Here is a 1,153,433-nt window from a genome sequence, read left to right as displayed (position 1 = left end):
TGGGGCAGACATGGGGCATGAGCGGGGGTGGGAGGAACAGGAGACAGACACGCTCCTGCTGACCTGACAAAGCCTCTCATGTGGGAAAGAAAGATGGCGGGCGTATCTGAAGCCAGACGGACTGCACGCTTTCACTGCATCCAATGAGAGAGCACGTCAGATGTCCGCGGACATCACGCAAGCTGCTTGCCCAATCACTGTCCTGTCCGCGGAGCGAACAGGGAAGTGTGTCCGCGAAGCGAACACATATATCACAAATTTTTTTTGACCTACTTTTTGGTCATTTTAAAAAAAACTACTGGACGGATTTTCACCAAATCTGCAAAAGCACGCTTTCGGGACAAAGCCGCTGCACCTGGTCCAGATTTGGTGAAAATCCGTCCAGCGGTTTCAGCTGTAGGCGTGAGCACATTTTTGAAAAAACAGAAAGGTTGCGACCCCCCCTATAACTTTTCCCCCCCTGGACGAATCCTCACCAAACTTTGCAAAAAAGGGAGAACAGTAGACAGACACGGGGCATGAGCGGGGAGAACAGAAGACAGACACAGGGCATGAGCTGGGGGTGGGGGAAGACAGACACAGGGCATGAGCGGGGGGTGGGGGGGAGGGAAGAGACACACGGGGCATGAGCGGGGGTGGGGGGAGACAAGAGACACACTGGGAATGAGCGGGGGGTGGGGGGAAGGGAAGAGACACACGGGGCATGAGCGGGGGGTGGGGGGAAGGGAGAGAGACACACCGGGCATGAGCGGGGGGTTGGGGGGAGGGAGAGAGACACACGGGCATGAGCAGGGGGTGAGGGGGGGAGGGAAGAGACACACGGGGCATGAGCGGGGGTGGGGGGAGACAAGAGACACACTGGGAATGAGCGGGGGGTGGGGGGAAGGGAAGAGACACACGGGGCATGAGCGGGGGGTGGGGGGAAAGGGAGAGAGACACACCGGGCATGAGCGGGGGGTTGGGGGGAGGGAGAGAGACACACGGGGCATGAGCGGGGGGTGGGGGGGAGGGAAGAGACACAAGAGACACACAGGGCATGAGCGGGGGTGGGGGGAGGGAAGAGACACACGGGGCATGAGTGGGGGTGGGGGGCAGGGGGAGAGACACACGGGCATTAGCGGGGGGTGGGGGGGAGGAGAGAGACACACGGGCATGAGCAGGGGGTGGGGGAGGGGGAAAGACACAGGGCATGAGGGGGGTGGGGGAGGGAAGAGACACACGGGGCATGAGCGGGGGGGTGGGGGGAGGAAGAGAGACACACCGGCATGAGAGAAAACACGGACATGAGTTTGTGCGGCAGATCCCGCTCCTCGGCCCTCCGCTGGCCACCATGTGCGATGGCGTAAGCAGGGGGCTGGAGGAACAGGGGAGACACGGAGCATGAGCGTCGGTTGGGGGGACAGGAAGGACACACGGGGCATGAGCGGGGTGGGGGGAACAGAAAGGACACACGTGGCATGAGCGGGGGTGGGGGGAAGGGAAGAGACACACGGGGCATGAGCAGGGGGGTGGGGGGAACAACAGAGACATACACGGGGCATGAGCCGGGGGAGGGGGCAACAGTAGACAGACACAGGGCATGAGCAGGGGGTGGGGAGAACAGGAGACAGACACGGGGCATGAGCGGGGGGTGGGGGGAACAGGAGACAGATACGGGGCATGAGCAGGGGGTGGGGGGAACAACAGACACGGGGCATGAGCGGGGGGTGGGGAGAACAGGAGACAGACACGGGGCATGAGCGGGGGGGCAACAGCAGACAGACACGGGGCATGAGTGGGGGGTGGGAGGAACAGGAGACAGACACGGCGCATGAGCGGGGGTGGAGAGAACAGGAGACAGACACGGGGCATGAGCAGGGGGGCAACAAGAGAGAGACACGGGGCATGAGCGGGTGGGGGGATCAGAAGACAGACATGGGGCATGAGCGGGTGGGGGCAACAGGAGACAGACACGGGGCATGAGCGGGGGGGTGAGGGGCAACAGGAGAGACACGGGGCATGAGCGGGGGTGGGGGGAACACGATACAGGCACGGGGCATGAGCAGGGGGTGGGGAGAAAAGGAGACAGACACGGGACATGAGCGGGGGCATGGGGGGCAACAGGAGACAGACACGGGGCATGAGCGGGGTGTGGGGGGCAACAGGAGACAGACACGGGGCATGAGCGGGGGGTGGGGAGAACAGAAGACAGACACGGGCATGAGCGGGGGTGGGGGGCAACAGGAGACAGACACGGGCCATGAGCGGGGGCACCAGGAGAGACACGGGGCATGAGCACGGGGTGGGGGAACAGGAGACAGACACGGGGCATGAGCGGGGGTTGGGGGGAACAACAGAGACAGACACGGGGCATGAGCAGGGGGTGGGGGGACCAGGAGACAGACACGGGGCATGAGCGGGGGGTGGGTGGGAGGTAAGAGACACACGGGGCGTGTGCGGGGGGTGGAGGGGAGGGAAGAGACACACGGGGCATGAGCAGGGGGTTCGGGGGAGGGAAGAGACACACAGGGCATGAGCGGGGGTGGGGGGAGACAAGAGACACACGGGGAATGAGCGGGGGGTGGGGGGAAGGGAAGAGAAACACAGGGCATGAGCGGGGGGTGGGGGGAAGGGAGAGAGACACACCAGGCATGAGCGGGGGGTTGGGGGGAGGGAGAGAGACACACGGGGCATGAGCAGGGGGTGGGGGGAGGGAAGAGACACAAGAGACACACAGGGCATGAGCGGGGGGTGGGGGGAGGGAAGAGACACACGGGGCATGAGCAGGGGGTGGGGGGCAAGGGGAGAGACACACTGGCATGAGCGGGGGGTGGGGGGAGGAGAGAGACACACAGGCATGAGCAGGGGGTGGGGGAGAGGGGGAAAGACACGGGGCATGAGCGGGGGGTGGGAGGAAGGAGAGAGACACACGGGGCATGAGCAGGGGGTGGGGTGAGGGAAGAGACACACGGGGCATGAGCGGGGGGTGGGAGAGAGACACACTAAGCATGAGCGGGGGGTGGGGGGGGAAGAGACACACGGGGAGTGAGCGGGGGATGGGGGCGAGGGAAGAGACACACGGGGCATGAGCGGGGGTTGGGGGGAGGGAGAGAGACACACAGGGCATGAGCAGGGGGTGGGGGGGAGGGGAGAAACACACGGGGCATGAGCGGGGGTGGGGGGAGGGTGAAAGACACACGTGGCATGAGCGGGGGGTGAAGGGGAGGGAGAGAGACACACGGGGCATGAGCGGGTGGTGGGGGGGTTTGTATGTCAGGAGACAAACAGAAAAACGGACATGAGTTTGTGTGGCAGATCCCACTCCTCGGCCCTCCGCTGGCCACCATGTGCGATGGCGTAAGCAGGGGGCTGGAGGAACAGGGGAGACACGGAGCATGAGCGGGGGTTGGGGGGACAGGAAGGACACACGGGGCATGAGCGGGGTGGGGGGAACAGAAAGGACACACGGGGAATGTGCGGGGGGTGGGGCAGACATGGGGCATGAGCGGGGGTGGGAGGAACAGGAGACAGACACGCTCCTGCTGACCTGACAAAGCCTCTCATGTGGGAAAGAAAGATGGCGGGCGTATCTGAAGCCAGACGGACTGCATGCTTTCACTGCATCCAATGAGAGAGCACGTCAGATGTCCGCGGACATCACGCAAGCTGCTTGCCCAATACCTGTCCTGTCCGCGGAGCGAACAGGGAAGTGTGTCCGCGAAGCGAACACATATATCACTAATTTTTTTTTACCTACTTTTTGGTCATTTTAAAAAAAACTACTGGACGGATTTTCACCAAATTTGCAAAAGCACGCTTTCGGGACAAAGCCGCTGCACCTGGTCCAGATTTGGTGAAAATCCGTCCAGCGGTTTCAGCTGTAGGCGTGAGCACATTTTTGAAAAAACAGAAATGTTGCGACCCCCCCTATAACTTTTCCCCCCCTGGACGAATCCTCACCAAACTTTGCAAAAAAGGGAGAACAGTAGACAGACACGGGGCATGAGCGGGGAGAACAGAAGACAGACACGGGGCATGAGCTGGGGGTGGGGGAAGACAGACACAGGGCATGAGCGTGGGGTGGGGGGGGAGGGAAGAGACACACGGGGCATGAGCGGGGGTGGGGGGAGACAAGAGACACACTGGGAATGAGCGGGGGGTGGGGGGAAGGGAAGAGACACACGGGGCATGAGCGGGGGGTGGGGGGAAGGGAGAGAGACACACCAGGCATGAGCGGGGGTTTGGGGGAGGGAGAGAGACACACGGGGCATGAGCGGGGGGTGAGGGGGGGAGGGAAGAGACACACGGGGCATGAGCGGGGGTGGGGGGAGACAAGAGACACACTGGGAATGAGCGGGGGGTGGGGGGAAGGGAAGAGACACACGGGGCATGAGCGGGGGGTGGGGGGAAGGGAGAGAGACACACCGGGCATGAGCGGGGGGTTGGGGGGAGGGAGTGAGACACACGGGGCATGAGCGGGGGGTGGGGGGGAGGGAAGAGACACAAGAGACACACAGGGCATGAGCGGGGGTGGGGGGAGGGAAGAGACACACGGGGCATGAGTGGGGGTGGGGGGCAGTGGGAGAGACACACGGGCATTAGCGGGGGGTGGGGGGGAGGAGAGAGACACACGGCATGAGCAGGGGGTGGGGGAGGGGGAAAGACACAGGGCATGAGGGGGGTGGGGGAGGGAAGAGACACACGGGGCATGAGCGGGGGGGTGGGGGGAGGAAGAGAGACACACCGGCATGAGAGAAAACACGGACATGAGTTTGTGCGGCAGATCCCGCTCCTCGGCCCTCCGCTGGCCACCATGTGCGATGGCGTAAGCAGGGGGCTGGAGGAACAGGGGAGACACGGAGCATGAGCGTCGGTTGGGGGGACAGGAAGGACACACGGGGCATGAGCGGGGTGGGGGAACAGAAAGGACACACGGGGCATGAGCGGGGGTGGGGGGAAGGGAAGAGACACACGGGGCATGAGCGGGGGGTGGAGGGGGAGGGAAGAGACACACAGGGCATGAGCGGGGGTGGGGCGAGACAAGAGACACACGGGAAATGAGCGGGGGTGGAGGGAAGGGAAGAGACACACGGGGCATGAGCGGGGGGTGCGGGAGAGGGGGAAAGACACGGGGCATGAGCGGTGGGTGGGGGAAAGGAGAGAGACACACGGGGCATGAGCGGGGGGTGGGGGGAGGGAAGAGAGACACGGGGCATGAGCGGGGGTGGGTGGCAGGGGGAGAGACACACGGGCATGAGCGGGGGGTGGGGGGGAGGAGAGAGACACACGGGCATGAGCAGGGGGTGGGGGGGAGGGGGAAAGACACGGGGCATGAGGGGGGATAGGGGAGGGAAGAGACACACGGGGCATGAGCGGGGGGGTGGTGGGAGGGAGAGAGACACACGGGCATGAGAGAAAACACGGACATGAGTTTGTGCGGCAGATCCAGCTCCTCGGCCCTCCGCTGGCCACCATGTGCAATGGCGTAAGCAGGGGGCTGGAGGAACAGGGGAGACACGGAGCATGAGCGGGGGTTGGGGGGACAGGAAGGACACACCGGGCATGAGCGGGGTGGGGGGAACAGAAAGGACACACGGGGAATGAGCGGGGGGTGGGGCAGACATGGGGCATGAGTGGGGGTGGGAGGAACAGGAGACAGACACGCTCCTGCTGACCTGACAAAGCCTCTCATGTGGGAAAGAAAGATGGCGGGCGTCTCTGAAGCCAGACGCACTGCACGCTTTCACTGCATCCAATGAGAGAGCACGTCAGATGTCCACGGACATCACGCAAGCTGCTTGCCCAATCACTGTCCTGTCCGCGGAGCGAACAGTGAAGTGTGTCCGCGAAGCGAACACATATATCACTAATTTTTTTTGACCTACTTTTTGGTCATTTTAAAAAAAACTACTGGACGGATTTTCACCAAATTTGCAAAAGCACGCTTTCGGGACAAAGCCGCTGCTCCTGTTCCAGATTTGGTGAAAATCCATCCAGCGGTTTCGGCTGTAGGCGTGAGCAAATTTTTGAAAAAACAGAAATTTTGCGACCCCCCCTTATAACTTTTCCCCCCCTGGACGAATACTCACCAAACTTTGCAAAATAGGGAGAACAGAAGACAGACACGGGGCATGAGCGGGGAGAACAGAAGACAGACACGGGGCATGAGCGGGGGGTGGGGGAAGACAGACACGGGGCACGAGCGGGGGTTCGGGGGCAACAGGAGACAGACACGGGGCATGAGCGGGGGGTGGGGAGAACAGGAGACAGACACGGGGCATGAGCGGGGTTGGGGGGCAACAGGAGACAGACACGGGGCATGAGCGGGGGGTGGGGGGAACAACAGAGACAGACACGGGGCATGAGCGGGGGATAGGGAGGTAGGGGGCAACAGGAGACAGACACGGGGCATGAGCAGGGGGTGGGGGCAACAGGAGACAGACACGGGGCATGAGCGGGGGGTGGGTGGGAGGTAAGAGACACACGGGGCATGAGCGGGGGGTGGCGGGGAGGCAAGAGACACACGGGGCATGAGCGGGGGGTGGGGGGGAGGGAAGAGACACACGGGGCATGAGCGGGGGGTGGGGGGAGCGAAGAGACACACGGGGCATGAGCGGGGGTGGGGGGAGACAAGAGACACACGGGGAATGAGCGGGGGGTGGGGGGAAGGGAAGAGACACACGGGGCATGAGCGGGGGGTGGGGGGAAGGGAGAGAGACACACCGGGCATGAGCGGGGGGTTAGGGGGAGGGAGAGAGACACACGGGGCATGAGCGGGGGGTGGGGTGGTGGGAAGAGACACAAGAGACACACAGGGCATGAGCAGGGGGTGGGGGGAGGGAAGAGACACACAGGGCATGAGCGGGGGGTGGGGGCAGGGGGAGAGACACACGGGCATGAGCGTGGGGTGGGGGGGAGGAGAGAGACACACGGGCATGAGCAGGGGGTGGGGGGAAGGGGGAAAGCCACAGGGCTTGAGGGGGGGTGGGGGAGGGAAGAGACACACGGGGCCTGAGCGGGGGGGTGGGGGGAGGGAGAGAGACACATGGGCATGAGCGGGGGGTGGGAGAGAGACACACGGAGCATGAGCGGGGGGTGGGGGGGAGGGAAGAGACACACCAGTGGCGTGAGCGGGGGGTGGGGGCGAGGGAAGAGACACACGGGGCGTGTGCGGGGGGTGGGGGGGAGGGAGAGAGACACACGGGGCATGAGCGGGGGCTGGGGGGAGGGAGAGAGACACACGGGGCATGAGCAGGGGGTGGGGGGAGGGGAGAGACACACGGGGCATGAGCGGGGGTGGGGGGAGAGTGAGAGACACACGTGGCATGAGCGGAGGGTGAAGGGGAGGGAGAGAGACACATGGGGCATGAGCGGGTGGTGGGGGGGTTTGTATGTCAGGAGACAAACAAAAACACGGACATGAGTTTGTGCGGCAGATCCCGCTCCTCGGCCCTCCGCTGGCCACCGTGTGTGATGGCGTAAGCAGGGGGCTGGAGGAACAGGGGAGACACGGAGCATGAGCGTCAGTTGGGGGGACAGGAAGGACACACAGGGCATGAGCGGGGTGGGGGGAACAGAAAGGACACACGGGGCATGAGCAGGGGGTGGGGCAGACATGGGGCATGAGCGGGGGTGGGAGGAACAGGAGACAGACACGCTCCTGCTGACCTGACAAAGCCTCTCATTTGGAAAAGAAAGATGGCGGGCGTCTCTGAAGCCAGACGCACTGCACGCTTTCACTGCATCCAATGAGAGAGCACGTCAGATGTCCGCGGACATCACGCAAGCTGCTTGCCCAATCACTGTCCTGTCCGCGGAGCGAACAGGGAAGTGTGTCCACGAAGCGAACACATATATCACTAACTTTTTTTGACCTACTTTTTGGTCATTTTAAAAAAAAATACTGGACGGATTTTCACCAAATTTGCAAAAGCACGCTTTCGGGACAAAGCCGCTGCTCCTGGTCCAGATTTGGTGAAAATCCGTCCAGCGGTTTCGGCTGTAGGCGTGAGCAAATTTTTGAAAAAAACAGAAATTTTGCGACCCCCCCTATAACTTTTCCCCCCCTGGACGAATCCTCACCAAACTTTCCAAAAAAGGGAGAACAGTAGACAGACACGGGGCATGAGCGGGGAGAACAGAAGACAGACACGGGGCTTGAGCGGGGGGTGGGGGGAAGACAGACACGGGGCATGAGCGGGGGCTGGGGGGGCAACAGGAGACAGACACGAGGCATGAGCGGGGGTGGGGAGAACAGGAGACAGACACGGGGCAGGAGCGGGGGTGGGGGGCAACAGGAGACAGACACGGGGCATGAGAAGGGGGTGGGGGGAACAACAGAGACAGACACGGGGCATGAGCGGGGGGTAGGGAGGTAGGGGGCAACAGGAGACAGACACGGGGCATGAGCAAGAGGTGGGGGGCAACAGGAGACAGACACGGGCATGAGCGGGGGGTGGGTGGGAGTTAAGAGACACACGGGGCATGAGCGTGGGGTGGGGGGGAGGGAAGAGACACACGGGGCATGAGCGGGGGGTGGGGGGGAGGGAAGAGACACACGGGGCATGAGCGGGGGGAGAGGGGGGGAGGGAAGAGACACACGGGGCATGAGCGGGGGTGGGGGGAGACAAGAGACACACGGGAATGAGCAAGGGGTGGGGGGAAGGGAAGAGACACACGGGGCATGAGCGGGGGGTGGGGGGAAGGGAGAGAGACACACCGGGCATGAGCGGGGGGTTGGGGGGAGGTAGAGAGACACACGGGGCATGAGCGGGGGGTGGGGGTGAGGGAAGAGACACAAGAGACACACAGGGCATGAGCGGGGGGTGGGGGGAGGGAAGAGACACACGGGGCTAACGGGGGTGGGGGGAACAACAGAGACAGACACGGGGCATGAGCGGGGGTAAGGGAGGTAGGGGGCAACAGGAGACAGACACGGGGCATGAGCAGGGGGTGGGGGGAAACAGGAGACAGACATGGGGCATGAGCGGGGGTGGGTGGGAGGTAAGAGACACACGGGGCATGAGCGGGGGGTGGGGGGAAGGGAAGAGACACACGGGGCAAGAGCGGGGGGTGGGGGGGAGGGAAGAGACACACGGGGCATGAGCGGGGGGTGGGGGGGAGGGAAGAGACACACGGGGCATGAGCAGGGGTGGGGGGAGACAAGAGACACACGGGGAATGAGCGGGGGGTGGGGGGAAGGGAAGAGACACACGGGGCATGAGCGGGGGGTGGGGGACAGGGGGAAAGACCCGGGGCATGAGCGGGGGGTGGGGGGAAGGAGAGAGACACACGGGGCATGAGCGGGGGGTGGGGGAGGGAAGAGACACAAGAGACACACAGGGCATGAGCGGAGGGTGGGGGGAGGGAAGAGACACACGGGGCATGAGCGGGGGTGGGGGGCAGGGGGAGAGACACACGGGCATGAGCGGGGGGTGGGGGGAGGAGAGAGACACACAGGCATGAGCAGGGTGTGGGGGGGAGGGGGAAAGACACGGGGAATGAGGGGGGGAGTGGGGGAGGGAAGAGACACACGGGGAATGAGCGGGGGGGTGGGGGGAGGGAGAGAGACACACGGGCATGAGAGAAAACACTGACATGAGTTTGTGCGGCAGATTCCGCTCCTCGGCCCTTCGCTGGCCACCATGTGCGATGGCGTAAGCAGGGGGCTGGAGGAACAGGGGAGACACGGAGCATGAGCGGGGGTTGGGGGGACAGGAAGGACACACGGGGCATGAGCGGGGTGGGGGGAACAGAAAGGACACACGGGGAATGAGCGGGGGGTGGGGCAGACATGGGGCATGAGCGGGGGTGGGAGGAACAGGAGACAGACACGCTCCTGCTGACCTGAGAAAGCCTCTCATGTGGGAAAGAAAGATGGCGGGCGTATCTGAAGCCAGACGCACTGCACGCTTTCACTGCATCCAATGAGAGAGCACGTCAGATGTCCGCGGACATCACGCAAGCTGCTTGCCCAATCACTGTCCTGTCCGCGGAGCGAACAGGGAAGTGTGTCCGCGAAGCGAACACATATATCACTAATTGTTTTTTACCTACTTTTTGGTCATTTTAAAAAAAACTACTGGACGGATTTTCACCAAATTTGCAAAAGCACGCTTTCGGGACAAAGCCGCTGCTCCAGGTCCAGATTTGGTGAAAATCCGTCCAGCGGTTTCGGCTGTAGGCGTGAGCACATTTTTGAAAAAACAGAAATTTTGCGACCCCCCCTATAACTTTTCCGCCCCTGGACCAATCCTCACCAAACTTTGCAAAAAAGGGAGAACAGTAGACAGACACGGGGCATGAGCGGGGAGAACAGAAGACAGACACGGGGCATGAGCGGGGGGTGAGGGAAGACAGACACGAGGCATGAGCGGGGGTTGGGGGGCAACAGGAGACAGACACGGGGCATGAGCGGGGGGTGGGGAGAACAGGAGACAGACACGGGGCATGAGCGGGGGTGGGGGGCAACAGGAGACAGACACGGGGCATGAGCGGTGGGTGGGGGGAACAACAGAGACAGACACGGGGCATGAGCAGGGGGTAGGGAGGTAGGGGGCAACAGGAGACAGACACGGGGCATGAGCAGGGGGTGGGGGGCAACAGGAGACAGACACGGGGCATGAGCGGGGGGTGGGTGGGAGGTAAGAGACACACGGGGCATGAGCGGGGGGTGGCGGGGAGGGAAGAGACACACGGGGCATGAGCGGGGGGTGGGGTGGAGGGAAGAGACACACGGGGAATGAGCAGGGGGGTGAGGGGGGGAAGAGACACACGGGGCATGAGCGGGGGTGGGGGGAGACAAGAGACACACGGGGAATGAGCGGGGGGTGGGGGGAAGGGAAGAGACACACGGGGCATGAGCGGGGGGTGGGGGGAAGGGAGAGAGACACACCGGGCATGAGCGGGGGGTTTGGGGGAGGGAGAGAGACACACAGGGCATGAGCAGGGGGTGGGGGGAGGGAAGAGACACACGGGGCATGAGCGGGGGGTGGGGGCAGGGGGAGAGATACACGGGCATGAGCGGGGGTGGGGGGGAGGAGAGAGACACACAGGCATGAGCAGGGGGTGGGGGGAGGGGGAAAGACACGGGGCATGAGGGGGGGTGGGGGAGGGAAGAGACACACAGGGCATGAGCGGGTGGTTGGGGGGAGGGAGAGAGACACATGGGCATGAGCGGGGGGTGGGAGAGAGACACACGGAGCATGAGCGGGGGGTGGGGGGGAGGGAAGAGACACACGGGGCGTGAGCGGGGGGTGGGGGCGAGGGAAGAGGCACACAGGGCGTGTGCGGGGGGTGGGGGGGAGGGAGAGAGACACACGGGGCATGAGCGGGGGCTGGGGGGGAGGGAGAGAGACACACGGGGCATGAGCAGGGGGTGGGGGGGAGGGGAGAGACACACGGGGCATGAGCGGGGGTGGGGGGAGGGTGAGAGACACACGTGGCATGAGCGGGGGGTGAAGGGGAGGGAGAGAGACGCACGGGGCATGAGCGGGTGGTGGGGGCGGTTTGTATGTCAGGAGACAAACAAAAACACGGACATGAGTTTGTGCGGCAGATCCCGCTCCTCGGCCCTCCGCTGGCCACCGTGTGTGATGGCGTAAGCAGGGGGCTGGAGGAACAGGGGAGACACGGAGCATGAGCGGGGGTTGGGGGGACAGGAAGGACACACGGGGCATGAGCGGGGTGGGGGGGACAGAAAGGACAGACGGGGCATGAGCGGGGGGTGGGGCAGACATGGGGCATGAGGGGGCGGGAGGAACAGGAGACAGACACGCTCCTGCTGACCTGACAAAGCCTCTCATGCGGGAAAGAAATATGGCGGGCGTCTCTGAAGCCAGACGCACTGCACGCTTTCACCGCATCCAATGAGAGAGCACGTCAGATGTCCGCGGACATCACGCAAGCTGCTTGCCCAATCACTGTCCTGTCCGCGGAGCGAACAGGGAAGTGTGTCCGCAAAGCGAACACATATATCACTATTTTTTTTTTTACCTACTTTTTGGTCATTTTAAAAAAAACTACTGGATGGATTTTCACCAAATTTGCAAAAGCACGCTTTCGGGACAAATCCGCTGCTCCTGGTCCAGATTTGGTGAAAATCCGTCCAGCGGTTTCGGCTGTAGGCGTGAGCAAATTTTTGAAAAAACAGAAATTTTGCGACCCCCCCTATAACTTTTCCCCCCCTGGACGAATCCTCACCAAACTTTCCAAAAAAGGGAAAACAGTAGACAGACACGGGGCATGAGCGGGGAGAACAGAAGACAGACACGGGGCATGAGCGGGGGGTGGGGGAAGACAGACACGGGGCATGAGCGGGGGCTGGGGGGGCAACAGGAGACAGACACGAGGCATGAGCGGGGGTGGGGAGAACAGGAGACAGACACGGGGCAGGAGCGGGGGTGGGGGGCAACAGGAGACAGACACGGGGCATGAGAAGGGGGTGGGGGGAACAACAGAGACAGACACGGGGCATGAGCGGGGGGTAGGGAGGTAGGGGGCAACAGGAGACAGACACGGGGCATGAGCAAGAGGTGGGGGGCAACAGGAGACAGACACAGGCATGAGCGGGGGGTGGGTGGGAGGTAAGAGACACACGGGGCATGAGCGTGGGGTGGGGGGAGGGAAGAGACACACGGGGCATGAGCGGGTGGTGGGGGGGAGGGAAGAGACACACGGGGCATGAGCGGGGGGTGAGGGGGGGAGGGAAGAGACACACGGGGCATGAGCGGGGGTGGGGGGAGACAAGAGACACACGGGAATGAGCAAGGGGTGGGGGGAAGGGAAGAGACACACCGGGCATGAGCGGGGGGTTGGGGGGAGGTAGAGAGACACACGGGGCATGAGCGGGGGGTGGGGGTGAGGGAAGAGACACAAGAGACACACAGGGCATGAGCGGGGGGTGGGGGGAGGGAAGAGACACACGGGGCTAACGGGGGTGGGGGGAACAACAGAGACAGACACGGGGCATGAGCGGGAGTAAGGGAGGTAGGGGGCAACAGGAGACAGACACGGGGCATGAGCAGGGGGTGGGGGGAAACAGGAGACAGACATGGGGCATGAGCGGGGGTGGGTGGGAGGTAAGAGACACACGGGGCATGAGCGGGGGGTGGGGGGAAGGGAAGAGACACACGGGGCAAGAGCGGGGGGTGGGGGGAGGGAAGAGACACACGGGGCATGAGCAGGGGTGGGGGGAGACAAGAGACACACGGGGAATGATGAGCGGGGGGTGGGGGGAAGGGAAGAGACACACGGGGCATGAGCGGGGGGTGGGGGACAGGGGGAAAGACCCGGGGCATGAGCGGGGGGTGGGGGGAAGGAGAGAGACACACGGGGCATGAGCGGGGGTGGGGGAGGGAAGAGACACAAGAGACACACAGGGCATGAGCGGAGGGTGGGGGGAGGGAAGAGACACACGGGGCATGAGCGGGGGTGGGGGGCAGGGGGAGAGACACACGGGCATGAGCGGGGGGTGGGGGGGAGGAGAGAGACACACAGGCATGAGCAGGGTGTGGGGGGGGGGGAAAGACACGGGGAATGACGGGGGGAGTGGGGGAGGGAAGAGACACACAGGGAATGAGCGGGGGGGTGGGGGGAGGGAGAGAGACACACGGGCATGAGAGAAAACACTGACATGAGTTCGTGCGGCAGATTCCGCTCCTCGGCCCTTCGCTGGCCACCATGTGCGATGGCGTAAGCAGGGGGCTGGAGGAACAGGGGAGACACGGAGCATGAGCGGGGGTTGGGGGGACAGGAAGGACACACGGGGCATGAGCGGGGTGGGGGGAACAGAAAGGACACACGGGGAATGAGCGGGGGGTGGGGCAGACATGGGGCATGAGCGGGGGTGGGAGGAACAGGAGACAGACACGCTCCTGCTGACCTGAGAAAGCCTCTCATGTGGGAAAGAAAGATGGCGGGCGTATCTGAAGCCAGACGCACTGCACGCTTTCACTGCATCCAATGAGAGAGCACGTCAAATGTCCGCGGACATCACGCAAGCTGCTTGCCCAATCACTGTCCTGTCCGCGGAGCGAACAGGGAAGTGTGTCCGCGAAGCGAACACATATATCACTAATTGTTTTTTACCTACTTTTTGGTCATTTTAAGAAAAACTACTGGACGGATTTTCACCAAATTTGCAAAAGCACGCTTTCGGGACAAAGCCGCTGCTCCAGGTCCAGATTTGGTGAAAATCCGTCCAGCGGTTTCGGCTGTAGGCGTGAGCACATTTTTGAAAAAACAGAAATTTTGCGACCCCCCCTATAACTTTTCCGCCCCTGGACCAATCCTCACCAAACTTTGCAAAAAAGGGAGAACAGTAGACAGACACGGGGCATGAGCGGGGAGAACAGAAGACAGACACGGGGCATGAGCGGGGGGTGAGGGAAGACAGACACGAGGCATGAGCGGGGGTTGGGGGGCAACAGGAGACAGACACGGGGCATGAGCGGGGGGTGGGGAGAACAGGAGACAGACACGGGGCATGAGCGGGGGTGGGGGGCAACAGGAGACAGACACGGGGCATGAGCGGTGGGTGGGGGGAACAACAGAGACAGACACGGGGCATGAGCAGGGGGTAGGGAGGTAGGGGGCAACAGGAGACAGACACGGGGCATGAGCAGGGGGTGGGGGGCAACAGGAGACAGACACGGGGCATGAGCGGGGGGTGGGTGGGAGGTAAGAGACACACGGGGCATGAGCGGGGGGTGGCGGGGAGGGAAGAGACACACGGGGCATGAGCGGGGGGTGGGGTGGAGGGAAGAGACACACGGGGAATGAGCAGGGGGGTGGGGGGGGAAGAGACACACGGGGCATGAGCGGGGGTGGGGGGAGACAAGAGACACACGGGGAATGAGCGGGGGGTGGGGGGAAGGGAAGAGACACACGGGGCATGAGCGGGGGGGTGGGGGAAGGGAGAGAGACACACAGGGCATGAGCGGGGGGTTTGGGGGAGGGAGAGAGACACACGGGGCGTGAGCGGGGGGTGGGGGGGAGGGAAGAGACACAAGAGACACATAGGGCATGAGCAGGGGGTGGGGGGAGGGAAGAGACACACGGGGCATGAGCGGGGGGTGGGGGCAGGGGGAGAGACACACGGGCATGAGCGGGGGGTGGGGGGGAGGAGAGAGACACACGGGCATGAGCAGGGGGTGGGGGGAGGGGGAAAGACACGGGCATGAGGGGGGGTGGGGGAGGGAAGAGACACACGGGGCATGAGCGGGGGGGTGGGGGGAGGGAGAGAGACACATGGGCATGAGCGGCGGGTGGGAGAGAGACACACGGAGCATGAGCGGGGGGTGGCGGGGAGGGAAGAGACACACGGGGCGTGAGCGGGGGGTGGGGGCGAGGGAAGAGGCACACAGGGCGTGTGCGGGGGGTGGGGGGGAGAGAGACACACGGGGCATGAGCGGGGGCTGGGGGGAGGGAGAGAGACACACGGGGCATGAGCAGGGGGTGGGGGGGAGGGGAGAGACACACGGGGCATGAGCGGGGGTGGGGGGAGGGTGAGAGACACACGTGGCATGAGCGGGGGGTGAAGGGGAGGGAGAGAGACACACGGGGCATGAGCGGGTGGTGGGGGGGTTTGTATGTCAGGAGACAAACAAAAACACGGACATGAGTTTGTGCGGCAGATCCCGCTCCTCGGCCCTCCGCTGGCCACCGTGTGTGATGGCGTAAGCAGGGGGCTGGAGGAACAGGGGAGACACGGAGCATGAGCGGGGGTTGGGGGGACAGGAAGGACACACGGGGCATGAGCGGGGTGGGGGGGACAGAAAGGACAGACGGGGCATGAGCGGGGGGTGGGGCAGACATGGGGCATGAGCGGGGGCGGGAGGAACAGGAGACAGACACGCTCCTGCTGACCTGACAAAGCCTCTCATGCGGGAAAGAAATATGGTGGGCGTCTCTGAAGCCAGATGCACTGCACGCTTTCACCGCATCCAATGAGAGAGCACGTCAGATGTCCGCGGACATCGTGCAAGCTGCTTGCCCAATCACTGTCCTGTCTGCGGAGCGAACAGGGAAGTGTGTCCGCAAAGCGAACACATATATCACTAATTTTTTTTTACCTACTTTTTGGTCATTTTAAAAAAAACTACTGGATGGATTTTCACCAAATTTGCAAAAGCACGCTTTCGGGACAAAGCCGCTGCTCCTGGTCCAGATTTGGTGAAAATCCGTCCAGCGGTTTCGGCTGTAGGCGTGAGCAAATTTTTGAAAAAACAGAAATTTTGCGACCCCCCCTATAACTTTTCCCCCCCTGGACGAATCCTCACCAAACTTTCCAAAAAAGGGAGAACAGTAGACAGACACGGGGCATGAGCGGGGAGAACAGAAGACAGACACGGGGCATGAGCGGGGGGTGGGGGAAGACAGACTCGGGGCATGAGCGGGGGGTGGGGGGCAACAGGAGACAGACACGGGGCATGAGCGGGGGGCGGGGAGAACAGGAGACAGACACGGGGCATGAGCGGGGGTGGGGGGCAACAAGAGACAGACACGGGGCATGAGCGGGGGGTGGGGGGAACAACAGAGGCAGACACGGGGCATGAGCGGGGGGTAGGGTTGGTAGGGGGCAACAGGAGACAGACACGGGGCATGAGCAAGGGGTGGGGGGAAACAGGAGACAGACACGGGCATGAGCGGGGGGTGGGTGGGAGGTAAGAGACACACGGGGCATGAGCGTGGGGTGGGGGGAGGGAAGAGACACATGGGGCATGAGCGGGGGGTGGGGGGAGGGAAGAGACACACGGGGCATGAGCAGGGGGTGAGGGGGGGAGGGAAGAGACACACGGGGCATGAGCGGGGGTGGGGGGAGACAAGAGACACACGGGAATGAGCGGGGGGTGGGGGGAAGGGAAGAGACACACCAGGCATGAGCGGGGGGTTGGGGGGAGGGAGAGAGACACACGGGGCATGAGCGGGGGGTGGGGGTGAGGGAAGAGACACAAGAGACACACAGGGCATGAGCGGGGGTGGGGGGAGGGAAGAGACACACGGGGCATGAGTGGGGGTGGGGGTCAGGGGGAGAGACACACGGGCATGAGCGGGGGGTGGAGGGGAGGAGAGAGACACACCAGGCATGAGCGGGGGGTTGGGGGGAGGGAGAGAGACACACGGGGCATGAGCGTGGGGTGGGGGGGAGGGAAGAGACACACGGGGCATGAGCGGGGGGTGGGGGGAGGGAAGAGACACACGGGGCATGAGCGGGGGGTGAGGGGGGGAGGGAAGAGACACACGGGGCATGAGCGGGGGTGGGGGGGAGACAAGAGACACACGGGAATGAGCGGGGGGTGGGTGGAAGGGAAGAGACACACGGGGCATGAGCGGGGGGTGGGGGGAAGGGAGAGAGACACACCGGGCATGAGCGGGGGTTGGGGGGAGGGAGAGAGACACACGGGGCATGAGCGGGGGGTGGGGGTGAGGGAAGAGACACAAGAGACACACAGGGCATGAGCGGGGGGTGGGGGGAGGGAAGAGACACACGGGACGTGAGCGGGGGTGGGGGGAACAACAGAGACAGACACGGGGCATGAGCGGGGGTAAGGGAGGTAGGGGGCAACAGGAGACAGACACGGGGCATGAGCAGGGGGTGGGGGGCAACAGGAGACAGACATGGGGCATGAGCGGGGTGGGTGGGAGGTAAGAGACACACGGGGCATGAGCGGGGGGTGGGGGGAAGGGAAGAGACACACGGGGCAAGAGCGGGGGGTGGGGGGAGGGAAGAGACACACGGGGCATGAGCGGGGGGTGGGGGGAGGGAAGAGACACATGGGGCATGAGCAGGGGTGGGGGGAGACAAGAGACACACGGGGAATGAGCGGGGGGTGGGGGGAAGGGAAGAGACACACGGGGCATGAGCGGGGGGTGGGGGGCAGGGGGAAAGACCCGGGGCATGAGCGGGGGGTGGGGGGAAGGAGAGAGACACACGGGGCATGAGCGGGGGGTGGGGGAGGGAAGAGACACAAGAGACACACAGGGCATGAGCGGAGGGTGGGGGGAGGGAAGAGACACACGGGGCATGAGCGGGGGTGGGGGGCAGGGGGAGAGACACACGGGCATGAGCGGGGGGTGGGGGGGAGGAGAGAGACACACAGGCATGAGCAGGGGTGGGGGGGAGGGGGAAAGACACGGGGAATGAGGGGGGTAGTGGGGGAGGGAAGAGACACACGGGGAATGAGCGGGGGGGGTGGGGGGAGGGGGAGAGACACACGGGCATGAGAGAAAACACTGACATGAGTTCGTGCGGCAGATTCGCTCCTCGGCCCTTCGCTGGCCACCATGTGCGATGGCGTAAGCAGGGGGCTGGAGGAACAGGGGAGGCACGGAGCATGAGCGGGGGTTGGGGGGACAGGAAGGACACACGGGGCATGAGCGGGGTGGGGGGAACAGAAAGGACACACGGGGAATGAGCGGGGGGTGGGGCAGACATGGGGCATGAGCGGGGGTGGGAGGAACAGGAGACAGACACGCTCCTGCTGACCTGAGAAAGCCTCTCATGTGGGAAAGAAAGATGGCGGGCATATCTGAAGCCAGACGCACTGCACGCTTTCACTGCATCCAATGAGCGAGCACGTCAGATGTCCGCGGACATCACGCAAGCTGCTTGCCCAATCACTGTCCTGTCCGCGGAGCAAACAGGGAAGTGTGTCCGCGAAGCGAACACATATATCACTAATTTTTTTTGACCTACTTTTTGGTCATTTAAAAAAAAACTACTGGACAGATTTTCACCAAATTTGCAAAAGCACGCTTTCGGGACAAAGCCGCTGCTCCAGGTAAAGATTTGGTGAAAATCCGTCCAGCGGTTTCGGCTGTAGGCGTGAGCACATTTTTGAAAAAACAGAAATTTTGCGACCCCCCCTATAACTTTTCCGCCCCTGGACGAATCCTCACCAAACTTTGCAAAAAAGGGAGAACAGTAGACAGACACGGGGCATGAGCGGGGAGAACAGAAGACAGACACGGGGCATGAGCGGGGGGTGGGGGAAGACAGACACGAGGCATGAGCGGGGTTTGGGGGGCAACAGGAGACAGACACGGGGCATGAGCGGGGGGTGGGGAGAACAGGAGACAGACACGGGGCATGAGCGGGGGTGGGGGGCAACAGGAGACAGACACGGGGCATGAGCGGTGGGTGGGGGGAACAACAGAGACAGACACGGGGCATGAGCAGGGGGTAGGGAGGTAGGGGGCAACAGGAGACAGACACAGGGCATGAGCAGGGGGTGGGGGGCAACAGGAGACAGACACGGGGCATGAGCGGGGAGTGGGTGGGAGGTAAGAGACACACGGGGCATGAGCGGGGGGTGGCGGGGAGGGAAGAGACACACGGGGCATGAGCGGGGGGTGGGGTGGAGGGAAGAGACACACGGGGAATGAGCAGGGGGGTGGGGGGGAGGGAAGAGACACACGGGGCATGAGCGGGGGTGGGGGAGACAAGAGACACACGGGGAATGAGCGGGGGGTGGGGGGAAGGGAAGAGACACACGGGGCATGAGCGGGGGGTGGGGGGAAGGGAGAGAGACACACCGGGCATGAGCGGGGGGTTTGGGGGAGGGAGAGAGACACACGGGGCATGAGCGGGGGGTGGGGGGGAGGGAAGAGACACAAGAGACACACGGGGCATGAGCGGGGGGTGGGGGGAAGGGAGAGAGACACACCGGGCATGAGCGGGGGGTTTGGGGGAGGGAGAGAGACACACGGGGCATGAGCGGGGGGTGGGGGGGAGGGAAGAGACACAAGAGACACACGGGGCATGAGCGGGGGGTGGGGGCAGGGGGAGAGACACACAGGCATGAGCGGGGGGTGGGGGGGAGGAGAGAGACACACGGGCATGAGCAGGGGGTGGGGGGGAGGGGGAAAGACACGGGGCATGAGGGGGGGTGGGGGAGGGAAGAGACACACGGGCATGAGCGGGGGGTGGGAGAGAGACACACGGAGCATGAGCGGGGGGTGGGGGGAGGGAAGAGACACACGGGGCGTGAGCGGGGGGTGGGGACGAGGGAAGAGGCACACAGGGCGTGTGCGCGGGGTGGGGGGGAGAGAGACACACGGGGCATGAGCGGGGGCTGGGGGGAGGGAGAGAGACACACGGGGCATGAGCAGGGGGTGGGGGGGAGGGGAGAGACACACGTGGCATGAGCGGGGGGTGAAGGGGAGGGAGAGAGACACACGGGGCATGAGCGGGTGGTGGGGGGGTTTGTAGGTCAGGAGACAAACAAAAACAAGGGCATGAGTTTGTGCGGCAGATCCCGCTCCTCGGCCCTCCGCTGGCCACCGTGTGTGATGGCGTAAGCAGGGGGCTGGAGGAACAGGGGAGACACGGAGCATGAGCGGGGGTTGGGGGGACAGGAAGGACACACGGGGCATGAGCGGGGTGGGGGGGACAGAAAGGACAGACGGGGCATGAGCGGGGGGTGGGGCAGACATGGGGCATGAGCGAGGGCGGGAGGAACAGGAGACAGACACGCTCCTGCTGACCTGACAAAGCCTCTCATGCGGGAAAGAAATATGGCGGGCGTCTCTGAAGCCAGACGCACTGCACGCTTTCACCGCATCCAATGAGAGAGCACGTCAGATGTCCGCGGACATCATGCAAGCTGCTTGCCCAATCACTGTCCTGTCCGCGGAGCGAACAGGGAAGTGTGTTGCAAAGCGAACACATATATCACTAATTTTTTTTTACCTACTTTTTGGTCATTTTAAAAAAACTACTGGATGGATTTTCACCAAATTTGCAAAAGCACGCTTTCGGGACAAAGCCGCTGCTCCTGGTCCAGATTTGGTGAAAATCCGTCCAGCGGTTTCGGCTGTAGGCGTGAGCAAATTTTTGAAAAACAGAAATTTTGCGACCCCCCCTATAACTTTTCCCCCCCTGGACGAATCCTCACCAAACTTTCCAAAAAAGGGAGAACAGTAGACAGACACGGGGCATGAGCGGGGAGAACAGAAGACAGACACGGGGCATGAGCGGGGGGTGGGGGAAGACAGACACGGGGCATGAGCGGGGGGTGGGGGGCAACAGGAGACAGACACGGGGCATGAGCGGGGGGTGGGGAGAACAGGAGACAGACACGGGGCATGAGCGGGGGTGGGGGGCAACAGGAGACAGACACGGGGCATGAGCGGGGGGTGGGGGGAACAACAGAGACAGACACGGGGCATGAGCGGGGGGTAGGGTTGGTAGGGGGCAACAGGAGACAGACACGGGGCATGAGCAAGGGGTGGGGGGCAACAGGAGACAGACACGGGGCATGAGCAGGGAGAACAGAAGACAGACACGGGGCATGAGCGGGGGGTGGGGGAAGACAGACACGGGGCATGAGCGGGTGGTGGGGGGCAACAGGAGACAGACACGGGGCATGAGCGGGGGGTGGGGAGAACAGGAGACAGACACGAGGCATGAGCAGGGGTGGGGGGCAACAGGAGACAGACACGGGGCATGAGCAAGGGGTGGGGGCAAAGGGAGACAGACACGGGGCATGAGCGGGGGTGGGTGGGAGGTAAGAGACACACGGGGCATGAGCGGGGGGTGGGGGGGAGGGAAGAGACACACGGGGCATGAGCGGGGGGTGGGGGGAGGGAAGAGACACACGGGGCATGAGCGGGGGGTGGGGGGGAGGGAAGAGACACACGGGGCATGAGCGGGGGTGGGGGGAGACAAGAGACACACAGGGAATGAGCGGGGGGTGGGGGGAAGGGAAGAGACACACGGGGCATGAGCGGGGGGTGGGGGGAAGGGAGAGAGATACACCGGGCATGAACGGGGGGTTGGGGGGAGGGAGAGAGACACACAGGGCATGAGCATGTGGTGGGGGGAGGGAAGAGACACAAGAGACACACGGGGCATGAGCGGGGGGTGGGGTGAGGTAAGAGACACACGGGGCATGAGCGAGGGGTGGGGGGGAGAGAGACACACGGGCATGAGCAGGGGGTGGGGGGGAGGGGGAAAGACACGGGGCATGAGGGGGGGGTGGGGGAGGGAAGAGACACACGGGCATGAGCGGGGGGGTGGGGGGAGGGAGAGAGACACATGGGCATGAGCGGGGGGTGGGAGAGAGACACACGGAGCATGAGCAGGGGGTGGGGGGAGGGAAGAGACACACGGGGCGTGAGCGGGGGGTGGGGGCGAGGGAAGAGACACACGGGGCGTGAGCGGGGGGTGGGGAGGAGGGAGAGAGACACACGGGGCATGAGCGGGGGCTGGGGGGGATAGAGAGAGACACACGGGGCATGAGCAGGGGGTGGGGGGAGGGGAGAGACACACGGGGCATGAGCGGGGGTGGGGGGAGGGTGAGAGACACACGTGGCATGAGCGGGGGTTGAAGGGGAGGGAGAGAGACACACGGGGCATGAGCGGGTGGTGGGGGGGTTTGTATGTCAGGAGACAAACAAAAACACGGACATGAGTTTGTGCGGCAGATCCCGCTCCTCGGCCCTCCGCTGGCCACCGTGTGTGATGGCGTAAGCAGGGGGCTGGAGGAACAGGGGAGACACGGAGCATGAGCGGGGGTTGGGGGACAGGAAGGACACACGGGGCATGAGCGGGGTGGGGGGGACAGAAAGGACAGACGGGGCATGAGCGAGAGGTGGGGCAGACATGGGGCATGAGCGGGGGCGGGAGGAACAGGAGACAGACACGCTCCTGCTGACCTGACAAAGCCTCTCATGCGGGAAAGAAAGATGGCGGGCCTCTCTGAAGCCAGATGCACTGCACGCTTTCACCGCATCCAATGAGAGAGCACGTCAGATGTCCGCGGACATCACGCAAGCTGCTTGCCCAATCACTGTCCTGTCCGCGGAGCGAACAGGGAAGTGTGTCCGCAAAGCGAACACATGTATCACTAATTTTTTTTTACCTACTTTTTGGTCATTTTAAAAAAAACTACTGGACGGATTTTCACCAAATTTGCAAAAGCACGCTTTCGGGACAAAGCCGCTGCTCCTGGTCCAGATTTGGTGAAAATCCGTCCAGCGATTTCGGCTGTAGGCGTGAGCAAATTTTTGAAAAAACAGACATTTTGCGACCCCCCCTATAACTTTTCCCCCCTGGACGAATCCTCACCAAACTTTCCAAAAAAGGGAGAACATTAGACAGACACGGGGCATGAGTGGGGAGAACAGAAGACAGACACGGGGCATGAGCGGGGGGTGGGGGAAGACAGACACGGGGCATGAGCGGGGGGTGGGGGGCAACAGGAGACAGACACGGGTCATGAGCGGGGGGTGGGGAGAACAGGAGACAGACATGGGGCATGAGCGGGGGTGGGGGGCAACAGGAGACAGACACGGGGCATGAGCGGGGGGTTGGGAGGTAGGGGGCAACAGGAGACAGACACGGGGCATGAGCAAGGGGTGGGAGGCAACAGGAGACAGACACGGGCATGAGCGGGGGGTGGGTGGGAGGTAAGAGACACACGGGGCATGAGCGTGGGGTGGGGAGGAGGGAAGAGACACACGGGGCATGAGCGGGGGGTGGGGGGGAGGGAAGAGACACACGGGGCATGAGCGGGGGGTGGGGGGGAGGGAAGAGACACACGGGGCGTGAGCGGGGGTGGGGGGAGACAAGAGACACACGGGGAATGAGCGGGGGGTGGGGGGAAAGGAAGAGACACACGGGGCATGAGCGGGGGGTGGGGGGAAGGGAGAGAGACACACCGGGCATGAGCGGGGGGTTGGGGGGAGGGAGAGAGACACACGGGGCATGAGCGGGGGGTGGGGGGGAGGGAAGAGACACAAGAGACACACAGGGCATGAGCGGGGGGTGGGGGGAGGGAAGAGACACACGGGCATGAGCGGGGGTGTGGGGCAGGGGGAGAGACACACGGGCATGAGCTGGGGGTGGGGGGAGGAGAGAGACACACGGGCATGAGCAGGGGGTGGGGGGGAGGGGGAAAGACACAGGGCATGAGGGGGGGTGGGGGAGGGAAGAGACACACGGGGCATGAGCGGGGGGGTGGGGGGAGGGAGAGAGACACACGGGCATGAGAGAAAACACGGACATGAGTTTGTGCGCAGATCCCGCTCCTCGGCCCTCCGCTGGCCACCTTGTGCGATGGCGTAAGCAGGGGGCTGGGGTAACAGGGGAGACACGGAGCATGAGCGTCGGTTGGGGGGACAGGAAGGACACATGGGGCATGAGCAGGGTGGGGGGAACAGAAAGGACACACAGGGCATGAGCAGGGGGTGGGGCAGACATGGGGCATGAGCGGGGGTGGGAGGAACAGGAGACAGACACGCTCCTGCTGACCTGACAAAGCCTCTCATGTGGGAAAGAAAGATGGCGGGCGTCTCTGAAGCCAGACGAACTGCACGCTTTCACTGCATCCAATGAGAGAGCACGTCAGATGTCCGCGGACATCACGCAAGCTGCTTGCCCAATCACTGTCCTGTCCGCGGAGCGAACAGGGAAGTGTGTCCGCGAAGCGAACACATATATCACTAATTTTTTTTTACCTACTTTTTTGTCATTTTAAAAAAAACTACTGGACGGATTTTCACCAAATTTGCAAAAGCACGCTTTCGGGACAAAGTCGCTGCTCCTGGTCCAGATTTGGTGAAAATCCGTCCAGCGGTTTCGGCTGTAGGCGTGAGCAAATTTTTGAAAAAACAGAAATTTTGCGACCCCCTTTTAACTTTTCCCCCCCTGGACGAATCCTCACCAAACTTTCCAAAAAAGGGAGAACAGTAGACAGACACGGGGCATGAGCGGGGAGAACAGAAGACAGACACGGGGCATGAGCGGGGGGTGGGGGAAGACAGACACGGGGCATGAGCGGGGGTTGGGGGGCAACAGGAGACAGACACGGGGCATGAGCGGGGGGTGGGGAGAACAGGAGACAGACACGGGGCATGAGCGGGGGTGGGGGGCAACAGGAGACAGACACAGGGCATGAGCAAGGGGTGGGGGGCAACAGGAGACAGACACAGGGCAAGAGCGGGGGGTGGGTGGGAGGTAAGAGACACACGGGGCATGAGCGGGGGGTGGGGGGGAGGGAAGAGACACACGGGGCATGAGCGGGGGGTGGGGGGGAGGGAAGAGACACACGGGGCATGAGCGGGGGGTGGGGGGAGGGAGAGAGACACATGGGCATGAGCGGGGGGTGGGAGAGAGACACACGGAGCATGAGCAGGGGGTGGGGGGGAGGGAAGAGACACACGGGGCGTGAGCGGGGGTGGGGGCGAGGGAAGAGACACACGGGGTGCAGGGGGTGGGGGGAAGGGAGAGAGACACACGGGGCATGAGCAGGGGCTGGGGCTGGAGGGAGAGAGACACACGGGGCATGAGCAGGGGGTGGGGGGAGGGGAGAGACACACGGGGCATGAGCGGGGGTGGGGGGAGGGTGAGAGACACACATGGCATGAGCGGGGGGTGAAGGGGAGGGAGAGAGACACACGGGGCATGAGCGGGTGGTGGGGGGGTTTGTATGTCAGGAGACAAACAAAAACACGGACATGAGTTTGTGCGGCAGATCCCGCTCCTCGGCCCTCCGCTGGCCACCGTGTGTGATGGCGTAAGCAGGGGGATGGAGGAACAGGGGCGACACAGGACATGAACGGGGGTTGGGGGACAGGAAGGACACACGGGGCATGAGCGGGGTGGGGGGACAGAAAGGACAGACGGGGCATGAGCGGGGGGTGGGGCAGACATGGGGCATGAGCGGGGCGGGAGGAACAGGAGACAGACACGCTCCTGCTGACCTGACAAAGCCTCTCATGCGGGAAAGAAAGATGGCGGGCGTCTCTGAAGCCAGACGCACTGCACGCTTTCACCGCATCCAATGAGAGAGCACGTCAGATGTCCGCGGACATCACGCAAGCTGCTTGCCCAATCACTGTCCTGTCCGCGGAGCGAACAGGGAAGTGTGTCCGCAAAGCGAACACATATATCACTATTTTTTTTTTACCTACTTTTTGGTCATTTTAAAAAAAACTACTGGACGGATTTTCACCAAATTTGCAAAAGCACGCTTTCGGGACCAAGCCGCTGCTCCTGGTCCAGATTTGGTGAAAATCCGTCCAGCGGTTTCGGCTGTAGGCATGAGCAAATTTTTTTTCCCATTCAGTCTATGGGAAAAAAACAGAAATTTTGCGACCCCCCCTATAACTTTTCACCCCCTGGACGAATCCTCACCAAACTTTGCAAAAAAATTCAGAGTGGGCCATATACTTTGTTTGCAAAGTTTGGTGAGGATTCGTCCAGAGGGGGCGAAGTTATAAGCCGCCCAAAAAGTGCTCTTCCTATGGAAACACCAATTTAACCATAACCACAAGTTATTACAGTGTAATATATATATATATATATATATATTTTATGTGTAAGGAATGGAGATGTGTTGAATCCTGTAAATAATAATAATAATAATAATTTGCATTTATATAGCACAACGAACCCTCAGGCACCTGGGTGCTGCTTATGTGGTAATACTTACATTTATTTGTGAATGAAAAGGATGATAAAGTGTCGATCTGTGTGTACTTAGATGAATGGAATGGTTGCTATGATCAAGGAGTTCGTTGACGCTTCCTGCTCTCTGTGACTTTTGGCTGGACAAAACCTGTTCCTGAGTGCACACATTTAACATAGGACAGTTTCTTGGCATATGAAGACAGATGCCTTCTTCAGAATCAAAGAGCAAGCATATGTGTTCAGATCCAATGACAGCTTATTAAAATGGATACGGTATGCAACGCACCCTGCTGGATAAAATATCCTGATTATGCAGAAGGAGAACACATAGGAATCGCGAACAGATTGGCATGAACAAATTGATACAGCCAAATTTAAAATCAGCATTTGTTAAGTACAAGTATCAAACAACTAACAAAGATCTGTTTTTCTGTTTCGTAAAAAAAAAACATTTTATATCATAAAACTGAGTGGCTCTATGCAACGTGTGTATGGCACTTGAGCTTTGCTATCAACTTGCATATACATTTCTAATACGCAGATTGCCCCAAACTTCTTGCTTTAGACGTGTTGTTGTTTAACTACCTTCTTTTGGAGCTAGGCAATATGAAAGAGCGCCTTGGTTCTCTAATGCTGCAGTTCACATGTCTATCAGATGTTTTGTTTTTAAACGTTAAGATAAAAGGGGCCTGATTTACAAAACATGTTTTAATGTCGTTTTTCCCATTAAAAACGCTTTTGTAAATCTGGCACTAGGTATTTTAAACACAGCACAACATTTCAGAGCACACATCTTAATAAGAACCAAGAAGTCTTCGTTTCAGTTTGTGTGCATAGAACTCCGTTGGTATAGTTCACCTTTTCGTTCTCATATGAAAATGCAGTTGGATTTCTATCCCAGAGAGGAAACATTGATTGGTTAGAGCAGTTAAGCAGTTCGGCTGACGGCAGCCGAGGGTTGTAAGGTAGCTTGGCAGTACGGGCGAGGCTGACAACTAGCAACACAAACTTCTTTGATGCTGCTCACCATTCTCTGATCACGGAACAAGGGTTTTAATGTAGTCCTATCGTCTAGCAGTAGGTTAGTACAGCGAAGCGGTAGCAAGTTGACATACTAGTCCATTACACAACGGCTTGAATGAATTAACAAATCATGCCACATTATGAGGGCATTAAAAGGTGGTAATGGCCATCATCGCAATTTAAAGGTTGGAACAAAGCAGGGGCATTTAGCGAGGGCCAAGGGGACTTTATCACAGTCTAATGGCCTGAGGAGAGGGGGCATTAATGCTATGAGAGCATTCCATCTGGTAAGTAAAGAATGACATGTTAAAACTAAGAGACACAAAGTAGAAACATTGGCATGTTGGAACAGTGGATTTTATGTTTTCCCTTTGTCAGTGCATTGTGTGGAATGGAACTGCCAACATTACACTGTTCTAATAAATAATGAAATGCTTCATCCACAATTAAAAAAGATGATGTCCTCTGGCCAGAAATAGCAGATTTAGCATGCATAATGCATTGCAAGATTATACTATTTTCGACATTCCATTTTGATGTTCATTATAAAATTGACACACATTGGAAACAGATTTTGTTAGCCAGTTATAAAAATATGGAGGTTAGCTTGACTCTAGACTTATAAACGGCAATGGCAAATTTGCAAGGACATGTTTAATAGTTAAACCATTTAATCCAGTCTCATTCTTTCATTCGTTAGGCAACAATTCATAAGTAGCCTTTAACATAACATCATCTCCAAACATACGTTCCTTGCACAGCCCAGGTGCCCAGATGCACTCGTTGGATTGGCACGCTTTATTTATTTCCCTTCCAATTTTCTTTTCATTCTCCCTGTCCCTGCTTGCCTTCCCCACACTCTGTAGCTTTCCCAGCCCCTCTTGTCCTCTCTTCTACCCACCCATTCCCTCATTGGCGGAGGCAGCCTCCACAAGAACTCTTAGCTGAGAGCTCCAGAGCAGCCTTGCCTGGGCATCCAGCTAAGGGCCAGAGGCAAAGGGCAGCTCCCTAGGACAGCTCCCAATCCCTTTTTGCCCATGTTCAGCCAAGGTGCCCAAACCAACTCTTTTGAAGAGGGAAAATCGAGATCAAACTCCTGCCCCCTCAACCCAGACACATCGACACATCAACAGACAGAACAGCAGGAAGAATAAGGAGCACACTCATCATTTGCACCAGGATCCAGTACGCCCATCGGTGACAAATATGCTGAAAGACACCCACTTCCCCAACACTGCAACCTACATGCTACATTAGCCTCAATGCAGCAATACCAGAATCTACAAAACACAAGAATTCCTGATTAAAGGTTTGTAGATGCTTATATGAATTAACTTAATCAAATGGCACAGTGTAAAGCCATGTTTCAGGAAAATTACAGCCAAAGTACACTTGTCTCACTGAACACCAGCCACAGTGGGGATTCATGCTGACTTCAGCAAAGCGCCTCGCAAACCCAGCAGCAGCCCAAGGTCTTACATTAAGATAAGATTCCTTTCCTTGAACGACAGTGAAAGCTGGCAGACAAGCATTTTTAATTCTTCACAAATACGAGTAAATCAGAGCAGAACACCCAGGGCCCAGTGTTTTTTCTCTGGGAACGAAAGACATTTTCGTAAGACCCACACATCATTTGAAACATAATTGTAACTAGAATGGCTCAGCTCTGGCCAATGAACGCTGAGGGCCCAGGGGCGAAAAGCCTGTTCAAGCTAAAACTAATGGGAACAAATTCGCAATGTCACAATTTTAGAATTAGGTAATGGGGGAGGCACAGTTAAACCAGCCCACTGACACCAAAGTCCAGAGGTCCAATGATCATGCGTCCTATAAGCGCACTATAGGTTACCTATCAGCTTAGCATCCAATCTCAGGATGAGATAGGTTTCTGGGAGCTGGTCCAATTCTGTGATGTCAGCCTGCAGTGTGTTACAAAGCTGGCTTGCAAGCCAGCCCCGGGGGAGACAGTGCCTGGATTTTCGCTGTGCACAAAGCCCTTTGTGTGATTTTTTTTGCTGCCCAGAAATAAACGCAGTTTGGAACATGTTGCTGCTTGCTTGGAACTCTGCTGCATTTCTTTGGGCAAAATGAGAGGTGTTGGGGCCTCCCATAGCTGGGACCCCCAGAAGCCCTTGTGGGGGTCCAACTTCTCCCCAACAAGTTGGTGCCCTCTGTGAGGTTCATTGCTCATTGTAAGACATTTGTGAATGGGCACTGCCTGCACAATCCCTGCATTGAACTGCCATCCCTGTCGCCGACCCAAGGAAGCTGTGGGACCCTCGCCTGCACCTGAAGACCACCGGAAGACGCATTTACTGGGTAAAGACATCGGGGGCCACTTGGAAATACCCTGCTTAAGGGCAGGTGAGAGCCCTGCAGAAGAAGAGGTCCGGTGAAGTGTCTTGATGGGGGTGCGGTAGCAGAGCAAGTGTCAGTGCAACATAGGAAATGTAAGTACAAGTCCAAGCAAGTAGCAACATGGGCTTTGAGGGGAGGGTGTGATTGTGTGGGGTAACAATGGGCAAATGTTTTAAGTATTAGGCAGTATTGTTGAACAGTATGTTGTAGAAATTTTAAATTGTATTGTCTGGATAGGGACTGGAGCTTTTGTGTGTAGGGAGTGTTCGGTCTTTGAGGTAAAAGGTTCTGGTGAATAACCAGGACTATAGACTTGACAGGCTTGGACTGCAGAACTATGTAATTATAGGTATACCTGTGAGTCGGGCGTTGTAGTCTGGATCATGGATGATGTATTCCCGTAGTGATTGGTTAGCTGGATCCATCCTAGATTGCGGAAGGTGTTTGACTGGTTAAGTCTCCTGGAGAGAGGCTTGTCATCCGTGAGGCGATGCCATGGGTGCAGTTTAAAACAAACACAAGGGAATAAAGAGAATACCCCACCCTCGTATGTGGGAAGACAGCTGTGGGGGGAGGTATTGTAAATAGGGTGGTGGGTGATTGTACATTGTCGCAAAATTCAGCATATTGGTGGTGATCGGCACGTGAATTGTAGTAGGGACTGGAGCTGTGGTAGTGGACCCTTCTTCTGTTTATGAGGATATTGGGTGGGGTAGTGACTCCCCACGTATCGGACGGAGTGCCGCGCTGGTTGGTCTGGATGGCGATTACATGTACGGGGTGTGGTATTCTTATGAGTCAGCGTTATAGTTTGATGAGTAGATGAGGATTCCTATTGATTGAGTGTTTTAGCTCGGTGAATAGATGACAGATTCCCACAGGAGATAGCTAGAGTCTGTCTCACATTGCGGAAGATAGTTGGCTGGTTAAGTTCCCCTGGTGAGGGTGCGTATCACATGCGAGGCGACGTGTGTGCAGACAGACTGTTGTTGTTATGTGTATGTGAATTTGTCTGTTCATTTGTATTGTGTTTTTAGTTTGGTGACATCACCTTTGGATTGATGCATAGGATACAGAGTTTTGATGGTGAGGAGCTAGTGGTGTGGATTTGGAGAGGAAGAAGAGGTGACCAAGAGATGGTGTGCGCAAGGCACATGCGCAAGATTGAGGGAGTGTGCCGGAGAAGGCAATGGTTTGGTAAAGATGGGCTGTACATGGAGTACACTGGCTAAGGTGCAGAGCCAAGAAGGCTCATAGAAATTTTAAAATGTTAAATTATCTTCTAACGTTTGCTCCCTGAACAGCGGACTATTGAAATTCTCAACTTGAGGTGAGTTAAAAGGTATCACATAATTGAGAAATGACACCCCTTCAACTGTTATGTAGGACACAGCCCCCATGCCAAGATAAATTACTAAAACATAGTATACAATGGTTCAAAAGTACTGAAGACAAATATATAACACCACAGCCGCCCACAGGCAGCTTCTCCGGAAGCGTGCAGCAATTGCTAATGACATACATAGCACTTACACAGGAAAGATGCTGAAAAAGCGCCTGGCTACAGTTGAACTGTGGCGCATGATGGAAAGGAAAGTGGTAAGGCATCAGCAGATGCTGAACTAGCACGAGCAGAGCGAAGAGGGGTCTCACCCTTCTGCACATCAGGGAGTGTAATATTTGATGACACAGATGGTAAGCAAGGAATGCATTCCATGAGAGAACTGAAAGCAGCAGCAAGGACAGATACTGGGATCATTTCAGCAGACACCACAAGCACCAACACAGGCACTGTCATCACTACAGACACAGACACAACAAATGACAGCACCACTACCCCAGGACTTAGAAGCATCACAACCCAGGGGCACGGCACAGCAGTCAGCACCCATACAGAACACTGACACAATAGCAACAGTACCGGTTACATGACTGGGAGGGGTCATCTTGGTGGGGAACAACCCTTTCCAAGGAAATGGATTGACAGTATACTCTTAATAGGACAGCCCCAGACAAACTTGATTTGTCTCACTCTGCCACACACACTCACGCACACTGAATCATGCAGAGAACAATTGCATAGGGGTGGTGATAGGTAACAAAAAACATTTTCCTTTCTGGGTGACAGTGGGGCGACTAGGCCATCCATTAGGGAAGGAACATTTGTGACATCATGAGCAGACTGGATATGACCATTTCATTCACAGACAAAGCCATAATTTGTTCAACACAGGCATACATATGCTGAAAGTAAGGAAGATTGTTTAAGCATAGTGGGGGTGCACGGTACAAAGGGGGGGTGCGTAAAGATAGTACATTGAAAGAGAGTAAATTCAGCTACATTCTGAGCGCACATATTTCAGCAATGAGACTGGGCTCATACATACACAAATAACACAGAGCAATTCAATGAGACACACATGGAGGAGAAAGGTGCACTTGAGGGGGGAGGCGTGCATTTCAGTGACGGCTAAATAACCATCGATAAGACTGATGGGGTCAAGAGGATAGGAAATGCTGTAGTGAGACTGAGGGAAGGCAGGACAAGTGAGAAGGTTAGGGGTGCATGATTGCCAAGTAATTATTAAAAACACACAGCAAAATTAGTTGCTCTCACACTGGCACTAGAACACAGTGCAGAAAACTGAAGGAGAGACACATTGCCCTGAGAGGAGTGAGGAACATGATGATGTGAGTGGGGTACAACAATACACAAGAGACACACATCATGGAATTGTGGGGAGCTGCACCCAGGGAGGAGAGAACTATGGGTAAGGGGTGGGTGATCCATGCTCCCAACAGACACCCTATGGCGACAAAATAACACAGTGCAAGTAGTAATGCCACTAGTGCTTTTGATCACAGCACTGGCACAAATGCATTAGCCAACACACATAGGGGAAGAGGTCACTGCTGCACGAATTGGAGAATAATGTTGGTATTAAAATGTGGGAGTAGATCATGGGGGGAGAAATATATTGTTTAACTGCAACAGTAATGAAAGTAGTGGAGTAATACAATACTAGACTTAAATGAGTAATTAACAGAGTAGGGTTCAACAAGTGGACATGTAGTGGGATACAGAGCATGGGAGTAAATTGTGATGGTTAGGATTGATAGAGAACAAAACCACAAAGCAAAAAAAAGATAAAAAGAGGGGGGGTAGCGAATACTTCGTAGCAAATTTCATTAGTACCAGCTTAAAGTGCCTGCAGTTCACTCCGGGGCACGCCCTGAGAAGTTGTGAGAGGAGCCATAGAAGAAAGATTTTAAAACCCTGCGATTCTCTTAACTAAGGAGCATGATCCACTTAATTTAGACACAGTCACCCTATATGACAGATTTACCTCCCTGATTCTTCCCTGTATAGCTTGCCAGCGCCTAATGCCCCCGGGACAAAGGCGCTCAATATAAATAGCTTAAAGTAAAGCACAGTAAATACAAAGACTCAAAGGCCCATTTGTACACCACCACCTAAATTATGTGTATATGATCCAAGTGTGTCATGAGTATCTTCACCTAAATTAAGTGCAGATGATCCAGATGTGTTAAGGATACAGCTACAAGACAGTGGTTGTCTACCCATTTTCTAGGTAAATTTCGAATTGTGCAACAAGTTACGGTCAGACCGCCATTGAACGCCCACCAGGTGGTGACAGGATGGTGCATAAATGTACCCTTGGTTCCTCCCACTAGGACACTGAATAGTGTAAGAGTAGTGCAGAGAGGTTAGGTCAAGAAATTGAAGAATATGTCAATTCTCAGGTCTCAAGCGCTTCTTTTTTATTTCTCGCCAGATACAAAGGACCCAGGGCAGGCCTGAAGACAACGGACAACTAAAATTCAAATAGATAGGGACTAGAGTGGGACATTTTGCCCTCCTGACAGACTTTGTTAGATGTGTAAGGTGTCAAGCCCTACAAAGCGGTGGCCACCCTGGCAACGAGGGAGCAACGATCAACAGGGTCAGCGCAACAGATTTTCATGAACTGCAAGACAGCACGAACACTATTGAGGTAGGGAAACATGGCCATCCTATGGTCCAACGCACACAAGCAACTAGAATAGGGACCGACACACCCATGTGCAAAGTTTAAATAAGTTTCAAAATATATTTTGTGCACCTGACAGCTGTAACACTGTTTTGTTCTTTCTCTTTTCCTCGCAAATGCAGGTTGTTGCGTATGTATGCTGTTAGAATTGTGTAGGACATTTCCTTAATGTTATCTCCCATTAATCACTCTGAGGCCTACTCATTCAACCAATCTGAAGCCTTCCCCACTCAATTTGCCAACTCCGTCAGAAAACCCAGACACCTTAGAGCACGTTTCCCTGAAGTATATTTCCTTGCTTCCATTGAATACATAGCTCAAACTTTTCCCCCAACTTGAATACAGTGCATATACTGTCCGACCGACGTTGAGAAACCCTCAACAAGAAATGTCCAGGGGGAAGTTTCATTTTTGCCCTTAGTGATTGTTTAGTTCGCAAAGCTTAAGGTTACTAACAAGTACTAACGTATTAATGCCTTTCTTGCGATTTTCAGGCTAAACTTTTCAGGAAACTTTATCATCTCATCAGCTGCAAGGACCCAGCAGCGTAAGTGGTTATGGGCAAGCCAATAAGGACTTTTATCCTCATGATGGGACTGTTAATGATGAACGGAATAATGGGAGGTCCTCATTTAAAAATAATATGCAATAGTGAGCATTACCGCTGTACCCCCTACTAGCATTCCCTAACCCAAGCAGGAAGACTTACGGTGTCAGAGGGTGAGGAAAAGACTGCTGCAAAAGTAAGGAGAGGTAAGCGCAGTGTAACTGCAGACACAAAGGGAGTAAACCATACACATCACACACATAGCAGAAGTAATCAACAACATGCACAGAATTGGTAGGGACACCACTGGGGAGAGCTGTCCTGACTGCTCTTTAATCACCTATGCCTTGAGTGCCCTGAGAGAACTGATTGCAACAGAAATGCCTACAGCAAAGCACAATGCCCATGTATCTCAAAGTGTTCCAAACGTGAAGAAGATTGCAAGGGAAGGCCACAACATTGAGATTGATGTAAAAAGAGGCAATCCCCTATGAAAGAAGATTACATCATGACACTACCCATGATGAAAAACTACTGGCAGTTCATTGAAGAACAACAGTATGTAGCAAAGGGGCCAGAGAGAGAGAGAAGAAACAACTAGCAAATTCACCAGTGAGCAAGCTGCAAGAGAAAAGAAAAAAAAATGAAAAAATGACAACTGCCTAACTGAGTGGGGCAAGAGTGTGAAGTTTGTGACTTGGGTGGAGAATGAAGACGGACATATGCCAATAAATACTGTGAAGACACCAGCCTTATGTTACCAGCACAACAGTGAAAAGAAGTGGACAAACATGCTGGATGCAAGAAGGTTGAGACACGTAGGGAGATGAGAGCAGGAACATCAGTGCTTATGGACTACTATTGAGCATATGCATCTAAAGCTCAAGAGAAACTACCACCGAATTGGAGAGGCGACTGTTTGTTGGTGCACATCAACATGCCCTTGTTGGTGATGCCCAAGGAAGATGTGAAGCATGACACCTTCCGCAAGATGGAAAACAACAGAAGGAAGAAGAGGTGACTGAACAAAACACCAAAAGCACAAACAATGGAAGAAGAGAAACAGACAGAGGAGTGAAAAGAGGGGGGAATTACTTCTCGAGAGAGACAGAAGCAACATTAGATGAAGTACCAGCACACAAAAGACTGTTCAGCAGAAAACGCATGTGAACAGAGAAAGACAAGAACTGGCTAGCGTTTCCAAGGTCATGGATGCCATCATGACTGGCTAGTGGATTGAAGATTATAACGGAAGCACTAGTACCGAGCGCATCATCATTGTGCAAGATCATGATCCATTGCAAGATGCAAGAGAACAGCAGAAGAAGAGATCGGAATGCAAATAAAAGACATGGTAAAAGGAAGAGCCGGACTAAGGGAGAAGATAGCGGTGTGCAACCTGTTCCAGCAGTAATAAAGGTGGACACTGCCTGTGATCCGAGGAAGTACGAAGGGAAGTGAGAGTGGTGGAACGCAGAATGAGAACACTTCCACATGTACTGTTCATCGACAATCGTGTGAACAATTATGGACACTTCAGAGAATTGACAAAGATATGCCGACCGGAAGAAGGTGAATGTTGCTTGGTGGTGTGGTCGACAAGTTGACCAGAGGGGGGACTGAAGATGAAAAATCGGGATCAAACTCCTGCCCCCTCACCCCAGGCATATTATCAGACAGAACAGCAGGAAGAAAGAGGAGCGCACCCATCATTTGCACCAGGATCCAGTACGCCCATGGGTGACAAATATGCAGAAAGACACCCACTTCACCAACACTGCAACCTACATGCTACATTAGCCTCAATGCAGCAATACCAGAATCTACAAAACACAAAAATTCCTGTTTAAAGGCTTGCAGAAGCTTATATAAATTAACCTAATCAAATGGCACAGTGTAAAGCCATGTTTCAGGAAAATTACAGACAAAGTACACTTGTCTCACTGAACACCAGCCGCAGCAGGGATTCATGCTGACTTCAGAAATGCACCTCGCAAATCCAGCAGAAGCCCAAGGTCTTACAGTAAGATAAGATTCCTTTCCTTGAACGACAGTGAACGCTGGCAGACAAGTATTTTTAATTCTTCACAAATACGAGTATTGCACTAAGAAGATGTTGAGGGTAGCTAATGTATTACACTTATATGATTTTTTAGCACAGCCAACATGTTGCACTTTGAAGATTTTGAGTGTAGCCTATGTGCTGCACCTAGATTAATTGTTAAGCTAGCCAATGTGCCACACACAGTAGATTTATAAGGGTAGCAAATACAATGTATTGGACTTAGAAGAGGTGTGAGAGGTGTGAAGCTTAGCCAATGTATTGCACTTAGAAGAATTGTAAAAGTTAACCAACGTATTGCACTTGGAAGAATTGTGAAGGTAACCAATGTGTTGCACATAAAAGAATGTTTAGGATTGTCAATAAATGTAACTTAGCAGAACATAATTCGACTGTCCACCGATCCACTAACAATGCTTCGATATCCTGCATACTCACCCTAAAACACAGAACTAAACACACCATACCTCTACTTCAGCGAACCATAAACCACCACAATCTGCACACACCATGCAACACCAAACAAGAAACCAAGCCAGCCACACATAAATCACCACACACACACACTCATACACCAAGCACCACAAAACAACTAAAGAGTAAAAACAAACTAGCTCACAATGACTGTTTTTTTCTGAACTGAATCTACCAACAGCACATCAAAGCTCTCTTGTGCTTTTCCCTTTAAATCCCACTAAATAAGCCCTACCAACCCTCCTTCCTTTTCAGATCTGCCAGGATGCCTGTTGACCACAAAAAGTGGCATTGGTGTGCAATGTAATTCACAGTAATATAACACAACGTAATGTTGAGAGGCAGATGTACAGGTCATTTATAGAGCCTACCCCCTCACCCCCTTCATATAGGAAGAATAGCAAGAAAACACTGTGCATGACACCTAGTATCATCCCAATATGACATCGGAGATATGAGTGACTTCATGCGCTCAGACAACCGTATCCAATGTACCCCCGAACTGATGCGATTGACATGAGTCCCCAGACACCATTGGACATAGAGGCGCAATAAGTAAAGTCTGACAAATGTAAAGTGACACCATTAAAGAGAGAAGATATGTGGACACACGGATCTCGATGTATGGATATCTAGAGAATGAAGATGTGATTAAAGTGACAAAGTAAACATATATGCGAATATGAAGAAAAACCATATGCACTAAGAAGATAAGAAACAAGAGATGTAGTAGATGTATATATGCAGAACTACAAGGTAGATAAGACAAAGTAGAAGCTTGCTAAAGTAGGAATTAGAATGCAGGTAAAGCAGCCATGTTCAGAAAATGGATTTAGCATTGTGTAATAATAAGCAAAAGGCCTCAAGGAGAAAGACCAAGGCTGCAGAGCTTACAGGCACTGGAATACAGATTTGTGCAAGAACAAAGGATATTTGTTTGGCTCAGAGTCAAGGATGCCATAGCAAGAAGCAATTGCAAGGCTTGACAGGAGTCGAAGAGAATAGCCATGTATGCAGGACATAGTTCTCTTAGAATAAGTAAAGGAGTGAACTCTTATGGGTGCCAATTATTGTACAATTAAAGACATTGAAAAGCACATGCAGGATGGAGCAACCAAGTCTCCAAAGGCTGAAGAGAGTAATAGCATCCAATATATTCGAATCAAATAGCACTAAGTAGAAGGGCACAAAGGACAAAATCATGGTCTCCTGACATGTGATTCAGGACCGAAAAACAAGGCCTATTCATAAATTAACAGAAGGAGACAGCAATGTACCTTCATTCCTTTTAAAGTTCAGAGGAAGAGAACAGCCAGCAAGGTCAACTTCAAAGAATAAGCCATGGGTTAGGGCCTAACTGAAGAGAGATGGTAGGCTAATTAGTGAAGAAAAGCTGTTGTCTGACGTTGTTCTCTTGCCCCACGTTTTGGTACTTCCATGCTGCTAACGAGTCGATTGTTCAAGGGTGGAAGAGAGTGCCAACCAATCATGAGGGCCTAGGTAATGGTAGTCAATACATTGTTGCATGGGCCTATCCGTTGCAGTTATTATGCTAATATCAGTATTTTATGTAGCTAGAGGTAACTCAAGGTGTTCCTACTAGATAAGAGGCATCCACTAATGATACAAACACTCATATAAACTATATGTATACATGTTCCCCATCCAGTAGATTTTTACTGTTAGCCAGGAAGGATGACATCATTGCTAATGTATGTCGATGTATACAACCTTTTGTGTGAAAGTGTGTGAGCTGCAATATGTTTGTTCACCAGGTTTCCCTACTTTATTGAACTGATAATAAAGTAATATGTTGCCATATTCCTTGAGTCTGTGCTGTTATTTGGGTCAGAGATCATTTATTGGTACAACGTCATTCATCGGCCATTTTTATTTCATGGCACTTTTAGCTGAATGTTTTTGCCCAAAAAAAAATAATTGAAAAATATGGTGCTGGGGGGTGCATATAAGGCATAGGGTGTGGCGGTGTAGAGGGAATAAATAATAGGGGAGAAAATGCAATGTTTTTGTTCCACAAAAAGTGCTGCAAAAGAAAGCGAGTGATGAATGAACATAGAACCTATTTATTGTGGTAATCCCATTCGGCACTTGGAACGCACCAGGTGCTACTGCACAATAACATAACATGTAGGGTGATGTAGTAATGTAACATAGCATTGTTCATGTCCAATGCATAGTAAACTGTATATCTGTTGGTTCTGCTTTGAATCCCAGAGCATACAGCAGTGATGTGTATGCTTTTAGCCCAAACCGTGTGTGTGCTGTAATTCGTTGGGTTAAAAAAAGAGTGTACCCCAGCAATGATATTTACTTATTTATTGCATCAGGAATCCAGTCATGCATTTACACATGTAAACTGCATACAACGAGGAGCTGCACATGCAGCATGGTATCAGGGACCTTAAGTGTCAGTGAAGGTGCTACACCAGGGACCTTATTCAACACTTTGACAAATGGAACCTTGCATAAAACTGATGTGCCTTTGTTCATGTTTGCATACTAGCCACCAGGGACATCATTTCGGGGTTGCCAGAGGTCGCAACCTCTGTGGTCTCCCTTGCGACCTCTAAAATTTAATGCAAACTCCTGGGCTGTGTCCAGCACCATGTGGCTCTTTACTTCTGGTGTGGCTGGCTTTCTTGTTCAGGCCCCTTAAAAAAAAGAAAAAAAATAAGAACAGGAGTGTCGCAATTCTAACACTTTCAGCACTGACTCTAAATAAGAAAGAATAGGAATACCAAATAAATTGTCTTTCTGAAATGATATACAATAATTGCTAGACTAATTAAAGGTTTATTTCAGGCTCACTTCAGGGGGTGAGCCACTGATTTAGTCTGTTTTTAAACGCCTCAACTCAGCCTTTCATCCTTCTGAGGTCGATAAATGAGTACCAACACAGTTTGGGTGATATTGGGTGCATATTTTTTCTATATAAGGCGCTTAAGCGTAAGTGCTATATAATAACACATCATTACCATTTGGTCATGGACGTCTGCTTGCATTCACAGTAATTAGGTATGGGCCTATACTTACTGATCTTAACGATACATATGGTGATCCATTCTTGTATGAAATGGACATCACATTACAGAGATATCGTAGTTTACAATGCTATGTGATGCCACTTCCTGTTTTGTCAATGGGTGAAAGGTCGTGTTCCATCGCCGCAATATCACTTCACGGTGGGGTCAAATGACATCACTTCCTGTGATGTCTTTAGGGGTCAAGGGTCGTTTGATGTCACTTCCACTACCCCTGGCATTTTGGTGAAATGACGTCCCTGCTAGCCACCGACGTTTCTAAAGTGAGAACCCTGAAGAAAACTACACTCCAGAAGTGTGAAACACATATAGACTCATATGGAGCACATACACTTTTCTAACAAATAATGGAACAAAAGTAAAGTTGTGTCTTGGTTTGCAAAAAGCACACGGCTGGCACTTGGGTTGAACATAAGAACAATATTTCATCTTTTTGTCTTTTTAATAAACACACCACCATTTTTGTGCTGAAACCTTTCCATGTATGTATGTATTTCATTCGCTGACCTGCCGCTTTAAAAGTTCCGGATTTTTAAATGCATGTTGACTTCTGCCATTTAATATATGAGTTGATGTTTTCTCTCATTTCTGCAGAGAGTATATATTAAGCTGCAACAAGGGTTCCATTTTAAAACTGGGATGCTGGAAGTAGGCCAGGTCTTGCAAAATTTGCAAGGATGAAAAATTACCTTTTTCCATTCAGACGAATCTCTCTGTTTTCTGTTTGTCTTTATTGAGAGGTCAGAGCCATAATCCCGCGTTTGTGATAACGCGCGCATCCCCATGACAACAGATTATTACCTCCCAAACAAAGATATATGAGACGATGGTAGGAGTAATCAGGAAGAAGAGATGAGTTATGAGGTGGCCCAGTCTGCCATCTCCTCCTTCAATAATTAGCCTGCAGGGAGGAGAATATCCCCTCCAAAATTACATTTACACATTAAATTCACATATTTCTATAGGAGATGAGCAATGAGCATGTTAGTTCATTTTTAATATATTTTCCCCAGTAGCCCCAACTTCCTTCAATTTCACACTTCCACTTTCATAAAGTCGCAGGTTGACCCGTTGAGGTCAGAGAGCGCACGAGCCCAACCACGAGGGATTTAGATGTAATATAAATCTTCACTACTTGACTTGGGGAAAGCTTGACTGAAACTGGTAATGGCGCACTGAGACCGAGCGTTAAAGTCTTGCATGACCTAGAAAAAAGAAAGTCCATTTATGGGATTGTGTACAGATTACGTTCAGCGGGCAGCGGTGGTATTTCGGTCGCGTCTCAGAAATGGTCACTCGTGTCTATGTGATACTTGCATATGTGGCACACGCATGTCGTAAATGTTCACAACATGCTGTATTCATGTCCTCTTATGTGGGTGACCTGTGGCTGGGAGCTTCAGTGCTTGTGTTGTGCTGATGTGGGCTACCAGTCCATTCATATTTATTCCTATATGCTAAAAGTAGTGACGTATTTCATGAATATGCCAAAATAAATGCAGTTCGGAAATACAGTAAAATTACTAGGCAAGCAATTGTGGGGCTTATAAACTACACTAGAAGTGGTGAAAGGGTTTGGTGGGCGGTGGGACATTAAAAAGATTTAACAGTCACATACGTGAAAGATCAAGGGGCACTTTATGTTTTTGGCATAGATTTTACGTTTGAATAGAGCTGCGTTTGCACTGTGAGCCATCCTGCCTGCTATTACTAGAGGGTGGAATGAGTGGAGGTTAGGAAAATTAGCAAAATGTAGTTGAAGAAGTTAAATAACCTCTATTTGAAAGCCACAGTGTCATGGTAATTCGGCTGTTTTATGGACGATGGCAGCGATTAAGAACGATAAGGCGTTCAATAGATTTTGGGGATGTGGAGACGGTAGCAGCTGGTTTCCATGTATCCACATCAGTACAGGTATTAAAGGTGAATAGTTTTATGTAACTTTCAAAGTGGATGCCTAGATTTTCAGTGACGGCTGAGGACATGTTGTCAGCAGTGGATGAGAATGGGGTGCTGCTGAGAGAGGTAGAGAAGGGTCAGTAAATGTTGTTAGCATTGCGTGGGTCTAGCATTGTGGAGGCCTACCGCTGTAACGCTAGATTGTGATGGGGTTGTTGGTCATTTACTCCTGGCGATTGAATAAGTGAGGGGAGAAGGAGGGATTCAAGATTTGTGTGTCAATGGCATGAGATGATGAGACTGAGCAGGGACAACTCATCCATGATGTGCAACGCGGCATCGACCCACCTCCATTATGGACGAGCCAAGCCAACTCAGTGAAAACTCTGAGCCTCCCAAAGCTGCATCAAGCAGCTGAGGGAACACTGTTGGCTGGCATTAACGGAACTGTCAAAGGGAAACCATGTTTGGGTGGCGGGCCATTACCCACAGGGTGGGTCCAGCCACCAAGGGGCATATCACCATTAGTACCCATGTAGCATGCTACACGGGAGCTAATTTTCTTTTTTTAAAATAAATGGAATGTATCTTCTTTCCGTGCACAAGACAACTTGCGGCGTACCGATCACAGAGAGAAAATACTCTACCAACATGACAGCCATGAAATAGGAAGGCGGGGCTCCGTATAGCGCCGCTCATCCATTTCCATGGTGGCCAGTCGGGGATGGGAACGGCAGTAGCTGCAGCAGTGAGTCCCGCTGCCGCAGTGTACAGGTAAGTGGGATTAAACACATAGAACGCAGGCTTTCACTGGTAGTTGTCAGCCTGTGTTCCTAGCCACCTGATTGGCTGTATCCACCACCCAGGGTGCTAATAATAGTTTCTACATGGTTCTGGCCCACATTGCTCAGGCCAGTCTGGATCTATTTCTTTACTGAGTAAGGGCATTTTTCTGGCCTTCAGGATGACGTCATCATTATGAATGTTCCTACATTGTACTGGCCCACATTTGTGGATTCAGTATGCCCATATTTCTTTACTGTGGCATGAAGGGTGAAAGCACCATGTTGAGTGTTTCTACATGGCACTGGCCGATAATGTTGGGTCGAATTTGGGCATATCTTTTTACTGTGGAATGGAATATTTTACTGGGCATCAGGGGTGAAGGCATCACAATGAGTCTTTGTTAGGGAGAATTCTCTGTTTAGGCTGAATTTCCTAACCTAGTGAGTCCCCCAGCAGCTTTGCTGGATTTCTGGAGTTTGTTTTTTTTCATCCTGCCAAGAGTGAGACTCTTTTTCTCCCACTCTTGGACATGAATGTGTGTAACTCCTTTAAATGTCAATGTGTTCTATGGGCTATGTGGTCTTTTACTCCATAGGGTCTCATATGTTTTGCTATGTGTGTTACACCGCACCCTCCGTGCCGTAGCACTGGGGCGTCCTAGCGGACCTCCATCATAGGCTCCATACCCGGGGACTGACTACTGTCTCCCCAGGCATGTAAAGTCACCATTGGCTTTACTAGACCTAAATTTACTAACAGAACTAGTACAAACCATCCTATTGTGGACGTCTTAGTAGGGGTAATTTGATTACTCCTAGGTCTGTTATTCGAGGGGGCACTGTCCCGTCCCCCCTCGTCAAGTTTTGGCTGGTGGCAGTGGAAACTACTTGTTATATTCGACCCCGAATATAACCCTATGGGATTCTTCCCATTGTTGGAGATTGATACTTTTTCTCGTTAATCTCTAACATACCACCGGTCTACTTATCTTAAATAAGTCTATTGGATGGTATTTTCTGCCAGAACTCGGCTTTTTAAAATGGCGTCTGTGTTCGTCTCTGTGACTCCTAAACCAAAGGTTGAGCCCTTTGTTCCACTTTTGGCGGGCTTCTGCACAGAGACCCTCCAAAGTGATGCCATTCTGTCTGGGTTACTACAGGGGTGTGGGAGGGCGTTTAGGCACCCTGGACCGAGTTGCCTTGCCAACTCCGGTCGCACTCTGGTGTGATTGGCCCAAGTGGTGAGCCTCCCCGCTCACCACTTAGCGTGTTTTGATTGACAGCTAGGCTGAATGAATGGGTGTTTTCTGCATAAAAGCAGGGCTTTTGGGACTGGATCTTCAGAAGTCGACACAGGACCTAAGAATCCGACGAGGGTAAAGCTGAGCCGACCTGCAACGACGACAACTCCGGTGGAGCCCTGCTGAAACGACTCACCACTTCCCGACGACAGAGGAGATCTCCCTGCCGGAGAGTCTCTTCCCCTGACTGGTGGGAACAACCAGTCCCCTTTGCTTTTCTTCGCCTCAGGACGCAGTGGTCGAATTGCCTGTGCAGAGCACCTCGGCAACCGGATAGCCACTACCCCTGTACCGAGACCAAAAGGTGGTGCCTTGTGACGGAGCACTCCGCGGCTGGTCTCTTCCCTGGTGATGCACCGATCTTCAGCTTTCCTTCGACGACAAGATCATCTCTTCTCTTGGAAAAGACCGGACGTGCATCCACCACCAGGAACAACTGCCCCTGCCGGAGCTGTCTCTCCACAATCAAGGTATTGTGTTCGCCTGGCTTCCCTTGTTGCCGAATAGAGTGAGGTGTCTTAATCCTCGCCTCTCCATAGGGTCGCCTCCAAGCTTTCTCTAGCGTGTTGTTCTGAACTGGTCCAATCTGCCGATAACAATTTGCTACAAAGACTCGAACGCATTTCCACTAAGATACTTTTTGGGATATATCGCCTTGCCTCTCTCCGAGTGGGTCTGGCCTCTGAACTTTATGATCTATAGTGGTTCTTGTCTTCTTGCCTTGCATTTGTCCGTAAAGTATTGGAACCGTGTTGATTTCATAACCTGCCTTATTTTTCTCTCCCGTCCTAACGAATACTAGAGTGCCATCTCGATTAAAGCATACACTTCTGTCTGCAAATATGTGATGCTGGTAAACCTAGACTTGTCGAACTATTGTTAGGGGGATTGATCTTTTTCTGCGTAGAGTAATTGCAATTGAAGTGTTTGCCGTATTAGTGCCAGAGTGTTTTCTATAGATGTGTTGTTATAAATAAATACCTTTATATCTTTACACTGAAGCCTTGTTCCGTGTTTGCTTGTTCTACTGTGTAGATTGCACTATTTTGTATACTCCACATACTGCCTAACTCTTCTTGAGGGAAGTCTGACTGCTCAGCCACAGCTACCAAGTGAATCGGTGTGGTACAGACTGCTACCAAATGGGTTTACTGCCAAACACCTGTAGTCCTAAATCTTTTGCAGTGGTCCCAGAGGGAACTGCACAGGTTTCCGCCTAACACTGGTGTACAGAGGTGGGATTTGTATCGAGTATACAGTTTAGAGTGCTTTTCGACACTTTAGGATAACTAACCACAAAGCTTAGCACTAAAAAGCAACTTTCAAAAACTTGTCTACTATGGAAGCTTACAGTCAAGAATCCTTGTCAGGTGAAAATACTGAGAGTTTACGAGCTCTCTGTAGGCAAGAGAATCTTTCTGTAAGGGGCAAGAAGTTAGAACTAATAGAGAGATTGCTGGCGAACCAAAGTCTGGGTACTGGTCCAGAGGAACCAATTTCTCCAGCAAATGTAGATAACAGTGATGGTGTTGATCTAAATCGTAATTCTGATGGTAGTGATGAAGAGGCTGAAGAGGAAGGAGAGGCTAACGAAACTGTCAGCCCTGCTCCTCTACCTGCCTTACCAGCTGTACCTACGGGGCCCATACCAGGTCCCACATGTAACCCTGCTTATTTTGAACTTGAAAAAATGAAGCTCGAATTAGAATACAAACGGTTCTTGGCTCAATCTGAACAAAACCAAGAGCTCGAGTTCAGACGGATGAATGCCCAGGCTGAGCAGAAGCAAGCTGAGTTAAGACTCAGGGAAATAGAACTTAATCACGAGTTAGAGATGAAAAAGTTGTCTGTGGAAAATGCTTCTCTCTCCTCTGGTTCCTCTAGGAGCTCCAGTCCCAAAAGACCCCGGATGCCGAAGGAATTAGTGGGTATGTATGAACCGAGATTGGATGTGTTGGATTGGTTAAAACTGTTTGAGTACAATCATGGGCTCCAGGACATCACTGGGAATGATTTACTTCCCTGGTTGTTCTCTAGGCTCTCTCCTCTTGCGACTGATGTGGTAATGGAGTTGGGGGAGGCGGATAAGACGGATTACGAAAGTGTGAAACTAGCTTTGCTAACTAGGTTCGGGAAGACCCCTTCCCAGTATCTTAAGAGGTTTAGAACCCTCAAAAAGCATGATGGTACCCCTTGGGCTACCTGGGTGAGTGAAGGGTTGGAAAACTTAGAGGGATGGATTAAGGGTTACAAAGTGAACACTTATGAGGGTATGAAGAATCTTTTTATGTTGGAGTCTATTTATGATGCCTGTTCTCCTGAGCTCAGACAGCACTTGGCTGATTCGAAGGAATTGGATTCCCAGAAGCTAGCTAGGGCTGCTGATTTATGGGTTGCCAACAGGTCTACTCATAAGGATTCTGGGGCAACTCAGAAACAGGATGAGGGAAAAGAGAATTTGAATAACTCAAATTCCAAAGAGGGCCCCAAACAAAACCAGAAGGGTAAGCCACAAGGAAAACCGCAGCAGAATAGTGTGTCTTCTGGTGCCAAACCGGAAGGAGGCCAGAACAAGCCACCATTCCAGAAAGCATTCGGTAAATGTTTTGTTTGTGGCTCAAATGACCACGTGAAAGGAGATCCCAGATGTAAGGGTAAACCTTCAGGGGTCCAGCTTGTCTCCTTAGCCTTCGCTCCAGAGGAGGAAGTCCAAATGGCAAGTGGAAACTTTCTACTGCTAGCTGACGAACCCATCGGAGTCTCAGCCAGCGTTTCTTTAGTATCTCTGGGGTTGTGGGAACAACAGAATTTAGATGTCTATAATTCTATCCCTGATAATACTAAAGAGTATTATAAGGACAGTGTCCAGGTGAATGGTCAGGAGACTCCTGCCATTAGGGACACTGGGGCCAGCATAACTGTGGTGGATAAATCGTTTTTTCAGGCTGAGGATGTTGCTAAGGCACCCAAATGCCTCACCAAGTTAGCTGGGGGGCCTGTGCAGATGCTTCCCCAATTACCAGTTCTCATCCAGTGTAACGACATGACTGTGAAGATACCTGTCAGCATACAGAGTGAGGTACCAGGACGCGCACTGTTGGGTAATGATTTGAAAACTCTCGGAGTTGTATCGCATACTCCCAGACCTCCTAGTAAATGGTTACAGGAGCTAACCAGACCCGCAAGAGAGAGGACCATGCGCGGTACTCTCCAGGAGATGATGAAGAAAGAAATCACTCCTGCTCCACTGGAATTGTCGGCCGCTGTCTCGAAGAAATCAGAAGCGAAAGGGAAACCTAAAACTTCTACACCGAAACCAGCAGCCAGCATTTCAGTGCAGCCAACAAGGACTTCCCCACGGTTGTCCAAAGTTACACCCGAAACTCCACCTCCAGCCGAGGCTGGGAGGGAGGTACAACCCTGTGTGGTAGAATTAGACTCTGAGGAAGAGCTAATGGAAGGCCAGGAACTCATTGGAGATTTGGATCCTGTTGACCATCCTGAGCTGCAGTCTTTACTGGCAGAAGGTGGACCCAGCAGGGCAGACTTCAGTAAGGGACAGAGAGAATGTCCAACTCTGGAAGGTCTTCGCCACCAGGCAGAAGCTCAGGCTGAAGGGCAAGAGCCTGGGAAATACAGGTTGCACTGGGAAGATGGCCTCTTCTACAGTGTACCGACCGAGTCTGCACCTGGAGACTACAAACGACTTGTAGTACCCCAAGAGAACAGACCACAGTTCTTGCAGTTAGCCCACGAGATTCCTTTGGCTGGTCACTTGAGTTTCAAGAAGACTAAGGAAAGTCTCTCTCTCTACTTCTATTGGCCCAAGATGGGGGCTGAAGTGGAAAAACACTGCAGGAGCTGCCACACCTGCTAGACCTCTGGTAAGGTGGGCTCCAAGAATGTGGCACCTTTAGTGCCTCTCCCAGTTGTGGGAGTCCCCTTTGAGAGAGTAGGGATTGACATTGTTGGTCCCCTTGATCCTCCAACCTCCTCAGGCAACAGGTTTATACTTGTTGTAGTAGACCATGATACTAGGTATCCTGAGGCAATTCCTATGAGGACTGTTACAGCTCCGGCTGTGGCTAAGGCCCTCCTTGGTATTTTTACTAGGGTTTGGTTTGCTAAGGAAGAAATCTGTGACAGGGGGTCAAACTTTATGTCCCACTACATGAAAGCCATGTGGAAAAGCTGTGGAGTTACTTACAAGTTCTCAACAGCTTACCACCCACAAACCAATGGGTTGGTAGAACGGTTCAACCGAACCATGAAGAGCATGATAGGTGCTTTAGAGGAACCCCTTAAGCGTAAGTGGGACCTTCTACTGCCATGCCTTCTCTCTGCTTATAGAGAAGTCCCTCAGGAGGGAGTAGGTTACTCTCCCTTCGAGCTTCTCTATGGTCATCCTGTCAGAGGTCCATTGTCCCTGATTAAGGAGGGGTTGGAGAGTGCTCCTTCCCCCAAGCAAGTCAGAGTGACTGACTACGTGATAGGTCTCCGGAGGAGAATGTCGCACATGATGACAGAAGCAAGCGATAACTTGAGAGCTGGACAAGCATTGGTCAAGCACTGGCACGATCAAAAGGCTAATATACTTGAGTTCCCTCAAGACCAGCTCGTTCTCGTTATGATCCCAACAAGGCAGAGGGCCTTGCAAGACAAATGGATGGGACCCTTCAGAGTTGTGGGTAAACTCGGGGAGGTCAACTATCTGGTGGACTTGGGCAATCCCAAGGAGGCTCCGACAGTCTTTCACACCAACCGACTCAAAGCGTATGTCTCAAGACCCGATGTAGGAGCATTGCTTCTATCATCATCCGAGGAAGAAGAAGAGAGTGAAGCTCTTCCGGATCTCCTCAGAGGCTTACCTTTGGACGAAAAAGTTGAAGGAGTAAATCTCTCTTCAAATCTGACACCCGAGCAACAAGAAGAGTGCAAATCTATGTTGAATCAGTTTGCCTCTAGGTTCTCGCTTTCACCAGGCTTGACCCCTAGGGGCCAGCATGACATACTCACTGGTGACTGTCTGCCGGTCAAAAGCAGAGGATACCGAATGTCAGAGAACGTACAAACCCACATCAAAGGTGAGGTCAGCAAGATGCTCGATCTCCGGGTAATAGAGCCCTCTACTAGTCCATGGTCTAACCCAGTTGTGTTAGTACCAAAGGCCGGATCTAAAGAGCTTAGATTCTGCATGGATTATAGAGCTCTTAATGCAGTCACCAAGACTGATGCCCACCCTTTGCCAAGAACGGATGACTTGGTGGATAAACTTGGCGCCGCCAAGTTCCTCAGCACATTTGACTTGACGTCAGGCTATTGGCAAATAGCCCTGACAGACCATGCCAAGGAGAAAACTGCATTTTCTACCCCCGTTGGCTTATACCAGTTTAAGGTAATGCCTTTTGGATTGAAGAATGCACCTGCTACGTTTCAACGGATGGTAAACCAGGTTCTGAATGGGATGGAGGACTTCTGCATGGCATACTTGGATGACATCGCAGTGTTCAGCAATTCCTGGGAAGAACATGTAACCCACCTGAGAGATGTTTTGCAGGCTCTTGGACGAGCCACTCTGACCATAAAGGCAAGCAAATGCCAAATTGGACAGAGTAAGGTAGTCTATCTTGGACATGAGGTAGGAGGTGGAGAAATAAGGCCTTTGCTCAGTAAGATTGAAGCTGTGCAAAATTGGACAACACCTACTACTCAAACCCAAGTGAGAGCCTTCCTAGGCCTCACTGGGTATTCCAGGAATTTCATAGAGAACTATGGGACCATAGCTTCTCCACTGAATGTCATCTCCTCGCCCAAATTTCCTAAAAAGGTTAGATTGAACGAGGAGTGCAATCAGGCTTTTGAAAACCTGAAAAAGGCTCTTTACCAAGCCCCAGTACTCAGAGCTCCTGATTACCGCCAACATTCATTGTGCAGACAGATGCTTCAAATGTAGGAATAAGTGCCGTACTCAGTCAACTGGATGGGAAAGGTAGGGAGCACCCTGTTTGCTTCATCAGCCACAAGCTGAAGGATCCTGAAACAAGGTGGGCAACAATCGAAAGAGAGTGCTTTGCTATCGTGTGGGCTCTGAAGAAGTTTAGGCTGTACTTGTATGGTTCTACTTTTGTCATTCAGACTGACCACCAACCCTTGAGATGGTTAATGCAAATGAAAGGGGAAAACCCAAAACTATTCAGATGGTTGATCTGCCTGCAAGGGTTTGATTTCACCATTGAGCACAGGTCAGGGTGTCACCACCAAAATGCTGATGGTCTCTCTAGGATGTATGTCATCGACTAGAGGTATGAGATTCATCCAGGAGTGGATTAAATCCTCCTGTCCCTTAGTCTGGGGGGTGGCGAGTGTAAGGGAGAATTCTCTGTTTAGGCTGAATTTCCTAACCAAGTGAGTCCCCCAGCAGCTTTGCTGGATTTCTGGAGTTTGTTTTTTCATCCTGCCAAGAGTGAGACTCTTTTTCTCCCACTCTTGGACATGAATGTGTGTAATTCCTTTAAATGTCAATGTGTTCTATGGGCTATGGGGTCTTTTACTCCATAGGGTTTCATATGTTTTGCTATGTGTGTTACACCGCACCCTCCGTGCCGTAGCACTGGGGCGTCCTAGCGGACCTCCATCATAGGCTCCATACCCTGGGACTGACTACTGTCTCCCCGGGCATGTAAAGTCACCATTGGCTTTACTAGACCTAAATTTAGTAACAGAACTAGTACAAACCATCCTATTGTGGACGCACTAGTAGGGGTAATTTGATTACTCCTAGGTCTGTTATTCGAGGGGGCACTGTCCCGTCCCCCCTCGTCGAGTTTTGGCTGGTGGCAGTGGAAACTACTTGTTATATTCGACCCCGAATATAACCCTATGAGATTCTTCCCATTGTTGGAGATTGATACTTTTTCTCGTTAATCTCTAACATACCATCGGTCTACTTATCTTAAATAAGTCTATCGGATGGTATTTTCTGCCAGAACTCGGCTTTTTAAAATGGCGTCTGTGTTCGTCGCTGTGACTCCTAAACCAAAGGTTGAGCCCTTTGTTCCACTTTTGGCGGGCTTCTGCACAGAGACCCTCCAAAGTGGTGCCATTCTGTCTGGGTTACCACAGGGGTGTGGGAGGGTGTTTAGGCACCCTGGACCGAGTTGCCTTGCCAACTCCAGTCGCACTCTGGTGTGATTGGCCCAAGTGGTGAGCCTCCCCACTCACCACTTAGCGTGTGTTGATTGACAGCTTGGCTGAATGAATGGGGGTTTTCTGCATAAAAGCAGGGCTTTTGGGACTGGATCTTCAGAAGTCGCCACAGGACCTAAGAATCCGACGAGGGTAAAGCTGAGCCGACCTGCAATGACGACACCTCCAGTGGAGCCCTGCTGAATCGACTCACCACTTCCTGACGACAGAGGAGATCTCCCTGCCGGAGAGTCTCTTCCCCTGACAGGTGGGAACAATCAGTCCCCTTTGCTTTTTCTTCGCCTCAGGACGCAGTGGTCGAATTGCCCGTGCAGAGCACCTCGGCAACCAGATAGCAACTACCCCTGTACCGTGACCAAAAGGTGGTGCCTTGTGACAGAGCACTCCGCGGCTGGTCTCTTCCCTGGTGGTGCACCGATCTTCATCTTTCCTTCGACGACGAGATCATCTCTTCTCTTGGCAAAGACCGGACGTGCATCCACCACCAGGAACAACTGCCCCCGCCGGAGCTGTCTCTCCACAATCAAGGTACTGTGTCCGCCTGGCTTCCCATGTTGCCGGATAGAGTGAGGTGTCTTAATCCTCGCCTCTCCATAGGGTCGCCTCCAAGCTTTCTCTAGCGTGTTTTTCTGAACTGGTCCAATCTGCCGATAACAATTTGCTACAAAGACTCGAACGCATTTCCACTAAGATACTTTTTGGGACATATCGCCTTGCCTCTCTCCGAGTGGGCCTGGCCTCTGAACTTTATGATCTACAGTGGTTCTTGTCTTCTTGCCTTGCATTTGTCCGTAAAGTATTGGAACCATGTTCATTTCATAACCTGCCTTATTTTTCTCTCCCGTCCTAACGAATACTAGAGTGCCATCTAGATTAAAGCATACACCTCTGTCTGCAAATAAGTGATGCTGGTAAACCTAGACTTGTCGAACTATTGTTAGGGGGATTGATCTTTTTCTGCGTAGAGTAATTGCAATTGAAGTGTTTGCCGTATTAGTGCCAGAGTGTTTTCTATAGATGTGTCCTTATTTACACTGAAGCCTTGTTCCGTGTTTGCTTGTTCTACTGTGTAGATTGCCCTATTTTGTATACTCCACATACTGCCTAACTCTTCTTGAGGGAAGTCTGACTGCTCAGCCACAGCTACCAAGTGAATCTGTGTGGTACAGACTGCTACCAAGTGGGTTTACTGCCAAACACCTGTAGTCCTAAATCTTTTGCAGTGGTCCCAGAGGGAACTGCACAGGTTTCCGCCTAACAGTCTTCCTACGTTTTACTGACCCATATTGGTGGGCCCTGTCTAGACAAATCTTCACTGTGCATGGCACTTTTTAAAAGGCATCAAGGGTAAAAGCAGCATGATGAGTGTTCCTATATGGTGGTCCACATTGTTGGGTCCAGTCTGGACACGTTTCTTTATTGTGGCATGGCATTTCGTACTAGGCATCAAGGGTGAAGTAATCACTATTATTATTATTATTATTATTATTATTATTATTATTATTATTATTATTATTATTATTATTATTATTATTATTATCATTGGATTTATTGAGTGCGGACCTAGCTTTCAGAAGCAACAGAGCACCTTACTGATGAATACAACATATACATAACATAGCATTTCAGTGGTAACAACAGAACAAATATACAGTGGGGGTATGATATAGAGGGACAAAGTGGCGGGGTAAAGCTTTACCATGTGGTGGGTAGAGTAGAGGCGGGTGGCGTCTAGCAAGTCAGGTGGTGCTAGGGGCTACATGATGGCCTAGGTGTAAAGGAGGAGAGAGACCTTCAAGAGGTGGGTTTTGAGTTATTTTCTGAATTGTAGGAGCGTGGGGGCGAGTCTGACGCTGATGGGGAAGAGGTTCCATAATCTTGGGGCATAGGCAGAGAAGGCTTGGTTTCTGGTCCTTTCCTTTTTGCAGTGATGGATTTCAAGTTTGCACGTGTCCTGGCTTCTGGTGGGGCATTGTCCACTGGAGATGCTGAGTTTCCACACAAGGTAGCTGGGTGAACTGAGGGAGACATGCCTTATAGATGATACAGCAAGACTTGAACTTAATTCCTGCATGCAGTGGGAGCCACTGAAGTTAGATGAGGGGTGTCGTATCTGCATAGACCCTTGATGAGGCATGTGGCTGCGTGTAGACACATCTCAAAGGCACAAGGGAGGATGATGGGAAGCTTTCGAGGAGTGAATTGACCCCATCCAGGTGGGATTGGACCAGTGCTTGGACTGTGGTTCAAAAGCTGTACGGAGGGAGGAAGGGCTTGGCTTTCCGCAGGAGGGAGAGGTGATACCAAGCTGTCTGAGTTTTCTTAGCTATGTGTGTCTTGTAGGAGAGGTCCCTGTCTATGTGGAATCTGAGGGACTTAGCACAGGAGGTGAGCTCAGGTGCGAAGAGCTCAGAGTTCATGGTTGATAGCAAGGTCTGTATGTCTAGGTGTTCGATGTTGTTGGTGAGGAGTAGGAATTCGGTCTTGGAGAGGTTGAGCTTCAAGTATGCACTATGCATCGAAGACTGGATCAGCAAGATGGAGGTTTTGAGCCTATGGATGTCCTTGATGAGTGTTCCTAGGTGGTAGGAACCCACATTGGAGTGTCCAGTATGGACTTGTTTCCTTACTGTGCATGGCATTTATACTGGACATCAAGGGAGCAGGCACCCTGATGAGTGTTCCTGCATCGAAGTACTGTCCCACATTGTTGGGTCCAGTCAGGACATATTTCTTTACTGTGGCATGGCATTTCTACTGGGCATCAAGGGTGAATGCAGCATGAGGAGTGTTCCTGCATGGCACTGGCACACATTGGTTGGATGCCGTTTGGTACTGTTTAAGCCAACACGAGAATGTTTTTATTTGGTAACACTAGTTTATATTTGTGCAGCCTCCATGGACATGTATGGGCAGAGACAACATGAACATGTGTTTTATACTTGCATATATTATGCTCAAATGCATCATGAAAATAAGATGGAAAATGCTCCTGTACAATGTTTATTGAATTTTTTCATGTGCTACCCTAAATACTTTGCAAACGGTGGTTTTCTATGCATTTTGTTCACAGAAAGTGTGCTGAAAAGTATGATGTTCACCAAATATTTCAAAATAATTCTTTGAAGGCAAGTGTGTGCATTCAGTGTCTATAACAAAGTGTTTTGTGGCCAGACAAAATACTTGATGCTTGCTAAATTATGAATAAATCAGATTTTAGACAAGAGCGTGCCATCAGTGCCTTTGAGTGCTTCTCAATTTTGTGGACATGGAAGCTACTTGTTGCTTCCATAGAAACGTTTTATTATAGTCAATGGCTGTAGTGTTATTTATTTATGTTCTGCCATTGCAAAACAATGAAAGTATAATACCTTTCATACACAGGTAAAATATCTATATAAATACATCACATTTAACATATTTCCCCATGAAACATATTCAAGAAAAAGATACAAATAAACTCCATCTTTAAAACCATAAACCTAAAAAACATCCCCCTCAACGAGATATTTAGTAACATGTTCATTCAACACCACTTTCTCTCCAATAAGTTCTCACTCGCTTTCCCTTAAGGACCTTCTCCCATGTACTCCAGCCCACCATAAGCATTGCACAATACCACTTCAATACTCAATTTCATGAAAGGTGAAATGCTAGATAGGTCAATTTGGCTGTGCTTATGCTATTCCATCTGAGTGCTGTCATCGTCCACACTCTTCTAAGCCAGCTGGACCAACCACATTTCTGACACAGATCCCTTCATAAAGAGCCATTAGCAATCCTCTTATTTTGCAGGGCACAACATTTCTTGGTAATGCAGCCTATCACAAAACACCCTCAAAGCCTCCCTCATTTGGGTCCCTGTGTGCCCTGTGTGCCCTGAACTGGGTCCTTTTTCTACTTAATACAAATTCTGAAACTGGGATTTTCATGAGCTAGCATCAATCAGCAAATTCACTGGAGTGTTTTTTCCTAATGCCCCACACCACTAGGGAGAAAATGGCCAAAACTGTCTTACATCTCCATGACATTGGCAATCCTTAATACACCCATGCATGTTCCCTTACTGTACTGCTTTACTTCCCAATGAATGAATGATTCATAATGTATCTGCTGGTCCCTGTATCAGCAGTCTCATCCCTCATTACTCTCTTCAATGTGTATTATTAGTGTGCCTAGCATCAAACTAAGCAAATACATTCCCCATGGCTACAATCTCATTGCTATGTGTAACTTGTCTTCTCAGATCCGCAATAGAGCTGAAGTAGATGTGATTGGTCGAGACCTTACATTTTTTCCCACACAGACACCCAGTAAGAAACACGAATCATGGAAATGAAACAATTTATTCATAAAATTTAATTAACAGCACACTTTTTGAATGCTGAATAAGTAGTTAACAAAGCTGTTACTGGGGCTGTGACCTATTTCTACCTTTACTCCAAGTTTATCAGATAATCCAACTGAATTAATTACCTTTGAAAAGCTAGTTCTGCAAATAGTTGGAGAAAATATTGAACTCTAAATTTAGATCACGAAAAAAATAACACAGTATGAGGTTTTTGATTAATTACAATCCTACTATTGTTATAAAACCTGCTGATAAGGGTAGTGGGGCTGTAGTTCTGGATGCCAATATATATGACACTGAAGTTTCCAGACAACTTTGTGTGTCATGTTACCATGTGAAACATATGAGCAATCCCACTAGTGGTGTTAGGCAGTCCATTAAGGACCTGTTTGAACATGCAGTACAGGAAGGCATTATGTCCATGAAGTGTGCCAGTGTTTTACATCTATAAATATACACTTATTGCACTGCGTCATCCTATATTATCAGGATGTGGATCCATCTTGGAAATTCTAGTGCAATATGTTGATTTCTTCATTAAGCCATTAGCAATAAATTCACACATATATTTACAAGATACATGTGATGTAATTAACTTAGTGGAGGACCGATCATTCAATAACAATGATCGCATTATTGTTACTGTATTCATTAAATCATTGGACCCAAATATACCTCAAAACAAAGCATGAGTTGTATTGAGACCAGCCTTGGATACGAGATCTGCAGCAGATCAAGTTCCAACTGATTTTATTATTGAATGTACAATGTTTGTACTGAACAATAGGTATGTTTAGGTTCACAGAAAACTATTATAATGAATCCAAAGTCACAGCAATGGTCTGTTACTTTGCCTCTAATTTGCCCATATTATGTATGGCGGTTTGTGAAAAAAACTATATTTTTCAATGACTAATCGCTTTCAACAATCCATTTTTCATTATAGGAGATATAGTGACGACATGTTCGCATTGTGATATTATACTGAATCGAAATTACAATTTGTTTCATGGATTAATAGTTTGGATCACAATATTGAAGTTTGCCTATGAATCTAGTGCAAAAACCATTCAATTTTTGGATTTAGTCATCTCACAGAAGGAGCCTTAGAGGGTGAACTTTTTTGGAAATCGACCGACAGAAATACCATACTCGGTTTCTCAAGTTACTTTCCCAACGGTGTTATACATAGTTTACCTAATGGGATGTTGCTTCATATTCACAGGAACTGCACATGAATTCAAAATTTTGAAAGCCAAGCTGACATCTTACAAAACAGACTCCCTAATTGAGGATATCCTCTTAAATGATTTGAACAGAGCTGCAAATGGCCTTGATAAACTAATCAGGATAATTTGTTAGAAGCTCAAGTGAAAGTGGTTAAGAACACTCAATAATTACTTTGTGTCACTAAATTTTGTCAGTTTAGCAATGCTTTTAAGACAACTATCCTTAGAAATTTGCCTCCATTTTGAACAATAGGCCAATCTTTTGCTAAACCTCTGTTTGCCTTTGAAAAAGGATAGTGCTTTAGACAGAATTTAGTGAAGGCAGAATTTGTTGTGAACAAACCAACATCTACACATCTATGTGGAATTTCTCCCTGAGAGGCCATGCTCCCTGTGGAGAACGTGCATCCTGTAGATTTTTCTAAAAGAATAACTAATTATTACCATGAAGGAAAATCTGTGAATTAAGGACCACACAACATTTAAGACCAAAAACTTCATCTATACCATAATATGTCAGTGTGGCATGAATTAATTAGCTTAAACTACCTGGTCAGTGAATGTTTGCTTTTCTCAGTATCATTGTAAAATCAGTACCCAAATGCACCATTAGTTGCACATTATTTGGAACATGGCCACACTGAAAACGATTTGCTCTGGTTTGCTGTTGGAAAGGTCATGTCTGCAACACCAGAAGCAACTACGATAAATATTATTAATAAAGAACCGGTATGGTTACATAACTTGAAATCCATAGAAAGAGGGTTGACCATTTAGAATGATAAAATTCAAACAAAAAATTGTTGATTACTGTGAACTGTGAGATGGACTCGAGCAAGCAAAAATGCAGATGATGTAAGTACAATGTAAGTGTTGAACACAGTTTTATTTTATCATAGGGGCTGGTAAAACAAGGATAATATTACTTTGCTCTAAAGCGGTTAATTATATTTTAAATGATGACACCTGACAAAATGTATATTTCTGTGGAAGTAAACTAGAAATGTTGGGATGAATTTGTTAGAAAATGAAAATGTTATAAAGAAAACATTAAAAAGCTGGTTTCAGCGTACTCACATTTATTTGACCATAGAGAAAAGGTGCAGTATTTGAACAGCCGTAGCGTGAAAACTGCTTGGCAGATTTGGACAAAATAAGAAAAAATGTGGGCACAAATTGTTGACTTAATTTCCTTGACTATTTTTGGGTAATTATATCCAGTAGTTATTAAAATATTTGACAGAGAACGGGGTGCCCCCTGCACCATAAAACTTTCTGTATTGGTCTTGGTGCTTGGCTACAGAGAGGCTGAAAAACCTTTGACTTGCTGAATTGATCTGGAGCATATTTTCTGAACCAATGGTTTGTCAAGCCCCCCCCCAAACTGGAAATGTTGGGAACACGTCATCAATGAATGAAAAGGTTATTAAGAAAAGCTAAAAATGCAGTTTTCAGCCTACTCCTATTAGTTTTCCGATTGAACAAAGTGCCATTTTTGAACAGCCATACCATGAAAACCGCTTGGAAGATATGGACCAAATAAGAAATGGTGTAGGGTGATTTGTCCGAATACATTTCCTTGAAGGAGTATTCATTGAATTTCATTTTTTGACAGGGTCATTTTACCGCATTTATATGTGGGGGGTGATTCCCTTCAGCCACCCTAAACTCTTTACCTTAATTATTTCCCTAAATCCATCCTCCACATATATGTACGGCAAAATCTGTTGCAAAAAATGCAACACATTCTCCTTCTACGAAATGTACTGCAGCAAAACCTATCATTCCCATAGAAACAATTTGGGCACAAAGCATTGAATTACTTTCCTTGACTAGTTTGGTGTAAATCCATCCAGAGGTTTTTAAAATATTTGATTGAGAACAGGGTGCCCCCGCTCCATAAACCTTTTAAATAGGTCTTGGTGCTTTGCCGCAGAGAGCCTGAGAGGGGCTAATACAATTTACCGGAGGGGTTTCGGGCTATAGGGTCTGGGGTTATTCCATCCAGTAGTTCTTAAAATATTTGATGGAGAAGGGGGTGCCCCATTCTCCCAATATTACTGTATATGTGTCCCACAATGCATCAGTGAGGCTTTTCCAAAATATTTTGCTTGATGCAAGAGATAACGGGTATAACTGGGGTCAGCTGAAAACAAAAAAGTATAAAAAATGCCATTTGGAGGAGGAAAAAGGATGAAATTACATCAGTCTAGAGGAGGGTTGGGGAAAGAGAACACCATGTAAAATTGGGAAGTTGTGGAGGGTTGGGGGCCAAGTTCATAGCTCTAACATTTTCGCATAATTGGGATTATCCAGCGGGATAACTGTGGTTATTTAAAAATAAATCAGGAATGAAGGTGCATCAGACGAAATCATGAGTGTTGGGGGGAATGGAGAGGGCTAGGGATGGTAAAAGAACTTAAGCGGTTGGGGGTCCTGGCACGAGGAAGGGGGCACTGTGTTATTGCCTGGGGAGGGCAGGGAAGAGTTTGGGATTCTGCACACTTTTGACACCTGCAGTTATTTGTGTGCATTTAAGCATAACTGCAATTATCTATAGTACATGGAAAGCCACAGTTATGGGGAAAACATTTTTTAAAGAAAATTCAAAGAGTGAGATAATGACAAAAATGGGGATTTTTATAGCTAAAGTGAGGGTGGGCGGTAGTGGGTGTGGCCGAAGGCTATGGCTACTGGGTTACTTTAAGGAAACACATGGTGCCATATGGAAAGTGGCCATGACCAAAAGCCATGGCTAGTGGGACCCAAAGAAAACTAGTGGACAACATGTCAAGGAGCCACCGTGAGAGGCCATGGCTAGTGTGCCCAGAGGAAACCTGGGGGTATGGCCAAGGCCAAATGCATTATGGGGGACTTCACCGGGAACACGCTGTGTTAAGCTGGTCATAACTTCCCACATCCAAGTGTTTTGTTTTTCAGTGAATATATAGTTATGGTTGAGATGCATGCCCCATGGGAAGAGGACATTTTATGTTGCTTTTAACGTTTGTGCAATTCGATGACAACATTTTTTAAAACAAATATAGATTTTTTTTGTCACTTTGGTGGGTTTCCTTAAGAGGGTGCAATGTTATAGAAGAAGTCCCAACACCTTTAAAAAGTTAGATTGACTTGAATGGGAAATACATTTTGGAAGCACCTGCAGCCCAAATCACTGGACAGATTTTCACCAAATGTGTGAGGATCTTTGCCAGGTCCCAAAAGTATGCTTTTGGAAATTTGCTGTTAATATGTTCTCTGTTTTTGTTTTATTTTCAGTGCCAAAATATAGATACAGAACAATAGTAATATAACTTTGGTGCCTGAGGCATGGTCTGTGGCCATGACCAAGGCCATTGGCCAGATTAATCAGAGCATGGACTTTGGCCTTGCCCCAGACAATCTAGCAGTAGCCATTGCCAATAGGGACAGGCTATGGGTTACAGTGGGCACTGGCCTGGCCAGCAGAAAAGCCCAATGTCTACTCTGAAATGCTTAGCAGGGTCAGCAACATGGCTGAAGCCTATGCCCCAGGGATTGTGGACACTGGCCATAGCCACAAGCCCAGATCATCCTGGAGCTATCTGGGTCATATGTTGAAAATCGAGCAAGAGTATGCAAAATCTTAGGTGCCATCAAAAAGTGGATGGCCAGGAACGCAGTTGCTCTAAATGACAGAAAAAAACAGAAATTTGAGCACATTGAAAATACTGGATACGCAATATGAGGCATTTGTGATTGGAGTTGCTACGATATGGGCCTCAGACTTTATAAAAACTCTGGGGGTTGACTTTGGCCCAAAACTAACTTTTAGAAAAACACATTGCTTATTTGAGCTCCAGTTGCACCTACACGACCCAGCTCCTCTGGCAGATCAGCCCAAACTTATCAGAGAAAAATAGAGAATTGCAACCACCACAATAAATGCATAACTGGACTATTGTAATCCTCTACTGGTTGGGACGACCCAAGCAAACGTAAAAAAGCTCCAAGTCATTCAGAATGGGGTAGTGAAGGCGGTCTGCGGCCTGAATCGAAAGGGAACACATTACTCATGCCCACCAAGAGCTACATTGGCTTCCCCTATGACAAAGAATGTATATCAAAGCCTCCAGCATGGTATATAAATGCCTGGCTGGTGATGCTCCTCCCTATCTTTGCTCACAAATTAAGAGAATACCAATCAAGCGCACTTTGTGATCAAACAGGAGGACCTTCTGCTTCTGCCATGTTATTTGTTAAGAGGTTTGGAGGATGCAGTTTCAATTCATGGGCTCTGACCATTTAGAATGCTCTTCCACACTTAGACGGTTTCCCTCAATCGCACAGTTTAAAAAAGATCTGAAAAATCACCTGTTTGAAAAGGGAGAAGACTAGGAAATCCTTGGTGAACAACTTTCAGCATTCCTCTTTTAGTGTTTACTGTTGTAAGTCTCGTGAGTGCCCTGAGGCCTATGGGCATGTTGGCTCAATACAAAACAAAAAACCTATAGAATAGAATTGAATAGAATGAATAGTGGCCCATTGTCCCATTAAGGGGGTATTTTGTAAACTGGTCCAGGCTGCAGGTGAAGCCCATTCTCAACTGAGGGTTGCTTTGTGGTGCCAGCAACGTCCCTGAAGCCGATGCCGCAAGCTGTAGAGAGTGGCCCATGGTCCGAGTATGATATAGTGCGAACTGCATGAGTCTGCAGGTTAGATAATTTGGTGATTGTGTTGATTTGGTGGAGCATGGCTCATCCTCATACCCCAGGCACTTCAGCTATTACTTGCATCACCAGAATGTGTCGCTCAAAGTGACACACCCCAATGTGATGCTCAAAATATATGTTAAAGGATCTTTATGATTGGTTATTTATTTTAAGATTAATTTTAATAACGTACGTACAGTGCTGGAACAAACTGAACATGTTACGTTCTAAAAAGCATTGCAATTCACTGAATAAACCTTGTCAAAGGTGCATTATGGTTAAGTTGCCCTGCTCAATTTTAACTGTAGATAGTTTGGTTGGGGTTGCGATATGGATGAAGCTCATGCCCCAAGGATTAGGGCCAATGGCCATGCCTGCAATCAATGGACAGTGGCACCAATGACGTTATGGAGGTATAGAGGACACAGGACCATGCTGCAGGCTAGATCCACCATTATGTCTGCAAAAATATGTTTGTTAAAGGAGTGTTAAAGTTCTTTCAGATATGTTAAAAGTAGATATGTTAATAACTTAGATACAGCGCCGGAACATCATGAATCATCTTCAGTTAGAACAAATGTTGAAATTCAATTTAAAAAAAAAAACACTGTTAAAAGGACTTTAAGTTTCCCTCATAACAACCTATGAAAATCATTAAAAAACATTGTTAAAGGGAAGCTATTGATAAGATGCTCTTCATTGACATTCAATGAAAAAAGTTGATAATGGGATGTAATGGTTAACTTGCTCTAATTAAAACCTTTGAAATGCAGGCATGAATGGGACCTTCCTTCAAGTGAAAATCGGCTAGCACTATAATAAAGATGACATTTACACACACCTCTGCGTTTAGGGAATAAAATAAAACAATTGAGACAGTTCAGGTAGCATTTTCTCTGGTGGCGGCAAGTAAGATAAGGCTGGCAGAAGACACGTTATTTGTATGGACACCACTCCCAAATCAGGCGAAAACCAGGTGGGAGTTTGTGGTCACATGAGAGAGTTGTCAAGGGAACGAACAAGGGGTGGGGTATCATTTGGGCAAAGCTGGCAAGATGGTGAATGTGGCAAAGGAGAGAGTGGATAATGAAAAAATGAATTGGAGGCATTGATGCTGGGGGAGGGGGCTGTAGCAAAGGCATGCAGGGTGCTGCAACTGCGTCCCAAACAGGTTGAAGCATATAAAAGACTTCAGGGTCTGTAAAAGGAAGTCACAGGAAATTGGCGGAGGTCGACAGTAAAGAAAAGAGAGGAAACAAGAACAAAATGTCTTACACTTCTGGAGCCATATGAAAGGGAGCTACTGGATGGCCCTTGTGGGTTTAATGGCCGTCCAAGGATCACATGAACTGAAAGGCCGTGTTAGGCCCAAAATATGCAGAAATACCTTCTTGCCATCGCAAGGCACACCGTCAGACCGAAAAGCCAGCATCAAAAATGTCACCACTGCCCATGTGCTGAGTGAATTCAAATGTAGGTACTTCTGCAGTTAAAGCAAGGCACAAGTAAAACATTAAACCTGGCTGCAGAAGGGAGCAAAGGCACATAGTTGGCTGACAGATAAAAGGCAGCATTTCACTCACATCTGCCACACAACAAAATGCTGCATGCTTTGAAAATCAATATTACAAAATGGGACTTGCATGCAATTGTCAAAGCTCAAAGCCAAATGCCTACTTTCCATTAAGGTGATGGTATGTTTAAGACTAATCGGACAGAGCAATGAATAAAGAGTAACTCTGAAACTGTTAAAATGGAAAGGAGTGCATTTGCAGCTTAAGAACAATGAACACATGGGAAAACAAATCTTCATTGCAAGATTCATGTCAAATATGTATCATAATCTAGACTGGACTTTGATTTCATGATGTGAGATGTAAAAGGCCTCATGTGTGAAACAATCCAAATTTAAAATCACCACTTTCTGTTCAGAACACTCAAACAGTGACCTGCCCTATCAGATGTAAAGGGTAAGCCTTTCCCCGTTATCAGAAAATCTCTTTGAAGTTTTGAAGAGCCAACTTGTGCTGGACTAAGGCTTTTATCTGGGTGGAGAAATGACATCTGGGGAAATAGAAGTCAGAATATGCATCTATGGTTAGAGTGTGCCAAAGAGTTGTTTTAAGGGTCATACTTTGACTATTATAGTACCAAGGGCTCCTGGTTACGGCCCTGTTCTACCCAGATGGGTAAACATTATATACAACAAATGAGCAAGGTGACAGAACCCGTATACACCCACTCCTGTTGAGGATTACCAAATTGTAACAACTTTTGATTTTTGTAGATGGCCGTGCTGTACGCCAATCACTGATGATTACTTCTGAACCACAGGGACGTTGATGGTTATGTGTCAGTACTAAACTGAGCACCGGGACCGTGTGGGCATGGACACAGGGTGAGTGGGGAGTTGGGCACTGCGTGCTGTCATGAATAGAATGAACTCACATGAAATGAGCAATGTCCAGGCATTTAATGATTTTAAACACAACAGGTGTATTAAGACAAATAACAACATAGTGCTTCCTCCCTCCACCACTCACACGCCCTCCCCCTCCCCCAAAACACCCAAACACCCCATACCCCCCAAACACCCCATATTCCCCCAAACACCCCATACCATCTCAAACCCCCCAAACCCCCCCAACAACCCAAACCCCACCAATGAACACCCCCTTAGTCCCCTCAACACCACCAATACCACCTCCCCCCTCACCCATTGTCATCCCAAACACAATGTGGTTGGCCCGGCTATTTCCGGACTTTTTTTATATTGGGGGGGGCAGCATTTCTGTGTTCCTTGCACTGTGCCTTGTCATCCGCACAGGGCTTGAGGGAGCGGAGCTTGCAGGTGTGGACGATGGGGTGAAGGCGGATGGGTTTTTCACCACCAGTGCTGGTTGTTGGTGCTGCATGTATTCCAGCATCCTGGTTAGGGCCTGTATGATGGCCCCCAGACTGTCACATATTATTATGGCACTGGAATTGATGGCCGCAATTGGTTCCGGCATTTGCCTCCTGGATCTCACAGCGTGTTTCCTCGCCCTCTGCCACATACTGGCGCACCAGCTCGATCAGCAAGTGTTGGCGGGCCTCTACCCTTGACAGACGTGCCTCCATGTCAGTGGGGGCTGTGGAGGTGGAGGGTGCTGCGGCTGGGTGGGCCATTGCAGGGCTGGCCTCTGGGGTGCTTGACAGTTGCGGACTCTGCAGTTGAACCGCTGAATCCAGCATGGAGCTGGACGGTGTGCCATGTGCAGGGCCATCTTAATCACTTTTGGGGCCTGGGCACAGACACCTGTGGGGCCCCCTCCACCAAACCTAAAGAATTAAGGAATCCGAATATCTGGTTGCACCCCCTCTCATCACAATCAACACTCATAGCTTGATATGCTGCCTCGCAAAATAAGCATAGGTTCTACCTTTCTGTCCCATTACCCTCTTCATTTTTGCTGTAATCAGAATGATTAAGAAGTAGCATTTCAATGACAACATTAGCAGTTCACAATAAGGGTACTTCTGTAATTGCATAGGTACAGGACACTTCATCAATAACAGCGACAAGGAATCTATACTGGCCATAGTGTAAATGCAGGACACAGATCCCATGAAAAAGCTGCACATAATCCAGAATAGACTGACTACTTAGATTAGTTTCCTCACAGAATACAAAAGAGATCAAGCATGGATACAAGAGCCCAACTGGAAGCAAGGAGAAAGCTCCACCAACCATTGCATACGTACTGGATGAAGATTAGACGCTACTAGGGAGGTGTCCGGATCCAGACAGGCTGAGATTAGAAGATCATATTTTTCAATTAGTTTTACCATTGGAGAGCAAAATAACAAGTGGGTGTGGTGTGCAATATATAAATGCTCACTAGTATTACAGGCGAAGTAACACTGTAGCCGTTGAAAGCATGTGTGAGGCTTTTATGAAGACCATACCCCAAGAACGAAATCTGAGCTATGACATTTTTTGAAAGGTTTGGAGACTGGTAAGTTTGACAAGTTAGGCAATATGTGATTAAATGAGATATGGACAACACATTGGTTAAGCGGTGAAGCTGATATTCGTCCCCGTTCTGCAATTTCTGCTAGTTTCTTTTCCAGATCCCACCATGAACTAAAATAATCACATTTTATACAAGCTACTTGGAAAGTACACAAGTCACATCAAGGGTTTGCATAGCACTGGTCCTACTCTGGCAGTTTTTCCTATCTTCAGGACCTGGTTCACAACGCTATGCTGTCTATTAGGTCCTGCGCCCCTTCTGACCCACTACTACTGGCAGTGATGAAGGAGGTATCAGCTGACATCCTCTGTGAAATCACCATGGCCGTGAACTGTTCCTGTCAGCAGGGGTATTTCCCCCCCGAGCTGAAATCCGCCTGGGTCATTCCTTTGTTGAGGAAGCCCTCTTTGGTCTCCACTGTCCCTTACAATGTTCACCCTATTACCCTCCTTCCTTTTCTGATGAAACTTCTTGAGTCACTGGTTTCCCCCATCCTGTCCTCTTTATTTGTAGTCCTCTAACTTCCTTGACCGAGCCCAATCTGGCTTTCGCCGGGTAGAGGTACGGAGAATGTTTTGGTATCTGCCCAGGACGACATGGCGAGGCTGGTTGACAGCGGCGGTGTCCAAGCCCTGATTCTTCTCAATCTGTCGGCGGCTCTCGACACCGTCGATCATGCCGTCCTGCTCTCCCGTTTAAGCCAGATTGGGGTCTCAGGACAGGTACTTGCTTGGTTTCTATCTTTTCTATCGGATAGGTCTCAAACTCTCTCTCTTCCCCCATTCACTTCTAAGGCCTGCCACCTCAGTTGTGGTGTCCCTCAGGGATCCGCTCTGTCGCCTATTCTGTTTAATATCTATATCTTCCTGTTAGTGCGCCTTATCCACTCCCTCGGCATCAGGTGCTGTTCATATGCCAACGATACCTAGCTTCTGATCCTTCTGGAACTTGAGCAGGCAGAGGCAGCAGCGTGCTTGAATAAGTGCCTGGCGGCTGTAGGTGAGTGGATGGGCCACAACTGGTTGAAGCTTAATGGTGACAAGACTGAGGTGATGGTGGTAGGTTCCCTCCCCCCGCCCCCTCACTTTGGATCCCCTCCTTCTGGCCCTCCTCTATTGGCCCACTCCCGATGCCCTCCATCAAGGTAAAAAACTTGGGGGTCCTTATGACTAACAAATTGTCTATGACAGCCCAAGTAGCAGCAGTGTGTCAGTCCAGCCATTTTCAATAAATAATACTGAGAAAGACCCTCCATTTGATCCTGAACATGCTTCGTCCGCCTGTGGTAGCTGCCATGATCATGAGTAAGTTGTAATATTGCAACTCGCTATATCTGGCTCAGCCTAAGGGGCTGGTAGGCCGGCTACAATGCCTTCTAAATATGGCGGCTCGCGTGGCTACCTGGTCCCCCTACGGGTCTCACATTACCCCTGTGCTGCGTCCCCTGCACTGGCTCAGTGCATTCAGTTCAAGTCTCTGTGCATTGTGCACCGCGCTCTCAATGATCAGGCAGCTGAATATCTCTGTACTAAATTTGTACATTATGTCCCTAATCGCCCCCTGCGGTCCGCTGCCTCTGGGCTGCTTTCTGTGCCACCTTTTTGGCTCACTCGGGTAGGGGGTCAGGCATTCTCCGTGGCTGCTGCTCAGCTCTGGAATACCCTCCCTCTCACTTTGAGGTTATTGCCTAACCATCTGTCTTTCCGAAAGGCTCTTAAAACACTTCTGTTCTGATTCCATGATGCTGCTTCGCTCCTTTGTTCTGGTTCCTGGGTTCTCCCCTCTCTATGCCTTCGGGCGACCATGCGCTTTTTAAAATCACATAACATAACACAACATGACAGTTTATTTTTAAACTACTTTTTATAGAACCGTAGAATGAAAAATGGGGATGATTCTACCTTAATTTCCACCATCAAGGAAAGTATTTAAGTATCAGCATACTAATTGATGTGATCTTAAAAGATTTTATCTGCGTTTCTCTTTTGTATTTTAAAGCTTTAAATATTCCCAAAACACAGGCTTGTGAAATTGTTATTTATTTATAAACGCACAGATTACCCTTTGCATTGTACAAAAAAGCAAACTGTTTTTTTGTGTCAAGTGAGTAGACTTTAAAAGATGCTTGCCAGAGGCGTTCAATATCTGGTCCGTTTTCTTCTGCGTAGAACCCCTTCCACTCAAATGACCTACATACAATGATCACGTAATGGGCTAAACAATGCTAGCAGCATGTAATAAGGCAAGCCTTTCCACAGAAGACAGCACAGTACTGCCAGTTATATAAATGATTTGTCCAGGATGACTGTATCATCTGCTGACAAAGCCAGGACACTCGAATGAATGTCTTGGTTTCACACTCTGGAATTAACACTTTATGCTCATCATTAGGGGTGGCTGCCTGGGTTTTACAACCACCTGTCTGAAGAAACTGACTTCTGATTCCTAGACCTTCACCATAGTGATGCTTTTTGTTTTTATAGCAAACGTTATCTGGTGCAGTCACATAGCTGTTAATAGCACCTGATGTGTTACAAAGCAAAGTACATATACATGCAAATGTATCAACTTCAGACATAGGAAAGGCTGAGTCGGCCTTGCTGGAATTTGGTTTTGTATTCTTGCATATGAAACAGATCTCAGCAATGAGTGCATAACACGCTGAGGTATCTTCTGCACCATCACTACTCTCAAATGTATCAATGTTCATTTCAACATTGGCTGTTGCCACAGAAAGGTAAAAATGCTACAGGAGATATGCTATTGTGGACGCACAAACTATGTATACACAGTGAACAAAGAAAGCAATAAAGGATGAATTAATCAGAGCAGAATGTTCTTGTCAACAACAGACAGGCAAAAGGTTTAGCCTCAACAGCAGTGTGTAAAATATCCTAACGTGTGTCTTTTATGTTTGCTCAGCAATGGAAACTGGTTTCTAAAGATAATGCAGCCTTGTGGGCCCCCCTCCAAGGTGGGGGCCAGGGGCAAGTGCCCCTTTTGCCCTCCCATAAAGACATCTGTGGCCATGTGTGGAGTGGTGGAGGGTGGACAGGGGGCTTGGTGTGGGAGGACATTACACATGGATGTTGCCATCAATGTCATCAAATTCCTCCACTTGCACATCCTCATCACTGAGGGGGGCTGTGGCTGCTGCCTCACCCACGGAACTGGTGGCAGTGGACTGAGTGCCATCAGGCTCACATTCAACAATTGTTGACAACTGATTTTTGGCAGTCCCATCCGCTGCTGTTGTCTCCCCCTGAGCTGGCCTGGCCTGTACAGGTACCCTGGGTTGTACTCTTGCCCACGGTGCTGTCCCAGACGTGGCAGGCCCAGTGCCCTGTGGTCTGCCCATGGATGTTGATGCCCTTGGTGCAGGGTCCTGCCCTTCACCTTCTGCCTGTGGGGGAACAAGAGATGCAGGGCATCAGTGATGGTGTTACATGCAAGATGAGTTGATGTGGTACAGTATTTGATTACTCATGCATTGCATTCTTATAGGTGTGTTACACAGGGTACTTTCAAGGGGGGGGGGGGCATCTTGGCATGAACCGTGGCCTCTCCATTTGGTACTGATGTGCAGCAGGTGGCACACCATTGTATTGTGCTTTGTGTGATGTGTGACATACGATTTGTCCCTGTGTTTTGGGTGTCTGTTGGTAATGGGATTGGCACACAGCATGCATTTCATTGTGCCAGGGTTTGGGCCTTCATCTGGACATGGATCTGTATATGGTCATATGATGGGACATGCATTGGGTTGGCTCACTTCACATCTGTTGTACAACATCATGGTTTGGCCTAATTGGGGTTTAGGTGGTCACTTACCTCCATCTCCTGATGCCACCGCACCCATCTCCATTTCTCCAAAGCCCTCTATGGACTCCATTCGTATGGTGGTGCTGCAGGTCGCTTCCCAGCGCATCAATTTCACTGGCGAGTGGGCACCCCCACCTGTGGCCATGGCCTCCCTGCGATTGGATGCCAGGATATTACGGACCTGGAGACGTAGGTCATCCCAGCGTTTTTTACAGTCTTTGACTGTGCGGGGGGTGGTGCCAACCGCTGACACCTTGCGGGCAACCTCCTCCCATATTTCTTTTTTTCTCATTTGTGCTTCCCTTTTGAGGATATTTGCAAAAACCTCATCTGCATGGGCTGCAAGGGTATCAGCCAGCATGTTTAGCTCCTCATCTGAGAAGCGCTTCTTGCGTAGGTGGGGGGTAGTTTTGCGGGTAGCCTTGGACAAGCTGGATACTATGGCCCTGCTTTCTACTCTGCAGCACTGCTGGAATAAGAGGATTGCAATGGATTGTGTTTTAGAGATGGCCGCTGGCGCATTTCCTCTTCCGACGTGATGACGTTACTTCCTGGTCCGATATTACGAGCCCGGTATTAGCATGATGTTATTACCGGGTCGGTATTAAGGGGTTGCACCTTGGCGGAGGCGGTATCAGTGGGTCCCGTGATGTCGCTATCGGGGGATTGAAGGGCCTTTACCGGCATGGCAGTGCAGCCATTACTGACATGGGGGTTCGCGCATGCTTGCACACTTGTAATCAGCTGCTATTAGCAGCGTCAAGGGTGCACAGATGCGCTATTACCTCCATGCCGGTAATGACTTCGTTTTTAGCGGGATTCTTGTAATGAGGCCCTCTGTGTTGGGCCCTAGGTATGGAGCCTCCCTTGCTGAGCTCTGTTCTTTGTTATGGTGTCCTTTTCCTTAGGACCAAGAGCCCACGCAATAAACACATTGATGAAGAAAATAAATTACCACTATACAAGAAATGGTATGGAAAATCCATTGTATAAAATTAACCAATAGTGAGGTATCCAGGATATTCACAGTTCTTACCTATTGATTTAACTCTCATGCAAAAATAGACCTTCGGAACAAGAGTTACAATCTAAATTGAGTTTTAGATCCCAAGAAAGTGTCAAAAAGAGGAGATTCAGGGAGGTGATAGCTTAAAAAATCAGATGTCTGTATCGAAAATGTCATATTGATAATTGTTATAATTTTGAATTAATCGTGAAAAAAAATGTGCATGTGCAACTTCATGCTGAGATTAGACGCGTTTCATCAGAACTAGCATGGGCAGACCATTTTAGTAATATAAACATTATTATGGAAAATAATTATCCAATCAAAACTACTGATCAATAAGCTGCCATATGATAATTTAGACATTTTTGGGGGTGTGATAAAAGAAGGAAAATTGCCTAGGAAATTAAAAGGATTGACTGAAATCATCTGTTTGGAACTGCTAAACACAAAAATAGACAGAGGTTGGTGATCTTTGATGAAAGGAGACAGAATAGAAGACAGACTGAAGAATATCCACGACTGATGTTGGATTTTTTACCAGATTCCTGCCCTGTACCTGAAAGATGACCTGGCTGTCCTTTCCTATGTGCAAACCTATAGATGATTATGTAAGTTAACTTGTCCAACACACTTGTCCAACTAAACCTAGTCTTGTGGGTATCTGCTTGAGTTCATACATTTCCCTTAGTGGGGGGTGGGGGACTAGCTCTGGACCCATAGCAGTTGTATTAAACAATAATATATTTAATTCCTACATAGGCCAAATGAACAGAGTAATTTTGTTGAAATCAACAATATTGCTTCCATTGTGAATTAAAACGTATAGCCTATAAAGTAACTGGGTATTCCTATTGTTTTCAACCACCCCAAAAGAAGCAGTGCTTAAAAATGAAATGCTCTACTGCTTTCTGATTCCCCTGAACCCTGCATTGAGTCGATTGTGTAGTTTTATTATTTTGTTGTGTTTTAATGAGCTGCATCATTTTGGCATTCAGGGATTTTTGTGTCTGATAAAAGTGTTAAAATGTTCATTTGACCTGTACTATTTACGGGAGACTAAAAAGAAAAAATGGACATGTGGTATAATCTTTGAGCTTTTCTTACGGTTTATCCCCAAAAGGTCAATTATTTGTATTTAATCTTTGTTTGGGTGCCATTGAGAATGTGGTGTGTTGGTTAAAGTAATATAAATATTATTTTTTCCATAATGATGAATACAAATATATCCTTTCTATACACTGGCCTGGTTCTTGGCTGAACACTGCTAAAGGGGGAGAGATTCACTGGTTCCAGATGAGTTACAGACAGGGCTAGATAGAACATAAATGTGCATTGGTGTGGTGCTTTTGATTGGGGAGGGATTGAATTCCCTTTATTAATTGTGGTCCCATACATATATCCCACACCATCAAGGAAGGAGTGGTCACAGGGGACTGCTGACTGCCCACCTAGGGATAGGGCAGAATCAATGGTTAGGCAGCAGAATTGGCATGGCGGTAGTGGAGTAAGAGCAAAATGCAGTGGATAGGGGAAGAGAATGATAGATTGGGCAGATGAGGCCAGATCTGTATCAGGAATGGGGGCAAGCCATTGCCTCACAGGCCCAAAAAGAGGGCCTGATGCCCCTAAAATACTTACCCTCTCAAAAATGGACAGTACACCTAAACAAACCTGATCCGTGCCACCCTTAAACAAATAGAGAAGCAAAGAGACCATGTCTCTTCCTCTACAACTCCTGTGGTATTTACGAGTGGGCTACCCTCTACCCTCAATATCCCACCCTCGCTAGCCAGTGCTGTGTTTCTGCAGCCCGAGGGACTATCTGAATGTTTATTTCCATGCTTTCGTTGCCTGCCCCACTCCCTTTCTTACCCTGAGGGGGGTATAAGTGATGCGTGTTGATGGTGATGGTGATGGTGTCACCACTAAGGGCGGCACCCACCAAGATCTCCTACTAAGTCGGCATGGGCACCAGCATTCCCTGTGCGAAGGTCATAAGACATTTGTTGTTGCTAGCTGAGATATCTAGTCAAATGGCGGGATAGGGGTTCAGGGAAAAGTGGAAACAATAAAAAAATACAACATTGTTTTGGGTGCATATGATTATCAGCTCATAGGGACAGACTAATTATTCTGAACAATGTATAGTGAATTGTGACAAGAGGAAAGATATTAAATACACATGCAGACACACTTAAAAACCTTTTAGCCTTTGCTTTAATGTAGGAGTTTACATTTAAAGATGCCTTTGAATGCTTTAGTGTGGGGATTCAAAGTAAGCTAAACAGTAGTGGTATGTTTGTCTGGTAATCTACACAGTCGTAATAAGCTTTAAAAATATTGCATATATAGGCCAACAGGGGGTGTAGAGATGCAGTAACATTTTTGTGCTGCTCCCCACCCACAGTGCCTATTTGGGACCAGAGCCCCTCCGGAGAGCCCCGTTTGTGGTCAGACTTGGCCCCCCAGGTGTGCCACGCCATCGTACCTCACTGAGGACTTTTCCCGAGATCCATAACCTCAGTCGAGCCGAGATATTGCCCACAACGTCGGCCCGGGGAGAGCCCTGCTCCCGACCTGGCTGCGGGAACCATACAGCAGAAACCTAAGAACGCTGGCAGATGAAGACTCTGAGGAGGAGTGCCGCGGTGGGCATCTGGCAGCCTTGGGAATCCCCTAGGCAGAGACCCTGAGGCTTGCGGTCCCCCGACAGAGGAGTGATGCATCCCCAGGTCGTTGGGGACAGAGAAGAGGGGCCTCATTACGAGGAAGACGGTAGGGGGTTAACGGGCCGGTAGAGCTGCCAGCCCCGTTAAACCCCTACCGCTTCATTACAAGGTCTCCTCGTGGGACCCGCTAAGGACGCCTCGTAAAAGCAGGCGTCCTTAGCGGGTCCCGCAAGCAGACCAAGATGCAAACAATGGGCCCGTCATTAACGGTCCCGTTGTTTGCATCCTCCCCATTCCCATTGAGCCCTATTGGGGCTCAAATGGGAATGGGGATGTACGAAGTCTGGGTTCCCTGAATGGGGAAATACTGGGCCCTCCAAGGTCGGAATGGCCCGGTATTCCCCCATTCAGGGAACCCAGACCTGGTACCTGGAATGGAGGTAGCCATGCCACAAAAAGTGAAATGGTTACCTCCATTCTCGCAATGAAGCCTGAGGTGTGAGGGACAGACAGCAATGATCCCCGCCCCTCTTGAGTGGAGAAAAGCAGTGAGGTTGATGCACTTGACTTCCGTGGGGAGATGATAGAGCCAGAGAAGCTGTCCTTACCGGAAACATCATGCCCCCACGGGGAGGCCGCTGTGACACAGTCGAAGGGTCTAATTTGGTGCAGCCCCAAAGCGGCCCCACTTGGGAGGGGGAGCCTTGCAGTGCCCTTGGCCCTGAGGTGAGGACCCACAGCTGAGGAGGAACATCAGACCAGCAGGTCAATGCGGACATATGAGGGGGGAGAAGGCAACCCCGTGGGCCCCCGCTGTGTTCACGGTAACCCTGACTTTCCTTCAACTAGTCAGCAAGAAAGAGGGGCTTATTCATCAGAGGGCCCCCTCAGGGGGTCTTCTTGGCTGGAGCCAGGTGATCCTTGACCCACCAGGGCATTTACCTCCATGGCAATCAAGTGAGGTTAAAAGACACTCAGACAACCCAAGACCTGGTGCAGTTTAAGCTCCAGCCTCCTCTTTCCTGCATTTCTCACCCTGAACTGCAGCCACTCATACATTCACCAAAAAGCTTCGGGGGACACTCGTTCCGGGGAGAGCGCCTTTCCGATCGTCACCCCGCACAGTATCACTTCCCCTACACAAGATAAATAGGCCTGATCTCATCACCTGGAAGGCCTGGCGCTCCTTACCCCACGGAAAGTACAACCTCCCTCCACAGCGGTGCAGTGGCCTCTAACCAAGTGCTGTCTTAACCGTCCAGAAGGGAAGTGCTGAACAGGCACAGGAGACTTGCGTAGTCAGGCACAAAAAGCTACCCTGAATTTGCTCTCTTCCCTGGGTGTGCATCACCCATACGTTGTTCATCCTCGCTCCAAAAATACTAGTATGAAGCGGGACCCCAGCAATCCCAGGTGACTACACCTACTTCAACAACACCAGCCATGGAGGACACTCAATCAATGAGGAAGGTTATGGCAGCACTGCTGGAAGAAATAAAGGGCTTCAGATCTGACATTGGCAGATGATTGGATGGGCTTGATACGAAAGTAGACTACATGGACGACAGAATACAGGGTCTTGAGGCAAACCAATCCTCGATCAACATATTGGAGACTCAAATGACAATGAGAATTTTGGAATTGGAAAGGAGGGAAGATCAGTGTGCCTTGAAATTGGATGACTTTGAGAACCGAGTAATACCACTGAGCCTACCATCCATAGAGCACACAGAGAAGGAGGCAGAGCATGTGGAGCGCAGTCAGTGTTGGCTAAATTCCATTACTACATGGAGAAAGCTAAGATCCTGGACATGGTGAGAAAGAAGGGTCTGGTAGTCTGGGGAGCCTCACAAATCACCATATTCCAAGACCTATCAGCCTTTACTCTGTCCCAAAGAAGACTCTGCACCGCCCTAACCAAATGGGCCAGCTCAAAAGGAGTGTTATATAGTCGGGGGTTCCCCTTCTCACTTGCCTTTGAATTTGAAGGGTACAAATATAACCTTGTAACAGAAGATGACACCAACAGATTGACGCAGGAAATTCTTGGAGAGGCTGCTGCGATGGCCGCCCTCAGGGGTCCAGAGGGGATGCAGAGTAAGGCCTCAAAAATTATAGGTGCCGTGTATAGCTGCTGAGTCAAGGGGCTTCACAAATTTAAGAAACAGAATCTGCCATCCCCCTCCATCTTGAGGGGATGAGGCAAATGTCGGCAGCCATAGGAAGGGAACCGGTGACAATTCCAAACATTAGGAGACAAGCAAGTACTCAACAGTCTGTGGACTACTGTGATGCCTTTCAAGCCTCACACTGTTTTTCTACTGGTGCTGTTTCTCCTATGTCCATAGAGATTGGGTGCTCTGTCATATGGTAAAGGAAGGGGTCTTACTGAAGGGGGCTCAGTGGTGATAATGTGAAAACAGAAAGCCCATGGGGTGTAGAAATTGGTGGTGTGGTCTGGTCTGGATGTCATCACAAGCCCAGACACCAAGGGGGCTGGGGGCATGGAATTTGGCGTTGGTTTGGTTTCATGGGGGTTCTCACATTACATGTTTCAATTAAGGCCATTCTACAGAGGGTTGGGATACTAAAAGACAGTTGTGTTATGTTTAAGACATCAGTTCACATATTAAACAGCACTATTAAGAGGAGAAACAATGACTCAATCAAAGATCTAAATGACTAATGTGGTTTATACAATGGCACTGGGTTCACTGAATGTTAGAGGATTACATTCCCCGAATAAGAGATCTCTAACGATATGTGAATTTAATTGATTGAATTTGGACATCATGTTTCTGCAGGAGACACACTGGCAGAGGGGGAAGGAACCGACTTTGAGAGCTAAGTCTATAGATATGGTTTTTCATGCTTCCAATCTATCCAAAAAGAAAGGGGTGGCAGTTTTGGTGGCTAGCAAACTAAACTTTGTCCTGAAGATGGAATCAAAAGATCCCTGTGGTAGATTCATGATGGTTAAGGAGGAGGTTAAAAGCAATGTGGCTACCTTGGTCTCCGTGTACTGTCTGAATGACGGGCAAGACCAGTTTTGGGACACAATGAAGGGCAAGATTCAATCATTTGTTGAAGGTTCTTTGGTTATAGGAGGTGATTTTAAAATGGTCCTAGAGGTCCTACACCCTAACTTGGACAGGAAAAGAGTGGACCCACATGTAGCACCCCAATTATAGTTCAAGAAGGCTCTCTGTTTTCAACAGACCATTGCAAAGTTGGAGGTGGTGGATTTTCTCACCCAGGTGCGTTGTCGAGACCCCCCCCATTTACCTACTACTCGAAAGTGCATGAGTCATTCTGAAGATAAGACTGCCTCCTGATTGAAAGTCCATTAAAAAACAGAGTGCTGTAATCAGCCAGAGAGTCCATCCCGTGGTCAGACCATGACGTGGGAAAATTAGAATAAGGGATTGGTCATGAGATAAGCATGACACTAGATGGATCTGTAACGATCTGTTGTTAAAAGATAAGGAGCTTGCCCAAACACTGTGGAAGTCAGTTAGATAATTCTTTCATTTCAATGACAATGATGAACTGGGGGTTCTGGGAATATGGGAGGCATTTAAGGCGACAATCCAAGGGGTCTTGATAGGAATGGGAGCCAAAAAGAAGAGAGAAAGAGCAGCACAAGAGTTGGCTCTTAGGGGAAGAATAGAAAAACTGGGAGGGAAATTGGCTTCACGGTTTGATTCTTCAACCACTAAACTGCTAAGAAATCCACCAATAATGGCATTTCCCATGCACCTAGGATGAGCATACTCATCCCTAGCACTTAAGAGGTTAAAACTTTCTGCTCGACTTTAGCCCCATTTATGACTAAACTGTTTAAGAACGTGCTTGAAACTGGCATGCTTTTGAGGTCCATGGTAGGAAAAGACCCATCCCAATGCCCATCCTATTGCCCCATTTCCTTACTGAACACGGACGTAATGATCATGCTGCGTTATGCGCTGGTGAGGAGGTGTAGATGCAACAGGAGGGCCACTGTCCCCCACTCGCTGGTGCCATTGAGGAAGGGCGGAAGCATCAGGAGGAGCACCAGGAGGCCTGCTGTCCTCACACCTCAACGGCAAACTGCACCATTCCCAGCCGTCATAGTGACTCCTGAAATCCACAGGCAAGTGACTGGAGAAGGTAACCAAGGAAGTGGCGGTACCACAGACCTTATTCTGAGGGCCCTGACTTGTGCTACTGCGAGGCTAGCGCGGGGTGCATCAGAGAGCGCATAGAGCAAGGCAGGCTCAGTGGTGTGCTTTTGCCACGCGTTTGGTAGTGCTGTGTTAATTGAGCTCCCCTTTCCACAGCGTCCTCCGCTGACATGCAGCACACCAATGCCAGGCCCCCTCCCGCATTCTTGCCCTCCCCTGGTAAGCCAGCTGCCCCTTGGGATCAGTGGGTGGGTGCCTTTAAGGTGTATCTAAGGGCAGAAGGCGGGGCAAAATACAATGATGATGAGAAGGAGGCAGCTCTCCTAAACTGCATATGCACAGAGGGTTTGCGCATGTTCATGCATCTGCCAGGTGAGGATGTTTATGTCCCCGGCGGTGGTGAAGGGGAGAGAGTCGTAAGCACATATGAAACTGCTTTGAGGAAATTGGAAGGATGTTTCAGCAAGAGGATCAATATGGTACTGGAATGTTACCATTTCTTTTCAAGGGCCCAGGCTGTTGGGAAGTGTATTGATGCTTGTGTGACAGCTTTGCGCACAAATCTGGCTACTTGCAAGTTCACACGGTGGCTGGATGAATATATACGGGATCAAATCATGATGAAGACTAGCAACCACAAAGTCAGGGAGAGGTTATAGATTGAAAATGATCCTCCCCTGGAAAAGGTTATAGAGATTGCCAGGGCCATAGAGACATCCCTTACCAGCGTTCAAATTGTGACTGAAAGGGTGGAGAGGCAACCCCAAGTGGACACTGTGCAAGCTGTGCTGCCCTTGTCTCACAAAGGTGGTACAGAGTTCAGGAAGAGATTGGACAAATCTGAACAGCATGGGTCCAAAACGTCCAAGAGGAGTGGTGCGGGTGGTCGGGACGCTTGTAAAAGGTGCGGGTGGTCCAGTCATTCCACAGGTGCTAAGGACTGTCCAGCCATTGTGATGGAATGTAGGAGGTGCAGGTGCAAGGGGCATTATGCCAGAATGTGCAGACTGAACAATGAGGAGACGGGGGAGCCAGGTAGGGATGCTGTGAGCATGGTAGAATCCGAAGGGGGCGGTATGCCAGGACACAGTGGGATGTGATGAACTTGGACAGGGTATGATTTTGCATGTGGAGGGTGCAGTGAAGAAAAGACCATGGGAGCAAGTGTCCGTGAATGGAAAATGTTTGGAGATGTTGGTGGACTCTGGATCACTGTACACAATGATCTCTCCTGAGGGGTATGAAGAGAAATACGGCAAGAGTGTGACTGAATTGTGTCCATCCGATATTAACCATAGTGCGTATGGTCAAGTACCTATAAGGGTCATGGGATATGAGTGGGCACACATAGAATTCAAGGGGCGTCATACTGAAGGGAAGTTGTATGGGGCGCATAAGGGCATGTGTGTCCTAGATTGGGATGAACAAGCAGCTCTGAACATAGAGATACGTCCTGGCAAACACATACCTGTATTGAGTGTGGTGGAGGGGTAAGCAAGGATTTTCTGCTTTGCACCTGCAGGCTAAGTATCCCAAGGTCTTTAGGGACAAAATAAGGAATGTTACAGGGGTTTGCTCATCGTATCGTTTTGAAGAGGGGAGCTATTACCAAGGTGCATAAGGTCAGGAGTGTGCCCGTGTTGCCAAGGGAGGGATTGATGGAGGAATTGGCTAAACTTAAGGCGGCAGGGGTTATCGAAGATATTGAGAGCTTGGAGTGGTTGTTCTTGGTGGTATTAGCCAGGAAGTAGGATGGAAGTTTAAGGATGTGTGTGGACTTGAGGGAAATTAACACGAGCATCTGGGTGGACCGACACCTTTTGCCAAATATTATTGAGCTCCTTTTGACTATGGCTCAAGCACGTTGGTTTTCCATTTTTGACTTGTCGTCGGCCTACCATCAAATTGATCTTAATGTTGACTCGTGGCCCCTTACTTCCTTTGTAACGCCTTTTGGTGCGTTCAGGTTTCCATGTATGCCTTTCGGTTTAGCTTCTGCTTCGGCTGTGTTCTAACGTCTCATGCAGGAATTGTTTGGTGGTGTCCTCAGGGTTAGTTACTTTCAGGATGATATTTTGGTGTGTGGTAAGGATCGAGCAGATCATGATAAGAGGGTGCACAAGGTCATGAGGGTGATACAGGAGAAGGGGTTAATGGTGAAGTTGTCTGTGCCGTATTGGGGTGGCTAGCATGTTTTATCTCAGGCATACCCTGAGTGCTGAAGGGGTTAGACCCAAGGAAGAATTGGTCAAGGTCATGAGAAATGCTCCTGCTCCTATTAATAAGGAGCAGTTAAGATCCTTTTTGTGTCTTACAGAGTATTATGTAAAGTTCATACCCAATTATGCTGAGAAAACCACATGTATGAGAGGGTTGTTAAAGAAGTTTGTAAAATTCAACTGGTCTAATGAATGCCAAGATGAGTTTAAGTTGGTGAAAAAGGATGTGGACCAGGCTCCATCTCTGCGATCCTTTAATCCTAGGTGTAGGACAATCCTCACGGTGGATGCTAGTGAGGTGGGCGTGGGAGCGGTCCTGGAGCAATGGCAGGAAGGAGTATGCAGAGCTATTGCGTTTGCATCCAGAGCTTTGCATGGAGCTGAAGGAAGGTACTCAGTGATTGAGCGGGAGGCTTTGGCTGCCATGTGGGCTATTAAGCACTTTAGAACATTTTTATGGGGCATTCCATATGTAATCAGGACTGACCACAAGCCATTGGTGCATGTGCTCACCACAAAGGGCACTGTGCGTCTCCCAGGATAACAAGATGGGTGGTGGAGTTACAGGAGTACATTTTCACTGTAGAGTATCTTCTGAGGAAGGAAAATGTGGTGGCTGATTGTCTTTCACGGTTGCCGATTTCCACAGGTGGAAATGGGGTGCAGGAGGTGAGTGATGGTGGGGAGCAAATGGCGTGTATTTTGCTGGCTTTTAACAAGAGGGAGTGGGAGGTGGAAGTAAAAAAAGGATTTGGAACTGATTTGAGTTAGAGAGGGTCTTCTTAAAGGCTGGGAGGTTGTGAGGGGTGGGCCCAGAAGGTAAGGGGTATATGCACGTTTTTGAGGAGTTGTCTGATGGGCCATGGGGTGTTGCTAGCGGGGAGAGGTTGATTCCACCAGTAAGTATGAGACTCAAGTTGGTTCAGCTGGCCCATGAGGGTCATCTAGGAAGATTGTTAACCAAGAGGCGGTTGCAGGAGTACTGTTGGTGGCCGGCTATGGATCAAGAGTTAGAGGCTGAAGTGAAGGGCTGTGTAGCATGCACTGTGAGCGATAAGAGTAAAGTGGTTTATCCATAGCTGATTTACCCGGTGGAGATACCAAAGGAAGAATGGTCAAAGTTAGCTTTGGACATAGTAGGTCCTTTTGATTGTTTGAACGGGGCGTCGATGTTCCAGGTAGTATTATTGGATTACACCTCGCATTGGGTTGAAGTGGCCTCTTTTGGGAGAGTGACAACTGAGGTGGTAATACATTTCCTTAAGAAGGTTTTCGACAGAGAAGGGGTGCCAGAAAGCATTGTCACAGATAATGGTGTTCAATTGTGTCCAAGCAGATGCAGGAATTCTTGAGGCATCATGGCATCAGGCATTATCATACTTCTCTTTACAAACCTCGTGCAAACGGGTTGTGGAAAAGGTAAATGGTGTTATTAAAGGCACCATTAAGTTGGCCTTAGCTAACGGTTTGTGTTGGAAAGGGGTGGTGTCTGAGTATTTGGTGGCTTAAAAAGAACACCTTTGGTGGTGACTGGAAAGACGCTTTTTGAGTTGATGAGATGTAGAAAGGCAGGGTCAAGGCTGAAAACTATGGCGTTGGGCAGTGGTGGTTCCCGTATTGTAGATCTGGTTTCTGTTCATCAGAGGGTGCGTATGCGTTAGAATGGTGTAGAGAAAATTCACGGTGCAGTGAAAGCACTTGAGGTTAAGGTGGGGGGATCGAGTATGTATAAGAAATCCCAGATTTGTGCCCAAGGGGTGTAGTGTGTTCAAGGCTCCTAAGGTGGTGGTTAAAGGTGGTTTGGGGTATGTTCAACTGGATGATGGATCAAGGTGGAGTAAGAGACGTGTGGCGGTTGGAAAAAAATGTGGGGCCCGTGACCACTCGGAGGATTGGTCTGGTGAAATGGTTTGTGATTTTCAGTTTCCAAGACAGGGGTTCACAGATTCTGTGGTTCATTAGAGCGTGGTAAATGGGGATGATGAGGTATTCGGGGTGATCCTGTTTCCACAGATGATTTAGGTGCTGCTGATGTGAGCATGAGGAGTGATGAATGTGCAACTATGAGTGATGGTCATCCTGCGAGGTCTTGTGGTCCACCTACCAGGTTGAACGATTATGTGTGGTGGGTGGTGATCGCTCAAGCTGCAATTCTAATGTTGCATACTCAGCAGTGGGAAGAAGTGGTGTGTATTTTCTAACTTATTTTTCCCAATTTATTGTTATTCCATTTTAGTTTGTTTGTAGGTTTTCTTCAATATACTCCATTTGCTATTTTGTATTTATTGTTTGCATTGCTTTACCATGCTATCATTTATCACTTTCATTTTCTTTGTTAGTAGGTAAGGGGGGAAGATGTGTCGTAGTTGTGTGCATGCAGGATCTGGTTGGATGGAGTGTGTGCCTGGAATGTCTCTTGTGAATTGTGCGGTAACATTCTGTGAGACACAGTTGGTCAGGATCTCGGTGCTGGTGGATGTGCGGCCGCTGCAGGGTCTTTAATAAAGTGTTGCTGAACTTACCAGTGTCCGGGCTTTCATTACTTCTATATTCTCTTCTTCATTAAGTAGTCCTGCCTGTTCTGATGCACCCACGTACTCTCATTGTGATCTGTGTGCTTTTAATACTTCTTTATTTCCTTCATCATGTATTTCTGGTCATAGTTCTCATTCTGCTTTTGCTGCTCTTTCTGCTGATGATGCAGCCTCTATCTTTTCTCACTCTCTCTCCTCATCTCTTGACTCTATAGCCTGAATTTCCATTCTCACCCTCTCAGACACCTCCACAACCCTGGCTTACTTCTCAACTGTGATGAATGCAGCAAGCCCTCTGTCGCCTCTAGCGACACTGTTGTAAAACTTTAGCTGATTCAGATTGTTTGTCTTTTTCTTCCTATCGTGCACTATATGATGATGTTCTTCCCTCGGCTAAATGCTCATACTTTTCTGATCTTTTGCATACTCAATCTGCTCATCTTAGGTGTCTGTTCCAATACACTTCTTATGTACTTTCTCCTCCTTCTCCTGAATATTCACTCATTTCTACCTTTACTGCTTCTGATCTCGCCTTCTATTTTTCCTCTAAAGTGGCCATTGCATCATTTTTCTCTCATTCCCCTCCTCCTTCATCTTCTCCTTCTACTCCAGTTGTTTCATCTTTTTCTCTGATTACTAATTCTGATATGTCTACCTTATTCGATTGTGAACATCCCACAAGTTCCCCCTCAGATTCTGTTCTTTCATCACTGATACCTAAAGTCTATGTTCTCTAGTCTCTTACCTTACCAGTCTTTTCAATAACTCACTTCTTACCTCGACGTTCCCCTTTTCCTTTTTGCATGCCTCTATTCTTCCCATTTTCAAGAAACCTTCTTTAGATCCTTCTCTCCCCTCGAATTTCCAACCAATGTGTCTTCTTCCCTATCATTCTAAAGTACTTGAACGTGTTGTCTACTCTCAGGTCATTACTTTTGTAATGGATTACTCAATTCTTCCATGTTTTCAGTCCGGTTTCCATCCACACCATTCAACCAAATCTGCTCTTCTTTTTGTATGTTACTCACTGCTTTCTGCTCGCTAATCTAAACACTTATCTCTCCTTTTTTTTCTTGGATTTCTAAGTCGCATTTGAGACAGTGGATCATACCTTACTTTTATCTTCCCTCTTCTCTTTTGTTTTTTCTGGTTCTGTTCTATCTTGGTTTTGTTCCTATTTATCCAACCATACGTACTCAGTATGTTGGGTTGGGACTTCTTCTGATACTTGAACCCTTCTTCACGGTGTTCCTCAAGGCTCTGTCTTTAGTCCCTTTTCTTTTCTGTCTCTACACTTCTTATTATGCTGCTATTATTTCATCCCTGGGGATATCGCGCTACTTCTATGCAGATTGCACCGACTCTCTTCTGTCCTTTTCTTCCTTCTTGCATACAATGCATGACAATCTTACTTCTTGTCTATTAACTATTATAACCTGCATGTCAGATAATTTTATTGTTTTGAATGTAACTAAAACCGAAGTTTTATTCTTCGCTAATACTATCCCCCTCTCTGATCTCCTTCTTTTGTCTCTTTTCCTCCATACTCACTGCCTATTTCTAGCAGTGCTTGAAACCTTGGTCTCTGTCTTGATACTGTTTTACCTTTCTCTCATCACATTTCCACCATTTCCCGCTCCTCTCGTTATCATCTTCTTATCATCTTCTTAACAGAGCAATACACAAACAAGGCGCAGAATTCCTAAGCGACAAACTACGCCTACACCAACCGACAAGAACACTAAGATCAAGCACCGACATACGCTTGGAACCAAAACTCTACAACAGAAAAATACTCGGAGGATCGTCTTTCTCTCACCAGGCACCCAAAACCTGGAATGCCCTACCTAAGAATATACGGAATACAACAAACCACCTAGCATTCAGGAAACTGCTCAAATCATGGCTCTTCAAAGCATAACCACAACGGAGACGCACTAGAAAGCCCAGACATTAACACAATGACAAAAATAACTCCAACTTCGGCCACTCTCAAATTGGACAAACACTCGAGCCAAAGAACCAACCTTTTGACAGAGCATAAGACATCATGGAAAATAGCCAAAAAGGAAGGCTGCAGAGACTGACCACATGCCTAGACCCAGATGAAAGCCCCAAGTGACTCTCCCACTCGTACCTACTGGACGAACATACCCAGACTGGCAGACGCATCTAGATAGACGTTGGCCTGCGTCGCATCTGGATAGGTTCGATTAAAGGATAACATGCCCGCGCCCAGAAAAAACGTGAATGCTAACATGTGCCACACCTAGAATTGTGAACACCGGCCTGCGTAGCGCTCAGATAGAGTTGTGAATGTTAGCTTGCCCACACCTGGAGGGGTCTCTAGACACTAGCCTGCGCCGTATCTGGATGGGGGTGTGAGGGTTGGCATGACCACACCTGGATGGAGTCCTAACCATTGGCCTGCACCGCATCTAGATGGGAATGTGAGGGCCAACAGGTGTCTCACTCAGACAGAACTATGAATGTTAGCATGGTAAAGGTAAGGTAACCCACTAACCAATATAAGCTCAAACTCTGCATACTTATCTCACTCAAAAAACTCACACAACCATCTCTCGCACAACAAGCCGCACGCACTTCACAACACTGCAACAAAACACAAACCGGAACAACAGCACACGCGGACTGACTCCGATCCGATACCCACACCAAAGCTCAGCACCCGGTGTATACTGAGTTGAAGCTGCCAACAGAACACCACTCCTCTCACTATCCTACTCCCTTCTTCACCTTACTAACCCATCCCACCTTTATCGTTTACAGATCCGCCTGAGCGCCTGGGGACCAATTCCGTTGGTGACGGTGCACGGTACAAATACCTTTAACATTTAACATTTAACATTTAACATTTGCAAGTCTCTGTGATTTCTTACATTTAACACTACTAAACTTGTGATGCCCTCACTTATTTCCTCAAATCGTTTCTATTGCCCTAACACACTCTTTGTTATTAATATGTCTTGCTTAGCTCCTCTAAAGTCTGTCTTCAATGCTTCTTTTCATCTCATTCTCTCAGCTGGCTTTCTTTCCATTCTTGCCTCAAATTAAATTTTCTCTGTATTGTTTTTAAACATCTCTATATCCTTGCACCTTCTTATCTTTCATCTCTTGTTTCTTTGTATCTTCCCTCTCGTTCTCTTTGTTCTCAGTCCCTATTTTTACTATCAATTCCCTGCTCTGTGTGCTCAATCATGATTTTGTTCTTTTTCCCTGCTTGCTCCACCTCACTGGAATGCTCTCCCCCTCTCTCTTCAGTCTATTAATTCTTGTTCTTTATTTCACACTACTCTTAAGAGCCATCTCTTCCACTCCTGAATTGTGTAAATTATGTTTAGTCTGCAATAATAATGTTATTGTACTGTAAGTGTGTTCTGTCAAGCGCTTTGGAGTAAAGCGCTATATAAATGTCAAATAAATACAAAACAAAATAAACAAACATTGAGCAGATCAGGAGAAGGGACTCAGAATCCATTTGTGAAGGTCTCAATCGAAATTACAATAAGAGCAAACTGAATGTGTCATACTTAGAAGCAGAGCAATAAAACCTGCAAGGAGATGCGATTCCTTCTGTCAGGATGATTGCCCTGCTGATCTTCCAGGTATATTGGAGACATTTGCCTAAGGAAGTTACCAGATTGACCAGTTTACAAGGAGCCCTGCTGTATTTTGCCCACTAAAGAAATTGAAATTAAGTAAAGTAAGTCTTTAAAAATACATGAATGTCTTTGATTCCCAAAAATAGTGCAGGGGATAATTACCTCTACTAATTAGAGATAATAAATAAATCCCCCGGTCACTGCTGTGATCAGTGGGTTTTACGGATTAAAGGTGTGAGTATTACACCGGGTATCCTGTAAAAGCCTTCATTTGCATGAACGTCTTTAATGAGCCTAAATTTGCACAATCCATGGAAAACCAGAAAAAGGGAATATAGATACAGTGAAAATATGATCCCAGAAATCAGCGATTGAGTCAGACACTCCTTTTATCCCAGACAAAATACAAAATACATTATTATATTAAAGCTGCCCATCTCAATTGTTAATTGTTCATTCGTGAACATACCCATGCTAATTGCTCTGAATCTCAAAACATGGTACCAATAAAGGTGCAGAAGTGAGAAGTAGGTGGGCACCACTTGATGTTTCAAAAACCAGTTTATAAATATATTCAAATTAAATCAAGTTCCTTATGGTAATTTTAACACATTGGTGAAACTCTAGGCCCTTGGAATAACCACGTGTTCTCGCTTTGTCCATTTAGGGCTGTATATTTCAATATGAATTCATAACAATTCTATATTGAATCATGAGTGTTCAATATTACTCTCATAAACAAGCTATCCTTACTCCCTGATATCAGACATTGGGCCTCATTAGGAGTATGGCGGTAACAATACCATCACCGTTGCTACTGTAAAAACCGGCAAGGCTACCTCCAACCTTGTAATGAGGGCCAGTCTTTCATAATTCAAATTCATTAAGTGCAATTATATTGTAATACTTTTGTGTGACTCTTTCCTGGAGTCAACTGTACTTCACATATAATGGCTATAAGGCAATGGGCCTCATTATGAGTCTGGTGGTAGCTTTGCCGAGCCGTGCCGCTGGAGTCATTTTTTTCCGGCTCCTGGCAATGGGGACTTACTGGGGCATTACTTGTGCTCCTGGTAATTCCCTATTGCTGGGTGCCGAAAAAAATGACTCCCCATTCTCATTTGAGTCTCATTGGACTTAATGGGAATTGGGAGGACGGATGCACCGGACGAATGATGCCGGTGCATCCGTCAAGGTTTGCGAGAGGGTGCCATTCTGCCCACCAGGTCAGCCCTGTGGGCCGGAAAGGCACCCGCTCGCAGACCTCGGAGTGTGCCAGTCCGGTAACAACGGTGCCGGTACCGTACCGGCACCGTTGTTACCAGACCGACACACTCATAATGAGGCCCAATGTGTTTTATGGCTGTTCCCCTGTAAAACAAAAATGAAAACAAATGTGCTGTTTGCAAACTAATCCTTAATCCTAATTTGGATATAATGTAATCACTTGTGTTTACCTTACTTCTTGAATCTTCCTTTGAACGAGCAGGAGCTCCATACGGCAACGGCAGCAGCCATTACCGCTCATTTCCTACTTGTTCATGTATGTACAAGACGACTGCGGCCTCCTCTGCGTGACTGCGTCACACGTGTATGACGTCAGCCCGCACGCTGGCCTCACGATCCAGTTGCCACTTGCATGCAGAATAATGTAAATAATGAACGCGTGCGTTCGTACCAATTGCCTATATAGGAAGGCTTCAGTCGTTTGTGAAAGGTTTCACACATATCCATGTTAGCCAAAAAAGGATATGGCATTACCTCTGCATATTTGATGTCAATCTTTTCTGAAACATTTCGCATGTATGCACATTACCAAAAAATATAACATTTCTTCTTTCTGCATATTAAATGTCCTATATGACAGTCGCAAACTAACGTTTACATGACGTGTCGGCTGGTTATTTAAAAATGGTGAGAGTTCAAGGCAAAACATTGAACTGGTGTCCACATCTGCCAGAAATTAATATGCATTACTCCGTTAATCCTTTGTGAAATGTTTCAGATATATCCATGTTAGCCAAAAATAAATATGGCTTTACTACTTCATATTTGATGTCAATCATTTCAGAAACATTTTTCACATATCCATATTAGCAAAAAACAGGACACCAGTGTATTTTATTATAGGTGTTAGCTTTGAATAAATTATATCAATCTAATGCCACATGTTTCATTTTATGTACCAGAAAGATGAACCAGGCTGTGATGCAAATTATTTTGTGAGCTTGTATTTGCCAACAATATTTCAAGTTTGATTCCCTTGTTTTGTGAGAGGGACTGTGTAGTATGCTTGATGAAGTGTGAATGTGTGTGGAATGTGAATGTGGAATTTGATGTGTGGTTGAGTTGACTATATGTGTTGGAGTGAGTGCTAGAATGCGAATGCAGGGTGTCGGTGGGAGAAAGACAATTGGAGGCAGGCTGAGTTAGGAGAGGACGCTCTGCTGGTGGGCTGTATTACTGAGACACAATAAACTGGATGTCTTACCTGTGTTTTTTCCATACATGTGTGCTATTTAACCGGGATTGGCAAGGAAGGAAGGGGCGGATGGGCATGTAGGTATATGTGTTTCTGTTTGTATGTGTGTGTCTGTCTCTGAGGGCATGTGGTTGGTGTAGGAATATTTATGTCAGGGAGGAAGTGAGAAAGAGGAACAAAGGACGGTTTGGCCGGTGAAACCCCATGATTTAAAGGATGAGGGAGTGTAGTGGATAGGAATCCAGGGTGATCCGGGGAGTACATTATTTTGGAATATTGAAAGCCGCATCAAATTGGTCAACATAAATCATTCTTTTTTGCATGCACCCTTTATTTAATATTTGAAAATATGACATAGAACCACCTGAATGTATGCTGCTCAAATTAAGTGTTGTTACATCATGCCCCAGGTGATTACATTGGTGGGAGTTGGCCCAATCTTGCCTATCACCTGGAAGCACACGTAGATGTCCAAAGTGAGCATCAAATGCATTGAGCAACCTGACTTGCTACAGATGCATCCAGTGGTATCTGCTAGTTGCTAGCCAGCAATGTATATCCATGACTGTAACCAACCGCACCGAGTCACTTGACGGTAAGGTATCCAGTCATTCCATCGAATACAAAGCATGGAATGCCAAAAGCATTGAAAAAAATGTATCGGAAAAAAAGCATCAAATGCATTTTTTTCAAAGGTAAAGTTTTTTTTTTAAGAATAATGGATATTAAGTGGTAAAAAAAACAGGGGTTGGGGGGACCCCCAAAAAAAGAAAAAAAATGCTTTCTATGCTTTTTTTTGTTGTTGCTTTTTTTTTAGATGCTAAGGCTTTCGATGATTTGGCATTCAATGCAATCACTATAAACCATCGGTAAAACCTGCATATTAATTCCGGTGGTGTTTCACCTACATTTCGTTTAGTGTTTGTTGTCCAACCGGCTTTTAGATCACTGAAATGCTGAATACAACACTATTCTGAGTTAATGATTGTTCTTTAACCAAATGTTCAGCATTCAGTCTGGATCCTACCAGTTTCTAACTTGGTGACAAATATCTGGTCTGAGTGCACAGCGATCGTTATTATTACAACAACTGAAAGACACCCTTGTTTTCCAACATTAAGTAAATGTAATGTGTGGAGTGTACTACAAGGATGCATGTTGCATTTGTATATGCCATATAGCAAAGATACGTGTAATACTAAGGGCCGCATCACTGATTCAGAGATTAACAGATCAAAATCGATGTTCACCACAGATGGAGAAACACTCACTGCATCTATGTTAAATGAGCAGGCAAACAGTCAATGGGCCAACTAGATAAATCCTCATTAGTTGAATGCATACTCATAGACTGCAGAAGTAAATCCTCAGAGTGAAGTGAAAGGCAAGTGTAGCTCATGGTGTTTGAACAAAAACACACAGAACTAACTGTTAGTTTAATAGGCCTCTAGGTCACAAAGAAAGTATAAAATAATTAGGCAACACTGTGCAACCAGTGTGGGAAAAAGCAAAGTCCAATTTGACTAAATCCGGATTACAGTTGGACTCATAGCGAGGCGCCAACAATCTCACAGCAAATGGGCAAAAGGTATAGGTATTCTCAGACTCGTAACAAACAAGGCATCCATCTAACTGCTACCACTATGTATGAAAGACTGAGACAGTTTCTCCAATTCACTAAATCCTCCAACTACATATGGTACCCCATAACAGCATCAGCCCCAAATGGAGTGACAGCACATACATTGTGGAGGATGTGATAACGTCAAAATCCAGGAATATATATCCATGGAGCGACCCGTGAGCTTGTTATAATGCATTTCAAAATACTCAATCCTGTAGTTTAAGCAATCTACAATATTAGATTATCTGAATTATAACTAGAGTGCCATATTGGAATGGCTATGGTACATATGTCTCAGACTGATAACAATACAACTATGCCATGCTAGAGAACAGGTTACCAGGTACACCCTCAGAGTTTATGGATAGACCCATGAGAACAAGGAATTACAAAGTACCTAACCATGCAGGAGGATGAAATAGCACCACAAAAAGTTTAAAAGATTGGGACAAAGCCTTAACCTCACAGAGCAATAAGAAACAGTAAATAAGGTGCAACATCAAACAAATAGAAGTTGTTAATGACATTCTGGGTACCTCAAAATAGATATTGGTCTCATTCCAATTGCTCATTAACCCCATCAATGTGATTATGCTGTCTCAGGATCCATTCCTGCTTGTATTTCAATACATATTGTGCCTTGAAGTCAACTCATTCCTCATTTTAAAAGACATTCAGTAGTAGCCCTATGTAAAGACTGGAGGGGGTATCTGTACTCCTGCCCTATGTATGGCAGAGTAGAAGCACAGAGCACCCCAGCCAAGATTCTCTATTTTGTAAATGTGGATGAGCAATCAAGGCTTAAGCTCTCAGTAGGTGATGCAGGCTCATTCTTAAGTACAGTCTAAGCCCCCACAATGGAATGTCCACACACTATGTTAGTTATAACACCGTTCTTTATATAAATAAGGTTCAAGTTATATAAACATACAATAACATACTTTGTGCTCAGGCAATACAATAATGATGAATGTACAATTTCTATGTGGTACCACAATTACTCTTTGACTCCATTAAAATGCACCAACTGCTGTCAGTTTCAAATGGCATACAAATCAATAGCAAAAGGTATCAACCATAGACTTGGGAAGAAAACAAGTTTGTTAAACAATTGGCAGAATACTGGGCCCCTAGCACTAGGCACAGTTCTGTGTGAGGATCCCCCCACCTGGGCAACCTGTAAATAAAGGTATACTGACAAGCCCATTCCATATATTGCATAACAGAGTCTTATTTCCTTCTACACATTTTCTACTACCCCAATGTACCTGGTCGATGGGTCGTCGATAGATCCTTCTTGAGTGGACTCCCTTTAAGGCAGGAGCCATGGATCATCAAGATTCCTTGAAGAAAAGGTGAACAATGGTGTTGAGGCAGCAGCTTTGGTCCTTGAGGTGCTCGACAACGATCGGTCGTGGTCGTCCTACCAAGATGAGGTGTGCAGAGCATCTCGACGACGATAGTTAGTTGCCGCAAAGAGTCAATGAAGAATTTAGGGCCAGCAAGGGCATCGGGTCATCGGCGGCTGGCGTCGGTGATCAGGACTCGACCATGGCTGGCTTTCGTACCATCATCGGCATCTTTCAGGACTTCGGGTGGCGGGAAACCCACCGACGGATTCTCCTCAATTCATCAGCGACCTCGACTTTCTCCGGCGGGACAAAGCTGTCGACATTGATGAGCAAGGAAGTCCTTGATTCAAATGTCTTAGGCAATGGAGCATTGCGGCTCCGGTCGGTGATGATGGTCGTCGACGGCGGTGGACTTCAATGTCCTGGCACTTCACTTCAGATTCCTCGGCAGTCCCCGTCTCCGGTCGGCAGCCTTTCGAGGACTGACTTCCATGGAGCATTGTTGAAGATTAGCTGGTGCAATATGTTCCCTCGTAGCTCGGGAAGAGGTCTTCTAGCCAGGTCCTCTCTTGTATCAGTTCTTGGAGACACGACAGCTTTCGGATTACGTTGAAGGAAAGTAGCACCAAAGCCTTCTTCCAGCTGAGCTTCAAGCTAAGCATCAAGTTTCGACTTCAGCTTCTGAATGATTTCCATCAGTGAGAGGTCCCCATATATACTGTTTGGTTGCCCATTCACTCTGCTGGGTCACACTCAGGCAACCAATCATTCAGAAGGGCATTCTGGCAGGCAGGCAGGCAGGCAGGCAGCCAATAAGGCACACAGTGCATTCAGGCCATTCTTCTCCATTTAGACACTCACAACACGGAATGTGGATTGGGACAAGCACCCAGCCATTCAATACTCCACACTGCATTCATACCAGTTTCGGGCAGGGCTGTCTTAGCCATTGTGTCAAACACCAGAAACCAGATACCCATAACACATAAGTGTATAATGGTCACACAATCCATTCATCAAGGTCCCACCCCACAGGCGTACCCACAAGATACAGTCATTGGGAAGGCTCCAGCCAGTCTGGCCTGGACTTCCCCACAATACCATATATGGAACTTTCACCCAACAGCCAGTGAGGGGAAGTGACAGAGTCAGGGCTTCCCAGGACTTTGGGAAAACAAGGTAACAGGCAATAGAAAGAAAGAGGCCACAGGGGCCATATTGGCTTCTAGCAGGAATCAACTGATTCCAATGGCAGGGCATGGGTAGCCCAAAATGGAGGATACTAAGAGCACCTGTCAAATAAAGCATGGAGCGGTCACCAGCTCATACCCTGCTCTGTGGGCAACACACGGGTGCCCAAAAACATACACTAGGGGTACAGGGTTGTACCCCCACCCATGGGTGCCATAAGGGTATCCCAAGGGTCTGTTCACCAAACCTAAAAGAGGAAGGGCTGCACTGCCAGGAGTCCCGGATGGACTCCTGTGCAAAATATAACACAGAACACAAGTGATAAAAGGATTATAGGACAAGGACATGGAGGCCCTGTCCTTCCGATGCATTTCCAGCATCACACCCTCCAAATCCATTCTTGGTGCAGTTGCTTTCAACAATATGTTAGAGTATAGAGGCTTGTAACAGCTTAGCTCAAATCCATGATTGACCATGTATCTCATTCTATGTACAGCGTGTTACAAGAACAAGTCACAATATATATCACATTTTACGTCAAACAATTGCTATGATTTTCCCAAGTTAAACCTTTTTATTTGAACACTGTAGTACTCACAGCAGATCCACAAACAACAAGGTTGCCACGTGAGCAGTGACCCTTGGGAGGTCAAAGGCCCCATATTTAAGTCAGTGTGTGGCTGTTATGATCAGCATCATGAACTAAATGTAGATTTCTATGGAGGTGTTTCCCTTTCTTTGATGTAAACAACAGTCATTGACCTCATTTGTATGTTCTTCAAATAGATGGTAATTCTCTTAGGCATCAAGGCATGGCATTCCCTTGATTCCTAATCTGGTGTATGTTTGGTGGGCGCAATTAATCACATTCCCAGACAACAAAAGGCCTCCATACTTCAAGGGTTTTGCTTGGGCACATCTCAAGTCCTTCAAATCCCAAAGCCTTTATATTTAACAATTATATATCTTTCTTAAAGCAGAGTTTATGTTATTTTATGTGATGTTACTTGGCATTTATATTGCGCTCTATATATCATTGGTATGATCTCAAAGCGCTTGTGGGTTGAACGCCCTTGGGGACCATAGTCCAGGTCAGTCGAGTGAGTAGGGTAGCATACGGTGCTTGGGTGCACTTAATATGTGAGCAGCTGATGCGATTGCCTGGTGGTAGCTGCATCCTAACATTAGTTGCAGTGATAGTGAGAGATCAGTCGAATGTGTGCAGTCTGGAGGTTGGTCTTTCGAGACTGCATTCTGGCGGCATTAGGCCTGTGTAGGACGTTTATGTGTGCAGCTAGGTTGATTTTTCTCACGGGGTATAGCTGCATTCTAGCAGGATGTTGAGGTGTTCATGGAGTATTGGTTGTATGTGAGCAGCTAGGCCGAAATTGATCAAGGGGTATAGCTGCGCTCTATTGTGGTTTGGTGTAAAGTAGAGAGTGAGCATAGTGGTAGGAGATGTATGTGTTTGGAGTTGATGTTCTATTCTTATGAGCCTGCTGTTTTAGGATTTCATTCAGGGTCTGGATGAGCTGGTAGCCGTTGTCTTCTTGTTTCGCGGTCACTGCACCCAGAGGTAGAATTCACAGCTAGGAGCAGAGTAAGATATGTTTGCTCGGACAGGGGTTATTATTCTTAAGCTCAGCACTATGCATCTCAGGGGCCCGGGATCCGGGTCAGTCGCTTTGGTTTATGGTGGGTTGAAGGATAGGATTAGGCACGTTATTTGGTTATAGGGAAGGAGCTATCTCGCACTAATATAGTCACATCAAGCTCGTTTTCCTGGTATCTGGTTGTCGTTAATGGTGGGTTGCAGGGTAGGTCTAGGCAGCGTATTTGATAGTAGCACAGGAGTTATTTCGCACCAGCGTAGTAACATTGAGGCAGTGATGTTAAATGATAGGCTGGACAGAGGCAGTGTAGAGTTAGGGTGTTCTAGTGCCTCGGGGGGATCGTGTCTTAGGTGTGTAGTTGGGACAAGGTATGGAGCAAACGGGTACTCCTGGGGAGAAGGCACAAGAGGCTGCGAGGCCAGTGTAGTAGACTCAGGAAGCGGAGAATCAGCAATTACATATCTTAGCGCCTGCAGGACTCTCACGTTGCTATCAGTGGTGTTAATTTCATAATTCTGTATTGGTAAGTCATTGGTCGATTTCTCAGGTCTCTTTGCGCAGTATCTCTTTGAACATTTGACCGCAGGCTGTAATTACTTTCCACCTGTAAAGGTGGCCTAGCGAGATCCATGTTTAACTCCTACCCCACCTGAAGCTTATTCCAAGCAGAAATCAAGACCTCGCTCCTCAAACCCATTCTCAAAAAACCCTGCTTGTATCCCCTCATTCCAGCCAACTAGAGGCCTTTCTCCAACAACCGCTTCTTGGGTAAACTTACTGACTGAACGGCCTACTCCCTGCTTTGCCTCTTCACTGAATCCAACCACCTCTTACACCCTGCCCAGACCCTGGAATGGAAGCATCATTAATTTCCATCTGGGACTACCTCAAAAACACAGCAGACGCTCAATGCTTTGCTGCACTTATCCTCCTAGATCTCTCAGCTGCCTTTGATACCATTGACCACAACATCCTCAAGGACAGGCTCCACTCACTGGGCATAAGGGACTTTGCCCTTAGGCGAATTTCCTCTTTCCTGGCCAACAAATCACAAATCACCCTCCTTCCTCCCTCTCTTCTCATAGGCCCCCACACTGTCTCCAACAGGGTCCCTTAGGGCGCCTCACAATCTCGTCTAATTGAGCGCCCTTCCTGCCCTAATACACTCACACAATCTCACCCATCACAACTATGTGGACGAAATCCAGAAAATCTTTGAGATCCCCAGTTGTGCCTCCCTACCCTATCCTGGCCTCACTTACATTGCCAGCTGGATGATGGCAGACCATATCCTACTCAAGCCAGGAAAAACAGAAATTATGTTCTGCAGGAAGACGCCCATCTTCCCTCAACCCACCCCTGGCCGTCTTTCCTAACCCTCACCCCTACCCCACACTCACTGCATCCATCTCAGTTAAGAACCTATGATGCACCATGGATGCTGACCTAACTCTCGCATCACATTACCAACATGTCTAAACCCTGCTATCTACACCTCTGCATTCTCAGACGCATCTTCCCTTTCCTCTCCTACCCTCAGAGTTGCTGCAATCATTGCCATCGTCGTCTCTCGCCTAGATCATGCAAAGCTTCTGTACCTGGGTGTCCCAATCAACACCGAAAAGCTCCAACGGGTCCAAACGCTGCAGCTAGACGACTCCTCGCCCCCAAAGAACACATCTCACTGGCCCTCCCTGTCCTTCACTGGCTTCCTGTTGGGCGAGGGGCCACTTTCAAAGCTATGTACATCAACCACCGTGCCCTATACAAAACAGACCCAGAATACCTTCAACATAAACCCAGCTGCAACCGACCCTACAGAAACCTGTGCTCAGGCACTGCACTACTCGTGGTGATGCCTCCCTCACCCCGTTCTCAAAATCGACACAATTTTAAATAAATATTCCCTGCTCATGCTGACACCTTTGGAATAATTCTCTAAGGTTTCTTCACTCCAGATCCACAATCCCTTTAGGTGGAATCAACATGCACGAATACTATCACAAGCATCATCCCTCTCCCCTTAACGTGGCTCATTTCTGCTCCAGTCTCTGTTTATTTTATCATAACCCATTTTCACTACCCATGCTCACCTATCTCTATTCCTTCACATACTATGGTCTATGTACCCATGGTGGGGGCCAAGTCTGCCAACTTTCAGACAAGAGTTTGCACTTTAAAACAACTATAATAGTGATTTGGTGAAATATGAAATATGAAATGAAATGTAACATTGTAATGTCATTTCCACAGTGAGGTTTGTAGCCGGGTTTTCTGTTTCTTTTCTCCTTAAATCTCTTAGATTGGAGTCTTGGGTTGTTGTGGATTCTGGTGATGCATGTTAGGACTCATACTGAGAGGCTGGAATTCTCAAAACTTTCAACATTACTCCAGGTGCACTACCCCGGTAGGGAAACCGTGATAGGTCCTGGACCCAAGAGAGCATGAAGTCACACGCATACCAGATAATTGAGCCAGTCATGCCATTCCTATCCTCTGTAATAATCAAAAGCAAATGTCAGTGTGCCGATGCATCTCTTGACCTGTTCTTGAAGGTTGGACTATTTCTTAGGTGCCCACCTTTACTACAAGTAAGCTAGCTTGAACTTGTGGCCTTTTTGCATCCTGATGGAGAGCAAATACAATCCAGAAGGAGCTGAACCAATTCAACAGGGCAAACTGCTATTTCTTCACTAAATTGAATTAAAAGATAATTATGATGCTTGCATTCCTTGATAATTATCAGAACCATCCTTCAATATGTGTGCCAACTCTCTCAGGTAATTGGAGTTCAGCAATGCAAACATAATTCTTTAGGAGAGGCAGGGACTGGGAGTTGAAAATTAGACAGATCATTCTGGTATCCCGCTAAGACCTCAGATTTACAGGAAATTTCACAGACAAGCTGGTCAGTGGACAGTTTGAGAAAATAACAGCAGACGAACAGCAGGCAGTTGGAGTGTGCAGGGAATGCGAGGGGTAGCAGACGCCACACATTTTGGCATATAGTTTATAACAGATGTACCTAAACCGAGAATATCTCACAATACCACATAGTGAAGAGAAGTAAGGAGTTGGAAAGCTCTTGTAGTCACAACCAAAATACAACCCAAAAGATTATTACCAATTTAAAATAAAGAGTGGGTTAACAAGATAGAATTAGAATAATTGAAAGACAGAAAACATGGAGACATGGGACAAAGTCAATTTAAACCCGTTGAGTGCAGAGAATAATCAGAACAAAACTGGTGAAACAAGAATAGGCAGGGCTTAGGAAACCAAATCAGGCATTGCAATAGGTGTAACATATGTGTAGACAGAAAACAAGGTCTGGAACACCATATAGTGAAGCATTGAAAATACATGCTCTTTTCTTACCCCATTCAAATATAGTGTCTCCATTAAAATATGGTTGCCTTGTTTATGATTCAGGACATTTTAAAGGCAATGAAGTTTTGGAGGGTAACCAGTGTAGTTCTCTGAGGTTTGCAGTGATCTGTTTTATTTCTTTAGGCGTGTGATGATATGCGTTGCAACGTACTGGACACATTTCAGTGGGACATAGAAGAAGGTCAAGACTCAGGTGACCAGAGAGTTGCACCTGTCCATGTTGGAGACGACAGGGCTTGCAGAAGACTTCTGACATCTGTGCGAGGGAGGGAGGGCTTGGTTTTCTGAATTCTATGGGAAGACATCAACAATCCTAAGGAAACCCCATCGTGCACACATTGAAAAACCTAGGGAACTCCACAAAACAATGGAAGGATTTACCAAATTTATGGTCATCTGTTTCATATGATTGAAAAGTGGAAAGTTATTTTGGACTTTGATTGAAAGGGTTATCACAATAGATATGGCTTTTCTCTGTAGACCCTTGCATTCAATTTTTAAACCACTCACTACCATATGAACACTTGGAGAATTTACTGATGATCCCCAGATGGAGACGGGCCTGAGAGGGGAAACCAGCAAGGTTTATTTGCATTTGAAATTCTGGTGATAGGTCAAAATGATGCTCTTATCTCTTGTTGCTGTATTATATTTCTCAGCTGCTGTTGATATGGTGGATCACTCTACACTTCTGGTTACTCTTTTGCGTGAGATTAAAAAGATACTGTTCTTCACTGGTTCTTTTCCTGTCTCTCTGACTTCTGTGTCTTGGGCTGGTACATTTCCTTGTACTGTCCCAATTCAGTGTGGTGTCTTGCAAGGTTCTGAGCGTGGCCCTCTGCATTTCTCTCTATACACTACACCTATGTCCAAGATTATCTGTCTTGTCATTTTTATTGTGATGACACATATATTCCCTGCTTCTTTTGCTCTTCTTCAGACTCTCTTCACTGTACTCTTTCTTCTGTCTTTTAGCTAACCAAACGGTGTTGCTTTCAAACTTGCTCTATTCCAATCCCACAAACATTGACATTCTTTTCTATCCTGTTTGAGTCTCTACCTCCACTTTCCTCAATCTTTTTTTCCTCCAACAATTTTACTTTATCTACTTGAGCAAGGAATCTTGAGTTTATCTTTAAGTCTTTCCTTTCACTTTTACAAAATATGTCCCCAATGGCAAATTCTTTCCCTTTCAATGTATCAGTATATGAGAAATGTGCCCCTTTTGTACTTTTCATGATACTAAACTCTTAATCACCACTCCTATATTTTCACAACTAAATTACTGTACTACTTTTCTTGTTGGTCATTTTGTTTTTTGTTCTAACTTACTTTCTTATGTGCACCTCTTGTTTGTTTTCCTCCTCAGGCCTTTATATTTACCTGCTTGCCTCATTTAATAAAGTTTCATTTGTATACATTCTCATTTTCTTTGCATTGTATTTCATTGTATGTACATGTGTTTATGGTCTTGATCCTCCTTATCGTCCATCTTCCATTTATTAATATTGTCCATCTCCTTCTCTCTACTCTGCATCTCAGTTTGTATTGTCTGTTCCTTGCTGTGCCTCTGCCCAATCTCATGTGTTTTCTCTTTGCACATGTTAACATGGGAACACACTAACTTCTCATTTAAAAGCTGCTTCTTCTCTTCCAAGTGTTCATTTTTAGTGAATAACTTCATTGCTTTTCTTGCTCTTAATTGTTGTTACATTGTCATTCAAAATCATTATATGTAGTTTGTATGGTGTTTATTAATGTTCAACACTCTGACAAAATTGCTATATAAATTCAATCAAACAAACCATACATGTAAGAGTTGAAGCACTAGTTAATTTTCTACTCATGCCATATGGTCTGGGATGTTTGTGGAGAACCAGGCAGATAATCCTGTACTGGAGAAGGGACTTACAATTGCAATAATGCAATATCAACATCCGGAGATAGGGAAAAGGAGGAGAGGCATACATGGATATCCTGGTCATCAAAGAGCCAGGCTAACTGAGCACTCTATGGAGAAGTAAACTGATCCATAGTCCCGGCACATTAGTTGGAAAAACTGTGAACCCTAAGAAAGATGTTTAGCAATTAGAACATATTGACTTAGAAGGTGTGCCTAAACATTACCCAAAACTTGGATATATGTCAGTGTTAAAGAAATCACAATATAATGAGAGTGACAGAGCGAGAGAGAAAGAGAGAGATAGAGAGAGAGAGAGAGAGAGAGATGATTATCCTTGAAAGGTTGATATATGCCAAAAGAGTCTTGCTACCTTTTCTTTTGTGCAATGATTTGCACTGAACAGACGGAAGTAGAACTCAAGAATTAAATGTATTTCTGCTGATTTCCCGTAGTTGGAGTAAATCCTACATCTCCTGGACCTCACAATGAGCTAGTGTAGCTTTATAGCACACAGAGCTAGCATATGCTGTCACTATAACTGGTGTTGGTGTGTTGAGTTTAAACCCTTTCTGTTGTTCGGGTGTCTCAGTTAACATTGCATACATTTCTTCAGAGATTTTGTCTCATGAATGATCTTGTCAAACTGCTGTGACTCAAAATTATAGCTTTATTTATTTATTTATTTACTTATTTATTTATTGCATTTATTTACATGCCCAAACCCTTAGGTATCATGGCGTTCATATATCTTAGTCAAACATCATAGGTTACGATCATCTTAGTCAGATTGGGTTACAATCATTTTAGTCTTCTTGAACAGTTACAACATAGCAGTTACAATCAACTTCATTCATTACCATAGTATAGGGAGTCTTAGGCAAAGGGCAGTCTGTGTTGCGTAGGTGCTGCTAGTATTTGTTAAACAGACAGGTTTTTAGTTGTTTCTTAAACTTGGTTAAGGAAGTTTTATTGCTGATGTGGGTGGGGAGTGAGTTCCAGATGCGCAGGGCTGCTATGGCGAAGCTGGTATTGCCTACTCTGGATATAGTGAAGTGTGGGATGTGGAGGAGTGTGTTGACGCTGGATCTGAGTAATCTGGGTGTGGATTTGCGGGAGATGCTATGGTTGACTTAGATTGGTGCTGTATCGGAGATACTTTTGTGGGTGATGGTGAGGGATTTGTGGAGGATTCTCGCTTGTACTGGAAGCCAGTGAGCATCTCATCTGTGTTGAGTGATATGTTCTCTTCTGTTTTTCCCCAGAGCTGCTCTGAGGGCTTTGTTTTGGAGGAGTTGAAGTTTGGATAGGTTGTTTTTTGAGGTGCCTAACAGTAGAACATTGCAGTAGTCTAACTTAGTTAGGATGAGGGCCCTAGCCAGTGTGAGACAGTTGTTGGTGGAGAGAAGGATTCTGCTTAGGGTGATGTGTTTGGTGGTTTAAGCCGTTGAGGAGGCAAGCACGCTAATATGGTTCTTCATGTTGAGATTATAGTCGAGATGTACTCCTAAGGTTTTTACTTTGTGGGATATAGTGATGGGGTGCCATCTATTACTATGGCGGTGTTGTCATGGTGGAGTTTGCTGAGCCTGGCTGGGGTACCGACTATGAGAATCTCAGTTTTTCCACCGTTTAGACATAGAATATTGTTAGCCATCCAGTTTTGAATGAGGGAATACATTTTGTTAATGCAAACCGTATCCTGATCAAGGTTGCCTGTGATGGGGATAAGTATTTGTGTATCATTGGCAAAGTTAGTATAGATTACTCCCATAGCATCTAGTGTGCGAAGAGTATTTGTGCATCATTGGCAAAGTTAGTATAGATTACTCCCATAGCATCTAGTGTGCGAAGAGTAACTTTGTGTAGGTGTTGTAGAGTGTGGGGGAGAGACAGGATACTTTTGGTACTCCCATTGGTACATGGATAGCATTGGCTGCTTCTTCCCCTAGGGTGGCTCTTGAGGTATGGTCTGAGAGGAAGGATTTTATCCAAGATGTGGCTTTCTTAGAGAAGTCGAAGTTGGTGGAGAGGGTGAGGCATTGTTTGTCGTGGTCGACTAAATCAAACGCAGCAGAGAGGTCTAGAAGTAGTAGGATACCCAATTTGCCATAGTCCCTGATAGAGTCCATTTGGTTTTTTAGGTCTAGAAGGGCGGTCTCCGTGCAATGACTAGGACGGAAACCTGATTGTCTCTCCACTAACAAGTGGTTCTGTTCTAGGTTGGTTTGAACTTGGGTGTATGCTATTTTGTCTATTATTTTGAGAAGAAAGGGCACTGTTGTTATGGGCCTGTAGTTTGTTGGGATTAGTGGGTCTAGTGACGTTTTTTTGAGTAGGGGTGTTACCCATGCTACTTTAACAGATACTGGTATTTCACTAGAATTGAAGGATTTGTTTACAAATTTGGTAATAATTGCTGATAGTGTGGTGGCACAGTCTTTGATTACTTTTGCAGAGGCGCTGTCGCCTTTACAATTAGATGGCTTCAGGGATGCTATGGTTTTAAACACCTGGTCATTGGTGACTTGTGTGAAGTGGAATTCGGGTACATCGGTTCTTGTGCTGGTATCTGGAGAGTGGGATGGAGTGGCAGTGAGCTCTAGGAGGTTTTTTTTGCCAGGCTATTTTGATTTGGAGTGTGTTCACCTTGGAAGATAGAGCATCCTGTATAGTGGTACACCAAGCTTTACTGATAATAATGGGGCTGATGGGTTGGATGGGGGATTCTAATTCCCTGATAATAGTAAATCATTCTTTAGTGTTGCAGGCTGCACTGGAGATGCTGTTATTGAATGATTCAGCTTTGTGGGAAGGAACGCTTAGTTTGTAGGATTTGGCTAATTGTTGTAGTTTGATTTTGAGGTCTGTGGAGTTGTTTTTTCTGATTAGGTGTTCTAGGGCTCTTTTATTCCTTCTGAGTTCTATAAGTTCATCATTGAACCAAGTGGAGCTGTGTTTGGTTTTGGGTACTTTGGTTTTAATAGGGTCTACTTCGTCTATAGTAAATTTAAGACAATGGTGGTAGTGGTCTGCAATGCTCTCAGTGTGGGCGTTATTTAAAGTTTTGGTGTTAAGCAAGTAGTTGAGTAGGGGATTTAGATTCTCAGGGGTGAGTTTGTGTAAATTTTGAACCTGTATGGGTGCTAGGCTAGGTGTTTTAGTTGTATGGTTTGTGTCTAGGTTTATGTTGAATTTGATGAGGTAGTGGTCAGTCCATTGCATTTTGAGGATGTTTACTATGGTAACTACAGTGTTCAGGGTGAGTATCCAATCGAGCGTTCTGCCTTTAGAGTGGGTGAGGGCATTCACTTCTTGGGAGAATTGCATCGCACAGAATGCCTTGTGGCAGTCTGTTGCTTTGCTGTCCAGGGGGTCGTTGAAGCCTAGGTTGAGGTTTCCTAGGAGGATGTATTTGGTTTTGGGCTTAAGCATAGGAGTGATTAGTAGAGGTAGGTCTATGTCTGGGTTGTTGTGGAAACTTGGGGTTCTGTGTACTATTAGAAAAATGATTGTGTCCTTGGGGCTGGTCGCTACTTGAGAGCAAGGGCCTCATATCGGAAGAAGCAAATTTGCATTCCCTAAATTGTAATGAGGTTCTGTGGATTATGGCCACTCCTCCACATACAGCATTGGTGTGGTCTGCTTTGAGGAGGGTGTACTAGGAAGGGACAGCTAGTGTGATCTGTGGCCCTGAGGCCATATGCAGCCATTTTTCAGTGAGGATCAGAAAGTCAAGTTTGAGTTCTAGTATGCTGTCATGTATATCGGTAGCATGGGGTCCAAGGGATCTGTCATTGAGTAGGGCTCCTAATAGTGGATGATTGGATTTGGGTGGGCTAGCGGTCGGGATGTGATGGGGTGGGCTGGGGGTTGTTGTAGTGTTGGGTTTCTTTTGTGTGGTTGCTTTGGTGATGCTGGGTGGCTGGGCATTGATGTCAATCTGGGGCGTGTATGGTGCAGGCACTATAGTGGGCTGGATGTATTGCATCTGAGCTTCTTTGTATCTGAGAGAACAGAGCCCTCAGATCGATCGTGGCCAGGGCATGCAAAGACATGGGTTGCTATCTGCCCTTGGACTCTGAATAACTGATGTACTGTTACTTTCTATTGCTACAACATCTCTGACACTTCCTTCCTAAGCCTCCAAGATCGCTATTCTGGAAGGAGTTGGAAGCCCTGAAGGACATAACATGTTGCAAAGATGAATTGGAGCTATTGTAAAGCTATTGCAAAGAAGCAGTATAAAACTTGATCAGAGACCTCATTATAAGTTTGCCGGTCTGGGAACTACGATACCGGTTAGCTTGCCGGTACTGTAGTTCCCGGACCGGCAAACTATGAGTTGTGCTTGCAAGTGCCTTTCTGCCCACCAGGCACCCGTGAGCACAGCATGTCAGATGCACCGGCACTGTTAAAAACAGTGCCAGTGCATCCAACCTCCCCATTCCCATTCAGCCCTAAAGAGCCGAATGGGATTGGGGAGCATCTTATTTCTGGCGCCCGCAAATGGGCAATTACCGGGTCCAGCACAGCCGTAATGACCCGGTAATTGCCCATTTGTGGGCACGGGAAAAACTTACAGGAACGGCTACCGACAATGTCATAATAAGGGCCAATGCATTCTTACAATGAAATGTTGACATATGTTGACCAAAGCCTGAGTAAAAGTATGTTCTCAGAGTTGGAATACTATCATATATCTGGCACAGCCTGCGTGGAAATGCGTCTTTACAGAGTCCATACTAAAATGTACTGGGCACAGCCCACATGAACATAAACTGTTACCCTACCATGCTTATATATTTTGGGCACAACCAGCATGTTGATGAGTTTTTACAGTGGCATGCAGGAATATATTGGCACAGGCAGCATACAAATGTGGTTAAAGGTACGAGCTTGCATGTATTGGGCAAAACCAACTTGAAAATTTGTGTAAATAGTATAACTGAAAAACAGTGGCAATAGTGACATATATTTGGCATGTACAGCATTCAAATGTGACTTTGTGGTGACATGTTGGAATATATTGGGAGCCAGCATGAATCTTCATGTTTTGCCACTGTCAGACAATTTAAGAATCAAGCAGATCAAACCTTTTACTATTCCTTTCTCACTGGGATATCTGGAATCTGTGGAATCAAATTCAGTTATGTGCACAAGTGTAAATTATACCAAATAACATTTCGGGCCTAATTCACAGAAGCAATTTATAATGGCAAAACCACATTGGAAAATGCTTTGTGAATCAGGGCCATAATACATCTAAGACATCTCCTGATGACCAACTGAAAATGACATGAATTAAGCACACTAATATCACATGGTATTCTTCAGGTCACATTCTCAAACCCAGCACTCCTTTCTCTTAGTCACTCACTTGCATTTTTGTTCACTAACTTGACATTTCTTTCCTTTTTTACCTCTTTATATCTCACTTTGACATGTTAGCACAATCATACACCTATCCACCTGCTCTGTTAACTCTATTTAATAGCTAAGTGTTTCACTTTTTTAGTCCATGCTAGTTTCAACTTGCTCTAGTCTTTTCACTTCATGTTTCGGGTGAAAGGGCTTAATTAATTTAACATGGACAAACTGTTAGACTGTTAATTCTCCCTCCTTTTTAGCAAATATGTAGACCACAGGTGAAACATTATCTACAAATCCAGGTGGCTCTTGCCATGCTGCAAGGGATTTAGAGTTTATATGTTTATTCTTTCCGAAGTTAAACTTGTATACCTGGTCTACTATTTTGTATTCTCTCACAGTTGCCTTCCTATCATACTATGTCTTTGCCCCATCAGCTGCCTTTTCTAAATCTCATGGCACAAATGCAAACACATATTGCAAGTGCTTTCTCAAATCTTCCACATATTCATGAATTGTGGTTGCATTTATAAGCACCTGTTCATTTGTTCTGTAATGTAAGTGTTGTGGCAAAACTTTTTTTCTTCCTGTAAAGATTTCATGGGGCCTGAGTCTTGCTGCTATAGAGGGCGTCTCATGGAGAGCCATTAGTACCAATGGAAGCCGCAAATCCCAACTAGATTCTGCTTCAGCTACAAACATTTTCAACATATCAACTATCGATCTGTTCAACCGTTCTACTCCCTCTTGAAGAGGAGGGCTGGTAAGAAATGTGTAGCTTCCTCTTCACACCCAAGATTTGCCATATTGTTGTCATGAATGCACTAGTGAAATTACTTCCATGGTGTGAGACTATTCTTTGAGGTAAATCAAATCTTGAATAAATATGATTTACAAGTAAAGTGGGTGCCGTTTGCGCACTGCAGTCTGGAGCTGGAATGCACTCCACCTATTTAGACATTAGACAAACCACTTTCAGCATGTACTTGTTTCCCTTTGCTGATCTCCTCACGGGCCCGACATAGTCGACTTGTAAATCAGACCATGGGAGTGTCAAGCCCCTTTTTATTAATGGTGCTCTATGAGCTGGTGACTCAGGATGAAACTGTGCACACACTAAACACCCTCTGGTGTAGAGCTGAACATCTTGTGACGTGTTTGGCCAATAGCCATAATCTTTTAAAATGTCCATAGTTTTCTGTGAACCTCTGTGTCCTGCAGTTATGGCACTGTGGGCCTGATGTAACATCAATCCCCGAAATGATAAAGGCACTACCCATTGGATTTGCCCTGTCACAGATTCTCTAATCATCAGTCCATCCTGTATCCTAATACTATTTTTTTAAATAGCACTCTCAATTCCTCTTTCCCTTCATAGTCCTCTTCAGTCAGAGGCTTTTGTTCTGCATCTATCAAATGGTTATAAAATGTGCCTAAAATAAGATCTTCCTTTTGCGCTTTGTTCAAGTCCTGATCTGGAGTATCAAAACTCCATTGTGCCACAGGCTGTTGAATGTTTTTGGAGTTTTGAAACGTGTTATCACATCTACCCGTATTTTACCAAGCAAGTGTTCAATAGGAAATAACTCCCCCATTACAGCTCCAATTTAGTCTAATAGATCTGCCTTATCATTTCCTTCCTTATCCTCACCTGGTGTTTTCAAACCACGTATTTTCCTCCAATGGATTATCAGGTCATTTTCTGACACAAGTTTGTTTATAGCCTGAATTATCTTGCCATGTTTAAGTGGCTTCTTGTTATAGGTGAGCATATCTTTCACCTTCCAGCCAGGTAAATACTCCATTATCAGAATCAGTTACTAGAACTATTTCTTTGAGTCTATTTACTACTGCTGTAGATATTGGCTTATAAATAGCTGCCAATTCTACCACTTGACTGCTTTTGGGGCCTATCCTCATGCTTACCCTTGGAATGTTGTCACATTTAAACCATATGTTTCCTATTCCCGCTACAAGCTCTTTTTCGGTACCATTTTCTACATGGTATGCATATCCATTTACATACACCGTTGGTATATCCTTACATGTTTCTTCGTTGAATGCCTTGTGTGGGGATTGCTCAAATGTATTCAAACTTGTCTCTAGTTCTGTGTCATCAGGCATTCACACAGCTGCACAATCTTTATCTTGTCCATATCTCACTTCTACAGGAAATCTCTGAAATGCTAATATCCAGGAGGTCAATCTTGACTCGGCTAAATTTCCTGATCTAATTCTCTTACTTTGCAAAAACTGCAGAGGTTGGTGATTTGTTTTCTCAATGCCCGTGGGCTGCTTGCGCGCTATATAAATCTAAATAAAATAAAATAAATAAAATAAAATAAATCATCTGTTCCCCTTGAATTATGGGGCAGAAATGTTGTAATGCCCAAACAGTGGTCAGAAGCGCCTTTTCACATTCAATACATTTGATCTCTACTTGTGACAATGCTTTGCTAGCATATGCAATGTTTTTTTTTTTAATTTGTGTCATGTTTTTGATATAACACAGCTGACAAACATTGATTTGTAAATCCTATTTCTACAAAGATATTTTGAATTTTCATTGGATATGCCAAACATAGTACTTCTATTAGACACTCTTTTAGCATGGCCACTGCCTCATTTTGATCCTTTTCACATTTCCAGGGTACGCCCTGCTTTAGTAATATTGTTAAAGGTTGTGTAATCTCTGCATAATTTTCAATACATTTCCTGTTGTAACTTGTCATTGGACATTGGGTTTTAGTGCACCTAATGTAGGGGTATTTGATGTACTATGAATAGGCCTAATGATTCCTCTAGATTCTAAATTCTTGATTATTTCAGCTAGTGATTCCGAACATGCCCAGGGTAATCTATATTGTTGCACAAATACTGGCTCCCTACCATGTCCTTCTGCTAGTGGGGCAACATGTAAATCAGTCAGCCCGCAGTCACAGGCATCTTTGGCAAAAACATATTTGAACTCCATAAATATTTGTATCAATTGGTCTTCTTCTTCCTCACTTGTGCAAGCATCTGCAGCTTGAATTTGCTCCTCTACTATTTTAGAAAACTCTGGGAAGTCCTCTAATCATTTGGCAGTGTCACTTTGGAGGGTTGCTACATTCAAATATTTTGGAATATTCACCTCCATTTCAATATGCTGTTTTTCTCTTTTAGATTCACTTAATTCAAATAGGATACAATCATCTTGATGACAGCACACTATTTCACTTGGCTCATAAGGGTAGACAGACTGAACTTTAAAGATTTCTTTAGTCTCGGATTCCAGCGATTCTGGTAACTCACCCTGTGCAGTCACATAGTTTTCAGGAATGTTCCCGATCACTGAGTTACTGAAATCGTCAGTGTAGTAAGATTTCTGTATTGCCATTCCTGATGCTGAATTCTCTTCTAAATAAATGCCGTGACACCCTTCATTGTCCACCAGGATTTGAATGGGTCCATTCCCAATCTCTCTCAGTGGTGTATGTCCGCATTCTAACCCTTGCTGCCTTATGGATTCATTTAGGCATACAAATGCATCCAAACCTTTTATCTGTTGTCCCTTCCTGTATTTTAATGCTACCATGCATTTTCTTATGAATGCAGGAATGGTAATATCCCTTTTCACCAGTAGATCAATTGCATATGGTGTCATTTGGGCACAATGGTAAGCTTATTTTTTGTGTTCAAATTCAGGTGTGGCTCCGAACAACCTGAACCAAACCTTTTGATTTAGAAAGTCTCATAACATGCACATCCTGTGCATGATGTCATTTCCCAAATAGAATTTGTTTTGTGTCCCGCTCACAATCCACACACTGTGATGAATACTCTTAGGGCCAATTGTAATCTTTAACATGCATCTTCCTACAATCCTTTGTCCCAACTTGGAGTCATCGAGGACAAAAATGTGTTGATTCTTTATTCTGAACTTTGGGATCTCCTCCCTATCAATTAATTACTGCAGTATCTTTTCATGAAAAAAACGTTCATGTTCAAACGCCAAAGTGGCTTCAATCATATTAAGATTCCCATTCACATGGATAGGGATCCAACGCTGCCCTTCTCCCATGTGTATTTCTGAGATTGTTGAAATGTGTTTTTCTTTATTTACCTCTGGATTGACATTTGGTTTCCATTTTTCTTCATTTAGATAAAAACACAGCGTGTTTTCATCTATTTCTGTTTCCCAGTTTTTCTTGGGGTCCACATAAATCTCCATATAGTGCTTCTCTTTTACTCCTGGCAATTCATCCTGACACATGAGGATGACAGTGAGGCTAGGCACACAGCCATTCTGAAGATATACTTCCAATGCCCTTTCTGATTTAGCAATGGTGTGGCATTCTTTTATACTGTTGCTTTGTGTCATTATTTCCTTGGGTCTCAATGGCTTTTCAGCTCTGGACCACAATACTCCATTTATCCCATCAATGTAGGGTGACAACCTCTTCAGCTAATTTGTCCCTATGAGAAAGGGTATTTCATTAATAGATGTAATCAACACTTCCTGTCTCATCCAATGCTTCCCTATCTTTATGTCAACCTCAGTGACACTTTCGATCTGTATTTCTTCCCCATTGAAATTAAATTGTGCACAGGGCCTTCGTTTTTCCTCACATTTATATGATTTCCTGTGGATCTCCATTCATTGATACTTTTCACCAGTTTTTTTTACATTATTGTTCCTTGGGCACCTGTGTCAATTATTGCAAATGCATTATATTTTTCTTCAATAGTGATAGGAGCATAGTACCTATCTTCAACCTCTCTGAATTTCTTTCTCTATTCTCCTGGGCTAAGAACCCATTTAGAGTGTAGCCACTGACTGCTCCTCGGACTTGGGACCACTAGTGTTCATGCCCCAATTTCTCATTGTGTCTTTCCCATTGTCTGCGTCCTCCCTACTTGCTTCCACATTGCAACCTATTGACTGGGTATTTTCACAAGTGTAACGTGATATCATGTCAGCTTCTGGCGTATGACACTTATCTGTGTTCTGCATGGAGCCTGTCATTTCTGTCCATTGGAATGGCCGTGGTTTAAAAAACTCCTCAGGTGACTGACCCGCAGCCATCTTTTGGGCAATTGTTTTCTGTGTGTGCGAATCAATAGTATTCTGATTATCAAGTAAGGATAATCTATCTGTTGATCCTAATTCTTTGTTGTGTGTTTTATTTTCAGATTGGATTTACTTTTTAAATCTGCTTCTCTCTTCTTTTGGTTTTTCTTGTTCAATTTCAGATTTTTGTTCTTCATTTTCACACACCTGAAAAGTCTGGTTGAACTTTAAACTGAAGCACACTCCCTTTTTGTGTGTGTTGAAATTCCCTGTCTCACTTTCATTCGTTTTTATTTCTCATTTTTAAATCAGCAAGCGATTCAGTACCGTTATTCAAAAGCAATCATGAGCATCTGTGTTTTCATCAGTGCAGAGGTCATTAGCTAGTGACTTGTCGCTGTGCACAAGATTACTCATTTGGCCTTCTGCACCTTCACGTGTCTCTTGCTTTTGAACTGCACATAATTTTCCCATCTGTTCACACAACATTTTTACTTGGGACTCTAAGCATTGGAACCTGTCCATGTCTCTGAATTCCTCCCTCTGTGGGCTTGGCCAGTAATGATTGAAATCTCCCTGATTAGGCCTGTACTGATATCTCTCAGATGATTGATTTCTATTTGTGGTACCGCTGAATTCATGTGACACAGGAGATGGAGAGCGCGTAGTGACCATCCTTTGACCATGACTGGTTGTGGTGGTTGATTATATTGGCGAGGGACATAATTCATATTTTGTCTTTCATTTGGTGAGAATTGTTCCCTATGCTGGTTTCTATTTTCAACGAATCTATCCACATATCTTGGTCTTTCTTGGCTGTCATATAACATTGTATTAGGGACAAATCTACTCTGGTACCCTAGTGTCTGGTATGGGCCATTGTACATGTGATTTTGATTGTTATTTATGCCTGGCATATCATGGCAAAATCCCACTCTGGGAGAAATACCAAGATATCTAGGGCTAATGTAAGGCCTCCTATTGCTGGGATCAATGTATCGGAACATGGGAGTTTGGGGTGATGTACTCTGTGGAGGCACGCCCCTTTGATTAGGTGTTATGTCATTCCTTGCCTGAGTTTAGTAGCATTTTTATAGATTTTAACTCCAAAATCGCTGGTGTCGATTGCTTAGACTTTGGTGTTGTCTCTTTATTCTTAGGCCCCTCCTCTCTTTGACCAAATATGACCTCATACAGTTTGGTGACCCTGTTCTATTATCCATTCGAGTAGTTTTTCCCTGCCAAATTCAGGAATTAACTGGGAGACAATTTCTTTTTGGAGCCCATAGAAGTATGCAGTCTTAAATTCTACAAAGTTAGGCTTAAAGGCCACATCAATGTGTCAAAATGCTCTTTTTAAATTTTGAAAGTATTGGCGAGGTGACATATCTGGCTTTGCCATCATAGTAGAAGCTGCTTTTTTGGCATTCTGTATGGAATGGTAAGGTAAGAATTGATGTCTAACCTCCTTCTCAAAGTCCGCCCATGACAAATGTTCCTGTTCATTGAGACCACAAATGATACTAGCAGATGCTTCTTGGGTGAGCCATCTTCTTTAAGGGCTTGTATTTCCAAAATAGCAACATCTTTATCTTGTTTTATGTCATCTAAAATTGCTTTTAAGTGGCTTAATTCTTGCTCACTCTCATTAAATTGTTTCTCCCTCTGAGCCAATTGAGTAGCAAGATCGCTGCATTTGGCTTGCAATTCTGTGTCTAGCTCCATCTGCTTTAATTCCGCTTTTAATTGCTCTGCCTGATCACATTCATTGTCCAAACTGCATTGCAACTTGCTAATAACTTCACTGTCTTTCCCTTGCATCTTTATGGATCTGTGTAGCAGGAACCACAGTTTTGCGCACAGTCTGATGATGCATTTTTCTCATCCATGAGTTATGTTGCTCGGAATACCCTAAGGAGGCACAGCTGCACAATGCTTCCTTCATCAAAAATATTTTCAAATGCCTCCTTTCCTAGCTCGGTTGTCATTCTGTTTTTCCATATTGTCTCATTTTCTGAGGACCAAACTGCATGGGCATAAAGCTTTGCCTCGAGGTAATCTGACAATTCAGAAAACTCAGCATGTATCTGGGACATAACGGCTCTATTGCCAATTACATTATAATCAGAGTCAAATGAGTACACAGCACTGCACTACCTCACAGCACTAATTCAATTAATGAGTGCACAATATGATTATGCTTTAGGATGCATGTCCACACCCAGTAATCATTTTATAGTTTCCCAGCCAATGCACCAAAACTGTACGCTATATTTTGGGGTTATATCTAGCATGTCATGGTATTTTTGCTACTATGGTATCTTGTGATATTTTTATAGTGGTGAGACTCATTTCAGAATACTGCCTAATAATTATTTTACCAGGTTCACTAACAACAAACAAATACTGGACTTAATACACTCTGAATAAATGGCTCATGCTCTCATGTGATGCTTTATTTACAACATCATGCATATGCACTTTGGGCTGTGCTTCAACAAATGTAAAGCATGCAAATGAAATACATAACATTAATTCAGCCTCTCTAAGTAAAACAATCTACTGCGGCTAACTTTCCTTTGAGATATTTCTTACCACACATTCATCTCTTTATGCGTGTCAAATTAAAGAGACTGAATGCAGAAGAAATACAATGAGACTAAATTAACTTTTTGAACGTTTTCTTTATCATAAACTAGAATTATGCAAATTACACATAGTGACATGCACACCCATGTTACACCCCATGTATCTGCAATGGCTTTCAACACTCTATCTGTGATAATGTGCAAAGCTCTGCCAAAACAACCTTGGCCTCACAACAAAACTTGGCCGGATATATATACTTGCAATAACAGCAAAACTTAGGGAAATACAAACACAGTGGTGCCTGGACATTTAAATGTCTCTACTCTGCCTTAAAACCCTTTTCATCAAACCCCTTGTCAATCAAGAGTACCTCCACTTGACCAGATCAACCCACCAAAACATCACACAATTTCTTCTGTGTGTTTTTCATTGTGCTAACTGCATTGCTGTAGAGAAAAAAGAGACATCTGTCTTGCGCTTCCTGCTCCAATACAATGCCCTCATTTTAGTCGAACGGATCTTCGAATTTGTCAGCTCACAACACAGACCGAGCCTGCATGTATAAACCATCTTTCTTTCCCATTTTTAGAGCTTCATGCATTTTGCTTAATCTGCATCCAGCTTATTTCATGGACTAAATTGCACGAAATGTTATTATGGGAATATGTTATATGTTAAATGGGGCGGGGTAATTAGTATATTAGATTCATGCTAGTATTATATATAGTGCGACTCAGCTCATTAAAATAGCATCATGGAGCAAAGTGATAATTTTCTATTATGTGCTCTGTGCATTGGCATCTATTTAAATTCAGTCTGAGACTCATACTCTTGAGTCCAGCAATGAGTCTCACACCCTTGGCCTTAGTTGAAACCCTCGCTAAAATGTGAATGCAAATGATGAAAGGCAGAGTCTTGATGTTGGAATGCAGAGTCTGCATTCTTCCTACATACCATATATCCAGCAAAGCCAGCATGGAAATGTGTCTTTACAGAGTCCATACTAGAATGTACTCGGCACAGCCGACATGAACATAAGCTGTTACCCTACCATGCCTATGTATTTTGGGCTCAACCAGCATGTTGATGCGTTTTACATTGACATGCTGGAATGTATTGACACAGGCAGCATACAAATGTTCTTAAAGATAGGATCTAGCATATATTGGGCACAACTAACTTGAAAATGTATGTTACGGCGAAGACCTGGTCTTTAATAAACAAGGCTTTACAAGGTCTGCAATGTGTTATGCAAGCCAATGGCGTTACAGAGCAGCATTGGATTCAGCATTTCTCTGGACTCTACTCTCTACCAGAAGGTTGCCTGCGTTTGGTCTCTTGGGCACCGAGCAAATTCTTTGTTAAATTTGATCTGGCCAATATACAATTATATATCAAAAAGGCGAGTAGCTCTAGAGCCTGTGGCCCTGATGGCCTTTCAAATGCAATTCTGAAAAAACATCCAGACATTTGGGCTAACATATTGTTTAACATCTTTACCGCAATAAATAAAGCACAATCGCTACCTCCCTCTTGGAGACATTCTATTATTGTCCCCATTTATAAAAAGGGTGATTGACAGCTCACAACCAGCTATAGACCCATAGCACTCCTGGATGCTCCCGGGAAAATATGTTCCCGATTAATACTGAGGGACCTTGATGAATGGACTCAAAGAACCCAGCTAAGAGACCCTTTCCAATCTGGATTTGTTACTGGCCTTGCACAATTCCGAATATCATTGCTCTAAACATGATTAAATCTGACTTTGCATTTCGAAATCATTTGCTTTATTTAGCGTTTATTGATTTTCGAGGCGCTTTTGACTCCATTGATCACTCTCTCTTGTATCAGAAATTGATTTCTTACAATTGCCACCTATAACTTTGCATGCTTATCATGCTCCTACACACTGAAACTACAATGCAAGTCAGATTGACCGCAGATGGACAATTATCGGCGCTATTTGCAAACCATTGTGGCCTTAAACAGGGCTGCATTCTGGCTTCAACTATATTTAATATGTTTGTATTGGACATGGGTGAATCTTTTCTAAAGGTGACAAGCGATCCGCCATGAATTGGCAAACAGAAAATCGTCCATTAATTATATGCCGATGACCTTGTGTTACTATCTCAAACTCCAGTCGGTCTACAAAATATGCTAAAGACCCTTGATACCTATGTAAAGAAAAATAACCTTGTAATAAATATAGACAGGACGCAAGTTATGGTCTGTAGACCAAATTCTAGAACTAAGCAGAGGCCCTACAAGTGGAAACTGGAAAATGTGGAACTCACAAAGTTCACTCAATATAAGTATTTGGGTATTACATTAACAGATTCGATGAAATGTGAGATGAACAAAATAGAATTAAAAAGTAAACTGCAGACTCTAATCTTTCAAGCCAAAATAATAACACGGACATTTGGCAGATTTTCACTTAAACAAACAGTACTATTCTATCAACAAAAGGTGATCCCCACTCTAACGTATGGGGCTGAAGCTAACACCCCCAAAGTTCAACATTGATGGGATACATTTGAATATCGGTTTTGGAAACACATATTATGTCTTCCCAACTGCACGCCTCTCCCACTGATACGTTTTGAAGTGGGGTTGATATCTCTACATTCACATTTGCTGTGGAAAATATCAGTCTTTCTAAGAAAGTCCTTGATGAGTCTTAATGCCCCAAATACTTTGGGTATAGTAGCACAATACTTATTATCTTTGCAGCATATGCTTCCGAAAACCTGGCTAAAGTATATCATAAATGCTTTGGCAGATGCAGCTGTTGATTTAGATCTACTACTACAAAATCCTGATCGTGCTAAAACAAAAATGTATCAGCATGATTGGATTATGAATCGAACTAGATGTATAACATATGAGGATTTCAAGACCTTATTATTTGGCCACAAAAAATTTCGAGTAATGGCAGATTATCTAGCTAAGTGCCAGTCTCTTCAAATTCGAACCCAATACCTTCGATTTAGGCTGAATCTGTGGCCAACACAAGATGTGTGGGCCAGAAGAAAACTAATATCACCTAAACAAAATTATAGTCATTTTTGCAAGAACCTAACAATGAGAGAAACACTCCAACATTGTATTGTAACATGTCCCGCGCTAAAGATAAGCGAGAAAGGTATTTTAAGAATCTAATTGTGAAACATTGTTATATGGAGCCAGACAAAATTTGGTATTGTCTTTTCAAAAATATGAAATTAGCTGTCCGCATTGCAATAGCACAATATCTGGAATCCTTGCTTCCTAAATTATCAAAATAGTACAATTAAAATCTGTGCTAATTGTATTATTGGGAAGTAACTGATATAAATCGATAAAAGTCTTAAATTAATTTTTGTAAGTAAAGAAATTATCTGTTAATATAAATGTACACTGTATATGTGTGTCTAATATTGTCTTTGGTTTGTATTTATATTTGAAAGGTTGATTTTATAAACCAACCAAATAAAAAATAAAAAAGTATGTTACTAGTGTAACTGAAAAATATCAGTCAAAAGCAAATGGAAATGTTTTCCAACAGTGGCAAAAGTGGCATATATTTGGAATATACACCATGAAAATGTGACTTTGTGGTGAAATCTTGGTATATATTGGGTATAGCCAGCAAGAAGCTTCATGTTGTGCCACTGGCATTAGTAACATATTTAGCACAGCCAGGATGAAAATGTGTGTTTACAGTGGCTTGCTGGCACATTGGGCACAGCTACCATGAACATATGTTTTTAATATGACGTGTTGGCATATGTTGTGCATGGACATCATGAAGTGTGTGTTCTTACAGTGGGCTGTTGGGCACAATCAAGAGGAAAATTAGTTGGACATGTTTTCATGAACTTTTGCTGACCCGGCACCTATTGGAGTTGTTATTATGACCCCCATTGTCATGCTACATGTGCCCAATATTTTTCAGCATGCTCCTTTTCATGTTGGCTCTGCAAAATGTATGGCACTGTTAGCACATGTTGTTTTTATACTGGTAGTGCCAAATGTATGTTAATGTATGTTATCTCATATTTGTATAGCGCCTCCTGGGATTTGTTTTGGTGTCAAATCCATGTAGCTAGGGTGGTCCTTAAGCAGGCCATATTCTGAAAAGATGAGAGAAAGAGGCATTGCAAGGGATGCACCAGTAATTGTAGTTTAAGGCAGTGTACAAAACAGCAGAGAGATCCACTGTATATATGTAGGAAGCTGAGTAGTGGACAGAGAAGAGATGCAGAGTGTATTGAAATAGTAGAGGCTATGTGACAGCTGGACCACATTTTGCATGGGACTAAGCTGTATGCTAAGGGGCTATAAGAGGACAGGTAGAGGGAATAACATAGAGTGAACACAAAGGGCAACTGTTTAATATTGATGACCCTGATATGTTTTACAATCATTGCATATCCATATGGTGTGCCTATGTGATAGCTGGTCTGAATTTTTCATGGGATTTAGCTGTATGCTATGGGGCGCAGTGCTGGAGGTGGAAAGGTAGCAAGAATAAAAAGAGTATAAGCCCTAAAGCAACTGTCTACAATTGAGGAATCTTAAATACTTTGGGCCTCATTACACGGTTGGCGGTAAGGGTTCACCAGTACCGGTAAGGGCACCAGTACTGGTAAACCCTTACCGCCTTACTACGAGTTCCCTTTGTGGGAACCAGCCATTAAAGTAGGGTGCCGCAAAGGGACCTTGGTGCTAATTAAGGTACCGCAATTTGCGGTACCGTAATTAGCGCCTTCCCCATTCCCATTGAGCCCTATGGGGGCAAAAATGGGAATGGGGAAGTGCCTTGGTGAATGGGGAATTACCGCCCCCGCTCACCTTAGAGTAGGGCGGTAATTCCGCCATCCACCAAGGCGGACACGGTAAAATAGCGCCATGGTTACCGCCTACCGTGTAATGAAGCCCTTTATATGCAGCGTGCATGCACAATGAATGGTATGCAGTCACATGCATATCCTTATATAATAATGGAAGATACACCTGCTCTTCACCAGCTGCAGCTGGGGATTAGCAGCCATTTGCTCCACTTGACAGTTGTCAGTGATTTGTGCCACGTGTGTTGGCTTTGTATTTAATGAAGGCATTGAAGTTCATAGAAATTATGTTCTAATCATCCATTAAGCTTCAACTGCCACTCTTGTGACCACATGTATGGCATAAAAGAAGCAATATAAGGACATTGACATACAGAGCGCACATCTGGGCACACACTAATGTCAGGGACAGCGGCGCAGCACCCCCCACTGTGCTAATTCCTCTACCCTAGAATTGAACAACTTGTAATGCTCCGCACTAACCATCCGATGGCAGCCTATGCAAAGCACGCAAACTCAAACAGTTTTGCGAGCCTTAAAAATATACATATGTATTTTATGTTATGTTATGTTATTTTGCATTTGTATAGCGCCTTATGTACCATTGGTATAATCTCAAGGCACTGGTAAGTTGAACGCCCTCGGGAACATCACTTCAAGTCAGTTGAGAGAGAGAGATTCGTAAAGTGCGTGGGCACACCAGGTATGTGTGCAGCCGGTGTGGTTGTTGCATGATAGCTGCTTCTTAGCGGTAGGTGTGGTGCTGAGGAGATCAGTTGAATGTTTTCAGTGTGGCGGGTTGACAACCAGACTGAGTTATGGCTGCGTTAGGCCTGAGGAGACGCCTAAGCTAGCCGGTGTGTGCTAGCTAGCTGTGTTTTATTAGGATGATGGGTGGTTTGATGGGTCATGTTAGTATGAGAACAGCTTTACAGAATGTGTCATAGTACTGCTGTGTTCTAGTTGAATGGTGGTGTATAGGGGAGAGTAAGCATAGTAGTGTGATATTGTGGTAATCAGTGAAGTGTATGCAATCAGGCACAATCTACCTACTAAATTTAACCTTAACACAGTGACGCTATTAGGGCACATTCAATGCTGTTGGTAATACTATCTTAATTCAACTATAATACAGTGACTCTAATAGGGGATGCTTCTAGGTTGAACTTTAACACAGTGACGCTATTGGGGCACACTCAATGATGTTGGGAATACCATCTGGGTTCAATATTAACACAGAGATGCTACAAGGGCGTGCTTTCTAAATTCAGCTTTAACACAGTGACGCTAATAGGGCACAATTTCTAAGTTCAACTTTAACACAGTGACATTATTAGGGCACACTTTCTATGTGCAACTTGAACACAGTGATGCTATTAGGGTACACTTTCTAGATTCAACTTTAAGATAATGACACTATTAGGACACACGCATTGATGTTGGGAATATCTTCTAGATTTTACTGACACAGTGACACTAATTAGGGTATGCTTTCTAAGTTCAACTTTCACACAGCGACGCTATTCGGGCATACTTTCTAAGTTCAACTTTAACACAGTGACGCTATTAGGGTACACCCTCTAGATTCAACATTAACACAGCGACACTATTAGGGCACACCTTCCAAGGTCAGCTCTTACACAGTGACACTATTAGGACGGGCACACTCTCTAGGTTCAACATTAACACAGCGACGCAATTAGGGCACACCTTTTAGATTCAGCTTTCACATGGTGACACTTTCTTGATTCAACTTTAACACACTGATGTCATTGGGCACACTCAATGATGTTGGGAATACCGTCTAGCTTCCATATTAGCACAGTGACGCTATTAGGGCACACTGTCTAGATTCAGTTTTAACACATTGTTGCTACTAGGGCACTTGCTATTTATCACAATTGTGTCTAAGTGTGGTTCATGCTATAATTCACAATTAAACTAAGAGTGGGACATGCTATCATTCACAACTAAACTAAGAGTGGGAGATGCTATCATTCACAATTCCACTAAGAGTGGGATATGCTATCATTCACCGTTCAGCTAAGAGTGGGAGGTGCTAACAATCACAATTCAACTAAGAGTGGGATATGCTAACAATCACAATTCAGCTAAGAGTGGGACATGCTATCATTCACAATTCAACTAAGAGTGCGATGTGCTAACATTGTTCCGCCCGTCTCAATGTGAGGCTGGTAATTATCACCATTGTCTCTGGGAGTGGCAATAATAATGCAAGTATGTTAGAATGTTATGCAGAACAACATTTAGAGTCAGGCCTTGAATTAGGTTGGTGCTCAGATCTCTCTAGGTGTGCATGGTGTAAGTCATTGGCAGTCTGTGTTATGGAAAGGTAAGGTAGAGTGGCAGGGGATTTCTGGAGTAGAGTAATTGCTCTACACACCACCCATGCCACACTTACAGTTTTGGTGGTGTCTGATCGCTGATAGCTTCACTGGATTCCCCTGCTGACACCTGCAAACACGTTGTGAAGCCTCTACAGTAAGAGCCACCCTTTGTCTTGGGCCCTTAGCCGCAGGGGCTGCCCGGGCAGAGGGCTGCCCTGGAGAAGTTCCTTATGGCTTTAGTGGGCAGCCAATCATGGACGGTGGGCGGGCCAGGAGGTGGAGGAGATAACGGGAGGGCGTGGGGGGGAGCACAAGAGGAATTAAGATGGGAATGGAGGCAGGCCTTTGGGCGGGTGCAGCAGGGGTGAGGAAATGGAAGTGGGCTGGAGAGGGGGGCACACACGGACCTGGGGGACCTCTAATTCAGGTGGAATGGGCAAGAATGGAGGCCAAAAGGGGTCCGGAGTTCAACACACTCACCAGTGGTTGCCGATGTTGTGTGCCCAAAGGGCGTGCAGGGCAGCTCGGTAGGCCCAGCTGCAACAGTGATGCATATGTACGGGTATAGGGAGGTGGACGGGACTAGGAGGAACCAGGATGTGGGGAGGGAATAGAGGCCTGCATGCAGGGGGAACGGGGGATTTATAACGCCAGTAGCCGCAAAGTGGAGGCTGAATGGGCAGCAGAGGGGCAAAACACTTACCAAGGGTGGAACTTACCATGGGCAGGGGGAGGCGGGACAAAGGGGAAACAAGGAAGTCGGAGCGGGCTGGGGGAGGGAGTGAAGCGGGAGCGCGGTGTGGCGGGGGAGGCCTAGTTCTGGATGTGTGAAGCTGGGAAGGGATCCCGGAGGGCAAAGGCACACACACCTGGGCAGGATTCAAATGGAGCTGCCTACGAGCACCAGGCTCGGTAGCTTCTTCACAGGACACAGGGCAACTAATCATGGGCAGGGGGAGGCGGGACAAAGGGGAAACAAGGAAGTTGGAACGGGCTGAAGGAGGGAGTGAAGCGGGAGTGCAGCGCGGCGGGTGAGGCCTAGTTCTGGATGTGTGGCGCTGGGAAGGGATCCTGGAGGGCAAAGGCACACTCACCTGGGCAGGATTCAAATGGATCTGTCTGTGCTGTCTGTCTGTGTTGAGGTATACAGTGTCCCTGCTCTTATCCTGCATGTGAGTCTGGGCCTCAAAAAAAGTATATGTCTACACTGCTTTGTGAAACTCCCACCTGACTGTATACTGTTGATTGCACACACACCAAACTCCTCATACAACGCTAAGCCTAGGCCTGTTTTGCCACTGTAAGAACACATTATTATGCTGAATATACCAACTATATGCACACAGACCACGGTTAAACACATGTTCATGCTGTTTGTGCCCTATGCATGGCAGTATTGCCACAATAAGAATCCATCCATCTTGGGAAGCATATAAATTATAACTGCTGACTCTTGAACACAAGTAGGCACCCACAGAACTTTACTTCACTGCTGACCAGATCTTATCCATGCCATACAAGAGGTCTAGGATCTGCAGCATTGATAGGAGGTTGGCCAACCAGAGTGTATAAAAAGAAATCTATGTCAATTGTTTGTATATGTATGTGTATTTGTAATGAATGCAGGAAAGGAACTTTTGACAAAAATGCTCCATGAATATGACATATGGACGACAGGGAAATTCTATATAAGGATGCTTTACAATAATACTTAGGTGATGTATTGGGAACCAAAAACAGTTGTAGTACGGGTGATGTTATAGAAAGAGGGGGCAAAACAGACACATATTATTTACTAGGAGTATATACATTTCCTACATCTGATCCATTCTTAGACTGTGTATTGGTGGAACTGTTGTGACAGAGGGCATTGAGGAGGTAGGAATGGGGATGGAAGTAGATTGGGTGTTCCATCAAGAGAGAGGAGGTGCTTTTTCAAGGTAATCTTGAAACCAGCGCTTGTGGAAATTGACTTGATGTCTGGTGGTAAAGAGTTCCAGTGTAGTGCAGCAAGTTGTGAGAAGGAACAGAAGCTGGAAGGGGCATAAGCAGGGGTGTGATACAGATATGTTTAGCAAAGCTCTGGATCGCTAGGACCAAGGTGGGGGAGGTAGGGAGTGATGGAGTCTGAGAGGTCAGAGGTGGATTTCCATAAAAGAAGAAGTCATTTGAAGAAAGAAAAAATGTATATAAAGAACCATCCTAAAAGAAGCAGTGGCTGAAAGGAGTTGCAGATTGAGGGAGAAGGAAGAGGATGTGGACAGCAAACCGGCTGACCTTGTCTAATGGGGTAAAGGAAAAGAGGGGAGAATGATGAGGAAACTTGAGCAGCAGACTATGCAGCTGGGGAGTAGGGTAGCAATAAGGGTTTTAGCACAGAAGAAAGGGAATCAGGATGCTTGTTTTTTATTGGGGCTTTTCACTCCCATAGAATCTTGTTCTTCAACAAGAACATCAGCTGTAAACCAAAACATATTATGGGGCGTAATTGTTGGATGGGTGGTTCAAAAAACGGACCTGAACGTACCTCAGAAGGAAACCCCATTCTGTCATGCACATATATTAAAACCCCAATCCGAGCTTCCTTAATCAGATTTTTACATGAAGCTGCTGTTACAGGCAAACGATGTCAACCTTTTGAAAATCTTCTTCGTACTTTCCTCTCAAAATTCTTCATTGCTTTAATAACAATATTGCCTGTTGAGGGAAGAGGACTACTGAGTTTTCTTGAAACACTTGCCCATGAGGTTTCCTCTGCCCTAAATAGAAAAGGAGGATTCTGCCTCCCTCTTTCAGGGTTGCAGAATATCCATGCTGCTATTGAGTACGCCTAGCATATCAATGGTCACATTCATAACCACTCCACCTCACAGGGATGCTCTTTCTGCACTGGAATTGTCCATACCCATCTGCTCCTATACACACCAAAGTCAGTGATACCCAGCCTTGCCTGCTGCCACACAAATGCAAACACATACTCAAGACTTTTGTGCAATGTTCCCATCTGCTGTGATGTGGGAGTGATAGCACAGGTGACAGACAACCTCTATGTGTACCTCAGTACGGCCCAGGGAAACTGTCCATTCAATTGTAACCCATATCCTCTCTCAACCTCTGCCCGCACGAGAGAGAGAGACCCAGGAGCCTAAAAAAACATTCCCAAAACCATACCTGTCTTGCATAGTCTGAAGGTTTTATTAGAGGGGCAAGAAAAAAAAGAGTTTTGGGAAGAGGAGTTTCTAATCCTTCATGTGAATGGAAAGGGGTGGTTTGCACTCCACAACTCTAATACAGTGTAATATCAGATTAACCATCAACTCTGACCCCTCTTTCACAACACAGTGTCCAAAATACCCAAATAGCATAGTATCAAGCCGTTCATCCTGACCCAGAGTTTCAGAACATTTGCCTAAAATGTGGTCATCTCAGATTGGACTGTGGCAATGACCGACTCGCAGAAGGACTACCTGTCACTTTGGCACCTCTAAGAGTTGCCCATCTTAAGCATTCCATATCACAGGACTGCAAAACTGCAACCACATAACCCCTGTTGTCAAAATGTTACAGTGTTTATCTGTTCAACACATATGATGTTTAAGACAACCTGCACCAACTATAGTCACAGTCAAAACAACTGGCAGAGCACCTCAACCTCAACATCCCAAGAGGCCAACATAAATCCAGAAGCCATGGCATTGCCAGACTGAAAACAAATAACTGCAAAAGGGGAAAAAATGAAGACACAAGACCTTTACTGCTGCATACTCTGTCTGGAGAACAAGCTACCAATGCAGATTTGACTGGCCTCTCTACCCTACACTTCAGGAAGGACCTGAATATTCTACTTGCCAAAGTACATCTCACCAATTACTGGTCACTCCACTCATCCTTACTTCACCCCTCCTCACCCCCCTTATCCATTGTCCCTGACCCATCCTGGCAACCTCTGTTATCGCTGCAAGCAGCCAACCTGCAACCAACAGAGTGAATCCCCCATGTAGAGCACTACATTCCTTCCCAGCTTGGATTTCGCTTTATAACTGTGTAAGTGATTTCAATCCGGCACACATCCAAGTCAACGCCTAGTATGTAGTGCACAACTAAAATCCTTATTTATTTTTGTCTAAAAGTTCTTTATTCTGAACGATATACCACTCATATCACACCCTTCTACTGGAACCCCCGCCCCCGGTCACACTGAACCAGGAATCAGGCTGGTTTTCAAAGGTAAATATTTATTTATGTATTTAAAATGTAATCACAATAGGTTTCAATAGGTACACAGCAATCACCAATGGGGTGATGTAACACTGAATAATCTCTTTAATACACGAGGAGTAAGTAGTGAACAAAACAATTCAGCACAGAAATAATATGTTTGTGTTGGTTCAGATCTGATAGCACTGTGGTTAGAGGTTCCCCCTGCACACCCCTCAACCCCCAATAGGTAATGTGAAGATATAGGAGGAGAGAGCAGGTATTCAGGAATGGCAGAATTCAAACAGAATATCAATCCCACTTTCCCCAGCAAACACAAGAGAAACACGGAATTGACTGTCAAGCTGTCAGAATGGCTTTTCAGATTGTCTTTAGAATAGGCAGGGCAAAAACACCAAATATGGTCAAAATTGCTGAGTTTGTTATAAATTCTTATGGGAGCCACTTTGGATAGTTACACACAAACAAAGTAATGAGTTAATCCTCAGAAAACATTTGAAAACTTAAAATTCAAGTCAGAAACAATTAAAAGCTGTTTTACACGTGTAAAAATGTGCCAAAACGAACATTTGCGGCAAACTTTTCACTGGGCGGTATTTGCTACAATGGGAGAATTGCATGGATTTGGTTTCATGTGGATAGAAATGGATGTTAGCTGCAAGCAGAAGTTGAAATTGTGTTTCTATCACACAAATTGAGGGAGTTACAGACATTTTAGTAGAGGACGTTTTTCGAGATAGGCGCAAGAAGGGAAAACAGGGATGCGCTTTTAAAATTGACAAAAGGGTTTCTTACACTAGAGGATGACTATGAACAAAACGAATACCACACAGGAGCACAGTCACTTGATCAGGGTGACTGCCTGCTAAGGAAACTCGCCTTCTTCAGATGAGAAAAAGATCAGCACAGAGATAGTTTTAACAATACTGGTTATGGAGGAAGATAGGATGGGTTGGAGAGAGGTTTCAGACACTGCAAAGATACTCCTAACAATACAGGTTTTGAATGCAAGATAGAATGGGTCTAAGATAGGGAAAAGACTATACAAAGTACATATGCTAGTGACACAATTCTTCTTATTTATACTCACTGAACACGTTTTTTTAAATGGAACCGTCAGTTCTGGTCAGGGAATTGGATCTGGTTTAGGACAGATGGCTTGGCACATCGGATAGGACAGGGTCAGCAAGGTGCTCTGGTCACAGCATGGCACAGGGCTGTACTAGGTCAGCAAGGTGCTCTGGTCACAGCACGGCACAATACTGGATCAGATCTGGTCTTCTTGGTTCTGAGGATATTTATTTTCAGCTGGCAAGCAGTAACAGCACAGCCCGGCTGTATTATGATGCTTCCCCTTAGGCTTGTGGGGTTCTGTTCTGGAATTTGAGGCCTAGCTGAGAATGGTTCAGCTATGCAATAGGCCCTTTGCTTTTGCCAAGTTTCTGGAGTCTGGAGCAAGGAAGATGTAGAGTTCAGCAGCAGGGTGCTCCGCCAGCATCCGGATATTGGGTGAGTCTGTCTGTCCTAATAGGTGGTGAGCTGTCTCTATTTATGATATGAAATGACATCATAAAGGGGTGTGTGGGCCAGTTTGGCCTAAGCTTGCCCCTTTGAAAGGTGATTGGGTCATAGTCTACTCTCTGCCTTGATAGGAGGAGAGAAACAGAGTGTCATCCTTATGGTGCAATTTTATGAGGCTGAGAATCCACCCCTTCCACCTGGAACAGAAAATCTACTTTTGGCACAATACATATTTCCACATGTGCAACCTCTATAAAAATCACATATACAGATTACATATTTTACATAGCAGCTATTCCTCAAAACCTCATAGCTGTGGGATCTTGTCTCTGCTTTTCACAGAATGTTGCCCTTTTCACTAGGAACACAATGCACAATTTTTAAGCAATTGTCTACAAGTGTGCGTGTTTAACATGGGAATAAGTGTATAAAGTTTCACAATTCTAGCGGAAATACATTTAGCGTAAAATCACATTTCTTGCCATTGCTGTCCAGAACATGTCACACAGTTCTGGCACCTCTTCCCCTGTGCAGCTGAAAATTAACTTAACAACTCTGTTATTTTTATATTTTTCACAATTTTGAATAGTAAGTTATCAGTCTTTTAAAAATATGTTCTTTGTCCATGTTAAGCAACAAATGGTTGTTTGGCTCCACCCCTTGGTCTCTCCCTGGAAGCCCAGGAGCAATCCCCCAAATTTGTTCCGAGCAGAGGCCATTTACGACTGTCTTCACACTTCAAACACTTCAAATTTCCTCAGCTGCAGCTTGTCATTGTTCCTTTTGCCTCTGTAGACCAGGTTCTTTCCTACCCTGTAATTAACACCTCTGCGTGGTTTCCTGCTGGGGGGAAAGACCTTCCTTCTGTGAGAAAAACCTGTTATTTAAGTTCTGCAGCTTCAGCCAGGTTTAAATTAATTGTTACATTCTGTGGCCGTTTCCTTAGCACAAAACAAACTTGTTATATCAAATAACAGCTAGAATTCTCATTCAAGATTTTAAACCATGGGATCAAAAACAATCACAATATGGGTTACTATTAGTACATGTCTCTTAGATTGCAAATATTCAATTTTCAGTTTATACATGTTAAAGTTTAATCAGGCAGGCCCCTGACAGCTGTCATCACAGCAGCCCTCTGCTGCACAGAGGTTTTTGACAGATCCACAGACAGGCCGCTTTTACTGTGGAACTCTCTTTATGGCGTTGGCCTTTCAGGACATTGTAAGTTCACAATGGTTTCTTAGCTAAGTGAATTGTAGCACCCAGCTAGGATTTTGAATATTTGAAGGTGTTCTGTACCGGCATTCTGAAGTTTCAACAGCAAAGAAAAAGAGATTTAAAGCAATCTTGGAGTTTCATTTAGCAAAGCACTGCTTTTCCTTCTGCACTCCACTTTCAACTGTTGTGGAGCCCAGTGACACATTTCAGTAGTGAGAGCTTTGTTACACCACTGACAACATGCATGGCAGATTGGGCAGCCATCTTTTTGTGCTTTGAAAAGCACAATTGTCAGGGGTTTTGGCGCACACAAGGGTTTTGCGGCCATTTTGCTGTTTCTGGCCCCATAATAACAGAGTGATGCAGCATAGCAGAGCAAAAGTGGGTCAATACATCTCACAACTGGTCAGCATTATCCTCATGCATTGTGATTGGAAACAATATTGAATCATGTAGGCCTTAGATTAAAATGGCAGGCTGAATGTTGATACTCCAGATAAACCCATATTTAAGACATGCTCTTAAGCTTGCCTCATAGACTCTGTTTCAGCTGATCTAGCAAGCTGGCACGTGCTTGAAAGAATAGATGTGGAAATCCAGGTTGAAAGTGACCAGGGCCCGCAAATAAGACTGTGCTAATAATCAAAAAATGCAGAAAGGGGAAAGCACTGCCAATGTCATAGCAATAGCTAACCTTTGGAGAGTATGATGGGTCAAATTAAATGGAAGATTGTTCACTGTCTTGAAACATTTGTTACATTATCTGATGATGATGTACTGGCAGTGGACATATATAAATCACATACAATTTCTAAAATATTAAGTAACAAAGAGCTTAAAGCTATTTAGTTGCCAAGTAGTGTGGCTCATCGAAAATGGCTGATATCTCTGTCGTGTTATATGTGACAGAGAGTCAGCACTACTTGATGGGTTTGCTGTCTGCATCCACAGCATCATGACGACAGAGGGTTCTTTCCTCTGAGGAAGTGGAGCCAGATCATTGGTGAGTCAGAGCCATGGGGGTGTGTTAAGGGTGATGGTGGTAAGGCTTCAGCTTAAGAGTATTGAAAATGCTGGGAGTCCAGAACAGAGCAGAGTGGGGGTGTTGGTGAAGCGGCTGTGCAGAGCACACCCCATTTGCCCTCTGCCGGCTGCCTGAGTGTCTTTGGTTTATTGCCACATTTACCATTGCACCATTCCTGTATGCAGACTGCATTGTGCCTACGCCCATGCTATTATGGAGGGGGTAACTTGGCAGGTGTTTGTAGGGTAATACATAGTGTGGGGCAGCGTAAGCGTTGCTGAGGTACTGAGGTACAGCAGTACGGAGGTAATACCTGGCCTTTAATAGAGCATTACAGCAGTGATCTTGTGAGCATGAGAAAGACAGGAGGGTTGCTACCTGATTGGATATGGTGAGATGTTTTCTTTTTCTTTTTCTTTTTACTCCTTTAGTGACCTTCCCTTTCTTACTGTCCTTCCACTTGTTGCCTTGTTGCTGAAAGAACAGAGAAATATCGAGGATGAGTTCCACAAAGGAAATACACCAATCACGGGCTAAAAGATTCACAGATCTTTAACAAAGTTGCTAAATGATCACAAAGCCTAACAAGTGTTTCATAGTATACCACTGCTGTGCCAGAAACAGATTAAAAGACCCAGATCTAGTGGCCTTGCTGAACCAAGCTGATATCCTGCTGTTGCAGGAAATATGGGCAATGCAAATAATCCACCTGGTTAATATTACATCTTTTATCGTAAAGGCAACTGCAAGTAAGCCGGGGAGGAATTGTGGTGTTTTGGCAATTTACATTTCGACTGCAATACAATACAAGAGGACTTGTGTATATTTGTATATACGTACACTATGAATTATTGACTAAGAGTGGGAGAAGGGCTCCTTATGGTCTGTGTAACCTTTGTATAACTCACCTTACAGAAATACAGTAGGGGGGTTGGAATTAGAGTTGGTGAACACAATGCATGCTGCTAGAAATCCTGCTTCTGTTTTGACAAATATTATGTTTTTAATTGGATGAGATTTTAATTTGAAATGGCCAACCTCAGGGTTGAAGTCAGAGAGGAAGATTCTACTTTTGTCATCTCCACCGCGTTACTGAAAGAGGTGAGGTCTGACAAGAAAATCAAGAGATTGTTAGACAGTCTTGTAGAGTTGGGGTTCAGGTTGACCAATGGTAGATTCCCGTCAGATAAGCTGGGGAAGTATATATTTCCAATATATTTACAAACGCAAGAAACCATTCATTGACTACTTCTTAACTGACATAGAGAAATGACTAAGGATAGCAGATTTCAAAGTAGCCATTAGGTTTGAGAGTGACCAGGATCCCCTCATATTAATTATAAGGAATGGGAAAGAAGGTTTATGCAGGTGTGACTGTCGAAATGGGGTGAACGCGAGCAACAATGGTTGCTACAAAGCAGTACATTGGGAACATACAGATCAGGTTCTTAAAGTAGCCAATATCAAACATCAAGCCCTTGCTGACATTGAAAAATGCTCGGACATCGAAATCACCCAAGACTTACGTTTACTAGCATAGTGGAATATAATGTTCACAGTAAGCTAATCATTGAGAAGGATTCAACACACATTAAATAGCATGGAGAGAAGAGTAACATAGATTGACACAAAATGCAAGATAGATAAGCAATTACTCCTGAAAGTCCTAAAAAAATAGGACGGAAGCCAAGCATAAATAGCCAATGCCAGAGCAACTAATTAAAAAGGTATTCAGAGTTAAGAAACTGGCATTGGCGGAACAAGCCGGGGTGTACCTTGAGGAGGTTGCAGTATCTGGTAATCAAAAAGCCTACTGGTGGCATTCCAGGTGGGTTCAGCAAAAGGACACAACATTGTGCTGCAGTTTACAATCCTCAGGGTGATGAATTAGAATCATGGGGGTCAAGTAGTGTCCACATTCATGCAGGACATGAAGAAATGTTGAGACCTAGAAGTGATTCTATAAAGCTGTCCCTCAGTGATACAGGAAAGACATTTGACCTCATTATGGGCCCAGCGATAACCCCCTGCTGGTGTTACCAGCAGGTTGGCACCAGACCCATAATAAATTACCAGTTCCTGACTTCCAAGTGCCACCGAGCTATTACAAGTCTGGCGGCTGGGAAGTCAGGCACCAGTAATTGTGTTACACCCCATTCCCATAGAGTCCCACAGGACTCTATGGGAGTGGGAAGACGGAAGCACTGGCACCATTGTTAACAGTGCTGGTGCTTCTGTGACGCTTTGCCTACCATGACTGCTGTGCCCGGCAGGGTCAGACCTGTCACACACAGAGGCAGCGGCAGGCATACCCCTAGTTTGCCGGTCCAGAAACAAGGGTGCCGTTGCGCTTACTGACACCCTTATATCCAAACCAGCATAATTGACAAGAGGCCCATTGTCTTGATTTAGAAAAAACTCAACGATTCCCTTAAACATTTCATGAACTACTATTGCTTCCTTCAATACATTAAGTTCAAAATGAAATATTTCGAGATGAGCATGTACTTCCTGAAAACAACTATCTTTGTTGAAAGGAATGGCCACCAAAAAACATCTGAAACTCATGGACTGGAACACATACCATCACAGGGCACGTTTGCATCCAAACTTCTAATATCATCCTGTAGTCTGCAGCCAGGCCATCCAGTACCAGTGCATGTGTTCCTATGGGAAAACAAGGTCCAATCACTCACCACAATCCATGCAGCCTTGTGGTAAAAGGGTCACTTAGCAATATCAATTGACAGAGAATTTGATAGTGCTCTGAAAACAATACACAACCAGCTACAATACAGAGACAGTGGATATACAGAATACATATTCTTGGTTGTCACCTATGATACAGCACTAACAAAACTGAACAGAGTTGTTAAGTCCCTAATACCGATCAGTATCATGGAGTATGATCCGAGAGACATTTTCACAGGGTTCCCTTAATTACATTTAAGCATACAAGAAGCCTGACATGTTCTCTGACCGGAAAGGAATTTCCACTACATCAAAAATTAAGAAGATGTGTAACGTACCCTTGCACTGTCAGGAGTTACAAAATGTGGCAACACATTTTCACCTCATCTGTCATAACAACCACACAAAAACAAACAATAGATATTAAAGTGACATGCAACTGCACATTTTCCGATGTTATGTACCTTATGCATTGTAGAGGTGACCTTCCAGGGACTTTGTGAAAGGATGAACTGACATAAATACACCACCTTCAACCAGAACTGAGAAACAGCTGATGGTTGTCACTTCACAGATGATGGGCATATACTACAGACTCTGTCTGTGATTAATTTGGAGGATGAACTCTCAAATACCACACACAGAAGGACATGTACTTGAAGATGCTTAACCTAAAAGACAGAGGACTGAAAATTCAGTTTGGTTTTATGACACACTATGGCCAACCCAATACTAGCAAGACAATCAAGTCTTCAAAACCAGACAACAACCCTCCAGGACCACCTCTTACCAACAATTGTTCACCAATACAGTTTGGACCCCATAATTAGTGAAGACTCGTGACATTGGAAATCCTGGGCACATAAACTCAGATTGTGGGCACCCTTTAACGAGCATGAGGAACAGTGCGATAGCAACAGACTTTGCACAGTTCAAAAGTTGGTCATTTGTTTTGATTTTGCCACATACTATGCAAGCCAGAATGCCATTGTGAAGCTATGGCACATTGAGGTAATGCTGTGCGCATTGGACACTATTCAAACCTTGAGAACATGTTGGGCCGAGTTTGACAATGCAGGAACAAAGTGGAGGTAATTTTGTTAGCCTCATTTTTTACACATCCCCAAACTACCTGTTTGCCAGAATTACCACTGGTGGATTACCTACTGGTAATTCCACCGATTTCTGGACAAACAGTGGAGGATCTATCTCCAGCTTGATGCTGGAAGTAAATTCTTAACTTTTCCTCAAAAAATTGGCACAAGGTAATTACTCTATTGGTAATTGAGCCAAAAATCCCCAATGGAGTAAATGGGGATTTATACCGCCTACAGCCACTTATTATCACATTTTAAACCAACAGGACCAAGTGGGAGTAATAATAATTCTGTTTGGTGCCATATTAGAGAATTAACCACTGAGATACCACCAAACCTGTAATGATGCCCTCTGTGTGGTGTCACATTGTATACTGGCCAATAATCTGTATCACTCATATTGAAACCACTACATGGGTATAATACCACATAGTGGCTGCAAAACACACTTTAAGTCTATGGAAAATTAAAAACACACCCAGCTTTCCAACACTGTGGGCCTCATTAAGAATTTAGAGGTAGACATGCCCTTAATAAGGGCATGGCTACCCCCAAACTCGGGTCTGGGTCCGGGTCCTGCAAAAGGGAACTACCGGGCCATTCCGACTTTGGAGGGCCCGGTAATTCCCTTTCGCGGGACCCAGAGCTGGTATGTCCCCATAGGGCTCAATGGGAATGGGGAGGATGCTAGCAGCGGTACCGTACATAACGGTACGGTTGCTACCATCCTTTACAGCTCGCGGGTGCCGCTCTGTACACCTGGTATGACCAGGCATGCAGAGCGGCACCCATGAGCAGCACTCGTAATGTGGCGGCCCAGTATGAACGGTGCTGGTACCTTACCCGCATCATTCATGCCGTGGCCACCACTGTCGTAATGAGGCCCTGTGTTTTTAAAACTTTTACCGAAAAATGTTTCTAAAAGAGCCTCAATAACTAGGATATTGCAGGTGCACACTTTGAGACTGCCTGTGCCTAACTTCGATAACACATTACAATCAACATTTACTTGTGATTATGCACTTTTCCCGTAAAAATAAACTCTCAGGATGTGTGTAAGTAATGTGAACTGTTTTCAGTGAAAACTGTTATATCTGTTTGTTGCTTCTAGTTTTATGGTGATTAAAATAAAGCAGCCAAAACCAGGCCTGTATTCCATGCATGCTATTTGTCTCGGGAGGATAGCTAAATGGCAACGTGCTTGCTTTGGAAGCAAGATGATCTAGAACAATACAGGTTCGATCCCCGGGTCCCGGGTCTGGGTGCTAAGTGCGTTATAAATAACCTATAATATCATACTATTCCACCCAAATCATTTTACACCATATACATTTTAAATTTTATTATGAGAATTAGCAGTGTAGGGGGCGTTCTTTACCCATGATTGCATCGTGTAAAGTACAAGACAATTTCAAGTGACCATTAGGGTGAGAAAAGAGTGTGCTTGTTTCATTGTTTATTAAGGACAGAGAAGTAATTGCGGCAGATCTGAATGTTGATGCTGCAACCTTATGTAAAGAGAAGCTGCATATCTTCCTATTTGTGGACGTCACAGTGATGATATATAAAACACCTTAAAGCCTCCAGCCAAAAATGAACATGGTTGATGAGGTTTACATGCAAAATGGCTGAGTTATTAACATAGAAAAACAAAATACATGGCCTGCCACTGTAAGCCACATTTTGGACAATGTACATATATTACATCAGGTGGACACCTAGATCTAATGGCCCCTAATTCTACAGGCCCACCCCACATTTCTGGGCAAGACACACGCAGTTTTATAAAAACTTGAATAGATGTAAATGAAGAAATTAATGATGAAATAAAAGCAAAGGTGTTCGCCAACATTATGCAGGGGAAGTCACCAAATCTTACACAATCACAGACAGTTGGTCTACAAAAACAAAATGTCCTCCCTGCCTTCACACCACCCATTTACATAATCAATGATATATCTATATTAAGTTCAAAATTACAATATGTCTGCTAAATTCACTTCTGATGCTTACCGGCCACTATTTCGACAGTTCCTTCACATTAAAACATTTGAAAATTACCCATGAAGTTACATTTGCAAATGATGTAAAAACCTTCCTTTCCCCAATGACACATATACATGCTTGTATTTGTATTTTATTGTACTTTATATAGCGCCTTTAACCAAAGCACTTTACAGAGAATGATTAAGTGTACATTAAAATCAGCAATAGAAATCGGTGTTCAGAGTCAACCAGTATCAATCAAACAGACGAATAAAGTAAATGAGTTTTTAAAGAAGAGCGGAACAGGGAATAAGAGGTAGTAGATCAGAGAGATAGAGGAAGAAGGTCCCAGTGGAGGGGAGCAAGGAGTTGAAGGAACAAAAACAGAATTGTGCACACGGGGCACGAGGAACATTAAGTTGAAAGAGACCAGCAGAACAGAGAGAACGAGAAGGAAAATAGAATGAAAGGAGAGATGCAAGATAGTTGGGGACAAGACCGTAGAGAGATTTGAAGACTAAACAAAGGAAATTGTACTTCTGCTGGGAATAAAAAGAAAGCCATCCAAGTGAGAGAAGAAACGAAGAAATTGAGTCCCCATAATAGAGAAGACAAAGTGAACAAATAGAAGAATGATAGATTGATTTAAAAGGAGCAAGAAGTGAGCATGGAAGACCAAAGAATAGAACAGAGCAGTAGAAGAGTGGAGAAAACTAACGAGGATACAAGAAAATTTGTGGCGTGAAAAGTAAGAAAAGGGCGAATTTTACATATGTCGTAAAGATGAAATCGACAGACACGTGAGGTAAGAGAGATATGGTGCGCGAAGGAAAGATTAGCGTCAAAGTAGAGACCAAGATTGCGAGCAGTGAGGGAGATGCAGAGATAGGAAATAGAAGGATGAGTAGACGGGATGGGAGAACATTCGCGGGAACAAATAGGACTTCAGTCCTTCCAGCGTTGAGAGTAAGAAAGTGAGAGGTCATCCTGGATTTAATGGCAGTGAGGCAAAATGAAAGAGTGTGATGATTATCATGGGTGAAAGATGAGAAGGAAGAGCTGAGTGTCATCAACATAGAAAAGTGGTGTGAAACTCCAAAAGATGACATAATAGGAGCAAGGAAGGAAGTGTACAAAGAGAATAGAAAAGGACCAAGGACTGACCCTTGAGGAATCCTGTGAGCAAGAGGAAAATGCTGGAATAAAAGAACTATTTTAGGCCTTTTGCTTACCATGTTGATATGTTGCTGTGGGCTGCTAACATGTGTGTAGAGTTTATAATATGCTTAGAATGACTTGCATTCGATTTCAGCAGATTTTGGGTCAGCGAAGTAATGTTCCCAATTTATAATGCATAGACTATTTGTCAATTTGGTGTATTATGAGGAAATGAATCTCACTATGCAATTTCATAATGAAGGCTTTATGGGATTTACATGTCCACCATTTTTATGGAACAAGAATTGACTCTTTTCATCTTCCTCCTTCCCTAAATATCTTTTCAAATAGGTACGGCATTCAAAGGGTGCAAATTATTATTAAATGCACTATAAAAGTTTGAAGTGCTGGCAATGTTACCCAACATGCAGGGTTCAAATATGTTGGACTAGATTTACAACAAATAAATGGTGCTTATGTTGTACAGAAGTGCTACCAGTATGACAGCAAATCTCACCTGTCACTTAACTATAGTGAGAATCAAAATTATTTTTTCACATTACCATACTCCTGCATTCTATTGGAAATGAGTGCCCCTTGCCCTCCCAAACCACTCTATCCCTGGACATAGAATAGAAAAAGCTGATTTGCTTTAGGGGATGTGTATATTTACTTCAGGCTATTTATTTTGGTTATTTTAGGCATATGCCTCCCCTGGTGGCTGGTCTCCTGTGGTACAGGTGAAATCTGTAACCATAGGTTTCTGTCTCCCTCCTGGTCAAAAATCTTAATTTCCAAATATTCACAGTTCAGCAGTCTTCCATTTGGGTAGGAAACTTCTTTATAATCATAAAAAAGTAGCCCCTTAAAGCAACATTTTCCAATGTCAGAATCTCATCCCCTCTTTGTGAGCAGTTTTTAATGTGGCCGTAATCCCCAAGTGCATGTCATTATTTTGTCATGCTATGTGATTGGCCTGATACTTCTAGTCACTTACCCAATCTTCAGACACTCCCAATGAATTCACACCCTCAATCGTCATTGGAAGATTATAAATGTTCTCAATCTTAATAGTTTATTTGTAATGGGTGGTGTAAACGTAACAAGGAATTTCGGATCTTTGAAACATACTAAATTTTGTTTTCCTAGGTGTTGTCATTCTAGAATTATGGATAACGTTCTAATTTGCATATTTAATGGTAAATAACATGTGTTGTTTAATCCAGGGGAAATGTACATGAGTGGGCATGAACTGTGATCAACTTGGGTACCATGCTCTGCACAGGAGTTATGTAAGGAGCTCTTTTCTAGCCCATGATTAATGATTGAAGGGCCCTGCTGACAGGCCCCATTGTTCTCATTGCATTAGTCCCAGCAAATGGATGATTTTTATGACGGAGCAGGATCAAACATTGGTAGTTATTACAATTATTTGCTTAGAGGATGGCTCATGAAATCGACTATCTGTTCACACTAAATCTAAATCTGCTGTAAACCCTTCAGATTTCATATTCTCTGAATTTAAAAGTATTTTCCTAAAATGTTAACATTCATCCCTGGAATACTCCCAAGGGTGGAAGGGCTAGCATGGTGTGAGTTAAAACCCATGCCAACTTGAAATCAGCATAATAGCAGGCTGAATTTAACACCAATGTTATTCAAACTAACACAAATAAATCACTGCTTTTCTACATATTGCACACCTATTTTATAAGTCCACTATATGATTATAAGCATTATACCAAAATCTGACAGTTGTTGGAGGAATAAAACATTACATTAAAATAATCTGAATGCATGACTCATTTCTTTCATTTAATTTACAGTAGAACAACTTTATGAGCATGCAGTTCAGAACACTTGACAACATCCAGCCATTAGACTTTTATCATTTTTAAATGTGTGTAACACAGCCCATGTTCTCCGGATAACTTGATTGCATTTTTGACAGATTCTGGCCTCTTTGCACTTTTAGCAATAAAGTTTAATGTTAAGCTGATGCATTCTGCATCTCCTGTTTTCACTTGACATTGGTAAAAACCCAGTCTTTAGTTTGAATGTACTCTAAGGACCAATGTATTTAGTGCTATCTCTCAGGTGCGCACGTGAGTGCCTGCATTATACAGGTACACCCTTGTTGTACTAGCAAGTAAGAGGATCAAATTAATAAATACATGTTGCTGTTTTCTGCTGCCTCTCTCGTGTAAACCTGAAATAATCTCCATTTGTCTTTAGCTCTCCCCACATTGAGCCATCTGCCTCACACTTGAAATAAGCAGCACAGTTTGCTTTAGAGAAACTGCCCTGGGTTTCCTTTCACCATGCTTATAAATCCATGAGGCTTAATTATTTAGAGCAGAGGATCAATAAAAACTGTTAATTGGAATGGGACCGTAAGGCAAGTCCTGATCCAAGTATCAAAAATCCATCCAAAAAAGCAAAAAAATCAAATTCACGAGTTATGAGAAGTACAAACATGTATTGTAACTGCCTAGACAGGGAAACATCTACAAAAGACATTCAATCGTATTCTGAAAAATGGCTGGATTTATGGTGTATTACAGAAAGGAAAAAGACAACAAATGTGAAGAATCAATAACATTTTCCAGACTACTGATTCACCCGCGTCATTTGCACTATAGGTGTTACCATACATTTCCTAACTCTATTTGTTTACTCTAACCTTGTCACTAAGTTAGTTTGTTAGAAAGGTTTACTCATTTGCATTGAGCTCATCTTCTTTCACATGCTTTCTAATTGGATAGTTCTCTTTTAAACACAACTTGCAAATAGTTGCTCCACAAGAAGAATTAGTGGAATGAATTATTACATACATTTCAACCAATCCCTATGTGAGGCGTGACAGTGTGGTATTGAGATTGTAACCTGACCTCTCCCATTGACCGAAGCAGTTTGGCACCATCTTACCATTGTCATCATTGTGAACTGTTTCTTTTCAGTACACTTTGTGACTTGTCATTGGAAACTCTACTTGCCTGGCTTCCTTTTCTCATGATTTCATCTATCGCGCCTTTGACCTCTTGATGCTGGGACTTAGCTCTTTGCAAACTTCATCCTCTTACAATGAAAAGGATATTTGTATATATTTACATGTTCATATGTGTGTGCATCTGTATATTTTCTGGCTTCATGAAGGTGTCTTTATTTTTATTATGTTCATGTGGTGAGGGTTATGTGTGAGTTTCTGGAGAACAAATTAGTGTGTGTGTGTGTGTGTGTGTGTGTGTGTGTGTGTGTGGCTGATGGCTTCCATGCTATGTGCTCATCTTAAAAGGACTTTCGTAGCTTGTACTTTCGTGCATGTTTAGCGTACTAGATATACTCTGCAATATTGCTGTAATCCCCCATATTCTCATACTCCCCAACGGACAGAACCTTTAGAATGTGTTGATTTCGGTGAAAGTGTGGAGGTGGTCTTCTTCTCAAAGCAATATGGCACAGGGCCATTGGCCCAACAGTGGCAGTTCATAGGGCACATGCATTCCCTGAGGTGGTTTCCGGTGTCAAAATTCAGGGTGCCTGAGAGGTGACTACTCTGGAAACAAGAGGGGGGTAGTGTCTAAAGAAATTACTAAGGCTCCTTAAAGTACTCCAAGTACTGTATTACTCTGTCAACTAGGTCCTATGAGATTTGGGTGCTATCATAATATTAAAATTGTTTTAAATGTGATTAAAATATGGTTAATGAAATATCAAAAGCCACTTTCACACATACTTTCACTTCTAGGAACCCATCCATTGGCTAAGATTTTTCAGAACAATGCTTCCAAATCTCAATTTGTCCCACTTATGAGAGAATGGGCCTCATTACGACCCTGGCGTTGGACCATGGTGCTAATCGCACCATGGTCCATGCCGGTAACTTACCGACTCCGCCATGGCGGAATGGGGAATTACCGCCCCATTCCAAGGTTGGCGGGGCGGTAATTCCCCATGCCGCCATGGCCCTTCCCCATTTCCATTTTTGCCCCATAGGGCTCAATGGGAATGTAGAAGGCGCTAAGTACGGTGCCGCAAATTGTGGCACCGTACTTAGCACCAAGGTCCCTTTGCGGGTTGGTTTTTAACGCCTGCAAAAAGCAGGCGTTAAATTCCCCAACCCGCAAAGGGACCTCGTAATCAGGCGCTAAGCGATTACCGGTACCGGTAATCCCTTAGCGCCAGGGTCGTAATGAGGCCCAATATGAATTCAATAAATGTTGACTACAAAGAGCTGATCAAACAAGCACTTTGTCTTGGTACTCATCTGAAACAGTAGACCTAATGGATAACTTTCTTGGTATCTTCACTCAAAACTGTCACCTGAGTTCGATGGCTATTTAGATCTAATTGAAACTTCAGTGTTTAGAACATTATATGTAAAATGGTGTTTAGGTAATATGCCTTTGTCTGGGTTTATGTGGCATTGGAAAAGGGGCACAAGAAAGTCTTGTCCAAAGTAGGGGAGCGTGTCAAACATTTCATTTAAATTGCCCTTTGCATAAACAACCAAGGAAATATTGTCTAAGACCGATATTATGAAATGTAAACATTGACACACGCATGGAGATGTCCGTGGCCTGTAGATCCACAATCTAGGTGGTACATGAGCAAATATACAGTTAATGGGGTTACTTTTATGCAGGGCTGGCAGTTGGCACACTTCATTCCTCATTCACCACCACTTTATTGAGATAATTCATAAAAGACCTATGACATCATAAGTGCTCATGATTTTGACAGGGTGATCGTACGGGGAAGGGGGTTTGATTGCCATTAAATTATTATCCGTACACTGTGTGTACGTTATCTGTGAATGAGGTGCTTTCTTTCATTAGGCGAATTTGATGTTTTCCTTGTAGGATGTTTTTATAAAGCAATATGCCCCGAGCAGTGGGGGCATTACCGACTCAGGTGATGCCCCGGGGCCCATAGTTATAGGCCCGGCAAAGCTAGGGCCTTAATGAAGGCCCCTGGGCATTAGCAGAGTCGGTAATGCCCCCGCCGCGAGGGGCATATAGCTATTAGTACCCCGTCCCACAACAACTGCGTGAGCGGGGCACTAAAATAAACAAAAAAGACAAAGAGTCCATTTTCCCTTTCCATGGCGGCCATCGGGAGCGGACACGCTGGAAACAGAAGAGTTTCCAGCGCATCCGCTCCCGAAAAAAAAAGAAGGTAAGTGCGGTTGGGAGGGCGGAAGGGAGGGGAAGGGAAGGACCCCGCTCCGAGTCTACACACGGCAGGAGGCTGCCATTGTCCCCCGCTGGGGACCAAGGCATAGAAGGTAAGTGGGGTGGGGAGGGCAGGGAGGAGGGAGGAAAGGGGAAGGAAAAAAAGCCTTAACTCTGTCCCCGCCAGGGGGTGAAGGAAGCCTCTCAGCTGTAGGGAGGCTCGGAGCGGGGATGACCGTGCTTCGAGCATCCTTATTGGCTGAGGGGCTGTCACACCCCGCGCCAGGGACAAAGGCTGTGGAATCGCGACAGAGGGATTCCCGGCCTGCTAATGACTCGGCGAGGGCCAACCAGAATGGCTCTTTCATTAATAAATAATGATGATGAGCATACCTTGGACCCAGTAGAATCGTCTGGCTGCTGTGGCGTGGACTGTTCGTCCCTATGATAATTCCCCTTTAAGACTTGGAAAGGGGCACCCATGCGGCCAGTCCTTTGCAGTCTTGTTTCTGTGAAAATAGTTTTGGATATGGCAAATCACGAATAGAGATGGAATGTTGTTAAACTATAAGCACGTCAGTTCATTTGTCCCAGGTGTGTGTGTGTGTTGTGTGTGTGTAAGAGAGAGAGAGAGAGAGAGAGAGAGAGAGAGAGCGCAGTGCTCATTTCCTTAACTGCTGCAAACATGATTGCCTCTCAAAGTGCAGGCATTTCATTAGAAATATACTTGGTAAGAAGGAGTGCACAGTCGTCTACATCTGACAGTGTACATTGGAGTGATGTTTACACGGTACAAACGATTCAGGCGTCAAAGAAGGCTTATGATTTTGAAAATATGTGTGTTAGAGAAAAAATATTAACATCATCAAACATGTGGCATTCAGGCCAACTGTGCTAGATTATACCGTTTACCTGTCGTTCAAGTTTGACAGAAAACAGAAATATTGGGTAAGTAATTGTAATTGTACTTCTTTACTGTTACAACACGAGAGAAACATAGTGAGACATTAACACAGGAATATGTCCGCAGGGCCCTTGTTTAGAAAGAAAAGCTAACGGAATTTGTAGATGTTTCAGCCAACCCACAAAGTCAGCACGCTTGCTTGCCATTCTGTGCAGCAGTAACAAGTAAATACTGGCAATTTTCTATGTCAGAACTCTCCTATAGACTGCTAGTTCCCATCCAGGCCGGATTGGCAGTGACGGAAAGTCGTTATCATCGTGTAAATCGGCAGCATGAAGAGGGAGCTGACCAAATGATTGCTCCAGTCTGACAGGTGTTCTCTGGCCTCTAGAAAATAAGTTGACAGCCTGAGTTCCAGCTGGCAGATGTCAACATCGTACAAACCACCATCATAATTTGGCAGACCAGACGACATTCTCGGCCTGGAAACACATGAATGTACATTGAAACTGTAAGTCAGTGATCGCAGCTATGGCCAGAAACCCTGCAGAGCAAAGATGAGGCCGTGTGCTTTATTTATGTCAAGTTCATCATAGTCGAAAACACGTTAAATATCTAAATTCATGAAAACCACCACGTGACCGCAGGGTTGCTTACGTATTATGCATGTTTGGGTTTATCACAAGAAGGTACTTATCAAGTGGGGCCTCATTAACATACATGTGTGCCTGCCGGCACAGCTAGATTTGCACATGCCAAAATGACACATGCTGATGCACAATTGTGTCTGGGATAGTGCAAATGCTTTGCAGATTAGTTTGCAATGCCGATAATGTAAATAAGCACCCACAAACACTTCATGAGCAAAATGTCATTGCCCCCATACACATGCAAGTTAGTGAGGCCCTTGGAGTTTCCTGTTTGTGAGGCGCAATTAATATCAGCCGTTGAGTAGGCCTTCAGGGATTCGGGTTGTTTGACAGCAGTGCCTCAAACGCGTTCTCGTGTTTGTCTTCTTGCATCACATGCGCTTTGCTGAATAGCACAGGGCGGTCACAGACATGTTTAGTCACATGCTGGGATCTTTTTTATCAAAAAGTGGTAATTGTATGGAGGGGACCATCAGTTTCAGTGCTCCTGCCCTCCATGCATTTTTGCACATTTTTAAAACCGAGTGGAAAAGCAAAGTGCGAAAAGAGGCGCAATCACCTTTACGTCTTGTTTCTGCACACCGTTTTGTAAAAAAAAAAGCCGAAATGCTGTTTTTCCTTAATGCATAGGAGATCTCATATACACTTTAAATCATATGGAATTCACCTGCATTTAGCAGGTGCCCAAAACAGGCAGATTCCAGGGGAATTCATTGCTTTTATGCCAGCACGAATATTTGATGCTGGCGTGAAAACAAGACACAGTGGAAGGTGGAGGAGCAATGCATATAGCAAAACACAAGAAGTGATGGCTGCAAGGTTTAGAATTAATCTTGACCTCTGGCTTTTCTCGGGAAACCCTCCAGACCATCATTCTTCACCTGCCAAGCCATTACAGAAGGGGGAAGACCATATGCTAGTGAGGCTTGGGTGCCACCCTAAAAGGGGCATTCCAGCCATCACATCACTTCTGCATGAGACCCTAATCATCCCCAGACATGTGGGGTGGAATGCATGCCGAAATTGTTTCATGCCCCTACTGTGCCTACAAATCATTGCAAAATCCCAGCAGCGTAAAACTAGATTGTAAATGGCTTATGCCTTGGTTTAACACCTCACCTTTAAACTCCCTGCATTACAAAATGACCCCCTTGTTTCCATAACTCACAATTTGACAGAGCAATTTCCCAGCAGTGATTTGAAGAGCAATTTGTTTTTAATCTACCAGACTTTGCACACAGGTAAGAGAACCCACACATCCACAACTTCCAGAAACGGAATTTGTTAGTGAATTTTCTGTGAGAGAAATGATTACCTTTGTCCTTTGGGCCACATTTGTTCTGGTGTGCCGTGTAGTTTTGGGTGAACTGTTGTTTTATGTGGAAAGAGACAGTGAAATACAATTAATGTGCAGGATTGTGTTTCCTGAAGTGCTAACCAATCAACTTCAACCCATTTTGGAGGATCGTCTGACTCCAGGTGGAACCAGTGTCATGATCGATGTGCAACAGGGGCCTGAATCATGTGGCTCCCCATGTATTGTTGGCTAGAATACCCATGATCCCTCACCATTAACGATAATGTCTAAGGCTAATTGGAGTTGCATTCCAAACATCTGAATGCCCATAGGGTCCAGACGTCTGATTTACGAAAATACTTCTATTATTGCAGTTATTTTGTTACTTCCTTACCAAATTATTTCCCTTTAAAGTTAGACATTTTCTGAATGGCAGTTTCCATACTTTGTAGCTCAGTGCAAACAGCATACGTTATAAGTGGTGCAGACCTCCAAAGAGTTACAAACTCATTAGTCCAGACCTCCTCCTCCATCTAACAAAAGAGTTAATAATATTAGGAACATACTAGATTCGAATACAACGATATAAGCTAAGTATCAAAGTACTGCACATGATGGGCCTCATCACGAGTTTGGCGGTAACCCTTAAATGCGGCGGTAGCGCTATTACCACCGCATATAAGGGTCCGCCAAATCACAGGTTTGGCAGATTTCCCCTCAGCTCTGAGCTGGGGGGAAATCCGCCGAAATTTCGTGCTATTACCGCCGGTGGAGAAATCCGCCGGCAGCAAGAGCGCCAAAATTCTCCATTGAGCCCAATGGGGAATGGGGAATTCCCAAATGGGCTCAGTGGGGAATGGGCAATACCCGTTCCCCAAACCCGTGATCCGGCACTATTAGCGCCGGGGGTTTGGCGGTACGGCTATTAACGCCGGCGCTAATAGCGCCAGCATTACCGTCCAACTCGTGACGAGGCCCTGTGTCTGCTTACATCTATTTTTGGAATGCAAAACTGATTTTAAACTGCTGGTATGAAATTAAACAGCATACCAAATGACCTGGGGCATAAATGAAAACACTTACACCAGCCGTATTCTTTTTAATGACTTATCTAACTAATCTCACCTGAATGCTCACATCTCTTGCTGGTTGCATGAGGCCAACAATACATTTTAAAGGACTGCAAATCCATCCAATCACTCACAAATTGGTAAGGAGGCCTATTTGGTGCCTTTGGTGCCTCATTAGAGGGACATATTGGTGTTGTTGTGCTTAATTTGTAAAAGAATAAGTGCCAGTGGCCAAAAAATATTGGCCCTATAATGCAGCGTGCGGCGCTGCTCTCAGTGCAGACACACGGAGCTGCCCACACTGATGGCGTGCGGCCCGGGTCAGTTCAGTACTAGACCTTTATCAGCCCATCACTCTGCTGCTGCTCCATGTCACATGTTTGGTGCTGCAGCAACAGCTGGCACAGGCTATTAGTGGGATGGATTGGGAAGGGCACACATGGGTTGAGAAAGTATAATGCTTTAAATTTGGCAAACACTTGTTATGGTAGGTGTAGTGGTTCCAGCATTCCGGCAACCCCAGAGGCAAAAGAGTGCATTTGAACACACTTCTAAGTTCTAGACCACACTTGTTAGATGTCTGGAACATACTTTCTGTCCTGAGTAGTACACACGAGGGAAGCTTTTTGATAAAACGTGAGGCAAATTGTGCATTTTAAAGAGTATTTTTTCAGTGACACTGGCCCAAACTACTAGCCGAAAGGTGAAGTAACTCGTCAAACTGGCCCACATGGGACAAAAAAGTGGGCCACATGGACCAAAAAAGCTTGCCCACAGTAGCATTTTGTGTTTTTGGTTTGTGCATTGCCCTATAGGCCCGTCTGAGCCGGTGCTATCTTTTCAATGAAAACAAAACACTCAGCCCCTGCATCGCCCGAATACTTTCCGGTACTCTGCCGGGTGTGCGTTTTGGGGTGAAGGAAGCAGTGCAGTATGTTACTGCAGTGGAGAGAGGCATAGCTGACAAGACCATGGCTGCTCCTGCCTGCAATCAAAATGGTGTCAAACGGGCAGACGGGGACCCGAAGGATCGAAATTATGGAAAAATTACAAATATGCAAGTGTAAAAACCTGCACATGGCCATGTGGTGTACCGTGTACCGCGTTGTGAAGGGGGGCTAAACGCACATCACTTGGGCCAAAGATTTTGGGACCCCTATGCGTCCTCCCCCCAGGATATTGCGGCTTCGCTCAGGTGATGTGGGGCTGCATTGCTAACTGACACAAACAAAGCTGCATGTGCTGTGCAGTCCTGAGGGGCTGTGCTGTGCACACAGTGTGCTGGAGGGCTGTCTGTGCACATGCTGTCCTGAGGGGCTGTGCATGCGTTGCCCTGGAGGCTGAGAGCACCCAATGTCCTGAGGGGCTGTGTACGCTGTGTCCTGGGGGGGGCAGTGCATGCAGTGACCTGGGGCCCTGGGGGGCTGTGTACGTGGTGACCTGGGGCCCTGGGGGGATGTGCATGCAGTGTCCTGGGGGGCTGTGCATTAGTGATCCCCTTGGCTGCCTGTGCACGTAGTGTTCTGTTGGGCTTTGCTCACATTGTTTCAGGGGTCTGTGGCTGTGCTCATGGAGTCCAGAGGGGGTGGGAGGGCTGTGCTCACAGTGTCCCAGGGCTGCACTCATGGTGACCTGGGGGCTGTTCACGCATGGTCCTGGGGTGATGTGTTTAGGCCTGAGGGTAAGTCCTGCATGACTGCTTCTCTGAGGAACTCCCACTTGCTTTGTAGGGCTGCAGCGCCAGGGGGGTTCCCCCGGGAATGAGAGGCGAGATGCTGAAGGGAACAGCAACAGCTTCAGTGCTTGGCTGGGCTCCCCCTCGGAGGAAGGGGTGAAAGCCTGCCAAGTGCCCAGTGAGAATCTATTGGGTTACTGGGGAGTTAGGGGAGTGTTGCAGGATGAGGGTCCAGGCGGGCCTGGCAAGCACAGGGTGATGAGAGCTTTGGGGGGGGTAATTTTCTGCAAACCTGGTGGGGGACAGGGGGGCTGTTGCAGAGGAGAGAAAGGCTCTTGTTTTCTTATTGCCCGAATCTTTAATTTTGACAACCAGGACCACCGGTAAAACCTGCCCATGCCTCTCTCAACTCACACGTGACGCCTTTCAACTCACACACCTTGGGGGGTGTCACTTTGTAAATTAATCAGTTTACTCACCTGCCGGCCGCCGCCCACACGCTTCAATGGGTTGTCATGTCAAAGTGGGACAGAAAAGGCTTAACAGCTGGGACACTTGCCTAAAGAGCAGATTCCAAAATGCACCCATCCACATATGTGTATAAATAGAATAAAATGCACCCATCTACATATGTGTAAATTAATAAAATGCCCCAATCCCATGTTCAATACTCACAACTTCCCTGAGACACGAGGGGCACCCGGCCACCCCAGTCAGACTCTAACACAAAGGGGTCACAGTAATGTTGGCACTGGTGGATGAAGCTCTCGGAAGACAGGGAGTGAAGGGCAAGAAAGGAATTACAACCCAAGTCCAAGCCGGGCCTCAATAACAAGAAGAAAGGTAGACCTCTTTACACCTACACAAGCAATCCCAAGAACAGTATGTTCACTCCACCAAAAGTAGTTCCAAGGGCATAAACCCAACGGTCACCACTGCCACCCTCATTAAACGTAAGTAAAACACAGAATTATACTAGTCAGTACCCAGTGTACCAGCACCAGGGGACAGCCTTTCTATTCGATATTAGAAAGAGTAGTGTATGAGCGGGACGCAGGTGGCAGATAACAAACCGATAAAAACCAGTAAGCTGCCACCATCAACAAGGTCCCCCCATCCTCCCACCGGGTGCTTTGTATGACTGCACTCACCACATGCTAACCCAAAGGGGCATCCACGGCCACAGTGCACTCACCGCTCAGACCCAGCAGGACTCCACCAGGGACGAAGACCACGCTGCCACCAGTGCCCGCCCGGTCCTGGGCCTTGGTGCCTGAGCTGAGCTGCCTCAATCACTTTAGGCTACCTTCCGTGGGGCCGCCTGCCACAGCCACCACGGCCATGCTGATGACAGAAATAGGTGCACAGCGGAAGCGGCCCCATGGAAGGTAAGATTTTAAAATAAAAAATGTATATTTGGGCGGCTGGGGCCCATCACTTTTGAAGTGATGGGCTCCAGCCACCACTCAAAAATACTTATTTCTTTTAAAACCTACCTTCTGTGGGGTGGGGCACCGGCCACCGGTCCCACGGAAGGTTAGGTTTTAAAAGAAAAAAGTTTAAAACGTACTAATTTGGGCACAAATAAATCCACGGGCCCACGCCGCGGCAGAGTCATCCAACTCAGTATGGGCCGTGGCAGCCCTGCCTGGTGGTCACAGAAATTGACCTGGGCGTAGCACTCCGGTCAGCAGCACACAGGTTACACAGACAGAAGCCTGGGTGCGGATGGGCCCCTGGTGGGGTCCTGACACTTGCCAAGTCAGGACACCACCAGGGGACCGCGTCACCCCCCGGGCCCCGACCTGACCCTTCCTTGCATGATCACTGTGACAGGCTCAGGGCAGGCTGCTGTTTTCGGTCCAAACTTACCTGCTTTGCCGACTGGGACTTGGTCTTCTCTCCTGTCGGGGCCTCAGGGTGGGTGGCGGTGGGGAGGTGCAAACTGGCACGCACAAATGAAAAAGCAGGCAGAGGGGGGCCCCAGGAAGCAACTAGGCCGCACCACGCAGTGCAGCAGGCCAGGCTCTCTCTCTCACACGCTACACCTAGACACCTTCACTTCACTGCAACTCGTGAAATGAAGGTGGCGCCGCACTGCCTCCTGTAACAACACGTCACCATGTAATTTCACTGGCCCAGAAGAACAGCCAATGAAAACTACACAGTCTGTGTTACTATACAGAATGTATCAAATACTGGATAGTAACCACAGAATGGCAGTTTTCATTGGCTGTTGTTTGTAAGTTGTTGTTCATTGCTATTGCTGGCCCCTCCCAGGCACAGCCAGCCATGGCCTGCACCTGCAAGCACGAGAGATCACAATGACAAAGAAACCCAATGATTTATAATGAAGCAAAGTGAAGTAGAAGAACAAATAAAGCAATTGCACGTGCGCTGGCCCCCCATGATTAGTTCCGGTGCCCAAAAAAGAGTGCCGGTATTGGGCACCGGCAACCACCCCCACAAATTAAGCACTGGTGTTGTTACTCAGTTTTCCAGGTGTTATTTTGATCTGGACTGGTCCTAGCATGCACTTTTTGTGGTCTAATCCTTTGTTTGCTTCTGGCATTTTTGCTTTCCCCTCCCATCCCAATAGCAATTGGCTGAAGCAGTCAGGTGTCCCTGACTTTTATTGCAGCGCCCTCTTAGTGCTTTACCCTGCTCTCCTGCTTGTAATCTGCAACCATCCTGCATAACAACCACCTGCTAAGGAGTTTCAAGGTTTGTTTCATGCCTTTGTGGATGGATATATCTCTGTTTTGTTACTGTGATTTCAAGCAAATGTTTCAATCTGGACTTCTCCAAGAATGCACTGGGGGTCATTACGACCCGGGCGCAAAGGGATACTGGGCACCGGTAATGACACTGGTGCCGGTAATCCCTTTGCGCCCTATTCTGAGGTCCCTTTGCGGGTCCCTCCCTTAACGCCTGATTTTACCAGGCGTTAAGAACAGGACCCATGAAGGGACACGGGGGTCAATAACGGTACCGCAATTTATGGTACTGTTATTGATGCCTTACCCCTTCCCATTGAGCCCGGTGGGGGCTCAAATGGGAATGGGGAATGGCTTTTGCAATGGGGACTTACCAGTCCCGCCAAGGTCGGACTGGACCGGTAAGTCCCCATACCACCAACTCGGTGGCGGTACCTGTATTGGTGCTAGTCATGGTGCTAACAGCGACCTGACTAGCACTAACCTCGGAATGAGGGCCACTGTGTTTGTGTTCTAGTCCCTTGTTTGTTTCTGGCCTTTTTTCTTGTCCCGTCCCATCCTCCATTTCTTAAGCACTGCTCCTAGGGCAGCCACTGCCTGGGCAGCCAGATGAAGGGCAGTGACAAAGGGTGCTTCCTCTTAGCCTGTTTGCCTTGCGCCCCAGTCCTGTCCATAGAGCCATCTGCGTTTAGGGCAGCGAAAACTCATCATACAGGTATGGTGAATCTACACTTAGTTTTCCACTGCATTTCCACCACTTAACTTGACTGAATCTATTGACTTTGTGCATCTGTATCAGTAAATCTTTTGGATCCTAATATCTATGCCTGAACACCTTAGCACACAGCTATATTAAATCATTGTGCTAGCCACGCATATGTATGACTAATTACACTGCAGCCAAAATCTGACACAGAAACTGGTCTGACTCACTGTGTTATTGCCTGTCTACCTGACACATATCCTTTTTACAATCATTTGTTTTTGTGTATGCACACAACAACTATTTACTGTGGAATGTATGCCCTTGAACACACAGCACTGAGTTGTACTGAATCATTGTGTTCACCTACACAATAATTCCAATTGGTATAGCTAATTAGACTGCTCCCATAACCCATTGCTAGACTGACTGTGTTTTGCCTGAAATTCAAGCTAGAAATGTTGACTAATTGTGGTTATACTGCATGGCTAGCAATTTTTCTAGACTAAATCTGTACAGCTAACTATATTGCTGCATCAATACATAACACATAGGCTGGTAATCATTGAGTTAATCATCACAACACGTTTGCTTCTCACTATACTGCTCACTGCATATCTAACACTGTTTGTAATTTGTGAAAGGTTTAATTGTTTTAATCCATGACACAATAAAACAAAACAAAAATCACATACCTATATTTCACTCTTTGTAATTGCTTAGTTGACTCACTGTTTGGCCTGCTACCTAGCACATAGTTATATTAACTTGATTGCATTTATGCAGCCATTTATAACAACTGTTTATCTTAATATAAATATATGAACATCTAGCGCACAGCAATATTTGATTGTGTATACAAGACTTGGATTTTCAACTAACCACTTTGAAAGAAAAGTAAAATAATAGCAACAGACTTTGATTAATTCACGACAAGCATTTTTTTAAACTCTTGGCACTACCATCTGTGGGAACCAAGCCTACTCATGGAACCTTTCCTGTGTGGCACTGATCCACGCATTTAATCTCAGTGAAACCTACCACCAAGAGCCAGGAAGTGAAAACACCCTCACCCCCACTCTCCACCCCCTAATCCTTCACCTAACTCCTCACTACTAAAATCTAGCATCCTTACACCTACCACACGCCTACAGAGGAACTCCTAGGTCTAGTGTACATAACAGATTCAGACCCTGTCCATCTTCTATCAACAACCATGCTGTTAATTTTTGCACTCCGCAATCTGGGGGCTGCCATATGATGACACTGCCCAATCGGGACGAACCACAAACAACATAGAGATTGTTATATCGACACACAGGTAACAGGCATTTCTGAACTGCATAAATCAACACCAAACATTTCTGCATCTGCCTCTTCATTATCCCACTAACACCCCCTGCCCTCCTCTCTTCTGTAGTCATGCACAATGAAGTCAACACTATTGGCAGAAGGGCGCTATATAAGACCACTTTACATTACATTATATCGCAAATAAAGAGTGGATCTTGGTCAGGTCTAGCTACTCTTTAGAAGGTTGATTCGGTGTCTGTGGGCTCCTCCCACTGTGCTGGCTGCCCATTATGCCTGCCTGGTGTACCTGACCTTGCTGCCCACAGCACCATTCCACTTCTCCGGTTCTGGGGTGAGGGCAGGTGCTCTGTGGCACAGTAAGTGTGCATTTTGTAAAATGTTTTGATTCCAGCGCTGCAGTGCGTGTGTGCCTGCTTCACCCTCCCTTTGTTCCCAGTAATTCCTTGTCTGTTAACCCCCCTCCCTCCGTCCCTCCGTGCTCCAATTGGTTGGTGGCCTGTTGTGCTTGCCTGGTGTACCTGAACTTGCTGCCCCCAGCACCATTCCACTTCTCTGGTGCTGGGGTGAGGCCAGGTGCTCCATAGCATAGTAAGCGTGCATTTTGTAAAAGGTTTTGATTTCATCGCTGCAGCGCGTGTGTCCCTGATCCCCCTCCCTTTGTTCCTAGAGATTCCTTGTTTGTTGGCCCTCCCACTGTGCTCCCATTGGTTGTCTGCCCTTAAATCGGCCATTCCAGGCAGTCCCTGCCATGGCAGCCCCCTCGGCCAAGGACCAGAGGCTAAGGACAGTTCCAGTGGTGTCTGCCGGTGTCCGCCATGGTTGCCTGCAGCCGTCGACCTTCTCCGACTATTCAGGTAAGTCGAATCTGGGTGTGAAGTATTGTGCTGTGCTAAAAAATCGTAGCCTTTTTCCCCTTCTAGAAAAATTTAATCTGAGTGCTTTGCATTCTGGTAACTGTGGCATTGTTGCTGCGTCTCTCTAGGCTTGCTGTTCATTGATGTGGGTTACATGTTCCTCTCCTGTGTCTTCCATTGTTATGACCCCAGGTCCCCTTGCCCCTTTTGCTTTCTGAGTTTGTGTGGCAGAGGGCTGTGCGTCTCTCTCTCTTCTCTCACGTCTTCTCCTCCACCTACCTGCTTTGCACACCCTATGGGGCTCTCTGTCTCTCAAATCTTCTATAACTGCTACTCTATCCCCTACCCTATCTCCCTCACTAAGTCTGAAAGGGAGAAGTTCAAGAGGGACACCATTGTCTCCAACCCAGGCCTCCCTATCGCTGATACCTACACCAGTCCTTCTTCCAAACTCTCACTGACATCCTCTTTGTTATCACGTCTCCAGACCTATGGACCCTTCATATGGGCTCTGTTTTCTCGCGATCTTCTTACTCTCCCATTAACGGTGGCACTAGCTGGGAGATCCTGTTTGCCCACTTCCACTCCTCCAAGACCATCATTAATGTCTATCTGAATGGCACCATCTTGGATCAGGGCCCTCGGCTCAATCTCCTCCTTTTTTCTGTGTCTTATCAACTTTCCCCTTCTCCTGCTGATCTTTGTGCCACCTCTCTGGCACCCTCATTTTCCTCCTCTGCCTACCCTTGGAACCCTCTACCACCTCCCTGGTGTACCTCAAGTCTGTACCCTTCCACGGAAGTCCTTCAAATGTGGCAACCTGCTCCACGTCACTACTCTCCACTCTAGTTCTGCTGTCAAACATTCCTCTGACATCTGCCATCTCCTTGAAGAACTCGACCTAGTTGTCCTTGCTCTCAGTGAGACAGGGTTTACGGCCAGTTCTTTCAAAAGTTTTGACACTCTCCTCCCTTTGGGCTACATGATCCTCTCCGAACCCAGAACCAACTGCCCTGGAGACGGAGTAGAAATGTTCTTTCTGGAGTGGGTCCCGGCATCTGTCATCCCTAATCCCTATGTAGACCTACTCCTCCTTTGAATGCCTATTCTGGTCTTCAGGCTCTCTATCTCTCCTGGCCTCTGTCTAACTGTGGCCATCTTCTACAGGCCACCTGGCCAGGTCGCCCTCTTCTTCTCTAAATGGGGTGACCTATCCTCTTCTCTCCTTGCCTCTACACCTCAGGTTCACCTCCTCTGAGATTGCAACACTTGGATGCTTCTAATCCCTCCTCTGGGCTTTTCCACAACCTCTGCGGCACTCTCTCTCTTTCCATTGTGCCTTCTGGCCCAACACACTCTGCCGGACATACTTTGGATGTTCTCATCACTTCAGATATCCCCCTCTCTAACCCTCTCACCACTCCTCTCTCTTGGTCCGCCTATTTTCTACTCTCCTCTCAGGCAAAGCACCTCTCTGCCCCCCAGCACTGCCACCTACCTTCTTGGTCATTCAGCCTATGAAGCGTGTGTCAGTGGATGCCTTTGCCTCTACTTTCTCTGCTCCTCTTACTCCTGTAGGTGACTCACACACTGCATAGCCCTTTCTAATTTGCATCTTTCTATTTCCAACACCCTGGACATCCTTGACCTTGTCATGAGAATCTGGCTGAAGCCTACCTCCAAGTGTAACTCTTATGTATGTATGATTCCAACCTCATTGTCCTGAAACGTAAGTGCAGGGTGGCTGAGAGCAAGTGAAGGGCTTTGGGCACATCCTCTAACAAACTGGCCTGCTGCCTGCTCCAAAAGCAATACACACTCCCCATCTTCTCCAAGAAGAGAGCACATATTCAAGCCCATGTCTCTGCGGCCTCTAACAACACGGCCAAACTCTTTAAAATCTGCAAGGGACTGGCCAATCCTGTTGAAGTCTCTACCTCTCCTGTTGCCTCCCAGGCCCTCTGTACATCTCTGGCCTCACTTCTCCACTAAAACTAAGGACATTCTGTCCTCTATCTCCTCTTCCTCTCTCTCTTCCTCTCCCGGCCGTCCTTTGGCCATCTCTTCCGCTCCTCCTTTCTTCTCTTTCACTCTGACAACAGCCAGCAATGTTTCTCGAGAAGTCCGATCTATGAAAGTGTCATCCAAGCAGGTGCTCCTCAGCACCTTCAGAACCATCAATTATCATATTAGCACCCTTGCTGCAGCCTTAGCCTATTTCTGTAATCACTCTTTCACCACTGGAACTTTCCCCTCTCCCCTTAAGCACTCCCTTGTCCACACCCTCCTCAAGAAGCCGTCTGCAGATCCTACCTGCCCAGCAAACTATTGCCCGATCTCCATCACCCCGTTCCGGTCCAAACACTGGCCGTCTCCCAGCTTACTCTCCACACTGGATCTGTTGGCTATCTCCATGACCATCAGTCTGGCTTCAGAGCTGCCAGAAGCATGGAAACTGTTCTTCTGAACACCTGTGAAGATGTGCTCTCTAACCTTGAATCCAGCATTCCCTCTGTCCTCACCCTCCTTGATTTTTCCTCTGCTTTCAACACAGTTAACCAGATCAATAGACTCAGTAAGAACCTGGCATCATGGATCAGGCCCTGGAGTGGTTGACCTCCTTCCTCTTGAACCGCCCCTCCCAGGTCCAATTTGGTCCCTTTCTATCTGTCACCTCTCTCTACCTGTGGCATCCCTCAGGGCTCCATCCTTTGACCCTGGTTTTTCAACCTCTACTTGGCCCCTTTGGCCCACCTAATTTCTACGGTCTCCTCTAACTTTCAGTGTTATGGGGATGACTCTCAGCTTTCCTTCAGGCTCCACTCAGCCTCCTCTTCTCTCGCTCATTCCTGACTGTCTAACCACAATTCATGATTGGTGCGCATCCAATGATCTCTGCCTTAATGCCAGCAAGATGGAGATCTTTCTCATTGGGATCGCTCCTCCTGCTTTCCCTCTCTCGCTCTGGCCACCCGCTTAGGGGCCCTCTTCCTTCTCCTTCCTGTGAGGAAAAAAACCTTGGTGTCATGTTTGACTCCACTCTCTCTGTCTCGCCTCACATCTCGGACATCACCAAGAAGTCCCACTACTAGCTGCACTTCCTCAAAGGGACACTTCCCTTTCTCTCTTTCCACCAGAAGCTCACTTTCTCCAGAGTCCTGGTTCTCTCTAAAATGGACTACTGCAAAGGCCTCTTTCTCAAAAAGCCTTCCTCTACTCTCTGCCCTCTGCAACTAACCCAGAACAAGGACCACAAGACTTACCCTTGGCTTAAAGCCCAGGGACCGTATCTCCCCAGCCCTAAAATATTTCCACTGGCTCCCAGTGGCTGCAAGGATCAAGTTCAAGACCCTTTGCATTGTCCACAATGCTTTCTGGTGCCGGGGCCTGCACTACATCCAACGCTCTCTTCCAAAATATCTTCCTTCTCAACCCCTTCGCTCAGCTACCTCTAACTCTCTAAGGGTCAGACGCTTCCCCGGGCAGAGAGTGGTGGGTAGATCTCTCTCCTCTGCAAGTACCTGGCTCTGGAATGGCCTCCCTGCCCCTCTCAAACTTGAGCCGGACCACCGGATTTTCCAGAAGCAGCTCAAAACATTCCTCTTCTCTTCTGCTTTCTCACTCTCCCTCCTCGGTTGACCTAACTTTCTGCTCTTCTGATTGGTTGTTTGGCTACCCTCAGAGTCTCACTGGGTACCAGACTCTTTCTTGATCAGTCACACACTTAGAGATTCTAACTCTAACCCTACAGTCCCTGTTTTCCTTGTACTACCCAGAGCCACGCTGCCCTGGCTGCAATTCCTCAGAGCATTGCTGCCCTGTTTTTCCCTCCCCTCTCCCTTGGACTTCCCCCTTCCCTCTCCCTTTGCACTTCTCGTTCTCGCACCAGCACAATCTGAATGACACATTTGTTTTGTCCTCTCTCTGTCTTCCGTCCATTGTCTTGTCACGCCATGAAACACTTGTGTACAGGTGCGTTATCAATGACTTATCATATCACATCATATCATATCAAGGGTACATTCCTTCTAAGAAATGATATGGACATGAATATCCAAAGAAATGTGTGGGTAATATCTGGTCTTATAAAATGAAGAAAAAAAAACACCTGAATACTAACTCCTCTGCAGTGTTATTATGGACAGAGTATTTCAACACCTTATTCTCACAGAGGATTTCTTTGCATGCGATTTCAATTCACAGTGGTTCATTCCATTAGAGTAAACTCTTCGAGTAGCTAATGGATGTAAGACTATCATTATTGTGACTATATCAAAATGTCAATTGTGTGTATGTTATGAATGCCTTACAACAATCCAAATGATATCAGATCAAAAGCTATATGCCTGTTTGTGGTGAGTTGCAAATGAGGCACTTGTGTTATGAATGACTCCACCTCTATTGCTGGAGAAACATCCAGAACCTGCCTGGGCATCCTGGCGTGTGTGTGTGTAAGATCATCTTTGGATTCCAACGATGGTTTCACTGTCTTTAAAGTTGTTTTTGTAATTCACTCTTGTGACAGAGTTTAGTAGAAAGGTCAGTGAATGAAGTCAATAACGTGTGTATCATTACGTTGGGAAATAATAACAGCTGTTACTGAAGAACTTAGAAGTTGGAGGACTCTGTGACAAATCACATTATTAAAAGTGATATTATTCCTACCTGATGCATGCCTCCCTATAGATGATTTATCCATATCATGACTGGATGCTTACTGTGATCCCCTCGCCCACGGTCTTAATCGTTGCAGCAAAGTTACATGGTCTGCGAAGGAAAGCTCAGACCAGTAGAGAGAGCAGTCTCCTACTTATGGGCACATTTGCCTTTCTACTCACCTTGGTATTTCAACATATTTGGGGTGAACAGAATCTCTCGGATGGCCATTGGGATTGGCAGCATCTGCTCTACCCACCTAGGCTCATAGATAGACTGCTATTTTCTTATAAGGTTTGGAGTGGCTCTCAAGCTTTTCTCCTCGGTTCACCTTCCTGGCACCAACATCCTGTCTTTGTTTGGCCATCACAGTGTGTATGACTATTTCGTCTGTTCCTTAAGAGCTTCAGTAGGCCACTGGCGTAGTGGAAGACCACCACAGCTGCGTAATTGGAACATTTCATTGTAATGGAGGTGCCCCCTGTGCACATGTCAGGAACAAGGAAGCAGGGGCCTCTTCCAGCTTCCTTGTTCCTGCCAGTGTGGTGGTGCTCAGGGAGCTTAGGCGGATGCCTGTCTGACAGAGAAGTCCCTCGCACCGGCAGCAGGTAAGAAAAGAAAATGCTTTTTTAAGTGTATGTGCAAGGGTGTTTTTTATGTGTAGGATGTATGCGTGTATGTATGTATTTATGTGTGCATGCAAGGTTGAACTATACACTGGATGTGATTGAGTGAGTTTATGCTGGTTCTGGGTGTGCGTGTAACTGAACCAGTAGTGGAAGTAGCAAAAAGGAACTAAAACAAAGGTTGCGTCCAAAAAAAAGGGAGTGGGATGGGCAGCCAAATGCAGGGTTTCGGGGGGTGACCACGATCACAACTTTGGCTCAAATAAATGGACTTCAAGGTCTACAGTAATCATATCTTATAGAGTCTACTTACAAAAAACATACATTGCATAACAAAGCCTCAGGACAACATGAAATCCTTATAGCAACATGTTAAGCCAAAGGAATATCATTGTGGCTTCAATGTTCACATCCTGAATGGTAAATATAAGTCCCAGAATGGAAGATAATGCCAACCTGAAAAATCTAGTTGATCCCACTGTGCCTGCCTTCAGTGATTTATGACATGAAATAAAAGAAGCTGTGTAATAAACACTATAGATATACAGATTCTTTGTCACAAACTTCCAGCAGGTTGTTATTAATGATGTTGAAAGCATTTGATTAGTGACTTGAAGCACATTTATTTTTGTGCATGTCAGAACACATCTTTAAATAGGTGTTTTGTGTTGCTCACTTTAACTATCACAGATTTGCAAGGTAACAGGTACTGGTCTTTCAGTTGGAAATGTTACATCATGCATATGTAGGCTCTGCCTGTGATGAAAGAAATGTGCAACCTGAGCACCTTAACTACCTATAGATGCTCATTTCATCTGTCAGAATAAACATAATGACAGTAAAGTGTGTACAAAACATGGGACATATATATACAGCTTTGTACCGTTTCATTGTCTGAATATGAGTTGTCGTGGTGAGCAAAGGACAGCTTTCAGATGCAGTTTGGAAGGTGATGTTGCTGCACCTATTGAGATTCCAAATGAACAGCGTTATGGATACTCGCAGCAGTCAGGGGCAGGGAGCTTCCTCAACTTTGGCTGGTGCTCCTGCAAGACCATTTTTAACAAGGCGCAACTCCATCTTGTTTTGGCCTAATACATTCCCTGCGTGTGTGAGTGAGTTTTTACTGTGACGGCCGTTGTGAAGCTGATTTTGGCAGTGTGAGGTGAGGGATGGGATTTGGTGGCAGATGGGGAGGGGTTGGTGGGTTGTGGGGAGCTTGTGCATTTCTTTCACATCCATCCATGATAAAGCAAGCTTCAATCATGATATGTTAATACTTGGCTACACTGGCATTTGCATGCAGGCAGTCTAGACATTCCTTACTGTGGCATGCCATATTTTACTGGGCATGTTTAATAAAGTAAGCATGATGAGTGTTATTATTTTGCTAGACTGGCATTTGGGTGCAGGTAGTCTAGCCTTTTCTTATGGTGGCATGACCTTTTGATTGCAGAGCCATCCATTATTAAGCAATCATGATATGTTATTACATGACAAGTCTTATTATGTGAGTAGACTCGCATTTGTATGCAACCAGTTTGGACAGGTTTTCTTATTGTGGCATGGCATTTTGAATGGAGAAGCCAGCAGGCGTATGTCTTCTTTGGGGATGCTGGCATATATTGGCTGAGCCAGCCTGGATATATTTTCTTATAGTTTAATTACTGGCATTATGTGCAAAGTGAATATGTTCTTTTCTTATATGGGAACTTGCTAGGAGGAGAGGGGGGCTATAGCCCCGGGTCTTTTTGTTGCAGCCCCGGATAGAAGCTCAAGTGCTACAACCAAAATGCTAGCTAGCCCCGAGTCCCCCCAGTCCGGACATTAGCTTAGCACCTGATCTTTTCCAGATCTAGCAACACCCCTGTATGGGAAAAATGGCAAATGCATAGGTGCTGCCAAAGTGGACTTGTATGGGCACATCCAGTGATAAAATGTTTTAATTCTGGCATATATCTTGGGCAAAGGCATTATGGAAATTGTCTGGCTTATTAAGCAGTTGTTCAAAGAAAGTGTGCTACATAACACACCATTTTACCCTAGTATTGAAATATATTTCTCGGGGATGGGGGGTGGAGGGACACTTCTCCACCCCAAACTACCTTTGGTTGGTTCGGACTCCGTTCCTACCCTTGCATACTCTGGATTGTCCAGCTAACTTAATCCATTTGTGATGTCCTCTTTGATGTCCTGGGTGTTAGTCTTAGCAGTGCACGTTGGTGGCACAAATTTTGGTTGATTAGCTTACCATAAATGGTGAATTTCAGGGGTTTTTCGGTTTTACTTGGAACCATAATGTCCCTTTAACAACGTTTTTTTTCAATTAATTTCATAGGTTTTTAGTAGTGCAACTTAACCATAACATCCCTTTAACAAAGTTATTTTCACTGAATTTCATAGGTTGTTAGTAGCGCAACTTAGCATAACGTCACTTTAACTAAGTTTTTTTCACTGAATATTAATATAGATAATGTAAATGTGATAAATGTTTACTAAGACTCCCTTACCTTACATTTATATAACATAGAATATACGAAACCCCCTGCCCTGCTAGTGATTTTTATGTCCGCGGACTGTGCGCATGTCCGCGGTCACCATCAGCACTATCCAAAAACTCAGGGGGTATCTTACATTATTGTATCATACAATAAAAAGACCAAACATATTCAAGAAGCACCACATAAATGCATTACATTTAATAATAAATAAGAAGTGAAACTGTACATGAAAGACACCAACCATCCACTGAAATAGCATTTCCAATATAATGGAATATACCAAAACAAAATAAATATGCCTCCAACTGAATTACCTCACAGAAACTGCACAGCAAGAAGCAAGAACATACTTACACAGAAATGAACAATACTTTGGAATGGCTGGAAGAAAATTTCACACAAGAGGAAATAAGTGAAGACACTGATAATAATGGTAGACACAACATTTATCTATATAAGCCAATTAATAACCATTACTTTATGTGTATTTAACACATTTTTTATCAGAACAGACAACGAATAAAAATAATTTACCAAAAGAGATATTAGAAGATCCTCTGAAACGAATAGAACTAAAAATAGATTTGTTAATGCAACACTTCAGTCAACTAAAAGACTGTATTGTGAACCACATTAATACCAGTGTCCCACATGTACCTGTTCCCCCTCTCCATGTCCCAACCAACGATCGCCAAACCCTCCCCTCCAAGAAAAAAACTGTACGATGAGACTTCCATCCCTTCCTCCCCTCCAATACATCATATCCAAACCTTTAATTGCCCTGTATTTGTTTCAGTTTCTGCTTCCCCCTCTCTTTCCTAGTTTTTCCACTGTTAAACAATAATACACTTTTAAATGTGTTCTTAGTATATGCCCGTGTGGCTGTTAAGGGTGTCCTCAATTAACCAACATGGGGGTGTCCTAAGAACACTATACCTGTTCGTACTGTCTGTAATTAAAATGGAGGTGCCCTTAGAACACACAAGATGTCCGCCTGTCCATAATTAACCAAAATGGGGGTGTCCTAAGGACAATATACCTGTTCATACTGTCCGTAATTAAAATGGAGGTGTCCTTAGAACACACAAGATGTCCGCCTCTCACAATCACCCAAAATGGGGGTGTCCTAATAACACCCCCACTGTTCATAATGTCTTCAACCAGAATGAATATATCCGTAGAACACATATCCTGTCCGCCTGTCCGCAAAGTTTTGACGCACATCTATTTTATTCAGTGATTTCAACATTGTTCGTAGAACACCCGTGCACAAGCGCATCACACACTTGGGTCCTACGAACATCGCGCCTCTCCACAACTGTCCGCCGCAAGTGTGTTGCACTTTTAATTAATTTGGGGACCCAAACACTGTCCATAAAACACCCGTGTGCATGTGCACAACCGTCCGTCACTGCACATTTGGTGTCCTGCAGACAGCCATCTCATTTGCGAACATGTCCGCGACATCATTTGCGGACACTGTCTGGGCCCCACAACATTTAAAAACTGCTTTTTTTAGCAATCCAAGGTATTTTACAGTAAAAGTTCACCATTGCACATGTCCCTGACAATGTCGCTGCCCATCTACATACATTTTGGAACTTTTTGAGTGCGTTCTTGGAGTTCAAAGTGTTCGTGGATGGCACAGGTGTGCGCGAAGCATGCCCCATTCCCCTATAAAAGGCCACACTCCAGAGCCGATCCTCATTCTGCTTTTGGATTTCCAAGATTTACACCAGAACAATTGTGCAGGTTGCTGTTCTTGGTTCCTGGTTCCAGCTTATTAACCTTCCAGATGGCATCCCAAATTGCCTCTGCTTCTACTGCCTCAGCAGAGACAGATAAAGAGGATGAAGAGGATGAGGTAGTGGAAGTCCCTACTACTAGCACTCATCGTGAGTCTTGGGTGTGGTGGTTATTTACCACCGTTGATGGAAAGTCAAAAGCTCAAGCGAACAAGGTGATCTGCACTCAGTGCCCCATGATGCTGAGTCGTGGCAAGGCTGGTTCATATAGCTTTAGTACTACATCAATGAAGCAACACCTAAAGTCATTCCACCGTGGGGCTATTCATAAGGTTGTACCTTGCGATAAACATAGTAGGTTGAGTTCCTCTGCAACATCCTCCGTTTCCACTCCTGTCACCACAAAAGACACTCCTGTGGGACAGTGCATCCCTCCAGCTGCCTCACAGGCCATTCATGATGCTGTTGACCCATACCTTTCGAGCATCACAATATTGTGCATGTATTGCGACACAGTACTCTGCAGGGTGGAGAACCTTCGGACTGCTTTCGAGACTGCGGTCAAGGAGCATCAGAAGGTCTACCTGAAAAAGGCCCACCCTACATCTTCCTCTCTCCACATGCCCTTTCTTATCCCCGTGGTTGGTGTCCCTTCCTTACCCATCTTTCCACTACTTTCCTTGTGTGTTGTGTTTAAAAAAAAAATATATATATAAAACAACAAAAACAAAAAAAAACAAAGGCTCTTTTCAGAGCCTCCTTTCACAGTTTAAAAACAGAAGTGACAAATAAATAGTGCAAGGCCCTGTGCATTTTTTTGAAGTCTGCGGACATCTAAAAACTGTGCAGTGCTGCTCTGTCACAACCATTGCACCTTTCTCTCGGAGGAAGTGGTGGCTCTGAAAAGAGCCTTTTTGTGGTGTTTTTTTGTGTATCAAAAAATTCAAATGGTCAACACCTACTGAAAAATGGATTGCTGTAATTCCAAAAAAGGTTGCAATGCATTTTGTATATTTCGCAGAAAAATCTGATTGCCGGCATAAGTAAGATGTACTCCATCACTGCGAAAAATGTGTGTGCTACAAAACATAATATTTTCATTCTGAAAGAGGACATACCAACATCTCTCAAAAAGGCACACACAGCCTTGTTAACATTGTGCCTTGCTTTCTCCATTTGTGGAGCAAATGAAAAAGAATGCAGCCATATTTGTCTCTGCTCAGTACGGGAAAAAATATGTTTGGATAGATGTCTATGACTTTCCCAAGTCCTTCTTTCATTGCAAATTGCAAAGAGATTCCAGACACATGTCCTAAACTGTTCCCTCCACAATGAATAATAATGATGTCTGATTGGTGTTGTGTCACCAAAGAAGCACAGAGAGGTACCAAATCCACCCACTTCATTTCACGCACTCCATGCAGTGCACTTCCACATGAGAGTATCCAAGATGTGCAGCCACTCCACAGCGATCGGCATGCACCTCCAACCAATCTATCCACGAATCTCCCCAAATCCAAACAATCTGCTTTCTGAAACACCCAGCCATAGCTATCTGCTCTTCTCTCAGGAAACTCAGGAAAAACACCTGCTGACAAACTTTCTTCTTACACAACACACCCAGTAAACATTATTGACCAATCCCTTCTCTGCTCAGTCTCATTTGCATGCCTCGCAACCCCAAAATCCATGTATGTAATAGGCGCTGCCTGCGAACAACCACGCTGTCCGCGGACAAATCAAAAAATCTGAACGTGGAGAATGAAAATTTAAATAGTGTGCCCCATGCCCCCTTTGAGGTTGGCTGTGAAAAGAGCCATTTTAAAAAAAAATGTGCAGATACTTCGGAAACACCTTTTATTTAGTATTTTCTTTTCTTATTTTCCTCCAAAAATCTTCACATTACCTTCTCCAAACCAACCCTTATGCTCCAAAACAGCATGACATTTCTCATAAAGAAATGCCATCTTCTTTAAAATAACAGTATTACCAGAATCAATGTTCTCATTATTTCAAAAGAACATGCCAGCTCTAAGCATGAAAGCAAACATGCCTTGGTTGATTGCACACCTCGCAATATTTTGCTGAGGACAAAAAACACAACTATTGTCCCATACCGCTCTGGGTAACATAGCAGAAAAAAATAACCTTGGCATTTGGAAGGACTTTCATGATTGCCTGAACCAATTTTTGCAGATCCAAAAAGCACAGATCCACAGTGTAGGACAACTACATGTGGACTATGAAACCTAGCCATATCCTGACAAACTACTAGAATTGCCTGCAAATTCAAATCAGGCACAGTGCTCCACAGTGCTCCACACCACATGCACTCCTTTTGTGTCAAAGTGTTTAGCCACATTCCTAGATTTAGCATACTGCTCCAAACCATTCACAAACATATCTCCAACCACCAACACCCTGACCTTTTGCACCTCTGCCATATTCACTACACACAGCCCGTCTCAATACAAAGCAGAACCTCAACTCCTGATTGGCTAATCTTCAAAATGCACTCCCACTTCATGCTCGGAAACCCCAGATGTGGCATGTCCTGTCTGCGAACAACTGCGCTGTCCGCGGAGCATGTAAGTAACACTGGGGCAGCCCTTCTACCATTTCCACTACACTCTCTGCACCACTTCCTCATTGGCTACTTTTAAGCAGTCACACAATCATCCAGCAATCACATCCAAGAACTCTACATCTAACTCTGTCATCACAGATCAGCACTTTAGATGTAGTATTGATCACTCTCAGTACAATTTGGCTATGAATGCAAAGGACCTACAGCAACAACTACTATAAAACTCCCCAAGATTTCTACTTGCAGATCCATGCACATCCACATGCATGAACACAGACTACAGGTATGAATATTTCCTACACAGTACATGTACACCTCTTCGAGTAATACAATACATCCCGAGAGTATTGCTCAGCAGTAACGTGTGCACCTTGAAAGCAAAATGACACGAAGCAACACAGATTCGATCCCCGGGTCCGCGCCTCTGGATTTTTAAGCGCGTTATAAATACGCAACTAAGACAAAATAATTACACAACAAAAAAACAAACAATTCCTATATCAGCACCTCAATGCCTGCGGGCTGCGTAAGCACTCTAAAAATGTAAAATAAAATAAATAGAAATATGAACAGAGTAAATGCCACTTACCCTGTATAAACTGTAAAATGAACTTACTGTCATTTCTACCATATGCTATGATGAAGTGTCAATTGCAAAACTTTCAGCTCTCCAAATTTTTGTTTATACCACGCCTATCTAAAAAAATATTGTTTCATATTATAAGATGGGAAAAATAACAGTATAATTATGAAAAAGACTGTCCAGTGTATTATAAAATTACACGCAGCCAGGATGAGTACATACATCTTCATTCAAGCACACACGCAGACAATATCATTAGAAAGGCTCCAAGATCAAACAACACCACTGCCTCTATATAAATTCTTCTGATTTATTTCCCACTCCTTCACAAAGCCATACATTGAATGCTTTTATGTAGAATCTCTGCCATTTACCCTGTGAAAATAGCAAAACATGCATATGATTATTTCTTCTATCTCTTAACATCCTTTAACATAACATTAAAAAAAAACAAGTGTTCTCTATATGTTTACTATAATACTCACTTGAAAAACATATGCAACTAACAGATTCTAAATAAAATATACAGGAGGCACATAGGCAAAGGAAAGTGCAAAACAATGTGTATATTACCACAAGTGCTATAAACATACATATTCACTAACTTCTTTCTTTTACAATTTCACTGAAGACCACTCTCCTGAAAAGCAGCAGCATCTGAAGTACGAACAAGAACTCAGAAGAAACCTACTCTAACTAACATAATGTTCTAACTGTTACTCAAACACACTAGCATTTTAGTATTGTAGAAGAAACATATATATTAATCCTTTACCATTAGATGTGTATTAGTGCTTCCCCTTACCAGTTGCATACTTTTTATTGTCAACTGAAGGCCAGTATAGTAACACACAAATACAAGAATACCCTTCCAACTTGATGTAGCTGCCCATTGCACAATCTCATACCTCCACAATCATACTTACCATCATACTCAGACACTAATGGACAATGCACGCATACACTGCACATCAGCCCAACCCACACTTTCTCTTTTTTTCTCCAACAGGCCCCAAAGAATGCCTACCAAAAAGCAACTCCGTAGAAAGCAACGCAAAAGTAGAGCAAATCAGAAATAAAAGTTTCCAAAATAAGCATCCATCTCCAGCAGATTTTGTACAAAAAGTTCAAACAAAACCACTAATACAGTCATTAAGCGAAAACAAAACAAGCTTCCAGTACAGAAACTTTCCCTCCTCTATCAAAATGTAAAACCAAATAGAACGTGATTATCAAGACTTCAGCTACCACTACTACTAATGCTGCACCTATAAATCCTGATGTAGTGGCAAGTTAGCATAACAAAAAACATATTTTACAAAAAATGTTCTACCACATAGTCATTCAGAACCTTTTAAAAACAGGACAAACTAGCAACTACTGTACAAATAGCAACCTTCTATTAAACACATACAAAAAAGAAATACTAAAGTTTAAAAGTACCTCCACTGAAGTACCAAACCATGTGTGTGTGTTGCCGCAGGACTTCTTATAAAAGTACCACAAAAACTATACATAACGTACAAAATGGAAGACAATGAAGATTCAAAATGGTTCCAATTAGCTCTCTACCTTATAGCAGAAAACAAATATGACATTACTGACCCCTTATCACTTTGTAATTACTGCACTGCAAAATCTGACAACAACCAAACACCTTCACGTGCTATCACAAATAATTTGGATATATTCCCACTACCAAAACCCCTGCAACAACTAAATTTAAATGAGAACATCATAATTCAAACAGTGCACCCATTTCAAGCAATAATACAGCTCTAACCAAAAACAGCAAAATTACCTCCCTCTGAATTACTCAAAGAATTTGTGGCAAAGTAGTTTATTTACCATTAGAGCTCAAAGAAAATGTACACACTCTAGGAGTGCAATGGCCAATAGATCAATCTTTAATTTTCTTAGTTAATGGCGTACATACAAAAGACAAAAAAAAAATTGGCAACAACTCCTGGACTTACATAAAGTTAGACAAGCCTTGCAATATCTAAAAAACAACAATGAATAATACAAAGAAGATAATATTGAAGAAATCCTGAGAGAAACCATTGAAATAATTCAAGAGTCACCAGAAACAGGTCAATTAGAACTTCTAAATCCTCCTACAGAATCCAATATTCTAGACCATTATACAATTCATCCTTTACACTCTAAAGACGCTATAGATGATTCACTGGACACATACCAAATGAGACAAGCCAAAGGATCTCCAATCAGCATATGGGAAAAAAGTATAGAAGCACGAGCCTTTCCGCTACTCTTTGTTACTTGAAAAGGAGGAAGGTACGATGATAGACCCACACAGATAACAGCATCAGAATATCTCTCTCTACGAATGTATTCTGACGACCCCAGATTCAGACAAAACTTGGAATACATATTTCACCTTCTCCTTGAAAGTGAACTAGCAACTCTATGCTACGGAGTTGCACACACATTAAAAATCAGGTACCCATTTCCAACATATGTCAGCTAAGCAATTATTACAAAAAGTTCAAGAAAAAGATTAGGTTTTACAATCAAGTATTACAAATCTTTTAGCAAACATGCGTGGAACAAAAGAATACTGGTTCCGATGTCACAGAGATGTATGCTGTATGATAAGAAACCTTGGCCCACCCACTTGGTTTGTTACATTAAGTTGTGCAGAATATGCATGGGAAGATTGACATGATTTCCTACGCATGTCAAACAAAAATAAAACAAACATAGATATAAAAACACCAGGAGAACTCTGCTCTCTAGATCCTGTAAATGTATCAAGATATTTCCATCATCGCTTCATTGCTCTGCTACACTTTGTTTGTAATAAGACTGTTCCTCTCCTCTGAGAAGTTCAACACTTCTTTTGGAGAAAAGAATACCAAGCCAGAGGAGCACCACACATGTATATGCTATTATGGATTAAAGATGGTCAGGACAGTGATGCCACTGTTTTGCAGTTCATCCAAAAATATTTCACTTGTGAAATCCCTTCACAAACAACACATAGTGACCTTCATGCACACATTTACCATTTCAAAGACACAAATATGAGAAATATTGCTGTTGCAAATATAAAAAAAGGGAAATACTACACCAAATGCCGCTTTGGTTTCCCTAGACCAGTTTCAGCAACAGGTCAAGTGAACAACTTCATGTCTTCAGTCAGACATAGTGTCAAAGGTAAATCACCTAAGAACACATATTACATAAAAAAGAACAGAAGAATTAAAATACATCAATGATTACAATGCAGGGTCGGACTGGGAAAGGAAATTGGCATGGTCACCCAAAAAAAAGTGGCTCACCCCTCGCCTCAAAAAAGTGTCCCACCCCTCGCCTCACGACCCTTGACATATGATGACATCACTAGAAGTGATGTAATTTGACCCCACCCCAAAGTGACATCCCGGGAAGCGATGAAACACGACCTTTCACCATTTGACAAAACAGGAAGTGTCATCAAATAGCAATGTGACCTAAGTACACTAAATTACTGTGAATCCAAGCAGACGTCCAAGGCGAAATGATAATGTGATATTGCATAGCACCTACACTTAAGCTCTTCTTTATGGAACAAATATGCATACAATATCACCCAACCTGTGTTGGTTCCATGTATCAACCTAAGAAGGATGAAAGGCTTTTTGAAAAAAATATTTTTTCTTTTTCATTTTTTTTTCAAAACCGCCCAGGCATGGCCAGAAACCGGCCCCCACTCTCCTAAGACAATTTTGGCCCGGCCATGGGCCGAAAGGCAGAGGGGCCAATCCGACCTTGTTACAATGCAATCATTGCCCTCCTATGGAATGCAAGCATAGATGTGCAGTACATTGCAGATAATTCTACTGCAGTTGCATGATATGTCACAGACTACTTAACCAAAGCAGAGAAAACAGAGCTTCAGGACCTTTGGGATGACATATAATCTGACAAAACACTATCACAGAAATTGTACAGGTTTGGCATACAAATGCTCTCTCATTGAGAATGTGGCTGCTATGAAGCTGCAGACCGTTTAACGGGCACTACCTTGTAAGGAAAATCTGACTATATAGTATGGCTAAGTCTTGGTCCTGCTAAATCTAGAAAAAGAGTTCTGAAATCATATGAGGACATAGAAACAATAGCCAAAATGATCCCAACAGCCAAGACATTTTGAAAAACAATTTACTGGACACATACTACCCAAACAGGAGTACCACTTTGGAAACCATGTGTCTCTACCACGTAGCTCAAAACTTCACATACAAAAATAATGTTAAACCAGATGAAAAGAAAGGTAGATACAAAGTGGTAAATTGTGAAGGCAGCTTGGTGAAACTTACCAAATGCAGCTTAATTAATCATATCAAATTGTCATTAAAAACTTCTCACCATAAAGAACTGTATTACATGTCCCTCCTACAACTTTTTAAATCATGGAGAAAAGAAGAAGAGTTACTGGATACATATGACGCCTATGGAGACGTTTTCAAAGCAAATTAAAGCACTATAACAGATGCAAACTTTACACAGTACCAAACAATGTTGCACAATGAACAGCAACACAAAGAAGAACTCCAGGCCCAACTACAAGTGAACATGCCCGACAGTAGTAAACATTCTGTAACAGGAAGCTAAGAACCACTTGGACAGTCACTAATAGCAAGTGAGGCAGAATTAGCCATGATAGAAGTAGAAAACACCATGTGTCAGTATGAACAAGCTACAGAAGACTTTGCTGTACTAAAATCACAAGTGAACAATGAGCAGCATAGTATTTTACAAGAAATAACAAAACATATTGAACATGAAAATAAAAACTGTACCTGTCAAAATTACGAACTTATACTACTATAGGTCAGTGGTCAAGCTGGTTCAGACAAAACATTCTTAATCAAAATCATCAGCAAGTTCCTTCAACAATTGACAAACAGCAAATTGTCAGCTGTTGTAACTGCACCCACAGGTTTAGCTGCCTAAAACATAGGCGGTGTCACTTTACACTGATTACTACTCCTTCCAGTAGAACGCCAAAGCAAATCAGATTATTACAAACTTTCTACAGAAGCTGCAATGGAACTACAGAGAGTTTTCAAACAAATGAAAATGCTACTAATAGATGAGGTGAGCATGGTCTGCAACCTATTGTTGGCTTTGATTCACCTCAGATTACAAGAGGTACTGAAAACAGACTACGAAGAGCTCTTTGGACGAAAACACATTATTGTTTTCAGAGATCTTCTTCAATTAAAACCTGTGAAAGATTAACCTATTTTTAATACCTTAGGGCACAAACTCTGCCATAAAACTCTTGGCAGCATAGGAAACTTTTGGCAATATTTCCAATACAGAGAATTAACAGAACACATGCACCAGTCTGCAGACTTCATATATGCCAACATTTTAAAAAGTATTAGAGTTGGTGTACTATCTAAAGAAGCACAAGCAATATTAACAACCAGGCACATCCATGCACTCTTTGGCCATAACTCATGTGCTACTGATGGCATGCAACAATTAGCACACAACAATGTCATTTGTATGTCCTTGATGCCAACTCTTGCAAGCTGTTCAAAATTCAATTAAACAATGTTGAAAAAAGAAATGCAACCAATAATTGAAATTTTCTCCACAGACAAACTGGACGTACATGGTATGACACTACCCATGTGTCAACAAGCCACAAGACTAAATACCTTAGAAAACTCTATCTCCAAAACAGCAGGTTTGGAGAAAATATTAAAATTGTCTTTAAACTGTAGAGTAATGTTTAAACGTAACCTGATGTGGAGCAAGGACGAGTTAATGGAGCACTTGGTACAGTTGTTGGCTTTCAAACATACCCACGTGGACAACAACATTCAGTTTTTCAATATTATCTTTGACAAACTATCAGAAGTTAAAATTGGTAGTACAGTCTTTAAAGAAGGCATGAGCTATGTAGCACTATCACGCTTGCCTACACTTGACTATTTTTAATGAACTTTGATGCAAGTAAAGTAAATGCTGATATTCCTTGCATTCTAGAATACCATAGACTACAATAGACTACGTTCACTGTACTCCCCCATCTAAAAACCTATACTGTTTCAGAAAAAGCAAAACATTGTAAAAGAAAACTACTTCAAACATAAATCATACAGGATCTCACTGCAATTCCTCCAAAGAAAGTAAAAGAAGCTAATATTTTATCAAGTACCACAACCAAAGAAGGTTGTTCCTTTCTCAGCAAGTAGTAAGCTATCTTCCTCCACCTAATTTTCCTCAAAAATACTGTAACCACACAGCCTGATGTCTGCGGGCATTGGTGTGTTATAAATAAATAAATAAATAAATAATTAAAAAATAAATAAGGTGGGCTATGGACCATTATAGTCCATTGCAGCCCCTGAAATGGGGGAAAAAGGCCTTTAGCACCCCTGGTTTCCAAAGCGGGAACCCAGGGTGCTAAAACAAAGATTTTTCATCCTATAGTGGGACTCCTGCGGCGTCCCGCTGTAAGGAGGAAAGATTATTCTTCCTACAGTGGGATGCTTCTGGCGTCCTGCTGTAGGAAGGAAAATCCTTTTCCAAGACAGCCAACATGGAAAGAGAAGGCGGGGCTCCGTACACAGCCCCTCTTCCCTTGCCATGGCAGCCTGCAAAACCCTATGAACATATTACCACAAGCACTTTTTTTCTCTTTCAAACCTATCCTACCTTCGAATAACTTTACCACACAGCCGGTCCCAGGTAGACATAGCCACTTTAACACCCTTTTACGTACCTAGCGGTCATGGCCAGTAGCCAGATTGTCCGCATCATGACCTAATGCCATGACCCATACAATCTGGCTACTGCCCAAGGCCACAGGCTATACCTCAGTCACCAAAGTTATATGACTATTTTTTGTACCTACATTATTACACTTGTCAAAAAATAAAACACGGGCACATTTGTAAAACCATGCTTTAATGTCCTTGCCAATGCTCCTCACGAGTTTGCTCGAAATCTGCCCATGTTTTATTTTTTTAAAGTGTCAAAATGTATGTACATACAATAGTCATATAACTTAGCCCCCACTTGACAAAATCCATTCAGTCTTTACACATACATTGAAGGTTGGGTCTATAATCTTTCTCAAAACTTTTGTCCACATTCGTCAAATAGCAACAAAGTTATAAGCCATTTAAAAATGTTAAGACCCCCCTCTAATTTCACACCCTCTTGAGAAAATCCCACCAAACTTTAGAAAACCATTTATATCTAGATCCAAAATCGTTTTGCCAAACGTTGTGCAGATTCGTCAAAGGACACCACATTTATATGCCTTTACAATATTTTGGGACCCCCCTCTAATTTTGTCCCCTCTTGCCAGAATCCCACAAAACTTTGCAAAACCATTCAAGATTAGTTCTACAATAAAATTGCTAGATTACATGCAGTTTCATGGAGTGGCGCAAAAGTTATAAGCCATCCAAAAACTGCTTTTCCTCAACACTGTAATGCAGAAATGGGTCCTAGGACATCTGAAGTGTCCGCGAACACCACAGGACTGCCCCAGGACATCTGGAGTGTTTGCAGACTTTTGAGGGGTGAAACAACCTGTTTTTTAGGTTCTTATGACCATATCCAATCCAATCCTCACCCCCCACAACTCCAGAGATTGTTTGTCGAGTTTGACAACTGAAATGCTGCTTTTTAAAAAATGTTTTCACTGCGCCATCGGCAGACCCCAGAAAAGTCAGCGAATCGAAGATGGCGGGCGCTTCAGGAAAACCAACGCATTTCACGTTTACTCACCAGCCAATCGGCAAGCGTGTCCCGATGTTCGCGGACCTCGCAAAAGGCTGTGAATTTTCTGGCCAATCGGAGGCCAGTTCGCGGACAGGACAGCTAATCAGAGGCCAGTCCGCGGATCGAACAGGGAAGTGAGTCCGCAGAGCGGACATAGATGTCACTAATTGTTTTGCCTCACGTTTTGGTCATTTCAAAAAAACTACTGGAAAGATGTACACTAAATTAAGAAAAGCATGCTTTCGGGACCAAGCAGCCGCTCCTGCCACAAATTTGGTGAAAATTTGTCCAGCGGTTTGAGCTGTAGGCGTGAGCAAAGTTTTATCCCATTATGTCTATGGGAAAAACAGACGTTTTGGGTCCCCCCTATAACTTTGCCCGCCTTGGACCAAACTGCACCGAAATTTGCAAAGGAATTCAGAGTGGGCCATATACTTTCTTTGCAAAGTTTGGTGAGGATTCGTCTAGCGGGAGCAAAGTTATAAGCCGCCCAAAAAGTGCTCTTCCTATGGGATTAGCAACTACCATGGGCCGTCTAATATATATATGTGCATAATATTTCCGGCCACACACAGAGTTGGCTGGTACATTTGGGCATCAGGACTCAGGAGCCAGGCATAGCCCCGTTGTTTCTATGCTAGGTGAAAGATTTATGTTTTGATTAAAACACATACATCCATCTTTCGCCTAGTGCAGTGCACAGCGTTTCCTTCCAGCATCATCATCATTGTACATGCATGGTTGTGCAGGCATGCCCTGAGTGTGGTGCGGTCTACGCTTTTGTTTCTGAGCTTGAAGCGGGGGCCGTCAGAGTGGCTCGCAGGGGGGGCACCCACATTTTGTGTTGCAACACTGCGCTAGGCATGGGGCTTCTGCGTGCGTTTGAGGGAAATGAGAGAAGTGAGGGCTTACGAAGGCAGAGTGATACATGTATGTTTTGTTAGCTATGAATATGTTCTTCACTGCCCTTCCCTATCACTCATAGTGATGTGTTCCACTCACTATCACATGTTTGTCTGTGTATGATATTGGAATGCCTTGTTTCTAGCTGTTATTAGTTGGGGAACAAGTTTTGTTTTTAGAAAATATATACGTTGAATCCATAGTTAAAAGGGAAATGGAGTGCAGTGACTATGAAGCAGACTCGCCAGTAGAACGTCTGTATTCCAATAAGTATGTTTTAATATAATTTGTTATTTATTTTTTGGTATAAATACGGATATAAATATCCTTAATCTGCGACTAAATTAGTGATTTAAAATGTGAATTAGCGATCCATTTATTTCAAATGTCACTTGTATATATTACTCTTATGACAGCCAGTGGCAATTTCCATTTGGACTAAATACAAATATAGATCAGAAACACAGAAACACTGGGTTAGTATTTTTCAGTCTGATTCACAAACATAGCCACTTGCATGGGCAAGGCACTGCATGTGTACATCACTACATGGGATGGGTTGGGGGTGTAGCTGTAACTAATTATTGCAATTGGTACACACAGAGACCAATAAGAAATGCATGAGTAACAGAAAACAGGAGGAACTTGCACATGCAAATAAACCGTGTTCACAAAGAAAATTCATGAATGTCTTTAGACGTGAGCGTAAGCCCCCATAATTTACACAATGTTTACGCTACAAAACTGCATTACTTCAGTATTATGCGGGTGCAACACAAAAAGATGACACATTTTTAATGATGGAATGCGTTTTTCCTCTGACTGCAGGTAATTTTGCCTCAACCCTTTTCAGCTCCTTTTCACATGATCCCAATTTGACAGTAATTACTGTACTTTCCTACACGTTTTGTAAAACATTCACCTAGATCAGGCAGGCATACATTAGAGGTTGGGATAGGAGTGGTAAATTAATTTGCACATGTTTTGTGAATACCCTCCTGTGTTGCTGGTTGATGGGTGTTCACAAATCTTTGCATTTTTCTCCCATTTGCCCTTTCTTACAGAGGGTGGTCACGTAGAATGCAGGCACAATCCACAAGTTGTACATTCTTTTATGAAACATTGCAAACACTTTCATAAATTAGTCCTCATAATTTAAACATGTTCAGCGTACTACTTTTTCCCGGAGTAAACCATCACTGCTCCTTGAAAATATTTGTCATTCAGACCCACTGTTCTTAACTTAGGGATGAAAGCCTAATTACTTTCCACTAAAATGCACTATTGAAGCTAGACTACAGAAACTTTGCCCTGGTGCAAGTGCAAAGTTTGCACAATATTAGCATTAGGACAAAGGTTGCCCTATTTTTAAAAACACTGGGAGATTTTAGAAAACTATTGCACCATGAAAAGTGCAGTTTGGCATGGTATAGGCACTAGGGCAAAACTTGCCCCAGTGCAAAAAAAGATACATTTCCACTGCGTTTTTTTTACCAGAGCAAAGTTTGCCCTAGTGCTAAAACCATTCCGCATGAGCTGTTGCAATAATGCCGTGAAATAGTATCTTTTTTGCCCGAGGCCAATTTTTGCCCTCGTGCTTATTCCATGCCAAACTGCACTTTTCATCGGGCAATAGTTTTCAATGTGTACCATTATTTTTAAAAATAGGACAAACTTTGGCCTAGTGCTAATACCGTGTAAACTTTGCACTTGAACCGGTGCAACGTTTCTGTAATCTGGCCTTTAGTTTCTGTACTCAATGACTCCTTAGCAGGTTTCTACTAATACCAGTGCATGTAGACACTATGGGGGTAATTCGTAGAATCCAGCGCACAAGTGGCGCATGCGGCTGGCGCACAGTGTGTGCCTGCGCGACATTCTGCGCCAGCCGCGTGCGCCAAAATAAATTTCCGCGCACAGCGTATTCATGGATTTCAACATCCATTATCAGCCGTGGCGCAGAGTGGCGCAGCGAGCCTGCAGCAGCTCCAGTTATGCCCCCAAACCCTCCCTGTGTGCCATGCGCAGCGCACAAATCTCGTACATGGCGCACAGGCCAGTGGACCAGCATACAGCCCCCAACCACGAAAACTGCCTGTAAAACTCCCCGTGCACCCCTCCAAATATATGTGCACCCCTGCGCGGGGAGAATCACACGCGATTGGGCCTGTGCGAGCAGGGTACGTGTATTACTGGAGTTCGCGGGGAGTTTCACACGCGATTGGGCCTGTGCGAGCAGGGTACGTGTATCACTGGGGTTCGCGGGGAGTTTCACATGCAATTGGCCCTGTGCGAGCGGGGTACGTGTATCACTGGGGTTCGCGGGGAGTTTCACATGGGATTGGGCCTGTGCGAGCAGGGTACGTGTATCGCTGGGGTTTGCGGGGAGTTTCAAACGCGATTGGCACCGTGCGAGCGGGGTACGTGTATCACTGGGGTTCGCGGGGAGTTTCACATGCGATTGGCCCTGTGCGAGCGGGGTACGTGTATCACTGGGGTTTGCGGGGAGTTTCACATGCAATTGGCCCTGTGCGAGTGGGGTACGTGTATCACTGGGATTCGCGGGGAGTTTCAAACGCGATTGGCACCGTGCGAGCGGGCTACGTGTATCACTGGGGCTCGCGGGGAGTTTCACATGCGATTGGCCCTGTGCGAGCGGGGTACGTGTATCACTGGGGTTTGCGGGGAGTTTCACATGCGATTGGCCCTGTGCGAGTGGGGTACGTGTATCACTGGGGTTCGTGGGGAGTTTCACACGCGATTAGCCCTGTGCGAGCGGGGTACGTGTATTACTGGGGTTCACGGGGAGTTTAACATGCGATTGGCCCTGTGTGAGTGGGGTACGTGTATTACTGGGGTTCGCTGGGAGTTTCACACGCGATTGGCCCTGTGCGAGCGGGGTACGTGTATTGTATTACTGGGGTTCGGGGGAATTTCACACGCACTTTCACTGTCAGAGCGGGGTACGTGTATCCAGTGGGGTGCATGGGGAGTCGAACATGTGAGTTGGCAGTGTGGGCCCTCCCAGGTGTGCCCTCTACCCCCTCCACGGCCCCTGCAGGCAGCCCACACCACAGGGGACTACCCTGCACCCCTGGTCATGTCCCGCACGCAGCCCATCCACCATGGGCATGCCCCCCAGCCAGCCCACATGTCACCTTGCATTAGTGATCACCAACTCATGTCCTCCAGCACCCCCACCCACCCAGCATTGACGGGCACCTGCCAGCAGGCCCCGACTCATATCCCCCAGCAGCCCCAACCCCCAGCAGTGAGGCTCAGGCCCCGACTCATGTCCCCCAGCACCCCCACCCACCCAGCAGTGAGGGGCACCTGCAAGGATGCCCCGACTCATGTCCCCCAGCACCCCCATCCCCCAGCAATGAGGCTCAGGCCCTGACTCATGTCCCCCAGCACTGCCACCCCCCAGCAATGAGGCTCAGGCCCCAACTCATGTCCCCCAGCACCCCCATCCCCCAGCAGTGGGGGGCACCTGCAAGCAGGCCCCGAATCATGTCCCCCAGCATCCCCACTACCCAGCAGTGAGGCACAGGCCCAGACTCATGTCCCCCAGCACCACCACCCACCCAGCATTGACGGGCACCTGCCAGCAGGCCCCGACTCATGTCCCCCAGCACCCCCACCACCCAGCAGTGAGGGGCACCTGCAAGCAAGCCCTGATTCATGTCCCCAGCACCCCCAACCCCCAGCAGTGAGGGGCACCCGCAAGCAGGCCCTGACACATGTCCCCCAGCACCCCATACCCTCAGCAGTGAGGGGCACCTGCAAGCAGGCCCTGACTCATGTCCCCCAGCAACCCCACCCCCCAGCATTGAGGCTCAGGCCCGACTCATGTCCCCCAGCACCCCCACCGCCCAGCAGTGCAGTGAGGGGCACCTGCAAGCAGGCCCGACTCATGTCCCCCAGCACTCCCACCCCCTAGTAGTGAGGCTCAGGCCCTGACTCATGTCCCCCAGCACCCCCACCCCCCAGCAGTGAGGCTCAGGCACTGACTCATGTCCTCCAGCACCCGACCCCCCAGCAGTGAGGCTCAGGCCCCAACTCATGTCCCCCAGCACCCCCACCCACCCAGCATAGAAGGGCACCTGCCAGCAGGCCCCGACTCATGTCCCCCAGCACCCCCACCCCCCAGCAGTGAGGCTCAGGCCCTGACTCATGTCCCCCAGCAACCATACCCACCCAGCAGTGAGGGGCACCTTCCAGCAGGCCCCGACTCATGTCCCCCAGCACCCCCACCCACCAAGCATTGACGGGCACATGCCAGCAGTCCCCGACTCATGTCCCCCAGCACCCCCAGACCCCAGCAGTGAGGGGCACCTGCAAGCAGGCCCCGACTCATGTCCCCCAGCACCCCCACCCCCCAGCAGTGAGGCTCAGGCCCTGACTCATGTCCCCCAGCACCCCCACCTATCTAGCAGTGAGGAGCACCTGCAAGCAGGCCCCGACTCATGTCCCCCAGCACCCCCACCCCCCAGCAGTGAGGCTCAGGCCCTGACTCATGTCCCCCAGCACCCCCACCCCCCAGCAGTGAGGCTCATGCCCCAACTCATGTCCCCCAGCACCCCCACCCACCCAGCATTGATGGGAACCTGCCAGCAGGCCCCGACTCATGTCCCCCAGCACCCCCACCCCCCAGCAGTGAGGCTCAGACCCTGACTCATGTCCCCCAGCACCCCCACCTACCCATCAGTGAGGAGCACCTGTCAGCAGGCCCCGACTCATGTCCCCCAGCACCCCCACCCCCCAGCAGAGAGGCTCAGGCCCTGACTCATGCCCCCCTGGACCCCCACCCCCAGCAGTGAGCCTCAGGCCCCGACTCATGTCCCCCAGCACCCCCACCCACCCAGGATTGACGGGCACCTGCCAGCAGGCCTCGACTCATGTCCACCAGCACCCCCAGCCCCAGCAGTGAGGGGAACCTGCAAGCAGGCCTCAACTCATGTCCCCCAGCACCCCCACCCCCCAGCAGTGAGACTCAGGCCAGACTCATGTCCCCCAGCACCCCCACCCACCTAGCATTGAAGGGCACCTGCCAGCAGGCCCCGACTCATGTCCCCCAGCACCCCCACCCCCCAGCAGTGAGGGGCACCTGCAAGCAGGCCCCAACTCATGTCCCCCAGCACCCCCAGCCCCCAGCAGTGAGGGGCACCTGCAAGCAGGCCCTGACTCATGTCCCCCAGCACCCCCACCCACCTAGAATTGACGGGCACCTGCCAGCAGGCCCTGACTCATGTCCCCCAGAACCCCCACCCCCCAGCAGTGAGCGGCACCTGCAAGCAGGCCCCGACTCATGTCCCCTAGCACCCCCACCCCCCAGCAGTGAGGGGCACCTGCAAGCAGGCCCTGACTCATGTCCCCCGACACCCCCACCCCCAACAGTGAGGGGCCCCTGCAAGCAGGCCCTGACTCATGTCCCCAAGCACCCCCACCCCCCAGGAGTGAGCCTCAGGCCCCAACTCTTGTCCCCCAGCACCCCCACCCCCCAGCAGTGAGGAGCACCTGCAAGCAGGCCCTGACTCATGTCCCCCAGCACCCCCACCCACAGCAGTGAGGGGCACCTGCAAGCAGGCCCTGACTCATGTCCCCCAGCACCCCCACCCCCCAGCAGTGAGGATCAGGCCCCGACTCATGCCCCCCAGCACCCCCACCCACCCAGCAGTCAGGGGCACCTGCAAGCAGGCCCTGACTCATGTCCCCCAGCACCCCCACCCCCCAGCCGTTAGGCTCAGGCCCTGGCTCATGTTCCCCAGCACCCCCAGCAGTGAGGCTCAGGCCCGACTCATGTCCCCCAGCACCCCCACCCCCCAGCAGTGAGGCTAAGGCCCTGAATCATGTCCCCCAGCACCCCCACCCACCCAGCAGTGAGGGTCACCTGCCAGTAGGCCCCGACTCATGTCCCCCAGCACCCCTACCCACCCAGCATTGACAGGCACCTGCCAGCAGGCCCGACTCATGTCCCCCCAACACGTCATCATGATCCACAATCATGGGTCTCATGGCCTCCCAAATCCCACCGCACGCCAACCCTGTGTAAAGACCCAACCAAATATCCCATCCACCCCACATGGAAATGCCCATTACATGATACAACCCAAATGGCAAGAATGTACATCAACACATGTCTGTCACACACGCACAATGGGTGCTGGTGAAAACCTACACCGTGACATGCATGAAACCAATGAGAGAATACCACACATCAAAGTAATAAACCAAAATGTATTGAACCCAAAAAGAATGTAATCAAATGAAAACATGAAACAAATGTTTGAAAAAAAGATGAAATGCAGCATGTCCAAAACACAAAAAGAAAAACATGAAGTCTGAATCCAAATAAATCGAAATGAAAATGTGTCCAAAGTCTCCAGCCACCAAATTAAATCCAAAGGAAACGGAAACAGTAAAATCCATTGCTCCATGGTGAGAAAAATAATAATAGATAAATCCACTGTTCAACTATGTACAAAGAAGTAATCCAGGGTCCATGAGCCCAACGAATGAAATGAAACCTAGCAAAAAAACTACCTAATAAAGAACTATATACAAAAAGGCGGGGCATAGTCCAAGCGCCCCAAATGAATGAAAAAGATAAAGGAAACCTAAAACTACAAACTATATACAATGGCGGCGGGCTAGTCCGACGGCTCACTTCCTGATTTCCAGGGCCAGGGCATCATCGAACTCCTGCTCGATGTCCTGCAGGCGGTCCTCTTCCATGGCCCTGAGGGTTCGCAGGGATGATGCCATGTTGGACTCCAACTCCCTGCGAATGGCCTCGAGGCACTCGCCCCTGACCATTGTGAGCAGTTCCTCTTCTGCCCGCCGCCGCTCTGCATCTATACGCCAGCCCAACCGCAGCCACACGGAAGACACACCCATTCCAGGGTTCTCCTGCCCTGTGGCCGATGCCTGCCCCTCTGATGTCGATGGCCCCGAGCCATCATTGCTCCCACCTAGAGCCTGCTGCTGCTGCTGTCCATGTGCCCTATCCGATGATGCCTGCACATCCTCCATTAGCTGGTCTCCAGTTGTTGTGGTGTCCACCCCTGCTGGACCGCCGATTCTCGACTGTGGCAGGGATGGGATCTCCACCAAGCTGGCTGTGTTGGTCAGGCTAGGTCCACAGGGGGCCCTGATGGAATCTGGACCGGAAGACGGCAGGGAGAATGACTGGCGCAAGGTCTCCACAGAGGAGGAGAGGTCCGCCGGAGTGCGCGACACATGTAGGGACCCACCGACCAGGACCCCTCCCAACAGTGCCACGTCGCGACGCTGCTGTTTGTGATGATGTACGTGCTCCACCCAGGAAGCACGCACATCATCACGAGTGTCACGCGTGCGCAACGCGACACCAACCAGGACGTAGCCCATACGGTCGTGGGACGCCTCGTCTGCAGGTAGTGGAGAGGCAGATGACGTGGCACTCCCCCCTACCTGCGGACAGGCCTGGGACGGGGCATCCCTGCTGGTGCAGGGTGGTGCAGTCACAGGGTCAAGGACAGCGACATGCACAGGCCCCTCCACGGTGACCTGTGCTGCCTCCTGACAATGGCCTTGGACTGCACCACTTGCACCAGTGGTACTACCCCCACCAGGCCCCATGTGCCGCTCAGTAGCGGGCTCCTCCTCCTGTGTGGAGACCACCAACCTGGATGTCTCCAACCTGGATGTCTCCACACCGTCTTCCGCCATTGCAAGCCCCTGTGGGGGCTCACCCGGCCCTTCCGCTACAGCCGTAGTGGCAGACGCGGCAGCAGTCCCCTCGCTCCCAGATGATGGCAATTCCTGGGCCTTGCGTCGCCGCCTGGTGGAGGCATCCTGCCGCTTGGCTCCACAGCACCGTCTCCACCCTCTTCTTCACTTGACGCTGCGTAGAGGGAGAAATAGAACACAAGCATCAGGGTACAGTACAATATTCCCCTAGACAGGAAGCAATAACACATGAGTGGCTCTGTCAAATATCACTTCCATCATGTCGCTCCACAATACATGGGTGAAGGCACGCAACACACATGCAGAAACAGGCACGGCGCCTGCAATCAACATCAGCATCCATGTACAAGGGCCTCTTTTAACCAAAATGTTGCCTTCAAACTCACATGCATCATGGCTCACACTGATCCCATGCACACACATCACCAAAGGGTCATGCATCATGGCTTGTACACCACAGACACAGTGGATAGACACGGTGGATACAACGGTGACCGCACTGCATGAGTGAATCTACACATCATCACGGACATGTGTCATGCATCCATGGCGTTTCAAAGTCACACACACACTTCTCAGACACACACACATGTGCAACATACATGTACATGAGAGCAGCATCCATCCCTCCATGTCCAAGAACAGAGACTGGCATGCATTCATGTGTGCATTCCGCATATAGCTCCCCATGTTGCATTGGAACACATGCACCATCCATGTGGTTCACACATTACTGGTCTCACATGCATGACCATGATTTCCCTGCACACACACAACCATACATGGCCTAAACCACACATACAGGCAAGTATCAGACTACCAGCACACTGCAACATGCCCTGTCTCACACAACAATGCTTGGACACTTACCGCTCATCTCCAGACGGGTCTGCCTCCGAAAGATCTGGGCGTGGAGCACTGGACCTACGCGTTCCAGGACCCTCATCTGGATGTTGCTCATGCAGACCCGGCCCCCCTCCGCGAGGAGCCGGGTCTTGTAGAAGGTCCTGGACCTGAAGTCCTCCCAGCGCTTCTGGACGTGCTTGATGTCGCGGGTTGGCACCCCCGCCGCGTTGATGGCAATCACTACGTCCTCCCAGATCCTCTCCCTTCCTTCCTTGTTGGCGCGTGATGTTCCGAAGAGGGCATTATAATGCCCCAGGACATTCTCCACCAGGACACCAACTTCCTTCTCACTGAAGCTGGTGGCTCTCTGCCTCTCTGGCTGGGGGTCGCCAGTGGTCTCAGATGGTGTTTGCCCCGACATGGCGACCCCCGAGGCAGGCGTGGGTGGGCTGTGGAGCGATGGTATCCCAGCCGGGAGTCTTCTGTTCCAGCAGGGGTGGACACAGCAACTGGACCCCTGCAGATGGCTGATGTGCAGGCACCAAATAGCAGGGCACGAGGGCAGCAGGCAGGCCGCAGCAGATGGCTGGTGGGAGCATGCTCGGGGCTCTTGTGGGCAGGAAAATGGCCTTTTGGGCAGGAGCGTGGTCTTCCTTGTGTTTTCACGTGGCCAGCTTCATACGGAGTGATTTGGCACGTGAAAAAAGTGCACGACAGCGTGAAATCCGAGGAAAGGCCCATACCGCATATGTGTGTAAGTGACGTTACGTGCACGGGAGTTCCCCACAACACGGGTGCCTTGTGATTCAGCACGTGAGAAAACTGCACGTCACCCGTGCTATTGGAGGAAAGGGCCTTAGAGCGTAAGCGTGTAAGTTACATTGCACGTGTGGGCTGGCTTAAAAGATACAAGTATCACGCTAATTTCTTGTACGTGCTTTTTGTGGAGAGCGAGTGGGTGTTTCTTGTACTTCTTGTCGGTTCACACGCGATTACTTCACAACATTTCCAGTTCATACTCCCTGTTTCCTCAGACTGCGTTCTTTTCTTCTTTTGGTGGGGGTGTTGCCAATGCGCACACGCGTGTCTTTTTCATGTTCTTTTTGAAGGCAGACGGTGAGTCGCGCAAGTATTTTCCAACTGTGGTTGCCCCCGTGTGTCGCGTACCCCAGGCTGCGTGTAACACACGTATGCTTATTTTTGTTTTCTGGGTGCCACAGCGTAGTGCAGGTTCATTTTTCCACGCACGTGGTCTAGCAGGGGTTGTGTGCACGTGTACCTTTGTTTTTGTGGTGCCTGTGCATTGCGTGACCCGTCATCTTCTCCCAGGGGTCACATACAGCTTTGCTAGAGCACTAGGGTATGAATTCCATCTAGTACCCTACCCCTTTCACCCCAATTGCCCAGGACAATTGTTTACTGCAACTCCCATATGCACAACAACATCAGTGCCATGGTTGGGAGGCGAGCAAGCAGTAAGGGAGGCAAAGCTGGCCAACCTCCAAAAGGTGGGCGTGTTGGGCGCCGTAGGGGATGTGGCCAGGATTTTCAGAGTGCCCCTAGAGCCCCGTGTGTGGTGGACCAATCGGGGACACCTATGCCCCCCCAATGATTGTGGGAAACGTAGCTGACACCATCCCAGCTCAGCCCTTGTTGGACCGGCCCATTTTGTCACCTGAACCAGCACAGGATGACTCCCAGGCTGACGTCCAGGTCAGCAAGTATAATCCACGTGTGGCAGTGAAAGTTGCTGTCACCAGGCCATGTGGATCTGGGGCAGCAATGTCATCTGCTGCACCAAGTAGCCAGGGTGTGGAGGCTGCAGGGGCAGCTGCAGCTCAATACATCCCAGCTCCGAGTCTCCCAGCCGGGACAGTGTCGGTCCAGGTCCATCACACCGACGTTGGCCCTGCCGACATCACCCTGCAGCCAATGCCTGCGCCAAGACCTATTGTCATTGTGCCTTTACAGGCTTCTAATACCCAGTCCACCTGCGCTTCTGCCCTACTGAAAAGAGCAGTGTAAGCCACTCAGGATCCGCACCACCTTACAAGAAGAAGAAGAAGGGTGCTCTTGCACTACAAGCTGAGACCCCAGACACGGCTGCACACTCCGGCACGTCAAGGAAACCGAGCTTCAATGACACCGAACTTGATGCACTTGTGGCCTATGTGTCGGCACATAGCCGCAAAATGTTGTAGACTGCAGGCTGTAAGACTACGCCTGCTCATCGTAGGGCGCACTGGCAGACCATCGCGGACCACATTAGTGCCCTTGGATTTGTGAGGCGCACAGCTGATGATTGCTACAAGCGGTCGAATTACCTGAAACGCAGAGCAAAGAACAAGCTGGCTTCCAATCATGCCTCTACTCTAGTGACTGGCAGTGGGTCTCCACCAGAGGACGACCAACTCACTGAACATGAGTCTGTTGCTGGAACCTTCGTCACAGAGGAACAGATCCAAGGCGTGGGAGACCTACCAGATTATGAGGCATTGTCCGGGGAGTGGCCATGCAAGTGTGTGTAATCCATGTGTATGTTTCTTGGGTGATGTGAAATTATTGAGTGCCAGGTGAGGGTGTGTACTCCTGAGTGGTATGGGTCACCCATGTGCTTCCTCCAAACCATTCACCGGCCTTGGGTTTGGGTATGACAGTATCCCTTCTGACCACAGTAGCCAATTAGCAACACATGGCTGCAGTTGCCCTTGAACTGTCATCTTGCAACAACATTGTTCTGATTTTTCCGTGTTCATTCAGCCTGATTGTTTCAATCCTCCCATTTTTTCAACACATTTTTCTGCCCTAATGCCACATATGTGACATGCTTCTGTCATAGATTACAACCCACATTGGCCCACATTTATTATCCTTGTTATGGGAATGATTTGACCATTCATGCTGATTGAGTAAGGGCCTGCTCACATTAATTTTTGGGCCCTGTTTGAATGTTGAACATGACTGTTGTGTTCTGACATGTTGAAGTGACCAACCATTGATGTAGCCATCTGCCTGCCATTGCTGTATTATTGCACACTGGATGTGTTGCAGTGTGTGGCACATGCATATTTTGTCACACTATTTTGCATTTTTCATCTCATCATGTCCATCTCACATGGATGGGTGACAGTACTCATTCACTGACATATGGCTGTACTTGTCAAATGTACCATGGCTATGCTACATGCCATCTGTGTGCTGGCATGTGTCATGTATGTGGATTGCCCATGCCACTCACAGGCTAATATGTGATGCTGTTGCTATCCAGCATACAGCACATGTGTTGATTTTCCATCTTGGAGTCCTCAGTGTCTGCTTTTTACCTCCCCTTCCAAATCATTGACAGTGCATGCATGCCATGGTTATGGTTGTGTGTGACATGTGTTATTCATGTACTGGACCTATGCCTTGTCAGGCGTATGTGTGTGCTATGGTGCTCATGCCTGTTTCCATTTGTTGTCTTTCATGTTTTTGCAGGTGATGACGCACTTGATGCTGTTGAGGTGGAGGAGATGGTGCAGACCCCGGAGGAATCTGAGCCATGACAGGGCACCAGTGGAGGACGTGGTGTGGTGGTGGGTGAAAACCCTATCCTCCATACTGTCCACGGGTGTCTCTGGGTGCACCTCCCCAGACCTCTATGATTCAGGTGCTGAATCGGACAGTGGGTCTTATGCGCTGTCGCAGGTGATTGTTACTGGCAGGGATGCTGTCATGTCCAACCCACCTGCACCGGGGGAAGGCCCCTCTATGGGGATGTCAGTGTTGGTAACTCCGCCTTTGGCGGTTACGGATGCAGGGTCACACTCCACAACATCTGATCCTGTTCCTCGGCCAGAAAATCAGAGGGGGAATGCAGTCCTGCAGCCTTAGGCAGTGCCAGCACAGCAAGGTGCAGATCGCCTTGCCCCAAACAGGTGTGGTGCCCGCCGACACGGTGGCCGTATGCCAAAAGGCAATACTGTATGGGAAAACTCCGTGTACAGTATAGCAGCACAACAGGGAGCATCGGTTGAAATGATGGCTCAGGCAATGGAGAGGGTGGCCACTTCCATTCTCCCCCCTGAAAGGCAGATGGAGCAACAACAGCAGGCAACAGACTCCATTTGCAAATCAGACAGGGAAGACATGTTGGCGTCCAACAGGGACCGACCGGTGGCACTGGAGACTCTGCGCAGATCCGTATCTGTAGAGTCCCAGGGCCACAGGGAGGTTAGAACTCCATTTCCGCAGAGAGACTCTCGGTGAACTTGAGGCTTCCCGAAATTTTAGGTCAGAACAGCAGCTGGACCAGCTCACACGTTCGGTCTCAGCTGAGCTGCAGGAAACTCGTGAGGAGATCCGGGCATCACGCGAGGCCATGCGTGCATAAATGCAGGCAACCCGTGAGGTGCTGCATGGGGATCTCCGTACTATCATCCTCCAGAACCAGACCTTCCACACCTGCATGCTTGCTGCCATGGAGGACCATACCAGGGCTTTGCGTGGGCTGCCACCCATAGCACTGCCACCTCCTGATGTAGCAGCAGAGGGTGAAGAGAGCAACAGCAGTTCTCCCACATTGGCGTAGCAGTGCAGGCCATGAGCCCATGGAGGTATTTTTTTTTGCAACATCCTGGGTGGACGCCCACCCCCTCCCCCCGGTCCAGACATGGCCATTTATTTTATTTTTTTACAGTGTGTTGCCATGTGTGGCTTCCGTGGGCATCCACTGTGTATTCCAGCTGGGCACATGCAGGCTTGTCCTGTCTTTGGGTTAGATGCTTGGGTTCATGACACACACCCCTCCTGCTTCCCCTTTCCATGGGCTTGCAAAGGGTGTGACGAAGTGAAAGTGACTTACACAGTGACATTGACATCCCTAGTGGGGAATGTTGTTGTATTGAACACTGCATGGTGTATTGATAGGTGCTTGTGCATCCATGTCTTCCTCCTTATTCACAGGTACCTTCTTCATGTCTTCACAAGGCGGTCTCCTTTGCAGATGCAGTTCATGTTGTATGCAGTACACTGACACATTTGCATGACAGCAACATTCTGCAGTTGGAAGGGGTCGATGTGCTGGCTTATTCAGGCTGTAAGACTTGCACTACTTTGATTTTGTACTGTCATATTTTGCCACTGTTTCATCCTGTGTTGCTGTATTGTGTTGCTGGTAAGTATTTGTTCATGTGTGCTGTTTGTTATTGATTACTGGGAGCAAATTGTCTGTGGCCTGTTTCCATTTGGGACAGTGCACTTTGTGACACTTGTGTCATGTGTTGTGCATTCATTTGGTTGGTTTCAACTTTGCATGACATGCCATGGTGTATTGCGTAGCTGAGATGGGGAGGGGTTTGGTGACATGGCACTATTTTCATGTTGTATTTTGCAAGAGGGTAGTCATTCATGCAGCATAAATGTGTGTCTTTTTGTGACACAGCATTGGTTTTCTTTCAGTAGGTAGGGATGCACACAATGTAACACTTCCAGGTGACTAATCTCAGGCTGGTATGGTTGTGACTGTTGACTGTCCCTTATGTCATCATCATTGATTGTCATCTGGTATGTGCCAGGGCTGTGTGCACTCAACAGGGGTGTGATTTTAGGTGAAGTAATTAGCCACCAGCTGCATACGGGCTGCCTCACCACGTGCCCATCCCCCTCCCATGCGCAACGGCCGTGCATGTGGTTGGAGATGTGGGGGCACCACCATCTCCACCCACAGGCCCCGGCGGGTTGCAACGTTGTGCAGGACACATGCTGCCAATATGATCCTGCACACTACTGGGGGTGCGTATAGCAGCTGCCCACCAGAGCAGTCAAGGGAGCGAAAGCATGACTTGAGCACTCCGAATGTGCGCTCCACTATGCCACAGGTTGCAATATGGGCTGTGTTGTATCTTGCCTCGGGTGGTGTGGTGGGGTTCCGAATTGGCACCATCATGTGGGTGCTCAGAGGGTAGGCACTGTCCCCTGGGGAGGTGATGATGGGTATCATTAGTGGGGTTGTGACATTACTCAGTATCTGACATGCATGCATGTGCAGAGGCATTTATACTTACCAAGCAGCCATGTATCACCCTGCCGCCCAGCTTCTAGGTGCCGGTTTAGGGGTGACATTCTGAAAATGAAACTGTCATCGGTGGACCCTGGATAGTTGGCATATACTGAGGTGATGATTCCCTTGGCATCACATACTACCTGCACATTGATGGAATGCCAGTGCTTGCGGTTTCTATAGATGTGCTCAGTTGCCCTGGGAGGACGTAGAGCCACATGGGTGCAATGAATGGCACCTTGCACTTTGGGGAAGTATGCCACCCCGTAAAAGTCCTGGACGGCAGCATGCCTTTCTGCAGTGTTCTGGGCATGTATATGTGCCTGCGGACTGAAGAGCGTGCAGTCATGATGGCCAACACCCGGTGTAGGCAGCTTGACTGCGTGGCCTGCAACACCCCCCCCCCACTATGGCACTTGTCCGCTGAAATGAACCAGTGGCCAAGAAGTGCAGTACATTGAGCGCCTTTTCCAAGGGGCTCACTGCTGGGGAGCACAGGGTGGGTGATGTGAGGTCATCCTCCCACTCACTCACCAGGTCGAGTATTATGTGTGGTGGGAACCTGTACCTCCCATACACCTGGTCATCAGGCATCCCAAAAAGGCTGGTCCTGGGTGTAAAAATTCTGGGCCTGGCTATCCTCCTCCTCCGGTGGTGTCCCACGACCACTGCTGCGAGGAATGGTATATTCATCAGAGCGTCTGAGCTTGTTTGTTGTTTGCGTTCACTTTTATACTGCGCTGGGCCGTGTACGCCTTCTTCCTGCTGGCGTACGTGTTTCTGGATTAGTGCATCTTTTTTGGCGCATGCGTTTCCCCTATTCGATTCTATGAATACGTGTTGTAGGCACGCGTGTGGGCGTTCCGCGCATTTACCTCCTGTACTTCCCCTGTAACTCACACATTTTCACGAGTTGTTTCCCATTCCACGTGTTACGCCCTGTGTTACGCCCACTTTTGTTGTGTGCACCGCGATATGTGCGCTTTCGCTGTGCGTGTAGCTCATGCGGTTTGATGACGTGTTTTTAGCGCACATCCCAGGATTTACACGCGCACAGACTTCCATGAATCGATGTGCGTGGCTTTCACACGCTTGCACTGCGATTTTTGTGCTTGCGCTGCGATTCGCACGCTTTCGCACGCTTGCGCGGTGCACATTAATTCCATGAATTGGCCTGTATGGGGTAATTCATAGAATCGAGCACACAAGTGGCACACGCGGCTGGCGCACAGTGTGCGCGTGCGACAGTCTGCGCCAGCCATGTGCGCCAAAATCCATTTCCGCGCACAGCGTATTCATGGATTTCAACATCCATTACCAGCCGTGGCGCAGAGTGGCGCAGCGAACCTGCAACAGCTCTAGTTATGCCCCCAACCCCTCCCCGTGCACCATGCACAGCGCACAAATCCCGTACATGGCACACAGGCCAGTGGACCAGCATACAGCCCCCCAACTACAAAAATGCCTGTAAAACTCCCCGCGCACCCCTCCGAATACATGTACATGTACACCCCATGCGCGGGGAGAATCACACGCGATTGGGCCTGTGCGAGCAGGGGTACATGCATTACTGGGGTTCGCGGGGAGTTTCACATGCGATTGGGCCTGTGCAAGCGGGGTACGTGTATCACTGGGGTTCACAGGGAGTTTCACGCGCGATTGGGGCTGTGCGAGCAGGGTACGTGTATCACTGGGGTTCGAGGGGAGTTTCACACGCGATTGGCCCTGTGCGAGCGGGGTACGTGTATTACTGGGGTTTGCGGGGAGTTTCACACACGATTGGCCCTTTGCGAGCGGGGTACGTGTATCACTTGGGTTCGCGGGGAGTTTCACACGCGATTGGCCCTGTGCGAGCAGGGTACGTTTATTACTGGGGTTCGGGGGAATTTTACACGCGATTTTGCTGTCAGAGCGGTGTACGTGTATCCAGTGGGGTGCGCAGGGAGTCCCACCCGTGAATTGGCAGTGTGGGTCCTCCCAGCTGTGCCCTCAACCCCCTCCACAGCCCCTGTAGGCAGCCCACACCAAAGGGGACTACCATGCACCCCTGGTCATGTCCCGCACGCAGCCCATCCACTATGGGCATGCCCCCCAGCCAGCCCCCATCTCACCTTGCATTAGTGATCACCAACTCATGTCCCCCAGCACCCCCACCCACGCAGCATTGACAGGCAACAGCCAGCAGACCCCGACTCATGTCCCCCAACACCCCCACCCCCCAGCGTGAGGCTCAGGCCCCGACTCATGTCCCCCAGCACTCCCACCCACCCAGCAGTGAGGGGCACCTGCAAGCAGGCCCCGACTCATGTCCCCCAGCACCTCCACCCCCCAGCAGTGAGGCTCAGGCCCTGACTCATGTCCCCCAGCAACCCCACCCCCCAGCAGTGAGGCTCAGGCTCTGACTCATGTCCCCCAGCACCCCCACCCCCCAGCAGTGAGGGGCACCTGCAAGAAGGCCCCGACTCATTTCCCCCAGCACCCCCACCCCCCAGCAGTGAGGCTCAGGTCCCGACTCATGTCCCCCAGCACCCCCACCCACCCAGAATTGATAGGCACCTGCCAGCAGGACCCGACTCATGTCCCCTGCACCCCCGCCTCCCAACAGTGAGGGGCACCTGCAAGCAGGCCCTGACTCATGTCCCCCAGCACCCCCACCCCCCAGCAGTGAGGGGCACCTGCAAGCAGGCCCTGACTCATGTCCGACAGCACCCCACCCCCCAGCAGTAAGGCTCAGGCCCCGACTCATGTCCCCCAGCACCCCCACCCACCCAGCAGTGAGGGGCACCTGCAAGCAGGCCCCGACTCATGTCCCCCAGCACCCCCAGCAGTGAGGCTCAGGCCCTGACTCATGTCCCCCAGCACCCCCACCCCCCAGCAGTGAGGCTCAGGCCCCGACTCATGTCCCCCAGCACCCCCACCACCCAGCAGTGAGGCTCAGGCCCTGACTCATGTCCCCCAGCACCCCCACCCACCCAGCAGTGAGGGGCACCTGCAAGCAGGCCCCGACTCATGTCCCACAGCACCCTCACCCCCCCAGCAGTGAGGCTCAGGCCCTCACTCATGTCCCCCAGCACCCCCACCCCCCAGCAGTGATGCTCAGGCCCTGACTTATGTTCCCCATTACCCCCACCCACCCAGCATTAACAGGCACCTGCTAGCAGGCCCGACTCATGTCCCCCAGCATCTCCACCCCCAGCATTGAGGCTCAGGCCCCGACTCATGTCCCCCAGCATCCCCACCCACCCAGCTGTGAGGGGCACCTGCAAGCAGGCCCCGACTCATGTCCCCCAGCACCCCCACCCCCAGCAGTGAGGCTCAGGCCTTGACTCATGTCCCCCAGCACCCTCACCCCCCAGCAGTGAGGCTCAGGCCCTGACTCCTGTCCCCCAGCACCCCCAACCCCCAACAGTGAGGTTCAGGCCCTGACTCATGTCTCCCAGCACCCCCACCCACCCAGCACTGATGGGCACCTGCCAGCAGGCCCCGACTCATGTCCCCCTGCACCCCCACACCCCAGCAGTGAGGGGCACCTGCAAGCAGTCCCCGACTCATGTCCCCCAGCACCCCCACGCCCCCGTCTTTCCTTGTTGGCGTGTGATGTTCCTAAGAGGGCATCATAATGCCCCAGGACATGCTCCACCAGGACACCAACTTCCTTCTCACTGAAGCTGGTGGCCCTCTGCCTCTCTGGCTGGGGGTCGCCAGTGGTCTCAGATGGTGTTTGCCACGACATGGTGACCCCCGAGGCAGGCGTGGGTGGGCAACTGGGTTCTGGGGCTGGGCTGTGGAGCGATGGTATCCCAGTTGTGAGTCTTCTGTTCCAGCAGGGGTGGACACAGCAACTGGACCCCTGCAGATGGCTGACGTGCAGGCACCAAATAGCAGGGCATGTGGGCAGCAGGCAGGCAGCAGCAGATGGCTGGTGGAAGCGTGCTCGGGGCTATTGGGGGCAGGAAAATGGCCTTTTGGGCAGGAGCGTGTTCTTCTGTGTGTTTTCACGTGGCTAGCTTGATACAGAGTGATTTGACACGTGAAAAAAGTGCACGTTAGCGTGAAATCCGGGGAAAGGCCTGTAGTGCGTATGCGCGTAAGTGACGTTACACGCGTGGGCGTTCCCTACAACACGGGTGCATTGTGATTCAGCACGTGAGAAAACTGCACGTCACCCGTGTTATTGGAGGAAAGGGCCTTAGCGCGTAAGCACGTAAGTGACGTTGCACGTGTGGGCTAGCTTAAAAAATACGAGTATCACGCTATTTTCTTGTACGTGCTTTTTGTGGAGAGCTAGCGGGTGTTTCTTGTACTTCTTGTCGGTTCACACGCGATTACTTCACAACGTTTCCAGTTCATACTCCCTGTTTCCTCAGACTGTGTTCTTTTCTTCTTTTGGCGGGGGTGTTGCCAACGCGCACAAGCGTGTCTTTTTCACGTTCTTTTTGAAGGCAGACAGTGAGTCGCGCACGTATTTTCCAACTGTGGTTGCCCCCATGTGTCGCGTACCCCAGGCTGCGTGTAACACGCGCATGCTTATTTTTGTGCTTCTGGGTGCCACAGCGTAGTGCGCATTCATTTTTCCACGCACGTGGTCTACCAGGGGTTGCGTTCACGTGTACTTTTGTTTTTGGGGTGCCTGTGTCTTGCGTGACCCGTCATCTTCCCCCAGGGGTCACATACAGCCTTGCTAGAGCACTAGGGTACGAATTCCATCTAGTACCCTACCCCTTTCACACCAATTTCCCAGGACAATTGTTTACTGCAACTCCCATACGCACAACAACATCAGTGCCATGGTTGGGAGGCGACCAAGCAGTAAGGGAGGCAAAGGTGGCTGACCTCAAAAAGGTGGGCGTGGTGGGCATGGTAGGGGATGTGGCCAGGATTTGCAGGGTGCCCCTAGAGCCCCGTGTGTGGAGGACCAATCGGGGACAGCTATGACACCCCCCCAATGGTTGTGGGAAACGAAGCTGACACCATCCCAGCTCAGCCCTTGTTGGACCGGCCCATTTTGTCACCTGAACCGGCACAGGATGACCCCCAGGCTGACTTCCAGGTCAGCAAGTTTAATCGACGTGTGGCGGTGAAAGTTGCTGTCACCAGGCCACGTGGATCTGGGGCAGCAATGTCATCTGCTGCACCAACTAGCCAGGGTGTGGAGGCTGCAGGGGCAGCTGCAGCTCAATCCACCCCAGCTCCGAGTCTCCCAGCCGGGACAGTGTCAGTCCAGGTCCATTACACCGACGTTGGCCCTGCCGACATCACCCTGCAGCCAATGCCTGCACCAAGACCTATGGTCATTGTGCCTTTACAGGCTTCTAGTACCCAGTCCACCTGTGCTTCTGCCCTTACTGACCAGAGCGGTGTAAGCCACTGAGGATCCGCACCACCTTACAAGAAGAAGAAGAAGGTTGCTCTTGCACTACAGGCTGAGACCCCAGACACGGCTACACACTCCGGCACGTCAAGGAAGCCTAGCTTCAATAACGCTGAACTTGATGCACTTGTGGCCCATGTGTCGGCACATAGCCACGATATGTTGCTGACTGCAGGCTTTAAGACTACTCATTGTAGGGCCCACTGGCAGACCATCACGGACCACATTAGTGCCCTTGGATTTGTGAGGCGCACAGCTGATGATTTCTACAAGCAGTGGAATGACCTGAAAAGCAGAGCAAAGAACAAGCTGGCTTCCATTCATGCCTCTACTCTGGTGACTGGCGGTGGTTCTCCACCAGAGGACGACCAACTCACTGAACATGAGTCTGTTGCTGGAACCTTCATCACAGAGGGACAGATCCAAGGCGTGGGAGACCTACCAGATTATGAGGCATTGTCCGGTGATTGGCCAGGCAAGTGTGTGTAATCCATGTGTATGTTTTTTGGGTGATGTGTAATGATTGAGTGCCAGGTGAGGGTGTCTACTCCTGAGTGGTATGGGTCACCCATGTGCTTCCTCCAAACCATTCACCGGCCTTGGGTTTGGGTATGACAGTATCCCTCCTGACCACAGTAGCCAATTAGGGCCACATTACTGCAGTTGCCCTTGAACTGTCATCTTGCAACAACATTGTTCTGATTTTTCAGTGTTCATTCAGCCTGATTGTTTCAATCCTCCCATTTTTGCAACACATTTTTATGCCCTAATGCCACATATGTGACATGCTTCTGTCATAGATTACAACCCACATTGGCCCACATTTATTACCTTGTTATGGGAATGATTTGACCATTCAGGCTGATTGAGTAAGGGCCTGCTCACATTAATTTTTGGGCCCTGTTTGAATGTTGAACATGACTGTTGTGTTCTGTCATGTTGAAGTGACCAACCATTGATGTATCCATCTGCCTGCCATCACTCTATTATTGCACACTGGATGTGTTGCAGTGTGTGGCACATGCATATTTTGTCACACTATTTTGCATTTTTCATCTCATCATGTCCATCTCACATGGATGGGTACTCATTCACTGACATATGGCTGTACTTGTCAAATGTACCATGGCTATGCTACGTGTCATCTGTGTGCTGGCATGTGTCATGTATGTGGATTGCCCATGCCACTCACAGGCTAATATGTGATGCCAGTGCTATCCAGCATGCAGCACATGTGTTGATTTTCCATCTTGGAGTCCTCAGTGTCTGCTTTGTGCCTCCCCTTCCAAATCATTGACAGTGCATGCATGCCAGGGTTATGGTCTTGAGGGACATGGTTATTCATGTACTGGATCTCTGCCTTGTCAGGCCTATGTGTGTGCTATGGTGCTCAAGCCTGTTTCCATTTGTCGTCTTTCATGTTTTTGCAGGTGATGACGCACTTGATGCTGTTGAGGTGGAGGAGATGGTGCAGACCCAGGAGGAATCTGAGCCATGACCGGGCACCAGTGGAGGGCTTGGTGTGGTGGTGGGTGAAAACCCTATCCTTCTGCAGACCATACTGTCCATGGGTGTCTTTGGGTGCACCTCCCCAGACCTCTATGATTCAGGTGCTGAATCGGACAGTAGGACGTATGTGCTGTCGCAGGTGAGTGTTTCTGGCAGGGATGCTGTTCTGTCCAACCCACCTGCACCAGGGGTTAGGCCCCTCTATGGGGATGTCAGTGTTGGTAACTCCGCCTTTGGCGGTTACGGATGCAGGGTCACACTCCACAACATCTGATCCTGTTCCTGGGCCAGCAGATCATAGGAGGTATGCAGTCCTGCAGCCTCAGGAAGTACCAGCACATCAAGATGCAGATCGCCTTGCCCCAAACAGGTGTGGTGCCCACTGACGCGGTGGCCATACACCACCAGGCAATACGGTATGGGAAAACTCCATGTACAGTAGAGCAGCACAACAGGGAGCATCGCTTGACATGATGGCTCAGGCAATGGAGAAGGTGGCCACTTCCATTCTCCCCCTGAAAGGCAGATGGAGCAACAACAGCAGGCAATAGACTCCATTTGCCGATCACACAGGGAAGACATGTTGGCGTCCAACAGGGACCGACAGGCGGCACTGGAGACTCTGCGCAAAGTCATATCTGTATAGTCACAGGGCTACAGGGAAGCCCTGAGGTTAGAACTCCATTTCCGCAGGGACACTCTGGGTGAACTTGAGGCTTCCCGAAATTTTAGTTCAGAACAGCAGCTGGAGCAGCTCACACGTTCGCTCTCAGCTGAGCAGCAGGCAACTCGTGAGGAGATCCGGGCATCACGCGAGGCCATGCGTGCAGAAATGCAGGCAACCTGTGAGGTGCTGCATGGGGATCTCCGTACTATCATCCTCCAGAACCAGACCTCCACACCCGCATGCTTGCCTCCATGGAGGACCATACCAGGGCTTTGCGTTGGCTGCCTCCCAGAGCACCGCCACCTCCTGATGTAGCAGCAGAGGGTGAAGAGAGCGACAGCAGTTCTCCCACGTTGGCGTAGCCATGCAGGCCATGAGCCCATGGAGGTATTTCTTTTTTTTTGCAACATCCACGCAGGTGGGTGTTGGTGTGCACCCTGTCCTCGAACCTCCTGGATAGCCTCCCCCCCTGGTCCACACATGGCCATTTTTTTTTGTATTATTTTTTTTTACAGTGTGTTGCCTTGTGTGGCTCCCGTGGGCATCCACTGTGTATTCCAGCTGGGCACATGCAGGTTTGTCCTGTCTTTGGGTTATATGCTTGGATTCATGACACACACACCCCTCCTGCTTCCCTTTTCCATGGGCTTGCAAATGGTGTGACCAAGTGACAGTGGCATTGGGCTCCCATGAGCTGTGTGTGCAGTCTGTAGTCAAAACTGTGTGGACATCCCTAGTGGGAAATGTTGTTGTATTGAACACTGCCTGGTGTATTGATATGTGCTTGTGCATCCATGTATTCCTCCTTATTCACAGGTACCTTCTTCATGTCTTCACAAGGCCGTCTCCTTTGCAGATGCAGTTCATGTTGTATGCAGTACACTGACACATTTGCCTGACAGCAACACTCTGCAGTTGCAAGGGGTCGATGTGCTGGCTTATTCAGGTTGTAAGACTTGCACTACTTTGATTTTGTACTGTCATATTTTGCCACTGTTTCATCCTGTGTTGCTGTATTGTGTTGCTGGTAAGTATGTGTTCATGTGTGCTGTTTGTTATTGATTACTGGGAGCATATTATCTGTGGCCTGTTTCCATTTGGGACAGTGCACTTTGTGACACTTGTGTCATGTGTTGTGCATTCATTTGGTTGCTTTCACATTGCATGACATGCCATGGTGTGTTGGGTAGCTGAGTTGGGGAGGGGATTGGTGACATGGCACTATTTTCATGTTGTATTTTGCAAGGGGGAAGTCATTCATGCAGCATAAATGTGTGTCTTTTTGTGACACAGCATTGGTTGTCTTTCAGTAGGTAGGGATGCACACAATGTAACACTTCCAGGTGACCAATCTCAGGCTGGTATGGTTGTGACAGTTGACTGTCCCTTATGTCATCATCATTGATTGTCAGCTTGTATGTGCCAGGGCTGTGTGCACTCCACAGGGGTGTGATTTTAGGTGAAGTAATTAGCCACCAGCTGTTTACAGGCTCCCTCACCACGTGCCCTTTCCCCTCCCATGCGCAGCGACCGTGCATGTGGTTGGGGATGTGGGGGCACCACCATGTTCACCCGCAGGCCCCGGCGGGTTGCAACGTTGTGCAGGCACATGCTGCCACTATGATCCTGCACACTACTGGGGGCGCATATAGCAGCTGCCCACCAGAGCAGTCAAGGGAGCGAAAGCATGACTTGAGCACTCTGAATGTGCGCTCCACTATGCCCCGGGTTGCAATATGGGCTGTGTTGTATCTTACTTCGGGTGGTGTGGTGGGGTTCCGAATTGGCGTCATCATGTGGGTACTCAGAGGGTAGGCACTGTCCCCTGGGGAGGTGATGATGGGTATCATTAGTGGGGTGGTGACATTACTCAGTATCTGACATGCATGCATGTGCAGTGGCATTTATACTCACCAAGCAGCCATGTATCGCCATGCCGCCCAGCTTCTAGGTCCCGGTTTAGGAGTGACATTCTGAAAATGAAACTTTCATGGGTGGACCCTGGATAGTTGGCATATACTGAGGTGATGATTCCCTTGGCATCACATACTACCTGCACGTTGATGGAATGCCAGTGCTTGCGGTTTCTATAGATGTGCTCAGTTGCCTTGGGAGGACGTAGAGCCACATGGGTGCAATCAATGGCACCTAGCACTTTGGGGAAGTGTGCCACCCGTAAAAGTCGTGGATGGCAGCCTGCCTTTCTGCAGGTGTACTTGGCCTGTATATGTGCCTGCAGACTGAAGAGCGTGCAGTCATTATGGCCTAGACCTGGTGTAGGCAGCGTGACTGCGTGGCCTTTGACACCCCTCCCCCGCCACTATGGCACTTGTCTGCTGAAATGAACCAGTGGCGGAGAAGTGCAGTACATTCAGCACCTTTTCCAAGGGGCTCAGTGCTTGGGAGCACAGGGTGGGTGATGTGAGGTCATCCTCCCACTCACTCACCAGGTCGAGTATTATGTGTGGTGGGAACCTGTACCTCCCATACACCTGGTCATCAGGCATCCCAAAAAGGCTGGTCCTGGGTGTAAAAATCCTGGGCCTGGCTATCCTCCTCCTCCGGCGGTGTCCCATGAGCTTGTTTGTTGTTTGCGTGCACTTTTATGCTGCGCGGGGCCGCGTACACCTGCTTCCTGCTGGCGTACGTGTTTCCGGATTAGCGTGTCTGTTTTGGCGCACGCATTTCCCCTGTTCGATTCCATGAATACGTGTTGTAGGCGCGCGAGTGGGCGTTCTGCGCATTTACCTCCTGTACTTCCCCCTTAACACCCACATTTTCACGCGTTGTTCCCCATTCCGCGTGGTACGCCCCGTGTTCCACCCACTTTTGTTGTGTGCGCCGCGCTATATGCGCTTTTGCTGTGCGCATAGCGCACGGCATTTGATGACGTGTGTGCCCGCGTGCGCCACACAGGATTTTAGCACACATCCCAGGATTTACACGCGCACGGACTTCCATGAATCGATGTGCACGGCTTTCGCACACTTGGACTGTGATTTTCGCGCTTGCGCTGCGATTCGCACGCTTTCACACGCTTGCGCGGCGCACATTCATTCCATGAATCGGCCTGTAATACTGTATTGCATTATGTTGTTAGCGTGATAGGGAGCACACACAGCAATGTCATACTTTAGTGTACTTAGAACAAATATAAACAGATCTAGGCACAAGTATTATTTTGTTTTCTACCATTCCTTGTAAAGATATTATTACTTTTCACTGTTTCACCAATGCATAAATACGTTTTTGATTGAAAATGATCATTGCCCTGCAGCATTGAAAAGGCAGCTGTGACACCTGTTTTGGGAAATTGCCTGGTAGTACAAGTTCCCAGAGTGGATGGGCTCCTCTTCGCTTGTTTTCTTGATAATTCACATTCGTGGTGTTTGCTTGGAAAAATAAATAATTGAGGATTATGTTTCTTGATCGTATGGGGACAGAATTATTGGCACTAGTGTTAGGTAGTAGGTTGGAGACATGGATAATATCAATTTATTTCCAAGGGAAATATACTCTGACAAATGCACTATTGCTTGCACGTAGCCCAGCAAAGGGAAATCCAGGGATAGGGTGTGCTCCGGAAACTTTGAAAAAATATGTTGGCAATGCTTTATACACTTCAGTAGTTAATGGAAGGAGCGAAATACCCCTGCAACATGGGCAAGATGGAGAGTGTCACAGAGGGAGTATGGCTGGAACTCAGCCGGTAAGATAGCTCAGTGGGTTGAGCGTTCACAGCTGCGATCTGAGCCTGATATGCAGGTCGCAAGTTCTAATCCCAGGAAGGCCAACTCAGCCTTTCATCCTTCCGAGGTGGATAAATGAGTACCAGTTTCGGTTGGGTGATATTGTATGTAAATATGTGCTCTGTAAAGCGCTTTGGATTAAGGTGCTATACAAATAAGCACATCATTATCACATCATTAAATCAACGAGCTTGAAGCTTTTACACACCCTCAACTGATTGATGAATTAGTTGCTGTATTTTACATTTGACACTTTCTGGCTCACATTTATTTTTGGTGATAGCGTATACAATTATTTGACCATATGATATTGAGAAATGAAAGAACATACGTTTTGCTTGAGTTGTGTTGCAATATCACCATTGTCCTGTACCCAAAGTTAACATATAAGACAGTGCCTTCACTCCAGCTCCTTATTATGTGTAACGTATAGTCTACCTTCCCGTCATTCATCCATGTCCCAATTTCAGCCAAATACTGAGAAGTGTGTAGCCATGTGACATAATTTCCTAAGATTTGGGGCCTCATTACGAGTTTGGAGGTAGCCATGCCCTTAATAAGGGTCCGGGTCCGTGGTCCCTGAATGGGGAAATACCGGGCCATTCCGACTTTGGAGGGCCCAGTATTTCCCCATTCAGTGAACCCGGACGATCCCCATTCCCATTGAGCCCCCATAGGGCTCAATGGGAATGGGGAGCATGATAACAACGGGCCCGTTAATGACGGGCCTATTGTTATCATGCTGTTTCCCTCGTAATGAGGCGGTTCACCCCTTAACGCCTCACTTGTTATGAGGCCCTTAGTCTAACTCTAAACGGAAACACGAATCACAAAATTAGCTTCAGTCTTTCAATTGTTGTAGCGAGCACTTGATCTTGAGCTTTCATTTCCTGCTATTTCTTTCTCTTGCACACCTTGCACTTTGACTCTTCTTCTTCTTGGTGTACTTTGGGGTAATGGTTTATTTGCTCGTAAGGTATTCCCTCTATATAGACAAACAAATCGTTTGTCTTTTTGACAGACTATTTTAGTTTGATCCAATCTCCCACTATTTTAACATAGAGAGAAGGTCCAAATGGTCCATGCCCAGGCTGCTGCAATAGGACAATGGGCAAAACCAAAACGCAAAATACTAACCTGAGCCAGTTTTTGCTCAAAGTGGGCCACTTTTTTGGGGCCAGTTTGATGAGTTACTGCCCCATGCGGCTAGTATTTATGACGATTGTAACTGAATAAATATTCTCTAAAATACACTATTTGCATCACATTTTATCAAAAAACCCCCCCATCGGTACTTCTCAAACAGTCTATCACAAAAGGAATGAATTGCATTTTGCAACCATGGGTCACTTTTTATTTGGTGCCCAAGCCAATTTTCTGCCCTAACCCTACACCTGTCCTTGCCCCTTAGAATAAATATTGAAATTGTTGGATGAGTACTTGAGACTGACAGCATCAGTCTACTGTTCAATCTTTGAGTACCTGTGTTTTGCCAATTGAAGCCAATGTGACTTCCTGTTGCATTGTAACTCCAAAGACTTTAAAATTCCTCTCCTGCAATAGAGCAGTGCAGGCATTAAACTAAATGATGCTCCCGAACGAGTACATATATCTGGATATGTTACTTACTGTCTAACCACAGTGGAAAGCCTTTGTGGAAGTTCCAGTAGGTGGAGGTTGATCCTTTTTGTTTCATTGGGCATCGTTGTAAGGATGAAATCGATATGCACTAATTCTCTTTAAATCTTTGTAATACAAATTGGGAGATTCATTTTCCCCTATGGTGTTGTTTGCATGCAACACTAGTGAGGCATTCAGATCATGTAAGGGCTGTAAAACGTTCTTGGTTCCCCGACTTTATTAAGTAATCATGTTTCATGTCTAGGGGACCGAAATCCCAGGTTTGAACCATTACATCTTTTTTGGGACACACATCTGAAGAAAGAGGGTGCCTGGAGTGTACTCTACTGGCACATTACACTTAGAAACTGGTCTTGGGGCGACCAATGTTAGATAAGTGGTTGATGTACCTCCAAGACTAACCTTAGAACTACAAATAAATGTAGTTAAAATGATTACATATTGGTGGATCTTGCATGTTGTGGTTTGTTTTCAACCCTGAAAGTCAACTGGAGGTTCAAAAGTGATCCCAACCTATACATACTAATTCCCAAACTGACATTGGATAGTATATTCTTGGCCCAGCACTAATCTTCCACTCTGGTCTCCTCCAATCATGGTAGTATCAGATGGTCCAGCTTTGTTTCAAGGTAATTCTGCCATACATGTACTCAGAGATTTTTCTAGAACGTCTTTCATCTTCATAATTGGAATATAGTAGTACATTAAATTTATAATAGGATTGTGTTTCCACTTAAACCTGATAAGAATAGAATTCTAGTAAGGGCTCATCCTACTGATTAATGCCAAAAAAGGGGACGAGTTAACTAGAAATTCGCATCACAGTACCAAAAATGCAGTGACACAAGTGTATCCTGCAGACAGGATCATGGAAAGGGCACCTGGCCACATGTGTCGGTAGCACCATGGGCAATTCTCCAACCAACCATATCTAGCAACATGCACCCCTGACAGTCCAACATGAAACCATGCAACACATACATTGCTGAGGATCAAGCAGGAATGCAGCTGCTCCCAACCTCAACAAATGCCATGATGACATACCATGTATAGCCCCGCATTCAGTTGTCTGACAGATCAAAATGTAGTCCTAGATAGTCCAATGCACAGAATTGCCATTACCACGCATCCATACAAGTGTGTCAGCCTCAGCTGCTGAGTGGGGACGGCGCAATCATCGTACAAAACTGAACAACTCATAGAGGAGGTGCACGTGAATGTACCTCAAATGCCCGCAACATCTCAATCTGGCAACTGCTCCCATCTGATTACTTGCTGTCAGCATATGACATTGCATGCACATGAGTATACTCTGTCACTAAGATCTGGCAGAACTCATCCCTACATCTGTCCACTTCACAGATGTGTGCCTTCACAAGCTCCTAGCATCGGCATGTCAGTTATGAATTTTGCAACACACATGCCGTGGAAAGAATCAACTTGCTCAATTCATGCATATCTGCAGGACACACAAACCTTCTTGAAAGGCTGTCCCTGTGAGTACTCACCAGAAGCTTGTAAATATGTGTGCAGGTCAAGGACCTGGGCATGGACAGCTGGGGTTAACCTCTCCAGGACACAGAGGTGAAGAGGTAATACACAATGGCGGCCTGCATAGTTCACCTCCATGGAAACACCTGCCTTGAGGGCTGCATTGACCTGGCTCTTGATCCTGAGTCATCCGAGTGCTTCTTTGGCATGCTGCACGGTATGGGCTGCCACCCCTTCTGCGATTATGGCAGCCGTGAAGTCCACCCAGATATTCTGATGCAAACCTCTGCATCAGTGAAGTTATCATCCTCCAGACTCACCTTAAGGGTGCTGGTTTATGTTTTGTACATAGCTCCCACTGAGACTGGTGGGGTGAAGCTGGGCCCTGACAATGCATGCTGTGGAGCTGTGGCGTCGGCTCTGAGGTGAGGAAGTCGTAATATGGCAGATAAGGTGGTCACAGAACCTGACATGTGAGACACAGCAGAAAAGGCTAGAAGAGAATAGCAGGAACTCAAGGCAGTGCTAGTGGTCAGCAGCTCATGACACACAACCAGGCAGCAGGAGATTTTGAGTGGTGGAGGGATAATATGGCAGGAGGAGGCAAGATATGGCACATGGCAGGAGTAGCACGAAGGAACAGGTGTATCCCGTACATGCACGAGGCAACATTGTGTTAGTCAGAGGAAGGAGCCTATGCACGTAATGTATGCACTGCACGCAGCAGGCCTATTCACGTAATGCTTTATGTGATGTGCCCTCTCATGCGTGCGCTGTGGTGTTGGAATCATGGAAGCAGACACAGACAACAGATTCAATGTATATCCAAATGTTTTTATTAAAGAAAATGTCAGGATGGAGTAAGGCCTAACTTGCCCTATGCGAAGGTGGGATTTCCCTACCTAAAGAAACTAAGGATAGTCTGTGTCCAAAACCTATGCTTGCTCTCACAACTAAGATAAAACAAGTAATGTTCTGAGATATTTCCAGCTTGGGCTTACTCAACCTCTTCCCAAATGTCAACCAGTTTATCACAATGTGCAATTGACCTTTTTCTGTACTTGAATTAACTAAGTTCCACAACTTTGTGAATGCCAGGATGCCCTTTCCCAAGTTCAATATAATTCCATGAAAGCACATCTCAGGGTTCCCTTCCCCAGGTTCAATATCAAAACATGGCACAAAAAGAAGGATCTTGAAGCTTTGTCTTTAAACTGTGGTTCAACAATTTTTTACAACTCAGGGTTCCCATGCCAAAGTTTGTTACGCACTGTGAGACAGTCATGGTATCAAGAGAGATGCAGACTCAAAAATCGTAATTTCAAAACCTTTATTTACGAATGTTCCTGGGTTGGTGTAATGCCCAACCGGCCGTAACTCTAAAAAAATGGTTCCCTTAACTGATTAACTGATATTTCTAAAGGCTGTGGGTGTCTGATAATACAAAACAAAAGTCTGTCTTTGTCTAAACCTATACTTGCCCTTACTCTTTACAAAAATGTGATAGGAAGTTTTTAATAAGTAAATAAATTGGCCCTCATTACAAGTCAGGCGGTGGACCATGGTGCTACTAGCACCATGGTCCATGCCGGATTCCGCCATGGTGGATGGCGGAATTACCGCCCCATTCCAAGATGAGTGGGGTGGTAATTCCCCATTCACCATTTGCCCTTCCCCATTCCCATTTTTGCCCCATAGGGCATAATGGGGATGGGGAAGGCGCTAATTACGGCACCGTAAATTAGCACCAAGGTCGCTTAGCGCCTTGGACTTTAACGCCTGCAAAAAGCAGGCGTTAAAGTGTGAATCAGGCGTTAAGAGTTAACGGCGCCGACGGCGCCGTTAAACCCTTAACGCCTGACTTGTAATGAGGGCCATAGTGTTTAAACAGAAAGTTGGAAACCAAGGTTGGTTTCAGGTGGTCTCCTCACCAGTTGTAGTTTGGTCAAAGTCATAAATAAGTTCAATCAAAAAGAGCTGTTCGCAAGACCTTCTTCACAGAGCCCTTGCAATATTTTCAAATACTTTCAGCGACCTGGTTCCTTGTGGTTCCCTTCCCCAAGCTTCAACTTGTTCAAGTTCCAAACACCACAAAAGAAATATAACAGTTCCTTTTGAAATTTCTCAGGGTTCCCTTCCCGAAGCTTCAATCCTTTCAACACTAGAAAACAATAAGTCTCCAACTTGGCTAGACCTCTCATGGTTCCCTTCCCAAGCTCAGGTCCCTTTCATTTTGCAACACAAATTCAGTTTTGTCAGGATGTACCTTTCCTTTCAGATACAGTTCTTTCACACACACTTCACTTGTGGGGTACAATCAGAGACTTTCAAAGCCACCTGGTTCTTTGCTCCTCCTACGCGTGACCACTCTGATCTGTTACCCCTCTTTATATTCCTTGCTCCTCCGTTTAAACCTTTCACCTTCACGTGCTTCCTGCACCCCTTCTTGTTCTCGTTGCTTTTTCCTCATGCACACTTGCACCTTCCCTTTGTTGTTCCTTTTTTCCTCTGTGCACTCTTCACCTGCCTCTGCTTTCTTATCATGCCTCTTGCGCAACTTACATGCTATATTTTAATTCAATGTGCACCCTTGCACTTGTCTGTTTATTTCTCGTGCTTCCTGCACACTTAACACACCGTCCTCTCTTTACTGTGCACACTTTGCACTCTTTAAAAGTCTCTATTCCACTTTTTATTCCTTGCTCTGTTCGAATTCTTTTCTATCACTTAACTTTTCTTCCGTGCCGGTAGCGCAACTTCCAACTTTCTATTTCTCTTTTTTTGATTATCTCTTACACTTTTTTGTCCGTTGTACATTTTATCTCACTTTCCGCTCCGTGCCGCTTTAAAACTGTGTCTTTCTCCCACTCTGATTCAGTCAAATGCACACTCCAGAGTTTCTCTCTCTCACTCACCAGGCAGCATTGCGTTGACAAGCAGTCCCTCTGCATACACAGGTTTGATGTCAGGGTCTCACCACCAGCCCCTCAGGCACCCTTGGGACGGGCATCCCAATGAAATGAGCATTCTGCCGAACGCCACCAGCAAGATACTGGCTGCCTTCTTCCGGCTCCTTGACAGAACGGCTCTTTAGCCATGCTGCAGCCTCTCACAAACACCAGGCCAACGTCTCGGCATGCCGTTCTCCTAGAGGCTTCTACTCCTGCTGCTCTCTGCTCCTTGAATTCTTGGGTCCGGACGGCATCCCAGCTTGCTCTCCTCTTTGTGAAAAACCTCACCTTTTATAGTTGAAATAGAGTCAAGTGGAGTCAGCTGTCAGTCAGCTGTCAGTGGTCATTATTAAATGCCTGATCCTGCTCGACTCTATTAGTGGGACAAATTGAATTCTTTCTATAGTAGGTTTCAATTACTTTCCCTGTGCTCTTTCTATGGGTAATTTTTACTGCTCTTAGTTGCCTCCTTTTCATCTCAGTATTTGTTGCAATTGGGGTGAGGCTGAGGGAGAGTGGTTTGGGATGTAATTGGGTATCCTCCTCCCAATCTCTCGTGACCCTCCACTCAGGTGATCCTCCCTCACTTGTCCACCCCCAGGGTTGGGATCCAAAAGCGATGGCACTTCCCTGGCCACTTGAATGTAAGTTCCTGAAGGAGTAGGTGGGAGAATATCATCAGGTTTCTCACAGCACCAATGGTAATTTTCCTTTTGACACAACAGCAAACTTCCTTGTTAGCATATAGGGGTTCTCTTGCCTTGACGCAGTTGTTAGACCACAGTGTCCACCAATTACATGCCAGACAACCTGGAACATTGCATACACTTTCAGCAGTTCATTATTCAACGGGTCGTAGTTCTCTGGCCTAGTCGCAGTTGTTGGATTGCAAGATCCACCAATTACAGGTCACGCAACTAGGAACTTCCAGTTCTGCTTGAGTAGTTCAATATTCACAAGTTGTTTCTGAAATGTAGCTCCACAACTTTAATACACAAGTGGTTTCTCAATCTTGACTCCAACTCTTAATTCAACTTAGTTTCCTATTTGCTTTCAATTAATTGTTCAATATTCAGCAAATTAGTTCTTTGCATTCATTTTGGTATTCAGTGTTAGCAATTGTGTTGTTTCATGCAGTTTAATATTCAAAACAAATAGTCTTGCCTTTCCTTTCACTTCAGTATTTACAGGGTAATTCATAGAATTCAGCGCACAAGTAGCGCACGCGGCTGGCGCACAGCGTGTGCGTGCCATAGTCTGCGCCAGCCGCGTGCGCCAAAACCGAATCCGGTGCACAGCGTATTCATGGATTTTAGCTTCCCCAGGCAGCCGTGGCGCACAGTGGCGCAGCCACTCGCTGCAGCGCCAGTTACGCCCCCAGGAACGCCCCTTGCGCTGGGAAATCTCATAAAAATCCCAAACCAGCGCAAGGGGCTGCGCTAACCCTGGACCATCACGGCAAGCGGCCCATGCGATTTTCAAGGGTGCGCGGGAAGTTTCACACGTCAAATCCCAGGCTACGTCCATTTCAGGGGTGCGCGGGAAGTTTCACACGCGAAAAGCTAGGCTACGGGAATTCCAGGGGTGCGCGGGAAGTCCCACACGCGAAAAGCCAGGGTACGTCCATTACAGGGGTGCGCGGGAAGTTTCACATGCGAAAAGCTAGGCTACGGGAATACCAGGGGTGCGCGGGAAGTCCCACGCGCGAAATGCCAGGGTACGTCCATTACAGGGGTGCGCGGGAAGTTTCACACGCGAAAAGCTAGGCTACGGGAATACCAGGAGTGCGCGGGAAGTCCCACACGCGAAAAGCCAGGGTACGTCCATTACAGGGGTGCGCGGGAAGTTTCACACGCGAAAAGCTAGGCTACGGGAATACCAGGGGTGCGCGGGAAGTCCCACACGCGAAAAGCCAGGGTACGTCCATTACAGGGGTGCGCGGGAAGTTTCACACGCGAAAAGCTAGGCTACGGGAATTCCAGTGGTGCGCGGGAAGTCCCACATGCGAAAAGCCAGGGTACGTCCATTTCAGGGGTGCGCGGGAAGTTACGGGAATTCCAGGGGTGCGCGGGAAGTCCCACACGCGAAAAGCCAGGGTACGTCCATTACAGGGGTTCGCGGGAAGTTCCACACGCAAAAAGCTAGGCTACGGGAATACCAGGGGTGCGCGGGAAGTCCCACACGCGAAATGCCAGGGTACGTCCATTACAGGGGTGCGCGGGAAGTTTCACACGCGAAATCCCAGGCTACTTCCATTTCAGGGGTGCGCGGGAACGTTTCACACACGAAAAGCTAGGCTACGGGAATTCCAGGGGTGCGCGAGAAGTCCCACACGCGAAAAGCCAGGGTACGTCCATTACAGGGGTGCGCGGGGAAGTTTCACACGCAAAATCCCAGGCTACTTCCATTTCAGGGGTGCGCGGGAACGTTTCACACGCGAAATCCCAGGCTACGTCCATTTCAGGGGGGCGTGGATAGTTGAACACGCTACTCCGATCGTTGGGTCTTCACAGGTCTTCCCTGTACAGCCTCCATGTCCCCTGCATGCAGTCCACACCACAGGGGATTACCCTGCACACCTGCTCATGACTCCCACCCCCCAGCAGTCATGGGGCACCCTCCACCAGGCCCCCACCCATGTCCCACTCATGCCTCCCACCACCCCCACCCCCCAGCACTGTGGGGCACCTGCCAGCAGGCCCCCACTTATGTCCCACTCATGCCTCCCACCACACCCACCCCCCAGCAGTCATGGGGCACCCTCCACCAGGCCCCCACTTATGTCCCACTCATGCCTCCCACCACCCCCACCCCCCAGCACTGTGGGGCACCTGCCAGCAGGCCCCCACCCATGTCCCACTCATGCCTCCCACCACCCCCACCCCCAGCACTGTAGGGCACCTGCCAGCAGGCCCCCACTTATGTCCCACTCATGTCTCCCACCAACCCCACCCCCCAGCAGTCATGGGGCACCCTCCACCAGGCCCCCACCCATGTCCCACTCATGCCTCCCACCACCCCCACCCCCCAGCACTGTGGGGCACCTGCCAGCAGGCCCCCACCCATGTCCCACTCATGCCTCCCACCACACCCACCCCCCCGCCACCAGGGGCAGCCTCCACCAGGCCCCCACCCATGCCCCCCACCACCCCCACCCCCCCGCCACCAGGGGCAGCCTCCACCAGGCCCCCACTCATGTCTCCCACCACCCCCACCCTCCCGCCACCAGGGGCAGCCTCCACCAGGCCCCCACTCATGTCCCCTATCACCCCCACCCCCCCAGCAGTCAGGGGCACCTTCCAGCAGGCCCCCACCCATGTCTACCACCACCCCCACCACCCCCCGCAGTCAGGGGCACCTGCCAGAAGGCCCCCACCCATGTCTACCACCACCCCCACCCCCCCGCAGTCAGGGGCACCTACCAGAAGGCCCCCACCCATGTACCATCCATGTCCACCTTCACCTGGGTCACAACCCCACACAATCATGACCGTAATGGACAGTCTGCCCTGCAAGAATTCCCAAACAACTATCCCATCCACCCACATATCAAACACAATGACATGTGACACACCCAATGTAAATCATATGAATGAACACATGTCTGTCACACACAGATGTTGCAAGTGAATGTCCAAACACCCCACATGTCATGCATGAAAGCAATGAGATGATACAACACATTGAAGGATCAAATGAAAATGTATTAAAAATAAACAAGGATGGTAAAAATAAAAAATAACAATAAACATGCAATGCAAACTAAATAATAAAAAAGTACAACCAAAAAAATCAGGAACACTAATTAACAAAAATAAAGTAAAATAGGGGTCCAAAGTCAAAGTCCAAAATTAAATCCAAGTACAAATGAAAGAAGAAACACATTGCCTCATGTGAAAAATTAAAACTAATATTAACATCCCTCAAACTATCAACATGATGATCCGGGTCCATGAGCCCTAATAAATGAAACCTAACTATTTACACTAAGTAAGAAAATGTCTATATACAAAAATGTGGTGCATTGTCCTTTGGCAACCAAATAATAACATTAAAACAAAGGAAACCTAACTACAACTAAACTACAGAACTATATACAAAGGCGGCGGGCAAGTCCTGCGGCTCACTGATTGTTGTTCCGGGCCAGGGCATCATCGAACTCCCGCTCGATGTCCCGGAGGCGGCCCCGTTCCACAGCCCCGAGGGTCCGCAGGGACGCCGATGTACCCACCTCCAACTCCCTGCGGATGGCCTCGAGGCACTCGGCCCGCCTCAGGGCCCTCCGCATGGAGTTCTCCGCCCTGACCATAGCGAGCCGCGCCTCTTCCGCCCGCCGCCGCTCCGCATCTATGGCATGGCCCAACCGCTGCCACACGGAAGACACTTGACGTCCAGGGTCCTCCTGCCCTCCGGCTGATGCCTGCCCCTCTGATGGTGATGGCCCCGAGCCATCAAGGCTCCCACCTTCTTCCTCCTGCTGCTGACGTGCTGGTGCCGGTGCCCTGACACCTGCTGCCTGCACATCCTCCATTGTTTGGGGTGCTGTTGTTGCGGTGGCCACCCCTGCTGGACTCACGACTCCCGACTGGGGCAGGGATGTGTCCTCCACCAGCCTGGCCCCATCGTCAGAGGCAGCTCCACAGGGCACCCAGGTGACAGGTGGGTAGGAAGATGGCACGGAGGACGACTGGCGCATAGGGGGTTCAGGTGAGGAGGGGGTCGGAACAAGGCCCAGTGTATGGAGGAAAACAGCCTGGTCTCCCTGAGAATGGGTCCGGACGTGGGCAACCCTGCTGGTGCAAGATGATGCAGACACAGGACCGGGGACAGGATTACACACAGGCACCTCCGCGGCGGCCTGTGCTGCCTCCTGTCCCTGCCCCTGTGCTGCACCACTAGCACCAGTGGAATGCCCACCTCCAGACCCCATCTCAGTCCCTTGCACGGCCTCCTCCTCCACCAAACCCACCACCAACCTGGATGACTCCCTGCCATCTTCCGCCGCGGAACCCTGTGGGGTCTCAGCTGCCCCTTCTGCTGCCGAGGAGTCCAACTTCCTCCTGCGCCTCCTGGACCTCCCCTCGGCAGCTGCGACCTGGGACACAGCACCGGACTCCTCACTCCCCGACGAGATGACAACAGGGGAGGGGAGCCGGGCCTTGCGTCTCCGGCTGGCAGTGGCATCCCTGCCGCTGTGCTCCACAGCACCTTCTCCGCCCTCCACATCAGATGACGCTGCAGGCAGGGAGAGACAGGAGACAGGCATCAGGACACTGTACAATTGACTCACACACATAACAGTTGTACAAGAGTGGCATTGTCATACTCCAGACCTGGCATCACAATCCCCAACACACATGTCTCCTCAACGCACACACATGAGTCATTCAACAGCCATATTGCTACAGCCCGCTACATACATTCACATACAGCAGCATGAGCAGACAAAGGTGAGCCACACATCACATGATACACACGGACTCAAATACACATGCACACATGCAAAGCACACATCCAAGCATGTGTACCACTCCGCAAACTGTCAGTCATGAGATGAACATCCATGTCACATTTGCAATTCACTCTCCAACATGACAGTGTCACCTGCATCCATGTAGCAACACTGTTGCACCCTTCACAACTACACACACGCACACGCTGCAGACTAATGCACCTGGAATCAACATCCATGTGTCACACCACAAGCATGCCAACTCACATGCACAGTCAAACACATGTGCCCACACACAAGCATTTGCACTGCAAGCACACACACACACACATGCACCATCCTTGTCTCACACATCACAGGCACACATGTGCTTGTCTCACAGCCCTGCACACACACATTTATACATGGCCACACAAAGACATGTGCAACATGCACACTCCTGGCACACCACCACACACACAGCTTACAATCAGTATGCATGTACACTCACCGCTCGACTCCAGACGGGTCTGCCTCCCAAGGACCTGGACATGGAGCGCTGGGGATATGCGTTCCAGGACCCGAAGTTCATCTTGCGACAAGTGGCCCCGCCGCCCCTTGGCATCCACTGCCTTCACGAAGCGCCGGGCCTTGTTCAGGGTCCTGGACCTGTAGTCCTCCCAGCGCTTCTTGACTTGATGGAATTCTCGGACTGCCACCCCCTCTGCGTTGATGCCAGTCACAATGTCCGTCCAGATCCTGGTCCGTCCTTCCTTGTCGAGGCGCATCCGTCCGTAGAGGGCATCATACTGCCCCAGGACTCGCTCCACCAGGACACCAACTTCGGTGGCACTGAAGCTGGTGCCCCTCTGCCTCCCTGGCCGGGGGTTGCCAGTCGTGCCAGATGTTGTGCTCCCTGACATGGCAACCCCAGAGGCAGGAGTGGGTGGGCAACTGGGTCCTGGGGCTGGGCTGTGGAGCGATGGTACGGCTGTCGGGAGTCTTTGGTTCCAGCAGGGGTGGTCACAGCAACTGCACCCCTGGCTGATGTGCAGGCAGCAAACAGCAGGGCACGTGGGCAGCAGGCAGTCAGGCAGCAGCAGATGGCAGGTGGGAGCGTGCTCGGGGCTCTGGGGGGCAGGATTCCGGCCTTCGGGGCAGGAGCGTGGTCTTCCGTGTGTGAACGCGTGGCCAGCTTGATACGGAGTGAATTGGCACGTGAAAATCATGCACGTCTGCGTGGAATCCGAGGAAAGGCCGCGTAAGCACGTCAGCACGCGTACGCGATTTCATTGGTCCAAAGGGCCAGGCGCGTAAGCGCGTCTACAACGCACGGCCGTTTCCCAACCCGCGTGAAAAAATAAACCTCCCGCGCGAGCGCGTCAGCACGCGTACGCGATCTCATTGGTCCAAAGGGCCAGGCGCGTAAGCGCGTCTATAACGCACGGCCGTTTCCCAACCCGCGTGAAAAAATAAACCTCCCGCGCGAGCGCGTCAGCACGCGTACGCGATCTCATTGGTCCAAAGGGCCAGGCGCGTAAGCGCGTCTATAACGCACGGCCGTTTCCCAACCCGCGTGATTGGTCCAAAGGGCCAGGCGCGTAAGCGCGTCTATAACGCACGGCCATTTCCCATCCCGCGTGAAAGAAACACAAGCCAGTGTCAATGCGTGTGATTGGAGGCTGGCCCTTCAGCGCCTACACGCGGAAGTGACGCAGGACCTGTGGGCCTGCATAAAAGGTACATGTAGAACGCCATTTCCTTGTACGTGCTTTTCGTGGAGAGCGAGTTGGTGTATTCTGTACTTCTTGTCAGTTGACACGCGATTTACTTCACGGCGTTCAAAGGTCGTACTCCCTGTTACCTCTGACAGCTTTTTCTCTTCTGCTCTTTTTCCTGGGCCTGTTTCCTCACACAGCGTTCCCTTCTACTGTTGTCCTGTCTCCTCAGACAGCGTCCCATTCTTCTTTTGGCGGGGGTGTTGCCAACGCGCACACGCGCGTCTTTTTGACGCATTTCTCCCTGGCAGACGGTGAGTTGCGCACGCATCTATCATCTGTGCTTGCCCCGTGTGTCACGTACCTCTTCAGAGGTCAATCTAGGCTGCGTGTGACACGCATACGTTCATTCTTGTGTTACTGGATGCCACAGCGTAGTGCAGGGTTTTTTATACACACACGTGGTCTAGGAGGGGTATCGTGCACGTTCCTTAACTTTTTTGGGGTGCCTGAGCGTTGCGTGACCCGTCATCTTTCCCCAGGGGTGTCATATAGCCTTGCCACTGCACTAGGGTACGAATATCATCTGGTACCCAACCCCTTTGACACCCAATTGCCCAGGACAATTGTGCACACCCACTCCCATACGCACAATAACATCAGTGCCATGGTTGGGAGGCGTGCAAGCCGTAAGGGTGGCAAAGGTGGCCGAGCCACACGTGGTGGCCGTGGAGGATCCACTAGGGGACGTGGTTGTGACTTGCAGGGTGCCCCTGTCCCCCCCAGTCTGGAGGACCAGTCAGGGACACCCATGCCCCCCCCCTCTCCCCCCCAGGTTGAGGGTCATGTGGCTGATACCAACCCTGATCAGCCCTTGTTGGACCAGCCCATTGTGGCACCAGACCTGTCCGAGGGTGACTCCATCGCTGACATCCAGGTCAGCAGGTCCACTGCACGTGCACCGGTGCACATTGGTGTCATCAGGACACGCGCATCTATGCCAGATAGGTCATCTGCTGCCCCCCGTGGGCAGGGTGTGGCTCCATCCACCCCACCTCTCATACACCCTGCCAAGACTGTGTCGGTCCTAGTTCATGCACCTCAGATCAGGCCTGACCCTATCCCTCTACCCCCAATGCCTGCACCTACTCCCATGCTGAGTGTGCAATCCCACACACCCAGTACTGAGTCCACCACGGCTCCTGCCCCTAGTGTCCACAGCGGCGTAGGACACTCTGGATCCCCACCCCCTTCCAAGCGGAAGAGGAAGAGTGCACGTCCGGCACAGGCTGATGCCCCAGGCACGGCTGCACAGTCCGGCCCATCAAGGAAGCCCAGCTTCACAGACGCCGAACTGAATGCACTTGTTCAGTATGTGTCAGACCATGATAGGGAAATGCTCATCGTTGCAGGGTCCAAGACCACACATGCCAGACGCCAGGCACACTGGCAGACCATTGCTGACAAAATAAGTGCCCTTGGAGTAGTGAGGCGCACAGCTAGTGATTGCCAGAAGCGCTGGAATGACCTTAAGCGCAGGGCAAAGGATAAGCTGGCCTCAAGTCATGCCGCAACCTTGGTGACTGGAGGTGGGTCCCCAGCACAGGAAATAGAACTCACACCACACGAGTCCGTAGCTGGATCCTACGTCACCGAGGGACAACTCCAAGGTGTGGGAGATCTCCCTGATTACGAGGCATCATCCGGTGAGTGCACATGCATGTGTGTTATATCCATGTGCATGGTGTGTGTGTGAAGCCTTCATGTTGGGTGCCTGTCAAGGGGGTGTGTGGCAGAGTTGATAGTGTCACCCATGTGCCTCATCCAGTATGTTCAGTGCAACACCATGTGCCCACAGCACTATCCCTACTGCCAACAGTGCACATATGGCCCTACACCATGGAAGTTCCCCTTGAATTGTCATTTTGTCACGACATTGTTGCTCATTCTCCCCTGTCTATTCATCTTATGTCTTACATACCATTCCTACACTTTCCCCCAGCCATTCAAGTTCCATCGTCACATGCCTGACATGCAATGATACCACATGCTAATGCGTCCTCTGTATATACATGGCACTCAACATGCTGTCATACTCTGGAATTTGCCTTGACACCCACCTCCTACCTGTGTGCTCTTGTTCCGTCTGGTTTCAAGCCCCATTCCCTCACACTCCATGCTGCTCTTCATGGTCTATCTTCCCTGACTTCAACTGTTCAGACCATCGTGCCCTACTCACGACACCTGCTTGCAAACAGTCAAATGAGGGCACCCTGCCCTCCAATGCAACCCACCCTATTGCTGACAAGTACATCTGAGCCTACTCAAGGTTAACTCTCACCGACATCTGCTCATACATGCCTTTGCCTGTCCCATGGACCCTTCACATGGTCCCAGTCCTCTCTCCTTGCTCCTCTTCCACCATCAATGGTGTGACCCGTTGGGGTGTACTCTTGGCCTCCTTCCAATCCTCAGAGGCCACAATTGATGTGTATGGTAATGGGAGCATCTCAGTCCAAGGCCCTCAGGCCAACCTTATTCTCCTTGACAAATGCTACCCACATCTCATCAACTTCCTTTCCTCTCCTGCTTTCCCCCCTCCTCTCTCCTCATCTATCCTTCACTGCCTCCCTGCACCCTCCCATGATCCTTCTCCGCCTCCCACTCCAACTCCTACACATGCTGCACCTCTGATCTGTAGCACTCCCCGTAAGTCCTACAAGGCTGTCAACCTCCTCCACATTTACACTCCTTACTCTGCCGCTGCATCAGGCATTCCTCCAATATATGTCACTTACATGAGGTAATGCACCTTGACATCCTTGGTCTCATGGAAACATGTCTGACGGCCAGCTCTATCTGCATCTTTGACACACTCCTACCTGACGTTCAGGAGATCCTCTCCTTGGCCCGGCACTACTGTGCAGGGGGGGGTGTGCCCTTGCCTTCCCTGAGGGTATTCCTGCCACTGTCACTCCTACGTAGACCTACTCCCCTCTGGAATGGCTTGTGTGACGTCTCTCTCCATCTCACCTCGACATTCACAAACTGTGCGTACTGTGTATCGGAAAACTGGTCAAATGTACTACTTCCTTTCCGAGTGGCCTCACCTCTCCTCCTCACTCATGTCCCCAGACACTGAAATCCTCTTCCTTGGTGATGTACGCATCCACCTGCATGCTTGTTGTCCCCCCCACGTGACTTTTCCGTGACCTCAGCAACTCCCTATCACCCTCTAAACTCCCGTCTGTCCCTACTCATTCTGCAGGGCACACTCTTGATGCTCTGATCTCATCTGACCTTCCCCTCTCCATCCCTCTCTGCACTCCTCTCTCCTGGAGTGATCACTTTCTCCTCTCCTCCCACCTCACCCTCACCACCCCACAGGCAAAGCCACCCTCACCACTGTCACACACCTTCTTGGTATTCCAACCCATGAAGTGTGTGTCAGTCGAGGCTTATACTGCCAAAATCTCCCCCCTATCCAGCTCCCCCTTAGGCTCACTCCCATCCTGACAGGGCCCACTCCATGCTCCACTCTATGTCAGGTACACTGGATGTCTTTGCCACGGTCATGACAATCCGCCTGAAGCCCCATGCCAATGCTGACTCCTGGCATGACTCGGATCTTGTGAACCCAAAACACAGGTGCCGGGTGGCAGAGAGGAAATGGCCTGCATCATGCTCATCCTCTGGCAAACTGGCCTGCCGCCTGCTCCAAAGGCAATAGCGTCTCACCCTTCTCACCAAGATGAGAGCCCCAATCCAAGGGCACATATCTGCGGCATCTGACAACTCTGCAGGACACATTGAAATCTGCAAGGACCTTGCCGAGCCAGATGCAGTGTGTACCTCCCCTGTCCCCTCCGAGCCCACAGCACTGCATGACTGTCTCTGTACCCCTATAGGCCACCCCCCCAGCACTTGTCTGCGCCTACCACCATCTGCCCTCGACGTTAAGTCCTACTTACCTTGTACAGCACTTCCAGCCGCAACTTCCCCTTGCACTTCATTGTGCCACCCACCTCTGCACTTGCGTTACATGAATGACACCAGCACCAGTAGGATTGTTGAATGGCATCCCCTTCTGCCCCACCACCCCTCAGTGCTCCACTGTACCTTCATACATTTCTGTACAGGTGCTTCACGAATGCTATATGAATCCATTACAGGTGATGGGGAGGTGGAATCTCATTGTTTACTGCATTTTGTTAATGTTGACAAGGCACTGTGCATCGTGGCCAATTGGGACTAGCAGATCCATGTCCAACATGTTAACTTCTTGATGTGATGAAGCAATGTCAGGACCAGAGTGGCCAAAATCCAAATTAGTTGCCCTCCTCTCCCTCTTCACTTGGTGGCTATGTCACATGCCATGTGTGTGATGGCATGTGCATTTGACATGGCAATCACTGGCCAATGTGTGATGCCAGTGCTAGGCAGCATGGGGAGCAGGCGTTGCTCTCCATTCTCTGTGTCATCATTGTGTGCCCTGAGCCTCCCCTCCAGACCCAGTGATGGTGAATGCATAGGAGGTTTCCCAGTCATGTGGGACATGTGTCATTGAACTACTGGCTCTGTTGTTCATCAGCCCTTGTTGTATGCCATGGTGCTAATGCCTGTTTCCATTTCTCTCTTTCATGTCTTTGCAGGGGACGACGCACTTGTTGATGCTGGGGATGTGGTGGTGGAGCCGTCCCAGGAGGGCAACCCGGGCCGACCTTCCACAAGTGAGGGACGTGGTGTGTTTGTGGGTGAAAACCCACAAGTGCTGCAGGTCGTGCTGTCGAGGGGTGTCTCTGGGGGTTCCTCCCCGAGCAGTATTCAGGTGTAGACTCGGAGGATGACACCTATGTGCAGTCGCAGGTGAGTGTTCTTGGGAGAGAATCTCCTCTGTCCGACCCACCTGCAGCCGGGTTATTGCCCTCAATGGGGATGTCAGTGTCGGCAGCTCAGCCTCCGGTGGTTACGGATGCAGGGCCACACCACACAATCTCTGATCCTGTTCCTGGGGCTGCAGATCAGAGAGGGAATGCAGTCCTGCAGCCTGAGGCTTTGCCGGCACAGCAAGGCGCAGTCCGCCTTGCCCCAGGCAGGTGTGGTGCCCGCCAACGTGGTGGCCGTATGCCACCTGGCAATACCGCTTGGGAGCAATCCATCTACGGTATGGCCACCCAACAGGCAGCATCATCCGAGATGATTGCACAGGCCATGGATAGGGTGGCCACTTCCATTGTCCCCCCAGAAAGGCTGATGGAGCGACTGGAGCAGGCTACAGAGTCCATCTGCCAGGCACACAGGGAGGACATGTTGGCGTCCAACATGGACAGGCGGGCGGGACTGGCGACTCTGCGGGAATCACTTTCCATGGAGTCCCAGCGCCACAGGGAAGGCCTGAGGGAAGAATTCCATCACCTCAGGTCGACCCTGTTGGAGCTTGAGGCTTCATCCAATAGAAGGACAGAGGAGCAGCTGGAGCGTCTGACACGGACGCTCTCGGCCGAGATGCAGGCAACTCGTGCGGAGGTCAGGTCATCCCGGAAGTTACTGCATGGGGACCTCCGCATGATTATAATCCAGAACCAGACCTTCCAGACCCGCCTGCTTGCAGCCATGGAGGAGCAAACTCGGGCTTTGCGTGGGCTGCCTCCCATTGTCACACCATCTTCTGAGGCAGCTCCCCCACCTCCTGAGTCAGCTGCAGGGTCTGGCCAGAGCGATAGCGACTCATCTCCCACAACAGAGTAGCCGTGTGGGCCACGAGCCTATGGGGTGTTTTTATTTCCCATGATCCACACAGGTGGATTGTGGCGTGCATCCTGTCCTCGGACCTCATAGGTGGCCCCCCCCTCCCCGCCGGCCCTTTCATGGCCATTTTTTCTTATCATATTTTTCTTTTTCAAGTGTGTTGCCTTGTGTGGGTACCTGGGCATACACTGTATTGTGGCTGGGCACATGCAGGCTTGTCCTGAGTTTGGTTTCGATGCTTGGGTACCTGACATCCACACCCCTCCTGCTTCCGTTTCCATGGGCTTGCAAAGGGTGTGCCCAAGTGACAGCAAATTACACGGTGACATTGGACTCCCATGAGCTGTTGGGCAGTCCATAGTCAATACTGTGTAGACATTCATAGTGTACATTGTTGTTGCACCTAACTATGCATGATGGTTTGATATGTGCCTCAACTTACATATGTTACTCATGTTTTGCAGGTATTTCACACAGTTCTTCACACGGGCATACTCTCTGGAGTCAGACTACATGTCGGTAGATGTGCAGTGACACTTTTGCGTGGCGCCATCACTGTACATCTGGACGGTGTGGACATACCAGCACAATCAGGTATTGAGACTACCATTGATTACATGCATTGTGTCTTGTTTTGGTGGGCTTCAGGGTGGGTTGGTGTGTAATTTGATTGAAATGACTCTTACACAGGTGTGTAGTAGTGCCTCCATCACGGTTAGCTGTTCAAGTGCGGCTATGTTCCATTTGGGGCACTGCAATTTGTGACACCGGTGTCATGTTGTGAGGGTCAGTTTGTTTGCTCTCACATACCATGACATGGTGTCCTCTGTGGCGGGACTGTGAAGGGATTGGGTGACATGGCAATGTTGTCATGTAGCAATTCGCCTGTGCCAATGCATATTTGATGAATGGAGTTGTGTCTTTTCATAGTTATGCATTGCTGGTGTATGTGTAGGTAGGGGTGCACACATAGTGACACTTCCATGTTAACAATCTCAGGCTGATGTGTTTCTGACAGTTTATTGTCAAGAAATTTTGTGACATTGTCAGGTAGTGTCATCATTGATCGTCAGATGGTATGTGCCAGAGCAGTGTGCACTAGCCAGCACTGTGATTCCTAGGTGAAGAAGTTGGCCACCAGTTGCGTACGGGCTGCCTCCCCCCGTGCCCTTTCCCCTCCCATGCGCAGCGGGCGTGCATGTGGTTGTGGATGTGGGGGCACCACCATGTCCACGGGCAGGCCCCGGCGTGTTGCAACGTTGTGCAGGACACATGCTGCCACTATGATCCTGCACACTAGTGGGGGAGCATATAACAGCTGCCCGCCAGAACGGTCAAAGGAGCGAAAGCGTGACTTCAGCACTCCGAATGTGCGCTCCACTATGCCCCGTGTTGCAATGTGGGCTGTGTTGTACCTTACCTCGGGTGGCGTGGTGGGGTTCCGGATTGGGGTCATCATGTGGGGGCTGATAGGGTAGGCACTGTCCCCTGCGGAGGTGGTGATGGGTATCATTAGTGGTGTTGTGACATGACCCTGTATCTGACATGCATGCATGTGCAGTGGCATTCATGCTCACCAAGCAGCCATGTATCTCCATGCCGGCCAGCCTCTAGGTCCCGGCTTAGGGTAGACATTCTGTAGATGAAGCTGTCGTGGGTGGACCCGGGATAGTTGGCATATACTGATGTGATGATTCCCTTGGCATTGCATACAACTTGCACGTTGATGGAATGCCAGTGCTTGCGGTTTCTATAGATGTGCTCTGTTGCCCTGGGGGGACGTAGAGCCACATGGGTGCAGTCAATTGCACCAAGCACTTTGGGGAATTGAGCCACACCATAGAATTCCTGGATGCACGCCCGCCTTTCTGCAGGAGTCCTGGGGAGATATATGTGCCTGCGGACTGATGGCCGTGCAGTGATGATGTTCAAGACCTGGTGTAGACAGCGTGACTGCGTGGCCTGTGACACACCACCCACTATGGCACTTGTCCGCTGAAAGGATCCAGTGCCCAAGAAGTGCAGTACATTCAGGACCTTCTGCAGGGGGCTGAGTGCTTGGGAGCACAGGGTGGGTGATGTGAGGTCATCCTCCCACTCACTGACCAGGTCCAGTATGATGTGTGCTGGAAACCTGTACCTCCCATACACCTGGTCATCAGGCATCCCGAATAGGCTGGTTCTGGGTGAGAAAATTCTGGCCCTGACTCTCCTCCTCCTCCTCCTTTGGTAACCCACAGCCACTGCTGCTAGGAACGGGATGTTCATCTTTGCACTGAGCTTGTAGGATGTTTTCACGTGAATATTTAGACGTGCCGGGTCACGTACGCCTGCTTCCTGCAGGCGTACGTCTTTCCGTATTGCCTGTTGTAATTTTGCACGTGTCGTGGCCGAGCGTGTGTGACTACATGCTCGAGGTTTACCAGGTTAAATGTACGTTATTAATATTGTAATTGTATTCAGATGTAAATGGTAACCGGGCATTTTTCACGCGCGCTGTTGAATATGCGATTACTCGCTGTGTGCCTTTGGACCAATGAAATCGGGTACGCGTGCTGACGCGCTCGCGCGGCACGTGTATTTTTTTCACGTGGGTTGGGAAACACCCGTGCGTCATAGGCGCGCTTATGCGCCTGGCCCTTTGGACCAATGAAATCGCGTACGCGTGCTGACGCGCTCGCGCGGCACGTGTATTTTTTTCACGTGGGTTGGGAAACACCCGTGCGTCATAGGCGCGCTTACGCGCCTGGCCCTTTGGACCAATGAAATCGGGTACGCGTGCTGACGCGCTCGCGCGGCGCGTGCATTTTTTTCACGTGGATTGGGAAACACCCGTGCGTCATAGGCGCGCTTACGCGCCTGGCCCTTTGGACCAATGAAATCGCGTACGCGTGCTGACGTGCTTACGCGCTGAGGGCCTTTCCTCGGATTCCACGCAGACGTGCATGATTTTCACGTGCCAATTCACTCCGTATCAAGCTGGCCACGCGTTCACACACGGAAGACCACGCTCCTGCCCAGAAGGCCGAGTTACTGCCCCCCAGTGCCCCGAGCAGCCTCCCACGTGCCATCTGCTGCTGCCTGCCTGCCTGCCTGCTGCCACCGTGCCCTGCCATTTGGTGCCTGCACATCAGCCATCTGCAGGCGTACAGTTGCTGTGTCCACCCCTGCTGGAACTGAAGACTCCCGACTGGAAGAACACCACTCCACAGCCCAGCCCCAGGACCAAGTTGCCCACCCACTCCTGCCTCTGGGGTTGCCATGTCGGGCACTGAAACATCTGGCACCACTGGCAACCCCCAGCCAGAGAGGCAGAGGGGCCCCAGCTTCAGTGTCACCGAGGTTGGGGTCCTGGTGGAGCGAGTCCTGGGGCAGTATGATGCCCTCTTCGGAAGTAGCCGCGCCAACTATGAAGGACGGACTCGGATCTGGGACGACATCGTGACTGCCATCAACGCGGAGGGGGTGGCAGTCCGCGACAACCGACATGTCAGGAAGCGTTGGGAGGACTGCAGGTCCAGGACCCTCTCAAAGGCCCGGCGCCTCGTGGAGGGGGGCCGGGGCCACATGAGTTCGATCCAAATGAGGGTCCTGGCACGCATACACCCAGCGCTCCACTCCCAGGTCCTTGAGAGGGAGACCCGTCTGGAGTTGAGCGGTAAGTGTGCAGGCATTGCTGTGTGAGACAGTGCATGTTGCAGTGTGCTGGTTGTGTGATGCTGTATGTGTGGAATGGGCCTTGTAGGCATGTATGTGTGCAGTGTTGTCATGGCGATGCATGTGCGACCTGTAATTTGTGGATCACATGGTTGTTGTATGTGTTGCTATGCAACCTGAGGAGGCCTATGCAGATTGGACACATGTGAGCATGCAAGTGTATGTTCGTGGACATGGGTGTGGGTGAGGGATGGATGCTGATGCCAGGTACATGTATGGTGTCGAGGTCGGTGTGCTTGACCTGCATGTCTGTGACTTTTGAATGGCATGGATGCATGACACATGTCTGTGACACTGTACAGATTCACTGATGCTGCCTAATCATCCTTGTATCCACTGTGTTTGTGATGTACGAGGCCACATGGATGTGACAGAGGTGAAGTGTGTGCGTGTGATTTGCATGACCAATGATGCATGTGAGTTCCATGACATCGTACTTTAGAAGAGTGCAGTGGACATGTATGTTGATGTGCATGCCATGGACCATGGGTGTTGCGTGTGTGTATTGCCTGACCCATGTGTTGTGGAGGGACATGATAGAAGTGTACTTTACCATTGCCAGTCATCTGATATTGCTTCCTGTGTAGGGGACCATTGTACAGTGCCCTGATGCTTGTGTTCTATGTCTCCCTCTATGCAGCGGCTAGTGATGGAGAGGGCGGAGACGGCGCTGTGGAGGTAGACGGCGGGGATGCCCCCATGGCTGCGGCGGAAGGGGTGGGTGAGCCCCCACAGGGGCCAGCTACAGCGGAAGAGGGCAAGGAGCCATCCAGGTTGGTGGTTTCTACAGAGGAGGAGGCGGCCGAGACTGAGGCACACTTGAGGCCTGGTGGGGGCATCCCTGCTGGTGCAAGTGGTGCAGTCCAGGGCCAGGGGCAGGAGGCAGCACAGGTCGCCGTGGAGGTGCCTGTGCATGTCGCTGTCCCTGACCCTGTGAGTGCACCACCATGCACCAGCATGGATGCCCCGTCCCAGGCCCGTCCGCAGGTGGAGGGGGTGTCTATGTCATCTGACTCCCCTCCACCTGCGGACGAGGGGACCCGTGGGCGCATGGAAAAGGTCCTGATTGGGGTCGCGTTGCGCACGGGGGTCATTCGTGATGACGTGCGTGCTTCCCGGGAGGAGCACGCACATCATCACGAAGAGCACCGTGCCGACGTGGCCCAGTTGGGATCTGCCATTGCCGCGGGTTTTCTGCAGGTGATGGCCAATGTGTCGGGCATCTCCTCCTCTGTGGAAAGTATGCGCCGGTCGTTCTCCTTGCCGTCTTCCGGCCCAGTTGACACCAGGGCCCCCTGTGGATCTGCCCCGACCAATGCAGCCGGCTCAGTGGGGATCCCATCCCTGCCACAGTCGGGAGTCGGTGGTCCAGCTGGTGTGGACACCATGGCAACTGGACCCCTGCAGGTGGAGGATGTGCCGGCATCATCAGGCAGGGCACGTGCACGACGGCGTCGGTAGATACCATCAGCCTGGATGCCGTCGTGCTGGCAGAGGCAGTGGCTGCAGAGGCAGCGGCAGCGACGTGGGAGGCGTCATGGCTCGGGGCCATCAACATCGGAGGGGCAGCCATCGGCTGGAGGGCAGGAGGACCCTGGACAGAATGTGTCTTCCGTGTGGCAGCGGTTAGGCCACGCAATAGATGCGGAGAGGCGGCGGGCAGAAGAGGGGCGGCTCGCTATGGTCAGGGCGGTGGACTCCATGCAGAGGGCCCTGAGGCGTGCCGAGTGCCTCGAGGTGATCCGCAGGGGCTTGGAGGTGGACACTGCGTCAGCCCTGCGGGCCCTCGGGGCCATTGAGGATGAACGCCTCGGGGAGATAGAAAGGGAGTTCGATGATGCCCTGGCCCATAACATCTCTCAGTGAGCCGCAGGACTGGCCCGCCGCCTTTGTATATAGTTATGTAGATAGTAGGTTTCCTTTATTTTTATTTATTATTTGGGTTGATTGGACAATGGCCCACGTTTTTTGTATATAGTTAGCATTAGTTAGGTTTTGGGTAGGTTTCATTTTATGGTTTTTAGGGATATTGGACCCGGACAATCATCTTTGTACATAGTTTGTGGATATTTTCGATTTTATTATTTGGACCATGGGGCAATGTGTTTGATTTTGATTTCCATTTTGATTGACTTTGCACCCGTTCTTTTGGATTTCACCTTTCATTAGATTTTTTTTGTTTTTTACCTGTTACTTTGTGTATTCATTTAGGTGTTTCTTTTTTTTTCCTTCTTACATTTTAATACATTGTTCTTTTGATTCTATTGTGTGGACTTCTCTCATTGGTTTGTTGACTGTCACAATCTGGGTTTTCACAGTCATGTGTTGCCATTGTGTGAGTCTGACGGACTTGGACTCATGCGCATACTGCTCATTGGTTATGTATCATGTAATGGGTATTTGATTTTTGAATGGATGTGTACCTTGGATGTGTGTATGGACTGGGGTGACATGGGGTGGGATGTGGTTGCCCATGGGATCCTGGGATCTGTATTGTGATTTCCTATTGGCAGGGGAACATCTGTGTGGGCCTGATGGAGGGTGCCCCATGACTGCTGGGGGGTGGGGTTGGTGGGAGGCATGAGTGGGACATGGGTGGGGGCCTGCTGGCAGGTGCCCCACAGTGCTGGGGGGTGGGGGTGGTGGGAGGCATGAGTGGGACATGGGTGGGGGCCTGCTGGCAGGTGCCCCACAGTGCTGGGGGGTGGGGGTGGTGGGAGGCATGAGTGGGACATGGGTGGGGGCCTGCTGGCAGGTGCCCCACAGTGCTGGGGGGTGGGGGTGGTTGGAGGCATGAGTGGGACATGGGTGGGGGCCTGCTGCCAGGTGCCCCACAGTGCTGGGGGGTGGGGGTGGTGGGAGGCATGAGTGGGACATAAGTGGGGGCCTGCTGGCAGGTGCCCCATGACTGCTGGGGGGTGGGTGTGGTGGGAGGCATGAGTGGGACATAAGTGGGGGCCTGCTGGCAGGTGCCCCACAGTGCTGGGGGGTGGGTGTGGTGGGAGGCATGAGTGGCACATGGGTGGGGGCCTGCTGGCAGGTGCCCCACAGTGCTGGGGGGTGGGGGTGGTGGGAGGCATGAGTGGGACATGGGTGGGGGCCTGGTGGAGGGTGCCCCATGACTGCTGGGGGGTGGGGTTGGTGGGAGACATGAGTGGGACATAAGTGGGGGCCTGCTGGCAGGTGCCCCACAGTGCTGGGGGGTGGGTGTGGTGGGAGGCATGAGTGGGACATAAGTGGGGGCCTGCTGGCAGGTGCCCCACAGTGCTGGGGGGTGGGGGTAGTGGGAGGCATGAGTGGGACATAAGTGGGGGCCTGCTGGCAGGTGCCCCATGACTGCTGGGGGGTGGGGGTGCAGGGGGACATGAGTGGGGGCCTGGTGGAGGGTGCCCCTGGTGGCGGGGGTGTGGGGGTGGTGGGGGGCATGGGTGGGGGCCTGGTGGAGGCTGCCCCTGGTGGCGGGAGGGTGGGGGTGGTGGGAGACATGGGTGGGGGCCTGGTGGAGGCTGCCCCTGGTGGCGGGGGGGTGGGGGTGGTGGGAGACATGAGTGGGGGCCTGGTGGAGGCTGCCCCTGGTGGCGGGAGGGTGGGGGTGATAGGGGACATGAGTGGGGGCCTGGTGGAGGGTGCCCCTGGATGGTGGGGGGTGGGGGTGGTGGGAGACATGAGCAGGTGTGCAGGGTAGTCCCCTGTTTTGTGGGCTGCCTGCAGGGGCCGTCGAGGGTGACAGGACCCACCCAGCCTAATCGCGTGTGTAACTTCGCACGCACCCTGTAATACACGTACCAAGCCAAATTGCGTGTGATAATTCCCGCGCACCCCTGAAATACACGCGCCCAGGCTATTCGCGTATGGAAATTCCCGCGCACCCCTGAAATACACGCGCCCAGCCTATTCGCGTGTGGAAATTCCCGCGCACCCCTGAAATACACGTACCCTGCTGTAATCGCGTGTGGGACTTCCCGCGCACCCCTGAAATACACGTGCCCAGGCTATTCGCGTGTGGAAATTCCCGGGCACCCCTGAAATACACGTACCCTGCTGTAATCGCGTGTGGGACTTCCCGCGCACCCCTGAAATACACGCGCCCAGCCTATTCGCGTGTGGAAATTCCCGCGCACCCCTGAAATACACGTACCCTGCAGTAATCGCGTGTGGGACTTCCCGCGCACCCCTGTAATACACGCGCCCAGCCTATTCGCGTGTGAGACTTCCCGCGCACCCCTGTAAATGACGTACCCTAGTTTTTCGCGTGTAGGATTTCACGCGCACCCCTGGAATTCCCGTAGCCTAGCTTTTCGCGTGTGAAACTTCCCGCGCACCCCTGTAATTGACGTACCCTGGCTTTTTGCGTGTGGAACTTCACACGCACCCCTGATATCGACGTGGCCAGGGCAATCGCGTGTGGGACTTCCCCGCACCCCGGGATACACGTACCCAGGGCAATCGCGCGAGTGACTTCTCGCGCAACCCGTTGTACACACACGCGCGAATTGTTGAACAGTGGGTGTCCGTGTTAATGGCGTACACCTTTGCACCTCATTTGTCCTTTGGGGTCACGGTATGGCCCATTGCTGTATGTGGGTGGTATTTGTTGGCGCAGGTTTTGGTGCACTTTCGTTAAGTGCGTCGGGACGCTACCGCCTGCTTACTTGTGGCGTACGTTTTTGGGCCTGTGCGCTGGTTTGATCGAGCGCTGTTTTGCCCTGTTCGAATCCATGAATACGTGTTGCCGGAGAGCGTGTGGGCGTTCCGCGCACTTGCCTCCTGTACTTCCCCGTGCCGCCCACATTCTTCCCCATTCCGAGTGTTGTGCCCCATTTTATTCCCCATTCCGAGTGTCCCGCCCTGTGTTCCGCCTACTTTAGAGCTGTGTACTGCGCTCGGAGTGATAGCGCAGTGGCCTTGGCGCACGCCGTTGGTTGACCTGTGCGCCGGCGTGCGCCGCGCACTTTTTCAGCGCACGTCCTATGCTTTTCTTACGCACGGACTTCCATGAATCGACGTGCGCTGGTTTCCCTGCGCTTTTCGCTATTTTTCAGCGCAGCGCACGTATAGGCCCCTCTGCGCCGCTATTTTCGGCGCACATTTATTCCATGAATCGGCCTGTTAATATGTATAATATGTGCTTATTTCATTCAGTTCGGTATTCAATAAATGCAGCTTTGCTTGTTTCATTCAATTAGATATTCAATAAGTGCAGTTTTGCTTGTTTCATTCAATTTAGTTTCCACAAAATGCAACTTTGCTTGTTTCATTCAATATGTTATTCATTAAGTGCATCTGTACTTGTTTGATTCAATTCAGTGTTCAATAAGTGCTGTTTTGCTTGTACATTGAATTTGGTATTCAGAAAATGCAACTTTGCTTGTTTCATTCAAGGACCGCTACTATATTCACAATCCCTTGGAGCGCTCACATGGTTTCAGAGTCCCCAACACTTACAAGTGCCCAGCAGCTCCTCTTGATGGCTTCTACACAAGCCAGAAAGCCTGTTAGCCGGGTGCTTTGTTCAGCAAATGCTGTCTCCCGTGCGCAGGTATGCCTCTGCTCCACAGCAGTGCCTGTTACCCGCCTTCCCTTCCGAGGGTTCTCTGTCCTTCACCGTCTCACTAGCAGGACTCCTGGGATCTTGGTCAGCATCTCAGCTTCTTGCGCTCCCACACGGCTGCTTCTGCTATGTCTTCCTCGTCTCACTACTAGAGTGGGGAAAGTGTGTAATGTTCATAACTCTGATTTGTTTCTTCCTTGGCTCAGTACTGTTAGGTACCCCAAGAGGGGAATAAAGGGGAACTGCCTTATAATGACCCAAAAGGTTCAGGGGGAGGTTTGGTAGATTGTCACTAGAATAAAGGGGATACTGGGCCTCATTACAAGTTTACTGGTCCTGTAACTACGGTACCGGTAAGCTTGCCGGTACCGTAGTTACCAGACCGGCAAACTACGAGTTCTGCTCGCGCATGCCTTTTCACCCGCCAAGTTGGACCTGGTGGGCGGAACGGCACCTGCAATCAGAGCATGTCAGTTATCTCCACTGCAACAAAGGCACTGCCATTGTATTCTTTATTCCATATATATATATTCAGTGAAAAAACTTTGTTAAAGGGACGTTATGGTTCCAAGTAAAACCGAAAAACCCTTGAAATTCGCCAGTTATGGTAAGCTAAGCAACCATAACTCGCGCCGCCACCGTGCACTGCTAAGACTAACACCCAGGACATCAAAGATGACATCACAAAAGTCATTGATGACATCACATGTGTATGTACTTCTCATGAAATATGTGTAGAAGGGATTCTTATTATGTTGCGAAAAAAGTGTCAAGAATCATTGCAAGAAATATACCCTAATAAGTGCATTGAACGCAATTGGTGTCCTGAAATGTTCGTAAATAAACGAAAATGAAGTGTCCTGAACAACAGTACAATTGTTCGTAGTGTTCGCTACCCAATTGAAAGTGTTCTAAGAACACAATTGGTGTCCTGAAATGTTCATACATAAACTAAATTACACGTGTCCTGAAGAACACTATATCTGTCCTTACTGTTCGCTACCAAGTTTAAACTGTTCTAAGAACACACGCGGTGTCCTGAAATGTTTGTTTCACGTGTGACGCACTTTTAATTACTTCAGAACCCGAACAGTGTCCGTAGGACATCAATGCTCATGCGCTAACCAATCTCCGTGCACTTGGTGTCCTGCGGACAGGCGCTTCCTTCGCAGACTAGTTCGCAAACAGATCATATGACCGTGCCCACGCTCATCGTGTGTCCTGAAATGCGGACACTGTTCATGTCCCCGAACAATTTAAAAGTACATTTTCAGTTAATCCATAATATTTTTCAATAAAATCTCACCATGCCACAAGTCCCACATAGCAATCTTGAGTTTCTATATACCTTTTGAAACTTTCCGATCCTTTTTTTGTGTTCGATCTGTCCGCGCACAGTGCGCATGTCCGCGGACCGCGCACAAGCACCCCTATAAAAGACCACGCCCAAGAGCTTATTCCCATTGTGTTTCTGGCTATTCTTCAGAACACAGTGATTTTTGCTGCCACCTGCAGACTACACCATCATTGACATGGCATCCTTGGCTGCTGAACTGCCACTTGGTGGTGCACCTGCTTCAGCACCACCACCACCCCCTCCACCACCACCACCTCCCCAAGGGCCTGAAGAGGGGAACAGGACTGAGGATGCGGAGGAGGAAGAAGAGGATGATGAGAATGAGGTAGAGGAAATCCCTACTACCCGCATTAGGCGTGAGTATTGGGTGTGGCGGTTATTTACCATTCATGGGAATGGTCCTAAGGCTCGTGCGAACCATGTTACCTGCAATGAGTGCAAAATGATACTCAGTCGCGGGAAGCACGGTAACTACAGCTTTCGGACCACTACTATGAAGCGACACCTGAGGTCATTTCACTCTGGGGCTATTCGCAGGGTTGTACCTTGCGAAGAACGTAGCAGGTTGATTTCCTCTACTTCATCCTCTGTTTCTGATCCTGTCACCACAAGGACCACCTCTGTGGGACAGCGTCTTTCTCAAGCTGCCTCACAGGCCATACAGAATGCTGATGACCCTTACCTTTTGAGGGTCACAGTTGTATGTATGTACTGTGACACAGTACTCTGCAGGGGGGAGCGACTTCGGAGTGCTTTTGAGACTATCGTCTCAGAGCACGAGAAGACCTGCTTACTACCCAAATAAAACCCACTCTACATCTTCCTCTCTCAGCTCGCCCTTTCTTATCCCTGTGGTTGGTGTCCCCCCCTTTACCCTCCTTTACCCTCCTCTCCTAGTGTGTCGTGTCTGAAAAACCAAAAAAAATACAAAATTACAAAAATCAAAAAAAATAAGGCTCTTTTCAGAGCCGCCTTTCCCAGTTAAAAAATAGAAGTGAAAATAAATGAAGCAGGGCTCTTTGTATTTTTTAGAAGTCCGCGGACAGTTCGCGAACATTAAAAAAATTGGGTTACTACTCCATCACAAACATTTTAATTTTCTCTGGAAAGAAGTGGTGGCTCTGAAAAGATCCTTTGGGTGTGTTTGTAAGTCAAAAATTGTAAATACTTAACATCTACTTCAAAATCGTTGTTGTAATTCCAAAAAAGGTCGCAATGCATTTTGTACATTTCTCAGAAAAATCTGATTGCCAGCATAAGTAAGATGGACTCCATCTCTGCGAAAAATGTATGTACTACAAAACATAATATTTTCATTGTGAAAAGAAGACATGCCAAAATCTCTTAGAAGGCCACAAACAGCCTTATTAACATTGCACCTTGCTTTTTCCATTTGTGGACCAAATGAAGAAGAACAAAGCCACATTTGTCTCTGCGCAATCCGTGAAAATATCACTTGAGAATTAGGAAACATGTCCATAACCTTCCTCAGTCCTTCTTTCATAGCAAATTGCAAAAAAATTCCAGTCACATGTCCTAAACTGTTCCCTCCACAATGAATTACAATTATGTCTGGATGTTGCTCTGTCTACAAAGTAGCACAGAGAGGTAGCAAGTCCAACCACTTCATTCCACGTACTCCATGCCAGTGTACTTCCACATGTGGGAATCCAAGATCTATAGCTACTCCACAGCTTTCTGCATGCACCTTCAACCAATGTATCCACGAATCTCCTAAAATCCAAACAATCTGTTTTCTGAAACACACAGCCATAGCTATCTTTTGTTCTCTCAGCAAAAAGAGTATCTGAGAAAATCTCTCCTGGCACAACACACCCACCAAACTTTCCTGACCAATCCCTTTCAGTGCTTATTCTCATTTGCATGACTTCTGAACCCAAAAATCCCAGGATGTAACTCCCGATGTCCGAGAACTACCGCCATGTCCGCGGACATATCGTAACATGAACAGCCCTTCTACCATTTCCACTACACTCTCTCTGCCATTCCCTCATTGGATGTATCTCAAAAATCACATGACCATGCACCAATCACATTCAAGACCTCTATATCTAACTGCATCATCATAGATCAACACTACAAATGTACCTTGAATCTCTCTGAGTACATGTGTCATATCATTGGCAAGCATCATCTACCACAAAACTGTACAAGTCTACAAGATTTCTACTTGCAGCTCCATGCATATCCATATGCATGAACACAAACTTCAGGTATGCATATTTTCTGTTTAGTAGATGACATAGCTCTCAACCATTTTTGTTTTACAGGCGGGTGAAATCACCCGATTTTGTTTTTGGCGGGTGAGATGCCCATTGGAATGAATGGGCGTGCAGGAGGCTTGGCGGGTGAGTCTGCCCTTTACAAGACGTGTGACACCCGCCAAAAGTGTGTGAGTTGAGAGCTATGGTAGATGAACACATTTTCAAACAGACTTTTACCTTGTAAAATCTGTAAAATGATTTTACTGTACTTTTTTCAATTTCCAAAAATCAACTATCACTTATACACCTTTATACTTTTTACTTTCTTTATACACACACACTCAAATCATGTTAAACTAACATTTTTAAATGAAATATATAGACTACATATATTCAAACAAAATTGCATGCAAACATAATCTATGTTTAAACCTCTATAAAAATACTTATACAATTTCATATTTTTTGTTTTTATTTATTTATTTACTTAATTACTTTAAATTAGACATGACATTGAGGCGCTATTAACTAGAACAGTTTACTTACAGAAATAGTGGTATGCACTAATATATTATAAATTTCACAAGACATAGTAAAGATATTTTATTTTTGCTACAGTTAGTCATTCAATACAATTTGTTCATTAACATATCATATGTACTGAACTGATGCAATGTATCTTATGTAAATAAATTAGTTTAATGGTTTTACAGAAGGCACTGAGGATTTCAATTAAAAAAATCAATATCTAAATTAAAAACAGTGCTTTATACAAACAGTTACTAATTTGAAGCTTTTACAATTGCAGTGAAGACCAGTTTCCTGAAAAGAAGCAGCCGAATTCGAAGAAGAAAGAAAAACTAAGAAGTTACCTGTTAATTAAAAAAAAAAAGTAAGTAAAATATCACCATAATATTTGTATTATTAATCAAATATAGATATATAGAGGTATCTCGGTTTCTAAAAATAGAGATTTTGTACCATTTTGTCCAAAAATGTCCATGTCTTAAACAGCGATTTACAACCAGAATGGCCCACACATTTCTATTTTTGGACACACAAATTAGCCAACTGAACCACTACAATTTTCATATTATAGAACAAACAACTGTTTTAATTGTATACATTAGATTTACTATTTGTACTTTTCCACACCACCAGCTTACTTTTTTTTTTTAATCTGAACCCCAGTTTAGTAACACATAAATTCAAGAATACCTATCCCTACTAGTTTTAGTTCCCAATGCACAATCACAGACCATTACATACATCTTTATCATCTTACTGAAACACTCATGCACACAGCACACATACATTCCAGAACACCCCAACCCATATCTTCTTTATTTTTTTCAACAGACCCTAAAGAATGCCTACCAAAAGACAACTCCGTAGAAAGCAACGCAAAATTAGAGCAAATGAAAATAAAGGTGTCCAACATAAGCATCCATCTCTAGCAGAATTTGTAAAAAAAAAGTTCAAACAAAACAGCTAATACAATCATTTAGTGAAACACAAGAAGCTTCAAGTACAATAACTTCGCTTCCTCTATCAAAATGTAAAACAAACCAAAAAACAATTAACAGAAAATCAGCTATCAGTACAGATAAAACTACTTCTTCAAATGTTAATATAGTGCAAAGTAAGCATACCAAGAAAAGTATTTTAGCCAAAATATACCATCACAAAGTCCTTCAAAATCTTATAAAAACAGGAGAGAAATCAGGTTCAAAGCTTAAAACCTATCGTAGGAAATTAATCTTAGAAGCATTGATGGACAGTGCAATTCTTCTCAAAAGAAATGTATTTATTTTACTGTTAAACAAAATGAAACCACTAACAAAACTAATAACTAAATTACAAAAAAGACTTCTCAATAAGCGAAATGTCAACAGAAAGAACTTCTTAAGTATCTGCGGAGGTGAATGGAATCACACTACAAGCACAGAACCATATTTTAATGAAGAAGCGTACAAACAAAAGCAAACAAATACAATTGCCATACATAGCAGTGGTCGAGGTTATGAAAAAGTGAATAATACCATAATGGAACAAGAAGTACTCCTTACTCCTTACAAAAATATGCCATTCAACTGAATCAGAACGTCTAGTGTACAAATGGCCATGCACGTCAATGTGTAACATTCCCAAACAATGTTTCAAATCTTTACACCAATTCCTCAATAAATATGTAAAAAGCAAAGACAAAATCAAAATTAAATTACTGCAAAATATAGATACCTGTCCAGTGCGCAAGTACACAGGACTACAAGGACATTCATTGGTCTGCATTACAGGACCTACTTGTAAAACCACTTTCCATGATATCAAAAGGATATCAACACACCATTCAACTATAAGAAATCTAGTCTATAAACTGTACTATGCTAAAAGTCCTGCTTTAGCACTAGCAAAGTTAAATAACATCCTTCTACATGGTACAGCAAAAGACCTACTTGAAGAAATTCACTATATCCAGAAAAAATATTTTGGAAGTGAAAGCCATTTACAGAATGAAATAGCTTTAAACCAATTAAGCAACAATTCTACACATGGCAACCTTTTGCTAAACACATACAAAAAAGAAATACTAAAATTTAAAAGTACATCAGCTGAAGTACCAAACCATATATGTGTATGTTGCCGTAGAATTTTTTATAAAAGTAACACAAAAACTGTGGACCTATCATACAAAATAGAAGACAATGAAGATTCTAAATGGTTTGAATTAGCTCTCTACCTTCTAGCAGAAAACAAATATGAAATAACTGAGCCCTTAATACTTTGCAGTTATTGCACTACAAAACTTGACAACAACCAAACTCCTTCACGTTCTATCACAAATAATTTGGAATTATACCCAGTACCAAAACCTCTACAACAACTTAATTTATATGAGAGCATCATAATTCAAACAGTACACCCATTTCAAGCAATAATACGCCTTCATCCAAAAACAGCAAAATTACCTCCCTCTGAATTGGTAAAAGGCATTCGTGGAAAAGTAGTTTATTTACCATTAAATTTAAAAGAAAATGTGCATACTCTAGGAGTGCAACGTCCAATGCAGCAATCTTTAATTATATTAGTAAATGGAGTACCTACAAAAGACAAAAAAATATGGCAACAGCTGGTAGATTTATATAAAGTTAGACAAGCCTTCCAATATCTTAAAGAGAATAATGAATATTACAAAGAAATTAATATTGAAGAAAACTTGAAAGATACAACTGAAATAATTCAAGAAACACAAGAAGCTGGTCAATTTGAGCTACTAGATTCTGCTACAATATCAAATACTTTAGACTATTATACAATTCATCCTTTGCACTGTAATGACACCGTACAAGATGTACTAGAAACTTACCAAATGCGTCAAACAAAAGGATTGCCAATCAGTATATGGGAAAAAAGTATAGAAGCACGTGCTTTTCCTCTACTCTTTCCTACTGGCAAAGGAGGAAGGTATGATGATAGACCTATTCAAATATCAGCTTCAGAATACCGCTCATTACGGATGTATTCTGAAGATCCCAGATTTAGACAAAATGTGGAATACATATTCCACCTACTCTTTGAAAGTGAACTAGCAACTTTATGTTACGGAGTTGCACACATATTAAAATCAGGATCACACTTTCAAAATATGACAGCTACACAATTATTAGAGAAAGTGCAACAAAAGGATGAGGTTTTACAATCAAATATTACAAATCTATTAGCAAATATGCATGGTACTAAAGAGTACTGGTTTCGACGTCATGGAGATGTACGTTGTATGATCAGAAACCTTGGCCCACCCACTTGGTTTGTTACATTAAGTTGTGCAGAAGATGCATGGGAAGATTTACATGATTTCCTACGCATATCAAATAAAAACAAAACAAGCATAGATATTCTAACACCTGGAGAACTTTGTTCTTTGGATCCTGTTAATGCTTCAAGATATTTTCACCATCGCTTCATTGCTATGCTACATTTTATTTGTAATAAAACTGTTCCTCCCCTTGGAGAAGAGCAACACTTCTTTTGGAGAAAAGAATACCAAGCCAGAGGAGCACCACATATCCACATGCTTTTATGGATTAAAGATGCTCCTAAATTTGGTCAAGATAGTGATGCCACTGTTTTACAGTTTATTGAAAAATATGTCACTTGTGAAATTCCATCAGAAGCCACAAATAGTGATCTTCGTGCACAAATTTTACAATTTCAAAGACACAAATGTGGAAAATATTGTCGTCGCAAATACAAAAACAAAGGCAAATACTACACCAAATGCCAATTTGGTTTCCCTAGACCAGTTACAAATACAGGTCAAGTAAACAACCTCATGTCTTCAGTTAGACATACTGTTAAAGGAAAGTCACCTAAAAATACATATTACATAAAAAGAAAAGAAGAAGAAAAATATATCAATAATTATAATGCAATCATTGCCCACTTATGGAATGCAAACATAGATGTGCAGTACATTGCAGACAATTCTACTGTAGTTGCACGATATGTCACAGCATACTTAACTAAAGCAGAAAAGAAAGAGCTCCAAGACCTCTGGAATGACCTGCCATCAGATAAAACAGTATCTCAGAAATTATACAGCTTGGGCATAAAAATGCTCACCCATAGAGAATGTGGATCTTATGAAGCAGCTGATCGTTTAACTGGTACTTCATTGTATGGTAAATCTGAAAATATAGTATGGCTAAGTCTTGGTCCAGCTAAATCTAGAAAAAGAGTTCTAAAATCATATGAAGATATAGAAACAATAGCCAAACATGATCCCAACAGCCAAGACATTTTAAAAAACAATTTATTGGACACATACTACCCAAACAGAAGTAATACTTTGGAAAACATGTGTCTATACCAAATAGCACAAAACTACACAAACAAAAATAATATGAAACCCGATGAAAAAAAAGGTAAATACAGAGTGACAGACTGTGAAGGCAGCTTAGTTAAACTCACTAAACCAAATTTAATTAATCATATCAAATTGTCATTGAAGACTCCTCAACATAAAGAAGTATATTACATGTCCCTGCTACAACTCTTCAAACCATGGAGAAAAGAAGAACAATTACTAGATAACTATGACTCATATGAGGATGCTTTCAAAGCAAATGAAAGCACTATAACTGATGTAAACTTTACACAGTACAAAACAATGTTGCACAATGAACAGCTACATGAAGAAGAACTCCAAGCCCAACTAGATAAGGATACTCCTGACAGTAGTCAACCTTCTGTAACAGGAAGCCAAGAACCACTGGGAGAACCACTAATAACACATGAGGCAGAATTAGCTATGATTGAAGTAGAAAACACCATGTGTCAGTATGAAGAAAAGGAAGACTTAACTATACTACAATCAAAACTAAACAATGAGCAAAGTAGCATTTTTCAAGAAGTAACAAAACAAATTGCACATGGTGTAAAACATGAAAATAAAGAATGTTCCTGCCATAATTATAGACCTATACTACTGTACGTCAGTGGTGAAGCTGGTTCTGGTAAAACATTCCTAATCAAAATCATTAGTAAGTTCCTTCAACAATTGACAAACAACAAACTGTCAGCTGTTGTCACTGCCCCCACAGGTTTAGCTGCCTACAACATAGGTGGTGTTACATTACACCGATTACTACTATTACCAGTAGAACACCAGAACAAATTAGACTATTACAAACTTTCTGCAGAAGCTGCAATGGAATTACGCAGAGTATTGAAACAAATGAAAATGCTACTAATAGATGAAGTGAGCTGGGTCTCCAACCTGATGTTAGCTTTGATTCACCTCAGATTACAAGAAGTACTCAAAACAGACTATGAAGAGCTCTTTGCAGGAAAACACATTATTGTTTTTGGAGATCTGCTTCAATTAACACCAGTAAAAGGTGAACCTATTTTTAAAACATTAGGGCACAAACTCTGCCGTAAAACTGTTGGCAGCATTGGAAATGTCAACCTTTGGCAACATTTCCAATACAGGGAATTAACAGAAAACATGCGCCAATCTGCAGATCTAACTTATGCCAACATTTTAAAAAGTTTGAGAGTTGGTATACTTTCTAAAGAAGCAGAAGCAACATTGAAAACCCGGCACATTAATGCACTTTATGGCGATAATGCATGTGCTACAGATGTTATGGAACAATTAGCCCACAAAAATGTCAATTGTATGGCCTTAATGCCAACTCTTGCAAGCTGTTTCAAATTCAATGAAATCATGCTAAGTAAAGAAATGCAACCAATAATGGAAATTAGCGCCACAGACAAACTAGATGTACATGGTATGACACTACCCATGTGTGACCAAGCCACAACAAGCCTAAATAATTTAGAAAAATCAATCTCAAACACAGCAGGCTTAGAAAAGATGTTAAAATGATCCTTAAATTGCAGAGTAATGCTTAAACGTAACCTTGACGTGGACCAAGGACTAGTTAATGGAGCACTGGGTACAGTTGTTGGCTTTCAAACATACCCACGTGACAACAAAATTCAGTTTGTCAATATACTCTTTGACAAACTTTCAGAAGTAAAATGGATAGGACGCTCAACAGCTAGATTCCTTCTCTTCAAAGATATGTATTTACGCAGAGAACAATTTTCTCTAACTCTTGCATACGCAGTCACGATTCATAAATCACAAGGTCTTACCCTAGACAAAGCAATGATAGATATTGGTAACACAGTCTTTAAAGAAGGCATGAGCTACGCAGCACTATCACGCTTACGTACACTTGACGGTCTATTTCTAATCAACTTTGATGCAAGTAAAGTAAATGCTGATATTCCTTGCATTTTAGAATATAATAGACTTCGCTCACTATACACTCCCCATCTAAACACATATTCTGTTCCACAAAAACTAAAACGTTGTAAAAGAAAACTAAATCAAACAGAAATGCAACAGGACGTCACTGCAAATCCTCCAAAGAGAGTAAAAGAAACTAATACTTCATCAAGTACCACAAACAAAAAAGAATCAATTAGAGAAAGTAAACCAGGTACTTCTTTAAAGAAGGAAGACAAACTCCAAAAAAAGCAGTTAGATACAGAACTACCTGGACCATTTAAATTCTCAAATATAGTTGGTGTAAATTGCTATGCAAATGTAGCAATGAATATTCTATTTCAATTACCACCAATTGTTGACAACATTTACTCACACAGTACAGACCCATTGTGTTTGCAAATGTTAGTACTTCACAGAAATGCAGCAAACAATCCTGACAACACATATAGTGTTTTTGGAATAAGACGACAATTGGGCTACTGTGCTGGAATGGTAAAATTCACTATAAACTCACAGGAAGATCCACAAGAATTTCTAATGTACTTACTACAAGTACTGGAAAACAAAACATACCTATAAATGAAATCTTTCAGATTTCATACATGTGGAAACATACATGCACTCTCTGCAACAATGTGACACAAGAAGAAATCCCCAATGAACGCTTCATATATATATCAATACCAAATTGTGAATCCATTCCATTTCAGCAACTTGTACAAAATGCAAACCATGGTAGATTATGCTCTACCTGCAATTCAGATAATCGCTCTACGTTAGTAATACAAACACATAGTAAATACGTAATACTAATGCTTCTACGTTACAATGCAGATGGTACCAAAAACAACTGCAAGCTGACTGGATTCACACATGGTCAAATATCACTTGGTAAGAAAACCTTCACAACAATAGGTATAATCTACCACGCAGGAGCCACAACCAATTCAGGCCACTACACTGCATATATAAAAAAGAAATGTGGATGGTTTGAATGTAATGATAGTACCATTAATCTAAAGCAGAGATTACCAGCAAATCTTACAAACGCTTATTTGATGTTCTTAAAACCAAAATTTGATAAATAACATGTATTTAAACCTTTAAGTAAATTTGTGTTACAAAAATGTAAACTGTTAGAATACTCCAAAAGCTATCTAACTGCTCAAAGATTCTACAACTAATCAGATAAATGAATACCACTAAATTAGACCAAAAAATAGACATTTAGAATACGCCAATTGGTATCTAACTGTCCCAAAATTATAAATTTGTGTTAAAATAATATAAACTGTTAGAATACTCTAAAAGCTATCTAACAGCTCAAAGATTCTACAACAACTAATCAGATAAATGAATACCACTAAATTAGGCCAAAAAATACACAGTTAGAATACGCCAATTGGTATCTAACTGTCCCAAAATTTAACAATATCCAAATAGATAAATCAAAACCACTAAAATATATTAAAAAAATAGACAGTTAGAATACGCCAATTGGTATCTAACTGCTCCAAAATTTTATAATATCAAAACAAATGAAGAATCTGTTACTGCTCCAAAAAAAATACAACAAAGCAAAGTATAAAGCATTAGCCAGAAACAACAAGTGAACACTGAAAACAAACAAACAAATAAACTGTAGCATAACAGAAAAAGTTTTTTTTTTAATCCAACATGGATTTTTTTTTCTCCCACAGACCCAATGATTTTAGCAACAAATACAGAAACTGAGCAAATTGCACAGTACTCTGATTTGTACTCTACTAAATATGAGGGTCGAAAAAAAATAAAAGTATATTGCTTATACAATGTAATAAGTCATTACAAAATACTAATACTAACATGCTATTTTCTTTTATCACAGAAATGAAGAAGAAAAACATGGACTCCCATTACTAGACCAAACAGTAAGTATACAATAATAAGGACAACCATAGCAGCATATCACATCCATAGTATCTAATACCTTTGTTCCATATACATTTGTTTTTCACCCAAAGTTATAAGCAAATATGAATGTGATTTGCTGCGGTGGTTGTTGCCAGGGCATACAATCTTGGGTGCATGGACAAATGGCCATGCACCCAAGACTCTATGCCCTGGCAACAACCACTGCAGCATATCACATCCATAGAGTCAAACATTTCAACTATGATCTATGGCAAACTTTTAATGTCCGCGAACAATGTGAGTGTTCTTAGAACACTTTGAACTTGCCAGCGAACAATACGGACACCGTTTTCAGGACACCCCCTACGAACATTTCAGAACAACGCGATAGTTCTTACAACACTTTTAACTTAACAACAAACAATACGGACAGCGTCCTAAGGACACCCCCTATGAACATTCCAGGACACCGGGAGTGTTCTTAGAAGCGTCTTCAGAACACCACCATCTTGTTTATTTGCGAACATTTCAGGACACTGCGAGTGTTCTTAGGACACATTCAACTTGACAAAGAACAATACGGACAGCGTTCTCAGGACACCCCCTACGAACACTCCCCAGACACCGGGAGTGTTCTTAGAAGCGTCTTCAGAACACCACCATCTTGTTTATTTGCGAACATTTCAGGACACTGCAAGTGTTCTTAGGACACATTCAACTTGACAAAGAACAATACGGACAGCGTCCTCAGGACACCCCCTACGAACACTCCCCGGACACCGTGAGTGTTCTTATAGCGTCTTCAGAACACCCCCATTTTGTTTATTTGCGAACATTTCAGGACACCGCGAGTGTTCTTAGGACACATTCAACTTGACAAAGAACAATACGGACAGCGTCCTCAGGACACCCCTACGAACACTCCCCGGACACCGCGAGTGTTCTTAGAAGCCTCTTCAGAAAACCACCATCTTGTTTATTTGCGAACATTTCAGTACACCGCGAGTGTTCTTAGGACACATTCAACTTGACAGAGAACAATACGGACAGCGTCCTCAGGACACCCCCTACGAACACTCCCCGGACACCGCGAGTGTTCTTAGAAGCGTCTTCAGAACACCCCCATTTTGTTTATTTACGAACATTTCAGGATACCGCGAGTGTTCTTAGGACACATTCAACTTGACAGAGAACAATACGGACAGCGTCCTAAGGACACCCCCTACGAACACTCCCCGGACACCGCGAGTGTTCTTAGAAGCGTCTTCAGAACACCCCCATTTTGTTTATTTGCGAACATTTCAGGACACCGCGAGTGTTCTTAGAACACATTCAACTTGACAGATAACAATACGGACAGCGTCCTCAGAACAACCCCTACAAACATTTAAGGACACCGGGAGTGTTCTCAAAAACGTCTTCAGAACACCCCCATTTTGTTTATTTGCGAACATTTCAGGACACCGCGCGTGTTCTTAGAACACATTCAACTTGACAGAGAACAATACGGACAGCGTCCTCAGGACACCACCTACGAACACTCCCCGGACACCGCGAGTGTTCTTAGAACAGTTTCACTTTGCTTGCGAACAAAACAGACACATATTGACTCCTTAGAACACCCCCTAGTCAGTTTATTTAGAACATTTCAGAACACCCGTGATGGCCGCAAACAAATCCAACACAAAAAGAACGTCTAACACATAGAAAACACAACTTTCATCCTATCTCATACACTCCCACCCTCCCCAAAAACTCCTACACACCAACACACTCTACAAAATACACATTTTGAACAAAGTTTCACCGCGCTGTCCGGGGACGTTCGCGAATCCAAGATGGCGGGCGCTACCGAAAAATCTGACGCGCTTCACGCTCCACGCCGTCCAATCAGCAAACACTCTGCATGTCCGCGAACATCACGCAAGACGATTGGCCAATCAATACACTTTCCGCGGAGCAAACAGGGAAGTGTATCCGCAAATCGAACACAGATATCACTAATTTTTTTTTACCTACTTTTTGGTCATTTTAAAAGAAACTACTGGACGGATTTTCACCAAATTTGCAAAAGCACGCTTTCGGGACCAAGCCGCTGCTCCTGGTCCAAATTTGGTGGAAATCCGTCCAGCGGTTTGGGCTTTATTCGCGAGCAAAATTTTTTCCCCATTCACTCTATGGAGAGTGAGTATAATGTATACAAATATGAGCATATAGAGGGAAGGTAGAGTAATAAAAATAAAACTATGAGAAAGTGCTGATAACCATAATGATTATCTTCATGCACAGAAAGGATTGCTCTCTTTCAAGCCTGTATCTTCAGCTATGTATATGTTTCATATGATGTGACAGGACCCTAAGTCTACAAATATAGTACCTTTTCAATTTTTACTTCCTGACTGTTACTGAAGAAAACTATGTGGCTTCGATATGGCAGTAAAGGATAAAAAGGGAGAGCCAGCCATGTGATGTCATCAGTTATGTCATCAATGACATTTGTGATGTCATCTTTGATGTCCTGGGTGTTAGTGTTAGCAGTGCACGGTGGCGCGAGTTATGGTTGCTTATGTTACCATAACTGGCGAATTTCAGGAGTTTTTTGGTTTTACTTTGAGCCATAACGTCCCTTTAACAAAGTTTTTTCACTGAATTTCATAGGTTTTTAGTAGCGCAACTTAACCATAGCGTCCCTTTAACAAAGTTTTTTTAATATCACGCAAACAATATACAAACATGGTGTGCAAAAACCAACTTCTACAGATGGCTTTACACAGAATGTTGCAAAGTAAGAATTTATGCTCGTTCACAGTGAAGGTCAGCTGCTTCCATTTTTTTCTCGGGCCCCGGAGAGGCTCACGAAGCGGACTATAAGGTTGTATTGTGTTTTGACCTTGACAGACAGAGATTGTGATGAAAGACTTCTCTTGAAGGAGTGTTGCTAAAACGTAAGAGAAGATAAAGATGAAATTTCTGAAACGAAACCACTTTTATATATTATATCACTATACGAAAGATCGTTGGCACACGCATAGTCGTATTTTGGGACTGCACCACTCGTAGACAATGGAAATTGCAATTGTACTGTAAGTAACCCTTTAGATTACTTTATACCAAATATAATTACAATAGCGTAGCATTAAAGACCGCTCAAGTTGAACTTGTTCGTTGAAAGTGGCATAATGTTTTCTACCGCGCACTATCACCGCCGAATTGATCCCCTGTCGTTTAGAGGGCTCTGAAAAAGGCAGACGACACAGGGTGGGTTAATAGAAATAATTGAACCGGTCTATAGGCGGTCAAGCGCTCTACTCGCTGTGCCACTTCACTGTAGCCTGTCAAGTGGCACAGCGAGTACAGCGCTCGCTTTGACATCCGTGCACAGCTTGCTAACGCAAGTTTGAATCCCGGCAACGCCAAACTCAGCCTTTCATCCTTCCGTGGTCGATAAATGAGCACCACACACCGTGGTTAATAATAAGCACCGCTTACATACCTCATGGTTCTTAATGCTATATGAATGGGAAAATATTATTATTTTATTATTAACATACTCTGTTGCACTATCTTCGATAGCAAATAGTTTCACGCCCTAATAAATAAAATGATGATTTTTAATGAAGATCGGCTGGTGAGACTAATTTATGTTTTTTAAAACAGGTACGTGGCCCCATTTTGTCTATGTCACTATTTACAGACTCCAGCGGATGGGGTCTTCAACTGCCAGGTGCAAGTCCAAATATGCAACTTCATGACCCTCACCATTTATGGGACAATCGCCAAGGACCAATATGCCCTTACGCAGTACTAGCGGCTACAAACAACATACCAACCAATAGGGTGGTCTAATGGCTCGTTGTTGGAGCAACCTTCCGATTATCAGAGCGACCATTTACTGCTTTTATCATAAACCAACAGCCTATCTAATGCAAAGGAACAACGCGTGGCTCCAAATAAACTTTTGCTGATCGACAGCAGAGACAATAGCAAATCGCTGAATATTCACTAAACATTTCATGTGAAATAAATGTACTTTACCAAATGTACAATCCTGCTGTTTACTTTTAAACCACAGTTTCATATTCCGAATTGTGGCGCACTGAGTTGTAAGCTGATCTAACACTCTCTGTACCGCAAAGGAACATCGCGTGTCTCAACATGAACTTTTGCGGATCGACAACAAAGACAAATGCAAATTGCTGAATATTCTCTAAACATTTGATGTCAAATGAATGTACTTTACAACATTTACAATCTTCCTCTTTGCTTTTAAATCACAGTTTCATATTCCGAATTGTGGCGCGCTGTGTTTTGACATAATGTGTGTTGTCTTCCGGGTTCTGTGTAAAGTCGCGTAGTACTGGAGACGACTGGGCGCGTTTCATTACGCACCCTGTAACGTCACGGAGAAAGGCGGGGAATATGAATGCTTTGATAATATCAGGCTTAGGGGCGGGAGATATGATTTAGTGTCGCAAAAGCAAGTCAGCCAGGTCAATAGCGCCAGTCATAGGATTATCACATAATGTCGGCGCACACCAGCGGATTTATCGTTTCTTTAGTGGACAAAAAGTCGGTTGATGCCCCTAGGAAATTGTACTATTAGCGAACAAAAGGAGTGCTCTTAAAACACTTTCACCCTGACAACGAACAATACAAACAACGTTCTCAGAACACCCTCATTTTGTGTAATTGCAACCATTTCGGGACACTGCGAGTGTTCTTAGAACACATTCAACTAGACAGATTACAATACGGACAGCGTCCTGAGGACACCCCCGGTTTGTGTATTTACAAACAATTAAGTACACCGCGAGTGTTCATAGCTCATTTTTACCTTCATTGCGAACAAAAATGACACATACTCCGTCCTCTAAACACCCCACCATTTAGTTTATTTACAAAATGTCAGAACAGCCGTGTTCTCCGCGGACAAATCGAACGCAACAAAAAGGTCTAGCACATAAAAAAACAAAACATTGAACCTATCTCGTACTCCCCCACCCTCCCCAAACACTCTTACACACCAACACATGGCACTAAATACAATTTTTTATCCACGTTTCACTGCGCTGTACGCGGTCGACTGCGAATACAAGATGGCGGGCGCCACAGAAAATCTGACGCGCTCCACGCCCCTCGCCGTCCAATCAGCGAACACGTCGCATGTCTGCGGACATGACACAAGGCCATGGGCCAATCGGGGTGCTGTCCGCGGAGCGAACAGGGAAGTCCGTCCGCGAAGCGAATGCAGATATCACTAATTTTTTTGCCTTACATTTTGGTCATTTTTAAAAAAAACTACTGGACAGATTTACACCAAATTTACAAAAGCACGCTTTTGGGACAGGCCGCCGCTCCTGCCGCAAATTTGGTGTAAATCCGTCCAGCGGTTCGGGCTGTAGCCGTGCGCAAAGTTTTTTCCCATTCAGTCTATGGGGGAAAAAAAAGTTTTGGGACCCCCCCTATAACTTTTCCCCCCCTAGACGAATCCTCACCAAAAAAATTCAGAGTGACCCAACTACTTTTTTTGCAAAGTTTGGTGAGGATCCGTCCAGGGAGAGCGAAGTTATAAGCCGCCCAAAAAGTGCTCTTCCTATGGAAACAGCAACTTAACCATAACTACATGGCCACTACCGTGGCAATGTAATAGATATATATATATATATATCAAAAAAACACAGCAGAGGAAAGAAAACCGCACTCCACCATGAGGTACTGCAGGTCCCAAAAAATGACAAACTCGAATCAAAGTAAAGACACAAGTTTTAATGTTGGTAAAAAAAGGGCAAAAAAAGGAAAGCACAAACAGAAAACAAAGCAGGAAGCCAAGGATGGGTCCTGAACGACGCGTTTCGCGCTTCCCTGAGCGCTTGTTCACGTTAGGGAACCATATTGAAAAACACAATACATATTTACACAGTAGTCCCTCTTCCATTTTGCCTGTTTCCACAAATCAACCACCATGCTGTAAAAACCAGGGCAGCCATGTTAGACTGGAGTAAAGTCTAAAACAGAACAATGATATCAGCAATTAGATATAACAATATAATACATTGCACAGTAAAGTAATTCAAGAAACATGTTTAAAATGTCACAAAAATAAGAGGTAAGCATAATACTGAAATATAAGTCCCATGATAAAAAATAAAGGATTATTGATATGGATGCATACACAACAATAGTGCATACACAACAATAGTTTTTTCTTTTTTGGAAATGAAAACATCACTTTCCGAAACACGCAGTCAAAAGTTATGACAGAAAGTGCAAGTGCAATATTATGTAAACATATTAACATAGCAGGAGTATAAAATAAATGCATCACTATCAAGAAAGTGCGACCATGGAATTAAAACATGTTACTATAAATGGGCCATAAAGTGCAAGTGCAATAGCTAAAGATCTGATGAGTGGGACAGCCCACAGTTACAGCATAAAGCACAAGTGCATTTCTATGTAAACATATCGAATTAGCAGCAGTGGACAATCAACCAAAGTAGTTTGATACTCATGAAGTGCAAGTGCATTTCCATGTAAACATACCGACTTAGCAGCAATAAACAGGAGACCAAACTTGTTATGGTACTCATAAAGTGCAAGTGCAAGGATTTTACGATAAAATTCCATATTAAAATACATATGGCTGCAAGCTAGGGTTGGAATAAAAACACTACATGCCCTAGAGTCTTAAAAGAGTAGTTAGTTGTTTGTTGATCACGTGCCCACACGGTAAAAAGCAAATATATGAAAACAAAAAATATGCACAGTGCTCAACCTGATACAATAGCAAGTAAGAAAAGAAGGCAAAAATTGGAAGGAAAGAAAGCAATATCCATAGAAAAAATAGATTTAGAATAAACCTATATCAAAAATCATAATAATAATGGTCCCTTAATGTATCAGAATGGCAAGACAGCCGTAAAACCAATATATTACTAACACTCACTACTTTCATAAAATATGTATAAATATACCAACACACAGACCACCTAACAGTCCCAATGATAACCGCATCCGGACCACAGAATACGGCTCCGAACAGTAAAATTGACTGCAGACTCGGCGGCACAGTCACAGCCTTTTTCAGCTATGAATACTGCTTCATCTTATTGTCTTTCCACTCCTCCAACCTTCCAGACACTCTTTCAGCCACAAAATAACCCCACATTTATTTCCCACAGTTTTTTACTCATCACACTTTCTGCAGAAAAAGGCTGTTGTCCATGGATTCAATCTGGCAACTGTTTCAGAAAGTTTGACGTGGCTCACGCTTTGCAATCACCAAAGAGCGTGCACGTTTGATGTCCATTGTCCATGAGCACCATGCCGCCCCCTGATTGGCCCAGAGGCGTCTGCAGGGAACCAAATCAGGAAATTAGTCTCCAGATGTCACTTATTTTGTGTGAATATTTTTTGGCCATTTTAAAAATAACTACTGGATGGTTTTACACCAAATTTACAAAAGTACAATTTCTGGACCAAGCCTCCACTCCTCACACAAGTTTGTTGCAAATCCGTCTAGCGCTTTTGGCCATAGCTGTGAACAAAATTTTTTCCCATTATGTCTACGAGCATTTCAAACATTTTGGAACCCCCCTATAACTTTTCCCCTTCCTGAAGAAACCACACACATTTTGGCAAAATCATTCGGAGGTGGCTATATACTTTTTGGTGAGGATTTGTCGAATGGTGGCAAAGTTATAAGCTACCCAAAAACTGTTCTACCTATGGGTTGAGCTACTTAACCATAACTATAGGGCTGCTACCATAGGTATTTATGGTTAAGTTGCTCAACACTTACAAAGAGCAGTTTTTGGATGGCTTATACCTTTGGTGCCATTCAACGAACCCTCACAAAATTTTACAGAAAAATTGTACAGCCACCTCTCATAGTGGGGGGGCCCAAAACCTTTGAAATCCAGATAGACATGAATGTAGCCCAAACCGCTGGGTGAATTTGCACAGAATGTGCATGAGGAGCAGTGGCCTAGTCCCGAAAGTGTGCTTTTGAGGACTTGGTGTTAATCCGTCCAATAGATTATTTTTAAAATGCCAAAAATGTAGGTAAATAAAAATGTGTGGTATGTCTGTTCAGTTCACAGACTTACTTGCCTGCTTGGTGTCTGCGGACACCTCTAGAACAATCAGATGGTCAAATAACATTTGCAGTCTTCATACACAGCCTCTGATGATTTGATTAAAGCATGAGGTGCGTCAAGAGTTTTAAAACGTATGCCATATTGTATCCGCAAAACCTTGTCCGTCATCTGCAGATACCGTGGTAAAACATGCCTCTGAATAATACATTTGGATTTATTTTGCGGATGAAAGAGTGTCAGGGGAAGGTGGGGAGAGAAGAAATGGAAATATTGAAGCATTGCTGTGAGTTAAAAATAGCTGTGAGGTTGTCGCCAGGTCTGGAGTCATTTTTACTGTCTGTGGTCAACATGGACATGAAGATGGGTACACAGACTTCTTTTAAACTATGTTACAACAGTTGTTACTTTATATTTTATAGTAATGTAATGAAACTAGTGAGTGTGACCAATACAGATGTGTAGTTGTAATAATAATACATATTATTGTGGCTATGAAAGTGGCTAGATGGTTTGTAACCTGGTTGAGCCAAAGTGTTGCGGCCATGTCCTGTGTGAATCTGGACACTTGCCATGGCCACAGTAATGATCTAATGGATGTGAATATTGTCCAACCAATAATGTGGATATTGGGCATGGATATTGTAATATGTTTACTTTGCCTTTAATGGGACCAAAAATTTGGCTGCTGGCCACATGTAAAATGGTACACTTAGTTTGACATGGTAAGAAGGGTATCATCTTTGCTTCTTTGTTCTTTGTAAAGAAAAGTTGTTAGTGATAGAAAAGATTATGCAAGATATAATTACGTAAGATTTTACACATAGATTTAATTATTTTGCGACTCATAAGTAGTACATTGTATGTATTATGTTTTGTACAACAATTGTGCATTGTTGTATTAACATGTTGTAATCAGTGGGAAAAAATCCAAGGTGGATTCAAAAAGTTCTCTATGCTCAGTAAGTTTAAATGATAACTTTGCATGGTTAATTAGACTGAGTTTTGAAAGTCTTACTAGACTTCCTTCACAATTTATCACTGAGCATTTGCCAGTTAACTCATTTGGCATAACATTATTTTTGTAGGTATAGTTTTGGTTTATATCATATAGAGGCATTAGTGCTTAATGTGTGCCGGTGTTTGGCGGTGGCCAACACTGGCACTCTTTTTTGGGCACCGGAACATGAATGGGCCAGCTGGCCACGTGTAATTGCTTCATTGCTTTGTATAATTGCTTTGTTGTTCAACTTGCCTGCAAGCTTCCATCATAAATCATTCATTGCTTGCAGAGCCTGGCCGGGCCTGGTAGTTGACAACAAGGACAGCCAATGAAAACCAACATTCTGTTGTTACTATGCAGTGTTTGATACATTCTGTATAGTAACACAAAATGTATAGTTTTCATTGGCTGTTCTTGTGAGCCACTGAAATGACATGGTGACGTGAGGTGGGGGGTGGGGTCATGTGGGTCTGTTGAGCGGCGCCACCTTCACTTCACTTGTTTCTTAAGGTGTGGCTGCAGTGACTTGTGAGAGCAGAGCCTCAGCCTCCTTGCATGCACGTGTGGTCCCGTGACATGCATTGCGGCCTAGAAGTTATACTGCTGTGCGGCCTAGTTGCTTTGTGTTTAATTTATCAGGGCAGGCACAGTAAGTACTTTCTTTCTGTCCGGACTGTGAAAAAAGATGCATTTGTTTGCATTTGATTTATATAATATTTTGTATCATGTCGGAAAGCCGGACCTAGTTACATTACATTATTATTGCGGCCGCCGCCGTGGATATGGTGGTTCTCCGGCGCCGCAATAATAATGTAAGAAAAAGCTGCAGCAGCCGATCATGATACGAACCTTCTTGCTACAGCAAGGCTGCTTGCTTCTCTCTTAACCTGGCTGCCTGTCCACCTACTCCCCAACCCCCCCCACCTTGACCGCGGCGAGGTCGGGTGAGAATAGATTCTTCCAAGTTGCTGTAGTATTTGTTGCCAATCAATCATGCGGCATTCCTACATTATTATTGCGGCAGACCCAGCCGCCGTGGATATGGTGGCTGGCCCGCGGCCGCCGCAATAATGATGTAGGCATAAATTGATTGAATCAATCATGCCTACATTATCATTGCGGTGACCCCGGCCGCCATGGATACGGTGGCTGGCCCGCGCCTGCCGCAATAATAATGTAAGCAGACTAGTCAGCAGAGCAGACGGATCAAGTCCAGCCATCTGATGCCATTTCAAGGTTCTTGGCTATGCACTATTCTATGAGGCTTGGTGATGGACAGTGTTAATGCCAGGTTTAATGTCTATCCTAGAGTGGGGTGAATGGTGATTTTGAAGGTTTGTACGGGAGCAAAGTGACTGACAGTGTTGAAGGCTTCTCTTGCTGCGGGAAAGAGCCGAACACAATAAAAACAACAATGCCAAAGGGGCTGGAAAATTAACTAAGGCACTCTGCACATTCCCAGCAGAATGACTGGCAGTGCAAAATCATGCTGGTATAACATGCCACTAATTCCAGTAATTGTGTAACTCGTTCGCCATATAGAGACAAAAATACACATGGCAAAAACATGGCTATCCTAAAAAATCCCTCGCTGCTCTTCTGCAATTGTGCAAACGAATGCCGTAATTTTTCCCCCAGAGCACCTCCTACGCGCCTTCCATGATGATGAAATACTGCACAATAAGTAACGTAGCATACTGACTAATTGGAGAAACCTAGAAGTTTAAACAAAAAAAGAGCAGTTTCTATTGTCTGAATTAGCCCAAATTAGTAACTCAACAAAGCACCAGGAGTGGACCAAAACAGTAAAACTTGAAGGATTTAGAGGCATCTAAATCCACAAAGTGATTTACGGAATTGAAAAAGAAATTACAAAGAACAGGCATCTCATAATTCTGAACTGCCTCCCAAGGTATAGTCTCTTCTAAAGCAGGGTTTAATATCTATCCTAGAGTGGGGAGAAGGATGGTTTTGAAGGTTTGTACCCACTGAGCTATGTCCCAGCCTATTTCCTTACTGCCTGCCCATTGTCCTGTGGTCCTTTTGCGCAATATTCTGTATAGAGAAATGCTATCCTTATTTGGTGTTTGGGATGTTTTAGCATCGTTATGGGACAATTGTATGCTGCTGTTGGCATCACCTCATGACTGATGGGGAGAGAGGGTGTTTTCAAAGTTGTGTTGTTTGGCTTGCAGAGATTGGCTGGGTGGAGGGACAGTCTATATAATTGATATACATTCAATGCCTTCTCTACCTCCTTTTCTAAGTTTAAAATGAAAGCCAAACATGGCACCTTGTACTTTCTTGTTTGGTTCTGTTATATATCCAATGTGTTTATTTATTATTAGTGTGTTTATTTATTATTTATTCAGTGTGAGGTTAAATAAAAAAGTGTTTTTGAGGATGTCTCAGATTTGTAATGACTGCAAAATCTGTTAACTTTCATTCAATCAAACCTAATGTTTTAAATACAGTCTCTTATTTTTCCTAGTGTACGTCAAAACAGAAAGATACTCTCACTGTGAGTCTCACAACCACTCAGAGCCATTTGGGAAACAGGGCAGTGGGAGGAGGTGGGCAGTGGGGGGTCATTCTACAAAAGTGACAAATAAGATAACATCCACAGGTTTACAACAATTTTATCAAATGCATTATCACTTCGAGGACAGCAAGTATGGTCCAGACGTCTAACAAGTGTGGCCTAGAACTTACAAGTGTGTTCAAATGCACTCTTTTGCCTCTAGGGTTGCTGGAATGCTGGAACCACTACACCTACCATAACAAGTGTTTTCCAACTTTAAAGCATTATACTTTCTCAACCCATGTGTGCCCTTCCCCATCCATCCCACTACTAGCCTGTGCCAGCAGTTGCTGCAGCACCAAACATGTGACATGGAGCAGCAGCAGTGTGATGGGCTGGTGGTGGGCTGATCTAGGTCTAGCACTGATCTGTTGTGGGCCGCGCGCCCGCACTGCGGGCGGCACAGCGCCCCTCATTATATGGGGCCAATATTATTTGGGCACTGGCACTTATTAGCACTTACGTTTGGATGATATGTGTTAAAGAGACTTGACATTGACTGTGGCTATCAATTTGATTTCTTGATATGATTTAAGTACTCATTTTCGCTATGAAGCTTGACCAAGATTGAGCCAGAGAATGTTTCCTATATAAGGCTGTACCTGTTTAACGATCTGTATCTTCGTAGTACCCGCATTCTCTATGAGACAGCATCTTCATACCTATGCTGTAGTTTGGCATGAACAACAGAGTTCTCTTGTACCTTTCATGCCTATTCCTATTTCATTTTGGTTTGCAGTGCGTAAAAAGTAATGCAAGTCATCCCATGAGTATTCTGCACAATTTAAAGTAACAAACCATGTGGGGTGCCTAGTTTCCTTAGCATACAACATACATCAGCATGACAGTGGAACCAACATTCATAATACTTCACTGCAACACTTCATCTTTGTATTTTATATGTTGAAGTAGTTGAGTAGCTGACATGATTACAAAATGGGTGCCTGGTTTTAGTTTGTGTGCAACTTCCTAACATAGAGTTGCTATTTCATTGTTCCGGAATCTTGGACCTTCAGGATACATTCATAGATAATGATATTCTGATGCACTGATTTGTATGGGTCTTTCATCGTGTCTTCCTCCTTTTCCTGTAGGAAAGAGTAGTGGAAAACAACATGCATCTAAACTTTTTTCCCAAATTCTAAATGGAGACCCATTGCCTTGACACATTTGATATGTTTCTAATGCATCGTCCATGGTGTTTCCCAAATGTAAGGGGTGAATTGTCTACTGGTCTACAATGTTCTCTGTACTGATGGGTGTACCACCATCAAATAGACCAGTTTGTGGTAATTCTTCATATATTTGGGTTGTTTCTTTGTTTATATCTTTGACGTATTAATTGTTTTGTTTAGGATACTCTAGGGCGTCTTTAACTTTGTTTCAGTCAACTAGTTGATGCCAAATCTTTTTGTCCTTTGTTGGCATGCCATTGACTAGTGCAATCAAAGATAGGTGTACTGGTTGTCCTACTCCTAGTGTTTCTCCATTTTCATTAAGGTCTAATGGTAAGCATAGTAGTTTGCCACACATGCCTTTGAGTAATTCTGATGGACTTCTGGAGGCAATTTGGCATTTTTGGGTTGTAGGCATATTATAACTGTTATGCGCTCACCAGTCATCCAATCCCTCAGACGTGGCTCAGGGGCTTTGCAGCTCTTTTCTTGGTGGCACCTGTCCTGCAACACCCTTTGGCTGCATTCCTTTACCTTTGAATTAACTCCCGCTTACCTCCTGAGGGGGGTCTCCGCGGTCCATGAGTCTGCTGACATGATATCAACACTTCAAGCGTTCCATGTCATGGGACATTATTCGTCCAGACTATCGACGCAGCATTTACCTCTGACGTGATGCGCAACTCCACACATCATTGTCAGGTTACCGGGCAACCCGCTATCAACAGCCTCATTTCAGTTTCCCAGGGATATAAACCAGGAAGTCACTCTGCCCACTAAATTTCATCCTTCTTGTTGCTTCACTCCTGAGCTATTCCTCTTTCTCCTGCCTCTGTTCACCTTCCCTGGGGGATTCTGTTTTCCACCCTTGCTCTGAGTTCTTGTTCCTTGCCTTGTCCAGTCTCCTGGTCTTTCTGCCTGCCTTCTCTTGATCTTACTAGTTCCTGATTACTACCGGTGACTTGCTCTTAGTGGTACCCTGGTACTCAAGCAAAGCCTGTGAGATCAAGGCTCCTTCCTGTCCGGAGCCTGTGTTATTGTCATCTCTCCGCTCCGTTTCTACTCCGTGATGCAGGAAAGCAGAGCACATCCTGTGCCTTCTATAATTAATCATCGGGCACCTTGCCTCTGTCATTGAAACCCACGTTCCCATTGTGAAGGATTTATATTTTTATTGAAAAATCTGCCATTGAAGGCCACGAAAACGACACCATCACAAGATGGCCGCCTGCATCCTGTACTGCTTTTCTCTGCAGTAGCAGCTCCAGCCTGAGCCACGTCTGATTGGCCATTGACTGGCATATATTAGCCAATCCCAATCAAGGCACGTGAGATCAAGGCTCCTTCCTGTCCGGAGCCTGTCCAGGCCTGCCCAGCCGTCAGCCAGGACACCTGTCCATTTGCGTGGGACGCTCTCGATCCCTTCCAAAGGTACGCTCAATCCGCAGCCGATTACTTGTATTCATGCTCTCAGTGCATACTAACTATGAGACCTACTGCCAGTGTTCAGCCCCATTGCTGAACAAAATATGTGTTCAAGCCACGCTGTTGCCTATACTGTTGACAACCTGTATAAAACGTAATCAATTGCTAGTCTGTACTATTCGCTCCCATTGGAGCCATTGCCTGCTTGTACTATTTTGCACTGTTACTGCTGCTATTGAAGTTTGCTCTCATTATTGGATGTCTTGCCTAACTATGTCGCCCATACGATATATCCTTTAGTCGACTAGTGTGTCATTTGTCGTCATCCAGTACACATGCTTGTTACTCTTATCGCCCTTCAGATTAATAGATGCTCCTTTGCTCTAGCCTACCTCTACGCATCACCACTGCATCGATTACTGCTTGTACTTCCTCGCCCCAACTGTACCTCGAGCCCATAGGTTGCTAACCTTGATGACCACTCCCAGCAATAGCTGGACTCACGAGATTGTAGTATCTAGGATACATTCAGCCTACCATTCCATTGCTGTCCTGCATAATTATCCATTATGTTGCCCACCTCTGACTGACTGATGTATCCAGCCCAAGATGGCACCCACTTGACCGTGGCCATTGCCGCCAACCTATATGCTGCCACCTGCCACAATCACTTCTAACCTAGTTACCACCTAGCCCTTTTACGGCACACTTCTCAAATGCTTTTATTCAGTACATATGGCGCATGTATGTAATTGCTGCTTTTGACGCTTTAGCTTCAGGATGTTCACCTATGATTGAAGTATCTAGTCTAGGTGATACCCTACTTGACTATCGCTGTTAACTTATATACTGCCTACTAGCCCTCTCGCTGCGTACTATTCAAATGCTTTATTCAATATACATGGTCCATGTTTGTAACTGTTGCTTTGATGCTTTAGCCTCAGGATGCTCACCATTGATTGATATTTCCAGTCTAGGCGATACCTTTATGCGACCATTGCTGCTAACCCACATGTTGTTCACCAGCCATAGCAGCCGCCAACCTACATGCTGCTTATAAACTATAGTCGCACTTAGCCTTAGTCGGCCTCACAGGACTGCAGCACTCAATATATCCACTGTCTATTACTCCACTGCTGCATAAAACACCACTGTGACACCTATCTTATATGCTAGCATCTAGTCCCTATTACATCTATTACACCAGCATGCTCCCCTCAGTGACTAACCTGACTATCTAAACAATTGTCCTGACTTTGAGCTCCATGTTCTACAATATGACACTTACCACTCCCACTAGAAGGATACTGCCCACTTCGACCACCACTACTTTGCTTAACTCGACCAATACACTATCCACAGACATGATAGACTCCTCTAACCACCTCCCATGCAAGCCATGCCCAACTACAGATAGGAACTTACGCCTTAGAGGGAGACTAGCCAAAATATATGAGCCTCCCATCAGGTCTCTCATTACTTCCCCAGGAACTAGGACTCTAAGTACGCCCTTAGCTCCCTATCGCAGCCCTAGGTCTAAAAAAAGCACAGCCAAGTATAGTAAAACCAAACCTCTACAAACCCCCAACTGACCACCCTAACTACTACAAGCCCCTAAACGTCAGATCTCTGGTAGCACACGCTACGGAAATAAACGACTTGATCCAGAAAGATGACCTAGACTTCCTCGCTATTATCGAGATGTGGCTATACCCTGCTGCAGGACCTATGCTCATGCTAGCAGTCCCTCATGGCTACTCCATCCTGAGACATGATAGACTAAAATCCAGTGGAGGAGGTATCGTTATTATCTACAAATGCTGCCTTGTTATGAGACTAGCTACCCCTATTGACATTCATTCTTGTGAACTACTATCAGTCAAAGTCCCTCTGACAAAGAACCAAACATTGAATATCCATTTGATATACCGCCCACCAGGCCCATCTGGAACTTTCGTGGATGATATCAATACCATTTTAACCAACAACCTTAAAACCTCCTCGCAAGTACTTCTACTCGGAGACTTGAACATGGGCTTTAATGACCCAGAAAAGCTTGCCATAACCACAGCTAATACCTTGTCAGAACTTGAATTCACCCAAAGAAGTAATACCCCCACCCACAACAAAGGTAGAATACTTGACTGGGTGCCAGACCATAACTGCCAGACTAATATCCTGTCCATTACACCACTAGCTTGGACGGACCACCACCTTGTGTCCATCATGCTCTCCACTAATAGATCCCCACCTCCCTCTGCCTTTAGGGCTCCACCTACACTAACCAGAAATTAAAAGAGTTTCACTGTGGATAGGCTTATCCCAGCACTACTTCCCACTCTCAACTCACTCTGTGACAATACCGATCCCGAGAGATTGGTTGAAGAATATAATAAAATCATGACCACTTCCCTGGACCAGATTGCCCCTGCCAAACTGAGACCAAGTAAGCAGAAAACCCACCTGAATAAATGGTTTACACATCTCTTAAAAAATCTAAGACAACAAAAAAGAAATTGTGAGGCCACATGGAAAAAACACCCGTCAGAAGACAACAAGCTCAAACTCACCAAATCATCCTCACTATACAAAGAAATATGCTTTGCAAAACGAATATCCTTGACACACGCATATCCCATGCTAAATCTAACATAAAGGAACTTTTCACCATTCTCAAAGAAATAGAGACCCCGATAGCATTACCTGACACATGCACGAAAGATAAAAAATGCGAAGATATCCAACATGCCCTAGCTAATAAAATAGCCACTTTACAAAACAAAATCTCCTGCAAAAGAATTGCCTTAAACGACCCTCCGGCATCCAAAATAACCGGTAATGCCAACACTGATGAATCTACCCGATTCAACTTCACCAAAGTTTCCATTCCTGAAGTTGAAAGAATTATTCTGTCCCTTAAGCCCTCTAACTGTCAGGGTGACCAATGCCCTGCGCAGCTTATCCAGGATGCTGCCAGAGACCTATCACCTTTCATTACCAAACTCATTAATGTGTCTTTCTCTATCGGTATCATTCCCACTAACCTGAAACAATCGTGGGTACTCCCACTCTTAAAAAAACCACCCTCGACCCATCCACACCGACCAACTACAGACCTATCACGACTGTGCCTTTCCTCTTAAAAATCCTGGATAAGGTAGCGTGTACTGAAATACAAAAGCACTTGGAACTACACCACTTGCTAGGAGCCAGACAATCAGGTTTCCATCCCCAGCACGGTACATAAACTTCCTTATCGATCTTAAAACCCAAAATGATGAGATTAAAGATAGTGGCAAATCAGCACTACTCCTCCTCCTAGATCTCTCAGCTGCTTTCGATTTAGTCGACCACACTATGCTCTGCAACCATCTAAACACAGCAGCACACTTCTCAGATGACGCTGTTACCTAGATCAGATCCTTCTTAAATGGTAGAACAATGAGGGTTGTCTCGCCGCTAGCAGCTGCAGACCCCATACCCATCACCTGTGGTGTGCCCCAGGGATCATGCGTCTCGCCTGCACTCTACAATATTTTCACTAAGCCCCTTTTCGATAATCTGGATCATCTCGGTATCACCTATGCTAATTATGCAGATGATACCCAGATCCTCCTCCCGCTTTCAGGGGATTATGTAAAGGATTTGGCCTTGGTGAACAGAGTGTATATTATCATCCAGGCATGGATGGCCATACATGGTCTATGCCTGAATGATGATAAAACTGAACTCATTATCTTGGGCACCCGCCCAACCTAAAAAATTAGGTTCCAACTACGCCTCATTCATAATCGATGGTAACATCATTAAAGAAGAACGCGAGGTAAAAACACTTGGCTTCTACCTTGACTCAAACCTCTCATTCACTAAACAGGTCAACTCCCTAGCATCTTCCACGGCCTACACGTGCAAACAAATGCGCACCGGCAAGCCATTCCTCTCTGATAGTAGTTGCATCACTCTGGCCTGAGCCCTCATCCTGTCGCGCCTGGACTACTGTAATGCCCTCTACCTAGGATCAACTAAAGCCACCATCAAAAGAATCCAAATCCTACAAAATAATGCCCTTAGGGCGGCCTTAGGCATCTCCAGAAGAGACCACATCTCAGAGATTTGTCGACAGAACAATTGGCTCCCAACCTACGACAAAGTCCTCCTAAAAACTCTGTTGTTTACCCACAAATCTCTCAATAACACTGCACCTATTTACTTGGCAGAGAGATTCCACAAACAGACCTCTATGTGACCAGCAAGACTAGCCTACAGAGATCAACTCTCCATACTAGACTTCAAACGAGCCACTATTGGAGGCAACAGCTTCCCTGTGAAAGCGGCCAAACTATGGAATTCTTTGCCTCCCAGTCTGAGAATAGGCCAACCTTACCACAAGTTTAGATCCAACATCATCATATGGCTGAAATCTAATAACCAGTAATAATAACCCCTGCTTAGAATACTGTTAGAATTGATCGGCCACCACCTTGGTACCCACCATTTAATATGATCTCTTCACCTATATGCTAGTAACCCTGTAATTGTCTCCTTTCACCCGACGTCATTCGGTATATAATGTTCTCTAGAAATGTCATGCATTTTTCCCCCTGCATACCATGTCTGTAAATAAGTACCCTATGTATAGGTATATTGTAACCATGACTTGTATGTAACTGTATACATTGTTGTGTAACTAAGCCTTGCATATACTTGTAACTGTTGCGCCATGTTACCCTAGGGTATGATGCACATTATAAATAATAAAGAAAACAAACAAACAGTGCCTCACATTGTCCTTGTATCACGTTAATCCGGGATACCCGTCTGTGGTACAGGGAGAACTGCCCTGGTTTCTGCCTGTACGGGTTTTGTATCAGACGGCAGGCATAGGGTGGCATTCCAATATTGCCAATACATCACATCATCCCTGTTCTCGCCATGGCGTTTTCTGGACAAGCAGACCATCAGAATGGGTACGCGCCAGAACTCATTAATCCTTGACTATAGCTTGGAATGGGTGTACTATTTGAATTGTGATATTCTCATAGAAATTAAGTTGTTGGAGAGCTTTTGTAAGTGGAAATATTTCCAAGTTATTATTCATAGCTCGTGATGACATCTAGTTATTATCAAGCTTACTATTGCAGTATGTGCAAACTATTAAGGGATCTGTTATATTGTATTTATAGGTATTTATGTTCTGCTGTTAATTGGAACCATTGTGATTCCTCATTGTCTTTTATTTTCCAAGCTATGTCTACTATGTTTGTACTTTGTTATAGAATGTTCTGTGACAACAGATACATACTTCATCCAGTATTCCAGCAGACATATTTTGAAAGTTTGCTATTTCTTTTTTGTATGTGCTTGTAAGGAGGTTAGTGTTAGAAAGTTATTGGTTTGTGTTGTGAAGAATCCTACAGATACCTCACTAAACTAATCCTGACCTTGGGAGTGCTGTACTGTCGGAGGATCACCTGGGAGGAGACAAGGCCCAGGGTGGTGAGGAGATCCTGTGGCATGAGACACAGTATTTGTCCTTTGAAAGGGAAAACCTTTCAAGCTTCCCAAAACAGGTAATGGCTTATTGGCATTATATTGTCTCTGACTCACATATAAAATCTGTGGATCTGAAAAAACGTACCATCAAATCTGAGCAAGCCTTGCCCGCAGAAAGACCCTTCAAGGTATTTCAGGATACACACCTTCCTTACTCCCAAAGGTATAATGAATCCAGAAATGCTGCCTTAAATAAGTTGTCTTCCCCTGCAACAACACATTATAATGGTTGATATTTAAATGATGTTAAGGGAATTAAATCTACCCTTAAAATCAAGTAAGTACATAAAAGAACTAACTTTTTTCTTGGGGACAATAGGTGCCATAGTTCCATGAGTACTAGGAAGAGCCATGCTATAGCAGTAGTCAGGCAATTAAGCCTAAGAGCCCACACCTGAAGAAAGCTGGGAGGCATAAAATGCTGCCTCAGTTGCAGTTAATAGGAAGGAGCTGGACTGTGGCTGGAGTGCATGCTCTAGTAGTAGAAGCAGAAAGATGAAGACACAGAGTTGGCGATCAAGGCAGAAGTGTGAGAACTAAAGGAACTCTGGAACGTTGATGCAGCAGATTTCACCTGCTTGTTCTAAGAGGGACCTGCTCCCTCAAACTCTGTGTTACAGAAGCTGCACAGTGGAAGGTGCACAGGAAGACTGTCTTTCCCCGTGTGAGCCTAATTGAAGAGATTGCACAGCAAGAAGCGTGTTGCAGACCAAGGCGAGGAGCTGCTGTCAAGCCGTGGGTCTCAGGATGAGTGGGGCTCCTTCATGTATTGGCCAGACTGAAGTCACCTTCAGCGTGTAAGGGTGTCAGTTTCTGTGAAGCCAGAAGCAGTAGCAATTGTACCCAATGTCATGGAAGCTGGGCAACTTGTAGAACAAGGATCACAGAGCCGGTGACTCAAACCTGGCGTTCTGATTCCTTGAGCATGCAATGCCCGCAACAGTATCTAGTACAATATTCACTTGCCTCTAAGCAGAAGCAAGCTGAAGTCGTTTGTTGAACTTTTGATAATAGGAAATGGGAAATGTAACAGTCGCATGTGAAAGAACATTGCCCCAAACACTTGGGTCTGAGTGAGAAGTATAATACATGGTCCAAATACTTAAAACTTTGAAATCTAAAGGAAGCAGTGATCATGTGTGAACAAAAACATTTTTTAAGTAAGAGTCCATTGGTCAAGCGTTTAAAAACTCTAAAACAATGAATCAGCAGTGTGGCTAAACATGATCCTCAACAGGAGGTTAACTTGAGAATCCATTGTAAATCTCTTTAAATATTGTAAACTGTATGAAGAAGTGGTTGCACGTGCCCAATTTCACTTTCCAATTGAAAAAGTGACCTGGACATCTTTATTCACCCAATTGTTAAAATGCTTATAAAAGAAGTAAAGCTTTCAACCATTGTATCTATAATTGAACAAATAGCAAGCCTTGTCCAAGCCAAGAGTGTTCCCCCTATTAAGACTGAAAGCAGCATTTCTTAAAGCCAAAAAACAGTCTAACAAAGACTGTGAGTCCATAGAAGTTTAACCTTGCCTAAGGTACAAGTGTGCATGCATTACCTGAAGCCAAAGGAGTGCTTCTGGGTAATTCCTTTGGCTAACAGTTGACAGAGAGGAAAAGGGTACAGTGCCTGAGTCACAGAAAGGTTTTATAAGGGCACAGTCCCATTGGAAAATGCTCTGTGAATCATGCCCAAAGTTGAGGAAGAGAAAGTAGCTGTCCATGAATATTATTTGCAGTTGACACAATCTATATTGCCAAAGACTTTACTCAACAGAGAGAAGTGGGTCATACAGACCCATTGAAGGCAGACAGACAAGAGAGGAAACAAGGCTGCCCTTTAGAAGAGAGATATTCAGGGGAAGAGTGCCTTGCATGTTTGAAGGTGTTGAAGTGCCTTAACATACATCTTGTCAGAACTAAAACCTGTTATAATTTACAAAGTACTGAAGCTGTGGTGGAATCACAATGTTTTGACACTGTGGTGATATATTTGGGTGTCAGTGGATGCAAAACGTCAGTAGTACAGGTAAAGTGGAGTATTGTGAGACAAATGAGAATTTTCTTATAGCACACTTTAGTAGAAGTGAAGTTGTTGAAGTAGAAGCAGCAGTACTATTAAGTCATCCTAACAAATCTATTGTGAATCCTAATCTTATAACTAGTGGCATAATAACTGTTAACCAAGAACTAGGTTTCGCTAAAATATACAGTCGTTATATATCTTTTGAACTGTGGCAAGTCTTCTTGGATTATATTAAGCGGTGGCAAAGCATTGTTGCTGGGAATACCATTTGTGCTGTTTTGAGGAAGTGGAACGTCCATATTTCAACAAGAAGAAAAGATTTGCTATTGTTGGAACATTTGTTACCAAGGCGTTACCTTGCCATTGAAACATCAAGACTATTTGACCTATAGGGATTTTCTTGTTTCTTTTTGTTAAGGTTTGGAGTTGAATTCACATTGAATCCTGGGAAAGGAATCACCCAGATTCTTAAGAGATTATCAAGAAACGGTGAATGTTATTATTTTTATTTAAACTGCCATACATTTACTTAGTATTGGATGTTTAAGTGTTAGGGCCAGACATTCTGTGTTGGAGTATTTCCCGTTTTGTTAGGCAGGGAAATCCTTAGCATAGTAGGTATAATGAGGCCTTTAATATATTTATGTATTTTATAATAAAATGGCATACTTTGAACAATCATCAAACACTAGTTCTCCTCACATTGCTGACCCCTCACAGTGTTTTGTAAGTTACCTTTATTTTCTAATTCTTCCTCAGTGCCAAAATTTGTGTATGTTTTGTATATGTCTAAGGAGTTCTTCGGCTGTTCCATTTATGAGATTGTCATTAGGTTTTGGTAATTCTACAGCAGGACTCTTTACATTGTACAATAAATGAACCAGGTTTGTTATTGTCTAATGGTGCATTGCTAACATTTTAAATTTGATGGAAGGTGCTTTTATAATTGGTTCCTAAAATGCAGGCTAATGAATGATTCTACTTTTGCCTTTTATTTTAAAATAGTGATTGAGGAGTTGTCATAAAAATATTTGAATGACTGTTTCCTCATTGCATATTGAGGTGCTTGTCCATTTGTACACTAGATAACTTGTCTGGACATAAGGAATACTTGCCTGAAAGTTTGTTGGGGAAGATTTTTCTATTAATGTTTCCTTTGCCATAATGGTGTCTGCTAGTATTTTCTAGACTTGTCCATTGTTGCCCCTGGCAGTTCGGTTTGTTTGTTGTTGTTTATATATTTCTTCATTGAAGTATGGTTCTGTGCCACTGTGAAATCATTGATTTGCACAGAAGTTAGAAAAGGTATCCATATTCACATTGTGCATGTAGAGAAGTTGTTTTTGTAGTGTTTTAATTAATTTAGTCAGTGCTTTCATTCTGTTTAAAAGCAATGTAAAAAGAAATCTTTTTTGTTTCAATGCGCTGTCAATTAGAGTTTCAACGGTCATTTTCTTTCTGGTAATGCTTAAGTTCAGAACATGACTTTTCAGATTTGTTTTTAATGAAATTGCTAAGAACTCTAGAAAATGTCTTGTAAAATGTATTTTTTGAATATTTTACTGTGGCAACATAACATTTGCTAGATATTGTTTGAGGTTCATCTGAAGTTGTACTTTGTTTACATATTTGTTTACTTTTATTTTTTTAAGTTGAAATACTTTTGTTAGTGTTGACTGTTGTACTTTACAAGAACACAGTTACTTGTTCACTTGTTTGTACATTTTCTATCCATTGTTTTAGTAGAGGGTGAGTATATGACTTTCTTTTCTTTTTATCTGCTCAATCTTTTCTTTGTTTTCTAAGGAGTTGCGTTTTAGTAGGCATTGTTTTCTATCTGTTAGAAAAAAGAAAGTGTGCATTTTAATGTGGTAGAAGGGTTCTCTGGGTTTGTATTGTACAGCGAGGAGTGGTGTATGGATAGTACTGCACATTAAAATTGAGTAGTAGGATGAGGAAGACAGGTGTTGGATTAATAATATAGAGTAGAGTTTTGTAGAAGGATGTGGAAGAGGAATTTATAGATAGCAGAAGGTATGGTGTGAAATGTTTGTAGAGTTTGGTGTAGTGGTATGAGGAAGAGGGATGTGAGGATCATGCAAAATAATGTGATTTCAGTAATGGTATGAGGAAGTGGGAAAATGGAGCAAGGAATGCATTGGCATTATTTAAGTCACTAGAGGGAGAATGTTGTAAGTGTAAACATATAGGTAAATGTTGGTTACTGGGATAAGGAAGAGGGGTGTTGGAGTAGTAATATCGATTAGAATTGATAACTTTGATGTGGAAGAGGAATGTGTAGATAACGGGATGCATGGACTAAAGCATTTGTACAGGAGGAGGTTGCTGTTACACCATTTCGCCGATGGCAGCTCAGGCGTCATTGGTCCCTGTGTGGAGCTATGATTCGAGGAAACTCCGGTATAGCAAGAGAAACCTATGCCAGCGGTCTAGTTGTTTCACGTTGCCGTCAGGAACACGTGATCAGTCATCTGATCCCTCTTAAGGAACCCGTAACTCCGCTCCAACGCGTTGCTTCTGCTGAATGTGATGCTCCATAAATTCGCTAAGATTCAGAACCCCGAACACTATTCTATCGACAACTATCTAACTTTCTTTTTCTCACTAACGTTCCTTTTGGTTATAGAATTGTGTCTCGTCTCAGGCTGCTCACTTCCTCTCCTTCGAGCAATCCAGAGAATTGCTTCGTCCCTTCAAGCGGGGCCTTCCATTTGATATTCCGCTCTAGACAGCAAGTCCGCCTAGCGGTAGTAAGTCCAATTCCTATATTTGGTTTACCTCTTCCTTGTTTAAAACCATACTTACCATTCTTCCTTTGTCAGTTGTTACCCTCCTCTTTGGACTACTACTCCTTCAACTGCACGGGAGGACCCATTCGAAGGATCTAACTCCAGTCATATCTAAAGTTAGTTTCATACTCTCCTCATCAATTTACCCTTCATTCTTCTCTTCTTATACTTACCTATAATTCTTGTTCTGTAGGTCTCCTTCCACCTCACCACCTAGAGAAGGGCCATCCTGAGAGAAAGCCAGTCCTGCCGTCCGGAGTCTTTCCTACAAGAAGACTGATTCAAGATCTCCAAGGTTTTATTCCCAGAGGGTTTCCCTGGAGTTCGTGTTTCCCCTCAACGATTCTTTTATGTTCGATGCTAGGGGGGAACAGGAATTCCGGGGTGATTCTTCTCCTCTGCTGTTGCTGCTTCGAACAAGTTGGCATCCGATCAGGTTAGTGTTTGTACTCCTAAAACATCCTTTTTTGGATTTGGTTACACAATACCGAGAGGTACTAACCTCAACGGAGTTATAACTGTTACAGTTGCAGGAGCCTGATTTAGTGTTATGAGGAGGAGGGATGTGGGGATAGTAGCACATACTATGATGTGAATAGTTGTATGACTAAAGGGGAAACCTGAGAATGAATGTATTGTTATTTGTGAAGCCACATGAAGGAGAGTGTGTTAAGCATAATGATATAGGTTAATGATGTGTACTGGAATGAGTCAGAAGGGTGTTTGAGTAATAATATATATTAAAATTGCACAATAGGATGTGGAATAGGAATTATTTGAGGTATGGAGTGAAACATTTGAAAAGGAAGAGGTTGTAGGTGTCTGTTGTAGTGGTAAGAGGTAGAAGGATGTGGAGATAATGGAAAATAGTGCAATTTGATTAACGGTATGAGCATAAGGAAATATAGCACTGAATGAACTGTTGCTAGTGAAGGAAAATGTGGTGTATGTATGAGATGTAGAATAATGTTGGGCACTTGGATGAGAAAGAAGGTTGTTGTAGGAGTAACATGATGCAGAGAGATGTACATATGGTAGTTGTGGTAGAAATAATTTGTAGAGTGAGAGGTCGTAGAACTGTTAGTTGTTGGGTACATGATAGATTGAAATTGGGAAGCGGTTTGTGCCTCACATTTATATGCATTCCTGCTGTACATATACTGTCTATACAGACATGTGTGTAGTGATGATTGTATTGCTGCTGATTCCAAGTTGAACATTAGTCAAGATTCCAATATGCTTTGACTATTGCACAACTGAAACATATCAGATGAATAATGTTCTATTCTATTATCCATGATGCAGTCATAGTGTCTATTTCAGTATTATTAGATTGCTCTATCAAGAACAAAACTTTAGTAGAACGTTTTTGTTTCAAAAAGTACATTCTGCGCTACATGGAGTAACATATTAGAGGCCTACTGATTACTTTTCATATGTTGCTAGTAACACGCTAAACAAGACCTCTTGTAGGGACATTCTATTAGTATTCTTACAGAGCAGTGATGTCATATGTGATGTCATCAGTGATGTCGTCGATGATGCCATTTCTGATGTTATCTTTGATGTCCTGGGTATTAGTCTTAGCAGTGCATAGTGATGGCGCTAGTTATGGTTGCATAACCTACCATAAGTGGCACATTTCTTTAGTTTTTCAATTTTACCTTTCAACCATAACACCTCTTTTACTAAAGTTGTTTTCACTCATATTCCATAGGTTTATTTTAGTACAACTTAACCATAATGTCCCTTGAACTAATTTTAAGTAACTTTACATTACAGCTCAAAACTCCCTGCTTATGACAAATCGTTGAACGACTAATGCAAAAACTATGCATCTGAGCAAGGCTTTTACTCAGGTTCCACTGAACACAGAGATGATTGTGAGAAGGGTTCAGAAAAGTGTCTCTACCCTCCTTGTTCAACCCTTTTCCATCTGGAGGCTTTTAACAACATGAGTAAATCCTACAGGGAGACATAGAGACACAGAAATATCCTCTATGCAGTCAAAAACATGTTACAAAATACCCAGTTTGCACAGGGCCATCGTAAGGGTTTGTGGTGCAGATGCAGTTGTAGCTCCTCACAATCTGAACATTCTGGGGCATCCATTAACCTAAGTTCACCACCACCACCCCATATCCCGATCATAATCCATAGCTTAATATCCTCCCTGTCAGTGATCACAATAATCAAAGGATCTTATTTAAAGATTGTCCAATGGTCTTTATCTGTGCTATAATTAGAATAAATTCATGCCATTTCAAGGGCAACATGAGTAGTGCACAGGAAGTTTTGTTCTAGGATACGTACATGACTCATTCCAAGAACATATCTACAAGGAACATATGCAGGCTGCAGTGTACATGCAGGATACGGATTGGAAGCCATATGAAAAGGGTTCACTCACCCCATTATACAGAACACAGATTATCACCTTTATAGAAAGCACAAGTGCTCAAGCATGTGTATATGAGGAGGATTGGAAGCAACATGGAAGGTACACATGCCATAGCCAGTGGATGCAGGTTAGAATTTACTAGGAAGGGACAAATATCCAAATATATATCGAGACATTAGAAGAGGCCATGGTTTTCAAGTGCTGTTGCCATGAGTGAGCCAAGACGCAATTGACCAAGAAGAAATTGACTTTGTAGTGAACAATAAACTAATTGTCACTAAATTAATGTTGTTAATGTTAATGTTAAATGTTAAAGGTATTTGTGCCGTGCACAGTCACCAAGGGAATTGGTACCCTCGTGCTCTGGCGGATCTGTAAACAAGAAGGTGGGGTGGGTTAGTAGGGTGAAGAGGGAGTAGGAAAGTGAGAGAAGTGGTGTGCTGTTGGCAGCTTCAGTTCGGTTTTCACGGTGCGCTGAGCTTTGATGTGAACATCGGATCGATGCGAGACCTTGTGTGCTGTCAGTGCGGTTTATGTGTTGTTGGTGGTTTATAGTGATAATACCGAAAACAAAAATCTCGAAAACAAAAATCTCGAAAACAAAAGGCCGAAAAAAAAAAATATCGAATTTGTTTTATGACGTTTTTTTCTCGAAATGGGGGGGTTCCCCCCCAACCCCCCTTTTTTTCTATTTCTTTTTTATTTTAACCCTTTTTTTTTACTTACCTGACCCCAAAAACACATATAAATAAATAATTCGATATTTTTTTTTTCGGGATTTTGTATTCGAGATTTTTGCAGTTCGAGATTTTATTTTCGGTATTTTGACCGACCACCGTTGTTGGTTTGCTGTTGCAGTGTGGCATAGGGTTAGTGGGTTATATATCTCTTAGTCCTTATACATCTTGTTGTATGTGTCCGGTTGTCCTAGCAGTAGGCAACATGTCCACTTTTCTTTCCTGTCTGTCTAATTGTTATGGGTGATGTCGTGGCATGTTCCCAGCTGTGTTGTTTTGAACTTAGTGTGATAGGAAAGGGCATCTCTTGTCCCCCACTCTGGTATTGGTGCTGTAAATTAGCAGTCACCCACTCCCTTGTTAACCTGTTTTCTGTTGGTGGTCCATTGTTGCCTGTATGTGATGTGCAGGCCAAGGTGTTATTGATATATCGTCCTTGCCCTTCCATCCCAATCTATCTGTATTCGTTCTAAGGTATCGTCCTATCATATCTATCACTCAAATTGGTAAGTTGATATGCCGTAGGTAGTTCTTTCTTAAATTCTGTTTGTGGGTGATAGCTTAGGAGGATCGGGCCAATCAGTTTCTTAACTCAGCATTGTTTCATTGGTGTATATGCCCCTGTAGGCGTTCTTCAAGTTATGGGGTGAAAAGCCAGAATTTGAGAAGTTTTCTGAATAGTAGGTGTTTTGCTGTGTTACGTATGTTCTTTGGTAGCTTGTTCCAGGTTTTTGAGGTGAGATGAGAGAAAGGAGATCCTCCAAATTTTCTTTTGTTGTAGGGTTTTAGTTCCAAGCGGATGTCGCTGCTCGTGATGTATGTTTAATTTGTCTCTTAGGAACTCTGCGCCTTGGACGTGGATTGCTCTGTGCATAATGCACATTGATTTGAACTGTTGTATTAGTAGCCAGTGTAGTGTTTTCAACGCTGGTGTGATGTGTTCTCTTTGTACTAGTTTGCGGAGCAGTATGGCGCCGCATTTTGTATGCATTGTGGTTTCTTTAGAAGTCGGTCAGGCATGCCCAGATATAAGCTATTGGTGTAGTCTACTCTGGACAGGACGAGAGCGATGACGGTGAGGGTTTAGTTGGCCAGTGACAGGAATAGTAGGATACTTTTTACCACTCGCAGGATAAAGACACATTTCTTGATTAACGCATTTACTTGTGGCTCTAGAGTAAGTTTGTTGTCCATCAGGACTCACAGGTTGTTTACTAATGACGATGGGGCTGGGGTTGTAGAGAGTTCCCTTGGCCAGGGAATGTAGTGGTTGTCTCCTCCGTTTTTTGTGATGATCATTATTTCTGTTTTGCCTGGATTGAGTTTGAGGTAATTCGAGTCATCCAGTTGTATATTTCTCGAAGGCAGTTCTCTGATTTTGTGTTTTCTTCTTGAGTGTCTTGTATTTTGAAGACTATTTGTGTATCGTCAGCATAGTTGTAGCAGGTGAGGCCGTGTTTTTTGATGATCTTGATTAGTTGAGACAGGTAGATGTTGAATAATAACGGGGATAATGATGGTCCACTCTGCATGAGGATTCTCTTGGGTTGGATTTGAAAGGTTTTATTCATATGGTCTCTGTTCTGTTTGTTAAGAAGGATTTGATCCATACTAGTGCATGGTCAGTGATTCCAAATTCCTCCAATCTAGTGATGAGGATGTTGTGGTTAACTGCGTTGAATGCCTGCGTTGAATGCCGCCGGGAGGTCTAGAAGTATCAAAGTGGTACTGTTGTCTGAATCTACGTTTGCCTTTAGATCATCCCATGTGAGAAGTGCTGCTTCTGTTCCTCTCATTGGTCGAAAGCCTACTTGTGACTGGTCTAGTAGGCGGTGCTCTTCCATGAAGTCTTGGGTAGTACTGGATATGTATGTTTTGAGCGGCTAAACTGGGTATGGGATGTTAGAGATGGGTCTACAGTTGGAGAGGATTGTGACACTTTCCCTGTTGAGATTGAGATCCGCTGGGGAACTTGTTTTGTTGCTTTCATTAACCAGTTTGTTGAATGTCTCCACTGATATTTGGGGGAAGCTTCAGAGTTTGTTTGGGCATTCCTCGTGTGGGTAGATATATTCCGTGGTCTGTGGGCATGGTCTGCTTTGTACAGTCTGTTGGATGGTAATGATTTTGTTTTTAAAATGGCCTGCCAGATCACTGCATAGTTTCTTCGATGGAATTGGCGTGTTGTTGCAGCAAGGTGTTTTTTTTTTATTTCATTCATGATTTTAAAGAGTTCTTTTTGAGTATTTGGTGCTTTGAAGATTGTGTTGTCCTTTTTGCTTTTTGTATTTTCTTTTTGTATGACCTGGTATGTTGTTTAAGTTTTAATTTCTTCCCGCAGCCGTTTTTGATCCACCATTCTAGTTCGAGTTTTCAGTTTTTTCTTTTCATGGCTCTGAGTAGAGGGGTGAACCATTTTGGCGTAGCTCTTTTGCATGAAAGGGTAAAAGGTTTTTCTTTTGTGATCTCATCAATTGTTGTGATCCAGTTGTGGAGTAGATTTCATTTTTTGTCTAGGTCACCTTTGTCCATAGTTGTTACTTGTGGTTTGCTGAGTTCCAGTAGTTCAGTTAGGTTGGAGTTTTTGATGGTTCTCCAATTTCTTTTTATGATGATCGGTGGCTTGTCCTGTTGCTTGGTTATTGGAGTGGGCATTGTGAGTATGAAGGGAATGATGTGGTGGTCTCTCCAGAAGATCTGAATTGGTGGCGCCTAGGTAATTTTTATTTTATTTTATTTTATTTATGTGCTTATAGCGCGCCGAAAGCCTGCAGGCATCAGGGCGCGTGAAACACAGAAACAGAGACAGCCTATAGACAAACAACACATAATTTCTGGAGGTACAGATTAGGGACATACGCTAGGATGTCAGTGACTTATTTAAACAGGTGGGTTTTAAGATGACTCCTGAAAATCTGATGGTTGTTTTCCAGCCTAAGGGACAGGGGCAACTTGTTCCAACGTTGCATTGTCTGTGCCGGGAAGGATTTCCCTATGCCTGTTACTTGACTAAAACGTGGCACATTCAACCAACCCTGATCTTCTGATCTTAGAGACCTCGATCAAGTGTATCTAGAGAATTGTTTATTCAGATACATGGGGGCCGTCCCATATAGACATCTATAGACGATTGTCATAGATTTAAATATGATTCTTTCCTCTATTCTTAGCCAGCGCAATGATTAACAGCATTATTTTCCATGACTTGGCATTTCTCAATTTCTTTCATTGGGGCCCCCTAACAGCAACGCATTGCCGTAATCCAATCGCGATAGAATAATGGCCCCAGCAATCGTTGCAGTGTTTTCCTCATTTAAGAAAAGATGGATGGCTCTCAGGAGGTGCAGGTAATAAGCATTATTCTTATGAAGGTATTTGACTTGAACCTCAGGCCCCACTGATGCCTCCACCATCATCCCCAGTTTTTTGACCTGCGTCATTACTGGGATTATTGCATCCTTAATAACAAAGGCTTTATATTCTGCACCTAATTTAGCTTTGGCCTGGTGTGTTCCAAAAATCAATAATTACGTTTTGGTATTAATTAGACACATCCAATTATGTTTCACCTACTTATCTATGATGTTACAGATTTCAGTTATTTTGTCACTGTCACTAAGATTCAAAAACCAACTGGGTATTGGCGTATTTCGTAAAAAACACGCCAACACTTTCCAAAAGATAACAGAGGCATCTCATGTACAGGTTGAATAACAAGGGTGATAGGCTTGCCCCTTGGGGGACTCCAAATGTGATGTGAGTGGCCTCTGAAAACCTTTCCCCCCAGTAACCCTAGCTTTCCGGTCCACTAGGAAGGATGTCAACCATGCTAAGGTGGCCAGAGAGCATCCCGCTATTTCCTCTGGTGCCTTTTGAAGCAGTTGGTGATCCACCAAATCAAATGCTGCACTAAGGTCTAGCAGCATCAGTATCCCCGCCTTTCCCTTGTCCAAGATTGCAAGCATACATGTCTGCAGGTCTAACATAGCAGTTTCGGTGCTGTGGGCCTCTCGGAAACCTGATTGTTGCTCATGTAGGATCCCATGGGTTTCTATTTATTTTTGGAATTGGTTTGTTGTTACCTGATCCAAACTTTTTAAAATAAAATTTTAATTTGTGATAGGGTGTAAATTGGTAGGATCTTTAGGGTCCAAGCTTGCCTTCTTGATTAACGGCGTGATAGTTACCTCTTTAATACACGTTGCTACTATGCCCTCCTGAAAGAATGTATTCACAATTCTAGTTATAACTTGTGTGAATAATTCTTTATTATCCAAGATGTTTTTAGCCGGCAGAATATTTTTTCCGCACATGACGTGGGTTTCATCTTGGCCAGTACTGAGGACAGCTATTCCTCCGAGACAGGGAGGAAACAAAAATTGGACGATTCACACTGTCTAAATTTTACTATAGATTGTGATTTTGCAGTTCCAGGTTCCTCCCTGGATAAGGTTATATTATCTCTAGCCTTCTGTATTTTTGCCGAGAAGGCCTTCTGCACTATTTCACAGTCCTCCTCCATTGGATTAAATGGAGGAGTAATGTTTTTGGGTTTATCCATTCTCTTGAGGATTTCAAACATTTCACTAGTAGCATTCAGAGCTGCTGCTATCTCTTTATAATAGTAATTCCTCTTTGCTTCTCTGATCACTTTTCTGTATACTGAGTTTATATGTTTCCGTCCCTCTTTATTGTCTAGTGTGGGATTTTGTATCCATTTCCTTTCCATGCTGTGTTTTTCAAGTTTAAGTTTATTCAGTTCTCCGTGAAACCATTTATGGTTGTTATCGATTTTCCTACCTAATTTATGTTTTAGCTGCGCAAACTGTTCCACCATTTCACGAATGTGTATGGTGAACGGCTGAAGTATATTTTTGCATGAAACATTGGACCTCATTCCGAGGTTGGTGCTAGTCATGGTGCTATTAGCGCCATGACTAGCACCAATACCGGTACCGCCGCCGACGTGGTGGTATGGGGATTTACCGGTCCATTCCGCCCTTTGTGGGACCAGTAAGTCCCCATTTGAAATGCCATTCCCCATTCCCATTCGAGCCCCCATAGGGCTCAATGGAAAAGGGGAAGGCGGCAATAACGGGACCGTAAATTACGGTACCGTTATTGACCCCGGTACCCCTTTGCGGGTCCCGTCCTTAACACCTGCTAAAACCAGGCGTTAAGGAAAGGCCCGCAAAGGGACCTCAGAATAGGGCACAAAGGGATTACCGGCACCGGTGTCATTACCGGTGCCGGTATCCCTTTGTGCCCGGGTCGTACTGACCCCCATTGTCCTGGATACTGTCTTGAATCTTTTTCAGACAGGGTTTCAGTTGTTCTGGACCTATGTTTTTGAAATTGCGACTACACACCTTCACGTGTGGGTTATATACTGCTGTAGATGGGTTCTGTAACAAAACATCAAAACAGACCGCGAAGTGGTCCGACGAAATACAGGGTTCTGTGATGATATTCTGAGTGTCCAAATTATGGGTTATAAGCCAATCCAATTAGTTACCCTTAGATGTATTAGGTTCCTTATTTATCACTACGTGATCTGGGTTATTCAGGGTTTTTTCCAATTGGATCGCTTCTTTATCCAAGTTATTCCCTCTCCATCTATTAAAGTCTCCCACCAGTAATTTTGCCGTGTTTGAAGACTTTAGATTATTCAATTGGGGGCTAACTCATTACAGAAATCCGACACACGTGCTGGTGGTCTGTACAGTACTATAATGTTGGTGCAGTCGTTGGGGATGTGCGTGTGTTTAAGATGTAAAACTTTGCATCCACTGCATGCAGGGACATCATTTAGGGGTCGTGAGGGGTCGCAACTGTGACCACTGAGGTCTCCCTTGCTACCCCTGTGGCCTCCCTTGGTACCCCTAATAAACCTTCTGCAACCTTCTGAGCTGTGGTCAGCACCATGTGGCTCTTTGCTTCTGGAGTGGCTGGCTTTCTTGTTCAGGCCTCTTAAAAAATACATGGGTTCCACGCATTAACAATTTCATCAGTGACCCTAAATAAGAAAGAATAGGAATAACATATAATTTGTCTTTCTGGAATTCTATACAATAATTGCTAAACTCATTAAAGGTTTATTTCAAGCACACTTCAGGGGGTGAGTCACTGATTTAGTCTGTTCTGAAACACCTCAACTCAACCTATCATTCTTCTGAAGTCAATAAATGAGTACTAACACAGGTTGGGTGATATTTTATGCATATTTTTTCTATATAAAGTGCTTAAGCGTAAGTGCTATGTAATAACACATCATTTGGCCATGGACGTCTGCTTGCATTCACAGTAATTTGGTAATATGGGCGTATAGACACTGATCTTAACAATACATTTGATGATCCATTTTTGTATGAAATGTTCATCCCATTATAGTAGAAGTTGTGGAGTGTACTTGTTCTGCGCAAATAGACCTGGATCACAGTAATCAATACTTTAAAGTTCCATATCAAAATTCATGACACCATTAGAGAATATATAAAGATGAAGCCATTGGATATGTGCAAGGTGATTTATTCTAAGCACAGCCGACACATGTTTCGAACATTTGGTCGTTCTCAAGGCAGTCTGATAGTTCTGGGTATGATCCCCTAGTACATCATGAGTAGATTTTCATGGGTGAAATAAGTGGATAATGCACTGCAAATATAGTTCCTTAATTGAAAACCACTGTTTAGTGTCATCATAGTTCATCGCTTGAAATGCCTTGGTGGAAGTTAGTGGAGATGCAGTGGCCAGTCTAAATCATCAAATTTCTATATGTAGGTATAAATACCTATGGATCCGAGTTGCAGGGGTAAATCCCAAGCCCTACATCCCATTATAGTGATATCGTAACCATATTTTTCATAGTGTACTTAGGAACAATGCTATGTGATGTAACTTACTGTTTTGTCAAGCGGTGAAAGGTTGTGTTCCATCACTTCCCGTGATATCACTTAGGGGTGGCGTCAAATGACATCACGTCCTGTGATGTCATCAGAGGTCAAGGGCCATGTGATGTCTCTTCCGCTACCCCTGGCATTTTGGTGAAATGACGTCCCTGACCGCATGATACGTTAGCTTAGTTAGCTTTAAACAATTTAATAGATTCTGTTGCAATGACTGCCACACCTCCACCAACTCAAGAGTCTCTATTTTGATTATAAATTATATAACCCTGTGGCATTGCTATGTCACATACTGGACCCACTGGGTCCTTTAGCGTTTCCGTAATACACATGATGTCTAGTTTTTTCTCCTGGATTAAATCATGTATACTGAGAGTGTGCTTATTCAGAGATCGAGTGTTGAGTGGGCAGACTTTCAAAGTTTTTGGTGCTCTGGTAGGTATATTGCACCCTTCTCTTTCTAAGTCCTGTACCATGTCAGGCACAGGAGAATTCTGTCTATTTTCTCTCTTATACTGGGTTTTGTTTATACCCATGGTTGTATGCTGGAACATTGGCTCCTCTAAAGATGTAACAGTGCTTTTCTTTAGGTTTTGCACTTTGACCTGAGACATAGATAGCGGAATACCTAATGTGGCTGATCAAGCGAAAGACTCACCTCTGGCCTTAGCAATCGCTTCCAACACTTCCTTTATGCCCATAAGGAAGCAAGGTGCTCAGGGTGGTAAAGCGGCTGGACGCGCCTATGCTTCCTTTCACGGACTGCCACAGACTGCCTGTCCATGCCAGGACATTTGCGCAGGGTTTGTAGGGATAATGGGCTCCGGGACTGCAATCTTGCTGAGATTCATAGTCTTTGCCGAGAGCAACCACGTGCGTGCACCAACTACCTTTCTGCTTTTACTCGCACAGGTTAAATTTCGCAACGTTACCCTAAACAAAGGTTTACTATCAACATGAAAACTATCAGCACGCAATAAAAAACTAATTAAAATATCACGAGTGAAAAAAGCTAAAACAGATTTGTACTAAAATAGAATTCTAAGTGCAACAATAAAAAAAAATAACGTCTAACTGAGTAATGAGTTTTTTGTTGGCGAAGATTGCGTCTAGTGCATATCCTGCTGTGTGGGTTGCTCCTTTGACTAGTTGATGTAGATTCATTGTTGCCAGTTGGCTGGCTAGAGATTTTTGTGTGGCAGTGGTTTCTTAATCGAATCAGATGTTGAATTCTCGAAGGATATGTAAGTGATTGTGCTTGATGGCTAGATTGGTGAATGCTCCCTTGAAGGCGTCTACGAAGGTTGAATCGCAAGTTGGTGGTATGTATATTGGTATGAATTTCAGTTTTGTTCTGGGGTTTGATGATTGGCAGAGGATAAGAATATGTGTTTATCGATGTTTAATGGTTCTTCTAGTTTAATTTCCAGGTGTTCCTTGTGGATGATTGCCAATCTACCACCTCTTTTGGTTTTCTTGTTTGTTTGGATGCACTTGAAGTTATCAGACAGGCAGTTGAGAGTGATCTTGTAATTGTCATCTAGCCATGTTTCAGTTACAAATAAGATGTCGATACCTCTGTCACATAGGAGGTCGTAGATTTCGATGGCATGTTTGGACATTGACCTTTCATTGATTAGATTGCAATTAATCTTTTTGGTGTGGTTTTGTTTATTTGTTGTTCCTTGTTTTGATTTGGGGATGTTCAATCATTGTCCTTCTATATTGATGCTGGTTGGTTGAAGATCAGCAAAGGCTGCATCTTCATTGAATAGGTCTGTTAGATTGATTTGTCATCTTGTGTGGTTTGATATGAATCTTCTGCTCCTGTGATTTATGGAGTTAGGCGGTTGGTATCATCCCAATCTCTTCTTGTGTACTCTCATCTTCTTTCCGGTTGTTTGGGGGGTTTCTTTGCTTGTCTCGAGATGTCAATGTCATTGTAGTATTGAGATTGTGAGGTTGTTGCAAGGTACAGTGTAAGGTATAAGGACTTTTCTCTAACCACAATTGTTCTGTTCTGAGCCTAGGTTTCCCTGATATTTAAATGAGAGACTATGCTTAGATGTAGGATCTCCAAGGGTCAGGGTGTATTCTAGGATTCAGCTGGTCCCAGCAATAGATGAACCACCTCGAGGCTTGCGATCTAGACAACAGGTGAGAGGTCTAGGCTTCCAGAAATGGCAGGCAGTGATCAAGTGCCAAGATTTGGGGTGCCTAGATGATTAGATGCCTAAGTTTGCTATACCTAGACAGCATGAGAAGGTCTGGGAAGGCCTGGCAAGCTGTATTAAAGAATTCTCTAGAAGTAGCAGACCTGGATGTCGGGATGGAGATATAGGTTTCAGAGAATTTCAGGCAGTAGTTAGAACACCTAGGCAGCATCAGAAAGGATTCAAAGAGTGGCTGGCATTGGTTAATGCACCTCAGTTTTAGACACCTAGACAATGGGAGAAAGGCCTAGGTTTCAATAGTAGTAGGTGGTAATTAGAATAACTAGATTTGAGATGCGGCAGAGAGGCCTAGGTTTCCAAGGGTGACAAGCAACAATTAGAGCACCTGGACCTGCACTCAACACACCTAGACAATGGGAGAAAGGCCTAGGTTACAAACAATGGGCCTCATTACGAGTATGGAGGCAGCCATGCCCTTAATAAAGTCCTTAAAGTCCATGCGGGGTTGGAGTACCGGGTTCTGTGAATGAGGAATTATCGGGTCATTCCGACCTTGGAGGACCCAGTAATTCCTCATGCACAAAACCATTCCCCATTCCCATTTGAGCCCCATAGGGCTCCATGGGAATGGGGATGGAGCTAATAACGGGCCCATTATTAGCTCCGGGTCCCGCTAGCGAATCTCATAATCAGGCATCCCGTAATGAACAGTGCCGGTCCTGTACCGGCAACCTTCATTACGGGAGCGCAAGCCTCGTAATGAGGCCCAATAGCAGGCAGTAATTATAACAACTAGATTTGTGATACGGGAGTGAGGGCTAGGTTTTATAGAGTAGCAGTCAGTAATTGTAATAATTAGATTTGAGAGACCTGGAAAACGGGATAAAGGCCTAGATTTAAAAAAATGACAAGCAGGTAGTGCTTAGAGAGCAGCAGGCAGTAATTAAAGCAACCGGAATTGAGACACCTGGATAGCGGGAGAAAGGCCTAGGTTTCAAAAAATGACAAGCAGGCAGTACTTAGAGAGAAGCAGACAGTAAATAGAGAAACTAGAATTGAGATACTTGGATAATTGGAGAAAGGCCTAAGTTTCAGAAAATGACAAGTAGGCCGTGCTTATAGAGCAGCAGGCAGTAATTAGAGCAACCAGAATTGAGATACCTGGATAGCGGGAGAAAGGCTTGTGTTTCAAGATGTGACAGGCAGGCAACGGGAGAAAGGCCTATGTTTCAAAATTTGACAGGCAGACAGTACTTAGAAAGCAGCAGACAGTAATTAGAGCAGCTAGAATTGAGATACCTGGATAACGGGAAAAAAGTCCCAGGTTTCAAAAAGGGACCGGCAGGCCATGCTTAGAGAGTAGCAGGCAGTAATTAGAGCAGCTAGAATTGGGATACCAAGATAACGGGAGAAAGTCTTAATTACAGGTACAATTGGAACACACAGACAGCATGAAAGAGGCATAGGTTTCAAAACGTAGCAGGCAGCAGTTAGACCAAGGCGCGCAATGCAAAGTACCCTTAAGTACCTCTTTGCCGTTCCAGACTTACTCTGAGTTCCTGCTACTAGATTGTTGCTGCAAATTAATTGAACATTGCTGAGAAACTCGGTTTCCCAGCTGTATTATTGTGGACACACCCCTATCCCACCCATCACTACAAATTGGGAACGCCCGCGCACCAGCGTGTGTGCACAGAGCAAGTACCGTTAAGTACTGCTTTGCTGCTCCAGACTTGCTCTGAGTTCCTGCTACTGGATTATTGCTGCAATTTAATTGGACATTTCTGAGGTGAATTTATATAGGGACTGTCACCAGTGTAATTGTCTTATATTCCCAACTTGTACATTTATATGTATTGTTTGTTTGTCTGCAGAAACTTGCTTTTCCAGCTGTATTATAGTGGACACACCCCTATCCTACCCAGCACTACAAATTGGGAATGTGCATGCACAAGCGGGCATGCACTGAGCAAGTACCATTAAGTACCGCTTTGCTGCTTCGCCACATCATCGCGGCAGAAAGCAGCAAGCCGTGCTTGTCGGTACTTGTCGGAAACTCTCATATTGTATACTTTTTTGTGTTGTTTATTGGTAGAGTAGTTGCATGCTAACTAAATTGTATTCTTTAAAATCAAGCATGCCTGATGTCCTACCCATGCCGATGAATAGGGCAGCTGTTGTTGAGCGTAATCGACCTTGTCGCTCATCTCATAAGGTAATCATGATTACTCCAGTTATCTTGCCTAAAAAAGAGCTGTGAATAAGGATATTCATATTTTTCTGCTCACTATTCCCCTAAAACTGACATTAGCACGTCAGTGCCTACTTCTAGATAGTGTCAGACGCCGGAGAAACATGCCCCTGAGAGTAGTTTATTGACTCCTTCCAGCTCCTCCCAAGCGCTGGCATCTATGCCGACGGGGGTCCTTTCTTCGGACACATTATCTGTTCAAACTATTCTTAGAACAGCCCAATCGCCATCACAAAACCTCAGTGTTGCAAATTGTGTAATTGTCACGGACGGTGATCAATGTAATATGAGCCAGGTGATCTCAGACATTTCCATTCACGCGAGTGTACACGAATCGTTCTATATCATGCACAAATCTCCTTCCTCCGATTATCATGTTCGACGCTTTATGGATTCATCTGTTCTTTCTGTATCATACACACAACCAACTCTGCGTAGACTCACAACAGCACCCATACAGCATAACTCCATGATTGAAATAACTCTTGCTGCACTCAATTTGACTATTACCAGTTTATTTAAACTGTTTTAGTCATTAGAAAGAAAAATAACATCACAATCGGCACAGATTCAGCAGATAGCGGAATGGATTGAGCAAGTTGTGGTGCTTAAGGCCAAACATAAAACTTCTACAGCTATCATTGAGCCGTGCATGCTGGATGTATATCCCGTACCTTGCCGTAACCAACCTGGAGCTTTGCCTATGCCCACTGTATTGCTGTTATCTGAACGAGTAATCCGCCTGGTTGGAGAAAAGCCAGGTGAAGTGCTGGTAGTAGAAATCAATGACTCATGGGTCAGGGTGGATCCAAATACATCCATACACTCTACCTTTAACAGAACGACTCTCATTGATATTCCATCTGCTCATGAATTGTGTAGGGATCATACTCAGATTTCTATTTTCGAACCAAAAACAATAGCATCTAATGCTACAAAACCCAATTTAAAAACAACAGTACCTCAGAAAAAAAAATCTAAAAATCTGAGCGAAATTCCACCTGCTAGTATAAATTGTTTAAAGCCCTTTGTTTGTTCCATTAATATGGCACAGAAAACAAATAACAGATGCTGTGCTGTCTTATGATATGATATGATATGATATGGTATTTGTAACGCGCCTATACACAGGTGTTTCAAGGCGCGACGAGGCAGGGAGGGGAGGAACAAGGGGAGACAGACAACGATCCTACTAGGCCAGGTGTCATTCAGATCGCGCAAGTGCAGGGGTGGGGGAGGGGGAAAGTGCAAGGGGAAGGGGAGGGGGGGAAGTGCAGTACAAGGTAAGTGGCGTAAAGTAATAAATAAATAGGGCCAGCTGGTGGCAAGTGCAAGATAAGTGCAGAACAAGTGCTGGGGAAGGGGGGGGGCTGTAGGGATACAGAGACAGTCCCGCAGTGCAGAGGGGTTCCAGGGCATCAGTGCAAGTGGATAGTGGCTGGGCCCAGGACCGAGGCCGTTTAGAGTGGTCCAGTTGCAGGATCAGTGCAGTTTCAGTGAAGAATTAATTAGCTGTTCAGCAGGGGAGAGGGAGAGAGAAAGCTGAAGCAAAGAGGAAGGTTTTGAGGTGCTTCCGGAACCGGAGATGGTTCTCCTCAAGTTTCAGGGAGGCAGGAAGGCTGTTCCAGAGGGAGGCCCCTGCCGCGGAGAGAGATCTACCCCCAGCTCGTTGCTTCGAGAAGCGGCTAACCCTGAGGGAGTTGGAGGCGGATGAGCGAAGGGCTCGGGAAGGAAGATATTTGGGAAGAGAGAGTTGAAGGTATTTAGGACCCAGGCCCCAGAAGGCCTTGTGGACAATGCAGAGGGTTTTGAACTTTATCCTCGCAGCCACTGGGAGCCAGTGTAGAGATTTCAGTCCTGGAGAGATACGGTCCCTGGGCTTGAGGCCAAGGACAAGTCTCGCAGTTCTGTTCTGGATGAGTTGCAGAGGGCGGAGAGTGGAGGCAGGCAGATTAAGATAGAGGCTGTTACAGTAGTCCAGCTTCGAGAGAACCAGGGCTCGGGAGACAGTGAGCTTCTGGGGGAAGGAGAGGAAGGGAAGAATACCTCTGAGGAGGTGCAGCTGGTAGTGTGACCTCTTGGCGACGTCAGAAATATGAGGAGAGAAGGAGAGTGTGGAGTCGAAGATGACCCCAGGGTTTTTTGCCTTGCAGGTAGGAGCAGGGAGGGGGCCAAGGGAGGCAGGCCAGAGAGCTGCAGGGAAGGAGGGAGTGGGAGTACCGATGAGTAGAATCTCAGTCTTACTGGCATTAAGGCAGAGGTCATTGGCGGCACACCATTCTTGGATAGCAGACAGACAGTGAGAGATGAGGGAAGGAGAGGGGGAGGCTGAGGGTAGCCTGAAAATGAGCTGGGTATCGTCCGCATAGCACTGGAAATTAGGGCAGAGAGCGGCGATGCGGTGGGCAAGGAGTGCCAGATACTGGTTGAACAGCCAGGGAGAGAGATTAGATCCCTGGGGGACACCACAGGTGGAGAAAAAGATGTCGGAGAGGAAGGACCCCAGTTGGACCTGGGAGGGTCGATTTGAAAGGAAAGAGGTCAGCCACGCCAGAGCCTGACCAGTGATACCCAGGTTTTCCCGGAGACGGTTGAGCAGGATGGCATGGTTGACAGTGTCAAAGGCAGAGGAGAGATCGAGCAGAATGAGAACACACGGAGTGTTGGAATCGAGGTTCAAGAGCAGGTCTTCACGGATGTTCAGGAGAGCAGTTTCCGTGCTTCTGGCAGCTCTGAAGCCAGATTGATGGTCATGAAGACTACCAACAGATTCAGCATGGAGGTTAAACTGGGAGATGGCCAGTTTCTCCAGGAGCTTGCCCAGGAAGGGAGTGATGGAGATAGGGCGATAGTTAGCCGGGCAGGAGGGGTCGGAAGAGGGTTTCTTGAGACGAGGGTGCACAAGGGAGTGCTTGAGGGGGGAAGGGAAGACTCCAGAGGCGAAGGAGTGGTTGCAAAAGTCAGCCAGGGCAGGAGCCAGGGAGTCGATGTGGTCCTTGATAGTTTTGGAGGAACAGGGGTGAACCTGTTTAGACGAGACTTTCATTGATCGGACTTGTCTGGAAACCTCGTCAGCAGAGAAAGGTGGAAAGGCAGAGAAAGAGGGAGGAGGGGTGACCGCAGAAGGGCCAGAGGAAGGGCCGGGTAGGGAGGGAGGGAGGTGAAAGGAGGAGAGCGAGGGCAGGATGTCCTGAGTTTTAGAGATGAAGTGAGAGGCCAGTGCAGTGCAGAGGGCCTGGGAGGGGACAGGAGAGGTAGAGACTGCAACAGGGTTGGCCAGCTCCTTGCAGATTTTAAAGAGTTCGGCGGAGTTGTTTGATGCCGCAGAGATGCGGGCTTGGATAAGGGCTCTCTTCTTGGTGAGAACGGAGAGCCGGTACTGCCTTTGGAGCAGGCGGCAGGCCAGTTTGTCAGAGGATGAACATGAAGCACGCCATTTCCTCTCTGCAACCCTGCACTTGCATTTTAGGGTGACGAGATCCGAGTCATACCAGGAGTTACATTTGGCTTTGGGCTTCAGGCGGATTCTCATGACGGGGGCAAGGATATCAAGAGTAACAGATATAGCAGAGTGGAGCATGGAGAGGGCTGTGTCAGGGTGGGAGTCAGCCGAAATTGATACCCGAAAAAATCAAAGTACCGGTTGATGATTTGGGCGAAATAGATAACAATCGATCGCTAACTCAGGGCCCATTGAACAAAGTAGGTCTTAGAACAAAATGCGACACTCACAACGGGAAGAATAGGTACTGCTTATGTAAGTCCTGTCGCCCAAATGTTAGACAACAAGCAGATATCACCCTCCAATAACACGACTATGCATGATGAAAAATGTAGAGAGATTCAAATGGCAGTGGGCGCCTATCTTGATTCACACCTTAAAGATAGAGAAAATCTATTGACAAGAATCTCTACCTCAAATGAGATCCAACAAAAAGAAGATGCCAAGGTAGAACAAGTGCTACGAATTGCACTCCCCCAAAGCTCATCAATGTCATACTACAAAAAACTCTGAATGGTTCCATTCTGGTCATTGTAAAACTTATCTGAGCATGGAAAAACCTGCTGTTAATAGTAATCCATAGACAAGAAACATAAAAAGTGTAAATCCGCAAAATATTGTAAGTCATAAGGAGAAGTCTTTACCATTCCAACACTCCTTGCTAATGAAGTGTTGTGATGCCCGATTTGCCAAATATGATCTAGGCAGAACAAGCGATCTTCACTGATGTACCAGCATTGGAGGACATTACTTTGATCGATATCGAACAGGTAGAGTTCCTGATTGTCATTGACCTTTTGATTGTTAGACTGCAGATTCCCTCTGGTGCAATTATGAACATTATATGGAAGGCCAAGATGGACTTATTTAAACTGGGCTTCATCATAGCCTTAAATGCAGATAAAAAACCCAACCAGATAATGATCAGTAATGCAAATGTGCCGACTTTGAAATGTACACATTGCTGTCTGACTGAATCCCCACATGTCCTCCAGCATCAATCAATGCAGGCATAACCATCAGAGATAAAGCAAAATAAACACTTTTCCTTGGCCAGCTGGAATACACGTGGTTATACTCATCTGCAGAGCTCTATTTATAATCAGATGGATACATTAGACATTATAGATCTTCAAGAAACCTGGTTGAGATCGACACCTGTATGGGAGGATCATGATATCATCCTATTACCTGCTAAAGCTGCTAAAGAAGGCAGGCCAACATCAGGTCTGCTTGTAGAAGTAGAGAAAAGTACCAGGTTTACTATCCAACCATGGGTGGTACCTAATCATTTTCTTCAAATGGTCAAAATTACTTATTGTGACCAGAATCTTGCCCTAGTAAACGTGTATAGAAATCCGGCTGGCATCTCAGATGACAGTTTTTATAATGCACTAGCATCACTTTTAGATGCCATCTTAATGTCCTCAAAGATTACCATCATTACAGGATACATCAATTTAAACTGTTTAAATCAGGACTCTAAGTCTAAATATGCAGATGTAGACAGATGGACTACTTTTATGTCTGGCAGAAATTTCAGGGTGGGGAATGGCTCGTTACCAGGAGACATTCCACCTCAATGTACATGGAGCAGAGGTACATCTGACAGTATTATTGATTATATGAATATGGATGAGCGATTGTTCATGGCAGCTGATCGATTTGATATCGTTATACAAACCGACAGTGACCATCCATGGGATGTTCCAAATGCCACTTCCATTATTCAATGGTATAAACACCCCGTATTGGTCAATAACGCGACAACACGTTTCCGATGGTCTGAATCAAATTTAATCACCTTGAACAACTATGTATTAAAAGCACAAACTTATTCCAGTGATCCCTCATACTTGGACGCTTTGAATTGCTTTAAGTATTCGTTGATGGTCTCTAAGACCATAGCATTTGGTTATAAACATTGTTTTGATCCGGAGCTTAAGCAAAGGAAAATTACTTTTTGTCAGGAAAAAAAAGCAATATCGGGTCGACCACTTAATGATCGGTTTGGAGCCCTCAAAGCAGCCAAATGCCTGTACACCAATTGGATAAGGGCTCTAAAAGCAATTTTATATCAACGTGACAGTGAAGCTCTTCTATTCTCGCTCCAAAATAAGAACTCAGCACAAACTTGGAATTTGTTGAATGACAGTGAGCATAATAAACAGGCTGATAGTCAAATTAATGGCGTTCAGGAACATCAATGGCTGAAACACTTCTACAGTCTCTATGCTGGTCCAGATTTTGACAGGCTGATCGACGTTAGACACTCCTCAAATAAGTGGAAGCTGAATTTTTCAATAGACATCATTGAAGATCTTATAAGAAAATCTAGTTTTGTCTTAATGCGATCAAAGCCCAGGTACATGCTCAGAGACAACCAATTTATTTTTCTTTCATTTATTTTCATTCCGCATTCGGTATTGAGAGTCATTTTGAGGACTAAACTTATTCAAGCAGGTTGTCATTACATGCCCTACACTCAAACACATCAGTCCAAGTTAGATTATCAAAAGAGGGCTTGCTCTCAACTTCCATCAGCACATCTCGAGGACTGAAACAGGGGTGTATACTCGCTTCTGCCATTTTCAACTTTTTTATACATGATATAAAAAACTCTTTTGAAAATGTGATATCTGACTCTCCCAAATTGAATGGTGTTCCGATTCAAGCCCTACTATATGGTGACGACTTAGTACTCATCTCTAAAACTCTGATGGGTCTTCAGAATTTACTAGGCTCATTATCAAATTACATTGATGAGAACCAAATAACTGTAAATCTGAAAAAATCAAAAATCTTAACATATATTCCTAAACCATCAGTCCGCAGTAAGATGCCATGGTCATTGAAAAATACACAGTTAGAAGTGGTTCAGCACTATACTTACCTGGGGATGATAATCGATGGAGATAAACATAACAGATCTCATCTGTTAAATCTTGAGAGAAAACTAGTCATATCCATATCCCAGACAAAGCTAATTTTAAAGAAGTATGGCAAGTTGTCATTAACCCCTGCCCTAACATACCATAATCAAAAAGTCATTTCCGGCTTATTATATGGTATGGAAACCAGACAAATTCTACCACCTACCTTTTTCAACAAAATAGAGGGGAAATTCCAGAGACAAATCTTACATCTTCCAAATTGTGCTCCAGTTGCTTGGCTGAGATATGAACAGGGACTTATTTCTTTCAGTGCTTTGTACCACTCGAGTTTATGTGCCCTTGTCAGAAAATGTCTAATTTAAACTGATTTGAATGTTGTTCTGAAAGTACTGTCAAAGTATGTTTTTTTCTCAAACCACTGTTTTGTCAACATCTGGAAAACATGTATTTATCGAATTTTGATGCATGCAGACATTGCAATTGAAGTCCTTGTCAGAGATCCAGATAGATCCAAACGTAAAATATACTTGGCAGATTGGATTGAGACACGGAAAATGTGTCTAATTTACAAACATTTTGCATGTAATCCATTCGGTGAAAAGAGATTTCGGGTAATGGGACCCTATCTTTGTAAGGCACCAAATCCATCTCTTAGAACTTCCATTTTGGGACTCAGGCTAAATTTATGGCCAACTGACAATCTATTAGCTGAACGGAAAAGGATCATGCCAGATGAAAACTTCTGTAGATTCTGTACTGATGTAACGTGTAAAGAAACATTACAGCATTTGACAATCTCCTGTTTGGATTTCATTTAATCTAGACAGAAGTTATTTAGCAAACATTATGAACATTTTGGGGAAATGAACCCAAACATAAGAAGGCCAGTGATTAGGTCAACTTCTTCTATCAGTATTAGAATCTCAACTGTAAATTCTTTGACGTCATTGGCATTGTACTAAACATTAGAATGCTCTGTCAGACACTATGAGACACTCTCTAGATGTGATATCAACAATTCTCTAATGGTGCAACACAGGCCAATATTCACAGTACTATATTAAAGGGGCACATGCCAGTATTCACAGTTCTATCTTAAAGTGGCACTCTTTGGATGTGACTGACAGAAATATCAACAATTCTTTTTGAGTGTGACACAGGCTACTATTCACAGTACTATCTTAAAGTGGCACTCTCTAGATGTGACTAATGGCAACAACAAAAATTCTGTAAGGGTGCGACGCAGGCTACTATTCACAGTACTATCCCAAAGTGGCACTATTTAGATGTGACTCAAGGCAATATCAACCAATATCTAAGGGTGCAACGCCTGCTAATATTCACCTCTCTAGATGTGACTCACGGCAATATCAACAACTCTCTAAGGGTGCAACAAAGGCTAATATTCACAATACTATTTGAAAGTGGCACAGGCTAATAATCACAATACTATCCCAAAGTGGCACAGGCTAATATTCACAGTACTGTCTTAAAGTGGCACAGGCTAATATTTGCAGTACTATCTCAATGTGGCACTCTCTAGATGTAACTAACGGCAATATCAACAATTCTTTACCGGTGCAACACAGCTTAATATTCACAGTTCTATCTTAAAGTGGCACAGGCTAATGTTCGCAGTACTATCTTGAAGTGGCACAGGCTAATATTCACAATACTATCTTAAAGTGTTACAAGCTAATATTCACAGTAATATCCCAATCTAATCTAGTTTGCTATGTGGTGGGGCTTCTGGGGTAGAGTGATTGCTGTACTCCCCACCCAGGCCACACCTACCTTGAAAGTCGCTGCTGGTTGACGGCTGGCCACTGGCTTCCCTGCTGACACCTCCAGACACAGTCGGGAGCCGTCACTGTAGCAGCCGCCCTTTGCCTTGGGGCCCTTAGCTGCAGGGGCTGCCTGGGATGGTGTGTTAAGAGGGAGTACTGGCCAATCATCGAGCTGGTGGGCAGGCTGGAGGGAGGAGGAAGCGGGGAACCAGGAAGAAGGTCAGGTCAGCGGAAAGTGCTCAAGAGTGCGTTAGCCTTGTTTTCTTTTTTTTTAAATGGAGGCTCGGGCGCGTGGGGACTTGTGGCCTTACCTGTGCCTGGGAGTGGAGGTCTGTGGCTCTGATGCAGGGGGACTAGTTCCCCACTGCTTCACTGAAGAGGCCCTAGTGGCCCATAACCGTGCTGGTGGGCGAGATGGAGGGAGGAGGGAGCAGGGAACCAGGAAGAAGCACTCGAAAGTTTGTTAGCCTTTTTTTCTTTTTTTTTTAAATGGATGCTGGGGGCGCAGGGGTTTTGTGGCCTTACCTGTTTCTGGGAGTGGAGGTCTGGGACTCTGGTGGAAAGGGGACTAGTTCCCCACTGCTTCGTTGAAGAGGCCCTACTTGCCAATCACTGTGCTGGTGGGCGGGATGGTGGGAGGAGGGAGCGCGGAACCGGGAAGAAGGCTTTAGCCTTTTTACAAATAAAATAATCAAAATAGACGCTGGGGCACGGGGGCTTTGTGGCCTTACCAGTATCTGGAAGTGGAGGTCTGGTGCACTGGTGCAGGGGGACTAGTTCCCCACTGCTTGGTTGAAGAGGCCTTAGTGTATGGAGCAATTTTACAACCAGTTAACCCATGAGGTGGGTTTGAAGAGCTTACCTTTAGAACTAAATCACTCCAAATGAGTGTCAATTTGGAAATATTTACAAATGAAATTTGTAACAGGTTAAACATTTCCAGATTAGACACCGAGATTTCACATGTTGGCCAGGATCAATCATTGTGTTAAGTGGTCAAGCTGGGATTTGAGGCGAGTCTACAGTTTTGGCCATTGACTACTTTATTTCGCAGTTCATGTCATGAAGCAAAATTACATTATTTGTTAGTGTTTCACATCCATTAACTAAAATCATACTTGTAGACCTGTCATGGAAAGCACACAACGCACAATCTAACCAATATGACAATATATTTAAAAAAAAATACCTGTAGAAGTGTATTATGCAAAAAAGAGCACTGATTGTAACTTATCCATAACAAATGGCAGTTCACAAGGGCCAGATCTAATTGTTGCAATTTTGAAGATTCGAATACACCCAACAAAACAACTGTGTGAAAAGGTGCCTGCCCATAGTCATTGTTTGACAGACTTACAGATTACTATTCATGACATGAAGAACAAAATTTGAGAGGCCTTTGCCATGTATCTGGCTTGCTCCTGTCTAGGACCCTTTCTACTCAAATGTTCTAGAGAAAGTTAAAAGTAGGCAATACCTTCTTCGACAACTAAAATTGAATTGTCGAAATAGTATAATTTTAGTGCAAGTCTACTATTCCCAATAAGGAGCATAATGCGTGAGTCAGAAGAGCTGGTCAGATGGTCAAATTAGAGCAAGTAAAACCAGAAGCTGGTGTCCAGGCTTTACCACCAAACAATGCAGTGATCCAGTGATCCTGAACAGATCTTCTCTACTCATGGTATAATACTGGATCATCTTCAATGAAACCTTTGCCTGCACACATCCGCCCAGTAAGTGTTACCATCAGCTGTCTTTATTTGCACAAATAACCTCAGAGAGAGGAAAGTCAGAGTTGGACATGCCAGGATTCGATACTGCAGCACCGCAGAAAGGAACATAGTTTGTGCTATAGTGGTTGTACAAACTGGATTTAATATATGCATTACGCTTTGTAAATCAGGTCCATGGTCTCTCAGTAGCAGAGATGTGATTTAACTGCGCACTGCACAGATGAGAGCGTCAAGATAGCAGCTGCCCTTAATGATGCTTCTTTTTAGTCAGCCAGCAGCCTTCCGCTCGAGGTTTATGATGTGCTAATGTCAAGCATGATGGCACCAGCGATAACCTTACCCACCTCACCCACCCTTTAACTTGCGTGCTGCTAAGAATACGAAGAAGGATGTATTCAATGTTTGTATCTGAAAGCCAAAAGGGAGAGGCCAAAATCATTGCACCAGCCACACCTTGCGAGCCCCCTATGCCCGGCGATGCCTGGGGCAATTTGCCTCCCTGGTATCTCCATAGTGACGGTCCTGCATGGATCAGATCAGTTCTTCACATGAGGTCGTTTTACTCACCAGGCAGTGTGGTACTCACAGTGGGCCTTCAGCTCAAGAAAGCCCCCGATCTCCCCCACATCAGATAGGAACAACATGTGGGGATGACAGTCAGAGTAACGTCAGTGATAAATGGCCGCTATATGAGGTTGCCTTGCACCTGACAATGCTTAAAAATGCTTTTTAAATGCGTGTTTGAGAATAATTATTATTGTATAGCATTAATGTGTGTATGACGTAAAAAAAGGAAGTTAATAACAGTCCTGTCACTTTTACAATGTATTGTTACACATTTCTCATCTATTAAAATGTATATTTAGGTACTATGAGGGGTATACATATAATTCAAGTTTTTTCAGTATCCGAGTGTTACTGGTATGTTAGAGAAATTGTTACTAAGGGCACAATTCATGGAATCCAGCACAGAAGTCTCGCGCAGAGAGGTAACGTGCGCCACCCGTGCGTCAGGCACAGCGCAAAACTGCTTTTTCGCGCACCGCATATTCATGGATTTCCCGAGCCATTACCAGCTGTGGTGCAGTGAACATCCAGTAGCGCCAGTTACGCCCCCCAACACCGCCCCTTGTGCATGAAAAAGCCAGTGAAATGTCCAATACGGCGCAAAGGCTGCACACTACTGTTGGTCCGGCACACAGCCCCTGTCCATCGTAATCGCGTGAAAATCAGAGCCTAGCCCGCTCGCAGCAGTGAAATCGTATGAAAATGGCCTCACGCACACCTGTGAAATCCTGTACCTAGCTCACGCCAGTCAAATCACGTGAAAAGTGCCTTGCGTATCCCCGCAAAATCGCGTATCACGCTTGTGCCAGTTATATTGTGTGGAAAGGGCTGCGCGTGTTGTGACAGGTGTTGGGAGGCAGTCCCATGTGGTGTGGGCTGCCTCCGGGGCATGGTCATGGAAGTTAGGGGTACCCTGTGGTGTGGGCTGCCTGTGGAACATAGTCATGGGTGACGGGCTGTCTGCGGGGCATGGTGTTGGGGGTCCCCTGTGGTGTGGGCTGCCTGCGGGGCATGGTGATGGGTGATGGGCTGTCTGTGGGGTATGGTCACGGGTGTTGGGGGTCCCCTGTGGTGTGGGCTGCCTGCGGGCACGGTCATGGATATTGGGGTCCCCTGTAGTGTGGGTTGCCTGCAGGGCATGGTCATGGGTGATGGGCTGTCTGCCGGGCATGGTCACAGTGATGGGCTGTTTGCGGGGTATGGTCATGGGTGATGGGCTGCCTGTGGGGTATGGACACGGGTGTTGTGGTGTGGGCTGCCTGCGGGACATGGTCACGAGTGATGGGCTGTCTCCGGGGCATGGCCACAGGTGATGGCTGTCTGCAGGATATGAACATGGGTGTTGAGGGTCCCCTTTGGTGTGGGCTGCCTGCAGGACATTGTCACGGGTGACAGGCTGTCTGCGGTGCATGGACATGGGTTTTGGGGGTCCCCTGTAGTGTGGGCTGCCTGCAGGGCATGGTCACAGGTGATGGGCTGTCTGCGGGGTATGGACACAGGTGTTGGGGGTCCCCTGTGGTGTGGGCTGCCTGGGTGGCTCGGTCATGGGTGTTGGGGGTCCCCTGCGGTGTGGGCTGGCTGCAGGGCATGGTCATGGGTGATGGGCTGCCTGCAGGGCATGGTCACGGGTGATGGGTTGTCTGTGGGGCATGGTCATGGGAGATGGGCTGCCTGCAGGGTATGGACACGGGGGTTGGGGGTCACCTGTGGTGTGGGCTGCCAGCGGGGCATGATCATGGGTGTTGGGGGTCCCCTGTGGTGTGGGCTTCCTGTGGGACATGGTCATGGGTGATGGGCTGTCTGCGAGGTATGGACACGGGTGTTGGGGGTCCCTGAGGAGCACTGTCATGGGTATTAGACACAGGCATGCAAACATGTGTGCATCGTCACATGCTGGTGCACATCATACATTGCAACACAGATACCATTGATGTGGAACACGCTTTACTGGACACACATGCAGCACTGTCATGTCCCTGCACACAGACATCCATACATGGGGCATGCCAGACACAAGGCAAAGGTACACACTCCAGCCACACCTCAAAATACACTAGGCTGGACAAGAACACATGGACACTTAACACTCGACTCCAGACTGGTCTGCAACAGTAGAACCTGGTGGTAAAGCGCTGGGTGTATGCGCTCCAGGACCTTCACCTGGTTGTTGCTCAAGTGGCCCCAGCGCCCTAATTTATCCCTAGCTTTGACGAGGTGCCGGGCCTTGTTGAGGGTTCTGGACCTGAAGTCCTCCCAGCGCTTCTGGACACGGTCGTAGTCTCAGGGTGCCACCCCCTGCGGGTTGATGGCATCCATGATGTCCACCCAGATCCTACTCCGTCCTTCCTTGTCGAGGCACGATGTTGAGAAGAGGGCATCATAATACCCCAGGACTTGCTCCACCAGGATGCCAGCTTCATTGGGACTGAAGCTGGCAGCCCTCTGCCTCCCTGCCGGGGGGTTGCCACTAGCCCCAGCTGTTGCTTGGTCTGACATGGCAACCCCTGAGGCAGGTGTGGGTGGGCAACTGGGTCGTGGGACTGGGCTGTGGAGTGATGTTACAGCAGTCGGGAGTCTTCTGTGTCAGTTGAGGTGGTCTGAGCAACAGGATCCCTGGCAATGGCTTCTGTGCAGGCACCAAATTGCAGGGCACTTAGGCAGCAGGCACACTGAGTGGGCTGGCAGCAGCAGATGGCTCATAGGAGGCAGCTCGGGGGGTTGGAGGGCAGGTAAATGGCCTTGTTGGCAGGAGCATGGTCTTCCGTGTGTTTTCGCGTGGCCCGCTTGATGCAGAGTGACTCGGCATGTGGAAAAATAGTGCATTAGCATGTAATTCACGGAAAGGTCCTTAGCGTGTAAGCACGTAAGTGACGTGACACGGGCGGGCGATGGCTTTGGTATGGGTTAAAGGTCTCCGTAGGACACCAGCTGTACATGCTATTTGTGGGGACCAACGTGTGTGTTTCTTCTTCATGTGGCTTACACGCGATATCTTCACTACGGATATAGTTTGTACTTCTTGTTTTGGCGGGGGAGTTTCCTACGCGCACACGCGTGTGTGTTTTTCTTTTTCATTGAAGGGCGATGGTGAGTCATGCATGCTTTTTTCCCACTGTGGTTGCCCTGTGTGTTGCGTACCCCATTTTTGAGGTCAAAAACGTTTTTTGTGTTCCTGGGTGCCATGGCGTACTGCAAGACGTTTATACCATGCACGTGGGCTAGCAAGGTGTTGCATGCATTTTATTTTGTTTTTCGGGGTGCCTGAGCATTGGGTAATCCGTCATTTTTCCCCAGGGGTCACAGACAGCCTCACAGGAGCACAGGGGTGTGTTTACCATCAAGTACCCTACCCCCTTCATCCCTTCACCCCAATTGCCCAGGGCAATTGTGTCCACCTCCCATTCGCACTAGCACCAACCAGGCTCGGGGTCAGCCAACGCGGGTTGCATTGGAACAGGAGGACTTCCAGGCAGATTTACAGGTCAGGAAGGTCAAGGCACATGTGTCTAAGGTGGCTGTGACCAAGCCGCGTGTATCTGGGGCAGTGGTGACATCTGCTGTCTTGAGCAGCCAGGTGGTGGAAGTTGCAGGGGCAGATGCAGCCATTACCACCCCAGCTATCAGTCAGCCAACCAGGGCTGTGGTGGTCACGGCCCTTGGCACCAAGGCAGTTGAGGCGCTGGGTCCTGGCGACAGCACCCAGCAGCCAATGACTCAAGTCAGGCCTTCCATTGTCTTGCCATTGCCTCCACAAACTATGCCTGCTCAGCGTAAGACCCACTGGCAGTGCATCGCGGAAAGTGTCAGTGCCATGGGATTTGAGAGGCGCACAGCTGATGATTGCTATAAGCGTTGGCATGACCTCCGGCGCCAAGCAAAAGACAAAGCTGGCCTCTAATTACGGGGGCGAGCACCAGTGGATGATGAACTGCTCATGAGGACATAGTTTCAGGGTTCAAATCCAAGGAGTGGGAGAGATTCAAGATTATGAGCCAACGTCTGGTGAGTGTTCAGCTCATGTGTATTTTGCTTGGGCGATGTGTTGTGATTGACTGCCAGTGCATGCTATGTATTCATGACTGCCATGTGTGACCCATGCGATGCTAGACTTTTGGTGATGCAGTCTGCATACAGGCCATGTGCTGCACACAGAGCCAATCCTCCTCAACACACCTGCACCCTCCTTATATGCCAGACACTTGGCAGCCTCTCTTGTCCATATCCTTGCTCCCAGACATGTTTGCTGATTGCCTGTGCTGATCCTCCACTCAACACTCGGCCTATGTCATCACATGACTGACGCCTCCGTGAGGTCACCCTGCAAGCTGGTCCCCATCAGGGGCATGCTTCCTTGCCTCTCTATCCCGCAGCAGCTCACTGTCTCCATGGTACTGGTGATTCACATGTTGGACTCAAGAAATGGCCTGTCCCAGAATTCTGTGTATATTCCCACTTCCCTCTGCAACTCTGGCAGACCTGTACTGTGTGGTACATCCTTTGTCCTGGATGCAGGGTGTCTCACTTGCACTGTGCAGACGGCAGAGCCTCACAGTGGACATGGGTGTACATTCATGGACTATGTGCATTCCCAGCAAGCCCCTATGGGTCCGTGTCTTGCTACTAATTCTTCTCCATCTCCGGTATTTCATAGATCTCATGGTATTTGGTCATCCCTTTCATGCTCACTCAGTGCCTCATCACGGCCATTTTCTGGGTGTCCTCGTCTGTCTCAAGTGTTGGACTCCCTCTTGTACAGCCTCCCTGCCTCTATGCAACTGGTTTTGTAGCTTCTCCATGTCTTGGTGAACTTCTGATGATTACTCATGTGTTGTGCTTTCGGTCCCCCTCTCATCTGCTGTAGTCTCAGATAACTGAGGTGATGGTATAGACACTGCCCACACTGTCGCCTACAACACAGTACTCTGATCCACCATTCTGAGACATGCAGTGCCATGGGGGGGTTACTGTATCCCGACAATCCACTGCCAACACTTTGGACATGATGACTGCAATTGCCCTTACACTGCCATCATCACACAACATTGACATGACTGCGTTTGTGTTTCGATTGACAGTTGAGACCGTACACATGTACTGCACCCACACACCTCTGAGCCCTGTTTCAGCCTTCTACATGCCGATTCACTTGTGTGATGTCAAGGTGACCTAGCATTTATGTATCCATGTGCCTTCCTTCTCTGTATTGTAACACACTGGCATTGTTGCATCCTGTGACACATGTGTGCTTTTAGTGGTAGTGATTGACATGTAATGTATGGTGATATGCTTTCTACATGGGCCATGGACACTACTATTTGACTTCCATCTGAAGCTGGTTGACAGTTTTGGCATGCCTATGCTATGTGCCATATGTTTGTTGGCATCTGTCATTTTTGTGTAAGGTCAATGCAATGCAGGAGCTTGTGTGTGATGCAGGTGCTATGCAATATGCAGTACATGTGTAGGCTTCACATTTGATATGCATCCATGTCTGCTTTCAGGGTCCCCTTCCATTTAATTTCCACTGCATGCATGTCGGAGTTTGTGTCATGTGCAAAATGGCTACTTCATGTGCTGGCTGTCAATATTGTGATGTCTATGTGTGTGGTATATGCTGGTGACATGTGTGCTCATGTGTTTTTTTGTTTTGTTTTGTTACAGTTGATGAGGCACTGGAAGCAGAGGAGGAGGAGAGGAGGAGGAGGAGAAGGCAGAGAGGGTGGAGGGTTCAGGGCACCAACCAGGCACCAGTGGAGGGCGTGGTGTGGTAGGACATGAGCATCCATTGGTGCTCCAGACCATCCTGTCCCAGACTGCCTCGGGGTACACCTCTGAGGATCTCTTTGACTCTGATGCTGAATCGGATGTTCATCAATCCATGCCGTTGCAGGTGAGTGATTCTACACCTGTAGTGGGGGTAGAACCCTCAAGGGGCCAGTCAGTGTTGGGATGTCCGCCTGTGGTGGTTACAGATGCAGGGTCAGGCTCCACACCAGTTGATCCTGTTCATGGGGCAGCAGATCAGCGGAGGAATGCAGTCCTGCAGCCACAGGCAGCACCAGCGCAGCAAGGACCAGGGCTCCTTGGGCCAAACATGTGTGGTGTCCGGCAACGCAGTGGCCGTGCGCCACCGGAGAAAACTGTGTGTAGAATCACATGCATGCCATTGCACAGCAACAGGGGGCAGCTATTGAGATGATGGCATGGAACGTGTGGCTGATTCCATGCTCCCCCCTGGTAGGCAGGTGGAGCTCCAGCAGCAGGCAACACGGTCCACGTGCCACTCTCACAGGCTGGACATGTTGGCCGCCAACAGGGACCGAAGTGCTGAACTGGAGGCTCTGCGCACACCCAATGCTGCTGAGGCAGAGGCCCACAGGGAAGCCCTGAGGGAAGATAACATCTCCCTCAGAAATACTCTGGCTACACTTTTGATGGGCCAGGGTACACGAGCAGAACAGTGGATCAGAGCTGGAACGCACCATCTCCGCTGAACTCCATGCAAGCTGTGAGGAGGTCCGCCTGTCACGTGAGGCCTTGCAGGCAGAACTCTGTGCTACACGTGAGGTGCTGCATGGAGACCTCTGTGCCATCTTCCTGCAGGACCAGGCTTACCAGACCTGCATGATTGCTGCCATGGAGGGGCATTTCAGGGCAATGCGTGGGCAGGCACCCTTACCACACACACCTCCTGATATTCAGCCAGAGGGTGACAGCAGAAACGACTGAACTCTCATTTCGGCCTAGCCGTACATACCATGACCCCTTGGAGGATTTTTTTTTTAGTCTCAACATCCACGCATGTGGGTGTTGAGGTGCACCCGCCCCCCCCTCTCCTGGGTACCCCTCCACCCCCCAGTCGACAATGGCCATTTTAATTTCTTTTCTTTTTTTTGTCTATTGTTCATTTATGTCACAATGTGTGTTGTCTTGTGGCATCCAAAGGTATCCATTGTGTGTTCTGGCTGGGCCCATACAGGCTTGTCTCCTGTTAGTGTTTGTGGCTTCGGGTCCGGACACATATGCCACTCCTTTCAATGGGCTCACAAGGAGGGCACCGTGTGAGAGTAACTTACACAGAGAGGCATTGGTCTTCCGTCATATCTTTGGCCAGTCTGAAGTCCAACATGTGTATACACCTCTAGTGGGGATTCATGATGGTTTCTCCAGTGCATGTTTGCCCTGCATTTCAGTGAGTATATTGTTAACTGTGCATATTTTCATGTTGCTTATTCATGTATTGCCTTGCCTGTCTGGATTGTTCATGCACTGCATGCTGTATGCGGTAGCCTGGCCCCTTTAGCTGTCAGAGCCACACTCAAGATGGAAAGGGACCGTTTGGTGGCAATGTCACATTGAGACACTTGTGCTATAGTGATTGGTCACTGTCTGACATTCTCACTTTTGGTTCCTGTGTTCATGATATGTTATGCTAATAAATAGATAGTCCTGTGTTGGGTTTGCTTTTGATGTGTCAGGGGATCGGGGAGATTTTTCCATTGCCGATGAGTCCACAACGGAGTAGTTCACATGGAAAATGTATGCAACACTGAAGGTTCGTAGATTTCACATGCAAACTTGCATTGAATACCCCTGCAAACCCACACCCACAACACACACACACACATCACAACACCACCCCCACCCCCACCCCCAGCTCCACCACAACACTACTTACCTTCAGAGACATGCTGTGTCCCTGCTGCGCAAGTTCACTTTCTTTTTCATGATCGGGAACTAGTGCTGCAGGTTCATTTATTTTGATTATTGTTTTCTGCAGCCCGCAACCCTTGCTCACTTTACTGTGTATTATAGTAAGCAATGTGTTGTGGGGGACACCTCCGCAGCAGCCGCACATTTTTTTTTTAAATTGCCTGAAATGCATGCCACCAAAGATTCAAACTTTTGGTGTTCTAACGTTTGGTGGCATGCATTTACATTATTTTGGTATAGGTTGAATATTTTGGATCAGTCTTTTCGTTGGAGTCCGTGTCTGACGGAATTGTCTCTGGCCTGTTTTCATTTGTCACGGTGCACTTTGTGACAGTTGTGTCATGTATTGTGAATTTATTTTGGAGTTGTCACTTTTTGAAAACAGAAAGAAGATATCTAGGCTGAGTACCCCAAAAGGAAATACACCGAACACGGGTTAGAATGGAAATACAAAGATCTTTATTTTATACTGAACAGTTCCAAAGGACAGAGCAACAGATAGCTATCGGCCCTCAGTACAACACAGCGAACTCCAACGTGGTTCGGTACGCTCAATGAGTGCGACTACATTAGAATAGTCACACTTTATATACCTTCGAAAACATAATGTTCAACCCATTTCCGAGTTAATATTAGTTAATACATTACGGATCTAGGGTTCCTGCTGAGTTCACGCATCTGTACACTTAGAGTTTACCTTTAATGTATTCACTAACAAGCCTGACTGGCAACAGTATATCTTAGGATTTCATGTTAAGCCTTCTAAACAGTTTTATACAATGTAGTCAAGCAAGTGTTCACATTTCAGTATTTGAATACATTGTGTTTTACATATGCTCATGGATTAGCTTTGTTGGTTCAAGTAATCCTCTACACACAGGTCAGCGAAGGACAAGGTCTCAGTTCATGACCCCAACATGTAGCCTGCAGGCAAGTTATACATTAGTTTATACACAGAGGTCAAGACGGTCATGTTGCATTCGAAATTACATTGTCCACCATCTTAGAACACAGGGTGATTTTAGAGGGAAAATCTAAAATGGCAGATAGATCTAAAATGGCGGCTTACACTGATCTAAGGTCAAGACCTTGCAACGCAGATTTCCTCGCAAGTGGCTTATAAGCAGCTTGGCGTAGGCCAATATACATATATTCATACAGTATAGGAGGCACGATATAATTTCCTGTTCGACAAAGCCTCCTTTTGGCCTATGCCAAGTGCTAAGTACTTCTGGTCACTTTACGAACAACTCCACGTCTCAACATCCATACACCCTGAATCACTGTCAGAAATATCTATTGCCATTAGATCGTCTATCAAAATCTCTTCCAGCACCTATTGTTTGGAACTCTTATCTGGGGCCTTGTGTCCTATTGTACCTATCGCCTGTGCGCAACATCCCCCTAGCATCAAACATATATTAGGTAAACACTGGATACAACAGCAAAGAAACAACAGAATTCACAAAATTATCAGCAAGACCGAAAGCACCTTCCAACTCCAAGATCGCACGAAGTCCCAGAACCAAACGCTAAGATCCCAATTTCCCTCAGGAACATGCACTTCTGAACTTAGGACGTGCAGATTCTGTATTGCATTGAAGATAGTTGGGGAGGAATCTGGCACAAAAACACAGCAAGCAGACCCCACTAATTTACACACTCCACCACGTTCAGCCAGAATGACATCTAATGCCATCCGGTTCTGAAGTGCTACTAATCTTATTGCTTTCTATTCTAATGTCATATTGTAGAGTATGTCCGTGGTCCGGTTGATGGCTCTCTCCAGTACTCTCGCTAGTCTCCTGATGTCTTCAGAGTTTGCTATTTGTCCCCAAAAGGGCACAAGGGATTTCACTATGTCCCCCAGAACCTGTGCTGGAGTGTCACCATTCTTGTCCTGCCGTGGACGAGCCTTTGAAATGTCTACAGTACTGGCTATGAATACCCCGGGTAACAAGATCCCTAAATAACAAGTTCCCGCCCAATCCCTGGGTAGCCATGGAAATGCTACATTACTGCAAACAAAGTAGACAGGTTCGCCTACATATAAATGTCTGTCTTCCCCAGTCAAATTCGCAACGTTGGCACAACCTTTAAAATTTCCCATTGATTGAGTACCATCCTCTGTATGCAGAAAGAAACTGAATCGGGGCTATGGTTAACAGTGTACGATGGAGGCCTGGCATCCTTATTGCCTATAGGAGCCATCTTAAAAGAAATCAAAGATTGAAAAGGACGAGACAGTCTATCAGAAGGCCTAATAGAAGCAACATTTAGCTTGCTCCTATTTGCGAAAAGCGGGCATCCCAAAGGCGTAAAAACACATCTCTCAAAATTATTCAAATTAGTACCATCAAAGTTTCACGAGATGCTATCGTTTCAACGGCCAAAGAATAGTGCTCTAAGAGAAGCATAACAAGCAGTTGTCAAAGGTAAAGGATGAATATACCAGCCTAGCTCCTTATCCCCATGTTGTGTAAATGCGAGCTGAACCAGCAGTTGGATTTATTAAAAATGGCATGTGTAGCATTTATGATAAGTAACAAGGTATTGTTGTAATATCTTTGTCTATGCTGGGAGTCTCTGGGAGACAGAGTATGCAAATGCACAAAAGGAGTAGGAACAGTGGGTACATTTTCAGTCAGTAAAAAGGTTTTGAATGGATGCACTTCTTCCAGGTACCAGACACTTAGCACAGTTACTATTATAAAACCAATTGACATTATAAAAAGCAGCAGTACATTTTCGGGGGCCCAAACAATTAGTCCATTCTCACTGCTGGTCACACAATCATTTATCAGTCCTGTACGAGCGGTAGCGGTTGCAGGCATTACAGTCTTCAAACGAAAAACCCCAATGTTATTTTGCTGGTGACCCTCCCGGGGCGAGCGACCTCTTAGTCCTTCTACAACCCTAGCCAACAGAATCCCCTTTTCTCAAACAATTACTTGGGCAAAAGCAAGCCCTTGATGAGTTTCCTTTCTTCTTCGAATGCACAGCCGAACCTTACCGTAAGTCTATTTTCTTGGACAAAAATTGTACCTTTTTGCCCCCGGTACTGATTGATCCGAGAACAATGTGTCGTCACTTCCCGTCGGAAGCAGCGTATCAAGAGCGAGTGAAGATGCAAGATCCGGAACAACAGTTTCCGGAAACAAAACTTTTGGAGAGGGTGGAGACAAGATGACTGGTTCCCCAGGCCTCATGGGCTCAGAGAGAATCTCCGATGCACTCTCAACGCTATTTACTGCTTTGGGATCGTTGGTTGCAGCGTTAGCGAGGGGTTCTGTTTCTTCTGTATCGTATGGCACTGGGTGAGGAAGTCTCTTGACATGCGTCACATGGATCCAATGTTTTCTGCCTGCGACACGCACCGCAGTCTGTGTGACCAGCAGGACCTAGAACGGGCCCCGCCATCGAGGTGCAAGGCAAGAAGAACGCTCAAAGGCCTTGGTTAACACCCAATCTCCAGGTCGGATGCTATGACCTGGGCCCTCGTATCGTACAGGTAAGGCCTCTAGCACCTGGTGATAAATCAAATACAGATGTACAGTCAACTGGCTACAGTAATCTGAAAGAAGTACATTTTCAACATTCTTTAAAGATCGACATTTCGGAAGGTTCAAGATATTGGCAGGTCTCCCCATTACCACCTCAAATCGAGAGAGCCCAGTCTTAGTTTGAGGTGTTGTACGCATGGCTAGTAACACGATCGGTAAGGCGTCCGGCCATTTTAGTTTGGTGCCGGCACACGTCTTAGCGAGCTTGTTCTTGATGATGCCGTTGTGTCTTTATCCTAATCCGGCACTCTGAGCAGGTCTGGCCGAATGGAACCATTTGTCGATTTGTAATGCCGCATATATCTGCAGAATTACTGCAGCGACAAAATGTGGACCATTGTCCGACCAGATGACTCTTGGTAGCCCGAACCTGGGAAAATATTCTTTTAACATAGTTTTTGCAGTAGTCATTGCTATAGCGTCTTTGACAGGGAAAGCCTCAACCCATTTGCTAAAAGAACAGATGACAACTAACACATATTTCAAATTATTACATCGTTCCATTTCGATAGAATCAAAGTGGATAACCTCAAAACGGGACAAAAGGTGGACCAAAACTTCCCCTTGGAGTTGATGTTCCCTTTCCCACATTATGCTGTAAGCAGATCATGCAGTCTTTAACATAGCGCTGAGCTATTTTAGAGATTTTGTCATTCACCCAAACTTTCTCCAACATTTTTGTAACCTTCTGGGCACATATATGTGTAGTGCCCTGTGCCATGATGACCATCATTATTACATATGCGTCAGGAAGTAGCCATTTCCCTTCCACTACATCCATCCAACACCCATCATCATCAAGTTTCCTCAAGCCTTCTGCCCATCTCTTAAATTATTCTAGTGTGGCATCGGCTTGGATGTCCTTTACGGAGTCGACACCCTCAGCCATTACATAGGCATTTACGGTGTCCCTTGAAATGTACATCTCTGTGAAAAGGTTGGTGGCAGTGTGTTTAGCTAGCTGATCAGCGAAAGCATTCCCTTTTCCTATACCATTTATAATCTTTCGATGTGCTGCACATTTCACGACAGCTAACTGAGTAGGGAGCGCAAGCGCTGAGAGCAGTTGTACTTTTAGGGAGCCATGCTGAATCTTTGTACCATGTGAGGTTAAGAACCCTCTTTCTGACCAAAGTCTACCAAAGTTGTGAACCACCCCAAAGGCATGCTGACTATCAGTATATATGTTTACAGTAAGCCCTTCGGAAAGTTCACAAGCTCGGGTCAATGCTATAATCTCTGCGGCCTGCACGGAGTTATGTGTGATTCTCTTGGTTTCCATGACTGTGCTTAATGTGGTGATTGCATAAGCAGCAGTGGATGTACCATCTGGAAGTTTGAAGCAGGAGCCGTCGCAAAACAGCTCCCCTTGTGGATTATTCAAAGGAGTGTCCTTTAGATTGATTCTACCCTTTGTCTCTTGTTTGGTAGTGTACACGCAGTCATGTGACTCTTCGTCACTGCAAGCAGTACCTTGCGGGAAAGGTAAGAGTTCAGCCGGATTAAGAACACAACACCTCTTGATTTGTATGTGGGGAGCAAACAAGATCAATTCATATCTCGTCAACCGTGCGGAAGTGAGGTGTTGTGTTTGAGTTCTGTTCAATAGAACATCCACAGAGTTAGGCACCATCAGGGTTAGATCATGGCCGTGGACCATTCCCTCACTCTGTTTTACAGACGCAGCAGCAGCAGCGACAGCTCGCAAACATCTTGGCAAAGCTCATGCTACAGGATCAAGGGCAGAAGAAAAGAAACCTCATGGCCTTTTCTTCCCTCCATGTTCCTGCATTAATACAGCCAAAGCACATCCATCCCATTCATGCACAAATAACACAAAGGCTGTTTCATAGTCTGGTGTGCCCAAAACCGGTGCCGAGCACAATGCATTCTTGAGCAGATCAAATGATTGCTGGTGTTCCGTGTTCCACGGCAATGGTGGAGAAATGCTCTTCTTCGTCAAAGCCAACATCGGCTTAATCACTAGTGAGAAGTTTGGGATCCGTAACCTACAGTAAGAAGCCATTCCTATCAAGGCTCTAACTCCTTTCTGTGTATTTGTGACAGACATGCCAGAAATGTGTTTTATTCGTTCAGGTGTCAATCTTCTTCCCTCCTTTGACAGGAGGTAGCCTAAATAGGCGTTCTCCTGACAACAATATTGGAATTTTTTAAGTGAAGATTAGTGTCCATGTATAGCCAGATGTATAAGAATCAAGACAGTGCCCTCCTTACAAGCACTCTCAGAGTCTGCAGCTAAAAGCAAGTCATCAACATACTGAAGCAATGTACAAGTAGAGGGCAATTCAAGGGTATCAAGCTGTTCTTTCAAAGCCCTACTGTAGATGCTAGGACTTTCCTTGCAACCTTGCGGTGCACGGGTAAAGGTGAACGAGCGTCCCCCTAAGGTGAACGCGAACAAATATCTACTGTCCTTGTGTATAGGAATACTAAAGAAAGCATTCCTCAGATCCCCAACACTGAAGTAAGTAGCTGAAGCCGGAATCATAGTTAATATTCTCATCACATTAGGCACAATTGGAAATTGTGGTGCGACAACCTTATTGATGGCACGTAGATCAATTATGAAACAAAAATGAATTGCATTATCGCCTTTTTCGTACACGGGCAAAATTGGACTATTGCACAAACTGCCTGTAATTTCCTCAATCACCCCTTGATGCACAAAATCAGAAACGATGCATTTCAAAGCATGCTCGCCCTCAACTGAAATCTTATATTGTTGAATACGTGGCAGCTTTACTCCATGTTTCAAGACTATTTTAACAGGCTCGATCTGTAAAACAAAAACATCATTGTCGTCAATTGCCCATAAACTCTCTGGTACATCACTAAATTCTGGCGGCAAAGGTCTAGTCAAGAATTGAGAGACATAAAGTTGCTGTGGTGAAATCATCAAACACACTCTGTCAGAAGAACAATGAATTACCACATTTAATTCTTTCAACAGATTCAACCCGAGCAAATTCTCTCCACAATTCGAAGTCAAAAGGAATGAACAGTGGTCCGTAAAGGGACCCAAAACAATAGGTACCGGCGAAGAAACTGGACAAACGACTGGTGTGCCAGAAAACCCTACAGACACATTGGTTTGCCCTGGCAGTGGAATGTTTGGAACCCAAGAATGATCAATGGAACACTTCTGTGCCCCTGTATCTATCAAGAATAGATGTTTCCTATTTCCCACTATCATCTCAACGTAGGGACCTTTCTGATTAACGGGAATAGGTGTCGGTTCCAAACCCTGCTTCGGGCAATCCTACAAAACATAATGTCATCAAAAAGAAGTTCTTCAGAGAGGTAAGCAGTAGAAGGATGGTCAAATATGTTTCTAGTATCCACACTTGATACCTGATTATCCTGTGAAAAAGGTTGCTGTGGATCCTGTGTAAACTTACCTCTACCAGGGCCCTCTACACCCGGGCGACCTCTGGATCGTCTACCCATGTTTCCGAATGCATTATTTGACCTTTGTCGAAGGACCGGGCATTGTGCACGCCAATGACCTTCTTGCCTACAATAGGCACACTGGTTCATGTTTACAGGACCCAATGGCATATTTCCTTGTGGAACATACTGACCTCTAATCTACAAACTAACCCCTCTAGGGCCTCTAACAATTTGCTGTAATAATACTTTAGTCTTTAAATCACCTTTTCTCTTCTTGACCCTTTCCTTTTCATTATTGACACGATTCTCATAGTATTGAGCCATGTGCAGTACTTCTGCTTGCGACTACGCTTGCCAAGCACTCTCAGAAGACCTAATTTGCGACTGGATATCGGGCAACAATCCACGCACAAATTTGTCTATAAATAATCTTTTCCCAGACTCTGTGCCTAAGTCTTGCTCACTGAAATCCGAGACTACCTGTTTGAACCGATTAAAGAACTCGGTAGCACCCTCACACTCAGACTTCCCTTGGACACAGGCCGTAAGCTTGTCCCAAATAATTCTCTTTTCGGGAATTATGGTTTTCAATTTCGCAATGATTCTATCAGGTAAACTTAGTATCACCTGAGGCGGTCTCTCGCCAGCAGGACTTTCTCCATCGAGTCTAATTATGTTAGCCCATGTATCTCCCAACCCTGCTACAGTCCTAACTTGTTTCCACAAATCTACGGGCAGGAGTACAGGAAATAACAGATCAATATCACCCAAGGTGAATACTGAGGATTACAAGACAGATTCCATTTCTTTGTAGAATCCTGTCGGATTTTTCCTAATGTCAGGAATAGATTGTCTAACGGTGTTCACTTCCGTCTTGAGAATGTGACGTGAACAATCTGCGGCACAAAATGTGCAGGAACTTCTCGAGCAGGTGTACCTGCTGCAGCATCAGCCGCAATCTCAGTTTTCGGGAAATATGTCGGAGGAACCTCTCTCATAGGCAACTGAGAAGTAGGCAACTCCGTATGCTTACTACGCAACAGAGCCAAATCGAGCACTAAAGCAGTCGAAGAAGTGTCAAGTGAAAAAAGCTCTCTTATAAATACTCAATAATTCTGTGGGACAACAAATCTTTCTTTTTACACATTCATCCATCAGGTACTCTACCATTACCTGTATCACTTTCCTCTGCATTTTTAGCGTGTACTCACTTTACGTATCATATACTTCATCTCTAGTTATCGATATGTCTCAAATCCATCTAATCACATCTTTCGTACAAATTTGTGTTTCTTCGGATATCGATTTGCGACAAGGAATGAACCGTTTCTGTACATACATACTATCCTCATCGTCATCCTCATTCTGTAACCTTTCCAACTCCTTCCTATACTCAAATATCCTCTCTACATGCTCTTGTACTTTCTCCACAGTGTCTCTAGATAGTGATAAGGTGTTCAGATCCCTTAACCCTTGCGGGGGATCTGTATTGTTTAGTCTGCTCCATATTACACATAAGTGAATCCCTAATCCTTCAATAAAAACATTTTTCTCAGGAAAATTGTCCATATTAGAAAGTGATGCAAAAACATTAGCTTGATCATCTCTCTCCATACAATGCTTAGCCCATGCAATCAAATCACGTTTCTTCTCTGGAGGTACAGTATTGCGTGTGACAACCCTTGACCCCGCACCCTGACCGACTACAAGCGGTGCAGGACCACTTGAAAGAGGGAGAGCAGGTAAGGTCAATGGAGGTACTATTACTGGTGCAATAGGAAGAGGTGGAGGAACAGGTGGAGGAACAACGACTGGAGGAAGAGGAACATTAGGAGGAGCGGGAACAACAGGGACAACAGCAGGAAGAGCAGGAATAACAGCAGGAAGAGGCAAAGCGGCAGGAAGAGGAACATACAGAGGTGGCGCAGAGGCCCCAGGCCTTAGTTCATTTAACAATTTGTCAATAAATTCATCAGAAACATGAAAGTCTTTAGAAGGATAGAATTTCTGAATGCCAAGTGAGAAAGCCCTATCCATATTCCTAGTTGATTCAGACTGTTTATCATGGTCATATAACAATGCTTTTTCGGCGTTCGTCTTATGACGGCGCACATGTTTTTCTTTACTCTTCAACTGTGACAAAGCCTCTTTCTTCCAATTCTGTAAAACATCGAAGGCTGCAGGTCTAGCCTTTTTCATTAATAAAATGGATTCTAAATATTCAATGCGAGGGATTTCAAAACTACCATTGATTGGCCACTGAAGTTCGGATGCATGTCTGGTTTGTCTGTGCCAAATATCATTAAACACTATACTACCAATGCCATGCTTACAGTACATAGTACAAGCCGGCGACCCATCCTGCGGTGCTGGACGGCTAAATTCCAAAGATTGCCTATCACTGCAGAATAACGCCCTGAAGCAGGTAGACAATTTCGCTGGCATATCAAAATATTGGTGTTACCTGGACAATAATTGTATTTGCAGATACAATGCGGCAAAACAAATTATCAGGATACTTAAGAATCGGGTCACGACTCACCTGATCAATCCTAAGGAGGTCCGATCGGATTACAAAGATTCTTTTCTAACTAATCTTACCTCGTGTTTGGTGATTTTGGCAAATCTGCCCGCCTTTATAAGTGGACCGTCGTCAAGATGCCGTCTCGGACCACAAGCTAATCATCCAGGGATCGGGTCGTGCAGTGCTGTTGAGGTGTTGCGTCTCTTTAAAAAAAAGGGGGCCCCGTTTACACTGTCCGATCCCGGTCCAATAGCGTGTGTCAACCTTCGACAATCCGGCATCAATCTTGAGGGTCCCTATTTGGGTGCCAACTGTGAAAACAGAAAGAAGATTTCGAGGCTGAGTACCCCCAAAGGAAATACACCCAACACGGGTTACAAAGGAAAATACAAAGATCTTTATTTATTACTGAACAGTTTCAAAGGACAAAGCAACCGATAGCTATCGGCCCTCAGTACAACACAGCAAACTCCAACGTGGTTCGGTATGCGCAGTGAGTGCGACTGTACATTAGAATAGTCGCACTTTATATACCTTCGAAAACATGATGTTCAACCCATTTCCCAGTTAATATTAGTTAATATTAGTTAATGCATTACGGATCTAGGGTTCGTGCCGAGTTCACGCATCTGTGCACTTAGAGTTTACCTATAATGTATTCACTAACAAGCCTTACTGGCAACAGTATATCTTAGGATTTCATGTTAAGCCTTCTAAACAGTTTTATACAATGTAGTCAAGCAAGTGTTCACATTTCAGTATTTAAATACATTGTGTTTTACATATGCTCATGGGTTAGCTTTGTTGGTTCAAGAATCCTCTACACACATGTCAGCGAAGGACAAGATCTCAGTTCATGACCCCAACATGTAGCCTGCAGGCAAGTTATACATTAGTTTATTCACAGAGGTCAAGACGGCCATGTTGCATTCAAAATTACATTGTCCACCATCTTAGAACACAGGGTGATTCTAAAGGGACAATCTAAAATGGCAGATAGATCTAAAATGGTGGCTTACACTGATCTAAGGTCAAGACCTTGCAACGCGGATTTCCTCTCAAGTGGCTTATAAGCAGCTTGGAGTAGGCCAATATACATATATTCATACAGTATAAGAGGCACGATATAATTTCCCGTTCGACAACTTTGCATGCCATGGCATGGTGTGTCTGTCGGGCAGGTGACATGGGGTTGGGGTTTTTTAGGTGACATACCAGGATTTGGATGTGCTGTTTTGCATGGGAGTGGTGGATTCTGTATCTTGCATGTGTGCCTTTTGGTCGCACAGGATTGTGTTTGTTTAAGTGGCTAGGGATGCAAACAATGCTGCAATTCCAAAGACACATTCTTAGAGTGGTAGGATTGTGACAGTTGACTGTCCCTTTGTCATCATCGATTGTCACCTGGAATGTGCCAGACCTGTGTGCACTTCGCAGGGGTGGGAGTTTAGGTAAAAAATGTAGCCACAAGCTGGGTACGGGCTGCCTCGCCACGTACCCTTAGCCCTCCCATGCGCAGCAGGTGTGTTTGTGGCTGGGGATGTGGGGGCACCACCATGTCCACCGGTATGCCCTGCCGTGTTGCAATGTTGTGCAGGACACATGCTGCCACAATGATCCTGCACACTGCTGGGGGTGTATATAGTAGCTGCCCACCAGAGCGGTCAAGGGAGCGGAAACGTTACTTAAGCACTGTGAATGTGTGCTCCACTATGGCCCTGGTTATAATATGGGCTGCGTTGTATCTTACCTGGGGTGATGTGGTGGGGTTCCGTATTGGCGTTATCATGTAGGTGCTCAGAGGGTAGGCACTGTCCCTTGGGGAGGTGATGATGGTTGTCATTAGTTGGGTTTGTGTATTTGTCTGTGTGTGACATGCATGCATGTGCACAGGCATTTGTACTCACCAATGAGCCATGTGTTGCCATGCCTCCCAGCTTCCAGGTCCTAGTTTAGGGCTGACATTCTGAATATGAAATCGTCATGGGTGGACCTAGGATATTTTGTATAGACATATGTGATGATTCCCTTGGCATAGCATGCAACCTGCACATTGATGGAACGCTAGCTGTGCTCAGTGGCCCTAGGTGGACGTAGGGCCAGATGGGTGCAATCAATGGCACCAAGCACTTTGGGGAAGTGTGCTGCCCTTTAAAAGTCCTGGACCACGGCCCGCCTTTCTGCAGGTGTTCTGGGCATGTATATGTGCCTGCGGACTGAGGAGCGTGCAGTCATGATTGCCAACTCCTGGTGTAGGCAGTGTGACTGTGTGGGCTGTGAGACATCCCCAACTATGGCAGTTATCCGCTGAAATGACCCATTGGCCAAGAAACGCAGGACATTGAGAACCTTTTCCAAGGGGCTCAGTGCTTGAGAGCACAAGGTGGGTGATGTGAGGTCATCCTCCCACTCAGTGACCAGGTCTAGGATGATATGAGATGGAAACCTATACCTGCAATAGACCTGGTCATCAGGCATCCCAAAAAGGCTGGTCCTGGGTAAAAATAATTGAGGCCTCCTCCTGCGGTGTCCCACGATCACTGCTGTGAGAAATGGTACATTTATCATAGCTGTATAAGCTTGTTTGTTGTTTGTGCGCATTTTATGCTGCACGGGGGCGCTTACGCCTGCTTTCGCGTGGCATACATGTTTCCGGCCTTGCGCGTCTTTTGGCACGCGCGGGTTTGCCCTGTTCAATTCCATGAATACATGTTGTTAACGCATTTGTGGACTTCGCGAGGATTTCACAGCGATACTTCCCCTGTAACGCCCCCATTTTCGCGTGTTGTTCTCCATTCGACGTGTTCCACCCCCTTTTTAGGTGTGTGCGCTGGACAGGGTGCGCCTTCTCTGGGCGTCTCACGCAGGGCTTCCGTGATGTCACAATGATGTGTGGAAGCCACGCGGATTTGGCGCAGGTCGAGGATTTTCACGTTTGCATCCCTGTTTTCGGCGCACATTTATTCCATGATTTATCCCATCAATAAGTAACATTTGCATCCTTCACCTGAATAAAGTGTACTGAAAAAAAAAAGCAAAAGAGATCAAAAATGTTTTGCCATGTTTGGATAAGATGCTCATTGAGAACACAAGCGTGGCACATTTCAGGTAAGGGGCAAGGGAAAAGAAGAACACACGCAAATCATTACCTTTTGCATGACTCACATGTACCACTACCAGTACAAGATTCACATGTATGGGTCCAGCCAAACAAACCCTGGAAATCCATCTCTAAAACACAAACCCATGGAAGTAGCAATTGACATTTACAACATCCACTCTGCTGCTGTGAGGAAGATACCGCCTCTGAAATCGGGCCCACTAAATTGTGTATTTGTAAACTGCCAGAGAACTCATCTACCAGCAGGAAAGCTATTATGTCTCAAAGTGTTTAGAAAGTGTTCAAACAAAACCGAGCAAGTCAAAGATAATGCATTTAGTTCTTTGAAATGTTTGCAAGATCCTCTTTTGTTGGATACACGGCATATTTTAAATTGGTGCTGAATTCCTCTGCTGCAGTGTTGTAGTTGATTACAATATTGTCCTAAGGCCATTATATTATCCCAGTGTTCTAGTTGACGGAACAATTAATCCAGTGTTCCTAATCACACATACATCTTATTTAGAGTTTCTGCAGATAGGTTAGATGAACTTGCTCTTCCTTGTTTATTCCACTTTTCTCCCCCCTTTCCCCTGTACTCCTACTCATTCCTCTTATCCTCCTTCTGCATCACCTTCAACAGAGATTGTTTTATTTTCCTTACCCCTGCATCTACACAGACTCTACATTTAGCGTGTCCCCCACCTCACGCTGATTAGTACACAGCTATAGCAGCGTACCACCTGCATACTCCCTTCCTGAACTTCCCAGGTCCATAGCACCTTTGGCATAAATTAGTGTGATACAGTGTATTCTAAAGGTGATTGCAACCTCATATTAGCAGCCTTTGCAGGTGCAGCAGTCAACCAGGTTACTCCAAACCTGGTCTGACTCTACCGATGCAAGCCCGGGTTTGGAGCAACCTGAGTGGTTGCCGCATCTGGTGATGTTGTTTTCCCTACTCCCATGCCTCTAGCCCCCAAAGCCAGTCCCTCAACACCTCCACTCGCCCACTTACCTGAAAGGGGCTCCTCCGCCCGGCCGCATAATCCACCTAACTTCCTTGTCATTGCCATGTAAATGGAAGCAGAGCCCTCCCTTCCATTTCCGTGGCAATCCTGGCTCTCCCCGGCCAGTGCCGAGAACGAAGCTGCGTATGTGTTTTTTTTATTTTGAATTGCTATTACTACTTCAAGGGTTTGCCTCGGGGTGCTAATAGCAATAATACCACAGGTCCAGTAACATCACAGGGGCCCAGTGTTAAGGCCCTCGCTTTGCTTGAGCCTGTAACTTGGACCCTGGGACGTACCGGCCAGAGAAGACTGAAGAACACAATATTATTGCTTAAGTAACACTGATAGAAACTGTACCTGCCCTGCACTGTATCAAAACGATCAGATGCCCCTCAGATGCCTTCAAGTCACTTGTCCCTCACTCCTCCTACTCTATCCTTTCTGCTCCACCACCTGCATCTGGGACAGAATGCTCCCTCTTGTAAGCCAGGCTGTTGGTACCGGCCATGCTACTAATGATAATTTTGGTGCTGGACTTGGTAGTCTTGGTAGCGCGTTTTTCTCATGCAGATTTTTAAGGAGGTTTTTATTTTCGCTATGGGTGTAGACAGTACCTGGGCATATGTTATTCTTGCAGCTGGTCATTCTTTTCCTGGTTCTGTGCTTTTTAAATGGGGTTAGTTGGGGTTTTGTGCTGTAACACAGTCACTAAACGTTTGGTCATAAAACAAGGGGCTTGGATCACGGGACAGGACATTTCAGTGCAGCCAGTTAGGCGCACGCCGTTATGGTGTGACTGTTTTGCTGCACGTCCCGTTTGGGTGTGCCCAATTAGACGCAGCCAGTTGAGTGCAGGGACCTCTCAGCACAAAGATGTTTTGGCACAAGAGGTCGCAATTGGCACTGCATGAACCTGCAGGCACTTTGCATTTTGTACCTCTCATTGCAACAATGTTTTGGTGCGAGAGGTCGTAATTGGCAAGAACATGCAGACACTTTGCATTTTGTAATATGGATTAAATGTGAAATATATTTATTTACTTCAATATTATAAAATAGGATGGGACATATATTACACCATCTCTGGGCAACATTGTACAACTGAAAACACAAAATAAAAACACATTTGTGCTGAACACTGCCTTCGAGAACTCTGGCCTGCAGATTTTGAGATGCAGCACTTAACCATTATGCTATAATAATATTATTGTTTGGATTCTCACAATTTTCATACTTAGCCTTTCACAATTGGACATATTAAATTGTAGACTAAGTATAAAATGTATGCACCGTGACGCACTAAGCCATTGCAGCGTAATGGTTGATAACTGGTCCTTGAACTCTGGCAGACCAGTGTTTAAGACTTTTTTTAAACAATTAAAACAGTATATTTTGGTAACCACTTTGTATTCTAGACTAGGTACACTTAACAGGCTTGCCTTTGATCTATATGGCCTTCTTTATGGAAAGGTTCAACCAATCCCTGCATGATTTTAACAAGGTCTTTTGAGCTAAACTACCAATGGATTAATAATTGTTACGTGTCTTCCATTGCACATGAGCCAGCGCAAACAAGACTTCTTTGCAACTCAAGGGAGGGGCTTGCCACACCGACTCATCATTCCCTTAATATATTGCACCACATTTAGACTTTGAAAATCATGGGGGCAAATAGACACCACTCCTCTCAAGCTCCTTCTTCTCACGTTCCCCAGCTGGAAAAACATATTTTACTTGTTTTCCCCCACTCCTCTGATTCTACACTACGTACCTCGTCCTTCAACAACTTACAGATCACCTACTGCCATTCAACCTGAACAAATAGAGATGAGGGAGAAATCATGAAGATAGCCGAGTTAATGTCTTGAATATATTGTTATATGCCACACGTCCCTTGTTATTTGGATAATGATCATTCAGATTTCCTTTTCAATTTGCATTATGGGATTTGTACTACAGGACACTTGATGAACAAAACAAAACTACAAGTCACAAAATGCAAAAGAAAACGAGAACTAAATGGGCATCTTCCCAATTATATGGAGACATGCACACAAACACACACCCACACACACAAACACACTGACACTGAAAGTACCAACAGCCTGTCACAATGTGCACACACTAACACTCGCCTTTCTGGAGCATATGCACACTGCACACACAATGCCTCACACACACCTTCACACCATATACACACACACACCCTCACATCAAAAACACGCATCACATGCACACCCTCGCAGATGACATGCATACCCTCACACCACACATTTCCCCTTACACTGCACATATATTCAAAAAGAGGACTACACCGTCTTTGGGCAATATTATAAAACAGAAAATCACATTCATGTTGAACGCTGCCATCAGAGAACCTGGGCGTGCAGGAGTTTGAGATGCAACACTTAACCATTATGCTACAATGATATCATTGTTTGGATTCTCACAAGTTTCATACATACCCTTTTATCACTGAACACATTAATTTATAGTCCAAGTTTGAGATAAATGCCCCATGAAGCAGCACACAATTGTGGCCTAGTGGTTAAATAACTGTTTTGTATTATTCTACGGAGGGAGAAGCTGTATTGCAGGCCAGCCAGAATACCAGGAAGGTTGGGGATCATGTACCTGGCCTTGGGCACCCTTCTCCCATGTGGGTTGACCATCACAGTTGTACCTATCTGCACACTTAAATATGTATGACCTGCAAATGTATATTTATTCAGTACTAACTGTATGAATGCAAAATCCTTTAACCTAACAATAACTGTATAAATGTAATATTATTGTAATATGTAGAATCAACCTGTATTAGCCCCTGTAACTAAGTGCCCCGCAAGTAACAGCGCCTCGATGCCCAAAGGCTGTTTGCGCAACAAACAAACGTAAAAATACATAAATAAAATAAATAAATCTGCAAGTGCAGCAGCAGTCTCAGGGAGCCCTGGCAGGGTCCCCCTCCCTTCCCGGAGGTAAATTCTGTAAAGCATCCCAGCCAGACCTCCAGGATGGTCGGGGTGATGTCCCTGGCCTTGGGCACCCATCTCCCATGTGGGTCGACCATCCCCAAGCCCAGCCTGAAGCTGTGGCTGGTCTGCATTACAGCCTTTCCCCTTGGGGAAGAATGGGGACCCTGCCAAAACTGCCACTGGACTTGGGGATGGTCGACTCGCATGGGAAACAGCCACCCAAGGCCAGGGACATCACCCCTGACAAATCATGTCTAATAGTAACAGAATAAGAATGAAATTACCACTTCTATGATGTGTAATACATTCAACCTTGAGAGTCCCAACCCACTCTCTTCCAGATTGACTTAAATCGGAAGAGACTACCAGTAAGGGAAGGGAAAAGAGAGTAAACCCAGGAAAGTGAAGAGAATCATTTTTTCTCTTCAAAACAAACCATGTGTCATCTAATGGGATAAACAGTTTTTTAATAACCCATTGATTGTCACACTGCTCCTGGGGTACTCAAATTTAAAATGACACAACTTGGGGAAATAGGATGAATTCCCATTCCCAAAAACACAAACAAAGACAATACAATCACCACTTCCCATGTGGGATCAACTTTTTGCTCATGGAAATTGATTCTCTTCACTTTCCTGGGTTTACTCTCTTTTCCCTTCCCTTGTTGGGGCGATTCGTGCAAGTCAGTCCTCTGTGGATTCCCACGGGTGCCTTCATTTCAGAAATGCACAGGGTTACCTGTTTTTCTTGGTGGCTTCAACACCCTAGGCCCAAATCTGTAGGTTGTCCACTAGAGCGAAATCCATCATAATCTGCTCTGCCGAAAGTCTTGGGGTTAACAGTGGTTTAGCATTTTCTCTTGGTGCCCAGGTAAGTACACCCACACATGTGAGGTACCGTTTTCATCAGGACATCTGTGGGAAGGCGGAAAGGTAGTACATGTGTTGTTGGCGGCGTGTTTCGGTGGGTTTCGGTGGGTTGGCAGTGGGAAATGTCTGAAAATGTTGGTTATTTTTGCCAAATTTGGACTTTGCCAGGGATTGTGGGCACTAAATTCTGGGGCAATTTGCGCAAGTCAGACTTCTGTGGATTCCCATGCGTGTCTACTTTTCGGAAATGCATGGGGTTCCCTGTTTTCCTTTGTAGCTTTGACACTCTCGACCGAAATCTGTAGGTTGTCCACAAGAGCAAAATCCCACAAAATCTGCTCTGCCGAAAGACATGGGCTTACCAGTGGTTTAGTCTTTTCCCTTTGCCCCAAGATAGGTGCACCCACACATGTGAGGCATTTTCATTAGGACACCTGTGGGAATGCAGAACGGTAGGACATTTGTTGTTGGCAGCGTGTTTCGGTGGGCTGGCACGGGAAATTGTGTTTGCTTTGCCAAATTTCAGATTGCCAGGGATTCTGGGTAATACATTCTGGGGCGATTTGTGCAAGTCAGACCTCTGTGGATTGCCACAGATGTCTTCTTTTCGGAAATGCATGGGGTACAGTGTTTACTAGTGGTTTCGCCTTTTCCCTTTGCGCCCAGGTAGGTGCACCCACAAATGTGAGGTACCGTTTTCATTGGGACACCTGTGGGAATGCGGAACGGTAGGACATGTCTTGTTGGTGGCGTATTTAGGTATGTTGGCAGGGGGAAATGTCTGTAAATTGTCTTTTTTTTGCCAAATTTCGGACTTTGCCAGGGATTGTGGATAATAAATGATGGGGTGATTTGCGCAAGTTAGACCTCTGTGGATTCCCACAGGTGTCTTCTTTTTGGAAATGCATGGGGTTCCCGGTTTTCCTTTGTGGCTTCGACATCCTAGGCCTAAATCTGTACGTTGTCCACAAGAGCAAAAAACTGCAAAATCTGCTCTGCTGAAAGACTTGTAGTTACCAGTAGTTTAGCCTTTTCCCTCTGCACCCAGGTAGATGCACCCACACATGTGAGGTACTGTTTTTGTCGGGACACCTGTGGGATTGCGGAACGGTAGGATATGTATTGTTGGTGGCGTGTTTTGGTGGGTTGGCAGGGGGAAATGTCTGAAATGTGTGTTTTTTTTCCAAATGACAGATTTTGCCAGGGATTGTGGGTAATACATTCTGGGGCGATTCGTGCAAGTCAGACCTCTGTGGATTCCCACAGGCGCCTTCATTTCAGAAATGCTTGGGGTTCCCTGTTTTCCTTGGTGGCTTCGACACCCTAGGCCCAAATCTGTAGGTTGTCCACAAGAGAGAAATCCATCATAATCTGCTCTACGGAAAGACTTGGGGTTAACAGTGGTTTAGCATTTTCTCTTTGCGCCAGGTAGGTACACCCACACATGTGAGGTACCATTTTCATCGGGACACCTGTGGGAAGACGGGAAGGTAGTACATGTGTTGTTGGCTGTGTGTTGTGGTGGGTTGGCAGTGGGAAATGTCTGAAAATTGTGGTTATTTTTGCCAAATTTGGACTTTGCCAGGGATTGTGGGTAGTAATTCTTGGGCAATTTGCACAAGTCAGACCTCTGTGGATTCCCATGCGTGTCTACTTTTCGGAAATGCATGGGGTTTCCTGTTTTCCTTTTTAGCTTCGTCACACTAGGCCCAAATCTGTAGGTTGTCCACAAGAGCAAAATCCCACAAAATCTGCTCCGCTGAAAGACATGGGCTTACCAGTGGTTTTGTCTTTTCCCTTTGCCCCAGATACGTGCACCCACATATGTGATGTACCGTTTTCATCAGAACACCTGTGGGAATGCGGAACAGTAGGACATGTGTTGTTGGCAGCTTGTTTTGGTGGGTTGGCAGGGGGAAATGTCTATAGATTGTGTTTTTTTCGCCAAATTTCAGACTTTGCCAGGGATTGTGGATAATAAATTCTGGGGCGATTTGCGCAAGTTAGACCTCTGTGGATTCCCACAGGTGTCTTATTTTTAGAAATGCATGGGGTTCCCTGATTTCCTTAGTGGCTTCTACACCCTAAGCCCAAATCTGTAGGTTGTCCACAAGAGCAAAATCCCACAAAATCTGCTCTGCCGAAAGACGTGGGGTTACCAGATTTTAGCCTTTTCCCTTTGCAGCCAGGTAGGTGCACCCACACATGTGAGGTACCGTTTTCATCAGGACACAAGTGGGAATGTGGAACGTTAGGACATGTGTGGTTCGTGGTGTGTTTTGGTGGGTTGGCAGGGGGAAATGTCTGAACATTGTGTTTTCTTTGCCAAATTCAGACTTTGCCAGGGATTGTGGGTAATACATTCTGGGGCGATTCGCGCAAATAAGACCTCTGTGGATTGCCACGGATGTCTTCTTTTCAGAAATGCATGGAGTCCCCTGTTTTCCTTGGTGGCTTTGACACCTTAAATCCAAATCTGTAGTTTTTCCATAAGAGCAAAATCCCAAACAATCAGATCTACCGAATGATTTGGGATTACCAGTGGTTTAGCCTTTTTCCTTTGCTCCCAGGTAGGTGCACCCACACATGTGAGGTACCATTGTCATCGGGACACCTGTGGGAACAGGGGAAGGTAGTCCATTTGCTGTGTTCACTTGGTTTTCATAACGTTTTCATACATTTGCTGCTGCACTTTGTCACACAACCCTTTCGTTTCCCAAATGTGACCTACATTTAGTCACTGCTTTATGCACTATACGCTTTTGTAGCCTGCACAAGTCACCTACCCTTTAAAAGGTCTACCTGTGCTCTTTAAAAAATGCATGCTTGCCATTACTCACCACATTTGTTTTCCTTATTTACACATGCTAAGTACTTAAAAATCCTGTGTTCCATGGCTCAGTTTTTGGTTTGTGGTATTTCTGGTTTTGTGAAACATTATGAAACATGTGTCGAGGAAATGTAGCAGAGCATTGCTTTTCTCAAATTCACAGAAGCCATTGCCTTACGGGGGCAACCATGTCCACCAGATGCCTTTTTTTCTGTCATTTTTCCAATTTATCCTCAAACTATGGACATTTTTGCAACATAGTTGTTGCCTGACCTGCGCAAATTACCCCTTCCTAAATTTGAAATTGTGTCTTCTTCTCAGAAATGTATGCCTTTCTGTCTTCCAATTCAATATTCCTACCCTCCGCTTCCATTCCGTCCACGCGTGTCCTATTGGAATAAAATGGCAAAATCGCCTACCTCTCACAAAACCATATAGAAATATTTTTTTTGGTTTCCACTCAACCTGGTCTTGAAAGCTTGGAAAATGGCAAATTCAGCACAGCAAACCATTTGCTCCTGGCTCTTATAAGGAAAAAAAAACAGGCTTCTTTGTACATCATTGTATTGTCATTTGCTGAGAAAACTCAAAATGTTCTCCATTTTTGGTTATTTTCTCTCACCCCATACAGAAAACTGGATTCCTTGGTGGCATTATGACTGCCTACATGTGGGAAGAAAAGAAGCCAAATTTGGCCAAGTTATCTCATGTAACAGAAAAGTTACCAGGGATTGAATGGCGACATACCGAAAGCACCAAAAAAGGCCTTGGCACTAGAGGGGAAAACCCTTGGCAGTTAAGGAGTTAAAGAAAAGCAATGCAACTAGGATGTGGCAAGGTTTGTTGCAGTGCAGTCATGTGATCTTATTTGGCATGAGGGTGTTTAAACGTGGCTGCAATGACAGCCAAGTCCAAACATCCTTTGTGCCAAAATAACCGTGCTGAATGACTGTCACGCCAAAAAGGGCATGCCAAAATGGGCGCTGCAGTGGAATGCCTGTGCCAAATCGGCACACAGTAAAACAATGGTGACGGAAAAGGGTGTACATCTTGGAGCACGCTTCATAACCAAATGGTGTGGTCCATGGAAAATAATGTAATCTCACTGCAAATTTCCTAAAAACATTGTGAGTTCTAAAAGATTGCAGTCTGAAGACCATGCTAGTGGTCTGGAAGCATTCTAAAAATTAGGAAATAACAAAATGCTTGTAATTCAAGGAATAATGTTAGCTGCAGGGATATTAAGGTGTGCAATACATTGTAACAAAGCCTTTTAAATTCAAGAAAAAACTTTAGTTTCAGGGACGTTATGATGAGAACTTAACACAACAAAACCCCTGAAAAAGAGCTAAAGCCACCTTACCATAGCGCCCTGTGTTGCACAGCCTATGACCACAAGGATGACATCACAGATCACATCACTGATGACATCATTAGTTACATGTTGTATGAGAACAATGATGGCATTACAAATCACATCTCGGGTAACAACACTCATTACATTGATTAATAAGTTATCTCATGAAAGGTTTGATTACCTTAATAACAGTTTTGGCTGTGGACTTGGCTTTGACAAAGGCTGGGGTCACTGGCCAGCACCAAAATCTATAGTTGGTGGTCAGTTATTGTTCAAAAATACAAATATGCATGGTCCAAAGCCATTCCTGGTATCCCATCACTGGTTTAACATATGCAGTGGGCAATGTTGAACGCTGTAGTCAGTGGCCATGGCTAAATGCCATAGCTAGTGCCCCTTAATATGTTAGAATATACAGTTGGCAAAGCTAACGTTTGTGGCCACTGGCTAGTATTTTGTTGAAGATCATGGCTAGTGGCTGGTTAGTGTATATAATATACAGTGGGCACGGCCGAAGGTCATAGCTAGTGGATGGTTAATGTTGTAAATATACACTGTGGGCATAGGCGAAGGCCATCACTTTTTGCATTTTATTATTTCAAAATATACAGTGGACATGGCCAAAAGATGTACAAACTGCTCAAGGTCATATTCCATGAGCAGAGACCCATTTATATGTTAGAATATATAGTGGCCAGATTGTGGCTGCAGGTCAGTATTGTGCTATAGTCCATGGCTAGTGCCTGACTTGTGCATTTAATGTACAGTGGACATGGTTGAAGGAAGTATCCACTGGTAAAGGCCAAAATCTATGATTGGTAGCCTGTTAGTGTTTTAAAATATTCAGTGCACATGGGTGAAGGTTGTGACTGTGATGGATTTGAAGGACAGGGCCTCCATGTCCTTGTTCTGCAGTCCTTTTATCATGTGTGTTCTGTGTTATTTTCTGCACAGGAGTCCATGTTAGACTCTTGGCAGTGCAGCTCTTCCTCTGTTTGGTTTGCTGAACAGAAACTTGGGATACCCTTATGGCACCCATGGGTGGAGGTACAACCCTGTACCGCTAGCATATGTTTTTGGGCACCTGTATGTGGCCCACAGAGCAGGGTATGGGCTGGTGGCAGCTCCATGCTGAATTTGACAGGTGCTCTAAGTATCCTCGAATTTGGGATAGCCAGGCCCTGCCATTGGAAGCAGTTGATTCTTGATAGGAGACAAGATGGCCCCTGTGGCCTCTTGCTTTCTATTGCCTGATACCATGTTTTACCAAAGTCCTGGGAATCCCTGACTCTGTTCCTTCCCCTGACTGGCTGTAGGGTGAAAATTACATATATGGTATTGTGGGGAAGTCCAGGCCAGACTGGCCGGAGCCTTCCCAATGACTGTATGTTGTGGGTACACCCTTGGGGTGGGACCTGGGTGAATGACTGAGTTTGACCCAGCAGAGTGACTAAGAGACCAAAGAGTATATCTGTGGACCTCTCACTGATGGAAACCGTTCAGAAGCTGAAGTCGAAACTTGATGCTTGATCTCGAAGCCGAGCCGGAAGAAGAAGGTTAACTGCTGTTTCCCTTCAACGCGATCTGAAAGCAGTTCTGCCTTCAAGAAACTGATCCAAGAGAGGACCTGGCTAGGAGACCTCTTTCTGAGCTACGAGGGACCAGCTAACCTTCGCAGGGACAGCTTGATGCTGTGCTGCCGATGACCAGAGCCACAACACTCCATTGCCTAAGACATTTAAATCAAGGACTCCCTTGCTGATCACCGTCGACCGCTTTGTCTCGATTCTGCGGTGTGTTTCCCGCCATCTGATCTCCTCAAAGACGCCGATGAAGATCCGAAAGCCAGCCATGTTCGAGTCCCGATCACCGATGCAAAACGCAGAAGAGTCAACGCCCTTGCTGGGCCTACGTTCTTCATTGACTCTTTGCAGCAACAAATTATCATCATCGAGGTGCACCGCATGTCTCGTCTTCGAAGGACGTCCATGACCGATTGTCGATGAGCACTGCCAGTACTGAAGCTGCTGCCTCGACGCCATGACTGTATTCTGAAACTGAGTGTGGAAGAAAGGGGTCAGTATGAGTGCATGAAGTCTGCTTTGATTGCCAGTTTTGGTAAGACACCTATCAAATACCTTTAAAGTTTCAGGGAATATAAGAAAAGAGAGAATGTTTCTTGGATTGACTGGATGAGTGCTGCACATATGAACATAATGGGGTGGATTGATGGTCAAAACGTTTGCTGAATTGTCCTACCTTTTGTTTTTTCAGCATTTTTCTGAAGCCTGTTCACCAGAGCTGCGTCAATATGTTGCTGACCAGAACATTTTCGATCCATTTAGGCTGGCTGACAAGTGGGTCTCCCACCGGGTGTCCCCTAGGGAATCCAGTGGGAAGAACAAGGACAAAGAAAAGGGGGTCTCTTCGAAGTCTGAGAAGTCCCAAAAGCAGTCACAGTTGGGTAAATCTAAACCTTCTTCTCCTAAGACCCAGAAATCTAGTGAGGATAAGTCCTATGTGGGTGGGAGTAAGAGTAGTGGTCCTCCTGCTGCAAAGCAGCTCCCAGTGGCTCCAGTACCGTACCATGCATTCCTGGCACTTGTTGGGACTGTGGGGCTCTGGACCACAAGAAGGGTGAGCCCAAGTGTAAAGGTAAGACACTTGGAGTCCATGCTGTCAGCCTGACCTACCCTTACCCCATGCCTGAGGTGGAGGCAGCTGGCCTCCCCTCCTCTGCAGGAATCACATGCAGTGCTTCCCTAGTGTCCCTTGGGGCCTGGGATTAGTATGCAGAAGTACTGGCTACAATCCTACAGAACACCTGTATGTTTTTGAGAAGTGTCCTCTTGAATGGCCAGCTTTCTACTGGTTTGAGAGACCCTGCAGCAAGTATGACAGTGGTGGACAGGACCCTGCTCATGCCAGAGGACTATGTAGGTGCTCCTCTGAGAACTACCAGATTAGCTGTTGGGCCTCCCAAATTATCTCCTGTAGCCCTAGTCACCATCACAACTGTGAACAAGACGGCAAATGTTCCTGTCCTGTTTCAGGACAATGTTGCTGCTAACATTTTGTTATGCAATGATCTAGTGGAGTTGGGGTTGATCTCTTATGGTCTCCCCCTGACTGCTGCTGCAGTCACCAGGTCACAGGTTGCACCGGGTCTGACTGCCTGTCAGGTACCCAAGCCAAAACAGAAATCCAAGGCAAGAAGGAAGAACAAGAAGGCCACCTCTGGGATTCATTGGCTCTCATTACAACTCAGGCGTTAAGGGTTTAACGGCACCGTCGGCGCCGTTAACCCTTAACGCCTGATTACAAATGTCCCTTTGCGGGTTGGTGTTTAACGCCTGCTTTTAGCAGGCGTTAAAAATCCAACCCGCAAAGGGACTTTGGAGCTAATTACGGCACCGTAATTTACGGTGCCGTAATTAGTGCCTTCCCCAATCCCATTATGCCCTATGGGGGCAAAAATGGGAATGGGGAAGGGCAAATGGTGAATGGGGAATTACCACCCCACTCACCTTGGAATGGGGCGGTAATTCCGCCATCCACCATGGCGGAATCGTAACCTTAGCGGCATGGACCATGGTGCTAATAGCACCATGGTCCTCCGCCAAGGTTCTAATGAGGGCCATTCTCTGGACGGGCTAGGTCCAGTGTTAAACCCAAACTCAACCACCCAAACTCAACTCCTGAGGGAGAAGAGCCAGAAATTCCTCTTGTGGGAGAGGTGCTCAACCCAGAGGATCACCCCAACCTTCAATGCCTGTGGCTGAAGGGGGCCCTCTAGGAGAACCTTCTGTAAGGGACAGAGTGAGTACCACTCTCTCGAGGGTCTGAGAAAACAGGCCCAGGCACAAGGTGAAGTGCCTAGGTCTTTCTGGATTAATTGGGAGGGTGAACTCCTTTGTAGTGAACCCACTAAGCCTGAACCTGGTGCCCTCAAGAGGTTGGTGGTACCCAGGTTTACAGGCCCTTCCTGTTGCAGTTGGCGATTGAGGTGCCCTTAGCTGGTCATCTTGGGACCAAGAAGACAAGCAAAGGCTCTCTTCACATTTCTACTGGCCCTGGATGGGAGTAGAAGTGGAGTCCCACTGCAGGACCTGCCCCAATTGTCAGTTGTCTGGCTAGATTGGAGGCAGTGTTATTGCCCCACTGCAGCCATTGTCAGTGGTTGGCACACTGTTTGAGAGGGTGGGCATCGACATTGTCGGTCACCTTGACCCTCCCACTTGTTTTTTTTTTTGCCCTGCCCCCGAGGTGAGTGGTCCTCCTCCCTGAGCCCCCATTCCAGCAGAAACCAGTTTACATGTGGAAAGATGCATATAGAAAATCTGCCCAATTGCATATCTGTGGAATAATTGCATCTGGACAGTCCCCCTATTAACATTTCGGTGTAGTTTACATGTAGAAAGTTGCATTTAGAAAGTCGGCCCAGTTGCATAGCTGTGGCATAATTGCATCTAGAAAGTCATCCTAACAGCATATCTGCGGTGTAGTTTACATGTAGAAAGTTGCATTTAGAAAATCTGCCCAATTGCATATCTGGGGAATAATTGTGTTTAGAAAGTCTCCCAATAGCATAACTGTGGCATAACTGCATTTAAAAAGTTGCATTTAGAAAGTTCTGCCCAACGGCATGTCTGTGGCATAATTGTATTTGGAAAGTCCATCTAATAGCATCCAGGTTATAGTTACATTTTGAAAGTGTCCCGAATAGCATATCTGTGGTATAAATGCATGTAGAAAGTGTGATGAATAGCATATCTCTGGTGTAATTGCATTTAGAAAGTGTGCCGAATAGCATTATCTGTTGGTGAAATATCATTTAGAAAGAGTCCCTAATAGCATCTCTATGGTGTAATGCAGTTGGAAAGTGTCAAATAACCTATCTGTGGTGAAAGAGCTTTTAGAAAGTGTTCCTAAATAGCACATCTGTGGTATAATTGCATTTGAAACGTGCCTAACAGCATATCTGTGGTCTAGTCTTGCTTTTGGTGTAATTGCATTTAGAAAGGGTGCCGAATAGCATATCAGTAGTGAAATTGTGTCTAGAAATAATCCCATATAACACATCTGTTTAGTTGAACGTAGAAACTGTGAATAACCTCACCCGGTGGTATAGTTGAAATTAGAAAGTACAAATAATGACTAGGTCCAGCTGTAGTACTATTAATCATAAAAGTATGAACAATTAACATCAAGTAATATAGCTAAAGTGGAATGGTGTGAACAAAATCATCCAACCCTATCTATATCACAGTTCAAACCATGAGGGCACCCAATCGACAATGGTCTGCCGAAAATGATCCCCGTGGCCCCCCCACTCCTGCCAGCCCTGTGACCCGTCCCTCCTTCCCCAATCAGCCCACCCTCCACTACATCCCCTACCCATCCCCTTTCCAAACACCAAGCCAGAGGGGCACGATTGCGAGCCAACTACCCTAAAACCACTGCTTCTCCCATCCCCTCTACCCATCAGCCTACCATGATCATACCCGCTCCCCTCACTACCCTCCCAGGCACACCCGACCCAACAACCTTTCACCCCCACTTCCCTCATCAACTCCCACCACCATGCCCCTCCGACCACACTCCTTCAGCTCCCTAAAAACTGCACTCCTCGCCCTAGCAAGAACAGAAGCCTCATCCCTTTCCCTTTCTGACCCCCTACCCTCTCTCACACACCAATCGCAACAAAGACAAAGAAGAGAAAACGTACCTGGTCCCCTTCAATCTCTCAGTACTCATTGCCTCTCCTGTCTCAACCCACCACCTCCTCATCTCAATCACCACCCTCCCCCCATACCTCACCCTGCCTGAAACCCCTCTCCCTCGATTTCTCACCGTCCACAACTGAAACTCCCAACCCCCCACACCCTACCCTCAAATCCCCTATGCCAAGCCCAATCATCCCAGCACACGCGTCCATCCCCCCCGAAACCTACCAACTCTTCTGCTCGCCTACTCTTCCAATCGACCACCAACCACCCCACCCCTCTCACTCTCCAGTTTCCACCCTCTCCCCCCACCCCCATCTCTGCAACTCCGACATTATCCTCCTCTACGAAGTGAATTGCATCCTTTTTAATGCCTGATCCGTAGCAAAGAACAGACACAGCATCTTTGACCTCCTCGCCTCCTGGCCTTCATCACCGAAACCTGGTTCTCTGACGACTTTGCCCCTATCGCCAATGAAGCCTTCCCCCCTGACTACTCCCACATCCAACTGAACCATCCTTCTAGAGGAGGAGGAATAGCAATCGCCTTCAAGTTTCACTTCCACGCCTCAATCATCGACAACCAACCATCCATTCCTTCCTGCGAATCACTCCTCATTAAAATATCCCTCCGCCCTTCGTTTTCCCACAGCTTCCTAATAATCTACAGACCCCCTGGATACGATATACAATTCTCAAACAACCTCTGTGACTCTATTGCCACCCTCCAACTAAACCATCCCAACCTCACCCTGCAAGGAGATTTCAACATATGCCTTGACATCCCCACCAACCCTATGACCCACTCTCTGGTTGACGGCCTAGACGCGATTAACCTCCAACCCCACATTAACGACCCGATTCACTATAAAGGACACACACTTGATGCCATCTTCAACTCCCACAACCTGATTCTTCTAAACCCCCCCGCCCCTATCATCTGGTCAGATCACTTCATTGTTTCTTTTGCCATTCGCTCACCCAACCCGCTCGCCTTACCCGAACCTGAACCTCTGAATCTACGGAAATGCTGGAAGAAATTAATAATCCTTCCCGATCTAGCTGATGCACTCCTTCAGTCTCCTCCCCCTTCCTGCCTACTCAATGAACAACTAACCTCCGACGCCTTTGAATCATGGCTCAACACCTCACTAATGCAGTTCACATCCTCTTGCAAACCATCTGCCCGCTGTGGCCTTTTCCCTAGATGGTTCACACCTGAACTGAAGACCACTAAACAACTATATAAATCCCTAGAACGCAAATGGCGGAAAGACAAAACACCCTTGAACAGATCCACCTTGGCCCGGCACCTTCGTCAGTACAAGGCTGAAATCCGGAAAGCAAAAAAAGCCCACTACAACTCCCAAATCCTAAACTGTAAAATCCCCAGCAAAGAGCTTCACAAAATCATCATCGAATTCACCAAACCAGCATGCACCACCACCCTCCCGACCCCGTCATAATCGCTGTGCGACTCACTCTCTCTCCACTTTTACACCACAGCTCTCAAAAGAACAAACACTCTAACCAACAAACTAGCTCTCTTACACCCACCAGGCAATCCACCCTCCATACCGGCCATCCCACCGCCTGCGACAACCGACCAATTTCTGAAACTTCTCTCTGCCCGCAAACCATCCAGCTCTCTGCTGGACCCTTGCCAAGCCACAACCCTCAAAGAAATTTTCACATCTACCTGCACAGGAGAACATGCAAGAACCATCATAAATGACTCCCTTTTCTCAGGAATTTTTCTTGACGCATTCAAAATGGTTCATGTCAAACCTCTTATAAAAAAACCTTCCCTCGACCCTCTCGAACCCAAAAATTACCGCCACATCTCAAATACCAGGTCCTTGCCAAACTAATTGACCAAACCGCCTACTCCCAACTAAATGCCTTTGTCGAAGCCAACCATCTCCTAGACCTCGCTCAATCAGGTTTCAGAGCCCGACACGGAACCGAAACCACCCTAACCTCAATCTGGGATGACCTTAAAAACACGGCAGATTCTGCGGGATGTGCCACATTAATCCTTCTTGACCTATCCACCGCCTTCAACACAATCAACCACTCAATCATCCTTGACCGCTTCCACTCCCTAGGAATTAGTGGAACCACTCTCAAATGGATAGCATCCATCCTCAATAATAGGAAACAAATAACCCTACTCTCCACCTATTCCTCCCAAGCCCGACCAGTGGACATTGGACTTCCACAAGGAGTATGCCTATCAGCCCTCCTGATTAAGCCCTACATGGCCACCCTCCCATGAATAATTCGTTCGCACAACATCCTGTGCTACAACTACGCTGATGACACTCAACTAATTATAAAACTCCTGAACTCAAAACCCAACTGCCGACCTGACCTTGCTTCCTGCCTCCTTGACATAGATCTCTGGATGACCACAAACCACCTCTTGCTAAATCTCTCCAAAACCAAAATCATGGTATGTGGCAACACCGAACTTCTTCCACACCAACTACCCTGGCCATCTGCCATGGGCAACTCACCGACTATTCAATAAAAAACCTTGGATGCACCCTAGACTCAGACCCAACCCTGTTGCGCCAAGTCAACAACATCTCAAAGTCCTGCCACTACCACCTTAAAACTCTTAGGCGCATTTTTCCATACCTCTCCTTTCCCAACAGACTCTCTGCGGTGCAATCAATTGTTATATAAAGACTGAACTATGCTAACCCCTCTACCTCGGAGTCCATGCATACCAGCTGACTAAACTACAAAGAGCACAAAATGCTGCAGCCAAACTGCTATTAGCGCTTGGCCCAAGGGACCATATCTCCCCAGCCCTCAAAACTCTGCACTGGCTTCCGGTTGCCCGAAGGGTGACCTTTAAATCCTTATGCATTTCTCACCGAGCAGTGCATAAAAGCGGACCTCAATATCTTCAAGACAAACCAAAACCCTATCACCCAGCACGTATTCTAAGATCAAGCTCAGCCGGCCTCCTAGTCATACCAAAAACAAACTCAGTCAGGTTAGGTAGATCATCATTCTCAGCCTTGGCCCCCACGCTGTGGAACGCACTCCCACCCCACATACGACTCACTGAGGACCTCATGTCTTTCCGCAAATTACTGAAAACATGGCTCTTCCCCTAATACCAACCCCTAACTCAAACTGGATAATTGCAACTCAATAACATTAGCCCAAACTGCTAGATCATAAATAATAATCCAGCATCATGATCCGAACGATAAATCGAAAACTAATAACCTCTAAGGTAAACAAAAAAGTCAAACAAAATAGAATGAGTAAAACGGATCAAAGCAGTGAAGTAGATAAAAAGAATAGGTTGTATGAGAGCAGTAAAGTGGTTGAAATTAATTAAATGGATGAAATAAATGTAAGGACGAGAGGAAAAAAATGGATGAGAGGAATAAAATGGAGAGGATGGAAAAGATGAATACATGATACGGATTAGTGCACAGAGTGCACAGAATTGGTAGACTGGATGGAACGGATAGATGGCATGGAATGTTAGAGGTATTAGTTCCATGGTATAAATGGAACTAATAGAATAGACGATTCAAGTGCATAAGACGTGTGTAGTGCATGGGACAGATGGAGTACATGGGACGATCGAGTGCATGCGACAAGTGACATAGGTTGAACCGATAAGGCAGGATGAATGGATGAAGTGAGTGCGGCAGACGAAATTGGTGGAGCGGATGAAGTCGGTGGAGCGGATGAATGTCGGTGGAGCGGATGAATGTCGGTGGAGTGGATGAAGTGGGTAGAGCGGATGAGAGTGTAGAGCGAATGAGTGCATAGAATGCATAAGAGCGTGGAGCGGATGAGAGTGTGGAGCGGATGGAGGGTCTGGTGCAGATGTAGTGTGTGGAGTGGAGTGGATAATAGCGTGGAGTGGATGTAGGGTGTTGAGCAGATGTAGGGTGTGGGGGTGTTGAACAGTTGTAGGGTGTTGAGCGGATGTAGGGTGTGGTGCAGATGTAAGGTGTGGAGCAGATGAAGGGTGGGGAGTGGATGTGGAGTGGGTATTGCCGCCATCCCAGTATCCCTCATTACCACCTTCAGGATGCCTATATTTGCATGTCCACCTGACTTTTGATGTCCTCCTGTAAGCGCCATCCCGCTATTGCCGGGACCAAGGGCCGCGTGCCCGCACGCATGCCGGTAAGGGAGAGCACAGTATCAGTGGTGGCGCTAATACCGGGTTGTTGAGTCGGAATAGCCCAGAGCGGTATGTGGTGCTGATAATCCCTTACCAGCATTGTTTTTCCATTACCTCCAACCTCGTAATGACCCCCTCTGTGTCTAACAAATATTCTACAACAGCCGAATGTCTAAGTAACTCCTTCTAGATCACTTCTGGGCTAATTACTGGCAGGACGGAATATAGCACCCATATTCATACTCATATACCGAAGTACTCATATGATCACAGATATTTCATAGCAGCATCCACTGTTCGACTCCCTGTCCACAGCCCTGTTGAGCTAGGCCACAATAAACAGTGTGCCCATCACTGTTGCATATAAGCCTTTTAACCCACAACCCACAAGGCTGCAGGAAACAAGACCCCATTCACCCTAGCAACATAAACGGCAAGTCCAAGGTCAGCGTGTTTTTCCTGGATGCAGGCAGGCCATGGCAGCTGTGTACAGAAATGCATGGCACCTAACACCATTTGCTCACCTTCCTCACCAATTCCCCAAGCATACTATGCACATTTCCGATCCATGTGGGAATGTGTCGGTGCATGACATAGTGTCTCGTCCATGTGTGGACGCGATGCAAAATGAAGTGCACTTGATGTATCAAACCATTCAATGCCAGAATACCATGCCTGAAAAGTCCAATTTCAGTACCTGCGTGACCTGACATGCACATCACTGATGGAGTGGACACACTGCATCGGTCACAGCACGACACACCTCATATACATGTGGATGCACATGTGCATAATGCCACAAATACACAGACACAACATGCAAATGACACACATCGTGAAATTAGTATTCATGGTACAAGTGTGATGACAATACCATCCCATTGCAAGGAAACACATGCCTTGACCATGTGCAGGGTCAGGGTCCACATCACCCCACCCATCCCATGCTACATAGGTACAACGCAGATACACATTAAAAATTGCACACGAGTTGAGGATGGAACATGATATCCATCGAGTGCGCTTTACAAATCCAAATAAATATCCTGTGTTGAAAAATACATCACAGTTAGAGTTTACGGTTTTCTGTAAATTCAGAAGAAAATCTGTTAATTGACCCTCAGGATTGTTGTTTCCTTCCTCATGGGCTCTGATGAACACTGGTATAATAATCAATTGCCCTCACGTGAGGGAGCGTGATTTGAATCCCTGTGGCTCTGTGCTATCTTGCTTCATAGACAGAGGCTTTGCAGATGAGCCACTGCAGCCAAGCACTTTAGTATGCTCTTTTATTTCATTTTTATTGGTGCACACTTGTGCTGGTCCAAGCCGAGCCGTGGGAGGTGGGAGGTATCACATGGGAACAAGGTTGTGAGAAAGTCCAGGAAGGGGATTTAACCTCATACAGCAGGCTGGGGAAACACGGACGAGTGATTGGGTACATGTGGAGCAGGAGCAGGCACGTGGGCCACATCAGGGGGAGCAACAGTCGTCCCTTGGGATTTACATGGCCCTGCATACCTTGTCTGTAGCCACTCGTGTGCCTCCTCATGCCTTACCTTGGCCTCCACCATTGACAACTCTGCCACCACAGTTCTCTTCCTTGTATGTGTCCTGTATGTGGGTCACAGCTCTCACAAGATGCCCTTATCCTGGGCCATGAGGTCATGGGCAACGGAGGCTGCAAGAGAGGAGAAAGCGACAAATGAGACGATGAACACACCATGTGGCATACAGCTCAAACATGTGGCACACATTATGTATATAAGGGCAACAGACATGAGACAGATCAGCACATGTGGATACCAATTCAATGCTATCCTGAATCAGGGGTGCGGTGAACATGCATGTGGCACACACATCCGGGGAATGATAGACATGATATGAGTATCATCAACATTCCCTCTGTGGTCAATAGGGCACCAAACACCTAATGGGCATATGAAGGGGCCTGATGTTGTGCTCAGACCTCTGGTAGTCCTCTGGGACAATCTGCTGTAGTACCCGGAGTTCCAGGGGGCATATTCAGGCCTACAGCATGAGCCAGCATGTATCCTCTGACCCGCCTCCACTAACTTCCGTGCCTTCATGCCAGTGACCCACCTGAGGTCGTCCCAGCACTTCTTCACCTTCTTCCTGTTCTGTGCACCAAGCATGCAAATATGCCACGCTGGGCCATGACTTTGCCCATGCTGTCACCTCGGTGTGCAGTAGGCTGTGGTCAGTGAGGAGCACATACTTAATGAGCACCTCTGCCCCCAGGATATCCACCTCCTGTTGGGTGAAGTTGGGGTTTTGCAATCCAGGTGGTGGAGAGAAGGAGTCATCCCCTGGAGGTGGAGAGTCATCCTGCGGGGTTGGGTGTTAGCTCGCAAATACATGGTCGGAGCAGTCATGGCTGGCAGTGAGGTAGGAGTTTCCTGCCCACTGTGGTTGTCCCCCACCTACCCCTCCAGAATCGAGGGAGTTTGTGTTCAGGAGTGCCAACAATGTCCTTGACAGGGGCACTGAGCAGGGTGCCCATGCTCTGCTAGCCTGTGGTTCACCCTCCACAAGGACACCTGTGGTGGCTGAAGCACCTGCATCTTCAGCTGTGACCTGCCTGCCCCTGCCTCTCATGGTCCTCCTGCACAGACCAGAGGGTCCCTCCTGTGGCTCTTGAGAATCCCTGCCTCCAAAGCATTTCCTGCTCCCTTTCATGTCAGCTGTTGACCACATGTATAGGCACGGTCGGCCTTTATATGAAAAGGGTGGCCTCTGGTTGCTAGGAATGCTCATTGCTGTTATGGTGCCAGAGTGATCCAGAACTTATGCAATGGGGTTGAGAGAAATCCACTTAGGCCTGGGTGTGTTCACAGCTTCTACACGTTTACCGGGAATGGTGCATTCAGGGAGCTTGGAGTTTCTGACTCACAGAAGGTGGCGTTCACACATGTGCACATGCAAGTGCCTGGGGGCAAGCAAGACAGTGTTGGCATGTTTGTGAGCTATCTGTGTGACACTTCTACTTGGAAACAGTAGTTTGTGTTGCACGCATTGAACTGACAGGAGAGCACCAAGTACTGGGCGACATGTGCACATGCTGACTAGTTGACCCTGTCAGTCAGGAATATAATGCAGTCTTCATATATGGGCATCTGAGTCATACATTGTAACTTGCATTTGGTGGTGGGCCACTGGTGTGTATGTGCCATGTGTACCTTTGAGTCGTGCCATTGAGCGTCACCTGTCATTGATGTCTGTAGTAAGGTTGAATATGCTATGTACGTGTGTGATTGTGGCTACTTGTTCACATGTTTACAATTTGTCTTGCCCCAGGACACACCATCCACAGTTGCAACTTCCCTCTCCTCACAGTCATTGCATGTCTCTGCATATTGCAAGTCATGACAGATACGAAATGGCTATCAGGACTATTTTTATTGAACACGTTCCTTCATGAAGGTGAGTGTGGTGCTGTACAAGTGCCAGCGGGGTGTCCAGCGGTGTGTGTGGTGGGGCCATGCTCAGGGGTGGGAGGGTGTTTCTGCATTAGGTGGTTTGTGTGTCTGGGATTTGGGAAGGAGGTGGAAGAGGAGGAGAGGAGGAGGGTGTGCAAAAGGAGAGATAGGAGGTGAGTCTAAGGTGGGAGTCAGGCCACTTCCTGGGCCATCCACATTGCCATTTGGGATGAGGGTCAGCCTGGGATGCTTGTGAAGCCTGGGATGCTAGGGAGGCCAGGTTTTCCTCCTCACCAATGGCTTGGCTGCCTCTTTGCTTAGTGGACCTCCGCTGAGTGGTTGGCCTGCTGACAGGCACATGAGGTGGGGTGCCAATGCTTGCATGGGCCTGTCGACCATCTTGGGTATCCTCCTTTCTTCATCAAGAAGGCACCATTTTGGGAGATATAATGCTGGGATGGGAGATACGTGGAGCCTCAGCTGCTGGTGTTGTCAGTGAGTTCCTCCACCTGTGAGAGGGGAATGTGCCCTCAGCCTGCACCTCTGGCATTGCCTCCTCTGAAGGTGGGGTGATTCAGGGTCCCACGCACATGTGTCCTAAAGACGATTCGGCATGCCACTCCTCCTGTGTGGGGAGATTTGTTAAACCCATCCTCCTCCTCCTGGGCAGTCTCTGTTAGGTGCGCTCCAGACAGGCAGGTGTTGTTGTCCCTCCACACTGCTGTCAGAGCATTCTTCAGGGGCCCTTTCTTTGTAGTCAAAGCTGCGAAGTAGAAAGAAAATAAAACCTGTTTGCGTACATGTTGTGTTTTCTTTGTGCCAGTGTATTCATGGTTCAGATGTTACATGGGAGGTGGTGAGGTGGAAGTGAATGATTGCGCAAAGGTGAGTCTGTGCCTTTTGCTGAGCCTTGTATGCCCATGCACACCTTATCTGGAATCAGGTTCCTTGGGAACCAGTCACAACCTGGGGCCTGATGGTTCTCCAGGAGCACGGACAACAGTGAACTGGGTATATTTTAGTTTGACAAAACGCTTCTCATCCAACCACTTTTTGAACTCCTCCAGGTTGCATTGCTCATCACCCATGGCATTGATAACATCGAGAATCTGACCCAGTCGGTGCCCCACTGGTTCTGAGTGTTACAGTGTCCAGGCATAGCAGCTCGGTGACTGTGGATGAACTCCACCATCTTATCCACCTCTCTTTCATTGAAGTTCATCTTGCACCGGACCGCTTTGGCAGCTTCCATCTTGCTGGACACCACAACCTCTGCAGTGATTGCGGACACTGGTGTGCTGGTTTAATGTAGTTTGTCAGAATTCGAGGAGGAGTCATTTTACACTAATTAGAATGTGTATGTCATTTTGTTTTCTGTTGTCAATCACATTTTGTTGCATTGGTTGAGTGAGCACATAGGTGTTGGATCCACTATGTGGTCATGGCATGGTCTTTTTCTGAGCGTGCACCTTGTTTACAGATTGTGGATACACAGGTTATTAAGGGGGTCACATGCGTGGTCATGTAGTTGTGTGCAGTTTGTGTGTTTGTATGTTGATAGGGGTTGGAACATGTCTGTATTGCTGTCTGATGAGTATGTCCGGTCAGTGCAGGTTCAGTCTTGACCATGTTGGCATTGTCAGAGAAGTTCTGGCATTGATGTTACATTTGGCAGAGGGTACACTATACCGTGGGTAGAACAGGTGTCCCACGATTTTGAATCTTGTCCCAGGGGGGATGCCATCCAATGACTGCAAGGGAGGCCACTCCCACCTCTTCACTTCCCGCCTGGTCCAGGGCGCGGGTGTTCCGCTCCCGCAGGGTGTTCATTGACATGAGGGGGCAGGGCAGCCACATAAGAATGGTTAGCGCAACACTGGGGCAACGGGACCAGGAAAATAGGCAATCAGGTGAGAGGCTGTGGGGCCAAGTGGGGCTGGTCTGAACCACTCTGTCTGTGCTTCTCCCCCAAGCTAATCACAACTCCACACTCTTTATCTGCACACTACCATGCAATACCACAACACGCTGAAACATAAAATACTGACGGTAAAGCGTCAAAGAGCAAAGGAACAACAACAACCATTTGGTTCTTGCACCAGTGCCGTCATGGATAAGATTTGTGGAGGGATGGGTATTTCCTGATCAAGGAAATCAACTAGCTCCTGGGTACTAACCAGGTTTCTTGGGGGAAAACAACCTGACCAAAGACCCAGCCAATATGTCAAGGGACAAGCCAAAGGACAAGCCAAGGGATAAACGCTGTACCCACAGAAGCAGCGGAGTGGCTATCCAGACCCACAAATTTAAAAAGAGACATTCTTGCAGATACTGTCACAGCCGATGTACCAGCGATCGAGAACATGACCTGGAGCCTCATTACAAGTTTGGTATGGAGCCATGGAGCTATTAGCTCCATGGCTGGCTCCAAACCGGGCTCCATTACCGGGTTCCTGCAATGAGGAATAACCGGGTCATCCCGACATAGGAGGACCCGGTAATTCCTCCTTGCAGGAACCATTCCCCATTCCCATTTGAGCCCTCATTGGGCTCAATGGGAATGAGGATGGAGGTAACAATGGGCACATTACAAGTGTCCCGCTGTTGCCTCCCTCTTCCCCTCGCAGGACCCGGAAAAGATGTCTGGTTTTACCAGACGTCTGATCTGGGTCCCGCAAAGGTAACCTCATAATCAGCTATGAAGGAATAAAGGAGGCTGGTCCCGTACCGGCACCCTTCAATCCGTCAGCACCAGGGTCGTAATGAGGCACCTGGTGTACGTTAAGAATCCCAGGTGGACATCCCTGTGAATGAGGAAAATGGGGCAGCAATGGAGCCATTCCGACCATTCCAGCCCCGGAGGCTCTGACCCTCAATAAGCACCCAGCAGCTACCTCTGCCACCATCTTCCCTGATACCTCTCCAACTGGATATGGGAAGAGATGATGAACCAGTACTTACGTCTTTTTCAGAAGGCACTGGCGAGAAGTCTTCAATCTGTGGACCAGCACATTGGCCACAGGGTGAGGAGGAGGTATTGGCCAGGAACAACCCCAAGAGAGACCATAAACAAGACGAGATTCCAACATCACTGGGACTTCAACAAGAACACTAAATGCTGGTACCACCCATAGGTTCGAACAGTCCTATGGTGTCCACTGGAAAAATTTAAATTGAGGATGTGGAGGATAAACAGTGTGCCGTACTTGCTTCTGCCTCAGTTTTAGACAGTAGCTTCCCCCCTGACCCCCCGCCGAAAGGCCCAGCTCTGAATGAGAAGGGTTTGGTCATGTGTTCGGGGAGTTGCTCCCTGCTGTGTACCAGCCCTAGTCCCCTAGTCCTCCATAGATTCTGGACCACCCATCTCGTACACTGTTGAGCGAGCTGCCAACAGTGTACCCAGGGATAGTGGATGTAAATGCAGCTTTGTTCTGGCAGAGTTAGCAGATTTAAAAAGACTGCTCTTGGTCCTCATAGAAGCCCATGGGAGGGAGGAAGACATGGGGGAGTCATCAACTAGAACAGTAGCTGACAGAGAGGCTTACCATCTACCATAGAAGACACCCAACTATAACCTTGATGCACCCACATATATGGTGAACAGCAACATGATGAGGATGCGGCCTATTTGTCCAAACAGGGAGATCATCAGCCCCAATAGTTTGTTGTTTGACATTTATGGAAGTAAGCAGCTCAACTGTCCCAGAAGACCACACCCAGGGTCGACTTTGTACCAAGCACGAATCTAGTAATGGACAAATCCGCCACTAGGACTGTTTATTCAGCACAAAACTTTGTCACTAACGATGCTTGCCCTAGAGTCTACAGACCACCACCCAGGTAGAGTAAGACAAATTGCAAGGCTAGTGGGTCCCACTAAGGGGCATAGTATTTCAGCATAAGGTCCCCAGACCGGACCCCAACCAACTATAAACCAGGGAAGCGCTTATTAATAAGTGCACACACTGGTTCCGGGCTGTACGTGGGTGTTTATCTGTGATCGGGATGATATCATGACCTGCACTAGATTTCAGTACCAAGAGGAAAGTGCCTGGGACCTTCTTCGAATAGGACTTAGGGACCAGTGAGTGGCCAGTGGGATCTTGGGCATCAATACGAGAGGCTGCCAACACCCAATAGTACAATTGAAATCAGCGCCCACTTCCACACCATCACGCAATTAGAGTACATCTATACGCATTGACAAATATGGCCTAGCTGCTCACATACAAACACTACCCCATGAAGACCCCATCCCTCTAATAAAACACAGCTATATCCCTTGATAAACCGACGTCGCTGCACACATAAACGTCCTACAGGCCTTACGCAGCTAGAACCCAGTCTGGATGTCCACCCACCAGACTGCACACAGTCAACTGATATCATCACCACCACACCTAATGCTAGGATGCAGCTACCATCAGACAATTACATCAGCTGCACACATAACTAGTGCACCTATGCACCCTACAACACTTACTCTCTCTGCTGACCTGGACTGCGGTGCCCGAGGGCGTTCAATCTACCAGCGCTTTGAGTTCATACCAATGATACATAGAGCGCTATATGAATTCCAAATGAAATAACATTGACTAACCTCCTGAAATAAAGTCCCATTGCCCTGTGTTAAGTTGCACCAATATGGTGCTGACATGCACGTGGGGGTCTGCTATAGCCTTGTGTATGTTTTATTGTGTCATAACTTCCTATTTTTTAAAAACACGCAAAATCGTCAATCTCGCGAAATCACCTATACTGATAGCACAGGGCAGGAGCCCGCCCCACCCATGTGCAGGGCAAATGGGTTGGGTTGGCTAAATTTCACTATTGCCAATTCACCCCAGACTGGTATGCCGAGCTTGTGTCCTAACTTCATATATTTGGTAAAGTTGCAAAAATGGCAATCTCCCGAAATTGCCTATATTAATAGCACAGGGCGGACCCCGCGCTTTGTAGGGTGAATGGGTGGGTGTGGTCAGATTTCACTATCACCACTACACCCCATACTGGTATGTCGACATTGGTCCAAAATGTAAGCCCACCAACTGTTATGGGGCTGGAGCCACCCCCAAACATACAAACACACTTTCACATATATATATATATCGATAGAAGGTGATTTCAATTATGTATTAATATGTATTCATAGGTTATTATGTAAAACAAATAGATATTTTTTAGAGTTTTAAAAAAATATACCTTGTTGGTGGTATGATTAATAATTTATTTAAAAAAGTATAATTGTAGTATTTTTTTATATTTTATTTTAATTAATGTATTATAATTCAAACATAAATATGTTATTGTAATACATTAATTCTTACAAAACAATGACCTACATGTATGAATATACAATAAAATAAGAAATAAAATTGGAAACAAATTATTTTTACATTAATGTTATGGTGTAAGAAACACCTGGTTAGAATTAATAATTACTTTAAATGATACTTTCATTTTTGCAGACGAGTAGCAGCATTTGTTTCTCCTTTGAAATTATTGTTCCACAATTTAAGCAGCCTAAAAAAGAAAAAAGCATAATCTTGATCAATACTTCATAATTTTGGAAATGAGACACGTTCCCAAACTAGATATGCTTTCGAAACTTTAGAAGACACATGTTATTTTCCTTTTTCTATGGTTTGTTTGGTTGTTTTATTTTTATAAACATTTTTAAAATACGTTTGTTGATGTTTATTTCACATGCGTGCTAACATTGCTGAATTTTTGAAGGGTTACCCCTTTTTAATTTTGATATTAAGATAGTGCAAATTGCTTTGGTTACATTTCAGAAATTTACGAATAGTCCCAAATCCAGGATCTTTATTTGCCAAATGGAAATGTTCCAGAGGTAATTATATTTTTTATTTGGCCTTTTGCTCATAACAGTGCTTGAAATTGTTAGACTACTGTCAGTACTACAGACATTGTGGTGTGATTTTTTTTCAGTTGTTGAACTTTCTGATTTGTAGGTTAACGAAGTATTACTGATAGGTACAGTATCTTTTTTTTGTGTGGGCCACACTAGTTTTATTTGCGAAAATACTACTACTTAAAAGTGAAGATATTTTAAGTTATTTTTCTGATGGATATTATAGGAGTTTCCATTGAGATATCAATTGTTTTACTTTTAGGTATCTGAGGGGTTTTAGTTTTTGACATAGAAGTAGTTGAAGTGCTACTATGTCGCTTTTTTGGCTGAAGAAAAGTATGTTACTAGTACTAGTAGTAGTAGTAGTAGTAATAGGAAATGGGCTTGTGTTATTTTGTGGGATTTGTGGACTTTCAACAATTGTTGGAATAGTAGTAGATTTATTATTAGGTGATATACGTTTTGTTTTATGTGGTGTAACAGCACTTTCAAATATGAATTGGTAAGCAGTGGTATAACGAGTAATAGCCAATGTAGATATAGTTGTATTTCAATAGGAACATTTTGTACTTTAGAAATATTTTAGAATTTAGACAGTTTTGTAATAATTTCAATTTGTTGACTTTGGGTGTTTCACATGCTGAGTGCAATTCATGAGGTGTGGTACAGGTAGTCTCAGTGGTACCATTGGGTGTGTTACTATGTTTAGTTGTTTGTTTTAAATGTTTTAAAAGTCTTGTGGATATAGATAGTAAGATTTTAACTGGTGCAATATATGTTGTTGTTGCTGTTGTAAGTTGTTCTTTAAAAATATCTATCTTCAACTACTTCTTCTGTGACATATCCAATAGTTGGTATAGGTGGACTGTCTTTAGTGTGAATGTTTATTTCAACATCCTGTTGGCTAGTGATATGTGTTATTATATTCCTTTTTTGTGTTCCTTTTTGGAAGAAGGTTTGTGATATTTTTCTTTATGTTTTCTTTTTTCTTTTATTGCTGTCTTTTCATGTTTGTGTTTATGATAATGTTTGTGTTTTTCTTCTTCTTGTCTTGTCATTGTCTCTTTATGTTGATGATGATGTTTCACCTATACAAAAGAAGACGTTGTTATAATAGTAAAATATGTGCATGTTAGTGACAATGTAAGAAAAGTAACATTAGTGCATGTATGTGTTAGTGTTAAATATGTCATATGCAAAATGTTAAAATCAATAAGTGACCTAGCACAAGATTATGTTTGAATTACTATGCATATTAGTTTAACTGTACAGTTGTACAAGCTGTACCTTATGTTTAATGTGGGTACATATTTGTATTTATGTGTCAAATATGATATATGTACTGCTTAATATACAAATGTGTTGAAGCTGTTGCAACAAAGTTTACAATTTTAACAAGAGATGAAAGGAAAGTAGCCATACAAGTGTAATATTTTTGATGTATGTTGATTTTATACATACTGTTTAACATACACTTTGAGTATAAATGTTATGAATTTAACGACAAATGAAGGAAATGACAAATACAAGTGTAACATTTTTTATTTACGCTGATGTTGTTTTATGCACTGTTAAACATACACACTTGTTGAAGCTGTTACTAGCAATTCTATGAATTTAACGCTTGTGGGATGTTTTTACCCATGCATACAAGCCCTACCATAAAACTGTGCAGTACTGGCATGGAAAACATCATGATGGCCAGAACTCCCCAGAGACTGCACAGGGAAAACATGAAGAATAGGCTGACACCCATTTTTGCCTATGTTGTGAGCACAGGAGGGCACTGCCTAAAACCACCATTGGGCTACACACACAGTAGCCTGAAACCATTGGGTATAGCAATGCTGATTGCCAAAAAAGCAACGCAGAACTGTGGGGAATTCATTTTCTTAATCCCAAAAATGGTTGCATTACCAGTACTCACCACTATCAGAAAGCCGGCGTTTTAAAACCACCAGACTTTTGTGTAAAACTGAACAAATGAAACAAAACCAGACCAAGGAAAGACTTGCTAAGAGGTGGATACAATGTAAAACTAAATTCTGAAATGACTTGAAGGAAGTAATTATTTAATGTATATGTAAAAATTGTAAGTGATTTAAACTGGGAACAAAAAGTGACATTTAGCTGAAAACTGGCTTAATGAAACTGGATTCTGCCTGACAACTACCCCCGACAGGAGTTGAAACCTGCTCAGCCACTCTTCTCCTTGCCAAAAGGAGTTGTCACCTCTCTGATTAGATTAGGGGTGGAGCAGCTGGGGACTACAGGGAGTTGAACAAAGGCCTGTCCTGGACTCAGGCAAATGTTATATTGGGGGCGTCGTAACATAGCTTCCTCTTGGGAGAAACTGGGGGGCAGCTGTGCCTCTGTGAACAAGCTGGCTTGGGGGAAGTGGATAGACCAGTTATTCCACCCTGTGATGGGGAAGCCACACCTCTTTTTGACCAGGGCATAATTTTAAAAAGATAGATAACTCATAGTGCGGACTCGTCAGAATTATATACGTAATATCATTATTTTTGTGATTTTTCTGTGAACATTTTAAGAGGCGTTAGGACCCTGTGGTGTATTCTGGGGGGTTGCTAGCGGAAAATAGGGTCTCACTCCATATGTATGCATGTTAAAAATCTGACACTTTATCATCTGTAACCCATATCCCTGGTGCACATTTGTGTAAAATCTGGAAAGGTTTAGAGGTCGTTATCTGGATGAAAAGGGGAGAATTCTGTCATCGGTGTACACAACATCGTACAAAGACAGGGAATCGGATGGTTTGGTGCTACAGAAAATATGTTAACTGGACCTATAATATTAGAAAAATGGTACATAGATAAATATGTATTTGGGTCAGAAATAGATTTGTGTGCAATCTGACAAGGGGAGGTTCCTCTGACCATAAAACCTACAGCATCACTCTGACTCACATTTCCTTCCCCCAATCAAGGGAGAGAGGAGGAATTGGCCAATGATAAGTGAGAGGGGCAGGTTTAGTTATGACCAACGCACACACCCACTTTCCAAAACACATAAAATGAGACTGCTGGGACAGGTAGAGACATTCAATTCCATTTGCTGCGGAGCATGCTGACCGACAACTTCACATCCAGAGATCCAGACTTCAAATCCATCAATCCCCAGAACCTGTAGCAGAAATTGACTCCAGAATTTGTAGCAGAGAGGCCTGAATCCACCAGCTGAATCCTCTTCAGCAGGCCTCAAAACTAACCAAACTATTCAACAGCCGGGCGAGCTGTTTGAATTTTTGCGGAGAATTTTTGCAAAAACCTGTAGCAGTACCCAGAAAGCAGTGTTACATCCAGAATCCAGAGAGGCTAGACCAGCAGAGCAGAGCTGACCCAGATCGCTGTGAGCAGAACCGATGCCTGATTGACCCGCCGAGCAGACAGAACCGCAGCCGGACGTGTTGACCAGATCCGTGACGAGGCCTAGTTCAAATTTATATTGTGAGTACCTAGCAGAACTGTGCAGAACCAATCTTTTAGTTAAAATCATCTAATTCAAACTATTTTAACCTAAGTAGAACTGCCTCCTAGAAATCGTGTCATCTGTCATTTTTAAAGCTGCACAACTGTCACCTGTCATTTTGAGTTTTACTTTAAATCCGAAAATCTACCTTTATTAAATCGTCTGTATCTCTAGAACTGTTTGGGCTAGGAACGAAATTCTAAGCTTTCCAACAAGCCTAGAACCGACTTCCTACTCCTTATACTTTTTCCGCAATCACGATTTACGCACTCGGGAAATTTACTGCGATTTGCGATTTTGGCTCAGTTTCTCCACTTGTCACAATAGCAGCTCCATTCTTTCTTTTGTTAAAATCTGTTGCAACTTGGTAATAACTCATAGAGCATTGCTAAAGTGAGCCTGAAATAATACCAACACGCATCTCCCACTCACCCTGAATCTCTAGAGGCAATTAAAATCAGTTGGCACATTTTCCCATCCATTGCCATCACATTTAAAAAGCATTTTGGGCCTGTGTTTCAAGCTCCTACCTGTTTCCTCTAAGCTTGCTGGGGGGGAACTGAATTTCGTATTGTATTTGATTGCATTCCTGAGAACTGTGTGCTCCTCTTTCCATCTCCTTCCATTTTTTACATTGCATAGGGGAAGGGGGTGAATTGCCAGAGAAAAAGTGATTATCTTATCTTTTGCTAAAATCATATCAAGTATTTCTGTACTGCATTTTATTCCACATTGCTTTTCCCTTGAAATCATAAAAGTATTTTTGCTACTTTATCCATCCTATACTAACTCCTCATTGATTGTAAAGAAGTGTGCCAGTGCCAGATTACCCATTGTTGATCAACATCATATGTCTAAGTGTACTATCAGATATTCATTTATTATAAAGTGTGATATATATATATTGTTTAAATTCTCAAATAAACCTTTTAATTTGCAAAACAAACCTACTTCTTGGCTCAGTGGGGTCAGGGGGATTCTAAGAGGGGGGGTGTTATACAAGGGTGGTCATCCAGAGTACTGAACTAGACATAACAATACATTAATAAGGGTTTTCCTCAGCATCCCAGACTAGGCATTGACTTGGCTGGAGTGTTGATTGAATATCGCTTACACACAAGATGAAAGAAAAGTGCACACACAGACATGTAATGTTTTTTTATGTACGCTGATTATGTTATACAAACCATATGGAAACCGTTACTAGAAATATTTAAATTTTAACAAGTTTAACGGAAAGCAGACATTAAACATATGTGACACCATTTATGAATGTTGATGATGTTATATGAACTGTTTTTCCTATACACCTGTTAAAGGTGTAAAGTGTACCATATGTACACAGTGCTACCAATATCACTTTGAACATACATTTGTAATTATTTAACATATATTATTTTCAGTCAAATTATACATACATTAATATGCTTATGATGTAAAACATTAATTGTACAAGCTGTATATTGTATATCATGTTGTTTCTGCAGTTTAGCATACACACTTGAACATTATACTTGTAAAAACACTTGTTAAAAATGAAAAGTGGTTCTGTTTAACATACACACCTATACGTACATTGTGTACACATACACACACATACACACACTTCTGATATTGACCGTATACTTTATAAGCTGAACAGTATGTATTATGCTATTCTTGCTATTTAGCGTACACACTTGTACATTGTAATTGAAAGGATAATTGTTAAGTATAATATGCTGTACTGTTTACTGTATACACCTGTGCGTTTTAACTGCAACAACATGTGATACTACTGTTTGCATTTGTATTCACATTTTTTAAAAATTGATATGAATAGTAAGCTAGTGCTTACATTCACATCTGTTTTATGTAGCATTACAAACATGCTTATTTTACTTCTTATGTTACATACTTGTACATACTTGTACATTCTAATTGCACTGTTTATTGTACACACCTATATTTTATAATAGTAAGAACATTTGATGCTGCTGCTTACATTTGCATTAACATTGTCTATATAGTGCTATGAATAATATGCAAGTGCCTACACTTGTATTGACATTTTCTATATAGTGCTATTAACAGCGCGCGGGTCATTACATTCGTAATACTTTTTATCTTCTTTTACAAACATGCTAAATTAGTGTTTATTGTACACCCTGTTGTTGCATATAAAATGTACTGTCTACTGTATATAACTGCACATTATAATTGTAAGGACATTAGCTGCTACTACTTACATTTGCATTAACATTGACTACACAGTGCTCTGATTAGTATGCCAGTGGCTACTTTCATATTAATTTGTATCTAGAGTTACAAACATAACTGAATTTTGTGTACATACTTGTTGAAGCTATACAGCATATGAAGCGTATTGATTAATTGAACTATGATAGCATGCTACTGTTTAAATATGCATTTATAGTTTATATTATTGCTATACTGCATTATAAAATGAGTAACTAAAAGAGCAGGTTTTATTATTTACGATGTTTAAATTTAAACAATAGTTACATTCACTGGTAAAAGTCTATTTTATAAAAAAAAGATTACTAACCTGTCTCCAGTGAAGGCTCTAATGCAGTGGTTGTTGTTGACATTTTCAAATTTGCATAAATTAAATTGTAATACATTCTTTTTTTTATGGTATAACATTGAATAATTACAAGTTTAATGTTATTATTACACATGTATATAAGTTTGTAAAGGGTACTTATTTTGCATCTGCACTGGTCACCTATTGTTAATAGGCGTGGTTGAATAAGTTGCATGTTTGGGTGTGGTTTAAAGCACAAATGGAACAAGCATTTTGTGTATCATAAGTTTGGCTGAGTGTTTCTCTATGTTGGTTGGTTCATGGATTTTACACATTTGGAGGTAAGAAGGTGAAATGGCATAGCTATCAGGGTGTCAAATGGCAAGACATTCTTGAGAAACCTTTTGTTTTTTGTGAGTGTTGGGAAACAGCCAGATTTCATTTTAACCAATGAAGGTAGGAATGACATTGGCTACTGAAGAAGAACATACATTTATTTTAAAGTTAAAACTGATCTGCTATGCCTAGCAGGATTATTTCCCAACACTACAATTATGTTTTCATGTTTGGAAGTGTAAATCATTGAAAAATCAGTAAAGTGTGCATAACTGTAAATATATGTATATATACATTTTTGGGTGTTTTACTATGTTTAATTGTTTGTTTTAAATGTTTTAAAAGTCTTGTGGATATAGATAGTAAGACTTTAACTGGTGAAATATATGTTGTTGTTGCTGTTGTAAGTTGTTAAATCATTGAAAAATCAGTAAAGTGTGCATAACTGTAAATATATGTATATATACATTTTCAATTGAACATGGCCTACATTTTATTTTTCACTGCAAAGTGAAGACACAACTTGACAATATGTTTAGGGTGGGTGGAGTAAATTTAACTAACCAGGAGAATATTTTTTTCAGGCAAAAATATTATTGCTTGTGCATATGATCTGTGTTTATGCTAATGTTGACTGAATATTGTTGCTGGAATTAAGTATTTTCTTGATTGAGTGTATGTTGGAATCTGTATTATGTGTGGGTTGAGTGCATATGCTGTGTGTGGTCATGATATGTTGGAATGTAAATGCAGTATTGGCAAGTGTATATATTGTGTGTGGTCATGATAATGTTGGCTGCATATTGTTGCTGGATAATGTATTTCCTTGCTTCACTGTGTGTTGGAATGTGTAGAATGCATTGGGAGTGAGTGTGCATGCTGGGTGTGTTGGTAGCTGCTGTGCATATTAGTGGCACACTTGTTGCTGGATTATGTATTTTCTTGCTTAAGTGTATTTTGGAATGTGTATGCAGTGGGGGTAAGTGCATGTGCTGTGTCTGGTCATGATAATGGTGGCTGCATATTGTTGCTGGATATTATGTATTTCCTTGCTTGAGTGTCTGTTGGACTGTGTATACAATTGGAGTGAGTGCGTATGCTGTGTGTGGTCATGATAAGTTGGAATGTGTATGCTGTGGGGGTGAGTGTATATGCTGTGTGTTGACATGATAACAGATGCATATTGTTGCTGGATATTATGTTTTTCATTGCTTTAGTGTATGTTCGAATGTGTATGGAGTGGAGGTGACTGTGTATGCTGTGTGTGGTCATGATATAGTTGGCTGTATTTTGTTGCTGGGTTTTGTATTTCCTTGCTTCACTGTATGTTGGAACGTGTACAATGCAATGGGAGTATGTGCGTATGCTGTGTGTGTTTATAGATGCTGTGCATATGGGTGGCATGGTTGCTGAGAATATGGGTGACGTGGTTGCTGTGCATATGGTTCGCATGTATTTTTTACATTTTTCCACAGGAAAACTTGATTGTTGGTGTGCCTGTGTCATATATAGATACTTTTTCAATCCTTAATATTTCAAAATGTTTGTGTATGTTGGACTGTGGATGCAGTGAGGCTGGGTGTGTATGATGTGTGTGGTTATAACAGTGGTCAAATTGTGAGAGCATAATGATATTTATTTTATTAAATGTTCATGTGACAAGATGTATGTAAGTAACATTTTACGGGCAGTACCTCTCTGAAATAATACATAATAGGTCCAAAATCAGCGCAGGCACAAGGACTGCACAACTGGTGGAATACTTCATGACATATGGGTATGCATCTGATGATCCAAAATGAATGGTCTCAGAGAAAGGTGAGAAAAATACTAGAGGTGCATTCACACTAAGGGAGAAGGATTGGATACAGCAATTACATTTATGTGAAGAGGGTTTTAATGATCACGCCTAGTACATAACAGCATCTCCTGCCCAATTACATATTACTGAAGGAGAGCTATAGACTAATAATGAATATTGTGTTTGAATGAATCAATTAAGTTATTCAACTACATAATAACATGTGTGTGCCTGGATTGAGTGATATCATATGTTTAGTCTTGACTCCTATTGATAGGGTGTCCATTCAAATATGTCTCTACTTCAAGGAAGTACAAGCTATTATTTTCATGATCTTGTATCTATTCAAATATGGCTACACTGATTCAACAAAGTAGATTGATGAATTCTATACAACCACATTGACATGCAACCGTGTTGATATGTGACAACATTATCAATGTGCCCAATGGAGGCCCTTATTCAATAACTGGCTTGAGTAATGCACAATAGCACTCATACAATTGTGCATTGCCAGGATGATCAGCTTAGGTTGTACACTAAGATTTGAGCCAGTTTCCATTATTTGCTTCTTTAAACATTATTATTATTTTGTGTTTACTAGGTAAGTATATTGGGGGTCTGGAATTGATTTTTAATACTCTAGTGCAGTGTGTTATTAAGTGAGTTAATGATGGGTGTATTTGATTACATGATGAGTTTTAGATAACAGATGTATTTTATTCTGGTAGCTTGTTGTTTGCTTGTCATCCTTCATAATTAGTAATATGTAGCTCAAAAGAGCATACAACTATGTATGATGTTGATTGAGGAGGTATTATACTATCTGCACTAAGGTCATTTTCACTCAAACATGCTCAGAGTAAATACAAAATATTTCTGGAGTGGAGTTAAATGAAGCCATTGTGTATTTCTATACCTACTATGCAGGTTTTCTTTACAACCCCTTTAAACTCTAGATGCTAAGCCAAACAATTATTTATTTATTATTGTAGTAATGGCAACAAAATATAAATGGAGCTCATTTAGGTCTATCAATTCTTCATGATAAAATTATACACAGTAACTAAAGAAAGAAAACACGTAGTACCATGTTTTTAAACATGTTTATACTACAGAGCTGTGAATATATGTTTTGTTTTGGTTCTGAATATTTTTGCAGACCTCTACATTCTTACAGTCCTGATGAAGATGAGGCACACACCCTTTGGCCATTTCTTTGAAGATAGTTTAGCAGGTTTCATATAGAGTTATTTGTAATCTGAAATTGAACAGGTTTTAAAAATGGTTATTTGTAAGGTGAATTTGAAAAGTGTATTTTTATATATTTTTAATTAGAGTAGTTCTTTTTTTAATCAATTTCTTTTTGATATGTTAATCATCTCATATTTAGCTGTCTTTTTAATCCACCCTTGTGGCAACAGGTACAGCTCCCTTCTTGAGCCTTGTTATCTTCTCTTTGAACACCTCTGGGCACCAGGAAGCTACTTCCTCATACACATAGACTCCATCTCAAGGGTTTGACAGTGCCCCTTGCACTTTATCGATGGCTTCCTGTCCCTTAAATCAAAGCACGGCTTAAAATTCTCCTGCAATGTCAATGGACACATTCCCATAGGCATTGGCACGTATTCCTGGCTCTTTCAAGGTGCAACATTCAAACTTGTTCTTCCAAGTTTCCAATCTAATCAGGGTGTAATCTACCCTGCTGTCAATCAACATGGAACTCCTTTCTTCATTTATACTAAAGTGTCAGCATGTGGTTTAGTCCCCCTAGATCTTACAGACACTGCACTGACTGACCATACTTCCTGTCTTCCTTCAACACTGTTTTCACACATGTCTCTTTCAAATCCTTCTCACTCTGTTCCTGCAGTTCCTCTGAAATCCCTGCAACATCTGTCCAGATGCCCATTCTCCCACAGACACAGTCTTGACAGATATGTTAATAGGTCTTGTACCGCACACTTTCACCACTTGATGGTCTCTCGGTGCTCTGGCAGATTTGCAATGGAAGGAGGGTTTCGGGTCTGTCAGTGGGTTGAGAGTGGGAAGAGAAAGACATCTTTGATGTGCTGTTGGTAGCTTCAGTTCAGAGAAAACAGTCACTGATCGTTGGTGCGTATTCAGTTGGTATCCATCATGTGATATTGAGGTGTAATTGTGTATGGTTTGTTTTCAGGTCGATTGTGTGTAGTGCATGTGGTTTGTGGTGCGTTAGAGGCATGGTTATGTTTAGTTCCGAGTTTGAGAGTGCCCATAGAGAAAGGGGAGTTTTTAGTACGCTTAGTTAGTGACAATACTTTTCCTATATCTGGCATTCCGTCATCATATGATACATTTCCCACACCCAACCATTCATTTATATGCAATGCATTTACCTCTCCCAGAGATTCATCCAGGTGATACACTTTTCTTGCCCCCAGCATTCAATCCGAATGCAGAGGGTTTCTGCCACCTACCACTACCTGTTAGGGCCACGCATTTCTCACTCCCGGCAATCCATCTAAGTGTGACACATATCCTGTAACTAACCGTTCATCCAATTGAGACACGCTTCCCACCCTCTACACTTCATTCAAGTGTGATACCCTTCTCGTCTCCAACAGCCCTTTCACGTGTGGCACTTCTCCCATACCCCGCAATCCATCCTGGTGCGACACACTCCTCACCCTTAAGCAATCCATCTGGGCATGATACATTTCCTGTCCAAAACAGTCTATCAAAGTTTGATGCCTTTCCCACCCCACACAGTTCATCTCAATCAACCCATCAAGATACAGAAGTTACATAAAGTCTGTTTCAGAGCGCAGCAGGGATCATACGACTGAGGTATACTAAGAGACTAGATGTGGACAGCATCACTCGACAGATACTTGAAGCTCCCCAAGCAATAGCATCTCCTTTCTCTGGCACCTCGCCCTATTTGTATTACACTACCCATCCCATGTTTCGGTCTTGAAACCCATGATTCCTGCTAACCTTTGTTTTTTCCTCTGCATGCTTCCTCTTGAAGTTACTCTTTGCAGTGATATAGTTTGCACATCAGTTTTATTGGTATCCAGTAATTTTTTGAAGCCCAAAGTTTTGAATCTAAATGCTGAGAATACATCTTTTCGAAAATCTATTTTTTCGAAAAGACATTCTTCCGAAATAAATTCGAATATGGTATCTAAATGAAGGTAAGTATTAGTGCAGGGCTGGGGACAGGGTTAGGGTTAGGGTTGGGGCTTGGGTTAGTTTAAGGGTTACATTGGGTGTTAAATTAGGGTTAGGGTTAGGTTTGCGGCTAGGGTTAGGGTTTGGGGTCAGGGTTGGGGTTAGAGTTGGGGCTAGGGTTAGTTTAAGTGTTAAAATGGGCTTGGGGTTGGGGTTTGGGTTAGTTTAGGGGTTAAATTTGGGTTAGGGTTAGGGTTGGGGCTAGGGTTAGGGCTTAGGGTTAGGGTTGGGGTTGGGGTTAGGGTTTGGGCTAGGGTTAGTTTAAGTGTTAAAATAGGGTCAGTGTTGGGGTTTGAGTTAGTTTAAGGGTTACATTGGGGTTAGGGTTAGGGTTGGGGCCTGGTTTAGGGTTTAGCTTTAGGGTTGGGGCTTGGGTTGGGGGGTTGGAGGGGTAGCGTGGGGGTTGGGGAGTTTGGGGGAAAAGCCCCCAATATACACAAAAACTTTAAAACGAAACAAGGGGCTGGCCAGTAATGAAAGTTCAGCATTAGACAGCTCCATGTAACGTTTTAAAGTTAGATAAAAACATTGAAATGCTACTTTTAACATGTAAAAGTGCATTTCTATTGAAACCAGTCCATGTCTATTGTTGAAGGATTGGTTTCGATATAAATGCGCTTTTGCATGTTAAATATAGCTTGTCAAAGCTTTTATTTTGGAAACTTTTGTTTCGAGGCTTTAGTGATTTAAAATTTGTCTTTCGAAACGATCACTATAAACCGTTTTATTGAATTAACTCTCCTTACCACCACATTTGGTAGAAGGATCTGTGTGTAGTTACTTGATGCAACTGTTTGTTCAATGTTCTTTACAATCTCTATTCCTCTATCCAAAGTAGGGTCTATCTCGCTCAACAGCTCCTCTGGTATGTTGTTGTTGATGCACTTTATCATTAAATGGTCGCATATGTGCTCCTCCTGGCAATGATCAAAGTGACATTCAGCCCCCTTAGCAGTATAATGAACTCCTCAGTGGTCTCTCTGTGCCTTTGTTCCCCTACAGCAAAGAAATAGCGGGACAACGTTGTGTTCTCCTTCACCATGTAATGTTTGTCCAATCTGGCAATTCTAACATCAAATTGCTTTATGTCTTCCATTGTTCAGAGTCTGGGAGCCTCTTGAGAATGTCTTGTCCTGCTGGGCCTATGCAATGAAACCGAAAGGCTTTTTACCTCTCACTTGAATAGTTAGGCCCATATGCTGCAAACATACTTTGTAAAGCCCTCTTTCCCTTTACTTCAACTTAATGAGTGGCCCTCTTGGTGAGGACAAGAAAAGCAAGTGGCCTGGTATGTTTGCCTTGTGTGTAATGATCTCTGATCAAAGCCACGTCCTCTTCTTTTTTCCCAAAGATGAGCAAGTGCAAGATATCTGTGCACACACGCCTTCCGCCCCTCTATCCTATTTCATCACCAACCCTCACTGCACCTTTATCCTTACTTCTTTCTCCACTGGCGTCTCCCATCACTATGTAGCAGCATTCATCACTGCAAATTCACAATGCATCCTACATTGCTAAGCAAATAGCTCTGGCTGCCATGTGGGTGTGCACAGCAGTGCTATGGCTGACAGTGTGCATGGTTCAGGCTCCCAAAGTAAGAGGGCCAAGGTCCTTCAGCATGTGCAGAACAGAAGATTGTTCTACTAGTGCACTTGTTCCTCTCTATGGCTGGCACTGGGCAGACTCGCCAATGGGTGCACACGTTGGCTTCCAGTACTTGCTGTGACCTGTCAAATGTCCTTTGTCACCACTTTATTGCAGAAAATCAAGCTGCAGAAACTGTGAGTCTGACTTTTCTTGAATTTCTTAAGTAATAGGCTTGCAGCAACAACCAACTGGTGTCCTCAACACTCCACATGTGCTCTCTCAATCTTCACCCTTCGGTTCCCTCTCAGTGTTCCACCTATCACTACTGTGCCTTTCCTTCTAAAGATCTTGGATAAGGTAGCGTATACACAAATACAAAAGCGCCTGGAACGACATCACTTCTTATGAGCCAGACAATCAGGTTTCCGCCCCAGCACGGCACGGAAATGGCCCTCATCAACCTTAAGACCCAAATTGATGAGCTCAAAGATAATGGCAAGTCAGCATTACTCCTCCTCCTAGATCTCTCAGCTGCTTTCGATCTAGTCAACCATACTATCCTCTGTAACCATTTAAACACAGCAGCACACTTCTCTGAATACGTTGTTACCTGGATCAGATCCTTCTTAAACGGCAGAACAATGAGGGTCTTCTCGCCGCTAGTAGCTGCAGACCCCATAACCATCACCGGTGGTGTGCCCCAGGGATCATGCGTTTCGCCTACACTTTACAATATTTTCACTAAGCCCCTTTTCGATGATCTGGATCATCTCAGTATCACCTACATCAACTATGCAGATGATACCCAGATCCTCCTCCCACTTTCAGGGGATTATGAAAAGGATTTGGACTTGGTGAATAGAGTGTACATCATCATCCAGGCATGGATGGCCACACATAGTTTATGCCTGAATGATGATAAAACTGAACTCATTATCCTGGGCACCCCGTCTAACCTAAAAAACTAGGGTCCAACTATTCCTGATTCATAATCGATTGCAACATCATAAAAGTAGAACACTAGGTAAAAACACTTGCCTTTTAGCTTGACTCAAACCTTTCTTTCACCAAACATGTCAACTTCCTAGCATCTTCCACGGCCTATACGTGTGAATTAATATGCACTGGCAAGCCATTCCTCTCTGATAGCAGCTGCATCATTCTGGCTAGAGCCCTTATCCTGTCACGCCTGGATTACTGCAATAGCCTTTACCTGGGATCGACTAAAGCCACCATCAAAAGAATGCAAACTTTACAAAATAATGCCCTTAGAGCAGCTTTAGGCATTCTCCAGAAGAGACCACATTTCAGAGATTTGTCAACAGAATAACTGGCTCCCAGCCTACGACAAAGTCCTCCTAAAAACTCTGTTGCTTACCCACAAATCTCTCAATAATGCCACACCTATCTACCTGGCAGAGAGATTCCACAAACAGACTTCCATGAGACCAGTAAGACTAGCCAACAGAGATCGACTCTCCATACCATGCTTCAAACGATCCACAATCGGAGGTAACGGCTTCCCAGTGAAAGTGGTCACACTATGGAACTCTCTGCCGCCCAGTTTGAGAACTGACCAATCCTGCCAAACATTTAGATCCAACACCATTACATGGCTGAAATCTAATAACCAGAATTAATAACCCCTGTTAGGATGTAGCTAGAACTGATCGGCCAGCGCCATGGTACCCACCATATGATACGATATTCTCACTATCTGCTAGCATCCTTGTAATTATCTACCCTCACCCACTTTATTCTGTATGTACTGCCCTCTGGAAACTGCCTGTATATTCATCTGCTGCATACTTTGCCTGTAATTTGCACCCTTCGTATATACACCCTTGTAATTATTACCTGTATGTAAACTGTATACATTTTTGTGTAACTAAGCTTCGCATATACTTGTAACTGCTGCGCCCTGTTACCCTAGGGTATGCTGCACATTATGAATAATAAAACAAACAAACAAACCTTCTACTTCACCCCAGCAACATTCTGTGCATGACTTTCTAACACAATCCCAAGTGGAGCATTGAGAGAGCCATCATCCAGGATGATGGCCTCCAAATTATGGATAAGGGTGACCCATGCCTCCTTGTCCTCTGGACTGTATTCAAAATCATTGACCACTGCATCATCCACTGGCTCCATGCCATCAGGAGGGGATTCTCTGGCACTGTCCTGAATGGGTTAACCTCCTACCTCTCAGGCAGACACCATGCCATCCAGGTGAACATGTTGTGTTCTGTTTGACTCCCAGTCACCTGTGCAGTCCCCCAAGGCTCCATCAATTTACCGATCATTTTGAACCTTTACACGGAGCCTCTGGGCAGACTCCTCAATGATCCTGATATAGCCATCCATCAATATGAAGAAACATACTCATATGTTCATGAGAGTAAAATTCCCACAGCACATTAGTCGTTTTCGCAATTACCTAGACATCATCCAGTCTTAGATGTTGACTGCTTACCTCATACTTAACCCATCGAAGACCGAATTTGTATTCATCAGTCCCTTAAACAACAATGGCTCAATGATATGTGCATTAAAGAATTTGACCCACACCTTTTGGATTCTGCAAATTCCTTAGGCTTCACTATAGACAGAAAGTTGTCCTTTCAGAGCACATCGTCCAAATGGCTTTCCTCCTAATCTCCACTCTTTGCAAAATTAAACCCTTCATTCAGACACAGGGCTTTGAGATGCTAGTTCATGGCCCTGTGGAATCACACATCAATGGAGTTAAGGACTCCTGATACGAATCACAGCCACTCACTTGTTTCCCCAATAATCCGTCCACCTCGATGCAGAATGTCTTATTATGGGTTACACAGAAATTTGACCAAATCACTCCAACATGTGCAAACTACATTGGTGTCCTCTAGGACAGGCAGGATACTGTTCAAGTGTGCATGTATTATCTGCAGAGTAGCACACCCATGTACCTAATGACTAGGCACCACATATCTGGTGGCACATTCTCCTTATGTAGTGAATCGATCCCGGCATCAGCTCAGAATGCCCCCACAATTCACCAATTTCACAAATCTCTCAAAACGTGGCTTTTTCAACAACACCTGACCAAGGACTAATTTCAGTGGATACACAGAACAACACACAGACCGCAAATCACAGTACTGTATTACTAAAAGGACACTAGCCCAAAGGCTGGCTACCCTCACTATGTTATGTGGTCCACGACTTGCAAGCTTGATCTGCACTTCTAATAATAAAATACAATAAAAATAAACCAAAATGAATGTAGTAGGGTAATGAGGGCTTCTGGATTGACATGTACCTGGAACAAATTGCAATCCAGCCCATATTCACACAGTCCATAAGGTTACTAAGCTCTACTGGCTACAGAACAATGAGGCCAAGGACAATTTGGGGTGGTGTGCTTTCTCAGTTTCTCAGTTTCTGCTCACATTTTTGCATCATAGTATTTCATTAAATCATAACAGTGCCACGACACAATATAGTCAGGTGGTACATCAATATATTTTAGGATTGGCGTTTCGTTTGTGCCTGCTAATGCGTTATCTTGCCATATGTTGGAATATAGCACTGAGAAGTCACTAACATTTCTGTGTAGGGAACAAAGGGCATTGCATCCACAAATTGAATCATGTCATGTGTGTCTTTAAAAAAGGACTTTGTGTTTTGGGCCAGTGTTTGCAAGAACCAATATTGATTATTTTGAAAATATGAATGAAACCACACCCCATGGCAATAGGTATCCCTGATTGTTTTAGTGGCATCAATTTGAATCTTAGGTAGGATATATTTAGAGGGGAACAATGATTTGGGACTGCTGCGATAACTCTATTCAAGCTGACTAATGTGTCTATTGAATCTTGCCTTATGCGAACAATCTTGATTTGATGATTGTATCTTATATGTGGAATTTGGATTTAAATAGGTGTGTTGCTCTTGGTTATTGAGGAGCTCCATGAGCATGCTGTTGTACTATTTGGTGGAGGAGACCATGATAGCTCCTCTGTTGCCTTTTTTTTGTTGAGTACATCTTTGTAGCTTACTTTTAGGAATAGCCTTTCCTCTACTGATCTGTATTTTGGTTTGCACAGATGCTCTTGATGTCAGCAAGAATGTGTTTGTCATCTTAAGGTAACTCTTGTGGCAAACGTATATCACTGGGACTGAACGTGGCTATTGGTTTAAACCCTCAGCAGTCTAATGTCTGTTCAATGGTGATCTCTAAGCAGAATATTTTAAAGTGGATTTTTTTGAGAAAGGTTTGCATTTTGCAATCTGCATCTAATTATGGAATTGTCTCTGTGGGGACACATTTTAGGCCTTTTCACCAAGTCCTGACATCTCATTTTCAGTGTGATTGTGGCTTAATAGACTAAACATAGGCACCGTCTCCCGTATGCCCATTTCAGGTGAAGTACATACCTGAAATGATTGTATGGGTTGAAAATGTTCTGCACTGTCAGTTGTGCAATTATCAGAGGCCTCAGAAAAGGTCCCCAATCAACTGCTGATATGTATATTTACTCTCGGGTTGGTGTCTTCATATTAGTGCTTACGAATAACGTCTGTTGTTTAATATTGGTAAAGTGTCTCTGTATTGAAATCTTGGAAATCTGTTTTTAGTTTCATTTTCTGTAGTTGGGAGAGTTTAACCACTACACCAATAATATTGTTTTTGATGTGGGTTTTTCGGCCTCATCCATCTCCTCTTGGACATTCTGATTGTACTTCATATTAATGATGTGGAAAAGGTTAAATGACCAGACAGTACTCTAATGTCATTATAGTTGATAGTGCCATTGGTTGCCTACTGAATTTGACTGCAATAAAATGAATGTTTTAATTATATTCTGTCATTCAAGAAAAGGCACATTTCAATGCAGGGTTAAAGTGCAATACCGGGGTTTTTTTCTATATCAACCATCCGTGTCCTGCGCTGAAAAGAGGGTGGCAGCTGTTTAGTGGAGTAACAAAGTTTTCTGTGCTTTACCTCTTGCAAATTGTTTCTGTACCATTTGAATATCGTGTATCATTTCGTTTGCACTTTTGTTTTATTCTCACGTTATGAATATGTCATTGAATTTATTTGTTCTACTCGTTTATAATATTGTTAACTGTAATCTGCTTATTTTTGTGACCAATTATTTCAGCCCTGATTGAAAAAGGCGATTAAGTTGCCGAAACACGTGTCTCACATAGGCATTTTTTGAATATATTCTCAACTTCTTACTACTCCTGAGTGTGTACTCGTCATTGATTTTGTGGCGCTTGAGAGTAAGTGGAGTGGGGTTCTCCTGAGCCCCGAGCATGTTCTTAAAGTGCAATACAAATCATGTTAACATCTTTCTACGTTTGATCATTATGACTCCTACAATATTTACATTGGGACCTGGCAGTAGCTCTATGTTGTAAAATACAATGAGGTCTTCAATAGTCTCTATCCCTCTCGCCTGCACTTGGACATTCTCAATGTCGCTGGACCTAGTAAGATCATTGTTATGTCTTCCCTGTACCCCTCCATTGTCTCATCGCACCTTCAAACATTTGTGTATGTGCGCGATATAAAATATCTTATCATATCATAGCATATCATGTCATAGAGTGTGAGCATCAGTATGAGTCAAAGTAGCTAACTATGCTATCCTCTATCTCTTGCATGTGAAATAGCACAGAGCTATAAGTTGGTAATGGGTCATTAGCCAAAGTGTTAATTACCCCTCCCAATGGCTATAGGGCTAATAGCATGATTAGGTAATTTTGCAACTGCAAAAATGTATATTTTCTAGACGTCTGTGGAAAAGATAGAGAGAAGTGTGCCGCATATCTTTAAGTAAACTAGTTGGAAACAGGTTCAAGTGTGTTTGGTTCAAGCCTTTCCATACGGTTACTGCAGTATCAAAGGTGACAACATTGTGAAACCATTTTCTGAAAGGAATGTGAATGAACAGGGTTATTTTCAAAACAACATTTCATCCACATGTGTAAAGATAAAACACAAGACTATAAGAATTAGGCAGTCTACAGTAGTGGTATTGAAAGTAGGGGGGGCTCTAGATTTTGTACTGCTTGTACTTATACTTTTGATTAAAATCAGTCACTTTAATAATTGTTTACTGAGCACGGATCCTCCTAGAAATCCTTTAGGCCTGCTAGGGGGGACAACCCATAAATGGGGTTCAGGGGTATGAACATCTTTGAATACTACTGATCTAAGTTTGAGAAAGTCTTGGTGCTTTTTAGAAAAAATCTTAATTTGACAGATAAATAACTGCTGTCAAATGGCTCAATTGTCTTCATTAACATTTACCTGAGACATCGTAAATAAAAGCGGTGGAAATGTTAGATGAGCTGGAAAAAACCCTAATGCATGGTACAAAGGGAAAACTATTCATCAAGCAAGCCACTGTTTCAAATTGAGCCCAATAGAAGCTCTGAAAAAATATGGCTTTTCTACCCCATATTGTAGTGACCTTTGATCTTATAATCCACCTCACAAAAACAGACTTTTAAAACAGCGTGCAGCAATGGCAATGCTTTATTTTAAAGGCTCATTTAAATACAGAAAAATGTGTAATTCTAATACATTATATCCGAATGAATTATAATGTGCATATTCCGATAAATCATGAATTACTTGATTACAGGAATATCATAATTTGGTTTATCCATCTAATCAGTAAATATTGATAAAGGCAATTTATTGTGAGCTGTAAGATTCAAAGACATTTGCCTCATTACAATGCTGGAGGTAGCCATGACCTTGATAAGGGCATGGCTACCTCCAAACTTGGGTCCGGCTCTGTGTCCTGCGAAAGGGGAATTACCGGGCCATTCCGACCTTTGCGGGCCCGGTAATTCCCCTTGCACGGGACCCGGAGCTGGTACGTCCCCATTCCCATTGAGCCCCCGTTTTAGAATTGGCACATGCCTCTGAACAATAATATTTTATTCAGCACATTCTGAGATGAACACATATTAGGTTGCTTAAGAAATACATATTTTAACAGTGAAGATGTGTTAAACTCCTTATGAGGTCATTGTAAGCCTTCATGCCCATCAGAGACAGGAGTGTGGACATTCTGGGCTTGTCCTAGTGATATTAAGCCAATCAGACAGCCCATTCAATAGGATTCTGCTGTATTAGACATTGGCATTGGCGCTGCAAGGGGAAAAACAAACCCAATCCTATGAGTAGATATAGATTACTGTATTCCTCGAAGCAAATAATTCAGATGATTTGATCTAGACAAAATAATGCCAAATTTGGGGACAGTAAGCTAAGCCATTGTATTTCAGTATACAGCAGGATTTGCCCACAGAGCCAGTAACAGGCGCGGGGGGCAGAATTTGGACCTGCCATTCAGTTATTTTCACGTCCCTTGGGTGGGTTCCATAGAGATTAATCCCTACAGCTGATTCATATCTAAAGAGATTTCTATTCAACAAATAATTCATGTATTTTGAATTCACATTTCCAGAGATATTGAATATTGGGAAGGTGAGAATCCCCTTTTCAGATAAATTAAATTATGTAATTTCCTTGGTTTGCTTTTGGAATCTGTGGCCTCTGATGCTAAACTTGTCAGAGATGTAATTAGTTCATTACACGACACTATGAACTCCAGCATTCTTTGTCAATTAATACTTTCAAATAAATGTTCCCAAACATTTTTTAGAACTTGCTTTTATTTGTCGTTATTCAGATCGAAGCTTCATTTGGAATACAATATTTCACAGCTTCTGTAGGAAAAGGAGTTTTCCCACAAACATTCTTAAAGATTTCTGTTAAAATGTATGTATTTTATTCCCACACATACAAACTATTCCAATTTTGATTCACCATAAAATATGTCCAGTAGAAGTGTGAGATATTTATTTTATTTAATCAAAACATTGAAAGTGATTATGCCTCATAATTTAACGTTACTTATCCTTATGACTTTCATTATTCATGGAAGTCAGATCAGTGGGCTTCGTCCAAATGTACTTAACTTACATGTTCACGTATTGCTAAATGTGTGCTTGTTATTAAAGTGATTTTAAATACATGTATTTTGGGTTTAGAATAGCCATTCAATGGCGATAATGGATGGCTGTCTATTTGAATGAGCATTGTAATAGCTGTGGTTTATTATTTAATTTCATTAGCAAGACAAAATAATAAGCAGTGGTATGATGGCAAATGGTATTGCATGGCAACCCCAATGTACTTGTATTTTGGTCACATCCCCTGTTTTGTGAAGTAGAGATCACTGGCACCTAAATTATTTTTTGTTTATAAAAACAACATAGCTTATCTTGTACTATATTGTTGGATGGGTTTGTTATTGCTGTGACTATTGAATCTGTATTATTCTTGCCCATCAAACGACCTGAACTATTTAAATCCTGAATTGCTTCCTATTTCTCAAAATAGTAATGCACATTCATGAACATTTGCAAATCTATTGTCAATATTATTGTATGCAGTTCATCAAACAATTTAAGCCATGATACATTTCTAGTGGTAGCTTGCATTTTTGAAGATCATTTTCTGTAAAAACTGTACCTTGAATTAAGTGTCACTAATTTCTGACACAAAGGATTGTGGTCTGTGTAGAATAGATGAATCAAGAAAAACACGCGAGGCTGGATATAGCTGTGCAGCTTGACTTTTCTCATGTACAACTAAGGCCAATCCTGGGAAATTGGAGGCCAAATGGATTGTCTCTGTTTTTGCAGTGTACCAAAAGATTTGTAACATGGACTTCATCAAAAGTATGATATAAACAGTAAATAAATGTGGCAATTAAATTACCTAATTGACGGTGGGTATTTGCATGTCTTCGGCATCTGTTTTATCATCCTTTGGGCATTTCGTGTAGTACTGACTGCAAAGGTGATCAATCGGGGCTAGTTGCTAGCATTATGCACTAAAGATAAACAGGGCTAGAACTAGTGGTTTTCAGAGACTATAAAACCATGCGCAAAGCTCCATGGAAATGTGATTTTCCTAAAATTCGAGATATCCCAGTTTTTTATTGGGTATATTTTGTTGTATGGTTTACTTTGCGGCTACTTAATTGTGCGCGACGTTTCATGCAGAATACATATTTGATTTTCAAGTTTTTGAAGTTGGTGTTCCGTGGCTAGGAATTACATCTCCAGTTACTTTCCAGGTTTGCCACTTGCCCGCTTTCAATTCCCATCTCGTGATTGCCCATTCTGTGTTAGCATTAGTCTTATAATTTGGCTTTCAGTGTGAACGGTGCATGGTAGTTGGAATGTTTGAATTGTACTTTATTGATTTTCCCCTAGAGGGCTTTCTAAATTGCCTCTCTATTTCATTCTCATGGTTTTTTATAAGCATGGTTCTATTAAGTGGATTTCGCGACCCTTTTATATTTCCAATTGCTCAAGATTTTGTTTGGTGACGTAATGGTATAATGGTTAGGTCACCTTCTAGCCACCACTTTTTCAGGGCGTGTGCGATTTATTTCAGTCACCAGGTGTGGTTATCTTGCTTGCTGTGCGAGTCAGGCCTGCATGTCACTTAAATTGAGTCTTAACTGTGGAAAGTGAGCTGCCCAGATAAAAATCAGGAAATAGTGATCACTTTAATTGCTGATAATATTACTCGATGCTAATTGTCAGTGAGCGAGGGTATAGCTTTAGGAAGCATCGTGGTGCTTTACAATGATAGGGTCGAGAACACAGGAAAGCAGGGTGAGAGCCGATCACCGAGTCTCGGGTAGGGTGAGGATTGGCATGTATGTGGACCTAGGTCTTAAGGGAGGAGCCATCCCTTGAAGAGGAACGTCTTGCCCCTTCACTTCAACAGTTCAGGAAAGAAAGAGCTTAAGTCTGACCATAGGAGGTTCCAAAGACTAGGAGCCTAGACATAAAATGTCTGTCTTCTGGTTCTTTCCTTCCTGCACTTTTCCTCTGGTGGATCCTGAGTTTCTCTGTTTATTATTATTTTTTTTTGTATTTACTTAATCATTTATGTATTTATATTTTTTTGTGAGGTGAGCACTGTGTGCTAATCTGTTGTCTGCCTAGTGTTTGTTTTGGCTTCTGAGCCTGTTTTTCTGTGCTGTTCTGCATCCAAAGGGTGCAGTCTGTGGGGTGTAGTCCTTTGTTTGTATCTGGCATTTTCTCAGTCCCACCCTCCCCCCTCCAGTCTGTCCCATAAAGTTCAATTTAGAAGGCATTCCCAACATCACTGAATGTCCCTAATAGTGTCTCTGTGTTAAAGTTCACCTAGAATGTGTGCCAAATGTCATCAGTGTGCTAAAGTTGAATCTAGAAAGTGTGCCTAATAGCGTCACTGTGCCAAAGTTTGAACTTAGAAACGATGCCTAATAGCGTAACTGTGGTATAGTTGAATTTAGAAAATATGCCTAATAGCGTCACTGTGCTATAGTTGAATGTAGAAAGTGTGCCTAATAGCATCACTGTGCCAAAGTTTGAACTTAGAAAGTATGCCTAATGGTGTAACTGTGGTATAGTTGAATTTAGAAAATGTGCCTAATAGCGTCACTGTGTTAAAGTTGAATTTAGAAAATGTGCCTAATAACGTAACCGTGGTATAGTTGAATTTAGAAAATGTACCTAATAGCGTCACTGTGCTAAAGTTGAATCTAGAAAGTGTGCCTAATAGTGTCACTGTGCCAAAGTTTGAACTTAGAAAGTATGCCTTACAGCGTAACTGTGGTATAGTTGAATTTAGAAAATGTGCCTAATAGCGTCACTGTGCTAAAGTTGAATTTAGAAAATGTGCCTAATAATGTAACTGTGGTATAGTTGAATTTAGAAAATGTGCCTAATAGCGTAACTGTGGTATTGATGAACTTAGAAATTGTGCCTAAATGTATGCCCCCTGTCCTGCTCTCGTGCTTGATCACAGGCGCTTTACTGATAATCACCATATCAAACTACTACGCTTACTCTTCCTTATATACCATCATTCAACTAGAACACAGCTGTACTATGACACATTCGGTCTAGCTTTTCTCATAATTAACATGACCCAACGAACTCCACATCATCCTAATAAAACATAGCTAGCTGAGCACATTCCGGCTATCTTAAGCGTCTCTTCAGGCCTGACGCAGCTAGAACTCAGTGTGGGTGTTCACCCTCCAGACTGAACACATCCAACTGATTTCCTCAGCACCACACCTACCGCTAAGAAGCAGCTTTCATGCAACAACCACACCAGCTGCACACATATCCGGTGCTCCCACGCATCATACCACACTCTCTCTCTCTACTGACTGAACTGAAGTTCCCGAGGGCGTTCAACCTACCAGCGCTTTGAGATCATACCAATGATATATAAGGCGCTATATAAATGCCAAGTAACATAACATAACATAACATAACATAACATAACATAACATAACAGTACACTAGTTATGTCAACAAAGTACTGCATAGTATAAATAGCTCATGCATATCTTAACTCAAATTGGGTGCTATTTTAAAAGTAAGAGCTGACTGCATGCTTCTACTATTATCTTCATAATGAGGAAAGATATCTGACTCATTCGTACAGACCTCTGCCTTGTGTCACTGTTTATAGGGGATAGAGAATCATGTACTGCTTTAGTGATCACGCCTCCGTATTTTGCCTTGCCATTGTAAGTGAGTCACTTTCCCTCAGGCTTAGCCTTTTGTCCTAGAAGAATTATTTCATTTGACATCTTGTTTTTATTATAATGTTCTCCCTTTCCCACGGGCAGCAGGGTTCTGTACAAAAGATATTACACAACTATCATACAATAACCTCTAACATGTTGAAATAAAGATCAAAATACAATTTAGAGAAAAAAAATACAAAATACAAAAATAAAAGTACAAAATAAAATACAGAGATGGAACAAAATAGCAGGAAAAGAGGATGTGTATGGCAAAACAAATGTTGTGAAGTGAGTCTGAATATATGTTTGTAACATATTCAGAAAATGTAATAGTAAACTGATCAACTGTAAACCAATGGAAGTAGAGTTCTATAGACATACAACTGTGAGATTGCTTGTTTGAATAGCTATACATGATTACAAATTATTATACTCCGTCTTTTGATCTCTGTGTTATAAATGGCTCTAAAAGGAACCTCTATTGTCAGCTTCTCAGTCGGATATATTGTAGTTCTTAGTACAGGTACACTTAAGGCCATGCAACCCAACTCAAAGTGAATACAAAAACCCAACAGTAACCATCAACGTGTATATATAGGCGTTATGTGATCAAATTTATGAGATAACAATGAGCTTTAATACATTCATTAATTATTGATTATACACTGGTTCCACCAAGGCGGCATCCCCTGATCTAACACCACTATTACATGATGACACCATGCAAGTCTGGCACAAGACACAGAGTGTATTTCAAATTAACATTCTGTTTTATTAGAATAACATATCAAAACCAAAGGTGGTCACCAATCATTATGTCAGGGAAGTTACTAACAATGTGGCACAATTTAAAGGCAGCTTGAATATAGAACATAATAACCCTCCTGTAATGACCTCATTGGTATATAAAACACACATATATCCATTAATATAAATCAAATCCATACATACATGAATTTCTAGACATAAATGCAATGTGCTTTGACTGTTGCCGCTTATCGCATCCTTGTGTTCAATATACTTTTGATTTTGTGAAAAGACAGCTAACTGAATGCATTCCATTTTCTCCATCATCAGTGACAGGTTTTGGTTTTAGTGAAAGATTGCAGATGAACATTCATTTGGCGTTTCTCTCATGCCATTGACAAGTATTGGCATCAGAGAAATTCAACATCATATATATGTATCACATTTGATATACACTTCATTTATTTGCAAGTCACACGTATGGTGCTTTTGGCTTCAAGTATATGCTTATATGAAAGATACAAAGGTACTGATTCATAGGAACGTTTTATAATGGTGCACTCTCATACGAAAACGTTATGGAATCAGGCTGACACTGTGGTGAATTACATTAAGAATCTATAAGCTTGGGTTAAGGGGAAGCATAAAATATAGGTATATAGGTATAAAATGAAAATATATTTGGGTAAAGGGATAGGAAATAACCCCCAATCATACTTGGTAATTCAATGTCGCCTTCATACACAGGGCTTTCTTTTCACAGTAATGTTTTCAAAAAAATATTAATGGCCATCAAAATTGTATACTTCACTGGGGATGGAAGTGGGCAAGCTAATCTATCCCTCCTCCACTAGAATGGTGTGTATGTCTTCAGAATGTCTCTCTTTTATCAACTATGCTTTTCAAAGATTAAAGTTTAGTAATCCACTGTAGAATTATGGGTATGGTGTACGCCAGTCCACAGATCCAGTCTCAAAATAAACCTGTCAAAACACATGGTTTTATCTATTTGACTACTGTCAGATGACAATGTGTATTTCACTCTAACCATGCTATCATTTTCTATTTCAAAATACTTGCTCGGTTGTTTTGACTATTGTCAGAGAACAGGGTGTATTTTGTGCTGAAAATGCTACAATATTCCATTTTAAATCAGTTCCAAATGACTTTCCGCGCAGTGCATCCCATTGGGTGGTTTAGCTGTCAAAGTATTCCAGAAGTAATACATCTAATTGTATTGGAGCTTTTATACTCACTTCTGAATACATCATGTAAGGCAAAGAAAGAACTGGCATAGCATCTCACAGTAAGAAATGCCACCCATTCTTCTCAGACAATCATTTCTGCTACAGGTTTCCTCTGCAGCGGGCCATCATAGGGAGTCCTCCCATATGCTAAAGTCATTAGCCCACTTTAGCACAAGTCCTCTAAGGCAGGGGTCCTCTGTCTGCAGACTTTCCAGAATCTCAGAGCTCTTCCTACTTTCTGTGGGTTTGGTCTTATTTAGAGTCTTCATTTTCCCACAGTCTAATTTCACATAATATTTTCGTTTTTATGATTGGTTGAGGCTTCCAATTGGTTGCCTGAAGCATTTGATACTTCCAGAGAAAGCATTCCTTTGTCAAATAGGTCCAACATATGTAGGTACAAGGGGTAGTTCTGTTCAATTTATGATTCAAATGCACATTTTCCTGACACGCTTTTGTTCTGAACTTTTCCAATCATTTATAAATGCATTTCTGAGATGGGCAAGATAGGGTTAAGGTCAACATCTGCTGGTGCCAAGTTCTTAGATGTATTGTTTTCTGAAAACACGGGCTTTTAAAGATTTGACTAACTCCCAGTCATAAAATGTATAGAAAACAGTGGCAGTGTATTTTCCAGGGTATATTTACTTCCATTTATGTTTTATTTTCCAAGTGGAGCATGTGAAGATGTAGATGCAATGCAGGTTAATGCGCACATCGACAGATTTATGAGAGGCCTATTTTCAGCGTACGGGTGGTTTATGAGTTTAAAAGGCATTGGCCACATGAGTTTAAAAAAGCACGTGTTAAGGTAATAGAGCTACACTCATTTGTTTCTTAATGGTATCACGTATTTGGGATACAATTTCAAATGGTAATACAGTTCTCACTTCTAGCTATCTATAATGTAATATGCACTTCAATACGGTTCTATTTTTTGTGTGTATTTTGAAGGCGCTTACACTTGTATACACTGATGTTAAAACCAGTTGTATGAGATAGCATTTATATAGAGAGATGAGACAGTGCATATTGACACAGGTTACCATTATGGAAGGAAGCACTATTCAAAGTTAACTATTGATTATCACATGACTTCAAACGCCATGCATTTCAAATTATACAGGCCAAACCTTGAACTTCAGTAATTGTGCAACATTTCTCACATGATGTGCAAACACAGAACATCAGGCCCTGGTGTATTTCCCATTGTGTTTTAGCAAATGTATGTTCCATTTACATTAACTGTCCTCTATAGGTTGTGCCCCATCCTATAACTCTGAATTTAGTGGATCCAGGGCGCAAGCCGGAAAAAAACAAAATTGAGTTATTTTTAAGATGTGTGGGACAGAAATTTGGAGAAATATCCAAAACAAATGCCAATGAACGAAAAGATGAACAAAGGCGTTGGCGGCATTCATAAAGATGAAAAAGAAAGAGAAAGTTGAACATGTGAAGACTGACAGGAAGGTGAGTGGACAGGCCACAAATCAGATTTAGCAGATTAAGGAACATTTGCTGACATCCAATTCTATATGGCAATGAACAGTCGTTTAGTTGGTGGATACCAGGTAGGGGCGAGCAGGAGAATGATTCTGCTTGGTATCAGTTGATGTGTTGTGTGATAACTGTAGACATGTGTTTCCCATGGTTCATGTAGGGAAGATATATGGTGAGGGAGTAGAATAACATTCTTACAATATGCCACTCTGGCTTCAGAAGGAGAGTATCAAGAGCATACCAGTGTCTGACTCTATTCCACCGACAGTAAAATAATATATGTTGTATGTTTCAGTCAGTTTTCTTTTTGGTAAATTATATCACACACTACTATGATCTGATGAGTAAAAATGTGAAATTGGCAGGAGTAGATGGTCATACTCCCTTTTACATGTCTTTTCTTGGGTGTAGGTCCAGGAATGTTCTTCTTTTTACATTCTACATGTCAATTCTAACGTATTGCTGCCTCACCAGTACAAAGTCGTTCTTTCTTCCTTTCTTTCTCGCAAAATACTTCGACATACTGTTATACCTTGCATGATCCTATTCACACATCACACTCCAAGGCTATCTTCCATACCTTGATTAAAAGAATATCTCTTTCTGTTGCTTTGTCTCTTGGTAATTCAATAATTTGCACTCTCAACATGTTCTGTTATACAAAGGCTTTGTGGAAAGCACTGTGTAGATAAAGTAGAACAAGAAAAAATAATATTCAATAACTTTTGAAAAGCTTTTGCAATGGTACAGGTCTAATAAGGTAATTTAGGCAATAGATCTTAATGGCTTCACATCATAGCGGGATGTAGTGACACCTTCTTCTAAGTTACTTCTTAAGGCTAAATATTTCATCATCAGAATCTGTGTGGTAGCAATGCAACATATGCAGATTTGTGTGTGATCAAGAGTGAATGAATGAATGAATGAATGAATGAATGAATGAAGAATCGGTCCCCAAGTGGTCAGATTACCTCTAAATGTAAATAAATAAGCACATTCCATGTTTTTAAGACCAGTAATGAACTAATGGTATCCAGCTATAATTTACGTATTATCATAAAAAGTAAAACCCACTCAACACATATGTTGATATGTCTCCAAAAGAGAAGGTAGCAGCTCAGATGTGATGCTGTACCCCTGCATGTGGTCAGAAACAGTAATGGGGAAGGTCACAGTACTGACAACATGGTGCCTTTGTGCTCTGTGAGCCAAAGAGATATTGGTTGAACTTTTGTGTTAGGAATTTAGCATTAATGGCTGTGGGAAGGGCTTACGACACAGGTAAATAGCCCACTAGACTGACGTGATTCTTGAAGGGATTAGGGCCATTACAGGCTAGTACCCCTATTAGCATGCTCGCAGAACATGTGGGATGCTAATGGCATTTTGATGAGGCAAACCAAAGTTGCATGGATCACGCACACTTAATCCTGTAAAAATAAATCACAAACTGGATGGCCACAAGGGGAATTGAATGGTAAAAGGAGTTCTAGGATGATCCATCCCCTATTTCCCTGGAGATGTGTGGAAAATGATGGTACAACGAGGGAGCAGATAGTGGGAGACATCAGATAAGTTACCCTGGGCAGTCGGGCAGCAAGGAGAGAAGCACTCTGCAAACCAAACGTATCCAGTGTTTTGGGGATACAGTGGTGGTGTCAGCTCGGGCAAGCAGCTGAAGTAAAATAGTGGGGATCAGGAGAGGCACTAGTGATTTGAATGGATCACAGCTTCAAATTCCCTAATTAAACAATGGTCCAAAGCATGCTGATTGGCTGGTGCCTCTATAAAGGTGTTAATTCTCCTGCCAGTCTCGCAGCTCAAGAACCAAATCAATATTGTTGTTTTCTTTCTGAGGCTTATGGGCAAATTACGTTTCTCTCTCGGGTCAAAAGGATTCAATCTACCAGAATTTCTGTTGTCTGTGAAGGAAATAATATACACCAGTAAATCAGTAGGCATACTGGTCACTGTGAACCATCTCTGCCGTACATGTTAAAAGTTGCATTGTGAATTGTGAATTCTTTAATTTTAGCCAGAATACAAAATGCTTGTCAATATAAATAGATTGATTGATTGCTCTAAAAGTTTGAAAAAAATAATATTTAGAAATGGTTTGCTTTTTTGTTGAATTGCGAGTGTGATGTTGTAGGCATGCACTCATGATAGTAACTTTACACCTAGATTGCTTGTGACTTCCATGTGACACTGGTGGACGGATGCCGGGGCAGGTGCTGTTCCACCGTCCAGTCGAGAAACAGGCAACTCTGCAGGTTGGAATACAAATCAAATCAATTCCATTATTCACCAGCCTGCGTAGTGAAAGCTTTATAAAAGCAGAGGCATAGTATCTTAAAATGCAAACATATCTTGCCAGTGTCATGCTAGAAGTGAAAGAATCATGACACGGTATTCATTGGAGCCAAGGGAAATAATGGCTATCAATGAGAGCAATACAGAACAACTTAATTTAGGAATGCAAGTATGCAAAACATAGAGGGGAAACACGGACACAGCATTAGTAGCACAGTGAAACAATGTAGATTCATAAAAGAACAGTGTTTATATGTTTGGGAAGTATGAAAATAGAACTAACTGTTATCCTAATGTTAGATGCCATGCTACCTTTCAAAGATACATATCTAATTGATATATATTGAAAATACCAAAATGTAAAGTGTAACATTTAAAAGTGTATGTTTCAAACGTATGGTTTTTAAGGAAATGACACCATGTTGTACAGTGGTGAAAGCAGATGTTCCTGACAGTGGCTCTAGAAGGGGCAGCAGGTTTCTAAATGATTGCATGCCAGTGGCGGATGGGGAACATTTTTGATGGAGTCTAATAATATTTAGTGATGAGTGTAGTGAGTTATCCCCAAGTACTGTTTTAGTATAACAGGTTGAAATGGTACATTTTAGGACAAATTCATGAAAAATATGGTAAATGTTCACACCCGTTGCAGTTGGTGTTGTAGGGTAACACATGAAAAGAATCCCAGAGTTAGCAATCGCCAACAAAACAGAGGAGTTTTTTTTTTAATAGGTTTTCATGATGCTGTGTCCACAACATAAGTCAGCATTGCCACTGTACATGATTTCAAGTAGTTGTGCCCATAATACATTTGGGGCATTTTCAGGGTAAATCACTTTCATAATACACTGCCCAGAACATAGGTCAGCGTTTATTTATTTATTTATTTTATATAACGTGTTTAATACCATACCTGAGTTTGGTTTCTAAGTGCAGATCTGGGATTTGAACCTTTGTTTCTCTGTGTGGTCTTGCTTCCACGACCAGCACCTTGCCCCTGTGCTATCCTCCTTTCACTGGGTAAATCCCTTTCATGAAGCTGCACCCGGAATGTAAGTGAGCGGTGCCACTGTTAATCACTTTCATGAAGCTGAACCTATGGCATGTCTTCATTGCCATGGCAAATCACTTTCATGAAGCTGACCCCAGAATGTACATCTTTCAGTGCCAGGGTAAATCACTTTCATTCTTCTTGACCACAACATGTCTTCATTGCCATGGCAAATAACTTTCATGCAGCTGTGCCCACAACATAAGTCAGCATTTGCAGGATAAATCATTTTCATGAATTAGTACCCACAAAATAAATCCACATTGACAGGGAAATCACTTTAATAATGCTTTGTTCACAAAATATGGCAGCATTCCTACTTTAAATCACTTCTATGATGGTTGCTTCTGTCCTCTTCCACTGCTAAACCAATGCAATCTCAGTTTCTCTCTCTCTCTCTCTCTCTCTCTCTCTCTCTCTCTCTCTCTCTCTCTCTCTCTCTCTCTCTCTCTCTCTCTCACACACACACACACACACACACACACACACACACATACACACACACACACCCCCCCCCCATATGCCTGCATGCGCAGAAATTGCATCACATTCAAACCACACATGAAGAAAAACAAACACACACTAGTATCCTTCTAAAAAATAAATGTTCCTTACCACGTGGCTTCAATCATCCTGCAAGTCCACTCCAGGTGGCGTAGGTGGATGATTCAGGAAGACTTGCAGTGTGGCGGGCCCGAGGTGACAGCAGTAACACATGGCTAGGTCTGAATTTGGTTGTCTAGCAGTCTCGGCTGAAGAGCGGAGATTCTCTCTGTTACAGCAGCCACAGAGCTGTATTGGCTAGAAGGGGCACAGCGAGGCATAGAGTTGGGGCCCAAGGAGGTCACTGATTCTTTGCATCCCTCCCCCAGCTCCGCTACTCATTTTATAATCATGTGCAAATATAGTAAATGATTCTTAACAAATAAACAAGACCTTTCCTGTTTGTTTCTATTGTTCATCTCAAAAATACTTTACACCTGTACGTCTTGGAATGCATTTTTTGAATTCATACTCACTTGTACAAGTTGTGGCTTTATAAAATACACTAACCCCATTATAGTCCACGGATAATTAAAAAAAAAAAAAAGTGCATACAATATTGATGGGTACTTTGGCATTATGCCACTTTAACTGTAACTTGATTTTGTTATGCAAGGTCAAAATAATATCTTTGACTTGCATACACCCCTGTCATTCTTGACCTTGTCTTACGGATCTTTAAGGTGTTTGTGATGGAGCTGGTTTCGCCATTGAGTCGGCGAGAGCACTTATGCTGATATTTGCTATACCATGTACAACGTTTTGTCATTGATATGCCATTGACCATGCGTGAGTGGATTTTTTTTTGTTGACATTTTGCATCCGACATTAAGGGGGTAATTCATAGAATCCACTGCACAAGTGGCGCACGCGGCTGGTGCACAGGGTGCGCGTGCGAATCCCTGCACCAGCCGCGTGCGCTAAAATCCAATTCCGCGCACAGCGTATTCATGGATTCCAGCCACCAAAACCAGCCGTGGCGCACAGTGGCGCAGCGACCCTGCAGCAGCGCCAGTTACGCCCCCAAGAGCGCCTCTCGCGCAGGGAAAAGCCATCAATATACCCAATCCAACGCAAAGGGCTGCGCTAACCCTGTACCAGCACAGCAAGCGGGCTACGTGTATCACTGGGGTGCGCAGGAAGTACCTCACGCGATTCCATCAGGGTACGTGTATTTCGGGGTGCGCGTGAAGTTCCACACGCGATATCAGCAGGGTACGTGTATTTCAGGGTGCATGGGAAGTTACACACGCGATTTCCGCAGGGTACATGTATTTCAGGGGTGTGCGTGAAGTTCCACACGCGATATCAGCAGGGTACGTGTATTTCAGGGTGCAGAGGAAGTTACACACGCGATTCCATCAGGGTACGTGTATTTCAGGGGTGCGCGGGAATTTCCACACGCGATTGGGCCCGTGCGAGCAGGGTACGCGTATCTCAGGGGTGCGCGGGAAGTTCCACACGCGATTCCATCAGGGTACGTGTATTACAGGGTGCGGGGGAAGTCTCACACGCGACATCAGCAGGGTACGTGTATACCAGGGGTGCGCAGGAAGTTCCACACGCGATTCCATCAGGGTACGTGTATTACGGGGTGCAGGGGAAGTCTCACATGCAAAATCAGCAGGGTACGTGCATACCAGGGTGCGCGGGAAGTTCCACACGCGATTCCATCAGGGTACGTGTATTTCGGGGTGCGCGTGAAGTTCCACACGCGATATCAGCAGGGTACGTGTATTTCAGGGTTTAGGGGAAGTCTCAGACGCGATTACAGCAGGGTACGTGTATCCCAGGGGTGCGTGGGAAGTTACACACGCGATATCAGCAGGGTACGTGTATTTCAGGGTGCAGGGGAAGTTACACACGCGATTACAGCAGGGTACGTGTATTCCAGGGGTGCGCGGGAAGTTCCACACGCGATTCCATCGGGGTACGTGTATTTCAAGGATGCGCAGGAATTTCCACACACGATTGGGTATGCGTATCTCAGGGGTGCGCAGGAAGTTCCACATGCGATTCCATCAGGGTACGTGTATTACGGGGTGCGGGGGAAGTCTCACACGCAAAATCAGCAGGGTATGTGTATACCAGGGGTGCGCGGGAAGTTCCACACGCAATTCCATCAGGGTACGTGTATTTCGGGGTGCGCGTGAATTTCCACACGCGATATCAGCAGGGTACGTGTATTTCAGGGGTGCGCGGGAATTTCCACACGCGATTGGGCCCGTGCGAGCAGGGTACGCGTATTTCAGGGGTGCGCGGGGAGCACCACACGTGAATTGCACGTGTGGGTCCTCCCAGGTGTTCCCTCTACACCCTCCACGGCCCCTGCAGGTGGCTCACACCACAGGGGCCTACCCTGCACATGTCCTGCAGGCACCCCATCCACCATGGCCATGCCCCCCAGCCAACCCACATGTCAACTTGCACTACTGCCCACCAACGCATGTCCCCCTGCACCCCCAGCCACCAGGGGCACCCTCCATAGGCCCCCACCCATGTCTCCCAGCACCCCCACCCCCCCAGCAGTGCAGGGGCACCCTCCATAGGCCCCCACCCATGTCTCCCAGCACCCCCAACCCCCAGCACTGTGGGGCACCTGCCAGCAGGCCCCCACCCATGTCTCCCAGCACCCCCACCCCCCAGCACTGTGGGGCACCTGCCAGCAGGCCCCCACCCATGTCCAACTCATGTTCCCCCCCTCCCCCCAGCACTGTGGGGCACCTGCCACCAGGCCCCCACCCATGTCTCCCACCACTCCCAACCCCCCAGTCACCAGGGGCAGCCTCCACCAGGCCCCCACTCATGTCCCCCTGCACCCAGGTCCTCACAATCCCCAATCATGTGCGTTATGGTCAGCCTCCACAGCCAAAAGGCCCTACCAAGTAACCCATTCACCCACATGGAAATGGAAATTACATGTAACAACCCCAATGTTTATAAAGCAAATGAACCCATGTCCGTCACACAGAATGGTTGCAAATGAATGGGAAAACACCCAACATGACATGCATGAAACCAATGAGATGATACCACACAGTGAAGTATGAAAACAAAATTGTATTAAAAAAAATTGAATGTAAATGAAATGAAACAAACTACAATGGCAATGAAAAAAAGATAAACTGCATGTCCGTCCAAAAAAATCAAAACTACAAATCCAAATCCAAAAAAAAGTTGTTCAAAGTCACATTAAAAATAAAATCAATCCAATGAAGAACTATGTACAAAACATCCAAGGGTCCATGAGCCCAAATGAACAAAGGAAACCTACAAAAAACCCTAACTAAAATGCAACTATATACAAAAAGTGGAGCTGTGTCCATCGACTCCAAATCATAAGAAGAAACAAATGAAACCTAAAACTAAAGAACTATATACAAAGGCGACGGGCAAGTCCTGCGGCTCACTCCGTGGTGTTCCGGGCCAGGGCATCATCAAACTCCTCGTCTATGTCCCGGAGGCGGTCCTGTTCCATGGCCCCGAGGGTCTGCAGGGACGACGCCATCTGCTCCTCCAACCCCCTGCGGATTGCCTCGAGGCACTCGGCCCGCCTCAGGGCCCTCCGCATGGAGTTCTCCGCCCTGACCATTGTGAGCCGCGCCTCTTCCGCACCTATATGCTGGCCCAACCGCTGCCACACGGAAGATACTTCCCGTCCTGGGTCCTCCTGCCCCTCCGATGTTGATGGCCCCGAGCCATGATGCCTCCCACGTTGACTCCGCTGCTGCCTCCGACGCCACTGCCTCTGCCAGCACGACGGCATCCAGGCTGATGGAATCCACCAACGCCGTCGTGCACGTGCCCTGCCTGATGATGCCGGCACATCCTCCATCTGCTGGGGTGCAGTTGCTGTGGTGTCCACCCCTGCTCGACCTCTGACTCCCGACTGTGGCAGGGAAGGGATCCCCACCGAGCTGGCTGCATTGGTCAGGGCAGGTCCACAGGGGGCCCTGGTGGCATCTGGGCCGGAAGACGGCAAGGAGAATGACTGGCGCATAGTCTCCACAGAGGAGGAGAGGGCCGCCAGATTGGCCTACACATGCAGGAAACTCCCGAACATGGACGATCCCAATTGGGCCACGTCGGCACGGTGCTCTTCGTGATGACGTGCGTGCTCCTCCTGGGAAGCACGCACGGCATCACGAATCACAGCCGTGCGCATCGCGACCCCAATCAGGACCTTCTCCATACGGCCAGGGGTCCCCTCGTCCGCAGGTGGAGGGGAGTCAGATGACATGGACATCCCCTCTACCTGCGGACGGGCCTGGGACGGGGCATCCCTGCTGGTGCATGGTGGTGCACCCACAGGGTCAGGGACAGCGACATGCACAGGCCCCTCCACGGTGACCTGTGCTGCCTCCTGCCCTTGCCCCTGGACTGCACCACTTGCACCAGCAGGGATGCCCCCACCAGGCCCCATATGCACCTCAGTGGCGGCCTCCTCCTCCTCTGTGGAAACCACCAACCTGGATGGCTCCTCACCGTCTTCCGCTGTAGCAGGCCTCTGTGGGGGCTCACCCACCCCTTCCGCTGCAGCCGTGGGGACATCCCCGCCGCCTTGCTCCACAGCGCCGTCTCCGCCCTCTTCTTCACTAGCCGCTGCGTAGAGGGAGACATAGAACACACGCATCAGGGTACTGTACAATGGTCCCCTAGACAGGAAGCAATAGCAGATGAGTGCCACTGTCAAAGTACACTTCCATCATGTCCCTCCACAACACATGTGTCAGTCCAGGCAAAAGACACACAGTGACAGTCATGGTGCATGCCATGGACATTTCCATACATGTCCAATGGACTCTCGAAACATACAATGTAATGGAACTCACATGCATCATGGGTCATGCCTATCACATGCACACACTTCACCTCAGTCACATCCATCTGGCCCCGTACACCCCAATCACAGTGGATACAAGGATGACTAGGCTGCATCAGTGAATCTGTACATTGTCACAGACATGTGTCATGCATCCATGGCATCCACAAGTCACAGACACGCAGGTCAGGCACACAGACATGGACACCATATATGTACCTGGCATCAGCACCCATCCCTCACCCCCACCCATGTCCAGGAACAGAGACTGCCATGCTCTCATGTGTACAATCTGCATAGGGCTCCCCATGTTGCATTTAAACACATGCAACAACCGTGCGGTTCACACATTACTGGTCGCACATGCATCACCATGATGTCCCTGCACACATACATGCGTACATGGCCTATGTCACACATACAGGCAAGTATCAGACAACCAGCACACTGCAACATGCCCTGTCTCACACAGCAATGCTTGGCCACTTACCGCTCAACTCCAGACGGGTCTCCCTCTCAAGGACCTGGGCGTGGAGCGCTGGGTGTACGCGTTCCAGGACCCCCATCTGGATGGAACTCATGCGGCCCCGGCCCCCCTCCACGAGGCGCCGGGCCTTCATGAGGGTCCTGGACCTCATGTCTTCCCAGCGCTTCTTGACCTTCTGGATGGTGCGGGTTGCCACCCCATCCGCGTTGATGGCAACCACACAGTCGGCCCAGATCCTCTCCCGTCCTTCCTTGTTGGCGCGGGACGATCCGAAGAGGGCATCATACTGCCCCAGGACTTGCTCCACCAGGACACCAACTTCGGTGGTAGTGAAGCTGGTGCCCCTCTGCCCCTCTGGCTGGGGGTTGCCACTGGTGCCAGATGTGGATGTGCCCGACATGGCAACCCCAGGGGCAGGAGTGGGTGGGCAAATGGGTCCTGGGGCTGGGCTGTGGAGTGATGTTATCTGAGTCGGGAGTTTTCTGTTCCAGCAGGGGTGGACACAGCAACTGGACCCCTGCATATGGCTGATGTGCAGGCACCAAATGGCAGGGCACGGTGGCAGCAGGCAGGCAGGCAGCAGCAGATGGCACGTGAGAGGCTGCTCGGGGCACTGGGGGGCAGTAATTCGGCCTTCTGGGCAGGAGCGTGGTCTTCCGTGTGTTTTCGCGTGGCCAGCTTGATACGGAGTGATTTGGCACGTGAAAATCCTGCACGTCAGCGTGAAAATCGAGGAAAGGCCCTTAGCGCGTAAGCGTGTCAGCACGCGTACGCGATTTCATTGGACCAAAGGCCCTTACAGCGTAAGCGCGTCTGTGACGTTTTGCGCACGGGCGTTGCCCTGGCAGGGCTTGGAGATCCTGCGTGCCTTTACACTGTTCTGTACGTGCTTTTCGTGCGGTGCGTGTGTTTTCCATCCGTTGGGTTTCACACGCTATTACTTCACAGTGGGTGTTGGCTACCAGTTCTTCTACACGCAAGGCAGACGGTGAGTGGTATCCCGCTCCCCCAGGCCCGATCGCGTGAAAAACTTCACACGAACCCCTGAAATACACGTAGCCCGCTCCTCCAGGCCCGATCGCGTGAAAAAGTTCACGCGAACCCCTGAAGTACACGTAGTCCGCTCCCCCAGGCCCGATCGCGTGAGAAACTTCACGCGAACCCCTGATGTACACGTAGCCCGCTCCCCCAGGCCCGATCGCGTGAAAAAGTTCACGCGAACCCCTGAAGTACACGTAGCCCGCTCCCCCAGGCCCGATCGCGTGAGAAACTTCACGCGAACCCCTGATGTACACGTAGCCCGCTCCCCCAGACCCGATCGCGTGAAAAAGTTCACCCGAACCCCTGAAGTACATGTAGCCCGCTCCCCCAGGCCCGATCGCGTGAAAAAGTTCACGCGAACCCCTGATGTACACGTAGCCCGCTCCCCCAGGCCCGATCGCGTGAAAAAGTTCACGCGAACCCCTGAAGTACACGTAGCCCGCTCCCCCAGGCCCGATCGCGTGAAAAAGTTCACGCGAACCCCTGATGTACACGTAGCCCGCTCCCCCAGGCCCGATCGCGTGAAAAAGTTCACGCGAACCCCTGAAATACACGTAGCCCGCTCCCCGAGGCCCGATCGCGTGAGAAAGTTCACGCGAACCCCTGAAATACACGTAGCCCACTCGCACAGGCCCAACTGCTGTATGTTGCCACTTTTGTAATGCGCAGGGACGCTACCGCCTGCCTTCGTGTGGCGGACGTGTTTCGGCTTGTGCGTGTCTTTGGCTGTGCGTGGCTTTGCCCTATTCGATTCCATGAATACGTGTGGTTCGAGTGCGTGTGCGCATTCCGTCTGCTTCCCTGCAGTACATCCCCAGTTACGCCCTTATTTTCACGCGTTGTTCCCCATTCCGTGCGTTACGCCCCGTGTCCCGCCCACTTTCTGGTGTATGCGCCGAGGTTGTGCGCTTTCACTGTGCACGTCGCGCACGCCTTTCGGGATGTTGCTGTGACTTGTGCGCCATGCACGGGTTTGGCGCACACCCCAGGGTGTACACGCGCAGGGACTTCCATGAATCGCACCGGTTTTTTTCCGCTTGCGCCTGCTTGCGCGTAGATTTTCGGCGCACGTTTGTTCCATGAATCGGCCCCTAAGGCATTCAAAATTATTGCATTCGACTTATTGACTATAAGCCGAGTGGATATGTGATGGCATGTGAAATCGCAATCAAAGTGAAATCTTGCTTCATGTACCTATCACCATTTAATTGCATTGTTCTTGATCTTATTCCATTTGAAACCAATACCATGCAAAACAAATAATAATGAAGTAATAAATGGGTTCCAACAATGTGAAACTCTGAAGGTTTTTATTTTCCTGACTATTTTGCAATTAGTTTAGTGTGCTAAACTTTTTGGCACCTCAGCTTAAAATGTTCCCAATCAATTTCACTCTTTTTACACTGAAAACATTTTGGATCTCATTTTCCATGGGACATAACGCGAATGAAAGGTGTAAAATCCTTGAGTAAGGCTTTAACGCATTTAATTCAAGTCACAAAGTGCATTTCCGCATCCTCCCTTCCTCTCTGCCGTACAAATGCACCAGCATTTGCACCAGCATGCATGTTCATGCCGGCGCAAACGCTGGAGATACCTATGGGGTCTGCCGGCTTCATGCTCCAGCAAAAAGCAGGTAGATACCCCTATGGATCCATTGTAAATGCTAACTGCTATGCTACCAAGTAGCGCCCACAATTAAAAGTAAACGTTGGCTGACATGATAGCATGGCCGCCACCGTGTACTCACTTTGCACTGTGAAGTGCAAAAATGCACTGCAAAAGGTTGATACACGCGTGCACCTTTTGCCCTGCACATTTACACCCCGTAGTGCAAATGATGAAAATGTTGTGGCGGGGAGCCACCTTCGTTAAAATTTTAATGTAATGTCAGATTACGTAAATTATCTCCTTAGTTTTATTTAATGTAGAGTAGCACTACGAAAACAATTTATTTTCAATTACTACATAGATTTGCATGAATTTATCTTCATGATGTATGAATACCTTTTGTGGTGTTAACAGTAGTGCGCACATGTACACAGCTGCTGATAATCTTACTATTTACGGTTTAGCCACCGTAATCATATGTGGATGCGTTTCAATTTTACCAGTGCACACAATCTATATTTACCAATGCACTGAGTCTGTACACCGAGCACGTGCATTCCACGTCTAGTGAGTGCATTTATTGTAATCAGCTCATCTTCTCTAACACCCTCATTGTTGTAATTGTAATTGTAATTGTTTTTTCATTTATAGTGCGCAACGGGCCCGTAGGCACCTGCGCGCAGAGTGACCTGTGGCATCACTATACACTTTAGCACAAAGTTTTCCATGAAAAAGAAAGTCCTTCTCTGAGATTTTCATCCCCTCCACCAATGGGCCTCTAACAGCAACCGGAGCGCACCACTACGCATTGACGTACTGTACTTGGAAGTGACATCTGTACATATCACTCTTTTTTCATTTGCTCATCCAATCATCTGTCGCACCCATCTGGCCGCTATTCTAGCCCCAATTCACCCAAATACTCGCTAGGTAGTCAGGATGTCCGATTCATGAATGCCTAAAGAACTATGAGGAGTTCCATCTCTCTTGCAGGAGATGCTTTTCGACCAATTCACCATAATCACTTAGGTTCGGACTGGCCTATAGGGCAATAGACCCATGGCTGAACCAAAAATTCAAAATACTGTTGTGGGCCACTTTTTTGGCCAATGTGGGCCACTTTGATGAGTTACTTCACTATGCGACAAATAGTTTTGACCAGTGCTGCTAAATAAAATATTGTTTAAAATGCAAGATTTGCATCACATTTTATTAAAAAAACTCCCCTTTGGGTACTATTCAAACAGCATCACAAAAGGAATGAATTGCCATGTACAACTGTAGTTCACTTTTTCCTTGGTGCCCGAGACAACTTTATGACCCAGTCCGACCTTGTAATCAATAGGTTTGAATATCAGACATCCTTTGAGAGATCACTCTCTGTACTGTAAACATTTCACATTTCTCATTAGTTCTGTGGTCTCCTTTGTGTGACCAGATTTAAACCAGACTTTTTTTTATTAGACAGTAACTAACTCGTCTTTATCTAAATGACAGCTTCTACAGGCAGTTATCAGATGTAAGGGAGCCAATTCTCCCTATAGTATTCTTAATGCACAATAACTCACAGAAATGGTGGACTCTTCTTTATCTGGTGACTCATTTTGTAGGCTAAGAAGGCTTAGCAAAGATCCTTTCGAATCAGCTCCCCATTCCCCATTCCACCACTCTCCTTCCAGTCCATAGTTTTAGTCAGACTTTGGGTCATGAGTCACATTGTGTCCTCTATGTACCTTTAGAGGTAAAAAAAAAACAAAAAAAACAGATGGTCTATAGCAGTGGTGGGAAATGTGTGGCCCTCCAGATATTTGGTCCTATGACTCTAATACTCGCTCACCATTGACTATAATTACTTTGGTTGATGGGAGTTATAGTCCAAAACATATGACGAGCCGCAGGATGGCCAACATAGCACTATGGTCTCCATTTAGATCTCCTAAGAGTGCATCGTTGCAGGGTTCTCTTCCTACCTCCCTCATAAAAGTATCCTAGTCAGGTTGGGGTAGTGCTGTGTTCAAATTCTTACCAGGAATTGCAGTAAACCATTGGTCTTTGAATTTCCTCCTTTGGCAGAGACACACACTTCTCTCTTAGTAGTATATATATTTATATATATTGATTTGCAAAATAACCAGCCAAGCCGAAACAATATGCCATATCATAATGGAAAGTTCTGTCCTCTCTGATCAGAGGAATTTATTTGGAGGAATGCTGCCCACATTGCGGTGAAGAAGAAAAGTGGGTACATATAATTACAGGCAAAAACAAGATTGATTATCACAATCATACAGATTTGGCCAAATCTAATGGCAGATGAAAATTGCTAATAAGGAAAGGACAATATGAAGAAAAAACAATGTTATATGAAGCACCATTTAATAAAGAAATATGTAATGTAAAACGTTTGTGATCAAACTATAATGTTAATAAAAATAAATATACATATTTATTTTTATTTTATTTGTTTTGATTCATAAAGAACTTTTACAAAAGAATATATAAAGAACAGCATTTCAGACCTCATCATTAAAGCTTCAATTCATTTACCTATTTAAAGATCTTGCTTTGGTGCATTTAAAATATACTCAAATCAATAATCTGTGAATTCATATACTGTCATGATTCTTGGCCCTCATGTCGCCAGCCCTCCAAGATGTCAGGCTGGAGCCAGGCCACGATCACCTACATGGCCCTCAAGGGCCTCTCCATCCCTCCAAAGACCCTCTTGGAGTCAGATTTGGCGCTTGTGGCACCAGACTCACTCACTCCCATAGGATAACATTGGGTATTGGACTTGTAGCGCAATGATGGGGACAAGATGGATGCCCCCACATATTTCAGGTTCCCAGAACTGCATGTGCAGTCTAGTCTTTTGGGTGTGGTTCAGCCCAGAGACACCTGGGATACCCAGAGACTATTTAAGCCACGCCCAGGCTGAGAAACATGCTTTGTGTTTTCTGCACCTGCAGCGTGACACTCACCGTGTTCGGATCGGTCTCCAGTAGGCCTGCATCTTTCTTCTGCACTCAGCTCCTGCAAGAACAAGAACACCGTTAGGAACAGCCTTACCTTGCGGCGCTTCTGCCATCATTGATCGCTTCTTCTGTTCTGCGGGCATCTTTGGTGGTGTCATTCCCATCCCGGCACGCCACATCCTAAGGAAAAGGGAAAAGAACAGAAAAAAGGCATTAGTAAGCATTCAGCAAATCTTCGCTTATTTTTAAAGACTGTACGAGCTTTAAACGCTTACCTGAATCCCAGCCGGCGCTCTGGGGGAACTCTGTCTCCGGAACTTCTCATCCATCTGCAAGAGGGAAAAGACACTCCAGGTTAGCGTGGAAACATCTAGAGGCGCCACATACCGCGCCTACTCACTGCATTTCTTCTTCATAACTGGCATCCACGCTGAAAACATCGCAGCACCTAAAAGAGCCAGAAAAAGAACTCAGTTCAATACAAATACGAAAGGGTTGCATTGCGCACTGCGCTCTCACTCACCTTCAGCACTACTCATCTCAGCAGCACCTTGCCATCCCCGGACGCCTGCCATCATCTAAGGAAGGAAAGGAACGAAGTTAGAGAATTGTTCAAAAGACTCATTATACTTACCTGTCAGCCTCTTGCCAATGAAGTAACTAGGCAGCAACAAGCCCACATCAATCAACGCGCCCCTGTGCTGAAAACAGGACGGAGAGCACACTTTCCAAGAAAACAAGGTGAGCTGTGGATCAAAGGGAAGGGTTGGACCCCGGGGAAGAAGAGGTTCAAGCACACAGAGACAATAGGGAGTTAAACTCTACCAATCCTGTGTTTCAGGCACAGTCTCCAGTCGAGCAGACTCCAGGGAAGGGTTTGAGGTCGTAAGAGGTCAGAACAGGCTGAGTGACGTCCGCGTGGATACCAGGTGAGCGTTACATATACTCATAAAATCCATGACAAATTCATGATACAGTTCATAGTAATAAAAGTCTACATAAAGTATTCATTAAAATACATGTTAACATTTCTCGATTCATTTACTCTATATATTGCCCCTTTGGTGTCTGGGCTTCATTATCTGTCACTTAACTGGTACCTGCAGTGTCAGATACTACTGAATGTAAAAGGCCAATGGGGTTGCCAGGTCACACCTTTATTGTTTCTAATACTACTTGTTCAAACATGACAAAATCACTTTCCAATCTGAATATAAAGCCATGTGCACAGATTCCTGGTCTGTGTTTAACCAGTAGCACCAAAATTCTTTGCTTTTAATGGTGTCATAACTTCCCACACACTGGCCCAATGTTGTCAGATACGTGGGCCCCCTTTTTGGATACAATGTTAATACATGTCTTGATGTTTCCTTGTGCTCCTCTAACCTGCACATACAACATATTCACTGTTCTGCTTTTAGGCCCACTTTTGTACCTTGCAAAGCCAGCAGTGCTTGAAGTTCCGAAACCGCCGGACTAGAGCACTTCAAAAGATGTTTGGTCTTATAATAACAATGAGCAATGCCCTGTACATATTGTGTAATGTTTGCAGATTTGCATATTTTTCCAGCCAATCCCACTGTTTCACCTTATTTTTTATATAGGGCTTTCAGGACCTCAGAGCATGTACCCCTCTCAAAATCTGGAGACCAATTTATGTTTATGAAACACGCCTCATTTAGGGTAGCGTAGGCTTTATGGCTTCCCTTTTCATAAGATGAGCCAAAGAGTTTCAGCAATTGACATGTAGGTCGATTTTGTATGTAGTGTTCCCCTTTGTATGAGTGCTCATGAGGGACACTAATCCCAATTCTAACCTTAGATAGTCCTTTGGAGTGGGTTTGGCAAACCCAGGAGCCTCCTCCAGAATTGGTCCTCCACCACGTTGCCATTTCAGGTCCCTCATGGACAATGCGTCAAGTCCATAGAGGATATCTTGCACAGTTTTAAGATCCCCTCGAGTGAATACCCCGCTGTTTGCTTTGCAAATTCAATAATCATACATGAAAATTGTCTGGCCTTTCTCTTTTCGTTCTCTACTATGACTCTATGCTCCCCCTCTGCCGATAGCTCCAGTCCCATGTATAAGTAGTTGTCAACATACTACACCTTTTGTGAGGCAGTGTATATGCCGACCCTAGCGATCTTACTTCCAGAGACCACCATCATTTCGTTTTACCAATGTTAATAGCTAGGTCGTTCTGTTTGGCGTATTCCGAAAGTACCTTAAATTTGTTTTTCACACCTCTTATTGTGCGGTACAACAAAACAAGGTTGTCCGCATACAATACATAGGCTGTATGATTGGAGCATACGTTAATTGGGCATCCCTCCCCCTCCAATAGTTTAGCAGGCAAGTCAGCCAGATACAAATAGAACAGTAGCGGTGGAAGATTCCATCCTTGTCTAACACCCTGGTTTACTTCTGCTGGGTTAGTCAAAAGGCCCATATTGCTCAGACGGGCCTGCACACTATTCCCCGTAAGGTGCTGAACCAGTATTTCCAGTAGCCATTTTGGCTAGGCCCAGGTATGCAGCTTTATCCACAACCATGCCTGGTTGACGGTGTCGAAGGCCGCACTGAAGTCCACCCAGATCAATTATAGTTGTTAACTTATAGAACTACGACAGAGAAAGTCGATACTGTTTCCCACAATAAGTAGCCAAAATGTGAATAATCTCACCTTGACAGATCGAGCAGACCATCAGGAAACAACCAAGTGCAGCCGTGAAGGCCACCCTAGGACAGCCCTGTCCTCTCCGACCCGGAGTGAGATTAACCAGGGGAGAGAACAGGGTAGCCAGGGAAACCCTCGATGGGGAAGAAAACCCTGGTAGAATCTGGAAGTGTTGTGGATCCGGATGGTTGATGAATGTCTTCTACGAGTGGCTGTGGGCAGGAAGGCTTCGTCTGGAGGAATGAGAGGACAATGGTCAGAGTAGTAGAGGAAAGAAGGGAATGGGAAGTGGAAATTAAAAGGCTCAATAAAAGGAGTCTCACCAGCAGAAGGAAGGAGAGGATGAATGAATTAGGGCTTCGAAGGAGAAGAGATCGGGAGATGAGAGCTCTGGAAGAAATAAGACTTGGGTCAGAATCTGAATCGGGAGAGGCGGAACGGGATTCCGAGTTTATGTCACTTACAGCTAGTGGATGTTCCAGCAAAGATGGAAGTAGAGGTGGCCTAACCGAGACGCCGATGGATATCTGGGCGTAATGAGAAATCCCGAGAGATAGCGAGACCGGAATGGGAGCGAGAGTCTGGAGATGAGAGCTTGAGAGACAAAAAGGTTACAGGGTAAGTCAAAAGTCAAATGTTTAGAAGTAGAGATATGAAATCCCTAGAGGCGAACTCACGGAGCGTCTGTAGAAACAGAAGCGACGCGAGGAGTCGCCAGCTTCCGTGTTTGATAAAGGATCACGTGAGCAGGCCGGAACGTCTCGGAGAAACGTGAAGAGTCTAGACCGCTTCTTTCAGAACGGAAGTCATCTTGAGAAGGATTCTCGGTAGTAGCGTAGAGAATGGTACTACACAACCGATTGCAAAACAACCGATTGCGAGCCCATAGTGACCACCTCCCACAATGTGTAACAGTATACCCCCTCCTCCTGGGGGGAGAACCCGGTTTACCCGGGTGAAAAAGAAAGAACCGTCGAATCAACTTAGGGGCATGAACAGCAGAAGCAGGTTCCCAGGATCGTTCAGGAGGTGAGTAACCCTTCCAGTCTATCAAAAACTGCAATTTACCCCTCCTGTAACGAGAGTCACAAATACTGGCCACTTCATATTCAGATCCAGTAGTAGTAAAGACCGGAGGCGGAGGAGGGTTCCCCGATCTCCGAAAACGGTCCGGAACGACCAATTTGATTTGAGATAAATGGAACACTGGGTGAATCCGAGACCAGGAAGCCGGTAGGGCGAGTTTGATTGCAGCAGGCCCAACCCAGGATAGGACTTTAAAAGGTCCAAAACATCTAGGAGACAATTTAGACGGTACAAGATGCCGGGGAAGGAATCGGGATGCCAGCCAAACAGAATCTCCCGGGATGATAGTAGGGGCTGCCCGACGATGCTTATCTGCGTTCCTCTTAGCCCGATCTTGAGCCTCTTGAAGAGATAGTCTGGCTAGCTTCTGTCCCTCTCGAATATCTGAGAGAAGACTGTCAACACCAGGGCAGCTGGAAGTAGGGACAGAAACAGTAGGTACAAAGGAAGGGTGATACCCATAAGAACAATGAAAAGGACTGGTGTGAAGAGCAGAATGCTTGGCGTTGTTGTAGGCGAACTCCGCAAATGGGAGCAACTCTACCCAATTGTCCTGGGCTGCAGAGATGAAACATCTCAAATATCCTTCCAAAGTCTGGTTTAATCTTTCCGTCTGTCCGTTAGTCTGGGGGTGGTATCCGAACTTAAGGCTCTCTTAATTCCCAGAATGTGACATACCTTCTGCCAGAAAAAAGAGGTATATTGGGGGCCTCGATCTGATACAATAGTATCTGGGAGTCCGTGTCGAGAAAAGATTTCGGAAAGGAATATTTTTGCCATATCTGCTGCTCCAGGAAGCTTCACTAACGGAGTAAAGTGTGCCAGTTTGGTGAAATAATCGATGGTGACTATGATAGTGGTGGAAATAAACTGCCAAGGTCGGTCTGGAATAGGCATTCTAGAAAGTAAACCCAAAGGAGACATCCGAGGAGACTTAGACTGAGCGCATATAGAACAGGCTGCAATATAATCATGAATGTCTGCCTTAACTTCCGGCCACCAAAAATGTCGTTGAACAAGCTCCAAGGTTGAGGCGTATCCTCGGTGGCCAGCTGCTCGGGAGTCGTGACACATTCGTAGAACTTCTTGTTGAAGTGACGGAGTGGGAAGCAGAACCTGAGCTCCTCGAAAATAATAGCGCCCCTCTTCAGTGAGATGATGCTTAGCAGCAATTTCTTCACATAGAAATTTGTTTTGATTTGTAGCAATCCGTACTTCTTGAAGAAAGTCAGTTAGGACTGCGATAAATCGTGCTGTGGGGAACATCCTTTCAGAACAGAAATTAGAAGTGGGGGAATCCTTCCGAGAAAGAGCATCAGCCCTTAAGTTATGTTTTCCAGGAAGAAAAGAGAATTCGATCCGAAATGGAAGAAAGAAATAAGCCCAGCGGGCTTGTCTACTGTTGGTCGTCTGGGCATTCTGGAGTACTCTGAGATTTTGGTGATCGGTTCGAACTTTGACAGGAAAAGAAGACCCCAACAGCAGATGTCTCCACTCTTCGAACGCCCGTTTAATAGCTAACAGTTCCTTCTCAAGAACTGAATAATTCAGTTCTGCTGCGTTGAATGTCCTAGACAGATACGCGACGGGTCTTTCTTCCCCCTGGTCAGAGAGTTGTAACAGCACAGCTCCCATAGCGTATTGAGAGGCATCAGTCTCCACTATAAACGGCTTGGTCTGATCAGGGGTGATCAAAACAGAGGCAGAAGTGAAAATATCTTTCAGAGTTTGAAAGGCCCTTTGGGCTGCTTCATTCCAGAAGAATGTGAGGTTCTTCTTTCGTAATTGTGTGATGGGCAGAATAATTTCAGAAAAACAGGGGATAAATTTCCTGTAGAAATTTGCAAATCCTAGAAATCGCTGGATGTCTTTGACACAGGAAGGAATGGGCCAATCTACGACTGCGGACACTTTCTTTGGATCCATAGATATGCCCAGGCTAGATAACACGAAACCTAGGTAAGTAACTTGCTCTTGATGGAATACACACTTTGAGGCTTTGCAGTAGAGATGGCTTGATTGGAGACGACCAAGGACTATGTTTACATGATTTACATGGTCTTTCGGGTTGGATGAATAAACCAGAATATCGTCCAGGTATATGATTACAAAATGAAACAAGATGTCAGCGAACAAGTGATCCATAAATCGCTGGAACACTGCTGGTGCATTCACTAGACCAAACGGCATCACATGATATTCAAAGTGTCCAAATGGGGTGCGAAAGGCGGTTTTCTATTCGTCTCCAGGAGCTATTCTGATGAGGTGGTAGGCTCCTCTGAGGTCGAGTTTTGTGTAAACAGCAGCCCCCTGGACAGCCTCTATAATGTCAGATATTAAAGGCATGGGGTATTTATCAGGAATGGTAATCTTGTTGAGACCTCTGTAGTCAATTCAGGGGCGGAGTTCCTCAGAGTCTTTTTTGGGAATAAAAAAAAGAGACGCGCCCGCTGGGGAGATTGACTCAGAGATTAGACCATTGCGTAAATTGGCCTGGAGATAGTCTTTTAGGACTGCCTTTTCCTTTTGGGACAAAACATACATCCTGCCAAAGGGAATGGGTTGATCTGGAAGAAGGTTAATATGACAATCGTCCCTCCTATGAGGAGGTAGAGTGGGAAATATGGGATTCTCGAAAACTGACTGAAACTTTTGATGACACAGTGGGATGATCTCTAGTTGGTTTATTGTGGACCCGGTTGGAAGATTAGACACTTCAGTTGGAATGTGAACACCCACAGACTCCTGGGACAAACAGTGGTTTACACAGAACTCAGACCCTAGGAATAAAGTACCCGCTGACCAGTTAATATACGGGTTATGTAGTCGTAACCATGGGAGACCCAAGATAACAGGGAAATGAGCTGCTTTAATGAGGTCAAAAACCAAAGTTTCTTTATGATTGGCGATCAGACAAGTGATCGGTTTGGTCTGTTCCTTGATCGGGCCGGAGCTCAATGGGCTCCCATCCACTCCTTGGATGGGAGTAATGATGGATTTGGAAACAAGTTGTATCTCGTGTTTCGTGGCCCAATCATTGTCCAGGAAATTGCCAGTGGCTCCACAGTCAATTAAGGCTGGTATGCCCGTCAACACTCGTTCGGAAAGAATCATAGATAGAGATACCACCACCATGGTTTGGCAAGTAGCTGTGTCAAGCGACATTCCCATTCGGTATGGGGAAATAGGATTTGAAGCCACTACCGTTCTTCCCCTTGAGGTAGGGCTTTGAAGTTTCCCGATTTAGGATTTGGGGTACGTCGTGGAGGCACCAGGTGACAATCCTTCAAAATATGTAGTGAAGAACCACAATACATACACAGTCCTCCTGTCCTTCTTCTTTCTCTTTCAGAGGTGGACAGTGGTCCCCTCACAGCTCCAATCTGCAGGGGCTCTTCATTTTGGACGTGTGGTTTATTTCCTGTCGGATAACATTCACTAAAGGATCGGGTACTCTTGCTCTTTTTTCGTTCATAGGATCATTCCTGCAACCGGTACTCAATTTGCATGGTTAGCGTTATCATGTCAGCTAGGTTCGCTGGGCGAGGAACCTTTGAAATCTCGTCTTTCAGCTCGTCTGTTAATCCTCTACGGAAAAGAGTAAGAAGACCCTCATCCGGCCATCCTAATTCCGATGATAACTGCTTAAATTGGGTGATGTACCCTAATGGGTCCTTTCCGCTCTGTTTTAGGTCAAGGAGTCTTTCTTGGGAGGATACAGTGATTTCTTTTCTCCCAAACATGGCTTTTAGACTGTTAGAGAAAGCAGTATAAGATTCAAGGATTGCATTGTTTGAGGTAACCAAGGGCGTGGCCCACGCCAATGTGGGCCCAGATAAGTGAGAAATCACAAACCCCACCTTATCTTTGTCTGTTGGGAAGAAACGAGGTTTGAGTGTAAACTGGACCGTACAGCTATCAAGGAATTCTTTGAGCTTGTAAGGGTCGCCATCATACATTATCGGATGCAATGTGGACGGGGGGGTATCGGAAAAAGCTCTAGCAACCTGTTGTCGTAATTGTACATTGTCTTGCTTAAGTGATTGTACCTCTAAAGACATGGCCTGCATAGCGGCCATTAGTTGCTGCATTTGTTGTTCCATAATGGTCTTCGTCTGTCAATATTATGGGCGTCGCTTACTGTTAACTTATAGAACTACGACAGAAAAAGTCGATACTGTTTCCCACAATAAGTAGCCAAAATGTGAATAATCTCACCTTGACAGATCGAGCAGACCATCAGGAAACAACCAAGTGCAGCCGTGAAGGCCACCCTAGGACAGCCCTGTCCTCTCCGACCCGGAGTGAGATTAACCAGGGGAGAGAACAGGGTAGCCAGGGAAACCCTCGATGGGGAAGAAAACCCTGGTAGAATCTGGAAGTGTTGTGGATCCGGATGGTTGATGAATGTCTTCTACGAGTGGCTGTGGGCAGGAAGGCTTCGTCTGGAGGAATGAGAGGACAATGGTCAGAGTAGTAGAGGAAAGAAGGGAATGGGAAGTGGAAATTAAAAGTCTCAATAAAAGGAGTCTCACCAGCAGAAGGAAGGAGAGGATGAATGAATTAGGGCTTCGATGGAGAAGAGATCGGTAGATGAGAGCTCTGGAAGAAATAAGACTTTGGTCAGAATCTGAATCGGGAGAGGCGGAACGGGATTCCGAGTTCATGTCACTTACAGCTAGTGGATGTTCCAGCAAAGATGGAAGTAGAGTTGGCGTAACCGAGACGCCGATGGATATCTGGGCGTAATGAGAAATCCCGAGAGATAGCGAGACCGGAATGGGAGCGAGAGTCTGGAGATGAGAGCTTGAGAGACAAAAAGGTTACAGGGTAAGTCAAAAGTCAAATGTTTAGAAGTAGAAATATGAAATCCCTAGAGGCGAACTCACGGAGCGTCTGTAGAAACAGAAGCGACGCGAGGAGTCGCCAGCTTCCGTGTTTGATAAAGGATCACGTGAGCAGGCCGGAACGTGAAGAGTCTAGACCGCTTCTTTCAGAACGGAAGTCATCTTGAGAAGGATTCTCGGGAGTAGCGTAGAGAATGGTACTACACAACCGATTGCAAAACAACCGATTGCGAGCCCATAGTGACCACCTCCCACAATGTGTAACAATAGTGTGGGGTTGCCCTTTATTGCTGCCCCACTGATAAGTGTCTCAAGCAACCTAATATTATGTGTTGTTGTGGACCCTGCTCGAAAACCGGTTTGTGTGTAGTCTAGGATATTATTTTTCTTAGCCCAGCCCTGTAGCGCTTTGAGCAAAAAAAATGAGAATAATTTACCTGTAACATCTAACTGAGATATTAATCTGTAGTTCTCTGGACTCTCTCTATCTCCTTTTTTATAAATTGGCAAAAGTGTTGCCTTCAGCCATGTTCCTGGAACTACGCCTTCTGCACACACCTTTACGAATAACATTTTCGGAGCTAGTTCCCATGCACTAGGGTTATCTTTCAGAAGTGTTCGAACACCATTGGGACCCGGTGTGCGAGAGGCTTTCAATTTCATAATTGCAGTATATATGTCATCTAAATCTGGGGCTATTGGCCATCTCCCCGCTATACCTATTGTTACTTTTTTATCTGAATTCATTCTAAAATGTGCCCCTAGGAACTCAACCCACTTGCACTCGGAATTGGATTAAGCGTGCTGCCTTTAGTGTCTCCTTTGGCCTTTGTCGGCATTTGCCATATGGTTCGAGTTTTACCTCTACAGAGTGCCACAAACAGCTGCTGCCACTGGGTATGTAAGGCTGAGAACCTTCTCCTTTTCAGCCAGCTCTTAAATTCCCTTTTTATTTTCCTTATTTTGGTCTCTAAAATGGGGATCGGCTGTAACGCTCCTCTTTCTTGCCACAAAATTCTATGCATCCTTCTTTTGGTGTCCCGAATTTCAATATCAAAGATCTTATTGTCCTTTCCTTCATGTACTACCACCTGGCTAGCCCCCTGTTTCTAGAGACAGTTTTTCCAGCCATGTACCAATTTGACTGACTGTCAGCCCCTCCCAGCTTTCTGGCTCCAGTCAATCTGTGAGTTAATATATATCGACACCCTAGTTGTGTTCTTGGATAACTAACTAATCCTATTTCTCCTGTGGTCAATCTCCACCTTGCGCACCCCATCAACCTTGGACGCATTTGTAGGACTATGGAGAGTATCAGCATGAGATGGTCACAGAACTGAATTTCTCTCGCTTCCAGTCCCTGCACTTTTTCAGCATATATATATATATATATATATATATATATATATATATATATATATATATATATATATATATATATATGATACATTGCCTCGCTATGTATCATGCTCTCCATGACAAAAGCAACATCTGAATCCACACATAGGCACCCTTCCATTCATAGGTGGGCCTAATTTCTTGATGGACATTAACAAATAAAGGTGAATTTGTGACACTGTAGATTGCATGATTTTCTCCTGATTGAAAGCCGGCTACTTAGAACATTGTCGAAAATTCCGATTTCGTGTTGCTATATCAGAATCCTATTTTAAAAATGTCATTTTTTTATACTGTCAATGGTTTAAAATAACATTATTTTTTCCTGAATCTGTTTTAAAAGTGACATGCAATTTGGCATGTCAGTTAAAATAGAGAGAGTTTGGGATTACCTGCGTGGGAAATAAGGAACTTGCGTGCCAAACTGTGTGCGAAATCCCATTCGTCGACACGCAGAGTGTGTGTATGGCTTGCGCGTAGGTCTGGGAAGGGAGCGGAAGACAGAAAATGGGGAAGAACATGTGAAAAAGTGGCCATTGCAAGGCAGTCTCTCGCATGCCCACAATTGCGCCAAACAACACGTATTCATAGAACCACCCGTACAGCCTCTCGGCAGAGAAATGGCCATGCAAATCTCTTATTCTTTACACCACCCAAAGGCAGGCGAAAATGCACTTGCTCATAGGAATCACAGTACGGAGGTGGTTTTGCATGCTTAGGAGTGCGCGTACGCAGTGTAGCAGGGTTAGCAGGGTGTAGGAACAGTTTACCGAGGTGCGCACACAGATTCTTTGAGTTTTACCCGAGTTGCAAAGTATCTTACGCATGTAGTCGGGGGGCCAGCAAGAGTTATGAGGGACCCTGCGCAGGGTGCCCGAGATTTAGGTCCTGATTGTGGTGGACCCCACGCACTGTTTGAAGGGAGTGTGTATTCACAAGTATTTGCACCCAGGGGAGCACGCAAAGGTAGCTGTTATGGATGTTTGTGCTTTGTGTGGAGGCGTGTCGTGGGCTTTCCGGGCACAATTTGCGAATATGGTTACTTTGCACAGTAAATTCCATGAATACACAATGCTGTTCTCGGCATGCGTCAATTGTGGGAGAAATGCACACTTTTACATGAATCGTGCCCATAGTGTCTTGCTTTGTCCCCACGTTTCATTGTGAACCTTTCTCAGAAAGAAGGCATAATGGTAGACAGAAACATAGCTGAAACATGATCCCAAATTTTGTTCCCTTGAATTTTCAAAGGTAATTTTAAGTAAAGAAAACATTGAGCATGATGTGATGACAGCGGGAGTCAGACCCGTGTCTACAAGTGGCAAAGCAGCTGTTGAGCCATTAGGTCATAGTTCCTCTTTGGGCGGTTGTTTGTTATCCTACCTTCAGATTCACATACGTTCAACATGAATAGTTTCAGTGTTTACAGTAGCACCATAGCACCGTGTGAATGAGTTAACGCTATGTTACCTACAAGAAAGAGGCTAGTGTTGGCCATTTTATTATATTGTACTGTCTTTAACTTAGTTCAGATGTGCGTATTTCTATTTTGTCTAGTCCTAGACAGTGGAAATTTGCGTTTTGTCCCAATCACATGGCATCGGATATTGGATATGTTGGATAGGAGCAGATTAACAATAATTCCAGACAGGGAATCTTTCCTCACTCACAGCCAAATGGCATTCACTTTTAGACCAATTAAGGCACATCACCAAGCCATATCCGATTGATACAAAAATGTTCATTAGGTACATACATAATGAGATGCATAATTAACTTGAAGGATTTGCAACATGAACAATATATCATCATAAAAAGGAAGCTGATATTTGCAAAATATGACATAGTTGCTCTCCTCCTCTTAGTTATATGTGTTTCCGTTGTAGATGGCAGGAAACAGGAGATTGCAAATGTGCTGGGCATTGCCAAGTACACAATGCTTTCACCTCTACTATGCTGTAAGATTTTGCTGGAGACCCGTCATGTACTGCAAATGTGATAAAAAGTTGGCATGTCTCAGTGGCTCCCATTGTGTGTTCACACTGATGCTTCTGGCCCTCGGTTGACCACCATGATTGCGCAAGGTGGTTCTAGGATATCTGGAGTGTGCATGAAAGAATTGGAAGATGATGTAGAAGGAGGAATGGGACCCTCATCATTTGGAAGTGCCACATGGGACTTGCCTAGGGGGAGGAAAACTGTGAACAAGTACATGCCCCAGACAAAGAGTGTGGCTTTCACTCCCTCCTTTCACCACTGATAATATGGATATAGGGGTTGAGGTAGAATTCTGCATATTCCGATCAAGAAGGCCAACAGAAATTATTAGATCACTCGCCCCTTGGAAAATGGTTTGGGAGTGGAGAAAGTGAGTATGGTAGAGATGTGGAGCTAGGAGGTGATACAAACAATGAGAAATATGAGATTCAGGAAGGTATAAACTGCACTAATTGTCAAGTTATGTCAAAGCTTATTGGGAAAAGGGAGAAGAATTACAGTACTAGAGAACCGGGAATACATCTGGAGGGTAAGGCCCACGAAGGTTGTGTGTGGGGATCTGGAAAGGGCCCTCATGTCTATGATGTATTGATGCTGAGTAAGTCCTTCTTTTAGAGAACCCAGATCTCCTATGACTGGCCCAAGGTTTTGCAGATGCTAGCGGTTCCATCCTACTGCACACCCTGAATCTGAAGCTAAATAAACAAAGACCTCCTGGGTGTATCATTGAAACTGACGAGTGCTCCTCTCCCAAGCAGAACCTGAAGCAATAAAAGGATAAGGCAAGGCGCAGGTAAGACTGTCATACAATCTTTAGCCCTAGCTTTTCTTTTGCTAAATGTAATCCAATACAATATATCTAATGCTCCTAGTTTGAACAAAGGGACTCTTGCGGAGGAGGATGGGGCGACAGACCACTCTACTCTCTTACAAAATGAAATTGGAAAAATCTGGAAGAATAGAAGAATCATGGCAGCATTGTTCAAATATGTATCAACGTATGTAAGTATGCTTTTGCTAATCACTTTTAAAACTGAAATTCACTTAGCCTTATTTTGAGTAAAGTATATCACTTTGGAACAACCCTGGTGTGTGACTTTCCAGAAGGCTGAGCTGTCCGGGAAAATATTGATTACTAGCAGATAAGAATTTAAAAGATGATGGAATGGGAAGCAACATTTAGAAAATATAAACCACTCTTTTTTTCAAAATAAAGAACTGACATCGGACTCAAAGCAGCTTAGCAAAATAATAGGGCAAGAATAAAGGGAGGGCGTTCCTACCTGAAGATATGTTCAATGTGCCATACCAAGGATCTCTCCTCCTCCAATCTTTTAATACCCTGGAAAGACTCATCTTTAATAGGATCTCCTGCCTGGACTCTAATTATCTCCAGCACCCAGTCCAATCTGGAATTCACAGTCATCATTTTACGCAATGGGATCCATGCACATTTCTAACCTTCTGACCACTGCAGGCTATCCTATTACTTCTAGAACTATCAGCTGCTTCAATATGGTGAATGGCAACCCTCTTCTTTGCGCATCTCTGATATTGGCACTGTTTGTGAGTGGGTTGCCACATACCTCATCCAACGGCCGCTCTATATCTCGTGGAACACAGGCACCTCTGGTACAACCTTTCTTCCTGTTGGCACCCAACAAGGCTTCATCTTTGTCCACTTACAATTCACGCTTCAAACCACATTCATTGGGCAACTGATATCCTCCTTTGAGTTCTCCTTCCACCTCATTTCAGACAACATGCACATTTCCTTCTATTTCTGCACGTTCACTCCTGACCTATCTGCTTACATACCTTCATGACTCTCTGATATCCAGCACTTGATAGCACTTTCTTTTCTAATGCTCACCTTTTCTAAAACCAAAGTGATCGATATTCACACATTAAATGGTCCTCTCTCCTACTTTCACCCATCTCATTTTTACCTGACCTACTCTCCCCCACCTTTAAGGCATGCAAAGGTGGTGTTCTTTTTGATAGTGACCTTAACCTTCACCACTGCATTACGGTTCTATGTGTTTTAACCAAACGCTTTTTATACGATACATGTTTTACCGAATACATTTATAGAAAAATACAGAATTATTTGTAATTATTTTATTTGGGAGGCTCATCACACCAAGCCCCAGGTTTCCCCATCTGCTTACCACCCCAAACCCCTCCCCACCTGTCTTAACCCCTTGGCCCATATATATAGTCTGTATTTTTTCAGAAAATGTGTTTCAGTAAAAAATACCTCGAATAAAATGTTTTCGGTAAAATCAGTGGATACACTTCATTATCTCTACATAAACTGCAGCAATAGTTAACCTGCTTAACAGCAAGAATATCAAACCCTTCTCACCTAGAGCTTCACACTTCCATTTCTACTAGACCCCCTTAACTACTGTGATACCACTGTCTGTGGCCTCCCCATCTACTCCTTCTCCCAGCTTGATAAAGTATCCAACTTCACTTCCCATAGCCTCTGCTGCATCCCCTGTTCTTTTACCCACTAAAAACACTACTTCCATGCTAATTGGATTTCCATTGAGAAGGTTTGCCACTTTACATTCCTACTGCTTGTTTTCAAATTCAAGATTCTCCATTTGATCTTGCAACCCCTACCTATCTAGCACTATCTCCAGCTATTCATCCAGCATCCTTCACTCTTGTGTACTCTGTTATCTCTCTCTCTCCTCAACTTTCGTGTGCTTACTCCTGCTGCAGCTGCTTCTCCCTTCTCACCACACACCAATCGAATTCCCTTGCTCCCAATATTAAAAATGCTACTGCCATCAACTGATTCAATGCTCCATTTCCTGAACTAAGAAGGAGTACTCTCTGTAAACTCCCACATCATTCCCTCTCATTGATCAACCTAATACTAGCTCCATTTTGCAAACTACCTTGTAGACAGAAAGTCCACATGTGAACTATTCATCACCCATACATAGATATAGATTGTGTTTATAAATTGTACATTAATTTTATTCATGCATTGTATAACTCCTATATGTATGAAAGCTCACATTAAAGTGAACTATAACTGTGCTTTGAGTTTTTTTATATGTGGAATAGGCGTCTATGAGGTTCACAGTTCGTACTTGTATGTACATTTACTGACATGAGAGTCAAAGTGTGTGTAATGCACATATAATACCTATACATGTAGTGCTTGTGTAGGAGTACTATAATCTTCAGTGTGGGCAAATATTCTTAATGTATGTGTACATTTTGTTTAGATGTACATTGATTCTGAGTGCATATCATAATAGCTTAAAAGCATGCAGTGTAAGCATATCATTAGTGTGTGCTGTAACTGCGTGCTTGGTAAGAGTGAGCCGTGCGTGTTTTAGGAGCATGTGTAGTAGGAGCGTATGTTGGAAGAATATGCATTGTAGGAACGTGTGTTTTAGGAGTGTGTTTTCTAGGATCGTGTGTTAAAGCAGTGCATGTCATGTCAGAGGAGTGTATGTGGTAGGAGAGTGTGTCAAAGGAGTGAGTTACTTAGAAGCATGCATTATAAATTGGAGCATGTATCTTTGGAATGTGGGTCTTAGGAGCATGTGTCATCGGAGTGTGTGTCGTAGCAGTGTGTGTCATCAGAGTGCGTGTCATAAGAGCGTGTATCACAGGAGCACATGACATAGGAGTATGTGTCATAGGAGCATGTATCATAGGAGCATGTGTCTTAGAAGTGTGTCTCATAAGAGCATGTGTCGTAGGAGCATTTGTCATAAGTGTGTTTCATAACAGTGTGAATCATAGTAGGACGTATTGAAGGATTACATATCATAGGAGCATGTGACATAGTAGTGCGTGTTGTAGGAGCTTGTATCATAGGAGTGTGTGTGATAGGAGTATGTGTCATAGGAGTGTTTGTTGTGACAGCATGTATTGTAGGAGCATGAGCAATGGTTGTGTGACTTAAGAGCATGTGTCACAGGAGTACATGTTGTAGGAGCCTATGTTGTGGGAGTGGGTGTCATAGTAGCTTGTGTCTTAAGAGCGTGTGTTATAGAAGCATGTGTAATAGAAGTGTAAGAGTGTGTGTCGTAGGACTGTGTGTAATAGAAGCATTTTTCATGGGAGCATGTATGGTAGGCGTTTGTGTCATATAAGCATGTGTCATAGGAGCATGTGTCATAGGAGTGGCATAGTACAAATATGTTGGAGCATGTATCATTGGAGCAAATGTTGTCTGAGCATGTATCAGAGGAGATTGTGCTGTCAGAGCATGTGTTGTAAGAGAATGGGTCATATAAGCATATGTCATAGGAGTGTGTGTCATAGGAGAATGTATCATAAGAGCATGTTGTGACAAATCAACTTCCGCGGCACCAGTGTTCCAAGGGTGAATATCGTTTTTTAAACCATCAATCAGCCCCACACCTCTAGTACACCAGAATAGATTGGAATAACAAGCACATTATAAACCTCTTTGTCCGATAATGTGGACAGAACAGGAGGTTTATCTCCGAAAGTTCATGGATCATTGGTTAGTTGCAACAGAGCGAAAATACAATTATTACCCAATGATAATCAAGATTGTCAAGTCAAGGTTGCATCACAAATACAAACAAAATCAAGTGGAATAAAAGGGAACAGGTGAGTAGGAGAAATCATTCTATCAAGTTTTAGGTGAGCTTCTTGAGCTCTACCTGTGCTCACACAACAATCTATCAAAAATGTGCACCAAGAATGTTACCAGTGCTACGTGAGTGACAGATGTGAGATCATCATGGGCCTATGTCATAGGTCTGAAGGTAGTATCTCAGCAGGGGAATTAATAAAGGGTCCAAAGATTGTAATCCTCCTGTCCAACAGCCTCGGTCAGAACAGCACCAAATGCTTCAACGACTCCATTTCCTCTCACACAATCTGTAAATCTGTAATTTTGTGGGAATCTCCAGTTTGGGCCCCATTACCTCTAATGTCGGTAAACAGATGATTCTAAATGTCAGACAGTTTCAAAGAAGGAAAAGGAATGCACTCTGGATACTGACAGGAGGGTAGTCAGTATGGTTAATAACCACAAGAGTTTAAAGTTACTTTGCTTCAGCACAAAGCGAGCAATGGTTGTAAATATGGACAGGATCACAATGTACCTTGCGTTGTAGGTGTTTTTGGTGCTCGACTGGGTCGAGTCTGCTTCATCGCATTTTGCAGGCTTCTGTGATAGAGTTCAATATGGGTGTCAGCTGGGGGTATCAGACGCCAAGACGGTTCGGCGAGTGAAGCTGGATGCACAGGTGCAGGCTAACCTACATGGCGGCTCAGGGTCAGGAATCGATGTCTCAGTGCTGGCAGGCGGTTCTGAAGCACTGGTCGAGACGTCTCAGTTGTCTTTAAGCGACTGCAGTTTGTTAGTGCTGCAGTCGGTTCCAGCTTGAGGAACTCGACTGGCTCAAAAATGTCTTTAAGGCAGAGGAGGCCTTTGAACCATTTCCTGGAATTGCATTCTGAACGCCAGGGTGTGTAGTGAGCTTTTGAAAAAAGGGACACATGGCGGATAGCCAGGCGAATTAACCAAATGGTGCCCTGACCAGTCCAGTTTGCTGGTAGCCAATGGTAGTCGCTATCCACACAAAGGAAATATAACTCTCTGTAGTTGTAGAGTGTTATTGTGGTCTATGTGTGCCATTACTATGAAATTGTTCTATCCTACTGACAGTAGAGTGGTTATAGGTGGTGGTAGTACCACTTCGGTTACGGACATAGGTGGCTGGCATGATGTCAATTGAAGGCAAGGTGCCTATTGCAGTGAAAGAGATCAGAGCGTGTGGAACAAATGCGGTCAGTATTCTAGAAAATAAAGTACTGGGGTAGAAGAATCTCCGGGCGAAGGGATGTGTCGAATTGGTACAAGAAGAGTTATTGATCAGACGGTCAGAACACCATTCAGCAAGATTGAACGGGAAGGGGATGAGGGGAATCCCACCACTGGCATACATAGAAGTGTGGGAGCATACATAGCACTCTGAGGCATTCATTAGGTCAGTCTAGGACCAAGAGGAGTTGAGGAAGGTGTTCATATCTGGGCATAGGATGGCGGATGTAGGGGGAGACAGAGCCAATATCATGGTAAGGAACAGCAACATGTTCGAAACAATTCAGATTCAATTATGCAATAGCAGTGTTATTCCTCACTTTAGGAGTCCAACCCTCCAGAGATTGGGGCCTTGAGCCCAAAAGTTCCAAGGATTGTCAGTCATTACAGTACCCAGTAGACAGGAGAGACGATGATGCAAAAGTTCAGGATCCCTGCAATAATAACCATGACAGATCCGTAGAGCTGGAAGAAATCAGCTGATGCATTGGGCACATTGAGAGCGATGGGCCATCTGTAGGAGGCAGGCATAGCAAAAACATTTGAGAGCGATAAGCCACTGATAGGAGTGGGGTGTAGCACATTTATGAGAGTGATGGGCCACTGTAGGAGACAGGCGTAACAGTGGTGTGCTTCTGGTAGGTGTGGTTCACCTGCTGATGTCAGATGTGATGGTGGCCGTACTCCACCTCGGGACCGGTAGTGGAACTTCATTATGGAGGAGTGCTTGATGCAGACTCACTGGGGTTTTAGCTTCTGGGACCCCTGTGGGCAGCTGAAGACAGTTGTTGTTATCCTGTACCCCTGCAGAAAGCAGCTTTGCTGAAGTCTTTGGTGTTGGCAGACAACAGGTTGTCTTTGTCCTGGACCTCTTGCTGTTCTTCATCATCGATTGGAGGTGCTGTTTTTACACACTGCCTGGCGTGGACCCTGGACTGAAAGCCTCTACATCGTACTACGGTGTCTGTTCCCCGAAGTATCTGGAAAGGACCCTTTCAGCAAGGATGCAGAGATGATTGTCACTGATGCACTTTCAGGACTATCCAGTCTCCTGGCAGAAGTCTCTGGCACAGCGTTTCAGGTGGTTGAGGCAAAGCTTCTTGGATTTGTTGGAAGTGAGAACTGACAATGAGCATTAGTCTTTTGCAATGTGAAACAACAAGATCATCATTCAGTTGTAAATCACAGAGTTCAGGAAAAGGTGGAGGAATAACTGGCATTCTCTTGGGCCCGGGGGGCCGCCTCCAGTGGTCGAAGTGAGTGGGAACGGTCAGAAGCGGAGTGCCACTACTTTTATTTTTTACTGTTAACAGTTCCACTACTTTTTTCAACCACTTTCACCATTCTGGAACTGTTCTTTGTGAAGGTAATGCAGATTTCTACAATTTATCACACAATAGCAGTTAAAGCAAAACTTAAATCTGCTTCACTTCAATTGGCTGTCAAGCTGCATGGCTGCAACTCTTGAAAAATGTGTTGCAAGTTGCTCCCTGCCCGGGTCACAGTTCCACTACTTTTTATGGTACACTTCTACCACAATGTCCGCCTCTTGGAGGTCCACCAGGATGGAAAGCGATGCTAGGGGGCCTTTAAATGAGTGGAGAAAGAACATCACATATTAAGGAGCCTGCAGGCCATATAGGTCCACATTATTTGCATGGTAGCCATCTAGCACATTACCCTGCAAGTTGCTGACAGAAAATCGAGTGTGGGCCTACATTTCACAATGGCCAACTTGGTTGGTAGCAACGTTGCATTAAGCAGCGCTTCAACATAGAGTGCATTAAGAATCAGATTACTGTGGGCAGTCAGGTAACCTCTCTGTTTCCAGAGGGTCCCATAGTCATGTGAGACACCAAAGACATACCATGAATCATTGTACATAGTGGCTTTGCATTGTGTGGTGATTGTGCAAGTCTGTGTGAGGTCAATGAGTTCAGCAACCTGTTCTGATCATATTGATGGACGCTGACAGACTCCTAACACTTCAAGGGAGATGCAAACAGCAAAACCTGACTTGATAATCCCTGTGGAGTCTCTAAGACAAGAACAGTCAACAAATAGAATGATGTCTGCATTGGGGAGAGAGATATCTTTGAGGTCGGTTCTTGGTGATGATACAATGTCAACTGCTGCAAGTCAGTTGTGCGATGACTGTCATCAGGTGTGGGTAGAAGAGAGTCAGTGTTGAGTGGGGCACATTTGATGTTGGTGGCTGAGAGAAGCAGTTTTTTTAAATTTGATGAGACGTGCAGCTGAAAGTGAAAGTACAAAGAAATATCGAGGCTGAGTACCACAAATGAAATACACCAATCACAGGCTGAAAAGATACAAGTATCATTTATTACTGTACAGTTTACAAAGCAAAACAGATGGCTATCTGGCTCCCAACACCTTGCAGTGTGTACCAGCCTACACAGAGAAGACAGAGAGTGCTGGACATCTAAACACTAGCATTTTTATACATTTCCTACAATATTTCCAGCCTCTCTTCACGTTAATAATTTGTGGTCTAGAGTTCGTTCCTAGTTCACATACAGATTTTACAATATTATGCAAAGGATTACATAAGTTTGTATTTCCATGAAGACACAATAGTGATGTATGTTCTCGGATCCCGCGGTAAGCCTTATTTCAAGAGTCTTCACAATGTAGCTCAGCTAAAGCATACGCTCGCGGTTTGTTCTTAATTGTCCCAATGTTTATACAAGGATGAGGCTTGTGAGCGCAGACAACACTTGAATAGCAGTTCATATGAAGCACAAGGTCTCTTTGTTCAGTTTAAACAGTCGGATCTCGGACAACCTAAACATTAACAGAACTCAAAGGTCGGAAGGCTTGGCTGCAAGTCAAAAACATAGTCCACCATTTTAAAACGTAGTACACGAGTGAAAATCAAAATGGCGGATGAATCTTAAAATGGCAGCAAAGTTAACCCAAAATCGGAACTTTGCAACACGGTTTTCAGTGTAGCGCAAATGGGTTTAGGCCAATATAAATAATAAGGAGGCACTATATAATCACAGTTTAACAAACCCTCCTTTTGGCCTAAGCCAAGAGCTTTACTAAAAATATCCGCTTTACTCGTAACTGCATGTTTCAATGTCCGTACATCCTGAATCACATTCATCAGAAATATCGATCACCATTAGATCCTTGACAGTAATATCATTCACCACAAAAACATTAGTCCTCTTCTCGGGTACGTGTATTTTTGGTCCTAATTTTCCTACAGTTTGCACACAACATACCCCTAACATCGAACATATGGCAGGGAGACATTGTATGCAACAACAACAGAACAACAGAATACCAAGGATTACCACTAAGGCTGAAAAGAGTTTCCATCCCCAAGACCGTAAAGAGCCCCAGAATCAAGCTATAAGATCCCAATTTAGCTCAGGAACATGCACTTCTGTACTTAGGACGTGTAGATTTTATATTGTCTTGAATATGGTAGGGGAGGAGTCAGGTACGAAACACAACAAGCAGAACCAGAGCTGTGTATTTCTACCTAGCAAGCCCAAATGCACTCCAAAGGGAAAATAATCCCTATACTCAAAATACGCATTCATTCTGCTCGATTTTCTTTGTCCCAAGTGGCCTTGTGATGACAGCCCGTTTGCACCTGAAATATTTGTTACTTTGCTCGCTACCTTGTGTTGATACATGTTGATATATGTTCTATTAATTCTAAAATGATATTTAACCGGCTTTTGCACCCCTACACCTCACTCCTTCTCGTTATCTCTTTTGGCCATAACTGAGGGGTTGCACGCACCCATTGATAGTTCAATTCACCATCAATAGTCATTTCTTACTATCCACATAGGACTTTAATATGTCCTTTTCTAGAATAGATCAGACCACGGACAATAGAGCTGAAACTCTAGCTTTCATTGAAGAGGAAGCACTCAAAATACTAGGGCTGATTAAGTCTGCAGGAGCGGAAATTACAGCGACTGATAAACCAGAAGCCCTAATACGGCAACTTGAATGGAAGATATGAAGGGAGATCAACCTTACACTCCACGCTTCCACCCTGGCTCAATATTACACCACCAAGAGTATACCAAGGGGCCTAAGTGTCAATTTAGAGCCAACACTCTGCAAGGGGAACCCGGCCTTTGTTAAACTTTGGCATCAAATTCTCAAAAAGTGCTCGCTTGATCTTATACTCTTTACTATTGAGGAACTAGCACACTCATTACAACATCTTAATGAGGGTATAGAAGGACTTCAAACCTCTTTCAGCACGGGATACACTGTCAATCTATTAAAGCAGATTTTAGAAGAGACAAATCAGAAATTGGCAAATTATAAACAAGAACTCGAGGTTAAGAAAATCAGAAAATTTAGACGTGACTACAAGCTCCATATTGTTTACAGCTGGCAGGCATACTACGGTCACTTTCAGATAAACCCAACTTCAACAATCCACGGAAACCTGGCCAGCAACCAGCAGAAAATATCTCATCAGATGCCTCGAGTACGGAGCTTGAAGTTATCCCAGGCCAGAGTAGAGAGACAACACCTGGTCCTGCAACAGAGGAATCAGCGGCCAACCCTACAACTTTTTTAGAAAAAGGCCAGTCCGAAGAGGAAAGAAGAAAAAACCCACAGCGGAAAAATACAACGAAGAAACATTCATTGTAAACATCTCATCATATCAATTATTGAACATGGAATTACAAGTCTTGAAAAAAGGTTTATCTTTTGTACCTAATAACAACAGCACTCTGCTTCATGAAAAAATAGATTTTTTCAAATTAATGAGAAAGTTGAGATTGATTCACAGGAAGAGGATGCTACCTCCAAAGAACCTCATAAATTCCTAGAACTAAAACCGAAGAGTCACTTTAATCCACTGGTACAGAACCACATCCTCTCAACCTTTGAGAAGACTGTATTAGAGGATCTTAAGAAAATACAGTTTAAAACTAACACACAAGGCAATTTTACGGTGAGAGAACACCAGACACTCAAAAACCTTCTGGACAATCAGGACATTATTTTCAAACCAGCAGACAAGGATGAGCCTTAGTACTCATGAACAAACAGGATTATATCAATGAAATCAAACGCCAACTGAATGATCCAGAGACGTACATGGAGGTACCTTTGAATCCCACCGAAGCAGTACGATCTCTCATCAAGGGTATATTGGATGAGGCAGAAGCCAATGACGTCATCTCAGAAAAAACGTGACTTTTCCTTGAAAACAAACACCCCATCATGCCTGTCATGTATATATTACCCAAAATACATAAGAGACTAATCAACCCCCCGGGACCCCCAATCGTAGCAGCAACAGAAAGTCTCCTAGAACCACTGGCCCAGTACCTGGATAAAATCTTGCAGACTTTAGTCCAAGAAACTAAGACATATGTTAAGGACATTTCTTACATACATTGAAAAGTGTACGATTCGTCAAAGGGAGAGATGTGATGTTCACCATGGACGTCACATCTCTTTACACTAACATTGCACATGAAGCGGGCCTAGAAGCAATTGAATGGCTTCTACTTCAATCAGAGCGATGCCAGGGCGACAGATTGTTTGTACTTACTTTATTGAAACTGATACTGATGAATAACTTCTTTAAATTTCAAGATTGTTTGTTCCTTCAAACATCCGGAACCAGCATGGGGGAGGCTATGGCACCATGCTATGCTAACGCTTACATGTATTACCTCGAATATGAAAACATCCTTACCTCACCAAGATGGATGAGAGATCTCCCATTATATGTAAGATATATTGATGATATCTTTGGAATTTGGTCAGGTCCAGAAGAGGAACTACAAAACTTCTATGAAATGATGAATTTGATGCACCCTCGTATCAAATTCACCACAGAGACAAGCGACACCACCATCCATTTCTTGGACATCGAGATATATGTTGGCAATAACTCCCTAGAGACTAGGATCTACACGAAGAAGACCGACAGAAACAGCCTGCTGCTCGCTTCGAGCTTTCACCCAAAGAGAACTGTCGACAGCGTTCCATTCAGCCAATTTCTTCGCTATAGAAGGATTATTTCGGAGAACACAGAGTATGAATGCCAATTATTGTTACTGGAATCTAAATTCACATCAAGAGGCTACAATCAGTCAAAGATCACAGAAGTAGCAGACAAAGAAAGTGGCACTGAGAGAGAGACACTACTGACCCCCAAACCTCCCAAGTCAGGGGAAGCGCTGGTCTATGTTACCACCTATTCAATGCAGAGCATGAAGATTAGGTGGGTCATCTAAAAAATTTGGGGCATGCTGGGAATGGATCCCCAATTACAGCAACTCTTTCAAGAACCACCTACCTTTGCCTACAGGAATAGTAGGTCACTACGTAAGAGTTTGGTTAAAGCAGAAATACCATCCACCTGCCCACAGAACTTGTTCAAAGGAACTATTCCATGCTACAATTGCCAGCATTGTGGCAATTTTCTAAAAAGGCAATAGTATATCACACCCTCACTCTGGTAAACCAATTCTACTTAAACACTCCTGCACATGTGACCCCCAAAATGTAATCTATGCATTGAAACACCCATGTGGGTTATACTATGTGGGTATGACCACCAGAAAAGTAAAAATAAGATGGTCTGAGCATAAATCTAATATCCGCACAAAGAGTCCAAGGTCATCTGTATCTTTACACTTTTCTGAAGCACACCATACCATCGCACAATTGAAATGAGTCATTTTGGAGCAAATCACAATGGGAAGCAGGGGAGGTGATGTGCAGCGGAAACTGTTGCAACGAGAAATTATATGGATCGAACTGTTGGACTCTCTTAGCTCACCTGGCATGAATACCGAATTTGATCTCATGTGCTTTGTGTAAATTTGAGAATTTTAGCCTTCTCTATCAAGTGTCTTGATCTATGTTTGTATACACATGCTTTGTAAATAGTAACATGTACCATTTTTTCTTTGAGGTTACATCACGATTTGATACTTGCATTGCTAGCCTTTGCATAAGGTTACACCTTGGCTTCCACGCCAGGTTTAATGTATAATTTGTCTTGTTCCTTGGCCTTCGTTTCTCCATCTCTCCTGATGATGCTAATGTACACTATTTTTTCTTATTTAACCACCCTGATTTGCCTCCTCTCCCTCTAGAGAGCATCTTCACCCCCCTCAGTTTACCACAATCAGAGTAACTACTACCTTAATTGGAGTTTTCTTATTTCCGTACCCTGTTTAGGTTGACAGTGGATCCCATTGTGATCCACATTGATTCACGGCAGCCTATGATACTCGCCGTTGGGCACCCTTCTGTATCTCTCCTTATATTAGGCATATGCTCCTTGAGATTTGTTATCTACCATGTCCTGCCTCTGGTGGACTGTGGACCTAGTAATGCTGTCTTACTTCCCTATGTCTGCCTACGATGGACTTATTTCACCGTACTTACTTATAGCGCCGTGGGGGCACCCCATAGTTCATTTGAGCTACGGTGTGTGCCCGCACGTGTGCTCTCTATTTCTTGTATTTTTTGTAATTTGTTGCAATTCCGTGCAATTTATTTTATGCACAGTGGGAGCATATCGCGGCCCTGCAGTGTGGGCTGTGTGTATGCCCCCAGCTATACCCGTGTTTCGGCCAGACCAATAGATCAAAGTTGACATACTACCTAATGTTAGGTGCCGTGTTGCCCCGGCAGCCAAGCATCTTGCTGGGCCCACACCAAGATGGACGTCACCCTATGGGCCAAAAATGGGAATGGGGAAGGGGCCATGGTGAATGGGGAATTACCGCCCCGCCAACCTTGGAATGGGGCGGTAATTCCGCCATTCACCATGGCGGAGTTGGTAATTTACCGGCGTCAACCATGGTGCTAATAGCGCCATGGTTAACGCCAGAGTCGTAATGAGGCCCAGTATCTTCCTTGCAAGCACTTTCTGAGTCTGCATCTAAGAGAAGGTCGTCAACGTATTGCAACAATGTACAAGTGGAAGGCAACTCAAGTGTATCAAGCTGCTCTATCAACGCCCTACTATAATTACTCGGACTCTCAGTGTACCCTTCTGGTGCACGGGTGAATTTAAACGAGCGTCCCCCTATGCTGAATGCGAACAAATATCTACTATCCACGTGTATGGGAATTGTAAAGAAGGCATTCTTTTGATCCACCACACTGAAAGGAGTAGCAGCAGATGGAACCATTGTTGGTATCGTCGTTACATCAGGCACAATTGGAAATTCTGGAGCAACAATCTTATTGATAGCGCGCAAATTGATAATGAAACAGAAAGGAATCAAATTATCCCCTTTCTTATACACTGGTAAAATCGGGCTATTGCACATACTTCCTGCAATTTCTTCAATTACACCACGATGTACAAAGTTGGAAACTATGCTCTTCAAAGCTTGCTCACCATCAACTGAAATCTTATATTGTGGAATTCAACTCCTGGTTTCAAAACAATTTTAACAGGCTCAATTTGCAAAATGCCAACATCATTGTCGTCAACCGCCCATAAACACGCCAGAACTTCACTAAATCCTGGCAGCAAAGGTTTAATTCCTTCAACAGATTCAACCCCAACAAATTCTCTCCACAGTTCATTGTCAGAAGAAATGGACAGCGATCCATAAATGGCCCCAGTGAAATCGGTACCAGCAGAGAAACCAGACTAACCACTAGCATGCCAGAAAACCCTATAGAAACGTTAGTCTTCCCTGACAGTGGATTGTCTGGAACCCGTGAATGATCAATGGAACACTTCTGTGCTCCTGTATCTATCAAAAATAGATGCCTTCTATTCCCCACTGTCATCTCAACCTAGGGACCTTTCTGATTCATGGGAATAGGCATCGGTTCCAGACGCTGCTTCGGGCTGTCCTAACGAAACAGTATATCGTTGAAGGCAAGATCTTCAAAAACATAGGCAGTTGAAGGATTATTGAAAATATTTCTGCAATTTACACTAGGTTGCTGAGTGTCTTGCGAGAATGACTGTGAATTTTGAGTGAATTGGCTTCTACCAGGGCGGCCTCTGGATCGTCTACCCATGACAAAATATTTGTTATTCGGCCTTTGCTGAAGGATCGGGCATTATGCTCGCCAATGACCCTCTTGTCTGCAATACGTACATTGGTTCAAATGTACAGGACCCAACTGCGCATTACTTTGTGGAACAAATTAATCTCTAAACGGTGTACTCACACCTCTTGGCCCTCTAACCATCTGTTGTCATAATACTTTGGTTTTTAAATCTCCCCTTTTCTTTTCAATCCTTTCTTTTTCATTATTGACTCTATTTTCGTAATACTGAGCCATATGCAATACTTCGGACTGTGATTTAGCTTGCCAACCACTCTCGGAAGTCATAATTTGTGACTGGATATCAGTCAACAATCCACGCACAAACTTATCCATAAACAATCTTTTCCCTGACCCAGTGCTTAAATCCTGTCCACTAAAATCTGAGAATACTTGCTCAAACCGATTAAATAATTCGATAGCACCTTCAGATTTTCCTTGGGTACAAGCAGTGAGTTTGTCCCAAACAATCCTTCTCTCGGCAACCAAAGTTTTCAATTTCATTACCATTCTATCTGGCAAGGTCAGTATCACTTGCGCTGGTCTCTCACCAGCTTTTCTTTCTCTGTCTATCCTCGCCAAGTTAACCAACGTGTCACCTAACCCTGCTGGATCATCTACAGTCCTAATCTGTTTCCATAAATCAGCAGGTAGGATCACGGGAAACAACAAATCTATATCACCCAAGTTTAAACTAACGAATGCAGGACAGATTCTATTTCTTTGTAAAACCCTGTTGTATTTTTTCTAATGTCTGGAATCGACTGTCTAATAGTATTCACTTTCTGTCTGGAGAAAGGAATGTGATCAAATTGCGATACATAGTGAGCTTCAATATCGATGTGAGTTGCAATATCAATACCTGTTGCAACATTATCCGGAATCCCAACTTTAGGAACAAATGTCGGAGGAACCTCTCCCATAGGCAACTCAGAAGTAGGCAACTCCAAACATTTACTACGCAACAGAGCCAAATCGAGCACTAAAGTGGTGGAAGCAGTATCAAATGCAAAAGCTCTCTTATAAATATTCAATAGTTCTGCGGGACAACACATCTTTTTCTTTATACACTCATCCTGCAGGTATTCTACCATTACATTTCTGGAATATACTGACTATACGTATCATATACTTCTATGGGAGATATTGAGATATCTGAAATCCATCTAAGCGCATCCCTCGTGCAAATAAGGGTCTCTTCACTCATTGACTTACAAAGAGGAAGGAACCGTTTCTGCACGTAAAAAGCATCTAAACTATCACCATCTATTTCATCATTCTGTAATCCTTCTAACTCCCTTCTTAACTCAAAAACCCTCTCGACATGCTCATATACTTTTTCCGCAGTGTCCCTTGAATAGGCTAAAACATTAAAATCCCTCAACCCTTGTGGGACATCCATGTCCATCAAATTATTCCACATCACAGCCAAGTGTATCCCCATCCCCTCAATAAAGACATTCTGATCTGCAATACTTTCTAGATTAAGGAGTGTAGCTAAGACAGTAGATTGTTCACATTTCTCTATACATTGCTTAGCACATGCATTCAAATCTCTACTCTTATCTTTAGAAACTGTGCTCCGAGTCACAACTTTTGATTCAGCACTCGCCCCTTCATCAGCTACAAGCAGGGCAGAACCGCTTGGGAAAGAAAGAGCAGACAAATGCTGTTCAACAGGTAGTGGAGACACTACCGCTGGCAACAAAGACGGATTTACTGGAACAGTAACAGTCGGTAAAGGTGGAGGTACAGGCAGAGGAACAACAACAGGAGGAGGAGCCATAACATATGATGACGTGCATGCTTCTCTTTACTCTTAAATTGCTGCATAGCTTCTTTTTTTCCAATTTTGAATTACATCAAATCCTGCAGGTCTAGCTATTTTCTTTAACAATATGGATTCTAAATACTCTATTCTCAAAACTACCATTGACTGGCCACTGAAATTCGGAAGCATGTCTAGTTTGTCTGTGCCAAATATCATTGAATACTATACTACCAATGCCGTACTTACAGAACATAGTAAATGCCAGCGACCCCCCCCTATGGCGCCGGTCGGCCAAATTCCAAAGATTGTCTGTCTCTGAGGAGTAATCCCCTGAAACAGGCAGACAATTTCCCAGGCATGTCACATTACTGGTGTTACCTGGCGTCATTTGTGCTTGCGAGTACAAATCTACAACCAAATATCAGGATACTTAGGAATCAGGGCACGACTCACCTGATTCAAAGGACTAAGGAGGTCCGATCGGATTACAAAGGACAAAGGACCCTCGTGGTTGGTGATTTCGGCGAAACTGCCCGCCTCTATATATGGACCCTCGTCAAGATGCTGTCTCAGACCACGTGCTCACCGTCCAGGGATCGGATCGTGCAGTAATGTTGATGTATTGCGTCTCCTCCAAAAGGGGCCCCCTTTTTCTCACCGTACGATCGCGGTCCAATAGCCGCGTCTACTCTTCAACGAGGGGGCATCAATCTTGAGTGTCCCTGTTCGGGCACCATCTGAAACAACAAAGAAATATCAATGCTGAGTGCCACAAATGAAATACACCAATGACGGGCTGCAGAGATACAGGTATCTTTTTTTACTGTACAGTTTACAAAGCAAAACAGATAGCTATCTGGCTCCCAACACCTTGGAGTGTGTTCCAGCCGACACAGAGAGGAGAGAGAGTGCTGTACATCTAAACAATAGCATTTGTATACATTTCCTACAATATTGTCCAGCCTCTCTTCACGTTAATAATTTGTGGTCTAGAGTTTGTGCCTAGTTCAAATACAGATTTTACAATATTATGCAAAGGATTACATAAGTTTGTATCTCCATGAAGACACAATAGTGATGTATGTTCTCGGATCCTGCGGTAAGCCTTATTTCAAGAGTCTTCACAATGTAGTTCAGCTAAAGCTTTCGATCGACGTTTATTCTTCATTGTCCCAATATTTATACAAGGGTGAGGCTTGTGAGTTCAGACAACACTTGAATAGCAGTGCATATGAAGCAGAAGGTCTCTTTGCTCAGTTTAAACAGTCGGCCCTCGGACAACCTAAACATTAACGGAGCTCAAAGGTCGGAAGGCTTGGCTGCAAGTCGAAAACATAGTCCACCATTTTAGAACGTAGTACAAAATCAACACGGCGGGTGAATCTTAAAATGGCAGCGAAGTTAACCCAAAATCAGAACTTTGCAACGCGGTTTTCTGTGTAGCGCAAATGGGCTTAGGCCAATATAAATAATAAGGAGGCACTATATAATTATGGTTTAACAATAGGTGTTGTGTTTTACTCCTGAGGAGGAGTACTAATGCAGAGTGTGGTACTGCTATGTTTATGTGGTGTGCTAGGGCAATGTTTTCTGCTTTTGTAAGGAGAAGGGCAGCGGCAACTACCACTCTGAGACATTTGGGGAAGGCAGAGGCTACAGGGTCTAACTGTGAGCCAAAATAGGCTACAGGGCCTTGTAGGTCCCTGTGCTTCTCTGTGAGTATGCCTAAGGCATACCCCTCTTTCTCATCACAGAACAAGGTGAATGATTTAGAGTAGTTGGGAAGGGTGAGGTCAGGGGCAATGGAAAGTGCAGTCTTTACCTTGGAGAAGGCTGTGGAAGCATCAGTAGACCATGTGAGTAGCATATTTTGCATAGGTGCTACAGTAGAAGCATAATCCAGGATCATGGGGGTGCAGAAATTGCTCATTCCCAAAAAGCAGCTTAACTGTTACTTAGTGGTGGGCATGGGGCATTGTAAGATGTGGGACACATGAGAGGGGGCAAGGAACCTAGCGCCATGGGAAATGTAGTATCCTAGGTAGTGGACAGTGGGTAGGCAGAGCTGCAATTTTGCCTTGTTCACTTTGTGACCTTTTGCTGCTAGGGCAGTGAGGGGCACTTCACAGTCTGCGAGGGAGACCTGAAAGGAAGGTGATGCTAACAGTATGTCATCCATTTACTGAATCATAGTGGACCCCCCCCAGGAAGGTGACATCCTGGAGGTCTTCTTGCAGAATCTCAGAGAAGAGAGATGGGGAGTCAATAAAGGCCCTTGGAAGCGACATGTAGGTGAGCTGACATCCCTGAATCTGAATGCAAAGAGATACAGAGAGTCAGGGTGGATGGGGACAGAGAAGAAGGCAGAGGCAATATCAATGCAAGTGAAAAATTTGGCGTTGATCGGAATACTAGGAGAGAATGGTCAAGGGGTCCGGGACTACCAGATGTGAGGTATTACTGCCTTATTTAGGACATGCAAATCATGAGCAAATCCTTTCCTGTGCTCTTTTTCACAATTGGGAGCACTGGAGTATTGCAAGGCCTAGTGGTGTAGTATAGGATTCCCTGATCAATGAGGGAAGAGGTGACAGGCTCAATACCTTCCTCTGCTTGAGGAGATATTCTTTACTGGGGCACACATGGGAGAGGCACCTCTGGATTGAGAGTGATGTGAACAGGTTTAGCAGAGAGAATGTGGCCTACCTCATTGGCATGTGCTCTCCAGAGGGCAAATGGCAATGAGTCAATAAGGTGTTGGACCTATGTAGCTTGTGCAGGTGTGAGGAGTGAAGGAGGTTCTGTAGGAGGCTCTGGGTGAGTAGTGTGTTGGAGGAGAAACAAACATTCAGCGTGCCCAGATTGTGGAACCTCTAGATAAATACCATCAGGAAAACAATAAATGGTCAGTGCATTTTGCATAGCAGATCAATACCCAATGTGTCAATTAAACAATTCACCCTTTTTCCTTGGATGTCACATTTGAGATAAGGACCAGACCGGACTAGCGGGAGCAAAGCAGCAGACAGCATGGCAGGGTCCCCCTGGCAATGTCATTGTGGACCATATGAGATCTGCCTATCCTAGTAGCCCCCATTAGAAAAACAAGGGGGCAAAGGCGGTGGAGGCGGGGATGCAGGGTAGAAATTAGAATTACCAGGAGGAATGAAATCATTGTGTGGAGTAGAGCAACCATATTTCCGTGGTCTTGCAGGTTTGGTAGGACATTGCCGGATGAGATGGCCTCTCTGCTTACAATATCTGCAGAAAGGTTGCCCTGGCAGGGGTTGCTGGGCAGGCAAAAATGGGTGTGCAAACATCTGCTGTGGCTGGTGCCCGTGGTGAAAAGCAGGAGGGGCTTGTTGGGCATATGCTTGGCGTGGGGTACCCGGCCGTCACCAGCCCCCAGAGGCAGTCTTTTGTTGAGCATGCTGTAGCCATGAGGCAGGTAGCACAATCTTGCTCCTGGTGTTTGAGCTTTTCAAAGAGATTCTGAGCTGCTTGCAGTGTGCATTTTCAATAGATTCAGTTTGCCATCCAATCTGAACATTTTGAATATTGTTTGAAATTTGAGGAAGGAGACCATTCCCAAAATGAGAAACTAATGCAGTATTTAGCGTTTGCAATACCAGAATATTTTGTGAAACACTCACTTAATCTAGATAGGTAGTCAGAGGGAGATTCAGACTGGTTCTGTTTGTAAGCTGCTATTTTTGACCAGTCAGATTTGAACAGGTATTTTTCTTTGATGAGGGCATTAAGTGAGTTAATATTAGCAGTAATAGCCTCACCTTCCGCCAGTGTGTCAGGCCATTGTAGTTTGTGCATAATTTGTTTGTACAGAGTGTCTTTGAGCATAGCTCATATGGGTTGTTTAAGGTCCCCAATGGTGGGATCAAGTCTAACAATCACTGTGTTCAAATGTTCCATGAAAGAAGTGGGGTTGTCAGGCAACAAGGGGAATTGTTGTGCCATATGGTATAAGTCAGTGGAGCTTCAAGGAGTGCGAATTCTCATGGGTTCAGCCTTGATATTGGCCTTAGGGCAGGTGCGCATCAGCATAATGGCGGTAGTACCACTGATGGATGATGAGTCATCCCTAGTGTTCAGAGCCTGGGGTGTAGACCTGGAAGCATGTGACACTTGGAGTTCTTGTCTAGTTAGTTATTGCAATTCATTGTAGAGTGGCGGCTTGCTGTGGTGTGGGGGTGGTGGGTCCCTCTGGTGCCTTGTAGGCGGCATGCAGGCACTCAGGAGAGGTGAGAATGGTGGAAGTTCATCTGACAGTTCAACAGGTGGCACTGTAGGTGCTTCTGAGGGCAAGTCTTTAACAGTGTCTGAAGAAGCACTTGGGTAGAGGCCTGTTTTGTGAGTGTGTTTACTGTTTGGCCGGCTGGTGTGCCTTGTAGGGATGCTTGTATTGTTATAATTCCTTCTATAGCTTTGCCTGAGAGTTCCTAAGAAATCTAGTCTTTCATGTAATCTGAACATTTAATCATCGTACCAGGATAAATACGCTGACCAATGACCATCAGACACCTCAGACTTTCTTTGTTCCAAAGCCCTGCACAAAACAACAAGATTATCCGCATGAAATAAGCACTCAAGCGGCCACCTAAAATCCTTTTGAGCCAGAGTCATAACAAATTCCAATCTTTTAAATATTTACAGGTGAACGCCCCATATGTTGAAAATATGAAGAAGGCAATTGTCCCTACCGCAGGTGTAAGTGTTGTGTGAATAGCTCAGAGCCCATCGCTAAGTCTCGGAATTAAAAGAGTGGGGAGACACAAAGGGAGCTGGGCCTGCAGGCAGTGCAGGTCAAGACGGGTGATGCAAACAACCTCCCAGCAATTGGTATTTACTGGTGGTGATGGCGTAAAGACAAACCGGAGAGGTGGTACAGAATAGGAGACTGGAGCAAGTAAGGATTGGTAGAGGTTGCAGAATATAAAGATAAAATAGCACACAAGATGTACTAGAGGAACCACATCAGGTGTAGCTCAGCAATACCATTCAGTAATTATCTCCCGAATAGCCCAGTTCCATCAGCGCTGTCTCTTTAGACAAAACAAGAACACAGATATAGACCACACGCCTCTGAGTGTTGTAGTAGATAAAGCAATAAAGGGGGGCCAATCACGAAAAATGTAGTTAGGATCATATTTTTTTTGTTCTTGCCACTCAAGGCCTCCCCCGAGTATGGAAGCAATTTGAAGGATATGTGTGGCAATAGTATACCATGGCGACCCTCAGATTGAGTGGCAAAGGCAATTCACAGTGTGGAAAATGTTCAAAATAACACAGTGGCGCAGGAAAAATACAAGGCACCACAATCATCTGTGACCATAAAAACGGCTCCCCAGGAATTCATAACACTCTTACAGCAATGGCAGGCTGAGAAATAACTCTTAATAGACAATAAGGGGCAAATGCATCAGAACATGCAACCAATCCCGGGGACCATGCAACAACATCCCTGGACCCCCAATCTGTACATCCACCCAGGTCACAAATCGTAGCTATGTGGCAACACACATTTACCACAGGCGCAGCGAGTATGAAACTCGCTCAATCTGGAGACAATAGCATGTCCCAATAGTTTGCAAACCAGAAATAGACTGTGACAGCCTGAATCACAAGAAAATGCAATGCCTATCAAAACATCATCTTTAAACAGTGTGGACTGCAAACCGAACAGCAACATAAATGGTTAAAACTAACATGAATAGAAATCAACACATCACCAGCAAAAGTGCAGAGACAAAAATAAACATCAGCAGCAGAATCCTTTTAAACATAACATGACAAATAGACAATAACAACACATACAAGCTCTTTGCATGACAGGCTCTCTAAAATGTGCAGATCTTCATTGAGGGAAGAACATGAGTCAGTGATCTATGATACCCAGATGACAATTACCAAATAGAACTACAGAAGTGACTGTGCTTTGTAGCTCAGAGCTTGTCTTTATCTTTGTTTTATGTTTGGAGAAAAGATGTGGCTTCGATGTGGGCTGTGGCAGGCACCCTGCCAATGCTTTTCTACATCTGCAGGGATCTTCTGCGACTCCAAGGACCTGCTCCAATAAGAAATGGAAAATCTAATTCTATGACAAGACCGGAGGCGAGCATTATGCTTATCTTCTTTAATTACTGCTAACCACAGCTTTTAAAATCTTTCTTTGTTTTCATATATAACACTTTTTTTTTTTTATAACTCGTATAAACAGAGAAAAGAAAAAAATGAAAACATCATCGTCTTAACATGACAAAACTACATTTCCCATGAGGCTTCTCTGCCTGGTAGTCCCACAGCCTCTCTTTCACTGTCCAATCCGGCAATCCTTCCTGCTATAAGTCCCCGTTTCACTGGGTCCCTTCCACTTCTTTTTTGCTGCAGCCACAGATAAGTGACGTTTATTATGGATAGTCTTGATTATACTGTCTTTGTCTGTTGAAATGTTTCAAGAATGGACTTTACTTATCCTTAATTGTGCACGCGTGTAACTAACAAGCGGCAAAGCGTTCGCGCGAAGCTTTATATGCGCTGACCTCGCGAGTAGCATAGCGTATTTCAGAGCGGCCGCCTGCCGAGCCCGCGAGTGATCTGACACTCGCGTTAGGGCTCAGGCAGCCGGCCGCACGACAATGCATTTAACGTTGATGGAGCTCGCATAACATGCGGAGTAAGCCCAACCGACCTTAGAAACAAGGTGAAGCGCGCGCATGCGCACCGACTTACAATCTCCTCAGTGGAACGTTTTCTTGCTCGAAGAAAACGTACGGCCAGTCCTCTGCCCTTATTTCGTTCCTAGGAGCGCGAATTTCGCTATTTTCTTAGCGGTTCGCCCTAGCACAGCAGAGGTATCCCAGATTTAAAGAAAAAAAAAAAAACAAAAAAAAAAAAAAGATAATAACAATAAATAATTTCAGTGACCATTGTAGAGGAGCTACGTCTTTAACCCACTAGTTTCCTCTGTACGGCACATACAATTACCATGGCATACAGCATGGAAAATGAAGCTTGGAGTGAAGGGAGCGAAGGAGGACTGGACAAGGAAGCAGAATGCATGGAGGAAGATATAGACCTCTCCCAAAGCTTCAAGAGAGTGCTAGGCGACTCATTAGTTCAAGCAGTAGCACTAGGAGTTAAGCCTCTACAAGACAGGCTATTAGTCCTGGAAGAGATGCTGGCCAGAAAAGCTGGCACGCTTGATGATCCCGGAGAAGGAACCTCCACACAAAATCCTCTGCAAAAAGGTGAGAAGGGGAAGAAAGTGGCCCGGAAGAGGAAACACTCTTCTACTCCCCCGGGCGAAAGTACAGGGAAGGATAAATCCCTAGAGGTGGCTGATGCATTCAACAGGCTTAAAAGTGCCTTCCTGACGAAGACAGCCCTGCCCAACCTCGTACCCCCTATCCCAGGGGCGAAAAATATAGGGGATGCCTATTCATCATCCTCGGAGCACTCAGATCAAGAACAGCCAGAGGAGGATGTTCAAAGCATAAGCAAAGTAAGCGTGGTCTCGCAAAAGAGTGCAGGCAATCCTAAAGCCAGCAGTGTGGAGGCCCTTCTGGATGAAGAGGACATACCAGACATGTTCGACCCGGACACCATAAGGCACCCCAGATCGACAGACTGGACGCCTTCTTCAAGAGTAGCCCTTTACATGGCCCAAAAAATGAGGAAGCCTATGGAAAAAGACATTAGATTCAGACTCAAAGCTGAGTGTCCGAGGCCAGAGCTGACTGGGAAAGTTGCAGATACACCCGAACTCAACGCAAAAATGCTAACCTTCATTACAAAGGCAGGGAAAGACACCAGGAAAGGTATGGATAGGGCATGGAAAACATGCCAAGACAAGCTGCTAGACATAGCCGGCCCTATAGCAAAGATAATGGACCTGGCCGAAAGGGCCAGAGATACAGGGGAGCCAGTCGACCTATCCATCCTAGCAAGCTGGGCTCAGAGGGCAGTCGGCATGCTAGGCAATGCAAACTGCGCCATATCTTCGGAACGGCGCAGATCAGCCCTATTGAAAATTGATAACAAACTTGGGGATTTAGCGTCCTATGTAGCCGGGGAAAGCGCCCAAGGTCTCCTGTTCGGTGATACATTTGTTAAGGAGATTAACAGGTTCGTCGGTACAAATACGGCGCTGGAGAAGGCGCAGGCCTCCATCAGGAAGGTGTTCCCGGGAAGAGTTTTTTCAGGGGCCGGTCGATATAGAGGCCGCTCGACCGGCCATTTCAATAACGGAAGAGCGCAAGGCCCCAGAGCCCAATATTGGGAGACCCGACAACAAGACCCGGATATTACCGACACCAGAACAACAATACAGGTGAGAGAACGCGCAGCGACCTATCCTCCTGTGGGGGGCAGGACAACGCTCTATTTGCACAACTGGCGCGAGTTATCGTCAGATGCGTGGGTCCTTCAGACCGTACAAGGCTTTATGCTAGAGTTCATAGATCATCCAATGCAGAATCGGCCTCCTCACAGAATTCAAATGACGCAAACAGAAGAAAAGCTATTAGGAGCAGAGATCCAAGCCTTAGCGCAGAAAAACGCGATAGAGAGAGCGACCGAGAGCGCCCATTCCTTCCTGAGCAATATTTTCCTAGTACATTGCAAGGACAAAGTTTGTCCAGTGATCAATCTGAAGGAGCTCAACAGCTGGTTAGTGTACAAACACTTCAAGATGGAAGGGATCCATCTACTAGGAGACTTGCTCAGGAAGGGAGATTGGCTAGCGCGCCTAGACCTGAAAGACGCATATCTCACCGTGCCCATTGCAGCGCCTTTCCGACACTTCCTAAGATTCAGATGGGGAAGCGAGCTCTCGCAATTCAAATGCCTACCGTTCGGTCTAGCATCCGCACCTTGGGCGTTCACCAAGCTCATGAGGCCCGTTGCGACAGCACTTCGAGAACAAGGATGTCGGATGATCGTCTACTTAGACGACCTCCTATTCATGGCCGAAGACAAAGACCGCTTACAAAAACAGGTCCACTGGGCGATAGAGCTGATCTCCAATCTGGGATTCCTGGTGAACAGAGACAAATCAGAGCTAGCGCCAACCAGGCGACTAGAATTCCTAGGCTTCACCATAGATACAAAGAAAGCTACATTGGAGTTGCCAAATCAGAAAATGAAAGCTATCAAGAAAGATCTGAGGACAGCGCTCAAGAAGCCGCTGATCTCTCTTCATTATCTAGCCTGGATAGTAGGGCTTTTGTCAGCATCCATACAAGCAGTATTTCCCGGGCCGTTACATTATCGAGCTCTTCAGAGGCTGAAGATCAAATACCTAAGGAAAGGCTGGAGATACCATCGACTAGTGCCTTTAGACGAAGAAAGCAAGTCCGAGCTCATCTGGTGGCTCCATAATATGGAAGCCTGGAACGGCCGCGCCATTTTCGACGACGTACCAGAGTTGGTTATAGAGTCAGATGCCAGCAGGTCCGGCTGGGGGGCATGATGTGGCGAGATAGAGACAGGAGGAAGATGGTCAAAAGAAGAATTAGAACTCCATATCAATTGTCTAGAGTTACTAGGGGGATCTTTCGCAGTGAAAGCATTTACCAGGGACAAAGCACACTGCAGCATACTTCTCAGGATGGACAATATATCTGCAGTAAGATATATCAACAAACTGGGAGGTACCAGGTCCAAGATGTTAGCGGAATTAGCGAAAGATTTCTGGCACGACTGCCTACAGAGACAGATCACAGTGAAGGCAGAGTATCTCCCAGGGGCCCTGAATTCAGTGGCGGACTGGAACTTCCGACACCTAGTGGATTACAGTGACTGGAAACTACACAGGGACATATTCGAGAGACTGGAAGCAAAATGGGGTCCCCTGCACACAGACCTGTTCGCCTCGAGACTGAACACTCATCGGGCGAACTACTTCAGCTGGAGGCTAGACCCGGAAGCCCAAGACACCGACGCGTTCATGCATCATTGGGGGTCGCAGAAGCACTACGCTTTTCCCCCCTTCGCGATGCTGGCGAGGGTACTAGCAAAAGTGCGCAGAGACAAGGCGCAAATAGTAATAGTGACGCCAGAGTGGAAGTCGCGAGCTTGGTTTCCAGTTCTGATGGAACTTTCTACGGATTTTCCACAGAAGATTGCATACAGACCAGACTTGCTGGTCGATCCAGCAGGAGTTCCTCATCCTCTGATAGAGAATCAATCCTTGTCACTGATAGCGTGCAGAATGTCAGGCATAGATGGCGATTGCCAGGCCTTTCAGAAGACGCTGCAAGACTTATCAATCTATCATGGGCCCCATCTACGATCAGGAGCTATAATTCCGCATGGCAAGCCTGGGACCTATGGTGCAGGAGGAGGAGTATATCTCCCATTTCAGCACCTGTAGTGCAAGTAGTGAATTTCCTAGCCAGCCTCCCTTCAGCAGGTAGAGCTTTCAGGACCGTAGGGGTATATAGGTCAGCAATCTCCGCGGGGCACAAATTAGTGGACGGGGCACCAATAGGGGAACACCCGGCGGTATCCCGATTGCTGAAAGGTGTGAAGATGAGCAAACCTCCCGGACCCAAATACTCATCACTGTGGGATGTCCAAAAAATTATACATCTGTTCGAGCAATGGCCTAGTAACAACTCTCAGGAAAACAACTTTCAGGCAAATTAGCTACACTCCTTTGCCTAGTGTCTTGTAGAAGAGTTTCAGACGTTAAAGCACTCGAAATAGACAGAAAGATGTATTACCCAGAAGGGATAGCCTTTACCATATCGCAGCGTACAAAGACCAATTCTAAAGTAATCCCATACCCATATTGGCCGAATAATGAGAAATTGTGTGTGGCAAATTGCATAAAGTGTTATGAATCAGCGACAGCAGCGGTTAGGCCACAAGGAGTGAAACAATTGCTTACAGCGTGTATAATACCATACAAAGCAGTCACATCAGCTACTATAGCTAGATAGGTGAAGGAAATAATGGAATTGGCAGGTATAGACACGTCTAAATTTGGGGCTCATTCTACCAGGGGAGCAATGGCTTCACGGGCTTTTGCAGTAGGAGTTCCGCTGCAAGAGATCATGAAAGCAGCAGACTGGTCGAGCGACTCAGTCTTTAAGACTGTTTATTTCAAACCAGTATCCAATATAGTAGCTGCTGTGGTAGAAAGCTTTGAACAAGCATAATGCTCGCCTCCGGTCTTGTCATAGAATAAAGATTGCCCATGCGACTAGCGCAGGAAGTCTTGATTCTATTAAAGACACGGAGGCGAGCATTATCCCACCCTATGGAATACAGCGATGGGTGTTATATTATGATCTGTAACAGTTTCAAAGTTGTGTACGTAAAGACTTGATTATGATATGTGACGAACTGTATTCCCCTTCCCTAACATGCGCATTTCTCTTTTTGCGTAGGAGAGGATCAAAAGAGTAACAGAGATTAGTGTATGGAAGGCAGCAGTCCTGCGAATTTAGAGCACGGCAAAGCTATCGAGGATAGAAAAGACAATTTCTGTTTGGAGTTACGATAATTCAGTTGGATTTTAGACTTTGTTCAGTTAATCGGTGTGCTGCAAAAGAAGAGGAAGGGACCCAGGGAAATGGGGACTTATAGCAGGAAGGATTGCCGGATTGGACAGTGAAAGAGAGGCTGTGGGACTACCATGCAGAGAAGCCTCATGGGAAATGTAGTTTTGTCATGTTAAGACGATGATGTTTTCATTTTTTTCTTTTCTCTGTTTATACGAGTTATAAAAAAATAAAAAAAAAATAAAAAAAAAATAAAGTGTTATATATGAAAACAAAGAAAGATTTAAAAAGCTGTGGTTAGCAGTAATTAATGAAGATAAGCATAATGCTCGCCTCCGTGTCTTTAATAGAATCAAGACTTCCTGCGCTAGTCGCATGGGCAATCTTTATTGTTTGTATTGCACTTGTCTGCCAATATCCCTCTACGCGGACTTGTAACCCTAATGGTCCCTCAGAGGTGGCAAAAAAATATACATACGCACAGGAAAGCCTGCAGCACTAATTTAATCATGGGCACTCAATTTTTAGCATTTCTCTACTCTGGAGTCAGCAAACAATGCATAGAAGCAAGACAGACAGGCAGAAGTAGGAGAGACACGATGAATCCGACGGACAGAGTAAAAATATCTGCGGCACAGCTATCTACCCAGTTACAGACAAATACAAAATATCCCACAGGATGTAGATAGAGAGGCAGTACATACATGACATGTCGAATCACTGTTTAGTCAAAATATAGTGCAATGCCGAGAAAAGCAGAGTGACAGCAAATAAGCAACAGGAAGTTTGTAGTTACCGATCAGTCTGAGGGGAACAAGTTCACAGATGTTCGCTGCACTGGAGATTCTCTGTGGCCCACTTCTCGACCCCCACCACAGATTTGGCAACTTTACAGTCAACAGGTGTGCCACACTTATAAAAGCGACCTTTGGTATGGTGAGGACGTTGTTGTTTAATTGGACGTGCTGTCGTGGTCAAGGGCAACCCACAGAATGATCACTCTGTATGCTTTTTATTTTCTATCTAATACAAGAAGCTTAGCTTTCCCATCAGTCTGTCTATAATCTCCTTATTTTCTGCAAGCCAAAGCTGAGACCAAAGAGACCCTTGGAGAAGGGCTCCTTTAGCTACCACAGATGGTGCCCGTGACTCTGGTCCACCTTTGGTAGCTAAAGGAGCCCTAATAAGGAGATTATAGACAGACTGATGGGAAAGCTAAGCTTCTTGTATTAGATAGAAAATACAAAGCATACAGAGTGATCAACTGATAAGCAGGAAAATACAGCAGGACAAGTAGCGGGCAGTTGGCAGTCAGAGCTCTCAAAGGACAGCCCTTAGTGTGCAGGTTATCTAGCATATCCTATGCAATCACTAATATGTTATAGCGTTTGCACAATGCTGGGAGATACTTTGCATGAAATTGCAGACATTTGGCAATAGCTGTTAACCTCTCACTTGTGACCTTGTGACGAAGCCTTGCGGGGATATCGGCTGGGTACATCGGGTTGTACTATGGATAAGCAGCATTTTCAGGAACCCTACTATTATCTACCATATCTAGTACTAATGCTATTCTTGTAGAGCAAGCAGAGGAGAATGTATGACATGTCCTTCTGCCTTGTTACGGGGTCTTGGTCCAATCCCCACCAGGAGGGGTTTGGGCATGTCAGCGGAGCTGAGTGCAGAGGGAGGCAGAGGGGAAGATAAAATGGAGGATCTGAGGTCTAAATATATGAGAGAGCCTAATGTAGCATACCAAACCATTGCATAACATAGCATTACAATCCTGCCACATCAGGTTGAACGGACCTTGTAGAATCATGTGTAAGATTATTGTATGTGAGTGTATGTTCCATAAGTAGCGCCAAAGTCTTTAGTATTGGTATGAAGTCATACAGTTTACATTTCTTTCATTCCACCTTTATATATGAAAACTTACATTGAAGTCAAGTTTGACTTGAATGCGAGGCTTCAATCTATATAAGAGGGCAATTTACATCTCCTGAAAACTGACATCAAAGTCAGCCTTGACATTGATGTGAATTTTTACTCAGTGTAATTGGAGTAATGTGCAAAATCGGAAACTCATAAGCCTCTATGTACAGTTTGTAAGTTTGAGAGTGTCCGTTAGTCTATTAGTTCCGGTGGGGGAGTTTATCTATTTCTGCTTGAATGAGGGGAGTGTTTGGGCAGTAGTGCCTGTGTGTCCTGATAGTTTTCTGGATTGTGAATCGGTCTTTCATTGCTATCTCCTACTTAAAGTTGTGGTGTCTTTTCCAGGACAGTTATCCTTTAAAATGCACTGGTCATCAGATTGAGTGAGATGATGCATGGAAGGTATGGTAAATGGCTTTGGTCTTCATGTTGTTTGCAACCTCTCACCACCTTGTGAATCTTGGGCATGTTTTTTCAGAGTTGTGTACGTCTGGAGGCCTTTGACACATCTAAGGCACATGTCTTATACTGATGTATCTGGTGGTTGCTCATTCCCTTTTCACAGTACTGTAATTGAATGGTGGGGTATGTTTGTACTTACTCTCTGTAGTTGGATGGACTGCAATATTGGCATACAGATCTGAAGTAGGTAGTAATGCAGATTGTCCGGTCAATATAAAGAATGTACTTATTGTATTTCAGCCACCTTCTGCATTGACATAAAGCAATGTACCAAGTGTCAATAAAACGTATAGCTTAATAACACGCTATCATCCAGTCTCCCCTTTGATACAGGGTCTACAGTAATCTCCATAGGCTGCTGTATGTTAGCTATATAATCGAGAAGAGGTGAGGCCACAAATCTAGAATGTGCTCACATTTTAGCCACTCATCAAACCAACTGTCATCTAAACACACAGTTGCTTAAGCGAGATGATACATAACTGTCACTTCTGTTTACAAACTCCTAGCTTATCCAAACAACAAAGCTCTACAATTGCATTATGGACCTATCATGACCGCCAGATACGAAAACTGAAGTAGAATCATGCCACTTACCAAATATTAAGAATTTTTAAGGAAATGTTCACATAACAACCCTAAAACTCTTCAAGTTGATAACTGTTACTGCCTAATAAGTTCAAAGCTGTTACAGAGCATCTCTTCAACCCAACAGACCCCATGAAATGACTTACAACTCTTAACAATAATGTTGTATTGCACACTATTTACACTATTCAAGACATGCTGAGAACGACTACATAAGCAAACACAAGCATTGTTAGTCATATTTCTGGTTAATGAGGTTTGATAACATTCTCCGAACCTTGTCAAGACCTTTGTTAAACTGCCCTACCAGATAAACACAGGACTTCCAACTCGATTAGAACTTGACAATGGAATAACAACTTCAAATGGGAATACCAAACTTCCAACGTGCCCAACTAACCCCACATTAGTGATCCAGACCCACAAAAGAAAGGTAAAAATATTGCCAATGTGAACATCAAAAGACAATTCTCGCGATGAAAAACGCATGAAAGAGAAAATAAGGCCTTGTCAGGTGGAAAGCAAAAGACACAACCCTATTATGGGGAATAATAATTCCATTCTGTGCCAGATAAAAAATAAATAAAAATAAAAAAACACCAACTGAGTGATTATAGGCAGATACAAATGTTGCTAGCATTACAAATATATTGGAAGCACACAATCGAGACATGATTGGATTCACAGAAACATTGTTACATAACTTTGCTAGATACCATGTCAGGAAGACAGTTCAAAATACAGATAATAGCTGAAAACAAACAGACGAGGTTCATACTCTTCTACCCAGAGCACCTACAATTATTCACCAATATTAAAAATCAATGCCCTCCGCTGATTTGAAAAGATATGATTGAAATGTAATGCAAATTAGAATCCCACTGTTTCAGCATTGATAGCATATCACCCAAAAAGATAGAGCCCCTCCATCCTGTTTGGAACAGCTAAAACTAATGATCAACCTTAGAACCTCATCAAAGAAATTGCTTATCATGGCAGATTTGAAATAATACTATACTACGCTGATAACAAACCAGAGCAAGAATTCTCACGCTACATACGATCAGCACTAAGTCTCTCATGGGTGAGTTGTGGTTTGATTAGTTGTGGTAAAATTGAAATTTGTAAGGACAGCCTCATTAGCCCCAGTAATAGCAATTATGATAAAGATGCTAATGTGCCATCCACTTGATCTTGTCCTTCATTCATCATCTTGTATCACCCTTCTTCTCCACCCTTTTACTCATTACACCTTAAAGTAACTTTCTCCTGCTTGGCATATACTATAAATAAAAAATACTTGAAAACTCATATTTATATTACTTCAGGCCTAAAGGGCCTATTAGTATCCATTTCAAATGTTTATACTCTCACTGGTGACGAGTGGAACTACTTAAATAAATATTACAGGTACTGCATTGCACACAGGGTGAAGAATCGCTGGCTGATTCCATGTTAATTTGATTCCAATCTAAAAGCAAGTAGAATGGGGACCATTTTGGATAATCTTGCCATTTTAGATTATACCGCCAAAAATAAAAATCTGTGAGGTTTGCTTAATTATTATTGTTACCCAGAAACTCACTCTGTGTTTTTGCCTTTCTTAAATATCGTCAGAAAGATATCACTCTGGAAATGGAGCTAGGCTTGTCAACAAAATTAATCAAAAATTTGTAAACTTTCAGACCGGCCAATAGGATATGCAGATTATCCTTACTGAAATAAGTGAGTTATTTTTTCTTATACGCATTCATTGTGAATTTTGTGAACCTGACTAGGCTTTACATTGCATGCAGAATGCTGCCCCCTATGGGATTTGGGGGAATTGTTGGGAAGGTCAAAGTTCACCATTTGGGGTCTACCAGAAATATATTTGCATTTTTGTAGTTATGTGTTGAGTTACAGGGTGTCTCGTCCAAAAACTCTTACAAAAGGCCAAATATAAGTCATCAGCGCAATCCTGAATCAGGTGCCATAAATAAGAGGGGTGGGGGGGGGCGTATAGTGGACCATTGCAAGATAAGTGTTTTACAGAAGGGACAAGTTGTGATTCACGATGGTTGGTCGATTTGCTAAGTGAGGAGCTTGTGCAACCAGGTATGTGGAGTTTAGCCACCAGGTACGCTGGTGTGCTACTTGTGACTGCTTTGTAGATGATACATGCAGTCTTGCACAGTATCCTGGCTTGGAGAGCAGGCAAATGTAGTTCACGTCGTAGGGGACTGATTCAGTAAAATTTCTGTGCGCCTGTAATTGGTCATGCTGCAGCGTGGTGTACTGCTTTCAGGGGAGACAAATGAGCACCTGGGAGCCCTATCAGGAGGGATTTTTCCCTATCAATATGCAAAACCACAAGGAACTGCACTACGGTCCGGTATTCATGCAGTGAGAAGGGTGTGAAGGAGTATTACAAGGGACAAGATATTTACATGGTGATACATAAAGTGCAGTTGGGCGGTGGGTTATCAGGATAGGCAAGTAATGTGAGAGTAAGTGCTGTGTGTTACTTAGAGATCAAGGAGGTTTTGATTTTTGAGGGATTTAACATAACGTAATGCAGACGAGTTTCTAACATGTGAAGTCAGGGATTACAAGCAGAGAATTCAAAAAGAAGGGAGGGCAGTGGAGCAGAGGACACACGAGGAACAGAGTAGAGGAAGACAGTGTTAGGGAGTGGGAAAAAAGTCATGCATACATTTAAAAGTGAGCAGTACGAATTTGAAATTGAGGGAGCAATTTTTCATGGCAAGCAAGCCAGCTAGAAGGTTCTTCTTTCAGGTGCAAGAGAAGACGGTACGGTTGTTCAAGTTTAGAACTCTGTCAATGTCAAGTGGGAAGAAAGAGTAGTAGGGGTGTGATGCCCAGGAGGGGACGGGCACAGTTATCAAGGTGACTAAGTATTTGGGTCATGAAACTTTTTTTTTTTTATTGTGGAGAGAGGCATATTTTTCTGATGTTATGGAGGTTAATACTCACTCCATTAGAGGGTGAAGTCTAGTGGAAGTGTTGGAAAGGTGAAAGCAAGCCAGGTGGAACTGGGATGTGTGAAGGAAGGAGAAGGGGGTCCTTAAATACTGGAAGGTAGGCCACATTGCCTTGAAAAACCTGTGCTAAAGAAGAGCCACCCAATGATGAACTGCAGACATATGTGGGGAGAGTTCAGGAGCTAGGGAAGGAGAACAATGATTGTGTATCACTCACAAAAAGGAGGTATGAGAATCCGAAGGAGATTAGTTCACTGGGGAGTTCGTATAGGGGGGAGGAAGTAAATGGGCAAGAGCAGATCCTTGGCAGACACCTACAGATAGAGTGGTACGGTCAGTAGCTTTTTCAATTGTAGTCAGGCTTGAGTGCCTTCATTTATTCATGTGTTTACAGTGTGCGCATTTCTTCCATGCATTCTGTCTGGGCATAAAGTGTCTACATATGGTTTGTAGTGAGATATCGTTTGCTGTATCCCCTCTTTAGAGGTCCATGCATGATGTGCTATAGAATCAGCAATTCCCCGCACAGAGACAAGTCGTGCATTACTTCGAGGCTGCTGAACAATAGTACCCATACATGTACTGCTTTATAAAAGACCCATGCGAAGTGATTAATGAAGGCCGAGGGAAGCTCTTCTATTGCCAAGGATTTGCTGTTCCGCTGTTTTGCGATGAGTGGTACAAAGCAGTAAACAAGCCAACATATGGCAAGCGTGAAGACTGCCCGCAGCAACTAACGCAGGCACATGACACGTATTACAAAAACAATAACATAGTGCACAGGTGGGGCGGGTCAAAGGTGAGGGGAGAATGCGACAGGCGGAAGACAAACGGTATAGTAACAAGGTTTTGAACTGTACCCGCAGGGCGAAATCACACGAGGAAAGGTACCGGGCAAAGAATGGACGCTACAAACAACAAAGGATCCCAACTGATCTCAACCAAGTCCGTAGATGTGTTTTAAACTCGAATATCGAGGATTAAAACAGAAGTTTCTTTTGTAACTGTGTCACAGTCAAACGAAGCATCAAAACATAGCCAACAGAAATAGAAAGGAAAAAATGACGTGTGGTATTGTAAACTTGCAGCAGGAGCAAATACTGTCGCTGCTGTAGATGGCATGGACGGTTCAGTGGAGAGGTGCGATATAGCGAGTTCTATCTGTAATCATAGTTGTCCCTGTGTCACATCTTGGACCTTGTGCCATTCTTGACATTTTATCCGGAAGCACTCATCATTCTGGGATCATTAGGATAATAGCTAACAATGACTAATCCCCCTCACTAGCGTGAGAAGGGGGTTTAGATTCTATTAAAGACAAGGAGGCGAGTATTATGCGTTACAATCTTTACTCTGAAACCACAGCAGCAAAGAAACATCTTTTACAGACAAAAACGTTTAAAAAACAGAACTAAATACTGTTCAATGTCAAAGTAAGGGGGGGCTCCCCAATCCATCATGGCAGACAGCTCATGCCCTGCAAGAAACCAATGAGCAGGGACCCTCCTCTATATAAGTTCTTTACTCCAATCTCAACTCTTCCTTCTGTTGCTGTCTTGAACCAGTCGCCCACTGCGCAGACGATATGATAAATTATGAAGACAAAATCCAGCGAAGCTCCCGGATCATGCACTCTCCACATCTTGTCACTGTGAGCAACATTCTTGAACAGAGCATCTCAGCCCGAAGCTGTAAGAACAACAAACAAAGAAGGGTGGATGGAAGGAAAGAACAACAAACCAAAGAATGCTCTCTTGAAACACCTGTGTAAAAGTACGCTATACAGGCCATATCATATCATATCAAGTGTGGGTGGGTGTTATAATACTCGCTTCCTTGTCTTTAATAGAATCTAAACCCCCTTCTCACTCTAGTGAGGGGGATAAGTCATTCTATGGCAAGACAGGATGCTCATATTATGCAAGTTCGAAGCCCTTGCATCACATTAATTACAACATGATCAATACAATAGTGACAATACAATAATATGAGAATAAATGTTTTAAATGTTTCCATTTTGATCAAACAACTGATTGCAAAAAGTATTCCCCCAGGCTAGGCTGCCCCAATAACTGTCCTATAAGTCACAGCAGTGTTACTGCAAAAAGAAACTATAAAGATGTGCCAATTCCAGCGTTCCTCACCGGCAACCAAACCAACTGATTAAAAATAGGGGGCAGGGGGGAACTAGACAAAAATCTTCCTATAGTAATAGGTTATGGGGAAAAAAATAGGAGTAAAAAGCTCCTCTGTTGTCAACATCAAACATTTAAAACACTTAAAGTCATACCATCTTCTGGTAACCTATATAGCAAACGAAAGAAGTTACACACTAAAAGAAATTACCCCCTAGGGGGTGAAAGCTTTGTAGGCTCCATCCCTTGTGTTGAAGGAAGACATCATATTAGAAACAGGACATATAACATAACTACCCGGGGAACCGAGTTGGATCACCAAACAGTTAATATGAGGTTGCTTACCAGAAAAGAATTAACCTCCATCTTAGTAAATCTGAACACCCCAGCACCCTGTGCTGGCACTTTATTGCAGAACAATCTTCCGTAAGAACGCAAAAGGTGTACCTGCCATGCAGGCGGCTAAGTGAACCCAGTTGCTACTAATTGTCTCCCAGCCCTCGGGCAATCACACTGACAGACACCATCACGGATGGCTAGTGCAGAGAAACTGGAATGCCCTGTGATAGAGAGGCCGTAATAACTTGGACTGAAGATGAGCAGCACTCCCAGACCCCTCTATCCCACTGAGGGATACTGTGTCTTCCCATAGGAGGAGATAAAACCTCCTCCACTTATCTAAGGAAAAGAAAAACCTGCAACCTAGAAGGAGAAGGGTACCATGAGGTCCACACTGAAGCCCCTCTTACACCTCTAAAATAAATACACTCCTGCACTTATAACCAATCCCCATGGCCGTAGAAGGCGCTTCGCTTAACTTAGTGAAATACCAGGAAATTGGTGCAAGGGAAAATAAACAGATGGGAGGGAAATGCCCAGTGCGAGCTCTGCACTGGTCATGAGCAAGAACTCCTGTTAAAGGAAAAACGGAAACCATCAGGAGTTACTCCTAGAGGTGTAACATTATGATGCAATCCCCCAGAAAGGGTGGCAGGAAGGGGAGTGGGTGGATGGGGGGGTGGGGTGTTCATTGACTTTGGGATAATTATTGTGCCCAGTAATCGAAAGATTAGAAAGAAATACAGTGACCGCTGTCCCTTCAAAACTGAGGCCTGGACCTCTGTATGCATGCAAGGATGACTGGTCTCTCCGGGGATCAGGGGAAAGGAAAATGAGGTACATTGAACATAGCAAAATAGCACTTATATAGTGCCACAAACCCTCAGGTGTCTGAGCGCTGCTTATTATTACTACCCACGGTGTGTGGTGTGCATTTATCGATCTCGGAAGGATGAAAGTCTTACTTAGGCCCTTCCAGAATTAAAAAACCTGCATCAGCAGGCTCTGCACAGATGTGAAAGCAAACACTATTTGCTGCGCTGTAGGAAAAAATAAATAAAATGAATGAAACTAAACAACTCCCTTGAGGGTAAAGAACTGTGCTTGTACTCCTCAAGCAGAGGAGAAATTGTAACACACTGCTAGACGTATAATCGGAAACAGACAAAGCCTTAGGAGGAAAGCTATAGGGACGTGCTCCAGAATGTTATTTGGTAACCTTTTCCTCTGATACCAGCAAGAGTTGCCTAACACTTCATCAAAGACAGAACCTGGGTTGCTCAACTTTGTCTTGCAATAAAAACTGAACAGTTACCCTTGAGCTGACCCTGTCCCTGTCAATAGTGAAAATGGTATTAAGAATGTCATATTGGGACAAATAGTAAGGGAAATCACGCCACCCTTTAAGGAGTGGACTTGGTGTTGCCGAGCAGGCAAACCCCATCTGCACATCAAGTCCTGCAGCCCTCAATGGGGACATTAAGGGTTATTTCCCTCCTCATCTTGTTGAGAGAAAACTCAGTAATCTTAATCAACACAGTTACCATCCTTCCAGTCTTCATCAACCCTTCTTTTTGGGGTTTTATCCTTTGCCTGGGCGAAGGACACCTGGACTGTTTTACTAATATTGTGACGCCTTATGAAGGCTAGTAGAGCAGAGATCACCAAATATTTGTATCAGGAAGCACTGACTGAGCGAGCAATTGTTATTGGGAAGGAAATGCCTAAGGAAACGGACTGAGTTGTTCTGTAACTAACTAATGTAAAGGGTGACAACATTTTTCCAAAAAAGAGAAAGGTTAACACCTGAGTGATGGTTAGAGAGGAAGGTAGGGCCCCTCCTGATGGGTCTGTTTACGACCATCTCCACACACTCTTTTCTTTGAAGTACTAAATACATATAAAATGCCCTAGGAAGTGGGGTTACGCCCCGACAGGGGTCTGAACCCCGGCACTTTATGGAAAACTGATGCTTACTGAGCCATATGTGCTACTGCCAATCAGAAAAACGTAAATGTGCTCCAGGCACAGCTTAAACATATTGTTTATCCAAAGAGTACACTGAGCAAGTGCATCTCAACTGCTCACCCTAGTATGGTGTGGTAACCAGCAGTACACGAGGGGCAACCTCGCAGTAAAACACAGGCAAAGCCTGCCACCGATCAGGTTTATGGCACCTACAGTGAAGGAAATCACCTATGCCATATGCAACTCTTAAACAAAGCTGCAGACTGGCAGCGCATCAGGCTCATGAGCAGGCGTGTTCCAAAATGATTACAAAATATTCTTTTATTAAAAATGAAATTAAAATATATAATCTTTTTCAAAAATATATAGAAACAAACATGTATTGGACCTGGTGCGAAAACAAACCTAGGTCCTCCTGCATGCAAAACCTGTCACTCTATCATTGATCTAGGAGTGCAGCAGAAGCTTTATTACAAAATAATTTAACTATATTCCCTTGAAAAGAAAAGAAAAAACACACTTAAATCAAAGAAGGCGTAAGTATATTTCATCTCAAAATTAACCCTGCTGAACTCGGGTTTCCAGCACTGCAGGCACCGAACATGCCACTGCGCCACTGAAGCACTGCACTGCTAAAGGCAAGCGTTGCTGCTACAGTACCTGGCGCTCCCAGGCATTTCCCAACACTGAGGCCTGCAAGCCTCAAACAAACACTGAGGCTGTGCGCACCGGGACTGAAGCGTTATCAGCTTCCTTGAAACCGGCGCGCAATGGGACCAACAACAGGGCGGCAATCAAAGAGGCTCGCGCGTGCCGGGACCGAAGCTTAGCAGCTTCTTTCAGACCGACGTGCGATGGCCACAAATAACATTTTAATCAGAGGCCTGTGTGCGCCGCGTCTGAAGCAAAGGCTTCCATTAGACCGGCGCGCACGGGATTAAAGCAAAAGAACATTCAGCATACGCTGCTATTATAATGCACCCAACATGCTGGCATTATCAAAAACAGTACTGTGGTAAACATTTAAGGGACTATGCAAACATCTACTTCATGTATTAATAATGGCTCCGTGGAGCCCAACCAATTAAGCAAACGGCTGCCCGCGGCCTCACAGATACAATGCCTTATAATATAAAGGCCCAATATATATTAAATACATATACAAACAAATTTACATGTACACAATTCTACAGCCTTAATGTAACTATTATGGTCCATTACTACTGACTAACATGCAAGATACAAACTGAAAGGAGTGACTTAGCTGTGGTGTCAGCAGCAAAGAAAGATTGAGATTGGAGTAAAGGACTTATAAAGAGGAGGGTCCCTGCTCATTGGTCTCCTGAAGGGCATGACCTGTCCTCCATGATGGATTGAGGAGTCCCCCCCTTACTTTGATATTGAACTCTATTTAGTTCTGTTTTTTAAACTCTTTTGTCTGTAAAAGTTGTTTCTTTGCTGCTGTGGTTTCAGAGTAAAGATTGCAATGCATAATATGAGCCTGTCTTGCCATAGAATGGAAACAATGAAGGCTCATGCAAACAATGCAAAGTGCTGTTGGATACATTGGTAGGTATGGCCTTTGGTGTCGCACATGACATTATGCTATTAGGTAGTTGGGTTTAACACACTTCACTAGCCCAACATGTTAAAACAATTTACGCAAAAAAATGTTGGTACGGTAAGTGAACACTTAGGATTCGTAAGAACGATGCAGACGTAAAAAATGATGGTGTTTTCCCCTTGCCCCCTTTCCATAAAGACTTCTCCAAAATCTCATGCTTTATCGTAAGTTCAGCGAACAATATGTTTATTCTACACTTTCAGTGTTTCTCACACCGGCAAATGGCATTTTAAAGCTTTTCCAATTCTTTTTGAATCGACCTTCATCATTGCGGGTCGCCTTTGGGAAGCTGGGCTTTTAAGATGAGAAGTGAATAACATTATAGGAGCTGGCTGCCCTTTAAATAATAACTATGATTTGCTGTGATTCTGAGAGAAATCTGCAGACCCCCTAAGTATTTAAGCCAAGAGCACAATTTATTTGCTTTCCTGGACGCTGTCAACTGTTAATAATCATGTTGTCGTTATTTTCAGAGCAGTCACAAACATGTGGTTCTCTCCACTTAGAAGTCTGCCTGCAGCCTTAAATGTCATCTGACAAAGTCACAATCTTAAGTGAAGGTTTATTCTACACTTCTGGAGTCAATCGGTGCAGCCAATTAGGCTCTATTAGAAATGTCCTGCTGCTCTCCAGTAAATGTATGGAAATGTATGCATTTTATTTTACAAACAAAGTTGTCCTTGCAACGAGAAATGCAATTTTTCGGATCCGCCGATATCGGCAATGGATTCATGTAATTTACTGCACGTGGAACACTTTACATTTATTCAGGTACCTGAGTGGCAAAGGGGTCATTGGCACACCCTGTTAATATGCACAGAGACCGCAGAGATTTCATGGAGTATGTATGACCTATGAATTATGCATTGTGAAATGTAATCTTATTCAGTCTTTTAGATCAGACATTATCATAGGTTTTGAGTGGAAGAAAGGAGTGTGGCCGACGGAAGGCATACATGCCATCGTTATCCATTCGATTTGGAAGACACGAGTCCAGTCATGGTTGAAACTTTGCATTCTGGGATGTGTAGTCCTGGGTTTATATTGCAGACATCCAGAACTACAAGTCCCAGAATGTAAAGTTAAAACCAGTACTGGACTAGTCTCTCCCGAAGGCAATGGATAATGTTGGCATGTATGCTGAGATGACATTGAACACATGGTAGATTGACCGCATTGGAAAACACCTTGTCTACATGGTGCCATTCAGAAACAGGTACTCTCGGATAATCTCCTATCTTTGGCAGAAAACGTTACATTGGCCAGATTACCTTGAACACTTTATTTTCCCAATTTACCACCAGCTGTGCTCTGTTTTGGATGATTAATGTGTCATTGTGGGCTTCCGATGAGAATTGTTTACCTCAGGATGAAGGCCTCTTATCACCCAGACATCACTTTTTCAGTCGTGGGCTTTTCTCGAACGAGACTACAACTCTCAGAATGCATGTGTTTGTTCAATCAAACCCTCATATTATAAAATGGATCACCCCTTGACTTGGAGTCATCTGGTCACCTTACAACGTCTGCTTACATTTGTTGCAACTAGGAATGGGCGATGGACAAACCACATGGTTAAGTCTAGGTTTTTTGGAATGACCAAAAATATTCTATTAAAGGTCACTTCCTTATACACCATAATTATGGGTATCCTCAAAACCTGACAGTATTTTGCTAAACAGTGCTTTGAAGAGCCACCCCTTAGTTTATACTAAACATTTGTGTAAGTCTACTCCTGTGTTCTCATTTGTATACCTGTATGAGAGCTTAGTAGGTTGAGAGCTTGCTGCTGCGATCTTGGCTTCATTCTAGGTCGGCCGGTCTGGTAAAAAAGTGCCATTATTCATGGATACCGCCACTTTACTGGATCGGCCGACCATGGGCTTGCTGCTGGGGCACCTGGCTTACCGTCAGGCATCCTACTGGCAAAATAAAACCTGGCAATGCCAGTGCCGGTAATGACCTCAAATCCCCTATGGGAGTCCTATGGGACTCCATGAATGCAGATTTACACCGTCACTCGTAATCCAGCGGTAATGCCGCTGGACCGAGTGCCGGGAATGGTACCTACATTTGCTGGTATCCTGGTGGCTCTACTGCCAGGATATCTGCAAGGTTAGATTCAGGCCAATTGTTTGGCTGCCGGTCAGAGGTTCGAAACCCAACAAGACCAACTCAGCCTTTCATCCTTCTGAAGTACCAACCTCGGTTGGGTGATATTGAATGTACATATATCATAATATTCAGAAGCTTTCATTGAGAGCAATGGGCACGTTTGTGCTCCTTTTAAAGGGTGGACAAGATGTGATATGAATTTAGCTACTTTACAGATTGTTTTCTAGTTTGTGCTTGCGTGAATGGTATCCATTAATGGACACCTCCCCCACCCCCTGTTCCCCTAGTATTAATAAGACTGTATCCGAGGTGCTTCTACAGGGACACTGCATTTCCTCTCTGCGCGATCGGCTGCAATATTAATGTGTACACTGTTTCCATAACTGACTTGTTCAACTCATTCTGTTGGGAATGCAATGTGCAGTAAGCCATAGCCGCCTGGATGCAATGATGCCGGGCGTGTTGTGGGTGTGGTGCCGGTCACCCAGGAGAGCCTCTGGCCGGAGTGTCTGCTCTTAATGAGAACGTGGATGGTGATTGATGATAGCCAGGAGGCTGCATCCTGGAGCTCAATCAGGGCATCAGGTTAAAGGATCCCTTTGTAAACTCGCTGCAACATCACTGCTATTGCTAGGACTGCGCCCGATGCCGGAGACCTATTACACTGTTATTATGGCCATGTCTGTGGAGGATAGAATAATCGAATGTCAGCAGAGAGAGAGAAGCAAGGGCAAGTCTGGGAGAAAGCAAGGAAAAGGTCATTCAGTTTCATGCACTAGACCACTGTCTTTGCAACTTAAAGTGAACTCTGGCCACTAGCCCTTCCTCCAGTCAGATAATATGTGTTTAATTTAGAAGGTCATTGCAGAAAAGGAACTCTATCTAGAGGGCTTGTCAGTTCTTTTGAGTGCAGAGCACCAAGTAACCACGCAGGTGGCAACAGTGCACGGTATAAGAACCTTTCACATAACATATAATACCTAATACCAAAAAAGTCATTATTCTGTGTTTTTTTTCTCTGGATCCCCGACACTGTTCCACAAAACTATGCTAATAAAACGGCCCACCACAGTTCTCTAGGCCTATGATCCGCAGTGCCACACAAATGCCCTGGACCCAATTCACAAAGGTATGCTGTCACTTCATTGTGGAAAATATGCCTGCTTGTTATGTGATGTTATCCAGTTTTTGTACTGAGCCCATTACCACCACAATGGTCTTATTGTGCTTGCCCTTGCCAGAGAGGGTGGCATATTGTGAACCCGCATAAGAGTCACTAGACGTTAGTCTGTGGATAGTTAAAGAGAGATTGACCAATACACGGACCGATCAGGTGGGGAAAGAATAAGTGGGAAGAGGGCATGGTAGCATGGTTGTGGAAGTATGAATGTCTGTTTAATTGTGATCAGTTTTTTGTAGGCGTGCAAGAGAATCTCATGAAAGCAAAGGATTCACTGTGATCAACATCTAGATCAGACGATGCCTGGTACTCAGCATGGTGGTTGCATGATACTTGAGAGGTGCTCAAGCAGGTCCCAGCAGTGTGGAGGCTTTCACCCGGTTTGTAGGAAACACTCCAATATCAGGCAGGCAACTTGTTTTGCCAAGCCATCTGGCAGATGTGCCAAAGCCAAGAGTTGTATGCGTATAGGTGAATGCGTGGGAACAACAAGAGGTAGGCAGGGAGGTAGGGGGAGCATAAACACACAATGCATTTGAGTACTAAGTTCCTTAAGCTCTGAGTAACTTAAGGTATCATTCATTGTACCTTTTAGACAGGGACACATTCTAATATCCTGATACGTCCATGTGAGAAAAAATACATTTTTCGAACATTCCAATTAACAAGAACAAAACGGTGTGCATTCCTTAACAAGTGCAGTTTCCTTTCGCACCCACAGCATGTACAATTAGGAGAAATGCTGTTGAGGTAACTTCTGCATTCTCAAGACAACTCCTGGTTCAGAGACGGATACACTTGTGGGATGTAGCTATGGGGCGTGGCGGACCATGGACCAGTGAATCCTGTATCCACTTTATATGATATGATATGATATGGCATTTGTAACGTGCCTATACACAAGTGTTTCAAGGCGCGACGGGGCAGGGGGGGAACAAGGGGAGACAGACAACAATCCTACTAGGCCAGGTGTCATTCAGATCGCGCAAGTGCAAGGGTAGAGGGGACTGGGAAAAAGTGCAAGGGGAAGGGAGAGGGGAAAATTGCTGTACATGGTTAGTAGAATACAAGATAAATAATAGGGCCAGCTGGTGGCAAGTGCAAGGAAAAGTGCAGGACATGGTTAGTAGAATACAAGATAAATAATAGGGCCAGCTGGTGGCAAGTGCAAGGTAAGTGCCGGGAGAAGGGGCTGTAGGATACAGAGACAGTCCCGTAGTGCAGGTAGGCAGTAGAGGGAAGAGTGGCAGGGCCAGGGACAGAGATCGGAGAGTGGCCCGGTAGCAGATTCAGTCCAGGTTCAGTGTTTTTAGCAGGGGAGAGAGGGAGACAAAGCGGAGGCAAAGAAGAAGGTTTTGAGGTGCTTCCTGAACCAGAGAGGGTTCTCCTCAAGTTTCAGGGAGGCAGGAAGGCTGTTCTAGAGGGAGGCCCCTGCTGCAGAGAGAGACTTACCTCCAGCTCGTTGCTTGGAAAAGCGGCTGACCCTGAGGTAGTTGGAGGTGGATGAGCGAAGAGCTCGAGAAGGAAGATATTTAGGAAGAGAGAGTTGAAGGTATTTTGTCCCAAGGCCCCAGAAGGCCTTGTGGACAATGCAGAGGGTTTTGAACTTAATCCTCGCAGCCACTGGGAGCCAGTGTAGTGATTTCAGTCCTGGAGAGATACGGTCCTTGGGCTTGAGGCCAAGGACAAGTCTTGCAGTCCTGTTCTGGATAAATTGCAAAGGGCAGAGAGTAGAGGCAAGAAGATTTAGATAGAGGCTTCTGTCACCAAGCCTCCACACACGTTGGTGATCCAGCACAGCAATATAAAAAAAGCAAAGGCGTGAACTGAGGACGTATCTCTCACAAATCAACTACTTTAGACAAGGAAACTGTTCAAGAAAATGCTGATGCAACAAATGAGGTTTCAGGCGTGTTTTAAACTGATTAAGAGTGGGACATGAACAAATGGCCTAAGGTAAAGAGTTCCAGAATGTACGGACTAAAAGTTGGAGAGAGCAGAAACAGAACGGTGCACAAGGATGTCTTCAGCATTGAAAAGCAGAACATAGTTTTATGGAGGAATGATAATGTAAAATCAAAGAACAGAGAAAAGAGGGAGTCGGGGCATGAATAATTTTGGAAATTGGATGTGAACCCGTATTCCTTGTGGGTTTATTTGTGTAAATGGGCAGAGTGTCACCGCTGTTGGGCATTTTTTTTCTTTCTTTTTTTTCCCTTTCTTGCTCCTCCCCACCCCTGCTTGTGCCCTCTCTTGTTGTTTTGCTTCACGCTTCCTGCACGGGAGAAATAAACAGTCAGGACATGGTATGCTCCACCTGCAGGGGGAGTGCACCTGTGCGTGAGGTGTTTTCACCTCATCATTGATGGCAGCTCCCCTGCCGGTCACCGTAGGTGGAAGGTCCCCACAGAGGATAAAGCCCAAGGGGAATCCTTTGAGCAGCGTTCGCCATGACAGCCATGAGGGAGAGAGAGCTGCAGAGCATCTCAGTGGGCAGCCAGGCAGTGCCCTGAGGGCGTCCTTTTGTCCGGGCCGGCTTTGTCTCTTTCCCCTACCCAGGATTGAGAGAGTGTGCTGGGGTCGGTATCAGTAAATGGCACTTGCCGGGTACTGGTCAAAGCACCGGCACCTCTCGTTGAGGGACAGAGCAGCGTTCATCGTTTCTTGCTGGCTGATAGTGTTGGAAAAGGGCACTGCATATAGCGTGTTCAAATGTTATGGCGAACACGTGGGCTCTGTCATATAGGCCCAAATATAGGTTCTAACAAGTGGTTAGTAGAGAACTGGGGAAGTCCTAACATTACGAGTTAGCTCCACGGAACGTGATACTGAAGTATTGTACCTCAGGCAAGTGTTGGGCGCACAGTCCGGTTACCAGGTGGAAGGTCACGTGGCATCTTGAGGGCGTGACCCACCTTTCTCATGGAGGTGGGCCATTGTTTCTACAGAAGCCGCATTTGACCATTGGGTGGTGCGTTAGGGGATCAGTGTGTTTTTTTTCTTGTGTGGCAATACCGGCCCCATGTGGCCTTTCCCGGCCATGCTCGGTCGAGTGCAGCAGTCTGAGGGGACACTTATGTGGGAGAAAGACGTTTTGCAACTCCCTTATATCAGGGCGGTTTGCCGGTCTACGTGTGGTGATTGGTTTCGGGACTGCTGTTGGCAGGTTGAGCTGTGAATGTGGTTCTAGAGGTTGTGCACTAAGGAGGTAGCCCACAGTTACCGGGAGTATAGAATTTCCAAAGTGGGTCTCTGGTTACCACTCGGGTACCAGGAGGCCCCATGAATGTTATGTCATTATTTATTTACCAAAGGTGAATCAAATTGGTCCCAGGTGACCCCATGAATGTTATGTAATTATGTATTTACCAAAGGTGAATCGACTTGGTCCCAGGCGACCCCACGAATGTTATGTCATTATTTATTTACCAAAGGAGAATTGACTTGGTCCCAGGCGACCCCATGAATGTTATGTCATTATTTATTTACCAAAGGTGAATCAACTCAGTCACAGGCAACCACATGAATGTTAAGTAATTTTTTATTTGCCAAAGGTGAATTAACTTGTTTCCCAGGCGACCCTATGAACGTTATTTATTTATTTATTTACCAAAGGTGAATCGACTTGCTCCCAGGCAACCTCGTGAAGGTTATTTAAATATGTATTTACCAAATATAAATCAACTTGATCCCAGGGGACCTCATGAATGTTATTTAAATATTTATTTACCAAATGAGAATGAACTTTCTCCCAGGTGACCACCATGAATGTTAGTTAATGTGTTATTTAACAAAAGTGAATGAATTTGCTCGGCATTGGCCGACTGATGTTCTGTAACTATTGAATACCTGTGATCTGGTTTTACACATGTTGATTATAAAGAGGGTTGTCAAGCTTTATCTAAGGAAATAAGACTGTCACTCTTATTTAACCAAGTGCACACTTGTTATGGTTAGCCACCAGTGCGGTCCTAGCTGTAGGAGAGAAGAAAGAAACCCCTCCACTGGCCCACTGGCCCCCTACCACTGTCAGTCATTGGCCCTCATATGTGGTTCCAGCCATCAGCCCCTTGGGTTGTCATTCACACATGTGTGCGGTCAGGTGTAAGTACCCCAAGAACAGGACTCCTACAGGCTTGCTGCTCACCCCATTTTATGGAAACATAGGGAGGAACACTTTACATAGACATGAACACTAGTACTCAAAACCTTTCACCTCAGGGCTAATGAAAAAAGGACCAAATAGAGAGAAATATTAGATGTTAGACGTGAGCACTCCAGACTGTAGAAATGCAAGATCGAGTATAAAACACATTTAGTGAGACCAACATTTTGAGACCAACATTAATTAAGAAGGAATCAAATTATAGTTTGTAATAGTACTTTAGATGAAGCAAAGGTTAATAAATTACTGATTTTTCTTATTATGAAAAGGTGGAATCGACAGGTTTGGATAACAACAGCAATTTAAAGTGGAAGTGAAGAAGATTCAAGAATTAAGCCAAGAATACATGTTTGATGACTAGTTACAAGTTGAAGTGGAGAAAAAGGAAGCATCAGAAGGGAAAGAACTGAAGAGATTACACAGTTCATACAGCCACAAGCCTATGACATAATAAAATTGTCATCCTGGTGAACAGTTATTCTTGTACTACAGGGCTGGGTATGTAGTTAGTTTGTCTGGGCAGGATTTCATCCAGGCCCCATCGGGGTGTAGTAAAGGAAGCCCTCCTTTTGATTCTCCTGAAAATTGTTGTCATCTCCTCTCCACAGCAGGAAATAACCTTACGTGTTAGCTAAGAACAAATGTTTCGAACGCAACCTGCAAGGATTAAATGAACACCCCTCAGAGGGATGCTGGCTACCAGAGACTCTTTGAAGTATGCTCACAGAGGAAGGGGACAGAGTTAGCATTGTCCAAGAGCGAGTTAGAGGACACAAAAGACTTCCACCATTTTGGATCTTGCTGGGGCTCCTCAAAGGTCATGTTTCACAACATTTCTGAATGGAGCCGTTATAAAAAGCTAGAAGGGAACCAAACAGCTGTGGATTTATTTTCCGTACAAGGGGGGGAACAATGTCCCTTTAGTAGATTTATCTATGGACTCTTGAAGGAAGAAGAATTATTTACTTGAACCTAGTTGGAAATACAGCGTATGTCAAGGTCCTGTAGGGTTACTTTCGAGACCAACTCAATTAAGACAGAAGGTGCTGAGAATGGGGCTTTACTGAAATCATGTAGGATATATTTTTTTCTCATTTCCAAGAAAAAGAATGCTAAGCCTGTGAAGCACCTATGGGCATTTCTTTAGACAATCTAACATTCTATACAAATAGTGCAGATTATATAGGCAACCCTGATTTAAGAATACTTAATAAATGTGCACATGCAAAATGTGAGGACATGTGCCCCAGAGGTTTGGTGTTCACTTTCAGCAGATCATGTAAGAAGTGCTGCCAAGACCATTCAGAAAGGCTTGAATTGCCATATTATCAAAGGGGGCATTGTAAAACATGTAATAATGCAAACAAAATGACATATCTGTAACTCCACAAGCCAAACATGTCACATGTATTATTCTTTAATATGACAGTACAGAGCAGTACACATAAAAAATAATAATTGTATGTTAGACTCTTAGAAATCATACAGACATTAATCATATTGGCTAATTTGTATTACAAATAGCATATAAGACACATTAATAGCATGGCACATAAGTAGGCTTTGCCTAAACTTTTTCTTGCTTGTTCATCAATGAATCTAATACAAGGTTCAGTTTACCTTACATTTGAAAATCCACTGTAGGGGAGATTCAAGGTTGGTAACGAGTAAGCCATCTGGAAAAACAAACCTCCTTATCCTTCATCAAAGAGGCACATTATGCCCAGTATGTCAAAAGGATCACCAGCTAAAGGCTTGCATATTGCAGACACATAGGGCTAAATATGATTTTACATTGTCTCCCAGAATTGCATTATTGTCAGATAATCACATGTATGGAAGGGCCTGCTTTCATCAACAATAGATCAGAGCAACTTAATTTCAGTAGGCTTTCCACCTTTGACGGATATTTCAGCTATACATTCACAAAAGGTCCTGAGAAACCCACCATCTGTACTGAGGAAATAGAAGGCTTAACTAAGGGGCTCTGCCAGTCATTATGCTGACCTGATACTCCCATATGGAAAATCAACAAGAAATACAATTTGGTAATTCAAGATATATTTACCATGCATAATACCATTTCCAGTGCAATTCCAAAACAATATGACATAGACTAAAAAGGGCAACTGTTCAGAAGTCTTGAGCATGTACCCCACAAGATGAGACTAAGCATGGTTTATTATTTTTTATAGATTATTAATAAAATCATATAATCGAATGATTCTGCGAATATTCATGAGAATTTAAAATCCATATGTCAATAATGTGAAATGTGTTCTCAAGTTATGGAGGAAAATATGAATTTGGTTCAAACTTGTTCAAAGCCACCCCTGTCCCATTGCTAAAATATTTTGGACCTGTCAAATTAAGGGATGTATACTCTGCATGTTAAGCAAACCAATGGGAAGATTTTCCCAATCAGAAATTGTGTTGCTAAATGACACAGTGTGGGAACATGTAGAGCAAAAAACTCTTAATATAACAATACAATATTATCTACATTTTTATTGCCATTTATAAACATCACTCAAACAAAATACATTCTCTCAAAGGCTCTATACAATTCAGCAGCATCTAAGGTACTTGAAGGAAATCCTATTAGCAGCCACCTACCACACAAACAACCAAGCACAACGCAAACACAAACATTCCACCTTCTCTCTTCGTTAATGTTCCTCCATTGCAAATTCTAACTCTGAACTCATAAAACGTGATTCTCTGTACCACTACTAAAATGGAACAGTACATGGAATGGCTGGAGGAACATTACCCTACAGAGGATGACAGTAAAAGTAGATGCTGAAAACAAAGCTCCAGAGAAAATACAGCACAATCAAGATTTTGTAAGTACATTCTATATATGCATGTAAAATAAGACTAACAATTGCATTTAAAGGAACAAATAACAGTCTACAAACACATATAGAGGGTAATTCATAGAATTTCGCAGAAAAGTGTCGCAAGCGGCTGGCGCAGAGTGTCCGCGTGCGATTGTCTGCGCCAGGCACGTGCGCTAAAACTGATTTCCGCGCACAGCGTATTCATGGATTTTAGGCTCCCAAACCAGCCGTGGCGCAGAGAATCGCAGCGACCCTGCAGCAGCGCCAGTAACGCCCCGAAGAACGCCCTCGCGCAAGGAAAAGCCATCAAAATTGCTAAATCATCGCAAAGGGCTGCGCTAACCCTGGACCAGTTCACCGGGCTGGCAAACAGCAAACGCCAAGCGGGGAACGTGTATTTCAGGGGTGCGCGGGAAGTTCCACATGCGATTGGCCCAGTGCGAGCAAGGTATGTGTATTTCAGGGGTGCGCGGGAAGTTGCACACGCGATTTCAGCAGGGTACGTGTATTTCAGGGGTTCGCGTGAAGTTACTCACGCGATCGGGCCTGGGGGAGCGGGCTACGTGTATTACAGGGGTTCGCGTGAACTTTCTCACGCGATCGGGCCTGGGGGAGCGGGCTACGTGTATTACAGGGGTTCGCGTGAACTTTCTCACGCGATCGGGCCTGGGGGAGCGGGCTACGTGTATTTCAGGGGTTCGCGTGAAGTTTCTCACGCGATCGGGCCTGGGGGAGCGGGCTATGTGTATTTCAGGGGTTCGCGTGAAGTTTCTCACGCGATCGGGCCTGGGGGAGCGTGCTACGTGTATTACAGGGGTTCGCGTGAACTTTCTCACGCGATCGGGCCTGGGGGAGCGGGCTACGTGTATTTCAGGGGTTCGCGTGAAGTCTCTCACGCGATTGGCCCCGTGCAAGCAGGGTACGTGTATTCCAGGGGTGCACGGGAAGTTCCACACGCGATTTCAGCAGGGTATGTGTATTCCAGGGGTGCGCGGGAAGTTCCACACGCGATTTCAGCAGGGTATGTGTATCCCAGGGGTGCGCGGGAAGTTCCACACGCGATTCCAGCAGGGTACGTGTATTTCAGGGGTGCGCGGGAAGTTCCACACGCGATTGGCCCCGTGCAAGCAGGGTACGTGTATTCCAGGGGTGCGCGGGAAGTGCCACACGCTGTGGAATGTATTTACCCATGCATCCGAGCCCTACCTCAAAACTGTGCAGTACTGACATGGAAAACATCATGATGGCAGAGCTTCCCAGAAAATGCACAGGGAAATGCATGAAGAATAGGCTGCCACTCATTTTTGCCGATGTTATGGGCACAGAAGGACACTGCCTAAAACCACCATTGGACTACCCACACAGTAGTCTGAAACCATTGGGAATGGCAATGCTGATTGCCAAAAGCAAACACATAACTGTTGGGAATTCATTTTCTTAAATCCCAAAAAGGGGTGCAGTACCAGTACTCACCACTATCCAAAAGCCGGCGTTTTAAAACCACCAGATTTTGTAGAAAACTGAATAAATGAACCCAAAACATGCCAAAGAAAGACATTTTAAGAGGTGGATCCAATGTAAAGTTATATTCTGAAGTGACTTGAAGGTTTATAACAAGACTGGCTGAGCTGTGGATTTCAGCAGTTTAAGTAAATTTGGACTGAAAGACACTAAAAAATTTAAATGTTTAAATTGACTGAGTGACCTACTTTTGTGTGTCACATAGGTTTCAATTGTTTAAATGTCATAGTTTTAAACTTAGAATCAGCATTCTAGCTGCATATGTAAACATTTTTAGTTTTATTTGAATGCAGAAAACTGGGGAACAGAAATGACATGTAGCTAAAAACTGGCTTAAAGAGATTCCAATTTTGCCTGGCAACTACCCCCCATCAGGAGTGAAACTTGAGTCACAGCTGTGTTCCCAGGCCTATCTGCCTTTTGCTGGCCACACTAAGGATATGCCATCTCTCTGATAATTGAATTAAGGGGAGCCCCCACAGAATACAGGAGCTCTGAACAAAGCCCTCTCCTGACTCAGGCAGATGGTTTATTGCAGATGTCGTAAAAGTAGCTTCCTCCTGAAGCAAAGGGGAGGGGCACTGCCTGTGAGAGCAAGCTGGCTTGGCAGAACTGGAAAAACCAGAAATTCAACCTTGTGCTGGTGGAAAACCACACCCCTTTGGGGCCAGAACATAACTCTAAAAAGATGAATAACTCATAGTACGGACTTGTGAAAATTTTATAAATTATACCATAATTCTTGTGATTTTTCTGCCCACATTTTAAGAGGTTTTTAGAACCGGTGGCATGTTCAGGGGAGTTTTAGCGGAAAAGAGGATATTACTCAAAATGTGTGCATGTGAAAAATCTGACACTTCATCAACTAATGTCCATACTCCTTGCGCACATGTGTGTAAATTTGGGGTAATGTCCGGTATTGCAAACCAGTTAAAAAGTGCAAAATATTGCCATTTCTGAATGCAAGCTCCCAGGAAGAGCAGAGTTTGAACAGGGTATACCTCCTGTAATGCATGATGGGTGCATATGATTTTAAAACAATATGTACCTCTGCAAATATGTATTTGGTTCAAATCTAGATTTGTGTGTAAGTTGACAGGAGGAGTGGACTTTCTGCAGGCTGTAAAATGACATCACTCTGACACAACTTAGCTCCCCCAATCAGGGGAGAAATGAAAGCTTGGCCAATGATAAGTGGAGAGGGGCTGGCTAGTGATGCTGCTCACACACACCCATTTTAAAAACACATAAAAGCAGAGAGACAGGACAGATAGGGACCTTCAAATCCATTTGCAGCTGGAAGCTCTGCCGGGAAAATCCATACTTTACCTCCATCAACTTCAGAGACCCAGACCAGACCAGCAGAGTAGAGCTGACCTGTTAGCAGAACCAGAGAGAGCTGACCCAGATCATTGTGAAGTGCAGAGACCGGAGTCCAGTCTAAAACCTGACCAGATCCCTGGCGAGGCCCATTTAACTCAAGAATATAGTGTGAGTACCTAGAAAACTGTGCAGAACCAATCTCCTAGTTAAAATAATATAATTCAATCTATTTTAATCTAAGTAGAATTGTCTCCTAACTGTCACCTGTCATTTGTAAAGCTGTCACCTGTCATTTTCTAGTTGAAAGCTGCACTTGTCTTTTTGAACTTTAAAATTTCGAATCTGAAAAACGACCTTTATTTAATCGCTCATATCTCCGTGACCGTTTGTGCTAGAGACTTGCAGTAACTTTCATCTGGAAGCTGAGATCCTAGGCTTTCCTAGGACCCCAAAACGATATTGCTAGCCCTTGTAGTTCCTCTGTAATCGCGCCAGACGCATTCGCGAATTTTACCACGATTTGCAAATTTCTTCACGTGTAAAAATCTGCTGCTGCTTGCCCTCCATTTGCCAGAAATTCGTTTAACCTGCTAATTATCCCTGAATCACTGCTAGTGTGAGCCTGGACTAATATTAACTAGATACCACTCACCCTGAACCTCTAGAGGGAATTAAAAGCAATTTAGCATCTTTTTCACTTAATTGCCAGCACATATAAAAGCATTTTGCCTGTGTTTTCCACGTCTGTAGTCTAAGTTGCTGGGTTAACTGAATCACATTTAATTGCATTTCTGAGAACTGTGTGCCTTTCTTCCATTTCCTTGCATAGCATAAAAGGGAGGGGATTGCCAGAGGAAAGTGATTACATTGTCTTTTGCTGAAATTCTATCAAGTTATTTTCTTTACTGCATTTCATTCCACATTGCATCCATTTGAAACCATAAAAGTATTGTTGCTATCTTATCCATTTCATGTCAACTCCTTAGTGATTATAAAGAAGTGTGCTAGTGCCAGATTCTCTGTTGTTAATCTTTATCATATCAGATTAAGTGTGCTATTCAATTATTAATTTATTCTAAAGTGTGATATATATATCTATTGTTTAAATTATCAATTAAACCTTTTAACTTGCAAAACAGAACTACTTTTTGGCTCAGTGGGGTCAGGAGGATTCCAAGAGAGGGGTGTTATATAGGGGTAGTCATCCAGAACGCATGAACTGGACATAAAGTTATATCAATAAGGGTTTTCATTCAGTATTATAGACTAGGCGTTGACTTAGCTGTAGTGTTGAATTGAATCCTCTTACAAATTGGGGGCTCGTGCCGGACGTTTGGGTTAGATCTACCATTTGTGCAGATTAATACAGCGTGCCAGCTGACCAGATACACATATCCGGTCGGATCACCACGCTGTGTTACGCTGTAAAGCACTCCTCAAAGGAACGCTCTTAGGAAAAGGTCTGTTTTGCAAAAATAAAATACAAATTTCTGTAAGTCAGGACAGAGACCAATCTCTAGAATGACGACCTTAGTAGACATGAAAATAGCCAGAGAGCACCTCTTACATAAACTATTTGTGAGAGGTGAATGGACTGAACAGGGCCAGGATGCCTGGTTGCAGGCCATCACGCGACAGGTCACTGAAACAGGGTCAGACCTATGGAGAGATCAGGGTCCATTACATGTGGCCCTGAGTGAACTATATATGGCTCCTAAAGCCAAAGATGAACACAATAAGATTGCCAGGGTAGCGGCATATTTATATTTACATATGGGAGCCATGCAGGATAAATGCACTGAAAGCCAAGATCTGGCAAATAGGCAACAGATGGCAGTAGAGAAGGCCCGATCTGATCTGGCCTCTTCTGAGCAGAGGCTGCAGAGGAGCCAGGAGTCAGAAAATGATAGTAGGCAATATATCATTAAAATAAAAGAGGATATGGGCATCCTACAACAGGAAAAGACAGACCAGGATACCAGATTTCTGGCCCTGCAGAAGGAGCACCAAGACAGTTTGGACTCCTTACTGCAGAACCAGAAAAAGTTGGAGCAACAGATCAATTTCAACAGGGCATGCGCGGAGCAGGTAGTCACCCTGCAAAGCCAGCTAGATAGAGAGAAAGAGGAGAGCAATAAACTGATTCTGAAAGACCTGGATACCCAGGCAGAGTTTGATGAGGAGCGCCAAAAAGCTGGTGCCTTTCAACGACAGAGGGACGACCTGGCAGCACAGATGCAGGCTCTCAGTCAGGAAAGAGACACTTTAGGCCAGGAAGTCTGCCACTTAAAAAAGGAAATTGAAGAAAATCACCTGGCCCTCCAGGGGCTGGGTGACCTCCAAAAAGAAAACCAGAACTTGGTAGAGCACACCAGAAGGGTGGAAGATGCTCTGGCAAGAAAGGAGCAGGCCAGTAGGGATGGGACTCAGGAGGTAAACCTCCTGCAGCAAAGACTGGCCCAGTTCTCCAGGACCAACCAGGAAGCACAGAGGGAAAATGAGGCCCTCTGTCAACACAATGATAGGCTCCAACAACAGGTAGCGATGCAGGAGAGACTGATAGAGTCTAGTAAGGCCTTAACTGAGGAACTGAAGGCGCAGGCTCTTGCATTGCAACAGGGAGCAGGGGCGGATAGAGATGAGGTTCGCTGGGAAAGAGAAACTCCTGAGCATAACCCCAGGAGCCCTAGTACCAGAGGCCTTTATTACTCTCAGTCCCTGGACTCTGCCACCCCCATGTTCCCTGGCGCACATGAGCACAGGGCCACAGGGATGGCAGATTACTATCCAGCTAAAAGTATGGGGCTCATAGGCCAGTACCACTCAGGAATGGAGGGGTGGGCATCTGGGTATGGGCACCCAAGTATAGTACAGTTCAGTGGGGAACCCCAGGAGAGTAGGCCCCTTAAGGGCATCCTGAAAACCTCTGCCCAGTTAGGTCAGTGGGGGGGGGGGTACCCAGCAAATCCTGGCAGCAAGGAGGGATCTGAGGACTCCTCTGAGCACCACAGGAAACAGGAGACCAGGTCCCCACATTCTGCCAGCCATTCCCAGGCTCGCAGAATCCGGGAAAACCTGGAAGAACAGACAGGAACCTCTGGGAGCAGTGCCTCTGAGTCAGAGGATGAATGGACAAGGGTTACCCGAACCAAAAAGGCCAATAAGGCAAAAAGGGCCTTGCTTAAGGACCCCTTAAAGCAGATTAAGGCGATCAGGAGTATCATCACGCCTTACCATAAGAACGCTAAGTATTCTGTTTGGGAGCACTTAGAGTTGTTTGAGCAAATGATGGAGACTTTCCATTTGAAGGACAGCCAAAGCTGTATTCAATATGTAAAGTGGACCTTCTCCCCGGAATACTCCAGTTTCTTTGCGGGGCTGGAGGACCAAAATCATTTAAGATGGTCCACCTATAAGGCGGCCATCTTGAAACATTTTTCCATTCATAGAAATCCTCAAGAGGCTCGCAAGGCAGCCTACAATTTGCAATGTGGGGAGGATCAGGCCCCACAAGAATGTGTGCAAGAACTGAAACGTGCTTTTGCGCAGACCACCAGAAGGGTGCGCACAGACAGTAGAGAATTCATCAATACATTTTTTCATGCCTTGCCCAAATACATAATGACCCAGCTCGTGAGGGATTTTCACGAGAAAAGATCTTTAGACTGGGTCATTGAACAGGCTACCCGGATCTATGAGGTGCAGAAACTGGTAGATAGCAAAAGTAATGCCCAGAAAAACCCCAAAGCCGACAGCACCCCTGCTGCTGCCAAGGTGGCAGAGGTAAAGGTCACCCCCGTTTTGGATTTGGAGATGGGGGGGCCTAAAAACCTACCTGCACCTAATAATGCTAGGCCCAGAAGGTCCTCGGGCCAGTCACAGACAGGGAGCCAGGGAGGCAGCCCCACAAATGGGGTCCCTCGCTCTCCTGATTATGTAAGCCCCCGTTACAAGGGAAACAGACCCATCCTGGGTTATGTGTGGACTCCTCCAGCCCAAGGGGGAAGATCCAGCCAAGAACCTAACCCAGGGAACTTTCCTCCTAACTTCCCACCGGAGGGCAGAAATTCTCCGAATCCTGGGCAGAACTTTTTCCCCAGGTATCCACCCAATTTCCAGCCCCAAAATCCTCCACCCTTCTTTCCCCAATTCCCTGAGCCCAGACAACCTAATCCGGGAGAGGGGAGGCCAAGGGTGGAGGGGTACCCAAATCTTCCCAACCCGGGGTATTACCAGAGGAGGGACAGCTACCCTTCCCGGGATCAGCCCAGGGGAGAAAACAGGGCCCCGTATCAGCCTGAGCGGGTTTCCCAGTTAGAGCGCCAGGTTCAAAACATGGCGCGGGATCTGGGTCACATACTGAGGGCTCAGCAGAACCCTCAGATCGGCATGCCGGCGCAGAACGCACCCAACTCTGGACCTGGTGCTCCAGAACAATGACGGGGGCAGCACCCCGATAACTCACCGGTTCCCAGGGAGGAGGCACAAAGGGAAGGGGGGTGTAAAGCCTTGGAGGAAGCTTCCTTCCTCACTTGTAAACAGCCCCTGGAAACCCAGGAACCGGAAACAAAATCTCTTGCCCTTGAAAGTCTGCCTCCTAAGGAGCAGAGGGGTGGTAGGAGAAACAAAAGACCCAAACAGACTCAGTTTGAGGAGGAGGTACAGATCTTCCAATTTGAGGGAGAGGGATCCTCAGAGGATCCTGGGAAAAGGATCTTCTCCTTCAGAGAGGGGGGAACTCCTCCCAAAGAAAAATGGGTCCCTAGGGATGCAAATCCAGACTGGGGAGATGTGGAGACTGAGCTACTGCCGCCCACCATCTCATCCCAGAACCAACAGCAAGAAAATCCCCTGGTTCAAACCCATCCTGGTGACTGCCTCCACAAAGGGGGGGGTGGCCCAGAACCGGAACCAGGGGAACCCACAATGGCTCTGATCTCCAGTTGCCAAATTTTTCTTTCAGATTCCCAAGGCTCTCCACAGAACTCTGCCCAAATCTCTTCGCTAGCGACGTCCAAAACCAGAAAGTTAGCCCACCAGTTGTCCAAAAATGTGCATTATCTGTGCCCCCTTGAGGAGAAGGAGGGAAGATATTATGCCCCGGTACAAGTACAGGGGCAGGGTACGATTTCAGCGCTGGTGGACACGGGATCTCAAGCTACCCTTCTGTCCAGAAGGGCCTTTGATGAACTGAATGCAGGAAGGGGAGGGAATTACCAAATTCCTCTCACCTCTCTTCCTGGACAACTCCAGAACTTTGACGGGAAGGAAATTCCCGTCGAGGGGACGGCAGATTTGGACATTAAAATTGGGCGACACAAGTTGAAACACCCGGTCATAGTTGTGACTCCAGAGGGCACCCCTTGTTTACTAGGGAATGACCTCCTGAGAAGGTTGTCACCCCTAATAGATTGCGTAAACAAGGTCCTCTGGACCCAGACTAGCCGACCAATAAAATTAAAACAGTATGGGGCTCATAGGCCAGTACCACAACCATGTCAACCATGTTAGTTTAAACGGCACCTGCCACATGGTTGATCAAAAATCTGACCAAGTAGAATTTCACTTCCAGAATAGCCAAATTCCAGACGTGACAGTAATAGCAGTAGGACAACAGACTGGTGATGGGGGGTCCTCTCTATTTCTGAAAATCAACCTTCCTTCCAGTTTAAGGTGGTATTCCACGCTGGAAGGAAACACTCTGAAATTCTTTACAAATCCACAATCAGATATTACCACTCCTATAGTCCAGGAAGATGTGAAATCAGCTCAGAGCCTGGCTGATATTCAGCAAATTGGAGAGCAGTTGTTCATCCCTGTTCAGTTAAATGATGGGAAGGACTCTGTTCTCGCTCGAGTGTGTGTGAACAACGGTAAGAGCTTCATCAGCGAAGCCATGTTCCGCCAACTCCCAAAAGATCCAGCCATTCCCACATTCAAACTGATAGACAAATGGGAAATGGACCTGGAAGCACCTAATTCCAAACGTCTCCTGCCAAGCAGGTGTATGCTCAAAATCTCCATTGGCAACAAGAGCATAGTCCATAACTGTTGGGTCGTGCGAGACGTCACTGCCGCCTTTTACTTAGGCAGTGACATTCTCAATCGCTTTGCCATTAGTTTGGACCTAATAAACTTCAAAGCTTGGTCCCGATTAGCGGATAACCCCATGGGCTTTGATGATCCAGAAAAAGCATTTAGGTCAGCTCAATTGCTACCTTATGCAGTTGAAATTCAGATTAAAGAGGAAGTCACCATCCCAGAAAGGACCCGACAATTCTCCCTGGAAGTGAAAGTTAAAAGGGGACAAGAGTTGAAAAACCCTGATGCTTACATACATCTAAATGCTTCTCTCCAACAGCAAGGGTTAGGGGTAAACCCAACTCCATTAGTCAACATAGAACATGACACCATTCTAATAGAGGTGGATAACAGCGACTTAAAGAGTATTACTCTAGCCGCAGGCACCATTATTGGAACGGCGGTTGATGACCGACATTTTTCCATCGACTTAGTAAATGAACTGTTAGGACCAATCCCCAAGGACTGTTTTGACAGTGACAGTGAGGACAATACAACACCAGACAGGATTTTTACCCGACATGGGGGGAACTTCCTGGTGTACACTTCTTGCCCTTATGGTAAGGAAGATGTGAATTGTGACTTCAGGAGGGACGAGGTGATTTTCCAGGTCCATGAGGGCTGCCTTTCCCACCTGAAGCCTCCAGTCCAAATCAGCGCTCTGACCAGGGACTTCTCCACCCAGCTGGAGGAGGCCGCTGAAATAGCCAAACCAGAAGTCTTTCCAGGCTTCAGGCAGATGGTGGAAGAGAGAGTCAACCTAGCTGATGCCTGTGTGACTCTGGAACAAAAGCAAAAGTTGAAACAAGTTTTCTTGGATTTCCAAGATCTCTTTGCGGTAGACTCATATGACTGTGGTCGCACCGACATCCACACAACAACAATCCCCACGGACCCTGGCATGACTCCAGTGTTTGTGAAGCAATATCGTTTGCCTCTCGCATCCATGGAGTCCCTTACTGAAATAATTAAGAACCTTGAGTCCAGGGGAGTAATCCGTCCAGTCCACAGCACCTTCAATAATCGGGTGCTGGGAATATTGAAGCCAAACGGCCAGTGGAGACTCTGTGCCGACCTCAGGGAGCTCAACAAACGGGTCCATACTTCCCGATGGCCTCTTCCCTACATTGACCAAGGGCTGGCCCAGATCCAGGGGTCACAGGTATTCACTGCAATAGACCTGACCAATGGATACTGGACTGTGCCTGTCAGCAGGGAGGACCAATACAAACTGGCTTTTACCTTTGGGGGCCAGCAGTACACATGGACCCGGACTCCCTTCGGATACCTCAACTCCGGCAATGAATTCAACATTTTCCTACATAAGGCCATGCCCGACCTGGGTGCGAGGGGTAACCTGGCTTATGTAGATGATGTCCTCATCAAAAGTTCATCTGTGGAGGAACACATAGCGGAGATCCGTTATGTTCTGACGCAGCTGAGGGCCGCCGGAGCAAAACTTTCCTTTCAGAAAGCACAGTGGTGTAGAACCCGTGTTAATTTCTTGGGGCATGAGATTACTCCTCAGGGCCTCTGTCCCCAGGAAAAGAAAGTGGAAGCACTTCAGAAACTGAAAGACCCCACAACTCTGCGAGAACTAAGGAGCCTCCTTGGACTGACTAATTACAGCAGAAAGTTCATTGAGGGCTACGCAGAGATCACCAGACCCCTGATTCATCTCCTGAAGGGGGGGGTCAAGTGGGAATGGGGTCCAGAACAAGCTGAGGCAGTAAGACAACTCAAGAGAAGCCTCTCACAAACGCCTTGCCTAGCTTACCCTGTCAGAAACAAGGAGTTCTTCCTGGAGACGGGATTCTCTAATACGTGCTTGACGGCAGTATTATACCAAAAGCATGACAAGGTCAATAAAGTAATCTCCTATGCGAGCAAAACTTTATCCTCTGTGGAGGAAAAATTCAACGATTGTGAGAAGGCACTCCTGGCAACGGTGTGGGCATTGAAGAATTACCGCCCGTTTATCCATGGGGAACACATCATAGTGGAGACTCCACACCAGCCTCTGCAATATCTCCAAAGTGACAGAATCCGGACCGGAAATGTGAGTAATTCCCGAATTACTTCCTGGATTCTGTCAATGCAAGGCTTTCCTGTGGAGGTCAGATATGGCCAAAACAAGAAGAGTCCCCTCGCGCAAGGTCTGGCTGACTTGCATGATTGTGCCAGAGAAAACTGTCTCGAGGACGAAAGTCTAAAAATCAAGGACAAGATGGAGGCATACCTTAATTCCCCACACAAAGTCTTTGAAGAGGACAAGTGTGAGGGAATGCCCACTGTCTATGTGGATGGATGCTCGTACCATGTTGACAACAACGGGGAGAAAGAACTGGTGGCCGGTGTAGGGAATGCATGGGTGAATGAGTCCCCAGAACCCTCCGCTGGATACAAAATTGGTCCCCGAAGTAGTCAGGTGGCAGAATTGATGGCTGTGCATCAGGCAATCCTCACTGCTGTCCAGCATCAACTCCACGAACTGGTCATAATCACAGATTCAGATTATGTACGGAACGGGTTCGTGGAGCACCTGGTTAATTGGAAAACCAGAGGCATGTTATGTGCTAACAACAAACCCTTGAAACATGGGAAGGTGATCCAAAACATTGATGATCTGGTCACCTCGAATGAGATGACCATCTATTGGAAAAAGATCAAGGGTCATTCCAAAGTAGAGGGACCAGACAAAACTGGAAACGACTTAGCTGATCAGCTGGCCAAAACCGGGGCCATCCAAGGGGATCTAATTGAGATTGAGTCCCTGTTGGGGGAAATCCAGGTCACTGCCATCACTAGGTCCCAGACAAATGCTCACAACGACCTTTCAATTGCACAATGGAGTAAGGAGACCCCTGATGCTGATTTGATTACCGCTCAGAAGGGGGATCCAATAATTGGTAAATTTTACCAGCACCTTGAGGACCCTGAGAACTTTCCCCTGACGGATACCGATTACATTGGGAAAGAGGACCTAAGAGTGTTGATGAAATGTCCAAAAATGTTCCGAATCCAAGACGGTTTGCTGGTAAGGAAATCCAAAGCTGGCCACGATCAGTGGGTGGTTCCTACCTCATTCCGAAGCCTGATGTTAAGTCACGCCCATGATGCGGCCACCGCCGGTCATAGGGGGTTTCACACAACATTGGAAATCTTAAGAGAGGTTGCTTACTGGCCACACATGGGGCAGGACCTCGGCCAATATTTGAAGGGGTGTCTTGTGTGTGCACAATTTCAGCCATCATCCCTCACGCACCGCGCGCCTCTCCAAAAGAGGGGGATGACACTGCCATGGTCAGATTTACAAATCGACTTTGTAGGCCCCGTGATTCGCTCTGCTAGGGGGAATAAGTACATGTTGACTGTGACATGCTTGTTTACCAAGTGGGTGGAATGTCTCCCAGCCCCAAATTGCAAGGCAGAAACCGCAGCTGCCCTGATGATTAACCATATCTTTTCCCGTTTTGGTCTACCTCAAAGGATTGAGTCAGACAGAGGTAGCCACTTCACCAGTGAAGTAATGACAAAGATGTGGGAGATACTGGGGGTCAAAAGGAAGTTGCATATTGCTTACAGGCCAGCTTCTTCTGGGGCAGTAGAGAGATATAACCGAACCATTGTGAGCATATTAAAAAAGTTTGTGGCAGATTCTGGGCCAAGTTGGGATATCCGATTACCTCTGGTCCTAATGGCCATCAGATCTACCCCTTCATCTGTAACCAAAATGTCACCATTTGAGTTGATGACTGGACGCAAGATGGTGCTTCCGCAGCATTTGCTCTACAGGACCCAAGAGCAGACACTGATAAATGCCTCCACAACTCATGAGTATGTGGAGAATTTAAGGAAACACCTTCAACATGCTTTTGCTTATGCTTAGCAGAATCTAGAAAGATCGGCTGATAGCATGAAGACCCATTATGACCTGAAAACTTCCAGGAAGGAATATCAGGTGGGGGACCGGGTCTATCTATACAACTTCCAAAGGAACCAGGCCAAGCAGCGCAAATTTTTGCCTACATGGAAGGGACCCTTTGAGATTATAGACAAAATCTCCCCTGTGGCCTACAAAATCCACATCCCCAAAGGTCCTTTGGCAGCGGGGGAAGACAAGTGGGTCCACATAAACCAGTTGAAATGTTGCCATCCCAGGCACACTCTGCAACAACTGGAGGAATCCTCTGGAATCCTAGCGGGTACTGTCTCAGACTAATTCAGTTCCAACCATAAAACATACCACATCTAGTCTCTAAAATATTGTGATTTGCATGAAACTGTCTCGTAGTTATACTGTTTTTTTTTTCAAAATAAGAATGTAATGTTTCGTTATGATGAAATGCATATGCTGCCCCACTATCTCAACAGTGGTGGAAATGTCCATGAATAGGTATTGCCGCTCTTCCTTTGTCGTCCTAGGAGAAAGAAAACCTGGAGACGGGACAAAGAGGATGATCCGGAGACTGGGAGGATGACGCAACGGGCCCGGGGTACCGCCCAATATTCCCATCAGGACCGGCGAGGAGAACCGATCGATCCGACCGGATGGAGAAAAAGATGCTGAACTGTGCCATCTATTGGAAGAAGATGAGGAAAAATCCCAGGTCTTGCGAGTCCCATCAGTGAAACCGAATGGCCATCGCAAGAGGGGGGCTTGTGGGATGTATTTACCCATGCATCCGAGCCCTACCTCAAAACTGTGCAGTACTGACATGGAAAACATCATGATGGCCAGAGCTTCCCAGAAAATGCACAGGGAAATGCATGAAGAATAGGCTGCCACTCATTTTTGCCGATGTTATGGGCACAGAAGGACACTGCCTAAAACCACCATTGGACTACCCACACAGTAGTCTGAAACCATTGGGAATGGCAATGCTGATTGCCAAAAGCAAACCCATAACTGTTGGGAATTCATTTTCTTAAATCCCAAAAAGGGGTGCAGTACCAGTACTCACCACTTTCCAAAAGCCGGCGTTTTAAAACCACCAGATTTTGTAGAAAACTGAATAAATGAACCCAAAACATGCCAAAGAAAGACATTTTAAGAGGTGGATCCAATGTAAAGTTATATTCTGAAGTGACTTGAAGGTTTATAACAAGACTGGCTGAGCTGTGGATTTCAGCAGTTTAAGTAAATTTGGACTGAAAGACACTAAAAAATTTAAATGTTTAAATTGACTGAGTGACCTACTTTTGTGTGTCACATAGGTTTCAATTGTTTAAATGTCATAGTTTTAAACTTAGAATCAGCATTCTAGCTGCATATGTAAAAATGTTTAGTTTTATTTGAATGCAGAAAACTGGGGAACAGAAATGACATGTAGCTAAAAACTGGCTTAAAGAGATTCCAATTTTGCCTGGCAACTACCCCCCATCAGGAGTGAAACTTGAGTCACAGCTGTGTTCCCAGGCCTATCTGCCTTTTGCTGGCCACACTAAGGATATGCCATCTCTCTGATAATTGAATTAAGGGGAGCCCCCACAGAATACAGGAGCTCTGAACAAAGCCCTCTCCTGACTCAGGCAGATGGTTTATTGCAGATGTCGTAAAAGTAGCTTCCTCCTGAAGCAAAGGGGAGGGGCACTGCCTGTGAGAGCAAGCTGGCTTGGCAGAACTGGAAAAACCAGAAATTCAACCTTGTGCTGGTGGAAAACCACACCCCTTTGGGGCCAGAACATAACTCTAAAAAGATGAATAACTCATAGTACAGACTTGTGAAAATTTTATAAATGATACCATAATTCTTGTGATTTTTCTGCCCACATTTTAAGAGGTTTTTAGAACCGGTGGCATGTTCAGGGGAGTTTTAGCGGAAAAGAGGATATTACTCAAAATGTGTGCATGTGAAAAATCTGACACTTCATCAACTAATGTCCATACTCCTTGCGCACATGTGTGTAAATTTGGGGTAATGTCCGGTATTGCAAACCAGTTAAAAAGTGCAAAATATTGCCATTTCTGAATGCAAGCTCCCAGGAAGAGCAGAGTTTGAACAGGGTATACCTCCTGTAATGCATGATGGGTGCATATGATTTTAAAACAATATGTACCTCTGCAAATATGTATTTGGTTCAAATCTAGATTTGTGTGTAAGTTGACAGGAGGAGTGGACTTTCTGCAGGCTGTAAAATGACATCACTCTGACACAACTTAGCTCCCCCAATCAGGGGAGAAATGAAAGCTTGGCCAATGATAAGTGGAGAGGGGCTGGCTAGTGATGCTGCTCACACACACCCATTTTAAAAACACATAAAAGCAGAGAGACAGGACAGATAGGGACCTTCAAATCCATTTGCAGCTGGAAGCTCTGCCGGGAAAATCCATACTTTACCTCCATCAACTTCAGAGACCCAGACCAGACCAGCAGAGTAGAGCTGACCTGTTAGCAGAACCAGAGAGAGCTGACCCAGATCATTGTGAAGTGCAGAGACCGGAGTCCAGTCTAAAACCTGACCAGATCCCTGGCGAGGCCCATTTAACTCAAGAATATAGTGTGAGTACCTAGAAAACTGTGCAGAACCAATCTCCTAGTTAAAATAATATAATTCAATCTATTTTAATCTAAGTAGAATTGTCTCCTAACTGTCACCTGTCATTTGTAAAGCTGTCACCTGTCATTTTCTAGTTGAAAGCTGCACTTGTCTTTTTGAACTTTAAAATTTCGAATCTGAAAAACGACCTTTATTTAATCGCTCATATCTCCGTGACCGTTTGTGCTAGAGACTTGCAGTAACTTTCATCTGGAAGCTGAGATCCTAGGCTTTCCTAGGACCCCAAAACGATATTGCTAGCCCTTGTAGTTCCTCTGTAATCGCGCCAGACGCATTCACGAATTTTACCGCGATTTGCAAATTTCTTCACGTGTAAAAATCTGCTGCTGCTTGCCTTCCATTTGCCAGAAATTCGTTTAACCTGCTAATTATCCCTGAATCATTGCTAGTGTGAGCCTGGACTAATATTAACTAGATACCACTCACCCTGAACCTCTAGAGGGAATTAAAAGCAATTTAGCATCTTTTTCACTTAATTGCCAGCACATATAAAAGCATTTTGCCTGTGTTTTCCACGTCTGTAGTCTAAGTTGCTGGGTTAACTGAATCACATTTAATTGCATTTCTGAGAACTGTGTGCCTTTCTTCCATTTCCTTGCATAGCATAAAAGGGAGGGGATTGCCAGAGGAAAGTGATTACATTGTCTTTTGCTGAAATTCTATCAAGTTATTTTCTTTACTGCATTTCATTCCACATTGCATCCATTTGAAACCATAAAAGTATTGTTGCTATCTTATCCATTTCATGTCAACTCCTTAGTGATTATAAAGAAGTGTGCTAGTGCCAGATTCTCTGTTGTTAATCTTTATCATATCAGATTAAGTGTGCTATTCAATTATTAATTTATTCTAAAGTGTGATATATATATCTATTGTTTAAATTATCAATTAAACCTTTTAACTTGCAAAACAGAACTACTTCTTGGCTCAGTGGGGTCAGGAGGATTCCAAGAGAGGGGTGTTATATAGGGGTAGTCATCCAGAACGCATGAACTGGACATAAAGTTATATCAATAAGGGTTTTCATTCAGTATTATAGACTAGGCGTTGACTTAGCTGTAGTGTTGAATTGAATCCTCTTACAACGCGATGTCAGCAGGGTACGTGTATTTCAGGGGTGCGCGGGAAGTTCCACACGCGATTTCTGCAGGGTATGTGTATCCCAGGGGTGCGCGGGAAGTTCCACATGCGATTGGCCCAGTGCGAGCAGGGTACGTGTATTCCGCGGGAAGTTCCACACGCGATTTCAGCAGGGTATGTGTATTTCAGGGGTTCTGGGGAGTACTACACGTGAATTGGCCGTGTGGGTCCTCCCAGGTGTACGCTCCACAACCTCCACGGCCCCTGCAGGCAGCCCACACCACGGGGGACTACCGTGCACCCCTGCTCATGTCCCGCAGGCAGCCCATCCACCATGGGCATGCCCCCCAGCCAACCCACATGTCACCTTGCACTACTGATCAACAATGCATGTCTCCCACCACCCCCACCCCCCAGCAGTGCAGGGGCAGCCTCCACCAGGCCCCCACTCATGTCTCCCACCACCCTCACCCCCCAGCCACCAGGGGCACCCTCCACCAGGCCCCCACTCATGTCTCCCACCACCCCCACCCCCCAGCCACCAGGGGCACCCTCCACCAGGCCCCCACTCATGTCTCCCACCACCCCCACCACCCAGCCACCAGGGGCACCCTCCACCAGGCCCCCACTAATGTCTCCCACCACCCCCAACCCCCAGCCACCATGGGCAGCCCCCACCAGGCCCCCACTCATGTCCCCCTGCACCCCCACCCCCCAGCAGTGCATGGGCACCCTCCACCAGGCCCCCACTCATGTCTCCCACAACCCCCACCCCCAAGCAGTGCAGGGGCACCCTCCACCAGGCCCCCACTCATGTCCCCCTGCACCCCTACCCCCCAGCAGTGCATGGGCACCCTCCACCAGGCCCCCACTCATGTCTCCCACCACCCCCACCCCCAAGCAGTGCAGGGGCACCCTCCACCAGGCCCCCACTCATGTCTCCCACCACCCCACCCCCAAGCAGTGCAGGGGCACCCTCCACCAGGCCCCCACTCATGTCTCCCACCACCCCACCCCCAAGCAGTGCAGGGGCACCCTCCACCAGGCCCCCACACATGTCTCCCACCACCCCACCCCCAAGCAGTGCAGGGGCACCCTCCACCAGGCCCCCACTCATGTCTCCCACCACCCCCACCCCCCAGCCACCAGGGGCAGCCTCCACCAGGTCCCTACTCATGTCTCCCACCACCCCCACCCCCCAGCCACCAGGGGCAGCCTCCACCAGGCCCCCACTCATGTCTCCCACCACCCCCAGCCACCAGGGGCATCCTCCACAAGGCCCCCAATCATGTCTCCCACCACCCCCACTCCCCAGCATCCAGGGTCACCCTCCACCAGGCCCCCACTCATGTCCCCCTGCACCCCCACCCCCAAGCAGTGCAGGGGCACCCTCCACCAGGCCCCCACTCATGTCTCCCACCACCCCCACCCCCCAGCCACCAGGGGCAGCCTCCACCAGGCCCCTATTCATGTCTCCCACCACCCGCACCCCCCAGCCACCAGGGGCAGTCTCCACGAGGCCCCCACTCATGTCTCCCACCACCCCCACCCCCCAGCCACCAGGGGCATCCTCCACCAGGCCCCCAATCATGTCTCCCACCACCCCCACCCCCAGCATCCAGGGTCACCCTCCACCAGGCCCCCACTCATGTCCCCCTGCACCCCCACCCCCCAGCAATGCAGGGGCACCCTCCACCAGGCCCCCACTCATGTCTCCCACCACCCCACCCCCAAGCAGTGCGGGGGCACCCTCCACCAGGCCCCCACTCATGTCTCCCACCACCCCCACACCCCAGCCACCAGTAGCATCCTCCACCAGGCCCCCAATCATGTCTCCCACCACCCCCACCCCCCAGCCACCAGGGGCACCCTTCACCAGGCCCCCACTCATGTCTCCCACCACCCCCACCCCCCAGCCACCAGGGGCATCCTCCACCAGGCCCCCAATCATGTCTCCCACCACCCCCACCCCCCAGCATCCAGGGTCACCCTCCACCAGGCCCCCACTCATGTCCCCCTGCACCCCCACCCCCCAGCAGTGCAGGGGCACCCTCCACCAGGCCCCCACTCATGTCTCCCACCACCCCCACCCCCCAGCCACCAGGGGCAGCCTCCACCAGGCCCCCACCCATGTCCCCCTGCACCCCCACCCCCCAGCAGTGCATGGGCACCCTCCACCAGGCCCCCACTCATGTCTCCCACCACCCCCACCCCCCAGCCACCAGGGGCACCCTCCACCAGGCCCCCACTCATGTCTCCCACCACCCCCACCCCCAGCCACCAGGGGCATCCTCCACCAGGCCCCCAATCATGTCTCCCACCACCCCCACCCCCCAGCAGTGCAGAGGCACCCTCCACCAGGCCCCCACTCATGTCTCCCACCACCCCCACCCCCTTGCCACCATGGGCATCCTCCACCAGGCCCCCACTCATGTCTCCCACCACCCCCACCCCCCAGCATCCAGGGTCACCCTCCACCAGGCCCCCACTCATGTCTCCCACCACCCCCACCCCCCAGCCACCATGGGCAGCCCCCACCAGGCCCCCACTCATGTCCCCCTGCACCCCCACCCCCCAGCAGTGCATGGGCACCCTCCACCAGGCCCCCACTCATGTCTCCCACCACCCCCACCCCCCAGCCACCAGGGGCACCCTCCACCAGGCCCCCACTCATGTCTCCCACCACCCCCACCCCCCAGCCACCAGGGGCATCCTCCACCAGGCCCCCAATCATGTCTCCCACCACCCCCACCCCCCAGCATCCAGGGTCACCCTCCACCAGGCCCCCACTCATGTCCCCCTGCACCCCCACCCCCCAGCAGTGCAGGGGCACCCTCCACCAGGCCCCCACTCATGTCTCCCACCACCCCCAGCCACCAGGGGCACCCTCCACCAGGCCCCCACTCATGTCTCCCAACACCCCCACCCCCCAGCATCCAGGGTCACCCTCCACCAGGCCCCCACTCATGTCCCCCTGCACCCCCACCCCCCAGCAGTGCAGAGGCACCCTCCACCAGGCCCCCACTCATGTCTCCCACCACCCCCACCCCCCTGCCACCATGGGCATCCTCCACCAGGCCCCCACTCATGTCTCCCACCACCCCCACCCCCCAGCATCCAGGGTCACCCTCCACCAGGCCCCCACTCATGTCTCCCACCACCCCCACCCCCCAGCCACCATGGGCAGCCCCCACCAGGCCCCCACTCATGTCCCCCTGCACCCCCACCCCCCAGCAGTGCATGGGTACCCTCCACCAGGCCCCCACTCATGTCTCCCACCACCCCCACCCCCCAGCCACCAGGGACACCCTCCACCAGGCCCCCACTCATGTCTCCCACCACCCCCACCCCCCAGCCACCAGGGGCATCCTCCACCAGGCCCCCAATCATGTCTCCCACCACCCCCACCCCCCAGCATCCAGGGTCACCCTCCACCAGGCCCCCACTCATGTCCCCCTGCACCCCCACCCCCCAGCAGTGCAGGGGCACCCTCCACCAGGCCCCCACTCATGTCTCCCACCACCCCCAGCCACCAGGGGCACCCTCCACCAGGCCCCCACTCATGTCTCCCACCACCCCCAACCCCCAGCCACCAGGGGCATCCTCCACCAGGCCCCCAATCATGTCTCCCACCACCCCCACCCCCCAGCATCCAGGGTCACCCTCCATCAGGCCCCCACTCATGTCCCCCTGCACCCCCACCCCCCAGCAGTGCAGGGGCACCCTCCACCAGGCCCCCACTCATGTCTCCCACCACCCCCACCGCCCTGCCACCATGGGCATCCTCCACCAGGCCCCCACTCATGTCGCCCACCACCCCCAACCCCCTGCCACCATGGGCATCCTCCACCAGGCCCCCACTCATGTCTCCCAACACCCCCCACCCCCCTGCCACCATGGGCAGCCCCCACCAGGTCCTCACAATCCCCAATCATGTGCGTAATGGTCAGCCTCACAGCCAAAAAGCCCTACCAAGTAACCCATTCACCCACATGGAAATGGAAATCACATGTTACACCCCCAATCTTCATGAAGCTAATGAAGCCATGTCCGTCACACACAATGGTTGCAATTGAATGGGAAAACACACAACATGACATGCATGAAACCAATGAGATGATACCACACAGTGAAGTATGCAAACAAAATTGTATTGAAAAAAAATAAGAATGCTAAAGAAAGAAAACAAACTACAATGTGAATGAGAAAAAATAAGCTGCATGTCCGTATGAAAAAATAAAACTTGAAATCCAAATAGAAAATGTTTTTGTCCAAAGTCAAATGTAAAAAAATCTCCATGCAATAAAGAACTATGTACAAAAATAACAAGGGTCCATGAGCCCAACTGAACAAAGGAAACCTACTAAAAAACCTACCTAAAAATCAACTATATACAAAAAATGGAGCAGTGTCCGTCGACTCCAAATCATAATACGAAAGAAAGGAAACCTAAAACTAAAGAACTATATACAAAGGCGGCGGGCAAGTCCAGCGGCTCACTCTGTGGTGTCCCGGGCCAGGGCATCATCAAACTCCTGTTCGATGTCCCGGAGGCGGTCCAGTTCCATGGCCCCGAGGGTCCGCAGGGACGACGCTGTGTCCTCCTCCAACCCCCTGCGGATTGCCTCGAGGCACTCGGCCCGCCTCAGGGCCCTCCGCATGGAGTTCTCCGCCCTGACCATTGTGAGCCGCGCCTCTTCCGCCCGCCGCCGCTCCGCACCTATGGCGTGGCCCAACCGCTGCCACACGGAAGACACTCTCTGTCCTGGGTCCCCCTGCCCTCCGGCCGATGCCTGCCCCTCCGATGTCGAAAGCCCCCAGCCTTCATGTCTCCCACCATGTTGCTGCTGCTGCTGCTCTGCCTCTGCCCGTGCACTGCCTCCTGCTGCCTGCACATCCTCCGCCGGCTGGGGTGCACTTGTTGATGTGGCCACCCCTGCTGGACCACCGACTCCCGACTGTGGCAGGGATGCCTCCTCCACCAGCCTGGCCGCACCGTCAGAGGCAGCTCCACAGGGCACCCAGGTGACTGATGAGTGGGAAGATGGCACAGAGGACGACTGGCGCGTAGGAGGTCCAGTTGAGGAGGGGGTCGGAGCAAGCCCCATCAGACAGCGGAATCTGGCCTGGGTGACCTGTCCCAGCAGGCTGACGTGGTCAACGAGCCATTCGAGATGACATGCAGTCTCTCCATGAAAAGACTGCATGTCACCTCGCATGGCCCGTTGACGCAACGCCACACCAGCCAGGACAGGCTCAACCCGGACCTGGATGGCCACGTCCGCAGGCAGAGGAAGGCCAGTTGACGTCAGCTCATCCCCTGTCTGAAAGCGGGTCTGGACGTAGGCATCCCTGCTGGTGCAAGATGATGCAGGGACAGGATCGGGGACAGGATTGCACACAGGCACCTCCGCGGCCGCCTGTGCTGCCTCCTGTCCCTGGTCCTGCACTGCACCACTAGCACCAGTGGGATCCCCACCTCCAGACCCCGTCTCTGGTGCTTGTGCGGCCCCCTCCTCCACCAAACCACCCACCAACCTGGATGACTCCGTGCCATCTTCCCCCGTTGGGCCCTGTGGGGTCCCAGCTGCCCCTTCTGCTGCCGAGGAGTCCAACTGCAACCTCCGCCTCTTGGACCTCCCCCCGGCAGCTGCGGCCTGGGACGCGGCACCAGACTCCTCACTCCCCGACGAGATGACAACACGGGAGGGGAGCCGGGCCTTGCGTCTCCAGCTGGCGGTCGGATCCCCGCCGCTGTGCTCCACAGCACCTTCTCCGCCCTCTTCATCAGTTGACGCTGGAGACAGGGAGAAACAAAACACAGGCATCATGGCACTGTACAATGGACACATACACGCATGACAGTTGCACAGGAGTGGCATTGGCAAACCTCAGACATGTCATCACAATCCCCAACACACATGTCATTGCATCTGGCACACATGAGCCATACCACAGCCATATCGCAACTGCCACCACCATCCCTACACATACAACAGCATCAGCAGCCAAAGGGGAGCCAGACATCACATGCAACACAGGAAGTGCACCACACATGTACACACACCACCACACTTGCATGCATGTCCACACCTCTGCCAAGTGTCGCACTGTTCAGACGGGCATCCATGTCACATCTGCCAATCAGGCTTCCACATACCGCTGTCACATGCATCCATGTTGCATCACTTTTGCACCCTTGTCAAATAAACACACATGCACATGTACACAGTGCTCATACATGCAGCCGAAAACAACATACATGCCTGACATCACGGACATGTCTACTTACATACACATTCATCCAAACATGTGTGCACGCACAACTGCATTTGCCATGCAAGCCCACACACACAAGCACCATCCATGTCTCACACATTACAGCCCTCGCATGTGTCAGCCCCACGGCCCAGTACACCCCCACCCATACTCGACCCCATACAAATAGATGTGCAACCGGCACAATGGCGAATGATCACCACACGCACTGCTCACAATCAGGATGCATGTACACTCACCGCTCGACTCCAGACGGGTCTGCTTCTCTAGGACCTGGACGTGGAGCGCTGGGGATATGCGTTCCAGGACCCCCATCTGTTCTTCCGACAAGTGGCCCCGGCGCCCCTTGGCATCCGCTGCCTTCAAGAGGCGCCGGGCCTTGTTCAGGGTCCTGGACCTGAAGTCCTCCCAGCGCTTCCTGACATGTTGTAAGTCCCGGACTGCCAACCCCTCCGCGTTGATGGCAGTCACAATGTCAGTCCAGATCCGAGTCCGTCCTTCCTTGTCGGCGTGGGAACTTCCGAAGAGGGCATCATACTGCCCCAGGACTTGCTCCACCAGGACACCAACTTCGGTGGCACTGAAGCTGGTGCCCCTCTGCCTCTCTGGCCGGGGATTGTCAGTGGTCACAGATGGTGTTTGCCCCGACATGACAACCCCAGAGGCAGGAGTGGGTGTGCAACTGGGTCCTGGGGCTGGGCTGTGGAGCGATGGAATTCCAGTCGGGAGACTTCGGTTCCAGCAGGGGTAGTCACAGCAACAGCACCCCTGGCTGATGTGCAGGCAGCAAATGGCAGTGCACGTGGGCAGCAGGCAGTCAGGCAGCAGCAGATGGCAGGTGGGAGCGTGCTCGGGGCTCTGGGGGGCAGTAGTTCGGCCTTCTGGGCAGGAGCGTGGTCTTCCGTGTGCTTACGCGTGGCCAGCTTGGTACGGAGTGATTTGGCACGTGAAAATCCTGCACGTCAGCGTGAAAACCGAGGAAAGGCCCTTAGCGCGTAAGCGCGTCAGCACGCATACGCGATTCTATTGGACCAAAGGCCCTCAGCGCGTAAGCGCGTCTGTGACGTGAGCCGCACGGGTGTTTCCCACACAGCACGTGATGACAGAGCACACGTGGAAAGACTGCACGTCAGAGTCTCATCGCGTGTGATTGGTGGAAATGGCCGTACCCGCAGAAGTGACAAAGCGTGTAATTGGTGGAAATGGCCGTACACCCATAAGTCACAAAGCGTGTAATTGGTGGAAATGGCCCTAGCGCGTAGATGCCGCGTAAGTGACGCTGGACGTGTGGGCCTGTATAAAAGGTACGCGTGGAACACCATTTCCTTGTACGTGCTTTTCGTGGAGAGCGAGTGGGTGAATTCTGTACTTCTTGTCGGTTCACACGCGATTTACTTCACGGCGTTTCAAGTTCGTATTCCCTGTTACCTCTGACAGATTTTTCTCCTTTTACTCTTTTACTGGTTTACCTGGGCCTGTTCCCTCAAACAGTGTTCCCTTCTACTGTTGTCCTGTCTCCTCAGACAGCGTACAAATCTTCTTTTGGCGGGGGTGTTGCCCACCAAACGCGCTCCTTTTACACGCTCGTTTACCAGGCAGACGGTGAGTCACGCACGTATCTAACATCTGTGCTTGCCCTGTGTGTAGCCTACCCCTTCAGAGGTCATTCTAGGCTGCGTGTGACACGCATACGTTCATTCTTGTGTTACTGGGTGCCACAGCGTAGTGCAGGTTTTTCTTTCTGCACACGTGGTTTAGGAGGGGTTGCGTGCACGTCATCTCCCTTTTTTGGGGCTCCTGTGCGTAGCGTGACCCGTCATCTTTCCCCAGGGGTTACAATCAGCCTTGCAAGAGCACTAGGGTACAATTACCATCTGGTACCCAACCCCTTTGACCCCCAATTGTCCAGGACTATATTTTACTGCCACTCCCATACGCACATTAACATCAGTGCCATGGCTGGGAGGCGAGGATTCCGTAAGGGTGGCAAAGGTGGAAGAGCCACAAGTGGTGGCCGTGGTGGATCCGGTAGGGGACGTGGTCATTACTTGCAGGGTGAGCCTGTCCCCCCATGTGTGGAGGACCAGTCAAGGGCACCCATAATCCCCCCCCCTCCCGTTGAGGCTGATGTGGCTGACACCATCCATGCTCAGCCCTTGTTGGACCAGCCCATTGTGGCACCAGACCTGGCTGACTCCATGGCTGACTTCCAGGTCAGCAGGCCTATGACACGTGCGCTGGTGCACGTTGATGTCACCATGCCACGTGCATCTGGGGCAGCAAGGTCATCTGCTGCACCAAGTAGGCAGGGCGGAGAGGCTGCAGGGGCAGCTGCGGCTCCATCCACCCCAGCCCTCACACACCCAGTCCGGACAGTGTCGGTCCTAGTCCATGCTGCTGATATACCCCCTGACACCATCACACTAAAGCCAATACCTGCACCAACTCCCATGCTGAGTGTGCAATCCCACACTCCTGATACAGAGTCCACCAGGGCTCCTGCCCCTAGTGTCCAGAGCGGCGCAGGACACTCAGGATCACCACCACCTTCCAAGCGGAAGAGGAAAAGTGCTCGTCCGGCACAGGCTGATGCCCCAGACACGGCTACACAGTCCGGCCCGTCCAGGAAGCCCAGCTTCACGGATGACGAACTGAATGCACTTGTCGAGTATGTGTCCGCACATGACAACGAGATGGTCATTGTTGCAGGATCCAAGACCACACCTGCACAACGCCAGGCACACTGGCAGACCGTTGCGGACATCGTAAGTGCCCTTGGAATCGTGAGGCGCACAGCCAATGATTGCTATAAGCGCTGGAATGACCTAAAGCGCAGGGCAAAGAGTAAGCTGGCCTCAAGTCATGCCGCAACTCTAGTGACTGGAGGTGGGTCTCCAGTAGCAGACATGGAACTCACTCCACATGAGTCAGTCGCTGGGACCTACGTCACGGAGGAACAGATCCAAGGCGTGGGAGATTTGGCTGATTACGAGGCATTGTCCGGTGAGTGCACATGCATGTGTGTGTCATCCATGTGCATGGTGTGTGTGAGGGCTTCTGTTTGTGTGCCAGGTAAGAGTGTGTGCGCCTGAGTCGTATGGGTCAGCCATGTGCTTCATGCAATACATCCAGCGCATCTGCATTTGCCCATAGCTGTATCCCTTCTGCCAACAGTAGACATCTAGCCCAACTGCACGCCAGTTGCCCTTGAAGTGTCACCTTGCCACAACATTGTTGCTAAATTTTCCACTGTTCATTTAGTCAGATTTTTTACATTCCACCACTTTTACTAGGCATGTCGCAGTCCTCTAGTCACATGTCTGACATGGCTATGGTAAAGTGGAGTGACTTTGTTACCTGGATATCATTTGTTCAAACATGTCCCTGTGCAATTGGACCATTTCGGACTGGCAGCTCCAGGTGAACAATCTGACCTGTTTGAATTAGAAAAGCTATTACATGCGGGAACTGGACAGAATGAATAGGTGCTGCCCTCCTCTCCATCTTCACTCAATAGCAATGGTACATGCCATCTGTGTGATGGCATGTGTGTTTCACCTGCCAATCACAGGCCAATGTGTGATGCCACTGCCAGGCAGCATGCAGAAAATGTGTTCATCTTCAATCTTGGTGTCATCAGTGTGTGCCATTTGCATGCCCTTCATACGCAGTGAGGGTGCATGCATGGGAGGGTTTTAGTCATGTGGGACATGTGTCAAACAAGTACTGGTTCTCTTGCTTCTCAGTCCTCATTGTGTGCCATGGTGCTAATGCCTGTTTCCATTTCTTTGTTTTTATGTCTTTGCAGGGGAAGACGCACCTGATACTGCTGGGGTTGTGGAGATGGTGCAGACCCAGGAGGGGTCCGAGGGCCGACCAACCACCAGTGAGGGACGTGGTGTGGTGGTGGGTGAGAACCCACAAGTGCTGCAGGTCGTGCTCTCAAGGGGTGTCTCTGGCTGCACCTCCCCCGAGCTGTACTCAGGTGTTGATTCGGATGAGACCTATGTGCCGTCGCAGGTGAGTGTTCCAGGGAGGGATTCTGTTCTGTCTCACCCACCTGCACCAGGGTCAGAACCCTCAATGGGGATGTCAGTGTTGGCAGCTACGCCTTTGGTGGTTACGGATGCAGGGTCACACTCCGCGACATCTGATCCTGTTCCTGGGCCAGCAGATCAGAGGGGGAATGCAGTCCTGCAGCCTCAGGCAGTGCCGGCACAGCAAGGCGCAGTTCGCCTTGCCCCAGACATGTGTGGTGCCCGCCGACGTGGTGGCCGTACGGCACCTGGCAATACCGCATGGGAGCAATCCATTTACGGTATGGCAACCCAACAGGCAGCATCATCCGAGATGATGGCTCAGGCCATGGATAGGGTGGCCACTTCCATTGTCCCCCCTGAAAGGCTGATGGAGCGACTAGAGCAGGCAACCGACTCCATCTGCCAGTCACACAGGGAGGACATGTTGGGGTCCAACAGGGACAGGCGGGCGGCACTGGCGACTCTGCAGGAGGCCATCTCCATTGAGTCCCAGGGCCACAGGGAAGCCCTGAGGCAGGAGCTCCTTCACCTCAGGATGACTCTTGTTGAGCTTGAGGCTTCTACACACCAAAAGACAGAACAGCAGCTGGAGCGTCTCACCCGTACGCTCTCAGCTGAGATGCAGGCAACGAGGGCGGAGGTCCGGGCATCCCATGAGTTGTTGCATGGGGACCTCCGCACACTCAACCTCCAGAACCAGACCTACCACACCCGCATACTTGCAGCCATGGAGGAGCAGACTAGGGCCTTGCGTGGGCTGCCTCCCATAGTGCAACCACCTCCTGATGCAGCTGCACAGGGTGATAATAGCGACAGCAGTGATACTCCCACAATAGGGTAGCCGTGTGGGCCATGAGCCCATGGAGGTGTTTTATCTTCCCAGGATCCACGCAGGTGGGTTCTGGTGTGCATCCTGTCCTCGGACCTCCTGGGTGGCCTCCCCAACCCCCCCGGGCCCTTCAATGGCCATTTTTTATTTTTTTTTATTTTTATTTTTGTTTTTATTTTTATTTCTTTTATTCCCAATTTTTTGGGGAAGATTTGTTGGCTTCCGTGGTTCCTGTGGGCATACGCTGCATTGTGGCTGGGCACATGCAGGCTTGTAATGTATTTGGTTCAGATGCTTGGGTTTGAGTCACACACACCCCTCCTGCTTCCCGTTTCCATGGGCTTGCAAAGGGTGTGCCCAAGTGACAGTGAATTACACAGTGACGTTGGACTCCCATGAGCTGTGTGGGCAGTCTGTAGTCAATACTGTGTATACATTCCTAGTGCATATTGCTGTTGTGTTGTACACTGCATGTTGCATTGATGTGTAACTCATCTTCTGTGCCTACCTCCCAATTTGCAGGTACCTTCCTCATGTCTACACAAGGACCTCTAGTCTGGAGATGTGGTCCATGTTGGCAGCAGTGCACCTACAACTCTACAGGCGCCAACACTGCACAGTTGGTAGTGGTGGGAGTGCAGGCATTTCCAGGTGGTGAGACTACTAATATTAAACATTAGTGATGTCAAGTCAATGGTAGTACGTGCTCAAGTTTGTTGTTGGTCCGCCATTACTGTGAGCATTTCACGTGTTGCAAGTTTCTAATAGGGACACTGTACATTGTGACAGTAGTGTCATGTTGTGGGGATTACTTTGTTTACGTGCAAATAGCATGACATGGCACGGTGTGTCGTGTGGCTGTGCTGGGGTTGGGTTGGCTGACATGGCACTATCCTCTTGTTGCATTTTGCAAGTGGGTATTAATTTGAGCTGCTTGAATGTGTAACTTCACAAAACTGCATTGGTGGTGTCAGTGTGGGTAGGGATGCACACATTGTGACACTTCCAGGTGAACAATCTCAGGCTGATATGGTTTTCACGGTTCTTTCTCCAGACATTCAGGATCAGTGTCAGGTTGAGTCATCATTGATTGTCAGATGGAATGTGCCAGGGCAGTGTGCACTCCACAGGGGTGTGATTTCTATGTGAAGTAATTAGCCACTAGCTGTGTACGGGCTGCCTCCCCCCGTGCCCTTTCACCTCCCATGCGCAGCGGCTGTGCATGTGGTTGGGGATGGGGGGGCACCACCATGTCCACGGCCAGGCCCCGGCGTGTTGCAACATTGTGCAGGACACATGCTGCCACTATGATCCTGCACACTACTGGGGGAGCGTACAACAGCTGCCCGCCAGAACGGTCAAGGGAGCGAAAGCGTGACTTCAGCACTCCAAATGTGCGCTCCACTATGCCCCGGGTTGTAATGTGGGCAGCGTTATATCTTACCTGGGGTGGCGTGGTGGGGTTCCGAATTGGCGTCATCATGTGGGGGCTGAGAGGGTAGGCACTGTCCCCTGTGGAGGTGGTGATTGGTATCATTGGTGGGGTTGTGACCTAGCTCAGTATCTGACATGCATGCATGTGCAGTGGCATTCATACTCACCAAGCAGCCATGTATCGCCATGCCGGCCAGCTTCTAGGTCCCGGCTTAGGGTGGACATTCGGTAAATGAAGCTGTTGTGGGTTGACCCGGGATAGTTGGCATATACTGAGGTGATGATTCCCTTGGCATTACATACTACCTGCACGTTGATGGAATGCCAGTGCTTGCGGTTCCTATAGATGTGCTCAGATGCCCTGGGGGGACGTAGATCCACATGGGTGCAGTCGATGGCACCTAGCACTTTGGGGAATCGTGCCACAGCGTAAAAATCCAGGGCGGCAGCATGCCTTTCTGCAGGGGTTCTGGGCAGGTATATGTGCCTGCGGACTGATGGGCGTGCAGTGATGATGTTCAAGACCTGGTGTAGGCAGCGTGACTGGGTGGCCTGTGATACACCACCCACAATGGCACTTGTCCGCTGAAATGATCCAGTGGCTAAGAAGTGCAGTACATTGAGGATCTTCTCCAGGGGGCTGAGTGCTTGGGAGCACAGGGTGGGTGATGTGAGGTCATCCTCCCACTCACTCACCAGGTCCAGTATGATGTGTGGTGGAAACCTGTACCTCCCATGCACCTGGTCATCAGGCATCCCGAAAAGGCTGGTTCTGGGTGTGAATATTCTGGCCCTGACTATCCTCCTCCTTTGGTAGGCCACGGCCACTGCTACTAGGAACGGTATGTTCATCCTGGGTCTGAGCTAGTTATTTTGTTAGCGCGCAAATTAATGCATTGCGCGTGTTGTAGGCGAGCGTGTGACCCGCACACCCCTGAAATCCAGTGCACAGTCCAATAGCGTGTGGAAATTGCCCGCACACCGGGATACAGGTGCGCTGACGTACTTGCGTGTGTAAGTGTCCGCGCACACCTGATATACACGTACATAGGCCAATCGCGTGTACGCGCACTTTTGTCCAATTACACGTGATGAGACTCTGACGTGCTGTCCAATTACACGCGATGAGACTCTGACGTGCTGTCCAATTACACGCGATGAGACTCTGACGTGCAGTCTTTCCACGTGTGCTCTGTCATCACGTGCTGTGTGGGAAACACCCGTGCGGCTCACGTCACAGACACGCTTACGCGCTGAGGGCCTTTGGTCCAATAGAATCGCGTATACGTGCTGACGCGCTTACGCGCTAAGACCCTTTCCTCGGTTTTCACGCTGACGTGCTGGATTTTCACGTGCCAAATCACTCCGTACCAAGCTGGCCACGCGTAAGCACACGGAAGACCACGCTCCTGCCCAGAAGGCCGAACTACTGCCCCCCAGAGCCCCGAGCACGCTCCCACCTGCCATCTGCTGCTGCCTGACTGCCTGCTGCCCACGTGCACTGCCATTTGCTGCCTGCACATCAGCCAGGGGTGCTGTTGCTGTGACCACCCCTGCTGGAACCGAAGACTCCCGACTGGAATTCCATCGCTCCACAGCCCAGCCCCAGGACCCAGTTGCACACCCACTCCTGCCTCTGGGGTTGTCATGTCGGGGCAAACACCATCTGTGACCACTGACAACCCCCGGCCAGAGAGGCAGAGGGGCACCAGCTTCAGTGCCACCGAAGTTGGTGTCCTGGTGGAGCAAGTCCTGGGGCAGTATGATGCCCTCTTCGGAAGTTCCCGCGCCGACAAGGAAGGACGGACTCGGATCTGGACTGACATCGTGACTGCCATCAACGCGGAGGGGGTGGCAGTCCGGGACTTACAACATGTCAGGAAGCGCTGGGAGGACTTCAGGTCCAGGACCCTGAACAAGGCCCAGCGCCTCTTGAAGGCAGCGGATGCCAAGGGGCGCCGGGGCCACTTGTCGGAAGAACAGATGGGGGTCCTGGAACGCATATCCCCAGCGCTCCACGTCCAGGTCCTAGAGAAGCAGACCCGTCTGGAGTCGAGCGGTGAGTGTACATGCATCCTGATTGTGAGCAGTGCGTGTGGTGATCATTCGCCATTGTGCCGGTTGCACATCTGTTTGTATGGGGTCGAGTATGGGTGGGGGTGTACAGGGCCGTGGGGCTGACACATGCGAGGGCTGTAATGTGTGAGACATGGATGGTGCTTGTGTGTGTGGGCTTGCATGGCAAATGCAGTTGTGCGTGCACACATGTTTGGATGAATGTGTATGTAAGTAGACATGTCCGTGATGTCAGGCATGCATGTTGTTTTCGGATGCATGTATGAGCACTGTGTACATGTGCATTTGTGTGAATTAGACAAGGGTGCAAAAGTGATGCTACATGGATGCATGTGACAGCGTTATGTGGAAGCCTGATTGGCAGATGTGACATGGATGCCCGTCTGAACAGTGCGACACTTGGCAGAGGTGTGGACATGCATGCAAGTGTGGTGGTGTGTGTACATGTGTGGTGCACTTCCTGTGTTGCATGTGATGTCTGGCTACCCTTTGGCTGCTGATGCTGTTGTATGTGTAGGGATTGTGGTGGCAGTTGCGATATGGCTGTGGTATGGCTCATGTGTGCCAGTTGCAATGACATGTGTGTTGGGGATTGTGATGACATGTCTGAGGTTTGCCAATGCCACTCCTCGAGGCACTCGTGCCTCGAGGCAATCCGCAGGGGGTTGGAGGAGGACACAGCGTCGTCCCTGCGGACCCTCGGGGCCATGGAACTGGACCGCCTCCGGGACATCGAACAGGAGTTTGATGATGCCCTGGCCCGGGACACCACGGAGTGAGCCGCTGGACTAGCCCGCCGCCTTTGTATATAGTTGTTTAGTTTTAGGTTTCCTTTCTTTATTATTATGATTTGGAGTCGACGGACACTGCTCCACTTTTTGTATATAGTTGATTTGTAGGTAGGTTTTTTAGTAGGTTTCCTTTGTTCAGTTGTGCTCATGGAGCCTTGGTAGTTTTTTATATGGACATGCATCTTTTTTTGTTCTCTTTCACATTGTAGTTTGTTTTCTTTCTTTAGCATTCTTTATTTTTTTCAATACAATTTTGTTTGCATACTTCACTGTGTGGTATCATTTCATTGGTTTCATGCATGTCATGTTGTGTGTTTTCCCATTCAATTGCAACCATTGTGTGTGACGGACATGGGTTCATTAGCTTCATGAACATTGGGGGTGTAACATGTGATTTCCATTTCCATGTGGGTGAATGGGTTACTTGGTAGGGCTTTTTGGCTGTGGAGGCTGTCCATTACGCACATGATTGGGGATTGTGAGCACCTGGTGGAGGCTGCCCATGGTGGCATGGGGGTGGGGGTGGTGGGAGACATGAGTGGGGGCCTGGTGGAGGCTGCCCCTGGTGGCTGGGGGGTGGGGGTGGTGGGAGACATGAGTGGGGGCCTGGTGGAGGATGCACCTGCACTGCTGGGGGGTGGGGGTGCAGGGGGACATGAGTGGGGGCCTGGTGGAGGCTGCCCATGGTGGCAGGGGAGTGGGGGTGGTGGGAGACATGAGTGGGGGCCTGGTGGAGGCTGCCCCTGGTGGCTGGGGGGTGGGGGTGGTGGGAGACATGAGTGGGGGCCTGGTGGAGGATGCCCCTGCACTGCTGGGGGGTGGGGGTGCAGGGGGACATGAGTGGGGGCCTGGTTGAGGATGCCCATGGTGGCAGGGGGGTGGGGGTGGTGGGAGACATGAGTGGGGGCCTGGTGGAGGCTGCCCCTGGTGGCTGGGGGGTGGGGGTGGTGGGAGACATGAGTGGGGGCCTGGTGGAGGCTGCCCCTGGTGGCTGGGGGTGGGGGTGGTGGGAGACATGAGTGGGGGCCTGGTGGAGGCTGCCCCTGGTGGCTGGGGGTGGGGGTGGTGGGAGACATGAGTGGGGGCCTGGTGGAGGATGCCCCTGCACTGCTGGGGGGTGGGGGTGCAGGGGGACATGAGTGGGGGCCTGGTGGAGGCTGCCCATGGTGGCAAGGGGGTGGGGGTGGTGGGAGACATGAGTGGGGGCCTGGTGGAGGCTGCCCCTGGTGGCTGGGGGTGGTGGGAGACATGAGTGGGGGCCTGGTGGAGGCTGCCCCTGGTGGCTGGGGGGTGGGGGTGGTGGGAGACATGAGTGGGGGCCTGGTGGAGGCTGCCCCTGGTGGCTGGGGGGTGGGGGTGGTGGGAGACATGAGTGGGGGCCTGGTGGAGGATGCCCCTGCACTGCTGGGGGGTGGGGGTGCAGGGGGACATGAGTGGGGGCCTGGTGGAGGCTGCCCATGGTGGCAGGGGGGTGGGGGTGGTGGGAGACATGAGTGGGGGCCTGGTGGAGGCTGCCCCTGGTGGCTGGGGGGTGGGGGTGGTGGGAGACATGAGTGGGGGCCTGGTGGAGGATGCCCCTGCACTGCTGGGGGGTGGGGGTGCAGGGGGACATGAGTGGGGGCCTGGTGGAGGCTGCCCATGGTGGCAGGGGGGTGGGGGTGGTGGGAGACATGAGTGGGGGCCTGGTGGAGGCTGCCCCTGGTGGCTGGGGGGTGGGGGTGGTGGGAGACATGAGTGGGGGCCTGGTGGAGGATGCCCCTGCACTGCTGGGGGGTGGGGGTGCAGGGGGACATGAGTGGGGGCCTGGTGGAGGCTGCCCATGGTGGCAGGGGGGTGGGGGTGTTGGGAGACATGAGTGGGGGCCTGGTGGAGGCTGCCCCTGGTGGCTGGGGGGTGGGGGTGGTGGGAGACATGAGTGGGGGCCTGGTGGAGGATGCCCCTGCACTGCTGGGGGGTGTGGGTGCAGGGGGACATGAGTGGGGGCCTGGTGGAGGCTGCCCATGGTGGCAGGGGGGTGGGGGTGGTGGGAGACATGAGTGGGGGCCTGGTGGAGGCTGCCCCTGGTGGCTGGGGGGTGGGGGTGGTGGGAGACATGAGTGGGGGCCTGGTGGAGGCTGCCCCTGGTGACTGGGGGGTGGGGGTGGTGGGAGACATGAGTGGGGGCCTGGTGGAGGATGCCCCTGCACTGCTGGGGGGTGGGGGTGCAGGGGGATATGAGTGGGGGCCTGGTGGAGGCTGCCCATGGTGGCAGGGGGGTGGGGGTGGTGGGAGACATGAGTGGGGGCCTGGTGGAGGCTGCCCCTGGTGGCTGGGGGGTGGGGGTGGTGGGAGACATGAGTGGGGGACTGGTGGAGGATGCCCCTGCACTGCTGGGGGGTGGGGGTGCAGGGGGACATGAGTGGGGGCCTGGTGGAGGCTGCCCATGGTGGCAGGGGGGTGGGGGTGGTGGGAGACATGAGTGGGGGCCTGGTGGAGGCTGCCCCTGGTGGCTGGGGGGTGGGGGTGGTGGGAGACATGAGTGGGGGCCTGGTGGAGGATGCCCCTGCACTGCTGGGGGGTGAGGTGCAGGGGGACATGAGTGGGGGCCTGGTGGAGGCTGCCCATGGTGGCAGGGGGGTGGGGGTGGTGGGAGACATGAGTGGGGGCCTGGTGGAGGCTGCCCCTGGTGGCTGGGGGGTGGGGGTGGTGGGAGACATGAGTGGGGGCCTGGTGGAGGATGCCCCTGCACTGCTGGGGGGTGGGGGTGCAGGGGGACATGAGTGGGGGCCTGGTGGAGGGTGCCCATGGTGGCAGGGGGGTGGGGGTGGTGGGAGACATGAGTGGGGGCCTGGTGGAGGCTGCCCCTGGTGGCTGGGGGATGGGGGTGGTGGGAGACATGAGTGGGGGCCTGGTGGAGGCTGCCCCTGGTGGAGGCTGCCCCTGGTGGCTGGGGGGTGGGGGTGGTGGGAGACATGAGTGGGGGCCTGGTGGAGGATGCCCCTGCACTGCTGGGGGGTCGGGGTGCAGGGGGACATGAGTGGGGGCCTGGTGGAGGCTGCCCATGGTGGCAGGGGGGTGGGGGTGGTGAGAGACATGAGTGGGGGCCTGGTGGAGGCTGCCCCTGGTGGCTGGGGGGTGGGGGTGGTGGGAGACATGAGTGGGGGACTGGTGGAGGATGCCCCTGCACTGCTGGGGGGTGGGGGTGCAGGGGGACATGAGTGGGGGCCTGGTGGAGTCTGCCCATGGTGGCAGGGGGGTGGGGGTGGTGGGAGACATGAGTGGGGGCCTGGTGGAGGCTGCCCCTGGTGGATGGGGGGTGGGGGTGGTGGGAGACATGAGTGGGGGCCTGGTGGAGGATGCCCCTGCACTGCTGGTGGGTGGGGGTGCAGGGGGACATGAGTGGGGGCCTGGTGGAGGCTGCCCATGGTGGCAGGGGGGTGGGGGTGGTGGGAGACATGAGTGGGGGCCTGGTGGAGGCTGCCCCTGGTGGCTGGGGGTGGGGGTGGTGGGAGACATGAGTGGGGGCCTGGTGGAGGATGCCCTTGCACTGCTGGGGGGTGGGGGTGCAGGGGGACATGAGTGGGGGCCTGGTGGAGGCTGCCCATGGTGGCAGGGGGGTGGGGGTGATGGGAGACATGAGTGGGGGCCTGGTGGAGGCTGCCCCTGGTGGCTGGGGGGTGGGGGTGGTGGGAGACATGAGTGGGGGCCTGGTGGAGGCTGCCCCTGGTGGCTGGGGGGTGGGGGTGGTGGGAGACATGAGTGGGGGCCTGGTGGAGGCTGCCCCTGGTGGCTGGGGGTGGGGGTGGTGGGAGACATGAGTGGGGGCCTGGTGGAGGATGCCCCTGCACTGCTGGGGGGTGGGGGTGCAGGGGGACATGAGTGGGGGCCTGGTGGAGGCTGCCCATGGTGGCAGGGGGGTGGGGGTGGTGGGAGACATGAGTGGGGGCTTGGTGGAGGCTGCCCCTGGTGGCTGGGGGGTGAGGGTGGTGGGAGACATGAGTGGGGGCCTAGTGGAGGCTGCCCCTGGTGGCTGGGGGGTGGGGGTGGTGGGAGACATGAGTGGGGGCCTGGTGGAGGCTGCCCCTGGTGGCTGGGGGGTGGGGGTGGTGGGAGACATGAGTGGGGGCCTGGTGGAGGATGCCCCTGCACTGCTGGGGGGTGGGGGTGCAGGGGGACATGAGTGGGGGCCTGGTGGAGGCTGCCCATGGTGGCAGGGGGGTGGGGGTGGTGTGAGACATGAGTGGGGGCCTGGTGGAGGCTGCCCCAGGTGGCTGGGGGGTGGGGGTGGTGGGAGACATGAGTGGGGGCCTGGTGGAGGATGCCCCTGCACTGCTGGGGGGTAGGGGTGCAGGGGGACATGAGTGGGGGCCTGGTGGAGGCTGCCCATGGTGGCAGGGGGGTGGGGTGGTGGGAGACATGAGTGGGGGCCTGGAGGAGACTGCCCCTGGTGGCTGGGGGGTGGGGGTGGTGGGAGACATGAGTGGGGGCCTGGTGGAGGATGCCCCTGCACTGCTGGGGGTGGGGGTGCAGGGGGACATGAGTGGGGGCCTGGTGGAGGCTGCCCATGGTGGCAGGGGGGTGGGGGTGGTGGGAGACATGAGTGGGGGCCTGGTGGAGGCTGCCCCTGGTGGCTGGGGGGTGGGGGTGGTGGGAGACATGAGTGGGGGCCTGGTGGAGGATGCCTCTGCACTGCTGGGGGGTGGGGGTGCAGGGGGACATGAGTGGGGGCCTGGTGGAGGCTGCCCCTGGTGGCAGGGGGGTGAGGGTGGTGGGAGACATGAGTGGGGGCCTGGTGGATGGTGACCCTGCACTGCTGGGGGGTGGGGGTGGTGGTAGACATGCATTGTTGATCAGTAGTGCAAGGTGACATGTGGGTTGGCTGGGGGGCATGCCCATGGTGAATGGGCTGCCTGCGGGACATGGGCAGGGGTGCAGGGTAGTCCCCCGTGGTGTGGGCTGGCTGCAGGGTCCGTGGAGGTTGTGGAGCGTACACCTGGGAGGGCCCACACGGCCAATTCACGTGTGGTACTCCCCAGAACCCCTGAAATACACATACCCTGCTGAAATCGCGTGTGGAACTTCCCGCGCACCCCTGAAATACACATACCTTGCTGGAATCGCGTGTGTAACTTCCCGCGCACCCCTGAAATACACGTACCCTGCTCGCACTGGGCCAATCGTGTGTGGCACGGCGCGCGCACACCTGAAATACACGTACCCTGCTGAAATCGCGTGTGTGACTTCCTGCGCACCCCTGAAATACACATACCTTGCTGGAATTGCGTGTGTAACTTCCCGCGCACCCCTGAAATACACGTACCCTGCTCGCACTGGGCCAATCGTGTGTGGAACTACCCGCGCACCCCTGAAATACAAGTACCCTGCTGAAATCGCGTGTGTGACTTCCCGTGCACCCCTGAAATACACATACCTTGCTGGAATCGCGTGTGTAACTTCCCGCGCACCCCTGAAATACACGTACCCTGCTCGCACTGGGCCAATCGTGTGTGGAACTGCCCGCGCACCCCTGAAATACACGTACCCTGCTGAAATCGCGTGTGTGACTTCCCGCGCACCCCTGAAATACACATACCTTGCTGGAATCGCGTGTGTAACTTCCCGCGCACCCCTGAAATACACGTACCCTGCTCGCACTGGGCCAATCGTGTGTGTAACTTCCCGCGCACCCCTGAAATACACGTACCCTGCTCGCACTGGGCCAATCGTGTGTGGAACTTCCCGCGCACCCCTGAAATACACGTACCCTGCTGAAATCGCGTGTGTGACTTCCCGCGCACCCCTGAAATACACATACCTTGCTGGAATTGCGTGTGTAACTTCCCGCGCACCCCTGAAATACACGTACCCTGCTCGCACTGGGCCAATCGTGTGTGGAACTTCCCGCGCACCCCTGAAATACACGTACCCTGCTCGCACTGGGCCAATCGTGTGTGGAACTTCCCGCGCACCCCTGAAATACATGTACCCTGCTGAAATTGCGTGTGTGACTTCCCGCGCACCCCTGAAATACACATACCTTGCTGGAATCGCGTGTGTAACTTCCCGCGCACCCCTGAAATACACGTACCCTGCTCGCACTGGGCCAATCGTGTGTGTGACTTCCCGCGCACCCCTGAAATACACGCACACGTATTTTTTGTCAGCGGGTGTCCGTGTTTGTGTGTACCCCTTTGCACGTCATTTGTCCTGGAGGGCCACAGTATAGGACATTCATCATGGCAGTATATAGGTGCTATTTGTTGGCGCACCTTTTGGCGCACATTTCTTACAGCCGCAGAGACGCTACCGCCTGCTTTCTTGTGGCGGTCGTGTTTGTGCCTGTGCGCTGGTTTAAGCGTGCGCTTTTTTCCCCTATTCTATTCCATGAATACGTGTTGTAGGCGAGCGTGTGGGCTTTCCGCGCACTTGTGCCCTGTACTTCCCCCGTGACGCCCACGTTTTGGCAAGTTGTTCCCCATTCCGAGTGTTACGCCCGTGTTCCGCCTACTTTTGTTGCATGCGCCGCGCTATGTGCGAATTTCGCTGTGGCCTGTGCGATTTCGCTGTGACCTGGCGCACGCTGTTAGATGGCCTGTGCGCCAACGTGCGCCGCGCACTGTTTTATCGCACATCCGCTGGTTTTCTCGCGCACGGCCTTCAATGAATCGATGTGCGCTGCTTTTGGTGCGATTTTCGCACTTGCACTGCGATTTTCGCTATTCCACTGCGATTCGCACGTTTTTGCCCACTTGCGCCGCGCTAATTATTCCATGAATCGGCCTGATAATGTATCTACCTATTATCAAAATATCAAATGTGTATTCAACCAACACACATATTTTGAAAGTATATATCTTCAATTGTTTCAATATATTTCAAATATTTTCGAATATTTTCAAACAGATGAAGAAGTGATTCAAGTGTTAAGAACATTTAAAAAGGAATCACCACAACAAGGACCCGCAAATCTAATTATGGATTCCTTGACAGAATTAAAATAACTATTAATGGATATTCAAAAAGACATGAAATCAGTGAAAAAGGACATTGAAAATTTAAGACTAATCATGGACAGTTAAAATCCTGGAAATTGAGCTAAAGAAGATCTATCATCTGTTCTAACTAGAAGAAAAAGAAAACCCACAACCACATCCCCTCCCAAATAGACCTGTTTTCAACAAACTGTTTGAATATTTATTTACCCTTTTCAGGTATGCACACTTACATGAATTATTAATGATGAAAAAGCATTTCAAATGTTAAAATAACTGTTTACAAAAACGACACTCAATACATGTTAAAAAAATTGCACTTTTAATTTTCTTTTTCAAAAATGATGTTCAGACATGGTTATGCAATATCCAATTATGCCCCAAATCTTATAACCGCAGCTATGTGATTGTGTATCTTTCTTTTCATAAATGTAATGCAAAATATTAATAACAAAAGCCACAGTAAAACAGGAGCATGTAAAGAATGCACTTTTAACATATTACGGCTATTGCTGTGGGTATGTGTCATTGAAATTGTGCCTAGGACACCCCCAGTTGTTGCTGCGGTTACCCACATCTCCAAATGCCAATGGCATATTGGGCTAAACCATAGCCGCGGGTATACATCTATGTTTAAAAAAGAAATATCCTTCTATCTGAAAAAAAAGAAAACAGAACCAGTTCAATGACACACACACTTTAATAAAAACAATTTAATACACACATTTTTATGACCCTCATATTTTATATGCAGTGCATCACATGCACTATATAAAAGATACAACATTAGTGCATAGTACAATGTTGTTCTCTTTGCACATACTAGTAATTGGGGGAAAAAAACCTACCTGGATTAAAAAAAAAACATTCAATACCAAAACTATAAGACATGAGTGGGGGCCTGGTGGAGGATGCCCCTGCATTGCTGGAGGGTAGGGGTGCAGGGGGACATGAGTGGGGGCCTGGTGGAGGCTGCCCATGGTGGCAGGGGGGTGGGGTGGTGGGAGACATGAGTGGGGGCCTGGTGGAGACTGCCCCTGGTGGCTGGGGGTGGGGGTGGTGGGAGACATGAGTGGGGGCCTGGTGGAGGATGCCCCTGCACTGCTGGGGGGTGGGGGTGCAGGGGGACATGAGTGGGGGCCTGGTGGAGGCTGCCCATGGTGGCAGGGGGGTGGGGGTGGTGGGAGACATGAGTGGGGGCCTGGTGGAGGCTGCCCCTGGTGGCTGGGGGGTGGGGGTGGTGGGAGACATGAGTGGGGTCCTGGTGGAGGGTGACCCTGCACTGCTGGGGGGTGGGGGTGGTGGTAGACATGCATTGTTGATCAGTAGTGCAAGGTGACATGTGGGTTGGCTGGGGGGCATGCCCATGGTGAATGGGCTGCCTGCGGGACATGGGCAGGGGTGCAGGGTAGTCCCCCGTGGTGTGGGCTGGCTGCAGGGTCCGTGGAGGTTGTGGAGCGTACACCTGGGAGGGCCCACACGGCCAATTCACGTGTGGTACTCCCCAGAACCCCTGAAATACACATACCCTGCTGAAATCGCGTGTGGAACTTCCCGCGCACCCCTGAAATACACATACCTTGCTGGAATAGCGTGTGTAACTTCCCGCGCACCCCTGAAATACACGTACCCTGCTCGCACTGGGCCAATCGTGTGTGGAACTGCGCGCGCACACCTGAAATACACGTACCCTGCTGAAATCGCGTGTGTGACTTCCCGCGCACCCCTGAAATACACATACCTTGCTGGAATTGCGTGTGTAACTTCCCGCGCACCCCTGAAATACACGTACCCTGCTCGCACTGGGCCAATCGTGTGTGGAACTGCCCGCGCACCCCTGAAATACACGTACCCTGCTGAAATCGCGTGTGTGACTTCCCGTGCACCCCTGAAATACACATACCTTGCTGGAATCGCGTGTGTAACTTCCCGCGCACCCCTGAAATACACGTACCCTGCTCGCACTGGGCCAATCGTGTGTGGAACTGCCCGCGCACCCCTGAAATACACGTACCCTGCTGAAATCGCGTGTGTGACTTCCCGCGCACCCCTGAAATACACATACCTTGCTGGAATCGCGTGTGTAACTTCCCGCGCACCCCTGAAATACACGTACCCTGCTCGCACTGGGCCAATCGTGTGTGTAACTTCCCGCGCACCCCTGAAATACACGTACCCTGCTCGCACTGGGCCAATCGTGTGTGGAACTTCCCGCGCACCCCTGAAATACACGTACCCTGCTGAAATCGTGTGTGTGACTTCCCGCGCACCCCTGAAATACACATCCCTTGCTGGAATTGCGTGTGTAACTTCCCGCGCACCCCTGAAATACACGTACCCTGCTCGCACTGGGCCAATCGTGTGTGGAACTTCCCGCGCACCCCTGAAATACACGTACCCTGCTCGCACTGGGCCATCCGTGTGTGGAACTTCCCGCGCACCCCTGAAATACATGTACCCTGCTGAAATTGCGTGTGTGACTTCCCGCGCACCCCTGAAATACACATACCTTGCTGGAATCGCGTGTGTAACTTCCCGCGCACCCCTGAAATACACGTACCCTGCTCGCACTGGGCCAATCGTGTGTGTGACTTCCCGCGCACCCCTGAAATACACGTACCCTGCTGAAATCGCGTGTGAGACTTCCCGCGCACCCCGGTAAACACGCACACGTATTTTTTGTCAGCGGGTGTCCGTGTTTGTGGGTACCCCTTTGCACGTCATTTGTCCTGGAGGGCCACAGTATAGGACATTCATCATGGCAGTATATAGGTGCTATTTGTTGGCGCACCTTTTGGCGCACATTTCTTACAGCCGCAGAGACGCTACCGCCTGCTTTCTTGTGGCGGTCGTGTTTGTGCCTGTGCGCTGGTTTAAGCGTGCGCTTTTTTCCCCTATTCTATTCCATGAATACGTGTTGTAGGCGAGCGTGTGGGCTTTCCGCGCACTTGTGCCCTGTACTTCCCCCGTGACGCCCACGTTTTGGCAAGTTGTTCCCCATTCCGAGTGTTACGCCCGTGTTCCGCCTACTTTTGTTGCATGCGCCGCGCTATGTGCGAATTTCGCTGTGGCCTGTGCGATTTTCGCTGTGACCTGGCGCACGCTGTTAGATGGCCTGTGCGCCAACGTGCGCCGCGCACTGTTTTATCGCACATCCGCTGGTTTTCTCGCGCACGGCCTTCCATGAATCGATGTGCGCTGCTTTTGGTGCGATTTTCGCACTTGCACTGCGATTTTCGCTATTCCACTGCGATTCGCACGTTTTTGCCCACTTGCGCCGTGCGAATTATTCCATGAATCGGCCTGATAATGTATCTACCTATTATCAAAATATCAAATGTGTATTCAACCAACACACATATTTTGAAAGTATATATCTTCAATTGTTTCAATATATTTCAAATATTTTCGAATATTTTCAAACAGATGAAGAAGTGATTCAAGTGTCAAGAACATTTAAAAAGGAATCACCACAACAAGGACCCGCAAATCTAATTATGGATTCCTTGACAGAATTAAAATAACTATTAATGGATATTCAAAAAGACATGAAATCAGTGAAAAAGGACATTGAAAATTTAAGACTAATCATGGACAGTTAAAATCCTGAAAATTGAGCTAAAGAAGATCTATCATCTGTTCTAACTAGAAGAAAAAGAAAACCCACAACCACATCCCCTCCCAAATAGACCTGTTTTCAACAAACTGTTTGAATATTTATTTACCCTTTTCAGGTATGCACACTTACATGAATTATTAATGATGAAAAAGCATTTCAAATGTTAAAATAACTGTTTACAAAAACGACACTCAATACATGTTAAAAAAATTGCACTTTTAATTTTCTTTTTCAAAAATGATGTTCAGACATGGTTATGCAATATCCAATTATGCCCCAAATCTTATAACCGCAGCTATGTGATTGTGTATCTTTCTTTTCATAAATGTAATGCAAAATATTAATAACAAAAGCCACAGTAAAACAGGAGCATGTAAAGAATGCACTTTTAACATATTACGGCTATTGCTGTGGGTATGTGTCATTGAAATTGTGCCTAGGACACCCCCAGTTGTTGCTGCGGTTACCCACATCTCCAAATGCCAATGGCATATTGGGCTAAACCATAGCCGCGGGTATACATCTATGTTTAAAAAAGAAATATCCTTCTATCTGAAAAAAAAGAAAACAGAACCAGTTCAATGACACACACACTTTAATAAAAACAATTTAATACACGCATTTTTATGACCCTCATATTTTATATGCAGTGCATCACATGCACTATATAAAAGATACAACATTAGTGCATAGTACAATGTTGTTCTCTTTGCACATACTAGTAATTGGGGGAAAAAAACCTACCTGGATTAAAAAAAAAACATTCAATACCAAAACTATAAGAAAATACCACAACAAAAAACAAACACAGATATATAAACTGCATGAAAATACACAAAAAACATTATACTACTTGCATGCAGGACAAGGGATGGGGAGGTTAAGTAAACTTGGAGAACAAGAGAAAATAGGATAGGATAAGTAAACTTGGTTCTTGTTTTTTCTTTTACTATTCAATTTTTTGCAGCATTGTCTTTTTGTCATAATTTGGTGCAAGTCTCCTAGGATGATGTGGATGTTGTGTATTAGAAATTGCATGAGATAGTTTGGACCATACGAGGCTATCAACTTTTTTGGTTTATATGTGGTCTTATATCTTCTTTGTAGCTATGAGCGGTGGTTGTGCACAATCAACCTCCACCCATTAAAGGTGCTGCTAGCAACAGACAGAGGCCCTCATTACGAGTTTGGCGGTAGCCATGCCGCTATTGGCGGCATGGCTGCCGGCGAAATCACGTCCGGGTCCTCAGAATGAGGAATAACCGGGCCATTCCGAGTTCGGAAGGCCCGGTAATTCCTCCCTCCCAGGACCCGGACCCGGTCCTTCCCCATTCCCATTACAGCCCCCATAGGGCTGAATGGCAATGGGATTGGGAGCAAACAACAGGCCATTACGAGTTGGCCTGTTGTTTGCTCCCTCTTCCCCTCGTGGGACCCGGTAAGCACGCCTGGTTTGACCAGGCGTTGCTTCCTGGGTCCCGCAAGGGGACTTCGTAATGAGGCGGTACGGGGTAAAGGGCGCTGGCATCTTTTACAGCGCCGTTTACCCCGTACCGCCAGGGTCGTAATGAGGCCCAGAGTCTTTAAACACAGGAAGCACTGGAACACTCTATATTAAGAGTTATGAGAAACGGTTGAGACATTTAGAAAGGAGGCTTTTCATGAAGTGTCCACAGATGTGCTTCTCTGTCTCCACCAGTACCATTTGGATGAGCGAGAGTTATGATTAACCATCCAGTGCGAATACATTCGAACGAGGTTGATGATGACTATCGTAAAGCAGATGAACATCACAAATGACAAATGCATGGGACTCATTCCTTGCATATAATGCAATCAGTACCACCTACATAAACTCCATCCATAACACTTCCCAGATTCAGTGATGAAAGTCCTGTGTGGACGTTGCCTCAAATGGGTAGCCAAGGGAGATGCCCAGTTAGGGAATGGGAGAGATTCCACACCATGTGAAAAATCATTATAAATACTACAAAGGTCGCTAAGAAAGCTTTCCATACATCTCCTTCTTCCATCTGCAGCAGTACCACTTTCATTTGAATATATGTTGACCTTTCACAGAATTTAACTGTAAAACATCTAGTGCAAATCCACTGGGATGATGCTAACAATACAGCTACAAGAAAATACAAAAATAAGCACATTACAAAAATGAACATGCACAACACCATCAATTGAACTACCTCACAAAACACTCCAAACACCTACAAGTACTGCATACCTCAAGATACATTAAAAATACAAGTATAGAAAATGAAGAAAATAATAATGAACACCATCTGATAGCAATGGTCACTAAAACTAACACACACAACACTGCAAATAAACCTTCAAATGTGTAAATAAAGACTGAGGGCCTCATTACGAGCATGAAGGTAATAAAAAAAAAGAAGACGGAATGGTGATACCGGCATCAAGTACCGTCAGGGCCATTACGAGCAGTAAAATCTGAATCCGGCATTACCGCCACTGCCTGTACCGTGCACCTTCTTACCAGCATACTCGCGTCCACGCGCACTTGGTGGCGGCAATACCAGGATGCCGCTAACAGGAGGACATCACCAGTAAGGCAAGCATGCACCTACCAACATCCCAAAGGTGGTAAATAGGGCCTGGATGATGGCGCTACTACAAGCATCATGGATCACCCGTAAATAGCAACCTGCTGTGTACCCAACTGCCACAGGTGCACACAATCACCACAGGTGGAGGAAATGGAGCCTGTCCCAGCACAAAAGGAGCACACCCTCACACCACACCCCTTCCTACACCAAAATGATCCCACTTCCTGTTGCAATCCTGGGGCTGGAGGACATGCCTGTAATGCTACACCAGCAACAACAACAACTACAACAACAATAACAGGCAGCACAGAGGAGACGCAGGAGGAGAAGGAGGGTGAGACAGGCCCAGCAAGTCCCACCAATCAGCCAGTGGTACCACGTAGGCAGCCAGCAATCCCTTGTATCAGAGACAGTCCATTCAACCTAACCCCTGTGCAGATCCACACCCTGTACCGGTTGGACCGGGACACCATCACCACCATAGTGGACATGATACATGATGACATCGTCAGCCTGATAGAAATCCGCACTGCCATACCTCCTGAAGGTATTGTCTGTGCTCCACTTCCTGGCCACAGGCACCTACCAGCACACAGTGAGCCAGCTGCATGGCATATCACAATCTCTCTTTTCACCCATGCTGACCCAAGTGCTGGATGCCCACCTGAAGCATGCAAGCATCCACATATCCCTACCACAGACTGGCCAGGAGCTCGCTGACACAAATGTTGGCTTCCATGCACTGACAGGCATGCCCAATTGCATCATTGCCCTCGACTGCACCCATGTAGAATTGGTGGTCCCTCATGCCATTGCGGTGGTGTACCGCAATCATAAGCAAGACCACTCCATCAATGTGCAGATGGTATGTGACTCCAGCAAGATCATCACACATTGTTGTGCCTGATTTCCAAGATCCACACATGATGCCATGGTGCTGCGTAACTCCTTGCTACCCCGCTACATGGAGTGACATGCTGGATGACGTGCCTGGCTACTCGGTAAGTTGTCTGACAGGCCCATGACAGTGCATTGGGGGGATGCATGCATACTCCACCTGGGTGTGATTGGGGGGGAATGCATACTCCACCTGGGTGAGATTGGGGGGATGCATACTCCACCTGGGTGAGATTGGGGGGATGCATACTCCACCTGGGTGAGATTGGGGGGTGAATGGACAATGCACATACAACTAAACACTGTGGCCCTGAACATCTCAACCTGAACATGACACATCAATGCCATACATAAGACCAATGCTGCACAGCAATAACAATATGCCAGACGTACAAGCAGGCCACATCCCTCAACGTGTCGACTGCACATATAATTAGCATACCATCTGTGACACAATCCAGCAACATGCATTGAATATGCAGTGAATATGCATAACAGACATGACTGCAGCAAAGCACAACACAGGACATGCACCCTTGAATGTTTACAAAGAATTTCCACCGAGGGTATACACTGATTGTCACTGGCCCACCACCACAGTCGTACAGCACGCCACCATGGGAATGTCAAGCGATGGATGACAAAACATGATTACACCTGTGGCAATACCACTAGTTGGAATACATACAGAGTACTGTACATCACCAATATGGGTACAAAAACATTGTTCCGCATCCACAGTACATCTGCATCAGCATTCAAATGAACACCTTGCATCATCTCGACAACACAATCCACACCTGCAGACCATAGTACAGCACACATTGTGTGAAATGAACCTGTGTGCATTGCAGTGATTTCTAAAGGTGTCAGGTCAGATATTGACTCACACATACCTCATTGTGCTCCCATGCAGGTGATGGTGGCTATCCCTTGAAGCCATGGCTACTTACCCCTGTACGGAACCCACTGAACAGGCATGAAGAGGAGTGCAATCGGGTTCATACCCGTACCCGTGTTGTGATCGAGCAGACCTTTGGCCTGTTGAAGGCACGGTTCCGCTGCCTCAGCAGGTCTGGTGGAACACTCCTTTATGGCCTGAGAAGGTAGGAAAGGTCACCGTGGTCTGTGCCATGCTGCACAACATGTGCATCCGGCGAAATGTACCACTACCACCTAACATTGAGCTTCATGCACCGGGGGAGGATGATGATGATGATGGAGGAGATGCAGCACCCCTGCCAGTTTGCGGTGCACAAGATGGCTGTGCTGTGCGCCAATCAGTGATTGACGCGTTCTTCTGAACCACTGGGATGCTGATGGTTCTGTGTTTGTACTACACCAGGCACTGGGATCGTGTGCATATGGACACAGGGTCTGTGGGGAGTTGGGCACTGACCGCTGTCATGAATAGAATAAACACACACAAAATGAACAATGTCGTCATGATATCATTTTGAACACAACAGGTGTATTGGATATTTAACATAATTGTGGTTGAACCATCCACCTCACACACACCCTCCCCTCTTCCCACACACCACAACACCTCCAAAACCCCATGCCCCCAACACCAACTTCCCCTCCCCCCAGCACCCCCAACACCCCATACCCCTCCCCACAACACTCCCAACATCCCATTCCCCCTTCCCCAAAAGCCCCAACACCACCTCCCCCCTCACCCAATGTCATCCCATACATGATCCAATTATGGATTTCCCCAGGATGCAGTTAGCACATGCAGGGTGGCCCTGCTATTTGCAACCTCTCTTTGGGTCTGGGGGCAGCATGACCGTGTGGCATGCACTGCGCCTGGTCTGATACACAGGGCTTGTGGGAGCTGAGCTGGCAGGTGTGGTGGATGGGGTAGAGGTGGCTGCCTGTGCAACCGGCGGTGCAGGTCGTTGCTGCTGCAATTGTTCAACAATCCTGCCATGGACCTGGGTTACTGCAGCTAAACTGTCGCAGATGACCATGGTGTTAGTGTTCATGGCTATGATGTTAGCTGAATTTGCTTCACGTATCTCTCGGCGGGTCAGTTTCCCCTCCGCCACGTACTGCTGGACCAGCTCAATCATGCTATCCTGCAGGGCCTCAACCCTCGTCAAGCGGGCCTCCATGTTAGTGGTGGCTGTGGAGGTGGATGGGGCAGTGGCAGGGCGGGCCAATGCTGGACTGCCCTCTGATGGGGATGACAGATGTGGACTTCCCAGTACTCCGGCATGTTCTTGCATGGGGCTGACTGGTGTACCCTGTGTGGAGTGCAGGGGGGTGGGCTGGGGGCTCGGGGTATGAGGAAATACCACATGGAGGTTGTCGTCCATGTCAAAATCCACATCGCTGAGGGGGGCTGAGGCAGATACCTCCCCAATAGAACTGGTAGCAGCAGACTGTGTGCCATCACCTTCTGCCTCTACAACAGTGGGCAACTCTGTTGTGGCTGTGTCGTCGGGTGGTGTGTCACATGATTTTTTCTTCTCTGTTGGCCTGCCCTGTGCTGCTGGTGCTGTCCTGTATTGCAGTCTGGGTGTTGGTGTTGCCCTGGAGATAGAAAGCCCTGTGCCTTCTTGACTGTCTCCGGATCCCTTGGAGGATGTTCTGGCCTGTGCTGCAGGCTCTTGGCCTTCACTGTCAGCATCTGTGCCTCTGGGGGACCAAGAGATGGTGGTACGTGCAAGATGCATACATTGGGGTTGTTCAGTAGTTCACATTTCATGCATTGCATACTTGTAGGTGTGACGCACAGGGTCCTTGCAAAGGGGGAAGGGGACATATTGGCATACGTCGTGGACTCTCCTTTTTGGACTGATGTGTGCTATGTGGCATACGGTTGTATTGCGGCTTTGCGTGATGTGTGACATGTGATGATTTGCTGTGTGTTGGGTATCTGTCGGTAATGGGATTGGCACGCAGCATGCATATCAAAGCGCCAGGGTTTGGGCCTCCATCTGGACATAGATCTGTTTATGTGTGTATGATGGGCATTGCATTCTCTTGGTTCACTTTCACATCAGTTGTAGTACGTCATGCTTTGGTGCTCTGTGGTTTGTGGGGACACTCACCTCCATCCGCCGATGGCGGCGCACCCGCCTCCATGTCTCCAAAGACCTCTATGGACTCCATGCTGATCATCGTGCTGCATGTCTCCTCCCACCTTGTCAATTTGGTGGGAGAGTGGTCCCCACCGCCTGTTGCCAAGGCCTCCCTGCGGTTGGCAGACAGTATGTTGCGAACCCGGAGAGGTAGATAGTCCCACCTTTTTTTGCAATCCTTCACCGTGCGGGTGGTGGTGCGAACCGCAGTCACCTTCCTTGCCACCCCCTCCCATATTTATTTTTTGTGCAGTTGGGCTGCGCGCTTTAGCTCATTAGCAAAGACCTCATTGGCATGGGCTACCAGCGTGTCCACTGGCATATTCAGCTCATCGTCCGAGAAGCGCTTCTTGCGCATGCGGGGGGTGGACTTCCGAGTAGCCTTGGACATTATTGCTTGGTTGGGCCTGCTCTCCACTCTGTACCAGTGCTGTGTTTGGAGGATTGCAATGGATTGTATTTTTTAAGATGGCCGCCGATGTATTTCCCGTTCCGGCGCGATGACGTTACTTCCGGGTCTAGTATTATGAACCCGGTATCAGCGGGTTCCGTGATGGCGCTATCAGAGGTTTGGAGGGACTTTAGCGGCATGGCGGTGCAGCCATAACCGGCTTGGGCATTCAGCAGGGCTGGACTGGGAACAAAAAGAGGCCGAGGAAATGTTTTTCAAAGTGGCACATTCTACACCATATGAGCAAGCCCAGCCCCTCTAAGGAGGTTTTGGGTGTACCTCCCTTAAGAATACATTGAATAAATGAGTCCAAATCGGGAATTTGGTTGCGTATGTGTTACTATATTGGGATTAAAAGTAGTTAAACATAAAAAGGGATGTGGAGGATGAGGAAAGGTGGAAGAAATGGGTTAGGGTGCATGGAAGAGTGAGGGTAAGAGGACCTGAAAACAAAGGTAACCACACAAAAGAGGTCCATGGTGCAGAGACCCACTAAGAAATATCCATAGTTCCTTGTAGGCCAGTCCACTACTGCACCCATCTCTACTTTCCTTGAGGAAAATGAGATATATCAGGAAAATGCAAACAAGGGCAATGGTTGTTCATAGAACAAAGGAAGGGGTAAGGCTTTTGTGGGAGGAAAGCCAGTTTACAGAGAGAAAACTTTGAGTTTTAAATGGAAAAGGCTCTGCCTCCATAAGGACCCACTCTTGTTCATGGCAGCAGCACCCACACACAACAGTACAAACTCATTTAGCATCAAGAAAGAAGAAAAGTGGCTGAATTGGTTTAATGGCAAATCTGATGTGACATAGCCTCTGTCAAAGCAGAGTTACAGGGCGATCCTAGTTGAGAAGGAAAAAATACACATCTGAAGGCAGCCCCAATGCTTACCTTTTGTCCACTAAGGCTGGGGGAGGTACAGCGAGTGCTTGTACCAATAAGGATAGTCAGACTCCTCAACAACTCCAGTGTTGGGCTACACTCAGTTCAGGGTAATGAGGGAATTAGGCAGGTGGCTTGTTTGTACTCCATGCATGTTTAGTTTGAATTATTTGAAATGCATGACTTCACAAGGTAGCTCAGGTGACGGCTAGTGCTGCTAAATATGATAGGTTGCCTGTCGAAGAAGGTTGGCCTCCTGTATACAAGTTAGGACTTAAACAAGGCACCGTATGAGTTGGAACAGGAAGGTTCGGACGTGGAAATCAGTCAGAAAACTGCCACTTGGGGCCATCAGAATGCCCCCTGGATCATTTAAAGGTGGATAACACTTCTGCCTAGAGAAAACGCAGCTTGTAATGCGAGCGGTGCAAAGTGCACATTTTAAGCCCCAGAACAAAAATATGGAAATTAATATGATATGATATGATATGGCATTTGTAACACGCCTATACACAAGTGTTTCAAGGCGCAACGAGGCAGGAGGGGAAACAAGGGGAGACAGACAACGATCCTATTAGGCCAGGTGTCATTCAGATCGCGCAAGTGCAAGGGTAGAGGGGAAGGGAAAAGTGCATGGGGGAAAGGGAGAGGTGAAAGTGCAGTACAGTGTTATTAGCATACAGCATACAGGATAAATAACAAGGGCCAGCTGGTGGCAAGTGCGAGGTAAGTGCAGCCAAGTATTGGGAAGGGGGGCTGTAGGGATACAGACACAGTCCCGCAGTGCAGGGGTTGCCGGGGAGGCAGTGCAGGGGAGAGTGGCTGGGCCAAGGACCAAGAACGGTGAGTGGCCCAGTTGCAGATTCAGTGCAGTTTCAGTAGTATTAGCAGGGGAGAGGGGGAGAGAAAGCAGGGGCAAAGAGGAAGGTTTTGAGGTGCTTCCGGAACCGGAGATGGTTCTCCTCAAGTTTCAGGGAGGCAGGAAGGCTGTTCCAGAGGGAGGCCCCTGCAGCGGAGAGAGATCTGCCCCCAACTCGTTGTTTGGAGAAGCGGCTGACCCTGAGGGAGTTGGAGGCGGATGAGCGAAGAGCTCGAGAAGGAAGATATTTAGGAAGAGAGAGTTGAAGGTATTTTGGCCCAAGGCCCCAGACGGCCTTGTGGAAAATGCAGAGGGTTTTGAACTTGATCCTCGCAGTCACTTGGAGCCAGTGTAGTGATTTCAGTCCTGGAGAGATACGGTCCCGGGGCTTGAGGCCAAGGACAAGTCTTGCAGTCCTGTTCTGGATGAGTTGCAAAGGGCGGAGAGTAGAGGCGGGCAGATTTAGATAGAGGCTGTTACAGTAGTCCAGCTTCGAGAGAACCAGGGCTCTAGAGACAGTGAGCTTCTGGGGGAAGGAGAGGAAAGGAAGGATACCTCTGAGGAGGTGTAGCTGTTAGTGTGACTTCTTAGAGGTGTCAGATATGTGAGGAGAGAAGGAGAGTGTGGAGTCAAAGATGATCCCAAGGTTTTTTGTCTTGCAGGTAGGAGCAGGAAGAGGGCCCAGAGAGGCCGGCCGGAGAGCAGCAAGGAAGGAGGGAGTGGGAGTGCCGATGAGTAGAATCTCAGTCTTACTGGCATTAAGGCAGAGGTTGTTGGCGGCACACCATTCCTGGATAGCAGAAAGACAGTCAGAGATGAGGGAAGGAGATGAGGAGGCCGAGGGTAGCCTGAAAATGAGCTGGGTATCATCCGCATAGCACTGAAAGTAGGGGCAGAGAGCGGCGATGCGGTGGGCGAGAAGTGCCAGATACTGATTGAACAGCCAGTGAGAGAGGTTAGATCCCTGGGAGATGTTAGAATAGTTTCGTATTTAATGATGTACATAATGTTCTGTTGCTATGACAGCATCTTCGTGTATGGTTCCAGAATTATGCTTCAGCAATACACTACAGGAGACACCACAGGTAGAGAAAAAGATGTCAGAGAGGAAAGACCCCAGTTGGTCCTGGGAGGGTCGATTTGAGAGGAAAGAGGTCAGCCACACCAGAGCCTGACCAGTGATACCCAGTTTATCATGGAGACGGTTGAGCAGGATGGTATGGTTGACAGTATCAAAGGCAGAAGAGAGATCAAGCAAAATGAGAACACATGGAACGTTAGAGTCAAGGTTCGAGAGCAGGTCCTCACGGATGTTCAGGAGAGCAGTTTCCATGCTCTGGCTGCTCTGAAGCCAGACTGATGGTCATGAAGACTACCAACAGATTCAGCATGGAGATTAAGCTGCGAGATGGCCAGTTTCTCCAGGAGCTTGCCCAGGAAGGGAGTGATAGAGATTGGGCGATAGTTAGCTGGGCAGGAAGGGTCGGGAGAGGGTTTCTTTAGAAGGGGGTGCACAATGGAGTGCTTGAGAGGGGATGTTGGCGTATTACAAGATTGCTGACTGGCATACATGGGGGCAGTTTCAAGTGAAAGGGGCACAACGCCCCTTTCATTTAAAAAAGCTGAAAGGCCCTAATGATGTCCCTGACAGCCACTGCCCGCCCCTCAGGTAAGCTGTGACCTCGACCCACTCGAAAAATGGTCTAAAAAAACACACATGCCCTGCTTGCAATAGAAGGGTTTATATCTCCTTTCTCAAGGTCAGGCCATGGTAGACACTTGAGGGCTGCTTATTCTTGCTGACGTAGCGGCTTTGAAAGCTCTCCTTTTGAAAACGGGGGAAGAAAAACTGAGCGGAAACAAATGCTTGGAATTGCAAAGCGAATGAATTACACAGAAAAGAAGCAGGGCCCACTAACTATGTGGGCATTTAGTGGTATTCCAGTGCACTATTTCACATCATTATTTTGTTTTAATCTGCCCTTGTTTTACTTGTTGCACACGTTTGCGTACAACCTGCTAATAAACACGAGTTGGCAGGTAAGCGCTGTCCGCCGTGGAATATTCAGCAAGGCAATGAGGACTCCCAGAGCGGCATAAGAAAACTGCTATTACAGTCAGGGAGCAAGCCACGAATAAACACTGCAAGAAAATAATACAAAGGATCCCTTTCATCTGTTCATTATTACAGCCATGGCTTGAGCTAGCAACGTGTTTTTGGTAACAGCTCAGTGTGAGGCTACCCAGAATATTCACTTCACTGAGTAATACTCCATCCCCTTCCTCCCAACAAAGAACAAGGCACGTGTATACAATAATTCTGTGCACCCCAGAAAAGGTTACAGTACAGTACAGTGCAGATTATTAAAATGACAAAAATTACTGACAAGGTTGCGGCAGGCCCATGGAGACGGTAGTGTTGCTTGTGTACATGTGCACAGTGGCAGTGGTGGTGGCAGCAGTCTTCTGAAAGCAGGCCCAGAGCGGTAAGGGAGGCACTATAGCGTACTGCAGGGGACTGTCGGTGGCAGTGGCAGAAGCCCGCCACCGCCAGATGTCTTCTTACTTCATCTTCTTGGCTAAGCAAGCAGGGTGTTCAGCTGGACCTCTGGCTCCAGCCCCAATACCAGCCACAGTCACCCTTGCATCGCAGGTCACAGCTCGCCGCCGGAACACAGAGCAAGGGCTGCATTTTTCCTACGATCCCCTCCACAATGCGCAGGCGCAAGCCGCCAAATCAATGGGCAGATTGCAATGTGAACTAAACCCACTCAGGGTGGATCTGGGTGTCAGACTAATGTATGTTTCCCATCCCCAGTCAGTGCACCAGTCAATCATAAATATAATGAAACATTATGCAAACATAGCTTGATATTGAAAGGGTAGCTGCTGTGGTCCATACATCTTGTGTATCCTTCCCCCAAGAAAAGAGGCCCTATGTGCCGAAAGCCTAGCGGGGAAACTCCCGGTGTCCCGGTGGGCCAGTCCAGGCCTGGCGTTTGTGGGTGCTCGCTCTATCGTAATCAGCCGCTATTTGCGGTGCAGAGGGAACACGGACGCGCTGCTAACACCATGCCGTTAATGACTGTGTTGTTACCGTGATTCTCGTAATGAGGCTCTAACTCTTAATTTCACTTCAGCCACACTCCTGCCATGTGCACAGTCAGAGTTCAGGAACAGAGGTCAGGAATCAAAAGGATAAAACTGCAGAAAATGTTGGCTTTTATACTTTCCAAAACAAACACCAGAAAAAGAGGACTATTAACCAATAAAACTACTTAGATGGCTAACACATTTTCATCACAACCTATCACTAAACCCTACACAATTGCAAAAGTAACAACAAACAATAACAAACAATGAAACTGACAAAACCCATCTTTACCCCACCAAGCATCTTTCATTGCTGCTGCTTTTTAATGGGGCTACAGATCTTGATTTGTATCCATGGCTACACATACATTTTTCTGCAAGACCAAAATCAAACTAAATTGGCCTTCAAACCTTAAAATCAAATAAGTGAACAACCAAGTACATAATATAACACACACATAAAATTCTGTACGGTATCATCTGAATGAACATATGATTATTGCACAGAAAATGTATATTTATAGACGTGACTTTAAATATACCTGGGGTTCCAGCTGCAACAAATGAAACACAGAATAGTATTGATGCACCTACGTACATGCTGTTTATAAATGCGGCTATATAAGACCGCCTCCTAGACATTTGCTGATGACCGCAGCTATTCAAAAAATACAAATTCAAAACTGTATTTCCACTCCATCAAACTCCAAAAACTGTCCCCAACATGCTTACCAGCACCCCCTAACACTCATAATAGTCCTCCTCACCTCCCCTAGTCTCTTACAATCCCCGGAAAACACTCAATGCATATAAAATGCCATCCCACCCAAAATTTCAGATAGCCGCGGCTACCACACATCCACAAACACATGACATGTCACATGCTCCAATATAGCCACGCCTGCAATGGGGTTTGGGGCGCGGATCTAACCACGATTAGCAATGCTGCACGCTGGGCGTCTGATGGAATGCCACGAATACTATCAACAGCACCCTCGACCAATTAGAAAGTACAACAAACAGACATCATACATACCTTGCTCATCCAAACGACTAGAAATTCAAACGAGGAAAAATGTTCCTGAAAACAGAGAAATACTGCAGATATCATGGCTGATTCGCAAACGGTGTGGCTGATTGGAGACAGTTGGCTGTTTTGGTTGCTGGCTGTTTTTGAGAAATTAAATATTAACATGGACCTAGGCTTGAGAAATGTTACTATTACATGGTTTGAATTGCGGGGAATGCGTTGGTTCCAGGTTCTTCCAAAATTGTTAAGTCTGAGACGTCATTATAATTCATTGTAGAGGCAATGATTTTTGGAATGTACGAGGGGTGTCCCTTACTTTAATGATGAAAGACATGGGAAAACTAATGGAACTATTTCCTCACACCATCTTTATCTTTTCCAATCTCAATCAGAGGCAAACATGGAGATGGACCACCAGATTTAATGGTAAAATTGAGAAATCCCAGAGAAATGTTAATCAAAGAGTTTCAGCATTCATGATAGAAAACAACTTATTATGGATTGCAAACAACAACATAAAGTTGTACAATTTCCATGGACATGACAGAGTACACCCAACCGATGAAGGAAATGCAGTGTTCCTCCATAACATCAAACAGTACTCCTAATGTGCTAAAGTTCCACACTCAGTGTATCCCAAAGCAGTCCTTTTAAGGACTACATAATATATAAAAATATTAAATAATAAATAATAACAAAAAACATGTTTTATTAAAACTGCAGCTACAGTTCATTGACTTTTATCATAATCGCAGTTATAAAAAGTCAGTTTACAATGGACTGACCAAGTTTTAGACAACAATCCAACTTAAATTATCAATACCGAACATCACTACTCATGTACTTGTAATGTAACTGAAAAATAAAAATCCATCGAAAAATACATAACAATGAACTAGATAGGCAAACATTGTACACCCACACGACGTTGAAATTGATATTAATATTTTGTTTCTATCGTGCTCGTACACAAGGGTTTCAGAGCGCGACAAGGCAAGGGAGGGCAACAGGGGAGAAGAAAACAACGATCTTACTAGGCCCAGTGACATTGAAAACACGCAAGTGCATGGGAGAGGGGGAGGGGAACAGTACATGGAAGGGAGGAGAAGTGGAAAGTGCGAAGCAAAGGAGAAACAGATAAATAATAATAAACAAATAAATAATAAAGGCACCAAACAGTGGTAGTGCAGCCAGCAATTGGCAAGTGCTAGGTTTAAGGCAGCAGACAGGGTAGGTCTGATAAGTGCAGCAGAAAAAAGGGGGGGCTATATGGGTACAGATACAGACCCCAGTGAAAGGGGTGGCCCGGAGGCAGTGCAGGAGGGTGGCAGGGTGAGCAAGTACCTGGGCCCAGAGGACAGAGGGTGGGCAGGTGCACAGTGCCAAGAGAGAACAGATCTGCAGGTGAGAGGGGGAGCAAAGGCAGAAGAAAAGAGGAAGGTCTTGAGGTGCTTCCGGAACCGGAGATGGTTCTCCTCAAGTTTTAGAGTGGCAGGGAGGCCCCAGCCGAAGACAAAGATCTACCCCCATCTCTTTTCTTTGAAAAATGACTGAGGATGAGGGAGTTAGATGTAGAGGAGTGAAGAGCTTGAGAGGGGAGGTATTTGCAGAGGGATAGCTGAAGGTATTTTGTACCCAGGCCCAGATAGCCTTGTGGGCAATGCAGAGGTTTTTGAATTTAATCCTTGCATCCACTGGGAGCCAATGGAGGGATTTCAGTGCTGGAGAGATACAATCCCAGGGCTTGAGGCCAAGGACAAGTCTTGCAGTCCTTTTCTGGATTAGTGGCAGAGGGTGGAGAGTAGAGGCAGGTAAATTTAGAAAGAGGCTGTTACAATAGTCCAGCCTAGAGAGAACCAGTGCTTGGGAGACCATGAGCTTCTGGGGGAATGTGAGGAAAGGCAGAGTACCTCTGAGGAGGTGCAGTAGGAAGTTTGACTTTTTAGAGACATCAGAGATGTGGGCAGAGAAGGACATTGTGGAGTCAAAGATGACCTGAGGTTCTTAGCCTCGCAGGTGGGGGTAGGAGGAGGGCCAAGGGAGGCCGGCCAGAGAGTGAGGGGAAAGGATGGTGAAGGTGTGCCGATCAGGAGGATCTCCGTCTTGCTGGCATTTAGACAAAGATCATTGGCTGCACACCAATCTTGAATGGCAGTTAGGAAATCAGAGATGAGAGACATAATGCTATAAGTGTGAATACACAACCTAAAATACATTGTATGGCGCATCTAAAACTAGACAATTGCTCTTTTTTATATTAATTTTGTTAAACTATTTTCTTCTATATTTCTCTAAAGTCTCACATGCTTAAAAGTCTGAAAACAAACATCCAAAATAAAATAAAAAAACACTCTGTAATACCTACCAGGTCACTGACCATGTCCTTTGGTGCAGTAGCAAAGTAGCTGTAACGTTCCTGTAACAAAAGTTTTTGCACTGAAGGTGTTAGGTTGTTCTTAGGGCACCTGAAGCATAATGTCCCGTCACCAATGTTTTTCACAGAATTTGATAGGTTTTTAGTAGGCCACTGTAACCAAACCCTTCCTTTAGCATAGTTCTTTCAGTAAAGGGGATAGGTTTGTAGTAGTGCAACTAAACAATAACGTCCCTTTAACAATGTTTTTTGTGAGTGAATTTCCTAGGTTTTTAGTAGGGCACTGTAACCGGAACCTTGCTTTAGGATAGTGTTTTCTGTAAAGATGATAGGCGTGGTACTGCAACTGAACCATAATGTCCCATTAACAACGGTGTGTCACTGATTCCTTGGCTGCCCTCATGATGAACTTGTGGAAAGGCCAAATTCTCTGGTGTATGTATCCATTTGTGCTACCCCTTCCTTTTCCTAATAGTGTTGGTGTATCTTAGCATTTACAGAAGTACATGGTAAGTGTTGGTGAGTGTTTCTCTTTTTATGTTAAGATTGCTTGGTGAATATGTTCCATACAGTACTGTCCGAGATGACTGCAGTTGAGCAATATGAACGTTTCCAAGGGAGACTGCACCTGGCCGGCGTATGTGCAATCACACTGCAAGTGTCCATAGGACTCTATTATTGGCCGCATGGCCGCATCTTCTAATGCACTTTTAATTAGTTGTGGGAGCGCATGTGTATCCATTGTACAGCTATACTCATGCGTAGGGAACCCTGTGTGTACTGGTAACACTGAACCTGTCGCCAGCCCTACGGATTCATATGGTAGGCTACCACATTTCAAGTACTCCTGCCGACTACGTGAGTGGCTCTGCAAACCTACCAATGTATGGCACACTGAGCACTGTGACGGAAAGTGTCAAGGGGTCGTCTGCGGGTTGTACAGTTGAAGAAAACATGTAACTGCAGGTGTGATTGTTTGAAGTGAGTCTGCAAAATGGGAAAGCTGGTGTGGTTTGGTCACGCACATACTAGTGCATGTAAAGGCTAGTAAGCAAACAGCAGAATGTTCAGAGTGCAAAACAATGTCAGTGGTGGTTAGAAAAGTACTGTAGCCGCATGGGTCGCGCTGAATAATTATCTTCCTGCTCCACGTAATGAAGCTGTGTTTTGCATTGTTGTATACATTCTTGTATTCCAGAATGTATGCATCTCTGTGAATGCTACTTCTATGGCTAATGGCGTAGCATGAAGTGTTTGTACTGCATGTGACGACAAAAGAAATGGAAGCACAAGGGACCAGTGGGCAGTCTACTGCCCTTCCAACAATGCACTATGGTAAATTCATATACAGCATTTTCCACATCCGCTGCGGTCAACATCAGGCTCACTCCGTTAGGGCACCGGAGCTCTAAAACATCCTTGCAGAGCAAATGCAACGCTACAGACCCTTACCCGGCAAAGGGCATTGTATTGTGCATGTACTGCAATGCGCTACTCTACAGAAAGAAGGTACTTGGACATGCGTGGGAAGGGTCTGTCCGAGAGCATGACAATGACTGGTGACTATGTAGGTGAGAGCCACACAATATTTCCGTCCCTCTGCACGTCCCCTATGTTATCCATGCCGGTGCTGCCCCTTCCGTAACGTGCCTTGCTTGCCGTTCCTTCTGTCGCATTTGTTAGAAAACCAAAATAAATAGAAATTAACTGAGAAAGGAAAAAAGGGAAATAAAGAAAGCTCCTTTCATAGTTGAACAATGGAATTGCCAATGAACGGATGCAGGGCGGGGTGCGCCGTATACACTCCACACAATATGTTCAAAATCAACGGAGGCATGGTACTGTGCAAAACACTGTAGTGGACTCGAGTGGAAAGGGGTTCACTATAGAAAGAGGTTTCTTTATGTGTTGCAGAGCATTTTGAAGAGTTTAAGTGTGCAACACTTACTACAAAAATGTGTCCACGACTTTCAAGAAGGGCAGCAAGGCAATTTGGATGGGGCGTGCAGAAATCAGGATGACAGGAATAGTAAGATGAACGGTATTGGTGGGGAAAACTGTGCTGTGAAACGTCATATTCCCATGTGTGAATTACGCCATACGCCAAAGGCACAAATAGACTTCTTTGCAATGTACCACACTTTCTCCATTTGCAGTCCAAATGAAAAATAATGCAGCCACATCGGTGTCTGCGTAATGCAAAAAAAGTTATGCAGGAGATCGGAAACAGACGCTTGAATTGGGCAAGTGCCTCCTTCATCCCAAACAGCACTGAAACCTGTGTAACATGCTGTGCAATTTCCCTCCACAATAAACAACAGTAATGACGGCATGATTGCGCATCAACAAAGTGTCACACAGACAAACCAAAATCAGTCACTTCATTGTAGGTACTCCATAGCACTACACATCCACATGATAGAATCCAAAATGAGCTGCAGAGGGTTTTGCATTCACTTTCAATCAATTTATTTAGAACTCCCCCAAAAACCCATATGCTGTGGCTTGTGAAACACACAGCCATAACCACACCCTCTGCATTCCTATTGACAAATACACTGTGTACCACAGTCTGTCTGTACACACCACACCCAGAAACCTAATGACCAATCCTGTAACCTCTACAGGCCCATTTCTATGGCCGTCATCTGCAAAAGGGGCGTATCTAACATGTGCAACCCTGCAACTATTGCGATGTCCGCAGACTTTTTGTGCTGTGCTTGTGTTTTTTATGTGAGCTCACATTCTTACAATAGGGTCTTCAGTGCACCCTGTAGATTGTGAAACAATATGTCATTGCCACTAGTCGACAAAGACATGCCATTTGCTTTGAAAAGGTGTATATATCGAGAACCAATGTTCTCATTCTCTCCGGAGAACATTCTACCAGCACTCAAGAAGTCACACATGCTTCTGTTGATGAGACCTCTTCTGACCTCTGGATGGCAACAGGAATCATTGGAATAGTCCCATACTATTCTCGATGGTATACATGAGAAAAGCACCTTGGCAGTGGGAAAAAAGCGCTTCACTGCTTTCATCATCTTCTTCAGTTGACGATACACCAGGGAACAAGCCATGGAACCCAAATGTAACGCTTCATAGTGCACGGCCACAACATGTACGCTAGCTAAAGTGGCCACTCATCGACATAATGCAAGCACAGCGCCGAAACTGCACACATCACCACAGCACCACAAAGCCTCCACTCCCTCCAAATCGAAATTGCCATGAAAGCCTTTTACCAGGACATACTGGAACAGATCTTCCACAAAGGCATCACCGACTATCAAGACAATGCATCTCACCACCTCTGCCTGCCACCCTCGCTACACAGAGTAATGAAAAATATATTGCCACATTTTCATGTGTCGCACACCGTGAGCACCTGATTGGACAATCCCCACAGTCCGATTTCCATTGGCCAGCATAGTCAGAAGCTCAGAAGGTCACACATACACTTCCCCAAGTACCGCGAGGGTGGTTCTCCAGTAAAGCAGGAGGAGTCCTTCTTCATATTGCCACCCTTTCCTGTGACGCACACCCTGAGCACCTGATTGGACAATCGCCACAGTACCAATTCCATTGGCCAGCATGGTGAGAAGCGCAAAATGTTGCACGTGCGCTTCCCCAAGTACCGGGAGGGACGCGCCCCAGCAAAGCAGGAGGATTGCTTCTTTCTATTGCTGCCCTTTTCTGTGACGCACACCGAGAGCAGCTGATTGGACAATCCCCACAATCCCCTTTCCATGGCCACTATCCTCAAAATCCCTGTATGTGGCTTTTGTGCTGCGTGCAAGCGTGGGGGTATAACTTGCAACCAGGGTAGGGGGAGTTTGTTGTAAGGGGCGGTTCTGAAAAGAGGCTTTTTTTATTTTTTAGATGCTTGTAGACAAACACCTTTTTTCGGTTTTTATTTGATTTTGTGTTTTGTTGTGCTCACATTGTCACAGTAAACTCTCCGCTGCATCTTGTAGACGGGCAAACAAAACAGCATTACCAATGGACAACAACAAAATGCCATTTGCTTGGAAAAACTCCACATTTGCACAACTAATGAGGTCATTGTTGCAGAAGAACATTCCACCAGCGGACAAAAAAGTATAAATGCTTCTGTTGATGAGACACCTTCCTGCATCTGGCTCGGAACAACATCCAGAAGCATTGTCCTATACTCTTTGAGGTGTAATGGATGAGAAAAGCACCTTGGCAGTGGGAAAAAGCCTCTTCACTAGATTTATCAACCTCTTCAGTCGACGGAACAAACCTAAACAAGACACATAACCCATATGCATGCAGCCGTAGTGGATTACGATGACATCCACAGTAGCAAAAGTGGCCAGGTGTTTTCAAAGTGCATGCATGACAGCGAAACTGTGCTCGCAGACAGTGTTCCACAATGTGTTTACTCCTTTCAAACCAAAATTGCCATCAAAGTGTCTTTCCAGGGAATTCTTGTGCAGATCTATCACAAAGTTATCACCCAAAGTCAAGACAATGCGTTTCGCCATGTCAGCCATCCTCACTACGCAGAGTAATGTACAACAGTATGACCGCCCCTTCCTGTGAATCACACCCACAGCACCTGATTGGATAATCCCCAAAGTCCCATGTCCATTGGCCAGCATGGTGAGAAGCACGAGTGCTTCCCAAAGAACTGCGAGAGCCGCACCCAGTAAAGCAGGAGAAGTCCTTCCCTTTCCACTATCTTTTGTCTACCACTACCTCATTGGGTACGAGTAAATAGGCACACACGATTCCACCAATGCCATCCACGATGTTAGCAGCTAACACTGTAAATTCTACACAACACTTCATATGTAACGTTACAAAATCTGCCTGCAAGTGTCCTGTCATGCAAAAGGACGTGCAGTAGAAAGTTCAGCAAAAGATTGCAAGATTTGTACATCCACATGCACACCCAGCTCCATAAACTGTAGGTATGAAAACTTTTCTGAAGTATGTTTAACACTGTGTTATAAGTGCCTCTGTTCACGGTACCTGCCACTGAGCGTCCATTACGTTCTTTAAAAGCATACTGTCTTTTTTTTCCCATCCCCTACCAGCACTTCAGTGGTATGTGCTTAGAATGTTGTAATATTGAAACAGGAGCTCTCTACTTTCCTTCCGGCAGTGCTACGAAATGTTTTCCCCAATAACCCATCTCCTACATAAATCGTGAAGTTACGCCACCAAAAGCAGCACTGCATATATCTTACTATCCTAAAGCAAGTTTCCAAAAGGTCACTGTCTGCACAGCTGTGCCTCTGGCTAGACTGCACTATTGCAACAGGCTTTTAAATCTGCCCGCTTTTACTCCCCACCCTCTGCAACACATCCAGAAGAGGACTGTGCAACTTTGGATGGTATCTCCTCTGCACTGAAATGTCTGCAATAGCTCCCAGTGGCTGCAAGGAATAAGGTGGAAACCCTCTGCATTTTGCACAAGGCCTTCTGGGTTCTGGGACCTAAATAAATTCACCTCTCACTTACTATATATCTCCATGCTAGAACTCTTCCCTCAACTGCCTCCAACACCCTCAGGGTCAATCGCTTCTGTAAGCGATCAGTTGGTGGTAAATGTTTTTTTTCGGCTGGGGCCTCCCTCTGCAACAGCCGCCTAGTCTACATGAAACTTGAAGAGAACCATCACCAGCTCGGGAAGCACCTCAAAGCTTTTCTCTTTGCGTCTGCTTTTCTCCTCCTCTCCCCGGCTGGCTGCCTGGCGTAAACTGATTCTGAACTGCTTACCTGGTGACTCTGTGATGTCAGGCCCATGCCACCTCGCCCCGCCAGGCAAACCCCTGCACTGCCTTTGTAGCAAACCCTGCACTTGGGGACAGTTTTCTGTATCCCTAACAGTTCCTGCTCCACCTGATGTGTGCACTTATTCTTGCACTTGGCACAATCTGCCCGTATTTTACTTATTGTCATTTCTTCTTCTACCCATGTACTGCACACTCCCCTGACCCCACCCATGCACTTGGGCAATGTAAGTAGGACCTGGCCTAGTAGGTTTGTTGTCTCTGTCTCCTCTCTGTTCCTCCATCCCATGTCTTGTTGCGCTTTGCTAAACGTGTGTATAGGCAGGTTTGGGGTTTTTTCTGCAGTACCACACTTATTGCTTACTTTTCAAAAATGATAGCTCACAAACAGCACTGCATTCATGTTATGAACCTCAAACAAGTACCGACAGTTCATCCATACACCCAGGATGCCTGGCCATTACTTTGCCCACTTCCACCATAGCCTTCTGCACTGCGTTGTACAAAGAGACCTTCAACAACACTTTTTGCATGCACACCACAACCACAAAACTCATAGAGGAGCGTCTTTCGCTCCACAGTCCCATTTCCATGGCTCCCGTCCTGAAAATGGCAGGATGTGGCAAGTGTAATCCTGAAAGTACTAGGGGGGTGGTTTGGGAAACAGGGTAGTCAATTGGGTCTTTAGTAGTCCCTCTGAAAAGGTATTATTTTTTCTTTGTTTTTGTGTTTTTATGTGTTTTTATTTAGTTTTTTACATGCTTGTGAACCACCTTTTTTGTTTTTTCTCTTTGTATGCCTTTCTGTTTGCTTCTTCCCCTTCATTTTTTACTGAATTAAGGACAATGCTTCCTGCACAGTGTACAAGAAAATGGTAGCGCCAATGGTGGTCAAAGAAATACCTTTTGCATGAAAACAGTGTATGTTTTGGAAATTCATGCTCTCATAGTGGGTGGAAAACATGCCATCAGTGCACATAAATGCAGACATGCTTTCGTTCATAAGACACCTTCCGAGCTGTGGCTGGGGGCAAATTACACTGGCATGCTCCCATACTCCTTTTGGGGGAATGGGTGAGAAAACGACCTTGGCAGTGGGAAAAATCTGCATCGCTGCAGTCATCACCTTCTTCAGGTGACAGGGCAAACGTCCATACAACATGTAACCCAAATGCAGACCTGCATAATGCACCACACCTACTTCACCAGTAACGATGGAAGCCACATATCTGCAAAGTTGAACCATCCCACCAAAATTGCATGCATGGACACTGGCCCACAAAGCGTCCACTCCTTCCAACCAGAGATTAGCAGCAACGCCTCTTTGCACGGCATACCTGTGCAGATCTTGTTCACATGTATCACCCACGATCAGCACTGTGCGTCTCTCCATGTCCACCAATCTCATTACACAGAGAGTATTGGGAGAAAGTAGTACCGCCCCTTCCTGTGAATCACGCCTTTGACACATGATTCAATAATTCCCACAGTTCCATTGGCATGCCCTCCATGCTGCGAATGGCAGGATGTGACGTGTTCATTTTCACAGCTACAGTGAGGGCTGCATCCCAGTAAAGCAGGAGTAGTCCTTCTCCCCTCTCCACTGTTCTTCTTCCAGCACTCCCTCATTGAGGATTGTGAAATATTCACACATGCATGCACCAATCACAGCCAAGAAGTCTGCATTGAACACTATCATTTCTGTACAGCACTTCATATTTACTGTTCAACACTCCGAGTACACGTCACATGTGCTTCCAAAGCACTTCCTGTACAAAGGTGTGGGAAAGAAACCACAATGTCAGCATCCAAAATCGTCCAGAGCGGCACCCATCATACCTTTGACCATGCACAGTAGAGTCTACTGCTTGCCGACACCCATCACAACATAATGGAGCCATGCATGAGAACATGTGGCCATAAACCACAATCCACAAACGTAACATAGCCAGCGGCACTTCTACCCAACACCAGCACCATAACACATTGATACATGGAAACATGTCATAGTTAGAAGATTCCATAAACATAGCACAGCCTGGGCCACCCTTGCCCACTTCCATGCATAAAGTATTATATCACTGGCAACCAAACCGCACAATCCTCACAACATTGGGCCTGTTCCAACACTGCATCCAGTGGGCACACTGCAAGACTTTTCACTGCACAATCTCCAGCTATACACCGAAAACCGTAGGATGTTCCAACAATGACCGTACCCATGGAACCAACAATGTATGCATGTCAGCATACTTCTGCTGCTCTATGAAGAGTAAAATGTGTTCCACAACCTTTCTGTGAAGGTGACCACCCTCTGAGAGATGCAATCAAAATTATATTGCTGCAGTGGGTGTGGTGAAGGCCTTGACTTTCAGGTGCATGGGCTACAGCCTACGGCCTTTGGCCATGCACCCAATAGTCTAGGCCTTGGCCACACCCGCTGCCACATAATGCAGCCATGCATGGCAACATGTCATCAAGTACCACAATCAACACACATACCACAGCCACCGGCACTCCTACCCAAGCTCGGCACCGTCATATGGCTATGCATAGAAAGGTTCACCTTCTACCAGAATCTACAAACTTAAAACAGCCTACGGCGCCTGTACCCACTTTCATTCACATACAATGGTGTTACTGCCAACCCAACCAACCAACAGTATTTGCATGTCAGCTGACTTCTGGTGCTCTATCAAGTGTACAATGTGCTCCACAACCGTTCTGTACAGGTTTGGAGTCTGTGGAGTCTGTGACAGATGCCTTGCCACCAACCACTGCATCGCTGCAGAGGTTGGTGGCAAGGCCTAGACTGTTGGGTACATTGCCTATGGCCACCAATACAGATATATCTCACATATGGGAGAGAGAGGAATTATGCTCTTCCTTGCAGATATTGTGCTAGTAGGACTGAGTTTGATCTTCCAACAGACAGAAAAGGTTTACTTATATGGTCTTGTATACATATTAAAGAACAACTACACTAACTCTGATTTCCTGAGTGATATCAGTTAACATCCTGGTGTCAGGTGTTAGTTATTGCTCCCAGGTCTTGCTGAAATAAGCATTTTATGTTGAAAGAGATAAGTTCAGCACGTCGAAAATGAGTGTAGTTGTGTACAGATCATCCCAAAGGACTTTGATGGGGAAATACCTTGAGTGAAATCTAGACTCAGTCTCACTAATTTCTCTTGTGCGAAGCATGGAAAACCCGAATCAAATGGATTGTACTGCAAAATATTCAACTGAGAAAAAACTGTCAATGTGTGTCAGTCCAAACTGAAAAATGGCACAAAAAGCATTGACCAAGGAATATTTGTTAAGAGTGTCAGATGGTTTTCTCTGCAAACTCATAAAAGCAGAAATGACCATCATAAAATTCATGCAAACGTGACTGGAGATTCATTATTCTATCTCAACAAACAGAGCTTGTATGAGAAAGGGGAACATGTAATGGAGTTCTAGAATCTCAATGACATCAGAGACAAATTGTGTTTTTCTAAAAAACCACAATGCGGAGGACAATGCGTCAATCAACTCAAAGAGTATCAATAGCCATCCAATATAAACTTCATGCTTTAAAAGCTCTTGCACAGATGACAGTTTCCCCATGCAAGGTTATCCAAGATGTTCCTGCAGACTGACCTCGTTTTTGGAGAATCTGTGGCTCACAGGAATCATATTAGCACTTATGGTGGTTCTGCTGCCATCTCCAGCATTATTGGACAGAGGTCCTTTCATTGATACGAGAATTAAATGGCTTAGAGAGGAATATAAACATGCTTTCATTTGTCTTTAGGATATATAAGGAAGAGGACCAATACACACCACTAAATTACATGACACAAAACTACTGACAGCTGCCAGGTTTAATATAGCTATGTCATGGAAAAGAGAGAGATAGTCCCCTCGCCGCAACAATGGTTCAACCTGGTTAGAGCAATCTTCTACATGTAGTCGCTGACAAACTTGGTAAATGAAATGGGATACAACATGAGCGAAGTATGGTTACATTTTATAACTAAGAAAATACCAGAAGAAGAATGAAGGTCACAAGACATGAATTACAGCTAATTGTAATCATTTTGAGCTGGAGAGGCAATGTAAGACTAGGTCTTGTCTACCAAATCAACTACGAGGGTTAGGGGTCTGAATGAGAGGGTGCCAGGAACACTAATGGTAATGTGCACATGTTACATGAGTAAGGTATGAAAATATGATATGATAGGTTATTTATAACGCGCTTAATACCCAGAGGTGTCTAAGCACAGACACAGGAATCGAACCTGTGTTGCTGCATGCAATCTTGCTTCTAAGGCCAGCACATTGCCCCTGAGCTATCCTGTCAAGGAAATGCCTGAGGGAATCAAGATAACGATGGTGAAAAAGCATTTCCTTATTCATTATGTTATAGGTGATTTATACTGTCTTCTGACAAGCAATAAAACTCAATACAGTTCAATTTGAGAATAAAAGAAACAGATGGAAGGGCATCACTAAAAAAAACACACATCTCACAACATTTAGTGAATTGTATCAGTCAATATATTCAGCAGGGTATAACACAATTATCCTAAGATGGGCAGAATTTAAATTACCCTACTTGACAGCAAGGTCAAAGAAAGCTTGGACCAAGCCATCACAGAAATAGAGATTAGAGACATTATTAAAAGCCAGCCGTTGTGGAAGGTCCCTTGGTTTGTACTGATTTCTTAGTGAGTTGTTAAAAATATGTAAGCCAGACTTCAGTTTTCTTTTGGAAAAATGTTTGCCAGAAGCAAAAAAAGCAGAGAACCAGGTCATAATTCAATCAGATGTTAATTGTGGCCATATCAAAGCCAGAAAGTGACCCTGCTATAACTTCTACCTACATACCTATGTCTCTTATAAACACTAACATGAAGATACTGGCCAAGAGCCTGTTTGCACGAATAGGAGCAGGGATCCTTTTATACATGGCTTAATATTAGGATTTGTCCCTGAAAGTACTAAATAGGATACCACGTGCACTCGTGTACATGTCATATGGCAAGGACGATGTTGGACAGATCCTGCAAAATGCATACTCTTGTACATGTTATATGGCAAAGGTGTTGTTGGACACACTCTGCACTGGGTCCACCGTTAGGCAAAACAACTTAGACATAGTGAAACGGAACTATATTTGATGTTTTAGTTGGGTTTGGAATTGGATCTAACTTTTTTTCAAAATTGCTATACTGTAGCCCAATTGCGGGTGTGAACAAGTAAGCCATTCCTTCTGGCTGTAGCACATCTAGCAATAGTGAACCTAGAGCTTAGGGAGACTATAGGGTTACATTGTGATAGGTGAATGAAAAGCTAACATTTATGCCAATTTACACCATCATGCCTACCACAAGAAAACATAACAAATCTATAAGCCACATAATGTCACAACTACAGATTTTTCTACCTTCCCAGGAAAAATTAACTGGGATAAGAGTGAAAGTCTACCACTTACAGCAAACTTAACTCATCACATTGTCACAAATTGTTCATTTAAAATGGCAAAACCATTCAGAATATCTAGGCAAAATGCACTGGGCTGATAACTGTGATGACTACACAGATGCAAATATTAGCACCAGAGAGTGGTACCCTGGGGCCTCCCATGCAACCAGGAAGCTCAGAAGGTAGGCCATACCTCATGGAATTACCCACTTTCCAAGTCTCCTGAGCAGCATGAGGCCACCATCTCCCCTGCAGGGCAGGTAAGCCCTTTCTGTCCTGCACCCCTTTCTTCCAAACCAATCACAATTTCCACCCACACCACCTACTCCCCTCCCACCGCAATCTCCACTTACCTGTGGCTGCTTAATCCATCGTCAGCCAGGAATACTTACTGTTCTAGCCCTTTCCCTCCATGGCAATGGCCCCAATGGAAAGGTAGAAAAGACAACACATGCCCCTCTTCTCCCCATGGCCATGGTGGCCATTTTGATTAGTATTCTTTTTTTTTAAGTTCATAAACGGCAACCGTGCCATTTCACAACTTAAAAGAAAATATATTAGTACCCCCAAAAGCATGCGGGTGTGCTAATAGCCAAATATGTTTGCACTAGTGCTAATAGCACTCCCCATTAGCACGAAGGCTGACATTGCCTTGGTACACCAAATGAAAACAAAACCTTGTTTGCACTAAGGAAATGTTTGTCCTAGAGCTAACCGTGTATACACGTTTTATTTACGTGTGCAATGTTTCTGTAAGGAGATTCCAGCTGTCCATATGAAGCTTTGGGGAGGGAAACTAAAATAGTAATTTTCAAAGATTCAATGGACGAGGGTTATTCACTGTTTCAGCTAAGCCACAGCCACATTGAGGTTATTTAAACGATTTCATGACTCATATCAGACACTATAGAAATAGTGGAATTTATAGGTGACAGGTGTAGACTATATAAAATGACAAATGCATTTCGTGTATCTGTGAGAAAGAGCATGTTTCTTGTTAATTGCATTGTAGACAAGTAAAGAATGCCCAGAGCTCCACTTACAAAATTGTATCAATCATTAATACCTCATGTTTTTGCAGGGGAGGGGACTTTAAAAAAAAAGGCTTGAGTCACGTGCCCAACATTTCATCACTTGCACCACAAAAAAGTTGTGCACTATTCTCAAAGGGCTTCTGAATATGAGAATCACAGATGCAAACATGTGTTTTCCCTTTCCCACCTCCTCTGCACATTTGAGCAAATCAGGGGATGCTTCTGTGCATTTCAATGCAAACAATGCAAACAAGATGCACAAACAAGATGCACTTTGAAATGTGCAGAAAGAGGCACATTCCCTAGCACCCGTTGCCATTTTTTAGCCTGTTATGCATTTTTCTTTAAGCGTGACAGCAGCAGTTTAAACCTCTGTAGTCACTCTTGCACTTCTATCCACCAAACAGGGGGTTTTGAAATTAATTTCTTTACCCCCCGCCCAAAACGAATGTATGCAAAGGGTCTGGACAGCACATATTTTGTGCTGCTGCACAGCCCCAAGATCTGTCAAGATCACCTTTGAGAATAAGTTTTGAGATTAAAGTGACCTGTGCATTCCTAAAACGAATGCAAAAGAAATACAAAGTATCCTCTGCACTTGCTGTTTCATTGTTGTTAGTTTTTGTGAATTTGCCCCAAGGTGGCAAACCTTTCTATAATACGGTTAGGGAAAATGTACTAAGCACAGCACACAAAGCATGCTATGGAGATGTAACTTGTCTAGGTTTGCATTGCCAATAATGTATAGAATGATTGATCAGGAAACAACATTTATTGAACTGTTGGCATCTTTTCTGCAGCGTTTGTCCAGTGCATTACTAGACAGATGGACTGAGAGCACATAGATGACACTCCACACACAACAGAAATAGTCACTACAAAATAATGAATTTGCACAGAATAGAAATACCAAACCATACCACTTTGTGATGCAACCTTTGCACAAGGTAGGAGACTGCTTTGAAAGTCTTCTTCTTTCTGCCACTTCTCTCTAGAGTTTGTCATCTGTGTTGGCCTGGGTCATGCTTCTGTTTCTTCATGAGTTTTGTTCTTCGGGAGGAGCACATCATCCATGTATGATATGATGCAAAGTTGGCAGTTGGCAGATGGTGAGCAGGTGCAAATGAACTAGGTCACTTGGCATAAGCCCCACCCACCTGTCAATCACTGCTAATCTGTTGGTATGTTCTTGTTTAGCTCCCTTTTTTCCCTACTTAAGCAGCCTTCCAGCCTCTTTTCCTTTGCAGTTGGTGAGCAGGGGCAAGTGGATCTAGGTCACATGGCCTAATCCCCACCCACCTTCTCAGCCGTACCTCTTCCTTTCGGCTCTTAACTCTTAGATCAAGGCTGTATCTCACCTGGGCATCCAAACTGAAGTGCAGATGAAGAAGAGAGCAATTCCCGTTTGGACTTGTTCAGACTGGGAGGACCCAGGACAAGAACCCTGCTCCTCTTAACATCGGGTAAGCTCCCTTGAATATGTGTTTCACTCCTGTCTCCCAACACCCCATTCCTACCATCACCACTCATCCCAAACACGTTGCTGACCAGCAACATCATGGACACCGCAACTCAGCAACCTTACCCATGACACCATACACCCCATCACCACTCTATCATCCACCACTGCACGAAAATTAATGCTAGCCAATGTCTGCTCAGCAATCAACTATGCAGCTGACATCAGCAACCTCATCACCACACATTACGTGGAAGCCATCTTCATTACTGAGACCTGCATTACATTCTTCTCCACCCATATCCTAGATGTCTTCACCCCCAATGGCTATAGAAAGATACAACAAGACCATCCAACAAGGATCAGCGGAGGCTTCACCATCATTCACAAAGCATTAGGGCTATGTACCCAACTGGATGTTGCCATCATTGGTTCTTTTGAAAACCTTCCTGCCACTTCCTGCTCTCCCCATTGGGCATGATCACTTTTCATGACATCTAATGACCACCAAAGCCCAATACCTCCTTTATAGACAACTTCACAGACTTGATCCCACAATGTCTCTCACACATGCCAACATCTACCTCAGCGACTTCAACATCCCTGCAACTCAAAAAGCAAATCAATGATGAAAGATCTCCACTGCCTACTCAACACACTGAACCTTACACAGAACACAATAGAACCAACTCACAGGAAAGTTTATATCCTCATCCTCATTATGACCACACTGCCCACCCTCCCATTCCGCTTGACTGGTCTGACCATATGGCAATCTCTTTTGAGATTAGTCACACCACACCTCACAAGCAAACTCATTTGAAACCAAGCAATCAAGCCTTCAGATCCTTCACAAACTTCCCAGTGGAAGCTCTCACAATAGACCTCACATTGGCTGATGCACCTCTGATGAATCAAGACTGCAACATCAAACACTATACCCCAGTGAAACGGTGCACCCTCATGCCTAAATCTTCAATACCCTTGCACATCAAAAACTGAACCTCAACAAAAGAACAATCAGAAAACAAGAAAAGAATTGGTGAAAATCCTGCAGCGCACTCAACTTCACCATGCTCAAAGAACTCTGTGCTACCCGCAGGAGACTGATCAACACTGCCAAGCCAACTACAACCGAAACACTATAGCCAATGTCAACAATGAAATCAGAGCTCTCTTCAAAGCCATCAAGCACTATATCAACCCTCTGCCCGACCCACCCGTAGCACACTCTATCGAGCAATCCACCACCATCAACTCTTCCTTCATCAACAAGATCAACTAGGTCCGCAAGCACATACAGATCAATGCCACAACTGACAGCATACGACACATCCCATCTCTCAAAACCACAACTACCGGGGCAACTTTCAAGACACTAACTATGGAAGACCTCACTACCACGTTAGCATCCCTCATGACCACATCATATGTGGATGACATCCTTCCTGCCTCCTTACTCAAGACCCTTCCAACTGAAGCACACCTCCCTTACCTGACAATCATCAACAGCTCCCTAACTCAATGTACATTCGCCTCGACCCTCAAGACCATACCAATCCTCCCACTTCTTAAGAAACCAACTTTGGACCCTGACGAACCTGGCAACTACCGCCCAATTAGCCAACTTCCCTTTCTAGGTGAGATAAATGAGAAAGCAGTAGCTACATAAATCCTTCAATGCATTGATGCCAATAACCTCCTTCAGTCTTACCTATCTGGCTTCAGACCCAATTGCAGCACAAAAACGGCTACCATCCAAGTGATGGGCGATGCATTTAAAATCCTCGATGATGGACACCCTTGCCTTCTAGTTCTCCTTTGCCTCTCAGAAGCATTTGACACAGTAGACCACCAGTCACTCACCGACAATCTACATTTCTGCATGGGGATCAACAAGATCATCCTTAGCTAGTTTGAATCCTACCTTGTGAACCACCAACAGTTCATACAAATGGATCCTTCCAGATCACCAACCCTACCCTTCTATCCTGTCTCCCGTGACCTTCAATCTTTACATGGAACCACTCAGAACACTACTCTCTACACACAACATCCACATTCACCAATACGAAGATGATACACAGATCTACCTCATGATATCCTCCACCAAAGACATCCACAGACTCAAGGTCTGCCTTGACTTGATCCAGTCCTGAATGTTCAGGGCTTACTGAATCTCAACCCCTCCATGACTAAATTCCTACTGCTGACCATCAACAACGAACACCATGATAACCAGACCTGGATTGCTGCTATGAACCCTGAGGCATTCACACCTCAGCTGGTGCCCTTTGCCAAGTCCCTTGGGTTCAACATTGACAAAGACCTCACGTTCAAATAGCATATAGCAAGGAAGACACAATTGACCAAGTACCAACCTTCTCTCCTGCGTAAAATCAAGCCCTTCATCCCAGAAAACAACTTAAGATCTGCTGTCCAATCCTTGGTTCTCTCCCACCTGAATGGTGACTATGCCCTTTAGGAAGGTGTCCAGAAACTATCCTGGCCCCCTTTAAATGTGTCCTGCATGCTGCAGCAAGACTAATTAAATGACTGTGCAAATTCAACCACATCACCCTGACCCTCATCGAACTGCAATGGCTCCCCCTACAAGTCTGTTTAATCTTCAAATCCTGTTGCATCTTCTACAAGGCTCTCATTCTGAAGTCCCCAACACAAGAAGCTACCTCACTGAGAAACTCAGCATCCCCGGACGCATGTGTGAGGAGTCAGGAAGAAGAAGGCGACACAGAGATTCATGGTTGTGGTTAGTCCCTACTCTAGGAGGTATTTATCTACATAAACCAAAACTAAGGGTCTGTCCAATGTCAAGATTTCCAAAGCAAACTGTCCTGTGTCCGAAATCCTACCCTCGCACTCAAGTTCTAAAGTAATTCTAAGGTGCTAAATGTAATGTCTCTGGTCTTGAAGGTGTACAAATGTTTAAGTTCAAAAGAAATATGTACATACGTAGTCCAACACAAACGTTCCCACAAACATTCCCAATGGATAAGGTTCACAGGGCAAGGGGATGGCTCCCTTCCCCAGGTTTCTCTTCAAAGCACTCTAAACTGGAGGTGAATGGGCTGACTTCCTGTCCATTTTCAGTGCAATTACCATGGTGCTTTTTACTGGCATGGTAATTGCAATGAAAATCCCCATTGAGTCCTATGGAGAAAAAATAAATACAGATTTACACCACCACTGCCACATGTGATCCAGCAGTTATACCGCTGGCCACAGTAGTGGTAACGGTAATTGTGTTGGGCGGTATTCTGGTGGATTTACCGCTGGGATATCCCCCAACTCCTGACTGATGATCCCCCCATGTATTCAACACAACTGAGATACGAGTCCCAACTTTGTAGGACAACTACTGTGGTCCTCTGCCAGGTTCTTTTCTACTTCAATTTAACTTGCTCATAGTCTTGTCTTTTGCCTGGTGTATTCCATTACCAGGACTTCTTTATGTGATTTGTTTTATACTCTTGCAATCTTGACTTTGGCCTGGTATATTTTCCTGCCAGGGCTTCTGATTCACTTTACTCTCTTGCAAACTTGGGGTTGCCTGATATACTCTCCTGCCAGGGCCTTTAATGTAATTCACTTTACACGCTTGCAAACTTGGCGTTTCCTGGTATACTCTCCTGTCAGGCCTTTTAATGTGATTCACTTTAGACACTTGAAAACCTGGCTTTGCCTGGTATAGTTTCCTGACAGGACTTTTAATGTGATTCACTTTACAAACTAGCAAATATGGCTTTGATACTTTCACCTCTATAAGTTCTCTTTCGGTAATATTATATCTGATATTCTCTTTAATTCACTTCACTGTCCTTTAATGTTCTTTGGTAGCATTGCCAAAGCACCCTGGTGTCACAATCACCCTCCTTAGGACTCACTGGCTTTCTGTGGCATTCTTCAATTCCCTCGCGGTAAATGGGCACTGGCAGTTCAGTGTCACACCTCCACCTCGTAGGCTCACCAGCATCACCCGTCACCTTCCATGTCCTTCTTTGCTCACGCCTTGGGGCTGGACTCTTATCAGTGTACGGGCTGCATAGGATTCATCTTTATTGTTGGCCTTATTCTGATATGGCAACCAGTCTCCTGCAGCCTTCTTCATTGTGCCTTCCCCTTGACCCTCCTGGCTCCACAGACTTACCTTCAGCAGTACAGTAGTCCCATTGGTCGAGGCAGCAAGGACACAGCTTCCCCAGGTAGTTCTTTCTTCCTGCATTCAGGTTCTGCCTTTTAAGTGTACTGGCAGCCGTCATGCACTCATAACCACTAGGGCACATTTTGCACTTCTCCGCCTCATGGATCCCCATTGCTCCATTCTGCCCCTCGTCTCAGTGTTTTCATGTGCATGGAAATGTTGGGCCATTCTTGGTTTTCTTCTGACATGATACTGGAAGAGGTTATTATTAGGTTTTGTGTGTAGTGGGAGGGAACTCTTACAATAAGCCATAAAAGTTTGAGATACAGGAGAAGCATCCCTATTAGGGAAAGGGGGGTTTGTGTCTTCACCTGATGATGCCATGTTATCTCCCTGAGGGTTGCCTTCCCCCATGTGGTCCTCCCTGAAAGAGCCACCCCCATGCTAAGGATCAGGTAATGACTGCTGTCCCCTGGCCTCATGGGGACAGGCTACTTCTGGGAAAGGAGTAATGACATCATCAGATTGATCACAACTGCAATCCAGTAGAAGAAAGGAAATGTACAGACTTGAATTAGGACACTGCAGGAAGGAAAAAAAACAAAAGACAGGGCTTCTATTTCTAGGCTCTAAGACTCTGAAACCTCCTCCCTGTCAACAGCAGTCTTGCCCCATCACTTCTAAAGTTCACGAAAGAGCACAGGACATTCCTCTTCAACGAATGGCTCCTCCTTAACACCTAGGTCCACACACCCTGCACTTGCCACCGTACCTGAGAGTTTGTGATCTGCTTCCAATTTCAAACCCTCCCCTTTTAGCTCCCCAATTATTTTTTCTATGCTTTCCTCACTGTGTTCTTCCACCTACGATTGTAAAACGCTCTGTTGCTTCCCAAAGCTAGATCTGTGCTCAATAAATGGCCTAGTAACAATAATAATAATAATAATAATTATAATAATAATAATAATAATAATAATAATAATAGTAATAATAATAAATATAATAATAATACAGAATACTGTTATGAGGCAATGCATAGACAAAATACACATTTAGCCTAAATGTTTTCCTTGAATGAATTGCTGACTGCTCAGATTCATTTATATCAGGGGGCTGCAATCTATGGATCTCCTGATAATTTGGACTACAAACCCCATCAGCCCTAGCCATTGAAATAAAAGGAAATGTACAGACTTGAATTAGGACAGTGCAGGGAGGAAAGAACCAGAAGACAGGCTTTCTCTGTCTATTCTCTAACACCCTGGAACCTCATCCCTGTCAACATGAGACTTGCCCCATCAATTATACAGTTCAGGAAAGAGCGCAAGACCTTCCTCTTCAAGGAATCGTTCCTTCTTAACACCTAGGTCCACGCACTTTGCATTTGCCACCATACCTAAGAATCTGTGATCTGCTGCCAATTTCCCACCCTCCCCTATCAGTTCCCCAATTCTTTTTTCTGCTTTCCTAACTGTGTTCTTCCCCCTATGATTGTAAAGCGCTCTGTTGCTTCCCAAAGCTAAATATGCGCTCAATAAATACCCGAATAATAATAATAATAATAATAAAATACATAATAATGTTATGAGGCAATGCATAGACAAAATGCACATTTAGCCTAAATGTTTTTCCTTGAATTAATTGCTGACTGCTCAGATTCATTTTTATCAGGTGGCTGGAATCTTTAGATCGCCTGATAATTTGTACTTCAAGCCCCATCAGCCTTAGCCATCGAAATAAAAGGTGAGGAATCATAAGAGTGGTAGCCCGAAAACATCTATAGAGCTGCAGGTTGCAGACACCAGTGTATAGGGATTCCCGTTCTTAAATATACCAAATAGTTGACTTTCATGCCATAAGTTAGTGTGTGTTTGTGTCACCAGCATGTACTCTATGAAAATATTATACTGAATGAAGATATATGCTCCTTCACTTACTATGAGGAGTATGAAGAAAAGATCATGCGCAGTCCGATTGTTGCAAGGGGATTCATCGTTATTGTTGGCCTTAATCTGATATGACTGGATTAATAAATTAACGACATCTGTACATGTATGGAACATTCAGTACATGTTCAATGACCATTTGTACCATAGACAGGGGTGGACTGCTAACCCAAAGTGGCCCTGGAAATGCTTTTCAAAGTGACCCCATATTACACTTTGTGAGCAGGCCCAACCCCTATAACAGGTGTCTGCAATCTGTGGCTCTCCAGATGTTGTAGACCCTTACTGCTATGATCCCTCACCATTGGCTATGCTGCTACAAATTGATGGGATGTGTAGTCCAAAACATCTGGAGAGACGAAAGTTACAGACTCTTTCCCTATGAGAAGGGTTTGGGGAGTTCTCCCATAAGAATATGTGGAAACTTAAATGGGTAAGCACACACAAGTGTCCCATGGTGCAGAGACCCACAGGGAAATCTACAGGGTTCCCTGAAAGGCCATTTCACTCCCCACTGCATGTGTAACTAACGTGTATTGCAAATGACAAGTGTAAATTCCGCACCCTTGTGTACGGGGCATCAGTCTTTAGACTACAATTCTTAATCAGGGGTTCATTTTTCCCACGATGCAATTCTTTTGAGTATAGACTAACGGCCATTGTAAAGCTCCCAGGTTTATGCATTCAGATTAGCACATTTAAACTTTAAAGCTGATTATTCTGCATCAAAACCCATTGATGTTTACAAGATGGGCTTGCAAAAAACACTCTGTGTTTTCTAGTTTCGTAAATCAGAGTCCATTTTAATAAACGAAAGCAGTGGTCAAGAGTGTCATTTTACATTTTAGGTTTAATTGTGTCTTTGTGGGGGACTGAAGTCTTTCAAAATATCAATACCACCTTCAAAAACGACCCAGTGAACAATGAATGTTTGACCCTAAGAGCACCTTGTTATAATTCCAAATAAACTGCTCTTTTTAAACCTGTCGCTACACGTTTATTTAATTAAACCCAGCAGCATGCCATATGCAGTGCTTATGTGTCTCTTTCCGTTCTTTACCCCCTGCAAGGATCCTTTTGTCAATTCGTTTGCGCAAACGGTGCCCCTTAGTGCCTCTCATCTGAAGGTGCCCTTGGCAGCTCCTTGTTCCCTCAGTCAGGACCCCCAGGATAGTGGCATTTCTTTCTAAATGTTGCAGCAAGAAAAAGAATACAATGAAAAAGATATGTACATTTCAAGACATTTAGGATTGAAAACCTATGTTGGCAGATTGAACATGTTTAATGTACTGAGTTACCTTACCAGCTGAAAATACACAATTGCATTACTAAACCAAAACGACCTCCCTTTTTTATTTTTTTATTTATTTTATATTGAATTTTAGGTTGACATTAATCATAGCTAACATGTGGTGTATCAATCAAGTTTAACAGGACATAACACAAGAAAGAAATTAACATCTTCTAATACAAACGGTTTGTGCAGTGCATGACTTTTTATCTCGGATCCCTTCCCTCGAAACTCCCCACCGTCCCCCAGAACATTTCACCACTGGCTCGGATATTTCACATATTATTAGTTTACATTTACATTAGTATTAGTCAGAAACTTCTACAATATCACAACAGAGTACATCGTTTTTGGCGTGAGGGCTTTCTCCTAAAGTATTTATAGGGTGAGTTGTGTTTTTCCATACCAGGCTAAATCAGTATGTTATAGATCAGTGGGAATTCTACCCATGCCATTTCAGTGGTGCTGCGATCCCCATGGACGGCAGCTGTTAGGCAGTCCATGTGGTATATGTTCCGGGCCACGCTGATCCATTCAGTTTCTTTAGGGAGAGTCTTCCTTTTCCAGAATGTTGCTAGACATGCCCTTGTGGCTAGAAGCAGTCCATGGGCCATCTATAGTAGTTTGACAAGTTCATCCTCCCGTTCTTCAAGGCAGAACATTATTAGTAGTGGTGTTTTCACCCTTGTTTCCCCATCTAACTCTCTGATCCAGCTAAGGACTTTGTCCCAGTATGTCTGGACTGCAGTACAAGTCCAACACATGTGCCAGTAGTTGGCTTTCATTTCACACTCATGCCAACAGAAAGGACTCACACCTTGGTACATCTTGACGAGTCTGACAGGGTTGTATTACCATCTATAGAGAAGTTTGATGCTGTGAAGTTTGTATTGGCTGGCTATGTATGTTTGCGCGATTCTTCTGCATATTTTAAGCCAGGCATGTGGGGATAGCTCTCTTCCCAGGTTGATCTCCCATTTTTCTCTTATTGTGTCTATCAGTGCTCTGTATAGTGCTCCTATCAGCCCTCTGAAGCCTATACTCACGTTTAGTATTTCTCGAAGGGCATGAGCTCTCTCTGCAATTTATCTTTCCAGATATTTCTAGTCATGATTCCCTCCAGTTGTAGATATAAGAAGAGCGGAAGTGGGCCGAGGCCAGGGGCCTCTTCGAGCTCCTGGACTGTAATGTAGGTATCCCCTTTCCATAATTGACCTGCTCACTCCATTCTGGTTTCAAACCAGGTCTGAAACCTCTCTGAGTCTGGGACGGTGTCCCTGATACCTGGTACCCAAATGTGCCCCAAGGGGGGCGGCCATGTTGTAGCACCCTCCATTTCCGCTCTTGGTCACCAAATGTCCCACAGGGAACCTAGGATGGCTTGTGCACGTAATATCTTAAGTAGCTTTGGTCTGGGTACCCATATCCATACTCTTACAGTTGGGGGGTGCAGATGTTTGTTGTTGAGATCCACCCATTGCAGATCTTACTGATGTCTGAGGTGGGGGACTAGGATCCTAAGTTATGTGGCCTCATAGTATAGGCGAATATCTGGAAGTCCTACCCCACCTCATCTTTGTTAAGATGTAATAATGTGAAGGAGACTCTGGGTCTCTTGCCTTGCCATAAGAACCATAGCAGGGCTGCTTTAGTTCTAAACAAATACTCATCGGGTAACCGTATGGGGAGCATGTGGAATAGGTATAGGAGTTTCGGTGAAATCACCATTTTGATGGCATTGAGATGACCTAGCCATGATATTGCCAACTGTTCCATCTCCTAAAATCATTTCCTATTGATGTCATAAGTGGGGGGAAATTCGCCTCATATAAGTCTTTGAGTTCTCTGGTAACATTGATACCCAGGAAGCGTAACGTTCTCAGACTTATTTTCATGCCCAGGGAGTGAACCGTGACACAACTCTGTCTCAGTTTTTGTCTATGTAGAAAAGGACTGACTTTCCGGGGTTTATTTTGAGCCCAGCTAGCCTACCATATGCTTCAATTACCTTTGTAGCTGCTGGTATTGATGTTAGGGGGTTTGTAACGTGTAGCAGCATGTTATCTGCATAGAGCCCCAGCTTGTACATCCTCCCTCCAACCATGATACCTTCCACCGTCCGATCTAGTTGCAGTCTCTGCGCTAACGGCTCCAATGAAAGGACAAAGAGTAAAGCAGATAGTGGGCACGCTTGCCTTGTACCTCTTCCCAGGTCAAACCATCGCGCATAGCCTCCAATGACTGCCACAATGGTTTTTGGGGAGGAGTATAGTGCCTTAAAACCCTGACAGAGTTTTGGACCTAATCCAACCTTTAAGAGGACCATGTCTAAAAACTCCCAGGCTACTCTATCAAACGCTTTTTCAGTGTCTATGGAAAGGAGAGTGGGGTCCCCCCGCATTCCCTGTGCTTCATTTATCAGGTGTATCAGGTGGAGTGTTTTTCTCATTGTATCTGCCCCCTGGAGACCTAATATAAATCCTACTTGGTCTGAGTGCTCCAATTTTGGTAGGTGACTCTCTAACCTGTCTGCAATGACCCTCGTGTATATTTTAGCATCAATGTTAAGGAGTGAAATTGAGCAATAATAGCTTGTATGGCTGGGTTCTCTGCCCCCTTTGGGTATTACTGTAAGTAGGGAGAATGAGTTGGGTGCCTTTCCTGTTTCAATATCATTAAAGAGTGTTGCTAGAAAGGGGATCAGGATTGATGGAAAAGTTTTAAAGACACCTGGTGTAAAACCATCCTCGCCAGGCACTTTTGCCAGCTTGAGACCTCCTATGGCTGCCTTTATTTAGGACCGCAGCTTCTGTTTTTCGACAGGAAAGGGAGGTACGATTCTACAAGGTATTTCTCAATGGTGTCTGCTGGTGCCTCCCCTTCCTTGCTGTAGAAGACCTCATAATAGGAGGCAAATGCCTCCTGAATCTCCTCTGCCTCGTCTGTGCTATTATTGTCTGGTCTCTCTATTTCTTTGACCCATCTCTCAGCTTGTTGTCTACGTAACCGTGCTGCTAGAAGGGCGTCAGCTTTGTCCCCATTTTCCTAGAACTTCTGTTTTAGGAACTGTAAGCTCTGTGCTATCTTCCCCTCTTCTAGGAGCTTCAGTTCTTCTCTCAGGCTCCTAGCTTCTTCGATGTGTTTTTGCCTGTCTTTTGCAGCGGATTGTGCCAGCCTCTCGGCCGCTTCTATATTATTTCTTAGCCCTATTTCTATAAGCGCACCTTCTCTTTTTTCTGAGCACCTACCCTAATGAGAATTCCTCTCCAGGTGGCCTTGGCAGCATCGCATACCGTTCTCTTATTCACCTCCCCATTGTCATTAACTATAAAGAATTGTTTAATTTCATTTTCCATCTCCTCCCTGAAAATCAGGTCATTCCATAGTGAGTCGTTGCACCTCCATTTTTTATTTTGAGGCTGCATACCCTCCCACGTTATGTCGACCCATACCATGTCCATGAGATTGAGTGGATATGAGAGTTCTATAGGACCGCTAATATCTCTTGTGTGATGTATAGTCAATTCTTGTGAGTGTGCAATGGCGGAGTAGAGTAAAAGGTGAAGCCCTTCTCATGTGGGCTGAAATATCGCCAACGATCTCTTAACCCATACAACTCCATGTTCGTGTTGAATTCCACTCCCCATTGGCTCTGTGTTTCCTGTTTGTTTCCATCTCTGGGTTGTCTATAGAGGGACACATCCATCCATGTATTAAAGTCTCCTCCGAGTATGAGGTGTCCCTTCATCTCCCCAATTATTTTCTCAGTGATCCTTTGCAGAAATCATTTCTCTCCCTGATTCTGTGCATAGATTGTGACATGGGTGACCTTTTTGTTCTGAATTTGGCCTGATATCAATAAGGCTCGCCCTTTGGTGTCCCCCATGTCTTTGTTACATTAATGTGTATCCCTTTTCTCAGCAGGATACCCACCCCAGCCTTCTTAAGGATCCCTGTATGTGCCTCCAATTTGACCTCCAGGTATTCTACATTCTTTGCCTTTTTAGTATCTGGTCTCTTTTATGAAGAGGATGTCAATTCCGGCTGTTTTGAAATCTCTGGAAAGTAACAATCTCTGTGTGGGTGAATGTAAGCCTTTTAATGTACCTACTCGAAGCTTGCGAGTTCCATGTGTTACCGCTATTGAGATCATCTATGGAATTTATGATTTCCCCTTGCCCACATACACCAAATATGTCCCCATAATATGAAGTGTGCGTTCCTGTTGTTCACCAATTTTCGAGCCTTGTTCTTAGTTAAGTTGTTGTTAAAGTCCCCCCTCCCTCCTGCCTCCCTACTTCCCGCCCTCCTCCCCCTGCCCCTCCCATGTTTTCTTCCTGTCGATGACCGTGGCCTTTACTAGGTGAGTCCGGGCCACCAGCGAGGTCCGTACCCAGACCCCTGCACATAACATTAAAATGTCGGATGCCCCTCGTCGTCCTTTATCAGATATATCTTTTTGAACCATAACAGTTCAAACATTTTTTAACATTGTACAACTATGCCATATTACCCCTGCCTTCAAGATTCCTCAGGAGATCATTAGACTAGCTGCTTCTTTGCATTGTGTGGACTGTTCTTTCCTCCTCTCTGACGCTGACCTAGTAAGTTCGTTTGTGTCTTCTTGTTTCAGTAAGACTTTGATTCGTTGTGTCTTTATGAAGCGTTAGGTGAGGACGCATTAAGTTTAATGAATTTTCTAGATCCAGGTATCCTTCTTCTCTTTGGTCGCTTCACTTGCAAGTCTCCACCTCTCCCCGTCTCTAATCAGTTGTCTGGTTGTGTTCTTTGCCTCCAAGTAGTTCCTGCATGGCGTTGGTGATTTCGGCTTCAGTCATGAGCTTGTGTCTCTGTCCATCTAATTCGAATGTGATCGAGAACTGGTAACCCCATCTTTAGCATATACCCTGGTCTCTCAGCCATTTGGTTAGCGGGATGCAAAGTCATCACTTGGCGAGAGTGAGGGACGAGAGATCCTGGAATATAGTGATGTGTTTCGTCTCTAGAGTCACTGCCCCCTTGGTTTTAGCCTTCTCAAGGATTTTGAGCCTGTCAGCGTAATTATGAAAGCCTGATCTGGGGTCACCGGCTGGTCCTCCTGCTCTCTGAAGCGTTTCAATCTTTGTGATGTCAGTGGCATCATCATCAAAGAGGTGTTTCAGGATCAGGTGAATCACATTGTTGAGGTCTCCTTCAGGCTCCCCCTCTTTCTCCTGGATTCAGAAAGAGCAGAGGATATTTCTCCCCTCATCCATTTTCAGGCGCATGTCTGCCTCCCGCCATTCTATGTCGGTTAGTCGAACATCCATTGTGTTTCCAGGGTGTCGTAGGAGGACTGGCTGTGGTCCACTTACTGGAGTCTTTCTTCCATTTTGTCAATTCTTATGTTGATCTTATCAACCTTGCTGCCTATGTCTGCTCGCATGCCCCTGATTTCATCTAGAAGCGAGGCAATGTCTGCTTTAGTGGCCATTGAGTCTTGGCTAACTGAGGCTATTGTTGTCTTTTAATCAGGGTCTCTATTATATATTCTTCCAGGGTATGCGAATTCAGCTAACCTGTTTCTATGTTCCATAGACCAATAGTCTTGTCCCTTAACACTTATGGGCTTTTCTAGTCACTGGTGGTTTCTTCCGTGTTCCAGGCTGGAGGTTGTGGTACACAGCGTCACTGGGGGTGGTCAGGTGTCACTGCTGGAAGGAAATTGTCATTGTGACAAGGGTGACCTTTGTGTTCTGAATTTGGCCTTATATCAATGAGGCTCGCCCTTTGGTGTCCCCCATGTCTTTGTTACATTAATGCGTATCCCTTTTCTCAGCAGGATACCCACCCCAGCCTTCTTAAGGATCCCTGTATGTGCCTCCAATTTGGCCTCCAGGTAGTCTACATTCTTCGCCTTTTTAGTATCTGGTCTCTTTTATTAAGAGGATGTCAATTCCGGCTGTTTTGAAATCTCTGGAAAGTAACAATCTCTTTGTGGGTGAATGTAAGCCTTTTAATGTACCTACTCGAAGCTTGCGAGTTCCATGTGTTCCCGCTATTGAGATCATCTATGGAATTTATGATTTCCCCTTGCCCACATACACCAAATATGTCCCCATAATATGAAGTGTGTGTTCCTGTTGTTCACCAATTTTCAAGCCTTGTTCTTAGTTAAGTTGTTCTTAAAGTCCCCCCTCCCTCCTGCCTCCCTACTTCCGGCCCTCCTCCCCCTGCCCCTCCCATGTTTTCTTCCTGTTGATGACCGCGGCCTTTACTAGGTGAGTCCGGGCAACCAGCGAGGTCCATACCCAGACCCCTGCACATAACATTAAAATGTCGGATGCCCCCCGTCGTCCTTTATCAGATATTTCTCTTTGAACCATAACAGTTAAAACATTATTTAACAATGTACAACTATGCCAGATTACCCCTGCCTTCAAGATTTCTCAGGAGATCATTAGACTACCTGCTTCTTTGCGTTGTGTGGGGCTGTTCTTTCCTCCTCTCTGACGCTGACCTGGTAAGTTCGTTTGTGTCTTCTTGTTTCAGTAAGACTTTGATTCGTTGTTTCTTTATGAAGCGTTATGTGTGGACGCATTAAGTTTAATGAATTTTCTAGATCCAGGTATCCTTCTTCTCTTTGGTCACTTCACTTGCAAGCCTCCATCTCTCCCCGTCTCTAATCAGTTTTCTGGGTTGTGCTCTTTGCCTCCAAGTAGTTCCTGCATGGCGTTGGTGATTTCGGCTTCAGTCATGAGCTTGTGTCTCTGTCCATCTAATTTGCTTGTGATTGAGAACTGGTAACCCCATCTATAGCATATACCCTTGTCTCTCAGCCATTTGGTTAGCGGGATGCAAAGTCATCACTTGGCGAGAGTGAGGGACGACAGATCCTGGAATATAGTGATGTGTTTCGTCTCTAGAGTCACTGCCCCCTTGGTTTTAGCCTTCTCAAGGATTTTGAGCCTGTCAGCGTAATTATGAAAGCCTGATCTGGGGTCACCGGCTGGTCCCCCTGCTCTCTGAAGCCTTTCAATCTTAGTGATGTCAGTGGCATCATCATCAAAGAGGTGTTTCAGGATCAGGTGAATCACATTGTTGAGGTCTCCTTCAGGCTCCCCCTCTTTCTCCTGGATTCGGAAAGAGCAGAGGATATTTCTCCCCTCATCCATTTTCAGGCTCAGGTCTGCCTCCCGCCATTCTATGTCAGTTAGTCGAACATCCATTGTGTTTCCAGGGTGTCGTAGGAGGACTGGTTGTGGTCCACTTACTGGAGTCTTTCTTCCATTTTGTCAATTTTTATGTTGATCTTATCAACCTTGCTGCCTATGTCTGCTCGCATGCCCCTGATTTCATCTAGAAGCGAGGCAATGTCTGCTTTAGTGGCCATTGAGTCTTGGCTAACTGAGGCTATTGTCTTTTAATCAGGGTCTCTATTATATATTCTTCTAGGGTATGCGACTTCAGCTAACCTGTTTCTATGTTCCATAGACCAATAGTCTTGTCCCTTAACACTTATGGGCTTTTCTAGTCTCTGGTGGTTTCTTCCGTGTTCCAGGCTGGAGGTTGTGGTACACAGCGTCACTGGGGGTGGTCAGGTGTCACTGCTGGAAGGAAATTGTCATTGTGACAAGGGTGACCTTTGTGTTCTGAATTTGGCCTGATATCAATAAGGCTCGCCCTTTGGTGTCCCCCATGTCTTTGTTACATTAATGCGTATCCCTTTTCTCAGCAGGATACCCACCCCAGCCTTCTTAAGGATCCCTGTATGTGCCTCCAATTTGACCTCCAGGTATTCTACATTCTTCGCCTATTTAGTATCTGGTCTCTTTTATTAAGAGGATGTCAATTCCGGCTCTTTTGAAATCTCTGGAAAGTAACAATCTCTTTGTGGGTGAATGTAAGCCTTTTAATGTACCTACTCGAAGCTTGCAAGTTCCATGTGTTCCCGCTGTTGAGATCATTTATGGAATTTATGATTTCCCCTTGCCCACATACACCAAATATGTCCCCATAATATGAAGTGTGTGTTCCTGTTGTTCACCAATTTTCGAGCCTTGTTCTTAGTTAAGTTGTTCTTAAAGTCCCCTCTCCCTCCTGCCTCCCTACTTCCGGCCCTCCTCCCCCTTCCCCTCCCATGTTTTCTTCCTGTCGATGACCGCGGCCTTTACTAGGTGAGTCCGGGCCACCAGCGAGGTCCGTACCCAGACCCCTGCACATAACATTAAAATGTCGGATGCCCCCCGTCGTCCTTTATCAGATATATCTCTTTGAACCATAACAGTTCAAACATTATTTAACATTGTACAACTATGCCAGATTACCCCTGCCTTCAAGATTCCTCAGGAGATCATTAGACTACCTGCTTCTTTGCATTGTGTGGGGCTGTTCTTTCCTCCTCTCTGACGCTGACCTGGTAAGTTCGTTTGTGTCTTCTTGTTTCAGTAAGACTTTGATTCGTTGTTTCTTTATGAAGCGTTATGTGAGGACGCATTAAGTTTAATGAATTTTCTAGATCCAGGTATCCTTCTTCTCTTTGGTCGCTTCACTTGCAAGCCTCCATCTCTCCCCGTCTCTAATCAGTTTTCTGGGTTGTGTTCTTTGCCTCCAAGTAGTTCCTGCATGGCGTTGGTGATTTCGGCTTCAGTCATGAGCTTGTGTCTCTGTCCATCTAATTCGAATGTGATTGAGAACTGATAACCCCATCTATAGCATATACCCTTGTCTCTCAGCCATTTGGTTAGCGGGATGCAAAGTCATCACTTGGCGAGAGTGAGGGACGACAGATCCTGGAATATAGTGATGTGTTTTGTCTCTAGAGTCACTGCCCCCTTGGTTTTAGCCTTCTCAAGGATTTTGAGCCTGTCAGCGTAAGTATGAAAGCCTGATCTGGGGTCACCGGCTGGTCCCCCTGCTCTCTGAAGCCTTTCAATCTTAGTGATGTCAGTGGCATCATCATCAAAGCGGTGTTTCAGGATCAGATGAATCACATTGTTGAGGTCTCCTTCCGGCTCCCCCTCTTTCTCCTGGATTCGGAAAAAGCAGAGGATATTTGTCCCCTCATCCATTTTCAGGCTCATGTCTGCCTCCTGCCATTCTATGTCGGTTAGTCGAATATCCATTGTGTTTCCAGGGTGTCGTAGGAGGGCTGGTTGTGGTCCACTTACTGGAGTCTTTCTTCCATTTTGTCCATTCTGATGTTGATCTTATCAACCTTGCTGCCTATGTCTGCTCGCATGCCCCTGATTTCATCTAGAAGCGAGGCAATGTCCGCTTTAGTGGCCATTGAGTCCTGGCTAACTGAGGCTATTGTTGTCTTTTAATCGGGGTCTCTATTATATATTCTTCCAGGGTATGCAAATTCAGCTAACCTGTTTCTATGTTCCATAGACCAATAGTCTTGTCCCTTAACACTTATGGGCTTTTCCAGTCTCTGGTGGTTTCTTCCATGTTCCAGGCTGGAGGTTGTGGTACACAGCGTCACTGGGGGTGGTCAGGTGTCACTGCTGGAAGGAAATTGTCATTGAGGGGTACAGTATGTTTGCTTTTACCTGGTACCTTTGTAGACCTATCTGTTTTTGTGGGAGTAGTCCTTCCCAGAGGGTGACTCAGCAGAGCGTTTTAAGAGTATTGCATCCGGTTCTATGTCTTCATGGTATGAAGGCACCTTTTGCAGACCGGAGGTCCCCGGTCCTCTTGCGCTCCTGGGGGTCACCAAATGTTCTTGAGTGAGGTGGGCACACGTCCCTAAAGAGGGGGCCCTCACCTCTCGCTGTATGTCCAGATGACTATTTTGTCATATGGGCAGTGAACGACTACAGGTTCCCCTGGTGGAATGTCCTCGGGGTGCTGATTTCAGCCCAGGGTGTTCGTGGTAGGCGGGCACACACCCTAGTCGGGGGCCACACACCTATAATGTTTTCTCTGGGCCTCATTCTGAGATTGGAGGTAGCCATGGCGCTATTTGCACCATGGCTGCCTCCAATACCGGGTCTGGCACTGGTCTGATTCAATGGGGACTTACCGGTGCATTCCGACCCTGGAGGGACCGGTAAATCCCCATTGAACAAACCATTCCCCATTCCCATTTGAGCCCCCAGAGGGCTCAATGGGAATGGGGAAGGCATAATAATGAGCCCGCGAATAGCAGGCCCGTTATTAGCACCCTGATCCCTTAGCGGGACCCGTAAAGAACATGTGGTCTTACCACACGCGTATGTCAGCAATTTGGGCTTACTTCACTGTACTTGGATGCCTTTCTGTGGCCTCCCATATCAGATATGCCCTGGTGTTCTGTGTCAGCATCCCGGGACTGAGGGGGTTTGTGAATCCTTGCACCTTACTTCCTTGCTGTGAGTCCACAACCGTTCAGGTATGTTGGGCATTGCAAGGGGGGTACTGTGAGGTTGTTTAGGCACCACATTAAACACGGGGCCTATGGGCTGTGTGATCGCCTCTTTTTGCCTTGCTGTACTTTATACACGTTCATCGTGCCTGCCACAGCAGCACCAGCCAGCCGCGGCTTGCATATGCAGTATATTGTCACACCCAACCTTGCAGATGCTCGTGTGAACACCCAAAAATGGTCCACTTCTTGTCAGTGTGGCATTTCCACCGTATTCTATGTGCTCGGGCATGGGGTTCACAGGGTGCTCACTTCCCCGCTCCCTCTTCGCTACCACTTTCCCTCGGAGCTCTACTCAGGGACGGTTTCGCCTGGTCAGGACCAGGGGCGGGAGGGCGGACGGTGTGGACCGTTACCACTTCCAATCACTTATGACATCCTGGCACACTACGGGCTCGCTGTTCCTCCTTGCGCACTGGCACTCTGGGACTCCCTTGTTACTGCAGTGCGTACAGATACTATATTGCCATGGGCGTCCTACCTCTTTCTGTGACACAGGTCTGCTTCCTGGCACTCCGGCCCTCGCTGTAATGAGCGGCATCGGGTGTCTCGGGTGGGCTGCGACCTGTGGTTCCTGCTGAAGCGCACCACCTTCCCACGACCAAGACCAGGGTGGTTCCGTAGTCCAGGGAATTCCGGACCTCAGGTGCCAGTGCTATGCTGACCGCCTGCAACTTCCCCACTTTCTGATTCTGCAGCTCTCCTCAGGTAGCGGGCAGGACACGGTACACAGTCATTTTCGCAGTCAGGAGCCTGCTGCAGCTTCGGTGGTGTTGCTTGCTGATTTGTCAACCGATTTACATCGGATTTTCATTCACTACATGCCTCTTAGGTTGGTTGACTTGCTGGATGTCGTAGTTTCATTGACTTGGGGGATAAGGGCGGCATATTTACCAAATCGTGGGATCTGGTACATAGAGGGGCTCTAACCTACGTCCTCCATCCGTGCTCCCCCTGATGGACCTCAAAACCACCTCCCTTTTGAATCCCATCACATATTGCAAATAAAAATCGAATTTAATAAAAACAGTCAATTAGTGAAATATATGCATGCATTCATGAAGAAACTACTTTTTTGCATGTCTCAGAAGTGTTTGGGTGGGCTTCAAATCACAAAAGAAGGTCACAGACGGTCACAGTGACAAAGGCCCACCACAATCTGCACTGCTTAGCTAGGTTTTCCATAGGAAGACCCATTCCATTACCATTAGACAAGCAGGTATCTTCCATTAATATCATGATATTGTGCTTAGCAGCACCCAAGGATGCCCTTCTCAAAGAAAACATGCAGCTGTCCAAGACCGATTACCGAGATCCGAATTCATACTGGTAAAGTGTACTCCTGTGTGTGTCCTATATACAGGCATACAAACACAAAACCTGCATCTTTCGTGTTTGTGATTTACAAATTGCATCTGTGATGCACAAATGCAGATGTATATATTACACGGCCTGCTTTAGTGGCCTTGTAGTTATGATTAAGTTGCTCAGCTCATAGGAAGAGCACTTTTTGGGCGGCTAACTTTGCTCCCCCTTGACGAATCCTTACCAAATTTTGCAAATATATATGGCCCGCTCTGAATTATTTGGGTAAGTCTGGTGAAGTTTTGATCACGGGGGCGCAAAGTTTTAGGGGGTCCCAAAAAATACTTTTTTCCGTAGACGCAATGCGTAGACGCAATGGATTAGAGCAGGAAAATAAAACACTTTTTTATATGGAAGACTTTCAGTAGTTCTTGGCAAACATTTGCATATACATTTTGAATCAATGGATATGTCTTTTTTGGTTTGAGCTTTCACGAGAAAATGTCAATGTCTAGGCCAATGAGTTTGTCTCCAAGGCACTTTTGCGAACGCTAGCCTCCCATCTCTCCCATCTGTTGCAGAACCATAGCATTAAACGAGAGATTGATATCACTTGAGAATTGGTGGGCATCACCTATTAAAGGCCTTGCACCCACGACTCTAGGCCCTGGCCACAACCACCGCAGCATATCACACCCATAGATCACACCCATAGAATCAAACATCTATCAAATATTTGCAAATGTACAGTTTGTGTTGTGTTTGATTTGTATAGTTGTTATGTGAAGTTTTGGCTATGTCATGTCATTAAGATTGTAGAGTTTGGTAACAAGCACTGCAGTATAACATATCCATGGAAGTAAACATTTTGTGTTGTTGTGTATGCTTAGATGATTGCTTCAATGGTTATAACATACTTACTGTTTGATTTTTTGTGATTGGATATATTTTCTTCATGACGTGGGTAACTGGAGCAGATATTCTTTTTCCATTTCTCTGATAAAAGATAAGCTCATGTTAGTTTAGGTAGTTTATAAAGACTCATTACATTGAATAATAGACATTTCTGCTTTATTTCGACCCTCATATTTAGTACTTTACAAACCAGTGTACTGTGCAATTTGCTCAGTTTCTGTGTTTGTTGCTTAAATCATTGGGTCTGTGAAAAACAAAATCCATGTTGGATTAAAAAAAAAACTTTTTTTTGTTATGGTACAGTACATTTCTTTCTTTGTTTTCAGTGTTTACTTGTTGTTTCTGGCTAATACTCTCTCTGTTGGCTTGTTGCAGATTGTTAGTTACCCGTTGTCGAATTGTAACTTGTTATATTTTTTTATTTATATTCTCAAATTGCTAATATATCTGTTGGGTTGTTGCAGATTCTTGGGGCAGTTAGATACCTTTCGGCGTATTCTAACTGTTTATTTCTTCTTAATATTTAGTGGTGTTGATTTATCGGTTTGGTTGTTGCAGAATTTTGGGGCAGTTAGATACCTGTTGGCGTATTGTAACTGTTTATAGTTTTCTAATTGAAGTTTTATTAATGTTTATGCACATATTAGTTATTAGTGGTATTGATTCATTTATTTGGTTGTTGCAAAATCTTGGGGCAGTTAGATATCTGTTGGCGTATACCAGGGGTGCACAACTGATTTTGACAGAGGGCTGAAAGTACCTTACATGAGGGCTATAGTGGGCCAAAAACTAAAAGTGGGCGGGCGGTAGGCGGGACATGTCAGGAGGCTTTTTCAACCCCCAATTTGTATTAAACACATGGAAAGAATATGTTTTTGAGGGGTAACGATTTTTATTGTATTTTAAACTTACATTTTGTACTATACATTTTCCATTGTTATCATTTATTTCAATTTAGTTATTGTATATCGTCTGTTTAATTAAATTATATATATTTTATTGACCCTTGATTGGACATTCCGTTATTTTGGACTGCTATAGTTTGCTGTTTGGGTTGCCCAAGAGGAGTATGGCCTTCGTTGAGTCAGGTTTCCTCAAAAAAGCAAAGGATGAACATCTCCTAACTGTGCCTGTTTTAGCTTTATTATTGAGTTCACTCTTGCAGTGCAACACTATGCCCCATGGCTCCCACCCCCAACCAAACACTATGCCCCATGGCCCTCTCACCCCAACCAAACACTATGCCCCATGGCCCCCTCACCCCCAACCAAACACTATGCCCCATGGCTCCCACCCCCAACCAAACACTATGCCCCCTGTCCCTCACCCCCCAAGCAAACACTATGCCCTATGTCCCTCACCCCCAACCAAACACTATGCCCCATGGCCCCCTCACCCCCAAGCAAACACTATGCCCCATGGCCCCCTCACCTCCAACCAAACACTATGCCCCATGTCTCCCACCCCCAACCAAACACTATCACCCCTGTCCCTCACCCCCAACCAAACACTATGCACCATGGCCCCCTCACCCCAAACCAAACACTATGCCCCATGGCCCCCTCGCCCCCAACTAAACACTATGCCCCATGGCCAACTCACCCCCAACCAAACACTATGCCCCATGGTTCCCACCCCCAACCAAACACTATGCCCCCTGTCCCTCACCCCCCAACCAAACACTATCACCCCTGTCCCTCACCCCCAACCAAACACTATGCCCCATGGCCCCCTCACCCCAAACCAAACACTATGCCCCATGGCCCCCTCACCCCCAACCAAACACTATGCCCCATGGCCCCCTCACCCCAAACCAAACACTATGCCCCATGGCTCCCACCCCCAACCAAACACTATGCCCCATGGCCCCCACGCCTCAAGCAAACACTATGCCCACTGTCCCTCACCCCCAGCCAAACACTATGCCCCATGGCCCCCTGACCCCAACTAAACACTATGCCCCAAACACACTCTCAAGCATGCACCCATACAGACCCGAACCCCCACCCCCCAACTCACCACACACTCTCAAGCATACACCATGCACCCATACAGACCCGAACCCCCACCCCCCAACTCAGCACACACACTCTCAAGCATGCACCCATACAGCCCCAAACCCCCCACCCCTCAAATCAGCACACTCTCAAACATGCACCTATACAGACCCAAACCCCCCACCCCCAACTCAGCGCACACACTCTCAAACATGCACCAATACAGACCCAAACCCCCAATCCCCCCAACTCAGCACACACTGTCAAGCATACACCTTGCACCCATACAGACCCGAACCCCCCACCCCCCAACTCAGCACACACACTCTCAAGCATGCACCCATACAGACCCAAACCCCCCACCCCCCAAATCAGCACACTCTCAAACATGCATCCATACAGACCCGAACCCCCCACCCCCCAACTCAGCACACACACTCTCAAACATGCACCCATACAGACCCGAACCCCCCACCCCCCCAACTCAACACACACTCGCAAGCATACACCATGCACCCATACAGACCCGATCCCCCCACCCCCCAACTCAGCACACACACTCTCAAGCATGCACCCATACAGACCTGAACCCCCCACCCCCCAACTCAGCACACACTCTCAAGCATACACCTTGCACCCATACAGACCCAAACCTCCCACCCCCCAACTCAGCACATACACTCTCAAGCATGCACCCATACAGACCCAATCCCCCCACCCCCCAAATCAGCACACTCTCAAACATGCACCCATACAGACCCGAACCCCCCACCCCCAACTCAGCACACACACTCTCAAACATACACCCATACAGACCCGACCCCCCCAACTCAGCACACACTCTCAAGCATACACATGCACCCATACAGACCCGAACCCCCCACTCCCCAACTCAGCACATACACTCGCAAGCATGCACCCATACAGACCCAAACCCCCCAAATCAGCACACAAACTCTGAAGCATGCACCCGTACATGCATCTCAACATACACAACACAAACATTCAAAAACAAACATTCATGGACATCCGACATGCCCCCCTCCAAACCCCCATCTCAACATACACAACACAAACACTCAAAAACAAACATTCAAACACATCCGACACGCCCCCCCACCCACCATCTCAACATACACAACACAAACACTCAAAAACAAACATTCAAACACATCCGACACGCCCCCCCACCCACCATCTTAACATACACAACACAAACACTCAAAAACAAACATTCATACACATCCGACACCCCCTCTGCCCCCATCTCAATATACACAACACAAACACTCAAAAACAAACATTCATACACATCTGACACCCTCCCACCCCCAACTCAACATACACAACACAAACACTCAAAAACAAACATTCATACACATCCGACACCCCCACCCACCATCTCAACATACACAACACGAACACTCAAAAACAAACATTCATACACATCCGACACACCCCCATGCCCCAATCTCAACATACACAACACAAACACTCAAAAACAAACATTCATACACATCCGACACACCCCCATGCCCCAATCTCAAAAAACACAACACAAACATACCGCAGAACTGACCCGACACACAAACACAAACACACAGACCACTTACCGGAGACGTGCTGAAAGGCAGGTAAGCTGCAACGCTGGCGAGGTAAGCGGAATCGTACTACGGCTGGTGTGGCAGGCAAGGCTGAAATGCCTTCCGGCATCAAGCCTTACTGGCCACGCCAGCTGTAGTGCTTGCACTCCATTGGTGCAGCACACACACACTATGTGGCTCGTAGGAGTGATGTGGTGTGTGTGTGCTGAGCCAATGACGGCCAGTGTTTTGTCAGGCCCGGAAGACAACAAAGACTTTCCTAATGGAGGGCGGCCATTGCTGCTTACGGGCCGCCCTCCATTAGGAAATTCTTTGTGCCTCGCGGGCCGGATAATAAAGCATGGCGGGCCGCAACTGGCCCGCGGGCCGTATGTTGTGCACCCATGGCGTATACTAACGGTTTATTTTTTGTTATATTTTAGTGGTATTGATTTATCTGTTTGGTTGTTGCAAAATCTTGGGGCAGTTAGATACCTCTTTGCATATTCTAACTGTTTATAGTTTTCTAATTGAAGTTTTGTTAATGTTTATGCATAGATTAGTTATTAAATTTTGGTTTTAAGAATGTTAAATAAGCATTTATAAGATTTGCTGGTAATCTTTAATTTAGAGTAATGGTATTATCATTACATTCGAACCATACACAATTCTTTTTTATATATGCAGTGTAGTGACCTGCATTGGTTGTGTTTCCTGCATGGTAGATTATACCTATTGTTGTAAAAGTTTTCTTACCAAGTCATAGTTGACCATGTGTGAATCCAGTCAGCTTGCAGCTGTTTTTGGTACCATCTGCATTGTAATGTAAATGCATTAGTATAACGTATTCACTATGTGTCTGTATTTGTAAGGTGGAGCGATTATCTGAATTGCAGGTAGTACATAATCTACCATGGTTTGCATTTTGTACAAGTTGCTGAAGTGGAACAGATTCACAATTAGGTATGGATACATACAGAAAGCGCTCATTAGGGATTTGTTCCTGTGTCACATTGTTGCAGAGAGTGCATGTATGTTTCCACATGTATGAAATCTGGAAGATTTCATTTATAGGTATGTTTTTGTTTACCAATACTTGTAGTAAGTATATTAGAAATGCTTGCGGATAGTCTTGTGAGTTTATAGTGAATTTGGCCGACTGAGGATTGGTCACTCATAGATCCAAATATCAGTGTACAACTATATAGGATTCACAATTGATATCTTGAGGAAAACTGTTTCTCGCCTGTATGTAAATGTGCACTACTTTACTAACACAGCATCACTTTGCCCTGCTTCACTTGTGTTACAGAGTTCCCCGAATGGAAAAACAATTTGTTTAACTTCTTGTGTAACTAAAACAAATGTAGCCCTGCTGTTATTGGTAAAGAATTCTACCATGCAAATGATGATGCTATAAGTTCATTACCTTACTTTAGCTCTTCTGCTTTCTGGTAATTGCTTTTCTTTAGCAAACTGTACAGGCATGAGACTTATGCTCTATTACTGCCTTAATTATTTTGCTTTTCTACCACATCAGGACACTGTATTTTGGTTTCAGTTGTTTTGATAAAGAAAATGGCGTGCAATATTAAAAAGACTGCACCACACAAAATTGGTTTCTTGTAACAACATAGAACTTACTCATACAATACAATTTATATTGTCTTGTTCACCCCTCAGGGGACTTTAGATTACATCCCTAGGATGAATCAGAGGTAAATTTCTGCGTATACCACCAATTTGAATAGTATCTACCACATACATAAGTCATAGTATGTTTGAACTTTGTTAGGCGGCTACCCCCTTATGTGACATACAGGTAGTACATGATCTGCCATGATTTGCATTTTGTAAAAGTTGCTGAAATGGAACAGATTCACAGTTAAGTATGGAAAATACACAAAATGTGTATTAGGGATTAGTTCCTGTGCCATATTGTTGCACAGAGTGCATGTATGTTTCCACATGTATGAAATCTGGAAGATTGCATTTATAGGTATGTTTTTATTTTCCAGTACTTGTAGTAAGTACATTAGAAATTCTTGTGGATCTTCTTGTGACTTTATAGTGAATTTCACCATTTCATACAGTGGTCCAATTCTTGTCTTATTCCATAAACGTTTTATGTGTTGTCAGGATTGTTGCTTGCATTTCTATGAAGCACTAACATTTGCAAACACAATTGTCTGTATTGTGTAAGTAAATGTTGTCAACAATTGGTGGCAATTGAAATAGAATATTTATTGCTACATTTGCATATCAATTTACACCAGTTACATTTGAAAATTTGAATGGACCAGATAGTTCTGTTTGCAAGTAATTTCTTTGGAGTGTGTGTTGCTTCTTTGAAGAAGTAGCTGAGTTACTTTGAGTAGTACATTCTTCTTTGGTTGTAGTAATTGATGAAGTATTAGCTTCGTTTATTCTCTTTGGAGGATTTGCAGTGAGATCCTGTTGCATTTCTGTTTGAAGTCGTTTTCTTTTACAACGTTTTGCTTTTTGTGGAACAGGATAGGTTTTTAGTTGGAGGGTGTACAGTGATAGTAGTCTATTGGATTCTAAAATGCAAGGAATATCAGCATTTACTTTAATTGCATCAGAGTTGATTAGAAATAGACTGTCAAGTGTACGTAAGCGTGATAGTACTACGTAGCTCATGTCTTCTTTAAAGACTGTGTTCCCAATATCTATCAATGCTTTATCTAGGGTAAGACCTTGTGATTTGTGAATGGTGACTGCGTATGCTAGAGTTAGAGAAAATTGCTTTCTGCGTACATACATGTCTTTGAAAAGAAGGAATCGAGCTGTTGAGCATCCCATCCTTTTTACTTCTGATAGTTTGTCAAAGAGAATATTGACAAACTGAATGTTGTTGTCACGTGGGTATGTTTGAAAGCCAACAACTGTACCAAGTGCTCCATTAACTAGTCCTTGCTCCACGTCAATGTTACGTATAAGCATTACTCTACAGTTTAAAGATAATTTTAATATTTTCTCCAAACCAGCTGTGTTGGAGACAGAGTTGTCTAAGGTGTTTAGTCTTGTTGTGGCTTGTTGACACATGGGTATTGTCATATCATGTATGTCCAGTTTGTCTGTGGAGCAAATTTCATTTATTGGTTGCATTTCTTTGTTCAACATTGTTTCATTGAATTTGGAACAGTTTGCAAGAGTTGGCATCAAGGACATACAATTGACATTTTTGTGTGCTAATTGTTCCATGTCATCAGTAGCACATGAGTCATGGCCATAAAGTGCATGGATGTGCCGGGTTTTTAATATTGCTTGTGCTTCTTGAGATAGTACACCAACTCTAATACTTTTTAAAATGTTGGCGTATGTGAGGTCTGCAGACTGGCCCATGTTTTCTGTTAATTCTCTGTACTGGAAATGTTGCCAAAGGTTAACATTTCATATGCTGCCAACAGTTTTACGGCAGAGTTTGTTTCCTAAGGTTTTAAAAATAGGTTCATCTTTCACTGGTGTCAATTGAAGAAGATCTCTGAAAAAAATAATGTGTTTTCCTCCAAAGAGCTCTTCGTAGTTTGTTTTGAGTACTTCATGTAATCTGAGGTGAATCAAAGCCAGCATCAGGTTGGAGACCATGCTCACTTCATCTATTAGTAGCATTTTCATTTGTTTTAACACTCTGCGTAATTCCATTGCAACTTCTGTAGAAAGTTTGTAATATTCTAATTTGTTTTGGTGTTCTACTGGAAGGAGTAGTAAATGGTGTAAAGTGACACCGCCTATGTTGTAGTCAGCTAAACCTGTGGGGGCAGTTACAACAGCTGGCAGTTGGTTGTTTGTCAATTGTTGAAGGAACTTGCTGATGATTTTGATTAAGAATGTTTTGCCTGAACCAGCTTCCCCACTGATGTATAGTAGTATAGGTTTGTAATTTTGGCAGGTACATTCTTTATTTTCATGTTGTACACAATGTGTAATTTATTTTGTTACTTCTTTAAAAATGCTACGCTGCTCTTTGTTCAGTTTTGATTGCAGTACAGATAAGTCTTCTGTATCTTCTTCATAGTGACACATGATGTTTTCTACTTCTGCCATAGCTAATTCTTCCTCATTTGCTATTATTGGCTGTCCCAGTGGTTCTTGGCTTCCTGTCACAGGAGGTTGGCTACTGTCGGGACGGGAGTGTGCTTATCTAGTTGGGCCTGGAGTTCTTCTTTGTGTAGCTGTCCGTTGTGCAACATTGTTTTATACTGTGTAAATTTTACATCGGTTATAGTGCTTTCATTTGCTTTGAAAGCATCTTCATAGGAGTCATAGATATCTAGTATCTCTTTGTCTTTTCTCCATGGTTTAAAAAGTTGTAGCAGGGACATGTAATATAGTTCTTTATGTTGAGGAGTTTTTAATGACAATTAGATATAATTAATTAAGCTTCTTTTGGTAAGTTTCACTAAGCTGCCTTCACAATTTGTCACTTTGTATCTACCTTTATTTTCATCGGGTTTTATATTATTTTTGTATGTAAAGTTTTGGGCTATGTGGTATAGACACATAGTTTCCGAAGTGGTACTCCTGTTTGGGTAGTATGTGTCCAGTAAATTGTTTTTCAAAATATCTTGGCAGTTGGGATCATTTTTGGCTGTCGTTTGTATGTTGTGGTATGATTTGAGAACTCTTTTTCTAGATTTAGCAGGACCAAGACTTAGCCATACTATATTTCCAGATTTTCCACACAAAGCAGTAGCGGTTAAACGATCTGCAGCTTCATAGCAGCCACATTCTATATGAGAGACAATGTTTATGCCTAAGCTGTACAATTTCTGAGACAGTGTTTTGTCCAATGATTGGTCATTCCAGGGGTCTTGAAGCTCTGTTTTTTCTGCCTTGCTTAAGTAGGCTGTAATATATCGTGCAACTGCAGTGAAATTGTCTGCAATGTACTGCACATCTATGTTTGCATTCCGTAAGAGGGCAATGATTGCATTGTAATCATTGATATATTTTGCTTCTTCTGTTCTTTTTATGTAATATGTGTTCTTAGGTGATTTAACTTTAACACTATGTCTAATTGAAGACATGAAGTTTCTCACTTCACCTGTTTCTTTAATTGGTCTAGGGAAACCAAAGGGCATTTGGTGTAGTATTTCCCTTTGTTTTTGTATTTGCAGCAACAATATTTCCCACATGTGTGTCTTTGAAATTGTACAATTTGTGCATGAAGATCACTATTTGTTGCTTCTGATGGAATTTCACAAGTGACATATTTTTTCATAAACTGTAAAACAGTGGAATCACTGTCTTGACCAAATTTAGGATCATCTTTAATCCATAAAAGCATGTGGATATGTGGTTCTCCTCTGGCTTGGTATTCTTTTCTCTAAAAGAAGTGTTGCACTTCTCCGAGGGGAGGAACAGTTTTATTACAAATAAAGTGTAGCATAGCAATGAAGCCATGATGGAAATATCTTGAAACATTAACAGGATCTAGAGATCAAAGTTCTCCAGGGGTTAGTATATCTATGTTTGTTTTGCTTTTGTTTGATATGCGTAGGAAATTGTGTAAATCTTCCCATGCATATTCTGCACAACTTAATGTAACAAACCAAGTGGGCGGGCCAAGGTTTCTTATCATACCACGTACATCTCTGTGACGTTGGAACGAGTACTCTTTAGTACCACACATTTTTGCTAACAGATTTGTAATGCTTGATTGTAATACCTCATCTTTTTCTTGCACTTTTTGTAGTCATTGCATAGCTGACATATTTTGAAAGTGGGTACTTGATTTAAATGTGTGTGCAACTCTGTAGCATAGAGTTGTTAGTTCAGTTTCAAAGAGTAGGTGGAATATGTATTCCTCATTTTGTCTAAATCTGGGATCTTCAGAATACATTCGTATCAAGCGGTATTCTGATGCTGTTATCTGAATGGGTCTATCATCGTACCTTCCTCTTTTCCCAGTAGGAAAGAGTAGAGGAAAAGCACATGCTTCTATACTTTTTTCCCATATGCTGATTGGTGATCCTTTGGTTGTTCGCATTTGGTACGTTTCTAGTGCATCATCTATGGTGTCATTAAAGTGTGATGGATTAATTGTATAATGGTCTAAAATATTGCATACTCTAGCAGGATCTAGAAGTTCAAATTTACCAGTTTCTGATGACTCTTGAATTATTTCAGCTGTTGCCCTCAAGTTTTCTTCAATATTAATGTCTTTGTAGTATTGATTATTGTCTTTTAGATATTGCAAGGCTTGTCTAACTTTAAGCAAGTCTACAAGTTGTTGCCAATTTTTTTTGGTCTTTTGTAGGTGCACCATTTACTAAGACAATTAAAGATTGCTCCATTGGATGTTGCACTCCCAGAGTGTGCACATTTTCTTTCAAATCTATAGGTAAATAAACTACTTTGCCATGAATGCCTTTAACTAATTCAGAGGGAGGTAATTTTGTTGTTTTTGGTTGAAGGCGTATTATTGCTTGAAATAATTACACAGTTTGAATTATGATGCTCTCATATAAATTGAGTTGTTGCAGGGATTTTGGTAGTGGGAATAATTCCAAGTTATTTGTGATAGCACGTGAAGGAGTTTGGCTGTTGTCAAGTTTTGTAGTGCAGTTAGTGCAAAGTATTAAGGGGTCACTTATTTCATATTTGTTTTCTGCTATAAGGTAGAGAGCTAATTTAAACCATTTGGAATTGTCATTGTCTTCTATTTTGTATGTTGCGTCTACAGTTTTTGTGTTACTTTTATAAAAATGTCTGCGGCAACACCCACACACATGGTTTGGTACTACAGCGGATGTACTTTTAAATTTTAACATTTCTTTTTTGTATGTTTATAGTAGAAGGTTGCCATCTGTACAATTGTTGCTATACTGTTGTAAAGCTATTGCATTTTGTAAGTGGCTTTCACTTCCAAAATATTTTCTCTGGATATGCTCTATTTCTTCGAGTTGGTCTTTGGCTGTACCATGTAGAAGATTGTTATTTAAATTGGCTAGTGCTAAAGCAGGACTTTTAGCATAGCACAGTTTATAGAATAGATTTCTTATTGTTGAATGATGTATCAAAATGATAATATCATTTTGATATGATGGAAGGTGCTTTTGCAAATAGGTCCTGAAATGCAGGCTAATAAATGTCCTTGTAGTCCTGTGTATGTGCACACTGGACAGGTATCTATATTTTGTGGTAGTTTCATTTTGATTTTGTCTTTGCCTTTCACATACCGATTGAGGAACTGGCATAAAGATTTGAAAGATTTTTTGGCAATGTTACACATTGACGTGCACGGCCATTTGTATACTGGACATTCTGGTTCAGTCGAATGGAGAGATGATACTAAGTTTTCTGGGGACATTTTTGTAAGCAGCATTTCTTGTTGCATTATCATATTATGAAGTTTTTCATACCCTTGTCCACTGCTATGTATGGCAATTGTGGTTGTTTGCTTTTGTTTGTATGCTTCTTCATTGAAATATGGTTCTGTGCTTGTGGTGTGACTCCCTTCACTTCCACAGATATTTAAGAAGTTATTTTTGTTGACATTCTGTTTATTGAGAAGTCTTTTTTGTAATTTAGTGGTTAGTTGTGTTAGTGGTTTCATTATGTTTAACACTAAAATAAATAACTTTATTTTGAGAAGGATTGCACTGTCCATCAAAACTTCTAAGATATTTTTTCTATGGTAGGTTTTATGGGTTGTGCATGATTTCTCTCCTGTTTTTATAAGATTCTGAAGGACTCTGTGGCAGAGCATTTTTTCTAAAATACTTTTTTTGGTATGGTTACTTGCCACTACATCAAGATTTATAGGAGCAGTGTTAGCGGTAGTGGTAGCTGAATTCTTGTTAATCACTTTCTGTTTCGTTTTACATTTTGAAAGAGGAGGGAACATTTTTTTATTGGAAGCTTGTTTTATTTCGCTTAATGACTCTATTAGATCTTTTGTTTGAACTTTTTGTACAAATTCTGCTAGAGATGGGTGCTTATTTTGTACACTTTTATTTTCATTTGCTCTACTTCTGCGTTGCTTTCTACAGACTTGCTTCTTGATAGACATTCTTTGGGGTTTGTTCAAAAAAAGAAGGTATGGGTTGGGGTGTTCTGCAATGCATGTGTGTTGTGTGCATGAGTGTCTGAGTATGATGGTAAGGATGTGTGTGGTGGTGTGTGATTGTGCATTGGGCAGCTACAACTAGTTGGGAAGGCTATTCTTGTATTTGTGTGTTACTATACTAGGGTTCAGATGACAGTACAAAGTAAGCTAGTGGTGAGGAGAAGCACTAATACTAAATATAATGGTATAGAATAAAAACAGTTCTTTGTTCTGTAATACTAACATTCTAGGGGCTTAGTTATGTCATTTGTGCACCGAAAAACATGGATTTATGCGCCATTCTGCCTGCTAATCCCTGTTTAACAAAAGGGGATTTGTGGGCAGAAATGTGCACAAATCTGTTTTTCAGCACACAAATTCCATGAATCAACCCCACAGTGTGCTTGAGTAACAGTAAGAATATTATGGTAGTATTTTACTTACTTGTTTTGTTTGGAATAAGCAGGTTTCTTCTGAGTTGTTCTTTGTACTTCAGATGCTGCTGCTTTTCATCATTTTTAGATAGCTCTGTGTGTAAAACAAAATTTAGATAGCAGACAGGTTTGGAAGTGACAGTTGATTATAGCAGATGGGAAAAATAACAGTAAGTTAATTTTTTAGGTTATACAGGTTAAGTGGCAGTTACTCGGTTTATTAGAGTTGTACATGTACTGTGCAGAAAATATGCATACCTGTAGTTTGTATTCATGCATGTGGATATGCATGCAGTTGCAAGTAGAAATCTTGGAGACTTGTACAGTAGATTTTATAGTAGGTGCTTTCCAATGATATGAGACTTGTACTCGGGGTGATCAACAGTACATTTCAAGTGCTGAACTCTGATGATGGAGTTAGTTGTAGAGGTCTTGGATGTGATTGGTGGATGGTTGTGTGACTGCTTAGCTGTATCCAATGAGGGAATGGCAGAGAGAGTGAAGTAGAAAGGGTAGAAGGGCTGTCCAAGAGTCACTCAGTCCGCGGACACCACGGTTGTCCACGGACAGGGCGTGCCACATCCGGGGTTTTCCAGCAAATCCAGCATGGAAAGGAGACTGTAGGGATCAGCCAATCAGATGTTGAGGTTGTGGATTTGTGTTGAAAGAGATTGTGTGCAGTGAAGATGGCAGAGGTGGAGAAAGTCAGGGTGTTGGTGCTTAGAGATATGTTTGTGCATGGTTTACAGCAGCATGCTCAATGTAGGCATATGGCATACAATTTTGAAGTTAAAGGAGTGGAGGTCTTGTGGAGCATTGTGCCTGATTGCAATACTGGGAATGTACACGTTTGTGAAGATATGGGCAGGATGAACAGTCCATTGTGGTAGTTTTGCAGTATGGTGCTTTCCATTTGGGCTATGTCAGGGCCCCTACTTTGTTGGCAGATTTGGAACACTTGGTTCAAGCAGTAATGAACATCCTTCCAAATTCCAAAGTCTTTTTTTCTGGATTAGTACCTAGGGCAATATGGGACAATAGTTCTGTTTTTTGTCCTCAGCAAAACATTGCTAAGTGTGCAATCAGCCGAGGCATGTGTGAGAGCTGGTATGTTCATGCTTAGAGCTGGTATGTTCTTCAGTAATAATGAGAATATTAATTCCTGTAATGCTGTTTATTTTAAAGAAGATGGAATTTACTTATCTTTTATGGGACATGCTTTTCCTTTTTGGAATGTAAGGGTTGTATGGAGAAGGTTATGTGAAGATTTTAGGAGTAAAGTAAGAAATAAAAATACAAAATAACAGGTGTCTGTCAAGCATCTGCAAAAAACCCCAAAAATATGGCTCTTTTCAGAGGGGAAATGGGGCACACTATTTAAATTTAAATACACCACGCACAGATTTACGATATGTCAGCGGACATGGCGGTAGTCCGCGGACACCGCGTATTACATACAGGGATTTTGGGGTGTAGAGGCATGTAAATGAGAATGAGCAGAGCAAGGGATTGATCAGTAAAGTTTACTGGGTGTGTTGTTTAAGGAGAGAGTTTGTCAGAAAGTATTATTCCTGAGAGAAGAACAGATAGCTATCGCTGTCTGTTTCAGAAAACAGATTATATGGATTTTGGAAGACTCATGGATACATTGGTTGGAGGTGCATGCACAACGCTGTGGAGTAGCTGGAGTAGCTGTAGATCTTGGATTCCCTCATGTGGAAGTGCACTGGCATGGAGTGCATGGAATGAAGTGGATGGACTTGGTACCTCTCTGTGCTAGTTTGGAGACAGAGCATCATCCAGACATAATTATAATTCATTGTGGAGGGAACAGTTTAGGACATGTGTCTGGAATTTCATTGCAATTTGCAATGAAAGAAGGATTTGGGAAGGTTATGGACATGTTTCCAAATTCCCAAGTAATTTTTTCTCATATTGCGTAGAGGCAAATGTGGCTGCGTTCCTCTTCATTTGGTACACAAATGGAGAAAGCGAGGCGCAATGTCAATAAGGCTGTTTGTGCCTTTCTAAGAGATGTTGGCATGTCTTCTTCTCACAATGAAAATATTATGTTTCGTAGCACATACATTTTTCACAGAGATGGAGTCCATCTTACTTATGCTGGCAATCAGATCTTTCTGAGAAATGTACAAAATGCATTTCCGTGATGTCATCAATGACATTTGTGATGTCATCTTTGATGTCTTGGGTGTTAGTCTTGCACAGTGATGGCGTGAGTTATGGTTGCTTAGCTTACCATAACTGGCGAATTTCAGGGGGTTTTCGGTTATACTTGGAACCATAACATCCCTTTAACAAAGTTTTTTTTTACTGAATATATATATATATAATAAGTGGGCTAATTAAAATTTGAAAAAAAACACATTTTAATCGGACGAGCAAAAGTGCATGCGTGCTAAAGTGCCAATAGAGTTTATAATCAAATTCACAACACATTCACTTATCAAGGCACATACTATTACACACCACCAAACATACTCCTCAGCACTCATTCATAAAAGGTGTAAATGCTAAAAGCAACAACAACAAACTACAACCATGTGCATATACATCCAACATCAAAGTGCAATATTACGTGGATGAATGATTTAACATCCACATGTAGGGATGAAACAAACATGTGGTCCATGAGTGTCAAAATCCAGAAATAGGGTCAACTAGCAGAGGTTTTTAATTTTGACAAAGTCAGGAGCAAACAACCCTCAAAATCAAAATGTCATGATTTTATGAATGCAAACTCTTGCCAGTTTTACTTTCTGATGACTAAATAACACTATCCCATAGTCTTCATCAGGATCAAGAAAATCTGCTGACATTCACCTCTGTGAATGAATCATGCAAGACATGTTCTAAATTAGATTGCTTCAAGATGAATCACAAAACATCCAGAAATGGAAATAAAGCTGTACATTCATAATAGCCATCTCAATTGAGATAGCAGAGCTCCATATAGTTAAGTCATTACATTTCTTCAAAAAACACTTCATAGAGTACTGGACAACTAGACTGTGACAGGCAATCTTCATATTGGCCGGTATAACCACGATCCCAAACATACGCTAGTCAGAATTCAGCTCTCAAGTTGAACAAAACCAGATTTGCTATATCGCGGCTCTGTATGAGTGCATGGCCTCAATGGGCAGATCACAGCATTCTGTCAGGACCCGTAACTACAGCATGACAAATTGTGCTCAAGTGGTCTGGACAAGCCCCAAGAAAGTATATCTGCATGTTTTACTAAACTACCCTTTCTAGATATAAAAGTTGTATTTTTTCTTTGTCTAATGTAGGTAGGCTTCTCAGTAGAAAAATTAGAAATATTACTTGAAGTGTGAGACAAACCTCGTTGGATGCAAAGAAACAAACATTTCATGCACGGTCAAGCTTCATGCCAGAATCTCCCATGTGAGAAATATTTTTTTCAAGTGAACTGCAAATAGTAAAGAAGAAGTAAAGTTAGGGAGACTTCTGGCTTGATGGTTTGAGGACTGATAAGGACAGACAAATGTGTGCTCTAGCACCTTGAAGCGTCTCTTGTGCTAGAAGGATTTACCAATAAAGATCTCAGACCAAATAACTGCACAGAATCAAAGAAAATGGCAAAGTACTACTTTATTCTCAATTTAATAAAGCAATGTACACAGACAGACATCGGGCTGATGCCTGCACACACACACACACAAACTTGATTACACAGAGGTCTTATACCCCAATAAACATCATCTATGATGTCATCCTATGTGACAAACTGAAAACCCTACTGGTGGGAGTGATTGGTTAAGGGAACATGTCTACTGATGTAAACTATACAGCATAGTACTTTATTGGCGGTTTCTTATCTGCAAGACACACCTCAAACTACCTCTAAATATATATGTAATTCTGATTATAGTAGACAAAATAATCTATGAATGATTTTATAGCAGGTTGCACCATAGATCCACTGATTGGTTGGCTCGGCTGACAGTACATAAGGAAACCGAATCCCAAGTGCTTGAGTGACGTCAGAATACTCCCCACTTTCCCAAGTAGTCCATCATCTCTCAATAGTTTGACCATAAACCAAAGTTTCCCATCTGTAGTTGGCCTTGTTGTTACTCTCTGTTATGAGACATGCAAGGGAGCATGAGCACATCCCTTATCTTCAATCAAAGCTTAATGAATAGCCTTGGTTTTCAGCTTCTGCATCATGTGTGAGGAGACTGCAAATATGTCCAATTCAACCTCCTATTTACTGCTATTTGATTTAATTATCCTGGGTGTTATTGCTCCTTTGGCCTCTAGAGACGTGCTCACTCCATCTTATATGAGCCTTACTCACTGTTAATCATCAAAAACTTGGCTCTTGCATATGTGTTCATCTTTGTTAATCTAAGAGAAATATGTCTCATGCTCATAACTTTATCTATTTGATTCCCTTTGTGCTTTGCAGTTATTTCTTGAAAAAAACATCCATGATCCCAGGCCAACATAGACTCCTCTTCATCTGCACACATTGCTGTTTTCCAGTATGTCCTGACTCTGTAACTCTGGTCAGATTCTGAGGTGGTTAGTCTAAATCATTTTCCGTTTATGGCCATCCTAACCACATTTATTATTCCTCTACAGCAAGCTTCTAGTTGTCTCATCTACCTTGCGTTGCTGCGTATTTGCACTTATTGATTCACAGTGAACTGTCTTCCATTTACATACATTATTACTTAATCATTTTGCACGTTTCTCCTGTCAATCCAGTTACTGCTTCATTTTTAAGTATGTTCATATCATTTCAGCATGTTTGCGCATATCGTATTCATGACATCACTCTGCCTTTGTCAGATGTACCTCACCGCTCCATGATGTCTAATGGTGAGTTCAGACCTCCATCCAATCTCTCAATGTGAGGGTACATTCGGTATGGTTGTCTGAGTGCATAACGTCTCTCATAAAGTCGATGCTGTATAGGGACAACACAAGGGAGCCCACGTGCAGCTCTTCTCCTGCTATTCCAATATGATGATGGCGAGGGAGCAGGAATTTAGGTATATTTGTTTACCTGCTCCTCTACACATGTTTTTCTATTTTTTGACATGAGGTCTAAAACATTGGTTAAAGTGCAGTTAAGTTAACCAGATTTAACGCAATAAAACCCTTGACGTGGGAAGTTATGACAAGCTTATCTCGGAACTCACCCGTTGATGTCCCCCATAATTCCATGTCCCCCATAATGCCATTAGTATGTCATAGTGAACCCCTTCTCTTATAATATGTACATGCTCATGGGCTTTTCAACGGGAACGCCCAGAGTTAAGCTGGTCGTGACTTCCCATATCCACTGAATTTCAAGGGTTATATCGTGTTAAATCTGGTCAACTTAATTGCACTTTAAAGTTTTGTCAGTGAATTTCAAGGGTTTTTCATACCATCATTTTTTTATGGGCCGCTAGTCATGGCCTTCGGTCGTGTCCACTGTATATGTTCACCCAATATGTTTCTTGTACACCGACTATGGCCACTATACATGTCATTAGCCAGGGCCTTGGTCTCTGGGCAGTGAGCACAGACTTTGGCTTGCCCTCTCTATATTTTGAAACACTACCAGACCACTAGCCTATTCACACCAATCTTAACAATGTTTTCATTTTTTGACAAATTGTTCCCAAAATACCCACTTTGGGGGTGGGCCTTGGCAGTTCCTTGGTTTAGAAATGCCATCCAAATCCATCCAGCAAGTCAAATGTTATTAGCCTCGCTCAGGCTCTCTGCTGTAAAAAGCACCAATTCTGATATAACGGTTTTAAGGCAGCAGGGGCACACCATTCTCTGTTGAAAATATTAAAAACTACTTGATGGATTTACCCCAAACCAGCCAAGTTAATTAAGTCAATGATTTCTACTCAAGTTGGTTATTATTTGGTGCAACTCTGCCTCACAGTTTTCAAGCTAGAGCTACAGCTACAGCTGTTCAAAAACGTCACTTTTTCTCTGTGGGAAAATTAATGGGTGAAAACTGTGGTGTTTTGTTTTCTTAATAATGTTTTCATTGTATAACGTATTGTTTGCAGTTCATGCGGCCCTTGACACACTTTTTGTTTTAAAAATTTCATCCAAATCCATCCAGCAAGCCAAAGGTTATTAGCAATAGAATTGTGGGAAAAAAGACCTCTTTTTCATTTCTGCAAAATACTGTCAGCCTCTGTGCTGCAATTCACCATGGCAGAAATAGCTATAATTTTGGGAGAAGGGGGCACCCCCTTTTCCTTCAAATATTTTAAAAACTACTGGATGCAATAACATTAGACCCTTCTGGAAATTGAATCAACGCTTCATGCCCAAATTCTATCATACCTGGTAGAATTCCATCCGGCCAAATCTGTCATATGAGTCAAAAGTTATTAGAAATTCATCTTTGGGTTTACAATGGAGCTCAATACTCAACTATAGTGCAACAACCGCAGCACTATTATACAAATATTCTAGGGTGGTGATAGCTGCCCTATAGTTAAGGTGAGTTGGACTCTCATAAAAATCTCGAAAAATTCTATTGTTAATAACTTTTGATTCGAGTAACAGATTTGGCAGAAATGTTCAAAGTGATTAGGGACTGGCGTCTCCCCCAGATCGCAATGTTTGGTCAAGATTTGTTATAAATAAAAAAGTTATTTAGAAGAGAAAAAGATTGTTTTCCAAAGTTGCAGTCTACTTCCCATTCATTTTCCCATAGACAATCAAGGTACATTTTTTCCAAACCACACAGCCCAAACTGCTAGACGAATTGGGACCAGGTCCAAAACAACATGGGCACAAATCATTTAAAAGAGGCCTATGTGTGCAGCAGTTTTTAAAATATTTGACAGAGCAGGGGGTGCCCCTTTCTCAAAAATAGCTCTATCTCGGGTAAACTTCCCAAACTGTGGTATTTTTATACATGCAGCAGCCGCCATCTTAGTTTTTGCTCAAAGCGAGAGATAGCCAGGGCTATAGCCGAGGATATCCGGAAATGAAAAGTAGTTAAAAAGCTGTTTGCAGGTCAAAAAACATGCAAATGACATCAGTCTAGAGGTGGGGGCGGAGGGGATTGGGTAGATGGCACCAAGTGAATTTTGGGATTTTGGGAGTCTAGGGACTATGTTTGCAACACAAAGCTTTTCTGTAAACTTGGCTACAATCTTGAACAGCCGGCATCTCCAAGCACACTGCACCACAGAAACAGTGTGCGTTGTGGGGAAAAGGGAGAGGGCAAGGGAGGTGAGACGGCTACATGGGGAGTCAGGGGAGCTGGCACAGATGATGGGGGCAATTGGTGAGGGCCTGAGAGGCAAGAAAGCATATTTTTCTGATGTTTTTCCAATATTCACAGCTATAATAAACTACAGATAAACAGGGCATACATAAACTAATGACAGATAGCTGAGGTTATCTGCAGTTCGTACCCACGGCTATAGTAAAAAAGGAAAACCATATATTGATATATTCTGACAGTTACAATGATGTTGGGCGTGAGAACTCACTGGTCATGTGGCTGTAACCAGAACTGACCCTGCTTAGCTTTAAAGCATGGTAGTGGCTGGCACCCACATGCCATGTTGCCTAATAAATAAGCACAAGTTAAAAGACAACTTAAAGCAATGTGGCCTGAGGGAGCAGGCACCTTCCTCACTTTGAAGCTAAGCAGTGTTAGTCCAGTCCCGGTTACTACATGGATGGGAGACAGTCCACAGTTCTCGATGCCCTGTGTGTTCTTAGTGTTAAATATCTCATAATACACTAAGAAAACACACAGCATCTGCATTCTTTTTTTTTAAACGTGCCAATGTCAGTCCTTGATAGTATTGAACTTAGACACCATTCTTTTGCCTTCTGCGGAATTGCATTATTGTATTTGTGGATTCCCAGTAAAGATACGGGGAATAATGCCATAATTGTACACTTTTTGCCTAACATAGTTTGATAATGATTTAGATATTTAAGTGACAATATGGAATGTGTAATTTGCAAATTATGTTTCTAAAGCACGTTATTGGTGAAAGCCATACATGTGGGAGAGGAAGGAAAATGAGAGGGTAATTAAGTCATGAGTATTTGCCCACAATGTGGCAAGAGAGTTTGCAATAATGGACACTGGCGCATAGCTGATTTTCAGGGCACAAGTAAAGGACACGTGGGTTGACAGCGTATCTTTCTTTTCAGAGGGCGGACTAAACCCCCTGTGTTTTTTAGGTTGGCAAGCTTGATCAAGTATTGGGCAACCAGGATTTTTATCAGGTTGTCATATTCCCAGTGTAGACACTTACCCACAGGCAATTGTTTCATATTGGGAGTTTGTTTTCCAGGGACAGTTTCACCACAGAATGCCGGGTTTAAAAGGTGAGAACCTTTATTACTTTGCCAGTATATTAATTGAAATGTTTCCTCTCTGCGTTCATTTTTCTGGTGTTTATTACTTTTCTAATAAAGGGGAAGGTCAATTGAACTGCATATGTATATTTCACTTTTAGACACAGATTCACTTCTTGAACCTATATTCATGGGTGCCAGCTTTTAATTTTTGCTATCAGGGCAAAAGTACCTGGGCATATTTTGTTCAAGCAGCCTGTCATGTATTTCCTTTTTCCATGCTGCTTAAATGCGGTTAGTTGGGGTTGTGCGATGTATCACAACATTTGCCAAGAGACCGGCCATAAAACAAGAGGCTTGTTGTACTCTGTTTAAGCAAAGTGTGTGATCCTTAGCAAATAATTTAATTGCACAGTGTATTAAGTAAAAACATTTTGAGTTCTCAAAGCCAGCAATCTTTTATACATAAAAACAAAATATATATTTTGACAGTGACATCAAGGATGAAAAATCACTGGTGACTCTGGTCTCCTATCCATGCAGTAACCAACACCAACCGTGCTTAGCTTCAAAGCGAGGAAAAGGACAGCCCTCTTGGGCCATGTGGTGTAATGCGTAAGCCCAAGTTACAATACCACTTAGAGCAAAATCCACCTCCAAGTCTCTGAGGGTCAGATGCTTCTCCAAGCAGAGTGTTGGGGGCAGATCTCTCTCCTCGGCTGGAGCCTCCCTCTGAAACATCCTCCCTGTCTCAATCCAACTTGAACATAACCAAATCCGGTTCTAGAAGCAACTCAAGACCTTCATTTTCACTTCCGCTTTCTCTCTTCCTCTCTTCCTCTCCCCTGCTGATGTACCTGACTGCTCCAAGCACTGGTCACCTGGTTACCCTCTGAACTTGGGACCAGGCTCCTGCATGTCCAGTTGCTCCTCACTGACTCCAGGCTCCCTAGCACGTAAGGGTTTGTATCTACAACCCTCCAGTCCCTTCTTTCTGCACTTATGAGCCACCTGCTGGCTGCACTCACTGTGTTACCTGCACTTTTCTCCTTCCTCCTTCCCCGCACTTGTGTATTCTGAATGATACAAGGCCTAGTAGGATTGTTGTTTTGTCCTCCCTTTGTTTCCTCCTCCTTGTTTTGTCACGTCTAGAAACACTTGTGTACAGACGCGTTATAATCCATATCATATCATATCATATCATATCGTATCATAGCATAGCCTGAGGGGGCTGCCCCTTCTTCATTTTCAAGCTAAGCAGAATTGGTCCTGGTTACTGGATGGATGGGAGAGAGTACATGGTCTGGTGCCATGTGTTTTCTTTGTTATAAATATCTCATAACAAACTAAGAAAAAAGACAGCATCCACATTATTATTTTGTAAACTGTGCAACTGTTAATCCTTCAATGTATTGCACTCAGAGACAATTTGTTTGCCTTTTTTTATTGCATTCTGTTATTTGTAGTTTCCCAGTCAAGATGGGTGAAATAATGCCACCATTGTATACTTTTTGACAAACATAGGGCCTCATTACGAGTCCGCCGACCTGGACTTAACGCCACCGGTAAAACCATATCGGCGTTGTTTCTGTGACCGTGCAATCACGACCCACAGACCCGGAAAAACCACCACCACAAACCGCGGCCGCGGAGTTAAGGGATCCGTAGAATGCGACGGCGGCGAAACCACCCAGTTACCAGCAACACAAAACACCATGGGCATCACGAGTACCACAGACATGGAAACACTGCCACAAAAATGGCAGAAAAACCGTGGGCACGGAGGCGGTATCAACGCCACCGTGAACATGATGTTAAACAGTACCAGGTGAGGTGAATCAGGCCACAGGTGCCCCAAATGAGGCCAGCCGGACCCAGTAGGTCATTGGGAGGCTACAAAAGGGCCACACCCCGGCCAACTCCAAACACAACAATGCAGGCAGAAGCAGCATTGGGACTGGGACTATTCAACCTACAGGCAGCAGTGCACATGGTGGCAGCAATGGTGCAGAGGAGGATGAGGCAGAGGCGGAGGAGGCGCAGGCGTCAGTTAGCAAACCCTGCACCCATGTCAAACCCAATTGTGCAGCTGGCACGACCCCCCAGGCAGACTGCAGTACCCCGCATCAGGACCTCACCCTGGAACCTGACCCCAGGACAGATCCACACATTATACCGGCTGGACCATCGAACAATCATGTACATTACTGCCATGATTGAAGACGACATCAGCTGCCACATTGACATCTCGACCGCAATCCCCCCCCTCCTGAAGGTGGTGTCAGTACTGCATTTCCTAGGCACCGTAACTTATCAGCACACAGTTGGTGAGATGCACAGGCTCTCACAACTCTGTTTTTCAAAAATATTGGGACAGGTACTGGATGCTCTGCTGCGCCATGTGTCGGATCACATCGCCCTACCCCGTAAACTTGCAGAGGTCATTGCAACCAAGTTGGCATTCCATGCCATTGCAGCCATGCCAAATTGCATAGGTGCATTAGACTGCACCCACATAGCTGACAGTACCACGTGCAATGGAGATGGTGTACCGCAATAGGAAACAGTACCACTCACTGAATGTACAGATGGTATGTGATGCCAGACTGCTGATTAACATTGTTGCACACGTTTTCCGGGATCAACACATGACTCAATGGTCCTGCGGAATTCCACATTGCCACGCTACATGGAACGCTAAGCTGGACAAAGCACATGGCTATTGGGTGAGTACAACTGTCAATGCATAGGCCCTGTGGAAGTGTGTTGAGTGCCCAGGCCAATGACCTGTCTGAGTGGGCTGCTACAACTGCACATGCATCACCCCCTGGCCGATGTAATGGGCGGTCAGCATAACCCACACATCACATATCTACACATGACAGGTTGCCACAGTACACACCCTGCCTAAGGAGACATACGACCAATGCTACCAGCAGGCCATACAAGTTGATCCACTCAATCCAGCCACCCACACTTAGGACCACTTCCCACCCAATGCACATGACGGCTGCACATGAGACATCCTGCAACAGCCAAATCATCACAGGCCATGGAATGACTCCCCCATGTGTGCTTGTCATTGCACAGTGCCTTACTTACCAACCACTATCGTGTATAAGTTCCACTTCATATGCACAATAAGTAATAGTGCAATGTCCAAATGTCACCATCTACAACAATTACCCATGGATGGCAATCACCCGCCCTTCCGACCACGCTAGGCCCATATGGATGAATGTATGATCACACAATATTTCATTGCATCAGATCGTGAGATGAACCACAAACACTGACATGTCCCACACATTTACATCCCATGTAGGTGATGCTGGATATGCACTCACGCCATGGCTGATGACACCTGTACGGAGGTCAAGGAACAGGCATGAGGAGGCGTACAACAGGGCACACGTCCGCACACATGGCATGATTGAGAGGACATTTGGCCTACTGAAGGCCAGGTTCCGCTGCTTGAGCAGATCTGGAGGATCACTGCTCTACAACCCAGTGGAGAGGGGTAAAATTGTGCTTGTGTGTGCCATGCTGCACAATCTGTGCTTGCGCAGGAACATTCCGCTGCCCCCAGACGCAGAAGATGAAGATGAGGATGGAAATGGGGATGGGGATGGGGTGGCACCACTACCTCCCAGGGGTGCGCAAGATGGCCAACAAGCACTCATTCGCATTTACTTTTGAGAGACTGCACATTGACAGCAAAGCATGGATATGACGATGCAGTGAATAAATGATTTTTGTCTACTAATGAAATGACAGCGGTCCACTCATTATGGTAGTTTTTAAAGGTTTTGTATTATCAATTAAACAGGGAAGAAAGTGCATTGGGTAGGGAAGCTGTACACCTATGCCCACCCACCACCCAAACCACCCAAACGTTCCTGCCCCTAACAACTAACCCCCTAATGGGCAACCCCCACCACTCAAACGTTCCCACCCCTCCAACACCCATGGTGTCCCCAAATGTCATCCCCACATGCCACTATTTGCGGGGGCACTTGTGCGCAGGTGTGTCCTTGCTGGCGGATCCAGTCAACCGACTTGAACGCCTCTGTAGGCTGCCAGTGGCAGAGCTGGATGTGGTGGTGCTGGCTGAGGTGACTGTCGGTGTAACTATGGGCAAGCGTCCTTGAAACGCCTGCTGGGCTACCAACATTGACTCGGCAATGCTGGACTGCACACTTTTCCCTTCCCTGACATGGCGTGCCAGGGTGAGAATTGTGGCCGCAAATCGTCCAATCGACCTGGTGAGCCGACGCACCAACGTGGCATGGCTCTCCCACTACAGCCTGGCCTCCTCCCACTGATGCATGGCCTCCTCACGCTGCAGCCTGGCCTCCTCCAGCTGTCTTTCCACCAGCTGCGTAAGGGTGGCCTATTGTTGCTCGATGTGCTGCAATCATGTACAGAGCTTGGCCATGGATGGTGTTGGGGAGAGCATGGGGCTGTGCATTTCTGGGGGGCTGAAATGTTGGCCATGGATGGGTGACAGGCCTTCCATGCTGTCCCCCTCACCCTGTTGTACTACTTCGGCCTGCATGCCGGGGCACTCCCATCACTTGATGCAGCCTCCTCAGCTGTGCAGATGGGTTGTGAATCATCACCCGGGGCCAGGGTGGTGGCTGCATGGGGATGGTGTCGTCTGCTGGTGTGCCTGCTGCAGCCGGTGTGCCTGATGTTGCTGTGTGCCTGGTTCTGCCGGTGTGCCTGATGTTGCCAGTGTGCCTGATGTTGCCGGTGTGCCTGGTTCTGCCGGTGCCTGTGTGCCAGAGCAGCTTGCATCATCCTCCTGGACATGAGTGCTGCATTGTGTGCCTGCAGGTGGCCGCTGCGTAGCCTCTTGTCCGTCATTGCTGTCACTTGTCACGACTGTGGGGATACAGAGGGCATGCGGTTAGTTGTGTGGTGTTACGTAATGTGTCCATCACATGCATCAAACATCACAATCCATGTCCACTTGCAATTCAACACTTTTGACTATTGATACACACAGGTGTGTGTCTCTGCTTCCAGTCAGGCAGGCACTGTGTGAATTTCGAGGGGTCATGCTTTGGGGATGTGATACTCATCGTTTGGCCAGTCAGTGGGTCCATTGGGTCACTCCTGCCATGTTTGGGGGGGGCATTGGGAGTTGTCCATTGGGTCACTCCTGCCATGTTTGGGTGGGGGGCATTGGGAGTGGGTCCATTGGGTCACTCCTGCCATGTTGGGGGGGGGGCATTGGGAGTGGTCCATTGGGTCAATTCTGCCATGTTTGGGTGGGGGGCATTGGGAGTGGGTCCATTGGGGCACTCCTGCCATGTTTGGGTGGGGGGCATTGGGAGTGGGTCCATTGGGTCACTCCTGCCCTGTTTGGGGGGGCATTGGGAGTGGGTCCATTGGGTCACTCCTGCCATATTTGGGGGGCATTGGGAGTGGGTCCAATGGGTCACTCCTTGCCATGTTTGGGGGGGGGCATTGGGAGTGGGTCCATTGGGTCACTCCTGCCATGTTTTGGGGGGGCATTCGGAGTGGGTCCATTGGGTTACTCCTTCCCTGTTTGGGGGGGCATTGGGAGTGGGTCCATTGGGTCCCTCCTGCCATGTTTGGGGGGGCATTGGGAGTGGGTCCATTTGGTCACTCCTGCCATGTTTGGGGGGCATTGGGAGTGGGTCCATTGGGTCACTCCTGCCATGTTTGGGGGGGGGGGCATTGGGAGTGGGTCCATTGGGTCACTCCTGCCATGTATGGGGGGCATTGGGAGTGGGTCCATTGGGTCACTCCTGTCATGTTTGGGGGGGGCATTGGGAGTGGGTCCATTGGATCACTCCTGCCCTGTTTGGGGGGGCGGGCATTGGGAGTGGGTCCATTGGGTCACTCCTGCCCTGTTTGGGGCGGCATTGGGAGTGGGTCCATTGGGTCACTCCTGCCCTGTTTGGGGGGGGCATTGGGAGTGGGTCCATTGGATCACTCCCAATCACACGTATGGCTTTGTACTCTGTGCACTTACCAGCATCTACAGGTGGGCTCACTCCTGCCTCTGCCTCTCCTATGCCGTGGATGCCTTCGAAGTTCATGACACTCCTGCAGCGCTCCTCCCACGATTGCAGCTTCAGAGGGGATGCAGGGCCTCCACCAGTACCAGTGCTGTTTTGGCGGTGTGCTGTGATGAGGTTGCACACCCAGAGCCTGAGGTCATCCCACCTCTTGTGGCACTCCTTCACTGAGCGTGTGTTCACGCCAACCGCTGTGCACTTGCGTGCTGCCTCTGCCCACACCTCCTTGCGGCGTTGCTGAGTAGCGCGCCTCTGATCTGCACTAAAGAGAATTTCAGCATGCTCAAAAATGTGCTCCACCAGTACTGTGAGCTCAGTCTCACTGAAGCGCTGCTTTCTCTGTCTGCATGCTGGTATCCTGGATGCCATGATGGTGTTGGATGGTTTGTCAGTCTCAGGAAGGTGATCTGACCTGTGGTGTCTGAGGATGGCAGTGGATTGTGCTTTATATAATGGCCGCCTTTCTGTTTCTGTTTTTTTCCAAGCGGTCATGGTATTTCCGCTTCCGGTGTTTCCGTGTCGGCAAGGGCGGACACGGTTCTAGCCCCGTTTTCTGTGGCGCTAAGTCCACGCGCGTAGGTGTTTACGTGACGGCGGTGACTCAGTTTCCGCCTCAGTGTATTGCGTGCGACCCACGTGCCGTAATCGGCCCTTCTTTCCGCAACCTTGCGGTCATGGAAGTGGAGTCACCGTCGACACGGAATCACTGCATTCCAGCACAGCGGATTCGTAATGAGGCTCATAGTTCAATAAGGCTTTATCTATTTCAGTGACACTATGGAATGTGTACTTTTTAAGTTATCTTTATAAAAAGCAGAGTATTGTTGAAAGCCAGACATGAGGGTGAAGAGGGGAAATGATGAGAGGGCAAATAAGTAATGAGAATTTGCCCATGATGTGGCAAGACAGTTTGTAATCCTGGTTACTTGTGCAATTATTCTCCCCTGATTGTGTCTGCTTTTCTGTGCACAAGTACAGGACACGTGGGTGAAGAGCGTAACTTTTTTTAACACAGGGCAGACACAACTCCTGTCTTGTTTTAAGTTGGCAAGCTTGCTCAAGTTTTTGGCTACCTGGATATTACTCAGGTTGTCATGACCACAGTGCAGATGCTTACCCACAAGACCACAAGCACGTGTTTCGTATTGGGATTTTAGTTACCACAGAACATTTCATGACTGATTGCTGGGTTTAAAAGGTGAGCAACTTTTATACTTTGTCAGAATATTTATTTGAACATTTCCTTTCTCAGGTTATTTTTCTTGTGTTCATTTCTTTTTTTGTCTTGCACACTTTCTTCTAAGGTCAAATTTGTATATTTCATTTTAAGATATATGTTCACTTACTGTGTGTACATTTCTGGTTGCCAGCTTTTTATTTTTGCTATGGTGGCAATTCTTGTCCATTTTCCGTGCTGCTTAAATGCAGTTAGATGAGGTTGTGTGATGTATCACAACAGTCACCAAGAGACTGGCTATACAACAACGGGCTTGTGCCATGCTGCTTAACCAAAGTGTGTGGTCCATGGCAAATAATTTAATCTCACTGCACAGTGCCTGCAAAATTTGTGAGTACTGAAAGCCTGCAATCTTTTATGCATAACAACGCCACTGTCAAAACAGGTCAAATCAGTTTGTGATTGATGAACGTCTTTGTGCGATGGTTTGAAAGTATTTTAAAATATAGACCATGGCTAGTGGTCTGGTAGTCATTTAAAATGGACAGTGGGCACAGCCAAAGGCTGTGCCCACTTACAATGGCCGAAGGCTATTGGCTAGTGGTCTGGTAGTGTTCCAAATATCTATGGAATAACAAAAAAATATTGTTGCAGGGCCGTTAAGGTCAGCAATATATTGTAACAAAACCTTTGTAATTCAAGGAAAAAACTTTAGTTGCAAGGACGTTAAGGTGAGAGCTTAACACAACTAAACCCCTGAAATTCAGCTAACAGCACCCTAACTTTGCACTCTGTGTTGAGCAGCCTATGACCACAAGGATGACATCACAGATGACATCACTGGTGACATCACTGATGGCATCACAAAATGCATCACTGATGACATCACTGGTGACATCACTTTTATTATACCATAGTATATTCAAGGAGCACTGGCCACTGGTTTCAGCCATGACCACTGTACCTGTTGCACAAATAGGTTTGTTTTGTTAGGTCCCACTAGCCATGGCTGAGGACCACAAGCCATGGCCTACAGCCCTGGCCAGTCGACATGGCCTTTGGCCTTGTCCACTGTATATTTTAATACACTAGTTTTCTTTCCAGCCCACACATCATGCCATTGGAACTACAGGTTTTCTTTGCGGCCCGCTGACCAGGGACACTGGAGCAAAGACCCATTTCCTCCTACCTAGTAGATGTGATCAGATCCCCCATTCCCTCCTTAGTTGCCATCCCCTGATAATCCCCTGATAATATTGCAGTAATCTTGCACAAATAACCGTGATAATTGAATTTTGCGGATTACCTATGGCTCATGCTACAAACCTTAACTATAAGGCAGAGATTGCCACCCTGTATATTTATATTATAGGGTGGTGGTTGCTGCCCTATACTTAAGGTGACAGCCTGAGTCATAGGAAATCCGAAATTCTATTGCTAATATCTTTTGACTTACATGACGGATTTGGATGACATTTTCCAAACAAGCAGTTTGTCACGGACTGCCCCCCCACCCCCTGCACCAGACTGGAAAGTTTGTGTCAGATTCATTAACATATGAAAAATGTATTAAGAACGCAAACAAAATGCACTTTTTAGCCTTCTGTCATTCATTTTCCCATACAGAAAAAGTCCACATTTTGTACAGCCGAATAGCAAAAACTGCTAGATGGATTTGGACCAAATAAGTAACAATGTGGGCACTAAGCGGTGACTCAATTTCCGGGATAGGATTGGGGTTATTCCATGCAGTGAATTTTAAAATATTTGATGGGGAAGGGCGTGCCCCCTACCCCCCACCCCCCAAAAAAGGTATATCTCCCAGGGTACATTGCATCAGAGGGGCTTTTTGAAATGACCTGGTTCTGATTCATTTCACAGTGGCATAGTATATAAATCATAAAGGTCACTGATTTACACATTTAAACACATGTATCTGGGTTCTAGCAGTATCACTTCCTAACATAATCTTCACATGTGATAATAAGACAAAGGAGATGACATCCATTTATTCAACAAGGAGTTGCAGAGGTCGATGAAAGGGCACGAGCATGCAGCAAGAACGATTACTGGCATATACGTGAAATACAAATATCACTTTTTTATATATATGTGTTCATTTCACAGGTTGGTCTGTTTCTAAACACTACTATTGCTATCAGTAAGGTTACTGAGTCAAAGTGATTTGCTGAAGATCTAACATTTTGGTCTAGGGAGTAGCTGGGAAGACGAGCCATGTTGCCACTTAATCACAAGACCACCTATTTTACTAGCGATGGAAAATGTGTAAATGCACCATGCATATGTGTTGTGAGTCAGTAAATTGGTGTGGCTCCTTTAAGAGAGAAGTATGCACCATGGCGGGAAGGGGAACGGAAGGGGAGGGACCAAGGGGGAGGAAAGAGGCAGTTATGTTGAGGACTCGAATAAAGAAGGTTGTCCGAGACCCCGCTCTCTGTCTCAGTCATTGAGAGAATGTGCGACGGTGTGTGAGCTACCCGTCAACAACTGGCGACGAAGCGCAGAAGATGAACCCATGTGCCACATCTGACGACTAGTGCTCAAATAAGGAGGTGGGCCGTGTGCCCGGCAGTTGTGGAGGGGCCCGTGTGCCCTGCAGCGGGCTAGTGTGCCCAGCGCCCCGGAGGGCCTGTGTGCCCAGCAGTTCGCACAACGCCTCGGAGGGCCCGTGTGCCCAGCAGATGTGAAGGGGGCCCGAGTGCCCCGCGACGGACCAGTAAGTCCGGCATTCTGGAGGGCCCGTGTGCCCAGCAATTGTGAAAGGGGCCCGTGTGCCCTACCGCGGACTAGTGTGCAGGGCTCGTGTGCCCAGCAGCTGCAGAAGGCCAGGACGCCCTGCAGTGGATGAAGAGGGGCGCGCACGCCCAGCAGCAGCCAAAGAACGCGGAGTTCGGCAACTCGCGCTCCGGAAAAATAGGTCGAACTACAAGGCCCTGGATTGGGCCTACGCATCATACGCACCCATCTCCCTGAGAAGGCCCGTGTACCCGAACACTTCAACAGGTCCAGACGACTGAGCCTGCGCACACAGCAACTGTTACGTGCGAAAGCGCCAGAAGTGGGCCCGTGTGCCCGACCACATCAGCAGGCCCGTGTGCCTGACGGCGGCAGACCAGAGCGCCTGCGACAAGGCCGAGCGCTCAGAAAGACACTCGCCCGGAACACAGAAAGGGAAAAGAAAGGCCAAATAACAACGCGACGACAGACCGCAAGGAGAATACCACCACGTGACGGCCTGACACCGCGGTGCCGCAAACAACCCACGGGGGCAATCCGAAACCTGCACAGTGAGTAATAGCGGACAGGAACACTGCGCGACACACAAACCCGCACACACGAAAACAGCGCTACCTGGACCACCACAACCAACGCCTGGGTAACAAACCCCAACGCTGAACTACATTCACCCACGAAAGAACAGCCATGACTGACCAGGCACAAGCCACCACAGCGGCAGGGCCACCACCAACAGCCCTCTCCTCACATGCCAGTCTCATGAGGAGACCAAGCCCTTTTACGCTCAACCCACACCATGACCAGGGCCAGCGCTGGGAGGAATGGGTCGAAGAATTCGAGGACTTCGTAGGTGCCATTGGCACACAAGACCCTCCAAACAAAATAAGTATCTTCACCAACGTTGCCGGCGGTGAAATAAAAAACATCATAAGAACAATTCCGCCACAAGACCGGACAACATACCAACGTCTCCTCACACCCATCAATGACAAACTAGTAATTGCTCCCAACAGGGATTACGAAAGGTATACCTTCAACAGATGCACCCAACTAGCCCATGAATCCATTGGTGAATTTGTCATACGCCTCCAGAGGAAAATATTTAAATGCGACTTTGCCAATTTCAACGACGACGAAGCCATTAGATTACGAATAATAGAGGGCTGCATATCCTCCATGTTCAGGAAACACCTCCTAAAGAAACCTCTGACTCTGAGAGAAATACTGGACCTCGCACGTGTATATGAAAGGATAGATGTCCAAGCGGCTGCTATTGAGAACCCAAAAAAGGGAGACACCATCGCCGCCATGTCACCTCACGTGAGGTTACAAAGCCCACAGAACAGATCGTACCCCAGATACCCACCAGCGGGACCCCAAGGAGATCGGCAATGTTATCGATGTGGATTTGAATTCCCACACAGAGGACCTTGTCCCGCAATCGGTCAAAAATGCCTGAGGTGCGGCATGGAAAACCACTTCCAAGCCATGTGCAGGGAACAGCTTCCGGAGACGGGACCCACTCGCTCGATGGGCGTTCACAATCCCATTACCCAACCGGAATCACTGAGAGAACAACAGGACCGAAGACCATCCGACAGGAGTACGCCACACGCCACAATGACTTACCAGCGCCCGAACACCGTCAGAGCCCTCCAGGACCTACAGGTGGAACCCGATAGGCAGGTCCACGAACTATATGACCATCAATCATACGACCTACCGAGAACATATGCCCTAGGAGAACACATAACAGAACCAATACAAGGAAGGATGACCACTCCCAGGACGCTAGAATGCGACCCCTACAACAACCCGCAATCCAGAACACCACCGGCCGACGATCAACAGCCTACATACCTCCAAGACGGGTACGACAGGGAATACATCAGGCTTCTTGACACCACCACAGAGGACGCGTCGGCTCCCAAGGTGACAGTACAGCTGGGCAATGCCCAAAACTTATTCATCGTTGACACAGGCGCCACCGTCAACGCCATGAATGAGGAACTATATCACCTGCTAGATGCGGAGTACCCCCTGTACCAACCGAAAACTCACATCTTCCAATGGGGCGCTACTCTGCCACTGATATCGAGAGGACAGTTCCACTGCGACCTAACCCACAGAGGTCTCACAGTGCCGACAATTATACACGTCATCCAGAGTCCCTCCGTGGGTCGATGCCTCCTCAGTTACAGGACAGCCAAGGCATTGGCACTCATAGACCTACAGTATGAACATGGCGAGATCATCCAAGGACACCCATCAGACAGACAGGTAGTTAGAACAATGACATGCAAACCCATTGGCAAAGACACTCTGATGAACAAATTTCCCAAGCTATTTGAAGGAGTGGGAATGCTCAAACATTCTGTCATCCACCTACACATCGACCCCACAGTTGCCCCAGTCCCGCAACATCCCCGGAAAATAGGATTCCACCTTCAAGCACAGGTGTCCAAAGAGATACAACTGCTCCTACAAAATGACATCATCGAGAGGGCCACCGGACCAACACCGTGGGTGTCGCCCATTGTGATAGTACCTAAGGACAATGGACGCCTACGTATATGTGTCGACATGCGCATACCTAACAGGGCCATACAACGTGAGAGGCACCCAGGCCCGAGTTTGGAAGACATGCTGGTTAGATTGAACCGGGCCACCCACTTCTCAAAACTGGACCTCAACCAAGGGTACCATCAGCTAGTGATCGACCCCGCTTCTCGTCCAATAACCACATTCGCCACACACGAAGGATTGTTCAGATACAAACGCCTCAACTTCGGCATATCCTCTGCAGCCGAAATTTTCCAAGAAACTATCCGACAACTCATATCCACAGAAGTGAATGCGCTAAACTATAGCGATGATATCCTCATCTTCGGAACCACCCAAGAAACACATGACAAAGCTCTTCTGTCTGTGTGCGAGATCTTACATGAGGCAGGCCTCACCCTGAACGGCCCTAAGTGTGACATTAATAAGACTAGCCTCAGATTCTTTGGTCACATATTTTCCAACAAAGGCATCACGGCTGACCCGGAGAAGATAAAGGCTATCAACGACCTCCGGCCCCCAGAATCGGCAGTGGACCTAAGGTCCTTCTTAGGAATGGCGGGATACTGCGCTCGCTACCTGCGCAACTATGCCACCATCACAGACCCCCTACGAGCGCTCATCAAGAAAGATGTCCCGTTCTCCTGGAACACACAATGCCAAGCAGCCTTCCGGATCATAAAAGAGAACCTGGCAAACCACCACCAGTTAGCCTACTTCCACCCGGAATGGAATACCATTATCACAGTGGACGCCAGCCCGGTGGGCCTCGGGGCTATCCTGGCGCAAACGAACCCCTGCGACCATATACAACATGCAGTGGTAGCATATGCTAGCAGGGCCCTATCCCTTACAGAGAGAGCATATTCCCAAGCAGAATGGGAAAGTCTGGCAGCAGTCTGGGCCACAGAAAAGTTCCATCACTTCATAATAGGACGACGATTTACCCTTGTGACAGACCACCAAGCACTGCTATCACTATTCGGAAACCCAAAGACAAAAATGCCCCCACGGATCGAACGGTGGGGCCTCAGGCTGCAAGAATACGATTTCATCATCGTCCACAAGCCGGGAGGGGATGCCAACCCTGCTGACTATCTGTCAAGGCACCCGACGGAAGGAAAGGACAACTCACTGGCTCATGAAGCTGAGAACTACATCGCATACCTATCCACCAACGCCATGCCGCCCACGATCTACCTGGAAACATTCGCAACCAGAAGCAAGGCTGACCCCACCATTAGAGCGGCCCTACTCCTCACCCGCACCAACAGCTGGAGGAATGCCCACCACACAAGTCAGAGTGAAGAAGGGGCGGATAAGAGAGACCTAGACCGCATAGCGAAGATACACCCCGAACTGGTGGCAACACACCAAGGGATACTGCTGCGAGGAAACCGACTGGTGACGCCAAAAGACCTGAGGAAGACACTGGTGACCCTAGCCCATGAGGGGCACAGGGGAATAGAGAACACCAAGAAAATCCTAAGAAGCTACGCATGGTTCCCATACATGGACATAATCGTAGAGGACATCCTAGCACACTGCAGACCCTGCCAGCAAGCGGCGAGAGGGACAGACCCAACCCCGCTACGGTCGATACCACTCCCTGAGAAACCATGGCAAAGAGTCGCTATCGACTTCTATGGCCTGTTAGAAGAAGGAGGATACCTACTTGTAATGATTGATGAGTATTCCCGATTCCCAATTGTCAAACAAGCAAACGCTACGTCGTTTCAGGAAACAGCGCCAATCATCGATGAAACATTCAGCGAGTGGGGCATCCCGCTAATAGTGAAAACGGACAATGTATCCCCTTTTCAAGGACGAGAATTTGCGAGGTTAGCTGACCATCTAGGGTTCCACCACCAGAAGATCACGCCCCTCTGGCCCCAAGCCAATGGGATGGTCGAACGCTTCATGGCAACCATCAAAGCGACACGACAAAATGCCCTAGTCGACCAAATACCGCACAACCAAGCAATGTGCCAGATGCTTCGGAGCTACCGAAACACGACCCACAATGCAACAGGACACACACCTGCTGAACTTATGATGAACTACAAGCCTCGGACTCGCATTCCCCAATGGGATGACTATACCCCAGAGCAGGATGCTGTGATACGAGAGCGAGATGCACAAAAGAAGACACAAGCCAAGGAATGGGCCGATAAGAAAAGGAGAGCCAAGGAACCACAACTTGAGGTAGGACAAACAGTCCTGGTCTGCCAAAGACAGCTCAGGAAGACAGATACACGATATGGCGCAGAACCTCGAGTGATAACGGCAATAAAAGGGCCAATGGTGACCGCAGTGGGAGAACCGGGTGAGATCACGAGAAACGCATCATTCTTCAAGAGACTATATCTCGAGGAGACAGAAGATCCAAGAGCAATATAGACTGATCAAGATCCAGGAGAAGAAAGTGAACCAGATCCGCCAACATCGCCAGCCGGCGAGACGAGAGAATCTCCGGGCATGCCGCAGAGAACTGTGCGAAAACCCGCCAGACTCATTGAACAAATATAGGCCCCGACTTTAATGTTAAGCACGAGGGAGATGTTGTGAGTCAGTAAATTGGTGTGGCTCCTTTAAGAGAGAAGTATGCACCATGGCGGGAAGGGGAACGGAAGGGGAGGGACCAAGGGGGAGGAAAGAGGCAGTTATGTTGCCAATGCTCGCATTCTGAAGTGACGGCAGAACTGTCGGTCATCCATTTATAAAACACCTGCATACATATACGAATCCATAAGAAAATGATAAGAATTATGTTGTTCATAGGTCTGAATTACATGACTTGCAATTCCTTACTTCTCAACCAGAGTGATAAAAAATGGAATGGATGGGAACTATGGAGACCCATTTATCATTTTCGAATCTAACTCCACCTCTAACACTCAGTTGTAAGGAAAAGATGTTTCGGCGCAATGCCCACAGTCTTTCTGAAATAACCATTCTCTACGAGGCACCCATATCAGTCACCTACACCTCAGTATGGGCAAACACTTTGTGATGTATATTTTATTGCGAAGTGCCCCTGTCACTTTTGCCTTCTAGTGTAACATTCCCTGCACCGTTCCGTTCGCCATCATTGACAATGGTTTAACATGTTTAATTAAACTGTCCAAGAAAACCGGCCAGCTGTTCAGCGTCCACAACTGTGCTTGATGGATGGCAGCAAAAGCGACTCATTTTAATTAAAGAATTGTGTAGATAGAAGCGTAGCTGTGAATTAACTGGAGTGATGCCTCAGCGAACTTAAGTGGCTTTGCCTCATCCCAGTTTTAAGACTGTCATTTCAAATTCCAGAAATCAGCCAAAAATGAATCAGCGCCTAGTTATCCGCTTTCCAATCCAAGTTGGCGACTTCAACTGGGGTGGAACTCAAGGTGACACCCAGTGTAAAAAATGCGTACGCTTCTCTCTTGATGAGGTTATTTTGGCAATTGTTGAGGTGCATGTTTTATTTCTATTTAAACTATAAATATAAAGGAACAATACGCTGAAGAAGATGCGGCTAAGCAGGGCCGGTGCCAGGAATTTTGCCACCCTAGGCAAACTGTCAGATTGGCACCCGGACACCACGATCTTTCCGGGTCCTAACCGTTCTCCACCAACCATCACCATTTTGTTACTGATTGCTGCAACATGTTACATTACCTTCACCTTATGCATTGCTCTCATCTTCTGCTGTGTATGGATTCCAAAGCACTTTCTTCACATTAAACTGCAAGAGCACTTGCATGTCGCTGGTACACTGTATCCAGGCAGGCTGGCTGCCTTCTGAAGGCTCTCAGATGCAGTTGTGTGTCAGCTGCACACATGCTCGCAGTGGGTGACGGCAGGTTGAGAGATGGCCAGGAACAGCAACCGAGAGCTAATCGCTTGTACAGGGTTATTATTCAAAGGGACTCTTTCGCAGTGCATGGAGCGTTCATGTCAGTGTGACACTTATTGTACACAGGGATGCACTCAGCAGGCTTTGCTTGTATTGATGACTGACGCTGGCTGATAAAGTAAAGTAAACACAGATTGGCTTTCTTTTCTTTTGCTATCACTCAACTTACCCTCCACACTGAATCTGTTGGTTGTCTTTGTGACCATCAGTCTGGCTTTAGAGCATCCAGAGGCAGGGAAACCGCTCTTCTGAACACCTGTGAAGACCTGCTCTCAAATCTTGACTCTAACTCTCCCTCTGTCCTCATTCTTCTCGACTTCTCTTCTGCTTTCGATATGGTAAACCACAACATCCTGCTCACCCATCTCTGTGATACCCTGGGCATCACAGATCAGGCCCTGGTGTGACTCACCTCCTTTCTCTCTGACCGGCCCTCCCAGGTGGAACCTGGGTCCTTTATCTCCTCTATTACTCTCTGTACTTGTGGTGTCCCCCTGGGATCTAACCTATCCCCCTGGTTTTTCAATATCTACATGGCCCCCTTGGCCCATAGGATCTCTACCTTTAACTCTAACTTTGTGTTATGCGGATGACACGCAGCTCTCTTTCAGGCTTCCATCGGCCTCCTCCACCTCCTCGCTCATTCCTGACTGTCTATCTGCAGGTCAGTCTTGGTTTGCTGCTAACAATCTTTGCCAGAATGCCAGTAAGACAGAGATCATACTCATTGGGACCCCTGCTCACGCATTCCCACTCTCACACTGTCTACCTCCCCAGGCCGTGCACCCTCACCTACCAATGAAGCAAAACATTTAGGGGTCATCTCTCCTGCTCTCACATCTCGGACATCTCCAAAATGTCCCCCTACCAAGTGCACCTCCTGAGAGGTATTCTGCCTTTTCTCACTTTCCCCCAGAGACTCACCACCTCACAAGCCCTGGTTCTCTCTAGGCTGGACTATTGCAACAGTCTCTTTCTCAATCTTCCTACCTCTACTCTGTCCTCTACAACTCATCCAGAACAGAAACGCATGACTTATCCTTGGCCTCAAGCCCAGGGACTGAATCTCTCCGGTGCTGAAATCCCTCTGGCTGCGAGGATCAAGTTCATGTTTCTCTGCATCATACACAAGGCTTTCTGGGGTTGGGGCTTGCACTATTTACAACACTCTCTTCCTAAATACTCTCCCTCTAGAGTCCTCCACTTGTCCTCCTCCAACTCTCTGCAGGTGAGGCACTTTCACAAATGAGATTTGGGGGTAGATCTCTATCCTCTACAGGTGCCTCCCTCTGGAACAGCCTCATTGCCTCTCTCCGTCTTCAGCCGGAGCACCTTAAGTTCAGTAAACTCCTCAAGACCTCCTCTTCTCTTCCTCCTTCTATTTACCTCTCCCCTGCTAACCTCCATTCTTTTTCTCTTCACACCCCTTCTCCTCCCTAACTCTGTTCAATTTTTCTGACTGGTTCACCACAAGACCCTTACAGGTCCCAGGCTCCCCCGCCAGTCTTTTGCACTTGCCTCCGGGCCACTGCACTTTGTTCAGCATTACTGCACTTTCAGATCACGCTGCATGAGCGGGGTAACCTCTCTGCACTCAACCCAGGGCCCTGCTGGACTGGACTCATTTGTTCCCTCCTAGTCCCTCCTTCCTCGCACCTCCGTCTGTATGCATGCATGACCTAAATGTACCAGGACTAGTTAGTTTGTCTGTCATGTCGTTTACTTGTAATTATAACAAATCCAAAAGACTAATACCATAATAACGAATACCATAAAAAACGAATTGCCAAATAGCACATTCCTTTATTGTTGGTTTTGGATGGTCCTCCCCAAACCCCCCCATTTTTTTTGTTCTTTATACTTTTCACCCACCCCCAAAACCAATAGCCCCCCTCGAAACCCTTTTTTTAGTTTTTTTCAGAATTCAATATTTTGGAATTTGTTATTTTAGGTTTGTTATAATGTTAATAGTTATTTTGGTATTCATGATAATCATTGCATACCGTCCTGCCACACACCCCCCCTCTCCTTTTGTGTCCCTTCTCCCTAGCTTGGTCGCTACTATAACACTTCATGCACTTGCACTAGGTGAAATGCCATCAGGCCGAGTATGCTAGTTTTTCTGTCAATCACTCGGAAACTTCAAGGCAAAGAGTGATTACTGTATTTCCTTGTTCCCTTCCCGCCTTGAAGCGCTTTGAAGCACTCAACCTGTGTATAAGTGCTGTATAAATGAACAATAACATAAGTAAAAATAAATAAATTAGTGTCATGATGGTCACTTAAGTAGGTTACCTTGAACTCCAATACTAGAGGAAGTGTGATGAGCCTGCCCTCCTCACAGCCCCCAACTCCCCTTTTTTTTTAAGCAACAACTGTATTTCAAAGTGACCTACTAGAGCAGAGCTGTGACTGAGCAGTAATGAACTTCACTTACTCAAAACATATTTTGCCGTTGGTGCAGCCTGCCTGATGGGGTCAAGGGCTGACTCTGAGATGACGTTGGGCGATATGGGGCTATTGGCTTCAGTAAAGCGAGCTCAAAGACATCCCAGGAGTGGATGTGTTTGGCCAGAAACTGGGTAGGAATGACTGGCCATAGGGATTAGCATGGCCTTAGGTAGTCAATGGACCGCAAGCTCAAGTGGGCACAAGTGTCCCATGAAGGCAGATGGGGCAACTCGGCCCGCCCATGTTCCTCGCATTTGACGTAATCACTAAAACAATGTCTGAGAATCAGGAAGACTCCTCGACCTGCAAGGACACTGGGATTGCCTGCATTCCAGAGTCTCCGTAAAAACATCCCATATTTATTCCACGTCGGGCATTCCTTGAATTGCTTGCCTCCAGCTCCCCTGTATGCGTTGAAAAGCTATATTCCGAATCCCCAAATGGGTAGCGTGGTGGACTGGCTACATTATTCAAGGTCTTGGCTCTGTCAAGAACAAGTGTTGCCCCAAGAAAGGAAATGGCAGCAGTGGCGTAAAACAAAATGTGGGGGCCCCCCTGCGAGCCATGCTGAGGGGGCCCCCTCTAACTCGGCAACAAATCACTGGTCACGCCAAACTCTGGGCCGGCCAAGATTATTTATCACACTTGCCAAATACGCACAAACGTGCTGCTGAAGGGATATGCCACACACTGCACTAGGAGAAATATATAAATATGTGTTTTAATGCAGTATACAGCACACTTTCTGAGAAAAATTGCCTAAAAATCCAGAGTGTTTGCAATTATTTTGTAGGGTAACACCAATCCAATAGATGCAAATCACCAACAGTGCACAGGAACATTAATACTTTGCTATTAAAAATGCCATGCCACAATGAAAACATGTCCAACTGGCTACACAATGTAGACCAGTGTACACACGTAATATTGTTACAGTGAAGCATGCCAGGCCACATTTAGACATACCTAGACTGGTTGCGCCAAAATGCCAGTCGAACCATTAACACTCATCAAGAAGAGAGCACACATTCAAGCCTGTGGCCTCTAACAACACGGCCAAACTCTTTAAAATCTGCAAGGAATTGGTCAATCCTGTTGCGGTCTTTCCCTTTCCTGTTCCCTCCCACATCCTCTGTATGGCTCTGTCATCTCACTTCTCTGCTAAAACTCCTGTCCTTCATCTCCTATTCCTCTCCCTCTTCCTCTCCCTCTTCCTCTCTTGGCCCCTGTTTGGCCATCTCTACCTCTCTTCATCCTTTCTCCTCTTTCTCTCTGACAACACCTGACAAGGTTTCTAGACAAGTCCGATCTATGAAAGTGTCATCCAAACAGGTGCTCACCTGCTCCTCCAAAACCATCAAGGACCATATTGACAACCTCACTCCTGCCTTGGGCGATTTCTATAATCACTCTTTTACCACTGGAGGCACGGAAAATGCTCTCCTGAACACCTGTAAAAATCTGCTCTCTAACCTTGATCCCGGCATTCCTTCTGCCCTCATCCTCCCTGATCTTTCCTCTGCTTTCGACACGGTCAACCATGCCATCCTGATTAATCCTGATCAATGGACTCCATGAGAACCTGGGCATCACGGATCAGGCACTTGAGTGGCTGACCTCCTTCCTCTTGGACAGCCCCTCCCAGGACCAACTTGGTCCCTTTCACCATCCTCTCACCATGGGTTTTCAACCTCTACTTGGCCCCTCTGGCCCACCTGAACTCTACCTTCTCCTCTAACTTTCAGTGTTATGCGGCTGACACTCCACTTTCCTTCAGGCTCCCCTCAGACTTCTCTACTCTGTCGCTCATTCCTGACTGTCTATCCACGATTCAGGATTGGTGTGCCTCCAACGATCTCTTCCTTAATGTCATTAAGATGGCGATCCTTCTCATTTGGACTCCTGCCCCTGTTTTCCCTCTCTCACTCTGGCTGCTCGCCTTGGGCCCTTCCTGTCAGGCAAACACACTTTGTGTCATCTTTGAATCCACTCTCTCTTTCTCTTTCTCTCCTCACAACTCGGATGTCGCCAATAAGTCCCGCTACCAGCTGCTCCTCCTCAAAGGAACTCTTCCCTTTCTCACTTTCCCCCAGAAGCTCGCAGTCTCCAGAGCCCTGGTTCTCTCTAGGCTGGACTACTGCAACAGCCTCTTTCTGAATCGGCCTTTCTCTACTATCCACCATCTGCAACTAATCCAGAACAGGACTGCGAGACTTATGCTTGGCCTCAATCCCAGGGATCTTATCTCTCCAGCCCTGAAATCTATCCACTGGCTCCCAGTTGCTGCAAGGATCAAGTTCAACACCCTTTGCATTGTCCACAAGGCTTTCTGGGCCTGGGGCCCGCACTACATCCAACGCTCTCTTCCAAAATATCTTCCTTCTCAAGCCCTCCACTCAGCTACCTACAACTCTCTAAGGGTTAAACACTTCTCCAGGCAGAGAGTGGGGGTAGATCTCTCTCCTCGGTAGGTGCCTCCCTCTGGAATAACCTCCCTGCCCCTCTCAAACTTGAGCTGGACCACCTGAAGTTCCGGAAGCAGCTCAAAACTTTCCTCTTCTCCTCTGCTTTCCCTCTCTCCCTCCCCTGCTGACCTACCTGTCTGCTGTACCGACTGGTTGCTTGGCTACCCTCAGAGTCTCACTGAGTCCAGACTCTTTCGTGATCAGTCACCCTTGCACTGCCTCTGGGCCTAACAAGCATTTAGGGGCCTCTCTAGCCACTAACTACAGTCCCTTGTTTGCCTTGCAATACCCAGAGCCACGCTGCCCTGGCTGCACTTACTCCGAGCATTGCTGCCCTGTTTTTCCCACCCCTCTCCCTTGCACTTCCACCCTCCCTTTCCCCTTGCACTTCTCGTTCTCGCACTTGCACGATCTGAATGACACAAGGCTTAGTAAGATTGTTTGTCTTGTCCTCCCTCTATCTTTCCTCCCTTTTTTGTCGCGCCTAGAAACACTTGTTTACCGGCGCATTATAAATGACTTATATCATATCATTTGATCACAGATGCCCAGGAAAATATACAATGCCGCAGTAAGAAATGGCTAGACTGGCAGCACCCAAATGGGAGTCTAGCCAGGTAATTCACTTAGCAGGACTGCTTTATCAGAAATGCCCAGTTAAAAAAGTCCTACCAAACTGAGGAATGACTAGACTGGCTGCACCAAAATGCCTCTCTAGCCACTAATACCACATATCATGCCTGCTTAACCTGGACATGGACAGCATTATGATGTGTTGCACAATCCTGCCCCCCCACACATCCGCTCTCCCTACCACCCCTACCCCAACCTCCAAAATCATCTCCTTGGCCCAGAATTACCTCCATGTCACTCTTCCTTGTCCCAGAGTTTACATATGACATTCTTTGCCTCATAGGTAAGTACTGGGATGAGGAAGAGTGGGACTAGAAGTAATGAAGAGTACAGGTAGCTAAGTCAGGCACTACCTCCATTTACCTCTACCTCAACCAGTACTTGTGTATGAGGCAGAGTGCCTTAAACACAAGTACTTTCTCATAAACACTGGGACGAGGAAGAATAGGGCTAGGAGTAATCAAGACATTAAACCCAAGTATTGGTGCAACACCATTGAGTTGAGTGGGATTCAGCACTCCCGCTAAAACTTTGGGCTATGTTTGTTGATTCGACCTGGCTGACCTTTAGATCAGTTGCCAAGCAGAACAGGGTGCAGATGTTAAATGGCACCTGGGTTTCGCTATTAACAAGAGCCCAGCTAATACTAACATAAAGCATTTCACTGTTAGTACCTGCTTTCAAATGCCAAATGTTTTATGCAATTGAAATCGTGATGTGAGTTTAATACTTGCATGCCAGGGGAGTGATTGCAAGGGTAGAGAGGGAACAGGAGACCGCTCATTCTGACAGCAGTCCATAAGTGGGTGTTTACAACCTTAAAGGAGAGAGTTAACTGCTTGTAACATTGAAGCTGCACTAGAATAGTATCATTAAAATGAGTAAAGAAATTAGATGCCCCCAAACAAATAAGTTTGCCCCTCCCCCACCGCCCATGAAGTTAGCGCCTCTCCCAACATTTGAAGGGTTTGCCCCCCGAAATGTAGGTTTTGTTGCGCCCCTGAAAGCAAGCACACACACCAATCACCATATACACACACGCACACCGAGCCATCCATACATTTAAGTGTGCATTATTTCACCATACAGTCACACCTAGGCAGCCATCCATACATTTAAGTGTGCACCCTTTCACCATACAGGCCCACACCGAGGCACCCACCCATACATTTAAGTGTGCACCCATTCACCATACACTCACACACACACACACATCATGGGGTTAAGGGGAGCCCTAATACTTAAAAATGAAATTGGGCCTCATTACAAATATGCCAGTCTGGAAACAACGGTGCCGGTAAGCTTATCGGCACTGTTGTTTCCGAACCAGCATATTACAGCTCTGCGGGCAGTTGCCGTCCCACCCGGCAGGTCAGATCTGCCGGGCAGAATGGCCCCCACCCGCAGAGTTTTCAGTGCTTCCGTGGTCCCCATTCCCATAGAGTCCAATAGGACTCTATGGAAATTGGGACTTACCATTTGCCGGCACCTGACTTCCCGGACCGCCGGGGTTGTAATCCCCTGGTGTTACCGGGAAGTTGGGCACCAGTAAATCATTACGGGGCCGATGGCAACGGTTACCGCCAAACCCATAATGAGGCCCTCTGACTTCATAAAGAAATGATTTCCGTTAAGGACCAAACCATAACGGAAATAATTTCTTTGTGAAGGTAGAGTGACTTCAAAAATAAACTATTTGTTTTCAAAGTCATAGGGCTACTCCCACCCCATGACATGGAGGCCTCGAGCCTAGCATCTTCCATGCCATGGGGAGGGTGGAGGCCTCGGACTTCACAAAGAAACTTTCTTTTTGTATTCACTCTGCCTTCATAAAGAAATTATTTCTGTTACAGAAATCATTTCTTTATGAATGAAGACTGAATTCAAAAAGAAAAAAAATATATGTTTTTGAAGAAAAAAAAATATTTTTTCTCCATTGGGGCCCCCTGCTGGCGGCCCCCCCGCGCTGCGGGGAGTGTGGGGGCCCCTGTTACGCCAGTGAATGGCAGCCATGTTACTGATTGACCTTGGAAGGTGGCAAGGTGGAGTTGGTCCTGCTTGCATTAGTGCCATTGACCGGAACGGTTTGCACTGCACACAGGCGGGGCGTCTACAGCAGGCCTGTTAACAAAGTGAGCTAAGTTAATGCATGATTTATTGCACGCATGCACCTCTGCCTACACTCTGTGCTATTTTCCACTGTTATAGTCAGTGCATTTAGATTAAGGGTGGAAATGTGCGTGCAACCCAAACTATGTTTTAAAGGTGTTTTCAGAGGACGCACTGACTTTCGTGTAGTGGAGTGTGAAGGAGACACAGGGCACACACGAGCATGCAATCTGCACGGTATCAGTCTCCTAGTGTTGCATGCGCAATACAGCAGAGCACACATGTTAACGCAGGTACCAGTTCCTGCTAGGGGGATTTGAATAGGAGGAGGGAGTGTGCGAAGGAAGCATGGTTGATCCTATCAAGTCAAGGTAATATACAATTAGTGCTGAGTCCTCACCTGCGTGACGTCGGACTGTTCTCAGCACAGGCTCCATTACTTGCAGGGCCCAGCCACAGGGCCGCTCTCACAGCACAGCAGGGGCCGCCGCGTCCAGGATGGATGACCTACGTGACAGGTACTCATTGGGCTGGCGCACCGCACAGCAAAAGGCTGCTGCCACCCTCCAACCAGGGTGCGCAGGCCAACATATCTGTTGGATGGTCCAGACAGTCGACCAATTCAAGTTAACAGGCTCAGGGCAGGGGGCTCAGCCAGGCTGCACACAATGACCATCACAACGATCGGTTGAGACTCGAGGGGCCACCTATGGTGCTTCGTTCATAGCCTGCCAAGTGGATTGAAATGTGCAGGTGTCGGATCATGCCAGCTCTGCAATGCCCATGCCACTCATGACCCTGACCCGACCCCAACCTTTGCGGCATGGCGGCGCCACCTGGTCTGTTGCTGATGCAGCCAGCCTCAGCCTGCATACAGTCAGGGAAGGTGCTATCACAGGCAAGGACAATTAGTGTGGGGGTGTTAAAGCAGCATTTTTCCGCTCTGTCATTTCCACAAATAGGCAAGTGCCTAACCTTGCCTAGTGATAGCACCAGCCCTGCTGTTAAGCGCAAAACCGCTTGCAAATTCCTGGCCTCAACATGGTTTCCCGTGTCCCCAGGGTACAGGCCCTTTGAAGGTAAGGGGCCATAGCTTAATCGATCAGTGTACACAACAATACTTCATTACGTTGCATTGGGAGAGCCAGCATGGTTCATGCCAGTGAAATCCAGAAAACATAAAACAGTCGCCACTGGAACAGCATGAGAAAAAGCCATCCCAGTAGGAAACTGAGCCATTGTACATGTTGAGATATTTCTTGATAAATCACTGTTTTCACTAAGTGGTTATCCATGATTTAACACTCACTGGTATACAATCCTGAAAACCCAATTCTGATGAGAAGCAGGCTGTGTATGTAGTTAAGATTCAAATGTATTTCAATAAAAGATAATGTAACAATTTATTCAGAAGCCACCCTCAACACAGGGATAGCCTTATTTCCCCACTTAAGGTGTGATGCAACAAACTGTTTAACATATTCTTTTCTTCAGCCCTACTTCAGACACATTTCATACCCGTTGGATCCCTCCGCCTGAGCTAACAATGAGCCAAGAACCAGGCCGGTGTACGGGATATATAGTTGGTATTTATTTAAATTAAAAGTAATAGAAAATTGCACAAAAATGCCAAACGCCACTTTATCCGTGGTACAACACAATCCACTTCTCTCAACATAAATAAATCACAAAAGTGAGATGAAAAGAGCACAATCAAAATTCTTCACTTAAATGTGTTGTGCAAGTTTGATTATTCTGCAGGATTAAAAGGCCAGCAGTAGGATTTCAAGATTGGCATAAATACATATGGCAATTATGATTTTGCCCATACTTTTGGTGTAATATAAACACAGAGTTTTTTAAGGGTTTGTTTTTCAGCCCCCCGCCACAACTTTGTTCTATGTTGGGAATCAGACAGAAAAATGTGAATGATTTGGGGAATTTTGGATTTCAGGCCCCCTCCACTAAAATGCCTGTGTTGGGGAAGCTGGATAAAAAGGTTGGACTGATTTAAGAAAAAAGACACCCCTCTGCCTTAAAGAAGTCAGGGTCAGTAGGACAAAAAGGATTAGCCAATTAAAATATAGGCTATAGTTTTCCATGCACACCGGGAAGTGAGCTTTTTTAATTTTTAATTTTTACAAAATTCACCCCCTAGTGGTATAGCAAATGGGGAATTAATTACATTAACATTTTTTGTAAAGTAGGCTAAGGACCTATACAGTTTTTCCCCCTCCCACCCGCCCACTATAAGGGTAAAGTATTTAAGGTAAGCAGACTCCCCCACGTTCTGGTTTCCCAGGATGCAGTTCTACTTACACAGAAAGCATCTGTTTAAAGTTCAGGTAACCCAGCTGCATCTCAGGACACTCTGGAAAGATAGGGCAGGGGTCTAGTGACTCCACTCTGAAAGAATGCCTTCTGATCTCCACCATAGGGCCCAGTCTGCTTTGAGGCCTTCTTAGATATAAACAGTCCCACTCAGATGCACTCTCAGCAATCTCTTCTGGTGTTTCCTTACAGGAAGAGATGGTAAGTTTCAGCAGCCCTCCTGATGGTAAATTTCACCAGCTCTGTCTGTCTGTCCCCTCCTCCTAGTGCAGTCCCCCTTATATCTCAGCAATGACACCACCAAACCAAATTTGAAAATGTTCACATCTGCCAGATACCTAGTTTAACTGGCCATTACAGTTCCCTGATTTGTAAGTGGAGGAATTGTATATCACTAAAATCTCCTGGAAATTACATAAAAAATGGTACATAAATAAAATCAATACGACTTATGGTTGATGATAATAGTCCTTTTAAATTAATTGTAAATCTTCATGTAAGACAAATGGCCATTCTCCTGGGTTCAGGCCATTTGTTTTCACTGGGTCAGCTTGTAACCAGAGTTTTATCAGTCTCTTTGTGTTGGAAGCTTAAGTTATTGCCCCTATGTTCACACATATTGGGCATGCTCCAGCCAAGGGCAACTTGTCCTGCAGTCACTGCCTTCAGACCCAGCAAGTCTGGCGAACACTGGTTCACGACACCTTTAGCAGGACACTTGATTGCAGTTGGTAATTAGAAGAGAAATTTCCTTGTGAAGTTTGCCCACAGCCAGCAAAAAGGGTTTGACTTGGGCTGACATTTGTCCATGAAAACAAAGTGGTTTTTCAAATATCACTGTTATTTTGTATGTGAATCATAATCTACATTGCTTTTTGTCAATCCGCACATCATGTCTTTTCCCTGACATTCTTCTGTTAGCCGTGATACATTTTCACATTTAAATTGCTTTTACGTGCACAAACCTATGCAAGTCATTTTTGTGTCACAGTTTAAAAATACTGTTTTCCATGTGAAAGGGATATTTGATTCCTCCTTCTTTTGTGAATTAAATTGCTTCTTTTCTATTGGTAGTGACAGGTAGTCCCCTTTTGCAGATGGCTCTTCAATTTTACTTGATAAAAACACACAGGCCAGGCCGTGTTTCATTCAATGTTTAAAACCCTGCTGTTCATGTGAAATGGACTTTGATTTTGGACCTTTCAATGCACCCCACAATCACCCGCCACCTGTACTTCCATGACTCTTTTTTGGGGAAGGCCAAAATGAGAGAAGATATTTTTGGTCATTAGTGCAGCAACTGTCTCCGTCTTACAATTCAGGGCTGAAAGACATTCTACCCACTTTGTGAGCAAGCATGTCACCATCAACATGTACATGTTTCCTTTAGAGGAGCGAAGCACTGGCCTGATAAAATCGACTTGTAAATCTGACCAAAGCAGTGCCATTCTACTTTCTTGTGGGGGAGATCTGTGTGTGAGTGAACTGGTTTTAAACTGAGCACAGACATGACACCCATTTAGGTAAATGTTGATATCCTAGCCCATGTGTGGCCAATAGGCAACCTCTCACAAGATTTCCAATATTTTATGAAAACCCCTATGACCGGCAGTGGCCACATCATGTGTCATGCCTCCAGGAGTCCAGTCACAGGAGTGCACAAACCAACCTCATTCTCTAAGGTTTTGGCGCCTGCAAGCAAAAGCCTACACAGACATCCGCAACCCCAGCGGGGAAAGAGGGTTAGGGAACGTTGGTTGGATTGGTACGGGGAAGTAGGAACACCCTACTGTGACAGAGGTGACAGGCTACAGCATTGGATAGGACATGGGGTAGTTAGGAAAGACACATTTGTAAATGAGATTTTAACATGCACACATACACCCATTGTGGGTGACATTACAAACATATGAAACAAAGGTTCACGGCACTTAGCTTTGGGTTTGAGTGCTAGCCTCCTGCGTGCACACTCCAGGTCCAGGTCCTATTTGCCTAAGAAGCGATCAAACGCTGCAACAAGAGCGCAAGTTAGGGATGCTCTGCATTGTTCTGATTTACAACAGTTTGCATGCACACATTCATTGACAAACTCTAACAGTATGGTTGTTAGTTCTCAGAGCCATGTGTGCCCCCTGCCATGCGTTTCTCCCCCAGGATTCACACATCAGTATTTACATTCAGCGATAATGTTTTCGCCTTGGGCGTGCGTTTATAAGAACCGCACGTGGTTTCTGCACGCAGCTGCCCACAATGCTTGCTTGGGGCGGGCGCTTTTCATGGCCGCGCAAGGCTCTGGACTCCTAGGATTGCAGCTTCCCAAACCCTATGGGTTGGAGTATGCGGTAGCCGCACTCGGCTAATTAGTAGTCAACACATGCAGCGCTAGTTGAACATGCGCGGGTTTATACACGGCCAAAAAGTTAGGTGCAGCTTCTTAGATCATGTACAGTCTGTTAAACACTGTAAACGTTGAACTTAACTTTCCGGAGCGCAGGGGGGTTTAGAATCTGGGTCGTTGCCCCCTGCGCATGATTCCCCTGTGACTCCTTCCCCCACTAATATGCGTCCCTTGTCCCCTGCCAAGCATGCACCACTTATCTTAGAGTTGCGAGGGGCAGGATCGACTGGTCCTTGGGGCGTGGCCCCTCGCGTTATCCCCTCAGGCTGGAGCTCCGATGATTGCGACCGCTCGCGTTGGAGTTCTGAGCACACGCCCCATGCTCGGAACTTTGCACATGCGCGTTGCCTTGCCACTCCAAACGTGGCTTGTAGAATGTAGTTCTTGCCTCTAGGGCTGCTGGGTAGGGTAGTCCTGGAAGGCTTACTCCTGCAAGAAGGGTAAAGAAGCCTTCTGTAGAGCTTATTACCATTCAGAAGCCCTTTTTGTAGTCCCTTTTCCTGCCTAGACCTTCTTGTTACCCCACACACACTAGGTGGCACCCTTGGCACTCTGACATCATGAGTGTTGTTCACCATCAGGCTTCCCGAATGAGGTAGGTACCATCAACTGGTCACATCCAGATAGGGTTCTACTTACCAACAAACCGTATTGGATCCGGAACATCTTGGAAAACTTCATCAACACCCAGAGATCCTCTTTACTGGTATAATTCCCATTCTGTTTAAGGAAAGCTCACAGGGTCTTCAATGTGTTCCAATGATGTGTCCTCTTTCTTCCTCTGCAGTAATCAAATCTGCACCTGGGGTATCTTTACTCCACTGGACTGTTGAGAATTCACTGTTAGCACAGGTTTGTGACCTGGTGACAATGGAAACTTGGATTTCACCCAACAGGGATTCTGTTTCTATGAAATCCACCTGCAGAGCTCCACTTTTAGCCAGCTGGACAGTCATGTCATTCCAAGTCTTATCTAGCCCATCTATTTGGAGTGACCCCTTATTTTATTCAAATAGATGGTTATATCATTGGAGGTCACCAGATCCTCGGTTGACTGGATTAGTTTGGCATGCTTCAGGGGTTTGTTGTTAAAACAAAGCATGCCTTGATTCTTCCAGTTAAGCAGGTGCTCCACAAACCCATTGCTAACATAATCAGAATCAGTGATCATGACCAGTTCATTGATTTGGTCGTGCACTGCAGTGAGGATGGCTTGATAAACAGCCATCAACTCTGCAACCTGACTACTTTGGGGTCCTATTTTATAACCAGCATAGGGTTCAGGGGTATCATTCACCCAGGCATTCCCAATTCCAGCCACCAGTTATGTGTCCCTGTTGTTATCAACATGGTAGGAGCACCCATTCATATAAACTGTGGGTATCCCCTGACAAGTGTCTTCTTCATAGACCTTGTGCGGGGTAGTTAAGTATGCCTGCATGTGTTTGTTGGTCATTATAATTTCGTCCTCGAGACAGTTTTCTTGAGCAAAATCATACAAGTCTGCCAACCCTTGCACTAGGGGACACTTCTTGGTTTAGCCATACCTGACCTTTACAGGAAAGCCTTACATGGACAGAATCCAGAAAGTAATTTTGGAATTACTAACGTTCCCTGCCCGGATTGTGTCACTTTGTAGATATTGCAAGGGTTGGTGAGGAGTCTCGACAATTATGTGCTCCCCCTGTATGAATGGGTGGTAATTTGTCTGTACCCACACCATTGCCAGGAGTGCCTTTTCGCAGTCATTGAATTTTTCCTCCACAGAGGACAAAGAATTGCTCACATATGAGATGACTTTGTTGACCTTGCCATGCTTTTGGTACAATACCACTGTTAGCCAAGTATCTGAGAACCCAGTCTCCAAGAAGAACTCCTTGTTCTTTATGGGGTAAGCCAAACAATGACCAAGGGAAAGGCTTCTTTTCAGTTGGTTAACTGTCTCTGATTGTTCTGTACCCCACTCCCACTTGACTGTGGCCTTTAATAAATGGAACAAGGGTTGAGAGACCTCTGCATAGTTTTGAATGAACTTCTGACTATAATTAGTGACTCCAAGAATGCTTTTTAATTCTTGAAAAATGGTAGGGTTTTAATTTTCAATAAGGCTTGCACCTTCTTTGCCTGGGGATTAAGACCCTCAGGGGTGATCTCAAGCACTAAGAAGTTCACTCGGGTCTAACACCACTGTGCCTTCTGAAAGGACAGTTTTGCTCTAGCTTTCTGCAACTGGGTGAGAACGTAGCAAATTTCGGCTATATGTTCCTCCACAGTTCAGTTCTTGATCAAAACATCATCCACATTGGCCAGGTTTCCCCTTTCCTTTGGGCAACGAATATGGCTGCATGTTTCATTATGCCCAGAGGACATTTTTCTAATTTCCAATGTTACCCGGTGGCTCACAGAATCTCACGCTCTGCGCTCTGGTAAGCAACACTAGTGCAAGCTTGTATTTTCAAAAGATGCTTTTCCATATTTCATATGATGCGTTGTTATTATCAATTAATTACGATTGTCAGAAAGTCAGAGCTGTACATTTACACATACATTTTGAAGCGTAGTGTAAAGTCAATCAATATAGCGCAGTGGAACATCCATGCTTCCTTTTGAGCTCCTTTACCCTGTGAACCCAGATACACAACGCATCTTACTGTCTCCATAACTGCCGCAGTTTCTTTCTTTGACTGCTGCAGTTTCTTTCTTTAACTGCAGTCCTTTCCAGTTTTCCTCATGTTACCTTTGTTTTACTTGTTTCCTGTTTGTGTAATTTTCCTTTTTTTTCACACACTTCTTCTCAGGTCGCTCAAACCTTTTTTTTTTATCTTTCCTCGCATTAGCCTTGTTTCTGCTTGCTCCATGTTTCTTGTTTGTGTTTTTTTATTTCTTGTGTGACCTCCTCCTCAGGTCACTCAATCCCTTGTCCATTTCCTGATTTTCAGTCAGCCACCTCCTCAGGCTGTTTTCCTTTATTGTGTATGTCTCTTTTGGGACCTCCTTCATAGGTCTCTTTGGCCCCCTCCTTGAGCAATATTTCCTTTGGCCCCCTTCTTGGGCAATGTTTGCTTTCATTTTTTTTCCTTTTTCTGCCCACCTCCATAGGCCCATTAGTGTCTTTTTATCAACCTCCATAGGCTGATGCTTAGTTCCCTATTGTCCTTACAGCTACCTCCATAGGCTGATCATTAGTTTCTTTTTCCAGCTCCTTGTGCCATATTCTCTTTTCTTTTCTTCTCCTTTCCTTCATCAGATGCATGGGTCGGTCATCTCGTCATCTCCAATTGTTGTGACCCAAATTCAACACAACTCACCAATAATCTTAATGATGACTCTGAGACATAGAGTAGGTCTTACTTCTTTTAATGGCTCATCTTAACTGACTTCCAGGTGTCCTCAGCCCTACATTCCACATTCCATTCTCCAGGCTCCCTTACCTACATTCCACATTCCATTCTCCAGGCTCCCTTGCCTACATTCCACATTCCATTCTCCAGGCTCCCTTGCCTACATTCCACATTCCATTCTCCAGGCTCCCTTGCCTACATTCCACATTCTATTCAGCTACAACAGAAGGTTGATTTTCAAGAATGGAGATGGGTTTCCATTACTAGTTTGCTCTCCTACAGAGATGACAGTGATGTCTGGGACTTGGTTATTCTTGAAATGGAACTTTACATTCTCAGAGGGTCGATCAGTTACATGACAGGTACCATTCAGGCTTACAATTGGTAGTAATTTTATTTTGATAGGGCGGTTATTCTGAGTCCAGAGGGACTTGTTTACACAGTCTATCAGAGGTGATAAACTCCTCAGGAGATTGTTCCCCAGTAAACAAGGTGTGCCCTCGGGAGTTTCCTTAATACTTCTTTGCTGATCAAGCTCCTTCCAGCACCGGTTTCTGCCCCTCATTTAACTGAATTGGGAAGAACAACTGTTTATCCTTTTTCTCAATGTCCATCAGACTTTGAGCAGGTTTTTCCTTGTCTGGTTTCATGGGACTCAATGTTTCTTCTGATTTTGGACTGGTGTAAAACATTAGGGTGTTCCCTTCCAGTGTGTATTGCCACTTAAAAGTGGGAGCAAGGTTGATTTTCAAGAATGGAGATGGGTTCCCACCACCAATTTGCTCTCCTACAGAGATGACAGAGATGTCTGAGACTTGGTTATTTTTTAAATGAAACTCTACATTCTCAGAGTCTTGTTTACATATTCTATCAGAGCTGATAACCTCCCCAGGAGATCTTTCCCCAGGCTACTTTGCCTGAATATGTAGCAATACTGTAGAGAGTCATCTGTGCCATTGGAAATATACACAGCACTGCTTCTACATGCATCCATCAAACCCACTTGTGGTGGGAGGGTGGTCAGAAAGGGGTGCCAAGTAAAGTAGTTCAGACCACATGCCCAGCGATTCCTTGCTCTCTAAGACAACCAACTATGTACAGTGTCCTTGCATGCATGCGCATGCACGCAAACACATCTTTATTAGAACATGAAAGGCTTTTCCATCTCAAAAATGCCAAACTACTGCTTGCTGGGAGGCTCTTCCAAAACCTCAAGACATCAAGAACTTCAAACCATTAAATGCAATTTATATGCTTCTGTGATGAAAAGAAAATAAAGTATGAAATGTCCATGCGGCTGCAACTGCACTGCCTCTATTAAAAATGATTAAAACATGGGCAAATTAAGTAAAAATGCAGCTCTTTTCTAAGACAATATACATTTTACACAATACTGCATGTGTCCTAATGCAATATGAAAAATATTTGTCATGACTCAAAGGCCCTTATTCACAGAGCATTTTCCAATGAGGTTTTACCATTATGAAACGCTTCTGTGATTTAGGCCCAACATGCTTTAATAACACTGTAACCTACAAAATGCAAGCTGTTGAGGAAAGTGAACAAAAAACAAATTCCCTTCAACATTAATCAGAAAGTATTATCTTGATAGAATTATTAACAGAGGAGAGTGTTGAAAAATAAACACAACAGGACTCATCCAAGTTGCTTCTTTCAAGGAACTGTGCAAATTGCGAAAGTAAAGAGTGGATTTGCAAGCTGCTGCTGGCCAGACTATCACCAGTGAACTCCATGATTGATGGGGGTGCTGCCATAAATAGACTGTTTAAGCCTATAGACAAGGAAATATTAAAAGGGCCACATTTTCAAGATTTCTGTACATAAAAAAGCCTATATATTCACCTTATCTGGAGGGCTGGGTGCTTGTGTTAATATTGGAGGGCTGGGGTAATATGCTCAAGTGATTCGTTAGAAGTCTGGCCGTTGTGTTTTGGACCCTCTGCAACCTTGCAATCTGGTAGCCAGGGTGGCTTTGCTAAAATCAAGGCAAGAAGAAACCTGTGAGTTCATCACCAGGTGGGGAAAAGCTATGTAAGGTAAGAGTGTTTTTATTTTCCTTATCATACAATAACAGGACTTTATTACTGTGGATACTTGAAAATTCAAATTTAGTTTGTTGGCTAGGATTATATATAGATTCTTAATCTCGGGCATGAGGTGAGGCATTGCCCAAATGAGTTGGACCAGCTAATTGATAACTAGTATTTCCATTTTATCAGGATGTATCTTTAAACAATGTATTTCCATCCAGGAATGACATCAAGGAGACAGTTTTTGATCATGTCGGAAAGTGAGTTGTCACCCACCTTAAGATCCACCAAAAGTGGCGTGTCATTAGCATAGTTAAAAAATGTGACACCAGAATTATGCAGGACTTCTATAAGTGGATAGAGGTATAGATTCGAAAGCATTGGTAACAAAGCTGCTCCGTGTGGGGCACCGCATTCCAAGAGGTGGAGCAGGTAGAGAAATGATCCTCAATGAGTTTGCAAAGACAGACCCTCTAAAAATGATTTGATCCAGTGTAATACAGCTCCTTGATTGCCAAGGATGTACAGTCTCTCCAACAGAATTCGAGGAACAACAGTATTGAACGCTGCTGAGAGATCTAATTGTATCTGACTGCCCATTTTGTTTTTATCAGCTTTGAGTCTCAAATGGTTAAGAATGGATATCATGACAAGTTTGGTGCTCTACATTGGTCTAATCCTGAACAGTACATTGTCCAGCAACGTTTCAATAAAACCCTGTACCTTGGAATCAACAGTCTTTGTCAACTGTTTAAACAAATGGGGAAAACATGTGACAGGGTGATAGTTGGATAAGTTATCAGGATGCAATACAATGTTTGTAAAAGAGGTTTAATCACGGTGCTCTTCCAGGTTGAAGGTACACTGCCCGTAGTGGGTGAGGCATTACAAATAGATAAAATACTATTCACAAAAACTGGCCAATTCTAGGAGGTCTGATGTCCAGAGGGGACTCAGAACCCTTTGAGCAAATCAGAATGTGCTCAATATCATCTCTACCGAGCATGGTAAAATAATCCAGAGTGCCCTCGGGGAAAGGTGGCTGATGTATACATCTACCAGGAGATTGGGATGTGCTGTGTTCGTAAGTCTTAGTTCAGTTCTGATCTTTTCGATCTTACCTATAAAGTGAAGGGCCAATTGTTCTGTCAGGCATTGGGACGGTGTAATAGTAGTCGAGTTGGGCTCATTACAAAGCTTGTTTACTACAAAGAATACCTTCTTGGTTAGATTAGCAGCTGAACATATTTCATTGCCATAGAAGCCAGTTTTGCTTTTACAGGAAACAGTTTGTTTTGTCACTCTATTCCAAGGATAGTAAGGGGTTGTGGCATTTTAATAGTGTTCATGGTGTGGATCTTAAGGAAAGGAGTTAGGGAAAGGATGCCACAATGATCAGACCACGGAAGGTTGACTACGGTGGCCACTGATATGTGAGATGTCCAGGAAAATATCTGGTCTAATGCATATTCCACCTAATGAGTGGTGGATTGAATAAGTGTGGCTAGATTCAAGTCTAGTAAATAGTTGGTTAGTTGAGTTATGTTTCAATTTAGCTTAGATTCTGGCAAAAAAAATGTACATCACTTCATATGATCATGATCATGGGTTTTTCATAAAGAGGTCTGTAATTGTTTCCAAAAGTTCATAAAAAAAAATACTGCTGTGACCAGGCGGTTTGTACACCAGTAGAAAGTGAATGGCATCTGACTCTCCTATTTTGAGTTAAAGAGATAAAAGTTACATCCTCTGGCTCATAGGACAGGTCAGAGAGAAGAATAGGGTAATTGCCATGGATACCTTTTTTAGTGAGGAAGAGAATGTCAAGATCATGATCTATAATCATGTGCTCTGCACTTCACCAGCATATCATGTTTGTAGTTTCCAATAATATACATTGTTTCAGTGTTGAAAAGGCATGAGTTCATGAGTGCAGAGAGTTCCATTTTGGACCAAGGCTTTCCGCATTTACTGTTGTCAATTAATGTTGGTTAAAACCTACCTCAAGTCCCTGAGCCAGTTCAAAGGAATGTTCTTGGCGTGTTTAGGCTTCTGTCTATCAGGAAAACAGGTAATTTAGGTGCATTCTTTTCATGACAACTGCGGAGAAGCACAACCATGAGTAAAGCAATGCATTACTCCAGCACCTCTTCACTATAAATTTGAGGTGGTCTCATGTCTCTTAGTTTCTCCTACAGAATTCACAGCAGGAAACTGAACACTAGGACAATACAAACACTTCCCATCATGTACAGCAAGGCCCAAGGCCGTGAGTGGAATAAGCAGGAAGCTCGGTTGAGTACAGCCCCACCCATGAGTACTGTTCGCCTGGTGACTAACAGCATACCCAAACTTATTATATGTACAAGTGCTTTAGGGAAGATTAGTGGGGTGCAAGGGAGATTAACCAACCATGACACTAGGTGGTGTTAACAATGCAAAACAACAGAAATCATGTCATTTAGGTGCATTCTTTTCATGACAACTGGGGAGAAGCACAACCATGAGTGAAGCAAAGCATTACTCCATCACCTCTTCACTATAAATTTGAGGTGGTCTCATGTCTCTTAATTACTCCTACATAATTCACAGCAGGAAACTGAACACTTAGACAATACAAACACTTCCCATCAAGCACAGCATGGCCCAAGGGCGTGAGTGGAATAAGCAGGAAGCTCGTTTGAGTACAGCCTCACCCATGAGTACTGTTCGCCTGGTGACTAAGAGCATACCCAAACTTATTATATATACTAGTGCTTTAGGGAAGATTAGTGGGGTGCAAGGGAGATTAACCAACCCTGACACTAGGTGATGTTAACAATGCAAAACAACAGATATCCAGGGGAGGGTTTCACACATCTGTGGACAACTGTTGTTTTGTACAGCGCCCTCATGATCATTGTAGGCCATTATAGACTGCTGGTGGCCACTTATGTGCCCGATCTAGCACCTCCTGGTAATCAAACCCTTATTCTATGTTGTTTCTGTGTTTTAAAATAGCACTCATTTCATCCAATCAATAACTCACCATGGATTCTACCGTGTAGACAAAAAAGAAAATTATCAAAATATAGTCGACATGTGATGTCTATTTTCTCAAAGAAACGAGCTGGGGGTAGATCTCTGTCTTCAGCTGGGTCCTCCCTCTGGAACAGCCTCCCTGCCACTCTAAGACTTGAGGAGAACCATCTGCGGTTCTGGAAGCACCTCAAAACCTTCCTCTTTGCTTCTGCCTTCTCCTTCCCTCTCCCCTGTTGATTCTACTCTCATTTGGCACCAAGCACCTGGCCACCCTCTGTCCTGCGGGCCCAGGTACCTGCTCATCTTGCCACCCTCACGCACTGCCTCCGGGCCACCCCCTGCACTGGGGTCTGTATCTGTACCCATACAGCACTCCCCTTTTCTTCCTGCACTTTCAGACCTACATGGCCTGCTGCCATAAACCCAGCACTTGCCACTTGCTGGCTGCACTCCCATTGTTTGTTGCCTTTTTATTTATTATTTTATTATTTTTGTTTTTTCCTTCTCCCTCCGCACTCTCCTTTTGTTCCCCCTTCCATGCACTTCTCCCCCTTCTCCCTCTACCCTGCACTTGCACGTTCTCAATGTCACTGGGCCTAGTAAGATTGTTGTTTTTGTTCTCCCCTGTTCCCCTTCCCTTGCCTTGCCGCGCTCTGAAACACTTGTGTATGAGCGCGATAGAAATAAAATATCAATATCAATATCAATATTTTTAATCCAATTAAAAAATAATGTTGGTGTTGATGTACGAGCCCAGCTGCTTGCCAGCTTACTGTTTAGAGCTCTGATATCTAGTAGCTATGATATTCGTAGAAGCATACACTCTTCCCGGCACATCACCATATGGCACCATGGGTTCAGTTGCATCTTGGCTAATCACAAGCAAAACAATAACCTGGGATTTCATTTCTATGCCAAATGCATTATGGGCCATGTTGCCCTAAATTCATCAAATTAATATTTTTTTTAAATCATCAGTGGAAATAGCTGCACACATCTCAACAAACAGTGCATTTCATAATTATAGGTATTGGAAAGTGTGACACTGTGTCTAAACACAGACATGAATACCTCCCACACCCGCCCCCCACCCCAAGCAGTAGCACTAAAGGCTTCCCGAAAAAAAACAGAATGTTGGTATGGGCTTTTTGCCACCAATGTATTTGATGTCAAATCATATTTTACACTCATACCAATTAATGTATTTCCTGTTTAGAACACATATGGAGGCCTGGAGCCCATCAGACATGTACTGCTGCAGGCTATAATCATTGGGTACATTGTTCGGCAGTTTTTTTTTCTATTTTTTTCACAGCAACTGTGTGAATGTGAACATTTGACACGAAAAAAGCATAGCATTTATGCCTCTATCAATCTCAGCATGTCCTTTCCTCGCAGTTCCCTTAACAGCTGTGATAATCCTCCTGCGAAAGCAGCAGTTTTGAGATGATGTATTATTGGAAAGTGTCACTGTACTGCCTGGGCAGAAGACGCCGCTCAGAGGGTTCTGCCAGAGTGGAGGTCACTCTCATATGATTATTTCCAAGGTGTCCTCTGTAACTGTTTACAGACTCTTAGTGGGATAACTGACTACCCTATAGTAATCCCATGAATCGTTTTATTTTTCGGGCATGATTGATAGAGTGCATGGCAGAAACATGTGTCTGTATAATAATACGGTAAGTTTCTACAAACATGACAAACGCGCCGAGGTATACATAGGGCCTCATTACACGGAAGGCGGTAATGCTTAACGGTCACCGTTAATGGTAACGGTGACCGTTAACCATTACTGCCTTACTACGAGGTCCCTTAGCGGGTTGGTGCTTTAACGCCTGCTTTTTGCAGGCGTTAAAAACCAACCCGCTAAGGGACCATGGTGCTAATTACGGCACCAAAAATTGCGGTGCCGTAATTAGCACCTTCCCCATTCCCATTATGCCCTATGGGGCGAAAATGGGAATGGGAAAGGGCAGTGGTGGAAGGGGGAATTACCGCCCCACCAACCTTGGAATGGGGCGGTAATTTCCCTTTCCAACAAGGCGGCGCCGGTATTTTACCGGCATGGACCAAGGTGCTAATAGCACCTTGGTCCTCCGCCTTCCATGTAATGAGGCCCATAGAGTTCACATGATTAATCAGCATGACCGTCATCTTTTTCTTAGTAACGCTTGTGCCCCAGTGTTCGGAGGAATATCTGCCTGTCCTCTCTTCAAGGCATGCCTCTTGATGTGTGCGCCTGTGCCTTGGTAACAAATCTGCTGATGCAATATGGGACGATGCATGTGTGTATGGAAAACTAACTCCAAAGTCTTCTAAAGGTTCCTAAAGGACTAAAGACAGGAATGAAAAAGCTCCATTGGTGACCAGAACAGGACGTTGCCAAGACACTGATGCTCTTCTTTCCACACTGGACTGAGCACACAGGGACCACATACCTTTGCTGGATTAACACACGTCGGCTGTTTAATGCAAAGCAATGTTCAAGTCTGAAAGAATATCGCCCAGTCTGCACCATATAACTAAAAGCTCTGATAAAAAAGTATTGTGTCATTCATAAACAATAACTTAAACTCTAGGTGATAAGGCAGGATTACAGAGAGAAGAGCCGAATTAACAGGAGTCTTTGCATTGCCATTCAGGTCCAAGGTATACTGCAGTGGCTTTCAAGTATCTTGAGTAGTAGCACTATGGTATGGGAAAATAGTTCTCCGGAAAGAAATGCCAAATCTATTGGAAAACACCCATGAAGCTGGTCAGATAGCAAGCACAGCGACCTAAGCGCTTGCCCGTGATATCTGTGTGCAGCCTGCTGTGGCAGGCTGGAATCCCAACAGGGTCAAGTCAGCCTTTCATCCTTGCGAGGTTAATGAAATTAGCACCACTCTGTGGGATAATAATGTTTTCTGTAATTTGAGTGCTCTGAGACCTATGGGTGTGTAGCACTATATAAAAAATACATTATTATTATTATGAACCCCACACATGGTGAATATATGCGTTTGTGGGCTTCAATTGTACCGTGACACATTTGTTCATTTGATAAAGCCAGTGGCTGTCAAAATGACAAATTAATACATTTGAAGTTGCACAAGCTTTAAGTTGATAGTGAGACATATCGGCACAGCCACGTGTGATATTGCAAGTTTATTTATTTACTTATTTATTTCCATTTGTAAAGCGCAAAATCGGCCCGTGGGCATCACAGCGCTGTTGCAGAGAGCTTACTTAGTTACAGGAGCACAGCATTGTATACATACATTTGAATAGGGACAATAGTAGCAGGAGAGTGTTCCAGTTGGATAACAGGTTACTGTGTGTTCCTTGGTTACAGTGGAACAAGTAGAACATGTTAATTAAACAGTTTAGTTTTGAGAACTTTTCAGACGATTATGTCGGATGCTTCACTTCTGAGCTCTTTAGGTAGGGCGTTCCAGTGTTTGGGTGCTAGATGTTGGAAGCTAGCCCTGCCAGCTTTGGCTCCTTTGAAGGTGGGGACAAACATCATCTTTGCATGATGTGACCCAATAGGTCTGGATGAGGAGAGGGGAGTGATTATTGAGTCAGGTAGGGTGGTGCAGTGTGTGATATGCATTTATGTGTTATTGCCAAGGTTTTGAAGAGAATCTGTTCCTTGACTGGTAGCAGTGTGCTTCCCTCCTAGCTTGTGTGATATGTTCCCTTTTAAGATTGCTGAGGGCAGCCTTGAGAGCATTATTTTGGGTGACTTGTAGTCAGTGGATGTTTTTGTTGGAGGTGCCAAGGAGTAAGGTATTACAATAGTCTAATTTTGCACCAACTGTGTCTCTGGCTATTGAAAGTCAGTTAGTCTCGGACAAGTAGGGTTTTACCGCATTGATTATTTTGGTAGAGAACGTTGATGAGGATGCAATGGCACTCACATGGCATGTCATGGATAAGATAGAGTCAATGTAGACCCCAAGAGTTTTAACAGCAGGGGAGACCTTGATAGGTGTTTTGTCAATAGTGAAGGTCTGGTATAGGGGGTCCAGTTTGTTAAGCAGTTCTTTGGTGCCTACAATGAGAATCTCAGTTTTATCCCCATTTAAACATAGCTTGTTTGCTGACATCCAGGTCTGAATGCCAGTGTAGATGTTGTCAAGGGCTGCAGAGTCTTGTTGATATGAGCCGGTGAGAGGAAGGAGAACTTGAGTGTCGTCGGCATAGTTGGTGTAGGCTATGCCGCACTGATCCAAGCCCTTGAATAGAGGCAGGGTGAAGATGTTGTACAACGTGGGGGCTGTGCAAGAGCCTTGCGGGACACCGCTGAGCAGTGTGGTTGGAGCTGCTTGTGGTTGGTCTGAGAAGACCCTCATAAGTTGCTCTTTGAGAAAGGAGGAGATCCATGCTGCGGCATCAGTGGAAAATTGAGCAGCGTTGGTGAGGTGTTTCCATAGGTTATCATGGTCGATGAGGTCAAAGGCCACCGACAGGTCTAAAAGGGGTAGGAGTGCTGGTTGGCCTTTGTCCACTAGGTCGCTTAGTTGAATCTTTAGTTCCAATAGTGCAGATTCAGTGCCATGGCCTGAGTTTATTTATTGTATTCTATTGTTTATTTATTTATAGAGCGGACCGGGCCCTCAGGCATGTGGGCGCTTACAAATTTAAGTTACAGGAGAAGGGAACAGCGACAGAAGAGAAAATATACATAAGAGGAGACATTTACATGCTTATATGAATTTTACAGAATATATACAGTATTATACATACATACAGTTCTTAGATCAAAGACACATCACTGGTCACAAGAATGCAACCAACGCTTAACATTCATCTTGAAGGAGTGGAAAGAGGGTAGCACTCTTAAGGTGTCGGGAATTGAGTTCCAGAGTTGTGCTGCCATGACTGGGAAATTAGATCCTCCTGTTTTTTTAGTTTGAAATTGTGGACTCTGATTCTGTTGGATTGCGCTTTCTAATAGGTCATGCTGATGTGTGTATGGTGAATCTATCCGTCAAGTATACAGTTGCCTTGTTAGTGAGACATTTGTAGGTGAGGTTTAGTGATTTGAGCTTAATTCTGTCTTTTATGGCAAACCAGTTGATAGAGCGTCTCTCGTGGGAGATATGCTGTGCTTTTGGAATGCCTAAGGCAGATCTTAAGGCATTATTTTGGAGGGTCTTGAGTTTGCTAGTGGTATATTTACTGGTACCCAAGTATAGTGCATTGCAATAATCCAGCTTGGATAGGATTAGTGCACGTGCAATCGTAGTACAGCTTTCAGTGGTCAAAAATGGTTTGCAAGCGTAGATCAATTTACAAGTGTAGCTGGTTGTGGAAGCTGTGGCGTTTACTTGCTTATTGAGGTTGAGTGCAGAGTCCAAGTAGAAATCTAAGGTTTTTACTTCCTTAGCAACTTTGATCTTGATTCCATCAATAGTGATAGCGTTATATTGAGGTGAGAGTTTATTCAGTCTATTGGTTGACCCAATGATTAAGAGCTCAGTCGTTTTGTCATTGTGACATAATCCATTGGTGGCCATCCATGTTTGTATAATTAAGTAGATTTTGTTGATCAATTCTACATCTTTGTCATAGTCTCCTTGGAAAGGGATGAGGATTTGTGTGTCGTCAGCATAATGAGTGTATGAGAAACCCAGATTGTCAAGTATATTGAAGAGGGGCTTGGTAAATATATTATACAAAGTGGGGGAGACACAGGATCCCTGTGGTACACCACACGTGATAGGTACTGGGTCTGCTGCTGAGGATGGTGAGAAGACTCTTATAGATCTATTATCTAAAAAGGAATTTATCCAGGTAGTGGCATCCTTGGAAAAGTGAGCGGCTGATTTAAGGTGGTTGCATAGCACTTTATGGTCAACCAAGTCAAATGTGGCAGAAAGGTTCAAAGGAGAAGAATGAAAGCTTCTCCTTTGTCTTCCCGATCATCCAGTTGGTCCTTCAGGTCAAGAAGGGCCGTCTCAGTCCAGTGTCTTGACCTGAAGCCAGATTGGCAAGTATCTAATAAATTGTTGATCTCCAGATAAGATTGAATCTGGAGATAGACAGCTCTGTCTAAGATTTTGACGAGACACGGTACTATGATTGGCCTATAGTTAGTGGGGATGCTGGGGTCCAGATTGTTTTTTTTGTAAGGGTAGTACCCATGCATCTTTAAGATTGGTGGGAACAGAGCAGGATTTGAAAGAGCAGTAAATGAAGGTGGTGATGAAAGGAGCTAGAACCTTCACAGTTTCTTTAATGATTGGTGCTGGGCAAGTGTCCCCAAGACACCGGGAGGGTTTGCGGGATGTGATGATGTTTTCCGCCTCAATGGTTGAGATGGATTTGAATTTGAACTAGTTACATGGTTTGATTTGATTGTTGGTAAGTTCTTGCAAAATGGCTTCTTGTGTTGCTAGAGCAATCCTGTAGAGTATTTTCTGTTGGCTAAAATGTTATCTTGGAGCATAGAGATTTTGTTGCAGAGGGCATTTTGGATATCTGTACACCAGGTTTTGTTTTTAATGCATGAGTCATTGGGAGCGTCTGGGGATTCTAATTCTCTTAGTATGACGAAGATTTCCCTAGTACTTGAGTTGGCTTTTTTGATTCTTTCATTGAATGTTTCTTTTTTAGTTTTAATCATTTATTTTTTGTATCTATCTGCAAGGGAGGTGAGAAGAATTTTATTCTGATCAGACGGGTTCTTTTTCCAGCTGGTTTCAGCCTGTCTTTTATCTTTACGAAGGGCTTTTAGGCTGGGGTTGAATCACGAGTTTAGGTGAGCTAGAGGTTTTTCTTGGCTAAGTTTCACTGGTGCAATGACATCAATGGCTGAGTTGATTGTATTGTTGTATATATCAACTAAGTCTGTTGGGTCTGCAGGTAAGTAGATAGGATTAGTTATAGGTTGGATCAGAGGTAGAAGGTTAGCAACTGTTATGTTCTTTTTGCATCTAGTTAAGGCCGGTGGAACCATAGGCTTAGCTGAATTAGTTTGAAGGCTGTCTTGGATGGTGAACAAGATCAAGTAGTGGTCTGTCCATGAACAAGGTTCAGTCGCGGTAATACAGGAAATACAGTTGACATCTGTGATGCAATCCAGGGTACGACCTTTAATGTGAGTGGGTCTGTTATTCCTGATAGTGAGGCCTGCTTCAACAATAGTATTTGCTAGGATGGTAGCATTGTTGTCTTTAGGGTCATTAAGGCCCAAGTTGAAATCACCAAGTATGATAATTTGGGACCCAGGCTTAGCATTGGTATTCACAGGAGACGTTTGGCCTGATTCATGGAAGTGTTTTATAATGGTGCAATGCAATAGGAAAACGTTCTGTGAATCAGACACATCATCTTCTTAAATGTTCCTAGTGGGCCGGCTGGTCTGTAAAACATATGTACGGTGATGGTACGTGAGGGGGATAGGCCCAATTTAACTGAGAGTAGCTCAGCAGAGGGAAGTGGCATGAGTTCAGTCTCTTTTATGACTAAATTAGATTTTCAATTGAATGCTAAACCAGCACCTTTGGATGTTTCTTTGTCTCGTCTGATGATGGTGAAGTTTACTGGGACAGCTAAGGAGAGGGCAGGTCCGGCTGCTTTGTGAAGCCAAATCTCTGTGACAGCTAAGAAGTCTAGCTGGTTAGATGTTATGATGTTAGCGATTTTTGTGCCATTGGCAACAAGGGATCTAGTGTTAATAAGTGCTCCTTTAATTTTGTGATTTTCCTTGATTGTATTCTTAGTAGGGCCTGTGAGGAGAGAGAGGTATTACACTCTGAGTGCAGAGTGGATGTGGATTTGGATTTGAGAAGGTTGAATGAGCTCAGAATAGGTGATGTCAGAGTGTTCCCTTTTATGTGGGTAGATGAAGGATTGGTGAGTCTGGATCCTAGTCTATGGTTTCTCCTTCTAGTAGTACCTGGCTGGTTAGGTTTAGGCTTACTAGCGAAAAGTAAGATCCATTGGGTAGGTGTTAGCTCTGACGTTTGTTGCATGATTCCTTTTGTCACAGAACAAGAGGTGGCAGGAAGTAAGTTGGCTTGATTAGGTTGGGTGGGGATGACTATTTTCTTGTAGATGATGAGTTAGGGACCGTATGAACCACAGTAGTATTAGCTTCCAGCGCTAGGGATGGCATACTACAGGTGAATGCCAGGGAGGTTAAAAAAGGGAGGGAAGTTAATATAAGGATGAGCACAGTGTAGGTGACAATCTTAGTCATAACATGGATCATGGCACAATCATACAATATGGGCACAATAATAGGCAGGTCAATACAGGCAATTGATAAATGAAGGATGAGCACATGGGAATGCAGTTTCCAGTCTAGTGTAGATCACTACTCTAGGTAGATTAGTTATAGTATCTGCTAACGAAATGCTAGGGATAGTATGGTAACAGATTGCAGGGCAGATGCTATAGTTACATGGGATAGGTAAAATAATACAGGCATGTGTAATCACAAATGACTGGTTGGCAATGGCTAATTAGCATAGCATGGGATCAATAGTCATCTAATAGTACAAGTACAATCAGCATGCACATTTTCTATCCAGTTAGGCTGTGGTCCAAAAAAGAGTATAATAGTTATAAGGTACATTCTATGAATATATCATTCTCTAAGAATGCCTGTGCATTGGGGACTCGGCATGCTCACACAAAGACCCAGTCCTCTTCTTCTAAAATTCTACAGGAACAAGAAGGAAGACAGCCCTATGAGGCCAATAGAATGACACATGTTGCATCCTCTTCAGTCCGAAATGCAAATCCTTATGTTTACTGAATAAGTGTATATGGTTCATGATTACACACATTTTAAAGTTAGGGTGAGTGGTGTGAAAAAGTAAGTGAACACCACTCCCAGGGTGCATTGTGTGCTTAGTGATTCAGGCATACCGCCCCTTTATCACAGATATATTTGTCAGCTATACAGATCTGTGGTCATCCTTATTTTACCAAATTGATGTTTGTTTTCATGCAAATTTACCAATTCCCCTTTCTCGTAGCGGTCCATCTAAAGAGTATGATAGGAGTGTACACAGGTATCCACCAGGGAATGATAGGCTCCTAAAAACACACCATTTATATAGTTATTCTAGGTTTTGACAGTGTACTTTGACAAGTCTAACATTCTTAAGACTAGAGTACATATTGCAAGTGCTAATTAGAAATGGACATTGCACAATGTTAAAAGTTAGCCAGTTTACAATATTAAATATATTCCGTTTTTAATATGATATCTTCTTTGAAAGAAAGAAAAACATTGTGCCATCCATACCCCATTGAAGATATCTGTATTTCTTCTCTGGTTGTGATAATGACATCAATGGATCAATGGCTGCCATGTCTCTAATAAATGGGCACATGAAAACATGTATCTGACCCACCAAGAGAGAAAGGCAAACACAGATTAAGGGCCTGATTCTCAAAGATTTACACTGGGGCAAATCGGGAGGGGGGCAGGAAAACTGTCACATCTCTGAGATGCCCTTGAGCAAATATGTGTTATCACATTTGTACATGAACATCCCAGAAATGTTCTAGGCTTCTCCAGATTTGCTCCAGTTTTAGGATTTGCAATCGAATACAAGAAAGTAGGAACAAATCTGAGAGGCTGATAGGCATAGCCTTATTTGCTTCAGTGCAAAGCTGTGGAATCTAGCCCAAGGATAGAGAAAGCAATAGAGAGAAGGAGAGGGAGAGCGGGAGAGAAAAGTAGAATGGGGGAGAGCAAACGAGCACACAGAGCAAGAGAGAGAAAGAAAGAGGGAGAGAGAGATTTCTAGGTTAGAGTATGACACGCTTGGTACAGCTGGTTTAAAACCTTTTTTTGTTCATGCGAGCAAGGGCAGGCACACAATACATGAGGTGTTTTACACATTAATTGCAGCCTTTATTTGCTATGGATGTCTAGTACATTTAAGGACCTTTTGAGAGAGTCATTTGATGTAATACGTGTTTTTAAGCAATTAATGCATTTAATGTAGCTTAATATGTGAAGTTGTGCAGGCACATGTCATGTTATTGGATTAGTGCCATAATAATGAATACTTGCGCTTTCAGTATTCAAGTTGAACAACTCATCTTGAATACAACCATTCAATTGGTGGATGATGCTCTGCAAATCACCATCACAGGATACTCATTCTTCGTCATCCTCTTAGAGCTCTCAGTTGCCTTCAACAGTCGACCACCTAACACTCCTGACACTACTTGCTGATATGATGTCTTCTCCAGAACTGTCCTACAATTATTTGTGTCCTACTCATCTGGCAGATATCTGGCAGATTCCAGGACATAAGAATGGGCTCATTCAGATCCAACAGATTCCCACTTATGTGTGTGGTCCAAAAAAGCCCCTTTCTCTCCCCAAGTATCTATGCATGGAACCCTTCAGAAATCTCCTAAACGGACACAAGATAGCCATCCATGATTACATTAATTACAAGATCAGTGACCCTCAGGATGTTGATCACCTTCCCCATACATGGTTACCATTCGACTATAAATGTCAAACACCTACCACAAATTGAAGCCCACCAAGACCAAATTCGACATCATCAGTCCCTCGTCAAACAACACCTTGTGCAACAACAGGTGGAGGACATGCATCAGGAATGGTTCACCCTACACATATGAAGCTCAGCGAAAGCCGTAGACATTTTTGTGGACTGTAGCCTTTCCTTCCAAAAGCATGGAGCCAAAAAGTCACAATCTTCCTGGCTACAGATCTGAAAAATCAAACCCTTAATTCCCCCTATGACTTACGCATGTTGGTCCAAGCCTTCGTAATCCTACACACCAATTGATGAAGCAGCATTGTTACTGGGCTTTCAGCTGTGCACATTGAAGCCTCAAGGCAGCCGTTCATGCAGCAGCCTGCCTTATAACAAGCACCTGCAAATTCAAATGAAGCTCTCCCAACCATTGTGTACTTCACTGCCCCCCCCACCCCCCCCGGCAGGATCATATGCAAAACTACATGTATCACCCACAAATCAGTTTCAAATGGAACACCAACTTACTTGCCACACCTTTGGAGGTTCTTGCACCTCATGTAGCAAAACCACCAGAAGCTAAGAATGCTGAGAATTATTGCAAGGCCTCACCCTCGCAGTGGGTAATCACCATAGGGCACTCCACAAATCGCAAGATGACATTTTGTGATGATTCCAAATAGAAAAATGTGCCTTCTTAAACATCTTCTACCATCAACCATAAAGATGAAATGCAAGACTCAACACCGTGAGCACTCCCAAATATTTGAGAAGGTTGCAAGACTTGACCTCCTTATGTGATGCTCATGATAGGTCAACCCACACCAGAAGACTACAATATTCCGTGGAAGTGGAAGGCAGGACAAAATTGGGAAGTCCATGTGGGAGACCCAAACAGAGCCACAGTCAGGGAATTAACAGACCCCGGTGAGGTGTGTGTTGTATATGTTGACTGGGTGCCCCCTCTGGCAATAACAGGCAGGCTACCCAAGAAAGTGAGCACACAAAAGAAGGCACCAACGTCTTTGCTAAAATCAAGAAACAAATTTATTACAGACAGGGAAGTAGGCTCTTTGCCAGCAGAGTAAGTGAGGCACACTTTGCATGTATACCTGTCTGCACTGGCCTGCGGCACAAGGAGGGGCAGTGATGAGGAGAATACTGGCTAGGCCCCAACCCAGAAAGAGAGTGAGGGCTGGTGAGGGTGACAGTGAGGGCGACAGACAGAGGGTGCGGGGCACAGACAGAGGGTGCAGGGCACTGACAGAGGGTGAGGGGCACAGACAGAAGTTGAGGAACACAGACAGGGAGAGATGGATAGAAAGAGGGGCAGAGGCTGGGGTAGGTGTAGAGGCAGTGGTAGAGGCTGGGGCAAAGGAGAGCAGGTTGGGGAGGAGAGGGCACAGGGGAATGGAAAGGGAGTAAATTACCTGGTTGGGTCTCTGTAACTCCCCTGCCCACACTCATGCGCTCAGCACTGCAGCCAAGAAAAGGGGCCGAGCACTGGTTCTCTGTTCAGTTATAAAGCTTTTGCTCCATCCTTGCAGAGCCTGCCCACAGGGTCTAAGGAAGAAGAAGGCAGGGATTATGACAGGGTGCGGGATGACACATGTAGGCACAGGATCCCCCTCCACAGCTGTCGCTTCACCCCTCTAGGGGGGAGCAGACGAGTTTCTCAAGAGTAGATATAGGTGGAGAGTCACAGGGGGGTAGGTTGACACATATAGGCACAGCCCCCCTCCGCCACAGCTGTCCCAGGAAGGGGATTGAGGGACAGAGGAGGAATGGACAGGGACATAACAGGTGGGAAAACATCCAGAAACAACAGCAAAGGAAGAATATGGAAGGGCTCCCCACACGACCCCTGTGGTGACAACATCTGTTCTCATGAGTCCCAGGAGGAAGGGGTGGGAATCAAAGGGTGTAGCATGCCCCCTTGGGGGAGGAGGAGAACTGTTCCCAGGAATGCTGTAGTAGGTGGTCTGATGAGCACAGCTATCCAAGTGACAGAAAGGGGCAGAGGAGGTCACAGGATGGGGGCAGCTGGGTACACATGCAGGGACTATGGAGGACTTCAGAAGGAAAGAGTTTCTCAGGAAGAGATGATTCACTGGCTGTAAAACTGCCAGCAGTTAGCTGTGCCTGGGGTGGGAAGAAGTTACAAGATGAAAATTACAGAGGGGGAAATTAAATATCAAGCAATACATTGAAATGCACTAAGTGATATGCCATACATTAAAATACATTGAGTAACATATCAGAAACAGCATAGGCATCCACCCACAGAGACTGCTATTTCCAAAGCCCACATGTGGTCCTGATACTGAGCATATCAACTGTGCTTGGGACTAGCGTCACACCTCAATCTTTGTCAAAACTATAAAGTTCTTTGTTTAAGGAATCTGGATCCCAGGATGTGAGGGGGATATTAGTCTTGGAAGGTAGGGTCCTGGGGTCTGCCAACACTTTGATATGAGGTGAGAGAACAGTCTGAAGAGGATAATTAACAAAACCAACCCACCACCAGCATACAGGATAAACCACAACATTTTTCACCAGAAGGAGTTTAACCAGTCTTTTATTCTATCCCAAAAGTCTTTGTAGGTATCTTTGGGGGTGGCCACAAGGGAGGTAATGTGAGCGGCATGGTCAAAGATTTCTGGGGCAAACATACAACACTCGGATCCAATAAGTGCACCACTCCACCATGGGAAGCCATTATCATGTCAGTGGGCATGCAGTTTTGGAGAGCATGTTTTCTCAACTCCTTCTCCTCGTCTGCCAATGCTTTAAATAAGATAGCAGTCTCATTCACCACCACCTCAAGAATTCCCTGAAACTGATACAAAGCCCTTACTACTCTCATGACACCCACCTGGGGAATTAATGCAGTGCCATACAGCTGTGTGTCTCTCAGAGGAGGGTAAATGTACCATATGTCATGGGCTTGCTGTAAATCATGGGCATTTCAGATCTTGCCGGGGGTCTTTCTTTGGTTATCCTGATGGAAGGCACCATGTGGTCCAGGGTGCAACTGACACTCCAGAGTTTGGGCAGTTGTTTATAGGCCTTGCTGCTGCAGATTCAGAAGAGGTCTTCAGGTGCCAACCAGGTGTCTGTTGGCTGGCCAACAGGCAAGGGTAGCTACCATACCCGGCAGGCAATGTAAGGTAGGAGGCGGGCTGTATTGTTGAAAGGTTTATTGGGTCGTTTTCACATGGAGATGACGTCCTGTTTGCTGGGTCTTCAGGGCAGTCCACAGTTGATGTTGCCATTTTCTTTATAACCAGGGGGTGCACGATTGACCGGAGCACCATGGACTGGCATTTGGTGGTGGTGCCCACATTTTTTTCTGCCCCTTGTTTGCTTTCCCTGTCAAAGCAGACAGGGAAGGTTGCTTTGTACCGCATAGTTAAAGACACTCCTTCCAGGTGTGCACTGGGCTTCCCGGGATGGTGGAGGAATAGGTTGGAGACACTGGCAGGTACGGACTGGAACTGTAACTCTGCGCTCTGATGGGGGGGCATATGGGTACAGCCGCAGCAGTTGGTTTGCTTAAATTTGCAGGCCACAAAATGGCAGCTCTGGAGAAAAGAATTCTGTTGGTATTCTGTTAACGCAGAAGGTAGGAGCAGACGGAGTAGAGCAAGCATAATTAATTGGTTGATTAATTAATTAATTGGTTGATGGCCGACATTGCAGAACACCCAGTTGGAGTAGAGAATGTGCAGATGAGTGAGAGTCTCTTTGTCTTGCAAGCCTTTTGCAGAGCAGATGAAAAGTTCAATAGATCCTGGTGAAAGCAGGGATCTCACAAGTAAGCAGGCTGGAAAGAAATTAAAAAAAAGCTGGTATAGAAAGGCGGGACGATGGCATAAGGCAATAACTAAAGATGAAAGGCAAGGCTGGCATGCTGGAACAGAAAATTAAAAACAAATACACTTTAAAGCATAGCGATCTTGTTACACTGTGGCTGTAGGGTGGCCATGCTGAGAAACTAGGGTTCATTGTGTTGCACCCCAAACACAGGTTGAACTGATATCAAGCCAAAATAGCCAAAATGTAAAGTTAAAATTAAAATCCAAAAAGCAATAAATACAATCTCCAAAAGTAATGTATTGTGGTTCAAAATGAAGATCTAAAACATTCAAATTAAAATATTAAAATTCGAAATATAAAAAAATATTCAAATTGAAAAATGTCTGAATTAAAATCCAAAAGCATAAAACTTGAGTTTGCACATTATTCCAAAATACAATATGTCCACACTAATAGTCCAACAAAAATAACATTTCAAAGTAAAAAAAATCAAAAAAAAAATCTCACAGTTCATACTGTGCTGTCTTCTGGAAAAAAAAGCGTCACTTTCCCAGGTGAGGGAAGTTAGGCTGTTCCCATGCCGGCATCTTTTCTGAGTGGAGTTGGGGCATATTTTTGGGAAACATAGTGTCCATGTGCTGGAGTGCAGTGTCCTTTGTAGCATATGGTCCGGGCTAATTCCTGGGCCTCAGGTTATAACTGGGCTCCACTGGGCCGAGTCACTGACCCTTCAGGGGTGTGTAAGATGGAGGATAGTGTCCCAGGTTTGTGGTAGGCATCACTGGGGGTTTTATGTCAGGAGCAGGAGGGGCCATCACCTTCAATGGTATGCATGCCTGAACCCAGGACCTTATACCTTGCACCTTCAGTGCCGTGTTTGTGGACAGTAAATGGTCCTTTCCACCTGGGTTGTAAGCTATTTTCACAGGCAATGTCCTATTGTTCTCCCTCCTGTATTGAATGTAGTTTAATGCTGTGGTCTGACATGGGTTGTTCCTCGCTGACCTGGCGGTAAATATTTCTAATGTCAGAGGTAAGGTGTTTGAAATAAACCAAAACTGTATCATCAGTCAGTGCCAAAGGCAACCTGTTCACAGAGGGAGTAGCGGCAGCCAGCAGTTGAATTGATCTTGCCATCAGGATCTCAAATGGAGAGAGTCCAGCAAAGCGGCTGGGCATACCTCTCATGTATATGAGGGCAAGGGGCAACACATCCGGCCAGCTTAGTCCTGTCTTTGTGCACACTTTTGCCAGCTTGTTCCTGAGTTTCCCATTCCTCCATTCCGTTTACCTGAGCTTTGTGGTCTGTATGGTACATGAGACTTCTGGTTCATTCCTAGGGCCTCACACATGTAAGTCATCACCTGATTGGCAAACTGTGTCCCTCTGTCACTAGAAAGAACAGATGTCACTCCCCACCTTGGACACATTTCCCTAAGTAATCTTTGGGTCACTGTAATAGCATCATTCGGGATACATGGGAAGGCCTCCACATATCCACTGAACATGTCAACGAGGACAAGAACATACTGGTATTTACCCACTGGTGGCAGTGTTATGAAATCCATTTGGATCTCATACCAGGGCCCAAGAGGGGGGTGGTGGGCTGAACCAGTGGTGACCTTCACTGACTTCCCAATGTTATGAAGCTGACAGGTCTGACACTGCTGAACAAAGCATTTTTTCTCTCTCTCCCATTCCAGGGGTGAACCAGGTACTCCTTATATAGGTAGTGATGACATTGCTTCCAACATGTGGGGTGTTGTGTGCCAGACGAATCAGGTATTACTGGGCAAAAGCTGGTGGTACTGGATTCCCTTCCGGCAGTGAAACAGTCCTGATTCATCCTGGGTGCGCCCTATCCTTCTAAGTCCCACTAGATCTGCTGTCCCTAGGGTAGCCTGCAGTATGTGTAGCAATGTTGTTAGTACTGCGACAGGATCTTATACTGGCAAATCGGGGAGTATAAGAGCTGTGTCTTGTGTCCCCACAGGAGTGCTTTGGGCCGCCTGTTTATCTGTCTGTTCTGCCAAATGGTTACTTATTGCCTGCCAGGATGTTTGGGTCTGGTGTGCTTTACAGTGCATTATTGAAAGCTTGTGAGGTAGGAGCAAAGCATCTAATAGAGCAGCGACCTGGGAAGCATTCCTAAGTAAGGTTCCAGCCGATGTGAGATATCCCCTTTCCCGCCAGATGATGTCAAATCTAGGCACACTCCTAGTGCATACCTACTGTCAGTCAAGATATTAACCTGCTTTTCTGAAATCAGTCTGCAGGCTCTGGTGAGAGCCACAAGATCTGCTACTTGGGCAGAACAAAGAGGAGATATGTGCTCTGCTTCCAGGAAATTGAAGGTATGGTTTACTTCATCCCAGGACACAATGGCGTAACTGGATATGAGGGCCCCATCAGACATTCTCCGTTGGGCGGACCCATCCACAAATAGTGTATGGGCCCCAGGGATTGGAGTTGCGGACAGGTCAGGGCAGACGGTAACCTGCTGATGTACTACCTGGAGGAAGTCATGCTCCTCAAAGTACTCATCACATGCTGGCACTAGGGAGGTGATGTTGAAATCAGGAGCACTTTCTACTGTGATGTTGTTACTGTTGAAAAGGGACTTCTCATATCTCAGTTTGCGGGCTGGAGAACGATGCTCGGTTCTGCTATGTGTCAAGAGAGTATGCACTGAGTGGAGTACCCTAACAAGAAGCTCACTGTCCAGGACAATATTTTTCCTCTTTTGGAGCAGGGACACAGAGCTCGCAAAAGTACACAAACACGAGGGCAGGGCAGCAGCGACAGGCAGGGTCAAGTGGAGTACTATAGTAGGCCAGAGGATGGAGTGCAGCACAATGATCTTGAAGCAGTACCCCTGAAGCAATTTCTTTCCTTTCATGACAGTAAAATAAGAAGCATTTGTCGTAGTCGGCAGGCCCAATGCAGGTGCACTGTACAGGACTGCTTTTACTCGTTCAAAGGCTTCCTTCTTCTCAGAGGTTCAAGGCACGGGGTCTAGCTGGTCAGACAGGATGGCCTCCTGCAGTGGTCTTACTAAGATGGAATAATCACAGATCCACTGCCGGCAGTTTCCTACTATACGTAGGAAAGGGTGTAGGTCGCTCTGAGTCACTGGGGGAGGTAGGGCTAAGATCGTTTTCACTCTCTCCCGGTCCAGAGATCTGTCAGCCTTGCTGATGATATGCCCCAGGTACCTCCCCTCAGTTTTGCAGAGCGCCAGCTTCTCCTTTGATGCCTTGTGGCCCCAGCTACCCAGCTCAGTAAGTAGATGAACCGTGTCAAGAGTGCACAGTTCCTATGTCGTAGAGTAGATCAGCAGGTCATCAACGTAGATCAAAAACTCGCTGAGTCAGCAGAGAGATCTTGGTGGAGAATTTCAGAGAACACTGTAGGGCCATGGATATGCCCCATTGACATCCTTTCCCAGATCACCTGGATGCCCTTAAAGGAAAAGGCAAACAGATGCCAGGAGTCCGGAAGCAGAGGGGCACTGAAGAAGGCACTTCAAAGGTCGATGACACTGAAGTAGGAAGCAGTCACAGGGATGGCGGCTAAGAGTGTGGCAGGATTTGGGGAGATGGCTGTCAGGGGCTCCACTATTAGGTTAATGGGTCTGAGGTCCTGAACCAGACAATAGGTGTTAGAATTGGGCATCTGCACTGCCATGATGATGGTAAAACCGGGGACCATGCCACAGCCAGGATGTCCTGCCTTAACACGGCGTTAATGACAGGAAGCTGTCCCCTTTCAGTGTCTGGCTTCATAGAGTACTGTGGAATCCGGGGAAGGGAGAACCCGGGGTTCATCTGAACACGCAGGGGCTGAGCAGATTTGATCAGTCCAACTTCAGTGCTCTGGGTGGCCCACAGGGTATCTAGTACTGCTGCTATCTTCTCCTCATCCACCTCTATCACAACCATGACGGAGAAGGTAGGGCAGAGATTTCTGAATGCCTCTGTTTGGGCTCTGGTTTTGCAGATCTCCATGCAGAACTCATCAGGATTGTCTGGAATGTAGAGAGCACATTGACCCTTTTTGCAAAAGATCACTGCGCCCACCTTTCCCAGGAAATCCATCCCCAGCAGGTTTTCAGCCAGAGGATGCACTCAACATGAACGCCTGTGTGCCAGTCAGGGGACCCAGGTGAACCCTAGTGGGCAAAGTGACAGGCACCCTAGAAGGGATGCTATCTACTCCTACAGCTGTGACTGTCTAGCAAGATACTGGGGTATCTGGGAACCCCCCCTCACCTCAGTGTGTTAAAGGGTGCTCCTGTGCCTACCAGCATCCTGGCGTACGTGTTACCTACCTGGGCAGTTACGTAAGGGCCACTGGATGGGAAGGGGATGGTTAGGACAAGGAGTTGGGGTGCCATGGGTACTTTGTCTGAGTCCAGTTCCTGTCATGGTTGAGGGAACTGGAATGGACTCTGGCCTGGCTGCTGGGATCAGGGCTACAATGTGGTGCTAGAGGAGGCACCTTGGCTGTTCTGACTGTTGGCCTGGGGATGAGAGGAATTGGTCTGGGTTCCGGACTGGGGTTGTCCAGGCTGGTAATCTGGGCCAGAACCAGCATTCTGATCTGGGGGTCTAGGCTGAGCAGGGAGCTAAAAGGGACGAGGGGGCGTCTGGTGCAGGTAGTTGTGATTAGCCCTGAGCAGAGAGGGCTGCGGACTGATTCTGCTCATGTTGAATCTGCTGAGGACAGTTGTACTTCCAATGGCCCCATTCCTTACAATAGGCGCACTGGTCCTGATGCACAAGGAGGCCCAACTGGGATGGGTACCAGGCTGGGGGTGGATACTGGCCTGAGACAGGTTGAGGCATGTACTGGGGAATATGATAGCCCCCGTACTGGGGGCTCATAGGGGGCATCTTGGAGTGGTGAATATTGGGTCAACTGGTTTCGATGACCTCATTTTGGTAGTCATCTTTTTCAGAACCTGTTAATTTACTACGTATTATCAATCTCGTTGTCCATCCGATTTGGTGGAGTCATCCATTCCCAACCTCTTATCCCGGTTTATGTTCCTCCATGTGGGATAACATTTTCATATTGGTGGTGAAAGTAACGTGTGCAGCAAATAGACCAGTTGCAGACCAGTTGAAAAGTTTATCCCACATGGAGGAACATAAACTGGGATAATGTCAGTGCGTGTGACTGATGTGACAGTTCTTACCCTACTACTTCATCTGGCAGCCAGGTAGCCACCCACAGGTACAACAGGCAGCTCTCAGGGCTGGAACACCTTGTCTCTGGAATTGGTCCATAGATTGTGAAAGTGGGGAAAAGTTAGAATCCACATGGATAGAAATTGCTGTTGCTGAAGGCAGAAAATGGACACCTTGGCTGTAGGCTGCAGAACAGGGGTGAGGTTAGTCAGAGGAGGTGCAGATGTTAAAGTACTCTTGATGTGATCAGGGACCTAGGCCCAGTTCTGGATCCGAATCCCATACACCAGAAAACTGTGGAAGGGGAAGGCAGGCCAAAATAGAGAAGGCTGTGCGGGAGACCCCAGACAGAGCCACAGATTTGGGTCAGGGAATTAATAGACTCCAGTGAGGTGTGCATTGTGGATTCGAACTGGGCCCCCCCTCTGGAAATAACAGGCAGGCTATCCAGGAAAGCGAGCACACAAAAGACTGCACTAAAGTCTTTGCCGAAATCAGGAAACATATTTATTACAGACAGGGAAGTAGGTGCATTGCCAATAGAGTAGGTAAGGCACACTAGGCATGGATAATTGTCTGCACTGGCATGGGGCGCAAGGTGGGGCATTGATGAGAGGAATACTGACTAGGCCCACCCAGAAGAAGAGAGAGCCTGATGAGGACAACAGAGAGGGCGACAGACACAGGGTGGGGGGAAAAGACAGAGGGTGAGGGGCATAGAAGGTGAGGGGCAGAGACAGAGGGTGAGGGGCACAGGGAGGGAGAGATAGACAGAGGGGCAGAGGCCAGGGCAGGGCCAGAGGTGAGCAGGTTTGGGGAGCAGAGGGCACAGCGGAAAGGAAAGAGAGTAAGCCAGATTGGGAGAAGAGTACCTACTCTTGTAGCTCCCCTGCCCCCACCCACGCGTGCAGCACTCCAGCCAAGAAAAAGAGACCACGCCTTGGTTCTCTTTCCACTTATAAGGCTGTTGCTCCACCAATGCAGAGCCTGCCCACAGGGTCAAAGGAGGAAGTGGGTGGAGTATGACAGGGTGTGGATGACACATGTAGGCACAGGTCCCCCCTCACAGCTGTCACTTCCCACCTCTAGGGGGGCAGAAGAGTTTCTCAGGAGTAAAATGTTTCCCAAGGGACAGTAAAAGGGTGGAGATTCATGGGAGGGGTAGTTTGACACATATAGGAACATCCCCCCTCCTCCACAGCTGTCTCAGGAAGGGGATGAAGGAATTGAGAAGTAAGGGTCAGGGACATAGCAGGTGGGAAAACATCCAGGGACAACAGCAAAGGAAGGAGATGGAAGGGCTCCCCTCACCCACCTCTGTGGTGACCACAGCTGTTCTCATGAGTCCCAGGACGAAGGGGGGAATCAAAGGGAGTAGCAAGCATAACTGTTCCCAGGAGTGCTGGGTAAGGTGGCCTGATGGGCACAGCTGTCCAACTGACCAAAAAGGGGAGGAGGAGGTCACAGGATGGGGGCAGCTGGGTACACATGCAGGGACTGGGGAGGACTCCAGAGGGGAAGAGTTTCTCAGGAAGAGGAGATTCACTGGCTGTAAAACTGGCAGCAGTTAGCTGTGCCCGAGGTGGGAAGAAGTTACAAGATGAAATTTGCAGTGGGGGGAAATGAACAATCATGCAATACATTAAAATGCACCAAGTGATATACCAAATATTCAAAATACATTGAGGAACATATCAGAAACAGCATAGGTATCCACCTACATAGGTTTCCTGGAAACCTGCCGGTGAGTGTGTGTCTACCAGGGCCTCTAATCCAACTCCTTTTCCAGCTTAAAAGCCCCGCAAGGCCCGTGTGCAGCCCCATCAACCCCTTCCCCGATCGCTTCCCTTCCGTGTTTCCCTCCCCTAAGCCCGCCTTCCATCCCGCCCCGCTCCCTGATTGGTGCATCCCTCAGCAACATCCAGGTCTATCGACCGTAGCTGCACATTTCGGACCACTTTTCCTGGAAACCTGCCGGTGAATGTGTGTCTACCTGGGCCTCTAATCCAACTTCTTTTTCCAGCTCAAAAGCCCCGCAAGGCCCATGTGCAGCCCCATGAGCCCCTTCCCCGATCGCTTCCCTTCCGTGTTTCCCTCCCCTAAGCCCACCTTCCAGCCCGCCCCGCTCCCTGATTGGTGCATCCCTCAGCAGCATCCAGGTCTATCGACCGTAGCTGCACATTTCGGACCACTTTTCCTGGAAACCTGCCGGTGAGTGTGTGTCTACCTGGGCCTCTAATCCAACTTCTTTTTCCAGCTCAAAAGCCCTGCAAGGCCCGTGTGCAGCCCCATCAGCCCCTTCCCCGATCGCTTCCTTTTCGTGTTTCCCTCCCCTAAGCCCGCCTTCCAGCCCGCCCCGCTCCCTGATTGGTGCATCCCTCAGCAGCATCCAGGTCTATCGACCGTAGCTGCACATTTCGGACCACTTTTCCTGGAAACCTGCCGGTGAGTGTGTGTCTACCTGGGCCTCTAATCCAACTTCTTTTTCCAGCTCAAAAGCCCCGCAAGGCCCGTGTGCAGCCCCATCAGCCCCTTCCCCGATCGCTTCCCTTCCGTGTTTCCCTCCCCTAAGCCCGCCTTCCAGCCCGCCCCGCTCCCTGATTGGTGCATCCCTCAGCAGCATCCAGGTCTATCGACCGTAGCTGCACATTTCGGACCACTTTTCCTGGAAACCTGCCGGTGAGTGTGTGTCTACCTGGGCCTCTAATCCAACTTCTTTTTCCAGCTCAAAAGCCCTGCAAGGCCTGTGTGCAGCCCCATCAGCCCCTTCCCCGATCGCTTCCTTTTCGTGTTTCCCTCCCCTAAGCCCGCCTTCCAGCCCGCCCCGCTCCCTGATTGGTGCATCCCTCAGCAGCATCCAGGTCTATCGACCGTAGCTGCACATTTCGGACCACTTTTCCTGGAAACCTGCCGGTGAGTGTGTGTCTACCTGGGCCTCTAATCCAACTTCTTTTTCCAGCTCAAAAGCCCCGCAAGGCCCGTGTGCAGCCCCATCAGCCCCTTCCCCGATCGCTTCCCTTCCGTGTTTCCCTCCCCTAAGCCCGCCTTCCAGCCCACCCTGCTCCCTGATTGGTGCATCCCTCAGCAGCATCCAGGTCTATCGACCGTAGCTGCACATTTCGGACCACTTTTCCTGGAAACCTGCCGGTGAGTGTGTGTCTACCTGGGCCTCTAATCCAACTTCTTTTTCCAGCTCAAAAGCCTTGCAAGGCCCGTGTGCAGCCCCATCAGCCCCTTCCCCGATTGCTTCCCTTCTGTGTTTCCCTCCCCTAAGCCCGCCTTCCAGCCCGCTCCGCTGCCTGATTGGGCCCCATCTAGGTCATAACTGACTCTACCAGGGCAGCCCTTCTGCCCGTGCAGCCCTGCGGCTAAGGGCCCTAAGGCCAAGGGCGGCTCCAACAGAGGCGGCGCCAAGAAGTGTCAGCAGGTGTCCGCAGGGGAAGCAGTGGCCGGCTGTCAACCATCATCTACGGGGACCAGTAAGGTAGGAGTGGCCTGGATCAGGAGCAGAGCAACTACTTTTCCCCAGATTCCGAGCCACTTACCAAACCCAAAGCAAAGAAGCTGACTGCATGGTATGATATTTAGACTGCATTGATAGGCCTCTATCCCACTATACAGGTCTCTCAAATTTAGCAGGGGCTCAGTCTCCTAATTGCATTGTATGATATTTAGACTGCATTGATAGGCCTCTCTCCCACTATGCAGGTCTTTCAAATTTAGCAGGGGCTCAGTCTCCTAATTGCATTGTATGATATTTAGACTGCATTGATAGGCCTCTCTCCCACTATAGCAGGGGTTCTGTCCCATAATTGCATCGCATGAGGTTGAGGTTGCACTGATAGGCCTCTCTCCCACTATACAGGTCTTTCAAACTTAAAAGGGGTTCTGTCTCCTAATTGCATTGTATGATATTTAGACCGCATTGATAGGCCTCTCTCCCACTATACAGGCCTCTCAAATTTAGCAGGGGTTTGGTCTCCTAATTGCATTGTATGATATTTAGACTGCATTGATAGACCTCTCTCCCACTATAGCAGGGGTTCTGTCCCATAATTGCATCGCATGAGGTTGAGGTTGCACTGATCGGCCTCTCTCCCACTATACAGGTCTTTCAAACTTAGAAGGGGTTCTGTCTCCTAATTGCATTGTATGATATTTAGACCACATTGATAGGCCTCTCTCCCACTATACAGGTCTTTCAAACTTAGAAGGGGTTCTGTCTCCTAATTGCATTGTATGATATTTAGACCACATTGATAGGCCTCTCTCCCACTATACAGATCTCTCAAATTTAGCAGGGGTTCTGTCTCCTAATTGCATTGTATTATATTTAGACCGCATTGATGGGCCTCTCTCCCACTATACAGGTCTCTCAAATTTAGCAGGGGTTCTGTCTCCTAATTGCATTGTATGATATTTAGACCACATTGATAGGCCTCTCTCCCACTATACAGGTCTCTCAAATTTAGCAGGGGCTCAGTCTCCTAATTGCATTGTATGATATTTAGACCGCATTGATAGGCCTCTCTCCCACTATACAGGTCTCTCAAATTTAGCAGGGGCTCAGTCTCCTAATTGCATTGTATGATATTTAGACTGCATTGATAGGCCTCTACCCCACTATAGCAGGGGCTCTGTCTCCTAATTGCATTGTATGATGTGTAGGTTGCACTGATAGGCCTCTCTCCCAAATTTAGCAGGGGCTCTGTACCCAAACTGCTGTGTAGGATGTTTAGATTGCACTGATAGGACTCTCACCCACTATACAGGTCTCTCAAATAATCTAACTGGGCTTAGTTCAGTACCCTACCAATCCCACACCTGGACCGATCTCTGAACACTGGCCTGCGCCGCGGCTAGATACAAGTGTGAATGTTGGCATGATCACACCTGTATGGAGCCCTAATCATTGGCCTGCGCCGCGTCTAGATGGGAATGTGAGCGCCGACAAGTGCCACACTCCCCAGAACTGCAAGTGGTAGCATTGGTAAAGGTCAGATAACCCACTAACCAATAAGCTCAAACTCTGCATACTTATCTCACTCAAAAACTCACACAACCATCTCTCGCACAGCAAACCGCACGCACTTCACAACACTGCAACAACACATAAACCGGATCAACAGCACACGCGGACTGACTCCGATCCGATACCTGCACCAAAGCTCAGCACCCGGTGTATACTGAATTGAAGCTGCCAACAGCACACCACTCCTCTCACTATCCTACTCCCTTCTTCAACCTACTAACCCATCCCACCTTTATCGTTTGCAGATCCGCCTGAGCGCCTGGGACCAATTCCGTTGGTGACGGTGCGTGGTACAAATATCTTTACCATTTAACATTTAACATAGACTGCTATTTCCACATTTCCACACTTCTATCCGGCACCCATCAGCAACAAGGAGTCATTGAAATTGAAGATGTTTCACTGCACAAATGCTGTGTAACAAAACAAAACATAGTGAGCTGTAGACTGTTTGTTCAAATGTGGGTATTCATTTTTAATCAATGTGCAGACTTGAGTGTCCCAGGTGGTGGCATCCTATGCCCAGGACAAACCAGTCTAGACGGTGCACTACCCCACCAAAAGCACGGCTCTATATCTATGAGTGCTTTCTTAAAACACATTTCATTCTGCATCCAGCTTTCAACACACATGGCATCAGTACTTGCCACTACACAGACTACTTTGCAATGGCTCCCTACTCCTTTTTCTCCAAAGCTATATAATGGTCAGACTTCTAAGGTCCCACAGTTGTGTCAATGTCAGATCCTAATGTCCACACTGTGCAATTAATAAGGAACTCTTCAGCTTGATTGTTGTTGCAGAGATAACTAGTAACTCTTTCTCCAGTAAGGGGAGTGTACACACACCAACATAACGTCTTGGACCGAGCCAAATATGGGCTTTTGTATTTGATAGTCCTATGTGGGACTGGTAGGCATTCCAAATTCTTGCCAAAACACTACAAGAGTTTAGCTGTGTAAGACATGCATTGGCAAGCCAATCAGTACCACTGAACATCCTGCAGATCTTAGGTAGACCAATGAAAGCCCTCAATTATCTGGGGAGTTTGTGTTGCCTGATAAAAAGCCCAGCTAATTACCTGGTTTTCTGTGGGTTGTACTTGGCTGTTGCAAGGGGTTGATCCACACATGGGGCCTCATTACGACCCAGGCGGTAAGTTACCGCCTGGGTCGAACCTTTACCATCATGGCGTAAACTACGTTTACGCCATGGTGGTTGGCGGTCTTACCTCCCCATTCCGAGGTTGGCGGGGCGGTAAGTCCCCATTAACCCATTTACCCTTCCCCATTCCCATTTTTGCCCCATAGGGCATAATGGGAGTGGGGAAGGCGTTAATTACGCCACCGTAAATTACGGTGGCGTAATTAACAACAAGGTCCCTTAGCGCCATGGATTTTAACACCTGCTAAAAGCAGGTGTTAAATCCTCCATGGCGCTAAGGGACCTCGGAATGAGGCGGTAAGGGTCGGCGCTGTTTACGCCGCCTTAAACCCCTTACCGCCTGGGTCCTAATGATGCCCCATGGAGAGAACAAGGCAAATTCCCTTTTTTGTGACATTGGGCCTCATTCCGAGTCGGGCGGTAAGGGTTAACGGCCACCGGTAACGAGACCGGTGCCGTTAAACCCTTACCGCCCTATTCCGAGTTCCCTTTGCGGGTTGGAACTTAACACCTGCTTTTTGCAGGCGTTAAAAAACCAACCCGCAAAGGGACCTTGGAGCTAATTACGGCACCGTAATTTACGGTGCCGTAATTAGCAACTTCCCCATTCCCATTGAGCCCTATGGGGCAAAAATGGGAATGGGGAAGGGCCCATGGTGAATGGGGAATTACTGACCCCGCCAACCTTGGAATGGGGCGGTACTTCCGCCATTCACCATGGTGGAGTCGGAATGATAACGGCGTCAACCAAGGCGCTAATAGCGCCTTGGTTAACGCCAGGGTCGGAATGAGGCCCATTGTGTTGCATGCTATGCTAGTTTGGGGAATTCCTTTGTTTTAATTGTCTGCCTTCCAATCCATAAAAGGAAAACAAGAACACGTGCATTCTTTGTGAAGCCCCATTTTAAGCTCCATTTGCAGTAACAATTTCTTTTTTATCTTTTTCATTACATCGTCCCAAAAATACAAAAAGAGAACCCCTTTTATTTGAAACGATTTGTGAAAACATTTCGTTTATTATTCACCAACCCTACAAGTGTTCTACAACAAGTGGATCTTTTTGAGAGCAACTCACCTTCAGGGGAAGAGGGCAGTAAAATGCAGGTGGTGTAAGAGGAGGTGGCAGAGAAGGAAGGGCAGCAGGAGGTTGAAAACGCTGTGGCGGAACCTGACAGTCAGTCGGAAGTGGAACATAAAGAGGCAATGGAGTGGCAGAAGGAGAAAGTGAATGCAAGGTAGTGTCAAGGGTAGAAGGGGCATCGAGAGGGAAAACAGGAGGCAGATGCAGGACAGCAGGAGGAAGTGGTTATAGGACATGGCAAATGGGGGCCGGATGAGGACAGGGTGCCGGCACAGGAAGCAGGGGGAGAGGGAGACCCAGCTGTTACAGGGTGTTCACATCCTATGAATGGGGCAATGCAGACCAGAGGAGGGGACAAATAAAAGGGCAATAAAAGGGCAGTGCTCAAACGCGTTCTAGACTGGTCCCCACTTGGGTGTAGCAGTCCAACCCCTTTCCTGTGGAGAAGGTTCAGGCAGAGACATGTGCCACTGTGTACACGCTCTGGAATAAAGAAGTCTGAAAAGAAGATGAGTTGGCATTAGGTATTGGGAAGAACTGTGATGTGTGAACACATTTTACGGGAGCATACATAGAGGTTTAATATGTATGTGCCATCCACCACCATTGTAATCTCCTTGAGTGGTGTGGACAAAGCACCTACCAGCTTTTCTCATGATGCAGGTCTTTCCCAAACATGATATAAAGCACTTCGGAATGAAAAGGTTAGCACTAGACCAACGATGCAACCTGTGTTGCCTCAGTTGACATGCCACACCCCATGTTGGGTATGGGTTGGCTGTGCCTGCATACGGAAGCAGAGACATTAATAATCCATTTAAGCATGTAGGCACACATTGCCTTTATTGTGGGGTGGTGGACAGCTGGATGGTGGGTGTAGCAGATCTGTTAGGCTCTGGAGGCTCACCTGAGTGCCCATCACACTAACATCCCAATAAAATGGGAAATGTTGAAAAGACTCACAAGCGTTCTATACCTTAATATGGACTAGTCTTCTCCCCCACCTACCTGCACCCATCGCTCATTATTCTTGTAATGGAACACTGCTATATAGCACCCTTCTTAATCTTTTCAGCCCTCACCCACTATGTGCCCCCTATTGCTTCTGCTGCTTCTCTTTTTCCCCCTGCCTCTACATTTTAAATCCTTACCCCCTGACCTCAAAAACACCAACAAAATGTGTGAATTGAATTCCGTCTTCCAACTCCATCTCCTGTACTTGGGAGTGGATCCTGCACTTTCTCAGCACATTCTTGCACCCCTTGATCACCTCTCGTCGATCCCCATTGTCTATATGTGTGCTGACAACTCTGTGTTAATAGTCCTATTTTGCCTCCTTTTCGTCTGTTCTCTGACACCATTTCTGATCCTACCCTTCACCCACCATCACCAGTGAGGCTGTGATAAACATATATTGGTCTTTTCCATGTAGCTTGGAGGAACCTGATATTTTGGATCCAGATGTTTAGATATATTGGTTTGTCTCAGGTAAAAGGGAGAATTTGAAAATGTTTCTTGTAGGTGGCTCTCAAGTAGAAGGGCGGACCTGAAAAATGTGTATTGGCTATCTCTATGGTAGTGAGAGAAACTGATACAATTCTCATGTTGATGGGTCTCAGGTAGATGGCGAACCCCAAAAATTCTAAAGAAAGTGTCTGTCAATTAACTGAGAGAGCATGACAAAATATAATGTAGGTGACTCTCATGTAGAGGGATGGAACTGAGAAATTCTCATGTAGGCAGCTCTCCGGTAGCATAATGAGCCTGACCAATGTGCAGGTTGGTAGCTCACATGTGCGGGTAGAGCCCAACATATTCTCATATTGAATCTTTAATGTAGCTGCGAAAACCCAACGCATTCCCATCTAGCAAGCTCACAGGTAGTGGCCGGAAGATGGAAAAGTCTCATATCGGCAGCACAAAGGTAAAAGGGAGAAGCCAAACTATTGTAAGGTTGGTTGGTGGATCTCATGGCAGTGGGGAAACCCCCAGAAAATGCTCACATTGGACGCTCTCATCCCTGTTGAAAGGAAGCTATCACATCCACTGCAGAGTTTTGAAAATACAAGAAGCAGGGGGTAGGACATAGGAGCAAGAGTATTAGCTTAAATGCTAATGGAATCTATTGATGATATAAAAATCACAACTCACCTTACCCTCATCGTCCGTCAATCACTAGAGGTCACTATGTTCCCTGCTGGCCTGACCCGCTCCCCATAAACCCCATCACCACACCACCTCCCACACACAATACAAACCCCCAAACACATGCACCGCCTGTTTAAGGGAACTTTCAGTGCAGTGCACTGAAAGTGCAAGATTCAACTTCTTCCAGCACTTTTATTTTAAAACAAACCATTCCGAAACTGACATAATTTAAAAAAAGAAGAGGAGCCCCTCTCCTAACCGCTCCTGCCCACTTTGACCACTGCTAGAGGTACTTGTTTCACAACTACAAGCCCCACTAAACAATCGCTTTCCAATTTTTGGACACCAAGTAGTCATCATTGGAGTAAAGAGATTGGAAATGGCTTTTTGTCATGCCACAGTCTTCCACAGTGTTGGACTGCTCAGAAAGACCACTTACTGCACTAGTACTACAGTGGATCATCAACACTACTCGTGAAATGCTACAAGTAGATAAGCATCCATCATCTGAGCTGCAGAAGGTCAGCTGCATATTCGTCTGAACCCATCTACACTGAGGAATCCCAAGTGCCTGAGGACTGTTTCCGATAGGCTCCCTGTGTCCTGCCTATCTTTATGAGTAGTGTTCACAGAAGATGGGCTAGCAAGTGTAAAGCAATGTGCTGACTGACGATGAAGAATACAAGTTGATGACATGTGTGGTTATGTTGTTATGTTACATGTATTTGTAAAGCCCAAACCATCACCAGCCATGACATGATGGCGCTAAAGAGGCACAGAAGGGATTTAGGCAGAGAACAAAAAAGATTGTAACCACCTGCTGACCAAAAAAGAGTGGCCTCCGATGCGGGCGTGCTTGAAGACAGAAAATAGAGGAGGAGTCCCAACGGCCAGTCTGGCCGCAGTGTTTTGTAAAATGTGAAGACGTTGAAGAAGATAGGCCGGTTAGGCAAGATAGTGGGAGTTACAATAGTCCAAAGAGCCTGAGAAGAGACAACTAAAGGACGAAGTTGAGATGGAAGATAGGGGAGGGCATTGTGTAGAATGCAAAGGTTAAGCTAAACCGATTGACAGACTGCGATCACCAGGGCCAGCACAGACAGGGATGCTGATAATATAATGCCTAGGTCTTTCTCTACAGCCAGCTCCTTGCGCCAAAATGCAGTAGACCACAGCGAGGGGTCAGGTGGAGCAACCACCACCAGGACCTCCACCTTTTCGCCATTAAGACAGAGTCAATGCTTCTCATCCAAGCATGAATAGCAGAGAGACAGGAGTGACAGCACTGAGCGGTGGAGGGAAGAGCCAGATCAAGGTGAACCAAGATTTGCGTGTCACCAGCATACATGTAGCACCAAAACCTAAAAAAAAGTGAATACGTTTAACAAGAATAGGGTATAGCGCAAAACCGTGAGGTACACCACAAGTGAGGGGCAAAGGAGGTGAGGTGAAAGTGGGGAGGGAGAGAGATTGGGGATGGATCGAGAGAAAAGAAAGAAACCAGTCCAGGACCCGGCCTGAGACACCCGCTGCAACAAGCCTGTTGGTCAGGGTGGTATGATCAATGTTCTGAAATGCGGCAGAGAGGTCTTACAGAATCAGAGCACCAATGCCCTGGTCTACAATTTGGATCAGGTCATCAATCGCAGACACAAGAACAGATTCTGTGCCCCAGCCAGGCCTAAACCCAGACTGGAAAGGGTCAAAAGTACATGGATTCTCCAAAAAAGAGTGCAGTTGAGGGGTGACCAGAGCTTCAAGTAGCTTCATGGGGAAGGAAATCAGGGATATGGGATGGAAATTAGATTTGTGTGAGGGGTCCAGGTGTGGGAGTTTTGAGGACAGGGGTTGTGGCATTGTCTTCTTCTCTCTTGTCTTCATGCAATTTCATGACTACCTGCTGCATCCGCACATCTTTGTCTACCTGAACTGTGTGTCTATCTACTCTGCTGTCAGAGTCCTCTTGCAGTGCTGGCCAAGAAATTAGGATTGGAGATATTTGGTATTATATTTCATTGAGGATTAGCATGGACATGCACACAGGGCTAAGACGAGCTAATCCTATACTGCCATGCTCTAGTCACTTCAAGGGCCCTTATCTTGTTGGGCAGGTTAAGTTCTAGCATGGACACCGGTTACAGTACCTTACCGAGTAATGCACTGTAGCAGCCTAAATTCTGAGTGGCCTCCGCAAAAGGCTGCAGCCCACAAAAAACATCGAATTGCAGCTGCTATAGTGTTGCCATAAAGACTGCCTCAGCTAAAGCTCAGATGTGATTTTTGCAATAAACAGATCAAAATGTGCACTTAACAAGTAGAATGTCAGTGATCGACAGTTGCTGTCTGCAAGGGATTCTGGGCAACTTGCGGCACACCTGAAATTGGTGCATCAAACTTCTTCTTACACTGTAGCCCTAGCTGAAGGATGAAATAATCTACTGGGCCAACGGAAATGTGTTGCCACAAGGTGCAGGACATGGGCAAAGCAAGGACAATGCCGAATATTGCTAATTCACAGGGCAGCAACTGTATTCGGACTATTCCCCTAGCGTGCACAAAGTGTTCTGGTGTACTTTCAGATTACTGAGGGATATGGATGGCAGATTGGGAAGGTAGCTCACTGTTCATTCACATCCATGTAGTACATGCTCTATCCACATGACCATGGTGAGTAGCCTTCCTTTCGATGGTCCACAGCATCATCACTCAACCCCACAATTATGTTCTCCCATACATCCCAACCACTTTTTCACGGGCCATTATCCAAGATTGTGCTGTGCTTGGATACCAGAGGAGATAGAAGCATACACAGTGTGGGAGAGGACGCATTCAGCACTCACCATCACTACACATCAAAGAATATTGTCTCTCTCAAAACTTTATTAAGACGGAAATCAGTGAAGGCGGGACAAGGTTTGGGCAGCCATCTTATTTTTCACTATCTGAACTTCACACGAGTGAAATCAAGCGTTCGCTGATGCTGATGCAAGGTTTGCACGCATTGGCTAGAACTCATTGTCCTGCTGCTTCCTGTCTCCAGGGCCCGTATCCTGGTAATCACTCCTTGCCTTTCTTCTTTGTTTTCACACACACACACAAATATTACTTTTTGTATGATTCATTGACATTCCAATCAAAGCGAAATCTTCAGAAACCCCAAGGAAAAGTCGAAAGCATTTATCAAAGCAGATCACTGAAGAAACTGCGGGCGGAAGGAAAGCGCGCCATAACTTTTGTGTCAGGCTCAGCAGTTCTCGCTGTACACAGGCTTCCTGAAGCGTAGACACGATGCAGCCACCCTTGCAGGCGAGTGGGAGCGCGGAACGTTCATATATTACTCGCATTTCCTCAGGGTGATGCCCATTGCGTGAGCTTTTTACTTTCGACAAACATCATCGGTCATGATACAATGCTACCCTTTTTAATAGATTGTATTGAATTATAACATTTATATTGCAGAACTCCGCTGTGTCACAGGAGCGAGACAAATCGCGCCTTGCTTCCTGCTGTGCAGAGGCTGCAAGGGAAACTTAATGTGAGATATTTTACAACAGTAAAATAACACAAGTGCCTTTCATTTACCACGACTAAGGTAACTGCCTGACCCGGAATGATTGGGGGTTTAGTAAGAATTTCTCTGCTTTTACACATGTTGAGTAAATGTTTTTTTTTTCAGTTGTACATGTTTAACTAATTCCAAGTCAAACATAGGCAATACAAATCATCAATACAGGCCACACTTCATTGCACTTTGTCACATGACACTAGCTTCAATCAAACACATCCCTTTTAAATCTGTGATCTATGATGGCAAAAATGCTTTCTTGCTTGCGCCCACCGGCTCTCTCTAAAATCTGCAAGGAGCTGGCCAACCCTCCTGCACCCACCCCCCCCCTCTCGCCACCCAGGCTCTTTGCATGCCCTTGCCTCTCACTTTCATTCCAAAACCCAAGACATCTTGTCCACCCTCTCCTCCACCTCCCCTCCTCTCCCAACTCCCTCCCGGCTTGCTTTCCTCTTTTTCTCCCCAGATGAGGTTGCTAGACAAGTCCGATCTATGAAAGGCTCATCAGCGCCTCAATGCCCCTGGGCTGCTTGCACGCTATATAAATGTAAATAAATAAATAAAACAGGTCCGCCCCTGTTCCTCTAAAACCATTAAGGACCACATCGATACCCTCGCTCTGGCCCTTGCCGATTTCTGCAATCACTCTTTTGCCTCTGAATCTTTCCCTTCCCCCCTGAAGCACTCTCTTGAGCATCCCCTCCTCAAGAAACCCACAGGTGATCCCTCTTGTCTGGCTAACTACTGCCCAATTTCCATTACTAACTTTTTGGGGAAGCTCCTGGAAAAGCTGGCCATCTCCCAGCTTAACCTTCGTTCTGACTCTGTTGGCTCTCCCCATGACCACCAATCTGGAGTCAGAGCCGCCAGAAGCACGGAAACTGCTCTCCTGAACATCTGTGAAGTCCACAAACCCAGTAGTAATCCATGTCCGCTGTCGTACCTTTCATCATATCAGAGATCACAAGAGTGTGTTTGCACTGTATGTTTGCGCCACCAGGAACTGTTCCTTCATTGAGTCTATGGCTCTATGTACTTGAACTGGCTTCTTCATTGTTGCAATCCACATCAACCTTGTGATGTGTTGGGACCATATTTGCTCACACATAGTCTCTATTTGGGATTTTTCTTCTCCACTGTACTCGATGAGTTCATCTGCCAGACACATCACTGTGGTGCCCTACGATTGTTCATTGTCATTTGAGTAACCTCCCAAGGAAAAATATGGTACTTGTAGGCACTGGCGGTATTTTGTGCTGCCATTCCATAATGCTGGGTCTAGATCAATGCTCCTCAACTGCACCCAACTGCATGCTGTGAGCCTAGAATGTGCCCTTTTTGCCCTATAGTGCAAGATGTACCAGGCATTGTGAGTCTGTAATTGGGACTGGATATGGAACTAAAACCTTAGGAGTCCCTGATGTGTGCGGGATAAGTGCACACAAGTAACAGTTTTCATTGATTATATTCCTTCCTGCAATGCGCATATCAGAGTACCAACTATTCAATGTTTCTAAATGCTGAATGTCAGAAATAATGTCAAAGCCCAACCTCTTAAATAAATAATGCGTCATTCACATTTCCTGTTTCATTCATCTAAGAAAACTTGTAGGGGTGCCCGGCAAAAAGTGAGCCATTTTGTGTTTCCTTTTTTATAGACATTAATTTTAGCATTTTCTCCCCAACTTTCCATCCCCCCTTTTATATGGCCACCCCATATAACAGATATCCTTTCATCCACTTCAACAACAATGACCAGTGTTACACAAAACAACATAGTACTTTGTATAATACAAAGTTCCTAGAACAAATAACGTTTTTTTTAATCTTATCCCTACATAACAAAGAGGTCGGGTAGCCATCTTTGCATATTCCTGGAGAGGAGAAAAAAGGTTATCAAGAAAGAGAAAGAGAGAGAGAGAGGGAGAGAGAAAGAGAGGGAGAGAAAGAAAGAGAGGGAGAGCGGTAGAGACAAAGAGAGGGAGAGAAAGAGAGAGAGTGAGCAGGAGAGAGAAAGAGAGAGAAAGAAGGAGAGAAAAAGAAAGAGAAAGAGAAAGAGAAAGAAAGAGAGGGATGAGAAGTAGGAGAGGGAGGAGAGGGTGGAGAAGGGAGAGAAAGGAGTCAGGGGAGAGAAGGGAGCAAATGGAGAGGGGACGGGAGAGACAGAGGGAGGGAGAGTACCCCTTTTTCCACCAGGGCCAATAAGGTTCTGGACCTTCACAAAATTAAAAAGAGGAGTACAGAACATCACCTCATATGGACCTTTAAACCTTGTGTTGATCAGTTCCCCAGATAATATTGGTCCAGTTGTGATATGGACAATAGTGTGTATGGAACTGCGGTCTCACTTTCTCCACGGGTGGTCACTATTTCTTCAACCCTTTACCGTGCCCATTACCACCCCTGTGTTCCTCCGTCACGTCCCCAGGTCAATTATTTATGACCCATCAACATATAGTATATCTCCTTCCATAAATGCATGAGCCGTTCATCAGAGTGGGAAAATAAATAAAACTCCTGTATATAATCTGGAGTTGCTAAAACAGTGGCCGTGCAAATAGCTTAAGTCACCATATTGTATAGTCATTTTGTCAGTCCATTCAACTGTACTTTTAAGTCCTCTGTCCTTCCCTGAGACTTTGTAACAGTGGCCTTGTATAGACTACATAGTCTAGGATCCATACCCCACAATAATAACATGAGCTCAAAAAACCGAAAGTGTGCTTTTGTAAATTTGGGGGAAATCCGTCCAATAGTTTTTTAGAAAATTACCAAAAGTAGGTCCCAAAGTATTAGTGATATCTGGGTTCGGTCCGTAGACCCATTTACATGTTCGGTCTGGGACAAGACTCTGATTGGTCTAGGGGGTGATGTGATGTCTGCAGACATTGGACGCGCTCACTGATTGGATGGTGTCGGGGGGAAATTCTGCCGGGGTCGGCCGGGCCGTCCGTAGACCTCCGGGCAGGGAGGCCCCAACTCCTCCCGTATATCCCAAAAGAGATAGAGTATGAGACACACGCAAGAAGCAAGGTGACTCTGCTGTTTATTAGACAAAACGGCAGGGATGGGTCAAGGATCGTACGCGTCCGTCCTGACACACACACAATCGTGGGGCTCGCAGGCCCTTTTTACCTTAGTATAACGCGCTACTTGCGTCACCTTAGAAAGTTTAGCAAAAAACCTATTTCCACTCTGGATTGGTTACTCGAGTGGTAGAGTTAGTATAACATACATATAGAGAATGGTGTTAGTGGTTGAGGGTTAGTCAGGTGATATACTTGGGCTGTCCCTTCAATTTGATACATGAAAATTGTTACATGAAGACCTCTGAGGATTGGTCAATGTTAATGACGTCAGTGATAAGAGCCCCATATTCTGATTGGTCCGCTCGCGAGCCTCCCAGTCTGGCACTATCGCTGTTCCCAGCTCGCGGTGCACCTGTCATTTGCAACAATGTTTTACTATGGGTAGGTGTAAACAATGTGAGGATTTATTCATATGTTGGGAGGTCGACTACTCCCACTGCTGCAGATGTCCAATGAGTCTTTTAATTGTATCTGCCTGTGTCTTGAAACATGGGATTCAGGCGTCTCCTTCCTCCTGGGCTTGGCATCCTGTCAGGTTTGGCTTTGTCACGTGAGGTGGGACCGTGTTTGAGGCAGAATTCAGCACAATTAATATTGTTTTTCCCACTGTGTGTCTGGTTTATCTTGCAGGTGCGAACTTGGCGTCCGCTTGCGGCGTGCAAAATTGCAACATCGTGCCCTTGGCTGTGTGCTTTCGCCGGGCTCATTCTGCAGGGTCAGCAACCGAGCTCTTGCTCATTAAATGTTCATGGAAGCTTTTGCTTGCGGCCTACTTGGGCGTGGTGCATAGGTGGAACCGTTTGATGCAGAGCGCTTTAGGTTACGGTATCATATTGCTCTATCCCCAGTATCGTGTCTCCGTTATATTCTTCATTATAGTTCATGGTTCTTAGAAGAAGCGTGAGCAAGCCTTTTTAGATAAGTTCATTATGCGTCTTGCGTTTCTGCATTTTGAGAGCCTATGTGAAAAATAATAAAGATGCACGTCCGTGGGTATGTCTGTCGCCTATGTCATAGCACTGAGTATTTTCTTCGTGTGGATTGGTGTGGGAGTGTCCAGTGTGCATGTTTGCACAGGTGTGCTGACCGTTGGCTAGGTCGTCATGGCATCTCTAACGACGTGTAGGTTTAGTCAAGTTGATCCATGCCGCAGGTGTCGGCATGGGCAGGGCGGGCTGCTGGGCAGGTAGATGGGCACATCCGTATGTTACTGTACCAGGGTATTTGGTCATCTGGTAGATGGGCAAACTCCTCTCGTGGCGGGTGTCTAGGCCGTGATCCTCTAGGGCCAAGCGCGAGAGGGGAAGGGCGGGAGCCTGTTCTTCCATTCTCCCACTTCAGTCCCCCCTCTGGTTGACTTGTCGACCACAAACATATCCTTTTCTTTATCTCCTCTCACTCTCCATATTTTAGTTATTCCTCCCAAATGTCCATAGTGGTTAACATGGTCTTCAAATGACCAATACATATATGCACAGGTTCCTCCAGGAGTGCAGTATACCCATTTCCCTATGTAGCTCCTTGGGTTTCTTGGGTTTTCGAGCTTCACAGATGGTGGGTCCAGGTGGTTGGTGATGATCTGGTTGCGCAACTTCTCTCTCTCTTTAATGATTGTGCCTGTGTGTTGGCCGTCATCTGTTGGTATCAAGAGGTGTATACCAACCATTTTGATCATCTCGTCTGTGGTGCGTGCCTTCCGGGCCTTCCAAAATCTTATTATGATCAGTGTAGCTCCAGCCAAAATAGTACATCCAACTATAATCTTCAGTCCATCTGACAGCCAAGATGGCATCCATGACCATAATATTGAAAACCAGCTCTCATCCTTTTTCACACCTTTACTTTCATCCATCATTTTTGAGTGCATCTGGGCCAATTGTAAAACTGCTTCTGTCAGTGTACCATTGTCAGCATCGTTAGCAGGGAGGAATGTGCAGCATGATTGTCCTATCTTAGCGCAAACTCCTCCTCCCAGTGCTGTGAGGAGGTCCAGTACATATCTGTTCTGAAGTGCTACCATCCTCACAGCTCGCAGTTCCTCTTTTATTGCGTTGAATCCATTTACCGTAGAATTAATAGTCATCATTAGTTCACATCGAGTTATCTGGAGCCATTTTGCGTTTGCGTAAGCCTGTAGTCCTGGATGTATTATTGAGGAGAAGAACATTGCTGCTCTGCTGAATAGTCTGTGGTCTGGTGGAATTGAAGTGAGTGCTGTTTCCGACCTTCCTCATAGGTAATTTCCTGTCAGAGGTTCTCCTTGTCTTTTCTTTCTATTCAGGACAGTATTATTGCCGTTGGTTTTGCTCTCTGGCCCCTTCTGAGGTTGTACAGATCTCTTCTTCCTCTTGTTCCCTTCATCCATTTTGGGGAAGTTCGCCAGATTGGCATGTTTCTGGGGTACCACTAGTGATGGTACATTAACGTGCACCATTGTGCATATACCATTCCACAGAGGGGGCCGTGTGTGGTATGCTTTTTCTCCACAGGCCCAGTAATGGTCCATTACTACTTCTGTTCCTGCTCCCCCCTCAGGTAACTCCATCACGCTTGCACAGTTGGTGTTGTATCCTACATCCACCTTCCCTTTATGTTGGTAGCATACCTTAGGCGCAATTAGCGGCAGTATTGTTATTGGGTCTTCATCCTTCTCCATCCACGTGAGCATGGGTACGTACTTGACCCAAGTCATCCAACATCTATGGTTGTGTCCATCAATAGTTGAAATATTTTCTCTTGTTACCATGTTGCTGCCAACCACTCCTATGTCCCATTTGTTGTTCATGTACACCTTCCCTGTTATTATCACCAGTGGTCTTTCCCAACATCCGTTTTTACCAGGGACTTCAGTGGCGTACCAATCACATGGTAGGTACTGTAGTGTTACTTTCTTATTTTCTCCTTTTTCAGGACCACTTGTTATGTATCTGAATCCTTCAGCATGTAAACTGCTCTTGTGGTAACTCACATAAGTCTTGAGGAAGTTGTTTTCATATGGATATGTATCTCGTGTTTTCCACACCAGTTGCACCACTGTCCCTTGAAATCTTCCTTTCGTCTGGAACAGTGCCAGGTATATTATACATCGTGCTATTTTTTCATCTATCTCCGTGGCAACAAATGTTCGAGAAGCGCTCATGGCGTATGGGATTAATGAGCAAACGTAGCAGCTGTCTTCTGTTGTCTGCTTACCTATGTGGGTCATGTGTTGGTACCATATGTTGTTTGAGATGTGTGCTGAATCTTGTATGTAGTTGTCAATACCTTTATTATCTGAGTATGTGCTGCGTTTAACTCTATTTTCCTTGTGTGGGATTTTACTAGTACCACCTGACGTAACACCTGTTGCAGCTAGGGGTGGGAGTGTATTAGGTTTGGGTACAGCAATAATATTGATAGCATAGCTGTACTGCCATACAGAGGCAGCCAAGAACCCGGTGGTCATTAAAATCCCTATCAATTTTATTACAGATGCTAATTTCACCGGCATTTTGCTCTTACCTTGCTGCAGTCCGGCAGCTTATTCTTGCGACGTTACAGTTGCCCGCCTGAAAATTCTTAATATGCTTGTTATTAGTGTTAGTTGTCGTTTTTAAGCTCTCCCTGTCAAGTAGTCATTCAGTGCCCAGGCGAAGAGCTGTTCCCACGCCAATCTAAGCGATCTATCTTTTAGGGCAGGCAAGTATGGTTGGAGGTGGGGCATTGAATGTTCTATGGCCAAGAGGAATGCTGTGTAGTAGACACGTACCCTCCTTCTTTTCAGGTACGTTGGCCTTTTTATTTCATATACAAATTGGTGTGACAATTCTTCCGGGTAATTATCGTCTGAGGGTACCATCTACTCTTGGGTAGTGAATTTGTTAGTTATCTACTTTCTTAGTAGTACAATAATACGCTGTACCTGCATGTGCGAGAGAAAAGAAAGAGAACATTCAGGTGTTTACATGTGTATATGTGCAAGACAATGTCCTTCAGTTCAGTTATTACTGCAGTGGGTAGGGGGTCAATGGGCAGAGGGTTTGAGGCTCAACTGGCGGAAGTCTCTTTACTCTTTAATCGTGTAACTATGGGGTGGGCGGTATGGGGATCACCCCTTTCTTTTCTAGTAGTTGTCTCTGGGGAATCTGAGGGGTGGCAGGGTATGGGGACACTTAGGCCGTTAGTTGTGGTAGAAGTCTCTTCCTCCGTTGGTGACGCTGTTGTTGTTCTTCCAGTGGCCCTGTCGGTGGCGCTGGGGCGGGTCTGGAGTTTGTAGATCTTTACGTCGTGTAGGTGGTTCCAGGCACGTTTGTCCTGTAGCTTTACTGCTCTCGTTGATACCTCCTCTACCAGATGGGGGCCAGTGAAGCGTGGGCTGTTCCACTTTCTGTTGAAATTGCGAAGTAGTACGTGGTCAACTTTAGCAACTTTGCACAGTCTTTCCTTTTCCAATTCTTTATCCGCGTCTTCTTGTTGATCGCTGTTAGACCCGCCCCGCGTGCGCTCGAGCTGTTGAGACACAAACACTACACTAGTAATCAAAGAAGACACATATTGGTACATTTCATCACCAAGGACATTTGCAGTACTCTCGTGGTCGGTAAATGCTCTTGATGTTGGCGTTAGGGGAAGGCGCATTTGACGTCCGGTAACTACCTTGTGAGGGGTGAGGTGGTGGTCGGAACCTGGTCTATTCCTTAGCTCAAATAGGGCTTGTGGAAGGCAATACAACCAACTCTTCTTTGTTGTTTGCTGTATTTTTGCAATTGCCTCCTTTAATAGGCCATTCAGGCGTTCACATACACCGTTGGCCTGTGGGTGGTATGCACATGCAAATTTATGCTTGATGTTCAGTAAGGATGTGATGTGCTGGAACATTTCGTTTGCGGAATGTGGGCCATTATCTGACCGTAGTACCTCGCACACTCCCCACCTGGGGAAGACCTCCCTCACTAGGAATTTAGCTGCTCTGAATGCATCTGGGTGTGAACAGGGCCCTGCTTCAATCCACCTCGAGAATGGGCATACTACTACAATCATATACCTATTTCCTTGACATACGTTGATCATATCAACATAGTCAATATGGAGATGTCGGAAGGGTCCCTCTGGCCGGGGTATAGTACCTCTTATCACCTTCAGAGTGTGACCGGCCGTAAACTGTTGACATGTGAGACAATTGCTGATAAAATTTGACACATGAGAATTTAACTCGGGCCGAACCAGTCTTCCCTAATTCGTGCTGCAATTACTTCCTTGCCTGTGTGGGCTGGGTGGTGTAGTTGGCTCAGGGCGGTGTTCAATAGTGCCAGTGGTATTACAATCTTTCCAGTGTCACCCTGGCGCCATAGTGCGTCAGTTGGTGACATTGTGCATCCTCTTTTTACCCATATTTCTTTTTCTGCCATTGGTGCAGCCGCTTGTAGCTCCATTATCTGTGTGGCTGGGAAATGGGTGTACCCTTCTCTTATCAACATCTCCTTAGCCATTCCCCTCCCTCTCCCTCTCTTTGACTCTGGGGGTTCCATATCTCACCAAAATATGCAGCATACTTCGCATGTGCGTCTGCTGCTGCATTCCCTTTTGAAATGTGGTCTTCACCATTGGTGTGTGCGGTGCATTTGATCAAAGCTAATTCTTGGGGGTCATTTATTGCTTCAATTAGTTCAGCCAATAGGAGTGCATGTTGCACTGGAGTGCCATCAGCTCTCCTAAACCCTCTTATTCTCCATTTCGACAGCCCTGAGTGGACAGTGGACGTAACATATGCGCTGTCGGAATATATGGTCACTCGTTTGTCAAAGCTTTCCTTCAACGCCAAGATTAGTGCAATTAATTCTGCTGCTTGAGCGGAATAATGCTGTGGTAGTTGTACACATTTCATTGCCACACACACCGGTACCTCCATCATTTTTACCACTGCTGCCCCAGTCCTCCTTATACCATCCCTTTGGTCGATAGATGATGACCCATCAATGAACAGGAGCTCACCTCCCTCTAGTGCGTTCTCTTCAATCTTTCTAGTACATGAGTACATTTCAGTGATTTGCGTACAATCGTGTGCATAATCTCCTTCCTCAATTACTTCTGCTAGGAACCTTGCAGGGTTGACCGTGCTACATCTAACAATTGATAGTTCAGCTCTGGATAAGATGATCTCATAACCTGATGCCCTTTGCGTGGTTGGGGTGGACTTAGGTTTATTCAATATTGCAAATAGTGCATGTTCCACAAACAGTGTAGTTGGGCACCCCATGGTGATTGCTGATGCTTTCTCTACCGCAAAAGCAGCTGCGGCGAGACCTTGTTCGCAAGGGAAATGACCTAACATCACAGGATCTAAGTGGCCGCTGTAAAATGCTACTGGTTTGTAGCCCATGCTTGTTTTTTGAGCAAACACTGCTTTCATTACTGCTGAGTCGCAATGTGAAAATATAAAGAATTGTCGCTCATAGTCTGGGGTTGCCAGTACCGGAGCAGTTGATATCGCAGCTTTCAGTTCATCAAAAGCCTCTTTCATTTCCATTGTCCACCCCAACTTGTTCTCCCCTTTATTAGCTTCCTTTAACGCCTCAAGCAGGGGTCCTATGTATGAGCTGTAATCAAATACCCATGCTCTACAGTAGTTGCACAGACCCAGGAACTGCTGCAGTTCCCTCACTGTTTGTGGCACTGGCGTTTTTGAAATGGCCTGTGCTCTTTGTGGTGCAATCTTTCTTCCATGTTGAGATATGAGCTGACCAATGTAAAGTACCTGTTCTTGACAGTACTGTAACTTTTCCATGTCTACCTTGTAACCTTTTTCAGCCAATATTGTCAGCATCTTTAATGAGTCCTCTCTGCATGTTCTTTCGTTTGTACTGCAAATTATTATGTCGTCGACATACTGCAACACTGTGCTTTCCACTTCAATGTTACCCAAATCCATCTGTGTTACTCTGTTGAAGATTGAGGGTGATTCGCAGTACCCTTGTAGCAATCTGGTGTGTTTCCACTTTGTGTTTCTGTAAGTAAAGCTTGTCAGATCTTGTGAGTCTGGGTGCAATGGTATTGAGAAAAAAGCATTTTTAAGGTTGATCACTGTAAATCGTGATGTTTCTGCTGGAATGCCACACAATATTGTGGCCGGGTTTGCGGCTATGGGGTATTCTGCTTCTACTATGTTGTTCAAGGGCCTGAGATCCTGTATGAAGCGCCAAGACCCCCCTCTAGCCTTGCGCACTGGGTATACAGCCGTGTTACATGGTGATTCTGAGGGGACCAATATGCCATTATTTATAAGGGCCATTATGGTTTCATATATGCCCTTGTCTGCCTCTTTTGATAGTGGGTACTGTTTCACTCTGGGGAGTATTGCACCTTTTTTCAATTTTATCCTTACTCCCCCTATACTTTTTATGCACCCCACGTCATAGGGGCTAGTAGTCCATAATGATGTGGGTACTTTTGTCATATCCTCCTCAAAGAAGGGAACTGGGGTGGATGTGGGTGTCTCAAGTGCCATTGCAATTTTCTGTGCCACTTGTTTGTACGCCACTCTTAGCCATATTTCCACACTCATCATAAACACCATTTCACCTTCCTCCTTTTCTACTGAGAACAGCTCCTCATCTGACACCTGGGTGAGTCTACATCCTTCTGCTAGTGCTATCACTGCCCTCCATGCTCTTCCTTCTCTGTCTTGGGCATGTACCGCAATGTAATCAGCTGTTGCTATAATGCTCTCAATGTCCACTGGAACCACCTTCCCTTCTGGTTCATTGGCTGGTGTTTCTGGTCTGAACAAATAGGCTGCTGGCCTCCTCCAGATCTTTCCCTCTATCCCTGGCATCCATGCAAATGCCATGTCTGTCCCGTACTGGAATAGTTCGCCATCTACTGGTTCAGCCCTAATCGCTGTCTGTCCGCAGTATGCTTGCATAATCTGTCGTGCTGTAAGCATGTTAATTCCTGGAGTAGAGCAAATTATGCCGTCCTCCGTAAAGGAGATCGTCATATTCAACCTGTTCATGATGTCTCTCCCCAGTATATTTACTGGTGAGGCACTATAATATAAAAGTGGGACTGACATGTCATAATCTCCTATAGATAAGGGAATGTTATCAGTAAAGGGAACCAACCCTCTAGCCCCAGAGAATCCTTGGGTGTTCATGGCTTCGCCCGACATCTTAAATTTACCTTCCCTTATGCAAGACCGGGTCGCCCCGGTGTCAACAAGGAATGATAATTTTTTGTCACCTATCGTTACCTCTATGCGTGGTTCCTCCGCACTATTAGGTGTTACTGACAGGATGGGACACACCAAGGCCGTCTGTGGGCTGTCCTATTGAGGGTACAACGATTGACCATTTCCTGTGTAAGGGTTGTGTCCCAGGACCGTCACCCTACCCAGTTGTGTTTGTTGTGCTTGGGGTTGTTGTGTTATCGCTACCTGTTGTTGTGGCAGTGAATATGTCTGTGGCTGTTGTTGTGTTGTTAGTTGTTGCTGTTCATTTCCCTGTTGCAACGTCTGCTGTTGCTGTATGCCCTGCTGTTCCTGTGTGGGCCTTGGTTGTCCCTGTTCGCTCCATGATGGTGTTCCTGGTCTTACTCTACACGTGCGTGACATGTGCCCTACTAATCCACAACTCCAACACACCGGTGGTTCCCTACTCTGCCACGGAAAGCTTCCTGTGTTGTCCTGGTATACTGGTTGCCCGGTGGGGTAGGAATTTCTAAGTCCTCCCACCTGCTGTTGTGTGTCATATCCGTATCCTCTCCATCTCATAATTCCTCCTCTTCCCCTGTTGTAATTATAATACCCAGCTACTGGCATTGAGTATCCTCCTCCCATGTTGGTCGTGTATGGTTGGAGTGGCGGCACCTGTTGTGTTATAGTCTGTGAGGGTGGTATTTGGGAGGGATCTTGTGCAGCCACTACTTGTGTGGGGCTTTGGGTCATTGTTGTAGGTGTAGTTATTAGTGCCCCTTTCATTGTGTATTTAGTACGTTTTTTCTGTACTAGTTTAGCCTCTTCCGTTTTCCTGTCCTCTTCCTTTTGATTCATTTTTCCTTGCCATGTCCTGCAATGATGCACTATTGTCAGTTGTATTTCTGGCCATGCTTTTGCTTCCATTCCCACTACTTTCTTCAGTTGTTTCTGAACTCCTTCTGGGAGCCCTTGTACTAGTATATGATAGAATATTGCTGGTGTTTTGTCCCATTGTTCTCTAGTTTCCATGCGCCACTTCTCTTGGATTTCCTGGATATAATCAATAGGATCTTCGTTCTCACGCATTTTGCGTGAGGTAATTGCTCCTATGTCTGATGTGTCTGGGTACTGTACCCTCAGTGCCTGCCATAGTGCATGTCTGCAGTTTGCGAATGGTGCCCCATCGTGCGATGTGTTTGCTATTGTTACCCCAGTGAATCCCGCTCTCTTCCAAATGTCATCCGCTGCATCCCCTAATATCGATATTAGAAGGCCCTTTACATCTCCCACTGCCAGTTTCTGTCCTGCGGTGTGTTTTTCCATTTCATATATCCATTTACCCGCACCTCCACTTAATGATGGGAGCCTGCACTTTATATTTTCTTTGTCTATATGCTTCCAAGGGACGTATTGTGGTCTAACCCCTCCCCTCTCCAGAAGTGGCATTAAGTTGTGTCTTGTTTTACCCCTTGGGTTCCATAAAATCGAGTCCTCTCACCCCTCCTCTTCTTCCCTCTCTCCTACATTGTCAATTTCGTCCGTATTTCCCCTGCTCGTAACTATTTCTTCTCCATCTTTTCCCCTTCTTCCATCATTTACTGTATTTAATGTGGGCATGTGTATTCGTCCTTCCTGCCTGCGTCTAGGGAGGTCTCTAAGCCGACCTGCATAGGGTGTCAGTTCGTTTGTGAAGGGCGCAAGTTTGATTGTACGTAATGAGCGTGAGGTGGTTGAGCATGTAGGGTGGGATGGGAGAGGGTGTGATGGTGACGGTGTGGCTTCATGTGTCTGTCTTTCCGCTATTCCTTGCTCTTCCTCCTGACTTCTCTCCAGTTCATCCTTTCTCCTACAGATCCATGGTGAGTCTGTATTGGTCCGGGTGGTGTATAGTTTATCTAGGCTTTCCCTTTCACTGTTTCTTCCTTCCTTCTCCATTCCTTCTTCTTCCTCACTACAAAAGTCATTCGTAAATGGCAGCCCCCACTATGTCTTTTTCCCCTTGATTGTTACTGTTTTTAAGTCTATTAGGTCCGGTTCTCCCTTTTCTCCTTTACCAACCGCTCTCCTTTGCGCTGATGTTGTTGCTACTTCTGTGTCTCTATATACATACCCCCTTACTTCACTCTCCCCTCTCCTATCTTCTCTTTCCCCTTCATTTCTCTCCTCCATCTCTCTACCAATTTCCTCCCTTTTCCTTTTTAATTCCTCCATTACTTCACTACTCATCTTTTCCAATATCCTTTCATCCTCTTTCTTCCTTTCCCATCTCACCCTCTCCCTTTCTAATATACTCTCTATCACCCTCCCTTCTTCGTATTTCCTAGTCGTTTCTGATAGTAATCTCTTCTTCCACATTGCCATTTCTTTTTCTTTCTCTTCTTCTTCCTTTTTCCTCTCTCGTAGTACTGCTCTTGATACCCTTTCTGCTGCTGCTTTTACCCTTTCAGCTTCTCTCCTTTGCTCCTCAGTTCGTTCCCTTATTTTTTCCAATTCCTCCTTACCTTCTTTCCTTTCCCTCGTTCTCTCTCTTTCCTCCCTCTCGAGCTGTTTGATCAGTTCATTCTGCTCATCCCTTAACTCTGCTAGTCGTTCCTCCAAAATCTCTTCCTTTTGTCGTAACAGCTCTTCCCCTCTCATTCCACTCTCCCTGGTATTATCCTTGTCTATTTTCCTTACTACCTCCTTCTCGTCTCCTGTTAATGAACCTCGTAATTTTAATAGTATCTGCGCAGCTACCCACTCATCATGTCCTATTTCCACAGTTTGTTCTTCTCCAGTCCCCCCCCCCCCTGCTGGCATCTTCCTATGAGCCACATATGGTGGCGGGCTGTATGCCGGGTTCGAGTACCCCTCAGCCGCCCTTAACTGTCCTCTTTCTATTTCTCCTAATTCTCTTAAAGGGTACAACCCCCCTCCCTCTGTTTTCACTACCTTTGCTAGGGGTATATCGTTGCTCTGTTCCTTTTTTATTTCATTTTCTTTTGAGTTATTATTCTTTTCTCCTCCCTCTTGTCCGTTCCCCGTGTTCTTTGGGTCTTCACTCCCCTTTTCCTCATTCTCTCCTTCCTCCTTAATCTCTTTTTCTTCCGGTATTTCCCCCACAGTGAACATTCCATTTGGTCATGGTCGGGACCCTTGGAACATCCTCCATAAGTTAAACACCTCCACGTGGTGTGTCAACTTCTTCCCTTTGTATGTATTATGCAGATGGTTTAATAGTGAATGTTGGGTATATGGATCGAAGCTACCATTAGGCGGCCATGGTGTTATCATTTTGTTGTCCGTCCCCTGTGTCCATTCTATGCTATACTTGATCAGTTTCTCCCTATGGGGTGACAGTGTTGTACATATGTGTTGTAGTGGGGTAGTGAGGGTGTTCCCCCACCCTCCCGATCCTGTCCCGTATGACATAGTAGCGCTTCACTTATTATCCTTCCCCTATTTGGTAGCTATTATCTTACTAACACTTACAATACACAGCCTTATACCTTTACCTGGCCCCGTAAATTTGGGGACTTGCGATAGTCCGCTAAGGAAAATTATTAAAATATAGTATTTACATTTGTATATTTTCTTCTTTCTTTCTTCCTTTACACAACACCCTTACGGCCCCCTGCGGCCGAGGCGCACGTAGCCCCCTGCGGCTGCGTACCCCTTGTGACGTTCTTATACAGTCGTCCTATTTTCATTTGCTCCTCCTCCTTCTTCTACACTTACCGTGGCCGGCGTTCTCCGTGCGCAGCCACGTCCCCCGTTTCGCCTTTCGCCGATCAACTCATTACCGTTTATCTCCGTTTCCACTCCCTTACCACAGTTCTCTTCCCCACCACTCTCAGAAAGAAAGATGCCTTGTGCTCGGGATATCCTATGAAAGCCCTACTGGTGATGTCACCGAACTCTTCGAACTACTGGTCAGTTCTTCATATATTCTTTAAGTCCAAAATACACTTGCAATCTACCCCCGTTAACTTCACAGCTGTCTTCCTGACACTCCTGGAACAAGGTAATCAATAATATAATCGGACTGCGCACGCTGCGTCGCCTCGCGTGTGATACGCCCCTCGACAGGAGGGCTTAACCAGCCAATTATCTTCTGTATTGGGCAACTAACTAGCTACCGCCTACAGGGAAACGTCATCTACCTATCGAGTTTCTTGCTCGAACAATAGGGATCCTCATCTACTCATTGATCAATAAATGCCAAATCGTAGGAAACCACACACACACACCCTTACACGTAGTCGCGACCTAGGCCAATCAGTGTCTACGAGCAGCCGCACGTGATGTTTTCGTGCTCCACCTCCCTCTCTTGCGTAACGTAGCCGACTGCTCTCGCACTCGTTCGGCTACCATTCATTTCATTGCCAACACTAAATTGTCAAACCTTCGCCGCGCACCTGTGCAACACCTCCCACCTCCCGTATTTAATTCCTCCCCCCTCCCTCACAATTTCACATTGCTTGTTGTGCGTGGCATGCTCACCAAGTTCCTTTGATGCGGGGCCGCTCGATTGCGTGCACCCCTCCAAGCGGCTCGCCACCTCCCCTCGTCTGGACCACGTCTGGACACTCGCCAACCGCGGGCGGGATACTTCTCAACCGGCTCCCGAAGGCCAACATCCGGATTGCGCTGTCCGGTCGTCTCGCAGTTCCGCGATGGTCCTGTAGTCCTCAGAAGGGGCCAACGGCAGAGGGGGCTGCGCCGCCGGGCCTCCTCGCAACGGGAGTACCTGGAAAAATAAAAATAAAAAGCAGATCTTAAACAGATCTCAGCAGTGCCTCCAACTTGTAGGGGGGAAATTCTGCTGGGGTCGGCCGGGCCGTCTGTAGACCTCCGGGCAGGGAGGCCCAAACTCCTCCCGTATATCCCAAAAGAGATAGAGTATGAGACACACGCAAGAAGCAAGGTGACTCTGCTGTTTATTAGACAAAATGGCAGGGATGGGTCAAGGATCGTACGCGTCCGTCCTGACACACACACAATCGTGGGGCTCGCAGGCCCTTTTTACCTTAGTATGACGTGCTACTTGCGTCACCTTAGAAAGTTTAGCAAAAAACCTATTTCCACTCTGCATTGGTTACTCGAGTGGTAGGGTTAGTATAGCATACATATAGAGAACGGTGTTAGTGGTTGAGGGTTAGTCAGGTGATATACTTGGGCTGTCCCTTCAATTTGATACATGAAAATTGTTACATGAAGACCTCTGAGGATTGGTCAATGTTAATGACGTCAGTGATAAGAGCCCCATGTTCTGATTGGTCCGCTCGCGAGCCTCCCAGTCTGGGACTATCGCTGTTCCCATCTCGCGGTGCACCTGTCATTTGCAACAATGTTTTACTATGGGTAGGTGTAAACAATGTGAGGATTTATTCATATGTTGGGAGGTCGACTACTCCCACTGCTGCAGATGTCCAATGAGTCTTTTAATTGTATCTGCCTGTGTCTTGAAACGTGGGATTCAGGCGTCTCCTTCCTCCTGGGCTTGGCATCCTGTCAGGTTTGGCTTTGTCACGTGAGGTGGGACCGTGTTTGAGGCAGAATTCAGCACAATTAATATTGTTTTTCCCACTGTGTGCCTGGTTTATCTTGCAGGTGCGACCTTGGCGTCGGCTTGCGGCGTGCGAGATTGCAACATCGTGCCCTTGGCTGTGTGCTTTCGCCGGGCTCATTCTGCAGGGTCAGCAACCGAGCTCTTGCTCATTCAATGTTCATGGAAGCTTTTGCTTGTGGCCTACTTGGGCCTGGTGCATAGGTGGAACCGTTTGATGCAGAGCGGTTTAGGTTACGGTATCATATTGCTCTATCCCCAGTATCGTGTCTCCGTTATATTCTTCATTATAGTACATGGTTCTTAGAAGAAGCGTGAGCAAGCCTTTTTAGATAAGTTCATTATGCGCCTTGCGTTTCTGCATTTTGAGAGCCTATGTGAAAAATAATAAAGATGCACGTCCGTGGGTATGTCTGTCGCCTACGTCAAAGCACTGAGTATGTTCTTCGTGTGGATTGGTGTGGGAGTGTCCAGTGTGCATGTTTGCACAGGTGTGCTGACCGTTGGCTAGGTCGTCATGGCATCTCTAACGACGTGTAGGTTTATTCGAGTTGATCCATGCCGCAGGTGTCGGCATGGGCAGGGCGGGCTGCTGGGCAGGTAGGTGGGCACATCCGTATGTTCCTGTACCAGGGTATTTGGTCGTCTGGTAGATGGGCAAACTCCTCTCGTGGCGGGTGTCTAGGCCGTGATCCTCTAGGCCAAGCGCGAGAGGGGAAGGGCGGGAGCCTGTTCTTCCATTCTCCCACTTCAATGGTAAAAAGTGTGACTTGTGTCAGATTTTTGGAAACGCCCCCCATGTTGGGTTTGCGGACATCGGCCGGTGTCAGCAGACATTGCAGTAAAAACATATTAAAAAACACAACATTGCACTTGTCAAACTTATTAAAAACAATCTCTGGGGAGGTGATGGGTGATGAGGATGGGATGGGATATGGCCATAAGAATCAAAAAAACATGTGTTTTTTCACTGAAAAAGACTGTGAACGGTCCGGATGTTCGCGGACAGTCCCGTGAAGTTTGCAGGCACTGACAAGGTTGGTGAAAAGCAATTCTAGGATGACTTATAACTCTAGCACCACTCAATGAAGAACTGGTTCTGAAAGGTTCTGCAAAGTTTGGTGGTATTATGTAAAGAGGGGGCAAAATTAGAGGGAGGTCCCAAAATAATGTAAAGGCTTATAAATGTGGTGCCTTTTGACGAATCTGCACACAAGTTTGCAAAATGTTTTTATATCTGGATATACAATTTTTTAAAGTTAGATGGGATTTTGTCAAGAGGTGGCAAAATTAGAGGGGGGCCCCAAAATGTTGTAAAGCCTTATGAGTGTGATGCCATTTGATGAATTTTCACAAAAGTTTGCCAAATGTTTTTAAATCTAGCTGTAAATGTTTTTTTTTTAAGTTTAGTGAGATTTTCTCAAGGGTGGGCTAAATTAGAGGGGGGTCTCAACATTTTTAGATGGCTTATAACTTTGTTGCAATTTGATGAATGTAGACAAATGTTTTCAGAAAGCTTATAGACCCAACCTCGAATGTTTGTGTAATGTCTGAGCGGATTTTGTCAAGTGAGGGCTAAATTATATTACTATTGTATGTACCTACATTTTGACACTTTTGAAAAAATAAAACATGGGCGGATTTCAAGCAAACTCGTGTAAGCAGCATTGGCAAGGACCTGAAAGCATGGTTTTGCAAATGTGCCAGTGTTTAATTTTTTGACAAGTGTCATAACGTAGGTACACAAAATAGTGATATACCTTTGGTGACTGAGGTATAGCCTGTGGCCATGGGCAGTGGCCAGATTGTCCCGGTCATGGTATAAGGTCATGAACCGGACAATCTGGCTACTGGCCATGACTGTGAGGGACGTAAAATGGGGTTAAAGTGGCCATGTCCGCCACCGGCTAGTTATTCAAAAGTGAGATAGGTTTGAAAGGGAGAAAAAATGTGCTTTTGGTAATATGGTCATAGGGATCTGTCTTCGCCTTCTGCAGGCTGCCATGGAAAGGGAAGAGGGGTTCTGTACGCCCACACTTTCCTTTCCAAGGTGGGCATCTTGGCAAAGGATTTTCCTTCCCACTGTAGGAAGAACAATCTATTTTTTAGCACCCCGGGTTCCCGCTTTGTGAACCAGGGTTACTAATGGCTTTTATCCCCCATTGCAAGGCCTGGAATGGAGGATAATGGTCCGGAGCCTTCACTATTTATTTATTTATTTATTTATTTATTTATTTATTTATTTATTTGTGATTCTCATGCTCTTCCATTACAGCTTCAAAAGCACTTCGAAATTGCTTCCCCCTGCAGAATAGTATGTTGCAGTATATATAGCGGACTGTTGTTTTATGGATCAACAGCCTCTTTTATTGCTTGCAAGGAAGGTGGTGGGATTTTGTGTCCCACAGAAGTAGGCTGTGGGGTTACAGTATTGGTTGATGAAGATGATGTGGCAGAATACAGCCTACTACTGGCTAAGAAAGGAACAATCGTTCTTAGAGCATTGCAGTGGTTGGATTTGGTGTGGCGGCGCATGTAGGTGGTCCTGTGGGAGTAATGTCCATGTAGTCCGCGACTGAGTACAAAGCTGCATTCAGTGCATTTCACTGAGTGGTGGTGTATCTTGGGGAGGAGGGATGGCAATAGCTGATGCCATTTTTAAGATAAATAGCTATTTTGCTACTATTCTTCCAAGTATGTGCTTTGTACTAGATTGTTAATGGATAATGAGTAAGAATAGGTGTAGGAGCTGTGCAAGGGTACATTTTGTGCTTGAAAGTTCCTAGATCAGTAGAAAATGCAGTTCCGAACTGTCCTTGAAGCAAGGACCCAAACGCGAAGTGCAAACACGTTCATGGACACGTCATTATGCGGCACGCAAGCGCATGGTCACGTGGCACTGTCTGGAAGGGCCGCAATGAAGTCAGACGTTCACGGATGTTGACAGAAGCAAAAACAATGGAAAAGGTATAGAAGTGTTAAAAATTATGCTAGAATGTGGGAAATGGCAAAGTTTTAAGGTGACATTTTGTAAATTGGACAAGAATAGTGCTATATTAGTTAAGTATATTATCAAGCACTGGTAAAAACCCATGAAATTATCTGAAAAAAGCTTTGTTATGCAGATGTTATGGTTAAGTTGCACCAATAAAAACCATAAAATTCATTGACAAAACTTTGTTAAAGGGACAGTTGCACTAATAAAAACCTATGCAATTCAAGGAAAAACTTTGCTAAAGCGACGTTATGGTTAAGTTGCACTAATAAATACCTTTGGAATTCAATGAAAAAACTTTGTTAAAGGGACATTATGGTTACAAGTAAAACCGAAAAACCTCAGAAATTCACCAGTTATGGTAAGCTAAGCAACCATAACTTGTGCCACCCCTGTGCACTGCTAAGACTAACACCCAGGACATCAAAGATGACATCACCAATGTCATTGATGACATCACTGATGACATCACATGTGACATTTACTTTGATGAAAGTCCCTATAAGGGGTTTGTTTGTTTGTTTGTTTGTTTGTTTATTTACGTATATAGCGCACCAGACCCAGGGGTATTCGGGCGCAAAGGCAGCAAGAGGATTGTTCAACTTAAGTTACAGGTTACAAATTTAAACATAAAAAGTACAGCTAAGATTTCATTGCTGTGAGATGCCAAGTCCGGAGATACAGAGTATATACAGTAAATTACAATGAGACAGGAGTGGCATATTGTTAACACGGAATAGGTATAAGGGGTATGCCTGATATCCCAGATGTAAGTGGATCGAGGTTAGGTATCATGTTCTTTTAACCGTTGCATCAGGTTAGATCTGAATTGCCGGTATGGGAGGTCTTCCCTTAAGGCAGAGGGAAGGGAGTTTCAGTATTGTGCTGCTTTGACAGCGAAGCTACTCCCCCCAGATTTGGTGAGTTTGAATCTGGGTACTAGTAGGAGGTTGAAATTGGCTTTTCTTAAGGGGCGAGAGGCTGTATGTCTAGTGAATCTGTCTATGAGGTATTGCGGGGCTGCTTGGTTAAGGCATTTGTGTGTAAGGGAGGCTGTTTTCAGGAGGATTTTATCTTTTGTGGAAAGCCAGTTGGTAGATCTCCTGAGGTCAGATATGTGGGCGATTTTAGGGAAGTTTAGGGCGGCTCTCAGGGCGTTATTTTGAAGTGTCTGTATTTTGTCGCTGATGTATTTGTTGCTGCCTAAGTAGAGGGCATTGCAGTAATCGAGTTTTGACAGGATTAGTGCTCTTGCAAGGCCTGGAATGGAGGATAATGGTCCGGAGCCTTCACTATTTATTTATTTATTTATTTATTTATTTATTTATTTATTTATTTATGTATTTATTTATTTATTTATAAGTGATTCTCATGCTCTTCCATTACAGCTTCAAAAGCACTTCGAAATTGCTTCCCCCTGCAGAATAGTGTGTTGCAGTATATATAGCGGACTGTTGTTTTATGGATCAACAGCCTCTTTTATTGCTTGCAAGGAAGGTGGTGGGATTTTGTGTCCCACAGAAGTAGGCTGTGGGGTTACAGTATTGGTTGATGAAGATGATGTGGCAGAATACAGCCTACTACTGGCTAAGAAAGGAACAATCTTTCTTAGAGCATTGCGGTGGTTGGATTTGGTGTGGCGGCGCATGTAGGTGGTCCTGTGGGAGTAATGTCCATGTAGTCCGCGACTGAGTACAAAGCTGCATTCAGTGCATTTCACTGAGTGGTGGTGTATCTTGGGGAGGAGGGATGGCAATAGCTGATGGCATTTTTAAGATAAATAGCTATTTTGCTACTATTCTTCCAAGTATGTGCTTTGTACTAGATTGTTAATGGATAATGAGTAAGAATAGGTGTAGGAGCTGTGCAAGGGTACATTTTGTGCTTGAAAGTTCCTAGATCAGTAGAAAATGCAGTTCCGAACTGTCCTTGAAGCAAGGACCCAAACGCGAAGTGCAAACACGTTCATGGACACGTCATTATGCGGCACGCAAGCGCATGGTCACGTGGCACTGTCTGGAAGGTCCGCAATGAAGTCAGACGTTCACGGATGTTGACAGAAGCAAAAACAATGGAAAAGGTATAGAAGTGTTAAAAATTATGCTAGAATGTGGGAAATGGCAAAGTTTTAAGGTGACATTTTGTAAATTGGACAAGAATAGTGCTATATTAGTTAAGTATATTATCAAGCACTGGTAAAAACCCATGAAATTCTCTGAAAAAAGCTTTGTTAAGCAGACGTTATGGTTAAGTTGCACCAATAAAAACCATAACATTCATTGACAAAACTTTGTTAAAGGGACAGTTGCACTAATAAAAACCTATGCAATTCAAGGAAAAACTTTGCTAAAGCGACGTTATGGTTAAGTTGCACTAATAAATACCTTTGGAATTCAATGAAAAAACTTTGTTAAAGGGACATTATGGTTACAAGTAAAACCGAAAAACCTCAGAAATTCACCAGTTATGGTAAGCTAAGCAACCATAACTTGTGCCACCCCTGTGCACTGCTAAGACTAACACCCAGGACATCAAAGATGATATCACCAATGTCATTGATGACATCACTGATGACATCACATGTGACATTTATTTTGATGAAAGTCCCTATAAGGGGTTTGATTGTTTGTTTGTTTGTTTATTTACGTATATAGCGCACCAGACCCAGGGGTATTCGGGCGCAAAAGCAGCAAGAGGATTGTTCAACTTAAGTTACAGGTTACAAATTTAAACATAAAAAGTACAGCTATGATTTCATTGCTGTGAGATGTCAAGTCCGGAGATACAGAGTATATACAGTAAATTACAATGAGACAGGAGTGGCATATAGTTAACACGGAATAGGTATAAGGGGTATGCCTGATATCCCAGATGTAAGTGGATCGAGGTTAGGTATCATGTTCTTTTAACCGTTGCATCAGGTTAGATCTGAATTGCCGGTATGGGAGGTCTTCCCTTACGGCAGAGGGAAGGGAGTTTCAGTATTGTGCTGCTTTGACAGCGAAGCTACTCCCCCCAGATTTGGTGAGTTTGAATCTGGGTACTAGTAGGAGGTTGGAATTGGCTTTTCTTAAGGGGCGAGAGGCTGTATGTCTTGTGAATCTGTCTATGAGGTATTGCGGGGCTGCTTGGTTAAGGCATTTGTGTGTAAGGGAGGCTGTTTTCAGGAGGATTTTATCTTTTGTGGAAAGCCAGTTGGTAGATCTCCTGAGGTCAGATATGTGGGCGATTTTAGGGAAGTTTAGGGCGGCTCTCAGGGCGTTATTTTGAAGTGTCTGTATTTTGTCGCTGATGTATTTGTTGCTGCCTAAGTAGAGGGCGTTGCAGTAATCGAGTTTTGACAGGATTAGTGTTCTTGCTAGAGTGACGCAGTTGTTAGGAGAATGGAAGGGCTTGGCTGCTCTGATTAATTTGCAAGTGTAGGACGTGGCTGAGGCCATGGCACTCACTTGTTTACCAAAGGTAAGTGTGGGGTCTATATAGAAGCCAAGGGTTTGTTAAAGGGAATAAAACATTGTCTTTATAATGTTGGCTACAAGATGTCAGGTGTGATTGTGTAATGTTAAACAGGTAATAACTGGCTAACTATTCAAGACTTACTATACACTTGTGCTAGTACAAACAATGCATATGAAGACCCACAATGCAAACACATCATAGGCACATACAGGGAAACTAAAGTAAGGAAGAAAGAAACAGCATCATCAGAAAATGTTAATAGCATTAAGGTTTATCTCCATGTATACAAATGAATTGTGTGTTTGAGGCCTGCCTATTGCCCCATCTATGTGCACCATGAGCTGAGACCAAACCCTAAGGAAAGGTGAAAGTCTAGAAATACACCTTTTGAATTTTAATATTCGGACTGTCAGTGAATAAAACCAACTGGGCCAGATATGTCAGTGAACAGTGAACAAAAACAAGTGGGTCAGATATGTGATGTCATCAGTGATGTAATCAATGACATTTGTAATGTCATCTTTGTTGTACTGGGTGTTAGTCTTAGCAGTGCACGGTGGTGGCAAGAGTTATGGTTGCTTAGCTTTCCATAAATGGCAGATTTCTGAGGTATTTCAGTTTTACTTGTAACCATAATGTCCCTTTAACGACGTTTTTTAATTGAATTTCATAGGTTTTTATTAGGGCAACTTAACAATAATGTCCCTTTAACAAAGTTTTTTCATTATATATGTGTGTGTATATATTATATATTATATTATTACATTGTATAAGCTTTTGGAGTATTCTAACACAAATTTACTTAAAGGTTTAAATACAGTTTATTTATCAAATTTTGGTTTTAAGAACATCAAATAAGCGTTTGTAAAATTTGCTGGTAATCTCTGCTTTAGAGTAATGGTACTATCATTACATTCAAACCATCCACATTTCTTTTTTATATATACAGTGTAGTGCCCTGAATTGGTTGTGGCTCCTGCGTGGTAGATTATACCTATTGTTGTGAAGGTTTTCTTACCAAGTGATATTTGACCATGTGTGAATCCAGTCAGCTTGCAGTTGTTTTTGGTACCATCTGCATTGTAACGTAGAAGCATTAGTATTACGTATTTACTATGTATTTGTATTACTAACGTGGAGCGATTATCTGAATTGCAGGTAGAGCATAGTCTACCATGGTTTGCATTTTGTACAAGTTGCTGAAATGGAATGGATTCACAATTTGGTATTGATATATATATGAAGCGTTCATTGGGGATTTCTTCTTGTGTCACATTGTTGCAGAGAGTGCATGTATGTTTCCACATGCATGAAATCTGAAAGATTTCATTTATAGGTATGTTTTTGTTTTCCAGTACTTGTAGTAAGTACATTAGAAATTCTTGTGGATCTTCCTGTGAGTTTATAGTGAATTTCACCATTCCAGCACAGTAGTCCAATTGTCGTCCTATTCCAAAAACACTATATGTGTTGACAGGATTGTTTGCTGCATTTCTGTGAAGTACTAACATTTGCAAACACAATGGGTCTGTACTGTGTAAGTAAATGTTGTCAACAATTGGTGGTAATTGAAATAGAATATTCATTGCTACATTTGCATAGCAACTTACACCAACTATATTTGAGAATTTAAATGGTCCAGGTAGTTTTGTATCTAACTGCTTTTTTTGGAGTTTGTCTTCCTTCTTTAAAGAAGTACCTGGTTTACTTTCTCTAATTGATTCTTTTTTGTTTGTGGTACTTGATGAAGTATTAGTTTCTTTTACTCTCTTTGGAGGATTTGCAGTGATGTCCTGTTGCATTTCTGATTGATTTAGTTTTCTTTTACAACGTTTTAGTTTTTGTGGAACAGAATATGTGTTTAGATGGGGAGTGTATAGTGAGCAAAGTATTTTATTCTAAAATGCAAGGAATATCAGCGTTTACTTTACTTGCATCAAAGTTGATTAGAAATAGACCGTCAAGTGTACGTAAGCGTGATAGTGCTGCGTAGCTCATGCCTTTTTTAAAGACTGTGTTACCAATATCTATCATTGCTTTGTCTAGGGTAAGACCTTGTGATTTATGAATCATGACTGCGTATGCAAGTGTTAGAGAAAATTGTTCTCTGCGTACATACATATCTTTGAAGAGAAGGAATCTAGCTGTTGAGCGTCCTATCCGTTTTACTTCTGAAAGTTTGTCAAAGAGTATATTGAAAAACTGAATTTTGTTGTCACGTGGGTATGTTTGAAAGCCAACAACTGTACCCAGTGCTCCATTAACTAGTCCTTGGTCCACCTCAATGTTACGTTTAAGCATTACTCTGCAATTTAAGGATAATTTTAACATCTTTTCTAAGCCTGCTGTGTTTGAGATTGATTTTTCTAAATTATTTAGTCTTGTTGTGGCTTGGTCACACATGGGTAGTGTCATACCATGTACATCTAGTTTGTCTGTGGCGCTAATTTCCATTATTGGTTGCATTTCTTTACTCAACATTATTTCATTGAATTTGAGACAGCTTGCAAGAGTTGGCATTAAGGCCATACAATTGATATTTTTGTGGGCTAATTGTTCCATAACATCTGTAGCACATGCATTATCGCCATAAAGTGCATTAATGTGCCGGGTTTTCAATGTTGCTTCTGCTTCTTTAGAAAGTATACCAACTCTCAAACTTTTTAAAATGTTGGCATAAGTTAGATCTGCAGATTGGCGCATGTTTTCTGTTAATTCTCTGTATTGGAAATGTTGCCAAAGGTTGACATTTCCAATGCTGCCAACAGTTTTACGGCAGAGTTTGTGCCCTAATGTTTTAAAAATAGGTTCACCTTTTACTGGTGTTAATTGAAGCAGATCTCCAAAAACAATAATGTGTTTTCCTGCAAAGAGCTCTTCATAGTCTGTTTTGAGTACTTCTTGTAATCTGAGGTGAATCAAAGCTAACATCAGGTTGGAGACCATGCTCACTTCATCTATTAGTAGCATTTTCATTTTGTTTCAATACTCTGCGTAATTCCATTGCAGCTTCTGCAGAAAGTTTGTAATAGTCTAATTTGTTCTGGTGTTCTACTGGTAATAGTAGTAATCGGTGTAATGTAACACCACGTATGTTGTAGGCAGCTAAACCTGTGGGGGCAGTGACAACAGCTGACAGTTTGTTGTTTGTCAATTGTTGAAGAAACTTACTAATGATTTTGATTAGGAATGTTTTGCCAGAACCAGCTTCACCACTGACGTACAGTAGTATAGGTTTATAATTATGGCAGGAACATTCTTTATTTTCATGTTTTACACCATGTGCAATTTGTTTTGTTACTTCTTGAAAAATGCTACTTTGCTCATTGTTTAGTTTTGATTGTAGTATAGTTAAGTCTTCCTTATCTTCATACTGACACATGGTGTTTTCTACTTCTATCATAGCTAATTCTGCCTCATTTGTTATTAGTGGTTCTCCCAGTGGTTCTTGGCTTCCTGTTACAGAAGGTTGACTACTGTCATGAGTATCCTTATCTAGTTGGGCTTGGAGTTCTTCTTCATGTTGCTGTTCATTGTGCAACATTGTTTTGTACTGTGTAAAGTTTACATCAGTTATAGTGCTTTCATTTGCTTTGAAAGCATCCTCATATGAGTCATAGTTATCTAGTAATTGTTCTTCTTTTCTCCATGGTTTGAAGAGTTGTAGCAGGGACATGTAATATACTTCTTTATGTTGAGGAGTCTTCAATGACAATTTGATACGATTAATTAAATTTGGTTTAGTGAGTTTAACTAAGCTGCCTTCACAGTCTGTCACTCTATATTTACCTTTTTTTTCATCAGGTTTCATATTACTTTTGTATGTGTAGTTTTGGGCTATTTGGTATAGACACATGTTTTCCAAAGTATTACTTCTGTTTGGGTAGTATGTGTCCAATAAATTAGCCATACTATATTTTCAGATTTACCATGCAATGAAGTACCAGTTAAACGATCAGCTGCTTCATAAGATCCACGTTCTCTATGGGTGAGCATTTTTATGCCCAAGCTGTATAATTTCTGAGATACTGTTTTATCTGATGACAGGTCATTCCAGAGGTTTTGGAGCTCTGTCTTTTCTGCTTTAGTTAAGTATGCTGTGACATATCGTGCAACTGCAGTAGAATTGTCTGCAATGTACTGCACATCTATGTTTGCATTCCATAAGTGGGCAATGATTGCATTATAATCATTGATATATTTTTCTTCTTCTTTTCTTTTTATGTAATATGTATTTTTAGGTGACTTACCTTTAACACTATGTCTAACTGAAGACATGAGGTTGTTTACTTGACCTGTATTTGTAACTGGTCTAGGGAAACCAAATCGGCATTTGGTGTAGTATTTGCCTTTGTTTTTGTATTTGCAACGACAATATTTTCCACATTTGTGTCTTTGAAATTGTAAAATTTGTGCATGAAGATCACTATTTGTGGCTTCTGATGGAATTTCACAAGTGACATATTTTTCAATAAACTGTAAACAGTGGCATCACTGTCTTGACCAAATTTAGGAGCATCTTTAATCCATAAAAGCATGTGGATATGTGGTGCTCCTCTGGCTTGGTATTCTTTTCTCCAAAAGAAGTGTTGCACTTCTCCAAGGGGAGGAACAGTTTTATTACAAATAAAATGTAGCATAGCAATGAAGTGATAGTGAAAATATCTTGAAACATTAACAGGATCCAAAGAACAAAGTTCTCCAGGTGTTAGAATATCTATGTTTGTTTTGTTTTTATTTGATATGCGTAGGAAATCATGTAAATCTTCCCATGCATATTCAGCACAACTTAATGTAACAAACCAAGTGGGTGGGCCAAGGTTTCTGATCATACAACGTACATCTCCATGACGTCGAAACCAGTACTCTTTAGTACCACGCATATTTGCTAATAGATTTGTAATATTTGATTGTAAAACCTCATCCTTTTGTTGCACTTTCTCTAATAATTGTGTAGCTGTCATATTTTGAAAGTGTGATCCTGATTTTAAAACCTGTGCAACTCCGTAACATAAAGTTGCTAGTTCACTTTCAAAGAGTAGGTGGAATATGTATTCCACATTTTGTCTAAATCTGGGATCTTCAGAATACATCCGTAATGAGCAGTATTCTGAAGCTGATATTTGAATAGGTCTATCATCATACCTTCCTCCTTTGTCAGTAGGAAAGAGTAGAGGAAAAGCATGTGCTTCTATACTTTTTTCCCATATACTGATTGGCGATCCTTTTGTTTGACGCATTTGGTAAGTTTCCAGTACATCTTGTACGGTGTCATTACAGTGCAAAGGATGAATTGTATAATGGTCTAAAGTATTTGATATTGTAACAGGATCTAGTAACTCAAATTGACCAGCTTCTTGTGTTTCTTGAATTATTTCAGTTGTACCTTTCAAGTTGTTTTCAATATTAATTTCTTTGTAATATTCATTATTCTCTTTAAGATATTGGAAGGCTTGTCTAACTTTATATAAATCTACCAGCTGTTGCCATATTCTTTTGTCTTTTGTAGGTACTCCATTTACTAATATAATTAAAGATTGCTGCATTGGACGTTGCACTCCTAGAGTATGCACATTTTCTTTTAGATTTAATGGTAAATAAACTACTTTTCCACGAATGTCTTTTACCAATTCAGAGGGAGGTAATTTTGCTGTTTTTGGTTGAAGGCGTATTATTGCTTGAAATGGGTTTACTGTTTGAATTATGATGCTCTCATATAAATTAAGTTGTTGTAGAGGTTTTGGTACTGGGTATAATTCCAAATTATTTGTGATAGAACGTGAAGGAGTTTGGTTGTTGTCAAGTTTTGTAGTGCAATAACTGCAAAGTATTAAGGGCTCAGTTATTTCATATTTGTTTTCTGCTACAAGGTAGAGAGCTAATTCAAACCATTTATAATCTTCATTGTCTCCTATTTTGTATGATAGGTCCACAGTTTTTGTGTTACTACGGCAACATAGACATACATGGTTTGGTACTTCAGCTGATGTACTTTTAAATTTTAGTATTTCTTTTTTGTATGTGTTTAGCAAAAGGTTGCCATGTGTAGAATTGTTGCTTAATTGGTTTAAAGCTATTTCATTCTGTAAATGGCTTTCACTTCCAAAATATTTTTTTCTGGATATAGTGAATTTCTTCAAGTAGGTCTTTTGATGTACCATGTGGAAGGATGTTAATTAACTTAGCTAGTGCTAAAGCATGACTTTTAGCATAGTACAGTTTATAGACTAGATTTCCTATAGTTGAATGATGTGTTGATATCCTTTTGATATCATGGAAAGTGGTTTTACAAGTAGGTCCTGTAATGCAGGCCAATGAATGTCCTTGTAGTCCTGTGTACTTGCGCACTGGACAGGTATCTCAATGCCTCTAAGATTAATTTCCTACGATAGGTTTTAAGCTTTGAACCTGATTTCTCTCCTGTTTTTATAAGATTTTGAAGGACTTTGTGACGGTATATTTTGGCTAAAATACTTTCTTGGTATGCTTACTTTGCACTATATTAAAATTTGAAGAAGTAGTTTTATCTGTACTGATAGCTGAATTTCTGTTAATTTTTTTTTGGTTTGTTTTACATTTTGATAAAGGAAGCGAAGTTGTACTTGAAACTTCTTGTGTTTCACTAAATGATTGTATTAGCTGTTTTGTTTCAACTTTTTTTACAAATTCTGCTAGAGATGGATGCTTATGTTGGACACCTTTATTTTCATTTGCTCTACTTTTGCGTTGCTTTCTATGGACTTCACTTTTGGTAGGCATTCTTTAGGGTCTGTTGAAAAAAATAAAGAAGATATGGGTTGGGGTGTTCTGGAATGTATGTGTGCTGTGTGCATGAGTGTTTGAGTAAGATGATAAAGATGTATGTAATGTTGGGTGATTGAGCATTGGGAACTAAAACTAGTAGGGATAGGTATTCTTGAATTTATGTGTTACTAAACTGGGGTTCAGATGACAAAAAAAAGTAAGCTAGTGGTGTGGAAAAGTACAAATAGTAAATCTAATGTATACAATTAAAACAGTTGTTTGTTCTATAATATGAAAATTGTAGTGGTTCAGTTGGGTAATTTGTGTGTCCAAAAATAGAAATTTGTGGGCCATTCTGGCTGTAAATCGCTGTTTAAGACATGGACATTTTTGGACAAAATGGTACAAAATCTCTATTTTTAGAAACCAAAATAGCTTGTATTAATGTTATAGTATATTTGATTAATAATACAAATATTATGGTGATATTTTACTTTACTTTAACAGGTAACTTCTTAGTTTTTCTTTCTTCTTCGAATTCGGCTGCTTCTTTTCAGGAAACTGGTCTTCTCTGCAATTGTAAAAGCTTCAAATTAGTAACTTTGTTTGTATATAGCACTGTTTTTAATTTAGATATTGATTTTTTTAATTGAAATCTTCAGTGCCTTCTGTAAAACCATTAAACTAATTTATTTACATAAGATACTTTTCATCAGTTCAGTACATATGATATGTTCTTAATGAACAAATTGTATTGAATGACTAACTGTAGCAAAAATAAAATATCTTTACTATGTCTTGTGAAATTTATAATATATTAGTGAATACCACTATTTCTGTAAGTAAACTGTTCTAGGTAATAGCGCCTCAATGTCATGTCTAATTTAAAGTAATTAAGTAAATAAATAAATAAAAACAAAAAATATGAAATTGTATAAGTATTTTTATAAAGGTTTAAACATAGATTGTGTTTGCATGCAATTTTGTTTGAATATATGTAGTCTATATATTTCATTTAAAAAATGTTAGTTTAACATGATTTGAGTGTGTGTGTATAAAGAAAGTAAATAGTATAAAGGTTTATAAGTGATAGTTGATTTTAGGAAATTGAAAAAAGTAAGGTAAAGTCATTTTACAGATTTTACAAGGTAAAAGTCTGTTTGAAAATGTGTTCATCTACTATACAGAAAATATGCATACGTGAAGTTTGTGTTCATGCATATGGATATGCATGGAGCTGCAAGTAGAAATCTTGAAGACTTGTACAGTATTTCTGGTAGATGATGCTTGCCAATGATATGACACTTGTACTCAGAGAGATTCAAAGTACATTTGTAGTGCTGATCTATGATGATGCAGTTAGATGTAGAGGTCTTGAATGTGATTGGTGCATGCTCATGTGATTTTTGAGGTACATCCAATGAGGGAATGGCAGAGAGCGTGTAGTGGAAATGGTAGAAGGGCTGTTCATGTTACGATATGTCCGCGGACATGGCGGTAGTTCTCGGACATCGGGAGTTACATCCGGGGATTTTTGGGTTCAGAAGTCATGCAAATGAGAATAAGCACTGAAAGGGATTGGTCAGGAAAGTTTGGTGGGTGTGTTGTGCCAGGAGAGATTTTCTCAGATACTCTTTTTGCTGAGAGAACAAAAGATAGCTATGGCTGTGTGTTTCAGAAAACAGATTGTTTGGATTTTAGGAGATTCGTGGATACATTGGTTGAAGGTGCATGCAGAAAGCTGTGGAGTAGCTGTAGATCTTGGATTCCCACATGTGGAAGTACACTGGCATGGAGTAGGTGGAATGAAGTGGTTGGACTTGCTACCTCTCTGTGCTACTTTGGAGACAGAGCAACATCCAGACATAATTGTAATTTATTGTGGAGGGAACAGTTTAGGAAATGTGACTGGATTTTTTTTGCAATTTGCTATGAAAGAAGGGCTTAGGAAGGTTATCGACATGTTTCCTAATTCTCAAGTGATATTTTCACGGATTGCGCAGAGACAAATGTGGCTTCGTTCTTCTTCATTTGGTCCACAAATGGAAAAAGCAAGGCGCAATGTTAATAAGGCTGTTTGTGGCTTTCTAAGGGATTTTGGCATGTCTTCTTTTCACAATGAACATATTATGTTTTGTAGTACATACATTTTTCGCAGAGATGGAGTCCATCTTACTTATGCTGGCAATCAGATTTTTCTGAGAAATGTACAAAATGCATTGCGACCTTTTTTGGAATTACAACAACGATTTTGAAGTAGATGTTAAGCATTTACAATTTTTACTTACAAACACCACCCAAAGGCTCTTTTCAGAGCCACCACTTCTTTCCAGAGAAAATTATAATGTTTGTGATGGAGTAGCAACCCAATTTTTTTAATGTTCGCGAACTGTCCGCGGACTTCTAAAAAATACAAAGAGCCCTGCTTCATTTATTTTCACTTCTATTTTTTAACTGGGAAAGGCGGCTCTGAAAAGAGCCTTATTTTTTTTGATTTTTGTAATGTTGTATTTTTTTTAGTTTTTCAGACACGACACACTAGGAGAGGAGGGTAAAGGAGGGTAAAGGGGGGGACACCAACCACAGGGATAAGAAAGGGCGAGCTGAGAGAGGAAGATGTAGAGTGGGTTTTATTTTGGTAGTGAGCAGGTCTTCTCGTGCTCTGAGACGATAGTCTCAAAAGCACTCCGAAGTCGCTCCCCCCTGCAGAGTACTGTGTCACAGTACATACATACAATTGTGACGCTCGAAAGGTAAGGGGCATCAGCATTCTGTATGGCCTGTGAGGCAGCTTGAGGAAGACGCTGTCCCACAGAGGTGGTCCTTGTGGTGACAGGATCAGAAACAGAGGATGAAGTAGAGGAAATCAACCAGCTACGTTCTTCGCAAGGTACAAACCTGCGAATAGCCCCAGAGTGAAATGACCTCAGGTGTCGCTTCATAGTAGTGGTCCCAAAGCTGTACTTACCGTGCTTCCCGCGACTGAGTATCATTTTGCACTCATTGCAGGTAACAGGGTTCGCACGAGCCTTAGGAACATTACCATGAATGGTAAATAACCGCCACACCCAAGACTCACGCCTAGTGCGGGTGGTAGGGTTTTCCTCTACCTCATTCTCATCATCCTCTTCTTCCTCCTCCGCATCCTCACTCCTGTTCCCCTCTTCAGGCCCTTGGGGAGGTAGTGGTGGTGGAGGGGGTGGGGGTGGTGCTGAAGCAGGTGCAGCACCAAGTGGCAGTTCAGCACCCAAGGATGCCATTTCGATGATGGTGTAGTCTGCAGGTGGCAGCAAAAATCACTGTGTTCTGAAGAATAGCCAGAAACACAATGGGAATAAGCTCTTGGGCCTGGTCTTTTATAGGGGTGCTTGTGCGCGTTTCGTGGACATGCGCACTGTGCGCGGACAGATCAAACACAAAAAAAGGATCGGAAAGTTTCAAAAGGTATATAGAAACTCAAGATTGCTATGTGGGACTTGTGCCATGGTGAGATTCTATTGAAAAATATTATGGATTAACTGAAAATGTACTTTTAAATTGTTCGGGGACACGAACACTGTCCGCAATTTAGGACAGACGATGAGCGTGGGCGCGGTCATATGATCCATTCGCGAACTAGTCCGCGAAGGAAGCGCCTGTCCGCAGGACACCAAGTGCACGGAGATTGGTTAGCGCATGCGCATTGATGTCCTACGGACACTGTTCGGGTTCTGAAGTAATTAAAAGTGCGTCACACGTGAAACGAACATTTCAGGACACCGTGTGTGTTCTTAGAACAGTTTAAACTTGGTAGCGAACAGTAAGGACAGATATAGTGTTCTTCAGGACACGTGTAATTTAGTTTATGTACGAACATTTCAGGACACCAATTGTGTTCTTAGAACAGTTTCAATTGGGTAGCGAACACTACGAACAGGTATAGTGTTCTTCAGGACACCTCCATTTTCGTTTACGTACGAACATTTCAGGACACCATAGCGTTCTTAGAACAGTTTGAACATGCCAGCGAACAGTACCGGAGAAGTATAGTGTTCTTTGGGACACTTTAATTTTTGTTTGTTTACGAACAATTCAGGACACCTCGTGTGTTCTTAGTACAGTTTCATGTTGCTAGCGAACACTACGAACAGTTGTACTGTTGTTCAGGACACATCATTTTCGTTTATTTACGAACATTTCAGGACACCAATTGTGTTAATAGGACAGTTTTAAGTTGATAGCGAACATTACGGACAGATATAGTGTTCTTTAGAACACTTTAATTTTTGTTTCTTTACGAACATTTCAGGACACCACGTGTGTTCTTAGAACAGTTTCAACTTGCTAGCGAACAGTACGAACAGGTGTGGTGTTCTTCAGGACACCTCCATTTTTGTTTATGTACGAACATTTCAGAACACTCGCACTGTCCGCGGACACTTTTATGGTTTTTAAAAAAAGAAAACGGAAACTATTCACAATACAATATAAAAATTAAACTTTACTTAACATATATTAACAATTTATGACAGAGAAGGTGAGGCAGAAACAGAAACAAAAACAGGAGAATTTGGGGTTTCATCATGATTGGTATTAGGTGAAGAAGGGATGGAAATCTCATCAAAACGTTTTGGATTATGGAGAGGGTTTGGGGATAATTGACTGGGATATGGTGAGGAGGGACAAGTACATGTGGGGCAATGGTACAAGGTTTTTGGTTTGAAATGATTTTCTACAAAAGTTTTTAAATTATTAAAATTAGCCAACAATACATCCATTTTTTCTTCTATATTGTGAAGACTGTTATCCATAACAGGGTTTTCTGAAGTTTTTTCTATTTTGGTATGCTCTGTACAAAAAAATAATATATATGTTAAATGTATATAAAAAAAAATAATAAATAAATGATTTATATTATAAAGTGTTTACCATTAGTTTCACTATCTTGTGACATTTCTTCATGTGGGAAATTGTCCTCTATTCATTCCAGAGTACTAGACATTTCTGTGAGAAAAAAAAAAGATAATATATTTTTTAATCTAATACAGAAAGTTTATAAATATATGAGTAAAATGAAGTACACTTACTATTTCTGGTAAGATAAGTCCTATGTATTCAGTGGGTCTGGTCTTGTTCTCAGTTCTGTTGTGTCTGTGAGGTAATTATGTTGGAAGCCAATTTATTTTCTTGTGGTATATTCCATTTCAGAACATATTCTATTTAAATGAATGGTTAGTGTGTTACATATATGGGTTAGATTTCTTATGTATTACTATATATAATGTGTTTGTGTGCTGCTTTTTGAATTTGTTAAATGTTCCTATATTATGATATGACAATCAAACATACCCCACCACCCCCCCCACAGTTTTAGGTAGTGGTACTGTTCTCTGAACATGTCCGCGAACATTAAATAAGTTCGCGGACATCAAGTTCATCAGAAGAGATCTAGTCAGTTCCATATGACATGTATATAAAGTCAAAGTCATTATTGTTAAGTTGTGCTACTAAAAACCTATGAAATTCAGTGAAAAAAACTTTGTTAAAGGGACGTTATGGTTAAGTTGCGCTACTAAAAACCTATGAAATTCAGTGAAAATACTTTGTTAAAGGGAGTTATGGTTCCAAGTAAAACCGAAAAACCCTTGAAATTCGCCAGTTGTGGTAAACTAAGCAACCATAACTCGCGCCACCACCGTGCAATGCTAAGTCTAACACCCAGGACATCAAAGATGACATCACAAATGTCATTGATGACATCACTGATGACATCACATGTGTATGTACTTCTCATGAAATATGTGTAGAAGGGATTCTTATTATGTTGCGAAAAAAGTGTCAAGAATCATTGCAAGAAATATACCCTAATAAGTGCATTGAACGATGCATTGATATAAATAGCATCCTATTATGGGGTTCTATCTAGTATACTAAGCTACTCATACAGAAACATAACATTGTGTGCAGCGTACAAGATGAAGGTATGATATTTGTAATGTTAATATGTTGAATAATGAAATGATAATTGTTTTCTTAATAGATTTTTGTGTACTGTGAAATATGTAATAAGTAGCTAATAAAACCCATGTATTACATAATTGTATTACTATATACAAAACACAAAGACACAAGAACACATACCAATATGGGTATATACAGGGAAAGGAAGGTAGCAAAAAAGCACAAGTAGTAGCAGAAACAATTCATAACTTAACTGATTAGTTTCATGCAAATAAATGATTGCTCTGTTTCAAAACTGCTATTTACCCTATGTATATGTATCACTTGATGTGATTGGACCCTAAGGAAAGTAGTGTGAGTACAATGTATACAAATATGACCATATACAGGGAAAGTACAGCCATAAAAAAACAACAGAGCTATCAGAAAGTGCTCATAAGTCTAGTGATTATCTTTATGCACTAAAAGGATTGCTGTCTTTCAAGCTTGTGTTTTCCCATATGTATATGTTTCATATGATGTGACTGTACTCTAAGGGAATTACTGTAAGAACCTACTAGAAGGATATGTCTACAAATAAAATAAAATTCTTAGTTTCTGACTGTTACTGAAGAAAACCATGTGGCCTAGATATGTCAGCAAAAGAAAAAATAGTGAGCCAGACATGTGATGTCATCAGTGATGTCATCAATGACATTTGTGATGTCATCTTTGATGTCCTGGGTGTTAGTCTTAGCAGTGCACGGTGGTGGCGCGAGTTATGGTTGCTTAGCTTACCATAACTGGCGAATTTCAAGGGTTTTTCGGTTTTACTTGGAACCATAACGTCCCTTTAACAAAGTTTTTTCACTGAATTTCATAGGTTTTTAGTAGCGCAACTTAACCATAACGTCCCTTTAACAAAGTTTTTTCACTGAATATATATATATATATATATATATATATATATATATATATATATATATATATATATGTGTATTGACGTGACCAAGCGCTCAGTTGAGCGTTGAAATGCGTTGTGTGCGGGTCGTGCTTACGGGCGTCCTGCCTCTGATGTTGCTGCCGCCTTTCAGGCCGTGTTTTTTTACCTGTGTTTTTGTGTATTCAACATTACATTTTTTGACTAATATTTCACTGTGAGCTGTGCTACGTTTATTCATATGGATTCTCCATGCGGCCCGTGGAGAGTGCGGTTCCTTTTCTCCTCTTTTTTTCTTATATATATATATATATATACGCGGTAGCGTCCATGTAGTTATGGATAAGTTGGTGTTTCCATAGGAAGAGCATTTTTTGGGTGGCTTATAACTTCGCTCCCTCTGGACGAATCCTCACCAAAAAAGTATATGGCCCACTCTGAATTTTTTTGCAGCATTTGGAGAGGTTTGGTCCAGGGGGGGCAAAGTTATAGGGGGGGTCCCACAACTTTTGTTTTTTCCCATAGACATAATGGGAAAAAACTTTGCTCACGCCTACAGCCCAAACCGCTGGACGGATTTACACCAAATTTCCGGCAGGAGTGGGGGCTTGGTCCCAAAAGCGTGCTTTTGCAAATTTGGTGTAAATCCTTCCAGTAGTTGTTTTTAAAATGACCAAAATGTAAGGCAAAAAAATTAGTGATATCTCCGTTCGCTTTGCGGACGGACTTCCCGGTTTGCTCCGCGGACAGTGCCCTGATTGGCCGAGCGGCTTGCGCGATGTCCGCGGACATCCGACGTGTTCGCTGATTGGACAGCGTGGGGCGTGGAGAGCGTCAGATTTTTGGTGGCGCCCGACATCTTGCATTCACGGACGACCACGGACAGCGAGGTGAAACTCGGTTTAAAAATTGTATTTAGTGGAGTGTGTTGGTGTATGAGATAGATGCAATGTTGTATTTTTTTATGTGCTAGACGCTTTTGTTGTGTTCGATTTGTCTGCGGACAACACAGCTGTTCTGAAATGTTCGTAAAGAAGCAGAATGGATTCGGTGTCAAGTTGAAAGTGTTCTAAGAAGACTCCTGGGGTCCTGGAATGTTCGCAGGGGGTGTCCTGAAGACGTTGTCTGTATTGTTCCTTGTCAAGCTGAAAGTGTTCTGAATGTTCGTACATAAAGAAAATGGGGGTGTCCTGAGGAGGCTGTCCGTATCGTTCTCTGGCAAGTTGAATGTGTTCTAGGAACTTCCTTGTGTCCGCAGACATTAAAAGGGTTGCAATGCTTGAATTTATGGGTGTGATATGCTGCGGTGGTTGTGGCCAGGGTATAGAATGTTGAGTGCATGGCCATTTGGCCATGCACCCAAGACTCTATGCCCTGGCCACAACCACCGCAGCATATCACTCTCATATGCCATGCACCCAGAGTCTATGCTCTGCCCACAAGCACCGCAGCATATCACACTCATAGTGGCTTATAACTTTGGGTCAAAAACACATTTATAAGTAACATTGTTATAAGGCAGTATGGGTGTGATATGCTGCGATGGTTGTATTTATCATGTGTTATGCTACAGTTTATTTGTTTGTTTGTTTTCAGTGTTTACTTGTTGTTTCTGGCTAATGCTTTATACATTGGATTGTTCCAGTTTTTGGGAGCAGTAAGATATTAGGTATTTGTTTGGATATTGTAAAATTTTGGAGCAGTTGGATACCAGTAGGCGTATTCTAACTGTTTATTTTTTGATATAATTTCGTGGTATTGATTTATCCGTTTGGATATTTCTAAATTTTGGGACAGTTAGATACCAATTGGCGTATTCTAACTGTCTGTTTTTTCTCTATTTGAGTGGTATTAATTTATCTGATTAGTTGTTGTAGCATCTTTGGGCAGTTAGATAGCTTTTGGAATATTGTGACAGTTTATATTTGTTTACTACAAGTGTACTTATGGTTTAAGTACAGTTTAGTTATCAAATTTTGGTTTTAAGAACATTAAATAAGCGTTTGTAAGATTTGCTGGTAATCTCTGCTTTAGAGTAATGGTACTATCATTACATTCAAACCATCCATATTTCTTTTTTATAAATGCAGTGTAGTGCCCTGAATTGGTTGTGGCTCCTGCCTGGTAGATTATACCTATTGGTGTGAAGGTTTTCCTACCAAGTGATATTTGACCATGTGTGATTCCAGTCAGCTTACAGTTGTTTTTGGTACCATCTGCATTGTAACGTAGAAGCATTAGTATTACGTATTTAATATGTTTTTGTATTACCAACGTGGAGCAATTATCTGAATTGCAGGTCGAACATAATCTACCATGGTTTGCATTTTGTACAAGTTGCTGAAATGGAACGGATTCACAATTAGGTATTGATATATACACAAAGGGTTCATTGGGGATTTGTTCTTGTGTCACATTGTTGCAGAGAGTGCATGCATGTTTCCACATGTATGAAATCTGGAAGATTTCATTTATAGGTATGTTTTTGTTTTCCAGTACTTGTAGTAAGTACATTAGAAATTCTTGTGGATATTCCTGTGAGTTTATAGTGAATTTCACCATTCCAGCAAAGTAGTCCAATTGTTGTCTTATTCTGTGAAGTACTAACATTTGCAAACACAATGGGTCTGTATGTGTAAGTAAATGTTCTCAACAATTGGTGGTAATTGAAATAGAATATTCATTGCTACATTTGCGTAGCAACTTACACCAACTATATTTGAGAGTTGAAATGGACCAGGTAGTTCTGTATCTGACTGCTTTTTTTGGAGTTTGTCTTCCTTCTTTGAAGAAGTACCTGGTTTACTTTCCCTAATTGATTCTTTTTTGCTTGTGGCACTTGATGAAGTATTACTTTCTTTTACTCTCTTTGGAGGATTTGCATTGACATCCTGTTGCTTTTCTGTTTGATTTATTTTTCTTTTATGATGTTTTACTTTTGTGGAACAGAATATGTGTGTAGATGGGGAGTGTATAGTGAACAAAGTCTATTGTATTCTAAAATGCAAGGAATATCAGCGTTTACTTTACTTGCATCAAAGTTGATTAGAAATAGACCGTCAAGTGTACGTAAGCATGATAGTGCTACGTAGCTCATGCCTTCCTTAAAGACTGTGTTACCAATGTCTATCATTGCTTTGTCTACGGTAAGAACTTGTGATTTAAGAATGGTGACTGCGTATGCAAGAGTTAGAGAAAATTGTTCTCTGCGTACATACATGTCTTTGAAGAGAAGGAATCGCGCTGTTGAGCGTCCTATTCTTTTTACTTCTGAAAGTTTGTCAAAGAGAATATTGACAAACTGAATTTTGTTGTCATGTGGGTATGTTTGAAAGCCAACAACTGTACCCAGTGCTCCATTAACTAGTCCTTGGTCCACGTCAAGGTTACGTTTCAGCATTACTCTGCAATTTAAGGATAATTTTAATATCTTTTCCAAGCCTGCTGTGTTTGAGATTGATTTTTCTAAACTATTTAGTCTTGTTGTGGCTTGGTCACACATGGGTAGTGTCATTCCATGTACATCTAGTTTGTCTGTGGCGCTAATTTCCATTATTGGTTGCATTTCTTTACTTAACATTATTTCATTGAATTTGAAACAGCTTGCAAGAGTTGGCATTAAGGCCATACAATTGACATTTTTGTGGGCTAATTGTTCCATAACATCTGTAGCACATGCATTATCACCATAAAGTGCATGAATGTGCCAGGTTTTCAATATTGCTTCTGCTTCTTTAGAAAGTTTACCAACTCTGATACTTTTTAAGATGTTGGCACAAGTGAGATCTGCAGATTGGTGCATGTTATTTCTCTGTATTGGAAATGTTGCCAAGGTTGACATTTCCTATGCTGCCAACAGTTTTACAGCAGAGTTTGTGTCCTAATGTTTTAAAAATAGGCTGACCTTTTACTGGTGTCAATTGAAGAAGATCTCTGAAAACAATAATGTGTTTTCCTGCAAAGAGCTCTTCATAGTTTGTTTTGAGTACTTCTTGTGATCTGAGGTGAATCAAAGCTAACATTAGGTTGGACACCATGCTCACTTCATTGATTAGTAGCATATTCATTTGTTTCAATACTCTGCGTAGTTCCATTGCAGCTTCTGCAGAAAGTTTTTAATAATCTAATTTGTTTTGGTGTTCTACTGGCAGGAGTAGTAATCAGTGTAAAGTGACACCACCTATGTTGTAGGCAGCTAAACCTGTAGGGGCAGTGACAACAGCTGACAGTTTGTTGTTTGTCAATTGTTGAAGGAACTTACTGATGATTTTGATTAGGAATGTTTTGCCAGAACCAGCTTCACCACTGACATACAATAGTATAGGTTTCTAATTTTGACAGGTGCATTCTTTGTTTTCATGTTGTACACCATGTGCAATTTCTTTTGTTACTTCTTGAAAAATGCTATGTTGCTCATTGTTTAGCTTTGATTATAGTATAGTTAAGTCTTCTTTATCTTCATACTGACACATGGTGTTTTCTACTTCTATCATAGCTAATTCTGCCTCATTCGTTATTAGTGGGTCTCCCAGTGGTTCTTGGCTTCCTGTGACAGAAGGTTGACTACTGTCAGGAGTGTCCTTATCTAGTTGGGCCTGGAGTTCTTCTTCGTGTTGCTGTTCATTGTGCAAGAATGTTTTGTACTGTGCAAAGTTTACATCAGTTATACTGCTTTCATTTGCTTTGAAAGCGTCTTCATATGAGTCATAGTTATCTAATATTTCTTCTTCTTTTCTCCATGGTTTAAAGAGTTGTAGCAGGGACATGTAATATACTTCTTTATGTTGAGGAGTCTTTAATGACAATTTGATATGATTAATTAAATTTGGTTTGGTGAGTTTTACTAAGCTGGCTTCACAGTTTGTCACTTTGTATTTACGGTTTTGTTCATCAGGTTTTATATTATTTTTGTATGTGTAGTTTTGGGCTATGTGGTATAGATACATGGTTTCCAAAGTGGTACTCCTGTTTGGGTAGTATGTGTCCAATAAATTGTTTTTTAAAATGTCTTGGCTGTTGGGATCATGTTTGGCTATTGTTTCTATATCTTCGTATGATTTTAGAACTCTTTTTCTAGATGTAGCTGGACCAAGACTTAGCCATACTATATTTGCAGATTTACCATACAATGCAGTACCAGTTAATCAATCAGCTGCTTCATAGGATCAACATTATGTATGGGACAGCATTTTTATGCCCAAGCTGTATAATTTCTGAGACACTGGCCCTCATTACAACTCAGGCGTTATGAATGCCTGATTACAAGTGTCCCTTTGCGGATTGGTGTTTAACGCCTGCTTTTAGCAGGCGTTAAAAATCCAACCCGCAAAGGGACTTTGGAGCTAATTACGGCACCGTAATTTACAGTGCCGTAATTAGTGCCTTCCCCATTCCCATTATGCCCTATGGGGGCAAAAATGGGGAAGGGCAAATGGTAAATGGGGAATTACCGCCCCACTCACCTTGGAATGGAGCGGTAATTCCGGCATCCACCATGGCAGAATCGTAACCTTAGCGGCATTGACCATCGTGCTAATAGCACCATGGTCCTCCGCCAAGGTTGTAATGAGGGTTACTGTTTTAATTGATGACAGGTCATTCCTGAGGTCTTGGAGCTCTGTCTTTTCTGATTTGGTTAAGTATGCTGTGACATATCGTGCAACTGCAGTAGAATTGTCTGCAATGTACTGCACATCTATGTTTGCATTCCATAAGTGGGCAATGATTGCATTATAATCATTGATATATTTTTCTTCTTCTTTTCTTTTTATGCAATATGTATTTTTAGGTGACTTACCTTTAACACTATGTCTAACTGAAGACATGAGGTTGTTCACTTGACCTGTATTTGTAACTGTTCTAGGGAAACCAAATCGGCATTTGGTGTAGTATTTCCCTTTGTTTTTGTATTTGCGACGACAATATTTGCCACATTTGGGTCTTTGGAATTGTAAAATTTTTGCATGAAGATCACTATTTGTGGATTCTGATGGAATTTCACAAGTGACATATTTTTCAATAAACTGTAAAACAGTGGCATCACTGTCTTGACCAAATTTAGGAGCATCTTTAATCCATAAAAGCATGTGGACATGTGGTGCTCCTCTGGCTTGGTATTCTTTTCTCCAAAAGAAGTGTTGCACTTCTCCAAGGGGAGGAACAGTTTTATTACAAATAAAATGTAGCATAGCAATGAAGCGATGCTGAAAATATCTTGAAACATTAACAGGATCCTGAGAACAAAGTTCTCCAGGTGTTAGTATATCTATGTTTGTTTTGTTTTTGTTTGATATGCGTAGGAAAGCATGTAAATCTTCCCATGTATATTCTGCACAACTTAATGTAACAAACCAAGTGGGTGGGCCAAGGTTTCTGATCATACAACATACATCTCCATGACGTCGAAACCAGTACTCTTTAGTACCACGCATGTTTGCTAATAGATTTGTAAGATTTGCTTGTAAAACCTCATCTTTTTGTTCAATTTTTTGTAATAATTGTGTAGCTGTCATATTTTGAAAGTGTGATCCTGATTTTAATATGTGTGCAACTCTGTAACATAAAGTTGCTAGTTCACTTTCAAAGAGTAGGTGGAATACGTATTCCACATTTTGTCGAAATCTGGGATCTTCAGAATACATTCGTAATGAGCGATATTCTGATGCTGATATTCGAATAGGTCTATCATCGTATCTTCCTCCTTTGCCAGTTGGAAAGAGTAGAGGTGTCAAATTAATCATTACAATTTTAACAACTGGCAGGTTACCCCAAGGTCTCACTGTTACCTCTCTTCCTGTCCTGTGACTGACACCTTCCAGCAGGGGAAGACTCTCCTTGTTCCAAGCGGGGAGATGAAAGCGAAAGCCTCCCAAGTACCTCTTCCCCCTCCCAGATAAACCAGGTAGGAGAAGAAGTCCCAGGGAAACCCTCTGGGGAAGAAAACCCTGTACCAAAGGTTGCGGGAAAGATGTCTTCAATTGCAGGCGGAGATTCAGGTGAAGTCCGGAGGACGTTCGTCTTGAAAGAGAAAGAGACTGGTAAGTATAAACAGGTAAGTGGAAATATGGAAATGTAAGATGTTTAGGAATGTTGATTACCCTTAAACAGGAACGATGTGTGGGAAAAGGTGCCAGTCAGAAACTTCCGAAAACCTCTACGATAGTAGAAAAGGTTTTGATTAGAACTAGTAAGATAACTAGATTGAATAGGGGAAAGCCACGGGGAATCTTTACCTGAGAGGCATGAAGGGCGTAGCTAGGAGTTGTTTTGATAGTGCAGAGTTTTACACCGGCGGTCGCAATACCGGTGTGCCATAAGCCTGTAACTATGTGAAGGAAGATGGAATAGTGAGTTGGGAAAGGTAGAGAAACGGGAATTCAATATGCCGGAGAATCCCGAATGAAGCTTACCGCGCTCCGGAACGAGACCGGTGGGCAAATTTGGGAGAGAAAGAGATGGAGTCCGTGGAATCGGGAGACAGAGATGAATGCACTGAACAGAGACAGAGCAAGAAAGTTTAGAAGGCTGAAAAGTTAGTGTTTAGCAAGCCGTATAAGGATACCTAGATGCGAACTTACGTAGCGTTGTTGAAGCAGAGTAGCAACGCATTCGTGTGCTGATCACAGGAACAGATATACCTACACTCGGGTAGGGAGACAGCACTTCCTGGATACCGAGTCGTGCAGAGGCTAGACCCGCATCTCCAGTTACGGCGGCCATCTTGCTAGTAAAAACGGCTGACACCCGCCATCCTAAGGTCCATCGATGCCACAAGGACCACCGCCTTCGAAGGGGCGTGACAAGAGGAAAAGCATGTGCTTCTATACTTTTTTCCCATATGCTGATTGGTGATCCTTTTGTTTGACACATTTGGTTCGTTTCCAGTGCATCTTCTATGGTGTCATTAGAGTGCAATGGATGAATTGTATAATGGTCTAAAGTGTTTGATATTGTAGCAGGATCTAGGAGCTGAAATTGACCAGCTTCTTGTGTCTCTTGAATTATTTCAGTTGTATCGTTCAAGTTTTCTTCAATATTAATTTCTTTGTAATATTCATTATTCTCTTTAAGATATTGCAGGGCTTCTCTAACTTTATGTAAATCTACCAGTTGTTGCCATTTTATTTTGTCTTTTGTAGGTACACCATTTACCAAGATAATTAAAGATTGTTGCATTGGACTTTGCACTCCTAGAGTGTGCACATTTTCTTTTAGATCTAATGGTAAATACACTACTTTCCCACGTATACCTTTCACTAATTCAGAGGGAGGTAATTTTGCAGTTTTTGGTTGAAGGCGTATTATTGCTTGAAATGGGTGCACTGTTTGAATTATGATGCTCTCTTATAAATGAATTTGTTGAAGGGGTTTTGGTAGTGGATATAATTCCAAGTTATTTGTGATAGCACGTGAAGGAGTTTGGTTGTTGTCAAGTTTTGTAGTGCAGTAACTGCAAAGTATTATGTGGTCAGTTATTTCATATTTGTTTTCTGCTATAAGGTAGAGAGCTAATTCAAACCATTTAGATTTTTCATTGTTTTCTATTTTGTATGATACGTCTACAGTTTTTGTGTTACTTTTATAAAAAGTTCTGCGGCAACATACACACACGTGGTTTGGTACTTCAGCTGAAGTACTTTCAAATGTTAGTATTTCTTTTTTGTATGTGTGTAGTGAAAGGTTGCTATGTGCAGAATTGTTACGAAGTTGGTTTACAGCTAATTCATCTTGTAAGTGGGTTTGACTTCCAAAATATTTTGTCTGGACATAGTCGATTTCTTTGAGTAGGTCTTTTGCTGTACCATGTAGAAGAATGATATTTAAATTGGCTAATGCTAAAGCAGGACTTTTAGCCTAGTACAGTTTATAAACTAGATTTCTTATACTTGCATGATGTGTTGATAGCCTTTTGATATCATGGAAGGTTGTTTTGCAAGTAGGTCCTGTAATGCAGGCCAATGAATGTCCTTGTAGTCCTGTGTACTTGCCTACTGGACAAGCATCCATATTTTGCAGTAGTTTAATTTTGATTTTGTCTTTGCTTTTCACATATTGATTGAGGAATTGGCATAAAGACTTGAACATTTTTTTGGGAATGTTACACATTGACGTGCATGGCCATTTGTACACTAGATGTTCTGATTCAGTTTAATGGAGGGGTAAATCTACGTTTTCAGGGCATATTTTTGTAAGGAGTACTTCTTGTTCCATTATGGTATTATTAACTTTTTCATAACCTCGACCACTGCTATGTATGGCAATTGTATTTGTTTGCTTTTGTTTGTACGCTTCTTCATTAAAGTATGGTTCTGTGCTTGTAGTGTGACTCCATTCACCTCCACAGATATTAAAGAAGTTATTTCTGTTGACATTTCGTTTATTGAGAAGTCTTTTTTGTAATTTAGTTATTAGTTTTGTTAGTGGTTTTATTCTGTTTAACACTAAAATAAATAACTTTCTTTTGAGAAGAATTGCACTGTCTATCAACGCTTCTAAGATTACTTTTCTACGATAGGTTTGAAGTGTTGAACCTGGTTTCTCTCCTGTTTTCATAAGATTTTGAAGGACTTTGTGACGGAACATTTTGGCTAAAATATTTTTCTTGGTATGCTTACTTTGTACTACATCAAGATTTATAGAAGACGTTTTATTTGTAGTGATAGTTGATTTTCTGTTAATTGTTTTTTGGTTTGTTTTACTTTTTGATAAAGGAGGGAAAGTTTTTGTACTAGAAACTTCTTCTGTTTCACTACATGACTGTATTAGCTGTTGTTTTTCAACTTTTTTACAAATACTGCTATAGATGGATGTTTATGTTGCAGAGTTTTCTTTTCATTTGCTCTACTTCTGCATTCCTTTCTATGGAGTTGCTTTTTGGTAGGCATTCTTTAGGGCCTGTTGAAAAAAATACAGAAGGTATGGGTTGGGGTGTTCTGGAATGCATGTGTGTTGTGTGCATGAGTGTTTGAGTAAGATGATAAAGATGTATGTAATTGTGTGTGATTGTGCTTTGGGAAGTACAACTACTAGGGATGGGTATTCTTGAATTAATGTGTTACTAAACTGGGGTTCAGATGACAGAAAAAAGTAAGCCAGTGGTTTGGAGAAGTATAAATAGTATATCTAAAGCTATACAATTAAAACAGTTGTTTGTTCTACAACATCTAAATTCTAGCGGCTGAGTTGGGTAATTTGTGTGTCGAAAAATAGGAAGTTGTGGGCCATTCTGCCAGTAAATCACTGTTTAAGAAGGGGGGATTTTTGGTCAGAATGGTGCAGAATCTCTATTTTTAGGCACAGAAATTGCATGAATTAACCTTACAGTGTGCTTGAGTAATAATTCAAATATTATGGTAACATTTTACTTACTTTTTTTCTAAAATGAGCAATTTGCTTCTTAGTTGTTCTTTGTACTTCAAATTCGGCTGCTTCTTTTCTGGAGAATGGTCTTCACTGCAATTGTAAAAGAAAGAAATTAATAATTTGGTTTGTATATAGCACTGTTTTTAATTTAGACATAGATTTTTTAAATTGAAATGCTCAGCGCCTTCCTCAAAACCATTAAAACTATCTTATGAGTAACTGTAGGAAAGAAAATATCTTTACTATGGCTTGTGAAATTCATAATGTACCACTGTATACCACTATTCCTGTAACTAAGCTTTTCCACGTAATAGTGAGTCAATGTCATAGCCTGCTTTTCCACGTAATAGTGAGTCAATGTCATAGCCTGCTTGTCCTATATAAATGTAAGTAATTATATAAATTGAAAAAAATAAAACCAATTATGTGTTTGTACACATATTATTGTTTGAGATTTGATCATAGAGTGAGCATGTAATTCTGTTTGATTATATGTAGTCTATATATTTTATTTCAAAAATGTTGGTTTAACATTATTTGCGTGTGTGTGTGTTTATGAAGAAATTAAACGGTATAAAGGTTTGTAAGTCACAGTTCATTTTAGGACAATGAAAAAATGATCGTAGATTCATTTTACAGATTATACAAGGTAAAAGTCGGTTAGAAAATGTGTTCATGTACTGTATAGAAAATATGCATTCCTGTAGTTTGTGTTCATGCATATGGATATGGACGAAGCTGCAAGTAGAAATCTTGGAGACTTGTATAGTATTTCTCGTAGATCGTGCTTGCCAATGGTATGAGACTTGTACTCCGAGAGATTCACCGTACATTTGCAGTGCTGATCTATGATGATGTAGTTACATGTAGAGGTCTTGGATTTGATTGGTGGATGGTCATGTGATTTCTTAGCTGCATCCAATGAGGGAATGGTACAGAGAGTGAAGTGGAAATGGTAGAAGGGCTGTCCATGTTACGATATGTTCGCGGACATTTCGGTAGTTCTAGGACACCGCGTATTACACCGGGGAATTTAGGGTGGGGAGGCATGCAAATGAGATTGAATGTAGCAAGGGATTGGTCAGTAAAGTTTAGTGAGTGTGTTGTGCTAGGAGAGGTTTTCTCAGATATTCTTTTTGCTGAGAGAAGAACAGATAGCTATGGCTGAGTGTTTCAAAAACAGATTGTGTGGATTTTGGGAGACTCGTGGATACATTGCTTGAAGGTGCATGCAGAAAGCTGTGGAGTATCTATAGATCTTGGATTCCCACATGTGGAAGTTCACTGGCATGGAGTGCGTGGAATGAAGTGGTTGGACTTGCTACCTCTCTGTGCAACTTTGAAGATAGAGGAACATCCAGACAAAATTGTAATTCATTGTGGAGGGAACAGTTTAGGACATGTGTCTGGAATTTCTTTGCAATTTGCAATGAAAGAAGGACTTCAGAAGATCATGGACATGTTTCTAAACTCCAAAGTAATTTTTTCACGGATTGCACAGAGACAAATGTGGCTTTGTTCTTTCTCATGTGGTCCACAAATGGAGAAAGCAAGGCGTAATGTCAATAAGGCTGTTTGTGCCTTCCTAAGAGATTTTGGCATGTCCTCTTTTCACAATGAAAATATTATGTTTCGTAGTGCATACATTTTTCGCAGAGCTGAAGTCCATCTTACTTATGCTGGCAATCAGATTTTTCTGAGAAATGTGCAAAATGCATTGCAACCTTTTTAGAAATACAGCATCCATTTTGAAGTAGGTGTTAAGTATTTATAATTTTTGACATACAAACACCTCCCAAAGGCTCTTTTCAGAGCCACCACTTGCTCCCAGAGAAAAATGCAATGGTTACAGTAGGGTAGCACCCCAATTTTCTTTATGTTTGCGACCTGTCTGCAGACTTTTAAGATATACAAAGGGCCCTGCTTTATTTATCTTCACTTCTATTTTTTAACTGTGAAAGGCGGCTCTGAAAAGAGCCTTATTTTTTTTTTGATTTGTGTTATTTTGTTTTTCTTTTGGTTTTTTATACACGACAAACTAGGAGAGGAGGGGAAAGGAGGGTAAAGGGGGGGACACCAACCACAGGGATAAGAAAGGGCGAGCTGAGAGAGGAAGATGTAGAGTGGGTTTTATTTGGGTAGTGAGCAGGTCTTCGCGTGCTCTGAGACGATGGTCTCAAAAGCACTCCGAAGTCGCTCCCCCCTGCAGAGTACTGTGTCACAGTACATACATACAACAGTGACCCTCGAAAGGTAAGGGTCATCAGACTTCTGTATGGCCTGCGAGGCAGCTTGAGGAAGACGCTGTCCCACAGAGGTGTTCCTTGTGGTGACAGGATCAGAAACAGAGGATGAAGTAGAGGCAATCAACCTACTACGCTCTTCGCAAGGTACAACCTGGCGAATGGCCCCAGTGTGGAATGAGTTCAGGTGTCGCTTCATGGTCGTGGTCCCAAAGCTGTACGCACCAAACCTCCCGCGACTGAGTACCATTTTGCACTCATTGCAGGTGACACGGTTCACAGGAGCCTTAGGACCATTCCCATGAACGGTAAACAACCACCACACCCAAGAATCACGCTGAGGGCGGGTAGTAGGGATTTCCTCTACCTCATTCTCGTCATACTCTTCTTCCTCCTCTGTATCCTCACTCCTGTTCGCCTCTTCAGGCCCTTGGGGAGATGGTGGTGGTTGAGGGGGTGGGGGTGGTGCTGAGGCAGATGTAGCACCAGGTGGCAATAGTGGAGCCATGGATGTCATTGTCTTGGAGATGGAAATCTCAAAATCTGCAAAGTATGCAGCGAAATGCAGTGTGCTCTGTGGAATAGCCAGAAACACAATGAGAATGAGCTCTAGGGCGTGGTCTTTTATAGGGGTGCTTGTACGCAGTTCGCGGACATGCGCGCCCTCCGCAAGACAGATCGAACACCAAAAAAGGTTCAAAAAGTCACAAAAAGTATGTGGAAACTTAGGATTAGTATGTGAGATTTGTGGAATGGTGAGTTTCTAATGAGAAATATTGTGGATTACTTGGAAATGTACTTTTAAACTGTTCGGGGATACGAACAGTGTCTGCATTCAGAACATGCAATTAGCGTGGGTGCGGTCACATGATTTCTTCGTGAGCATGTTTGCTAAGAAAGCGGCCGTCCGCAGGACACCCAACGTACGGACATTGTTTTACGCATGGGTGTTGATGTTCTACGGACAGTGTTTGGGTCCTGAACTAATTAAAAGTGCGTCACACGTATAACAAACAGTTACGGACAGCCGTTTGTTCTTAGCACAGTTTAACTTACTTGCGAACAATACGGACAGACATAGCGTGCCCAGCACACCTCCATTTTCGTTTATTTACAAACAATTCAGGACACCAGGAGTGTTCTTAGAAGAGTTTCAACTTGCTAGCGAACACTACGAACAGGCATAGTGTTCTTAAGGACATCTCCATTTTTGTTTATTTACAAACATCTCAGGAAAGTACGAGTGTTCTTAGAACAGTTTCAACTTGCATGAGAACATTACAGACAGATATAGTGTCCTCAGGACACTTACATTTTCATTTATTTACGAACATTTCCGAACAACCGCACTGTCCGTGGACACCTAAATTGGTTTTAACACAAAGAACTGAAAGTAATTACAACACAATATAAAAAAGTAACTTTATTTGACATATATAAACAATTTATGACTGAGAAGGTGGGGCAGAAATGGAAACAAAAACAGGAGAATTTCGGATTTCAACATAATTGGGATGAGGTGAAGAAGGGATGGAAATGTCATCAAAACGTTTTTGGTGCATGGAGAGGGTTTGGGGTTAAATGAGTGGGATATGGTGAGGGGGGAAAGTACAGGTGGGACAATGGTATGTTGTTGGTAGTTTTAGGTGATCTTCCACAAATTTCTTTAAATCGTTAAAATTTGCCATAAGTTGGTCCATTTTTTGGTTAATGTGTTCCAGAGTGTTATCCACTGCTTCTTTTTCTGTGGTAGTGGCAATTTGTGTATGGTCTGTAAAAAAAAATGTATATGTTAAATGTATACAAAATAATATTTATTAATTGGTTTATATAGTAAAGTGTGTACCATTAGGTGCACTATCTTCTGACATTGCGTCTTGGAGGAAATGCTCCTCTAGCCACTCCAGAGTACTACACATTTCTGTGAGAAAACAAAAAAGTATTTTTTTTTAATCTAATACAGAAAGTTTATAAATATATGAGTAAAATGAAGTGCACTTACTATTTCAGGAAAGTATGTGATGAGTAGTCTGTACGTCTGGTCTTGCTCTTAGTTGTGGAATGTCTGTGAGGTAATTATGTTGGAAGCCACTTTATCCTCTTTTGGTAATTTCATTTTAGAACATATTGTATTTAAATGAATGGTTAGTGTGTTTCATATATGGGTTACATTTCTTAAGTATTACTACATATACTTTGTATGTGTGCTGCTTTGTGAATTTGTTAAATGTTCCTATGTTATGATATAAAAATTACACATACCCCCCAGAGTTTTTAGGTGGTGGTACTGTTGTTCGAACATGTCCGCGGACCGTCAAATTCAGTAGAAAGGGTTCAGTATGTTCCATATTACATGTACATAAAGTCAAAGTTATTATTGTTACGTTGTGCTACTAAAAAACTATGAAATTCAGTAAAAACATTTTGTTAAAGGGACGTTATGGTTCAGTTGCGCTATGAAAAACCTATGAAATTCAGTAAAAAAACTTTGTTAAAGTGACGTTAAGGTTCAAAGTAAAAACGAAAAACCCCTGAAATTCAGCAGTTCTGGTAAGATAAGCAACCACAACTCATGCCACCGTGCACTGCTAATACTAACACCCAAGACATCAATGATGACATCACAAATGTAATTGATGACATCACTGATGACATCACATGGCTGGCTCTCCCTTTTTTTCCTTTACTGACATATCTAAGCCACATAGTTTTCTTCAGTAACAGTCAGGAAGTAAAAATTGAAAAGGTACTATATTTGTAGACTTAGGGTCAAGTCATATCATATGAAACATATATATAGCGGAAGACACAGGCTTGAAAGAGAGAAATCCTTTCTGTGCATGAAGATAATCATTAAAGTTATCAGTACTTTCTCATAGTTTTATTTTTATTATTATACCTTCCCTGTATATGCTCATATTTGTATACATTGTACTCACACTCCTTTCCTTAGGGTTCACTGACATCATTTGATACACATACATACAGTAAGTAGCAGCTTTGAAACAGAGCAATCATTTCAATGCATAAAGATAATCAGTTAGGTTATGAACTCTTTCTGCTACTACTTCTGCTTTTTTGCTTACTTCTCTGTCCCTGTATATACTCATATTTGTATGTGTTGTTGTCTCTTTGTGTTTTTTTTCTGTATTAAGTGTAATTATGTATTAAGTGGGTTTTATTAGCTACTTATTACATGTTTCACAGTATGCAAAACTCTAATAAGAAAGCAGTTATCATTTCATTATTCTACATGGCAAGATTATGAATATTGCACCTTCATCATGTATACTGCACACACTGCCTAAGTTTCTGCATGAGTTGCTTAGTATACTGGATAGAACATCATAATAGAATGCTATTTATATCAATGCATTGCTTAATGCACTAATTAACTCATGATATTTATTCAAATGATCCTTGCCACTTTTGCCACCCGCGAGTGGGGTACGTGTATTACTGGGGTGCGCGGGAAGTTTCACACGCGCTTGGCCCTGTGCGAGTGGTGTATGTGTATTACTGGGGTTTGCGGGAAATTTCACATGCGATTGGCCCTGTGCAAGTGGGGTACGTGTATTACTGGGGTTCGCGGGAAGTTTCACACGCAAAAGGGCCTGTGCGAGTGGGGTACGTGTATTACTGGGTTTCGCGGGAAGTCTCACAAGCGATTTGAGCAGAGTACGTGTATTTCAGGGGGTGCAAGGGAAGTTTCACAAGCGATAGGCCCTGTGCGAGTGGGGCACGCGTATTACTGGGGTTCGTGGGAAGTTTCACATGCGATTGGCCCTGTGTGAGTGGGGTACGTGTATTACTGGGGTTTGCGGGAAGTTTCACACGTGATTGGCCCTGTGCGAGTGGGGTACGTGTATTACTGGGGTTCGCGGGAAGTTTCACACGTGAAAGGGCCTGTGCGAGTGGGGTACGTGTATTACTGGAGCTCGCAGGAAGTTTCACACGCGAAAGGCCCTGTGCGAGTGCGGTACGTGTGTTACTGGGGTTTGCGGGAAGTTTCATACGTGATTGGCCCTGTGCGAGTGGGGTACGTGTATTACTGGGGTTCGCGGGAAGTTTCACATGCAAAAGGTACTGTGGAAGGGGTACGTGTATTACTGGGTTTGCGGGAAGTCTCACACGTGTTGTTAGCAAGGTACGTGTATTTCAGGGGCTGTTCGGGAAGTTTCACACGCGATAGGCCCTGTGCGAGTGGGGTCCGCGTATTACTGGGGTTCGTGGGAAGTTTCACACGCGATTGGCCCTGTGCGAGTGGGGTACATGTATTACTGGGGTTCGCGGGAAGTTTTACACGTGATTGGCCCTGTGCGAGTGGGGTACGTGTATTACTGGGATTCGCAGGAAGTTTCACACGTGAAAGGGCCTGTGCGAGTGGGGTACGTGTATTACTGGGGTTCGCGGGAAGTCTCACACTCGATTTGAGCAGGGTACGTGTGTTTCGGGGGGTGCGCGGGAAGTTTCACACGCAATAGGCCCTGTGCGAGTGGGGTATGCGTATTACTGGGGTTCGCGGGAAGTTTCAAACGCGATTGGCCCTGTGCGAGTGGGGTACATGTATTACTGGGGTTCGCAGGAAGTTTCACACGTGATTGGCCCTGTGCCAGTGGGGTACGTGTATTACTGGGGTTCGCGGGAAGTTTCACACGCGAAAGGGCCTGTGCGAGTGGGGTACGTGTATTACTGGAGCTTGCAGGAAGTTTCACACGCGAAAGGGCCTGTGCAAGTGGGGTACGTGTGTTACTGGGGTTCGCAGGAAGTTTCACACGTGATTGGCCCTGTGCGAGTGGGGTACGTGTATTACTGGGGTTCGTGGGAAGTTTCACATGCAAAAGTTCCTGTGGAAGGGGTACGTGTATTACTGGATTTGCGGGAAGTCTCACACGCGATGTTAGCAAGGTACGTGTATTTCAGGGGCTGCTTGGGAAGTTTCACACGGGATAGGCCCTGTGCGAGTGGGGTACGCGTATTACTGGGGTTCGTGGGAAGTTTCACACGCGATTGGCCCTGTGCGAGTGGGGTACATGTATTACTGGGATTCGCGGGAAGTTTCACACACGAAAGGGCCTGTGCAAGTGGGGTACGTGTATTACTGGGGTTCGCGGGAAGTCTCACACTCGATTTGAGCAGGGTACGTGTGTTTTGGGGGGTGCGCGGGAAGTTTCACACGCAATAGGCCCTGTGCCAGTGGGGTATGCGTATTACTGGGGTTCGCGGGAAGTTTCAAACGTGATAGGCCCTGTGCGAGTGGGGTACGTGTATTACTGGGGTGCGTGGGAAGTTTCACACGCGATTGGCCCTGTGCGAGTGGTGTATGTGTATTACTGGGGTTTGCGGGAAGTTTCACACGCGATTGGCCCTGTGCGAGTGGGGTACGTGTCTTACTGGGGTTCGCGGGAAGTTTCACACGCAAAAGGGCCTGTGCGAGTGGGATACGTGTATTACTGGGGTTCGCGGGAAGTCGCACAAGCGATTTGAGCAGGGTACGTGTATTTCAGGGGGTTCGTGGGAAGTTTCACACGCGATTGGCCCTGTGCGAGTGGGGTACGTGTATTACTGGGGTTCGCGGGAAGTTTCACACGCGAAAGGGCCTGTGCGAGTGGGTTACGTGTATTACTGGAGTTCGCAGGAAGTTTCACACGCGAAAGGGCCTGTGCGAGTGGGGTACATGTATTACTGGGGTTCGCGGGAAGTTTCACATGTGATTGGCCCTGTGCGAGTGGGGTACGTGTATTACTGGGGTTCGCAGGAAGTTTCACATGCGAAAGGGCCTGTGGAAGGGGTATGTGTATTACTGGGTTTGCGGGAAGTCTAACACGCGATGTAAGCAGGGTACGTGTATTTCAGGGGCTGCTCGGGAAGTTTCACACGCGATAGGCCCTGTGCGAGTGGGGTACGCGTATTATTGGGGTTCGTGGGAAGTTTCACACGCGATTGGCCCTGTGCGAGTGGCGTACATGTATTACTGGGGTTCACGGGAAGTTTTACACGCGATTGGCCCTGTGCGAGTGGGTTACGTGTATTACTGGGGTTCGCGGGAAGATTCACACGCGAAAGGGCCTGTGCGAGTGGGGTACCTGTATTACTGGGGTTCGCGGGAAGTTTCACACGCGAAAGGGCGTGTGTGAGTGGAGTATGTGTATTATTGGGGTTCGCGGGAACTTTCACATGCGATTGGCCCTGTGCGAGTGGGGTACGTGTATTACTTGGGTTTGTGGGAAGTTTCACACGCGAGAGGGCCTGTGTGAAAGAAATGGTGTCCAAAGTCACAGTCCAACAAAGCAAATCCAAGGGAAAAAGAAAGTGAAATCCATTGCGTCATGGTGAAAATAAAAAAAATGAGAATAATCCAATGGCGAACTATGTACAAATGAACAATCCAGGGTCCATGAGCCCAACTGATAAAATGAAACCTACCAAAAATACTACCTAATAAATAACTATATACAAAAATGTGGTGCATTGTCCAAGCGCAACCAAAATAAAAAAGAAAAGGAAAGGAAACCTAACACTATCTAACTATATACAATGGCGGCGGGCAAGTCTTGTGGCTCACTCTGTGGTGACCCGGGCCAGGGCATCATCGAACTCCATGTCGATGTCCCGGAGGCGGGCCTCTGCCCTGGCTCGAGGTCTCGCAGGGAGGCACTCATGGCCTGTTCCAACTCCCTGCGAGTCGCCTGGAGATACTCTGCCCGCCTCAACGCCCGACGCATAGAGAACTCCGCCCTGACCATGGTGAGCTGCGCCTCTTCCGCCCGCCGCTGCTCTGCATCTATGCGCTGGCTCAACTGCAGCCACACGGAAGACACATCCATTCCAGGGTCCTCCTGCTCTCTGGCCGATGTCTGCCCCTCTGATGTCGATGGCCCCGAGCCATCATTGCTCCCACCTAGAGACTGCTCCTGCTGCTGCTGCTGTCCATGTGCCCTGTCCGATGATGCCTGCACATCCTCCATCAGCTGGTCTCCAGTTATGGTATCCACCCCTGCTGGATCGCCGACTCCCGAATGTTGCAGGGATGGGATCTCCACCATGCTGGCTGTGTTGGTCAGGCCAGGTCCACAGGGGGCCCATGTGGAATCTGGGCCGGAAGACGGCAGGGAGAACGACTGGCGCATAGTCTCCACAGAGGAGGAGAGGTCTGCCAGAGTACGCGTCACATGTAGGAACTCACCAACCAGGGCCCCTACCAACAGTGCCACATCGCAACGCTGCTCTTCCTGATGGCGTGCGTTCTCTGCCTAGGAAGAACGCACATCATCACGAATGTCACGCGTGCGCAACGCAACACCAATCAGGACGGAGCCCATACGTTCATGGGACCCCTCGTCCGCAGGTAGTGGAGAGGCAGATGACATGGCACTCTCCCCTACCTGCGGATGGGCCTGGGACGGGGCCTCTCTGCTGGTGCATGGTGGTGCAGTTACAGGGTCAAGGACAGCGACATGCACAGGCCCCTCCACGGTGACCTGTGCTGCCTCCTGACCCTGGAACTGGACTGCACCACTTGCACCAGTGGTACTACCCCCACCAGGCCCCATGTGCGGCTCAGTAGTGGGCTCCTCCTCCTCTGTGGAGACCACCAACCCGGATGTCTCTGTACCGTCTTCCGCCATTGCAATCCCCTGTGGGGGCTCACCCGGCCCTTCCGCCACAGCCGTAGTGGCAAACGCGGCACCAGCCCCCTCGCTCCCGGAGGATGGCAAGTTGTGGGAGGGTGGCTGGGCCTTGCGTCGCCGCCCAGTGGAGGCATCCCCGCCGCTTGGCTCCACAGCACCGTCTCCGCCCTCTTCTTCACTTGACGCTGCGTAGAGGGGGACATAGAACACGAGCATCAGGGTACAGTACAATATTCCCCTAGACAGGAAGCAATAACACATGAGTGGCAGTGTCTAACGTCACTTCCATCCTGTCCCTCCACAACACATGGGTGAATGCACGCAACACACATGCGTGAACAGACATGGCGCCTGCAATCAACATCAGCATCCATGTACAAGGGCCTCTATTAATCAAAATGTTGCCTTCAAACTCACATGCATCCTGGCTCACACTGATCCCATGCACACACATCACCGGAGGGTCATGCATCATGCCTTGTACACCACAGACACAGTGGATAGACACAGTGCATACAATGGTGACCGCACTGCAAGAGTGAATCTACACATCATCACGGACATGTGTCATGAATCCATGGCGTATCGAATTCACAGACATACTTCTCAGACACACACACATGTGCACCATACATGTACATGACAGCAGCACCCATCCCTCACACCCCCACCATGTGCAAGAACAGACACTGGCATGCTTTCATGTGTGCATTTGCCATACAGCTCCCCATGTAGCATTGTAACTCATGCACCAACCATGTGGTTCGCACATTACTGGTCTCACATGCATGACCATGATGTCCCTGCACACATACATCCATACATGGCCCATGTCACACATACAAGCAAGTATCAGACTACCAGCACACTGCAACATGCCCTGTCTCGCACGCCAATGCTTGGCCACTTACCGCTCAACTCCAGACGGGTCTTCCTCTGAAGGATCTGGGCGTGGAGCGCTGGGCATACGTGTGCCAGGAACCTCATCTGGATATCACTCATACTGACCCGGCCCCCCTCCTCGAGGTGCCGGGCCTTGTGGAGAGTCCTGGACCTGATGTCCTCCCAGCGCTTCTTGACGTGCTTGATGTCGCGGGTTGCCACCCCCTCCACGTTGATGGCAACCACTATGTCGTCCCAGATCCTCTCCCGTCCTTCCTTGTTGGCGCGTGATGTTCCGAAGAGGGCATCATAATGCCCCAGGACATGCTCCACCAGGACACCAACTTCCTTCACACTGAAGCTGGTGGCCCTCTGCCTCTCTGGCTGGGGGTCGTCAGTGGTCTCAGATGGTGTTTGCCCCAACATGAAGACCCCCGAGGCAGGAGTGGGTGGGCAACTAGGTACTGGGGCTGGGCTGTGGAGCGATGGTATCCCAGTCGGGAGTCTTCTGTTCCATCAGGGGTGGACACAGCAACTGGAACCCTGGCTGACGTGCAGGCACCAAATAGCAGGGCATGTGGGCAGCAGGCAGTCAGGCAGCAGCCGATGGCAGGTGGGAGCATGCTCGGGGCTCTGAGGGGCAGGAAAATGGCCTTCAGGGCAGGAGCGTGGTCTTCCGTGTGTGTAAGCGTGGCCAGCTTGATACTGAGTGAATTGGCACATGAAAAAAGTGCACGTCAGTGTGAAATCCGAGGAAAGGCCCTTAGCGCATAAGCGTGTCAGCACACGTATGCGATTTCATTGGACCAAAGGCCCTTAGCACATAAGCGCGTCTGTGACATATCTCGCACGGGCGTTGCCCTGGCACGGGTTGAAGATCCCACGTGGCTTTCCATTGCTCTGTACATGCTTTTTGTGGGGTGCGGGCGTGTGTTTTCCAGCTGTTGGGGTTCACACGCTATTACTTCACAGCGGGTGGGTGTTGGCTACGCGTTATTCTACACACAAGGCAGAAGGTGAGTGGTACCCCACTCGCACAGGGCCAATCGCGTGTGAAACATCCCGCGAACACCAGGAATACACGTACCCCTCTCGCACAGGGCCCTTTCACGTGTAAAACTTCCTGTGAACCCCAGTAATACACGTACCCCACTCGCACAGGGCCAATCGCGTGTGAAACTTTCCACGAACCCCAGGAATTCACATACCCCACTCACACAGGGCCAATCACGTGTGAAACTTCCCGCAAACCCCACTGCTGGGGGGTGGGGGTGTAGGGGGACATGAGTGGGGGCCTGCTGGCAGGTGCCCCGCACTGCTGGGGGGTGGGGGTGCAGGGGGACATGAGTGGGACATGAGTGGGGGCCTGCTGGCAGGTGCCCTGCACTGCTGGAGGGTGGGGGTGCAGGGGGACATGAGTGGGGGCCTGCTGGCCGGTGCCCCGCACTACTGGGGGTTGGGTTGTGCAGGGGGACATGAGTAGGACATGAGTGGTGGCCTGCTGGCAGGTACCCTGCACTGCTGGGGGGTGGGGGTGCAGGGGGACATGAGTGGGGGCCTGCTGGCAGGTGCCCTGCACTGCTGGGGAGTGGGGGTGCAGGGGGACATGACTGGGACATGAGTGGGGGCCTGCTGGCAGGTGCCCTGCACTGCTGGGGGCAGGAGTGCAGGGAGTCATGAGTGGGAGCCTGCTGGCAGGTGCCCCCGCACTGCTGGGGGGTGGGGGTCCAGTGGGACATGAGTGGGGGCCTGCTGGCAGGTGCCCTGAACTGCTGGGGGGTGGAGGTGCAGGGGGACATGAGTGGGACATGAGTGGGGGCCTGCTGGCAGGTGCCCTGCACTGCTGGGGGGGGTGCTGGGGGACATGAATTGGTGATCAGTAGTGCAAGCTGACATGGGGCTTGGCTGGGGGGCATGCCCATGGTGGATGGGACGCCTGCGGGACATGACCAGGGGTGCAGGGTAGTCCCCTGTGGTGTAGGCTGCCTGCAGGGGCCTTGGAGGGTGTGGAGGGAACACCTAGGAGGACCCACACTGCCAATTCACTTGTAGGACTCCCCACGCACCCCCAAAATACACGTACCCTGCTCAAATCTCGTGTGAGACTTCCCACAAACCCCAGTAATACATGTCCCCCACTCGCACAGGCCCTTTCGCGTGTGAAACTTCACGCGAACCCCAGTAATACACGTATCCCACTCGCACAGGGCCAATCGTGTGTGAAACTTCCCATGAACCCCAGTAATATGCGTACCCCACTCGCACAGGGCCTATCGCGTGTGAAACTTCCCGCGCACCCCCGAAATACACATACCCTGCTCAAATTGCGTGTAAAACTTCCACCGAACCCCAGTAATACATGTAGCCCCCTCAGACAGGCCCTCTCGCATGTGAAACTTCCCACAAACCCAAGTAATACACCTACCCCACTCGCACAGGGCCAATCGCATGTGAAACTTCCCGCGAACCCCAATAATACACATACTCCACTCACACACGCCCTTTCGCGTGTGAAACTTCCCGCGAACCCCAGTAATACACGTACCCCACTCGCACAGGCCCTTTCGAGTGTGAATCTTCCCGCGAACCCCAGTAATACATGTACGCCACTCGCACAGGGCCAATCGCGTGTGAAACTTCCCACAAACCCCAGTAAGACACATACCCCACTCGCACAGGGCCCTTTCGCGTGTAAAACTACCCGCGAACCCCAGTAATAGACGTACCCCTCTCGCACAGGGCCCTTTCGCGTGTAAAACTTCCCGCGAACCCCAATAATACACATACCCCACTCGCACAGGCCCTTTCGCGTGTGAATCTTCCCGCGAACCCCAGTAATACACGTAACCCACTTGCACAGGGCCAATCACGTGTAAAACTTCCTGCAAACCCCAGTAATACATGTACGCCACTCGCACAGGGCCAATCGCGTGTGAAACTTCCCACAAACCCCAGTAAGACACGTGCCCCACTCGCACATGGCTCTTTTGCGTGTAAAACTTCCTGCGAACCCCAGTAATACACGTACCCCACTCAGCATATACGTGCTTTTTATTTGTGCACACTTTTGTAATGCGCAGGGATGCTACCGCCTGCCTTCGTGTGGCGGACGTGTTTAGGCCTGTGCGTGTCTTTGCCCATGCGCCGGTTTGCCCTATTCGATTCCATGAATACGTGTGGTTCGCGTGCGTGTGGGTGTTACGTGTACTTCCCAGCAGTACTTCCCCAGTTACGCCTTCTTTTTCACACGTTATTCCCCATTCCGCGTGTTACACCCCCTGTTCGGCCTACTTTTGTTGTGTGTGCTGCGCTATGTGCACTTTCGATGTGCGCTTGGCGCACGCTGTTTGGAGACGTGTGCGCCAGCATGCGCCATGCACGGATTTGGCACACAACCAGTGGGAAAGTAGCGCAGCGCCTTCCTTGAATCGCACGCGTGCGCGTGCACTTGCTTTCTCACGCTTGCGCCTCCTTGCGCCTGCTTGCGCTGGGATTTTCGGCACACATTTGTTCCATGAATCGGCCCCTAAATATCACCTACATTTTGCTATCCCATTGATTAATTAATTATCCATGACAACATGTGTACATCCCCCTGTGCATTATCTAATTATGCAGTCAGCGAAAAATACTTAGTTCTGATTGATCATTACATTCAGGTAACCTGTTGCAAAAATGGGCTTTACTTATTGGTCAAAACAACTTCAGATAATTTGTGATGTGCATGGCCCTCGAGGGGACCCAATCATGAGCAACAACACGCTGTTGCAATTAAGTGGACTTTTTCATGAGACCTGATGACTTGGCAACCCCAAACAGCTTCTTTAACCTTGCAGCAGTCTTCTTTGCAACACCTCTTACGACTCCCACCTGTCAACGTGTTGCTTTCCTAGCTCGCATTCCTCCTATCTCTCTTGCGAGCAAGGTGGGCTTATAAAAAAAGCAGACCAGACACTGCTCCCATGAATTATCTTCTCGGATGTATTTGTTATACTCACTGTGTTGGTTGTAGTTCCAATGGTACTGCCTATTCACAATGGGGGCAGGGTAATCACACTTCAATTCGATATTCTGGTAATATCCCAATACCATGGGCCTCATTCCGAGGTTGTCTATAACCTGCCAGTGCCACTGGCGGGTTGCTGCCAACCCAGAAACAGTTAATCCACCACCTGACTTCCTGGTGCCATCGGGACATTACAAGTCCTGGTGGCACAAGAAGTCTGGCAGCAGATTCGGTAACTCCCCATTCCTGTGGAGTCCCATAGGACTTCATTGGAGAGGGGAGACAGAAGCACCAGAACCGCTGCTAATGGTGCTGGTGCTTCTGTGAAAAGTCTGCCTGCATGGGCCGTGGTAGCCCCGCAGGTCTTACCCTGCCATGCACAACGCCCCCTGCAGGCAGACTCATAGTGTAGCGGTCCAGAAACAAGGGTGGTGGTAAGCTTACTGGCACCCTTGTTTCCAGACTTCCATGCTCAGAATGAGGCCCCATGTCTCCTTCTCACCAGATCTGCTGCACTAATCTAATGATCAAATGAATAACCTAGTACATTCCATTCACAGCTCATGTGGACTGCTTGGCCTGGCACCATTAATTACTATCTGTGCAGTGCTTTCTTCTCCCTTAAACGCGAGTGTAGTATGGCTGAGCGGAAATGGCAGGCTTCTTGTACATCCTCTGCCAAATTGGCCGGCCGCCTGCTCCAAAAGGCATTACCGACTCCTTGTCCGTACTAAGAAGAGAGTCCACATTCAAGCCCACATCTCTGTGGCATCTAACAACAACTTCCCCAGCTTAATCTTCACACTGATTCTGTTGGTTGTCTCCATGACCATCAGTCTCACTTCGGAGCTGCCACGAGCATAGAAACTGCTCTCCTGAACATCTATGAAGATCTGCTCTCCAACCTCGACTCTAACATCCCTTCTGTCCTCATCCTACTTGATCTCTCTTCTACCTTTGACATGGTCAACAATGCCATCCTGCTCAACCATCTGGCTGACCTCTTTCCTCTCTGATCGAACCTCCCAGGTCCAACTTGGGTCCTTCCTTTCGTCTTTCTCACTCTCTACCTGTGGTTTTCCTAAGGGGTCTAACCTCTCTAGCTGGCTTTTCAACCAATACCTTGCAGTCCTTGCCCACTGCATTGCTGCTCTCTGCTCCAACTTTCAGTGCTATTCGGATGACACTCAGCTCGTTTTCAGGCTTCCCTCTCACACCTCTTCTCCTTCTCTAATCGCTGACTTTCTGCTATCCAGGAGTAGTGTGCCACAAATGATCTCTGCCTTAATGCCAGTAATACAGTGATTTTCCTCTTCGGCACACCGACACCCTCCTTTCCTGTCACTCTCTGGCCATCCTCCTTTGGCCCTCTTCCTGCTTCTGCCTGTGAGGCTAAGAACCTCAGCGTCATCTTCGACTACACACTCTCCTTTTCTCCTCACATCTCTGATGTCTCTAAGAAGTCAAACTACCAAATACACCTCCTCAGAGGTATTCTTCCTTTCCTCTCCTTCCCCCAGAAGCTCACTTTCTCCAGAGCTCTGGTTCCCTCTAGGCTGTACTACTGCAACAGCCTCTTTCTAAATCTGCCTGCTTCCACTCTCTGCCCTCTGCAACTCATCCAGAACAGGACTGCAAGACGTGTCCTTGGCCTCAAGCCCTGGGATCCTATCCCTCCAGCCCTCAAATCTCTCCATTGGCTGCAGGTGGTTGCAAGGATCTAAAAACAAGGCTTTCTGAGGCCTGGGACCACTATACCTTCAACTCTCCCTGTGCAAAAAACTTCCCACTGAAGCTCTTTGCTCCTCCACCTCCAACTCCCTCAGGGGCATTCACTTATCCAAGTAACGAGTTGAGGGTAGATCTTTTACCTCGCTGGGGCCTCCCTCTGGAACAGCCTGCCTCTCTGAAACTTGAGGAGAACCATCTTCGGTTCCAGAAGCACCTCAAGCCCTTCCTCTTTGCTTCTGCCTTCACTCTGCCTCTCCCCTGCTGATCTTTCTTTTTCAGCACCGGGCACCTGGTTACCCTCTGATTCTCGGGTCCAGGTCCCTGCCCACCCAGCCACACACCCGCACTGCCTCCTGGCAACCTTTGCTTTTGGGTCTGTATCTGTAACCCTACAGTTCCCTTTCTGCACTTTTCAGACACCCCTTGTCTGCGCTTTTACCTTGCACTTGCCACCTTGCTGGATGCAATACCATTTCTTGTTGTTTTATTCCTTGCTTAACACTTTCCACTCCTCCCCAATCCCTTGCACTTTCCCCCTTCACTCTCCCCTGCACTTGCGCGTTCTCAATGTCACTGGGCCTAGTAAGATTGTTGTTTTGTCCTTCCTTGTTCCCTCCCTTGCCTCGTCGCACTCTGAAATACTTGTGTTTGAGCACAATACAAATAAAATATCATATCATATATCATCATATTTCCAGAGACCTTGGCTGCCTGAACAGTGCCTTGGTGAAGCATGAATACATTCTAATTAAATGATCAAACCAGAAGCTCCAAGATGCTGGCTTATACTCTTATTGCCAGATGCTGCAACCTCTGGGCCTAATTCGTAATGGCAGAACCCTTGCTAATTTAGCCATCAGCACTTGCTAATCACAACTCAGCATCTATCCTACATAAAATGTTCACTGTGTGGCCCTCAACCCACCCTTTCACCAATCGCCAAAATAACATATTCTAAATTCTCCTGGATACAAAGAAAGCACAACTTAATTCATCAATGCTAACTAGACAGCCCTTAAATTATCCTGGGCCCAAACTCTAGATGTAATGAGCAATGTTTCTGCTGATCCTCCTTCCACCATGTTCTGATGTCTGAAGTGTGTTAAAGCTGACTACAAATAGGTAAAAATGCTGACACTAATCGATCAGCTCTCTGTTCTATTTGAATTTACGCAATCTAAACCTCTTTCCACATTTGGGACGTTGCACTTGCATCCCAACAGGTTCCTCACAAAGGAATTCTAATCATAACTTCAGTCTGTATTTCTTTTTATAATTTGAATTGACCATTAATCAATCATGTTGTTAACATTGGACATATTTAAAACAATTCAGTTCAGAATATACATTAAGACATAGACACACATAAAGTTTGATATGCAATGTGCAAAGTGTTATGTCAAAAATACATATCACACATCCAAGAAAACAAACTCACTCACACTCACACTTGTAACACACATACAAAAAACACATTTTTGCACAATATCCAGATGTCATACCATCATCTAGCCTTCATTGAGCCAAGGTTAATTCATTCTCATCCTACTAATGTCAAGGCACAACTCTGCTTGCCGGTCCACAAATGTCATTTATATGTTTTCCACTGTGAGACATTTCATTTCAAGAGGGTGCCAAACTAAGTTTCAGTCAGAGTAGCCAAAGGATTTCTAGGTCAGGCCTTCCTAAAGGTGATAACTGTGATGAGATGATATGTTCCTGTATTTTTCCAAATCCTTCATACATTTCACCAAAGGGTGGATAATTACAAAGTGTTGCACATCACTCGATCAATATGCATTGTCGTAAACAGCACCACTAATAGGGTTATTTTGTATTGAATTAGTTGAGCTATGCCTTATCAGGGATGCAAATTTGCTCTTGTAGACAGAATACTCCTCACTGTCCCCGTCATTAGCCGGGACACTGTAGAGTGCATCTTTCAAAATTGTCCCTGGTACATGTGAAACGAATTGCGTTACACTGCCCACATGTTTTTGTCATGGTATGTGAACAGCATGAGTGGATAATAATTTCACTAATACGTTTTGCATCTGCATAGTGAACACTGGGATATGCTAACAAAATTCAGCTTTATCTTATGGTGTCATCAGTGTTTGATGTCACCAGATGGACATATGGCTCAGTGTCATTGAGGGGTTGACTTATAGATATGTTCTGAAGCTTCACCTGTAAACTACAGGTTTTGGTAGTCTAGCATTATGTACTTCCATTGCCTGTCAAGTTCTTCACTGGATGTCAATCTTATCATTTTCTGATATGATGACTCATTCATTTGAAACTTCATATTGATCAATTTGCCAAATCATATTAGTTTCAGATTTCAACGCATAAAGAATTACCCCTGTTTTAAGTTTGTGGATTCTGTACTGACTTCAAGATTGTGGCTGTTTACAGAGTAGTGGTGAAATGTTCTCCTTTCCTCCCACTTGTTCGCCTCCACCCTTCAATTTATTATTCACTCGGTACCATGGCTAATTTCTGCTCTCCAAATTTAGCATTAAAAAAAGTTGTGTTTTTGATATTTATTGATGTCCTGTACAATCTTTGTATAACACCTCAGTCAATCTGATTTCTTCTGTCACTTTTATTTTTGCATGTCTCAAGATCGAATTCTTTAAATCATGTTTTTAACTGTTATTAGTTTCCTCTTTCTTTTAGTTTATTAGTACCCCGGCGAGAGACAATCAGAATGAAACAAGCATTCTGATTGGCTCTCGCCGGGTCCATAGCCGGCCGGGAATCCCTCCGTCAGGATTCCACAGCCTTTTTCCCCAGCGGGGGGCGTGGCAACCCCTCAGCCTATGGGGAGGCTCGAAGCGGGGCCTCCCCGCGGCTGAGAGGCTGCTTTCGCCCCTTGCCGGGGACTCGGGTAAGTATTTTATTTTCCCTTCCCTCTCCTCCCTCCCACCCGCCCCCCCCAACTTACCCTCTTGTTTCTGCGTCACAAGCAGGGGATGAGGGAAGTCTCCAGCCGTGTGGAGACTCGAAGCAGGGCCATCCCCGCTCCGCGCCTCCACACGGCTTGGGGCTTTCCTCGTCCCCCGCCGGGGATGCAGGTGCGTTTTTTTTTTTTTTCTTCCAACCCACTTACCTTTTTCTTGATCCTTTTTTGGGAGCGGACGCGCTGGGAACACATGTGTCCGCTCCCGATGACCGCCATGGAAAAGGGAAAACGGACTCCATTTTCCCTTTCCATGGCGGCGGCCATTTTCTTGGTCGTTTTTTTTCTGTCCCGAAACGCCGCAGCATTTCGGGACAGAAAAAATGTGCTTTTAGTACCCCGGTCACGCAAATAATGCGGGCCAGGATACTAATAGCAATATGACCCTCGCGGTTGGTAATGCCCCCGCCGCTCGGGTCATATTGCTTAATTATACAACTTTGCTTTTATCTACTTTCAGTACTGGAGTTCTGTCCCCTCTATTTTCTGGCTTATGTGTTCATAACTTTAAATCATTTTGAACAACCCACTGCTAGCCTTACTGGTGAGACTGTTCACATAGTGAATGTTTAAATAAAGTAATAAAATAAATGGAAATTTATTGATTTGTAACTGTGCTTCTTTGTGTTGCCGATATATGTCAAAGTTATTCAGATACTACTTTTCAATTTGCAAGCAAAACTAGCCATCTTAGATGATGACCAGTGCAAAAATAGACCTATGGCGTCGACATACCGGGTATTGTATCTGGTCTCTGGATTATATTTTCATTTAAGACTATTTAGTAATCACTCTGCAGTCATTGAAGTCTTTCTTTAAACATTGTTATTCTCAATTTAGTCATAGAATTAGTGCAGTTTGAATTGATATGTATTGCGTGTACTGTAATAAATATATTGCATACCGTCACCAGGTGTGAGACTCTTCCATTTGTGCACAATTTCAGATTTTAAAATATGGACAATAAACCTAAAAAGTCCAGTTCATGTTTCAACAGTTTTCATTAGGTCAGGTGCAGAAGTGAGAAGATTTGCAATTTACTTTAATTTCTTGGAGGATGTACAGAAATACATAGAGCTGAAAATCGGCAATCTCCTTTCAGTACAGGGATGTGGACTATGTGATGCTGCACAATCAAATGTCTGACTGCACAAATTAAGGCAGTATCTGTAATTTACAATCTGATCACCTGCATTAGTATTCTGCCTGAGTGTTGTATTCTTTATCTCTAGCACACAGCCTTGTTCTCTTGCTGGATCCCTGGTGGCCTTTGTTGTCTCATTTCACTTATGGGCCTTTGACCTTCCAGCAAAACCCACACTACATGTTGTGGTTCTATCCAGTGCTGGAAATTGAAGAGGGAAAAACAAACCCTTATCAGACAACCTATTGACATGGGCAATATATGTACTGCCAGCCTAAAAGACATTGTTATCTAAATAAATTGATTTGGATTGTATTTAATGAATAAAGTCTGACAAATTAAATCCAATGCTGTTATATGCAGCGATTGAAGTGGTGTTGTGTTTAGGGTGTTGAATGGCAGCTTAGTTGATTCATTCATTAGTTATTCGATGCACAGTCAGTTACTATGAAAGTTGATTGGAATCTGCAAAGAAAACACAGAGGGAGAAACACAAAAGAGCATCAGCAAGGCAATTGGATGCCTATACAAATGTCTGAGGGTACGTTTAGCATTATTGAAATCGACTCAACAATCAATCACATCATAGTGAAATGTGATGGCAACCCTGGATTCAAAGAACAATGACCATTAATAGCATAGAGAATACAAAACGTATAACACAATTAAAAGTTATATAAACAATTAAATAAAAAAAACGTTGTTCTGTGCAGATTTTAATTGCAACTATCCTAAAGACGTAATCTTATGTCTATGTTCACTGCTTTTAGATAACATGCACTGCAGAACTATAATGTTTGTTGGAACTTAGCAGCACCTTAGTTAGGAGTTTCAGCATGAGAATTCTTCCTGGCTATTGAGTTGATTTTAGATGAGTCAATCCAACAGCGGTTATATGATGTGTAGTCAGAAAATATGTCAAAAGCTGTCTTGTGTGGGGGTTTGATGAACAATGGAGGTCAGAAATGTGTGGGGGGGAACAGTTGTTAATTCAGAGTTCTGTTGCGGCCTGTGGGAGTCTTTCTAGTATTGGATTTAATGGAAGTGGCAGATTTGTAGCTTGGATTGGAACTGCATGAGTGCTGTAGCTTCATGGATGTCCATGGGGAATTTATCTCCACAGAAAAGGGTCTGTCCCCTCTGCTGATCCACACTGCTCTAAGTGCTGAGAGACAACAGGCCTTTTTGGATCAAAGGCAGGTTCTGACTGGCCTATAGGGCAATAGGGCAATGCCAGAACCAAAAATGTGCCATGCTAGTGTGGACCAGTTTTTTTGGTCACAGTGGGCCACTTTTTGGATCATGTTTGCCAGTTTGATAAGGTACTTCACCATGCGGCTAGTAGTTTTGACCAGTGTTACTGAACACATACTCTTTAAAATGCAAAATGTGCATCACATTTGATCAGAAAACCTCCCCCTTGGGTACTACTCAGTCTGTCACAAAATGAATGAACTGTTGTTCGAAACTATGGACCACTTTTTCATTGGTGCTGTTAAGATGGATTTCTGAACTCTGACCTGATGGGCAGAGGTTCAGACGGCCAGCCTAGTTTCTTGGAACAGGGTAACCTTCTGGACAAGCCAGACCAAGCATTGGTAGCGGTCAAGACTAGGTCTCAGGAGGAGTGAGAGTGACTGAAAGAACTCAATGAGCACACAGAGTAAAGGACACTTACAAATCACTCCCAGTCAGGTGTATATATATTAAAAATACAAATACAAATACATGTATTCAAGTCCTTTGAGTTTCAACACACAGCAATTATCAACAGTAATACTTTTAACCAATACGATCCTACTTTAATACATATATACAAGACCAAGTGGCCTAAAGGGTTAAAAGTACAGAATGAGTCCATTTCTGCACAGTTCAATACCTAACTGAAAGGCAGTCCAGTCCCAACGATGAGAAGAGCCAAGTGCTCAAATGTACTTTCCGGTGCTGGTGCACGCAATAGTTCAGAAGGGGCGAAATGGGGTCTCTTGTAGGGCCTTTAGGAGCTCAGGAAGTTGGGTGAGGTGATGCAGAATAAGTTCCCACTATTCATGGGGGGGTATCCTCAACTGGGCAGAATAGGTTCCAGGAGTTGGGAATGGTTTGATAGCTCAGGCTATCTGGAGAAAGGAGAGTGGCCCTCAGGGGCCACGTGTGCGTAAAAGTAGGAGGATGAGCTAAGGGCCACCGGTAAGGGTTGCAAGTACTCACCGACCCCGGGCACACACCGGACAAAACTTCATCGGTCGAGTCCACTTCGTCTTGCAGGTTCAAATATGGCAGTTGTGCAGGTCTGCGGCTTTCAGTGGCAAAGTTACAGTGTTCATTCCCAAACAGGACATCTCTTGGTGGATGGATCAGGCCAGTATCACTGTAGCAGGCTTCAGGGCACAGGGGGGCAGAGCAGCAAGGCACATACAACGCTCCTCACTACGGCTGGGCGACATGGGAACCGCGTGTACTGCGGTTCAGGTGCTCTCTCTTTACTTCAGACCTGGGAATACCAAGTGTACGAAATTCGGTGTGAGAGTGCCGTGAACACAGAGCCTGCAATGCACCAACGTTCAAGGTCTCCTCGAAATGGCGGCGGTGTCAGAGCATCGGTCCTGCACAAGCCGGTCAGCCCACTGGTTGGTTCTGGGACACTTCCGAGAAGGCTTACTTGCAGGGTTTGATGAAGGTGCCGAGAATAGTTGGTCCCACTATTCTAATGGGTCGAAGCGTCTTCGCAGACCGTCTAGTTCGATCAGATGCAAAGGGGTCCAGCGGGACAACAGCAGGCTCATGCTGCCAAACCTTCCGAGCTGTTCACCAGAGGTTCCTTGACTCTGCTTCTTAGTTTCAGGATACTTGGATCCTAGCCTAGGTTCAGTGAGAATTCAAGAGATCAACCTGGTATGGGTGTTTGGAGCCTTCTCTTATCAAGAATCTCCTTCACTTCAAAATGAAGAGGACCCAATGCAAAATCTGCTCACATACAGGTACACCAGACATGGACCAGTCACGGACCACAGTGTTCCCAGTCATTCATAGCACACCAGGCTCTCTGGCATCCAGGATGTGTATTGAAACCAGAAAGCCCAGCTCACTATCTGGAAGCACACACACAAGGCATGCAGAATCCCGCAAAAGCCTGGTGTTTCGTGGGCGAATTCATGCCCAATTAAGGACTGACCCGGGTCGGTTCAACCTAGTGAAGGTGAAGGGGCAAGATGGCCAAACAACAGGACAAAAAACCTTGTGGCATGGCCATATTGGAGCCAAGTTATCTTTCTGTGTCAACCGCAGCAAACGCGGTTTGCATGGAAAGAAAGGGATAAAAATACATTAAAAGATAAGCCCTGTCCAAGGCATATCTGCACTTCTCCTAAAAAATCCTTCGAGGGTGTCTAGGGCCTTTGTAAATAACAGGAAGACCCAAGTGCACTGTACTGTAAGGTACATGATGCACTTGTAAGAAGTTGGTATTTTGTTAGGTCAAGTATGACTCTCATTGTATTGTTGAGTTGCCGGTATGGTTTAGTTCTACTGTGTTGACAAGAATGCTTACTACGTTAGTAGGGATTGTTTTGGGGGTGTACAGAATGTTGATTTTCAGTGTCTTCCTTTGAGAGAAATTGTATTTGACCACTTCTCCCACCAGTGAGCTGTGGGTCATGCTAGCATCTCAGATAATACAAAGATTTCTGACCTTGGCTTTGATTGAGAATTTCTCTTTGAAAAATTGCATGTGTTGGCAAAGAGAGTTCAAGAGCCTCATTATGAGTTTGACAATGTGGTAAAAACATGGTGGTAATGGGATTATCACCACTTTTAGTGCACAACCAACTTTAGAGTAAAAAAATTAAAACTCATTAAATATTGCCTTTTTTGTGGATGAAATGCTCACACAAAAATATTACTGCATGCAAATGTACTTCATGCAGTCATTACCTCAGGTGCTAATATACATGCCACGACAGAGTACTATGGTACTCAAAAACTGAGACTAGGTGAAGGGTATGCATGAACCTGATTCATGTCAACCCTTCCAATTGTTTAAAACCTCCCCATGTGATAATAGTGAAAGAGTACTTTGAATAAAACCCTTCATTATTAAATGTGTTTGACCAAGGACCAGGGTCTCTGTGTTGTACATATTGAGCAATAGGAAATGCTGCCACATCAATGACTGAACTTGTTATTCTTGATCAGAGACACATGTCGCGGTTTAATACATGGCACACGCCAGCCAGGGAACTCCTTCCCCTACACTGAATGTGGTGCACAATACAACGCTTTTTATTTTTAATATGCTACAGATTGTTTTTGAGTAGACCTCAACCCGTTTCGCATCCAACGTTCACAAACACCCTCTGTCACAATGGACTAGGAACCAGGCCGGTGTGTATTAATAAAATATTTATTAATTTATTAATTTATTATTTAATGAAACAGGAAAAACAACCAGGTTTAAGACATATTATTACAGTTAATTCCGTTTTTTTTTTAATGGCAGATTAGAAAAGGAATATTTACCACAAAGTGATAGCACCTACAGTTAAGCACTCCCCCCTGCAATACACACTCCAAACCTCAATTGTACTTGATTCCTTTGAATGGAAGGCAGTGGCAAGGAGTAGGAATATAAAGGGAAAATTGGTGTTGGGGGGAAGCCCGCCACCATAAAATGGGAAGCCAGCAAAGAAAGGGAAACCCCATCTTTGGAGCAAAATGGAAGAATGGGTTTTTACTATTTCTCACAACTGCTAAGAGACAGAATAGAAGAAAATGTGTATTGCTTACACTTAGGAGACAGGCAAAGTTTTAGAGAATACTAATCAGCACACCAGGAAAAATAGAAATAGCGTAGGAAAATTGTTTTTTGGAAGAAAGCAAATGCAAAGTGAAAATACAGTGGCAAATGGAAATGTGTTTATTCTGAGGCTTTTAATTCCGGAAAAGGGGTAACCTACAATAGGACCATCAGTTACAATGACAGAGGCACATAACAGGTAGACTTCTGGGCAAAGGAATTGCTCACACTAATGAAATCAGGTGGGGTTTAAACTGACAGATGCAAATAGGAATTTGTTTGGTAACGCACACAATGCACGGACAAATTCATTTTCCAGCTCACAAGGGAAATAATTCTTTTGGGGCAACACTTTAATGACTATAATAATGAACAAACCACTGGGAACAAAATTGTTGGTTTCGAACTTCACCAATCCCGATTCGTGAAATTGAATGGGGGAATTAATTGATTTACTTATAAAATACTAAGGATTTACACAGACAAATGAGATTTTTTTAATGGGGATATGCTAACATACACAGGCAAACAAGAGATTATTCTATGGGGAGATGACTGAACTACACTGGCAATTGGAATTTTCAATGAGAAACCTTGGATGCACTGCTGCAAAAATGAAGGGCTTATGCAATTTTAGGGCTGGGGTTATTGCTACTTACATAGCAAACCTCTGTTTAAGATTCAGGAAAGCCAGCTGGATCTCAGGACACTCTGGACAGATAGGGCAAGGGGTCTGGTCAATGCACTCTCAAAGATGGTAAGTTTCAGCAGCCTTCTCTCCGTCCTCCTTTTTCTGTCTTCCCCCGGTTGTTTTCTCCCTGTGTCCTAGTACAGTACCCCTTATATAGCAGAAATGACATAACTAATTTTACAATCTAGGGGAAGTACCCTGCAATAATCCCTGCCACTAGGATTGGACAATTACCCTCTCTCTCTGTCCGCCCCAGTCAGGATTGGTTTACAGAAAGGGAGCACCATCTGTCTTTTTCCATTTGTCATCATCCTTTATTCTCCTTACATCTTTTTGTCAAAAACTAGTTATGTATCATAACTTCATAATTCTACTAGCCACTGCCATATGAAAGATTTATTCTGTTTAAGATGATCATGGGGAATTAGATAAGCCGGCAGCCAAATTCGTATAATGTAGCATGGCCATGTGTCACATTTTTGTTGTTTTCATAAAATATACAACAGTTATGAATATATAAGTTATCAAGCATGTTCCTAATTTCATTTTCCACCATTTCATCAACTCTCATAATTGTAACATGTTCAGATCAGCAAGAAACATAATCTAACGGGCCATTGCAGTTCCCAGAGTCACAGGTAGATGCATTATATACCTCTAAAACTGTCTGGCAATTACATGAACAATGGCATAAAAATGAAATCAATCCTCAGTCTGATTGCTGCGCAAAATTCCTATAATGAAAATAGTCTTTTAAATTCATTTGGAGTGTCTCCTGTTTAACAAATGGGAAGACTGTTTCATCCCCCACAACCGCCTCTCTCCCTGGGCTCGCCTGTGACCAGAGTTCTTTATGAGTCTCTTTGAAGTCAGTGTGGGCTCTTTTGAAGTGGGTGCAAAAAGGGCTCACACCTTTTGTCATGCTTCAGCCACGGGTGGCTTTCTTTAAAATCCCTGCTTTAACTGCCTTCAGTGCCAGACAGTCTGGGGAACAGTGGGCTTTCAACACCTGCAGCAGCAGATTCTATTGCAGGGTGTCATTAGATGGGAGATGTGACATCTGGGCTGGAAGTGGTGCTTTTCATTGTGAAGTTTTGACCTCCACCAGAACAGGTTCTTCCTAATCGTCTCTTCACATGTTACTGGAGTTCGGTGGGTGAGGCATAATATACATTTGCTTTGGTCACCCCACACATCATGTTTTGGTTTCCTGACATTTTTCTGTGAGCAGTGATAACTTTTTCCATTGTGGCTTTTTAAAGCCGTTTTTATTTGCAAACACATGTGCAGAACGTTTTTGCTTTTAATGTTTAAAAATACTGTTTAACATGTCACAGGATTCCTCCTTCTTGGGTGGATTAACTGCTGCTTGTCCATTGATAATGATAGGTAGGCCCCTTTCCACATGGCTCTCAAATGTACATGAAACACAATAAAAAGCCAGGCCGTTTTTGGTGCAATGTTTAAATTCCTGCCCTTCATGTGACATGGAAAGCAAAAACCAGGGTGCTTTTGCTTGCAGTGTTTAAATGTCTGCTATTCATGTGAAAGGGACTTCTGTTTGGGGCCAATTGGGTTATCCTTGAAACTCCTTTCTTACACCTGTCACCTGGAACCTTTTCCATAACAAACTTGGTTCTTGGAAGATTATTTGCCGTTTGATAGGACACTAAAAATGTGCATGCATTCTGGTTAAGCCACAGTGACCAGTCTCCGAGGGTATTGCTGCACTTCTTGCTCCAAAATATACAGTGCAGTTTGCATAGTGTCTCATGAAGAAATATAATTAGACATAAGGATCAATGTTAAGAAAAATAATTATGCAGTAAGAAGATTCACCCAAATCCTTAAAAACGAGTTTAGACAAAAATAGGTATGCATCATTTTATTTTGACTTTGATAATTCTTTCTTTTTCTACTCGTAAATGTCATGGAATAGTTTTCTGGTTATATGATAGATGAAAAGAAGGCAAAATTAACTCTTCCAATGTTCCTAGAAATTATCTTTCCTCTAAGCAGTTTTTCTATCGACTTGGAGGTATTTTCAGCTCAGATCCATCTCATGACCCATGTATTTAAATAAACACATTGTGCTCTAATACCAACACGTTGTCATTTCTTGACGTTTCCACTTTCGACCGAGGCACACAAAACAACCCTTTTCCTAATTTGAGTTCCCAATACATAATCATATCAGTTGTAGACTCGTTTTCAAGAAGAAAGTTGGTCCGGCTGCAATAGCTGTTCAAAATATTGTGTCTGAGGCAATTGCAGCCGGACCAACTTTCTTCTTGAAAATGAGTTTTATCAGGCATGTATGAGTTGTAAGAGCTGAGATTAAATTAGACCTATCAACTGTTCCCACCACCTCTAGGTTTTTTTAAAGAAATTAATGAGCTCTCAATGTTATTAGCCAATTGTCATTAATTAAAATTGCCTTTGATACCAGAGTCCATTAAATGTACTGCCTTAATCAAATTCCTCCTTTCTGCCAGTATAGGCATGACAAGACGGTCAACTGCACCATGATTATAATTAACTATGAGAATGTGAATGAATATTTTTCTGTGCTCCCAAAACTTCTATTTCTACCACCAGACATAGGTATTGTTCCCCATTCTAGTTCTATGTTTCCCTCGACAGGCCAGAACAATATGTGCAAAATTGCAAAATTAAGTAGAAAAGCCTTGAGTAGGAAGTGGGCTGAGGATGAGTTACTGCCAAAGCATACCTTAATTCTCTTTGTAATCGTATTGCCAAGCAAAGACAATTTTATTTTAGCAAGGCAGATTGTATCGACATAAACCAAGACTCCCCAATTAGGATCATAACTCGTCATCAATTCATTTGCAGCCAACATATTATAAAGAGCTAGATCATCTTTCTATATTAGTGTGGCGGGCATCAGGAATCAGGAAGGCCACATTCATCTGGATACCTGTATAATTAGATGGGCACAAACTTAAATAAAATTAAACTCTCATTGTGTTGCATATAAAGCTGGTACATATTAGAATGGCCAGTAGTAGTCTTGGGTGGGACAGCCCCTCGCCCCTCCCCGGCTGAAGGTGGATTACAAACGTAGAGGTAGCATATGTGGGACCCATGCCTACATATGTGTTACTGTGAAAGATGTATATGTGCAGCATTCCCATGCCTGCTAACGGTGAGATCAGCCTGAATCACATTCACCTACTGCTCGAATTTGGTTCTATCAGAACGTGTTGCCGCTATTTTAGATTGGACATTCTGAATATTGCTGCCAAAATCAGGCAGAAGGGCTCCTATTGGCTTCAGGTAGTTTTTGTACTCCTCGAACAATATGCGTAAATTTGCAACAGGAGAGCATTATATCAGTGTCTCTTCCAAGAAACCCCATCTCTTTGGTTCTTTTAAATTATTGTATAATTGTCAAATTAAGTAGAAAGGTGAGGAGAAGGTAGTGGTTTGAGGATGAGTTACTGCCAAAGCATTCCTCAATTCTCTTCGTAATCATATTGTCAATCAAAGAGGATTTTTTAAAATCCTTTTGCCAGGCAGAGTGCATCAACAATTTTTTCTTCTAATGTGCCATGAATCAAGACACCACAATTAGGGATCAAAATGTTCCCAATTCCTTTGTATCCAAAATATTATAAAGACTTCGATCATCTTCCTGTGTTAGTGTGGCCAGTCATAGGGTACAATCTCTGCTTCTTTCAGAAATCAGGAAGGCCACATTTATCTGGATAACTGTATAATAAGATGTGCAAAAAATAAACATAAACTATCAAATGATGCTGGTACATTTTAGAATGTTCAATAGAAGGGTGGGGACAGCCCCCCTGGCAGAAGGCCAATTACAAAATTTGAGTTGGAGTATGCCAAGAAGTGTGCATAGGCATGAGTAAGAAACCCGCAGGCGGGATACATTGTCCTTGATGTTCTTCATGCATTTTTGTTTTGTGAGGGTGCTCAAATTTGCTCTGACATGTAATTTTGTGTGTGGATGAAGTACTGAATTAATATTGATTACATATTGCTGTATTTAAAAAGGGCTGTTTTATCATTGTGAGATATTAGGGGCGCTAAGGTGAAATTGATTAACTGACATAATTTTGCTTTTGATAGATTAAACGCAAGGAAAGTAATTTAGTTTCAGTCCTAGGATTTGTGTTATGAGAGGGAATCTTAATTTGTTTCCTTTGTTTTGGGGTGTGCTACTTAACGGACCGTTTTTCATTAGAATGTGAGAGGATGAACGCTCGTGCATTGGAATTGGATGAAGGAAGGTGATAGGCTCACCCTGTAGATCGTATCCAACAGGCTTATATATGGACAAATCTCTGGATTCAAATGTGACAGCCCCTGCATGCAGATGCTTGCTATCTTTGTGGTCAATTGATAAATGCATTGCTTTAAATGTGTGAGTAGATGTAGTATCTATTGTTATTATTCTGGTATTTAGTGAGTGCGGACCTAGCTTCGAGAAGCAACAGATCACTTTACCGAGGTATACAAAGGTACAGATGCTTAACGGAGCCCTTTTCAGAGGTAACAACAGAACATATATATAGGGGGTTGGACACAGAGGGACACAGAGGACGGGTACAGCTGTACAGGGTAACTGGGAGGAGAGGGACGAACAGAGTCTAGCAAGTCAGGTGGCGGGGGTGGCGTGACGGCATAGGTGTTGAGGAGGAGAGACTCCTGGAAGAGGTGGGTATAAGGTGTGCCTTTAGAAATATTAATTGATATTGTTTGCACATATCTTCCGTGGGATCATACGCAGACGCACCCCATCATCTCCACACTTATCCCTCTGCAAGGTGGTGGCGATGTGGGTCATATATACAACAGTGTTTGTTTCATCGTGCATTTGTGTTAAATAGCTGACAGTGAACGGTGTTTAGCAAAACAGACAGCACATATTTTATTTTATTTATTTATTTGCATTTATAAAGCGCACAGAACTGCCCTGGGGCATCGTGGCGCTGTTACAGCAGACTTAGTCATGAACACAAGCATAGGAATGTGTTTACAGATGTAACCGAGTTACATAGTACATTTCACATTGGTAATAAACATTGAGCTTAAAGGTTATGCTATGCTGTGGATACAATGCAAGCATGAGAGTGAATGTGGCAGACTTTAGCGGAATAGGAGGGTTTTGAGGTTTTTACGGAAGGTATGGTATGATTTTTCGTTCCTTAGTGAGGTAGGTAGGGAGTTCCAGTTTTTTGGTGCGAGGTGTTGGAAGCTGGTTCCTCCCGCCCTGGATCTTTGAAACGTGGGGACATCAATCATGTTGGTGCGGTGAGCTCTGGTGGGTCTGATGGAGGCTTTCGGTGTGATTCTTTCTGCGAGATAGGGTGGGGCATCCAGGGATAGGCATCTGTGTGTGATGGTCATGGCTTTGAACAGTATGCGTTCCTTCACAGGTAGCCAGTGGGCATCTCTCCTTGCTTGCGAGATGTGTTCTCTTTTTGGAATGGACAGTGCTGCCCGGAGCGCATTGTTTTGCGTGATTTGGAGTTTTTTTAGGTTGTGGGCGGAGGTGCCTAGGAACAGTGCATTGCAGTAGTCTAGTTTTGTACCTATAGTGGCTCTGGCGATGGACAGGCAGTTTTTGGCGGAGAGAAACGGCTTGACAGCATTTATCATCTTGGTGGTAAGTGCTGAGGAAGAGGCAATGGCGTTGACTTGGCGAGACATAGATAGTGAGGCATCTAGGTGAACGCCTAAGGTTTTAACAGACTTGGAGACTGAGATGGTGGAGTTGTCAATGTTGAAGGATTTGTATTGGGGGGGGAGTTTGTTGAGAATTTCATTGGTCCCTACTATGAGGATTTCGGTTTTGTCCCCGTTTAGGCAGAGGCCGTTGGCCGCCATCCAGGTTTGGATGGCTGTGTAGATTTTGGTTAATGCAGTAGCATCTTCTTCGTAGGTCCCAGTTAGAGGGAGTAGTACCTGCGTATCGTCTGCGTAGTTGGTGTACGCTATGTTACGACAGTCGAGGTCCTTGAAGAGAGGAAGGGTGAATATATTGTAGAGAGTGGGGGCGGTGCAGGAGCCTTGTGGGACGCCGCAGTGGATGGTGGTAGGGGTTGCCGAGGCAGTGTCTGAGAAGACTTTCATGAGTCTGCCATTTAGGAATGAGGCAACCCATGCAATGGCTTCCGGGGAGAAGTGTGCTTCATTTTTTAGGTGCATGCCTAGGATATCGTGGTTGACAAGGTCAAAGGCGGCAGATAGATCCAGTAGGAGAAGGAGTGCCGGTTTGCCTTTATCCATAGTGTCTGCAAGCTGTATTTTCAGATCAAGTAGGGCTGACTCTGTTCCGTGACCTGGTCGGAAGCCTGACTGTCTTTTTCCTAGGATATGGTTGGTTTCGAGATAATCCTGGATTTGTGTGTAGGCCATTTTATCCAGAATCTTGAGCAGGAAAGGCACAGTGGTGATGGGCCTGTAGTTGGTAGCTACTTCAGGGTCGAGGGTGGTTTTTTTTAGAAGCGGGCGCACCCAGGCTTCTTTTAGACTGTCAGGGACAGTGTTGGCTTTGAAAGAGGCATTGATGAATGATTTAAGGAAAGGGGCGAGTGTTTCAGTGCAGTCTTTGATCAGGCTGGCGGGGCAGGGGTCTCCTTTACAATTGGATGGTTTGATCTTGTTCATTATCTCAATAACTTCGTGTTCTGTGACTTCCCTGAATTTGAACGGGGTAGTGGGGGCTTTGGTGGATGTGGTTCCCGAGCTAGGGGTGGGCATATGGCTCGTGGTGGTGTGAGATTTGAGGTGCAGTGATAGGTTTTTGTGGTGCTCCTTAATTTTTGTTTGTAGGAGTTCAATTTTATTTAACAAGGCAGATTGTATGGAATTGCACCAGATTTGGTCTTTAACAATGTCTTGTGATTTGGTACAGCAGCACCGTAGTAACCCTTTTGTTGGGTCTTTTACAATTTAAGAGCAATGTTGGGAGAAAAGGGAGTCATAAAGCAATAGAGCATGCGTGTTGACATACACAGGGTGGGCGCTTTGGATCAGTCTGGGGATAGGAGGTGGGGTGTCAGAGCCAGCCTAAAGAGAGGGGTGCTTAGAATCAGCCTGCAGATGGAAAGATTGGAAACATTCTACCCTGGGGTGGGGGAGCCCAGAACCAGTCCAGGGAGTGGACGTAAGCGTAGAACCAGTCAGGTAAAGATAGGAGGGAAGCCACATGTGCAGGGCTGGCCTGGCCTATAGGGAACTCTGGAGACTTCCCGGTAGGCCTCTGCACCCTGGGCCTCTTTTGTGTGGTAACCTATTTTATTTCCAACATTTCTCATAGGAAAAGGGTTGGGCTAGCTCAAAATGTGTAATATGGGGCCAGTTTGAAAATTATTTCCAGGGCCTCTTTTGGTTCCCAGTCCACCCCTGCTGACATGTGATTGCAACAGATGCGTTTCTTAAATACGAGGGTGAATAAATGAAGTCAAGCTACATGTTAATTCTCAGCCCTTGGTAAAACATATTACAAATGTTTTGTTTTCATACATCGCTTCCTTTTGCAAACTCTCACTTTTATTCGCTGTTAAAAAATAAAATAGCTGTTCTCAATATGCAATTAGGTATGAGTTGCCACTGTCTCCAATTAAAACGGAGACTGCAGTTTGCTCAAAGAAGTCTACAGTGAGCAGTCTTACCGCCTCCGCCCGGGGGAGTCCTTTTGTTGTTAATGTTATTGTCTGTTTGGGGATGTGAATATGTGGGCATTTCATTTGAAGGGCTTGCTCTTTGACAAACACAATGTGTGACCTAAGAGAAAAGATAATCAATCTGATTGGTTTTCCTCGTGCTCCATTAATGCTCTTAATGTGGTATAAAATGGAGAAACAGGCATTTAAGTCACGCCCCATTGCCCAAACGACGGCAGTGAACGCTGCGTATGCATGCTTACTTAGGCTAAGTTTGCAATTTCGGAAGTTAATTCCTGATGAAAACATTCCGCACACAATGTAATGAAGAGCCTATTTGTGCTGTCTGTGTCACGGCGCAGTGCAGTGATAAAGTAAAGCATATGGTAAGGCTCACTAAATGCGAAGCAGATGGAGGCTTTTCCAAAGCGAAACAATGTGCCAAAGAAGATTATGGGGCATCTGTACTTGCACAAACACGAACCCACAATTCACTGGCCACATTTAAACGATGACTGTGTCATGAGACAATGCCCAATGAATCACTGCAATGTTGCATGTCATTGCAGAAATCGCACGGGCGTCAATCTGAACTCAACACGCTACTTGAGTGAAAAGTAAAGATTTGTTTATTCATGTATATTGTGCTTAATGTTCTGTTATGTGGATGTATACCTCCCACCGCTACCCCCCAGGGGTAGTTTGCAGGAGCTCGTTGATGGAATACTGCAGCTTCTGAAACCTGCGCAGGGGTTTAAACCAGTGGACCAAGTGGGACGGCGCAGTTGCGAGCGGTGGCCCTCTACTTGTTTTAATTAAGTTTTACCATTCCTGTACTTTTATTTCAAAAAGAAACCGCTCCGGAATGGCTCCGTTTTAAAATAAAAATGTAGGAAAAAGTTGAAACTTGCACTTCAGTGCACTGCACTGAACGTTCCCTTAAACAGCAGGCACGTTTGCTTTGGGGCTTGGCTGCGCCTGACAGGGGTGTGGTGATGGGGTTTGTGGGGAGCCTGGGCAGAGCAGCTGCGAACATAAAAAGACTGCAGAGTGTCCTTGCTGCACACCAGTGGTGGCTAGTACATTAGTTTATTGGAGGGGCATAAATATATGCACAAGTATTTAGGAGCGACCAAATGCAGTGAGTGGGTTTGGTGCATTATGCAGCACAGTACATGAGTGTTTGTTGTTTGGGCATTATACTGCCCGGTGAACGGCGTGCTGCCAGGACACACTACAGTCTTTCTTAGGTGGCAGCTATTACAAAGGAGGCAGAATTCTTATAAACACTGTACTTCGCTAAGTGCACAAAGTGTGGGAACGTTTGGTATTTGGGCGTTATTCATGCTGCGAGGACACACTGCAGTCTTTCTTCAGTGGTGGCTCTTACAAAGGAGGCAAAATCCTTATAAACACTGTACTCCATTGAGCGTGCAGAGTGCAGGAATGTTTGGTGTTTGGGCATTATACTGCCTGGTGAACGGCGTGCTGCCGGGACACACTGCAGTCTTTCTTTAGTGGTGGCTATTACAAAGGAGGCAGAATCCTTATAAACCCTGTACTCTGAGAAGTGTGCAGAGTGCATGAAATGTTTGGTGTTTGGGCATTGTTCTGCCCGCTAATGGCATACTGCAAGGACACTGTGCAGTCTTTCTTCATTGGCTCTTACAAAGGAGGCTGAATCCTTATAAACCCTATACTGCGTTGAGTGTGTCGCGTGTGCAATATTTGAACGTTATTCTGCCCGGTGAACGGTGTGCTGCAAGGACACTCTGTATAGGAGTAAATCTGCTGTATCTTTAAGAGTATTCCCTGGTGCAAGATTTCATATGAACTTTCTGTGTGTAATTCTCCCAAATTTTCCAATAGATGGTATTCAAACACTGGTGGAAACTTTACATGTTTCCCTGAGGGAGGAATCATTGATGAGCTAATGAAGTCAGTCTCAGATGCTTTGGGTACATGGTCTACTCAGTTTCCACGAGGTGGTGTAATGTGTTAAGCATTTCAATTAGGCAATACACCCGGGTCTCGCCTACCATGTAATGCACAGATGAAATACGTATTTATTGTGTCTGTAAGTTCAGTATTCTGAGTGATATACTACTCATATCACACCCATCTCAAAATACCCCTAGGTCACAGTGGACCAGGAATCAGGCTGGTTGGTGAAGATAAATATGTACTTATTTATTTAAAATTCAAATCAAACAAATTATATATATTCAGTAAAAAAACTTTGTTAAACGGACGTTATGGTAAAGTTGCGCTACTAAAAACCTATGAAATTCAGTATAAAAAACTTTAATAAAGGGACGTTATGGTTCCAAGTAAAACCGGAAAACCCCTTAAATTCGGCAGTTATGGTAAGCTAAGCAACCATAACTCGCGCCACCACCTTGCATTGCTAAGACTAACAACCAGGACATCAAAGATGACATCACCGCACTCCATGCCAGTGCACTTCCACATAAGGGAATCAAAGATCTGCAGCTACTCCACAACGTTCTACATGCACCTCCAACCAATGTATCCATGAGTCTCCCAAAATCCAGATAATCTGTTTTTGGAAACACACAGCCATAACTATCTGTTCTTCTCTCAGGAAAAAGAAGTTCTGACAAAATCTCTCCTTAAACAACACAACCAGTAAACTTTACTGACCAATCCCTAGCTCCGCTCATTCTCATTTGCATGAATCTCCAACCCAAAATCCCCTTTGAGGTGGGCTCTGAAAAGAGCCTTTTTTTTTTCTTTTTTTTGCAGATGCCTGACAGACACCTGTTATTTTGTATTTTTTGGGTGGTTTTTTCTTCTTACTTTACTACTAAAATCTTCACATAACCTTCTCCAAAGCAACCCTTACATTCCAAAACAGCATGGCATTTCCCAAAAAAGATTCAGAAATGCCATCTTCTTCAAGATAAACAGCATTACTCGAATCACTATTCTCATTATTACAGAAAAACATGCCAGCTCTAAGCATTAAACCACACATGCCTCGATTGATTGCACACCTAGCAATGTTTTGCTGAGGACAAAAAACTATTGTCCCATATTGGCCTAGGTAGTAATACATAAAAAATGACTTTTGCATTTGGAAGGATGTTCATTACTGCTTGAACCAACTGTTCCAAATATGCCAACAAAGTAGGGGCACTGACGTAACCCAAATGGAAAGCACCATAGTGCAAAACTACCACATGGGGACTGTTCATCCTGCGCATATCTTCACAAACTTGTAGAATTCCCTCTACATTGCAATCAGGCACAGCGCTCCACACCACCTCCACTCCTTTAACATCGAAATTGTTTGCCGCTTGCCTGCATTGAGCATACTTCTGTAAACCATGGACAAACATATCTCCGAGCACCAACACCCTGACTTTCTCCACCTCTGCCATCTTCACTACACACAGTCTCTTTCTATACAAATCCACAATGTTCACCTCTGATTGGCTGATCCCTACAGTCCCCTTTCCATACTGGATTTGCTGGAAAACCCCAGATGTGGCACGCCCTATCTGCAGACAGCCACGATGTCTGCGCAGCACGTAACTCTGACACTCTCGGTGCCATTCCCTCATTAGATACAGCTAAGCAGTCACACAACCATCCACCAATCACATCTAAGACCTCTACATCTAACTCCATCATCAGAGTTCCGCACTTCAAATGTACTGTTGACCACTCTGAGTACAAGTCTCATATCATTGGAAAGCACCTACTACAAAAACTACTCTACAAGTCTCCAAGATTTCTACTTACAGCTGCATTCATATCCACATGAATGAATACAAACTACAGGTATGCATATTTTATTCACAGTACATGCACAACTGTTATGAATCCATATAAACAGAGTAATGCCACTAAACCTGCATAGCTTATACATACATGCCAACCCTCCCGATTTACCCGCGAGACTCCCTATTTTTCATTGAAAAATCACACTATTTTTTACTGTCTCTCGCATAACCTATACATACATGCCAACCCTCCCGATTTAGGCGCGAGACTCCCGATTTTTCATTGAAAAATCACACTATTTTTTACTGTCTCCCACCTAAATTAATGCTAATCCAAATGCAATCCTATGGGAAAAATAAATGTTCCCGATTGCTGTGGTGAAATCTCCCTCTCAGGGGCTCTTGTAGATTGTTGGCATGTCTACCTATAAAATGAACTTATTTAAATGTTTCCCATCTATATAATCAACTGTCACTTCCAAACCTGTCTGCTATCTACAACACAGCTTTAAAAAACCAAGTGAATTTCATGCACTTAAAATTCTACTCATTTGCAAAGCATGTTGAACTAACATATTGTAAATAAAATATAAAGGCTGCAGCTAGTCAAATGAAATGCATGCATACACTATGTTCAGATATCAAACAAGAATACTATCACAAAAACATAAAAACTTATGTCTACATTAACATCAGTGCTATAAACACACAAAATTACTAACTTCTTTCTTTTACAATTGCAGTGAAGACCACTCTCCTGAAAATCATCAGCATCTGAACTACAAACAACATATCCGAAGAAACCTGCTCGTTCCACAAAAAAAGAGTAAGTACAATACTACCTTAATATTCTTACTGTTCCTCAAACACACTGTGTGGTTCATTCATGTAATTTGCGCACCAAAAAAAACAGCGATTTCTGAATCATTCTGCCCACAAATAACCATTTATTAAACAGAGATTAGCAGGCAGAATGGCACACAAATCTCTGTTTTTTTGGAACACAAATAACATACTCAAACCTTAGAATGTTAGTACTACAAAACTAAGAACTGTTTTCATTTTATACCATTAGGTTTACTATTAATGCTTCTCCTCACCACTAGCTCACTTTCTACTCTCAACTGAACCGCAGTTTAGTAACACACAAATAGAAGAATAGACTCCTTAACTAATTGTAACTGCCCAATGCACAATCAAACACCACCACATACATCTTTCCCATCATACTCAGACACTCATGCACACAGCACACATAAATTGCAGAATGGCCCAACCCATACCTTCTTTTTTTTTAACAAACCGCAAAGAATGCCTACCAAAAAGCAAGTCTGTAGAAAGCAACGCAGAAATAGAGCAAATGAAAATAAAAGTGTACAAAATAAGCATCCATCTCTACCAGAGTTTGTACAAAACGTTCAAACAAAACAACTAATACAGTCATTTAGCGAAACAAAACAAGCTTCCAGTACAGAAGCTTTGCCTCCTCTATCAAAATGTAAAATGAAACAGAAAATGCTTAACAAGAATTTGGCTACCACTACTGCTAAAACTGCTCCTATAAATCTTGATATACTAGCAAGTAACCAAACCAAAAAAAGTATTTTAGCAAAAATGTTCCGCCACAGAGTCCTTCAGAATCTTATAAAAACAGGAGACAAAACATGCACAACCCTTCAAACGTACCATAGAAAATTAATCTTAGAAGCTTTAATAGACAGTGCAATCCTTCTCAAAAGAAAGTTATTCATGTTAGTGTTAAACAGAATGAAAGCACTAACAAAACTAACTAATAAATTACAAAAAAAAATTTCAATAAACGGAATGTCAACAAAAATAACTTCTTAAATATCTGTGGAGGTGAATGGAGTCACACCACGACACAGAACCATATTTTAATGAAGAAGCATACAAACAAACCAAAAAACACAATTGCCATGCATAGCAGTGGACAAGGTTATGAAAAAATGAATAATACCATAATGGAAAAAGAAATACTGCTTACAAAAATATCCCCAGAAAACTCAGAATTACCTCTCCATTCGACTGAACCAGAACGTCCAGTACACAAATGGCCATGCACGTCAATGTGTAATATTCCCAAGAAATCTTTCAAATCTTTACGCCAGTTCCTCAATCAGTATGTGAAAGGCAAAGATAAAATCAAAATGAAAGTGCTGCAAAATATCGATACCTTCATTAGCGTGTATTTCAGGACCTATTTGCAAAGCACCTTCCATCATATCAAAATGATATCAACACATCATTCAACTATAATAAATCTAGTCTATAAACTGCACTATGCTAAAAGTCCTGCTTTAGAAATAGCCAATTTAAATAACACTCTTCTACATGGTACACCCGAAGACCTACTCGAAGAAATGGACCATATCCAGAGAAAGATTTTTGGAAGTGAAAGCCACTTACAAAATGCAATAGCTTTACAACAGACTAGCATCATTTCTGCACATGGAACCTTCTACTACACACATACAAAAAATAAATACTAAAATTTAAAACTACATCCGCTGAAATACCAAACCATGTGTGTGTGTGTGTGTTGCTGCAGAACTTATAAAAGTAACACAAAACTATAGACGTAACATAACAAATAGAAGACAATGATGGTTTGAATTAGCTCTCTATCTTATAGCACAAAGCAAATACGAAATAACTGACCCCTTAATACTTTGCAGTTACTGCACTATAAAACTTGACAACAACCAAACTCCTTCACGTGCTATCACAAATAACTTAGAATTATTCCCACTACCAAAACCCCTGCAACAACTCAATTTATATGAGAGCATCATAATTCAGTGCACCCATTTCAAGAAATAATACGCCTTCAACCAAAAACAGCAAAATTACCTCCCTCTGAATTGGTGAAAGGCATTTGTGGCAAAATAGTTTATTTACCATTAGATCTGAAAGAAAATGTGCACACTCTGGCAGTGCAACGTCCAATAGAACAATCTTTAATTGTCTTAGTAAATGGTGTACCAACAAAAGACAAAAAAATGTGGCAACAACTCGTAGACTTACATGAAGTTATACAAGCCTTGCAATATCTAAAAGACAATAATAAATACAACAAAGAAATAAATATTGAAGAGAACTTAAGGGAAACAACTGAAATAATCCAAGAGTCACCAGAAACTAGTCAATTTGAACTTGTAGATCCTGCTACAGTATCCAATATTTTAGACCATTATACAATTCATCTATTACACTCTAATGACACCATAGATGATGCATTAGAAATGTACCAAATCACCAATCAGCATATGGGAAAAATGTATAGAAACACATGCTTTTCCTCTACTCTTTCCTACTGGCAAAGGAGGAAGGTACGATGATAGACCTATTCAGATAACAGCATCAGAATAGCACTCGTTACAAATGTATTCTGAAGATCCCAGATTTAGACAAAATGTGGAATACAAATTCTACCTACTCTTTGCAAGTGAACTGGCAACTCTATGTTACAGAGTTGCACGCATATTGAAATCAGGAACCCACTTTCAAAATATGTCAGCAACGCAATTAATACAAAAAGTGCAAGAAAAAGATGAGGTTTTACAATCAAGCATTACAAATCTGTTATCAATCATGCGTGGTATGAAAGAGTACCGGTTCCGACGTCACAGAGATGTACGTTGTATGATAAAAACCTTGGCCCACACACTTGGTTTGTTACATTAAGTTGTGCAGAATATGCATGGGAAGATTTACATGATTTCCTGCGCATATCAAACAAGAACAAAACAAACATAGATATATTAACACCTGGAGAACATTGCTCTCTGCATCCTGTTAATGTTTCACGATATTTCCATCATCGTTTCATTGCTATGCTACCCTTTATATGTAATAAAACTGTTCCTCCCCTCAGAGAAGTGCCACACTTCTTTTGGAGAAAAGAATACCAACCCAGAGGAGCACCATATATCCACATGCTTTTATGGATTAAAGATGCTCCTAAATTTGGTCGAGACAGTGATTCCACTGTTTTATAATTTAGCGAAAAATATGTCACTGAAATTCCATCGAAAGCAACAAATAGTGATCTTCATGCACAAATTGTCCAATTTCAAAGACACAAAAGTGGCAAATATTGTCGTCGCAAATACAAAAAGAAAAAGGGAAATACTACACCAAATGCTGCTTTAGTTTCCCTAGACCAGTTACAGAAACAGGTGAAGTGAACAACTTCATGTCTTCAGTTAGACATAGGGCCTCATTACGAATCAGGCGTTAAGGGGTTAACGGCGCCGTAAACGGCGCCGACCCTTAACGCCTGATTCCGAGATCCCTTTGCGCCATGGTGAGTTTAACGCCTGCTTTTTGCAGGCGTTAAAATCCATGGCGCTAAGGGACCATGGTGCTAATTACGCCACCGTAATTTACGGTGGCGTAATTAGCGCCTTCCCCACTCCCATTATGCCCTATGGGGCAAAAATGGGAATGGGGAAGGGTAAAATGGGAAATGGGGATTTACCGCCCCACTCACCTTGGAATGGGGCGGTAAGTCCGCCATCCACCATGTTGTAAACGTAGTTTACACCATGGTGGTAAGGGTACGACCCAGGCGGTAACTTACCGCCTGGGTCGTAATGAAGCCCATAGTGTTCAAGGTAAATCACCTAAGAACACATATTACATAAAAAGAACAGAAGAATCAAAATATATCAATGATTATAATGCAATTATTGCCCTCTTATGGAATGCAAACATAGATGTGCAGTACATTGCAGACAATTCCACTGCAGTTGCACAATATGTTACAGCCTACTTAACAAAAGCAGAAAACACATACTACCCAAACAGGAGTACCACTTTGGAAACCATGTGTCTATACCACATAGCCCAAAACTTCACATACAAAAATAATATAAAACCCGATGGAAAAAAAAGGTAGATATAGAGTGACAGATTGTGAAGGCAGCTTAGTGAAACTTACCAAATGAAGCTTAATTATCATATCAAAGTGTCATTAAAAACTCCTCAACAGATGAACTATATTACATGTCCCTGCTACAACTTTTTAAACCATGGAGAAAAGAAGAAGAGATACTAGAAAACTATGACTCCTATGAAGACGCTTTCAAAGCAAATGAAAGCACTATCACCGATATAAACTTTACGCAGTACAAAACAATGTTGCACAATGAACAGCAACACAAAGAAAATCTCCAGGCCCAACTAGATAAGGACACTCCCGAAAGTAGTCAACCTTCTGCAACAGGAAGTCAAGAACCACTGGGACAGACACTAATACCAAATGAGGTAGAATTAGCTATGATAGAAGGAGGGAACACCATGTGTCACTATGAAGAAGATACAGAAGACTTAACTGTAATACAATCAAAAATAAAGAGCAGCGCACCGTTTTTCAAGAAGTAACAAAAGAAATTGCACATGGTGTACAACATGAAAATAAAGAATGTACCTGCCAAAAATTACAAACCTATACTACTATACATCAGTGGTGAACTGGTTCAGGCAAAACATTCTTAATCAAAATCATCAGCACGTTCCTTCAACAATTGACAAACAACAAACTGTCAGCTGTTGTAACTGATCCTACATGTTTAGCTGCCTACAACATAGGCGGTGTCACTTTACAGCAATTACTACTCCTTCCTGTAGAACACCAAAACTAATTAGAATATTACAAACTTTCTACGGAAGTTGCAATGGAAATACGCAGAGTGTTAAAACAAATGAAAATGCTACTAATAGATGAAGTGAGCATGATCTCCAACCTAATGTTGGCTTTGAGTCAACTCAGATTGCAAGAAGTACTTAAAACAAACTACAAAAAGCTCTTTGGAGGAAAACATATTATTGTTTTCGGAGATCTTCTTCAATTGACACCAGTGAAAGGTGAACCTATTTTTAAAACCTTAGGACACAAACTCTGCCGTAAAACTGTTGTCAGTATAGGAAATGTAAACCTTTGGCAACATTTCCAATACAGAGAATTAACAGAAAACATGTGCCAATCTGCAGACCTAATTTACGCCAACATTTTAAAAAGTATAAGAGTTGGTGTACTATCTCAAGAAACGCAAATGTAAATTGTATGTCCTTAATGTCAACTCTTGCAAGCTGTTCCAAATTCAATGACACAATGAAACAATGTTGAAAAAAGAAATGCAACCAATAATTGAAATTTGCTCCACAGACAAACTGGACTTACATGATATGACACTATCCATGTGTCAACAAGCCACAACAAGACTAAATACCTTAGAAAATTCTGGTTTGGAGAAAATATTAAAATTATCCCTAAACTGTAGAGTAATGCTTAAACGTAACCTTGATGTGGAGCAAGGACTAGTAAATGGAGCACTCGGTACAGTTGTTGGCTTTCAAACATACCCACGTGACAACAACATTCAGTTTGTCAATATTCTCTTTGACAAACTTTCAGAAGTAAAAAGAATAGGGCGCTCAACAGCTCGATTCCTTCTCTTCAAATACATGTAGGTACGCAGAGAACAATTTTCTCTAACTCTTGCATACACAGTCACCATTCATAAATCACAAGGTCTTACCCTAGACAAAGCAGTGATAGATATTGGTAACACAGTCTTTAAAGAAGGCATGAGCTACGTAGCACTATCACGCTTATGTGCACTTGACGGCCTATTTCTAATCAACTTTGATGCAAGTAAAGTAAACACTGATATTCCTTGCATTTTAGAATACAATAGACTACGATCACTATACACCCACATCTAAAAACATATCCTGTTCCACAAAAAGGAAAACGTTGTAAAAGAAAACGAATTCAAACAAAAATGCAACAGGATCTGACTGCAAATCCTCCAAAGAGAGTAAAAGAAGCCAATACTTCATCAATTACCACAACCAAAGAAGAACCCATTACTCAAAGTAACTCAGGTACTTCATCAAAGAAGCAACACACACTCTGAAAAAATGACTTGGACACAGAATTATCTGGTCCATTCAAATTTTCAAATATAACTGGTGTAAGTTTCTATGCAAATGTAGCAATGAATATGCTATTTCAGTTGCCACCAATTGTTGAAAACATTTACTTACACAGTACAGACCAATTGTGTTTGCAAATGTTAGTACTTCATAGAAACGCAACAAACAATCCTGACAAGACGTATAGTGTTCATGCAATAAGACAAGAATTGGACAGCTGTGCTGGAATGGTGAAATTCACTATAAACTCACAAGAAGATCTGCAAGAATTTCTAATATACTTACTACAAGTACTGGTAAACAAAAACATAGCTATTTCATACATGTGGAAACATACATGCACTCTCTGCAACAATGTGACACAGGAACAAATCCCTAATGAGCGCTTTGTGTATGTATCCATACCTAATTGTGAATCTGTTCCACTTCAGCAACTTGTACAAAATGCAAACTATGGTAGATTATGTACTACCTGCAATTCAGATAATCGCTCCACCTTACTAATACAAACACATAGTAAATACGTAATACTAATGCTTCTAGGTTATAATGCAGATGGTACCAAAAACAACTGCAAGCTGACTGGATTCACACATGGTCAAGTATCACTTGGTAAGAAAACCTTCACAACAATAGGTATAATCTGCCACGCAGAAGCCACAACCAATGCGGTCAATATACTGCATATATAAAAAAGAAATGTGGATGGTTCAAATGCAATGATAGTACCATAACTCTAAAGCAGAGATTACCAGCAAATCTTACAAACACTTATTTAATCTTCTTAAAACCAAAATTTAATAACTAATCTGTACTTAAACATTAACAAAACTTCAATTAAAAAACTATAAACTGTTAGAATATGCCAACAGGTATCTAACTGCCCCAAGATTCTATAACAACCAAACAGATACATGAATACCACAAAATTATAACAAGAAATAAACAGTTAGAATACGCCAACAGGTATCTAACTGCTCCAAAATTCTGCAACAAGCCAACAGGTAGAACATTAGCCAGAAACAACATGTGAACACTGAAAACAAACAAACAAATAGACTGTAGCATAACAAAAAAAGTTTTTTTTTAATCCGATATGGATTTTATTCCCACAGATCTAATGATTTGAAAAACAAACACAGAAACTGAGCAAATTGCACAGTACACTGGTTTGAAAACTACTAAATATGAGGGTCGAAAAAAAGCTGAAATGTCTATTATGCAATGTAATAAGTCTTTATAAAATGCATACACTAACATTTATCACAGAAATTGAAAAAGAATATGTGCTCCAGTTACTCAACCCATGCAAAAAATATATCCAATCTCAAAATATCAAACAGTAAGTATATTGTAATAGAACACATAACTACTGCTGCATAACAGAACCATTGAAGCAAACATCTAACCATACACCACAATACAAAAAGTTTACTTCCATGGATATGTTATACTGCAGAAATGTTAACAAACTCTTCAATCTTGATGACATGACGTAGCCAAAACTTCACATACAAACTATACAAATCAAACAGTACACAAACTGTAGATTTGCAAATATGTTATAGATATTTGATTCTATGGGTGTGATCTATGGGTGTGATATGCTGCGGTGGTTGTGGCCAGGGCCTAGAGTCTTGGGTGTATTGCCTAAGGCCTACGGCCTGCGGCCATGCACTCAAGACTCTATGCCCTTGCCACAACCATTGCAGCATGTCACACCCATAGATCACACCCATAGATCACACCCATAGAATCAAACATTTTAACTGTCTATATGGGCCCACACATATCACACTGTTAACAAAGTTTAGTGAGGATTCATCCAAGGAGAGCACAGTTATAAACCACCCATGGTGTCTTATAACTTCAGTGCATATAACTTTGGTCTTGGGTGCATGGGCTTTGGCCATGCAACCAAGACTCTAGGCCTTGGCCACAACCACCGCAGCATATCACACCCATAGAATCAAACATTTTAACTGTGGCATATGGGCAATTTTTATGTCCGCGGACACCGCGCTTGTCCTTAGAACAGTTTCAACTTGCCTGCGGACAGCACGGACGGGAATACTGTCCTTAGGACACCCCTCATTTTCACTAATTACGGACATCCCAGACAGCGCGGGCATGGCGAATAATCAGCAACACCTGCCACCTAAACAAATACAGTATTTGACCCATCTCTTACTCCCCAAACCTCCCCCAGTTTCAACTTGCCTGCGGACAGCACGGACGGGCATACTGTCCTTAGGACACCCCTCATTTTCACTAATTACGGACATCCCGAACAGCGCAGGCATGGCAACTACATCAGTAGCACCTGCCACCTAAACAGATACATTATTTGACCCATCTCTTACTCCCCAAACCTCCCCAAGCACTCTTGCACACCAAAACACTCCCCAAAACTGCATTTTGCCTCTGTTCACTGCCGTGCTGTCGGCGGATCTGAGATGGCGGGTGCATCGGAACAATCTGATGCACTTCACGCTCTTCACCATCCAATCAGCGAACGCGTCACATGTCAGCAGACATGACGCAAGCCGATTAGCCAATCGGTGTCCTGCCCACGGAGCGAACAGGGAAGTGTGTCCATGGAGCGGACATAGATATCACACATTTTTTTAGACCTACTTTTTGAGCGTTTTAAAAATAACTACTGGACGAATTTTCACCAAATTTATAAAAGCACGCTTTCGGGACCACGCCTTGGTGAAAATCCGTCCAGCGGTTTGGGCTGTAGGCGTGCGCAAAGTTTTTTTCCCATTCAGTCTATGGGAAAAAAAGAAATGTTGGGACCCTCCCAATAACTTTGCCCCCCGTGGACCAAACCTCACCAAACTTTGTAGCTACTTATTTTGCAAAGTTTGATGAGGATTCGTGCAGGGAGAGCAAAGTTATAAGCCACCCAAAAAGTGCTCTTCCTATGGGATTAGCAACTTAACCACAACTACCGTGGCTGTGTAATGACTATATATATATATATATATATATATATATATATATATATATATATATATATATATATATATATATATATATATATATATATTATATGGGGCAGCAATCACCAATGTTGTGACAAAACAATTTGAAAAATAAGTAAAGCAATTGAATTCACTTATAGCAATACAGGATAGAAAACACAGGAAAATAACAGTTTTGGCTTGTGAAAAGATAGCGCTTAGGTTAAAGTTATCCCATGCAAAGTTCTCAATTCACAAATGAGCAATTCTACACAGATGTAAGTAAGCAGCGGGTATTTAGGAATGAAGAACAGTGTCTAGAGTTTGAATGCAATCTTCCCTCCCCAAACAAGAGAGAAAACCGTTTTTGGGAAATTTACACTTTTTAAAATGACAGTTAAACATGGCTTTGTGAAACAATGAAAAGTGTGCAAAAATCCTTAAATTGATAGAAATCCCTATGGGAAGAACACTGAACAGGTTCTAACCAACATAAGCTACAAGATGAGCAACAGAACACACTTTAAATCAGATGGGAAGTTAAGAAACACTTTGAATGGGAAAAGACACATGTAAAACTTTTTCAAAAATGTGAATTTGCGCCTAAATTTCACTATGCGATTTTTTATAAAAACGGGTCAAATATACTGTTTCGCAATGCGGTTCGTGGGTATAGCTACAGGTCTTAGGTTTAAGTGAGAGTTGAAATTAAGTCTCTAGTTATACAATTGAAGAAGTTATGTAAGTTTTAATGCAAGGCGTTTTTGAGAAAAATAGAACAGAGAAAAGCAGTAATTTGGTTTAGAAAATGACAGATTGGTTTTATTTAAACTATATTAATGACTAAGAAAAAGAGAATGCCACCCGTTAATCTCCACAGTTACGCACGGCCGCTTGTAACTCTTCACATGGCGTATACTACGTTTTCTTTATGAGAATTACTTTATTAACCCAAATCACTAATGGCTTATGGTTTTGTAAAACAAATGAAAGATCAGTGCTAACACTTGGGATTACAAACAGGGTTGCAAAAATGGTTCTGAAAATATTAGAGGTTCTTAAGTTAAAGATGGGATAGGTTGAGATTGGGATAGGACAAGGAAAATATACTATGGGTCACTAGGATTCCTATTGATACTTTCAGTCCACTGTAATTTATGATTGGACCGTCAGGTTCTGGTCATCATGGATCGGTCTACAGGCAGCACGGCACCTCTGGTGGAATTGGATCAGCTGGGCGGTTCTGGTCGATTGGACCGCACCTCAAACTGGATTGGATTGGATTGGCCCTTCTGTTCATTGGACACTGTAGGTTGGCTTGATGGTGAGTTTCAGCTGGTAGAAAGCAAAACTGGATCAGAATGATTTCCCTGCACTTCTTTTGGGATGGTTTCAGAATTTAGGCCTAGCTGACAAGAGTTCAGCAAATGCTGGGCCTTGGCTTGGTAAAGAAATCTGCAACAGGAACAAGATGAAGAGTTCTGGAACAGGATGAAGAAGTCATGACCAGAGCGTCACGCGGAAATCAGGATGTAGTCAGGAATCAGTGTGTGTCTGTGTGTGGTGAAGTTCCTATATTTATCATGCCAAGTGACATCACTCAGTTTATGGTAGGGCAGAATTACAAACCACACCCCCACGGCTTTGATAGGTCAAAGGCACTTGCCTCTTTCTGTTTGGATGTCAGAAAGAGCTGTCATATTTTATGATGTGATTTGGGAACTCCCACAATGATTTGGACCACAAGTTAACTTCTGCACAAATACACATTTCTATAATTATGCCCTCTTATAAAATCGGACACATACATTACATATTTCTCTCAGTGAGAGCCAGCTTTGTAGTTCTGTGAAATTTTGTCAATTTGAATCATAACAGTTTGGCCTAACAATTCCTAATTCAGTACATATCTGGGCAATCACCCCTAGAACATTGGTATACAATATTATATTTGCAGCATCGATAGTCTTGCCACAATTATTCTTTTTGTGTAACTTTGCTTTCTTATGTAGTACAGGGTTTACTCACGTCTTCACAGAAAGAGCATAACATTAAATTTATAACTACCAATTTTTAGATTTGTCCTCCTTCATGTGGCAAAGTTAAAGGTTTTCAAAGCTTAATCACTACTAGGCATTTTAAACAACAAATATCTTTCAGCAGTTTTTTTTTATTCTTTCAACTGGCAACCGCTGTCAAATTCCTTTGATCAGGGTGGGAGTCTAGAGGGAAGTTCCATGCCCCTCCCCTGAAGGGATCAGTGTTCAGCCAGCCATTGTCCTTGGCTGGGCCCCAGACAAATGTCTAATCAGTTCATTTTTCTCAATATGCAAGAGCCTCCTGCAGCAATTAAGCCTTCCTGCTAGCAGTGGAGTGTCAACATGAAGTGTCATCTTTCCCAGGCTGGGCACTGTCAAGTCAGAATTAATTATTTAATTAACTCCAACCTGGGTTTTGATTTTAAGATTCACTTTAAGATCTTTCATTTAAAATATTTATACATGAACATGGTTTATAGGGGATTTTGATATTTAAAGAACTAGGCCTTTCCCAAAAACATGCTTTTAAAGAGGCGATTTTGCACTTCTTCATGGAAAAAGCACATTTAAAATGAATCCTTTACATCAGAGTTTCCTCTGCAGTACACATTTCATTCAGCACCAGTTCTTCTCGTAAATGCTGAGATTTGCTTTCAGTCTGGAAGTAAGTATCCAGTCTTTGCTTGGAGTTTTCACATCTGAAATTGATACATGTTTTGCCATTTTTAGCCGCATTTTTCCTGTGGAACTGAAAACAATGTTGATGGGCTGCCTTTTTCATGAAGTACATTTCTTAGCTGCTGTCAGTCAATGAGGCCCGGCTTCTCTGGCCACACTGGATGATCTGTACCCCTTTTAATTTCCATGATTCACTGAAAAATGAATGGATCTAGCGCCAACCAGCACTTTGAAGGTTGCAAAGCTACATTTTAAAAGGCATTTTAAAAGGCATTTTCAGTTTTTAGCCCAATTATGTGGCCTTGCTTCATGTTAAGTGTAACAGCACCCACTGGCATCCTCCTGCAGTGAGAATTCTGTTGTCACCCACTTTGACTGTGTGGCAGGGGTGTGCAGCCTTTTGTCATTGTAACCGATGCGCAATTTTGCAGATTTTTGTGCGCACAGGGGTTAGCGCATCAATTTTTGGCTGTTTCTTTCCCCCTTGGTAAAGTGGTGCAGTGGGATATATCGGCATGAGTCAAAATATCCCACAAATGCTATCTGGGGATTTTAATGCTCCCTGCCAACAATGTCCACATTACACTAGGCAATTCTGATGAAGACAATTCTAGGTTTCAAAAAAGGAGGAGGGCCATGGTGGGACCTATTGATTGAGTTTGAATTGTGCCCTCTAAAACCTAATGGCCCAAACTCATACGTAACATGGAATAATGGTTGATACAATAGTTGCACTAATTATATTTTCGCCAACCTTCACATTTGTGATCTTTTCCAAGAACTTGTGATCATACATATGAAATTGGGTGATCATGCTATGTTAAGTACGACATGCACCTTGTAAACCACCAACATTTGGGAAAAGCCCTGTGCAAATGTTACAGTGAATGTACAGGGCAATCAAATCTTGTGGCCTGCAGCAAATATAAATAGCCTTAATTATTCTCTGGCCATGTGTGGTCGAGCCTCTAGGGACATTCAGATCAGTAGCAACTGGGATTCTAAGGATATGCTAGATATTTACTGGCCTAAATAGTGCAGATTTAGTTCTGCACAAATCACTGGGAAAGCACAGGGTTCCTTTTGATGTCGCTTTTGCCAAGAAGAAGCGAGAATTACAAGCAGTGGTGTGCAGGATAAGGCCCTTACTGGAGCGGGAGAAAAGGAAACAGGTTGCCACACTTTGAACCCAATCTAAGAAGGCACATCAAACTTGAAGCTGATTCAGTCCCACATTAGAACCTATTATACTAAAGGTTTTTGGTACCTGCGCATCACAGAGGAGGCCTGGAGAGCATACGTAGAAGGGATGTATTGGGACCTGCTGATTCCTATAATAGAAAAGGCACCTTCACATACAGAAGTGAACCCTGTTCTACTATATTTCGAGGAATCAGATGTTGCTAGGTTTATCCCAAAAGCAAAGGCCACAAGGGCACATGGCCCCAACGGCCTCTCCAACACAGCTATTAAAAAAGACTCTCAGTTATGGGCAGCCATTTTATACAAACTCTTTCTTTATATTATTGTGGCAGGTAAAATCCCCCAAACATGGCAACAATCAATTCTAATACCTGTCCAGAAAAGGGGCCCACGATCGGATCCTTATAATTACAGGCTGTTAGCAAAATCTTTGCAAGCCTATTACTGGAAATGTTAAATATATATTCTGATAAGAACAACCTCTTGAACTTCCAACAGACTGGGTTTAGAAAGGGTTGCATCACAACACACTCCATCTGGGTGTCCCAAACTTTAATATCTGACACATATCAAAAGCCAGAGTCATGTTTACACGCATTCTATGTTGAAAACTGTACAGCTTTTGATAGTGTCTCCCATGCCAAACCTTGGTTGAAATTGGAAGTATGGGTATATATCCCACTCTCATCAGACTAGGGTACAGTGACACTTCGGTCAGGGTGAGGCTAACTCAGAAGGGGTGCACGTCAAAGAGCTTCCCAACTAATACCCGGCTCAAACAAGGGTGCGTTCTTGCCCGCCTCTTTAACCTCTACATAGCCAATCTAGATATGGACTTAAAGTCTAACCACAATTTTCCACCAAAGTTTGGAGAGGAGAACATATTATGGCTTTCCTACGCAGACGACACTGTTGTACTTGATTGGACAGCAGTGTGTCTCCAGCATTCCTTAGATGAATTAAATCTGTATGCTAAACGAAAAGGCCTTAGGATTAATCTCCTGAAAACAAAAATAATGCCTATTGGAAAAGGGTATAATGTGGATCATCTTACTCTTGGGCTATGGGTGGGACACAAGTGGAGCAGGTAAAAGAATATTAATATCTATTTCTTCCCATAAGGGCCTCACGTTCTCTGGTACACAACTCAGAGGCCCTCCCTCCAAAGGCGTGCCATAATGGCTGGCTATTTATTGATAGGTGTGTGGGTCTATTGAGGACATGGTTGCAGCGTATAAGATTTCTATTGCTCCAGGAATATTATACGCACTGGAAGTCCTTCCTGAGAAAGCAGTGCATTAGCTACATAAGATAGAGGCTAAAATATGTTGCTCCCTGTTAGGCCTCCTTTGGTCCATCCCACTGCAATTAATAAGATTCCCTCTTGGGAAAATGGGAAAAAGCTATTTTTGGTTAAAAATCAATTCAGTGGGGGAAGCCAAAGGATCATTAGTGGGCATGACAGTTGAACACGCTAAACTGAGATCAACAAGCATCTCGTATAAGGTGCTGGGGTACTCAATTAAGGCTCATCTCAAGGAGATTGATATATCTTTCCCTACTGAACAGGTGATGCCATTGTTCCCTAAAAAGTTAAGACTAAAAGCTGTTGAATGTGACTGTGCCCAGACCATCACTAAACTATCCAAAATAAGAAGTATATCATCTTTACATCCATCAGGGACAGTTCACTTAAACCCCATGGAGCTATTTGTCGAAGTTGCGCAATCCTGCTCTAATTCACTTCATTATGTATTTGCCTGTGGGCATTCATCCAGTGCGAGAATATATGGGATCATGAAGGACACACCGTTGGAGGAGCATACATGCCGGCTGTGTAAAGCTCAAGGGATATTTTCAAGGCTTGTCTCACACTTGAACATTAATATGCTAAAGGATCTGAATTATCAGTCTGACCAGTTTTGGGCATCCATCTTTGGTGCAGAGTCTTTAGTAATGACAGCTGCTGCACATCATAAAAGGCTTAGGGAAAATCAATCCTTTATTTATTTCCTATTTCATTTAGAATGTATAATGATAAGGTTACTGACGTTAAAAGTGGTTTGGTTGTTATGCTGAGCTTTTGAATATGTAATATTTATTAATTATGTTTTCATTTGTTTTTTTAATGTAATATGAAAGGGTATTCTTACTAGCCATAAGCACTTAAATAAAAATAAAACAATAAACAAATTATACAGCACACTTTCTGTGAACAATGGGGTAAAAAGCGAAACAGTTTGCTGTCGGTTTTGTTTGGTAACTCATGAAAGGATATTATAGATGCAAGTCACCAACAGTGCACTAAATCATTTCCCAATGCATGTTAATGCCTTTCCCCACAATATATGTCAATATTCATGATCGCTGTTCCCAAACAATTCCATGCTGTCTGCACCAATAAATGCCAGTATTCACATATAAGAACATACTCATTTCTCATTTGCGATTAACCCCAATACTGATAATATAAGAAAACATGTCTGAGCTGGTTATGCCAATATATGCCAGCACCCCCACGTAAGAATATACTCCTGTTGGTTTTGCCATTAAGAATGACATAACACAATAAGAAAACTGTCTCAAATGTAGGCCGGTCTACCCATGTAAGTACACTTATCATGATTGCTTTATCATATCTGCTCAGTACAAAATATCATGCCACAATAAGAAATAACTAGGCTGGCTGCAGCATCATGCTAGTCTAGCCATGTAATAACATGTACCATTCTTGCTATATCATAGATGATCAGTAAACATATGCCTCAGTAAGACATGGCTAGACTGGGTGCAACTAAATGCCATTATGGTCATGTAATAACATTATCATGTGTGCTTACTTTCTCATAGTTATCAAGGAACAAAATGTCAAGACAAAGCAAGAAATGGCTAGACTGACTGCACCAAAATTCCAATCTAGCCAAGTAATAACACATACCATGCTTGCTTTATCATAGATGCTCAGAACAACAAGGCATGCCACAGTAAGCAATGGTTAGACTGTCAGCACCATAATGAGAGTCTATATAAGCTATAACACACATCAAGTTGGATTTGCCCAGACATGCCAATATATCATGCCATGTCACATAATGAAATGTCAAACACGCTCCAGTACTCCCCTGCTGCCCACACACACACACACACACACAATCATATGTATACACATTTCCCCCACCAGACACTCAACCATATACTTTCTCTCAAATTCACTCACACATTCACCCAGAACATCCACAGTGCATTCTCCCTACAGGCAACCACCCAGAACATTTGCACACAATCTCACTCATGCCCATTCACTCACCAGTCACTCACCCACACACCTTGTCACATTCACTCACAGAACATTCTCCACACTCGAGTCCACCCAAAACATTCACAAACACACAATCAGTCATAATATTCACCCACCATTCACTCACCCATACACCTTCTCACATTCACTCACACTCCATTCTCCACACTAAAGCCCTCCCAGAACATTCACACACACACACACACACACACACACACACACACACACACACACACACACACACACACACACACACACTCACAGTCATATCATTCCCCCACCAGTCACTCAACCATGCACCTTCTCACATTCATTCACACTACATTCTCCACACTAAAGCCCACCCTGAACATTCACACACACATACTTAGCCATACCATTCATCCACCAGTCATTCACCCATACACCTTCTCACATTCACTCACACTACATTCTTCACAGTACCGACCACCCAGAACATTCACACACACACAATCACACTCATACCATTCACCCACCATTCACTCACCCATATACCCTCTCACATTCATCCACACTACCTTTTCCAAACTAGGGCCCAGACAGAACAATCACACACACAAAATCACACTCACCCCTTCTCTCACGCTGCAACTCAAGAACCCAGAACATTCACACACAAACAGCATTCTTATCCACATGAATGGCACACTCACCACCCATGCATATGTGCACCATTATACATACATGCAAATCATTACATACACAATCACAACAGACGTGCACTCATGCACACACTCTCACAAATACACATTTAAAAAAAAAATAATGTTTCCTTATCTGTTCCGGCAGCACAGATGCTTCATCTTCCCTCCAGGCCTCCAGCTAATGCATGCACACAGATAGGAAGCAAGGTCTGTTTCCTATCTGCGTGTGCAGCGAGCAGGAGGCAGAACACCTCCTTCCCTGACTACCTTCTGTTTTCCACAGCTCAGACTTCACCATGCTTTAATGTCAAGGTGAGAGCTGACCCACCCACCCCCTGCCACTCTGGACCTGAGATTGCAGGGACCCCATTACGCAAGTGCCCCATTGTGTAAAGCTCTATTGAACCTGGAGGTTTTCGAATGCAGGGGCCACAATTCTGGAAGGGGCATTCTTCCACTTGTCCAGTCCATTTTTACACAGCTTTATGGAAACAAATAGTGACCCAATCTTTTCCTATTGCATATTGGATTATAGGCTAACCAGTTTTAAACAGTCGTTGCAGTTGCACCTCACTTTAATCATGCCCAATGGAGACAGTAATGAGAGTACTGGACCGCTCCACCTCGAAACCTCTGCAAATGGTTTTGAAGGTGAGTTGGCCATGAAGGTCTGTGTTCCTTCTTTGGGCAGCATGGGTAGACACACAGGAGTAAAATAGGAAGAATTGGGCTGTAAAAGGATCCCAAAATAATATAATTGGGACAGTATACTTATTAAAGCATGAATATGATTCTAAATTATGGCCGTATTAATACAAATAGTTAGGGAATAAGACGTGAGTAAGCTGAGGGTAAGAGCCTTTAGTGAAAATCCGTTTTATTGTCTTGACCTGAGAAAAAAAAACAAATATGTAATGTGGATTTAATCAAATGAAGTAACATTTAATTAGGGGAAGAATGTGCAATGACATGATATGAAGTAAAGGAAGAATTAGTGATATGGAAATATGTGAAAGGTTCAGTAAAAACAACATAATACCCAAGGAGGGTCACCTCTGCAATTATTACCCAAATACTTGGAAATGTCTTGAAAAATGGGGATCCATTAAGCAGTTAGATAAACATAGACAATTCCCGAAGGGAGGTACCTTTGATTTCACATTTATTTATGATGTATGCTAGAGGATAGGAGAGGAAAAATAAATCTTGGACCGGAGGTTATTCCATATTGATTTGTAGAATGTGCAAGGAGAGAAGGAGGGTCACACATGACAGGATTAAAAGACATGATTGCGACATGGATGTAATGGGTTATTAATACCCAGAATTTTCTAAGCACAGACACATGGATCGAACCTGTGTTGCTCCGCATCGTCTTGCTGCCAAGACGAGCGCGTTGCCCCTGAGCTATCCTCCCAAGACACTGAGGATGCGTGAAAGGCAGGCAACAAATAAACAAAATAAACAGATATAGGAGGGCAGAAGGGATAGGAGGCAAGTGGGTATTCATGTGTGCATATCACTGGAAGCCTGACAACCTCACTATAACCGCTGTGGGCAGCCGTTGACCAGGATGAGGAGGAGGCTAAGGAAGAAGAGGGAATAACTTAAACCACAACTGCACTGCCATGAACGCCCTAGCTGTAGCAGTGCAAGCCCAACAATAAGAAGGTAAATAACAAATATGTGATCTGTCTTGAAAGTCAAAATAATAGTGGGGCATGTTGGAACTGCGATGAGTGAATTTGTGAAAAGTAAAGAACAAGTAAACAATTCACAATGTTATTACAATTTAATAAGTTCGGTATAATACTAGGTCATTTTGCAAAAAACACAGCATCTTGCACACCTTTCAAGATATCTTTGCCCACTATGGACACGCACCAGACAAGACAATCACTGCCTGCAGAGAATGGCCGAGACTGAGGGGGTGAATCTCAAAGATCAGCACTGGAGCAATTCATAAAATGCGGATGAGCATCTTAGATTTAAACTTGCTTACTTCAGCCCCATTTACAAAGCTTAAAACTGGAGCAAATATGTAGATGCGCTGAACTTACCTGCGATGCTTTTGAGCAAATCTTTGTGTATCACATTTGCACCTGAGTATATCCAAAGAGCTCCAGACATCTCCATATCTGCTCTAGTGTACATAGAAGAGCGAGAGAGAGAGAGAGCGAGAGAGGAGAGAGAAGGGGAGAGAGAGAAAGAGATTTTGAAATACAGAGAGAGAAAGAGAGAGATATTTTGAAATAAAGGGGGAAAGAGGGTGAGTGAGGGAGAAAAAACGAGTGAGCTCTGGTACGGCATTTGAGACTCTGGGTACATCTATTTCACTGTCATTTTTATATTGATAATTTGTGCGGTGTAGTATTGTATCCAAAAGGTATGAACTCAAAGTTGTGCAGGTGCCATCCATCAATATCGCATTGTTTGAATCAGAGCAATACTTCTAAACGTGGTGTTAAATCAGGTCTTGCAAACAAACCAAGGCAGGTGTAAAATGGTTGCACAACTTGACCAGTTAGGTATTACACTTCACATTAAATGAAGTGCTATATGTATTAACAACTGCAGCCACTATGAAGCGGCTTTTGCCAAAACGCATGTCTCATTATCTACCATAATATAATCACTGCGGTCACCTGTGTGTGTTCGATGGTTTCACTCTAAATCGTTCTCCCTCAAAGGAAAATAAACATCTTTAGATAGAATGTGAAATCACTGAGGACCTATTAAGACTAAGAAAATAAATGTAAAAAACAAAGAAGCCTAAGAATGGCATTAAGCAATACTTATTTGTAAAGCATTTATACATCAAGACAATGGTGTTTCAAAGTGCCCACACGGCAAAGGGAAGGGAAAAAGGGAAACAGCAAGACAATGGAATACGCGAAAAATACAGAAAAGCAGTCCTGCTAGGGTTGTGCAAGTGTAGAGAGAAGATAAGGGACAGGGGAAGGGGTAAATGCTAGAGGATCCACAGCAGGGTGAAGTGCCAGGGAGATAGTTGCAAGGCAACAGGTAAGTGCGAGAGCCGGTTGCAAAGGCAACAGATAAGTGCCAGGCAGTGACCACTGAATGGAAGAAGGGTAACCAGCCCATCCAATAAGTGCAGGTTTGTGAGACAACACAGGCTGAGTGGTGCCCGAAGACAAGTGCAGGGGGTGGGCAGATGCTGCAGGCGATCGGACGGAAGACCAGGACCCAGAAGCATACATAAGGGACCAGGCCTCCAATTACAGCTACTGTGGGGTTTAGTATGGGAGGGGCAGAAGGAAGGAGGAGGAAAAGAGGAAAGTCTTGAGGTGCATGCAGAACTTGAGGAGTTCCGGCTCAAGACGGATAGAAAGGGGGAGTCCATTCCAGAGAAGGGAGCCAGCTGAGGAGAGGGCACGGCCGCCCGTTCTCTTCTTACAGAAGCGCTTGACAAGCAGAGAGTTGGAGCTGGAGGATCGGAGGGATCTGGAAGCAGAGTATTTGGGGAGAGCAAATTGCAGATAGCGTGTTCCCTGACCCCAGACAGTCTTACAGATGATGCAGAGAAATTCAAATTTGATACTTTCAGCAACTCGGACACAGTGGAGACATTTTAGGGCTGGAGAGGTACAGTCCCTGGGCTTAAAGCCAAGGATAAGTCTTGCAGAAGAAGGTAGATTAAGGAAGAGGCTGTTTCAGCAGTACAGCATGGAGAATACCAGAGCTCTGGTGACATTGAGCTTCTGGGGGAAAGTGAGGAAAGTGAGGATGCCCCTGAGGAGGTAGAGTTGGAAATGGGCATTCTTGGCAAGGTCCAAAATGTGAGGAATGAAAGAGAGAGAGGAGTGGAAGATAACTCCCAGGTTTCTGGCCTCAGGGGAAGGAGAAGGGGAGAGCCCATTGAGGATGAACAGAGTGAGGGGAGAAAAGAGGGAACAGGAGTCCTGATAGGAGGAATCTCAGTCTTGCTGGCATTGAGTCAGAGGTCATTGGAGGTACACCAAGACTGGATAGCGGACGAGGAGCAATTCAAATGTGTCATTGCTAGGACCATTATGGAGGCCATACACAATTATCATGGGCAAATTAGAGGGTTCAATGTAAAAGTAGAAGGTGGGCATTTGGAGGCAAACGTAGCATGTGGCAATATTATGGGCAATATAAAAGTGACCTATGGTAATTATGGTGGTAGCGAAAGGGCCCATTTCCTTCAGTCAATGAAAAACTGGCATGTTGCTGTTTCTGGGGGATAATGAAAGTGATAACGATAACGAAAGTGGCCAGGGACAATTTTATCTAGGCCAAGTTACAGCTAATATGGCAATGTTTTTAGTTGAGAGAAAACTTGCAGGCCACCAATAAAAGTTTCAAGACAACATCATGGTGGAAATGCAGAAAATAGTAAGACATTGTATTTAACTGGGTCAAACATGAGATGGCATTGGTGAATGTGGCATATCAACATGTTTGTATCTGGGGAAATTTGAAACTCACCTGACAAAATGGAAATTGGAATGGTAATGTCATCATCGAACTGCCACGCCGACAGTACATTATAGTACCAGGGTGTACTTGAGCCGCACACTGGGCTGATCTGTACCTGTACGATTTAAACGATACTCTTTTACACCCTGGATTATTTGAACCATACTCAGATATATATGAAAAGTAAACTGACATACAGTTGTAGCATCTTTTTGTACAACCAGAGTTCTGACTGCATGTTATAAACGTTCACAGAAAGAACGATAGGCATAGTATTTGAAATAGTTTTAATTATGTCTTATCGCACAATATCTAAAGCTTGCGCAATTACTAATCGGACATGGTTTATGATTTGTGTTGTCCCAGTACGTCGTGACACCCGAGCTGTGCTTCATTGGTGAGTTACATAAATGTGTCTAGAGTACATTATTCACTGTTCTGAACGGGTTCACAACTTATTCATGGGCACATAGATGAATTACTGTAGAGGAGTGCAACTGGGTTCCGTACGGATGCTGATCGGTTTTATGTTCCATTGAAAGCAAATGTTATAGCTTTTCATATAAATCATTATGAAAAGTGTGCAGCGAAAGGTATGTTTATGATCCAATATTTTCGGGGAGAATGCTTCCAAAGCCTCCCCCCCCCCATGAGAGGTGGGCTCGGACACTCTTCTCCAGGACAAATATTTACCCACCACCTTTCAACAGTTGACCGAGCACAACTGGTCTGTTTATTGTCACACTTCTTGGGCTACATAAACTGTTGCCTTCAGACCATCACTTCCCTACACTGAAGAAAGTTATTATGCTGCAGAGGTAGTTAATAAAGAGTAGCCTTCATGCAGAAAAGTAAGACCATTTCCTTATGTGAAAAGCTCTTGCAACATAGGCACCAGTACACATGTGAAACAGATCCCAAATTAGAAAAAAAAGTGGAACTGAAGAGAAATAAAACTTTATTTCCTGTACCACGAACGCCATTTTGATGGCTAATCAGTACTTGTTCCTGTTTCCAAAATAAACTGTTCCTGTGTTGCAGCCAGAATCTTTTGAGAAACATTTCTAATTAGTTGCACTCTTCTTGGAACTGCTCTGGTTTCATAAAATACATGCACATTCATGTGCCAAGAAAGGGCATTTGTGTCGGTGCAGGGACTAAATAAGAAATATGATTTTTTTTCTTTTCTGCTCGAGTCTTTTTGGTTGGTTTTGTTTCAAGGATTGTGTGGCATTAGCGATGTTCCAGAATTAGCCTCAGGGTAACCTGATAAGGTTTCTGTGCATAACTCAGAAATTGTGTTCAATGTTTTCCAAATCAGCAGCACGTGCTAATCCAGCCCCCAGCATGTGCACATAACAAACAGCTGCCAGCAGCGCCCCTGCCCCCCTCCCTGCTGCTTTTCTTTATCCCTAGTAACAACTGTTCGGGCTGGTGTCATTAGGCCTCGCACACTCATCCCAATTAGAAGATAATTTAGCGCAATGCAGCCAGATGCAAAAAGATCAAAATTCAATGTCCAAAAATAATTAAATAATCCTATTTGATGTGGATGATGAGCAGTAAAGTTCAAAGTATGCATTAAGGAATGTAATAACCATAAAACTCACAATAGATAAACAAAGATAAACCCAATGCATAAATTCAATAAAAGGCAGATGTAAAAGTATGACTCTTAGTCGAACCAGAGCTTGTTCTGTGTAACACCCAAATAGTAGTCTACCGGTTTCACATGTAATAGTCTCATCTTGAGAGCACATCGAAAATAGGCTGATAAAGCCCAGCCAGTGTGAAGAGTTCCCACCAACAGTTACAAATGAAGTGCTAGGCAACATTGCAGATACCGGACTCCCTAAGAATTATAGTTAGGGTGTTCCTCCTGATGGTAAGCAAATTAATAACAAGTGCAAGAAGTCTTCAAATGGTGCATTACATAATGGGCAGTTAGACACTCCATCATGACCTCACCATGAGGCTGTGATAGCTTTTAGGGGAATTAAATGTAGCCTCACTCTGGTGATAACATGGGTCTTGCTGATAGCTACTCCAAGTCAGGTAACCCTCAATGCCATTAATCGACAATATTGCATATGTGCGGTTGGATGGTTTCGATACTTCATTGGTCTCTCTCTGGGTTTCAACAAAAAGCTTAAGGTGGTGTTTTGTTTTCTTAAAATTCATTACATCAGTAGGGTTTGTTAAGTGCATGTATTCTTAAAAACGAACTTCTTAAATACCAAATCCATGGGATATCCCTGTAATGGGGATTTTCTAAGAGAGTGTTAATAATAAAATGGGTCAGATTTGCCTTGTCTCTGTCCCACAGTTGCATCCAGTGACAAAGTGGTTCCAGGGAAAGTTCATCTTCAAGATAAAGTGTATTTAATTCTGAGTTTGTGGCAAAGACGGATGATAACTGAGGTAGACCTACAATGTACTTTAAAAGCTTGCTTTCAATGATTTTAAGTGGGGGAAGCTCTGTGTTAACCCATACATTCAGGCCAAATCTGGAAACAGCCAAGGATGTTGTAGCTGTACAATTCCAGGGCCATGCTCACAGGTTAAACACTGCAAGTTTCCATTCAACCTTAAAGTAAATCCAACACCCAAATAATCAAATGTTGATACCCAGGGAACTTTAGAGTTACTGGTGTGGATAGTTGGATGCTTAATGGATCTATATCCAGCTTCGCAAAGCAATAATGCTGTTTTTTTCAACATGAATCTTTAAATCTAGATAGTTCATGAATATGTCTATGCCGTCATGAGTTATTTCAAAGCACGGGGGGATCTTACCATGATCACTGCGTCATCGGCATGACCATAGCCGGCAAAAAGTGATTGCTGATTTTAAGGGCATCAGCACCAGTCTACAATAAGGCATTAAGAAGGACATGTATATAGTTTGAAAATAGGAGCAGGGTAAGAAATCCATGATGGACTCCAAGACCAGACGGAAAGTCATTAGTGTATTTGCTGTTCAGCCCATTTTTGAAAGAGGCACAACTGCCTTGATGGATTAATCAGTACGTCTAACAGGCCAGCTGAACACTTCATTGACTTCAGCATCCTCCATAATGTGTTTCAGTTGACTTTGTTGAAGGTGGCGTTGAGGTTTATGAATGCCATTAATATGGGTTCTTGTTTGATATAAATCCAATTTCATATAATCAGATACAAATTAAGTGATTTCTCACTCATGCCAAATATCAAGATGTTGTTCTCTGAAGCCCAAGATTCTTATTTTGCCGAGACCACCCAAGCAAACATTTTGAAATGATTGTCACGGAGAGATATATGCCTAACAGCCCCTGTATTGTCCCTCATCCCCATTTCTTGAATATTGCTTGTATACTTTTTATTTTTTTATTTCCATGAGTCTGAGAAGTGTTGATGACTAATCACAGCATTATAACACATGGGGCCTCATTACACGGAAGGCGGTAAGGGTTTACCGGTACCGGTAAGGGCACCGGTACCGGTAAACCCTTACCGCCTTACTACGAGGTCCCTTTGCGGGTCCTCCCTTAACGCCTGGTTTTTACAGGCGTTAAGTACGGGACCCGCAAAGGGACCTCCGTGCTAATTACGGTACGGCAATTTGCGGTACCGTAATTAGCACCTTCACCATTAACATGGAGGCCTATGGGGCTGACTGGCAATGGTGAAGGGGCAATGGTGGATGGTGAATTAGCGCCCCCACACACCTTGGAATATGGCACTAATTCCGCCATCCACCAAGGCGGACCCGGTAAGGTACCGGCGACAGCCATGGAGCTAATAGCGCCTTCCGTGTAATGAGGCCCATGGTCAAGAAAGGAGCTCATAAATCTGTGTCAAACCTAAATAAATCGGCAGGTATGCTGTCCAAGTCCAGACCTCGGCATAGTTTTTGAGTATTTTTGGCTTATTTTAACTGAGATAAAAATATTGTGATTGTGTGGGGAAGAAAATCGAGCAATATCTTGTAGGTAGTATCTGAACAGGTAATCGTGGGTGAAACTTCCTTAAGTGTACGGTGTTCTGAGTTATAAAGGGAAACAGGGTTTACCCACTTAGTGTCCTCAATGGCAGTTTCTAACTTGGCCATAAGGATACAAAACTTCTTCAAGCCTTTTTGTGCTACGGCCTCGGTTATGTCGAACCATGCCTAATTATCTAGTTTTTTCATTCAAGTGATAATTGCCCTTTTATTTATACCCTGTGTTTGTTTGATCTCGACTTTGGGGGTGTCAGGATTTTTGACTAGCATGAGAAGATTACACTTGGCTATATATATATCAGTTTACTCTCTGAAATAAAATGGGTAAATACAATCACACAACTAATGGTTGTGCATTATGTAATCCGTTACACCTGCAGCCTCAGTATAACGGAATGGAATATTGGTGACCTTGGTTCTATAGTGATATGGAATAACACAGATGAATGGTACCGCCATTGGATATTAGGTCCTGAAATCTTTGGAATCAATTTGATATTAACAGTACGATTAGATCCACTATCATGCTTTTCACAATTGTGTGTTTATAAATGTGTGTGTGTTGGTAATGAGATCCCACTTTTGGGTGTGTCAACACAGCTGCCAGCCAACATTCAATGTTTCTCATTTAACTCATAAAGGTTCTAGGAATGTGGGTGTCCACAAACCTGGAATTCCCTAATGATTCCACAGCCAGAAACAGACAGCCACGTCCTACCATCAATCACTAATTGAAAGGCAAAGAGATCCATCAGGAAAGCATCACAACAGGTTAAGCACCCAACCATGCATTTCTCCTTGTGATGCAAATTAATTACCTGTTGACGAATGAGCTGACAATGAAACCTGGTCAGCACAGGAGTCACACCAAAGAATGTTCACATTAGTAGATTTTACAGAGATCTCTATAAACCAAAAGTTTGAAAATCTTCATGAATAATGGGAACAATGTTCTTCAAAGACCATGAGCATCTTGTGAATTTATAGGCATAGTAGTGCACGCATCCAGAAGAATTGCAAGGGTTGCCCCATCTTCAGGTGATTTATATATCTGCAGCAGCTCCATTCATCTGGAGTCAGCGGCAGTATTCTAGGCACAACAATATTTGCTCTTGATTAACATTTAATGTATTCCTGGGCCTTTGTCTTTACTGGCCCCACATTGAACGAGCTACCTGTGCAACCAGCATTTGCTCACACATGTTATTATATGATATGTTGCACGAGATGTTTTGTGTCTCTGAGAAGCATGGGAAATGTATCTCACATGTGTCCCTTCCATGTGTTCTACTATGAACACACAACAGTCCTCCTTCTAAAACATTGCCTAGAAGATGGTAAAACATTGGCAACTTCACTGTACACGTTTATGAGTTAGGTGAGTTGGCACTGACTTGATGACTGTTTCACATTTGTTCATTATGTTTAGTATATTTTTAAGTAAGTATTATAATGTAATATAATGTACATGGTCCTGTATATCATCCATTTGACCCTCTTGGTGGCCTTGATGCTCTTGGCTCTGTAAGAAATAAAGCACAGGGAGTGTTCATTAGAGAGACAGTGGGAAAGGCATATATGAAACCTGCTCCAGATTGGAAGAGGCCAGTTCATGAGTGCCAAGTTGCTTTCTATGGGTTCGGTGAAGAAACCTCGGAGTATGTTATTTATAGGCAAGAGTCCAAGATCTGATAGATTACAGCACTTTGGGTTTGCTTAGTTATTGATGTGGTAGTTTGCAACAGGTTTAAAGAGAAGAGCATAGTCAGGGCTCCATTAGTGTCGATGTTCTAACAGCTAGCCCAGTGGTAGCCAGCTGGGGGGATGTGAGTGTGTAGTGTGAGGTGGTATGATATCTAAAAGGGGAGTCCGTTATTTGGGGGGGGGCGGCAATAGGACTTACAATGCAAAACAACCTGCAACCCTGCACTCCTGCCCTTGGCCATTCACAAACAGGTCTAGTTTCTCTAGCACCCAATTCAACCTCTCTCTCTCTCTCTCTCTCTGTCTTTCTCTCTCTCTCTCTCTCTCTCACACACGCGCACACAATCTCTCACCCCCTCCCTCTCTCTCTCTCTCTCTCTCTGTCTCGCTCTGTTTCTGTGTCAGTCTGAAATAGATATATTATACCCTTGAGAAATAATAGCATAAATGAGTTGGCAGAGGAGGGAAAGGTGTGGTGTGGAAACTACATTGCAATAACCTGCTAAGATGTATGGGAGGCAAGACCCTAATGATCAGTTAACGGTCAGTGAAAGGGCAGCTTGAAATTGGAGGACCTTAGTTACCCATGTCACCTTCCTTAGAATGTCGGTTAGTAGGCTGAGAGACGCCATACATCTCACTCTAACATGCTCAGGTGCTACGCTCAGTGGTCTACTGGGACTTTTGCCTGTCAAAGTCAGGGAAAAGAGTTTGTTGGGAGTTAGTCAGGCATTTGTCAGGGCAGGGGCCAGAATCCCATCTCAATTGGTCCAGAAGTCTACCCTGCTGTATTCAACAGGCCCCACACTCTTCTCTCACAGTCCAAAATGAAATCCGCCTTCCACTCCCACCATCTGACACAACTCTCCAGGTTTTGGCACAACACCAGGCCTTCAGTATCAGAGTGATGCTACACGCCTGCAGGGGATTTTTCATTATGTAACAAGGAGCAGAAAAGATAGAACGTGGAGAGTGTATTCCTAAAATAATGTGCAGAAGGTTGGCTTAAAGAATGGGATGGGGAGGTGTGAAGGCTACAGGATGGTGAAGAGCAGTGTGTTGCCAATGGTAGAAAGGGCTTTGGGGAGGGGAATATGATGGACTTTCCAATAAGACTGTAATGTCAAGTTTGCATTCTCTCCAGTCCATAGCTAGTGAAGGGTCACAGGAGGATTTCCTCACTTGTGCCACAACTAATTGTTGGGACCAGTGACACACAACATGCTTTATTCATACAGATTTTAAGGGCTGTCCTTCTAATGGCAGGGAGAGTTTCTCGGGGATTAGCATATGCACAATGTGTGAGTTGTTCCCCATAGAGTATTTCTGGAGCCAGGGATCGTCCCGCCTCACCTATTAACAGCTGGGTACACTACAGAAGTGAAGAAGGAGGAGAGAGGGCATTGAGCTTCATCACAGAAGTATGTGGATTGTTGAAATAATTGTACTGTTACATTTACAACTTTTACGTTAGTTGATAAAAAGTCTGAGGAAAATGTTAGAGAAGACAGTAGATGTGACAAATGTGCACCAGAAATTGGAAGAAAAGGAGCAGTGTTATCCCATAATTATATATTTCATTTAACAATATCAGATACATGACTCCAGATCCTCCGAATTTCTCAGTGACAAACATGTTTTTTAGATTTTTACAACTAGTAACATACAATAATACATTATGAGTTGGTGATTGATTTAGTTATTCATGCCTGTCTCTTCCAGCTTCTAAATAAATAATCAATTTCTACCTGCTTATTGAACTCCATTTATCAACGTGGGGAGAGGAGATGATGAGGAGCTGAGTCAACCTGACAGAGGTGTTGAACCCAAGGCACACAGCCTCACCTTAATCCCAGGGCATTCATGTTGACTTTGAGCTATCCTCCCAGCTACAACGCAGAGAGAAGTGTGATGACAATGAGCATCCCATATACATTATTTTCTTGAGTATCCTTAAACCAAGAAAATAAATATGATTTCTACTGTAGGGAATACTGGATTTCAGGTAAAATATGTCTTATCTTTCATCATAAACCTCTCAATTGAAGTGGAATGGCGAGATGAGATGGCACTCTGAAATGGCGTTGGTTCTTAGCTTATACATAGATTTAGTTGAGCATAACCTGGTGATAAAAATAATGACACATGAGTACAAAACCAGAGTCTGTGGGGTGCAGTCTGACTCCATTGGGAAAATGGACCAAAGTCTGTAACACCAAGACTCGTATATCTTCCAAACATATTTGGGAAAATACAGAAAGAAGACGGAAACAAAATACTTTTGGGAACCTATTGGTACCATCTTGCTCTATGGTACTTTTATAATATACTATACGAAGGGGGATCGCTCCCCCCTACGACGGCTGCACGTTGAACCTGTTGGCTTGGTCGCTTGCAGAGATACTCCACCAAGGGCTTGCTTCGTTCGCAACTCCCCTTTTTCGGAATTTGAAAGTTGAACAGTATACCAGCAACTTTGGAGAAATATGAGACGGAATGACAGCCAACCCTTATCTTTAGGGAATACAATGACCCCAATTCAAGGCGTTACAGTACCCAAGTTCATCACACAACTTCATCAGTTAATGTCAGTTAATAAACTACAAACGCCTTAGGAATTTTAGATTTGGACAGTATACCATCAAAGTTGGATGCATGTGGAACGGAATGCCACCAGACTCATATGAAACATTACACAACATCATCACTTATACACAACTTCATCAGTGAATGACCTCCAGAGAATGGACTTTAAATGCCTTAGGAATTCTAGTTTAGACAGAATACCATTAAAGTGAGCTACATGTGGAATGGAATGACACCAGACCCATATCTGTAGGATATACACTGACCCCATGTAAAGCGCTACGAAAAAAACAAAAAAAGTTACACAAAAACATCACCTATAACTTCATCAGCGAATAAACCTCAAACGCCTTAAGAACTGCAGATTTGGACAACATACCTTTAACGTGGGCTATACATGGAACAAAATGACACCAGAACCATTTCTGTAGGACATACAATGACCCCAATTTCAAGTGTTACATAAAAACATTGCACACAATCGTCACTTATGATTCTATATTGTAGGGTTGATATCTATTACCTATTTTAAATTATGTTAATCTGGTAGGCTAAATGCATAAACAGGTAACATATTCCTCAATTAAAGTGGCATCTGTGATCTGGATGTCACCCTTCACAGAGTGAACTTTGATACAAAAGTCCATCTGATTATAGTCAAACCTTGCTTTAGAGTTTATCAAGATACATCTTGGGATGATACCATTAGTAAAACATTAACTTGACAGTGTTTATTAGGTGCATCAGCATCCAGTAACTAATCATGTGCTACTTGATGCATAGAATAATATTTGAAGATGAATGAATTGCAGTTTCTGGGATCAATTTATCGGCAAATCGAAGGCACTCATGGCACGAACTCTGGAGAATGTGCATGCTAAGATATGTGAGAATAAAGTCATATACAGAAAAAGTCATCAGCTTATGAATCAAATAAAAATGTGTTTATGTTATATTGACAATTTCATAATTTAAAAAAATTGATGAATACCGTGAAAAGATATTTGAAATTTACTTTTACCACTAGTCATTCAGAGGTTGGGCCTCATTACAAGTTTGGCAGTAGCCTTGTCGATAAAAATAGCAGGCTGCTGCCAAACTTGCAAATTTTACTAGCCCCTGGCAATGGGGAAATACAGGGCCATTACAACCCTGCGGACCCTGTATTTCCCCATTGCCGGGGGCTGGAAACTTTTACTCTCCATTCCCATTTGAGCCCCATAGGGCTCAATGAGAATGGGAAGGCCGGTAGCACCGGCACCATTGTTCACCTAAAATCCCACCGCTGTGGAGTGCACACAAGCCTGGCACATACCAGGTGACAATCGATGATGACAAAGGGACAGTCAAATGTCACAACCATACCACCGTGCAATTGTTTCCCTGGAAGTGCTACATTTCGTGCATCCCTAGCTACTTAAACAGACCCAATGCTGTGTCAGTAAAAGTCACACTTTCATGCTGCATAAAGGACTACCCCCTTGCAAAACAGCACACCCAAATACTGGTATATCACCCAACCCCTCCCAAACCCCATGTCACCCGCCACAGACACCATGGCATGGCATGCAATGTGAAAGCAACCAAATAAATGCACAACACATGACACAACTCTCACAAAGTGCACCGTCACAAATGGAAACAGGCCACAGACAATTCCCTCTCACATATGAAAAAACTGCACACATGAACATATACTTACCAGCATGACAAAACATGAATACAGGACCCAACAGTGGCAACGTCTGACAGTGACCAATCACAATAGTCCAAGTGTGACAACCTGACAAAGGCAGCACATTGTCCCCTCCCATCTTCAGTGTGTTGCTGGTAGGTAAATGTGGCAGGGTACTGCATACAACATGACCTGCATCTGCAATGGAGACAGGCAAGGTAAGACATGAAGAAACTACATGTAAATATGCATAATGAGCAATATTGATTACAATATACAAATCAACCATGCAGTGGAGAAATCATCAGTAATCCCCACTAGGGGTGTATACACAGTTTGGACTACAGACTGGCCACACAACTGATGGAATTCCAATGCCTCTGTGTAAGTTACTGTCACACAGTGCACCCTTGCGAGCCCATGGAAAGGGAAAGCAGGAGTGGCATAGGTGTTTGGACCCCAAGCCTCAAACACAAACATAAGACAATTCTGTATGGGCTCAGCTGGAACACACAGTGGATGCCTATGGGTGCCACACAAAGCAACACACTGTAACATGAATGCACAATAGACAAAAAAAGAGGAAAAACAAAAATTAAAAGAGTAAAACAAAAATTTAAAAATGGCCATGGTTCGTGTACGGGGATGGGGACCACCCAGGAGGGAGGAGGGGTAGGGCCACCCCAACACCCACATGCGTGGATGTTGAGAAAAGAAAATCCCTCCATGGGCTCATGGCCTGCACGGCTAGCTGATAGTGGGAGAACTGCCGTCGCTGTCGTCACCCTCTGGTGCTACATGAGAAGTTGTGCACCTTATGGGAGGTAGACCATGCAAAGCCCTGGCATGCTCCTCCATGGCAGCAAGCATGCAGGTTTGAAAGGTTTGGTTCTGCAGGATGATGGTCCAGAGGTCCCCATGCAGCACGTCACAGGTAGCACGGAGTTCTGTCTGCAAAGCCTCACGTGATACACGGATCTCCTCACAAGTTGCCTGGAGCTCAGCTGAGATTGTGCGTGTTAGCTGCTCCAGCTGCTGTTCTGACCGTGTAATCCGGGACACCTCAAGTGCACCCAGAGTAGCTCTGAGGGAGGTATCTTCCCTCAGGGCATCCCTGTGGGCCCATGTCTCTGCAGATATGGCTGTGCACAGAGCTCCCAGTGCAGCCGGTCGGTCCCTGTTGGCAGCCAACAAGTCCTGCCTGTGTGAGCAGCACGTGGACCGCGCAGCCTGCTGCTGGAGCTCAACCTGCCTTTCGGGGGGGGAGAATGGAAGTGGCCACCCTATCCACCGCCTGAGCCATCATCTCACATGATGCCCCCTGTTGTTGTGCAATTGCATACATGGAGTTCTCCCACAGAGTATTGGCCAGTAATGCACGGCCACCGCGTTGGGAGACAAAACACCTGTCGGCCCCAAAGTGATGTGCACCTTGGTGTGTTGGCGCTGCCTGAGGCTGCAGGACTGCATTCCTCCTTTGATCTGCTGCCTCAGGAACAGGAGCAAATATTGCAGAGTGTGACCCTGCATCTGTAAGCTCCACAGGCGGACATTCCAACACTGAATGGGCCATTGTGGGGTCTACCCCCAGTGCAGGGCGTTGGACAGAACAGCATCCCTGTCAGAAACACACACCTGCGACGGGACACTTGTGTCAATGTCTTATTCAGCACCTGAGCCATAGAGATCCTCAGAGGTGTACCCAGAGACACCCGTGGACAGGATGGTCTGTAGGACCAATGGATTTTCATGCGGCACCATCCCATGTCCTCCACTGGTGCTTGGTTGGGGCTCTGAGAACTCCTGCGCCATCTCCTCCTCCTCCACAGCATCTAGTGCCTCATCACCTGAATGAAAAGAGAAGTTATGAAGAAACGCATGAACAGCATAGCTGACACACAAAGGCATCACAATTTTCACATCCAATACAATAATCAGACATGTCACACATGACACAAACTCAGCCATGCATGCAGTGGCAATGAAGTGGAAGGGGACCCTGAAAGCAGACACTGATGACTCCAAAATGGAAAAGCAACACATGTGCTGCATGGTGCATAGCACCTGCATTACACATAAGCCTGTGAGTGGCTTGGACCATCCACAAACATGACACATACCAGCACACAGATGGCATGTATTATAGCCATGGCAAAATTGACAAGGACACCCAAATGGGAGTTAATCACTACTGTCCCCCACCCATGTAAAACACATATTATCAAACAGAACATGCAAAAGAGTGGGAAAAAACACACATGTGTCACACGCTGCAACAACGCCAGTTTGTTCAAAAACAGTGATGGGAGGCACATGGATACATCAATGGTAGGTCACTTGGACATGACACAAGTCAATTGTCATGTTTAAGGTTCTAACAGGGCTCTGAAGTGAGCGGGTGCAGTACATGTGTTGGTGCGCAGCAGTCAATCAGCCTGATGAATGGAATCATTTGCGTGAAAAGTGCACATTTGTGTGCCTTTCTGGGCGAAAATACCTGTCTGAAGTATGGTGATATTCGGGCACAAAGGCACACAAATCTGCGTTGTAATAACAATGTTGTGGCATGATGGCAGTTTAAGGGCAAGTACAGTCATCATGTGCAAAGTGTTTGCATTGGTCAGTAGGGATACAGTGAACCCCAAACCCAAGGGCGCGGGATGGCTTGGAGGCACTACATGGGTCACATATAACAGTTATGACTACACAGCCTGACCTGGCACTCAATCCCAACACATCTCCCAAGCAACATACACTTGGTCTGGACACACACGCATGGGCACTCACCGGGCATTGTCTCAAGATATGGTAGGTCTCCGACGCCTTGGATCTGATCATCTGCAATGAACCCTCCAGTGATTGCCTCATGTTCTGTGAGTTCATCCTCCTCTGGTGGTGACCCACTGCCAGTCACCAGAGTAGAGATGTAATTAGAAGCCAGCTTGTTTTTTGCTCAGCGTTTGAGGTCATTCCAAAGCTTTGAGCAATCATCAGCTGTGCGCTTCACAAATCCCAAGGAACTAATGTGTTCTGTGATGCACTGCCAGTGGGCCCTACGCTGAGCAGGAACAGTCTTGCACCCTGCCGTCACCAGCATGTTGTGGCCATGTTCCGACACGTAACCCACAAGTGTGTCTGGTTCCACATTATTGAAATTCTGCTTCCTTGACGTGCCGGAGGGGTGAGCCGTGTCTGGGGTCCCAGCCTTTTCCGCAAGAGCACGCTTCTTCCTCTTGAGAGGTGGTGCGGACCCTGAGTGGCTTACACCACTCTGGTGTGTAGGGGCTGAAACGCAGGTGGACTGGCAACTGGAAGCAGGCAATGGCACAATGACCAAAGGTCTCACTGCAGGTATTGGTTGCTGGGTTCTGTTGCCAGGACCAAGCGGCATAACTGCCTTGGTGTGAGGGTCCGGGACCAGCACTGTCCCGGCTGAGTGACTCAGAGCCAGGGCGGAGTGAGCTGCAGCTGCTCCAGCAGCCTCCTCACCCCTGCTACTCAGGGCAGCAACATGACATTGCTGCTCCAAATCCACGTGCCATGGTGACAGCAACTTTCACCGCCACACGTGGCTTGGACTTTGTGACACGGAAGTCGGCCTGTGAGTCATCCCGTGCCTGTTCTGTGACCAATCCGGACCGGGCTAGCAGGGCCTGAGCTGGGATGGTGTCACCTGCATCTCCCTGACCCACTGGGGGGGCATAGGTGTCCCTGAATGGGCCTGGACACACTGCCCTCTTGGGCCACCCTGCCCATGTTGTCCACCACTGCCACCATGGCCACCCTGGCCACCCTGCTCATCCTGGCCATGTCCCCTACCGCAGACACCTCTTGGAGGTCGGCCATCTGTGCCTCCCTTACTACTTGGTCGCCTCCCAACCATGGCACTGATGTACTTGTGCAAATAGGATTTGCAGAAAACAATTGCCCTGGGCAATTGGGATGAAAGGGGGCAGGCTACTAGATGAAATAGGTACCCCTGTGCTACTGCAAGGCTGTCTGTAACCCCTGGGGGAAAATGATGGGTCATGCAATGCTCAGGCACCCCAAAAACGAAAACAAATGTGCACGCAACCTCTTGGTAGCCCACCTGCATGGAATGAAGGACCCGCAGTACGCTGTGGCACCCAGAAACACAGACAAAATGCATACACGTGGTACACACAAGCTGCAATGACCTCTGAATGGGTACACGGCACAGGGGGCAACCACAGTGGAAAAATATGTGCGTGACCATCTGCCTGAAAAATGAACCGAAAAAACATGCATTGGCAACACCTCCTCCAAAAAAAGAATTGAGCTCTGCCGCAGTAAGCAAGGAGTACGCACTGCAACTGTTGTGAAGTAATCGCGCTTAAACCCACAAGAAGTACGAGAATCATACGCTCGCTCTCTACAAAAAGCACGTACAAGAAAATGGCGTCCTACGCGCACCTTTAACCCCTGTGCATGGCAACACCTACGCGTGCCACGTCACTAACACGCTTACACGCTAAGGACCTTTCCTCGATTTTCACGCAAACGTGCTGATATTCACATGCGTATTCACTCTGCATCAAGCTGGCCACACGACAACACACGGAAGACCACGCTCCTGCCCAGAAGGCCATTTTTGTGCTCCCCAGAGCCCCGAGCAGCCTCCCACAAGCCATCTGCTCCTGCATGCCTGCTGCCCATGTGTCCTGCTATTTGGTGCCTGCACATCAGCCATATGCAGGAGTCCAGTTGCTGCAACCACCCCTGCTGGAACAGAAGACTCCCGACTTCTGTTCCATCGCTCCACAGCCCAGCCCCAGGACCCAGTTGCCCACCCACACCTGCCTCGGGGGTTGCCATGTCAGGGCAAACACCTGGGGGTTGCCATGTCAGGGCAAACACCATCTAAAACCACTGGCAACCCACAGCCAGAGAGGCAGAATGCTTTCAGCTTCTCAGCCACAGAAGTTGGCATCCTGGTGGAGCAAGTCCTGGGGCATTATGATGCCCTCTTCAGCCGACCGTGCGCCTACAAGGAGAGATGGAAGAGAACCTGGTCGGACATCGTGGTTGCCATCAATGCGGAGGGGGTGGCAACCTGTGACTTGAAACACATCCAGAAGCTCTGGGAGGACTTCAGGTCCAGGACCCTCATGAATGCCCAGTGTCTCTTGCGTGCAGCGGATGCAGGGGAGCGTCAGGTCCAACTTACCATCAACCAGGTGAGCGTCCTGGAACGCTGTACAAGTACATGAATGTGGGACCAGCATCCATGTGTCAAACCCCATCCATGGCATAGGACATACACAGAAATGCAAACATGTGTTCATCTCCACATGCAGTTGGGTATCATGCATTGGAACACATACACCATTGATGTGCATCATACATGGCTGACTCACATGCAGCACGGGCATGTCCCTGCACACACACATCCATAGATGGGCCATGTTAGACATATGTCCAAGCTGCACACTCCTGCCACACCTCAACATGCACTGTGTGGAATGGGATAGCCCAGACACTCACTGCTCGACTCCAGACGGGTCTGCCTCTCTAGAACCTGGTGGTGAAGCACTGCCCCACAGGCAGCCCATCCACCCTGGCCATGCCCTGCAGGCAACCCACAACACAGGCCCCCCTAAACCCCTGACCATGCCCTGCAGGCAGCCCATCACCCCTGACCATGACCCGAGGCAGCCCACACTACAGGGGGTACTTTTTCAATGCAATTTGCCTGGCGCAGGCGGGGTACGCATATTCAAGGGGTTGCACAGGGAGATTTTCACACGTTTTTGCTGCAGAGAGCGGGCTACTCATATTCAACAGGGTGCGCGAGTACATTTTCACGTGTTTTCGCTGCGGCGAGCGGGGTACACGTAGTTTTTCACGCAATTACAGTGTAGGGGGCATGTAAGCTGGTCCAGGGTTAGCGCGGCCCTTTGCACCATATTGGGGATTTCTATGGCTTTTTCTTGCGTAAGGGGCGTTCTTGGGGGCATAACTGGCGCTGCTGGATGTTCGCTGCGCCACGGATGCAAATGGCTTGGGAAATCCATGAATAGGCGGTGCGCCAGAATGCTCTTTGGTGCTCTTTGATGCACACGGCTGGCGCACGCTGGCACACGCTCCCTCTCTGCGCTGCCCGCGTGTGCTACTTCTGCTCTGAATTCTATGAATTACCCTCTTACTGTTTAGTAACTTCTGTTATAATTATTTGTTTTAAGTTCCTATCAGATGTTGTTTTGTTTTTTGTGTTTTTGTAGCAAAGTTGATAGAAAATAGGTCCATGGGATGGTCATACTAGTTCACTCTAAAGATATGGTGTTTGCAATGGCCAAAATGAGATCAACATCAATCCATTATAGTGCATAGTGTGCAGATAATCTTGGATGATGTCATTATAGCGTACACAGGCTGAGAAAATGCATACTCCTAGGCAGGCCATTGATTTGGTGGTGTTGTGGGTGGTAGATGACATTAATCCTTAATGATTAGTAAATTAGACTGGGAGGTGGTTTACCTCTACCAGAAAGCATTTAAAGGAAAAGAGAATGTTTGATCTCAAATCTGTCTTCAGAGTAGAACATGCCTTTCAACGTCCCACATCATCAAGGGCATCACTGCAGCTTCATGGGCATTACTCAGGGCCTTAGGGACACAACGTTATTATGTGTCATATTGGAATGCTTGATGATAATTTGTGTTTTTGGTGTTGTCTTGGATCTCTTCTTGGCATGCTTGTTTACCATTTCACGATAACTGCTGTAATTTTGGTATTGCCTTATTTGCATGTTGATGGATTGGGAGTTCCCTATGCCATCATGTAGGATGTGCCCATCCTTCTCTCAGGTAACTCAGTAGTAGTGTACAAGAAGCCAACAACAGGAAGGACAATATATCGCAAAATCTCTGGTGCATTGTCTCCATGAAAGCTTTTGGTTTGGAGTCCACTTTGTCTCTACTACTTACTGTGGTCCTTGATGTAGGGCTAGCTGGTTGTCTGGCTGCTGGCGGATTTCTCTGCTTGATGCTATTTCCTCCAGCAAAAGCTACCATCCCTGAGTCACTCTGCTTCCTTGTGTCTGTATTTCAGATGTGGCCCGATTAAATAGACTTACCAACACTATTTATGAGAGTTTAGTTGCTGATATAAAACCAAATTGTTTGGAAAATGTCTACAGAAGGACATAGGTCCCTATGAAGATGATCTCATAATGAGTTGGGAAAGTTGGGAAAGGTCTTACTGTTTAAAGAGAGGTGAACACCATTAAGAGAAATGCTAGTAGTGTCCTCTGCCTAAAATGCATAACCACCACTACTACTGTGTATGAACAGCTAAATCCTTGTAGGAAAATAAATGTTGCTTCAGGTAAACCTATGTTGGAAAGTGTTGTGAAAGATACTTCTGGTAAGTTTGTGCTTAACCAAAAAAGTGATGGGCAGAAGGTTTTAAATTAATCTCAACCACTGGCATTGCTCTGGGCAACCTTCCACAACACTGTTTTTGGGCCCGTCTGCACCATTGCAAAACGGATCCAGCCATATGTAAATCAGTCAGGTACTGTCACCAGGGGGAGCAGCCCAGCCCAAACTGCTAGGCGAGGTCCCTCTGCACAGGAACATAAGCAATCCCAGCATTTTTGGGCCTTGTTTGGGCCACAGTGTTGTGCAGCTTGGTTCCCATTGCCGCAGCAAGCAAGGGACCCATGTCTGGCCATAGCCTCTCTCAAATAGGTAGATAAACTATAACCATTGGTGATTAGAAATGCTTGATTAGCAATCCAACCACTCACCTTCACAGATTCAAGAAAAATAAAGACAGCCATAGGATGCCAATTGAATGAAATGCCACAGCCACAGCCACTTCAGCCTCAAATCCAAATCCAAAAGCTCTTCTAATTAGTTTACATGGTTCCTGGATACCATCATCTACATTTTAGGGTAAGTTCTGTAAAAAAGTAATTATGTCCCGGGAGGATAGCTCAGCGGCAGCGTGCACGGCTTGGAAGCAAGACGACACGAAGCAACAACAGGTTCGATCCCCGTGTCCGTGCTTAAAAAAAAAAATTTAATCGCGTTATAAATACGTAACTAAGACACAAAAAAATAAACACATAATTACGCAACTAAGAAAAACAAACTATTCCTGTAACAGCGCCTCGATGCCTGTGGGCTGTGTGAGCGCTTTATAAATGTAAAATAAATAAATAAATGTGTGAATAGACCATATAGCCCTTTTAGTTTAGTTTATTATTTGTATAGCGCGCCATACCCTGGAGTATCAGGGCGCAAACAGACAAGGATATGCACAACTTAGTTACAGGTACATAGAAATCAGATGGAGGTACAGAGATGCGCTGAGCTTGGTTACAGATATGCTCGGCTAATTGCAAGTACAGGAAAAGGCAGGAAGTGTAGACATAAACAATATTACAGCAAGCAGATATGAACAGGGAGAGATCAAGGACAGGGGAGCAAGGAGCATGCTCCTGTTCACGTAATATATAGTTATATACAGTAATGTACAATGTGACATGTGGACTACTTAGCTGTCGTTCGCTCTCAGCCACCTAGTGAGGTTTTGTCTAAATTTTGCAAAAGGCTGAGGTTCTCTGACGTCATGGGGGAGGGAGTTCCATAACTGCGCAGCCTTAACCGGGAAGCTATTTCCTCCTATAGTGGCAAGTTTGAAGCGCGGGACTTGGAGGCAGTTTGCGTTGGCTATTCTGGTAGGTCTGAAAGAAGTCCTTTTACGTAATCTATCCATGAGGTAAGGTGGAGCTTTGTTGTTGATACATTTGTGGGTGAGGGAAGCGATTTTGAGATGAATTTTGTCTACGGTGGCGAGCCATTTGTATTCTCTTCTTGTAGACGATATATGCTCGTTTCTATTCATCTTGAGTGCTGCTCTCAAAGCATTGTTCTGGAGCACTTGAATTTTGAGGATGGTCTGTTTATTAGCTCCAATTTAAAGTCCATTACAATAGTCTAATTTGGATAGTATCAAGGCTCTGGCAAGTGTAATGCAACTATCTGTGGAGAGGAATTGTTTGCTCGCTCTGATAAGTTTGCATGTATATGCTGTGGCAGAAGCTAGAGAGTTAACTTGTTTGTTAAAGTTCATGGTGGCGTCTAGGTAAAATCCTAAGGTTTTTACTTCATGAGCTACTTTTATGTTGTTCCCATCAATAATGAAGTTGTCGTAATCAGGGCTGAGTTTGGATATATAGGTAGTGGTGCCCAGGATGATAAGCTCAGTTTTATCATCGTTCAGACATAGGCCGTGTGTGGCCATCCATGCCTGAACGATGCTATAGATCCTGTTCACTAGGGCCAGGTCCTTGGCGTAGTCTCCTGAGAGCGGGAGGAGGATCTGGGTATCGTCTGCGTAGTTAGTGTAGGCGATACCCAGATGATCCATTTCATCAAAGAGAGGCTTCGTGAAGACGTTATAGAGGGTGGGTGACACACAAGACCCTTGTGGAACACCGCATGTTATGGGGATTGGATCTGCTGAGGCTGATGAAGCGAAGACTCTCATGGTCCGATTACTCAGGAATGACTTGATCCAAATTATGGCCTCTTTTGAAAAGTGGGCTGCCGAGTCGAGGTGACTACAGAGGACTGTGTGGTCCACTAAGTCGAATGCCGCTGATAGGTCCAGGAGGAGAAGTAGGGCCGCTTGGCCGTTGTCTCTGCAATCGTCTATTTGGGCCTTAAGGTCTATTAACGCTGTTTCAGTCCCATGTTGCGGGCGGAATCCTGATTGATGGGTTCCAAGTAAGTGGTTAGACTCTAGGAAGCTTTGAATTTGCAAGTAAGCCACTTTATCTAAAATTTTTAGAAGAAAGGGCACAGTCGTGATGGGCCTGAAATTAGTCGGAATGGCGGGGTCAAGGGTTTGCTTCTTTAGTAGTGGCAGTACCCAGGACTCTTTTAGGTTGAACGGTACTGAACCTGAGGTAAAGGAAGAGTTGATTAGTTTGGTTATAAATGGCGACAGTTCTCTCGCAGCATCCTTGATGAGTTGTGCTGGGCATTGGTCGCCTTTGCAGTTGGACGGTTTGAGTCCCAGGATGACCTTTTCTACCTCTATGGTCGATACCTTAGAGAAGCAGAATCGGGCTCCCAACTTGGACTGTGGCGGTGGCGCTGAGCTCTGAGGGATGTGTGGTGTTAGTGATGCCTTCTTGATGGCAATTTTGGTTTGTAGGTTTGCTACTTTGTTTGTTAAAGCAAGTTGTATGCTAGAGCACCATTTTTTATCCTTGGTGCAGTTTTCTTGGGGTACAACGGGTGTTTCCAATTCTTTCAGAATGCTGAACAGTTCTTTGACACTAGATTTTGAGTTGGATATTCTAGTATTGTAGGTTTCTTGTTTGGCTAATAATATTTCTTTCTTGTATTGGGAGGAGGCTTTGGAGAGGTTGAGTTTATTTTTGACTGATGGGGAAAGTCTCCAAATAGTTTCAAGTTTTCTTTTGGCCAGCCTAAGATTTTTTAGGTGGGGCGTGAACCAAGAATTGAGGTGTTTTTTAGGTTTGCTATTTCTTAGTTTGAGCGGGGCTATGTGATCCAGGGCTGAGGACATGGCTGCATTATAATGTTCCACTAACAGATTAGGGTCCATGCAGTCAGGTAGTGCGTTTAATTTAGGTATTATAACGGGCATCAGATTTTCTACTGTCATTAGTTTTTTATTTCTCGTTGGCAGAGGTGGGGCAAGTGAGGACGGGGCAGTGACCCGGTGGGTTGTCACTGAGAATAATAGCAGGTGGTGGTCAGTCCAGATCTGCTGTACAGAATCCGTAATATTTACTTCGCAATTATGTTCTGCTATCCAATCAAGGATGCGACCTTTGTTGTGGGTGGGTAGTTCAACTTTTTGTGAGAATCCCAGCTCTTTCAAGGTCAGAGCAATCGCTGACGATTGAGTGTCCTTATTGTCATTATAGCCTAGATTAAAATCTCCTAGCACTATTGTTTGGGATGTATTTTTTAGGTTATTGGACAGGGATGTCGAGATGTCCTCAGAAAAGGTTCCGATAGGACCTGGTGGTCTGTAGATGAGGATGATGTTTAGGGTTTGGGAGTTGGCGATGGCTATTTTGACCGTGAGGCATTCACAGGATTGCAAATTGGTAGCAGTGATGATCCTCATGTCCAGGCTAGTTTTAGCTATGATTGCTAGACCTCCACCTCGGGAGGTAAGTCTGTCCGCACGTAGGATAGTATAGTTGTCTGGGACTGCTAGTGATAAGGCTGGGCCAGCCGCATCATGTAGCCAGGATTCTGAGATGGCCAAAAAGTCTAAGTTGTCTGTGGCAATGATATCTGAGATCTCTGTGGCGTGTGCGACTAGCGACCTGGCGTTTATAAGTGTGCCTTTGAGATGTGGTTTGTCGTCAGCTAAGTTAGGGCTGGTGGTGTTATGACTACCTTTAGTAGTCTGTTTGGAGTTATTTATTTTGGGTCTGTTGGGCTTAGGCTGTTTCCTAGTAGGTTCTTTAATACCCTTCAAGGGTAACTGTATTTTATTTCGGGATTTTGATAGTTCAGCCTTCTTGGCTGGTAGCTCATGCAGTTTGGACAGGCGAGCACGTAGTCTAAGGTTTCTGTCTACAGTGTTGCATGGCCTTTGTAGAGTGGTGCTATCTGGATAGTGGGTCATTTTAAGTTCAGTATTGGGTTGTTGTATGTTGAGCATGATATGGCAGGTGCAATGGGTGGAATAGGACGTGGTGCGAAGACTCAGAGTGTTAACTTTGGTGCTTATTTTAGGTGATTGTATTCCTAATGTGATGAGGAGGGCGATATACAATGGTAGCCAGGGTGACCTGTAGGCAAGACCCAGGGAGTACATGCTAAGTGACTGGATAATAATCCGATAGGAGTAGTTTCGATGGCAATTGAGGTGGCTAAGACTAGGCAGGCTAGATGCAACTATCAGGCTAGGTACAGTTTCAGTAGCAATTTGAAAAGGCCAAGAACAGGCAGGCTAGATGCAGCTGTCATGCTAGGTACAGTTCCAAGGCACAAGGGCACAATGCACGTAAAATGTGGTCTATTACCGACCATCGGGCACAGTACAGGGCAGGTGTGGTCTATTAGCGACCAGGGGGCACAGTACAGAGCAGGTGTGGTCTATTGGCGACCATAGGGTACAATGAAAGTAAAATATGGCAACCATAGGGCACAATGCAAGTCAAATGTGGTCTATTAGCGACCATAGGGCACAGTACAGAGCAGGTGTGGTCTATTAGCGACCATAGGGCACAGTACAGATCAAGTGTGGTCTATAGCGACCATAGGGTACAATAGGGCACAGTACAGGGCAAGTGTGGTCTATTAGCGACCAAGGGGCACAATGCAGATCAAATGTGGTCTATAAGCGACCATAGGGCACAGTACAGAGCAGGTGTGGTCTATTAGCGACCATAGGGTACAATGCAAGTCAAATATGGCGACCATAGGGCACAATGCAAGTCAAATGTGGTCTATTGGCGACCATAGGGCACAGTACAGAGCATGTGTGGTCTATTAGCGACCATAGGGTACAATGCAAGTCAAATATGGCGACCATAGGGCACAATGCAAGTCAAATGTGGTCTATTAGCGACCATAGGGTACAATGCAAGTCAAATATGGGGACATAGGGCACAATGCAAGTCAAATGTGGTCTATTGGCGACCATAGGGCACAGTACAGAGCAGGTGTGGTCTATTAGTGACCATAGGGCACAGTACAGAGCAGGTGTGGTCTATTAGCTACCATAGGGCACAGTACAGATCAAGTGTGGTCTATTAGTGACCATAGGGCACAATGTAGAAGTTGAGATACATGTACTGTTTCTGCATGTGGCAATGGTAAACAGGCTGGAAAACGTATGCTAGAGAGGGCCCATATGGGTGCCCAAGCGCTCTAGGAAAGAGAAAAAAAAAAAAAAATAAATAACAGGCAAGTGGCTGGAATCTGGAGTACAACTAGGGGAGGCATATGGCCTACCTTGTGTCTGGCAGGGCTCGTAATCAACGCTCCTGAAACCTGCTGTTCCTGAAATGGGTTGCGGGATCTCCTACTCCTCCGGCCTTCAGTTGTGATGTTGGCATAGAGATCATACTGCAGGTATGAGCACGGGCAGAGTAGCGCACTCCAGCGTGCTAACAGGGGGCAAACAGGGGCCTTAGTATGGGCCTTTGTTGTGAGGCTGGCGTTTCCGCCTGCCGGCGGAAGAGGATTGGTATACAGGAGCTTCGAATGCTCAACAGCTGATCCACGTGGTCAGAGCCTCGCTCTGGTGCCGCGATGCGCCCGCCATTGCTCAGTCAGGCGGAAGAATCTGCCAAGGTCAGGCGATTCTCTGGATGCGGTGCGCTTCAAGGGGAAATCACGGCGTGTGGCTTAAAAAGGTGTGCTCAAGGGGCATCATTTATTAGAGATATATTTGTCAAAGATCTTTGGTCCTTCTCACGTTCCCCAACGTGTTCTTTGACTGTGTGCAAATCTGCCAGGAAACCTAATTGCTTACATGGTCCACCTCTGCTTTCTTATGGGAGTATTTTGAAAGAGTACCACACCGTCAGTCTCAGAATGATAACCTTCCATAAGAAAATCATTTATTTTGATATTTTTAGTTATGAAAATGAGCTTTGTTCAGTAAGACGTGTAATATTCTTATTATAACTACAATAAATATTGAAGTGATCTTTAGAAACCAATGTTCTAACAAGAGTCACTTGCTACTAAAAATAAATAATTAAATGTCTTTAATATGTATTTCTTTTTGCAAACAACACAGCAGGCCCCTCAAGATATCGGTTTTCTCTGGTCACACTGTTTCCTGCAACGGCAGGGGCGGCACTAGGAAACATTCACTTGACAACATGACCCCTGACTCAGAGAAAGAGTGTATGCAAAAGAGGACGAGAGATAAAGAGAAAGACAGTGAAAGAGACAGAGATTGAGAGCCTGAATATTCTCATAGATCTGCACTGGAGAACATCAGAAGAAGCCTTCAAGCCTATTAGATTTCACTTGCAAATTAAACACACATTTTAAACTGGAGCACATCTGCAGATGCCTGGAGCATTCTGATGGGCCTTAAGCAAATCTGTATGAATTGCATTTGCACTTGAGTATCTCAGTGATACTCCTGGCATCTACAGATTATTTCCAGTTTTAGACTTTATGAATTAGATATAAGGAAGCAGGAGCATGTGGTGTTCATGGTCATGGCGGCATTTGCATTTGTTTCCAAACCCTTGCGAATCATGCCCAGAGATAGAGAGAGTGAGGGAGAGAGGCAAAGGTAGAGGAAGCATAGAGAGATAGTGAATGAGCATTACATACATATATCTACTGCAATTTTATTTTGTTTAAAGTTTAGTTAAGGTTTCATTGGGATACATGTGGGCAACTTTTATATCATAGTTTTTGTCCATGCCATTGGCATTCAGCCATGCCCACTGTATATTGTACAACATCACCAAGCTACCAGGCATGGCCTTAGGCCCTGGCTAATGAGCACAGCCTTCGGCTCTGGCCACTGTATGTTTTACAACACTACTTGCCTTCACTTGTGCCCACTCTGTGGTTTAAACCACTGCCAAGCCACATGCCATGGCTAGTGATTGTTCACCCCTACCTCACTATAGCTGTAAAAATATTGTTTTTTTAAATAATGTTTTCCCGTAATCGCAGGTATCATCACAATGTACTACTGATAGCTGTGGTTATTTGCCACTGTTAGATACTCGCAGTTACCAGGTAAAATAACAAAAAAGAAAATTCTTCCCTGACCTTCCAGGGCCTCATTAGCTGCCCCCCATCTGTGCCTGCTCCCCCCACTCTGCTCAGGGCCTCATCAGCTCACCAGCCCTTGCTCATTTCCCCCGACATTTGTTGTTTCTGTGTGACACACTTTCATTCCCGCTCACATTTTCTTATGTTGCCATGGTTATCCTTCTGTGTAACCTTCATGCTCCTAACTTGGTCCCTATCTCATCTCCAACTCACGAATTTTACATGGTGACCTCTGTTACACAACCCCCCACCTCTAGCCTGATACCATTTTACTTCTTGAAAAGGCATTTTTCTGCCTTTTGGTTTTCGGGTAGTCATGAGTATACCTGCGGTTATCTCTGGCACTGAAAAGCCTGTCTGCTGGAATGCACCATGGGAGATAGCTCTATTTTTTGGGGTACGTCAAATATTGAAAAATGCTGGATGCCATAAACCCAGACCCCAAAAGGATAATGAGTCAACGCTTCATGCCCAACATGTTTGTTCTGTCTATGGTAAAATGAAGGGGGACTAGGACAAAAGTGTTTTTTTTTTGTTTTCTCAATAACTATTTTATTTGTTAATGATTCTTTCCCAAAAGGTCCTGTTTGGGGAGGCCTGTGTGTACAATATTGTCTGCAAAATATCTGCCAAATTCTTCATAGGAGTCAAAAGTTATTAGCAAATAATATTTTGATTTCCTATGGAACTCTCCACTCACCTTAACTATAGTTAAAATATATTTTTTATTTTATTTTATTGTTTAAAGCAGACCTAGCTCAAGAGCAGCAGAGAACAGTGCAGAGTGTGGGTAGCCAGCATTCGGCTGACATCTTTTAACAGCGCAGTACTGTGAGGTCTGTGCGTCAGTATGTGCACCCACTGGAATTAGTCCTTGGCCAGGTGTGATTGGAAGAAATGTTTTAAGAGATTTGAAAATTTGGAGACCTGTGGGGGCATTCCAAGTCGACATTGGGATCGAGTCCAGAGGGTGGGTGCATGACAAGAGAAGGATGACATGTTAGACAATGACTGCCAACAACAAGAAGAAATAGAAAGACAACTAGAGTCACCCTTTCTTAAAGGAAGTCGACAACCACCAGGAAAACCACTCAATCAAAATGAAGCAGACATAGCAATGAATGAGGTAGAAAACACAATGGGCCTCATTACGAGCTGGGCGGTAAGGGATTACCGGCACCGGTAAGGGCACCGGTGCTGGTAATCCCTTACCGCCCTACTACGTGTTCCCTTTGCGGGTCCTTCTTTAACGCCTGGTTTTACCAGGCGTTAAGGATGGGACCTGCAAAGGGATACCGGGGTCAATAACAGTACCGCAATTTGCGTTACCGTTTTTGCCGCCTTCCCATTGAGCCCTATGGGGAATGGCTCTGGTGAATGGGGAATTACCGGTCCCGCCGACCTCAGCTAATAGCGCCATGGCTAACTCCAACCTCGTAATGAGGCCCAATGTATCAATCCTAACAATCTAAACAAGATTTGCAGGGCTGAAAATCACAATTAAATAATGAACAACTCACCATTTACGTAGAAGCCACTGAAAAAATAGAACATGGACTAAACCATGAAAACTATACTTGCAGATGTAAAAAATACAAATCTCTCTCTTGTATGTAAATGGTGAAGCTGGTTCTAGCAAAACCTTCTTAATTAAAACAATCCTGATGTTTTCAGAAGACAAAACAAATAACAACTGTTCAGCTGTTGTAACTGCCCCCACATGTCTAGCTGCTTACATATAGGAGGTGTAACTTTACACCGACTACCTCTCCTCCCAGTGGAAACCCAAATCAAATGAGAATATTACAAATTGTCAGCTGTAACTGAAGAATGCAGAATTGTTTGACAAATGCAAGTCATCCTAGTAGATGAAGTAAGCATGGTTTCCAACCTAATGCTTGCTTTAATTCATCTAAGAAAGCAGGAAGTACTAAAAGCATGTGATTGCATTTGGAGACCTCCTACAATTAGCACCAGTGAAAGGGCAACCCATATTTAACACATTAGGCTACAAAGAATGCCATAATAAATTCAGCAGCATAGGCAATGTCAATTTTTGGTGTTGGTTTTGCTACAGAGAACTTTCACAAAACAGGTGTCTGTCTGTAGATCCAATATATGCTCACGTTTTGAAATACATTAGAATTGGTGTGCATTCTGAAGGCGCAAAATCATCCTTGGAAAGTGGATTCATATCTGAGCTTTATGGACAAAACACATCTGCCCTGATGAAACGGTACAATTAAATCAACAAAATCAACAATGCATGTGCTTAATAATAACTCTTGCAAACTGTGACCAATTTAATGAAACAATGCTGAAACCCATAGTCCACATCAGCTGCAAAACGTTTAACTCTCTGCCTAAACGGCAATGATACTAAAAAGCAACCTTGACATAGAACAAGGTTTAGTCAATGGAGCAATTGGAACAGTTGTTGGCTTTCAAACATATTCAAACGAAAACAATATCCAGTTTGGCATAATACATTTTGACAAACATTTCCTTCTTTTTAAAGATATGTATGTACACAAAGAATGAGAGAATATTTCACTCTGTCTCTTACATACGTTGTTACCATTCACAAGGTCTAACCCTCGACCACGCACTTCTAGAGATTGTCAGCACAGTCTTCAAAGAAGGTATAAGCTGCGTAGCACTTTCACATCTTTATACACTCACTGGTCGATTCTTAGTAAACTTTGATGCAAGCAAAGTCAACACCGACATTCCTTGCATAGTAGAATACATCCGACTGTGTGCACTGCACACTCCACATGCGGATTTGTACTCTGTACCTCAAAAAAAACAAAAAGACAACTACTGCAACCAGAAACAATTACACATCTCCCCATAATCCCTGTAAAAAAAATAAACAAACAAAAACAAATGAGGACCTTCAAACCAAACAGAGACCAGCAATACAATTGGAGTAAATTGCTATGCATATGCAGCAATCAATCTTCTATTCCAATTACCACCAATTGTGGACATGGCCTAGAACAGCTATGTTTACTAATCCTCACCATGCACAGAAATGCTACTAATAGTCCTGTCACTATCTCCAATGTCTGATTGATAAGACAGGGATTGGACCACTGTGTAAGAATAGTTAAATTCACCATAAAGACGCAGGAGGATCTGCAAGAATTCCTAATGTACTTACACAAGTACTAGAAAAAGAACACATCCATATCAATGAAATATGATAAATTCCATACACTTGGAAACATACAAGCAGTCTCTGCAACCATGTTTCACCAGAGGAGGTACCTAATGAACGATTTGTGTATGTATTTATACCAAATAGTAATCCAATTCCATTTCAACAACTTCTCCAAAATGCATGTCATGTCATATTACAGTAATTTTGAAATTCAAACAATCTTTCAATCATATAAATAGATTCACAGGCCCAATGTATAATAATTATGTTTTTAAGATACTATGCACATGGTACTAAAAATAACTATAAGCTCACTAACATCACACACGCCCACATCTCTCTTGGCCAGAAAACATTCACAAAAATCAGCATAATATACCACACTGGTGCCACACTCACCTCAGGCCACTATACTGCATATGTGAAAAATAGATGTGGTTTGTTTGAATGATGTAACAACACTTCCATTACTAAAAAACAAAGGTTACCAGCAAATCTAACAAATGCCTACTTATTATTTCTTAAACCACATTTAGTTTAAATTACAGTTTACATTTACATTTAAAATACTATACAGTTAAAATATGCCAATGGATTTAACTATTTTAATCATAAAGAAACACACAAAACAAATATTCCTTAATTACAATACACCTACTGCACGCCATCACCTATGTAATTACTTAATACACCCATACTACCACTATATTACTTTCAACACATACAAAATGTATCACCCTTACAGAAATGTCACAGTCTGAAAAAAATGGAGAAGAAGATGTAAATGTTATTAACAGTAAATGTACAAAATGGGTTTGCTCAATGCACCTTGGATTTTTTTCCCATGACCCAATAATTACAATGGGCCTCATTATAAGTTTGGCGGTAGCCTTGCCGGTAAAACCGTAAGGTGGGAGGGAAATGAGGGAAGTGGAACCGATCACTAATATGGAGGGGCAGGTGGACAGGGAAAGATGTTGCACGTGCGTTACATTTAAGGTAGGGGGCAGTGTTTCTCATGCTCCTTGATTACAGCTTCAAAAGCACTTTGAAATTGCTCACACTGCATAGTGGTGTGGTGCAGTATATACATAGGACTGTTGTCTTTGAAATATATGGATCAACAGCCTCTTTTATTGCTTGCAAGGTAGCTGGTGGGATTTTGTGTCCCACAGAAGTAGGCTGTGTGGTTACATTACTGGTTGAATAAGGCGAGTGGGAGGAAGACAGCCTACTACTGGCTAAGAAAGGAACACCCTTTCTGAGAGCATTGCAGTGGTTGGATTGGGTGTGGCAGCGCATAGATGTGGTCCCGTAGGAGTAATGTAGGTAACTAACTGGAGGGACAGCTCAAAGAAATGTGGGAGGATATAAGAGCCAACAACTAGGTCCTTTTCCTATGAGTCAACTTCAAACAAACGACTAGGTCCTTTTCCTATGAGTCAACTTCAAAATACTCAATGTTAGGAAGAATGGTGTTTTTCTCTTTGATTCTTGATTTTGACTTTCTTTGTTTCACACAGTTGGTTGCCCTGTGAAAGAACTCAATACTATGCTTTTGTATATGTTGCACACTGAGGCTAACCACCTATGTTCGCACAACTCTGAAAATTGCTCAGCACGTGTGTGTGTGTGTATGTTTGTTTGTTAATATTCCTCTATGCATTTGTTGATTAAGTTAATGGTTTTGTTTTACATTAATATGAACCACTAAAATTGGAATGTGAATTCAATACGGAATTATATCTGCATCTCCTAACACTGGCTAAATAAATAAGCTATAGTGATACCTTTAAGGGTTTGTTTGCTCACCTTTCCTGTATGAGAGTTAGCTCAGCAATACAGCTCTCGTTATAGTAAGCATGTTAAAAAGCTAAACCTTTACAGCTAATGTATATGTAAAGTGGCTAAATATATGTGGTAGGACGCCCCCTTTTCATTTCCCGTAGGAGTAATGGTCAGATAGTCCGCCACTAAGTGCATTTCACTTTGGTAGCTTTAGGCTTTGGTACATTCCCAACAGTGGTGAAGAACTGCCACAATAATTATTCTCTCTTGGTGCTAGAGGTAGGCACTTCCTTTATCTCATCTTCTTGATCCTCTTCATTGTCGTTGGTACTGTGCTTTTTCTTTTGTGTAGGTCATCCATCTAGTGTTTGTGGTGACGGCTCTTCAGGAGGAGGGATGGCAGTAGCTGATGCCATTTTTAAGATAAATAGCAGTTTTGCTAATATTCTTCCAAGTATGTGTTGTGTGCTAGATTGTTGTATTGTATTGTATTGTATTTAGCTATTTATAAAGCGCTCTTTCCCCATTTGTATGACCTCAATGTGCTTTGTGGTAGCAACGCCCTTGGCGACTGTAGTCAATGTAGTCAATGTGCTGGAAAATTCTAAAAAGTTTAGATTAGGAGATGCCTGTGTGCATTTTGACGGTCTAGGACTTGGGTGGCTGGCTAGGCTCTTCTAAGCAGCCCAAAAGAGGTCAGGCCGTGAGTGGACTCTGTTGGTGGTTTGCAATAGGGTGCTATTGTTGGGAGAGTTGATGTGTGGCCAGCTATACTGAATTTCTTTCAGTGGTAGTCGCTGTATGCTAGTGGCAGAGGTGTTGAGGTAAGTCAGGTGTCAGGTAAGTGTGCTGCTAGACCGGAAAGCATAGCCATAGCTGCATTCTTCGGTGCATGGATAGTTGGCTAAGCCTGCAGCCTGTGTTCACAGGTGTGGTGTGAGGTATACGTACCTTTGTCTTCGAGGTTATACGTACCGTTGTCTTTGGGGTTTATTCGCCTGAAGAGATTTTTCTCTGGATTGGCCGGCGTGGTCTCATTTTTCATGGTCTCTCTATAGTGAGGGTATGAGAAAGCGGCGGGCGTGGGTCAGTTTGTTGCAATGTGCCTCAGCTAGGGCTCCTGGCTTCCCTGGTCTATTTGTCCCATTATTCGAGGTCTCTCATGTGCTAGGGACTGGGGGCGGTGAGCGTGGGTGAATTTATTGCGGTGTGTCACAGCGAACACTGCTTGCTTCACTGGTGTACTTGTCGGATGGGAGTGTTGTTGAGCATGGGGTGATGGTGTGTCAGGTGGGGCGCTGCGAAAAGCTGCCGACCACATTGTGTTGTGCTTGGTGTAAGGGGTGTGTCAGGTGGGCCGCTGCGAGAGCTGCTGGCCACTTGTGTTGTGTTTGGTTTAGGTAGATTGTGGGATTGTGGTGTGTTTTCGACAAACAATGGTTCAGGGCGATTAAGAACAAGCTGGATTTTTAGGGCATTTCTGAGTTTCAGATAGTTTTCAGTGTTGCAAGTGTGTAGGGTTTGGGAGTTCCAGATGATTGGCGTTCTTAGGTTTAGGGTATGGGGGTGGGGTGGGTGATTTTAGAGTGGTGTACTACAGCGAAGGCTGCTGGCTTCCCTGGTGTATTTGTTAGGTAGTGGATGTTGTTGTGTATGGGGGGATAGTATATCAGGTGAGCCGCTGTGAATGCTGCCAGCCTATGTGTAGTAGTTGTTGTAAGGGTGTCCTGGCCTGATTGGCTGGCCTGACTGGGTTCAGCAGAGTGGATTTTGGGGGGGAAACTTAGGGGGGTATTATGGGAGGAGCCAGGATTTTAGGGCCTTCCTGAATTTCAAATGGTTTTCAGTGTTGCGAATGTGTAGGAGTAGAAACTTCAAAATGATTGGCGCTTAGACGGAGAAGGAGGATCTGCCCAGCTTTGATTAGTTGTGAGTTGGGACCACTAGGCGAAATGCTGTGCGAGATCTGAGATTCCTTGAGGCCTGATTAAATCCCATCCGGTGTTGTGGACAGCTCTGTGGGTGATGCACATGGCTTTAAAAGTAGCACTTCGACCAATCGGGAGCCAGTGGAGGACTTTTAGTGTGTGGCTGATGTATTCTCTGGGGGGTAGGTTAATGAGCAGGTGTGCTGCCACATTTTGTATTCTTTGGAGTTTCCATAGTTGAGATGCAGGTGCGCCTAGGTAGAGGCTGTTTGCATAACAATCTAGGTGGGACAGGATGATGGAGTTGAGGGCCGAGAAGCGGTGGGGATAGCTGAGGTAGGGGAGGATGTGTCTGAGAATCCGTTGGTGGTAGAAACAGGTTTTTGATATGGTGGCTGTATGTTGGGTGTGGGATAGGTCTGAGTGGAATGTGCATTCCAGGTTTTTTATCACGTTGGAGATTGCCGATGCTTGTCCCAGTGCTTGATGCCACGGAATTGGTTGAGACAGGAGGGCAGTTATCCCACAGAGTAGGATTTCAGTTTACCCCGGATTGAGGATGAGGTGGTTGGTCGTCATCCAGTGGTTGATATCCGAGAGACATGACGACATGTCCGGAATGCCCGAGCCTTGGGATTTTGAGAATGATCTGGGTATCATCTGCGTAGTTGTAGAAAGTAAGATTGTATGAGCAGATGATTGTGGGAAAGGTTTTAACGTAGAAATTGAAAATTAGGGGAGATAGGGATGCTCCTTGCAGGACACCTTTCCTTACTGGTCATGATGTGGAGGTGAACTGGTGGAGGTGCATGATTTGTGATAGATTTGAGACAAAGGAGGAGATCCATGAGAGAGCAGTATTTCTGACTCCAACAGTTTTTAGCCTGTCTAGTAGAATAGAGTCATCAATGGTATCGAAGGCAGCGGAGAGATCCAGCTGGATGAGTACTACGCCGTCTTCTGCGTTGGCAGTTCTTTTTAGGTCATCCCAGATGGAGACTAGGGAGGTTTCCATTCCCCCGAAAGGCCTTAAGCCTGATTGTGCAGGGTCTAGGAGGTCCATGAGTTTGGCGAGGAAGCGTGTTTTGGATTTGGGGCGGTAGTTCTGGGGGAGGAATGGATCCAGTGTCAGTATTTTGAGGATGGTCTTGACGTAGGAGGTTTTTAGGACTTTCGGAAAAGATCCTGATGTGAGTGAGTGGTTGAGGATTGTGCGTGCAATGCTACCTGCACAGGTGGAGGCAGGTGGAGGCTAGGATGTTTTTGAGGAGTGAGGGTTTGCAGGGGTACTCAGGTGAGCCTGAAGGGCGACTATCTGCTATGAGCGAGAGGAACTCTTGGTGTGTGATGGGAGAGAAAGATTCATGGTCAGAGGGCATGTGGGTGGCACAAGCATTTGTCTTAATTTAGAGATGATGGTGGAGTGTCTGTCATTAGCAAACTTGTGGAAGTGCAGTGATAAAGTGTCACACAGGGCTTGGGAGATTGGTGGCGATTGGCTCGTTCATGCAGGGAATTTGAATTCTGCTATGATTCTGTGTAGTTCCTTGCTTGGGTTACGAGTGTTTGGGATTGTGTTCCCATAGAAACTTTTCTTGCATTTCTTGTTTTCCAGTCTGTGGGTTCTGGTTGTTTTTGCTAGGGTGAGTTTGTTCTGGACTGAAGGGTCAGCTCTCCAGGTCTTTTCAAGACGGTGCTTGAGAGTTTTGAGTGATTTGAGATTGGCGGTGTACCACATGTGTGTTGGTCCTGATCTCTGGGAGGCCTGCTTGTTGGAGTGAGGGGTGCGAGGGTGTTTGTAAGTCAGAGTTCAAAGAATGTAATCGCTGTAGGTCCTTTCTGGAGGCCAAGTGTATCGAGAGCATTAAGGAGTGTGTGTGCTAGATCTTGGGTGATTACTACTTTGTTCCATACCGGAATCGTGAGGGGGTAGTTGGCGGTTGTCGTGAGTGGCCTGGGACGCATGTTGCTGTGTTCATCCATATGCAGAAATTAATTGCTGAGTGATTGGTCCTTGATAGGGGGCGGGCGACTGGGTGGATATATTTGTGGTGCTGAAAATCACATTGAGGGTGTGACCTCTTGTGTGGGTAGGTGTGGAGATGTATTGTGGTAGGTTGAGTGATTCTTGATTGCCTGTGAGTGATCGAGTCACTGGCTAATTTCACCAAGAGCCTCTGCAAAATTTCAGTTGTAGCCGGGGGTCTGTAGATGAGTAGGAAACTGTTGGAGGTGGAGGGTGAGAGTTGCAGTTTTGCCATCAAAGATTCATAGTCTGTGGTGTTAGTGGAGGTGTCCTTGCTTATAAGCTGGAGTTGGTGTCTGTGTAATATGGCGAGCCCACCTCCCCTTCATGATCTGTTCTGTACAGAGAGGTTGTAGCCAGGAGGAAAAGTCTAGTGTACGGTTGGGCTTGTAGTCGTCGGAATACCAGGTCTCAGTGATGAAAAGGATGTCTGCGTTTTCATTGGCGATGAGGTCATAGATTTTGTATTTGTTTATTATTTGTATCACGCACCAAACCCTGAAGTAACTGGGCGCTTGAGAAATTAGAAGGTTACAGAGGTAAACAAGGTTATCATGCAAACAGAAAATCACAGGTTATCATCAACAAATGGACCCTGGTTACAGGTGGGTCAGTTACTGCGAGAACAGGTTATCACAGGTTATCATCAACAAATGGACCCTGGTTACAGGTGAGTTAGATACTGTGCAAACTGGAGGACTGTGCAGTGGTGAGCTACGGGGGCTGGGCCCGGGCATCTCAGGTGAAGGTAAGGATGAGAAGTGCTACTTATTGATGAGGCTTGGTACTCAGCCAGTTTTTTATACTGGTTTTGAAAGTGAGGAATGAGGGTTCTTGTCTGAGGGAGATGGGTAGAGAGTTCTAATGTTTGGCTGCTTGAGCTGGGAAGCTATCTCCTCCTGCTGTTTTTAGATTAAATCTTGGGACCACTAGATTGTGGACTGTGAAGATCTGGTGGTGCGTGTGGGTTGGTGAACCTGGATTTTCTCTGCCAAGTATTTAGGGGCAGCATTGGTCAGGCATTTGTGAGTAATGGCCAGGGTGCGTAGAGTGCTTCTGTCTCGGATGGGTAGCCAGCTGGCATTATGTCTATGCAAATAGTCAACGCAGTCCAAAATCTTTAGAAGGAACGGGACGGTGGTGATGGGCCTGTAGTTGGTGGGGACATTTGGGTCGAGATTGTTTCCTTGAGGTTGTTAGGTACCTGATTGGAGGAGAATGAGTAGTTTATCAAGGAGGTGATGAATGGGGCTACGTTTTTAGCTCTAGCCTTGATGATCATGGCGGGGCAGATGTTGCCTTGGCAGTGGGATGGTTTTAGGCTTTTTATGATGCCCTCTACTTCCTTTGGAGTTACTTGTGAGAAGGAGAAGGGGATGCAGGGGGCAGATGTATTGTCTGGATTAGGGAGGTTGGTTTGAGAGCCTGAGAGGCTGGCCTTTTTGGCTTTGATCTTGTTTTGGAGTACTATGATTTTATCTGTGAGGGCTTCTGGATTTTTGTGCACCAGTCTGCGTTTTTGACGCAGTCTTGGGCAGGAGGCGCAGAGGATTCAAGCTCTTTTAGTATGCTAATGAGTTCCTTTGTTCTGGATTTGGCGTTCTGGATTCTAGTATCGTAGGTATCTTTTTTTAGCAGCAAGGATGGCCGCTTTGTAGATGGTTGATGCTGACATAAATGCAGTTTTGTTGGAGATTGAGGGTGTCTTGCACCAGGTGGATTCAGCAGCTCTTTTTATGTTCCTGAGACTTTTTATTTCGGGGGTGAACCATTTGTTGAGTTGCACCAGTGGTTTGGCTTTCCTGAGTTTGAGAGGGGCTGCTATATCTAAAACAGTTTTAAGAGTGCTGTTGTAAAGGTCTACCAAACCTGTGCGGGGTGAGGTTGTTGAATTTTTTCTCGTTGAGGATATCGTTAATGAGGGGCTGGAGACAGTCTAGGGTGATATCACGACAATTTCTGGATAGCGAGGGAGGTGCTAACATGGTTTTGACTGAGGAGGCTGGAGGGATGGAGAATAGAATAAGGTGGTGATCTGACCAGATAACGGGTTCATTTTGCGTGATGGGAATGGAGCAATTGAGGTCAGAGACCCAGTCTAGCGTTCTCCCTTTGGAATGTGTGGGTGTTGTAATTGTATGAAGCCTAGGTTGGAGATGGTATTGTCAACGGCTAAGGCGTGAGGCTCGCTAGGGTCCTGGAGGCCCAAGTTGAGGTCTCCTAACAAGATAGTTTTGGATCCAAGTTTGGTGTGTGTCGATAGGAGGTCCAGGATGTCGTCCTCGAAGGTAGGTGAGGGGTCAGGAGGCCAGTAGACAAGGTGCATAAGTATTGTATGGGAGGGTGATAGCGAGGAGGCTCAGCGGATGGGAAGCTTATAATTGGCATGGCTCTGAGAGGAAGGTGGGATTTGGCAATGAAGGCCATGCCCCCACCTTTGCCTGAGGATCTATCAGCTCTGATAATATTATTTCCTTGGGGTAAGGCTAGTGACAGTGCGGACCTGCTGCCTGGTAAAGCCATGTCTCTGTGACAGCCAGGAAGTCTAGGTTGTCAGATATAATGAGATCAGCAATTTCAGAGGCATGGGCTACAATGGAGCGTGTGTTGATTAGTGCTCCATTGATGTTGGTGGTAGGAGGCAGGGTGGTGAGGTCAGATGTAGCATGGGTATGGTTTAGTGGGAGGGGCCGGGCTGAGATACAGCTGATGTTGTGCTGGAGGGTTTTGTGGTGACTTTGTGGTTGAGGAAGCGAGTGCCTAGTCTTTGGTTGTGACTATGTGTTGAGAGTCGGATGAGTGGTGTAGGACATGTGGCAAAGCGTTGCAGCCATTCGATGGGGCTGAGAGGTTTATTGTTGTTTAGGTTTTGGACATGTTTTGTCAGGAGCCTGGCAGTATTGATTTGATCACTAGCTAGGTCACTACTCAGTTGGGCAGACAGAGTAGTAGTAGGCTAGTTCAAATCACAATTGGCAATAGGCTAGTTCAAGTCACAATTGGGCAGACAGAATAGTAGTGGGCTAGTTCAAATCACAATTGGCAGTAGGCTAGTTCAAATCACAATTGGCAGTGGGCTAGTTCAAGTCACAATTGGCAGTAGGCTAGTTCAAATCACAATTGGAAAGACAGAATAGTAGTGGGCTGGTTCAAATCACAATTGGCAGTGGGCTAGTTCAAATCACAATTGGGCAGACAGAGTGGGCAGACAGGTTGTTGGCCATAGTTGCTAGGTAGGTTAGTTCGAGGTAGCAGTTAGGCATCCAGAGCAAGAATTAGCATGCTGGTGAGTCAGAGCGCTTAGGAACATTTGAGAAGAATCATCTCGGGTCATGAAGTAAGAGGTGACAGGATTAGAGGTACTCACACATGATGTTGATTGTCTCTCTCCGATGATGCAGAGAGTTTTGAGGTTGGGTTTCGGTAGAGTATGTGTCCCCAGTAGTGAGCAGGGCCTTTGATGAGTGGATACAGCAGGTCTCAAGTGGTGTTGAATGCAGTCAGGGCCTTTCCTTGGCCTTCCCCGCCGGGCGGCTACTGCCTTACGGCGATCCTGATTGGCAAATATGGAAGCCTGTTACCAGGCAACCATGAAGCTAGCCTCGCTTTCATGCCACGTTGCGCCGGCCATTTTGAAATCAGGCAATGGCTCGGCAGGAATGAGGCGGCAGGCAGAATGGGACCAATTTAAAGAATTCATGAAGATCGGGGCACAGCAGTGGTGCAATTGGGCATGGGTGGCTCTCACCGCAGTTTTGGGAAGTTGGAGACACTTTTAGGATGTGTCTGATGCAATGCGACCTCACGGGCTTGAGTGGGCTCGATGATGCATGGTCTTCGAAGTCAGGATGTATTGATCCATGGGAAGGGAGAAGGGCTCATGCCCTCTCCTCAGCTGGGCACAGGTGCTTCTTTGGAATTTGTTTTTGGAAACTGACCTGACTCTGATGAGAGTGCAGGATATTTGGTGGGTTGCCCTTGTGAGTGCTGGGCAGGTGTGCTTAAGGAGGTTAGCAGGGTTGGAAAGAGACAAAGGTGTTAATGGATAATGAGTAAGAATAGGTGTTGGAGATGTGCAAGGGGAATGTTTTGAGCTTGAAAGTTCCTAGATCAGTAGAAAATGCAGCCCCGAACTGTCCGCGAAGCACGGACCGGATCGTGAAGTGCAGACGCGTTCGCGAACACGTAATCATGATGTGCGTGACTGCGTGGTCACGTGACACTGTCCGGAATGTTTGCACTGACTTCAGATGTTCACAAACATTGACGGATGCAAAAGCAGTCAACAAAATTGCAAAACGTGTATAGAAGTGTTAAAAATGAGGCTAGAAGATGGGAACTGTAGAGTTTTAAGGTGAAACTTTGTAAATTGGACACAAATGTTGCTATAGTGGGGTAAGTATGATATTAGTGAGTTGTAGGAAATTAGCATGCGCTGGTAAAAACCCATGGAATTCACTGAACACAGTTTGTTAAAAGGACATTACAGTTAAATTGCACTAACAAAAATCTAGGAAATTCACAGAAAAAACATTGTTAAAGGGACATTATGGTTAAGTTGCACTAATAAAAATGTATGAAATTCACTGAAAAAACTTTGTTTAAGGGACGATAAGGTTAAGTTGCACTCATAAAAACCTATGAAATTCAATGAAAAAACTTGGTTAAAGTGACGTTATGGTTACAAGTAAAACCGAAAAACCTCAGAACTTTGCCAATTATGGTAAACTAAGCAACCATAACTCGCACCACTACTGTGCACTGCTAGGGCTAACACCCAGGACATCAAAGATGACATCACAAATGGCCTTGATGACATCACTGATGAGATCACATATGACATTAATTTTGATGAAAAGTCCCTACAAGGGGTTGTGTTTATAATGTTGGTTACAATATGTCAGGGGTAATCGGGAGACTTATCATGAACTATTTAATCTATTAAAGAATGTACTCATCTAAACAAAACTATATTGGAGTGTTGTTGGTAATACAGGTACTTAATCATACATACACATAGGCAATGGCGGCAGCATGCACCATAGAAGTGTACTATTTATAATCTTTTAATTTTGGTTAGTAAAATAATGAATGCTACCTTATCAGAGCTTTGAGTAATGTTAAACATGTAATAACTAGATAACAAGTCAAGACTTACTACACAGTTGTGCTAGTACAAACAATCCATATGAAGACCCACAATGCATACACAGCAGAGGCACATACAGGGAAACTAAAGTAAGGAAGAAAAAAACAGCATCACCAGAAAATGTTAAGAACATTATAGTTTATCTTCATGTATACAAATACATTGGGCCCATTACGTGTTTGGAGGTAACCATGCCCTTAATAAGGCATGGCTACCCCCAAACTCGGGTCCGGCTCCGGGTCCCGCAAAAGGGGACTTACCAGGCCATTCCGACCTTTGCGGGCCCGGTAATTACCTTTCGCGGGACCCGGAGCCGGTACGTCCCATTCCCATTTGAGCCCCCATAGGGCTCAAAGGGAATGGGGAGGATGGTAGCAGGGGTACCGTTCATAATGGTACCGTTGCTACCATCCTGTTCTGCTCGCGGGTGCCGCTCTGCACACCTGATCTGACCAGGCATGCAGACCGGCACCCGCGAGCAGGACTCGTAATGTGGCGGCCTGGTATGAACGGTGCCAGTGCCTTACACGAACCGTTCATTCTGTGGCGCCACTATCATAATGAGGCCCATTGTGTGTTTTAGCCCTGTTTATTGCCCCATGTATGTGCACAAAACCCTAAGGAAAGTAGTTTAAGAACATATAAAAAGGAAAGTGTGTAGATATATAGCACCTTTTAAACTTTGGAAATTCTCATTGTCAGTGAAAAAAACGGGCCTGATCATGTCGGTAAACAAAACAAGTGTCCCAGATATGTGAAGTCATCAGTGATTTTATCAATGACATTTATGATGTCATCTTTGACGTCCTGGATGTTAGTCTTAGCAGTGCAGGGAGGTGGCGCGAGTTACGGTTGTTAAGCTTACCATAACTGTCAAATTTCTGAGGCTTTTCGGTTTTACTTATAACCATAACATCCCCTTAACAAAGTTTTTTCATTGAATTTCATAGGTTTTTATTATATATGATATGGCATTTATAACGCGCCTATACACAAGTGTTTCAATGCACAACGAGGCCTGGGAGGGGAAATGGAGGGAAGACAAAGACAGCGATCCTACCAGGCTAGATAGATAGATAGATAGATAGATAGATAGATAGATAGATAGATAGATAGATAGATAGATAGATAGATAGATAGATAGATAGAGACTACTTATGAGGGTGACAAAAGTAAATATATTTGTAAAATCTGAAATATATACCATCTTCTACAACTAACTATATTTTCTTTTCTTTACAGGCAATGAAACGCAGATGTTCTCTTGTTGCCATGTCTAGCTAAGCACACTATTTGGCCATTGCCATTAGCCATATTGTTGCAGGCATTCAGCCCAAAGTAAACATACTATTGTAGCCATGGCCAGTGGCCAGATGTTCGGGCCTTACCGCAAATAATTCAGGCCACTGGCCATGGCCACAACAATATTTATTGTTAATATTACTACTACTATATCCACACGTCATACAACCATGCTCCGAGCAATCTGCTCACCCGCCATGGCCAAAATCTGTACTATAACTTTCACTACTACTCATACTCCAAAAATACTACACTGCCTCTAATCCGTGGTGACATAGTTACAACTATATAACTATTGAACCAAAGTAAACATACTTTTCTTACCATAGCCAGTGGAAAGGTTGTTCAATTCATAAAACCCAAAATAAGCTTCTTTTAGTGGCCATGGCCAGTGGTCAGATTGTTCAGGGCATGGCCAAGCAATCAGACCATTGGCCCAAGGTTCACATTGTTCAAACTGCCTATTACCCCCAACTAAATGCCTCTTCACCCATGCACTACACTAATTGGTTTTTGCCATAATCACACTTATTAGTTCCATTACATATGTATTAAAACAAAATTAACAAAACACCACCATTTTTAATGGATGTCTGCGAACACCTATTGCTGTCTGTGTTGGTCACTGACAGTAAAAATGACTGCGAACACAGTGACAACCCCATTGGCATTTCTACACACAATAATACATACATGTTTCCTTGTCTTCTTTCCCTCAATATTCCCAGAAACTCTTTCATCCTCAAAATAACCATTAATGTATTTTTCTGAGCTTTTTTGTACCGCATTATTTGCAGACTACGAATGCAGTTTGTGAATCCAACATGACGCCAGTTTCAAAATGTCATGTTGTTAAATTGACAAATCACTGACCAAGTACCATGTCTGCAAATGTTAAACAGTTCTCTGATTGGCTTAGAGGCATCCCTGGACACCAAATCAGCAAGCGAGTGTGCAGACCAGGCATTGATATCACTAATAAGTTTGCCCTACAATTTGAGCATTTAAAAAAAATCAACTGAAATGATTTACACCAAATTTACAAAAGCACAATTTCGGAGCCAGCCCATTGCTCCTTGCGTGAGTTTGTTGAAATCCATCCAGCGGTTGGTACTGTAGCAGTGAGCAATTATATTCCATTTATGTCTCTCCGGATTTCAATAGTAAGGGGCACACCCAATAACTTTGCCCCTCTTGACGAAACCGCACACAACTTTGTAAAATAATTTCGAATTGGCTCGGCACTATTTGTGCAAAGTTTTGTGAGGATCCATCGAACGGCACCCAAATTATAGCCAGTGAAAACTGCTCTTCCTAACTATATGCATATTCACTGAAAAAACTTTGTTTAATTGACGTTATGTTTAATTTGCACTAATAAATACCTAAGAAATTAATTGAATAAACTTTGTTAAAAGGACATTATGGTTGCAAGGTAAAATCGAGAAAACAAAAAAGAAATTTGCCAGTTATGGTAAGTTATGCAACCATAACTCGCGCAACCACCATGCGCTGCTAAGACTAACACCCAGGACATCAAAGATGAGATCACAAATGGCATTATCAATGACATCGCTAATGGCATCACATCTCCACAGTGGTTGGTTTTGTTCAGTGACATTAAGAATTTTAAAAATACTTGATCTGGTCATACTGCATTGTAAACATGATGGTGGTGTGAGTTATGTTTGTCATTTGTGTTCTCATCTTTGTTGTCCTGGGTCTTAGTCATAGCAGTGCAGGGCAGTGGTGTGAGCTATGGTTGCATAGTTGACCAGAACGGGCACATTTCTTTGGATTTTCAACTTTACCTTGCATTCATAACGTCCCTTTAACACAAGTTTTTTAATTAATTTCATAGGTTTTTATTAGTGCAACTTAACCCTGATGTCCTTTTAAGAATGTTTTCCACTGAGTTTCAATGTTTTTTATAAGTGAAAATGTTTCATGGTGTTACATCATAAGTTATTAATAATTCTTCTCTTAACATATATTAAAGGACAATATAACTTATTTTAACAAGCATATTTTTGCACTGCTTACCGATTTGTGCTATTTTCAGCAGCGTATGCTCTGCCTGCAAGTCATGGTTGAATTTCCTAGGACATGATGCTCAACCATGACCCTGGCTCCACTCAACCACCCTGTTTATCCCCTGCATTGTAGTCCAGTGTGTACTATACCACCATAATGTGACCAATGGCCAGTGTTCATGGCTTGCAGCCAGTGTCCACAATCCATGGAGCATGGGTGTTGGCAATGTTGCAGGACCCAATAAGCAAATTAGAGTAGATATGTATCCTTTCTGGGGGCCAGGCCGTTGCCCAAGCACAAATGTCATATCACTATTTCTTTGTACCTACATTTTGACACTTGGAATAAATAAAAAACTGGACACATTTGTAAATGCATGCATTCATGTCCTGACTGATGCTCCTAGCACAAGTTTGCAGCAAACCCGTCCAGCACTTTTGGGCTGTAGCCACGGGCAGAAATTATTTTCCCATTCAAGCCTATTCCAATTTCAGAAATGTTAATGCATAGATGGTCCCTGGTGGCCATGCCCACTTTAACCCTATTGTCAGTCTGTGGGGGTTCTTGTCAGTGGCCAGATTGTCTGGGGCATGGCATGCACCAGTCATTCTGGCCACTGGCCATAGCCACAGGCTATGCCTCAAGCACCAAAGTTATATCACTATTTTTTGCACCTGTCCTTACCGGGGGTCAGGTCCAATGCCCACTTTAATTAGTCATTGTACCACTGATTATTTCTCTTCAAAGACTGTTTGATACCTTTTTGTCACAATTGATATGTAGGCATGACATGTAATTCTTGTACAATTGTGCAGAGTTGGAGTCAGATTCCATAGGAATTCGATCACCCGATAGTTTTTTACTAGAGAAAAAATCAAGATCTTTTTTGGGGTGAGACAATTGTGCACAAGTACACACGGCCTTCCTACATGGTACAGGACTAACCAACCGGTATGGTGAAACTCACCACAAAGTGGTCTGACCAGATGACTGGGTTGTTAACTTGATGGTGTGGGCTTATGCCTCTAAATAATTTGGTTTCCAAGCGGTGATCACCAGTCAGACAGAAGTTGAAGATCGTGCAATTTCAAAATATCTTTGAGATGCATACAATCTGCATCTTCAGGTTTGTTGCACCAAATGTTAAGATTGCCCAAGATGACCATATTTGGATGGCAGAGTGTTTCCATACCCAGATGGGGATCAAGGGTGTCTAAAAAAGAGCAGGCTGGGCCTGGGTGATCTATAACAAAGAATGTTCACTGGAGGATAGATGGTATGTGCATGTGAGTATGTGTCGTGTCCCAATTCAGTGTGTGGAAGTTTAACAACTCCATAGAGGTTATGGTTACAATAGCAACCCCCCTCCTCTCTGAGTCTCTCTTTTAAGCCATTTAATTTGGAAGTGTTTCTGGCACTTAGATGTAAATATACTGTGGAGCTGGCAGTGAACCCAAACTCACGTATAAAAAGAATATCTAATTTAGAGGTGGAGATATGTTTATTGATGGCAACTGCATTTTTAATAGATGATCTCCCTTGTTTCAAAGCAGTCTTCAATGCTGGCATCACAGTATGTGGCTAGACGATAAGTTTGTCTCAGCTTATGTTTACATGTCTGGTTTTGTTCAACGCATGTAGTTTTATGTTGCCATGCTCTGTATTTCTGAGCGACACAAAACCTCACTAGTATAATATATTGCCATCGATGCAGCGAGGATGAGATACCCAGTGTAGACACGTGCTAAAAACAGTGTAGGAATTCAATGGTGGCAAGAAATATTTTCACAATACAAAGTTTGCTTATCAGTAGCGAAGGAAGATTGTGGGAAAAGAACAGGACCATCCTCCATGGAGGCCACGGACTGGCACAGACTGGCATGGTTCTCAACCACCGGTCAGCGAAGAAATAATCATGCGGACTAAAGTACTGCTGGGTACTGTAGTTCGAAAGTGAGACAAACACAATTTCAGATTGCATTCCTTTTAAAACTCATTTAAAAGCCCAAACAATGTTTTTAAAAGCAGCACAATGCTACAAATTTGACTTTTGCAAATATCCTAAGCCTATGAAGAAAAATGAAGAAAAAAATCACAACAAGCTCATTATTAAAACATATCGGGGGCCATTTCGAGTGGTAAGGATGCCGGTGCCGCTTACCACTGCATTACGAGGTTATTTATTGGGTCCCGCTAAGGACGGCTGGTTTTATCAGCCGCCCTTTGCGGGAGCCTCTAAGGGACCAGGGAGCTAATAACGGGCCCGTGATTAGCTCCCTCCCCATTCCCATTGAGCCCTATGGGGTCTCAAATCGGGATGGGTATTTTGAATGGGGACTTACCGGGGCCTCCAAGGTTGGAATGACCCGGTAAGTCCCCATTCAGGGAACCTGGACCCGGACCTGAGTTAGGAGGCAGCCATGGCGCTAATAGCACCATGGCTACCTCCAAACTCGTAATGACCCCCCCCCTATGTGTCAATAAGCAAGTGGTTACCAATAATGAGCTAATGTGAGCTTGATGAGGTACAGATGAGCCACCCAATCAAAGGATAGGGTGGGCTTTTCTCTGGCAAAGATGACCTATTAGAGATGAGCCCTGAATTTACATGAAGGTATTGCATCATTCAAGAAGGCCTATATAAGGAGGGAAGGCCGAATGACTGTGTGTGCCTTCCAGTTTGTCTTGTAACCTGCAATAAAGATGACTGTGAATCACATCCGGGCATCTGTTCCTTTGTTCTAGTCTCAGTGTCAGAGTTGTCAGATGCCAGAGAGCTTCATGGGATGCAGTTGGACCCCTTGTTCACTACCATACAATAGGAAAAACAAATGAATGCCAATAAAAAAGCACAGAGGACATACCTTTTTCATTTGTGTTAATTTTAGAAATTCTCAGATAACCTTACCCACAAAGGTGATCTGCGGATTTCAAGGGAGCTGTGCCGCAGCACAAATGATTTACTGGCCAGCGTCATTGCATGAACTAGTGGTTTAAGGTTGGAGGACAGGCCCCAAGCACCCACATGCATGGTGGGATTGCATTGCACAATATCACAGTCACGTGTTTTAAAAATATTCTGCCCATGTTTGAAAGACAGAAAAGTAAGTGGTATTGTTGCTGTTTAAAATAAAATGTATGACTGAGTTGGCAATGACCCTGTCATGCATTGACCATCCCCTTGCACCTACCTAAATAGGCACAGCGGAATGCAACTATTTTCTTTGCACTTATGGATTCAGGATGCACAGAAAACATCTGTAATATGTGTGAATGTGCAAAGTGGATGTAAAAAGGGCATGCACACATTGAGACGACCTTTGAGAAGAGGATGCATGTTTTATTGCCATAAAATAAATCATTTATGCCATAAAATAAATCATCTTATCAGCAAAGGTGACCTAAACGTTTCTGTTTTTGGGCATAATGAGATGCACAAGCCAAAACATCCTTTGATAATTTGTCGCATTCTTTCTTGAACACCACATACATGTTAAACGTGTTTTCGCCCAATTTGAGGCATAGTAATCTATGGCTCGAATTGGGATGAACCAATCAAAGGCAAATTGGACATTTTCCAACTCATCTCAATTTGACTTGTGATCCCTCTTTATGGAAGCTAGAGTGGCTTGAGCCAATTCAAACCTTTTCTTTAACAGACTGAATTAGCATTTGAATCAAGCACTTGTTAGGCTCGCCCATCCCTAATTCAGCCTAAGATATTTTTAATAAAGAGGGACATTTATTTCCGAAATGCCATTGTGATTTGGAAGTGTGCCTATGTCATGTTGAATCATGATGACACAGTGATATAATGACCATCATGTTTCCTTTCTCAATGCAAGGGAGAGAGAATCTAGCAGGTTTCTTGACTCAATACGTCTCAAGGATATCAAACCCAGCATCTATTGGCTTTATGCAGTCTCAGGAATATAGCACCTGGCATGGTTCTTGCTCCCATTCTCTGGCCTAGCTTGCGTAATGGGTTTGTCTCAAGGTTATTGTGCTTCTCACACTCACTATTGCTTCTATCAGGGGTATGGTTCCCAGCTCACTACACCTTTTTCTCAGAGTACAGGGTCCAGCTCTCTATGTTGCTTCTTTCAGAAGCTTATTAGCTTCATTCTCGGGTCTATAGTGCCAAACTCACTTGCTTAATAGTATAGTGCCCGAGTCACTTTGCCATGCTTTCCCCAATGCCATCAGAACATTGCTTATTAGGAATTTAACACACAGCCTGCTCTGCAACTAGTGCTCTTGCTCTCAGTGATATGGTATCTTGCTACCAGCACTCATTGTGCTTTGAGGAACATGTGGGCCAGCACACTCTACGGCTTGCATGCACTGGGCATCCAAAGATATAGCATTTGGGGAAAAGGACAGAATGCCAATGCTCCTTCTGAGAGCTAGCAACCATGACTCCAGCTTGGCACACATCCTCTCAGTCTCATTACACTCTGTCTGGGTGTTCCACTATACATCTCTCTCCAGCACTTATTGGCTCACTGCTGCTCTCAGCAGCATGCAGCTTGCTAAGCTCTCTGGCTCCACTCACATCTCTTTGACAGTCTTCTATCTACTTCTGTGGACTTCCATCTACTCCAAGGACGTTTACAGCCTCCAAAGATTACAGAGGACTACCACACGTGTGCCTCTCAGAGGTCTGCCTTTTATTTATTTTGAGTGGTTATGCTGCTCCCTGTGTAATCAAAGGGCTCATCAGCCATTTTGAAGTCATCAAGTAGTCCTTCCATTTCTTCTGCATCTATGTGGCTTCCCACAGCAGTGCTCACCTCTGTTAATGTAATGATTCCCCACTTTCATCAGGCTCCAGCAGCAGGGTTTACTCCTAGGGCTTCTCATTTGACCATGTTATCTCAAGTTAGGTAAATCTCTGCAAAAGTATGGTCTCCGTGCTGGTGCTACAAGCAGATGCGTTTTCCAACTTGCCTCATTTTGCCAATGATATGCTATGCCCAGGGTTTCCCCTCAGTATGGTGAGTTGTGTTGCCTTGCTAGAATTCTATTACAGTGCTTTAATACAGAGGCGGCTCTTGAGATCCCTGGTGACACTGTATTAGGTTCCACATGCTACCAAACACCTTATTGAATGGTGTGACAAATCTGAGATGCACTGATAGTGTGAACTCTTTTTTTATTCTTATACATCGTAAGGACCCACCTGCCTTTCATCCATCAACCGTCTTCTCCTTACACCAGCTCCTCCCTCCACCCCCACTCTAGGGCCCTCTCCTCTCAATGCATTCCACCGGACGCCACACATCTTCTTCGTTCATAAACACCACAAGAACATTTAAAGCTGTTCAACAATTTAACCTGTAGCATTTCAAAATAAATGTAAGAAAAGAAAAGGCTTGTTAAACAGCGAAACAACAGGTTCAACAATGAGTGGTCTGTGTACAGTGAAGGCATAACTGCCTATATCGACTTTCGTTTATGCATATATTGCCAAAGTCTCTATTCTGCAAAGTCTTTTAATAAGTTCAGTTTCTGTCAAATCCGTCGAGGTCGAGTCCTTGGCACAGTTCTCCCATGAGAACCTCTTCTGCTGGTACCATAGTTGTTTGACGTATAGAATCTCCTTCTTCTAGGCCTTCCTTCCCATTCTTTTCAGTACCACTACCCATCGGGAATCTCACTTTACTCAATCTATTGTTATTCCACACCCTCCCATCTGTAGTCCTCACAGCATTGTACAATGTATGGTTTACCTTCGTTGGTAAGACCAGCTTTGAACATAACTCTGCAACACAAATGGGAGTTGGACAATCTCCTGCCTTGTACTTAGACAATTTAGCTGCTTTAAACTTGTCAGATATCACCTTATTCCTTTTCCTTCACTCATCGAACTTGATGCTGGTTACCGCTGCTCTCCCTAACCATGATGCACACACTCTCATGTTGGGCTTCTTGCCTGTCAAAATTTAAAGTACCCCTAAAGTGGAATGTGGTGCACATCTGTGGGTTTTCTCCAGCCCCACCCATGATTATTGCCCCTTGAATACTCTATTTTATTACTGTGCTGAATCTTTCAGCCATCCCTTTGGTCTTAGGATGAGATACAGAACTGGGGCAATGTTTGATACCATTCTTTTTAATGAAAGTTTCCATTTGTGTCGATACCAGTTGCACCAAATTGGTGTATAGTGATTTTGGCATATTTTCGAATGCCATTTTCTCAACACAATTTTGCAGATTTTTTTTTTTAGAATGTTTTTTTTTAATTTTATTTTTGAAATGGGGGTTCCCTTTTTTAAAACACTATTTTTTACTTACGTAACCAAAAAAACCATATAACATAAAAAAGAATACATTCGAAAAAAAAAAAAATTCAGCAAAATGTTTTCGACAAAATGGTGTTTCGAAAATACGTTTTCAAAAAAATGATTGGAAACCGACCAAATTATCTGTTATGAAAACAGTCGGATACCCTTCCCTATCGAACACATTCTCTAAACATTTTATGACATCCTTAGTGTCAATATGTTATGACCAATTTATTTCTACCGACCTAGACAAAAACTCTACCACACCGAATCCCACTCCCTCCCAAGGCAGGTTCGGCACAGACATAACTGTCATGCATCTATACTTAGTTACACATTTCTTTTTGCTAGCAACACAGGAGGGAATTTCTCTAATCACTCTCTCAATCTGCACATCCATGTTTCGCCACGAATAATCCTGTCGTATTCTAGTCTTTGTTGAAAACCCATGTTGCCCTTCATGTGCGTGTGCATGATCTTAGACCTCGCACTCTCTGGTGGTATCAGCTGGTCACCTGGTCTTAAAACCTTAATGTACATCTAATTAATCGTGTAATTTACAAAGAGTACCGCCTTGGAAGTCTACAAAAAAAACTTTTTTTCATCTTATTCTTCTCTACCGCTTCTTGCACATTTCTTAAAATAGGGTCTGGTCTCATTTCATCATTTCTTCAAAATATCATGCATACCTTTGCAGGTTTGTTGCCCATTTCCTATTGCAAAATGGTACATTATCTAATCCTTTATCCTTTAATATCTCTTTCACTGTATTGTGATAACTTCAGAGCTAAAAATTGCCAAATTTGTTCTAGCGTCCACTGCATGACCAACATTTATTTTTCATTCTTTGAGTAGTTGCACTCAGTTTTCCTCAGTACCCTGGAAGCAAAAGCAATTGTGTACTCTTTACTGTCATGGCTTTGTGACATTGTGACAATACCGCTCCCAGTCCCGCATTACTTGCATCCAACATGAAGATGCTTTTTCTTGAAGGATCATAATTCCGTAGCTTTGGTTCTTTTTCCAAAGCTTCTTTAACGCATCGATACTCATTTTTTCATTCCACACAAATATTCTGCCCTTCTTAGCCAACTGTCTCATGTTGTTTCTGGAGCTCAAAAAGTTTGGTATGATTTTCACGAAGTACTCAGGCCTTCCTAAGAATGACAACAATTGAGCCTTGTTTTGCAGGGTAGCAGTCTTTTTTTGTATTGTACATCATCAAATCCTCATGGCATAGATACTGTATGTTCTCCTTCTGTAGGTTACACTTTTCCTTGATCAGTGTCATACTAGCACTGCCTAAACTGTCTACGGCATGATGCAGTCTCATTTCTTGTTTTCTCTCATTAAGGCCATATATCAGAACATCATCCCCTTTTCCTCATGCAACAATTGGTACATGATTCTTTAGAAAAACAGCTGATGTGGATGTGAAACCAAAGGCAGCCTTCTGCATTTGGATAACTCTTCCAGGGCAATGAAAGCCATCAAATGTTTTTACACCAGATGCCACTTTAGTTGGTGGTACGCTGACTGAAGAGCCAGAGTAGAAAATATTTTGACCTTCCCAATATATCAAAAATATTCTCGGTTATTTCACATGTGCCCCACTTTATAAAATAACCTTGAATATGAAAAAATAACCTCTGAAGTTGGTCTCCAGCAGCACCCCAACACCCCAATTTCACATGGTGTCATCTTTCCCCTTTTCGACCTCTAGCCTGATGTCATTTCATCCTTTTTTCTCCTCCAAATGGCATTTTGTTTAGCTTTTCATTCTCATATAAGCTCCAATATTATCCTGAATATTCATGAATACCTCTTGCAATGGAAAAAAAAAGATTATTTTAATTTTGAAAAGCCTCTCTGCTGCAAAGCATCTTGGTAGATATCTCTATAATTTTGGGAGAAGGGGGCACATATTTTAAAAAGTACTGGACGCAGTAACCACAGCCCCTCCCCCCATGGAACTTGAGTCATTGCTTCATGCCCAAGTTGTTTCATACCTGGTCCAATTCTGTCCAGCGGTTTTCAATGTGCGGTCCGGCAAAAGTGGCCTTCTTTGTCTATGGGAAAATAAATGGGGCCAAAAGTGTATTTTTTGCTCTCTTTATAACTCTTTTTTATTGTTTAACAGATCTTTCCCAATTTTTTTGTGTGAGAGCGGGAGGAAGGCTTTGTGTACAATTCTGTGCGCAGAATTACATCCAATACCTTTGTAAAAGTCAAAAGTTATTAGGAAATAATTTTTTTATGTCCTACGGTACTCAACATGTACCTTAACTATAATGTATAACATTTTAAGTAAGAGAGATGTTAAGGTGAATACATTAGGTCCAATAAAACCCTTGGAATTCCGTGAAAAATCTTTAGATGAAGCACTGTTAAGGTGAAACGATCGGATACTACAAAGCCCTTCAAATTAAGTGAAAAAAAGTTAGTTGAAGTAACTCTGAGGTTCCAATTTAATGCCACACTACCCCTGAAATTAAGCAGGTGTTGGAAGCTATGCCACCTTAACAATGAGGACTGCATTGCGCAGCCCAAATTACCCTCAAGACATCACAATGACAGCACTGATGATATCACATATGACACCACTTATGGCATCATTGGGTTTTAGCTGCGCTATATAACATAGTTTAAAATATCATAACAAAGTGGCATTCTGTGACCTACAGAACATTAAATAATTCCTACTTCCCTTCTGAACAAATACACATTACACATTATGAACCCACAGGTTCTTTTAAGGACAACCCATACATATAAACATTTAAAAAAAAGCAATATTCAGATTGAGAGCTACAAAATTACTGGAATGAAGAGTAGGGTCGTGCTAAAAACACTAATCATAACATGTGGAATCCTTGCTTTCTGTTTTTTTTTTATTTCCACTTTAACCACTCATCCCATATCTAGATCTCATGATCGTGTAGCCCTCCTACTAAACCCAGTATTTCATTGCATCTCAAATTCAATATAGAATACTTTCTCAGCACATCCAAATTACATACACATTTTAAACCATTGCCACTTTTCATTAGTCACTTGTGTCAAACGACATGTGCATGAGTTCCATGTGTTGTTTACATTTGATCAGGATTGAGTATTGAGATTGAGAATTAAGAAAACAGATGGGATACTTTGTCAATCGAGGACCAGATTAACATAATGTTTTTAAAATGTGCCTTGTTTCCATCACCCACAATATGAGAACCAATAAAGTTATGAATTAAAGAATACTAGACAAGGGAGAGCAACAATGCAACAAAACGTCTAAGATCAAAATGCTCTACCACTTTTGTAGGTCGAGAACAACGTATACGCCCAATGAAATAAAAGCTGCATTTTATTCTTCGAATAATTTAATTGTATGTGAAGGGAGAATTTAAACACTACACACAACATTGCTAATTGCACTCTCAAAATAAACTGTGAATAAATCACACTATTTTACTTAACTTCACAATTCAAACCACAGTGGGCAGCACTAAAATGTTAGTTTTGTTTCTCAAATCTATATTCTTCACAATATTCATATAAGGAATAAACATAGATATACCATTCTTAAAAACGTCATACCTAATATTATCAACAGCGAAATCCATAATATAAAAAGAATACAGACTTTGATTTAATTCCAGAATCATATGTACACATATTCTGTAAATAGATTGGCCTAAGGGCACATGCACACTATGCACGTTGAGAGCTGATTTATTCATAGGCACACAAATCTCAAATCACACATATATACTCCAGAAAACCTTCCACTTACTCATTGCTTTGGAGACAGAATCAGGTAGTCACACTGAAAAACGTTGACTTTTCCATTTTTCCAAAGTGCACTATGTTCTACCCAAACATTTTCCCTTTGTGTTCTTCCTTTGCTATAGATTGTTTTCTAGTTGTTTGTTTGTTTTATATTAATTTTTGTTTTCTCATTCCCTTTATATTGATTCTTTTATCCTTTTTTATATCTTAGTTGTTTTATTTTAATTTAACATTTTGATTCTTTCTGGAGATAGAGGCACAACATCCTGAGGCACACTTCAGCGATGAAGCAATCTATCTCATCATGGTCGCTGAAGGCACAGAAGACAGGAAGAGGGCCTTGAATGGGTAGAACAGCTGGCTCCACCGAAGAAGTACTGTCGCAGGAGTTTTACACCTCGCTCTGCTGGCAGTACTTTAAGGTACCCAAAGACACTTCACTTTCTGATGTTGAAAAGGGACAGTTTATGTTTTGGGGTGAGGTGCGCAAAGACTGGGAACCACAGTTTTCATCAACCACCTGATTAGTTACTACTGACAGCAAGTGGACACATTTTTCAGGAGCAGGATCTGGCAACAGGCAATGAGGTTTGGTTGCAATGCCCTTCAACCCACCTCCAGAACTGCAATGACAGAGGCCACAGAGGAAGCAGGACGACCACCACCAACTGCATCAACCTTTGGACATCTCCCAGCAACTTCATCTGCTGCCAACGATAGGAATGTTTCCTCTGCAGCCCTTGCGTTGGTCCCCCCATGCCAACACAGGTCTCCAGCAGGTGGCGTATTCACCTGCAGGAAGTGCTTTCTGCCAATAGCAATGAATGCAATCTGTTTTGGGGCAATTGAGGATACCTGAGTGAGGCATGGGCAAACAGTAGTACATGTGCTGAGGGTGATTTTATGTTGTTTACTGCATTTTTCAGGTTTGTTTTTACCTGATTGTATTAATTAAAAAAACAGAAAACCAAAAAATATGAAATGTGGCATAAACAAATGTCTACATTCTATCTATCTTTTCTCTATCCACTCCCTTCCCATTCCCTTCTTAACCCATGCTGTTTTTTTCAGAACCACCATAAAAGTTTAAAAAAGATCTAAACTGGGGGGAAGTGGGTTTAACATTAAGCACCAGGGCAATTGGGTAACTCTACTGTTAACCACCCAACACCCAAGTTAAATGCCAAAATGAAGCAAGGGTCCCTTAACACAGACATTGGTACTGTTACTGACAGTCTTAGCCCGCCGCCACAGATTATATCACCATTAGAACCAGTGTAGCTTCCTGCGCTTGTGCTGCTGGTGTTTGATTATTATTTTTTTTAACTCTTATAGTTCGGCACACCTCAGTGCCATGTTCTAGTTCCACAAATCTGTTTTATCTGTTTATGACTATGACATAATGAACAGGAAAACTGACTTTGGAAGGTATGGCATGACGCCACTAGGCAAAGTCACATATTTATTTTGTTTTCAACATGTTTAGCAGCCTTATAGGAAACTACATGGGTGCTAAGAGTTGAGGGTGGGGTGGGGAGAGGAAAGATACACAGAGAAGGAGCTGCTGAGAACGCAGGCTTAAACCGAATAATGCAGCCCGTGTTCCAAGCATCCGGATTGGCTAGCACACCCATTTAGGGAGCTAATGAAAAAACGAATAACTTACCTTTAGCTCATGGTGCACCACTGCCCAATCCTCCTGAAGTTGTTTTCATCTACATATAAACATGAGCAAGTTAACACAACACCATCAACTTCTTTTATACAAATATACAATCGAAACTGAGACTCCTAGTTCTCTAACCAATACACATACATCTTTTATTTTTAGAAAATAAACTTTCATTAAACAGATCTCAATCACATTTTTTATATTTGACAATTCACCTTTTTACATTGTAAATTCTTCATTATTCACACTTTACGAATCAATAAATCAAGCAAAATAATATTTCAATCATTGCTGTGTTGGTGGTGGACATTACAAGGGCCTCTAGAGGGCTGTGTACTGTTACCAGCCATGCCAGCCCCCCAACAAGGGGGTTATAGCCATTCACATCCCGGGGTTAATTTGGGGTGCAGATGTTTTTATCCTGGGAGATTGGCTGCGTGTAAAAAAAAATAAAAGATGGCTGCTACCATTGGAAAAGGGATAGACTTAAGGTGGAGGAGTGCTGGGACCGGAGCACAAAGCTCCAATCCCGCAGGGAGGGTGTGTGGAAAGGGTATGTTTTGTTTTGGAGGCGGGGGGGTGAGGGTGTGGGGGGTGTTACCTATTGCCTACCCATATTAAAAAAAAAAGAACAAAAACAGATGGCACCACCCGAGCAAGGCCCTTGGGTGGCTGGAAAGAGCAGGTGGTACACTGTGTATTCTCGGTAGCTGTTCCAGCCACCTGATCGGCTGAGATGAGAAAATCTCAATCACAATACAGAAACTCAGATTGTTTAATCACCTTAATACAACCCCTAAACATTTTAAGTTAATTTAAAAAGAATTATTTTTTAATATATTTGTTTTTCTCAATGTATCATAGTTTGAGTATTTCTTTTTTGGCCATTTGCGCTGGTTGTTGATTTGTCAAAATGCTCCATAAAAAAACTATATTATCCCCAAGCCACATACCTTTACCAATCATCCTTCCTTAGCATGCCTACATGTTCTCTGGCCTCAAAACGACCCAATATTCACCCCTTGCATCACTTTAGATCACTTTCCTTTGTAGATTCGGAACTTGATTCTGTCACTGCAGTAAAGATGTGTATTTGTTTTGCTCGCAGTAGATTACCTAACTGATAGGCAGTTGACACTCCAATTCTCCATTAAAACAGGAATGGTGATAAGCACTTGCTCTATTACTGATTCTTTACTAAAGTGCTATAAGAAAATTATGAACAGCACTAATTGTGTTTCAGGTTATTGTAAAGGCAACTTGAGCACCTTTATAAAAAACTTGGAAGAGCTAAAACTCATATGGAGTGGTTTTTGTGAAGATATTTGAAATACAGTTTTGTTGATTTTAAGTCGCTAACAGTGCTTCGTTGGAGAAAATACCCAGAAGAAGTACCCACAATTGAACATTGGTATTAGAGGGAACGAAATATGTTGGGGAAAACTATAGTAGTCATATCAAAATATTTTAGGATAATGTTTGAGCTACTTTTTTTTAGCATTGCAAATGAAAAACTGAAATTGTGACATTTTTATAGTCTAATAATGAACAAGATTCTGGGCCATTGTAACTTGGTTATCATATATATGTTGTAGTATGTTGGTTTAAAACTGTGATTTGACGTTAGTTGCACAAGTCAGTTTATTGGGGTGCACACTCACTTTAGTTAGTTGCAATAATGATACAGTTTGAATCTATTGATGAATAAAAGTTATTTACATATGAACTGCACTAGCAACTTTCTGCCTCGAATGAATAATATAGAACACTAAATTAGAAAACTGCTCAAATTAATGAATATATGAGTTTCTCTCAATAAGTGCAAAGGCATTCATGCTCATTGCATTAACTGCCACAATGTATGCTCAAAAGTGGCTGTTGTCTTCAGATTATGTTTTGTTTTCTTAATTATTTTTTAATTTTATAAAATATTGTTCCCAAAATGTGCAGTTTGATAGGGGTGGTGGGGGCCTTGACAAACATTGTGTTTTGAGAATTATGTTCAAATTCATCCAGCAAGCCAAACGTTATTATCAATAAAATATTGCGAAAAAATGACTTTTTTTTATTTATTTCTGAAAATCCTTTTGACCTCTCTGCTGCAAAGCACCATGGGATATATAGCGATAATTTTGGGAGAAGTGGACACCCACAATGTCTAGTGTGTGTGTGTGGGGGGGGTGGTCAGAGCTGGGCAGCGGTGTGTTAATAAAATTTAGTTTGCAAAATTCCAGCCAAATCCGTCATACGAGTCAAATGTTATTAGCAATTATTTGTTCAGGTTTCTTATGGAACTCAATACTCAACTTAAATATAGTGCGACCAACACTATATATATAAATAATATCTTCTCTGTGAAAGGGACAGTGAGCTAAAGACTTTGTGATGTCATCTTTGATGTCCTGGGTGTTAGTCTTAGCAGTGCACGGTGGTGGCGCGAGTTATGGTTGCTTAGCTTGCCATAACTGGCGAATTTCAAGGGTTTTTCGGTTTTATTTGAAACCATAACGTCCCTTTAACAACGTTTTTTCACTGAATTTCATAGGTTTTTAGTAGCGCAACTTAACCATAACGTCCCTTTAACAAAGTTTTTTTCACTGAATTTCATAGGTTTTTAGTAGCGCAACTTAACCATAACGTCCCTTTAACACAGTTTTTTCACTGAATTTCATAGTTTTTTAGTAGCACAACTTAACAATAATGACTTTGACTTTATATACATGTCATATGGAACTGACTAGATCTCTTCTTATGAACTTGATGTCCGCAAACTTATTTAATGTTCGCGGACATGTTCGTTGAACAGTACCACTACCTAAAAACTGTGGGGGGGGGGTATGTTTGATTGTTATATCATAATATAGGAACATTTAACAAATTCAAAAAGCAGCACACAAACACATTATATATAGTAATACATATGAAATGTAACCCATATATGTAACACACTAACCATTCATTTAAATACAACATGTTCTGAAATGGAATATACCACAAGAAGATAAATTGGCTTCCAACATAACTACCTCACAGACACATCAGAACTGAGAACAAGACCAGACCCACTGAATACATAGGAATTATCTTACCAGAAATAGTAAGTGTACTTCATTTTACTCATATATTTATAAACTTTCTGTATTAGATTAAAAAAATATATTATCTTTTTTTTTTTTTTCTCACAGAAATGTCTAGTACTCTGAAATGGCTAGAGGACAATTTCCCACATGAAGAAATGTCACAAGATAGTGAAACTAATGGTAAACACTTTATAATATAAACCATTTATTTATTATTTTTTTATATACATTTAACACATATATTATTTTTTTGTACAGAGTATACCAAAATAGAAAAAACTTCAGAAAACCCTGTTATGGATAACAGTCTTCACAATATAGAAGAAAAAATGGATGTATTGTTGGCTAATTTTAATAATTTAAAAACTTTTGTAGAAAATCATTTCAAACCAAAAACCTCGTACCATTGCCCCACATGTACTTGTCCCTCCTCACCATATCCCAGTCAATTATCCCCAAACCCTCTCCATAATCCAAAACGTTTTGATGAGACTTCCGTCCCTTCTTCACCTAATACCAATCATGTTGAAACCCCAAATTCTCCTGTTTTTGTTTCTGTTTCTGCCTCACCTTCTCTGTCATAAATTATTAATATATGTTAAATAAAGTTTAATTTTTATATTGTATTGTGAATAGTTTCCGTTTTTTTTTTAAAAAACAATAAAAGTGTCCGCGGAGAGTGCGAGTGTTCTGAAATGTTCGCACATAAACGAAAATGGAGGTGTCCTGAAGAACACCATACCTGTTCGTACTGTTCGCTAGCAAGTTGAAACTGTTCTAAGAACACACGTGGTGTCCTGAAATGTTCGTAAATAAACGAAAATGATGTGTCCTGAACAACAGTACAACTGTTCGTAGTGTTCGCTAGCAACATGAAACTGTACTAAGAACACACGCGGTGTCCTGAATTGTTCGTAAACAAACAAAAATTAAAGTGTCCTAAAGAACACTATACCTGTCCGGTACTGTTCGCTAGCAAGTTCAAACTGTTCTAAGAACGCTATTGGTGTCCTGAAATGTTCGTACGTAAACGAAAATGGAGGTGTCCTGAAGAACACTATACCTGTTCGTAGTGTTCGCTACCCAATTGAAACTGTTCTAAGAACACAATTGGTGTCCTGAAATGTTCGTACATAAACGAAATTACACGTGTCCTGAAGAACACTATATCTGTACTTACTGTTCGCTACCAAGTTTAAACTGTTCTAAGAACACACGCGGTGTCCTGAAATGTTCGTTTCACCTGTGACACACTTTTAATTACTTCAGAACCCGAACAGTGTCCGTAGAACATCAATGCGCATGCGCTAACCAATCTCCGTGCACTTGGTGTCCTGCGGACAGGCGCTTCCTTCGCGGACTAGTTCGCGAACGGATCATATGACCGCGCCCACGCTCATCGTGTGTCCTGAAATGCGGACACTGTTCGTGTCCCCGAACAATTTAAAAGTACATTTTCAGTTAATCCATAATATTTTTCAATACAATCTCACCATGGCACAAGTCCCACATAGCAATCTTGAGTTTCTATATAACTTTTGAAACTTTCCGATCCTTTTTTTGTGTTCGATCTGTCCGCGGACAGTGCGCATGTCCGCGAACCGCGCACAAGCACCCCTATAAAAGACCACGCCCAAGAGCTTATTCCCATTGTGTTTCTGGCTATTCTTCAGAACACAGTGATTTTTGCTGCCACCTGCAGACTACACCATCATAGAGATGGCATCCTTGGCTGCTGAACTGCCACTTGGTGCTGCACCTGCTTCAGCACCACCCCCACCCCCTCTACCACCACCACCTCCCCAAGGGCCTGAAGAGGGGAACAGGAGTGAGGATGCGGAGGAGGAAGAAGAGGATGATGCGAATGAGGTAGAGGAAAACCCTACTACCCGCACTAGGCGTGAGTCTTGGGTGTGGCGGTTATTTACCATTCATGGTAATGTTCCTAAGGCTCGTGCGAACCGTGTTACCTGCAATGAGTGCAAAATGATACTCAGTCGCGGGAAGCACGGTAAGTACAGCTTTGGGACCACTTCTATGAAGCGACACCTGAGGTCATTTCACTCTGGGGCTATTCGCAGGGTTGTACCTTGCGAAGAACATAGCAGGTTGATTTCCTCTACTTCATCCTCTGTTTCTGATCCTGTCACCACAAGGACCACCTCTGTGGGACAGCGTCTTCCTCAAGCTGCCTCACAGGCCATACAGAATGCTGATGACCCTTACCTTTCGAGGGTCACAGTTGTATGTATGTACTCTGACACAGTACTCTGCAGGGGGGAGCGACTTCGGAGTGCTTTTGAGACTATCGTCTCAGAGCACGAGAAGACCTGCTCACTACCCAAATAAAACCCACTCTACATCTTCCTCTCTCAGCTCGCCCTTTCTTATCCCTGTGGTTGGTGTCCCCCCCTTTACCCTCCTTTACCCTCCTCTCCTAGTGTGTCGTGTCTGAAAAACCAAAAAAAATACAAAATTACAAAAATCAAAAAAAAATAAGGCTCTTTTCAGAGCCGCCTTTCCCAGTTAAAAAATAGAAGTGAAAATAAACGAAGCAGGGCTCTTTGTATTTTTTAGAAGTCTGCGGACAGTTCGCGAACATTAAAAAAATTGGGTTGCTACTCCATCACAAACATTGTAATTTTCTCTGGAAAGAAGTGGTGGCTCTGAAAAGAGCCTTTTTGGTGGTGTTTGTAAGTCAAAAATTGTAAATGCTTAACATCTACTTCAAAATCGTTGTTGTAATTCCAAAAAAGGTTGCAATGCATTTTGTACATTTCTCAGAAAAATCTGATTGCCAGCATAAGTAAGATGGACTCCATCTCTGCGAAAAATGTATGTACTACAAAACATAATATTTTCATTGTGAAAAGAAGACATGCCAAAATCTCTTAGAAAGGCACAAACAGCCTTATTAACATTGCGCCTTGCTTTTTCCATTTGTGGACCAAATGAAGAAGAACAAAGCCACATTTGTCTCTGCGCAATCCGTGAAAATATCACTTGAGAATTAGGAAACATGTCCATAACCTTCCTAAGTCCTTCTTTCATAGCAAATTGCAAAAAAATTCCAGTCACATGTCCTAAACTGTTCCCTCCACAATGAATTACAATTATGTCTGGATGTTGCTCTGTCTCCAAAGTAGCACAGAGAGGTAGCAAGTCCAACCACTTCATTCCACGTACTCCATGCCAGTGTACTTCCACATGTGGGAATCCAAGATCTACAGCTACTCCACAGCTTTCTGCATGCACCTTCAACCAATGTATCCACGAATCTCCTAAAATCCGAAACAATCTTTTTTCTGAAACACACAGCCATAGCTATCTTTTGTTCTCTCAGCAAAAAGAGTATCTGAGAAAATCTCTCCTGGCACAACACACCCACCAAACTTTCCTGACCAATCCCTTTCAGTGCTTATTCTCATTTGCATGACTTCTGAACCCAAAAATCCCCGGATGTAACTCCTGATGTCCGCGAACTACCGCCATGTCGGCGGACATATCGTAACATGAACAGCCCTTCTACCTTTTCCACAACACTCTCTCTGCCATTCCCTCATTGGATGTACCTCAAAAATCACATGACCATGCACCAATCACATTCAAGACCTCTACATCTAACTGCATCATCATAGATCAGCACTGCAAATGTACTCTGAATCTCTCTGAGTACAATTGTCATATCATTGGCAAGCAGCATCTACCAGAAATACTGTACAAGTCTTCAAGATTTCTACGTGCAGCTCCATGCATATCCATATGCATGAACACAAACTTCAGGTATGCATATTTTCTGTATAGTAGATGAACACATTTTCAAACAGACTTTTACCTTGTAAAATCTGTAAAATGAATTTACTGTACTTTTTTCAATTTCCTAAAATCAACTATCACTTATAAACCTTTATACTATTTACTTTCTTTATACACACATACTCAAATCATGTTAAACTAACATTTTTTAAATGAAATATATAGACTACATATATTCAAACAAAATTGCATGCAAACACAATCTATGTTTAAACCTTTATAAAAATACTTATACAATTTCATATTTTTTGTTTTTATTTATTTATTTACTTAATTACTTTAAATTAGACATGACATTGAGGCACTATTACCTAGAACAGTTTACTTACAGAAATAGTGGTATTCACTAATATATTATAAATTTCACAAGACATAGTAAAGATATTTTTTTTTGCTACAGTTCGTCATTCAATACAATTTGTTCATTAAGAACATATCATATGTACTGAACTGATGCAATGTATCTTATGTAAATAAATTAGTTTAATGGTTTTAAAGAAGGCACTGAGGATTTCAATTAAAAAAATCAATATCTAAATTAAAAATAGTGCTATATACAAACAAAGTTACTAATTTGAAGCTTTTACAATTGCAGTGAAGACCAGTTTCCTGAAAAAAAGCAGCCGAATTCGAAGAAGAAAGAAAAACTAAAAAGTTACCTGTTAATTTAAAAAAAAAGTAAGTAAAATATCACCATAATATTTGTATTATTAATCAAATATACTATAACGTTAATACGAGCTATTTCGGTTTCTAAAAATAGAGATTTTGTACCATTTTGTCCAAAAATTTCCATGTCTTAAACAGCACAATCCAATGCACAATCAGACACCATTACATACATCATCTTACACAAACATTCATGCACACAGCACACACACATTCCAGAACACCCCAACCCATATCTTCTTTATTTTTTTCAACAGACCCTAAAGAATGCCTATCAAAAGTCAAGTCCGCAGAAAGCAACGCAACAGTACAGCAAATGAAAATAAAGGTGTCCAACATAAGCATCCATCTCTAGCAGAATTTGTAAAAAACGTTGAAACAAAACAGCTAATACAATCATTTAGTGAAACACAAGAAGTTTCAAGTACAACAACTTCGCTTCCTCTATCAAAATGTAAAACAAACCAAAAAACAATTAACAGAAAAACAGCTATCAGTACAGATAAAACTACTTCTTCAAATTTTAATATAGTGCAAAGTAAGCATACCAAGAAAAGTATTTTAGCCAAAATATACCGTCACAAAGTCCTTCAAAATCTTATAAAAACAGGAGAGAAATCAGGTTCAAAGCTTAAAACCTATCGTAGGAAATTAATCTTAGAAGCATTGATGGACAGTGCAATTCTTCTCAAAAGAAATTTATTTATTTTACTGTTAAACAAAATGAAACCACTAACAAAACGAATAACTAAATTACAAAAAAGACTTCTCAATAAGCGAAATATCAACAGAAAGAACTTCTTAAGTATCAGCGGAGGTGAATGGAATCACACTACAAGCACAGAACCATATTTTAATGAAGAAGCGTACAAACAAAAGCAAACAAATACAATTGCCATACATAGCAGTGGTCGAGGTTATGAAAAAGTGAATAATACCATAATGGAACAAGAAGTACTTCTTACAAAAATATGCCCTGAAAACTCAGAATTACCCCTCCATTCAACTGAATCAGAACGTCTAGTGTACAAATGGCCATGCACGTCAATGTGTAACATTCCCAAACAATGTTTCAAATCTTTACGCCAATTCCTCAATAAATATGTAAAAAGCAAAGACAAAATCAAAATTAAATGACTGCAAAATATAGATACCTGTCCAGTGCGCAAGTACACAGGACTACAAGGACATTCATTGGCCTGCATTACAGGACCTACTTGTAAAACCACTTTCCATGATATCAAAAGGATATCAACACATCATTCAACTATAAGAAATCTAGTCTATAAACTGTACTATGCTAAAAGTCCTGCTTTAGCACTAGCAAAGTTAAATAACATCCTTCTACATGGTACAGCAAAAGACCTACTTGAAGAAATTCACTATATCCAGAAAAATATTTTGGAAGTGAAAGCCATTTACAGAGTGAAATAGCTTTAAACCAATTAAGCAACAATTCTACACATGGCAACCTTTTGCTAAACACATACAAAAAAGAAATACTAAAATTTAAAAGTACATCAGCTGAAGTACCAAACCATGTATGTGTATGTTGCCGTAGAATTTTTTATAAAAGTAACACAAAAACTGTGGACCTATCATACAAAATAGAAGACAATGAAGATTTTAAATGGTTTGAATTAGCTCTCTACCTTGTAGCAGAAAACAAATATGAAATAACTGAGCCCTTAATATTTTGCAGTTATTGCACTACAAAACTTGACAACAACCAAACTCCTTCACGTTCTATCACAAATAATTTGGAATTATACCCAGTACCAAAACCTCTACAACAACTTAATTTATATGAGAGCATCATAATTCAAACAGTACACCCATTTCAAGCAATAATACGCCTTCAACCAAAAACAGCAAAATTACCTCCCTCTGAATTGATAAAAGGCATTCATGGAAAAGTAGTTTATTTACCATTAAATCTAAAAGAAAATGTGCATACTCTAGGAGTGCAACGTCCAATGCAGCAATCTTTAATTATATTAGTAAATGGAGTACCTACAAAAGACAAAAAAATATGGCAACAGCTGGTAGATTTATATAAAGTTAGACAAGCCTTCCAATATCTTAAAGAGAATAATGAATATTATAAAGAAATTAATATTGAAGAAAACTTGAAAGATACAACTGAAATAATTCAAGAAACGCAAAAAGCTGGTCAATTTGAGCTACTAGATCCTGCTACAATATCAAATACTTTAGACCATTATACAATTCATCCTTTGCACTGTAATGACACCGTACAAGATGTACTGGAAACTTACCAAATGCGTCAAACAAAAGGATCGGCAATCAGTATATGGGAAAAAAGTATAGAAGCACCTGCTTTTCCTCTACTCTTTCCTACTGGCAAAGGAGGAAGGTATGATGATAGACCTATTCAAATATCAGCTTCAGAATACCGCTCATTACCGATGTATTCTGAAGATCCCAGATTTAGATAAAATGTAGAATACATATTCCACCTACTCTTCGAAAGTGAACTAGCAACTTCATGTTACGGAGTTGCACACATATTAAAATCAGGATCACACTTTCAAAATATGACAGCTACACAATTATTACAGAAAGTGCAACAAAAGGATGAGGTTTTCCAATCAAATATTACAAATCTATTAGCAAATATGCGTGGTACTAAAGAGTACTGGTTTCGATGTCATGGAGATGTAGGTTGTATGATCAGAAACCTTGGCCTACCCACTTGGTTTGTTACATTAAGTTGTGCAGAATATGCATGGGAAGATTTACATGATTTCCTACGCATATCAAATAAAAACAAAACAAACATAGATATTCTAACACCTGGAGAACTTTGTTCTTTGGATCCTGTTAATGTTTCAAGATATTTTCACCATCGCTTCATTGCTATGCTACATTTTATTTGTAATAAAACTGTTCCTCCCCTTGGAGAAGTGCAACACTTCTTTTGGAGAAAAGAATACCAAGCCAGAGGAGCACCACATATCCACATGCTTTTATGGATTAAAGATGCTCCTAAATTTGGTCAAGACAGTGATGCCACTGTTTTACAGTTTATTGAAAAATATGTCACTTGTGAAATTCCATCAGAAGCCACAAATAGTGATCTTCATGCACACATTTTACAATTTCAAAGACACAAATGTGGAAAATATTGTCGTCGCAAATACAAAAACAAAGGCAAATACTACACCAAATGCCGATTTGGTTTCCCTAGACCAGTTACAAATACAGGTCAAGTAAACAACCTCATGTCTTCAGTTAGACATAGTGTTAAATGTAAGTCACCTAAAAGTACATTTTACATAAAAAGAAAAGAAGAAGAAAAATAAATCAATGATTATAATGAAATCATTGCCCACTTATGGAATGCAAACATAGATGTGCAGTACATTGCAGACAATTCTACTGCAGTTGCACGATATGTCACAGCATACTTAACTAAAGCAGAAAAGACAGAGCTCCAAGACCTCTGGAATTACCTGTCATCAGATAAAACAGTATCTCAGAAATTATACAGCTTGGGCATAAAAATGCTCACCCATAGAGAATGTGGATCTTATGAAGCAGCTGATTGTTTAACTGGTACTTCATTGTATGGTAAATCTGAAAATATAGTATGGCTAAGTCTTGGTCCAGCTAAATCTAGAAAAAGAGTTCTAAAATCATATGAAGATATAGAAACAATAGCCAAACATGATCCCAACAGCCAAGACATTTTAAAAAACAATTTATTGGACACATACTACCCAAACAGAAGTAATACTTTGGAAAACATGTGTCTATACCAAATAGCCCAAAACTACACATACAAAAGTAATATGAAACCTGATGAAAAAAAAGGTAAATATAGAGTGACAGACTGTGAAGGCAGCTTAGTTAAACTCACTAAACCAAATTTAATTAATCATATGAAATTGTCATTGAAGACTCCTCAACATAAAGAAGTATATTACATGTCCCTGCTACAACTCTTCAAACCATGGAGAAAAGAAGAACAATTACTAGATAACTATGACTCATATGAGGATGCTTTCAAAGCAAATGAAAGCACTATAACTGATGTAAACTTTACACAGTACAAAACAATGTTGCACAATGAACAGCAACATGGAGAAGAACTCCAAGCCCAAGTAGATAAGGATACTCCTGACACTAGTCAACCGTCTGTAACAGGAAGCCAAGAACCACTGGGAGAACCCCTAATAACAAATGAGGCAGTATTAGCTATGATAGAAGTAGAAAACACCATGTGTCAGTATGAAGATAAGGAAGACTTAACTATACTACAATCAAAACTAAACAATGAGCAAAGTAGCATTTTTCAAGAAGTAACAAAACAAATTGCACATGGTGTAAAACATGAAAATAATGAATGTTCCTGCCATAATTATAAACCTATACTACTGTACGTCAGTGGTGAAGCTGGTTCTGGCAAAACATTCCTAATCAAAATCATTAGTAAGTTCCTTCAACAATTGACAAACAACAAACTGTCAGCTGTTGTCACTGCCCCCACAGGTTTAGCTGCCTACAACATAGGTGGTGTTACATTATACCGATTACTACTATTACCAGTAGAACACCAGAACAAATTAGACTATTACAAACTTTCTGCAGAAGCTGCAATGGAATTACGCAGAGTATTGAAACACATGAAAATGCTACTAATAGATGAAGTGAGCATGGTCTCCAACCTGATGTTAGCTTTGATTCACCTCAGATTACAAGAAGTACTCAAAACCGACTATGAAGAGCTCTTTGCAGGAAAACACATTATTGTTTTTGGAGATCTGCTTCAATTAACACCAGTAAAAGGTGAACCTATTTTTAAAACATTAGGGCACAATCTCTGCTGTAAAACTGTTGGCAGCATTGGAAATGTCAACCTTTGGCAACATTTCCAATACAGAGAATTAACAGAAAACATGCGCCAATCTGCAGATCTAACTTATGCCAACATTTTAAAAAGTTTGAGAGTTGGTATACTTTCTAAAGAAGCAGAAGCAACATTGAAAACCCGGCACATTAATGCACTTTATGGCGATAATGCATGTGCTACAGATGTTATGGAACAATTAGCCCACAAAAATGTCAATTGTATGGCCTTAATGCCAACTCTTGCAAGCTGTCTCAAATTCAATGAAATAATGTTAAGTAAAGAAATGCAACCAATAATGGAAATTAGCACCACAGACAAACTAGATGAACATGGTATGACACTACCCATGTGTGACCAAGCCACAACAAGACTAAATAATTTAAAAAAATCAATCTCAAACACAGCAGGCTTAGAAAAGATGTTAAAATTATCCTTAAATTGCAGAGTAATGCTTAAACGTAACCTTGACGTGGCCCAAGGACTAGTTAATGGAGCACTGGGTACAGTTGTTGGCTTTCAAACATACCCACGTGACAACAAAATTCAGTTTGTCAATATACTCTTTGACAAACTTTCAGAAGTAAAACGGATAGGACTCTGAACAGCTAGATTCCTTCTCTTCAAAGATATGTATGTACGCAGAGAACAATTTTCTCTAACTATTGCATACGCAGTCACGATTCATAAATCACAAGGTCTTACCCTAGACAAAGCAATGATAGATATTGGTAACACAGTCTTTAAAGAAGGCATGAGCTACATAGCACTATCACGCTTACCTACACTTGACGGTCTATTTCTAATCAACTTTGATGCAAGTAAAGTAAACGCTGATATTCCTTGCATTTTAGAATATAATAGACTTCGCTCACTATACACTCCCCATCTAAACACATATTCTGTTCCACAAAAACTAAAACGTTGTAAAAGAAAACTAAATCAAACAGAAATGCAACAGGACGTCACTGCAAATCCTCCAAAGGGAGTAAAAGAAACTAATACTTCATCAAGTACCACAAACAAAAAAGAATCAATTAGAGAAAGTAAACCAGGTACTTCTTTAAAGAAGGAAGACAAACTCCAAAAAAAGCAGTTAGATACAGAACTACCTGGACCATTTAAATTCTCAAATATAGTTGATGTAAGTTGCTATGCAAATGTAGCAATGAATATTCTATTTCAATTGCCACCAATTGTTGACAACATTTACTTACACTTTAGAGACCCATTGTGTATGCAAATGTTAGTACTTCATAGAAACGCAAAAAACAATCCTGACAACACATATAGGGCCTCATTACAACCTTGGTGCTATGTGCACCAACTTTACCACCATGGTGTAAAGTCCGTTTACACCATGGTGGATGGCGGATTTACCGCCCCATTCCAAGGTGAGTGGGGCGGTAAATCCCCATTTCCCATTTTCCCTTCCCCATTCCCATTTTGGGAATGGGAGTGGGGAAGGCGCTAATTACGCCGCCGTAAATTACGGCGGCGTAATTAGCACCATGGCAGGTTAGCGCCATGGATTTTAACGCCTGCTAAAAGCAGGCGTAAAAATCAGAATCAGGCGTTAAGGGTTAACGGTGGCGTTAACCCTTAACGCCTGAGTTGTAATGAGGCCCATAGTGTTTATGGAATAAGACAAGAATTGGACTACTGTGCTGGAATGGTGAAATTCACTATAAACTCACAGGAAGATTCACAAGAATGTTTAATGTACTTACTGCAAGTACTGGAAAACAAAAACATACCTATAAAGGAAATCTTCCGGATTTCATACATGTGGAAACATACATGCACTTTGTGCAACAATGTGACACAAGAAGAAATTCCCAATGAACGCTTCATATATATATCAATACCAAATTGTGAATCCATTCCATTTCAGCAACTTGTACAAAATGCAAACCATGGTAGATTATGCTCTACCTGCAATTCAGATAATCGCTCCACGTTAGTAATACAAACACATAGTAAATACGTAATACTAATGCTTCTACGTTACAATGCAGATGGTACCAAAAACAATATATAAAAAAGAAATGTGGAAGGTTTGAATGTAATGATAGTACCATTACTCTAAAGCAGAGATTAACAGCAAATCTTACAAACGCGTATTTGATGTTCTTAAAACCAAAATTTGATAAATAAACAGTATTTAAACCTTTAAGTAAATTTGTGTTAAAAAATATAAACTGTTAGAATACTCCAAAAGCTATCTAACAGCTCAAAGATTCTACAACAACTAATCAGATAAATGAATACCACTAAATTAGGCCAAAAAATACACAGTTAGAATACGCCAATTGGTATCTAACTGTCCCAAAATTTAACAATATCCAAATAGATAAATCAATACCACTAAAATATATTTAAAAAATAGACAGTTAGAATACGCCAATTGGTATCTAACTGCTCCAAAATGTTATAATATCAAAACAAATGAAGAATCTGTTACTGCTCCAAAAAAATACAACAAAGCAAAGTATAAAGCATTAGCCAGAAACAACAAGTGAACACTGAAAACAAACAAACAAATAAACTGTAGCATAACAGAAAAAGGTTTTTTTTTTAATCCAACATGGATTTTTTTTTCTCCCACAGACCCAATGATTTTAGCAACAAATACAGAAACTGAGCAAATTGCAGTACTCTGATTTGTACTCTACTAAATATGAGAGTCGAAAAAAAATAAAAGTATATTGCTTATACAATGTAATAAGTCATTACAAAATACTAATACTAACATGCTATTTTCTTTTATCACAGAAATGAAGAAGAAAAACATGGACTCCCATTACTAGACCAAACAGTAAGTATACAATAATAAGGACAAACATAGCAGCATATCACATCCATAGTATCTAATACCTTTGTTCCTTATACATTTGTTTTTCACCCAAAGTTATAAGCAAATATGAATGTGATATGCTGCGGTGGTTGTTGCCAGGGCATAGAGTCTTGGGTGCATGGCCAAATGGCCATGCACCCAAGACTGTATGCCCTGACAACAACCACCGCAGCATATCACATCCATAGAGTCAAACATTTCAACTATGATCTATGGGAAACTTTTAATGTCTGCGAACAATGTGAGTGTTCTTAGAACACTTTGAACTTGCCAGCGAACAATACGGACACCGTTTTCAGGACACCCCCTACGAACATTTCAGAACAACGCGATAGTTCTTAGAACACTTTCAACTTAACAACGAACAATACGGACAGCGTCCTAAGGACACCCCCTACGAACATTCCAGGACACCGGGAGTGTTCTCAAAAACGTCTTCAGAACACCCCCATTTTGTTTATTTGTGAACATTTCAGGACACCGCGGGTGTTCTTAGGACATATTCAACTTGACAGAGAACAATACGGACAGCGTCCTCAGGACACCCCCTACGAACACTCCCCGGACACCGCGAGTGTTCTTAGAAGCGTCTTCAGAACACCACCATCTTGTTTATTTGCGAACATTTCAGGACACCGCGAGTGTTCTTAGGACACATTCAACTTGACAGAGAACAATACGGACAGCGTCCTCAGGACACCCCCTACGAACATTCCAGGACACCGGGAGTGTTCTTATAAGCTTCTTCAGAACACCACCATCTTGTTTATTTGTGAACATTTCAGGACACCTCGAGTGTTCTTAGGACACATTCAACTTGACAGAGAACAATACGGACAGCGTCCTCAGGACACCCCCTACGAACACTCCCCGGACACCACGAGTGTTCTTAGAAGCGTCTTGAGAACACCACCATCTTGTTTATTTGCGAACATTTCAGGACACATTCAACTTGACAGAGAACAATACGGACAGCGTCCTCACGACACCCCCTACGAACACTCCCCGGACACCGCGAGTGTTCTTAGAAGCGTCTCCAGAACACCCCCATTTTGTTTATTTGCGAACATTTCAGGACACCGCGGGTGTTCTTAGAACACATTCAACTTGACAGAGAACAATACAGACAGCGTCCTCAGGACACCCCCTACGAACATTCCAGGACACCGGGAGTGTTCTTAGAAGCGTCTTCAGAACACCACCATCTTGTTTATTTGAGAACATTTCAGGACACTGCGAGTGTTCTTAGGACACATTCAACTTGACAGAGAACAATACAGACAGCGTCCTCAGGACACCCCCTACGAACACTCCCCGGACACGGCGAGTGTTCTTAGAAGCGTCTTCAGAACACCCCCTATTTTGTTTATTTGCAAACATTTCAGGACACCGCGAGTGTTCTTAGGACACATTCAACTTGACAGAGAACAATACGGACAGCGTCCTCAGGACACCCCCTACGAACACTCCCCGGACACCGCGAGTGTTCTTAGAAGCGTCTTCAGAACACCCCCATTTTGTTTATTTGCGAACATTTCAGGACACCGCGGGTGTTCTTAGAACACATTCAACTTGACAGAGAACAATACGGACAGCGTCCTCAGGACACCCCCTACGAACATTTCAGGACACCGGGAGTGTTCGCAAAAATGTCTTCAGAACACCCCCATTTTGTTTATTTGCGAACATTTCAGGACACCGCGGGTGTTCTTAGAACACATTCAACTTGACAGAGAACAATACGGACAGCGTCCTCAGGACACCCCCTACGAACACTCCCCGGACACCGCAAGTGTTCTTAGAATAGTTTCACTTTGCTTGCGAAGAAAACGGACACATATTGAGTCCCTAGAACACCCCCCAGTCAGTTTATTTAGAACATTTCAGAACACCTGTGATGTCCGCAAACAAATCGAACACAAAAAGAATGTCTAACACATAAAAAACACAACTTTCATCCTATCTCATACACTCCCACCCTCCCCAAACACTCCTACACACCAACACACTCTACTAAATACACATTTTGAACAAAGTTTCACCACGCTGTCCGCGAATCCAAGATGGCGGGCGCTACCGAAAAATCTGACGCGCTTCACGCTCCACGCCGTCCAATCAGCGAACACGTTGCATGTCCGCGAACATCACGCAAGACGATTGGCCAATCAGGACACTGTCCGCGGAGCGAACAGGGAAGTGTGTCCGCGAACCGAACACAGATATCACAAATTTTTTTTGACCTACTTTTTGGTCATTTTAAAAAAAAACTACTGGACGGATTTTCACCAAGTTTGCAAAAGCACGCTTTTGGGACCAAGCCGCTGCTCCTGGTCCAAATTTGGTGGAAATCCGTCCAGCGGTTTGGGCTGTAGGCGCAAGCAAAATTTTTTTCCCATTCAGTCTATGGGAAAAAAAAAAGTTTTGGGACCCCCCCTATAACTATGCCCCCCCTGGAAGACTCCTCACCAAACTTTGCAAAAAAATTCAGAGTGACCCAAATACTTTTTTTGCAAAGTTTGGTGAGGATCCGTTCTGGGAGAGCAAAGTTACAAGCCACCCAAAAAGTGCTCTTCCTATGGAAACAGCAACTTAACTATAACTACATGGCCACTACCATATATATATATATTTTGCATGGTCTGCAGTAGTGACCCTGAGATTATGGTTAAGTTGGTCTTCCTATAGGAAGAGCAATTGTTTGAGTAGCTTATGCCTTTGGCGGCGTTTGATGAGTCGGCATAAACCCTTGAAAATGAAAAACTTTAGACTACTTCATTATTGTCCTACATTCTTAAGGTAGTTTTATTATACATTTGAGACCATGGGCCTCATTACGAGGCTGCCACTGCTATGCCTTTTTTTCCGGTGCCCAAAAATTGGCAATTACCGGGTCATTACAACCTTTCCGTTCCCGGTATTTGCCCATTCCTGGGCGCCGGAAAAAATCTTCCCCATTCCCATTTGAGCCCCATAGGGCTGAATGGAAATGGGGAGGGTGTTAGCACCAGTACCGTTAATAACGGTACTGGTGCTGCCGTCATGTTCTGCTCGTGGGTGCCGGTACGGCCACCAGGTCAGACCTGGTGGCTGCAAAGGCACCTGCGACCAGAACTCGTAGTTTGCTGGTATGGTAACAACGGTACCGGTAACTTTACTGGTACCATTGTTACTGTACCAGCAAACTCGTGATTTTTTAATTTATTTTTCTTCATACACTTAGGATATTTACAGAATTCAAATGTGTAGCATCGTATTCTTTTTATAAAAACTTTGCGTGGGCTTTTAAATTAATTTTAAAAAGATTGTGGCCTGAAATTGTGTTTATCCCACATTTGAACTATACCATCCAGCAGTACTGTAGTCTACATTAGTATTTCTTCGCTGACCGGTGCATGAGCACTGCACGTAAACAACAAGCTGGTCTACGCCAGTATGAAAGGAAGTCCCTTTGCCCTACCCCATTTTACACTTTATTGTTGTCCTACGCTTTAATTATACATAGACTGATAAGCTTATTCTAGACCCAGCCTAACATAGTTACACATGCTTCAACTCCTGCCAAAAGCAATTCTTATCTGCATCTCAATGCCTTGCCAGGATTCAGTCAGTGTCTCACACCATGTAAAAAACACATATAAGCTCAATTGTGCTGCCAAGTACTGCAGCTGTTCTGTTCAATTTGGTAGCATTCTTTTCCCTTATCCTTATCTGATTTACATCTGCTTTCCTTTCCAAATTCCAAATTTACAGGGTAATTCATAGAATTTCGCACAAAAGTGGCGCACGCGGCTGGCACACAGTGTGCGCGTGCGAATGATTGCGCCAGCCGCTTGCGCTAAAATCGATTTCCGCGCACAGCGTATTCATGGATTTTAGCCTCCAAAACCAGCCGTGGCGCAGAGTGGCGCAGAAACCCTGCAGCAGCACCAGTTACGCCCCCAAGAATGCCCTCGCGCAAGGAAAAGCCATCAAAATTCCCAATTCAGCGCAAAGGGCTGCGCTAACCCTGGACCAGTTTATAGGGCTGCCAAACAGCAAACGCCAAGCGGGGAACGTGTATTACTGGGGTGCGCGTGAAGTTTCACACGCGAAAGGGCCTGTGCGAGTGGGGTATGTGTATTACTGGGGTTCGCGGGAAGTTTCACACGCGATTGGCCTGTGTACGTGTATTTGAGGGGTGTGCGGGAAGTTTCACACACGATTGGACCTGGGTATGTGTATTTCAGGGGTGTGCAGGAAGTTTCACACGCGATTGGGCTTAGTACGTGTATTTCAGGGGTGCGCGGGAAGTTTCACACACGATTGGCCTGGGTACGTGTATTTCGGGGGTGCGCAGGAAGTTTCACATGTGATTGGGCTTGGTAGTGTATTTCAGGGGTACGCGGGAAGTTTCACACGCGATTGGGCTGGGTACGTGTATTTCAGGGGTGCGTGGGTAGTTTCACACGCGAATGGCCTGGGTACGTGTATTTTGGGGGTGCGCAGGAAGTTTCACATGCGGTTGGGCCTGGGAACATGTATTTCAGGGGTGCGCGGGAAGTTTCACACGCGATTGGCCTGGGTACGTGTATTTCGGGGGTGGACGGGAAGTTTCACATGCGAGTGGCCTGGGTACGTGTATTTCAGGGGTGCGCGGGAAGTTTCACACACGATTGGCCTGGGTACGTGTATTTCGGGGGTGGACGGGAAGTTTCACATGCGAGTGGCCTGGGTACGTGTATTTCAGGGGAGCGCTGGAAGTTTCACACGCGATTGGCCTGGGTACGTGTATTTCTGGGGTGCGCGGGAAGTTTCACACGCGATTGGAGTAGGGTACGTGTATTACCGGGCTGCGCATGAAGTTTTACACAAATTTTGCTGTCAGAGCGGGGAATGCGTATTTCGGGGGGTGCGGGGAGTCCTACACATGAATTGGCAGTGTGGGTCCTCCCAGGTGTCCCCTCTAACCCTCCACGGCCCCTGCAGGCAGCCCACACCACAGGGGACTACCCCGCACCCCTGGTCATGTCTCGCAGGCAACCCATCCACAATGGGCATGCCCCCCAGCCAAGCCACATGTCACGTTGCAATATGATCACCAACTCATGTCTCCCAGCACCCCCAACCCCCAGCAGTGCAGGGCACCGGCCAGCAGGCCCCTACACATGTCCCCCAGCACCCCCACCTCCCAGCAGTCAGGGGCACCTGCCAGCAGGCCCCCACACATGTCCCCCAGCACCCCCACCCCCCAGCAGTCAGGGGCACCTGCCAGCAGGCCCCCACACATGTCCCACACATGTCCCCCAGCACCCTCACCCCCCAGCAGTCAGGGGCACCTGCCAGCAGGCCCCCACACATGTCCCCCAGCATCCCCACCCCCCACCAGTCAGGGGCACCTGGCAGCAGGCCCCCACAAATGTCCCACACATGTCCCCTTGCACCCCCACCCCCAGTAGTCAGGGGCACCTGCCAGCAGGCCCCCACACATGTTCCCCTGCACCCCCACCCCCCAGCAGTCAGGGGCACCTGCCAGCAGGCCCCCACTCATGTCCCACACATGTCCCACTGCACCCCCACGCCCCAGCAGTCAGGGGCACCTGCCAGCAGGCCCCCACACATGTCCCCCAGCACCCCCACCCCCCCCGGCAGTCAGGGGCACCTGCCAGCAGGCCCCCACACATGTCCCCCTGCACCCCCACCCCCAGCAGTGCAGGGGCACCTGCCAGCAGGCCCCCACACATGTCCCCCAGCACCCCCACCCCCAGCAGTGCAGGGCACTTGCCAGCAGGCCCCCACACATGTCCCACTCATGTCCCCCAGCACCCCCACCCCCCAGCAGTCAGGGGCACCTGCCAGCAGGCCCCCACACATGTCCCCCAGCACCCCCACACCCCAGCAGTCAGGGGCACCTGCCAGCAGGCCCCCACTCATGTCCCACACATGTCCCCCTGCACCACCACCCCCCAGCAGTCAGGGGCACCTGCCAGCAGGCCCCCACACATGTCCCCCAGCACCCCCACCCCCCAGCAGTCAGGGGCACCTGCCAGCAGGCCCCCACACATGTCCCCCAGCACCCCCACACCCCAGCAGTCAGGGGCACCTGCCAGCAGGCCCCCACTCATGTCCCACACATGTCCCCCTTCACCACCACCCCCCAGCAGTCAGGGGCTCCTGCCAGCAAGCCCCCACACATGTCCCCCTGCACCCCCACCCCCAGCAGTGCAGGGGCACCTGCCAGCAGGCCCCCACACATGTCCCCCAGCACCCCCAACCCCAGCAGTGCAGGGCACTTGCCAGCAGGCCCCCACTCATGTCCCACTCATGTCCCCCAGCACCCCCACCCCCCAGCAGTCAGGGGCACCTGCCTGCAGGCCCCCACACATGTCCCTCAGCACCCCCACACCCCAGCAGTCAGGGGCACCTGCCACAGGCCCCCACACATGTCCCGCACATGTCCCCCTGCACCCTCACCCACCAGCAGTCAGGGGCACCTGCCAGCAGGCCCCCACACATGTCCCCCTGCACCCCCACCCCCCAGCAGTCAGGGGCACCTGCCAGCAGGCCCCCACACATGTCCCCCAGCACCCCCACCCCCCAGCAGTGCAGGGCACCTGCCAGCAGGCCCCCACTCATGTCCCACTCTTGTCCCCCAGCACCCCCACCCCCCAGCAGTCAGGGGCACCTGCCAGCAGGCCCCCACACATGTCCCCCAGCACCCCCACACCCCAGCAGTCAGGGGCACCTGCCACAGGCCCCCACACATGTCCCCCTGCACCCTCACCCCCCAGCAGTCAGGGGCACCTGCCAGCAGGCTCCCACACATGTCCCCCTGCACCCCCACCCCCCAGCAGTCAGGGGCACCTGCCAGCAGGCCCCCACACATGTCCCCCAGCACCCCCACCCCCCAGCAGTGCTGGGCACCTGCCAGCAGGCCCCCACTCATGTCCCACTCATGTCCCCCAGCATCCACAAACCCCAGCAGTCAGGGGCACCTGCCTGCAGGCCCCCACACATGTCTCCCTGCACCCCCACCCCCACCCCCCAGCAGTCAGGGGCACCTGCCAGCAGGCCCCCACACATGTCCCCCAGCACCCCCACCCCCCAGCAGTGCAGGGCACCTGCCAGCAGGCCCCCACTCATGTCCCACTCATGTCCCCCAGCACCCCCACCCCCCAGCAGTCAGGGGCACCTGCCAGCAGGCCCCCACACATGTCCCCCAGCACCCCCACACCCCAGCAGTCAGGGGCACCTGCCAGCAGGCCCCCACTCATGTCCCACACATGTCCCCCTTCACCACCACCCCCCAGCAGTCAGGGGCTCCTGCCAGCAAGCCCCCACACATGTCCCCCTGCACCCCCACCCCCAGCAGTGCAGGGGCACCTGCCAGCAGGCCCCCACACATGTCCCCCAGCACCCCCAACCCCAGCAGTGCAGGGCACTTGCCAGCAGGCCCCCACTCATGTCCCACTCATGTCCCCCAGCACCCCCACCCCCCAGCAGTCAGGGGCACCTGCCTGCAGGCCCCCACACATGTCCCCCAGCACCCCCACACCCCAGCAGTCAGGGGCACCTGCCACAGGCCCCCACACATGTCCCGCACATGTCCCCCTGCACCCTTACCCACCAGCAGTCAGGGGCACCTGCCAGCAGGCCCCCACACATGTCCCCCTGCACCCCCACCCCCCAGCAGTCAGGGGCACCTGCCAGCAGGCCCCCACACATGTCCCCCAGCACCCCCACCCCCCAGCAGTGCAGGGCACCTGCCAGCAGGCCCCCACTCATGTCCCACTCATGTCCCCCAGCACCCCCACCCCCCAGCAGTCAGGGGCACCTGCCAGCAGGCCCCCACACATGTCCCCCAGCACCCCCACACCCCAGCAGTCAGGGGCACCTGCCACAGGCCCCCACACATGTCCCCCTGCACCCTCACCCCCCAGCAGTCAGGGGCACCTGCCAGCAGGCCCCCATACATGTCCCCCTGCACCCCCACCCCCCAGCAGTCAGGGGCACCTGCCAGCAGGCCCCCACACATGTCCCCCAGCACCCCCACCCCCCAGCAGTGCAGGGCACCTGCCAGCAGGCCCCCACTCATGTCCTACTCATGTCCCCCAGCATCCACACCCCCCAGCAGTCAGGGGCACCTGCCAGCAGGCCCCTACACATGTCCCCCAGCACCCCCACCCCCAGCAGTCAGAGGCACCTGCCAGCAGGTCCCCACACATGTCCCACACATGTCCCCCTGCACCCCCACCCCTCCATCATTGACAGGCACCTGCCAGCAGGCCTTGACACATGTCCCCAGCCAACACGTCATCACAATCCAGATCCCTGGCTCTTATGGCCACACAAATCCCACCCCACAGCACCCCAGTCCAAACACCCAACCAAGCTTTACATCCACTCCAAATTGAAATCCCCATTACATGATAGATCACAAATAAGCAGTATGCGCATGAGTACAAGTCTGTCCGACCCACACAATGGCAACACATGACTGAGAAAACCCACATTGTGACATGCATGAAATCAATGAGAGAAGACCACACATTGAAGTAAGAAACAAAAATGTAATCAAGTCAAAGTGAAGGGAATGAAATAAAAACACACAATAATGCCAATAATAATGAAAATGCAGCATGTCCCAAAAAATGATAAATAAAAAAAATGAGAATCCAAATTAATCCAAATGAAAATGTGTCCAAAGTCACCGTCCAACAAAGCAAATCCAAAGGGAAAGAAAAGCGTAATATCCATTGCTCCATGGTGAAGAAAAATAAAGATGAAGGAGAAAAATCCACTGTAAAACTATGTACAAATAGGAAATCCAGGGGCCATGAGCCCAACGACTTAAATGAAACCTACAATGAAACCTACCTAATTACTAACTATATTCAAAAATGTGGGGCATAGTCCATGCGCCCCAAATAAAATAAAAAAGAAATTAAACTTAACACTAATGAACTATATACAATGGCAGCGGGCAAGTCCAACCGCTCACTTGTTGATGACATGGGCCAGGGCATCATCAAACTCCTGTTCAATGTCTTGGAGGTGGACCTTTTCTCTGGCCCCGAGGTCTCGCAGGGATAACGCCATGTCCACCTCCAACTCCCTGTGTATTCCCTCGAGGCACTCAGCCTGCCTCAGCGCCCTGCGCATGGAGTTCTCCCCCTGACCATCATGAGCCGTGCCTCCTCCGGCCGCCGCCGCTCCGCACCTATCTGCTGGCCCAACCGCTGCCACACGGAAGAAACTCCCATTCCAGGGTCCTCCTGCCCTCCGGCCGATGCCTTCCCCTCTGATGTAGATTGCCCCGAGCCATGATGCCTCCCACGTTGAGCCTGCCGCTGCCTCCGAAGCAACTGCCTCTGCCAGCACGACGGCATCCAGGCTGATGGAATCCACCGACGCTGTTGTGCACGTGCCCTGCTCGATGATGCCGGCACATCCTCCATCTGCTGGAGTCCAGTTGCTGTGGTGTCCACCCCTGCCTGACCTCCGACTCCCGAATGTGGCAGGGATGGGATCCCCACCGAGCTGGCTGCGTTGGTCAGGGCAGGTCCACAGGGGGCCCTGGTGGCATCTGGGCCGGAAGACGGCATGGAGAATGACTGGCGCATAGTCTCTACAGAGGAGGAGAGGGCCGCCAGAGTGGCCGACACATGTACAAAACCCCCGACCATGGACACTCCCAACTGGGCCACGCTGGCACGCTGCTCTTCATGATGACGTACATGCTCACCCCCGGGAAGCACGCACGTCATCACGAATGTCACGCGTGCGCAACACAACACCAATCAAGACCTTCTCCATATGGCCAGGGGTCCCCTCGTCCGCAGGTAGAGGAGTGTCAGATAACATGGACATCCCCCCTACCTGCGAACGGGCCTGGGATGGGGCATCCCTGCTGGTGCATGGTGGTGCAGTTACAGGGTCAGGGACAGCGACATGCACAGGCCCCTCCACGGTGACCTGGGCTGCCTCCTGCCCCTGTCCCTGGACTGCACCTCTTGCACCAGTGGTACCACCCCCACCAGGTCCCATGTGCGGCACAGTAGCGGCCTCCTCCTCCTCTGTGGAAACTACCAACCTGGATGGCTCCACACCGTCTTCCACCGTTGCAAGCCCCTGTGGGGGTTCACCCACCCCTTCCGCTGCAGCCGTAGTGGCAGACGCAGCACCAGTCCCCTCACCCCCGGACGATGATAAATTCTGGGAGGGTGACTGGGCCTTGCGTCGCCAGCCGGTGGGGGCATCCCCGCCGCTTTGCTCCACAGCGCCGTCTCCGCCCTCTTCATCACTTGCCGCTGTGTAGAGGGAGCCATAGAACACAAGCTTCAGGGTACTGTACAATGGTCCCCTAGACAGGAAGCAATAGCAGATGAGTGGCACTGACAAACATCACTTTCATCATGTCCCTCCACAACACATGGGTCAGTGCAGGCAAAACACATGCAGTAACAGGCATGGCGCATGCTATGAACATTAGCATACATGTCCAAGGGACTCTTCAAACATACAATGCTGGTTTAAAACTCACATGCATCATGGGTCATGCCCATCACATGCACACACTTCACCCTAGTTTCATCCATATGGCCTCGTACACCCCAGACACAGTGGATACAAGGATGAGTAGGCTGCATCAGTGAATCTGAACATTGTCACAGACATGTGTCATGCATCCACGGCATTTCCAAGTCACAGACACGCAAGTCAGACACACAGACATGGACAACATACATGTCCATAACCGCAGCACCCATCTCTCACACCCCATCCATGTACAATAACAGAGACAGGCATGCATTAATGTGTGCATTCCCCATGCTGCTCTGCATGTTGCATTGTAACACATGCATCAACCATGTGGTTCACACATTACTGGTCTCACATGCATGGCCGTGATGTCCCTGCACACACACATACGTACATGGCCTATGTCACACATACAGGCAAGTATCAGACAACCAGCACCCTGCAACATGCCCTGTCTCACACAGCAATGCTTGGCCACTTACCGCTCAACTCCGGACGGGTCTGCCTCCGAAGGATCTGGGCGTGGAGCACTGGGCCTACGCGTTCCAGGACCCTCATCTGGATGGTACTCATGCTGCCCTGGCCCCCCTCCACGAGGCGCCGGGCCTTGTTGAGGGTCCTGGACCTCAAGTCCTCCGAGCGCTTCTTGACATGTTGGTAGTTACGGGTTGCCACCCCCTCCGCGTTGATGGAAACCATTGCGTCATCTCAGATCCTCTCCCGTCCTTCCTTGTTGGCGCGTCTTGTTCCGAAAAGGGCATAATACTGCCCCAGGACTTGCTCCACCAGGACACCAACTTCGGTGGCAGTGAAGCTGGTGGCCCTCTGCCTCTCTGGCTGGGGGTTGCCATTGCCGCTAGATGGTGTAGTGCTGGACATGGCAACCCCAGAGGCAGGAGTGGGTGGGCAACTGGTTCCTGGGGCTGGGCTGTGGAGCGATGGAATCCCAGTCCGGAGTCTTCGGTTCCAGCAGGGGTGGTCACAGCAACAGCACCCCTGGCTGACGTGCAGGCAGCAAATGGCAGGGCACATGGGCAATAGGGAAATAGGCAGCAGCAGATGGCAGGTGGGAGCGTGATCGGGGCTCTGGGGGGCAGTAATTCAGCCTTCTGGGCAGGAGCGTGGTCTTCCGTGTGTGAACGCGTGGCCAGATTAAGACAGAGTGATTTGGCACATGAAAATCTTGCACGTCAGCGTGTAATTCGAGCAAAGGCCCTTAGCGCGTAAGCGCGTTAGCGTACGTACGTGATTTCATTGGACCAAAGGCCCTTAGCGCGTAAGCACGTCTATGACGTGACTCGCGCAGGTGTTTCCCTTATAGCACGTGATGACAGAGCACACGTGGAAAAGCTGCACGTACGAGGGTCAGCGCGTGTAATTGGAGGAAAGGGCGCGTACACGCGTAAGTGACGTGTACGTGTGGGCCAGTTTAAAAGGTACGTGTAGGACGCCATTTCCTTGTACGTGCTTTTTGTGGAGAGCGAGTGGGTGGATTCTGTACTTCTTGTCGGTTCACACGCGATTACTTCACAGCATTTCAAGTTCGTACTCCCTGTTACCTCTGACAGCTTTCATTTTTCTACTTTTTTTGGGCCTGTTTCCTCAAACAGTGTTCACTTCTCCTTTTGTCCTGTCTCCTCAGACAGCGTACAATTCTTCTTTTGGCGGGGTTGTTGCCAAGGCGCACACGCGTGTTTTTTTCACGTTCTTTTTCCAGGCCGACGGTGAGTTCCACACGTACTTAGCAACTGTGCTTGCCCCGTGTGTTGCGTACCCCTCAGAGGTCATTGTAGGCTGCGTGTATCATGCGTATGCTTATTTTTGTGTTTCTGGGTGCCACAGAGTAGTGCAGGTTCATTTTTCCATGCACGTGGTCTACGAGGGGTTGCGTGCACGTTTATTTTTGTTTTTGGGCTGCCTGTGCGTTGCGTGACCCGTCATCTTCCCCCAGGGTTCACAGACAGCCTTGTTAGAGCACTAGGGTATGAATTCCATCTAGTACCTTACCCCTTTGACCCCCAATTGCCCAGGACAATAGTTTACTGCTCCTCCCATACGCACAACAACATCAGTGCCATGGTTAGGAGGCGACCAAGCGATAAGGGAGGCAAAGGTGGACGACCTTCAAAAGGAGGACGTGGTGGGCGTGGTAGGGGATGTGGCCGAGATTTGCAGGGTGCCCCTATGCCCCCATGTGTGGAGGACATATCAGGGACACCCATGCCCCCCCCCCATGGTTGAGGGAAACGTGGCTGAGACCATCCCAGCTCAGCCCTTGTTGGACCAGCCCATTGTGGCACCTGACCTGGCACAGGATGACTCCCTGGCTGACTTCCAGGTCAGCAAGTCTAAGCTACGTGTGGTGGTGCAAGTTGTCACCAAGCCACGTGGATCTGGGGCAGTTATGTCATCTGCTGCCCCAAGTATGCAGGGTGGTGAGGTTGCAGGGGCAGCTGCAGCTCCATCCGCCCCAGCTCTGACTCTCCAAGCCAGGACAGTGTCAGTCCTGGTCCATCATACTGATGTTCCCCCTGCCAACATCACACTTCAGACAATGCCTGCACCAAGTCCTATGGTCAATGTGCATTCACACACTCCAACAACCCAGTCCACCAGTGATTCTGCCCCTACTGACCAGAGCAGTGTTAGCCACTCTGGCTACGATCCACCTTCTAAAAAGAGGAAGAAGGGTGCTCTGGCACAACAGGCTGAGACCCCAGGCACGGCTACACACTCCGGTACCTCAAGGAAGGCTTGCTGTAATGATTCGGAACTTGATGCACTTGTGAGCTATGTGTTGGCACATAGCCACGAAATGGTGGTGACTGCAGGGTCCAAGACCACACCTGGTCAACGTAAAGCACACTGGCAGACCATCGCCAACCACATAAGTGCCCTTGGATTTGTGATGATTGCTATAAGCGGTGGAACGACCTGAAACGCAGAGCAAAGAACAAGCTGGCCTCAAATCATGCCGCTACTCTGGTGACTGGCGGTGGGTCTCCACAAGAGGACAACAAACTCACTGAACATGAGGCTGTTGCTGGGACCTTCGTCACAGAGGAACAGATCCGAGGTGTGGACGAACTACCCGATTATGACACATTGTCCAGTGAGTGCCCATGCGTGTGTCTGTAATGCATGTGTATGTTGTTTGGGTGACGGGTTCTGATTGAGTGGCAGGTGAGGGTGTGTGTGACTGAGTAGTATGGGTCACCCATGTGCTTCATCCAAAACATTCTGCGGCCTTGAATTTGGGTGTGACAGTATCCCTTCTGCCAACAGTAGTAATTTAGCGCAACATTACGGCAGTTGCCCTTGAGGTGCATCATGCAACAACATTGTTTGTATTTTTCAGTGTTCTTTCAGGCTGATTGTTTCAATTCTCTCACTTTTGCAACAAATTTCTCAGCCCTATTGTGACATATGTGACATGGTTCTGTCATTGAAGAACCCCACATTGGCCCACATGTGTCACCTTGGTAGTTGAATGATTTGACCATTCAGGCTGAATGAGTATTGTCCTGATCACATGATGTTTTTGGGCCTGTATGAATGTGGAACATGCTAGTTGTTTCCTGTCATGATGAAGTGCACAACCATTGATGTGTACATGACCCTGCAATCACGGTATTCTTGTACACTGGATGTGTTGCTGTGTGTGGCACATGGCATATCTTTTCACACTATGTGGCATTTTTCATCTCTTCATGTCCATCTCACATGGATGGGTGACAGTACTCATTCACTGACATATGGATGTACTTGTGGAATGTACCATGGCTATGGTACATGCCATCTGTGTGATGGCATGTGTCATTTATGTTTGTTTGTTTGTTTGTTTGTTTATTTTATTTGTATGGCGCTCCAAACCCGGAGGTAGAAGGGCGCTTAAGAATTTGGTTACAGCGTTTGAGAAGTATCTTTGTGTTGCATACTTCGTACAGGTTTATAATATATACATATATATACAGTGGTCAATAAACAGAACATATGCAGTACGTACAATATACAATTTTCAGAATAGATACAGTGTCTAAGCCAGTTACCGCACGGGTCTGGTGTTAGAGGCGTTATTCTTTGTTTAGCAGCCAGATGATGACCTGCTTCCTAAAGATCTGGAAGGATTCGACAGTTTTGATGTTAAGCGGTAGGGAGTTCCAGAGTTGGGGGGCAAGGGCGTGCAGTCATGATGGCCAAGACCTGGTGTAGGCAGCGTGACTTCGTGGCATGTGACACCCCCCCCCCACTATGGCACTTGTCCGCTGAAATGATCCGGTAGCCAAAAAGTGCAGTACATTGAAGACCTTCTCCAGGGGGCTGAGAGCTTGGGAGCAGAGGGTGGATGATGTGAGGTCATCCTCCCACTCACTGACCAGGTCGAGTATTATGTGAGGTGGAAACCTGTACCTCCCATACACCTGGTCATCAGGCATCCCAAAAAGGCTGGTTCTGGGTGTGAAAATTCTGGGCCTGACTATCCTCCTCCTGCGGTATCCCACAACCACTGCTGCTAGGAACGGTATGTTCATCCTGGCGTCTGAGCTTGCTTGTTGTTTGTGTGCACTTTTATGCTGCGTGGGTCCACGTACGCCTGCTTCCTGCTGGCGTACGTGTTTCTGGATTAGCGTGTCTATTTTGGCACGTGCGTGTGGGCGTTCCGCGCATTTGCCTCCTGTACTTCCCCGCCCACCCCAGTAATACACGTACCCCGCTCGCCCAGGCCCAATCGCGTGTAAAACTTCCCGCAAGCCCCTGAAATACACGTACCCTGCTCGCCCAGGCCCAATCGCGTGTAAAACTTCCCATGAGCCCCTGAAATACACGTACCCCGCTCGCCCAGGCCCAATCGCGTGTGAAACTACCTGTGCATCCCTGAAATACATGCTATTTTTGACACAGCGGGTGTCCATGTTTGTCACGTACCCCTTTGCACGTCATTTGTCCTAGAAGGCCACAGTATGGGACATTCATCAGAGCTGTATATACGTGCGTTTTGTTAGCGCACATTTTTTTAATGCACAGGGATGCTCCCGCCTGCCTTCGTGTGGCGGACATGTGTTGTTGTACATAGTTGACTTTTGGTTTGTGTCATGAGATTGCCATTTCACTGCTGGGGGGTGGGGGTGCTGGGGACATGTGTGGGACATGAGTGGGGGCCTGCTGGCAGGTGCCCAGCACTGCTGGGGGGTGGGTGTGCTGGGGGACATGAGTGGGGGCATGCTGGCAGGTGCCCTGCACTGCTGGGGAGTGGGGGTACTGGGGAACATGAGTGGGACATGAGTGGGGGCCTGCTGGCAGGTGCCCTGCACTCCTGGGTAGTGGGGGTGCTGGGGGACATGAGTGGGGGCCTGCTGGCAGGTGCCCCAGACTGCTGGGGGGTGGGGGTGCTGGGGGACATGAGTGGGGACCTGCTGGCAGGTGCTCTGCACTGCTGGGGGTGGAGGTGCTGCGGGACATGAGTGGGGGCCTGCTGGCAGGTGCCCTGCACTGCTGGGGGGTGGGAGTGCGGGGGGACATGTGTGCGACATGAGTGGGGGCCTGCTGGCAGGTGCCCTGCACTGCTGGGGGGTGGCGGTGCAAGGGAACATGTGTGGGACATGAGTGGGGGCATGCTGGCAAGTGCCCTGCACTGCTGGGGGGTGGGGGTTCTGGGGGTCATGTGTGGGACATGAGTGGGGTCCTGCTGGCAGGTGCCCTGCAGTGCTGTGGGTGGGGGTGCTGGGGGACATGAGTGGGGGCCTGCTGGCAGGTGACCTGCACTGCTGGGGGGTGGGGGTGCAAGGGGACATGAGTGGGACATGAGTGGGGGCCTGCTGGCAGTTGCCCTGCACTGCTATGGGGTGTGGGTGCTGGGGGACATGTGTGGGACATGAGTTGGGGCCTGCTCGCAGGTGCCCTGCACTGCTGGGGGGTGGGGGTGCTCGGGGACATGAGTGGGGGACTGCTGGCAGGTGCCCTGCACTGCTGGGGGGTGGGGGTGCTGGGGGACATGAGTGGGGGCCTGCTGGCAGGTGCCCTGCACTGCTGGGGGTTGGGGGTGCTGGGGGACATGAGTGGGGGCCTGCTGGCAGGTGCCCTGCACTACTGGCGGGTGGGGGTGCTGGGGGACATGAGTGGGGGCCTGCTGGCAGGTGCCCTGCACTGCTGGGGGTTGGGGGTGCTGGGGGACATGAGTGGGGGCCTGCTGGCAGGTGCCCTGCACTGCTGGGGGGTGGGGGTGCTGGGGTACATGTGTGTTACATGAGTGGGGGCCTGCTGGCAGGTGCCCTGCCCTGCTGGGGGGTGGGGGTGCTAGGGGACATGAGTGGGGACCTGCTGGCAGGTGCCCTGCCCTGCTGAGGGGTGGGGATGCTAGGGGACATGAGTGGGACATGAGTGGGGGCCTGCTGGCAAGTGCCCTGCACTGCTGGGGGTGGGGGTTCTGGGGGTCATGTGTGGGACATGAGTGGGGGCTTGCTGGCAGGTGCCCTGCACTGCTGGGTGTGGGGGTGCTGGGGGACATGAGTGGGGGCCTGCTGGCAGGTGCCCTGCACTGCTGGGGGGTGTGGGTGCAAGGGGACATGAGTGGGACATGACTGGGGGCCTGTTGGCAGGTGCCCTGCACTGCTGGGGGGTGTGGGTGCTGGGGGACATGTGTGGGACATGAGTGGGGGCCTGCTGGCAGGTGCCCTGCACTGCTGGTGGCTGGGGGTGCTGGGGGACATGAGTGGGGGCCTGCTGGCAGGTGCCCTGCACTGCAGGGGGTGCAAGGGGACATGAGTTGGACATGAGTGGGGGCCTGCTGGCAGGTGCCCTGCACTGCTGGGGGGTGGGGGTGCTGGGGCACATGAGTGGGGGCCTGCTGGCAGGTGCCCTACACTGCTGGGGGGTGGGGGTGCTCGGGGACATGAGTGGGGGCCTGCTGGCAGGTGCCCTGCACTGCTGGGGGGTGGGGGTGCTGGGGGACATGTGTGGGACATGAGTGGGGGCCTGCTGGCAGGTGCCCTGCCCTGCTGGGGGGTAGGGGTGCTGGGGGACATGAGTGGGGCCTGCTGGCAGATGCCCTGCCCTGCTGAGGGGTGGGGGTGCAAGGGGACATGAGTGGGACATGAGTGGGGGCCTGCTGCCAGGTGTCATGCACTGGTGGGGGGTGGGGGTGCTGGGGGACATGTGGGGGACATGAGTGGGGGCCTGCTGGCAGGTGCCCTGCACTGCTGGGGGTAGGGGTGCTGGGGGACATGTGTGGGACATGAGTGGGGGCCTGCTGGCAGGTGCCCTGCACTGCTGGGGGCTGGGGGTGCTGGGGGACATGAGTGGGGGCCTGATGGCAAGTGCCCTGCACTGCTGGGGGGTGGGGGTGCACGGGGACATGAGTGGGAAATGAGTGGGGGCCTGCTGACAGGTGCCCTGCACTGCTGGGGGGTGGGGGTGCTGGGGGACATGTGTGGGACATGAGTGGGGGCCTGCTGGCAGGTGCCCTGCACTGCTGGGGGTAGGGGTGCTGGGAGAAATGAGTGGGGACCTGCTGGCAGGTGCCCCTGACTGCTGGGGGGTGGGGGTGCTGGGGGACATGAGTGGGGGCCTGCTGGCAGGTGCCCTGCACTGCTGGGGGGTAGGGGTGCTGGGGGACATAAGTAGGGGCCTGCTGGCAGGTGCCCTGCACTGCTGGGGGGTGGGGGTGCTGTGGACATGAGTGGGGGCCTGCTGGCAGGTGCCCCTGACTGCTGGGGGTTGGGGGTGCTGGGGGACATGAGTGGGGGCCTGCTGGCAGGTGCCCTGCACTGCTGGGGGATGGGGGTGCTGGGGGACATGAGTGGGGGCCTGCTGGCAGGTGTCGTGCACTGCTGGGGGGTGGGGGTGCTGGGGGACATGAGTGGGGGCCTGCTGGCAGGTGCCCCTGACTGCTGGGGGTAGGGGTGCTGGGGGACATGAGTGGGGGCATGCTGGCAGGTGCCCCTGACAGCTGGGGGGTGGGGGTGCTGGGGTACATGCGTGGGGGCTTGCTGGCAGGTGCCCTGCACTGCTGGGGGGTGGGGGTGCTGGGGGACATGAGTGTGGGCCTGCTGGCAGGTGCCCCTCACTGCTTGAGGGTGGGGGTGCTGGGGGACATGATTGGGGGCCTGCTGACAGGTGCCCCTCAGTGCTGGGGGGTGGGAGTGGAGGGGGTCATGCGTTGGGGATCAGTAGTGCAAGCTGACATGTGGCTTGCCTTGGGGGCATGCCTATGGTGGATGGGCTGCCTGCGGGACATGACCAGGGGTGCAGGGTAGTCCCTGTGGTGTGGGCTGCCTGCAGGGGCCGTGGAGGGTGTAGAGCGAACACCTGGGAGGAGCTACACTGCCAATTGACGTGTAGGACTCCACGGCACCCCCAAAATACAGGTACCCTGCTGAAATCGCATGTGAGACTTCCCACGAACCCCAGATTTACACGTACTCAGGTCAATCGCATGTGAAACTTCACGCGAACCCACATTTTCACGCGTTGTTCCCCATTCCGCGTGTCACAGCGCATGTTACGCCTTCTTTTGTTATGTGCGCCACGCTATGTGCGCTTTCACTGTGGCCGTAGCGCACGCCGTTAGATGACCTGTGCGCCGCGTGCTTCACACAGATTTTCAGCGCACATCCCAGATTTTACTCGCACATGGACTTCCATGAATCGATGTACGCTGGTTTTTTCTGTGATTTTCGCACGTGCACTGCGATTTTTTCGCACTTGCACTGCGATTCGCACGGTTTCGCACGCTTGCGCTGGAATTTGGCCCTGCAATCACAGTATTTTTGTACACTGGATGTGTTGCTGTGTGTGGCACATGGCGTATCTTTTCACACTATGTGGCATTTTTCATCTCTTCATGCCCATCTCACATGGATGGGTGACAGTACTCATTCACTGACATATTGATGTACTTGTGGAATGTACCATGGCTATGGTACATGCCATCTGTGTGATGGCATGTGTCATTTATGTGTATAGGACATGCCACTCACAGGCCAATGTGTGTTGGCAGTGCTACTCAGCATGCAGAAAATGTGTTGCTCTTCCATCTTGGTGTCATCAGTGTCTGACTTTTGCCTCCCCTTCGAACTCTGTGACAGTGCATGCAAGGGAGGGTTATAGTCATGTGGGACATGTGTAAATCATGTACTGGTTCTGTAGCTTGTCAGGCCTATTTGTGTGCTATGGTGCTAATGCCTGTTTACATTTTTTGTCTTTCATGTTTTTGCAGGAGATAACACACTTGATGCTGTTGAGGAGATGGTGCAGACCCAGGAGGAACATGAGGCACAACCGGCCACCAGTGGGGGACATGGTGTGGATGTGGGTGACAACCCACTCTTGCTGCAGACGATTCTGTCAAGGGGTGTCTCTGGGTGCACCTCCCCAGACCTCTATTCAGGTGCTGATTCGGATGATGAGACCTATGTGGCGTTGCAGGTAAGTGTTTCTGGAAGGGGTTCTGTTCTGTCCAACCCACCTGCAACAGGGGTAGAACCCTCTATGGGGATGTCAGTGTTGGTTAGTCAGCCTTTGGCGGTTATGGGTGCAGGGTCACACTCCACAACATCTGATCCTGTTCCTGGGCCAGCAGATCAGAAGGGGAATGCAGTCCTGCAGCCGCAGGCAGTGCCGGCAGATCGCCTTGCCCCAAACAGGTGTGGTGCCTACCGACGTGGTGGCCGTACGCCACCAGGCAATACTGCCTTGGAACAATCCATGCACGGTATGGCAACCCAACAGGCAGCATCAGTTGAGATGATGGCTCAAGCAATGGAGAGGGTGGCCACTTCCATTGTCCCCCCTGAAAGGCATATGGAGCAACTACAGCAGGCAACAGACTCCATTTGACAATCACACAGGGAGGACATGTTGGCGTCCAACAGGGACAGACGGGCGGCACTGGAGACTCTACGTCAATCGATAACAATAGAGTCCCAGGGCCACAGGGAAGCCCTGAGGGTAGAACTCCATCACCTCAGGGAGACTCTTGTTGACCTTGAGACTTCCACTAACTTGAGGACAGAACAGAAGCTGGAGCGGCTCACATGTTCGCTGTCAGCTGAGATGCAGGCAACTCGGGAGGAGATCCAGGCATCACGTCAGGTGCTGCATGGGGATATCTGCACTATAATCCTCCAGAACGAGACCTTCCACACCCGCATGCTTGCTGCCATGGAGGACCATACCAGGGCTTTCCGTGGGCTGCCTCCCATAGCACCACCACCTCCTGTGGCAGCAGCAGAGGGTGTTCAGAGCGACAGCAGCAGTTCTCCCACATTGGCATAGCATGAGCACATGGAGGTGTTTTCTTTCCCCAACATCCACACAGGCGGCTGTTGGTGCACACCCTGTCCTCTGACCTCATGGGTGGCCTCCCCCCCTGACCCCCACATGGCCATTTTTGATTTTTGATTTTTTGATTTTTGATTTTTTTTTTTTTACAGTGTGTTGCCTTGTGTGGCTCCTGTGGGCATTCACTGTATTCCGGCTGGGCACATGCAGGCTTGTCCTGAGTTTGGGTTTGATGCTTGGGTTCGTGAGACACACACCCCTCCTGCTTCCCGTTTCCATGGGCTTGCAAAGGGTGTGACCAAGTGACAGTGATGTACACAGTGATGTTGGGCTCCCATGAGCTGTGTGGGCAGTCTATAGTCAATACTGTGTAGACATTCCTTGTGTATATTGTTGTTGTATTGTACACTGCATGTTTTAATTATGTATGCTTCTGCTTCTATGTCTCCCTCTAAATTTGCAGGTTCATTCCTCATGTCTTCACAAGGCCGTCTACTTTGGAGTATGCAGTACACAGACAAGTTTTGAAGCCTGCAAGACTACAGTTGGAAGGGGGCGATGTGGTGGCATATTCAGGTTTTAAGACTATGACTACTTTAACTTAGTACTGTCATGTTTTAGTTATGTTTGAGCTTGTGTAGCTGCATTGTATTGTTGGTAAGTATTTGGTCATGAGTGTTGTTAGTTCAACATTACTGAGAGCATATTGTGTGTGGCCAATTTCCATTAGGGACACTGTACTTTGTGACACTCGTGTCAGGTTTTCGGGATTGCTTTGTTTGCTCTCACATAGCATGACATGCCATGGTGTGTTGGGTGGCGGTGCTGGGGATGGGTTGGGTGACATGGCACTGTTCACATGTTGTATTTTGCAAGGGGGTAATGCATTTAGCAGCATATGTGTCTTTTGATGACACAGCATTGGTGGTGTTTCTATAGGTAGGGATGCACACATTGTGATACTTCCAGGTGACCAATCTCAGGCTGGTATGGTTGTGACAGTTGACTGTCCCTTATGTCATCATCGATTGTCAGCTGGTATGTGGCAGGGCTGTGTGCACTCCACAGGGGTGTGATTCTAGGTGAAGTAATTAGCCACCAGCTGCGTTCGGGATGCCTCACCCCGTGCCCTTTCCCCTCCCATGCGCAGTGGGCGTGCATGTGGTTGGGGATGTGGGGGCACCACCATGTCCACCGGCAGGCCCCGGCGTGTTGCAATGTTGTGCAGGACACATGCTGCCACTATGATCCTGCACACTACTGGGGGAGCGTATAATAGCTGCCCGCCAGAATGGTCAAGGGAGCGAAAGCGTGACTTGAGCACTCCGAATGTGCGCTCCACTATGCCCCGGGTTGCAATATGGGCTGTGTTGTATTTTACCTCGGGTGGCGTGGTGGGGTTCCAAATTGGAGTTATCATGTGGGTACTCAGAGGGTAGGCACTGTCCCCTGGGGAGGTGGTGATGGGTATCATTAGTAGGGATGTGAAATTACTCAGTATCTGGCATGCATGCATGTGCTGTGGCATTTATACTCACCAAGCAGCCATGTATCGCCATGCCGCCCAGCTTCTAGGTCCCGGTTTAGGGTTGACATTCTGTAAATGAAACTGACGTGGGTGGACCCTCGATAGTTGCCATATACTGCGGTGATGATTCCTTTGGCATCACATACTACCTGCACGTTGATGGAATGCCAGTGCTTGCGGTTTCTATAGATGTGCTCTGATGCCCTGGGGGGACGTAGAGTCACAAGGGTGCAATCAATGGCACCTAGGACTTTGGGGAATTGTGCCACCCCATAGAAATCCTGGATGGCAGCCTGCTTTTCTGCAGGTGTTCTGGGCAGGTATATGTGCCTGCGGACTGATGGGCGTGCAGTCATGATGGCCAAGACCTGGTGTAGGCAGCGTGACTGTGTGGCATGTGACATCCCCCCCACTATGGCACTTGTCCGCTGAAATGATCCGGTGGCCAAAAAGTGCAGTACATTGAGGACCTTCTCCAGGGGGCTGAGAGCATGAGAGCAGAGGGTGGGTGATGTGAAGTCATCCTCCCACTCACTGACCAGGTCAAGTATTATGTGAGGTGGAAACCTGTACCTCCCATACACCTGGTCATCAGGCATCCCAAAATGGTTGGTTCTGGGTGTGAAAATTCTGGGCCTGACTATCCTCCTCCTCCTCCTGCGGTATCCCACGACCACTGCTGCTAGGAATGGTATGTTCATCCTGGCGTCTGAGCTTGCTTGTTGTTTGCGTGCACTTTTATGCTGCGTGGGTCCACGTACGCCTGCCTCCTGCTGGCGTACGTGTATCTGGATTAGCGCATTTTTTTTGGCGCGTGCGTGTGGGTGTCCCGTGCATTTGCCTCCTGTACTTCCCCGCCCACCCCAGTAATACACGTACCCCGCTCGCCCAGGCCCAATCGCGTGTAAAACTTCCCGCGAGACCCTGAAATACACGTACCCCGCTCGCCCAGGCCCAATCGCATGTAAAACTTCCTGCGAGCCCCTGAAATACAAGTACCCTGCTCGCCCAGGCCCAATCTCGTGTAAAACTTCCCGCAAGCCCCTGAAATACACGTACCCTGCTCGCCCAGGCCCAATCGCGTGTAAAACTTCCCACGAGCCCCTCAAATACACGTACCCCGCTTGCCCAGGCCCAATCGCGTGTGAAACTTCCCGTGCATCCCTGAAATACACGCTATTTTTGACACAGCGGGTGTCCGTGTTTGTCGCGTACCCCTTTGCACGTCATTTGTCCTAGAAGGCCACAGTATGGGACATTCATCAGAGCTGTATATACGTGCTTTTTGTTAGCGCACATTTTTTTAATGCGCAGGGACGCTACCGCCTGCCTTCGTGTGGCGGACATGTGTTGATGTACATACTTGACTTTTGGTTTGTGTCATGAGATCGCCATTTCACTGCTGGGGGTGGGGGTGCAAGGGGACATGAGTGGGGGCCTGCTGGCAGGTGCCCCTGACTGCTGGGGCGTGGGGGTGCTGGGGGACATGTGTGGGACATGAGTGGGGGCCTGCTGGCAGGTGCCCAGCACTGCTGGGGGGTGGGGGTGCTGGGGGACATGAGTTGGGGCCTGCTGGCAGGTGCCCTGCACTGCTGGGGTAGTGGGGGTGCTGGGGGACATGTGTGGGGGCCTGCTGGCAGGTGCCCTGCACTGCTGGGGGGTGGGGGTGCTGGGGGACATGAGTGGGGGCCTGCTGGCAGGTGCCCCTGACTGCTGGGGGGAGGGGTGCTGGGGGACATGAGTGGGGGCCTGCTGTCAGGTGCTCTGCACTGCTAGGGGTAGAGGTGCTGGGGGATATGAGTGGGGGCCTGCTGGCAGGTGCCCTGCACTGCTGGGGGGTGGGACTGCTGGGGGACATGTGTGGGACATGAGTGGGGGCCTGCTGGCAGGTGCCCTGCACTGCTGGGGGGTGGGGGTGCAAGGGGACATGAGTGGGACATGAGTGGGGGCCTGCTGGCAAGTGCCCTGCACTGCTGGGGGGTGGGGGTTCTGGGGGTCATGTGTGGGACATGAGTGGGGGCCTGCTGGCAGGTGCCCTGCACTGCTGGGGGTGGGGGTGCTGGGGGACATGAGTGTGGGCCTGCTGGCAGGTGCCCTGCACTGCTGGGGGGTGTGGGTGCTGGGGGACATGTGTGGGACATTAGTGGGGGCCTGCTGGCAGGTGCCCTGCACGGCTGGGGGGTGGGGGTGCTGGGGGACACGAGTGGGGGCCTGCTGGCAGGTGTTCTGCACTGCTGGGGGTGCAAGGGGACATGAGTGGGACGTGAGTGGGGGCCTGCTGGCAGGTGCCCTGCACTGCTGGGGGGTTGGGGTGCTGGGGGACATGAGTGGGGGCCTGCTGGCAGGTGCCCTGCACTGCTGGGGGGTGTGGGTGCTGGGGGACATGTGTGGGACATGAGTGGGGGCCTGCTGGCAGGTGCCCTGCACTGCTGGGGGTGTGGGTGCTGGGGGACATGTGTGGGACATGAGTGGGGGCCTGCTGACAGGTGCCCTGCCCTGCTGGGGGGTGGGGTGCTGGGGGGTCGGGGTGCTGGGGGTACATGAGTGGGGTCCTGCTGGCAGGTTCCCTGCACTGCTGGGGGGTGGGGGTGCAAGGGGACATGAGTAGGACATGAGTGGGGGCCTGCTGGCAGGTGCCCTGCACTGCTGGGGGGTGTGGGTGCTGTGGGACATGTGTGGGACATGAGTGGGGGCCTGCTGGCAGGTGCCCTGCACTGCTGGGAGGTGGGGGTGCTGGGGGACATGTGGGGGACATGAGTGGGGGCCTGCTGGCAGGTGCCCTGCACTGCTGGGGGGTGGGGGTGCTGGGGGACATGTGTGGGACATGAGTGGGGGCCTGCTGGCAGGTGCCCTGCACTGCTGGGGGCTGGGGGTGCTGGGGGACATGAGTGGGGGCCTGCTGGCAAGTGCCCTGCACTGCTGGGGGGTGGGGGTGCAAGGGGACATGAGTGGGACATGAGTGGGGGCCTGCTGGCAGGTGTCCTGCACTGCTGGGGGGTGGGGGTGCTGGGGGCCATGTGTGGGACATGAGTGGGGGCCTGCTGGCAGGTGCCCTGCACTGCTGGGGGTGGGGGTACTGGGGCACATGAGTGGGGGCATGCTGGCAGGTACCCCTGACTGCTGGGGGGTGGGGGTGTAGGGGGACATGAGTGGGGGCCTGCTGGCAGGTGCCCTGTACTGCTGGGAGGTGGGGGTGCTGGGGGACATGAGTGGGTGCCTGCCGGCAGGTGCCCTGCACTGTTGGGGGGTGGGGGTGCTGGTGGACATGAGTGGGGGCCTGCTGGCGGGTGCCCTGCACTGCTGGGGGGTGGGGGTGCTGAGGGACATGAGTGGAGGCCTGCTGGCAGGTGCCCTGCACTGCTGGGGGGTGGGGGTGCAAGGGGACATGAGTGGGACATGAGTGGGGGCCTGCTGGGGGGTGGGGGTGCTGGGGGACATGTGTGGGACATGAGTGGGGATCTGCTGGCAGGTGCCCTGCACTGCTGGGGGGTGGGGGTGCTGGGGGACATGAATGGGGGCCTGCTGGCAGGTGCCCTGCACTGCTGGGGGGTGGGGGTCCTGGGGGACATGAGTGGGGGCCTGCTGGCAGGTGCCCCTGACTGCTGGGGGTGGGGGTGCTGGGGGACATGAGTGGGGGCCTGCTGGCAGGTGCCCCTGACTGCTGGGGGGTGGGGGTGCTGGGGGACATGAGTGGGGGCCTGCTGGCAGGTGCCCTGCACTCCTGGGGGGTGGGGCTGCTGGGGGAGATGATTGGGGGCCTGCTGGCAGGTGCCCCTCAGTGCTGGGGGGTGGGGGTGCTGGGGGACATGAGTGGGGGCCTGCTGGCAGGTGCCCCTCAGTGCTGGGGGGTGGGGGTGGAGGGGGTCATGCGTTGGGGATCAGTAGTGCAAGCTGACATGTGGCTTGCCTGGGGGGCATGCCCAGGGGTGCAGGGTAGTCCCCTGTGGTGTGGGCTGCCTGCAGGGGCCGTGGAGGGTGTAGAGCGAACACCTGGGAGGAGCCACACTGCCAATTGACGTGTAGGACTCCACGGCACCCCCAAAATACACGTACCCTGCTGAAATCGCATGTGAGACTTCCCGGGAACCCCAGATGTACACGTACCCAGGCCAATCGCATGTGAAACTTCACGCGAACCCACATTTTCATGCGTTGTTCCCCATTCCACGTGTCACACCGCGTGTTACGCCTACTTTTGTTATGTGCGCCGTGCTATGTGCGCTTTCGTTGTGGCCGTAGCGCACGCCGTTAGATGACCTGTGCGCCGGCGTGCTTCACGCAGATTTTCAGCGCACATCCCAGATTTTACTCGCGCATGGACTTCCATGAATCGATGTACATTGGTTTTTTCTGTGATTTTCGCACGTGCACTGCGATTTTCGCACTTGTACTGCGATTCGCACGGTTTCACAAGCTTGCGCGGGAATTTGGCCCTGCAATCACAGTATTTTTGTACACTGGATGTGTTGCTGTGTATCTTTTCACACTATGTGGCATTTTTCATCTCTTCATGTCCATCTCACATGGATGGGTGACAGTACTCATTCACTGACATATGGATGTACTTGTGGAATGTACCATGGCTATGGTACATGCCATCTGTGTGATGGCATGTGTCATTTATGTGTATAGGACATGCCACTCACAGGCCAATGTGTGTTGGCAGTGCTACCCAGCATGCAGCAAATGTGTTGCTCTTCGATCTTGGTGTCATCAGTGTCTGACTTTTGCCTCCCCTTCCAACTCTGTGACAGTGCATGCATGGGAGGGTTATAGTCATGTGGGACATGTGTAAATCATGTACTGGTTCTATAGCTTGTCAGGCCTATTTGTGTGCTATGGTGCTAATGCCTGTTTACATTTTTTGTCTTTCATGTTTTTGCAGGAGATAACGCACTTGATGCTGTTGAGCTTGAGGAGATGGTGCAGACCCAGGAGGAACGTGAGGCACAACCGGCCACCAGTGGGGCACATGGTGTGGATGTGGGTGAGAACCCACTCTTGCTGCAGACGATTCTGTCAAGGGGTGTCTCTGGGTGCACCTCCCCAGACCTCTATTCAGGTGCTGATTCGGATGATGAGACCTATGTGGCGTTGCAGGTAAGTGTTTCTGGAAGGGGTTCTGTTCTGTCCAACCCACCTGCAACAGGGGTAGAACCCTCTATGGGGATGTCAGTGTTGGTTAGTCAGCCTTTGGCGGTTATGGGTGCAGGGTCACACTCCACAACATCTGATCCTGTTCCTGGGCCAGCAGATCAGAGGGGGAATGCAGTCCTGCAGCCTCAGGCAGTGCTGGCAGATCGCCTTGCCCCAAACAGGTGTGGTGCCCGGTGGTTTTTGCTGTGATTTTCGCACTTGCACTGCGATTTTTGCACTTGCACTGCGATTCGCACGGTTTCGCACGCTTGCGCAGGAATTTTCAGCGCACATTAATTCCATGAATCGGCTGTTAATCTCTGGACTCAAATATTTCACAGTGAAATGCTGCCAAAGACCTTCTACTGTATACGCATCAGTCACACTTTTTCTCACACCTGTCCTTCAAGGCACCATCTTCACTTTCTGGGTCATTCTGGCCCAAAAAATGTGTCACTCCACATGCACGTTTTTATCTCCAAAAAGCACTATATTTCTGATTTTTGCAATACTGCAACCATTGATCAGTCTATCATGTTATCTATACTTAGTTGGGGGGAGGGGTTGGCGCCCTATACAATATACGACACATATAGTGCAAACAATCACCTTGAAAAGGCACCCTGCTGCTGAACAAGAAAATAAACCACACTATCCATAACTGCAGGCGAAAATGACCGTATGGAGGAAATAGGAAAGCCTTCAGTTTTTGTCTGAATTCCATAAAGTATTTGGTAAAGTGGGGCCTAGTTGGCAGGGAATTCCAGAGAATTGAGAACTAGAGTGAAAAAGCCCAACCACTCAATCCTGCTGATCTAAATCTAGGCAACACCAGCAGTCCAGCTGAAGCTCAGTGCAACGCTCTGGAAGGAAGATATTTGCAAAAACTATCTCGAAAATGTTTCTATTTTATCATTTCCTTAGCCACCAATAATACTGAATTCTAGGATACTGGTGACCTACCCTAGAATTCAGTATTACCAAAGAGCTGCATTCAAGCTGAGTTGAACCATGAAATAATCCAAACTGTTCAAGTGGCTAGCATTCAAGATCAAATGTTTTAAACCATGTTAAGGCCCTGCCCCAAATGGTTTGAATTTATTGAGTCAAGTCGAACCCTCCATTGTTTAGATAGGTTTGATCTTGTTCCAGCTTGTTTATTTATTTATTTATTTATTTATTTGTTTGTCATCTGATAAAAGCCTGTATGCCTCAGGGCGCCACAAAAACACAAGGACATAGCAAAGACGGGACAACACAGATTGCAACTCAGAGGGAACAGGAGGGCCTAGGCGAAAAGGTGAGTTTTCAGGAGTTTTCTAAAGCACAGTAGGTTAGTTTCCTTCCTAAGTCCTAGTGGTGATATCATTCCAAAGTTGAGCTGAGAGGACGGGAAAGGATTTTCCCAACCCACTGGCATTTTTGGATCTGGGCACCATCAGCAACTCGTTGGTACTGGAGCGGAGGATTCTCGATGGGGTGTATGGTGTGACGTGTTCCTTTAGGTATTTAGGGGCATTGCCAAAAACACACTTGTGGGTCATAGTAATGTCTGTGAAGCGTATCCTGCCTGGAACAGGATGCCAATGCAGCTCCTTATGAGCACTGGCTATGTGGTCTCTTTTAGATAGGTCATGCAAAAAACAAACATTGTTTTGTGCCATCTGCAATAAGTGAATGCAACAGGATGATGCCCCCAGTAGTAAGATGTTACATTAGTCAAGACGTGTTAGAATGACTGCCCTGGCCAAAGTTGCCTGGTTGCTTTGGGACAGTGAAGGTTTAGCATGTCTCAATAATTTGAGGTGGTAGTGTGTGTCATGAATGAAACCCTTGATGAGAATCACAGAGTTCACGTCTACATTCATATAAACAGCAAGGGTTTTCACTTTCTTCCAAATGGGTATGGCATGGTTGTAGATGAAAATGCAGGAGTAATCTGCTGAGACTTTGTCTCTGGTGTGCATGGAGCCTAATACCAGCAGTTCAGTTTTGGAGGGATTAAGGCACATGGACTTTAAATCCATCCAGTCATTAATAAAGCTGTATATGTGCTTTAACTGTGCAAGATCCTGAATGTAGTAACCACTCAGCCCGAAGATGAGTTGAGTGTCATCTGCGTAGTTATAAAAGTACACATTCAGTGATGTCAGCAGATCACACAAAAGCCTAATGAATAGATTAAATAATCCAGGGGACAAACAAGCCCCCCTAAGAAGCCCAATCTTTGGTAGGTCCAGGGCCTGAAGACGCCTTGCCCCAGCATTCCTGTAAGGTCATGTTGTCAAGAAAGGAAGAGATCCAGTTAATGGCACTCTCGAGCAGTGGCTAGGGATGGTCAACTGATTTAGAAGGCTGGAGTGATCGAGCAAGTCGAAAGCAGTCGACAAGTCCAGGAGTAGCAATAGACCTGCCGTCCCCTTTTCTATGATGCTCAGCATTTTGGTCTGAAGCTCCACTAAGGCTGTCTCCATCCCGTGAGCGACACGGAAAACTGATTGATATGGGTGGAGAATATTCTTATATTCCAGGTTTTTTGGAACTTGTTCATGGCAACTTTATCGATCACTTTAAGCAGGAAAAGATGTTGGTTATGGCCTGTAAATTGCTTGGGTTGCTGGGATCTAAGCTTTGCTTTTTGCGTTAGGGGCAAGACAACCACGTGCTTAAGGCTGTCAGGAATGGTGCCTTCTCTAAATGAGGAGTTGACAAAACGAGCCAGAAAGGGTGTGAAGATGCCAGGTCTTTTTGTTAAGAATTTTGAAGGCAGGATTTATCCTGCGCAGAAGGTCGGCCGTAAAATGTCTGTGACGAAGATGGAGGAGAAGGTAAATTTACAGGTAGATAGTGGCTCGGCACATGTGAGGAGTGTAGGATGAGGTACGTGTGATTTCAAAGAGGCCACAATCTTTGAGCGAGCCAATGAAATTTTGTTAGCAAACGCGTGTTTCACTTTGCTACAGTCTTTGTTAGAAGGTACAAATAGCTGAGATTGCACCATCAGTTTCTCTAAACAGCAGTACATTTCGAATAGCTTCTTTGGTTGATTGCGGGCAGACCCGATTTCTTTGGTAAAGAATTCTTATTCAAATTGCAGAATTGGTGATTATAGATGGCGCAAGTATGTTTGCAGGCATCTTTATTCCCACTGGGCAGGCTTTTGAATCAGGCCCTTTCTAGTCTTCTTTTTTCTTATTTAAAAGCAGCCAAGATACGTAATTGTTCTTTCTTGAAGTGTGGCATGATGTCATGTGGACGGTACACAAGCACACAGTTCATATAGCAATTAGTGTTGGGGATGAGCTTTAAGTGGATAATGTCACCACCAGTGCATGTGATGGGAGTTTCATAGACTTGCCATTCTGACTTGACAAGAAACGCAACCCCCGCCCACAAAGCCTTGAGCACGGTTCTTATTAAAGGAGTCATAGCCCGGGTATGGCGAGGGCTATTTTAGGTCCACATGAATCATTGAGCCATGTTTCAGTGAGGCACAAAATATGCAAGTTATTTTCTAAAATGTAGTCATGGATGTCGACAGCATGCTTGGGTAGCGGACAGGTGTTAATTAGAGCCATTTTGATGGAAAGAGTGGTTCGTGGAATGCATGTGGGCGTGGATAGCTTGTTTGTTGTGTTTGAGGGACACGCCCCCTTTGGCATTGTTCATTTGATTAGCGTTTTTAATGCATGTAGTAGGCACGTGTGTGTCTGTTTCTTTTACCTCTGTCCTCCCGGATTCAGTTATGAGTAGTTACAGAAGAGGTTGGGGTGGGGGCCGAAACTCTGCTTGTCAGTTGTAATGACCTCGAAGAGGTATGTTCCTTTGGAGTATCCCCAGTGTCAGAACTATTTTTGACGGATTTGTATGAACTTGTTTCTCCCGCTACTGCCCCCCCGCACCCCCCCAGCTAAGCTAGCGGGGATAGCTGTTTGTGAGTATGAAAGGTCAGGCAGGTGTAGCTCTCTTGATGCAGTGTAGGGGCCATGCATTCCCCAAGGGGGCCCCTTGGAGGATCTAGCATGGGGAGCAAGTCGGGGTTGGAAGTAGTATCAGGAGTTCCAGTGGCAGGTCTTGCCATGCAATGTGGTGTTTCCATATCTAAAGCCATTTTGCAAGACGGTTTTCAACTAGTTGCTTCCCTAAGCCGAATTGTACAGGAAATCAGTTCAAATCCCCTTTTCTTCTACTGTCGGTCTAGTAGAATGAGGACTGAAAGAGCAGGGAAAATACGCGGACATCACTGACAAAGTCAATCACATTGGTCACATTTGCAATCTGGGGTGTAATGTTTCTGAAAAGATATTTAACTTTGGAACATGCTGGCATTGTGTTTTCCATCTCTATGTTCATGGGGGGCATTTTTAAACAATGTTCTTGATGTTGATGATCTAACACTGCAGTTTTACACAATACTTAAAATGCAACTGTAAACCCTTCCCCATGAACAGGTGTTACTAACGTAGGAGCTCCTGTGTGTACATTTTCATAAAAAAATATGAAGCATGAAAGTTTTCAAAAAGCATTATACAGTCCAGGCTCCACTGGTCTACAGATAAACTTTTAATAATTGACATTGTGGGGTAAATAAAGCTCTAGAATGGAGCCTCATTGAAGGCAGTTAGACCTGACCCTTCATTCAGGAGGGCTGTGTTTCTGTGCTTTGCTCAGATATAAGCGAACCATCCACGGAAGACCTCAATTTCACTTCCCACAATGGTCTGCTGACTCCTGCGGTGGGTATCCAGTGATAAAGTCACCTTGGAAAATGTTGTCAGAGGGTAACATTTCCCCATATGTGCACTCGCATGAAAATCAAGCACTTTCCCCAAATATTCTAAGACTGGAGTTAGACTTGTAAATCATACCCATCCTCGAATATGTGGGGGTGAACTTTTAGGGGAGCAAGGAAAATAATTGCCTACCCGTTGACTTTTTCCCAGGGATGAATTGCCTACCCGTTGACTTTTTCCCAGGGGATATTTTCACATAGAACACTGTTGTGCACCATCTGGTTGGGAGAGCAGCGCCTGTTTCATTGCTGCCAGACAGCTAATCTTGCCAGCCTAGTCCAGCTCTGGTCTTCACCTGGGCTGCTCTGGCACATGCTGCCCATGACTTATTTTGCACTGATGATGCCCTGCCTATAACACAACCTGGAACTTGCTGCACATGCTTGTGCCACCCTCACAATCTTCACCCACGCCACCTTGTACACAGAGCACAGGACTTAAACTTCAACCAGGTTGCTCCACTCATGTGGTCTGGGACACGCCCCTTCCACTGCCACCTCAGGAACCTGGGCTGCTTCTATTATATGCAGCCCAAGATCATCAGGATTCTGACCCCACACCACTCACACCAATCCAGGCTGCGCCTGGCATATGCATCCTGGGATACAAAGATATCTTGCTGCCCCCCTACAGCCAAATAGGGGATGGAATCTCCACAGACTCCTCCCGCTTCCTGTTTCACCACTGCCCATAGACCATATTCTTTAAGGAACAATTGGAACAGGTTAGCCAGAAGCTCTGGTCAGAAAGGCAACTTTTAAAGAATATGTGTACTTATTAAAGGGCCCACTTTATATTTTTAAATGCAGCTGCTCATATAAGGGTTAGTGTATAGAATGTTTGCCGCCCTATAGTTAAGTTGAAGCTTGTGTACACAGGATTTCCCCAGAATTATATTGCTAATAACGTTTGACAAGCTGGACCAATTGGGTTAAAAGCTTCCCAAAAACGAATTTCTGCTCACCTCTTTCCCCAACTGGACATTTTGGAAATAAATGGTTAACAGGTGAAAAAGGTCTTAAGAAAGAAATATGCGGTTTTTGGCCTAGTGTAATTTTTTTTTTAATAGAGAAACAGTGCACAAATTGAACACCCATGGCTTTTAGGCTTTTGCTTACCCAGTTCTTTACCAGCAGTTCTACGGTCGTGTAAATAAGGTCTCTCCTCTTCTGATGCAAGGGCTGTCTGGAATGACACAGACCAGCCTGGAAGAAGGGAGGAAGGACCCAAGCAAAAACTATTCTAGGAGTAAAAAACCTTGGCAGCAATGGAGCTTCGTGCAGAGAGGAAACTGGATGGAAATCAGGTTGCAGACCCAAACCCGAGCGAGCTGATTAGCCAACGAATTACAAGATAGATGTCAGGTAGCAGCTCAAGCACACAGAGCGAAAAGCACAGGCAGAGGCAAAGGAGACAAAGGTAAGCAAGAGAAACAGAGCAGCAAGGAAGCAAAGGAAGAATACAGAAGAGCGTTACTGGCAACAGGAGCTGCAACGCAAAGCTTTATAGTCAGCCGGCTGTCTTGAATGCGAGCGGGAGGGGGCTCCTCCACCAGATGCATAAGGTAGTGTATCTAAAGTGGCACCATGTTTGAACTGGAAGTGCCACATTAGGTTCTTGAATGGCAGGGAGAAAGAAACAGAATCTGGTGGGTGGCTCCTGGTTGGCAAACGGAGTGAGGCACCATGTTGTGGTTGGCACAACGTACGCCACCTGTCAAATAATGACCAGGGAAGATGTGGGTGCTAACAATCATGCAAAAAACACTGGACATTTTTGAACACATGAAAAACACCTTGGGCACAAAGATCTGCAGATGTGCATTTTGGTATTTTGGGATAAATCTATCAAGTTGTTTTTAAAATACTTGACAGAGAGTGTCTGCTCCTGAAAAAAAACGTTTACATATGTATCCTATGGTGCTTTGCGACAGAGGTGCTGAGAGGCTTTTCAGAAATGAAAGGGAACAATTTTGTATGCTTGATGCAAGGGATTCATACGAGAATGCCAGGGCAAGCTGAACATGGAAAGTTGTCAAAATGCTGTTTGGTGGAGGAAAAGGGGTGCATACAAATCAGACGAGAAGTGGGAAGGGGTAAAGAGGACAACATGTGAAGTAGTTGAGTTTGGAGTAGGCTGTGCAGTCTGTTTGCAGTAGAACATTTTCAGGTTATCGGGTGAATACTGGGGAAACCTGCGTGATTACTGTGGTTACATTGCAAAATGCGCTAGGAAATTAAAGTGCATGACATGACACAAGCCAAAGAGGGAAAGCGAGTAATGGGAGACGGTCAGGGAATGAAAAAATGCAATGGTGGGGATTTGGGGGACCACAAACGGAGGAAGATGACGCATGGTGAATTCCAGAGAGGATGGGGAAGACTTTTTTATTTTCGATCTTCATCAGGGGAATCTAGCAAGAGTACCACGATAACATTGCAAGACACGCTATGAAAAGAACGTGTGTCACACGAACCAAAGAGTGAAGAGGGGCTATCGGAGCAGGGAACAAAGAGGCAAAACACAATGGCGAGGAGTGGTGGACCAAGAAAAGACGAGGAGGACACATGAGGATGGGGAAGGATTTACATTTTCAAGCATTTTCGCATTACAAAGGGAATCGGCAAACATTATGTTACCATGGGAACCTTACACCACACACTCTTATGACACTCATACATATGACACTCACACTTAAAACACTAAGGGCCTCATTACGAGTTTGGAGGTAGCCATTGTGCTACTAGCACCATGGCTGCCTCCAAACCGGGCTCCATTACCGGGTTCCTTCATTGAGGAATAACTGCGTCATTCCAACATTGGAGGACCCGGTAATTCCTCCTTGAAGGAACCATTCCCCATTCCCCATTCCCCATTCCCATTTGAGCCCCTATAGGGCTCAATGGGAATGGGGAGGGATGTAATAACATTACAAATAACATTACAAATGGCCCATTATTACCTCCCTCTTCCCCTCACAGGACCCGGAAAAGACGTCTGGTTTTACCAGACGTCTGTTCTGGGTCCCGCAAAGGGAACCTCGTAATCAGCACTCCTGTAATGAAGGGTGCCGGTCCCGTACTGGCACCCTTCATTATGGGACCGCAAGGGTCGTAATGAGGCCCTCAGACTTACAAAGTGACATTATGAAACACACACTTATCGCACAAGCTCTTATGAAACAGACTCTCATGCCAGTCACACTGACAACACATGCGCTAACACCGCACACTCTCATACCATGCGCTTGTACAACACATGCACTTTTGATCACCCTCTTATGACATGTATTCTTATGAAACATGCACTTATAACACACACACTTACAACACATGCTCTTACACAAAGCACTCTTAGGCTACAAGCTCTTATACAATGCTGTCTTAAGACACATTTGATACACACTCTTACGACATGGGGTCTTATGAAGCAAACACTTTCAAAACAATAGGAAAAACTTGTGGATGCTTAAAGAGATGCGCCTGACACTTTTAAGTTGTTTGCTTTGTTATTCTGTAATACCTTGTTTTAATATTTCAGTTGCTTAAATCAGTGTTATTTATTCATATATTCCTCACTTAAATGTTTGTAATCCGATAGTTTATTCCTCATCAATTTTTTGATTCCTCTGCACATGTTTCACCACCTATCAAGGTGGATCTTCAGGATTATTTATTGATCTGTAGATGTTAAATAGAATCTGAAGTATACATAAGATCATTTACACCAAAATTCGATATTCATTGAAAAGAAGGACTTACAAAACAATGACGTATGACACACACACTTATGGCACGTACTCTTATGCCATGTGCTCTTACGCCACCCACGTATGGCACATCTTTTTATAACACACCATTGTTATAACACATAATCTAAATCAATGTGCATATTTTATAGAAACTGTACATACATGAATAACAGATATACATTTTGTACCTGTTATACAAATTAAAAATCACATCAACATCAGGACTGACTTTGCAGTACTTTTTCATATGTATATCAAACATATAGGAGATGATAACTGCAAACATGATGATCTGTAAAAAATGTATATGATATGATATATTTTAGTTATATTGCGCCCATACAAAAGTGTTTCCGAGCGCAATGAGGCAAGGAAGGGGAACAAGGGAGGACAAAACAATGATTTTCTCAGGCCTAGTGACATTGAGAACACGCAAGTGCAGAGGAGAGGGAAGGGGAGAGTGCAAGGGGAAGGGGAAGAATGGGAAGTGCTGAACATGAGATCAAACAAAAACCGTTAGTGCAGCCAGCAGGTGGTAAGTGCAAGAATAAGAAGCAAATAGCAGGTGTCTAATAAGTGCAGAAAAGGGTCTGTAGGGTTGCAGATACAGACCCAAGTGCAAGGGTTGCCAAGAGGCAGTGTATGCAGATGGGTGGGCAGGGATCTGGGCCCGAAATCAGAGGGTAGCCAGGTACCCAATGACGATGCAGACAGAGATCAGCAGGGGAGAGGAAGATTGAAGGCAGACACAAAAAGGAAGGACTCGAGGTGCTTCCTGAACCGAAGATGGTTCCACTCAAGATTCAGAGAGGCAGGGAGGCTGTTCCAGAGGGAGGCCCCATCAAAGAAAGAGATCTACCCCCAACTTGTTGCTTGGAGAAGTGACTGACCCTCCAACTCTCTGAGGGTCAAATGCTTTTCAAGCAGAGAGTTGAGGTTCAGATCTATTTACTCAGCTGGGGCCCAACCCTGGAACAGCCTCCCTGCATTTCTCAAACTTTAGCAGAACACCTCAGGTTCCAGAAGCAATCAAAGACCTTCCTTTTTACTTGCACTATCTCTCTTCCTCTCCCCTGCTGATGCAACTGACTGCTACATGCACCGGTCACCTGGTCACCCTCTGAACCCAGGATCCTACATGTCCAGTTGCCCTTGCACTGCCTCCGGGCTCCACAGCACTTAAGGGCCTGTATCTGCAACCCTTCAGTCCCTTCTCTCTGCACTTATGAGCCAACAGCTGGCTGCACTTGTGAGTTAACTGCACTTTTAGAATTATACATGTTACATCAATTCCATAGTTGACTCCTCTTCACCAATTACAAATCTTCCCTGGAAAAACTATTTTCATCCTTTGATTTTCAGAACCATCACTTTGCTTATGATAAAAAACATCTCTTTCTCCATTCCTTACTTCACCCCTGTTATCTTTCAGTGTACAACGAGCTACATCAATAACATGTAACATGTAATACTCCATCAAAATTGAAGCCAACCAACTCACTGCCTCCACGGTTCACACCAATGGGGATCCCTTTGGCAGTGATGTAAGACTTCAAATGTTCATTGGATTAAACTTCCCCATATAAGGAAGTTCTGCCGCCTCCTAAATCATCACGTGGCTAAAACCCTGACCTCTGTCCTCATGCTCAACTTACTGGACTAGTCATCATGTCTAACCATTGGCACTGCAATATACTACTTCTCTACCCTAAACAAAGTTCTTAACTTTGCTACATGCACTATTTACAATCTACCTTGATCCTTCCCCACCTTTGAATTCCAACACCACGCTCGATGGGCCACCATGCAAAATGTCTCTCTTTAAATCCCTAATCCTTGTCTTCAAATACTGATCGTTTTGCTTTGTCTGCTTGTCCTTTTCTCATGCAGCACCGGTGGTGCATGGGTATAAGTTTACGAAGAGTGTATGAATGTCACAAATTGATAAATCCTGGTGTTTTGGTTTGGGTGGGTGGGGCGTAAATCCTGGCTTCCTTGGGCTGTTTACCACATTTGTGAGTTCGGGGCGTGGTTAGGATTTTTACTGCTGGATTGGGGGAAGCAGTGAGATGTGGGGTGGGAGAGTGGGAATGTGGCAGTGGGGGTGGGCAGTATAGCAGATGGGGGATTTGGGTCTGGGGGTTTAATAGTTTAAATTGGTTGACATTGGACGAGATATGCGATGAGGAGGTTGGAAGTCTTGCATTATGTTAGGCTGCCTGCTTGTATGATTCTGAGTTGGAATGTTGAGGCTTGAATAACCCAGCTAAGATGCAGAGAGTGGTGACATACTGTGAATGGTATAGGGCGAATGTTCTCATGCTTCAAGAAACCCACCTTGTGGGGGCACCAAACAATGTGCTTGCGACAACATGGGGGAATGTGAGTGCCTGTATTTCCTATTCTAGATTCTCCTGAGGGGTGTCCATTCTTGTACATAAATCACTTGGATCCAAGGTGTTGAAGCATGGGAGTGACCCGGCAGGGCGTTACGTGATTGTATCTGGGGTGTTGGGGCATAAACTTTAATTAATGTCCATGGCCTGAATGTGGATGACTGTGTTATAAATGGGTAAACCCTACTAAACACAAAGTCTATCTCCACCAGTAGGGAAAATAATGTATTTGTAACAAGGAGAAATTACAGGGAAAGTAACTAATTATTATGGACCTCAAAGAACCTACCTAAACTTCAAGATGTTCCGGCAACACAGTCTAGAAAAAATTGGACTGTATGCTGATAAAATATAAAAATAAAGTCGATTTATTACAAAATGTACCACAAATGGTTAAAACATCAATGGACCCACAAACACCAAACACAGTGGAAGAATATTAACAAATAACCTAATACCTAGACCTATCGTCTAAACAAACTTCTTACGTAATTGCACAAAACACAACAAGACTCAAAAATAAAACAATAAACATTCTACATGTGTTTAAAAAAAGAAATTCCCGACATGTTTCTGTTCATCAACGACTCAAACGGTTGAACATTCATCAGGGGAAAGCTTCTGTAAATATGTTGTAGACTGCTTCAACACTGTGCACAATGGGTCAGTTTTCACATCTCAAAAATGGATGTAATCTTAACTGTATAATTGCTAGTACAGTGTGCCACTAATCAGAGCTACACGACACACCAATCGATGGGTGCATCTATTGTTTCAAAAAGCGCAAGTAAATTGCCGTAAAACTTGATCCGGGGCGCTTTAGTCAAAAACCAGGTTAAATCCGGAAGTCGAGTCTCAAGAACTGTGCCGTCAGCCCGTCTAGCACAGATATCCTCATCCATTTGTCTAGACGGGCTGACGGCACAGTGCTAATTCGTACACCAATTCCCTGTGACATCGGTGAACTTCAACAGGTAGTGTGGATATTAACACTTTGAAGATCGGATTGAAATAGTGTTGTTGATCCTTTTCTTGAGATTCGACTTCCGGATTTAACCTGGTTTTTGACTAAAGCGCCCCGGATCAAGTTTTACGGCAATTTACTTGCGCTTTTTGAAACAATAGATGCACCCATCGATTGGTGTGTCGTGTAGCTCTGATTAGTGGCACACTGTACTAGCAATTATACAGTTAAGATTACATCCATTTTTGAGATGTGAAAACTGACCCATTGTGCACAGTGTTGAAGCAGTCTACAACATATTTACAGAAGCTTTCCCCTGATGAATGCTCAACCGTTTGAGTCGTTGATGAACAGAAACATGTCGGGAATTTCTTTTTTTAAACACATGTAGAATGTTTATTGTTTTATTTTTGAGTCTTGTTGTGTTTTGTGCAATTACGTAAGAAGTTTGTTTAGACGATAGGTCTAGGTATTAGGTTATTTGTTAATATTCTTCCACTGTGTTTGGTGTCTGAATGTGGATGATCCAGAAATCTATTGGATCGTTTTTGAGAAGTGTCATCATTACTCCCAGACACAGCTGATTCTGGCTGGAGACCTGAATATGGTTTTACATCCAGTGTTGGATATCAGTATGTGGTTGAAGGCTACGTTCTCTGGTGGCATGATAAATATTGAACGGTATGTCTGAGTTGAGCCTACATGATATCTGGTGCACACTGCATCCGGATACACTGGAGTACTCTTTCAATTATTCGGTACATTATGTAAGGTCAAGTATTGACTATGTCTTGGCCCCCCCTTTGTTAGTACATGTGACAGTATTTAGTTGGCTTCTGCCGAGGGCCTTGTCAGAAAGTTTTCTGGTAATTTTGCAGTGATCTTTTCAGGGTGAGACCTTGCAGCGGCCCTTCTGGTGGCTCAAGGCACAAACATTGTAAGATGTTGTGTTTAAGGGGGCTGTCCTAGATATGATTACAGAATTCCTTGGGACGAATCTAGAATCACTCTTGTCAGTTGGTATTGATTGGGAGGCATTTGAAGTCTATTTGTGGGGCTGGCACATGAATATGGAGTGCTCAAGGAAATCAGGGTTAGGTTGGAGGGGGAGCTGAAAGTGTTGTGAACAAAGATGGATAATCAGATCAAGGATGAGGTAGGTGCTTATATCAGGTCAGCATTGGATTCCTTTAAGGCCGAAGTAGATAGTTAGGTGTGGCATTTAGCCTTTCCCTACAGAGCTCGCCGATATGGGGAGTAAGGAAGACCAGGGCAGCGTTTACCAACTCTTTTAAGAGGTGAGAAGAACTCTGGAGATATTGTAGCCATTAAGGATGATAAGGGACAAGTTGTAGCTGACTCAGGACTTATTTTGGGGATGTTTTAACACATTTACAAATCCTTTTATAGTGAGAGGGGAGGGAAGGATCAGGCAGCACTTTGTGCATTTATTGGTGAAACCCTAATGCAGGTACTGCTTGAAGAGGCTCGCACAAGTCTTGCAGTGCCCATAAAAGGTTGAGGATGAAGGACTTGCCCTCTTCCAAGACTCCGGGGTCAGATTGGCTTCAAGACGATTTCTATACAGAATTTGACCAGAATGTGGCAATTAATGTGTTACTTTGTTAATTGTAAATTGTTAATTTGTTAATTTGTTACATGTGTGGCAAGAATCTATGTTGACTGACAGGCTTCCCTCTTCTATGCGGGAGAGTGTTATATCTTTGATCCTAAAACCAGACAAGGATGCCTGTGAATGCACTTTGTACAGGCACATTTCACTGATCAATTTGGACACCAAGATCTTTTCTAAAATCCTTGGGGACAGGCTTCTTCGTTTTTGTCATCTCTGATTAATTTCGACAGGTATGCTTTTATACCAGGGTGTTCTACAGAGCTTAACTCGCATCAGGGTGTTGAGCCATAGTTAAGTGGCATTTCCATTAGGGCAGGGTCACCCCTGTCACCTGTTCTATTTGTGCTTGCAACCACTCATGATTTGTTTGAGGCTGTTGCTTTGGCAGAGTGGTATTGCTTTGAGTAGGGACACGCAGGTTGGTCTCGTTGTATGCTGACAATGTTATTTTTTATGTGAAGGACCTAGTGATTAATTTACCATCCCTCACAAAAAAGATTGAACACTTCAGGAAGGTCTCCCAGTTACCCATCAACTGCCTGAAGTCTGTGTTGTTTCCGGTGAAGGAGAACAGCACTAGTCAGTAGTGTTTGGGAGAGTATAGATGATAGCAGTCGAGGATTCGGTATGTAGGAGTGATGGTTAGCAGTAGCCATGTGTCTCTGTTGAAAAACAACCATTTAGCATACTTGTACACTTTGGCGTGGAAGGTAGAGCATTGGGTTACCCTCCCCCTTCCCTTTTCAGACCGGGTATCTATAATGAAAATGGTATTTTCGCCAAGGTTTTTCTATTTTTTCCTGTATGTCCCAGTTTGGCCTGGTGTACATTTTTGTCAGACAGTCCGGTCACTCATGATTAAACTCACTTTGCATCCAAAACAGCCCACAATAAAGTGGGAAAGATTGTTGAAAACATTTGAGCAGGGGTTATCTAAATGTGCCTGATCTGGAGTTGGACTTTCTGGTTGCATAGGTTTCGTTTGCATCGTATTGGATGCCGGATTCTTCCGTTTATCCGCATTTGGGGGTGGAAAAAAGAGCAGCCCACCCCGATTCTCTACAGGGGGCACTGGTGAGGATGGAAATTGATGAGAGCTACTGGTTTAATCCGGTAGCATGTACTGCCAGGACCTTGAGGCGGCTAATAACACCATCGAAGCTGCAGTTTCCAGTGTATTGCCCTTTCCTGCGATGCTATGGTAAAGTCTTTCTGGTCCGGAAAGGTGTGAATATTATGTATGATTTTTTCCTGGATGGGCAATTTGTGACCAGGAACATGGTACATGAAAATATGGGCAATGCCTTTGGGCTTGCTTTGCAGTGCTTCCATATAAGAGCCATTTTTCTCAGGTGGACCCCAATTTTCCTGCTGGGTCCCATTATTACTGCACTTCTGAAATATGAAGTAAATTCAGCTGCGGTAAGAGGTATAGTGTCTGGATTATATCTTCAGGTGCAAGAAGCGACCCCGATGGAGGACATTTGCTGTAGACAGAAATGGGCAGATGAAGTGGGTCTAGAAATGGATGACAAAATACGGAAGTACGTGTGTGGCTACACACGCATGGTCGCTTTAAAGGCTGCTTAAATTGATTCAGTATAAAATATTGCATCAAGTGTATTTGACCCTGTCTTCCCAGAGCAGATTTAATGGGTTGGTGGTTGGAAGATGTCCTGGATGCAAGGGACTGGAGGCTGGATTCCTACATATGATGTTGCTGTGTCCTCTCCTAGTGGAGTTCTGCGATCAGGTACTTGACACGATTAGACATGTGTTACAAGTAGTGGTTCCTAGAGAAGTGGAGTGTTGTATGTTTGGTTATTGTCCGGATCTGGTTAAGAGTGCTAGGAAACTCTTCTCTATCAGTCTAGTGTTGCCAAAAACATGCAATCTTATGGCCTGGAACAGCTGTGAACCACTGACAGTGAATGGATTGACCTGACTGATATAGCTGTTGGACATGACCTGGTTTAATGACATGGAAACTGAGTCCTGCGAATAGTCCCAGGCGGCTCTAAAACTATTGATGAATGGGAACCTTTTGGGGTCTTCCTGAGGCTTACACAGCCACAGGAGGAGGGCACGAAGGGCATAGGCTGAGGGAGATGGATACATGGATGTTGACGCTTGCAAAAGATTAGTTATAATTTGTGTAAATGTTTGCTGCTGTTTCTGCTGTGCCCACTGTTGGCTTTTCGAAGTCTTCTTGGTACAACTGTATGTATATGATTTTCACCAATGATTGTGGTAGCTGTTTTGTTGGCTGTGTAGGATGTGAACTGAATTAAATATAGGTTTAAAAAAATATATAGTTTACATTAGATTAATAATATTTTATTTAATGTAGCTGTGTTTATTAAAAGGCTCTCTCTTCATGCAATTATCTGTTAATCTCCAGGTCCTGAAACTCATGTGGCTTTCTGTCTTTAAAGGGTGAGTGATATGTTTGGCTTCTCAATCTTTCATGACAGTGGTTATTAGCAGGGTGTAGGGCTGAATAGGCCTGATAAAGGCCCGTGTTACAGAATTACTCTTCCACCACCAACCTCCATGGAGGTTATCAAAGTGCCGACCCAACCATGATGAGAGCTGAGGAATAGTTACTATTCTGGCGTCTAGGCCTTTTATGTGCCTATTCAATGAGCCAGGATGTATAGTGTGATGCTTGCCAGGGGCCTTTGCAAGATGTGCAGGCCAGCCACCCGTATACATACGATGAACTGCACATGTTTTTTTAATTGGATATTGAGTGCATAATAGTGTCACATTGATGCACACATTTTTGGTAGTCTTGCCCTGTTTATTCTGGCTAACCATGAATGTGATTTGACATCAATGTTGCTCCTACGTATATCCCTTGTAACCATCCGATGTGAACATTTGTTTTTCATTTTGCCAATGTTCCATATTCAACAATTATGTCCAAAATGCTTAAGCATTTACAATGCTTTTTCTAATAGTGTGTTCTGTTTGCTTAAGTTTGAGTTAATGTTATAAAGGAAAAGGGTGAAGTTATTGACCCATGCAGCTCAGCTGATGATTTATTCCCCGGCATTGCCACATGAAGTCTCTATTATTGCTCTAAAATACCAGTGAACTTTATAGAGGTGTTATTGTGAACTAAGGGCTGCCATGTTTGTTTTGCTCAGAGACATTTCGATGAAAATAGTTGAGATATAACTAAGATGAAGAGTGCTGTGGAAAATCCCTTTGGAATTAAAGCAGAAGTTCACAGTTCTATGAAAGGGCAAGGATGGAAATTGAGCAAAATAAAAATAAAATGTTTTCTCCAGGAGAGACCAATGTATTTCTTTCTTTTCACAAAACAGGGTGGATCAGTAAGGACATGTGAACTTCCCTTCATTTATTTATTTATTTATTTATTTATTTATTTATTTATTTATTTATTTATTTTTTATTTTGATTTGGCTGAAAAATCAACCTTACAAAATATAAATATACACTTTACACAAAAGCACATTTTTCTATTTTTAAACAATTAAAAAGAGAATAGTTCATTAATACAATTTCATTATTCAGCACCATAGACATTACTCACTTACTAGTCATAGAACACATACAGATGACTACGACAAAGGAAAACAGCCACTAATCACAATGCCTCCTCCTGGGCCCAAAGCCAAGATTACAATTGATTACGGGGTTAAAAGTAACGCCAAAAGGAAACTTTCAGTAATTAGGCAGGAATGACTGTATTGACAAATTGGGTCAGTGCTATTTGGATGGAAATTTTAGCATTAGATAGAAGATAAGCCCAAATTTATTCACTGGAACGAGGTAACAAAAGGTAGTTACAAATCTTAAACAGTTGATCCCGCAGTACACTCAGAGCTGGGCACTCAACAACCAAATGACACAATGTTTCAATTTGGCCAACATTCTTGCAATACCGACTGTATATGATTGATGATTGATTTATTCCCCGGCATTGCCACATGAAGTCTCTATTATTGTTCTAAAATACCAGTGAACTTTATAGAGGTGTTATTGTGAACTAAGGGCTGCTATGTTTGTTTTGCTCAGAGACACATTTCGATGAAAATAGTTGAGATATAACTAAGATGAAGAGTGCTGTGGAAAATCCCTTTGGAATTAAAGCAGAAGTTCACAGTTGTATGAAAGGGCAAGGATGGAAATTGAGCAAAATAAAAATAAAATGTTTTCTCCAGGAGAGACCAATGTATTTCTTTCTTTTCACAAAACAGGGTGGATCAGTAAGGACATGTGAACGTCCCTTCTTATTGATCAGAATGGTGCAAAATCAAATTACATTTTGATCAAACCTGTTTTACATTGTCAATGAAAAGTTGGGAATTGATTTACAATAGGTTTAACTAGATCAGACATTTTGCACACAATTAACATACATTTATCTATGCTTGTTTCTAGGTCATGTAGCTAGTGCTGACATTCATTAAGGAAAACAGATTTCACTTAGAATGTACAGTTTGGTAAACTTGAATAGTCAAAATTTCCACCAATGGATCTCAGATAATGATTGTTATCAAATGTTAATATTCCCAGTTATAAGTTGCAAATTGAATAGTCATTTCACAAAAGAACATGAATAGTATTACAAGCTGCTTCTGGCATAAGATACACAATTCTATAGTCCTTTGTCAGATGTGCACAGGATGCTGTTTGCAGAGGTTTCTGGGCTGGGGACTGAAAGTGTCAGATCTTTAACAGGCATTTGTGCGCGAATGTGCTGTCTGAGCCTGCTCCCACTGTTGCCATGAACCGGCTGATTGCCTACCTACACTTCTGCTCTCCAAAGATGTTACTCTTTCCAAGTTCAAGTGCTAGGTATCTGCTCTTGGTGTTAGACTGTGTGCCTATCATTGCCTTGGATCTGTGGACTCTGCATATACTCAAAAGGGCGACTCTCTCAAAATGCTGGATCCCGGATCTGGCTTCTTGGGCTGTGAGGGAACACTAGGGGGACCTGTGAAGGATTGCTACCTGGCAAGGGGGTAGAAGCTCTGGCTTTTTAAAAATTAAATATAAGATGATGCAAGTAGTTCTCTCTCAGAGAGGGTGATCTGCCGACCAGATCCCCCTTCTCCACAAACTAAAAAAGCATAGTTTACATCTGTGCTCTGCCGAATCAGCATCCTGATCGCAGCACCTGTTCTCCTATGCCCCCAAGCAGTTCTAATGGGCACAGGTGCCCACTGACAGCTGCAGTTACAGCCAGGGCATTAGATTGCAGGGGCTGCATTTGAGATATTCACCACTGTTCCCAAAACCATATAATTATGAGAATTTTGTATCTTGCTGGCAGTTGTAAACTTTAAGGATAAGCCACACCTGTGTGAAGGTATGGTAGCTAGGATCACTCATAATTAAAACATCCACATCAATTTGATATCATATTTGTGTTAGCACTGTGAGCTCAGCTCAGCAACGGAATCATCAATTACATTCTGGTCAGATAGCCTGTACATGCCAAGTGACAGGGCAGGAGTCTAAAGAGCCAAGCTTCTCCTTTTGATACTTTTTGGAGTTAGGTAACACCTCTCTCCAGTGAACAAGCATCCCAGCAGGAGCTGGTCTGAGAATCAGGAATCAAAGGGCACAACCATCCTAAAAGACTAGACTAACACCAAGGTTCTGCATACCAAAAGGGTCTTTGATGCTATTGACAAGGGAACGGGTCAGGTTAGTGCAGGCCTGCTGGAGGAAGATTCTGCCACTTTTGTTTTCTCTTTTTATCTCTCTTCCTTCCGGTCCGCTCCACTTCTTTTAACACTAATCACGTTGGTTATGATGTCAGAAGACACATTCCACTTATTCCAAGAATGGGGATTGGACCCATAAAGCAGGTTTGCTTTAGTCCAATCACCTGCAGACGTTTGCCTTTAAAAGAAGGGATCTCCCACTCCTTCACTCATTCACTAAATCACCATTTGAAAGAATTATTTGGACCTCTTTTGGAAGAATTGACTTTCGAAGGCCCTTCACCAGTGAGGTGTTCCCTACCCATCCCCAGGGCAAATTGGAAGTGGGGGGGTGACCGGCTACTGGAGCAAGACCTACATCCCTGCCATCAACACTGCTTCACAGGACCTCATCATGCTGAACGGCTCCTGAACATGTGAGCCAGCCTCGCTTGTTGGGGAGCCAGAGAATAAGAAATGAACGTATCCCTATGACCCCAGAATGGGATTCAAAGCATCTTTAGAGCCAAGAGAGCCAGTGTGGCTGTTTTCCATCACCTCAAACCAATCAAATGGTCTTCAAGACAGGTTTGCTGCAGTTAAAACTTCAGGGCCGAACAGTACTGCTTTTGACACGTAACTGAACTTTCAAGCCTATGCGTTTGCAATTTAAAACCAGGTTGAAGCCACATCAGTCTCCTGCAGAGGTTAAAACCAACCACTCATCACCAGGTTCTACTTGAACAGCTGGAGTCTCACTTATAGTTTTCAACTAGCAGTTACGGAATGTAAGTGATTTCAACCCGACACTCCACCTAAGTCAATGCCTAGCATGTGGTGCACAGCTGGAACCCTTAATTATTTATTTATGCCTATAAGTTCTTTTATTTCTGAATGATATACCCTTATATCACGCCCCTCTCTTTGAATCCCCCCCGGTTACATTGAACCAGGAAGCAGGCTGTTTTGCAAAATTGAAAGGATTTATTTTATTTATTTCACAATATATATATCACACCATTTAATATTTATACAGTGATCACCAATGGGGTGATGTCACAATAAATCTCTTTAATCACACAGAGTAATAATAAGCACAATAATGCAGCATAGAATAATACATTTGTGTGGGTTCAATCCAAAGACAATGTGACACTCTTTGCCCTGCACACTACTCAATCCCCCCAATATGCAGTATAAAGAGATGGAAGGAGAGAAAACAACTTGTCAAAATGGTTTTGAATGTGTCTTTGAATGGAACGGTAAAAACTGTATAGTTTCAGATAAACACTAGCAATGATTATTGAATAACTATCAGATTGAAAATTTAATCCTGAGGTCGGATGTAATGTACAGCTGTTTCACACGTGATAGATTTGAGCCAAACGAAAAATTTGCGGCAAACTTTTCCGCGCGCAGTAAGCGTGATTGCGGAAAAACTACAAGGAGTTGGAATCCGGTTTTGGGTTTGTTGTTCGTTTCTAGAATGCACGGTGAGGAAGTTATGAAGGTTTTTGCAGAGGTTGTTTTTTTTCCAGAAAGAGTCAAAATGTGTAAAACAAGGTTGCGTTTTTAAAAAAAATTACAAACAAGTTTCTTATACTAGGGAGTCTATGAAGCCACAAACAACACGACAGCACAGCCACCAGTACAGCGACGCCTCTGTCTGGTTTTTGCCTGCCGAGACGCTTCTCTTTCTTCAGCAAATATATTAGCGCAAATATGGTTTTAACACTACTATTACCAAAGGACTATAGGGATGAGAGAACAATTCAGGTAAGACCAAAGATTTTCTACAATGCAGTTCTGGATATAAGAGAGTGGGTTTGGATAGGGATGACTTATGAATAATAAATATGCTACAAACAATCCTTTGCTATGGATACTCACTACCACTGTTTGGAATGGACCCGTCACAAATCTGCTCAGGGATACTTTCTGGACTGGAATTCTGCTTGCACAGCAGCCTGGACTCAAGGCGCTCTGGTTCTGCACTCAGCACGGCACTCTCGACACTGCATGGTGAAATTGGACTGGATCTGATGGGTTGGTTCTGGTTTGCTGCTGTCTGGTCCCAGCTCAGCTCTACTGGGTCCGATCTCCGAATTCTGGCAAGAATTCTTAGCAAGAAAGCAGCAAAGCTCAGCCAAGCTGTTCTTTTCTTTTTGTTCGCCTTGGATGTCTGTGGTAGAATCGGGTTTCAGGATTTTAAAAGGCCAAGCTGAGAAGGGTTTTGCTTTGGAAATGGGCCATTCTGCTTTCAAAGTTCTGGAGTCTGGAATATGGATTTCTCTTGCAAAGTGCTTCACCAGCAATCAGATGGTGGGTGAATGTGTGTCTCTAGGTCCTAAGCAGTCTCTATTTATGTATTTTCTAAAAGGGTGGGTATGCTGACTTCTACTAGGCACACCGCTTTGGATTCTATTGGTCAGAGTCTTTCCTCTCCCCTGATTTGAGAAGAAAACCTGGTGTCATGATGATGCTGTATATGATGATCCAGGGAGAACCTCCCCTCTGTTTCTGCACATGAAATCTATTTTTCATACAAGACAGATTTACAATTTTACAACCTTAATACCAATAGCATATTTATATCAGATATTTGTTGGAGCAAGTATTCATATGCGCCCTGTCACGGTGAGAGCTTGGGTCTAGATTTGGCAATTTTTCGCACTTTTGGTCTGGTACCCAATCTCAGATTTATCCACATGTTTACACATATGTGCGCATGACATCTGGGCATAATCATGTGAAGTTTCATGTTTCTGGCATCACCACACTTGCTACAAAACCACACATTCTGTAGTCTTGTCCCTGAACATAGCACAGAGTTCTGAGTAGTTTTAAAACTTGACCAGAATGTTCATATTAACAATACTGTCATTTTACAAATGTTCACAATTTTGCACAGTCCTCTGTCAGTTCTTTTCAAACATGTACTTTCTTGTGCTTTAAGAATACACATAACTGTCTGTCCCACCTCCAAAGTTTTGGTGAGTCAAGAGGAATCCCTGCCTCTTTCCCCCCGGCAGGAGTTTCTGTTTTACAGTTGCATCTGCCTATCTTTTCAATCAAGGGAGTCTTTTGTCTCTCCCCAGAGCAGCAGAGCAAAATCTCCTCCCCTCTTCATTAACACCTAAATGGAAGTTCCTGGCGTTTGATGAGAAGAAGAAGAGTGGTGTGTTTCCCAGTGGGGGGAGCTTCTTTGAAGTTTTGCTAAATCAGGTTATTTTAAAGTGAATTGTTACATTGTTCTTTGTTGAAATTAAAGTTACAATTTTTAAAACAGGCAAACATATCTCCAATTCCATTCTTTTTAAACATAGAAATTAAATAGTGGCAACCTATATTGCTTTTGATAGCAACTCACTTCATTTCAACCATTTCATTTTACTATACAAGTTTAAGCTTCCAGGGTAATTAAATGACAGCTTTCATACAGGCGTCCGACGGTACTGTGCCCATATTTTACAGATTTTCACAGGCAAGCACCTTTTTTTAATGTGGATGGGCCTCATTACACGGTAGGCGGTAAGGGAATACCGTTACCGGTAACGAAATACCGGTAACGGTATTTTCCCAAGCCGATCACGACCCGGAGCCACCGCTATTAGTGGACCCGTAAAGTACGGCACCACCAATAGCGGCGTGGCCGCTTGCGCGCGACCCCCACACCGTAAACAGCGCCATGGCGCAAACAGCACGCAATCACAACCCATGCGTACACGGCAATACCGGCATCCCAAAGACCCAAAAAGCATGTACCGGCATGGCGCTAATAACAGCATCGAAAACCACACGTTAAGAGTCCTGAGCAGTGTTCCCATCTGCCCATCTGCCCCAGGTGGACACAACCAGCACAGGTGGAGTCAATGGAGACAGCCAGCACTAAAGAGCACACCACACCCCTTCCCACACCCCTTCTCACAGCAAGATGGTCCCAACACCAGCAGCATGACATAGGCCTGCGTACATGACTGCAGTGCAGCACCAACAACAACAGGCAGCACCGAAGAGACGTAGGAGTAGGAGTAGGAGGAGGAGGCCGAGACCTGCGCAGCAAGCACCACCGGGGCACCCAGAAACACCACAACGGCAGCCAACAAACCCCCGGAATCAAGGCGAAGATGACCATGGTATGTGTAAGGCACAACAAAATGTGCATCTGATAGAATGTGCCCATGGCACCATGCAAACACCAGATGAGCATGATGTGGATGTGGATGAGTATTGTCGAAATGCCCAGCCCGGACATGCACTTTGGAATGCTCTGCCAGACCAACTGAGAAACTCATCTTCTCTGAATTCATTCAAGAAGGGCCTTAAAACCTTCCTCTTCAAATAGCTGCCCCTGGTTTATTAATTCTGCTACCCCTTAGATCGTTTTAGCCTTTCTTTCTTCCTTCTCTGCTTTGTTTTTGTTTGTCTGCGCCCTCACACCTATGGGTTTATGGTGCGCCATATAAATGCAATGTAATGTAATGTAAAGAGGCGATGGCATGGCGGGACAGGATCCGCGTCAGCATCGGAATCAGGAATAGCATCAGGAACAAAGGTGGAATATCATGCATGGAGAGATGTGCATTGTTGCCCTTGTGGCCGTCTTGAGGCCCACAAAGGGCCCTCTCCCAAAGAAAATCACACATACACAATGATGGAGACCATGCCTGTTTTTCAACTGCAGAAGAGTGTATTTTGAACATAACGTGTACAGAAAGTGCATAACCCCAACTGTGCAAACACCCTCCCTCCCTCCCCCCACAACACCCCCAAATACACCCTCCCCCTCCCCCCACAACACCCCCGAATACACCCTCCCCCCTCCCCCCACAACACCCCCGAATACACCCTCCCCCCTCCCCCCACAACACCCCCGAATACACCCTCCCCCCTCCCCCCACAACACTCCCACGTGAGTTCCAAGGCGTAAACATGTCCTTCCCCAAATGTGGCCGATATTCCTTGTTGGCCCTATTTGTTGGCTCCTTCTTCGGGCGTTTGCGATGGTGTGCGCCTGAGGTTGCGCATAGAGCGGCGTAGGGGGCTTGTCTGCCGCGAACTCCCAGAGGAGGCTGGGCCTGTTTCCTCCTGGGTAGGGAGTGGACATCTGCCCTCAATCGCCTCCGCAATGCGGATCATGGCCTGCCTGAGTTGCCCCATCTCATTGCATATGCGGTTGGTGCATGCCTCCATGGCCTCCCTCGTCTGGCGTGCGAATGCACCAATGTCCTCCCTCAGGTGCCCTGTCTCTGCCACATGTTGACCTACCAGACCAGCCATTTCGGTCTGCCTCTGGTAGATGGCTGATAGATCAAGTTCCTCGTTGTCTGCCGGTGGAATGGCTGATGCGCCTGGATCAATAGCACTGGCATCAGGCGTAGGTTCCAGGGGGCTCCATGACACATCATGTGTGTGGGCGGGCGATCCGCCTTGGCTGAACGGACTTGGTGAAAACATTGGGGATGCGAGTAAGTGGCGTGTGGGGATGGGGCTCTGACTCAGATCCTCATTCACCGGTGCTTCCTCCACATCGGAAAGTGGCCCAGTGGCTGCTGCCTCACCCGTAGAGCTGGTGGCAGCAGAGTGCACTCCCTCCATGCTGCCTTCAATTGATGGGAGACACACTCCCGTGGTTACCACAACAGCGGCAGGCATGGCCTCTGGCTGCGTGGCACTGCTGCTCCTGCTGCCTTTGTCCCGGTCACTACTCTTGGGTCCCCTAGAGGATGTTGCGTGGTCCCCGGTGGCATCCCTCCTGGCTTTTTTCATGGGTGTGGGAGTGGGTGCTGACGTGTGTGGCTCCTCATTTTCCGTGTGTGATCCTGCAGGGGTGATAAGAAGGGTAAATCATCATCTATGGGTCTACCTGCATTATGGCAGATGTATACGTCATGCAGTTTGATGCATTTTGGGGTCATCATTGTGGAGGCATGGAATGGGGATGTTGGCTGGCTCATGCATGATTGGCCCTGTGTTGGTGGGTATGTGATGATGCATGCATGTCTGTTTGTGGCTGGATCCACGGCATTCATATGGACACATGTTTGTGGGACCCCTCACCCTTCACTGCGCATTTTTGGGTGCATACACTCACCTCCATCCGATGAAACGGCCACGCCATGCTCCATATCGCCGACCCCCTCTATCGACTCGACTCCTATTGTGGAGGCACATATCTCCTCCCACTCCTTCATCTTCAAGGGGGACTCTGCGCCACCTCCTGTGGCCATTGCCATGTTGCGGTTCACAGATAAAATGTTGCGCACACGCACCCGGAGGTCGTCCCACCTTTTGCGGCATTCCCTGACACTCCGGGTGGTGGTGCCCACCGCACTGACTTTTAGCGCGACTTCAGCCCAGATGGCCTTCTTCTTAAGGAGGGCCTCCCGCCGCATATCGTTAACAAATACTACTCCTGCATTTGCAGCAAGTGTGGTGGTTAGCATCATTAGTTCCTCATTAGTGAACTTTTCTTTGCGCTGGCGATCAGCAGTTTTTTTAAGCGCCTTCGGCATCCTCGAGCTACCCGGTATGGTTCCTGGTCGGAGTTGCCTGGATATATGTCCTGGATGCAGAGGATGGCAATGGATTGTGTTTTTTGAAGATGGCCGCTGTGCTCTTTCCCGTTCCTGTGCGACGACGTAATTTCCGGTTCCGCTTTTTAACGGTGTGCGGTTATGGCGGTGTCTGCTATTTACGGGTAGCGGGAGGGCGGAGGCGCCATCGGCGGTTTTGCGGGCGCCGGTAAGGGGCTTTTTGGGGTATTTAGCGGCAGGGCGGAACGGTCATTTACGGCATGGCGCTATGCTCGTGTCCGCGTACTCGTGATGGGACGCTATTAGCGGCCTCTTGCGAGGGCGGACGCGCTAATGGCGCCATGCCGTAAAATTCCGATTTTTTCCGCCTACCGTGTAATGAGGCCCGATATTTTTGTGATGAAATCTGCTTCTCCTGACATTGTGAGCTTATGTGGAGTCTTTAAATAAAGTGACGGGTAACACCAAGCAAGGATGTTGGATCTTTTCTGATGTTTGGGAACCATTATTTTGTAATTTCAGCAACCAAGGAAAAACGGATTTCAGAGCACTTCTGGGTTTCTTGCAATGAAGCACTGCCTTTCATGTAGTTTCCATTTTCACTCTGTGGGCAGCCCACTGACAGATTTCAGTAGTGTGGTCACCTGTTCCACTACTGACACAGGCAAAGTAGATTAGCAGCCAACTTTCTGGTTTCACTGTGCAATTCTCAGAGGTTTAGCGTGCATAGGGCTTTTTGCGGCCATTTTGTTGGTTCTGGTGCCACCAGCACACAGTGATGTCGCAGGGCAGAGCTAGTGGGTCAATGCATCCCACAGGAACAACTTGACTTCTTATCATTGCTTCACTTTCCTGCAAACCAGAACATCAGGATCACTGCTTAAAACATGACCAAACATTGAATCGAACTGCTGTTGCATCACTCATCGAACCTACCCAACAGTTACCGTACAACTTGAACTGGCTAAAGTGAGAACCAATCATGATGAGAGCTACATCACTCAAATACCGCCTTTGGCCTGACACCAGAAATAGGGTCAAACAACAGAAATAAAGATGGATGAGAAATCTGAACATATCAAACAGTAACATCATACACTTACTCGGATCTAACTAATGCATAGAGGCTTTCCTGTTAATTTAGCAACGTCTATTACCAAAGGGAAAATGGATTGCAGATTAAGTTTTAGTTTACGGCCAGGCAAATGACAATAGTTCTTGATCTCTATGTTAGAGTTTAAATGTATGGTCCCTCCACATCCTTCCAAAGGGTCACATCTTTCAACCATTCCTCTGTGTTTGGGGTGGAAGCTCTCTCCCATAAATTAGCTATGGGTCTACGAGTGCTCACCAAAACAGTTGGTTTATGTGCATGAATGGCAACATCTGTGTGTGTCCCAATACCCCTATTAATAAGCCTATTAAGGGCCTGCTATTGTTTCTTCCACAATAATTTGATTAATTGTGTCAAATCTCTCTAGCCAGAATTACTGGATTTGTCTACATGTCCAGTTCAGGTAAAATGAATCTTCTCTATCTTCCTTACAGCGATCACAGAAGTGTGGGGTCTCTGGATAAAAGTAATGCAGTCTAGATGGTGAGAAATAAATCTGGTTTAGATATTTGAAATATATAAGTTTAAGTTGTGCATCAATATCCCCATTCTTCTTTTGTAATGTTTCTGTTGAGTGAGCGTTTGTTGAGTGAGCGTTCCCACAGCCTTTTGATTAACGCGGCCTACCGAACGTACCACGATTCCATTTAGCGTATATGTTTGAGACCACTTGGCCATCTCCCTGGACCATTATTATAGCTTGCAAAGGTTTTAATGAATTTGCCTGCATCAGCAAAGAGGGCGGGGATTCCTTTAATGCATTACATATTCTGAAATATAGGAAACTCTCCTCCCGTTTTCTAATTGCCCATGAATGAAACAGTCTGCTAAGACATATATTGAAAGGTTTCACATGCTGCATATGTGTCGTTTTTCATATGATTTGCTACGTTAGTTGATGGTAGAGGTGTCAAGAATAGGCAAACACATGATTTCGGATATTTCGAGTTCTCCCTAGGAAATGCAGCTTTGAAGCAATATAATCATTATGATCTAAATATATGGTCCTCATTACGAGTGAGCCATTCTCGAAATAAGGTGCTGGTAACATTACCAGTACCATTTCTGGACCGGCTCACTCAGTGTCTGCCGATAGGGGCTGTGAACTACTGGGGGCTGACCTGCCGGTAGTTCATGCCTCTACCGGCAGACAAATCACTGAAGCACCGGCACTGTTACTAACGGTGCCGGTGCTTCAGTGTTCCCATTCCAGTGGAGACCTATCTCCCGAAATGGGGATTTCGGGCGGCGGAAACTGTAGACTGAACCGGCAAACTTGTAATGAGGCCCATAGATTTATATATAAAAAACAGCTCAGTTTGAAGAAAATTCATGCTTCAAGCAGGAGCCCGTTCAAGGATTTTAAAATTGGTTAGCGTCATATTTTCTGGCTCTGATGGATTTTGCAGTCAAGTGGAATGCCTCTTTCATGGGCCTTAAGATGGAACAAGATACTCTGGCCTATAACGCATTTCCACCATCTACCTGACAGAGCACCAAAGATTAAACCACAAACCAAAAGCATTGAGTAGGTACAAAAGTCTTGCTCCTATGAAGAAGGGCTGTTTTATAATTCGCTTGTTGATGTTTTTGGGGATATGGCCTTTCGTAGATAGACACCTATCTAGAGTACATCCTAATGACTTCGTTAAGATATTTAATGATGATGTGTAACCTCCTACTGCCAATAAAGATTGAACTTGATTGAAATCTTCATCTGAGCCAAACAGTTAAACTCTGATTTGAATTATTATGTGTTACCTTTTAGATGAACTGAACTCATTCAGCTTACAGTGGACATGGGGCAATGCCCCAGGCGATGCATGTCATCCTCAGAGATAGGTTCTAACTTGGGAGAAGCAAGAAATATTTAGCATGAATTTGTGAAGATTTTGGCAGACCCTGATCAATAACAACTAAGGTAGAAAGCGTAATGGGGAGTGTGTGATACCCAGTCCTTTGGTTCCTGAACAATACCTACTGGTTCCCCTTTCCAATAATCCTGAACCTTCTATTATAATTTGGAATATAGCGACAGGCCTCTTCAAGCTACCTCTGGTACTTACCTGCCTCCAGACTGAAGAGGGGAGGACAAGCTGTGAGCAGGGTCAGATGCCAGTGTGACCGTCCCTCTGAATTAGAGCATCCCATCACAATACCAACTGCAGTGGGAAGAGGGTAACCACGTGGGGGCAATTACTGCAATCCTAAAGAGCCCCCACACTCTGGATCCGCTGCAATACACACATCCAAGAAGCATTATGGAAGTTGAACTGGCAACAATGACTTGAGGGTTCCTACTAAGTGGCTCACCAGCCCACCATAACCCTGCCTGTCTCCTCAAACACAGAGCAACATACAGTCTCTCCCAGTCTCCGATCCTTCGCCGATATGGTAATAAGGCGCCAGCACCCACAACATGCAAACCCAGCTGTTAGTGACTGTTATCCCCAGGCCACAAAGTGAAGCCAAGCAGCATCTCTAGGAGTGGGATTCAGCTCCACCAGTCTTATCATAACTGAAATACCAGTGAGTGTATAACTGTTCCACACCAACTATCTGTACTATTTAGAACTTGGGATCACCTGATGAGATGCAGCCATCATTTTGGAATCCAGGCACAGCACTATACCTCTCACACACAGTGTGGTCCTCTCACCAAACTATTACGTTTGTGAATGTTGTTGTATGTTCTTGCTATGGATTGCTTGTTCGATTAGTACGCTACCAGGATCTGCAGTTCATATTGTATACGTTACAAGTGTTCTTTTAGGCAGCTTATTTTCTATCCACCAAATGGTTTAATGTAAAACTATGCCCCTCTTTTCCTACTGCCAAATGCACTTCAGTGACATATTATGCTATGCCCTTCATTTACTGCAATGCTTTACAACCCTTTGTTGTCATGTTTGAAGTTTGATTTACACACCAAACAGAAAACAGTGTTAGTACACTTTGACAGCCCCGCTTGATCGTATGTTCACTTTGCACACTCAGTACTTCTTCCAGCATGCACTTGAGCACTGCAGCATTTTCAACAATGCTTCCAGGTTGATCAATGTAAGCTCAAACAGATCTCTTTCAAACATGCAACCACACTTATATGCACAATGCACAAACAAACAGGTCACCTTCATGCATGGAATCACACTTACTTATCTTTTACCTTGCACGCACACACGCACTTCTTTCATGCATGCAACCACACCTATATGCACAATGCACAAACAAACAGGTCACTTTTATGCATGGAATCACAGTTACTTAGCATGCACGGGTTCTAGGTCAAATGTTCGAATGCAAAGGATCGAATGATCACAGGGTCGAATCAAAAGGACCGAAAACCAAAGGGTCGAAAAAAAAAATTGGGTCCCCCCCCCCAAAATCCCCTTTTTGGTGCAAAAACTACTTTTTTTATTAAACGAAAAACAAAAAATATATATATTTTTAAAAAAATTCGACCCTTTGTTTTCGGTCCTATTACCTCGACCCTTTGACCATTCGATCCTTTTAGTGTCGAACCTTTGACCGGACACCCCATGCACGCACACACCCACTTCTTTCATGCATGCAACCACACTTTCTTACGTTCACCATGCATGCTCAAACAGACCACATTCATGCAGGTAATCACACACTCAAAGATCTCACATTTGTAGCACTTGCATCTGGCACACACCACAGAATATTTTCTTTGCATCGCATTCAAATTATTCTGTTCCTACTCAAGCAGCCCTAGACACATGCACGTACCCTCACACAAGTTTTGTACTGGCTCTAGCCACTTCAGCAGCATTCCTATGACATAGAAATTCAACATCAACAGGAAACCTGGTTCCCATCGCCTTCAATTCACACACAATACACACCGATTCTTTCTGGTCACACAAATACTTGCTGGGCGTGCCTATGCTTCAATTAGGTTGTTTGCCTCTCACCATTGTGCATGATTTACATGTCTCTCGGTTACGCACATTGCCACAGCAGGCACATTTCCCATCTGTCGTTGGAAGTATATTATTATATTAATACAACCTGCTGTTATTTTTCTGCAATAACATCTGCTGATCTCCAGTGATTGACAATGTTTTCTTTAGCCCAACTTTGTCACACATTTCATCTGCATTGTCATCTCCATGCAAATTGTGTTTTGTGTGGGGGATTGGTTGACCACAGTCTCCTGGCTACCCTATACACCATGTGTGCGTAATGCCCAGCCATCTGTTTCTATTGTATGTTTTTTACTAAAACTACCTATGGTGTTGCCAATGTGTCTGTTCCATGCGTGATGCCATTCCTCCATGTGTACTCTTCTTTTAACACTTAACTTCTGGCATTCCAGTGCACCACCCTTGTTTGCTGGTTAAACAGAGAGATGTTTTATATCTTGCCTGTCTGGATAGAATGTTGAGTGTGTGGTTGAGAAAGTGATGCTATGGAGTGTTCATGTTAGTGTTCCATCCTAGTGTTGTCACAGATGGCACAAGAATTATTTGAAGTCTCAGAGGTGATTCAAGTGTTTTCATGGATAATGCAATGGGCTGTATTGCCGTTCTTCTTCTCTCTATCATCTCAACGCACCTTGTCCCTAGCCCAGACCTCCTTAAGCGAAGGTTAGTATATAGCAGTTTCTCCCTCACTATGCTAAATTGGCTAAGATGTTAAATTAAAGGCCTGTGGTTTTATCTCTCTAAACTCCCTCAGAGACTTCCTAAAATTCCCTACTCTAATCAGCTGTTAACTATCTAGAAGGATAGGGAATTGTGGATTACAGACACTCTGGTTTGTTAATTCATTCATATCATGCTCACTCTCTCCTCTCATTTTTCTACACTATCTGCCCCTCTCTTCCTTCAACTCCAACCGCTCCGTTCTCTCCTCCCTCCACTTACCTGACCCGCCAAGATCTGTCACTCCTCCTGGGTCTCGCTTTCACCCCATGTGGTTACTTTTCTCTCCTCCGCACTACAACACTACTAGTCTCTCCTCCACAATATTTCTATTCCCCCCCACACTACTACTCCCACCTCCACACCTATGTTCCCTCCTTCACTCTATGGCTCCCTCCTTCAGGCTACTACTGCTGCTACCAGACTATTAATATGTCCTCCACACTTCTACCACCTCCTTCACACGTCTATCTCTGACACACTACTGCTCCCTCTTTCCCACGACTACTTCCTCCTCCACACCATGGCACCCTCCTCCAAACTACTACAAAAACACTCCCCTGCCTGCTGCTCAGTATCTCTTCTGTCACCCAGTTGCATCCACTTCACAAACACTCCTTGCACTAGTTCCTCTAACTACACTTGCCCCGCAAACATGCTACTCACATTGCAGTACCACTTTCACTCCTTAACCAATACCTCAGTTGCTTCTGAAAATGCCTCCACACTCTTCCGCTCCTTGCTTTCTCCTGCTGGTCTCTTGGTCACACAACTCCTCCTCTGACCTCACCCGAATAATCCACACCTCCGGCTTCTTGCTGCCTCCTTACATCCCACTTCTCTGCTATCATTGTCCTTCTAAACATGGCCAGTCTGACTCTGTCTTCCCTACCCAGCGCATATTGAAAGAACAAAAAGTCATAAGTAGTGGGCTAATAACTGGCCACTTTTTTTAAAGTGGGTCTAACGTGGAACAACTGTGGTCGCCCGATAAGGTGATCATTCAGGTTGGCATTTCTGGAACCGATTCCAGGTGCCCCTAAGGTAAGTACAATGGGGGAGCCTCTCTGGTGTTCTAGCTATTGTCCCTTGTGGTCCGAGTCACTGCGCATGCTCGCTGGAATCCCCCAGCAGCACGGCACGGGCAAATCACTATTATACAGTAAATTGTCTACCTGAGGAGGATATTAGTTAAAAAGCATACTTTCATTCTAACAGTAATGTTGTTGAATTAAAAGGTGTAAAACAATTTGAATTAAGGTATGATACTTTTATGGTAGATGAAAGTGAAACAGTTTGCGATTTTGTATTCTATTCTGTCTGCATAGTCATTTTGTAAACAAACTCAGTTTTATCATTTGTACAATCAACACTGCTTTTAATGATTGTGATACAATGAATGATCAGGTTATCCCATGAATAAATAATACAAAACAATAAAGGAGGTAAAAAGCAGAAGAGCGCGACAGTTAGGCCTTCTAGTCCAAAACCTTTCAAATAACTCGGCAGGCTATATGATCAAGGGTATCCTAACCTTTTAAAAACAGTGTGCATGTCCAGAACTGTTGTACGGCTTAAAGGCCCTGATTATAAAAGATCTGCCTTGGTTAGACCAACTTGAAGGGCGGTATTGGAGGAAAATCTTAAGGTTGCATCCTTCAACTTCAATCCAGTACTAAGGCTGGGACGGGGGATCACCTCCTTAACTACGAAGGTTCTCAAAAAAAGACGAGACTTGTTTCTGAAATCCCGTTTAAAGCTGGATACTCCTATGTTAGAATTGCTGGGAGTTGAAGGCCCTAATGATTGTAAAGGGAATGGGGAACAATATACAAAAATGATGGCGGGACTATTTGTTATCCTAGAGAGTGACACTGACGTGGATGTGCAGACTGACCCATTGACTTCACAGGGAGTGCTCAAGAAAAAACATACTCCAATGGGACTGGATTAAGAACTACCAGCATTTTTCCACATTAAAGAATTATGCGTATGTCAGTAACGTCACACAGAGCTATTTCCATCTGCAAACATACCTTATAAAGAGTCCTTCCCCTATGGTCCAAAACCTGATACTTAGGATACGTGAGAACCAACTTCAGGTGTTGTCAGTAATAGGTCCACAGTTGAAGCTCCTCTCCACGCAAAGATACTGTAGGATATGGAACTTACTCCATACATTGGAAAGGGTAAAGCACCTTTTTACTGAATGTGTGGAGTTGGGAACCAAATAGATGTGTGTACTGGGTTTATATGTACACCGCCACGATTCTATTAAGACTTATGAGTTTTGTTGCTACGGCCTATGATCTAAATGGTTATGTATGGTGCATTAGTATGTTATTGGATTTACCAATGTATTTGATTATTTTATAATGAAACGGTACTGTAACGTTTTATTTTTGTAAAAGTTCTTTGGAATTAAATACAAATAAAAAAATATTCATCTAAACCGAGTGTACTTATTCAGTACATACTTAAAGAAAGACACGATCCTAAGAATTCAATTGAAATTATGTTCAGGTGTGATACAATAAATACCTTAATTTAATTGGGCAGTTCATTTAACACACTTTCATTGGTTTCTTTTAAAGTTAAGAGACTAAGCCCCACCACTTTACTACACAATTTAATATGTCTATAGGCAATCGTGTACCTGGGGATTTCTTAGGATTTTAATGCCATAATGACATAAATCCAAAAACGACAGCTTGTCAAACAGAGCAAACGACTGGAAAGAAAACTGTCCTCCTCCTTTTATAAGAAAATGATATCTTAAAGCATTTTGCTCCTAAACCAGCACATATTTGTGTCATAATGATTGGTATCCACAGAAACCAAGGAGTTTTCCGCAACATTAGATACACCCAATGACGTACTTCTATTAGAATCTGTCAGTGGCAAAATAACAAGAAAGTTAGTCTCAGTGACTAAATACATAATTGTACATTAACAAAAGCACTATCATTTTGTCTTCTAAAAAGAACATTATAAACCTGCATAATTCTGCAGGTAAAGGACTGGACAAGGAAAGCGATGTAAATGTTGGAAGAAGTGGGGAGTATGTAATGGCTAGACTCCCACACAAAAAAGTGCACAGACTCCCACTTATTCAATTGTCCTGAACGGAAATAGGCTGAGAAACCTGGATAATGGCGTGGAACCCCTCCAGCAAAGCATTGGATACAACAACATAATGTATCAAATCTATGGATTTGCTCTTGTAGACCATTTTGGTGTTTATTAATCGAGCCTTGGGTGTCAAATGTATTACTTATCTAGTAATTTTAGAGGATAATTGAGCATTCTCGGTGGGTGTGTATAAACAATGTGTTCCATTCACAAAAGATAATGTAGGTCTATATAAAGTGCTGCTAGTGTTCTGTGCCTGAATCTGCTGCCTTCAGGACGTCCAATTCATAAAGGGGAGGCGAATGAGGGGTTAGCTGTAGACGCAAACAACGTAAAGCCAACCCCCTCCATGCATTCAAGTGTCACATGTGTTCCTGATACTTGAATATCCATTGGCTAACTGACTTTGCCCATTTAAGGTAAGTGCAGCATCTTACCTTAACATACATTATTTCATATTTCCAACTCGATGAAAGCAATGCAACTGTAAAAACAAATTGAAATGTCCATGCAAAGTATGAGCACTTCTATTTTTGGTGGTTCATTCCTGCTACATATATTTTCAGAACCTGGCAATATAGAGCATTTTCCAGCGACAGTGTAGAACAAATGAAGGGGAAAGAGGTATATATTGAAAGCAGTGGGAGCTCGACATCCATCTTGCCTAATCACCACACTATCATCAAGTAGGATATTCCGAGAAGTCTGGCATAATACTACAGTTATACGACTCACTACTAGGAGTGCATAGCCCAAAGGAGCGTGGATGCAGATTCCTGAAGGCAATGGAGATGAAGCACTGAGATATCGCGCATCCATCATGGGTTTGGGGAACGCTCAGGGGAAAAATTGGCCGTTGTTCTCTGTTGTCCACTACAGCTTTGCATCACATTGACACAGAATCACCCTTACACAAGACAGCATCACCCCGCTTCCCTCTGGCGATCCCTCAAGCACAGTCTCATGCTCAAAACATAAAACTGCAACTTTGACAGGTTTGAAAAAAGCAGTGTTAACCTCGCCTGGAATACCACTGATTACATTGTTCTATGTCATAAAAGACACATCCTAAAATAAATCCACAAATATCTAGCAGGATCACTGCTTTGTCACTTCCTGGCGTGTGCACAACAAAAAAAAGACATCTCAAATCAATTATCAAAATATATACACAACCATGAATATGGCTAAGGCTGATGACCTCCAGGAGTTCTTATTGAATTAGGATGGAGCATCAGATAATGCCTAAAAAATGCTAACACCCTTCAAGTCGGACCTGGAAATGGAGACACGCGAGGTTTTCATGACAAGTGGCCTGGCCAACCTGTCTGCTGCCTCAAAAGGCCTGCTCAAAAGCCTGACCATCTCCTCAGGTTAGTAATCCTAGCATCAGGCAATATCCTGCTTTATTTATTTATTTTATTTGTATTTATTTATTTGTATTGCGCTGTAGCCCGCAGGCATCGGGGCGCATGGTATGAACACAGAGACCCAGGAGACATACAGGCTACGAGAAAACACTTAACATGAAAGTTCCTGTTGTGGCTAACTAGACTGGGTTCGGTTAATCTTTACCGAAAGAGTAGTGTTTTGACCTTCATTCGAAATAGGCTGTAGGAATTTAAGAAATTGTATGTCCAATTTAAAAGCTCTAGGATGACCTCCTGAAGCACCGGGTCTTAAACTGAGTATCTTATGAAGGTGATATATAGCTGCCTGGGCTGTTAGAGAATTATCTTTGTTTCCCAACAATGTAGGCCTTCCTAATCTCATATTTGAATGTTTGGCTTCTCTGTCCTGTTAATAAGTATGTTCTTCTTGATTGACTTGTGTACTAATATAGGATTTAACCTGCTGCTGGAATCAACTTTTGACCTACTCGCTGATTTTATACTTATTGGTTTTAAAATTTGACTAGCCTCTTGATCAATTCAAAGTCTATTTCATAGTAGGAATTCATTTGAAACTAGCATTTGTTAAAGTGTGTTGCCTTTGTAACTTTGTTCGCTGTAACATTAGTTCCTTGAACTGCAAATTCCATCCATATTGTAATTCAACACTTTCCTTTTATTTGCCGACCACGCATGTGAGCGCTGGCACATCAGAAACCAGTTGGTTTGTGCCGGTACGTGGCATCTGTGCGCCGGGTGCAAATCCTTTTTAGTTTAAAATCTTTTGTGGAATTTCGAAATGCATTTCGTAGATATGATTACTGCCGCCAAAGAACAAATCAGTAAGAACAGTCATACCTTTGAGTTGCTTCAAAAAAAGTCTACATTTAGGGAAGTATTACAATCTTTAAACATTCCATCGGCTAAAGGACGCAGATTAATGCCACCTATGGCAGCGGTGACGGGTTTTATAATCCCTCCACAGTTGGAGACCAGGACCAGTGATACTTTAACAGCAACCTTGCAAACCGACACCGTCAGCGTTACTATTAGTGAACCAGACCACCCACAATCCCATGATTCAGATACTAACTCCCCCTTAACATCAACAGCTGCACACCTCAGGAGATTATATGTATTTTCTGGAGATTACCCATGGTTCTGGGCTAGAGTGCACTAGTCTATATATCAGCCCACCCACCATGAACACTGTTGTATTAAATACATGTTCCCTCGTAAAAGATCATTTGGAAGTGGCTGACCTGATTGATAGTCAGAACCTTGATCTGTCTGTCTGACTGAAACGAGGCTCTCTGAGTCTGCTAATTATGCAGGCTCACTAGCAGTACCCACTGGTTATAAAATATTCAGGAATGATCGCCAACATGGTAAAGGCAGAGGCAAGGCCATCATTTTGAGAGCATCCTTTGTGCTTTTTTCATGGACACTAACATTTTTGGATGAGTGTCAATATAGTTTTGTAAAGAAAAGTGTTGACCATAATACAACCATTGGGATTGTCACCCTTTATCGTCCACCAATGAACACACCTCTATTTGAAGAACAGCTATCAATTGGGGAGTTCATGAAAATGTCATCTTATATCCTATTACTTGGTGACTTTAATTTGTGGGTCTATCACAGTGATGATAACCAGGCAGATGCTCTTCTTTTATCCATCCCAGCTATTGGTTTCTCACAGGGGATTAAGCATCTTACTCACTCAGGAGGTGATATCTTGTATCGGGTTCTTAATTATAACATCACAATTTCTCCCATTGACATAGCACCATGACCATGGCCTGATCACTTTTTGATGACCTTTGCTCTGACGTTGCCCTCTAAGCCTATTCAATTGAATGTTAACCCTAGAATTACTACTAGGGTAAGGAATATTAATAAAATCACATCTGTAAAACTCACAGATACTATTAGACAAGTTGACACCTTTGTTGGATGTTGGTGTGCTTACAGAACAATTTATTGATGTCACCACATGTGTTATAATAAACTATCTTCTGTATTGATCAAAACGAGTACATTCAAGACCTTCTGCTAAAGTTGGTTCCTGGATAATAATGCAGAGTATAGGAAGGCTAAGAGACACTCAGAAAGGGTCTGGCGGAAATCCCCTGATCATCTGGCCCTGTCCTCCTATCGTAAGGCAGCCAGCAAATATAAGAACGCTATTATCTAAGCAAAAAAGTCCCATTACGAAAAACAAAATTATCTTGGCAAAATCCTCTCGAAGAGAAGTATTCTCAATTCTCAAAGATTTCAAAGGCAAAACAAGTACCTATCCAAATATTACCACACATTATTTCTTTTTCTTTTTTCTCTTCTCCTCATGATGTTATAATTGGTAAGCTTTATATGCTATGTTATGTGATTCTCTATGCTCTGTATTTTCTTATGTTCTTGTTTGGTAAAATGTAAATAAAGAATAAAAAAATAAATAAAATAATGATCACTGGTGTACCGATGTTCAGTTAGGCTTCTCTACTAAACTCGATTCTCATTGAGCCAAGATTGAAACATTTTGTACCAGATCAGTGCTAGATAATAGTGAAGGTATTAAAACTGGAACCACTCTTCTTGATATGAATACGAAGAGTGAAAAAGTATGACAACTGTTAAACCGATGACTATCACAGAGTTTCGATTCTGTGACACAACAGAAGATGATTTGATAAAAATGGTCAGTGGACTAAAATCTGCCCAATGATGTATGTCTGACCAGTGTTGTTAAGGAGGCTCTTAACTGTTTTGCTCCCCTTAAAACTAACATCATCAAATCCTCCTTTATGAATTTGATACCATGGATGTAAATAGTTTTTGACCTGTTACAAATGTTCTCTTTTTGCTCAAGATTCTGGATAGAGTTGCTTATCTGCAGTTACAGAAGCATATAGAAACCAGCAACTTACTGACTTCTTCGCAATCTGGCTTCCGTGCCAAACATGGCACAGAGATTGCCATGCTTGATCTTAGAGGGAATCTTACAAACATTGTGGACTCAGGGCGTCTGGCCATTCTTATGTTGCTCTATCTCTCTGCCGCGTTCAATCTCATTGATCAGGTGTTACTTCTTGAGAGATTGAAGAGAATAGCTAATTGTGCAGAACCTGTATCGGCCTGAATTGCCTACTTTTTGGGACTAAGATCAGCCAGGGTGTCGGCTGACAACTTTCACTCCCCCCCAGAATCACTCACCTGTCGTGTTAAGCAGGGAACTTCTCTGTCGCTAACCCTGTTTAATTTTTGTATTCATCCTCTCTTTGACCACCTGGATGAGCGTAATAAATACACCAATTATTCCGATGACATCCAGGTGGTCATTTGTACTCCAAATGGCCTTGCTGTATATTTGGACTCCGATTTCAATATGAAAAAACATGCGAGCCACATCATATCTACATGTGCTTAACACCACCAAACTTATCCAACAGATCAAGCCTTACCTCTCTGATAGTAATGTGGCATCGTTAGCGACGGCACTTATACCGTCTAAAATTGACTACTCTAATAGTCTCTTTGCGGAAACAACAAAGAAAAACACATCAGATTGCTCAGAAAAATACTGTGAGAGCTGTATCTGGTCACACTCATAGAGCCCATGCATGCCAGGCCCAACACTCTCTGCATTGGCTTCCGGTCAGACATTGAATATCTCACAAATTGCTTTATCTAACTCATAAATATCTTCACCACCAAGTCCTTGTTTATCTTATCAATAGAATCCACAGGAATCCCGTTGTATGATCTTTACGCTCCAATGGACACAATAAACATTCTTCAGCTGCATCATGAGCTCCGGTTCCTTTGTAGGTACTAGCTCTGACGTATGTGCTCCCAGCCTTTGGAATTTACTGCCACCGGAGCTAAGAAGTATCCCTGATCTGCATATCTTTAAAAAAGCTATTAAAACCTACTTGTTTGAATCCGATGACTAACCTTCTTCTCACTTGTCTCCTCCTTTGTGGTTTGACCATGTATTACTTCTTGTTCCATACCTGTTACGTTTATTGCATAGTTTGTAGTTTGGAGTAGTTTGTATATTGTTGTAGTTTGGAGTCAAGGAAATATGTATAATGTTTAAGCAAATTGTGCATGCTTTTAACATACTTTAAACACTGTAAATGTTTCTAAACTCTCCCTTTTAATTTCCTGTTCATTTTGCAACACTGTAATCTGGTGTTTAGAAGTTTCATTTCAGCATTGTGTGAGGCTACATTAGTGTAAAAATGATGTGGGGACAAGAAGGACTAGGTAATGCCTATTATTTAAAAGCTAGTGGCACACCAAACATCTGCTCCCTTCTCTCATTCCCCTAATGGTGCCCACTATAATCCCCCAACCTAGGGCAACGTTTGTCAGAGGCCAGTTTTGGCAGGGTCGATGTGGGTCTTTCGTGTGTTTGTTGACTCCAAGCTTCCACCCAGCCTTACCATTTTAACCAGTGATGCCACGACCAACAATCATTCTGCTCACATGCTTGACATTCCACCAGCACTCATCATGTATATACACACAATGAATACCCAAGTCTGTGAACCATGTCTATGACCTCTATTGGGCAGCTGAATTTAGACATGCCCATAACAATGTAATCTGGTAACCTGACATTCGCCCACTCTCCTAAGTTAAAGTGGCTATCCTGTATAAAACGATCATGTAATCAGACTTGGACTGCTTGACGTGCATAAGTGTAATTCTACATCCTACATTCTACTGCGCCTAAACTTGATGCTTGTCACTGCTGTCTAAGCATTTGTGGTGAATGGCAGATAGCTACCCCGTTCACATTTGCCCCAGCCTTTCTTCCAATCATTATCTCAAAGGGAGTGATGCTGGATGTTAAATGAGGGAATGGGTCTTTGAGTGCAAATTCCTTTCCAGCACAAAGCATGTGAGTTGGTGTCCTTCGGTCTGTGTTCTTTTGTGCCTCTCTACCTGACCATTGGACTGTGGGTTATAGATTACACTCTTGCAGTGTGCAATTCCACAAGTTGGGAGAAATCTTTGCATCTTCTTGGACAAACACTGTGCACCATTGTCACTCGTAATGATGTGAGGAAACCCTTGACACATAAAGACTTTCATTAAAAAATGTATCACAGATTGGCTTGCATGGTCATGGATGACGCCAACCCCCGGTCATTTCAAGAAGTAGTCAACTAACACTAAGCTGTAGTGCATGTCATGTTTCAAAATGCGGAATTATCCTGCAAAGTTAATGGATAAATGCTTTTGTGGTCCCCCTGCAGCTTGTGGGTGATTGAAAGATGCATGATAGGTCAATTGGGTCTTACCGGCCCAACTAGCAGACTTTGCATCTAGCATGCTTGTGGATTTCCCTGTCAATCTGGGACAACCAACAAATGACACACTTTGCTCTTAGTGTGCCATCACCAGTTTGATTATTTTGGCTTGGTGCTTTTTTGGAGCAGAAAAACTTGAGTTACATGGGCAGGTGCTTCCAACCATCCATGAACTACGGCATCAAACATCATATTCATCATTTCATGGTCATCATGCAAGGCATTGTCCCATTCATTGCAGAGCCCTTTACAGATCCTCTTAAGGCATCTAGCATATCAATCATACAAACATTGTTCTTGTCCACTACATCAGAGTAGGTGGTTTCAGGCCGGGGAAAACGTGATAGGTAGTTATCTCTCATAGTCCTTCTTCTGCCAGCATGTTGAATAGTGCAGCTATATCATAGAACTAAGCCATGATTCATGTCAAATGCTGAGACATTTTAAGATAATATGTCGATGAGCGTTTTGTGATGAGTCTCTAGCTGGAAATGCATTCCCCATATAAAAATGTGGAAGTCGTTAATAGCCCAGGCACAGGCAGTAGCCTATTTGTCTGTTAGGAAATGATTTATTTTTCTCTATTTGGAGTAAAACTCTGGAGGTAAATGGTTCTTTCTGATGACCCAGTTCTCAGGGTCAGAATGGCTCCCTGGCGATGGGCACTGGTATCAACCTTGATTTTGCATATTGCATCGTGATTGGATGATTGTAGTGGGGAGCGGTGGCCAAGGAGCACTTTACTTCAGTGATGCTTTCATTCTGTTCCTCTTTCCAGATGAAAATGACACTCGTTTTATGATATTTCGTAAGTGGTCTCTATTGTCTGCAAAGCTTGTTAGGAACCAGGAGTCGAATTTACATAGCCCCCAAAAGGATGACACTTACTCCTTGATTAAAAGGGTGGCAGCCTGTTTGATGGGCTTGAAGAGACGCTTTCTGAGGTGGACTCCTTCATTCGACATGCCAAGGTACTCCACTTAAGGGTATCTGAAACATCACTTAGTCCTTACTACTGTATCGTAAACTACATGCTGTTAAAAGAGCAGGCTCATAGAGGGATTGTTAAATAATTAGATATGTATGTTTTCTTCTGCCAGATAACTGTTAGAAGACAAGGAGATAGATACTCTGTTTTAATTCAAGCAACCGACAGAAGCTGTTTAGCACAAGAAATACATTCAAGGAATTAATCGTTCCTAGGTAGGTGACATTACATTTGTATAATCTTATAAGGATCTTTTGTGTCATTATGTTGTAGAATTTCTGGAAACAGCCGAATTACAAGAATAATGAGTATTTATTAATATTTGAAGACACTTTATGTATACTATTAGAGATGCATAACCCGAAGAATGCCCAGCACAAACGAGCAAAAGTGCAACTGAGACTGACACATATATACGTATGTAGGGTAATGCTGACAGCATAGGTGTCTGTGAGTTTCAGACTATGGTAGTTCGTATTGTCATTATTGCCTTCATTGTTAATAAGAGTGAATAATAATAGTATAGAAGGGGTTCCCTTTCCTTTATGGTTCTGTTTTTAATACTCTTTCATAAGGCTTGGAAAGGCCTGCATTTTCAGAAACAAAATTCTAAAAAAAAAACGGCTTCTGTGTGAGGGAAAACAGTCCGGATTAACGACTTTGAAAATCCCAACTTTTCCCCACACCACCATGCATAGGTTTGCGGGACACAGTTGAAGTGGGGAAGGGAGGCAAAGTGGGGTATCGACCTGTCGCCCTAGGCTCTCTCCCCCCATGGAGGTAAGACGTGGGTTATTACAGCCACATACAATGACCCAAAATCGGAAAAAACAGGGTAAAGTTAAAACAATGTAATTGTTCCTCATGGCATCCTAAAATCTATCTATGGCCCTGGGATTCTCACATGGTTTTATGTTTTGTCTCGCTCCAAATCACCCGCTTGTGCCATAGCCAGTTTAACCACACTGGAGAACTGCCAAGGTTATGTGAACCCTACAGTAGTTGTGTAGGGTTCGGTGCTTTTTCATAGCTTCACATGCCTAAGATATGGAGGTGGGGGGGAGAGGAGGAGTAGACCAGGATCCCTTTGACAGCATGCATACTCATTTTCAGTAGCAATTTCTTGCACTCAAGTATAATCATTGGAGATGGAAGGCTTACAAGGAACACTGCTCTACACTGCAGCGTTACCAGGGCCGTTCTCAATTGCAACTATGCGCAATGTGTTGGAATTGAACCTGTTTTGTTTTTGTTTACAGGTTCAATTAAGTAAGGAGGCATGGGGGGTGCTATATATATAAACTCTTGTGTTTGGAGCTCACAGCACAACATTCCTCGCATTTGAATTCGGCAATTGCTTGCTTGGTTACGAAGTGTACGCGTTTAATTTGTCTTTTTAAAATGGGCATTCATTCTGATCAAGTATAACATGAAACTATGAGCTCTATAATGAGATTCCTAATGCGATGCAAGGAATGCGGATACTTATTTTCTTGACGACGGGGCTTGCACTGAGAGCTGCAAAAAGCAATTGTGAACTCTATATTCGTGTAGCTCCAACAACTGCATGAGTTGCCATCCAATATTTCATTGTTGTCTATAAGCGTATGGGCGACGTTAAAACCCACACTAACGACATCACTACCATTGATATCTCATTCTAAGGTGCCATCCAACCTTCCAAGTAGGTTGTTCTGATAGATGTTAACCAGCTTTACAATAGTAAATGATTGCATGGTGCTATATTATGAAGCAGGGCACCATTATAAAAGAGGAGGTCCTGACACCCTACCCGGATCTCCATAACAAAGGATAGATCCAGTCAATCAGATTATTCCTGCTTCTCACTGGGACAATTACGGTTCCTTGGTTTTCATTTCAGTAATAATAATAATAATGAAATATTAATACTAAATACATACACACACATATATACATATATATACATATATATATATAAAGAGACCACAATTCATACAAATAGAAGCATATACAGGGAATGCAAAGTAAGCAAAAAAAACTGCAGTATTACCAGAAAGTGTTCATAACCAAACTAATTAACTTCATGCACAGAAAAGATTCTTGTGTTTCAGGATTCCTTCTTCTCCTATGTATATGTATCATATGAAGTAACTGTACCATAAGGAAAGTATTGTAAGAACATATGAGAAGGGTAAGGTGTACAAATATAGTACTTTTTACTTTTTTAATTCCTGACTGACAGGGAAGAAAGCCACCTGGCTTAGATATGTCAGTGAATAAAAAAAGAGGGAGCTAGACATGTGATGTCATCAGTGATGTCATCAATGACATTTGTGATGTCATATTTGATGTCCTGGGTGTTAGTCTTAGCAGTGCACGGTGGTGGGGCGAGTTATGGTTGCTTAGCTTACCATAACTGGCGAATTTCAGGGGTTTTTTGGTTTTACTTGGAACCATAACGTCCCTTTAACAAAGTTTTTTTACTGAATTTCATAGGTTTTTAGTAGCGCAACTTAACCATAACATCCCTTTAACAAAGTTTTTTCTGAATTTCATAGGTTTTTATTAGTGCAACTTAACCATAATGTCTACGAACATCTGACTTCATTGCAGACCTTCCGGAGAGTGCCACATGACCATATGCTGGCGCGCAGCATGATGACGTGTCCGAGAACCCATACGCACTTAACAATAAGATCTGTGCTTCGCGGACAGTTTGGAACTGCATTTTCTACTGATCTAGGAACTTTCAACTTCAAAATTTTCCTTGCACAGCTCCAACACCTATTCCTACTCATCCATTAACAATCTAGTACACAGTGCCTACTTTTAGCAAAACTGCTATTTATCTTAAAGTGGCATCAGCTAAGGCCATTCCTCCCCAAGAGACACCACCACTGCTGTAATCAAGGAGCATGAGAAACACTGCCCCCTACCTTAGAAATAACACACGCACAACATTTTCCCCTGTCCACCTGCCCATCCATATTAGTGTTTGGTGTCACTTCCCTCATTTCCCTCCCCACCTTTCGTTCTAAGCTCTCCTGCCCAAATAAATCCATCCAAAAACAAAATAAATGTTCCTTTACGAACCACCTTTCACAGTTAAAAAATAGAACTAAAAAAAAAAACGCATAGACTCCATCTACTTTATATTTCTCAGTAAAGTACATAACCTCAATAAGATTTTCCAACATTTTTATTTGCATTTTGTGTTATGCTAATGGGAATATTGGGGTGTTCATCCTCCGTTCCAGGGACTGGAACGATGGATACCGGCCTAGCAGCCCAAGTTATCAGCCCAAGCAAAGCGAAGGTGGATAACAAGGTCTCTGGACCATTATCCCCCCATTCCAGCCCCTGAAATGGGGGATGAAGGAAATTAGCAGTCTAGGTTCCCAAAGCGGGAACCCAGGGTACAGTGGCATCCCGGTTTAGGAAGGAAAATACTTTTCCAAGATGGCCACCATGGAAAGGGAAGGCGGGGGTTCCATACAGGGCCCCTCTTCGCTTTCCATGGCAGCCTGCAGAAGGCAAAAAGAGAACCCTATGACCATATTACCACAAGCACATTTTTCTTCCATTTCAAATCTATCCTAATTTGGAATACCTTTACCACAAAGCCAGTCTCAGGTGCACATGGCCACTTTACTCCTATGTTTTGTCCCTTATGGTCATGGCCAGTACCCAGATTGTCCGGATCATGACCTTATTCCATGACCCGGACAATTTGGCCACTGCCCATGGCCACAGGCTACCCCTCAGTCACTAAAGATATACCGCTATTTATTTTTAACTACATTATGACACTTGTCAAATAATAAAACACTGGCACATTTGCAAAACCATGCTTGTAGATCCTTACCAATGCACCTTACGCAAGTCTGCTTGAAATCCACCCACATTTTATTTTTTCAAAAGTGTCAAATGAATGCACATACAATCGTCATATAACCTACCCCCACTTCACAAAATTCATTCAGACTTTACGAAAACATTAATATCTAGATCTATAATCTTTTTGCAAACCTTTGTGTAGATTTCTCAAATGGCACCACATTTATAAGACTTTACATTATTTTGGGATCCCCCCTCTAATTTTGATCCCTCTTGACAGACCCCACCAAACTTCACAAAAACATTTATATCTATTCTATGTCTATTATCAGTTTTCCAAATGAAGTGTAGATTCATCAAATGACACCTCATTTATAAGCCTTTACATTATTTTAGCACCCCCCCTCTAATTTTGCCCCCTCTGCACAAAATCCCACCAAACCTTGTAAACTCATTGGAAATCAGGTCAGAAATATCCCATCCATCCTCATCACCCCTCACCTCCCCAGAAATTATTTGATAAGTTTGACAAGAGCAATGCTCAGAAAATATTATTGTCCGGAGGGTTCGGGCATGTATTTTTATACATACGTTGATCTATCGCACAAACATTTCCAATCCACCTTACCTTAGTTTTCCTCTTTTAAAAACATGCGAAATCTGTCAGCAGGGCGTGGCCATCTTGTGCTAATCTTATCCATTGCTGCATCGGCCTAAGGTAAACTGCCCTGACGTCACTAAATCATATGCCCCGCCCCTGAGCCTCACATCACAAAACCTGGTGATATTCTCCACCCTTCTCTGTGACGTTCCTCATCAACGTAGACAAATGCACCCATTATCACGTACATGACGTGACGCAGAACCTGAAAATCAACATACATCGACTCACAACACAGCATGTCACAATTCGGAATATTAAACCGTACTTTAAAAGAAAACAACAACACTGTACAATTTGTAAAGTACTTTTATTTCACAATAAACGCTCCGAGAACATCCGACCAATTCCATAATCAATCAAATTCCAAATTTGTTTCTTCGCTCGCGATCCAAAATGTTTATCGTGAGTTGCGCGTTGTTTTTTTTTTGCGGTGTTCGTTTTCGGTAAAAGAAGCGCTTGGGTCACACAGTGAATTCCAGGGCTTCTGCATCAGCTTGGGGCTAGACCATCGTAAAGGATGTTATGTTGCTCCTAATCGCTAGTACAGCGTAAGGGCATATGGGCCCTTGGCGATCATCCCAAAAAAGAGTCACTGTGATCCAGTTGTTAACAACTATCTGCAGCTGCCGGTTAAAAAACCCGTCAGTTGGCATCTGGAATCTATGACAATCACAGAATGGCAGGATGTACCTGTTTTGAAAACATAACAGAAATGTGACTCACTAGCCGATCTTTATTACAAATTATCTATTGACATATTAATTCGGCATACAGTTAAAACTAACAATTAGCACAGACATGCAACAATCTCAACAGAGAGAAAACAACATTGAAAGTGGTACACAATTCGAGATGGTCATACATGACATTTTAATGAAATATTAGCGTTGAACCTGGGGTAACCGAGTGGTGGTCTACATGCACCTCGATGCTGTACTCCCCATGTCACGTTAGAAAGACCACTACACACAAAGGTTGTACTTGCGTTTCATTGCAATATGCCACACAGAACAAACGAGTAGAACAGGGATCCCCAACGTGTAGCTCGGGAGCAACATGTTGCTCGCGGCACCCTAAATTGTTGCTCGCCAGTTGCTCTGGGCCATGGTGTGGAGCCCTAGAAGGAGGTGCTGAATGGATGAGACCTCAGTAGCACTGTAGTCAGGACAGAGTCCTGGACAGTGTAAGAATGTTGGCCAATGAGCTGCTGTGTTTCCAACTGGCTTATTTTTATACTTGCAAGATTGTGTTTACTTGTTATGGTAGTGTCATTGTTAAAACCCTGCATCTCCAGTTACTTTACCCTGCTGACAAATGTATTAATGAGTAAAATATTTGAACCATGTTTGTGTCATGGAGAAAATTGGCATATTCTGTTCCTTGGTACAGCTATTATGAGCATAATGAGGTGATATGCATACCCAACTTTCCCTTATTAAATAATGTGCATGCACACTTTCTGTGTAAGTGAGGTATGTGTTTGAAGCTACCATGCATATTTATCGACACTATTCATTTTGGTGTCACCTATATTTATTATTACATAGTATCCTAGTGGAAAAATGGTAATTGTTTGATACTCTGCCCATCTGGCTCATGGTTAATGGGCAGATACGGTAAATGCAAGCCACATTTTCCACATTTTTCACAATTACTTTGCCCTGTATTCCAATCTGATTAAGTTATTGTTAATAGGTTTAAACTAACAAGCCACTTAATTGATTCAAATACTTAGCACCACCACACCCCTCTATGAAGTGGTCATCAAATGCTCAAAGGTTTGACCAATGTTTGCCACTAAGTTTTGTGTAAAATCTCTTTTGGCCAGAGAAAATAGGCTCCAAATAATTGGAAAGGTATACTTTTTATTCCTAACCACTTTTTCACCAATGCAACAGCCTTCAGGAGTTTTAAAACAAAACATTTGCCATAACATTCCCAAATAATTCACAGGAGGTAACCTGCAAAGGCCCAATGAAGTGATCTTTAAAGCCTACCATGTAATGACCTGAAGTACTAATTAATATTTAATCGTACTTCTCCATTAAGTCAGCAACATTTATAAACATGTTCCATATTTTTCATACAATTCACACAGAGAAGCCCAAAATAAAAAAACAACTTTAACATATTCAAACTTGCTATATATAAAAGCCTGATCATTACACTTAATTATATATAACATAGCTCCCATGCATTCCACGTTTATGCAAAACAGAGAAGCAACGGCAAATGAACAGAAAATGAACTCTTTGACTCCTATTTTGCAATTGCACTTTGTGCTTCCTCCTGCACACTTTCTTAATTTATTGAGGAGTAGGTACATTTAAACTTACCATTACCACCAGCCTCCTGCACTCTGGGGATCTTATTTCACAGATTTCTCCTTGCCATCTTATCTGTGTACGCAAGTCTGTATATAAGGCTAAAGTGGGCAGCCTATGTATATTTTGGACATCTGACTTTTTCCATTGGACAAGCTCTTGCCTTTGGAGCTATTTTGAGTTGACTTAATGCACCAAATTTAATTATATCCCATCCCTAGCCAAATGGATAGTGCCTTACATCCGCCCATAACCACAAGTATTTTTCTTCACTAGGGGAGGCTATAATCACACTTGCACTGAAATTCACTTTATGATTAGCAGAAAATCCCAGACGTGCTATTAAAAAATAAAGAACTTTCTTAACTGGCCTGACACTTTAAAATTGAACACCTCCATTTCAGCTCACAAGGCGCTACCAGGTGTACCTGCAGGGAGACCCATTTGGCACAGGAATTTATTTTGCAACCCCTCCAGGAAATAACAGTTCTAACCACCCTAGATTTTGCGGCCTTAAAATCATGGAACAGGCCTTTGTCTTATATACCTCCAGATACTTCTCCAATCAGAATGCCGCAAACTTGAAATAACAAATTAAAAAGCCATTTAATCATTAATGATGCCTTTTCAGCAATCTTCTTAAAATGGCTGACACAAGCACTGCTCTTTCAGAAGAGTAGGCTCAAATAAAAATGAGACTGCCTCCTCATCTCTACATTCATTTAAAAACTAGCTACAAGGTTTCACCCTTTACCTGAACACCATTATTTTTGTTTTTACTATATTTAATTTCAAACTTTAATTCCCAAAATAGTAACTTGTGTTTAGCAGGCCCTGTTGGAGACCTGCTGCGGGCAAGTCCAAAATAGCTGTGTCTTCTGCAGGTGGAGGGTGGATTAACTTTCCTAACAGAAGTACTCGAATCAACATCCAAAAGGAATACATTGGAACCAACTGACATCCCTGCTTGTCACCTTTATTGGTGTTAGAAAACAATGTATAATTCCACAATCTTGTATATTGGACAGATGCTGAGATGTCTGTGTATCACCGTTGGATAAGACTTAAAAGAACATTAGTGACCTTTAAGAGTGTAGATGTAGAACTCAGACACAGTAGGCTCATGTTGATTGACATATACTTTTATTGAATGTGGAAACTCCTGCCTTTCCCTAAAGAGAAGAGGGGTTTCCCTACCTCAACCAAAACTAAGGAAACTGTTAAGATGTCTTGTCTAAAGCAAATAGTCCACTGTCACAAGTTCGAAGACTATTTCCATCCCTCACACTATTGACTAAACTATAAAAAACAAAAGGTCTTGTTAATTCATAAGACTATGTTGTAGATCTAATCAAAGGGTTCCAAGTAACAAAGGTTCCAAAACCAAAGTTCTCAAATGTAAATCAAAGTTTCATAAAATTCTTAGATATTTCTCTGTTGCACAAACTTCGCAACAACCAGGGGCAACAACTCCCTTGTCCTGGTTCCTTCTCTTGGCAATTCTAGATTTCTTGAACCACAACCAGGGGCATTAACTCCTTTGCCCTGGTGCCTTCTCTTGTAGGTCCCAGATCTCTGCTTCTCTCTTTCCGGTTGGGCCAACTTGGTTCACTTCCCTTCCAAGAACGCTCCTTAGTAAATTACTCTGTGGTTTTGCTTCTTCTCATGGGATTGGGTGCCAGACCACGCTTTATGTTCGGGGAACAGGGAGCCCTCTACTCCCAAGTACCACCACGAAGAAGAGGACTTGTGTGTTTCTCATGTAGTGGGTCCCAGACCCCCCTTCTTTGTGTGAGGGTACTTGGAGCCCTCTTCTCCCATGTACCACCACGAGGAAGATGACTTGTGTGGTTCTCGTGTAGTGGGTTCCAGACACCTCTTCTTTGTGTGTGGGTACTTGGAGCACTTTCCTCCCAAGTACCGCCACAAGGAAGAGGACTCACGTTGCTTTTGTTTGGTGGGTCCCAGACACTTAGGTTTCTCTTGTTGGGGGACAGACCTGGTTCCCGTGCCTGCCAGGTACTGTGACTATTTAGATGCAGACTGCGGCGTCTTAGTTTCCCACCAGCCAGCCTGAGTGATCACCCTTTGTAGTGGGCTCTGGTCTGCCCGGGAACACTGCAGTGTCAATCTTTCCCAGGCAGCGTGGTCTTACTTTCACACACTTCCCAGTCTGCAGGAACACCGGGAGCTTCTCTCTGCCAGCTCGCCTAATGGTCATTCCACTGTGGACTGGCCCTTGTCCTCCCAGCTCCTCTCTTGGCATCCTGATGTGCTTCCTTGCACCTTCCTGCACCTTGCTGGCTCCTGCAGCTCCTCCATGGAGGACTAGACAACTTCTTCCTGAGTCTCTCTTCCTTTTCTATGAGCAGCCAACAACAACTGCTCATTGTGGTTTTTAGGAGAACTCTTCATGCCTCCGCTCCTCCTCTTCATCCAGTACTTATTCCAAGTTGTCCAGAATGCTCAAGTTGGTTATGCGAAACACTCTACATTCCTCCAGTCATCTTCTTTGTCTCAGTGGTTGTCAATAGCATATCTTTCAACTCTTCTCCATTCTTACTCATCTTAGTATTTCTACACTTGATCTCCCTTGGGTTAGTTGTGCTGATCATAGTCCCAGTACTTATCTAGGGAAATGGCAGGGCGACAATAGCTCATGAGCCTATTAGGGAAGGGGTTGTTCTTTGGTTATAGGAAGGGGTGTCTAGGGCCTGGTGATTGGTGGGGATATCGCGTTCTCAGGGGAGGGCCGTTCCTAGTCCCATGAGGGGTTTCCTCTCCCATGTGACCCTCTCCCTGTGCATCACCCTCAGGAGAACTATTGTACCAAGGACATCCCGCCATGGCCCCATGGGAATGGTCTCCCCCCCCCCCTAGGGGAGAAGGGACAGCATCCACAGATTTGTCACAGACTCCAATAAAATGTAACTTACACCACATTACTATCAATCAAATACCGACAAAATCCACCCTGGAGTGCTAGGGACTTCATAATTGGGGACTAACACCGCCAAACCACCATTTGGAATCTGGCAGTGATACCGCTGGATCAAGTGGCAGTAACGGTACCATTGAGATGCCACCAAACTCCTAATGAGCCCCAATGTCCAGTAAGGGAATTGGCGAATAACCGTCAGGGGCTGGTGATCCAAGAAATACTTGTCTAACGGGATGGCATAATGCCTGTCTTGACAACAGCAATAAACATAAACCGATTTTGTGTCTTTCAAAAAAGCTCCCATTGTTTCTTTTTTTTTTTTCAAAACTTTATTAAACTTCAAACCTAGTATGGCCCATTGTTTCTCAAATTCTTTTGCCCTAAGGCAATTTTTTATGCCATTTTGAAACTATGAATCTGACCAGCAGTGTACACACCACTCATTAAATCATGGTTCAGTTTTCTTTTCTTTTCGAGATTCTACATTCTGCATCGAACCATGGTGCATCCCTTTGTATAACCTGGACCTCCTGAACTTGGGGGCATGGTTTGCCAATAGCTCTGTCCTGGATAGTTTCTCCTAAAGACTCAAAAAACGGGACACTTTTCCTTTGTGGCCTCTGAACTGTTCAACAGTTTTAAGGATATATCTTAATTTCTTGTGAATTAGTAATTCTTTCCAATGCCTCCTTTTCGAGCGTAGGCATCGGCAACCAGCTTCTTTGTGGTGCCTACCCTGGCAATTGGAAAATTAACTCAAGAGGATTGTGTTTACTCTTTGAACAACAAGAAATGTAAAATGTCATAACATGAATGGAGAAAAAAACAATCCACAATACAGTCATCAATGACTGTGGAACAGTATTGGTGATCTTGTATGCTTAGGAATGCACCATTTCCCATTAAAGATCCCATAAAATCCTAGCCAGAATCCCAGTAGACCTGAAAAATCAGTGCTCCCTTTGTGGCCATTTTTACTGTCATATTTGCACTAATATTTTGCTAAGGAGCCTGAAACCCCTGGTAATGTTTATTTACTCCTATTCAATTTTTGAACAGCTGGACTGGTCTTATATGTCTCAAAATGTACAACTCATCACTTAATTTCCTCAAAATTGCTTGTAAACAACCACTTAACGTCAAATGAAGTTAAAGACCTTGCACATTTCCTTGACTAGAATAACACGTGGTCTAGATAACTATTAAGTACTGCAAATTAAATCTTCTATACGCGGTTTTAACTTTGTTACATTTCTAATTTGTGTTGCAATCATTTGTCCGCCAACTGTGCGCCGATATGTTCTGTCAAAAAATTGATGTTGCTCACCATTTAATTTGATATGCCAATTTTGCTCATTGCGCACAAAGGGTTGGGGACCCCTGGAGTAGAATGTAACCCAGAAATAATGAAGTTGATGGTCGTTCGAGTATAAAATTGTCGAAAAATCAAACTTACATTATATTCACCATTTCCATTCTCTTGCCATAACTCTGACCGTAACGCACACTCTGTTTGCATCAACGATTCTTCATTAACTGAATGTACATGTTCCTTAGCCCACATTTGGAATGCATAACCTTATCATATCTTGCATTATTACAAACCTCCTTTCATTCAATTCCTTTCAGAATGGTCCCTTTCTCTCAAGGTCAAAAAACAATTGAACCTTATACTGTGTGTCCGATGCGTGGGCTTCCTTAGCTCGCAAGCAAAAATTCAAAGCTGGTGACCTTCACTCAGAATGAACATACATTCTTAGTCTGCAACAACTTGCCTCACCGCATCCATCAAAACTGTTATTCTGATTCACGTGCAGGGCCGATTTTTGCATCTTGCATTCCAGGTGGCTGCCTGAGGTGCCAGGCTCTAGGGGGCGCCAGTCTGACTCTATTATTATTTTAATTACATTTTAACACAGACATCATTAGCCCTTTATTTGCTGCACTCTGGGTGTAGCACCAGCACATCAATTTATAAACATTAAGCGTTTTAATTAAGAGTGTAAAATAACCTGAAATTGCTTCTATTTAAGATTAATAAATATTGGGCAACCAATATAAACAATATAGAGGAACGAGCATTCGGAATGTAGTATTACTCTGTAATACCACAAGGTAAGGTTGGGGTTGCAGACTGCAGAAGCAACAATCTTTCTTTACAAGTCTACAATTCCATGATTATACATCTCCATCCCTTGAATGCCAAAATGCAATCTCTTTGGCCTGTACTTTAGGCACATATTGTGGAACACCTCCAAATCTACCGTATGACTTTTGTGTAATAAGGAAGCTACACACTGCAGGTAAGTGAAGATCCTTTATTAGTAACCAGCCTGAGCCCAGCAGTGCTCAGCCTCCTCATCAGCTTTCCACTTCAACTCATAACCGCTGCCCATAGAATGTAGAACCTTAAACACAGATGTAAACATGTCATCAGAGTAAAAGTGGAATTCTACAAAGTAGAATTCCACTCAAGAGCAAGCACATATTACAACATTTTGCGTAAAAAACACCTGTTTTTTCCTTCTTGCAGCCATATCCTATCCCATCCTCATCAACCCTCACCTCCCCAGAGATTTGATAAGTTTGACAAGTGCAATGTTGGGTTTTTTAATTTGTTTTTACCGCGATGTCCGCGGACACCAAACACGGATCCAAGATGGCAGGCGCATCGAAACAATCCGAAGCATCTCACGCTTCATCCGAGCCAATCAGCAAACACGTCGCATGTCCGCGGACATGACGCAACCTGATTACCCAATCGGTGTTCTGTCCGTGGAGCGAACAGGGAAGTGTGTCCGTGGAGCGGACATAGATATCACTAATTTTTTGTGTCCTACTTTTTGGTCGTTTTAAAAAAAACTACTGGACGGATTTTCACCAAATTTACAAAAGCATGCTTTTGGGACCAAGCCGTTGCTCCTGCCACAAATTTGGTGAAAATCCGTCCAGCGGTTTGGGCTCTAGGCGTGAGCAAAGTTTTTTCCCCATTCAGTCTATGGGAAAAAAAACATTTTGGGACCACCCCTATAACTTTTCCTCCCCTGGAAGAATCCTCACCAAACTTTGCAAAAAAAAGTATATGGGTCACTCTGAATATTTTTGCAAAGTCTGGTGAGGTTTGGTTAAGGGGTGGCAAAGTTATAGGGGGGGTCCCAAAACTTCTTTTTTTCCCATAGACTGAATGGGGAAAAAACTTTGCTCACGCCTACAGCCCAAACCGCTGGATGGATTTTCACCAAATTTGGACCAGGAGCAGCGGCTTGGTGAACATCCGTCCAGTATTTTTTTTTAAAATGACCAAAAAGTCGGTCACAAAAAATGTATGATATCTTTGTTCGGTCCGCGGACACACTTCCCTGTTCGGTCCACAGACGGTGTCCTGATTGGCCAATCGGCTTGCGTCCTGTCCGCAGACATGCAACGTGTTCGTTGACTGGGCGTGAAGAGCGTGAAACGTGTCAGATTTTTGGGAACGCCCGCCATCTTGGATTGGCGGACAGCGCGGTGAAACTTTGTTGAAAAATACTATTTAGTACAGTGTGTTGTTGTGTGAAAGTGTTTGGAGAGGGTGGGGAGTAAGAAATGGGTTACATGTTTTATTTATTTAGGTGATAGACCCCCCTGTTGTGTTCGCTTTGTCCGCGGACAACGCTGATGTTCTAAAATGTTCTAAATAAACGAAATGGGGGTGTTCTGAGGGCACTACTCCTGTCCGTATTGTTCGCAAGCAAGCTGAAAGTGTTCTAAGAACACATCATGTGTCCTGGGATGTTCATCAATAAATAAAATGGGGGTGTCCTGAGTACGGTATGCCTGTCCGTTCTGTTCGCAAGCAATTTCAAATTGTTCTAAGAACACAAGTTCACAAGCATGTTTAAAGTGTTCTTAGAACACATTATGTGTCCTGGGATGTTCGTAAATAAACGAAATGAGGGTGTCCTGAGGACGCTATGGGCCTCATTACATGGATGGCGGTAAGGATTTACCGGTACCGGTATTTTACCGGTACCGGTAAATCCTTAACACCTTACTACGAGGTCCATTTGCGGGTTGGGGAATTTAATGCCTGCTTTTCGTGATAGTGCTACGTAGCTCATGCCATCTTTAAAGACTGTGTTACCAATGTCTATCAATGCTCTGTCTAGGGTAAGACCTTGTGATTTATGATTGGTGACTGTGTATGCAAGAGTTAGAGAAAATTGTTCTCTTCGTGCATACATGTCTTTGAAGAGAAGGAATCGAGCTGTTGAGCGTCCTATCCTTTTCACTTCTGAAAATTTGTCAAAGAGAATATAGACAAACTGAATGTTGTTGTCAAGTGGGTATGTTTGAAAGCCAACAATTGTACCCAGTGCTCCATTAACTAGTCCTTGATCCACGTCAAGGTTACGTTTAAGCATTACTCTGCAATTTAAGGATAATATTAATATTTTTTCCAATCCAGCTGTGTTGGAGATTACATTTTCTAAACTATTTAGTCTTGTTGTGGCTTGTTCTCACATGGGTAGTATCATACCATGTATGTCTAGTTTGTCTGTGTTGCTAATTTCAATTATTGGTTGCATTTCTTTTTTTAACATTGTTTCATTGAATTTGAAACAGCTTGCAAGAGTTGTCATTAAGGCCATACAATTTACATTTTTGTGGGATAATTGTTCCATAACATCCGTAGCACATGCATTATGGCCATAAAGTGCACAAATGTGCCGGGTTTTCAATATTGGTTGTGCTTCTTGAGATAATATACCAACTCTAATACTTTTTAAGATTTTGGCATAAGGGAGGTCCTCAGATTGCCGCATATTTTGTGTTAATTCTGTGTATTGGAAATGTTGCCAAAGGTTGACATTTCCAATGCTGGCAACAGTTTAACGGCAGAGTTTGTGTCCTAAGGTTTTAAAAATAGGCTCACCTTTCACTGGTGTTAATTGAAGAAGATCTCTGAAAACAATAATGTGTTTTCCTTCAAAGAGCTCTTAGTAGTTTGTTTTGAGTACTTCTTGTAATCTGAGGTGAATCAAGGCCAACATTAGGTTGGAGACCATGCTCACTTCATCTATTAGTAGCATTTTCACTTGTTTTAATACTCTGCGTAGTTCCATTGCAGCTACTGTAGAAAGTTTGTAATAGTCTCATTTGTTTTGGTGTTGTACTGGAAGGAGTAGTAATCAGTGTAAAGTGACAACGCATATGTTGTAGGCAGCTAAACCTGTGGGGGCAGTGACAACAGCTGACAGTTTGTTGTTTGTCAATTGTTGAAGGAATTTACTGATGATTTTGATTAACAATGTTTTGTCAGAACCAGCTTCACCACTGTCGTATAGTAGTATAGGTTTGTCATTTTGGCAGGTGCATTCTTTGTTATCATGTTGTACACCATGTGCAATTTCTTTTGTTACTTCTTCAAAAATGCTACGTTTTTCATTGTTTAGTTTTGATTGTAGTATAGTTAAGTCGTCTTTATCTTCATACTGACACATGGTGTTTTCTACTTCTGTCATAGCTAATTCTGCCTCATTTGTTTTTAGTGGCTCTCCCAGTGGTTCTTGGCTTCCTGTTACAGAAGGTTGACTGTCAGGAGTGTCCTTATCTAGTTGGGCCTGCAGTTCTTCTTCGTGTTGCTGTTCATTGTGCAACATTGTTTTGTACTTTTTAAAGTTTACATCAGTTATAGTGCTTTCATTTGATTTGAAAGCGTCTTCATGGTTTCCAAAGTGGTACTTCTGTTTGGGTAGTATGTGTCCAGCAAATTGTTTTTTAAAATGTCTTGGCTGTTGGGATCATGTTTGGCTATTGTTTCTATATCTTCGTATGATTGATTTTAGAACTCTTTTTCTAGATTTAGCAGGACCAAGACTTAGCCATACTATATTTTCAGATTTTCCATACAAAGCAGTACCAGTTAAACGATCTGCTACTTCATAGGAGCCACATTCTCTATGGGAGAGCATTTTTATGCCCAAGCTGTATCATTTTTGAGACAGTGGCCCTCATTACAACCTTGACGGAGGACCATGGTGCTATTAGCACCATGGTCCATGCCGCTAAGGTTACGATTCCGCCATGGTGGATGGCGGAATTACCGCCCCATTACAAGGTGAGTGGGGCGGTAATTCCCCATTCACCAATAGCCCCTTCCCCATTCCCATTTTTGCCCCATAGGGCATAATGGGAATGGGGAAGGCGATAATTACGGCACCGTAAATTACGGTTGCCGTAATTATCGCCAAGGTCCCTTAGCGGGTTGGTTTTTAATGCCTGCAAAAAGCAGGCGTTAAAGTCACCATCCCGCTAAGGGACCTTGTAATCAGGCGGTAAGTGTTTAACGGCGCCGACGCTCTTTACGGCGCCGTTAAACACTTACCGCCTGGGTTGTAATGAGAGCCAGTGTTTTGTCTGATGACAGGTCATTCCTGAGGTCTTGTAGCTCTGTTTTTTCTGCTTTGGTTAAGTATGCCGTAACATAGCGTGCAACTGCAGTGGAATTGTCTGCAATGTACTGTACATCTTTGTTTGCATTCCATAAGTGGGCAATGATTGCATTGTAATCATTGATATATTTTTCTTCTTCTGTTCTTTTTATGTAATATGTATTTTTAGGTGATTTGCCTTTAACACTATGTCTAACTGAAGATATGAAGCTGTTCACTTGACCTGTTTTTGTAACCGGTCTAGGGAAACCAAAGCAGCATTTGGTGTAGTATTTCCCTTTGTTTTTGTATTTGCGACGACAATATTTGCCACATTTGTGTCTTTGAAATTGTAAAATGTGTGCTTGGAGATCACTATTTGTTGCTTCTGATGGAATTTGACAAGTGACATATTTTTCAATAAACTGTAAAACAGTGGCGTCACTGTCTTGACCAAATTTAGGAGCATCTTTAATCCATAAAAGCATGTGGATATGTAGTGCTCCTCTGGCTTGGTATTCTTTTCTCCAAAAGAAGTGTTGCACTTCTCCAAGGGGAGGAGCAGTTTTATTGCAAATAAAGTGTAGCATAGCAATGAAGCGATGGTGAAAATATCTTGAAACATTAACAGGATCTAGATAACAAAGTTCTCCAGGTGTTAGTATATCTATGTTTGTTTTGTTTTTGTTTGATATGCGTAGGAAATCATGTAAATCTTCCCATGCATATTCTGCACAACTTAATGTAACAAACTAAGTGGGTGGGCCAAGGTTTCTTATCATACAACGTACATCTCTGTGACGTCGAAACCAGTATTCTTTAGTACCACGCATATTTGCTAATAGATTTGTAGTATTTGATTGTAAAACCTCATCTTTTTGTTGCACTTTTTGTAATAATTGTGTAGCTGACATATTTTGAAAGTGGGATATTGTAGCAGGATCAAGGAGCGAAAATTGATCAGCTTCTTGTGTCTCTTGAATTATTTCAGTGGTATTCTTCAAGTTTTCTTCAATATTCATTTCTTTGTAGTAATAATTATTGTCTTTTAGATATTGCAAAGCTTGTCTAATTTTATGTACATCTACCAGTTGTTGTCAATTTTTTTTGTCTTTTGTAGGTACACCATTTACTAAGATAATTAAAGATTGCTCCATTGGACGTTGCACTCCTAGAGTGTGCACATTTTCTTTTAGATCTAATGGTAAATACACTACTTTTCCACGAATACCTTTCACTAATTCAGAGGGAGGTAATTTTGCTGTTTTTGGTTGAAGGCGTATTATTGCTTGAAAGGGGTGCACTGTTTGAATTATGATGCTCTCATATAAATTGAGTTGTTGTAGGGGTTTTGGTAGTGGATACAATTCCAAATTATTTGTGATAGCACGTGAAGGAGTTTGGTTGTTGTCAAGTTTTGTACTGCAGTAACTACAAAGTATTAAGGTGTCAATTATTTCATATTTGTTTTCTGCTATAACGTAGAGAGCTAATTCAAACCATTTAGAATCTTCAATGTTTTCTATTTTATATGTTAGGTCTACAGTTTTTGTGTTACTTTTACAGAAAGTTCTACGGCAACATACACACACATGGTTTGGTATTTCAGCAGATGTACTTTTAAATTTCAGTATTTCTTTTTTGTATGTGTGTAGTAGAAGGTTGCCATGCATAGAATTGTTGCTAATTTGCTTTAAAGCTATTTCATTCTGTAAGTGGCTTTCACTTGCAAAATATTGTTTCTGGATATAGTCGATTTCTTCAAGTAGGTCTTTTGCTGTACCATGTAGAAGAATGTTATTTAAATTGGCTAGTGCTAAAGCAGGACTTTTAGCATAGTACAGTTTATAGACTAGATTTCTTATAGTTGAATGATGTGTTGATATAATTTTGATATAATGGAAGGTGGTTTTGCAAGTAGGTCCTGAAATGCAGGCCAATGACTGTCCTTGTAGTCCTGTGTACTTGCGCACTGGACAGGTATCCATATTTTGCAGTAGTTTAATTTTCATTTTGTCTTTGCATTTCACATATTGATTAGGGAATTGGCGTAAAGACTTGAAAGATTCTTTGCGAATGTTACACATTGACGTGCATGGCCATTTGTATACTAGACATTCTGATTCAGTTGAATGGAGAGGTAATTCTAAGTGTTCTGGTGATATTTTTGTAAGTAGTATTTCTTGTTCCATTATGGTATTATTAACTTTTTCATAACCTCGTCCACTGCTATGTATGGCAATTGTATTTATTTGCTTTTGTTTGTATGCTTCTTCATTAAAGTATGGTTCTGTGCTCGTAGTGTGGATATGCATGCAGCTGCAAGTAGAAATCTTGGCGACTTGTACAGTATTTCTTGTAGAAGGTGCTTTCCAATGATATGACACTTGTACTCAGAGAGATTAACAGTACATTTAAAGTGGTGATCTATGATGATGCAGTTAGATGCAGAGGTCTTGGATGTGATTGGTGGATGTGCATGTGACTTCTTAGCTATATCCAATGAGGGAATGGCACAGAAAGTGAAAAGGAAATGGTAGAAGGACTGTTCATGTTACGATATGTCCGCGGACATGGCGGTAGTTCGCGGACATCGGGTGTTACATCCGGGGATTTTTGGGTTGGGGAGCCATGCAAATGAGAATGAGCAGAGAAAGGGATTGGGCAGGAACGTTTAGTGGGTGTGTTGTGCCATGAGAGAGTTTCTCAGATACTCTTTTTGCTGAGAGAAGAAGAGATAGCTATGGCTGTGTGTTTCAAAAAACAGATTGTTTGGATTTTGGGAGACTTGTGGATACATTGGTTGAAGGTGCATGCAGAAAGCTGTGGAGTAGCTGTAGATCTTGGATTCCCACATATGGAAGTGCACTGGCATGGAGTACGTGGAATGAAGTGGTTGGACTTGCTACCTCTCTGTGCTACTTTGGAGACAGAGCAACATCCAGACATAATTGTAATTCATTGTGGAGGGAACAGTTTAGGACATGTGTCTGGAATTTCTTTGCAATTTGCAATGAAAGAAGTACTTGGGAAGGTCATGGACATGTTTCCAAATTCTCAAGTATTTTTTTCACAGATTGCGCAGAGACAAATGTGGCTTCGTTCTTCTTCATTTGGTCCACAAATGGAGAAAGCAAGGCAAAATGTCAATAAGGCTGTTTGTGCCTTTCTAAGAGATTTTGGCATGTCCTCTTTTCACAATGAAAATATTATGTTTCGTAGTACATACATTTTTCGCAGAGATGGAGTCCATCTTACCTATGCTGGCAATCAGATTTTTTAGAGAAATGTACAAAATGCATTGCGACCTTTTTTGGAATTACAGCATCCATTTTATAGTAAGTGTTGAGCATTTCAAATTTTTCAAACCCAAATAAACACTACCAAAAGGCTCTTTTCAGAGCCACCACTTTCTTCCAGATAAAACTGCAATGGTTATGATAGGGTAGCACCCCAAAATTTTAGATGCCTGTGGACTTCTAAAAAATTCACAGAGTCCTGCTTCATTTATTTTCACTTCTATAGCCTCAAAAGCACTACGAAGTCTCTCCCCCTGCACAGTACTGTGTCGCAGTACATACACACAGCTGTGACCCTCGAAAGGTAAGGGTCATCAGCATTGCGTATGGCCTGTGAGGCAGCTTGAGGAATTCGCTGTCCCACAGGAGTGTTCCTTGTGGTGACAGGATCGGAAACAGAGCATGAAGAAGAGGAAGTCAACCTGCTACGCTCCTCGCAAGGTACAACTTTGTGAACGGCCCCTGAGTGGAATTACTTTAGGTGTTGCTTCATGGTAGTTGTCCCAAAGCTGTATGAACCATGCCTCCTGCGACTGAATACCATTATGCACTCATTGCAGGTGACTTGGTTCGTACGCACCTTAGGACCATTACCACAAATGTTAAATAACCGCCACACCCAAGACTCACGTTGATTGCTGGTAGTAGGGACTTCCACTACCTCATTCTCATCATCCTCTTCTTCCTCCTGTGCATCCTCACTCCTGTTCCCCTCTTAAGGCCCTTGGGGAGGTGGTGGTGGTGGAGGGGGTGGGGGTGGTGCTGACGCAGATGCAGCACCAGGTGGCAGTAGTGGAGCCACGGAAGCCATCAGCTTGGCATTGAAAATCTGCAAATTGGCAGGAAAATTTGCTTTGCTCTGTAGGATAGCCAGAAACACAATGAGAATGAGTTCTAGGGCGTGGTCTTTTATAGGGGTGCTTGTGCGCGGTTCGCGGACATGCGCACTGTCCGCGGACAGATTGAACAGAAAAAAGGTTTCAAAAAGTCACAAAAAGTATGTAGAAACTCAGGACTAATATGTGGGACTTGTTCTATGGTGAGTTTTTGTTGGAAAATATTATAGATTACTTGAAAATGTAGTTTTAAATTGTTCGGGGACACGAACAGTGTTCGCAATCAGAACATACATGGGCGCGGTCACATGATAGCTTCGAGAACATGTCCGCGAAGGGAGCGGGTGTCCGCAGGACACCAAATGCATTGAAACTATTTTGCACATGCGCGTTGGTGTTCTACGGACACTGTTCGGCTCCTGGAGTGATTAAAAGTGCGTCACAAGTGAAACGAACAGTTACAGACAGGCGTTTGTTCTTAGAACAGTTTCAACTTGTCTGCGAACAATACGGACAGGCATAGTGTTCTTAGGACACCCCCATTTTGTTTATTTACGAACATTCCCGGACACTTGATGTGTTCTGAGAACAGTTTCAATCTGCTTACGAACAGTACGGACAGGCATAGTGTCCTCAGGACACCCCCATTTTGTTTATTTACGAACACCTCAGGAAACATAATATGTTCTAAGAACACTTTCATCTTGCCAGCAACATTTGTGATGTTATCTTTGATGTCGTGGGTGTTAGTCTTAGCAGTGCACAGTGGTGGCGCGAGTTATGGTTGCTTAGCTTACCATAACTGGCGAATTTCAGGGGTTTTTCGGTTTTACTTGGAACCATAACGTCCCTTTAACAAAGTTTTTTCACTGAAATTCATAGGTTTTTAGTAGCGCAGTTTAACAATAACATCCCTTTAACAAAGTTTTTTCACTGAATATATATATATATATTGCCCTTAGAGTGCAACTCTAAGGGCACTATTCTTTCGTTGTTGGAATGATAGCATCTCAGGGAACTTTGACGGGACTAATTTAAATGAGTTTGAAAGGCGAGTCCTGATGCACCTGGGATGCTCACTTTTTGCAAATAGGAGCACGCTTAATGTTGCTTCTATTAGGCCTTCCGATAGACTATCTAGACCGTTCCAATCATTGATCTCTTTCAAGATGGCTCCCGTAGGCAACCGGGATGCCACACCACCTTCTTACACTGTCAATCATAGCCCCAACTCTGTCTCCTTCTGCATACAAAGGAATGGTTCTCAGTCAATGGGTTCTTTCGAGGGTTGTACCAATGTTGCGAACTTGACCAGTGAGGACAGACCTTTGTATGTAGGTGATCCTGTTCATTTCATTTGCGGTAATGAAGCTTATCTGTGGCTACCTAGGGATTGGCAGGGAACTTGTTATTTGGGTATCTTGCTACCAGCGATATATGTAGCTTTTACCACTGAAATCTCTACGTCTCGTCCAAGGCAGGACGAGAACAGTGATAATCCTTCACAAGTCATGGGTGATGTAGCAAAAGCCTTTGTACCATTTTGGGGACAGATCATGAATTCCGAGGATATTAGGAGAATGGCAAGAGTACTGGAGTGAACCATCAACCGGACCACTGATATACTCTACAACATGACTCTAGAACAAAAGGCAATTAGATTAATGCTTCTACAGAACCGGATGGTGTTAGACGTCATCCTGGCTGAGCGTGGTGGAGTATGTAAATTGGTGGGGTCCGCTTGTTGCGTTTTCGCACCTGACTCCTCCCTGACCATATTCAAAGCAATACAAAATCTGCATGTCCTAAGCTCAGAAATGCATGTTCCTGAGGGAAATTGGGATCGTAGTACTTGGTTCTGGGACTTCTTACGGTCTTGGGGATGGAACCTTCTCTCAGTCTTAATGGTAATCCTTGGTATTTTGTTGTTCTGTTGTTGTTGCATACAATGTCTTCCTGCCATATGTTCGATGTTAGGGGGATGTTGTGCGCAAACTGTAGGAACATTAGGACCGAAAATGCACACACCTGAGAAGATGACTAATGTATTTGTGATGAAGGATATTACTGTCAAAGATCTAATGGCAATTGATATATCTGATGAATTTGATTCAGGATGTACGGACATTGAGACGTGGAGTTACGAGTAAAGCGACTATTTTTAGTAAAGCTCTTGGCTTAGGCCAAAAGGAGGGTTTATTAAACGGTAATTGTATAGTGCCTCCTTTATATTCATATTGGCCTAAGCCTAGTCGCGCTACATGGAAACCCGCGTTGTAAAGTTCTGATTTTGGGTTGACTTCCCCGCCATTTTAAGATTCATCTGCCATTTTGAATTCTACTCGTGTGTTCTTCGTTCTAAAATGGTGGACTATGTTTTCAACCTGCAACCAAGCTCTCTGACCTTTGAGTTCTTTTAATGCTTAGACTGTTCGAGAGCCGACTGTTTAGATTAGGCAATAAGACAATGCACTGCATATGAACTGTTGTTTAAGTGTTGTCTACGCTCACAAGACTCATCCTTGTATACACATTGGGACAATGTAGAACAAACTTTAAGCGTAGACACAGGCCGAATAGAATTGTAAAGAGATACTGTATGAAGCTTACCACGGGATTTGAGAATATGCATCAAAATTGTGCCTCCATGGAAATGCAAACCTATGTAATCCTTTGCATAATATTGTATAATCCGTATGTGAACTAGGCACAAACTCTAGACCACAAATTATTAACGTGAAGAGAGGCTGGACAATATTACTCAAAATTGTATAAAATCATGAATGTTTAGACGTCCAGCACTCTCTCAACTCTCTCTGTCGGGCTGGTACACATTGCGGGGTGTTAGGAGCCAGATAGCTATCTGTGTTGCTTTGTAAACTGTACAGTTATAAAAGATCTGTGAATCTTTTTAGCCCGTGATAGGTGTATTTCCTTTGTGGTACTCAGCCTCGATATTTCCTTGTTCTTTCAGGAGGAGAAAATCACCTTGGCAGTGGGAAAAATCTGCATCACTGCTGTCATCAACTTCTTGAGGTGACGGGGCACATGTGAGCACGCCATGTACCCCAAATGTAGTGCTCCATAATGCACAACCAAAACATCCACACTACCGACAGAGACCACACATGTACAAAAGAGAACCATAGCTCCAAAACCCCACTCATACACTGTGCCCCAAAAAGCCTCTGTTCCTTCCAACTGAAAGTTAGTATCAATGCCTATTTCCACAGCATACCTGTCCAGATCTTGCACAAATGTATCACCCACGATGAGCACTCTGCGTCTGTCCACCTCTGTCAACCTCAATGTTTCAAGGTTTAGGGAAATATATCACCGCCCTTTCCTGTAAACCACACCCTTGACAACTGATTGGATAATCGCGACAGTTCCATTTGCAAAGGCACCATGCTCAGAAGGGCAGATTGTAGCACAAGTACCTTTACAGATACAGCGAGGGCCACACCCTAGTAAAGCACAGGCACTCCTTATTCCGTTTCCACTATTCCATATGCAACACTCCCGCATTAGATAGTATTCAATAGTCGCACACGCATGTACCGTTAACATCCAAGACCTCCGCATCGAACACTATCATTTCTGCACTGCACTGCAGACGTACCTTTACACACTCACAGTACAAATCTTGTGTCACGTGAAAGCATCTCCAAGTAACAGCTCTCCAAACTGATGCTCGCTTTCAGCGTCCACATTCACCCAGAGCGGCACCCAGTACCACGAACTGCCGGTAGCCATAGTTTCTTCCCTCCCAGCACTCCACCAACTCCAATGATAAAATACTTCAAAGTGCAGTACAGTACTTAGTAACCTGTGCAATGCACACTGTTCAAGCACATACACTATGCAGTTGAACCCTATGCACTGGTACACACACATTTTCTCACCACAGCACTCAGTGGACACACAACAAAACTGTTCACTCCATAAGCTCCTGCAATGCAATGGAAAATGTACCATGTGCAAACAATGAGCACACCCATGGAATCAATAATGCATGCACAACTCACAAACCACACATGAAATGCAACAATCTGAGGAGTAGTTGCAAGAAACCCACATAGCTGTTTGTGTAAGGCTTCCAGCCGTGCATCCAAGACACTAGGCCCTCACCACACGCAGCACACCCTAGTGCATCCCACGTTGTACTCCTCATGTCATGTGTAATGCATTCCCATCTGTAATAGCACCAGCCACCTTTCACCCTGGCCACATCTTTGCATGCATGGCTCCATGACATTGTGTTGGCTGTGCTGAACGGTATGTGAGTGGCTCTGTACATTGTCCATATTGCAACTTTCTGATGCTGCTGACTTCCTTTCATGGCGCAATATGTTAAAACATCTCCTCAAGCAAGGATCTTGTAAAGGCCATCCCATAGCAAACAGAAATGCTAACATATGGCCCCCTACTGTGCAACATGTGCAATGACCTACACCATGTCCTCGTGAACGCATAGCACCTCAATTTGGTTGTTCTACACCCATTATTCAAAGGTCACCATCCTCAGAGAGATGCAGAGCCAACTCTGCATGGCTGCAGTATGGTGTGCTGGCTGTTCTCAAGTGATAGGCTCTTGGGTGCATGACCAACGGCCTACGGCCCTTGGCCATGTACCCAATAGTGTAGGCCTTAACTACACCCAGCACAACATAATGGCCACATGAAGGGGAACATTTGCCACATACCACAATCCACAAATGAAACATATGATGGGTGGTACAAAGGGCAATTTATGCCGAACTCAAATAGTGCCATGTGCCTCCCTAATGTCCAAGATGGCTGGTACTGGGCGCATTCCAGGTCACTTGTGCTGTTCTACCACGTCTACAAGGTCCTGCAGTACCATTTTTTTAACATCACCACCATCGGAGACATGCATACTTAAAACTGCATGTCTGCATTATGGTGGCGTGCTATGGTACAGACCAAGGCTCTTCGGTGCCTGGCCTACGGGCTACAGCCTTTTGTCATACACCCAACAGTGTAGGTCTGTCCACACCCGGCACAACATAACAGAGTCATGCAGGTGAACAAGTGGCCAGGTACATGCAGGTCACCCGTAGCCACTTCTAAGCATAAACTACTTCACCACTGCACCCACAGAACACACTAGAGGAGTCGTCACTCCATCAGGTCCAGGCATGTACTACACAGTGTAAGAATTGCAACCAATCCCCACAACCATGAAAGCAACATTTTATGCAATGATCATTGTAAAACCTACTTCACCCCAGAGCACATATTTGGCAGTGCAAGGTGGCCACCCATTCACCAAAGGGACTACGGGCTTAGCACATGCAAAACACTGTACTGCAGTGTACGTTCCAAGTTTCATGTGCTCTTCATTGTACTCCCCTTCTGCCATTGCTCTACCATCACTGACCACTAGGACCTCACCACACACAGCACACCCTAGTACAACCCATGTTTTACTTGGCATGTCATGTGTAATGCACTCCCCATCTGCAATTGCGCCTGCCAACTTTCACCCTGCCCACATCTTTACATGCATGGCTCCATGAAATTGTGTTGCCTGTGCTGAACAGTATGCGAGTGGCTGTGGACATTGTCCATATTCCAACTTTCTGATGCTGATGACTTCCTTTCATGCCACAATGTGTTCAAACACGTTCTCAAGCAAGGGTCTTATAAGGGCCCAACCCTAGCAAATGCAAATGGTGACAAAATGCAATCTCGGTACTATAACCCTCCTAAACATTTGCCAAATAAAAGTGTGCTTCATTGGTGCATAGGTTGGTGGTCCTGTTGTTAGTCCAGGTACTAGAAATAACATGGAGCATATTCTCCAAATAGCAATGACTGGTATTTTAATTGAACCTGTACATATTCTTAGTATTAGAAACATTTAACAACCAAATAATAACAAAATGATTAGAGAAACACATTCATATCATGCTCCAAGTTCAAACCTTCCATTGTGCTTCTCATTCTACAAATGCATTTGGCCTCCCTTTGTCTCAAAGTTTATTTTAAAACATCAACCCAGGATCTGGATTCAAAAGACTAGACAAATGTTCCCTAATGCGCACCCTGTGTTATCTTATTGTGCTGGCAATATATACTTTGTTGCAGACACAGATTATGGCATACACAACATGAGTCTTTAATAACTAATTCTCTGTCACCCCTACAGACGTTTTTGGTAATGTCTCTGTGTGCAAACTTGCACACGCTACAGGTGCCATATTTGTGAAAACCTGTAGCAGTTCTCAACCAGTCACTTCTACTGATGACTTGAGTTTCGGTAGTATTCAGAAATGAGGGAAAACAAGCTGTTTCTGATAGTGGGTGACCTGGTAAATACAAATTTGGGTTTGGTCTAAAAAACTTGCCTCAAATCTTTATCATACATAGCAAGTGCCAATGTCTCTGAACCAACTTGTATAGGGTTTGTGCATCGCTAGAGTATTGAGTAATAATATCAATACATGGGTTTCTTGTTGGTCCTCTCTTGGAGACTGTGTTCATCAAAGCATTGTGATCCATGTCCTTCATTTTTTTCGGTGATTGTTTGATAATCATGGGTATATACCCCCTCCCCTGTAACCTCTCTGATAGTATCTCACATTCATTCTCGAACTTGCATTCTTCACAACGATTTCTGTGTGCTCTATGGAGTTCTCCTATTGGTATGTTATTAACCATAGATTTTTTGTGACAAGTGGTGGCATAGAGCATAGAGTTAACCTTTGTGGCTTTTCAAAAAGTAGAAGTTTCGATTTTCCCTTTAGATATATTAATATGGAGATCCAGAAAATCTATTCTGACCTTGTCACAATGCCCTGTCAGTTCAACGCCAAAATCAGTGTTCTTTAAGTACTGAACATATTCCCTGAAACATTGTTCTGAGCCATCCCACACAATGATAATATGTCAATGTACCTCCTCCATGTAATGAGATATTTATTATGGTCACTATTTATAAGAGCATGTCTTGCTTCAAACTGTCCATTGAATCGGTTTGCCAAAGCTGGGGCATATTGTGACCCCCTTTGTTTGCAAATACTATGTGTTGTCAAATAGGAAAATATTATTGTTGAGCATGAACTTTAAAAATACCTTTATCATATCAAGATGGGAAAAGTGAGATGTTGAGAAATCCTTAAATGTGTAGTCAAAAGCATGAATGGCTAGATTATGATCAATGGAAGTGTAAAAAGCTTTCACCTCCAGTGTCGTTAGTTGAAAACCCTCTTGCCACTTAATATTATACAGGAACTGCAAAACGTGGGTACTGTTTCGTATGTAGGAAGGTAGCTTCAAAACTTGATCTCTGATGGCACTATCAATATATTTGGAGAGAACCTCGGTAGCCCATCCAATTCCGCTCATTATTGGGCTCACCTCTGATAAGACATCACATTTCTTATGTAGTTTAGGCAAAAATAAATAGTTGGCATGGTAGGTCCTGTTATTACCAAAAATGGGTTCTCTTCATCAATTAAGAGACCTAATAGATGCCACTGAGTTACTAAACCTGATAGCCCCTGTACCACTAACTTGGTAGGGTTTGATGGAAGTTGTTTATAACAGCATGGTGTTTTGAGGTGTGTCAGACCCATGTTGATATACTCTGTTGTATCCAGTATCACCATATTGAATTGACAGAACACAAACTAACTAGACACAAGTCATGGATTCCCTTTTATAATTTTGAAGCAGATATTTGATCGTCTTAGAGTCAGATAACAAAATGTACTACCCGATTTTTGGAAGTTCTTTGCAAAATGATTGCTTTGTATTATAGTGTGGTGGTAGAGCCTGGCCAAACAAATATGACAGCTAATACGTATTTCCTGATCTTGGCAAATGATTATGCTACACTGTTATTACAATTTTTTTATTGGAATTAACTATTAATTTGAAAAATGTGAATTCTTTGTAGAGAGTGTAGATATTATTATATTTGCTAACCTTTTTCTGAGCTATCACAGGCTTCGAAGCACAATTCACCAGCAAAATGGTTTATATATTCAGTGGCAGATGAGGAATTGTATTGTTGGTCAGGACACCGTTGCCTGTATGTCTGCTATGTTTCCTACTCTATAGATAGAACCACTGGCCATACAAATACATCATAGCAAAAGGACTTTTGATGATGGTAGCAATATCAGGATTAAATCATACCGAGATTACCTTGTTTCATTCTTAAAATCTTCATTAGTGCAATACAAGGGCCATTTGAAGTCAATGACACATTTTCTAAAATATCTAGGCATAAACCTATTTAAGAAATAGTGAAAATATTTTGATACATTTAGCCATAACCAAAATACATGATGAATTATCTGCAGATTATGTATGTAGGTGTCCTTGAACATACATACAGGTTTTAAATTATTGCTTGACAACACCAGAATTTGTAAATGTAACTATAACCTGGCACTAGGGAGCTGTGACACAGAAGATGAAAAGATGGTAGATTCTGCCTGTTCTGCCTTATACTGTTGTGTAAAAACGCCTCTTACAATTAAATACAAAATAAGTGTCACACAATTGATTGATAATATTCGTATTCAAAATGGACTGGCAGAACATAGTTCATGCATTTACAGGATACATAAAAATAATTGCTCAAACTCAGAAGATGAAATGGATGTTACTTATTGGAAAATGAAGAAAGCTGGTCTTTACAGGGAACATTTGTCATCTGCAAACATTGATATTTTAGCTGATTAAATCAGATGTGCAAAGAAATCTCTGCTGATTGTCCCAACACATATTGTATAATGGAAACTCACAATGTTTGAATTTTTCAAACAAAGGACAAGGCGGTCTACATAAGATGTATTCCCCTCATGTTAAATGCTGGTGGTCTACAGATGTTTTATAACATAATAGGCTTGCAAAAGGTAGTGCTGTTCGAGACATTTTCATTGTCTCCTGTCAACATAAGGGACATAGACATATTTAGGAGGTGTTGCATGATGTCTTTCTAATTGCAGTTAAATGTCATAATGGGTATAGCACCCACTGCTCTGTAGTACTGGTACCTGTTACTAGAAGAATTGATTCACAGGTCTTACTTTCAATGAGGGGCTTTTGTGACTTACATGCAGCAAGACAAGGAACATTTAAAAGTGGTGTGCGAGGCACAATTATGGGAACGGCATGTATGTATTGACAATATTTATTTAGCACACCTGACCTGCGCTGGAGATGAAGGTAAGACCCTGGTTAAGTCCCTCACTGTATTTTAGGGGCCTTTTAAAATGCAAATTAGCATGCTCTTTTGAAATTCTGCAGCGCTGTGGCTTTCAACATTGAAGAGCACATTATTCTTTAGGGGTGCCGACCATCTCCCATACCATTGTGGCATCTTTGCCCAATCTCAGTATTTTTGAAAAAAGACTTACTTTGCTGTAACTTTGCTTTACTTTCAGCATGTCCTGGCCTTCCAAGATGGCCACCCACATAATGGTATGACCCTCCTCTGGGCCTGAGTCACTGTGATACTCAGATTGGCTGCCTGGCTTAATTTCAGCCAGTACCGTGGGCCTGGAGGCAGAAGCCGGCTCAGGCTATGAAAGGCCCACATCTAAGGCCCTGTCTGCTCCCCTGTCCATTGCCTGGCCGGGGCTGTGGGTCCCCTCCTGCCCCCCCCCCACATGCAATGGAGGCTGAGGAGAACTGGACACACTCTGGACTCACTGTAATCAATGTAGCATCTAACATTTATCTCAAGGTCAGTTCCTATAACTAACTTCATCAATCCTTTCCCTCTCACCTGGGAATTTCCCTCCTCTCACTTCATCTTATCTGGACTCCCACTAAACTAGCTGTGCCCAGTTGCTGCATGTGTTTTCACCTGTTCTGCTGAAATTCAAATGTAGTTGTGCCCATGTGCTGAATGTGTTTCGCCTTGTCCTGCTGAATTTCGAATTTAGTTGTCCTCATGTGCTGAATGTGTTTTCACCTTCCCTGCTGAATGTTGATTTTAGTTGTGCCCATGTGCTGAATGTGTTTTCACCTGTTCTGCTGAAATTCAAATTTAGGTGTGCCCATGTGCTGGATGAGTTTTCACCTGTTCTGCAGAAAGTCAAATTTAGTTGTGCCCATGTGCTGAATGTGTTTCACCTTGTCCTGCTGAATTTCAAATGTAGCTGTGTCCAGTTACTGCATAGTTTTCAGGTGTTCTGCTGAAAACCAAATTTAGTTCTGCTTTGTGGCTACTTGTGTCCTCACTAGCTGGTGCACTTCCCTCTGTCTACCCCTCATTGTGCCCCTGACCGCACCCGGCCCCCTCCCTCTGAGTGCATCAGTGCCTCAGACTGGTTAATTTCCCCCCTCCACCGCAGCCAACCATGTCGCTTTCTTTCTCTCCTATCCTCTCCAACTGCTTCACTATCTCCTATCCTTCTACTATCACTAAATCTTGCCAGAAGAAACTAAAGAAGGGCATACCTTCCTATTGTAGACACTGAGCTCGTGGCTTCTGCCAGAGAGACTATCACTGACATCCTGTTCTTCGATAACGCACCTGACCTAATGACGCGCTACATGGTCGGCTTTCTCTCTCCTATCACCTCTTCTCCCATTAATGGTGGCACACGCTGGGAGGTTCTCCTGGACCTCTTCACTATTTCCAAAGTAATCATTAATGTTTATCTCAATGGAACCATCATGGTTCAGGGTCTTCAACCCAACATTCTTCTCTTCTTCGCTCCTCCCTCACCTCTCTAACCTCACCTCCTCTTCTGCACAGGCTCCCTTGCCTTCTGTGCCCTCCTCCTCCTCTGTACAGGTGCCCCTGCATTGCCATACTGTCCGGCTCCCTTGTCGGCTGTTATGATGTAGCCATACTCCATTTAGAATGGAGAATGTTCCCTGCCTCCACAATCTACTACGGAACGTGGAAAGCCATTCCCCAAACAACAGTCCTCGCCTCCGGGGGCCACAAATAAAGGCTAGTAAATAACTGACCTCCGCCTCGTTTATTTACTACATTTGGCGACAAGGCCATCCACCATGCCTCCCGGCCCCCGGAGCTCCCCTGCCCGGTTCCTGCCACCTTCCAGCAGCAGCGGCGGTCCCGGCGGCCTCCAGCGGCTCCTCCCCACCGCCGCTCCCGCCCCCCTCCACAGCTTCCCTGCCCTGGAGAGAAAGGACGGCCGCCCGGCAGTCACGGACAACGGCCTGTGACTAAGAGGTACTGAATTTCTTTTTTAACTTGGACCACTTTGGGCCGCCACGGCGCAGCGCACGCGCGCGTCGTATCATTCACCAGCTAACGGCCATCAGAGGAAAGGGCCCCGCTGCGTGCCCTGCGTGCGGCCGCCATCTTGCCAAGACCGACTCTTGTATCCACGGCAACGATGCCGCAGATCTCAACGGCCTCAGCAGCAAGGCCGTGTACCACAGCGCCCCCACAGGCTGCAGGGGGGAACGAAGCTCCGCTTGTCTTAAAAAAAAAAAATAATATTAAAAGTGGCACAGCGCTCTGCCGAGACACACTAAGTGAAGCAGTACCAGGACTGTGTTGAGAGTGCAATCTCAGGAGCACCGTGCTGAGGCACATTGAACAATTTAAAAAATAAAGTCAGGGTGCTGTGCTGAGGCACACTGAGTGACATGGTACCAGGCACATAGTGTCTACACATACATTACTGCACCACTGGGAGGTCCACGCCAGACAGCAGTACATGCACGCTCATAGAGCCAATCTAAAACATACTGCACTGAAAGTCAAGTGCACACAACTGTGCTTCCATCTACATCAATACAGGCCGCCCTACAGCACATCATTCTTCTCTCCACCATGTCCACTGTGGCACTTCCGGAGCCAGACGATACAGTGGGTGACGGCAGCCGAATGTTTGACACTGCCTTGGCCAAGCTCACCAAACACTTCGGCACTAAAACTAACGTGGTGCTGGAAAGAAACAAGTTCTTTTATAGAAAGAAAGCCAAGGGCGAATCAGTCGATGCAAATCTAGCCTCTCTCAGGGTGCTTATGTCCACGTGTGAATTCACCGGTACTGCAGATGAATATTTGAGGGACCAGCTGGTGCTCAATGTGGCTGATCCCCGCATACAACAAAAACTGTGGCAGACAAAAAAATCCCTCGCTAGACCAGGCTACTGAAATAGTGAGAAGTATGGAATTCAGGGACCGCTGCATGAAGGAGAGACTAGTCTTTAAAGAGAACGTTGAGGTGAAGTCCATAGAAGGCGGTTTTGAGTCTGACCATGATGGAGCCTTGGTAGCGGCTGTGGGGAATGCACCTCAAAACACAAGGGGAAACTCCAGAAGAGGGAGAGTCTCGGTATATGATAATCAAAATCCCACACGCTGTCAAAAGTGCGGGTGGTATAAACGCCACGACACTGGGAAGATGTGCCCTGCCAACAATGTCGAGTGCTACAAATGTGGCTTGTTGGGTCATTTCGCCAAAGTCTGCCACAACACCCGAGGGAGACCAGGAAGATCTGGCAACGCCAACAGACGACCCTTCAATAAATATGGGTCTGTGAAGGCAGTGAACTACAATCAAGTGTCAGACAGCATGTTGTCCATCAATCAGACATGCCCACAAGTGCAAATCCTCACAGTCACCTCCTTGCAGGAATCCAGCGGTCCCTGGGTCAACATGTATGTCAACGACATACCTTTAAAAGTGATGGTAGACACAGGGTCCCCTTATACTATGGTGGACCTTGAAACATTTTTGAAAGTGCTCTATGGCAAGATCCACGAACTACGGAACTCTGTTGTGAAAGCCACAGGATATGGGAAGACTCCTATTGATTTCATTGTGTATACTGGGATTAAACTCAGATTTCATGACAGACAAACTTACTGCAAACTATTTGTAGCTAGGAATGGATCTTCGGTGGTGGGCTGAGAGGAACAAGCAGCCCTGCAGGTGAAAATCCACCCCGGGGAAGATATCCCAGTGCTGAGTGTGTTTAAAAGCAGTACCGACATCAAGTCAAATTTGGCTGAGCAATTCCCCAAAGTGTTCTGCAACAAAATCGGTCTACTCAAGGGCTTTCTACACAAGATCATATTGAAAAGAGGTGCTGTTCCCGTGGCCCATCGAGTGCGCGGAGTCCCCTTTGGAACCAAGTTCGCACTAAAAAACGAACTCACACGTTTATGCAATGAAAACATCATACAACCTATAGAGAGTTCTGAATGGCTCGCCCCCATCGTTTTAGTAAAGAAGCCCGACAACTCCATACGGATGTGTGTTGACCTAAGGGACCTGAACAAAAACATATGGGTCAACAGACATCCACTTCCCAACATATCCGAACTTCTCTCGACCATGGAACCAGCAAGTTTTTTTAGCACCTTAGACCTTTCTTCGGCATACCACCAAATTGCCTTGGACGACAGCTCAAAACCCCTCACGTCATTTGTCACACTATTGGGGGCATACATGTTCAACAGAATGCCCTTCGGGCTCGCATCAGCAGCGGCAGTGTTCCAGAGACTCATGTGACATCTTTTCGGAGGCCTGGATGGAGTGAGATGCTTCCAAGACGACATCCTCATATATGCCAAAACTGAGGAAGAACATGATGCCAAACTCATGGGTGTTCGACGCGTAATCCAAAGAAGTGGACTCACCCTCAAACTGGAAAAATGCAACATAAAATGCAGCCAAGTCTCCTACCTTGGCCATTCCATTGACGCTAAAGGCATCCGCCCCAAGAAAAAATTCCTAGACATCATACTGAGTTTGGCTGAACCTACCAACAAAGACCAACTGAGAAGTTTTTTAGGAATGACAGAGTACTACTCCAAATTCGTCAGTAACTATGCTAACAAGACAGAAAATTTGAGGAACCTCATGAAAAAATCCAACAGATTTGAATGGTCCATAGAATGCAAAAACGAATTTGAGAGCTTCAAGTTTGCCATCAACCAAGCTCCGGCTCTAAGCATGTTTGACTACAAAGCCAAGACGACAGTGTCAGTGGATGCCAGCAAGATCGGCCTTGGTGGAGTACTAGAGCAGCAACAGAACGGTAACACCGTGACCATCGCATTCGCATCCAGAGTACTAAGAGGCGCCGAACTGAACTACTCGACCATCGAGAGAGAGGCTTTGGCTGTCAAGTGGGCTCTACAACATTTCAGGAACCTAATTTGGGGCCTGCCTATCCTCCTGAAGACTGATCACAAACCTTTAGTGAACATCCTGCAATCCAAAACGCCACACCTTGTATCGCCAAGAATCAGGCGTTGGTTTTTAGACATCATGCAATACAATCTTCAGGTCTGCCACACTCCTGGTCATCAAAATCAAGTAGCCGACTGTCTTTCTAGACTACCCACCATTCAAGATAGACAAGACGTTGAGACTGAAAATCTCAATGAAGACATCATAGCCACCATATGTCCTGCCATTCCCTCCGATGAATGGACACACATCACCAAAACCGACACAGAACAACAGAAAATCAGGAGAGCCGTGATGAACGACTGGGAAGGCGTTGGACAAGAGTTAGTGAACTTCACACCTTTTAAAGACGAGATATCCATGGACGAAAATCACATCCTTAGAGGAAATAGAGTAATTCCAGCCGTGGCACTCAGGAAGAAACTACTCGACTTGGCCCATGAAGGACATATGGGAAGGAGCTTAACAAAAAACAGATTGAGGAACAACTACTGGTGGCCCAACATTTGGAAAGAAGCGGAGGAGGTAGTCAAAAACTGCTCTGCCTGCGCCTCCAGTGACAAATCGAAAACCTTAAGAAAAACCCCACTTCGGGCGGTGGAAGCTCCCAAACATGTATGGTCAAAGCTGGCAATAGACATTATGGGCCCCTTCGAAAACCTGGAGGCAGTAAAAATATTCATCATTGTGATCGTAGATTACACCTCCAAATGGACTGAATGGGGTGTGGTGGAAACCAGCGCAACCACAAGGAAGGTCATCGACTTCTTAACCGAAATATTTAACAGGGAAGGTGACCCCACGGACATAGTCTCAGACAACGGATCCCAGTTCACATCGTCAGAATTCCAAGAATTCCTCAGAAACAAATCCATCAACCACATTACCACGTCACTTTACCATCCGATGTCCAATGGTCTGGTGGAAAGAATGAATAGACTGGTAAAAAGTGTCATCCAACCAGCCACAGCCAATGCCCTACCATGGAGGGAAACCCTCAAGGAGGCCTTGTACGCTTATAGAACAATGCCACACTCCACCACCAACTCAGAGCCTTTCACCTTGATGCGAGGCAGAATCGCAACCAATCAACTGAGACCAGCATGGATCTTCTTAGACACTGGTGAGGCAAAAATGAACATGGAACCTAGAATGAATATGGAACAAATCCATGAAACCATAAAGGAGAAACAAAAGAAGTACAAAACATACTACGACCAGAGGAATGGAGCAAAACAAATGCCCCTTCAGGAAGGAGACTGGGTCTGTGTCAGAGAACCGAAGAAAACACTCAAGGGCGAATCCAAATTCAGGCCTCCACAAAGAGTCGCACATTGCCACGAAAAATCTGTCACATTGGACGATGGAAAGAGATGGTCCCACGACGATCTTGTGAGAATAACCAACGACACCTGCAGACCGAGCACTTCCAAAAACAATTACAATGGCACTTGGTCAAGAAAAGATATGAAGAGAACACCCAACGACACATGCAGACCCAGCACATCTACAGACCCAGATGTTGGCGTATGGTCAAGAAATGAACCCAATACTGAGGAGACATATCACCACAAGCAAGTAAGAAACAACTAACACCGTCCTGACGATGAAGAAACATCCACCAGACGACTGTCGAAAAGGAATCGCAGGATCATCCGGAACTTCAGCAACGACTTCGTCTACTATTGACCAGCAACTGTCAATTCATGTCATATTCCCTTAGCCAACCTTCCCACCCCTCTTTCCTTGTTCTTTCCCCCTATCCTCCGCCCCGTTTCTTTCCCATAGTTAAGGAGATGTTATGATGTAGCCATACTCCATTTAGAATGGAGAATGTTCCCCGCCTCGACAATCCACTACGGAACGTGGAAAGCCATTCCCCAAACAACGGTCCTCGATCCAGGGGCCGCAAATAAAGGCTAGTAAATAACTCACCTCCGCCTCGTCTATTTACTACATCAGCCTTGGCTCCTTTGCCATCCTCCACTATCCCCCTGTCCCTCCTGCCACTCTCGGGGGACCACTGTCCCATGTGCCCCCCCCCGATGAAGACCTTAAAATATGGCAAGCTGCTCCACATTGCCACTCTCAACACTCGCTGGCCCTCAAACACTTGTCTGACATCTACGACCTCCTCGAACACATGGATCTTGATATGCTCGCCATCACAGAGACCTGGTTCAAGGAGAGCTCCATCACAAGCTTTGACACACTATTCCCAGAAGGTTACAAAATCCTCTCTGTGCTTAGGCCTAAGAAGACAGGTGGGGGAGTGGCGCTTATGTTCCCAGAATGGATACCTGTATCCATCATCCCTTCTCAGGCCTACTCCTCCTTTGAGTGCCTAGTTTGCAGACTCTCACTCTCCTCTAAATCTTCTCTCACTATGGTCACCTTATATCAGCCACCAGGACAGTCCACTCTCTTCCTCTTGGAATGGGCTGACCTGGCCTCCTCTCTACAATCCTCTCCCTTTCGAATCCTCCTGATGGGTGATCTCAACATCCATCTGGACTCTCCTGACTCCTCAGGACCTTTGAGAAACCTATGCAACTCTCTCTCCCTATCTATCTGACCCTCTGGCCCCACGCACACCGCGGGCCACACCTTGGATGTTCTCAGCTCTACTGACATCCCTTTCTCTACCCCTCTCACTACCTCCCTCTCTTGGACCAACCACTCCATTCTCTCAACAAACCTGACACTCTCCTCTTCTCTTGCAGTAACACACCTGCCACTGCCACTCGGCTTCATTGTCAACAGACCCATGAAAAAAGTGACAGTGTCTGCCTTTGCCTCTACCTACTCTCCTCCTCCCCTTTCTACGGCTGATTCCCACCCTGACACAGCCCTCACTAACCTCAACCTCTCTATCTCCAATACTCTTCACACTCTTGCCCCTGTCATGAGGGTCTGACTGAAACCTTCCAAAAAGTGCCACTCTTGGCACGACTCCGATCTAGCCGCCCTTAAATGCAAATGTCGGGCAGCTGAGTGGAAATGGAACTCATCAGACAGACCATCTGACAAACTGGCCTGCAGCCTCCTTGAAAGGTAATCTGCTCCAAGAAACAAGTCTATATTAAAGCCTGCATCTCTGCGGCATCAAACAACACGGCCAAGCTTTTCAAAGTCTGGAAGGAACTGACCAATCCTGCAGCAGCCTCGTCTTCTGTCACACTCGGCCCTGGCTGCACACTTCAAAACAAAAACCCAAGACTTCTTTTCCTCCCTCTCTTCCACCCCACAGCTTACACCAACACTGGAGACTCCCTTGGCCACCCTCCTCTTACCCTCTCCTCTCTCTCACCCGTCACACCTGATGAGGTCACCAGACAAGTAAAGTCTATGAAGGCTTCATCAAAACAGGTGGACCCCTGCCCCTCAAAAAACATTAAGGACAATATTGACTCCATCGCCCCAGCCTTGGCTGATCTATGTAATCTCTCCTTTTCCACTGGAGTTTTTCCATCTGCTCTTAAGCACTCCCTTGTGCACCCTTTTCTCAAGAAACCCTCTGGCGACCCCTCCATTCGAGCTAACTACCACCCTATCTCCATCATTTCTTTCTTGGGCAAACTCCTGGAGATGTTGGCTATCACTCAGCTAACACTCCACACTGAATCTATTGGCTGCTTCCATGACCATCAGTCTGGCTTCAGAGCATCCAGAGGCACGGAAACAGCTCTTCTGCACACCCGTGAAGACCTGCTCTCAAATCTTGACACTAAAACTGCATCTGTCCTCATTCTCCTTGACCGCTCCTCTGCCTTTCACACAGTTAACTGTGACATCCTGATCGCATGTCTCTGTGACATGCTGGGAATCACTGGTCTGGAGCTGCCACGGTTAATAACCTTTCTCTCCGACCATCCATCCCAGGTGTAACTCAGAGCCTTTCTCTCAACTATTGCTCTCTCAACCTGTGGCGTTTCCCAGGGATCTAACTTATCCCCCTGGTTCTTCAACATCTATATGGCTGCCTTGTCAGGTGTGATTGTAACTTTTACCTCTAACTTCCAATGTTATGTGGATTACACGCAACTATCTTTCAGGCTACCCTCAGCCGCCTCCTCCTCGTCGCTCATATCTGACTGCCTGTCCGCTATTCAGCAATGGTGTGCTACAAACAACCTCTGTATCAATGCTAGTAAGACTGAGATTATTTGCCTGCCCGTGCTTTTCCACTTTTCCACTTTTGCTCTGGACCTACCTGCGAAGCTCAAAACCTTGGGGTCATCTTCGAGTCCACTCTCTATTTCTCCTCTCACATTTCAGACATCTCTAAAAAGTCCACCTACCAGCTACACCTCATCAGAGGTACTCTTCCTTTTCTCCTTTTCTCCCAGCAGCTCACTGTCTCCAGTGCCTTGGTTCTCTCTAGGCTGGACTATTGCAACAGACTCTTCCTCAACCTCCCTTCTTCTGCCCTACGCCCTCAGCAACTCCTCCAGAACAGAACCGCAAGACTTATCCTTGGCCTCAGTCCCAGTGACCGCCTCTCTCCAGCGCTGAAATCTCTTCACTGGCTTCCTGTAGCTGCAGTAGCTGCAAGGATCAAGTTCAAGAACCTCTGCATTGTCCTCAAGGCTTTCTGGGGCCTGGGAACTATCTGCCTGTAACGCTGTCTACCTAAATACTGTCCCTCACGAGCCCTCCGCTCATCTACCTCTAACATTCTGCGAGTGAGACGGTTCTACAAGCAGAGATTTGGAGCAAGATCCTTATACTCAGCAGGTGCCGCCCTCTGGAATAGTCTCTCGCCACCCTCTGTCTTGAGCCTGACCTTATTAAGTTCTGAAAACTCCTCAAGACCTTCCTCTTCTCCTCCTTCGCTCTTCCTCTACCCTGCTAACCTAGCCCTTTGATCTCTCCATCTCTCCCTCCTCTTCCTTACAGTTTGCTGACTGGCTGCCTGGTATACCCCAGAGATTCACCGGTCCTGTGCACCCCTGCCTGTCCACTCTCGCACTTGCCTCTGGCCCTACTCCCACCCACCTTTGCTGCACTTAGAATAACCAAGAGAGTGGCTCTCTCTGCACTTACCCCAGTCCCCGCCGACTGGCTGCACTTGTGCGGCCCCCTCCCTACGACCTTCTATGCACTTGCACGACCCAAATAAAACATGCCTGATGATATTCTGTCTGTTCTCCCTGTCTTCTCCCCCCCAATTGCATTGGTAAAACTGCAGAATCACTGTCAGGCCTATTTGCTGTGTCTCAGATTGTTAAATGTATTTTACGCACTTACTCTGCCTGTGCAGACTATTATCGTCTCAGAATTTCCCACCCTCCTTGAGCACTTTGACACACTTTCATGTGTATAGGCGCTATATAAATAAACAATATAATACAATACAATGCATTTATTGGTTATTTGTAATGCACACTATACACAATTGTGTTTCAAAGCACATCAAGACAGAGGGGAGGGATGAGGAAGAAGGTATAGTACAAAAACAAAATGTGCTTTAAAGGTCTTCAAACATTCAGAATGTGCACGTGTTTTAGCATTAGAGCAGGGGAGAGGCGGAGAGGGGAAGTGCAGGAAGGGGGTGGAAGCGAAGAAAACAAACAAAAACGTTCTGACTAGGTTGTGAGATGACATGCAAGTGCTATCATGAAAACGGGGGAGGGCAGTAGAAGGGAAGTGCAGGAGGGGAAGAAGGTGAGAGGAACAATACATGCAAAAACACCAAGAAACACATTTTCCCGTAAGTGGGGAAAAATGGCTAGGTTTCAACATACAGTAGAAAAAGCAAAAACACCCAGATACGAATTTCATGGAAAGAGGGAAAAAGGCATAGGTTTCAACATACAGCAGGAAAAACAGACACAAAGATGCGAGTTAGGTGGAAGGGCCTAAGTGCCCAAGATGGACAACATACAGTGTGGGTGACGTACAGCCGACTATGGTAAAAGGAAAAATAAGGAGGGTTGGACAGTTTAATAGGGAGCAGTAATGGCTCCACCATCCTTACCTTGTCAGTGGCTGATGGTTGACGACTGTCCTGCATGCTCCACCGACAAACTCAGGCACACATAGTATGGGGCTGCTACTGAAGCATCTGCCCTTTGCCTAAGGAGCCCTTATTTGCAAGGGGATGCATGGGAAGTTGGGCTGCCCTCAGAGGATGGAGGAAATAGGGCTTTATGCCAAGTCAGGGGCTCAGGGGGGACTGGGAGGTTGGAGGGAAGTAACCAGGAAGCGGGTGGAGGTGGGAGAGGATAGAGCAGGGAATTGTGGAGAGCGCATCAGAGACGGGAAAAAAAAAACAAGACTGAAAGTTGTCCCAGTCTCCAGATCAGGAACCGTACCTCAGAAATGGGGGGAAACAAAGAGCCCAGGCAGTGGGTGCACAGAGGGTGTATCCAGCAGCAGATAACGAAGAAGGGCTACATGCCAAATTAGAGCCTTGTGGGGGCGGTGCAGGAGGTGGAAGGGAAGGATCCAGGAAGCAGGTGGGGGTGGATGTGTTCCACATAGGCAAACTGACATCAGAAAACATGCACATTGGATTAGCAATGGCTGCCTCCCCCAATGAGCATCTACTATCGCACAATGTGCCTATCCCATCTTTGCCCTTTGTGTCTGCCATCTTGCCTGAACATGCGCTCACCCTGCCCCAATGTGCATCTCACCTTTCCCCGATGTGTATTTTGCCTTTCACCAATGTTTCTCTGATGACAGATTCCCAAAGTGGCAGTCATCAAATCTATTTGTGTTACGTCGTCACATACTTCCCGGATTCTGTATGTATCATTTCAAAAAATGTCCTCTGATCTTCCCTCTGTGAAGCACTATAGTCATGGATGGGGTTGGGATTTCACCATCCTGTTCCTTTTTACAAAGTGCCTGATTTACAAAGCCTTTTCAATGGGGTCTTCCCATTCAAGCGTGCTTGTGTAAATCAGGCCCAAATGTTGAACATGTAAAATGCAATGTGCAACGGCATTTTTATTGTGCAGAAATTGTGCTACCTGAGAAAAGGCATTGAAACATATAGGCAATACTCACTGAATGCGAATGACAAATATTCCATTGAACTGGTGCAAGGTTGTGTAATATGACCTCTGGTCTTGTACAACCGACCCTACACAGAAACTATTATTTCCACGCCTAAAAAGGAATCCTGCCATCCTATCGCAAAGATTGCATGTATGAAAACAACGTTGCTTCTTTGAAATTCCAGTAATTATTCCAGCTTCCAGGCTGGCTCAACACATTTTTTTCATATAATATATTATCTGTTTGAAATGCATATGTCACTTGTTCATTAGTGAGTCGAAATCACATAGAATATTTTACATTTCATGATTTCTTATTCATTGTCAATATGTATAAATTAAAATATAAATAGTACAAAATATGCCTGGCTAAATATGGGTGAGGCAATTTAGTATACTTAAATATGCTTAAAAGACATGAATGAAACAAAATCTGCCACAAGAAACCATTAAGAAACCAACAGTGTCAGACAAACACACCGACAAGACTGAGCCATGTAGGATATAATGACACAGAGCCATCACGGTGAGTTTATTACACACATGTGGTTTGAGAATCTGGAATCAATTGAGGAGATTAGCCCACAGTGTTTCTGTCTCTAGTCTATCGCTATCATTAGTACATGCTTAGTGAGGAATACAGGCTATAGCCACAAAATGCCGACCAATAAAGCCTACAGTATGTGCTTCTTTATTCTTCTGACAGTTTCTACAGTTCTAGTTACCAGCAATCTTGGAATGGAGGTGCTAACCACATATAAAGACTACATTCCAAACGTCCATTTTTTTTTTTTTAAAGGTTGTGTCACCGGAAGCTTCTGGTGAAGCTGCCCTTTTCTCCATGCACATGCTCTAACAGCCCTTAGCAACAAGCTCTACTGTGTGCTAGGTGATCTTCTACCTCATTAGAGGCCCCATTTTTGGCTCAGGATCAGTAACATGGGCCGTGGTAACCTACCATATTATTGTATGATGGGTTACCACGGCCCAAATTACTCCATTCAGCAGCATGGTTGTGGAACTCTAAGGCACATTAAGAGTTTTCCCACAATTGAAAGACTTTTTTGTTTCCTCCCTGAGGTAGAAGTGTAGTGGGTGTGGGTGAAGGGTCCTTTTTTCAGTTCTCTTTGGTTTTGGTGGCGAGGTGTGTAGGTCACTTGCTATTCAGCACATTGATGCCTCCTTATTGAAGTGATATGTTTTGCGCTTAATACGTACTAGACCATACCATACCATAAGAATCAATTATTGTCTATCTGAAAGGTATGAAATAAACTACCAAGTATGACGTTTTCAAACCATTGCTTCTTGCGCAGAAGTGTAAGTAATGCTCTGTGGCTGATATAATGGTAGGGTTGCATCAGGAGACAAACAACCCATGTGTCAATTGTGTATAATACATCATCAAACACCTGCAACGTTGCTGTTTCACTACTGCATCTATGTCTGCACCAGAATGATAGTCATGCAATCATCTTTGTTGCCATAGTAGGGATACATACTTTTCAGTGATTTTCCTTAGAATGGGGACATTTATGATTGACTGGTAGTTTGTGAGGAGTGCAGATTTGACTTTTTAAGAAGTGGTCATTTGAACTCTTTTTAATGAGAAGGCACACGCCCTTGTGAGAGTAACTCATTGATGTTGTTCAGGATAGTCAGGGTCTTGTGGCTCAAGATCGATTTGATGGTGGCGGTGTGATGAAATCACCCTTATATGTGGTGGGGTCAAGGGATGAATTTATGTTGGTGAGTTCAGTGGATGAGGTTGGTTTGAACTGTGTAACCTCATGTACCTTTCTTGAGTGGAACAGTGTTAGAGCTGGTTAAAGGTTTTTTTTGCAGGTGAAGTGTGTCCTTTTTTATGAGATTTTGTCAAAAAAGACTTTACTTATGGTGTCACATGTGTCCACTGATTGGGGGATTTGGGGATACTGAATAGGATTGCAACAATGTTGTAGTGCCTGGAAGAAGGGTCTGCTTTTGTTTACATCTATAGTTATGTTTGATGTGTAAAATGTTGTTTGTGCATATGTCATAATCTGCTTGAGTGTGGTGAGATCACTGATTCTTTTTTTGGCCCGATTGCTGTCTCCGAGCTCGTGGACGTACCAGGTGGCAAATAGATGTGTTCTGACCCTCTGCATTGTTAGTGGCACTTACAACAATGCAAAGCAGGTTGAAGAGAAATCACATCCAAGAATGGACATGCCATGGATAGTTTCTACGATATCTGTGTGGAAGGAGAAGTAGGCAGCGTTTACCCTGAGTTCCTAGCTATCCTAGCTATTTTGCAGATGAGTGGGAATGTGACATGTTCAACCAATTTAATTTCATGATGGGGAGACATTCCATTCATGGATAAGAGGGAAGAGGCTGCGGTGCTGTTATCACATCATTCAGGAAACCTGAGGTGTCACCAGGGCCACACAAATGAGATATAAAGTTGTTGTATGTGCATTGACGTGATAGTGGTGGCATCCTGAAAGATGCAGGACATGTTGTCTAGTGGAATGTCACAAAGCCAGAACAAACCCTACCCACATTTCAAGAAACAGGTTGTTTCCTGCAGGAGACTAATGCCAATTACATGGTAAAATGTGGGGCTGAAGAGTGGTAAAATGGTCATATACGTCTGCACGAAGTAGTACCTCTGACCTGTCATTTATCAGTATCAAATAGCTAGCTTGTGTGGGTAGTGAAGGTTGTGTGTTGGTCAGTGAGTTCACTATCAAGTTGTGTGGGAAGTGTGACTGGCGAGTCTGGTGATCTTGGCCCATCAATGACGTGATAGTGGTGGCATCCTGAAAGGTGCAGGGCAATGTAGTCTAGTGGAATGTCACAATGCCGGCACAAACCCTACCCATATTGCCTATTATAGGTTGTCTCTGGCAGAAGTCTAATGTCAATTACATTGGAACATGTGGGGCTGATGAGTGGCAAAATTGTCCTATACGGCTGCACGAAGTAGGACCACTGACCTGTCATTTATCAGTATCAAATAGCTAGCGTGGGTGGGTAGAGAAGGCTTTGTGTTGGTCAGTGAGTACAGTATCAAGTTGTGTGGGTAGTGTGACTAGTGAGTCTGGTGATGTTGGGCCATCAATGGCTTCCGGTGGGCACTGGATGGGGAGATTGTGTCAGTTTTGTGGAAAAGGCTTGCATTGTCTAAGTGTGATAGAGGGGGTGCCCTAACCCTGGACAAAACAGGCCCAAGCAAATGTCTCCCTTGTCTAAGTCGTCCATTTGCTGCGGCCTCGAAGAGTCAAATGACTATGTAGGCGTCATTAAGAGGCGGAGGTCAGGGGAGCAGTGCATGTTTTGGGGCAGAATGTCACTTGCCCTCCATTACCCATTCCTCTGCCATACTCTTTTGTCAGAATTAAGTGAGTTCCTGTGCTGAAGTGGTAGGAGTTGAGCAGTTGAGAAAATAGGGCTCAGCTGAAACTTTATGCAATGTCAGGTAGCATTCCCATAATGTTCTGATTCAGATCTGGGGCACAGTTTCACCTGTCCTTTGCTCTGCAGGGGTCTAGCTAGAGAGTAAAATGACTCTGTGTGCTCTAGGGTTGGAGGTTTGTAGTTAGAGCAGTGGGGGTGTATGAGGAAGTGAAACTATCACTCTTGTTATTTCTAAAATACTCATCTGCCCATAATGTGATGGGGCTTATAAACTGTTACTTCTTCAGATGTCTATCTAATGTGACTTTGAAAGCATTAACCTGTCTTATAAATCTCTATGAATTCTGGCATACTTGGAATGCCATTAACAATGGAATTGATAGTGGCTCACCAGGTATCTGACACACTATATGATAATATGTTTTGAAATGTATTATGGCATACACAAATTGATGTAACCTATCAATTCCCTACTTTATTTATGCATCCATTGGGGCTAGATTCATATTGAAATTGGTTGATAGAATATATGAACATTCTTAGTAGATCCACCAGGTGCTTCTAAAAGAACAGGGAAGCATCCTGAATAGAAATACCTGAAGATACCTGAGTGAGGCTTTCTCCTGTTATTTTAACAAACCTCCAGACAGACTCGCACAGATCCTGTGTTAACTGGAATTGGTTGGGGATTGGTTCCAAACTGACAGATTCTTACAGAGTTGAAGTGATCTCGATGTTTGATGCCTGTCTTATTTAAGAACAATGGCACTTGCTGTGTTGCTGCTGTAGAGTTGTAGACCTTCTAAAGCCTTGTCAAGAGTGCCCTAAAGAGGCGCCGATGGCTGACAAACTCAAGTACAAGCACGTATTATGCAGAGAAACTATAGTTACATTTCAGGTGCAGAATTAATTGTGTTTTCTAGTTGTAGTTGATGTTTACAATAGTCATACTTTTACTGTGAGTGTTACCCCCAGATTGAAGTTTGATATCATTAACACATTAGGAAAACTGCTTAGTGAGATTAATGTCAGAGATTAGTACTAACAACAATCTGACCTGTGGTATGAAATCCTGTTGCAAGTGGACGTTCATGTTGGTGGCTGCCAGTATGGAAGTGGATTGGACTGAGGATTGGGAATAAGGAATGTCTCACATACCTTTAATAGGGCATACTGCCACTTGAGGAGGATTGGATTTTTTAAAGCACCCACTTTCAAAAGAACTGATGGTGATCAATGACAGGACAAATTACGACTAGCGTGCAGCTGATACTTTCATTCAAGTGCAATGTTCTCGCTAATTGGTTTCTTATTTAAAAGAATGCTCAGAGATGGTGGACAATTATTTACATTGATGTTCAAAGAAATCTTTAAAGCAATCATGACCTTGTCAAAGTAAGGCTGAGGCCTTACACAGGCCTTGAAGCACTGACAGTAGATGATGGTGACAAGTGTTAGGACTTAGTGTAACCCGTTAGCCTAAGATATATTACATGGCTAAGGGCTGTTTGTTGCTGCTGCTGTTTCTCATGATACCAGTGCACTGGTGATCAACCCCTTTAAAACATCTTCCCAGTACCAGGCCTAGAAGGATGTTAATTGTTGGTGAACTAATTAAACCTCTGTAAACTCAACCAAAAGGTGTGAAGGTTCCAAATAAATCTCTACATAAATGCATTTCGACAAAGGAGACAAATTTGTTCCACGGGCAATAACCCAGATTTTTTGCCTAGGATCTTATATGATGGAGAAGAATTGAAACGAATATACATACAATACCCAATAGGATATTGTGCAGAGAACCTCTTACAATATAGCTGACTATCAAAAGAATTAGGAAAATGCTTCACACATTCTTCAAAAACATGGTTATTTTTCAAATGCAAAAGATTACTGTTAAATTCCCAAAGTAGTGCCTTCTTTTTAAACAGATTAAAGTTCAGTTCATAGGCTTTATTTCGACGTGATGTCATAAAAGCAACAGTGCATACAGCAATGATATAAAACATACTTAATACCAATAGAATACAAAACATCAATTCATCAGTTCATCAGTTCATCAATTCATCATAAAAGCAACTAACATATAATGCATGCCTCCTTGGCAAACCAAAACAGCACAATGTCTTTCCAACATAGTGATGGAAGGACTCTCTTTTTCATGGAGCAAACCCTCCCTGCCCACTTAAGGTAGATACTAGTTGTGAAGACAGCAGGAACCTCAGATTAGTCTAAGCACAGTGTCATGGCTTCCGTAATAGTCCTACAGCTAAGAATTCCAAAGAGCGGCTTCAGAAACCGTTTCCTCAATGGCTTTGTGACTGAGCATAACAACATTAAATGGCAGAGGACTTCATCAGATTCATTACATAGGATACAGTTTGCAGGGGCTCAAATGTTCCATTTATATAAAAGTGCTGCAGTAGGCAACATTCATAAACAGAACTTTAAATACATAGATGTTTCCTGTTTGGGAGTCATATAATTCAAATAAACTTCACAGCCTACCAGTTTTTGTTTTTTTTATGTTAGGTTAACAAGCCAAGGATTCAGATGCACGAGACTTCAGGACTATATCCTGATTGACTTTGATCATTACCTCAACGTTGGAGTGAGGAACCATGGCAGTTGGGTTCAACTAAGAATCCCCAAGCCCAATAATCGCCAAATAAACATTTGATGTGGATATCCTGTTTCAATGAGGTACCCCCTTGCTGTGACAGAACATCCGTCATTGCCTCTCTGTATTTATGCAGGTTTTTATTTGTCCATAATGTAAGCCAGTATAGCACCGGCCGCGACTAGCAGATCGGTTTAATGCCCTGCAAACCAGTCTCAAGCAATAGCATATTTTTCAGAAATGTTTTCTCCGCCTTCTCCAAAATTCTGACATTCATTTGGCCCCACAGTTCCACCCCATTTATTTTATTTATTTCATTTATTACATTTGATTATACGCCCAAACCCAGGGATGTCACAGCATAGGCTACAGGAAGGTTTTCAGCTTAAAGGATACAAAAATAGACATCATGATAGAGATACTTACTAGCTTACTGGATACATGTAAAACATGGTTAACATAATACTTACAGTCTTATTGGTTACATGGTGGGCAAGATTGAGGCATAGTTGCAGGCTTACTGGTTACATAGTAGATAGGTTAGTAGATAAACAAATAAAAGTATGTCAGTGAGGTGACATTATGGTTGGCGGCTAAGGTCTACGAGTATAGCCAATTTGGCTCCATCAGTATGATTAGAATGTATTAAAAAGCCAGGTTTTTAATCGTTTTTTGAAGTTTGAATAATGGGAAGGTTCATTACATATGCTAGAGGGGGGTGAGTTCCAGATTCTGTGAGCTCCTTCCGGGAAGCTGGTATTACCTGTTCTAGAGTTATTGACGTGGGGGATGAGTAAATGGGTGTTAGAGTTGGATCTACGGGTTCTGGTTGCTGTTTTGAGTGTAATACATTGGTTCCAGTAGGTGGGGGCATTTAGAGTGAGACATTTATGTGTGATGGTAAGAGTTTTGTGGATTATTCTAGCTTGAATAGGCAGCCAGTGAGCCTCTCTCCTGTAATGTGATATGCGGTCCCTTTTTTAATTCTGAATGCTGCTCTCAGGGCTTTGTTTTGCAGTAATTGCATTTTAGTTATGTTTGCTAACGTCGTGCAGTTTTGGGGTCTAAGCAAAGGTCGGCTAAGGGCGATGAGTGTATGCCATGGACGAGGCATGTGAGTTAATGTGTTTGCACTTGGTGAGGCTTGAATTGAGGTAAACACCTATGGTTTTGACTTGGTTTAAGATGGTAATTGGTGTGCCATCTATGAAGAAGGAAGTGTAATCTTGGTGTAATTTGTTTAGTCTGAAGGGGACACCAACAGTGAGGATCTCTGTTTTTTCTCCGTTAAGGCAGAGACTGTTCGTAGCCATCCAGTTCTGGATAAGGAAATGGATTTTATTCGCGAGGATAGAGTCCTGTTCTAGATTGCCTGTAATTGGGATGAGTATCTGAGTATCATTCGCAAAATTGGAGTATATAACTCCATACTATGCTGCTTGCCTTGCCTGCGCTTTATATGCCTCCAATGACACAGAAATTTCCCATTGCCATGCTTGTGAGTAAACCTCACATAAAACAGGTGCAAGACCACCACCATACCTCTCCAAAGTTAGCTTTGCCTTCTCCAGGCTTAAAGACCACCCACAAGACGCCATGACTCTCACCCTTCAAATAATCATAGGTGGAAACCAGCTCAATTTCTCCTTCGCCCAAAGCAGCCTGCAAACCATTTGCTTCTCCTCGCATTAGTATTAAAAATCATAGACTTGGTTTTACTAACGTTGTTTAACAGCCCATTCCTCTTACAGAAGTAAGCAAAAATGTCCATCTGCTTACAAGCACCAGAAAGTGTTAGGGATAAAAGCACTGCATCGTTTCCAAAAAGCAAGGCCCGGGAACTTGTTTCCAGTCAAGGATGGAGCATCAGTGCGTGTACCCAAAAGCTACTTAATGAGTTCATTGATAAAAATACAAAATAGTTTTGGGGCCAGGACGCATCCCTGGCATACACCCTTCTTGATGTTGATGCTACCAGTCGAACTCCTGTTAGTTCCCCACCAGACAACAGCAGTATTTCCTATGTACAGGCTCTGGATAGCAGACAGTGATGCCTCTGGGATGCGCAAATCCCTTAGTAAATACTACAACGATACCTCAGTACGGTGTCAAACATGGTGCAAAGATCCACATGAATTGCATATGTCTCACCTTTCTGAAGACTGCATATTTATCACATACAAACCACAGGAGGAGGCTTTGATCAATCATGCTGAAGCCTTCACAAAATCCCACCTGCCGGTGGTCAATGATCTTATTGTTCTTAGCCCAATCATCTAAATGGAATAATGATGCCTGAGTTATATTTTCCCTCCTGCGTCCAATAATAAACAAATTAAACTCATAGTCGTAAAAACCTAAAGCGGTAACTCAATTAATATTGATACTGTGTAATGCATTTACATAATCCAATTTTCTCCTTAATCTGGAATAATAACATTCCTGGTTTCACAGTGCATATTTTGCTAAGAAAACGCCCATCTACGTAACACAGTTTTAGAATAGATACATAATAAAACCAGCTCATTACCAATAGCTAGAATAGGCAGAGGAGCCCTTTCCAAATCCTTCCCTTCTCATGGATAGTGTTGTTTAGAAATTGACAAAAGGGATAATCTCTATCCCAGAGGAACAATCTTCTCGCTATATAATTTTATAGAATGTCGACAAGAAAAACCTCCATAATTCCTATTAACATTAATGGCAAAAATAGGCAAAAGCATAAACTTGTTCTCTTTATTTTTTAGAATAACATTGGATTGCTATTCATAATACTACAACCCAAATAGTCAACTTCTAATACTTGATGATAAACATGCTCCTTTCAGACTCCATAGGAATTTAGATTGCATGCTTTCATTTCTCGAAATGTAATGACAAATTATGCTTTTGCATTAATCATCAACGTATTCCTCTCCGAATAATGGAAAATTACATGAAGCATGTGTTGCAACCGTATTTTTGTTTAATCAATGAGAAGTATGTCATCTGTGTATGCTAACCAGGAGTAAAATAGCAGGAACATTCTGAACTGAGTTTATTGCTTGATTTATGCCTGCAAGATATAGAATAAACAAACAAGGAGTTAACATGCACCCTTTTTCAGTCCTGCCATGGTTGAGACTACTTTGGCTAAGGAATCCATCACATCCTGAAAGACCAAAGAAATATCAAGGCTTAGTACCACAAAATGAAATATGCCAATCACGGGTCGGAAGATACAAGTATCTTTATTTCTGTACAGAATTCAAAGTAAACAGATAGCTATCTGGCTCCCAACACCTTGCAGTGTTTACCAGCAGACACAGTGAGGGGGTAAGAGTGCTGGACATCTTAACACAGACATTTTCATACAGTTTCCAATCATTGGCCAGACCCTCTCCAAACTAATAATTTACATGCTAGGGTTCATGCCCAGTTCACATAACAAATATTACAATATTGTACAACGGATTTAACAAGTTTGCATGTCCATGAAGTTACAATGGTAATATTGGGTTCCCTGCTCATAGTAAGTCTAGTTTCAAGATAGAACACAATATATTACAACCAAAGTACACGATTTGAGTTTGCTCTACATTGTTCCACTGTTTAGATGAGGATGAGGCTTGTGAGCGCAGACAACACTTAGAATGCAGTTCATACGAGTCACAAGGTTTCTTTGCATAGAACAAACAGTCTGCTTTTGGTCAGCCTAGATGTTGACACAACTCAAAGGTCGTTCGGCTCGGCTGCAGTTGAAAACACAGTCCACCATTTTAGGACACAAGCAAGGGTTGAAATCAAAATGGCAGATGATTCTTAAAATGGCGGCGAAGTTGATCAAAAATCAAAACATTTCAGACGTGGTTTTCTGTGCAATGCGAATGGGCTTAGGCCAATATTCATAACAAGGCAGTATTATACGAATCTAGTTTAACAATCCAGCCTAACGTTAACAGTAGTGTACATATGACATCATTAGAAATTGCAACAAAATATTAGGAATCTGCATGCAACTAACTTTTGCCACTGTTTCCTCCAATCCACCTTGTCAAATTATGCTTTAAAATCCAAAAAAAACAACATACAGAGTTTTAAAGGAGGTACTTCTAATCTGGAGATTTAGCATGTTTAAAGGAGTCTGTTAGTTAAGGTTCTGTAATTTTTAACAAAACCTCTCTGGAAAACATACAATCTTCTAAGTTTTTGTCCAGTGTTGAAGTTCCACATGGAGGAAAAAGCAAAACACATTGCTGGCATTCTGGATCTAAAAATATCCCTATATAAATCAATGGGGTTTGATAGATAGGGCCAGATACTCTACAGGGTTTTGATTTTGTCATCAATCTCCTAGTAGCCTTCTTTAAAAATGTTCCCTGCAGGTCAGTTGTTAAGCTAAAAGAACTTGACAATTTAGCTTTATGAGCAAACAATTTGCTGGATTCAATGTTACCTTCCTTATTATACAACTTTGTATGGTAACTAATACATTGCGATTCTAAATCAGCATTGGTTTTAACAGCCACTTGAGTGTGAGGGTCATCTGTGAACAAATCAACTTATTTTCACAAAAACTGTTAAAACCCAGAGAATTCAATGATATTAGGTGGAAACCACTCCCTCTTTTCTTTATCAAAGTGTCTCCACAAAATGTAATTGTAAATCATTAGGAAGCTTGCACCAATTTTGAACTTTTGACTTACTTGTAGGGTTTGTTAAAATGTAACTCTTTCACTAACTTTTTTGAGGCATGCAGAGTAAAAAGAGATATATACACGATATCTTAAAAGAAATGGTGAGCCCTCTTGCTCCATAATCGACTTTCCAATCAATACAGAATTAAAATGTTTTCTTTGATAGACATTTAGTAAGTCATTAGTACATGAAACGGCACCAATTCATGTTTCCCCGGCACCTGATAATCACACTTCTTAAAGCAAGCACTTGATCACTGCCTCAAGGAGATGAGTGCAGAATATAGAATGCAGCTTGTGGTCCTCAAGGTGAAACCTGTTGTTAATGTAAAAAGTACATGGCTGTGAAATCATACCACTTAACTTGCCAGTTCTGATGAGGATATGCAAATTATTTCCTGTTTCAGGTCAGCTCCCCAATTCATTGTGTACTGTCATGGCAATCTATAACAAAGAAAATAAAAGTGATCCTGTATTTTAGAGGACTAAATATTATTTTGGTCATCAAGGATCTTGTAAAGGCCCTGGTGAGAGCCTTCAGAGAATAATTATTTATCTGAGCTACACAATGCTTTCAATGCTGCTAATGGCACTATTGCCCAGGCCTTCAATATTTTAGAGATTACGGCCACATATATAATTTTTAAGAAGCAAGAGCACCGGAACTCTCCCTAGGGGTTAGTTGGGAAGCAGTGTTTTAAAGGCAGCACCTTTAGTACAATGGGCAACTCACACCAAGTTGCTGATTATAAGAGACCTTTAGATGTATTATAGATTACAACTTTTGATATCAGAATGCAAGACGATTTTGAAACAGAAGTCAGCATTGGACCCCTTACAAAAGGTGGGAAATACCCTCCCCTGAATTGATTCAACCTGCAAGGATTCATATGGAACCTGGTTGGAGGCACAGTCTGCTCATAAATCCTCAGCCACAGATGTGAAGATCAAAATCCCCAAGAAAGAATAACATACTTTTTCCTATTTCAAGGGAATATTTTGGGGTCACTGTGGTGTATCAAGGCCTATCTGCTGTCTGAACACTGGAATAAGGATCCAGCTCACAGAAGGTGAAGAATCCATGAAGGTGCTCTCTGGCAACTTTCTTGGCACAAAGTGACTCATCTTGTCCCAGGAGACCAGAAGCAGCCAAAAGCCGGTCTACAGTCTCAATATGATTTTGTGCCAGGTTAATCAGGCTTGAACCACTTGAAACTGCTACAGGACCTGCAGTTCTGTCTTTAACATTGAAAGCACTTACCTGTTCTTTGATCCATCTCAATGCCAACTTGACCCATTGACCCATTGAAGCCAATTTTCTGGACTTGGCTGCCAGCTTGACCCTTGTAAGTGACTGATTTGCCATGACTCAACCTCAGACTCCATCCACTGGAACACTCATCTCAACCTGCTTGGAATGCCAACTCAACAGCGACTCAGTCCTCTTTGAATGCCAACTTGAACCATCAAGATCCCCGGCCTTGGTTCACCTCAATCGCAATTTGCCATTGAGAAGTCTTACTCGACCCCTGTTGATAATGTCTGCAACAAAGCACCTAGAAACCTGGTTCAATGCTGTTTAGCTCCAAAAACAAATATTAGAGAGCTCTAGTGGCTTGTCTTCAAATCCATATGACCCCCTCTATTCCAAAATCTGCACACGTTGTGTTTTTCTTTACAATGTTAACTATGGTGTTTTGACTAGTCTGTGTGCATTGCTAGTTTAATTAAAGTACCACATTTTTATATACACTTTGTTAGGCATTGTTTTTGGGGTTGACACAACAGTACATGTTTGGTTTGCTCACATCGTCCATGAAGAGTATGGCCTCCCCTTGCCCTCTGTAGCCCTAATAGGAGAAGAGGGTATCCCTGTCTGACTCTGCACGTTTCACCTTTAAGGATTAGTAGTAGTGTGGGGCAGTGTGGGAGTTTTATTCGCTACTCATCCCTGTACTCCTGGAGAGCAGTAGTCTTTTTGTCACAGTGGGCACTTGAAGTAAGAAAATGGGAGTGTGTTCATGGTCCAAAAGAGTAGTCATAAAATGGTGGATAGCCCCCAGAGTTAGAACAGGAGCTAAGTGAGCGACAAGAAGCAAAAGTCTATTATTCCTCAGATTGTCCTACATTGAGATAAATGAACAAAGAGATGGTACCGTGGGTCCAACTGTTTGGATTCTGGAAGTGCAGTCCAGGAGAAGAAATGGAAGAGCCCTTCAGCAGCCAAGAAAGAAACAGAAAGAAATATCCTGGACACCATAAAGTCCCAGAAGATCTGAGTGACTGTTCGAACCACCTGGGAAACAGCCCTGAACCAAAGGAGTGAGGGAAGGACTGAAGACCAATCCTAGAGGAAGTTGGCATCTGTTTGGGCACTATACTGCTTACTACTATTTCCATTACCATCACTCGTGCATCAGTCAAACCTAATTCCTTTAATCAAAAATAGAACACATAGAGAAATGGAAATTGAGCAAAGGTCTATCCATCAGGCATTACAGATGTGTGTACTGTTATAAGCAAATGTTTTAATCAGCTTGGTAAAAATGTGTTAAAGAACTGTTTTGTGGTTTCAAATAAGTGGTACTATGCAGACAGAACTACCATACATTTATAATTATCAACTCATGACTGAATTGTTAAAGAAACGTAATTCAAAAGAAGAAATAAATCAGAAATTCTAGTCTTTCTTAGTTTTAACGCTCACATGTGGCTTGCTGAAAATCTTGCCCTTAGTGGTAGGGGCAGGGCCACCAGAAAGGCCACTCCACAAGGAGAAAAAAAACGAGAAAGGGTAAAAACCTTATTCCGGAGGTGAGGTGTTTTGCAAATAACGTGATCCGGTAAGAGCTGGCAATCTTCAGGAACAGAGACTAGAAAGCACTATATGTAGGTCAGCTCTGACAGCAAAAGAGAGAAACAGTCTCCCACAACAGGAGACCAGATGTGATGCTGGAAAGGCAGCGCAGGAGAAGTGAAGCGAAGGAGGTGCCAGCTGGAGACAGAGCATTGAGAACAAACTTAAGGAAAGCACCGGAAGAACCGCAATCAGAATAACTAGCGCTGCGGGGCAACAAAGTTAACGCGAGGAGCCGGCGTTGAATTCCGTATTAGTTTGTGAATTAACTTGCTCCTTCCCTGGTTGTGCATGACGTTGGAGATGCGTGTCTGCTATTTTGGGCTTGGCAAGAGTGCTCTCCTCATGATTTGCATAGTAGGTGGCCATGAAGGGTTGGCCACTGTTGCACATCACTGAGTGGTTGGCGAGTAAGGGACTGTTCTCTAAACATCCCTGATCAACTAGGAATGACATCAGAGATGTAACAGCATGCCCCCTTACAAATGTGATGCCATCACGTTTCCATGGGTGTATTCAGTGGAAACGGCTCACCAGAACAGGAGCATGGACTTGTTTTGCTGGTTCCCTTTCCAATCTATGATGTATTGCAAAACTCCTCTTTAATATCAAGAATCACAAATGTGGGCCACTTTGTATTTGGGTTCTTGATTGCCATAAACAGGGGGTGGTTTTGCAGACTGACGTCAGCTGGTGGGGGTCTTGTAAGATTTAGGAGTGAAGAATGAAAATAGGATGTATTATACTCCTGGAAGTGGGTGGCTGTAAGTGATATGCCACAAGGTTTATGAGTTTAGTCACCATAAGGGGTCCGAAAAACCTGGGTGCACATTTTCCACAATGGTAGATACTTGGCAGATAACCAGACCCTGCCACCTTTTTCAAAATCTGGATCTGGATTCCTGTTTCAGTCTATGTTCTTCTTTGATTGCCTATGGGTAGATCGCAGATGTTGTAGGGTCTACTCTTGTATGTCATGCAATTTTTGTAGCAACTCTTCCACAGCAGGAACACTGGAGCTAGTTGGGGGCATTGACGGTAACCAGGTGGGATGGAAGCCATAGTTCAAGAAAAAAGGTGAGGTGCCAATGGCAGAATGGTAGGAATTTTTGAAAGAAAATTCAACAGACGGTAGTAGCGAAACCCAGTGGTCTTGTGTCTTGTGTCACAGTTACAAAACAGTGAAGGTATTGCTCCAAAGTTTGATTAGTTCACTCTGTTAGGCCATTGGACTGAGCATGGTATCCAGAGGACAGACTTCTGGAAATGCCCAGATTGGGGCATAGTGTAGTCCAAAACTTCCAGGTATACTGGGAATCACGGTCACATATGATGGTGCGCAGTCCAGGCTGCCTGAAGAAGGTGATAAAAATATAGAAGCCATTTCATAAGCTGTTGTAAGGATCGACAGGGTGAAAAATGTGCCATCTTAGAAAAGGTGTCCACCATGACCATGATAACAGTGCAATTTTCAGAAAGAGGTAGATCCAGGATAAAGGCAGCTGTGATAGTGTGCCATGGCCGAAGAGGCAAAGTGGGTTGCATCAATATACCCACAGATTTGCTTCTGGGAGTCTCAGTTTGTGAACAGATCTCACAGGTTTCGCAGAATTGGGCTACATCCTGACTCATTCCAGAAATGTCGCTGAAGTAGGTGAAGAGTGGATTTCACTCTGCAATGTCCAGCTATTTTGGAATTCTGTGTTAATACCAAAGCCTCCTCGTGAAGGGCTTCTGGAGGCAGGTAAAGGCCACTACCATTGAAATAGAGCCCTTGTCTACATAGAAGTGCGAATTTAGACAGGGGCTGAAAATAATTGAAGTTCTTGGTGATATCTCTTATCCTATCCAAAAAGGTGTTTCACCTGAAAAGTTACATTGAACGTGAAAGGGAGTCTGCAACCACCTTTTTAGATCCTGGAATCAACGTCAGATGAAACCAGAATTGCAGAAACAAGTACACCCATCTGGCCTGATAGCTATTTCAGCATTCTAATGGCTGTGCATGAGTAGACTTTGGTGGTTGGTTGTTATTTTGGCATCTTTTTCCGCCCCTAAGAGGTGGTATCTCCACTCAGAGCGTGCCAGTGTCATAGCAAGTAATTCTTTTTCGAGCACCAACTAATGGACTTCCGAGGGTTGCAAGGTCTTTGAGTAGTAGGCAGTTGGGTGTTCTTCTTGATCCTCCCCTATTTGTTTGAGTACTGCGCCCACAGCTTTGTCTGTTAGCCAAGTTCTCCTGTAGGTATAACTTTAGGGCGTTTTTTTTGGCTGGCGAAAGGCGGAACATACAATTAAATGGCAATGTTGTTTTAGGCAAAAGGTGGATGGCACAATCCTCAGGTCGATGTCGGGGCAAGCATTTGAGTGTTTCTTTCTCAAATACTTTTTTCTATGTCAAGTATTTTAGTGGTAAGGTAGTATCAAGTGTGAGACAGTTGGTGCTTGAGACTTGTGAGGCTATTTCATTGATGGGTTCTGACAATGCACCTATAATGCAGGAGTTTACACAGTGCTCCAAAACCAAAAGCGATGTGTGGGCTTTCCAATTGATATATGGATTATGAGTGGTGAGCCAAGGAATCCTGAGTATGACAGGCTAATGGGCCGGTGGGATAAGGTCGAACTGGATTTGTTCCTGATGGTGATGTGTAAACATCCAAATTGACAAGGTGTTCTCCGTGATAGGAAGACTCTCCAGAAGCCCCCCACAAACTCCTTCTATAGGAACAGTTTCTTCCTTTTTCTGCAGGTGTATGACAACCTGCCAGGCCAACAAGTTGTCCATGAAGAACCCCGCCCAGCACCAGAGTTTACTAAAGCTGAGACCTGAATGTAGTGTTGCTCGGTAAGTCATAGTGTCGCTTGTAAGACTAACAAAGGGAAAGATTCCTTTAAGGTGGCCAGAATAACTCTGTTATCTTGACGAGAGGGATTTTACAATTGCTCTCTATCCTGCACACCAGTTAGAATTGGGAGTTGGTGTTTACCTTATGCTGAGGGGCCAAAGGACATACTAGGAGTAGATGAGCATCTGATCCACAGTACATACAAAGGCTGTGCTCTCTGCAGCTGCTTCTTTCCTCCATAGACAGCAGACATCTAGCTGTTCCCAACTGCATGGGCTTGGAGGGGTCGTTATGGACCTCGTTTTGGTTACTGGATGTACAATAAGGATGAGAAGAAGACATAGGGCCTCATTACAAGTCAGGCGTTAAGGGGTTAACGGCGCCGTAAATGGCGCCGACCCTTAACGCCTGATTACAAGGTCCCTTAGCGCCATGTGATTTTAACGCCTGCTTTTTGCAGGCGTTAAAATCCATGGCGCTAAGGGACCATGGTGCTAATTACGCCACCGTAATTTACGGTGGCGTAATTAGTGCCTTCCCCACTCCCATTATGACCTATGGGGCAAAAATGGGAATGGAGAAGGGTAAAATGGGAAATGGGGATTTACCGCCCCACTCACCTTGGAATGGGGCAGTAAATCCGCCAACCACCATGGCGTAAACGTAGTTTACGCCATGGCGGTAAAGGTACGACCCAGGCGGTAACTTACCGCCTGGGTCGTAATGAGGCCCATAGAGTGTTTCTTCCGTTCCTGTCTTCTTTCCTGTAAGCGGTTGTCAATATGGATCACAAGCTTATTAATCGGTCCAAGGTAGGAGGTCAGGGTACATGGGAACGTTCATCCTTTAGGTCTTCCAACAATCCTTTCTGATAGAGGGTAAAACAGGCTTGATCCAGGCTTGGACTGGCCTATAGGGCAATAGGCCCATGGCCAAACCAAAAACTCAAAATGCTGGTGGGGGCCAGTTGTTTGGATCAAAGTGGGTTACTATGTTGTCTAATTTGGGCCAGTTTGATTAATTAATTCACTCTGCAGCCAGTAGTTTTGACCTGTGTTGCTGAATAAATATTCTTTAAAATGCACAATTTGCATCACACTTTATCAACAAACTCACCCTTAGTTACTATTGAAAGAGTGCCACAAAAGGAACGAATAGCCATTTCCAATTGCGGGCCACTTTTCCATTGGTGCCCGAGACAATGTGGTGGCCCTGTCCGACCCTGGCGTCATCTGAGCAGTCAGCTTGTAAGGCCAACTCTTTGAATTTGGCGTTGTAGGACAAGACATCCATTTGACCCTGCTGAAACTCTAAAAGTTCCTCTAGTGTGTAATGGCTAGATCAGGATGGTCAAACAACCTTTTTTAAGGCTGTGACAAAGCCTGCATAGGAATCAAGAATAGATTCTTTCTTTGAGGCCATAGTGGTTGCCCAAACTAATGCACTACATGACATATGCGTCACCATGAAGCCTACTTTGTCCCTATTGGGTTGATTGGAGACTTTTCTAAAGGCAAACTGTACTGCACAGGTATCCAATAACTGTTTTAAGCACGGAGAGATTCCAGTAAATGTTTCCACTGTTGCTGTTGTATCCGTGAGGCCTGCAGGTAAGGCATCACATGCTTGAAGGGCCTGCCTCAGGTATGCATGTTCTGTTTTAAAGTTCTGCACTTCTAGAGTAAGATTCTGGACAGCTGCCAATAGTTGTAACTGCACCATATCAGTCATTGATTTGTCCTTGCATTGCAATGTCTTAGATTTAACGATCACCTGTGGCTTGCGGAAAATCTTGCTCTTAGTGTCATGCAAGTAGTGACGGTCCTTCCTGGCTGCCAAGACACCCTATGGTAAGGACAGGGTGGACCGTACACCAGAAAGGCCAATCCACAAGGAGAAAAAAAACTCTGAAAGGGTAAAAACCTTAGTCTGGAGGCAAGATGTTTTATGAGATAACGTAATACGGTAAGGCAATCTTCAGGAGTGGAGATGAGGAAGCGCCAGATGTAGGTAAGCTCTGACAGCGAAAGAGAGAAACAGTCTGCTGCAACAGGACACAAGATGTGAAGCTTGGAAGGCAGAGCAGGAGAGGTGGAGAGAAGGAGGCCCCAGCTGGAGACAGTGAGGAGAACAAACTCAAGGAAAGCAGTGGAAGAACTGTGATCAGAATACTAGCACTGTGGGGCAACAAAGTTGCAACACGATGAGCCGACATGGAGTTTGGTATTAGTTTCTGAATTCATTTGTTGCTTCCCTGGTTGCGTGTGGCGTCCGAGTTGTATGTCGGCCATTTTGGGGCTGTAAAGAACACTCACCTCATGATCGGCTTAGTAGGTGGTCAGTAAAGGGTTTGACACTGTTGCTCATCGCTGAGTGGTTGGCGAATAACAGGCTGTTCTCCAAACATCCCAGATCGACCAGGATTGACATTGAGATATAATAGTCTTGCCTTGAGGAGTTTCAGTGGACTCTGTGATTTGTTTATTTGGTGACTCTGGCAGGAGATATTGTGATGACACACCCTAATTTAAATATGTTAATGAAGTTGAATATTAAGAACATGTACTTTCTTCAGGTACCCTTGATGCCACAATTAGACTGTAATAAAAAAACAATCCATGGGGGCGTGGCTAGGCGCCGAGGCAAGATGGCTGCCTAGAGGATCGGCTCCGCCTCACATAAAAATAAAATAGCATTAGGGTACATAATATAATATAAAAACTTACCTTATTCTTCATACCGAGCGTTATAAACATCCCGCTCGCACTCGGTGGAACTTCTCCGCGGCTCCGGCGTCAGGAAGGGCTTCATACGCTGCAGGCTTCTATCAAGGACTTCCGCATCGGAAGGACGTCGGAACGCGAACCGCCCCTTGTGAGGAGAGGTGCGGCGTTCTTCATCAGCTGACACCGCAGGCTGGGCCTTGACTTCGAGCACGTTTCCATGAGAACGCCACCTGCTGGAAGATAAAGTAACAACCTTACAGTAAGAAACAGCCTTTAAGTGAACGCACTAACATTTTATATAAAAGCATACTGAAGGAAAAGGCTTAGGAGGAAAAAAAAAAACAAAAAAAACAAAAAAACTTTTAAAATTAACATGAAAGACTGAAAAGTTTGTTTGATAATAGAGGCAACACGGGTCTCCAACCTTATTAAGGAAGCCAAAAGTAATTAAAGGGGCGAACAGGCTACTCTACAAAGTCTCACAGAAAATCACAATACTGAGCACGTCAGTCAATCTCCCTTCTACATAAACCCATTTCTCCTTTAAACTTTATATCACTACCATGCCTTCTTGCTGCAAATTACCGATATTGTACTGTCAAACAGGATTATAATCACACAGCCGGTTTATTCCTACAGCTCCACTGGTCCAAACCTCTATCTATGGACAACAGCTCTAAACAACAAATCCATTGCAACCTCCAGTAGTATATTCCTTATTATTCTGGGCTTTTCCACGTTTTGGTCTCTCCAGGTCAGAGGTAAGCTTTGCGAATAATATGGATGTAATAATTATATACTACTAGTCAGCATAATTATCTTCTACAAAGAATTACAAGCCATAATTACTTGTACATGTTATCATCTTCTCAGATATGGCAACCAGCAAAGCAAACCAAAAAAATGGTTCCTCTACCAAAGATGCCACCGCCTCCTCAACTACTCTAAAAAGACCCAAAAGTGACTCACCACCTCCAATTGGAACCTCAGACTCCGCTATTGAAACCATTCTTGCTGAAATAAGGGCACTCAAACCCTTTATGGAAACCACTAACATTAAGTTACAGCAACTAGATGAAAGGTGGATGGGAGTTATCAACAGAGTAGATGAGGCAGAGAAAAGAATTGGCGCGCTTGAAGATTTATCACCTAAGGTAGCACAAATGGAGAAATCCATCAAAGAACTTCAAAAGCATAACGAAGATTTGGAAAATCGAAGTAGGCGTAATAATCTACGCATATCTGGCCTTCCTGAAGGAGCTGAGGGCACAGACCCCATTGCCTTCCTACAAAAATTCCTACCGGCCATACTACATTTGCCTTTGGAAACTACTTTTAATATACAACGAGCCCATAGGATTGGTCAACCCTCAATCTCTCCCTCAGCTCGTCACCAACCAAGAACGCTCATATTTTACCTTTTGGAATATTCTCAACTGCAATTTATCATCTCCACAGTTAAAGAACGTAAATCTCTAATCTGGCATGGCAGTAAGTTATTTATCTCACAGGATGTTGCTAGAAGTACAGCACAAAGAAGAAAGGTCTTTTTGGCGTTCCGGCCTGCTCTTAAACAACTTAATGTCCGATATGGCCTGTTCCACCCTTGCTCCTTTAAAGTTACATACGAAGGACGCTCTGCAGTCTATGATGATCCTGCTGACTTAAGGCTCTTCATACAATCCATCAAAAATGAGAGCATGGACACCTCTTCTCCAGCGGCGGCCTCTAATTCATCTACTACTTGAAACTGGATCTCCATCACTTGACTTTTACACTCATAAGTATCTAATTACCTAATGCTTTGAATTTACATTGATATTAACTATGTGGGGTGGGCGCTCTTTTGGGTCCATCATCCACAGGTAGTCGCTTTTTCCTAGTTAGCGACTCGGTAGGCGTTTCCTATCCCCCATATACATCTCCCTTTAACTCCTTTTCCCATGTCCTGTTTGATCTCTAAAATTATTCACTCGCCAAGGTATACTAACCATCATAGCGTGATCAAACCCCTCTCTCCCCTCCCTGATCCCCAATGTTCCTTCCCTCTGAACAAATATTGGTGTAAACATAATTTCAATTGAATAACAATGGTATATGCTTTTTTCTGTACGATAGCCATAGGGTGTATGAATATCAAACCTACCCCAGCTAAATGATCTTTAAATGCATAACATGGAATATCAAGGGTTGCAAAAATCCTATTAAAAGATCCAAAGTATTATCTCACCTGAATAAATTTAAACCAACAGTAGCTTGTCTACAAGAGACACACCTATCCCTCTAAGAAACAATGAAACTCAAGTCTCTCTGGGTGAAAGAGGTGATAGCTAGTCCAGCTTTATCCAAGAAAAATGGTGTTGCAATACTAATTAGTAGGAAACAACCCTACAAAATCCTTGCTCAGGACGCAGACACAAATGGTAGATGGGTTTGGATAAAATTACAAATTGACACGACACAAGTATCTATTCTCAATATTTATGGTCCTACACAACCAGATCCATCCTTTTGGAATAATATCAAACAAATGATTTTGAAAAATGACTTCACCAACTTAATAATGTGTGGCGATGTCAATCAGGTTCTTGATCCTTTTTTGGATCGTAAATCCAACTGCCTATTTAAACCCAACAAAACTCACAAATCCTTTATAAAATGTCTGGGAGAGACAGGACTTATTGACTCATGGAGGATATCTCATCCTTCACATCTGGATTATACCTACCATTCCCCCCCACACAACACACTGTCACGTATTGACTATATTTTTGCTACAAAGACTTTATCTGGATCCATTATAGACTCCAAGATATCCAATATCATTATCTCTGACCACGCTCCAGTCGTCACTTCCTTCTCCCTTACAGATATGAACAAAGGTTCTTCCAGATGGAAACTCAACAATTTTCTTTTAAATGATCCTAAATCTATTCAATCCATAAATACTTTCATTCAACAATACTTTAATGAAAATCAAGATCAAGATACCTCCAATGTCAATAATTGGGATGCATTTAAAGCGGCCCTTCGTGGTTACATAATGTTCCTATCAGGAAATAATAAAAAAATAAGGAAAAAACATCTCGATGATCTTTATGCTAAACTCACTACTGCAGAACAAAACTACTATACTGACACTAACTCAACTAACCTACGACAAGTCATTAAGATACGCGTTGAAATCAATAAAGAAATCACTGAGCTAGCTGCAGGTACCATTCTTAAATATAAAACAAAGATCTATCAAACATCTAACAAAGCAGGTAAAATGCTAGCCTCTTATTTAAAAACCAATAAAGAAAAAGTTCAAGTCTCTCACATTCAAGACAAATTGGGCAAGATGCATCATCGGTCTGATGAAATATTGGAATGCTTCAGAAAATTTTATACGGATCTATATACTCCAGAACATGCTATTCCCAAAGAAAACATTGATTCCTTTTTGAAAAACATAAGCAGAACCACCTACCCCGAAATTGATCTATCTCATCTAGAAAAGGACATCACCTCTATTGAGATTACCAAAGCCATCCATGGCCTCGGAAAAGGGAAAGCACCTGGCTCAGATGGACTATCCACAGAATTCTATAACACATTTTCTCAACTCTTAACACCTAAGCTCAAAAACCTTTTTGCATATTTCATATCACAAAAATGTTCCTCTGGATCCTTCTCTGAAGCTTTACTCATCATCTTTCCAAAACCAGAAAAGGACCCAACTCTTCCCAGCAACTATCGACCCATTTCCCTTATTAATATTGAAAGCAATACTTGCCAATAGAATCGAGTCCTCTCTCCCAAGTCTAGTAAAACCTGACCAAACAGGTTATGTTAAAGGACGCAACATATCCTCCAATGCAAGACTCCTACTAAATGCCATCAACCTTGCTGCCAATGACAAAAAAGACAATCAAGGCTATGAGGCCATCACATTAGATGCGGAAAAGGCTTTCGATCGTGTTGACTGGAATTTTATGTTTCAAACTCTACGTTGGCATGGGTGTGGTGATAAATTTATCTCACTGGTTTTACTTCTTTATTCTGCCCCCAAATCCGCTATTTACTTAAATGGTCAAACCTCCTCCTCCTTTCCCTTACTAAGAGGAACGCGTCAAGGCTGCCCCTTCTCACCATTACTATATATCCTCTCTCTTGAACCACTACTTGAATTGATAAGATCTAACAAAAACATCCCGGGAATTCAAGTTGGTACCTCAATAAATAAAATAGCCGCATATGCGGATGATATTCTTATATTAATTAAAAACCCCAAACATCATATTCCCAACCTCTTGAGTGTATTATCGCAATTTGGTCAGGTCTCAGGATATAAATTAAATACACAGAAATCGGAAGTTATGCCCCTAAATCCATACTGCCTTAAACATGATATTGCCACTTTTGGCCTCAAATGGTGCAGTAGCTCTGTCAAATATTTAGGTCTTCATTTTGCCCCAACTATCCCAAACACGATCAAACTCAGTACTGAAACCCTACTAGGCACCCTTAAGGATCTAACATCCAAATGGTCTCCATTATACCTCTCCTGGTGGGGGCGCTTAGATACCATCAAAATGATGCTTACTCCCATAATTCTATACTATTTGCAACTTCTCTCCGTCCCATTATCCCTTTCCTTTTTCAAATCCGTTTACTCTATTCTACTCAATTTTCTTTGGGGAAAAGGAAAAAGCAAAAGAATTGCTCTGACGAAACTGAAAGCCCCCTATGATATGGGAGGAGTTAGATTTTCTGATTTTAAGTCATATCACCATGCATTTCTTATAAAGCAGTCTCGTCAATGGTTCATGGACCCTATATCCGCTGATATCCCGACCTGGTGTACATTAGAAAAACAAGTAGTTCTACCACACGACATCACAGACTATATATACATATTTAAACATTCGTCTAAAAAAATGTTAGACCCTATTAAAGCTTCAATCTCAGCTTTACAAACCTTTCTCTTTCCCCACACTATAACCCCACATAAGCATCTTTCCCCACTATTATGGCATAAGAAAAACATAGTAATTAATAATAAGATCCTCAATCGCAAAACATGGATTCAAAAAGGTATCAGATTCATCCAACACATTATAGATCACCCGTGTATCCTCTCCTTCCAGCAACTCTCCATCACATTTAACATTCCTAAGAAGGACTTTCAATTTTATAACAACTTAATTAATTCCTGCCTTGATGCACTTGCCCAATTTTCCAATGAAATTCTCACTCCAGATGCTCTTATACTAATGCATCTTACTACAGTTGGTGAAGTTCGAGCCTCTAAAATATACAATATGCTCACCTCAACTTTTAAGATATGTCCTATACGTCTGAAGTGGGAATTGATTTAGGTTTCATGTTTGATGACGAAACATGGCATCGTTTGTTTGCTAAGATTAAACAAATATCGGTATCAGCAAACATATCACAACACTATTATTTCTTCATGCATAGAGCATTCATTACTCCGGCCAAACTGGCCAAGTCTAATCCGAATTATAATGCAAAATGTTGGTCATGTGGCATATCTCCAGCCACGTATATGCATATGTTTTTTGAATGTTCATTTACTGTTAAATTTTGGCAGGAAATTTGGATGCTTCTCAAGCGTATCTTCTGTGTTGATGTGCCCTTTAACTTTGTTAACATATTCTTAGGAAGTATAGCTATTACATCTTATTTCCCATCTGACTCTGCTAGACTATATGATTTATTTATCTGTATAGCTCTAAAATGCATCACTGCTAACTGGAAAGACTCTAGTTTGCTTTCTACCAAAATCTGGTGGAACACTATTTGTAACACTCATAAACTGGAAATGTGCATGGCCAATAATCATAACACAATTCCCAAATATAATGCTAAGTGGTATTACTTCACCAGGTATCTTAACTGTTTTAATGCAACTGCTCACGGTACATGAATCTACACCCATATATATGCATCTTTATCTATATTTCCACACTCATATTGAAATGCTTGTACTTAATAATATTCGAAATGATTAGTTTAATTTTGATGAAATAATCCAATATACCCATCCCCCCCCCCCTATCCTCTATCCTCCTAATTCTTATATGTCTCTTGTCTGTCTCCCGGTACGTCTCCCCCTTAATCTCTATATTCATTACATATAAGTTACTCTTTGCAGACTTATACTACTATTAATTTTAGACTACTTGTTATGTTAATGAGGTTAATAACTACTATAGTACATATGAAATTCGTAAGTGATTTTAACAAATGCTTTAACAAATGACTTAGCTATATAGAAATACTACTACAAATGACCAGAATTATTTACTATGTCATTTCTTTATGGTTCTTGTTTTATTCAAAGTCTGTAAATTGTTGAAATCTGTATCATACTCAATATTTAAACAATAAAAATCATTAAAATAAAAAAAATAAAAAAAGAATCCATGGAAGCATGTGTTGGGTTTATACTGATTATGTTATGCTTCCATGTATTACATTTTTTCTCAACTGCATCATTTACTTTTAGTTCGTGTGATGGAATTTTTCATTTCATGTTTTATGAGTTTTGAATGTGTTTGATGGTTTCGGTGGAATAAATACCAATTGATTGGCTGCCGTGCGCTGCAACTATTCACTTGGCGAAAACCTGTTCACCTCTTTTGCAATGTGACGATAGTCTTGGAGGAATAACCTCTGAAACGCTTTATTCATTATTCATTAACATTTGAATTTTCGAATTCAACTTAGTTATCCAACCTTCTTATATGGTGTTCTCCTAATACTATTAACAGGCTATTCTAAAATACACCTTTTGACATCACTTGACATACTTTATAAGAGGGCTTTCTATTGCCCTTTTTCATGTCTTCCCCACCACGACACAGTTCATCCTATACTGCACGAGTGCAACAGGTTTTAGCCATGGTCTCATCACAATCTGAAGTTGCAGTAGAAATCGAGGTTTCACGAGATGAACCATGGTCCAAAGAAGAGCATCAGTTTTTCTGTTAATTCACAGGCTTATTTTTCAGGTGTATTTCTCATGCTTATTTGTCGGGTGTGTTCAGCCAACCAAAGCTCCCTCTTCCTAATGGAAGTTTGATGCCCTGTGAAAGTTCCAGCTAACTTCCTGTTCTTTTATGAGTTTTGCTAGTCTATGAGGGAAGATGTTGCACACGACAGGCTTACAGTTGGAGGGTTTTTGGTGCTTTTGGAGAGTTTCGAATAGTTGTAGAAGTGGCTGTAATGGTTACTTTTTTTTGAAGATTGTTCTTCTGAGGGTTCCTTTGTCTTATTGTGGTTGACTTTGTCTGCTTGGTGTTTGATAAGTATTTTATCAGTTTCCACATCTAATTAAAAATGGGGAGAAAGATGTTGCACTTTCGACTTGCCCATTTTTCCATTTTAGTTCCCCAGATAACACTTCAAAGTCAAACAAAAATGTTGCTTTCAGGGATGTTCTCCCCAAAAATACACACAAGGAAATAACGAAACGTTCTTTACCCTTTCCCAGTTTGCCCTGTGTGTTTGTTGTTGTTATTTTCTAGTCTCCCAACTTGCCGAATTGTCCATTAGATAGGAATTAAGCATCTGTGTATCTGATAGTCTGCTCTCTATTCCTGTTAGCAACCGTTCAGCATTAAAGATGCCTACTTTATTGAGTAGGGTGTCTCACAGCATCCCCTCTCTGCACTCTGCACCTGCACTGCTGTAAAGAGTGCCACAATTGCTTGCAAAAGGTGTCAGTGGGATACTACCCACCGATGTTCTAAGCCTTCAGCGTAACGTTTCCATTGTACTTGGCAAACATGCTGCCTGTGTTCTTTCTTGAATTAATGTTGCAAGTGGTGCAGCAAAGCGTACGTTAACATTTACAAAGTGTATCATGCATGCTGGGCGTCCTCCTCCAAAGCCGCCACTTTATGTTGAAATGTACGTCCATAGAGTATGCCAGAATGTACTCAATATTAACTTTAAATGCAGCGACTCACGAATAGCAAGTCCCTCACAGCTGTACCAGATCTTCATTGCATGCCAAAGAATAGGTCCTTTCCATGTTAGACTGGTCCTGCTGAAGCAGGTACATCAGAGGGAGAAACACACACTGAGGGTTGAAATGGATATTCCCATTGATGGCTTCCTTCAAGGTCAAAGTGTAGTGCAGCCATTAGACAGCATCTTGCCACTGACAGGGTGTCAAAGATGCCCCCACCTGGGAGGGGGTGAGATGGAGTAAGTGGGGCGCAGTAAGTGGGGTGATGCAGTAATCTTTCATGGCATTGGACTGCTCATATAGCCTGTCAAACATATGCATAGTAGAAGTACCATGAGTGGCTGAAGAGGTTGTAATGTAGCAACTTGTGGCATGCCTGCACTTGTCACAGGGCATTTTTGGCAATATTAATCCTGTTTGAAATGTAAGCCTATCTGGGCTACAGGGACCATTTCCTTCACATGTTGAAAATTGAAGATACAGAATACAACATATAGCCATACGGTGAAAAAGCTTAACAAAGGAAGTGACCTGCATTGTCATTCCAAGGCAACAAGGACATTTGATACATGGTCAGCTGCAGTAAAGCCAAATGGAAATTACTACGCAAAGATCCTAGATGTAAATCCCCTGTGACTTCTGCCCTAACATGCTTGCATGCACAATGTCGCCTGGTGTTGAAATGCATACTCTGTCTGCCCCCTCTATTGCTTTGGAAACTCTATTAGCCCATAGAGGAAAGAGATGCCACCCTTTGTGCCTTGATAACCATGTAGTCAATTATCTGCCCACTGGTCCATGGTGAAATTGATTTTATGGCCAACTAGCTGCTGTAGTACCATCCCCACTCTAGCCATAACCTTGTCCTACAATTCTGGAAAATGGTTTGCGAGAGAATAAACAACAGATGGGAACACTCCAGCAGTGATTGGCTTTTGACATAAGCCACCAGAATCCTGGCTAATCCACAGAAGGAGTAAGGACATATTTCTATTGTCAACATTAAAGTCAGGCTAGGATTGAGTAAGTGTTGTCTGTAATGTGGTTTGTCATGTTTTTGCCGAGCTGGAATGCTGCCAGAACAAATGTCCTGGAACAGTAGGGGATCATTGATATGACATTCTGGTGTATTTGAGGTTGAGCTTTGTAAAATTATTTTCAGGAGAAATTGTGCAGAATTGTGGTAGTATGCTGCTTGTTTTATGGTATAAGGGAGGAAGAACTTAAAATCTTTTGACTTCTTCCCATGCCTTTGCATGGTGCTGAAGTACATGGGCCCACATGTATGCGGTACCCAAGTTAATCCCTGCCTTCCTACTGCACATTATTTTCCAGTAGAGTGGACCACTGGCCCTATTTGGTTGCTGTTTATTTTGTGTGAAATATTACCACACTTGGGATAACAATACACAAACTGATCTCATCTGGCCATGATGGTGCTCAAGGTGTTGATTGTAGTGCTTTAGATTCCATGTAATGATGTGATTTACTTTCTTATCTGTGACCGGAGATGAAGATGAGACTGTACACAGGCGGGCACCATCACTGCTGCATCCTATGTATCTGTGGAATCATTCAATTCCTCCTCGGTATCAATTCTTCCCAGCTGAAATACATATTCTTGTATAAACCCTGTTGCTTCAGGATCTTTGACTTGATCATAAATGTTGTTGACCTCATCATTATTGTTTGACATGCTTGTGGATATGCATGGCAGACATATTAAGCTTGAATAGCCAATCTCCTCCCACAATTCAACTACATTGTGTATTGTTTTTCCATGTTCTTTGATAGATAAGATCTGCACAGTAAAACAAACAAAAAAGGTCAATCTCCTGTGTAGGTCTCAGTGAATGTCCATCATGGTATGATACTTGTGCATGGACTTATAGTGGCGTATGTATTGTGATGGTCTAGGAGTAAGAGACTGACATAAAGCTGACATGTTAATTGGCAAAGACGTTTATTAAAAACCAAAATGGGGGGTTGGAGGAAATCCCTACTAGCCCTTCCGCTGAGATGAGTTTCCCTGTCTCAACAAAACTAGCTAATGAAACTGTCTGTGCGAGGATCTCCAAAGTAAAGTTCAGTTCACCATCCTGTGTCCAAATCCTATCCTATGCCTCACAAGCTAAACTCAATATAAGGTGAAAAGGGAAAAGTCTCTTGCAGTCTGGCCTTGTAGTAAAAAAAAAGTTTCAAAGACGTGTAGCAAAGCAAACAAAAGTTCCACAAGGCTCAAGGGGTTGTTTCCCTTTCCCCAGAGCCTTTCCAGCTTGCCACCCAGCTCGGTAGCTCAAAAGAAAAGTTCGAAAAAGCTGTAGAAAATACAAACAACAGTTCCACAAGACTCAATGGGTTGTTTCCCTTTTCCCATAGTCTTTCCAGCCTTATCCAACTTTGTATCTGTGTCTTTAACAGTTGAGACAAGTCTTTATCTTTACTTGATAAACCTGACTCCCAGGTGCTGCAACAAGGAAGAATGGTCTGGACAACTTTGCCAAGCATGGTTGAGGCTTCCAGACCCTATTCTCAGTACTCCTTCTCTTGGTGTGCTGCCCTGCCAAGTAGGGAAATCAATGTGCTTGGATTTGCTCTTCTCTTTTCCTGTATTCACTTCCACTCAGGGCCTTGGTTTACTCTCCACTGCCAAGTTCCCTGAGAGTCCCTTGTACACACAAGCTCTGTATTCCTCTTGCTTATAATTTGGGGAATGCTTCACCAACCTGTGTCCCAGACCCCCTTTACGTGATTGTTCACAATGTTCTCTTTATCTATTCTCTTTTCATTCCACCGCCTTGGTTTACTCTCCTGCCAAGATCTGTGAATGTCACTTCTATATGCAAAGTTTGTATTCCCCTCTCTTGCTGGTCTCATATGCTTTACTTATGTGTGTTGAAAGACCCCCTTCACTTGATTATGCACCAGGTTCTCTCGGCCCGATCTACTTTCAATCCACAGCCTTGGTGTACTCTTCTGCGAAGGTCTCTGAATGCCACATATATTTGTAAAGGGTGTATCCCCCTTTGTTACTGGTAGGAGTATAACTACCTTATATGGCTTCCAGACCCCTGTCACTTGATTAATCTAACCCAATGGATGTTGCTTCACAGCATCGCTTCTGGCCCTTTGCATTCTCTGGGTCTCCCCAGCCTAGGGATTATCCACCCTTGTGCAAGTATGGTCTTGGCCATCATTTTCTGGCTGTTTATGGGTCTCCCAAGAGCTTTGGTGGCTCTCCAGACTTCTCTGGACCTTTCCCAGTCTTCTGCGTACCTTCCATGCAGCTTTACAGAGGTTTTGTTGCACACCGGCAGTTTCAGTTACCGGCGAGTGTCCTGCCTCGCCTCCGGTCTGCATTTTGTGTCGTGGGCCTCTCTGGCTTTAACGGACAGTGGGCCAATAGGAGCATCTATGAGACTAGAGCATGTGTGTTGGTTCTGGCGAGTGATCATCATTTCTCCTGGCCTCTTCCTCGTCCAAGTTGTTCTCATTTGGTAAATGCTACTATAGCACATGGAAATAATAGATAATGGGGAATTGGAGGGTTCTTGAGGGAAGGTGCGATGGTCAAGGGGATACTGCATTCTCCTGAAGTTGGACTTCTCTCAATGGGGTCCTGCCTCCCCATGTAATTCTGTCGCTGAGTTCCACCCCCAGGGGTCTATCGGGTAGCGGCCTGCCATGCCGCCGGCGTCTAGTCGCCGGTGGGGGCTATGGAACGCCTGGCGTTGGCGGCGCCGTTAGGTCGTCCATTGTTTTCTTGTCCATTTCCGGGTTTTTACGCTCTAGTCTTTCTCTGTCTCCCTGGTTTTGCTACTTAAGCACCACCCACTTCCGGGTTCGGTGCGTTGCAACTTTGTTTCTTTCCCTTGTTGCCTGCTCCGTGTGCTTTTTCCTCCGTGCTTACCTTGCTTACCCTTGGGCCTCCAGTCGGCGTCTCTTCGCCGTTCTTTCTCTCTTTTTTTCTCGCCCGCGGCGCTCCTCCGCCGTTCTGGTTCTCCTGTCTTTCTTTCCTTTTCTCTCTTTGCCACTTGCCCTCTCCGGCTGATTTTCCACGTCCTCCTCTCCTAGGAAACTTCTAAGGACTTACCTCGCATTCCGACACCTGCCCAGGATCCTTGCTTCAGTCGTCCTTCTTCTGACATCGGATCTGCAGTTTTTCATCACTTCACTCTCCGGACCTGCTGGACTGTTATCTTGTTCACCGAGGGTTTTTTTAAGCATCTGCTTTTTTCCCTCATCTATTCGGTCCCTGTGGGAAGGAAGCCTCTTGCTTCCCTGCTTCGCAGGGAATCAGGGTGGCTTCCCACCGCGGACGGCCCTACCTCTTCTCAAAGAAGAAGAAGATCGGAAAGAAGGCTAACCGCGCGAAACTTCTCCAGAGGACTCAGGTGAGGAGGAAGGGGAGGAGGTAGTGGATATAACTGATACGCCTTCTAAAGCTGCGGAGGTTGACACAACCTCACCAGCCTGGCCTCATGGAAAGGGGCTTCCCATCCAAAGCAGTGACGACACCTCGTTTCAGTAGTCAAGGTTGATTTGTGACTGTGGTGTCTAGCATTAGTTGGATAATACCTTCAATTGATCATATGAAATGCTTCCATCCCTGCAGCTCATAGCAAGTGCTGCTACAGATGTGACCATACCCTGAGCAGCAAGTTTACACTGCCTCTGTCACATATGGGTTCTGACATATAGTCCCATTTTGTTGTTCACTTAGCGACGTGTGTGTCACCAGGCTCATTGAATTTCTTCTACTTCCTCCCTCAAAAAATCCAACAAGCATGAGTCTCACATTAGCTGCCCTCAGGGATACTCTGCTCTACTCCCAACTTTCACCCAATGGAATGTGACACAGCCACTCACTTCAAGAGTCTGACACAGACTGGTGTATCACCAGTGCCCCTACATTTCTGGTATGCATGAGCCTCAAAATAGCTGCCCACAGGAATTACTTGCTCTTCTTCCCAAATGTGAATGGATGACAGGTGAGGCTTCCAAGCAGTTCAAGTGAATGACACTGGCTGTTCATTCCCCACCTCCTTGAATCTTTGCTGCTTCCATCAAAAAATCATGCAAGCGTAAATCTCATACAACCTTCTTTCAGGGATTCTCTGCTACTCATCTGAGGTGTCACCTGATGGGATGTGACCGGACTACTCACTTCAAGCAGCAGACCCTGAATGGTTATAACACTTTGTATATCTGCTACTTCCTCCCACAAAACGGTTTAAAGTGTGATTCCTGTACTAGCTGCCCTCTGGGATTCTATGCTCTTTCTCTCACTTATAACTCAATGGTTGGTGTCTCATCCACTCACTTTAAGAGATGGACACTGACTGGTGCATCATTCTCCCCCCCCGAATATGAACTACTTCCTTCTACAAAACATACCAGATGACAATTACCTCATCCACACATTTTAAAATATGGACCCTAAGTGTTGTATCAGCTGCTTACCTGAGTCTTTGCTATTACCTGACATGAAAATCACATGGTTCTAGTACAAGCTACCCTCTGGGTTTATATGCTTCTCCTTCTAAGTGTCACCCGATGGGGCACATATTTTGTCCAATCACTTCAAGAGACTGGCACTGATTGGAATATCACCCTCCTCCATGATTCTATAGTTCTTCTGCCCACAAACATCAAAGGAGTGCAAGTCTTGCCCTATCTACCATCAGGGAGTATTTCCTCTTCCTTCTCCATTGTGTCACTCAAAAGATCAAGACTCACCGACTCACTTCAACAGATGAACACTAACCTGTGAATCAGGTGCCTCCCTGAATCTCTGTTACGTCCCCCAGCACAAACCTGTGAGCATGAGCGTCTAAAAGGCTGCCTTAGGAATGATCTGCCTTTCCTCCCAAGTGTCACCTGATGGCAAGAAACTCTTCTACTCACTTCAACAGACTAACAATGACTCGTGTGTCACATGCCTCCCTGAATCTCTGCTACTTCCATCCACAGAATTCAAGCAAGTGTGGGTCTCTCACCCTTTCTTCCTCCAGGGATAATCCGCTACTTCTCAAAGGTGACACTCACTTTAAGAGATGACCGCTGACTGCTATATACTGCTAAATCAACCACCTCAGTGAATCTCTGCTACCTCTTTAAAAAAAATGAAAGGAACAAGAGTCTTGCACTTGTCCTCTGGGATTCTTTATGTCTTCTCCCATGTGTCAACCAATGGCATGTGGCACATGCATTCACTTGCAGAGATACATACTGACCGGCATACCATGCACTTCTGCAAATGTCTGCTACTTCCTTAAACAATATTTATGTGAGTCTGAGTCTCACATCATCTATCCTCATGGATTCTCTGCTCCTTCCCCATTTGTCACTAGATGTCTCTTGTCTTGTTCATTCACAAAATACTGATAATGAATGGTTTATCACCAGTCTCTCTGAATCTCTCCTGCTTCCTTCCAGAAAAATCCCATCAGCTTGAGTTTCTCACAAACTGCCCTCATGGAGTTTCCTCTCAGGGGTCATAAAACATTTCACCTAAAACATTTGATCACATTTTTTTGACCTTTTTTTCAGTCAGGGGTTTGGGGGGTCTCCCCCACATTTTAGACTGCAAAAAGGTCAAATAAATTCGATCAGATGTGATTAGGCCAAATGTTTTAGGTCAAATAGACACAAACCATTCCTAACACATAAAAAAACATGTGAACATTCCTGTCAGACAAGATGCCCTCAGGGAATCCTTGCTCGTCCTGCTTTCCCTTCAAAATGTTATCTGAATTCCAGGTGTTGTTCACACACTTCAAGAAATTAACACTCACTGGTGTACCGCCTGCCTGATTCTCCCAAAAGCTGGCCTCAGTGATTTCCGGCTCTTTGTGCTCCACAATAGTGTTAAGCACAAGGTGGACATGTGTTTTTGTCCTGGCAAACCAGTCACTTACAGTCACTTAGACATCGAAGGCTTGGTTTTTCCTCCTCGCTACAACAATCAAAATCATTTTCTCCATACTTCTAGAGATGTATCACAAAATCAAGAGGCATTTAAATGTGCGTTTCAGAATCATCCAAGCTACCCTTCCTGTCAAGGATTCCCTATCTGAGCCACGCTGAGCATTCACAAGCTAGGGAACATCTTTCACAAGCTAGAATAGATGCGCAATGGCTGCCAGTTAAAGAGCGCATTCTATTTAAAACCATGGCGATCACACACAAGTGCCTCGTTGGCACTGCCCCCCCTACCTATCAGAGAAAATAATACCGTTCACCTCCCACAGGCCCATTCAAGCTCACCTCTCCAACCAGATTTACGTCCCCACTTTCAAAAGAACCAAAGTGGGTGGTTCCAGCTTCCAACATTTAGCACCAAAAAAATGGAATGCATTGCCTACGTCACTCAGAAATGAAGCGTCTTACACCGTCTTCTGCAAAGCACTCAAGACAAAGCTTTTTAACTAGTACTAGCATGCTATTCCATACTCACTAGACACCCTGGCACACCACTTGAACCATAGTCAAGCACACTTCTTATAATTACAGGAGCGGATGACTCGGTTCCCCTGTTACCACAGAACCATTAAGCCAACACCCTACGACTGCTACTGTAAATCAAATGTCTTCCCTTTTCCTTGTCTCACCTCCTGCACTGAATTCCTCCCCACCTCAGTAGCCACTGCGATCTGATTCCACTGTAACCAAGGAACAGTTTGCAAACCCCACCATGCAATTTTAACTCTCAATGTATGTATTAACCACCATTGTTAGTCGTCACCATCCTTTATACCTACAGCAACTAACTAAGCATACTGTAACTAACTGTATTAACCATGCCTGTTTCTTGTACTCTTCCAGCAACTTAGTAAACATACTGTAACAGTGCCACAATGCCCGAGGGCCGTTGTGCGCTCTATACATTTAAATACGAATAAATAAATCTCTTCATTTACATCAAATGGCATCAGACAACACTCTGTAAGCAAAATCTATCATAAATGTAACTCTCTGACAAATTCCCCAGTCACTACTACCTGTCCCTACACTTTTTCCTACTCAACTACTCCAAATGCAATCCAGTTTCATTAATCCGTCCCTACTTTACCTAAGCCTAGCCCCAGCAAAGGCATACTGCCTTTCTGAAAGCTGCATCAGAATGAAAATGAGCTACAACTACGGTGCACCTTTATAGGGCACGTGGTCACTTAGTCAAATGTCTAAAAAATGTTTACCAAAGTTCGACCTAGTAGAATCCCCTGAAACCCTTGTAATTGTTGCATACTTCTAATATGTCAGATATCCAATGAGTGCCTTTGAGAAACCCTATGATGTATTTCTGAATATTCACTCACACCTGTCTTCTAAACTTAGTCCCAGAATGTATTATACATAACTGAGCACCGTATTCCATGCCTGATCTTGTCCGGTCATTGGTTTATGAACATTCTGCAAAGAATACATAGTTTTAAGCCGCAGGCTGTCAGATAATAAATAGTTAAAGCCAAACAAGGAGCTTCTAACAAGAACCCGCTTGCCAATTAAAAAGCCTTTTTGATGAAGTGGAGCATGTAAACAGAGCAGTAGGTTCAACTAAATGATGTAACTGGGATATTTAAAGCGTTCTTTTCAATCGGACCTGCATGTCAAAGGTCAGTTTATGTTTTTTTGAACTGTTGCATTGATTTACATTGAAAAGACAATAAAACGGTTGCATGATACACTGGTACCATATTTCTTTTTACACAGGCCATTTTGCACAGTTGATGATGTGTTGTATATCAGGAAATAATCAGGACACATGGAGTTGTATTAAACAGTGCTACAAACGTTGACATAGGTAATGCTATATTAAAAATGGCATATTTATGTTTGCAGAAATCGGTAAGCAAATCATGCTTCTATGCATTTCCATTGCTGCTGTTACATACATTTGTTGTGCTGCCTCCTACCTTGCCGGTGCATTTCAGCTTTCACCGGCAAGGTCATGCATGGAATGGGGACTGCACCTTGACCACCCCATTGCTCATGCACTCAGCTGTTATTTTTAGATAGTTTTTCTCTTTCCACTCCAGACCCACCTCCCCATTCTCTCTTTCCACATTTCCACTCTCTCCCTATCATGTTCACTCCCATCTGTCCCATCCTGTGCACCACTTCCACCACTACCCCAAACACTCTTTCTTCACAACCCTTCTTTCCCTTCCTCAGTTTCCTCAAAAGGTCTTATTTCACAAAGGAGGAGATTCTACACTCCACAGAATTGTTAAAATGAAGTGTAAAAATAAGTCATATGTTCCTTGTGCTTCACTTGAACAACCATTTTAACAGATTAAATTAAAAAGCAATATTTCTGAACCCACACTGAGCCAGGCCAACTAATGGCTACCATAATATTAATCAGAATAGACCGGCAAGAGATGACTAATCTTCTTTTCTGATGACTGGAGATGTAATCTTTCCCAATCATAACTAGTCCGTGTTCGAACATACTAACAAAACAGACCAAACAGCACACCAAATAATGTGTATAGGGATTCCCTTACATGAATTGTTTCTGTTGGAAAAGGTAATTCCTCACCCAACGTAAAATGCAGTGTCAGACCGTGTCACCTGTACCAACACAGTCTTTGTCTGAAACCAACCAAAGCTGGAGACTGACATGCCAATACTGGTCCAGAGCATTCAAGGTCACAACACCCTATTCAAGCATCCTCTGCTGCAACATGTCCAGCTTCTGCAACTCGGTATCTGCATCCCAGGCCAGTACCCTACAGTAAAAAACAAAGAAATCAGCACAAAGTGCCAGCATGCTTTACCCGTCAACACAAGGCCTGGTCAAAGCAGAGCTTTCTAGAATTTCTACTAAATTACCATTCGGCTAGAAATGCAAGCTTTCATGTTCGTTAAAAAAATCTCCACTGAACCCCAACACCCCAGCCATTACAGCACTTACATAATCACCAGGAAAACAAATTAGATGTCCCCATAAGCCAAGAATACATTTCACAACTCAAAATATGTCTTAGAATGCAAAATATTTAAGACCGATGAGACACACCAACAAACTCTTGAAAAAAGCTCAACTTCAACTAATCCCTTAAAACTATTGCATAAAGTTAGCTGACATTTTTCAGGTAGAGAAGCAAGTCATCATATTTTGGCAAGGTAAGATCTTCTATTTAAACATTTGCAGAACCATGTCAGACCTAATACATCTCTTTTAAGTACTTTCTTGTTAACATAACCTTTATTTAATCCTCAATCTCACAACAGTTTACAGGTAGGGTTAGCATCGTAATATTGGCCACCACCTCTGCAAGTTAAGTTACTTATTATGGCTCTATTTTGAATACTCAACACTCTTTAATAACACAGTCTCTTGCCTACAACCAATACAACAAACCCCAGGAGAAGTCAAATCCTTGCACAGGTCTTATTTCACAAAGGTGGAGATTCTGAAGACCAGAGGATTGTTAAAATGAAGTGTACAAGTAAGGCATATGCTCCTTATGCTTCACTTGAACAACCTGCACCAAGCCAGAAAGCCAGTCATGTACTGCAGCTACTGACCCATCTATCTGCATGTACCACTTGAAGAAGATAATAAAGATTGAGAAACAATTCTGAGAAACAAATACACAGAGAACAAAGTTTGTAAAACTATACGTGGATTACCCAATAACATGATGGAACTGGACTGTGGAAGTATAGGGGAATATCTCACAGAAGAAAAACAACATTTACCCTATTCAATACATTTTGAAGAGAATTTGGTAGAATTTCACAATGATGCAATTAAGGAAGAAAAACTGTATTTTTTCATAGTGGCCAATGTCGTTGATCAATGTTGCTAGTAAATTGTATTTTAAATTGCTAGCAAAAAGGCCAGGCCCATTTCTAAAAGACCTCTACCAACAACATGGTCCCCCCATGTATGTTCCATCACTGACGATAGGAAACAGTCAATTATATTGAGGGATTTATGTCTCACATTAGCTCTAGACAAATGTTTTGCTCATGGTTACTCATATATGTATGTCTAACTCTGTGCAAGACATACAAAGACATAGTTTGATAAAATGAGCAGAGAGCCAGGATATCTTTTGAATCCAACCAAGACACAATTACTGGGAGTAGAAATACCTGTGTTGGGCCTGGTAGGGAAAAAAGTAATGTGGTGATTTCATGGATGATGTAGTGGGTGACATCTGGAGTGAGAATGTCATTCAACACGGCGCAGCTTGCACAAAACGACATAAAAGCCAGCGCTGCACAAGTCCCAGGGTGGATCTCATGGAGGGGTGAGTGCTTTGGGCACAGTGTGGGGTGCTTCGGGCTCAGTGTGGGGTAGTTGTATAAAGTGGGCACAGGGTGGGGGTGCAAGATGTCTTATGGTATGGGGATTTTATTTAGCAATATGCAAACAGTAGAGAGGCCATTATTGTAGTCCCAAATTATGAAAGCATTTCTCGCAGACAACTCATAAGAAAAGAGCTGCATGCCCTTGTGTGACAAGTATAATGTGTTTCTTGAGTATTCAGCAGAAACAGTATGCTGAAATGTTGCTCGGCTGAAGGTCCCTAGGAGAACAACAAAGTTAGCCTAAAGGATATTTTTGAGTCCAACGAGTTAGTTGCAGGAGGAAAATTGGCAGAGAAATAGAAATTAAATGAAGCTAATTAAACTACAGCCATGGTGTGGTCAGACTACACTTGGCAGCAAGGCATGAGAAGGGAGCTGGGGTGGGCTAGAGTATCGGTGTTGGTGCTATGGGGCGCGGGATGGGGAACTAATCAGCAGAGGGATGTGTTGATGTCCCTTGGGTACAACATTGTACGGTGTCCTTGCTGATGTCCGCGGGGCACACCATTGGTCAGATTTGGTGGACATTGGTCCCCCCTTGCTATCTCAAGCTATTTTGTATATTGGACATTGCCAACCAATGGCAAATAATTGTTTTAAGACTGTTCAGCACAATCACATAATTGAGGGGAGGTGTGTGAAGATTTGGCTACAATTAATGTAATTATGGGCAAAGGTTGTAGCATTCAATTGGGTTCATTCAACATATATATTTGTATATAGGGGACTGACATAGTCCCACTAATCAGCCTGTGTGGCCGGCCTTAAAAATGTAACTAAAATATTGTATGATCATTTTACACATTTTGTATAAAGGGTTTAGCCGCAGTGGGTGGCTTTGACAGCTCACTTTATTCAGTTCAGCTCCACAGGCCTTTCTGAACCGTGCTTCCCAGCTGTTTGGGGCCAATACATTTGTGTTACTTCATGCTTGGTGTACACTCCTTTTCTCTTGGATTAATTTTGACAGAGGTCCCTTGGCAGACTTTGGAGGCCCCAGTGAGAGCCTCGGTTCCCTCAGCGAGGTCAGGGTATTCTGACCACACTCCTGTGAGTGCTGTGCAGGTAGGCTGAGACCAGTTCCAAGTGCACGGATGAGGAGGCCATGTCAAAGTTCTGCTTGATCCCGAGCACCACCCATACTCAGGTGGAGGTAAAGGCTGGGAGGGGAAAATTCAGTGCCTATAGGGTTCGAGGATCTCTAGAGCACATGAGTGTTCCCTTAAATGAACGCGCATGCAAGTACGTGTCAGGTTTATTATGGTGTATATGACACAACCTACAAGAGGTAGGGCGATCAGCCGTAGTAGCCATAGATTTAGTTCCACCCCACTGATAGGGAGAGGGTGTGTGGCAGGCACATCTGTAGTAGAACAGAGGAGTGTGTAGACAGTGGCAGACTTCCATTAGATGGGAGTGGTGCGTAGTGCAGCCAATTGTATAGTTGCATCATTTTTTATGGGGATTGAGAGAAGGTTAGTGCTGATTTATTGTGGTATATTGTGTTGGCTGAGGTGAAAGTGCTGGCGCAAGGGTGCTGCTGTAAATAGTAGGGCTTAGTGGATTGTTAAAGTAGTTTAGAGGCCATAGAAGGAGAGGAAGACAGGTAATTGTATATTAATAATAAGAGTAGTAGGTAGTTAAACTAGTGTGGGCGTGTGGAGAAGGCCATTAAGTGTAATAAGGAATAATTGGGTGGGCCCCTAGAAAGGGCTAGTGACTTTGATATGGATGAGTGGGCAGGCCTATGGAAAGGGCCATTGAATTTGTTTGTGAAGGATTGATGTGAATGGGAAGTGTGAGTGTGTGAAGGAAGGGTGTATTGAGTGAGGTTTAAGGGGGTTGTATTGGGTAGATTTTGTTAAGTATTTGGGATTTGTGTAAGTAACAACTTCTGATTGGGTTGTTATACATACACAATTGGGAGGGAAGCTACATTGAATGAGGATAAGGGGAGGAAACTCTCAACTGTGGTAAGTGTGTCGGAGTGAATTAGTGGGTGGAGGATGGTGTTTAATGGAATGATTGACACACCCCAGGAACATTTATGTAATAAATTGCTCCCATATCGCTTTAAAATATTGAAATACCAGTTCCAGTGGGTGCAGAACACAGGCTGGACAGTGTTTTTGAGAATGGCCAGGAGAAGGAACGTTCGATGGGGACATCATAGAAAACTTATTCTCATATTTGTTGGTGACGCATATGAAGGCACCAAGTTGAAAAGTAAGCAGAATATTCTAGGCCTATGGCAGCTCTATGAAAAGAAAAAAAGAGGAACGCGCCAAGGGTTGGGAAGGGTAGTGACACGGCTGTACTGCACACTGCACCACCCCCACCCTGTGGGCTGCACCCAATTCTGAAGCCTGCAGTGGGGTACACAAACCCACAAAGGGTGTTCCGCATAGGGACAAAACAGAAACAGGGAAGGGAAAACCAAAGGCTAGAGTCCCTACTACTGAGAGAACAGCCACCAGAAACAGGGAGTACTTAGCGGACACAGAAAAAAGTGTGCGGTTGCAGGTAGAAACTATGTTAAAAGCAGCCAAAAGTGTGATAGGGAAGGAAGTCTAGAAAAAGGAGGAGGTGCAATGGACGGCAGGGAACATCAGGCGGCTGGACATCTGAGAAATAATGTTTGCATTTGATAAAGAGGCCCCAGAAGAAGTAGAGCAGAGCTCAGTGGGGATGAAGTGGAGCCCAAGGACACTGATGAGAACGGAGGAGCAAGGCTGAGCAGTTGAGAGATATGGGATGACAAGCAATGGGATGAAGACAGATAGAAGAAAGGGAGGAGAAGAGAGAAGAAAGAAAGAAAAAGAGAAAGGAAGAAAGTAAGGGAGACACATTTTGGAGCAGTAGACATTGGTCCCAAACCCTCTAAAACAGGATAGGAAAGATGGCGGTAGGTAGCACTGAACAAGGTGCGGCTCCCCCTGTGCCATAAACATAGTTGCGCCATTTGAAAACGGGAGGGGAGGAGTGCAGTATGTACCATGGCAGAGCATGGACAGAGATAACCTAATGTAGAGCTTGCCATCTCTCGCAGTGGGAGTGAGCGAATGGATATCCACTCTTGAGAAAGAGACAGCAGGGTTTACCCCGGGGATTGGCGACACAAATAGCTTAATCACAGCTATATTGGGTGAAAGAGGAGACAAGATAAGGGAGCAGGCAGGATATAACAGAGTAAAATTGAGTAGCAACATTAACAACTGTGTACCATTTAACAACTGCACAAGTGTGGAAAGTACTAAGGACGATGTACGCAGACACATCAGACATATGCAATGAAGCCAGATGAGGACCAGATAGAGGAGATGTGGACATTAGAGACATAACAATTATAACAATCATAGGATGTGAACATGCCAATATTTTACCACATACTGGTGGGAGAATTCCCCCAACAGATTTGCAGACATACCTAGAAACGGACAGATTGAGTCAAAGGAATCGCCTGCAATGTAGACCACAATAGAAAATGTTTGTTAGAGGGTAGAGAGACGGACACAGCTGAGAATGCAATTAATCAAATATCAATATAGATGCTATATTATTGACTTATCGAATGGAGTAAAAGATAAACAATAAGAGGCCATATTTTCAACCACTATCTATAATGTTTTGAGATGCACTAATATGTATGATCTTTGTAATATTGCAATGATTACTCCAACACTGGAGCTGAAAAATAAATATACATCACCATCTATATCTATTTACCTGAGTCCAAAAGTTTAGACTGAGAAGAATAGATATATATGCCCCAAATGCATAGTGTAAAACTAATAGATGAACTCCTTATGTCAATAATATACCATCTATATTGATATTTCATTAGTTTGATATTTGATTAGCAGTGTTATCCAACATGATGTAAAATAGTATGGTGTTTCTTCTTTTTGCTTCTTTCTTGAAATGAAATTGTAATTGTTTGGGATGAAAATTATGTTTATTGAGAATGTGATACAATGAAAACATTCTAATTTGAATGAATTTATTATGACACAATTACATATGTGAAATAAACAATTTTTGTTTGAGGGACAATCTGATTTTCCTTAGAGGAATGTAATATGGATAGTTACCCCTTTAGAGTGACTGGGCCACTTGTCAATTATTTGACAGGCCGTTTGTTGCACCTGAAGTTTTTTTAAGTGTTGATTATTTGATGAAAAATGTGACATAGTAGTGCACCCCATGGTAATTTTTATTGTTATACATTTCAATTAAGGCAGAGGCAAAATTGGTGCAAAATAAATTAGCAAAAATTACTAACATTGTCCCAGGCAGATCGAAGGTGCCTGTATTCAACAAAGAGGGTTCCCCATCAGGAGGGCACCAGAGGGGGGCTTGTATGCACAGCAGGGGGTGTGCCAGCAGCAGGGAGGCTATTCCCAACAGGGAATGTATCAGAAACAAGGATATTATCAGCAAGAGTGGTATTACCCACAAGCAGGATATTACCAACAGGGCAGAGGATACTCACAGAGAGGCAGGGGGTTTGGATATGATGGAGCAGGACCCAGATTTGGGGGACCGTGTTTCATATGTGGGCTGTGAAGACATTATGCACAAATGTGTCCACAAAGGCAGCAGTATGGCCAAGGGGGCAACAGGGATATGTACACCTCATGCAGCCACAGTTGCAGCCTATACAAGCACAGATACAGCCACCCAAAGCACAAATTCCACCACCACCGATGCAGGCACCCTTCACACCGACAATGCAACCTGTGGGGTCGGCAGTTACTCTGAGACTACAGATAAGCACAAAGCTGCAAACAACAGAATCGCAGAACGGCTTACAGGCCCACGCACAAATAAACATGGAGGGAGACAGCACATTGTTATCTCAGAATACAGTACCACATTTTACAGGAGTGACAGTCCTTGGAGGTAAACCATGCCCATTATAAATTAAGGCCCGAATACCCAGTAGGTCAGCCTACAGAAGAGACATGTGTGTCCAATCCTTTCAGTAACTAAAGACGCTGATGAGGAACCTGAGGTAGCAGTGAAGAATCGACAGAAAGACTTCTCATTTCGGTCGACACAGGAGCCATCAAATCCTGTATTGAGGAGGGTGTCTTTCTCCAGTTGAAAAAAATCAGTGGTCACACACAGATCTTCTGGGGATGTTGTAATGGTTACTATTACAAAAGATGTACCAATTACTATAGGCACACAGCAAATAGTGGTGCCCTTGATGTATTCAAAAGACACTCCCATCAACATATTAGGAAGAGCCATAATGAACAAGTTAAATATGGCAATTTCATTTTCAGAGATGGGTATAACATGCTCGACGCCCGGCATCTTTTATGAGCGGGTTGCAGCCTTCATACAAACATTCTGCACACACAGCACTTTAGGCATGCCACCACACCACCCTGAGGTATTCCCTTATGGTGTACAGGTATTGTTAGTGAGATTAGCCAGAAGGATAGAAAAGGTATTCCGATTGGCCACAGAATTTTTGTTCAGACCAGCAGTACATAAGGAAATAGCTCCAAGAACAACACTCATCATACATTTAGAAGCAGCACTTATAGGGAAGGACATGGTAATTTAATGTGGAAGAGATGGAGATGAAACAAAGCACTGCATTGACCCGACTCTCAGACTAACACACTTGACTGACCAAAACCTGTTTTCAGAGGACGAAGAAGAGGGGGAAATGGTATTTCAGATATGCATCCCATGTCAGGTAGACATAGAGGGGAGACACGTCCCCCACAGGATGCAGATAGTGAGCAAGGCAGTCAGGAAGATTTGAGAAAAGTACCAGAGGTACTGTGGACCAGTGGCCCCCATGATATAGATTTGTTGAAGAAAGCAGAGGCGGTCCACATAAAATTGAATGAAGGGCCCCGAGTCAAACAATACCCACTATACCCAAGGGTATATAAGACACACTCCTCACACAGCCATTTTACCTGTTAAGAAGCAAAAGTGGGGGCACAGAGATTCATTCAAGATCGGCGCCCCTTGAACACCGTGGTGAGGCAAAGTTTCCACTTGTACCAAACCGAGCCACGATATTATGCAATATACCAGCAGAAGGAACATGCATCTCCGTCATTGATTTGAAGAATGCCTTCTTCTCCATACCATTGCATCCATATTTACAGTACCTTACCACATTTACTTATCCTGAGACGAGGTTCTAACATACTCATTTATCACAAGGGTATTGCAAGTTACCTGGTGTGTTCAATAGTGTGATCCAGAAGGATTTAAGCAATTTACAGATGCATAACACAGTCATCCAGTTTGTGGACAACCTCCTAGTGTACAGCACAATGGAGGACCAGTGCAGGAAAGCTTCAGCTGCACTTCGGACATTGCTAGCAGAGAAAGGGTACAAGGTAGACAAGGAGAAATTGCAGTACTGCCAAAAATAAGAAGTGTACCTAGGACAGCAAATTTCAGTAGATCATAGGAAAATAACTCCAGAGAGAGCAGAAGCAATACACAGCACACCACAGCAACGCACTGTCAAGCAGCTGCAGCAGTCCTTTGGCCTGTGCAATTATTGCAGGGCCTGAGTCTTTGATTGTTCCACATCTACAAAGCCCCTCCTTCAGGGATTAAAAGAAGCACAGAAGAAAAAAGCCCAATAAAATGGACATACGAAATAAATGAGTCATTTGCAGAATAGAAGGAATCATTATCAAATGCACCAGTTTCAGCAACCTCAAACTATAAAGAGAAAGAAGTTATGTTCTCACACTCAGATGGCAGAGCGATGATGGCTGTCCTCACTCAAAAGAAGCCACAGTGACACAAGACCCTGACCTACTACAGTGGACTCCAAGACACAGTATTGTAAGGTCACTTCTCATGCAAACAGGCACTCCCCACAACAGCATTTGCTATTGATAAATCAACAAGAATAACGATAGGCTACGCAGGCATGCTCTATCTAAAGCATTTGTATTTTCCGATATTAGTAAAGTTAAATTCCACATTGAAAAAACATAGATTGTCAGGGTACGAGGTGATTTTGTCCAATCCAGCAAATTAGGTAGTGTGATTTCGGGGTTGTCAAACCAGCAACATTTATGGCGCAACCATCAGAAACAGGGGAGTATGTGCATGACTGTGCTTCATATATGGACAGGATGGGTGTTGAACCCCAGTTACACAAAGAGTCCATAAAAGGAGGAGAAATGCTCTTTGTGATGGGTCATCTACGATAGACTCTAGCACGGGTTGTCGCATACGATTGCAGCCGTGGTTTGTTATCACAAAGAAGAATTTCAGGTATGGGCTCAGATGAGGTTGCCACTACACTATTTAGCACAGGCAGCTGAACTAGCATCCCTAATAACAGCTGTGAATATGTCAGAGGGACATGCAGTAAAAAGACAAATATGATTCAGCCTACGTCACATCCACGGTGTACTCAGAATTAGCCCGCTGGGAAAGAAGGGGGTTCAGGAGGAACCATGGTTCCACTTTACAGTATGCAGAGTTATTATCCCGGTTAATAGCGGTACTGTCCCTCCTAGCTGAACTGGCAGTAATAAAATGTGCACAGATTTAATTTCACAAAGTGACAATAGTACCAACTCTGAAGCTAAATATGCAGCATATTTCCAATGACACGCAACACGGTTCATGCCTTCTAAAAGAGATAACACACCTTTGATGGCATTGCTGCAAAGACATCACCCAACACTTGCAGAGCCATTTAAAGCATTGCCCATCGTCCAAGTGATTGAGATGCAGGGAGGTGCCCCCCAACAAGAACATGAGTTATGGAAAAAGTGGGTCTGCTCACTGTCACCTACAGACTTTGTTTGGAGACAGAATAGTACAAAGAAACTGATAATGCCACAGAAGCTGCAACAAACAGCCTTGGATCAGCTGCATTAGCCAGTATATATGTCAAAAGAGCATGCAGCTTCAGAGAAAAACAAACAGTGGTTTATGCCGAACTGGCAAGAACCGATAACTGAGTTTGTAAACAACTGTGTTATGTGCCAAAAATGTGTAGCAGGGTAGACATTTAAAACTATCAAGGCAACATTACTACGCCAGGAGCGGCCCTTCCAGCATTTGAACATTGACTGTGTTGACATGCATGAATGATCTAGCTATTTTAGGTACATGATCGTCATTGCATGCCTTTTTCACGTTGGCTTGAGGCTTGCCCCTGTGCTCATAATGATGACAAATCTGCTGCCAAATTCTTGGCTTGAGAAGTCTTCCCAAGGTGGGGGGTATGTGATGTGTTGAGGTCTGACAAAGGATAACACTGGACAATTATTTATTTAAGGAGGTAATGTCCTTCTTCGGCATTAGGCACAAGCTGTGTTCGCAAACCATCTCTAAGCCAACAGACGTGTTGAGCGCCTCAATGACTTGCTTAAAGAGCGCATTGCCAAGCTGTCAGACACAGTTGGAAAGAATCGGCTCCATTGTCTTCCACTTGCTTTGTTTGCACTCCGCAATTCGACTTGCACGGGGCATCTTTTGACGCTGCACAAAATTGCAACTGGCAAGAGGATGGATGCATGTCCCTCTCACTCCTGTCTGTACAAATGTGGATGCTAACAGTTTTGACCAACTGCTTGGTGACGAGTTTAAAGTATATTTGAGTGAGCTCACAAAATCTCTCACCTTTGTATCACGTCAGGTGCAATCACGTCAAGGCAGGCCTGCTGACCCAGCATCAAGCACAGACATCTTATGCAGGGAGAAAAAGTCATCATCAGGAATTTCACAAGATCTTGGAAAGAACCACGTTTCATCTGCCCCCTCACAGTCACGTACTGCACCCCTACAGCAGTGAATTTATACGAGAGGCACCCATGGATCCATCTCTCAGACGTCTTCTGGGACAAGACTGCCACTCCCCTCAAAGGAGATGAGGGGGACCAGCTGATGAGAAATATTGCCCAACTGTACTTCACTTATTTCTTTTCCTTTTGCCAGTATAGCAAACACGGGAGTGGCACGGCAGAGTTGCACCAAGTGGAAGTGGCAGGAGGAGGAAGGCCATTGTTTAAGATATGTTGTTGTAGTGTAGTGTTTGTGTTTTTTTTTACTGTTCATTCATACTTAGCAGAAAGGGGTCAGTATGCCACTTTTATGAGTAATAATGAAGTAGTGTGCACAAAACAAGATGTATTTAATTCTGACATGTTTGAAGATGAGGGGGTAGTCACAGCACTGCCTCTGGCAACATATAGTATGATGAAATGAGACAGGTGGGGCGAGAGAGGGCCAAAGACACATGTTATGTGTACTCTCTCAATCCACACATTACAAGGGCACCCACTCTCTTTCACCCTCAAGAAGTGTCAGCAGATGAAGGGGTTGTCTCATATATCATTGTGTAAGACAAGGGGCTTTGTTTCAGGGGAAATCAGTTACTGTCCAATGGGTAGATGAGGCGGAGGAGGTATATGCCGAAAATGATATGCAACTCAGGAGAATGGCGAACACAGTCAAAACACATTATATTAGAATATGTGACAGAAGGGGAAAGAAAGGAGGAGCAACTGTTCACAAACCACAGTAGATTAAAGTGTCACAATGAGACAGGGCACAGTATTCCATGGCACCACACAAGACCGTTGATGTGAATAGAGGGGTCTTTCTAACATGACAGTTCATGGGAGGTGGGAATGCTACAATATAGGGTGGAAGGATCGGAAGTGTTTGAAGAAGATGTAGGGAGCAAAATAAATATCAGTTGTCTCACAATTTGGAACAAACATGTTCATGTCTTAACGTGGGGTGATGAGAAAAAACAACCTTTGGACATAAAGGAACTCTTGTGAACTACTGGATATACAAAGGTGATGAGTATCCGGGCACTGAGGAGCAGGACTGCAGTCACTATGGAAGAATGGTGGGCATGCCAAACCCAGGCATACGCCCAGCTCCATTTAAATTGGGGAGGCACATGAACAACAGGTTCACAAGGTTTCTGACACTACTATGATATACTACTAGATCTTTCTTGATACACCAAAATCCCTCACTTACAAGCTTTAGTTGGACCACAAACATGCACTCAAAACATACAAATACATGTATTGCCATTGTCGTAGGTTAAAAGGACAATCTCAAAGTTGCATACTGTATGCTTCATCATCAAGGAAAATGTTTCATTTTTCACGGATAGAGGCAGTATGTCCTGAATAAAAACAGTCCCATATAACCATTAGGTGATTGTTGAAACTAGGAAGGAGGGAACATCATTAGACTCTCCTACAAAGCTCAGAAAACACACATAAATGCATAATAATATATTGTCTCACCTAGTAGAATTCTGCATAATGAAAAAAAATGCTTTATGACTGCTATACGATATAATTTGCTTGTCTGCTTGATTTGAATAACTTTATGTTTTAGATTGTGAATCAATTTGGAGTCTTATCCTCATTGATCAGGAGGTGATGGAAACTTTTACACTTTAGATTTCTCCAGTTTCATTTCCAATTGGGGATGCACTCTTTGCACCTTTTTGGACACTGACCTTTATATATTTATTATGAATTCTTGATATGTGTATTATGTTTACAATGGTTTACCGTCTGTGCAAAAGCAGAATGTGGCAACAAAACTAAAACTTATTTAAATAAGCCTGTTTGAACTTCACCTTCATTCCACTCCTGCGCTGTGATCTTAGACATACTAACACATGGAATTATGGTTTATGGACATACCTACCTTTGTTGTGTGTTCAACAATACCACACTCACAATATCTGGATATACTCCATGCTTCCTAACACGCTTCCTAACACCCAGAAAACTGACTGGCAATTGTTTACAATTTCGGACCATATACATCTTAATATAATTAATTAACAGGTGCTAAAAGACATTATTAGAATGTTGACAAATGTACTCAATATACACTCCATAATGGCATAACCATTATTCCCCATACTCTCAACTGATATTTGAATCCCTAGCAATCTACAACAGTGCATTTGTATACAGAAAAATAGCAACATGGATGGAAATTCCATAAACATACTCCGCACCAAGGAGACAGTTCCTTCACTTTCAGGGGATGGCCACATTTATCAAGTAGTATTAAAACAATATAAGCAATGTATTTGATGAAATAGGCTGAAGGCCTGTCCCCTTACTTGGTTAAGGTGTTCTAGTGACTTCCTGACTCCTGACAAGATTAAACTTCACAGACTTAGATTTTACAATTTGAAACTTGCTAATTGTTTGGTTGTGGGTGTTCAATCTTGTCTGGTAGGCATTTGGCCTACTCACTCTGCTCTTTAATGTGTATATTTTGGCCTATGGGGCTGTTGGCACCTTCACTGCTTTTCAATATTACCAAATGTGTGACATTTAGGTTTAACTATTTCTCAGTGATTACTAAGAGAACATCCTTTTGGGGCAATTTCTTTCATTAGAACGAGATATATATTCTAAGACTGTATCAATCTGAAATCAGCCTCAAACTGTTTAACCGCTGATGAACATGCACCAGCAAGATGGGACATCACAGAATGTAGCATCAGTGGTTAAACAGGGTTTGGTGAGGACATCTGGCTTAAGCCACAGTATCACAAATTTAGAAGGTTCTGAAAGCTGATGTGTTCTGTATAGGTATGAGGGAATATTACAGACAATTTTACCTCCCCCAGTCGATAAAAGCATAGAGGTCCATGATGATGTATGCTCTCGAGTCATGGGGGAATATTACAAACAAGAATATCTCCCTTAGGTGAAAAAAAGTATAGAATTATATTTTGGTCAGGTTTATGTATTTGAGCAGGGTTGGTGATTTGCCAGGGAAAGTCGTGTATACAGATATTGTTTGTTAACAACTCCACATCCAATCAGTGCCTGGATCTCAAGAAAGACATGTGTTTGACTTAACCAGGTGTTATAAACTCTCGTTGTCACGTAATAGAAAGAAAAAGCATCAGTGCAACTGTAATATGCACAGCTGTCCTTTGCAACCTGCCGATAGTTTACCACATTTTTTGTTAGTTTCCCTGTACATTACCATTTGAGGAATAGTAGAAACTGTTCTACATTGAGGGTAGAAGGAATGTGCAGGGCTGATGATATATTGCCCTATTTATTCTGTGATGTTGACACTCGTGCAGGCAAAATGATGTCCTCCTTACTTGTGGCAGCATGCAAGGTTAGGCCAGAGGTTCAAATTGAATATCAGGGCTGGATTTTGGAGTTCTATGGGAGTAATTTTTTAGATGGATGTTCAGGGCCAAATGTAGCACATTTATGGCATATTCCGTTTTTTCTGGTGTTAAAACTGATTAAAGTGTATTTCACTGTAGTTATGGTTTTATTTTATTTTGTATGTACTCTTTGTATGCAACCTAAGGTAGTGTATGACTTTGTTTATCATTGTTAATGCTGCATGCCTTAAATGTGTGTTTGTAATGTTATATGTTTTGAGGTAATGTTATTTGTAGCATACGAGGAAGCGAAGGCACACGGTGAGGAATGTTGGGTACATTTATTTTATGAGCAATATAGCATAAACGAGCCCCACCTGCTCCCACTTCCTTCTCTCCACCAACTACAACCGTCACCCACCCCCTTCTGATACGGATTCTCTCCGAGTCATTGAGGGTTTCCATGGCAACCTTGAACATAAGCCACACTAGATTATTGGAATATGGTTTAAATGATATTTTAATGTTATGATGTTAATAAAATCAACCAATTTGCATTTTATTACATGTAACCATTAATTTATAATCTTCATGCTTAAAAGTAGTAAATCGCTTTCCTGCCCAGAGGGTATGCCAATGGTTCCTTTAAACTGGTCCAATACAACCACGTAATCAATGTTGCACGTCAGTCCCACTTGATATTGCACTGTTGATTTCAGGAGTCCCCAATGGCGTGAGGTGACATTAGTGTGGTGTAAATTGATATATAAGCAATATGCATGCCATGTCCTTGTGATAAAGTTATGTAACATGAACACCCTACACCAAAGAAACTCTGAGATACTTGAAGATGCACTTTGTTCAGTGAATTACTTGCCGGCATATTCCAAAGCTCCTAATAAAGGGTAAAGTTGTATCATCTGAACTTGGATTTACATAACAAATAACAAGTAATGTGCTGCGCCTACAACTGAATCATTTTGGACTGCGTACATTATGTCAGTTTTCCAGATTGTATGAGTAACATTGGGAGATACAACTAGGCGTTCTGTATTTTATATTAATCTGATAAACTCTGATAAAACACTGCTAACCTTAAATGTTAGCTTTTGGTCGAATTAGTAAATCACCAGCTTTATTGGAGCTAGAACTGAGCTTTGTTTACAGTTTAATTTTAATTGTTCCAGCACAGAGAGGGAGACCTTGGACAGGAGTGGTCATTGATTGGACAATGAGTTGTGGGGGGATAGGGCAGAAAAACATCGGAACATCCTGTCAGAGGAAGCCTGAAATGATGAGACTGATGTGGCAATATATTCAGATCCTGTGGTGTATAACTAATTGCACTTTGGCTGAGATAGAAGACACTGGGGTGATTAAGTGGGTTGATAGACTGTCTGGTGGCCATCTTGGATCAGATTGCCCAGAGACGTGTATGGAGCAGATCGGAAAACACAGATGTTTGCAATATTGCAGACCTCTGCCCCCCCCCCTATTGGAGAGAACCTCTTGTTCTCAGAGCTGCACCAGTGTCACGGCCCGTTGACCTGAGCATCACCACTAGCTTGCGGCTATGAGGGGATGTACCACCAGAATGACCCAGGTGAGGAGAGGGGGAGACTGAGGTGATAGAACTAAGATAGAGGGGCAGACCCAGCATGCACATGACACCTAAGCCAAAGATTGGCACGGAGAGGCGGTGTAGCTCTGCTGAGGGGAGCTGCATATGAGAGAGAGCGCTAAATCCAGAGAGCACTTTGAAAGCAGGAGCAATGAAAAGTCAGCTACCGACGGAATGGATATCAAAGACTAGATTATCATTTGAACCCACGTCTCAGGTTTCCACAACAAGTGTTTCCCAATCTGAGCAATGGACTCACAGTGATTTGACAACCACGTGGAGCACCAGAGACACCACATGGATCGGAAATGCCAATACAGAGCATGCCTTGGGAGTAAACTGTGACAACATACTGAACCTGTAGCTAAGAAACCTGAGACTGAGCAGACCAGTGGCTCTGCCCCTTTAGGACATGTACAAGCTGAGTGCATGCCCTATGCAGACAACCAGCCAAACCAAGATGGACCACTATGGCAAAAAACAAACACAACATAACAACAGAAGCACAACCGGATGCCAACAAAGACACAGAGACAACTATAATAACCAGATACTACTTGCAATAGCAGCCCTGTGCTCCTTACTTGAAAACATGGTAGGGGAAGTTGAAGTGGATGTGTCCCTGCTGCGCCAGAATCTCAGACATCTTTCTGAAAGAGCCCAATCAACAGAAAATAATTAGCAAAGGAGCAGCAGGAAACAAATACGCTCTGCAACCAGGTATCAGAATTATAAGAGCGAAAACGAATGCTAGAACTAAAAACAGAAAATGCAGCAGGCAGTGCCCGAAGGACTAATATACAATTATTGGCTTTCTGGAGACCATTGAAGGACGAGATCTGAATGACTAATTGGAAAATCTCTTGCTTTGGGAGATCTGTCTGAGTAAACTTTCCCAAGGATTCGCAGTGGAGAGAGCACATAGAGCGTTCACAAATGACCCGATCCAGCTGCTGCACCACAACCACTTATATCCAAAGTACTAAATCATAAGGAAGAAGAAGAGATACTACAATTTTCTAGACAAGGTGGCAGGATATCGATACCAGCCTGATTACACTTTGCAACACTCCTTTGAAACCGTTAAAGCCAAACACTGACAGTTCCAGAAATGATACATGCTAATATTTCCAGCTACGCTAAAAATAATGTACAACGGCACATCGCATTTCATGAAATGCAGGAGGAGGTGCCAAACTGGCAGAGCAGGGAGTGCCGAACTGTCTACATACTACTACTCCCAACTTCCTGACACAAGATTGCAATGAGTTTGGCCCCTTATGGGCATTATGAATGAGATGGTGCAAAAGACTCAGAAGCTGAGCCTGAATAAATGAGCTATCACTGATGACACCTGCAGTAATTGTCAGCTATCATGATAACGCATAATGGCACTTCACATGTATTTAACTGGTGCCCACCTCTTCCGACGTAGACAGATAGCCGGCAGATCCATGGAATTGGCTACTACTATATTAATGATGTTGTCAATGTTGTCATGACAGGCACACATACGAGATGTTGTTTTGATATACAAGCCCTGTCTGGTGACCGCATAACACTATCTGCCCTCTACACACCCTGTTTGAACTCAGAGAACCCTTGTCTATTATGAACACATGTATACAACACAACCCACAGAAGCTGTGCTGAGAGACTTCCCCTTTGAGGGGACCCTCTGCGGTTGTCAGGACTAGGTGAAACCACAGACGCGACTCTAATAGACTAGGATATTGAGATCTGTTATGTAACTTAGTATTGGTTGTTTTGTTCAATATGAATTTGTTGCATATTGCAACTGTTTACACCACTACTAGATTTTAACCATGCTTTTAAAATGCTTTAAATCTATGAATTTGGTATTCCCAGGAACCATGGAATACATGACTGAGAGGATGAATCATAAGGCGGGTGATACAATTCAGGACCCACGTGCTTCACCTACACATTGGGCCTCATTACACGGACGGCGGTAAGGGTTAACGGTTACCGTTAATGGCAACGGTGACCGTTAACCCTTACCGCCGTACTACGAGGTCCCTTTGCGGGTTGGAGGATTTAACGCCTGCTTCTTGCAGGCGTTAATATCCAACCCGCTAAGGGACCTCGGAGCTAATTACGGCACCGCAAAATTGCCTTCCCCATTTCCATAGAGCCCTATGGGGCAGAAATGGGAATGGGGAAGGGCAATGGCGGAAAGGGGATTTACCGCCCCTCCAACCTTGGAATGGGGCGGTAAATCCCCTTTCCGCCAAGGCGGTGCCGGTATTTTACCGGCATGAGCCATGGCGCTAATAGCGCCATGGCTCACCACCTACCGTGTAATGAGGCCCATTGTCTTGGAACTAAGGGGCAAAGCGTTTATCTTGGAAGCAAGATAAATATAAATAAATACATACATTAGATACAAAGTTAATGGCACAGAGTTGTAGGGTAAATCAATACAACACGATAAAGAAATTCTCCATAGTGATGCTGCAGGAGACACACTTAACACCCCGGTGACAAACCAAATTGTTGAGTAGATGCAGCGGGCAGGGCTTTGGTTCCACATTTGTCCTATAGGTGAGCTGTACTAACTTGTATACTGAGGAAAATTCCATTCTGATCAGAATTCATCAACAGGGATAATTAAAGGAGGTAGTCATGGTCCCGGTATATCTAGACCAACTGAAACGATGCCTGATCAATGTGTATGCCCCAAATGTCAACACAGCAGCCTTCTGTACAGAGATGATTAGTAATTTTGACCTAGATAGTGAGGCAATCTGGATTTATGGTGGGTAGATAAACTGTCACTGAGAAATGTGCAGCCCTCCGCTACTACTGGAACACTACAACAGATTATGTGCAATTGTGACTTGATAGTTTGGAGAACACTCCACCCAGATCCACGTACAAACGCCATCTACTTCCACTCTCATGATACATACACCCGGATCAACTACTTCATTATGGATAGAGAACATTTACATATATTCCTGTAGGCGGAATACCTGGGCAGGACCCTGTTGAAGCATTCCCCACTGACAGTTACCCTCCAAATGCGATGCCCAAGACCTCCTATTCTGACTAGTAAATTCAAACCCAAGGAGATCTTAGATCGGGCCTATTGAGCTATGATGAAGGAATTGATAGATGATTACTTAATTGACAATAACCCAGAGGCTCCAACCCCGTGCTTTTATGGGAGACACTTAAAGTTGCAATTAATGCAGGGGGTGCATTTCCATGTCGGCGGGAGTCGGTAAGACCTTAACATCAGAGCTAGATATGCCTTCCGCTGCTTAACCATGACAGAGCGATGTACACCAAACAAGCCCATGGGCAGGGAAAGAGAGTGAGAACACTATTGACATGATACACACACCCATTGTCTCCCTATAAACAAATAATAGAGACATATGTAGAATAGGCCAGAGCAAGCCTCATTGAGAGAAATTGATGACATGCTTCACTTAATAGACCTTCCAAAGATCAGGTGGGAGCAGACAGAAGCTCTCAAAAGACCAGTGATGGTGCAGGAATTGCATACATTATCAACTGGAAAAACCCCTGGGGCAGATGGATTTCTGGCAAATTTCTACAAACATATGAAGACCATTACTGAGCCCACTCCTGCAAGCATACTTCCACATATATGACACAGGAGAATGACCTAACTCAATGAGAGAAGTCCTAATAATCCCTATCCTCGAACCAGGAAAATACCCTATTGACCGGATCACCTTTAGACCTCTGTCCATGTTAAATACTGAAATGAAGTTGCTGGGTAGTCTGTCAGCAAATAGATTAAAGCTGTTTCTTAGGTGGTTGATACACAAGGACCAAACTGTCTTCATCCCAGGGAGAGACGTTACCCATAATTTGCACAGTATCCATCATATCACTGAGGAAACCTCGGATAAAGACATGAAGCAGACAATACTTTCTGTAGATGCGGCTAAAGCATGTGACACGTTTAGCTGGAACTGGATGTTCACTGAACTGAAATGCTTTGGCATGGAGGAGCAGATTTTGCCTTGGATAACATTTCTGTACCAAAACCCTACTATAAGGGTGTGAACAAACAGATCCATCTCAGAGGCATGGGTTGTGAATCTTGGCACATACCAGGGCTGCAGCCTATTGCTCATACTCTTTGCGTGAGCTGTAGAACCGGTAGCCTGTATATTGAGCAGACAAATTAACAAGGGGGTCCTGGGAGTCCCTCTGCCAGACATTAGTCCTGGTTACGAGAGACTTACCCAGAGTCTTTAGCTCACTATCTTTCACAGAGAAGAAATATCCAAACATATCAGTCTTTGTCCTGCCCTGGGGCAGTCCAGCACCGAAATGCTAAGCAATTCACCTCTGAACAAGAGTACCAACAGCATCCCCAGACACGTGTTTCGGTCTGGTTGGACCTCATCAGTAGGGAGGAGCTGTGCCTCTCTTAGAGTAGTGAGCAAGGGGTCCACGTCTGGATTCCCCTAGTAACTTAGGGTGAGACCCAAAGTTACTTAAATATGCAAATTAACAAGGGTGTCCTGGGAGTCCCTCTGCCAGACATTAGTCCTGGTTACGAGAGACTTACCCAGAGTCTTCAGCTCACTATCTTTCACAGAGAAGAAATATCCAAACATATCAGTCTTTGTCCTGCCCTGGGGCAGTCCAGCACCGAAATGCTAAGCAATTCTCCTCTGAACAAGAGTACCAACAGCATCTCCAGACACGTGTTTCGGTCTGGTTGGACCTCATCAGTAGGGAGGAGCTGTGCCTCTCTAAGGGTAGTGAGCAAGGGGTCCACGTCTGGATTTCCCTAGTAATTTAGGGTGAGACCCAAAGTTACTTAAATATGCAAATTAACAAGGGGGTCCTGGGAGTCCCTCTGTCAGACATTAGTCCTGGTTACGAGAGACTTACCCAGAGTCTTTAGCTCACTATCTTTCACAGAGAAGAAATATCCAAACATATCAGTCTTTGTCCTGCCCTGGGGCAGTCCAGCACCGAAATGCTAAGCAATTCTCCTCTGAACAAGAGTACCAACAGCATCCCCAGACACGTGTTTCGGTCTGGTTGGACCTCATCAGTAGGGAGGAGCTGTGCCTCTCTTAGAGTAGTGAGCAAGGGGTCCACGTCTGGATTCCCCTAGTAACTTAGGGTGAGACCCAAAGTTACTTAAATATGCAAATTAACAAGGGGGTCCTGAGAGTCCCTCTGCCAGACATTAGTCCTGGTTACGAGAGACTTACCCAGAGTCATTAGCTCACTATCTTTCACAGAGAAGAAATATCCAAACATATCAGTCTTTGTCCTGCCCTCGGGCAGTCCAGCACCGAAATGCTAAGCAATTCTCCTCTGAACAAGAGTACGAACAGCATCCCCAGACACGTGTTTCGGTCTGGTTGGACCTCATCAGTAGGGAGGAGCTGTGCCTCTCTAAGAGTAGTGAGGAAGGGGTCCACGTCTGGATTCCCCTAGTAACTTAGGGTGAGACCCAAAGTTACTTAAATATGCAAATTAACAAGGGGGTCCTGGGAGTCCCACTGTCAGACATGAGTCCTGGTTACAAGAGACTTACCCAGAGTCTTTAGCTCACTATCTTTCACAGAGAAGAAATATCCAAACATATCAGTCTTTGCCCTGCCCTGGGGCAGTCCAGCACCGAAATGCTAAGCAATTCTCCTCTAAACAAGAGTACCTACAGCATCCCCAGACATGTGTTTCGGTCTGTTTGGACCTTATCAGTAGGGAGGAGCTGTGCCTCTCTAAGAGTAGTGAGCAAGGGGTCCACGTCTGGATTCCCCTAGTAACTAAGGTTGAGACCTAAAGTTACTTAAATATGCAAATTAACAAGGGGGTCCTGGGAGTCCCTCTGCCAGACATTAGTCCTGGTTACGAGAGACTTACCCAGAGTCTTTAGCTCACTATCTTTCACAGAGAAGAAATATCCAAACATATCAGTCTTTGTCCTGCCCTGGGGCAGTCCAGCACCGAAATGCTAAGCAATTCTCCTCTGAACAAGAGTACCAACAGCATCCCCAGACACGTGTTTCGGTCTGGTTGGACCTCATCAGTAGGGAGGAGCTGTGCCTCTCTAAGAGTAGTGAGCAAGGGGTCCACGTCTGGATTCCCCTAGTAACTAAGGTTGAGACCTAAAGTTACTTAAATATGCAAATTAACAAGGGGGTCCTGGGAGTCCCTCTGCCAGACATTAGTCCTGGTTACGAGAGACTTACCTAGAGTCTTTAACTCACTATCTTTCACAGAGAAGAAATATCCAAACATATCAGTCTTTGTCCTGCCCTGGGACAGTCCAGCACCGAAATGCTAAGCAATTCTCCTCTGAACAAGAGTACCAACAGCATCCCCAGACACGTGTTTCGGTCTGGTTGGACCTCATCAGTAGGGAGGAGCTGTGCCTCTCTAAGAGTAGTGAGCAAGGGGTCCACGTCTGGATTCCCCTAGTAACTTAGGGTGAGACCCAAAGTTACTTAAATATGCAAATTAACAAGGGGGTCCTGGGAGTCCCTCTGCCAGACATTAGTCCTGGTTACGAGAGACTTACCCAGAGTCTTTAGCTCACTATCTTTCGCAGAGAAGAAATATCCAAACATATCAGTCTTTGTCCTGCCCTGGGGTAGTTCAGCACCGAAATGCTAAGCAATTCTCCTCTGAACAAGAGTACCAACAGCATCCCCAGACACGTGTTTCGGTCTGGTTGGACCTCATCCGTAGGGAGGAGCTGTGCCTCTATAAGAGTAGTGAGCAAGGGGTCCACGTCTGGATTCCCCTAGTAACTTAGGGTGAGACCCAAAGTTACTTAAATATGCAAATTAACAAGGTGGTCCTGGGAGTCCCTCTGCCAGACATTAGTCCTGGTTACGAGAGACTTACCCAGAGTCTTTAGCTCACTATATTTCACAGAGAAGAAATATCCAAACATATCAGTCTTTGTCCTGCCCTGGGGCAGTCCAGCACTGAAATGCTAAGCAATTCTCCTCTGAACAAGAGTACCAACAGCATCCCCAGACACGTGTTTCGGTCTGGTTGGACCTCATCAGTAGGGAGGAGCTGTGCCTCTCTAAGAGTAGTGAGCAAGGGGTCCACGTCTGGATTCCCCTAGTAACTTAGGGTGAGACCCAAAGTTACTTAAATATGCAAATTAACAAGGGGGTCCTGAGAGTCCCTCTGCTAGACATTAGTCCTGGTTACGAGAGACTTACCCAGAGTTTTTAGCTCACTATCTTTCACAGAGAAGAAATATCCAAACATATCAGTCTTTGTCCTGCCCTGGGGCAGTCCAGCACCGAAATGCTAAGCAATTCTCCTCTGAACAAGAGTACCAACAGCATCCCCAGACACGTGTTTCGGTCTGGTTGGACCTCATCAGTAGGGAGGAGCTGTGCCTCTCTAAGAGTAGTGAGCAAGGGGTCCACGTCTGGATTCCCCTAGTAACTTAGGGTGAGACCCAAAGTTACTTAAATATGCAAATTAACAAGGGGGTCCTGGGAGTCCCTCTGCCAGACATTAGTCCTGGTTATGAGAGACTTACCCAGAGTCTTTAGCTCACTATCTTTCACAGAGAAGAAATATCCAAACATATCAGTCTTTGTCCTGCCCTGGGGCAGTCCAGCACCGAAATGCTAAGCAATTCTCCTCTGAACAAGAGTACCAACAGCATCCCCACACACGTGTTTCGGTCTGGTTGGACCTCATCAGTGGGAAGGAGCTGTGCCTCTCTAAGAGTAGTGAGCAAGGGGTCCACGTCTGGATTCCCCATGTAACTTAGGGTGAGACCCAAAGACTCTGGGTAAGTCTCTCGTAACCAGGACTAATGTCTGTCAGAGAGACTCCCAGGTCCCGCCTTGTCAATTTGCATATTGAGCAGACAATACAAAAAGCATTTTCATAAGAGTGAACTGTGAATTCCAGTTGATGTCACGATATGCAGACAATAAGCTGCTGTAACTGGATAACCACTCGCTCCCTTGCATTTTAGAGATATTTGAACAAGTTGGACAACTCTCTGGGATTTGCATTAATTGTGAAAAACCTGTGCTTTGCCCCTCAGCTGCGAAGCATGAAACAACCAATTGGAAGTTCCTGATGTGGTGCGCTGATCAGTTAAAATACTTAGGAATAGACATATATCACACGCCACAACACATGTATATACATCTTTCACACAAAGCTTTACAGAAATTAGATAAATCCATTGAGTTGTGGAAGAAATTGCACCTTTCCTTGATGGGGAAACGGACCATCAGAAAGATGCTGATATTACCCCAGTTATTATATTATTTTGCGAACATCCCATTTCAGATTCGATACAGATTCTTTAAGAAACTTGAAATTAAACTACGAACGTTGATACAGGCTAATGGCAGACTCAAAATAGACTTGTGAGCAATGCGTTGACAGGTGGGGGAGGGAGGGCTACGTCTCGCAGACTTTGAAATGTATTACATATGCTCAGAACTGAAGTATGCAGCGAGGTGGCTATCAGATGAAGAGACATAAGATACAACACTGAAAAGACAGGGAATCTTACCTTACACCATGAAGGAAGCGTTGTGGTTCCCCGCTAGACATCGAGTCTGCCCCAATACTTAAAACACTAGGAGCCGGATTTGGACATGGACTTGTAGGAAAGGGAACTTGGGCACACCTTATTCCCCGAACCTTCCACTGAGTGTGGGCCTCAAACTACCAATAATGTTGATACAAAACATAGGCAAGGTATGGGAAGCAAAGGGAATTACTTTGTGGGAGATTTGTTCCTGGATGGGTATATGTGCTCCTTTACAGACCTACAGATCAGTTACGACATACCGCTGATGCAGTTTTTGAAATTTATGACTTTGGGAAGCATTGCTAAATGTGCATGGAATGGCCTCCCATAGGAGCCTGTGCATGACTCGATACTAGCAACTCTCTATGAGAAAAAAAAGGCCCTCACGAGAAAACCTTCGATTATGATGCCTTATCACAGAGACACACTAAAACCACTGAAGATCAAGCATGCGTGGGAAAGAGACTTAGGGATAGAAATGGAAAAAAGACAATTGGAACAATGTGCAGTTGCACCCCAGGATGGTGTCCCACAATCTGAGATTCAGCCCGATCCAATATACCATCCTAACATATTTAACACCCTTTAGATTGCCTCTTACATTACTGCCCCAAATGCCAGTTATACAACGCAGTCCTGATGCACATGTTCTGGGAATGCCGAAAGATCAGAACTTTTTGGGAAGGTACGCAGACAATACTAGAAGGGACGGGAGTGGCACTGATGACTTTGGAGGCAGGTGATTGCCTAATTGGACTCCACCTGGAAGCAATGGGTAAAACAAGCTTATATAAACTTATAAGCTTAGCTAATATCCTAGCAATTAAGAAATCAACAAAGAAAGAAACCCTGCCACAACAATATGGGTGCTAGATCTAAAAAGATGGGCCAGAATGGAGTTGACTGTACTAAGAGAAGGTACACATAAACCCAAACGTGCTAAGCAGGACATCATACTCCAATGGGAAGAGGTGTTGTTAAAATTGATGAAAGCAAATGATGAGAAACCACCATGAGTGTAAACCTTACATGCTGCACCACATAGCTTATGCATCACTATATCACAGACAGTGCCAAACATCCCCCATTATTCCCGCTCGACTGACCCTGTGACCCCCTTACCCCCTCACCAACACAAAAACAAAAGCGGGAAGACTAGAGTACAACTGGGTGTAAAGGAATCAATGTTTGTTTTTTGTGATTTGTTGTTTTTATCTCTTGTTCTCTTTTTCTCTTTTTTTATGATTTATGATACAAAACTGCTTGTTGTAGTGAATGATGCATACAGATGATATGGATACCACCGTTGATGTAGGAGATCCTCTAGATATCTACCCATGCATGCACTATGTGATGCGTATCAAAAAACAGGATACTACCTATTGTCTTGATGTACTGAAACGAAAATGAATAACAAAATTTTAAAAATTAAAATGCATAACAAAATAAAAAATATATTAGAAAATGAGGTGGGCCCCCTGCATAGGGAAGGGTAAGCAGAAACAAACCATACATATTGTGATACCAAATGTATCACAGACCATTACCCATTTAGAAAAGATTACTTTGAACTGCACAGTTACAGAGCCTCATTATTCACCCTTAATGCAGTTGCAAAGAGAGGCACTAACACTGGTCACTCATAAGTCTGCAGTAGACTGTGGTGCACTGGCCTGGGGATGGCAGTGCTAGTTTGGGGAGGGAAATTGGTGTTTTCGTGCGGGCATGTGTGTGTCCTAAAAATATTTCAGCCCTATGCAGTGAACTGCAAGGCTGGAGTTTTTCTTTTTCTGAATAAAGCATCCACCATTTCAATGTATGCATGCTTGAGGCTGGGCTACTGTTTTTTAAAATTGTCTACTAAATTCAGTTATTTCAGTATTTTGTCTGGATGTTGGTGATTTTTATGGCATGACCATAACTGGAAATCAATGGTGTGGGATTGGAGCACAGTGGGGAAATGTTCTTGTCAGTCTATGGTTCTCATTTTTTTGATAAAGTGTTCTTTGAAAAGCAGGGTATTCAGATCTTTCCTGAATTACAGAAGGTAGAGAGCGAGCCCATTTTTACCAGAAAGGTTTTTCCACATCTTGGGAGTATAGCCGAAACATGCTTGTTTTCTGGTTTTCTCTTATGTGTACTTCTTGAATTCCAGTCTGGCAATATATTGGTGTTGTGCTGACCCCCTGTTATGGTGATTGTTTCAGCTAAGTATGTTGGTGTATTGGACATTAAAGCTTTGTTGATGATTCAGGCTGTCTTGAAGGTGATGTGAGCTTGGCTGGGTTGTCAGTGCAGTTCCTTGAGAAAGGAGGACATTTGGTCAAATGTCTTCAGTTGTGTGATCATACATGCTGTGGTATGGTGGAAAGCTTTCAGGGGTCCAGAGTAGTATTTGGAACGCCCGCCAATTGGGTGTTACCACCATCAAGGTCAGAGAGCAGCAATGCCTGTTTGACACATCTGTAGCATGTAGCCAGGATAACTGGTTAATTTGGTGAAAAAGTGAGGGCTGGCACTGTATTGGTGGTGTCTTCTTGGTCTTGGCTATGTGTGCTTTGAAGGAGAGTTTGTAAGTGATGGTAAGGCCAACAGGCTTTGTACAAGGAATGATTTGGCGAGAGAACCCGCTCGGATTCATCTATCTAGCGAGTTTTAAACTTGGGTGTGTTTGGTGGAAAACCCAGAGGAGGATAAACTCAGTGTTGATAGGGTTGACTTTCAGGTATGCACTTGTACTTGTTTCAATTGCTGAATGTTGTTGAAGCAGTTGCCATTCACGTTTAGCTGTCTGTTATCAGCATACTGGTGGATTTTAATGTTGAATATGGCAAAGCGTGCTCCCAGTGACTCCAAGTAGATGTTTAAGATGACATGGAGCCTTGTGACTCTCTTCATGACACTGGATGTGCTGGTGCCCGTCTGGATGAGCTGATGTCTGTTGGCGGGGTAGGAGCCAAACCACCAAATTACTTTGCCAGCGATTCCCATGCAGGAAGGCAGGATGCTGAACAGTGCTTTATTCATTGTGTTGAATCCAGCATGTATGTCGAGCTAGACCAGTAGGCATGGGTCCCTTTTTGCCATGATAAGGAGTGTCCTTTCAAGGATCTGGATGGTGGCAGTCTCAGTGCTGAATCTAGTTTTGAAGCCAGACTGTTAATGTTGAAGTAGGTTTTGTTGGGCAATCTTTTCATGTAGTTAGTTTTGGATGGTTATCAATTCTCTTTGCCAGATAGATGACTTATGGGGTGGTAGTTTGCAAGGTTGTCTGGGTTGAGTGTGGGCTCCTTTAGTAAGGGTAGGATTATTGATAGTGTTGATAGTGTCGAGGAAAGGATCATCTCTTCATGGTTTTCGATGGTGAGGAGGCTGCTAGGGGGGTGATGCATTGTTTGATTGCCCTTGTTGGATAATCCTGCTATAGATGCTGACTAGTAATATTGGTTGCCCAAGGTGATGTGATTCCTGTTGACTAAGCAGAGACTTTACAAGGTGGTGTTGTCTTCTTTCAGTCCTGTTTTTCTCCAGATCATGTTTTCTTTGTTGTTGGTACATTTACTGTTGGCGAGGCCTTATGAATACGAGACTGTGGATGGCTTAATTTTAGTGGTTTGTAGTTTTAATGGTCATAGATGTTTGCAGAGATTGATAGAATGACATTGAGCTGGTTGAGAAGCATGTTGACATTGGATGAAGGAGAGAATGGAAGGTAAGTTGTTGATATATTCTTCTAAGGCTACCAAGGTGCCTTTGTGGATTTCAGGGGCTTTGAGTGGGTGAGCTTAATAGTTATGGCTGCGCGGTTAGTCCATTTGAGTTGTATATGTAGAAGGCAGTCAAGGTCTACGCATGTGTTGAACACTAGGTTAAAGTGTTACTTTTGATTTGGGTGGGAATAGTGATTAGTTGTGTGACATGAAATGTGCTGAGGAGATTGGCAAGAGGTATTTTGGCTTGCTTTTTTAGTTTTAGTCTCCTGGAAGTTTGTAGTCTCCAAATGACCTCTGCTGCATTTTTTTGTACTTCTAGTGCTTAGAAATTAGTAGAAAGTAAACGAGCCAATGTGCCTTGTAACATACACAGCCACTGTGTGTATGTGGGGTTTGGGAGAGTGTGTAGCTGTGTACGTGTGGAGGCTGTGTGTATACATCACCCGTGTGTGTGCACATGTTTGTGTTGTGTATGGCCATAATGTGTGCTCGTGTGTAATCACTGGTGTGGAAAATATAGGGAATTTTAGTGATTGCTAACAATTGACTATGCAAGGGTGTCCTTTATGCAACAGTACGATGCATACATCGAAAAGTCCTTTAAATGAGCAGAAATGCAAATGTCTAAATGCACATGATATGGGTATTTAAAAATGCTGGTGCCTGCACTACCCGGAGGGCTACACATATCATAAAAGATTTCCAACTATTCACTGCAACACTGAAATTCTCTGATTCGGTCACTCCAGAGCAGGACTGGAATACTGTTGAAAGTACTCTGCCTGCTCCTCTCATCAATCTATTAATTGGCATGCGCCATATCCTCTCACACAGGCTGTGTGTCGGTATTGGCACTACTCGTCACAGCTGCCATGTCTCAATTCTCTCATCAGGGCTGTGATACCTTGGAAACAAAGACACAGGCTATTCGCTGCAGGGCTAATAGAAGTTTAATATAGAACCCAATACTCCCCAGTAGTGCTGGGTTCGGTCTTTCTTAACACTTTTCAGGAGTTCTGCTATACGTTTGTGGAGGAGGAAAGCAAGAGTGAGGCCTTTATGTTATGGGGCAATGCCTGCACATTTATGCAGGACTGCTATTCATTTAATAGAAGAGTAGTGGCACACACAAATGTGTTCTTTTCAAGAAAAATCAATGTATATGCTATGCCATAAATGTTCACTCCCTGACAAGTGTTTGTCCATACAGTGTGCTCTTATTACTAAAAGATGTTATACCTTCATTTGAAACAAACTGCCATTGCACTATTTATTTGCTGGTGCCTTTTAATGACAAAGCTACTGTGTGGAGCACTTTTACTGCATAGAGTACCACTGCTTTACTGTGTTCTGGTACACAAAAGAAATGTGTGCAGATACATAGAATATGTGATACAATTGTTCTTGGTACATCAGCACTCTCTTCTGATGTACAGTGAGATTGCTGGTGGGTTGTGCAACTCTTAATTATACCAGTGGCGATTGTAGCCCCCTCGCCATGATAGATGGTTAGCCTGGGTGTGAGGTAAGAGGTCAAGCCAATTAGGGAAGACAACCTCGATTTTAGGGAGATTTGGACCATCTGGTGCCATGGGAGCAGAGGGGCCAGCTCTCTGTTCTCTTCTTTGCTACATGTCTGTTGCAGTGTTTCGATTTCAATAACGTTGGCTTACAATGTATTCATTTTAAAAATATAGGTAATGACCCTGAGGCTATCTGATTGAAATATATGCGTATGTCCTGGAATATCTTTGATGCAAATAGACATGTCCAACCCCAGCCATGTTGCTGCTTGCTTCCAAATAGTTCTGCATGCAGTAATACAAACTACATGTGTCTTCATACACTGACACAATACATTGTCCACACTTTATTGTCTGGGTGGGGGAAAGGGAAAACACTGATAAATACAGATTCTCATTTTCTAATCACTGGAAAAAAGCAACCACAATTTCTAAAGGCAAGAACTCTCATCTGAACTGATTTATGGTGTCCAGTGAGATGGGTGGTGGATTGTTCACCTGTTCATTATACCAGTTGTGATGGTAGCCCCCTCACCGATTTTGGTAGCCTGCTTCTAAGGTACGAAGCCAAGCCAATTAGGGGAGACAACCTCAGGTTTAGGGAGATGGAGACCGCCTGGTGCCATGAGAGCAGAGGGGCCAGCTCTCTGTTGTCTACTTTGCTATCTGATTGAAGTATTTGCTAAACATTTTGAATTGAGAGACAATGGCAGAAGCCAAATTAAAGCTGTTCCAGTGTACATTAGAGGAAGAGAGTGCCACTAACAACAGCATAACTCCATACTACAATAATGAAGTTAAGGTAGATGTTATTTGAAGGTTTTAGAAAACTGAACAGTCTAAACTCTTTTTCACTCTATGAATGAATACAATATTTGAGGGATTTTTGATGGCACCTACGATTTGGAGGCTTAAACGGCCAGGAGCTTTACATTTAGCATGTGATTATTTTCATTAACAAAGGTGACAGGCACACTGGTCAAGAATCCTTTAAGTACAAGGGTCTGCATCTGAGATTGCACAGCTTTGGAGCCCCAGTACATATGGCCCTTGTTTGTACTTTATTTTGGTTTGAGCTTTTAATGTTTCAGAGTTTTTCTAATCTGGTATACCAACTACGAAATTAGCACTGCAGCTTCTGCTTCACTGCTGAGGATATGGGGCATGTAGGGCAATGACCAGCTCTCTATTTGGAGAAATAAAGTTAGGAAATCTGGGTCTTGATATAGTCCTCTATTAGCACTAAAGGTAAAAGGGATGTCACAATTGTAAAAGTAGTGTGAGTGAAATGCTAATATGATGTGTACTCAATAAGCAGGACTATGAAGGGAACAGGTTTTTTCATATTTATTTAAAACGCGAGTCCCATGGTGATTAATCAGTCCTTATATTTTTTTAATTGAGCATGCCCCGTGAAAGTAATTGCAATGTTTCCTAAACAAACCATGCATTAATAAGATGATGATGATGACGACTATGAGTTAATACAGACCTCTTACAGCTGAGGCTCTTGACTACCCTTGGAGCAGAACACCATAAGGCAAGACCTCTCCCAGAACAGCAAAACTCGGGAGAAAGGATTTCTCTAACTTCTTGGCAGTAAAATACATAATTCAAATCAGAAACTATTTTCGAAGATTGAAAGAAAATCTATCTGTGGGGAATATTGGCTTGAATTATGGACTTAACTTCAATAGAAATAGACGTTGCCTTCCCTGGTATTTCCATCATCCATTCTATTTCCACTATCTGCCAAGATTGGGAACTGAGTCATCCAAGAAATTATTTGTAACATTGATTCAGATGCTGTACAGTTTACCCATCATATGGAAGGCTTGTTTGTCTTCTCAATAATCATCACCTGTGTATTAACATCAAAAGAACTGGCTTTACAATCAGTTCATAAAGTAATGTTATACCCCAGCTCCTGACTAACGACTATGCCCAGAATTTATATATATATATATATATATATATATATATATATATATATATATATATTCCTTCAGAACTAAATGAACCCATAAGTCAATTAACTACATGGGCTCATGAACCTATGAACTCAATTTTACACATGGCATAAAGATAAATGCAAGCCATTGAGTTTAATTATGTCATCCGTATGACTATGATTCCACATTTGAGCAAAATATGTCAACATTGTCCATGCATCACATGATGATGAAAGAGCATGACATAGCTAATATCTGACATGTATTACACCTGACAACTCAATCACATGCTACAATTATTCTAGGATGTGTTTTATTCTGCAGTGCAAGAGTTTTTCTATGTCTATAACTTAAGATCAGCCTTTTAGATCTCAATTAGTGGCCATTGCACCATCTCCCATTACCAGAACAACCACTACACATACAGTCGGACATAGTGTCCACAAATTATTATTTTCTTCTATCATTGGAGGTTATAAATATATGCAAAACTCAGAAATAGCCTCCAAATTCATAGCAAAGTATTCAGCTATATTGCGGTCTGCTTATTCAGTAAGGCTACCTGGAGAGACCTTGATGGATTTTAAATCATAAGCTGTCAGAAGAAAAAGATGTTCTAGCTTAACCAGAATCCATACACTGGAATTAATTGGCAAAAAAAAGAATTAGAAGAATTAAACCTTATCTCCAGAGCTTCTGTGACAACTCTAAGGAGCTGAATTATGTTGCACAGATTCTTGGCAAGCACTGAAGAAAACACAAAACTCTCTAAAATCAAATAAGCAAGTGTATTGAGATCTGTACACTTTTAGTACACGTTTACACCAAACAAAAACCTGCAAAGGTCATCGTGGAACCAAATATTCCAAACGTTTTGGGGCATGCCAACAACATACATGTAGGTGGAAACAAAGTGAGTCCTGCTGAATCTGAAAATGCAGATGGTGAAATGCTTGAATCATATTAAGGCCACATAATCTCTCCAAACCTATTCATTTGATGCAAATTGATTCAACTAGCAATGTTGGGAAAATGATTAGCCATTCATCAGCCAGTTCTGTAGCTAAGCATTGCTCGAACTAGATCCAGTTGATTTAGTGGAGGTTGAGGTGTAATTAATTCAAACCTCTCATTGGGTAAAATAGCATAACTCCCATTGAAAGCAGCGGCAAGAGAGTTGCCCAGCTTAAAACCTTGCTAGACGAATTAACGTAAGTATAAGTTTGGGGGAGCATTGTAGAGATGTGAATAGGCTAAAGTCTTTTTTTCTCTCTTAATGCGTATTATGGGTTTTGAAATTGTACCTGAAAAAAAATAGAAGGTTTCAAAAGTCTTCAGATGCACTGTGGTGGCAGAACTTTGTGGATCCCAATTCATGTAACCCTTGTCTGCTGAATCTATGTATGGTGTGAGCAGTCCACACTTCAGAGACCTGAGTTGTTTCCATCTGAAATATGAACTAAACATGTAGTGTTGCTGCATTTGCCTTTCAGTGTGCAATATTAGCTGTGCAGTGTTAAAACCACATTTTTCATTTGTGGTGCCAAAAACAAAAGAAGGAGTATTAGGATGGATTCTTCCATTCAAACTATTGGTAGCAGGTATGAAGATATTGTACATTTGTGTGAATGACATTCTCTTCTGATGTGAACTCAAGAAGCAGTAATAGTAAATCAAGAAGTATTTTACTCTTTATTGAAAATATTTAGTCTATAACCCAACAGTAAAATAATATGAAAATAATTATTATATCCAACGTATAGCTTTTTCTGTTAATTCCTGTTTTACACTCTGCAGGAAAGTCAAAATATATCATTCGTTCATCATCATCATCATTATCAAGTTTATTCGAAATTGGATAAAAACAGTCCATTAAGCCATTACAAAAAAAAAAAGAAAAACAAGCATATTGCACCATAAAAACATTACAATTTACATCACATGGGGAACAAAAGAGCAGAGAGAAATAGTTAGACAGATTCCATAATCAATGTATCAAGTGCAGGTTTTTGATCAGGGCAACATATCATTTGTGGTGACCCAGTACTATTTTTAAGTGTGAGAGTAACGGCCTGCCCACTTGTGGTAAGCTTGCCCATAGCAAATATGATAAGGCAGGCTGGTATTGCCCAACACCCAATTCCTTTAATAAAGGTCGTGTCAACAGGTTTCTTGCCTTAACATATGCAAGGGCAAAACAAAATCAAGTGACCAGTTCCTCGTATGATGCTTTACAGATTGGCCAGTATCTGTCTGCAGCCCCCCTGGCCCATGCTGCCACCACAGCCTTAAGGGGGATGCAGTTAAACCACGCATTTGTCACAAGGACCCCTTCCCTGGGAGACTCTGCCCATAGTACATAATGTTGCACACCTCGTGACATAATAGTCATCAAGCCACAATTTGTTGGCTTCATAATTGCTCTACTTTCTCTCTACAAGTATACAGACTCTTGGAAACAGACAGTCCAATGATGTATTTCTCCCCTGGAGAGCACACTGCTGGGTGGGTACAGATATGTACAGTTTAATCCATCCAGCTGTTTCCTGATGTGGGCCAGCCACCGGATCTTGCCACCCTGATCCTTGATTATCAAAAAACGAATCAGTTCATGGGTGAGTGACACCCTGCCATTTCCTCATAGCCTAAGCCAGTGTTATACTGGCTTCCTGGAGATCAAGTCGCTAATTGATGTACAGACCCAATTCTGTCCAAACTACGAATTTAGGTGCCAAGCTTGGCAGTCTTAGAAGGTTTTTCATGAATTGATTCTCTAGGGTCTGAATCACATTAACCCCAGAATAACCCCACAGTTCCATCCAAAATGTGGCTACCGACACTGGTTTTCCCTTATACAGCTGGCACAATGTGTTTATCGGTTTTGCCTTAAACAGAGACATTGCCCTTGAGACCCCAACCAAAGCCTGCTTAAACTGCAAGGCTTGTTTGTTAACATGAGCTGAGGCGCCCATGGAGGCAGAAAATCTAAAACCCAGATAATCAAAATGGTCCACACTGGGGATAACAGTAGTCCTGCAAAGCACAGCCTTGAAATGAATCCTTCGTCTCCACTTCCAGCCTGACATCACTGCTGACTTTCCAGGCCCTCCATGAAAGTGGCATATTTGGTTATGAGAGCCTTCAAAGCCCTTGGGGTGTGGAACATCAACACGGAATTGTCCGCATAGCCCAAAACAGGTAAGGGCAGGGTACCCATCCTTGGGACATCAGGGGTTGACCCCAGAAGCTGCTTATGTAGGCTATTTATATATAAGCAGAACAGGAGGGGTGCCAAGATACATCCCTGGCGCACCCACAATTCAACTTTGAAGGAACGTGCTCAGCTCCTCACACAGGTTTGAGTGTTATCATGCAAGCTCGCCTGGAGGTCCACCAATGACCCTGGGCAATCCATCGACCTGAGCATATCCCACAGCTTTGTGCGTCTGACTTTGTCAAATTGCGTACTCAGGTCCATGAATGCCAAATAAATGGGTTCCTCCCTCAGATAGCGTGAGTGAGCCATTATCAGGTACAGATTAAGTGTCTGTTCTGCTGTACCTAGCCAAGGTTTAAAGCCTAACTGGACCTGGGAGAGAACACCACTACTCGCAACCCAGTCTTCCAGTCGGGCCAATATAGCCCTGCCCAGTATTTAAAAAAAAAGAATCCAAAAGTGAGATCAGTCTATATGAAGCAGGAGAAGTCCGGGATCCCTTCCAACAGATAGACTGGATTACTGCCATGGACCATGATGGTGGTTCCCCCCGCACATATGACTTTAAACCCTTGCATCAGCACTGGTGCCCAGAAGTCTGGATCTATGATAAATAGGTCTGCTGGGATATTATCCGGACCCAGGGCTCAATTGCATTGCTGACAGCCAATGGCCTTCTTTATTTCCTCCACTGTAAACACTATACTAGACTCAGCAACCATCTCATTACTGTACCCTGGGGTACCCCTTTCTACTTGTATATCGCCCATCACCCTACTCCCCACACTATAAATTGAGGAAAAGTGTTCCAACCAGGCCTCATCTGTGACATTATTAGTCAGGGTCTCTGTGGTAAATTTATTATGAGGGCCCTACTGGGCAATTTCCCAGAATAGTTCTGAGTCATTCTCCTTTGCAGCTACCTCCCACGCCTCCCATGCTTCTTCTCCTAGCCTTCATTTTAAACTTCATTTTAGACAAGATCCCTTTGTGAAAGTAGTGCTTGAGAGTGAACAAAGAACTGATAATCATATAGCAAAACACATGGATCAAACCAAAAACTCTTCTGTATCATTACAAGGAAAGCAAGCTCATGGCAATAATGGGCTGGAATGCTGTCTTGCAACCAATACCAACTAAAGGGAATCAACCTTAGTTGTGCCCTTATCACTCAGTTGTAATCAAATACTAAGATTGGCATGAGAGCAGCCCAACAGACTTTGAAACATTGATTACAGACTTAGAAACATTGATTCAGAAGCTGCCTCTCGTAGCCATTTTCAAAGAGAATGTACTGCTCTTTGTGCTATAACCAATACTTATTTAATTTCAGACAAGCGCTTTGAAATCATGATGATTGTTATATGTATATTAATTATTCATTTGTATTTCTATCTGGTGCCGAAATCCTGAAGGCATTGGGGCGCCATGGTAACATCAACAACAAAAGATTAACATAGAAGACGGGTCAGAAAACATCATGGTTAAGTCATCATTTCCATCAGGGGAGGCATTGCTTAAAGAGAAAGGTTTTTAGCTGTCATCGGAATCATGTGATATTGTGTTCCTGTCTCAGGACCTGGGGAAGTGAGTTCCAAAGTTTGGTTGAGAGGACAGGGAAATATTTCCCCAATCCATTAGCCCGTTTAAAGCTACGGTTGGTGATCAGAGAAAGTGTAGAGTTTGTCTTGGCTCGTAGGTGGTCACCATGTTTCTGAGGTAAACTGGCACCGCCCATGTAGACTTCTCTGAATGATCACAGCTGATTTGAAGTGCACCCTTGCAGGTACTTCAAGCCATTGTAAGTCTTGTTGACTGCTGGATATGTGCTCCCGTCGCAATTTAGTTTTAATAACGCGAACAGCATTATTATGAGTGATTGGCAGTTTTTGAAGACATTTCTTATTAGCTCCTATCAGTAAGGCATTACAGTAAACAATCCTTGATGATATTATGGCCTGTGCTATTGATGTACAATTGGGTTTAGAGAGAAAGAGACAAATATTTTTCCGCAATCGAAGGTAACAGATGCATTTATTTTGTCACCTGATTGGCGTGAGCTTCAGAACTGAGTGAGGACTCGAAATGGGTGCCTAATGTTTTCACCTTCTCAGATACTTGGATATTGCAGTCTTGAATTGTAAAAGACTGGTATCAGGCTTCAAGTTTAAGCCTAGCCTAAGGTGACCCAAAGATCAGCAGCTCGGTCTTTTTTCCATTTAGACATAACCAGTTTAAGATCATCCATGCTTCAATCTCTGAGTGAATGTGTTCTAAATTGGTGGTGTCGAGCTCATAGTCCCATAGTGCTGCAAGACTAGTTGGGTATCATCAGCGTAGTTGGAGAAGAAGACTCCAATCTCCTCCCGAAGGCTACACAGTGACCTGATTTACAGGTTGAAAAGCAGCAGAGAGAGGCAAACTCCCTGAGGTACGCCACAAATAATGAGGACTGGGGCAGAGGCAGCATCGTCCCAACAAATCCTCGTAACCTGATGTGAGAGAAAGGACTGTACCCAGTCAGTTGCCTCCTTGCTGCATAGTCCTACAGTCCTCCGAGTGTAAAGGAGGAGCTTGTGATCTAAGAGATCACAAGCAGCAAATAAGTCTAATAGTACCAGAAGGCCAGTTTTGCCATAATCCATAGGATTTGAGTCTGAAGGTCCATGAGCCCATGAGGTCCATTAGAACCTAGACACTTAGTGGACAAACCACCAACTACATACACCCTTCTTCAAAATTGCCCACTTCTAAAATCAATCCAAACAGACAATTCTCTCTTACCATACTATGTGCTTGTTGTGAAACTATGAGAAACTCTTTTTATGAGGTATGGGTAACTCAAAATCCCATTCATGATACTCTGCCAAAGCTTTACCACCTTCAACATCCACTCTCCATGCTGAAAAAGCTAACTGGATAATGTTTCCCAGCATCCTGGATATCTGTTTACTGATTCTAATTGCCCAGGAAACATTTTGACTATTGGTTCACCAAACTCTATGCATCTGTAACCAACATGAGCAAGAGAAGTATAATCTCTCATCTAGACTTAATGAGCTGGAACACACAGTCAACCAAGTCGAGGCCATACTAGCTATTCCACTTGCAAAATTCAAGCTTTGATCACTAAAAACAGAGCCTGAGAACAGATGTTCAACTTCTCAAATAAACTTTAGACTTTCTATTACCTAGAAACATCTGAAATGATTTAAGAGCAACATCAGATTCAAAAGGTACTCTGAGAAAGTTATCAGCAGTTTATGCAGAGGATGAGGAGAAATTATAAACATCAGCACCTATTTATGGCAGAACAATCCTAAATAACTGACAGATGTAGCTCAAGATGTTCTTACCACTAGGGGTGTCACGGTATTCGTTTTATGACGGTACGATAACCTTCTTGCCAAATGACGGTATATCATGGTTATCGCGGTATAGCAGGTGGAGTTAACTGATATTAACAAATATTTTCTAAAAGGTCATAAATTGACAGATGTATCATCACAAACAAAACCAGGCACCCAAGGCCAGAATTGGGCTTTTCAACATACTTTCCACTGAAATGCCTTGCTTCCACCAAACACAAACACACGTGTGGAGAGGAGGGGGTGGGGTGGAGGCCTGCTGCAACTGGCAAAGCAAACTGAATAGCTTTTCTTAAGTGGTCATTTAGGCGTTTTGCTTCCCCACTGGCTACTGGTGAAGATGAACATGTTGCCATCTTGATAACCTGCATGCCACAGATCAATGGAGGCTGATGGTAGTATACGCTTGTGCACACGCGCACGCGCACGCACACGCGCACGCACACACACACACACACACGCCCTTTCTCTTTATGTTACAGCCTTTAGTTTACTCGTGGGTTAAAAGGTGTTCAGTAATCACTGACATGTTACCCTTTGGTATGGCAGCAGGGAATACCCACAGAGATGAGTGAATTTCGCAGTGTGACTTATTATATGTAAATTCAATGATAGAACCAGGGAAATCCCCCATTGCCATATGTTTAGAGAACATTATCCATTATAAATATATAAACCCCAAAGCTGCCACCCCAAAGTAAACCCTTTTCCTTCTTGGCACTGTATCTATTCTTCCTATTGATAACATATTGATTTTGTGTCAGGCACGTGTGGTTTATGGAATGGCATTAAAAACTGCTCCAACTGAAACTACTTGGCCGACGGCACATCCAACAGTGCAAAACCAAGACTGCGCAGCAATTGCTTACTGCAGCCTTTCCAAATCAGATTGAAAAGCACACTTAACGGTATGAACGGTATAACGGTATAAACAATGTGACGGTTATTATTGTTCAATTAAGTGGTTCACGTATCTTTAACGGTATACCGTTATACCGTTACATCCCTACTTACCACCATATCAGAATCTCTCAGGCAAAGGTAGGAATCATTGAAACGCCATGTGGGAAAATCACAGCCACATGCAGACTAAGTGCAGCAGTAGACAAGGATCAGCAACTAATTACACATTGTCATTGAATAGAGTGAATTCATCTAAATTTTCAGGGGTCCGCTATAACATTTAATTTTGGGAGAAGCTCTCAATTCAATTTTCTTTTTTTTAAAACACCTCCTTCAACCAAAATATCTCATTTATATTGACTGATTTATTTTTCAATTCAAACTATAAACAATTTCTTGCCAATTTAGCAACTCAACTTTCAACTGCAGCTGCTCACGATGTACACACAACATTGGCAGGTGGGTTTCAGAACAGCAATAAACTATTCAAAACCGGAATGTGGTAAAACAACTACCCAGAACAACCCCTTTAATTAACTTTAAAAGATGCAGGTCTTGGACGTTTGCCTTGCTGGCCCTGAGCTAAAAGACACACCTTCTTGTGTTTATTACATATTTGAAACCATTGCCTTTTACCCTTTGGCCTGACACATAATTAGTCATGCCCTATCTTCACCTGTTAAAATTCAGCGAGGAACCGGTGAGGGGCACCCAACGTCTCCTTATGCACAAGCTACATTGAAGCCTTTTTCTCAAAGGCTTAAAGCCAATGAGCATAGTGGCTGTTTCAACTTCCCAATGGTTTCCAGAAGATCGTTTGCTATACCACTAGCTAGAAGTGTGTATTGTGCTCTACACGAACACTACTGATGATATACTTCTTTTTTTTGCAAAAATCTTACAAACAATACCAATGCTGTTATAATGATCTTCTCACCTTTTCTGGAAACAAAATACAAGTCTGGACAACTGAAACCGTGCATTGGGGCATAGCCAAGGAGCTAACTTCCCTTTTTCAACTAGCATCATCCAGATGTGATCCGCATAATATGTTAGCAAATAACATGATGCCTTCGTCAAAGGACCAATGCTATGGTGGAAAGGTGGATTGCATCGCCTTTAGCAATAATAGGACAAATTATTCTTATTTAAATGTTATTTTCATTTTTTAGGCCTTTCCGGATTATGTAGCTGCATTTTCTTTGACCAACCTGGAGAACACTCTCTACAGCTTCAACTTGAGCCAGAAGGACATCCTAAGTCACAGATAGAGCTGACACACACATCTAAAAAGGGAGGACTGGAAAAGCCAGACTTCCAGATGTACTAATATGTAGTTCTACCATCGTATATACAAGACATGAATGGCTTATCACAGATCACTCTATTTTGTGCCCCACTTTGATTTTCCATGACCAGAATTGCATGGTCCTAATTACTGAACGCATTTGTGAAATAGTCTATGTGAATAAGATAACAATTATTAAAAACTTGTTTGATACAGAAACCCCTAGCTAGCAACATTCTGGTCATGTGTTTAATCAGTTCACTATTGAAGACTACTGGGCCTGATTTACAAAAGCCCTGTTCAAAGGTCGAAACCCCATTGAAAAATGCTTTGTAAAAAAGGCCCTAGGAATTCAGATTTAGAAAATATATAGGTGGGGGCGCACAGGCTATGAAGGTAAAGTATAATTGTCCTTTGATGATCATTGCATGTTCCATTATTACGGAAGCAGAACCCTACTTGCTGTGCTTTCAAATGAAGCTAGTTTGTTCATGAACTATTCTGGCAATTAAACGTGTGCAGCTCTACAGTACATGTTATAGATATTTATAATAGCCAACATGTGATGCACCCTTTGCCAATATGCAAGATCCTTTGTCTCAGTGAACAACCTCTAACACGTGTTTCTTTTCCCCCCATTACCATTCAGTCTAAATACAAAGTACTAGTGACATTGCTGCTCACTGTCCATTTTAGATGCAACTGCACAAGCGCAAGTATATTAGCCATAGCTAACACGCAGCGTTAACCAATGTCACACAAACCCGGAACAGACTGCCCTCTCAAAGATTACTCAGAGCTCACAATGATGTGTACCCTGCTGTGCTTAAGCTCATGAACATCATGAACACTTGTTCAGTCTTCATAGTCATTGCATGTGTAGTGCAGAGGTTTCAACATCTCCTTCAGTTTCTTTTTTTAATTTCCGTAAATTGGTTTATATCGGCCTGCAGTTAAAACAAAATATTATTAATAATCTGCGATCCTTTGTAAAACATATAGGGCCTCATTCTGAGTGCGGTGGTAAGGGGTTAACGGCGCCGGTAAGGATGCCGGTGCCGTTAACTCCTTACGGCCGCATTCCGAGGTCCCTTAGCGGGTCCCACTAAGGCCGGCTGGTAAAACCAGCTGTCCTTAGCGGGAGCCGCTAAGGGACCAGGGAGCTAATAACGGGCCCGTTATTTACGGGTCCGTTTTTAGCTCCCTCCCCATTCCCATTGAGCCCTATTGGTGCTCGAATGGGAGTGGGGAAGGGTATTATGAATAGGTACTTACCGGGTCCTCCAAGGTTGGTGTGACCGAGTAAGTCCCCATTCAAAGAACCCAGACCCGGACACGAGTTTGGAGGCAGCCATGGCGCTAATAGCACCATGGCTACCTCCAAACTCGTAATGCCCCCCATAGTCTTCCACCTTAAACAACAGGGATGCTCAACTAGAGTGTGGCAGCTCACCATGGTATGTCACAGAAGAGAAGTATCTCTTCTCAGGGCAGTGCAGGGTCAACAATGTTATTTCAATTTGGGGGGGCAATCAGCCTTGTGGCTTTATGGGCTGAGAGGACCTGCTGCTGTCTATATGCTTGACAGCTTCAGATAGTCCTTCCTGGGATTAAGTAAATATGCAAACATTCCAAAGCCCTAGACGATCAAGGCTGTTACTTTTCATTGTGTTTTCCCTTTAAAAACAGTAGTGCACCATTTAATTACTACAGTTAAAGCACGCCTAGATGTGCATTATTGTTTGTTGATCAAAACTGTGGAGAGGGGGTGAACTTCATCTCCAACCAGCTGAATTTTTAACATTTCTATCAAAAGACTTTAATGTCCCACAATGCATAGAGCACAGTCTCCTGTAGTGCTTGCCTGGAAGTATGATGGGGCCAGTTCCTGGAATGAATTGCGCTAAAAATATGCTACTTGTGTCCAATCTGTGCCCAATTTGCACGCACACCTCTGTTAGTCGATTCATGGAATTGAATACGCAGCACTTTTCCTGGACTTGCATTTATTTCATGCTGGCCTTGAAAGCCTGTGCAAGCCGTCAAGGGCCTTGCGCGAGACTCTAACGAGCACGAGACTCCAAGCAGACGGTGGGCTTGGCCTGTGCAGAGGGCTGGTAAGGGGTCCCCAGAAATGGGGACTAACTTGCGAAGAAGCGGGTGTTCCGAGTGACAACCTACAGTCAGTCCCTCGCATGCCAACTATTGCGTGGCAAACAACGTATTCATGGAATTGATTGCGCTATGTCTTGGCTGGGAAATGGCCACACAAGTCCTTTATAGGATCTGCCACCCGAAGGCTGGTGTAAGTCACTTCTGCATCGGATTTTCAATGCGCAGGTGGGATTGCATGTCGGATTTTGGGGTACATGTACTCAATCGGGGTTCCAATGTAGGTAGGTGTGCACGTAAACTGTTTAGCGGGGCACTAGAACGTTCTATGTGGGTTCGCTTGCACATTTCCCGAGTTACTGGCGAGTTCCAAATTTTCATGTGCATGGTGTCGGTGTGCTGGATACAGTTATGGGGACCGCACAAATTGTTTGAAGGGTGTGTGTATTCATGCCTGGTGGAGCACGCAACGAGAGCTGATCTGGCAGTTTCCTGCTTTTCTTGTGGGCGTGTCAGGGCGTTCCAGCTGTGATTTACGAATACGGTTACTTTGCGCAAACAATTCTATGAATACACTTTGCACGCATTTTTCTTTCAGCGCGAAGGCACATGTAGTGTCCATCTTGGTGCGCAGTCCTTGCGTGTTTTCTGTGCGAAATTCCATGAATCGGCCCCTATGAGTGACCAGCCATGGTAATCCGAACCCATGTAGTGCATGGATGATTGGCTGTGGTTCCGATGGATTGTGGTATGTGCTGGTATTTGCAAACATATTGCAAGAATACAAAACTAAAACAAAATAAGGGGTCAATTACAGGAAGATGCTAAAAGGCAGAAGGAGAAGTGACTACCTCTATTATGACCTACGATCAAACATGGGAGACATGATCAACCCACTCTGCCGCCCCCTGCTTATGTCATATTAGGGCAAAAAAGACGGTTATCATGCCTGGTGGGTGTGTACCTTTTGTGTTGTTTGCGGGCTCAGTGTCCTGGAGCTAATGTCTTTCTTTCGTGCTATTCTAATAATGACTGAAACACCCTGATGAGATTAAACCTCTACAAAACACCTGTTACTGCCTCTGAAAGATGTTGATTCACACACTTGCCAATGGACATTATTTTGTCTAATCAGGATGCTAAATACTGAGGTGCTAAGCTGATAACACTGCTTTAACGAGCACAATACAGCATTAGGCCTTTAAAGGACCCCTTTAAAAGGCATTGTAACAAGGGAGGGTAAGAGGCCCATGAACCCAACTCGTTCCAGTTTAAACTCTTAACACCTTACAATGCACAGGAGAGGGCCTGCAGCAGGGACGTCATTTGGGGGTAGCCAGAGGTTGCAAGTGCGACCTCTGAGTTCTCCCTTGTGATCTCTGTGGACCTCTGTGGTCTCCCTTGCTTTTTTTTTTGCAAAGCCAGCTCCTGGGCTGTGGCCAGCACCATGTGGCTCTTTAATTCTGGAGTGGCTAGCTTTCTTTTTCGGGCCCCTTAAAATAGAAGAAAAATAAGAACAGGAGTGCCACAAGTCTAACACTTTCATCACTCACCCTAAATAAGAAAGAATAGGAATGCCAAAAAATGTGTCTTTCTGGAATTCTATACAATAAATGCTAGACTCATTAAAGGTTTATTACAGGCTCACTTCAGGGGTGAGTCACTGATTTAGTCTGTTCTTAAACGCCTCAACTCAGCCCTTCATCCTTCTGAAGTCGATAAATGTGTACCAACACAGGTTGGGTGATATTGGGTGTATATTTCTTCTATGTAAAGCGCTTAAGCTTAAGTGCTATATAATAACACATCATTATCATTTGGTCATGGACGTCTGCTTGCAATCACAGTAATATGGGTCTATACACACTGATCATAACGATACATATGGCGATCCATTCTTGTATGAAATGTACATCACATTATAGTGATATTGTAACCATATTTTTCGTAGTGTACAATGCTATGTGATGCCACTTCCTGTTTTGTCAACGGGTGAAAGGTCGTGTTCCATTGCTTCCCGCAGTATCACTTTGGGGTGGGGTCAAATGACATCACTTCCTGTGATGTCATCAGGGGGGGCAAGGGTCGTGTGATATCACTTCCGCTATCCCAGGCATTTTGGTGAAATGACGTCCTGGCCTGCAGAGGTGCAGATATGGCAGGGCGGAGATGGACAGTGAAAGGATCGGTGGGAGAGCACATGACTAGCGGCAAGCCTTTATACAGAACTCATTCAGTGGGGTTTTAATGAAACAATACAAATGCGTTCACATTCAGCAGATCTCTCGCATCCTTCATGCTTGTCATACTGATGCCCAAGGCCATAATACAGCAGCGTTCCTGTGCTTCATTCAGAGGTCCAAACAAATAAAAATGCGTCATGACATGAATGCAATCTTGTGCTTGGAATGTACTGTGCTGTCCACACTTCTGTGTTCAGGTATGCACAAGCTGGGATCCTTTAAATCTTTTACTCAGGATAATGAATGCTTCACATTGCGTAAATTAATGATGGGGATAACAGCGAAAATAATAAACTAAACTAAATAAAAGAAATAAAGACACTAATGTCTTCAATGTTTCGTCAATAAAAAAGAAAATGCCTCTAAGCATATTAGTCCAGTTAAATTGATATGAAAAGCAGTTAAAAACGTCACCTGAAAATGTGTCATAGTTAGGCTTTCCAAAAAAAACCATTAAGCAAGAGCAGAAGTCATAACACGTAAGCAGTTCATCTATGGCAAAGTCACCCCGGCCAGTCTTCAAGATTCACCCTGTCTTCTCCGAAAGTGATGATGGTTGAGGTTCCTACATGAAGGCAACACATATTTTGGAAAGTAGGTCTACAACACGGTGCCCCAATTATGTCATGCCTTTCATGCCCAAAAGAGAGTTATCTTCAGTAGAACGTAAAGCTCTCTCATGCTGAAGCAGGAGTATCCTAATCATGGACATTCTCATAACGTGAAAGATAGGCAGGGCTGTGTGATTAATGAATGTGCCCCATTGCACGATTAATCATGAACGCACCCTCCTGGTGACTCCCCATTCACCCCAGGTGTTACCTTATTCAGAATTGAACGGAAACCCGGCTCTTTTAAGCTGGGCAAACCAAATTAACTAGGGCCAGCCAATGAGTGCACAATATTCATGCAGGGACTATTCATCATACCCCAGAACATCCTCACAATGCGGAACGCTTTACCTGAAGTCATTTTGTGGCGAAATCTTAAATGTAAATGTTTGTAAAACCTGATTCAGCATAGTCCACAGTTAAAAAAAAAACATTAAACTCAGTAATCCATTTGTCTTGTATCATATTAGGGGCCTTCTCCTATTTATTCCTGTCAGAGCATAATGTGTTCATCAGAGTGAGGGATAATGAATAGAAAATAAAATGTATTTGCTGTACAGGAAAATCGAACACACTAAAACCAGTTGGTCTCAATGTTCTCATTCATGGTATACAATTTTAGAGCTTTATTAATAGACATATATTTCAAGAAATGTTCTCTCATTTTACAGTGCTGTGAAGTAGAAGGTGTGGTGAATACCTAATGTATGAAACCAAAACACAAATACAACACTCACAAAAATGGTGGTTAAACTTCTAGCTCTCTACAAACTCTCCCAAAAAAGACAACTAATTAAGTATAAATGTAATATTTCAAAAGAATCATTTGTTATATTTTCTGTAACAATAAAGTAATACATTTCATAAATCATTTACATTAGGAAAAAAAAGTAGTCACACAAAACTTGCAAGTGCATTCTTCCTGCAAAGTTCCATGTATGTGCTTCACATTTTCTGTAGTTGATAATTCAAAGAAAATCTTAAAACAAAAGCTTCCTTTATGCAAATCTACTAGTTAATATTCACCAATTTGAAGTTGTTATGTCTTTTCGTGTCCAACACATTTTGAAATTACTTTCTTCATCAGGGACAACCACCACTAATCATTTATACAAGTAATGAGAAATAGGTACCTATATATATTCAAATGTACACAATTTAAAGGCCCCTTAGAAAAAGGAGCACACTCACTAAAAACTAATCTTACGGTCTTCTTAATAACAGATGTAGAGTCACAAAATCACACTCAATGGGGCACAAACTGTAGAAAATGATCGAAATATATTAGAATATAGTTCTATTCTAGTCAGACTCACATCCCAAATTTTCAAGGAAAAAATACTTATGGTAAGGAATTATTGGACTACAATGATCCACTGTGTTAAAGAAAAACCTTAACAAAGGACGCCAACACAAACTTCAGGGTCAATGTAGTTGGGCATATCTACAGAAAGATAGAAAAAGTCATGATATATCTGCCGGTAGGGGTCTGAATTGCCGGCAGGTCAGGCCTGCTGGTGGTTCACTGTCCCTATCGGCAGACCCGGAAAATGCCAGTTTGGAAAAATGCCATAGTCGGAATTACTCGCCATTTTTACTGGTATTATTTTAGCACCAGCTTGCTCATAATGAGGCCCTAAATCTCATGGCAGTATACGAGTAATCATTCTTTACAAGTACCAAAATTCAAATCTAAAAACCAACTGTAACTTACTTTATATAAGTCCTATATTTGGCTCCCATGGATCAGTGCAATCAACTGATATACATCCAGGTTAGAGTTTTATACCTTCTACGTCGCATGACTTTGAAGAGACTTTGAAAATGTAACCTATGATTCTTTTAAAATATTACATTTATACTACATTAGTTATCTTTGTTTGGAAGAGTTTTTTATTCTATGTAGAGTGCGGGAAGTTCAATCTCAATTTCTTTGAGTGCTGTATTCGTGTTTTATTTGCTGAACCGTTTCAGACAGAGTTTCGTCTTGAAGCTGTTGAAGAAGATCTCTCTCTCTGTATAAACTATATTATAGTGTGGCAGTCACTGCATTATATATATATATATATATATATATATATATATATATATATATATATATATATATATATAGATATATATATATATATATATATATATATATTTTACAGGACCTGCTGTAGCACCCTTGTAGGTATGGTTAAGTTGCTCAACTCATAGAAAGTGCACCTTTTAGATGGTTTATAACTTTGCCCCCTGGACAAATCCTCACCATACTTGGCAGAAAATGTATACGTCCCCTTAAAATGATTCTACAAAGTTTGGTGCATTTTCATCAAGGGAGTTAAAAGTTATAGGGTGGTTGCAAAATATGTGAAAATCCTTATAGACGCAATGGAGTTTTTTTTTATCATGCCTACAGCCCAAACTGCTGGTCTGATTTTCACCAAATGCAGGAGCAGCGGATTATTCTCAAAAGCATGGTTTTGGTAAATTTGGTGTAACTCCATCCAATAGTTTTTTTTAAAAAATGCCCAAAAAAAAAAGGTACGAAAGAATTATATCTGGGTCTGGTCCACAGACTCAAATCCCTATTCAGGCCACGGACCCCCCCCCCCCTCGACCAATCAAGGTCTGGCGTGATATCTGCAGACATTGGATGCACCCGCTGATTTGTTGGTGAAAAGCGTGAGGTGCGTCGTATATTTTGAAATGGTCGCCATGTTGGATCCGCGGATAGCGGCCGTTGTCCGCAGATAGTGCAATGTGGAAAAAGTCTGAAAACACATTTATGGTTATTTGGTGGTCGAAAGAGGGGCTGGGGCTGGGGGTTGGAATAAAGATGATATGAAGCTGTTTTGCTAGGAGAAAAAAGTGGGCACGGGTGTCTGCCAGTCTGTGGACACTGTGGCAGCCCACAGACAGCACTGAGAATGAACAATTTGGAAAACACATTTGGTATTATTTGATGGCTGAAAGACAGTGTGGAAAGGGTAAGGGAGTGGAATGAAGATAATATGGAGCTGTTTTCCTATGTGAGAAAGGGGTGTGCAGGTACTGCCGAGTCAGCGGTCACTTCTTACTGCACGCTGACATTATATGGATGACAAGGCATTGTGGGTGATTTTGTTATTTGAAGGTGTATTGTATGTACTATGTTAGATGGTTGAAATCTATTGTGGTGGTTGTGGCCAGTGGCCAAATACTTGAGGGCATGGCCGTAGGCCACTGAATAAAATCTGGCCACTAGCAACAAATAGTATAGTAATATGTGTATAGTAATTATAGTTAATGTAGGGGGCATGTACAGTATTTGCACTATGATGGAGTGAAATAATTAAAGTGTATATGGTATTTATGATGGTAGTACAACTGAGGATAGTGCTCCTTGATGTCTCATCCACCTTTCATATGTGATTCATTCTATCCTTATTGAACGGTTACATGATACCTTTAGCATCCTGGAACGGGCACTGGACTGGCTGATCTGTTTTCCTCACTAACCGCCCTTCCCAGCTACAACTGCACTGTTTTTACTCCACCATCTCACTGTGTACCTGCAGAGTGCCCCTGGATTTTATCCTATCATTGTGGCAATTACATATCTATTTTCTCCCTCTGGCTCACCTGATGTCTTTCTTCTTTTCTCATTTCCAGCATTATGTTAATGGCCCACATTTTTCCTTAAGCCTCCCTGAACTAATTTGTTCTTTTCGTTTTTTATCCCTGATTGTCTGACAGCCATTGAGGCAATGAGTGGGGCTAACAATATATGTCTCAATAGTGTATATGGTATTTATGACTGTATTACAAGTGTGTGTAGTGTCCCTTGATTTCTTGTCCAACTTTCACATGGTGAACCATTGTATCCTTATTATTAAATGGTTACATGACATGATACCTTTAGTATCATGGACCTGGGCACTGGACTGGCTCATCTGTTTTCATCACTAACCACCTTTTACAGCTGCAACTGGACTGTTTGTACTCCACCACCTCACTGTGCAACTGTACCCAGGGGTTTTATCAGACCATTGTGGAAAATACAAATCTATTTCCTCCCTATGCCTCACTTGATGTCTTTGTTCCTTTCTCATTCCCAGTATTATGTTACTGTCACACAGCGTTTCTTAAACTTGCTGAACTCATTTGTTCTCCTTGTTTTTTATCCCTGATTGTGTGACCGCCGTTATTGACACACTTTGTGTGGCTAACAATCTCTGTCTCAATAGTGTATATGGTATGTATGATTGTAGTACAATTGACGATAGCGCTCCTTGAAGTCTCATCCACCTTTCGCACAGTGAACCATTGTATCCTTATTAAATGGTTATATAATACCTTGAGCATCATGCACTGGGCAGTGGACAGGCTCATCTGTTTTACTCACTAACCGACCTTTCTAGGGCTGTTTGTACTCCACCACCTCACTGTGTAACTGGAGCTTACCCCATGGTTTTATTCTATCATTGTTTCAATTACATATCTATTTCCTCGCTCTGGTTTACCTAATGTCTTTCTTCTTTTCTCATTTCCAGTGTTATGTTAATGACACACAGCTTTCCTTAAACTTCCCTGAACTCATTTGTTCTCCTTGTTTTGTGTCCCTGATTGTCGGACCGCCATTGAGGCATTGTGTGTGGCCATCAATGTCTGCCTCATTGCAGACATTGCAGACAGAGATCTTTCTTATTATGACACCTGTAAACTGTTTTTCTCCTAACCTGCGGCTGCTGTCTTTGGGCCGTCTACTCTTACCATTCTATGAGGCCAAATAGTGTGGGGTTATCTTTAAATCTTGTCTCTCTTTTACTCTGTGCATTTTGGAACTTGTAAAGAAAGCCCATAGTTTGAGCTCACCCTCCTTACATGCATTGTGCCATTTCTTACCTTCCCCCAGAAGCTCAACGTCTGAAGAGCCCTGCACGACTGCAACTGCCTCTTCCTTAAACTCCCCATCTTCGGCTAATCTAGAATAGGGCTGCTAGACTTATCCTTGGCCTGAAGCCCACGGATGGTATTGCTGCATCCCGAAATTGTGTACATTAAGTCTTGCTTATTGCAAGGACTATACTATGTCCAATTGTGTTTCCCTGAATACTGCACTGCTACATGTGTGATGTCATCTTTGATGTCCTGGGTGTTAGTGTTAGCACTGCACAGTGGTGGGGCAAGTTATGGTTGCTTACCTTATCATAACTGGTGAATTTCTGGGGGGTTTCAGTTTTACTTGTAACCATTATGTCCCTTTAATAACGTTGTTTCACTGAATTTCATAGGTTTTCTATTATTGCAGCTTAAACACAACATCCTTTTAACATAGTTTTTTCACTGAATATATATAGAATATCTCAAGATGATTCGGAGAACGCAGAATAAGAACTTCAAATCTAATTTGTCAAACAAACACAAAAATGCTCTCCAAGAATTAAGCCAACTGTCACAATGTATAATCAAACTCTCAGACAAGGGACAAAACATTGTGCTAATGAACAGGGATAACTATATTTGTGAGGCCTGTAGACAATTAAATAACAGGACTTGCTGCGAGAAACTGACAAATAATCCTTTGAAAGAACAAGAGATAATGGTTCAAGAATTCTTATTGGATTGGGAAAACAAACTAATGCTGGAAGAACAAGATTTGCAATGTCTTTATAAACATCATTCAATAATGCCTACGGTGTATTTCCTACCCAAATTGCACAAACTAACAAACCCCAAAGTAAACCCATTGTCACTCTCGTGGGATTGCTGCTTGAAAATATGTCCAAGTATATTAATGAGACATTTTTGCCATTTGTGTCGTCTTTACCCTCATATCTCAGAGACACAAAAGATTTCTTATCTAAAATAGACAAACTGCCATGTGAATCTGAATATGTTTTGGCCACTATGGACGTAGTCTAGGTATACACATCCATACAGCATGATTGTGGCATAAAGGCTTGTGAAAATTTCATCAACACCATATCCCTTAACTATTTCAGACATACTGAAATGTTCTTGGCAATGATCAAACTATGCCTCACCAATAACGTATTCTTATTCAACGCAGAATACTATAAACAAAAACAAGTCACTGCAATGCGCACTACTTTCGCCCCCCTTACTCAAATCTCATGAAGGGATACTGGGAAAGGTTTGAAGTATGGAAAGAAGAAAATGAAATGTACAGAAGCAAGATTGTAATGTGGTTTTGTTACATTGACAACCTCTTAGTCATATGGAGGGGAAGTCAGGAAGAATGGATAAACTTCATCAGACATCTAAACAACAACTACAATTTGAAATGTACAGAGACACATAGCCTGAAGAAAGTCATTTTTCTCAATGTCACAGTCTTCATAGAAAACGAACAACTAAAGAATGAACTGTTTCAGAAACCCACAGGAGCTAACATCCCCTTACATGCAAAAGGTGCACATTCAAACATTTCTGATTTGGAGCAACCCCTACAGGGAATTCATCCGACTATGGAGAAATTGCTCCAGTATGGAAACATATGATAAGGTAAGTCAGATTACAGGATGGGGTTTCCAACAACAGTCTTACACTAAAAAGATCATTAGCCAAGCTTATATAAAAGCACGCTTGTGCGACAGGTCAGCACTCCTGTTAGAGAAGATAAATACAGGAGGTACTGAAAAGGAAAATGATGTGGCTCATCATGCGTTAACTTATGAGTCATCAGCGGTGCTAGTGAAAAACATTCTTTAAAAAACACTTGAAGGTATTGATGGTGAATGTTAATTTGAACGATATGTTGGGTATTTGTCCTAACATCAGTTTTCATAAATGTAAATCCATCAAAGATTGTCTGGTTAGTAGCTTTATGGCAAACAGAACTCTCAAGGTGCAAAACACATGGTTGGATAAAAGAACTATGGGGTTTCATAAATGCACCAAATGCAAAATTTGCAAATTTGCACATGACTGTACTACATATCAACATTCAATTTTGAATACTACTATAGAAATTGCAAGTAAAATCACGTGCAAGTCAGATCATGTTGTATATGTATTAAGCTACACGTGCAACAAATGGTATGTTGGTAGCACTAAATGTAAACTGAAAGTACGGATCCTACAGCATGTGAGGGCAATCAAGAACAAAGATATTACGTACCTCCTGGCCAAACACTTTTGGGAAAGCCACGATGAAAAGCTAGGCGACTTTTCTTTTTTTGTATTACATAGAATCACAACAGGACAAAGGGGTTGCGACAGAGAAAAACTAGTCAGACAGCAAGAAACTAGATAACATAGCATTGATTTTGAAAATAAGAACCCAGTGTGTCACAATGTGGACAAAGAACTATATACTTTCTTAGGAGTATTAATAAGAGAAGAACGTCTTCTATCCATATTGGATTAGAAATACATAGTGTGTCATATATATCCCTCACTTATGTTTAACATAGCATACTATCTGAACTAAGAATTTCCTGAGTTGGTTGGTGTAGGCCAAGTCAAAAAAGTGTTGACATTAGAATGTAGCAAAGACACATAAACTTGGGAATTGAAAGTCAAATAGGTTTAGTGAATTCTGTATTGATGCTAAGAGATTGCATGACATTGGGTAGAGAGCATGCTAATTTTTCCAATTAATTATTTTTCTTATTATGAGAATATTTCATTCATTAATGTTTTAAAAGTCATGTCCACTTGATGAAAGCACAGAGACACACTCCATGCACAACCGTAGAGAGGACCGCTAAAGATGTAAATTCAATCAATCCACCTATTCGTAGGACAATTAACATCCCAATATTAGTTTAAGCACTTAGCACATTGGAATAAAGGTACATCAGGAGGCACTTACACTTTATAAGGGGGGGGTACGCAGTAAAGTCATTCTCGGAGCATTAAGAGAACAGACCAGTGTGTGTACATCAAATAATTAATTAATTAGAGTATGAGACATAAAACGACAAGTAGCCCATTTTATAAAGTAAATAGTTGAACATCAGCTTAAGTATCTAGAACTTTATATGAAAGAAATGTAATAAAAGCACTTAGCACTTTATATGGGGGTACGAATTTAAGTATCCTCGGAGCAAGAAGTAATAAGCATTCCACTTTGCGCTTCTTGACATGCAGACCTTACGGAAAGACTTTTGCATCAAGCAATTTCTGAGCATATGTTAACATATTCAGTATAGCGTGCATTTTTGACAGTCACCAGTGCTTATGTATCTCTTTAGACAAAATTAGGTGTCAAGCTTATTATGCGCAAACACATGTGTACACAAATTAACCCCTTTCCTTCCACACCTGAGAGGTATTATGCACTCGAAACTAGGTTCAGTCGGGATACAGAATGCATAAATAAACCTTTGTATCCAACCATTTTACAGACAAGTTTCCTGGATGGATATTTCGAAATCGAGAAAGGGCATTAAGCACTTTACTAAAAATATATGAAGTACTCTATTTTTGTGGAAATAGTCAAGACAAATGGATTAGCACTTACCATTTTTTTTGCATAGTCAAATTGTAGTGATGTACTATCAAAATGCATGTAAGTGTCAAACTTAGAGATACAAATACAAAAAAGATCGTAAATTACATATACAAGGAGAGGCACTGTGCACTTTATAGTCATTTAGGTATGCTAGATGGCAACTTGCACATAGCACCCGAATAATAACAAATGTTTCCTTTTTACATCAGAGGCACTTTGCACTTCACAACAGAGTTAAGATGTCCCGAAAATGAAGATGCACGCACACTATTCCATTTAAAATCAAAAGTGTTTAAGAATTCTGTGCGGTATGAATCTACACCAGATGGTTGCCTAGGTTATGATTTACACAAAATGGGGTTACTCAATTGTACATTTGAACTTTATACTTATAATTGTATATTGAAATTTCACAGTGCATTATGGAGAAAACAACAAGTACAGATTAGGCAATATTATCATGGGCACAGAACATCAGGTTTCGAAAGAAACAAAAACAGAGGACAGCTTAATCGGATAGTAATGTTATACCTTTTTCTATGTTGATGGTTGAAAACGTATGTGTGCATAAATCAAGTAGAGAGTAACGTGAGCCAAATCATGTGACCAAGCAACTAGGTGTTTTTTGAAAAGCATAATTTGTTGCTTCTGCCTCCTGTTAAAACTCGCTTGGAGATAATGGAAGAAACGTTTTGTAAATTTGTTTAAAAATAAAAATAATATTTTAATCAAATGTTGTGGAAGCTGGTGTTCGTATGGAATAAATAACTGCTAAATGAACTGACTCACTCTGACTGTGAGTGCGACTCACTTTTGCCTGTGTTTGCACACCGGTGAGTTTTGTAAATATATATATATATATAAATATATGTATACCTATATATATATATATATATATATATTATAAGCCACCCAAAAAGTGCTCTTCCTATGGAAACAGCAACTTAACCATAACTACATGGCCACTACCGTGGCCATGTAATATATATATATATATATATATATATATATATATATATATATATATATATATATATATATATATTACTCAGCCACGGTAGTGGCTGTGTAGTTATGGTTAAGTTGCTGTTTCCATAGGAAGAGCACTTTTTGGGTGGCTTATAACTTCGCTCCCCCTGGACGAATCCTCACCAAACTTTGCAAAAGTGGACAAGATAACGATTGACTAATGTGCTTGTGTCATGACCGCGGACACGCGACGTGTCCGCCGATTGGCTGGAGTGAGGCGTGATGTGCGTCAGATTGTTCGGATGCGCCCGCCATCTTGGATCCAGTGACAGCTCGTCGGCGAACAGAGGCGAAAGGCAGTTTTGGGGAGTGTTTTGGTGTGTCAGAGTGCTTGGGGAGGTTTAGTGAGTAAGAGATGGGTGAAATACTGTATTTGTTTAGGCGGCAGGTTCTACTGATGTATTCGCCATGGCGTTATGATGTCAAGGGGCTTCCCCTGCACACCAGGTTCTCTCCCTTCTATCCTACCTGTTCCAGTTCAATATCAGTCTTTTGTTAAAGAGATATACTCCTTTTCTTACACAAATGGATTTAATTTTGCATTGCTTTCAGCCAACAGTAAAGATGTGACATTACTTGTTCCAACTGGTAGGTCCATGAATGCGGCTATAATAGGTGATTTAGGGAGTTCTCCACAGGAACTGGAGTCCTTGTCCCCAAAGGGGGAGTCTCTCCCAATGAGGTCCCACTTGTCTCGAACCCTAGAGAAGGCCTTGCCAAGCAGACTCACCTAGCTAGCCTCACGGGGGTGCTCCCTCTTGGGTGGAAGGGACAGATACATGTGGTTCAGAACAGGAGATACCTCTGCTGTCCAAAGCATGACATAGGGGGTCACGTGAAGTGATGGTGTGTGCTAGTCTTTGTTTGGTAACATGTGAATTTTGACATTGCACATGATGTAATCATGAGCATATCTAACTGAAATGGACATTGCACATAATGAAACACTGATTATAAGCAAGCAAGTTGGCAGATGCACCCCATGTGGAAGGACCTTGTGTTTGTGGGCAGGCAACCTACCTATCTGGAGAATTCTTGAGGAGGCCAGTCACCTTTTTTCATTGTGAAATGTACAATGGCAACCACTATATGTCTAAACCTGGAGTGTTTATTGCAGTATTGGTGTCTGTTTTGCCCACTTGCAATCTTTTTTGTCCTGGTGTGTCTTATAGCTTAACTCTATAAGAACCAAGCCACATTCGTCACAGGATTTGTTTCATCTCTTTACCTGGAACTGTTTTTGAGGATGCATGTTGAGGAAATAGATGAGATTTCTAACATAGGGTAATCTAAACATATCAGTTATTACACTAATTGGATACTCAACTTTATCTATACTTTGTTTAATTTTTAATTTTTTTTATTTACTTGAATTTTAATTAAAAGGAGATTTTTAATTTTTTCAAGGGTTTTTTCCGAACTTAAAGATTCCCGAAGTGAGGGCATGTGCTTTTGAATCCGGAGTCTTTTCGTCACAATCTATTTTCCTTGTTTGATTTAACATTCTACAGACATCACCCTCTTCGGCAGTCGGGTTTCAGTCAGGCTGATAATTATTATTATTTTTTTTTTTTAGGTAGCCTGCTCGCTGGAGCTTTGCTGGTTTATCATTCGAAACACTGCTTCTATTAGCTTTACCATTGTTAAGGACCAGCGTGTTGTCTCTCCTGAAATTAACCTGTTCCACAGATCGTCTTCGTCTAGCGTTGTTACCCCTTGCAGACGAGGTTGAAGGTATGTGGCTCTGCTTTGTTCGGTTTTCGGGCACTGAAGCGTCAAGTGTTTCGAGGTTTGTACTTGGTCACTTTTTTTACATAGGCGACAGCTGTTATCCGTTGCCGGGTTGCGGATGGCTAGGATTTCATGTGTCCTCAATAAGTTGAGTCTCGCCTTCAAGATCGTACCTCGCATACCTTTGTTTGGAAATTTCAGGCAGTAATTTTGCATTTTTTTCACTTTGTTAAATGTTGGTGGACGGTGGGCCAGCAGTTTGTTGGTGCTGGCTTTTTCAGTTGTTGTGATCCAGTCCAACCATTCCATTTTCAGTTTTACCCGGTCTGGGTTAGATATCAAGTCTTCTTCCGTACAGGCTATTTCAGTCAACATAAGTTTCAGACTTGCCGCCCAGTTCTTGAAAGCCTTGCATGAACCGCTCTTGAGTTCTTCAGCGATGATATTGTAGATTGGTAATGTATCCGCCATCAGGATTTTTCTCCATAGTCTCATTTTACTTTGATCTACCAATGAGGCTAATGACACGAGGCCTAGTTCTCGTCTTATCGCGGGCATGGACGTTGACTTTGGTAAGCCCAATACTGACTTCCAGACGTGGCCTTCCAGCTTCTGCCACACAGTTCTAGGGATGTTTAATGATGCTTCCATGCCATAGATGATCGATGGGACCACCTTCCCTTTATAAGTTGATGGCCGGTAGCATGGAGAATTTACCAAATTTCCTATCCACCACTCTCGTCTGTGCTTTTAGTGTTCTCACCTTGTTCCATAGGTGGTCTTGCATTGCTTTGTCTCTGGCCAATCCGTCGATGATCACCCCCAGGTATTTGAACTCATTCACCACCTCGATTTTTGTTTCGTTCAGGAAACATTTTGGGGTTCGCGCTGACTTCTTTGTTGTTTTTTCAAAAACTAGCATTTTTGTTTTTGTTGTGTTAATTTCCAAATGATTCCTTTCCGTGTATTCCGACAGATTTATTAATTTGCGTTGGAGTCCGATTCGGGTTTGAACGATGATAATCGCATCATCTATATACAATAGTCGCAGTATTTGTGCTTTTCCTATTTTGGGGAGTAAAGGCTCTGATTTGTTCCTCGTCTGTTTGGTAATCCCCTAGAAAAGCAATAAACAAGGCCGGAGCTAAAGGGCATCCTTGTTTGACGCCTCGCTTTACCGGGATCTCCTTTGACAGTGCTCCTTGTTTATTCAATTTCACCCTGATTTTCGTGTCTGCGTGCAGTGCTTTGATCGGGTTCAAAATTGCCGATGGACAATTCCAGAATTTTAGCTTGGCCCACAGTTTAGCCCGATCTATTTTGTCGAATGCTTTCGACAGGTCAATAAAAGCAAGATACACTCTTGGGGCTCCTTCTCTCACTTTGGCCTTTAGTATGTTGATCAGTAGGACGTTTATGGAAGTGCTCCCGTTTTTCTGAAAACCTGTTTGGAAGGTATTGTTGCATCGAGCGGTTTTGGCCCAAGTTCGAAGATGGTCTAGTAGCTGTGATGCGAATATCTTCCCCACAATGTCTAGCAAAGCTATTGGCCTATAGCTTTCTGGGTTATCTCTCCCACCTTTCTTGTAAATGGGGACGATTAACGCCTTCAGGCAAGTTTCGGGGATCATCTTGGTGCTCCTGCAGTGGGAGAAAATGTTGCTAATCACGCCAGCCCACGCTTTTGGGGCTTTTTTCAAGTCCGCGTTGGTCAATCCACCCGGACCGGGGGTTCTTGAGGTTTTTAATTTAAAAATGGCGTTTTCAATTTCAGCTGCGTTCGAAACATCTACCCACTCTGTCATGGTATCTTCATAAACCTCTGGGTCTTGCTCTTGCGGAAGGTCAAATTGGGCCGTAAAGTACGAAGCCCATTTTTCCTCTGACACTGAATTAGCGATTTCTGTAGCTGTGTTCGAATGCGTTGTTGTAATTAGTGACCAGAAATTGCTTGACTTTTTTGTGTCAAGGGCTCTCATCATTTGCTCGGCGTCTTTCTGGTACAATTGAAGTTTGTGATGTTTTAGCCAGTGTTTGTTCCCTTTTGTTTCCTTTTGCCACTGCTCCCATGCTTCTTTGGTGTTGATTTTCTTTGCAGTTCTCTTCGCTTTCCGGAGACTTTTCCTTTTTTCAACTACCTGTTTGTCATAGGTATGCTTATGGGGAGTCACCTGTCTTTGTTTGCCAGCGACTGATCTTCTGAATGGAAGCAACATCGGGAGATAATTTTGACATTTAACACCATCCTCTAGGGTGTCTGCTTCAGTGGTCTTTCCGTAGTTCCTAGTTATCTTTGCGATGTCTGCTTCCGTCAGGCGTATCCGAGTTTGCTGGATATTCACCTCCACTTGAAACTTATATGTTGGATTAACTGGCTGCTTTCCTTTCCATGCGCACATCAAGAGATTATGGTCACTGACCCTGTGAAGTGTAGATGTAATCCAAGGTGGCTTTGGAGTTTTGGTTTTCCCAGGTTGGGATGTTCACTTGATTTGGGAATAGTGATTCGATGTTGTGTAAATTTCTTGGTTTGGTAACCGACCTCCAGGCCTTGCCCCGTTTAGCTGCGTTTCCTTGTGGGGCCTTGTCTTTTGTGTTCAAATGGGCTTCAGCACAATCAGCGTTCAAATCGCCACATAAGATGATGTCGATCTTTTCAAACTCTGAATATATCCAATCTATTGTTTCCCCCATCTTCCTGCAATAGGTTTTTGTGTTTGTCCGTTTGGGATTCCAATATGTATTTAGTATCACTAGTTGACTGATGTCTTCCTGTGTCCTTACTGTCATTTGTTTGCTCCAAGTTGTGAGTATCACCAGCATCTCATATGATTCCATTAGTTTCTTTGGCATCGAGAAACCGGAGCTCATTTTTATTGCTGTTAACAACCCCGACGATGGACGACCCAGCAAGCATTTTATGGCCGGTGATATTTACACTTCAAATCCATCTAGGGTCGGTTTCTCTGATAACCATGTCTCTTGGAGACACACAATGTCCATGCTTGTTAGATCTACGTCGCTCACTGCTGTCAGGTGAATGTGCCCTTGTGTGTTCCATGAGACTAGGGTTAGTCTTCCGGCACCTGCGTCCGTCTTTGAGATGACTGATCCTGTATGCGCTTGTGCCAGGCTCAAAGTTTGCTGCTATCTCTGAGATTTCAGGTTCAGGGTTGCTTTTAACCATGACCTGCGACCTTGTGATGTTGAAGCCCCCTTTGTGTTTTCTACGATTCTCGCTTCAGTTGAGTCTGGTGATTTCCTGCGTGTTGTTCTTCTTGGGCTGCGAGTTGTTACCTTTTTTTGCTTGTCTCGGTTGAACCGTGTGTCATGGTTTTGCTGGTCGTTCTCAGATCTTTCTTTTTCTGGTTTTTCTCTCTTTTCGCAGGGGTTCCTTTTGTCGTAGGTGGTGGTAGGATAAGTATGCCGCTGCTCCGGGTCTTCCCGGTGGTAGTGTCTATTGGGACTGAAGTACCTCCTTTCCCGCCACTCTTTGCCCAGTCGATTTGCCTTGTATCGCTCTTCTGTTCTAGATGTGAATCACTCTGTTTGTTCTGCCCTGTGTTTTTCCTTGCTCGGGTTCTCTTCACTGTTCCTTGTGGTTATTATTTCTAATAGTGTGAAGCTGCTTTTTTCCAGTTCTCTGACTGCAATGGGATTTATGTATTGAATTCCGGCCGCCTTTACGTGAAGATAAGCCTTTGCTGTGTTAACTCTAGTCCACTAGTTTAATGTCTTCAGACTTGATGCTTTTTAACGTCGTTGTTTTGCTTATTATATCTAGGATAGTTCTCCTGTTCAAGACTATATAATCTTTAATTCTTTTGGTTTGTTCGATTTTGAATACGCGTTCCGCGTCGTCTGTTCTTTCGTTGTTACTTTGGTGTCTGTTTACATTTTTAGCGTCTCTTCTTGACTCTGGATTTGCTTGCCTTCTTGTTCTGTACTTGTCCACTCTACTATCTGATTTGCTACAGAGGTGTTTCCTGCTTGCATTTATCTTTGCGATTGACTCTTGACGCTCTTCAGGGCGTTCCCGTTCCTTGTGTTCATGATCTTCCCTTGCATCTTTTTTGCTTACTGATTGTCCTTGATCTGAGGATTTTATTTCCTCCTCCTTTTCGATGATAAACACCTCCTGGTCTGTGTCCCCAGTATTTTCTTCCCAATGTTGCGACAGGTTCATCAGGTCTGAATCTTCGGTTGATCTTGGGGAGGCCCTGTTGTTGCACTTTTTTTTCGTTGATTCTATGATTTCTATATGTTCCTTTTCCTGGATCGTATTTTTTGGGTTTTGCGTCTTCGGTTTCTGGTTTGCTACAATTGGAGTGATCTCCGGATTTTTAATTGGTATTCTAAGTACCCTTGGATTGTTTGTGGCGAGGAGGCTTGGTTCTGCCGTTTTCACTGCCGACGAGGCACTGGTACTTGGGGGGCCCCTGGCTGTCCATTTTGCCTTTTCTTTTGTTTCCTGTAGGGCGTCCAGTTCTTTCAGTCTTTCTCTGATGTCATTTTGGTTCCGTTGTGTTTGATCTATTACCATTTGCCTTTCTTCTCAGCTTGAAGCGAGTCTACTAGTTTTTTAAGGTCTTTTTTGAGATCTTCTACGTTTTTCTCCCAGCATTTTTGTTGGTTATAGTTTCTTTCTACTAAGGCCATGATATAGCCTTCGATATAGGTCATTTTTGTTGTTAGGTTTGCTAGGATTGTGGTGTTATCATGTACTCCTTCTTTTATCGCTTTATACAGTTTGCAAAAAGGGGCTAGGGCGATCGTAATCGCTGACATGACCGTGACCATATCCGATTTTTTGGTTGGTGATTCTTTTAGAATTACTGACGGTGCTTCACTGAGCCGTCTGGATTTCGGGGATGGTAACGCTGTGACTGGACTTCCAGCGTTTCAGGACCCCTCCGTCAATACGTAGTCTCTTGGCTGCGTTCCCAGTTGTGCGTGTTCTGACCTATTGACTGACGCAGGTCCTCTGTTCCTGAGACCCAGCTGGTTGTTGATGTCCTGGGTCCCTGATCTAGCTGCGGTCAGAGAATCTTGACTCCTGTTTATATTAATGTTTGTCCAGTCAAAACGATGGTCATTACTCTGAGGGGCTTTTGTGCATTCCACGTGGGCAGCTTGCAGCCTTTCTGTGGTTATTGGCTGGCCCTGTCAGGTTCTTTCCTCCTCTTGTGGGGTCTTGTTTCTCTCTCCCAGCTGATCCTTTTCCATTTGCTGTGTTGCAGGTTTTGGGGCATTACTCTTTTCACCGTGATTCCCCCCACACAGTTGTTTTCTTGTTGGGACATCTGTTGTGATGGTGTCACTTGGTGCTAGATTATTCGCTGTGCTATTCCCTGTACCCAATGAGGTGGGCAGGGTTTGCCTATCGGTGGGGTTGCGTCTTTCACTAATCCTTGGTTGTTTTTGCGGGATTTGTTGACCGGTGTGATGTCCTGAACAGCTTCCAAAATTTCTGCGTCGGAAAGTTCTGCTTCCGTATCTAATTTTCTTTTCTGGTACTTGCAAAAGAAGGCTTTTAGGGTGCCCGACATGATAGGTATCGGAAGCCCTTTTGGTTGCACCGCGCTTCTTTTCTGGTGTTTATGCTGCCTTATAGCAGCCCCTTTTCCTTGTTTTGTTTTCTCTTTTTCTTGATTTTTTTTTTTTGCAATTTAAGCTTTGTCGTAGTGGCTTGTGCCTTTCTTTTTGTGGCCGGTTTGTCTGCGTTTTTTCTTTTCTCATTTGGCAGCAGTTTTTTGGCTTCGGCATCTGAGCCCGACTTTGAGTTTTTGTCCTCGTCGGATTCTATGTAAATAGATGCATCTTCTTCTGTTTCCAGGGCGTCATCGCTGTCCTCATTTATTAGCCCGTATGTCCCTTTGGTGATGGGTTGTGTCGAATTTACGGGCTTTTGCCTTGCAATTTGTCTTCCTTTTTTGGTCGGTAAGCTCGATTTCTTTTGTGCCAGGCTAGGGTCCCTGTGTACTATGGCCATGGTACTCGTTTTGTCTCTCTCAATTAGTTTGCCCAAGTCCGTGGTCAGACCCACTTCGGCTAGCTCACCGGCACGTTCCACACTATGTCGCCGGCTTTTGCCTCCAGCTTCCTGTTGCGCCGCGCCTAGCGGGCTGTCGTTCCCACACGAAGCCGGCTCCGCCCCCCCTAGACGACGCGGCGGCAGCCGACGGCACCGGCTGGATCGCGACTCCCAAGGAGACTCCCAAGGAGACCGGCTCAGCCCACTGCGCGAGGTCCAAGGCGTCGACACCCCCACCAGTGTCCATGGCCGGCGCGCTGCGCTGCACAGGGTCCAACAGGGACCGACCTCCGTCCGCCATTGTTGGTGACCCACTCGCTGTGCCGGTGGTCAGCAGCGCGCTGCACGCCCGGTCAGGCGCTTCCCGTGTTCGGGTTGGTGAGTAGCTTGAATCTCCAATGCTTCCCTTGTTGCTTACTTTGCCTTCTTTGCTGTTACGCGGAAGAGCACTTAGATTTCGTTGATGTTGCTCTTGGGTTCCACCCTCTTTCCCCTTTGCTCTCCTGGCGTCGAGCTCTTCGGCGACTCCCCTGAACTGAATGGGTCGCTATGAGCGCTATCGGCATCTTTCACAATCCGCACCTTGGCAGTCACTTTCCTATTAGTATTTATGTTGTTAGTTTTTTTAGTGTGTTTGGTGCTTCTAAGTGAGCGGGGGCTCAACTCGTTGTCCGTATCAGTGTCCATGTCAGTGCCCGTGTCTTTATCTGTGTCCGTTTGCACATCTGCGGCTGTGATTGTGTCTTCGTACTGTTCTTGATCCCGCTCTTTGCTTACATTTTTCTTCTGAAGGAGCTTTGTTCCCCTTGAGGAGTTACCATTTAGCTCCATTCCTCGCTCGATCCACGCGGATCCCGTGGACTCCTGCAGACTCCAACTCTCCTCACAACTCCGCTCACCACTTCGCTCTGAGTGGGAGTTTTTAAGTCCTCCCACAATGCTAGCAGGCAGGGTAGAAAGACTGTGGGGACTCCTGCAGACTCCAACTCTCCTCACAACTCCGCTCATTTGTTTATTTCTGGTGCTGAATTTTTGCTAGCAGTATACCATTTTCAATCTTCGCAGATGCAAAATTGGCATCTGCTATATTTCCATGAAATCTCATTATTTGCTGTGTGGGGAGTTTCAAATATTTCTTTTTTTATAGAAGGCTCATTCCAATTATTGTACTCAACCTATATTTTACACATCCACTCTTGGGTCTTTGCTCACTGAACCTCATTGGCTCACCTCCAATATCAGTAAGTTAAAGCTGATAATTTAGTAAATTAGAGGAGGACAACTGTACATTATATTTTACTAGCTTGGGTACCCGGCGTTGCCCGTGTCCTGATCCAGTGGTGTCTCATGTGCCCTGAAGGATGCAGCTCTTGTCCTCTTGTCGGCATGTCTTGCTTCAGTTTGCCCTGGAGAAAGTTGCTCTTGTCCTCTGGTCAGCAAATTATGCTGCTGTTTGTTGTTGTGTCTCAGATGCTCTTGATATTGATTTTCACATTGCATCAGATAGAGCTTTTCCAAGTGGTGTTTGTTTTTTGTGCGGCATGTTTCAGTCACTTAATGGCTTCAGCACATTTGAGAAAATGTCCAAGAAAGATTGTTTGATTGTGCTCTCTTCTCGTGAATTAACTTAAGAAAACTGTAACCTTGACATTTCACATATTTGGAGTGACGTGCTAAAAATAAATGTAATTGTTCTTGTTTTTGATTCCTTTTAAGATGGTTTAATAAACACTTTCAAACTGTATACAGTAGTAATAACTTTATAACCAACACAGCCAACATTTTGCTTCAGCCTCCTTCTAGTACGTACTGCAGTGAATCAGGGTGAGCATCAGTAAATGAGGGTGTCTATGGAGTGAATTTCTTCCATCTAAACATAGACTACAATCTTGCCCCAGACAAATTAGAAATTCATGCAAAATTTGGTAGCAGAGGGGTTCAACAGTGTGGATGTGTATAGCCGGATTAACATACACACACACATCCCAAATTATTTTTGCATGTAAGATTTTTGCATCCAAACATAGACTATGACCTTGCCCCAGACAAAAGAGGAATCCATACTAAATTTGGTAGATGTGGGTTCAACGGTGTGGATTTGCCGTACAAACATACACACACACATACATACATTCAGCTTTATATATAAAGATTTTGCATGGAATGTATAATCCCTTATTTTTTGTTTTCCATATACACATACAGGAAGGTACATATACTTTATTTGATATCCAGTCCTGAAGAAATCATTTACATTAAGAAACAATGAAACAATGCTTGCTGAATATTCAAACATTGTACATCAGTCTCACCAGTAATATGAAGGAGTGAGTGATTTCGAATTTTAACAAGAATCATCCTGTGATCTTTTCTATAGGGGAATTATTTAATTCTTTTCAATCACATGTGCTAAGGGTCTGCAGAGTTTTGCACCTACACACAGTTAAGGGAATCGATTAATGCAGGTAGTTGTCCCACACATTTAATATCATTGGGATATGTTTACTTACATGGGAGATCTCTGTTATTTGCTCGTGAGGCCAGCCAGGTATTAGGACCCTCTTTTGGGAACAGGTAGGAGTCAGCTCACAACTTTGGCAAGGATAGCTCAGCTATTCACAGCAGGGCCCAGTCAGGGTTTAGGCTGTCTCCCTTAGATGGTACTCCCAGCATTCCAAGCAAAAATCTCCAGGAAAAAGACTTCAGCAAACTCCAGGAAGTGTCCAAGAGCCCAGTGTACATGGGGAATTACCCTATATTGCACCTCTGACACCATTCATATTATGAATAATTTTGCAATGCCAAGCCATTTTCACACACCTCGGATTGGACAGTCATTTTCCCCTCCCTCCAGAAATCCGGCCTCTGCCAGCTGATAGGGCAAAGGGTTTATGAGATCTAGATTATGTCATTTTGTTTCCATTTTATTAAGGAAAAATATGTCCAATGTTAATTAGTAGTAATGCACTTATTTGGAAATCCATGGTTTCACATCCAAGAAGCTCAGTAAGTTTAATTTCTCATAGGTCACATGACATGGGTCTGTGCTTGGTTGAATGTTGTTTCATCCCTGCAATTGAGTGCGTTAGATGGTCTCTGAAGCTAAGGCACAGTTTATTGGGACATTAAAACAGTCTGAGAGGTCAGACATATATTTCTTTATCTAAAACCCCTATATGAATTTTATCTTGAAGCAAACTGTATTTTCTTGCCAGGGTCTCTGTGGTCAGAGGTCAAGTTACACCGTCCGGCAGTTCAATGGGAGATGCTGCAAAAGAAAGCCACCTGTGCACTCTGAAAGCAATGCCTTTTTAAATCAAGAGGATGTATTTTACATTTACATTGCATCTTGGCCTTCTGTCCATGTGTAAGTATATTTCTTTAATCTGAAAGTTGAAAGGACATGACTGTTCATTCTGAATTATCCACGCATGGATTTCTGTTTAACATGTGAAGTCGGTGTCACCCTTAAAAAAAAGTAGGCCTTCCCATTTCAATAATGTCAGTTCTTATGTTGGAAAGTGTTTTATTTATTTCAAATGAAATATGACGGTTGGCTTCACTTTCAGATGTGAGGCACAGTTCCTTCATTTTATTTCCCAAATACGCAGCATTTTCATGTATGGGTGTTTCATGTATAATACTGATGCTTATCTTTCTCACTATTAATGCGCCTTTTTGCCCTATACATGAAGTCCGCATTTGCAGAAGCTAATGTTTTTAGAATCCATTGGGTACACTCACTCTGCTGTATTAATGTTTTAAGGCATGCTTTCCTTCACATGGATGCCTTTCCATGTAGGTAATGTTCAGTGAGTTCCACTTTTCACATTGATTAGGCCTCAGTGCTGTATCGAGGTCAGAGCGGAGGCCTTGCTTGGCCTTTCAGTCATGTCATTCAGGGACTGAATGTACACCCCACAATAGACACGCTATTTACTATGTTATGAAAGATTTAAATTACCGGAGGATAACACATACATATAGCAATACAAAAATAATACAAAAATAAAACGTTTTTAATAGTCAAGTGATACTAAGAAAAGGGCTGGAGTATTGTTACTAAGTAAAAGGAACCTACACTCAAAATGCACAAATGAAAAGAACATTGAGGATTCACAATTTCAAATGAATCCATAAACCACAGTAAAAATAGATGAAGATTTTTATTAAATCCTTGTGTTGTATTTAATCATCACTTGTTGAAAGTCTATCCTTGCCAAAGTTGTGAGCTGACTCCTACCTGTTCCCAAAAGAGGGTCCTAATACCTGGCTGGCATCACGAGCAAATAACAGAGATCTCCCATGTAAGTAAACATATCCCAATGATATTAAGGGGGTAATTCATAGAATTCAGCGCACATGTGGCGCACGCGGCTGGCGCACAGTGTGCGCGTGCGAATCCCTGCGCCAGCCGCGTGCGCTAAAATACATTTCCGCGCACAGCGTATTCATGGATTCCAGCCACCAAAACCAGCCGTGGCGCACAGTGGCGCAGCGACCCTTCAGCAGCGCCAGTTACGCCCCCAAGAACGCCTCTCGCGCAGGGAAAAGCCATCAATATACCCAATCCAGCGCAAAGGGCTGCGCTAACCCTGTACCAGCACGGCAAGCGGGCTACGTGTATCACTGGGGTGCGCGGGTAGAACTTCACGCGATTGGCCCCGTGCGAGCAGGGTACGCGTATTTCAGGGGTGCGTGGGAAGTTCCACACGCGATTTCCGCAGGGTACGCGTATCTCAGGGGTGCGCGGGAAGTGCCACACGCGATTTCAGCAGGGTACGTGTATTTCAGGGGTGCGCGTGAATTTCCACACGCGATTGGGCCCGTGCGAGCAGGGCACGCGTATCTCAGGGGTGCGCGGGAAGTGCCACACGCGATTTCAGCAGGGTACGTGTATTTCAGGGGTGCGCGGGAATTTCCACACGCGATTGGGGGTACGCGTATCTCAGGGGTGCGCGGGAAGTGGCACATGCGATTTCAGCAGGGTACGTGTATTTCAGGGGTGCGCGGGAAGTTCCACACGCAATCTCATCAGGGTACGTGTATTTCGTGGTGCGGGGGAAGTTTCACACGCGACATCAGCAGGGTACGTGTATTCCAGGGGTGCGCGGGAAGTTCCACACGCGATTCCATCAGGGTACGTGTATTCCAGGGGTGCGCGGGAAGTTCCACACGCGATTGGGCCCGTGCGAGCAGGGTACGCGCATTTCAGGGGTGCGCGGGAAGTACCACATGCGATTCCATCAGGGTACGTGTATTACAGGGGTTGCGGGGAGCACCACACATGAATTGCATGTGTGGGTCCTCCCAGGTGTTCCCTCTACACCCTCCACAGCCCCTGCAGGTGGCTCACACCACATGGGCCTACCCTGCACATGTCCTGCAGGCACACCATCCACCATGGCCATGACCCCCAGCCAACCCCCATGTCAACTTGCACTACTGCCCACCAACGCATGTCCCCCTGAACCCCCAGTCACCAGGGGCACCCTCCACCAGGCCCCCACCCATGTCTCCCAGCACCCCCACCCCCCAGCAGTGCAGGGGCACCCACCAACAGGCCCCCACCCATGTTTCCCAGCACCCCCACCCCCCAGTCACCAGGGGCAGCCTCCACCAGGCCCCCACCCATGTCTCCCAGCACCCCCACCCTTCGGCCACCAGGGGAACCCACCACCAGGCCCCCACCCATGTCTCCCACCACCCCCACCCCCCAGCAGTGCAGGGGCAGCCTCCACCAGGCCCCCACCCATGTCTCCCAGCACCCCCACCCCCCAGCCACCAGGGGCAGCCTCCACCAGGCCCCCACCCATGTCTCCCACCACCCCCACCCCCCAGCACTGTGGGGCACCCACCACCAGGCCCCCACCCATGTCCAACTCATGTTCCCCAGCACCCCCACCCCCCAGCACTGTGGGGCACCTGCCAGCAGGGCCCCACCCATGTCCATGTTCCCCACCACCCCCACCCCCCAGCAATGTGGGGCACCTGCCAGCAGGCCCCCACCCATGTCCAACTCATGTTCCCCACCACCCCCACCCCCCAGCACTGTGGGGCACCTGCCAGCAGGCCCCCACCCATGTCTCCCAGCACCCCCACCCCCCAGCCACCAGGGGCAGCCTCCACCAGGCCCCCACCCATGTCTCCCACCACCCCAACCCCCCAGGAGTGCAGGGGCAGCCTCCACCAGGCCCCCACCCATGTCCAACTCATGTCTCCCACCACCCCCGCCCCCCAGCACTGTGGGGCACCTGCCAGCAGGCCCCCACCCATGTCCAACTCATGTTTCCCACCACCCCCACCCCCCAGCACTGTGGGGCACCTGCCAGCAAGCCCCCACCCATGTCTCCCAGCATCCCCACCCCCCAGCCACCAGGGGCAGCCTCCACCAGGCCCCCACCCATGTCTCCCACCACCCCCACCCCCCAGCAGTGCAGGGGCAGCCTCCACCAGGCCCCCACCCATGTCTCCCAGCACCCCCACCCTCCAGCCACCAGGGGCAGCCTCCACCAGGCCCCCACCCATGTCTCCCACCACCCCCACCCCCCAGCACTGTGGGGCACCCACCACCAGGCCCCCACCCATGTTCAACTCATGTTCCCCAACACCCCCACCCCCCAGCACTGTGGGGCACCTGCCAGCAGGCCCCCACCCATGTCCAACTCATGTTCCCCACCACCCCCACCCCCCAGCACTGTGGGGCACCTGCCAGCAGGCCCCCACCCATGTCCAACTCATGTTCCCCACCACCCCCACCCCCCAGCACTGTGGGGCACCTGCCAGCAGGCCCCCACCCATGTCTCCCAGCACCCCCACCCCCAGCCACCAGGGGCAGCCTCCACCAGGCCCCCACCCATGTCTCCCACCACCCCCACCCCACCAGCAGTGCAGGGGCAGCCTCCACCTGGCCCCCACCCATGTCTAACTCATGTCTCCCACCACCCCCACCCCCCGGCACTGTGGGGCACCTGCCAGCAGGCCCCCACCCATGTCCAACTCATGTTCCCCACCACCCCCACCCCCCAGCACTGTGGGGCACCTGCCAGCAGGCCCCCACCCATGTCTCCCAGCACCCCCACCCCCCAGCCACCAGGGGCAGCCTCCACCAGGCCCCCACCCATGTCTCCCAGCACCCCCACCCCCCCCAGCAGTGCAGGGGCAGCCTCCACCAGGCCCCCACCCATGTCTCCCACCACCCCCACCCCCCCAGCAGTGCAGGGGCAGCCTCCACCAGGCCCCCACCCATGTCTCCCTCCACCCCCACCCCCCAGCACTGTGGGACACCTGCCAGCAGGCCCCCACCCGTGTCCAACTCATGTTCCCCCCACCCCCCAGCACTGTGGGGCACCTGCCAGCAGGCCCCCACCCATGTCCAACTCATGTTCCCCAGCACCCCCACCCCCCAGCACTGTGGGGCACCTGCCAGCAGGCCCCCACCCATGTCCAACTCATGTTCCCCACCACCCCCACCCCCCCGCAGTGCAGGGGCACCCACCACCAGGCCCCCACCCATGTCTCCCAGCACCCCACCCCCCAGCCACCAGGGGCAGCCTCCACCAGGCCCCCACCCATGTCTCCCAGCACCCCCACCCCCCCAGCAATGCAGGGGCAGCCTCCACCAGGCCCCCACCCATGTCTCCCACCACCCCCACCCCCCAGCCACCAGGGGCAGCCTCCACCAGGCCCCCACCCATGTCTCCCACCACCCCCACCCCCCAGCCACCAGGGGCAGCCTCCACCAGGCCCCCACCCATGTCTCCCACCACCCCACCCCCCAGCACTGTGGGGCACCTGCCAGCAGGCCCCCACCCATGCCCAACTCATGTTCCCCAGCACCCCAACCCCCCAGCACTGTGGGGCACCTGCCAGCAGGCCCCCACCCATGTCCAACTCATGTTCCCCACCACCCCCACCCCCAGCACTGTGGGGCACCTGCCAGCAGGCCCCCACCCATGTCTCCCAGCACCCCCACCCCCCAGCCACCAGGGGCAGCCTCCACCAGGCCCCCACCCATGTCTCCCAGCACCCCCACCCCTCCCAGCAGTGCAAGGGCAGCCTCCACCAGGCCCCCACCCATGTCTCCCACCACCCCCACCCCCCCAGTCACCAGGGGCAGCCTTCACCAGGCCCCCACCCATGTCTCCCAGCACCCCCACCCCCCAGCCACCAGGGCCAGCCTCCACCAGGCCCCCACCCATGTCTCCCAGCACCCCCACCCCCCCAGCAGTGCAGGGGCAGCCTCCACCAGGCCCCCACCCATGTCTCCCACCACCCCCACCCCCCAGCCACCAGGGGCAGCCTCCACCAGGCCCCCACCCATGTCTCCCAACACCCCCACCCCCCAGCACTGTGGGGCACCTGCCAGCAGGCCCCCACCCATGTCCAACTCATGTTCCCCACCACCCCCACCCCCCAGCACTGTGGGGCACCTGCCAGCAGGCCCCCACCCCTGTCCAACTCATGTTCCCCAGCACCCCCACCCCCCAGCACTGTGGGGCACCTGCCAGCAGGCCCCTACCCATGTCCAACTCATTTTCCCCACCACCCCCACCCCCCAGCAGTGCAGGGGCACCCACCACCAGGCCCCCACCCATGTCTCCCACCACCCCCACCCCCCAGCCACCAGGGGCACCCACCACCAGGCCCCCACCCACGTCTCCCGGCACCCCCACCCCCCCAGTCACCAGGGGCAGCCTCCACCAGGCCCCCATTCATGTCTCCCAGCACCCCCACCCCCCAGCCACCAGGGGCAGCCTCCACCAGGCCCCCACCCATGTCTCCCAGGACCCCCACCTCCCAGCAGTGCAGGGGCAGCCTCCACCAGGCCCCCACCCATGTCTCCCACCACCCCCACCCCCCAGCCACCAGGGGCACCCACCACCAGGCCCCCAGCCATGTCTCCCAGCACCCCCACCCCCCCAGTTACCAGGGGCAGCCTCCACCAGGCCCCCACCCATGTCTCCCAGCACCCCCAGCCACCAGGGGCAGCCTCCACCAGGCCCCCACCCATGTCTCCCAACACCCCCACCCCCCAGCAGTGCAGGGGCAGCCTCCACCAGGCCCCCACCCATGTCTCCCACCACCCCCACCCCCCAGCCACCAGTGGCAGCCTCCACCAGGCCCCCACCCATGTCTCCCACCACCCCCACCCCCCAGCACTGTGGGGCACCCACCACCAGGCCCCCACCCATGTCCAACTCATGTTCCCCAGCACCCCCACCCCCCAGCAGTGTGGGGCACCTGCCAGCAAGCCCCCACCCATGTCTCCCAGCACCCCCACCCCCCAGCCACCAGGGGCAGCCTCCACCAGGCCCCCACCCATGTCTCTCACCACCCCCACCCCCCAGCAGTGCAGGGGCAGCCTCCACCAGGCCCCCACCCATGTCTCCTAGCACCCCCACCCCCCAGCCACCAGGGGCAGCCTCCACCAGGCCCCCACCCATGTCTGCCACCACCCCCACCCCCCAGCACTGTGGGGCACCCACCACCAGGCCCCCACCCATGTTCAACTCATGTTCCCCAGCACCCCCACCCCCCAGCACTGTGGGGCACCTGCCAGCAGGCCCCCACCCATGTCCAACTCATGTTCCCCACCACCCCCACCCCCCAGCACTGTGGGGCACCTGCCAGCAGGCCCCCACCCATGTCTCCCAGCACCCCCACCCCCCAGCCACCAGGGGCAGCCTCCACCAGGCCCCCACCCATGTCTCCCACCTCCCCCACCCCCCCAGCAGTGCAGGGGCAGCCTCCACCAGGCCCCCACCCATGTCCAACTCATGTCTCCCACCACCCCCACCCCCCGGCACTGTGGGGCACCTGCCAGCAGGCCCCCACCCATGTCCAACTCATGTTCCCCACCACCCTCACCCCCCAGCACTGTGGGGCACCTGCCAGCAGGCCCCCACCCATGTCTCCCAGCACCCCCACCCCCCAGCCACCAGGGGCAGCCTCCACCAGGCCCCCACCCATGTCTCCCAGAACCCCCACCCCCCCAGCAGTGCAGGGGCAGCCTCCACCAGGCCCCCACCCATGTCTCCCACCACCCCCACCCCCCCCAGCAGTGCAGGGTCAGCCTCCACCAGGCCCCCACCCATGTCTCCCACCACCCCCAACCCCCAGCACTGTGGGGCACCTGCCAGCAGGCCCCCACCCTTGTCCAACTCATGTTCCCCCCCACCCCCACCCCCCAGCACTGTGGGGCACGTGCCAGCAGGCCCCCACCCATGTCTCCCAGCACCCCCACCCCCAGCCACCAGGGGCAGCCTCCACCAGGCCCCCACCCATGTCTCCCACCACCCCCACCCCACCAGCAGTGCAGGGGAAGCCTCCACCTGGCCCCCACCCATGTCCAACTCATGTCTCCCACCACCCCCACCCCCCGGCACTGTGGGGCACCTGCCAGCAGGCCCCCACCCATGTCCAACTCATGTTCCCCACCACCCCCACCCCCCAGCACTGTGGGGCACCTGCCAGCAGGCCCCCACCCATGTCTCCCAGCACCCCCACCCCCCAGCCACCAGGGGCAGCCTCCACCAGGCCCCCACCCATGTCTCCCAGCACCCCCACCCCCCCCAGCAGTGCAGGGGCAGCCTCCACCAGGCCTCCACCCATGTCTCCCACCACCCCCACCCCTCCCAGCAGTGCAGGGGCAGCCTCCACCAGGCCCCCACCCATGTCTCCCACCACCCCCACCCCCCCAGTCACCAGGGGCAGCCTTCACCAGGCCCCCACCCATGTCTCCCAGCACCCCCACCCCCCAGCCACCAGGGCCAGCCTCCACCAGGCCCCCACCCATGTCTCCCAGCACCCCCACCCCCCCAGCAGTGCAGGGGCAGCCTCCACCAGGCCCCCACCCATGTCTCCCACCACCCCCACCCCCCAGCCACCAGGGGCAGCCTCCACCAGGCCCCCACCCATGTCTCCCAACACCCCCACCCCCCAGCACTGTGGGGCACCTGCCAGCAGGCCCCCACCCATGTCCAACTCATGTTCCCCACCACCCCCACCCCCCAGCACTGTGGGGCACCTGCCAGCAGGCCCCCACCCCTGTCCAACTCATGTTCCCCAGCACCCCCACCCCCCAGCACTGTGGGGCACCTGCCAGCAGGCCCCCACCCATGTCCAACTCATTTTCCCCACCACCCCCACCCCCCAGCAGTGCAGGGGCACCCACCACCAGGCCCCCACCCATGTCTCCCACCACCCCCACCCCCCAGCCACCAGGGGCACCCACCACCAGGCCCCCACCCACGTCTCCCGGCACCCCCACCCCCCCATGTCACCAGGGGCAGCCTCCACCAGGCCCCCATTCATGTCTCCCAGCACCCCCACCCCACAGCCACCAGGGGCAGCCTCCACCAGGCCCCCACCCATGTCTCCCAGGACCCCCACCCCCCAGCAGTGCAGGGGCAGCCTCCACCAGGCCCCCACCCATGTCTCCCACCACCCCCACCCCCCAGCCACCAGGGGCACCCACCACCAGGCCCCCAGCCATGTCTCCCAGCACCCCCACCCCCCCAGTTACCAGGGGCAGCCTCCACCAGGCCCCCACCCATGTCTCCCAGCACCCCCAGCCACCAGGGGCAGCCTCCACCAGGCCCCCACCCATGTCTCCCAACACCCCCACCCCCCAGCAGTGCAGGGGCAGCCTCCACCAGGCCCCCACCCATGTCTCCCACCACCCCCACCCCCCAGCCACCAGTGGCAGCCTCCACCAGGCCCCCACCCATGTCTCCCACCACCCCCACCCCCCAGCACTGTGGGGCACCCACCACCAGGCCCCCACCCATGTCCAACTCATGTTCCCCAGCACCCCCACCCCTCAGCAGTGTGGGGCACCTGCCAGCAAGCCCCCACCCATGTCTCCCAGCACCCCCACCCCCCAGCCACCAGGGGCAGCCTCCACCAGGCCCCCACCCATGTCTCCCACCACCCCCACCCCCCAGCAGTGCAGGGGCAGCCTCCACCAGGCCCCCACCCATGTCTCCTAGCACCCCCACCCCCCAGCCACCAGGGGCAGCCTCCACCAGGCCCCCACCCATGTCTCCCACCACCCCCACCCCCCAGCACTGTGGGGCACCCACCACCAGGCCCCCACCCATGTTCAACTCATGTTCCCCAGCACCCCCACCCCCCAGCACTGTGGGGCACCTGCCAGCAGGCCCCCACCCATGTCCAACTCATGTTCCCCACCACCCCCACCCCCCAGCACTGTGGGGCACCTGCCAGCAGGCCCCCACCCATGTCTCCCAGCACCCCCACCCCCCAGCCACCAGGGGCAGCCTCCACCAGGCCCCCACCCATGTCTCCCACCTCCCCCACCCCCCCAGCAGTGCAGGGGCAGCCTCCACCAGGCCCCCACCCATGTCCAACTCATGTCTCCCACCACCCCCACCCCCCGGCACTGTGGGGCACCTGCCAGCAGGCCCCCACCCATGTCCAACTCATGTTCCCCACCACCCTCACCCCCCAGCACTGTGGGGCACCTGCCAGCAGGCCCCCACCCATGTCTCCCAGCACCCCCACCCCCCAGCCACCAGGGGCAGCCTCCACCAGGCCCCCACCCATGTCTCCCAGAACCCCCACCCCCCCAGCAGTGCAGGGGCAGCCTCCACCAGGCCCCCACCCATGTCTCCCACCACCCCCCCCCCCCAGCAGTGCAGGGTCAGCCTCCACCAGGCCCCCACCCATGTCTCCCACCACCCCCAACCCCCAGCACTGTGGGGCACCTGCCAGCAGGCCCCCACCCTTGTCCAACTCATGTTCCCCCCCACCCCCACCCCCCAGCACTGTGGGGCACCTGCCAGCAGGCCCCCACCCATGTCCAACTCATGTTCCCCAGCACCCCCACCCCCCAGCACTGTGGGGCACCTGCCAGCAGGCCCCCACCCATGTCCAACTCATGTTCCCCACCACCCCCACCCCCCAGCAGTGCAGGGGCACCCACCACCAGGCCCCCACCCATGTCTCCCAGCACCCCACCCCCCAGCCACCAGGGGCAGCCTCCACCAGGCCCCCGCCCATGTCTCCCAGCACCCCCACCCCCCAGCAGTGCAGGGGCAGCCTCCACCAGGCCCCCACCCATGTCTCCCACCCCCCCACCCCCCAGCCACCAGGGGAAGCCTCCACCAGGCCCCCACCCATGTCTCCCACCACCCCCACCCCCCAGCCACCAGGGGCAGCCTCCACCAGGCCCCCACCCATGTCTCCCACCACCCCACCCCCCCAGCACTGTGGGGCACCTGCCAGCAGGCCCCCACCCATGCCCAACTCATGTTCCCCAGCACCCCCACCCCCCAGCACTGTGGGGCACCTGCCAGCAGGCCCCCACCCATGTCCAACTCATGTTCCCCACCACCCCCACCCCCCAGCACTGTGGGGCACCTGCCAGCAGGCCCCCACCCATGTCTCCCAGCACCCCCACCCCCCAGCCACCAGGGGCAGCTTCCACCAGGCCCCCACCCATGTCTCCCAGCACCCCCACCCCTCCCAGCAGTGCAGGGGCAGCCTCCACCAGGCCCCCACCCATGTCTCCCACCACCCCCACCCCCCCAGTTACCAGGGAGAGCCTCCACCAGGCCCCCACCCATGTCTCCCAGCACCCCAACCCCCCAGCCACCAGGGGCAGCCTCCACCAGGCCCCCACCCATGTCTCCCAGCACCCCCACCCCCCAGCAGTGCAGGGGCAGCCTCCACCAGCCCCCCACCCATGTCTCCCACCACCCTCACCCCCCCAGCCACCAGGGGCAGCCTCCACCAGGCCCCCACCCATGTCTCCCAACACCCCCACCCCCCAGCAGTGCAGGGGCAGCTTCCACCAGGCCCCCACCCATGTCTCCCACCACCCCCACCCCCCAGCACTGTGGGGCACCTGCCAGCAGGCCCCCAACCATGTCCAACTCATGTTCCCCACCACCCCCACCCCCCAGCACTGTGGGGCACCTGCCAGCAGGCCCCCACCCCTGTCCAACTCATGTTCCCCAGCACCCCCACCCCCCAGCACTGTGGGGCACCTGCCAGCAGGCCCCCACCCATGTCCCAATCATGTTCCCCACCACCCCCACCCCCCAGCAGTGCAGGGGCACCCACCACCAGGCCCCCACCCATGTCTCCCACCACCCCCACCCCCCAGCCACCAGGGGCACCCACCACCAGGCCCCCACCCATGTCTCCCAGCACCCCCACACCCCCAGTCACCAGGGGCAGCCTCCACCAGGCCCCCATTCATGTCTCCCAGCACCCCCACCCCCAGCCACCAGGGGCAGCCTCCACCAGGCCCCCACCCATGTCTCTCAGCACCCCCACCCCCCAGCAGTGCAGGGGCAGCCTCCACCAGGCCCCCACCCATGTCTCCCACCACCCCCACCCCCCAGCCACCAGGGGCACCCACCACCAGGCCCCCACCCATGTCTCCCAGCACCCCCACCCCCCCAGTCACCAGGGGCAGCCTCCACCAGGCCCCCACCCATGTCTCCCAGCACCCCCACCCCCCAGCCACCAGGGGCAGCCTCCACCAGGCCCCCACCCATGTCTCCCAGCACCCCCACCCCCCAGCAGTGCAGGGGCAGCCTCCACCAGGCCCCCACCCATGTCTCCCACCACCCCCACCCCCCAGCCACCAGGGGCAGCCTCCACCAGGCCCCCACCCATGTCTCCCACCACCCCCACCCCCCAGCACTGTGGGGCACCCACCACCAGGCCCCCACCCATGTCCAACTCATGTTCCCCAGCACCCCCACCCCCCAGCCCTGTGGGGCACCTGCCAGCGGGCCCCCGCCCATGTCCAACTCATGTTCCCCACCACCCCCACCCGCCAGCACTGTGGGGCACCTGCCAGCAGGCCCCCACCCATGTCCAACTCATGTTCCCCACAATCCCCACCCCCCAGCACTGTGGGGCACCTGCCAGCAGGCCCCCACCCATGTCTCCCAGCACCCCCACCCCCCAGCAGTGCAGGGGCAGCCTCCACCAGGCCCCCACCCATGTCTCCCACCACCCCCACCCCTCAGCAGTGCAGGGGCAGCCTCCACCAGGCCCCCACCCATGTCTCCCAGTATCCCCACCCCCCAGCCACCAGGGGCAGCCTCCACCAGGCCCCCACCCATGTCTCCCACCACCCCCACCCCCCAGCACTGTGGGGCACCCACCACCAGGCCCCCACCCATGTTCAACTCATGTTCCCCAGCACCCCCACCCCCCAGCACTGTGGGGCACCTGCCAGCAGGCCCCCACCCATGTCCAACTCATGTTCCCCACCACCCCCACCCCCCAGCACTGTGGGGCACCTGCCAGCAGGCCCCCACCCATGTCCAACTCATGTTCCCCAGCATCCCCACCCCCCAGCACTGTGGGGCACCTGCCAGCAGGCCCCCACCCATGTCCAACTCATGTTCCCCACCACCCCCACCCCCCAGCAGTGCAGGGGCACCCACCACCAGGCCCCCACCCATGTCTCCCAGCACCCCCACCCCCCAGCCACCAGGGGCAGCCTCCACCAGGCCCCCACCCATGTCTCCCACCACCCTCACCCCCCAGCACTGTGGGGCACCTGCCAGCAGGCCCCCACCCATGTCCAACTCATGTTCCCCACCACCCCACCACCCAGCACTGTGGGGCACCTGCCAGCAGGCCCCCACCCATGTCCAACTCATGTTCCCCAGCACCCCCACCCCCCAGCACTATGGGGCACCTGCCGGCAGGCCCCCACCCATGTCCAACTCATGTTTCCCACCACCCCCACCCCACAGCACTGTGGGGCACCAGCCAACAGGCCCCCGCCCATGTGCAACTCATGTTCCCCAGCCAACATGACATCACAATCTAGATCCCTGGTCCCTATGGTCAGCCTCCAAATGCAAAACACCCACCGAGTATTGCATCCACCCACTCATAATTTGCAATTACATCACAGAACACCAATTGCAAGTTCCGAAACAAACACATCTCCCTCACATACACCCAATGGGTGTCAGTGAATCTCAAAACACATATCATGAAATGCATGAAACCAATGAGATACCACACATTGAAGTTCACCAAAAAAAATATGTATTAAAGGAAACATAAATAGAATAAAAAAATGAAGAAACAGAAATGTGAATGTACAAAAATTAAAAGAAGCATCTCCCTGAAAAAAAGCAAAACCAAAAATAAAATTCCAAAGTAATGTTGTCCAAAGTCAATGTCCACAAAACAAAATCCAATGGGAAATAAAAACGAAAGCCATTGCTCCATGGTTAAAAAGTGAAAAAAAAATACAATCCAACAGTGAACTATGTACATGGGAACAAGCCAGGGTCCATTATCCCAACAAAAGAAAGGAAACCTATCTAACTACACTAACTAATAAAATAAACTATATACAAAAATGTGGCCAATGTCTGAAAGGTCCAAATAAAATCAAAACAAAAATGAAACCTAACACTACCTACATAACTATGTACAAGGGCAGCGGGCTAGTTTCACGGCTCACTTGTGGATGTCCCGGGCCAGGGCATCATCGAACTCCTCCTCAATGTCCCGGAGGCGGTCCTCCTCCATGTCCCCGAGGGTCCGCAGGGCCGTCGACGTCTCCACCTCCAAACCCCTGCGGATTGCCTCGAGGCACTCGGCCCGCCTCAGGGCCCTCCGCATGGAGTTCTCCGCCCTGACCATTGTGAGCCGTGCCTCTTCTGCCCGCTGACACTCCGCATCTATGGCGTGGCCCAACCGCTGCCACACGGAAGACACTCTCTGTCCTGGGTCCTCCTGCCCTCCGGCCGATGTCTGCCCCTCCGATGTTGAAGGCCCCGAGCCTTCATGGCTCCCACCACGTTGCTGCTGCTGCTGTGCCTCTGCCCGTGCACTGCCTCCTGCTGCCTGCACATCCTCCGCCGGCTGGGGTGCAGTCGTAGATGTGGCCACCCCTGCTGGACGTCCGACTCCCGACTGTGGCAGGGATGCCTCCTCCACCAGCCTGGCCGCACCGTCAGAGGCAGCTCCACAGGGCACCCAGGTGACTGATGGGTGGGAAGATGGCACAGAGGACGACTGGCGCGTAGGGGGTCCAGTTGAGGAGGGGGTCGTAGCAAGCCCCATCAGACGGAGGAATCCGGCCTGGGTGACCTGTCCCAGCAGGCTGACGTGGTCAACGAGCCATTCGAGATGACGTGCAGTCTCTTCATGAAAAGACTGCAGGTCACCTCGCATGGCCCGTTGACGCAACGCCACACCAGCCAGGACAGGCTCAACCCGGACCTGGATAGCCACGTCCGCAGGCAGAGGAAGGCCAGTTGACGTGAGCTCATCCCCTGCCTGAAAACGGGTCTGGACGTAGGCATCCCTGCTGGTGCAAGATGATGCACACAGGATTGCACACAGGCACCTCCGTGGCGGCCTGTGCTGCCTCCTGTCCCTGGTCCTGCACTGCACCACTAGCACCAGTGGGATCCCCACCTCCAGACCCCGTCTCTGGTGCTTGCACGGCCTCCTCCTCCACCAAACCCCCCACCAACCTGGATGACTCCGTGCCATCTTCCCCTGTTGGGCCCTGTGGGGTCCCAGCTGCCCCTTCTGCTGCCGAGGAGTCCAACTCCAACCTCCGCCTCTTGGACCTCCCCCTGGCAGCTGCGGCCTGGGACGCGGCACCGGACTCCTCACTCCCCGACGAGATCACAACATGGGAGGGGAGCCGGGCCTTGCGTCTCCGGCTGGCGGTGGGATCCCCGCCGCTGTGCTCCACAGCACCTTCTCCGCCCTCTTCATCAGTTGACGCTGCAGACAGGGAGAAACAAAACACAGGCATCAGGGCACTGTACAATGGACACATACACACATGACAGTTGTACATGAGTGGCATTGGCAAACCTCAGACATGTCATCACAATCCCCAACACACATGTCATTACAACTCGCACACATGAGCCATACCACAGCCATATCGCAACTGCCACCACCATCCATACACATACAACAGCATGATCAGCCAAAGGTGAGCCAGACATCACATGCAACACAGGAAGTGCACCACACATGTACACACACCACCACACTTGCATGCATGTGTACACCTCTGCCAAGTGTTGCAGTGTTCAGACGGGCATCCATGTCACATCTGCCAATCAGGCTTCCACATACCGCTGTCACATGCATCCATGTTGCATCACGGTTGCACCCTTGTCAAATACACACACATGCACATGTACACAGTGCTGATACATGCAGCCGAAAACAACATACATGCGTGACATCATGGACATGTCTACTTACATACACATTCATCAAACATGTGGGCCCACACAACTGCATTTGGCATGCAAGCCTACACACACAAGCACCATCCATGTCTCACACATTCCAGCCCTCGCATGTGTCAGCCCCACGGCCCTGTACACCCCCACCCATACTCGACCCCATACAAACAGATGTGCAACCTGCACACTACTGAATAATCACCACACGCACTGCTCACAATCAGGATGCATGTACACTCACCGCTCGACTTCAGACGGGTCTGCCTCTCAAGGACCTGGACGTGGAGCGCAAGGGATATGCGTTCCAGGACCCTCATCTGTTCTTCCGACAAGTGGCCCCGGCGCCCCTTGGCATCCGCTGCCTTCAAGAGGCGCCAGGTCCTGGACCTGAAGTCCTCCCAGCGCTTCTTGACATGTTGTAAGTCGCGGACTGCCACCCCCTCCGCGTTGATGGCAGTCACGATGTCAGTCCAGATCCGAGTCCGTCATTCCTTGTCGGCGCGGGAACTTCCGAAGAGGGCATCATACTGCCCCAGGACTTGCTCCACCAAGACACCAACTTCGGTGGCACTGAAGCTGGTGCCCCTCTGCCTCTCTGGCTGGGGGTTGTCAGTGGTCTCAGATGGTGTTTGCCCCGACATGACAACCCCAGAGGCAGGAGTGGGTGGGCAACTGGGTCCTGGGGCTGGGCTGTGGAGCGATGGAATCCCAGTCGGGAGTCTTCGGTTCCAGCAGGGGTGGTCACAGCAACAGCACCCCTGTCTGATGTGCAGGCAGCAAATGGCAGGGCACGTGGGCAGCAGGCAGTCAGGCAGCAGCAGATGGCAGGTGGGAGTGTGCTCGGGGCTCTGGGGGGCAGTAGTTCGGCCTTCTGGGCAGGAGCGTGGTCTTCCGTGTGCTTACGCGTGGCCAGCTTGATACGGAGTGATTTGGCACGTGAAAAATCTGCATGTCAGCGTGTAATTCGAGGAAAGGCCCTTAGCGCGTAAGCGCGTCTGCACGCATACGCATTTTCATTGGACAGAAGGCCCCTCAAGCGCATGCGCCCCTGTGACGTGACGCGTACAGACGTGCATGGGCATTTCAGCGTGCGTGGAAAACTGCACGTCCGCGTGCAATACGAGGAAAGGGCCCATGCGCGTAAGCTTGCGTGAAAACTGCACGTCCGCGTGCAATACGAGGAAAGGGCCCATGCGCGTAAGCGCGCGTGGAAAACTGCACATCCGCGTGTAATACGAGGAAAGGGCCCATGCGCGTAAGTGACGTTATGCGCGCGTGCGTTTCCCTCAGCACGGGTTAAAGGTGAGCGGGCCCAGCAGTTCACTGTACGTGCCTTTCGTGGAGACCGACATGTGTTGCTGCTTCCTGTTGTTTTGCGCGCCATCACAACTTCACAGCTATCAAGGACGTATCTCTTCTTTTGGCGGGGGTATTGGCTACGCGTGTTTTTCTGCATCGCGCTAGTCAGACGGTGAGTCGCACACACTCTTTTTCCCACTGCGGGTGCCCCTGTGTATCGCACCCATTTTCGATGTCATAGTAGCCTGCGTGTCCCACGCGTAGGCGTTATTCGTGTTACTGGGTGCCACCGCGTACTGCGGGAGGTTGAATCCACGCACGTAGGCTGCAGGGTTGCGTGCACGGTTTTACTGCAGTTTTGGGGTGCCTGAGCGTTGCGTGACCCATCACCACATCACCGGGGTCACATACAGCCTTGCAGGTGCAGGGGGGCTGTTAACATCTTGCTTCCCACCCCCTTCACCCCAATTGCCCAGGTCAATTGTGGTATACACCTCCCATTGGCACCACTCCATCTGTGCCAGCACTACTACATCTGTGCCATGGTTGGGAGGCCACCAAAGGTGTGGGGCGCCTCAGCTGGGCGTACTCCTCGTGGCGGGCGTGGTCGGGGACGTGGCCTTGGTGACCAGGGAGTAGGGGGACTCCAGGGTGTCCAGGGCAGCCACAGAGGGGGAAGAGGCAGGGGTGCGCCACTTGAGCACAATGTTGTGCCATGTGTCAGTGCAGCCATTCCACCACCACCTGTGGTACCGGGGGATGCAGCTCCTGCATCTGGCACTGGCACCCGTATGACCCGGCAGTCCGTTCCATCGACTGCCACGGGCCCAAGGGTAGTGGTAGCTGCAGGTGCAGCTGTGGACACCGCAACCCAGGCTCAGGGTCTGCCAGCGCAGGCTGCGTTGGCACTTGAAGAGCCCTTGATAGATCTCCAACAGGCCAGGGGGGAAACCATAGGGGCACGCCGGGCTGCTCAGACCAAGACACGTGTCGCTGGGGCAGTCATGTCATCTGCTGCCCAGAACAGCCGGGTGTTGGCAAGTGCAGGGGCAGATGCACCCAACAGCACCTTGGTTGTGAGTCTGCCAACCAGGACCGTTGCGCTCAATGACCCTGCCACAGCTGATGTTGCTGCGCAGGGTCCATTAGTGGGCACCCAGCTGCCACTGACACAAGTCAGGCCTTTGGTCATCCCTACACCTGCCACTCCCTTGGCTCAATCCACAGAACCCACTGGCCATACTGGTCAGGGTGGCATTAGCCAGCCAGGGTCTGCGCCACAGTCCAAGAGGAGGAAGGTTGCACCTGCAACACAGGCTGGGACCCCATACACAGCCTCGACCTCCTGCACGTCGAGGAAGAAGCCTTTCTGTAAGCAGGAACTGGGCTTCCTCGTGGACTACGTGCGGGGCCACAGCAGTGACATGCTAGTGGGTGCCAATAGTCAGACTACGGCTGCCCAACGTGACACCCACTGGAAGCATGTTGCGGAACATGTCAGTTCATTCGGCCATGAGGTGCGCACGGCGCAGGAGTGCAAAAAGCGTTGGAATGACATCTAGCGCAGCACTAAGGCCAAGCGTGCCTCAAATTACAACTTGACTATGGTGACTGGCGGTGGGCCTGCACCAGAGGAGGAAGAACTCACTCCGCATGAGGCTCTCGTTGCGGAGTTCATAGCACCTGAATTGGTCGAAGGAGTGGGAGAGATGCTGGACTTTGATGCCCAGTCCAGTGAGTATTGATGCGTGTTTGTTGAGGACGTGTGTGTTTCACTTGTGGGATGTGTTTTGCATGATTGCTGCTACATGTGACGCGTACATGGTTCTGATGTGTAAGTAATGCAATGCTACCGTCATGCATGTCTCCTCTGCCTGCATGCGGGACTCCATGTGGGCATGCTCCCTTGCCCCTCCTCCGCCACTCTGCACTCCAGTTCCACCTTTGCACTGGTCTGCTTCAATCTTGCCAATGTGTAGTATCTTGTTCATGTGTCCTGTGTAGATGCTAAATTCCAGCGTAGAAACTGCCAGACATATGCCGTGTGGTACAGCCTTAGTACCCTATGCAGGGTATCTCACTTGTACTGTGCATGGGTCAGATGTCCCGCAGGGACATGAGTGCCCATTCATGCTCCATGTGCATTGCACGCATGCCCCTATGTGTCCTTGACTGGATGATCACTGTAATATGAGTCCTTGGTTACATACATTGCCTGCCATCTCATCGGCCTCCCCATGTCAACTGTGGCTTAGTCCTGCGTTGCACACATGTTTAGGCCCTGACAATCTGTGTGGCTCACAGGCCTCAGCCTGTTCAATGGCCAATGACTCTGTCCAACTCTTGTGTCTTCTTCACACGTGGGCGGCCTCCGGAGTTTTCATCATGTGTCCTGCCCACTGTCCCAGCATCATTTGCAGTGTTGTAATTTGTATCACATTAAGCTGTTGATGCCAGTCAACACTGCCTGTCAATACACAGGTGTATGGTCAGCCTTTTGATACCATGCTAGGCATCCCTGCTTTGGTACTGGGGTGGAGGGGTGCTTGCTTCTAGACATGGTACACATTGAATGCACAATGCACGTGATGTCTGAATTTGACATTGCACTGCCTTCACATTTCCTGGCACACACCATGGAGTGCTTGTACATGTAAGCAGTGAGTGGCGTACACATTTTCTGCACTGCATAGACCCACTTCCATGGAAACTGCCACCTTTCAACAGGTCTGATCACAGAAGCTATTCAAAGTAGACCCAGCATGCATGCGAGGTAATATGTTGTGTGTCACATGTCTGCCGGATGCCTTTGCTGTCGGTGTGTGTGTGTGTGTCGTGTGCTTCTGACATGTGTAGTGACCTTTTTCTCTCTATTTTTCAGGTGATGACGCAATGGAGGCGGAGGATGGTGTTGTCATGCCAGACACAGGGTTGGTAACACCACATCAACCCGGCACTAGTGGGGGTCATGGGGTGGTAGGCCACGAAAACCCCCAAGTGCTGCAGTCCATCTTGTCTCTGGCTGCCTATGAGTCCAGCCTTGATGACGACTCTGACGTCCATGTTGAGTTGGATGAGCATCAAGTCCATGTGTCAGGGTGAGTGATTCTGATGTGGACACTCCTCTGTCTGCGACACCTGCACTGAGGGATCAGACGGTCTTGGTTCCTCCGCCCGTGGTGGTTCGGGACGCAGGGTCACCCTCCACACCAGTCACTGATGTGCCTGGGACATCACATCGACGGGGGCATGTAGTCGTGCAGCCGCAGGCGGTGCCAACACAGCGAGGACCCCCGGTCCTTGGGTCCCGCAGGGGTCAAGCCCGGCAACGCGGTCGCCGCGCGCAACCGCTGTATACTGAGTGGGAGCAAGACATGACTGCCAATTCCGAATGGCAGGGGGCAGCAATGGAGAACATCGCTGAGAGCATGGAGCGTGTGGCCCGATCTGTGCTCCCCCCTGCTAGGCAGGTGCTTCTCCAGCAGCAGGCGGCACGGTCCACGGCCCGCTCGCTCAGGCTGGGAATGGCGGCCTCAGAAAGGGCACGCCAGGCTGAAATGTCGTCTCTGCGTCAAACAATTTCTGCTCACGCATAGGCGCACATTGATGCCCTGAGGGAGGAGTATGCTTCCCTCACATCCACTCTGGGTGTCCTTATGATGTCCCAGAGGCAGCAGGCAGAGGAGAGGTTTGCACAGCTTGAGCCTACCATCTCGGCTGAGCTACAGGCTTGCCGGGAGGTGCAGCGGTTGTCCAGCCAGGCCTTGCAGGAGGAACTCCGTGTTACACGTGCTACCTTGCAAGAGGAAGCACGTGTATCACGTGAGGTTCTGCATGCAGACCTATGTAACATCGTCACACAGAACCAGGCTCACCCGTCCGGCAGACTTGCTGCCGACGAGGGGCAAGCTGCGGCTAGGCATGGCCAGGCTACTGTGCCACGTCCTCCTTTACAGGATGAGCCAGACTCGGACGACCATCTATCTCCCACATAGGTCGTGCTGTGCAGGCGTTGAGCCCATGGAGGATTTTTTCTTTGGCTCAGCATCATCGCATGTGGATGTTGAGCAGCACCCTGTACCTCCCCCCTCCTGGGTGCCTCCCCTCGCCCCTGGGTCGTATGTGGCCATTTTTGATTTTTCTTTTAGTTTAGTTAGTTAAGTTTCTGTTGGATAGTTAGTTTAAATAGGTAATGTAGGTTTTCCATAGTTAGTGTAATTAGTTAATAGTTGAGTTAGTTTAAAATTGCTAGTCTATTGTGCTTTCATGTGACGGTGCGGTGCTTTGTGGCTTTTGAAGGCATCCACTGTCTGTTCCAGCTGGGCCCTTCATGGTTGTCTTGTGTATGTGTTTGCTGCTTGGGGTCCTTGACTCACATATGCCACTCCTGCCTCCCTTATCCATGGGCTCGCAAGGATGGTTCGGTGTTACAGAATATTACACAAGGGCTTTGGACTGTCATATCTGTGGCATGTCTGGTGCTGTGTGACTTGTGTTGACACCCCTAGTGGGGATGATTTAGGTTTCATTGTCCACTGTTCAGCTTTTGCTAGATGGGGTGTGTCATGATTAATGTGGACATTGATTGCTATGCATTGTGTAGTATGTTTCATATCTTTCCTGTACACGTGCTTGTTGCAATTCATGCTGTAGATAGTGTTCCACACTTTGGAGGTGAAAGACGGACTGATGGTGTGATTTGTGATGTGACTCTCTGACATGGTCAAGTAATGAGATGCCTGATGAGACACACACAGATGACTTTGAAGCATTAATCATGTGTTTCATGCCCTTTCTGCAGGGGGATGAGCCTCCAGAGCACCTTTGCCAGCAGACATGGCCCATTGGACGACGGAATTCTTGACCCGTTTGTTGGTGCCCACATGCACATGTGTGCACAAGCAGAGGCACAGTGATTGCAGACCCACATCCTAGAACTGCTGACATGTTCCAAGGAACTCCAGGCAAGGTGAGCATCACAGGGGGGCCACGACACAGCAAAGCTTGCACCAAGCGAGTTGCACATGCAGGCTTAGTCACAGCACTGAGGGTGAGCTTAGACGAATATTGGTGTTGAAGCACACAATGCAGCTCAGATGTGTTTGTGGACTGATGGCTGTTGATAGTATGGTTGTCTGGGACACATGCAGGGGCAGTAGCACATACCCTCCGGTACACCAAGGTTCATTGAGGCACTTGTATCAACCATGTAGCCTTCCGAGACATGGAAAGGGGCAGCTCACAAGGACATACAGCAAGGGACATACTTGGGTGCAGTGCATGTCTTTTCCACGTACTTCATGATAAATGCACTGCCAACTTTGTTTCGGTCATGGTGGCACGCAACTTGCTCTGTAGTCATGGCTTGCTATATGGGTCTGTCTGCTTACCCAGGGAACATTGCATGTTGTGTGAATTGTGACACATTGGTGTTCCATTTGCCACGCACCCACCAGCGGCTGACTTACTGCATTGACTGTGTATGACCCGTCACAGGGGTGATGTTATATATGGGTACGAAGCATCGAGCACAGATTGTCTGTTTGTAGAGTAGTTTGTTGCTATGGGGCATGTTTGGTGTTGTGTTTTTGTGTAATTGGCACGTACAGGTTGTTGACAGTGGCTCTCTTTGTAGCATTGCAGTGCTCCTGTAACCGGACCTGAGAGTGCGCAGGCAGGAGGCCAGCACTCAAAACCAGAGCTAAGTGTCTTGTTGTTTTTCTTTCGAACTGCTCTGCATAGGCTTGCTGGGGAGTGTACTGATGCATGGATGTATGTGTGGTTCAATTTGGTATGTTTTTTCTCCCTAATCACCCGTGATCCTATGCAATTTTGAAACCTGTACCCTCTACCCGGTGTTCCTGCTTCCCGTGCCTATCCAAGCAACGTTCCCTGACCCACTTTCCCCACTGGGGTTGCGGATGCCTGTGTAAGCCCCGAACTTGCAGGCGCCAAAACCCTAGAGGGGGTGGTTGGTTCGTACCACTCCTGAGCCTGGACTACAGAAGGCCATGACAATGATGTCCAAGTTTGTTTGGATTGTGTATGTGTTCATGCAGGTTGTACATTTTCGTGCATTCCCTAGTTTCATGTGTCATTCCTCCTCCCCTCTCCTGCCACTCATTCCAGTCATCCAGTGTGTCAACACCTGTCCCGACTGCATATCCCTGAACCTCATTCCCCACCAGGGTCTCAGGGGCCTGTGTGAGTTTGACCTTGCAGGCACCTGGGACATGGTGGGGGTGGTTGTTTCGTGACACTCCCGCGCCTGTACAGGGCACCTGTGACAGTACACATCCATTCATGGTGCATCATCCTATGTCATGTACCACACATGTCTCACATCCTGTCGTGACATTGTTTTGCTGTGCTACCTTGGTTGTTGCATCATTGTGGTAGTACTTGGCCTTTGTGAGGTACTGCTACGTCAAGTCATCTACTGGAGGGTGTTCGGGTTCGTTTTTATGCCTTGGATTTTGTGATTTTGGAAATGAGTATGGATTCTGAGGGTTCAGGCATCTTTTTACACACAAGGTGGGAGATGGTGACGAAGGTTAAAGGTGATCCTGTGGCCAGGTGGAATTGAGGTTTGGAGGCTCCATGACCCAGGTGCAGTTGTTCAGTGGGTCATGGTCATTTGTGTGGGAGGGGGGGGTTGTTGTTGATAGTTGCCTTGCCCTGCAGTGTGATGGGAACTCTGACATAGCAATGGTGGTATCCTATGTACATGTTGTGTTCTGCTGATCAATGCCTGTTCATGTGTTGTGTTTTCCTTTCAGGTGCGAGAGGATAGTTGTGGTTTGACATGCTGGGGTGTACACATGGTGGATGTTCACATGTCATGTGTAGGGACCACTGATGGTCACTTGAGTGCACATGCATATGTGGAGTGCATGTCCTTGCAGAACCACACACTTGCACTCAGATGCACTACATGTACTCCCACCCTTGCATATCCATGTGTACACTGTTTGCCTTCTGGTGCCCACTGTGTCCCGGCAGCACATGTTCTGTGACCGATTATGGATCCAGTACATGCCTAATTTGATGTTTGATGTGGTCTGTCACTTAGATGTGATGCTCAGGGTGTGCATCACACAGAATGGCTGTTCACTGTGCTGTGCGCTGAGCAGTGTGATGCAGGAGTAGGACACTGCACACATGAGCTGCAGTGTTGATTTTGCAATGCATAATGTGCATGTAGACAGGCATTCATTGTGATGTTACGTCTACGACTGTTGTAATGCATTTGGAAATGACTTATTTTGGGGGGAGATTTTGTTGGTCTGTCATTTCATCTGATTCCGGGTCAGGCATCATTGTCCGATGCCACTGTACATTTAGGACATGGCAATGTGTACCTTATCGTTACTGCGTTGGTGTATGGGTATTGCTTGCCATGTCATGTTGATGTTTGGGAGGGTTTGAGTGACATGACAGTGATGGCCATGGCCTGTTTTGCAGGTGTGTGTGATGCACACCTTGCATGTCCGGGTCATCCGCTTCTCAGAGCAACTAGCTGGGGGTAGATTTCTCTCCGCAGCAGGGCCCTCCCCCTGGAACTGACTTCCTGCCTGACTTGAACTTGAGGGGAACCATCTCGAGTTCTGGAAGCACCTCAAGACCTTCCTCTTTGCTTCTGCTTACTCTCTGCCTCTCCCTTGCAGAATTCTTCACTGGAACTGCACAGGAGCTGCAACTGGGCCACTCTCACTGACCTCGGTCCCTGGCCCAGCCACTCTCAACTTCACTGCCTCCCTGGCAACCCCTGCACTGCAGTACTGTCTCTCTATCCCTACAGCCCTCCCTTCCCAGCACATGTCTGCACTTACCTTTGCCGTTGCCACCAGGCGACCTATGTATTATTTATTGGGCTACTTCCCCTGTACTGGACTCCCCCCCACCCTTCCCCTTGCACTTTTCCCTTCCCCCTACCCCTGCACTTGCACGATCTCAATGACACCTGGCCTAGTAGTACCGTTCTCTGTGTTCCCTTGTTCCCCCCTCCCTGCCTCATTGCGCCTTGGAATACTTGTGTATGGGCCATATCATGTCATATGTCATATGTGTGCCTTTTGGTCACACAGGATAGCTTGTGTTTAAGTAGCTAGGGATGCAGACGATGTGGCACTTCCATGGCAACTATCTCAGGGTGGTAGGGTTGTGACAGTTGACTGTCTCTTTGTCATCATTGATTGTCACCTGGTATGTGCCAGGCCTGTGTGCACTCCGCAGGGGTGGGAGTTTAGGTGAAAAATGTGGCCACAAGCTGGGTCCGGGCTTCCTCGCCACGTGCCCTGTCCCCTCCCATGGGCAGCGCCTGTGCCTGTGGTTGGGGATGTGGGTGCACCACCATGTCCACCGGGACGCCCTGCCGTGTTGCAACATTGTGCAGGACACATGCTGCCACAATGATCCTGCACACTACTGGTGGTGCATAGAGTAGTTGCCCACCAGAGCGGTCAAGGGAGTGGAAACGTGACTTGAGCACTCCGAATGTGCGCTCCACTATGCCCCTGGTTGCAATATGGGCGGCGTTGTATCTTACCTGGGGTGGTGTGGTGGGGTTCCGGATTGGCGTCATCATGTGGTTGCTCAGAGGGTAGGCACTGTCCCCTGGGGAGGTGATAATAGTTGAGATTATTAGGGTTTGGATATTTGTCTGTGTGTGACTTGCATGCATGTGCAAGGGCATTTGTACTGACCTAGGAGCCATGTGTCGCCATGCTGCCCAGCTTCCAGGGCCCGGCTCAGGGCGGACATTCTGTATATGAAACTGTCAAGGGTGGAGCCAGGGTAGTTTGCATAGACAGAGGTGATGATTCCCTTTGCATCACATACCACCTGTACATTGATGGAATGCCAGTGCTTGCGGTTTCGGTAGATGTGCTCAATGGCCCTAGGTGGACGTAGGGCCACATGGGTGCAATCTATGGCACCGAGCACTTTGGGGAAGTGTGCCACCCTGAAAAAATCCAGGACAACGGCCTGCCTTTCTGCGGGTGTTCTGGGCATGTATATGTGCCTGCGGACTGAGGGGTGCGCTGTCATGATTGCCAGTACCTGGTGTAGGCAGCGTGACTGCGTGGCCTGTGAGACCCCCCCACTATGGCAGTGGTCCGCTGAAATGACCCAGTGGCCAAAAAATGCAGGACATTGAGCAGCTTCTCCAAGGGGCTCAATGCTTGGGAGCAAAGGGTGGGGGATGTGAGGTCATCTTCCCACTCCCTGACCAGGTCTAGGATGATATGGGGTGGAAACCTATACCTGCCGTAGACCTGGTCGTCAGGCATCCCAAAAAGGCTTGTCCGTGGTGTGAAAATGCGTGCCCTGGCTATTCTCCTCCTCCTGCGGTGTCCCACGATCAGTGCAGCGACAAATGGGGCATTCATCGTAGCTGTATATACGCGTTTGTTGTTTGCGCGCACTTTTATGCTGTGTGCGGGGACGCCTCCGCCTGCCTTCGTGTGGGCGGACGCGTTGACGCCTGTGCACGTCTTTTGCCGTGCGCGGGTTTCCCGTATTCGGATACGTGGTAAGACTGTAGGTCCGAGTGTCATCGCGTGTGATCGGAGGGGAGTGAGCTTACACGCGATTGGCCTGGGTATGTGTGTTTCGGGGTGCGCGGGAAGTTTCACACGCAATTAGCATGGGTACATGTGTTCCGGGGTGCCGGGAACTTTCACACGCGATTGGTGGAAATCCACGTGTGTTCTGTCATCACGTGCAATGAGGGAAACACAACCGCGCGCATCACGTCACTTACGCGCATGGGCCCTTTCCTCGTATTGCACGCGGACGTGCAGTTTTTCACGCGCGCTGAAATGCCCATGCACGTCTGTACGCGTCACGTCACAGGGGCGCTTGCGCTTGAGGGGCCTTCTATCCAATGAAAATGCGTATGCGTGCATACGCGCTTACGCGCTAAGGGCCTTTCCTCGATTCACACGCTGACGTGCAGATTTTTCACGTGCCAAATCACTCCGTATCAAGCTGGCCACGCGTAAGCACACGGAAGACCACGCTCCTGCCCAGAAGGCCAAACTACTGCCCCCCAGAGCCCTGAGCATGCTCCCACCTGCCATCTGCTGCTGCCTGACTGCCTGCTGCCCACGTGCCCTGCCATTTGCTGCCTGCACATCAGCCAGGGGTGCTGTTGCTGTGACAACCCCTGCTGGAACCGAAGACTCCCGACTGGGATTCCATCGCTCCACAGCCCAGCCCCAGGACCCAGTTGCCCACCCACTCCTGCCTCTGGGGTTGTCATGTCGGGGCAAACACCATCTGAGACCACTGACAACCCCCGGCCAGAGAGGCAGAGGGGCACCAGCTTCAGTGCCACCGAAGTTGGTGTTCTGGTGGAGCAAGTCCTGGGGCAGTATTATGCCCTCTTCGGAAGTTCCCGCGCCGACAAGGAAGGACGGACTCGGATCTGGACTGACATCGTGACTGCCATCAACGCAGAGGGGGTGGCAGTCCGCGACTTACAACATGTCAAGAAGCGCTGGGAGGACTTCAGGTCCAGGACCCTGAACAAGGCCCGGCGCCTCTTGAAGGCAGCGGATGCCAAGGGGCGCCGGGGCCACTTGTCAGAAGAACAGATGAGGTTCCTGGAACGCATATCCCCAGCGCTCCACGTCCAGGTCCTTGAGAGGCAGACCCGTCTGGAGTCGAGCGGTGAGTGTACATGCATCCTGATTGTGAGCAGTGCGTGTGGTGATTATTCAGTAGTGTGCAGGTTGCACATCTGTTTGTATGGGGTCGAGTATGGGTGGGGGTGTACAGGGCCGTGGGGCTAACACATGCGAGGGCTGGAATGTGTGAGACATGGATGGTGCTTGTGTGTGTAGGCTTGCATGCCAAATGCAGTTGTGTGGGCACACATGTTTGGATGAATGTGTATGTAAGTAGACATGTCCGTGATGTCACGCATGTATGTTGTTTTCGGCTGCATGTATCAGCACTATGTACATGTGCATGTGTGTGTATTTGACAAGGGTGCAACAGTGATGCAACATGGATGCATGTGACAGCGGTATGTGGAAGCCTGATTGGCAGATGTGACATGGATGCCCGTCTGAAAACTGCGACACTTGGCAGAGGTGTACACATGCATGCAAGTGTGGTGGTGTGTGTACATGTGTGGTGCACTTCCTGTGTTGCATGTGATGTCTGGCTCCCCTTTGGCTGCTGATGCTGTTGTATGTGTAGGGATGGTGGTGGCAGTTGCGATATGGCTGTGGTATGGCTCAGGTGTGCGAGTTGCAATGACATGTGTGTTGGGGATTGTGATGACATGTCTGAGGTTTGCCAATGCCACTCATGTGCAACTGTCATGTGTGTATGTGTCCATTGTACAGTGCCCTGATGCCTGTGTTTTGTTTCTCCCTGTCTGCAGCGTCAACTGATGAAGAGGGCGGAGAAGGTGCTGTGGAGCACAGCGGCGGGGATCCCACCGCCAGCCGGAGACGCAAGGCCCGGCTCCCCTCCCATGTTGTGATCTCGTCGGGGAGTGAGGAGTCCGGTGCCGCGTCCCAGGCCGCAGCTGCCGGGGGGAGGTCCTAGAGGCGGAGGTTGGAGTTGGACTCCTCGGCAGCAGAAGGGGCAGCTGGGACCCCACAGGGCCCAACAGGGGAAGATGGCACGGAGTCATCCAGGTTGGTGGGGGGTTTGGTGGAGGAGGAGGCCGTGCAAGCACCAGAGACGGGGTCTGGAGGTGGGGATCCCACTGGTGCTAGTGGTGCAGTGCAGGACCAGGGACAGGAGGCAGCACAGGTCGCCGCGGAGGTGCCTGTGTGCAATCCTGTCCCTGATCCTGTCCCTGCATCATCTTGCACCAGCAGGGATGCCTACGTCCAGACCCGTTTTCAGGCAGGGGATTAGCTCACGTCAACTGGCTTTCCTCTGCCTGCGGACGTGGCTATCCGGGTCCGGGTTGAGCCTGTCCTGGCTGGTGTGGCGTTGCGTCAACGGACCATGCGAGGTGACCTGCAGTCTTTTCATGAGGAGACTGCATGTCATCTCGAATGGCTCGTTGACCACGTCAGCCTGCTGGGACAGGTCACCCAGGCCGGATTCCTCCGTCGGATGGGGCTTGCTACGACCCCCTCCTCAACTGGACCCCCTACGCGCCAGTCGTCCTCCGTGCCATCTTCCCACCCATCAGTCACCTGGGTGCCCTGTGGAGCTGCCTCTGACGGTGCGGCCAGGCTGGTGGAGGAGGCATCCCTGCCACAGTCGGGAGTCGGACGTCCAGCAGGGGTGGCCATATCTACCACTGCACCCCAGCCGGCGGAGGATGTGCAGGCAGCAGGAGGCAGTGCACGGGCAGAGGCACAGCAGCAGCAGCAACGTGGTGGGAGCCATGAAGGCTCGGGGCCTTCAACATCGGAGGGGCAGGCATCGGCCGGAGGGCAGGAGGACCCAGGACAGAGAGTGTCTTCCGTGTGGCAGCGGTTGGGCCACGCCATAGATGCAGAGCGGCAGCGGGCGGAAGAGGCACGGCTCACAATGGTCAGGGCGGAAAACTCCATGCGGAAGCCCTGAGGCGGGCCGAGTGCCTCGAGGCAATCCGCAGGGGTTTGGAGGTGGACATGTCGACGGCCCTGCGGACCCTCAGAGCCATGGAGGAGGACCGCCTCCGGGACATTGAGGAGGAGTTCAATGATGCCCTGGCCCGGGACATCCACAAGTGAGCCGTGAAACTAGCCCGCTGCCTTTGTACATAGTTATGTAGGTAGTGTTAGGTTTCATTTTTGTTTTGATTTTATTTGGACCTTTCGGACATTGGGCACATTTTTGTATATAGTTTATTTTATTAGTTAGTGTAGTTAGATAGGTTTCCTTTCTTTTGTTGGGATAATGGACCCTGGCTTGTTCCCATGTACATAGTGCACTTTTGGATTGTATTTTTTGTTCACATTTTAACCATGGAGCAATGGCTTTCTTTTTTATTTCCCATTGGATTTTGTTTTGTGGACATTGACTTTGGACAACATTACTTTGGAATTTTATTTTTGGTTTTGCTTTTTTTCACGGACATGCTTCTTTTAATTTTTGTACATTCACATTTCTGTTTCTTCATTTTTGATTCTATTTATGTTTCCTTTAATACATATTTTTTTTGGTGAACTTCAATGTGTGGTATCTCATTGGTTTCATGCATTTCATGATATGTGTTTTGAGATTCACTGACACCCATTGGGTGTATGTGAGGGAAATGTGTTTGTTTCGGAATTTGCAATTGGTGTTCTGTGATGTAATTGCAAATTATGAGTGGGTGGATGCAATACTCGGGTGGGTGTTTTGCATTTGGAGGCTGACCATAGGGACCAGGGATCTAGATTGTGATGACATGTTGGCTGGGGAACATGAGTTGCACATGGGTGGGGGCCTGCTAGCAGGTGCCCCACAGTGCTGGGGGTGGGGGTGGTGGGGAACATGAGTTGGACATGGGTGGGGGCCTGCTGGCAGGTGCCCCACAGTGCTGGGGGGTGGCGGTGGTGGGGAACATGAGTTGGACATGGGTGGGGGCCTGCTGGCAGGTGCCCCACAGTGCTGGGGGGTGGGGGTGCTGGGGAACATGAGTTGGACATGGGTGGGGGCCTGCTGGCAGGTGCTCCACAGTGCTGGGGGATGGGGGTGGTGGGAGACATGGGTGGGGGCCTGGTGGAGGCTGCCCCTGGTGGCTGGGGGTGGGGGTGCTGGGAGATATGGGTGGGGGCCTGGTGGAGGCTGCCCCTGCACTGCTGGGGGGGTGGGGGTGGTGGGAGACATGGGTGGGGGCCTTGTGGAGGCTGCCCCTGGTGTCTGGGGGTGGGGGTGCTGGGAGACATGGGTGGGGGCCTGGTGGTGGGTGCCCCTGGTGGCTGGAGGGTGGGGGTGCTGGGAGACATTGGTGGGGGCCTGGTGGTGGGTGCCCCTGCACTGCTGGGGGGTGGGGGGGGGGTGGGAGACATGGGTGGGGGCCTGGTGGAGGCTGCCCCTGGTGGCTGGGGGGTGGGGGTGCTGGGAGACATGGGTGGGGGCCTGGTGGAGGCTGCCCCTGCACTGCTGGGGGGTGGGGGTGGTGGGAGACATGGGTGGGGGCCTGGTGGAGGCTGCCCCTGGTGGCTGGGGGGTGGGGGTGGTGGGAGACATGGGTGGGGGCCTGGTGGAGGCTGCCCCTGGTGGCTGGGGGGTGGGGGTGGTAGGGAACATGAGTTGGACATGGGTGGGGGCCTGCTGGCAGGTGCCCCACAGTGCTGGGGGGTGGGGGTGGTGGGAGACATGGGTGGGGGCCTGGTGGAGGCTGCCCCTGGTGGCTGGGGGGTGGGGGTGGTGGGAGACATGGGTGGAGGCCTGCTGGCAGGTGCCCCACAGTGCTGGGGGGTGGGGGTGATGGGGACATGAGTTGAACATGGGTGGGGGCCTGCTGGCAGGTGCCCCACAGTGCTGCGGGGTGGGGGTGGTGGGGAACATGAGTTGGACATGGGTGGGTGCCTGCTGGCAGGTGCCCCACAGTGCTGGTGGGTGGGGTGCTGGGGAACATGAGTTGGACATGGGTGGGGGCCTGCTGGCAGGTGCCCCACAGTGCTGGGGGGTGGGGGTGGTGGGAGACATGGGTGGGGGCCTGGTGGAGGCTGCCCCTGGTGGCTGGGGGGTGGGGGTGCTGGGAGACATGGGTAGGGGCCTGGTGGAGGCTGCCCCTGCACTGCTGGGGGGGGGTGGGGGGGTGGGAGACATGGGTGGGGGCCTTGCGGAGGCTGCCCCTGGTGGCTGGGGGGTGGGGGTGCTGGGAGACATGGGTGGGGGCCTGGTGGTGGGTGCCCCTGGTGGCTGGGGGGTGGGGGTGCTGGGGGACATTGGTGGGGGCCTGATGGTGGGTGCCCCTGCACTGCTGGGGGGTGGGGGGGGAGACATGGGTGGGGGCCTGGTGGAGGCTGCCCCTGGTGGCTGGGGGGTGGGGGTGCTGGGAGACATGGGTGGGGGCCTGGTGGAGGCTGCCCCTGCACTGCTGGGGGGTGGGGGTGGTGGGAGACATGGGTGGGGGCCTGGTGGAGGCTGCCCCTGGTGGCTGGGGGGTGGGGTGGTGGGAGACATGGGTGGGGGCCTGGTGGAGGCTGCCCCTGGTGGCTGGGGGGTGGGGGTGGTGGGGAACATGAGTTGGGCATGGGTGGGGGCCTGCTGGCAGGTGCCCCACAGTGTTGGGGGGTGGGGGTGGTGGGAGACATGGGTGGGGGCATGGTGGAGGCTGCCCCTGGTGGCTGGGGAGTGGGGGTGGTGGGAGACATGGGTGGGGGCCTGGTGGAGGCTGCCCCTGGTGGCTGGGGAGTGGGGGTGGGGGGAACATGAGTTGGACATGGGTGGGGGCCTGCTGGCAGGTGCCCCACAGTGCTGGGGGGAGGGGGTGGTGGGAGACATGGGTGGGGGCCTGGTGGAGATTGCCCCTGGTGGCTGGGGGGTGGGGGTGCTGGGAGACATGGGTGGGGGCCTGGTGGAGGCTGCCCCTGGTGACTGGGGGGTGGGGGTGGTGGGAGATATGGGTTGGGGCCTGGTGGAGGCTGCCCCTGCACTGCTGGGGGGTGGGGGTGGTGGGAGACATGGGTGGGGGCCTGGTGGTGGGTGCCCCTGGTGGCTGGGGGTGGGGGTGCTGGGAGACATGGGTGGGGGCCTGGCGGAGGCTGCTCCTGCACTTCTGGGCGGTGGGGGTGGTGGGAGACATGGGTGGGGGCCTGGTGGAGGCTGCCCGTGGTGGCTGGGGGGTGGGGGTGGTGGGGAACATGAGTTGGACATGGGTCGGGGCCTGCTGGCAGGTGCCCCACAGTGCTGGGGAGTGGGGGTGGTGGGAGACATGGGTGGGGGCCTGGTGGAGGCTGCCCCTGGTGGCTGGGGGGTGGGGGTGCTCGGAGACATGGGTGGGGCCCTGGTGGAGGCTGCCCCTGGTGACTGGGGGGTGGGGGTGGTGGGAGACATGGGTGGGGGCCTGGTGGAGGCTTCCCCTGCACTGCTGGGGGGTGGGGGTGGTGGGAGACATGGGTGGGGGCCTGGTGGTGGGTGCCCCTGGTGTCTGGGGGGTGGGGGTGCTGGGAGACATGGGTGGGGGCCTAATGGAGGCTGCCCCTGCACTGCTGGGGGTTGGGGGGTGGTGGGAGACATGGTTCGGGGCCTGGTGGATGCTGCCCCTGGTGGCTGGGGGGTGGGGGTGCTGGGAGACATGGGTGGGGGCCGGGTGGTGGGTGCCCCTGGTGGCTGGGGGGTGGGGGTGGTGGGAGACATGGGTGGGGGCCTGGTGGAGGCTGCCCCTGGTGACTGGGGGTGGGGGTGCTGGGAGACATGGGTGGGGCCTGGTGGAGGCTGCCCCTGGTGGCTTGGGGGTGGGGGTGCTGGGAGACATTGGTGGGGGCCTGGTGGTGGGTGTCCCTGCACTGCTGGGGGGTGGGGGTGGTGGGAGACATGGGTGGGGGCCTGGTGGAGGGTGCCCCTGGTGGCTGGGGGTGCAGGGGGACATGCGTTGGTGGGCAGTAGTGCAAGTTGACATGTGGGTTGGCTGGTGGGCATGGCCATGGTGGATGGGGTGCCTGCAGGACATGTGCTGGGTAGGCCCCTGTGGTGTGAGCCACCTGCAGGGGCCGTGGAGGGTGTAGAGGGAACACCTGGGAGGACCCACAGGTGCAATTCACGTGTGCTGCTCCCCGCGCACCCCTGTAATACATGTACCCTGATGAGATTGCGTGTGGAACTTCCCGCGCACCCCTGTAATACACGTACCCTGATGGAATTGCGTGTGGAACTTCTCGCGCACCCCTGGAATACACGTACCCCGTTCAATCGCGTGTGTAACTTCCCGCGCACCCCCGAAATACACGTTCCCCGCTCAATCGCATGTGTAACTTCCCGCGCACCCCCGAAATACACGTACCCCGCCCAATCGCGTGTGTAACTTCCCGCGCACCCCCGAAATACACGTACCTCGCTCAATCGCGTGTGTAACTTCCCGCGCACCCCCGAAATACACGTACCCCGCTCATTCGCGTATCTAACTTCCCACGCACCCCCGAAATACACGTACCCCACTCAATCGCGTGTGTAACTTCCCGCGCACCCCCGAAATACACGTACCCCGCTCAATCGCGTGTGTAACTTCCCGCGCACCCTAGAAATACAAGTACCCCGCTCAATCGCGTGTGTAACTTCCCGCGCACCCCCGAAATACACGTATCTCACTCAATCGCGTGTGCAACTTCCCGCGCACCCCCGAAATACACGTACCCCGCTCAATCGCATATTTAACTTCCCGCGCACCCCCGAAATACACGTACCCCGCTCAATCGCGTGTGTAACTTTCCGCGCACCCCCGAAATACACGTACCCCGCTCAATCGCGTGTGTAACTTCCCGCGCGCCCCCGAAATACACGTACCCCGCTCGATCGCGTGTGTTGCTTCCCACGCACCCCCGCAATACACGTGCCCCGCTTGCACAGGCCCAATTGCTGTATGTTGCCACTTTTGTGATGCGCTGGGACTCTACCGCCTGCCTTCTTGTGGCGGACGTGTTTCAGCTTGTGCGTGTCTTTGGCTGTGCGTGGCTTTGCCCTATTCGATTCCATGAATACGTGTGGTTCGAGTGCGTGTGGGCGTTCCGTCTGCTTCCCTGCAGTACATCCCCAGTTACGCCCTTATTTTCGCGCGTTGTTCCCCATTCCGCGCGTTACGTCCCGTGTCCCGCCCACTTTCTGGTGTATGCGCCGAGGTTGTGCGCTTTCACTGTGCGCGTCGCGCACGCCTTTCGGGATGTTGCAGTGACTTGTGCGCCATGCACGGGTTTTGCGCACATCTCGAGGTGAACACGCGCAGGGACTTCCATGAATCGCACGCGTGCGTGTGCGCCTGTTTTTTTCCGCTTGCGCCTGCTTGCGCGAAGATTTTCGGCGCACGTTTGTTCCATGAATCGGCCCCTTAATGTGTGGGACAACTACCTGCATTAATCGATTCCCTTAACTGTGTGTATGGGCAAAACTCTGCAGACCCTTAGCACATGTGATTGAAAAGAATTAAATAATTCCCCTATAGAAAAGATCACAAGATGATTCTTGTTAAAATTCGAAGTCACTCACTCCTTCATATTACTGGTGAGACTGATGTACAATGTTTGAATATTCAGCAGGCATTGTTTCATTGTTTCTTAATGTAAATGATTTCCTCAGGACTGGATATCAAATAAAGTATATGTACCTTCCTGTACATATACTTTAACAATTAAAGTATATGTACAGGAAATCTCATTCCCAGTGTATTGTAACCACTGACCTTAGGGCCCTTGGTTAGGTAGCGTGCCATGCAGGTAGATGGGAAACAGAATAACTATATAATCTGACCGACTCAGAAAGATGGCAAAGTCCTTTTACTATTTTATTATCAATTGTCTGTCTAAAACAGGGAGTTACAATGGACATCAACGGACGTCGCACATCATTCTCTCAAAGCATTTAATTAAAAAAACACTTTTATAGTAAAAGCTTGTCATAGCTGACATCATACTACGTGGCAAATAAGAAAAACCTACAGGGGATTGTGGTTGGCTTAATTTGAACATCTAAGTATACTTTCTGTAAGGGGTGGGGTTGTGATTGGGTCTCTATAGCCAGGTGGACAACTCATGCCCACCCCTAGTACAAGTCATAGTCAACAGTTATTAGACATATGGCACTCATTGGCTCTCAAACTATAAGGCCCTTTGTTATATGGCTCTCTACAATTGGTTAGCATGCTCGTGCCTTCTGGAACATTCAGTTCACTTAGCAGCATCTTAGCTCAGACCCAGGTGCCAGGGGGTAGACTGGACTGTACCTCTCCACCCAATTAGCCCATCATTTCTCATCACCCATGCCTTCTGCCATGAAGATTATCTTTGAATTTAGCCTTGCAATGTATTCTCGTCTCTGGGAATATAAGGGAGTATGAGCACATGCGTATCATAGTTCTAGGACTTCCGCCCAACTCTATTTCTACTCTGGGCTCACGTGACAGGAGACTGCAATTTGGCTCATTTTCCAGCATTTAATTGTCTTGAATTAATAAAACTTGGCACTCATTGTGCAATTTTGTTGCACCTTAACAAGTGATAATTCAGCTTCTCACGTTCTCTGCCTTCAAGAATAGATAACCGGTCTTCGCTGCCTTCAGTCTTGACATCAGGCCAGAAAGCCCTTCTCGTTTCTTCCATGCTCCCAGCTAAATCTCTGTTGTGATATAGCTTTCAGCCATTTTCTTCATGGGTTTGAACTTACTAAAATTGTGACACTGATGTCCAGCTTCTATATAATGGCGATTTTGCCTGCAGTCTATTTACTACGTATAGCCAGCTTCTATAGTCTACTTGCGTTGCTGCATCTGTACAGTTATCGAACAATTTGCATTTTCTACAGTGCTCTTCACACATGCAATGTGTGATTCTTTACTTCAACATCAGTTTCTATAAGGTCCATACATTCTCTTCTTTAGCCAGTCTTCTCAGTGTGTCACCCTCGTTTCTTGTGACATCACTTCATTTTCTCTCTTTTTCATTTTCCTTCAGGGATCTCCTCCAAGAGATTGGCATCTCTTCTGGGATACATCTGATAAGGTTTTCTTAGTGGATACCTTTTCTCGAAGACTCGACACGGAATAGTCACAACTGCTGGTTTCAAGCACGGCACAATTTCAGGCTGCCAGCATACAGGTAGTAGGGTGGCAGGACTTCCTGCAGGGGAAGTTGGCTGCTCCACTACACCACTATAGCCTGTAAAGTAATTGGCTAACCCTACTTTCATGTAACCCCAGACTTCTTGACAGAAGAGGGGGTGGGGGCCCTAGTCGCAAAACCATTTCCCATTACCCTGACTTTCATTTGAATGTGCTATTGTCCCAAAATGAAAATCCATTTCCATTCCAAAATCCCCAAACCCTGCCTTTTATTTGAATGTGCTGTGTCCCAAAACTAATTTTACCATTGATTCCATTTCCCACAACCATTCCTTTCATTTCAATATGCCATTGTCCCAAAACGAAATTCCTATCCATTCCATGGATCGAACCCTGTCTTTAAAAATAAAAAGGACATTCCTTATATATTTCTGCTCCCTAAATGTTGCCTTTAAACCAAGGGGTGTCACATATAACTGATGGCTGGGTTGGGTGTTGGGAGAGAAGATTATTTTGCCAAATAAATGAAACCAAACGTGATTCTCCAGTTAAAGGATATACTCTCTCCTGGGGGTGATCAGGTGACACTCATAGCAGAAATGTTTGAGACTGCTTTGGGGTAAAGAAGGAACCATGGTGCTGCATACAGAGTGCATTCTGATTGACTGTATGTTTTCAAAATTGCCTTTGTGTTAATGTGCATAGAAACCCAATGTGTAAAGCACTGGAAATGCCATGTGTGATTTGGTTAATATGCAGAGAAACTCCATGTGTAAATCTCTAGGGATGCCATGCGTGATTTGATTTAAATGCAAACCTGTTTTGGTTGCAAATGAAATCTTATTGAGAAATACCTGCTAGTTCATTATCACAAAAAAGTTACCTACGTGCTCGAGCTATTGTGTTGTGCCACGGGATTGGTGGCTTGTGTTATTTTCAGTGTAATATTTATTAATCCCACAATTTAAATACATCTATATATCTTCTATACAACACCCTAGTTCCTCGCTCATTGGTAGTACAGGGGGAGGGAGCTTGGTGGCATTATACAGGTTGGTAATTGACCCAAATAGGAATCTGTTCAGCGACTTGTTGAGCGACACCTTGAGTTGGGAGTAAAGGAACTCCGTGTTGAGGGTGGTCGTCCGATAAACTGTTACGCTAACGCTAAAATGGAATGATAACATGAACAGAGTCATACAATATTTTTTAGCTATTTCGATTTTTTTGCTTGCAAATATTCCAGCTGCAACATGTTTTTAATAAGTCTAAAGAATTAAAGGCATGTGTGTGGGGGGGGGGGGTTAGTTAATATGTGTATTGGAACAGAGAGTTTGAGCGTGTTAGTTCGGGACCAATCAGAGACCTTGTTGGGTAGATTGGTTAGGGGCTTGAGGGGGATCTATAAATACCTACTGTTAATCCGTCTGGTTTAATATCAAGTAGGCGCACATTGAAGATGGTGTAAGCACATTGCAAAAGAATTAAGGGAAACGATGTAGCACAGAAAACCTGCTTCCCTCATTCCATGTCTTATTTAATTAATACGTATCTCACCACACTAACGTAGTGTGATTTTTAGTTTGCTATAAAGTGCTTTGATTTTTTCTTAATTACGCGTAAAATATATTTTAATCTATGTCAAGGCTGCACATGCTCTGTAGTATTTCGCAGTATGCTTGCAATGCAAAATAAAACCATTCAATTGGAAATATTTAATATTCATACATGAAGGCAGAACGCTGACTCAAAACCTGTGTCACTCAACGCTGCGCAGGTTGACTGGATGGCATATGGGAGGCATCGTCTTTTCTACAGGGGATCCTTTTGCACAGGTGTTATAGGAATGTGCCATGTTACAACTGCTTCATGAGTTCATGTTGACTTTAACATGCATTTTAACGAGGTACTGTTTTGTATGCCAGCAAGCTCTAAAACTACAGAGGCACTGTTTGCCCAAAAATGTTTGTGTGGCGCTGTGATTTTGTGTGTTCACTTTGTGTATTATTGGCATTGTATGTTTTGTCGTGTGCTTAACAATCGAAAACATGAGGTAAAGCGATGCACTCTAACCACATGTCCTTAAGAATCCATGTTATGGTATATTTACACATGTGCAAACCCTGTTTGCGCATGCTTCTTAGGTCGGTGTAAATAGAGTGGATATGCACTTGAACGGGAGCTAATCTGGTTGTGCATGTGCAAATACAGCATAATACTGTCTTAATAATACAGCCTTAGGGCCTCATTACACGGATGGCGGTAAGGATTTACCGGTACCGGTAAAATACCGGTACCGGTAAATCCTTACCGCCTTACTACGAGGTCCCTTTGCGGGTTGGGGGATTTAACGCCTGCTTTTTGCAGGCGTTAAAAACCAACCCGCAAAGGGACCCAGGGAGCTAATTACGGTACCGCAATTTGCGGTACCGTAATTAGCGCCTTCCCCATTCCCATTGAGCCCTATGGGTCAAAAATGGGAATGGGGAAGGGCAATGGTGGAAGGGGGAATTACCGCCCCACCAACCTTGGAATGGGGCGGTAATTCCCCTTTCCGCCAAGGCGGTGCCGGTATTTTACCGGCATGAACCATGGCGCTAATAGCGCCATGGTTCTCCGCCATCCGTGTAATGAGGCCCTTAGTCTCAATCACACTGCTGAATATGTTTAAATGAACGGAATGTGTGTTATACCATATAATTGATCAGAAAAGTCAAACATTTTGCTGTGGCCGGTAATTTATTCATATCGAAAGAACAACAAAAAAGAGTAGTGCAGTTGTTATGCATGCCAACCCTCACAGAATGCTGAACATTTAACACTTAGGCGCTGAACTACAAACGTGTTTCTCAATAGAAAAATCCCATTGAAAAACGGTTTTGAAATAAGTCCCTTGAACTCTTCTTTTGAGTCTCCTCGGTGGTGGAAGTTGCCTTGCAGACCAGAACAACAAATGTGCTACGTGCATACCTTTTCTTTTTTTTTTAATCCTGGGCAGGAGAAGGGCCTGATTCTGAATTGTATGTACAAAGCCCCGTGGCAAGTTATCAAACCCAGCTATTGCTCCCAGACCAATAATCTGCAAAACATAAATACTCGCTAGTCATTTGGGCCAGCTATACAATGACGTTGACGTGTAGACCACTCCTCAAACATCTTTCTGATACTGCTGCAGGGCATATTGAAAATCAAACTGTGTTTTTGCCACACGTGAATCAAGCCTCAATCACTTAATAATGTCCTTGTAATGTCAGCCCTTTCCAGTGTCAACCTTCATTTGTCTGCATAATTCCCATATAGCATGTTTTAGGCAAGTCAGTTCGGCCCTTGAGTTACAGCGAATGGGGGGAAGACCAACTTCACACTAAAGATGAACTTTTAGTGCACATTTCGGTAAACAAAAAACAAATAAAAACTTCTCATCCATTACGATTGCCTCTCTGCCCCATAGATGGCAGCTGGACGTGCCTGCCGCTTGTAAACTTCCAAGGTTTCTAATATTACTCCAACCCCCACATTTCCCTGAGAATATTAAGGCGCCTGCAGCCTGTCTTAATACGGAGTGGTTATGATCAATTTGATTACTCCAGAAGCTGTTAGCTGACAATCTGACGCCTAGGTAATCAAAGTGATCCCCCTATTTAATTAGCTCAACTGTGTTTAATAATGGCTTTCTTATTACACCTTTTATGACATTCCACTGCTTTAGTCAAATCCACTTCCTTCATATTACCATCACAAAAATATTCTAAGCTTTGCAATTGTCGGTTAATTCCAAAGGGGGATTGGGAGATGAACACAACATCACCAGCGTATTAGAGGATACCAGTCAGGGTGACCCAATTTGGGAGGTCACAGTCATGATTTTGAATAATTTCCACTGAGGAATTGATATATAAATACGATGGTACAGGGGACAGTATGCAACCCTGTCTTACTCACAAATCAACTTCAAAGTCATCAGTACTTTCACCCCTATGTCCATATCATACATGGGCCTATTTTCTATACTACAAAGCTTTTATAGTGGCAAGTATAGGAGAAGGTATGTACAAGGACTCCTATTCCAACCACAGGTTATTCCTATTAACTCTATCAAATGCAGATTTAAAATCAATTGAAACAAGGATTAAACACATATTTTTCCTGAATAATCCATCTATCCATCAGTGCACAGATAAGAAAACATTGCTCAATCGTACCCCGTTTTCTTTGAAATCATCTTGTAAATCCGACATAAGATACATTTCTAAAACCCATTTCTCTACTCAATAAAAAAACAAACTTGCAAACAGAGATGAAGAATAACACGGACAGAAAATGTACATTAGTAAACCACAAATCACATAAAGCTCCTCTTGACAAAGATCCTTTAATTGTTTTCCCTTCTAACAAAATTCTGAATAAATTGGACAGGTGCCTGACAGACTACTTTAATAATGACTTCCTCGGAATGACATTTACTAAACCAACCTCATAGTTCCCGCAACAGTAAGGTCTGTAATATCAGTGACAGATTGAGAAACAAAGTCCGACCACGTGCAGTTGACCTTGGAACAAGGTCATGGCAGGTGGTGGAGTGTGCTAATTCGCCTATCCCTTCCAGGCTCTAGGTGATAAGAAATAATCTGTTTTGTCTGCGTGACGGTATCTACGAAGAAGCGTGGCCCACGGCTGTCTTTTTTGACTACATAGTTGCTGCACTGTGAGTAAATGCAATAACCTTTCTTTTCGCCTCTGTCAAACAAATCTCTAATCCTGCATTCCTTCTGTCTAAGCGATTAGTTGCAGTGTGATGCTCACTTCAAACCTCTGGCCTCTCCAGTACTGCGAAGAAGCAATTTGTGCTCCCTAACTGTGTATTGATTAGGAACATTTTAACATCTGCTCTGATGGATTTACATCTGCTAGAGGCAATCTACCAGATTTTTTGAAGGTTTTAAGAGCTCTAGTGTATGTATTTTGCCATAAGGGTTCGATCTGCTAAACAGCCTCATTGTAACTCTATGAACCCAGCCATTGGCAGCAGTTTATAAATCATAAAAGGAAGTCAATTTTTGGGGTTTGTCAGAGTAACTTCTCAGATTACACAACTATATGACCATGAGCAGATTATTTCATATTATTTTCATCTTGGTAGACATTAACTCATTTAAGGCAGGGTATGGTGTGTAATAATCATTCTAAAATGGGAGTACACACAACAACCATACTGGGTACAGCCCAAAAAGCCCACATTCCTCCAGGCAACTAGAACACTCCCTGAGAGGACCTGTGGGAGGCAGTGCTTCAAAGACAGCTGTCACTTCAGGGGACTCCACCCACTAGGGTGCTGATTACCTGAGTCCCTTTGAAGTAGAGGAAGGGTGGAGTTAAAATAGCTCGGGAGGAAGCTTCAGTTAAAAGAGTGTCTCACCATCTTGAAGTTTGCTAGGGCTGCCAAACTGTCTGACCCTCTCCCCACTTTCTGCACAAATGCACTCAGAGAATGACATCAGCAGGTAAAAGGCACTTGATACTTGTGAGGACATAGCTACTCTGTTAGTTGGGCTAGCTCTATATCTTCCCCCGTTCTCTATTTCATGGTGGCGCCTAATGCTCTATACTTGCCAACTACTGCTGTATCTCTACACTGTCCCATTATCTGAACTCAAGTCTTCCTAGTATTCAAATCCTATCTCGCTAATCACCACCAGTTCTTACAAATGGATTCCCCCAGATCACCAACTCCACCCATCACCTGTGGAGTCCCACAATGAACCACCCTCTCCCCCATGATTAACATGTACATGGAACCACTGGGAACCCTACTCACTGTACACAACACACACATACATCAATATGCAAATGACACACAGCTCTATTTCCAGATATCCTGCATCAAGGATATCCACAGGCTCAAGGCCTGACTCATATTGATCAAGTTGTGGATATCCAGTGCTTACATGAAACTCAAACCCTCCAAGACAGAATTCCTACTGCTGACCAACAACATAGAAAACCCTGACATCTAGACCTGGCTCTTTGCTATGAACCTCGTGGGCTTCACACCTCAGCTGGCCACCTGCATCATGTCCCTTTAGTTTGACAACGACAGACACCTCTCATTAAAACAGCACATAGCAATGAAGACACAGACGGCTTCGCACTGACTTTGTCTTGCAGAATATCAAGCACTTCAAGCTAGAAAACAAATTCAGATCTGCTGTCCCAGCCTTGGTCCTCTCGCACCTGGATGGTGGCAGTACCCATTTGGAAGTCCTTCTGGCAACTACCCTGGCAACCCTGAGATGTGTCCTGCATGCTACAGCACGACTCATTAAATGGCTCTACAAATTCGACCACATTATCCTGACTGTCATCAAACTTCAGTGGCTCATCTTCAAATCCTACTGCATTTTCTACAAAGCTGTCAACTTGGAGTCCCCAAACTAACTAACTGAGAAATTTAGCATATCTAGAGGTCTACAATCCAACAGAAGTAAGGACACATGCATACCTGAACTCCACCAGAGCAGGAAGGAAAGAACCAGAAGACAGACCTTCTGTGTCTTGCCCCAAGACTCTAGAGCCTCCTCCCTGTCAACGTGTGAGACTGGGTGATTTGCTCCACAATGTTTGCTCCCCTGTATTTTGGTGGATGCCTTGATGCCAAATTGCCCTCTCATCCCCTCCCCTGTTGTTAGCTCCCTGCTTCCTGTTTCTTTGCTTCCTTCACCATGTTCTTCCCCCTATGATTGTAAAATACGCCATTGCCTCCTGAAGCTAGGTTTTCACTCAATATATATCTATCATAATAATATTTAGTTAACCTAATATGTCACTTTTATGCAGATGACACTCACATCTTTTTTCTCATTCTCTTCCTTCATTGACACTCTCAACACTACAGTTTGCGACTGCCTCTCTGCCACAAATACAGAAAGACTTCTCAATTTCTTCATCTCTATCAGGCAAAATACTCTTCTTTAATGCCAACACTAAATCACCACCTTTTCCACATTCTCTATTTCATTCCTCCCTTGTTTGACTTCATCTCGAAACTTTGGGATCATCTCAGATTGCTCCTTATCTTTTTCATCACACATCTTAAACTGTTTGTGTCTGCTGGTTTCATCTCTATAAATGTTTTTCTTTCTCATCTTTTCAATAAACAAGATATTGTATTATATCTCTTATCTTCTCTCATATTGACTGCTATTCTTCACTTTTGATTTGTCTCCCGCTTCCAATCTCATCTCTCTTTGCTCTGTCTACAACTCTGCCATTTGGCTCCGCTGCTCTCTTTTTACAATGCACCTCTCTGCTGCCTATTTCCTGTATTCCTTTCAACTCCTGCTCTTTTTCACTTTCTCATTACTGTTTTCAAGTGTTTACATTGTCTTGCTCCTCTTTACATCTCTTCTCTTATTTCCCTAGACTTTCCCCTTTGCTCTTTGAAATTGCAATCCAAATTTCTTCTTACCAGTTGTACACCTCTCTGTGCCCCATCATTTTTCATTCTTCTCACTCCTTGCACCAAAACATTGTAATTGTGTACCAGTTCATCACCTTCCTTCCATCTATTCCATTTTCATCTCAAATGCCTCCTTCTCTCAGCTCTCACAAACTGACTTTTGCTTATCATGATAAATTCACTTGTTAGTTTTACTTAATTGTGCACAGACTTCCTTTGTGTTCAGCTCTTTGGCAAACCTTCTACATACATACCAAAATACACAAAATACAAATAATTGATAGCACAGCCTGGAATGTATCCTTAGCAATGGCCTTGCTGTGGACCTATTCGCTATCCAATTTTGCCTATATAAGCAGGCGGGGGCGGGGGCTGCCTATATAGGCAAGGAGTTGAACACCAAAGGCATATTTGGTGTGAATCTGTTGCATGGACTAATCTCTTACCTGCTCCCTGAACATTGGAACCAGGAACCTGCTCATTGGAAGTATCAGTGCTCTCTGGGAACCTTCCTGGCATGGAAGTGAAGAACAAGGATTACTCTTGCCCCTGGAGACCTTGGACAGACCTTCCCAGAAATCCAAAATTGAAAGCATTGAGCCAGACATCACCTTCCGGTACCAAGCTTCTTTGTGTCGCATGCCATTGCTGTTTGGACTTCACTGTGTGCGGGACATAGTCATCCAGCTTTCCTACCTAATGCTGAATCACTGCGCCAGAAAGCTGCTAGAAGCCTGAATCAATTCCGGTGAGCTCCCAGAACAATAACTAAAAGCATTTAAAGTGATCCTGTCCCGTGTCCTTTAAAGGGTCATGGTGACTGTAAGATCCACATTCGACCTTTTTAAAGACATCTTCATTGAACTTGAATATTTGCTACTGAAATGAATTCTTTCTTGTCTACCTGCTATCTTCAAACCTTCAAAAAAGTGCCCCTTTTTTCCAAAGTCTGAAATGCTCTGTGTTATCCTTGACAGGTGCAGGTTATTAGTGTTTTATTTTAGTTGTGTGTTGTTTTAGTTTCCTTTAAGTCACCTATTTCTATCGAACTGTGACTGGGCATCCCTTTTATTTTGGTATTTCAGTTCTATTGTTGTTTGTGTTGCTATTGTGTCATGTCACGACCTCACGAATCCTTTAGCCAGGTATCAGCCCATGTTACCAAAATAGGTGAAGGAGGTATACCTGTTGAGCTTTGACTGTTTCAGCTATATGATTGGGACAACTGCTTGTTTAATGTTCAGGGCTGAGTAGGCTTAGGTCACTACTCATCCCTGTGCTCTGACAGAGCAACAGATATTTCATTACGTCGTCTTTTGCTTAAAATAACAATTCATCAAATGTTCAATAGCTCGGTAATTCCGTCACAACATTTCTGACAGGTTGAAATGTTCATGGACACCCCAAAAATTAAAAAAATAAAATAACAAATACATTGGAAATGTCCCCAGAATCAAAGATATTAGTTTGTATGTGAACCTGAACATTCAGCAAAGGGATCACAAGAAAGCACTTTAGAAAGCACTAGTTACCAGTGGATGCAAACCAACTATTCAAAACACTATGAACAATGCCCACCTCACTCACCTTGCTCACAGAACACTCAAGTTATCTTGACAAGCCCACATGTCTCTATCTGGAGCTTGTAGGTTATGCTATCACCTAACAGACAAGCAAGCCCCACACTTCAATAATACACTGGAAATCATCTCAAGCCTGTCATGGTGCAGCTACCCACTGGCTAATTTCAGTACTTCTGGGAAGTACTTGAAACTGCCCACGTGGGTATCTTTGTTCACAGAAGCATTAAGTATCTGTCCTTTTCTGTTAGCGCTATGTTTTCACTGTTCTATCAAAACCACCCTCCCTTTCTTACCTATATACATATTTATTTATTTATTTATTTATTTATTTATTTATTTATTTATTTATTCATTTATTTATTTATTTATTTGTGTATTCATTTATTTATTTATATAGCGCACAAAACCCAGAGGTATCTAAGTGCTTATACTCAAGAGATTGGTTACAGTGCTTCAGGTTACAGAAAGGAAGCGCAGGAGGTGATTACTTCATAGAGGAACGAACAGAAGTAATACATCACACGCAAAGTGCAGAAGAGAGTTCAGAATGTGCAGCTACATGGTGCATAAGCCCCTGTTTCAGGGTGGCAGCAGCATACACATGCAAAAGTCAGTTGGGCGGCAGATACATGGTGCTTAACCCCATGTTGCAGGGCGAAAGCAGCATACAAATGCAAAAGTCAATTAGCCAGCAGATACATGGTGCCTAACCCCATGTTGCAGGGTTACAACAGCATACAGATGCAAAAGTCAATTAGACGGGCACTATCTAGCTTGGAAGAAAATAAGGGGAGGGGGAGAAGAAATCAGGGGAGGCAGGGAGGACATCAAGGGGGCAAGAAGAGGGGTTTGGGGGTACACACAAACATCACGTGGGACCAGGGGGGGTGGGAGGTACACACCAACTTCACGGGAGAACAGAGTAGGGTGGGGCGTACACACCAACATCACGGGGACCAGAGAGGTGTGGGGGGTACACACCAACATCACAGGGGGGCAGAGAGGGGTGAGGAGTACATCTTTCATGTATGTTTGAACTTGCTTCCCCTGTGACCCTTTCCCCTTCCTTGCTGTCCTTTATCTATTCTTTAACTGCTCAAGGTCTGGATACCCCTAATGGGCGCATAATACACCACACTCCAGACACGTTTTGGCACTGGTAGAGCACTATGATATTGACTGGAAATAACATAACATAACATAATGTGGTTGTTGTACATAGCGTATTCGTTATAGAACTTGAAAGCAAACAAATATCACATTATTAATATCATTCGTAAAATCAACATTAATTATTTACAATACATGTTAAAATTTACTTAAAAACACTTGATCCCACGCACATAATTTCGATCTCAAACTAAAGTAAAAATATAATCCAGCACACAAGAAATTCAATCAAATTGTGCCCTACTTAACTAAGCTCTGTGTACACATTTTGCAATAAAATAAATCAAATTCACATCTAATGTATTCTTATAAAAGTTCACAGCCAGGTCTGTTGTTATGATATATTTCAGTCAAAATGCTGGCAATAAATAACACTTTCTCAGACTTGAATATCCTGGGCAAAACAATAAAAAAGGCTTAATTGACTCTTCAGGGTTGCCACAGCCTTTACAACTCGTCTTCGATGAGAATGACCACCTGGGCGTATGGTTAGCTACTTAGAGTGTGCTAGTATGTAATTGTATGTATAAACATCTGGCATATGCAGGTACTACACAGTCTAGATACCGTTCAAATCCCTCAACTTGTTTCAGCATTATATAGTGGTCACCTGTCTTCAGCGCAACATAAGCGCTTTTCATCAGTCTTATTATGGCTTTGTGACTTTTAAATCGGTCCTTTGAGCTCAGGGTTAATGCCTTTGGTTTTTCCTTGACAGTTCCGTGTCCAGGTTCTCAAAGCCTTTACATACCAAGCAAAGCCGCGCCAAAGAACTAGATCCTGATATGTTTTTTAAACAGCTCATCAAATCTTTGTATTAAATAATTCGGGCGTGCTCCAAAGCCTAATCCTGTACAGCAATGGTTTACTGGCAATAACTTCATTTATGGGCTTAAAGCAGCATTTCCAATGTAAACTGCACATTGGAGCTCCATTAGGGTGCATTAATAGGCCCTGCAAAAACCCATTGTCCACTATACTTAGCTCAGGCGAGGGGCAGTTGCCCTGCCTTGCTCTTGATATATTTTAATAGCTGGAGAAATTGCACCCCTTCCAAGCCTATTATAAAGGCAGCAGATTCCACCACTATATTTTCCAAAGTCCCTGTGGCTTTAGCAAGATGGGCTGACCATGTTAAATCTTCTGAGAGTCGTATCCCCAGATAGTCATAATAACATACCTGTCCAATGCATAATCACCAACCGACATATTCACTTTAATTTCTACTAAATATAAGCACCTTTGACAGTTCTTGGCATTTCTCCATAAAAATCTTCAAGTTATGTTTCAGCCCCATAAGTGTTGTGGAGAATAATACAGCATCGTCAGCATAGAAGAGTGCTGAGAATCTGCCCCGACCAAGCTTGATTGGGTCGAAACAGGCCATCAGCAATTCTTCTATGATGACATTTATGTACAGGCTAAATAGGGGGGGTCCACACAAATCCCTGGGGGACCTGTTTCTCCACAGCACAATAGTGGGTGAGCTCACCATCCAGCCCCCACCTCACGGCTGCCCTGTTATTACAATATAAAGATTGCATTTTAGTCAAGAGGGATTCTGGGCTGCCCTTTTCTCTCCATACCGACCTTAATTGGCTGCAGGATACACTGGCGAATGCCGTGCGTAAATCCACAAAAACGTTGTAAACACTGGTATGCTGGACAGTAACATAAGTTGACAAGATAACATACAGTCTAAGTCATTGATCGAAAGTAGTAATGCCTGGAAAAAACTTGGCCTGAAGGTGGTTTAATATACTGTTTTCAGTAGCCCATTTTTGTGAGTGGTTAAGATATTCGCGTAGACCTTTCCTGCGGTGTCCAAAAGCGAGATCGGTCTATAATTACACTGCTTCCTATAATCCCCCTTTTTGAAAATTGGCACTATTATTGCATCTCGCCAAGGCTGTGGCACATTCCCTGTCTTTGCGATACAATTACACACCTGTTTGAACAAGGGGGCCCAAACAGAAAACTCACCCCTAAAAAGGTTGATTGGCAAGCCGTCCGGCCCAGGTGTTTCCCCCACCCAAATTACTAATAGCCTCCTTCACTTCAATAGCAGAGAACGTGATATGCAAGCCTCTTTATCCCCCAATTTCACTACATTCAATTATATCTAAAGGTGCTTCTTGACCAATTTCATATAAGGTTCTAAAATATTGCAACAAGTCAGACTGGGGTAAATGACTTAACAACTGGTTGCCCCTTTTACATTCGTCCCCCGTAACGGACCTCCAGAAATTGACCTGATCACCTTTCTTACAATAATTTAGCAAGTCGTTCAATTGTGTCCCCATAAACTGGGCCTTTTTTGTATCTACTAACAACTTGTAAGAGGCCCTTAGATTCCAATTGCATGTGTGAAATCGTGTGACCTATTGATTTGGGTTAGATTATTTAAGTAAGTTAGTAGGTCATTCTTTACCTTATGGCATTCACTGTCGAACCAGCCCTTATCACCCAACACCTGCTTCCTTATTTTCCCAGCTACTTTGGTAAAAAAGGGATACAGTACCTTTGTCATATTCATGTATAGTTCTTCAAAATCCCTAGTGGTTTCACATCTTAAACAGGTTCTGTCAATATGTTGTTCTATACTAGCATATATCCTAGGTTTACTTGAGAGGAGATCGAGTGGCGACCATTTTATAGCCTTTCCCCTGTGACCATAATAGACCTAGTCATCCTCATTCCTCTTTGGCTACTTTCACCATGGTCACAGTGCAACTCAGGGGATAATGGTCACTGTCATTACATATAACCCCCTCCATACTTTCAACCCTAGTCCAGCCTGACATACTTTTTGCTGCATAATCAATCCGGGGTCTACCCTGATGACTTACATAAGTGTAATTCCCAGGCTAATCGGGCAGTATGCTCCCATTACATGGTCTTAAACCTAGCTCATGCAATCATCTAGCCACTTCTACAGCTGCAGAGTGGCATCAAGCCGATTTAGTTGTCTCCAATGCTGACATCGCAAAAGTTGCATCTTGGTCATCTCACAGGCCTTCTAATACCTCTAAGGGTTCATATTGTACATTAAAATACCCCCATTACTAACATGATTGGGGGACGTTTGGATGACAACTGTATCTTTCTGATCACTAAGCTCATGGTTTTAGGCTTTCTAGGCTCTCCTTTCCACCAACTCTGTTATAAATGTTAGATATCAGCAGGCGGATCCCTTTGTGACTGGTCAGATCAAGACACATGAGATCATCAGAGACTGTGGAGAACATGTCCATAACGGGGCTAATGAGAATTGCCAGCCCTCCCTTTGGCCTGAATTTGTTGCATGATGGCTGTAAATTAGAGAGAAATCCTGATGCAATCTCATGCAAGATTCAAGTTCCACGTGTGTGGCTCACTCAGGTGGGCAGGCATGCGTTTTCCATTGCTGCAACAAGGCTCTGGAACTCGCTTCCATTTCATCTTCGGATGACTGCTGACCAGCTTTCTTTTCATCGCTCCCTGAAAACCTTTCTCTTTGCTTAGAATCTTTTAGGTTGAGGTACTGTTCCGGATGACCGTACTGCTGACATAGCGCCAAGATGCTTTCGACATGTGCACTTTATAAGTTCTTTTAAGATAAGATAAAAAAGATATTTGCATGAACTAATTTCCAAGTAACATGCCAACCACAACCTTTCATTTGGTCAATAGGCATGAAGTCACCCTATTAGCATTCATGGGCGTATGTCAACGAGAGAAATTAAGATCCTACACAGAATGGGAGAGGTACATTAGATCTGACCTTGGAAGAAGGCATTAATTATCCCAGACCCTTGTTGGATTTATTTTCTGTTGTGGGTAGGACATTCAAGCGGGAATTTGTCTCCTGACACAGAAACGATGGGGACTTGTTAAAGAAAAGAGGTCCCTTAGAGACGATCTTAGACATATCTGATCAGCAAAGGGTAACATAAGGGGAGTAAGGCTACAAAAACATTGGTGAAAATATTGCAATTGGCTGAGGTCACACAAATGGCTAGCTAAAATGGGAAACAAAAACATAGCCGAGATGTGGAAGTTGATCAACCCTGTTGGGTCGGATCCTAGAGCAATGAAGGTAAATGCAGTACCCGAGCAGAGATGGGTGACTCATTTCACTGACCTCTTCGGGATTCAGTGTGAGGGGGTCAGGACATTTCTAACACCTGACACAAACTCATGGACCTTGGGCTTTGATAAGGATGACATACTTAATCTTATATCCAAGGCAAGTAACTCAAGAGCCCACGACCTGACGGCATGATGAACATCATGCTCAAGGCGGAGTCAGGAGCATGGGCCTTCTTCCTTGAGGTTCTCTTCCGAAAGATGGAGAAACTGGGAACGGTCCTGGACTCTTCAAAAACCTCTATAATAATCCTGATCTTTAAAAAGGGTACCCGTGACAATCCTGCCAACTATCGGCCTTGCTGTACGTAGTTAGGAAAAACTATGCGTCATTACTTTTGAAGAACCTGAGGCAATGCATTTCTGATTCGGCCAGCTTCGACCTCCATCAATAAGGATTTGTTATGCAGACGGGAACATTTCTAAATGTTTTCCTGCTGAACTTTCTGAAATTAAGGGCCTTGGTGAATATAAAAAACAAAATATCTGGCATTTGTAGATTTTGAACAGGCCGTTGATTCGGTCAATAGGTAACTGCTATGGGACAAGCTAAGGAAGGTTGTATGCGCGGATGGTTTTCTCCAAGCAATACAGTCTCTCTACGCTAGGCCAAGCCTGAGAGTAAGATTAGATGCTAGGGGTCACCTCTCAGAGTCGATAGTCACAAAGGGTGGTTTTAAGCAGGGGTGCCCTTTGGCCACGGAACTGTTTAACTTTTTCATACGGATGTGGGCTGATCTTTGGATGAAGTCAGAGCATTTCCACCTAGACTCAATGAACGTCAATTGGGGTATTTGCTTTAAGCATATGGCTTGGTCTTAATTGACCAAACACCAATTGGCCTCCAACGTCAACTGAGAGAGTTACAGGAGTATGTGAAAACGAGCAAACTCAGTATCAACGTCCCAAAGACAAAGATTATAATCTTAGTCTGTGATGTGGAGGAAACATTTTTTATTTGACTGTGGGATGTGTTTTTTTATAAAGTGAAAGGTTTTATGTAAGCCAAGCACTACAATAAAAATAAAAAAAAAAAAAACATGTAAGGGCGAAAATACAGAGGCAGGTCCTTGGGGTAGGGCACTATACTAAGCAATTCACTGTGCCTTTACATGAGAGAAAAAAAAATGACCATCCAACAAGGTGACTATATGCAGTTAACTGAATCCCTCTTTACTGTCTCATGTACGCAACCGCCCAGGCTCTAGCACCAACGCCAGCTGCCTGCTTGGCTATAAATCAAAGCAATTTAACTGACATTCTGGATGATCAATCACCCAAAATATCACTGTATTCTAGATGGAACATCAATACACATCTCCCTTCCACATTTAACTCATTCTGCAAGCCTACCTATACATACTAAAATGAATGCAACAATGTTAATACAAATAAAAGCAATATGCACAATGGGGGTATGTTGGGTGTGCATGCGCTTATGGTTCATTCCTTAACATTAAGGCTTTACTCCCTTACTATTAATATTTGTTAAAAGGATGGTTGATATCTCTTAAAATATTCCAATCCCCTTTGCTACTGTTACTCAGTACTTATTGGTAAGCATGTCCCAATCCCTGCACCTCATCCAACTTTATTTATAATAATGAATCTGTGTTCTGAATTGCTGGAATCTGATGTTAGTGAAACATTCACTGAACTCATTAGTTCCTCCCTAGACCACCTGAAATGGTCCCCGTGAAATGTGAAATCCTCCTAATATTTCTGACATTACCAATTAACACATGTACTGCATTCCCACTTAACATTTTAACCTTGGTAGCCTTAAATTATGAAGCATTGTCTTTAGCTCAAGTGAATGGTACCCAATGCCAGTTAAACATTGAGTCACCTTCCTTAAATGTACTTCTCTTGCTTTCAGAAGACTTTAACTTGGTTTGGGGTACAGATGACATTTCATTCTCCCAATGAAAGTCTAAACTCACTGTTTTTCATTTGTTTAGCCAAGCTGGGATATGTTTAGTATTAAGGTCAAGTCCCAATAAAAAGGTATAGGCTTTGATTAATGGAAAAGAGCACATTGATCCCACAAATGCTGGGTGCAGGAAACGACTATGCGCAGCCCCTCGCACAGAAGAAAATCTGAATGCTCTGCGTATTCATGGAAATATCTGTGCATAAAAACCCAAAGAGCAGGCTGCGAGAGGAAAGCCCATGACATGGCCACACACAAAGCCATACCAGCCATGGAAAGAGACCTTTGCGCACTCCTCCGACCCAAAATCAATGCACCCCAACAAGACTGCCTGCAAAACCCCACAACCAAGCCAGCACCCTGGCGGGGATGCGTGGTGTCCACCCGGAAACATGCAAAGCACGTGATGTAAAAGTCAACATTTGCCAGTAAACATGCATGTGAACCCTTGCAAAACGCTCCTGCACCCCGATACACCACTTAAGTGCACCCCTAAATTCTATCGGAACCCTGAGTGCATGCACGCACCCCTATATCAGACATGCGGTCTTACCTTTGCACGGCTATTCCCACAAGCATGTGCCTGTACGCCTGCATTTGGGTAGCCAATAGAATGAGGACTTTGCATGGCCTGTTCCCTACCGCAGAGTTGTGTGGTTGAATCCATGAATACATATCGTTCCGCGCAATTATGGGCATGCGAGGAACTGCCTGCTGCCGTCCCTTATAATACCCACATTTATCTGTGCTCTTCCCCATTTCCACGGTTCCACCACCTTTCCAGCCCTCTGTGCAAGCCACGCCCATGCTCTGCATGGTGTCTCGCCCAAAATGTCTTAGGAATGATGGTATATAACTATATAGCATGTCTCACGGGGTTCAAGACACTGAACCAATCTATGTTGTTTACCACTGCTATCTGGATGTTTCAGTAAATGACCTTGTCAACTCTCTCAACCATGTATTTGTACTTTGGGGTATAGGTAAGTATAAATACACTGGAAATGCATGTGTGTTGCTTAATTGCTCTTCCAGGCAACCTCCTTATTTAAAAGATTATCCAGGAGCTTAAATATGAATTCTGCAGTGACTTTGGTGAATACTTTGATATCAGGTTGTTTAGTTCAATGTTAAACCAACACATACATCTATATGCTGGGAGCATATCCTATGATCCAAGGCGGTTAATATCCATAAAAGGATAAAAGGTCAAGGTCGTTTTGGTACTGGAGGAGAAGTCAGATATCTGGTCTGAGTTGTATGGTTCTTTTCACTATATAAACCTGATGAAAACTGTTTCACCTGGCACTATGTTTTAATGCCCATGCTCAATAGTTGTTAATTTGTCTGGCCCTATTTGTTCGTATTTGTCATCGATGAACTTCCTAATAAAAGTATAACATGCCTATCTGTTTTTCTTACTGAGGTTTGAGAAAGTACAGACGTGGGGCAGGGAGGGTTTGAGAACCTGTCAAACTGCTAGCGAAACCCCTGAAATCTCAAACTTCAAGGGGCGTCAAGGCTGCTATCTCTCTCTCTTTCTCTAGAGAGAGAGAGAGAGAGAGAGAGAGAGAGAGAGAGAAGGTGATTCCAGGTATATAAAACGGTATTGATGTCACTGTGCAGGTCCCAGTAACACAATGCAATACCTTTTTGGGTAATTTCTCTTGCTGAACCTTGCAGGGATTTATCACTTAGAGTTGCTTGCCACCCTGCTTATCTCAGTATATAGTCAAATAGAGGAATACAAGGTTGAAATTGGGCTAAACCCAGTTCCATACCTGCTAATTCTTATTCTATACTTCCAGTCCCAGTCTGTGCCTAAATCGTCTTAATTTAATTTGGAGCAAGGCCAGAGTTTACTACCCTGTCAATCCTCAGGTGGAATATGTGTTCAACCTGTTTTAATGCTCTGGTACACATGGTAAACAATGCCTTCATGTTGGTTCTCTTCTCTTGCTGAACTTTTATTTGTCAATTTCTAAGACTCATTCCTTAAGAAACCTCCTTGTTCCTTTTTGGTCAATTTTCACTTGATACAACTAAAGCTGTTCCTTCTTGCATCTCGCTTTGTCGTCTAGCATGGGAAATCAATTGCATTGCCATTCTCTCTCTCTATAACCATTCCATAGAAGGTACATTTTTCATCTCTATAAAAAAAACAGCCAAGGCATGGATCATGTCTTCCTGTGGTCCTATAGGATTCCACATTCTTGTCATCTGGTTAACCAATGGGAAAAACGACGTGCTCTCAACCTAGGTGTCAGCATCGGTCTGCATGCAAAACGGATCAACATCAGTGTGGAATTTCAATACATTTTAAATGTTTATATTGACCAAGATTATTTAAACTAGCTCAAACAATTGTTAATTGATTTAAATGTGTGGAATAGAAATACCAGTAGATTTAAATATGTGTGGATGTAAAAGGGTTCCCTCTACCTTTCCTAGATGTACTGTGTATTGGTCATAGTGTTCAGTGGACAACAGATTGTTTTCTCTCTTTGGTGTAAAACATAGTATTCACAGTGTAGAGGCACCTAATACAACACAGTGCATGTTTAAAATAGGTGTCTACATCCAACACATTTGTCCAGTAGCACCTGAAGTGTTCCAAGTGCCAAATGGGATTATCAAATAAATTATCTCATGTCTGTAACCGGACAGACTCAAAAAATATGGCAAAATACTGCTTTATTAATAAAATAGGGAATCCTGACGAACAAACAGATTGTAGCTCACACACTCTGAACACATTTCCATTACACAAAAGGCGTTATACCTCGATGTCAGCTAGGATGTCATCCTACATGGCAAACAGTAAAAACCTACCGGGCGCAGGGATTGGTTAAGAGAACATATATACCCTTTATTTCATATAAGTGTTAGTATTATCATTGGCTGCCCCTTATCTGGTAGGCACGTCTTGAACAACCTCTAACTACGTATAATACTGATAATAGCATAAGAGAATCAGTGGATAGGTTTCCGCAGCAATATATAGTTCACCATCACATGATTGGTTGGCACTCTCCTCCAACCTTGGACATTCGGCTCGTTAGAAGCGCATAGGCAATGAAACCGAGGTGCAGGAAAATGTCAGACAACTGCCCTCCTTAGCTAATTTGCCTACCATTTCTCATCGTTATGCAGCGATTATATCAAATACAAAACAACTAATGAAAAATAATGAATGAAAAAACAACTACTAGCAAAATAACTAATTTTGAAAAAAACTAAACATGGGATTGTGAAAGGGAATAGTGGTTTTGGGGTAGGAGCAAAAGTATTAGTAAAAAAAGGGGGGTGTTTGGGGACCCCACCAAAAAACAACACAGAATGAATTTGTTATTTTGGAATTCGTTATTTTCATTGGTTATTATTTCATTAGTTATAATTGCATGTAAACCTCTCCTCAGCTAGGCCCTAAGCATTCTTCTCTGTAGTTGACCTTGCCGACTGTTCTCTTCCTCAGAACTATAAAAAGGAGTGAAGGTACATTGCTATCTTTGTATGGAGCTTCATTAATAGAACTTGTCTTCTGGTCTCGTATCATGTATGAGGAGACCATTATTTTGTCAATTTTGTCCTTTTATTTAGTGCTATTTGATTCAATTTTATTTGGTGTTATTACTCTCCTTTGCCTCTGTAGACTTAGTTGCTCTGTCTTGCGTGTGTCTTCTGCACCTTTAAATGCTCAATATTTGGCACTCACAATCATTCACTCTTTTACTTAATCTAAGAGAAACATGTCTTACGCACATGACTTATTCTCTTCACCTCCTCTTGTAGCTTGTAGTTGCTTCTTGCTGCGGCATCCTTGATTCTGAGCCAAAGAAATATCCTTGGTTCTTGCACAAATCTGTATTCCAGCACCTGTCAGCTCTGCAGCCTTGTTCTTTTTCCTTGATGCTTCTCGCTTACTATTATATGATGCCGACGACCATTTTCTCAACATGGCAGCTTTACTTGAGCTATGTTTCCTACATTAGCAATCTTCTATATTATCATACCTACCTTGAGTTTCTGCGTATATACATCTACTGCATCTCGTGTTTCTTATCTTCTAAGTGTAAATGTTTTTTTTCATCTTTGCATATTGTCAGGTGTCTTGACCCACGTTTGAATTATTATGCTACAACATTGGTGCTGTGGTCTTAGAGAATCCAAGATGGCCGAAAAGCCCACACTTGCACCAGAATCCAGGAAAACCGCGCAGTTTGCGCACACCAAGATGTTCGCCTAACCTGCCACCCACCAGTACGAGCGTGATGGGCCAGAAGCGCCATGAGTGAAACCTGGTGCCAAAGGAAAAACAGCAGTGCCTGTTAGCTCAAAAAGCGCTTTGAAATCACCTTTGTTTCTCTGAATGCAAGCTTAAAATGCCTATTTCAATCATTGCAAGATATTCAAAAATCTTACTGAACACCAGCAGACGTCTGGTAGAATGAAGTCTTGTGTGCATACCAAATCTGGAAAGATGAAGAGCCTAAAATAATGTTCATAACAAAACTGGCTGGGCTGTGGATGTCAGCAGCTTAAGTGAAATGGGATTTAAAGCCACTAAAATGGAAATGTTTAAAATAAATGAGTGACCTACTTTGAGTGTCACATAGGTTGCAACTGCTTAAATGTCATGGTTTTGAACTTCGAATCAGCGTTCTAGCTGCATGTGTAAACATTGTAAATTTGATTTGAATGAAGAAAAATTGGAACCAAAAGTGACATTTGGCTAAAGCCTGGGTTAGAGAGACTAAATTCTGCCCGGCAACTACCCCCGACAGGAGTGGAATCTTGCCCAGCAACTGCATTCCCAGGCCTGGCCTCCCTTCTGTTCCCACCAAAAGGAGATTAAACCTCTCTGATTGAATCAGCGGAGGAGCACATGGGAGCAGGGAAACAGAACAATGAACTTCCCTTTGCTCCAGGCAAATGTTAAATCAGGGAGGTTGTAAATGGCTTCCTCTTGGAAGAAACTGGGAGGAGCAGTGCCTCTGTGAGCCAGCCGAGCTGGAGGCGGGACAGACAGAAATTCCCCCATGTGCTTTGGAACCTAAATCACACCCATCTGGGCCAGAGCATAATTTTTAAAAGATGGATAATTCATAGTACATAACTGTCAAAATGATATCAATAATATAATTATTCCTGTGATTTTTCTGTGCATATTTTAAGAGGTGTTAGGACTCTGTGGTATGTTCTGCGGGGTAGTAGCGGAAAATAAGGTATTACTCCAAATGTCTGCATGTTAAAAATCTGACACTTCATTATCTGATGCCCATATTCTTTGCGCACACTTGCGTAAATTCGGGAAAGGTTTAGAGGTTGTGTTCTTGATGAAAAGGGCAGAATTATGTCAGAAGTGGACACGACATCTTACAAAAACAGGGATCGGATGGTTTGGTGCTACAGAAAATATGTTAACTGGACATATAATATTAGAAAAATTGTACATAGATAAATATGCATTTGGATCAAAAATAGATTTGTGTGCAAAGTGACAAGGGGAGGATCCTCTGACCCATGAACATACCTCATCACAGTGACACTCCATTTCCTTCCCCCAATTAAGGGAGAGAGGAGAACTTGGCCAACGATAAGTTGTGAGGGGCAGGCTTAGTTATGCCCACGCACACACCCATTTTCAAAAGACATAAAAGGAGTCATTGAGACCCAGGTAGAGACATTCACTTTCCACTTCAAACTGATTTCTTGCGAAGCATTTTGCCGGACCAGACAATATCCAGAAGACTCGAAAACCAGAAATTAGAATCCAGACTTCAGAACTAGCAGCAGAGAGGCCTAGTCCAAAGCTGAATCATTCTCAGCAGGACTCAGAATCCAGCCACCTAATCAAACTATTCAACAGCCGGGCGAGCTGTTTGATTCTGGCTAGAACCCTGTGCCAGAACCCAGAAAGCAGAGCTGTATCCAGAACGCTGTGCAGTGCCGAGACCAGAACCAGAGATCCAGAACCGCAGACCAGACCCAGGCCAGATTGCTGTGAGCAGAACCGGTGCCAGAGATCGTCCCGTGGTGAGAGAACCACAGCCAACCTGACCAGATCTTGACGGCCTATTTCAAATTTATAGTGTGAGTACCCAGCCAGAACTGTGCATAGTCATCTATTAGTTTAAAATAAGCTTATCCCATCCAATTCAACCTGTCTAGAACTGCATAGAAATCGTGTGTCCATTCTGTGATTTCAAACCTGTGAAAGTGTCAATGCCATTCTGAATCATTATTTCATTTCTGAAAATCTACCTCCACAAAATTGACTGTATCTTTGGAACCGCATATGCTAGCAACAAGATTTAACTTTCATCTTAAAGCTAAGATGCTCAGCTTTCTATTCCGTAATCACACTCGAGGCACTCGGAAAAAGTGCCATGATTTGAAAACTAGCTCAAACTTCTTCACCTGTCAAAAATAGCTGTCTTTTGCTTGCATTGCTGAAGTTCGTTTTCAACCTGATAATCATTTTTAGCATATTTTCACTTCTTTGCAAATCACATTTAAAGTATTTCTGCCTGTGTTTTAAAATCATCCCTGTGCTCTAAGCTTGCTAGGGGGGAACTGAATTGGTATTGCATTTGATGGTAATCCTGAAAATTGTGTGCTCCCCTTCCATCTCTTTATACTGCATAGGGGGGGAGTGAATTGCCACAAGGGGAAAAGTGATTATATTCTCTCTTGTTGAAACCATATCAGTTTATTTCTGTGCTGCATTCTATCCATCATTGTTTTTCCTTGAAACCATAAAAGGATTCTCAGCTACCTTATCCTTTCTATACCAACTCCTAAGTGATTAAAAGAGCGTACCATTGTAATATTATCCATTGTTGATCACTGTCATATTCTTAAGTGTGCTCTCAAATATTAATTTATTTATAAAAGTGTGATATATATATCATGTTTAATTTTTCAAATAATTTGCAAAACAAACCTACTTCTTGGCTCAGTGAGGTCAGGGGTATTCAAAGAGAGGGGCGCTATACAAGGGTTTATCACCCAGACCTATGAACTCGTCATAAAAATATATAAATGAGGGCTTCCCTTGGCCATCCCAGACTAGGCATTGACTCAGTTGGAGTGCTGAATTGAAGTCGCTTAACAATATACTTAATTTCTTAAGTCACATCTTCAATCTCTAGATATTTGTTCATCAGGTTTTGCATGCCCATGTGTCTTTTCTTCTTCATGGGGTCATTTCACACCAGTCAGACTTTAATTTTAGTTTTTCTGTGTCCAGCAGTGTCTGCAGACTCATGTCTACCGCATTAGTTCGTTGATACATTTGGTAAGGTTATCTAAGTGCATAACATCTCTCATACCTTCAATTGGGTATTTGGATAGTACCGGATGTCATGCACAGTGTTCTCTTGCTGTTCTTCCAGTATGACTGACGTGAGCTGGTGGGCTCTATAGATGATATGTTCATCTGCCTCTCTACACTTTCAGTGCCTGTCACAGTGTGGTGATGACACCGCCAGTACGATGCTCAAGCTTGGGCGGTGTGTGGTGGAGTGAGCAAAACAAGTGATTGGTCAATGGTCCAGGAGGGGAATGACTAAGCTCCATGGGACCCCTCACTCCAACCTGTGTCTGTCTGCATAGAGAAGCTGGAACAGGTACAGCAGTTAAGGATTGCACAGTCGTTTGTTTTTGTTTTGCTGCTTCTGACTGTGTTCTTGTGTGTACAAAGCATCTGTGTAAGAGACCATTGTGTGTGCACGGATGTTTATGTGGCATTTGGGTATGAGTCATTTGTGTGGTACAAGGAATATCTCTATTCTGGCAAATTCACAACTATTTATAACAAGCAATTTGCGACTGAAACTATGTGGGGGACAATTCACATATCCCCTGCCCCTTTGTGTGTGACAGCTGCACAGAGGTTGTTATGAGTGGCTGCCCCTTTAAGGCAGCCCTCGGGTGGTGGAGACGTCACCACAGGAAATGATGGGGCAAGAGGAGGAAGGTGCTGGGAAAAAGGCACTGGTGTTTTGTATTGAAATAAAGTGAGACGTCCTCCAATCTGCTGGTGTCAGTGTATTCATTGGGGCCTTCCACCCCCAACATTTGACGACGAGGAAATCTCCTGCCAGCAGTCCTCCTCCTGCCCACGACGGAGATCCCTCCGTGCGTGCTCCTCCTGACATCCCGGTGATCCCACTGGCTGCTATGTCTGGAGGCACTTCAGAATTCAGCTGGTTGATCCAAGGGAATTCTAGCTATTTCATCCATGCGAAAAAAAAAAACATTCTAATGTGGAAATTCAGTGATGTAATGAGTCACATTGATGTCAGTGTATTAAACATTCAGGGCCCAATTCTGATCTCTGCAATTTCCAGCACCACCATTCTGATGTGAGTGGAAGGACTGGAGGGGAGATGACATGCTTTCTAGTAGCAAAATCTGCTTAAATCTCTAGTTGCGGGAGAAACGTGAGCACCAGTGTAATTTGTCACTGCAAGCAATTCCTAAAAGAATGCCACTGTTGTAAATTGCGAAGGCGTCCGTAAACTACCAGCACATTTGAAAAGTGGTGGTGTAGTCTGGAAAATGGTATTTTTAGAAAGGCAGAACGTGTGCAGTACAGGGGGCCAGTGCCACATTTAAACTCCTGTTCTTTCACATGCAACAGCAGGGCTCTGCAAGGAGAATCCTCTTGCAGTCCCTGCCTGGCATTACGGAGGACAGATTAAAGATGTTTTGCACCGGTGCAAGTGCAAAGTTGCACAGTATTAGCATTACGGCAAAGTTTGCCCTATTTCTAAAAACACTGGCACATATTAGAAAACCATTGCACCATGACAGTGTAGTATGGGATTTTATAAGCACCAGGGCAAACAGTTCCCTACTGCAAAAAAAAAAAAAGATTTGATGCATGTTTGCACTGGGGTAAAGTGTGCTTATACTATGCCAAACTGCACCTGTCATGCAATGGTTTTCAAATATGTCCCAGTGTTTTTAAAATTAGGGAAAACTTTTCCCTAGAGCTAATAATGTGAAACGTTGTCCTTGCACCGGTGCAACGTTTTTGTAATCTGGCCCCATATGATGGTTGCCAGGGCCATTGTCAGGCCGTAAATCAGGCACATGCAAAGGCTGAGACTTGCATGTCCCTAGAGAACGCTCTTTCATTGTTAGAATATGGTGCATTTATGAAAGGTATTCCTCCTTCCTAGAAAAAAACAATGTTCTTTGATTGCATGCACCTTAGAATCGGGGCCCCAGTGTTGTGAAAATGTGCAGAGCACACTGGGTGATTCCAAGACGTTCAAGATGCATTCAGTGTTGGCAGACTTTGCACTAGGCATCCAATGATGTGAAACTTTGAAGATGGTATTCCATGTTTCCAAACCTTGCACAACACATCAAGTGATGTGAAAGAGTGCACCAGTCAGTGCCACTAGGAATGTAGTGGTATCATTCCATGCAATAAACATTCAGTGATGTCAAACAATGCACAACACATCCAGTGATGTGACAGACTGCACCAGCCAGTGCCGCCAGGAATGTATTGATATCACACCATGCAACAGACATGGCGTGATGTCAAACAATGCACAAGTTCATCATGGCGGTACAATTGTGAACAACTCATTCACTGATGTCAAGAAGTGCATCACACATCGCAGTCGCAACTTGCACAAGACACACAATGATATTAGTGTCCTGCAAACCTGCAATGATGTCAGGAAGGACACCAGGCGTTCACTGTTCACGGATTAAACATATTCAAAAATGTCTGTGTCAAACAACTAATCATGGAGCAGTCCAAGCCCATCATTATTTGAATTTGTTTTTGTCATGCTTCCCAGTGTGTCAAGGTATTAAGTTGTTATTGCTTGCATTTTACCACAATGGTGATGAACCTTAATCAATCAACAGTGTATACAATAGCGTTTATTGTATAAGAGCAACAGCTCTGTTTGTCTTTAAGGGGCAAAGGCTTGTTTGGAATTGTCTAAACATCACCCTGTGTTTTTGGCTCTGATGTGTTGCTTTCATCCTACCATCAGCACTCCTTGCTGACTACAAGATCACTTTATGGTACGACTAAGATATTCCAGTTGGTCTGTGACCTGAAGTGCAAGATCAATTATTACCAATTTTATTGAAAATGCACTGGGTGCAGTTTCTCTAAATAATTCATGGTAAATATTCAATCCCTTCAGGTAATATGTTCACCAGCCACTTACGCTTTCTTTTTTCTTTTATTTGCATTTGGTTCAAAATACATAAAACATTTCATGCAGAACTTTTACAAAATTTAAAATCTTACAAATAATCATTTGATCAATCATATCAACTACATATTAGCTCTAATATTACCCTAGATAAATTGCATTATTCACACCACAAATTTGTGTATTCAATATTTGCCATCTAAGATTGCCTCTTTTTGATTTAACTCCAAAAGTCGTAATGGCAGTTTTAGCTGGGTTAGGTGTCAAATTATGTGCTTTTGCAAAGGTCTCAAATAATGAGAGTTTAGTTTGAAGCCCTACCGGGGTAGGGTCGAACAAAATAATATCGTCAGCAAATGCAATCCATTTCCACTGAATACTCCCCACTTTGACAGAAAACAAATTCCCATTTTCCCAATTCTCACCCAGGTCAGATAGATATAAGTTAAGCAGGGTGGCCGCAAGGTTACAACCCTGTTTCAAACCAATAGTTGTGCAGATAGGAGCAGTAGTGCCACCTTCTGGAGAAATTCTTATTCTGTACGATGTATTTATGTGCAACTTAATGATCCAATACATCAACACAGTTGGAATCCCTATCTTCATAATTTTCTTCCACAATAAATTGCGGACAACCGTGTCGAAAGCTGAGCTCATGTCAATCATTGCTATATAGACAGGATTAGAATTCTTTTATTTTGCTCCAGCAATAACATGCGACATAATAAAAGCATTTAGGGTTGTGCTCATGTTCTTCCTGAATCCAGTTTGGTATTTCGAGTACAAGCCATTGCCCCCAATTACTTTCTCTAGTTCATTTAAGAGAAGGATTACAAAAATCTTAGCCTCAGTATCAATTAATGATATTGGGCGATAATTCTCTGGCCGCGATGGATCACCCTTTTTAAATATGGGTACTATTTTTGCTGTTAGCCATGAGGGTGGGACATCCCCGGACTTGATGATAGAATCAAACTTATTTTTTATAATGCCAGCCCACAACACAGGATCCGTCTTAAAAAGACATGGGGGAAGGCCATCAGGTCCTGCAGCTTTTGAGTATGACAACCTTGAAATTGCCCAGATAATGTCACTGCAGTTCCACTTCAGCCTTGGGATATTAGAATATTCTAGAGAAACATCTGGGACAAAATTTGCAATGCAGTTGGTATTTAACCTTTATAAATGTTTGCCATGTCTGCTCAGGAATACAATTCGGCGAGAGCAGTGCCACACATTTATTATCAGCTTTCAAGGTGCGCCAAATTACTCGTGTGTCATGAGCCAAAATGGCGCGAATTAATGTACAATTCACCTCGTTATGTCTTGAAATACGAGCAGATCTCAAATTGTGTTTGTATGCTAATAAAATTCTATTCCTCCTTGCCTTGCTATCTTTGATGCCCAAGTTGCTTTTCTTTAAAAATCTCAGCGCCCTATTCTTATCCCTTTTTAATAGTTTACATGTGTGATCATATAAGTGTGTATGTTTCACATTATTTTGTGTTTTGCCAAACCGCTCAAGTGCTGTTGCAACTATTTCGGAATAATGCGTGCACAATGTATTTTCATAATTTCCCCGTGCTCGTCTAATCCTCTCAATCTCAGAGGATATTTGTTTGACAACAAAATTACAGGTCCCTCGATTCCATCTGATGGAATGCAGAGGTTGATCAGTTTCGACCACTGCCAAGGTTATATTTGGCGTAAGCGAATGACATTTCAATTGAATAAAAGTAGAAAGTTGTGCATGATCTCCAATCTCAATCTGACCTATTACTAGCGGTGCCATATGCATGATGAGATTGTGGGATACATATATATAATCTATCGTTGAGTACATCGAGCCTCTTACCCATGTTTTTCCAAGTTTCATATAATTTCTAACCATTAAATCCATATCCCACTCTGTGAGGAGTTCTCTAAATTTAACTCCTCTAGTGCATGAAAGAGTGGACGATTTAATTTCATGGATTTCATTTGGATCTCTACAGTCACAATTAAAGTCACCGCCTATAATGATTTCACAAGACTGGTATCAAGTTCGTCCAACATCTCTTCAACTGTCGAGGAGGTGGGGTTCCAGTATAGGGAAATTATCATAAGTGAGGAGTATCTAAGTGAGGGTATAGTAAGATGGATCCCCAATATACTGGCAGATTCCCAAACCAATTCCGATTGAGCCTGCAAGGATATCTTAACTCCAACCATCAGACCCCCGGATGGGCGCCCTAGCAGAGATCTCCTTGCAGGTGAAGAAAAAATCAAGTAACCTGGAATCACAAATGGCTCAGTTTTCATCGTTTCTTGTACCATTATTATTGTTGGTTGGTCTTCATATGTTAAAGCAGAGTGCCACTTCATTAGGTTTACATGTCCACAAGAGTTCCAAGATATAATTTTCATGCTCATATCGTTGAATGGCTATTTAACAGGAATAGATGTTTTTGGACATAAGATTGCCGAAAGCATAGGTTCCAACCACGGTAGCCCTTTTGTATTGGCTACAAATTTCAATATTTCCAACATTCCTCCTTCCAAACCTACTTCGGATTGCGTACAAGGCCTACCTGCTTCTTCGATCTTTTCAACGCCCTTGCCCGGTGTTTCTAAGAATAGTATGGCCTCCGACTCACATTCAAATGTAAACAGCACCAAACCCTCATTTTTTATTTCCTCACGGCTAAACCAGATAAATTTCATTATAGCCTCAGACATAAGGTAACAGATAGCCCTGTGATTGTTTGCACTTGCCAAAGAAACCCTTGTAATATCTTCAGATTTAATCATTCTCAATTGAGGTATTTTTGAGAATACGGAGAATACACAGGATCGATTATTGCGATTATCCACTAATGTCCTTTCATCCCCCTCAAATCCAATAATATACTGTCTTTCAGATTAAATTTGTTGTGGCCTAATGAAAGGTGTATTTATTTCTGTATTTGTTGATATTACTGCTATCAGAGATACCCTAGTAACCACACAAGGAGTTTGTAGTGGCAAAATTCTACTGATACCATTTCCATTTCGATTAGGCTCAAGTGAAAATGCACTCTTGCTATTGAATAAGTTGTTTTCCTTGTATGAATTATTCATATTAGTTTGATTCTCAGGTAAGGACCTTCTTAGTGCAGGACCATGGATAGATATATGGCTCGGGGCGTAAGAAGTACCCATATAATTTGCATTGTTTACTTCATTTATTGATAGGTTCCCAGGCTGGGTCCTAGAGAGTGCCTCAACCACTTCCGCTTGTTTCCCTTGGCCATTTACCATCACTACATTCTTCTTTTTATCCAATAAACAATTTTCAAGCCTCGAAGGTTCGTCACATATTACATTTGTTTTATTACTCTTTCTATTTCCTACTTCTAATTGTTTTTCTTTGCTCAGCATACATTCATTATTTACGTGTATTCCCTTATTTGGGACATTAGTACATATCTCACTATAGGATTTCCTTATAGGTGTTTTTAAGGAGACGCTGACACCTCCGTCCTGATATTTCATTTGACTTTTTGACGTACAGCATCTGCCTACTATAGGGAAATATTTACTTAAGATGGATTTTGCCGAGTTTTTAATAGTGAAATCTATGTCAGACTTTTCATTTTCTTTTTCCTGGGTTATATGGTCTTTAGGAATAATTATGCCTGTTTTTTGATGTGACACAGTTTTGCAAGTTATAGTTTTCTGAGAGTTTGATTTTTCCGATTGTGCATTACTAGTTTTTATCGTTCCCGTGTTGATATACACGTCTTCCTTCAATATCGAGGAAGTACCGAGACCTCCACTTCTCGTGTCCACTATTACATCAGTTGCAGGTGTGAGGGCATCCTGACTCTCTTTGGACAATTGATCCAAGTCAATATGCTCCTCATCTGCAATTTCTAGGATAGAAGTTGATTTTATATCCTCTGCCATTGATTCTTTGTTGTGTAGTAAAGCCTCCCTCCTTCTTTTGGCAAGTCTTTTCACAGCACGCATATGCATCCTTTTAGCTCAGCGAGACATAAAGGTGGGGGTTACTTCAATAGGAATATTTTCAATCTCTGCCTTTTTTTGTTTTTCGATTTCATCTAACAAAACGGATGGACTATCAGGCAGATCTAAAGTTGGAGCCTTAGCAATAGGACTAAGCGGCATATCTAAAGGCTGTGCTTTATTCAATAATTGTGAAACAATTGTATCATTTAATGCTGTTATCAATGCTTTAATCTCTCTCAGATCATTCTCACAATTACACTTCAGCGGCTCAGATGGTACCCCAATTAACTGTCTCGAATGGTCACACTCCTGGTGACCAGGTTGCAAACATTGCGTACTTTTCTCGTTCAGATTGGAATTGCCATTGTATTTCGGTGCTGGACTGCCCCTGGGCATGACAAAGACTGATATGCAAATGGGTATTTCCCATCTGTGAAAGGCACAGTGAGTAAAAGCAGTGGCTGCGAACTCTCAAGTGGTTAATAACCACTGAACAGGTTATCATGTCTGTTCTTGCAAGAGAGGGGCGCCCGCTACCTTTGTAAAACTATTTTTTAAGGAACCTGGGATTGGTAACCCTAGGTCTCCTGGGGGCAACCAGACGTGGTCTCCCTCTCACTGTGCTTAGAGAGGCATCAGCTTCACCTCACTGATGATCCCCAACAAGGGTGAAACACGTGTATGGGGTTGCTGGTGGTACTCTTGTTCAGATTGGAATTGCCATTGTATTTCGGTGCTGGACTGCCTCTGGCCAGGACAAAGACTGATATGCAAATGGATATTTCCTATCTGTGAAAGGCACAGTGAGTAAAAGCAGTGGCTGCGAACTCTCAAGTGTTTAATAACCACTGAACAGGTTATCATGTCTGCTCTTGCGAGAGAGGGGCGCCCGCTACCTTTGTAAAACTATTTTTTAAGGAACCTGGGATTGGTAACCCTAGGTCTCCTGGGGGCAACCAGACGTGGTCTCACTCTCACTGTGCTTAGAGAGGCATCAGCTTCACATCACTGATGATCCCCAACAAGGGTGAAACACGTGTATGGGCTTGCTGGTGGTACTCTCGTTCAGATTGGAATTGCCATTGTATTTCGGTGCTGGACTGCCCCTGGGCAGGACAAAGACTGATATGCAAATGGATATTTCCCATCTGTGAAAGGCACAGTGAGTAAAAGCAGTGGCTGCGAACTCTCAAGTGGTTAATAACCACTGAACAGGTTATCATGTCTATTCTTGCGAGAGAGGGACGCCCGCTACCTTTGTAAAACTATTTTTTAAGGAACCTGGGATTGGTAACCCTAGGTCTCCTGGGGGCAACCAGACGTGGTCTCACTCTCACTGTGCTTAGAGAGGCATCAGCTTCACCTCACTGATGATCCCCAACAAGGGTGAAACACGTGTATGGGCTTGCTGGTGGTACTCTCGTTCAGATTGGAATTGCCATTGTATTTCGGTGCTGGACTGCCCCTGGGCAGGACAAAGACTGATATGCAAATGGATATTTCCCATCTGTGAAAGGCACAGTGAGTAAAAGCAGTGGCTGCGAACTCTCAAGTGGTTAATAACCACTGAACAGGTTATCATGTCTGTTCTTGCGAGAGAGGGGCGCCCGCTACCTTTGTAAAACTATTTTTTAAGGAACCTGGGATTGGTAACCCTAGGTCTCCTGGGGGCAACCAGACGTGGTCTCCCTCTCACTGTGCTTAGAGAGGCATCAGCTTCACCTCACTGATGATCCCCAACAAGGGTGAAACACGTGTATCGGGTTGCTGGTGGTACTCTCGTTCAGATTGGAATTGCCATTGTATTTCGGTGCTGGACTGCCCCCGGGCAGGACAAAGACTGATATGCAAATGGATATTTCCCATCTGTGAAAGGCACAGTGAGTAAAAGCAGTGGCTGCGAACTCTCAAGTGGTTAATAACCACTGAACAGGTTATCATGTCTGTTCTTGCGAGAGAGGGGCGCCCGCTACCTTTGTAAAACTATTTTTTGAGGAACCTGGGATTGGTAACCCTAGGTCTCCTGGGGGCAACCAGACGTGGTCTCCCTCTCACTGTGCTTAGAGAGGCATCAGCTTCACCTCACTGATGATCCCCAACAAGGGTGAAACACGTGTATGGGCTTGCTGGTGGTACTCTCGTTCAGATTGGAATTGCCATTGTATTTCGGTGCTGGACTGCCCCTGGGCAGGACAAAGACTTATATGCAAATGGATATTTCCCATCTGTGAAAGGCACAGTGAGTAAAAGCAGTGGCTGCGAACTTTCAAGTGGTTAATAACCACTGAACAGGTTATCATGTCTGTTCTTGCGAGAGAGGGGCACCCGCTACCTTTGTAAAACTATTTTTTAAGGAACCTGGGATTGGTAACCCTATGTCTCCTGGGGGCAACCAGACGTGGTCTCCCTCTCACTGTGCTTAGAGATGCATCAGCTTCACCTCACTGATGATCCCCAACAAGGGTGAAACACGTGTATGGGGTTGCTGGTGGTACTCTCGTTCACATTGGAATTGCCATTGTATTTCGGTGCTGGACTGCCCCTGGGCAGGACAAAGACTGATATGCAAACAGATATTTCCCATCTGTGAAAGGCACAGTGAGTAAAAGCAGTGGCTGCAAACTCTCAAGTAGTTAATAACCACTGAACAGGTTATCATGTCTGTTCTTGCGAGAGAGGGGCGCCCGCTACCTTTGTAAAACTATTTTTTAAGGAACCTGGGATTGGTAACCCTAGGTCTCCTGGGGGCAACCAGACGTGGTCTCCCTCTCACTGTGCTTAGAGAGGCATCAGCTTCACCTCACTGATGATCCCCAACAAGGGTGAAACACGTGTATGGGGTTGCTGGTGGTACTCTCGTTCAGATTGGAATTGCCATTGTATTTCGGTGCTGGACTGCCCCTGGGCAGGACAAAGACTGATATGCAAATGGATATTTCCCATCTGTGAAAGGCACAGTGAGTAAAAGCAGTGGCTGCGAACTCTCAAGTGGTTAATAACCACTGAACAGGTTATCATGTCTGTTCTTGCGAGAGAGGGGCGCCCGCTACCTTTGTAAAACTATTTTTTAAGGAACCTGGGATTGGTAACCCTAGGTCTCCTGGGGGCAACCAGACGTGGTCTCCCTCTCACTGTGCTTAGAGAGGCATCAGCTTCACCTCACTGATGATACCCAACAAGGGTGAAACACGTGTATGGGGTTGCTGGTGGTACTCTCGTTCAGATTGGAATTGCCATTGTATTTCGGTGCTGGACTGCCCCTGTGCAGGACAAAGACTGATATGCAAATGGATATTTCCCATCTGTGAAAGGCACAGTGAGTAAAAGCAGTGGCTGCGAACTCTCAAGTGGTTAATAACCACTGAACAGGTTATCATGCCTGTTCTTGCGAGAGAGGGGCTCCCGCTACCTTTGTAAAACTACTTTTCTTGTGGCTCACATTTGGAGCCTCTTCGGATCCTTGGCCACATATTTCATATTGCATAGATCTCAGGGTATCAATTGCAGTTATGAAGCCCTCAATTTTATCCATCTTGGAACAGAAATAATGCATAATTGCCTTTAATTCCCTTAATTCCAAGTGATTGAGTTCATGGCCCTTGTCGAGAAGATCTAGTATTTTTGTAATCACTGGAAGGGGACTAGGAGATTGATGTTCAGCGCTACCCCTATCCGATATACTCCCCTCAGGATCATCGTTTGTGAACCTTCTTTGATCTTTAGTTTGCTCAGGAGAGTACAATAAAACATGCAAAATCCCTTCAGAACCTCCTTCGCCTATTGTTTCATTGTGAGTTTTCATAGTGTCCTCTCTGCAAGTTGTTTTTAAAATGTCCATATTAGATGATCTATGAACAAGTGGGGTCATCATATTGATGGATTGGTTGACCTGTTCGTCTAATTCAGCCATTTTCCTCATAGTTATCCTAAACGGGTCTTCGTTAGAAGTACAAAGTAGCAATGGAGTTGTACAATGACCCAAACTCACCCTGACATCTTCATTTTCTTCCTCTTTTATGGAATTGTGCATACTGGCAGTAGAAACGGCATGAATCTGAGCCAAATGAGTAGCATGTGTTGGAGTATCGCTACGATTCAAGTTATCAGCTTTAGCTACCTCTACTAAAGTATTATTATTAGATGACTCATTATTAAAAATACTCCTTTTGTGACCTAAAGAGTCAAAGTTAGTTTCGGTAAAGGCTTTCGATATTGCCTCAGTACACCGCCCACTGCGCAGTCCATTAGCCATTGTTAAAATGCAGGCAGTAGCTCTTATGCAATATGTTAATAAGGAGACAGAGTTCTCGTCCTACTAAATAAATCTCATAAATAAACAATGACCAATAAAACTAATCTTACTTTACAATAACAATCTGATAAAATACAAATTAGCACATTAAAAGGTGACAAGCGCCTAGCACTTTATAGGAAGGTATCAACAAATTACTGGGATAGAGCTTCGCCCACATTCACCAGCACATAACATGTAATCACAGAATCTTCATATTCTACCGATATATGATTAAATTCACTGCTTTAAGCACAAACCTGGACTTTAACACTGTTAATAATAGAGATCGTGAGGGATCAAAGTGACTAATCACTGCAGTCTCCCTCCTGGATACGCTGCCAAACAGCCGCACAACAGCCAGTGGGCTTTTCACCGTCGGGATTAACGCCGCAAGGGTGGCTCGAGCTCAGTTTTCAGGACGCTACCAGTCACGTGATCACACACGTGGTCCGACTGACTCCGCCTCCTCCAGGAAGCGGTATGGGACAGGCAAGAGCAACGCTTGCAGTGCCTGGATGATGTCAAATATGAAACAAGGTCAGTCGAAATAGTTCCCTGCTCACACGCTCTTTCCGATCCAATATGAGGCGCCGCTCGGGCGGCTCGAGCACAGTTTTCAGGACGCTACCAGTCACGTGATCACACACGTGGTCCGACTGACTCCGCCTCCTCCAGGAAGTGGTATGGGACAGGCAAGAGCAACGCTCGCAGTGCCTGGATGATGTCAAATATGAAACAAGGTCAGTTGAAATAGTTCCCTGCTCACACGCTCTTTCCGATCCAATATGAGGCGCCGCTCGGGCGGCTCGAGCGCAGTTTTCAGGACGCTACCAGTCACGTGATCACACCCGTGGTCCGACTGACTCCGCCTCCTCCAGGAAGCGGTATGGGACAGGCAAGAGCAACGCTCGCAGTGCCTGGATGATGTGAAATATGAAACAAGGTCAGTCGAAATAGTTCCCTGCTCACACGGTCTTTCCGATCCAATATGAGGCGCCGCTCGGGCGGCTTGAGCGCGGTTTTCAGGACGCTACCAGTCACGTGATCACACACGTGGTCCGACTGACTCCGCCTCCTCCAGGAAGCGGTATGGGACAGGCAAGAGCAACGCTCGCAGTGCCTGGATGATGTCAAATATGAAACAAGGTCAGTCGAAATAGTTCCCTGCTCACACGTTCTTTCCGATCCAATATGAGGCGCCGCTCGGGCGGCTCGAGCGCAGTTTTCAGGACGCTACCAGTCACGTGATAGCACACGTGGTCCGACTGACTCCGCCTCCTCCAGGAAGCGGTATGGGACAGGCAAGAGCAACGCTCGCTGTGCCTGGATGATGTCAAATATGAAACAAGGTCAGTCGAAATAGTTCCCTGCTCACACACTCTTTCCGATCCAATATGAGGCCATTTTCATCTACTGAAAGTCAATGAAATGGGTACCCCAGAATTTGGAAATGACTCACGAATCATGTTATTTTGCAAATAAACCATTAATTATTGTACTTAAAAAGCTAGTCTTGCCTTGTTTGAAGTGGGTCTTGATATGACTCTAATTGAAAGCACTTGCACTAGGAGTTTGTATTCTTTGGATGTGGTCTGTAATGATTTCTGGACAACAACCATAAGAGGCAGGAGGGAACAGACACCAACAAGCAATCCCACAAGACAGGTTAGACACCTTTAAATAGCAAACAACAAAACGCTTGTGGCCACAATGCCAGTTATTGGAGGAAGATACTCACCGCTCCAGCCCTATCCGAGCAATGAATCAGTCTGTACAATATTAGATTTGGAAAAATACATATTTTAACATAGCATTAACACAATTAAAATCATAACGGTACTTGAGAATCTATCATTTCAGTTGACCTTGTCACAGTGCAGAAAAAACAGAAAGTCAACATACAGGAAAAACAAAACCTTTTAGATTTCCTAAACAGTAAACTGGCTAGGTCTGTGCAAAACTTGCATCTAAATTGATTGACTCAGAAACACTACTCATCTCGCACACCATTCATACCATTCTCCTCCTACAAAACTCATCAAAAAACTCTAAAAAACCCAACATGTTTCTTTCCTAATACTCGTAGTTTGTTAGTGTATGAAAATTCATCGGGGGCTATCAGTTTTGTCAAAACACTGTTCAACTTGTGCAGATTCAACCTATACAACAAATGTGTTCATAAGTAATAAACACTGCAGTTTAGATTCCAGTCTGGAAGCTTCAATCTTCAGACATAACTCTTACTCGCTAGAGTGCACGTATCTTCCCCTATAACAAAGCAAACATAGACAGGCCGATTCATGGAATTGATGTGCGCTGAAATTTTCGGCGCAAGCGTGCGAAAGCGTGAAAATCGCAGTGCAAGTGCGAAAATCGCAGTGCAACCCGTGCACAGCGATTCATGCAAGTCCGAGTGCGTGTAAATCCCTGGATGTCTGCTAAAATTCTGCATGGCGCACGCTCGCGCACACGTCTCCAAACAGCGTGCGCTAAGCACACAGTGAAAGCGCACATAGCGCAGCGCACACAACAAAAGTAGGCGGAACAGGGGGCGTAACATGTGGAATAGGGAACAATGTGTGAAAATGTGGGCGTCATGGGGGAAGTACAGGAGGCAAATGCGCAGAACGCCCACACGCGCGTCTACAACACCTATTCATGGAATCGAACGGGGCTAATGCGTGCGCCAAAAAAGATGTGCTAATCAGGAAACACGTACGCCAGCAGGAAGCAGGCATACGCGGCCCTGCGCAGCATAAAAGTGCACGCAAACAACAAACAAGCTCAGACGCCAAGATGAATATATCATTCCTAGCAGCAGTGGTCGTGGGATACCGCAGGAGGAGGAGGAGGATAGTAAGGCCCAGAATTTTTACACCCAGAACCAGCCTTTTTTGGATGCCTGATGACCAGGTGTATGGGAGGTACAGGTTTCCACCTCACATAATACTCGACCTGGTGAGTGAGTGGGAGGATGACCTCACATCACCCACCCTGTGCTCCCAAGCACTCAGCCCCTGGAGAAGGTCCTCAATGTACTGCACTTCTTGGCCACTGGATCATTTCAGAAGACAAGTGCTATAGTGGGGGGGGTGTCACAGGCCACACAGTCACGCTGCCTACACCAGGTGTTGGCCATCATGACTGCACGCCCATCAGTCCGCAGGCACATATACCTGCCCAGAACACCTGCAGAAAGGCAGGTTGCCATCCAGGATTTCTATGGGGTGGCACAATTCCCCAAAGTGCTAGGTGCCATTGACTTCACCCATGTGGCTCTACGTCCCCCGAGGGCATCTGAGCACATCTATAGAAACCGCAAGCACTGGCATTCCATCAACGTGCAGGTAGTATGTGATGCCAAGGGAATCATCACCTCAGTATATGCCAACTATCCAGGGTCCACCCACGACAGTTTCATTTACAGAATGTCAACCCTAAACTGGGACCTAGAAGCAGGGCGGCATGGCGATACATGGCTGCTTGGTGAGTATAAATGCCACTGCACATGCATGCATGTCAGATACTGAGTAATGTCACAACCTCACTAATGATACCCACCTCCCCAGGGGACAGTGCCTACCCTCTGAGCACCCACATGATGATGAAAATTTGGAACCACACCACGCCACCCAAGGTAAGATACAACAAAGCCCATATTGCAACCCGGGGCATAGTGGAGCGCACATTCAGAGTGCTCAAGTCACGCTTTCGCATCCTTGACCGCTCTGGTGGGCAGCTATTATACGCTCCCCCAGTAGTGTGCATGATCATAGTGGCAGCATGTGTCCTGCACAATGTTGCAACACGCCGGGGCCTGCCGGTGGACATGGTGGTGCCCCCACATCCCCAAACACATGCACGCCCGCTGCGCATGGGAGAGGAAAGGGCACGTGGTGTAGCAGCCCATACACAGCTGGTGGCTAATTACTTCACCTAAAATCACACCCCTGTGGAGTGCACACAGCCCTGGCACATACCAGAAGACAATCAATGATGATGACATAAGGGACACTCAACGGTCACAACCATACCAACCTGAGATTGGTCACCTGGAATTGTTACATTGTGTGCATCCCTACCTACCCAAACACCACCAATGAGAAAAAAGACATACATCTATGCTGCGAAATTCATTACCCCCTTGCTAAATACAACATGAGAACATCGCCATGTCACCCAACCCCTCCCCAGCTCTACCACCAAACACACCATGGCATGTCATGCAATGTGAAAGCAAACAAAGCAATGCACAAGACCTGACACAGGTCTCACAAAGTACACTGTCCCTAATGGAAACTGTCCACACACAATATGCTCCCAGTAATGTATAACTAACAGCACACATTACCAAATACTTACCACCAACACAATGCTGCAACACACCATGGAAAAATGCAAAAACATGACAGAACTAAGTTCAAGTAGTGGTAGTCTTACAACCTGAATACGCCAGCACATCAACCCCTTACAACTGTAGAGTGTTGCTGCCATGCACATGTCTCAGTGTACTGCATACAATATGAACTGCATCTACAAAGTAGAAGGCCTTGTGAAGACATGAGGAAGGAACCTGCAGATTAGGAGGAAGACATGGATGCACAAGCACATATCAATACACCATGCAGTATACAATACAACAACAATATCCACTAGGGATGTCTTCACAGTATTGACTAGAGACTGCCCATACAGCTCATGGGAGCCCAACGTCACTGTGTAATTCACTGTCACTTGGTCATACCCTTTGCAAGCCCATGGAAACGGGAAGCAGGAGGGGTGTGTGTCTCACGAACCCAAGCATCTAACCCAAACTCAGGACAAGCCTGCATGTGCCCAGCCGGAATACAGTGGATGCCCACGGGAGCCACACAAGGCAATGCACTGTAAAAAAAAAAATCCAAAATCAAAAATGACCATGTGGGGGCCATGGGGGGGTGGGGGAGGCCACCCAGGAGGTTCGAGGACAGGGTACACACCAACACCCACTTGCGTGGCTGTTGCGAAAAAAAAATACCTCCTTGGGTTCATGGCCTGCACGGCTATGCCATTGTGGGAGAACTGCTGTCGCTCTGCTCATCCTCTGCTGCTGCATCAGGAGGCGGTGGCACTATGTGAGGCAGCCCACGCAAAGCTCTGGTATGGTCCTCCATGGCAGCAAGCATGCGGGTCTGGAAGGTCTGATTCTGGAGGATTAAAGTGTGGAGATCCCCATGCAGCACATCACAGGTTGCCTGCATTTCTGCACGCATGGCCTCGCGTGATGCCCGTATCTCCTCACGTGTTGTATGCAGCTCAGCTGAGAGCGAACATGTGAGCTGCTCCAGCTGCTGTTCTGCCCTAACATTTCGGGAAGCCTCAAGTTCAAGCAGACTCTGCCTGAGGTTATGGAGTTCTACCCTCAGGGCTTCCCTGTGGCCCTGGAACTCAATTGATATGGATTCGCGCAAAGTCTCCAGTGCCGCTCGTCGGTCCCTGTTGGACGCCAACATGTCTTCCCTGTGTGATTGGCAAATGGAGTCTGTTGCCTGCTGTTGTTGCTCCATTTGCCTTTCAGGGGGGATAATGGAAGTGGCCACCCTCTCCATTGCCTGAGCCATCATTTCTACTGATGCTGCCTGTTGGGTTGCCATACTGTACATGGAGTTTTCCCATACAGCATTGGCTGGTGGCGTACAGCCACGTGTCGACGGGCACCACACCTGTTTGGGGCAAGGCGATCTGCACCTTGCTGTGCTGGCACTGCCTGAGGCGCATGACTGCATTCCCCCTCTGATCTGCTGGCCCAGGAACAGGATCAGATGCTGTGGAGTGTGATCCTGCATTAGTAACTGCCAAAGGCGGACCTACCAACACTGACATCACCATAACGGGTTCTACCCCTGGTCCAGGTGGGTTGGACAGAACAGAATCCCTGCCAGAAACACTTACCTGCGACTGCACATAAGTCTCATCATCTGACTCAGCACCTGAATAGAGGTCTGGGGAGGTGCACCCAGAGGCACCCCTGGACAATATGGTCTGCAGTAACATTGGGTTTTCACCCACCACCACACCACGTCCCCCACTGGTGCCTTGTCGTGCCTGAGATTCCACCTGGGTCTGCACCATCTCCTCAACCTCAACAGCACGAAGTGCGTCATCACCTGCAAAAACATGAAAGACAACAAATCGAAACAGGCATGAGCATCATAGCACACACATAGGCCGTGACAAGCCAGAGATCCAGTACATGAATTACACATGTCCCACATGACTATAACCCTGCCATGCATGCACTGTCAAAGAGTTGGAAGTGGAGTCAAAAAGGCAGACACTGGGGAGAGCAAGATGGATATGTAACACATTTGCAGCATGTTGGGTAGCACTGGCATCACACATCAGGCTGTGAATGGCATGAACAATACACATACATGACACATGCCACCACACAGATGTCATGTAGAATAGCCACAGTAAATTACAAAACTACAGCAATATGTCAGTGAATGAATACTGTCACACATCCATGTCACATCGACATGATGCGAAGATTGATGCTGACTAGTGTTGCAAAATATGCATGTGCCACACACTGAAACACATCCAGTGTTCAATAATACAGTCATTGTGGGCTTATCAATGGTTGGTCACTTTAACATTACAAGAAACACCTGTCGTCTACACATGCAAACAGGCCGTAGTAAAAAATGTCTGCAGCCCAATACTCCATCGGCCTGAATTGTGTAATCATTAACATAACCAGGTAAAGGTAGTGGCCCAGTGTGGGCTGTAAACAATGACCGTAGCATATCACATATGTTGCAATACGGCCGAATAATCTGTACTAAAAATGGGAGAGTGGAAACAATCAGCCTGAATGAACACTTACAAAATCTGACCAATGTAGTTGCAAGATGACAGTTCAAGGTAAAGTGCACTAATCTGGGCGTAATTGGCAACTGTGGGCAGATTGGATACAGTCATACCCAAATCCAAGGCACGTGAATGTATGGGAGGAAGCAAATGGTGACCCATAACACTCCGGAGTACACACCCTCACCTGGCACTCAATCAGAACCCGTCACCCAAACGACGTACACATGGATTACACACACATGGGCACTCACCGGACAATGCCTCGTAATCAGGTAGTTCTCCCGCACCTTGGATCTGTTCCTCTGTGACGAAGGTCCCAGCAACTGACTCATGTTCAGTGAGTTTGTTGTCCTCTTGTGGAGACCCACCACCAGTCACCAGAGTAGCGGCATGATTTGAGGCCAGCTTGTTCTTTGCTCTGCGTTTCAGGTCATTCCACTGCTTGTAGCAATCATCAGCTGTGCGCCTCACAAATCCAAGGGCACTTATGCGATCCGCGATAGTCTGCCAGTGTGCCCTACGTTGACCAGGTGTGGTCTTGCACCCTGCAGTCACCAACATTTTGCAGCTATGTGCCGACACATAGGTCACAAGTGCATCAAGTTCCGGGTCATTAAAGCTAGGCTTCCTTGACGTGCAGGAGTGTGTAGCCGTGTCTGGGGTCTCAGCCTGTTGTGCCAGAGCACCCTTCTTCCTCTTTTTCAAAGGTGGAGCAGAGCCTGAGTGGCTTACGCCGCTCTGGTCAGTAGGGGCAGAAGCACCGATGGACTGGGTAGTAGGAGTGCGAATGCACAATGATCATAGGCCTTGGTAAAGGCATTGGCAGAAGTGTGATGTTGGCAGGGGGAACGTCAGTTTGATGGACGTTGGAGACTCAGAGCTGGGGTGGATGGAGCTGCAGCTGCCCCTGCAGCCTCCCCACCCTGCCTACTTGGGGAAGCAGATGACATTGCTGCCCCAGATTCACGTGGCTTGGTGACACCAACTTGCACCGCCACACGTGGCCTAGACTTGCTGACCTGGAAGTCAGCATGGGAGTCATCCTGTGCCAGGTCAGGTGCCACAATGGGCTGGTCCAACAAGGGCTGAACTGGGATGGTGTCAGCCACGTTTCCCTCAACCATGGGGGGGCATGGGTGTCCCTGATTGGTCCTCCACACATGGGGGTCTAGGGGCACCCTGCAAATCCCGGCTACATCCCCTACCATGCCCACCACACACACCTTTTGAAGAACGGCCACCTTTGCCTCCCTTACCGCTTGGTGCCTCCCAACCATGGCACTGATGTTGTTGTGCGTATGGGAGTACCAGTAAAGTATTGTCCTAGGCAATTGGGGTTTAAAGGGGTAGCGTACTAGATGGAATTCGTACCCTAGTGCTCTAACAAGGCTGTCTGTGACCCCTGGGGGAAGATGACGGGTCACACAATGCACAGGCAGCCCAAAATCAAAAAATAACGTGCAGGCAACCCCTCCTAGACCACGTTTGTGAAAAAATGAACCCGCACTACGCTGTGGCACCCAGAAACACAAAAATAAGCGTACGCATAATACATGCAGCCTACAATGACCTCTGAAGGGGTTCGCGACACACGGGGCAAGCACAGTTGGTAAATATGTGCGCGACTCACCGTCTGCCTGGAAAAAGAACGTGAAAAAGATGCGCGTGTGCGCATTGGCAACACCCCCACCAAAAGAAGAATTGTACGCTGTCTGAGGAGACAGGACAAAAGAAGAAGTGAACACTGTTAGAGGAAACAGGCCCAAAAAGAATAAAGAACACTGTCAGAGGTAACAGGGAGTACAAACTTGAAACGCTGTGAAGTAATCGTGTGTGAACCAACAAGAAGTACAGAATTCACCCACTCGCTCTCCACGAAAAGCACGTACAAGGGAATGGGGTCCTGCACGTACCTTTTAAAGCGGCCCACACGTACAGCGTCACTTACGCGTGTACGCGCTAAGGCCCTTTCCTCCAATTACACGAGCTGACACCCGGTCATGCAGTTTTTGGACGTGTACGATGGACATGCACCCGTGTTGTTGGAAACGCCCGCGCGCGTCACGTCACTTACGCACGTAGGCCCTTTCCTCGGATTACACGCATCCACACGTGGACGTGTAGTTTTTCCAAACGTGCTGCCACGTCACGAGGGAAACACTCGTGCGAGTCACGTCACAGAAGCGCTTACGTGCCAAGGGCATTTGGTCCAATGAAACCGTGTACGTGTGCTGACACGCTTACGCGCAAAGGGCCTTTCCTCGAATTACACGCTGACGTGCAAGATTTTCATTTGCCAAATCACTCCGTATCAAGCTGGCCACGCAACAACATACGGAAGACCACGCTCCTGCCCAGACAGCTGAATTACTGCCCCCGCGAGCCCCGAGCACGCTCCCACCTGCCATCTACTGCTGCCTGACTGCCTGCTGCCGACGTGCCCTGCTATTTGCTGCCTGCACGTCAGCCAGGGGTACAGTTGCTGTGACCACCCCTGCTGGAACCGAAGACTCCCGACTGGGATAACATTGCTCCACAGCCCAGCCCCAGGACCCAGTTGCCCACCCACTCCTGCCTCTGGGGTTGCCATGTCGGGCACAACACCATCTGGTACCACTGGCAACCCCCAGCCAGAGAGGCATAGGGCCACCAGTTTCAGTGCCAGGGAAGTTGGTGTCCTGGTGGAGCAAGTCCTGGGGCAGTATGATGCCCTCTTTGGAAGTTTGCGCGCCGACAATGAAGGACGGACCAGGATCTGGATGGACATTGTGACTGCCATCAACGCGGAGGGGGTGGCAGTCCACGACTTACACCATGTCAAGAAGCGCTGGGAGGACTTCAGGTCCAGGACCCTCAACAAGGCCCAGCGCCTCTTGAAGGCAGCGGATGCCAAGTGGTGCCGGGGCCACCTGTCCGACCACCAGATGAGGGTCCTGGAACACATATGCCCAGCGCTCCACGTCCAGGTCCTTGAGAGGCAGACCCGTCTGGAGTCGAGCGGTAAGTGTACATGCATACTGATTGGACGCTGTGCGTGTGGTGGTGTGCCAGTAGTGTGCAGGTTGCACATGTGTTTTCGTAGGGCCATGTAGGGATGTGTATGAACAGGGGTGTGAGGCCGCCACATGTGAGTTCTCTTAGGTGTGAGACACGTCGATGGTGTATGTGTTGGTAAGCATGCTGTGCAAATTCAGGTGTGGTAGCACACATGTTTGAATTTCTGTGTATGTACGTTGGCATGGTTGTGGTATCACACATGGATGGTGGTTCCTGCTGCATGAATCGGCACTGTGTACATGTGCATGTGTGTGTATTTGACAAGCGTGCAACTGTGATGCAACATGGATGCACGTGGCACTGATATGTAGAAGGCTGAATGCCAGTTGTGACATGTATGGCGCTCCCATCACTGCGACAGTTGGAGGAGATGTAGACATGCATGTAAGTGTGGTGGTGTGTGTGCATGTCTAGTGCACACCCTGTGTTTCATGTGATGTCAGGATCACCTTCGGCAGTTCATGCTGTTGTATGTGTATGGATGTTGCTGCCTGGTGCAATATTGCTCTGTAAATGCTCATGTGTGCGAGTTGAAATGACATGTGTGTCGTAGAGTGTGATGCCATGTCTGAAGTTTGACACTGCCACTCATGTGCAACTGTCATGTGTGTATCAGTCCATTGTACAGTGCCCTGATGCCTGTGTTTTATTTCTCCCTGTCTGCAGCGTCAACTGATGAAGAGGGCGGAGAGGTTGCTGTGGAGCACAGCGGCAGGGATCGCACCACCAGCCGGAGACGCAAGGCCCGGCTCCCCTCCCAGATTGTCATCTCGTTGGGGAGTGAGGAGTCTGGTGCCGCATCCCAGGCCGCAGCTGCCGAGGGTAGGTCCAAGAGGCAGAGGTTGGAGGTGGACTCCTCGGCAGCAGAAGGGGCAGCTGAGACCCCACAGGGTCCAATGGAGGAAGATAGCAGAGAGTCATCCAGGTTGGTGGGGGGTTTGATGGAGGAGGAGGCCGCAGAAGGGACACACACGGGGTCTGGAGGTGGGGATTCCACTGGTGCTAGTGGTGCAGCACAGGGGCAGGGACAGGAGGCAGCACAGGCCGCCGCAGAGATGGCTGTGTATAATCCTGTCCCTGATCCTGTCACTGCATCATCTGGCACCAGCATTGATGCCCTATCCAGACCCGTTTTAAGGGAGGGGATAAACGCACAACGACTGGCCATCCTCTCCATGCAGACGTGGCTATCCGGGACCGTGTTGAGCCTATCCTGAATGTGATAGCGTTGCATCAATGGGGCATGGGAGGTGACCTGCAGTCTTTTTGTGGAGAGACTGCACGTCATCTCGCATGCCTCTTTCACCACATTGACCTACTGGGATGGGTCACCAGTGCTGGATTCCTCCATGTGCTGGACCTTCTTGCGACCCCCTCCTCACCTGAACCCCCTCGTGCCAGTCATCCTCCATGTGTCACCTGGGTACCCTGTGGAGCTGCCCCTGACCCAGTGGCCAGGCTGGTGGAGGACACATCCCTGCCACAGTCGGGAGTCGGACGTCCAGCAGGGGTGGCCACCACGACAACTGGACCCGAGCCGGAGGAGGACGTGCAGGCAGCAAGAGACAGGGCTCAGGCACAGGCACAGGCACAGCAGCAGCAACATGATGGGAGCAATGATGGTTCGGGGCTGTCAACCTCGGAGGGGCAGGCATCGGCTATAGGGCAGGAGGACCCCAGATTTCAAATGTCTTCCGCGTGGCAGCGGTTGGGCCACGCCATAGATGCGGATTGGCAGCGGGCAGTAGAGGCACGGCTCCCAATGGTCAGGGCGGAGAACTCCATGCGGAGGGCCCTGAGGCGGCCCGTGTGCCTCGAGGCAATTCGCAGGGAGTAGGAGGTGAACATGTCGTCGTGCCTGCGAACCGTCGGGCCATGGAAGAGGGCCGCCTCCAGGACATTGAGCAGGAGTTCGATGATGCCCTGGCCCGGGACATCAATAAGTGAGCCGTCGGACTAGCCCGCTGCCATTGTAAATAGTTAGATAGTGTTAGGTTTCCTTTCTGTTTTTGTTTATTTTGGGGTGATTGGACAATGCACCACGTTTTTGTATATGGTTCTTTATTAGGTAGTCTTTTTTGCAGGTATCATTTCATTTGTTGGGCTCATGGACCCTTGATTGGCGATTTGTATATAGGTGAACAGTGGATTTTCTTTTTTTTCTTTTCATTTCACCATGGAGCAATGGATTTCACTTATTTTTTTCCCTTGGATTTGCTTTGTTGGACAGAGACTTTTAACACATTTTCATTTGGATTTCTTTGGATTCTGATTTCATATTTTTGATTATTTTCTGTACATGCTGCGTTTTATTTCTTCTTCACATTATTGTGTGTTTTCTTTTCATTACATTCATTTTGGATTCAATACATTTTTGTTTCATACTTCGGTGTGTGGTATTCTCTCATTGATTTCATGCATGTCATGATGTGGGTTTTCACATTCATTTGCACCCATTGTGTGTGTGTGACGGACATGTGTTCATTTACATACTTTCCATTCTGGTTGTATCATGTAAGTGTGGTGGCGTGTGTGCATGTCTAGTGCACACCCTGTGTTTCATGTGATGTCAGGCTCACCTTCGGCAGTTCATGCTGTTGTATGTGTATGGATGTTGCTGCCTGGTGCAATATTGCTCTGGAAATGCTCATGTGTGTGAGTTGAAATGACATGTGTGTCGTAGAGTGTGATGCCATGTCTGAAGTTTGACACTGCCACTCATGTGCAACTGTCATGTGTGTATCAGTCCATTGTACAGTGCCCTGATGCCTGTGTTTTATTTCTCCCTGTCTGCAGCGTCAACTGATGAAGAGGGCGGAGAGGTTGCTGTGGTGCACAGCGGCAGGGATCGCACCACCAGCCAGAGACGCAAGGCCCGGCTCCCCTCCCAGATTGTCATCTCGTTGGGGAGTGAGGAATCTGGTGCGGCATCCCAGGCCGCAGCTGCCGAGGGTAGGTCCAAGAGGCAGAGGTTGGAGGTGGACTCCTCGGCAGCAGAAGGGGCAGCTGAGACCCCACAGGGTCCAATGGAGGAAGATAGCAGAGAGTCATCCAGGTTGGTGGGGGTTTGATGGAGGAGGAGGCCGCAGAAGGGACACACACGGGGTCTGGAGGTGGGGATTCCACTGGTGCTAGTGGTGCAGTGCAGGGGCAGGGACAGGAGGCAGCACAGGCCGCCGCAGAGATGCCTGTGTATAATCCTGTCCCTGATCCTGTCACTGCATCATCTGGCACCAGCATTGATGCCCTATCCAGACCCGTTTTAAGGGAGGGGATAAGCGCACGACAACTGGCCATCCTCTCCATGCAGACGTGGCTATCCGGGACCGTGTTGATCCTATCCTGAATGTGATAGCGTTGCATCAATGGGGCATGGGAGGTGACCTGCAGTCTTTTTGTGGAGAGACTGCACGTCATCTCGCATGCCTCTTTCACCACGTTGACCTACTGGGATGGGTCACCGGTGCTGGATTCCTCCATGTGCTGGACCTTCTTGCGACCCCCTCCTCACCTGAACCCCCTCGTGCCAGTCATCCTCCATGTGTCACCTGGGTACCCTGTGGAGCTGCCCCTGACCCAGTGGCCAGGCTGGTGGAGGACACATCCCTGCCACAGTCGGGAGTCGGACGTCCAGCAGGGGTGGCCACCACGACAACTGGACCCGAGCCGGAGGAGGACGTGCAGGCAGCAAGAGACAGGGCTCAGGCACAGGCACAGCAGCAGCAACATGATGGGAGCAATGATGGTTCGGGGCCGTCAACATCGGAGGGGCAGGCATCGGCTATAGGGCAGGAGGACCCTAGATTTCAAATGTCTTCCGCGTGGCAGCGGTTGGGCCACGCCATAGATGCGGATTGGCAGCGGGCAGTAGAGGCACGGCTCCCAATGGTCAGGACGGAGAAATCCATGCGGAGGGCCCTGAGGCGGCCCGTGTGCCTCGAGGCAATTCGCAGGGAGTAGGAGGTGAACATGTCGTGCCTGCGAACCGTCGGGCCATGGAAGAGAGCCGCCCCCAGGACATTGAGCAGGAGTTCGATGATGCCCTGGCCCGGGACAACAATAAGTGAGCCGTCGGACTAGCCCGCTGCCATTGTAAATAGTTAGATAGTGTTAGGTTTCCTTTCTGTTTTTGTTTATTTTGGGGTAATTGGACAATGCACCATGTTTTTGTATATAGTTCTTTATTAGGTAGTCTTTTTTGCAGGTATCATTTCATTTGTTGGGCTCATGGACCCTGGATTGGTGATTTGTATATAGGTGAACAGTGGATTTTCTTTTTTTTCTTTTCATTTCACCATGGAGCAATGGATTTCACTTATTTTTTTCCCTTGGATTTTCTTTGTTGGACAGAGACTTTTAACACATTTTCATTTGGATTTCTTTGGATTCTGATTTCATATTTTTGATTATTTTCTGTACATGCTGTGTTTTATTTCTTCTTCACATTATTGTGTGTTTTCTTTTCATTACATTCATTTTGGATTCAATACATTTTTGTTTCATACTTCGGTGTGTGGTATTCTCTCATTGATTTCATGCATGTCATGATGTGGGTTTTCACATTCATTTGCACCCATTGTGTGTGTGTGACGGACATGTGTTCATTTACATACTTGCCATTCTGGTTGTATCATGGAATGGGCATTTCTATGTGGGTGGATGCAATACTTGGTTGGGTCTTTGGGCTGGGGTGGCATGGGGTGTGATGGGGCTGGCCATTAGGCCCATGATTGAGGATCGTCATGACGTGGGGGCAGGGGGAAATGAGTGGGACATGAGTGGGGGCCTGCTGGCAGGTGCCCCTGACTGCTGGGGGTGGGGGTGCTGGGGGACATGAGTGGGGGCCTGCTGGTAGGTGCCCTTGACTGCTGGGGTGTGGGGGTCCTGGGGGACATGAGTGGGGGCCTGCTGGCAGGTGCCCCTGACTGCTGGGGGGTGGGGGTGCAGGGGGACATGAGTGGGCCATAAGTGGGGGCCTGCTGGCAGGTGCCCCTGACTGCTGGGGGGTGGGGGTGCTGGGGGACATGAGTGGGACATGAGTGGGGGCCTGCTGGCAGGTGCCCCTGACTGCTGGGGGGTCGGGGTGCAGGGGGACATGTGTGGGACATGAGTGAGGGCCTGCTGGCAGGTGCCCCTGACTGCTGGGGGGTGGGGGTGCTGGGGGACATGAGTGGGGGCCTGCTGGCAGGTGCCCCTGACTGCTGGGTGCTGGGGGACATGAGTGGGACATGAGTGGGGGCCTGCTGGCAGGTGCCCCTGACTGCTGGGGGGTGGGGGTGCTGGGGGACATGAGTGGGGGTCTGCTGGCAGGTGCCCTTGACTGCTGGGGGGTGGGGGTGCTGGGGGACATGAGTGGGAGCCTGCTGGCAGGTGCCCCTGACTGCTGGGGGGTGGGGGTGCAGGGGGACATGAGTGGGCCATGAGTGGGGGCCTGCTGGCCGGTGCCCCTGACTGCTGGGGGGTGGGGGTGCTGGGGGACATGAGTGGGGGCCTGCTGGCAGGTGCCCCTGACTGCTGGGGGGTGGGGGTGCTGGGGGAAATAAGTGGGACATGAGTGGGGGCCTGCTGGCAGGTGCCCCTGACTGCTGGGGGGTGGGGGTGCTGGGGGACATGAGTGGGACATGAGTGGGGGCCTGCTGGCAAGTGCCCCTGACTGCTGGGGGGTGGGGGTGCTGGGGGACATGAGTGGGGGCCTGCTGGCAGGTGCCCCTTACTACTGGGGGGTGGGGGTCACTGCGGGACATGTGTGGGACATGAGTGGGGGCCTGCTGGCAGGTGCCCCTGACTGCTGCGGAGTGGGGGTTCTGGGGGACATGAGTGGGGGCCTGCTGGCAGGTGCCCCTGACTGCTGGGGGGTGGGGTTGCTGGGGGACATGAGTGGGACATGAGTGGGGGCCTGCTGGCAGGTGCCCCTGACTGCTGGGGTGTGGGGTTGCTGGGGGACATGAGTGGGGGCCTGCTGGCAGGTGCCCTTGACTGCTGGGGGATGGGGGTGCTGGGGGACATGAGTGGGGGCCTGCTGGCAGGTGCCCCTGACTGCTGGGGGGTGGGGGTGCAGGGGGACATGAGTGGGCCATGAGTGGGGGCCTGCTGGCAGGTGCCCCTGACTGCTGGGGGGTGGGGGTGCTGGGGGAAATGAGTGGGACATGAGTGGGGGCCTGCTGGCAGGTGCCCCTAACTGCTGGGGGGTGGGGGTGCTGGGGGACATGAGTGGGACATGAGTGGGGGCCTGCTGGCAGGTGCCCCTGACTGCTGGGGGGTGGGGGTGCTGCGGGACATGAGTGGGGGCCTGCTGGCAGGTGCCCCTTACTACTGGGGGGTGGTGGTCGCTGGGGGACATGTGTGGGACATGAGTGGGGGCCTGCTGGCAGGTGCCCCTGACTGCTGCGGAGTGGGGGTGCTGGGGGACATGAGTTGGTGATCAGTAGTGCAAGGTGACATGTGGCTTGGCTGGGGGGCATGTTCATGGTGGATGTGCTGCCTGCGGGACATGACCAGGGATCAGGGTAGTCCCCTGTGGTGTGGGCTGCCTGCAGCGGCCGTGGAGGGTGTAGAGGGAATACCTGGGAGGACCCACACTGCCAATTCACGGGTAGGACTCCCAGCGCACCCCCAAAATTCACGTACCCCACTCGAACAGGACCAATCGCGTGTGAAACTTCCTGCGCACCCCCATTTACACGTACCCCACTTGCACAGGGCCAATTGCATGTGAAACCTCCCGCGCAACCCAGGAATACACATACCCCACTCGCACAGGGCCAATCGCGTGTGGAACTTCCTGTGCTCCCCCGAATTACACGTACCCCACTCTGAACGCGTGTGAAACTTCCTGCGCACCCCAGGAATACATGCACCCCACTCGCACAGGGCCTATCGCATGTGAAACTTCCCGCGCACCCCAGGAATACACGTACCCCACTCGCACAGGGCCAATCGCGTGTGGAACTTCCCGCGCACCCCCAATTTACATGTACCCCGCTCCATACGCGTGTGAAACTTGCCACGCACCCCAGGAATACACGCACCCCACTCGCACAGGGCCTATCACGTGTGAAACTTCCTGCGCACCCCAGGAATACACATACCCCACTCGCACAGGGCATATCACGTGTGAAACTTCCTGCGCACCCCAGGAATACACGTACCCCACTCGCACAGGGCCTATCACGTGTGGAACTTCCCGCGCACACCCGATTTACACGTACCCCACTCCCATCGTGTGTGAAACCTCCCGCGCACCCCAGGAATGCACGTACCCCACTCGCACAGGGCCAATCGCGTGTGGAACTTCCCGTGCACCCCCGAATTACACGTACTCTGCTCCAAACGCGTGTGAAACTTGCCGCGCACCCCAGGAATACACGCACCCCACTCGCACAGGGCCTATTGCGTGTGAAACTTCCCGCGCACCCCAGTAATACACGTACCCCACTCGCACAGGGCCTATCGTGTGTGAGACTTCCCACAAACCCCAGTAATACACGTTTCCCACTTACTGTGTACTGTGTGGTGGCCCTGTATACTGGTACAGGGTTAGCGCAGCCCTTTGCTCTGGATTGGGGATTTTGATGGCTTTTCCTTGTGCAAGGGGCGTTCTTGGGTGCATAACTGTCGCTGCTGCAGGGTCGCTGCGCCACTGTGCGCCACAACTGGTTTTGGTAGCTAAAATCCATGAATACGCTGTGCGCGGAAATGGATTTTAGTGCACACGGATGGCACAGAGTTTCACACGCGCACACTATGTGCCAGCCACATGTGCCACTTGTGCACTGAATTCTATGAATTACCCCTGAATGTTAGTATCCATATGTTCATGAGATTCAATCTCATCTCTACATGTACCTCAAAACAGAGTACACGAAGTGCCATTTACTTGCACTACTTGTCTTATAGTTCAGTCAGTTAGTTATTTTTATCTTTATTTCTTTTTTTGACACTCAAACTAGCCTTCATTACACCACTGATATATTACATTGCGATCTTCTTTTCAATGTGTCTTAATTTATTAACTCTACTATCAAATTGGTGCATTAAACTCTTTCTATCCTGTGAGATAAGACCTGTTGGTAATTTGTGTCCCAGAGGATCTTGTTAGTTAATAGTATAAAGGCAATGCAACCCACTTACCATGGGTGTGGGGTGAACCGGCACGTTTGTCACATGTTCTACGTCCACGGACAATGGACCAGTACACTACGTGAAGGGATCACTTTCATGCATTTAGGTGGGAAAAACTAGATAGAACCAACAATAATTAAACAAAATATACAGGTCGTTATTCATTAGGTATGTCCCCACACACAAATGTAATTTCTACTTGTGGCTGTTGGGCCCATAAGGGCCAGAAAATCTTACCAAAAGCGGTAAGAACACGTTGTTTGAAAGAGTTCAACATTGGCCAGGTAGGTATTTGACTAATTTAGCCTACATATCCCATTCAAATTCTGGATGTGTTGGTCAGTGACCACTTTTAGCTCAGAATACCTATTTTTAGGCGGGTGACAGAAAAGAAGGAAAGGAACAAGTTACGGAGTGATTATCCTAACCGGAAATCCCCCTTCCCATAGGTGTCACCTTGTAGGATAATTACCTCTACATTAATCATAGCTCTGTGTTGGTTACAGTAGCATCCCTGATTACCTGTTATCGTGACTCGGAAATGGCTCCAGGTAGTTCTTCCTGTCCTGATTTGCAGGTGACAAGTAACCACCATCGTGAGCTTGGAATCTACCAGCACCATCAAAAAGGCGATGAATCTTTCACGTGAACTCGAACTCTCACGCCTTCTGTGGGTAAGTCGAGAGTGTAACTACCTCTCTCTGCAGGGAAAACGGGAGGGGCAACACGATCAGTTCTAACTCACTTAACTAGAACCAAAGCAAAAAAAATGTAAACCCCATACCAGATGAAAAAGGCTTACCGTAGCAGTCTTTCTCGTGAACTTTTCTGTGGTGAACAAATTGTCCTCACCTCCTCAGGGTGTAGATCGTTTAAGTTGCACAGCAATCTTGTTATTAACTCTATAGTACCTGTAAGCCTGATCCTGATTTGGTAATGTTCCGGTTACCTCCCAGGCATGTCACCGTTATTTACAGTCCTCTTTTTATTTCAGCCCTACCAGTTGTGACTGGGGTAACTAAATGCCAGCTAGACACGTGGATTGTTAACGCAATTTTCCCGCCACATGTGTTTACGTTATTAAAATCAAACACTTCTTTCCATATTCCTCCCATAGATTCGAGGTTTCGATAAACGATGACAAATCTGAAGTAACAGCAGTGGTCACCAAGTGAAAATGCTCGATAGAAGCAGGCATAGCTCACAGGTACATCTTCTTCAGATTAGAAGCCAAGTCCCATCGCTCTAAGGCAAGGCCAGTTCCTTAGTCTGCTTGCTCAAATGATGCCCTCACTTATAATGAAGTTTTCTGTCCCGGTTACTTGTGTTCCGGGTCTCAATTTATACAATATGGACCATTTAAGATCTTCTAAGCGGTGAACTTGCTCTATCCAACGATCCACAAGTGGTGCATGTAGGGTGCGATTTTTCAGGCAGCTCCTATGTTCGCTTAATCTTTTCTGTCTGTTTTACCAATGTAGATTTTATCACAGGGACACCAGATGACGTAAATTACCATTGAGGAATTGCATTTAATATGTTGTGTCTGTTTCCAAAATGTTCTTAATCCAATGTTGGTCTCTGTGCTTTTACACATGTATGGACAACAGGTGCAATGGCCACAGGGATAATGTCTGACAATCTCGGCCATACCCCATTGCTGGGGTAATGTCTCTGTGTGATGTGGTCTTTGATATTTCTGCTTCTTTCTGCCGCAACATAGGAGTTCTAGTTCTAACATGAAATACAAAAATATATTGTCAGTGATAGACCTTTAAGCAAACACTAGGATGTATTCATGGGTGGACTTGCCTAGAGGGAACTCTGGAAATGTCCTGGTAGGCCTCTGCACTCTGGGCCTCTTTTGTGTGGTAACCTATGTTATTTCCAAATGTTCTCATAGGAAAAGGGTTGGGCTTGCTGAAAATATGTAATATTTGGCCACTGAAAATTATTTCCATGGTCTCTTTTGGTTCCCAGACCACCCCTGGATGTATTCACAATCTTTAATGTGTAGGGCTAAAGCAGCCTCAAGACCATTGTGTGTGGTGTCTGCTGTGATACAAGAAATAGCATTAGGACTAAAGTCTAGTAGGTGTGTTCTTTCACAGACCTTATTTTTAATATATGTCAAAGAATAGGTGCATGTTTCACTTCACACAACACCAAAAAGGAGACCTATAATAGCAGAATCCTAAATGCCAAATCCAGTACCAAGGAACTTTTCTCTATCATAAGGGAATTAGAGTCTCCAGCTCGACCAACAGAAGCTTGCATCAAGGATGCAACCTGGTGCGACAATGTACAGAAAGCCCGCTCCGATAAAATCTCTATGCTCAAAGCCAAAATAGAGAAAAGAAAAATATAGTCTGCCCAATAGCTCTAACTTAAACACCCCTCTGAACCCCCTAATTGCACTCCCTTCTCCTTCTCTCCAGCCATGCCTAGAGAAGTGGAAAACATTATCTGCAACCTAAAACCTTCAAGACGTCAGGGTGACATCTGCCCGGCCACAGTTATCAAGGAAGGCGCAAAAGACTTGGCCCCATTCATTGCCACTGTGATCAATGCTTCCTTCCATTCTGGCTGAGTCCCTACTAGCATTAAAGAGGCATGGGACATGCCACTCCTCAAAAAACCTACTCTAGATCCCAACACCCCAACCAACTATAGGCCAATCACCACTGTCCCATTCTGGACTGAGTGGCCGATATACAAATTCATAAACACTTGGAGGACAACAACCTTCTTGGCCTCCGCCAATCTGGCTTCAGAGCGAGACACGGCACTGAAACAGCCCTCCTGGACTTAAAAATCCAAATGGACGAGTCCAAAGATGAAGTCAAGTTGGCCATACTCCTGTTGCTGGATCTCTCTGCAGCTTTTGATCTTGTCGATGACCAGGTCCTACCAAAATGCCTAACCACAGCTGTGCCTTCTCCCCGAAAGCATCGAATTGGATTCAATCCTTTCCTTTCTAACCGAACTACTAGATTCTTCGCACCCTCAGCCTCAGCTGAGCTAATCCCTATCAGCTGTGGAGTACCACAGGGTTCTTGCGTCTCCCCAACGCTTTACAACATATTCACTAAGCGTCGTTTTGACCGTCTTGACAACCTGGGGGTCACCGATACAAACCATGCTGATGATACTGAGGTCTTCATTATGCTCACTGTTTGCTATGAGAATGATTCCACCTTGTTAAATGAAATCCACCAAGAAATTCAGGCCTGGATGGCCTCCGACAGCTTGTGTCTCAATGACGACAAGACAGAGCTCTTGCTCATTGGGACCCAAGCCCACCTAAATAAACTCGACCCCTGCTACATGTCCTTCGACATTGGCGGTAACCTTATAAAGGTGGCCAAGTATTCCACGCTCTCACTCAAAAGACAAGTAACTGCCATTGCTTCTTCAACTGCTTACACTAACAAGCTCATCAATGCATGCACATCCTACCTGTCCCCAAACAGCTGCATCATGCTAGCTAGGGCGTTAGTCCTCTCCAAATTGGATTATTGTAACTCTCTATTCCTAGGTTCTTCAGAATGCAACCTTAATAGACTACAGGTCATGCAGAATAACACCTTGAGGGCTGCGTTAAACATACCTAGATCCCACCACATATCTAACCTCAGGCGGGATACCCACTGGCTCCCAATTCGTGATAGAATTCTGCTCCGCACACTTGCTATCACGCACAAATGTCTTTCTAATACTGCACCCAAATACCTCTCAGAAAAAATCTCTAAATATCAGCCAACCAGACCCACCAGATATGATTACTCACATCACATCAGCATCCCCAGGTTTAACCTAAAAACCACTGGAGGAGCTAGCTTCCCTGTTCAAGCACCCAAAATCTGGAACTACCTCCCTCATTCGATCATCACTGAACAATCTTTCTGGCTTTTCAAAACTAAAGTAAAGAGCTGGCTTATAGACAAGGCCTATTAACACCTCCTGCCATCGGACTGTTTTTGTCATGCAACGGTAACCGCCATCAAGCTCTAGCACTTACTCTGTATTCTATATCTGTATTGTTCGCATGCCGATTGCTCTGTAACCCCCAATTGGTTGGTTATCTGTATTTACCTGTATTTACCTGTATCTCATGTACACCGCTTGATCTGTAACTACCAGTCAGCTAGTTCTCTGTAGTTACCTGTATTTCATCCTGTTCTGTTCCTATAACTTTGTATCAAGCTCATGCGCCCACGTACCTCAGGGTTAGGTGCGCTTTATACATAAATAAATAAACTAAACTAAACTAAACTAAACTCCTGTCTCTCACACATCATCACCCCAGCCTTCAAAACAGTACAAACCTCTCCTATCTTGAGGAAACCATCCCTCAACTCACTCTCTTCGAATGCAATTGTCCCATTGCAACCCTGCCACAATTTGGCAGAGTCATGTAATGTATTGTTGCAAGCCAACTACAACAGCACATCATTACAGAAAAACCTCCTTAACCAGTTCCAGTCAGGTTTTTGCTCTGGCCACAGCACCGACACTGAAATGATTCACATCCAGGATGATCTCTACAGAATCATTGATAAAAGACACAGATAGCTTTCTCCACCTCTCTGTAGCTTTCAACGTCATTGATCACACCCTCCACCTACATATCTGGTCCCCATTCTCAACTTGTTTACCTCTGTCCCCAGTGATCAGACACACTTTCTTGCCATGCACCCCTATCAATTAAACTCCATCCCAGTCAGGCAAAGGGTATCAAAAGGATCTGCCTTATCTTTGCTGCTGAACCTGAATGTTGACCACCTCTGACAATGCCACAATATTCACTTTCATCAATATGCAGAAAACAAACAAATATAAATCAAAATCTCTTCCACCATGGAACTTCAGACTATCTGAAATGTTTTCTCAACCATGAAACCGTATGGTCACCCACTTTCTGAAACTCAACCTGCCCAAAATGGAATACCTCTTTAAGTGCCCTCCTACCAGCACAAACCTGACCTGTCCCCTGAATCAAAGAACACACAACTGACAACCCTGAAACGGCTTACTGAAAAGCCAACCGCAACACAGGGAGTTCCTTCCCTCTCCACCCAAGTGGTTATGCAACAAACTGTTTAACAGATTATTTTCTTTTAGCCCTCTCTCCGACAAATGTCATGCCCCTTGGGTCCCTCTCCCCTGAGCTAACAATGAGCCAAGAACCAGGCCGGAGTACGGGAAATATATAGGTATTTATTTAAATTAAAGGTAATAGAAAATAGCATGTTAATGTCAAACACCACTTTATCCGTGGCACACCACAATCACCTTTTCTCAGCATACATATATCACAAAAGTGAATTAAAAAGAACACACTCACAATTCTTCACTTTCTGCAAATTTCACTTCACTAAATAATACACTGATGAATAACGAAGGCACTTATCATGTAATGTTGCGTGATTTTAATTTTCCTGCAGGCTTAAAAGGCTACCAGTAGGATTTCAAGATTGGTAATGATGAGTTTGCCCACACTTTTGGTTTACAATAGACACAGAGTGATTTATCATTTTTTTTTCTCTAGACCCCCCACTTGCCTGGCTTTGGTCTATGTTGGGAAGTCAGACAGAAAAATTGGAATGCTTTGGGCAATTTTGGATTTCAGACGCACTCTCAGCAATCTCTTCTGGTGTCTCCTTACAGCTGTCAGATGGTAAGTTTCAGCAGCCTTCCGGATGGTCTGTCTCTTTTCTGTCTCTTCCTCTCTCTTTTCCTAGTGCAGTCCCCCTTATAGAGCAGCGATGACACCACACATTTTACAGTCTTGGGAAGTATCCTGCCATGATTCCTGCTACTAGGATTGGACAGTTACCCTTCTCTCTTCTCCCAAACCCAGCCTCCAAGTCAGGATTGGTTTAGGGGTTGGGCGCAACATATGGCAATTCCCATTTGTAATCACCCTTTGTTCTCCTTTCAACTTTTTGGCAAAAATTAGTTATGTATCACAACTTCATAATTTTATCAGCAACTGCCCTAATAAACATATTTTCTGATTCAGCTAATTATGGAGAATTACATAAGCTAACCACAACTCTGTACCATGTAGCATGGCCATGTGGCACCTTTCTGCCTTTTCCATGAAAAGCACAACAGTTATGAATATGTACATTCTTAAGCATAGCCCTAATTTCATTTTCCACCTGCTCACCAACTCTCACATTTGGAACATGTTCAGATCAGCCGGAAACCTAGTTTAACTGGCATTACAGTTCCCCAAGTCACAGGTAGATGAATGTTATATCCCCAAAATCGCCTACAAATTACATAAAAAATGGTATATAGATGAAATCCACCCACCTTATGATGGCTGAGAAAATGTCATAAATGATAATAGTCCTTTTAAATTAATTGTGAATACTCATGTGAGACAAATGGCCCTCCTCCTGACTTCTGGCCATTTGTTTTCACTGTGTCAGCCTGTACCCTGAGTTTATTTTTTTAATCAGTCCCCTTTGTGTTGGAAGCTTGCTCTTTGAAGTGGGTGCCCCCATTTTCGACATTAGTTATGCTCCAGCCAAGAATAACTTTTCTTGTAGTCAATGCTTTCAGAGCCAGCAGGTCTAGAAAACACTGAATTTTGACACCTTTAGCAGGACACTTTATTGCCATTGGTCATTAGATGGGAGATGAGACATCCAGGTTGGGAGTGGGAGATTTCCTTTTGAAGTTTTTCCCAAAGCCAGCAAAAGGCTCTCCCTTGGGCCGACATTTTTTCATGAAGACAAAGTGGCTCTTTAATTGTCACTGGAGTTTTGTGGGTGAAACATAATATGCATTGCTTTTTGTCAACTTGCTAATAATGGTTTGATTTCCTGGCACTTTTATTTGCACACACCTGTGTAGGCCGTTTCTATTTTCAATGTTTATAAATCCTGTTTTCCAAGTGACAGGTATCTTTGCTTCATCCTTCTTTTGTAAATTAAAATGCTGTTTATCCATTGGTAAAGACACGTAGGCCCCTTTCCACCTGGCTCTTTAATTTTACTTATAAAATAACAACATTGGCCAGGCCGTTATTGTTTCAATGTTTACAATTCTGCAATTCATTTGAAAAGGACTTCTTTTTGGTGCCTTTAAATGCACCCCACAACCCCCTCCACACCAGTCAAGACTCTCAGCTTCACTATCAAGCACTACTACCATCCAGTGACCAATTAGCTGCTGTTACCAAAGCATGCAACCAACACTTCCTATACACAATAATACACATTCTTTTCCTTGATGACCTCCCTAATACAGTCCAGGCTGAAATATGGAAATGCAAACCTCACTTGACTCGCCAACAAAATTGTCGCCCTCTACAAGTCATATAGATCATAGCAGTAAGACTCATTCTGCATTTACCCCAAACACTCCCATATCGCCCCAGCTCACTCCCAGGTCCACTGCCTCAAATAATGTATTTAAAAGAATTCTGCATTATATAGAAACCATCCACTTCAAAACCCTATTCAGCAAACTGAAATCCACTACCCAGACAAACATCAGTCAAGTAAATCAAAAACACTTACACATGTCACTCTGCAAGCTAACTCGCACCCATAAACAAGCCTTCACTCAATGGGCACCGAGAGACTGGAACACCATCCACCTGGCATCTGCACTGACACTTCCAGCATCGCCTTCCACAGAACCTATACATGTAGCTCTTCCCCCGTCAAATCCTGCCACACCTCCTTCCCCACTGTCCTTCATATGTCCTGATCTTTCCATCCTGTTCTGAACAACTTTGTAACTTCTTTTTCACATCCTCCCTTTGAACTTTGTAAAGCGCACCACGACCCTCTGGACAGTGCCAGCGTGCTATAAAAGTTAAAATAAATATTGAAAATAACACATTGTATTTTTCCCATTGATGTATTTCACCAAATATATGCCTTAAAAATGGTTTCTTACTGGCATGAGGACTATTTTATAATGGGTAAATGAATGTGATGACACGGACATGTTTAAATACTTGTCTGGGAACTTTTCTGAGTGATTATTGGATTGTGCGTGGGATAGGAATTGTTATCCTGATGCCCAAACATGCTTGTCATCCAACTTCAAAGACGGCGGTATCTTTGGGTCCTTCAAAACGGCAGTAATCAGCGCATGGAATGCTCTAAGTTTATTCGCTATGTCTTGCAGAACAGATTAAAGCTGACACGAACGCAACGTGCCCCGCAGCAGTCAGGCAAGTAGGAACAGCCGCCGTGTTCCCTGCATTTCTTTGCATGGGATACGCTTGCAATCTGCATCGTGGCTGACGGCGGCACTCGTAGCCATAATTACAGTATCATTTGGTATACTGTATGCATCACCTGGTCCTAAAGTACAGTAGCTGACAGAGAAGCAGAATCCCCCGGGGCATGGCATCCAAAGAGTTCTACGTTGCCCTTTGAATCTCTTGACAGCTCCAGTCTTCGGAAACAGACGCATCGGAGATGCTGCAAGAGTAAAATGGAACCGGAACCAAATGCGTGTAATATAAATGAACGGATGAACGAATTATAATTGGGCAATGGCCTTAACCCATTAAGTAGTCGGATAAACCTATGTAGCATTATTGCACATGTTAGGCATGGTACTTTTTCAGCGCACAGTTCACTGCTGCTCATTTAAACATAGTGGTTTGGTAAAATATCAGCGGCACAGTAACAAGGGAATTCAGAATATTACATCTGCTAACGAATGGGCAAGACCTGTTTCCTTGCTGCATGCGTTGACTACAGTGACCAGAATTCCTAGTAAGAATGAACGTGGCAGTAATCATGTACAACACATGGACCAGATTTACAAAAGCATTTTAATGGTACAAGCCAATTGAAAAAAAAACCCTTTGCAAATCAGTCGGTCTAATACATTGTGCAGTTCCCTCAGAGTATATAACATCCAACACTAACACATGCCATTCAAATAGAATCTCTTCTTCTTCGCCTGAAATCCATGTCTCCCTCCTTTAATCCATCACAGGCCATCTCAGTCACCATCAGGTGAGGATTCTTTTTTGTGTTTTTGTGTCGTTTTTTGTTTCAAAGCAAAATAAAATTTCCAAGTTCTTTTCCGGGGATGTGTGTTGCTCTGGCGGATGCTGTGTGGGTGATTGAAACGATCGCTCTTCTTTTATTTTGATGTGCAGTTTCTGTGTGACGATCAGCACATTTGACCAGTAGTAATTTGTTTTGATTTGCTCAGCATCATTTTCTCTGCATGTGCACCAAATTATGTCATTTGTAGTTGCAAAGGAGGTGAGCGCAATCAAGTTTTCAGGTCATTGCACATGTTTAGCCTAACTGTCCATCATGGCATGAAGTCTGAGCCCTCTCTTATATGAACACACTGTTTTACCAGCTATTCGCTTTAGCTTTGGCATGAAGGTCTTCGGGTGCTGATGACACGTTTTGTCATGGAGGAGGTCATGGAAGTTGTGCAAACATGTTTCAAAACACACTACTGGGGCCATCTTTCACAAACGTTGCAGCCGCGCAAGTGCAAATGTGGCCATATTAGCACCAATGCAAAGTAGTGCAAAAAAAATGGAGTCCATATTAGAAAACAGATGCATCATGACACGTGCCCTTCTCCATGGTTTTACCACTGGGACACATGTGTCCTTGTGCAAAAACCTATTCATTCAATGCATTTTTGCACCCAGTGCTAGTAAGCAATGGTATTAGCATTAGGGCAAACTTTGCCCTGGTGAAAAATACATTGAAAGTATGTATTTAATCTGGTCCTATGACGCCTTAACAGATAAACAGCCTGACAAAAACGTTTTTGCAACATATAATTGCCCGCCTCCTTCCCGCTATGCCTGTCCAATATGACATGGACCGCTGAAGTGTTCCTTATTGTTTCGTTTACATTGTGTTGTGTTTTGGTGGCAACAGCCACATTTAATTCAAATTGTTTTTTGTTGTTTTGTTTTTCATCATTTTGCCACAGCAAAATAAACACCAGAACACATGTTAAACTACTCCAGATTTCTTCATTCTGACACTTTTGGTAAATGTTCCAAATTCAGCAATGTGTTACTTTAAAGCATGGTCTATAGGTTGTGATCAATGTTCCCTCTAATTATTTTTCACTGGGTGCGGAAATTATTAGCCTTCGTGCGCACATTTTTTTTCCATGTGCGCAACTAAATAACGATGTTAGCCACTTTGTGAGCATGCGTAGTTAGTCAGACGCCATCTCCGAAGAGTTTGGAAGGACATTTCCCCTTCCGAACCACCGCAATTCTTTACAAATCAGTGTAAAAGGAGAACCTTACAACTCTTTTTCCAAACATATAGGTAAACAAATCATATATTTTATATGTGATTATAAGGAGAGCTCATCAACCATTCCAAGACTTCAAGATATGCCATAGTACCTACCAAATGTACTCCTGAACAGAGAGAAAAACGTGTATGCACAACAAGCTTTGCATGCTCAGGATAAACAATAGGTTTAGTTGTGGCTATTCATTTGTCAACATTGCTCAGAGACAATGCAGAAAGTGTTTAATGCCATTGGGAAAAAACTCATGTTTATTACAAAAAACAAGTATCGCTAATCACTGATGTGGTTGTCAAAAATTCAGACATTATGCAATTTTTGCAAATGGAATAATTGCAACTGAAAGGAATGTTCAGAAAACATGCCAATTGGAGTTCATGTGCCACTTTAATGAGTCATTCAAGGGCCAGGAGAAAATGCCTCTCATAATTTATGTAAGGATGATAATTGCATCAGAATAAATGCACCACAGAATATGATGATCTGAATTTGTGGGCCTCTGCTTACGAGCCACATTATGTTGTTCTGCAAGTTGTGACATTTACTCAAAACCAGCCTTGCAACTAGGAGACATATACTATTTTACTAAAAAAAGGGCAATGTACCCAACAAAAACAGGAAACCATGAACATATAGGAATCTCCCCCCTGCTTTTACTAACAAAGTTCCACTGATCTCTTTTCGAATCAGTGACCAGCAGAGCAGTGTCATTGGTAGGAACTCAAATAATATTACTGACCGTTCTCAAGAGGAATTTTAACAGAGAACGAACATATTTTAATAAACATGAAATATCCCTACTGGCAAAGCCAATTACTTTCTTACTCCCTGAAAAATCTTTTGATTCCAACTATGGAGTAAAATCATATCGGAGCCCTGATTATAACCCTGACATAGGAAGTGAAATTACAGGGCACATAATACAGCCTATAGTTTTGCCCACTAGTTTTGCCCTCCCTTGATCACTGACAGCCTAGACACAAATCAACAAGGTTTCTTCTGGCGCCCTGTTGAAGAAAATCACATATCCTTGCCCTTTAAGTCAATAGCAGAAATGCTCACAGTTACAACATATTGATTACTTTCTTCTTTAACTAGGGATCCCTCTTCTGAAATTCACTGTTATCAGTTGAACGAGATGCATGGGGATGCTAGAAGCAATAAATGCAAACCCAGGAATATAGTGAAAAGCCCTTAGCATCTGAGCATACAAAGAACTATAAGGTGCTGTTTCCTAGGCTATTACTATAGTTTCCTAGCCTTCTGCATATAAGCACTTTTCCTTCACTGTACGATACTGCCACAACATCTTATTTGTTTTTTTAAAGTTGCTGATTTGTTCTTCGTCCCCGAAGAAATATTCTCCTTTTCCCTTCCACCCGTCCCCTTCCCTGGCTCCTGTGCTAGCCTCCAATATTAGTTGAAAGTGCTCTGTAAAAAGTGAGGGGTTGTAGAATGAAAACTCTAACTGGGATATTTGCATACCCACAATACTTTGCAAGCAAATCAAAGTTAAAGCCTCATAATGATGATATGTGCAATTTAAGAAAATGTCATAAATCTGCATGTGCACAATTACTATGAAGTGCATACGAGAGGGTTTGCAACATACCCCACCTTTCAATTGTTCAGTAGGTTTCGACAAGTGCTCAGTGAACCCATTTTTGTATAGCAGAGAGTTAACATATAATTTGTTAAGGTCTATGCCCCATGGAACTCTGAACATTTTGAAAGGTTGCGGATTGTGTGAAAAGCATTCTAGTTATCTGAATATTTGTGATCAAATTTTACATATGTTATGTTAATGTTAATGTTAAAGGATATTTATACCACACACTATCACCACTGTAGTGGTCCCCTGGTGCTCAGGCGGATCTGAAATAAAGAGGGCAGGGGGCTGCGGGGGAGAGTTAGTGGGGATAAGTGGGAAAAGTGCAAGGGAGCAGTGATGTCCCTTTGGCAGCCGCAGCCCGGTTAACACCGTTGGCTTGGGCTTGGGGTGTTTCCTGGTCGGCAGACGTCATGTGCTGTTGTGTGAGTTTGTTTTGAGTTTGTTTTGTTTGTTTGTGTTGTGGTTTGTTTTGTTGTTGCTGTGTAGTGAAGTTTGTGAGGGTTGTTGTGCTTGTAGGTTTTGGTTGTATTAGTTTAGAGTTTGAGGGGTGAAATTGTTAGCGGGTTGGTAGACTTGGCCTGGCTGTTTGGGAGCAAGGCACTAGGCTTGTATTTCTCAAGGTGGGGTGCACAAGCATTTCCAGCTCTTCATCTAGATCTGTGACCTGTCGACACCCCTGAGGCCTTCCCACTAGTTGCCCACCCATAATCATAGACCATGTTAGAGTTTGGTCCTGCCCATCTCGGTCTGATTTGTCTGTTACCATGGTAAGCATGAGTTTGTGGTTCAGTCTCAATCTAATTTGGTGGGATTGGCATGGGGTTTTATACTTGTCCTCGCGGTGGCAGTCTGTGTCTTATGAGATTTTTCTAGTCTCTCGTTAATGTGGGGTTTTCCTTGGTCGGTTCTGGTGTTGCCTTTCTCATCCTAGTTTCTGTCATCCTGTTCTGTGTTTTTCCTGTTTGTCGTTTTATAATTGTTTAGGTTGTGTCAGTGGTATTGAAGAGACATGTTTTTAGTAGTTTTCTGAACTGTAGGTGGTCTTCGGTGTTTGTTACATATGAATAATGCCAGGCAGAGTCCCTACCAATTATCACTTTCTGGCCAAGTAAATTATATTACAATGTTGCTCTCCACTCATAGGGTAATGTTAGCAATGCTAAAGTAGGAGACGCAGAGCATGACATTTGTCTACTCAAAATCCTTGGAGGGCAAATTAATATTTGAGTTTTATAACGCGTTAACTTGCAAGGGGGGGGGCTCTTCAAAGTGCTTGTGTGACATATGTACAAAGAATAGAAGGCATGGGATGAGGTTAAATATCCTAGTAGCCTGCTTGCTCAGTCAGTACCCGATATTTGAACTGGCACTCGGGTTACCTAATGTGGGCAATGCTTTTACTAAGGCATCATGAGTAACAGAAATTCTTGTGCTTGAACATCATTCATATTATGAAATAAACGAGGACTTGTATCCAAGTCTGGTAACATTTTGCTGAGCTAAGGTAGGCCGAGTCAAGGTTGTCTGGAAATATCTGAATGTGGCCTGGGGCAGAGTTAGAGTAATACGGTATATGTGTGGTAGAGTAAAAAATAGCATCCTGGATGTGGAGGGAAGAAATTTTAGTTAATGTGCGCAGGCATAGCTTAGTTATATGTTCTGTTCATGGAGCCACTTTTCATATTCATGTTTAACCTTGTGTGGGTGTATTCTTCAATTGGTAACACCAGAAAATCAAGAATAGTTAATATAATTTTGCTTAATTTTGAGAGAAAGCAAATATTAAGTACCTGCTGTGACTTGTGCCTTATTAAATCTTATTTGAATAGGTGGGAATTGTTTGTGTGCGCTGCTAAAATTCTTCTGAGCGGCACCCAGAAGGAAGCTGGGCAAGCGCACGGGCACGCAGCTTAGAGGGAACATTGGTTGTGATGTCAGTAAACATGTGTATCCCATTTGTGTATATTGCCATTATGTAGGACAACAATTCCGAGTTTTACCACGCTGACGAAGGGACACATATTGTGTTGCATTGTTTGCTTTGGTTCTGAGCTGCCGATGGCGTCTTTCCCACGCAGAGAAAACACCTCTGCATGAAACATTTCAGAACATATCTCCAAAATACAGCTCATAGCACGCAAACATATTAAAAGTCAAACAAAACATTTTTCAAGAACACACCACACATTGAGGACTTGTATTGCTTAAAGCGAGCTCATTGCTAGCAATGAAAATGGAGTAACAGACTTGTGTTAATGAATATAATAGCATAGAAAGGAAAAAAATGATGCAAGAAAGCATCTCACCACAAGATTTTTGAAGTAACTCATGAATGCTGCTTTGAACCACTGTTGTTGGTTTGTTTGTTTTAAGGGACAGAAAGTTGCTGAACTCCTCTGCATTATGTAATCCCCAGCCCTCATTCAGTTAGACCTCCCCATTTGATGATGTGTGTTCGTAACGCAGAACTAGCATCATATTTAAGGCGAATGCACATGTTTAGCCCACATGCCTGTCATGTCAATTTGTCAAACAAGAAACGTTGAGTGTTCGCACTCAGCTGGAAAAAGAAAACTGCTTCAGACAGCAATCCCTTTCATGGAGGAGAAAGAAACCCGTTATGAATATGTCAGAAAAACAGCTGAAAAATACACTTCATAACCAGCAACACATTATCAGCCTCATAAAAATGGCTTCCAAGGAGTCAGCACTCACTATCTGGAGAGTATGTGTCAGTTATGGAGGTCTCCTTAACAGCAGTAAACATGGAGCAAAACATACTCGTGAGACACTTTCATTGATGAACAAAGTAGAATGGAATAATCAAAAATGGAGGAAAGTGCCCCAAAAACGGATTCTTAAAAGAATACAGGACTACCACAACGAACAAAATCGCCCCCTCGATGTCTTGCTCACATGATCTCTCGCTCTACACCTCTCTCCATATTGCCAAGTGTACCCTAAATCCAGGGGAACATTTGTGAGATGACAATGTTTAGTTTGTTCATTTGCCCACTAACTGAGAATTGACCTTAATTACTACAGGGAGTCAATACATAAAGGATTGGATGGCTGCTTGTGCATTGCAGCCTCTAAGGTCAAGTTCTAACTTTAGACGGGCCAAGGAAAAATTCATGGGTACTCCTACGCTGCATTTATAAATATATTACCTCTAGTTGATATTAGGAAACACCCAGTATCACTGTATAACTATGTACTGTACAGTGCTGCCCACCAACAATTTCCTTGATAATCCTTGATAGGAGAGTTTATTCCAGTAGAAAGATGGAATGGACATGAAACCCCACTTGCCCCTCTATTATGTTGTAGGTATAAGATGGCTGTTCTGTACAGGCAGGCTCTGACTGATTGTTAGGGAGAATATGACCAACTGTTCACCAAACCGTTGTAGACATATTAGGTATTGTAGAAGAGTTTTGGTGCTCCCAAATATGATTATACATGGCAGAATCAACGTATGTTGTGTCAGCACACCTATAGCCATACTTCCAAAGCTCCACTTATAGATGAAGTTCAAATAATACGTGTTGCTCTGTGCTGGTTGAAATTATATTTTCTGTCTTTTCATCAAAACACGTATGTGTATTACTGGATGTAACAGCTTCTTCGAGGATGTTAGAATAGAGTCTAGAAAGGAATAGGAGGAAAAGGTAAGTTGTAGGTATTTGAATTATAGATATGTTGCAAAAGCGTACGTTAATGCATACAAAATAGAAGATATCTTGCAGGGTGAAATACAAATGTAGGTTTATAATTCAATAATATAATAACAGATGATATTAGGGGCGAAACATTGTACTGTTAAAATTAGTGTGGTAACAGAATGTTTTTATGTGTATCGAGAAAAGGTGCTGCAGACCTTCAGAGGACCACGGGATTCATATTTGCAGTAATTTTGAACTGAAAGAAATGCTCTGGACTGTAGTTGTTGCAATGCATTGACACAATGTTATACTGTTAAAGAGGGAAATAACTAGACGCATGCTTTAAGCTGTGGGTGTACCAGAAGAGGTGACGCAAGGTCAGATCAACATTTTAGACTCGACATGTCTATGTTGAATTTGTTTGTTTGTATACCAAAATTCCTCAGTCGTCCACACTGGATGTTATCGAAGAGTTACTGTTAACTAAACGCAGCTCTGGTATGACACCCAATTCATTCATTTTATGGTGCACGGAGTTGGCGCTTACTGAAAATTATTTTCAATTTAACGGCCTTTTTTACCAACAGGTCCATGGCACAGCCATGGGTTCGGCCGTGGCACCTTCCTTAGCTAATCTTTATGTGGACTTTGTGGAACACATGAGTGTTTATAGTGAACATAATATCTTCAAAGAATGTATCTCATTATGGCGAAGGTACATAGATGATGTACTGTTAATCTGGCATGGTGACGAAACCACGTTACAATCCTTTTTTCAGTGGCTAAACGGGATTAATCCCTTTTTGAAGTTCACTATGAACTTTAATAGGGAGCAGATATATTTTTTAGATCTAACTATCTATTCTAATCCCTCTAGTAATTTGTTGGGACTGAAACCTTTTCACAAAACTACAGATAGGAATTCCCTTCTCAGATATGACAGTTTTCATCCCAAGTCCTTAAGGGACAATTTACCTTTCGGGCAGTTTTTACGACTCAAACGGAACAGCAGTGAGAAAGAGAGGTTTGAGTCGGAAGCCTTTGATTTGAGTCATAATCTGATTCAGCGGGGATATCCTAACAAAATTGTGAAGAGGTCTTTGAAGAGAGCCTCCAATAATCACCGGGAAGCTTTACTTGAATATAGACCGAAAGTCAGTTCATCTGAGTCTGGTCCACTGGTCTTTGTGAGTACCTTTAACCACCTTTCTAACCATGTGGTTAAGATTGTCAAAAAACATTGGCATCTTTTAGCACATGCCAAAATACCTGTGGTGACCCCACGGTGCGCCTTTAAAAGGGGACGCAATATTAAAGAGATGGTGTGCAGGAATGACATCAGTAATAAGTTTGACAAACAAACCACCATTACTCAACAGTGGGGGTTACTGAAAGTAAGGGGACATACTCCTTGTGGTAAGTGTATTTGCTGTCCCTTTACTAAACGCACTACCGAGGTGGATATAGGACTCTCTAGACCACGGGAACAAAGAGCTTTCACGAATTGCAATTCGAGCTTTGTCATATATGCCATTTGGTGCCCTTGCCATAAGATTTATATCGGTAAAACTGAACGAAAAATTAAAATTTGTATCAGCGAACATAAAAGCTGTATTAGACTCAGGAATTTAACAGCTCCCATGGTAGGGCACTTTATAATGCGGGATCACAACTCTGAAGATCTGAGATGGACAGTACTAAAAAAGATTATGATTACTAATAATAGTGCTGCGGATAAACACACTTTATCGAGGGAGGAGACCAAACTTATTTTTTTGAGTAAAAGCCATATGGTTGGCTTAAATGAGGCGATTGATTGGAATGTCTAACCTTTCACTCTCTTTATGACTGAGTTTCACTGTGATCATTGCCTCGGTTTTTTCGAATCTCCTCATTGTGGGTTGAGATCTGTGTCTTCCACTCTTATGTGAACGGATTGTGGGATCTAGTGTTTATTCTAACTTTCTAGCACTTCAAGCACTTGTAGGAGTGGGTAGTTGTGTACCCGCTTTCACTGTCACATGATGTCACATGTGTCAGTATTTGGTGCACAATGATGCCTATTGTGCCTACATATTCGGGTGTCCCATTTTAGCAATCCCCGTCGTTAATTATCTTGGTTCGTTTCTCTTTCACAGCTGACATTGTAATGGTTCAGGTGACTGACGGGCCGGCTGAGCTGGCTCGCAGTCCGAGGGGCGTGTCCCATTAAGCTAATTCACGTTACGTGTTAATCATGTGCTAGTCACGTGATTACGTGAGTATGTTTATCTACGAGTCCTCCGGAGACTGACTTTTGGATATGCCGGCAGTCTTGTTTCCCGCGGCCATTTACGCTGCTGCTTGGAGAACTACGTAGGTAAGGAGGTACGCTGTCATGGCTGCTGTCCGAATTTCTTTTTCGGCGCGTAGGTATTTGTGGTTCGGGCGGGGTTGCATCATCCATGCTTACCCCCCGTTTTATGAAACTTGTGGACATAAAAGAAGCACGGGAGACCTTTGTTTTTCCTGCTTTTATTTTTCCTGTTTGTGTTGTGAGGTCATTCATGAATATTGTCTAGCACTCGGCGTGAATACGGGACTAGGCTAGTTATTATCCATTTATAGATTCATGGCAGCCCTAACATTCAGGGAGTCTGCTGAACATATGGGGTTTACTTTTAGGCTAACAAATCGAGCAATGTGAAGTCTTGCTTTTACGTGCCGATTGTTTTCCATCATGGTTTTCCTTTCCTTTTTAGGATTGGGCATTTCCACGGTCACGATTTAATTAACTCTCGTGGTTGGTGTTATCTCACGGGACGAGTCCCATCCGGACATGGCTGAGACTTAAACAGAGGCTATTAAACATTCGATGTTTCCAAATAGATACGTTTTGGGTTAATAATGCTTGTGCGTGCAATGAGAATGTACGTTATGGGGTGTTATCACGCAGGGACAAATGTGATACATATTTGCCCTCACCTCATTGTCACTCTAGTACCTCAGATATGTGGTTTGTTCAGAGCTACATTTGGTCTGGCTATCAATCATGTTTTCGCCTTTGTGTTTACAGATAGACGACAAATTGCTATTTTTTTCACACAGAATCTGTGAGGAGGTTCCTCATACTAAATCAGGGACTGCACACTGCTTTATTGTTTTGGCGGGTGCGTGCTCCCAGTGATGACCCTCATCTGTGTGTTTTTTCACCGAAGAGTGTTTTTTCACCGAAGAGAGTCAAAGGAGACTGAACGTGAGTGTCTCGTTAGAAATTACCTTTGTTTTTACTTTCCTTGACTCTCTGGTGTTTTCATATAACTGTTTTGGTCATAGGAATTTTTTTCCTTTTGGTAAGGTTTTTCCTTGTTGATTCTGGATATCTAGGAGTTTCACGAGGTGTTGGTGGTGGTGGATACATTGTAGAGGTACCAACTCATATGGTGTCTTCTATTTGGTTTGTGGATCACGGTCCTCTGAGAGTTTCTTTGGTTTAAGGAAGAAGGAAGGTATTAATCACCTTTTCTACGCCCCGTATATTGATTACACGGTGGTAGTAATGATCAATCTTGTAATTTAAGCATTTGGCCTGATTGATGTTGTGTTCTTATGCAGGTGAGCTTTGCTGGTGTATTCTACATGTCTCTCATTTTTTCCATCTACTTTCTACCCCACTTCGCTGGACCACAGTGCCCCTGAAGAATTTCTGTTTACTGGATATTATACAGAAAGAAACATGTCGGGTTCGGGATTGTATTGTTATTTGTGAACAGTTTGAAGCCATATCCGCCTGAGCCAGAAGATATTACATTAATGAGGAATAGGCTCAGTGGTGCTAAATGTTATGGTTCATATTAATAATGGATCAAAAAATTGTATAATAGGTGTTTTAGAATGTTTGATTTTTATTGATGATATGTTTGTCATTATTGAATGAATTTTTGAATGAATCGTGTATGAATGTGGTGTGGTTGTAGTGTGGTTGGTTGTGGTTTTTAGATGGGAATGTTGTATCAGGTCAGTCCAATGATGAACTGATAGGGTTGATCAATACAAATATAACTTTTGATACTAATATTGTTGTATGTTTTTATTATTGAAAAATCCGTTTTTTTTTGTGATTTGTTTAATAATGTCAATAAAAATATTTAATTATATTCGAGCGTCCACTGGGTTGAATTCAATTGCTTCATGTCAGGTTCTTGTTCATTGGTGGACGCTGGTGCTTGACAGTAGGTTTATGCACCGACAAATCAGCTTGACCTTGTAGACATGGATAGTACACTAGCACCTGTCATTTGAACGCAACAGTACTCTGACCTTCTATGTTAATCTTTTATATGTTCATTCCAGGCCAGGTCACAGTACATAGATATCCCTGGTATCCCTTGTTACTCTTGTGTTTTGGAATTTAAATATAAGACACAACCACTACATTGCTTTAGAATTCCAATGTTCACGCACTGTCTCTTCAATTGTATACCTCTGGTAATACAGAAGAACAATCAACAACCTGTCCTATAAACTCATTGCCTATGCACTTATCTCCTGGAGACTTTCCCTCTCATAACTTTACTCTCTAGTTAGTACATTTATGACCATACTGTTACCAATGGGCAATATATTTCAAATTCTGTGCACACCATTAAAATAAGCCAACATTTAATCAATTCAATAATAATGATATAACATTCCAGCCAATCGCATAATTCAATAGAAGAAGGTGATACAGAAACCCATGTAATGAGAGCATAATGGGCAGAAATGTATGAAACAACGTGCTAATCTTTTTCAAATAAACATCAATTGGTTGTGCTTCACCCTCATTATTTGGTCTACTTTCTCATTCACTCTCTTTGCACTTCCCTTTTGTTTTCCCCTTCATTATTTCTATTTCACAACTAATAGCAAATGCAATCATTGTTGTTTTTCCATGCAAAGTGACATAGCTTCTCTCGATTATTTCATCCACAGTTATATTGCTTGTTATTCGATTAACCCTACTCTGAGAATGGTAATTTACTATTATTCTATAGAAATGACATTTTAAAAAAAGAAGCGTATAATAGCTTCATTAGATGTTGCTGATAGGTCTGTTTGCAGATAGTGGTTTAGTGACATGCATGTTTTGAATAGTTACTTGGTATTCACGAAGAGAATAAAACATGGTTAATCTGTAAAGGACTACAAAGTCACAATGGCAAGGGAACACACCGCCAAACTGACGAATCCATAATGCTACAGGGTTCTTTATTTTTTTGTGTTTTAATTTGTGTTTTATGTAGCACAAACCGAGCTTGAAAACAATGGATTGATGCACAAAAGTTCAAAGAGCAGGAGGGCAGTTTACACTGGGTTTGGAGTAGTGGTAGAACCAGGGACAGAGCTACCTATGCTGCGCATAAGAATTCCCTGAAGTGCAGGGATTTCTGACTTTTCCTGAACTGCAGGACCGTTGAAGCTGTCCCGATTTCCGTTGGGATAGTGTTCCAGTATGCCGGGCCATAGCAGGAGATGTATTGTGTTATGGTCTTACCCTGTGCGCTAGTTTATGGTCCAGCCTAGCAATGGTGTGGCTCCGAGAGGAGCATGTACCAGCCTGCGTGTGACATTTGTCTAAAATGTAGGCAGTCCTTCAGATTGTAGTTTCCTTGTAGGTGCTATTGGCAATTTTGAAAATGATCCTGACAGACATAGGGAGCCAGGAAAGGTCGCGCGGGATGGGGGTAATCTGATCCCATTATTTACAACCAGTATTAATGAAGACTGGGGTTTGATGGAATGCTTTGAGGGGTGGTAGGTGTACCTTGTGGATCCTGGCAAGGACGATGTTACCCCTATCAATAATGTGCAATCACAAGAGCCTGTACTACAGTCCTGAAGTGCTGTGGAGGGAGGAATGGCTTAATTGTGCAGAGCAGCATGATCTGGTGCCACAGGCCTCCTGTCGATTCTCTCCAGCTCGCAGTTCACAAAACTCAATCTGGGCTGGGCAAATTATAATTTGCTACCTTTGAGGTTGATAACTTCAGAACCAATAAACAGTAGAAGGAATAGTTACATTCATTGATTTGAAATGGGAAAACGGTGGTTTAAAAGACAATGTAAAACACGTGGCTGCAGACTCTCAAAGGGGGAAAAAACACATGACAGGTTATCATGCAATGTCCTTTCTAGAGAGGGGTGCCTGCGACCTCTTTTGTATTTTTGCAAAGAACATTGGGTTGGTCACCATAGGTTACCTGGGGGAACCCCGACGTAGACTCCTTGCTCACTGTGCTCAGAGAGGCACTGCTCCACCGCACTGATGAAGCCCAACAAGGCTGAAACACGTGTATGGGGTTCCTGTTGGTACTCTTGTTCAAAGGAGGTATGCTTGACATTTCGGTGCTCGACTGCCCTTGTGGCGGGACAACGACTGATATGCAAACGGATATTCTTCCTTTGTGAAAAGTACAGACAGCAAAAAGCAATGGCAGCAGACTCTCAAAGTGGGAAATAACCACAGAACAGGTTATCATGCCATGTTCTTTCTAGAGAGGGGCGCCTGCTACCTTGTTTGTATATATGTAAAACACGTTGTAGTTGTCAGTTGTAGGTGTTATCAACAGGAACCCCATACACCTGTTTAAGCCTTGTTGGGCCTCATCAGTGAGGTGGCGCTGTGCCACCTCACTGATGAGGCCCAACAAGGCTGAAACACGTGTATGGGGTTCCTATTGGTACTCTTGTCCAAAGGAGGTTTGCCTGGCATTTCGGTGCTGGACTGGCCTTGTGGGAGGGACAACGACTGATATGCAAACGGATATTCTTCCTTTGTGAAAAGTACAGTGAGCAAAAGAGAGGCGCCCTCTCTTTCTAGAGAGGGGCACCTGTAACTTGTTTGTATTTATGTAAAACACGTTGTAGTTGTAGTTGTTACCAACAGGAACCCCATACACGTGTTTCAGCCTTGCTGGGCCTCATCAGTGAGGTGGCACAGCGCCACCTCACTGATGAGGCCCAACAAGGCTGAAACACATGTATGGGGTTCCTGTTGGTACTCTTGTTCAAAGGAGGTTTGCCTGGCATTTCGGTGCTGGACTGCCTTTGTGGGCGGGACAACAACTGATATGCAAACGGATATTCTTCCTTTGTGAAAAGTGCAGTGAGCAAAAAGCAATGGCTGCAGACTCTCAAAGTGGGAAATAACCACAGAACAGGTTATCATGCCATGTTCTTTCTAGAGAGGGGCGCCTGCTACCTTGTTTGTATTTATGTAAAACACGTTGTAGTTGTCAGTAAAAAAAACAATACCATGTGCACTGTTAATTGTGTTGGTCATGTTAAAAAGTGTAAACCACCTCATTATAAAGTAGACTTGTGAGCATGGTCCCAGACGAATGGATACATCATCCATCAGAGTACACTAAGGACTGGTTCCTGTCCTGTCCTGTCACCAGCCCTTCGATACTTCTTTCATGGACTAAGGCTGTGCATTTCTCCCTCTTCTCTGGCCTCCCACAGTTGTACCTGACACTCTGATATTCTACCATTTTCTTTTTGATCTTCTCCCACTGCCTTGTTTCATGCCCTTATATGATCTGAATTCCACCAAGAACTAACTGTCAATGGCCTGTATATCTGTTTCCCCTCCATGCATAGGTCTTGCCCACCTTCTTCTTGTGGTACCACGAACCACCATTCTGCACAATGTGCTGGCACCTTATAAAATATATATATATATATATATATATATATATATATATATATATATATATATGTATATATATATATATATATATATATATATATATATATATATATATATATATATATATATCCCTCTGGCTTCTATTCCCTGACAGTACAAAGAATCATTTAACTATATGTGAGGTGTTTATTCATCTAGTCACTAGTCACCAGAAGTGTTTTGAAACTAGCTCAAATCTGATTTGAATCTACCTAAACAATCGCCGCTTCAGTGTGAACAATGTAAATCATTTGGACTTGACATGTGAATCTCATTTGGAGTAGAGCGGTAAACGTCATCATCCGTGTTGTCTAAAGTATGGTTTGATCTTTTGTTACATTTTTCTATTTTAATGTCTTTCAATTTTATTTTGGTTGCATTCGACTTAATTGAATATCATTCTCATATAAGCCATTTGTTTGCAGCCTGAAACAGTAGCAATTTTTGTTGGAACATATAAGGAGGCTGGGCTATCATAGGGAGACCAAAGACATGTAAACCTGATTTCTAAAGACCTAAAACATGAAGCAGAATTGCAAGCAAACTAACCAGGAGTTTGAGCCTTAATGAATTCCTCCCAAAAGGTTACTTGATAAAACGTACCACAAGGCCCTTATGAGTTGCCCCATGGATACAAATCCTGGACAAGTGATGAAGGACACACATTTTAGACATGAAAGTGCCGTTTTCTGACATAGTCGCACATTGCGGCTCATACAATCAAAGTGAGAAAACGCCGCTACGCAGAGACATTCAGTAGCAGGGAACTCATTTTCAGAATGCCGCTCTACGATTAACGGTCTCAGAGACAGTGCAGAAACATACTTATACACAATTAGTAGCCGGCGGGGGTGTGGCTCTCTTCTCCCAGCCAATGGAGAGGCTCGGAGTAGGGGCATTGCCATACGGTAATCCCACAGTCTGAGCATCCTCAAGACTGGAGGCCGCCATCTCCCCTGCCGGGGAACAAGTTAAGTGCCCTCCCTCGTCTGGCCCCCTCACCGTTATGCAGCTTTAATTGTCTAGTCAACAGCATGATGCATGATTGAATTCGTAGGATTCTGGCCAGTGGAGTAACGTTGCTGAAAATGTTGGGGGGGACATGTCATCTGAAAATAAAATGCCACATTCAAATGAATGGGGACAAAATCGTGTGCCATGAAAGTTGGGGGGACAAACACCCCCGTCCCCCCCTAAAATTACGCCCATGATTCTGGCCTTATAATTGGGCTTGCAGCCTCCTAACTGTGGTTCGCTCATATCTCCTAGGCTGGAGGTAGGTGACTGATGACCTGGAGTCTGTTGGCATGTGTGTTAATGGGGCGAGGCATTGGCCACATGCCAAAATAAAAGCCCAAAGGACCAGATTACATGTCCATTGTCAGTTGAGGAAACATGTTCCGCGCAAGTGCTTGAGGGACACCACTATGTGCAGCAGGGTATTGCCACAAAGATGTGACCGATTCGGGGCTTGTCTTTTCGCAAGCATTCTTGTCATACTCCTGTAAAATGTGTCACCAGTGATTATGGAAATGTAGCTATAACTATGAAAGGCTGTGAGATAAAGAAACAATATTGCATTCTTCCTGCGTTTATATAGACATACTATGAAAAAATACAGTGGATAAATATGTATATGTAAATTAAATGGTTACCAGTGCATTCTTTCCTCCTTACGGTATCCCACATTCATTGTGGACGGGGGTTTACTGAGTAGTGCTTTACGCTAAAAGGGTCATTATTTGTCCTTTACACAAGGAGGAATGATAGTTAGCACCTCGGCAAATAATTAAACCAATGGTACAGTTTGTTGACGTTATTCCCATTAATGTTTTAAATGGCAGAAATAAGCATGAATTTGCCGTTACACTACGAGCTACTTACCATGTAATTAAATCGTATATAATTACACGGTGATAAGATACATTGTGCATTGTAAATTAGAGCGATATTGCATTATCTAAGGCAATCTAGGCACTCTCATCGTTGCTAATTATAAGATCAGCATTCAGCCCATGGAACACTGGACAGAGATGCCTTATCCTGATTGGCTACTGAAGCAGACATTATTGGTTCCAGGAAAGACTATTGCAAGAACTAACATGGAAATAAATGTTCAGCCTCTGCAGATACAGTATTATTTCTTCCAAGTAAATGCTTTAAAGACCCATCAAAGTAATAAAGCGCTTGAGGAGGCACATGAAGGGGTTGAGTAGGCAGGCGGCTTGCACTCCTTTCTAAGGAGTGAACTTAACAGGCCTTAGCCCTTCTGTAATAAGATCATTTGAAAGGCAGTGCTCTGAGGCCTAGGAACAGATAAGTTGGTTCCAGCTCCCAGAACAAACTACTTCACTAAAAATACCAGCCAAGAATTTCAGCTGTTCAAAGATTCAGCTTTATACCTGAATACAGTGTTCTTTTTTACACGAAGAACACACATTAAGCCAAACGTTTACTTTTTCAGACAAATCATTTACCGGTTGTTTGTTAATTTCTTTTGTTACAATATCACTGTAGTACTTACAGTACTGCAGTTTCCCTTTCGTCTTGGGCTCAGACACGTGTCCAGAGTTAAATAAAGATGATTCATGTGAATGAACTACGTATTCAGTGTATTTGTCAGCATCAGCAAATATCCGCTCTTTGCCTCAAAACAAAACAATGGCATTGACAATGCAGCCACAGAGCAGTTCACGGCTTCACAGCACAGAGTACAGCAGGGCGGGTGCAATCACAAAATGTACCGGCTGTCGTGTGGGCCCTGAGGCTGGCTCACAAAGGAGCTTAGCGATGTATATGGCCACATGCCATTAATGTCCACCATGTCCACCCTTTTCTACATGTCACCGCCAGGCCTGAATTTGAAAGGGGGCCAGCATCTCTCGCAACTACTCCCTAGTATAGTGTCAAATGAAATCCCTATGACCTGCTTCGAACTTTGATGAATGCATTTCTCCCTATAAATTGGGGACATACATATCAATATCAGGTGGTTGTTTTCAGCTTCTCGTTTAAGGAATTCCCCACAGGCGTCTATGTCCCTACCCTCTACTCCCTGACAGCCATTGAATGTTGTGAAGCAGTCATGAACCCTGTCTTCCATACATTTAAGCACAACATGACAATGTTCATAGATCCGTACTTTCAACTGAAACAGCGACACCCACCACCTGGGCAAACAATGTCCTTTGAAAGTCTGATATGCACGCGTCTACTGGATTCCTCTTCATCCCTGGTGATTTTCACTATTTGTAGGACTTCTGGCGAATCCACCTCCTTCTTCAATAAATGGTCTGACTTGTATTGTATTGTTGAAAGGATGGAGCGGCACTGCCACTGGAAGTTCTCACAGTGCACGTCCAAAAAAATCAAATGATGAAAGAGACTACACAAAGAGTATTTCCACTTGCTTTCTGAACAGAAAAAGATGATACATTCTGCAAAGATCTGCAGTGAAACGATGTCACAACTTGGCCACGATAACTGCTCTGGCTCCACCAACCGCTCTAGAGTGATGTATTAACATAATTTTCGACGTCCAGACCCGTTTGGGGCTGGATGAAACATGCCATTTAAAGAGATTCTTAAGATAGCCAGGGCCAATGCCAAACAGCCACAGTTAGAAACTTACAACCTAATCTTCTTCTCATGGGAAGCCAATGCAATGCTCTCAAGACCGTGAAATGTGGGCACATTTAGGAGTTTGTGTAACACATGTGGCCATTTCGTTCTGTATAGCCTGTAGTCATTGGATGGAAAAATCAGCGATGCCAACATTTGGCATAATTGATTGCAGTATTCTAGTATGGCACCTATAAGAGCTGTAGCTAAAATGGCATAAGTATTTTCGTTTTGTCCTGATTAAGGCCTAGCCAGTTTTTTTACCATCCAGGATTCTATAAATTTCAAAATGGAGGTTATCTGTCCAAAATCTTGATGACGATTGCAATCAAGGCGGAAAACCAGCTGGGTGTCTATCAAGAGATCATGGAGCCGGTTTCATTTGAATGTTAAAAAGAATCGGTGATAGGCAAGAACCCTGATAAACTCCGAATTCAACCAGTTTGCTGCTGGAGGTATAGAGACAATTTTGATGCAGGATAAGCCATTTCTCAAGAAGTTGGGCAGCCAGTTCAATGCAGAGTTAGAAGCCATAGTCATTACCCTGAAGCGAGATCATAGCAGAGAATGGTCGATGGTATCAAACGCTGTTGAAAGGTCAAGTAGGATTAAAACAATGACTTAACTTTGATCTAAGAAATGAAGTAGAGAGTACTTGATGTCCAAGAGGGCAGGTTCTGTGACTCTACCTGGTCAACAGTTGGACTGGATAACCCCTATGAGTTGGTAATATTATAGTTCGCAGTTGAATAGAAGCAGCTTAATCTATATTTATAAAAGTGAAAATGTGTGGGTTTGCGGCTGGATTTGTGGCTTGGGTAAGCATTGTTCCTTATACAATTCCACCTAGTTTCACCAATCTACACCAAATTTAGCATAGTTACCTGTTTGGACCCTCCGGACAATACTGACTACTCAGTATTTGGAATCCCCAACCCGTTTCCTGGATTTCAGCAAAAGTCAAATCTTTTTGTGTGTTTGTGGCTTGGCGAAGCATTGTTCCTTATACAATTCCACACTGTTTCACCAATCTGCACCAAATGTTTCATAGTTATCTGTTATGATCCTCTGGACATTACTGGCTACAGGGCATGTGGACACCCCACCCCTTTCTATGGATTTCAGCACAAGTTAACATTTATTTGTGGGTTTGTGGCTTGGCAAAGCATAGTTCCATATAAAATTCCACACTGTTTTACCAATCTGCTCCAAATTTTACATAGTTATCTGTTAGGACCCTCCATACATGACTGGCTACATAACAATTGGCTGCCACACCCTTTTCCCCGGATTTCAGAACCTTCACACATGAGACGGTTGTCTGAAATCGGCGAAACATCAATGTGGTCGTGAAAGGACCGGTGCTCAACCATAGAATGCATTGTTTCTGGGACATTTGCACTGCAATGCACCACAACAAACTGCACCACACCAGGGAGAAGCAACAGGGGGGGAGAGAGCACCGTAAGTCCCAGAATGCAGCAGCACACCTACTCCTGCTCTCCCTCTAAAGTCTGCTCTGGGGTATGTCAGACATCCACGCACGCCCATTCTCAGTGCAGTTTACTTCAGAGTGCAAGGCACATCAAGTGATAAGCGAATGGGAAGAGCGATGTGCAGAATCATTGATTTTCAACAATGAGAGTTTGTCATGTCCGTCCACAGAACCCGTTCACAGACCGGGTACTTTTTGCTTGTCTAATTAATTAAGGTGGAAATGCAAGTAGGTGATACAGTGTAACTAGTATAGTCCAGTGGGTTCAGTGAAGGTTTTGTTTAATAGTGGGGTGACGCAAGCCGTTTTGGCACGTCCAGGACTATGCTTTCCTTAAAAGCGGATGACATGATGCACTTCATTAACGGTCCAAAAGATTCATCACAGTCGTTAACAGTGCATGCAGGACACGGAACACTGGGACAGTTAGATGATTTGAGTGAAGTTATGATATTCAAAGTATCTGAGACAGAACTGGTCTGGAAACTGAATGACAAAAGACTAGTGACATCAAGACCACTCACAGAATCTGCGGTACTAATAGTGGTAAGCACATCAATGCTCTCACAATTGGAGGGAAGTGATAATTATATCCAATCTCGTATCAATGGCATTACTGCCACTTGTCAGGCCATGCAGCAACGTGATTTATAGGGGAAAGGAGTACCAGCATTTTTCATGCATTGAACATTTTAAAGAGCCCTATCGAATATATATAGAAACCAGTTTTAAATTCAGATTGTTACAGCAATTGGGATTTCTTCTTTGCCATTTGTGTTACTCGCGTCCGATGCCCATTTATGTGCAGGAGATGTCAATCTCTTACCTAAATAGCTCGATTTAATAACTTTCATCTTTAGAGCCGCAATTTCCTTTATAGCTTGTGAAATCCTGGCGGTGTATGACTCTGCTAGATAATCAACATTATACTCAAAATCCAGGTCACTATAGATATTGTGAAACAATGGGACTAGTGTTTCAGGAGTGCCTTTAGGCTTATCACAAAATGAGATGGATACATAGTCAACACTAGGCAAAGGTTTAACCTGAAGATGGGGAATACCATAACAATTAGCCACATGGTCTGACTAATCAGTAGGAATTACAGAAGCAATGTCAGGACGGATAGTCCACATAATAACCCAGCCTAATGTTCATCCACAATTAAGAGTGGGAGGATTATGCAAAAAACCTAAGTCTAAAGAAATAAGTGCACTGTCTAGGTTTGAGGCCAGAGTACAGTTAAACTCAAGACTAAAACCACCCGTTGTAACTAAAGAAGAGAATGCTTTCATACATGAGAGAACCAATTCTAAAACATTATGAAAAAATGAGAGCCACATGAAGGTGGATAATAAATAACAACCATTTGTATTGTCCTGGAAGGAGTTGAATTTAGAGAAGCCCATACCACTTCACACCCAGGAAGCCCCCGACGTATCAGTGAGGATAGCTTAAGATCATTTTTGTAAATAAGAGCTACCCTCCACCGCTGCCAAGTTCCTATTATTGACCAGGATGGTATCATCTTCAAGTTAGATTGTCATAATGGCAGGACCTGAGTATTCCTTAAACCAGGTCTGAGAAACGGGCAACAGATCAATGCCCTATTGCAATATCAAGTCATTTCACGGGCATTACAAGTAATAGAATGAGTATTAATAAGAGCCCATTAACTATATCGGATTGTGTGGCAGGGCACCTTTTCATTGTATAATATTGAGGAGGGGGCAATACTTGAGCAACCTAGCAGGATTCGCCTGGGCATTGGAACAGTGCTCAAAGACGGTATATTTACATTACATTACATTACATTACATTTGTAATGCGCTCTATCGGCCCGCAGGCATGAAGGCGCAGACAGCATAAAATAACATAAAATACATATGGTTAGCCAATCTGGTTAAGAAATTGTAAACCATAACCACGTCAAACCTAGCTAACTAGATGTACCCTGTGTCAGTACCTGAAATTAGAGCTAGATTTTGTCCAAAAAACTTATGAGAACAACCGTGTCTTCAGATCTTTCTTAAAGACCTGAAAAGACTTTTGACCACGCATATGTTCTGGCAATTTATTCGAGAGAGATGAAGCTTTCAGATGGAATGAACATTCCCTTTTCTGCTTTTGATGCTTTACATCTTGGTTGTATTAACACATTTTGTTTACCTGACCGCAGTGCTCTGATGTTAGTTTTGTCCTTAATATTGCACTGCAGATAGGAAGGCATGATTTGTAACTTACATTTGAAAGTTATGGCAAGTACTCTGAATTTAATTCGAGATTCGATGGGCAACCAGTGGAGCGAGCACCTGGCCTCTCGAACATGGTTGTGTCGAGCTAATCCAACCACAACTCTAACAGCCCAATTCTGTACAACTTGTAGCCTTTTCAGCTCATGCTGACTAATGCCCAATAGTTAACTACAACAATAGTCCATCTTTGCTCCAATGATAGCATGGGCAGTTGTTTCCGCGCTTTCCTGTGAGATCATGGGTCTTAGATGTGATAACAGTTTGATGTCATGAACTGATCCTGAGACTACTGTTGTTACATGCACCCTCATATTCAAGGTCTGATCCAATGTTACCCCGAGTATTTTTGTTTTGGATAGTGGTGATACAATATTGTCGCCTAGTTTAAAGGAGCTATATGATTGACTGAGTTTGCTCAGGGCTTGTGGCAGCATACAATCATTAATTCTGTTGTTCTCCTATTTAGAGCAAGAAAGTTGTCCAACATCCACTTTTCAATTATTGCAAATATTCTATTTACTTTCCTTTCGTCCTTCTCGTGATGCCCAGTTAGGGGGATAACACATTGAGTGTCATCTGTATAGTTTGAAAACATGACCCCCTCCTCTTTTAACATACAGAAGAAGGGGGCCATGAAGAGATTGTATAGGCAGGGCAAAGTGCTTGCACAATGGGGAACTCCATATAAGACAGATAATGGTGTTGCTTGTGCTCTGCTACTTCTGTGCTCCAGAAAAGAAGCAAACCAGCTTGCCACAGTATCAGAAAGATTAGCCACCTCCTTCAACCTGGGGATAAGGATGGAGTGTTCTATTAAACCGAAAGCTGCTGATTGATCTAAAGAGATAGACAGTGACAATCCACTCTTATCCATCTCGACTAAGAAGCTGAAAATCTGTTGATTAAAAGCTGTACAGTGAGATGTAGGGATTGTATCAGAACGAATATAATTATCTGCATGTGACATCACAAGGCCCGATTGGTACAGCTTAAGATATTTAGCAACTATGCACTGATGACATATATGCATACCTGCTGACTGTCAACAACACCAAAGTGATATAAGTGTGTTGTGCTAAAATACAGGCCTTGACACGCAAGAAGTAAGTAGAGCTGCAAACTCTATGCGAACGGAGGGGCCAGGCAACCCAGGCAACATCAGGCAATACCAGGCTTCTTGTCAGAGCTTTCAGCTTATGCAGGTTTGTTATGCCTGCTATACGTAGGCAGATGATGCACAAAGTGTGGCCGCAAGGCAAAATAGGAAATGTAGTCCCAAATGCCGACGTGGTCACAAATGGCATGTATGATGTGAGCCTGAGGCCTGTAGGTCACTACAAATGTGGTTGAGTTAGTTCGCGCTACAGCACAAATTAGCACAATTTAAAATAACAGTAAACATTAAAATCAGAGCAACAAGTTTAGCACCACTGAGGCAACGTACAGGCAGAATAGAATAGATAACATTGCTCTCATAGCAAATCTCCAACCAACCACCAAACACATCCTCAGTGTAATAGGTTTTAACAACCGGTCGGACTGGCCAACTAACTGGGCCTCAGCATGCGTTCTGGATCTATGTGACACTCTAAACATAACCATTTGGCTTTCAGCTTCATCTTGCCTGTAGGTCACACCTTGGATGCTATTCTTGCATGGAGGTCCTGCCACTTGCTTACATCTATGCCATTGCTCTAACATGGTCTGACCATCACCTTCCCTCAAATTGGTTCTCTCTTCACTGAGAACCTTTATGCCTGGGATATCTCTATGGGCACTTCTGAGGATGTTGTTTCTTCAAGACAGTTTGGAAGTGAGGTTGGTCTCTTTCCTTTCCAAATCTTCCCTCTTAGTGTAAGGTGTTCCCTAAGGCTCAGTCCTCTCACCCAGGCTCATCAATGCCTATTTTAACCACTGGCAGACCTCATATCTCCCTTCCAGCACATTTTAAACATATCCTCATAACACGTTAGTTGCCATTAAATTTGAAAATGCAAATATCAACTTTGAATCCATATTGATATACTTATCCTGCATTATTGACTGCATAATTGACAACAGCATGTGCCTCAACACGTCAAAGAAAGAGATAATTTCCATGGTCTTTCCCATCCCTTGGATCTGCCATTCACCTGGCATAGCACTATGGGCACCCACCCCCACAAACCCCACACTAACCCTGGCGGAAAAACCTGGCATCAAATTTAATGGCTTGCTCCTCTTTCCTTCTCAGATCTAAGGCCTTACTAAGAAGTCAGCTCCACATAATAAAGCACATTCTGCCTCCCCATACTACGTCACCTAAAGTGGAGGTGACCAGGCAGGGCCTTCGTGTTCCTCTACATGTATTACTATAAAGGTCCATACCCGGGTGTCCCAAAAGGCAGCATTCATCAGTTACAAGTTATCCCGAATAAATTGGCCATGCTGATCCTGAGCCTGACAACCAAGGACCCAACCCTTCTTTGACTTCTAATAGATACAAAACCTAATTCTATGTCTTGTGCATCAAGCACCAAGCATACTGGGGTGTTGGGCTAGGTCACATCCAGTAGAACCTGGCCAAGCACTGCCTTCTTAGTGTAATATTGTCAGAAAGCTGCTTCACACTACTGAGGTAGAATACTGAACATGCCTGGCGCTTCCTTATGGAACAATCTCCCCTTGAGAGCAATCATTTATGATTCAGGAACATGCTGAAGACACACATTTTCAAGCTCTCTTTCATCAGGCAATATATACCTCCTGTATGCTGTCTGTTCTTGACTGAGCTGGACCGATGCTTAACCTTGTGGACATCTGTAGACCTTCTTAGTTGTCGATCATATTTGCAGGACTGTCTTGACACCATACTAGTTGTACTTCTGTAATACTTATCTTAGCTTATTTGCTCTTCTGTCTGATTCCACTCCCAGGATGAACTGTAGCCAAATATTTCAAGGCTGTGAAGCTTTTTCCCTCACTCATTCCTTTGCTCTCCACTTCCTTCCTCTTGACTATGAAGTGACCATGCTAACAGTTGGCGTTTTACAAGAACACAAGAAGAATAAATAACACACAACTACTAATTTAGGATTAGACCAAGATGCAGCTTTAATATACAAGTTAATGATGGTGCACTCCATATCATGTACAAAGGGGATTTATGCTTCTTGGTCCTACATGTCCTTTCTGCAGCTACTGACAGAGTCAATCACTTGCCTCTAATCACATTTCTACGATCATGGATGGGGTTCTCCGTCCCTGAGCTCACCTGGTTTGCATCCCACCTATAAATCATGCACCATCTGGTCTAGTTGGACAAATTCAGATCTATGCGCCAATAGGTCATGTGCTGGGTCTCCCAGAACTCCATCCTGCCACGAGTCAACTATCATCTAGACTTGAGCTTCCAGGAGATCTCCTCAGTAACCTCACTATCTCGTACCATCAATATGTGAATGACACACAATTATACATGTTATGTTGTGTCCAAGACATTTCAAGGCTTATCCATTCCTTGATGTTGAGCTCCTGACTAATGCTCAATCACAATAACAGAGAGTTTCTGCTCCTCTGCAACCTAGCCAAATCAAAAACCCATACAATCTCCACTATCGGAAATGAACCAAGAAGCATTCATGCAGAAATGAGCCCCAGTGCTAAATTACAGAGTGGCAAGAAGGCCCACATTTTCTGGTGTTTGCTAAAACTCATCTGCAGAATATAACCCTTTCTTTCTTCCACTGACTTCAGGATTGCCCAAGCACTGGTTTTGACAGACCTAAATGGGGGCACTGCACTCATCTGAAGTGTCCCGTCCTCAGACTTTGCACCAGTCAAGCATGTCACTACCAGAACAATCACATGCACCTGGAAATGTTACCATATCTCTTCCATTCTGGAAAGCTTCACTGGCTGTGGATCTCAGACCTGATCATCTTTAAAACAGCCTCTATTAAAACTTGACTGCCGCCAAACCAAGCTAGGAAGCTATCCATATCCGGGCACATGGCAATTAGAATCTAAAAGATTGCAAAATTACAAATGCTGGAGAGGGAAGACTAGGAAACAGGCCTTCTTCTGCTAAGCATCAATACTGTAACCAGAGTCTCTGTGAGTATGGACCTTTTACTCTTTGAAACCCTTTCTGAAACAGATTGCTCTCATGTCACTAACATGAGTTTACACACCTTACCTGTTAAATCTCTTTAATGGAAAAACTGAAGTGGACGTTAATGTGGGGACACTTTCTGCCTTGTTATGCCAGATATACATTAACCTATGAATCAAAACCGTCTGAATTTTCTTGTTATGATAGATACTTGGGTGAACAATTTTTGGGGCCCTGCCATCTCATTAGCCCTTTCAGAAAATTATCATATTCTCAACACTAACAGAGACTCTGTGATATGGGGTGGAGTGGTGGTAGCCTTTAAGATTATGAAGTTTTATAGAGGGTGAGCCATTCCTTGCTACTCAAGCCCTTCATTCAACAAATGAGTGATTAATTTCCTGCTCCATTCATTAGGCATGGTTTCATCCTTTATGGATGTCACCTCTCCACTTATAGTGCTGGTTTATCTTAATTTGGATTTTATTGGTGTTAATGACCCTCGGTTTAGTCATATGCAGCTCTGTGACAAATGTGGGTTTTAAATTATTGAACATCCCTGCAACCTTATATATGAAAGGTTGTACTATTGACTTGATTTCTAGATGGAAAATTGGACCTTGTTTTCTCATGCTGCACTTCCAGGCATGGTCTGACCATGCATTCATTCAATCTCTCCATGTCTCTCTCTACTGAAGGAAGAACATTGATATACATGTCAATCACCTTTCGTGCAATGCCGTATTGTCCGCTACGCATTTAAAATTTGCTCTTTGGAAATATGGATGGAGATCTCCCCTTGGATGCCTCGGCAGACACTATTGTGGAATTGTATAACAACACTATCTCTCCCACCAAAAGCAAGTTCATTTCATTTTTTGATGGTACACCAAGGATCCTCACTCTTTAAATGGGGAAAAGGAGGTTGAGGAAGAATCTTTGGGCCTCATTACGACTTTGGAGGTAGCCATGCCCTTAATAAGGGTATGGCTGACTCCAAAACTGTGTCCGGGTCCGGGTTCACTGAATGGGGAATTACCGAGCCATTCTGAGTTTGGAGGGCCCGGTAATTCCTCCCTCAGGGAACCCGGGCCCGGACCTTCCCCATTCCCATTTGATCCCCACTAGGGCTCAATGGGAATGGGCGCGGGAGCTAACAACGGGCCGATTACGACCGGCCCGTTGTTAGCTCCCTGGTCCCCTCGCGGGACCTGGTAAGAACATCTGGTAAAACCAGACGTCCACATCGGGTCCCGCGAGGGAACCTCGTAATATTGCAGATTTGGGTTTAACGGGTCCGCCACCATTAGCGGCACCGTTAACCCATTCCCCAATACTTAAAATAAGGCCCTTTGTCCGTGGAATTGCTCAAACTATGATTGTAGCTGTTTACTTTATAAAGTTTGACTATAATATATGTTATGTTATGTTATTTTGCATTTATATAGCGCCTTATATACCATTGGTATGGTCAGAAGGCGCTAGTAGGTTGAACGCCCTTGGGAACCGAAGTTCAGGTCAGTAGAGAGAGTAGAGAGAGTCAAAAAAGTGCAAGTGCGCACCAGGTATGTGTGCAGCTGGTCTGGAATTCATGTGGTAGCTGCTTCTTAGCGATAGGTGTGGTGGTTGAGAGATCAGGAGTATGTGTTCGCTCTGGCCAGAATTATCCAGACCGAGTGTGGCTGCGTTAGGCCTGAGGAGAATGCCTGGCTGGGGGGTGTGAAGCCAGCAATGTTTACTTAGAGTGATGTGGAGTGAGCGGGAGATGTTGATATGAGAACAGTTATACCGAATGGTGTCATAGTATCTCTGTGTTCTAGTTGAGTGGTGGTGTAAAGGAGAGAGTAGGCGTGGGGTGTGGTATGATGTATGCTCTTTCAAATCTTTCCTGCTTTCCAAATCATATTATGTACGTCACGCAATTCCGTGCGGACAGGTCCGTTCTATGCATTTTTGTTCATTTCAGGCGTTCAAGATTGTCCTACAACATTCATGTCTGCTCAACATACTCACGCACTCTGGTTCACTTTGCGTGCTCTAGTCTATCCTTCATTCTCCAGTGTGCCCCACGCATGCTCTCATGTGTTCCATACGCGTGCACTCCTGTCCTTCTCGCGCATGCACTCCAGTCTACCCTGCGCATGTACTCATGTCTGCCTTCGCACTCGTCCGCTCTGTAAACCCATCCGCTCTGTATACATATCCTTTCTGTACGCTCATCTGCTCAGTACGCTCATCTGATCTACACACTCATCTGATCTACACACTCATCCGGTTTACAAACTAATCCGCCTCTGAATATAGAAAAATTGTTACTATGGAGCAAAGATCAATATGTCAGCCAATTCAACCAGTGAGTTATTCCAGAGGCTCAATACCTTGAAAACATATAAGACCCAAATTCAAACCTCATTCTCTTGGTGTGACAAAATATGGGCATACTTCCATGATACTGCTCCCATAGTAAAACCGAACTGGTAACATTAAAATGAGTATCTCTTTGGTAGACCCAACTTCACATCCAGAAGAAATTGCTTCAGCCAAGATGGAGCACAAGGCCCGACTTCTTCTTCCGACTTTGCTCCTGTCACTAGGTGCCAGGCGAAATCTATCATTACCAATCTTAATTTAACCACCTGTCCTAGTGGTTTATATTTCCCTAAAATTATTCAAGATTGTGTCGATACTGGGGGCGGGCACTGTTGAGCAGCCGACAAAATGGCTGCCTAGCTTTCCAGCTCTGTGTGCTGCCGCTGTATATCTGCTTCCATCTGCGGTTTAACATCTTGCCCCATCTTCAAACCCGGCTCCTGCCTTCCAGACACTTGGAGCTACCTACCTGTGAAATGTTGACCCGAACCGGACCTCCTGACCCTGGATTGGACCGTCGGCGCTGCCCCCCATACTGGGGCGACTGGGCTGCCGTGCTGCTGCCGAGAGGGGTACGAGATGACGCCAGTCCGGGCTCACCGCTGCCTGCGGCCCTGCGGCTCACGTGATCCTACTACCCGCCTCCCTCGCTCGGACGCTGGCCTACCGTCGCCTGGGGGCTGGGGCCGATCTAGAGCGCGAGGGCCGCCTTCACCGCCCTGCTACGCGTGGGCGGATCCCGCGTCGAACTTCACCGCCTAGGATCTCCCGTGGCCGGCTGCCGCTTTGCGCTCTCGTTGCGCCGCTACCTGGCTCCCTCCCTCCTGCGGCCCTGTGGCTCCGTGGGACCCCCAAGGACATCTCCCCCGCTGGGCCTGCGGCCGGGGAACTCTACGGTGCACTGCTGTGCCGCCAGACGCGTGTGACACCCGCGGGTGACGAGTGGAATCGCTGAGGACTTCTGGATTGATCGCTGGCTTGAGGTGAGGAGCCGGGGTGGCTGCCGGGCGCGGGCGTCCCTGTAATCCCTCTGCTCCACTTGCGGCCCTCGCGCCCTCACCTGTGTTATACACCCCTGGGGCCTCGCGACACCGGCCCGCTCTCCTGTGACCTATTGAGGCATCTCCCCTGACACTGCCTCCCCTGATAGCTCCGGATGACTCTGTGAGTTACTGCGACACCATCTAGAAGAGAGTGGTTTCCTCCATTTGGCCTTTACTCTACATAGCCCCAGGTCATATATAGTGCCTAAGTACACATACCACATAATGTCCAATAGATCCAGGAATACCAGCAAGACTGGGGCTATGGATAAATTTGCAAAAGCCACCTCGAGATCTGAATCGGCCCATTCTTCATGCGATCAGACCGACACACCGCTCCCTGCGCAGGGGCCTCAGGCGGACCTGACGGTCATGATGGAAACTATGGCCAGAAACTTTCCTGCATTTCATGAAAAACTGGACGACATCAATGCAAATGTGGCATCTCTTAGGGCCAAGTTGGATCAACAGGGGACGCGACTCACTGAGGCTGAAAATAGAATCGGTGCCAGCGAAGACACTGGGCCACACTGCAGAGTACAGTGGCCACCCTTATCACGGACATGAAGTCAGTGAAGGCTAAGTGTGATGACCTCGAATCCAGATCAAGGAGGAATAATATACGCATTATTGGGGTCCCAGAAAACGTGCTGAAGGGCCGACTCGAACTGGCTGTCGAGAACCTCTTGAAAGATTTATTGGGCAACCCGGTTTTGTCTCCCTTATTCACGATCAAAAGGGCTCACAGGGCACTGGCCCCACATCCCAGGCCTGGGGACTTTCCAAGACCCATCATTGCGAAAATCCTGAGTTTTAAAGATCGCGACCAGATCCTCCGCCTCGCACGTGAGAAGGGTGAGCTCAGAATGGACTCGCAGGTGATCCGAATTTTCCCTGACTTCTCGACGGGAGTCCAACAGGAACGTCGCCAGTTCCTTGGAGTTAAGAAACTTCTCAGGGAGAGAAACATTTCTTATGCCATCCTATTTCCAGCACGTTTGAAGTTCACATTCAACAACAAACTTTACTTCTTTACAGTGCCTTCGGAGGCGGTGAAATTCATAGAGGCACACATTCCCCCTCATCCACCCGCTGAGGATATGATGCAGAATGACTGAACTCCATCCGAGGCTGGCTCCCTCTGATCGTCCTATGGCTGGGCGTCCTTATGGCTGTACAAGTATCTGGTTGTTCTATTTACATTCTCTAAGTAGCCCTGGCTGTACTCACAGCACCTAATCTCTCGAAAACGTACTGTCAGATTACCATATTACTGAACCACTCATCTTGTCCATGTTCACTTCCTATTGTTGTTGAGTGTAACGTTCCTCTGTTCCACACGCAGGCCCGGCACGGCCACGGATAGATGCAGCGACATGCATTTTATACCGCAAACACTGCTTGTTTTCTCAAGGATCCCACCGGGCTCCAAGCGTGCTAGCGCACGGCAATAGCGCACCCCATTGCGATTGCACTGTTCTTTATACTTTTGTTATGGCTTAGCCCCTGTTGGGCTCCTGCACCAGCTGGCTCAGGTTGGGGTCGATCCGGCGGTGCACAGGGAGGGTGGGTTGGCGCTTACACTACTAAATTTGGGTTAGTGGTGAGGGAGGTGGGTGGGAACGGGGTGTTATCTAAAAAAGGCATACAAGGTTGCATGGTGCGAGCATTAAAGGTCCATGAATGCATGTTCGACTTCAAAAGTTGGGGAACACACCACTGCTGGGTCTGGGATGTCCACTAAAAATGTGTGCAGTATGATAGGATATTTACTACTGCAATGTCTACCATCATAATGTCCTGGAATGTCCGTGGGCTAAGCAACCACACCAAGGCCCGTAAAATAATAGCTTATGCTAACAGACACAACTGCAAGTTACTGCTCCTACAGGAGACGCACTCCAATGGCCCCGTACCAAGAAATATGGCCCCTGCATGGGGACCTGCGAGATTCTTCACCTCCTATTCCACTCAATCCAGGGGTGTTCTAACGATGATCCACAAATCCATTAAGTTTACACTGCACAAAAACTACACCGACCCCGAAGGACGTTATGTAATGCTGCACTGCACTCTGGCTAACAAAGAATATCTACTTGTTAATACCTACTGCCCCAATGTGGATTCCCCCGAATTTTTCGACAATATCACCACCATACTGCTGGGATATGTGGGCGTACCGATCCTGTGGGGTGGGGATTTCAATCTTATCCTCGACACGGTCCTGGACAGAACTGGAACTGCTCCTCGTTCCTTGTCCGGTGCTGCACGCAGACTGCAAGCCCACATTATGACACTTGACATCTGTGACGCTTGGAGAAAGCTACACCCCCAACGGAGAGACTACGCCTACTACTCATCAGTGCACGATAGCTCCTCCAGGATAGACCTATTTCTTGTATCAAAAAGAGTCATGGGTGGGGTGGTGGAAGCCCAGATTCTACCTTGCACACTGTCTGATCACGCCCCGATTACACTCTCGGCGATACTGGGGATACCTGTCCCGACGATCACCACCTGGCGTTTCAAATCCGAGGCCCTTAGGGATGTTGTATTTAGGGCTGAAATACTTGCTGACATTCTGTCCTTCTTTGAACACAACACTCTTTCGGTCACCTCGGCTGCAGTCAGGTGGGACGCCTTCAAAGTGTATATTAGGGGTATGTCTATCTCCCGGGAGGCTGGGGTGTTGAAATCAATCAGAGCCGCATTGGGTTGATCTGAAACCAAATTGAAGCAATTGGAACTACAATGTGCCACTAGGGCTGACCCCGCCATACTTGCTCAGGTCACCGATGAACTCCAGGCATACAACAAGCTCGCCGTCAGTGAAACACAATACTTTACCCGCCCGCAGGCAGCCAGGAAACATGGAGAGGGAGACAGGCCTGGGAGAACATTAGCAACGCTATTAAAATGGGAATCTGGCCGGACGCAGATTACCTCTATTAAAGATAAACATGGCAACGCACAATGGGCTGACCAACAAATCCTAGACACGTTCGCTGAGTTCTACAGGTCCCTCTACTCTCAACCCGCTGAACACACAGAACAACATATGCGTGAACTCCTCGACCAGATCCCCACCATAGAGATCTCTTCCGCTACTCGTGACGAATTGGACTCCCCAATCACACTAGACGAAATTGTAACAGCCATTTCTGACCTGCCCAAAGGCAAGGCCCCGGGACCTGACGGCCTAACCGCCGATTTCTACCAAGAGCACGTCACCATAATCGCCCCCAGGCTGCTTGAGGTCTGGGACGAATTGCTCCGTGCCTCTATCCTCCCCCTCTCCATGCGTGAAGCAGCCATTACAGTGCTGCTCAAGCCCGGCAAACCTGACAATGAGTGTGGGTCCTATAGACCCCTCTCCCTTATGAATCTCGACACAAAGATTTTTGCAAAAATTATAGCCAACCGATTCCTGCCCATTATGACGTATTTAGTCCATGAAGACCAGGCCGGCTTTGTACCCGGTAGGTCTACCTCCCACAATATCAGGAGACTGTTTAACGTGATGTCCCGCATTGATCAAGATGTACAGGCGGTGGCGGTTACGCTTGATGCCCAGAAGGCCTTCGATATGGTCTCCTGGAAATACACATGGCTAGTGCTGGAGACCATGGGCGTAGGCCCAAACATGATTAGGTTCATCAAATTACTGTACACTTCTTCTGTGGCGCGGGTTAGGACCAATGCAGTGACATCTGACCTTTTCACACTCTTCAGGGGCACCCGACAGGGATGCCCCTTCTCTCCTATTCTGTTTGCCCTAGCAATAGAACCAATGGCAGACTTAGTCCGTGCTCAGCATGCCCGCAGGGGAATAAGACTGAAAGACAGTCCTGAAATTATATCTTTATATGCGGATGATGTTTTACTATACATCAGAGACCCCGCAACACACCTTGACCCCATACTAAGGGACATCACCCGCATTGGCACCCACTCTGGTTTCACTATTAACTATTCCAAATCAGAGATCTTCCCGCTCACTAAGTCCACCCGACAACCCACCACTGAATACCCCCTCTGCTGGTCACCGAATGGTGTTAGATATCTGGGTGTGCAAATATCGCTAGACAAATCCACCCTCATCGCCGACAACTATTCCGCGATATCACAAATAGCTGAGACTAAACTCCTACGGTGGCGTGCCCTCCCACTATCCATTGCTGGACGGCTCTCCCTCATTAAAATGATCCTACTCCCCAAACTGTTATACACGTTTAGCAACGTACCCGTATGGCCCGGGAGGCGATATTTTACTAGACTACACACACTATGTGCACAGTTTCTCTGGCACTCTGGCACAGTACGCAAAAGTGGACGGACATGGCACTCCCGTATAGGCAAGGGGGATTCACGGCTCCAGATCTGTCACTTTATTGGTCCGCGGCCCAGGCCCAACATGCCACTCACTGGTACCCTGGCACTCCGGTGCGTCCCCATATCAAACTGGAACGACTGGCAGCTGCTAGTATCAACCTAATGTCCCTCATACTACATCGGCACTACACCCCAGACTCTCCCATTGACCCAATCAGCACAACCCTTCAAGCCTGGGCTTGCTTGCTATTTCAGACACCTGAAGCCTCTCCATACTACAAGTGGCTTCCTGTATGGGCCTTTCCCGGCTTGGAACCCACTCATGATGCAGCACTGGCCCGACACTGGGGGATGGTGGGATACCAAGCACTGACAGACTTCTACCCAGAGGGCAGGTTCATTGACCCCCAAACTTGGAAACCGGGGCACACCGGGTCCGCCTTGGAGACCCTCCAATACTACAGACTGCGAGCTGCGTTTCGCACCAAATGGCCCACATTCCCCGATGAGCCCCCAGACAACTCAGCCATTGCATATATTGCCAATTCTGGAGGTGCCCATGGAGTAGTCTCATCACTTTACAAGATCCTACAGGAGGTTACCCCTACTCCCACTCTCAGGGCACGTGATGAATGGGCTGGCGAACTAGATCTAGAAATATCAGATAGGGTTTGGGGGGATATGTGCCTACACACTCAGAAAGTCTCCCTCAATTTCCGTTTTCGCGCCATGCAATACAAACTTCTAAATAGACTTTACTACACTCCACACAGGACTTCGAGGTTCGCCCGTGCTACGGCGCACCCCTGCCCCCGCTGCGGAGCGACAGCAGCTGACCACTTACACATGTTCTGGTCTTGTGACAAATTGCTGAGGTTCTGGGAAAGCATCCTAGAAACGCTCACGGCTACCACAGACACAGTGATTGACCCTGATCCTTTAGCCGTCCTCTTTGGAGCCTGGAAAGCGGATGACACCAGACGTTTGGCTAAGTTTCTTAATATTGGGTGCATGATAGTCAAAAAATGCATACTTCAGAACTGGAAAAGTCCCATTCCCCCGGCCCACCAGAAATGGCTCCATATGCTTACTTGGGCACGGAACTGTGAGGAAGAATTTATATCCATGCTCCCCGTCACTTCTCGACCCAAGAATATCTGGGTGGAATTCAATTCGTACCTTAACAGTCGTAGTGAAGACACACCCGGCTCTGGATCGTCCCCCACCCCTTCAGTGTCCACTACTACAACATAAACTCGTATTCATATGTATCTTGTATGATTGTTGTCTGACATTATTGTGATTATGTACAACAGCTTATGCACTGCTCCACCTAATGTTTCTTACTTGTACTTGTTGCCTTGATGTATGTACCACGTAACCTTTCCGCCAAAAATAAAAGTTTAAAAAAAAAAACATTGTGTCGATACTTGAGCTACCACTATTGCCTCCTATACTGATGCTTCTTTAATGAAGATTTTGTCTCAAACATGTTGAATCAGGACTGGGCCACACCTCTGTTAAAGAAACCTTTTCTAGTTCTCTCTAACTATGATAAGTATCATATTTTCACAAACCTTCCAATCATGTTGAATACCTTGCCTATAGGTGGCTCCAGGCCTATGTTGATAATCATGTGATAACTAGTGATTTTTAAATCTGGTTCCCAAACTTCTTGACATTAGAGAATCCCTTGTGTTCATTCTTGATCATGGAAAGGCTGGTCTTCTAATGCACCAGGATTCATCTATCACTTTCGAAACCCTCCACCACACTATTTTTATTCAGTGCCTCAGTGAGTTGGCGAGAGTCAGCCCGATGGGGTTCCTCTTTTCTGGGAAAAAAGTTCTACAGAGTGAAAGTCGGTGCCTCTGAATCTGAGACTGAACATGTTCTCTATAGGGTGCCAAGGGCTCCTGCCTCTCACCTCTTTTATGTAATATTTACCTAAAGCCATTGCATGATCTTCTTGTGGAATCTTAGGTCTATATTTCAAAATAATGCCAAAAGCTTGCAGATTGATTTAAGCTCAATGAAGACCATACATATCCAATCCATCTTTGAAAAAAAATGATGTGTGGATGAAGGAGAACACGCATTTCTGTGAGCCAAGACAAAACCAAAATTCTTATTGTTGCATATTACCAAGGCTCATACAGTCTTGTTCTAACATTGTCATCTCAAAACTGAATGATCCGGTACAACCTGAGTGAGATTGTTAGGCACAGTTTTGGGCTCCCCTTGTCTATGTGCTGTTATGTTCCGAGAGTCCCGAGCTCTGTAAACTTCTATTTTATTATGTTAAAACAGCTGAGACCACTCTTATGGAATTGTCATTGAGCAGTTAATGCTCCCTCCATAATCCGAGTGAAATTAGATTATTTTAATTTGATGGTTCTTTCAGCTTCTGAGTAAAACCTTCGGTGTCCTCAGTCTCTTCCAAATGCTCCAGCCTGATGTTTTAGTTGCATCCCTATGCATGATCATATCACACCGATTCTCAGGCACTTACATTGGCTACCTGTGAGGGCTAGTATAAGTTTGAAACTTCTTACAATGACACACAGAGAACTTTGTGGCCAGGCCCCTTTGGTGTTTAACAAATCATGTTCAATCACATACTTCCAGTCAGCCCCAATGGGCCAGGACATCCTTTACCATGGAAACACTGACTATTCGATCTTTAAGGCTTTGGGCACATCCTTTTCCACCCTGGATGCCATGTGGAACTGAGACGGATGACAACATTGTATCTATTTTTGGAAGAAGGTCAAGAATCTTTTCTGAGTTGCCATTTCCTTCATCAGAAGGCAACCCTTCATGGCCGGAGGGGAACCAATGTTTGTTTTCCTTCTTCGAGTGCTTCTTCCTTTTTGGAAAGCACATTAATACTCTACGGTGGAGTGGAATGGAATAGAACTGTGGAGTAATATTTCAGTGAATATCTGTACAACTTCAAAACTGTTAATGTTCAGGAAAGAATTGAAGATCCTTCTGTTCAAGAAGTTCCTCTTTGAGGATTAGGAATTGCTACAAAATGACATCACACTTTTAAACCTCATATTTCCCTTAGTACACCACAGCACCTCCTCTTAGCTAGGTTTGCTCTGCATAAATACAACATGTACATAGATATTATGGCCCACCATTTTTAAATTTCTTATACAGCTTCTACAGTTGACTTGAACTTACCAGCTTCTTTCTTGCAAAAGGCACAGTACATTGAATCTCAAAGCTGATTGGGAGGGTGAGACCATCCTTAGATATAGGTGTGTGAGGCAGCACATTTTACTGTGATAAAAATACATATAGTTAACAATATTTTCTGATTGACTAAGAAGGATCCGGGCAGAAACAATACTGCATTGTGCGCTATATATTTCATTAAATAAAGTTGCCACCATCTTCATCCGTGGTCCACTGCCAGCATCCCTCAGCCCTAGACTGTCCCGCCTTTATCTGTTTGTACCGTTGTGTGATTGTGCGCCCGATGCCTGTGGACCACCGGTGGGTTACAAATAAATAAATAAAATAAATAAAGCATATGTTGGCGGGTTAGAGGGTGACTCACATCAAAAGTGCATCTCCCTTAGATGTTTGTTTTTGGCCACTTAAAATAGATAATAATGAGGGCAAGGGACATGAGTCTAAATTATTAAAAACAAATCCTAATTCCCATATGTTGGATTATTTGTCTGACTGGAATATATTTTTGTAAGAAAACAAAGATCAGACCTCTCCCGTGATCACATGTTCATAGCGCCGAGCTATCTGTGGTTTGGTAATGCAACCTAGCCCATTCCATTCCTTTTTCCTATATGTAAATGCGACATGTTGAATCTAGGGCTAGGGATCCGTTCATATTTTAAAAGCATATCCTTGGACATTGGCTGTTCCTAAAATTGGTTTTAACACCTAAGTTAGGACTTCAGTTCTGTACTGCCTCCATGTAACCGTTTTGTTGGAAAAGCACAAAATAAAATCTAAACATAAAATATATATTTAACAAAATCTATTAAAAGCTTAGAGTGTCATATTAAAGGGGAAGTTCTATCAGGAATTGTATTGGCCCAATGGGCAGGGCATGTATTTTAGAGCATATATCAATCAATCAGAATTAGTTTTCCAATGCATCAACCTTCGATTTTCTGACATATAGACATGCTAACTGGACGGGTCCGAAACCGCCATCTTGTGATAATCTTGTCCGTTAATCGGTCACCCTAAGTTCAAGTGCCCTGGCTGCAGTAAATAATAACACTCTCCCCTCAGGCTGACATTGTCATGTCCAACCCATATCCTATGCCTCTTGTCATTAAAATCCATAACTGAATCTAAGAAAGCTGGGACAGGTAGGTGAGGATTAATCATAGAAGAAGAGCCCATACAGATAAACATGCCTACAATGTTTCCATTAAACTGTGAAATTGGTACACTTTGCGGGCCTAGTGATGACTGCCAGGATGCATACCGAGGCTGACTGCTTAGAAGCAATGACTTGATGGTGCTCGATACAAATAATGAACAGGAATATTTAAGTTCTCAATGGCAATTTAGGGCCATGTTCCCATAGTTATTTCTCCTAATGTGTGCTCTAGCGTGAGGCATTTTCTCATGCTGTCCCACCCATTCCGGTGAGGTGCTATGAATGCCAGGATTCTGATATTCTTCCATGCCCAATCGGCCTCAAAAGTGATGGGTTTGTCCTTTGTGTCCCTGAGCCACCTTAAACCTAACGTTTACCACACAGGGCTTTTTACTTTTGGGTTCTACCATAGAGGGTAACTACCATCCCAATACCACGGTTAGGGAAGAAGGGTTCTTGAAACCTTTTTCAAATTCATTCACCCCCAATAATGTTTTACTCTGGTCCTTTACCCAGTTGTGGCTAGAAAGCTTCAGAATCGGGGGAGACGGGGGGGGGGGTGCGGAGGGATTTACAGTAGCCGCATACTGTTCCTTCATCTCGATTGTCATCCACCATTGGGTGAACTGATGCACATTGCATTCAGAACAATTTGCTTAATGCAGAAGTCGGCTCACAATAGTTATAGCTGTGACATTACCCCTAATGAAAGCTCCACTTGTGCCCTGTCATTACCCCTAATGAAAGCTCCACTTGTGCCCTGTCTCACAGTATTATTTGTTACCAGAGCACAGAGCTGACCCCAGACCATTTCCTTCTCTAAGGGTCACAGTCCCTGAAGGGACCTTGCCCTTCATCAGAGGGAGCTGAATGATGACTCTCCCAACCTTCCCCCAGCATTGGTAGAACATGCCTCCTGCCCAATCCAAGAGGAACACCCACACTTTCCTATTCATAATGCAACCAAGGCTGCACCAGGCAACCATAAGCATTCAACTGTGAACCATCACAGCTGTAAAGGTCAGCACAAGGTGCATATCTGAAAGCATTGCATGATGGCATGCGATCATGTCTTTATTTGACAGTTTATAGCCTGTAAACTTATCTCCCTGGGGTTTATCAGATGGTCAGCATCTAAATATTCCAAACAAATCATACCTAAAAGCATGCATACAACAATCTATACATTAAACATGTTTTTAACCTCTTAAACATGACCGTGATATAGTCATTTTTCTGAGAGGTACTATGGTAACTAATCTAATTTTTAAGGAATGAGCACATCCAAATACTGCTTCAACAGAAGGGTTTTCTATACGTGTATGTCCACCCTTGGTAATTTTTCTTAAAGAATTGAAGATTGAAAAGACCTTCAGAACCCTGGAGGTTAATGCCAAAGCTCAATTAATTATTTTCTCCATTAGCTCTTGAATTTCATAACATTAAAGCTTTGACACTGTGTGGTAAGCACGCTAACTGTTTATTGTTTTTGATTGTCTCGGTAGATGGGTCTACGCAGCATCAGTTATTCCATCAAATGAATTTTAACAAAGCTAACTAATGCTGACCATCTAATACTGGCTTTAATGGGATTTGTTTTTGGCAGTCACGTTAAAAACAGTCTTCAATGGTAACAAGGTGGCCTTTGGAACAAAAGAAAAGTATCCCCCTGTATTGCTTTTTTAAAACAAATCAGAATTATTTGAAAGAAAGCAGTTTTGGAACTGGACATCAACAGTTGAGAGATGGACCAAATGAAGCCCAGTGACATAGTACCTTCTGATAATATTGGGTAGAAAGAGCTCAGTTTCATGGTTCTTAACCAGTTCTGCCACCCTTTTTCTCAAACAGTCCATATACATATTCTCCAAGTTCTTAAATGTAACAGAAAATGGGGAGTGACTAGGTAAACCTGGTTCCGTGGACAGTTTAATAGCAAGAATGTTATGGGAAATTGTTTGTACCTGGGCATATTCTTTTTCCATTGGTTAGAGGATCTCTTGTCTGCAACTTATTGATTGACTTATCATTTCAGGGAACCATGAAAAACCTTGATATATTTGTTGAAATCAAATATTCCTACTATAAAAACTAGTTTTATATAATAACTAGTTTTCCTATAGCGCCAATAGCCCGCAGGTATCTGAGCAATGCAATCAGATCACCGTTGTTATGATTATCCCATTGTGTGGTACTCAATTTATCGACCTCGGATGGATGAAAGGCTGAGTTGGACCTGCCAGGATTTAAACCTGTGTCAGCAGGCTATGCACTGAGCGCTCAACTGGCTGTGCTATCTGACTGGCTGGGGAGAAAACACCAAAATAAATACTCTCAAGTGGGCAATCCTTGAAAGACCCAAATACATATTATATTGCCCAGCATATATTGGCCTAAATTCTTAGCTGTCTCTGCCATATAATAAAAAATAAAAGTAAAATTGTCAATCCAATCTAAGGATATTGGTTCCCAGAAAGAAACACGATTTTTGGTGCATGATATGCTCTAAAATATCCCCTTTATTATTGTAAATGTACAGTCAATATTATGGCCTCCATTAACTTTTTCCCTTCCGACGTATTAGGGTTCTCAGATAAAGGAACGCCACTTAAAATGCATTTCAAGAATAACACAAAATGCTTTTTTTTTGGTTAGATGTTGAATAAAGGCGATTACTGTGATTTTACAGAATGAAAAGTTAAAGAATGACATTTTAACGAATCATAGATAATGGAAAAAAAATGATTTTTTTTCTTTTTTCCCCAAACCCTTGTTCCCCCCTGTTTAAAACCTGACTTAATCCCATCCTCACCAGATTTAACCCCCTATCCCACCCCCACATATATTTTTCAACCAAAATGTAGGTATTTTGTATTTGTTCAAATTTAATTCTCTGTTTTACATTCAGTATAATCACTGAATACCGAATAAAGGAAACACTTCTGGGACTGAGCCACGCCCCTATGTTCCACTGACCCAAGGGACATTAGTTGTCCAGCACAGGTCCCTTCTACGATCTGGCTTAACATCCATTGTAACATACACCACCATGCTTCGGTTGGCTGTAACCACTCACAGTCTTCCTTATGACATTTTATTTTGCAAATTTTGACATCAATATATATGCCTTTTAGCATCTGTATATACGAAGCATTGTATGTATCTCTATATCCTGATCACACAAAATATTCTATGTGTCTCTACATCCTGATCACCCAAAAATTGTACTGCTTATACTCTGTGTGTTTCTGTGATTTTCCCACACAATCTTTTTGACTGCAACATTCATATCAGGACCGCACTAGCAATGAGCGCGGATGTGTCATACATGTTGAGCCATCACTTAACAAGCCATGAGCTTTGCGTTGGGACCAGCAATCAGCATCATTTGTTCTCCCGGCCGCACCCCCCCGGTGCCCGAGGCCACAACAATCCGGCTATTTTCCTATGGCATCCATGATAAGTGTCCGCTGCCTCCCCTTGAGGATTCACACATACGGGTCATGGCTGACCCTTGTTTTGCTCCTTTACCATTGGCCAATTCCTGGACACCAATTACCACGGCTGTTACTCCATCCAATGGTAACATACCTACCCTAGTACCCATCGGGCACCCCATTGGCTGGATAGCCTGGTTGGTGAATACTTCTAACCCATGGCATCTGCACTCCTCGGTAGCATCCATGACCACGAGGAGTGCAGACGCCTCTACCACAAGCATCGGTAAATCATGCTGCTAATTATGCTCTCCTCTCTCTGCATTTTTTGCATTTCAGAACAGACAGCCTAGGTACCTCCAGCATTTCCTACCTGATGCACTGTCTCTTTATAGTACACTCGCGCACTGTAGAGGCTTTTAGTCTTTTTTACCACCATTAAAACAAACGCGCACGGCAGAATTTTTTTTTGCAAATTGATTGAAAAATATTATATGTCTAAAACTACGGCGCTGGCAGCATTTAGCGCCCCGCCTTGATCCAGCATATGCACACCCTTAGCATTGTCGAGTCACGAGCATAACTCTTTATAGTTCACTCGCACACTGTAGAGTCTTTTCCATCATTAATACAAACGCGCACGGCAGCACCTTTTTTGCAAAACGATTGGAAAACATCATATGTCTGATACTACGGTGCTGGCAGCATTTAGCATCCCGCCTTTATCCAGCATATGTACACCCTTAGCAGTGTCGAGTCACGAGCATCACACTGCCACGTTATAATGTCTTGGACTTCACTATATCGTGTTGCATTTTCTCTTGCACGCTCATTGTACTTTGAATCACAGTAAACAGCTTATTGTAGCCTATAGTTCACCATGGCCTCCAAACTTGATTCCTGCTACCTACAGGATACTAAAATGATAGCCCTCTCACCTTTTGGCTATGTTCACAACACCACTCTTGTAAGATACCCACACCACCGGTGTCCCTCATTCCGGGTCCAACACTCACCACTCTAACATATCCCATGCTGGATGTATTTTGGCCCATGTTTTTTTGAAAAC

The sequence above is a fragment of the Ambystoma mexicanum genome, chromosome 2q (genome assembly GCF_040938575.1).
Source record: "Ambystoma mexicanum isolate Mex_15411 chromosome 2q, UKY_AmexF1_1, whole genome shotgun sequence".
Lineage (NCBI taxonomy): Eukaryota > Metazoa > Chordata > Amphibia > Caudata > Ambystomatidae > Ambystoma > Ambystoma mexicanum.
Note: the sequence above shows the minus strand (reverse complement) of the source record.